This window comes from Ambystoma mexicanum, chromosome 5q, assembly GCF_040938575.1.
Source record: "Ambystoma mexicanum isolate Mex_15411 chromosome 5q, UKY_AmexF1_1, whole genome shotgun sequence".
In the NCBI taxonomy this organism is placed as follows: Eukaryota; Metazoa; Chordata; class Amphibia; order Caudata; family Ambystomatidae; genus Ambystoma; species Ambystoma mexicanum.
The window spans coordinates 700,361,849-701,515,281 of record NC_090933.1 but is presented as its reverse complement, the minus strand read 5'-3'; the positions used below and the strand labels follow the sequence as shown (position 1 = coordinate 701,515,281).

At 44.9% G+C, this 1,153,433-nt stretch overlaps 1 protein-coding gene and 1 pseudogene across 1 annotated transcript; both read left to right on the top strand.

Annotated features, from left to right (window-relative positions):
* Positions 1-301,477: 301,477 nt before the first annotated feature.
* Positions 301,478-341,464, top strand: LOC138498303 (protein LSM12 pseudogene; annotated as a pseudogene).
* Positions 341,465-439,132: 97,668 nt separating this feature from the next.
* On the top strand, positions 439,133-1,136,757 carry SLCO5A1 (solute carrier organic anion transporter family member 5A1). Its single transcript, XM_069621164.1, has 10 exons — positions 439,133-439,277; positions 440,888-442,395; positions 799,799-799,931; positions 834,146-834,372; positions 872,005-872,169; positions 938,357-938,555; positions 958,839-958,998; positions 1,023,555-1,023,796; positions 1,101,047-1,101,111; positions 1,129,566-1,136,757. The coding sequence occupies exons 2-10, from the start codon at positions 441,402-441,404 to the stop codon at positions 1,130,024-1,130,026; spliced, it is 2,646 nt and encodes an 881-aa protein (XP_069477265.1). The 5' UTR covers positions 439,133-439,277; positions 440,888-441,401; the 3' UTR covers positions 1,130,027-1,136,757.
* Positions 1,136,758-1,153,433: the final 16,676 nt, after the last annotated feature.

Below are 1,153,433 nucleotides of genomic sequence, written 5' to 3'. Positions count from 1 at the left end.
TCCAGCACGTAATACACATTACGACAGAATCGTTAGGGGACAGATTACCTGTCTTCACTTCACAACTGCAGGACTTTGCAAAAGACTGCTCTCCCAACAGGGCCCAAACTAAAACTTCTTTAAGGCTGAAGTCCAGGTATGAATCAAAGAAGGGCTGAGGGACCACTTATTTTATAGGCAAAGGTCTGCAGGTCATTGGACAAAAGCAAGCCTGCTTTAAGGGTCCAAAACCTATTCTTGGAAACAAATTGACTTTTTTCTTTTGACATCAAACCCAAAGTGCTTTGTGATCGGAAGTGGAGGGGACAAGAAGGAGAAGAAGTACAAAGAGAAAACAAGATGGCAGAACCTTCCTCAAGCTCGTCTGAACTCCCTCTGCCTAAGTAACCTCTTCCCTTGTTAATAGGATCAAAGGCCCTTTTTTATTATAAGTGTTCTTTTATAATGTGCTTAATACCAGCAAGTGGTTTCTAAGGTACGAATTGGGATTCAAACCTGTGTTGATCTGCATTGCCTTGCATCCAGGATAAATACATTGCCCCTGCGCTATCCTTCCTCCCCTCCTTTTCTTTTTCTAGAGTGAGGCTAGTCCTTTTGTGAAGGGTGTTCCCTTTTATCCCTGTTCCCAGGGCAGCTTCCTGTGGAGTGGCTGTCTCAGTGAAAAGGGTGTTACCCACCCTCACAAAGGACCCCAGAGAGGCAAACCCTGGGCAACAGACTTGTTTGGAGCAGCAGGGACAGCCTGACTAGGGGGAATACACATCATTCTACCAAAGCTGGGCTGGGCTCACAGCGCTGAACCACGTGTGATATCAAATTGTTGTGGTGTGGATAATTCATGAGGTGTTAGTCACCATACATTAAGATCAGGTGTGGCTTATATTTAAAGTTTTACATGTCACCTGGATAGAACCTCCCACATTTGTGTAGTGTATGGTGCACTGGTGCATGTCTGCAAATCAGGCTACTGGTTCAGTAGGGCACAGGTGTGCACTGTGTTCTTGGCATGGAGCTTATAAAAGGGATATCGGATTAGCAGATTTCCCTTCCTGCGATGGAATTACCCGCATCATTCTATTAATGAATACCCATTTTAAAAGCCAGGGTTTCTACACCCTTGCCAGATGGCAATTCCTCACAGGGGAAACGTCTCGATGTAGGCAGTTACTTGTTTTCATGAGAGACAGTACCTGCTAAATGCCACAGAGTTTACTACACATAAGCAACACTATCAAATTGTAAGGCAAGAATGTGCCTAAGCCTGTGAACTTGGTTTTGCGGAAATGCTTGTTAGAACTTTAATACTTCATCAAGAACATGCACACCTGAGAAATGCTGATAAGCACAGAAGAAAACTTAGTTTGCATTGTTAAAATATATATTAACTATAGTTCATACAGAAAAGCAAACCATCTTTAATTTGGGAAGTTCACATGCCAAGTGTTCTTAATACAGCACACAAGTAGTTAATCATGAAGAAATTAAAAGATGACTTTTTGAAGAAAATGAATGTATCTTCTGAATAGGATATATTGAACAAAAACGAGTAAACGCATTATAAAATATTTGAAAATAATGGCCTACACTTCGTCAATACAATAAAAGTGAATGAGCCTTTCATGTATGCAAAATTAGATGGTGGCTTGAGATGACTTAGCCAAGGCTGGCTTTTATTGTTTTCTTGCTAGACTGACCATAAAATACACTTTTGTTCAACTGAGCCTTGTTGTGGGGGTGGATTTAAGAGTCCCATGAGACTTGCCTTGGTCCTGCCTAGTGGAATGATTGATTATCTGTTACCGTGAAAACTCATTAAGTTCACAGAAAGGCCCCCTGGAACAGGCTTCTTAGTTAATGAGCTACACCCACCACAGTAAACCTATTTCAAGGAAGTGTTTATAATAAATGCATTTTAAAATTCCAGCAGAGGCTAAAATGAGGTCCATGGTCAGAACTCTGTTCCAGTTTCAAAGAAATATTATTACACTTAGAGTATAAGAATTAGATTAACATCAGTTAAGGCAATAAAGCTGAACAGAGGGTCAACGCAAATGGAAACTCAACAGAGGCCCATGCCAGCAGATCCAGGCTAATCATTAACTAAAAGGCCTGCTAAGGGGTTCACAATCCAAAGAAACAAAACACAGGGCTGATATACTGCTGATATACTGCTTCAGAAATCATTGGCATTTAAAGCAGCATTATACGTGTTTTAAAATTAGTTTTGCTTATAAAATTACAACCACATCATTTAGAACCAAATACAGTAAGTTATAAACATGCAGCTCTCCTCTTTCAAATGAAACCATATTGAATTTCCTGTGTTCTTTTTAAATAATTCAAATTATGAATTTTAATAGCTTTGTGAACAATTATCGCACAAACTCAAGTCACATACCCAGATGTCCATGTAGGCCAGGAGATCCCAGAAATCCACAATTCATTATTGATGTGGCATGTTACTACAATGAAATAAGGAACACAAACTATTTTGCATTCAAAAGTGTTAACAGTATATTAACCCCCCACCTTTTCACATCAGAGTAATGATCAAATGATCAACCTATAGGAACTGAGGGGTGTATTCTATGGGTGTGGCTGAGTATTAAGTGAGCCAATGGAAAGTTTTGACTCAAAAGTGCTATGTCATCAATAACAAAATGTGGGATTCATCACCCAATAGAAAAAAAAACAGAAACACAGAGGGAATAGAGGGATCACCCTGAAATTAAAAGCTGCAGGAAATTGGAACCGCAACAGGCGTGAACCAAGTTGGCCATCTGAACATGAGCTCTGTCGCTGTCCTATAAACCTTTGTGATTTATGGGGGTGGTAGCCCTCGCTGGGTGATATCCCGTGACAGGGGTGAGAGGAAAAGGACTTCCCCAGTGACTGATGTTGAGCCAAATGGGGAGGAAGGCAGAAGTGGCTAGATGGGTGGGGGTCTACTCAGGGCCTTGCGAGCTGCTATGATGTGCCCTGTGGATTTGGAGGAGGGCCTGGGATTTGAGGAGAGTTGGCATGTTGGGGCATGTGCAGAACAACCTGCAGATACTTGTACTGAAAGAATCTTCTGGGGAGATACCTATGGATGTTGAAAGAAGGGTGAAGGAGATTGTGAACTCTCTTCAAGGAAGAAGGAGGAAAGGTGGTCTCGATTAATAGAGTACACAAGGATGGAGAAGGCCATGGCAGTGGCCCTCGATCTATCCCCATATGATTCCACCATTATGGGGAAAAGTCAGAGGTGCTGACTAAGGCAAGACTATGGAAGAAATGTCCAACATTTGTCGGGCCTTAAACTCACCAAAATCAGAGACTGTCAGCCACTAATGCAATGGTTAACAGTCTAGGGGATTAGGTATCTCTGGGTATTTCCTTTTGCATTAACATTTGAAGTGGAAACTGAGGACTTCAGGGTCTCATTTGGTTCAGAGTCGTCATTGTTCTTGGAAAATGTATTGAGTCACCAAGAGGAGGAGAACAATCAAGTGGATGCAAAGGACATGGTGAAGAAAAGGGATCCCACAGAGTCCTATGCCAAGGGAAAGGGTGCGGGGGAGGAAAGTCTTTAGATTGGGCATGCCACCTCATAAAAAGTGATGGTTCGAAGACCTAATGGTATGGTCTGTGGACAAGGGGAAGGTATGGAGTGGTGAGTGGGATACCTACAGAGGTGGAGGTCTCATTGCCAATGGGACTTACATTATACCACGTGGCTGTACGGTTGCTGCTGCAATAGTGATGGTGGCTCTGTGCCTTGGATAGGGCAGTGGGCACTGATCCTAGTGGCCCATTTTTAAATGGGTATCTCAAGTTTCACATGTTTTTTGTTGGTTATGGTTTATTTGAGGCTGATGCAGGATGAGGTGGTGGGGGATGGATGGGGAAACTGGATGGGGGACAGGATGTTTTTACAGTTGAGGTGTCTGAGTGCTCATCCTACAGACTGATATCCCTTTTAAATGTGGATGCAAAGATATTTGCCAAGATGGTGGCAACCAGATTGGTGGGCCTTATGCTGAAACTGGTTCATTCAGAAGAGGTGGGCTTCATTCCAGGGAGGTAGGGGGCAGGAACCTTGAGGAAAATGCTCAATGAGATGGATATCTCCAAAAATAAGGGTGGAGATCTGTTGCTGCTAGCCAGTGACACCGAAAGGTCTTTTGATCGGGTGAACTGGGCATTGCTGCATGAGGTCTTATTGAAATATAGTTTTGGAGACCCGATTCTCAATGGCATATGGGCCCTGTAAACAGACCTGATGGCGAGGGTGGTAGTAAATGAGAGAAAGTCTAGATCAACACAGAGGTATGAGATAGGGTTTGTCCCATTTTTCACTTGCTGTTTGTGCTATCCTTGAAACCGCTTGGACAAAATATTCAGCAGAATGGATGGATTTGGGGTATAGTGGTAGGACACAGGGAGTTTAAACTACGTATGTATGCAGATAATGTTTTGCTGCACCTGACAGAACCCCTGGTTTCCGTTCTGGAGTCACTCTAGCTAATAGCGCGATATGCGTCTCTTTCTGGTTTCAGGGTTACTGCACTGCATTTTATGTTCCAATTTATAGAGGGCCAAAGATCAAAGATCAGGTCAACAGATGAACAATAAGAGACTACAATTGGTTTATGAAGGACAACTCAAAGCCCTGAACATGGATATAGCGCAACATCCAAAATGCATTGGCCAATTTATACAACCATTTGAGTTGACTGTAGTAGAATTGCTATATTTGAATGCCACTAGAGTAAATGTTGAACACTTGTATTTGGAATTTTGACCTTTATGTTAAGGGTCTAAGAAAACCTGTGCAGCTTTAATTCCTGCTACATTTGCTGCCCGTGGTTCTTGGGCAACACTGTAATGACCAATTATGATTGATGAGTTTGTTTTCTGAAAGTTTAATTTCATTAAAATGTGTTATTTATGATTCTCAGTTTTGAAAGTATTAAATGCCTAGAAGGACATTGTCCAACAAGAGTGCACAGTGGTCACCAGAGGACAACTATAGGCTTTCTTCTTTTTTTTCTGATACAGGGTCACCATAGGCCTGGTGACCATACCCATATGCACCTGAAACGTAAGAAATTTTAACGGAATACCATTGATAAGAAAGATGAGTTAGTGCTCCTCCCTCTATGTACTTCAATTGTGGTGAACGTTCCGCCACTACTGGCAAGGGTGTTTGAGGATCTGGATAGGTGGGAAACCCTTACAATGTCATGGATGGGTAGATGGAATGTGCTCACAATGAAAATGATGCAGAGGATCATATATGTGTTTCAAATGTTGCCAGACGGAATGTGCTCAAAATGAAAATGATGCAGATGATCCTATATGTGTTCCAAATGTTGCCGGTCAGAGACCCGGAGATGTTTTTAAGGGAATCCAAGATGCGACTCGTACATTTTTGTACCAGGGATGGAAGCAACTCATTGCCCACGACTCACTGATCCTTCCAAAAGATCATGGGGGAGTTGGGCTTCCAGATCTGGATGGTTATTACACAGCATCTCAACTGAGGGCCCTGGTGACTCATATTGGGAATGATACAGCTTAACATAATTATTTCAACAGAATTACTGTTTGAGACTGGTCATGGTAGGTGAGTGGCTCTGGGTGCCACGGAAGCCCTTGTCGAAGATGATTTTGTCCCAGCCTACATTGGGGATGATTTGGGATGTTTGGAAAAGCCAATAGGATATGCAAGGGGTTATGTCTTGGCCCTCGCCGCTAAGCCACATACGGACACCACTGATCAGAGATCACTTCCCGGACCCGTTAAGGTTAAGATTTCAACAGTGGTTTGAGGTTGGGCTCGAAAGGGATGGCCACCTGTGGCAGGGAGTTACATTTCTTACAATTCAGCAACTGGAAGACTGTCTTGGGAATGGAAGCTGTCTCCCTTTCTTTCTTACCTACAGTTGAAAAGTGTGATGATGGCTGAAAAGTGGGGGAATAGCTTTCATAGGGTATTGACCCAGATTGAAAAGATATTGGTGGCCTGATCTCTGGGATTCATGATGCCCTGGTTCTCACTATGGTTCAAGGAACAGAGGGGCTCAGTGGTAAATGGGAATGGGATTGGGAGAATGAATTGGAGGTGGAACTGTGGGGGAAACTTTGTGTGAGTGTGCATAAACATCGATAGCTTGTCAGTACAAGTTGCATGGCATTAAACTCTTACATAGATGGCAGTACGATCCGTGAATCTTCCTAGGATGTTTCCATCAGTGAGACCTTATTGATGGAGGAAATGTGGCTATTGGAATATGTGGTGGTCCTGTAGGGTGGTACAGCTATTTGACCTGGATCAAAAGGGTAGAAAAGATACACCCAGAATTAGATCCAATATTGGTGCTTTTTGGCTTGGAGAGGAGATATGAACGCTGGGTTTCCCTCCTACACATGACATACTTTTTACTATCAGCAGGCCGGGCTTGCTTGACAATCAAGTGGAAAAGTGAATCCTTGCCAACTGAGAGGGAATGGGCAAATAAAGCTGGGGACATATTCGATATGGAGAACAGAATGGCTGTGTTGCATGGGCCACCAAATTCCAGGGAAACAGAATGGGGCCTTCTTTTAGGGCGCTATTGTTCAAGGGATGTTCAAGGAAGGAGAACAGGGTCACAGCATGTGCAGGGTCATGAAGGTGTCTGAGAAATAGCCGCTTTTGGGGACAAGGCCTGGGGCTGCCAAAGCAGTCAAGATGAATAGGGTAATTTAACTATTCTGCATTGTATCTGTTATGTATAAGAGACACCAGGACTGTGAATCTATTGGTTTAAACAATGCTCATTCTAGGGGGAGGAGGTTGGCGGGAGTGTGCAATGTTGATGCACAAAGGGGTTTATGTTGTAAGGTGATTATTGATGAAAGTAATAAAAAGATATTTTGCACACAAGAAAAGTTGCAGAAAAGGAGAAAAACCTGTTCTTGGATAATATCGAGAGATGACAAGGCCTTGTCCATAAGTGAGTCTGAACGAGTTTTACCTGAGGCAGACCTCCATTCCCTAAAATTGGTGGTTGGGACCAGAATAGGCCTGCTGCCTGGGAACTTCCTGTGAACATTTAAGCTTCTCTATTAAGAAAGGGAATGGAAAGATTTGACCAGTCAAACGTGTGAAGTCATCAATGGCAAAACGTTGGAATTTCACCCAATAGGAAAGCAGAAACTCATATGGATTAGAGGGCTTACTCTATAATTGAAAGCTGCAGGGCAGGAGAACACGTTCCCTGTATTCTGGGATAATATTTAGAGATGACATGGTCTTGTCCATGAGGGGCACTGAACCAGCTTAATGTGAGAAAGACCTGCTTTCTTCAAAAATGGAGGAAAGGACCAGGAGAGGCCTGCAGGCTATGAATTCCCTGGGAACACTTGAGGGTCTCTGCTGGCTCAGCGCCTTACAGAATTATTCAAAAGTGAGTATGAAAACTCCCCCACATGTAATTAAGTAAGTCCTCTAGAATCATTGCCCTGCTCATTGTTTCCCTGGAGTGTGAGGAAACTGTGAAGGTGGTTTCCACCAGGGGGCACTCATTGCAAACAGAATATCTTGATAATATGAGTCAAATGCAACATTGCTTTCTCACTATATTAAAGGTAATTGAGATTTGATTTCTTGTAGAAAACCTAGCATTTTTCCATACACAGACCGCAGGGGCTAATACAACATTTTATTAACAGAATGAAAATAGTATATTGCAGTCTGCTAGTGAGAGTTATATCCTGTTTTCACTAAAGCTGAGGGAGATTACATTTATATAAGAACAAGCTGTGCTGTTTTGAGCTGTGTGCGCTGTGTAAAACAAGGACCATTTCCCAGTGCTGACACTGCATGCCTTTCGTAAATGATGTGTAAAATAAACCAACATAAAATTAACGCTTTACATGTTATACATAATATGTGTGTTTTGGTATATGTGTAAATTTAATTATTATTAACCAATTTAAAATAAAAAATAAATACAAAAATTAACTGAATACTTATTCACAGGAATAGTCAATCACTTTTGGCTTGAATTGTTGGCCATGATTCAAACCCCAAATAGAGCAATTCTTGATAATTTGTGACCTTTGAAAGCCATATATATTTTTTTAAATTAATGCAGACGTAAGAGGGAGTTTAGCCATTCTGATTCCATTTCCATGGAAGACAACAATCTAAATACATCCTCCTCGCTTCACGTTGCACAGTAGGCGAAGAGCTCGGTACCTCTGGGACCATATTTGCAAGGTAAAGTGGGAGGCCTACCCATCCTTGCATTGGGAAAACATAAAACCATTTTCCTATATTGTGTGGGTGAACCAACATCTGGTGTTTTCTAGATTGATAACACTACTTTCTTCACCCAAACCTGCACAATTAGATGAAACTCATTAGAGCCTGAATTCAAAGTGCATGCACATATGCTAAAAACCCACAACCCCACTTTCACACTTTGGCGTTCCTTTTGATGTGGTTACATACATGCTAGTTTTCAATGCAATCTTTCTCTGATACCAATATTTGTTTTTGATATTGGAGCAAATAAAGTGCTTGCATAAATTGTCATAAAATATAAAGTGGAATGCAATGTTGGAATTGGAGAGAAAGCTTTAATATACTGGTCAATATGCTGCAATGCTATCATTGAATTATTGTATGGTGTCGACCGTATTTTAAAAAGTAATAAGTGCTGTAGAGCCACTGAATGTTTGCATGACATTTAGTCAGAGTGTCACAGGCAGGTCAACTCTAATTTTGTTATGTATGTTCTCAACATTCAAGTATTTGAATCTGGTGACTTCCTCTGTAAAAAGTAAGGGAACCACCTTTGATTTGATTTTCTTTTATTTAAATAAATTAAGGTTTCAACTATAAAATACAGCCTGTTTCTTGTCCCAGAATTGTGGGTTGGGTTAGTATACCAGGGAACATTAGGATTAGCACTTAATGAAAGGATTGATGTGCTAACACATATCTTGACAGGTGGCAAGGGTTAAAGTGGGGGTTTAAGAAAGACGTGAAGGCAAGGACTGGCATGCCCCTGGGGGCAGAATAGGCTGAGTGATTAACAGAAAACGAGGATCAGCATGGTAGAGAATTATGTGGTGTAGGTAGACATGGTGGGGTGGGGGATGGGTAGTAGTTCAGAGCCCTGATGGGGATTGATTGAGACACCAGAGAGGCAAAGGACAGGCTACAGAAGCCAGTCTGTGGGGCAGGGGGTGGGGGGTTCGACAACACAATTCACAGTGAAGTTGGGTGACAACAGGCAGTGAATCTACGCACAACTAAGTAAAGTTTGCAGTAGTTAGGTGGGCAGCGAGTCACGAAGGACTCATTGGGAAGGAATTGCCACTTTTGTTGCCAATCGACATAGCTACACCCTACTTTCTCACCAGGTTCCCCATCCCACCTTACTTTCTCGATTATGCCCTGACGTATCCTGTGCATATGCCAAGCTTTATAGACCACTGAATACATAAAATAAGTAGATCAGTTGGCATTTGTTATGGAGATGGTGCACTCCACCCCACCTGTGAATCCAATATCCATACTTGCTCTCTTTTGCATTGACTTCCACATTTTACACAAGGGATACAAAGTGGAATTTGGTGACAGGAGTGCTTTTTCTGTTGTAGAAGTAGCTTTGACAAACATTTAAGCAGAAAGATGTGCCCTCTGGGATCAACAGAGAATTATGTGCAGGAAAAGCAGAACTGCCAGGATTACATTTATAAAAATTGCCTTATTTTTCAAAATGTCAACTACTAGTGATTTCGAAGAGAAATAAAAACGCTCAAAACTCAATACAAAACCCAATATAAACAGCACATAATGAAATAAAGTATTTGAAAAAGTATTTCAGAAGGTATTTATTATGACACTGAGAATGCATCATATGAAATGAACTAAAAGACAAAAAGATCTTTCAGAAAATTCCCCAATTACATAACAAGTTTTCATCACATAAATAGTTACAATTAACAAATGGTGTCATTGAGGGAGCAGGATCGGGACCACACACTCCTCCTTACCCTTCTCCTGATCACACCTAGTGCAAGATGCACAGCGCCTCTACTTCTGGAAGAGAAGCAATTCCCTTTGTATGCAAGTTGACATACCTTTCAATCCAATATGATGTTTTTATTCAATAGCCAGGACTACAAGATTTATGAAACTTCCTGCTAATAGGAATACAAATTCGTCACATTGCATGCGCTACGTATACAACTATACACACTGAAAATTGACGCTCCTACAAATAAATGAAAAAACAAAACTAAAAGATCAGAAGTTAAAAAGGAAACAATATACGTGACGTACTGGGCAGATGAATATGCAGGTATCACCTACTACCCCTTTTCAGATAAATATACAAGTACCAACTCCTGTCCCTACTACTAACCATTACCGTACAGGTGAGAGAAGAATTAGCTGAGGCAGCCCTACCACCTCATGAGTCTAGGGGAGCAAGATGAGACAAACTAAGACAGATTCCAAGAAATAGTGCTTTACACAGTTAGGTCCTGATTCATGGAATTATCTGCGTGTAAAACGGGCATGTGCGTGCCATTCTACCCACAAATCCCTGTTTAATCAATGGGGATATGCAGGCAGAATGGCATGCAAATCCAAGTTTTACACACAAATAATTTCATGAAACAGGGCCTCCATGTATATGCTTCAGCCATAAAAAATGAGTTAGGTTGCATGGCACTAGTAGGAATCACAGTTAGATAGCAGAAAGCATAAGTACTGTGCTTTATATAGCAAAGAAAAGAGGAGGATACCGAAATACCAAGAAAGGGACTCACTACACTGATAGAGCAGATGAAATTATAGGCAGGTGAGATGCAGCATACACGGGAAGGGAAACTAACACATTGCAGATGCACATGGTGAATGTAACATGACAGGACACTAATAGAGGTTGCCAATATGGAGGTGAGAAGTGCAGGAGCACAGGCATTTTCCCAGCACAAAGGCTCCAGCATGTTTAAAGGTTAGCAGGCCTCAGATGAGTTAAATACATGAAACCACATTTATTTTAGATGCTTTGAAATTACCCAGACAGTAATTCGTAGCACACACCAAGGTCAGATGCACGGAAGGGAGTAGTGGGTGGGCAGAATGCAGGGACGAGATAACAGTTACCAGGACACAAAGCAGTAGCCTTTCAAGTTAATTAGGAGCACAGACAGTCCTTGATGTCCAGGTGCATAAGAATAGTATACCAAAAGACTCTATAGAGAATAGAGGAAGGGTTTCCCAAGTGGTCACAATGAGTACAACATGCACATAAGAACTAGCTATAACCTCAGTAAATAGGAAGAAAATAATTCTCCAATACGGTCCTCTAACATGTGATCAAGACATGAAGAACACTGGTTATTCATTATGAACCAAGTTCAAATAAGTCACCTGCCAAACTCCCTAGCAAACACTCAGTCATAAGATGATACGCAAGGCCAAATACAAAGGAGCAGAAGGGGCACATGGCCAAGGAATGATGGGGGTACTTTTAATTGGAAATTACTGCAGACCATGGACTTCTCTCCCCCACCATATGTTTTCTTCACATCTTGACATCTCGCCAGAGTGCCCAAAGTTGGTGAGTAAATGGCCAACCAATAAAAACCCCTCTTGCCACACTGGGCATAATGAGCAGAGCCAACAAATCAAGTGTAGTGGTAATGATGTAATGAAAGTAGAATCTGTAATGAGCTGGACGTAGGAGGGGCCATTAAATATGTGTAAGCCTATGAAGGAACTCACTCCTATATACTCAATATCTAGCTTGGGATACTAACCAATCCAAAATATGCATAGGTTTTGTAATCTTTATTGTAATGTGACACCATTGATGAAATGTTTATAGCTTGAAAGCCGTTCACACTCATTGTAAACTTGAGAGCTTGTATACTGTCCCTGCTTTATTTTGATGCCAAAACTCTGGGTTTTGCCTGGCACTTAGTCTATTTCCATTATTGTGCTTGACTTGAACTAGTACCAGAACCTCTGTGTAATTTTGCAGACTTCCCAGACCATCTTTACAGATGGTAGCATAAGGGATGGCTCACTAGGGATAGTTGGATTATCGAGGGTTATCTGCTGTGGCTTAAAAACTACAGAGGTGGCCTGTGGAGAGTGAAGTATCATGCGCAATAGAGAGAGGTCGACGGGAGCCCCCTTGAAGAAAATTCTTATCAGGTCCCTGCAGGATGCCTGAGGTGCTGAGGGTAGCTGGATGGCTATGGGAGACTAATACCGAAGACCCTGAGTGGATCTGCAGATGGAAGTATGAGATATGCCTGGCAAAATGGGGGAAGGGATTGTTTTGTATATTGGGTACGTGTGATGAAGTGAAAAGATTGAAGATGAAAAGATAGCTTCTGAGAAGGGCCAGGAAAGATCATGTGGTACACCTCGTTACGGGGTAATAATAAAGAGACGTTTAACCTCACCAGGAGTTGAGAAGACAGCCATAGTGTATTTATTTGTGTGGCAGATGCTGGCACCAACCTCATGTTGTAAAACAGCTTACATTTTGGGAAAAGTGGACTTTTTGAGTATATTGGCATATATTGCAGAGGACGTGAAGTTGTGGTGTAGAACGAAGTGTGCGGGCCAGTGTAAGAGCAGTGATGTGGGGCTGCTTGGTGTGAGTGGTGTTTGTGGTATCACTCAGAAGGTCTGTAGAGAGAAGTGAGGTGGGGCTGTTCGGAGCGGGTGGCATTTGTGGTGCTGCTCGGAAATAGTGGGTGATACAGGAGGCGTGGTCTCAGAAAGAGTCATAGAGATATTAGGTGCAAAAGAAGTATTGTTTGGGAAAGGTGTGAAAGGGAGGCAAACAAGGGTGATTTAGAATTAAAATAACAGATCTGGAAAGTATTGGCAAGTTCAGTTGTGACGTACCCTCATGGGAGAAACTCTCATTATCCAGCTGTGCAAAGCATTACCCCGGTAAAAGGACAAAATACTTAAGTACCACACTCAGTGGTTTCATAACACTGAAGGCAAAATGTTTATACCTTTGCCACAGGAGGGCACTCATTTGAAATCAATACTGCAACACATGGGTGCATATTTACATGCTGTGTATAAAGGAAAACAATTGCAGAATTAACTAGCTATTCTGGAACTGTGTAAAATGTCGGGGGGAGAGGACAGAGGAGCCACCCGTGAAAGAATAGATGCTTAATCAACATGATGAAGGGAGCATAGCACCTATGGCTCCTCCTCCTCAGAGCAGTGATCTGCCTTCGGAAGCACGTGGATTATATCCATTACGTGTGTTAAAAGCAGTGGCAGGGTACACTAACCCCACATATGCACCTCCCACATAGAGTAGTGAAGGCATGATAAATGGAGAAAAAATAAATAAGCAACGGCCAGCTTCCACATGGAACATAACGAGTGCTGTGTGTTACAGGAAAGACTGAAAGATGCAGAGGCAGAGCTTCAGAGAGAAAGAGGAAGGCAGAGCAATAAGGATGAGAGAGCAATGGTGCCGAATTAATGGGTAGGAGGACAAATAATGCTCAAATTATTTGCAAAGGACATGGGTGAGTTTAAAGAAAAGAAAGGGAAAGGGAAGTTATCGAAAGGCAGGAGAAAGAAGAAGAGAAAAAGGAACAAGAGGAAAGAGAAAGAGAGTGGAAAAGAGAGGAGAGAAAGAAAGAAGAAATGTTAACACAAGAGAGAGACAAAAGAAGCGAGAAGCAGACAGAGAAATGAAGAAGAGACGAGAAGAAAACAGGGAAAAGGGGAGACAAAAATTTGGAAAAACAGAAAGTGAAAGGAAAACAGAAGAATAAAGGGACAGAGGGAGAGAGAATGAGAAAAAGAAAAAAGCAGGGAAAGGCGAAGAAAAGAATTCAATGATATTATTCGGGTCAGACGCTCCCAGAAAGAGATAGAAACCAGAGACAAGAGCAGAGAGGAGCTTAGAGAGACGCAGCAAGGAAGTGGATGAGATTCTTAAAAAACATACACTTCCAGATGAGGGAGAAGAAGATGCCATACGAAGACGGATTGACAATCTTTACAGGAGTAGATGGGTTGGCACTAGGAGCTTGATGGGGAGTAGAAGAGAGTACCCACAACATGGGGGCAGGAATGTATTGGAGGAAGTGATGAGTGGAACATATAGGATGAGACCTCTTGGAAGACTATACTTTGAAGGCAGAGAAGATTATGAAGGAGATGATAGTGATGATAATATGTTTGAAGATGAAAAGAGGGAGGAAAGCGCAGAGGAGGAGGCCACACAAGCCCCTTCTAGAAGCATGGGGATAGGGTAAGAGACAGCATGGTTAGATTTGGAAGAACCAGTGAGGAGGCCAGATACTGTTCAATATCCGAGGTGCCCGAAGGCACATTGAAATAGTTTCTAAGAAAAAATGCCATACCTAATTAGACTAAGGGATCTACCAGGACGAAAGAGGATTAGTATGACAGACATAGTGACAAAGATGAAGGGGGCAGCTGCACTTGGGCAGGTCACAGGGTTTGCACATTTCCTTTTATTAGAGCAAGGGGGGACTGCCGCAATATATTCCATGCCCACAAATAAACACAAATAATTTGGCTTGTAAACTGCCACCACTGACATCAGGGGAGGGTAAATGGATTCATGAATTTGAGGGATTGACAGCTGGGATGACCTTAGCAGTAGGTGAGATAAAAAGCTTGCTTACTTGTATGTTAGGAGAGTGAGCAGATGAAATGTGGATGCGCACAGGCTATCCTCAAGAGACTACACAATAAACTGACCAGAGCAGCATTTAATAATTGGCGAGCTATGGTATAGAGAGCACTTAGGGTTCAGTACCCAGACTCGTCAGACATAAGCGCTATTATGTTTTGTAAAATGAAAGCGGACATAGATCCGACGACGTATATTCAGGAGATTCTGAAAAATGGCGGTTAGAAGCGAGAGAACTGTGGGACAAAAACATGACTATCTTTTATCACATTTTATGCTAGGGGCTTCCTAAGGAAGGGCAAACACATTTGAAAAACTGACGATCATGCACCATTGTCAGTTAAAGCAAGAGAAAGACAGAAAGAAAATTGAGGACAAGACGATTGAGGAACCAAGATTAGTTCCAAAAAAGCTGTGGAAATGATCAGTGGAAGGGGCAGTATTGACAAGTGGAGGGGACGGCTTTACTGCACAACAATTTTCACTGGAAGGGAGAGTATACTTATTTTCCATGAGGGCAAGGGTTCTTACCCAGAGGCAGAGGGTTTGGAGTTCAAGCCCTGCAAGGAGAAGGGTTAACTGGGGGGGCAACCCAGATTTGGGGGACAGACATAGCAGCATTGGACATATAGAAAGGAGGGGGCATATTTCACGCCAATGAAAAAGTAGGGGAGGAATGCAACATAATTGGCAAGTAGCCGATCCAAGAGGGGGGGACAGCTTACCCCCACTGTATACCACAGAGCCACCTAAATATTATGCCCAAGATCACACGCAGGCACAAGCACCACAAATACAATAGTTGCAACAGGGGATGCCCCCCCAAAAGCAACAAGCACTGATGCAAACACAACAGGCTCCAATACAGACACAGAAAGCACCAATGCAGACACAGACATTAGCACAACAAAATGAAGTAACACCATGGAATGCAAACATATTGCCACAATCACCCAAATCTAGAATAGGAGGTGTGACAGTAGTGGGGGGAATTGTTTTACCGGCATAGAACTGGACATATACCCACAATAGGACAGTCCACAGAAAGACTTGATGTGTTCCATCCTATCCGTTACACCAGACTCACAAGAGGAACCGAGAATTGGGTAACCATACGTGACAAAACATTTTCCTTTCTAGTAGATACAGAGGTGACTTGATCCTGTTTTAGAGAAGGGACATTCCAATGTCAAGCATTGCCATGAACGCACAAGCATTGTTTTGGGTGACAAGTACCGTTCATTTTACAGACACTTTACCTATTACTATTGGAGAACATGACATATCCACGCCATTTGTGTATTCAGCAGGACATCAATTAACATATTGGGGAGAGACTTAATGAGCAGATTAAACATGACAATATCATTTACTGAGCAAGGGATATTATGTTCCACACCAGGGATTCATTATGTGAATGCACAAGAATTCATAACAGCATTTAATAACCAGGAAGCACAACGGGGCATGCCATTAGAGCTGGAAGTGTTCCTTTATCGTGCTGCACATATTGGTAGCATGGCTGCCAATAATACAAAGCAGACTATTGTGTTTACCACCAGAATTTTTGTTTCGACCAGAAGTACCCATGAACTAGAAGCATCAATAGTGCGGGAGGACAGGGTAGATTTGCACAGAGTTGATGAGGAATGGATAAAAGGGAGAACAATGATAGCTCTTGATAAAGGGCATTGATTGACCAATGTAACAGATGAACAGTTGTTTACAGACAATGATTCAGATAACGAGGTGATGTTTAACATATGTCTTACTTATCAGCTAAAAATTGAAAACAGGGAAATACCCAGAGGATGTCACTAGTAAAAAAAAAGGTCCAGTCTTCTTTCCAGGAGGATTTGGCACATGTACCAAACACATTATGGACCAGCAGTCCATATGACATTGGTCTGTTGAATGCAGTTGGGGCAGTCAAAATTAAATTGAAGCACAGAGCTATTTTACCTCAAGTCACATGTCAAAAGAAACTGGTGAAGGTATCTATGACACCTGCCAGAAACCTAGGGGTGTTCTCCCATGTAGAGCCAGAGAATGCTCTATTCAGGTGGCCTGCCGGAGGGCCATCCCTTTTGTATCCCAACACTGGGGCGGACAAGCAAGGGAGGATCACCTGGGTAAGAGAGGCCAGGGTAGCCGTCAGGAGAATACCTTAGGAGAGATGCAGTATTCTAATGGGACGATAAATTAAGAGATCCTAAAAGCCTTTAAACATTATGCAGGTCCCATTAGCCCTAACCTCAGAAAGAGACACACCAATTATCTTAGAACAAGCCCGGTGGAAAAGGGAAAACAAGACAAGACAAAAACATGATCTCAATTGCAACACTGCTTTGTTTTTCCCCGGTTCAGATCATGGGAAACATTATAGAGGCCCAGGATCGAATAGGAAAGGGTGTGTAGAAAAGGGGGTAAGTAAACACAAAGGGAATCACTTTTGTCCACCAAACTAGGGCCAGAAGGTCTTCACCTATCCTTTACCAATCACCTTATAATGAGACATGATATTCCCTTAGTCCCACAAATACCCCAAAGTATTCTTACTCATCCCTTTTGGGGTATCTCCAATCTCACCCATCTTCCCCTCCCCATTTCCAACACATACTGAGATGAGGAAGAAGCAACTAAGATCAGTAAAGATTACCCATAGGAATAACATGGGGAAAGTAAGGGCAAACTACCCTAGAAAGAACTCAAATAGTCCCACTGATAGAGTCAAGCAGGGTCAGGCATCAAAGGTGTGGTTTAACACAGATGGATGAACGAGCTGGAGAAGCATTTGGGACCAGAGAAGCCACTGGGAACTGCAGGAAGGAGGATCTGGAGGAGAGCGGCATGCTGCAACGCTGGCCCGGTGTGTGAGGAGGGCTGCAGCATGGCTGGGGAGCAGTGTCTCCTGAGATCCGGAGCGAGGCAGCTGAGACCATGCTGGCAGAGTCCCTGCAAGTGCTCATTCCCTTGGGCCGTGGGCCCGGCCCAAGTGTGTCGGAGGGGCAGGTGGGGAGACCCTGACCTCGACCCAAAGCATCCCAGAGAGACCGTTTACCAGCTACTCTACCTGGTGAGTTTTGCATGAGAGAGATAGAGTAACTCTGGAGCATGCGGGTGGCTGGAATGGGACAGGGAGAAAAAGCAAGATTGATAAAAGCAGAATGCAAGAAACAGATTTGAAAGAAAGTAAGCACGTAAATGCTGCACGCAATCGGTGCAGAAATAAGAGGATAGAAAGTAAACAGATTTAAAGGATAGGGCAAGCAGCCTGGGTGTAAAAGTGGACAGAAGCAAAGTAAAAGGAAAAGTGCGAGGGGGCATGGGAAAGTCAAGAGAGGGCAAGCGGTCCAAAAGGAACGCAAGGAAAAGGTGCGAGTGTGCACAGAGAAGGAAAGTAACAGTTTTTAAGGTGCTAGGATACATGGCAAAGGAAAAAAAAGTGCAAGAGGCACAGACGGAGTATAGAGTGGCAATGAACAGTGCAAGAAGTGCACCTCAAAGTGAAAAGCAATAAAAGCCAAAGCAAGTGTGCAAAATGAATACCTGAAGATAAAAGTGCCATGGAACGTGAAAGTAAGAAATACTGAGAGGGGCAAAGGGTCAGAGTGGTTGCGCTGAGGAAAAGCAAAGGGCCTGGCAATGTTAAAACCCTCTGATTTTACCCCATTTGAAGATTGTATGTAAGCAAAGCTGTAAACATGATAGGTCATATCCTGATGAGCTGACTTTGTGTTTGGAATGAAAGAGTCCTAAACTTGGTGAAGGGGCCCCCGAGGATCCCAAAAAAGAACTGTGATATATTGTGTTTTGTGTTTTGTGTTTTGTATTTAGAGTTGGAGAAGGGAACCCTGAGACGCCTACTAAAGAAATCAAAGTACACCCGATAAAAGTGACTTTGTGTTTGAAAGATGCAAGGACCTGAGCTTGGGGAAGGGAATGCACGACACCCAGCTAAGTTGTAAACATACTGGTTTGTTTTATAGTAATGAAAGAACTGAAGCTTGGGGAAAGAAACCCTAAGGGACTTAAAGACACTGGTGGTATTGGAGTTCACTGCAAAGACCTGTGGCAAAGGTCTTGCAAATAGCCCTTTTTGATTGGCCTCATTTTTGATGAACTTAAAACCATGCATGGCAAGGAGGCCACTGGAAGCCACTACTTTTCATTTTTGAGAACAGACCCCTAAAACCTTTTTGTATAGAGTGAGAGAGTGAGGGCAAGTATAGGTTTAGACACAGACAGACTTTTTATTTGGACTTTCAGACGACAGCCTTTAGAAGCCTAATTTCAGGGAAGCATCCCTTTAGAGCTAAGGCTAGTTAGGTATAACAACAACCCTGAAGATTTAAATAAAGGTTTTGTAATCTTAGAGTTGTGTCTCTCTTGTCACCAGGCCTGTCTCACACACCATTACTCCCCTGGCGCGGCAAGGAATATTGGTACCGTTAACATACCCATGCAACACGGCAGTGTACCCAGTTGAGAAAGCGACAGGGTGGTTGTGAAGATTTATCCAGGTCTTAAGCCCCTGAACAATATTGTTGAGGCAGAGTTCCCTTTGGTTCTGAATCCAGCACAATATTATGTAACATCCCATCCAAAGCTAAATATTTAACAGTGATTTCATTAAAGAATGCTTTCTTTTCGATCACATTGCATGACGAGTCCCACTATTTGACCTTTTCTACTTATCGCTGGATCAAGTTGAAACATACTTGTTTGTCCCACAGCTATTGCGAGTCACCCTCATTTTTCAACCGAGTGTGGCAGATGGACTTAAGAAACATACACCTTGACAGCACAGTGATACAATATGTAGATGGCATTCTAGTGTGTAGCACGGCAGAGGAGGTGTGCAGAAGGGACTCAATACAATTAATGAAATTACTGGCAGAAAAAGGGTACGAAGTTGACAAAGAAAAAATGCAATATTGCCAGGAAAAAGTCCTATAAATAGGTCACCTAATATCACAAGAAGGAAGGAAAGTGACACCTTAAAGAGCAGAAGCAATAATGAAAACATCCAGGCCAGACACATTGAAAGAATTACAACAATTTCTGGGCCTTTGTATTTCTTGCAGGGCATGGGTCTTTGACTATAGTACATATCTAAGTGCCACTTCTAAAAGGACTCAAAGAGGAATAGTGAGAAAACAGTGACAGAGCCTATACAGGCAAGATGATAGATGCTTTTGATTAATTGAAGCTTGCAATGAGCACAGTTCCTGTGTTAGGGATCCTCGATTACAATGAAGAGTTCCTTTTATTCTCCCATTGAAACGGAGTAGTGATGACAGCTGTCCTCGTGCAGAGAACTACCATGGGGCACAAACCCCTAGCATTCTACAGTTGGATCTTAGATCCAGTGATAAAAGGTCATTACCCATGCGAACAAGCATTGGCGGCAGCAGTCTTTGCGATTGAGAAATCTGCCAGCACAACTATGGGATGCACAGTTAAATTATATGGGGAGCATGCCCTATTTGCCATACTTGGAAAAGCCCAAAAACACACTGACCACACAGAGAGGCTCCAGGTATGAAATCATTATATCTAACCCATCAATTAAAATGTTCAGGTGCTGATTGGTAAATCCAGCCAGATCTATAGCAGAACCACTAAAGGAAGGATATAACATTCACAATTGCACTAAGTACACTGAATACTATGAGATACCACATGTCAAAGAAAATGCCGTAGTGGGGGGACAATTACTTTAATTGACGGGTCCTCATCAATGGACCAGGACATGGGCGAATGGCATACTCAGACAGCAGTAGTGAAAGCAAAACTGAATGACAGCTTTGAGACAGTGACAAGTGCAAGATTTCCATCACTTTTATCAGCACAAGCAGCAGAATCGGTAGCACTGATTTTGGCACTCAAAACACATGAGGAAGAGAGAGTAATGGTGCATTCCGACTCTACTTACATGACATCAACAGTACACGTAGCACTGTCATATTGGAAGAGGCGTGGTTTCTTATGTGCAGATGTCACGCCAGTGCAGCATGCACTGCTACTGGACAGACTCATAGACGCACTCCAACACTGATTGCCCATCACTGTGGTGAAGTGCACAGCACACACCAGAGTTGCAGATTTGATTTCTCATGGCAATGGGGCTGCAGACATAGAAGCAAAAACAGTAGCATATTTTCCAGAAATAGCTGACATTGCGACTGCACTGAACAAATACACATGTGCACACAACATGGTAATGAAGGAGGGTTTTAATACACTACTCATAGCACACATTACTGAATTACAGGAAAGAGCACCGCCAGAAAAGCAAGAGTTATGGAAATGTAGGGGGTGCTCATTGTTCCCCACAGATGCAATTGGGAGCAGGGCAGCACTGGAAAACCAGCTATGCCTAACGGGCTGTACTAGACTAATTGCACCATCCAGCACACACATCGAGAGAGTGCCTTGCAGTGTTGATTTTGAAAGACTGGTTAAACCCACATTTGGTAGAACATGTTGTAGATTTAAATGTAAATTGTCTGACGTGCCAGCAGTTTACTCCTGGACACACTTGTAAACAGTGAGAGGAGCAATACCCCATCCTATGGGACAATTTCAGTATTTGCATATCGATTATGTAGATATGGTCCAAATTTGTAATGGCTACAAGTATATGCTACTAGTTGTATATCCCTTTCCATGATGGATCAAAGCTGGTCCAGGCACACAGTACTGAAAAATTCTTTGTACGTGGGCAGTGGCGTATTCAGGATTTCAGCTGCCCTACACCCAACAAAGTGCTTGCTCCACTACTTTAGTTTGCTCTCTTTACCAGACCACACCCCTTCACCAGACTCCACCCCCTTCAGCCTTGATTACCGTAAAAGATATAGATTGATGAATAAAATTTAAATAGAAAAGAACATTTTATCCCCTTTTCTTTTTGGACGTTTCTAAACACTGTGCAGTCACTAAAATTGGTAAACTTAGCACATGGGAAACCCAGTAACGCCAAGGCTTCAACTGAATTCACATATCTTTGATATCTTCTTACACACACAAAATCATGAACCATTTGCTGCATACTTACCGCCGTCATGCAATGCAACACATACTTTCATGGAAGTTGTTGGTAACAAAAAGTCAAGTTTCTGTAATACTCACATGGTATCCACAGGGACGTCACTCAGCCTGTTCTGACCTCTTACGACCTCGAACCCTTCCCTGGAGGCTATTCGACTGGAGTCTGGGCCTGAAACACAGGATAGGTAGAGTTTAACTCCCTATTGTCTCTGTGTGCTTGAACCCCTTCTTCCAACCCTTCCCTTTGATCCACAGCTCACCTTGTTTTCTTGGATAGTGTGCTTCCCATCCTGCCTTCAGCGCAGGGGCGCGTTGATTGATGCAGGCGTGTTGCTGCCTAGTTACTTCACTGGCAAGAGTCCGACAGGTAAGTATAATGAGTCTTTTGAACAGTTCTGTAACTTCGTTCCTCTCGTTCCTTAGATGATGGCCGGCATCCGGGGATGGCGGATTGCTGCTGAGATGAGTAGCGCTGAAGGTGAGTGAGAGCGTGATGCGCGATGCACCCCTTTCGTATTTGCATTGTACTGAGTTCTTTTTCTGTGTCTTTTAGGTGTCACGACATTTTCAGCATGGATGCCGGTTATGAAGAAAAAATGCGGTGGGTAAGCGTGGTATGCAGTGCCTCTAGATGTTTCCACGCTAACGTGGAGTGTCTTTTCCCTCTTGCAGATGGATGAGAAGTTCCGGAGACAGAGTTCCCCCAGAATGGCTGGGATTCAGGTAAGCGTTTGAAGCTTGTACAGTATTTAAAAATAAGCGAAGATTTGCAGAATGCTTTCTAATGCCTTTTTTCTGTTCTTTTCCCTTTTCCTTAGGAAGCGGCGTGCCAGGATGGGAATGACACCGCCGAAGATGCCCGCAGAACAGAAGAGGCAATGACTGATGGGCAGAAATGCTGCAAGGTAAGGCTGTTCCTAACGGTGTTCTTGCAGAAGCTGAGCGCAGAAGAAAGATGCAGGCCTACCGGAGACCGATCCGAACACGTGAGTGTCACGCTGCAGGTGCAGAAAACGCAAAGCATGTTTCTCAACCTGGGTGTGGCTTAAATAGTCTCTGGGTATCCCAGACGCCTCTGGGCTGAACCACACCGAAAAGACTAGACCGCACATGCAGTTCTGGGAACTGAAATATGTGGGGGAATCCATCTTGTCCCCATCAATGCACTACAAGTCCAATCCCCAATGTTATCCTATGGGAGTGAGTGAGTCTGGTGCCACAAACGCCAAGTCTGATTCCAAGTGGGTCTTTGGAGGGATGGAGAGGCCCTTGAGGGCCATGTAGGTGATCGTGGCCTGGCTCCAGCCTGACATCTTGGAGGGCTGGGGACATGAGGGGCAGGAATAATGACAGCACTCCCCCCAAAGCCCCACTCAAGGTGGCTCCTCTGTCTGGTCCTGGTTTGGTTGGATGGTTTTGATGAAATTGTCTAAGCAAGCGAGGTGCATGGATGTACTCACAAGGCTCCCATGTCCTGTCTTGTGGACCATACTCCTTCCAGTCTACTAAGTAGTATAATTTGGATTTGATGTACTTTGAATCTAGGATGTCCTTGACTTCGAATTCTGGCTCCCCGGCGACTACTACTGGCTGCGGTGGTGTTGCTACCCGGGTCACAGGTTGAACAGGTTTAAGGAGAGACACGTGGAACACAGGATGAATTTGCATGTTTGACGGCAAAGCTAGTCTGACTGCCACAGGATTTATCACGGAGGTGACGGTGAATGGACCCAGTTATCTTGGACGGAAAGTTTGGGCTCCTTTAATGGACACGTGTTTAGAGGCCAGCCAGACTTTGTCTTCCACTGGGTAGTTGGGGGCCTTTGCTCGGTGTTGATCAGGAAACTTCTTTTGGCGATTCTTAGCTTGAAGTAGGTGTTCAGCTGCCCTTTTAAAGGTTTGAGAAATGGTCGTGTGCAAGGTTTTGACTGCTGGCATTTCCAGGGTTGTAGGAACGTCCAACTCAGAAGTACGTGGGTGCCTGCCATACATGGTATAAAAGGGTGTCTGCCCAGTGCTGGTGTGTAGGGAATTATTATAAGCATATTCAGCTATCCATAATAGGTCGAACCAGCTTCCTTCAGCTTGGTGTAACATGCAACGCAGATACTGCTCGAGCGTCTGATTTGTCCTCTCAGTTTGACCATCCGTTTGGGGATGGTGACTGGTGTATAGCCGGATGTCGATCTGGGCCATAGAGCAGCATTTTCTCCAGAAGTTAGATACGAATTGAGTACCTCGGTCTGAGACCAAAACTGAAGGAAACCCATGGAGCCGTACGATGCCTTCAAGAAATACCTTTGCCAGAGTGGAAGCATTTGGGAGCCCCTTAAGAGGAATGAAATGTGCCAGTTTTGAAAATAGGACCACGACCACAAGAATAGTGTTAAACCCTTGACTGGGTGGTAAGTCAGTAATAAAATTGAGGGACAACGTGTGACAGGGTGCTGGTGGGATTTCCAATGGTTGTAATAGCTCAGCCGGTTTCTGCTTGGATTACTTTTTTGAGCACACACTCCACAAGATAGGATGAATTGGATAATGTCTTTACGCCACGTGGGCCACCAATACTTTCGTTTTACCTTGGTTAGGGTTTTAGCGATTCCAGGGTGGCCCTCGATCAAGGAATCATGATAACCGGACATGACTTGTTCTCGTAGTTCTTGGTTTGGTAAGAATAAACGATTCCTGAAGTACGGCAACTGATCTTTTATCATGTAATGTTCTCCTTGTGCACTCCATGCTTGTAATTGCTCTGGACTCATCAGTTTTTGGATTTCTTAATGTAATTCTTTCTGAGTTATGGTTGCTGTGATTCCTAGGAGCTTGTAACTCGGGATGATTGCTATTGGGTCAGGGGTCTGATACCCTTGCTCTTCCACCCCCATACGGGAAAGGGCATCGGCATTCCCGTTTTTCTCCCCTGGTCGAAATGTAATCACATAGTCATATTCAGCAAAAAAAAAGAGCCCAACGTAGTTGTCGTGAGGATTGAGCCTTTGCTGTTTTTAGGTACTGGAGATTCCGGTGGTCAGTTATTACGGTAATTGTGTGTCTGGCGCCCAAGAGGTTGTGCCGCCATGCCTTAAAGGCTGACTTAATGACCAGGAGTTCTTTGTCTGTGATAGCGTAATTGAGTTCAGGGGGTGTGAATTTACGCGACCAGAAGGCAACAGGGTGTAACTAGCCCGTTTCGGGGTCCTTTTGTGAGAGGACGGCTCCCATAGCCATGCTTGAGGCGTCCGTTTCCACCAGTTATGGGAGATCAGGGCGAGGGTGGCGTAAGATTGGGGCAGATGTGAATCTTGCTTTGAGTTCCTGGAAAGCCTCCTCGGCTTCTGTTGTCCACTGGAACTTTTTGTTGCTTTTCCTTAGTAATGACGTGATGGGATGCACGATTTGCGAAAATCCTGGGATGAACCTGCGGTAGAGGTTTGCAAAACCCAGCATACTTTGAACCCTCTTGAATGAATTTGGGGATGGCCAGTTCAGGATAGCATCTACCTTGTGTACATCCATTTGGATTCCATTCGGGCTGAGAATAACGGCCAGGAATTCCACCTCAGAGACATGGAATGAGCACTTTTCGAGCTTGGCGTAGAGCTGGTGTTGATGGAGTTTCTCCAATACGGATCGGACGTGTTTAACGTGGTCCTGCTTTGATGCAGAATATACTAGGATATTGTGGATGTACACTAGAGCACAGACATCAATCAATATCCGTATGACATCGTTCATGAAGTATTGAAATGCAGCAGGCTCGTTGCAAATGCCAGAGGGCATTACTTGATATTCGTACAAGCTGTATTTGGTGCGAAAAGCGGCTTTCCATTTGTCCCCGTGTTTCACGCGAACAAGGTGATATGCCCCCCTCAGGTCTAGTTTTGTTTAGATTTGGGCATCTTTAACTTGATCAAGCAATTCAGGGATCAGTGGCAGGGGGTAGCAATTTTTTACGGTAATCTGGTTCAGTGCGCGATAGTCGATGCACGTTCTCAAGTCCCCCTCCTTTTTCGGTACGAAGAATAGAGGACTGGATGCTGGAGACTTTGAGGGACAGATGAACCCGTTGGCCAGGTATTGGTCAAGATAGGCCTTCAGGTGCTGGTTTTCTGGTTCCATAAGTGCATAAATTCACCCACAAGGGATTTGTGTGTCGGGTATCAGGTCGATTTGGCAATCGTATGGTCTATGAAGTGGCAGGGTATTAGCCTGTTCTTTCTGAAAAATATCTTGCAAGTCCTGGTATTCACTTGGTAGGGTGGCGATTGCCACAGTCACAAGTGTGGAGGTTCTGGTGTCTATTGGTTGTTTCTCTTGGTGATAAAATGTGTGCGCGCAAGTCTCGGGAAAGGCCAATTCTTTTCCTCACCAATCGATTCGAGGATTGTGAGCTACCAACCATGGCATTCCCAAAATCAACCGGAACTGTGGTGACTTAATGAGGTCAAAAACGATAGATTCTTGGTGTCCATCCTGGCACAGAAGGGTTAAAGCTGCAGTGCATTGGGATACTGGACCAGAAGTAATTTCCCTGCCGTTGACTGTGGTAACAGTGTCGGTGGTTGATTTAGGGCGTAACGGAAGCCCCATCTTGCCTCAAGATCCTGGTCGATGTAATTCCCAATGGCTCCACTGTCTATGTACACTCTTACTGCGTGCATCCGAGATGGTTGTTGGTGATTGATCAAGACCACAGATAGTGCAAAATGGGAGGTCTGTAGTTCACTTTCTTCACTCGACAAGTGGACCCCTACACTTGCCGGGCTGGGGAGTTTTTCCGATTCCTTGATGGTATCTTCCTTGTCCGTGGCCCCTACCGTCCTCCTCAGTGGCTTCACAGGGCATTCTTTAAGGAAATGACCTGACCGTCCACAGTACAGACATAAATGCTGCTATCTTCTTTTATCCTTTTCCGCTTTAGTCAAGGGGGATCTGACCCCCCCTGATTTGCATTGGTTCTCCTGAACCTTCCTTTGTTAGGGCAGTATTGTCCTTTGAACGCACATACAGAGGGCGAGGGTCCGGTCTGGTTCGATCTGCTCTTCGGTCCTGCAACCTATGACCCAATTGAACAACAAGGTCAATGAATTCTGAGCAGTCTTTCGGGGTGTTCACTACTTGTGCGAGAACATCCTTGAGCTCCCCCTGCAACGCCTGATGAAATAACGTGGTTCTCTTCTCCACTGGCCATTCTGCTTCAACTACGAGTCTATTGAACATTGCTATATATGTTAATAGGTCTTGATTCCCTTCGCGTAGGGACAGAAGTTCGTTGTCTAATGCCTGCCCATGAGTACGACGGGCGAACAGCTTTTCCATCTCCTGCTGAAAGCCCCTGAAGTCATGCATCAAAGGATCGTCTTGGGCCACAAAGGGTACAGACCAGTCCGCAGCGCTACCGCTCAGGTAGGATAGCACAAAAGCGACCCGTGATTGGTCATTCGGAAAGGCCACTGGCCTGCAAAGGAAGTGCAGGTGGCACTGGTTCATGAACGTTGCAAACCTCTTGGGATCCCCCGTAAATTGTGTGGGCGGGGCCAAGGGAACTGCCTCAGGTAGGGTCATATGAACGGGATTGGCTGATGGCACTGGCATCAAGGGCACACTTCCCGGCAATGGTGCATGCCCTGCTTGTGACTGGAGAAGTTGCTGGCTTAAATCATCAGTGCGTTCTTTGGCTACTATCAGCTCTCTCCTCAGGGTGTTGGTCTCCTGCCTGGCTGCAAGTACTTCGGAACGTAGCTGCCCCAACATGTGGGCTAACTGGTCAGTTTCTGATGTTTCCATGACGCCCGGGTGGATTTTGATGTGAGGCTTTGCGTTCTGTAACGCTCACCTGGTATCCACGGGAACGTCACTCAGACTGTTCTGACCTCTTATGACCTTGAACCCTTCCCTGGAGGCTATTCGACTGGAGACTGGGCCTGAAACACAGGATTGGTAGAGTTTAACTCCCTATTGTCTCTGTGTGCTTGAACCCCTTCTTCCCCGGGGTCCAACCTTTCCCTTTGATCCACAGCTCACCTTGTTTTCTTGGATAGTGTGCTCTCCGTCCTGCCTTCAGCACAGGGGCACGTTGATTGATGCAGGCTCGTTGCTGCCTAGTTTCTTCATTGGCAAGAGTCCGACAGGTAAATATAATGAGTCTTTTGAACAGTTCTCTAACTTTGTTCCTCTCCTTCCTTAGATGATGGCCGGCGTCCGGGGATGGCGGCGTGCTGCTGAGATGAGTAGCGCTGAAGGTGAGTGAGAGCACGATGCGCAATGCAGCCCTTTCATATTTGCATTGAACTGAGTTCTTTTTCTGTGTCTTTTAGGTGCCACGACATTTTCAGCATTGATGCCGGTTATGAAGAACAAATGCAGTGGGTAAGCATGGTATGCAGCGCCTCTAGATGTTTCCACGCTAACCTGGAGTGTCTTTTCCCTCTTGCAGATGGATGAGAAGTTCCAGAGACAGAGTTCCCCCAGAGTGGCTGCGATTCAGTTAAGTGTTTGAAGCTCGTACAGTATTTAAAAATAAGCGAAGATTTGCAGAATGTTTACTAATGCCTTTTTTCTGTTCTTTTCCCTTTTCCTTAGGAAGAGGCGTGCCGGGATGGGAATGACACCGCTGAAGATGCCTGCAGAACAGAAGGAGCAATGACTGATGGTCAGAAGCGCCGCAAGGTAAGGCTGTTCCTAACAGTGTTCTTGTTCTTGCAGGAGCTGAGTGCAGAGGAAAGATGCAGACCTACTGGAGACCGATCCAAACACAATGAGTGTCATGCTGCAGGTGCAGAAAACGCAAAGCATGTTTCTCAGCCTGGGTGTGGCTTAAATAGTCTCTGGGTATCCCAGGTGCCTCTGGGCTGAACCACACCCAAAAGACTAGACCGCACATGCAGTTCTGGGAACCGAAATATGTGGGGACATCCATCTTGTCCCCATCAATGCACTACAAGTCCAATCCCAAATGTTATCCTATGGGAGTGAGTGAGTCTGGTGCCACAAGCGCCAAGTCTGACTCCAAGTGGATCTTTGGAGGGATGGAGAGGCCCTTGAGGGCCATGTAGGTGATCATGGCCTGGCTCCAGCCTGACATCTTGGAGGGCTGGGGACATGAGGGGCAGGAATCATGACAGTTTCACACACAAATAATTTAAAGTAGCTTTTTCTGCACACAGTACACTGAAGTCTGACTGGACAGGCACAAAGGAAGGCACTTGAGGAAAGCACCATGTCTGCTCCTGGGGCCACACCTTGCGAGGAATTCGCCCCCTGCAAGACTTGTCTACTTTCCCCCCACACACAATCTGCATTCACTTCTACATTTACTCAAAACAGGAAACAGGGTACGTTGAGACTGCCAAGCAGTTAGCACCCCAGGAAGATCATGTGAGACAGATCTCCCACAATGCATTCACATGTACATGCACAGCCACCGCCCAGCTAGAGCTTTTTATCTTCATTGTCTGCAATTTTCTGCACGTATCTCACTTTTTGAAAATGCAGGCCATGATGGCTATCGCGAGCCTGCCGCGAGGATGACCGCTGAATCCCTTTCACAAATTCAAGCCTACCGGAGTTCCACAGAAGCCTCCATCTCTCCCCAGGCAGGGTGTGCTCTAGTTATCCACCCACACTCAGAGAAACCAAAGCACACCGGGCATCGGGGTCACCAGCAGACTCCCGGCGAAAAAAGGCTGACTTTTGTGTTCAGTGTGCAATCGAAGCCCCAAGGCCTCGGTGCAGGCAATCTGAATGAGTGGCTAACAATAAATCAAGTGTGGCTTCAGACCCTGATCTTGGACCAACTTCTGTGATTCCAGGAAAATCTATGCATTGCTATGTGCCTGCGTTCTACTAGCTGGAAGAAGCCAAGCTGCTTTGCGCGATCTGTGCCCCTATATTAGGTACTTAGTTAAACAAATATACACCTTTGGTTATTATCATTTTCACAGAACGTCTCTCTGCTTGTAAACCAAGCAACACTAGATTTACTTCTGGCAACCTGCTGTCCCCCACCCTTCCCGGCCTATGAAGGGAGAGGGTTACTGAGGGCTTTCCAATTCTCCCCCTTTTCCAGCGAATACCTGGGGAAAGTAGGAAGTGAAACTCCCTAATCTACTCCATATACAACCATGATGAGGGAAGCCTCATGTTTCACCCCCAATCCTTTCCAATGTACCCTCTGCTAGCACCCTATATCCTTTGCTAGACACCTGTTCTGAGCGTTGCAATGGTCCAGTCCAGACCCCTCACGACCCTTCTCAGGATTCCGCTGCCAGAATTGACCAAATGTGGAAAGCAGGACTGTGAGCTAGATGTGCGCTTGTGACGAGACAGGAGACAATTGGAAGCAGATGGGGCTATTTTAGCTTTGTATGGTGGTATTTGCTTAGTGTCTTGGTGCTCAGGGTTTTCATGGCCGGGTGCACTGGTCACAGAAGTCATGTACTGTAGTCCTTTCTTGCGAATCATGCCAGTTGAGGTTCCAGTGTTCCATGGGGATGTCAGTCAGGAGGCACATGGGGGTTTTCTGTAAGCAGGCTGTGGAAGTGGAAACGCCCAGCTTGTGGGCAGAAGCAAAATTAAACACAGTTAAACAAGCAATGCATTGCTAGCCGCTCTGGAGATCTTTAATGAATTTAACAAGCCACACAGACGGGGGCTGTCTTTTAGGCTCTGCTACCTGCCATTGCCATCTGTACGGGGGCTTAGAAGTAACAATAGGGGACCAGGACTAGGCCAGCACACTCTACTGTAAAGAGCAGCCGGGTTTGCATCTGACCACCAATGATGGCACACAAACAAAAGGTGGCAGTGAATGATATGCAAATGCAACCAACAACAGAACAGCCAGTGTATAGAACAGCATGTGTAGGCAGGCCTGAGGGGAGTGCAATGCAATGGGCACCCTGGAATTTTACACAAGAGTATAGAACACTCTGAACAATGTGGACAATCTGTCACTCTCCATTGATTTTTACCTACCTGATGTGCCTTGACCTATAAATGTGTATAACGGCTGGTGGCTGTGTCCTGCTGCTGCTGCTTGATTGATCACAGTCAGTCACACAGATATCGATTTTCAACACTGAGGTGTTAGGCTTGGCTGGCCCACGCTTGCACACTGTGACGGCACGTGCAGACTTACAGAATGTCAGCCAGCCTACTGCTCAATGTGCAGGCATGGGCCGCAAAGGCATGGGCTGTGTGACTGCGATCCAGATATTGCTGCCTGTCTGCCTACAGCTCAATAAGAGAGAGACTCTGCTGAGTGTCATGATTTATTGACTTCTCGTAGTTGGACTCAGAATCCTATACTTTTACTTGAAAAAGAACCATTCCTGAGTGGTTTCTTTTTAAAATCAAAGTATAGGAATGACAGTGACAAAATAAGAGTATAGTGGCACCGCTCCCAGCCGTTCCTCCTCACTGATACTAAATGCACATAAAAATGTGCTGCCCATTAACAATTTGATGCCCTAGGCTGAGGTCTAGTCGGCCTTAGTGTAAATACATCACTGTACATGAGGTATATCCGAGGTGGGGAGTTTGCAAAGTGCTCCGGTCTGATAATGGACCACATTTTGTAAATGAGGTATTTGAGCACATCATTATCCTATTGGGTATTAAGCACACATTTTCATCTGCTTACCAGCCACAAGCTAACAGCATCTGTGAATGTCTCAACAGTCTCCTAAAGGAATGGATTGCCAAACTAAAAGTGACACTGAAAGAAGGTTGGCTCTATTGCATTCCTTTAGATTTATTTGAATTACACTAATCACACCAGCTCTGACAACCACCTGGGTCCACATGAGCTGGTAATGGGACACCATGTGCACACAACCCTTGCTCCTCCAGCTCAAGCACATACTGATGCAGTGATTTCTGTTACTGTTTTAGGACAAGAAATGCATAATTATTTGACGGCTATGATGGAGTCTCTTAAATTGATATCTCGACAGCTAAGAGCGCGGCAGGGGGAGTCAAAGAATACTGATGAAGGGAATGAACAAGTTGATCTGGAAACGCTGCTGAAGCCACCAGTCCTGTTCCCTGGTGCCAAGGTTCTATGCAAGAGATTTTCCGATACAATGGCATAAACCACATTTGGAGGGACCATATATAGTTGAGGCAGTTACACCAAAAGCAGTTAAAATTCAAGGATGGCTGGCCTAGTTAAACCTCAGTGATGTCAAACTCTACAACGGAGAGACCCCCTGCCTGCCAACCCTGACCATGCGGGTGAAGAAGAGGAGAGAAGAGTCCAGATGAGGTCTGTGAGGAGAAGAATTCGGCAGCAAGAAGAGTAAACACATTGGTTCTTTTATAGACACTCAGACACTTGAACAAACATAATTTCAACAACACAAGTATAGAATAAGTGTGACAAGGAAGAATAACAAATGCTTCTTATAACAATCATATTTTTGATCATTTTGTCATTTTTGATGCACATGGATCCCTTTTTAGGAGACGGGAACATAACCTTTGCCATATTGTTGCTTAACATAAAAGCATACCTTGTTTTCGAAAGAAATGATCTTTCAATATTAGCACGATTTTTCCTGTGAACATTTGCTCCTTGAAAAACTAAAAAGGACTTCCTTCTGGTGGAAAGAATGGGACTGTTTAATCATATAAGATATTAAATCTTAGCAGTTAGAAGGAATAACACTTCTGCTTAACTGCAAAAGGTTGACATGTTAGCCATAATGCTTATAGCAGCATTTTTTACATTGAGTGTTTTTTTATTTTATTATTCTTATGGCAATAAGAGAATTGGTCCTTTGCACTGTAGCGAGACAAGTCTACAGAAATATAATTAGTGTTACATTGACAAGTGAAATAGCAACAAATGAATTCCCTATAGTATGCGCTCAGATGAAAAGACTGAAAGAAAGTGTGCTTGATGGCTACAGACAGCTGAGTAAATATATTACTGGTTCTGTCCATGTTGCTAATCATTTGTGGTAACAACACATGAGCAAAGTGGAGAGAAATACGTCTGATGAGAGCTGTTATATATATTTCCCCATCCCCTATGCCATGAGTGCTTCCAGGACATACGTAGCCACAGATATACTGGAAAATAGAGCACACTGTCTAACACACCTAGCACTTTGCACAACTAAAGGGCAATTCCAAGAAAGATGGGCTACCTTGCCATGGATGTCAAAAAAGACGTTCTTCTATGAAGATATATACATAAAAACAAAAGCTATGATGGATGATCCTTGGAGAATAAATAAGGTGATGCAATATATATTAGAAGGCCAGAATACAAGAGAAGTTAGAGTAACGGACCACATGCTAATACAGTGCACAAAGGCTGCAGAGATAAAAAGGTCCGGGACACTTGGGTGGTGGGAAAGACCCCAATTACTAATACATGGACAGGTATTCATCTCAGACGATTGGGTCGAAGGAATGATGGGGTGTACAGCACAAGCACTCCTGACAGTACCAGTAGAGGTGGTGTTAAATGCACATGATATATGCATCAAACAATGGACTGAATATTCCAACTTACTCACATGGGTAGAGCAAGAAGCAGGACCCCTACCCATAATACCTATAAAAAATGACACATTGGGCCTCATTACACGGTAGGCGGTGAGCCATGGCGCTATTAGCGCCATGGCTCATGCCGGTAAAATACCGGCACCTCCTTGGCGGAAAGGGGATTTACCGCCCCATTCCAAGGTTGGAGGGGTGGTAATCCCCTTTCCGCCATTGCCCTTCCCCATTCCCATTTCTGCGCCATAGGGCTCTATGGAAATGGGGAAGGCGCTAATTACGGCACCGCAATTTTGCGGTGCCGTAATTAGCTCCGAGGTCCCTTAGCGGGTTGGATTTTAACGCCTGCAAGAAGCAGGCGTTAAATCCTCCAACCCGCAAAGGGACCTCGTAGTACGGCGGTAAGGGTTAACGGTCACCGTTGCCATTAACGGTGACCGTTAACCCTTACCGCCGTCCGTGTAATGAGGCCCATTATGTTTTAAGAATACTTTGCCCAGTGAAGGTGGGAGAAAATAATGGGTGCAAAAATATTTTTCGAGGTGCTAGGCATGAAAGTAGGCACCATTGTTTTAATGGAGCACTGTTGGGCCTCTGCTTCAAGAGCGTATATGCAGCTCCCTCGAAATTGGAGAAGAGTGTGCTCCCTGCTGGTAATAAGTACCCCAGCCCTAGTAGTAACTCAAGGTAAAGTACAGATGGTGATTTCCCCCGAATGGATGCACACTTAAGAAATAAAAGGTTTGTCACCCTAAAGCGCAGAAAGAGGGAAGGGCATTTTTTGACCAAATCAGTCGAGGCCTATAATGATATACCAGATGAGCATAGATTGTTCAGCAAGATGGCACTGTTCTTTTTGTCAGTCTTTATTCCCGGACTGCAGACAGCGATGAATGCAAAGTGGTTGCAAATAACAAGACAATAGAGTTTCCAATCAATAAATGCAACCAAGAGAGGAGTTGAGGGCAGTAAGGCTTATGGCCCTTCAGAGCCGGTAGGTTCTTGATTTCATAATGCCCATAAAGGGTATGTATGCATAGAAATGTGGTCTTCTGGCTGTACACATACACGCACTCACGATTTGGAAAATGGAACCCTCTCAGAACTCATAGCCACCATAACAGAATTGCAAACCAAAATGGTGGAGGAGGTGGAAGAGGTGGAACATGATGACTGGTTCAACTACCTGTTCTCCTGCATACACTCCTGGCTTGCTAACACATTCAAAATACTAATAGCCATAGTTGTATTTATACTACTGCCTTTCTGTGTTCTAAGAATAGCAATAAACGGTTGAAAAAAGGCTGCCAAAGGGGCAGTTGGAATGGAAATAATAATACACTTGAATGCTCATACAAATGAGTATACCCAGACAGATGACCTGCTGAGTACCCAGGCATTGGAAAGTACTATCGTCCCTCTAGGATCATTGTTTACGTACCCTCAGGACCCTTATAATTACACCGAGCATTGCGTATATTATGATTCCAATGGGGAATGCTGGTATATGGCCTGGAGTGTGGACGGACATGTCAGACATACGGGTATCCTGATGGGGGTGACTAAAGTATGGATGCCCAAAGAGCACTTTACGGGGACAGCAAGAAGGAGGGTGTGGTCAAAGACTCGACCAGAGGGGGGGATGTTAACAGGCAGATGAAAACATCATCCTTAGCTACTGTCCGTCCCCTGGCTTTTTATTGTACAGGTGAAAAGCGTTACTCACTAAGACAACCATACCACCCATATCCCAGGCAGGTACAGAAGCAGATGGACACAATTTAAACTGAAGATGGCACAAGTAAAACCAAGATAACAATGTCAAATTACATGTGCATGTATTAGACACAAAGCAAATATGCACTCACCATGACGAATCTGCACACTACGTCAAATATACATTTATACATGAAGAATATTCACATATTATCCATAAAGACATGAAGAATACTAACATGAGCCATGTATATTATTATTATTATTATTATTATTATTATTAGTATTATTTAATTTGTATAGAGCGCGACACAGCCACATGCTGGTAGGCCTTCAAAAAGACAAAAAGATGTGTACAAAACAATCACATGTCAGAGCAGGGAGAGAAGGAAGCCCTGAGGGAATGACTCTTTAACCTGGGATTAGATTGAATAGATGGTGCTTAATATGTTTTTTTAAAGAGTGATCGAGCCGACAGATCTGATGGCCGTTGTAAGGGCCTTCCAGGCTAAAGGGGCTTGGACATCAAAAATTGTGCCGCCAAACCTGACTAGCTTGTACCTTGTTTGGAACATTTTAAGATTATCCTGAGAGCGCAGGAGGCAGCCTGGCTTATTTATCTTTGTTTGATCCTTCAAATATTGTGATACTCTATCTGTCCAACATTTGTTGGAAAGTTTCAGGCTCTTGAGGTGATCCTATATCTTATAGGGAGCCAGTGAAGTTCCCTTCTGGCATCAGATACATGATACCGACTTGACACACTGTAGATGGTGCAAACTGCACCATTTTGGGAGACCTGAAGGGAGTTGATATTGGCTTGCATAGTGTCACGCAGGAGACTGTTACAATAATCCAGCCTTGAATTCACTAGGGCAGTGGCTAGAAGAGAGCAATTGCTGGCTGAGATTAATGGGTGAATATGGTGAAGACGCTTTGTTGTGAAGGCGCATGAAGAACGGATATGGGAGACATGGGTTTTAATAGTAAGTTCAGTATCTAAAAATACACCAAGTGTCTTCACTTTCTTGGCTACAATGATTGCATTGCTGGCGATATTGAAGCTACCATATGCTGGATCAAGTTTCTTCAGCTTTGGGGCTGAGGCCACAATCAGGAGCTCTGTTTTGTCTTTATTGTGGGATAGTGAGTTATCAGCCATCCAGGTCTGTATTGCATCATAGTCTTTGTTGGAGTCCTGTGCATAATCCCCAGAGAGTTTGAGGATGACCTTAGTGTCGTTGGCATAGTTGGATAGTGCACACCCAGGAGGTCCAGGAGACTGAGGAGAGGCCTGATGTATATGTTAAAAAGAGTGGGGGTGATACATGAGCCCTGGGCAACACCACAGGTTTTGGTGGTGGGTGTGGAGCTTACATCACCGACTGCAACTCTAGCAATGCAGGGCTCGAGGAAGGATGTGATTCATTGAGCTGCCAGATCTGAATAGAATGCCTGATCCTTTAATCTGGTCACTAGGAGAGAATGATGTACCATATCAAAGGCTGCGGTATAAGCTGAATGCAACATGAATGACACGCAAATATAGCGTACGAATATAGAAACGAAAAAGTATTGGGCAGCCATCTTTTCCAAAATGGAAGCCACACCACGCTTTCAAGTTAATGAAAGGCTCAAAACTCCATGGGAATTTAAGTGTTATGCTGATGACATACCTTCCTCTCTCATTCCCGAATGCCGCACTGCTATTCAGGCATGGTGTTCTGCCAATAATCTCTGCCTTAATGCCAGTAAGGCTGAGATCTTTCTCATTGGGACCCTTATCCCCTCCTTCTCTCCTACACTCTGGCCACCCTCCTTGGGCTCCGTAGCCTATCCCTCCTGTGAGGCTAAAAACCTGGGTGTCATCTTCGACTCCTCTCTCTCCTTCTCTCCTCATATCTCTGACCTCTCCAAGAAGACCTGCTATCAGCTTCACCTCCTCAGAGGCATTCTCCCTTTTCTCATCTTCCCCCAGAAACTCAATGTCTCCAAAGCTCTGGTTCTCTCAAAGCTTGATTACTGCAACAACCTGTTCCTTAATCTGCCTTTTTCCTCCCGCCGCCCTCTTCAATTTATCTAGAATAGGACTGCAAGATGTATCTTTGGCCTCAAGCCCAGGGACTGCATCTTCCCAGCCCCAAAATCCCTCCATTGGCTGCCAGTGGCTGCTAAGATCCCATTCAAGACCTTCTGCATCATACACAAGGCTTTCTGGGGCCTGGGATCTCTCTACATCCAACTCCCCCTCACTAAATACTTCCCTGCTAGGGTCCCCAGATTCTCTAGCTCCAAATGTCTACAAATTAAACAGGTGCCTCCCTCTGATAAACCTCACCAGCCCCTCTCCGTCTTGAGCCATATCTCCTTAAATTCCAGAAGCTTCTTAAGATCTTCCTTTTAGCCCCCTCCTTCTCTCTCCCCTGATAGTCTTCTTCTGCCGCTGCAACTGGTTGCCTGTGTCCCTTATGAGTCTCACCGGGATCAGGCCCTCCTTCGACCAATCTCCCATCCTTCATCCCTCCCTACCTGCACTTGCCCTCAGGCACCCTTTCCTGACTAGACTTCCGAGGCTGATTCACCCCTCCTCTTTTGCACTTTTGACGCCTACCCCTGGCTCTCCCCGGCAGTTGGCCTCCTGCGCCATCATTAGCACTTGCCCAGCCCCTTGGGCTCCCTGCCTCCAGCACTTCTCCCTTTGCCCTCTTCCTAACCCTCTCTCTCGCCCTGATCTGCCATCCGCTTCACCTGCACTTCCTGACACTGCACTCCCCTCTTTTGTCTTGTAGCGGCCTGGAAACACTTTCTGCTGTATAGGCGCCATACAAATGTCCAATAATGTAATAAATTAAATAAAAGATGCTTCCATTACAGAAATACAGATCTGTGCATAGCTCAGGCAGTACCTGTTAATCAGAGCCAAGGTTACTGAGAAATTATATAGGGTTAGAACGCTGCCGAAGGGGCACGTGATAAAAGTTCCCAGGACATAAGAATACTCCTCGTCTTATTAAAGTTTGGAAGAGTACAACTGCCCATTGTAAGCCAGATGCAAGCGAATCATAAACCTAAGACCCCAGTGGTAAAAGGAACCATAACACTCAGACTAATATTAGCTAAAATCTGAATAAATGTGGTGTGAAATAATTCCAAATGCGGTCTCATCACACGTGACCCATAATTGAAGACCACTGTCTATTCATTAGCAATTAACTCAGATAGGACATTTGCCTCACTCCTCACGCATATTCCCAGACACGAGGCTCCGCACAAGGCCAACTGCTAAATCATTTCTCTGGCTCATGGCCTAGGAATAAGGGAGGGTATCTTCTTTAATTAAAACAAAAGCACTCCATAGACATCTCTCCCGTTACTCCCGTCTGGCTCATGTCTTGATGACCTGTCAGTTTGCCAAAGGTTTGTCAGCACGGAGCCAACCAATCAAAACCCTCCAATGGTAGGCCGCCCAGTACATATTAGGCTAACCAATAGACTATTGCAGAGATGATGGGCCTCATTACGAGGAAGGAGGCCCCATTTCGGGTACTGGGTCCAGGTTCCTGGAATGGGGAAATACTGGACCATTTTGACCTTGGAGGGCCTGGTATTTCCCCATTCCAGGAACCCAGACCCTGTACATCCCCATTCCCATTCGAGCCCCCATAGGGCTCAATGGGAATGGGGAGGATGCAAACAACGGGTCCGTTAATAACGGGCCCGTTGTTTGCATCCTGGTCTGCTCGCGGGTCCCTCTAAGGACGCCTGGTTTTACCAGACGTCCTTACCGAGTCCCGCGAGCAAACCACGTCATGCGGCGGTAGGGTGTTAACAGGGCCGGCAGCTCTACCGGCCCCGTTAACCCCCTACCGCCAGGGACCTTTTTATGGGAGGGCAAAAGGGGCACTTGCCCAGGGCCCCCACCTTGGAGGGGGCCCCAGAAGGCTGGCTGATCTAAAGAAGTAAGATTCCTTTATTAACCAGACTTAAATAGTACACACAAGGATATTGTATTGCATGTTGCTGAGGCTCTAAACCTATTGCCTGTTTGTTTTGGAAAGTACATTTTACCTCAATCAATTCTTCATGTAATGCTTTCATTGTTCACTGTGTTATATATAGTTTGTGTGTTTCTTGCGGCACAACTCCTGCAGCATTCTTTCCTTCCTGTGGGAATTATGTTGATCATGTGCAATACCCACATTTGAAATGCATACTGGTAAATTGAGTGCCGCAATGGTTCAAAAGTTAGCTCAGTGTGTTTGGCACTCGTTGCAGTGATATGTGTTCCCATGCAAGATTAGAATAGCACATTCCTGTAAGGCTGGCTGAGCCTTTCCTATGTCTGAAGTTTATAAACCTGCCTGCATATGTACTTGGTGTTGCAGCACAACAGGTGCTATTATCAGCCATATACCTGCTATAAAAACAAACATGTCATCCTTATGTTGAAGGGCTAGAAATGGGTGTGCTCAGATGTGGTGTTGTAAAATCTAGGCAATAGCCTCCAACAATGAACATAAACTGTTAGTCCAAGAGATGAATAAGTATCAGAATTTGGAACCAAAGCATTCAGGCTTGTATCCTGGATTTGCCAGCAGACAATACAGTGATCCTATCAATCATCTTATATCTCGTACATTATTGTACTGTCTTCTGTGAAGTTTGCCTCCTCGCATTCTGGTGGCATCATTTAGCCCATTACTTGATCTTTCTTCTTATGTAGGCCATTTGAGTGGAAATCTGTTAAATCACACTTTTTGGTATGTTAGTACTTAGATATGTCTCTTGATGATGGAGAGAATTAAGCTAGAATCATTCTGTGTTACACCCTTCTATAATATTTTGTTTTTAAAAATGGTCATGTTTGGTAATGTGCTGTGTGTACTTTCCAAGTCAGTTTTATAAAATGAGATTATTTTAGTTCATGGTAAGAACTGGTAAGAACTGGTAACTAAAGTGTTCAAATGCAGAAATTGCAGAATTAGCACACATCCCAGCTGTCAGTCCCTAAATAGTCACCCATTCAGAGTGATTACCTTCTCAGGGTATGATCTTCACAAAAGCCTCACTCAAGGTTTCACTGACTATAGTGTTGCCTCCACTATAATAGTGAGCATTGATATATTGCACACCACAGGCACAGGATCTCTAATGGCAACACTATATGATGTCCCACTTATATTCTCAGTCTGTCTGGATACACACACCTTCCTGGTGGCTTCTAATCTGCATCCACTATCCATGCTATGCTATGTGCAGCTTTCTCCTTCCTACCAATTGGTCTGCTCCATCCATGCTTGAGCGTGTTTGCATTCTGTGAGGCAGCAAATGTGAGATCTCCCTCTATTCTGGGTTACATGTCCCTTTTACATACAGTCCTGCATCAATACTAGAGGCTGCTTACCTTCCTGGATTCTATTGATATAAAGTCTCCTGTATCTATGCTAGAACAGAAGTAACCTCTTCGTAGACTGATAAACAAGTAGCATTTGAAGGCCAACATTATCAGTCTGAGTAGAGCAAGAATGAAGTGGGTAAGGGGACTTAAAGAGAGTAAACATCCTTATTTGTAATGCTGTGAGGCAGCATATCAACCCATGGGTCGTGATTGCGGCAGGGGGGGCGGGGTCCGATATTCTTGGTCACTTCATTCCTTTGGTTTGGTGGAGGGGGCCCCCAAAGACGTCTGTGCCCAGGGCCCCAAAAGTGCTTAAAATGCCCCTGCCTACCGCCTTCCTCGTAATGAGGCCCGATGTCTTTTTACCATTATCAATTTAGAGGTGGTCTCAGGAGGAGCCGATTGTTGTTACCCAATCAGAAGTTTAACCCTTATAGAATGTATATGTAGTCAATCCTCTTAACCAATCCCCTCACCCTGTAGGTTTTGGTCCAGTGTGATGCTAATTATGCTGAAGAATCGACTTAAAAGCTGTTGTTTTTGATAAGAACATTAAGAGCTTCTGGATTTGTATGTTTTATTTTTTATTTATTTAAATTTACAAAGCGCACAAACAGACTTTGGGCATCGTGGCGCTGCTACAGTAGGGTTGCTTAGTTGCGAGATGGGTACCGAGTAATGACAATGCAGACAATAATGACAACAGGAAACAGGAAGAAATTAACATGTTCCTACAAATAGCATGATGGGTCCATGGTTACTGTGGAGCCGAGATAACTGCAGAGGCAGTTGTTAGAGATGAGCTGTTTAACATTACAGAGGAGTGCCAGGAGGTCTAACGAGCATAATTAGTTGAAGAGTTTACTTTTAAGCGCTTTACGGAAGCCTGTGTAAGATGCTTCATTTCTGAGTGCTGTGGGCAGGGTATTCCAATTTTTGAGTGCTAGATGTTGGAAGTTGTGTCCTGTCCCTGCTTTATTTTGATGCCAATAAAGCTGGGTTTTGCCTTGCACTTTGTCTATTTCCGTTATTGTGCTTAGTTTGAACTAGCAACGGAACCTCTGTGTAACGTTTGGGACTTCCCAGACCGTCTTTACATAACTTAACCATAACGTCCCTTTAACAAAGTTTATTCTATGAAATTCTATGAAATTCAAATGTTTTTATTAGAGCAATTTAACCATAATATCCATTTAACAACGTGTGTTCTCTGAATTTTAAAAGGTTTTGATTAGTGAAACTTAAATATAACATCGCTACAACAAAGATTTTTCTTTCAATTTCAAAGGTTTTTATTGGGGCAACTTAACCATAACATCCATTTAACAAAGTATGTTTACTGAATTTCAACAGTTTTCATAACTGAAGATGTTTTATGATGTCCCAGCATTATATGTCTGTTATAATGAAAGATTGTAATGTTTCATAACAAACATATGTTTTGCTGCACACCCTGATGTTTGTCACTTTGAGCAGCACATGTTGGGGATGCATGTCATGGTTGAATTGCATAGGACATGAGGCTCAACCATGACCCCAGCCTGACCAAAACCAGCCTCAATATCCACAAGACTTAGTTTGAAAAGTTATAGGGCTATTTTTGTACCTACAACTTGGCACTTAAAAAAAAAGAAAACACTGGACGTATTAACACCAAATTTGAAAAAGCATGCTTTGTGACCAAGCCGTCGCTCCTGGTGCAAAACACTCCAGCAGTTAGGCTGTAGCTGTGAGCAAAATTGTTCTCCCCTTCAAGCCTATCCAGAATTTAAAGAATGAAGGTTCCCCCTGCAACTTTTCCCCTGCTTGACTAAACTGCACCAAACTTTCCCAAAATATTCTGGGTCAGGTCATTATTTGTTTTCCAAAGTTTTGTGCATATTTGTTGAACGACACCAAAGTTTTAAGCCACCCAAAAACTGGTCTTCCTATGGAAAAGCCAATTTAGCCATAACTACAGGGTCGCTATCACCAACCTTGTAATGTTGGCTCTACAACAAATTCCTAGGCAATACTCTCACTCATTAATATGAAAGCTTATAAAATGAAACAACCTCATGAAATGATGCCTGCCTGTTTAAATCTCACCACCTGTGACACTGAAATAAACACACAATCCGTTTTATACATGACGGAAAACAAGAAGGTCTCCCCGTAGATTAAGCCATTCCTTGTTTGAAATCAAGTAAATCCCCAGGTAAACAACAAAAAAAAAACAAATGAGAAACTTTCAAGCAAAGAAACAGACACACAAGACGCTTATTCAAGGGGCTAAGTTTGATGCTATTCAAAAACCTCCATTAAATATTATCTGATCCCAAACTTTGTGGATGAAGAACTAAACTTGAGTTTGCTTTAAACCTACTCTGAGGAGGAGATGTGTGATGCCTCACAGGATCCTGCCACATCAAATATTAAACTGTCATGCAAAATACTTCCTCAACAAGGATCACAGACCATTTCTTCTGCAGAGAAAATAAGTTCAGCACCAGCATTGCCCTAGATATAGAACGCACAAGGCAGTTGAGGTGATCAGAATATATGTGAAACTCCATTCTTTACACTAGAGGAAAAGAGATCTCTGGTGATAAAAAAAAAAAAAGGTGAAGTCATCAGCCTATTGTACAAATGTGAATTGGAATTTGGGGTATGGCAGGAATAAATCCCTTTGTGTCTGCCTAGAATTCCTTTCCATTCTGACCACCAGGGGCTAGATTACAGAAACTTCGCAGAGATATAAATTCAAATTTGGACGGTATTGGCACTAGGGCAAAGATTGCCTGATTTCTTAAAAATACTGGGAAATATTACAAAACCATTGCACCATGATAACTGCAGCGTGGCATGTTATAAGCAACAGGGAAAACATTGCCCTGGTGCAAAAAAGATAAGCTTTAACACCATTTATGCACCAGGGTAAAGTTTGCCCTATTGATAATATGGAATGATATTAGCAGTAGGACAGCCCTGGTGCAGCAATTTATTGAAATTGTATCTTTTTTGCATTGGGGCAATTTTTGCCGTGGTGCCTATAACATGCCAAACTGCACTTGTCATAGTGCAATGGTTTTCTAATATTTCCAGTGTTTTTAGAAATCGGGCAAATTTTGCTGTAGTGCTAATCCTGTGCAACTTTGCACTTGCACTGGTGCAAAGTTTCCCTTATCTGGTCCCAGGTTATTTTTAGTAGACAGACTATATTGCATGTGTTAAAGGACATTCTGAGCCAACGCATGATCTCTTCAAATTACACTTCACAGGTGGAATTTATTCCAGAGGAGAGAGTGGATTTAGTATTAATACATTTATTTTTAGAGACTAACGACCTCTCTCTTACTAGAACAGACCCAGTCATTCCTCTCATTAGGTTATGACATCTGCAGTCCGTATGATTTGAACACACAGTCACAAATAGACGCGAATTCGTGTCGCAAGAAGTTTAGCGAAAATGATATGAAGGAAATAACACAAAACAAGTGGAACAATGTTGTACCTCGACCAGTAGGAAGGTTTTAAATCTATTCTGCAAGTTTCAACAAGCAGGTGAAGTGAAAATGTAGTCAAAGATAACATTTGCTCTACATGTCCCATCTAAGATCTTTAAATCAATGCAATACGTAGTGAGCCAGCTTCAAGTCTAATAATCTCATGGATTTCGAGGGGCCATTCTCATCTATTCAACACATCTATTAATGATATATTTCAGGACAAATTTGACAATGTTTTACTACAGGAAACATGTTGGCAAACCAAACCATTGTTGTTGAAGTGTGATCCCTATGGAGGCTTATTGACGGCCATTAACTTATCTCTGAATATGAACAGCTAACTGTGGAATATAAAGTCACGGGGTTTATTGGCAGTTAAACCAACCTTTAGGAACAATCTGAAGCTCGAATATTTGATTCTCATTACATATTGTAATCCCCGGACAGCTAACATAAACAAATATATTCAGGCTCTGTCAAATGTTTTGGACTCATGGTATGAGGTATCAACAGGGCAGCCATTAATAGCGGGTAATTTTAATTCTGATTGTATATCTTCAGGCTCCCCTAAGGATGGTTCTCATACCATTGAGACCAAAAGATGGGCCAAAAGTCTTTTAGAATGTATGAATGCTTGGAGCTTACGTATGGTCAACACAAAACTAGGAAAAGACATTCCGCTAATCCAACTTGAAAAAGAGGCAGAAGCAGTTCCAGAACTGATTACATTTTTGTGTTCAATATGTTTTATGAGAACGGTGAACCATTTGAGGGGTGACCATACTCAGCTAGTGATCATGCTTCCCTTCACATTCAAATAAGTATGATATTTCCAGGAGGGGGGGCACTCCCTTGCATGTACTAATTTGATGATTAATACCCAAAAAACAAGAAACTCATGGTTCTCAAAGATAATCTCAAAATTCAACTCTGACATTACTTGGCTATTGCAGAATGACTATTACGTTAATAATAATAGCAGGTCTATTTCAATATTTGAACATTTAGATTTCCTTTCTTAGGGATTATGGCTGCCCTACCCCCTCGTCTCAATACAGGTGCCATCATTTTAATGAGGCTGATGCCTCTAAAAAAAGAACTAAAACAAAATTTAAGAAAATTCTGTCATAACAAAAACGTAGTCCTTAACATAAGAAAAAGAACTGAAACAATTCTAAGAATTTGATAAAGTCAGGCAAAATTATAACGTACCAAAGAGACGCAGAACAGATGCTCAAGGCTCCTAACCCTTAGAAGGCAAAGAATTCTTGGCACATAATCAATAGGGATGAATTTTCTCAAAGCTACTCTAAAAGAAATCCCATAGGGCAATCCACATGGAAAATGTTATACACATTTCCAACTTCATCAGGGAAGAGGGCTCGATTATGGGAAGATTACAATTGTTGTTCATTTTTTACATACATTATACATGTCAGTTTGTATAGAAGACTAACCCCTTTTGAGCTGCTGGACCGGATGGGATTCCCAGGTTGATATTTAAGGAAAATCCACTTGTATTGTCTAGGATTCTCTTTGAGTTATTCAATCATATTGTGTTGACAAAAAATACACCTGCGTCATGGAAAACGTAATGGAAAAGTCTTGGTCCCTATTTTTAGGATGGAAGAAAGGGGTCGCCCTTCTAACTATAGCCCCATAGCACTTATTGACTGAGCAAGTAAGATTTTCTCAGGTATTATAGCAGAAAATCTTAGAGGCTGGATCAAGCAGTGTGAAATATGGGATGAAAACCAATCAGGTTTGCGACAGGGCATGGAGATGTCTTTGAATACTCATGTTCTCGCCCCTATCCAGCAACAATGGAGGGATTCACAACAGCCTACCTATGTGGCACTTATACACTTTCGATAGAGTTAAACGGGGCAAGCTATGGTGTAAATTACGAGGTACGGGCTGGACGCTGTCTCTGATTAACATTTTGATACATCTACACTCAGAAACTGTAGTTAAAGTTTGCCTGGCTCCGAAGGTGCTTTGTCAGAAGTCATTCGTTCATTTAGTGGTCTTCAGCAGGGGTGCGTTATGGCCACTACATCAATACATTTGTACATTGCTGACCTAGGAATGACTTTGCGATATCAAGCTACTTTGCAACGTAAATTGAGGCATTTGCATATTCGGCATTTGGTGCATGCTGATGACATCATACTAATGGATCAAGTAACTATTTACCTTCAGAGAGCGCTGAATACCATCCTTAATTGTAGGCGTTATTTAGAGTTAGAAAAAAAAATCATCAATAACATGCTCTTTTATCTTCAATCCAACAAGATCTTGTTCGAGGAAATGTACCTGGTGTATAAATAGCATGCAATGAGAGCATGTAAGGAAACATCTGAGGAGTAACTGCGAACAATATATCTCATCTGCGGTTTTTTCAAAGAGCTACAGACCAAAGACTTAGCATAAGCAACACAGATGAATAAAGTAGATATCAAACATGGAAAATTCTCAGTTCTGCCCATGATTAGGCTTTGTAAAGGTAAAACTGTTTCTTGTGCAATTTACGGGCAGGAATCGAAACCAGCTAGGATAAGGTGGGATAAATTGGAAGGCAATTTATGAAGATCTGTCTTAAATCTGGTGAAAGCGGTACCTGTCTCTGCCATATGTTTTAAACTTAGCCTAAAATCACTAGAACCCGTCAGTGTAAATCGTTACTTTTGTACAAAAACTGCTTAGGCCCCCACCGGATTCTCTGTACACAAAGTCGAGTGATGCAATGAAGACTCAGACATGTCCGACCCGTTCTAAATAATTGGGTAATATATATGCAGAATGATTGAAATATATCTTAGAAAATCACCCAATAGACAATGAAGGACTAATTGTTTAAGGCTAAGCCTTGCCTTACTTCCTACTTATCTAATACAGTAAGTTCATGAAGATAATGCAAAGGAAAGACATTTCTAGAACATTTGGAACATCTTGTTATAGTCTGTGCCCTCCTAAATCACAAACGCACCATGCACTTTTCAAGGTTTGCTGAAGTTTTTAAAAATAAGTCTCCCTCTAGGATGTGTGGATGCATTATGAGCGGGAATCATATGTGTATTGTGGCAATGCTTTTTTATGGATGTTTCAAAAATGAACCCTGAATAAACTAATTTGATACAACTTTATATGTTTGAAGACCCATTTTTGTTTTCTTTTTGCTTAAAAAAAATGGATAATTATATAGGTTTGAGGGGTACTATGCGTTACTCTGGTGTATGTATTTTAAAGGAATTTTTGAAGATTTTGAGCCCAATTCATAGAATTCGGCGCACAAGTGGCGCACGCGGCTGGCGCACAGTGTGCGCGTGCGGTAGTCTGCGCCAGCCGCGTGCGCCGAAACACATTCAGGCGCACAGCGTATTCATGGATTCCAACATCCACAACCAGCCGTGGCGCAGAGTGGCGCAGCGACCCTGCAGCAGCGTCAGTTACGCCCCCAAGAACGCCCCTTGCGCAGGGAAAAGCCATCAAAATCCCCAATCCAGCGCAAAGGGCAGCAGCAAACGCAGAGCGGGGAGCGTGTATTTCAGGGGTGCGCGAGAAATTCTACACGCGATTGGCCTGGGTACGTGTATTACAGGGGTGCGCGAGAAAATCTACACGCGATTGGGCTGGGTACGTGGATTTCAGGGGTGCGCGAGAAATTCTACACGCGATTGGGCTGGGTACGTGGATTTCAGGGGTGCGCGAGAAATTCTACACGCGATTGGGCTGGGTACGTGGATTTCAGGGGTGCGCGAGAAATTCTACACGCGATTGGCCTGGGTACGTGGATTTCAGGGGTGCGCGAGAAATACTACACGCGATTGGCCTGTGTACGTGGATTTCAGGGGTGCGCGAGAAATTCTACACGCGATTGGGCTGGGTACGTGGATTTCAGGGGTGCGCGAGAAATTCTACACGCGATTGGCCTGGGTACGTGGATTTCAGGGGTGCGCGAGAAAATCTACACGCGATTGGGCTGGGTACGTGGATTTCAGGGGTGCGCGAGAAATTCTACACGCGATTGGGCTGGGTACGTGGATTTCAGGGGTGCGCGAGAAATTCTACACGCGATTGGCCTGGGTACGTGGATTTCAGGGGTGCGCGAGAAATACTACACGCGATTGGCCTGTGTACGTGGATTTCAGGGGTGCGCGAGAAATTCTACACGCGATTGGCCTGGGTACGTGGATTTCAGGGGTGCGCGAGAAATCCTACACGCGATTGGGCCTGTGCGAGTGGGGCAGTGTATTACGGAGGTGTGCGGGAAGTTGAAGAGGTGAATTGCCAGTGTGGGTCCTCCCAGGTCTCCCCTCTACCCCCTCCATGACCTCTGCAGGCAGCCCACACCACAGGGGACTACCCTGCACCCCTGGTCATGTCCCGCAGGCAGCCCATCCACCATGGGCATGCCCCCCAGCCAAGCCACATGTCCCCTTGCACCCCCACCCCCCAGCAGGCCCCCACCCATGTCTCCCAGCACCCCCACCCCTCCAGTCACCAGGGGCAGCCTCCACAAGGCCCCCACCCATGTCTCCCACCACCCCCACCCCTCCAGTCACCAGGGGCAGCCTCCACCAGGCCCCCACCCATGTCTCCCACCACCCCCACCCCCCCAGTCACCAGGGGCAGCCTCCACCAGGCCCCCACCCATGTCACACACCACCCCCACCCCTCCAGTCACCAGGGGCAGCCTCCACCAGGCCCCCACCCATGTCTCACACCACCCCCACCCCTCCAGTCACCAGGGGCAGCCTCCACAAGGCCCCCACCCATGTCTCACACCACCCCCACCCCTCCAGTCACCAGGGGCAGCCTCCACAAGGCCCCCACCCATGTCTCCCACCACCCCCACCCCTCCAGTCACCGGGGGCAGCCTCCACCAGGCCCCCACTCATGTCCCCTTGCACCCCCACCCCCCAGCAGGCCCCCACTCATGTCCCCTTGCACCCCCACCCCCCAGCACTGTGGGGCACCTGCCACCAGGCCCCCAACCATGTCCCCTTGCACCCCCACCCCCCAGCAGGCCCCCACTCATGTCCCCCTGCACCCCCACCCCCCAGCACGGTGGGGCACCTGCCACCAGGCCCCCACCCATGTCCAACTCATGTTCCCCACCCAACATGTCATCACAATCCAGAACCCTGGTCTCTATGGTCAGCCCCCAAATGCAAAACACCCACCCGAGTATTGCACCCACCCACTCATAATTTGCAATCACATCACAGAACACCAATTGGAAGTTCCGAAACAAACACATGTCCCTCATATACACCCAATGGGTGTCAGTGAATCTCAAAACACATGACATGAAATGCATGAAAACAATGAGATACCACACATTGAAGTTCAACAAAAAAATAATGTATTAAAGGAAACATGAATAGAATCAAAAATGAAGAAACAGAAATGTGAATGTAAAAAAATGAAAAGAAGCATGTCCGTTCTAAATAAAAAAAATAAAAATATATTGAAATCCAAAGTAATGTTGTACAAAGTCAATGTCCACAAAACAAAATCCAATGGGAAATAATAATAAAAGCCATTGATCCATGGAGAATGTTAAAAAAGAAAGTATGTACAAGTCTACAACTATGTACAATGCAAGAAGTCAGGGTCCATTATCCCAACAAAATAAAGGAAACCTATCTAACTACACTAACTAATAAAAAAAATATTTACAAAAATGTGGCCAATGTCCAAAAGGTCCAAATGAAACAAAAACAAAAATGAAACCTAACACTACCTACATAACTATGTACAAGGGCAGCGGGCTAGTTCCACGGCTCACTTCTGGATGTGCCAGGCCAGGGCATCATCGAACTCCTCCTCAATGTCCCGGAGGCGGTCCTCCTCCATGGCCCCGAGGGTCCGCAGGGCCGTCGACGTGTCCACCTCCAAACCCCTGCGGATTGCCTCGAGGCACTCGGCCCGCCTCAGGGCCCTCTGCATGGAGTTCTCCGCCCTGACCATTGAGAGCCGTGCCTCTTCCGCCCGCTGCCGCTCCGCATCTATGGCGTGGCCCAACCGCTGCCACACGGAAGACACTTTTTGTCCTGGGTCCTCCTGCCCTCCGGCCGATGCCTGCCCCTCCGATGTCGAAGGCCCCGAGCCTTCATGGCTCCCACCATGGTGCTGCTGCTGCTGTGCCTCTGCCCCTGCACTGCCTCCTGCTGCCTGCACATCCTCCGCCGGCTGGGGTGCAGTCGTTGACGTGGCCACCCCTGCTGGACGTCCGACTCCCGACTGTGGCAGGGATGCCTCCTCCACCAGCCTGGCCGCACCGTCAGAGGCAGCTCCACAGGGCACCCAGGTGACTGATGGGTGGGAAGATGGCACAGAGGACGACTGGCGCGTAGGGGGTCCAGCTGAGGAGGGGGTCGTGGCAAGCCCCATCAGACGGAGGAATCCGGCCTGGGTGACCTGTCCCAGCAGGCTGACGTGGTCAACGAGCCATTCGAGATGACATGCAGTCTCTTCATGAAAAGACTGCAGGTCACCTCGCATGGCCCGTTGACGCAACGCCACACCAGCCAGGACAGGCTCAACCCGGGCCTGGATAGCCACGTCCGCAGGCAGAGGAAGGCCAGTTGACGTCAGCTCATCCCCTGCCTGAAAACGGGTCTGGATGTAGGCATCCCTGCTGGTGCAAGTGGTGCAGTCCAGGGCCAGGGGCAGGAGGCAGCACAGGTCGCCGTGGAGGTGCCTGTGCATGTCACTGTCCCTGACACTATGACTGCACCACCATGCACCAGCAGGGATGCCCCATCCCAGGCCCGTCCGCAGGTAGGGGAGATGTCCATGTCATCTGACACTCCTCTACCTGCGGACGAGGGGACCCCTGGCCGTGTGGAGAGGGTCCTGATTGGTGTCGCGTTGCGCACGGCTGGTATTCGTGATGAGGTGCATGCGTCCCGGGAGGAGCATGCACATCATCACGAAGAGCACCGTGCGTACGTGAACCATTTGGGAGCCGCCATGGTCGGGGGTTTCCTACATGTGTGTGGCCTTCTGGCGACCCTCTCCTCCTCTGTGGAGGCTATGCGCCAGTCGTGCTCCATGCCGTCTTCCGGCCCAGATGCCACCAGGGCCCCCTGTGGACCTGCCCCGACCAACGCAGCCAGCTCGGTGGGGACCCCATCCCTGCCACAGTCGGGAGTCGAAGGTCCAGCAGGGGTGGACACACCAGCAACTGTCCCCCTGCAGATGGAGGATGTGCCGGCATCATCTGGCAGGGCACGTGCACGACGGCATCGGTGGATTCCATCAGCCTGGATGCCGTCGTGCTGGCAGAGGCAGTGGCGTTGGAGGCAGCAGCAGGCTCGACGTGGGAGGCATCATGGCTCGGGGCCATCAAGATCAGAGGGGCAGGCATCGGCCGGAGGGCAGGGGAACCCTGGGATGGCAGTGTCTTCCGTGTGGGAACAGTTGGTCCAGCGGATAGGTGCGGAGCGGCAGCGGGCGGAAGAGGAGCGGCTCACCATGGTCAGGGCGGAGTTCTCCATGCGTCGGGCGTTGAGGCGGGCTGAGTGCCTCGAGGAAGCTCGCAGGGAGTTTGAGGTGGACACGGGGTTGTCCCTGCGAGACCTCGGGGCCAGGACAGAGTCCCGCCTCTGGGACATCGACATGGAGTTCGAGGATGCCCTGGCCGGCAACATCACAGAGTGAGCCGCAGGACTTGCCCGCTGCCATTGTATATAGTTCTTTAGTTAGTTGGTGTTAGGTTTCCTTTATTTTTTAAGTTTTTTTTGGACCGCTCGGACAATGGCCACTTTTCTGTATATATTTTTATTATTAGTTAGTAGTAGTAGGTTTAATTTATGGTGTTGGGCTCATGGACCCTGGGATATTCTTGTACATAGTTTGATGTTTGGAAAACATTTGTTGGATTTATATTTGTGTTCACCATGAGGCAATGGTTTTTCCTTATTTTTCCCCCCATTATTTTGCTTTGGACTACATTAGTTTTTGGATTCCTTTGTTTTTTGATTTTTTCTATTTGTTCTCGGACATGGACCATTTGTTTTGTCATCCCCATTGTTGTGTGTTTTATTTCTTTACTTCATTTTCATCTTTGATACATATATTTATTACTTACATTTGTGGTATTTTCTCATTGGTTTCATGCATGTCATGATATGGGTTTTGACATTCACTTGCACCCATTGTGTATGTGTATGTGAGGGACATGTGTTCATTTACATACTTGCCATTGTATCATGTAATTGCATCTACTATGTGGGTGGATGCAATCCTTGCCTGGGTGTTTGTGCTGGGTATGCTGCCCATTACTGCCATGATTGTGTTTCGTCAGGACCTGGGGGCAGGGGGACATGAGTGGGGGCCTGCTGGGGGGTGGGGGTGCAAGGGGACATGGTTGGGGGCCTGCTGGCAGGTGCCCCACAGTGCTGGGGGGTGGGGGTGCAAGGGGACATGAGTGGGGGCCTGCTGGGGGGTGGGGGTGCAGGGGGACATGAGTGGGACATGGTTGGGGGCCTGCTGGCAGGTGCCCCACAGTGCTGGGGGGTGGGGGTGCAGGGGGACATGAGTGGGGGCCTGCTGGGGGTGGGGGTGCAAGGGGACATGGTTGGGGGCCTGCTGGCAGGTGCCCCACAGTGCTGGGGGGTGGGGGCACAGGGGGACATGAGTGGGGGCCTGGTGGAGGCTGCCCCTGGTGACTGGAGGGGTGGGGGTGGTGGGAGACATGGTTGGGGGCCTGCTGGCAGGTGCCCCACAGTGCTGGGGGGTGGGGGTGCAAGGGGACATGTGGCTTGGCTGGGGGGCATGCCCATGGTGGATGGGCTGCCTGCGGGACATGACCAGGGGTGCAGGGTAGTCCCCTGTGGTGTGGCTTGCCTGCAGAGGTCGTGGAGGGGGTAGAGGGGAGACCTGGGAGGACCCACACTGGCAATTCACCTCTTCAACTTCCCGCACACCCACGTAATACACTGCCCCACTCGCACAGGCCCAATCGCGTGTAGGATTTCTCGCGCACCCCTGTAATACACGTACCCAGGCCAATCGCGTGTAGATTTTCTCGCGCACCCCTGAAATACACGTACCCAGGCCAATCGCGTGTAGATTTTCTCGCGCACCCCTGTAATACACGTACCCAGGCCAATCGTGTGTAGATTTTCTCGCGCACCCCTGAAATCCACGTACCCAGGCCAATCGCGTGTAGATTTTCTCGCGCACCCCTGTAATACACGTACCCAGGCCAATCGCGTGTAGAATTTCTCGCGCACCCCTGAAATCCACGTACCCGCTCAATCGCGTATTTAACTTCCCGCGCGCCACTTTTTTGATGCGCTGGGACTCTACCGCCTGCCTTCGTGTGGCGGCCGTGTTTCAGCTTGTGCGTGTCTTTGGCTGTGCGTGGCTTTGCCCTATTCGATTCCATGAATACGTGTGGTTCGAGTGCGTGTGGGCGTTCCGTCTGCTTCCCTGCAGTACATCCCCAGTTACGCCCTTATTTTCGCGTGTTGTTCCCCATTCCGCGCGTTACGCCCCATGTCCCGCCCACTTTCTGGTGTGTGCGCTGCGGTTGTGCGCTTTCACTGTGCGCGTCGCGCACGCCTTTCACGATGTTGCAGTGACGTGTGCGCCATTCACGGGTTTGGCGCACATCCCGAGGAAGACACGCGCAGGGACTTCCATGAATCGCACGCGTGCGCGTGCGCCTCTTTTTTTCCGCTTGCGCCTGCTTGCGCCTGCTTGCGCGTAGATTTTCGGCGCACGTTTGTTCCATGAATCGGCCCCTTTATGTTGTGAAGGATTTTTGTAAACCAAGGCACAATTTAAATAAACAAAATAATCAAAACAACTTCTGCATTGATTTTTATGCATTCTGTCAGCACGGCAACGCACTGGTAAACCTTTCTGATGGATGCATTTGTTTGGGCCTGCTAATTTAATTGGGGCAATATTCCTATAAAACTGCTATCTGCAATTTTCTAATGATATAATGTTGCCACTTTACCCTTTGTCTTGGGTGGAGAGTGTACAGAACCCTTTGCTTCATCTAGAGGAGTAAGGTAAGGCAGTGTCTGTCTTCCTTACTCATCTCAATGTATATCAACAAACTTATTAGGGCCCCAGAGAACACCAGAATGGAGGACCCAGATCTCGGGAGAGCGTTTATTAAAGTTTGCATCTTCACTGAATATGCTGTACTGATAAGACCCATAGAGGGCATCCACCAATGTGGGCCTTGAGATTAATATCTCAAAAACAAAGCACTTAATTTGGGCAAATCAAAGAAACAGCATCCAACACTGCTTTTAAGAGGTTTCCCTATTGATAGGGTAGATTTGTATGATTATTTAGGGGTGCTTGTCAATGAAGAAGGAGCATTGACAGCACAGCTGGAAAAAAGCATTCTCACTCTTGTGAGGCAGGGAGGGGCTATAGGGAAGTTCTCACACAGATAAGGTGGTAGAACATGCATACCATTGTTAGAGGTCTATCGAGCCCACACGCTTGCTGCTCCTCTATGGATCTGAATTAAAGGGACAGAAATATTAAACATTCTACAAACAAATGAAAACAAAATCTTGAAGCAGATTTTGGCATATACTGCAAGTACTCCATATATACCTCTACATCTAGGATTGTGACTGGAGGGCGTTGTGTAAGGTGCTAAAACTGAAACCTCTTCTATACCGGAATTAGAATGTTTCCTGCTTGGCTGCTTATTGAAGACCCTGGAGGGTATCCTTGATCAAGGAGACTCTGCCTTGTTACCTTGGTTCACATATATACAGAGGATGGCACATACTTTGGATCCTCATGATCTCTAACCACAAACAAGGACCTATGCACAACAGTCTCGGGTGATGAAACATGAGCTAATTTTAGTTTCTGATCAATGGCATTGTGCCCGCCTGCTGTCATCTTGTATACCTAATAGTATAGCCCATCATTATCTGGAAAGGAAAACATCAATAGCATGTGAACTGTTTTTATAGGTGAACCACGAATTCCATGTCAGAGTGTTGATTATGAAATCCTGTTTAGGTACTTTACAACTAGCCGGTTTTACTTCGAAATGATCAGGGGGCCTTCTGTCAGTATTGAGATAAAGCCAAGGAAGAAGCATGTCATTTTGCTTTAATATGCACTTCATACACTGCACCAAAAAAACATGTCCCATTCTGTTTTTTAAAGAAAAAAGAATAAGGACAATACGTGACATGTTGATTATCTGTTATCCGTGTAAAGATTCACATTCCATATATGGTACATCAATGTTTTTAACATCAGTCTGGAGGATAAGAAAAAGGACAACTACATTATGGATTAATATGAAATATTATGTTTAAGTGCTGTCTTATCCTCTATGTACAGATGAATTCATTGGCATTATGGGATAATTTCTAAGATGTATATTCTGCTGGATCTGCCTGGACATAACTCTGGTTCTTATGAACATGGTTATCTATAGAGTAGTAGATATCACGTTTGAAAGTTCAGGAGATAATGGTCTCTGGATCAACATGGTCTTAATTAAAAAAGTAGGCAGTTTGTGCTGCCCATCCTAGAAGCATTATTGGTCCTGAAGTTTTCTTGAGGAGCATATTACTACTGTTTTTTTAATGAAAGTGTTTTTCTTTTTATTATTAGTGTGATATAGTTGAATAATCATTACACACATATATAAAACAATCAATATGGCACAAAACAATCTGTATCCAACAGTCTTCCATAATTCGATAAGGACAATATGACATCAATATTAAAACATTCACACTCACACTCACATTGAGATATATACATCTCATATATTAACATCATTCTATGTTATCCAGTACATCCAGCATTCATTAAAATACATCCCCAGTAATTTGCAGATATCTACAGAACTGCAATTTCTAGTACAATCAACCAAACAATAGAGCACAGTTCTCCCTACATTTCATTAGCTTTCTGATTTAAGATGGTATCAACCTCTATCCACACTCTTGTGACCTCCAATATCATAGATAGGCTGTAGCCCGAATTACAATGCAGCCAAAATGTTTCGCCTGATATCTCTGTGATACCCTCCACATGGATTCCATAGTACCACTGAAATATACTAAGACATATGGGGCATTCAGTCAATACATGCCTTACAGTCTTGATCACAACCAGAACACCACACGCATGACAGCTGCACTTCTCCTTAAGTATATCTATCCATGCTCCTCTTGCCACAAACACATTTAATTTATTTAACCTAATAAGCATAAATATCCTCCTATGTTTCACAGAAGGGAACTACTATACATAGTTCTGTGGTTTGTTATATGGAAAATATATTTTGGCAAAAGTGATCAGAGACTTCAACTTCCCAGAATGACCATGGTTTGTGGACCAGTCCCATCATTCAGCAATTTTCTTAAAAGACCTGTTCACGGAGCCATGTCCCTCCTCCCAGACTCGGTCCATTGTGTTTTAAATTCGTTCAGTGGTCCATTTGTCTCCATCACTAGAGTTTTTTTCAATATTGCTAAAAGAAGGTTCTCATCAGCAGTTCTAATTTTAATAAATAGAACACCATATTAATCTTAATGAGAGTTGCAATTGAAGTTAAACCCAACTCCACTCTTATCGCTTCAACCGGGTAGCCCAGGGTAGACCTAAAGGTTTACTCAAAATATTCCCTTCCAAAACCTCTGTGAAAGGGTTTAGCTCGGAATAGCATGCCTCCAGTGCATATACTGGAGGCATTTCTGCAGCAACCAATTTCTGGCGATAGATTTGAACCAACCCAATAAGAGTATATCCTGCTGTATGAAGGACAAGGTGCTTTATCGATAACATGGTAGTTAATGCCTTGACTTTCCTTTTACCTTTTAATTCCATATCTCCCTTCTTTTCTTCTAGTTCATATCCCAGATACTTATTATTTCCTACCCTTTCAATATTTCCTTCCATGGTACCAATAATGTGATGGTCTTGCTTTACCCTTCCAAAGCACATAAACCTGGTATTACCCATATTTACTGTGAGTGCATTCTCTAGGATAATCTAGCATATTGCAACATGGCACAAGCACTTCTGGAGATGCCTATGTAGATATTATCTAACACCACCACGTCATCGGCGTATGCAAGCCATTCCACAGAAGTCTGGCCAAATCTAGGAGGGAATGCCCTCACCAAATCCAAGGCACTACCCAAATCAGCCAAAACAAGATCAAAGAGTTGAGGGGCCAAAACGCATCCTTGTCTGACCCCTCTTCTAAATTCTACCAGACTAGATAGCTTTCCATTTAGTATGATTCTGCCCTTATTGTTGTTATGTAACAACTTACAGGGATATAGTAAACCACATGGAACACCTAAGTTGGAATAATGTAGTCCACAGTCTCTCACGATTCACTGAATCAAAGACAGCAGAACAATCCCCAAACAAAACATACAGCAGTACAGCATTTTTCCCCTTGCCTGTTTGATCAATAAATTAATAATCAGCACATTATAAGTGGCAGAGACACCTTTCCGAAACCCCATCTGATACGGACTTAGTGTCTGCTCAGTACTCACCCAGTTATTCATTCCACGCAACAAGAAACTGTCAAAGAATTTTCCAATCCCATCTACAAGGGAAAGGAGGGGGTAGGTATTGGGGTCATACTTACTACCCTTCTTAAAACTGGGACGAAATTAGCCATCTGCCAAGATTCAGGACACATCCCAGATGCTGTCACCTTATCAAACAATACGAGTATAATATTTGCTGAGACTGATGGATTTGCTTTTAGGACTGCATTAAATACCCAGTCAGGGCCTGGGGCACAAGATTGGTTCAGTCCTTGAATGGTTTCAACCATGTCATCTAGTCTATTTTTATAGCACACCAACCAGGTGAGTGGTCTCTGTCCGTCTGCCCTAAATTTCCTAGTCTTAAACCTAATCCAGGTGTCCTCATTTATGATATTATACAGAGAATCAATTCCATCCCTTTTGGGATTTCTAAACATAGCTCATAATTTCCTAGAATTACCAGTATTCAATATCCTATACATTTGTTGCCAGACTTCATCTTTACTTGAGTCATTATAGAGCCTTACCCAATTTCTAAATCAATTTTTTCTTTTACGAATATTGTTATCTTTTCTCCTGTTTCGCTATTGAGTGTTTGTTTATCCTTATTAGATCCTGCTTCAACAATCTTTTTGCATTTGTAATAGCATTATCATGCAAGTTCTTAACCCTATACTTCTTTGCCGGAACCGTACAGGCTATTGGAAAGAAACTATACATGATGGATGCAACCCAGCCAACAATAGCATCAGGCCAATTTGGCAAAATCTACTAATTACATTCATGTAACATGTGGTAGCATCCAGATTTCTGTCAGTCCAGCCCAGGTGATCTTTCCCATTATTGATCACTACCGGGCCCACTCCATCATATACTCTCTCATCAGAAGTTTCAACTGATATAATTAAAGTCATAACTGTATGATCACTATGGCTGTTGAACTTCACATCCATACTAGACAACCTCTCAAACAGAGCTAGACCAACATAGAAATAGTCAATGGTTGAGGTTACCCCATTGCCTCTCCAGGTTTCTTCCATAGGCATATCCCCATTGATCTGACTGTTTACATGTTTCAGATCTAAATCATGAAAGAAGTCAATCCACCAACTTCGCCCCTCCCGCCGAATTTTCCCTCAGAGGTCAACTTTGCGACATTACTAACACTTTCGTAATTTAAACATTTAGAGTTTAGATCCCCACCAATTAGTATCCATCCATCAACCAATTTTGCCTGCATGGCAACCAAGGCATCATGTATATAAAACAATATAGACTCTGTAACCATACCCCCAGGATCGTCATATACATTGAACACCATCATATTCTCTCCATCATTCATCCCAACACAAAATCCTAAAACATTGGCATTGTCCATCACATTGCAGACTTCATAGGGTCTTAATCGATTAGAAAATAAAATTAATCGGCCACCATAATGTCTCCCCAATTTTCCCTTTTTAGCTTTTTTCCCAAACGACTTATAGCCGTCAAACAAACCTCATTGAGCAGCCATGCTTCTTGTAATAAAATAATATCTGCATTATTCAATAACCCAAATGAGCTGGCGTTCAGGGAAAACAGGTGTGATTGGCCACAAGTGTTCCATGATTTAACTATAAGAAATTAGAATGGATTCTTAGGAGCGGGTAAGAACGATAATAGCCTTTCTCAATGAGATTGTGTCACCAGGTTCATTCCGCTTTGCACCGCTACTATTTATCTATTCAACTGTCCAAACTTTAAATTTACTGATTTATTACAGGAGGTACTGTTGCACTTGCGAACTTCTGAGCCAGGTCCCATCTGCACGGAAACAGTTTGAGAAGGGCTGCTCCCTTTGGTGGCAGTACCTGACTGATCTGCATATGGCTGGACCCTTTTTGCAATAGTGCAGACAGGCTAAAAAACTGTGGTGTGCAAGGTTACCCAGAGCATTGCCCGTGGTTCGGATTAATTTGAAACCTTCCACCCATCACTTTTTTGGTTTTACTTTTGTCTCCCTATGTGAGAGATGGTATGCCCAGACATGGGTCCCTTGCTTGCTGCGCCATAGGGAACCAAGTTGCACCTCACTGAGGAGGCCCAACAAGGCCAGAACATGTGTGGGGTTGCTTGTGTTTCTGTGCAGCGGGGACCTGGCATAGCAGTTCAGACAAGGCTGCTCCCATTGGTGGCAGTACCTGATTGATTTTCTTATGGCTGGACCCCTTTTGCAATAGTTCAGACGTACTAAAAAACGGTAGTGTGGAAGATTGCACAGAGCAATGCCAGTGGTTCAGATTCATTTGAAACCTTCCACCCATCACTTTTTTGATTTCAACACACATACACTGTCAGAAAAATATTCTTTCATATGCTGTACCACAAGCTGAGCCACTAACCTGGGATACCACTTTCCGCTTTCTCGCTCTGGCCAACTGCAGCAAACCTTACAGCAAACCTTGCTTGGCTCTCTCCGTGCTTGGCTCCGGACTGCGATACTCGTAATGAGGCCCATTGACATATTGCAGCAATTTAGCCATCTCACACTCACCAGTCAAGAAGATTCTAACCTCAAATGTGATCACACAAACTTGTATTTCACTCCCTCAAATTTCTCTTTCACAGAATCCTCACTGTCACTTGGCACCATGGTATTGGCTGGAAAGGATATAATCCTAATCTAGAAGTTGCAGTTTGATTTTACATATTCGCTTTTAGCTTTGTGGAGAAGGAAAACACACATCCCCCTGTCCTTTTAATTTTGTCCACTTCTTTAGACAAGGAAAATATCATCTCCTCTCTGGGTTTCATTTATGGATTCTCTTGATATGCTATGCGCATGGTGTCTAGGCAGCAGCTAACCTGGTACAATTGATTAATTAATCTTTGCTAACACGCTTGTTCCGAAGACAAGTTTCTAACCGGGTTTCGAACCTGTGTCGCTTTGCATTGTCTTGTTTCCAAGACAAGCACGTTGGGCCTCATTACGAGGTTGGAGGTAGCCATGGTGCTATAAGCACCATGGCTACCCCCTTACTGCATTCCGGGACCGGGTTGTCGGAATAGGAATTTACCGGGTCATTCCAACCTTGGAGAACCCGGTAAATCCCCATTCTGAAAATCATTCCCCATTCCCATTCGAGCCCCCATAGGGCTCAATGGGAATGGGGAAGTAGCTAATAACGGGCCCGCAAATAGTGGGCCCGTTATTAGCTCCATGGTCGCTTAGCGGCTCCCGCTAAGGGCAGCTGGTAAAACCAGCCGGCCTTAGTGGGACCTGCTAAGAGACCTCGGAATACGGAGATAAGGGGTTACCGGCACCGCATCCTTACCAGTGCCGGTAACCCCTTACCTCAAACCTCGTAATGAGGCCCGTTGCCTCTGAGCTATCCTCCGGGACCGTTAACAGGAAATTGTGACTCCTTTATGTCATGCCATGGTTGTCCACTATGTTGTAAAGTATAAATGCACAGAAATGTGCTATGTGTAATTTATATATTGTATGTTATAATATTTGTTTAAAGGTGTAATTTGTAGTAGAAGTGATGTGTCTTGCTGCAGAAAGATGGAGAATCCAGCATTGCTCTAAAATAATCGAGCCATTGGGCATGCCTCTGTCATCATATCAGACGAGATCCAATACAATCAATTCTAGTTATCCTCACTTTGTCCATAATCTATACAGTGAGACACTAGGAGTGCTTCTGTGGTTTGGGATCGGATCCAGGAATGGCTTTTCACTGACATCCAAATGAATATTTATGCCTAAATAAATCTGTTTACACATCCATTTAGTAGTGTAGATCAAAATTTTGTGCAGCAGTAGGTTTATTCGCAGAGTGTCCTGGTAACATTTTAATGAACAAAAGCAGCAGTTCATTTAGTAAAACAACATGCCATTATTATGGGGCATATCAGTATTTGCTTCATAAACAGCTAAATTTTTCACAAATAAAAACAGGAGATTGGGCCTCATTGTAAGGTTGGCGGTAAAACCCACCGGTATGCGCCGGGCTACCCCTGACCCCGTAACACTGTTTCCACTGCTTGACATCCCAGTGCCATAGGCGGCGGAACAGTTATTTCCCATTCCGATGGAGTCCGATAGTAACAGTGCCGGTGCTCCAGTGAAAAGCCGGCTATTAGGGGCCTGAACTCCCGGCAGGTCAGGCCTTTTTTGGAGTTCCGCGCCCCTACCAACAGATTTGTAGTTTGGTGGTCCGGAAGGGTGCCTGTACATTGCTACCGGCACCCTAAGTTCCAGACCGCCAAACTTGTAATGAGGCCCAATTATCCCAGAAGCGTGTCGTATTCATTTTATGTCACTGCAATTGTCATGATGAACAGCCAGGTGGTTTGCCAATTTTGTGTTTTTCAATGATAATATGTCAACTAATGTGCAAAACATTACTGAAATTATGGGTGCTCTTGAGGAAGTATTGTACAAGTGATCAATGCCCTCAACTGTAGTGATGATATCCTCATCTTCTGTGCCAATCAAGAACAGCACGATAAGGCATTGAAGGCTGTGTGCAACATCCTCCACAAAGCAGGTCTCACACTCAATGGACCGAAGTGCGCCATTAACAAACACAGCATGTGTTTCTTCTGCCAGATCTTCACAGATCAAGGCATCACAGCTGACCTCGACAAAATCAGTGTCATTGTCAACCTGGCTGCCCCCGCAGGAGTTGCCAAACTGAGATAATTTCTAGGGATGGCGGGCTACCGTGCTCGCTACCTTCCGAATTATGCCACCACCACAGATCCACTCCGGAGCCTTCTCAAGAAGGACTCTCCATTCAACTAGGACAGGCAGTGCCACAACGCTTTCCACACTATAAAAAAGGAACTTTCCAACTATTGGCAACTGGCATACTTCAACCCAGAATGGGACACTGATTTCATGGTAGACGCCAGTTCGTTCGCTTAGGCACCATTCTTGCTCAGTCGGACCCCAGCAATGGCCACAAACATAACATTGTTGCATAAGCTAGCAGGGCCCTGTCACCCACTGAAAGGGCCTACTCTCACGCAGCACACAAGAGCCTTGCAGCAGTGAGGGCATGTGAAAAATGTCATTTTATCATTGGCAGGAGTTTCACCCTCATCACTGACCACCAGGCGTTGCTATCCCTTTTCGGCAACCCCAAGACCAAAATGCCTACACGCATTGAAAGGTGGGGCATCAGACACCAGGAGTATGATTATAGGATCATTCACAAACCGGGGGGATGCCAACCAGGCAGACTATCCCGACACCCGGAAGAGAAAACAGAAGACACCATGATGCAGGAGGCAGAAGACTACATCTCGTACTTGTCCCTCAATGCCCTCCCCTCTGCCATCACCACAGAAGCATTTGCCATCGAAAGCAGAGCGGATCCCACCATACAAGCAGCAGTGCATCTCACTAATGAGAACAAGTGGAAACATCTTGACACAGAACGCTTCACAGGAGGGGAAGTAGACAAGAAAGATCAGCAAAGGCTTGCAAAGATACAAAGAGAGCTGGCCACAACAGACCAGGGGATACTGTTATGAGGCAACCGACTAGTAGTCCCCAAAGGCCTCGGGAAAGCGCTTGAGATGATAGCCCATGACGGCCACCGAGGGGTTGAGAACACTAAGATCATACTAAGGAATCAAGTGCGGTTGCCGTACATGGACACCAACATTGAGGACACAATAACCCACTGCGGGCCCTGTCAAAAAGCAGCATCAAGTAACCCCCCGTGCCCCTTACAAATAGTATCACTGCCAGACGGACCGGGAAGGAGATTAGCCATGGATTTCTATGGCCCACTAGAGGAAGGGGGACACTTACTTGTAATAGTAGATGAGTACTCTCGGTTTCCCCTTATAAAACACACACATTCCACAGCATTCCACCAAATAGCCGCAGTGATAGATAAACTGTTTTGTGAATGGGGAATCCTACGGTGAAGACAGATAACAGCCTGCCGTTCCAAGGACAGGACTTTTGGAAACTCACCAGTAATCTAGGTTTCCATCACCAGAAAGTCACTCCGCTGTGGCCACAGGCCAATGGCATGGTGGAAAGCGTAATAACCACCATCAAACTAACCAGACAAAAGTCCATTATGGACCAAATGTCACAACCACAAGCAATTTGCCAGATGCTGTGGAGCTACAGAAACACCCCACATGAAACAATGGGTCGGATGCCCTTAGAATTTATGGTGAAATACAGACCGCAGACACACCTTCCCCAAGTGGAGGACTACACACTGGAACAGGACATAGAGATCTGAGAAAGGGATGCCGAAAAGAAAAGGAAAGCCAAAGAATGGGAGGATCGAAAGAGAAGACAGACTCCTGATAAAACCCAGAGCCACTCCTAGTGATGGCAGTCAAAGGGCCAATGGTAACCGCGACAGGAGACCAAGGGGAGATAACGCAGAATGCCTCCTTCTTCCGCAAGCTATACTTGGAGGAACCGAAACTAAGGGATGAGCCAGCAACCGAAGCAGAGGAAGCAAGTAGTGGAGAAGCAAATGAAGCGCCGCAAGCAGAAGGGTCAGGTGATACCCGCAAGTCACCTGCCCGCCCACAGTGAGCTACAAGGAAACCCCAGCATCTGATTGAACAGATGTAAACCAGGAACTTCCATGCTAAGTGAGTGGGAGGTGTTACAGGAGGAAAAAAGAAAGGCTCCTTTAAGGAGGAGGGAATGGGGATGAGGGAAGGGAAGCGGGAGGAAGGAGGAAGGGGAGGGACAGGGGAGGGGAAGTTCAGTTGTAATGGAGGTGTAATAAAGGGAAGGTTGAACATATCCTGGCTCCCGCGTTGTGTTTAGAGGCTGCGTATTGAGGCCTTACAGTGTATGGGTGTAAGCACGGCTTGCTCTGCTTTTCACTTCCGGTCTACACTAGCCTTTGGACTTATACAGGATGTGAGAAAGAACTCTTAGAAAGTTAGAACATTGTGATTATGTGTCCTCTCCTGCAAACTCTCAGACTGGTTGTCCTTTCTCAACCGTCATCTGAATCCATCTCCTCTTCTTTCCTTTCACTCTCTTCTAATTCAAACCAGCTCATAACTGCTCTGCTTTTCTCTTCTGCCTTCTTCTTTCCAACTTCCAAAACCAACCTCTCTCTTGCACGCATTCCTTCCTCCTGCTCCTCCTTCAGCCCCAACCTCTTCCATGTACTCCTACTTCCTCAATCTTTCCCTCCGCGAACTCCAACCCCTCACTAACATTACTCTCCTCAAACTCCTCTTTAATAATTGAATTGACAGAAATGTTGCTTTCCTGGCCTCCTTCCAAACTCTCTCTCTGTCCCAGGCCCTCTTTACACACCATGAATAAATAGAGTTGCTAATATGTTTACTGGGGACACCTGAGCCCTGCTGGCTGTGGGAGCAGGGGATTGGTAAGCATGACTGCACATCTGTGCCAAATATCACGTTGATTATTCAGTACAGACCATTGGTTCCACAGCTAAAGATGATAAATAGGGGTGCTGCCACCTTGGAATCAAACGTCTCCATCATGGTGGCATTCCGGTACTGACTTGTGTGTATATTGATTCTCACACAGCTTTTCTTCTGTCCTCGCCACTCAAAAAAAGGTGCCTTTCTTGGTTATAATGTCGCAAACAAATGGTGATCTCGCAAGAGCCTCTGCAATCCTGTTTGTGGAATACACACTCTTGCACCTGTTCTATGCTGTGATGGTAATTCCGAGTTTTGGACCACTCCTGTAGCCCATGGGTTTCAGCATCTGAAGCAGGCTGTGAATTGGGGGATGATCTTGGCGATACCCCATGTACCACCTCCAGTGTCAGCATTGGGGAGTGGGTGGCAATCCACAGCCCCTCTGTCTTTCATAGCCCATTCCAGGCAGCTCTTGTGTGACTTTGTCAAAGAATAAATGTTCCTAATTTACAGCAGCTGTATTTTTCTAAATGTAACATGTGTTGTAACTTGCTGCTTCTCATAACTATCACTTAAATGAACACATGGCTGCTGCCGGCAGCTGCACATATAAGTTTCAGATTTTCGGCTGGTTTCACACATAGGCACAATTACCATGTGTCATGTTGTATTTACATGGCATTGCATATTTTCCACTTGATGTTTGTACATATCAAACTTCCTTACAGATTCCTCTTTATCCTTGAATTTCCAGAGGAAAAGTACAAGGATAGCATACAGACTGGAGCTATTTATATTTAGGTTTCACAGAAAGTCCAAATTTAAATCAGCTTTAAGAAGTTTAAATATTGATTTCAATGTATTCCATCACAATGGTTGTGGTCTCAACATCTCTTCTGACCAGTCTAATGTTTACGTGACGCAGAAGGAAATCCTTACGTGTCTTCATTTTTTTCCAGTGAGGAATCCTTTATGGCAAAAAAGCGTGCGTGCAAGCATGCATGCGAGGGGGTGTCTGTAAGTGCACATACGACAGTTCATTGTGAATGGTGAGTATGGCTGTGAGTGCACGTGTAAATGAGAATGCAGTGTGAACGTTCTGGACCCTGATTGAGTGTGAGAGAGAGAAACTGTATAGGTGTGCGACTGAGTATAAAAATACGTGTGTGTGTCTGTGTGTGCACAGGGGCTGGAGGGCATTCATGGGTGCACACAGTCAGCAAGGGCATGTTTTCTTACTGTGGCATGCAATTTTACACTGGTTTTAAGGGTAAAGCTAACCTCATGAGTATTTTCACATGGGTGGGGGGCATTAGAGCATCCAGCAAGGACAATGTTTCTGATTGTTGCTTAGAATGTATCCCTGTGGTTAAGGGCAAAGCCAAAATGATGATATTCTTACATGCCCATACTCGTCTACATTGGTGCAACCATTCATGCAACCATTCCGGGCAGGCTTTCTTTTTGTGGCATGGCATTCTATACTGGCATCAGGTGTAATAAAGCCAATGTGATGAGGATTCCCATGCAGGGAATTTGTCACCAAGGACATTATTTATTACTGCGGTTTGGCATTTTATACATGTATACTGGTGTTAAAAGGTGAAAGTCAACATGATGAGTGTTCTTACATGGTGTGGGCGGTGGGGTTCTGTGCTACCAGCAAAGACATGCTTTCACACTGTGGCATGGCTGTTTACATTGGTGTTAACGGCCAAAGCCAACAGATGATTGTTTTTCCATAGTGGGGGGAGGGGGGGGTGGGGTGCATTTATGCAGCCAACAAATACATGTTTTCTTACAGTGGCATGGAATCTTATACTGGTGTTAAAGGGGAAAGCCAATAGATGAGTTTTCTTACCTGGTGAAGGATCGCATTTGTGCAGCTAACAAAGCCATGCTTTAATACAGTTGAATGGTATTTTATATTGGCTTTAAAGGGGAAAGCCATCTGGTGGATCTTACAAGAGAGGGTTTTGTACAGCCAGCTAAGACATGCTACCTTACTGTGGCATACAACTTTATACTGGCATTAAGAGCAAAGCCAACATGATGAGTGTTCCTATCTATGGGAAGTGGGGATTTGCACAGCGAGCAAAGACATGTTTGCTTACTGTGGTAGGGCTTTTTTATACTGGTGTTAAGGGCAAAGCCAACATGATGAGTGTTCTTACATAGCCATACTGGCCTTCATTGGTGCAACCAGTCTGGACAAGCCATCTTACTGTGGCATGGAATTCTTTGCTGCCAGCAGGGGAAGGCCAACAGGAGTTTGTTCTTACATGAAGATACTGGCATATGTTTGCCATATTTTCTTACAGTATAATTACTAGCATTATGGGCAAAGTATGCTTGAGCATGATCTTATTGTATTGTATTGTATTTGTCATTTATATAGTGCCATTTCCCCATTTGTTTAGCTTTGTGGTTGGACCGCCCTCAGGGACCGAAGTCCATGGGCTTCATTCCGACTTGGGCGGTAAGGGATAACGGTCACTGGTAAAGAGACCGGTGCCGTTAAACCCTTACCGCCCAATTCCGAGGTCCCTTAGCGGGAGTCACAAAGGACGTGTGGTCTGACCACACGTTCTTTACGGGTCCTGCTAAAGGACCAGGGCGCTAATAGCAGGCCCGTAATTAGCACCTTCCACATTCCCATTTAGCCCAATGGGGGCTCAAATGGGAATGGGGATTTACCGGTTCCGCACAGGTCGGAATGTTCTGGTAAGTCCCCATTCACCCAGACCGGACACCGACCCAGGTTTGGAGGCAACCCTGGCGCAAATAGCGCCATGGCTGCCTCCAAACTCAGAATGAGGCCCAATGTATGTGAACAATCTAAGAGTTTACTTTAAGATGTGTATGTGTATTTGGCTGGGGGTAAGACTTAGGGGTGCTGGCTGGGCCCTGGTAAGCAACCCAGAGGTCAGGCACATAGGCGGGTGCTGTTAGTGGTTTAAGATAGAGTGCTAGTGCAGGAAATTTGATGTGTGCCCAGCTAGACCACATTTTTTATGTACGTTGTCACTGTATGCCAATGGCAGTGGTGTTGAGGCATGTAAGGGGCTTGAGTGCGATGGCTATGCAAGTTGCTAGACATAGTTGCTAGACATAGATTTGTCATAGCCGTAGCTGCATTCTAGAGTGCATGGATGGGGAGCCGTGCCTGCGGCCTGTGTCCACGGACGGATTTTGACAGCAGTCTCAATTTTCTTAGGACTCTCATGGTGATAGACTGATCGATTGAGTGCATCTTCTGGTGGACTTAGCTCTGAGTGTTTGGGTAAGCCCTTTGATAATTAGGTAGGGCCATCCAACTGAGTGTGTGACCACGCCTGTCCCCCCATTCAACTGGTTTCACTATCGTTGTGCCTTTAGCGCTCCATCTGGATGAGCATTCCCTCCAGCCACTTTTAAGTGTCCCCATTCAAGGCTTGATCACATTCTGTGTGTAGTGCGGTAACCAGATTGCATCCTTCAAGGAGCTGGTGGAGGCCATGGGGGCGGGTGTCCGGGGGGGTTGTATGATAGCCTGTGGGGAGGGAGTAGGGTGGGTTCATCACAGTGTGCCGCTGCAAACGATGCTGGCATCTGCAATGGTATGAGGGTGTAGGTGCAATAATGGGCATGGGCCTGTACTTCTGTATGAGGAGCACTCAAAGCATAGAATGAGAGAGGGATTTCAAGAGGGGGAAGGAAAAAGACAGGTTTTGAGGGCCCTTTTGAATGTGAGGTGGTTGTCGAGGTTGCGGATGTGGAGAGGAATAGTGCTCCAGCTAGCTTGGGAATACTGGCATATATTGGTGCAGCATCCATGGGCATATATGGGCACAGTCAGAATGTGGTGAATAGTGACATATATTGGGCAAAAGTATCATAAAAATGCATTGCAAAATGTTCCTGTGCACTGTTGGTTACTTGGCATCTGCTGAATTTTTCATATCTTCCCTACAAAACTGATTGTAAACTGTGTGACTTGTTACCCAGTTGTTCACAGAAAGTAACGTGTGCTGTCAAATGCACCATTTTAATCCATTATTAAATAAGAAATGTTTAGGCCCCTCCTATGAAAAGAATCACTAGCTGCTACTGCCCTAGGCACACAGTAGCGCACAGGCAGCTAGATCTCTTGTAGTATTAGCATCAAAGCCAGGGAGAGTTTCCTTCAAAAAAAGCATTAAACCTTGGAATCACTTAGAATCATATTAAATATTTAAGCCAAATGGAAAGCTTTAGCATTGATTGTATTGGCCTGCTGTCTTTTGTTTCACATGGTCAGCTATTCACCGATCACAATCTGACAATGGCGATAAGTCCAGTTATGCTCCTATTGGGGTCATTCAAACGCAAATTTACAAGGGGAGTTGAGGTCACCTGCAGAGAGACACGTCATACATGTCCTCTTTCATATGACCTTCCATGGAGAGCAAGAGTAGCTGATCTGAGCTCTATAGTTCTGCTACTGATTTCTCATTTCAAAAGTGTTTGTGCAAAATACTCGTTACATTGTCCTATATATAGAAGACTACACTCCAAATATGATTGCAATCAAGATGCAAGTGCTTGGCGTGGGATGCATTATTATGCTAGAGTCATCGTTTTGGAGGTTTGTGTAAAAGATGATTGTTTAATGCATAACAAAGATGCATGCCCATTGATTAGCTTCATATTATGCATTACAGTTTCATGTTGTTCTCTCCCCAAACTGGAGAACAACGAAAGGAGTGGATTATAATTCTTATTAATCACATTTTTCATACGTGCAGTTGCTTTCATACAGAAATATCCATCTCTCGTACATATCCATGTACTTCTGAGAAATTCACTAGTTGGTACATTGTGTATTAGTGGCATAAATATGATGAAAAGAATCTGATGTCACAAAGTAGTTCCTATCAGTATTTTTGTGAAAGACATTATTGGGCCTCATTACAAGTACGGCAGTGTGGAATAAAATAGCTACATTACTACTGCCACACTACAGCACCGCTGGTGAGGCTTAAACCTCTGCCTTACTGCCAAAAATCGGCAAAATTGGAATTACAGCCAGCGGAAATACCGCCAATGGAAATTTCACTGAAATCCTATGAATTCCATAAATGGGACTAAAACCACCAAACCGCCACTTGCAATCCGGCAGTAATTCTGCTGGACCAAGTGGCAGTAACAGTAAATCTGTTTGGTGGTATTCTGGCAAATTTATCACTGGAATACTGCCAAACATGTAATGAGTTCCATTGACCCGAGCGTCTCTGAATTTCTACCACAAAATTGTAATATCACTAGCAAAAAGTAGCCATTCTCCGAACGGGTTCTGTGGACAGGAATGACAACACTCCCGTCAATTGCTGAAAATCAATGATCCTGTAGGTCACTGCCCCAATTTACTTATCCCTTATCCCTTAATGTGCCTTGCACTCTGAAGTAAACTGCACTGAGACGGAGCTTGTGTGGCTGGCTGACATACCCCAGTGTAGACGTTGGGGGAGACGAGAGCTGGTGTGCTCGTGCATACTGGGACCTACTGTGCTCTCTCCCCTCCAGTTGACTCACTGTGGTGTGGTGCAGTTCATTGCAGTGCATTGCGGTGAAAAATTTCCCAGAAACCATGCATTCTAGGACTGAGGACCAGTCCTTCTACAACCACATTGATGTTTTGTGAGTTCAGGCAACCGTCTCATGTGTGAAGGTACTGAAATCCTGGGAAAAAGGTGGGGTGTCCAAATGTTGCATAGCCAGTCATGTCTGCAGGGTTCAAACAGGTAATTATGCAGAAGTAAAGTATGATGCTGACAGACAGTGCTATGGCAGTGTTTATCTATGTCCTAGATAGACTTTCAAATTAAAATGCCTATGGCATTGCTGATGTGCAATCCTTTTTAATGCTATTGTCTGTTACAGCCGACATGTGTTTCGACCTCTGGTCGTCCCCAAGGCAACTTCTTTTGACAGTTTCCCTACTAGTAGTGATTGTAAATAGAATTGCAAGCCAAGTGATAACTCTCATAGAAAAATGACAGGAAACTGAAGCTTATATTGGGAATTTCCAGCAATCACTACTTCAAACCTATTACAAACTCACTGCATATGGTTTTACAAAGCCTCTTCTTTCAAAGCATCCTTAAATCCATATGTGGTAAGGGGACTGGGGGTATTTGGCTTTGCAGCCCGCCAAATTAATCAGATCTACACTCAAATATTGGGGCTGTACCCAGAAAGCTGAACTCAAGTCTCAAAGAGCCAACTGACCTGTGTGTGGTGACAACCTTCAGTCTTATCTCGGGGTTCACTTGTTCTTCAAAGGCTTTCAAAACTGCCATCACTGCCTAGAAACACTTGTGTACAGGTGTGTCATAAATGCCATATCATATCATATCACATCACTACTTCTCCCACTTCGAATCAAATGACGTTCTGAAAACTGTTTATTTCATGAACTTAGAAATAGGGTTTATGGACATTCCTGCCCCAATTTGGACCAAGTGAAGCAAGCTAGAAAGCACCCAGAATGAATCATTTGGCTACTATGCATATTATTTACATGCAGCTCTAAAGGGGGACATTTAAGAAACGTAAGAGGCCACATCTGTCACAGTAAAGAGGAGCACGAATACACCATCAATGCATTGAATCATGCATATAGATGTCCATACGACATACATCGCATATCAATAGACATGGCAACGGTTTTAAATATTGTACCAGAAGATTATTTCAAATGTCTCTACTAATGTGCCAGGGGATATGCCATGTTGTTCTGGGGATAGTTAATAACATGCAGTTAGAAGCGCTATATGAGCAGAATTGCTAAAATGCCATTGTACGGCAGTGTACTGCAACACAGGTCAGGTGACATAAAATGTTTGTCTTTTTGCAATATCAGTGTGTTGACCAAACACTGTAAGGTGTTTGCAATAATGCATTCCTCAGGACAATATCACACAGGGGTGGTATTCAAATAAGCCATGATGTCCTCAAAAACGTGAACGGTAAGTGCAGTATGCTAGCGTAGCATTTTCTACATCGCCGTGCTACTGTCCTTGTCGATATGCCAGTTCCACATTTCGCCTTTTAGGTGCATCCTTTCCATATGAAAATGTTCAATGTCATTTCACATTGCTTCCAAAAAATAATCCCCCCAAAACCAACTAACCCCGCCCCCCCCCCGTTTCCCTATCCCTTCTTAATGTTAGCTTAAACACTGTCGTGCAATTTCAACATTTCTTTGCAAGTTTCACATTTCCGCAGTTAGGCTTATTGCCACGCCACACTATTGTCCCAAGAATGTAGATGTTCATTTCACATTGCTACCAGAAAATAATCATACAAGTTTGTCATGTGCATCCATGTCTATTGCCAGTTTTACATTGCCTCCAAATGATAGTATTCCAATGTCAACATTGCCACACGAGTTTCACATTGCCACAAGTGAGCACATGTTTATGACACATCATTACCCTCAGACAATTCTATGCTAGAAGCATCCCAGAAAATGGACACATGCTTTGTTGAGTGACATTAGGGAGTATGCATGTGCCTAAAAAGTAGCCTTGCTTTGCCCAAACATCTATACTTAAATCCTTATTTTGGAGGCACAAATCCCGTGCCCACTTTAAGATCAATGGCAACAGTTTGAGTCCCGGCATGTGGAGGCACTAAAAAGATGTACATTAATACGAAGAAATTGTTATAACAGTTTCAACAGTGCAGTGTTAGTTTGACATTGTCCCACTTGAACAAGTTGTCACGCCACTTCATCGTAACTTAAAAGCGTTCATTACTTTCGTTTCAGGGCAGCAATTTCCTCAGTGCCACTGGTGTTACAGCAGTTATAGGGTTAAGTGAATCATTGCTTGTCGGATGTGAATACATACCAATATCTTTTATAGAAGATTTTGACTCGAAGAATCTGTTTTCCCCGCAGAACATTGGCTCTTCATTCCAAAGGTTTCTTTTCAAATTTTTAATGTATCAATTTCTATGTGTTTTTGTATTTGTTCATCTTTCATTGTTAACATTTTTTGGAGCATACGAGCATACTCTGCTTTGCTCTATCTGCTTTAGCAGTCAACTAGCGCCATATGTTGAGCTAAGTCTCTACTACAATTGAAATAAACATTGGATTTTACATCATAACACATTGATTGAAAAAATATACACATTAATTCGACCTCATTTTGGAGAAAAATCATGAAGAACTTGTGGGCGGCATGTGGCAGCATTTCGGAAGTCACTACTCTCTGAAACATAGATTATTCCTACTCATGGATTTCACAGATTACCTGCCATCCTGCCACCATAATGATGGACAAATAAAACATGTATTCATGGCTTACTTTAACTAAATCACAATACAACAAAATATGGGCTGCAATCAGAGATTAGTTGGGTAAAACGTAGGAAAAAACGATTTAATGTGTATTTCCTATTTAATTTCTGATATCCCACCTCAGCATCTACTGTATAGAGGCAAGTACATCAGCAGTGTGTAAATGTAATCATGAAGCACTTAGGGCTTGATTCACAGAAAAGTGTGCATTGATCCCGCAAAGTCCCCGTGCAGAAAACGACTCTGTGCAGCCCTATGCGGAAAGCTTCCGATGCGCGCTCTACGTAGTCAAGGAATCCAAATTGCAAAGCAACCCGACCCGCAAAGAAAACCGAGCTGCGTGAGGAAAACCCATAACACGTCTCCACGCAAACCAAAACCATAGCCATCGACCAACCTTTGTGCAAATCTCCGCGTCCACCTCTGACCCACCATCCAGCACCCCAACGACATGCCGCACCCCAGCAAAATTGCGCAAGGTCCCCCTAAGTAAAGGCTCAACCCCAACTAAACTGCACGAGGTCCTCCGTAAGCGAAGGCTGCACCCCAGCTAAACTATGCAAGGTTCCCCATAGGTAAAGGCTTCACGCCAGCTAAACTGTGCAAGGTCCCCTGTAACGGCTGCACCCCTTCAATTCTGTCAGAGGCCCCCCGTAAATAACAGCTATACTCCTGCGAATCTGCACGAGTTCCCCACTAAGTAAAGCCTGAACCCCTGTGAAACTGTGAACTGCCCTCCTACTCCTAAGGCACCCAAACTGCTGACATATAGCCCTGCTGCACAGTAGCCCTCTCAAGCCCAGACACCACCCACCTGCCCCCCTCACCTCCGACACTACCCCCAGGCAGCCCTTCAGGTCCTGACACCAGCCCCCTTAGCTTCAACACCACCCCTAGGCAGCCACTCAGGTCCTGATACCACCCACCATCCCCCCTCACCTCTGACACGACCCCCAGGCAGCCCTGACACCACCCATCAGCCCCCTTACGTCTGACAGTACCCCAGAGCATCCCTTCAGGTCCTGACACCACCCACAAGCACCCCTCACCTCCGACACTACCCCAGGCAGCCCTGATTTCACCCACCAGCCCCCCTCACCTCCAACGCTACCTCAGGCAGCCCCTCAGGTCCTGACACCACCACCAGCCCACCAGCCCTCCTAACCTCTGACACCACCCCCAGGCAGCCCCTTAGGTCCTGACAGCACTCACCAGCCGCCTCACCTCTGACACTACCCCAAGTCAGCCCTGACACCACCCACCAGCCCCCCCTCACCTCTGATACTATCCCCAGGCAGCCCCTCAGGTCCTGACACCACCGACCAGCCCCCTCACCTCTGACACTATACCCAGCAAGTCCTTCAGGCCCTGACACCACCAACAATCCCCCCTCACCTCCCACACTATCCCGGCCTGGCCCCGCAACATTACTACCCTACCAGTCCAATGTCGACCAACAGCTTACCACAACTCCACTGGCCTGCCTCAAACATGAAGGACACTAGCCACATATCCTCCACAAGCCTGAACAACTTAGACACTGCTGCAGAATCCATGTCTGTAGCTCATGACATGACTCCCTGGTACATCACACTCTGTTACACAGCAACAGGACAGCAGAATGTAGCACCAGCAACACTATGAACTCAGCCTGTACATGTGACATAGTAAAGCAAGGTAATGCATTGTGATGTATCATTGTTCCCATGTGCCATTGCAATGTCGTCAAAGTGCTGTAGGTGAATGACCTTGGAGGACATAAGTCGAAGACATCACTGATAGGACAGTCACATATAATGTGTGTGTGCATAGTAGCTTGTAAAAATCAATGATTGAAGGGAGTCGGGTAGGAAGGCATAGCTTGCAAAGCCTCTGCAAGTAACACAACAACAGGCATGTGTTTGGGTGATATGAAGTCTATCTAAAGAGTGTGTAAGCCAAGGAGATGGATGATGTGTACAGCCAGACTTAAAAAACGTTCATGTGACGATGTAGCATTTGAGTGGCAGATGTGCAGCATGACATGAGAGCAACTTCTGGGTGATAGCTGATGTGTGCTGGTGGGTGGCAATGCATTCAGAGCAATACACCTACCGAATAATGACTGCACAAGTGATGAGTGTATTCCACACATCCACAGTGAGGCCCCTTACCCACATGACAATTACAGAACAAATGCATGCCAAAACCATAGTGGACAAAATTCAGCACATGAACAAAGAGACAGCAACAAGTGTGTGATCAAGAAACTTAAATCTGTATTCAAAATATGTACGCTACAACAAACAACTATGTGGAAGGGGGAAATGTCCAAGGATCAAAAATGAACAAAGGAAATTCCACACAAAGAATTATTTCCACCAGGACAGAGTCCCATTTCTTGTCCTTGTCATGAAGGTGGGCCTCCATTCTTGCCTGGATGGCTTGCTGGCCCCCTAACATTCTCTTCTCCCCCTCCTCTGCATCCCTGCAAGCCTCCTCCAGGATTCCAGCCCACCTCAAAGCACGTCTCTCCAGCACCTCTGCCATGGCCATCACAATCCTTGCCTCCCTAGCCCGCTGCATCTCTGCCATCAGCTGTCTTTGAAACTCCATCCGGAAGCACACCATATCGCTGAGTCTCCTCCGTTCCTCCTGCCAGATGTCACCACTGTCCCACTTGACTTGCCTCCTCGATGATAAAAGGCCCTGCAAGGATTTCCTCTGGACACTCCTCACCTGCTGCTGCCTGACTGAGTGTATTTTATTTATTTTATTAGTGTTTTTTATTTTATTTATGTTAGGCATTTATATGAGCGCACCAAGCCTAGGGCATCAGGGTGCTAGTTACAATAGGTCAGGAGGAGAAAGAAGGGGAAAGGACACAGGTCTTACTTCAAGAGGTGGGGTTTGAGCTTATTTCTGAAACTGTAGTAGGATGGTGTCCTGAGGTGCCAGCTGCCCCACTTCTGCCTGTCCCTGTGTTGGTGACCCAGGCAGGCACAGTGACCTCCTCTTCTGTACTACGTGGGACTTTCACTGGAGGCAGGGACATGCTCACTACCGGACTGGGCAGTGTTAGTGGGATTGGGGGTTTGGCTTAGAGGGGGCCTTGATGGGAACTGGCAAGGAAGGCTCCTCAGTGGACGACCGAGGCACAGAGGAGGCAGTGGAGGAGGGGGAAAGTGATTTGCCAGTGCACAGAGACCACCTGAGAGTAGTGCACATGCCAGCTGGCCCAGGTAGAGGCACATCAAACCGTGATGCTGTGCCAGCTCATCACAAGTAGCTGCCACAGCATCACAAATCATGGCACCTGCCTCGCCAGACCAGCCAGCAGGACACGCAGCAACTCAGGGCTGCGCTCCTTGCAGCTCTTTCGTACTCTTTCACCTTATTAGTACTGAGAGCGCCGGTACTAATAAGGTGGAGCCACCTTATTTATTTTCTTGTGCATTGTTGTGGTCCCTGTGTCATAGGACCATTTTTCACTGGCAGCTCCAGGCTAAAGCAAACACAAAGAACCAAATTTTGAATTTTTGACACTCATTGATCCGGAAAGACTGACAAATAACAGTGGTGGCCGCCCCTACCCTGCATTTTATAAATAAATAAAACAAAATAAACATGCCTTGAAGCAATTTCCTATTATGACCATCTTTGTGCCGTCCGCCCCTCCTTTGCTGTGTGTCTTCTGCCATTATGCAAATAGAAAGGGGGTACTTTCTATTTTGAAAGAGCTATTTTCTGATTCGTCATGGTGGCTTTTTCCCCAAATTTTTTTTTAGGAAGACTGTTCATGCAAAGGAGTTTTTAAAAAATGAAGCTCACCATCGACATTAACACCTGGACCTTATGGCTGAGGTGATAGCATAGGATGGACTCTACCAGCCTGTAATCGTGCTTTACTTGCGCATGCTAACTGAGATTGGTGGCTGCTTCAAACCGTTATGGCAGACCAACGCAGAATCATTACCTAATTACAACAAGTGGAAGCATATGGAAAATGTAGTCCACTATGCAAATACCTAAATCTACATATTGATCTCCATTAAAACCAAAAGTGCATATGATCTGTATTAATTCCATGCAAAGATAAATCATGCTCTGTTGAGGAAAACCGAGAAGCACTGATCCTAGAAAACTGGAAACTTTGCATAAATTCCACAGCATAGTGGGTTTGATTCACAAAAGGCCATGCCTCTGGACAAAGTGTGGATGGCGCACTTTTCCAGGTGCCCGATATTGGAAATGAGAAGATCACCAAATCCATAAAGGCAACTTGTTCATTTCCTCCCTTCTGCCTGCCTGGGACACACATTTCTGAATCTATTAGTGTATGCATTGCACATTCCTCTGCATCTGTTCTTCACAGGCATACAGGGATGCACAATTCTTGCATACTTTTAAAAGCGCACCCATTTCTGAAAACGGGACGTGGTTTTGAATGTGTGGAAACGCCACCCCCCCCCCACTCCAGCGAGGATTTGCATTATTGTGTACACATTTAGACGGGCTCAGCCCGATTCATGAAATTAGGTGCCGATATCCTGCAAGGCCGCGCATCGAGGAGGACCCTGTGCGAGCGGTGGCACAGAAAAGAAAATACACGCCCCGTGTATTCATGGATTCAAAGGCGCATTACCAGCTGCCACGTAAGCAAAAACAAGCTGTGTGATGAACGCCCACAAAATACCCCCACGCACACCAAAAAGCAAGCAAAATCCCAAAGGAGGCGCAACCCTCCGCGTCCACCCCTGACTCCCCCTCTAGTACCCCCGTTAGAAGGCACACCTTCCCTCGCAAGCCCAGGCTGCACACCTGTGAAAATGCAGGACTACCTCGTAAGTGGAGGCAGCATCCCATTGAAATCGCGTACATCACCTCGCAAGCGCAGGCTGCACCCCTGTGAGAACATGTGCCCACCCTTGTAAGTGGCACCCCAGCAAAATCATGCACCTCACCTCGCAAGCCCAGGCTGCACCCCTTCGAGAACCCATACTGTCCCTTGTAAGTGGAGACAGCACCCCATTGAAATCGCACACCTCAGCTCAGCTCGCTAGGCCAGGCTGCACCCTTGTGAAATCACCCGCCGCACCTCGCTAGCCCAGGCTGCACACCTGCGAAATCACGTGCCTCACCTCGCAAGCCCAGGCTGCACCCCAGCTACTCTGCGTGAGGACCCATGTAGTATCGGCTGCACCCCAGCAACTCTGCGCGAGGACCCATGTAATTAACGGCTGCACCCCAGCTATTCTGCGCGAGGAACCATGTAATTAACGTCTGCACCCAAGCTACTCTGCGCGAGGACACACCGAGGAATCTCTTCACCCCTGCGAACCATCACCCATACTCCCACCGCACACAAAGTGCCAGCTCACACCCTCACTGCACACCAGGCAGCCTCCACACCACCCACCAGCCCCCTCACCTCCAACACCACCCCCAGGCAGCCCCCACACCACCCTCCAGCCCCCTCACCTCCGACACCACCACCAGGCAGCCCCCTCAAGTACTGACACCAGCCCCCAACCCTCTCACCTCTGACGCCACCACCAGCCCCCCATACATCCCTCCAGCCCCTTCACCTCTGTCAGCACCCCCAGGCAGCCCGCTCAAGTACTGACACCACCTCCCATCCCCCTCACCTCCAACACCCCCCAGGCAGCTCCTCAAGTAGTGACACCACCCTCTCACCTCTGACACCACCCCAGGCAGCCCCCACACCACTCTCCAGCCCTCTCACCTCCGACACTACCACCAGGCAGCCCCCTCAAGTACTGACACCAGCCCCCATCCCCCTCACCTCTGACACCACCACCAGCCCCCCACACACCCCTCCAGCCCCTTCACCTCTGACGCCACCCCCAGGCAACCCCCTCAAGTACTGACACCACCCCCAAACCCCTCACATCTGACTCCACCCCCAGGCAGCCCCTCAAGTACTGACACACCCTCCAGCCCCCTCACCTCTGACAACACCCCCAGGAAGCCCCCTCAAGTACTGACACCACCGCAGCCCCCTCACCTTTGACACCGCCCCCAGGCAGCTCCCACACCACCCTCCAGCCCCTCACCTCTGACACCACCCCTAAGCAGCCCTCTCAAGTACTGACACCTCTGACCAGCCGCTCACCAACTCAACCTGGCACTGCCCCATCCCACCCCTACCAGTGCAAAATGCAATGACAAATTGCCACAACTTGACTGCCCTGCCACCAACACTGGTTGCATACCCACCCATATACCCACAAACTATGTATACTGAGTCAGATCCACATTGGATGCACATCACAGAAGTCTGTGGCACATTACAACCAGCGGCACAGCAACAGGACCTTTGAAGACAGTAGCAGTTCCACCGTGGAAACACCATGCACATCTAACACTGCAAAACAATGCTATGCAATGTGAAGCACCACAGTGGCTGATGAGTAGCATGACACAAAAGCACACACAGTATGGAGAGTGTTGTGTGTTGATGGTTGTCCATGCATCGGGAGGCACACCCATGCATGACTGATGAGTGCATGCCACAGTCTCATGAGGATAGCTCATGAGCAACATGGTCGCCTTGGAAGCAAGACTACGCAGAGCAGCGCAGGTTCGATCCCCGGGTCCACGCTTAGAAACCTCTGGGTATTAAGCGCGTTATAAATAACCAATCATATCATATCACAGTCATGCCGACGTCCCAACTGATAGTCACATAACAAAGGCATAGCAAAATGAATGTAAACCACATGCTGCCCATGAGCAAACAGACAGCAAAAAACGTGTGTGCAACAACAGAACACTGTATTAGTAACATGCACACAAAATTAAACATGGATGTTGGAAGGGGGAAATGACCATGGGTAAAACAGAAAATACAGAGACACACATGAACTATTTACATGGGAAGCAGGCTCATTGTTCGTCCCTTAAGTTATGCAGGGCAGACTCACATTCCTCCCCTTCCTGTTAGTGGCGGGCCATTGCCTGGTCCTGGATGGCTTGCAGGCTGTCCCTCATCCAGCACCCCTGCATCCCTGAAAGCCTCCTCCAGGATCTGGACCCGCCTCTGTGCCCTCCTCTCCACTGCCTCTGCCCTTGACCTGGCAATTTGTGCCTCCCAAGCATGCTCCCTAACCGCCACCAGCAGCATCATCAGTTCCATCTGGACACACACCATGTCCCTTGAGCGGCGGTGCTCCTCCTGCCTGGTCACCGTTGACCTCTGTACAGCTTGCCTCCTCAACCTAAATTGGCCCTGGAAAGGGTGCCCCTGACCACTTCATAGTGCAGCTGCCTATTCCAGAGTGCCCTGTGCATGCACCCACGTCATCATGATGTTGATGAGAGGGTATGGTGCCAGCACTGTCCTGCTGTGCCAGTTGCCCCACTGATGCCTGGTCCTATGTTGGAGCCTGGTCAGGCACAGCAACCACCACCATTGTACTCCCTTGGACATCCACCTCAGGCAGGGAAATTCCAACCACCAGACAGGGTGCAGTGGGCATGACAGGAGTAGAGGGGGCTGTGATGAGAACCTGCAAGGAAGGCCCCCCGGAGGACGACTGAGGCACAGAGGAGGCAATGGAGGAGTGGGCAGCTGAATGTTCCAGTGCACACAGACCACCCGTGAGCAATGCACGTGCCAGCTGGGATGTGGAGTTGCTCATTGATCTGTGATGATCTGAGAGTCCCTCACAAATTACCCTCACATCATCACGATCACACCCACCCGCCTCACAATCCCTGCCAGAAGGGCATACAAAAGCTCTGGGGTGACCACCATGGCCCCCAAAGGGGGGCCTGGCCTGGGTGGAGGTATCCACGAGGTTGATCCCTGCTGCATCAGATGGATCAGGGACAGGAGTTTGGTCAGTGCCCTCCACGGTGCACTGCACATCCTTCTGTCCCTTTTCAAGGGGTTCAGCCTGAATCCCCTCCTGGATGTCTCCACCCAGCCCTTTGCCCTGCCCTTCATCTTCCACCATCACCACCACCTCCATCTTCCTGGATGACTCCAGAGAACCTTCCTCCCTGGATGGGCCCTCCGCTGATGCACCTTGGCCCACAGCCACTAAGGAGTCCCCTTCCACACCAAACTCCTGGGACATACCTGCAGCAGCCGTGCCTGATGGATCATGTGCACCGCCAGATGACTCACCCTCTGAAGAGGTGGACTCAGGTTGGCCTGTCTGAGGAGTGTGCTTATGCCTGGTAGTCTTGTCCCTGCTGTGATGCTCCACAACAATGTCTCCACTCTCTCCATGAGCCACAGCAACTGTACAAACATAGGAGACAAAACATTGACATCAGTCACGGTTGGCAATGGATGTCTGGCATACATAGAATAAAAATGGCAAGTCAGGCATCATGTCACACAAAATGCATACACGCAGGCATTTGAACACCTGTGTCACATCCATCACATGTGTCTGCATGCATGCACTGGCAGTACAACCAGACATAGACTTGGACATCATGCTTGTCACGCACATGCCCACAACCCAGCCAGTCCGCATCTGTCTTGTCCAAGCACCTACAGCACGCACACACCCATGTGACCAACAGCAATCCATGGCTGTGACATACACCAATGGACACGGAAATGCTACTATACAATGTCACATGCAACAAATCTCTACCATTGGCATGAGACAGCAATCATCTGAAACTTACAACACACACAACACAAATAGGATGTCGCACCTGCAAACATGCATGCCACACATACGCCATAGGACAGAATCCCACATGGGTAGTCACCATAGTCATCCAGACACCCGCAGCTGTGTCTGGTGGAAGCGTTGGCAGCCTGCATGGTGCACTTCAATGGTGGGTTCCGTCTCAAGGGCTGCCAACACCTTGATATTGCTGAGGGTCTTGAGATCATCCCAATGTTTCTTCACCCGTTCCCTATTGAGGAATGCCACCCCCTTCGCATTGATGGCAGTCGTGATCTCATTGCATAGCCTCAGCCTTGCGTTGGAGTCCAGCTGTGTCACTGGGTTGTAGAGGGCATCATAGGCATCCAGGACCCGATCCACCAGAATCCCAACTTCGATGTTGGTGAAGTTGAGTGCCCTCTGCTTTGATATCTGGGTGCTGCCCTAACCAGATGATGCATATGGGCCAGAAATGACACCCCTGAGGCAGGTATGGGCTTCCTGGGTCCTGGATGAGTGTCGTGGAGCAACGGTGGTGTTTGCAGAGGTGGAAGTCCCTGGAAGTACAGTAGAGGTAGTTGCGGGGCCAACACAGTATTCCAGGTAAAAGTGGGGCAGCTGGCACAAGAAGAGAGTGCAGGTTGCAGGCAGGCACTCACACCCGAGCATGCGGCAGCACTATAGGGGTGGATGGGGAAAAGCAGGGCCAAAGGAGGCAAGACAAGCAGCAGTGTGGGCAGGAGGTACCGTGGTGTGCGTCACGCAGCCACAGTTGCTGGCAGCAGAGTAAAGGCCCTTGTCTTGTGAGTGTAGACTCTGCGCACCTACGCCGAACGTCTGTGCATTCAGCTCATTGACGAATCCATATAAACCACGCAATATGCATCAAAAGTCATGGGCGTGAAGGTCGAGGTTATGAACTACATTCGTGTGGTGTTATATACGATACAGAATCATTCCCTTCAGGTATCGCGTACCCATTTTCTTTTGGTGGGGGCTTTGCCTCCGTGCATGCGCTCATTTACTTTTGATTTTTGCGAGGCTAATGGTGAGATGCGCATGCATTTGTTTCAACTCGGAATAACCCTGTGTATTGCGTACCACTATTCTTACTTTTCTGGTAGTTTTGCATGGGGTTCGTCTATGTGTTTTTTGTGTTGCTGGGTTTCTGGGTGCCACAGCATATCACGTACGCTTTTTTCTTATTTCAGAAGCTATGCTGGTATCGTGTACGCATTTTCTTTCTGGGTGCTATCCACATTTGGGATACATTTGAGCATTGCTGGACCACAGAAGTACATCTCACATCACGTTGACTGCCCCCTCACTTATATTGCCCAGGACAATAACTTGGTGTGCCTTCCATATTTCTGTTAAACCTGGCACATGAGTGGAAAGGCTCCAAGAGGGAAAGGGGGCAGATGTGGCCGGGGTCAGGGATGTGCTGTAGAAGCAGCTGCCCCAGCCCCAATGGGTCATGCCATGCCGCAGGCCACTTGTGGTCCGGTATCTGGATCCAAAAGTGGTCCCAGACACACAGGGTTGGCAGCAACAACTTGTTGCACCCGTGGCAAGAAGGCAAAGCCTGCACAACAGGAACATGACACGGCACAGGACACTGGCATGTTGAGGAAGAAGAACTTCCATGATGAAGAACTACAAATCCTCATGGACTACGTGGCCAGCCACCTCTGTGACATGTGCCAGCATCCAGGGAGCACCCATACAATGGCTCAGTGTATATGGTGCATTGGCAGCATGTCACAGACAAGATCAATGCCTTAGGGTTTGAGAAGCGCACTGCTGCACAGGTAGTGAAGTGCTGAAATGATCTCACCCATCACACCAAGTCCAAGCTGGGTGTCAACCTGGCCTCTGCTCTGACAACTGGAGGGGGATCACAAGAGGAGGAAGAGCTGCCCAGCATGTAGAGGCTTTGAGCCAATTCGTACTTCTGGAGCAGGTGCAAGGTGTGGGAGGCTTGGAAAATTACGAGGACACATCTGGTGAGTGACCAACATTGTGCATCCTGAGTATGTGAAGTAATATATCACCAAGATGTAGAATTGTGGTGCACATCTGGCTGCATTGGAATGACTGCCCTGGTTGAACCCTGACATGTGATGGACTGACTCCTCTCCAGTGGATACAATAGTCGATGCAAACCATGTGTTGTACATCAGTGGAACATGTTCGTGTGACACTACTCATCCCCCACAAGCATCCTGCCAACATCTGAAACATGCTACCACAACATGCACAGTTGTTTGCTGCATCATTGATGTGAGTGACTTGACTTTGATCTGCTAGACATGTGCATGTGTCAGAAGTCCTAATTACACTTCATGTCATGCAGGGTATTGAATCTCTTTTCACATGGATGTATGTGCTGCCATGCCACATAGACCATCCAAGCTGCCACACAACACACCTTATGGCATGCCCTGAGTGAGTGTACATATGTTCAGACTCTACACATCCCATCTGCCCCAATGGCAATGACTGACGAGGCTAATCGCTGTGACACCTGCTCTGTGTTATCCTCCCACACTCAGCCCACACTCCATGTGTCCATGTCACTCTCCCTCTTGCGGGTCACTGTACCTTGTTCCTATTAACTTGCTCTTTCCACTTCACGGACCTTGCCTAGGTGGTCCTCTTACAGCCATATATTACCTGGGACTATTTGCTGTTTCCCAAACTTACAGAATGTTCTCATTGTCTACCAAGACAACACTGGTGTGATAGATGCGGCCTTGTATGTGGATATGTGTGGCTGCCTGTTGCCATGTAATGTAATTTCAAGTCACAGAGACACAAGCCCATGCCCATTTCACTGGTATTAGTTAACAGTGTGTGATAACATGGCCCCTAATGTGCTTCTTAACAACCCTGTTGGATGGTAATGTGTCCACTGCCAGCAATGCCCTGAGCAGGGAATTTGGTGGCCAGTCTCCATATGCCATGCTCACATTGCTAGTTCGCCATAGTGTGTGGATGCTGTATTTCTTCTGACTACATGCCCTGCATTTTGTTGCATGACAGCAATGTGATACACATATTTACTGTAGACACGTTGCACATGACTCCACATGTCTTTTTCTGTCCATGTACAAGTGAGGAGGCACCCTATTCAGAGGAGGAGGTGGATGAAGAAGAGTTTGTGGTGCTTCAGACCACCAGTGGTGGACATGGCGTGGCAGGCCGTGAGAACCCACTGGTGCTCCAGACCATTCTCAGCCATGCTGCAGACTCTTCTGAATCTTATGACTCATATGGCTCTGATGCCGAACTGGATATGCAGTCCTCAATACTGGTGGGGGTGAGTGCACCAATGGGTGGAGCAGTTGGGGCCCGTGACTCTGCAGGCCAGTTAGAGGTGGCCCCCATCTGTGGTGGATACAGCTACAAGGCCACCCTCCAATGTATTGGTTTCTGGTACTGGGACAGATGTCCAAGGGAGTTTTGCGATCCTGCAGCCAAGGACAGGGCATCACAGCAAGGGACATGCTCCCTTGTATCAGGTAGGCGTGGGTCCCGCACACGTGGGGGACATGTGCAGGCTCGATAGACAGAGTGGGAACAGCAGATATTGCGTTGTGCAAACTGACAGGGCGATGCCTTTGAGAGTTTGGCTGAGGGCATGGATAGGGTGGCCACTTCCATGACCCCCCCAGCAACACAGATGGCGCAACAACTGCTGGTTGTGCGGTCCACATGCCACTCCCACAGACTGCACATGGAGGCCAACATGAGGGGCCGGCGGGCAGATCTGCAGTGCTTGCAGGCATTCCTGCTTGCAGAGGGTCAGGCACACAGGGATGCCCTGAGGCGTGAGATGTTGGCCCACAGGACTGCAGTCCATGAAGAACATGCACCCACCAGAAGACTGTTCCATCAGGAGGTGTTAGCATTAAGGCAGACAATCTCACAGGAACTGCGTGCCACCAGTGAGGTTGTGCATAGTGACCTCACATCCTTCAGTCTGCTGGTGCATTCATCAGTGTCGTGCCTGGCGGCTGCCACTGAGGACCAATCCAGGGCACTGTGTGGTCAGCCTTCAGCACCACTTCCAACTGCAGATTCAATGCAGGATGGGGGTGCCAGCACAGACATGCCTCCTGGTACACTGTTGCAGTGAGGTCCATGAGCCCATGGAGGGAATCTTTTTTTTATTTTTATTTTACAACCACCCATGTCAACGTGGACATGCACCCTAGCCCCTCCTCCTGGGTGGACGCCCCCCCCCCCTGTCCATGATGGACATGTTTTTAAATTTCTTTCTTTTTGTTCCTTTTGTAGACCCCCGGACCGAATGTTGGCATGTTATTTTTGAGTTGCCCTTTCCAGCTTTCTTTTTTTGGGGGGATTCTATTTTTTACTTGAGTTATGTAGTTGCCCTCTCAAGGCCATGACGTATGCAGTGATGGACATGCAGTCATGCAGAGTGAGATCAACTTGCATGTTTGCATGGTGGTGCTCAGGATGGCATGTGCAGGTAACTATGTGTTTAGTGTATCCTGACACATGTGTGCTTTGTGAATGGTACTGTACTATGCCTGTTGTACTGTCTTGTACCATGTTGTTTCAGTAATCTGTAATGAGGCGGTGACTGCTGTCCTGGGGCAGACACCCTGCGCCCTTTGATGTCCATGCTCCTTATGCCCTCTGCCAGGCACTGGCCCTCCTATCACTCATTTGGAGGCACATTTCCCGGTGAAGGTGATGCAGGATTCACATCATGACGGCTCAGTCAGCAGGTAAGCATGAGCATAGTCTTGCATGTTGAACATGCGTCATTGTTCCCCGTGTTTGCTGCATGTGGCAGTTTTCATATATGTGTGTTGCATGCTACCATGCCAGGACTATTTTTAAAGTGGTATTCACTGTCTTCCTCCCTCGGTCAACTCAGCTGTATCCGCACCTACCATGGTATAGTGCATGTCCTTGGCCATCTCCAATCCAGGCAGTGTACTCCTTGGTGTGTTTTTCACTTGGCCTTCCCTCTCACTGTCACTCTCTCTCTCTCTGTTGTTCTACGCTGCACTCATGGGCAGGTCACAATCTATGTCATATCACCCTCTTGCACCCTGTGGTCCTTCTGCAGTGGGTGGTCTCTGCATATTTTCGTCATCCATTCATGTATTGTCATGGATGTGCAGTTTCTTTCTGTTGTTACTATGAATATCTTTACATTTAGGGGATGTGTCCCCCGGTGGGTTGCATGACATGCAAGGCAGGTGGGTACCCTGTGCAGGTAAGTAAATGGCATTTGCAGACACTTATGCAGTGTTTAACTGGGAGTCTTGCACTGTGTGTGATCATATTAAATTGACTGGTGTTGTGGGGCACCGGTACTACTTCATGTGTGCATGTGTCACATGGTGTGATTCTGGTCATATGTCTGGGCATGGTAGGTTTCTATGGATTAATGGGGCCACAGGTTGCAGATTCCAAATTGTGGGAGTTCCAGCTGTGTGGGTCTTTCTTGGGTGGTTGGGAGTGGGTGGCAGGGCCAGCAGTTTGTGGCCTGTGATAGGCATTGATGGTTGTGCTGGTGTGTGTTTCATTGCACTTTGCACATGTGTTCTGAGTGACACTTCGCATCCCATGCAAGGGTTGTGGGGTAATGGTTTGATGGCACATTTGGCTTCTCTTGCTCAAGGTTCCCCATTGATGTTGTGCAGCCCCAGTTACGATTCACAAACATGGAACCATTGATGCATATTTTTGGGATGATATGTTGTGAACAGGCACACTAAGTTGTGCAGTGTTGGTCTGGGTGCATGGTGCTCATGCATTCAATTGAATGCACAATTGAGACAATTGTATGCTGTCACAATGAAGTGTGCATTGACCTTGCACTTTTGCATTGCATCCTACCTTTTGCGTGCATTTATCGTTGTTTGCAGTTTCACATTGCATTTTCATGTCTGCTTATGTCTTCCATGGCAGTTGAATCGGTGGCCAGTCTTCAAGTCTGACATCGTCCTCTGTGAAATGCTGCCTCCAGCATGGTCCCGCATCCAGTCCAAGAGTTGAGTATTTGTGCACTGGCCTTCTTGTGCTTTGCATCATGGGCTCCCATGACTGTGTTCACTGCACTGTGCCACTACTACGCTGGTGATGGCATGCCTTGTCGTGTCATTGCTTTTCTTCAAGGTGGGTGCCTGCTTTTTTTGGGGCTCAATTATCTGCATTTCTGAAATCTTCTCATTTTCATGCAGCATGTTGACTGATGCGTGTGCTGTGTATGTGCCATCTGCTTGGAAATGGGGATATGTGACATGCACATTTGCTGCATGTCCTTCAAGGGTCAGGCAGTGTGGGGGTTGTAGTTGTATGTCAGTGCGTGTGCTTTGTGTGTTTGAATTGCATGCAGTGTGCAGGCGTTGCTGCATGTGTGCTGGAACACAAGTTGATGGTTGTCTTGTGAGTTTGCATGTGTTGCATGATACTGAAGGGGGCACATGTGTCAGTAGTTTTTAGATGAATGGATGTGCTGGCTGCACTCAGTTTGAGTTTTTCCATTGTGTGCAGATCCTTCCGTCAGGGAATGATGGCTATTTCATGGGATATGTTTTGACTCTGCATACCCAGGGGACAGGTAAGATGTGCTTTTATCTTGATCCATATGAAATGGCTACATTAGTTGTTGCATGTCTGGATGTTGCCATTGTGCTGTCACCATCTTTTTCACAATTGTCAATTACCTCTTGTTCAGTGGTTAATTCGGGATGCAGTGCATTGTGGTCATGTTGCCAGAATGTATGTCACATGTGGATCCTTACTGCACTGCTTTTCCAAGCACCACAATAGGGACATATTTGTGCACATTATGCACATTCTCGAAGATGTGTGCAGCAATATGCCATTGTGCTTCTTGTATTTTGGGGACAGGTGAATTTTGGAGGCCATGTATGGCTGGCAGCTCAAATATGATGGTTGGTGAGTTTATGGAATGGTGGTTACACATTTGATGGGTATGTTAGTTAGTCATATGGGATGTTTTTAGTGCCTGGGTAGTGATTTTATTCAACGGTTTCCATGGTGGTAGTTGTGTACTCCGTCTTCAATGTGTTTCTTTTTGGAAACACTGAATGCATGTCTTTTTAGTTCTAATGGATGCACACAAATTTGCTCTCCCAAGGGCACTTTCTCAAGGTGGTTTTGTGGACACAGTGGATTGGCCCAATTTCAGTATTGAATGGCACCTGGGATTTGGCAGGATCATGTGGACTCCAAGGGGATGGATTTTAGGTGAAAAAAGAGTGCACAAGCTGGGTGCCTGCAGCCTCTCCACATGCTATTTGCCCAGCCATACCCAAGCGGTGGGCCTGTGGGTGTGGATGGTGGGGCACCACCATGTCCACCAGGACGCTACGCTGTGTTGCAAAATTGTGCAGGACTCATGCTGCCACAATGATCCTGCAGACTACTGGTGGTGCATATAGAAACACACCACCAGAGTGGTCAAGGGAGCGAAAATGTGTCTTGAGCACTCTGAATGTGCTCTCCTCCATGACCCCAGTCGCAATCTGGGCAGTGTTGTACCTTACCTCATCAGGTGTGTTGGGGTTGCGTATGGGCAGCATCGTGTATGATCTCAGAGGGTAGGCACTGTCCCCTGTAGAGGTGAGAATGATTGTCATTGGCATTTGTTGACAGTGGCCCTCATTACGACCCTGGCGGAAATCGAAAAACGATGGCGGAAATGCAATACCGCCATCGAATAGCGCTCGGTGCGACTATGACCCGTCACCGCAAAGTACGAAGCCATTAGCGACACCGTAGTGAACGCCAACGCTAACTGCACCAAGCACGCGCGCGCGCGCCATGCCAAACCGCAAACACCACCATGGCGCAAGGGTACGCCAATTCCGACCCTAGCGGACATGTACCTAACGCCATCAGGCATGGCGTAATGTACCATTCCGCCATGGCGAGAAGTACGGCATCGCGAATCAACCGTAAACGGCCCCACTGAGTGCCCGTACACCGCTCCCTGCCCACAAAGTACAACTCCCCGTAGGTGCAATGAAGTCACAATGCAACCATTGAAATGTACAAGTCACCCATGCATGCCAACGAACAAAAGAAACACAAGAGGGGCCAATGGGAGCTGCAGGGCACAGATGGCACGAATACAGAAGCCATCCCAATGGACATGACCACAGTCCCCCACCAAGAAACGCACGCAAACACAGGCACCTGTGACCAGCAATATTCCGAAAATCACATCATTCCACCAGTCCACCTGGCTGACCGGCATCTGTTACACAAAACCCAATCCCCCGCCCCTGAGCATGACAACATTCAAACTGTCATATAGGCAGCCCCCATCCCTGACCTCACGGGCTTAGTAGGCAAACGCGCCCAGTACAGTACCACGCAACTAAACCCCGAAGCTGGAACCCAATGCAGATCTCCTCACAATACATCGCCCCCCAAATAGGCATATGCCACATCACTTGCAAAGAAAAACGCTACACGGGCCAAATCAGAATAGAAATTTATGCACATCAAAGTCACCAAGCCCATACAGCCATCAGGCCATGAACACCAAAACACTAATCACCATTGTGGGCTGCATCCGCAAGAAATGACCAGCCACTACTTGTGTGTCGCCCTGTTCCCCCATGGTACACAGAGCCACATTCACGTACGAAAAGGCAACATGGAAGCGCACAGAACCGCAGGGCCGTCCCAATGGGGAGGCACTAGTCCAGCTGAAAGGCCGAAATGTTGCTCCGAGCCACCAGTACTGCGTAAGGGCATGTGGGCCATTGGCGATCGTCCCATAAGATCGTAATGCTGCTCCACTGATTAACACGAAGCAGCAGGTGTCGGGAGTAAAATCCATCTGCAGGAGTGGCATACAGATGGCAGTGGCAAAAGGGGAGGAGATACCTGTCAACCAAAAGAAAAGAAAAAGAACAGAATGGCCATCAGAACTACATTCGAACAACTCACTTCAATGATCACACGAAATCCACAGCCATATGCATGCTAGCCCACTCAAAAGGATCATCACCACCCCAAAACCACTTGCGACTCATAACCATCTATATCGAGGTGCAAACACCATCACAAACGAGTGTACCTGTGCATGCGTCTGTCAAAACAGAATCCATCAGATGGGAATGTTAACGTGCATTGACACAAGTGTCTGAGGGCGCCTCGAGACAGGGAGGGCTCAACAAGGCCAGATAGACGATGGTCCCACTATGGCAGCCCTGCATCACATAGCGTAGGGGAGGCGGATAGATCCCAAGAAGCCCTGTACATGGCAAACTCTGTATCAAATCACCTGCCCATGCATCCATTCATCATTCCCTCATCCCGGGATCAAAACGCCTGAATAATTACTCACATAACATTAGAAACATCCATTGAGGCTGTGCGTTATGCAGCCTGCAAAATCCACAGTGCCCCAGCCCGTAATTCCAGTGTTGTGAAGTAACATGTATTTGGGAACGGCCGGCCTCATCGCCCACGTAGCTATTGCGCATCCCAAACTATTCATATCAATCATTGCTCCCTCGCCATGGGCCCTGTCTCAAGGACATTGAACAATAGAACGTTATATTTGCAGTCAGACCTGTGGGCATCTCCTCGCCGCTAGCTGGAAACCGAAAGCGCCGCCCTTCGAATTCCTCATTTGCAACACCACGTCGGAAAGGCATCTGTGGCCGTTTGAAATCACTAATTATTCCATCGAGTGCGGCTGTGTGTGAAAATGGCAACTGCCTTCACCCACGAATGGGACGCCCCGCCCGTCGTTGCAACTCGGTACAGTGATGCATGAGGGCCCACCGTTACTCGAGTACTACGTTCCACTGACCCTTCACAAGTCTGTTCGCGACTGCACAGATAGTATGTGAAACAATGGGACCACAGCAGAATGAACATATCAACCAATCTTACACGGCCATCGGGTACAAATACATGATAGCAATAGCAAGATACCATTCCCCGAATTGCAGCGTTGTGCGCGTGACGTGCTCGGCCAAAGGGGAGAGCAGTTTGCACAGGTGGAATGAATCACCACAGGTGGAGGCCATACAGCCTGTAAACACATAAATTGCACAGCCAATCTCCTCCCACAACCACACCGAAATGCTACCGGCAGGACTCGCGATGTTGGCCCTGGGGGACCTGATAGCACTGCAAGTGCTCCAACTCCAAGAAGAAGACGAACACCAACTACAACCAGCCGCACGGAGGAGACGCATGAGGAGGAGGAGGCCAAGGCAGGGCCAGCAAGGCCCACCAGCACAGCCACTACCACCACGCAGGCAGCCCGCAATACCACGCCTCCGAGCACATCCGTTCAACCTCACTGATGAGCAGATCCACACCCTCTACCGTCTGGACCGGGACACCATAGCCGCCATTGTGGACATGACACAGGCTGACCTTGTCAGCATGATAGATAGCCCAACCGCCATCCCACCCCTACTGAAGGTGGTGTCTGTACTCCACTTCCTGGCCACAGGCACCTACCAGCACACAGTCGGACAGTTGCATGGCATTTCTCAGCCACTGTTCTCACGGACACTATTGCAAGTGCTCGATGCCCTCCTGCAGCACGCAGACGACTACATCTCCCTACCACGCTCGGAGCAGGAAATTACAAACACGAAAGTGGGATTCCATGCACTTGCCGGCATACCGGGTTGCATTGGTGCCATCGACTGCACCCATGTTGAATTGGTCGTCCCACATGCCATGGAGGCCCAGTACCGCAACCGAAAACAATTTCATTCCCTGAATGTACAAATGGTGTGTGACTCCAACAGGATCATTACACATTGTTGTGCCCGATTCCCTGGATCAACCCATGATTCTATGGTCTTGAGGAACTCTACAATACCACGCTACATGGAGCGACACGCAGGGAACAGATCCTGGCTACTCGGTGAGTCTCATCACATGCATGATGATGTGGGGTATGTGAATTGGCAATGACCTGGCAGGAAGGGGGGGGGGTGTGCGTACGTATCAATGGCATTCCACATCATACGTTTCTCGTCCACATACAGGTGATGCTGGATATCCACTGAAGAGATGGCTCCTCACACCAGTCCGGAACCCACGGGACCAGCATGAGGAGGACTACAACCATGCCCACTCACGTACCCGTGTAGTCATAGAACAGGCATTCGGCCTACTGAAGGGCCGTTTCCGCTGCCTCAGCAGGTCTGGCGGGGCACTCCTGTACCGCCATGAGAAGGTTGCAAAGATGGTGATGGCATGTGTCATGCTCCACAACATGTGCGTACGTAGAAATGTGCCCATGCCCCCTGACGCAGAACTGCAAGCACCTGATGATGGTCATGATGAGGGTGGGGATGTGGCAGCACCTCATGGAGTCTGCGAGGCACCGGAGGCCCGTGACATTCGTCAGCATCTCATTGATGTATGCTTCTAGCACTCACGCCTGGTGGCTGATACATGGACACGGGACTTGTGGCACTGCGTGTGTCTGGGACATGCACAATATGGACTGTACGCCTATGATGGCCTAGTACACAAAGATCAATGTCCACACATCTCATTGGTTGATCGTGCACTTTTTATGGCATATGTGATATCATGTAAAACACCCTATCGACCCGCCACCCAAGTGAGCCCAACACACCCCCTCCACCCTCCTACCTCCCCCCCGAACACCAGTGTCCAAAGATGCTCATTGTCAGTGGGCTGTCGCTATTGCATGCCCCCTCTGCGGGTATCAGGGGCACCCCTGCCTGTGGAGCGCAGGTTCCTTCCAGATCTACGTTGGGGGCTGCCCTGGACGGAACTTGCAACGGATGATGTGTCTGCCTGCTCACGTCCATGCATGTCCCTAAGGGTTTGCGAGAGCTCAGTGAGCACACGGCGCACTGCGGCAAGTTCGGCACATACGTCCTTGGACGTCGCATGCAGTTCCCCCCTCAGGCTCTCGGTGCTTCTCTCCATTTGGACTCTCAGGCTCTCGGTGCTACTCTCCATTTGGACTCTCAGGCTCTCGGTGCTACTCTCGATTTGTGCCCTAAGTGTCTCAGTTGATGTTTCTATGTCTGCCTTAGTGCCCCCACATTCATCAGCATGGTCCTTGAGGAGCGTGGCCAGTTGCTGCTGTTGTTCGATCAACTGGTCGAGGGACTGTTGCCTCTGCTGGGCCATGGCCATTTGCGGGGGTGTCACAGAGGGGCTGTTGTCCTCATGTTGCCTTGCCACAGGGCTTGTGGGGGATGGCCAGTCGTCGTCTTGTGGGTGCCCCTGCGTGGTATCCTCATGTTGTACGGGATGGGACAGACAGGGGGATTGGGACAGATCATGGATGGATCTGACTTCGGCATCCCCGTTTTCTGTGTCCGAGCATGCTGCCATCAATGGGGTGTCACCTATGGTGCTGCTGCCACCAGAGGCAGTGCCTTCTGTGGCATCCATTGGGGGGACCTGTGGTGGTGGTGTTGTGGGCATGCTGGCTGCTGGGGTGCCTGTTGATGTTCCCTCCTCTGTGCTGCCACCTGATTTGTGCTGCTGCCGTGTCTTGATGCGTGCAGCTGAGGTGGAGGGTCTCTGGCCGTTGGTCTTGGCCCTCTTTGCAGGTGTGCTGGTAGGGGTGTCCTGTAGCTCGTCGTTCGGATCGGACCCTGTGGTGGAGTAAAGGAGGGCGAGGGTTATTGATGGGTCTGTGGGAATTGGAATGGCATTGTATCACATGCATTGGGGTGGTACCTGAGGGTGATTTGGGTCGGGGCCTTGGAGGTGCTTTGATTCGTGTGTGGAGTGAGGGTGCAGTTGTTTGGCAGCCTGCAGTTAGGGTGTGCCTGCTGCACGTGTAGTGCGTGTATTAGGGGTTTTTAATTATTTATGTATTTATTGTGGGTTTTAACGTGCGCTATCAGGCCGATGTGTGTGGACGTTCTCCTGGACATGTGTTTCTGTTGCACTATGTGGACGCATGGTACTTCACATGGATGGACTGTGTGGATTTGGCATTGTTTTATCTGGCCCACCTACCTGAATCTTCGGATGTCTGCACTCCTTTCTCCATCCCTCCGACTCCCTCTATGCTCTCCATTCCGATGGTGGAGGCACAGATTTCTTCCCAGGGGGTCAACTTGATGGGTGATTCAGGACCTCCCCCGGTGGCTGTGGCAATGTTGCGGTTGGCAGAGAGTATGCTGCGGACGCGTATCCGCAGGTCGTCCCATCGCTTGCGGCATTGCTGTGGGGTGCGGGGTGCGGTCCCCACCGCACTTACCCGCTGTGCCACCAGAGCCCATATGGCCTTCTTGTTTGCAAGTGCCGTCCTGGTCATTTGCGTGCAGAAGACGACGGCAGCATTCTCCTGGAGGGTCTCTGTTAGCACGGTGAGTTCCTCACGGGAGAAGTGGACCTGCCGCTTGCGGTCGCACGCTTTCTTCGCTACTTTTCCCATTTTTCTTGGTTTCGCTAGGGTGGTTGACGGGTTGGGGTGTGTTTCAGGGTAGTGATTTTAGTGGTTGTGTGGTTTTAGTGTATTTATAGGTGTACGCCGGGATGTTTCCCGTTCCGGGCCCATGTTTTAACTTCCGTTTCCGTATATTTCCGGGCACCGTACTTTCCGGTAGGCGCACACTGCGGTGACCGCTAAGAGGGGTGGCGGTATTGCACCTAGGGCGCCGTACGGCGGCGGTGTGGGCCGTTTTGGGGTCATTTCCGCCATCGCGGACTTTGCACTTCCGCCATGCCGTGGTGCTCGTGCCCGATGGGTCGGAATGGGCCGCACTTTGCTCCTTCGTGCAATGGCGGAAACGCTATTTACGCTGTGGCGCTCCGGTCAGTCGCTTTCCGCCAGGGTCGTAATGAGGGCCAGTGTCTATTGGTCTGTGTGCAACATGCATGCATGTGCATGGCCATTCATACTCAACAATAAGCCATGTGTTGCTATGCTTCCCAACTTGTACTCATGGTGGCCCTGAATCATGCTGTTACCATCTTCATCTTGTATCCAGACTTGCAACATTATGTGTTACTACTGACTTCTGCAATTGTATTCGCTCTCCACTCTTGCTTCTTCACTCTTTCTGACTGCTTACTCTCTGTTCTCTCCTCCTTTCCCTTCTCCCTTTTCCTATCTCATCCCGTTACTTTCTTCTATGCACTTACTCTATCAGAATTGTCCCTGGACCTCATATGATAGCAACCTCTTCTGTCGCTCTCCCATCCCCTTTCTGTTCCCCCCCTCCCTCCAGCACTATCTGAAACGTTGTCAGGCCTAGACGATAGTCGCTTGTTTTGTTCCTCTCCTCCCTTTCCTCACCCCTCTCCCTCACCTTTTGTTTTCCTCCGGCTCTACCAGAAATGTCGTCAGGCCTAGTACGGTAGTCACCGGTCTGTTTCCATTTCTTTCCCACTCTCCCGCTCCCTTCCTTATCTATGTCTTAGCACTTGCACTATCTGAAATGTCGACAGGCCGAGTGCGATAGTTAATTTCACATCCTTACTATTCATGGCCTGTAAGAATGTCATTGTATTTTCCCTTGTTCCCTCACTTACCTTGAAGCGCTTTGAAACACATTGTGTATAGGCGCTATATAAATAAACTATCATATCATATCATATCATAACTTCCAGGGCCCGGTGTAGCAGGGACATCCCGAAGATGTAACTATCATGTGTGCTACCAGGATAGTTGGAATACACTTCAGTAATGAGGCCCTTGGCATCACACGCAACCTGAACATTGATGGAGTGCCAACGTTTCCGGTTGCGGTAGATGTGCTATGTTGCTCTAGCTGGATGTAGAGCAACATGGGTGCAATCAATAGCACCTAGCACTTTTGGAACGTGCGCCACCCCATAAAAATCCTGGACAACTGCTTGCCTTTCTGCTGGTGTTCTGGGCATATAGATATGCCAGCGAACAGAAGCTTTTGCAGTTATGATTGCCAACACATAGTGTAGGCAGCGAGACTGTGTGGCCTGGGAGATGCCACCTACTATGGCAGTGGTCCGCTGGAAAGACCCAGTGGGCAAAAAATACAGAGCAGTGAGCACCTTTTGCAAGGGGCTCAGTGCTTGGGAGCACATGGTGGGTGATGCAAGGTCATCATCCCAATCCCTGACCAGGTCTAGGATGATATGGGGGGAGGACCTATACCTGCCATAGACCTGGTCATCGGGCATCCCAAAAAGGCTAGTCTGTGGGTGGAAGATCTGAGCCCTGGCCATCATCCTCCTCCTGCGGTGTCCCTGGATGATTGCTGCAACAAATGGTACATCCCCTGTGGCTGTATCCATGCGTTTGTTGTGCTTGCGTGCTTTATATGAATTTGTTAGGGTGCGCGTTGACGTTTACGCCTGCGATCGTGTGGTGTAGGTGTTCCGGGATTTGCGTGTGTTTTTTTGCGACCCGATGTTTCCAGTTCAATTTCATGAATATGTTTATTTTGCATGCGTATGGGCGGTGCAATTGTTTGACGGTGGAACGTCCCATGTAACGCCGCATTTTCGCTTTTTCCTCATTCCTCGTGTTCCCCCCTTTTTAGGTGGCTGCGCATCCCCAGTCCACCCTCTTCTTGGAGTCTCATGCAAGGCGTTTGTTGAGTCGCAGTGACCTGGCGTACCGGTGGGGATACCTTGCAAGTCCACGGTAATCCCCGCACATTGCTTTCCATGAATTGACAAATGGAGATTTGCACGCAATTTTGCACACAAATCTCTTATTTTCCCCACAGAATATTCCATCAATTAGGCCCTATCCATCACCTACTTCTTTTTCTGACACAAGTGAAGGCAAGCATCATAGCTCCCTTCACTTGCACCACAAACATAATTGTGAATCTGGAGCACTGAGTTTAACTATGAATAAAGTCAATTCGACTGCAATCTGTTTGATTGGCCACAACATTTGAGATATTTCACATTAGAATTTTCAGATTACAAAAAGCTAACAATATCTAGATTTACAACCTACCTGCACATAAATAATTAAATCTCATTCTCTGAAAAGCCCTTTATAGAAATGTACCCCATTTTTATGTCTTCTTTTCTACTGCTTTTAACATTCATGAAAAAGTCCACCCTCCCTTAGCGTCTTTACAGCAGTAAAATATCATTATGGCAAGGCATACTTCCTATTGGGCTACATGTATGACCTAATACCCGAGCCAATCAGAATTGTTCTCGAGTAGAATCAAAATTGTCACACAAACCAATGACAAATCAGCTTAATAGGATCTCACGGAAAGTCCCCCAAACGGCATTTAATGGGAACATTGTAATATTGCTTTTATACTAACTCTTGAAACGTGCGAAGGTTCAACATTTTTCAAATACCTTTCATTCCTGGGCCTGTACATTTCCGATAGTGTATAAAGGATTTTTAGCTCGTAGCATTTTCCAAAGTCCTCTTGCCAGGCATCCCACTGCGCTTGCTAGTAGATTTATTCTTTGCTTAATCCCAGCATTCACGCATCTGCTCCGTCAAAGAAAAATTATTTGATTTCCTTCAAAGTAGACTTCGATTTACCAGATCAGAATCGCATTGAGGGCGGCTAAATCTTACATCAAAATGATGCACTGCTCTTATTGCCTTCCATCATAAACCCCGTGACTTTGATTCACCATAAACATAGAGATAGCTGAAGAGACATCACAGGACTGTTCATCCGCTTGATGCCATCACAAGAAGGGTATTCAACTCTCGTAGGCCATTTCCAACAATGTTGAAACTGGAATTGAATATAAAGCAGGAAAGCAGTCAATACATGGCTGTCCGAAAAGTATCTGCTTTATTACAGCTGACTCTATTGCAACCGCTACTGTACCAAAAGGTAACTATGGTGGCCTCTTGTCGACTCATACATTCATGGAAATGGCACTGTACAGGCCTGCTGCCTGGCTTTTTACCCCTGGGGCCCTCCGCCAGGGTTCTGTCCCAGTTTCGTTACTGCACCGACAGTGACTTGCTTTGCACTCTTCTGGGTAGCATGAGCTGTGTTTTTTCATCACAGAGTTATCGTGACTCCTTCCTGGCCTGCAGGAGTCCCTTATTCTCCCCAGAATCCAGTCCATATTTATGGACTTGTCATGGAGGGGTATTGAGAGCAGACCATTTTAGCACCAGGCTGGCTTTCCCTCCTGCCAACCCTTTCAATAGGGTATGGATTGTAACAGCAGCTAGCAGTCCCTTTGATTTGTAAGGTAAGGTGTCGAGAATTCTTGAATGACTCGTTTTTGGTCACATAATAAATGAGTGCCCTTCTTACATTTAGAAAATCAAGAGCAGTTCTGAAATGATTACTCTTTACAAGGTGAGTGATACTCAGATGTATTGTTAATCTGTCGTTGCCCCGCCGGCTCCTTCAACTGCCGCTCCTCATATGTGTGCAACACGGAATCCAACGGGATTCTATTTTCCAAAAATGAGAAAAAGAGAGGAATACTACGCATCTCCTCTCCTCATATAACATACAAAATTGATTTAATGAATAATAGATTTAACAGAAATCAAACTCCAGAAACAACTACTATGACTTGCTGTAACTATAGGTAGAAACATACAAGACTTATTATTAATTACACTGTGATACGAATGTGGAGCTACTAATACCAAGCTCTAGAAAGAGTTAAGATGTGCTGTGTGATGTGGAAGAAAAACATGAACTCAATCAACATATGCACCCAGATACCAGGCCTCCCTCTTTCTCTTCTGAGTCTGTTTGTTATGTCAATCCTTGAATCACGATCACTAGATGTGTTTTTCTTTCTTCTCATTTCTCCTCATTCCCCTCATACCCTCCTGGTATTGCAGGCACCTCATTCTTACAGCTTCCTCTTCACTCGTGCCACTGCACGACAATAAAGGGATTGTGCACTTACTTACTCGACTCATATTCCATACTCTTCCAGCAGGGTTCTGGACACCACCATGCAATAACTTTGTTATCATGATTGGTTGAGACCATATTAGGCCATGCGTCTGTAGTTAACACTCACCCACTGACCGTCCAAGACATCGCAATCCTTAGCCACTTTACGTATATCGTACACTACCTTGTTCCTTTCTTTTTGTGGACCTCTTCCAATTGCACTTACACTCAATTTACCCATCTAAGCTGGACACCTTCTTGTGTTAGACTTCCTACACCATATAATTTCAAAGGAGGTACCTCAAAGGTGGAATGAGGTGTGAATATGTAAGGTACAACAGTCTCATTGACTGCCTTTTTCCAATTCTTGCTGTCTGGTATGGCACCTTACATGCTGTTTTTATCACACAGTTGAATCTTTCGACTAAACCATTTGGGTGATAAATGGAACTTGTGTGATGTCCTATGCCATATCTCTTAAGAAAATGTTCTATCTCCTTTGAGAAAAATTGCACACCATTATCAGCCAACAAAACGGTGGGATAACCTTCCCTCCTAAAACAGTATCCAGAAACACAATAATGTCTTTGGTGTAGATATTTTGTGCCCACTGTACATCTATTCATCTGGACAGGAAACCAATCAACATCATGACAAATACCTGTGTTCCCTGACTCCTTACAGGACCTACAATATTGAAACAAACCCTTTCCCATGGTATCATAGGAATGTCATGATAGTCATGGGGTCCGATCTGCTGATACATACCATACTTTAATTCTCACACATATCAGAACCACTGATTATTTTCTCAATTTGTATGTCCAAATCTGGCCACCAGTAATCTTGCTTAACTACTTGTTTAGTTGTTGACATTCCCTGGAGTCCTTCATGCACAACTAACAATACTGTTTTCTCACCCTTGCTGGTGAAAGGATTTGATCACCCCTCAAGACAAATCCATTCTCAACATGCAGCTCACTGTACAATATTTTTATGCTTCAGTTTGACATTCTCAACATGCATTCTCATCCATTCTTCCACTCTCTAATGTTGCTTTCAATTGTTTCTGAAATGATCACTCTTTACAAGGTGAGTGATAATCATATGTTAATCTCTCGTGGACCCAGTGGCTCCTTCAACTGCTGCTCCTCATATGTGTGGAATATGGAATCCAACGGGATTCTATGTTCCAAAAATGATAAATAAATAAAGAGGAATGCTACACATCTCCTTTCCTCATTTAACTAATTTCTTCAACATCTCATACTAATCCATAGCCTTATTCCACTGTTCCATGATTACTGAATTCTGCTCTATACGAAGAACGTGTTGCTTATCTTCATTCTCAATATGATATTCTACTGCATTGATTACATTGGTCAATCTTGATAAGCAATCTGTTGCTTTGTTCTGGATGCTGGGCAGATATTCCACATCCCAAGTATATTCCTGCTGGTTTGTGACCCATTTTTGTGTGTGGAAAAGAACCTTGCCCAATCCTTTAGGTGTTAGTATCTCCTTCAAAAGGTTGTGATCTGATAGAAGTATGAACCAAGGTCCCCACAAAAACGGTCTAAATTTTTCCACAGCCCATTTGATGGCAAGCAACTCTTTCCCTTTGTTAGAGTAGTTCAGTTCAGATTGCTTTAATACTCTGGATGCAAAGGCAGTTCCAAAATCCTATTTACCTTCTCTCTGTGATAGTACTGCACCTGAGCCACTGTTGCTGCTGTCAGTCAGTACAACATTTCTTCTAGCCGGGCTGTAATTGCTCAGTACAAGTGTTTGATACAATGCACAATTAATTTCCTGAAATTCAGATTCACATTGGGCATCCCAAGAAAAATGTGTTCCCTTCATAACTAATGTACTCTTATATATGTCTTTCAGGCGAAAACAGGAATAAACTTGGCATAGTACTCTGCTATTCCCAGAAAGTATAACAATTGCTCCTTGCTTTGAGGGCTAGGAAAACCATTGATGCTACTGGAAAGCTCAGCTTTTGGCTCAATTCCACGTTTTTAAACATCATGCCCCAAATACTTTATGGACTCCTTATGATGCTTGCATTTTCCTTTCCTTGAGTCTTTGCAGCTGTGTTCAGTATTTGTAATGCTCTCAGCCATTTCCTATTTATGTTCATCAATGTTCCTTCCATATTCTAACACATCGTCTTGGAAACAGATGATTCCTTGTTCATCTGTAAAGAGCATATACATTATGAGCTGGAATACAGCTGCTGCTGAAAACCAGCCCAAAAGGCATACGTACACACTGGAATAAACCATCTAGCATTATAAATGCAATAACATTCTTGGATGAAACGTGTAGTTTGATTTGATGGTAGGCTGATTTTAAGTCTTATGTGGAAAACCATTCAGCTTCTCCAACGGTGCCAAGCATTTCTGTAATATTGAGAACACAATGTCTATCAGGCACTATGCATTTATTTAATACTCTCAAATCGATACATAGCATCAACCTTCCTGAAGGGAGGGTCCCAGGAATGTCTCTCCTCACCCTCATGAACATGACAGTACGAAGAGTCAAGTAAACTTGCAGTCACGCATCATATTTCAGATGAACCCCAAGTGCACCCCTGCCTGACATGTATACAGGGAGGTATCCGCTCAGACAAACATTTCAACCATATCAAGTGTGTATCCTTCCAGATCTAGAGAATACGACAGAGATCGCAGACCCTAACACCATAATGGACTGTCTCAATTAAGTACCAAAAAACCACTGTACTGATGTCATTAGTGACACCATGACGTAGAAGCGTTAGTCATGAAGAACACTCGCAGCCATGCACAGCATTGCACGAACACACATTCGCATACACAAAGAGCATGCTTACACAGTTCTGTAGGTAGAGGACAGATACACACACATACTGTCAAAGCTTTTATTATTTTTCTCATTAGCCTAATCCTGTAGTGCAGAAACACAAGGCAAAAAGAGATCCTGAGCAAGCTTGCAGATGTTTATGGTAATTAACCCTATGGGACTACAGGAGTATATATGGAGCATGGTAGGATCACATATGGCTAATCTATAGGAAACATAGCACAGCACTGGCATGTATAAATCATAGTATAAATCTATGGAAAATTACAGCAGGCCTCAAGCCACAGAACGCCAGACAGAAGGTGCAGGCTCAAGCTGCACGAAGCACAGATCGAGCTCCCAGCCAAGGTCACAAATAAACAGTCACATTCCAAACTCCAGATGACAAAGGGACCAGCTGCAGGAAAATTGAATAAATCCTCATAAATGCAGACCCAAGAGCTCAATTCTGTGGTCCACAATCATGTGATGCAGCCAAACTAGACAAGGGGCATTCACCCATGGTGGGAAGATGAGCCGTTCTCAGCAACCCAGACGAGAGGTGAAACAAGTGTTGCAACGTGAAAGCACACTCTTATAGGCAAAGGTGGTGTACTACCAGATACAATTCAGACAGATTGTTGTTTCACATCACCTTGAGGAGGTGCACAGAGGACTGAAAACCGAGCTGGGTCCCGGGCCTGGGGAGACCAGCTCCAGCCAATCAGGAGACAGAAATCCAGTGGTGGATAGCAAGGGGCAAGAGTCAGTGGGAAGTCACCTACTCTGCAACAATGTAATAGATGGTTTCTTTGGGACGGGGCAGGTCAGCCAACTGATATGCGAAGACCAGTAGAATATCCCCTATAGTGGATAGCTATATGGGTTACCACTCTCAGCACAAAATCAATAGTGGGGATAGGTTTTTGGGGAAGGGCCGAGGTGATGACTACTTGTAGCAACAAAACTGGGGAGCACCAACTGTAAAGTTGAGATTTACTGGAGAATCTTGGTTGCCTGTATGATCCCTGTTGGTTTTTGTAATAAACCACAGTTCTAACTTGCCGTTGGCTGAGTCCTCTGTTTATTCTGGGTTGTTGGAACCTTGGAAGTCAGACGAATCCTCAGACGGCCTCTGGCATACCTGGTATTTTTCTCAACACTCCATTCAGCTTTCTCACCACAACTAATGGTGAAACCCATTTCGCTGAATCCACCTTTCCATAGCTCCTTGCTTTTCCATGAGTGCCAATTTCTTTTGAACTGCGTCTATTACAGCAATTGGAATGTCCCTTACTCTATGAGTCACTGAAACCAAATTCGCCTTCGGCCTTATTTTGTATAAACATTTTTGAGGACATGCCAAACTATGCCTGAACACTTGATGTTGTATCAGTTCATTCAGATGTTAGATCTTTCACTTTGCTATGTTCATTGTGTCCTTCAGCTGCAAACACAGATTCTTCAGCATTGGGATTTAGCCTGATGTTCAGTCTTTGCTGGTGAGAGATGAATTTCCTTTGGTTGACAGATCCAATTTTCCACTTACCTTGCATTCCTTAAATTGCACAGTGCCCAAAAATACCTGGCAAGTTCAATACTACATGATGTATGTCTAGTTCACTCAGTGTCAGAGTACCTATCAAAATTCTATAAACACTTTTTCAGCATTAGCGTAAACTTGACACCAGAGTCGATCACCATACCTACTGTTATCCCTTGTAGTCTTATTTGTGCCATAGGTTTTTCAGCATCTGTATTATCTCCTGGGATCGCCAAACAGCTTTTGGCATTTCTTCAATCATATATTTAAACTCCTCTAACTCCTCACAGAGCTCATCTACATAATCAGTTTGTTCCGTTTTGCTCCTGCAGCAATTGGTTAAATAACCTCTACGGCTGCATCTTTTACACAGGACCTTTAGTGCTGCACCCTTTTTGCTGTTGGATTAATTAAATAAGCTGTCACGTCTAAAGCATTTCGTCCTTTCGTCTTCTTCAGTCCTATCTTTGCGAAGGTACACATTTTTTCATACTTCTTCATTTGCACTGCTAGTATCTCTGATGATGCTGACAGTTCCCTCTTTTTACTACATACTCGTTTTTCTAGCTCTTTTATACATTTGATGGTGTTCTCCACTTCCTTGGCAACTCTGAGCACTTCATCCAAGGATGGGTTTCCCTTGGACCATAGAGCCCACCTCACCTTCCCATTATCACATTCTAGCATGAATTGATATCAGAGACATTCTTTTAGTTTATTGCCAAATTCGCAGGAGGTGGAAAGTCCGCTGAGTGCAGTGATGTACTGCTCGAGGATTTCACCTTGCTCCTGTTTCCACTTACCAACATGATATTTCTACAATACAATACTGACTTTCTTGTCATAATGTTGATGCAACATTTTTGTACACTTCTCATATTCTGCCAGACCTTCAGATTCTTCTTGACTCAATGTTGTAAGATTTTAGAATTGATCCTGGCCATAGCTCCCAAGGCAATGTGTTAACAGAGATTTGTTGCGCTTACTCGAATAAGATGGTCCATGCACTGCTTGTATGTAGTGGTCCAACGGTTTCTTTCATCCTTGATATGTTTTATCAATGTGCCTCATCCCAAATTAATTAGTCTTACTATTATGATAACAATGCACCTTGCTGCAGTATGTGCTGGAACTGTAGCAATTTGGTGGTGTTTTCTCCTTGTTCTATTATTTTTTGGTTTGTTTATTTCCTATTCCTTTTTTCTCTTTTGTTCACCAACCAAACACACATATTTCACTCTTTTCCTCTTTAAACGTCTTTTGATTGCCAAGCAACGCATTGCTGCCTGACTGCCTGACAAGTCACACGTTTTTGTGTGCTCTGTAGGATCCTTTCCTCTTCACTATGCCGCTCGAGGTCTGCTGGCACCGGAGAGAGACTTGCACACAGCCACCTGCAACATCCCATTTTCCCCTAACACTTTGATTATTCTTTCTTTTTTCTTTTTCTTTGTGGCGATGATTGCTGCTGGGTGTCTTACCTTGTAAGAGAAGTCCCCAGAGTGCAGTGATCTAGCGATGTCGCTGGAAAAACTGCAGAGCCGCGTTGTGTGGTGGGGTGACACCGGCACCTTTTCTGCTCTTGTTGCCAGTGAAATGATCATGCTTTACACGGTGAGTGATAATCAGATGTATTGTTCATCTCTCTTTGCCCAAACGCCTCCTTCAATTTTCATTCATCATATGTGTGGAACATGGAACCCAATGGGATACCATGTTCCAATAATGAGAGATGAAGAGGAATGCTACAAGTTCCTAGTCTGATGAAGCTGAGGACATAAAACAGGAAGAACAACCTCCTGATCCAAATGAAGTGAAGAGCATATTTTAAAATAATAAAACCTGAACCTGTATCTGTTAGAAGCACCAGGGCACAGTGCTGTACTTGCACTGAAGCCACATTCATTTCCATAGTAAATACTCCACCAAGACTGAACTCATGCATGTCTCCAATTTTCTCTCTGATTCTCATTACTCCAAACTCTCTTTGATACACATTCTTCTGGACCTCTTTTATGCCTTTAACTCTGTCAACCACTCCTCTCTCTGCCTGCTCTGAAAGACCATGGGCCTCATTACACGGATGGCAGTAAGGATTTACCGGTACCGGTAAAATACTGGTACCGGTAAATCCTTACCGCCTTACTACGAGGTTCCTTTGCGGGTTGGGGGATTTAACGCCTGCTTTTTGCAGGCGTTAAAAACCAACCCGCAAAGGGACCCAGGGAGCTAATTACGGTACCGCAATTTGCGGTACCGCAATTAGCGCCTTCCCCATTCCCATTATGCCCTATGGGGCAAAAATGGGAATGGGGAAGGGCAATGGTGGAAGGGGGAATTATCGCCCCACCAACCTTGGAATGGGGCGGTAATTCCCCTTTCCGCCAAGGCGATGCCGGTATTTTACCGGCATGAACCATGGCGCTAATAGCGCCATGGTTCTCCGCCATCCGTGTAATGAGGCCCCATGTGTTTGACAGGTCTGCTCTTGCCTGCATCTCCTAGTTCCTAACAAAATGTCTATACATTGCTTTCACTCTCTCCTCTTTGCTGATGGCACTCAAATCGGTTTCTCCTTTCTCTCCTTCACCCAGACATCCCAAAACAGATTACCAACTGTCTCCCAGCAATCCGGCACTGGGTGGCTCTCTGCTGTTTCATGCTGAATTTTTCAAAAACAGAAGTCATCTTATTCCTGTCTTCCAATGCCATCCTTTCCCTCCCCTTCTTATTCCATCCCCTCTCGCCCTCTTCCTCCTTTTGCCCATGGCTTGCAACCTTTGGGTCCGCTTTGATAGTGACTGCTAACTGCAACAATTCATCACTACCATGCATTCTGCTGCTTGTATTGACAACCTCAACGCTTATTGTGGATGATTGGTGAAATGCACCAATTTCTTACTCATCACTCTACGAAAATTCTAATCCCCACCATTGTGCTCATCAAACTCATCTACTGCTCGTGACTACTCCTTGTACTTGTTCACTACTCAATCATCGCTATTGACAAAGTTCTCATCCATAACCCCCCTTGTAAAGGTTTTTTCATTGAATTTCTCAGGTTTTTAGTAGTGCAACTTAACCATAACGCCTTTTATCAATTTCTCCCCTTAGAGTACATATTTCTGTTCTGTGTCCTACTTTATTCACAGCCTCATGAACTGGATCGCCACATGTTCTCATCTGTGTGCAATTGTACAGACACCATTCTGCAAATGTTTTATTGTAAGTTATTTCTACGTGAAATTGAGAGCTATGTTATTCAAGTAAATACAAAAGACAAATGTGCTTTAATAGAGTAAGTGGGAAATTGGAAGATTTCCCAGCCTGGAGGTAGAGCTGAGATGCATTTAAGGGTACTTGGGACTGGCACTTTCCCATCTCTACCAATGTTTTTGCATCACTGGCATGCGGGAGAATGTAAGTCGTGTAGGCCGGTTAATCTGTGAATATGGCTACTAAACAGTTACTAATAACTGTTTCACAATAAAAGTGCATCAATGGGGATTTAATTACTCAAATATCATAAATAATATCTTATCAGGTTAACTGCATTAACTACATTTAAAAAAAAAAGTGTGATGCGTGCACTAAATTGAGATGTACTCAGACTATCAACCAAGGAAAATATTTCAGTTCAAAAAGCTGACGCGATTTGTGCATGCTGGCTCCCCATGTTCATAAGACATTACCCATGCTACATGCACATGTAGGAGTGAAAAAATCGATTTGCAAAAGCCAAAATAAAAATAAAATGGATTTAGAAAGACTGTTCGGAGACCGCTTTGAGTGGTCTTTCTAAATCAAACTCTCATGCCCCTGCCGTACCTGAGAGCATGCAGAGGCTGATAATTATGTAGGGGCCAAGAAGAGCAGTCGCGGAAGACATAATTGATTGGTTATGTGTGTGTGGGTGTTTGTGTGTGTCAATAGGCTTGTGTGGTAGGGGACGGGGAATGGTTGTAATGGGGAGAGGGGTAAATGTAATTGTGTGTTTGCATGTGTATGTGTTTATGTGATAGTGGAATGAGGGGGAAGGATTGGGTGGGGAGGGAGGTGGCAGCTGAGGAAGTGGGGTTAGGGAGTTGAACCCCCCACATCTAAAACATCCTGCCAGCATGGGTGGGGAAGGGCACGGCTTGCTAGGAAGGTTGGGGGGTGAGGGGGGGGTTAAACTGCAAACAAGGAATGTGGTATTTCTGCATTTTGCAAGCCATCAAAAAAATGCCGAAATAAATTGGTCTTTTTGGTAAGCAGCCATCAAAAAGCAGACATGTTCCATAGAACCGTACAAGCAGCCTCAGGGTGCTGTAATAGAAATTGCATATAAGTATATGCTGATCCATTGGGAAGGCACCTCACTAGCCATGGCGTGCTCACCTTCTAGTTCCATTCAATCAGTAGTACCACTCACAGTAGTCCCACTCAGACCAAGGAATTAAGTGTGTGTGTGTGTGCGTGCGTGCGTGCGCGTGAGTGTGTGTGTGTGTGTGTGTGTGTGTGTGGTTCATGTTTGTTATCAACAGTGCTGTGCATGTTTATGACTGCAGTTTATACTAGTTATAACTGTCTGCACGCATCTAGCTATCGGCCAGCGGCCCTCTGTCGTATCATTGCACCAGATATGTAGTGGTGGAAAGACTGTGAATGATGCTGAAGAACTTCCATTCTGTGTTAGTGCTGATGTGGCATACCCATGTGTACATTGTGGGTATGTATGTTGAAGGTTTGTCTAAATGATGTGCTTTAGATCAGTGTTGGTGTGCACAGCACAATAAGTGACTGTCCATAACAAATGCAATTTGTGTGACTTGGGTGCGACGTTTACAGTTAGTGTCATTGAGTTCTTAAAATCGTTCTCTTTTATTGGCTGAAAAAGTGGCTTTATGTACCTTATTCAGTGTTCCGTTGTCTTCATTCTATTAGTGATGCTGGGCATGCACAACCCTTCAGGATGGTTTTTCTCATTTCACCAATGGGTGGCTTCTTACCATTGAATGGTGCCCATGTGCTGGTGCCTTAATGAGCTGGCCACAGAGGCAGTGTGACTAAGAGGAAAGTATGACATAGGTTCCCGTTCAAGAACATAGACATCAGGATGTCCAGCACTCAGCGTTATGGCTCTGGTGGCTCTGAATAGCGGCTGCCTTGGTCCCATCAATAGATTCAGGATCTAATGTTGGAGGAATCGGTTTGCCTATCAATTGGGTGAATGTCTCATAGATTGGGTGACCCAGATCCATTGGTCGTAGTACTCAACACCTTCATTGCTATCTCACTTACTTATTTTATGTTTTCATACTTTTATGAATAATTCACAAAGCAGCAACCAACTAAGAGAGACCAATGGAGTTATTTATAGACGTTTGTCCCGAACTCCTTTCAATGCCTTATAGACAATATTCAACAAAAGGGAACAAACCGTCTTTCTCTTCTACTTGTTCTCCAAACTCTATCCCTACTCCCACATACAGTCCGTGGACCAAATAAAGACCGCGTAAAGGGTTTTAAGAATCAAATAAAATACAATTTTATTAAGGAAAAAACATAGCACATAGTATTCTTAAAAGTCAACATATCTAAAAAGAAAGTAAAACTTAGTGCACTTTGGATAAAAAAACCACAATAAAAGTTCTAAATCAGTTTTAAATAAAATACTGAAAAAAACGTTCACAAACCTGCCTAGGTGTCACCTATAAACCCAAAAGAAAGCTCCTGCCTATACAAATCGAAACAAAGCAGTACAACAAAAATTTAAACCCTGGTGTATAGTAACTCTTTTGGTAGGTAGTACCTTAAAACAACCCCTGTTCTAGGTTTGTTAAAGGTGTGTTGATAATCCACTGTCTGTTAATTGTCTACCCCTTACAGTGGTTACTGGGGTGACCGTAACCACTAGATTGGTCAATGTACAACGCCTTATAATTTAATTCACAAAGCAAGCCATAACATGATAGGAGCCCACTACGTAACAGCATATGCTTACTTCTGTGTGGGGTTTAGGATTTGCTGAAGCAGGTCTGGTTCCCCTAAAAGAGGGGAGATAATGTACACTATATATTACGCTTACAGAACAATATGTTTTTTAGGCAGTAAAGCAACTGTTCTGTATTGTGGTAGTGCCAACTTCACTCTGAAAGTTTAATGCATACTGTACTGCATTCATCCCTGCACCTCTGTACCCGTTCCAAAAGGATGAATACTGTACAGCACATGTACCAGAGAGCAAAACAATGTTTACAAAAGTGTCCCACTGTATTGGCCATTTGTCTGAGCCAGCCCCCGCACGCCTATGCACAGTCAATTAAGACTTATCAAAAATGTGGCCAGCCTCCCAATGCCCGACCCCCATCTTTCTCAGTTCACAACTGATCTTCCTAAGCATGTTGCTCTTGCCGAGGTTCCCAAAGCTAAAAGGTGATGAATGGGGAAGCTCTGTTCATCATGACATTGATTTATTTATGCAGTTTTATTAAGCTCGAGGTAGGCCGCATGGGCGAGTGTTCATTTTATACATTTCACTACGACTATAAATGCATCTAAACTGGCAGAATATCAATAAAACATATTTGAGGCAGAAATGGATTACACGAGTTTCTTCAGGTATTTCATGATTCCTTTTATTGCAGGGACATTAGAGTACAGTAGCCACTGCCCTGTCTATGACCCTGTACACTGTGCTGCAACATATCCGGTAGAGCAGACGCTGATTTATTGGGCATTACAGTAAGAACAGTGGGTTTCCACCATCGGCTGAAAGAATTATTGTTGTGGCTACTGTTGGTAGCTGAAGTATCACTAATCAATTATGCAAGTGCCTCATAGATTGGGTGACCCAGATCAATTGGTCACAGTATTTGGTGCCACCACTATCACTTAAAAAAAAAATGTTCATGTTTACATACTTTTATGGATAATTCGCACAGCAGACCATAACATTTGGAAATAAAGAAACAGTGGTTACTTCATTGTTATTTTACACATGTTTTAATGGGACTAGAGTGCAGGTACATGTAGAGAACTCTTTATTCACACCACCAAGTCAATAAACCAAAAACCCTACTCCATTTACATGTTTGTGGAACCATCATGACACTGAAGCACAATGGGGATGACGTTCTTCACACTGTCCACAGTGCATAGTCAGTAACTTGAACGGAAACTTAGGGATCCCGTCAGTCAGTTCTGTCTTGTTGGTAGCCTTATGGACACATTTCAGGTACCCTTGGCGCTGGGCCTATGCCATCTGAATAGTGTTTAGATCAGGAAATCCAGGTGGGGTTTTCACCCGGTTGTGTCCTTCTTCCACCATAAATCCAGCCACTGCCGAGTGCTTAGGGTTGTTATCCTGAACGAGCCATAATTTGCGGGTATCCTCAGAGTAATGACACTGCATATAAGGCAAGAGGCATAACGTTATAATGTGTTCTTTGAAAAAGGAGTGTCTGTTATCCCTTAAAAAAAATCACTGTCCCTGGCCCCTCACTGGAGATGCTGTCTCAAACACAAGCCTGATCCTGAAAGCCATTTGGTCAAACATTTCGAGGGCAACAGTCAGGGGTGGACTGGGAACTAAACGAGGCCCTGGAAATAATTACTGGGGCCCAAAAGAGGCTCTGGAAATAATTACTGGGGGCCCAAAGAGGCCTTGGAAATCATTTTCAAAGTGGCCCCATATGACAAATTTTCAGCAAACCCAATGCTTTTCCTATGAGAACATTTGGAGATACCATACAAAGAGGCCCAGGGTGCGGAGGCCCACTGGGAAATCTCCAGAGCTCCTTATGGGCCAGTCCATCCCTGGCAACAGTAGTTCCCATCTGTTAAAAAGATGTCCTCAAAGTCTTCCCTGGTCTCCACCAAGGCCTGAAAATGGGCAACCCACGAATGTTTAGTGATATACCATATCATCAGGCAATTCCTGTGGATGAAGAACACATAATGTCATGTTTTGAAAAATGTAACGGTATAAACAGAATAGACCAGGGACAAAACAAAACAAAAAGCTGAAAGAAATAGGTGACTTACAAAGGGAACAGTAACCAAGAGGTAAGTGCTTGAAACCTAAATCTAAAACAGGAGTACTATAAAAATCCACATAATTACACATGCACTGTGATAAGAGAATAAAACATGTTGCACAAATATATAAAATGACACATGCATTGCATTAATAGCCCAAAACTCCTGTTATGCGTGTGTCTGGCAAAGACTAAAGCTCTGAGTGTGCACTGCACTAATAGCACAAAACTCACTGTGGGTACATACCTCGCAGAGACTAGGGGGGTAATTCATAGAATTCAGCGCACAAGTGGCGCATGCAGCTGGCGCACAGTGTGCGCGTGCGACAGTCTGCACCAGCCGGGTGCACCAAAATCCATTTCCGCGCACAGCGTATTCATGGATTTTAACATCCATAACCATCCGTGGTGCAGAGTGGCGCAGCGACTCTGCAACTGCGCCAGTTACGCCCCCAACCCCTCCCCGTGCGCCATGAACAGTGCACAAATCCCGTACATGGCGCACAGGCCAGTGGACCAGCATACAGCCCCCCAACCACGAAAACGTCTGTAATACTCCCCGCGCACCCCTCCGAAGACACGTACCCCACTGCGCGGGGGGAATCACACGCGATAGGCCCTGTGCGAGCGGGGTACATGTATTTTGGGGGTACCTGGGAGGTTTTACACACGATTGGCCTTGTGCGAGCGGGGTACGTGTATTTCGGTAGGGCGCGGGAAGTCTTACATGTGATTGGCCTTGTGCGAGTGGGGTACGTGTATTTCAGGGGTGCGCAGGAATTTTTACACGCGATTGGCCCTGTGCGAGCGGGGTATGTGTATTTCGGGGGTGCACGGGAAGTCTTACACGCGATTGGCCTTGTGCGAGCGGGGTACGTGTATTTCAGGGGTGCGCAGGAAGTCTTACACGCGATGGGCCTTGTGCGAGAGGGGTAGGTGTATTTCGGGGGAACATGGGAAGTCTTACACACGATTGGCCTTGTGCGAGCGGGGTACGTGTATTTCGGGGGTGCGCAGGAAGTTTTACATGCGATTGGCCCTGTGCGAGCGGGGTACGTGTATTTTGGGGGTGCGCGGGAAGTCTTACACGCGATTGGCCTTGTGCAAGCGGTGTACGTGTATTTCGGGGCGCTAGGGAAGTTTTACACGCGATTGGCCTTGTGCGAGCGGGGTACGTGTATTTCGGGGGTGCGTGGGAAGTCTTACATGCGATGGGCCTTGTGCGAGGGGGGTACGTGTATTTCGGGGGTGCGTGGGAAGTTTTACACGTGATTGGCCCTGTGCGAGCGGTGTACGTGCATTTCGGGGGTGCGCAGGAAGTCTTACACGCGATTGGCCTTGTGTGAACGGGGTACGTGTATTTTCAGGGGTGCACGGGAAGTCTTACACCCGATTGGCCTTGTGAGAGCGGGGTACGTGTATTTCGGGGGTGCGCTGGAAGTTTTACACGCGATTGGCCTTGTGCGAGTGGGGTACGTGTATTTCGGGGGTGCGCGGGAAGTCTTACACGTGATTGGCCTTGTGCGAGCGGGGTACGTGTATTTTGAGGGTGCGCGGAAAATTTTACATGCGGTTGGCCCTGTGCGAGCGGGTACTTGCATTTCGGGGGTGCGCGGGAAGTCTTACACGTGATTGGCCTTGTGCGAGCGGGGTACGTGTATTTCGGGGTTGCGTGGGAAGTTTCACACGCGATTGGCCTTGTGCGGGCGGGGTACGTGTATTTCGGGGGTGCGTGGGAAGCCTTACACACGATTGGCCCTGTGCGAGCGGAGTATGTGTATTTTGGGGGTGCGCAGGAAGTTTTACACGCGATTGGCCTTGTGCGAGCGGGGTAAGTGTATTTCGGGGGTGCACGGGAATTCTTACATGCGATTGGCCTTATGTGAGCGGGGTATGTTTATTTCGGGGGTGCGCGGGAAGTTTTACACGCGATTGGCCCTGTGCGAGCGAGGTACGTGTATTACGGGGGTGCCCCAATGAATTGACAGTGTGTTTCCTCCCAGGTGTGCCCTCTCCCCCCTCCCCAGGGCCTGCAGGCAGACCACAACACAGGGGAACACACTGCACCCCTGGCCATGCCCCACAGGCAGCCCATTCACCCTGGCGAAGCCCCCCAGCCAGCCCACATGTCACCACGCACAAGTGAGCACTGACACATGTCCCCCAGCACCCCATCCACCCAGCATTGACGGGAACCTGCCAGCAGGCCCCGACTCATGTCCCCCAGCACCCCCATCCACCCAGCATTGACGGGCACCTGCCAGCAGGCCCCGACTCATGTCCCCCATCGAGCACTGCATAAAACTGGACCTCAATATCTTCAAGACAAACTAATACCTTATCATCCCACTCGCACCCTAAGATCAAGCTCAGCCGGCCTCCTAGTAATTCCTAAGACAAACTCAGTCAGGTTAGGCGGATCTTCATTCACAGCCTTAGCCCCAACCCTATGGAACTCCCTCCCACCCCACCCCACATCCGCCTTACTGAGGATTTAACGTCCTTCCGCAAACTTCTGAAAACCTGGCTCTTCACCTAAAACCAACCGGCTTCCAAACTAGATTCATGACAATAACCACCGACCCAACAAACTACCTGAAGCGAGAAATTGACAGCTAATAAACTCGAATGTAAACTAAGAAAGACAAACAGATCTAAACGAGAAATGTAGATCAAAACAATGAAGTGGATAATAGGAATAAATCAGTGTGAAAATAGGAGATCTAAACTGATGAAATGGACACAATAAATGAAGAGGGACGTAGTAGGAAGATGAAATAGTTAGAATGGATGAAGTGGATAGAACAGATGAATGCACTAAGCGTAAGAGCGCATGGATGGAAGAACAAACGACTTGAAAGACCAAATGAGTATGGAGATCGGATGGAATAGATGAACTTACTAAAGCCAATAAGTGTGTAGAGTGGTTGGTGTGTGTAGAGCAGACCAGCGTGTAGTTGTTGAGTACGTGCAGAGTTGATGAATACGTAAACACAGAGAAGAAATTACAACACAGAAGGGCGTAGAACTGATGACTACACTGAACGCACAAACGTATCAACCATATGAACGTCTTGACCAGACGAACGTGTAAGAGCGAACAAACATGTAGAAAGGATGAGCGTGGAGAGCAGATGAGTGTGGAGAGCAGACAAGTACGCAGTGCATACGAGTGTGGAGTGCGGGCCGAGTGTGGAGTGCGGGCCGAGGTATATGGAGTGCGGGCCGAGGTATATGGAGTGCGGGCCGAGGTATATGGAGTGCGGGCCAGGGTATATGGAGTGCGGGCCAGGGTATATGGAGTGCGGGCCAGGGTATATGGAGTGCGGGCCAGGGTATATGGAGTGCGGGCGGGCCAGGTTATATGGTGTGCGGGCCAGGGTATATGGAGTGCGGGCCAGGGTATATGGAGTGCGGGCCAGGGTATATGGAGCGGACGAGCGTATGGAGCGGACTTCGCATGGAACGAACAAGCGTTTGTAACAGATAAGTGTGTGGAGCGGACTTCCGCATGGAACGAACGAGCGTTTGGAACAGATAAGTGTGTGGAGCGGATGAGTACATTGAACGGATGAGCATGTTGAACGGATGAACAACACATAGAGCGGACGAGTATGTTGGGTGGATGAGTGTGTGGATAGGATGAATATGTATACCAGATGAGTGTAGACCGGATGAAGGCACAGAGCGGAGGAGCGTACAGAACTGAGGAGTATACAGATCGGACGAGTATACAGTGCGGATGAGTGCGTAGGCAGACGGGAGTACATGCGCGTGGTAGACTGGAGTGCACGCGCAGGGAGGACAAGAATGCATAGCGCACGCATGTGGAATCCATGAGAGCACGCGCAGCGGCACACTGGAGAATGAGAGATAGACCAGTTCACGCAAGGCACACTTGAGAGTAAGTATGTCAATGCATGGAACATTTGAACGAGCATATATCATACCACACCCCACGCTTACTCTCTTCTTTACACCACCACTCAAATAGAACACAGGGATACTATGACACCATTCGGTATAACTGTTCTCATACCAACATCTCCCGCTCTCCCCCCCATCACTCTAAGTAAACACTGCTGGCTCCACACCCCCAGCTAGGCGTTTCTCCTCAGGCCTAACGCAACCACTCTCCGTCGGGATAAATCCCATCAGAACGAACACATAGTCCTGATCTCTCCACCACCACACCTACCGCTAAGAAGCAGCTACCACACGAACTCCGCACCAGCTGCACACATACCTGGTGTGCACACGCACCATTGGACTCTCTGCTCTCTCTCTACTGACTCGAACTTCGGTTCCCAAGGGCGTTCAACCTACCAGCGCCTTCAGACCATACCAATGGTATATAAGGCGCTATATAAATGCAAAATAACAATAACAATAACAATAACAATCACCCCCACCCCCCAGCATTGAGGGTCAGGGACTGACTCATGTACCCCAGCACCCCCACCCCCCCCCAGCATTGACGGGCACCTGCCAGCAGGCCCCGACTCATATCCCCCAGCACCCCCACACCCCCAGCATTGAAGGTCAGGGCCTGACTCATGTCCCCCAGCACACCCACCCCCCCAGAATTGATGGGCACCTGCCAGCAGGCCCAGACTCATGTCCCCCAGGACCCCCCCCCAGCATTGAGAGTCAGGGCCTGACTCATGTCCCCCAGCACCCCACCCCCCCAGCATTGACGGGCACATGCCAGCCAGCCCGACTCATGTCCCCCAGCACCCCCACCCCCTCAGCATTGAGGGTCAGGGCCCGACTCATGTCCCCCAGCACCCCCAACCCCTCAGCATTGAGGGTCAGGGCCTGACTCATGTCCCCCAGCACCCCCACACCCCCAGCATTGAGGGTCAGGGCCTGACTCATGTCCCCAGCACCCCCACCCCCCAGCATTGAGGGTCAGGGCCTGACTCATGTCCCCCAGCACCCCCACCGCCCCAGTATTGACGAGCACCTGCCAGCCAGCCCCGACTCAGGTCCCTACCCAACATCTCATAAAGATGCACATTCATGGGACTCATGTCCACCAAAATCCCACTGCATGCCACCCCAGTCTTTAGACACAATCAAGTTTCCCATCCACCCCACACTGAAAGGCCTATTACTTGTCACTAACCAAAAGTCAAATATGCACATCAACACATGTCCGTCACACACACACTGGGTGTGAGTGATTGTGTAAACCCACATTGTGACATGCAGTAAAACAAAGAGCAAATACCACACATGGAAGTAAGAAATGAAAATGTATTGTGCACACAAATAATAAAAATATTCATCAAAGCATGTAAATAATCATAAACATGAAAAAAAGGCATGTCCAAAACCAACAAAAATAATAATGATGACACAATCCGAAATGAATCCAAAATAAAGTTTGTCAAAAATCCTTGTCCACCAAAGTAAATCCAAAGGAAACCAAAATCCATAAATCCATTGATCCATGGTGAGGGTAAATGATGTAAGAAAATAAATCCACTTTCCAACTGTGGTTAGATATTGCAACAAGGGTCCATGAGCCCAACAAATGAAATGAAACCTATATACAAAACCCTACCTAATTTACAACTATATACAAAAACGTGGGGCATTGTCCAAGCGTCTCAAAAGAAAAAAAAAAGGAAACCTAACACTATCTAACTATATACAATGGCGGCGGGCAAATCCTGCGGCTCACTCAGTGATGTTGTGGTCCAGGGCATCATCGAACTCCATGTCGATGTCCCGGAGGCGGGCCTCTGCCCTGGCGCCGAGGTCTCGCAGGGATGCACTCATGGCCTGTTCCAACTCCCTGCGAGTTGCCTCGAGGTACTCAGCCCGCCTCAACGCCCGACGCATGGAGAACTCCGCCCTGACCATGGTGAGCCGCGCCTCTTCCGCCTGCCGCCGCTCCGCATCTATACGCTGGCCCAACCGCAGCCACACGGAAGACACTCCCATTCCAGGGTTCTCCTGCCCTCTGCCCGATGCCTGCCCCTCTGATGTTGATGTCCCCGAGCCATCATCGCTCCCACCTAGAGCCTGCTGCTGGTGCTGTCCATGTGCCCTGTCCGATGATGCCTGCACATCCTCCATCTGCTGGTCTCCAGTTGTTGGGGTGTCCACCCCTGCTGGGCCGCCGACTCCCGACTGTGGCAGGGATGGGATCTCCACCAAGCTGGCTGTGTTGGTCAGGCCAGGTCCACAGGGGGCCCAGGTGGAATCTGGGCCGGAAGACGGCAGGGAGAACGACTGGCGCATAGTCTCCACAGAGGAGGAGAGGTCCGCCAGAGTGCGCGACACATGTAGGAACCCACCGACCATGGCCCCTCCCAACTGTGCCACGTTGCAACGCAGCTCTTCGCAATGGCATGCGTGCTCCCCCCAGGAAGAACGCACGTCATCACGAATGTCACGCATGCGCAACGCGACACCAATCAGGACGGAGCCCATACGGTCATGGGACTCCTCGTCCGCAGGTAGTGGAGAGCCAGCTGACATGGGCCTCCCCCCCACCTGCGGACGGGCCTGGGACGGGGCATCCCTGCTGGTGAATGGTGGTGCAGTCACAGGGTCAGGGACAGCGACATGCACAGGTCCCTCCGTGGTGGCCTGTGCTGCCTCCTGACCCTGGCCCTGGACTGCACCACTTGCACCAGTGGTACTACCTCCACCAGGCCTCATGTGCAGATCAGTAGCGGGCTCCTCCTCCTATGTGGAGATCACCAACTTGGATGTCTCCGCACCATCTTCCGCCATTGCAAGCCGCTGTGGGGGCTCACCCGGCCCTTCCGCTACAGCCGTAGTGGCAGACGCAGCACCAGTCCCCTCACTCCCGGATGATGGCAATTCCTGGGAGGGTGGCTGGGCCTTGCGTCGCCGCTCGGTCGAGTCATCCCCGCCGCTTAGCTCCACAGCGCCGTCTCCGCCCTCTTCTTCACTCGACGCTCCATAGAGGGAGACATAGACCACAAGTCAGGGTACTGTACAATAGTCCCCTAGACAGGAAGCAATAACACATGAGTGGCACTGTCAAACGTCACTTCCATCCTGTTCCTCCACAACACATGGGTCAATGCACGCAACACACATGCAGAAACAGGCACGGTACATGCAATCAACATCAGCATCCATGTACAAGGCCCTCCATAGACATAAATGTTGCCTTTAAACTCGCATGCATCATGGCTCATACTAATCCCATAAACACACATCACCGGAGGGTCATGGATCATGGCTCGTACACCACAGACACAGTGGATACAACGGTGACCACACTGCATGACTGAATCTACACATCGTCACGGACATGTGTCATGCATCCATGGCGTTTCAAAGTCACACACACACTTCTCAGACACACAGACATGCACACCATACATGTACATGAGAGCAGCACCCAGGGGAGTTGCTAGGTCTGGAAAAGACCCAGGGCTACGCTGATGTCGGAACTGCTAGGACTGGGGGCTAGCTAGTCTTTTGGCTGTAGCTCCTGGGATTCTATCCAGGGCTACAACCAAAATATCAGGGGCTATTGCCCCCTTAGCCCCCCTAGCAACGCCCCTGGCAGCACCCATCCCTCACCCCCCATCCATGTCCAAGAACAGGGACTGGCATGCATTCATGTGTGCATTCCGCATGTAGCTCACCATGTCTCATTGGAACACATGCACCATCCATGTGGTTAATGCATTACTGGTCTTACATGCATTACCATGATGTCCCGGCGCACACACATCCATACATGGCCTCTGTTACACATACAGGCAAGGAGCTGACTACCAGCACACTGCAACATGCCCTGTTTCACACAGCAATGCATGGCCACTTACTGCTCGACTCCAGATGGGTCTCCACGAGGCGCGGGGCCTTCTTGATGGTACTGGACCTGAAGTCCTCCCAGCGCTTCCAGACTCGCTTGATGTCACGGGTTGCCACCCCCGTCGTGTTGATGGCAACCACGACGTCCTCCCAGATCCTCTCCCGTCCTTCCTTGTCGGTGCACGATGGTGTGAAGAGGGCATCATAATGCCCCAGGACATGCTCCACCAGGACACCAACTTCCTTCTCACTGAAGCTGGTGGCCCCCTGCCTCTCTTGCTGGGAGTCACCAGTGGTCTTGGATGGTGTTTGCCCCGACATGGTGACCCCCGAGGCAGGTGTGGGTGGGCAACTGGGTCCTGGGGCTGGGCTGTGGTGCGATGGTATCCCAGTCGGGAGTCTTCTGTTCCAGCAGAGGTGAACACAGCAACTGGACCCCTGCAGATGGCTGACGTGCAGGCACCAAATAGCAGGGCATGTGGGCAGCAGGCAGGCAGCAGCAGATGGCAGGTGGGAGCGTGCTCGTGGCCCTTGATGGCAGGAAAATGGCCTTTTAGGCAGGAGTGTGGTCTTCCGTGTGTTTTCGCGTGGCCAGTTTGATACAGAGTGATTTGGCACGTGAAAAAAGTGCACGTCAGCGTGTAATTCGAGGAAAGGCCCTTAGCACGTAAGCGCGTCTGTGACGTATCGTGCACGGGCGTTTCCCTCAACACGGGTGCATAGTGGATCAGCACGTGAAAAAACCACACTTCCGTGTGGGAATGCATGTAATTCGAGGAAAGGGTCGATGCGCGTAAGTGACGTGATGCGCGCAGGCGTTTCCCTCAGCACGGGTTAAAGGTGAGCGGGGCCAGCAGTTCGTTGTACGTGCCTTTCATGGAGACCGACGTGTGTGTTGCTACTTCGTGTTGTATCGCGCACCATCACTACTTCACAGCGGATCAAGGACGTATCTCTTCTTTTGGCGGGGGTATTGGCTACACGTGTTTTTCATTATCACGCTAGTCTAACGGTGAGTCGCGCACTCTATTTTTCCCACTGCGGGTTCCCCTGTGTATCGCGTACCCATTTTCGAGGTCATAGTAGCCTGCGTGTCCCACGCATACGCGTTTTTCGTGTTCCTGGGTGCCACCGCATACTGCGGGAGGTTAATTCCACGCACGTAGGCTGAAGGGGTTGCGTGCATGGTTTTACAGCAGTTTTGGGGTGCCTGAGCGTTGCGTGTCCCGTCACTTCATCACGGGGGTCACATACAGCCTTGCAGGTGCAGGAGTGCTGTTAACCTCTTGCATCCCACCCCCTTCACCCCAATTGCCCAGGACAATTGCCATGTACACCTCCCATTGGCACTTCTCCATCTGTGCCGGCATTACTCCATCTGTGCCATGGTTTGGAGGCCACCAAAGATGAGGGGCGCCTCAGCTGGGCGTACTCCTTGTGGCGGTAATGGTCGGGGACGTGGCCGGGGTGACCAGGGAGTAGGGGGCCTCCAGGGTGTCCAGGGTGGCTGCAGACTAGGAAGAGGCAGGGGTGCGCCAGCTCGGGACGATGTTGTGCCACATGTTGGTGCAGTAATGCACCACCCCCTGCGGCTCCACAAGATGCAGTTCTCGCATCTGGCACTGGCGCCCGTGTGACCCGGCAGTCCGTTTCATCGACTGCCATGGGCCCAACGGTAGTGGTAGCTGCAGGTGCAGCTGTGGACACCACCACCCAGGCTCTGGGTCTGCCAGCGCAGGCTGCGTTGGCACTTGGGGAGTCCATGGAAGATTTCCAGGTGTTCAGGAGGCACACCGTAGGTGCACTCAGCCCTGACCAGACCGAGGCACGTGTCCCTGGGGCAGTAATTCCAACTGCTGGCCCGACCAGCCGGGTGTCGACAACTGCAGGGGCAGATGCAGCTGACACGACCCCGGTTGTGAGTCTACCAACCAGGACAGTCGCGGTCAATGACCCTGGCCCAGCAGATGTTTTGTGTGCAGGGTCCATTCCAGGGCACCCAGCAGCCACTGATGCAAGTCAGGGCCTCACTCCATGTTCCATTTGCCACTCCCTCGGCTCATTCCACCAGTGCCACTGCCCATACTGATCAGGGCAGCATTTGCCAGCAAGGGTCCAGACCAGCGTCCAAGAGGAGGAAGGTTGCGCCTGCAGTACAGGCTGGGACCCCAGATACAGCTACGCCCTCTTGCTCGTCGAGGAAGAAGCCTTTCTGCAATCAGGAACTGGACTGCCTCGTGGACTACGTGCGGGACCACAACCTGACATGCTAGTGGGGCCAAATTGTCAGACTACGGCTGCCCATCGTGATACCCACTGGAAGCAAGTTGTGGAAGATGTAAGTGCATTCGGCCATGAGGTGCGCACAGCCCAAGAGTGCAAAAACCATTGGAATGACCTCAAACGCAGCGCTAAGGCGAAGCGTGCCTCAAATTACAACATGACTCTTGTGACTGGCAGTGGGCCGGCACCTGATGAGGTAGACCTCACTCTGCATAAGTCACTCGTAGCGGAGTTCATACCATCACAATTGGTCGAAGGAGTGGGATAGATGCAGGACTTTGATGCCCAGTCCAGTGAGTGTTGCTGCGTGTTTGTCGAGGCCATGGTTGTTTTACTCATGTCATGTGTTGGGCATGACTGCCACTACATGTCATGTGTACATGGTTCTCATGGGTGTCCTGTGGAAGATTCAACACCAAAAGGATTGAATGATGCAAGGGTCGGGGTAATTGGACCTAAAACAAAAGGGTCAAATTTGTCATACATCATATATATATGGTTAATGCTTTTCATATAGTTAAAAATAGAAGGGTTTTTTGCTACATAACTGGGGTTTTGGGGGGAAACCACAAACTATTGGGCAAAAATAATCGACCCTTTGGTCATTCGATCCTTTGCATTCGAACATTTGCCCTAGAACTGTTTTCATATGCAAGTCATGCAATGCTTCACTAATGTGTGCCTGCTGTGCAGGATGGTGGACATGTTGAGCAGACAGGGACTGTCCTCATCACCACACTTTCACCATACTCACATGCTAGTCACCCGGATGCCCCTCTAGTCCATGTTCCAGCTCACTGGCCCTTCTGCATGTAGCCTGTGGTGTCCTTCCTCTCAGCACTGGGACTATGTCATTGCATGAGTAACGTGCATGTGTCCCCTGCCTGCAAGCGGGTACTCCATGTAGGCATGCTCCCTTGCCCCTTCACCCCCGTACCCTAATTTCACCATTGTACTGTTGTGCATCATTTTGTGGTACTGCAATGGCCTGTTCAAGCCTCCTGTGTACATGCTAACTTCCACCAGCCAACCTGCCAGACACATGCAGTGGGGTACATCCTCTGTCCTTCATGCAGGGTGTCTCACTTGGACTGTGCAGATGGCAGATGCTCCGCAGGGACCTGATTGCCCATTCATGCTCCATGTGCATTCCATGCGTCCTCCTATGTGTCCTTGACTGGATGATCATTGTAATACGTGTCCATGGTGACCTACATTTCATGGCATTCCACCATCCATCCCATGGCCACTTTGGCCCAGTCCTGCATCACACACATGTTTAGGGTGTCACAGTCTGTGTGGGGCACAGTCCTCAGTTTCAGGACCACTGACTCTGTCCAACTGGTGTAGTGGGTTTTGCACACATGGGTGTACTACTGAAGGTTTGTCATGTGTCCTGATTACTGTCCCATCATCATCTGCTGTGTTGTCAGTTGACTCAGATGATGCCATTGATGCTAGTCACCACTGGCTGCCAATACACAGGTCTCTGGTCACCCTTTTGCTACCATGCAAGGCATCCCTGGATTTTCACTCGGGGGGGGGGGCTTGGGGAGGGTTTGCTTATAGCCATGCAACCCATTGCATGCACATTGCACGTGATGCCTGAACTTGCCCATGCACTGCCTTCATGTGTTTTGATACACATCATGAAGTACTTGTTCATGTAGCTAGTGAGTAACGTATGTTCTGCACTGCATGGACCCACTTCTGAGCCATGTAACACCGTTCTACATGCGTACTCACTGATGCAATGTCAAATTGACCAGGCATGCATGACAGGTTCTCTTTTGTGTGTGACATGTCTGCTTCATGTGTTGGCTCTCTGTGTGATGTCCATGTGTGACTGTTTTATGTGCTTCTGACATGTGTACTAATGTTTTTTTCTCTCCACTCTTCAGATGATGACGCAATGGAGGCAGAGGATGGTGTTGTCATGCCAGGAACAGGGTTGTTATCACAACCGCAACCCAGCACAAGTGGGGGTCATTGGGTGGTAGACCACGAGCACCCATGTGTGCTACAGTCCATCTTGTCTTTGGCTGGCAATGAGTCCAGCCCAGATGACAACTCTGACGACCATGTCGAGTTGGATGTGCATCAGGTCCATATGTCAGGGATGAGTGATTCGGATGTGGACACTCCTCTTACCGCGACACCTGCACTGACGGGCCAGACAGTGGTGGGACCTCCGCCTGTGGTGGATCAGGACGCAGGGTCACCCTCCACACCAGTCGCTGATGTGCCTGGGGCATCACGTAGACAGGGGCATGTAGTCATGCAGCCACAGGCGGTGCCAACCCTGCAAGGATGCCCAGTCCTTGGGTCCTGCAGGTGTCAAGCCCAGCAATGCGGTGGCCACACACCACCGGGGTATACTGAGTGGGAGTAAAACATGACTGCCAATTCAGAATGTCAGAGGGCAGCACTTGATAACATTGCTGTGAGCATGGAACGTGTGGCCCAATCCGTGCTCCCCCCTGCTAGGCAGGTGCTTCTCCAGTGGCAGGCAGCGCAGTCCACAGCCCACTCGCTCAGGCTGGGCATGGCGGCCTCTGACAGGGCATGCCAGGCTGAAATGTTGTCTCTGCGTCAAGCAATTACTGCTCATGCAGCGGCACACATGGAGGCCCTGAAGGCTGAGTATCAGTCCCTCAGATCAACTCTGGGTGCCCTCTTGCTGTCCCAGAGGGTGCAGTCAGAGGAGAGGTTTGAGCAGCTTCAGCGTACCATCTCGGCTGAGCTACGTGCTTGCCGGGAGGTGCATCAGTTGTCCAGCCAGACCACGCAGGAAGAACTCTGTGTTACATGTGTTACCTTGCAAGAGGAAGCACGTTTATCACGGGCGGTTCTGCATGCAGACCTGCGTGTCATTGCCACATAGAACCAAGCTCACCCGTCCGGAAGACTTGCTGCCGACGAGGGCCAAGCTGCGCCTAGGCATGGTCAGGCTCCTGGCCCACGTCCTCCTATTCTGGATAAGGCAGACTCGGGCGACAAAATATCTCCCACACAGGTCACGCTGTGCAGGCGTTGAGCCCGTGGAGGTTTTATTTTTTGCCTCAACATCATCGCATGTGGGTGTTGAGGTGCACCCTGTACCTCCCCCCTCCTGGGTGCCTCCTCCTCACCCTCCCCCGGGTCGTATGTGGCCATTTTTGATTTTTGATTTTAGCTTAGTTAATTTTAATTGGGTATGTAGGTTGTTCATTGTTAGTTTAATTAGTTAATATAGTTTAATATTGTTTGTCTATTGTGCTTTTATGTGACGGTGTGGTGCTTTGTGGCTTTTGAAAGCATCCACTGTCTGTTCCAGCTGGGCCCTTCAAGCTTGTCTTGTGTACATGTTTGCAGCTTGGGGTCCTGACTCACATAGGCCACTCCTGCTTCCCCATCCATGGGCTTGCTAGGATGGTTTGGTGTAACAAAATATTACACAAGAGCTTTGGACTTGCCTCATAACTGTGGCCTGTCTGCTGCTGTACTACTTGTGTTAACACCCCTAGTGTGGATTGGTTGCATTTCATCCACCCGATGTCTGTAATGAATTTGGGTGAGTATGTCATTCTTTTATCCATTAATTGATGTGGATTGTGATGTATGTCATTTTCTTGCCTGTATATGTGCTTGATGCACTTCATGCTGTAGACAGTAGCCTGCACCCTTGGCCTGTCAAAGTGACACTGATGGTGGGAGGAGTTTGGATGTAGCTCTGTAACCTGGCCCTGTGAAAACCAGCATGTAGACACACACACAGGAAAGTTTCCAGCCTTATTGCCTTGTTTAATGCCCTTTCTGCAGGAAGATGAGCCTCCAGACTACCTTTGGCAGCAGACACAGGGACCAGTAATCCAGGAAACTGGCCATGTTCGTTGGTGCAGACGTGTGGATGTGTGCGCAAGCAGATGCACAGGGCTTGTGCTCAGACGTCCGACAGAAGCAGAAGTGTTTCCAGGAGCTCCTGGCAAGGTGAGCAACACAAGGGCCCATGCCACAGACTACCTTCCACCAGGCCAAATGCACATGGATGCTAAGTAGCACCTGTGCTGGGGAGCTTTGGCAGGCATTGTTGGAGAAGCACACAGTACAGCTGACATGCGTTGTGGGCCACATGGCAAGTGCCTTTGCAAGTTGTCAGGGGCACACACAGGGGCCATCAAACATATCCTCAAGTACCCCCTGCTCCATTGAAGCAGAGTAATTAGGGTAGCAGCGTTCCTAGCCAGGAACTGATACAGGGCGCAGGGACGACCAGCGAGGCTCAGACTCGTGATGATTGCATGTCATTTGCATGTGCAAATTGCCACGTGCACTATCTATTTGAATCAGCGGCAGCCAGAACACAACTTGTACTGAAGTTGCACCTTGCTATATGCGTCTAGCAGCTCACCCAGGGACCATTGTATCATGTCTGATTATTTACCCATTGGTCTTCCATTTCCCACGTGGCCACATGTGCCGGCCTTACTGCATTGACAGTGTATGTGCCATTGGTGGGCCAAGCTAACGTATGGGTACATGGCAGCAGAAAGGGGTGTTTGTTTGTGGAGAAGTCACTTACTTTGGGGCATGGATGGGGTTGTGTGTGTGTGTTGTAAACACACATTCAGATTAGTAACTCACACTCTCTTTGCAGCATTGAAGTGCTCCTGTTACCGGACTTGAGAGTGTGCAGGCAGGAGGCCAGCAAGCACTCACCCCAGAGATAAGTGTCTCTTTGGTTTGTATTTGACTGATTTGGTACAATGTGCATGATGAACATATTTGCTGTAATTGAGTATGTGTTTTACTGAATAGTTGTATTTTGCCTACTTTCCCTTGCAAATCCACATCCACTCTCCTGCCCCTCTTTCCGGTTATCTTGAATACCAATGGCTGGCCATGCAACATATCCCTAACCCTCCTTCTCCGCCGGGGTCTTAGAGGCCTGTGTTAGTTTGACCTTGCAGGCGCCCAGACCACAGAGGGGACATTGGAGCTGTGACACTATCCATCAGTTTTGCATCATCATTGTATGTAATGTACCGTAAATGGTACCCATCCTGTTGGACCATTGTTCAACTGTGCTACCTTGGTTGTTCTATCATTGTGCTTGTACATGTGCTTTGACATTTCCTGCTACTTCAAGTCATCTACTGGAGACTCTTACAGGGTTTTTTGGTGCTTACAGCCTTTTTCCCTGCTTTGTGGGTTTGCCTACTTGGAGTTCTCTGCAATTTGGTATTTTTACCAGTCAAGGTGGGCTCTGAGGGGGCTGGACCCTATTTACAAGCTGGAACATGGAGAGCAAGGGGTAGGGTGATCCTGTAGCCAGGTACACTTGAAGAAAGAAGGCTACATACCCCAGAGACAGTTGTTCAGAAGGTCACAGTGATGTGTAAGGGAGGACCTTTTGTTGTTGGACAGTTGGCTTGGCCTACAGTGTTTTGGGCACTCTGACATTGTAATTGTGGGGCACTATGTACATGCTGTGTTGTGCTGCTCAATGCCTGTTCCTGTGTTGTCTTTAATTTTCAGGTGTCAGGGGATTGGTGTGGTTTGACATGCTGGGGTGTTCACATGGGCAATGTTCACATGTGATGTGTACAGGGCACTGAGGGTCACTTGATTTCACATGCATATATTGAGTGCATGTCCCTACTGGCACACACAGTTGCACAATGATCCACCACATGTACATCCAGCCTTCCATGGCCACAGGTGCACGCAGATTGCATTCTCAGGACCGCTGTGTCCATGCAGCACATGATATATTTCCACTTTGGTACCCTGTGCATGCGTCATTTGATGGTAGATTTCATTGGTCTTTTTCATGTGATGCTCAAGGTGTATCTGCAACACTATGGCTGATCAAAGTGCTGTGTGCTGAGCAGTGTGTTGCAGGAGACACACACAGCACACAGGCTCGGGAGTCGGGATTTTGCCATGCCCAATATGCATGTGAACGGGCATTCAGTGTTGTGTTCATGCTACGACTGTTGGAAAGCATTTGTGTTTGACTTTGTATGTGTGGGAGGTTGTTGGTCAGTCATTTCATCTGATTCCATGTCCAACATCATTGTCTCATGCCATTTTTCATGTATGACATGTCACTTTGTAAGTTATTGGTCATGGTTTGGCCTTTTGCTATTGCATGCAATGCCATGGTGTAGCAGACACGGGTGATGTGGTTTGGGAGCGTTTGGGTGACATACCAGGGATTGTGATGGACTGTTTTGCAGGGGTGTGTGATACACACCTTGCATGTGTTCCTTTTGGTCACACAGGATTCGTTATGTTTAAGTAGCTAGGGATGCACACAACGTAGCACTTCCGTGGCAACATTCTCAGGGTGGTAAGGTTGTGACAGTTGACTGTCTCTTTGTCATCATCGATTGTCACCTGGTATGTGCCAGGACTATGTGCACTCCGCAGGGGTGAGAGTTTAGGTGAAGAATGTGGCCACATGCTGGGTCCAGGCTGCCTCGCCACGTGCTGTGTCTCTCCCATGGGCAGCGCCTGTGCCTGTGGTTGTGGATGTGGGGCCACCACCATGTCCACCGGTACCTCCCACCGTGTTGCAACATTGTTCAGGACACATGCTGCCACAATGATCCTGCACACTACTGGGGGTGCATATAGTAGCTGCCCACCAGAGCGGTCAAGGTAGCGGAAGCGTGACTTGAGCACTCCGAATGTGCGCTCCACTATGCCCCTGGTTGCAATATGGGCATTGTTGTATCTTACCTGGGGTGGTGTGGTGGGGTTCCGGATTGGCGTCATCATGTGGTTGTGCAGAGGGAAGGCACTGTCCCCTGGGGAGGTGATAATAGTTGAGATTATTAGGGTTTGGGTATTTGTGTGTGACTTGCATGCATGTGCACAGGCATTTGTACTCACCTAGGAGCCATGTGTCGCCATGCTGCCCAGCTTCCAGGGCCCGGCTCAGGAAGGACATTATGTATATGAAACTGTCATGGGTGGAGCCAGGGTAGTTTGCATAGACAGAGGTGATGATTCCTTTAGCATTGCATACAACCTGCACGTTGATGGAATACCAGTGCTTGCGGTTTCGATAGATGTGCTCAGTGGCCTTAGGTGGACGTAGGGCCACATGGGTGCAATCTATGGCACCAAGCACTTTGGGGAAGTGTGCCACCCTGTAAAAGTCCTGGACCACGGCCTGCCTTTCTGCGGGTGTTCTGGGCATGAATATGTGCCTGCGGACTGAGGGGCGTTCAGTGATGATTGCCAACACCTGGTGTAGGCAGCGTGACTGCGTGGCCTGTGAGACCCCACCCACTATGGCAGTAGTCCTCTGAAATGACCGAGTGGCCAAAAAATGCAGGACATTGAGCACCTTCTTCAAAGGGCTCAATGCTTGGGAGCACAGGGTGGGGGATGTAAGGTCATCTTCCCACTACCTGATGAGGGCTAGGATGATACGAGGTGGAAACCTATACCTCCCATAGACATGGTGATCAGACATCCCAAAAAGGCTGGTCCGGGGAAAGAAAATGCGGGCCCTGGGTATTCTCCACCTCCGGCGGTGTGCCACGATCAGTGCTGCGACAAATGGGGCATTCATCATAGCTGTATATATGTGTTTGTTGTTTGCGCGCACTTTTGTACTGTGCGCGGGGATGCTTCCGCCTGCCTTCGTGTGGCGGACGCGTTGACACCTATGCGCGTCTTTTACCGTGCGCGGGTTTCCCGTATTCGAATCCATGAATACGGGTTGTTCGCGTGTGTGTGGGCGTTCCGTGTATTTCCCTGCAGTACTTCCCCAGTTACGCCTTCTTTTTCACGCGTTGTTCCCCATTCCGCGTGTTACGCCCTGTGTCCCGTCCCCTTTTTGGTGTGTGCGCGGACGTTGTGCGCATTGCGCACGGCGTTCGAGATGTTGCAATGACGTGTGCACCCGTGTGCGGCACGCATGGGTTTGGCGCACATCAAACACGCGCAGGGACTTCCATGAATCGCACGCGTGCGCATGTGCTTCCTTTTTCACGCTTGGGCCTGCTTGAGCCAGCCTGCGCCACTTTTTTCGGCGCATGTTTGTTCCATGAATCGGCCCCCTAGGTATCAGAGCATGCACTGCATTAAGAGCGCAAATGTTGCTGTATAGATATACAGCCTACACACGTACTGCATTATTAGCACAAGACTCCCTCTGGGCATACATCTGGCAGTGACTACAGGTCCCCGCACACACTGCATTTAGAGCACAAAACTAACTTTGGGTGCATATCCGGCCGAGACTACAACACCGAGTATGCACAGTGTTAAGAGCACAAATGTGCTGTTTAAATGCACACATTTACACATGCACTACATAAATAGCAAAAAAACACATTGGGTGTAAATCTGGCAATTACTACATGTGCCTGCAAGCACTACTTTAAGAGCACAAAACTCACTGTGGGCTCATATTTGACAGAGACTAAAACTCTGAGCATGCACTGCATTAATAGAACAACATTCACTGTGGATGCATGTCCAAGGGCACTGTGTTAAGAGCACAACATTACATTTTGGGTATATCTGGCAGATCCTACATGTCAGAGAATTCACTGTGGTAAGAGCACCAAATGTATACAACTACACAAAATTATACATGCACTGCATTAAGAGCACACACCTAACTGTGGGCGCATACAGTATCTGGCAGTGCCAACAGCACATATCCCAGTATAATCACACTAAGTCCTGAACCAGAGATTGCTCAGCAGTGCATACTGTACTCTAACAGGAAGACTCACTGTGCTGTGTTCTATTTCCAGCACAATGCACGAAATGCGTGTTAGATTCCTCCTCTGGTTAACTTCATACCTTGCTGCCACAATAAGATTGTCTTCAGCTGCTAAATTGTCCTATTGCCATCTATCTTATTTTTTGAATGTTTATAGCGCTCACACAGCCTGCAGGCATCAAGGCGCTGTTACAGGAATTATTTGTTTTAGTTGCCTAATTGTTTTATTTTTCTTGTCTTAGTTGAGTATTTATAATGTGCTTAAATACCCAGAGATTTCTAAGCAGGGACCAGACCGGGGATCGAACCTGTGTTGCTTCATGTCGTCTTGTTTCCAAGGCGAGCACGTTGCCACTGAGCTAGCCTCCCGAGACAGGGAGGATCTGGTTGGAGGAACTTATCTATAAGGGTGCTTAGACGCTTAAGTTAGGTAGAGAAAATAAATTCAGTGCCAACACAATGTACTGTACACAGAACTGCAACTCCTCGTCTGAATGCTTCATAATTCTCTTCTGTGGAAGCAGTAGATTGCAGAAGGCATCATAGTAATCCTGAGTGCTAGTAGCCATTGATGGTTCTGCCAAATGGCATCACTGGTGCCAGAAATCTTCTTCAGCTTCTTGCTCATCACTCAAGAAAGGGCCTAGCTATTTATTACAGGGCGAGCAATAAGAGTAGCAACAGGCATAGTTATCTAAAGATACCAATGAAATTCACAAAGAACAAGCCAATGACATTCACAAAGAACAAGGCAGCCTTAAAAAGGGGTCATATGCTACATAGGAAGGGTGCCTGGGTGTGTATGGCATATAAGGAAGCCTCCATGTTTTTTTAGCACTTGTTCACACTGCACTGAATAAGCCCATGGAGTTTCTCTGGAGATGTCCCTGGATGTGGACAGAGAGCCTAAATGATAACACCCTCCAAGGCACACATTTAGTCAGTCCAGGAAAACATCACCCAATGTACTGCAACTTAAGGAATCCTTCAAGTGAGTAGGCACGTGTTCTAATTTGCGAGGTAGCACTTAAACAGGGATGCAGGAAGCCTTCCAGGAAGAACAGCAGTAATTCAGTGTAGTCTGACACAACATAGAATGCAGAGTACTCTATGGCTTCTCTTTAACTGTCTCCTCTTGCAAATAAAAATATGTCCCTGAGCAATATGGTTTTTCCCTTCTAGTTCCATTTAGGAGGGGGCCTTACTGAGGATATAACATTGAGGTGAAAAGTATAGCCGTGGTGCTGGCAGAGATGCCAGTTGCACACGATCTATACATGGGTCAATTCTGTATTTTGTCTGAGAAGGGAATACTACTCTTGCACTCCAGGTAAGGATAAGGTACAACAACCCGAATAGAGTAGGACAACCAGCCCTTTCCTTGCTCTAATATACACTAAAGTCTATTGAATTGCTTTAATACTGGTTAATCCGGTCCAACACTCTGTCGGATAGCTACAGTATTTGCAAAAATGCAAAGCTTCATTTTTGCATATTTGCCAGAGCTTCATTTTTACATTGTCCCATTAACACAATTGCGCATATGAGTGAATGGTGAAAAACAGATAGATCAATGTGTTCATCTTTTTTTATACAATGGCAAAAATAATTACCAGTCATAATCATATTTCATTTGTTTGTCTCCATAAAAATTACAGGACGATGTGCAAACTATGATAAATACCATTTAAAAAGTGCAGGTGCATCCAAGTGCTTTCAGAAAAACAACTTCATCCATCTGGTTTGAAAGGGGGAACATGGATAAAACATAGCTGCAGTTGCAAGTACCCTGAGGTTCACTATGTCCCGTGGGGACACACTTCAAAGTTCAACGCGCTATGCATTGTCATTCTCCACACATTCGTCTTCTAGGTGTTGCATCGCCACATTACTCTGCCTAGGACGTTCCTATGCCTGACCGGATGACTTTACTTAGACATCAAAACTATGCCTAAATATCTATGGGTGTTGATGTTTCGGCCCTATACACCGGAGTTCACTTATCTGTGGTGCTTCCTGGAGCAATAATAGGGCCTTCCTCAGGACACAGAGATATTATTGTGCAGGAGAGTCAAGTTCGTGCACTTCTAGCGATAGGAGACTATCACACCCAGCACACACTTATTTGGAGTGCCACACAAGCGCTGGGCTTCTTATTTATTCAGACGAGGGGCTGGCCAACATTTCTTCGTAGTTGCCTTCGTATGTATGCTGCTGACATTCATTCCTTTCGCAATAAGCCCAGGAAGTGTCCGTACATTTCTTCGTATGTATGCTGCTGACATTCATTCCTTTCGCAATAAGCCGAGGAAGTGTCCGTATGGGTGTCCTGGTTTGCAGGCACCCTGGTGTGGCCAGCTCTGGGATGCCGAAAACAAAGGTCAAAACACATTAAAGATAAAACATGCCCTTCAGAAGCTTGCAAATAGAGTATGAGTAGCAACATTTTCATATCAGCGGGGGAAGTGCAGGAGAAATGTGCGCTTCTTCCTTCAACCCATCCGTCCACCTAAGATCCAGCAGTTAAATAAATGAAATGAAATAGACATAGCCGGAGAGTAACCCGCGTGTCTGCGTAGAGTTAGTCATCGAGATTTGTAATGTCGGTCAATAGTCCATATCCACCTTGATCCTGACTGTGGCTTTGGTCTTAGTAGACGCATGTGAAAATGAAACAAGTTATCAACTGTTTACTGTGCTTTACAGTCCTGCATGGTGAATGGAGAGAAAGAGCTGTGAGCAATAACCTATAGTACAGTATGTGAACTGCAGTACTGTGCACTGGAAAGTAAAGGACATGCATCACCGGTCACGGATGTAAAAGGGTGCTGTATCCTTCTTGCGGGACAGCTCTGCAAAGCACAATATACTGTCCACCCCAATAGTGGGTACAGATCTTGGAGTGTATCTCAGTCGTTTCAGGTGCCACAGAGTGGAGAGAGTGGAGCAGGGATGTCATGTGTGGGTCGCCAGGGGTTGCATTTGCGACCCCTGAGGTCTCCCTTGCTACCCCTGTGGTCTCCCTTGCTACCCCTAAAAAAAAAAAAAAATTAAAAACTTTTTTAAAAAACTTTTTTAAAAAAATGTCAGCTCCTGGGCTGTGGCCAGTGTCATGTGACCAGTGTCATAATTATCATTTGGCCTTGGAAGTCTGCTTGCATTTACAGTAATTTGGTGAAACGGGCCTATACACACTGATATTAACGATACAAATAGTGATCCATTCTTGTATGAAATGTATATAACATTATAGTGATATTGCAACCATATTTTTTGTATTGTACTTAGGAACAATAATTGATGTCCCTTCCTGTTTTGTGAACGGTTGATAGGTCGTGTTCCATTGCTTCCCGTGATGTCACTTCGAGGTGGGGGAAGAGGGGGCAAATGGCATCACTTCGTGTGATGTCATCAGAGGTCAAAGGTCATGTGATGTCACTTCCGCCTGGCATTTTGGTGAAATGACGTCCCTGGAGTGGAGAGGTGCACACATTCTTGCCACATGCCTATCAGCGATAGGAAAACATAAATAAATCAGTCAGAAGCCACTCGACAATGCAACGGGTTTCATTCAGTGTCACAGTGACGGTGAAATATAATCCACAATTGCAAATCTCGATGACACCCACTCGATGGGAATACATGTGAACGTGGGCCATTCTTTGCCTACTTGCACATGAAGTATACATTTGCCATTATTCTAGTTTGAGTATGTGTTTTGATTTCCCATTAGACATGACTATGCATGACACTTATACTGAATGTGTGTGTCTGTCATAGTTGCATGACCTGAATGTGACTACATTCGGGAGTGGCACTTGAAAATAGTGTTCCCTAGATGAGAGACACAGTAGAGCAGAAAGGGGAGCATACCTGGCAAACTGATCATCAGCTCCTCTGAAATGGTGAGGAGTGCTAAAGGTCTGACTGCGTCATTGCAGTTGGTGGTAGTGTGCTCGTTAGCAGTGGTAGGCATTACCTGAGGCATTGTGCCTTCCTCTTTGCCTCAAGCAAGATGGTCCTAAAGTGGTTCTTTTCACTGTCAACCTTTCATGTACATACACAGCACACGATTGGTTCCATGTAATATTTCCTCATTATATTTGATTGCATCCTCTAAGAGCAAATTCAGCTCATTCAAACAAAACGAAAGAGACTCTCGGAGAGCTGCGCCAGAATGGTAGAATGTCGAAATTTTAATTCATCTCATTGTAACTTGTGCCCTTGCGCTGGACACGTGTTTCGGCGGAGTTGCCTTTATCAAATCAGGGCAATATCTAAATGAAACAATATTGCTATCACCCCATGAGATTTATATACAACTTAATACAGAGATGACAACTTAAAGTACAAAGGAAAGATTTTTTCCGTTCAGTTTACCCAAAGATAGTAACATTCATTCATTAGTGTATAAAGAGGAAGTATATACATTCATATAATAATGGTTCCAACAGATTTTCAATTCACGTTTGAATGACAGATTGCTGGTGGGTGTTGGGAAGGATTGTTAGGGATTCGAGAAAGGGGGAAAGAGTTTAAAAAAACAGTGCAAATGTATGTATTAATTGTAGATACAATTCGTGATCTCACAATAGCATAATTTCAAATGTTTCAAATTTGGGTGAGGCACACGGAATGGTAGTCGAACTATGGGCTGTTCAGGCATGATGAAATAACATCACGTATTTGGAGAGACGGGATTAGATACGGGCAATGGGACCCTGTGCAAAATAACACACAGCCATAGGAAACATTGACATGGTAATAGCTGTTTAGAGTAGGAGTTTATTGGTTAACACATGTGAGGTGCATTATTATTTTATGAGAGACGGCACCCACTATGTCGCCTATAATTAAGCAATATGACCCAAGCGGCAGGGGCAATATCGACTCAGGTAATTCCCCGGGTCCCATAGGTATAGGCCCCGAGCGAAGCGAGGGGCTTACTTAAGGCCCCGGGGGATTACCTGAGTCGGTATTGCCCCCGCTGTGAGGGTTATATAGCTATTAGTACCCCGGCCCGCAAAAACTGCGTGACTGGGGCACTAAAAGCTTTTTTTGTGCCTAAATGCTGCAGCATTTCAGGAGAAAAAAAAAAGGAAGAAAATGGCCGCCGCCGTGGAAAGGGAAAACGTTGCCATCGGGAGCGGACGCGCTGGGAACACAAATGTTCCCAGTGCGTCCGCTCCCGAAAAAGGATCAAAAAGAAGGTGGGTGGGGTTGGGAGGGCGGAAGTGGGATGGGGGAGGGCCTCGCTCTGAGTCTTCACATGGCCGGATGCTTCTCTCGGCCCCCGCCGGGGACGCAGGAACAAGAAGGTAAGTTGGGGTGGGGCGGTGGGAGGGAGGGAAGGGAATAAAAATAAAAAGACTTACCCGAGTCCCCGGCGGGGAGCGAAGGAAGCCTCTCAGCCGCGGGGAGGCTCGGAGCGGGGATGGCCCCGCTTTAAGCCTCCTCATTGGCTGAGGGGCTGCCACGCCCCCAGCCGGGGACAAAGGCCATGGAATCCCAACAGAGGGATTCCCGGCCTGGTAATGACTCGGCTAGGGCCAATCAGAATGGCTCTTGCATTCTGATTGCGCCCTAGTCGGGTACTAATAATAAATATTTGACTAATAATTAGGAATAAAAGAAAATATGAATGTAAGTATTGGCTCCAGGATAGAGTCTATTGGTCAGAAAACAAATCGTGTGGAGCTTCTGTAGCAGTAGTCGCACTGTGTAAAAATGGCGGCACTGTTTAACAAGTGTAACAGGGGATACCGCCAGTACTGGACATTGCCATGACAACCGGCGTTAGCATTGCAGGTTTGTCATGGCAACGTATACACAAAAGAGAAAGTATGGCCGCAGCGTCCCTCAAGGAGAGAGCAGACGAATGCAACTGAGTACCTAGTTATGTTAAGACGCTAACAGAGATATTAGTAGGATAGTCCACCTATGAACTTTGAAGTATTTTTTAAGCACTGCCCATTGTAAAATAAAACCCGTGAAGGCACACGGGGTTTACATGTTTTGTTAAGTAATGAGACAGTGGTTATAGATCAGTCTAGCGCATCGACTATATAGAATTTAGTTGATCTGTAGATTTATTGGCATAAGGAGATACTAGGGTAGAGTGATTGTAACGTGTGATTGTGGCGATCACTATGGACGACCATAAAACGGAAAGTGATACGCCATTATACTAGAAGCTGACCATGAGGAGTTAATCTGGCATCCTGTGGGGACATCCATACAATGGAGACAGATACGCTATTATATAGGATGCCAACTATTAGGAACCATCAAGCACAAGAGTTAAAGGTGTAATATGTCTCTTTTATTTGTAGCGATGAAGGGATTTGACCCATGATTTTCAGAGCAAGATTATTCAAACCAAGCAATGAAAGATGGTAAGGTATTTTCAAGGGCAATAAGACCTAATTAAAAGTATTGGCATAATGTATTTCACAAATCACTTTAATGCTCTTTTCGGTATCTCTGTTTTTTTTACTTTTTCCCCCTTTCTTGAATACCTAACAATCCTTCCCAATACCCACCCGCAATCTCTGTCATTGAAACGTGAATTGAAAATCTGTTGGAACCATTATTATATGAATGTATATACTTTCTCTATATGCGCTAATGAATGAATGTTACTATCTTTGTGTAAACTGAACATAAAACATCTTTCCTCTGTACTTTATGTTGTCATCTCTGTATTTGGTTGTATATAAATCTCAGGGGTGATACCAATGTGGTTTGATTTAGATATTGCTCTGATTTGATAAAGGCAACTCCGCCGAAACACGTGTCCTCAGCAAGGGCACAAGTTACAATGAGATGAATTAACATTTCGACATTCTACCATTCTGGCGCAGCTCTCAGAGAGTCTCTTTCTTTCTGTATTACTTGGCGGTTTTCTGCTTTTTCTCTGCCCACTCTAGTAAGACGCAACAGACCATAGCCAGGAAAGTTGTAATATAATATTTAACATACTCAAGGACACCAGGTATCCAAAGGTGTCGCCAGCAAGACCAGCTTCAGCAAAAGCTAAACTGTGTGTTTCATCATTAAAATAGAACTTTATTATCTCTCTTGCGGGATTGACCTGTGTATTTGACCTGCTCCTTGTTCCTCCTCATCCACATTTTGATGTTGGCTAATGTTGCAGCCTGGGAAGGTTGGGTGGGTTATTTTATATCATTGCCTCCCATGGATTCTGTCTGTGGTTCCTATAAATTATTTCTCTGTGGTAATTCCTAGATGCAATGTGGACCGGAAAAGTGTAATTGCCTTTTGTTAGGCAGAATCCTTTGCATTTCCCTTGGGGACCACTGCAAGAAGATTAAGACTACAGGAGTAAGCAGTAAACCCAATTGGTAGCAGTCTGTACCACCCAGATTTACGTGGTAGCTCTGGCTGAGCAGTCAGACTTCTCTCAAGAAGAGTAGGGCTGTATACAGAGGATACACAATAGGGCCAAAAACACAGTAGAGCAAGCAAACATTGACCAGAGCTTGGTATCAAAAGTATATAATTATTTATTTAACACAAACTTAAGGAAATACACTAGCACTACAAATCAAAGCAAGTTCGAACACAATCAGAAAAGTATACACACCTCCCTTAAGAATTATTAGACAAGTCTAAGTCAAAACACCACTATTTGTAAAAACAAATGCGAGTGCGTAACTTAGATGGCACTCCAATAATTAGGTTAAAGGGAGAGAAAAAGGCAGGTCATGGAAATAAAACAGTTCCCAACACTTTTCTAAGACCAAAACAAGTTAGTGAAGGCAGAGTCTACTGTAGAGCCAAAGTTCATAGGCCAGGCCCACTTTAAATGGAGCAAGGTGAAATGTGCCCAAGATCACACAGTTGAGAAATGCATTCAAGTCTTTGTAAAAATGTTCAAAAGAGGTTGGGTTGATTCAGAAGGTAAAGTTAGAAGGTCTGGGGGCCAACCCAGTTGGAAAGCCAAGGATTTAAGGGTCACCTTTAGCAAACCGTAGAAAGGGAGGCCAGGTGGAACACAGTATCTTTAAAGTTGAGGAAGCTCCAGCGGTGGCAGTTGTTCCTGGCAGCGGGTGCAGTTCGTGGTTTCGACCAGAGGAAGAGAAGATCTCATTGAGGAGGAAACTTGGAGTCGTTGCACTGCCCAGGGAAGAGACCAGCCGCGGAGTTCGTTCGGTGAAAAAGGAGCCTTCCTGTTATTCTCGGTCACAGTGGTGAAGCTTGGCTATCCGGCCACCAGGGTGCTTGGCACTGGTGATTTGACCAAGAGACGTCCTGGAAGGCAAAATGGCGAACTGGTTGATCCCACCAGCTCAGAGGAAGAAGACTCTTCCAGCAGAAGATCTTCTCTTGTCGTCGGGAAAGTGGTGAGGTCTTTGCAGCAGGGCTCCACCGGTGGTGTCGTCGTAGCAGATGGCTCAGCTTCTCCCCTCTTTGGATTTCTTAGGTCCTGTGGCGACTTCTGAAGTTCCAGTCCCAAAAGCCCTGCTTTTATGCAGAAAAACCCCCATTCAACAGCCTAGCTGTCACGCATACATGCTAAGTGGTGAGCCGGGCGGCTCACCACTGGGCCAATCCGAACACAGTGCGACTTGAGTTGCTAAGGCAACGCAGTCCAGGGTGCCAATTCCCCCACCCACACATCCTGTGGAACGCAGACAGAGTGGCACCAGTTGGAGGGCTTCTGTGGAGAATCCCGCCAAAAAGTGGAACAAAGGGCCCGACCTTGGTTGGAGTTACAGAGACGGACACGAACGCCATTTTAGAAAAGAGTTCTGGCGAAAAGACCCAACCGGTGATTTTATATTAAATAAATAATCCGGCAGTATCTTTAACATTGCACCAAAATGTGGTGCGTTTAAAATCAATGGGAAAATCTCATAGGAAACATTCTGGTGGAATATTTTGCGTGGTAACCACTGCCATCAGCCAGAAACTCGACAAGGGGGGACTGGACAGTGCCTCCTTGGAAACAGATGCAGGGGCAATCTAATTACCCCTTCCAGTACTTCCACAACATGATGGTTTGTACTGGTTCTGTTCACAATGTTGGACTAGTAAAGTCAATGGTTGACTTTACATGTCCTGGGAGACAGTAGTCAGTCCCAAGGTATGGAGTCTATGTTTGGGGGTCACTATGACACCCCTGTTGTCAAACTAGAAATTATATTGTGCCTCCTATTGCTATGAATATATGTATATTGGCCTACGCCAAGCTGCTAACAAGCTGCTTATAAACTACATGTGAATAAACTCGCATTGCAAGGTCCTGACCGTAGAAACCATGTAAACTGTCATTTTGGGTCAAGCCGCCATTTTAGGTTTTCTTGCTCTATAAAGTCACCATGTGAGCTAAAATGGTAGCCTATGTTATTCAGAACAGAACTGTACAGCTAATGTATAATTTGCCTGCAGGCCACTTGTTAGGGTCATGAGCTGAGACCTTGTCCTTCTGCTGACCTGTGTGCAATGGATTACCTGTATCACCGAAACTGATCTATAATTAAATGAGAACACCTGCTTAACTATATTGTATAAATTAAGTCCTGCATTGTAATGTTAGGCCTAGAGCATACATTATTACCATTTCTTCTTGTTAATGTATAAACCTAAGATGAACTAGATTTGACCTGGCAAGGGACCCTAGAGCAGTAACTTATTTATGGAATGGTTAACCCAAAGGAGAGCTGAACAGCAGACTTGAAATGTATAAAAGCCTGACTGTTTCAATGAATATTTGCACTCACTGAGCACACCGAACCACGCCGGAGTTTGCTGTGTTGTACTGAGGGTCGATAGCTATCTGAATTTTGTTCTGTTCTTTTGTAACTGGATTCAGTATAAAATAAAGTGCGTTGTATGTTCCTTTGTAACCTGTCTTTGGTGTGTTTCCTTTTTGGTTACCCTGCCTCATATTATTTCCTTGTTTTCACAGTTGGCGCCCGGAATAGGGACCCTCAAGATTGATGCCGGATTATTGAAGGTTGACGCACGCTATCGGACCGGGATCGGACGGTGTGACATAACGGGGCGGACTGAACGAGACGCGACACCTCAACAGCGCTGCATGATCCGTTCCCTGGACGATAGCCGTGTGGTCTGAGACGGCATCTTGACGAGGGTCAATTTTTTGAGGCGGGCAGATTTGCGGAAATCACCATACACAAGGTAAAATTCGTTAGGTAAGTCCTTTGTAAACCGATCGGTCCTCCTTAGGTTTGGTCAGGTGAGTCGTTACCCGACTCTTAATTCAACCCTGACAATTTGAATTTGGCGCATTGTATCTGCAAACACAATTATTGACCAGGTAACACCGAGTATTTGAGAAATGCCTGGGAAATTGTCTAGCTGCTTTAGGGCATTATTCCGCAGCGATAGACAATCTTTGGAATTTAGCCGTCCGGCACCACAGGAGGGGTCACCGGCATGTACTATGTACTGTAAGCATGGCATTGGAAGTGTAGTATTTAATAAAATTTGGCACAGACAAACCAGACATGCCTCCGAACTTCAGTGGCCAGTCAATGGTAGTTTTGAGATCCCTCGTATTGAATATTTAGAGTCAGTCTTGTTAAAAAAGAAGGCCAGACCTGCAGCATTTGATGTTTTTCAAAATTGGAAAAGAGAAGCATTGCAGCAGCTTAAAAGTAGGGAAAAACATGTGCGCCGTCATAAAACAAAAGCTGAAAAGGCGTTGTTATATGATCAGGACAAACAGTCTGAGTCGGTTAGGAATATGGACAGGGCTTTCTCACTCGGTATTCAGAAAATCTATCCTTCTAAAGATCTTCATGTTTCTGATGAGTTTATCGACAAATTGTGAAATGAACGAAGGCCTGGTGCCTCTGCACCACCTTCGTATGTTCCTCTTCCTCCTGCTGTACCTCTTCCTGCTGTTATTCCTGCTCTTCCTGCTCAACCTGTTGTTCCTATTCCTCCGGTTGTTGTTCCTCCACCTGCTCCTCTGCCTCTTCCCATTGCACCAGTAATAGTACCTCCATTGAATTTGCCTGCACCCTCACTCCCAAGTAGTTCTGTACCGCTTGTAGTTGATCAGGGTGCGGGGTCGAGGATTGTTACTCGTAATACTGTTCCTACAGAAAAGAAACAGGATTTGTTTGCATGGGCTAAGCATTGTATGGAGAGAGATGATCGAGCTGATGTTCTTGCCACACTTTCTAATATGGATAATTTTCCTGAGAAAAATGTTTTCATTGAAGGTTTAGGGATTCATTTATGTGTAATGTGGGGTAAATTAAATAATGCAGACCTCCCACAAGGGTTGAGGGACCTGAATACTTTAGCGTTTTCAAGAGACACTGTGGAGAAGGTACATGAGCATGTTAAGAGGATATTTGAGTATAGAAATGAGTTGGAAAGGTTACGGAATGAGGATGACGAAGAAGAAAGTATGTATGTACAGAAACGATTTCTTCCGTGTCGTAAATCGACATCTGAGGAGGCGCGAATTTGTACAAAAGATGCGATTAGATGGATTTCAGACATATCAATAACTCCAGTTGAGGTATATGACACATACAGTCAATATACGCTAGGAATGCAGAGGAAAGTGATACAGGTAATGGTAGAGTACCTGCAGGATGAATGTTTAAAGAGAAAGGTTAGTTGTCCCACAGAGTTATTGAGCATTTATAAGAGAGCTTTTTCACTTGACACTTCTTCAACTGCTTTAGCGCTCGACTTAGCTCTGTTGCTTAGTAAGCGTTCGGAGTTGCCTACATCTCAGTTGCCTATGAGAGAGGTTCCTCCGACATTTGTCCCAAAGGTTGAGATTCCTGCTAATGCTGCAGCAGGTACACCTGCTGTGGACATTCCTGCACATTATGTATCGCAGTTTGTTCACGTCCCGTTTTCACGACAGGAAGTGAATACTATTAGACAAACTATTCCTGACATTAGGAAAAATCTGACAGGGTTCTATAAAGAGATAGAGTCCGTTTTGCAGTCCTCAGTGTTTACCCTAGGCGACATTGATTTGCTATTCCCTGTACTCCTGCCTGTAGATTTGTGGAAACAAGTTAGAACTATAGACGATGTACCAGGGTTGGGAGATACATGGGCTAACATAGTTAGGCTTGATGGGGAAAGGCCAGCTGGTGAGAGACCACCTCAGGTGATACTAACTTTGCCTGACAGAATCATTGCAAAACTGAAAACTATGATCCCCGAAAAGAGAATTATTTGGGACAAGCTTACGGCCTGTGTCCAAGGAAAATCTGAGGGTGCTACCGAGTTCTTTAATCGGTTCGAACAGGTATTCTCGGATTTCAGTGGACAAGACTTAGGCACAGAGTCTGGGAAAAGATTATTTGTGGACAAATTTGTACGTGGATTGCTGCCTGACATCCAGTCACAAATTATGTCTTCTGAGAGCGCTTGGCAGGCGAAATCCCAATCAGAAGTACTGCACATGGCTCAGTACTACGAGAACCGTGTTAATAATGAAAAAGATAGAGTCGAGAAGAGAAAAGGTGATTTGAAGACTAAAGTATTGTTACAGCAAATTGTTAGAGGCCCCAGAGGGGGTAGTTCGCCGATTAGAGGTCAGTATGTTCCACAAGGGAATGTGCCCTTGGGTCCTGTGAATATTAACCAGTGTGCCTATTGTCGCCAGGAGGGTCATTGGCGTGCACAATGCCCCGTCCTTCGACAGAGGTCGAATAACACATTTGGAAATATGGGTAGACGATCCAGAGGTCGCCCGGGGGTAGTGGGCCCTGGTAGAGGCCAGTATTCGCAGGATCCCCAACAACCTTTTTCACAGGATAATCAGACTTCGAGTGTGGATATTAGAAACATATTTGATCATCCTTCTGCTGCATATCTATCTGAAGAGCTTCCTTTTGATGATATTTTGTTTCGTTAGGATTGCCCGAAGCAGGGTTTGGAACCTACACCTATTCCTGTTAATCAGAAAGGTCCCTACGTTGAAATGGTAGTGGGAAATAGGAAACATCAATTTTTGGTAGACACTGGAGCACAGAAGTGCTCCATTGATTATTCTCGGGTTCCAAACATTCCATTGTCAGGGCAAACCAATATTTCTGTAGGGTTTTCTGGCACACCAGTTGTTTGTCCGGTTTCTTCACCGGTACCTATTTCTTTGGGTCCCTTTACGGACCACTGTCCATTTCTCTTGACTTCGAATTGTGGAGAGAATTTGCTGGGGTTGAGTCTGTTGAAGGAATTAAATGCGGTAATTCATTGTTCTTCTGATGGAGTGCGTTTGACGATTTCACCACAGCAATGTTCTGTTTCGCAATTCTTGACTAGACCTTTGCGCCAGAATTCAGTAATGTACCAGACTGTTTGCAGGCAGTTGATGACAATGATGTCAGTGTTTTGCAGATTGAGCCTGTTAAAATAGTTTTGAAACATGGAATTAAGCTGCACCGTATTCCACAGTATAAGATCTCAGTTGAAGGCGAGCGAGCTTTGAAGAGCATTGTTTCCGATTTTGTGCATCGTGGGGTGATTGAGGAGATTGCAGGAAGTTTGTGCAATAGTCCGATTTTACCCGTGTACAAAAAAGGTGATAATGCAATTCCATTTCGTTTTATAATTGATTTACGTGCCATTAATAAAGTCGTCGCTCCGCAATTTCCGATTGTGCCTGATGTGACGACAATATTAACCATGATTCCAGCTACGGCTACTCACTTCAGTGTTGTGGACCTAAAGAATGCTTTCTTCAGTATTCCTATACATGAGGATAGTAGATACTTGTTCGCGTTCACCTTAGGGGGACGCTCATTCACATTTACTCGTGCACCTCAAGGTTATACTGAGAGTCCTAGTATTTATAATAGGGCTTTGAAAGAGCAGCTTGATACCCTTGGATTGCCCCCTACTTGTATGTTGCTTCAATATGTTGATGATTTGCTTTTAGCCGCTGACTCTAAGAGCTCTTGTAAAGAGGGCACTGTGTTGTTGCTCATCCATCTAGCCAAGCATGGTCACAAAGCTTCGCTTAAAAAGTTTCAATATTGTTGCCAGGAGGTCGCCTATTTAGGCTATCTCCTGTCAAAGGAGGGAAGAAGATTGACACCTGAAAGAATAAAACACATTTCTGGCATGTCTGTCCCAAATACACAAAAGGAAGTTAGAGCCTTGATAGGTATGGCTTCTTACTGTAGGTTATGGATCTCAAACTTCTCACTAGTGATAAAACCGATGTTGGCCTTGACGAAGAAGTGTATTTCTTCACCATTGCCATGGAATACGGAGCATCAACATTCATTTGAGTTGCTCAAGACTGCATTATGTTCGGCGCCAGTTTTGGGCACACCGAACTATGAGAAGGCCTTTGTGTTGTTTGTGCATGAATGTGATGGATGTGCTTTGGCTGTATTAACGCAGGAACATGGAGGGAAGAATAGGCCATGCGGTTACTACTCTTCCGCCCTAGATCCTGTTGCATGCGCTTTGCCAAGATGTTTGCGCGCTGTCGCTGCTGCTGCGTCTGTAAAACAGAGTGAGGGAATGGTCCTAGGCCATGATTTAACCCTGATGGTGCCTCACTCTGTAGATATTCTATTGAACAAAACCCAAACGCAACACCTCACTTCCGCACGACTGAGAAGATATGAATTAATCTTGTTTGCTCCCCACATTCAAATTAGGAGGTGCTGCGTTCTTAATCCGGCTGAACTCCTACCTTTCCCGCAAAATACTGTTTGCGGTGACGAAGAGTCACATGACTGCCTGTATACTACTGAACAAGATACAGAAGGCAGAGTTGATTTGAGGGACACTCCTTTGGATAACCCACAAGGGGAGCTGTTTTGTGATGGCTCCTGCTTCAAACTACTGGATGGTACATCCACAGCTGCTTATGCAGTCACTACATTGAGTACGGTTGTGGAGACCAAGAGAATTAAGCATAACTCTGTGCAGGCCGCAGAGATTATAACATTGACTCGAGCTTGTGAGCTTTCCGAAGGGCTAACAGTAAACATATATACTGACAGCCAGTATGCCTTTGGGGTGGCTCACAACTTTGGGAGACTTTGGTCAGAGAGAGGGTTTTTAACTTCGCATGGCACCAAGATCCAACATGGCTCCCTGATAGTACAATTGCTTTCAGCGCTCCCTAGTCAGTTAGCAATCATTAAGTACGCAGCACATCGCAAGATTATAGATGATGTAGGGAAAGGGAATGCTTTCGCTGATCAAATAGCTAGACAAACTGCCTCTGATCTCTTCATGGAGATGTATGTTTCAAGGGAGACTGTAGATGCCTAAGCAATGGATGAGGGTGTTGGGTCTGTACGGGATATCCAAGCCGATGCCACATTAGAAGAATCCAAGAGGTGGGCTGAGGGCTTGGGGAAACTCGATGATGATGGGTGTTGGGTGGACATGGTTGAAGGGAAATGGTTGCTTCCTAATGCCTATATAGTAATGATGGTTACCATGGCACACGGTCCCACACATATGTGCGCTCAACAGATCACGAGAATGTTAGAGAAAGTCTGGGTAAATGATAAGATTTCAAAAATTGCCCAGCATTATGTCCAAAATTGCATGATTTGCCTACAACACAATGTGGGAAAGGGGACAGCAACTCCAAGAGGTAGCTTTGGGCCTCCTTCTGTCCCGTTTGAAGTGATTCACTTTGACTTTATTGAAATGGAGCGATGTAACAATCTAAAATATGTCCTTGTGGTCATTTGCGCCTTTAGTAAGTGGGTCGAGGCTTTCCCTGTTAAAGACGCTACAGCCATGACCACTGCAAAGACCATGTTAAAGGAATTCTTCCCACGGTTCGGTTTGCCAAGAGTTATCTGGTCGGACAATCGTCCACATTTTATCGCTGCTGTAATTCTACAGATATGTACGGCATTGCAAATTGACAAACGATTCCATTCGGCCAGACATGCTCAGAGCGCCGGATTAGTGGAAAGACACAATGGTATCATAAAAAACAAGCTCGCTAAGACGTGTGCCGGCACCAAACTAAAATGGCCGGATGCCTTTCCGATCGTGTTACTTTCAATGCGGACAACCCCTCAAACTAAGACTGGGCTCTCTCCCTTTGAGGTGGTAATGGGGAGACCTGCTAATATTTGGGGTTTGCCTAAAAGCTGCGCATTGCGCGATGCAGAAAATGTACTTCTCTCCGACTATTGTAACCAATTGACTAAAAACCTGGTTTCAATTTATCACCAGGTGTGAGAGGCATTGCCGGTGAGGTACGAGGGCCCCGGTCACAGTCTACGACCAGGGGATTGGATCCTCGTTAAATCCTTCGATAGAGCGTCTTGCCTCGCACCACGTTGGAGGGGCCCCTACCAGGTGCTCCTGGTCACTCAGACTGCGGTGCGGGTAGGAGGACGTCGCCACTGGATCCACGGCAGCCACACCAAACGGATCCCACACCCAGTGCCATACGATACAGAAGACGCAGAACCCCTTTCCGACATTGAAACCAACGTACCCGAAACGGCAGACGGTGGAGAGAGAGTATCGGAGGCCGTTCCGGAAGTTGTAAGGTCCGACAAAACGGCCATCTTGCCTCCTTGCTCTCCCACTGCATCGTTTGTGGATCATCCATCTGCTGATCCAACTTCCGTGGGAAGTGACGACATCCTGTCTGCTGATTCTTTTGCACCGGAAACTGTGAAGCATAATCTCCGCCCAAGGAGATAGGTTTGCAATACGGCTCTTGCTGTACAATTGAAAGAATTTGAGGGCTTGCCTTTTTTTGGCCCAATTGCATAAAGGGTTCTGCTGGCTAAGGGTTGTGGGAAAAGACATTAAGAAGACGCGCGACCGGAGTCGCCAGCAAACGAACAATTGGTGTTTCTCGATTGAAGACGACAATGCCCGCATCCGCTACCGTTCGTACTGAACTTTAGGACAAAAATGTGACTAGGAGAGACAATGAGCATATATGTATGGGGGCCCCGAAAACGTTTTGTTGTCTACTGGTGATAATGACGGGACTTTTAGTAACTGTTGGTTGTGGGTTTTGGTATTTGGAGAGAATGTACCCTTTGAATGATTTCCTACCTGTTGAAAATATAACTGTTGTTCCCACTCCTTCTGTGCAACTACATACCTTGTCATCTAGAGATCTTTTGCATAGACGGAATTATCAAAATAACACTCTACTTCTAATTATGAATGCTACCCATGCAATCTTTAACAGAACCAATTGTTGGATCTGCTCGCATTTACCGCAACATGGGAATAAGGGGCTAGGTTGGTATATTCACCCTTTACCTTTGACAACTGCTTGTTATGCTTCACTTAGAGCACTGTTCTTTGGCCGATGGAATGATAGCATCTCGGGGAACTTTGATGGCACTAATTTGAATAGTTTTGAGAAACGTGTTCTGACTCCCCTGGGATGCTCGCTTTTCGCAAATAGGAGTAAGCTCAATATTGCTTCTATTAGGCCTTCTGATAGACTGTCTCGTCCTTTCCAACCTTTGATTTCCTTTAAAATGGCTCCGATAGGCAATAAGGATGCCGTGCCTCCTTCTTATACTGTTAACCATAGCCCCGATTCAGTTTCTTTCTGCATCCAGAGGAATGGCACCCGGTCAATGGGAGATTTTAAAGGTTGTGCCAACGTTGCAAATTTGACTGGGGAAGACAGACCTTTGTATGTAGGCGAACCTATCTATTTTGCTTGCGGTAATGTAGCATTTCCATGGGTGCCCAGGGATTGGCAGGGAACTTGTTATCTAGGAATCCTGTTACCTGGGGTGTTTATAGCAAGTACTGTAGAGGTTTCGAAGGCTCGTCCACGGTGGGACGAGAATGGCGACACTCCAGCACAGGTTTTAGGAGATGTAGCAAAATCATTCCTTCCATTCTTTGGGCAGATAGCGAATTCCGAGGATATCAGGAAACTAGCGAGAGTACTGGAGAGAACCATCAACCGGACCACAGATATAATGTGACTTTAGAGCAGAAAGCGATCAGATTGGTAGCGCTTCAGAACCGGATGGCATTAGATGTTATTCTGGCTGAACGTGGTGGAGTATGTAAACTAGTGGGGTCCGCTTGCTGTGTTTTCGTACCGGATTCCTCCCCAACTATTTTTAAGGCAATACAGAATCTTCACATTCTTAGTTCAGAAGGGCATGTTCCCAAGGGAAATTGGGATCTTAGCGCTTGGTTCTGAGACTTCTTGCGGTCTTGGGGTTGGAAAGTGCTTTCAGTCTTGCTGATTATTTTGGGAATTCTGCTATTTCTTTGTTGTTGTATCCAATGTCTACCAAGTATATGTTCAATGGTAGGGGGATGTTGCGCTCAGGCGATAGGTACAATAGGACATAAAGTGCCCCGGATAAAACCTCTAAGGAGTATGTACTGAAAGAGATCTTAGTAAAAGATCTAATGGCGATACATATTTCTGACAGCTATTCAGGGTGTATGAACGATGACACATGGAGTTATTTGCAGGGAGATCAGAAGTAGTTTAGCACTTGGCATAGGCCAAAAGGAGGGTTTGTCAAACTAGAAATTATATCGTGCCTCCTATTGCTATGAATATATGTATATTGGCCTACGCCAAGCTGTTAACAAGCTGCTTATAAACTACATGTGAATAAACTCGCATTGCAAGGTCCTGACCTTAGAAACCATGTAAACTGTCATTTTGGGTCAAGCCGCCATTTTAGGTTTTCTTGCTCTATAAAGTCACCATGTGAGCTAAAATGGTAGCCTATGTTATTCAGAACAGAACTCGATTGTCATGACCTCTGTACAGCTAATGTATAACTTGCCTGCAGGCCACTTGTTAGGGTCATGAGCTGAGACCTTGTCCTTCTGCTGACCTGTGTGCAATGGATTACCTGTATCACCGAAACTGATCTATAATTGAATGAGAACACCTGCTTAACTATATTGTATAAATTAAGTCCCGCATTGTAATGTTAGGCCTAGAGCATACATTATTACCATTTCTTCTTGTTAATGTATAAACCTAAGATGAACTAGATTTGACCTGGCAAGGGACCCTAGAGCAGTAACTTATTTATGGAATGGTTAACCCAAAGGAGGGCTGAACAGCAGACTTGAAATGTATAAAAGCCTGACTGTTTCAATGAATATTTGCACTCACTGAGCACACCAAACCACGCCGGAGTTTGCTGTGTTGTACCGAGGGTCGATAGCTATCTGAATTTTGTTCTGTTCTTTTGTAACTGGATTCAGTATAAAATAAAGTGCTTTGTATGTTCCATTGTAACCTGTGTTTGGTGTGTTTCCTTTTTGGTTACCCTGCCTCATATTATTTCCTTGTTTTCACACTGTGTTACTGCACTGAGGGTGCTGTGTAACACATACACTAAAACAGATTATACCCTATGGAGTAAAAAGACCCCATAGACCATAAGCACACAAAAAGTCAAAGACATACCTCAAATCATGCCTAAGAGTGGGAGGAAAAGAGTCTCACTCTTAGCAGGAGAAAAAAACAAACCCCAAAAATCCAGCAAAGCTGCTGGGGGATTCACTAGGTTTGGGAAATCAGCCTTATAAGAGAATTCTCCCTAACACCTTTCATATCTTTCATACCTGCATGAATTGTCTGAGCGATGTTTTACTCTCTATCTCTCACTAGAATTCATCACCTGCTGGTATTACCCGTAACACGTTTGCATTTTGACTGTAGTTTCTGCATGAGCACTTTCCGCGTTTACTTTTGCTCAATGTCTTTATTGTCAATTTAAAAAAAATATATATGTGCTGTGTGTGGGGGTAGGGGTTGGGGGAGTGGGAGGGTGATGGGGTTTTGGGAGGGTCCAACGGGGTTTGGATAGGGACCCCCCAATTTTAAAAGAAAAATGAAGTGAAAAAGACTGAACAAAAATGCAAGAGGAAACATTAATTGAAAAACAAATGTGGACACATTTTAATGCATGGTAACAATATGGTATTATAACCAGATAGTAATAAGGTTACACAGGAAGCCATGAAGCACACCACTACGCATGTATGCATGGGATTTATAAAGCAGAATCCTAGCTGGGAAACACTATCTCTGTACACATGGAACATACCTAGGGTGTTACGAGTAGGGCGCAGGTGTGGCAGAGGACCTGGGATGGGTAGGTGGAGGGGGAGGGCGATATAGAGGGGGAGAAATAGGGTTGAGTTGAGTGATCATCGATTTTTGAGATGGTCTTTGAAGAGCCGGACCTTCAGGTCCTTCCACAAGTGTGGAATGTGGGGCAGTCTTATCTGCATCAGTAACTTGCTCCAGAGACAGGGTTTAAAGCAGGAAATGTCTTGTCTCCTGTTTTCCCTCTTGTGTTCTTGTTTTGCTTGGTGCTGTTGTGGCTTCCGGTGCTGCGCTGGCCTTTGGAGATTGCATGTTTTTTGGCCAAGTAATGTGGTCTTTTGGTTGCAACTGCTTTGTAGGAGATGCAGGCTATCCTAAACATAATGTGTGCTTGAAAGAGTAGTGAGTGCAGCTCGGAAATTACTGTTACTTATTTGCTGTGTTATGTTACTGCTATGCACTAATTTCTTTTCAGTTGGTACCCATTTTCCTGCATGCCGGTTCAAAATCTACCCCCTGCACTAAGCAGTGTTTTTACCATCCAACATATTTCACCTATGATCTCTGCTAGGGTTTTTGATTACTGCATGTTTATATATTTCTGGTGGCATACTTAAACCACCAGAAGTAGACTTTAATACAAATTGTGCAAGCATTGCAGCTTGGGTGAAGTGGTATTCCCAGGGGAGCGGTATATATTCCCAAACCAAAAGGAATCTTTGTATTAGGTAAACCCACACCAGATTGCCTAGATTAAGACTCAGATCCTTCATCTATTGATTAGTGACGTCCACTCAGGTTTTCAGGATATTTACATTTAATGTACATGCAGAAAACTGGCAAACAACGAGTTACAACCAAAGTTTGACTAACTCGTTGTCGGAAGCGGCCTCTGAGTGAATCTGTGGAGCGAGGAGTGAGGTGCGGCTTGACACGCTGGAACACGTACAGAGGTTCTTTCCTCTGATCCTCCGAACGGCGAGCGAGCGACGCATCAGGCGTGAGACGCACAAGCGAAGCAGGGAAGCAGGGGAAGGGAGGAAGTGGAGGCGTAAACCCTGAACATCGTACACGGCTCCCTGCATCCCCTGGCTCCCGTCACCCAGCACCTTGCACGGTGCCCCCCGTGCGCCCCCGCACCCTGTACGGTGGCTCCCCACAGCAGATCCCTACACCCTGTCTGCCCGCTGTACGTGTCCGCCTACCCGCCGGACGAGGATCGCGGATGGTAGGGTAAGGCTGCCTTGCAGCCTCTGGCAACCGCTCCCCTGGGGGCTTTGGCTTCTGGAGGAAGGGGAGAGCAGCGAGCAGGAGGGGTCCTGAGAGGCCTGGGTGTGATGCACTAGATGCGGGGTACATTTGGCGGGGTACAGAGTGTGTTGCATGTATCTCTGGTTTGTTGAGCTGGTGGTGGCTAGTTTGACGTAATCGGCCTGGTGATTGTCTACCCACGGCCGTACCCAGGGTCGTATCCTGGCATAGCCAGGTGATTGTCCACCCAGGGCCGTACCCAGGGTCGAATCTTAGCACAGCACGGTGCCTCCTGTACACTACTGTACTCAGGGGGAATCTGCAGAGAACTGGAATCAGTGTGGCCGTCCGGGAGACTGTGGGCTTTTGCCTTTGATCTGGGCTGCTAGATTGTAGACACTGTGTATGCAAGACAAGGACTGTCAAGTGTGAAGAGCTACCCTGGGAGTGACACTCGGGAACAACCTCTTCTCCTCTTCAAACACAGCACCCATTATCACATCCGCCTGTGAAGCGGTATCCCGATAAATTAACTTTTAACAGACAGTGAAGCCTCACCGCAGACATGCAGCGGGGGAAAAGAGCTCCCCACTCGATCGACAATTTGCGGAAAATCAAGTCTCAACCTGTAAAGGAATGTAAGGTGAATAACAAGAAAGGTGACAAACTCATGAAAAATGCAAAATACTCCAAACCGGTGGCGCAAGGCGCTATCACTGAGTTTTTTGCTGTGAATCCTCCCCCTGAAATAAACTCCACCATCAATGAGGAAACGGCTGTCCCAGGCTTAAGTGGTAGCATGTCTTTAAATACCACTAACTTTTACGACATAGATACAGAGAGGAATGTCGTCGGAAATTCCTCAAAGGGCATCCGGTGGTTTAACACCCATGAAGGAAAACATCAGCACTCCTTCAGGCTTGCAGATTTCCGAGGGTAGTAGCGGCCGCCTGTCTGCCTCTCCGAATCTCGCAATGGCTTCAATGGAGGATGGACCTGATAATGAAACTGAGGGCAACAATGGTCTGCATCCAAGCTCTACTGTGATAGCCGAGCTTCAATCATCAGTTGCCGCCCTCCAATTTGTGCTTAAAATACTGCTGCAAATGTCAGGGCGCATCTTGACAAATACCAATACCATCACTATGGCGTTAAATCTGAAAGATTTCCCTCGAGAAGAAGCGGAAGCGAACTTGTCTGACGCCCTGCACATAGTTGAGGGGATTGAAGAACAGGAAACTATGGCAGAGGGGGCTGTTGAGCATTTCACATCTAATGGGAGCACTCAAGAGGAGGATGTACCAGCGGAGTGCGTAGATGGTCAGGAGCTTGCTCAAAGTCCCCGGGCTCCCCCCTCAAGGAAACAACGCAGACTGGCCAAGAAGGCACTTAAAAATAAGAAATCTACAATGAGTGCCCCACTCCCCACTGCTGACCCACGGCCTGTGCCAGAAACAAGCTCGAAAAAAAGCCAGGAAAAGACTTGCTCGAGCGGCTGCGATAAAAGGTCCACTCACAGATTGGCTGGTACCGGAAGAGAAGTCCATTGCTGTGGATCTAGACGAAGCCTCGCTGGTGGACTCAGACCAAGATCTTGAATTCAGTGCGCCAACATATCTTGAGCAACCCCTTGGGTGAGGGGCATCGGGAGAACCATCTGTACCTATACTGCACAACCTGAAGAGCTTAGCAAAGGAGAGTAATGAGAACCGCATTTGCTTCATTAAGAATCTATATCCCAGTGGTAAAAATCCCTGGCTGGCACGCTCTGAGTTCTTAACCAGACTTCAATACATTCCTCAACTTCGTGTTCTAAAATCGGATTATAGTCACTTCTAGAATCCCTCCCGCGAGTACTACAGAACCATTGATGTTTCTCTTTAATTTCCTGGAACTGTCGAGGCTTTGGCCATCTTCTAAGGTCTGAGGGCTCTGTAGACATATTGTCCAAACATAGTTGCATTTGTCTCCATGAAACTTGGTCACTGGACCCTTTATTGCTTGATGGTTTTGTTACATATCAATCACCTGCTAAAAGGGGCAACAAGGGTCGGCCTTTTGGGGGTTTACTCACGGGGGTGGTTAATAAAGTAATTTCTCGAAAGATACAGAGTAAAGCTGAGGACCATCTTTTGGCGGTAGAGGTTGACTACCTTGATGAAAGTGGTGCATGTAGATTTCTCTTGATTAACCTATATAACCACCCTGGAGCGTTGATGAGAGAACCATTACAAAAAGCAATTCAGGATCTTTTGGTTTCTTGGTCACTGAGGCCTGGCAATATTGCGGTGGCTGTTATGGGGGATTTTAATTGCTATATGACAGGTGATCCACTTATATCTTCTAACCCAGATCTTAGCGCAAGATATCTGATGACCCATGGAAGGAGGGAGGGTGAAGGCCTAGGCTGGCTGCAACTGTTCAATTCCTGGGATCTTACAATGATCAATGGTCGCACATCAGGAGATCGGCCTGAGAAACACACTTGGTCAAATGGCACATAGTTCAGCACCCTGGACCACCTGTTTATGTGCCCTGAGATGTTGTCCAGAGTTGCTGATATGAGTGTGACCCCCAATAAATGGAGCGACCATGGGTTGCTTCTTTGTTCACTCCGCCTCCCAATCCCCCCATCTCGCCTCCAAATATAGGCAGTATTCAAACTAATTGCACAGGATCAAGAATAGTCTGGTCTGAGAAGAACATAAGATCGGCCACTGAAGCTCTTAAATCTGTTGCTTCAAAGGGTCTTCCTTACTTCAATCTCATGACTATAAATGATATAGAAGACTGGATCCTGGGTTTCTCGGGTCTACACGCCACTGCAAAAATGGGGCATATGTTAAGAATTGGGGGCACTAAACTCCCTTATAATAAGGGATTTAGGGATGCCAAGCGAGGGCTGAGAGCCGAGATTCGGGGTTTTAAGAACCTAAACTTAGCGGGAGCCCCCTACTATGAGAAAGCAAGAAAAGCTAAAAACAGATTTAGAGCTAGTATTAAGAGCATAAAGATAGCTGAGAGGAATAACAGATATCAAAGGTTCGTTCAGACCATCTGCTCTATAAATTCTTGCAGTATATGGACACTCCTACATGAAAACAGAGAGAAGGTCAAAAGCCCATTAGCCAACCCTATTGGCGAGGAGACATGGGTAACATTTTTATTAGATCGCAATTCTGGAGAGGTGGAGGCCCCTAGTTTATCTGTGGAGAAGGCCCACTCCCTACCGCCTTTTGATGTTTCAGCGGAGGCCATTTTCAACAAAATAATTACCCTTAAATCTTCCAGAGCCCCTGGCCCTAATGGGCTGGCCAATGCAGTCACTAAGCACCACTCTGCATTTTGGGCTGACCTGTTCTCCCTACTCTTTAAAAAGATATTAGCCCAGGGGATTATTCCCCGTTCGTGGCAAACAGCTATTCTCATCCCTGTCTTTAAAAAGGGTAGCCGCACAGACCCAGGCTCCTTTCTATGCTTGACATCACAGGTAAACTCTTTGCCTCATTACTGCTTAGTGAGCTGCAGAAATGGGGTGAACAGACCAACATACTGAGTAGATTCCAATGTGGTTTTCGGCGAGACTTTTCCACCTCTCATAATCTTTTGGTGATGGATATACTTCGCACTCGGGTGCTCAGTAAGGGGCATCCCCCCCTTTATGCCCTATATATTGATTTCCTAGAGCAAGGCTATGGACTAAACTGGAAACAATGGGATGCCAGACAGGTCTCTTATACTATCTGAGACTGCTGCACCAGAATACCTCTGCTTGCCTCAGATTAAATCATGAAGGCAGCACGACCAGAAAGGTGATCCAGAATAGGGGGGTAAAGCAGGGATGTGTTACAGCACCCCTTATTTACAATCTAAATGTATATGATATCCCTGCAGTACTAGCTGAGGTCAATAACTGCCCCCCTAAAATTGGTGAGGCACCATGTGCAGTCTTAGCATACGCAGACGACTTGGTCGTATTTGACAATACCATAGCTGGACTTAGGCGTTCCGCTGTTACCCTATGGGACTATGCTAAGATCAATGGCTGGACCATTAACCTGGATAAGACAAATGTGCTTAGATTCACCAGGAAAAGGGCATCCCGAGTTAACCTGATGGTACATAACAACCATATACTATACTCCCCTTCATATCGATATCTTGGAGAGGAAATTGAGCCGCAGGGTGACTACACCCATTGCAGGCAAGGACGTATAACCAGGGCGATACAAGTCATCACATTAATATATTTTTGCACTAACAAGCAGGCTGGCTTCACTCTTTGGGGGACACAACACTTATATATTCAAGTAATTGCCACCCATGATTACCTATGGCCTTGAGTCTCTTCTCTCATTTGATCTGGCTTGGCTGCAAGTGATGGAGGGTAAATTCTGGCGCCGGGTACTAGGGTTACCTCCGGGTGTTCCAGCGGCCCTGATCAGGCTTGAATTGGGCCTTCCCTCACTCAAAACTTTGGTACTTAAAAGGAGTGCAGGGTTTTATCTTAAAATGACTGGCAGTTCTGCCAATCCCCTACTTGCTGTGATCCATCAGGAAGTGATTAAAAAACATACCACTTCACCTTTCCTGAAAGCCATGACCAAATTTCTTACAGACATAGGCTGGACGCATAGAGGGGTAACTACCACCAAGGAAGTGCTAAGAGCGCTTGGTAAAAAGGTGGACATGTGGGATTGGCTTGAGAATTTCTCACATTTGAGTAGTTTAAAGACCTATCATTTTGTAAAGTTGCTTGCACTCTCAGCCAAAGTAAAGGTCATTCATTTTAACGGCCACTCCATTGTCCAAATAAATTTGTGGATAATGTTCCAAAACATTTATTAAAAAAATAAAGCGTACACTTTATATACCTGCAAATGTTCAAAGATGTAACTTAGCAAATAGTAGAGTACCCTTCTGTATTGCAAAACCATACTGTAAATCTGGCAAAATCTGCTCTTGTGCGTAACCACCTTCACTGGAAAATGCTTGTTACCACACGTTTTCTTATTTTGCCTCTTTCTAGATCGGCTTTCTGCGTGATCCATTGCCTACCATTACACAGGAAGCCCTACTTATACAATAATATCCCTCTACCTCAGAGGTCTGCAGCCTTTGGCTCTCCATATGTTTTTTTACTGCATCTTGGATTTCTAATACAACCATGTGTTTGTTCACTACAATGATCACCATGTACTGTTGTGTATATGTAAAAACTTAAATATTTTGCAAAAGAAAAAGTATCAGCCAACTAATAAAAAAAAGCTGAAATGTTTATATGAGTAAGAGATATGTGTTCATCAGCAGCAAGTGTGTTGCTTCCAACAATGGTTGCCCCAGTTGTATGGGCACCCATAAGGGTCTAAAAACTAGTCTGCACTTAAATCACTGTTTGCATACATTTTGATCCATAGAGGGTAGGACATCCCCCTTGTTATAGCTTCTCTAGCCCTCCAGTCCTCCCCGCTCCTGGGCAGCCTCTTTTTGTTGTACTGTCCCTTACAGGGCTATCAGCAGTTTTATTGCAAATTTGCGATGGACTGGAACATCCCATCCTGTTTGCAAGTCACAAACTCTGCCCACGTGAAAGAAATTACTCTGTGCTGGAATTAGAGGCTCTTGCTATCAAGTGGGCAATTATCCATCTCTGTTACTACAGCTTAGGAAGAAGTTCATGCTGGTCACAGACCATTCTCAACTAGTTTGGATTAGCCAGCGAAAAGAATCTAACCCTCGACTCATGCAATGTTTCTTAGACCTGCAACCCTACTATTTCACTGTGGAGCACCGAAAAGGTAAAGACCAAGGGAACGATAGTTTTCCTTTCTCTGCTCTCCTGTGAAACAGATGCGGCTACATCGCATAGGGGAAGGGTATGTGAGAAACCTGAAGGTGTCTCACCCACTAGTCCCCGTGGATCTGCAATCCAGGTGGTCAGGACACAGCCATCGCTTTGGGATCCAGGTCCTGGGGGTGGACTAATGCGGGAGGATCACCTAGATGAGGGGTCTTCGGGAGTAGAAGTGGGACACCGAACGGGTGAGACATGGTATTCCTTTCCTTATAACACAGTTTCCCCATCCTAACAGGAAGGATACTTAGGAAATCAACCCCCCCATTTCCCAACATGAACACTTTCTCATGGACAGCCCACTGTGAGCGACAATGGACTAACAACAGAGCCGTATCCCTGACCTGTCCCAACACCATAGTCAGGCAAGATCAGGCAATTGCAGATCATTACATACACCTGACTTCCATTACACTTCCCCACATAGATAAAAGGCGGAGCATCCAAGCACACTCTGAGCGATGCAAAACACATGGGGAGCCAGTAGTTCCAAGATGGCAGTTTAATACAAGGAGAAAGACGGCAAGACCAGAGAGGGTTGCAAGAAGGGAAGTACCCTTGAATTCTAAAGACCGTTACTTTCATGAACCTTGGAAAGTTAGAAACCGAAGACCAGGAATGAAAGCTGATCAAACCTGTGCAGTGTGTCAGAGGTACCCGGGTCTCTACCCCATCGATAACCTATGTGTGGAGGAACGAGTGCTGCCATGGTACTGTCCTTGGCTCCTACAACAAAGCAGCGTCATAAAAGACAGCACAGCCAGAGAGACTGATATGAAACCAGCTTATGTTTTGAACCAAGGTTGCAAGTGGCAACTTTGTATAAAGAGAGCTATGTGAGAGGTGTTTGTGATGAGCGACGTGAATATAATTAAAAGCTATAAAGACTGCTTGAACTTTTGTAAGGTCAAGCAAACATACCATATACAGAGTGTTCCAGCACCACGTGGGTACTCATTCAAAAGTCTCTGTTAGGTATACAACTGATGCTTTATGTTAAAAGGAAGGTTGAAGTGGTCATAAAACGGGTCACAATACATCCTGTGTACATTTGAAAGTCTTCGATCGTGTAAAGTGCATCGACATTGGTCCGAGCCCGGCTGAGGAAGACTAATTGATGTGAAAAGGATTATGAGCCCGGCTGCGGGGATATATGGTGAACCATGAGTCACCCTAAGAAAGAATTCTATGATATTGCTGTGAAAGGGATCTGAGCCTGACAAAGGGGGATCCAAGGCGAACCGTTGGTCACCCAAGAAAAAATCTGAACCCAGAAGAGGGAGATCCAGGGTGTACACCCTATCGGTGGATACCGGTGGAAGGAAAAGAACATTTGTTTTGTACAACAGATTCCTTTGAGTCAAGAGACTTACAAGCAGTAAAGAGTGCTGGACACAGAGGGCCTGGAATTGCTGAAATATTGCACTGTATCCTCATGTGCAGGAAGCCAGAGTGTGTTTTCTGCTCGAGTGCCTCGTCTTGCCCGGTGCTGAAAACGTGAGGAAGGCAGGCCAACAGCCCGAGCATCCTGACATAACAATTTTGAACACTTCTTTCTTTTTAATGAACATTACCCCCACATTATTTGTAAATTAGTGGAAAGGATTGCCAATAGTTTTTTTAGTGTAGGCCATTTCTATTTGACAAGTCTCTACTAGGACTGCATTATTATGATTTGATGGTCGTAGCTTGCTCCCATCTGTAGATTTAGGATTAAATAGGCATTTATCACACTTTTGCGAAAGTTCAATAAACACCCTTGAACTATGGTCACTTGTGTCTGTCTTACTATTGCCACCATACGTTCCTTACACAACATAATAGCACATTTAATTTCTACAAGGTCAAACTCACATGCTAACAGCCTGGATGGAGAACTTGACGGGAGTCTAAGGAGGTTTTTCAGAAATATGTTCTCTGCGGTCTGAATGCAGGTGCAATCACTATAACCACACAGTTCAGCTACATACATTACCGCCAGTATTACTTTGGCCCGCTAGATCTTCGGGGTAGGGAGAAAGGCTCTTCTTGCAATTGATTTTCACGATTCAGGATTCGCCTACACTGGTGTAGATGGCTTAACAAACCTTTTTCAACTTTGCTATGCACATTTTTATTTATTAGAAAAAATCACCTCCAAATAGCTGTAGGATTCCACAGACTCCAACCACTGGTTATTTAAATGGAATCTCACCCCTGCTCAAGCCCTAGACTTGGGCTGAACACATCCCATAATCTTTGTTTAAAAAGTATTGATTTGCAGACCTTTAGCAGAACACAACTTTTAAAAAATATTTAGCTGATATGTAGCCCCCCTCAGGTTTGGACAGAAAAACATCATCATCTGCAAACAGGAGACTCCACTTATAGCCACCCAGGCTCGGGGCACCCTTGGCAGCTACATCAAATGCAGGGACTATGCTTTTAATAAATAATAAAAACAACAAAGGAGCTAAAACACATCCCTGTCTAACCCTGATACCTATGATGACTGGATCAGTCGTCTCTCCCATTGGACCCCAGCAAATCCGAGCAGTGCTATCACAAAATAATGACTTGATCGCATTGCTGAGGGGAATACCCAGCTCCTCTAGCCATAAAATGTCCCTTGGTATGGTATCAAAGGCAGTTGTAGGTCCACATACTCTAAACACAGACTTTGGGAACCTAACGTCACATACTTCCGACATATGAGGTCCAATCTCATCGGCTAATCGAGTGTGGCAATCCCAGGCCTAAAACCTGCCTGGACATGGGATACAATGCCTGGGCCAACCACCAAATCTTCTACTCTATGGAGGATCACCCTTGAGTATATTTTTGCGAAGAAATCCATCAGAGAGATTAACCTATAATTAGACGGTTGCTCCCTGTCACCTTTCTTAAACACTGGGATGATAACTGCCTCCCTCCAACTATATGACGTGAAGTTACTGAGAAAGACAGCATTAAAACATTTTGTTAAGAAGGAAAATAGACCATGTGTTCACTTCTTAAATGATTGGAAGGAATAAAATCCCAGCCTGGTGCCTTACCACAATGTTTGCAAACAGCTCGCCTCACTTCCAAAAATGAAATGGGATTTACCCTTCCTCACTGGGTAACTGGAGGTACTCCGAGACCCTTCCCTGCACCTCTGCACACATTACTAATTGCTCTTTTGGGAATACATACGTTGGAAGTAATCAAACCAAGCATCGACCAAGATGTTACTTATCGCGGATTCGCACTCATGCTTAATATTACCTTTTACCAAGCACCAAAACTCTTTACTACTATTTTAGCCCACAGCATTTCCAACAGCAGATCAGATACCTTTATGTAAAAAACGCTCTTCTTCTTAGCCAGTAGATGTTTGTAGTTATATAGTAAACTTGTTACCATCCTACTTCATCTAACCTCCCTGCTCTTAAGTGCTTTGACCAAGGCATCCTTCGCCACTCTACACTCATTATCAAAGCAACGATACAGCTTGGCATTGGTTGATGGTCGAATACCCCCTGTCTTAGAAATAAATGGAGCAAATCTCAACACTAAAGTGGAATATAATTCTAGATATCAATGGGGGGGGGAATTAGCTACAGAATAGGCAGCCATAAGTGGGAGCAGTGCATGGTAAATTTAGGTCCAGTAATCATCCAAGGGAACTTGCGGCCACCTCCTACATGCCCTACTTAACTTGTGCACCTCACCTCACCGAAGTGGGTAGACCGAATACTATTCCCATTTCTTCCTAGCAGTGCCAATGAAAAACGAAACTACCAATGGATCATTGTCACTCTCTGCTCTTTCCAAAACTTTGAATGCGACAAACACATCCCAATGTGCCACTGAAACCAATATGTAGTCAATAAGGCTACTCCTATTCTGAGTGCTAAAAGTCACGTGTGCTGGACAGTCACCAACAAATGTCCCATTACAAGCTCTCACACCATGTGCATAAAATAAGGATCGAATTCTGCCTGCAAATGTATAGGAGCATCTGCTCGGAGAGACCAAAGGCCAGAGAATACCCGAGTTCATCTTTCATGGCTAAACCCCATGTGCAATAATTGGGCTCCTCCAGTTGCAAAATCTTATTTGGGGCATCAGCAATATTTGAAGAGATTGTATTCAGGGCCATCTCCAATTGGGTAATGACCCATCGGTTTTGCCTTGAATATAAATTTAGCAAAAAGGCAGTCCTACCACCCTTAAAATTCAAACCATGCAAAGCAGATCAGGTGAATCCAGTTCCAGAGTTTTGTAAATCGCATCAACACTAGCAGGAATCCAAATCAACAGCCCCCCTCTTAGAACGCCCTCTAGAAGATCGTTCCACTGGTTTAAAAAAAGACTGATAATTTAGTTTATGTATTGGGTCAATCAAACACATCTCCTGCAAACAAATCACCCTGCAATTATTAATCAACGCATGCTAGTCAGGGTCTAGGTTTTTACTTGCCAGCCCATTTACATTCCAAGACATCATAGTAACAGTGACCCCAGAATTAAGTCGACAGACTGTGGGGAAAGGATGAAGGGAAACACTCCCCAGAGTTGACCCAACAGTCATACTGGGGGCAGAATCAAATAATAACTCCAGACCATTTACTACCTCCCACCTCTGCCTCTCATTGAGATCAGAACCATCATCAAACATATTCTGGTCGAATCACATTAGTGCATCGATTAACAGTGTCCAAAGTCCCACGTGAGACAGCTATGGTCAGAGCCTTCAAAGCTGCCTCCAAGGCCTCACTTGGACAGTCCAGTAATTGCTGATTTTTTAGCAGCGGCTGGACCCGGGCTCCTCCCCGTGGGCCCACCTAGATCGAATATAAGGGTGGGGAATCCCCCAAGATCGGGTCATGCCAAGTGTTGTGTAAGTGACAGATTTTAAAAATGGTATCCAAATAAACCAGAACCCCTTTACTAGCCAGGGCATCCTTACAATTTCAGAAGTAAGTCCTGACATATGGGTTAATAAAACCAAACTTGACACTAGCCACCACAAAACATGCAATCCGACAATATACAGCAGGTCGTAAAAATGCTACTGGTAATGCCATTGACTTCCAATATCTCTGACAGTGCCTTGACCAAGGCGCACTTGTAGGCATTCTTATTGTCATGATTCCAGTAAGTGCACAAGGCATGGGTGGTAGGACCAGGAGCACTTCCCCCATGACAATGTAGGGAGAGGGTGGAATTGTATGTGGCTGACTGGCATAGGTGTTCGATGAGAATAGCATTAACTCACACCAACATGGCTGCCAAGAAAGGACCCACTATGGAACCTAAGATGGCCCCTGGCAGATACAAAGATCTGACCTCCCTGGTGGTCTAGTGTTGACAAGGCATGGCCCGAGGGGTGTAAGCGTTTCGTCTGCTACCTACGAGAGCAGTGTAATGCTTACCGCTCCTGTTCATCCATGTATGGTGAATGCTCAGACTTGTTTGCAGTAAACTCACCTGAAGACCGGAGGCACCATCGCAAGGATTCCACTGCATGCTCCTGTCCTGATACCTGCCTGGATCGTCGTCGACCCGTAGCTGCACAACCCGATAACTTCATTCATCGTAGAGTTCCGTTTCGAGTTTCTGTTCTATGATCGAATTCCACAGCAGTCGCTGCTCCTGAAAACAAGAAAGCAGAGAAAGACAACAGTAAGAGACTGCAATTACTAGCTAATTCCCTCCCAAGTTCCCTGTTTTGCACAAACTCACCAGAGCCAGAGTTCAACCGCATTGCTTTTCTTGCGCACCTCAGCAATTCCTGCAGAGAAATTCTGTTGATTCCACACCTGGGAAGAAAGAGAGAAAGAGACTAATTAAAGCGCATCGCATTATTTGGAAAGAGAAACAGTACAGAATAAGTTGCGTGTCACACCCAAAGCAGCTTAAGCTCCAGAGCAGCATTCTGCAAAGACTCACCTTCATACTTCCAGCATCCAGTGCATCTCAGCCGGCCTGGACCACTACCTTCCGTGAAGTAACTGGAGTTGGATGCTTACCAGATCTCTACGGCCTGCCTTCTTAATTTTAACACGGTGAGCACCAACATCAGCGCACCAGCCAGAGTGGCAAAGGAGAGGTGGGGGAGAAAGCGAAAAGGAGCAAATACTGAATACTTGCACTTACTTACCTTTAGGTCTTCATCCAGACCACCTATCCCAACTTACCAGAGGCTCCAAGTTCATCCGTGTCTCTCCCAACCTCACTGTCCCCTGGGTTTTGATTCACCGGCAGACCAGTGGGGAAAGGAGTGGCTGGGATATTCATTTTAGCAGAGTTATTCTGTGGGGGAAACGCTTTCGAACAGTCTGGACCAAGCACTCGTGCAGGGAACAAGAGGTAAGCGTTACACTTCCTCCCATGCATGATGCCTTTGAAAGTAGATATAAGGTTCATGGAATGCCACCCCTTCAATAATTCAGATGCACAGTTCTTTGATAAAGCAGACACTGCATTTGGAGAACCAAGAGACTCAACAGGAGGTGCCAGAGTAAGCTGGGGAGCCAGTAGAGGGCCTGAACTACTTGGTATACATGTCCCTGGGTCTCCATTTGGTGGGACCCAACAAGGAGCCAAAGGGAGGGTAGAAGGACTTAAACCTTCCCTTTGTTGTAAGGTGACTTAAAGAGGGAAGTTAGACAGAGACTGGACATGAATTAAGCCAGTCATCTGGCATCTGTGAAGCCCTGTTCATCATTACAGATCCAGATGTTGCGCCCTCAACCGCTTTGGATTTTTCCGCATTTGCCGCTTTGAGCTTACAGCAGTACCACAAAAAAGTCTATCAAAGATCTGCAGACATTTCTCCAAACGGTGGTCATCACACCTCCTTGATTCATTCAGCTCCAACACTGACCTTTCTAATTCCTGTAAACGGTGGACCATGCACAACATAAACCGCAAAAAAGGCTTGGAGAAACAAGGTCAATCTCGGCCACCTTAGTTCTATCAGCAACAGGCAAAAGACTCACTGAGCAATGCTTGTGCTGGGCTGTTGGAGGCACCTCAATCACCTCATCCACTGGTTATTAATCACCTTGGGCCTCCAGAATTATTTCCAGGTTCTCTGGAATCACTACATGTTTCCGAGAGGGAGGTGTAGCAGGACCAATGGGGAGGTGACTAGTCACAAAAGAAAACAGTGGATCTTTCAAGATTACACAGTCCAATATACCAGGCACTTCAAATTAATTTGCTGGCACAACTCCAGCCTGCTCTTCCTGCTCATGTGGTCGAGACTCTTCATGGACTTGATATTTGCCTTGCAGTTTTCCATGTATAGATAATCAATGGCGCGCTCTAAGGACTTTATAGTCTTAGATATTCTGACAGTTTTCTTTTGATTTCTTAGAGGCAGGGAAACCCCTCTTAATTTTAGGGTCACAGAGGCATTCTTCCAACCCTTTTTCATATAATAAAAAACACAAACTGCCCAAAAACATACCACCATTGTGTCCAAACCTTACTTGTGCTCCCTCACAATACTTAAACAGTTAGGTGTCCAAAATGTACACTACCCACATGTTACATATCAGCCAGTACTTAAAATTGTTACACAATTGGTATCCTGTTGCTATTGGAAAGTGGGGAAGAAAGCATAAAGGAGGCTGCTGGTCACGTGACCAGGTCCTTCCACTCAGTTGCTCTGCCCAACCCCAGGCTTTGCGTCTTCCAGTCAGACAGTATTGAGGAGTCTGTTGATCATGTGATTTCATCCTGCCACTCAGCTGCACCCCCCCACCACCACCTATTTCACCAGTCCTTCTTAGGTGTCCTCATTAAAGAATGGACAAAGACAAGGACCTCATCTATTTGAGCCTGTTCGGGCCTCCTAAAGCCAAAGACCAGATTTGCTTTTCTGCATTTCACCTGGAAAGTAGTCGCTACTACTACTACTTGCCAAAAGACATCACCATGTGTCGCCTCATTCCACAGTCTATCCCCACCATTGCTAGGGTTCAAATGGCCAAGCATCTTGGGCAGCCCCGGTCAGCTACACTAGCAAGCCTCATCCATATTCCTCTTGCCTCCATACGACACTCATGAACCACATGCACATGCCCCCTCATGCTGACCAATGCTCGATCATCAGACACTCGAGCCATAGAGATCTTTGACCACATCTCGTACAATAACCTTGTTTTCCTCGTCATCACAAAAACATGGTTTACTCTATCCTCCCCCAATGTTTTTGTTGTCCTCTATCCCCAGTCTTCTGCATCCAACATGCAGACTGGCCGGAAGGGCAAGAGGCGGAATGGCAATCATCCACAGGAGCGATTGGCATTGCTCCATCATTTCCTCTCCCAGAGTAAGCTTGTTTGAAACACTCACCTGCCAGTTTCCTTTATCTCACAAGGAATCCATAACCTTCCACCTCATCTGCAGACCACCTCACAGGAGTGAGTCTTTCATTGTCGACATCTACAACTTACTCTCCTCTGCCAAATTAGCACACATTAATGCCTTTCTCAGAGATTTTAACATCCCTGAGTCTTATGTTGACAGTCACATGCTAAGCAAGCTTTTTGCACTGACTGGATCTATGGACCTTAAGCAAATTGTGCTCTCTTCCATGCACAACAAAGGCAACACACTAGACTTAGGGCCTGCTTCATGGAATAATCTGCGGTGCAAGTTCTCGTTCGTCGATTCATGGAGCACAAAGCGTGGGGTTTACCTGGGACTTGCGAGGAATCCGCGCTAGTCCAATGCGTCACTGCAACCCCACAAACGCCTTGCGAGAGATTCCAAGGGAAGGGCCGGCCGGGCCAGCACAGCCACCTAAAAAGGGGCGGAATACGTGGAATGAGGAAGAACAAGCAAAAATGTGGGCTTTCCACCGGCAAACAATCGCACCGCTCATATGCGCGCAAAACAACCATATTCATGGAATTGAATAGGGATCGCCAGCACGTGAAAAACCACACGCAAATCCCGAAACACCTACGCTACATAATAGCAGCCAGAAACGTCAATGCGCACACAAAAAAATTAATGCGCGATCAACAAATGCCCATATACAGCCACAGTGATTGCAACATTTGTTGTAGCAGTCATGCTGGGACACCGCAGGAGGAGGTGGATGGCCAGGGCCGGGATCTTCCACCCAAGGACCACCCTTTTTGGGATGCCTGATGACTAGGTTTATGCCAGGTATAGATTCCCCCGATATCATCCTAGACCTGGTCATGGAGTGGGACGATGACCTCACATCACCCACCATGTGCTCCCAAGCACTGAGCCCCTTGCAAAAAGTGCTCACTGTACTGCATGTTTTGGCCACTGGCTCATTCCACCGGACCACCGCCATAGTCGGTGGCATCTCACAGGCCATGCAGTCACGCTGCCTACACATCCTTCTGTACAACGGCATATCTATATGCCCAGAACACCTTCAGAAAGGTAAGCAGCAGTCCAGAATTTTTATGGCATGGCACACGTCCCAAATGTGCTAGGTGCCATTGATTGCACACATGTTGCTCTACGTCCACCTCGAGCAACAAAGCACATCTACTGCAACCGGAACCACTGGCCCTCCATCAATGTTCAGGTTGTGTGTGATGCCAAGGGCATCATTACTGTAGTGTATGAAAACTATCCTGGCAGCACCTATGATAGTTACATCTTCAGGATGTCCCCTCTACACTGGGCCCTGGAAGTTGCTAAGCATGGAAACACATGGCTCATTGGTGAGTATGAATGGCCGTGCACATGCATGCATGTTGCACACAGACCAATAGATACTGTCAACAAATGACAATGACAACAATTCTCACCTCTACAGGGGACAGTGCCTACCCGATGAGCACATACATGATGACGCCCATACGCAACCCCAACACACCTGCTGAGGTAAAATACAACACTGTCCATATTTCAACTCAGGGCATAGTGGAGCGCACATTCGGATGCTCAAGTAACGTTTCCGCTCCCTTAACCACTCTGGTGGTGTGTTGCTACATGCACCACCAGTAGTCTGCAGAATCATTGTGCCGCATGTGTCCTGCACAATGTTGCAAAACGGCATGGTGTCCCATTGGACATGGTGGTGGCACCCCATCCACACCAATAGGCCCACCACTTGCGTATGGCTGGGCAAATGGCATGTAGAGAGGCTGCACGTACCCAGCTTGTGCAATCGTATTTCACCTAAAATCCCTCCCCTGTGTAGTGCACACAATCCCGCTACATTCCAGGTACCATTCAATGATGACAATGGGCCAATCCACTCTGCCCACAAAACCACCCTGAGAAAGTGCCCTTGGAAGTGCTAAATGTTGTGCATCCCTTAGAACTAAAATACATTTCATCTTGTGTTTCCAAAAGAAACACATTGAATAGGGAGTACACCACCACCACCATGCCAACCATTCGATTAAATCACCTCTGGGTCACCAAAACCATACAACGTAAAAGGATGTGTATACTGGGCACCATAACCACTTTAGTGGTCCCATTATGTTCTTGTGGATCTTAATAACTAACATACCGTTCAAATGTGTATGTGTAAATGTGTAAGCATCGATAAATCCTGAAACATCGTGTCTAACCTGCAAGCCATACATGGTCTCAACTAGTTACGTGGACACAAAATTCTACAAGCACAATTGGAAGTATCTGCACACTTATCCAAGATTGTGCATGATGTGCACAAACAAGTCCCTATTGTGGTGTGTGGAAAAGCAGTGCATTATTGACCCATAAGTTTCTCAACATCCCACAATGATCAATATGAATGAACATCTTACCTGTCCCCTTGGCATGCAGTTGACAGTCAAATGTCATCCCATTAAATAGCCATCATTCCCTGATGGAAGGATCTGCAGACAATGAACAAAATGAAACATAGTGCAGCTAACACATCCCTGCACCAAAACATTCAAGACCGATGGGCACCCCTCAGTGACATACAACACATGCAAACAACAACTCACAACACAACCATCAAAATGTGTCCCACCACACATGCAGAAACACCTGCACAACGCATGCAAATCAAACACACAAAAAACACACACTGATAAACAACAACATCCCACACACTGCCTGGCCCCCTCAATGACATGCAGCAAATGTGTATGTCACATATCCCCATTCATTACACAATAGCACATACACAATCCACGCATCAGTCAACATGCTGCATGAAAATGAGAAGACATCACATATGCAGATAATTAATCACACAAAAAAGCAGAGACAACCCCGGGAAGACTACCAATGACATGATAAGGCATGCCATCACCGGCGTAGTTTTAGGACAGTGCACTGAACACAGTCATGGGAACACATTTTTTTATAAACCTATGTATTGGTTACTTGTTAGGCACTCATAAAATTACCCAAAATGTCTCTAAGTGCACACAGGGCAACAGGGTGGGGACAGGGGAACATAGACAATGAATTGCAACAGAGAGAAATAATGGAATCAATATTACAAGCTAATCATGACAATAACTGGGAGGGGAGACAAAACTACTATGCCTTGTGAGTGCTCTGAACATGCATGTACAGGGGAGGGTGTTAAGGGAAAAAGTTCTGAGTTGTTCATGGAGAACTGCTTGGGGTGAAGTACTAAGAAAAGAAAAGATAAACGTAAGTGCAAACTCTTGTGGTGAGAGTGAGCAAGTGCAGTATATACACAGTGGCATGGATGATAGATGTGGGGGGTCTCGGCCCTGAGGATACATAAGGGCCCAGCATGTCAGTCACACTACTGTATGATCAGCAGGGAAGAGAGGAGGAAGAGGAGAAGAGAAAGGACTTGAGGCTTGTTGGGAATTTAAGGAGGTCCTGCTCAAGACACAGAGGGAGAGCAAGGCTATTACACAGAGGGCAGCCCGCTGAGAAAACCGATCAACCAACCTTTCTATAGCAAAGTGCTTCACACACAGAGAGGTGTTGCCAGAGGAATGCAGCAGTCTAGAAGAGGGGTGTTTGATCAGGAAGTGTTGAAGATGCAGTGGTCCCAGATAGCCCTGTGGATGATACAGTGGGATTACAATTTAATCCGTGCTGAGACTGTAAGCCAGTGAAGGCTTTGTACGGCAAGAGAGATGCAGTCCCTGGGCCTGAGGCCAAGGATAAGTCTTGCTGCCCCATTCTGGAGGGGTCGCAGGGTGGACCAAGGAAGATTAAGTAGGAGGCAGTTACAGTAGTGTAGACTGGAGAGAGACAGAGCATGGGTAACATTGAGTCTCTGGGTATAGGTGTGGAAGGGTACAGTTACTTTGAGAAGGAAGAGCTGAAAGAGGCACTTCTTGACAATTCCCAGAATATGAGGGATGAAGGAAAGGGTGGAGTCAACGATGACTCCAAGATACCTGCCTTCGGAGGAGGGGGCAGGGTGTGAGCGCATGGAGCAAGGCCAGAGTGAAGGGAAGAAGTAGGCTGCAGGGGATTCAATAGGGAGACTCTCGTTTTGGAAGGCGTACATGCCAAGGTCATTTGCACTGCACCAGGCCAGGATGGCGGAGAAGCAGTCAGGGATGAATGAAGGTGCAAGTGTATTAGTATGAACTTTGCTGAAGAGTTGTGTGTTGCCAGCATAGCACATAAATGTGTGAGAGAATAAGGCAATGAAGCGTTGCAGCAGGGAAATGTATATATCAAAGACGGAGGGCAAAATAATGGCGACCTAGGGAACGACAAAGGTGGAGGAGGAAGTAGGGGAGGAGAAAGGGCCAAGTATGGTTTTGCAGGAATGGTTGGTTAGGAATGAGCTAAGTGTCACGCATTCAACACATCAGTTTCCAACTCCTGCAAAGTACGTTCACCATGCACGAGGGCGTCCTGTCAGACAGAGGCATGGCAGTCGTTTTTCAAACCACTGGCTCCTCACAGAGGTTGTGTCGTTGGCGGCTCCGGCCGCGATTCAGATGGCAATTGACATGGAAACTACGGCGATGTGCAAACTGCACAGTTATCCGATCATGTGGCACGTAGGTTGTCACGTGATCGGAAACCACATCAACAGGTTAAAAGAACACTGGACGCTACTCAGAGCTTCTCAGCTGTGTTCTTTCACGGGCTTCTAGCGTTACCTCTTGTTTCACGTACTCTTGATTTCCTGGATATCGACCATGGCAAGGCTTTCATGGATTGCTCCTGGGACACCGCTCTGCTACGACGCTTACTCTTTATTGGATTATTACAAACTTCTACTGACCTCGGCAAAGCTTTCAGAGACTGCTCTGATGATACCGTTTGCTACGGCCCGCCTCTCTCTTACTATCAGACTTATCTGACCTCAGATTTCATTATTTGGATTGTTTTTTGTACTTCCGCTTGCATCACGCACTGCCTCACCAGGTTCCCTACTACCTGGGTTCTTGCCATTCACGCTTCTACCTCGTGGCAGTATCCTGGTACGTTCTTCATTGGACGAAAACAAGGTAGCTGGTTTATTGCTGCTCCACAACTCTGCATTATTCTAGTGGGGGAATTGATCCTGAATTCTGGGGCCCTGTTTCTTTCCCTCACTTCCATACTTTCCTCAGTAGTCCAGCTGGTAGGTGCCATTCCTATATTTTGTCCGTTTTGGTTCTCTTGCATTGTACTGTACTGTGATTGATGCATAATTTGTCCTGTTTCCATTTCAGCTACCTGGGGACCCGTTGCTATTGTTCCAGCCACCTGTGGCCTCAATAACTGGTCAGCAAGTAATATCTTATCTCCTGTGCTTGGGGAGGGAGGTAGTCTTAGTCTATGTGGTACTCACATCCTGACACTAAGCTACTCCACTGCCCGCTCCGAGATAAGAGGTGTATCATGGATCATTTTAATGAGGATGGAATGGTTTACTCTGTCAAATGCAGATGAGATTTCAAGGACGATGAGGATAGCAGGGCATCAGGATCTGAGGGATACAAGCAGGTCTTCACAGAGGTTCAGGAGAGCAGTGTCCGTGGCTCAGGAAGCTTGGAATACACACTGGTGTACATGTACACCGCCAACAAGTATGTTATGTATGTTGATTCGGGGGGAGGCCACCTTTTCGAACACTTTCCCCAGGAAGGGGGGTGATTGAAATGGAGCGTTAGTTGACTGTGCAGGAAGGGTCTGCAGATGGTATTAAAAGGATGAGATGCACAAGGGAGTGCTTGAGGGAGGATGGAGATGAACCATCAGCAAAGGAGTGGTTGCAGAGATCTGCAAGAGCAGGGGCCAGAGAGGAGACATTGCGCTTGATGGTTCAGGATGAGCATGGGCACACCCCTTTGGAAGAGCCCTTCATGGAGTGGACAACACTGGTGACTTCTTCGGGGGAGACAGGAGCAAAGCAGGAAAAGGAGGAAGGAGGAGTGTGAGTGGTATGGTGGTAGAGGGGGAAGGTTGTGTTGGAAGAGCATGTCACAGAGGTCTTCAGAAGGTCCCGGCATTTTGAAAATAAGTGAGATGTGAGTGCATTACAAACGGACTGTGAAGGAGATGGGGCAGAAGATACTGCAGATGGTTTGGCAAGTAGGCTGCACATTTTGTAGCATGCAGCTGTGATGCAAACCATGAGAATGCAAGTACACAAATACTCACCTCTTGCACTGCCGGCAGGATCATGCTTAACGCATACATTCACAGAGGCCGATGTCTCAATGGAAGGCTGGCCTCTGAGGTAACTGCCATGGAAGACATAAGCAGTCAACACAAAGCAATGTGATACAGCAACCAAGGATAAATGCATGCAAAATGTAGGATGCATACAAAAAATGCATGGTCAATGCAGACTTCATTGTCACAGCATACAATTGGTTGAATACTGCATTCAATAGAAAGCAGCAGTACCATGTAATCAGCTGTGGTCATCTTGAAGCTGCAAACACCATGGTGGAGCATGCATGGTACATGCATGAGAAAGCACCAACACCATTAACCCGAATGCGCTGGTACACAACATAGAATCACAAAAAAGTGCATAAATCCCCACATGCTTGTGGCTCTTAACTGCTGATGCACCCCATAATGGTTGATCCATAATCAAGACAGCTCAAAAGTGCTGTTGATCCATAACCCCACAAACATTGCAAGGGATGTGAAGTAGCACTCATTACACATGCTCAACGTGCCATGAGACACAGAGCAGCATGGCCATCAACACCTGCCACAGGCCACAAACAGCCAGCCATAAAACCCACTCCCAAACACCCATGAAAGGCCCACACAGTTTTAACGCCCACAATTAAGAATATGAAACCAGTGACCCCACCAATCCATTGAAACAACACCATGCCCAGACCCATCACCAGAAGCACACGCTGTGAAAAGAGCACCCATGAAGAAGTACTGTCACTCCACAATACAAGTTACTCCCAAGTGATCACACACAGTGCAAGACTCCCATGCAAACACCACACACGTGTCTGCTAATTCCCTTCACTTACCTGTACAGCGTATCCACCCGCCTTGCATACAATGCACACCATCAGGTGACGCTTTCCCTAAATGCAATCACAAAAGCATAGTAACAACAGAAAAGAAAAAAACAAGCACATCCATGACAACACATGATTTGATACCGAAAATATGCAGAGCGCACCCACTGCAGGTGCCCCACAGGGTGCAACAGTGTGACACGACATATATTGGGATCTGCCCAGGAGTGCAGCGTACCACAACAGTGAGAGGGAGAAAGAGTGACACTGAGAGGGAAGCCCAAGGAAATGCAACATCAAGGAGTACACTGCCTGGATTGGAGATGGACAATGACATGGTCTACACCACAGTAGATGAGGCCATATATGAATAGACCAAGGTAGGTAACACAGTGACATGAGTACCACTTAAATAACTTTGCCACCATGTTAGCATGCAAAGCACATATAAGTTATGTAACACATGCAGCAAACATGGTGACCAATCACTCATGATCAACATGCAAGATAGTGCTCATGCTTACCCGTGGAATGCTTTGGCATGGTGTGTATCTCGCATCACCTTCACCCGGAACTGTGTTTCCAAATTAGGTAAAGGAGGGAGAGTGTCTGGTGGAGGGCATGGGAAGCATTGATGTCAAAGGGTGCAGTGTGTCTCCTCCTGGACAGCAGTCACCGCCAGATCATGGATCACTGATAAAATATGGGAGAAGACATTACAACAGGCATAGTGAAGTACGATTCACACAGCACACACGTGCAAGGGAACACAGAAACGATAGTTATCTGCACATGCCATCCTGTGCACCACCATGGAAACATGCAAGTTGACCTCACTATGCATGTCTGCATGTCTACCACTGCAAACTTCATGTCCTTGAGATGTAAACGGCAACATTCGGGCCAGGGGTGAACAAAAGTATCAACAAAAATAAAGAAAAATCAAAAATATCCATCATGGACCCGGGAGGGGGGAGGGATCAACCTGGAGGGGGGAGGTGTCTACTTCCACATGGATAGATGTAAAAAAAGAAAGAAAAAAGAAAATACCCTCCATGGGCTCACGGACCACACAGCTATGGTTGACCGGGAGGCATGTCTTTGCTGGCACCACCATCCTGGGTTGAATCAGAAGGTGGTAGTGGTGCTTGAGGCCGACCATGCGGTGCCCTCGCCTGGTCCTCAGTGGCAGCGGTCATGCGTGACACTGAAGAATTCACTAGCACACCGAGGGATTGGAGGTCATCATGCAGAACCTCACAGTATGCATGAAGTTCCTCTGAGATATTCTGCCTCAATGTTAGCATCTCCTGTTGGAACAGTCTCCTGGTTGCTGCCTCTTACTCACAGATTGCAGCTTTGTGGGCCAACAACTGTTAACTCAGGCATTCCCTGGGTGCCCGACCCTCTGCAAGCAGGCATGCCTGCAGAGACCTCAGATCTGCCGTCGGCTCCTGATGTTGGCCTCCATGCGCAGCCTGTGGGAGCAGCATGTGGACTGCATTACCTGCAGCTGTTGCTCCACCTGTGTTGCTGGTGGGATCGTGGAACTGGCCACCCTTCCATGCCCTCAGTCAAACTCTCATAGGCAGGACCCTGTCGGTGTGCAGAACGCAACATCTGCTGCCCCCACTCGGTCTGCCCAGGCTGCACACGTCCCCCACGTGTGCCGGGCCCACACCTGCCTGACCCAAGGGAGCATGGCCCTTGCTGTGATGCCACTGTCTCTGGCTGCTGGACTGCAACTCTCCCTTGGTTATCTGCCCCAGGACCAGAAACCAATACATGGGAGTGTGGCCTTGCATCTGTAACCACCACAGACGGCCCTGACCCCACTGACTGTCCTTGTGAAGGCACCTGACCCCCTGTAGGCTAACAGGCCCCAACTGCTCCAACAATTGGTGCACTAACCTCTGCCAGCATTGAGGACTGCACATTCAGTTCAGCATCAGAGCTACTGGAGTCCAAAGAGTTTGAATTGTATGCCGAAAGACCCAGGATGGTCTGTAGCACCTTCGGATTTTCACAGCCTGCCATGCCACGTCCTCCACTGGTGGTAGGTGCTGCCACATACTCTTCTTCCTCCTCTTCCTCCTCTGCATCTGGTGCCTCCTCACCTGCACATAGACAGAAAAAGATATGAGGAATCATGTGCAACGTGTCTACAGTAAACATGTGTATCACATTACTGTCATGCAACAAAATGCAGGGCATGTTGCCATGATAGAAACAGAATCCACACAGTATCTACAAAAAGCAATCTGATCCTGGCATATGAAGACTGGCAACAACATTCCCTGCTTAAGGCCATACTGCCAGTGGACACATTGCCATCAACCATGGTTGTTAGCAAGTACATTATGGCACATGGCACAGCAAACTGTTGACTAATACCAGTGAAATGGGCATGGTCATGTGGCTCTGTGACGTGCAATTACATGACATGTCAACAGGCAGAGACAGATATTCACATCCAAGTCCACATCCATCACATGCCACACCAGTATGGACCTGGCACAGGGACTGCACACAATGGGAACATGCCGTAAGTGTGGAAAAAAGGAAACCGTCCCAGTTGAAGGATGACTGCAAGAGTAACATCTAGCCAAGGTCTGTGAAGTGGAAAGAGTAAGTAAATGGAGTTGGAAATAGGAACCAGGTACAGTGACCCACAAGAGGGACAAGGGCATGGACGGCATGGACCCAGGGAGTGTGGTTGCCATTTCGGATGTTCTATGTAGCATGGAAGCACCTATGCACATGTGTCAATAGAGAATCGATACCCTGAAGTGCATGAAGTGTAACACGTTTTTCTAACACAAGCACATGTCTATCAGAGCAGAGTCACTGACATCAAGGATGCAACTAACAAGGGGGCCTGTAGTGGTATCATGTTGCAGATGTTGGGTAGGTATGTTAGTGGGGGATGAGTACTGTCACACCGCCATGTTCATCTGATGTACAACACATGGGTTGTATACACTCTTGAGTACACTGGACAGGAGTCAGTACACCACAACATGGTTCACCCAGGGCACTCATTCAAATGCAGCCAGATGTGTGACACAATAATACATCTTGGTTATGTTTCACTACACATACTCAGAATGCACAATCTTGGTCACTCACCAGACATGCCCTCGTAATTTGGCAGGCCTCCCATCCCTTGCACCTGCTCCATTAGAATGAAATGGCTCATAGCCTCTTCATTGTGGGTGAACCCCTCCTCCTCTGGTGACCCCACTCGAGTTGCCATAGCAAAGGAGAGGCTAGCACCCAGCTTGGCCTTGGTGCAATGGGTGAGGTTATTCCAGCGCTTCACTACCTGAGTAGCAGTGCGCTTCTCAAACCCAAAGGCATTGAGCTCATCCGTGACATGCTGCCAATGCACCATACGATGAGCAGGTGGATGTGTGCTCCCCGGTTGCAGGCACATGTCATGGCGGTGCTCGGTCATGTAGTCCATGAGGATCTAGAGTTCATCATGGAAGTTCCTCTTCCTCAATGTGCCAGTGTCCTGTGCCATACCATGGGGTTGAGCCTGTTCCTGCTGTGCAGGCTTTGCCTCTTGCCAGGTGGTGTTGGTGTTGACCCTGTGTGGCTGGGACCACTCTGGGTTCCCGATGCCGAACTAGTAGTGGCCTGGGGCATGGCATTACCCCCTGTGGCTGGGATAGATGCATCAGCTGCACGTCCCTTAACCTTCTGGGGTGGGACAGCTGCCTCAGCTGCACATCCCTTACCCTTCTGGGCTGGGACAGCTGCCTACGCTGCAAATCGCTTACCCTTCTCGGCTGGTAAAGCTGCTTCAGCTGCACGTCCCTGGACCCTTGGGACTAGGACCGCTGCTTCCGCAGGAGGTCCTTGGTCCCTTGGGCCTGGGACAACTGCTTCCGCAGGACGTCCCTGACCCCGCCCACCTCTTCCACCTTTCCCTCTTTGGGCCTTTCCACTCATGTTCCAGGTGTAAGTGAACAATGAAAGGCACACCTAGCAATTGTCCTGGGAAATTAGAGTGAGGAGGCAGTGAAGATGATGGAAAGACGTACTTCCGTGGTCCAGCAAGGCTCAAAAGTACCCCAGGTAACCAAAATACGGGATGCCTAACGCACAGGCACACCAAAAAATGAAAAATTGCATACGCGAGACCAGATTAGCTTCCGTAAAAAGAAAAAGCGGTGCGTGATACACAGTGGCACCCAGCAACACAAAAAATGCTTATGCGAACCCCAGAAAGCTACACTAAAGGTAAGAATAGAGGTACACGATACACAGGTACACCAAGAGTAGGAAAAATGTATATGCGACTCACCGTTAACCTCTGAAAATACAAAAGTGGACGCGCATATGCACAGAGGCAAATCCCCCACCAAAATAAGACATTTGTACGGTCCCTGAACTGAACGAATTGTGTGGCATTCCAAAAATCGCAGTATTGCACTTGTCCGTCTCATCCCCTTCGCACGTACGGTCAGAGTTGCTTCTACGCGTGTTTATGTATCCCTAATTCTAGCATGCCCAATTCCAGCGTGCAGCACGTGTCACGTAAGTTATGCACTGAGGGCCTTTTCTCTGATTTCACGTGTCCACGCTCATTTATTTCGCGCAATGTCCCGTCACTCTGTTTCAGCCGGCCCTCCGATTAATACACGGAAGAACCATGCTCCTGTCTCTGTGACCTTTTTTACCTGCCTCCTGCTGCTCTGAGCTGCCTCCTACTTAGCCATCTGCTGCTGCCTGTCCAGTGTGTGTGCCTGCTGCCCACCTTCACTGAATTTGGAGTGCCTGCTGTCCATCCATTGCCAGGGCTCCTGTCCTTGGCTCTGTGACCATCTTAGCTACTTCATTGGACTCTCACCGTGCCATACCACTACTACCACTCCACAGCCCAGCTCCAGGACCACCTTGCCCACCCACACTTGCCTCAGGGGCTGCCAATGGCTGCACCATCGTCTTCAGACCAGAGCGGCAACCCCATGGCAGCGAGGCAGAGGGCTGTCAACTTCACTGACAGGGAAGTTGACATCCTTGTGGAGAAGGTCCTGGTGGATTATGATGCCCTCTTCAACCCTGTGATGCAACGTGGTAAGGAAGGACATCAGCAGATCTGGTACTGGATAACGGATTCCAGCAATGCGGAAGGGGTGGCATCCCACACCTTCAAGACCGTGCACAAGCACTGGGAGGACCTGAAATCCAGGACCCACAGCAAGGCCCTGTGCTACATCCAGGCCAGTGCTACCACAGAGGTGCACCGTGTGTGCAGGTGCCGCATGTCTAATACCAACATGCGGGTCCTGGAGAAGTTTTACCCGGTGCTGTGCACACAAGTCTGCGAGTTACAAGAATGTCTGGAGTCGAATGGTGAGTATCCATGTGTTGCTATGCTCTACAGTGCATGCGCCTGTTGCTGCTTGTTGGCAGTGAGCCCCTTAGGCTTGCAGCAAGTATGCCTCTGAGATGGATATCTGCATACATGCCCCAGACATTGCTCTCCATGTGTGCATTCAGACGATATGTATTTTGAATGAGATCATCACTCATGCCTGTATGCATCACATGCAATTGGATGTCTGACATGGTCATGTAGAGGGATTACAGTTAAGGTTACTGTGATCTGATTGCTCATCACACTGCTTGTGGCCTCTCAGTTGGTGTGTGTGCATGGCATGTGCATGTGCTTGTTTCTGTGGCATGCTGACATGTGCATGTGCACATGATGCATGCGTGTGGAGCATACTGAACTGATTGGTTGTAACAGTGGCAAGTAGCCTGATGTGAATGTCTGGAGTGATGGCCAGGAATGTATCTGCTTGGATGTGGATTTCATGTCCATGTGTGTGGGGGTGGAGGTTGATGGCTGTTCCCTTGACTAGTCATGGTCATGTGAATTGTGTTATTGCCACTTACAAATTGGTGCAGTACACTGGTGCTTCTGTTCTGTGTCCCCCTTTCCACAGTTGCATTTGATGAAGAGGGCGGAACCAGTGTTGTGGAGCATGGCAGTAGGGATGTCTCCACCAGGCAGAGGCGCAAGGCCCAGCCACGCCCCAATGAAAGCACATCTTTGGGGAGCGATCTGGCTGTGGCCACGCTGGCAACATCGGGCATGGCTGCTGGGGGTATGTTCAAGAAGGTGACGGTGGGAGTCGACTCATCAGCAGTGGTGGGGACAGGTGATGCCACAAAGGGGCCATCCATCATGGAAGACGCCCCAGAGTCATGCAGGGTAGCTGGGGGGGGGGAATTGGCCCTTGCAGTTTAGCCCATGCGGTTAGGTGGGGGTGTGGAGGTGGGCATGCCTACTGCAGACCTGTCCCAGGGGCATGAGGCTGTGCAGACCACTGTGGATGTGCCTGTGCAAATTCTAGTCCCTGGGCCATTGGGCGCAGCTGTATGCACCTGCCGGGATGCCTCCACCCAGACCCATCACCCCATGTCTGCTGATGTTTCCACCCAGACCGACACCCCTTTACCATCTGGTGTTGCCATCTGGGTCTATGTGCTACCCCTGCAGACCGGCATGGCGAGGCATACAACCGTCATCCATGATGATGTACAGACTACATGTAGTATGCTTGCACATCATCACAGTGAGGTATGCTGCCTCGTCACCTGGATTGCAACATGCCTGTTACGTGTTGTGCTCCATGGGCTGTTCACTGATGCAACCCCCTCCATATCTTCCTTCTTTGTGCTCCAGTCGTCCTCCGGGGTCCAGATACCACCAGGGCCTCCTGTGCACCAGTCCCACCCACATTGCCCAGTTTGGTGGAGCCAATATCTCTGCCTGAGTTGGGAGTCCAAAGTCAATCAGCTGAAGTGGCCACCTTGCCTACCAAGGCACCGACAGGGTCACCGGAAATGGAGGGACAGCAGGCACCCAGAAGCAGGGCACGGGCCGTACTCACCCAGGTAGCATCATCAGCTCGGAGGGCGTACACACAAAGCAGGCATCGGGCACTGTGGCAGGAGCTGGCAACCAGGAGGATGCGACATTTCTCAGGGCAAGCATCCAAAGGGGGCAGGTGTGCAGTGTGAGGCAGAAGGCACACATGGATATGAGGGTCAGGATGTCTTCCGTGTTCCGGAGATATGGGCAGCAGATCAGAGCAGAGAGGCAGCAGGCTTGGGAAGCGAGGATTGTGTTGGCCAGTGCTGGGATTGCGCTGTGTCAGGCGAAGAGGTGGGCTGCCATCCTGGAGGCCACTTGCAGGGAAGCCAAGGTGATAGAGACACAGATGCTGTAGACCCTGCAAGCCCTTCAGGCAAGAACAAAGGCCAGCCTGAGGAGGGAGGATGTGGCCCTGGTAGAGATGCTAAGTGATATTGGAGAGGAGGCATTGGACTTGCCCGCTGCCTGTGTACATAGTTATTTAGGTGTAGGTTTAATTTCTTTATTTATTATTTTACCCAGACTTTTCAGACATTCCTTCCCTGTTTTTATTGTATGTAGTTGTTTAGGTTTAAGGAAATTATTTTTGCACATATTTTACATGGACTACTTTTACCTTCATTCGAAGTTTATTTTTATACATGTCTCTTTAAAATACATTGTTCTGTTTGTTTCATTCTACTCTTCATGCAGCTCATTTGTGTCGGTCTATTTGCTACTTCTGTTTTCAGCCAGTGCATCTCTCCATTGTAAGTCATGTGTCTTGTTGCGAAGATGCTTGTGTATTGTTGGAGCTGGGATAGTTGTGGATGGCAGGATGCACATATGCTTGACATGTGGTTGTGGGTCCATCAGACAAATGGGTGTTCACTGTATTTTTGGATTTACACTCTGTTTGGCATCAGTGTGGTTGGGGTGGAGGGAGGTGGGCTCATTGTGCGAGTGTTCCATGGTCACGTTCGTACCACATTACTTTGTCATTGCTGTGTAAATCACATGTCATGCATACACCTTCACCAGCAAGTGCAGTCACACAATGTCCTTGTCTCATGTGTTGCTCAACCTCTATAATGCCGTAGTGGCCCATATTTGATCTTCCTGAGTGGCTGCACATTTCACCAGTCTATGTGAGTCATTCTGTCCCTGACTGCCCTACCATCACCCATGCATGGACCTGTCATGTGATTGTTCCCTGACAGGTATTTTGCCACCCAGCTTACTCATACTCAGGTTGTGACACGCCTGGTCATTGTTTGTGGATCTTGCAACAACGTTTGGTATATTTGCTTCTGTCATGGACACACATTCTGTCACTGTGCTTTGATGCTTTTGCAATGTGCCACGGGCAGCTTGCACATGTTTTTGCACTCACTTGTCACATGTTTATGGTGGGGTATGAGTAAGGCCTGGAAGGGTGTGTAAGCAGATGCTCCACTCACAGAAGGACCTCCAGTGATTCCAGTTGGTCGTATTTGCAGAATACATGTGGTGTTGCAATTCATGGTGCTGTTAGACCACTAAAGTTCAGGTGAGCAACAGACATGAATTGCACTGCTAATGTGTCAGACTGTCAAGGTGCTGCCTGTGGGGGGTGTCACAGGTGTGGGGGACTGGGGGTGGTGTCCAGTCTGGAGTGGACTGCCTGTGGGTGTTGTCCAGTTTGGAGGAGGCTGCCTGTGGGGGGTGTCACAGGTGAGAGGGGGTATGGGGTTGTGTCCAGTTTGTAGTGGGCTGCCTGTGGGGGGTGTCCATTCAGGAGGGGGCTTCCTGTGAGTGTTGTCCAGTCTGGAGGCGGCTGCCTGTGGGGGGTGTCACAGGTGAGGGGGTCTGGGAGGTGGTGCCCAGTCTGGAGGCAGCTGCCTGTGGACAGTGTCCAGTCCGGAGTCGGCTGCCTGTGGGTGTTGTCCAGCCTGGAGGGTGTTGCCTGTGGGGGGTGTCACAGGTGAGGGAGGCTGGGGGTGGTATCCAGTCTGGAGAGGGCTGCCCGTGGGGGGTGTCCTGTCTGGAGGGGGCTGCCTGTGGGTGTTGTCCAGTCTGGAGTGGGCTGCCTGTGGGTGTTGACCAGTCTGGAGGGGGGTGCCTGAGGGTGTTTTAGGTGAGGGGGCCTGGGGGATGGCGTCCAGTCTGGAGGGGGCTGCCTGTGGGGGTGTCCAGTCTGGGCTGCCTGCAGGTGTTGTGCAGTCGGGAGGGGGCTGCCTTTGGGGGGTGTCACGGGTGAGGGGGGATGAGGGGGTGTCCAGTGTGGAGGGGGCTGCATGTGGGTGGTGTCCAGTCTGGAGTGGGCTGTCTGTGGGTTCTGTCCATTCTGGAGAGGGCTGTCTGTGGGGGGTGTCACAGGTGAGGGGAGCTGGGAGTGATATCCAGTCTGGAGAGGGCTGCCTGTGGGGGTTGTCTAGTCTTGAAGGGACTACCTGTGGTTGGTGTCCAGTCTGGAGTGGGCTGCCTGCGGGTGATGTCACAGGTCGGGTAGTGTTTGGGGGTGGCGTCTGGACTGCAGTGGTTCATGTGCAGTAGGGGGTATGTGGACAGGATGGGTGCCGAGGGTGTAGGGGGACTCACGTTTTTGTAAGGGGTGTAGCCTACACTTACGAGGGGGTGTGCAATTTCGCAGGGGTACGGGCTGGGCTTGCGAGGGAGGACACGTGTTTTCTCTGTGGTGTGGCCTGGGATTGCAAGGTGAGGCGCAGGATTTTGCAGGGGTGCGGCCTGGGCTTGCGAGGGAGGGCACTTGTTTTCTCTGTGGTGTGGCCTGGGATTGCGAGATAAGGCTAGAGATTTGGCAGGGGTGCAGCTTGGGCTTGCGAGGGAGGGCATGTGTTTTCTCTGATATGTGGCCTGGGATTGTGAGGTGAGGCGTGCGATTTGGCTGGGGTGCGGCCTGGGCTTGTGAGGGAGGGCACGCATTTTCTCTGGGATGTGGCCTGGGATTGCGAGGTGTGGTGCACATTTTTGCTGGGGTACTGGATGCTGAGCCTGGGGTGGCACTGAGGCTTGTTCTGTGTTAGTCATTCGGCTTGCTTTTTGGTCTGCATGGGGGCGTGTTGTAGGTGTTCCTCGCGCAGCTTGTTATGACTTGAGCGACAGGTTGTAATGCGTTTTGAAATCCATGAATACGTGTGGCGCCCAATATTTTTTCTGTTCCACGGCTCGCGCAGCGTCCTTCTCAGCACGCTGCCCTTGTACTATTTTTGCGCTGGATTCCATGAATCAGACTCTTAATCTTTATGTCATCCGCACTCAACACCTGCGCAGACCCTATCCCACTCGACTGGTCTGACCACAATGCCATCCCACTGTTGATCAGCCACTCGACCATGGCCCACAAAGGTCAGTCTAAATACCACTCACTCAGTGTCTCTCACTGAAAACATTTCTGGTAAATGAGCTAGAAGCATATTTTGCAGACCTCTTTACCACAGGGAATATGTCCAGCCTTCTACAATTATTCAATAGCTCTGCTAATTGACACTCATGTCACCCTAAAAATGTGCCGTATTAAACACAAATCATCTACCCCCTTGCAGACCCTAAAGCTTGCCACCAACAAACTCTCAATCAGAGCCCTAGAGAAACAGTGGCATGAAAACTGTAACCCTGGAGATCTCACAAACCTCAAATCTCTCCACACCAACCATAGGATTTTGATTACCAAGGCCAAAGCTGCTTACTAATCCACGACCATTGTGGCAGCCTCTAACAGGAGCAAAGCCCACTTTGAAGTAGTAAAGCATTGAACCAAACCCTTGCTCAACCCCCTTTACGCCAGCAACTATTGAAAAATGCATCTGCATTAACAACTATATTTATTGAAAATATAGATAAAATCTGACAGATCATCAAATCAAACACAGCATTAGCCCCCTTGCACTCCAGCATGCACACTGCCTCTTTAGACCCAATTATCTCCCCTTTATTGCCCAGCCCTCCAAAAATAATTGCTGCCCTCAAACCTACTTCCTACTCTGACAATATCATTCCGGCCTCCATCATTAAACAATTGATGGGCCGAGTGGTCACGCCCTCCTCAGCACCTTTAATCCACACAGAATGGTAATTCCCAGACAGCCTAAATATTGGTGTCATACAACCTCTTTCCTCCTCCATGACTATCAGTCAGGATTCCACCAAAGGTGTATCACTGAGACGGACACCATTGGGGTGTAGATGATGGCTTCCAAATCATGGATAAGAGCGACTTGTGCCTCCTCATCCTCTTTGACGTCTTGGCTGCATTCAACACCATCAACCACTGAATCCTCCTCTCCCTCCTTGGTGACTGGATGGGATTCTCTGGTTCTCTCGTGAACTAGTTTACCTCCTACCTCTCGGGCAGACACCATGCCATCCAGATGAACATGTTGCCTTCTAACCAACTCCTGGTGTCCTGTAGAGTCCCCCAAGGTTCCATGCTCTCACCAATTCTTTTCAATCTTTGCATGGATCCGCTGGACGCACTCCTCAAAGATCCCAATATAACCATCCATCAATACACCGATGATACTCAGTTTTACATGATAGTAAACAGTGCACAGGTCATCAATCGTCTCCCCGATTACCAAGATATCATCCAGTCCTGTATGTCATCTGTCTACGTCAAACTTTACCCATCCAAGACCGAAATCATCCTCGCTTGTGTCCCTTCTAAACAACACATTTTGCAACTGTGGCTCAATGATATGCACCTAGAAGGATTTGTTCCACAACTCTAGAATTCAGGAAAATCCCTAGGCTTCACCATTGACAGCAACCTGTCCTTTCAGAAACTGATAGCCAAGAAGGCCCAAGTGGCCTGGCTCCAAATTTCTACTCTTCACAAAATAAAATCCTTTAACCCTGCCGAAGGATTTCTGACCATTGTGCAGGCCCTTGCGGTCTTGCACATCGGTGGGGGAAATGCCCTACTTACCGAACTCCCCGCTGCTCACTTGGCTCCACTAAAAGTAGTCCACCAGGATGCAGTAAATCTTATTACACTGAGTTATTTGACCGAGTAGCACACCAGTGTACCTGGTGGCTAAGCTCCACATATCTGGTGGCAGGCGCTCCTCATGCAGAAAATCGACCAATCGTCTCGAATCACAACTCACCCTCAACGAGAAGACCCTCAAACAACCCTTCTCTTGTCACGCACCCACCTTTTGGAACTTGACCCTTGTATCAGCTTGGGATGCTCGCACCATTCTACAATTTCACAAATCTCTCAAAATGTGGCTTTCAACAATAACTTACCAAGGATGTATCCCAATGAATGTGCAGACCGACGCACAGACTGTAACTAACATTACTGTGCTACTGTTCAGATATGCCAGCCCATACGCTGGCTAGTCACACCCTGTATAACTCTCCACTGCTCTCAAGCTAGGTCCTCACTTTAAACAATCAAATGAAAAAAAGAAAAAAAAATGGAACTTTGCGCCAATATTACAACTCTTAGATAACCTGAGACAAACCAATGCAAGCTCAGTAAAAGACTGGAGAATTCTACTCTAACCCTTGCGTAAGTATCCCAACAATGTCACAGGTAAATAACAGAAGTCAATTAGTTGTAGGAGTTTTTTTTTCAGCAATAGGAATTGCTGGCCCCTTCACAGCCCACATGACAGGCCCCCCAATAACCCCACTGGAGCCAGCTCCTTCAATATTGCTCTTTATTTGTTCCTCTTCCTGAATGCCCTTTCTCCTCCCTTGCCCTTCCCCTCCCTCCCCATTCCCACTCCCTCCCCTTTCACTGTGTCCGCTTCTCTTTAAAGGGACTCTGCCCTTATTCACTCACAACACCTCCTGCCCACTTAACATGAGACTTCCCGGGCTACATCTGCTTAATCAGCCGTTGGGGTCTCTTTATGGTTTGATGAGGCCTGTCTGGCAGCTCATGGGTCTCGCCCACATTTTCTCGTTGCAGTGCTTTGTGTGTCTCTCTGCTCTCTGCTCTTTCCATCTCGATCGTTCCCTCTTTCGTTGATTCAGGTTCCTCCAGGTATAATTTGTGGAGGAGGGAGGCTTCCTGCGTCATCTGGCTGTGGTACTTTGTCATGGTCATCAATGGTTGCTTGTCCCTTGTGGCTAGGAGGGGTCTGCATGTTATGTCCTTTCTTATTCTTCCATTGTCTCTCCCGTGTGGTCCTTTACCTGGGTGACTTCGAATGATCTATAGTGGATGTTGATGAGGGCACGCTGTAATGCCGTCCGATGGCTGAGACGGCTGTGTCCTATGGCAGGACTCGGTATCATGTGGATGGCGGCGGGTACTCTGCGGTTTCCCTGCGTTGGGTCGCAGCATGACTGCCCTATTGGCTGTTCCTGGTGTGCTGTTCCCCACTTTACTACGTGGACTTGGGGTTTGTCCAGGGGGTATGCTTCCTCTCCTGTTTGGTAATGTTGCCCATTGCTGACGTTTACTGTGGCCTCCACGTCCCCCCGGTACGACATCTTGTAAGGTCCTGGGTGTTTGCATGACTCGCGATTGTCTCGTGGGACGGGTGGGGGGTGTGTACTGTATTCCTGCTCTGGTCCGTATCTTCTTGGGCGACTTATTTCTGGGTAGGGTGGGTGTTCATACCCGCGCGGTCTGGGTGTGTGGGTGTTCATGGCCTCGATCATTTTCCTGTGGTCCGGCCATGCTATTGGTGGTATTGAGTGTCTTATTTGGGACGATGGTACCTGTATCCTCCAGTGCATTGGCCAGTCGTGGGGCCCTCTTGATTGTACCGGTTGTTCGCTGAAAACAAAGAAGAGACTGGATCAGGCAAATTTATAGACCGCTAGATTCAGCCCTTAGCTAGCAAATGGACAATCGAAAACTAAGGAACCCAACAGTCTTCCTCACTCTACCTCTTCAATCCATCAACTACCCGGCTCGGTCCATGTACCAAATAGGTCCTGAGTCAATCAATTTCTTTAAACCATGTATCATTTATTTAGTCGCTGGGGACGCACAAACAAATTTGACAAATAGATATATACAAATATAACACACATACTGTTTTCAGAGGCACTCATTTATAATATTAGCATCTTGCCTATTCTAAAATACATCCTAACTATCATGGCAAGTAAAAAACATACATAAAAATATTCATAAAACCACACCCTTCCTATACAAAACTAAAACCTATAGTGCAGTGTTAACACCAATTCATTTCTCAGTGCAATAGTAAAGTGCAAATTCGCTAATAAAGTCCAATACAAAGTTGGTTAGGCAGCATCAGACACCTCATCTCATATGGGGATGCATTACTGGAAAAATCCGTACTTGATAGTCGCCCTTTGTCTGCCTAAAGGGGACATTAATTTCAAACTAATAACATTTCTCCACACTGTTTAGTATTCAGTGCATATTACCGTTCGGTCATGCTCGTTGGTGGTGTAGGTTGGCATGCAGGGTGTGTGTGCAGTCTTGCTCTGCACGTCGCCTGGAAGTGGTCATCTTGGCCACATCACTGGCATTTCTGTCCAATGGCCAGGCACGGTCGTCTGTGCGGTACCGCAAATCCGCACCTGTGGCATTGCGTGTTGCTCAGGGTTTGTTGCCGGTGGCTTCTGAGTCTTCGTCTCCTCCGGTGTCCTGTAGGCCTAGAGTATTCCAGCTGCCCTACCGCGAGAGCCGCAATGGAGTCATATTTGTTTTTACTTTCAATTGAGAAGATGTTTTCAGAGGGTTGACGAGGTGCACCCTTCTATGATCCTCAGCCGTATAGCCTCCTCATCATTGAAGTTGGCGAAGTCGCGGTTCATTATTTTCTGCTGGAGACGGATGACAAACTCTCCAATGGACTCATGCGGAAGCTGCTCGTGTTGATTAAATGCGTAGAGTTCATAGTCCTTGTTGGTGTGTATAATCAGCTTGTCGTTGACTGCCGCTAGGAGGCGTTGGTATGTGTTCCTTTCATGCACAGGGATCGTTTTCATGATCCCTTTGATCTCTTTTCCCGCTAGGTTTGTGAATATGTCCACTTTATTTGGCGGGTCATGGTCTCCTACTGCCCTCATGAATTCCTCAAAGTCTTCGACCCATTCATCCCATCTTTGCCCCTGGTCGTGGTATGGGTGTAGGGTAAATGGGTTGGGCCGTCGCAGAAATGTGGCATAGGCCGCTTGCTGTACTTGGTCCACCATCCTGGTGTTTTTTTGTGATGTCGGTTATTCTCACTATATTGGTGTTGTAGGGTCGTAGCTGTAGTGGTGTATGGTATAGCAATGTTGCCGCCCTGTGGGCTTTCTCCACAGCGGCTGAGGTCACGTCTGTGCCTGTCGTGAAAAAGCTGCAGGATTGCCTGTCTCTGGGACCTTCTCCTTTACACCCACCCGGTATTTGGGCATGGTGTAGCCGCAGGCATGGGTTCCTGGGGGCCCGTGATAGTGTGGCAGGCCTCCAGATGTTTAGGGTTGTCACGTGTTGCATGCTGTTCTGGGGGGGCCTCTGTGGGAGCCGGTAGTCTTGTAGTTTTCTGGGCCTGGCGCTGGTCAGGTGGTCCCCATTGTGCTGTGGTGGTGGATTTGCAACATCCTGGGGCTGGTTTCCATTCCCAGTGTTCTTATATTAGTCAAGCGCTGCTCAGGGTTTTGCCTCTCCTACATTGGGTGTTGGGCACCCATTCCTTGTGATTGTGTACCCATGTGGTGTAGTGCCTGTAGTATCTGCTAACATGTCTTTTAGTAGTGCAGCCTTTCTGTGTAGTGACCGCTGTGTTCTCAATTGCTCTTGTCTTTCTTTGTCTGGCAATTATTGCTGTGTGTTGGGGCGCTGTTGAGTAGCCGTCAAAATGGCTGCCTAGTTTTCCAGCTCCGTGTCCTGCCGCTCTATATCTGCCTCTATCTGCGGTTTAACATCTTGCCCCATCTTCAAACCCGGCTCCTGCCTAGCAGACACTTGGAGCCACCTGTCTGTGAAATTCTGCCCCGAATCGGACCTTCTGAGCCTGAGTTCGGCCGACGGCGTTGCCCCCGTGTTGGGCCGACTGGGCCGCCGTGCTGCTGCCGAGCGGAGGATGAAGTGGCGCCGGGCGGGGCTCGCCGCTGCCTGCAGCCCTGCGGCTCTCGTAGTCTCACTACCCGCTTCCCTCGCCCGATCGCTGGCCTCCCGATGCCTGGGGGCTGGAGCTGATCTGGAGCACGGGGGCTGCCTTCACTGCCTGCGCTGATACGCGTGGGTGAATCCCGCATCGGACTTCACCGCCTGGCCACTGGGATCTCCCTCGGCCGTCCGCCGCTCTGCGCTCTTGTGGCGCCTCTGGCTGGCTCCTTCCCACGGCCCCTGTGTCTCCATGGGACTCTCAAGGATATCTCCCTTGCTGGGACTGCGGCCAGGGAGCTTCTCGGTGCGGCACTGTGTTTGTGCCGTCGGACGCGTGTGATCCCCCTGCGGATGCCGCGTGGGCTCGCTGGGGACCCTGTCATCTGGATCGTTCACAAGCTTGAGGTGAGGAGCTGGGGAGGCTACTGTGTGCAGGCGTTCCTGTGATCCCTCCGCTCTGATTGCGGCCCCCACTCCCTCATCAGGACTGTGCTCCGCGGCGCTGGGATCCCGTGGCGCCGGCCCATTTTGCCTCCTGTGATCTATTGAGGCACACTGCATGTTCATCTCCCCTGACACTGCCTCCCCTTCACCCTCGCTCAGGGGCTTTGATAATATGCTCCTGATGACTCTGTGGGTTGCTATTACACCATCTAAAAGAGAGTGATTTCCTTCATTTGATCTTTGCTTTGCATAGCCCCAGGTCATATATAGTGCCTAAATACTCATATCACGCAATGTCTAACAGATCCAGGAATACCAGTAAGACTGGGGCTATGGATACATTTGCAAAAGCCACAGCGAGATCCGAATCGGCCCACTCTTCATGTGACCAGACCGACACGCCACTCCCTGCAGAGGGGCCTCATGCGGACCTGACGGTCATGATGGAATCTATGGCCAGAAACTTTGCGGCATTTCATGAAAAGCTGGATGATATTAATGCAAATGTGGCATCTCTTAGGGCCAAGTTGGATCAACGGGACGCGAATCACTGAGGCTGAAAACAGAATCGGTGCCAGTGAGGACACTATAGTCACAATGCAGGGTACAGTGGCCACCCTTGTCCCGGACATGAAGTCAGTAAAGGCTAAGTGTGATGACCTCGAATCCAGATCACAGAGGAATAATATATGCATTATTGGGGTCCTGGAAAATGCATTGAAGGGCCGACTCGAATTGGCTGTCGAGAACCTCTTGAAGGATCTATTGGGAAACCCGGATATGTCCCCCTTCTTCACCATCGAAAGGGCCCACAGGGCACTGGCCCCACATCCCAAACCTGGGGACTTTCCAAGACCCATTATTGCAAAAATCCCGAGTTTTAAAGATCGCGACCAGATCCTCCGCCTCGCACGTGAGAAGGGTGAGCTCAGAATGGACTCGCAGGTGATCCGAATTTTCCCTGACTTCTCGACCGGAGTCAAGCAGGAACGTCGCCAATTCCTTGGAGTTAAGAAACTGCTCAGGGAGAGAAACATTCCTTATGCCATCCTATTCCCTGCATGTCTAAAGTTCACATTCAACAACAAACTTTACTTCTTTACGGTGCCTTCGGAGGCGGTGAAATTCATAGAGGCACACATTCCCCCTCATCGACCCGCTGAGGATATGATGGAGAATGACTGAACTCTATCCGGGGCTTGCTCCCTCTGATCGTCCTATGGTCAGGCGTTCTGATGGCTCCATGGGTCATTAGCCTCCTCCACAATTATCCGGTTGTTATATTAACATTTCCTATGTAGCCCGGGCTGTACTCACAGCACCTAATCTCTCAGATACGCACTGTTAAATTGCCATAATGTTGAACTCATCGTGACCATGTTGACTTCCTATTGTTGTGGAGTGTAACGTTCCTTTGATTCACATTCAGGCCCGGCACGGCCACTGATAGATGCAGCGACATGCATTATCATACCGCAAACACCGCTTGTTTTCTCACGGATCCCACTGGGCTCCAAGCGTGCTAGCACACAGCAATAGCGCACCCCATTGCGATTGCACTGTTCTTCATACTTTTGTTATGGGTTAGCCCCTGTTGGGCTCCTGCACCGGCTGGATCAGGTTGGGGTCGATCCGGCTGTGCACAGTTAGGGGTGGTTGGCGTTTACACTGCTAAATTTGCGTTAGTGGTGAGGGTGGTGGGAGGAACGGGGTGTTATCTAAAAAAGGCACACAAGGTTGCATGGTGCGAGCATTAAAGGGCCATGACTGCATGATCGACTTCAAACTTTGGGGCACACACTACTGTTGGGTCCGAGATGTCCACTAAAAATGTGTGTGGTATGATAGGATATTTATCACTGCAATGTCTACCGTCATAATGTCCTGGAATGTCCGTGGGTTAAGCAATCATACCAAGGCCCATAAAATCATAGCTTATGCTAACAGACATAGCTGTAAGGTACTGCTCCTACAGGAGACGCACTCCAATGGCCCCATACCAAGAACTATGGCCCCGGCATGGGGACCGGCGAGTTTCTTCACCTCCTATTCCACTCGATCCAGGGGTGTTCTAACAATGATTCATAAATCCATTAAGTTTACATTGCACAAAAGCTACACCGACCCTGAGGGACGTTATGTAATACTGCACTGCACTCTGGCTAACAAAGAATATCTACTTGTCAATACCTACTGCCCCAATGTGGACTCCCCTGGATTTTTTGACAATATCACCACCATACTGCTGGGATATGTGGGCATACTGATTCTGTGGGGTGGGGATTTCAATCTTATCCTTGACACGGTCCTAGACAGAACTGCTCCCCGTTCTTTGTCCAGTGCTGCACGTAGACTGCAAGCCCACATTAAGACACTTGACATCTGTGACGCTTGGAGAACGCTACACCCCCAACGGAGAGACTACACCTACTATTCATCAGTGCACGATAGCTCTTCTAGGATAGACCTATTTTTTGTATCAAAAGGAGTCATGGGTAGGGTGGTGGAATCCCAGATCCTACCTCGCACACTGTCTGATCATGCCCCGATTACACTCTCGGCGAGGCTGGGGATACCTGTCCCGACGTTTAGCACCTGGCGTTTCAAATCCGAGGCCCTTAGGGATGTTGTATTTAGGGCTGAAATACTTGCTGACATTCTGTCTTTCTTTGAACACAACACTCTTCCGGACACCTCGGCTGCAGTCAGGTGGGACGCCTTCAAAGTGTATATTAGGGGTATGTCTATCTCCCGGGAGGTTGGGGTGTTGAAAACAATCAGAACCGCATTGGGTCGATCTGAAACCAAATTGAAGCAATTGGAACTGCAATGTGCCACTAGGGCTGACCCCGCCATACTTGCTCAAGTCTCTGATGAACTCCAGGCATTCAACAAGCTCGCCGTCAGCGAAATACAATATTTTAGCTGCCTGCAAGCAGCCAGGAAATATGGGGAGAAAACATTAGCGACACTAATAAAATGGGAATCTGGCCGGACGCAAATCACCTCTATTAAAGATAAACATGGCAATGCACAATGGGCTGACCAACAAATCCTAGACATATTCACTGAGTTCTACAGGTCCCTCTACTCTCAACCTGCTGAACATACAGAACAATATATGCGAGAACTCCTCGACCAGATCCCCACCACAGAGATCTCCTCCGCTACTCGAGACGGATTGGACTCCCCAATTACACTAGATGAAATAGTAACAGCCATTTCTGGCTTGCCCAAATGCAAGGCCCCGGGACCTGACGGCCTAACCGCCGATTTCTACTAAGAGCACGTCACCATAATCGCCCCCAGGCTGCTTGAGGTTTGGGACGAATCGCTCCATGCCTCTATCCTCCCCCTCTCCATGCGCGAAGCAGCCATTACAGTGCTGCTCAAGCCTGGCAAACCTGAGGATGAATGTGGGTCCTATAGACCCCTCTCCCTTATGAATCTCGACACAAAGATCTTTGCAAAAATTATGACATATTTAGTCCATGAAGACCAGGCCGGCTTTGTACCTGGAAGGTCTACCTCCCACAATATCAGAAGACTGTTTAACGTGATGTCCCGCATTGATCAGGATGTACAAGCTGTGGCGGTCACGCTTGATGCCCAGAAGGCCTTCGATATGGTCTCCTGGAAATACACATGGCTGGTGCTGGAGACCATGGGCATAGGCCCAAACATGATTAGGTTCATCAAATTGTTGTACACTTCTCCTGTGGCGCGGGTAAGAACCAATACACTGACATCTGACCTTTTCACACTCTTCAGGGGTACCCGACAGGGATGCCCCATCTCTCCTATTCTGTTCGCTTTAGCAATAGAGCCGATGGCAGACTATGTCCGTGCTCATCACGCCCGTAAGGGAATAAGACTGAAAGACAGTCCCGAAATGATATCTCTGTATGCGGACGATGTTTTGTTATACATCAGAGACCCTGCAACACATCTTGACCCTATACTAATAGACATCACCCGCATTGGCACCCACTCCGGTTTCACTATTAATTATTCCAAATCGGAGATCTTCCTGCTCACTAATTCCACCCAGCAACCCACTACTGAATACCCCCTCCGTTGGTCACCGAATGGTGTTAGATATCTGGGTGTGCAAATATCATTAGCCAAATCCACCCTCCTTGATCATAATTATTCCGCGGTATCACAAATAGTTGAGACTAAACTCCTACGGTGGTGTGCCCTCCCACTAACCATTGCTGGACGGCTCTCCCTCATTAAAATGATCCTACTCCCCAAACTTCTTTACACGTTTAGTAACGTACCCATATGGCCCGGGAGGCAATACTTTACTAGACTACACACACTATGTGCACTGTTCCTCTGGCACTCTGGCGCAGTACGCAAAAAGTGGACGGACATGACACTCCCATATAGACAAGGGGGACTCACGGCTCCAGATCTGTCACTTTATTGGTACTCCGGTGCGTCCCCATATCAAACTGGAACGACTGGCAGCTGCTGGTATCAACCTAATGTCCCTCATACTACATCGGCACTACACACCTGACTCTCCCATCGATCCAATCAACATGACCCTTCAAGCCTGGGCTCGCCTGCTATTTCAGACACCTGAAGCCTCTCCGTACTACAAGTGGCTTCCTGTTTGGGCCTTTCCCGGCCTAGAACCCACTCATGATGCGACACTGGCCCGACACTGGGGGATGCTGGGATACCAAGCACTGACGGACTTCTACCCCGAAGGCAGGTTCATTGACCCCCAAAATTGGAAACCGGGGCACACTGGGTCCGCCTTGGAGACCCTTCAATACTACAGACTGCGGGCTGCGTTTCGCACTAAATGGCCCACATTCCCTGATGAGCCCCCAGACAACTCGGCCATTGCATATATTGCCAACTCTGGAGGTGCCCATGGAGTAGTCCCATCACTTTACAAGATCCTACAGGATGCTACCCCTACTCCCACTTTCAAGGCACGTGATGAATGTGCTGGCGAACTAGATCTAGAAATATCAGATAGGGTCTGGGGGGATATGTGCCTACACACTCAAAAAGTCTCCCTCAATTTCCGTCTTCGCGCCATGCAGTACAAACTTCTAAATAGACTTTACTACACTCCACACAGGACTTCGAGGTTCACCCGCGCTACGGCGCACCCCTTCCCCCGCTGCGGGGCGAGGGAAGCTGACCACTTACACATGTTCTGGTCTTGTGACAAATTGCTGGGGTTCTGGGAAAGCATCCCAGAAACGCTCACGGCTATCACTGACACGGTGATTGATCCTGACCCTTTAGCCGTCCTCTTTGGAGCCTGGAAAACGGATGACACCAGACGTTTGGCTAAGTTTCTTAATATTGGGTGCATGATAGCCAAAAAATGTATACTTCAGAGCTGGAAAAGTCCCTTCCCCCCGGCCTACCAGAAATGGTTCCATATCCTTACTTGGTCGCGGAACTGTGAGGAGGAATTTATATCCATGCTCCCTGTCACTTCTCACCCCAAGAACATCTGGGTTGAATTCAATTCGTACCTTAACAGTCGTAGTGAAGACACACCCGGCTCCGGCTCGTCCCCCACCCCTTCAGTGTCCACTCCTACAACATAAACTCATATTTATGTGTATCTTGTGTGAACATTGTCTGACATTACTGTGATTAATGTACAGCGATTTATGTATTGCTCCACCTAATGTTTCTTACTTCTGCTTGTTACCTTGATGTATGTACCATGTAACCCTCTGCCGCCAAAAATAAAAGTAAAAAAAAAATAATAATTATTGCCGTGTGTGCACTTGGTGCAGTGGGCACGGCTTGCGTATTGTGCCACACACACATGGTGCCCTGTGTGATACGCAGCCTCTGCCCACGTTTATTGGCACCAGCGTAGCGCAGGAGCGGGGCTCATAGTATGTGCTGTCCCGTGTGTGTGTGCTGCAACAAGCGCTGTGGGCTCATTGGATCCACTTCCTTGTGCGGTCTCTCGCGAGACGCGTTGTTGTTCTACCAGCTTACTGGTATGGGTTTGCACACAGGTAGGCTTGGCTTCTTTTAGTCAGTGCGCCTGTCAGCGTTTAAATCCTCCGTCCTCCGTCTGCTACTGTGCCGTCTTCAAACGCTACACCGCCTCCGTTGCTGAAGCCGCTGGGCACGTCCAGCCCGTTATAGGGGGCGCTCTTTCCCACGTTGGATGGTCCGCCTCCTGATCTGCTGTTGTGCCACTACCGACCTCGCCGGCGCACTGCTGGGCTCCTTTGCTAGTTCTTCCTCCTCCCCAGTGCGGGCTGCTGAGTTCACCTTTTCCGCCGCACATCCTGTATGGCACCATCCTTCCCTGCTGCTGGTGCGTGTACTGTGTCTCTGTCTGCTCCACACAGCTGATATTCCGTACACGTTTTTCTGCTGGGTCCAGTCCGCCGCACCCTCCTTTCTGCTGGGCACTTGTTGCCAGTCACTCCGTTGGGTCTGCTGATCTTCAGCCTCTTCCACTGCTTGGCCTGCGTTTCTCACCCCTCCTCACTGCTGGGCACCGTTCACCTGACTATTGTCGTTCCTCCTCTGCTGGACTTCCTTCCACCATCCTCAATGGGCACAACATGGTATTCGTCGGCCTCATCACCAGTTGTTGGCCCCTTCACAGGCCACATGACAGGCCCCTCAATAACCACACTGGAGCCAGCTCCTTCCTTACTGCTCTTTATTCGTTCTTCTTCCTCACTGCCCTTTTTCCTCACTTTCCCCTCCCCTTCCTCCCCATTCTTGCTCCCTCCCCTTTCCCTGTGTCCTCTTCTCCTTAAAGGGACTCTGCCCTTATTGACTCGCAACAGGAATGTTCTCCCAAAGACTATAATGGGTACATTCAACCGGCAATTTTGGGTACAGTAGCACACAAAGTAAGTGGCCTCAAATGGGTTCTATGAAGTAGAGGAGGACAGCCACCAAAGTCAAGAGTCTTGGGGCTCAACAGACAAGATTCAAATTCCTAGTTTCCACCACCAAAGGTAAGATAAGGGTGGCCAATAAGGTGTACTTTATTTATGTATTTATTATATTTATATCGGCGCACAAAACCCTCAGCTGTCTAGGCGCTAGTTAGAGTAAGTGAAAAGTGACATTGTACACAGTGCAAGACCACGCATGAGGGTTAACACATGCATGTGGATCTTGAGAAGCATAATCTGGCAGAGCCACGCTTCATGGTGTGGGGGGCTGAAGCAGGAGTACATGTATGTATGGAATTACAGAATTAGAGTAGGTGCACAGTTTGGCAGAGCCACCCCTCATAGTTCAGGGCTGCATCAGGAATACAGATACACAAAGGACAAAGTAAAGGGTAGGTGCACAGTCTGGCAGAGTCAACCCTCATGGTACAGGGGGCTACATCAGGTATACAGATACGCAAAAGACAAAGTAAAGGGTAGGTGCACAGTTTGGCAAATCCATGCCTCATGTTACAGGGGGCTACATCAGGTGTACAGCTGGTATACTAGGTGGGATGCAAACATGATACAGTACATGGGCAGCACAAGGTTGTTAGGTCATGATAGGTGGTAAGAAATGCAGCGCAATGCTGATTAGTCATAGTAGGTGGGTTACAGATAAAATACAGTTCCAGGTACAACGCAAGACTGATAGATGGTACATAAGCAGTGCAAGGCTGTGAGGCGTAGTTAGGTAGGTTGCATGTAAAATGCATAAACACCACAAGGCAGAAAAGGCACAGTCAGGTAGGTTGCAGGAACAATATATATGCAGCACAAGTCATGCAAATTCATAGTCAGGTGGTTGCTCACCAGGTCCAAGTGCAGCACGTGGCTGGAGGCTACATCTGGTAGGATGAGGGTAAGATACATGTAATGGAGCACTAATGCAAGTCCTGAGAAAGGTTGGTGAAGCTGCACGCATAAGAAGTGAGAGTAGCGTCAGAGGTGCAACATGAGGGCACAGGATGGCGCCCTATTGTATTCAATGGGGACTCGGGTGGGGGCAATAAAGCAGGTATGCAGCCCCAGTCCTCGTACCCAGACCAAGACGAGTAAAAAGCCAGGTAAGTCAGGGCAATTATGGACAACAGTTCTCAAAATGAGTTGCGGCACTGTGGGCCAGGAGTGGCAATGCAAAGGTGGCTTTGCTTGAGAACTTGGTCTGCCTAGTTGGAGGTTCTGCCCGCTGTTCATGACCTCACTGTTCAGAATACCACCTTGTAAAATGTCAAGTTTCTTTTGAATGAAGGACCTTAGCTTCAGCTCCAACAATAAGGAGGCAACACAACAATGCTTCATCTGAGCGAGGTCCTGGTGACCCAGCATGGGTCTGCAGCCAGTGATGAAGGAGGGCAAAGGACTACAGCAAGTCCTTCATACTTAGTGGAGAGCAGCAATAGCAGAGCCACAAAGTTGAAGTCCCTCAGTGTAGTCAGACAGCAGGTTGCACAGCATGGAAGGCTGCACATTGTCCTAGACACACAGGAGTCCTAACTCCAGAGGATACAGACACCTACAGCCCCATAAGCCTGCACGAGCTTCCTGAGGCAGTCCAATGAGATGCAGGACTGTGAACTGGTTGTTCCCACCAGTTCAAGGGAGCAACGCACTGTTGAGGGTTTCCCTCTCCGAACGCGAACTGAGCTTCACATTACAGAAGTTGGCTTTGGCAGTACTGTTCAGGGCTGCGGGTTCCAGTGTTCCTTCCGTGTCCACTCATGCTTCAGGCTCTTTGGGATATTTCTTCTCTGTGAAAGATAGTGAGCTAAAGACTCTGGGTAAGTCTCTCGTAACCAGGACTAATGTCTGGCAGAGGGACTCCCAGGACCCCCCTTGTTAATTTGCATATTTAATTAACTTTGGGTCTCACCATAAGTTACTAGGGGAATCCAGACGTGGACCCCTTGCTCACTATTCTTAGAGAGGCACAGCTCCTCCCTACTGATGAGGTCCAACCAGACCGAAACACGTGTCTGGGGTTTCTGTTGGTACTCTTGTTCAGAGGAGAATTGTCTAGCATTTTGGTGCTGGACTGCCCAAGGGCAGGACAAAGACTGATATGTTTGGGATATTTCTTCTCTGTGAAAGATAGTGAGCTAAAGACTCTGGGTAAGTCTCTCATAACCAGGACTAATGTCTGGCAGAGGGACTCCCAGCACCCCCCCCCCCTTGTTAATTTCCATATTCCGGTGGTCAACTGAAAATGGCTCCAAAACTTCCCCAGATATTGCAAAATGCTGGACTGGGAGTGAGGCCAACGCACCATTCACAATCTGAGTGGTTACCGAACCCTGGATTACCAGCTCAGAGACTCTCGTGACATCAGTCAAGATGGTGATGTGGATTAGGGCATCTGCACCCTGAACCAGTCCATCGCCAGTTTTAATCCCTCAGATGCCTTTCCTGCACTCTAGACAAAGTCAGGGAAGAGGCATAACCCGCATGTAGCCAGTTCCTACCTCCCCGAAGTGGGAACGACGACCAACAAAGTCAGCTGCTCACAGAGACAAACATTGTGGAGGAAAACATGTTTACCATTTGGAATTTCCAAATGGCTCCCTTGCGCCTTGCAGGAAAGATAATGGTGCATGGTCACCATGATAAAAGTATCACAAACAGGGCATACTGTCGCTAGCCGGTCTTGGAGCACACTGTGCAAGTGGCAAATCGACTTATAATAAAAGCCTATGGAGAGCTGGGTCCCCTGCATTACTACTTCTAAGGTGTGCAGTAGTTCTACATCCAAAATGGAAAAATGGAAGATAGGGTCACCTTGCACTGGCAACCTAAGCGACTGACCTGTACTGTCCCCAAAACGTGAGCAACAAAAGGAAGGATTATGCTTACCAAAAGGAGGTCAGGTAAAACGCAAAGTATCAGCAGTGATGCGGGGGCGTGGGGGGTGGAGGGGGTCTCACAGAATGAGGCTGAGAAAGTGTCAAAAAGTGCCTAGTACGCCCACCTTGGTTTTAATTTTCTAATTATAAAATGGAGACAAACACAAATGTAACTTTAAAATGGATAGCCTTCTCTAAACACATACTACAGTCTCCCATCTATCCACTCACTCATCTGCACAACCACACAAGCTCAGCCGTACACCCTCTCACTCGCCCATCTAGACAACTACAAGTGAACTAAACGTTCCAGCCACCCAACAGTTGGCACAATCAAATACAGAAACTAACACACACACACAACCCATTAGCAAACACTTTCACTTATTGCCAAAAAACCATATGTATTAGTTTCGCCAATGCTTGTTTTTTATTCCTCGTGACTTGATGAATAGTGATGAGTAATTCACTAAGCAACTTCCACGCAACCCTACTTCTCCCCTTAAGCAGCTCTCGCCCTCCCTTGCTCCCTCCCCCGATTCCAGCCTGTCTGCTACCCCTGGACCCTATCCGTGACCCCCCAGGAGGCATCCCCTATGTTAGTGGAGGATAGCTCAGTGGAAACGTGCTTATCTTCGAAGCAAGACAACAGAGAGTAACACAGATGTGAATCCTGGTCCAGTATTAAGTGTGTTATAAAAGATGAATTAATTAGTTAACAACGGTTCTGGTGCTTCAGTGGTTCCCTTCCCATTGCGTCCTGTTGGACTCCATGGGAATTTACCGTTCCGCCGCCACCCATAATACCACGGTAACACACGGGATATCGGGGCAGCAGAAATGGTAAACTGAGGTTGCCGGTATGAGGGCTATAGCGTCTAATTATCTTGTGGGCGAGAAAATGACAAGAGACAGAGACAGCATCCAAATTAAAAGATCCCTTCGCATATTTTCTAAACTAATTTCCGTGCAAGGTTGCCAGAAGTATTTTAATTTTCTTCCCACTCACAGTCTGTGCAGGCAGTGTTTTTGGGCCAGATTGGGAAACCTACCCGGTGATAGTGGGCGGCTACGAGGGACTCCCATGGATTGAGCACAAGTGTATTTGTGCTAATTGTGCGATAGAAACAGTAGGTCATTTGTTTCTTTTATGCCCAAAATGACTTATATTAAGATCAAACATTTTAAAACATAGAAGCAATTCTTTCTTTCTTTCTTTCTTTCTTTCTTTCTTTCTTTCTTTCTTTCTTTCTTTCTTTCTTTCTTTCTTTCTTTCTTTCTTTCTTTCTTTCTTTCCTTCTTTCCTTCCTTCCTCCCTTCCTCCCTCCCTTCCTCCCTTCCTTCCTTCCTTCCTCCCTCCCTTCCTTCCTTCCTTCCTTCCTTCCTTCCTTCCTTCCTTCCTTCCTTCCTTCCTTCCTTCCTTCTTTCCTCCCTCCCTCACTCCCTTCCTTCCTTCCTTCCTTCCTTCCTTCCTTCCTTCCTTCCTTCCTTCCTTCCCTCCCTCCCTCCCTCCCTTCCTTCCTTCCTCCCTCCCTCCCTCGAACCCTTCCTTCCTTCCTTCCTTCCTTCCTTCCTTCCTTCCTTCCTTCCTTCCTTCCTTCCTTCCTTCCTTCCTTCCTTCCTTCCTTCCTTCCTTCCTTCCTTCCTCCCTCCCTCCCTTCCTTTCTTCCTTCCTTCCTTCCTTCCTCCTTCCCTTCCTCCCTCCCTCGAATCCTTCCTTCCTTCCTTCCTTCCATCCTCCCTTCCTCCCTCCCTCCCTCGTTTCCTCCCTTCCTTCGTTCCTTCCTCCCTTCCTCCCTCGCTCCCTCGTTTCTTTCCTTCCTTCCTTCCTTCCTTCCTTCCTTCCTTCCTTCCTTCCTTCCTTCCTTCCTTCCTTCCTTCCTTCCTTCCTTCCTTCCTTCCTTCCTTCCTTCCTCCTTCCCTCGAATCCTTCCTTCCTTCCTTCCTTCCTTCCTTCCATCCTCCCTCCCTCCCTCCCTGCCTCCCTCCCTCCCTCCCTCCCTCCCTCCCTTCCTTCCTTCCTTCCTTCCTTCCTCCCTTCCTCCCTTCCTCCCTCGCTCCCTCGTTTCCTTCCTTCCTTCCTTCCTTCCTTCCTTCCTTCCTTCCTTCCTTCCTTCCTTCCTTCCTTCCTTCCTTCCTTCCTTCCTTCCTTTTCCTTCCTTCCTTCCTTCCCTCCCTCCCTCCCTCCCTCCCTCCCTCCCTCCCTCCCTCCCTCCCTTCCTTCCTTCCTTCCTTCCTTCCTTCCTTCCTTCCTTCCTTCCTTCCTTCCTTCCTTCCTTCCTTCCTTCCTTCCTTCCTTCCTTCCTTCCTTCCTTCCTTCCTTCCTTCCTTCCTTCCTTCCTTCCTTCCTTCCTTCCTTCCTTCCTTCCTTCCTTCCTTCCTTCCTTCCTTCATGAAAAAGCCCTTGCTTGTTTTAAAGAGCATTGTTCTAAGGGACTGGAAATCCAAGTAATATTAAAGTAGAATACTAGACGGTAGGTGGGGGGGCAGGGGAGAATCAGTCACAATGCCTGACACATACATTAAGGGAGAGAGAACAAACATTTTGGAACATTATTATGATTACCGAGCCACATTTATAGAGTGGTCTCTTCCTCCATCCACCTCCGTAAATAATGTGTTGCGCACTAGCGCACTAGCTGCGTGCAGCTGTATTTTTATGATTATTATTGGTTCACAACAGGTAAGTTAGGTCACTATTGCATTAATTGCTGCAGCCTCTTAGAATAGAAGACAGACAAAATGCTATGTGAAGCATTTCACTCACTGAACACATGTATTGACACTTTTACAAAATCAAACACATTTTAATTTACAAAAAGATAAATTGTCGAATTGTTTCCAAGGACGTATGGGTGGTCTTTTATTTTTTTGATTCTCGCCAATTCTTTCATCTTCATTTTATCTTTCTTCACCCTTTTCTTCCCTTTCATTTTTACTTTCGTTGTTTCTCATTCTTTCCATTTTTGTTATTGAAAACCTCTGGGCCTCACTACGAGTAGAGCCGTGTTTTAAAAATAGCAGTAATGCAGTGGTAATTTCGTGAGTGCTGTGTTACTGCTGCATTACCACTCCATGTAATATAGGTTTGGTGACATGGTGATGATTTTCTTCCAGCAAAATGCTGGAGGTAAATCCACCGCCACCGTATCGCCAAACAATGGCAAACAACGGCAGAATTACTGCTGGCGGAACTACCACAGGCGGTTATTCTGATGAAATCCTCATGGAATATGGACTCCAAAAATGGGGACTTACACCACCCTACCACCATTTGTAATCACATGGTGAATCTGCATGACCAAAGTGGCATTTATGGTAATTCCGTTTGGCAGTATTTTGGCATATTTACCACAAACCTACCACCATCTCATAATGAGGCCATTTGTGTTCTTGTCAATTACATTTCCTGCGTTTTTTTTCTTAATTTGGAATTTTGATGCTTCAGGGAATGTCTATTTAATTTGATCTTTGTTTTCCTTCTTCCGCATTTTGTTTTTGAATTATTTTGTTTATTTTAGCTGTAGAAAAGAGGGTTAGACAACATGTTAGCAGATCCTTGGATAGTGGTGACTCCAAAGAAGTTGGATCCTTGGATAGTGGTGACTCCAAAGAAGTTGAGTTCAATGATGTAAAGTGGCAGCTATCTTGTCCCACAAAAAACCAAGACACGCTATAGCTGGAATTTGTTGCTATCCAGTAGTGAGGATCTAAAGCTGAAGTGAGAGAATTAAGAAGAAAAAGAGTAGCAAAACAATGCATGGCAACCTGGCACAAATGGATGACACTCAAGAGGTTAGGACTTTCCTCTGAGCCTATCAATGTGGGAGTGATGGAAATCGGTACACCAAAGGGTTAAGTGAAAATACGTGAGGAATGCAAACAGGCTGTCTCCCAGTTGTGAGGGACAAAGAAAAAGAGATTACCAACACCCTGCATAGCATATGTTGACCCATTCTGCCCATCTCCTTAACTCCAGGCAGTCAATCGTACTTGTGGTTAAATAGAGGAATGAGGGAAACCCAATCCTGAGGATGCAGGAAAGGACTGGTGAGAATGCAAAGTTTAGGTAGCAGAGGAGACTTAAGGGTTCCAAAGACAGTCACAAATAAAGTCCTGAAACGAGTTCCAGGGTTGCACAAAAGTCAAACACACAATCCAAGCAGAAATCCAGGAATTGTAATGAGATCGCCCCTAACGAATACAGAAGCAGCTGCAAGTTCAAAGCCAAAATAATCCAAAGAAGTCCAAACAATTGCAGAAGCCAAAAAACATAAACAAGAGACAAAAAACCAAAGCTGAGCACTGAGATAAGTGAACTAAGAGAAAGCAGGTCAGGAAAAAAGGGGTCAAAGAGGTCTTCAAACCATAGGCTTCTTACATGGAGGCCAGTTCTGAAGCAGCGCTCCTCTCTGGTAGTGAGGTCTTTATGCTTCCGCATTGGACTCATCGGTCCTGATGAATGACATGACTGAGGAGGGCTCGACAAACCTACAGCCATTGAAGGCCATGAGGATGCCGGTAGTTGTGCCGTTTGCGCCTGTACCTCTGGCACCACAGTAACTGCCAGCTCCAAGTACATCTGCAGAATGGAACATCTGGCAGAGCCACGACAGGGCCCCACTGGAATGCATGCAGTTCCGTTGGGTGATTTGGGGGTTCTGGGTGAGATAGATGGAAACGCTGTGTTAAGGTTGGGCTACGCACCTAAGAGGCTGGCTCCCAAATCCTGTCTTCTGGAGCCTAGCACTTCCAATTAACCAAAAAAGCGAAGACAAGAGTTCATACTATAGTTCCCCTTGGGCCTTGAAGGGCACAGGCTGGGAGTGGAGATAAGTATGAGCATCAAAGGGTTTCATGAGAGACACATGAAAGACAGGATGCACCTTTCAGCCTTTGGGGAGACAAAGCTTGCAGATCACAGGATTGATAACATGGAGGATGGGGTGCAGGCTAATTTAGCGAAGCAGAGGCTTATTTGATCCAGGAGTGTACAGGTGCCAGGTGGCCAACAAAACCCGGTCCCTCACTTTATACACTGGGGCTGCTTGTCTGTGCACGTTGGTGATCTGGGCTTTAATATTAGCCCCAGCACATGAAAGGTAAGGTCAAGTTAGGGCTCCTATGAGAAATGCGTGCACCTGAAGGAAGGGCACACTGGCAGAGTGAAAAGTTAACCTTCAAACTCCAATCCTGCTAAAGAGGCCTAGCAAATCCAAAGATATGTATTTCTTCGGATGACATAAGAAGGATTTGAAAATCAAAAGCACAGTGTTGACAGAGAGTTTATCGCAGCAATGTCATTGAAACTGTCAAACATCAAAATGCTGTGCACCCTAAGATTAAAAAAGTGGGTCTTGCATGCGAAATTCAAAGCCATGGGAATATCTTTCCTTTCAGGTGACTAAAACCCACTCTGCAGCACAAAAAACAGACAGCAGATGAATAGAAAATATATTTGTGAGTGACCAAAGTGAACAGCATCCCTTCACTTAACGTTGGCACATTAATGAACATTGCTGTTTGCAAAAGTAAAAGAAAGACTCTGGAGCAGCCAAAATAATATTTCTAATGGACAAAACAAAGGTGCAAAACAAATGTCCCCCAACTCCTGGCTTTGCTCAGGCCTTCCCAGTTGATAAACAATTGCTCTGAACTTTTCAAGCCCAAGCAGAAGGATGCGGCCAGAGCATAACAGGAATGTTTTGGTAGGCTGTATAAACAGAGGCTAAAATCAAGTGAGCATAATGCTGGAGGTGCTGCCTTAAATTTTCAATGTACTCATGAGTGGTGGACACATTGATCAGCATCTTCTCCTGAGTTCCGTAGAGCAGATGCTGAGGTAACACCATTTTTCATCTGGTTGTAATCTCAAATGGATACATTTTAGTTGCAGAAGATGGTGAAGACCCAATGGCCATCAGGACAAGCGATAATCTGAGGTCCCAACTGGGTCCAGAGTCTGCCACAAACGTCTTTAAGATGCTGAAAATTGTCTTGTTGTACCTCTCTACCCTCCTGCTCGAGGCTTGGTGGTAGGCAATGTGGAGTTTATCTTTTACCCCTGGGATCTCTCACATCTTTGCCATCACCTCACTGGTAACATTACTTCTTCGATCTGACTCAATCCTTAGTGAGAGGAGAGAAGATGTGATTGATCATTAGTGTGGCAGCAGCCTCTGCCTTACAATTCAGGGCTGGAAGGCATTCTACCCACGTTCGGAACAGGCATGTTACAGTCAGCATGTACTTGTTTCCTCTAGAGGAGAGAATTACTGGCCCGATTAAATCAACTTGCAGATCTGACCAAAGCAGTGTCATTCCCCTTTTTGTAGGGGAGCTCTGTGTGGAAGGGAACTGGGTTGAAATTGAGCACACACAAGAACCCTGTTTAGGTAAATGTGGAGTTCCTGCCCCATGTGTGTCCAGTACGCAACCTTGCGCAAGATTTCTAATATCGTATGAAATCCCCTATGACCGGCAGAGGCTGCATCTTGGTTGTGGTTCAACATCATCCTTCAGAATGAGGTAGGCGCCACCCACTGGTCGCATCCAGATAGGGCTCACTATACTAATAAACTGTCTTGGATCCAGAACATCTCGTAAAACTTCATCATCACCTGAAAATCCTCCTTACCGGTATAATTTGATGCTGTTAGAGGAAAACCACAGGGTCTTCTTTGTGTCAATAACATTTTCCGATAATCAGGTTCTCTTTTTGTGCAGTGATCAAACCTGCTTCTGGGGTATCCTAACTGGGCAGTCAAGAGTTCACTGGTGGCACGTGTTTGTGACCTGGTGACAGTGGCAACTTGGATTTAACCAGCATGGATGCTGTTTCTATAAAATCCCCCTGCCTGAAGGGCTTAGGTTTAGGCCAGCTGGTCAGCCAGGTAATTCCCAGTCTTATATGACCCCTCTATTTTGGATTGAACTCTTATCTTCTTCCAATAGACGGTCCTCTCATAAGAGGTCACCAGATTATCAATTGACTGGATTCATTTGCCATGCTTTATTGGTTTGTTGTTGGCACAGAGCATGCCTCAATTGTTCCAGTTAATCAGGTATTCCACAAACCCATTCCTAACATAATCAGAGTCATTGATTATGACCAGTTCTTTGAGTTGGTTGTGCACTTCTGTGAGGAAGGCTTGATTAATGGCCATCAACTCTGCCACCTGACTACTTTAGGGTCCTATTTTGTAACCAGCAGAGGGCTCCGGGGTATCATTCACCCAGGTGTTCCCAATGCCAGCCGCTAGTTCTTTTTCCCTGTTGTTATCAGCATGGTAGGAGCACCCATCCCCGTAAACTGTTGGTATCCCGTGACACTTGTCTTCCTCATAGACCTTGTGGGGGGAAGTTAAGTATTGCTCCATATATTCGTTGGTTATTAGACTTCCGTCCTCGAGACAGTTTTCTTGAGCCCAATCATGCAAGTCTGCCAACCCTTGCGCTAGGGGACTTTTCTTGTTTTGGCTATATCTGACCTCCACAAGAAAGCATTGCATGAACAGAATCCAGGAAGTATTCTGGAATTACTAAAGTTCCCTGCCCAAATTCTGTCACTTTGTAAATATTGCAAAGGTTGGTGAGGAGTCTCCACAAGGATGTGCTTCCCTGGATGAATGGGCTGTAAGTTTTCAATGCCCACTCCATTGCCAGGAGTGCCTTATCGCAGTCATTGGATTTTACCTCCACAGAGGACAATGTTTTACTCGCGTACAATATGTCTGTGTTGACCTTGTTGTGCTTTTGATACAACATTGCTTTTAAGCAAGTATCTCAGAACCCAGTCTCAAAGAAGAACTTGATGGGGTAAGCTGAAAAAAGGAGCTTGGGAAAGGCTTCTTTTCAGTTGTTTAACTGTCTCGGATTGTTCCAGGCCCCACTCCCACCATTCCCAGTTGTCACACCTCCTTAAACATTGTATTCAAACAAAGGGGTGCCCTTGGCCACTAAATAAATTCCCAAACTGTCCCCACTCCCTAGACCTGGCCTTCAAACAAAGTGCTCCTGCCTATCACTGAGGCTTGGGTTTTTGGTTTTGGGGAGAGAAGCGCTTTGCAAAAGGGAAACCTCATGGCATTGTATAATGTCTAATTTGTTTTCAAATCAAACCTGTGTTTGCTTGCAATCTAAATCTTCTTAAATCATATTTGCCTGTTTATTACGAAAAAGAACGTCATTGCGCGTGAAGCTTTTATTTTGTGCCACGAAGAAGGTGGCGTCTTTAACATAAACAGAATCTCATTAAACCTATACTTGAAATAAATATACATTCTTTCTGTACACAGGCCTGGTTCTTGACACATTGTTGGCACAAGGGGAGGTTTCCACAGGGCTTTATATGAGTTATATGTGGTGCATATTTGAATCCAAATTAATGGTGTATTATGGTATAGTTTAACTGGGGGGTGCGCCCTATGTTGAGTGTGGTCTCTCTATATATCGTTACAGTGTAGAGGTTGGTGAGACTTTTTGTTTGAGCTAAGTGCACTTGGATGTGGCCTGGAACTTATTGAGCACTTAAACATGGCTCCCCACTGCCGAGGTGTGCATAGGGATTGGGTTTTCTATAGCAAGTGTTAGTGGGTGCTGGCAGTACAAACGCGAGTAACCTATGCTAGTGTGTGGGCCTTTACTGTATGCAAATTCATATGACACAAGTAAAGCACCAAAGATTCCTGGTATCGGAAGAACAGACAGTGAAAGTATTTTGCAATGCTCTGATTTACCTACTCAGGCTGACCGTCCATTTGCAGATGTTAGGCTGAAGAGAAGAAGACTTCAAATTCCCATAAACTGGGTAAGAGTTCACCAGAATTGGGACATGAATTGTAGGCCTCAATCAGAGACTATTATGGAAGGAAGTCCAAAATAAGTAAACACATGGATAAATTAAAAGGGCAATGAGAAGAGGGGCTGATGGTTAATGATAATGCACTCTCTGCACATCACACAAGAATGTCTTGTGGAAAGTGTGGGGGTCCTACGACCACTTCACAGAGCAAACCTTGGGAACAGTGGCACCATAGGTTTGCATGTGGGTTGGTAATTTCACTTATGTTTGGAGCTTTCTTAAAGGAGGGCCAATGTGGCATGACCCAGTCAAATGGCAGGAGCATGAGAAGAGAAGAGAGGAGAAGAGAAAGTAGATTGTGATGGGAAAAGCAAAGGATTACTTTACAACAGGTAAATAAACAAGATACATTTTTGTAAGGTAGTTGAGAGCTGCGCCTCCTTGTCATTGTTACATGGGGTACATAGCTTTTGGAAAAATTCCTTTAATAGCATGATCTTCAGTACTCTCATAAACTATGACAGGAAAAGTCATGGCTCTTATTTCTTTTAGAATTTTGGTGTTTTGGTTTGCAGTTTGGCATTTTTTGGGGCAGTTTTGGCATTTTCTGAATGTAGTTTCTGGAGTTATCCCAGACACCCACGATTATCAATTTTTTCAGTCAAGTATAATATTGTTTGTGTTCCCACAGCATTGTACGTGATACAGTCTTGGGGGTTATGTGTGCTTGTATTGGTAACCAGTGTAGCTCCTTTAGGGTGGGAGAGATAGCATCATCTTTTTTATGCCAGCAATAAGTCTCTCAACTGTGTAAGGTACTGCTTAGAGTCGAGTGATTGTTGCTGCAGGGATGCCAGAGAGGAATGCATTGCAGTGATGATGATGGTTGTGGAGATCATGGCCATTGGGGCACAGATATGGTTACATAAACAATTTGAAGGTGATGGTGTCATACACGTGGCCACTTAAACAGTCAGGGACTAGAGCAATTTATGGAACCCTCTCAGGGTATACACTCCACTGTTATCTCTTACATCTTATAACACACAATAACCGGTATGGAGCACACATAAGTAAATAAAAAAATGTGCATGCAATCCAACTATTGAGACACTACCACTGTCCCTAGTCAGAAGCACACCCTATCCCTGTCAGGGGGTGCTAACCCTAGGTCATCGGTGCTGCTCCTCCTATCTAACAGAAAAGAGGGAGAAGACTGTCCCTATCTACACAAGATGCATAATTGTCAAAGTACATCTAAAAACAATTTGACCACTGCCCACCCTAACTGGAGAGAGATATGGACCTAGTCTAATCTCATGACAGTCTGGACATTTCAGAGGGGAGTATTTCTTTATGGAGCGATTTTTTATTCAAACACCGTGAGGAATGTACAAATAATGTATGGTCTGGGCAAAGTGGTAACTAAAAATGCTGCGCCTAATCACAGCTTCAGCATACTCCTTTTATCATTCTTTTTTCTTTTTTCTTTAAAAAAAGAACTACTCCAGCCCTTAGGCCGGTGTTGGATGTTGATTAGAACAAGTCGTATCCAAATGTCTTTGTGCATATCGGCACTGGAAAAGGTTGACCAGTTTCGATTACTCTATTTATTGGGGTCATCTTTTTCAGGACCGATAGTTTGTCTAGTGCAATCAATCACTGTCGTCCATCATATAGGATCGAACAGCCATTCCATGACCTAGAAGAGATTTGAACATATGTTCATCTAGGTGTCGTGGAGTGGACATTTATTCTATTCAGGGCTGTAACTGCCACATAACAGGTTGTACAAAACCAAATGTCATAATTATAGACAATGACCAAATTCACACCGAGTTTCCCACCCACCTCACAATAGAGCACCTCTTCATCACCTCATTGTGGACTCATGTGAGTCAAATTTTTTAAAAAAGACATATCTCAGCATATATCAAAGCACATATCAAAACTTGTGAGAGTTACCTTAGGGCCCAGGTCCGGTGTCTAAGGGCACGAATGGAGCAGGCTTGTCCAAAGCGCGAGCAGCTTCTTCTTGAAAGTATGTCTCGCTGTTTCAGGGAAAGGTAAAATGAGATAGGATCAAGTAGGATCCCCATCATATTACATATTCACAATTTGTACTAATGATTAGAGCCAGATTGCTTGAAAGGAAAGGACACACACCATTGGTAGCACTGTCTCGTGTATTCCCATTGTTCACCTATGCTGTTAATTATTACTGCATTTTGAAAAAGAGGGATGAGTAGGTCCATATTGTCGTTCTGTCCCTCAATCCCACTTCGATACCCGCGGGCTGTATAAAGGTCCCCACGGGTCTTGCTTACCTTCAGAGAGCTGATCAACTAGCTCCTGATGGATTCATGCCTTCCACATATCACTGGCGCGGCTGGTGAATGGTGTTGCTAAGCAATGCCATTCTCACACTGGTAATATTACGTCCCTGCTATGTGCGGGGCCGGCCAAGCCCAGGCTTGATAAACCATGCTGCATGGTAGCCTTTTGCAAATGCTCTTTCAATGTATTACATTCTATGTCGGATCCGCAGATTAACATCACATAGTGATCCTACATAGTGAAGTCTTGGTCCACTGTAGCTTATTACGAAATATGGTTCCATCATATTCAGTAATGCTGCGTGACGGCCATATGCAAAGTGGTCTTTCAATGTATTACATTCTATGTCGGATCTGCAGATTAATATCTCATAGTGATCCAAAATTCGATACCCTACATAGTGAAGTCTTGGACCACTATGGCTTGTTACAAATGTGGTTCTATCATCATGTTCAGTCATGCTGTGTGGTGACCACTTGCAAATGGTCTTTAAATACATTGCATTATATGTTGGCTCCACAGGTTAATATCACATGCGGTACCCTACCTAGTAAGGTCTTGGACCACAGTTGTGTGTACCGAAATGTGGTTCCATCATCGGGACTGCATATGTATCTATGCCATTCACAATGGTGCCTTGTCTGTGTGCCATATGGAATGTACTGGATACTATTTACATTCTTAAAAGGGCTATCTGTTCATCATGAGTCTGGGGCCTGAGTCTGTGGCCAGCTGGCTGCATACGTGTCATTATTATTTCATGGCCGCTAGGTCATGCCATTGGATGGCTTAATTAAGGCCATTCTTGCAGCTGTTTAAGTGGAAAATCTGAAGCTGTTCTCTTTTTAATAGTAAATTTGTGAAATTGCCTCCCCGATGTAGGGCGTGTACCTTTTCAAGCACTTTCCATTTAAAGTCTTCGGCAGTGTGGCCCATGGTCACAAAGTGGGGAACTATTGGTGCTGTTAGCTTTTAGGTTCTAATATACGATTTGTGTTCAATCAACCTTTTCTTAATAGGTCTTGCTGTCATCCCTACAGAGTGCAATCTGCATGGGCAGGTCAGCAGATACACCATCCAGTGTTGTTGCAGTTACTAAATGGCCTCTGTTGGCACAGTGTCTTCCATCCAATGTCAATACTGGTGCTGCGAGTTGTCTTTGTGCACATCGTGCATCTTCCACACAGGGCATGGCCCACTAGTGGGTTACTCCTGCAGAGGGTCTGTTGGCTGGCCCTCTCATTATCCTGATCACTAGTTTCAAAGAGGGTATAGACCAACTGATCCTGCTGTGCTATGGTAGTCGATAATACATTGAAGAGTGGTGAGCAGCTAAAAACCGTAGTGATGTTATCCTGGCCTCCTATTTTAAGACGTTGTTGGAGTTTGTTATCCCTACAGATGTTTGTAGCTCTCTTACATGTAGTATTCACAATCTTTTCTGGATATCCTCTCAGAACTAGCTATTTTTTAGGGTGCCTGTTGGAATGCCAAAGTCACCAGGCAGGTGCAGGTATGTCTGTACCTCAACATTTTTCCAAATGGTAGGTTGTCACGTAGTTCTCGCAGATGGTAGCTTGAGTATGCCAGTAGGGAGTTCCGATCTGTGCTTTTTTTTAATATGCTTTGGATATGAGTTGTTCCTCTTGTGCCACAATGTGGTGGTCCAGAAAGTGTGTTTCCTGTTTGCTGGAGTCAATACTGAAGTTCAGGTAAGTGTTACATCCATTCAGACAAGTATGGAAACGTGCCAGTTCTTCAGCTGAGCCTTCAAAGATTACCAAAATGTTGTCTGTGTAGCTGCGCCACACCAGGATCTGTTATTATTTAAACAGATTGGTTGCCAGGTACACATGTTCAACTTCGAATTGGTGACATATATGCTTCCAAGGCTAGGGGCAAAAGTAGCACCCATGGCGGTACCTAAGATCTGCTGATAAAAGGTCTCTTCACATAAAAAGAAATTCTGGGTAAGGACAATCTCTGCCAATTGTGTAATAAATGAGGCATGCCCATTATCCAAATCTGTATCTGCCTCAAGGAGTCATCAAACAGCTGCCAGCATGAATGCTTGTGTAGACCTAGCATAAAGTGCCTCAATGTTCATAGTGACTAGCCATTGGGTTTCAGCATTAAAGGGTAATGTTCCCAAGATGTTGAGTATCGCTGTTGAGTCCTTTACAAAATATTCAATTTTAGGGATCTTGTCTGTAAGAAAGAAGTCCACATATTGAGATAGTGGTACTAATATGGAATTAATGCCGGACACAATGGGCTGACTTGGCAGAGGGACGATGCCCTTATGAATTTTAGGGAGGGCATAGAACACAGGGAGTCTGGGATGTAATGGTGTCAAAAATGTTACTTACCTCTCACTGATGTGTCCCTCTGCTATGGCTTCTTCAATAATAGATGCTATCAAAGATCTAATAGTAGATGTAGGATATATAAATTGTTTCTATAGCTATTGCCATCCTGCAGCAAGGAATTAACCATGTGGGTGTAGTCAGTGGTGTTCATTATTACCGTAGCTCCCCCTTTGTCAGCTGGTTTTATGACAGTAGCCTTATTGTTAGCTAAATCCGTCAATGCTGCCAATTGTTCCTTGGAGCAATTATTATGTACAAATGGTATTGCCTCTTCCAATGATTCAATATTTTTCAGAAGTACTGGTTTGTTCGAAAGTGATCAATTCCGCAGTGTTGGTATGCAAGGGTGGAAAGCATTACGATGGCGGGCGGAAGCCCGTCAGGTGAGATTGTGTGTCACTTTCATTATCTCAAAAAAATTGCTTTAGCATGATCTTACACATCAATTGTGTCATTTCAATTCATGTTTGGAAGGGATCTTACATTGCTGTAGGGACAAAGGCGAGTCCTTTTTGTAGTATCTGCATTTCAGCCAAAGATAGCTGGTGTGTCGAAAGATTAATTATTAAAGAAATGTTTGTTGTTGAAGCCCTCGACCCCGACTGCATGTTATTCATGGTGAATAATGTAATAAAGGTGAATATATGTCTGTTAGAGTTGTTTACTCGCTGGCCTAAACAATTTGGCCCAATGTTCCCTGTGTGTTGTGCAGCAGCGTTGAAGTGTACCTGCTGGGCTGGTCGTTGATATTAGCCTGATGCCCCTGCCCGTGCATCATCATCTGAGCTATTACTGGAATAGTTTGAGGAGCCAGACCATGCATTAGCATAGCCCCCATTCATAGACTGCAAATGTTGTTGGAAGGCATCATTTCTGGCTTGTTTAGCTTCTGGTGTGCAGTAATCTTCAGAAGTGTACGGGTAAATCTTACAGTGTGTAAATGCTGCCAAGTCCTTCTTCAATTTAGCAATCTTTTTGGTCGTGTTCATATCTCTACATTCTTTCATTGTCGCGTCTGAGGCTACCAATTTGGTCGTCTATGTCTTGAGGGCCAGCTGGTTCTTAATGATATCCAATTTCTCAAGTAACTCACACATTAGATTCTCAGACATGGATTTAGCAGTATTGATAATAAGGATCAGCCAATCTCGTGTATATTTGTTCGCTATGAATGACCAATTGTTCCAAAATTGTACACTTTCGAGGAAGATTCTCGATTCAATGCGAATAATGAGGCCATTGGAGGCCGCATGTGCTCTCATATATTGTGTCCTGAGAGCTCCATGAAGTTCTGTTCTTATTCATTTTTTCTTCAAGATCTCAATTACATTCCAATCACCCGTGTTGGTAAGAGCTTTTACCATTGCATTGTGTTATGCTCACCTGGTCTCTGCGGGGACTTTGGGTCACGATTGCAGCCCTTCCTGGAACTGGCTCCCCTGGGTCAGGCTTCTTCCCCTGCTCCTGCGTTGTGGACTGCTCTGGTTGTTGATACTGCCCCTCTGAGAATACAAGAGGCCGTGAGAATGCTGTGATATGGCTGTGGTTTCCCTCAAACCCTTCTTCCCAGAATGTGGTGAGCATGCGCCTACCCATATAGTCTCACCTGTTTACTTATGAGGGTGAGCTCTCCGTCCTGCTTCTCAAGTGCAGGGGCGCCTTAGATAGACCTAGTTTCTTCACTGGTCCATGTGTGTGGCAGCCCAGACCGGCTGTGGCTGAACCACTTGAAAGGTAATTGTTCTTCAACAATGATTATTGTCTGTATTCTTTGCAATGTCTTTTATCCTTGATTATTGTCTGTATCACTTGTAATATCTTTCCTTCTCCCCAATATGTGATGAGAGGCCCAGCGGAGTTGCAGTGCTGGAAGCGAGCCCCAATGGGGGCCTGAGGAGTTTACGAAGTCCCAAATAGATGGTAAATTTGGTTCTGAGGTCAAGTGCGAGGATTGTGATGCGCGCAACCTTATCGTAATGTCTTTATGTTGTTTCTAACCTTATTTGTCCTTTTCTCCTGTAGGGATGGCCTGGTGAAGTCAGACGGGGAGCAGCTATCTGAAAGATCTGCCGGCGAGTGATGGATGGCTGGATCCGCGGGGATGCAGGCCGAGATGAGCTCCCGAGTAAGTGTTCGAAGCCCGGAACAGGTAAGGATGCGCTCCGACTGCGGTGACTGCTGGGATCAGTTAAGATGCGCTGCATGCGATTATTATTGCTGGAATCAGGTAAGACGCGCTTCAGGAGATGGCATTACTGGAGTCAGGTAAGATGCGCTTCAGGCGTTGGTATTGCTGGAATCAGGTAAGATGCGCTTCAGGCGATGGTATTGCTGGAATCAGGTAAGATGCACTCCAGGCAATGGTATCACTGGAATCAGGTAAGAGGTGCTTCAGGCGGCGGTGAGCACTTGCATGCAGGCGGGGCAGGCTTAAATAGCCTGGTCCCAGCCACGCCCCTTTGCTCTGCCTTGTGGCCCCACCCTGCCGCTCCCAGAACATGCTGCACGTGCAGCCCAATGTATTCCTATGGCAACGCCCGACCTGGACGCACGTGGAGGCCCTGCAGGGGAGGAAATAACACCTATACAGTGTTTGCTGTATAAATGCAGGCACACATTTTTTGACAGACTGACTTGCCTTTGCTAAATTTGCTGCATTCCAAAGAATATGGTTTTGGCTCCCATTCAGGTAAATATTTCCATTTAATTCATACATACAAGGTTCAGTTGGTACCATTAGCGGTTTAAGGAGCACACATATAGGTAGATGGTCACTTTCATCACGTGGGACAATGGCCATGTCATCAACTAGAGATAATTCCCAAGAACAGGCTACATGTGCAGAGTACAGGCTACATGTGCATCACTAGGGCAATAACCGTTTAAACGAGTAAAACCATGCTCATATAACATTTTCGCCCACGGCTTTCCTTGTCAATTCTTTATTGGGTGTCTAACAGGAGCAGAAATGGCATTGGTAGACTGATCTATGTTACATTCATCTATTTGAGCATTAAAATCACCCACAAGCCATGTCGGTGTGCTGTGTGAATAGAGTTTCAAAATCTGCAACACTGTAACAACATTAGCAATGGTAGCTACACAATTAGGAGGATCATATACATTTACTAATATAAGGGACAGCTGCATGTATGAAACTTTAACTGCTTGTACCATAGATGCCAAAACCTTAAGGTCAATAATAGGCCCTGGTTTCCTAACTGAAATCAGTAGCACCCCTTAGGTCTTCTTGCAGGGCAATGATTAAAAAACTCTCCAACTGAGACACTGACCCGTCGTCACTAAAAAGATAGACAAAACCTTGTGTATTCCAGTAATATACCAAAGCAACATCATCGACACAACGGGGCAAAATGTTATTTAAAAGCTGCTGGGAGCCATTGCCAGTATCCGTCATCTACCTTATAGATGGAACCACATTTCGTAATGAGCTATAGTGGTCAAGAGTTTACTGTGTAAGGCACTGCATTTGGATCCCATTGTGCGACATAAATCTGTGGATCCGACATGGAAAGTAATTAATTGTAAGACCATTTGCAAATGGCCGCAACACAGCATGGCTGATCAAGCATGGTTCGGCCAGCCACGTGCGTAGTAAGGACATAATATTAACAGCACAAGAACGGCATTGACTAGCAACACCATTCACCAGCCATGACAGTGATACGCGGAAAGCAGGAATCTGTCAGGAGCTAGTTAATCAGCTCTGTGAAGGTAAGCAAGACCTGTGGGGACATTGAGACATTCTCTGGGCACCGAAGCGGGATTGAGGGAGAGAACAGCAATATGGACGTTCTTGTCCCTCTTTTCTAAAATGCAGTAATAATTAACAGCGTATGTCAACAATGGGAATACACTAGACAGTGTTGCCAATGGTGTGTGTCCTTTCCTTTAAAGGAATTCGGCTCTAATCATGAGTACAGATTGTGAATGTGTAATTTGATGGGGATCCTACTTGATCCTATCTCATTTTACCTTTTCCTGAAACAGCGAGACGTACTTTCAAGAAAAAGCTGCTCGTGCTTTGGGGAAGCCTGCTCCTTAAGTGCCCTTAGACAGCAGACCTGGGCCCTAAGGTAAGTCTGACATGTTTTGATATGTGCTTTGATATATGCTGAGATATTTCTTTGTAAAAATATGACACACATGAGTCCACGATGAGGTGATGATGAGGTACTCTATTGTAAGGTGGGTGAGAACCCCAGTGTGAATTTGGTCAGTGTCTAAAATGATGACCTTTGGTTTTGTAAAACCTGTTATGTGGCAGTTACAGACCTGAATAGAATAAATGTCCACTCTACGACACCTCGGTGAACATATGTTCAACTCTCTTGTAGGTCATGGAATGGCTGGCCGATCTTATGTGATGGATGACAGTGATTGACTACTGGTCCTGAAGAAGATGACCCCAATAAACGGAGTCATCGAAACCGGTTGACCTTTTCCAGTGCCGATATCCACAAAGACATTTGGATACGACTTGTTCTAATCAACATCCAACACCGGCCTAAGAGCTGGATTAATTAGATTTTTTTTAAATAATAAAATTAAAAAAGAATTATAAATGGAGTATGCTGAAGCTTTGATTAGGCGCAGCATTTTTAGTTACCAGTTTGACCAGACCATACAATGCTTGTACATGCCTCACTGTGGGTGAATAAAAAATGGTTCTGTAAAGAAATACTCCCCTCTGAAATGTCCAGAGTGTTATGAGATGAGACTCTGTCTATATCTCTCTCCATTTAGGGTGGGCAATGGCCGAATTGTTTTACATGTACTTTGAGAATGATGCATCTTGTCTAGATAGGGACAGTCTTCTCCCTCTTTTCTGTTAGATAGGCAGCGCAACACCAATGACCTAGGGTTAGCACCCCCTGAAAGAGATAGGATGTGTTTCTGATTAGGGACAGGTGTAGTGGGTCAATAGATTGATTTCATGGAAAATTATTTATGTACTTATATGTGCTCAAAACTGGTTTTTGGTTTTATAAGGTCACAGATGTGGCAACATCAACAACATATCATGATGGTGGCAGCATGGCCGACTTCATATATGATGATGGTGGTGGAGGCTGTTGCACCAGTTGCAAAAATGTTGACAATGCAGAGATAATGATAGTGGTACAGATGTTTGCAGTGAAGATGATGGTGGTATCATTGAATTTGCAGAAATGGTGGCCCCACATCATAGATGATGATTATGATGGAGACGAGGAGGGCGGCAATTGGGATCAAAGACATGGCAAGAGGAGAGGGTCCAAGAAAAGGAGCAACAGAAACTGTTTTAGAACCCGACTATGAGTTTGGTTGTAGTCCTGGTCCAGGAGTGCCAAATGAGGAGACCAGGTATTGCACATTGTGCCTGATACAGCATGGGGATGAAGAAATGCAAGAATGATTTATTAGCAGTGTGTGCTAGTTACTAACTGCTCCCTTGTCAATAAAAAGGTTTTCAGTAGGGTTATCAAATATGGATGCATTTTGCGGTTTTAGCCACTGTTCACAAAGCCAACACCAAGATGATACTCCACTGACACACACATCACACAGCTTCACCTCCCGTACATCGGTGAAAGCTCTATTCACAAAAGGGAGAGCTGGGTCCCGCAGGACAATACATGTTAGTGCATGTGTGTTTGTTTGCTCTTTCTCCTTTGCAGGACCCTGTGTCCCTACACACAGCCCGCACCACCTATATATATATATGTGGGTTGATGATGAACCTAACTCAGTACAGGACCAACAGCCCAAAAAAAGTCTAGCAGCAGAAGCTTAAGGAACCGGCTGAAGCATACTAGGAGTATGAATGTAAGAGACACCAACTTAGAAGACTATAGCTGGAGTGCAAACAGTTGGCAGAAGAAACAGTCTGACCACCTAGCTGTGCCTTTCAATATCCTGCACACCACACCAGGCAAGCACTCCCAGAAGAAACCCATCAGAAAAACCTTCAGGTCCTACAAGAACTTCCCAGTGGAAGCCCGCATGGAAGACCTTGCCAACTACCACCTTACATGGACAGAGCACTCCCAACCGAACTGTGACTCTCTACTGGAAGCACTCAACATCGACCGATACGCATCTCTGAAACAACGCACCTGCAAACCAAAACCATCAGCACCCTGGTACACGCAAAAACTAGACCACAGCAAATTAGTCATCAGGAAACAAGAGAAAACCTGGCGCCGCTCCAGGACCACATCCAACCTGACACTCTTCAAGGAACTCCGAGCAACCCGCCGACAACTCATCAACACAGCCAAGGCTTCCTACTATCAGAACATCATAGCAGAAGCCAACAACAAAAGCAGAGCCCTCTGCAAAGCCGTTAAGACTGCGTCAACCTGCTATCCGCCCCTGCCATACCACACTCCATCGAAAAATCTGCTGCCATCAACACCTTCCTCATTGACAAAATCAGCAAGATTCGCCAGCACATAGACAGCAGCTCTGCATCCATAGACCCAGGTCATGTCCCTCCTTGCAACATTTCCACACCCTGGACAACATTCAAGACACTCTCAACAGAGGACCCTGTCGAAGCACTGGGCGCTATGAAAGCCACATTGTATACAGACAAAGTCCTCCCAGTATCCATCCTCAAGACCCTCCCCTCAGAAGCTCTCCTTCCCTATCTGGAGATCACCAACAGCTCCCTCAAGGCACTTTCCCACTGACCCTAAACATAGGACAAATCCTCCCTCTACTAAAGAAACCCACTCTGGATCCCGACAACCTAGGTAACAATTGTCCCATCCCCCATCTTCCTTTCCTAGGTAGGATCATTGAGAAAGCAGCAGCTGAACAACTCCAGCAACACTTTGACAGCAACAATCACCTCCAAACCTACCAATCCGGGTTTAATCCCAGATGCCACACAGAGACATCAAACATACAGGTGGTCGAAGATACCCCCAACATCAGTTCATAGTGATTCCATTGACAGCCAAACCATCGAAAACCATACCATTGACAAAAGAAGCATTAAAAAAACCATCAAATGCTTTTTTTTTAAATGGGGGTTCCCCCAAACCCCTTTTTTTAAAACATTAAAACACATTTTTACTAAACTAAACACGTTACTATTTAAATAAATGCATTGAATGTTTTTTTTTTCTCGATGCATTTCTTTTAATGGTATGGTCTGTCAATGCTTTGAATTTGATGCAATGACCGGATACCCTCAACATCCTTGATGATGGCCACCACTGCCTCCTAGTTCTACTCAGCCTCTTGGTCACTTTCTACACAGTAGAACACTTTGCACTTACAGACACCGTACATCAGCACATGGTGATCAGCAACTGTGTCCTACACTGGTGTAAGTCCTACCTCGCCAACCGCCAGCAGTTTTTTCAGATTAACTCCTCTAGATCCCCAATACTACCCATCAATTGTGGAGTCCTGCAGGGTTCAATCCTCTCCCCAGTGATCTTCAATCTATACATGGAGCCACTGGGAGCCCTTCTAGACACAACCAATATCCAGATCCACCAATACACCGATGATACACAGCCAAACCTCAGTATTGGCTCCATCAAGGATATCCATAGGCTCAAAACCTGCCTCTCACTGATCCAGTCTTGGATGTCCAGTGCATACCTGATGTGCAACCCTCCAAAACCGAATTCCTACTCCTCTCCAACAACACCGAACAGCCAGTCATTCAGAGTTGGCTATCAACCATGTACTCTGAGGGATTCACACCTGAGCTCACCACCAGCGCCAACTCCCTCTGGCTCCACATTGACAAACACCCCTCCTTCAAGACACACATAACTAAGACAACTCAGACAGCTTGATTTCAGCTATCCCGCCTGCAAAAAAGGCAAGCCCGTCCTCCCTCTACGCAGATACAACAACATCACCCTAGCCCTCATCGACCTTCACTGTGAGGGATGTTTTGACCCAGTCACCTATGCTTCACTACATTACTTGCTGCATTGGGGCAAGAAACAGCAGAAAATGGTTGTGCTGACCCCTGTGCGCACCAAGATCTTGAAACTGCGTTTTGAAATAACCAGAAAATGGCTGCACCACCATGCCAAAACACATTTCAGGTGGGGTGGAACAGAGTACTCACTGCAGGAGTATGCCAGTGTGCTCTGCAACCTTTTACATGGAGCAAAGGAAAGAAGCAGCATTACTTTGTTATAAACCCAAAATGCCTCTTTAAAATGTCAGCTTTTCAACCTTAAAAAGTGCTGTTTTGGCGCTAAATCCATCATTTCTACTGAACCACTGTGATTAAAGGGCCCGGCAATGCCCAGGATCAGTCTTAAATCTCAGAGGAACTGGGCCTCATTTGAATGACAGCTTATACCAAAAGTATCTGTGAAAAAGCAACCGAGGGACTTTGTTTTTCATTTTAGACGGTAAACAAGGCTATTTATTTGCAACAGTATTTAAAGAATCAGCTGTCCAGAGAAAGACTCTAAATAAATGCTTGATACATTTATCCATGCTGCAAACAATTCCAGCACTCAAGGGAAGGACTAGAGCTAACGAAAACGTGCATTTGCTGCAGATGAAAACCGAATTTAAAGAATAAGTTTAATGTGTTTTTTTAATGAAGGGCAACATCACCTATTTTTAAAAGTATATTATTGTGTAAAGGCTTGATTGTTTAACAATGTAAAAGTATTTGCTACTGTCAAAAATCCATCAATAAAGTGTTAAATTCCATAGATTTAAAGTAAAGATTCAAAAGGTGTAACTCAAGGATAAAGACAGTCTGAATTGGTAAACTATATAAATAAAAAACCTTCTCTGCCAGTTCCTAGCCCTGACAACGGGTGACACCTCAACTGCTGGAACATGAAAAGGCTAATTGCTAGCTGGAGGATTTGAATCCCCAGGACAATGGGGCTTTTCACGTCGCATTAGACATTTGTCTTTGCACCAGGCTAAAACAATAGCAGGCTAAGACACTCCCCCTTCCAGTGGGAGGGGCAGGAAGTTTCACTCTCAAGGGAGAGGCCCCTCATTCTACTTCAAAGGGATTGACATGTGCTTACACTTGGAAAAAAAAATGACAAGTGACATTTGGTGTTAAAAAGCCTATTTGTAACTGAAATTTAAATACATGTAATTTTGCCACAAGAATGAGAAAAAATGTGAAAAGGGCATAATTCTAAATCTAATTATATGCTATCCATTTGAAGACTTGGTAGGACTTACCACTGCATAAGGAACAGAAGTTATAAAGAATGATCGATTGTGCGAAAAGTATTAATGTGGCAAATATAACATTTCATACACATAAGCTAGGGGTAAATGTGCATCTATGTACAAAATTGGGAAATGTTATGCAAAGTCTTTCATGGATAAAATTGCCAAAATGTCACAGAAAGTCAAAACCAGGTCCCACCGACTTGGGAGTTGGATTGAAATGTGACCCACAAAATATATAACCTGTGCACCATATTTTCTTAGTGGTCATAACTACATAAATATGTATTTGTGGGAAAGTTAGAGTTTGGTCCCAATAGCTAGGGGAGGTTTCTAGACATTGTAAAACTAACCCCATAAACATGACATCCTTTTCTGTCATCCAATCAGCGGAGAGCAAGGCGGAAACTGTGTTCCTGCCCAATCGTAGCATTAGGGGTGTGGATATTAAGCCTGCCACTGCCATACTCTTTACTGATGTCATTTGGCATGATACATAAGGGAACCTCACAGCACACACAAACACTGATTCCTGACTTCTTCCTGATTTTCTGTGTGGCACCATGTTACTGATTCCTCCATCCTTGTTTGCGATTCCTGATTTTCCTTACAAAGCTAAGGCCTCAGCATTGTTGAACTCCTTTTTCAGCTAGGCCTCAAAATTCTGAAACAAATCCCAAAATCCAAGGGAAGCATTTTGATCCAGTCTGGCTTGCTATGACTAAATGCATGCCCGCTGCAAACTTGCCATCCCACTGATCTCCAGTCTCCAGTAAACCAGAAGTGCAGTCCAGTGCAGTCCAGTGAGCAGAAGCGCCCAGCTGACCCTATCCCAGCAGATGTGCCCTGCTGTCCTTGGTTAGACCTGATCCGTGTGATGACCAGAACCCTTGACAGTCCAAAATCCTAAATTAAAGTGGACTGTAAGTATTAATAGGAAGCATAGAAAATAATAGCATACCTTGCCTTGTTTTGTTCCATCCCAATCTATAAACCATCCTATCCTTACCTTAAGAACTTGTAATATTGTCACAACCGTTCTTGAAAGCTTGCCTTTGATTCTTTGTGCTAGTGCTAACTTCTTTTAATAATTGTGTCATGTGAAATACTTAACCCTCAATCATCCTTCGGGTAATCGGATTGGGTCCACCAAGGCGGACACGGAGGTTCGGGGGTTGCTTCTGCGGATCAACTGTAGAGCTTACTGTGTTTCAATCTGGTAACCTAGCCTGAATGCCCTAGCCTAGAGATAACTATCCTTGTAAAAATTGATTTCTGTGTTCTTTTTCATGCCATTATTTTCCAAAAACGCATCTCATTCAACATTGCATAACTCACTCAATTTAATAGCTCGAGACTTCATTTAAACTCTGGATTATACCTAAGACCTGTAACTACATCCCAACCTAAACACCGCACTCAGAATTAGTGTATTTCACCCATTTTTCTTAAAAAACATTTGGTTAAATTTAGGCAGGAATCCGCATTTCTGTAAAGTTTTACACGTGGGATTTTTGTTCTAAATTATTTTCTTAACTTCCATTTGGATTCAAAGTGTTTACTTTTGCTCAAACCATAGCTAATGATTGTTAGGATCTTTCCAATGTTGCTCCCATAGAAATGTGTATTGATTTAAGGATTTCTACACACTTTTCATTGTTTTGCAAAGCCATTTTCGAATGTCATTTTAAAAAGGTTAAGGTTTTCAACCGCTTTTTCTCTCTAGTTTGGGGAGGGAAGGTTGCATTCCAATTCTGTTCCCTGTTCTTTATTCCTGAATACCTGCTGCTTTAGCACATCTGTTTAGAATTGCTTATTTTGGGTTGAGGAATGTTGCAGGGGGAAATCCTAATTTAAGTACTATCTTTTCAAACAAGCCAAAAGTGTTCTTTTCTGTGATGTTTGTATATTTTGTGCTGCTAAAAGTGAAGTTAACTGCTTTACATACCTTCTTATCTGTTATTGCCACCACATTGGTGATTGCTGCTCCCTACTACAAAGTATATGTTTAATTTGAATTAAAAAAATAAATAAATATTACCTTTACCAGCAAGCCTGATTCCTTGTACATCGTGACCTGGGGTATTTTGAAAAGGGGTGTGATATGAGTGGTATATCACTCAGAATATTGAACCTACAGACATAATAAAATAAGCATTTGAGATGTGCGCTGCATAATAGGCTGAGACCAGTGTGTATCGCCTAATTGAAATACTTTACAGATATGGGGGCTTGTGCCGTGATATTGAGTTCCAATTACCAACCGTGACAGTCTAACATAGCAGATTAACCTGCAGGGTAGAGACACCTTGCTTGGTTGGTGTACTGTGCTACACTGTACAAGCACCTCTCAAAACAAATACTCCAAAAACCAGGCCAGTCTGTAAAAGTAAAAGTAAATCAACCCCAAAATAATTAATAAGGAAATTGATATTTCCAAAATGGCGATCCCAGTAGAAATCAAAATGGATAGGGAGCACCCCCTGCACAAGCTTTTTGTCAGGTGTGAGTGGCCAGAACAGAATGAACATGTCTGGCTGCAGGAAATCACAGAACAGGTCACTGCCATGGATCTGGATACATGGCAGGACAAGGGCCCATTACACCAAGCTCTCAGTGAATTGTATATGGCCCCAAAAGTTAAAGAGGAGCAGAGTAAAATTGCCAGAATTGCAGCCTCCACATAGGAGTGATATGGGAAAAGCACGCTAAAAACATAGTTCTGGCAATGAGTCAAGTTGAATCACTAGAGACAATCCAGAATGATCTAGACTGTGCAGAACAAAGGCTAATGAAGAGCAAAGATTTAGAGGCAGGCTCTAGAGATTGTGTCACAAAATTAAAAGAAGATCTGGCTCTCCTACAGAAATAGAATGCAGAGCAAGACACCTAGTTACAGGAACTAAAAGAGGAGCGTCAGGAAAGGGTTAACTCTCTGCAAAAGAGTCAACAGAAGCTGGTGCAACAATTACAGTTTAATAGAGCCTGTGCAGAGCAGGTGGTTATCCTACAAGACCAGATAGACAAATTGAAAGGGGAAAATAATAAATGAATTATGAGAGACCTATACTCTCAAACAGAATTTGATGAGGAGCGTCAGAAATCCAATGCCATCAAAAAACAAAGGGACGACCTGGCTGAAAAAGGGGCGCCCTAAGTTAGGAGAGGTACACCTTAGGCCAGGAAGTAAACCAATTAAAAACCAAGTTAGAGGGATGAAAGCTGGCCCTCCAGGAGCTCAATGAATTAAAGACAGAGTATGGGAAGCTACTAGAGCACACCAGACGGGTGGAGGATGCTCTGGAAGGGAACACCCAGACCAAAGATGCTAAAACGCAGGAGGTGAGTCTCCTGCAGCAGAAATTGGGCCAGTATTTCCAGACCATGAAGGAAGCGCAGAGAGACAATGAGACTCTGTGAAAAGAATGATGGGTTCCATCAACAAGTAGCAATGCAAGAGCGCATCATTGAGACCAGTAAGGCCTTGATAGAGGAACAAAAGGCTCAGATATTTGCTTATCACCAGGGAATAGGGGCTGAAAGAGAAAAGGTAGAGAGGGACGGAGCAATCCCTGATCCTAACACTAGTACCCCTGTACTCAGGGATTCTAACCCCCTTCAATACCATGAACTCTGCAAGCTTCATGTTCACTGGCTCATATGAACCATGGGCCATGGGGATGGTAGAATTCAATAGAGTTGGGAACATTGGACTGACAGATCAGCGCCCCCCATAAATTGATGGATAGGCATCCGTGTACAGATCCCCAAAGATTAGGGCTAATATCTATGACCAGGAAGACTCATATGAGGGGGGAGTCAGGGAACTGGATCCACAAAACTACCACCTTCCAATAGATCAGTTTGTAAAATTTGGTGGGGAACTCCAGGAAATCATGCCCAAAGAGAATATCCAGAAGACCTCTACACAGTTAGGGCAGTGGGGGGTTACTTTGCCAATCCTGGGAGCAGGGGAGAGTCATAAGACTCTTCTGGGCAACGCAGGAATAGGGAAACTAGGCCCCCACATTCTGCAAGCCATTCTTAAGCTCACAGAATCAGGGAGTGCCTAGAGGATCACAAAGCCACCTCCAGTAGCAGTGCCTCTGAGTCTGAGGACGAGTGGACACAGGTGACTAAAACCAAAAAGGCAAACAAAACTAATAGAGCTATGCAAAAAGATCCCCTTAAGCAGATCAAGGCCATTAGGAGTGTTATCAATCCATATCATAAAAATGCAAAGTATTCTGTCTGGGAACACCTAGAATTATATGAACATATGATGGACACTTTTCATCTGAAAGAAAGCCAGAATTGCATCCAGTATGTGAAATGGACATTCTCTCCTGAATACTTCAGTTTCTTTGCGGGACTGGAGGATCAGAATCACTCATGATGGTCCACCTACAGGGTGGCCATCTAAAAACATTTCTCTGCCCATAGAAACCACCAAGAGGCCCGCAAGGCAGCCTACAATCTGCAGTGTGGGGAAGATCAGGTCCCACAAGAATTTTTACAGGTGCTCGGGAGTTCATCACAACCTTCTTCCATGCACTCCCTAAATATATAATGACCCAGCTGATGAGGGACTTTCACGAGAAGAGATCACTGGACTGGGTCATAGAACAGGTGACCCATATTTACAAAAACCTGTAGATAACAAGAACACAAATAAAACCCCCAAACCAGCCAACACCCCTGCTGCTGCTAAGGTGGTGGAGGTGAAGGTTGCCCCCATTTTAGATCTGAGATGGGGGGGCCTAAAAATATGCCTGTACAAAATCCATCCAACCAAGGAACCAGAAGGCCCTCGGGCCAATCCCAGACAGGCGGGACCCCGAATCCCACAAATGGGACCCCTAACTCCCCTGATTACATCAGCCCCCATACAAAGGTAACAAACCCATACTGGGGTATGTGTGGATTCCCCCAGCAAAAGGGGGGATCCAACCAGGTAGGTACCACCCCAGGAAACTTCCCTCCTAACTTTCACCAGGAGGGCAGTAATCCCCCAAATGCCGGATTGAGTTTCTTTACCGGTACCCTCAAAACTTCAACCTACAGAACAACCCTCCTTTCTTTCCCCACTTTCCTGAGCCCAGACAGCCCAATCTGGGAGAGGGGAGGCCAAGGTTGGAGGGTTACCCAAACTATCCAAACCCAGGTTACTATGGGAGAAGGGACAGTTACGCTTCCCGTGATTCACCTAGGATGGACCAGAGACCCCGTACCAGCCAGAACAGGTGTCACAACTGGAGCGACAGTTCCAGAACCTGTCCCAGGATCTGGGTCGCATGTTGAGGGCTCAGCAGAACCCTCAGATGAACATGGCGGCTCAGAACCCCACAAACCAAGGGTTTGGTACTCCAGAACAATAACGCGGAGAGAACTCCACCAACTCACCAGTTCCAAAGGAGGAGACACGGGGTAGGGAGGTGTAAAGCCTTAGAGGAAGTTTCCTTCCCCACCCGTAAAAAGCCCCTGGAAACCCAGGAACTGGAACCAAAATCTCCTGCCCCCGAAAGTCTGCAACCCAAAGAACAGAGGGTGGGTAGGAGAAATAAAGAAGCTAAAAAGGCCCATTTTGTGGAGGAGGTTAGTGTCTGCCAATTTAAAGGAGAGGGGTCCTCAGATTATTCTGGAAAAAAGAACTTCTCCTTCAGGGAACGGGGGAACTCCTCCCAAAGAAAAATGGGTCCCAAGAGATCCTAATGAAGACTGGGTGAATGTGGGGACTGAGGCAGAATCGCCCAATATTGAAACCCAGAATGATAATCTAGGAAACCCCACTGTCCAAACCTATTCTGGTGACTGCCTACAAAAAGGGGGGGTGGCAGAATCAGAACCAGGGGAGCCCAAAACTCCCTCCATATACAATTGCCACATTTTTCTTGCAGATCCCCAAGCTCTCACACAGAATCATGCCCATACTATCCCTGTGTCGGAGTCAAGAATCAAGAAATTGACCAAGGAACTGGCCCAAAATGCACATTATCTTTGCCCCCTTGAGGAGAAGGAGGGAAGATTTTATGCCCCAGTCCAAATACAAGGGAAGTGTACATTGTCGACAGTGGTGGACACTGGATCCCAAGCAACTCTTTTATCAAAGAGAGCCTCAAATCTGCTGAATTTAGGAAGGGGGCGAGATACCAGATTCCTCTCACCCCTCTTCCTGGACAACTTCAGAACTTCGATGGGAAGGAAATTCCTGTTGAGGGGACTGCGAATCTGGAAATTAAAATTGGGTGACTCAAGGTGAATCACACGGTTATAGTCGTGACGCCAGAGAGCACACCCTGTCTACTAGGGAATGACATTCTGCGAAGGTTGTCCCCTCTAATAGACTGTGTGAACAAGGTCCTCTAGACCCAGACCAACCGGCCAATAAAATTAAAACATAGTGTCAGCCATGTTAGTTTAAATGGCACATGCCACATGGTTGAACAAAAACAGGATCATATTGAGTTCCATTTTCAAAACAACCAAATCCCTGACGTGATAGTAATTTCTGTAGGACAACAAACTGGTGATGGGAATTCCTCTCTATTTCTGAAAATCATCCTTCCTTGCAGTTTCAAGTGGCATTCCACCCTGGAAGGAAATACTCTGAAATTCTATAGTAATTCACAATCAGAAAATCTCAACTCCATAGTCCAGAATGATGAGAAACCAGCTCAAAGCTTAGTTGATATTCAGAAGATTAGAGAACAGCTATTTATCCCTATTCAGTTAAATGAGGTGAAGGAATTTGTTCTCGCTCGAGTGTGCATGAACAACGGTAAGAGTTTCATAAGCAAAGCCATGTTCTGAAAACTCCCAAAAGATCCAGTCATTCCCACATTTAAATTGATTGACAAATGGGAAATGGACCTGGAAACTCCCAATTCCAAACATCTCCTGCCTAGCAGGTGTATGCTCAAAATATCTAGAGGCAACAAAAGCATAGTACATAATTGTTGGGTCGTGCGAGATATCCCTGCTGCATTCTATTTAGGCAGTGACATTGTCAATTGGTTTGCCATTAATTTGGACCTGATCAATTACAAAGCCTGGTCCCGACTAGGGGGCAATCCCATGGACTTTGTAGATGGAGGAAAAGCATTTGGGTCAGCCCAATTGCTGCCCTATGTAGTTGAAGTTCAGGCTGGAGAGGAAGCCACCATCACAGGATGGACAAGACTATTCCCACTTGAACTAAAATGTTAAAGAGGACAGAAACTGCAAAATCCTGATGCATATATTCACCTCAATGCCCATCTCCAACAGCAAGGGTTTGGGTTAAACTCAACACATTAGTCAATGTAGAACACAACACCATTCCAATATTGATGGATAACAGAAACCTTAGGAGTATCACTCTGGGCACTGGCACCATTATTAGAATGGCAGTTGATGATCAACATTTTTCCATAGATTTACGTAATGAACTGATAGGACCAAGCCCCAATGACTGTTTTGACAGGGATAGCGACAATGACATAACACCGGACAGGATCTTCACACGGTATGGGAGGAATTTCCTGGTGTACTCTTCCTGCCCTTACGGTAAGGAAGAGGTGACCTGTGACTTCAGGAGGGATGAGGTGATCTTCCAGGTCCACAAGGACTGCCTCCCCTCTCCGGAACCCTATGTCCACGTTAACACTTTAACCAGGGACCTCTCCACCCAGCTGGAGGAGGCTGCTGAAATAGCCAAACCAGAAGTCTTTCCGGGCTTGAGGAAAATGGTTGAAGAGAGAGTCAACCTAGCTGATGCCTGTGAGACTCTGGAGCAAAATCAAAAGTTGAAGCAAGTTTTCTTAGATGTTCAAGAACTCTTTGCAATTGACTCATATGACTGTGGTCGCACGGAAATCCATACAACAACAATTCCCAAAGACCCTGGTATGACTCCAGTGTTTGTGAAGCCGCTTCCATGGAGTCCCTGACAGAAAAAATCAAAAATCTTGAGTCCTGTGGGATAATTCGTCCAGTTCACAGCACCTTTAATAATTCGGTGCTGGGGATTTTAAAAGCCAAAAGCCAGTGGAGACTCTATGCTGACCTTAGGGAGCTAAACAAACGGGTCCATAAGTCCCGATGGCCCCTCCCCTACATTGACCAGGAGCTGGCCGAGATCCAGGGGTCAAAGGTATACAATGCCATTGACCTGACCAATGGGTACTGGACCGTACCTGTTAGTAGGGAGGAGCAATACAAGCTGGCCTTTACCTTTAGGGGCAGCGATACGCATGGACCCAGACTCCCTTCGGATGCATCAACTCTGGTAACAAATTTAATATCTTCTGTCACAAGACCATGCCCGACTTGGGTGAAAGGGGTAACCTGGCCTATGTAGATGATGTTCTGATCAAAAGCTGAACTGTGGAGGATCACATAGCCAAAATCCATTATGTTCTTACCCAGTTGAGGGTTGACGGAGCAAAACTGTCTTTCCAAAAGGTACAGTGGTGCAGGACCCTTGTCAATTTCTTGGGGCATGAGATAACTTCTGAGGGTCTCTGTCCCCAGGAAAAGAAAGTGGAAGCACTCCTGAAACTAAAAGACCCCACAACTCTGTGTGAGCTAAGGAGCCTCCTTGAACTGACTAATTAGAGTAGAAAGTTCATTGAGGATTACGCAGAGATCACAAGACCCCTGATCCATTTGTTGAATGGGGGGGTCAAGTGGGAGTGGGGTCCAGAACAAGCAGAGGCAGTAAAGCAACTCAAAAGAAGCCTCTCACAAGCCCCTTTGTATAGCTTACCCAGTCCAAAACAACGAGTTCTTCTTGGAGACAGGGTTCACAAATACATGCTTGACTGCAGTATTATACCAAAAGCATGACAAGGACAATAAAGTCATCTCCTATGCAAGTAAGACTTTATCCTCTGTGGAGGAAAAATTCAACGATTGCGAGAAGGCACTCCTGGCAATGGTGTGGGCATCGAGGAATTACCGCCTGTTCATCCAGGGGGAACACATCATAGTGGAGACTCCACACCAGCCTTTGCAATATCTCCAAAGTGACAGAATCTGGGCCTGAAATGTGAGTAATTCCAGAATTACTTCCTGGATTCGGTCAATGCAAGGCTTTCCTGTGGAGGTCAGATATGGCCAAAACAAGAAGAGTCCCCTCGCACAAGGTCTGGCTGACTTGCATGATTGTGCCAGAGAAAACTGTCGAGGATAAGAGTCTTAAAACTCAACACAACATGGAGGCATACCTGAATTCCCCGCACAAAGTCTATGAAGAAGACAAGTGCGAGGGAATGCCCAATGTTTATGTGGATGGGTGCTCCTACCATGTTGACAAAAACAGGGAAAAGGAACTAGTGGCCGGCTTTGGGAATGCCTGGGTGAATGGGGCCCCAGAACCCTCTGCTGGGTGCAAAATTGGTCCCCATAGTGGTCAGGTGGCAGAGCTGATGGCAGTTCATCAAGCCATCCTCACTGCTGTCCAACGCCAACTCCACAAACTGGTCATAATCACTGATTCAGATTATGTCCGTAACGGGTTCATGGAGCACCTGGTTAGTTGGAAAACCAGAGGCATGCTATGTGCTAACAACAATAGAATTCCAAAATTGGTGCACTCCTAGTATGGTGAACTTTTGGAGATAGTAAATAATATTCTCAATTGAATTTAAGGTGTGGGGTAGGAACTGAGATCCTGGCACAAGACCTCCACAAATAACAAACAAAGAAGGAGAAGATTCAAACTTTGAACCCTCCCGTCCCCTGCACACTATTATGTGTTGGATAAACCAACTACTATGACCTAAAGAAAGTAATTCCTTAAGAAATTAGAATGTAAATAATGATTATCAACCATAGAGATTTTTGTAAAACACATAAGTGTATATATTAAGTTTTAGATTGCAAATTAGCTACAAAGACAAAGACAATCACAATATTTTTATAGAGAGGAAACAAGTTGAAGAAATGTTGACAGTAGTCTGTTTTCAGACGGTGACGCGTTTCGAGGACGAACCCCTCTTCTTCATAGGCCTAGACAGACTCTAAACAGATATTATATTACAAGGATGAAACTTGTAAAGCTTGGTTGTACATTTATACCATAAATGCTGAGAGCTCCATATATTGAAAAATAAATTGAGACACGGTTTCTGAAGTTTAAACACACACAAAAATGCTGATAAATTTTCATCCACATTAGTTTTCTTTACATAAGGTTTGAATACCCACAAGAATCTCGCAATAGAATCCTTGGCACAAATCTTAACGCAGTGTTCCCGGCTCCACAACCGGATTACTGTTGAACACGTTAAGAGCCTATTGTTTGGCTTTTAATTATTTAGGTATTTTTTTAATTTCCTCTTTTTCTACGATGTATTCTTTCTTAATTGACCCTTTACTATACATTATCTACATTTTTTTTTCTGCTGTTCCTCCTTGCAGACCTTTGTCAATCCTTCATTTTTTTCGAACAACGGGCTACTTGGAATATCGCCCACTGCCACTTGTGGATAGCAAGAGACTTCACCTTTTAATCTACTTAGCTCTCACACAGTATGAGAACAGTTTAAGTCATGTGCACCTTGTAGGTTCAATGATCTTATAATATTTGCTCTATGCCCTTAATGAACATCATTCCCTCTTGATAGGGGCTTCCTTGCTATACTTGTCCTGACTATCTAATAGTTACTATTGGATGCCTCATGGCATATTTTGTATGCTATAACTATGTTCTACACTACTCTTTATACTATTTACCTCTATGTTTTACAGATTGAGCTAGCACCTGTAGTTCTCTCCACATTTGGCACTACTTGGCTGATCTCCAGCACCCAACTTTTGAAGCATCTGCTATATGCACTACCCCCTCTTTTCCCTGGGTTGGTTGAAATCGTATCTACATCTTACACAAACAGGTAATCTTAACCATCTATTCTGTTAAACCGCCTAATTGGTAGTCTGATGGGAGGGCCATTGGTTACACGGGACCCATTCCCACACAAGCTAGATGCCCCTCTCTAAGGGGTATCAATTAATTAGCCATTTATGCATTAAGAACCAACTGTATTATTTTTTCAAGAAAACTTGTGGGTATTCAAACCTTATGTAATGAAAACTGATGTGGATGAGAATTTATCATCATTATTTACATTCTAATTTCTTAAGGAATTACTTTCTTTAGGTCATAGTAGTTGGTTTATCCAACAAATAATAATGTGCTAACAACAAACCACTCAAACATGGCAAGCTAGTACAAAGTATTGATGATCTGGTAAACTCTAGTGGGATGACAATCTACTGGAAAAAGATCAAGGGTCCTTCCAGAATAGATCCATATCTGGCTGACCAGTGGGTGGTCCCTACCTCATTCCTGAGCCTGATTCTAAGTCACGCCCATGATGTGGCCACAGCCGGTCATCGGGGGTTTCATACTACCTTAGAAATCTTGCGAGACGTTGCATACTGGCCACACATGGGGCAGGACCTCGACCAATACTGGAAGGGGTGTCTTGTGTGTGCACAATTTCAGCCAACATCACTCACACACCAAGCTCCCCTCCAAAAGAGAGGGTCGGACACTGCCTTGGTTAGATTTACAAGTAGATTTCATCAGGCCTGTGATTCGCTCTTCTAGGGGGAACAAGTACATGTTAACCGTAACATGCTTGTTTGCTAAATGGGTGGAATGTCTCCCGGCCCCAAATTGCAAGGCAGAAACAGCAGATGCCCTGATGATCAATCATATCTTCTCGCGTTTTGGACTACCCCAAAGGATTGAGTCAGACCGAGGTAGTCACTTCACCAGCAAAGTGATGACAAAGATGTGGGAGATACCTGGGGTAAAAAGGAAACTACACATTACATATCACCGGTCCTCTAGTGGTGGAGTTGAGAGGTACAATAAAACCATTGTGAACATACTAAAAATGTTTGTGGCAGACTCTAGGCCAAGTTGGGATATTCAATTACCACTTGTCCTGATGGCCATCAGATATACCCCTTCTTCTGCAACTAAAATGTCTCCATTTGAGCTGATGACTGGGTGAAGGGTGGTGCTACCCCAGCATTTGCTTTATAGAACCCAAGAGCAGACATTGATAAATGCCTTCACAACTCATGAGTATGTTGAGAATCTGAGAAAACACCTTCAACATGCTTTTGCGTATGCTCAGCAGAATGTAGAAAGATCTGCAGACAGCATGAAGACCCACTATGATCTAAAGACAACCAAAAAGGAATACCAAGTAGGAGACAGGGTCTACTTGTACAATTTCCAAAGGAACCAAACCAAAGAGTGCACATTTTTGAAATTGTGGACAAAATCTAACCAGTCGCCTACAGAATCCGCATCCCCAAGGGCGACTTGACAGAAGAAAACAAGTGGGTCCACATTAATCAGCTAAAGAGTTGCCACCCCATGCACACTTTGCAGCAAATAGAGTATTCCTTAGAAAACCCAGTAGGGGATACTTCTGAAGCATAGAAATATGTTAATGTCACTGAATGCATGCGTATATCCCACTGCTGAAATCCCAATTGGGGGACAGTAGGGGGGAAATTGTCATAACTGGTTTGTGTTCTTTTTTATAGATTTGCACTGATTATACCTAACAACCAAGGAGGACCTCCTCAGTGACCCGGAAGGAAAAACCCAAAGAAATCCACAGTGTCGCTCCATACTAGAAAAGAAAACCTGAGAAAAAGCTGGGGGTATCGTTCCACATCCTAACCAGAGGCAGCGAGGAGAGCATGTTGCATCATTCGCTGATGGAAGAAGGACTCCTACCTAACTGAACCTGTTTTTCACGAAAACTAAAAAAAAGAACAATCCCACTTGCCCGACTCCCCCATGACTGGAAGTCCAGACGAAGTTGGCGGGGGGGATTCTGTGGGGTATTTTGACCCATTCAGCTATGCTTCACTACATCACTTGCTGTATTGGGGCAAGAAACAGCACAAAATGGCTGTGCTGACCACTGTTAGTGCCAAGATCTTTTAAACTGCGTTTTGGAATAACCAGAAAATGGCTGCACTGCCCTGCTAAAACACATTTCAGGTGGGGTGGAACAGAGTACTCACTGCAGGAGTATGGCAGTGTGCTCTGCAACATTTTACATGGATCAAAGGAAAGAAGCAGCATTACTTTGCTGTAAACCCAAAATGCCTCTTTAAAATGTCAGATTTTCAACCTTAAAAAGTGCTGTTTTGGTGCTAAATCCATCATTTCTACTGAACCACTGTGATTAAAGGGCCTGCCAATGCCCAGGATCAGTCTTAAGTCTCAGAGGAACCAGGCCTCATTTGAATGACACCTCATACCAAAAGTATCTTAGAAAAAGCAACCCAGGGACTTTGTTTTTCATTTTCTATGGGAAACGCGGCTATTTCTTTGCAAAAGTATCTAAAGAATCAGCTGTCCAGAGAAAGACTCTAAACAAATGCTTGATACATTTATCCATGCTACAAACAATTCCAGCACTCAAGGGAAGGACTAGAGCTGAATAAATGTTTATTTGCTGCAGATAAAAACCGAATTTAAAGAAATACGTTTAATGTGCTTTTTTCTCAATGAACGGCAAAATCACCAATTTTTAAAAGTATATTATTGTGTAAAGGCTTGATTATTTAAGAATGTAAAAGGATTTGCTACTGTCAAAAATCCACCTATAAACTGTTTAATTACATAGGTTTAAAGTAAAGATTCAAAAGGTAAAACTTAAGTATAAACCCTGTCTGAGTTAGTAAACTATATAAAAAAAACCTGCTCTGCCAGTTCCTAGCCCTGAGAAAGGGTGACACTTCAACTGCTGGAGCAGGAAAAGGCCAATTGCTAGCTGGAGGCTTTGAATCCCCAGGACAATGGGGCTTTTCAAGTCGCATTAGACATTTGTCTTTGCCCCAGGCTAAGACAATAGCAGGCTGAGACACTCAACCTTCCCATGGGAGGGGCAGGAAGCTTCACTCTCAAGGGAGAGGCACCTCATTCTACTTCAAAGGGATTGACATGTGCTTACACTTGGGAAAAAGAAAAAAAACTGACAAGTGACATTTGCTGTTTAAAAAGCCTATTTGTAACTGAACTTTAAAGACATTTAACTTTGCCACAAGAATGATAAAAAAAAAGTGAAAAGTGTATAATTCTAAATCTAATGTTATGCTATTCATTTGAAGTCTTGGTAGGACTTACTACTGCATTGAACAGAAGTTATAAAGAATGACCGATTGCGCAAAAAGTATTAATTGGTGAATATAATCTTTTATACAGATAAGCTAGGGGTAAATGCGCATCTATGTACAAAATTGGGAAATGTTAGGCCAGATCTTTTATGGTTAAAAATTGCTAAAATGTAGCAGAACGTCAAAACCAGGTCACACTGACTTGGGAGTTGGATTGAAATGTGACCCACAAAATATGTGACCTGTGCACCTGATTTTCTTAGAGGTCATAACTATATAAATATGTATTTGTGGGAAAGTTAGATTTTGGTCCCAATAGCTAGGGGAGGTTTCTAGACATTATAAAAGAAACCCCATAAACATGACATTCTTTTCTGTCATCCAATCAGTGGAGAGCAAGGCAGAAACTTTGCTCCTGCCAAATCCTAGCATTAGGGGTGTGGACATTAAGCCTGCCCCTGCCATATACTTTGGTGATGTCATTTGGCATGATCAAGAAGGGAACCTCACAGCACACACACACACACACACACACACTCATTCCTGACTTCTTTCTGATTTTCTGTGTGGCGCCCTGTTCCTGATTCCTCCATCCTTGTTCCTGATTCCTGATTTTCCTTACAAAGCTAAGGCCTCAGCATTGCTCAACTCCCTTTTCAGCTAGGCCTCAAAATTCTGAAACAAATCCTAAAACCCAAGGGAAGCATTTTGATCCAGTCTGGCTTACTACTACTAAATGCATGCCTGCTGCAAACTCGTCATCCCACTGATCTTCAGTCTCCAGTAAACCAGAAGTGCAGTCCAGTGCAGTCCGGTGACCAGAACCACCCAGTTGCCCCTATCCCGCCAGATGTGCCCTGCTGTACTTGGTTAGACCTGATCCGTATGATGATCAGAACACTTGACGGTCCAAAATCCTAAATTGAAGTGAACTGTAAGTATTAATAGGAAGCATAGAAAATCATAGCATACCTTGCCTTGTTTTGTTCCATCCCAATCTCTAAACCATCCTATCCTTACCTTAAGAACTTGTAATATTGTCACAACCATACTTGAAACCTTGCCTTTGATTCTTTGTGCTAGTGCTAACTTCTTTAAATAATTGTGTCCTGTGAAATCCTAAACCCTCAATCCTCCTTCGGGTAAACGGATTAGGTCCACCAGGGCGGACACAGAGGTACGGGGGTTGGTTCTGCGGATCAACTGTAGAGCTTACTGTGTTTCAATCTGGTAACCTAACCTGAATGCCCTAGTGTAGAGATAACTATCCTTGTAAAAATGAATTTCTGTTTTCATTTTCGTGCCATTATTTTCCAAAAACGTCTCTCATTCAACATTGCATAACTCACGCAATTTAATAGCTAGAGACTACATTTCAACTCTGTATTATACCTAAGACCTGCAGCTACATGAAAACCTAAAAACCGCACTCAGAATTATTTATTTCACCCGTTTCTCTTAAAAACCGTTTGGTTAAATTTAGGCGGGAATCCGCATTTCTGCAAAGTTTTACACGTGTGATTTTTGTTCTAACTTATTTTCAAACTTCCATTTGGATTCAAAGTGTTTTCTTTTGCTCAAAGCATAGCTCATGATTGTTAGCATTTTTCCTATGTTGCTCCCATAGAAATTTGTATTAATTTAAGGATTTTTAAACACTTTTCATTGTTTTGCTAATCCATTTTCGAATGTCATTTTAAAAAGTGTGAGATTTCCAACCCGTTTTTCTCTCTAGTTTGGGGAGGGAAGGTTGCATTACAATTCTGTTTCCTGTTCTTTATTCCTGAATACCTGCTGCTTCCTCACATCTGTTTAGAATTGCTTATTTGTGGGTTGAGGAATATTGCAGGGGGAAATCCTAACTTAAGTGCTATCTTTTCAAAACAAGCCAAATGTGTTCTTTTCTTGTTTTATATTTTGTGCTGCTAAAAGTGAAGTTAACTGCCTTACATACCTTCTTATCTGGTATTGTCACCAGATTGGTGATTGCTGCTCCCTATTACAAAGTGTGTGTTTAATTTGAATTTTAAATAGATAAATAAATATTACCTTTACCAACCAGCCTGATTCCTGGTCCATCGTGACCTGGGGTATTTTAAGAAGGGGTGTGATATGAGTGGTATATCACTCAGAATATTGACCCTGTAGACATAATAAAATAAGCATTTCAGATGTACACTGCATAGTAGGCTGAGACCAGGGTGTACAGCCTGATTGAATTACTTAACAGATGGCTCCCACTGCACACGCGAGTGACCTTCAGGTCTTGCTGCATCATCTATAAGGCAGTCGCCCTCAAGTCACCCAGCCACCTTGCAGAGAAACTCAGCATCTCAGTGCACCATGAGAAGCAAGGACACCTGCAGACTTGAAATTTGCAACTGAAATAAGGAAAGGACCATAAAACAAACCTTCTCTGCCTACGCTTCACGACTATCAAACCTCCTCCCGATCAGCATCAAACTCGCCCCCACACTCCCACAATTCAGAAAAGAACCCAAGACCCACCTCTTCAAGAAATCTCTCCACCTCAACACCTAGGCCATCACATCACCCCTCCTGCCTCGCTAGGTGCTGGCCACCCTTCTGCTAACTGCCAGACGGTACCGCTGTATCTTTCCTCTGCACTTTCCTGTATCCCACCCCCCTGCTGTATATCTGTTCTGTTGTTACCTCTGAAGAGCGCTCCTTTATGCATCTGTACTGTTGCATACCTCTGTAAAGTGCCCTGTTATGTATCTGTATTGTTGTAAACCTCTGTAAGGTGCTCTGTTGCTTCTCGAAGCCAGGTCCACGCTCAATAAATACAATAATAATAATAATAATAATAATAATAATAATAATAAAGGAGGACAAGGTAAAACGGGGGAACCATGGCAACTAACACCATGAATTGATTAGCTGTGCCTATGCCATTGCTTCCGCCCTGACTCTTGTGCTCTTTTTCTGCCTTCATTGATATTGATATTGTATTTCTATCGTGCTCGTACACAAGTGTTTCAGAGCGCTTTATCTTTCTGTATCGCTCTCCCTCTCTAATATTTTCTTGCTCACTCTTAATGTTAGTTCTTCCAACAGTAACATATGTTTAAAGAAATTAATGTTTCCTCTTTGTCTTTCTTCCTGCAGGCATAATCACGTGCCATCTTGAATGCTGTTGTATGGCCTACGTTTTGTAACTAATGCCTGGTGGTGGTGTGAATATCAATGAAACAATATGTGTCAATGCAATTACTGTTGCTGACTTGCTGTACCTTTTCTATTCTCCAGCTAGTCTACTGTTAGTGGGAAGCTGAAGTCCAGTAAAGTCGCACGGTTCAGAAAGATGACACGTGAACACAAGGTGATCTCAGATTTGTGGCACTTTAATGTTCACTTCCCTTTGCTTACCTGGATACCAATTATCCAAAATTCCAGTTGTATTGAAAGTGACATCACAATCCTTATGGCATCACAGGATGACCTTTGATGCTAAAGACATTCCAGGAAGTTATGTCACATGTGCTTTACTGAAACACCCCGAAGCGGATATAGAAACTCAAATAAGCTCACAATTAATAACATAATAGTTACTAAAGCAGTAAACAGACTATTTTAGTTATACAAAAAAGGTAGCAGGCACCCCTCTCTCCAAAGAACAAGGCATGATAACCTGTTCAGTGGTTATTAACCACATTGAGAGTTTGCAGCCATTGGTTTTTGCTCACTGTACCTTCACAGATAGGAAATATCCATTTGCATATCAGTCTTTGTCCCGCCCACAAGGGCAGTCCGGCACCGAAATGCTATGGCAATTCCTCTCTGAACTAGAGTACCATCAGCAACCCCATACACGTGTTTCAGCCTTGTTGGGCATCATCAGTGAGGTGAAGCTGAGCCTCTCTAAGCACAGTGAGCAGGGAGTCCACGTCTGGTTGCCCCCAGGTAACCTAGGGTGACCAACCCCAAGTTCCTTTCAAAAATACAAAAAAGGTAGCAGGCGCCCCTCTCTCGAAAGAACAAGGCATGATAACCTGTTCAGTGGTTATTAACCACATTGAGAGTTCGCAGCCATTGCTTTTTGCTCACTGTACCTTCACAGATAGGAAATATCCATTTGCATATCAGTCTTTGTCCCGCCCACAAGGGTAGTCCAGCACCGAAATGCTATGGCAATTCCTTTCTGAACAAGAGTACCATCAGCAACCCCATACACGTGTTTCAGCCTTGTTGGGCATCATCAGTGAGGTGAAGCTGTGCCTCTCTATTTTAGTTACCAACTCATATTACCAAGGGTGCTACTCTGGGTTGACCCGGTCATAGCCTGGTTCATGGTTACGGGCATACTGAGCAAAATCAACATACGCCAGGGGCACAGCCTTCAAATTCCAATATATGGTTCATATGGCCCGTTATTGCAACCTTATGGTAGTTATAGCCTTACACAACAGGTATAGTCATTATATGTTTAATGCAGGCCCAGATTCCTAGGTGCTGCAATGATAAATTGTGCAACCTACAATATATAGTGACCCTATATATAGTAAACCTGCCAGGGCATGCTTGTTATAGCCACACGTTAGGAAGGTCATAATATTTAAGATACTACCTTACCTGTTAAGGTGATGCCATAGTATGTCAAGTGCAGTGTACAATTCCACAGAAACACCATGTATTGCCACGTAATGTCTTATATCCCTGGTATGGTAAGGTGCAGCTGCCAAATGCTACGTGCATCCTCACAAGCGTATGGAAAGACAGCTAATGCCTTGTATGCATGCTATAGTCACCATATGCAAAGTCCAGTCAACTATTGCTGCCATTGTATGCCAAGTGCATCCTCAAATGCCCCAGCAATGCCATACGTTGCCTATACATAATTCACATGCCTAAATTACCTTGAGTAAGATACATCCTCAAATGTCCCGTGGGTGCATACCTGTGCCACGCAGAGCCTCAATTGCCCACGTAATGCCATATCATGCCTTATAATATTGTTTACTTTGCTTCTAAGGGGTGTACTACAATCTGGTGTTATTACTCAATTGAATGGTGCCGAAGTTATCAACCTTGGAAAGAGGAAGGGCTAAGTCAGCCCGTGCAAATTTCGAAGAGCAGGCTAGGCATATGTCAGATGTGGAGCTTACCTCATTCAGCTGTCCACCATGACACTATGCATTGCAGAGTAGCCTGAAGTAAAGTGCAGCCTCGCATACCCAGCTGCTACCATGATCTGCCAAGTGCATCCTCAAAGGGCCCGTAGTTACACATTAGAAATACAGCCCATCGTGTGCAATGTTGTTACTGATATGCAGATATTCACAGGTTGTCCGCGATTGCATGCTTGAAAACTCATGCTATGCATGATGTTTGTTGCAAACTTCTGCAACTGCTTCTAAAACAAGGAAATGGAACAGTTCAACAGTGATCTTTAGCTGATTTCTGAATCCATGTAAACATGAACATAAAAACCACCTCGTAAATGTTCCTCCCTTGCAGAATTGAGGCACACAAAGAAGTAAAAGACCTGAGCAGCACAGTTCATATCTGATGTGGAAGAGGCCTGGCCAGCCTGAGAAGAGGCCTGATGAAGTGAGCGGACACGAAGTCTCTGATTTATCACTGACATATCCGAATGTTGCAAGCGCTTCAGAGATGTTGAACTTCTGAGCATTTGCAGTCACAGTGTGGGAGCTGGGCAGAGGGAAGTCCCCATTCACACCCTCTGCCCCAGTGCATCAGAGCCCTGTCTACCTTCTGTCCCTCTCATAACGGTCACAACGGCAATTCCCCTAAATGACGTCCCTGCAGTGGAACAGTCCAAACCAAAGAAGGAAAGCAAGCAAACGCAGTGGTTTCTGTGAACTTGCAGCGGTCTAATTCACCTTCCTCTCTCTCCTTTTAGGCCGACCTTACCTGGTATAATTGGTGTCTGCTAGTGGGTGACTGGACATCAATAGAGTTGTGCAAGGCAAGGAAAGAAGATAAGCGAACAGAACAACACTCTAATGTTCAGATTTTTCCTTTCTCCTTGCAGGGTCTGATTACTGATTACAGTTCTTGTGCAAATACCGAAAGCTATTAGCCCTAGTGCAAAACAAAATATATATTCTTTCAATGTATTTTTATACCAGGGCAAAGCTTACCCTAGTGCTTATACCATGCAAAATCGCACTTGCAACAGTGCAAAGTTTCTGTAATCTGCCACTTTGGGCCTCATTACAACTTTGCCGGTCTGGAAAATGCTTGTCATTGACTGGGGAAACTATAATGCTTCCTTTCTATGTCACACTTTTCAGGCACAATATCACAGCGACTACTCGCATGCAGGCCTGGTGTCATGCCGTGGTGGTGGCTCCAGAGTCCGAATGAGAAGTTCAAGGAGGCGTCAGCAAGGGGTTAGTGTTGGGGCTCCACTGAATGAACAAACACAGACACTATGCAACTTCACATGTCAGTCCGAGCCATCACATTGTGCCTCACGGCAGGTGTAGGTGAAGTGTGTGCATGTGTGTTCTTTCTTAGACATTAGATGGACATTTCTCTTTCTGGACTCTGGCCAACATAGAGCTCTGAAAGGGACACTATACTAAACACATTGTAGAGATAATCTTCCCTAATGCGGGCGAAGCTGTCAGCCATGGGACAAATCAAGTTGCATTTAAATTCATGCTACTTAGTTGAAAACATTAATAATGTCTCTTCACCCACCCAGGTGGAATCTTGCACGCCACGAATGAGAAGATTCTTATGAAAAGAGCCCAGTGTGGAAGATTCTGAAGAAGATATCTAAGATGGAAGGCGACAGGGGACACAAGAGAACCGTAGCGCTCTTCTCTAACGCAGTTCACTCACAACTCAAAGCATTACTAGCACACATATATCTCTGATGCCCAATTACTCAATGGAGCTCATTTTGTAAACAATGGTAATTGCATACCGGGGACCAGCAACATTTGAATTTACATGTGCCCACCCTGCATGCATTTTTCCATATTTACAGAAGGGAATGGGAAAACAGGTCCTTTACTCTACCATGTTATTCTCCGTTTTGTAAAAGAAGTAAATACTGCAGTATTTGCAGACTTCATTTACAATGCTTTCCTATGGGCTCCACCGACTTTTAGAAGGTGTTCATTGCAGGTGGATTTCATAGAAATCCATTAGTTTCACATAATGGGAAAACGTTTGTGAGGGTATAACCTTAGGTAGGTGTGCTAAGACCTTGAACCCTTTTGGTTACGTGGTATGCAGCAACGTCAACACTGGAGGTAATCCCCAAAACCTCCCTAGTCAAATTGTTACAAAAAATATGCAGGTGCTGACGGCTTGCACTTCGCCACTTGAAAGTAATTACACTGATGTGTAAATGGATAAGGATAACTAAAGTCTGTGATTTCAACACTATTTAATAGTGCTACCCATCACAGCCGACACGTGTTTTGACCCTCAGTTGTCCTCAAGGCTGTTTGCATATGTTATAACATACAAAAAGTACATCACATTCATAAAATATAGCATAATTAGAAAACAAAATGGTTAAATACAAATTGTATGTCACATTGTAAGAAGAAAAATTGATTATTACATACCCACATTTTTACCCGTAAGTGCTGTTGCTTCTCAATTATTTACATGTGCTTATTCATTCTTTTGAGAAGTCACCTTTGTTTTCACAACACATTCAAATCTAAATAATATACGGTTCACATACTTAGCTATATATAATGTACAACATTGAGCCACTGAACGAATTTCTCCAAAACCAAGCTGTGCTTCAACAGAAACAGCAAATGTGCATTGTGCAGCAACAAAAAGAAGGCTGCACCATCTTGCCAAGTACATAATGGGCAGGATGGAACAAGGGAACACACATAAGAAACAGAGTGAAAAAGCAGCGTTGTTTTGCTTCCAGACCAAAGTCCCCATTAAAAAGGAAACTTTTTCATCTTTAAAATATCGCTGATGCTATTTCCATCTGTTCTTCCTTAAACCACCGTGATTAATAAGGCCCTGCCATGAACATTCATATCCCCATTGTGCTTCAGCAAAACCAAGCATGACCCATGAATGACAGGCTCAGTTAAGCCAAATCTGAAAAAAGGCCCAAGAAACTTCACTTTCTGCCATGCATGGGAAAACACATTCATTTTCTTCACAAACTATCAAAGATCAGTAGTTCAAAGGAACTCCAGCTATCTGGGTTATGTCAATTTCAGTGTATCTGTGCTTCAAAAAAACTCCTACCTACAAGAGAAATTAACTATGGCTGGAAAACAATGTGGGAATCTAGATGGAAAAACCGGATTTGCAAGAAAAATGCAACTTTCAGTCACCACATGGGAAATGTACTTTTGCAAAATAAAGGAAAATATCTGTTTTAAAAGGGCATATTGGATAAGGCCCTTCCCTTATCTATCGATGTGAAGGGGATTGTGATGTAAAAATACAATGAAGGAAATGGTTCTATTTATCAGATTTTCTTACAATTCAGAGCCAAAATAAATATAATTAATTCAAACTTCAGTGGCTGCTGGGGGATGTAAACTAAAAAAAAGAAAATTGGTTTCTGCTGAAAGGATGACAGAAAAAAGGGCCTCTCAGTAGATAATAAAACCTCTGTGATAATTACTAGGTTGGACAGAATCTAGTCTAGGCTGAACCCACTGACAATGGAATTTCCAGGACAAGAATATGTGAAAAGAAACTCACACCTTTTTTGTGATTTCTACAGGAGGCTTCGGAGGAGATATCCATGACGGCCCTGCCCTTCAGGGGGTTAGCCTGGAAGCTATTCCCAAATATGGGGGACAAAGGACTCCCATTTGTTTCCAAAGACTATTTATGAATACAAATGTAAAGACTTTTATCTCTGCAGCAGGACTTTGTAAAAATGTAAAAATGTTGCAGTTTAAACGGGATTATTTGAGCTTTCATTAAAGACATGGTAGAATTCACTGACCCCTTGGGAATAGAAATGGCAAAGAATCAGGGATTACTAGGAAAGTATCCATGATGCCAATCCAACTTTTCATATGTACATCCCTTATTATGATCCAAACATATTTATAAAGTTATGGAATTTTAGGCCGAACATTTCACACTGAAAAGCGCGGAAAACTGGTAGAAGGGCGAAACAATGTCTCACAAACTGGAAGATTGGATTGCGATGTGCTGCATAAAATATGTCACCTGTTTATGTAATTTATTTAGATGTTTCCACTGTATAAGTCTGCCATGTAGGGCAAAACTGGATTTTAGTTAAAGTAGTTGTTTGAGGTTTTGGACATGGTTAAAATTCACATTATAAATCTGACATCATTCTCTTGAAATCCAACCAGCTTAGAGCGAGGCGGGGACTAGCACCAATGACCAATCCAGTAAATTAGAGGCATGCTTAGCTAAACCTGCACAGCCATATACTTTGATGATGTTACTATGAATTATAAATAAGAGTCCTGACAAGACTCCAGACAGACACTCTTCTTGAAGTTCCTGTGGTCCATTCCTGATCTGCTCCATCCAGATTCCAGACCCCACTACAAGGCCAAAGTATTGCTGACCCCACCCTGATGATTCTATTCCCTGCAAGGCCTCAATTCTGAAAACCCACTAATCTCCCATTAAAAAGGTGAAAGCTGTGGTATTCTTTTGGGAAGCATCCTGAATCAGCCTGGCTTGCTGCCCACTAACCGCTGCCCACTGACTGCATCCAGTGGTACCTGTGCCATCGAGTGACCAGAATTACCATCTGGTGACTAGAACGGCCCATCTGTTGCTCTTTGCTAGGCGTGCTGCCTTGTGGTGACCAGAACCTGTTAACGATCCAAAATGCCAAAGCTAAAAGTGGACTCTGAGTATAATCTCTATCCCATGGAAAACCATAACCTATCTTGTCTTGCCTTTGTCCTTATCCCACTCTCTAAGCCATCCTATCCTTATTCTGATAACTTGTTAAAACCGCTTAGAATTATCTGTGCACCCTGCCCGTGACTTTCTAAAGTTCTAGCGCCATCTCTTTTCAATTTGTCTTGTGTAATCCTCAGCCATTAGTCCTATTTCGAGTGATCGGACTGGTTTCTGCCAGGGTTGGGTGCTGGGGTGACAGGGTTGAATTCGCGAGTCAACCATGGATCTTACTGTGTCCATCTTTGGTGGTCTAGTTTGAATACTCTAGTTTAAAGTAAAACTGTTCTTGTCACAACTGATTTCCTTTCCTATTTCACGGCTTCATTCATTTTACTCAAAGCGCACCTTTTTATATCTTGCATAATTCATCCAGTTTCATACCTAGATACCTATTTTCAACTCTAGAGTATCACTGTGGTATATATATATCCCCAACCCAAAAACCACACTCCAAATCAGAGTATTTCACCCATTTTTATTCAAAACTGTTTGGGTATTTTAAAGCAGGAATTAAAAAGAAATGCAACTTTTAAACGTGTCATTTGGCTGCAATCTGTTCTAAAGTGTCCACTCATTTTCAAATTGTTTGACTTTAGCTGATCCATTGCCTTGTGATTGCCAGTGATATAACCTACATGCTATTGTGATAAAACATATGTATATTATAATTTAACCACACATTCATTCATTAGTTGCCATTGGCAATTGCTATTTTAGGCCTTTTTTAAGGCCTCTTATTCTGTGAGGGAAGGTCAGATTTTTATTCTGTCTTCTGCCTCTGAGTCCTGACTACCTGCTACTTCTTTCTATTCCAGAATTCAATTATTTGGGGGTTGAGAGAACATTGCAGGGGAAAACCTTAACTTGGGTGCTGTCTTTCCTAAATCAAAAAGTGCTCCTATTCCATTGTGCTGTAAATATGTTCTAGCAGAAGGTTAACCAAGTGCATTGCTCACAATTTCATTGTAATTATCACCCCATTGATGATTGCTACCCCATATTAAAAATTGTATGATTTCTTTTGAATTTGAAAATAAATCCCGCCCAAAATAATACTGGACAACACTGACATATTTGCCCCTATATTAACAAAGATCATCAATGCCTCCTTCATAGATCAGAAAGTCCCCAATGCCATCAAAAAGGTCACAGTGACTCCTCTGGTTAAGAAACCCAATCTCGACCAACGAGATACGAATAACCTCAGACCTATAACCAACTACAACTTTATCCTTAAAATCATGGATAAGATCGCCACCATGCAGCTCCAGACACATGTGGAGGCTTCAAACTCCCTTCACCCACAACAGTTGGGCTTCCGCCCTGCCCACAGTACTGCGACGGCCATGCTAGACCTACAGACCAAAATGCTCAGCATTATTGACAAGGGTAGGACAGGTCTCCTCATTCTCCTTGACCTCAGCGCCGCGTTTGCCCTCATCGACCATAACATACTCCAGAATGCACTAAAAAAGACCACCAACTGCTCTGATGAAGCCATCAGCTGGATAATGTGTTTCCTAAAAAATAGAATATCTAGGGTGCACTGGGGGGACAAGTTCTCTTTGTAAAAGGAAATCCTTTGTGGAGTCCCCGAAGGGGCTAGCATGTCACCACTGTTATTCAACCTTCTTCTGAGGTACCTATGCCTTGTCCTCGATCATATCAACATCTATTTTACAAACTAGGCTGACGACATGCAGCTGGTGTTTGAATTAAGTGGCAACTATCAGAAAGATAGTGAGCAATTTACCATGATCTACAACAACGTGGAGCAATAGATGGACTCCAATTGGATGTGCCTCAACGGGAAAAAAACAGAGCTCATGATATTCGGCTCATCTTCAGCCCGAGCAAAACCATCTTCCTCTTACAAGTCCTTCCAGATTAAAGATACACCTATACCTGTCCTGGCTAAGGTTAAAACCCTTGGAATGATGCTAGAAGCAACTCCTGGGGTGGATGCCCAAGTACAGTACATAAAAAAACTGTGCTTACCACTTCAGACTATTAAAAGCTATCAGACCCTTCATATCAGAGGACAACTGCGTGACTATAGCAAGAGTTACCATCATGTTGCGCCTTGACTATGGCAACGCTCTAGTCCTGAGTGCCTCTAAGCAGTGTCTGCAAAGCTACCAAGTTGTCCATAAGAATGCAGTAAGAATTGTCAAGCACAAAACTAGATCAGAGCACATCAGCAACTCCAGAAGGGAGCTCATTGGCTGAAAATCGAAGATAGGGTGTATTTCAAGACCTTAACCATCTCCCACAGATGTATCTATGGAAAAGCTCCGGCTTACCTAAAAACCAGGATTAAACCATATGTTCCAAGTAGAGCATTGAGATCGTCCCAACTTGGTAAAATCTCAGCGGCCCCACACAAACTTAAAAGCGGCCTAGGCAGATCCTTTCTGAGCCTCGCAGCCAGTGTTTGGAACAATCTTCCAGACCACTTAAGACTCGAAACCTACTACATCCGTTTCCGCAAACTGGTGAAAACCCACATTTTCAAATAAATGACATCCCCAGCTTAGTTCAGAGTAAATTTATATGGTCGTCCCGTCTTCCTTGTCTAGTCACTGTTTGTCTGTTTTTGTGCCCTTTTATCTGTGCCCAGAGGCTTGCGAGCTACCGGCGCATTATAAATATCAAATAAATAAATAAATAACACGAATAAATATTGCTTTTCAACAACCATCCTGGTTCATGGTCCATTGTGTCAGGGGATGTTTAAAAAAGGGGGGGTGATACGAGTTGTGTACCATCTCAAATTGAATCTGCATAAAATAAGGAGAAAAGCATCTCAGTTATGCGCTACATACTAGGCTAAGACCAAAGTGTGTGTCGCCTGATTGAAATCCTTAACAAACTTGGGGGCTCGTTAGCCGGGATGGAGTTTGGTTACCACCCTTGCAGTCTAGCACAGCAGACTAACCTACAGGGTAGTGATACTTTGTGTGGTTGGAATACTGTGTTACACTGTACATCGCTTCCCAAAAACAAATACTCTAGTACCAGGCCTGTGTCTAGAAAATGAAAGCTAAATCAACCCTAATATAGACAGAAAGCAACAGAATACAGGTTACCCTTACATAAATAAATAAATGAATAAAGAAAGGACATTTCCAAAATGGCTTTTTCAGTAGATATCAATTTGGCCTGGGAGCACCTTCTGCACAAGCTATTTGTCAGAGATGAATGGTCAGAACAGGATGAAAAAGTCTGGCTACAAGAAATAACACAACAGGTCACCGCCATAGACATGGATACATAGCAGGACGGTGGCCTATTATACCAAGCTTTGAGTGAATTATATATGGCCCCAAAAATTAAAGAGGAGCAAATCAAAATTGTTAAAATTGCGGCCTACATGTATCTCCACATGGGAGTGGTGCGGGAAAAGCATGAAGAAAATGAAACTCTAGCGCATAATCAATCTGAACTATTAAATCAGGTCCAGTCAGAACTACAATTAGCAGAACAAAAATTACAAAAGAGCCAAGATTTGGAGGTAGAATCTGGAAATTACATCATAAAATTAAAAGAGGACTTGGCTCTCCAACAGCGGAATAATGTAGACATAGAGGCCCAACTAGAAGCAGTAAAAATAGAGTGTCAGGAAAAGGTTGACTCCCTGGAAGAGAGCCAACAGAAGCTGACTCAACAATTAATAAATAATAGGGTCTGCTCAGGGCAAATGACCATGCTGCAAGATCAGGTCAAAAGGTTAGAAGAGGAGAATAGCATATACATTATTAAAGAACTCCACTCCCAAGCAGCATTCGATCAAGGGCGCCAAAAATTAAATACTATCAAGAAACAAAAAGATGACCTGGCTGAACATAGAGGCACCCTAAATCAGGAGAGAGACGCCCTAGGCCAGGGAGTAAGCGATTTAAAAACAGAATTACGGGGAAGTAAGTTAGCCCTCCAGAAACTAAATGAACTCAAAACAGAGTATGGGAATCTACTGGAGCACGCCAGACGGTTAGAAGGTTCTCCTGGAAGAGAACACCCAAACGAAAGATGCACAAACTCAGGAGGTGAGTCCCGTGCAACAAACATTTTCTCATTATTCTCAAACCATACTGGAAGTGCAGAGAGACAATGAAGCCCTCTGTGAAAAGAATGATGGGCTCCACAAACAAATGGCAGTTCTTTGCTTACTATCAAGACGTAGGGGCAGAGAAGGAGAAACTAGCAAGGTTGGAGAAAGAGGGTTCTAGATTTAATCCTAACTGGAGGGACCCTGAACAGGCATAGAGGGACAGGGCAACCCCTGATCATAGTATAAGGACCTCTGTACTAAGGGACTCAAACCCATTTAACACTTTGTGCACTGCTGACTTCATAGCTGCCGGTTCACATGAGCCAGAAACCATGAGGCCATCAGAATTTAATAGACCAAGCATGATGGAACTGACAGGTCAGCGCCCCCCAGAAAGTGATGGACGCACATCCCTGTATAGATACCCAAACATTAAGGCTGATGTCTCTGACAAGGAAGTCTCCTATGAGGGGAGAGTCATGGAATTAGATCCACAGAAATACTACTTTCCAAAGGACCAGTTGGTTCAATTTGATTAAAAACCAAATGAAATGAGGCCCAAAAAGAGCATCCTGAAGACCTCTACCCGATTAGGGCAGTGGGGGGATACTCTGCTGACCCTGTGAGCAGGGAAGAGTCAGAAGACTACTCTCCTGAGCACCACGGGAATGGAGAAACTAGGCCCCTCCATTTTGCAAGCCCCTCTCAAGCTCACAGAATCAAGGAGTACCTAGATGATCATGAGGGGACCTCAAGTAGTAGTATCTCTGAGTCTGAGTGCGAGTGGACTCCGGTGACTAAGCCAAAGAAGGCAAATGAACTCAAGCGAGTTATGACAAAAGACCCCATTAGGCAGATTAAGGCCATTAGGAGTGTAATAACCCTATACCATAAAAACGCCAAATATTCTGGTTGGGAAAACTTGGAACTCTATGAGCAGATGATGGACACTTTTCATCTGAAAGAAAACCTGAACTGTATAGAGTATGTAAAATGGACATTCTCTCCTGAGTACTCCAGCTTCGTTGCTGGACTGGAGGACCAGAACCATTCAAGATGCTTCACCTACAGGGCGGCCATCTTGAAACACTTTTCCACCCACAGAAGCCCCCAGAGGCTTGCAAAGTGGCCTACAATCTGCAATGCGGGGAAGATCAGGCCCCACGAGAATTTGTGCAAGAGCTCAAGCGCACCTTTGCACAAACCACTAGGAGGGTGTGCACGGATAGCAGGGAGTTTATAACCACCTTCTTTCATGCATTCCCCAAGTATATCATGACCCAGCTGGTGAGGGGTTTCCATGACAAAAGATCTCTGGACTGAGTCATAGAGCAGACGACTTGCATTTATGAGGTCCAAAAACCTGCATAAAATAAAAATCTGGCCAAGAACCCCAAACCAGCCAACACCCCTGCTGCTGCTAAGGTGGCGGAGTTGAAGGTTTCCCCCATTTTAGACCTAGAGATGTGGGAGCCTAAAAATTTACCTACCCAAAATCAGTAAAATCAGAGACCCAGAGGGTCATCCGGCCAATCACAAACAGGGGGCAGTCAGGGCGCTAATCCCACTAATGGGACCACTAACTGATTATATCAGCCCCCGATACAAGGGCAACTAACCAATCTTGGGGTATGTCTGGATTCCCCCAGCCCAAGGGGGGGAGTTTCAATCAGGAAAGTACCGCCCCGGGAAACTTCCTGCCTAACTTCCCCAGTAGGGTTGTAATTTCCCCAAATACTGGGTTAAGTTTCTTTCCCTGGTACCCATAAAACCCCAACCTGCAGGACAACCCTCCGTTCATTCCCCGCTTTCAGGAGCCCAGACAACCCAATCCGGGAGAGGGGAGGCCAAGGGTGGAGGGTTACCAACATTCACAGTATCCAGGGTACTACGGGAGAAGGGATAGTTACCCTTCCTGTGATCCACCTAGAGTTGACCAGAGACCCCGTACCAGCTGGAACGGGTGTCCCAACTGGAGCGCCGGGTCCAAAACCTTACCCAGGATATGGGTTGCATGTTGAGGGCTCAACAGAACCCTCAGATAAACATGGTGGCTCAGAACCCCACAAACCAAGGGTCCGGAACCCCAGAACAATGACGGGGAGAGAACCCTGACAACCCTCCCGGTTCCAGTGGAGGAGGCACGGGGGTAAGTGAGGTGTAAAGCCCTAGAGGAAGCTTCCTTCCTTACAAAAATCTCCTGCTCCTGAAAACCTGCAACCCAGGGAACAGAGGGTGGGTAGGAGAAATAAAGCACTCAAAAAGGCCCATTTTGTGGAGGAGGTTAGTGTCCTCCAGTTTGAAGGGGAAGAATCCTTAGAGGATTCTGGGCAAAAGATCTTCTCCTTCAGGGACGGGGGAACTCCTCCCAAAGAAAAATGGGTTCCAAGAGATCTCAATGAAGACAGGGTGGGTGTGGGGACTGTGTCAGAATCGCCCATCCTTGAATCCCAGAATGAGCTTCCAGGAAACCCAATAGTAACAGAGGGATCCGAAACCTCACAAACCAATTCTGATGACTGCCTCCAAAAAGGGGGGGCAGCCCAGAATAAGAAAAAGGAGAGCAGGAAACTCCCCAAATATCAGAATGTAAAAATGTCCTTTCAGATCCCCAAACTCCAACACTCCAAACTACTCCTGGATCAGAGTCAAAAATAAGGAAATTGACCACCCAGCTTTCCCAAAATGCACATTACCTTTGCCCATTGGAGAAGAAAGAGGGTAGATGTTATGCCCTGGTCCAGGTGCAAGGGAAATGTACATTTTCGGCGCTGGTGGACACTGGATCCCAAGCCACTCTTCTGTCAAAAAGGGCCTTTGAGCAGCTAAATTCAGGAAGGGGGGAGAGATACCGGATCCATTTCACCCCTCTTCCTGGACAACTCCAGAACTTCGATGGGAATTAAATTCCTGTCGAGGGGACAGTGGATTTGGAAATAAAAATTGGGTGACACATGGTGAAACACCCGGTCATAATCGTGACTCCAGAGGGCACACCCTGTCTACTGGGGAATGGCATCCTACGTAGGCTGTCCCCCCAATAGACTGTGTGAACAAGGTCCTCTGGACTCAGACTAACCGGCCAATAAAATTAAAACAGAGTGTCAACATGTTAGTTTAAATGGCACTTGCCACATGGCTGAGCAAAAACCTGATCATATTAAGTTTCATTTCCAGAACAATCAAATACCTGATGTGACAGTGATTGCTGTCGGACAACAAACTGGTGATGGGAACTCCTCTCCATTCCTGAAAATCAACCTTCCTTCCAGTTTCAAGTGGCATTCCACACTGGAAGGAAATACTTTGACATTTTATATCAATTCACAATATGTAAATCCCTGTTCTATAGCCAAAAATAATGAGAAACCAGCTCAAAGTTTAGCTGACATTCAGAAAATTAGAGAGCAGTTATTCATCCCTATTCAGTTAAATGAGGGGAAGGAATCTGTTCTCACCCGAGTGTGCGTGAACAACGATAAGAGCTTCATCAGCAAAGCCATGTTCCGAAAGCTCCCAAAAGATCCACACATTTAAATTGATTGATAAGTGGGAAATGGGCCTGGAAACTCCCAATTCCAAACATCTCCTGCCTAGGATGCTCAAAATTCCTATAGGTAAAAAAAAGCATAGAACACAATTGTTCGATCGTGCGAGATGTCCCTGCTGCATTTTATTTAGGCAGTGACATTCTCAATCGTTTTGCCATTCATTTGGACCTGATAAATTACAAAGCCTGGTCCTGACTGGGGGGAAATCCCATGGACTTTGATGATTCAGAAAAAGCATTTCGGTCAGCCCAATTGCTGCCGTATGCAGTTGAAGATCAAATTGGAGAGGTCACCATCCCAGGACAGACCTGACAATTCCCACTTGAATTAAAAATTAAAAGAGGACAGAAACTGCAAAATCCTGACACATATGTACACCTCAATGCCCATCTGCAACAGCAGGGGTTAAGGTTAAACCCAACACCATTAGTCAATACAGAACACAACACCATTCCAATATTGATGGATAACAGCGACCCAAGAAGAACCATTATTGGAATGGCGGTTGATGACTGACATTTTTCCACGGATCTAGGTAATGAACTGGTAGGACCAATCCCCAATGACTGCTTTGACAGTGAGAGTGACAATGACTTACCACCAGACAGGATCTTCACCCGGCAAGGGGGGGAATTTCCTGTTGTTTTTTTCCTGCCCTCATGGTGAGGAAGAGGTGACCTGTGACATCAGGCAGGACGAGGTGATCTTCCAGGTCCACAATGACATCATCTCCTACCTGAAACCCTCTGTCCAGGTCAATAGTCTAACGAAGGACCTCTCCACCCAGCTGGAGGAGGCCGCTGAGATAGCAAAACCGGAAGTCTTTCCAGGCTTCCAGCAAACGGTTGAAGAGCGAGTCCACCTAGCTGATGCCTGTGGGACTCCAGAGCAAAAGCAAAAGTTGAAACAGGTGTTCTTAGATTTTCAAGATCTCTTTGCGGTGGACTTGTATGACTGTGGTTGCACTGAAATCCACACTACAGCAATTTCCACAGACCCTGGAATGACTCCAGTATTTGTAAAGCAATACCGCTTGCCGCTCGCATCCATGAAGTCCTTGACAGAAATTAACAAAAACCTTGCCTCCTGTGGGATAATTCGTCCAGTCCATAGCACCTTTAATAATCCGGTGCTGGGGATTTTAAAACCGAACGGCCAGTGGAGACTCTGTGCTGACCTGAGAGAGCTGAATGAACGGGTCCACATGTCCCGAAGGTCTCTTCCCTAAATTGACCCGGGGCTGGCCCAGATCCAGGTGTCAAAGGTACACACTGCCATCGACCTGACCTATGGGTTCTGGACCGTGCCTGTCAGTAGGGAGGACCAATACAAGCTGGCTTTTACCTTCGGGGGGAAGCAGTGCACGTGGACCCTGACTCCCTTCGGATACATCAACTCCGGCAACAAATTCAACATCTTCTTACATAAGGCCATGTCCGACTTGGGTCAAAGGGGTAACCTGGCCTATGTGGATGATTTCATGATAAAAAGCTCAACTGTGGAGGAACATATAGCAGAAATCCGATATGTTCTGACACAGTTGAGGGTTGCTGGAGCAAAACTTTCGTTCCAAAAAGTGCATCGGTGCAGAACCTGTGTCAACTTCTTGGGACATGAAATCACTCCAGAGGGTCTCTGTCCCCAAGAGAAGAAAGTGGAAGCACTCCTAAAACTTAAAGACCCCACGACTCTGCGGGAGCTGAGAAGCCTCCTTGGACTGACTAATTACAGTAGGAAGTTCATTGAGGGTTACGCAGAGATCACAAGACCCCTGATCCAACTGTTGAAGGGTGGGTAAAGTGGCAGTGGGGTCCAGAACAAGCCGAGGCAGTAAAGCAACTCAAAAGAAGCCTCTCACAAGCGCCTTGTCTAGCTTACCATGTCAGAAACAAGGAGTTCTTCTTGGAGACGGGGTTCTCGAATACATGCTTGACAGCAGTATTATATCAAAAGCAGGACAAGGTCAATAAAGTCACCTCCTATGCAAACAAGACTTTATCCTCTGTGGAGGAAAAATTCAACGATTGTGAGAAGGCACTCTTGGCAACGGTGTGGGCATTGAAAAATTACCACCCGTTCATCCAGGGGGAACACATCATAGTAGAGACTCCTCCACACCAGCCTTTGCAATACCTCCAAAGTGACAGAATCCGGGCCAGAAATGTGAGTAATTCCAGAATTACTTCCTGGATTCTGTCAATGCAAGGCTTTCCTGTGGAGTTCAGATATGGCCAAAACAAGAAGAGTCCCACCGCGCAAGATCTGGCTGACTTGCATGATTGTGCCAGAGAAAACTGTCTTGAGGACGAAAGTCTTAAAACCCAGGACAACATGGAGGCGTACCGGAATTCCCCACACAAAGTCTATGAAGAAGACAAGTGCGAGGGAATGCTCACAGTTTATGTGGACGGGTGCTCCTACCATGTTGACAACAACAGGGAAAAGGAAGTGGTGGCCGGCCTTGGGAATGCCTGCGTGAATGATGCCCCAGAACCCTCCATTGGGTACAAAATCGGTCCCCATAGTAGTCATGTGGTGGAGTTGATGGCAGTTCATCAAGCCATCCTCACTGCTGTCCAACACCAACTCCACAAATTGGTCATAATCACAGACTCAGATTATGTTCGGAACGGGTTTGTGGAGCACTTGGTTAATTGGAAAACCACAGGCATGCTATGTGCTAACAACAATCCGCTTAAACATGGCAAGCTAATCCAAAATATTGATGATCTGGTCACCTCTAGTGGGATGACCATCTATTGGAAGAAGATCAAGGGTCATTCCAGAATAGAGGGGCCAGACAAAACTGGAAACGACCTGGCTGATCAACTGGACAAACTGGAGTCATCCAGGGGGATCTCCTCGAGATCGAGTCCCTGTTGGGGGAAATCCAGGTCACTCCTATCACTCGGTCCCAGACAAAAGCTCACAATGAACTCTCAACTGCCCAGTGGAGTAAGGAGACCGGAGCTGCTGATTTAATCACAGAACAAAAAGGGGATTTGATTATTGGTAAATGTTATCAACACATTGAGGACCATGAGAACTTTCCCCTGATGGATAACGATTACATTGGGAAAGAGGACCTCAAAGTGTTGATGAAATGTCCAAAAATGTTCGGAATACAAGATGGTTTGTGGGTAAGGAGAGCCATACCTGGCTGTGACCAGTGGGTGGTCCCTACCTCATTCCAAAGCCTGATGCTAAGTCACACCCATGATGCGGCCACAGCCGGTCATCAGGGGTTTCACACTACTTTAGAAATCTTGCGAGAGGCTGCATACTGGTCACACATGGGACTGGACCTCGACCAATACTTGAAGGGATGTCTTCTGTCTGCACAATTTCAGCCAACATCACTTACACACCGAGCTCCCCTCCAGAAGAGGGGGATGACACTGCCTTGGTCACATTTACAAGTAGACTTCATTGGGCCCGTGATTCGCTCTTCTAGGGGGGAACAAGTACATATTAACTGTAACATGCTTGTACACCAAATGGGTGGAATGTCTCCCGCCCCCAAATTACAAGGCAGAAACAGCAGCTGCCCTGATGATCAATCACATCTTCTAACATTTTGGCGTACCCCAAAGGATTGAGTCAGACCGAGGAAGTCACTTCACCAGCCAAGTGATGACAAAGATGTGGGAGATACTTGGGGTAAAAAGGAAACTTCACATTGCATATCACCGGTCCTCTAGTGGTGGAGTTGAGGGGTAGAATAAAACCATTGTGAGCATTCTAAAAAGGTTTGTGGAAGACTATGGGCCAATTTGGGTCATCCGATTACCGCTTGTCCTGATGGCCATCAGATCTACAGCTTCTTCTACAACTAAGGTGTCTTTATTTGAGCTGTTGACAGGACGAAGGATGTTGTTACCTCAGCACCTGCTCTATAGAATACAGGAGCAGACACTGATAAACGCCTCCACAACTCATGAGTATGTTGAGATTCTAAGAAAACACCTTCAACATGCTTTTGCGTACGCTCAGCGGAATCTAGAAAGATCTGCAGAGGAGATGAAGACTCCATATGATCTAAAAACAACCAAAAAGGAATTCCAAGTAGGAGACAGGGGGCCTCATTACGACCCTGGCATTAATCATGGCGCTATTAGTGCCATGGTTGACGCCAGTGTTTTACCAACTCCGCCATGGTGAATGGTGGAATTACCGCCCCATTCCAAGGTTGGCGGGGCGGTAATTCCCCATTCACCATTGGCCCTTCCCCATTCCCATTTTTGCCCCCATAGGGCTCAATGGGAATGAGGAAGGCGGTAATTACAGTACCGTAATTACCTCGAAAGTCCCTTTGCGGGTTCCTTCCTTAACGGCTGGTAAAAACAGCCGTTAAGGTCGGGACCCGCAAAGGGACCTCGTAATTAGGCGGTAAGGGTTTAACGGCGCAGACACCTTTTACGGCGCTGTTAACCCCTTACCGCCTGGGTCGTAATGAAGCCCAGGGTCTACTTGTACAATTTACAAAGGAACCAGACCGAAGAGCGTACATTTTTGCCAAGCTGGCGGGGTCCTATTGAAATTGTAGATAAAATTTCACCTGTCGCCTACAGAATCTGCATCCGCAAAGGAGAACTGAAAGAAGAGAAATGGGTCCATATTAACCAGCTAAAGAGTTGTCACCCTAGGCACACTTTGCAGCAAATTAAGGAACCAAGAGAGAATCAAATAGAGGAGACATCTGAAGCATGAGAATAAGAAAAAGAAGAATCAGAAGTGAACGATGGATTTATAAGTATTATTATGTAACAGGGAGTATTTTTCTTCACTATCAACTGTCATAATTGAATGTATGCGTGTCCCACTGCTGTCAACCCTACTGGAAGGCAGTTAGTGGGAAAATGAAGTAACCAGTTCTTGTTTATTTAATAGATTTGTACTGTAAGTGATTCCAACCGGCACTTCATCTAAGTCAATGCCTAGCGTGGGATGCACAATTGAAACCCTTAATTATTTATTTATGTATATAAATTATTTTATTTCTGAATGATGTACCCTTATATCACGCCCCTCTCATTGATTCCCCCCCCCCGGTCACACTGAACCAGGAAGCAGTCTGTTTTGCAAAGTTAAAAATATTTATTTTATGTATTTGCACAACATATATATCACACTATTTTAATTGTTATACAATGATCACCAATGGGGTGATTTCACAATAAATCTCTTTAATCACATGGAGTAATGATAGGAAAAATAATGCAGCCTAGAATAATACTTTGGTGTGGGTTCAATCAAAATGTAATGTGATTACTCTTTCCCCCTGCACACTACTCAATCCCCACCCAATATGCAATATAAAGAGATGGAAGGAGAGAAAGCGGGTTTCAGGAATACAGAATTCAACAAAATAGTATCAATCCCAATTTCCCCCCAGCAAACACAGAGAAAAACAGGAATGATTGCAAACTTGTCAAAATGGTTTTGAATGTGGCTTTGAATGAATGGTAAAACACTGAAAATGGATTTAATTCACTAAAATGGTTTCAATACTAGTGGGAGCCGCTTTGTATAGTTTCAGACAAACACTAGCAATGATGATAGAGTAACTAGCAGGTTGAAAACTTAATTTTGAGGTTGGGTGCAATGAACAGCTATTTCACACGTGATAGATTTGAGCCAAACGAAAAATTTGCGTCAAACTTTTCTGCGTGCGGTAAGCGCGATTGCGGAAAAACTATAAGCAGTTGGGATGCGGTTTTGGGTTTGTTGGAAAGCTGAGGATGTTAGCTTTTTTCAGAAAGAGGCAAAATAGCAAAAAAAGAATGCGCTTTTTAAAATTAACAAAAAGGTTTCATTACACTAAGGGAGACTATGAAGATGCAAACTACACGACAGCACAGCCACCAGCCCAGGATATCACTAGATGTTTTGGCCTGCCGAGACACTCACCTTTCTTCAGAAAATATATCAGCGCAAAGATGATTTTAACACTACTATTACATAGGACTATAGGGTAAGAGAAAGAGTTCAGGCAAGACAAAAGGATTTCAACAATGCAGTTCTGGATATAAGAGAATGGGTTTGGATAGGATTACTTATGGATAATACATATGCTAATGACTGTCCTATGCTATGGATACTCACTACCAATGTTTGGAATGGATCCATCAGGGATCTGGTCAGGGATCTTTCTGGACAGGAATTCTGCTAGCACACCAGACTGGACTCAAGTCGCTCTGGTTCTGCACCCAGCAAGGCACTCTGGACACCGCACAGTGGGACTGGACTGGATCTGAAGGGTTCTGGTTCTGGTTCACAGCTATCTGGTCACAGCACAGTTCTACTGGTTGGATCTATGGATTCTGGCAAGAATTCCTAGCAAGAAAGCAGCACAGCACAGCCAGGCTGTTCTTTGGTTCCGCTTATCCCCTTAGAGGTCTAGGGTAAAATCTGGTTTCTGGATTTTTAAAGGCAAAGCTGAGAATGGTTCAGCTTTGGAAATGGGCCTTTCTGCTTTCAAAGTTCTGGAGTCTGGAGTCTGGAATATGGATTTCTCTTGCAAAGTGCTCCGCCAGCCATCGGTTGGTGGGTAAATGTGTGTGTATCCCTCTAGGTCCTAAGCTGTCTCTATTTATGTATTTCCTAAAGGGGTGGGTATGCTGAATTATACTAGGCACACCCCTAGGTATTCTATTGGTTAGGGTCTTTCCTCTCCTTTGATTTGAGAAGAAAACAGAGTGTCATCATGACGATGTGTTTTATGATCCAGGGAAAGCCTCCCCTTTGTTTCTGCACATGAAATCTGCTTTTTATACAAGACATAGTTACAATTTTACAAACTTGATAGCAATAGCATATCTACATTACAGATTCTGTGGAGCAAGTATTCATCCAAACCCCGCCGCGGTGAGAGCTTGGCTCTAGATTTGGCAATTTTTCGCACTTTTGGTCTGGTACCCAATGTCGGATTTGTCCACAATTTTACACATATGTGCGCATGATATCTGGGCATAATCATATGAAGTTACATGTTTCTGGCATCAATACAATTGCTACAAAACCACAATTTCTGCAGTCATGTCCCTGAACATAGCAGAGTCCTGAGTACTTTTAAAATGTGACCAAAAATTTCACATTAACAATACTGTAAATTTACAATTTACAATTTTTACAAATTCGCACAGTCCTTTGTCAGTCCTTTTCAAAAATATACTTTTCTGTGCTTTAAGAATAAGCAAAACTGTCTGTTCCCGCCCCCAAAGTTTCTGGTGGCTCAAGAGCAATCCCCGCCTCTTCCCTCTGGCAGGGGCTTCTGTTGACACTTGCATCTGCATATCTTTTCAATCAAGGAAGTCCTTTGTCTCTCCCCAGAGCAGCAGTCCAAATCCCCTCCCCTCTTCATTAACAACTGAATGTGAGTTCCTGGGCCAGAGAGCAGAAGGGAGGTGCCTTTTGTTGGGGTAAGCTGTGGAATTTGCTTTGTAGTTCTTTGGCTTGCATCGGTTACTTTAAAAATCACTTTGTTTAATTTTTCTTTGATTAATATAAACTTACAATTTCAAAACAGGCAAACAGAACTCTAATTGCAGTCTTTTAAAACATAGAGATTAAATAGTTGCAACCTATCTTACTTTTGATAGCAAGTCACTTAATTCCAACCATTTGGTTTTAACTGCACAAGTTTAAGCTTCCAATGCAATTAAATGACAGCTGTCATACAGGCGGCCGGTGGTACTGCGCCCACATTTTGACAGATTTTTACAGACAAGCACACTTTTTAATGTGGATATTTCTGGTGATAGATTCTGCTTTTCCTGACATGGTGTGCTCATGTGGATTCCTTAAATAAGGTGATGGGTAACACCCAGCAAGGATGTTGGATATTTTCTGATGTTTGGAACCAATATTTTGTAATTTCAGCAACCAAGGAAAAAAGGATTTCAAGAACTTCTGGGTTTCCTTGCAATAAAGCAGTGCCTTTCATGTAGTTTCCATGTTCACTCTGTGGGCAGCCCAGTGACAGGTTTCAGCAGTGTGGTCTTCTTCAACTACTGACACAGGCAAAGTAGATTGGCAACCAACTTTTCTGGTTTCACAGCGCAATTTTCATAGGTTTAGCGCGCATAGGGCTTTTTGCAGCCATTTTGCTGGTTCTGGTACCACCAGCACACAGTGATGTCGCAGGTCAGAGCCTAGTGGGTCAGTACATCCCACAGTACTACTTGCGCCTATTCAAAGACCAAGGATGACCTCCCCGGCGACCTGGAAAAAGGAAGATCTAAGAGAAAGCTGTGGGTGTCGTTCCACGCTCCAACGTGAGACAGCGATAGGATAGAGACGTTCTGCTCTCTGATGGAAGAAGGACTACTAACCGATGAAGCACACCTTGCCCTACTCACCGTCGACAAGGATCTCAGAAGAGTCGGGGGAAATCTGTGGGCTATATTGACCCACTGAACAGGATTTTTACAAAACCAAGCTGCGCTTCAACAGAAACAGCAAAATGGTTGCGCTGGTTCCAGTGAGCACCATGGCCTCAAAACTGCATTGTGAAGCAACAAAAAGATGGCTGCACCATCTTGCCAAGTACATATTGGGCAGGATGGAACAAGGTGACACACTAAGGGAGCTGGCCAGTGTGTTCTTACATATACATAAGGAACAGAGTGAAAAAGCAGCACAGTTTTGCTGCCAGACCAAAGTCCCCATTAAAAAGGAAACTGTTTCACCTTTAAAATAATGTTGCTGGCCCTATTTCGATCTGTTCTTCCTTAAACCACTGTGATTAATAAGGCCCTGCCATGCACATTCATATCTCCATTGTACTTCAGCAAAAGCAAGCATGACCCCTGGATGACAGGCTATGTTAAGCCAAATCTGAAAAAAAGGCCCAAGAAACTTCACTTTCTGCCATGCATGGGAAAACGTGTTCATTTTCTTCACAAAGTATCAAAGATCAGTAGTTCAAAGGAACTCCGGCTATCTGGGTTATGTCAATTTCAGCGCATCTGTGCTTCAAACAAACTTCTGCCTACAAGAGAAATTAACTATGGCTGTAAAACAATGTGGGAGTCTAGATAGAAAAACCGGATTTGCAAGAAAAATGCAACTTTCAGTCACCACATGGGAAAGGTACTTTTGCAAAATAAAGGAATATATCTGTTTTAAAGGGCATGTTGGATAAGGCCCTGCCCTTATCTACCAATGTGAAGGGGATTGTGATGTGAAAATACAATGAAGGAAATTGTTCTATTTAGCAGATGTTCTTACAATTCAGAGCCAAAATAAATACAATTGATTCAAACTTCAGTGGCTGCTGGGGGTATGTCAGCTAAAAAAGAATAGGTTTCTGCTGAGAGGATGACAGAAACAAAAGGGCCTCTCAGTAGATAATAACACCTCCATGATAATTACTAGGTTGGACAGAATCTAGTATAGGCTGAACCCACTGACAATGGAATTTCCAGGACAAGGATATGTGAAAAGAAAGTCACACGTCTTTGTGATTTCTACAGGAGGCTTCAGAGGAGATCTCCATGACAGCCCTGCCCTTCAGGGGGGTAGCTTGGAAGCAATTTCCAAATATGGGGGACAAAGGACTGCCATTTGTTTCCAAAGACTATTTATGAATACCAATGTAAAGACTTTTATCCCTGCAGCAGGACGTTGTAAAAATGTAAACATTTTGCAGTTTAAAGTTGATTTTTTGAGCTTTCATTTAAGACATGGTACAATTCACTGACCCCATGGGAATAGAAATGGCAAAGAATCAGGGATTACAAGGAAAGTATCCATGATCCCAATTCAAATGTTCATATTTACATCCTTTATGATGATCCACACATATGTATAAAGTATGGAATTCTAGGCCAAACATTTCACACTGAAAAGCCTGGAAAACTGGTAGAAGGGTGAAACAATGTCTCACATACTGGAGGATTGGACTGCCATGTGCTGCATAAAATATGTAACCTGTTTATGTAATTTGTTTAGATATTTCCACTGTATAAGTGTGCCAAGTAGGGCAAAACTGGATTTTAGTTAAAGTAATTGTGTAAGGTTTTGGACATTGTAAAACTCACATCATAAATCTGACATCATTCTCTTGAAATCCAACCAGCTTAGAGCGACACGGGGACTAGCACCCCTGACAAATCCAGTAGTTTAGAGGCATGCTTAGCAAAACCTGCCCAGCCATATACTTTTATGCTGTCACTATGGATTTCAAATAAGAATCCCTGACAAGACTCCAGACAGGCACTCTTCCTGAAGTTCCTGCGCTGCGTTCCTGATCTGCTACATCCAGATTCCAGACCCCACTACAAGGCCAAAGCATCGCTGACCCTGCTCCATAGCCCACTGCAAAACCCACAAATTGCTGATCCTATTCCCTGCAAGGCCTCAATTCTGAAAACCCACTAATCTCCCATTAAAAGGGGGAAAGCTGTGGTATTCTTTTCCGAAGCATCCTGAACCAGCCTGACTTACTGCCCGCTAACTGCTGCCCACTGACTGCATCCAGTGGTACATGTGCCATCCAGTGACCAGAATTACCATCCGGTGACCAGAACTGCCCAGCTGTTGTCCTTTGCCAGGCGCACTGCCGTGTGGTGACCAGAACCTGTTCATGGTCCAAAATGTCAAAACTAAAAGTGGACTGTGAGTATAATCCCTACCCCATAGAAACCCATAACCTATCTTGTCTTGCCTTTGTCCTTATCCCAATCTCTAAGCCATCCTATCCTTATCCTGATAACTTGTTAAAAACGGTCAGAATTATCTGTGTACCCTGACCGTGACTTTCTAAAGCGCTAGCACCATCTCTTTTCAATTTGTCTTGTGTAATCCTAAACCATTAGTCCTATTTCGAGTGATCAGACTGGTTTCTGCCAGGGTTGGGCACTGGGGTGACAGGGTTGAATTTGCGAATCAACCTTGGATCTTACTGTGTCCATCTTTGATGGTCTAGTCTGAATACTCTAGTTTAAATTAAAACTGCTCTTGTCACAACTGATTTCCTTTCCTATTTCACAGCTTCATTTTACTCAAAGCGCACCTTTTTACATCTTGCATAATTCATCCAGTTTTATAGCTAGAGACCTATTTTCATCACTAGAGTATGCCTGTGATATATATCTAACCCCCAACCCAAAGACCGCACTCCAAATCCAAGTATTTCACCCGTTTTTATTAAAAACCGTTTTGGTAATTTAAAGCAGGAATTGAAAAGAAAAGCAACTTTTACACGTGTCATTTGGCTGCAATCTGTTATAAAATTGTCCACTCATTTTCGAATTGTATGCCTTTTGCTGATCCATTGCCTTGTGATTGCCAGTGCTATAACCTACATGCTATTGTGATAAAACATTTGTATATTATAATTTAACCACACATTAATTCATTATTTGCCATTTCCGATTGCTATTTTAGGCCTTTGTTAAGAGTTTAAAGTCCGTTTTTGCCTCTTATTCTGTGAGGGAAGATCAGATTTTTATTCTGCCTCTTATTCCTGGCTACCTGCTGCTTCTTTCTATCCACTCAGAGTTTGATTATCTGTGGTTTGAGGGAAGATTGCAGGGGGAACCTTAACTTAGGTGCTATCTTTCCTAAATCAAAAAGTGCTCCTATTCCATTGTGCTGCAAATATATTCTAGGGGAAGGTTAACCAAGTGCATTGCTCACAATTTCATTGTAATTATCACCCCATTGGTGATTGCTACCCCATATTAAAAATGGTATGATTTCTTTTGAATTTTAAAATAAATAAATATTGCATTTCACCAACCAGCCTGCTTCATGGTCCATTTTGACCCAGGGTATTTGAAAAAGGGTGTGTGATACGAGTTGTGTACCATCTCAAATTGAATCTGCATAAAATAAGGAGAAAAGCATCTCAGTTGTGCGCTACATACTAGGCAGAGACCAAAGTGTGTGCCGCCTGATTGAAATCCTTAACAGCAGCATAATATATTGTAGATCCCATAATAGTTTAATCATTATGATCCCAGCTTGCCTAATAAAATGTAGTTCTTGGGCGTGTTAATTGAGCCTCTGTACTCTGTATTGTTTCACTGCTATGTAGTCCAATACCTGAAAGTAGATTATATCCTCATTGGTACAATATTTTAGGAATTATTTTATCTTACCCTAGGTGGGCCACGTATTAAAGGTTGCATATTAGCTTTGTCTATGGGGTCAATGACCTAAACTATATGGCTGTTGGTCAATCCATAAAGCTAGCTTACCTCGTTAGGTTCTTTAAGTCCTTGGGATCAATCGTGCGTGTCAGGTCCAAATGTAGCACTATTAATTTGTTTTGGAATCAGAGACTTTTGTTATCCTTATCGATTTACAAACATTAGCATAATTACTTTCAAGAGGTGAATTGCAAGACGTCAGCACCTGCATATTTTTTGTAACGATTAGTTTTACAGCAGCATGTCATTTTCATGCTAGTGTCAAGGCGAGTGAGCAGTACGAAGCAGAACATGTATTTCTCCTCCTATCTCCAACACCGCCTGAAAAATCTTTATAAAATCTAACAGAAGAGTATAGCAGCGCATAAACAGATTTATGCCTTGCTACGGCAATCCGCCACATTTGAAATAAGCCCTAATTTATATAATAGGGGCCTAATATCGTTCATTAATTGCATGGTGGCTGCTGACCATGCCAAATGCTAAAGAAATCTCTAAATACAAATGACCCAATCTCTCAGGTAGACGGCTTTCCAATCTGTCACCACATCTGTATGTATGTATGTACTAGATTTATAACGTTCAGCAACATCTTGGCACTGATGAGGCATCAAGGAGCAGAACATTAAAGGACATACAGGCACAGTGTTGGGACTTGCTTTTCCCTGCACCCTGTCCTGTATGCGTGGAATGCTAGGAGTGACTGGCATGGAATGTTGTGTGAGAGAATGTTATCTTCTGAATGGTTCTGAGTGTCAGTTTGAAGATGGGTTGACTGAGAAATGATGCCGGTGAATGTTATCCCCATGTAACTTACTTGATGTTCCCTAAATGTATACCTGTGCCTTGTACCTGAGACTGTAACGTCAGTAAAGATGTTTCCTGTTCCGACAACAGTCTCAGTGTCATCTCTGGTTAAGACCTTGTTTCTTCACAAAAGCTCAGATACTGATCAACGTAGACATTTATCTGGGAAAAAAAGAAATGTTTTCAGAGTTTTCCTAAAGGCCAGATGACTTTCCACCAAACAATAAGGTAGAGGCAAGGCATTCCATTACTTTGCAGCCTGTATAGAAAACACATGTCTGCCACACTTCTGAAGTCTTAATTTAGGGAGTGCCAGTGATCTAAGATGTCATTTAGGAACAAAGTTTCTCAAGCGCCTCAACAAAAAAGAAGGTCCTTTGTGATGATAGGCCTTATGAACCAAACATAGGGTTTTAAATTTGATGCACTTTATCAGCGGACGTCAATGCAAATCATGTAATTCCTGAGAGATATGATTGTACCATTTAAATTGAAAGATAACCCTGGCTGCGGCATTCTGAAGTTTTATTTAATATTCTTTTGAGGCAGAGGTGGGCTGAATTACAATAGTCTTCTGTCGCATACAGATCAAAAACAGTGCTAAGACAGGTAACACAAGAATAGAGGACTGCTTAAGGTGCCGGGCATGAAGAATAGAATTTAGAACAGAAAGGAGAGCAGTTTCCATAGAGAACCCTAAACAGAAACCAGACTGATGGGAAGGGTAGAAGATTGAACGAAGTAAGATGAGAACTAAGTTGCCTGTGGACAAGACGCTCTAGTAATTTTGAGATGTGGGGAGCAAGGGAAATAGGGTGAAAATTGGAGGGTTCAGTAGGATCTAATGAAGGTTTTTCAAGGAGCAGAAGGATAGTGGCAGCTTTGAATGCAGATGGAAAGATGAACATCTGTGGGGTGTTGTTGGGTCATGCTTCCGAAGTTAGTGTTCTAGAATTATTTTTGTGAGTCAGTCGCATACCTGCTTCGCTCGGGGTGGGGAGGCACCTGGGTTCTGGTTCATGTCCTTGTGTTTCCTCTTTTATGTGTTGTTTCTCAAGGTGTGTTTCGTGAAACATCTGGACGGTGTCTGTAGGTAGAGAGGTAACATGAGGCACAAGTGCTTTGGATCTGGCTTGTAGACTCTCACCCCTAGGGGCATGTGGGCATTGTGTAGAGTGATATGCTATGGAAAGAAATGTGCTTTCTTGCAGTACACTTTACCAGCAGGTACCTGGGTGCTGAGAGAAATGTTTCATTGTGTGGTGTACTCCAGCCTAGGAAACTCTGTTAAATGGTGGAAGGGTGGAAGGTAGTGAACTTGGTCTGGGTACTTAGGTGCATGACACAGGGCCTCATTACGAGGTAAGGATTACCGGCACCGGTAAGGGTGCCGATGCCGGTAATCCCTTCCCTCCATATTCTGAGGTCCCTTAGCGGGTCCCTTCCTTAACACCTGGTGTGACCAGGTGTTAAGGACGGAACCCGCTAAGGGACATCAGAGCTAATAACGGTACCGCAAATTGCGGTACCATTATTAGCTACCATTATTAGCTACTTCCGCATTCCCATTGAGCTGAGAATTGGGACTTACCGGGTCCTCCAAGGTTGGAATGAACCGGTAAGAACCCATTCCGAGAACCCAGACTCGGTATGTGGTAATAGCACCATGGCTACCTCCTGCCTCGTAATGAGGCCCACAGTGTTTCACGGCAGTGCTTTACTGTGGGATCAGTCTGGGATCATGATTTTGTCTGGGATGTGCAGGATGCTGAATTACAGTGCTGCTTTGAACCCGCAGAAGGTGAAAATAGTATGAAACGGTACTATGCTCTGTATGGGAACTGTGCTCTTTTCTTGGGGCACGTACAGGCATAAAGTAATATCACAGAGCAGTGCGCTGTACCAGGGAGACCTCTAGATATAGGGTATAATGTGATAAGTGAAACAGGCTTTTTTATTTGGGGCTCCTAGACACATACAGTTATATCACAGTGCAACTCTTGACCAGGACATCTTAGAAGTAGGGTTATAGCCCATTTGTTTGCTAGAGGCCCATTCGTTCGCAGTTGTTTAACACATTTCCTCACAAATATATATAGGGGTTGGGTTTAGGTATTTAATTATGGTGGGAGAGATGGGGGGGCTGCAGGGGGCGCCCCGCATTTTATTTGCGAGAAAATGTGTTAAACAAATACATTGCAAACAAATGGGCATTGGGCACATTTTCACAAACACACATCATAGGACCAGAAGTAGAACATAAACGGGAGAACGTGATGTGCTTTGTCTGCGACCACCTAGGTGCAGAGCTGGGTGAAACAGTGCAACACATTGACCTCTGGGAATACCTCGCTCTCGAATGTAGCCAAGTACAATCTTTTGTGCCTTTGTATGGAACACATCGATGCCAACCATAGCATTGTGCATCATGTTTTTACCTGGGCCCCCTTTCAAACATGACAACATAGCACACTGAAGCATGGTGTGCTCTGGGAGCAGCCCAATGAGGATTTTAACATGGAAGACGGTAGTGGTATGCTTTGGCTGAGTACTGTGCTTTTGTCCTGTGCTCCTTAATGCAGGGCATAAATAACAGTGTAACTTGCTTCACCTGGTAACACCTATAGGGCAGAACATTGGTGCAATGTGTTTATATATGGAACCACCTATATGCAGAAAATATATACTACTTCCAGGGTTCCACCTGCCAAACTCCTTAGGTGTGCTTTGATTAATACCCGTTCCCTCCCAGCCCATGCAATGGACATCCATGATTTCATCACTAGGACTAATATTGACCTGTTGATACTCAGTGAAACGTGGCTGAGCAAAGCCTCAGGTCCAGCCCTTGCCCTTGCCATGCCAGTGGGCTACACCATGTTTCGGAAAGACAGGAACCTCCAAAGAGGAGGAGGGGTAGCCCTCATTGCAATTAGAAGGGTGGAAGGGGAACTTGGCAACAACTGCAACTACCTTTGTCTGAAAGTCAACCCCTCACCTAACTGCACCTTTACACTCCACCTCATCTATCGACCACCAGGGTCAGCAGTGAACTTCCAAGACTCCATGATACACGCGCTCTCCGACAACCTGAAAAAAACTTCCAAATCAGTGCTCCTAGGTGATCTTAACTTAGGGCTCCATGACCCTAATGATTTCCAAGCAGCTGCCCTGGATAAAGCCCTATCCTCCCTAGGGTTCAATCAAGTTATCACTGAGCCAACCCATATTAAAGGCCGTACCCTTGATTGGGTGGCCCGCCATAACTGCTCTATCTCGGTCACTGACATCTCCCCTACCCCCTGGTCTGATCACTATTCTATCCAGTTCGACCTGAATATTAAGAACAATCCTACCAGGGTAGTGACTCCACTCCCTCCGGCACACACCAGAAGCTCCTGGCAGCTTGCTAAGGAGAATATTACTCCATACCTTGTGGTGCCTTCCCTTCAGACCCCTTTCTCGAGTGACCCAGAAATTCTCGCCAGCGCCTACAAATCTGTTATCTCCCAAGCGGTTGATATTATTGCCCCACTGATCCTGAGGAAAGCTAAGTGGACCAATTACTCCAATGCCTGGTTCTCTCAGGAACTTCTTGAGCTACGCGCCAAGAAGAGGACAATGCTGTCAGCCTGGAAAGCTAAACCTAATGACACCTCCAAGGCGGCGATCCAACCATCTCAAAGGAGTATAAGGCTGCAATAATCAAAGCCAAAGCGGCTTCCTATAATACTAGGATAGAAAAAGCCAAATCTGGGACTAAAGACATTTTTATAGAGCCGGAGACTCCCATCACCACACCTCAGACTCTCATTAAAGATGAAAATTGATGTAATCGTATCAAAATTGCTATGCTCGACAAATTAACCATTCTGCAAGATAAAATTCTTGCATAGCTCACGTACAAAGTACCATGGCCACTGAACCTGACTCTGGTGAACCCAGGCCTTTCGACTTAAAGGACATGAATGAACCAGAAGTCATTGCCTCCTTAATTCCATTAAACCCACTTACTGCAAGGGGGATGCTTGTCCTGCACAGCTCATCAACGAACTGTGCCCCCACCCTGGCCCCCTTCTTTACAGCATTCATTAATGTATCCTTCCAATCTAGCCATGTCCCAACTGAACTCAAGGAAGCATGAGTACACCCTCACTTGACCCCAACGCACCAGGGAACTATAGACCCATTACCACAGTTCCATTCCTATAAATTATCCTGGACAAAGCAGCCTACCTCCAAGTCCAATAATTAATTGAGGCTAAACGCCTTCTCAGCCTGCGGCAGTCTGGTTTCCGTCCAGGACACGGTACCGAAACTGCATTATTAGACCTAAAAAATTAAATGGACGACTGCCGAGATTCAGGCAAATCTGCACTCCTGTTGCTCCTTGATTTATCGGCAGCGTTCGACCTGGTGGACCATAAGACACTTTGCCACCATCTCTCCACTGCAGCAAACTTCTCCCCTAAGGCACATTCTTGGATCACCTTGTTTTTTCAAGAAAGGGTTATGAAAGTCTTTTTTGAATCAGCTTGGGCCCACCCAAGTGACATAAAATGTGGAGTCCCACATGGTTCCTGCATAACGCCTATTCTCTATAACCTTTCGACGAGGCCGGTGTTCAACATCCTGGACGCCCTGGTCATCTCATACACAAACTATGCTGATGATACACAGGTGCTCATCGCTCTTACTGGTGATTACAAGTCCGACATGAACACCCTCAATGCCATATACTCTACCATCCAGACCTGGATGGCAGGAAACTGGTTATGTCTCATTAGTGAGAAAACCAAACTTCTGCGGATTGGATCTCCGGACACCCTGGGTAGATTGGACAAGCAATACAGTTTCTTCCTGATTGATAATACTCACATTAAGGTATCCCAATCTGTCAAGACTCTAACCTCACCATGAACAGGCAGTTTAATGCCATTGCTTCTACCTCAGCATATCATTCTAAATTGCTTAATGCAGCGAGACCCTTCCTCTCAGAACAGAACTGTCTCACCATTGCAAGAGCAATAATTGTCTCCCGATTGGACTACTGTAATTCCCTTTTTGTAGGGACCTCAGGCAGTAATATGTCCAAGCTCCAAATAGTGCAAAATAATGCACTGAGGGCTGCTACTCGGATTTCCAGAAAGGACCATATTTCTGAGACCAGGAAACAGGTGCACTGGCTTCCCGTCAAAGAGTGGATCATCTTTAAAACCCCTGCGCTTGAGCACACATGTGTCCATAACCGGGCACCTACCTACATTGTGCAAAGGATATCCAAACCGATCTCTGCTAGACCCATGAGAACGGCCTACATCAACCTAAATGCTTTGCCTAAAACACGTAGAGTTCGGCAGGAGGCACCAGCTTCCCCACCATGGCCGCAACACATTGGAACTTTCTACCCCCTCACATCAGGAGGATTGATTCACACCTAGCTTTTCGTAAAGCAATAAATACCATGCTATTCATATAACATAGTAATGAATGTTCACGCTGTGTTACATTAAGAGACATTAAAGCTGATAAACACCTTAAATTTTATGTTACCCTACCCAGTGTTGGGTTAGTCGCACCCCTATCTATTAACTTTGCTTTACCGTGTGAAATGCTTGTATATGCTTCCCAATGAAGCAATGAATTCCCTACGTTCAGAATGCCTGATGTATATAACCTGTATGTAACCTTTAAGCAACAACCATGAACCAAGCCTTAAATTGCACCCAAGACAATCCTATGCAACAGCGCCTCAATGCCTCTGTGCTGTAGGGCTCTCTAAATTAAAAAAAATAAAATAAATAATGATAAATATATCAAACATTGCACTCTATCCTGGAAATACTTAGCTCAGGGTGCTAGATTCAGAAAAGCAAGGGTGGTCTGGCCAACAGGGAAGCCTGAGGGCCTCTGCACCAAGGGCCTCTTTTGTGTGGGAATCCTGCTTTCCGGCTCTTCTGATCTCATCTCCCATGCATGCCTCCCCTACCCTCCTTCTCTCTACATCCCTTTGCATCACTTTGAGGTAAAGAATTTGTTATTAAGCTTCCAGTATGTCATTCCTTACTCTTAACAAATGTTGAATGCTGATTTTTTGTTATGTTTAGCTGCCTTGTAATTCCTAGGTAGCGACAAATGTCCTTTAAAATTCACAATTTGGACCCATTTCTTTTCAAACTTTCTGTTAGGACCCCCCGCCACTCAAAACTCCACTTATCGCAGGTGGGATTGCTCTCATGGTGCAGTGTGGGGCTAAATTGAATAATTATTTATTTATTGTTTTCTCATAAAGCGCCTATACACTTATAACAAAGCATTTTAAAGCGTTCCAACGCAAGGAGGGATACAGAGAAAAAGAAGAAAATACATTCCTACTAGGCATTTGTACATTCAGAAAGGGCAAGTGCTGTGTGTTTAGAGCTACAACATTGGACAAGCAGAATACAAACTGTTTACAACATAAAACAAAAATTAATGCACATGCCTGACGATCATTACACAATGTAAGAGCTGAACATGGAGGAGGAGCTAGGGGGGGGGAGTAGGGCAAGACAATCATGGCAATAAGTGCGAGACACAAATAGTTTGGGAAGGGGGGCGGGGGAAGAAGGGGCGGTAAGAAGGGCACATCCAGAAGACGTGGTGGATCAGATGAAGAAACAGTGTCAATTATATGCATGGGCAACGTATAAATATGCCCAAGAGGTGACTTTAGAAGAAATTACAGATTAAAAGTTTAAGTGAGCTGCCTAATCAAGAATGAAGAACTGCAGGAGATAGTGAACTCTGGTGAGACTTGCACGGGGAGTCATAGAAGCCCCAGGACCAGGTAATTGCGGATGCGCCGTTGAGTAGAAGAAGGATGGGGGGCAGAGGCAGACCGGCTTGTCCCAGACAGGCTCAGACAGGGAACTTCGTGTGGGACTTAGGGGTGGCCCGCCTTCCGCAACACATTGGAACTTTCTACCCCCTCACATCAGGAGGATTGATTCACACCTAGCTTTTCGTAAAGCAATAAATACCATGCTATTCATATAACATAGTAATGAATGTTCACGCTGTGTTACATTAAGAGACATTAAAGCTGATAAACACCTTAAATTTTATGTTACCCTACCCAGTGTTGGGTTAGTCGCACCCCTATCTATTAACTTTGCTTTACCGTGTGAAATGCTTGTATATGCTTCCCAATGAAGCAATGAATTCCCTACGTTCAGAATGCCTGATGTATATAACCTGTATGTAACCTTTAAGCAACAACCATGAACCAAGCCTTAAATTGCACCCAAGACAATCCTATGCAACAGCGCCTCAATGCCTCTGTGCTGTAGGGCTCTCTAAATTAAAAAAAATAAAATAAATAATGATAAATATATCAAACATTGCACTCTATCCTGGAAATACTTAGCTCAGGGTGCTAGATTCAGAAAAGCAAGGGTGGTCTGGCCAACAGGGAAGCCTGAGGGCCTCTGCACCAAGGGCCTCTTTTGTGTGGGAATCCTGCTTTCCGGCTCTTCTGATCTCATCTCCCATGCATGCCTCCCCTACCCTCCTTCTCTCTACATCCCTTTGCATCACTTTGAGGTAAAGAATTTGTTATTAAGCTTCCAGTATGTCATTCCTTACTCTTAACAAATGTTGAATGCTGATTTTTTGTTATGTTTAGCTGCCTTGTAATTCCTAGGTAGCGACAAATGTCCTTTAAAATTCACAATTTGGACCCATTTCTTTTCAAACTTTCTGTTAGGACCCCCCGCCACTCAAAACTCCACTTATCGCAGGTGGGATTGCTCTCATGGTGCAGTGTGGGGCTAAATTGAATAATTATTTATTTATTGTTTTCTCATAAAGCGCCTATACACTTATAACAAAGCATTTTAAAGCGTTCCAACGCAAGGAGGGATACAGAGAAAAAGAAGAAAATACATTCCTACTAGGCATTTGTACATTCAGAAAGGGCAAGTGCTGTGTGTTTAGAGCTACAACATTGGACAAGCAGAATACAAACTGTTTACAACATAAAACAAAAATTAATGCACATGCCTGACGATCATTACACAATGTAAGAGCTGAACATGGAGGAGGAGCTAGGGGGGGGGAGTAGGGCAAGACAATCATGGCAATAAGTGCGAGACACAAATAGTTTGGGAAGGGGGGCGGGGGAAGAAGGGGCGGTAAGAAGGGCACATCCAGAAGACGTGGTGGATCAGATGAAGAAACAGTGTCAATTATATGCATGGGCAACGTATAAATATGCCCAAGAGGTGACTTTAGAAGAAATTACAGATTAAAAGTTTAAGTGAGCTGCCTAATCAAGAATGAAGAACTGCAGGAGATAGTGAACTCTGGTGAGACTTGCACGGGGAGTCATAGAAGCCCCAGGACCAGGTAATTGCGGATGCGCCGTTGAGTAGAAGAAGGATGGGGGGCAGAGGCAGACCGGCTTGTCCCAGACAGGCTCAGACAGGGAACTTCGTGTGGGACTTAGGGGTGGCCCGCCTACCGCCTGCCGGTTCACCCATTGGCCCCCTGTTGTTGAAATGGCCCAAACACTGCATCAGCAGTGCTCGACGATTTAGAAGCCACTCTGGTGCCTGGAGCACAAACAAATGAGGCGGCCATGATGGAAAGAACGAAGTGCCCCATGATGATGCAGGTCCAGCTTGGAATGGCTTTTCAAGGGCTACTTTTGATTCCCAGTCCATCCCTGCAGAAAGGCGACATGCACATTTCCTTGGGCTGGTGTGCCAGCTGAAAAGATGGACTTACTAGCACCCTTTAATACATCGGTGTCAGGGGAATTCCCGTACAATAGTCGGCCGTCGGCACTTTGGGTTATGGGAGCGCATTTCACTGAGATGGGAACTTCAAGGACATATTATGGTAAAATGTTGAAAAATCGAAGAACACAAACCTATCCCTGTGAAAGGAATTGAAATGAAAGTTGGACGTCAGAGATTAATTTACATGTCCCAGAAAAAAAGTAGGATCAGAAATGACTATGCATTGTGCTTCTCGCACCTGAGCCTGAACACAAACAGATGCGGTGCTTGCTTCACATTTTCACATACTGAAAAGTGCATCCACCAGCCACCTGATTTGCACAACTGTGCAAATCCACATTTCGATGCACTTGTGAGCAGGGCGCCTGTTTTTCTTTCTTAACGTACGAAAAGTCAGCGCATGCATTCACTTGCATGAAAGAAAATGCCTTATAACTTGCCCCTAGATATGTAAATTGACAGCCAACCTAACTAGATGTAAAAAGAATATAAATCTATTTCAAGCGATCTGTTGTTGGCCAGTGGCGTGAGGACTGTACACAGCCATGCAGGTTGGACTTGGTGGCAGAGTTTGGCTTGCCGAATGGTGGCATATTCCCTGGAGAGGAATGCTGACAGATTTTTCCGTACAATCGAGGGCTACTCTCCAATCGCGTGGGAGTCGGCTCCAGATTTTGGGAGCACATCCTGTGGAGAATTGTTTCAGATTGTTGTTGCTTTCACATTTTGTTACACAGCGCGTTCCTTTCTGAAGTCTCCGTGGGAAAGGCGGCAAGAATGCAATGCATTTCGAGCTGTGCCATGCAGAATAAGGCCTCACGCTGCAAAGTATAAAAGCAGTTAAGCAAAGCTGCTGATACTCGTGTTCTTGCAAACTGCTGAGTCCTTGACTGCTAAGCAAAATTACAGTGTGTATTCTGCAGGTCATTATATGTCAAGATATCATTTTATCCAAGAACCAAATGTTAAAAAAAGGAAAAATGCAAATGCTGTGCAATAATGAACAAGCACAAACGCTTTAAAAACAATCAATGCATAGAATCCGGCCAGCTATTTCCCTTACAGCTGTTATCCTACTATAAGCACTCATTTTCTAAATGTAATTCATGAGGTGAAATGAAAGGCCTTCCTTGGCAATTGAAAGGGCAGTGTTTTATCCTTATCCTGCACTTAGAGTCCTGTTCCTGCCTTAGATTCGGATGTTATTTTTTCAGATGCTTCGATCATGGGTAGTCTTTGGGACTGGGGGGCGTGGGTGTGCAGCATACCATTCCTGCACATCTATCCAGTGCCAAGTGATTGAAAGCACTGCCTAGGCGTAAGGAGAGCGAGCTTTGAGCAAAACAATGGTGGTCATTACGAGTTAGGAGGTAACCATGCCGCTATTAGTGGCATGGCTAACCCCTTACCTGGTACCGGGTCCGGGTTCCTTGAATGAGGAATTGCCAGGCCATTCCGACCTTGGAGTTATTAGATAGTTAATAATGGGCCAGTTGTTAGCACCCTGGTCTGCTCGCGGGACCCGCTAAGGACGACTGATTTTACCAGGCGACCTTAGCGGGTCCCACGAGCAGAACTCGTAATGAGGCGGTAAGGGGTTGACGGCTATGGCACCTCTATTGGCGCTGTTAACCCCTTACCGCCTAGGTCGTAATGACCTCCAATGTCTTTTGGGCCTTGCATATGTATCTATTCATTTTGATTATTTTATAGAGCGCAAGCCAGGCCAGATTCCAAAATAAAGGAGATTGGGGATCCCAAAATATATGCATAAGGTTGACAAGATTGCCTACAAAACTCTAAAAAGCACACGGAACACAAGCAGTCTACAAGCAATGTGTAATACATTTTAGAAAAGGAGAGCAACAATTTACACGTCAAACATGATGTCCATATGTTTGTGTTAGGACAGAAAAAATGTATTAATTGAATCACTTTGTTTTGTTGAAGGTTCATTTATTAAAGTATATTTGCAATACAAAGAGACATAGAGAAAATTTCAGTGAATAGTCCTTGATTGCTTGGTCCTCTACACGTGTTTCTCCGGCAGCATTAATGCTAGTTCATTAGGAGGGGTTTAAAGGACAGTTTTTGTATTTTAATTGCAATATTAGTTGTACTTAATTACAAGTTTGGTTCTCACTCTGAGGGCACGATTCATGGAAAAATGTGCGTGAAAAATCGGGGACTTGCACGCGAAATCGCACCCAAGTCCCAGTTCGTCGATTCATAGAACACAATGCGCGGGGCTTACCTGGGACTTCGGAGGAATCCGTGCTGGTCCAACACGTCACTGCGACACCACAAAGGCCTTGCACGAGACTCCCAGCGAAGGGACGGCCGGGCCTGCGCAGGTACCTAAAAAGAGTGCGGAACACGTGGAATGGGGAACAGCAAGCAAAAATGTGGGCGTTACGAGGGACGTTCCACAGTCAAACAATCGCACCGCCCATACGCCTGCAAAACAACCATGTTCATGTAATTGAACAGGGCTCTCACCGCTGCATGAAAAAATACTTGCACACCCTCAAAACATGTATGCCACATGATAGCAGGCTTAAACGTGAACATGCACACAAACAAATGCATAAAAAGCATGCACAATGACCAAACACACGTATACAGCTACCATGAATGTACCATTTGTTGCAGCAGTGATTGTGGGACACCGCAGGAGGAGGAGGATGACCAGGGCCCGGCTCTTCCACCCAAGGACCACCCTTTTTAGGATGCCTGATGACCAGGTCTATGCCAGGTATAGGTTCCCCCCTCATATCATCTTAGACCTGGTCACAGAGTGGGAAGATGACCTCAGATCACCCACTGTGTTCTCCCAAGCACTGAGCCCCTTGCAAAAGCAAAAGGTGCTCACTGTTCTGCATTTTTTGGCCACTGGCTCATTCCAGCGGACCTCTGCCATAGTTGGGGGAATTTCACAGGCCACTCAGTCACACTGTCTACACCAGGTGTTGGCAATAATAACTGCATGTCCTTCGTGTTCTTCTGCTGGGCGGCATGTATATATATATATATATATATATATATATATATATATATATATATATATATATATATATATATATATATATATATATTATGTGCCCAGAACACCTGCAGAAAGGCAGGCAGTGGTGCAGGATTTTTATGGAGTGGCGCACGTCCCAAAAGTACTCGGTGCCATTGATTGCACCCATGTTGCTATACGTCCACCTCGAGCAACAGAGCATATATAGCGCAACCGAAAACACTGGCACTCAATCAACGTTCAGGTTGTGTGTGATGCCAAGGGCATCATTCCTTCGTCTATGCCAACTATCCTGGCAGCACTCATGATAGTTACATCTTCAGAATGTCCCCCCTACATCGGGCCCTGGAAGCAGAGAAGCATGGCACCACATGGCTCATTGGTGAGTATGAATGGTCATGCACCTGCATGCATGTTGCACACCTACCATTATACACTGTCAAGAAATGACAAACATTCTCACCTCTACATGGGACAGTGCCTACCCTCTGAGCACATACATGATGACGCCAACACGCAACCCCAACACACCTGCCCAGGTAAGATACCACACTGCCCATGTTGCAACTCGGGCCATAGTGGAGCGCACATTCAGAGTGCTCAAGTGACGTTTCCACTCCCGTTTCCGCTATATGCACCACCACTAGTCTGCAGGATGGATCTATGTCATTTCATCGTCAGGCATTTCAAAGCCTGCAATTTAAACGTGTTTGACAGTTCATCCATTTTTTGGGAGGGGGCCCAATTCCCCCCCTCCTGCACCTATTTTTACCTATACCCAACCCCCCCAACCACTTATCTGCCATTTCCCACCCCCAAGCCCAAAATTCAATAAACTGGCAAACACGTTTAAACTGCAGGCTTTGAAATGCCTGATGATGAAAGAACACTGTACCCTGCAGGATCATAGTGGCAGCATGAGTCCTGCACAATGTTAAAACTCAGCATGGCATCCCAGTGGACATGGTGGTGTTACTCCATCCACACCCACATGCCCGCCGCCTGTGTAGGGATGGGCAAAGGGCACGTGGAGAGGCTGCATGTACCCAGCTTGTGGCAACGTATTTCACCTAAAGTGCACACAAGGCCGCTAGATCCCAGGTGCCATTCAATGATGACAGTGGGCCAATCCCCTCTGCCCACAAAACCACCCTGAGCATGCGTCCTTGGAAGTCCAAAATTATGCCCATCCCTTAGAACTTAAAAGACATTTCTCTTTGTGTTTCCAAAAGGAACACAAAGACACCACTACCACCATGACAACCATTTATTTAAATCACCTCTGCGTCACCCAAACCATCCCATATGTCATGTAAAATGATCATTAGACTGTGTTATGGTATGACATGTTATGCAAAAGTATATCCCGAAAGGCCCGATACACAAGGCAAGTGTCTCAAAGCGCTCAAGGATGGATGGAACAAGGGGAAAAAGAACACTCATTCTGAGCCCTAGAATCACAGAAACCATATTAGTCAGTACTGGCAGAGTCAGTGCATATTATACAATTAACAGTGGAGGTAACAGTTAATATGTTTGACGATGAATCTACAGTTTTATCAAGTGCATGAATGTGCCACCATGCAGGGAGCGAGGACAGGGTGGAACAGACAGACGATGTACAGCCATGGTACAATCAGAATGAGCAAGTGCACAGACGTTTACAGGGGAGTGGTAGGTGGAGGGCAGGAACAAGTTTGGGGGTGGTCCAAGTGCATCCAGTCAGGGGAGGCGGGGGTAAGTGCAGAAATATGCAACTGTCTAGGGTCATTCATCAAGTGCAGTGATGATGAGGCTAGTGCAGGGGCTCAGAGGCAAGTGTACAAAACACTGACAGGGATGCCATGGGCCTGTGAGACCCTGAGGTACATCAGGCGGCCAGTCATCGAGCTGTAAGGAAAAAAGTATGGAGAGAGGGAGAGAGCAGAGGGATAGGTTAGCAGGGGGAAAGAAAGAGAAGGAAGAATAGAAGAGGAAACCCCTGATGAATTCCAGGAACCTAAGGATATGAGACTCCATGTTCCATACAGAGGGTGTCAGGGAGGCTATTACAGAGGGAGCCCCCTGCTGACGATAAAGATCTTCCTCCAAATCTCTTCTTCAAGAACTGGCTCACTCGAAGAAGGTTGGAGGTACATGAGGAGAGGGCGCGGGAGGGAGAGTATTTAGGTCTGAATAGTTGCAGATAGGGAGTTCACAGGCCCCACAAAGCCTTGTGTACAATGCATATTTTCTCAACTTCGACCCTTGCAGGCACGGGTAGCCAGTGGAGGGGTATCAGATCAGTGCCAGACAGATGTAGTCCCTGGTCCTGAGGCCAAGGATAATTATTGCGGTCATGTTCTGCATGAGACATAGAGTGTGCGGATTAGAAGCATGGAGGTCAAGAAAGAAGCAGTTACAGTCCAGCCTGGAGATAAACAGGGTTGTGGAGACAGTGACCTGCTGGGGGAAAGTGAGAAAAGGTACCTTGCCTCTGAGGAGGTGTAGCTGATTGTTGTACTTTATAGAGATGGCTGAAATGTGACATGAGAAGGAGAGAGTGGCAGCGAAGATGACCACAAACATTAAGGTGGTTGTGGCTGCAGGGCTAAGGGATTGTGGCCAGAGAGAAAGCGGGAAAGCTGAAACAGGGGTCTCAATGCAAATGAACTCAGTCCTGCTGGCATTAAGGCAGAGGTTGTTTGCAGCACACCATGACTGAATCGTGGACAGACCGTCAGATATGAGTGATGAAGAGGAGGCGGCTGAGGGTAGTCTGAAAGAAAGTTCAGTGTTATCCACATAACACTGGAATTCCGAGGTGAAAGTGCTAATCACACATGCAAAATCATCCATGTACACGTAGAAGAACCAGGGGGATAGCTCACATCCTTGGGGAACGCCACAGTTTGAAAGAGCCATAGAAGAACGAAAGGCTTTCAGTTCCACCTGGGATGGGTGGTCAGAAAGAAAGGAGGTTAACCATGCCATAGCCTGATCTGTGAACCATGTGCACCATACCCACGGTAGTGGACCCCTTCTACAGTGGTGGATGTGAATAACTATCATACTGCTCCAATGTGTAACATTCCATAACAATCAATATAAAAGAAGATCTTACCTGTCCCCTTGCCATGCAGTTGACCCTCAAATTTCATTACATGAAATAGCCATCAATTCCTGACGTAAAGATCTGCAGACAAAAGAAAAACATGAAACATTGTTCATGTACCACATAAATGCAAACATTTACTTGAAGAGCCACAGGCACCCCTCAGTGACATCAAACACATGCAAAGCCATCAACATGTGTCCCTGCACACATGCACAAACACCTGCACACTGCATGCAATTCAAACACACAATACACACACGCTCAAACCCAACAATATCACCCACACTGCCTGTCCCCCACATTGACATGCAGCAAATGTGCATGCAACACATCCCCATTCATTACACAATGTCACACCCACAATGCACACTTCCCTCCCCATGCTGCATGAAAATGTGAAGACAGCACATATGCATATAATTGATCCCAACCGAAACATGGCCCACCCTTGTAAGACTACCAATATCATGATAAGGCTGGCATCACCTGTATAGTATTGGGACAGTGCACTGCACACACTCATGGAAGCACATTATCAATACACACATGTGTTTTTCATTGCTTAGGCATTCATCCAATAACCTCAAAAGTTGCCAAATGTACACAAGGCAACAGTTTGGGAACAGGGGTCACAGGGTGAAGCAAGGAACGCTTAGGAGTAGGCTGTTGCAGTACTGTAGCCTGGAGAGTACCACAGCACGTGTAACATTGAACCTCTGTGTGATGGTGTGGAAGGGTACAGTTCCTTTGAGCATCAAGAGCTGAAAGGACTTCTTGACAATCTCACAAATATGAGGCATGAGGGGAAGGGGGTAGTCGAAGATGAATCGAAGATTCCTAATTAGGGACAGGGAGTGAGCCCATGTAGGAAGGACAGAGTCAATGCTAGAAGTAGGCTGCAGGGGAGCCAATCAGGACACTCTCATTTTTGAATGGCACACAAGCCGAGGTCATTTGCAGTGCACCAAGCCAGGATGGCTGAGAGGCAGTCTTGGTGAATGAGGGTACAAGTGTGTCATTAGGAACATTGCTGAAGAGTAGTGTGTCAGCATAGCACATGAATTTGTTGTACAATGAGTCAAAGAAGCGTTGCAGCAGGGAACTGTATATGTAAAAGATGCATGGCAAAAGAATGGATACCTGCACGATGCCACAGGTGGAGGCTGAAGTAGGGTAGAAGAAAGGACAGAGAATGGTTTATTAGGAATGGTTGTTTAGGAATGAGCTAAGCAAGTCCACTGGCCGTTCATGGAGCATTTTAATGAGGATGGAATGCCTCACTGTGTGAAAGGCAGATGTGATATCAAGGAGGATGAGGACTGCATGGGATTATGAATTGAGGGATGCTACCATTTATTCATATGTGTTCTGAAGACCAGTGTTTGAAGGTTCGGACCATTTCAATCCTCACTGGTGTCCATGGACATCCCCAACAACAACAACCTCATGGGCGTCGATTTGTGGGAGGGCAAACTTGTCAAGCAGTTTCCCCAGGAAGGTGTTGAAAGAAATGTGCCAGTAGTTTGCTGGTCAGGAAGGCTCTGCATATGTCATAGTAAGGATGGTGCGCACAAGGGAGTGCTTGGTGGAGGATGGAAATGAAACAGCAGGAAAGGAGTGGTTGCAGAGATCAGCAAGAGCAGGTGCCAGAGAGGAGATGTTGCTGTTGACGGTTTTGTAGGAGCACTGGCACACCAGTTGGGATGGCACCTTTCAGGGGAGGCATGAGTGAATGAGGAGAATGAGGAATGATGAGGGTGAGTTGTAGGGGGGACAGAGGTGTGGAGGGTTATGTTTGAAGAGCCGGTCACAAGTAGGTTTAGTCAGTCATGTGTATTTGCAAAATATATGGGATGCAAGCGCATTCAAAAGGTACTGTTAAGGAGCTATTGCAGAATATACAGCGGATGGGTTAGCAATTACTGGAATACTCACCTCTTGCACCTTCGCCAGGACCATGCTTGATGTCACAATGTACTGCTGCACACCAAGGGAGCTGCAATGGAAGACATAAGCAGACAACATATTGCAATGTGATGCATCAATCAACAATAAAATCAAGCTAAATGTACACTGTTAACCACCAGACCATGGTCAATGCAGACTTCATTGTCACAGCATACCAATGGTCAGATACTGCATTCATTCAAATGCAGCAGTACCATGCATCAAGGCGCTTTGCACTAGAAGCTGCAAACACCATGGTGCAGCATGCATGGGAAATTCATGAGAAAGCACGAATATAATGTTTGTACACAACATAACATCCCAAAAAATTCATACATAGCAACATGTTTGTGGCTTTAAACTGCTACTGCACACCGTAATAGTTGATCCATAATCTAGACAGGCCAAATGTGATATAAAGCCATAATCCCACAAACCCTGCTAGGAATCTGAAGTGTCACTTATTACATATATTAAAGGTTCCATGAGACATACATCAGCCCAACCATCAGCACACACAGTGCCACACCCCCATGCAAACACCACACAAGTGTCAGCAAATGCCATTCACTTACCTATCCGCTTCCCCTAAATTGAATTCTATGGATAGTAACAGCAGAAACAACATGCACATACATGACAACACATGATTACCTAAAGATAATATGCAAACAGCACCCACTGCAGGAGCAACACAAGGTGCCACAGGGTGAATGGAAATAGAGTGTGATTATCCCAGGCGTACAGTGTACCATAACAGAGAGAGGGAGAGAGAGTGACACAGAGGGGGAATCCCAAGGAAATGCCAGATCAAGGAGTCCACTGCCTGGTCTTCAGATATACAATTACATGCTGTGCGCCCATGGAGGAATACACATAGGTAGGTAACACAGTGACATGAGCACCACTTAAATTACCATACCGGCATGTCAGCATGCAAAAGACATACAAGATAAGCAAGACATGCAGCAGACATGCAAACCAATGACTGATGCTCAACATGCAAGACAGTGCTAAAGCTTACCCACTGACTGTGCCGACATGGTGTCAATCTCGCATCACCTTCACCTGGAACTGTGTTTCCTAATCAGGTACAGGAAGGACAGTGCCTGGTGGAGGCCATGGGGAGCATGGACGTTAAAGGGTGCAGGGTGTCTCCCCCAGGACAGCAGTCACTGCCAGATCATGGATTACTGAAACAAGATGGGTGAAGACATTAAAACAGGCTTTGTGAAGTACCATTGACACAGCACACACGGGCAACCGAACACAAAACCCATAATTACGTGTACATGCCATCCTGTGCACCACCATGCAAACATACTAGTTGACTTCACTATGCATGCATGCATGTACACCACTGCACACGTCTTGTCCTTCAGATGTTAATGGCCCACCTCAAGGGAAATAAAGTAAAAAATCAACAACAAATAAAACCAGGAAAGGGCAAATCAATATATACAATGCCAACATCCGGGCCTGGGGTGTACAAAAAAATAAAATACATTTTTTTTTAAAATGTCCATCATGGACCAGGGGACGATGGTGGTCCACCAAGGAGGGGCGAGGGGCAGTGTGCATGTCAACTTCCACATGGGTGGAGGTTGAAAAATCCATCCATGGGCTCATGGACTGCACGGCTATGTTGGACTGGAGGGTATGTCGCTGCTGGACCCCCTTCCTGGGTAGAATCAGAAGGTGGTAGTGGTGCGGGAGGCTCACCATGCATTGTGCTGGCCTGTTCCTCGGTGGCAGTGGCCAGGCGTGACACTGATGAATGGACTAGCACCATGAGGTTTTGGAGGTCACCATGCATAACCTCACGGGATGCACAGAGTTCCTCCGAGATGGTCTCCCTAAATAGTTGCATCTCCTGTTGCTGCAGTCTCCTGCGGGCTGCCTCTTCCTCTTTGATTGAAGCTCTGAGGCCAACCAATCTTGCCTCAGGGCTTCCCTGCGGGCCCGACTCTCTGCAAGAAGGGATGCCTGCAGAGACCTTAGATCGGCCCGTCAGCTCCTGATGTTGGCCTCCATGTGCAGCCTGTGTGAGTGGCATGTGAACCGCAATGCCTGCAGCTGTTGCTCCACCTGTGTTGCTGGTGGGATCATGGAGCATGCCACCCTATTCATGCCCTCAGCTAAAATATCATAGGCAGCACCCTGTTGTTCTGCAGCATGCAACATTGACTGCTCCCACACTGTCTGCCCAGCCTGCACACGTCCCCCACGTGTGCGGGTCCCATGCCTGCCTAACCCAAGGGAGCATATCCCTTGCTGTGATGCCACTGTCTCTGGCTGCAGGACTGCATCCCTCCCTTTGACATCCGGCCCAGGACCAGAACCCAATACTTGGGAGCGTGGGCTTGCAGCCTTAACCACCACAGACGGCCGTGACACCACTGACTGGCCTTGTGAAGGCACCTGACCCCGTGCAGACTCATGGGGCCCAACTGCTTCAACACTTGGTGCACTCACCTCCGACAGCATTGCGGAATGAACATCCAGTTCAGCACCAGAGCTACTGGATTCATAAGAGTCAGTGTCATATCTAGACATTCCCAGGATGGTCTGTATTACCAGTGGATTCTCCTGGGCTGCCACACCACGTCCTCCACTGGTGGTCTGGACCTGCACAGACTCTTGTTCCTCCTCCTCCTCCTTCTCTGCATCTGGTGCCTCGTCAGCTGAACAAGGACATATAAAGACATGAGGACTGATGTTAATTGTGTTGACAGTAAACATCTATATCACATTGCTGTCCTGCAACACAATGCCGGGCATGTCATCATGAGAGTAATCACATACACACACTATGTAAAGAAGCCATCTGATCATGGCGTATGCAGACTTGCAACAACATTCCATGTTCCTGCTCATGTAGCCAGTGGACACATTGCCAACAGACATGGTTCTCTGAAATCACCTTTTGGTCCATTGCACAGCAAACTATTGACAAATACATGCTAAATGGGCATGGCCATGTGGCTCTGTATCATGCTATTACATTACATGTCAACACGTACACACATATTCACATCTAAGTGCACATCAATCACATGCCACACCAGTGTTGAACTGGCACAGGGAGTGCACACAATGTGGACATGGCCTGATGTGGAGTCCCAGTTGGAGTAGGACTGTAAGAGTAACACCTAGACAAGGTGTGTGATGTGGAGAGAGTAATTACATACACTTGGAGATAGGAAGACGGGACAGTGACACACAGGAGGGACAGGGGCATGGACCCATGGAGTCACAAATATTTGACACCAGGGTCATTGCCATATCTGCAGCGGGGATGTGCACAGTGTTCAAAATGCAATGTCACCAATGGCACACTGTGAGGCCTGCTGGTAGTCTTCATGGAAGTTATGAGTAGCATGGAGTCACCTACGTACATGTGTGAATGGACAATCTACACCATGCAGTGCATTATGTGAAACACGTGCTTCAGACACAAACACTTGTCTAGCAGAGAGGAGTCACTGATGTCACTGATGCAACTAACTAGATGGCACATTGAGGTAGCCTGTTGAAAATGTTGTTTGCGTATCCTGGTGGGGAATGACTACTGTCACAATGCCATGTGCAATGGATGTACGACAATGTGTTATATCCACTCTAGAGTACACTGGGCATGAGTCAGTACACCATGACATGGTTCAGTCAGGGCAATCATTCAAATGCAGGCAGAAGCGCAACACAATCATAAATCAGGGTTTTGTTTCTCTACACGTACTCAGGACGCACAAGCTTGGTCACTCACCGGACGTGCTCTCGTAATCTGGCAGGCCTTGCACCTGATCCACATGAATGAACTGCGGGGTGAGCTCCTCCTCCTCTGGTGACCCCCCTCCAGTTGCCATAGCAGAGGCGAGGTTGTGCTTCTCATACCCTAAGGCGTTTATCTCATCTCTGACATTCTGCCAATGCACCATACGCTGAGCAGGTGTATGTGTGCTCCCTGGTTGCAGGCACATGTCACATTGGTGATCGGCCACATAGTCCACTTTGACTTGGAGTTCTTCATCATTCTTCATCATTGAAGTTCCTCTTCCTCAATGTGCTGGTGTCCTGTGCCATGCCATGGGGTTGAGCCTCTTCCTGCTGTGCAGGCTTTGCCTTCCTGGCACATGGTGCTGACCCTGTGTGGCTGGATCCACTCAGGGCACCAGATGCTGGACCACCAGTGGCCTGGCCATGGCATCACCCACTGATGTTGGAACAGCAGCTTCCACTGCACGTCCCTTACCCTTCTGGGCAGTGACAGCAGCTTTCACTGCACATCCCTTACCCTTTCGGACAGGGACAGTAGGTTGGACTGCCGGTCCCTGGACCCTTGTGGGGGGCAGCAGCTTCCACTGCCAATCCCTGAACCCTTGGGGGGGACTGCAGCTTCCACTGCCAGTCCGTGAACCCTTGGGGAGGACAGCAGCTTTCACTGCATGTCCCTTACCCTTCTGGACAGGGACAGCAGCATGTGGATTGCATGTCCATGTGTGTGGTGGTGGGGGATGATGGTTGTTCCCTTGACTAGTGAACTTCATGTGAATGTTTGTATTGCCATGCACACATTGGTGCAATACACTGATGTTTGTGTTCTGTGTCTCCTTTTCCACAGTTGCATCGGAAGAAGAGGACGGAAGCAGTGCTGTGGAGCATGGCAGTAGGGATGCCTGCAACAGGCAGAGGCGCAAGACCCAGTCACGTCCCCATGAGAGCACATCAATGGGGAGTGAGGTGGCTGGGGTCACGCCGGGACCATCGGGCAATGCTGCTGTGGGTAAGTCCAAGAGGGCGAAGGTGGGAGGGGACTCCTCAGCAGAGGGAGGGACAGGTGATGCAACACAGGGGCCATCCAGTGCGGAAGACGTCCCGGAGTCATCCAGGTTGGTAGGGGTGGAGGGGGTGGAGGTGTCTGTAGAAACACAGCCCATGGGGTCAGGCAGGGTAATTGTGAAAACAGAATCAAAATATCGAGCCTGAGTACCCCAAAAGGAAATACACCGAACACGGGTTACAAAGGAACATGCAAAGTACTTTATTTTATACTGAATCCAGTTACAGAAACAGAGCAAAATCAGATAGCTATCGGCTCTCAGTACAACACAACGAACTCCAGCGTGGTTCAGTGTGTTCAGTGAGAGACGTTGTACATTAGAATGCATTCGCTTTTTATACATTCGGTGAACATGATGTCCAGCCCCACTTCGGGTTAATATTCCTTTTTAATACATCACCGATCTAGTGTTCGTCCCAAGTCTTGAACAACCTCATATAACTGGTTTGCCTTTAATACATGTATCAACAAGCCTATGCACTGTGTATTCTAAGATTTTCCATGCAGGCCTTCTCAAACATTAATACAATGTAATTAAACAGATGTTCTACGTTCAGTATTTGAATACATTGTTTCAACATATGCTTGTGGATTAGTTTCATTGCATGAGTAATCCTTTTACACACAGGTCAACAAAGGACAAGGTCTCAGTTCACGACTTCAACAAGTGGCCTGCAGGCAAGTTACACATTAGCTATGTACAAGTCAAGACGGCCATGTTGTATTCTGGAATGACATTGTCCACCATTTTAACTCACTAAAATGGCGGCTTACATGGATTTAAAGTCAGGACCTTGCAATACGGATTTCTTTCGCAAGCGACTTTCGAGCAGCTTGGCGTAGGCCAATATTAATATATTTATTACAATAGGAGGCACAATATACTTTCTCTTTCGACAAACCATCCTTTTGGCTTATGCAAAGTGCTAAAAACTACTTTGGATCTCCTTGCAAATAACTCCATGCATCATCGTCCATGCACCCTGAATCACTATCGGAAATATCTATTGCCATTAGGTCATTTGCTACAATATCTTTCATCACATATTCTTTGGAAGTTTTATCCGGGGCATGAACTTTATGTCCTATCGAACCTATTGCTTGTGCGCAACATCCCCCTAGCATCGAACACATACCAGGTAGACACTGAATACAGCAACAAAGAAACAACAGGATTCCCAAAATAATTAGTAAGACCGAAAGTACCTTCCAACCCCAAGATCGCAAGAAGTCCCAGAACCAAGCGCTTAGATCCCAGTTTCCCTCGGGAACATGCACTTCGGAACTAAGGACGTGCACATTCTGTATTGCCTTGAAGATAGTTGGGGAGGAATCTGGTACAAAACACAGCAAGCGGACCCCACTAATTTGAACACTCCACCACGCTCAGCTAGAATGGCATCTAATGCCATTCGGTTTTGAAGTGCTACTAATCTTATCGCCTTTTGTTCTAACGTCATATTATAGAGTATGTCCTTGGTCCAGTTGATGGTTCTCTCCAGTACTCTCGCTAGTTTTCTGATATCTTCCGAATTCGCTATCTGCCCCCAAAATGGCACAACTGATTTAGCTATATCTCCCAAGATTTGTGCTGGGGTGTCACCATTCTCGTCCCGCCATGGACGAGCCTTCGAAACTTGTTTTGTACTAGCTATAAACACTTGTTTTGAAAAAAGGGTGGAGTCAACAGCTATCCTGGTCATTGACACTTTGGTAGGATTCTTTTTTGAGAAGCAGTGGAGCTAAATTAGCACATATCGATTAGCTCTTAACAGATATATTTAAAAGTTAAATATGCCATCCTTGGCACAGAAAAACATTTTTTACACAAAGTTATGCAATGAACCCAAACTTTCTCTAACATTTTTGTCATTTTCTGGGCACATACATGCTTAGGACCATGGGCCATGATGACCATCATCATGACATATGCGTCAGGGAGTAGCCATTTCCCTTCTACTATGTCCACCCAACACCCGTCATCATCAAGTTTCCCCGAGCCTTCAGCCCACCTTTTGGATTCTTCTAACGAGGTATCAGCTTGGATATCCCGTACAGACCCAACACCCTCATCTATTGCATAAGCATCTACAGATTCCCTTGAAACATACATCTCCGTAAGGAGATCGGTAGCAGTTTCCCTAGCTATCTGATCAGTGAAAGCATTCCCTCTCCCTATATCATCTGCAATCCTTCGATGAGCTGCACATTTTTTATAACTGCTAACTGAATAGGGTGCGCAAGCGCTGAGAGTAGTTGTACTATTAGGGAGCCATGTTGAATTTTGGTGCCATGCGAAGTTAGGAACCCTCTCTCTGACCAAAGTCTCCCAAAGTTGTGGACCACCCCAAAGGCATACTGACTATCAGTATATATATTTACTGCAAGCCCTTCGGAAAGTTCACAAGCTCGGGTCAATGCTATAATCTCTGCGGCCTGCGCAGAATTATGCGTGATTCTCTTAGTTTCCACAACCGTGCTCAATGTAGTGATCGCATAAGCAGCTGTGGATGTACCATCCACAAGTTTGAAGCAGGAGCCGTCACCAAACAGCTCTCCTTGCGGATTATCCAAGGGAGTATCTTTCAAAACAATTCTACCCTTTGTCTCTTGTTCGGTCGTATACAAACAATCATGTGGCACTTCATCGCCGCAAGTAGTATCTTGCGGGAAAGGTAGGAGTTCAGCCGGATTAAGAACACAACACCTCTTAATTTGAATGTGAGGAGCAAACAAGATCAATTCATATCGTGTCAACCGTGCAGAAGTGAGGTGTTGCATTTGAGTTCGGTTCAGTAGAACATCTACAGAGTGAGGCACCATCAGGGTTAGATCACCCATCAAGGTGGACCATTCCCTCGCTCTGTTTTACAGACGCGGCAGCAGCGACAGCTCTCAAACATCTTGGCAAAGCGTATGCTACAGGATCAAGGCCGGAAGAAAAGTAACCGCACGGCCTATTCTTCCCTCCATGTTCCTGCGTTAATACAGCCAAAGCACATCCATCACATTCATGCACAAACAACACAAAGGCCTTTTCATAATTTGGTGTGCCCAAAACTGGTGCAGAGCATAATGCAGTTAAGCAAGTCAAATGACTGCTGTTGTACCGCATTCCATGGCAATGCCCTTCTTCGTCAAAGCCAACATCGGTTTGATCACTAGTGAAAAATTCAGGATCCACAACCTGCAGTAAGAAGCCATACCTATTAAGGCCCTAACTTCCTTCTGTGTATTTGGGACAGACATACAGGAAATGTGATTTATTCTTTCAGGTGTCAATCGTCTTCCCTCCCTTGACAGGAGATAGCCTAAATAGACGACCTCCTGACAACAATATTGAAATTTTTTAAGCGAAGCTTTGTGACCATGCATAGCTAGATGAATAAGTAATAACACAGTGCCCCCCTTACAGGCACTCTCAAAGTCAGCAGCTAAAAGCAAATCATCAACGTACTGAAGCAAAGTACAGGTAGAGGGCAATTCAAGGGTATCAAGCTGTTTTTCAAAGCCCTGCTGTAAATGCTAGGACTCTCTGTGTACCCTTGAGGTGCACGAGTAAATGTGAAGGAGCGTCCCCCTAAGGTGAACGCAAACAAATATCTACTATCCTTGTGTATAGGAATACTAAAGAACGCATTCTTCAGGTCCACAACACTAAAGTAAGTAGCTGTAGCTGGAACCATGGTTAGGATTGTCGTTACATCAGGCACAACTGGAAATTGTGGTGCCACAACTTAATTAATGGCACGTAAATCAATTATGAAACAGAATGGAATTGCATTATCGCCTTTCTTGCACACGGGTAAAATCGGACTATTACACAAACTTCCTGAAATTTCTTCAATCACCCCACGATGCACAAAATCAGAAACAATATATTTCAAAGCCTACTCGCCCTCAACCGAAATCTTATACTGGGGAATGCGTAGCAGCTCAATTCCATGTTTCAAAACTATCTTGACAGGCTCAATCTGTAAAACACCAACATCATTGTTGTCGACAGCCCACAAGCTCTCTGGTACATTAATGAATTCTGGAGGCAAAGATCTAGTCAAGAATTGCGAGGCAGAAAATTGCTGTGGTGAAATCGTCAAGCGCACTTCATCAGAAGAACAATAAATCACTGCATTTAATTCATTTAACAGATTCAACACCAGCAAGTTCTCTCCGCAAACCGAAGTCAACAGAAATGGACAATGGTCTGTAAAGGGACCCAAAGAAATAGGTACCGGCATAGAAACCGGACAAACAACTGGTGTACCAGAAAACCCTACAGAAACATTGGTTTGCCCTGACAGTGGAATGTTTGGAACCCGCGAATGATCAATGGAACACTTCTGTGCTCCAGTGTCTATCAAAAACTGATGTTTCCTATTTCCCACCACCATTTCAACGTAGGGACCTTTCTGATTTATGGGAATAGGTGTAGGTTCCAAACCCTGCTTCGGGCAATCCTAACGAAGCAAAATATCATCAAAAGGAAGCTCTTCAGATAAATATGCAGCGGAAGGATGATCAAATATGTTCCTGGTGTCCACACTCAGAGCCTGATTGTCCTGCGAGAAATGTTGCTGAGGGTCCTGTGTAAACTGACCTCTACCAGGGCCCCCTACACCTGGGCGACCTCTGGACCGCCTACCCATATTACCGAATGTATTATTTGACCTTTGTTGAAGGACGGGGCATTGTGCCCGCCAATGACCCTCTCGACGACAATAAGCGCACTGGTTAATGTTCACAGGACCCAAGGGCACATTCCGCTGCGGACATACTGACCTCTAACCTGAGAACTACCCCCTCTGGGGCCCCTAACAATTTGCTGCAATAGCACTTTAGTTTTTAAATCGCCTTTCCGTTTTTCAATCCTATCTTTTTCATTATTGACACGGTTCTCGTAGTACTGAGCCATGTGCAGTTCTTCTGATTGTGATTTCGCCTGCCAAGCGCTCTCAGAAGACATAATTTGTGACTGGATGTCAGGCAGCAATCCACATACAAATTTGTCCACAAATAATCTTTTCCCAGACTCTGTACCTAAGTCTTGTCCACTGAAATCCGAGAATACCTGTTCGAACCGATTAAAGAACTCGGTAGCACCCTCAGACTTTCCTTGGTCACAGGCCGTAAGCTTGTCCCAAATTATTCTCTTTTCGGGAATTATGGTTTTTAATTTAGCAACGATTCTGTCAGGCAAAGTTAATATCACCTGAGGCGGTCTTTCACCAGCTGGCCTTTCCCCATCGAGTCTAGTTATATTCACCCATGTATTTATTTATTTATTTATTCAGATTTATAGAGCGCACGTCAGCCAGGAGGCATCGTATCTCCCAACCCGGGTACATCGTCAATAGTTCTAACTTGTTTCCATAAATCTACGGGCAGGAGTACAGGAAACAACAAATCAATGTCCCCTAGGGTGAACACTGAGGACTGCAAAACGGACTCTTTCTCTTTATAGAACCCTGTCGGATTTTTCCTAATATCAGGAATAGATTGCCTAATAGTTTTCACTTCCTGTCTTGAGAACGGGACGTGAACGAACTGCGATACATAATGCACAGGAATGTCCACAGCGACTATATTCTGTGCAACATCGGCCGCAATCTCAACCTTCGGGACAAATGTCGGCGAAACCTCTCTCATAGGCAACTGAGAAGTAGGTCACTCCGAACGCTTACTAAGCAACAGAGCCAAGTCGAGCGCTAAAGCAGTCGAAGAAGTGTCAAGTGAAAAAGCTCTCTTATAAATGCTCAATAACTCTGTGGGACAATTAATCTTCCTTTTTACACACTCATCCTGTAGGTACTCTACCATTACCTGTATCACTTTCCTCTGCATTTCTAGCATATATTGACTGTATGTGTCATATACCTCAACTGGAGTTATCGATATGTCTGAAATCCATCTAATCGTGCCTTTCTTACAAATTCACGTTTCCTCAGATATCGATTTACGACACGGAAGGAACCGTTTCTGTATATACATATTTTCCTCCTCATCATCCTCGTTCTGTAACTTTTCTAACTCCTTTCTATACCCAAATAACCTCTTGACATGCTCATTTACCTTCTCCACAGTATCTCTAGAAAGCGCTAGAGTATTTAGATCCCTAAACCCTTGCGGAAGATCTGCATTATTTAATCTTCCCCACATTATACATAACTGAATCCCTAAACCTTCAATAAAAACATTTTTCTCAGGAAAATTATCCATATTACAAAGTGTGGCAAAAACGCTAGCTTGATCATCCTTCTCCATACAATGCTTAGCCCATGCAATTAACTCACGTTTCTTTTCCGGCGGTACAGTATTGCGAGTGACAACCTTTGTTCCTGTACCTCGATCGATTACAAGCGGCTCAGGACCACTTGGCAGAGAGGGAGCAGGCATATTTGATGGAGGTACTATAACTGGTGCGATAAAAAGAGGTGGGGGAGCTGGAGGAAGGGGAACATTAGGCGGAGCAAGAAAAGCGGGAACAACAACAGGTGGAGCAGGAATAACAGGAGGAAGAGGCAAAGCAGCAGGAAGAGGAACATACAGAGGTGGCGCAGAGGCACCAGGCCTTGGTTCATTTAATATTTTGTCAATAAACTCATCAGAAATATGAAGATCTTTGGAAGGAGAGATTTTCTGAATACCGACTGAGAAAGCCTATCCATATTTTTAGTCGCCTCAGACTGTTTATCCTGATCATATAACAACGCTTTTCCAGCGTTCGTTTTATGACGGCGTGTATGTTTCTCTCTACTTTTAAGTTGTTGCAATGCTTCTTTTTTCCAATTCTGCAAAACATCAAATGCTGCAGGTTTAGCCTTTTGCTTTAATAGAATTGACTCTAAATACTCAATACGAGGGATTTCAAAACTACTATTGATTGGCCACTGAAGTTCGGAGGCATGTCTGGTTTGTCTGTGCCAAATGTCATTAAATATTATACTTCCAATGCCATGCTAGCACATGCCGGCGACCCCTCCTGTGGTGCGGGACGTCTAAATTCCAACGATTGTCTATCACTGCAGAATAATGCCCTAAAGCACGCAGACAATTTCCCAGGCATATCTCAAATTCTTTGTGTTACTTGGTCAATAATTGTGTCTGCAGATACAATGCGCCAACATTCAAATTGTCAGGGTTAAATTAAGAATCGGGTCACGACTCACCTGACCAAACCTAAGGAGGTCCGATCAGATTTCTAAGAATCTTACCTAACTAATCTTACCTCGTGTATGGTGATTTCGGCAAATCTGCCCGCCTCGATAAGTGGACCCTTGTCAAGATGCCGTCTCGGACCACACGCTTATCGTCCAAGGATCGGGTCGTGCAGCGCTGCTGAGGTATCGCGTCTCGTTCAGGGGGCCCCTTATGTCACACCGTCCGATCCCGGTCCGATAGCGTGCGTCAACCTTCAACAATCCGGCATCAATCTTGAGGGTCCCTATTCGGGCGCCAACTGTGAAAACAGAATCAACATATCGAGGCTGAGTACCCCAAAAGGAAATACACCGAACACGGGTTACAAAGGAACATACAAAGTACTTTATTTTATTCTGAATCCAGTTACAGAAACAGAGCAAAATCAGATAGCTATCGGCTCTCAGTACAACACAACAAACTCAAGCGTGGTTCATTGAGAGACGTTGTACATTAGAATGCATTCGCTTTTTATACATTTGGTGAGCACGATGTCCAGCCCCACTTCGGGTTAATATTCCTTTTAATACATCACCGATCTAGGGTTCGTGCCAAGTCTCGACCAACAGCATATAACTGGTGTGCCTTTAATACATGTATCAACAAGCCTATGCACTAACTGTGTATTCTTAGATTTTCCATGCAGGCCTTCTCAAACATTAATACAATGTAATTAAACAGATGTTCTACGTTCAGTATTTGAATACATTGTTTCAACATATGCTCGTGGATTAGTTTCATTGCATGTGTAATCCTTTTACACACAGGTCAACGAAGGACAAGGTCTCAGTTCACGACCTCAACAAGTGGCCTGCAGGAAAGTTACACATTAGCTATGTACAGAGGTCAAGACGGCCATGTTGTATTCTGGAATGACATCGTCCACCATTTTAACTCACAGGGTGACTTTTACAAAGCGAATCCTAAAATGGCGGTTTGACCTAAAATGGCGGCTTGCATGGATTTAAGGTCAGGACCTTGCAATACGGATTTCTTTCGCAAGCGACTTTCGAGCAGCTTGGCGTAGGCCAATATTAATATATTTATTACAATAGGAGGCACGATATACTTTCTCTTTCGACATGATGATGTGGGCGTGATTACTGCAGTCCTGTCCTTGGGGCATGAGGCTGTGCAGGCCACCCTTGCCAAGCCTGTGCAAACTCCTGTCACTGGGCCAGCAGATGCAGCTGTATGCGCCTGCTGGCATGTCTCAACCCATACCCAGCCCCATGTGTTGGATGCGTACATACAGACTGACACCCCAATTCCATCGGCCATTCAGGATATTGTGGTACCCCTGCAGGTCCGTGTGGCAAGGCGTACACCCGTCATACATGATGATGTGCATGCTTCATGTAGACTGCTTGCACGTCATCACAATGAGGTATGCCGCCTCCTCATGTGGCTCGCAACATTCCTGGCCCAGTTTGTGCTGCGTGGGCTGTTTAGTAATGTGACCCCTCCTCGTCTTCCTCCTCTGTGCGCCTGTCATCCTCTGGGGTGCCTTCCGACCCACAGGGCCCCCTGTGCATAGGCCCACCCAGATTGCCCAGTCTGGTGGAGCTAACATCCCTGCCTAAATTGGGAGTCAAGGGTCAGTCAGCTGAGGTGGTCACCGTGCCGATCCAGGCACTGACAGAAACTCTGGCAATGGAGGGATAGCAGGCACCCACGTGCAGGGCACGGGCAGTATGCCCCCGGGTGTCGTCATCAGCCTGGAAAGGGTACACACGAACCAGGCACCGGGTGCTGTGGCAGCAGCAGGTTCTAAGGAGGGGGCTATTTATCTCAGGGCCAACCATCACAAGGGGGCAGGTACACAGTGTGTGGGAGGATGCAAATGTGGAACTCAGAACGAGGATGTCTTCCGTGTTCATGCGATATGGGCAGCGAATAGGAGCTGAGAGGAAGCGGGCTCGGGAGGGTAGGGATATGATGGCCAAAGCGGAAGTTGCGCTGCGTTGGGCAAGGAGGCAGGCTGCCATCCTGGAGGCAACATGCAGGGAGATGGAGGGGATGGAGAGACATATGTTGGAGGCCCTGCAAGCCCTCCAGGAAACAACGGAAACAACGGAGGCCCGGGGGAAGTGGACACAGCGCTGGATGATGCCCTGGTGAAGTCTGAGCAACATTGGTGACGAGGAAATGGACTAGCCCGCTGCCTGTGTATTTAGTTCTTTAGGTGTAGGTTTCCTTTATTTTAGTTTTTCTCACCAGACTATTCAAACATTACTTCCCATGTTTACTGTATGTAGTTATTTAGATGTAGGTTTCCTTTTTTCTTGTTTTTCACCAGAGTTTTTGGACATTCCTTCCCATTTTTATTGTATATAGTTATTTAGGCATAATAATGAGTATGTCTTTTTGTAAATTGACATGGACAGCTTAATTTGTTGTTTGTAAATTTATTATGTAAATATTTATTGATAATATATCTTTATGTTCAATTCCTCGCTTCTTGCTGTTCATTTCGGTGTGGGCCTGTTTGCTAGTTCTATTTTGAGGCTGTTCTCCTCTCCATTGGGAGTCATATGTCAGGTTGCATACATGCTTGTGTATTGTTGTTGCTGGAATGGTTGGTGATGGCAGGATGCACATGTGGCTGACATGTGGTGGTGTGTCAACTAGACAGATGGGTGTGCACTGTCTAATAGTATTTCCTTTGACCGGTGCTGCATCACTCTGTGTTTGGCTTCACTGTGGTTGGGGTGGAGGGAGGTGGGCTGACTGGGGGAGTGTTCGCTGGTCACCGCCATAGCACATGACTTTGTTATTGATGTGTAATACACATGTCGTGCATACACCTCCAGGAGCATGTGATATCACAGAATGCCTTCTCTCAGTAATGGTCAACCTCTACCACTGGAATGCAGTAGTGGCACATTTTTTATATTCCACAGTGGCTGCACAATTCACCAATCTCTGTGAGTCATATACTCTCTGACTGCCCTATCCTTTATAAGAGTGAGTATGCAGTCATAGCGAGGATACCCATATATGGGTTTAACATCAAATAATAAGGGTGGATCCTTCTTGTTTAACATGAAAGCCCTAACAAGGATCTGTACAATTGGCAGCTTCCTTGATAAATCCTCGCAGAAGTTGTTAGCTAGGTCATTTTGTGCCAGTCCATTAAGAAGCATCTCTCTGTAACGCAGGTGTACATCCTGGCTCAAACCAGGCCTGTTTGAGAAGGTTCGTGTCCCTTCACTATGTTATGACAACAGGAAATAACACAACAATCATTAATTGTACAGATAATCCATGTACATGTGCATCACTGAATTTACCTCAGTCCAGGCAGTCGGCTCTACCACTTGCTTGGGGAGCCCTTGGAATTTTGAGGCAGAGACAATGAGTTGTGAGCGCTGGGTAGGGCCAGCCATCAATGGCTGGAGGGGGAACACTTGAAGAGAGCAATATGTGTTACCTTAAGTGTTACTTTGTGTTCAAGTTGATACATTTTAGATTTGCACGAGATTAGCTAAATAAATGCCAAAATCGCCAATGAAATATAAACACAATCTAGATATGGGGGGTCATCACAGGTTGGGCGGATCTGTAAAAAAGCGGTGGTAACTCTATTACCGCCACATTACCGCTCCCCCAAACCTGAGTTTGCGCTGAAAGTTGGTGATTTACCTCCAGCTTTAAACTGGAGGTAAATTTGGCCACTTTCCACACATTTACAGCACTATTACCACAGCGCTACTAGCGGTGTCCCTTCTGGAGGGGGCTGCCTGAGGGTGGTGTCCCTAGGGGGCAGCCTGTAGGGGGTGTCACAGGTGAGAGGTGCTGGGGGTGGTGTCCCCTCTGGAGGGGGCTGCCTGCAGGTGGTGTCACAGGTGAGGGGGCCTGGAAGTGGTGTCCTTTCTGGAGGGGGCTGCCTGCAGGGGGTGTCACAAGTGAGGCGGCCAGGGGGCGGTGTCCCTTGTGGAGGGGGCTGCCTGCAGAGGGTGTCACAGGTGAGGGGCACTGGGGGGGGTCCCTTCTGGAGGGGGCTGCCTGCAGGGGAGGGGGTTTCACAGGTGAGCGGTCCTGGGGGGTGGTGTACCTTCCAATGAACCCAATGGGAATGGGGGCTTACCACCCCAGTCCCCCTCTGCAACTCGGGATCTGGAGCTAATAGCGCCGGACTAAGTTGCAGTAACGCAATTTGCATTGGGTGGTACCTCAGTGGATCTACTGAGAGGTAATAGCCCACTCGTGATGGAGCCCATGGTGTGCTATGGAGTGCCTACAAGCTGGGCAACAAGAAGTTTCCCAATGCACATATGGGGAAGGGGACTTGTCACGAAAAACCCACTGTGAAGAAGACACAATAATTATTAAACATGCATGCACTGATATACAGACATGGGGCACATTTACAACTCTGAAAACAGTGTGCTCTTTTTATAAAGTGGTTAAACTCTGCTGGGAATTTTATGTGACTAGGAAAAACTGGATTTGCAGGGTTGCAAACTGAAGGCGATGTAATGATTAGTCACGACATTGACATCAAAAACAAACAGGCCCCTGTTTCTATGGCCCTCATTACAACCCAGGCGTTAAGGGGTTAATGGCGCCGTAAAAGGTGGCAGCGCCGTTAAACCCTTGACGCCTGATTATGAGGTCCCTTTGCGGGTGGCACTTTAACGCCTGCTTTTAGCAGGCGTTAAAAAACCAACCCGCAAAGGGACCTAGGAGCGAATTACGGCACCGTAATTTACGGTGCCTTAATTGGTGCCTTCCCCAGTCCCATTGAGCCCTATGGGGCAAAAATGGGAATGGGGAAGGGCCATGGCGGCATGGGGAATTACCGCCCCGCCAACCTCGGAATGGGGTGGTAATTCCCCATTCCTCCATGGCGGAGTTGGTAAGTTACCGGCATGGACCATGGTGCTATTAGCACCATGGTCCAACGCCTGGGTCGTAATGAGGGCCTATGTCTTGGCAGTAATGCTGAAGGAAGATGTAATCCCTTTACGTGTGTGGAGCTTCTTATTAATTGTTCATGGGGTAAGGCCATTTGCTTTTGACCAACAATAAACTTGGGGTGAAGTAACGCTCTAGGCCAGAGTGGCTGATACTCATGATTTCAATTGTTATCTCAGGGTGTGACCCGAGGCCATGTGTGTTGAATTGGCAGTCGTTTAGATTAGAGTGTTCTGGAGACGCCAGCAAGCCGGGGTGGGTTAGATGGTTACCACCAGTTCAAAGGGAACCTCTTTATTCTGCTTTTCCTCATGTTGTTTGAAGTACCCGTGAAAGCCATGTGCAATTATGTTTAGGGTAAGGAGGTCTCAGACCAGCTGTGACTTGTAATAGATTATGTTTGTATGTGAATGTGTAACTATGGGATGATATCATGGCCTGCCACGGACAAATCCTATAAAGGGGTGTGTTGTACACATGAGCTGCAAATGGTAGTTAATATAACAGCAAACAATGGGAATGGGGGAATTGGAGAAAGATTGGATTTTTGTATAGGTTTTAACCAATCACATGTGAGGGGTGTATTGTAATACAGTATATGGGAGTGTTTTAACTGTTCCAAAAATGTATATAATGTGTCAACTTATGTGGTTCAGGGAGACTCGGGTTAGTTTGACTCTAAAGAGTCATCTAGCCCCTCCCCAGGCGGTTGTACAATAAACTTCCTTAACGTACAAATGTGTACTTGCTTCCTAAGTGGTGGGACTACTTGGGTTAAGGTGATTAAAGGCCAATCCACACAGTCATGATTGCCAGCCTGCCTCTCATTCAGGTGGGATGGACACAGAAGTGCTGACTGGAGGCAGGATGCACAATGGACCGGCAGGAGATTGTGAAGAGTACCACAGTGACTGAAAACCCGACCCAGGTAGGAGATATCTTGGGCAGGGGCTTCAGCAACCTTAGGCAATTTGGTGCCCCAACCGTATAGATGAGGTGCCCTATATGGGTACAAGTCATGCCGCAGTTCATGGCACTTTCCATTGGGTGGGTAAAGCACAGTGGATATGCCATGCCATATAGCACTGGACAATGGCACCAACATTAACTGGGCAGCCTGGCCCAAATGAGAAAGTGAAACGATGCAGCCACGGAACCCGCTGCCAGGTGCATGGGTCAGGAATGGCAGCAGAGTCTAGTGTCAGACAGACTGGTGGGCCTGCGCACCATAGGTGCCATTCAGGCATTCAACCCTGTTAGGGAGAGTTCTCAAAATGTGCTAATTTCCCTTACCTTTTGAGACCCACAGCAACTTTGCTGGATTTGTAGGATTTGTTTTTTTTTACCTGGGAAGAGTTTAAGCCTTTTTTCCCCACTCTTCTGTGTATTTTGATGTGTGTTTTACTTTTGTGTTCTTTGATTATGGAGTTTTAAAACAACTCCATGGGCATCACCTTTTTCTGTGTGTCACACGGCACCTTCAGTGTAGTGGCACAGGGATGTCTTTCAGACTGGCCAAGGTTCAAATACCTTCTCTGGGACTGACTACTGTCTCCCAGAGCATGTAAAGTTAAATTGACTTTAGTAGTCTCTTTAAATTTACAGACCCAGCACACACTATCTTCCTATAGAGTGCTGGAGGGGTTGCCTAGCTTCCCCTGAGTCAAAGCACTAATGTAACAGTCAAATGTTACCATTTCCTACTTTAAATGGCAGGTGGCAGTGGTTTACATCAAACTACTATGATTTTTCCCGACAGCTAACAACAGTAGCTAAAAATCGGGTCAGCCATGTTTTTCAATATGGCGCTCAAGACCTATCTGTAAAAACAGACTCTGGTCATCTTTTAGGAAAAGTCCTTCTTGTGTTTTTTCTCTGTGCGCCAAACCAGGTTTGGTCCCTTTGTTCATTGGCCTTTGGCGGGCTTCAGTGCTGAAGCCCTCCTCTGGCGCCCGAGTGTCTGGGAGGGACAGGATGTGAGGGAGGTGCCCGAAACTCCCTTTGCTTAGTCTCCTAGGAGACCGGAATGCACTCTGACGTGATTGGCTGGCTGACTGTCCGGCAAGGACAGCCACCCTGCTGTGTGAGTGACAGCCAGGCTGGAATGAATGGGGGAAAACTGTTTAAAAGCAGGTCTCTGGGACTTGGAAAGCAGAGTTGACCACTGGAACAAAAGAAACAAAGAAGGAAGAGGACTGCTTCAACTCCTTGACGACTGGTGAAGCCCTGCTGCAGGTCCGAATTGCCTGAAACTCCATCGACAGAGAAGCCCTTCAGAGTTAACTTCTTCCCTTGAGTTTGGTGGGAACAACCAACTCGCAAGCCACCTGGACACCGTCCCCATCTGGTCAAATTTTCATCTGAGTTCTGTTGAAAACCGGATAGCCAGAGGGAAGGAACCAGCTCATGAACTTTAAGGCACTCACACCTTAAAACAACGTTTTGCCAAGATTGTGGCCTCATCCCTGGGCAGTGCAGGAACCTCCCGACGTCCTCCTTCTTGTCCCCAGGACTGAAGCTCAGGAACAGTAAGATCTGCTCAAACTGCCAGGAACAATTTCCTCAGTTACAGCTCTTCTTCACTTTAAAGGTACTGTGCAAACGCGGTCCGGAAATCTTTCGGCCACCGAGAAAGTGCGTGAAACTTTCCTGACTTCGAACGCTTGTCCTTACCAAAACATTCGTCAAACTTTTCACCTAGCCAAATTCTTCTAAAAACCATGGCAAAGACTTAACTGTTTACTACCAGAACTGTGCTATCCTATACAAAGGCTCTGAACCATTGTCTTTGGCCCAGGCCTATGAACTGAATTGCTGGTTGTAGTTTACTGAAACCCTTTGCCCTACCTATGAAAGTATTTAGGCTGTTCATTCTTATAACCTTGTCTTTTTACCCCTTTTGAAAGTATCTGAAGTAACATATTGCTCCCACAACTCAGTGGAGCTAAACTTGTTCATTTACTTACCGGTTGTGTATTTTTTGTTTATTAGTGTGTGATATTGAGCTACTTTTGCTAGTGTAATGTTTTCAAACTGACTGTGTAAATAAATGTATATTCTTTTACCAAGAAACTTTGGGTAAGTGTCTGTTTGAACCACTGTATTTGTTGGTCCTTTGTGTAACTTGTTCTACTGCTCACTTCAACTCTTGAGATAAGTCTGGCTGCTCAGCCATCGCTACCACTTTACTGTGTAGTACAGGCTTGTACCAAAGATGAAATTGAACTTACACTTTTAGTCTTAATTGCATGTAGTGTTCCCAAAGGGTAATGCATGTGATTCTGCCTAACAAACCCCAAGACAGGGATTGCGCCGCCCACATGAGAGAGTCTGTCCTGACTGGAACAACGTTGGGGAAGCACAGGTGGAGCTGGTGCTTGCCAGGACATTAGCATTGACAGGCACAGAGCTGGCAGACAGTTATAGGCAATGGGGCACCATGTGAGACTGAAGAGGAACAGTCAACGTTAAAAGGCTGCAGTTGTCCAGGGAGGGCACACGTTTCTGGGTGATGTAATAACATTGTTATGGTCTATGCACGAGTGTGCCTCGAAACACATTGTGTATTGCTGCATTATAAATAATCAATCAATCTTAAAAGGTATTAGTTGCTTAGATAAAAATGTCCTCGTATGATGGGTTGGTATGAACTGTAGTTGAGTGCCGTTGCTGAGCCCAAATCCATTTCAGTTCTCACTCCAGGCACACCAGTAGAGGTAGGGTTGGGGTTAAGTACCACTAGCCTGGAGATGTGGTTGTAATACACAGGTGTTAAAGTGCTTTAGGGGTAGGGTTAATGTCAATTTTGCCCATGTTCAAGATGCCGTAATTTGAGTTCATAGAAATCCCTTTGAAGTGGAAAATGACAGTATAACCTTATGTGATCATTGCTAGAAAATGAGCTCAGGATGGCAGCACATCTCCTGTTACCCCTCTTTTTAGGATGTTGCATGTTGCTTAACATAGTCTCGTCTACAATGACCAGCCAAGGAGCCAGGGTAGATGTTTCCTAGGCTACATAGGCATGCCGAGGAAGGGACACTCAATTACAATGGGCATCATCATGAGTTAGGCAGTATCCCAGTGGTAATACCGCCCAACTGTAATAGGGTTAGTGCCAGCCGGTCTGGCTCTATTACCGCTGGATCATGGGTTGGACGTTAACTGTAAATCGCCATTCTCCATTGGGTCCATTGGTGGGAATTTCTGGTTCAAATACTAGTCACTAATACAGCTGGCAGTAATTGCGCTGAAAACAGGGCACTAAATGGCATTTTCACCTCTGGCAAAAGGCTAGAGGTAAAAAAGCCATTTAGCACCCAACTCGTGATCGGGCCAGCCTTTAAATGCAGTGGTAATACTGTAACTAGCCCATTTCAGGGCTACAGCTCAACTCGTGATGAATATCAGCTGAATTGTGTTAACTGACATTAGCTGTTGAGACAAGGAAGGAGTAGCCAGGGAAGAAGTTGAAGGGGGCATTCTATTTAGGTTGAAAGCCAAAGATCAATTCAGAGTGTGAGTTGTATAAAATGCAGAATATGTGTCAGCTTCAGAACAAATCAAAACCCTGATACTATTCAAAGGCATCAGAAGACCACTGATGTGTGAAGTGTGCTCAGTGGGGACCATAGCAAATGTGGTCTGCATATGTGTAGGACAATCCATGGTGGACCCAAACTTGAAATCACTAATTGAGCTGTCCCAAGTGGCATAAAGCCTTCCATCTCAGTCATATAATAGAAAAATTGTTGAATGGAGCTCAATATGATGTAAGAGTAGAACTTCTCATTAAAAGATGTCTCTTGAAAAGGAGATTTTTGAGTTGTTTCTGCAGTGTGATGACTAATGTGCCTGACAGAACTCATGAGGGAATATCTTGAATGCGGATGCCTATTTCAATCAGTGGACAAACTGTAGCTACAATCTACGGCTACTTAGAAACATCGTCCTTTCATCACGGAAAATAACTGTGCAACCGTTGCCCGAGCAACCATTCTGTCAAGGCTTGACTATTGCAATTCACTACTGATCGGAGCCTCATCCTCTAACCTAAAGAAATGGCAAGTACTTAAAAACTACGCCGTACGTGTGGTTAAAAAGATCACAGGAAGGGTCAATGGGCCTCATTACGAGGCTGGAGGTAGCCGTGCCTGTAGCACAGGCATGGCTGCCGCCAGTATCCATTAATTTCCGGCACCTGCGAATGGGCAATTACCCGGTCATGCCGAGTTTGGCAGACCCGGTAATTGCCCATTCACGGGTGCCGGTAATATGGGACTCATCCCCATTCGTTCCCACAGGGCTCAATGGGAAGGGGGAGGGTGGTAGCACTGGTACTGTTAATAACAGTACCGGTGCTATCATCATGTTCTGCTTGCGGTGCCGGTACGGCCACCAGGTCAGACCTGGTGGCTGCAAGGGCACCCCTGAGCAGAACTCCTAGTATGGCGGTACGATAGCACCGTTGTTGCCTTACTGCCATACTTGTAATGAGGCCCAATGTCTCTAACCATCGGAGGGACCTCCATCGGCTTCCGATACAGGAGCGCATAAGTTTCAAAGTTTGTACTCTGATCCACTGGTGTATCTTTGGAGATGTTCCATCATACCTAAAACTTTGGACCCCGGTTACATCCCAAATCGAGCACTCCGCTCTGCGAGTCAACAGCAGGTGCTCTGCCCCAGTTTCAAACGATCAAGAGGCCTGGGAAGATCTTTCCAAGCAAGAGCAGCTAAGCGTTGGAATTCATTGCCCCTCGCCCTCAGATTAGAGGCTGACTTGAAATCTTTTCTGAAATCTTTAAAAACTCATCTATTTAATTTATTTGTATTGTCCCGGCTTGGAATTGTTTCCTTAAAACCCTGTAGTTTTAGCCCCTACCACCCAGGGCACACTTGGTCCTGTCTCTTTATGTTTGTTCTCAGAGTGTAAGTGGTGCGCCCCGATGCCTGCGGGATTTTGGTGCAGTATATAAATAAATAAAATACAAAATAAAATCTTCTGGATTCTCTTCACCACACCTGAGAAGGATTGACTCATATTATCACACCCTATTCAATTAATCCATTCAATTGGTGTGTGGCTTACTCACAGCGACAATAGCCTCCCAGAATTCATGAGTTTATATGCGTCAATACATTCTCAGCACTGATCTTAATGAATTTCACAAAATCCTTATTTATCGCATATTCGTTCATCTTCATCAACATTTATTTTTCAGCGCACAGGAACATAATGCATTCACAAACAGTATACCAACCAGATGCTTTAATTCTGTGATAAAAATATCCTTCACCTTATAACAAAACAACTTCTCATCTCCTTAATTTAACCAAATTTCATGAAGATTGCATTTCCTGTGCAGATAATATTTGTTCGCTCTATGTGTTTCCAGATAATACACAATAGCTGGTATTACCCATCTTCAGGAACAGATATCTTATTGAGTCACTTGCTGTTTGTAAAGTATTGAACTTCTGTAATTGAAACCTTGTAGCACTGAGCGACCCCTTGGCTTCTGAAAGACAGCATTCTGAAACCCATATCATTCACAATGATACAGTAATGACACTATTAAAAGATAGTCTAGGGGCTGGCCACTAACTTTAGCAACTGGTTGTAGGCAGAACCTATGTGTGGGGTTGCAGGGTACTGTTTGAGGCTAACTCTGCAGGTGGTGTTGGCTGCGTGAAGGTTCACGATACAGCTTGAGACCAGAAAGACGTTATTTAATGCTACACAAAAGGATATTTAGCTGATGTATTTAGGGTTGGTAGTCAGGCAACTGCTTTCGAATTGGGGACTCTGCCTTTCTTGGCATTATAACAGTGGATTAACTACAACTGATAACATGGAGATTGAATCAGGGCTACCTTGCTTTGGTCTGCCTTGCAGTGTCGGATCAATGTGAAGGTTGGTTTGAGGCTTGGGTCGCCTGACAGGTTTGGAAGATTGGCCGAGCCAAAGAGGAATATATTGATGTTGGCTGGATCATGGTCAAAAAGGGACAAGGCAATGCCGAGGTGGAGCTTGCTAGAGAATATACAGAAAGACGTCATTACAACCCTGCTGGTCCAGTAACAACGGTGCTGGTAGCCTTACCGGCACCGTTGTTAACGGACCGGCAGAGTACAAGTTTGCCCGTGCCACCAGAGTGAATGGTGCCGGTGCTACCATCTTCCCCATTCCCATTGAGTCCTATTGGACTCAATGGGAATGGGGAATACCATTTTTCCAGCGTCTGACTTACCGGAACGCCGGGGTCAGAATACCCTGGTCAGTGGGAAAGCTATGTGCTGGAAAAATTAGCAAGTAAGCAAATAGCAAATACGTATTTGCTTGCTTAAATACTTGTAAGCATTTGAGCTGAGCAACTTAACCATAACTACTTGGCCGTTACCACAGGTAGCGGGTGTGTAGTTATGGTTAAGTTGCTAAACCCATAGGAAGACCACTTTTTCGGCGGCTTATAACTTTGCTCCCCATGGACGAATCCTCACCAAACTTTGCAAAAAAAGGTATATGGCCCGCTCTGAACTTTTTTGGAAAGTGTGGTGAGGTTTCCTGCAGGGGGGGGGGGTAAAGTTATAGGGGTTGCAAAACATGGTTTGCAGGATCGGGTGGGTGAAAGAAGGGATGAAAGGTTTGGGGGAGTGAAAAGGGGAAAATATTATATATTTGTTTAGGTCGTAGAAGACGGTGGTGTGCGAGTGCTGTACGCAAGCACTGCAGCAATTTTGCCGCACCGGAATTGGTTACAAAACATGGTTTGCAAGATCAAATGGGTGAAAGGGGGCATGAAAAGGTTGGGGGAGTGAAAAGTGGAAAATATGATATACTTGTTTAGGTCAAAGAAGACAGTGGTGTGCGAGAGCTGTATGCAAGTAATGCAGCAATTTGTGGATAGCTCCTCAGGCGACAACCTTTTGTGGTGACTGCATGGACGCTGCATTGGAAACGGGGACTGCATTGCAGAGTATGTGAAGAAATTGACAATGTGTTATGCTGTTGGCTAGGGCTGTCGGTGATTATGTTGTCTTTGTGGGTTGCCATGGTTTTGTGGCGGTGGGTAGGGGTGTCGGTGGCAGTGGTAGGTTTGGCAAGTATGGTACGTGGCCAAATGTTCCTATGCATGCCTCCATTGCCGTGCAGTGGTTGTGGCCAAGGGCTAGGCTTTTGGGTGCATGGGCGGAGGCCATAGGCCTCCGCATGTACCCAAGAGGATAGGGCTTGGCCACAACCTTGTTTCAGGGAGGGCAGTAAGACATTGCCACATGGAAGGATTTTTACCATCACAGTTTTGCGATATGGACCATTCATGCAGCTACTCACATATACTTCATTGGCGGTTAGCTGCACAGGCGACTATCATTCTTTGGTGAGTGCAGGCAGACTCCATTGGAGGCGGTGAGTGCATTGGAGACAATATAAGGATATTTTCAGTCGGTGTACTATGTTGTGTTGTGCCTGCAAAGCCCCTACTGCCTTGTGTGTATGGCTACGGCCCTTGGTAACAGTCTGGCCACTGGTTGGAAGTAGGCTTGAGAATGTTGCCTTGTTTGCATCCGTTACTATACCCACACATACCTGTAGTCAGGAAAGCTATGTGGCCACATGTTCCCATGCATGGCTCTATTGCCTGCTAGTGGGTGTGTCCAAGGACTAGCCTCTTGGGTGCATGGGCGGTGGCCGTATGATGCTGTGGGTTCCCATTGTGTTGTGGCAGTGAGTAAGGGTGTTGGTGGCTGTGGTACATTTGTCAAGTATGGTATGTGGCGGCATGTTCCCATGCATGCCTCCATTGTCCTGTAGTGGCTGTGGGCAAGGCCTAGGCTTTTGGGTGCATGGGCGGAGGCATAGTCCTCCGCATGTACCCAAGAGGCTAGGGCTTGGCCCTAGCCTTGCTTCAGAGAGGGCAGTAAGACATTGGGACATGAAAGGATTTTTTTACTGTCAAAATTTTGCGACATGGACCATGTACGCAGCTACTGACATATAATTCATTGTCGGGTAGCTGCACAGGTGACTACCTTCAGAGCCCATTGGGGATGGGGAGAGTATTGCAGATGATATCGGGATGTTTCTATTCAGTGTACTATGTTGTGTCGGGAGTGGGAAGCCCCTACTGCCTTGTGTGCATGGCTAGGGCCTTTTGAACTAACAGTCTGGACACTGGTTGGAAGAAGGTTTCAGAATGTTGCCTTCTTTGGGTCCGTTCCTATACTGATATGTAACTCCAGCGTACACTCTTGGAAATATGCATGTCTCCTGTGGGAGCTCACCATTACAGAATGGGTGTGGAGGACATTTAGCAGTTGGTACACCACCAAAGGTGGCTTGAAGTGCCTGCACTTGCATATGGTGTACGTAATTGGACTTGTTGCCGTTCACGGACTGACATGCCACCATTTGTGTTTGGTATGATGTGCCCCTGATAATACTCTGTGCTTTGAATGTGAAGGAAGATACTTTGACATGACACGAGTTACTAAGCATTACATATTTAAAGTATGGATAGTGTACAGACCGACCCACATACATTTGCATCAGACAAAATCATCAACGCTGTTAAGTCCTGCCATATACAGGATGGCAGGCCATCTGACTGTTAGCTTTCTTTTGCGTAGTTGTTGAGATGGTCAACGAACGCGGTTGGCGTTCCTATTGTGTGCAATTGTAATGTGTGCATCGCTTCCATTACCTATGCGTGTGGGCGGCATACACCATTGCAACAGTCACTGGCATAGCTGACTTTAGTTGTGGAGAGTCGTTGCTCACGGCATGCACTCCAGGTATTTTAGTTATGTGAGTGCCAAGCGTAGTGCACTATGTCATGTGAGCACCTAGCTCTGGAAAGGAACAACATAAACAAAAGCAAAAGCAGACATGCGCACACAGAGCGTACGGTTCCAGAAAATTCCCATACTTTATTAACAACACAGTGATTTGTTGCGAGTGCTTTATTTTGCTACAGAATGTTCACAAGAACGTATAAGGTGGTTGTAATCACCGGGCTTTTATTTCGCAAACAAAATCCAGTGTGCAATGCAGTCTGTCCACTTCTGTACTTCTTTTGTCATCTAGCAAAGTGGGAAAAGGATTAGTTTTGGTCCTTGGTGAGCCGTGTGGAATAACACATTTTCTTTGCAAGGTAGACAAGGTAGCAGCTGTTGCCTCTGGGATGCCTTATAGCATAAACGTTTGCAGGTTGGTTCGTATTGCCGGAAGCGCAAATGGACATACAGGCCCATATCGGATGGCCCAGATAACAACAACGGAAAACACATTCCTTATGGTAATCTTGCAATGCTTGGTCCACCACCCGTCTGTTGGAAAATGGAAGGAGTGGGACATGCAGTAAGGTGCAAGGTACCTGAGAAGAAAGAGGAATAAGAATAGATGTAAGTATTCATTATTAGTGGCAGCGTACAGGACAAGAGTTTGCGGGAAGGATGTCATAATAGGTGGCCGCCTCATGGACCATGTACTGTGTGTTATTGAGTAGTGTCATATGTTACCCACTGCCTTGCTCTCTGTTTTGTAGGTGATACTGTCATTGTACGGCTCCACACAAGCAAAATGTCTTTGAAATGTTGGCACCTTTCATGTGTTTCCTTTTTACCAAAAATGACAGTGCTAGCGTGTGTTGTTAGACCCACGGCACAATGTCTCTCTGCGTGTCCAAAGATAAAAAGAACCCTCAGTGGGGTTCCCTTGGAGTGCAGGAGAATGCAGGGGTTGGTTTGCTAAATAAAAACAACATTGAAATGTAAGCTGTCGATATTTGTGTGCCGGTTGACTACTGCGTGCACCTGTGGCCATTATTACTTTCAATACAATGACAGTGCATAGAACTGGTAATTGTTTGAAAGGGGATAGCACTGCACGAGTGAGTATAAGGTGTGCTGTTTCAGTGCACGAATTGCGCTTCCCTTTTCGTCTTGTCCTTTATTTCTGAGTTTTCATGGGTTGGGGAAGAATGGCAACAAAACAAAGTACATTCACAGTTGCAATTTACGGGGAATGGTGGAGACATGGCACTGTAACAGCGCGTGATTACTACCATCCTCTGTACAATGCACACAGAGAAAGTGTGCAGTAAAGTCAATTTATAATTATGCATACAGAACTGCATCTTAGTACATTTGAATCGTAATACACATGTGATGTAAAGTTGTTCTTACATAACTTCGGCAAATTCCATGCTTGTATTGGATGGGCAACAAATTGCAGTGCACGGCGTATGGAATCATTGCAGACTACCTTTGGGGCACATGGGCAGAGCAACAGCACTGTAAGTTAGGTATCCTTTTTTTCTACAATTCCATACAGTGTCTGACCTTGGAGCTAATCATGCTTCCCACTCAAGGCTGTTTTACAATGAGCATTTGTCCTGTTGAAGGATAGGTATGTTAGGTTTCGCTTTCTGGAGATGATGCTGGAAGAAAAAAGGATTCAGCCGGCAACGTGTTTCAATTGTAGCATGCATTTCCGAATGTTGGTAGTGTCATCACGTTAAAGGTAGTACGACGTATAAGTAGAGAGGATGGTGCCGTACACATGCTGCCTTGAATGCACAGATGGCAACATACATAAAATGTGCTTTTACAGTCTATGAGGAACATTTATATGTTCAGTGTGTTACGAGGCAACGGTGGACGATGGTAGACAGTGTGTTTGCTGCCTCAGCATACGTGGGTGACTGGGCATCGTACGCAGTTTGGTTTCTTGCAGCATTAATATTTTGATCGAAGAAAAGGGATTACTGCGTACGTCCTTCAAACATTGTAAGGGGGTTATGGTGTTCAAATGGTGTTTCCATTATACAATAAGAAAGGGAAACAGAAGTTTAAAAATGTAAGGAGCAACACAGTGTTTGAAATATGGCTGCCGAGCTAGGTACCATGTGCTGCAGTGAAATATGTGTTGGATACTTTCTTTTGAAATGGTGTACATAACAATGAAGATGACCTCATTGCCTAAACAGTGCTAGTGGAATGCGAGGAGCCAAATGTGGAAGCAGTTAGGACAAATACGTAAGATATATGGATGCATTGATCAATTTGCATTGTTGTGATTGTGCAGATTATCGGGTAAGTTACTCTAATGTAGTGGTGCATTTAATGTGTCCACTTATTATAGGATTAAGTGAACAGTGTATGTAGGAAATGGGTTATCTATTGTGTGGAGGAAATGGCAGGCAATGTCAACTGCAGTGGCTAAGGGGTAGGTGGCTGTGTTATGTGTGGGGTTTCTTGTATGTGGATAGATCAGCAGTTGTGGGCAGGGTCTACCATATTGAGTGTATAGTTGGAGCGCCTACACTGTACTGGGTGTAGTGAAGCGTGTAGGCGGTAGGCACAAGCTGCATAGTGTAATATAGGTGTGCATTGCAAATTGTGTCATTGATATGTGCATTGCACAAATAAGTGCACGCATTGCACTGTGGACATTGTAGAGAAGTATGATACCAATAATTGCATACGTACTGTTTGGATTGGGGAGGGCTTTTGCTGTTTTTGTGTATGGAATGTGAAATGTTGTAGTAATCGTTGCTGCATTATCTGTGGGAAAAAAGAACAGAATATTTTAGAGCAGATATTTCGTTACTTTGCAGTCCACTACATTGCATATATTTGTTTACTTTGTGGACCATCATAACTCGTACTTCATAAGTACTATGCTTTGAACCAATGTACTGTGCAATGAGCGCAGTTCCTGTGTTTCTTTGCATAATCATTGGGTCTATGGGGAAAAGAAATCCATGCTGGATAAAAAAGAAACTTCCAAATTTCTTTGCTGCTATTGAAAGGGGCCCCTAGGGGTCCCTTACATCTATGTAAACAAGGCAAGTCACCATACACGATAGATACGCCAGACACAAGGTTGTATTCCCAAAGCTATGGTTTATTGCAAAGCAAATAGTCTCAGTTGGCCAACTCGGTCTCACGTCTCGCGACGTGTATCGCTAGACCTCGAGGGATGCAAGAGAGTGAATTACGTACATCAGTTACATATATACAAAATGCATATCATACAATCAGCTATGACATGTTTAACACCCCCCTTTATTGGGTTTCCTTGAACTCGGTGTGATGATGAACTCTTTGACAATTATGACACCTTTAAATATCTATTCTAGTAACAATATGCAATTTGCAAGTGCGGAGGCATCTTTTAGTTGTTGAACAGAACACAGTGCTTCTGTTCTTGGAAGCGAGCTACATACGGGGGGAGAGTCACATTCCAGACCTTGCTATCTATGAGGTGCTATTCGTGTCCTGGGAGCCGACACGCTCTACAGGGCTCAGAAAAAGGGGGGCCGTAAGAATAGCATAATTCAAGCTTTTAGCTGCTTTATTCTAACATATTTTACCATACAACGAGACTGGTTGGCAGCTGTAAAATGATTAAATGCCCTGCAGCTCTGCTTCAAGGCTAGATTCGGGAGGGAGCCGGGCATTCCTTCCTGGCGCTGCCTACGTTGTGTTTCAATGAACTCTTGTTAGCCTCGCGGCCCTGCGGCCTTGTCCTTTCACGTTCAGTCAACAATGTTTAACAGTCGAGCAGTGTAAGCAGAAAATGTGCTGCGAAGCAATAAGAACAGAAAGCAATGAGCAATTGTTAGAAAACAAAATGGCGATCCATGTTACATCAAAATGGTCGTTCATTGGTAAACTCAGAAACCTATATGTCTATCATATCGTGCATGAGACGGTTGGCCCACGGCCACCAAAATACGTTTGCCGTCAATCATGAGAGGTATCCATTTTTCTAGACTGACACTATGGTACACAATGAATTACAGTAACATTTGGAGTGGTTACAGCACTTTTTAAGGTGTACTCTGGAAGTAGGAGGAAATGTAATGGTTTACGATTTCTGGCCTATACATGTTGGTAGGATGGGTGGCGTTATATAGCAGTTGGTGTTTTGTAAATGTTTACCTGCTTCCTTTTTGTAGCACTGTTTCTTTATGCGTTTGGTTGCTACTGGTGGTTTGCGAGTATTGTGGCATTGTACTGTGCTACTGCAGAATTGTGACGTAGTTACGTACCTGTTGGCGTACTGTAACTGCTCATATTTTGGAATTGTTTGATGATGTTTGTAGCACAGTCTTGTTGAAGGTTGAGTTGGGTTGTTTTAATGCTGAAAATAACATTGTAGTATTCTGGTTGCAGTTAGATACCAGGTGGCGTATTCTAACTGTTTACAGTGTCCCATTCCTAAAGGGTACGTTTACAAGCTTGTGCATTCCTGTTGCTACTTTCACATATGTGCACACTCAGAAGTGATAGTCTATCATTCTGGGTTTACATAGTGATAGTTCCATATGTCTTGCAGTTGTAGGAGTACTCTTAGAGAGCTGGTGATTCATCTGCATACTTGGTGGTTTCAGAGGTTACTGAGGATAGTTTTGAACCCTCATACTTAGTACTTTCCCTTTTACATATCCTGTGGAAAATACTGCTACTGTGATTTGTGTACACGTATTGTTTGTGTGAGTCTACTCATTGGGTTCAATGGGGATAAAATTGTCCAACACGCACTTTAATGCATTTCTTCAATGCTTGCTGTATGCTAAATTGCTTTAGGTCGACGGTGTGGAAGGATATTTTTGTGTGTGCAATTACGAAGGTACTGGTTGGTGCTGGGGAGTAAGGTATAATAGGTTTATACATCAATGACTACATTTTGGCTTCAAGAATATTAAGTAGGCATTTGCAAGATTTGCAGGTAATCTCTGCTTTGGAATGATGGAAGTATCATTGGATTCCCGCCATGAACTTTGCTTTCTAATTTATGCAGTATAGTGGCCTCCACTGGTTGTTTCGCCTGTGTGGTAGATTATGGCTACTGTTGTGAAGGTTTTCTTCCCAAGTGATACCTGTCCGTGTGTGAAGGCAAGTAAGTTTGTAGTTGTTTTTGGTTCCACCGGCATTGTATCTTAAGAACATTAATATTACATATTGACTATGTGACTGTATATGTAGCATCAAACGATTATCAGAATTGCATGATGTACACAATAGGCGATGGTTTGCATTTTGCACCAGTTGCTGAAATGGAAAGGAGTCACAATTAGGTATTGCTACATACACGAAGCATTCATTAGGGACTTGTTCCTGAATTACATGGTTGCAGAGACTACATGTATGTTTCCACATGTAGGAAATGTGAAAGATTTCATTCATGAGTATGTTTTTCACTTCCAGTATTTGTAGTAAGTACATTAGAAATTCCTGTGGACCTTCTTGTCGGTTTATAGTGAATTTCACCATTCCAGCTGAAGGATTAGCATTTGCAAACACAGCTGGTCTGCGCCATTTAAATACATGTTTTCAACAATTACTGGCATTTGGAATAGAACATTCATTGTTACATTTGCACCTGTTGTATTGGAAAATTTGAATGGACCAGGTACTTCTGTGTCTGAGTACTTTGATGGAAGGGTATGTGGTTTCTTTGAAGAGACACTTTTTTTGTGTGTGGAGTTGTGTATGTCTTGTTTTTTTTTCCTCCTTTTGTCTGTGCTTTTGGTAGTTGATGTACTATGAGTTTATTTCAATTTCTTTGGTGGTACTGTTGGCAAATCATTTATAACTTCTGATTGAATGAGCCTTCTTTTCAAACCTTTAGGTTTGTGAGGAGCAGGGTACATTTTCAGATGGGGTTTGTACAGTGCACATAGTCTATTGTACTCTATGATGCAAGGAATGTCTGTACTGACTGCATTTGCATCAAAGTTCACTAGATACAGTCCTTCCAGTGTACGTAGCTGTGACAGTGCTCCATAACTCAAGCCTTCTTTAAAGACTGTGCTGCCAATATCAATCAATGCTTCATCTAAGGTTAGACCTTGCTATTTATGAATAGTTACTGCATAAACTAACGACAGAGAAAACTGTTCTAAGTGTAAATACATGTCTGTGAAAAGAAGGAAGCGAGCCGTTGTGTGTCCTATCTTTTTAACTTCTGAAAGTTTGTCAAACTGGATGTTCACAAACTGAATGCTGTTGTCCCTTGGGTCTGTCTGGAAGCCAACAACTGTACCAAGTGCTCCATTAACTAAACCTTGCTCTACGTCAAAGTTACGCTTTAGCATTACTCTACAGTTCACACATAATGTTAAATTATTTTCCAAACCAGCTTTGTTGGAGATAGAGTTTTCTAAGGTGTTTAGTCGTGCTATGGCTTGTTAACACATAGGTATTGTCATACCTTGTAGGTCACGTTTGTCTGTGGCATGAATTTCCACTAGTGGTTGTTTATCTTTTTTCAGCATTGTTGAATTGAATTGTGCACAGCTTGCTAGAGTTGGCATTAAGGACATACAGGTTACATTTGTGTGAGCTAATTGTTCCATGACATCAGCAGCACGTGTGTTACATCTGTTCAGCTCATGGATGCGTCTAGTATTGAGGGTAGACTGTGCCTCCTTTGATAGTACACCAATCCGTATGATTTTTTAAATGTTGGCGTAGGTGAGGTCTGCAGACTGATGCATGTTTTTAGTTAGTTCTCTGTATTGGAAATGTTGCCAGAGATTTACTTTCCCGATGCTTCCAAGACTTTTACGGCACACTTTGTGTCCCAATGTTTGGAAGATAGGTTCAACTTTCACTGGTGTTAATTGAAGGAGATCTCCGAAAACAATGATATGTTTTCCTCCAAAGAGTTGTTCATAGTCTGTTTTGAGGACCTCTTGCAATCTGAGGTGAATCAAAGCCAACATTAAGTTGGAGACCATGCTCACCTCATCTATTAGGAGCATTTTCATTTGTTTTAAAACTCTGCGTAGCTCCATAGCAGATTCTGCTGAAAGTTTATAGTACTCTAATTTGTTTTGGTGTTCTACTGGAAGGAGTAGCAATCAGTGTAGAGTGACTCCACCTATGTTGTAGGCAACCAAACCTGTGGGGGCGGTTACAACAGCTGAAAGGTTGTTGTTTGTTAATTGTTGAAGGTATTTACTGATCATTTTATTAAGAATGTATTCCCTGACCCAGCTTCACCACTTACACACAGCAGTACAGGTTTGTAGTTGTCACAGGTGCAAGTTTTACTTTCATGCTGTATACCATGTTCAATTCTTTTACTCACGTCTAGAAAAATGGTACGCTGCTCATTGTTTAATTGGGATTTCAGTACAGCCAACTCTTTTGCAGACTGCTCATACTGAAACATGGTGGTGGTTACTTTTGTCATGGCTAATTCTCCCTCCTTTGGTCTGAGTGGCTGTCCAAGTGGTTTTTGGCTGCCTGTTACAGAAGGTTCACTGCTCTCAGACGTGTATACATTTAGTTGTCCTTGAAGTTCTTCTTCTTGTTGGCATTCATTGTGCAATATGGTTTTGTACCGTGTAAAGTTTTCATCTGTAATTGTACTTTCACTTGCATTGAAAGCATCTTCATAGGAGGTGTGGGTGGCTAGTAAATCTTCTTCTTTTCTCCATGGTTTGAAAAGTTGCAGTAGAGCCATGTAGTACAGTTCTTTGTGTTGAGGAGTGTTTAATGACAATTTCATATGATTAATTAGGATGCGTTTGGTAAATTTCACCGGGCTGCCTTCACAACTTTCCACTCTGTATCTACCTTTTTTCTCATCTGGTTTAATGTTATTTTGTATGCAAAGTTTTGGGCTATCTGGTACAGGCACAAGGCTTCTAAAGTAATACTCCTGTTCGGGTAGTATGTGTCCAATAAGTTGTGCTTCATAAAATGTCCTGGCTGTTGGGATCATTTCTGGCTATTGTTTTTATGTCTTCGTACGATTTCAGTACTCTCTTTCTGGATGCATCAGGACCAAGGCTTAGCCACATTATGTTGTAAGATTTCCCATAAAAGGTGGTGCTTTCCTCCAAAGAGTTTGCGGCTTCGTAGGAGCCACATTCTCCAAGGGACAGCATTTTTATGCCAAAGCTGTACAATTTTTGTGCCAGTGTTTTGTCAGATGATATGTCATCCCAGAGGTCTTTGAGCTCCGTTTTCTCTGCTTTGGTGAAGTAGGCTGTGACATATCGTGCAACTGCAGTGGATTGGCTGCAATGTACTGTACATCACCATTAGCATTCCATAGGAGGGCAATTATTGCATTGTAAACATTAATGTACTTTGATGCTTCACTCCTTTTTATGCAATGTTCTTAAGAGATTTCCCTTTCACACTGTGTCGTACCGATGACATGAAGTTGTTTACATGCCCTGTTGTTGAAACTGGTTTAGGGAAACCAAAGAGGAATTTTGTGTAGTCTTTGCCTCTGTTTTTATATTTGCGCCGACAATACTTGTCACACTTGTGTCTTTGGAACTGCAAAATGTGTGCATGTAGGTCACTATGTGTACTTTCCGAAGGGATTCGGCAAGTGACATATTTGTGAATGAACTGCAAAACAGTTTCATCACTCTCCTCACCAAATTTAGGAGCAGCATTTTTAATCCACAAAAGCATGTGGATGTGTGGTGCTTCTATGGCTTGATATTATTTTCTCCAAAAGAAATGTTCCACTTCTCTGAGGGGAGAAAGTGCTTTATTGCAAATGAAGTGCAGCATGGCAAGGAAGCGATGATGGAAGTACTGCAAAACATTTACTGGATCAAGAGAGCACACGTTCTTCAGGTGTTTTCATGTCTACACCTGATTTGTTTTTGTTTGCTATGCGTAGGAAAGTGTGCAAGTCTTCCCATGCATAGTGTGCACAACTTAAAGAGACAAACCATGTGGGTGGGCCAAGGTTGCGTAGCATACTCCGTACATCTGCATGCCGTCAGTACCAGTACTCTTTCGTACCACGCATGTTTGCCAAGAGATTTGTAATACTTGACTGTAAAACTTTTTCCTTCTCTTGCACCTTTTGAAGTAGCTGTGTAGCAGACATGCTTTGAATATGGGAACCTGTTTTCTATGTGTGGGCAACTCCATAACATAGCGTTGCCAGTTCATTTTCAAAGAGGAGGTTGAATATGTACTCCACATTCTGTCTAAATCTAGGGTTGTCAGAATACATTCATAAACAGCGGTATTCTGATGCTGTTATTTGTGTGCATCTTTCATCATATCTTCCACCTTTTCCAGTCGGGAAAAGTAGGGGAAAGGCTTGTGCTTCTACACTTTTTTCCCATATACTGATTGGCGCTCCTTTGGCTCGCCGTATTTGTTTCTAGTACATCGTCTATGGTGTCTTTGAAGTGCAGTGGTGAATTGTATAGTGGTCTAAAATATTGGAGGCTGAACTAGGATCTAGATATTCAAATTGGCCAGTTGTTGAGGAGTCCTGAATTATTTCGGTTGTTTCTTTCAGGTTTTCTTCAGCGTTTATTTCCTTGCAGTATTCATTGTTTTTTTGAAGGTATTGCAAGGCTTCCCTAACTTTGCACTAGTTGCTGCCAATTTCTTTTGTCTTTTGTAGGTACACCATTTACCAGGATAATCAAAGATTCTTCTATTGGCCTTTGCACTCATAGAGTATCTACATTTTCTTTGAGATCTAATGTTAAATATACTACTTTCCCACGAACGCCTCTCAGTAATTCGGGGGAGGCAATTTTGTAGTTTTCGGTTGAAGTCGTATTATTGCTTGAAATGGGTGCACTGTTTGGATTATAATGCTCTCATACAAATTAAGCTGCTGCAGTGCGTTTGGCTGTGGAAATATTTCCAAATTATTACTGATTGCCCGTGAAGGCCTTTGGTTATTGTCAAGTTTTGCAGTGCAGTATGTGCACAGTGTGGAGGTGTTCGAAAGTTTGTATTTGTTTTCAGCTATAAGGTACAAAGCTAATTGAAACCATTGGGATTCCTCATTGCCTTCTATTTTCTGCATTGTTTAAAGATTTAGCTGCAATGTTGTCAGTACTTTTGTCTGAAAATGCCGGAGTTTGTAAGTGTTCTTCAGTTCCACAATATTTCCTTTGGATGTGCTCTATTTCTTCATGCACTTGTTTGGCTGTACCGTGTAGGAGAATATCATTTAAATGTTGCAGTGCTGAAGCTGGACTTTTTGCACAGTAGTTTGTAAACTAGATTTCTGACTATTGAATGGTGGGTTGCTAACATTTTGATACAGTGGAAGGTGCTTTTGCAAGCAGGTCCAGAAATACAGGCTAAGGAATTTCCTTGTATTCCTGTGTAGTTGCGCACTGGACAGGAGTCCATAATTTGTAGTATTTTATTTTCTCGTTGCTTTTGACATACTGATTGAGGGATTGCTGCAAAGATTTGATTAAGCATTGGCGAACGTTACACATTGATGTGTAAGGCCATTTGTAGCTGAGTTGTGTTGGTTTGGTGGAATGGAGAGTGACATCTAAGTTTGATGGTGATATTTCTGAAAGCAGTGTTTCTTCTTCCATTATGGTATTGTGTATCTTTTCTTACCCTCGTCCACTCCTATGTAAGGCAATTTGGTATGTTTGCCTCATGTTTGTATGATTCTTCATTGAAGTATGGCTCTGTTTTGGTGGTGTGAATCCACTCACCTGTACAGATGTGGCCAAAGGTATCAATGCTGATAATGCGTTTGTTTCGAAGTAGTACTTGCAATTTACCAGTTAATGTTGTTAGAGGTTTCATTCTGTTCAAAACTACTGTAAACAATTTCAGTTTCACAATCATTGCAATGTCTACAAGAACTTCCAGGATGACTTTTCTGCTGTAGGTTTTGAGGGTTGAGCGTGATTTCTGCCCTCTATTTATAAGGTTCTGAAGGACTCTGTGGTGGAACATTTTTTTTTTAATTCATTTTTTGGAATGCTTGCTTGTGGTTATAGTACCAATTGTACGTGCTCTGTTAGCAGTAGGGCGCGTTGCACTGTTTTTAGTGATTTTCTTTTCATTCTCACATTTTGACAGATGATCTACACTGTCTTTACTGGTCGATGCATCTGTTTTCCTTAATGACTGGATTAGCTCTTCTCTTTCAACTTTCTGTAAAAGGTCTGCTTGCAGTGGATGGCTACTTTCTATGTTTTTAGGTTGCATGTCTCTATATATGCATTGCTTTCTATGGAGTTGCAGTTTGTTAGGCATTGTGTAGTAGCTGTTGGTGAAGAAAGGGAAGTGTGGGTGTGCAGATTTTCAAATGTAAATGTGTGCAATGTGCATGCGTGGGTCAATAGGGGCATAGGCATATAAATGGAAGTGTGTCACTGTGTATTGGCCTGTAATATTTGGTTGGGACAGTATCTTTCTATGTGGGGATTAGCCTAATGGTGGCGACATAACAAACACTGAGCCTGTAGAGGTGTCATGCGTAACAATGAAGTACATACTGGTGGATTGCCGCAAATCTATATGCTACAATACAACAATAGTGAACTCTTCTAGTAAGACGTACAACACTATGATGGTATTGTTCTTACTTTGTTGCTTGGTGACAGTATTTTTATTGCAGGTTGTATTTTGAAGTGCACATGCCAGTGGCTTCCCGGAGAGAGGTGGGTACTGCACCTGTATCAGAACATGGTAAGAAAATATGTTGGCTAATGGCATAGTGCTCACATTTGTACAATACATTCATTAAAACTATAGGGGATGTCTTGGCAGGAAGAGAAAGTGTGTGTGTGTAAATGGATGGCTCACGATATGAATGGGGATTTGGGAGCATAAGCATGTTTGTTAAGGGCGTAGGTGGGTTATTTGGGAGTGTATTGTATGATGTCTCATTGAACACGTGTGTATATTAGTGTAGGACTAAAGCAGAATGTTTTTGTGTGTGCATTTGCATGTACTTCTCTGCATATATATGCTTGCTACATGAGTGGAGCCATTATTTCCGGTCTTTAATTTCTTATGAGCATTTATGAATGTTACTGTTGTCAATGCACACATACCATTTTTTCTTTTTTAAGTCATGTTGTAATATATGAAGTGTGAAAGGTAAGTGGCAGGAAACTGTTGTATTGCATGCAATGTATGCACTTGGCTTAGGTTGGTGGGATAGGCTGAACGATCCTTTTGTGTTCGATTTGAAAAGAAATTTGATAAGAGGTGCGTTAATGGGGGAAAGCATCGTAAAATTGACGGAACAAAAGAACAGAGTAATGGTTTGCATATAACAATGACAGATCTGGGCAAATGGCAACTTTGCCAGCACCTGCCACTGTAGGAGCCATTTCATGGTAGGTGATGGGAGAAATAACAGTATGAATTTTGAGCACGTTATGGACAATCAGTGCCAGGTACCCTGTTGCAACGAACGTATAACACAGTTGCAAATGTACTGTACAAAAAGTAGTGATGCCTACGAGGCGTGGTGATGGGTAGCAATGCCGATGTTTGTGGATGCAGAACTCGTAGTTCATTTTACAGTACTTTCCCGTGCAGGTGCTTTTGATTAACAGGACACTTGAACTCTGCCTTTTTAACAGTTGGCATGGACTGTTCAACACAGTTGATAGCGTTAGATGCAGAATTCTTGGATGCAATTGGTGGATGCGTATGTGACCGTTTAACAGTAGACAGTGAGGGAGTGCTGGGAAAAGACTACTGGAAAGGGGAGAAGTACAGGCCCTACTTTACTAGGGAACGGCCCTCGCAGTATTTGGGGAAAGCGCACATGTAACATGCTGTCCTTATATGCTTGCCATGGAAATGGGACTACGGATTATCGAATCAGGTGTATGTCTGCTTTTCTGTTCCATGCTAGGAAATTCTTCTGTGACCATGCAAACCTTAGTGCTTCTAGGGGGATGTTTGTCAGTGGAGCTGATATTTTTTTTTTCCTTATTGAAATGAGTCTTCCATTCCACAATGTAAAATGTAGGTTGCAGAAACTTGTGTAATAATGTAAGGAGGAAAAGCAGAGAGCAATCCCCAACAACTAGCACACCAAAAAGTGTTTCTTTACACATCGCTTTACAAAAATAAAAAATAAACCCTTTTCACAACTACCAACAAAGCGGCCATTCTCTATCATGCTTCAAATGTGTTTGCGCAGAACCTCCCCACACAGGACAATATGTTTGTAAAAGCAGCAGCATTTGGAGGTGCACACGTGCTACATCCGGGTCTATTCAGGGGGGCTGCAATGGAAATGGGACTGTGCAGGAGTTAGGATTGGTCGATACGATTTCCTGCATGTGGTGTGTAGCTGCCAGAACGTGTGTTTGCAAATAGGAGTGGAGATGGCTATTGGTATGGTTGTGCCGTTCTGTAGGTGGACTATATGGCTTTAGGGAGACTCCTGGATACATTGGGTACAAGTGTACACAGAACGCTGTGCACTGGCAGCACACCTTGGGTTCCATAATGTCGATGTGCACTGGTATGGAATACGTGGGATGAAATGGGTCCATGTATGTCCTCTTTGTGCCAGTCTGGTGATGCTCGCTCATCCAGACATTATTATTGTTCATTGTGGAGGGAACAGTGTAGGACATGTTAGCGGCATGTTAGCAGCATCTCACTGCAGTTTGCAATGAAGGAGACATTTCCACAACTCATGGAAATGTTTCCAAAATCCCACGAGCTGTTTCTGCGTAATATCCAAAATGCAGTGCATCGCTTCCTGCAAGTTTAGCAAGCATTTTCCCTGTGGGTGTTCACCACTTCAAACGCAAACAGCACAAAAAGGCTCTTTTCAGAGCCACCACTTTGTTTTGTGAATGCATACAATGTTGTTGACGGAGTACCACCGCCCATTGTTGACAACCCCGTATGCGGCGCTCATAGGCTGTGTCACCGGCTGTATGCTTTCATTTAAATCATTTTGTACAGTGCAAGGTGGCTCTGAAAAGAGCCTTTTTGTCCCCCTCCCCCCTTTCTGGCTGTGTTGCATTTTTCCTGTTATTATAAGAAACGCCATAGAAAGACAGGAATGGAAGAAGGTTTGCCAAAGGGTACCAACCTTAGGGATAAGAAACTGCATGTGGTGAGCAGAAGAAGTTGGGTGGATCTTACTTGGGTAGGGGGCACTCTTTGTCATGCTCCTGGACCGAAGCCTCAAAATCACTTCGTAATTGTTCCCCCTGCACAGTACCGCATCGCAGTACATGCACAACACAGTGACCTTTGAAAAGTACGGGTCTGTTGCAGTGCGTATGGCCTGCAAGGCTGGTTGCGTGATGCACTGGCCCACTGGAGTGTCCCTAGTGGTAGCAGGAGCAGATGCAGAGGATGCTGTAGAGGAAAGTAACCTACTGCCTTCTTGGAAGAGGAAAACCCTCCGAACAGCTTCCTTGTGCTTCGCTTTCAGGTGCCGCCGCATGGAGGTAGTGCCATAGCTGTACAGCTAGGTTTTCCGCGACTCAGTACTATGTTGCACTTTTGCATTTTACCTGGTTTGCATGAGATCTGGGCACATCTCCAATGGTCGTAAATAGTTTCCACACCCATGACTCACACTGGTTGTAGGCAGTAGGGATTCCCTCTACTTTATCCTCGTTTCCTTTTTGGTGTCCATCCACATTATCAGCCTGTTTCCTTGCTCATCCCCTTCAGAAGGAGATTGTGGTGGTGAGGGTGTTTGTGCTCCTGAGTCAGAGGTAATAGCAGAGCCCTGTGCCCATTACTTGAAGAGGTACTTTCCAGGCACAGAATTGGTCAGAAAGCATTTTCAGCATCAACCAAAGTGCACCACTGCTCTTCTTTGGAAAGCCAAACATGGTTTGCAGCACAGTTGTGGGGTGTGCCCTTTTATAGGACTGTTGTGGAGCAAGTGCAATTGGAAAGTGGCCCTAAATGTTTCCCTACAATAACTACATGCAGAAAGGAGAGTGTAGGACCTCTGTAAGGGTGCACTCTCACTGTAACACTCCATACATTGCAGAAAATAGTCATTTTATGATTTGCACAGGTCTGGATAGTCTTTGCCAAATAAGGGCCCATGCGCACCTTGGTTCTCTTCCCATGGTGACGTCACCATTGTTCTCCATTTGGACGGCTGACCGTGGGACGCATATTGGCCGGAATATTTTGTGACCATGTGCATAGATCTCCTACGGATACCCTTGGCATCCCCGGACCACTTAAATGTACGGCACACATGCACTGAACATTTCTAAATAAGCTTGGTGTGTGCACGGTACAGTAGGTGGAATGTTCACGTGCAACGGTACTCGTAGGACGTGGAAGAGCGCTTCCACCTACTAAAACTACATCACACGTTTCTTCGCATATCTTGGCCAAGGGCGGTGTTACCAGGTGTCACAGGAAGAGATACATATGTGCGAAGTTGTGCGACTGACAAACGTGTGGTTCTTCAACTACCTACAGGTGGTTCTGTGCAAACAAACGTGCGTGTCGTAGCGGCATCCTATGGATGCTTCCATTGTGATTGTGCATAGGGCAGCCAGGTGCGGCGGCCGTACGACTCCTCCATTTCCCTCACTTGTGATCATCCCCACCAGTGCTGTGCCCTTCACGGTTACAATGGGCTTCTTAAAACAAAGGAAAAGGCACATATACATTCAGTAACAATTTACATATCAATCTTTATTAGCACACATTCACAGCCACTATTCAGAAAGGGACGGGGCACCAGAAACATATAATGGGGATTTCAGCATTTCTACAAGTTGGTGGTGAGTGGTAGAAGGGATTGAGGTCTCATCGAAGCGTCTGTCATGACACGCAATTTGCGGGGATGGGGGCTGAGAAATGGGGAAGGGGGCATGTGCAGGTGGGGCATGGTATCTGATTTTCTCCATAATATGTTCTTCTACAAACATTTTCAAGGCAGCAAAATTGTTCAGCAATTCATCCATTTTGGTGTCCAGGCGGTCTACTTTCGTATTTACAGCGCTTCCTTCCGTTTCTGTGGCCGTATGTTGCTGTGGAAAAGTGCCGCTTCTGATGAACTCCTTTGTATTCCTGTATGTTCAGTTAAAGAAAAACAAATGTGTTTAGTATACATGAAGTAATATATTGCAATTGTGTTACTTTGTACTGTGCGTTCCCTACCTAAGGGGTTACTATGGTCACTCATTTCATCATGCAGGAAATTCTCCTCCAGCCATTCTAGGGTGCTTGCCCTTGCAGTAACTCTTTCCCTTTTCACACTTCGGCGGGTAGCAATGAGATTATCGTCCTCACTCATTTCTTCATGCAAAGAATTCTCTTCCAGCCATTCTAGGGTGCTTTCCATTGCTGCACGCAAACAGAAAACATCATGCTTTCCTACTACTGTACACTACAGGACCTGTGCAATTATAACATAAACTTTAATGTACATACCACGTTGTAATGACGTTCTGCTCACAGTAGTTGGCGTCCCTAACTCTGCCTCTTCGTACTTTGTTGGAATGTGAAGCAGGTGTGCGGTAAGATTGTTGAAGGCAAACGCTACTTCTCTTGTTGGTGCATTCCATTATGCTGCATACTCTATACCTTTGCGCTCTTTGTACATAATTTGTGCAGCTACTGCATTTTCCCTTCCCATTCACGGACGTTATGGTTACGTTGCGCTACTAAAACTCTATCACCTTCACTGAAAAAACTATGATAAAGGACAGTTGTGCTTAAAGTGCCCTACTAAAAACCTATGAAATTCACTAACAAAAAACATTGTTAAAGGGACGTTATGGTTAAGTTGCTTCTAAAAACCTATTAACTTTACTGAAAAAACTATGCTCTAGGAACATTCTGGTTACAGTGCCCTACTAAAAACCTTTGAAATTCATTGACAAAAAATGTTGTTAAAGGGACGTTATGGTTCAGTTGTCCTAAGAATAACCTATCAAATTCAGTGCAACAAGTACATGAAAGGAACATTATACTTACTTTGTGCTTATAACAACATATCCATATTATGGTTACAAGTAAAACCGAAAAACCCCAGATATTCGCAAATTATGGTAAGCTAAGCAACCATAACTTGTGCCACCACTGTGCACTGCTAACACTAATACCCATGACATGAAAGATGACATCACAAATGTAATTGATGACATCATTGATGACATCACATGTGCAGTTTCTTTTCATGAAAAGCCTCCACATGGGATTGTCATTGTAATGTTGGCAGAAACCTATCAGAGTTCATTGGGAGAACTATCATGACATACATAATTCATTAAGCAATGCATTGCTATGGACACCATTGCATTACAGAGTTATTTCCATTACATGAACCTACTCATGTAGAAACGTAGGAAATGTCTGCAGCATGCACCATAGATGGTACATTTTCAAAATCTTGCCGGGTTCGATAGTAACATGATCAATGCTTTTGTTTTCTGAATTTTCCGTACTGTGCAACATAAGTACGTAATAATGCCTCACTTACTACATAATTCTACTACCACACACAAAACCTAAAGAGCGCACAATGCATTCAAATATAAGCATATATACACAGAAAATAAAGTAAGGCAAAAAAAACAACAGTATTACCAAAAAGTGTTCATAACCTAACTGATTACCTTCATGAACAGAAATGAATGCTGTGTTTCGCCCTTTCTTCTTCCCCTATGTATATGTATCATATGATGTGACTGAACCCTAACAAAAGTACTGTAAGAACATATGAGAAGGGTAATGTCTACAAATATAGTACCTTTTGAACTTTTAGTTCCCGAAAATAAATGAGAAAGAAGACTGATGACGTAATGTGAAATAGAGCTGACACATACAGAAAAGAGGCTGAAGACCATAAACATTCTATTAGATAGAAGGAGGAGGTGTTAAAGATGAGCAACATTTCGGGCTCGAGATGAAGATGCTCATGCTACAGAAATTATGAAGAAAATGCAAAATCATTTTACAATTGTACAGATGCAGTAACGCAAGCAGACAAAGTATTCTTAAAGGCTGGCTACGTAGTGAATAGAGTGCGGCGATACAACCAACGTACATGCATAGGAATCTATAGACCATGGATGTTCCACAACGCACTTTAGCAGAGTCTGGACCCTTGAAGAGAAAGGCTTTTTCAGTGTGGCACAATTGGAAAATGACTAAATGACGGATGTGAATTCAAGAAAGGCTTGGCTGGCCCAGCACCAGGAAGTCAAGGCTACCCTGAGCTTGGATGTTCATGCAGTAGCTACAAAAAGTATGAAAAGAACAAACTCCTGTCTGAGGTGAGGAGCAAGAACATTGAAGACGTCACAACTCCATCATTTAATAGTATTTCAAATGCAGGAAAGCTCTGAAACATGGTCTCTAGTCACATGGTCGGATGAAAATAGATACTGAGTTGAGCGTTATCAAAACCAAGAGACAAAGTATGCCTATGCATCCTTTTATTCTCAGGAACAGAACATTTCCAAGGCCAATGTTCAAAGGCTAATTGACTGACAGATGACAAGAGTGATGATAGATGGCAGGCTAATTAGGTGGAGGCTATGCAGGGGTGCCTCCAAGAGGTGGCCAAGGGGGGCCACGGCCACCCTTATAAAAGCGCTGGACCCCCCACCAGCCCATGCAGTTATGTGTGCTTGTTTTGCTGTGCCACCTCAAGATTTCCAGTGTGGCCACCCCTAAGAAAAATGTCTGGGGGCGCCAATGAGGCTATGGTTATGACCAGCCCACCAGCACCTGGGTGCTAGCGTGTGTGGAATATTACAGAGGGTGACAAGGGTGCCAACCAATTATAGAGGGCCATGTAATAGAGAACCCTATGGTGTATATAACCAATAGGACGTCATGTATTTGATGACGTTCATAGTGACTTACACTAGAGAAGGGCTTAGTTGCCCCACCTGATATTAGAGACCCAATCATTTTCCCGAACAAGTATGGAACATATACCTAGATGTTTCCTTTAAGCCTTTCACTTTCCCAAATAGGTTTCTGCAGTTTGCCACGTGGATTGATGTCAATGATGATGAGTTTTTGCTATATAAGCTGCCTTTTTTATGAAACTCGCAGAGTGAGAAGATCGAGCGGATGCTCGTTGATGTTCGTTATACTCCCTGTTTTAGATAATTGATATTAAAACAGATGTGCTTTGCCAACTTCCTGAGTCAGTATGATTATTGATGTTTGAGTATACTCTGCATCCCCATCCATCTAAAAGTATTGCTACCTCATCTTAAAGGGCCTAGTTTTGAGTACACAGGTTCCCAGGCGTCGGATTTGGTGATCCAGGGTTGGTTGCAGCCCGCCAGTGGCACCCGTGGCTTTCCGCCAACTTCGTAATGAGGCCCAATCATCTTCCTCATACCAGTAGTTGGAAGGATTCCATAGAACCATGTGTGCTTAAAAGTGCTTGGCAGGCAAGTGAACCGGGCCTGAATAAGAGAAATTATAAGCATGAGAAAGGGGCATGGGAGCCAAATGCTGAAAGGATTGAAGAGTTGTATGTGCAAAACAATGCCTGGCAGGATAGTGAACCGGTCCTGAGTGAGACATTACAAGCCTGAGAAAGGGGTCTGGCACCCACATAACTGGATGAAAAGACCAAGGGGAGAGAGAGCTATCCTTTGGAAAAGTCAAGAGAAGGCCAGGGGAAGAGAGAGATATCCTCTGTCAAAAGCACTGACATAATTGTGAATATTAAAAGAGAACCTAAGAAAGGCTTGGGGAAGGGAGATATTTTCCTCCATCTTTGTGGAACTGTAAATAGTTGGATAAGAAGGCCTGGGGAATGGATGGCTCCCCATCTGTGCAAAACTATAGCGAAATGCCTAGTGTGGGCCAGGTGAAGAGGGACATTGCCCCCAACAGTTACAAACTGCCAAAAACCATCCAGAAGGAACCATCTTTCTAGAGTCAAGGTGGAGCTAATATCATTTTCTTTTGAAGTGAAAGGGACGGAAATAGGTTTGGGACATAGGATAGTGAACTATGTTTCTTTTGATGGACATTCTGACACTAGCCTTAGTTTTATTTGAGGCAGGGAAACCCTTCTTAGTTACAGGTACAGACAGGGTTTTCCTTACTTTTTATTAAATAATGGTTTATGCCCACAAACATGTCACCTCTGTGTCCCACGCCTACTTCTGCACCCTTACAGCAAATAAACAAACAACACCTACAGACTGTGTCCCTCCTCATATGCCATTCCTCGCAATCTGCACTCTAATGCAATAGTTTCCACATATAGGTGTTGCAGGCAACACCTAATAGCCCAAACTAAAAATGGATATCTGTGGAGCTTTGTGCACAACTTGTTTCTTAATTGCTGCAAATTGATCCAATGGTTTTCATGGTGCGAGTGATCAGTAGAAGCACTTTTATCTTTATCGGAAAATGAATGGGCATAGGCCTAAAACAATGTTTTTTGTTTTGTAATAACCTTTGAACTGTGGAATTATTTTCCATACAATTTCCAGTTTGGATGAGCCTGTGCCAGACAATGGTTTTGGAGGATTTCATCCAAATCCATCAGCAAGAACAAAGTTATTAGCAAGTGAGTTTTCAGAAAAGTCAAAGGAAATAAGTATTATCTTAATTATTGGGCAGCAACCACCTGCCTATTGCACTGTAATGTGCTCCGTGTACCCTCACCTCACTTTGAGTACAGATGGAAAGACTTTTGGTTAGTACATACTGGGTTTCGGTCCTGTCTCTCCTCACAGAGGTCAAGGAAATCTTCCCATACAGGGGCGGTGTGGACCAGCTTGATTAACTGAGTGTCTCTCTGGGATGGGGGCAGGCATCTTCTGTCCCCCCACACACAGAGGGCCTTAGGGTATCTCCAGGTTGGTGGCTATAGGGCCTGGTTGAGGCCGCATCCTCCAGGTGTTCTGGGGACAAGGGTCGTTAGAACAGGAATGGGTGTTCTTCTTCCCTGACTATTCCATCCAGTTTAGAGGTTTCCTTCTGGGCATGGATAGTTCTCTTTGGGCAAAGCTCTGCCAGGAGAGCATGGTCTTGCAATGCCTGACACAAATCAGTGTGCCTCCTGGTGACTGCCACTCAGTAGCACAGGCAGCCCCTCAGAACTAGAATTCCATCCTGAGGGTTCTCCTTATCAGAGACTTCTTCTGGGTCATTATCCTGACTCTCTGCAGAGAAGCCAAGGAGCAAGTGTCCTGTACAGGGGTTGGGTAGCCCAACTGGACCCTTAAGAGTCTTCTCTGAGGTCAGTACAGGCATGTGCTGACTTGGCTCACTGAGAGGATTCCCTATCACCTTTAGGTTGAAAACCTTTGGGACAGGTTAGAAAGTAAGACTCTCTGGGTCACTGACCTCTCTCTCCCAAGAGATGTCAGGGGTCAGTGGCCCTGCCCAGGGACTGAGTAACCTAACTGGATCCAGAAGAGTCCTATATGAGGCAGATGCAATCATATCCTGTCCTGGTTCACTCAGAGGATCCTCTTTCGCCTCTTGGTGGAAAACCTTATGGACCAGTTGAAAGTCACACTCTCTAGTTTGCTGTCCCCTCTCTCCCCATATATGTCAAGGGCAATTTCTCTACCTAGCAGCAACCTAGGAAAACTGGGTGAACTGGATGATTCTCACTGTGAGAGTTCAGGGATATTCTGAGGTCAATGGCCAAAGGGAACCTTTGAGGCGGAAGCCTCAAGATATTCTGAGGGCAGATGTACCTAAATAAGCAGCAGAGATTTCTCTCCTCCGTCAATGTAAGTTGTCTCCCAGCCACTGGACATCTTGTGTGAACAGACCTCTCAAGACAGGTTGCCCTCTCAGAACTTGGTGAAAGTCTGATTTGCCAGGTCTTCCTGTTGGCTTCAACCCAGCTACATCAGACAAGACCCCAGGGATTAGCGTTTGGGGTGCTAGGGTCAGCCCTCTCATAAGAAAAGAAAATCCTGAAGCCACTGGTTCCACTCAATCAGGTGCAAGAATCCCGGGAGCCACTAGGCCTTGAACTCCAACTGCAGGGTCATCTTTCTGTTTGCTCTCCTCGACCTGTAGGCACAGGAAATCAAGGGCTAAACACTGGAGGTGTGCATGGAAACAGACTGTTGGGTAAGAGCCTCTTGACTCCTGTGTAGCAAACAACTCATAGGGGCCCTTCTTTACAGAAACAAGGCACATCCGGTCATGCTATGTGTGCCCTCCCTTGCGAGTAAGCATCATAGAGTCTACTGTTTCCTTTCCCTCAGACATGGAAGACACAGTAGACACTCAGCCAGACTGTATTGCTACAGGTTTTCCCCTGCCTCTCTGCCCTCTTGGTTTGGTGGAGCACATGGTTCCCGGTTTTAGGGTTTTACCACTGGGACCTGCGGCTTACAAACAAATGCCTCTGCCTCAGGCAACGCATTGGCCAGGATGCACTTACTAGAGAGGGTGAGAGACATATTGCTATCCTCCTTTTGGAAACTTTTGCCATCACTTTCCTGGAATCTCCTCTGGGTCTGTCACTGGCCCTATAAACAGAGAAAGGCAATGGCTATGCCTTAATAACTGTCTGTGAGGCTTCTCCAAAGAGCCACCCAAACCAATTACTTTCTGCCTTGATGAACCCTTGCAGGCTTTATCCCATTCTTTTAGATATGCCCCAGTAAACCCAGCACCCTTTATCTTTTAGAATGGGAGTGACATACCGTTGAAGGCACACACCTCTTTCTGACTATTTTTATAGGGATCTGCTTAACTTTCCCATGACATTTTGCCACCTTTTTGATTTTGGGGCCCTGGGTGATGTTATGTATAGGGCCTCTGCATTTGCCCTTTTTATCTTCACACCTGTCTGCATGTGGAGTTTCTATACTTTCCTGGGAGCACACACACTCTTCAGTGGCCTCACCCAGATGCCGGGGTGTTGTGGGTGGTTCCCCAACTAAGGAATTCATGGGTTCTGCACCACAGACGTCCCTGACAGGCTCTGTGTGGGTCTCAGGAATTTCAGGAAAGTTGCAATAAGCACACCAGGACTCCTAAAACACTGCTCCCCAGTCTCAGATACATGATCCATCAAAAGACTCCTCATTTATGTATAAATGTACCTCTGGTGGGGTTTTAAAAAAAAGAAGTCTTCTAAGGCCTCATGGGACAACTTACCCATAAGGATGGTCACCCAGTGACAGCTACCCACTGTGATCTGAATGTGTCTTCCAGAATGCAAACCCACTGAATAATACCCATTCCCACCTGATATCAGTCTACAGAAATGAGGGGGTTCCAGCTGTGTCCCCTTATGACGGCTCTAGTAAGCTTCCTCAGGGACCTCTACTACTCTGGCCCTCACTATTCCCCAGGGTCTCTCTCACCTTACAAGCTGATTTACCAACTATCAGGCTGGTGCCTAGCTCATACCATATGGACCTCCTGCAATGGGAAACTCTTTGCCCTTGCCAAAGATGCCATGCTACAAAATACTTGCCAGTGTTCACTAACATTGATTGTACTGTTGGGTGTTCTGACCCACGTTTGGACTATTATGCTACAACATTTGGTGCTGTGGGCTTAGGAAATCCAAGATGGCCGAAAAAGCCCACATGTGCGCCAGAATCTATGAAAACCGCGCAGTTTGTGCGCACACCAAAATGGTCGCCTGACTTGCCACCCCCCGGTGCGGGTGTGCTGGGTCAGAAGAGCCATGAGTGAAATGGGGTGCCAAAGAGAAAAACAGCAGTGCCTGTTCGCTAGAAAGCACTTTAAAAATCACCCTTTGTTTCTCTGAAGGCAAGCTCAGAATGCCCATTTCAAACATTGCAGAATATCCAACAATCTCACTGAACACCAGCAGACATTTGACAGAATAAAGTCTTGTGGGCATACAAAATCTGGAAAGAGGATGAGCCTAAAATAATGTTCATAGCAAAACTGGCTGAGCTGTGGATTTCAGCAGTTTAAGTAAATTTGGACTGAAAGACACTAAAAATCTAAATGTTTAAAAGAAATGAGTGACCTACTTTTGAGTGTCACATAGGTTTCAATTGTTTAAATGTCATAGTTTTAAACTTAGAATCAGCATTCTAGCTGCATGTGTAAAAATTGTTAGTTTATTTGAATGCAGAAAACTGGGTAACTAGAAGTGACATTAGCTGGGGCCTGGCTTAAGGAACTGAATTCTGCCTGACATCTAACCCCATAGGAGTTAAAACCTGCTCAGCCACTCTTCCCCTTGCCAAAAGGAGTTGTCACCTCTCTGATTAGATTAGGAGTGCAGCAGCTACAGGGAGTTGAACAGAGGCCTGTCCTGGGCCCAGGCAGAGGGTTTATTGGGGGGAGGCCATAAATGGCTTCCTCTTCAACAATGGGCCTTCCAGGGCCCAGGCAGATGGTTTGTTAGGGGGACCGTAAAATAGCTTCCTCTTGGCAGAAGCTGGGAGGGGCAGGGTCTCTGAGCTTGGCAGAAACTGGATAAACTGGTTTCTACACCATGTGACCTGGGAAACCACACCCCTTTGGGGCCAGAACATAAATCTAAAAAGATGGATCATTCATAGAGCGGACTTGTGAAAATGTTATCAGTGATATCATTATTCTTGTGATTTTTCTGTGCACATTTGAAGACGTGTTAGGACCCGGTGGTATGTTCAGGGGGGTTTTTTAGCGGAAAAGAGGATATTACTCTAAATGTATGTATGTTAAAATCTGACACTCCACCACCTAATGCCCACACACCATGGGCACATCTGTGTAAATGCGCGGAAAAATCCAATATTGGTAACCCGACCAAAAAGTGAAATATGTTGCCATTTTTTAACCCAAGCTCCTAGAAACGACAGAATTGGAACAGGGGCTACCATCAGTAAATGTGATGGGGGCATGTAATTTCAAACCACTGTGTATCTATGAAATATGTCTTTAGGTCAAATATAGATTGTGTGTAATTTGACAGGGGAGTGTCCTTTCTGCAAGCCATTAAATGACATCGCTCTGACACTCCACTTCTTTTCCCCAATCAAGAGAGAAAGGAAAGCTTGACCAATGGGCAGTTGAGAGAGGGGCTGGCTAGTGATGCTGCACACACACCCACTTTCAAAAGACATAAAAAGAGCCACTGGAAGCTAGAGAGGGGATTCTATTCCACCTGCTGCGGGACGCTCTGCCGGGAAAATCCATACTTTACCTCCATCAACCTCCAGAGAGCCAACATAGAGACTTCAATCTATCCACCTTCAGAGACCAAGACTTTACTTCAGAGTTTGTAGCAGAGAGGTCAACTACAAGCTAAATCCCTCTTTAGCATGCCTCAAATCATTGCCACTATTCACAGCCAGGCGAGCTGTTTGAATTCTTTGCAAGAACTCTTGCCATTTGCCAGAAAGCACTGTTGTATCCAGAGAGAGACCAGCTGAACCGGAGACCGCTGTATCCGGACCCACAGACCTAATCAGAACCAGAGACCCAGACCGCTGTTAGCAGAACCAGAGAGCTGACCCAGATCACTGTGAAGTGCCGAGACCAGACCGGAGTCCAGTCCAAAACCTGACCAGATCCGTGGCGAGGCCTATTTCTAAATATATTGTGAGTACCTAGCAGTACTGTGCAGAACCAATCTCTTAGTTAAAATAATATAATTCAATCTATTTTAATCTAACCAGAACCAGAACTGCCTCCTAACTGTCACCTGTCATTTGCAAAGCTGTCACCTGTCATTTTCTAGCTGCAAGCTGTAACCTGTCGCTTTGAACTTTTAAAATTTCAAATCCGAAAAACTACCTTTATTTAATCGTCCATATCTCTGGAACCGTTTGGGCTAGGAACTTGGTTTAACTGAAAGCTTAGAATCTCAGCTTTTCAACAAGCTTAGAACCGACTTCCTACTCCTTATACGTTCTCCGTAATCACGATTCTCGCATTCGCGAATTTTGCCGCGATTTGCGATTTGGCCCGATTTCTTTACTTGTAAAAAAAAGACAGCTGCTGTTGCCTGAACTACTAAATTTCGTTTGCCTCTTAAGAACCATCCCTGAATCATTGCTAGAGTGAGCCTGGACTAATATTAACTAGATACCACTCACCCTGAACCTCCTAAAGGGAATTAAAAGCATTTTAGCATATTTTTCACTTCCTTGCAAACCACATTCAAAGCATTTTGGGCCTGTGTTTAAAACTCCGACCTGTTTTCCTCTAAGCTTGCTGGGGGGGAACTGAATTTTGTATTGTATTGATTGCATTCCTGAGAACTGTGTGCTTTCCTTCCATTTCCTTGCATTGCATAAAGGGGGGGAGTGAATTGCCAGAGAAAAGTGATTACATTGTCTTTTGCTGAAATCCTATCAAGTTTTTTTTCTGTACTGCATTTTCATTCCACCTTGCATCCATTTGAAACCATAAAAGTATTGTTGCTATCTTATCCATCCTATAACCACTCATCATTGATTATAAAGAAGTGTGCTAGTGCCAGACTATCCATTATTGATTACTGCTCAGATTAAGTGTGATATTCAATTATTAATTTATTACAAAGTGTGATATATATATATATTGTTTAAATTATCAAATAAACCGTTTAAACTTGCAAAACAGAACTACTTCTTGGCCCAGTGGGGTCAGGAGGATTCCAAGAGAGGGGTGTTATATAGGGGTAGTCATCCAGAACACATGAACTGGACATAAAGATACATCAATAAGGGTTTCCATTCAGTATCCCAGACTAGGCATTGACTTAGCTGTAGTGTTGAATTGAATCCTCTTACAGTACTGTTCTTTTATTTTGGCTGACTAAGCTGTAGGTGCAGTCTGTGCTAAATCTATCTGCTTGCCCTTAGCGTGGTGAAATGACAAATGCTCTTCAGGAGCAAAGGGATGGGTAGTGACTAAAGCACCTACCCAGCCATACGCTACTACTTAACCAGCATTGATCTCAATCCTAAAGGTGAAACAAGGCACAACATAATGGTGTACCACCTTTACCTTTAAAGGGAGTGCAGGCTGAGGGTAGGCAATACACTTTAGAAGCAATGTTGTAAAAGCATATTTCGCATAATACTGCCTGATAATGAACATTGGCCTAAGCACATTCGCATTGCACTGAAAACCGCATGCGAATGAACCTGAATCAAAGCTGACTTTGCCGCCATTTTAGAAACATCTGCCATTTTGATTAGAACACCTGTTTTCTGTCTCATGTTGAACTATGTTTTCGGCTCGAGGAAAAATGAACTTTGCACTTTGTAAACATGCTGTGACTGCTGAGAGCAGAATGTCGGTCCTGCACCAAAATACCTTGAAGCTGAACTGAACCTCAATTTAGATGTTGTCTGCGCCAATAGCTTCACCTTTGTTCAAATAGTGGAACTGAATGCTGAATAGCTGAAACTGTGTGCCTTTGCAGAAATCCATTGTGGTCATTGTTGAAACTGGACTTAACTTTAAGTCAGAAGACAAATGTCACCATTGTATTCTATGTATAGACACATATGTTAAATGTTTGAAGAAAACATTGAACATTGTATGAGTTATTTGATCCTGTATTAGCAATGTGAACTGGGTATGAACCCTAGTCAGTGGTTAAACCTGGAGAAGGGCTGGACGATGTAACCGGGATTGTGTATAAAAGACACATATTTTGTAATGTCCCGCACTCTCTGCCCTCACGGTGTCTGCTGGTACACACTGAGAGGCGCTGAGAGTCAGATATCTATCTGTATTTGCATATTAAATTACATGTATCTCTGAACTTGTGATTGGCATATTTCATTTTGGTGGTACTAAGCCTCAATATTTCTTTTGGTCTTTCAATGTGAGCTTGCACAGAACCATCGAAGACAGCATTAGTACTGTGGTACAGACATAAAAGAAATATACAATCATGCACAAAACTTCAATTGAACTAAAAATACACCCAATCAATATAAAAACTAATAACCCTCCCCTGTAAAGTAAAACTCATAGAATGCAGAGTTTGGGATAACGAGGCTCTCTGGGTTTGAAGAGAATGGGCAGAAGGGCAAGAGCTTCTGCAGCAAATGTTCAAGTTCAATGAAGATGCCTTTTAAAAGGTAGGCAGTGGGGTCTTACAGGTCACTATAAGGCAGGGCAGGAGGACAGGATCACCTTAAATATCTTTAGTTTTTGTTCTTGGGATCAACAGCTGAGGAAGGCTTGTAGGAGCTTTCAGGGGCAGAGATTCAGTGTTTCAGTGTCGGTGAGCTGGTCGAATGGGTCCAACACACAGTGCAGTCCAAGCAGCCAGAGCATGCAGTACGAAGAAGTTTGGGACCGGCATGTGATGTAGAGTGGATGTAGCCTACAAGCAGCCCAAAGCTGTTCGTTGACTTCTGGGTCTGGGAGGCCCTGTCCAGCATCTCCAGGGGCCAGGGCAGCCCGTGTTTTGCACTTCCACACCAAGAAGCTTACCAGAGAGCACCTGCAGGAACTGCTACTTCCAGTGAGCAGAATTCTGGTTCCAGTGTTCAGGATGTAGACATGGCCTTGGTCCACAAAGCAGCTTCACCCCACATATGCCTCTGGGATGGTTGGAGACAAGAACTTACCTCTTGCTTGAAGGGTCTGGTCTTCATCTGTCTGCGATATCTCTTCGGAGCAGACTGTACTCCCAACATAGTCTCAGGTGAATCCAGATTCTTCAGTAGTCAAAAGATGAATCAACTAATGTGAGGGTCTATCCCCTTTATGTAGGCAAAATGTTATGGTGGATTGGCCCACATCAAGCCTGATATTAAGTGTGCAATCCTAGCGGAAGTAACATGTGTCCTTTGGCTGCTGATGCCATATCCAGAGTGCATTGCCTGCAGAAAGTGGGGCGGGAGACAGGAAGTTGGGGAGCTCTACCAAAATCCAAGATAATAAGATCCCTCTCTGGACTGATGCTCACTCCTGCACTAAGCTAACTCGGCGCCCCTACTCTAATTGCCTAATTCAAATGGACTCCAGTAATCAGTAATCTGGTGGGAGGTGGCCATTGAAGTGACAGGGCTTTCTTTGAAATAAGCACACCCATACTACCACACAGGGAGCATTCGTTTCCCTGGTGGAAAGTGATAACCCTTCTAAGGGGATCAAAGAGATGGCTTCCTGGGCTGGAGCCAACATGTTTATTTGGGTAGACACAGCCAGACGGCCTACTACACACCAGAGCCTGTCATTAAAAAGTCACTGTCCACGAAGCGGACAAGATGACATCCATTGCTTGTGTCTATATTATAGCGTAATCCCAGCAGTCAGCATGTCAAAATGAGAATGGCTTATATTTTATTGCAAAAAAAGAAAGCTAATGCTAAAATTGGAATATCTTGGTTTATATACATGCCGACTAGACATCCCTTGGAGGGCATTTTACGGAGGCAGCCTTGAATGTTCTCTTAAAGTGGTAGGTTTCTATCATTTCTGTAGCAGAAATCAGGTTTACGCTTTTTAGTGAACGAACAGTCTCAGCACTTTCCAAAAGTGAAACTCCATTGCAGTTACACATGCTGCTGGCATGCACATTACTCATGCCCAGATGCACGTTTACAGGGGTTTCCTATATGTTCATGTTGATAAGTTCAATAATGCACCCAATGACCGACAGTCTCAGCTCGGTACAAATCCATTAGTGCCAGTTTGTAAAACATAGAGCGTTGTCTGAAAGGGAGACTGTATAGCACATACTGGAGCGCCTAAAATGTTTACAAATCTGGGCGATTCTCCCGGCAGATGGAAAGTCTTGCTCTAACCATGTCTTGTTAGCCATAGACAAACAACCCTCAAAGATGTTGACCAATCACACTCACCTCTGGTACTCTGCCTTGGAGGATGCATGTAAAAAGGGACTGACTTTAAATCAAACAAAAAAGTCACAGAATAAAGTATACACTTCTTTTTTGTTAAACTGAGAAGTGAAACCCTACTGGAAAAATAAAAGATGAGGAGTGAAATTGAAAGCCTATGTAGAACCTGAAAATGAATTCACTTTTATAGTGTTTCTGAATAGTGTTGTATTTCTCCTTGCCAAGTTTCCCTGTTCCGTGTGTGACACCTGGAGCCAGTACTGGTTTCTGCTTCCAAATGCATGCTGGAACTTGCAGTTTCATGGTCACATTGCAAGAGTGGGCCAACAAGTCCCAGCATGCAGTGCAGAAAAAAACAGGACTGGCTCAACCCTTCCAGATGGAACAATTATTGGTAATGCACACTGCTTCGTCTGTGTAAACAAAATTGCTACGGGGAGTACTTCAGTGTTGGAAGCCAGGTGTCGTGTAAGACAGGCCAGGAGCAGCGGCTGCAAGGCGAGGATGCTGGCGCTGAAATGTCCTTCCTCTAGTGGCAAAGCCAATCAGGCAGACATCTTGCTCCTCAGTCTACAGTACAGGGCCTCATTACAAGAGTGGCGCTCCCGTAATGAAGGGTGTAGTACGGGACCGGCACCCTTCATTACGGGAGCGCTGATTACGAGGTTCCCTTTGCTGGACCCGGACCAGACGTCTGGTAAAACCAGACGTCTTTTCCGGGTCCCGCGAGGGGAAGAGGGAGGTAATAACGGGCCACTTGTGATGTGCCCGTCATTACCTCCCTCCCCATTCCCATTGAGCCCTATGGGCTCCCCATTCCCATTGAGCCCTATTGGGGCTCAATGGGAATGGGGAATGGTTCCTGCAAGGAGGAATTAATGGGTCCTCCTATGTCGGAATGACCCGGTAAGTCCCCATTACAGGAACCTGGCAATGGAGCCCGGTTTGGAGGCAGCCATGGCTACCTCCAAACTCGTAATGAGGCCCTATGTCTCACCAACCGCACGGAAACACCTCCTCCTTTAGCATCACTTAATATTACCAAGCTGGCCGCTAGAGCAAAGACAGAACAGGAAGTGAAGAGGAGCCAAGCATATGCAATTAGTGCTGGTGTCTCGGTTGACGGGCTGCAGTTTTTCCAGACCATTCATAAAACCATTAAAGTCACTAAGCGACAATAGAAGAATACTGTTGTGTTGGAAGAGGTAGTTATTTCTCCACTGTAACAAGTGAACAACAGTCAAGGCAATGAGGGCAGCTTATTGAATCACGTACGCAAAATAGTTGAGAAACATTTTAGAGATGTGGAAAGCCAAAAGGGGGTGCAGCATTCTTCAACCCCACAGTCACGGAAGGAAAGTGCCCTGTCCTCCTGAGCCTCGCCCTTTGAGTGCGGGCTTCCTACAGATCCCGCAGTGGTGCGAGTTCCTCAAAGAGGCCAGAGAGCTGCTGGCTAAGGGCAGGCTGGGTTAGGGTGTTATTTCGTGCCCGGTCTCATGAAGAGAGCCGACTTCCAAACTTTAGACTTTATTTTTCATTGTTCATTACTTGAGCTGCCATGTTTCATTTCTCCCAGAGAGTCAGTTTAATTTGTATTTAAGCGCTTTAATCTTCTGTGTCTTTCCTCCACTTTATCTAATTTCTCAAGTTTTGAAGGACTCAGCCTTTCCGCTAAAATAAAAGCAACAATCTAGCTGTCAGGATTCAAGCAAAACCCAGAAGCGGTAATGTACTGTGTCCTGGTACTCTGTTAGGGCAAGGCTTGAATCGGGTTTTTTCATTTCCCCTTTCTTAATAATGTATATGAGAGATATATGCATTTAAAAGCTGAAATATTTTTTTTTAAATGTTACATAGAGCTAAGAGCTCCACCTGTTCCCCAGCCAAAATAATCCTGACAGTTCGGGTGAGCTGGTATATTAATCCTGGCAGTTAGGGTGAGCTGGCATATTACTCCTGGCAGTTAGGGTGAGCTGGCATATTTGATAAAAGCACTCGCTGAAGAAATTGTTCTACAACAGCCAGATGACTTGATCAAATAACAATAACATAGATTAGGCAGTGCTTAATGTGTGGGGGTGTTTGCCATGGCTCAGCCCTGGCACATATTTGAGTCACAGCACTTATTGTCTCAGACTCCCTTTTATTATGAAGTGGTGATAGTCAGTCAATCCATCAACCACAATGAGCAGGTGCGAGCTGTAAGGTAACCCCAAGTATGTCAACACTCTGGGGAGCACCTTTGGTTGGTGGCAGCAGTAGTGGGGAACTGCCCACCCGCAGTGTCACAGGATTGCTAGAAAATATTTGAGCCCTGCACTGATGATTAGGCTATTCAAGTACTTGCTCCCCTGATCATCTTTAGCCTCCATGTTGCAGATCCTAACCCTAGTAAAATATGTCAGAGGTCAATGCATGTGCTAATGTAATTTGCATATAAAGTGTTGGAGGTCATGGACTGAACACCTCAACAAGTTAATGTTTGCGCTAAAGGTATCACGTGTATCCTGGACATCACAGATTCCAGTCTCAGAAAAATATCTTAGTAACGATGAAGCATAAGAAGCATAATACTGTTTGCTCCTAATTATGATAACAGAGAGTCAAGATTTTATAAACAGAAAAGAAGGCAGGTAGTATTCATTTTCTTTTCTTGGGTATTATTTTCTCAGCAACAAGAAACTTTCAGTGTCATTACGAGTTTGGTGGTACTCTGCAGTAATACCACCACGATACCACCAAATGGTATTACTGTAACCACCACTTGGTCCGGCGGTATTACCACCAGTGGTATTACCACCCAATTACAAGCAGTGGAAGACAGTATTAGGCCCCATTAATGGGATTTTGGTGGTATTACCACCGGCGGTTTGGCTGTTTTTAGGCCGTAGGTCTGCTGGAGGTTCTTCCTCTGCCTTACCTCCTAACCTGTAGTTCGGCGGTGTGGTAATGCATCGGAAGAGTTACCACTCCATTACCACCATAGTTTCCCCACACCACTGAAGTCATAATGAGGCCCAAATGTCCAATACACACTCAGAACCTGTCTATTATTACACCTCCGCCTCAAAATGGCCTCCTTCCTTCTTTCTGCATGAAGGATCCAGCTCATTACTGCTCCGTTGCTCTGGCTGAGATTTAAAAAAAAAAACAATTTGTAAAATCCCGTTGAAGCTACAACACGTACAAAAAAATGCGTGGGTAATGAGGAGGGTAATAATACTCGTCTCTTTGTGTGGCTATACAATCTCTGTCAGTGTAATTGGGAGCAATCCGTATTGTATGTCACAGCACAGAGGATCCTATCTGGATCTGTGTATGAGCCACTGAGGAGGCCTGCAGCAAAGGTTTGCAGTAAACAGCATAGAAAGTATTCACATTGGACATTTCTGCAGCCCTAAGGATGCCTTCCAATGTCGACCAATAATACACTTTCACAGCCACTGAATCCCTTATCGAATGAGTCCCAGAAAAGGAAGTGCCCACCCTTACCTGTGACATACTCCTTTTACCCACAGAGCTGGTGTGGGGGAGGAGCAGGGCATTAAGTTTTTTTTGATGGGGGGAACAGTTGAGATGGGGATTGATTAGACCACTGGTATGATCTTGATAACACGGAAAACATCTGATGACAAGAAGTTCATGGAAATCCGCAAAGATCGGACAATTTCTTATCCTTTAACCAGCTTTATATGTAGAAACGGAGAAAATGAAACACCAGAATTAGGGAAGCGGCGTCCTGTTAGGTTCAGCTTGCTCACATCCCAGAGCCTCCCGAAGGAGATGAAGCACATTAACATCAACCGTGTAGCTGACAGTGCTTGCAATGAAAGAGCTTAGTTGTCGGGTCAGCCAAAAATGGGCGAGAGCGGCAAATGCACAGGCCAAAGACATTAGTATTTCGGCTCTGGGAGTTTTCTCACCTCAGAATCTTTCAGAAACATTCTACCAGGGGACGTTCATTAACTAGGAATCCCTCCAGAGGACAATGACTAAAAGATATCGCTGATATGCAACAATTCGTTGTGTAGAATGAGATTTTTCCTCCTCTTTCAGCTAAAAAGACCTAACCACCTGGGCTAGTTGGGCGGAAAGGGGATTAAGCTTAACATCGCATTGGGAGGAATTATCTGAGCCAGCCCTGCATTTCAAAGCATAACCCGAAGGATTTTTATATGCAGCTTTAGGTAATTCTGCCTCATTGCACGTTTGGGGTTGTGGGAAAAAACTGGTGCTAATTCCATTACCGCCACTTCTTTTGGTAGTCAGGGGAATTACTGCCATTCTTACTGCTCTGCAGAATTACACGTTTGGCCAGGAAGTGGAGGATTTACCTCCAGTATTGTTCTATAGGTAAATCAGCCGCTTTAAGGCCAAATATCAGCAGAATTATTCGCCGAAATCCCCATGGGGTTCTATGGACTCCAGAAATGGAGATTAACTCCGCCCATCACCACTTGTAATCACATGATAAACCAACGGGGACCAAGTGGCAGTAACGGTAAGCGAGTTTGGAGTTAATTTAGTGGATTTACCACCAAATTACCACCAAATGAGGCCCAATCATGAAAAAACAAAAAAATGTCAGTCCATTGCCATGTGCAGTGTTGGTAAGAGTAGCGAAAAACTCATTGGGGCATAAAATATTCCAACACTCAAGGATGTCTAACCAAGACCCCCATTTTTTGCTGTAACACCAGAAACATTAAGCTTTGTAAGTCCCACTTTTAGAATACTGCCACAGACAACAAAGTGTACCGTTGTGAGGGATTTGACCATCCGTACAGTGGGTGTGCACTCACCTGGAACCCTGAAATTTAATATGAAATTGAATGAAGGTAGATCAACCTGTGGAAAATGTGTGGGGCTAATCTGCACATATTTTCCTATGCTCACTGCACGACATACACCTAGAGGGTCATTACGACCTGGGCGGTAAGGGATACCAGGCACCGGTAAGGAGACCGGTGCCGGTAATCCCTTACCGCCCTATTCCAAGGTCACTTGGTGGGGGCCGTAAGGAACGTGTGGTCTGACCACAAGTCCCTTACGGGTCCGCTAAGGGACCAGGGTGCTGATAACAGGCCTGCAAGTCGCGAGCCCATTATTAGCGCCCTCTCCATTCCCATTGAGCCCTATGGGGGCTCAAATGGGAATGGGGAATGGTTTGTGCAATGGGGTCTTACCGCTCCCGCCAGGGTCGGACTAGACCGGTATGTCCCCATTGCACAACACCGGACACGAGCACGGTATGGGAGGCAGCCATGGAGCTAATAGCTCCATGGCTACCGCCAAGGTCGTAATGACCCCCCTAGACCTGTGTACTCTGGGTGGACACAGCCTACATACACAGTCCTCCCTGTCATATTTAGTTTGGATCTGACAGGTACACAATGCATCTCAGAAGGGGGATGGCCACAACCTTATTCGTGCCATGGCCAGCCGAATTAACTATCAAAGTGTCCATGGATCTGCCCTGTACATTTGTTTACCCTCTGCAGATGGTGGCAGCAATTAAGATAATTAACATACTAATAGAGTATAATTCAAACAGGCCCACATTGGGTCTGGCTGCAGAGGCTAAAACAAAGTAGACAGGAAACCCCAAACACCCCTTTCATATGCACTGTGTCAACTTGAAGCCCGCTCCCGCACTAAAGTATAAAAGACAGTGAGGGCTGGAAAGATCATCTGAAGACTTTGCAAGGAGTAACAAGAATAATTCATTTGAAAAGTAAGGTTGTTTCAAGATTTACTCTGGGGAGTGGGGAAGAAGGCTAAAATTCCTCGTTATATTATGACTCGCAGTGTCAAGGATGGAGGTTTTGGCTATCCGGTCCTTAAAAACTATGCTAATGGTTTCCTTTTAAAGAGGCTGTCTAGCTATTCTGTTAGTGATCTGCACCAGCTGCCTTGTTGGGTGCAGATTGAGGTGCAAAACTTCCTCCCATATGACATTAGTGTTTATATTCGTTTGGAAAGTTGCCAGGGAAAATGCGCCTGTTGAGGACAGTTTTGGCGACGAAAGTGGCATTGATGTCTCTAATTGTGGGAAATGAGCAAGGGTTATTCATTCATAAAGAGGTCTCCCTTTGGCACAACCCTGGTCTCCAGATAAATAATAGACCATTGAATTGGAGAAGTTGGATTAGCAGAGGTATCTCGAAAATTGGGGATATTTGGGGTGATGACGGAATGGTTCCTTTTGGTGGGCTCGTAAAGAAATTTGGATTACGAAATAGAGAGTTGAGGAGATACGATGATTTGTCGTGTTTGATGTCTGAAAGTATTCGGATGCTGGATGCGCCGCTATTGCGGGAGCCTGGGGTTCTTAATCTACTGACCTGTGGGTCTAGGAAAGTGTCGGATTATCTGTGTGCTATGCGGTTGGATGTGCAGTGGATCGATTCGTGGGACAAGCTGAGATTGTCATGGACGGAGGAGTTGGGTAGAGAATTGACATTGGTTGAATGGGATAAGGTTTGGAGAGTAACGGTACGGGCAAAAACAGATTTGCAATTACGTTACATACATCAGAGGATTTTGGGTAAAATCAATTGGACCCCTGCTCGCATGTGTGATTTGGGTCTGGTTGATTGGGATAAATGTTGGGGTTGTGGGAAAGTGAGAGGTACGCTGATTCACATGTTGTGGAACTGTGAGAGGTTGAGGACATTTTGGAGTGATGTAGTTGATAGGATCGACCAGGTTTGGAATATTGCATTTCCTAGGAATCCATTGGCAATTGTTTTACTATTACCGAGTAGCACTTACAGAATTAATTGGGTAACATCGTGTTGGATAACTAAGGTTCTGTTGGTAGCTACAAAGCAGATTTTGAAGGTGTGGAAAACGAGGAAGAAGCCAATAGTTGAGGATTGGATTTTTGATGTGCAAGTTCTTTCTCATTATGAGAAGACTATGTTTTGTAAGTTGCACAAGGAAGGATGCTATGATGTACAATGGGGGAATTTCTCTGATCTTTATGGGTGAAATGTGCTTCATTTGAGAATTTTCGGATTGGTCTAGTTTACAATATATGTTGTCTGTTGTGGGTGTTTGTGTTTTGTTTTATGTTGTCGTTTGTGGTCCTGTATGTGTGGTCGTTGATTGTACTTCTTATTGGGATGTTTTATAGTTTGTGGTTCCTTTTTCCTTAATTGATATCTCTTAAATGATGTTCTATGCGAATTTCACTATTGACCTAGTCATTGTTATTCTGTATTTACTTTGTTTGTCTGTAATTGAAAATGAAAATAAAGTGAATAAAAAATGTTTTAAAAAATCATTTGGACCCTTGCTGAAGGTACAGTCTGCCTTACAGCTTCCACCAGTAAAGGAAGGCCAGGATGTCCAAAGAGGGAAGCAAGATCCCGCCCCTAAACATCTCCCAGGGACAGAGGGAGATACTGAATCCAGAGGACCCTCCAGCAGCTCCAGAACTGGTACCCAGCCAGCACACAGTGTGCCCTGCTAGGCTCTGCAAGCAAGCTTCCTTCGTGGGAAGTGCCAGTGAGTCTCTGAACCAAACCAACCTCAAGGCAGTTGCTTGAAACACTCTCCTCAGCTTTGGGCTATCCAGTGAAGAAGCAAGGAGGAGTGCAATGACAAGCATCAACCAGCGTCTGCCTTAAAGGACATTTTTGAACCAGTCGAGCCCCTCGAGCTGCAACCAACTGCACTGCTGACTTTTGTTATGCTGCAGTCGCTAACGTCATCCTAGATTCCTCGACCAGAGAGTGTGCCAGGACAAAAGAGAACTTAGTCATGGCTTGATTAGTGTTCATGTGATAACGACCCGGTGCAGTGGCCTTATTTGGATTGATTGTGTGTATAGTGTAAGGTAGTAGGTGATCTAAGAGGGGAGTTGGTTAGTCATGGGAAGGCAGGGGTAGGCCTTACAATGAAAAACAGCCTGCAAGCCTGCACTCCTACCCCAGACATTTACAGACAGGTTGCATTTCCTTAGCTCTCAATGTTATCTCTCTCACTTTCCTTCTTTCTATATATATCCGTCTCTTTCGATGTCTCTGTCTCAAAGAAAAATATTTTACCTCATGAGGGACAAAACAAGAATGTGCAGGTTGGCAGATGAGGCAAAGGGGTAGTGTGGCAACTCAGACATTTCCATAACCTGCAAAGGCTCATGGGAGGCAAGAACGCAAGGTTAATTGGAAGGGCGGCTTAAAATTTTAGGACCACAGCCACCAATTCCACCTTCCTTTGTATGTTGGGCTCAGAGATACCTCAAACCTTACTCCAACATGCTCAGTCGCCTTTCAGGACTTCTGCCCATCGAGGGCAGGGCAAGGGGTTTGTCAGGCATTCATCAGGTGATTGGTCAGGGCTCGGGCTGGATTCCCTGCTTATATAGCTCAGAGTTATACCATGCTGTCTCCCACAAACCCCAATCTCTTCTCACATTGTCCAAAATGAACCCCCGCCAGTATTACGAACAGCCACAACTCACAAGGTTTTGATGCAGCACCAGACTTTTGGTATCAGAGTGATGCTGTACCCCTGCAGCAGATTCTTTACGATGGATCAAGGAGAAGAAAAGAAGGTGGAGTGTGGATTCCTCAAAAAATAAAGAAAAGAGATATATAACCATAGAAAAGATCATTCAGAATGTTCTAAGCACTACTTCTGATAGTGACACTTCTGGTGATTTTCTGTCACATTGGAACTACTGTGATGCCCTTGTGCCCACTTTGGGAAAACAACTCATCAGAAGAGGATCATGCGCTCCTCAGCAACCACCGGTTCTGATAAGCTTCTTGATGTGAGAGCACCTGAGGGACCTCAAAGAGGTGTATCTGGCCACCATTATAGGAGAGGAGGAAGAATGGGAGATGCACGTGTACCACTAAACCATCAGGACCTTCCCTACCTGACAGGCAATAAGGAAGACAGAATGTGGTCAGCAAGGCTACCAGTCCATATGAGGATCTCAGCAGACATTACACATCAACATGCAAGGGTAGCCCATGGCACAGGGAGAGAAACAACTAACAGGCCTTCAGAGAATAAGTTCTATAAATAATTCTGTGGGAAAACAACCGCAAGGCTGAGCGTGTATTCAGGATTTAAAATGTCAGACATCCAGAGACCAGTACAATTGGAAGCAACTGGATGCAACAGAACTTAAATGAATACATTTTTGGTTTACTGATTCCGTCTTTCATATTTCATGTCAACTATGAAGGTCTCAGGGAATTATGGTCAGAAAACTCAGAATACTCAAATTTCTGAGCCACAATGAGTCTCCAAAGATGAGAGAACATCGCAAGGTTTCTGCGCTTTGATGACAATGCCATATACTAGAAAAGAAGGCAAGGGGAGACGCTTGAACCCATCAGGGATGTATGGAGAATCATTGTGGCTGTCACAACTCAGGGATTCTTTTCTGGTCGTTGCAGATAATACCTCCCCACTCTTTTGGGGAAGTTACCTTCACTCAAGGAATATGAAATCTTTATGGTGATGTGCCAAAGACTTCCCTCCCAAGAGCTCAGCCTACAGGGATCAATACACCTGGCAGGCCGGGGGCTTGAGTGAAAAGGCCGGAGCAGAATCGTCAGAGCTAGAGGGACAAAGAACAAAACAGTTGTTCAGGAAATGCAGCCAAGTAGTGCGGGAGAACAAACAGCCAACACCGCCCACAATTACCCACTCTTACCTGCTCCCTAGGAACAATATACCAGTAACCTACTAGTATCGAAATGCAGAGACAAGGAGGATGTCTGGTGAAGGGAAGGTGTGCCAGTATCCTAGGAACACCACGGTGAAAGCAGCAAAGCGTCCAAAAGGTGTTCAAAGCAATCCAGAGTTAAAGCAGCAGAGCGTCCCAAAAAGTGTTCAAAGCAATCCAGAGTTTAAACAGCAGAGCGTCCCAAAAAGTGTTCAAAGCAATCCAGAGTTTAAACAGCAGAGCGTCCCAAAAAGTGTTCAAAGCAATCCGGTGTTAAGGCAGCAAAGTGTCCCAAAAGTGTTCAAAGTAACAGGAGCGGACAAGGAAAAGAAATGAAATGACCAGGGAAGCGGGCGTTCACCTCACGCTAGTTCCCTTACGGAAATGTTCGGGTTATCAGGTCACCAAAACTTAAGGATTCAGAAATGGGAGGTCAATAATGAGTAAGCCGGGTTCATATAATCCAAGGGGGACAATCGAGGGAGGCAGGCGTTGGGAGGCAGACAAGGACAAGGCAGAGACAACAACTTGATTTGAGTGCCGGGTAGTCAAGGATTTAAACAGGAGTCCGGGAACAGAAGCTCGTAACTAACAACAGTTTAGGAGCACCCGATCTCCGAATAGCCGGCATTTAAATACGGTCCACAGTGAAGGAAACACAACAATGTAGTGCACGTGTCACGTGACTACAAGTAGCGGGAGTTGTGGGGATTGTAGTCTCAAAGGGTTCTGCGTGTCGGGTAGCGCTCGGACAAACGCCATGGTAGTCTCCAATTTAACCGGGATGTGACAGTACCCCTCCACAAAGGACGACATCTTCTGTGCTTCTGTAAGCGTTGCAACCAAAAGGCACGCAACAAACGGGGTGCATTCAAATTAGAGGCCGGTTCCCAGGACCTGTCCTCTGGACCGAACCCCTCGACAGAGGCGAGTGTCCAAAATCGCACGTACCTCATACTCATCCTGTCCTTTGACATTGACTGGGGCTGGGACAGCAGGCAACCGTGTGCCGGGAACAAAAGGGCGAAGCAAGGAGACATGAAACACAGGGTGCACCCGCCAATGAGATGGAATGTTTAGACAAACAGTGACAGGGTTGAGGCACCGTAGGATGGTGTAAGGTCCCACAAAACATGGCAAAAGTTTCCTTTTGCCCCGAATGGCCAGGTGCTTTGTAGAGAGCCATACACGGTTGCCACAAGAATACGAAGGAGCTGGCGAGCGCCGCCTGTCAGCTTGCATTTTGGTGCAACGTTGCGCAGCTTGCAGATGCGTTAAGACCGATTTACGGATGGCGAGCAGAGAATCCCTCACAGCATCAGCTGCGGGGAATTGTTTTAGAGAAGGCAAGACAGGCGGCAGAATTCTAGGATGTAGTCCATATAGGGCATAAAACGGAGAACAACCAATCGACGAGTGCCTGGAATTGTTGTAGGCAAAGTCGGCTGCACCTAGAAGCGAGGGCCAGTTTGATTGATGCTGTAGACACAGACAGCGAAGAAACTGTTCCATGGTACCATTGGTACGTTCGGTCTGGCCGTCTGTCTGAGGGTGGTAGGCCGAAGACAAGCGGGCATCAATACCCAAGGAGGAAGTGAGAGAACGCCAGAAACGTGAGGTAAACTGAGACCCTCGGTCGGAAATCAGGACCGTAGGCAATCCAAAAAGCATGGTATAAACCGAGCCATCTTGGTAAAGACGTCCACTACCACCAGAATGGTGGACATTCCCTCGACACAAGGGAGTTCCACCACAAAATCAAGGGTAACCGTGTGCCATGGATGCGGTGGTAATGGCATGCTCATTAGAAGACCTACGGGTTTACCCGGCTGTCTCTTGCACTGTGTACATATGGCACACTTAGAGATGTATTGTTCGGCGTCCTTCTTCATACCCGGCCACCAGCACCATCGGTGTAGAAGATCATAGGTTTTGGCCTGGCCAGGATGAGCGGTTAACGGGAGATCGTGGGACCATTCGAGAGTCTTCCATCTGGTTTGGATGTCAGGCAGGTACAGTAAACCCTTAATATACGGAAGGCCGGTGTTAAGTTCGGTGCCCATCTCCTCAAGAACAGGAACATGATCCCTAGCCCACCTCCTTAATCCGTCTAGGATGGATGGAGAGACCGAACAAACACATACAACAGCCCCTGAGGGTAATACCGGGGTAGTCTGCCTCACAGTTTCCATATCTGTACCAATGCGGAATAAAGCGTCTGCCTTTCCATGTAATGGACCAGGGCGATATGTCACTATGAAATCAAACATGGTGAAAAACAAATGCCAACGTATCTGCCTGCCATTGGTACATTTCGCATGGGATAAGGCCTGGAGATTTCGATGGTCTGTGTACACAGTAATCGTGTGCCTGGCACCTAAGAGATGGTGTCTCCACTCCTTAAATGCCACCTTTATTGCCAGCAGTTCTCTTTCCATGATCGTATAATTACGTTCGGCCGACGTAAGTTTTCGAGAATGGAAGGCCACTGGATGTAAGCGTTGAGTAGCGGGGCAGATCTGTGATAGGATGGCCCCTTCTGCAACAGCGGAGGCATCAGCTTCCACAATAAACGGGAGAGATGGATCAGGGTGCTGCAATACCGGAGCACTGGTAAAAGCTTCTTTCAATGTCTGAAATGCGGATTGCGCTTTGTCATCCCAAAGGAAAGGGACGTTCGGACTGGTTAACCGGGTTAGTGGGGCTACTATCTCGGAAAAGGAGGCGATGAAACGCCTATAGAAATTAGAAAAGCCCAAGAAGGATTGAAGAGCTTTTACTGAGGTCGGGACAGGCCAATCCAATACTGCCTGGACCTTGGAGGTGCACATGAGTACTCCCTTTTGGGAAATTTGAAACCCCAGGAACTCCACAGAGGATGCATGGAACACACATTTCTCTAGTTTTGCAAAGAGGGAATGCTCCCTTAGACGAAGTAGGACAGAGCGCACATGTTGTACATGTTGAGACAGGGATTCTGAATATATCAGGATGTCGTCCAAATATATTACGACGTAGCAATCCAGCAAGTCTCTGAAGATGTCGTTTACAAAATGTTGGAATGTCGCAGGGGCATTGCAAAGCCCAAAGGGCATTACACAATATTCATAGAGCCCAAATTTAGTCTTAAATGCAGTTTTCCATTCGTCCCCCTTTCGTATCCTCACCAAGTTGTACGCTCCCCGCAAGTCCAACTTGGTGAAGATAGTAGAGGAGGTCATTTTATCGAGGAGTTCCGTGATGAGCGGCAGTGGATATTGGTTTTTAATCGTGACTTTGTTGAGGGCCCGATAATCCACACAGGGGCGCAAGTCCCCTTCCTTCTTCGGCACGAAAAAGATTGGGAAGGCCGCCGGTGAACGGGACGGACGTATGTGTCCTAAGCGCACAGCATTGTCCACATAATCCCGTAGATGTTCCTCTTCCTTCTGAGTGAGCGAGTAAATACGACCATGTGGAATTACTGCCCCAGGTATCAGGTCAATGGGACAGTCATAACATCTGTGTGGGGGCAGTTTTTCTGACAGTCCTTTATCAAACACATCCGAGAACTCCCGGTATTCCAATGGAAGTGCAGGGACTGGATTAGATGACATGGCGCTGACGGAAGGGACGCTAGTCACCATCGCTAGGCAAGGAGAAAATGCTGCTACATCATGGGATCCAAGACATTTCTGTATGCAAAAAGAGGAGGAGAACCGCACTGTTTGTTCAACCCAATCAATTACAGGATTGTGAATCTGTAGCCAAGAAAGACCCAGAATTATGCCGAACTGAGGGGCCGTAATAAGGTCAAAGGTAATGGATTCCGAATGACCTTGTGCGGTGGACATTTGTAGTGAAGCAGTTTGCTCCGTTACTTGTCCAGATACCAAGCAGGAACCATCTACTGCATGAATGTCCTCAGGTCGCGTTTTGGGAAATACGGGTAGTCCGTAATGTTCGGCCAACTTGAGATCCATATAATTCCCACTAGCCCCTGAGTCTATCATTACAGGATTGGAAAAGGTTTTAATGCCAGGAGCCTTGAAATGCATAGCAAGGTAAACATGTGAAGACGGAAAACAGTTATCCGAGCCTGGGTTCATTCGACTCGTCCGGAAGGCCCGGTTTAAGGACGAGTCTTGGCGTTTCCCGCCAACTTGGCAGGTCTTTTAGGACACAAACAAATATAATGACCTGACTGGCCACAATAGAAACACAGGTTATTCACCGCCCGTCTTTCTCATTGGTTTTGGATAACGGACCCCTGATGGCCCCGATTTGCATGGGTTTGGCCTCGCCATGGGAAACAGGAGTAGTTCCATCTGGTCGGGAAGAGGTGCGAATATCGGGGTACAGACGTTCGCCACACCTTTGCCGAAGCCGAGCATCGACTTGCAGGACTAGGTCGAGCAATTCGAGAAAACCAGGCGGAAGGGCAGGTACCACTGATAGGGCGTCTTTTAAGTCATCCGACAAACCTTTATAGAAAACAGCCGCTTTCTTCTGTTCTGGCCACGTGGTCTCAGCCGCTAATTGGTTGAAACGAGCCAGATAAATCAAGAGATCTGTCTTGCCTTGACTAATAGCCAAGAACTCCAAATCCGAAGTTTGTGCTTTGTATCGCATATCAAAAACGCTATTCATGGCTTGGATTAACCTATCAAAGTCATATAGAGCCGGATCATTAGCTTCCAGCAAAGGATTAGCCCATGCTGCGGCAGTGCCACCTAGATGGGAGAGAAGGAAAGGCCGCCTTAGTGGTAGCGTCTGGAAACGCCAAGGGACGACAAAGAAAGTGAAGGCGACATTGGTTCACAAAAGTCTGATACGCGTTGGGATCCCCCAAAAAGCGTTCGAGTGGGGCCAAAGGAAAGGGCCCAGGAAGGACAACTGGAGCTGGAGCCGGAGGGGGTACAGGAGGAGGTGCTGCTGCAGCGGCATCACCAAATTCCCCATCATGGGGTAATGGCTGCACGAAGCTCTGTAATACATCCATGCGTTGATGTAAGGTCACATGTGCGGATGCCATATCTGTACGCAAGGCAGAAAAAGCCTGCATGAGAGCTGCCATTGGGTCTGATGCAGCCTCCATAACCAATAGGCGTTTTTGTAAGGCTCCTAAATCTGTCACAACTCAGGGATTGTTTTCTGGTCGTTGCAGATAATACCTCCCCACTCTTTTGGGGAAGTTACCTTCACTCAAGGAATATGAAATCTTTATGGTGATGTGCCAAAGACTTCCCTCCCAAGAGCTCAGCCTACAGGGATCAATACACCTGGCAGGCCGGGGGCTTGAGTGAAAAGGCCGGAGCAGAATCGTCAGAGCTAGAGGGACAAAGAACAAAACAGTTGTTCAGGAAATGCAGCCAAGTAGTGCCGGAGAACAAACAGCCAACACCGCCCACAATTACCCACTCTTACCTGCTCCCTAGGAACAATATACCAGTAACCTACTAGTATCGAAATGCAGAGACAAGGAGGATGTCTGGTGAAGGGAAGGTGTGCCAGTATCCTAGGAACACCACGGTGAAAGCAGCAAATCGTCCAAAAGGTGTTCAAAGCAATCCAGAGTTAAAGCAGCAGAGCGTCCCAAAAAGTGTTCAAAGCAATCCAGAGTTTAAACAGCAGAGCGTCCCGAAAAGTGTTCAAAGCAACCCAGAGTTTAAACAGCAGAGCGTCCCAAAAAGTGTTCAAAGCAATCCGGTGTTAAGGCAGCAAAGTGTTCCAAAAGTGTTCAAAGTAACAGGAGCGGACAAGGAAAAGAAATGAAATGACCAGGGAAGCGGGCGTTCACCTCACGCTAGTTCCCTTACGGAAATGTTCGGGTTATCAGGTCACCAAAACTTAAGGATTCAGAAATGGGAGGTCAATAATGAGTAAGCCGGGTTCATATAATTCAAGGGGGACAATCGAGGGAGGCAGGCGTCGGGAGGCAGACAAGGACAAGGCAGAGACAACAACTTGATTCGAGCGCCGGGTAGTCAAGGATTTAAACAGGAGTCCGGGAACAGAAGCTCGTAACTAACAACAGTTTAGGAGCACCCGATCTCCGAATAGCCGGCATTTAAATACGGTCCACAATGAAGGAAACACAACAACGTAGTGCACGTGTCACGTGACTACAAGTAGCGGGAGTTGTGGGAATTGTAGTCTCAAAGGGTTCTGCGTGTCGGGTAGCGCTCGGACAAACGCCATGGTAGTCTCCAATTTAACCAGGATGTGACAGTGGCACTGCTTCAGATAGGCTATGCTCCCCGGACATACCTGACAGTTGGCTGTAGTTGGTGGGCTTCATAGGCTGCTCTCCTTTCTGTGAAATTACCCCCAGTAAAATGAAATGAGGCAGGTTCCATGTTTATTACCAGTTCCTTGGACATAAGAAGGTAGACATAAGACAACACCAGCTCCCATTACCGAAGCAGGCAAGACCTAACTGCCACCACTGAGAACCTTCACTCAGAACATTCCACCATTCACCCATCAACACTCCACATGCCATCACCAGCTACATCACATCACAGACAGGCACTACACAAAACACCTCCCTCCTTTACCAATACAGATGACACATCACGGACAGGCACTACACAACATAAACCAAGCAAATAGAGCATCAAGAGATGTGGTGTTGTGCTGCCTCAACTTCTTATCCACTGCTTGGTAAGATTTATTTGGGATGCAGGCTGTAGCCACAGGACATCAAAATGTGTAGTCATGGGGGCGGAGGGGATGCAGCAACTTATGGAGTCGTAGGGAAACACGTGCAGAAATGTGCTGGTGGAGACTTTTCTTAACCAGTGTGCAGCTGCTGTCCAATGACATAACATATGTGGATACAGACGGGCAGGAAAAAGCTGAGATACCCCTGGAAATCATGCCACTTGCAGGCAGCAGACCACTGCCCTCTTTCTTTTGATTTGAGGAAGCTAAAAATATTGAAGGATGTGACTCATCATAACCGAGTAGAGTAAGGCGATCAGAAAAAAAGCCAGGCACACTACAGTTGAACAAAAAATGGTGTGAGCAATCTTTACCACCTCGGATTTATATTTAGCTTCATAAGAAAAAAGCTAAATGTGGCCTTTGTCAATTTGTTTATGTTCTGGATATTGTGGTCACTGCCATCTTCATCATCTGGATGCCATGCAATCCATAATGGAAGCCTTGTGCTTGGAAATTACTCTGGCATGTGTTTCTCACCAGTCTGGGGGAGGAACTGATTGATCAGGCAATCAAATGGAGAATACTAAATACCCAGGTGAACCAGAAAATCAAGGGAGCATGGGTTGCCCTTGCCAATGGATTCGGTCAAAGGGACCGAATCCAAATGACCTACACCACCAAATTACCGAAAATAGATACTACTAAATGGCCTACTGACTAAATGTTCAGAGGACATTTTGTTGTATCTATTTGGTGGTGTAGGTCATTTATTGATTTTTTTGGGTCGGAGTAGCTGAACTGACCCAAAAAATAAAAAAAGGCTGCGGGGTCTGCGGGGGTGTCCCCCACAACCCCTGCTCACTATACTGTACAGTGAGTGGGACACCCCGCAGTGAGTGGGACACCCGCAGCAGAACTGACCAAAAAACCAAAATAAAGGCTGCAGGGGTGTCCCCCGCAACACCCTGCTCACTATGAGCAGGGGTTGCGGGGGACACCCCTGCAGCTGACCCAAAAAAAAAAAAGGACCCTGCAGCGCCGGTTACCGATCAAGGAAGTGAAAAGGAACTGGCCTTGCAGGTACCAGCGAGACTGAAGGAAAGGTAAGTAGGGGGGTGGAGGTTGGGGTGTTGGCGGGTTTGGTTGGGGGTTAGGGTTTCTTTAGATTTGGGGTTGTTGTACCTTGAATGACCGAATGGGAAATGTACAAATATTTTGCATTGCGTACAATTCTCATTTGGTCATTTCCGTTGACGTTATTTCTGCCGCGGTAAAACAACCCCAATTCTTGCAAATACCCTGCACCATAGTGCCCATGAGCAAGTCACATAAGAGCAAAAAAGTGCCTGTGCTAGAAGTGCCTGAGAAACAAATACAATTAAACAACTATTGTGAGAGACGCATGTAACACGCACCACACCACTCTCAACTCCTGGGAAGACTGCATATAAAACTTTTGTATGTTCCAATACAACATAACAGTTTCTGGGACATAAAGTATCCTGCAACACCGGAATTTATGTGAAATATGAACTTAAAATTTGGGGCAAATTAGTGTTTAGGCCGAATGCCAAAAGGTCTATTAGAAATTCAATCAAAGTTTGAATACCTGCAGATGGATTTGTCATTGGCTGGTGTTCCTGAGGTGACAGCAACACCGTTATGTCACCCTTCTTATGTCTACCAGCATCTTATATTGTATTGCTCCATGTGATTGGTGCAGCATCCTGCTGAAATGCTGCCGATGCCAGGGCTTGAAAAACCTACCAATCCACTCGCATTGATGAGCTTTTATGAAGGGTGTGTAACATTTGTACGGTGCTCATCCTTGTTTGCAAGTATGGGGATGCTATTCACTGCAAATAAACTGTGTCTGCAGTAAATCGTAAATATAAGTTTCACTGTACATGGCTGGCCTGTGAGTGGCAGTAGCGTACCAAATACAAAGCATGCTTAACGTGACATGCACTGCATTATAGAAAACACTGGTAAATATTTTGTCACTGTTCAGGAGGAGCCAAATGCCTCTATCAAAAGTCCTGCCCCCATTTTGCCTATATTTTGGCAGGCGGAAATTGCGACATGCGCAACACCAGCGATGGTACCTATACCGGAAAGAGTCCCTGAAACTAGGTATCCATTGAGGAAACCCCACATGATGTATCCGTAAAGAAATAACAGACTTCTGAAGGAAATTCCGGAAGATGAGTGAATGAGAAGACTGGTGACGTCATCTGAAGCAGAAATGACGCACACAGAAGAGATGCCAATGAAGAAGGTGAATAGACCTTATAGAATCTGATGGCGAAATAAATAATTGAGCAACATTTCATGAGCAAAGATTGCATGTGGGAGAAGCACTGAAGAAAAAGCCAAGCCATTTAATAAGTGTACACTAAGTAATCATAAGGCTGGCTATACGTGGTGAATAGACTGCAGGCGGTGCCGCCAATATATATGTATTTGTGTATAGAATCTGGATGTTCCACGGCGCATTTTGGCAAACTTGGACTCTGTGAATAGCAGGGGTGAAAGTGTGGCACAGTAGAATAAAACAGCTGACGGCGAAGGAAGATTCGAGAAGGCTTGTCTGGCCCTGTGTCAAATGTTGGGGCCGCCAAGAACCTGGTTATCTGCTTGAGACGATACAATGAACGTGAGATGCGAGCCAAGCTCCTGTTTGAGGTGTAATGGAAAAACACTACAGGTGCCAGGTTTTATTCATTCAATAGTATTAAATACAACGAAGGAGCTCAAAATGTGGTCTCCTTTCACAAGGTCAGATGAAAATAGACCTGAGGTAAGCTACACCGAGACCAGAAGATAAGGCCATGCTCACACTCCCTTTTATTCTCAGGCAAAGTGATCCTTTACAAGGCCGAGTTCAAAGAGCTAATTGAATAGCAGACAGCAGGAGGGATGATGGATGTTGGGCTAATTGAGTGGGGAAGCATGTGCAAGCCAACCTGACAGCACCTGGGGTACCAGCTTGCGTGCTGCTAGATAGTGGAATATTCCAGAAGGCTACAAGCGTGCCACCAATTATAGAGGGCAACTTAGCAAAGAAACGTCATATATTAGTATGACACGGAAGATGACTTGCACTAGGGGTAGGCATAGCTGTCCACGTGACCTTAGAGACCCAATCACAGTCCAGTCCCCCATAGAAAGTATACGTAGATGTTCCCTTTAAGCCTATCACATCCCTTAGTAGGTTTTCTTATTTTGCCACGTAGTATGACGTCACTTGTGACGAGTTTTAATATATAACTGTGTTTTTTCATGTAAAACGTTGAGAGACTTATGACTGCGGCGTCCGTTGATGCCCATTGTACTCCCTGTTTTAGTCAGTTGCAATTAAAACAGTTGTGTTTTTGTCAACTTCCTGAGTCGGTCTGATTATTGATGTATGAGTAGGATCTGCATCCCCATCCATCTCAGATACTGTTACCTCATCTTAAAGGGCCTACGGGTTCACTTGGTAACAGAAAGAGGATGGTGTAGGTCCATCGGTTAGTAAGCTTTTAGTGTTTTCGGAAAATCGGACACCCTCCGTCATTTAGTCGGAAGATAGCAAAGTTTCCTGTGGAGTGCGGCCGATATAGACCTCTTGCAAGAAAACCGATATTGGTGGGACGGGTCCCTCTTTCACAAAATCCCTCCTGGTTTCCACAGGCGCTGAGCGGACCGAAGGCGATGGTGGCTGATTGGAGGAGGAGATGATCCCGAGGACCTTTAGTTGAAAAGCGAATGGTGAGAGGATTGAGGGGACTGGCAAAATAAAGGAATGGGGATTGTGGTAAAAAAAATGTTACGGGGGTTGATTAATATATGATAAGGAGCGTCAGAGGTATATGATGAGGAGCGTCAAAGAGCCCAGTGTCCCAACTCAAGAAGCTTTAGAAGGAGTCATTTAAAAAACCAAGTGGGTACTTAGGCAGCATATAAACAAGGTTTATGATAGGGAATGACTCAAACTCCAATCAGAGTATTTAGGGGCTGACAGAAAAGGAGTAGTATGATGAGATATATGTAAAGTCGACTAGTCTGTCTGTTTGCATATTTTGAATTTGAAAAAAGTGTTGAAGAGCAACAAAAGCAAAACTGTGAGGTTAAAGAAGAGATAAAACGTTATTATCTATCTTTTTAGTCATTGTCGGTGCCGAATGAATAGGTATATTGAAATAATTGAGAAGTAGAGGCTTTTAGCGGCAAATGTGGTGTGCGCTCATTCTTGTTATTTTTCTGAAACGTATTCTGTGTAAATCAACGGTAAGTATCGACTGTCAATTGAGACTTGACACAATGGGGGATGCTACTCCACTGATGCACCTGTGCCAGACACTGCCAAAACACGCACCCGAATTCAAACAGTGTAGTGCAGAGTGGTTAAAGGGTACAGCAGACTAAATATTAATGCCATGTCCAGAAGGGGGATCACTGTCAAAAGTGGTTTTGCAACACATGACCACATACTTGCATGCTACGTACACAAGGAAGATATTGGAGAAAAGGCTAGCTATTTTAGAGCTCTGGAAGATGTACCAGGAGGAACAGGAAGATCTGTATCCTGGAGACTGGATGCTTAATCAGTGCAGGGAGGAAGGTGCTGTGCCTTCTGCTCCCCCTACCTCGCCCGAAGTAAATGATGATAGTACAAAAAATGAAAGATTGTATCCATTAAGGGAATTGAAAGCGGAGATAGGATATAGTAATCTGATACATGAACCGCCTGCTTATAGTAGTGACAATAGTCCATCCAGAGGCAAGTAAGAGAAAAGAGGATATCTTTAAGGTCTTACAAGACAAAGAGGAGAAAAGCAAACAACCAAATGTGACCCTAGATAAGAGTGAGAGATTAAGCGATGGAAAGGAGAAAAGGAAAAAGCTGAAAAAGGTAACGCTTGTACAGAACGAATAGATGGGTTTACAGATATTACTCAAGCTCGATGTGAAAAGTATCAAGAAGTTAGGCCAAGGGAAGATCAAGACAAACAGGATAGAAAAGACAGGGAACGTGAGAAACAATTGAAAGAAGAGGAACATAAAAGAGAATAGACAGAGGCGATAACAAATATATCAAAAGGAGCAGCAAAAGACAGAAGAAAGAATTACAACAACAGAGAACAATCGAAGAAAGAGATAGGCAGGACAGGAAGAGAGAAGAGGAGGAAGGCCACAGATTATGGGATAAAAGAATGCAAAGACGAAGGGAAGAAGTGCGTAGAGCAAATGAAAGAAGGGTGGAGAAAAGACAAGAAAAGGAAAGGGTTAGACGGGAAGCGAGAAAGTGAAGGGAATTAGACGAAGAAATGGAGCGAAAAAGGAGACAATTGGAACGTGATATTGATCGCATTGAGAACAAGTTAATGGAGCCGAGTCCATTAATATTATGGAGTCATATAGAGAAGTTCCTCCCGTCACAGGGAGTAACAGCGGACCATCTAGGATAACCTTAGAGGAGTTTCTCCCATCGCAGGGAGCAACGTCAGAGCCATCTAAAGTTACATTAGATGAGAATTTTGCGATAGGAAGCATTGGAGATAGGGTCGATAAAGCCTATCAAGATAAGAGGGCAAGAAGCGAATCGGGAAGCAGAGGAAAAGGAGATCGATCTATAGTCACACAATCACAAGCCTAAGAAGGAAGTCCATTTAGTCTTGAGCATAGAGCCTTGAGACAGGCTAACCTTAAATAGGGATGAAAGAGATGAGAGTCATACTAGTTGGGGACTAGATATGTCAGATGAAGAGAGAGAAACCTTCAATGAGGAGGAGGGAGAACGTGCATGCAATCCTGAGGAATGTCTAAGACAGACAAGAAAGTATGATGAATATCCCATGGCCGACCCAGAGCGACCTAAAGGACGATTGCATAGTGAAAAGGGAGAGTTGCTACCCTATGTAAACAGGCTGAGGTCATTGGCAGGTAGAAGGCAATCAGGAACCATTTTCCCCACTATGGATAGGCAGACAATGGGAGCCGGTTGTGGATTTGGGTTCACACAGTTCCCTTTATTGGAGAAAGGAGGTGTCAGACCACAGTATATTCCTTGGCCACAGATGGATAAGGATAATTTAAGATGCAAGCTCCCTAGCTTAATGGCAGGTGCCGGAAAATGGATTTATGAGTTAGAATGGATGACAAGAGGAAACCCTCTGGCTATAGGGGACAATAAGGGTCTCCTGGCAGCCATTCCTGGGGAACGGGCTGATGACATTTGGACACAAGCAGGTTATTCAAGTGTCATGGCACAGAACACAGCTCATGACGGAGCGCCATTAATAATTGTAGAGCAGATGTCTGGAGGGCACTCAGGGTACAGTATCCTGATATGTCAGATATGGGTGCAATTATTGCACGTAAGACGAAAGATATGAAGATACGCTTGCTTACATTCAAAGTATTCAGGAACGGTGGACTTGGAAATGAGGGAGCCGCGGGGGAAATCAGTGCCAGTATTCTGTGTAAGGGATTATGGGAGTAAGTACAGAGGCAGCTTAAAAAACTAGTGAGACTGGAAGCAAAGCCATGGGCAGGGATACAGTTGACTATCGCACATCATTGCCGGCTGTTACAAGAGAAAAATAGAAGAAGGAAGATGCTAGAAAACTAGAGCAAGCTAAGTTAGTTCAGAAGAAATTGTTGAAGTACGCCATATAAGGGACGGTACTGACAAGCAGAGAAAGGCTGGAAACGCAGAAATCAGTGGGTACATAGAAGGCGAACAATCAACGTCAGATGGACCAAGGAGGGAACAGGTTTATGCCGCGGGGTAGAGGAATGGGCTACAGAGGAAGCAGTGGTTTTCAGAATAATCAGGGTGGTTTTCAAAATAACCAATGCGGGTTTCAGAATATGCAGAATGATAATCAGAATGTGCAAGGAGGATTCAACGAAGGAGGGCTAGTCAGAAGAGCTCCTCCTATATGTTGAACATGTGGAATTACAGGGCACATCGCACAAACATGTGGGAGGCAAGGGTATGTACAGAATGGGAAATTCTCAAGAGTGGGGACAGCTAATCCTCCAGCATATAGCTTACAAAATAGGGATGGGTTGCCCAAGATCAGACAGTCTATCAAGCACAAGCACTGCAAATGCAACAGGCATCACAACCACAGCAAGCACCATTGAAACCGCTGCAAGGGCAGTCACTGCACGCACCCATGCAGATACAGCAGAATGCAAACACTGGGCAGTTATTGGCGCCTAGAGTAGGGGGTGTCACTGTGGTGGGAGGAAGTCCTTTTATGAGTACAGGGACAAGCATGTATCCACAATAGGACAGCTCACAGGATGACTTGATGTGTTCAGTACTATCGGTAACACCAGACCCCCAAAAGCAAGGGTTGATATTACCATAGGAGGCAAATCTTTTTCTTTTTTAGTAGACCCTGGGGCAACTCGCTCATGCATAAGAGAGGGAAAATATCCTTTATCGGGAAATGCCATGAATGCTCAAAGCTTCTCTGGAGCTACAAGCAGAGTTCATTTTACTGATGAATTACCAGTCTCTATTGGAGAGTGTGACATGTGTGTTCCATTATTGTATTCAAGGCAGACACCATTTAATATTCTGGGCTGAGATTTAATGACAAAGCTAAACATGACGATTTCTTTTACTGATGAAGGCCACTCCAGGGATACATTATCTAAACGTGGGCGAATTTATAATGGCGTTTAGAGGGCAAATGGCTCTGCGAGGAATGCCATTAGAGCCAGAAGTCTTTCTTTATGGGGTGCGCATTTTGTTGACATGGATGTCTGGCTTAGTGGGAAAGACTATGAGAATACCTGATGAGTTCCTTTTCAGGCCATAGGTACCTATGGACGAGGAGGGGGGGATGCAACCATAGTGCGAGGGGAATTGGCCATGCTCGAAGGAACCGATGATGAGGCCAGGCCATGGAGAACAGTGATTGCCATTGGGGAAGGGTATAGATTGACTGACGTCACTGACAGGGATATGTTTAGAGATGACCCGTCAGATGATGAAGTAATATGCAAGATGAGTATTACATATTGGATTAGAATAGCAAATGATGATAGTGCGGCAGCGCCCAGCATTTTATGATGGAGCAGGGTATCTTAGTGATTTCAGAGTCGCCGTGTAATACCGCAGTGTATCCGATAAAAAAATCAAAGGGCGGGCTGTGGAGATTCGTACAAGATATGAGGCCAATTAGCCAGATTGTAGAAGCAGAGTTTCCTTTAGTTCGGAATCCGGCGACGATACTATGTAGTGTCCCAACAGAGGCACGATATTCCACAGTAATTGACTTGAAATATTTGTTTTTCTCAATCCCGTTGCATAAGGACTCCCAAGATCTTACGTCATTACGCTTTGTCAGACTAAGCTGAAGAGCACTCGTTTGCCCCAAGGATACTGTGAATCTTCATCGATCTTTAATAGGGTCCTGCAGATGGACCTAAGTAACATTGATTTGAAGTGTAGTACTGCAGTACGTAGCCGGCATTTTAGTTTGAAGCACGACAGAAAATGAGTGCAGAGAAGACACGATTAAGCTAATGATCAATCATTCCAGCAGACAAAGGATATAAAGTGGACAATGAGAAGTTGCAATATTGTCAAGAAGAGGTGTTGTGCATAGGTCAGTTAATCTCACATGAAGGGAAGAAAGTTACACCTGAAAGGCCTGAGGTGATTATGAAAACAGAAAAACCACACACAATAAAGCAAATGGAGCAGTTTTTGGGATTGTGCTACTATGTTGGAGCATGGGCATTTGATTATAGTTCATACACAAGACCCCTTTTGCAGGCTTTGAAGAAAGCCCAAGTGAACAAGGAACAAATAGAATGGACTGAGGAAATGAAGGGAGTGTTTGAAGAATTGAAAAAAGCAATTTGTACAGCTCCAGTTTTAGGAATTCCCAACTATTCTGAGGAGTTGTTCTTGTTTTCGCATACAAATGGGACAGTTATAATAGCAGTGCTTACACAGAGGACTACAGTAGGGTATAAACCTCTGGCATATTATAGTGGGATTCTAGATCCAGTTATGAGAAGACACTTTCCTTGCGGACAATCACTGGCAGCAGCCGCATTCGCCATTGAGAAGGCTACCAGCATTGTGATGGGGTGTTCTATGACTTTGTTGTTGAGCGTGCTTTGTTTGCCATTTTGGTATCTCAGAGGGCTTCTGCATATGAGGTAGTTATATCGAATCCGGTAATTAAAATAGTCAGGTGTAAAATAGTGAATCCTGCCACGTTTGTAGCTGAGCCTGTGGCAGATGGTGAGCAAGTGCATGATTGCTCTAACTACGAGGAGTTCTATTATGATATTCCAAGCTTGAAGGAGAATTCTCTAGCAGGTGGGGAGGTTCTCTTTATTGATAGGTCTTCAAAAATCCATCAAACTGACGGGGAAAGGTATTCAGGTTCAGCTGTGGTAAGGCACAGAGCTAATGGGGAATTTGAAGTGGTGGAAAGTGCAATACTGTGGACTCACTTTTCGGCACAAGCCACAGAATTGGTGGTGCTTATTGTCGCGCTCGAGAAACATGCAGGGCAGGAAGTGATGGTCTACAGTGACTCCGCTTATGTGACGTCAACTGTGCATGCAGGTCTAGCACGTTGGAAAAGGAGGGGATACCTCCGAGCTGACGGCACTCCAGTGCAACACGCAGCATTATTGGACAGGCTTATTAAGGCACTAGAACTCCCAGTAGCCATTGCAATAGTTAAATACACAACACATACTAAGAGAACTGACTTTATCTCACGCAGGAATGAAGCCGCAGACGAAGAGGCCAAAAGGGTTGCATGTTCACCAGATATTTCAAGTTCTGATACTCCAGATGTAAAAGAGAATGTAGTCACAATTATGATTGTAAATGAAGGGTTTAATCATTTGTCATGAACACAGTTGATGAAGGTTCAAGGCAGTGCGTCACAGGAAGAGCAAGAATTGTGGACACGGAAGTGGTGTTCTTTATCACTCTCTGAGGCATTGTGGCGACAGGACAGCACTGGAAAGCCAGTGATGCCTTTAGCCTTATTAAGGGTAGCACTTGAACAGCTGCACTACCCTGCGCATGTAACTAGGGAAATCCTTGCAGCAGCTATTGTAGAGGACTGGTTTGTACCAAACCTGTTAGAACATGTTGCTGTGGGGTGCATTTACAGGCCCTAACATAAATTTCTGTCACCTGAAAAACTACAGTAAATATTGCCACCAAAAACTGCTGTGCTTTGCTCCCTGGCACATGTGTGGCAAACATTTGAACCCTGCATTGAAAAACGGCTCTCAGTTTGATTCCCTTTCATCTGCATAACAAGAAGTTATGCACTGTATTTGAAAAATGGCCCTGTGTCGCGTTTATTCCATCTGAATGTCAAAAAAGTGTATACCCCATCAGGAAAACTGCCTTGTCTTACTGTGAATTAACATGAGGGGCAAAGATTTCATCAAAATGCAACCAGACGCAGCTTTTGTTTTCCCTTTCATGTAAACCGCAGCACTCAAAACACTGCAAATGGAAAAAACGGCTTGGTTTTCCTTTTAATTTCATGTCACATCAAAGAACCCTGTGCGTACCCCTCCATGTCCATGAACAACAGTAATTTCAAACCCATTCAAAAGGTCAAACTAAAAGGTAACCTCATGACCTACAGAACCGCATTTCAAACATTAAATTAAATACGGCTTGCATACGTGTGTGTCACGCTCACCTGGATTCCACGGGGGCGCCGAACGAAGCTGGACTGCTGCGGTCTCCACCAGTGTGACTCGTAACAAAGTGATGATCGACTGCACTTGCCCACTCAGTTTTGTCTGCCTGGCCCGCAAGAGGATTTTCTTTGAAGCAGTAAAGGGAATTAGCCACCCGTAGTAGAGGGGTTAACACTAACACTATCTTCTGAAAACTTCTAGTATTCCCCTTCGTAAAGTCTCACCTTATAGTTAGGAAGGATGAACTCTCCATCCTGCGTTTGGAGTGCAGGGGCGTATAGAACTTCAGTTACTTCACTGATCTGAAGGTATTTGGCAGAGTTCCAGACAAATAATGACTCCGGGGTAAGTTGTGTGTAAACCAAATGTATAGTTATTTTAGAGGTCAAATGTCTATTTATTCACTCATGCTCCTTTCATACCTTTCCCCATGCAGCGTGGTCCGAGGAGCGAGTTCGCCTCGATGGATGCAGGTAGCGCCTTGGTAAGAGTCAGTTTGCACCAATCACTGTTTAGCAAGTAATATTGTTCCAAGTGCGATTAACCAATAGTTCTCTATCTTCGTTGCAGGTGCGGCGCCTTTGCGAAAATGTCGAGCGTAGAATGGTGACCAGCGCTGCCTCGAGCGGTAATATGCCAAATAAGTATCTTGCGGTAAGTAAGTGAATGCCTTTGGCGGAACCCCGCTCACCTTTTGTTTTTTCTTGTTTTTTCAGATGCTGTTGTTGCGAGCAGCAATTCAACGGGCACCGCACTGGGTCGTGAAGATGCTCTAATGATAGGTGAGTATGGTGCGGCGCTGCAGCTGGCAATGCGACGCGGTTGTTTTAAATGTTTTTTCCCTTTCTCACAGGTGTGGCTGCTCCAGGAGAAGATGATGACCAAATGGGAATCTTCCTGTTCTAACCTTCTCTTCTTCTTCCCTTTTCTCTAGGACTGGCTCCGGACACAAACGGGTGTAGCTGTAGACTGAATACTGGACTGCAGACACGGTGAGCGTTATGCTGCTGAGATGCAGAATAACGCGAAGCGTGTGCTGCTCTTCGGGCGTGGTTTAAATAGCATCAAAAAAGTAGTTCCCAGGTAAAGAGTTCCAGTACCACACCCAAGTAGTAAAATAGTTCCTAAAGGAAAACAGTCCCTTCATGGCCTCATGATGGCCTGTACGTGAGTTCTTTGCAGGATGACCTGCACAGTTTAAAGATGGCAATATGAGCCTGGTGCCTACGGCGCCAGGACTGAACCCATATAGCCCCTAGACAGGGTTTTGGGAATTCCTGGGTCTTCGTGGATGCCTATTCCCTGGATAGATGGATCTGTTCCGGATGTCTGGGGGCAGGCATCGTGGCAGTGTGAAAGAACATAAGAAAAAAATGACGTTTAAAAGCCAATGTGAAACGGTAACTTTTGCTTGCACAGAAATGTCAGTGTGTGGGTGGGGGTTGGCTACATATGTACATTATGCTCTGCCCCACAAGACTTCAATCACCTTGGGACTCTGAAAACCAGTAAAACTAGTTTTGGGCTCAATTGAAAGCCTGGCCTCCCACTGGAAGTCACATTAATAAGTGTACCATTCCGCAATGACATGTGATGTGGCGCAGGGCGTGATGATCCTCTGCTTTGCCAGACTAAAATGCAGTACTGGCAGAAAAGACAAAGAAAGCAAGTGGGGCTAGTGCTTGACCAAGAAGTGTGAGTTCCTTTATGCACACACTCCCAAGGACAAACTGACAAACTTCAAAAGGTACAATAAAAGTCCTTGGTTGCAAGCTGAGCCAGGGAGAGACATTTGGCTATGGGGATTGAAGCACCCCCTCCCATATGTGACAGATCCTCCAAATTGACATTAAAGGATTTATGCATTTTAGGCATTTTTCCACAGCACTCAGAAAAAGAAACAATTTCATGTTATGATATTTTTTCATGTGATTTCGAGGCAGATTTTCAGAGACTAAGTGCATGTTTCTAGGACTTTGGAAACTGAAATAGCCAGTCAAGACTCGTTTCTGGCTGATTTTAAAATGAGACAAATTTGACAGTTGGTGGAAAGATGGAGATGTACTTTATGAACATGCTTAATCATTTGTAGAGTGATAACTACTATACATTTTATGAAAATGTCCAAAAGGTGCAGAGTGACCATGCTACCTCGCATAGAGTCGGCGATCGGCTTGTCTAATTCCCAATGACCACCTGAAACCACCTATCTGTTTTTAATGGCAGTGTCTAGTATAAGTTGGGAGTTATGATACATAACTCAGTTTTGCTAAAATGTTGGCCAAGATAAAAAAGAACTGTCATTAATGCCAAACAGACCGATGATGCTTCCTCCCCTTGAACCAATGATGCCAGGGGGCAGGGAAAGAAATGGTAGGCTGTCCTATCCCAGGGTAGGAGTAATTCTAGGGTACTTCCTCCAGGTTGTAAAATATATGCGGTCATTTGGGGCTATATAAGGGGGGACTGTTCTGGACACAAGGATCAGACACATCAAGAATCCAGAGAGAAAGGAGAAAGAGGACGGAGAGGAGGCAGCTGATCCCAACCAAGAGAGTGCAGAGAACAGACCCTTGCCTAGCTGTCCAGAGAGTCCGGAGATCCAGCTGGCTGTCCAGAATCCTATCCAAGAGAGTGCAGAGACCAGACTCCTTGTCTAGATGTCCAGAGGGTCCTGAGATCGCACTGACTTTCCAGAATCCCAAACCAAGGCTTACTTTGTAAGTAGCAAACAACCCCAGTCCCAAATTGCATAAACCCCTCTTGTTGTAACAAATATCCCATTTAAAATTCCATTGAAAGTCCCAAATTGCCAGTATAATTCATTCACCTTCCATAGAAGAATCTGTATTAACCTGTGCATGTTAGCGCATTCCTTTGATACATCTTTCAGGTGTCTGTATAAGTCCTTAGTATCATTTTGAAATAAATCAATTAATTTCCCATTGAAATTCACATTCAATATTGTTGCCATTCGAAATCAACAATTTTGTCGCATGTTTTTACTAACTATAGTCATTTAAGTATAGCCTCAACAGAGTTAGTCTACTTGTCACTGAAAACTGAATTGTCCGTGTATTATGTGCATTCCTTCGAATTCCTAATTTGCATCTGTCCCATTGAAAAACCCACACCGTAGTCCCATTGAGAGTAATCCCTTTCTTTTAGAATCCTACCTGCTATGTGCCTCTGTCCTTCTCCTTGAAACTGATTTCGATTTTGACAGCTAAGCCCTTTCCTTAACTGCCTGTCATCACAAATAGTGTGTAAAACGAATTTCCAGTAGCTGTGTGTATTTTTCTTTTGCATTTGCTTTCTTCCCAAAATCGATTTTCCTACCTTGTTTTCACGTTGCCCTGGTATGCTGATTAGTAGTCGCTAAGCTTTTCTATCTCTTCAAGTGGAGCAACACGAATTACCTTTCTAGCTGTCCCACCGGGGTTGTGAGTTGCTGTGCTAACAAGCAAATCCGATTCTGCCGTTTTGCTCTCAAAACAGGTTTTAATTTTCTTAGGGTGGTGTGCTGTATTTCAAATCCGATGTTTCTCTCTTTATCCTTACTCCTTGCCACTGCCTTCCATTCAAAGGGAATTAAGTTAGCTGATGTTTGGGGGTGTATAATGCAGGGGGAGTGCTTAACTTTGGTGCTATTGTATGCTTTAAAACCATTTTTTCCTGTTTTTTCATTAAAGATCAATGTGAATTGTGTTAGGATTTTGAAGCAATTGTTCTGTAGGAATCATTGCCTTGGTGTGCCACAACATTGGTGGCTGTAGAAAAAAATGTATTTGGAATATTTTCCCTTTTCCATTGAATAATAAATTAAATCAATATCTTATTGGTACACACCGGCCTGGTTCCTAGTCCATTGTGACATGGGGTGTTTGTGAAGGTTGGTTGCGAGACGGGTTGGGGGCCTACTCAACTAAATAACCCAGGGTTTATTAAAGATAAAAAGCGTTTTTATTATGCGCCACATTCATTGTCAGGGGGAGGAGTCCCTAGCTGGAGTGTGCTTTGTTATAAAACCGTGACAAAGTTGGGGCTTGTGCCGTGATTGAGGTTAGGGTTTTCACCCATGACAGTCCAACACAGCAGACTAACCCATTGAAAGTAGTTACTTTTGGTGGCTAGAAAACTGTGTTACACTGTAAAGGCACCATTCAAAAACTTGTACCCTAGGTATCAGGCCTGTGTCTCAAAATAAAATAGTGTAACCCTAAACTAGGCAAGAGCAGGGTAGAGATGTTGTCCTGCATAGATAACTAAAGGAAGAACAGTCTTCATAATGAGCACTGTGGAAATGAACAAGGCTAGGCTGCACCTTCTGTCCAACTTATTCATTAGAGGGGAATTGGCAGAACAAAAACATGAAACCTGGCTATCTAGTATGAAGCATCAGGTGACCTCTATAAGCATGGATGTGAGGCAGGAGAGTGGCCTGTTACATCAAGCCCTGACTGAGTTTTGTATGACTCAGAGCATCAAAGATTAATAAGATGGTCCAACTTACATGGAAGAAAAGTGCAAAGAAATTGTAACTTCTGTGCAAAACCAGTCTGAGCTTTTTAATCAAATGCAAAGTGAGTTAAGGCAGGCAGAGGAGAAAATGCGAGAAAGCCAAATCAGTTGGAATCAGGAAATACCATTCAGCAGCTAAAGAATGAGTTGGCATGTCAGCAACAAACTAATTCAGAACAGGAGGCCCAATTATCTGCATTAAAAGAGGAGTGCCAAGAAAGGGTTGACTCTCTGGAAGAGAGTCGACTAAAATTGAACCAACAAGTGATCTACAAAAGAACCTGCTTGGAGGATATGATTGCTTTGCAAGATCCGATTAAGCAATGAAAAGATGAGAATAATAAGTTAATCATTGAATCATAATCATTAAAGACGTTAATTCCCAAACAGAATTTGACCAGGAACGCCAGAGGCGCTATAAAACAACAGAGAGGTAACTTTAGTGAACTAAATTGCACACTGTACCAGGAAAAAGATGCCCTATGCCAGGAAGTGTGCAGATTAAAGGCATACCTGGAGAGAAGAGATGTAGGCCTTCAGGAACTGGCTGACCTAAAAGTAGAGAATGAAAAATTAATGGGGCACTTGAGGCAAATAGAACATGATCTAGAGCAGACAATACTGAAAAAGAATGCTCAGAATGAGGATATATATCTCCTGCAACAGAAAAGGTCGAGTACTCCCAGACAATATAAGGGGCCCAGAAATAAAACAAGGCCCTTGGTGATGAAAACACCGGACTCCAGAGCCAAGAAGTAGCACAAGGGAAGGTCATAGAGGCCAGTCAAGCCCTTATAGCAGAGCACTAGGCTCAGTCCTTTGCACAGTATCAAGAAATAGGGGCTGAGAAACAGAAATTTGAGAGGTTAAAAAAGCAGTGTGCTAGGTTACATAAGGACTTGAGGAACAATTAGTGAGTGGCGGGGTAACCCCTGATCACAGTGTGATGCCCTGTGTACAAAGGGCCTCAAATCAACTTATCACCCTCTATGCGCAAGGCACTGCTAATCTCATGTGTACGGGTTCACCAGAATCAGAAACCATGAGGCAGCTGGACTCAATTAGGCCCAGCATTATTGAGCCAGCAGGCCAGCGTCCATCAGAGATTGATAGGCGTGCTTCCCTGTTCAAAAATATTGTGGCCAATGTATCTGACCAGGAAGACGCCTATGAAGAGAAAATCAGGGAGTTAAACTGGCAGAAACAACAGCTACAAAGGAACCACCTCGTACACTTTACCGATAAAAAGGGGTCTGAGTTTAGGCCCCAAAAGAGTATTCTGAAAACTTTCACCCAATCAGGGATGTGGGGGGAGCTCTCCACCAACCCCAGAAGAAGGGAGGAGTCAGATGACTACTCCCCTGTGCGAAAGAGGGAGTCCAAGGGAAGTGACCCAGAGAGCCCACAATACAACAGTGGGGAAGATACTAGGCCCCATCATTCTGGGAGAGACTCTCAGTCTCCCAGAATCAGGGAGCACCTAGAGGATAGGGATGGGACCTCAAATAGCAGCAGCTCTGAGTCTGAGGGCGAATGGACTCAGGTGCAGCGGAAAAAGAAGGCTGCCAAACAAAAGAGAACTCTGGTGAAAAACCCCATTAGACAGATAAAAGCCATTAGAAACTTCATGACTTTGGACCATAAAAATGCCAAGTACTCAGTCTCGGAGCATCTGGAGCTGTATGACGAGATGATGACCTCATTTGGCTTTAAAAATTATCAGAATTCTAGGGAGTTTGCCAAATGGACATTTCCCCCAGAATACTCCAGCTCCTTTGCTTGGCTGGAGGATCAAAACCACTCCATGTGGTCTGCCTACAAGGCGGCCATCTTGAAGCACTTCTCCATGCACAGAAACCCCCAGAAGGCTCGCAAAGAGGCCTGCAACCTGCAGTGCGGAGAGGATCAGGCCCAGAGAGAATTTGTTCAGGAATCAAAGTGGACATTTGCACAAACCACTAGGTGGGTGCGCACTAACAGTAGGGATTTCATCACTACCTATTTCCATGCACTTCCTAAATACATTATGACGCAATTGGTTAGGGACTTCCACAAAGAAAGGACCCTGTACTGGGTAATAGAGCAAGCTACCGGGATCTATGAGGTCCAAAAGCCGGTAGAAAATAAGAATCCTCCCAATAAACCCAAACAAACCAACACCCCCGCTGCTGCCAAGGTGGCAGAGGTGAAGATTGACCCCATTTTGGACCTAGAAATGGGGGGCCTATAAATACACCTCCCATTAACCAATCAAACCAGAGGCAGAGAAGACCCTCTGACCAGTCTCAAGCAGGTTGTAGCCAGGCAGGGTACCCCACAAATGTATCACCTGACTCTGCCACCTACATCAGCCCCAGGTACAAGGGGAACAGACACATCTTGGGGTACGTATGGACTCCACCCACCCGGGGGGGGTCCAATCAGGTGAGCAAGGCCCCAGGAAACTAGTAATCTTCCACCCTCTTATCGGGGGGAAATTCTGCCGGGGTCGGCCGGGCTGTCCGCAGACCTCCGGGCAGGGAGGCCCCAACTCCTCCCGTATATCCCAAAAGAGATAGAGTATGAGACACACGCAAGAAGCAAGGTGACTCTGCTGTTTATTAAACAAAAACGGCACGGATGGGTCAAGGATCGTACGCGTCCGTCCTGACACACACACAATCGTGGGGCTCGCAGGCCCTTTTTACCTTAGTATGACGCGCTACTTGCGTCACCTTGGAAAGTTAGCAAAGAACCTATCGCCACTCTTAATTGGTTGCTCGAGTGGTAGGGTTAGTATAGCATACGTATAGAGAACAGTGTTAGTGGTCAAGGGTTAGTCAGGTGATATATCTGGGTTATCCCTACAATTAGATACATGAGAATTGTTACATGAAGACCCCTGATGATTGGTTAATGTTAATGGCGTCAGTGATAAGAGCCCCATGCTCTGATTGGTGCGCTCGCGAGCTTCCCAGTCTGGGACCATCGCTGTTCCCAGCTCTCGGTGCACCTGTATTGCAACAATGTTTCACTATGAGTACGTGCAGACAATGTGAGGACTTATTCATAAGCTGGAAGGCCGACTACTCCCACTGTCGCAGATGTCCATTGAGCCTTTTAATTGTATCTGCCTGTGTCTTGTAACGAGGGATCCAGACGCTTTTTCTGGCCTTGGCATCCTGTCAGGTTCGGCTTGGTCACGTGAGGTGGGACCGTGTTTGAGGCAGAATTCTGCACAATTAATATTGTTTTTCCACTGTGTGCCTGGTTTAATTTGCAGGTGTGACTTTAACGTTGGTGTGCGGCGTGCGAGGTTGCAACATCGTGCCCTTGATTGTCTGCTTTCGGAATGTGGGTTTGCAACATTGCGACCTTGGCTGTCTGCTTTCGCCGGGCTCATTCTGCAGGATCAGCAACCTGACTCTTGTTCTTTTAACGTCCATGGAAGCTCTTGCTTGCGGCCTACTTAGGCCTGGTGTATAGGTGGAACCGTTTGGTGCACAGGCGCTTTAGGTTATAGTATCATATTGTCTTATCCCCAGTATCGTGTCTTCGTTATATTTCTCATTATGGCACCTGGTTTTAGGAGAAGCGTAAGCAAGCTCTTTAGATGGGTTCATGATGCGTCTTGCGTTTCTGCATTTTGAGAGCCTATGTGGAAAATAATAAAGATGCATGTCCGTGAGTATGTCTGTCACCTACGTCATAGCACTGAGTATATTCTTCGTGTAGATTGGTGCGGGAGTGTCCGGTGTGTGTATTTTCACAGGTGTGCTGACCGTTGGCTAGGTCGTCATGGCATCTCTAACGACGTGTAGATTTTAGTCTAGTTGATCCGTGCCGCAGGTGTCGGCATGGACAGGGCGGGCTGCTGGGCAGGCAGATGGACACATCCGTATGTTCCTGTACCAGGGTATTTGGTCGTCTGGTAGATGGGCAAACTCTTCTCGTGGCGGGTGCCTGGGCCGTGATCCTTTAGGCCAAGCGCGAGAGGGGAAGGACGGGAGCCTGGTCTTCCATTCTCCCACTTCAGTCCCCCCTCTGGTCGACTTGTCGACCACAAACATATCCTTTTCGTTATCTCCTCTTACTCTCCATATCTTAGTTATTCCTCCTAAATGTCCATAGTGGTTAACATGATCTTCAAATGACCAATACATATATTCACAGGTTCCTCCAGGAGTACAGTATACCCATTTCCCTATGTAGCTCCTGGGGTTTCTTGGGTTCTCGATCTTCACAGATGGTGGGTCCAGGTGGTTGGTGATGATCTGGTTGCGCAACTTCTCTCTCTCTTGTATGATTATGCCTGTGTGTTGGCCGTCATCTGCTGGCATCAAGGGGTGCATACCGGCCATTTCAAGCAACTCGTCTGTGGTGCGTGCCTTCCGGGCCTTCCAAAATCTTATTATGATCAGTGTAGCTCCAGCCAAAATAGTACAACCAACTATAATTTTCAGTCCATCTGACAGCCAAGATGGCATCCATGACCATAATATTGAAAACCAGCTCTCATCCTTTTTCACACCTTTACTTTCATCCATCATTTTGGAGTGCATCTTTGGCCAATTGTGAAACTGCTTCTGTCAGTGTACCATTGTCAGCATCGTTGGCAGGAATGAACGTGCAGCATGATTGTCCTATCTTTGCGCAAACTCCTCCTTCCATGGCTGTGAGGAGGTCCAATACATATCTGTTCTGAAGTGCTACCATCCTTATAGCTCGCAGCTCCTCTTTTATTGCGTTAAATCCATTTACTGTAGAATTGATGGTCATCATTAGTTCCCATCTAGTTATCTGGAGCCATTTTGCGTTTGCGTAAGCCTGCAGTCCCGGATGGATTATTGAGGAGAAGAACATTGCTGCTCTGCTGAATAGCCTGTGTTCTGGCGGAATTGAAGTGAGTGCCGTTTCCGACCTTCCCCATAGGTAATTTCCTGTCAGAGGTTCTCCTTGTCTTTTCCTTCTATTTAGGACAGTATTATTACCGTTGTTCCTGTTCTCTGGCCCCTTCTGAGGTTGTGCAGATCTCTTCTTCCTCTTGTCCCCTTCATCCATTTTGGGGAAGTTCGCCACATTCACATGTTTCTGGGGTACCACTAGTGATGGTACATTGACGTGCACCATCGTGCATACACCATTCCACAGAGGGGGCAGTGTGTGGTATGCCTTTTCTCCACAGGCCCAGTAATGGTCCATTATCACTGCTGTTCCTGCTCCCCCCTCAGGTAACTCCATCACGCTTGCACAGTTGGTGTTGTATCCTACGTCCACCTCTCCTTTATGTTGGTAGCATACTTTAGGCGCAGTCAGCGGCAGTATTGTTATTGGGTCTTCATCCGTCTCTATCCACGTGAGCATGGGTACGTACTTGATCCAAGTCGTCCAACATCTGTGGTTGTGTGCATCGATAGTTGAAATAGTTTCTTTTGTTACCATGTTGCTGCCAATCACTCCTATCTCCCATTTGTTGTCCATGTACACCTTCCCCGTTATCGTCACCAGTGGCCTCTCCCAACATCCTGGTTTACCAGGAACTTCAGTGGCGTACCAATCACATGGTAAATACTGCAGTGTTACTTTCTTTGTTTCCCCCTTTTCAGGACCACTTGTTATGTATCTGAATGCTTCAGCATGTAAACTGCTCTTGTGGTAACTCAAATAAGTCTTGAGGAAGTTGTTTCCATATGGGTATGAGTCTCGTGTTTTCCACACCAGTTGCACCACTGTCCCTTGAAATCTTCCTTTCGTTTGGAACAGTGCCAAGTATATTATGCATCGTGCTGTCTTTTCATCTATTTCTGTGGCAACGAATGTTCGAGAAGCGCTCATGGCGTATGGTATTAATGAGCAAACGTAGCAGCTGTCTTCTGTTGTCTGCTTACCGATGCGGGTCATGTGTTGGTACCATATGTTGTTTGAGATGTGTGCTGAATCTTGTATATAATTGTCAATACCTTTATTATCTGAGTATGTGCTGCGTTGAACTCTATTTTGCTTGTGTGCAATTTTACTAGTATCACCTGACGTAACACCTGTTAAAGCTGGGGGTGGGGGTGTATTAGGTTTGGGTACAGCAATAAGATTGATAGCATAGCTGTACTGCCATACAGAGGCAGCCAAGAACCCGGTGATCATCAAAATCCCTATTATTTTTATTACAAATGCTAATTTCACCGGCATTTTGCTCTTACCTTGCTGCAGTCCGGCAACGTATTCTTGCAACGTTAAAGTTGCCCGCCTGAAAATTCTCAATATGCTGGTTATTAAATGTTAGTTGTTGTTTTTTTTTAAGCTCTCCCTATCAAATAGTCATTCAGTGCCCAGGCGAAGAGCTGTTCCCACGCTAATCTAAGCGATCTTTCTCTTAGGACAGGCAAGTATGGGTGGAGGTGGGGCATTGAATATTCTATGGCCAAGAGGAATGCTGTGTAGTAGACACGTACCCTTCTTCTTTTCAGGTACGTTGGCCTTTTTATTTCATATACAAATTGGTGTGACAATTCTTCTGGGTAGTTATCGTCTGAGGGTACCATCTACTCCTGTGCAGTGAATTTGTTAGTTATCTATTTTCTCAGCAGTACAATAATACGCAGTTCCTGCATGTGCAAGAGAAAAGAAAAGAGAGCATTCACGTGTTTACATGTGTACGTGTGCAAGACAATGTCCTTCAGTTCAGTTATTACTGCAGTGGGGGTAGGGGTCAATGGGCAGGGGGTTTGGGGCTCAACTGGCGGAAGTATCTTTACTCTTTGAGCGTGTGACCATGGGGTGGGCAGTATGGGGATCACCCCTTTCTTCTTCAGTTATTGTCTCTTGGGAATCTGGGGAGTGACAGGGTATGGGAACACTTAGGCCGTTAGCTGTGGTAGAACTCTCTTCCTCCGTTGGTGATGTTGTTGTTGTTCTCCCAATGGACCTGTCGGTGGCGCTGGGGCGGGTCTGGAGTTTGTAGACCTTTACATCGTGTAGGTGGTTCCAGGCACGCTTGTCCTGTAGCTTTACTGCTGTCGTTGATACCTCCTCTACCAGATGGGGGCCAGTGAATCGTGGACTGTTCCACTTCCTGTTGAAATTGCGAAGTAGTACGTGGTCACCTTTAGCAACTTTACACAGTCTTTCCTTTTCCAATTCTTTATCCACGTCTTCTTGTTGATTGCTATTAGACCCGCCCCGCGTGCGCTCGAGCTGTTGAGACACAAACACTACACTAGTAATCAAAGAAGATACATATTGGTACATTTCATCACCAAGAACACTCGCAGTACTCTCGTGGTCGGTAAATGCTCTTGATGTTGGCGTTAGGGGAAGGCGCATTTGACGTCCGGTAACCACCTCGTGAGGGGTGAGGTGGTGGTCGGACCCTGGTCTATTCCTTAGCTCAAATAGGGCTAATGGAAGGCAATATAACCAACTCTTCTTTGTTGTTTGCTGTATCTTTGCAATTGCCTCCTTTAATAGGCCATTCAGGCGTTCACATATACCGTTGGCCTGTGGGTGGTATGCACATGCAAATTTATGCTTGATGTTCAGCAAGGATGTGATGTGCTGGAACATTTCGTTTGCGAAATGTGGGCCATTATCTGACCTTAACACCTCGCACACTCCCCACCTTGGGAAGACCTCCCTCACTAGGAATTTAGCTGCTCTAAATGCATCTGGGTGTGAACAGGGCCCTGCTTCAATCCACCTCGAGAATGGGCATACTACTACAATCATATACCTATTTCCTTGACATATGTTGATCATATCAACATAGTCAATATGGAGATGCCGGAAAGGTCCCTCTGGCCGGGGTATAGTACCTCTTATCACCTTTAGAGTATGGCCGGCCGTAAACTGTTGACATGTGAGACAATTGCTGATAAAATTTGACACATGAGAATTTAACTCGGGGCAGAACCAGTCTTCCCTAATTCGTGCTGCAATTACTTCCTTGCCTGTGTGGGCTGGATAATGTAGTTGGCTCAGGGCGGTGTTCAAAAGTGCCAATGGTATTACAACCTTTCCAGTGTCACCCTGGCGCCATAGTGCGTCGGTTGGTGACATTGTGCATCCTCTTTTTACCCATATTTCTTTTTCGGCCATTGGTGCAGCCGCTTGTAGCTCCATAATCTGTGTGGCTGGGAGATGGGTGTACCCTTCTCTTATCAACATCCCCTTAGCCATCCCCCTCCCTCTCCCTCTCTGTGACTCTGGGGGGTTCCATATCTCACCAAAGTATGCAGCATACTTCGCATGTGCGTCTGCTGCTGCATTCCCCTTTGAGATGTGGTCTTCACCATTGGTGTGTGCGGTGCATTTTACTAAAGCTAATTCTTGGGGGTCATTTATTACTTCAATTAGTTCAGCCAATAAGAGGGCATGTTGCACTGGAGTGCCATCAGCTCTCCTAAACCCTCTTCTTCTCCATTTCAACAGCCCTGAGTGGACAGTGGATGTAACATACGCGCTGTCGGAGTATATGGTCACTCGTTTGTCAAAGCTTTCCTTCAACGCCAAGATCAGTGCAACTAATTCCACTGCTTGAGCGGAGTAATGCTGTGGTAATTGTACACATTTCATGGCCACACACACCGGTACTTCCATCATTTTTACCACTGCTGCCCCAGTCCTCCTTATACCATCCCTTTGGTCGATAGTTGATGACCCATCAATAAACAGGAGCTCACCTCCCTCTAGTGCGTTTTCTTCAACCTTTCTAGTACATGAGTACATTTCAGTTATTTGCGTACAGTCGTGGGCATAACCTCCTTCCTCAAGTACTTCTGCCAGGAACCTTGCAGGGTTGACCGTGCTACATCTAACAATTGATAGTTCAGCTCTGGATAGGATGATTTCATAACCTGATGCCCTCTGCGTGGTTAGGGTGGACTTAGGTTTATTCAATATTGCAAATAGTGCATGCTCCACAAACAGTGTAGTTGGGCACCCCATGGTTATTGCTGATGCTTTTTCTACAGCAAAAGCAGCTGCGGCGAGACCTTGTTCGCAAGGGAAATGACCTAACATCACAGGATCCAAGTGGCCACTGTAAAATGCTACTGGTTTGTAGCCCATGCTTGTTTTTTGAGCCAACACCGCTTTCATTACTGCTGAATCGCAATGTGAAAATATAAAAAATTGTCGCTCATAGTCTGGGGATGCCAGTACCGGAGCAGTTGATATCGCATCTTTCAATTCATCAAAAGCCTCTTTCATTTCCATCGTCCACCCCAGCTTTTTCTCCCCTTTATTGGCTTCCCTTAACGCCTCAAGCAGGGGTCCTATGTACGAACTGTAATCAAATACCCATGCTCTACAGTAGTTGCACAGCCCCAGGAACTGCTGCAGTTCCCTCACTGTTTGTGGCATTGGAGTGTTTGAAATGGCCTGTGCTCTTTTTGGTGCAATCTTTCTTCCATGTTGGGATACAAGCTGACCAATGTAAAGTACCTGTTCTTGACAGTACTGTAGCTTTTCCATGTCTACCTTGTAACCTTTCTCAGCCAATATTGTCAACATCTTTAAGGAGTCCTCTCTGCATGTTCTTTCGTTTGTACTGCAAATTATTATGTCATCCACATACTGCAACACTGTGCTTTCCACTTCAATGTTACCCAAATCCATCTGTATTACTCTGTTGAAAATTGAGGGTGATTCGCAATACCCTTGTGGCAATCTGGTGTGCTTCCACTTTGTGTTTCTGTAAGTGAAGCTTGTCAGATCTTGTGAGTCTGGGTGCAATGGTATTGAGAAAAAAGCATTTTTAAGGTCGATCACTGTAAATCGTGATGCTTCTGCTGGAATGCCACACAATATTGTGGCCGGGTTTGCTGCTATGGGATATTCTGCTTCTACTATGTTGTTCAAGGGCCTGAGATCCTGTATGAAGCGCCAAGACCCCCCTTTAGCCTTGCGCACTGGGTATACAGCCGTGTTACATGGTGATTCTGAGGGGACCAATATGCCATTATTTATGAGGGCCGTTATGGTTTCATATATGCCCTCATCTGCCTCTTTTGATTGTGGGTACTGTTTCACTCTGGGGAGTATTGCACCTTTTTTCAATTTTATCCTCACTCCCCCTATACTTTTTATGCACCCCACGTCATAGGGGCTAGTAGTCCACAATGATGTGGGTACCTTTGACATATCCTCCTTAAAGAAGGGGACTGGGGTGCATGCGGGTGCCTCAAGTGCCATTGCAATTTTCTGCGCTACTTGTTTGTAAGCCACTCTTAGCCATATTTCCACACTCATCATAAACACCATTTCACCTTCGTCCTTTTCTTCTGAGAACAGCTCCTCATCTGACACCTGGGTGAGCCTACATCCTTCTGCTAGTGCTATCACTGCCCTCCATGCTCTTCCTTCTCTGTCTTGGGCATGTACAGCAATGTAATCAGCTGTTGCAATAATGCTCTCAATGTCCACTGGAACCACCTTTCCTTCTGGTTCATTAACAGGTGTTTCTGGTCTGAACAGATAGGCTGCTGGCCTCCTCCATATTTTCCCTTCTATCCCTGGCATCCATGCAAATGCCATATCTGTCCCGTACTGGAATAGTTCGCCATCTACTGGCTCCGCACTAATCGCTGTTTGTCCGCAGTATGCTTGCATAATCTGTCGTGCTGTGAGCATGGTTATCCCTGGATTAGAGCAAATTATGCCGTCCTCAGTAAAGGAGATCGTCATATTCAACCTGTTCATTATGTCTCTCCCCAGTATATTTACTGGTGAGGCACTATAATATAGAAGTGGAACTGACAGGTCATAATCTCCAATGGATAAGGGAATGTTATCAGTAAAGGGAACCAACCCTCTAGCCCCAGAGAATCCTTGGGTGTTCATGGCTTCGCCTGACATCTTAAATTTACCTTCCCTTATGCAAGACCGGGTCGCCCCGGTGTCAACAAGGAATGATAATTTTTTGTCACCTATCGTTACCTCTATGCGTGGTTCCTCCGCACTATTAGGTGTTACTGACAGGATGGGACACACCAAGGCCGTTTGTGGGCTGTCCTATTGAGGGTACAACGATTGGCCATTTCCTGTGTAAGGGTTGTGTCCCACGACCGTCACCCTACCCAGTTGTGTTTGTTGTGCTTGGGGTTGTTGTGTTATCGCTACCTGTTGTTGTGGCAGTGAATATGTCTGTGGCTGTTGTTGTGTTATTAGTTGTTGTTGTTCATTTCCCTGTTGCAACGTCTGCTGTTGCTGTATGCCCTGCTGTTCCTGTGAGGGCCTTAGTTGTCCCTGTTCACTCCATGATGGTGTTCCTGGTCTAACTCTACACGTGCGTGACATGTGCCCTAATAATCCACAACTCCAACACACCGGTGGTTCCCTACTCTGCCATGGAAAGCTCCCTGTGTTGTCCTGGTATACTGGTTGCCCTGTGGGGTAGGAATCTCTAAGTCCTCCCACCTGCTGTTGGGTGTTATATCCGTATCCTCTCCCTCTCATAATTCCTCCTCTCCCCCTGTTATAATTATAATACCCATCTCCTGGCATTCGGTATCCTCCTCCCATGTTGGTCGTGTATGGTTGGGGTGGCGGCACCTGTTGTGTTATAGTCTGTGAAGGTGGTATTTGGGAGGAATCTTGTGCAGCCACTACTTGTGTGGGGCTTTGGGTCATTGTTGTAGGCGTAGTTATTAGTGCCCCTTCCATTGTGTATTTAGTAAGCTTTTTCTGTACTAGTTTAGCCTCTTCCGTTTTTCTGTCCTCTTCCTTTTGTTTCATTTTTCCATGCCATGTCCTGCAATGATGCACTATAGTCAGTTGTATTTCTGGCCATGGTTTTGCTTCCATTACCACTACTTTCTTTAGTTGTTTCTGAACTCCTTCTGGGAGCCCTTGTACTAGTATATGATAAAATATTGCTGGTGTTTTATCCCATTGCTCTCTAGTTTCCATGCTCCACTTCTCTTGGATTTCCTGGATATAATCAACAGGATCTTCGTTCTCACGCATCTTGCGGGAGGTAATTGCTCCTATGTCTGATGTGTCTGTGTACTGTACCCTCAGTGCCTGCCATAGTGCATGTCTGCAGTTTGCGAATGGTGCCCCATCATGCGATGTGTTTGTTATTGTTACCCCAGGGAATCCCGCTCTCTTCCAAATGTCATCCGCTGTATCCCCTAATATCGATATTAGAAGGCCCTTTACATCTCCTACTGCCAGTTTCTGTCCTGCGGTGTGTTTTTCCATTTCATATATCCACTTACCCGCACCTCCACTTAATGATGGGAGCCTGCATTTTATATTTTCTTTGTCTGTATGCTTCCAAGGGACATACTGTGGTCTAACCCCTCCTCTCTCCAGAAGTGGCATTAAGTTATGTCTCGTTTTACCCTTTGTGTTCCATAATATCGAGTCCTCACACCCTTCCTCCTCTTCCCTTTCTTCTACATCGTCAATTTCGTCCGTATTTCCCCTGCTCGTACCCCTTTCTTCTCCATCTTTTCCCCTTCTTCCATCATTTCCTTTATTTAATGTGGGCATTTCTATTCGTCTTTCCTGCCTGCGTCTAGGGAGGTCCCTAAGCCGACATGCATAGGGTGTCAGTTCGTCTGTGAAGGGCGCGAGTTTTATGGTGCGTAACGAGCGTGAGGTGGTTGAGCATGTAGGATGCGATGGGGGAGGGCGTGATGGGGACGGTGCGGCCTCATGTGTCTGTCTTTCCGCTATTCCTTGCTCTCCCTCCTCACTTCTCTCCAGCTCATCCTTTCTCCTACGGATCCATGGTGAGTCTGTGTTGGTCCGGGTGATGTATAGTTTATCTAGGCTTTCCCTTTCACTTTTTCTTCCTTCCTTCTCCACTCCTTCTTCTTCCTCATTACAAAAGTCAGTCATAAACGGCACCCCCCACTCAGTCTTTTTCCCCTTGATTGTTACTGTTTGTAAGTCTATTAGGTCCAGTTCTCCTTTTTCTCCTTTATCAACCGCTCCCCTTTGTGCTGATGTTGTTGCTACTTCTGTGTCTCTATATACATCCCCCCATACTTCACTCTCCCTTCTCCTATCTTCTCTTTCTCCTTCATTTCTCTCCTCCATCTCCCTACTATTTCCCTCCCTTTTCCTTTTTAATTCCTCCATCACTTCACTACTCATCTGTTCCAATATTCTTTCATCCTCTTTCTTCCTTTCCCATTTCACCCTTTCCCTTTCTACTATACTCTCTATCACCCTCCCTTCTTTGTATTTCTTAGTCGTTTCTGATAGTAATCTCCTCTTCCACATTGCCATTTCTCTTTCTTTTTCTTCTTCTTCCCTTTTCTTTTCTCGCAGCACTACTCTTGATACCCTTTCTGCTGCTGCTTTTACCCTTTCAGCTTCTCTCCTTTGCTCCTCAGTTCGTTCCCTTATTTTTTCCAATTCGTCCTTACCTTCTTTCCTTTTCCTCGCTCTCTCTCTCTCTTCCCTCTCGAGCTGTTTGATCAATTCATTCTGCTCATCCCTTAACTTTGCTAGTCGTTCCTCCAAAATCTCTTCCTTTTGTCGTAACAGCTCTTCCCCCCTCAGTTCACTCTCCCTGGTATTATCCTCGCCTGTTTTCCTTACTACCTCCTTCTCTTCTCCTGTTAATGAACCTCGTAATTTTAGTAGTATCTGTGCAGCTACCCACTCATCATTTCCTATTTCCACAGTTTGTTCTTCTCCAGTCCTCCCCTCCCCTGCTGGCATCTTCCTATGAGCCACATATGGTGGGGGGCTGTATGCCGGGTTCGAGTACCCCTCAGCCGCCCTTAACTGTCCTCTTTCTATTTCTCCTAATTCTCTTAAAGGGTACAACCCCCCTCCCTCTGTTTTCACTCCCTTTGCTAGGGGTATATCGTTGCTCGGTTCCTTTTTTATTTCATCTGATGTATTATTCTTTTCTCCTCCCTCTCGTCCGTTCCCCGTGTTCTTAGGGTCTGCACTCCCCTTTTTCCCATCCTCTCCTTCCTTCTTAATCTCTTTTTTTTCCGGTATTTCCCCCACAGTGAACATTCCATTTGGTCCTGGTCGGGACCCTTGGAACATCCTCCATAAGTTAAACACCTCCACGTGGTTTGCCAACTTCTTCCCTTTGTATGTATTATGCAGATGGTTTAATAGTGAATGTTGGGCATATGGATCAAAGCTACCATTAGGCGGCCAGGGTGTTATCATTTTGTTGTCCGTCCCCTGTGTCCATTCTATGCTATACTTGATCAGTTTCTCCCTATGGGGTGACAGTGTTGTACATATGTGTTGTAGTGGGGTAGTGAGGGTGTTCCCCCACCCTCCCGATCCTGTCCCGTGTGACATAGTAGCGCTCCACTTGTTACCCTTCCCCTATTTGGTAGCGGTTATCTCACTAACAGTTTACAATATACAGCCTTATGTCTTTACCTGGCCCCGTAAGTTTGGGGACTTGCGATAGTCCGCTGAGGAAAATTATTAAAATATAGTATTTACATTTGTATATTTTCTTCTGTCTTTCTTCCTTTACACGACACCCTTACGGCCCCCTGTGGCCGAGGCGCACGTAGCCCCCTGCGGCTGCGTACCCCTTGTGACGTTCTTATACAGTCGTCCTATTTTCACTTGCTCCTCCTCCTTCTTCTACACTTGCCGTGGCCGGCGTTCTCCGTGCGCAGCCACGTCCCCCGTTTCACCTTTCCCCGATCAACTCATTTACCGTTTATCTCCGTTTCCACTCCCTTACCACAGTTCTCTTCCCCACCACTCTCAAAAACGAAGATGCCTTGTGCTCGGGATATCCTATGAAAGCCCTACTGGTGACGTCACCGATCTCTTCGAGCTACTGGTAAGTTCTTCATATATTCTTTAAGTTCAAAATACACTTGCAATCTACCCCCGTTACCCTTACAGCTGTCTTCCTGTCACTCCTGGAACAAGGTAATCAATAATATAATCGGACTGCGCACGCTGCGTCGCCTCGAGTGTGATACGCCCCTCGACAGGAGGGCTTAACCAGCCAATTATCTTCCGTATTTGGCAACTAACTAGCTACCGCCTAAAGGGAAACGTCATCTACCTATCGAGTTTCTTGCTCGAACAATAGGGATCCTCATCTACTCATTGATCAATAAATGCCAAATCGTAGGAAACCACATATACCCACCCTTACACGTAGTCGCGACCTAGGCCAATCAGTTTCTACGAGCGGCCGCACGTGATGTTTTCGTGCTCAGCCCCCCCCCTCGCGTAACGTAGCCGACTGCTCTTGCACTTGTTCGGCTACCATTCATTCCATTGCCAATACTAAATTGCCGAACCTTCGCCGCGCACCTATGCAACACCTCCCACCTCCCGTATTTAATTCCTCCCGCCTCCCTCACAATCTCACATTGCTTGTTGTGCGTGGCATGCTCACCAAGTTCTCTTGATGCGGGGCCGCTCGACTGCGTGCACCCCTCCAAGCGGCTCGCCACCTCCCCTCGTCTGGACCACGTCTGGACACTCGTCAACCGCGGGCGGGATACTTCTCAACCGGCTCCCGAGGGCCAATATCCGGGTTGCGCTGTCCGGTGTTCTCGCAGCTCCGCGATGGTCCTGTAGTCCTCAGAAGGGGGCAACGGCAGAGGGGGCCGCGCCGCCGGGCCTCCTCGCAACGGGAGTACCTGGAAAAAGTAAAAATAAAAAAGCGGATCTTAAACAGATCTCAGCAGTGCCTCCAACTTGTCGGGGGGAAATTCTGCCGGGGTCGGCCGGGCCGTCCGCAGACCTCCGGGCAGGGAGGCCCCAACTCCTCCTGTATATCCCAAAAGAGATAGAGTATGAGACACACGCAAGAAGCAAGGTGACTCTGCTGTTTATTAAACAAAAACGGCAGGGATGGGTCAAGGATCGTACTCGTCCGTCCTGACACACACACAATCGTGGGGCTCGCAGGCCCTTTTTACCTTAGTATGACGCGCTACTTGCGTCACCTTGGAAAGTTAGCAAAGAACCTATCGCCACTCTTAATTGGTTGCTCGAGTGGTAGGGTTAGTATAGCATACGTATAGAGAACAGTGTTAGTGGTCAAGGGTTAGTCAGGTGATATATCTGGGTTGTCCCTACAATTAGATACATGAGAATTGTTACATGAAGACCCCTGATGATTGGTTAATGTTAATGGCGTCAGTGATAAGAGACCCATGCTCTGATTGGTGCGCTCACGAGCTTCCCAGTCTGGGACCATGCTGTTCCCAGCTCTCGGTGCACCAGTATTGCAACAATGTTTCACTATGAGTACGTGCAGACAATGTGAGGACTTATTCATAAGCTGGAAGGCCGACTACTCCCACTGTCGCAGATGTCCATTGAGCCTTTTAATTGTATCTGCCTGTGTCTTGCAACGAGGGATCCAGACGCCTTTTCTGGCCTTGGCATCCTGTCAGGTTCGGCTTGGTCACGTGAGGTGGGACCGTGTTTGAGGCAGAATTCTGCACAATTATTATTGTTTTTCCACTGTGTGCCTGGTTTAATTTGCAGGTGTGACTTTAACGTTGGTGTGCGGCGTGCGAGGTTGCAACATCGTGCCCTTGATTGTCTGCTTTCGGAATGTGGGTTTGCAACATTGCGACCTTGGCTGTCTGCTTTCGCCGGGCTCATTCTGCAGGATCAGCAACCTGACTCTTGTTCTTTTAACGTCCATGGAAGCTCTTGCTTGCGGCCTACTTAGGCCTGGTGTATAGGTGGAACCGTTTGGTGCACAGGCGCTTTAGGTTATAGTATCATATTGTCTTATCCCCAGTATCGTGTCTTCGTTATATTTCTCATTATGGCACCTGGTTTTAGGAGAAGCGTAAGCAAGCTCTTTAGATGGGTTCATGATGCGTCTTGCGTTTCTGCATTTTGAGAGCCTATGTGGAAAATAATAAAGATGCACGTCCGTGAGTATGTCTGTCGCCTACGTCATAGCACTGAGTATATTCTTCGTGTAGATTGGTGCGGGAGTGTCCGGTGTGTATATTTTCACAGGTGTGCTGACCGTTGGCTAGGTCGTCATGGCATCTCTAACGACGTGTAGATTTTAGTCTAGTTGATCCGTGCCGCAGGTGTCGGCATGGACAGGGCGGGCTGCTGGGCAGGCAGATGGACACATCCGTATGTTCCTGTACCAGGGTATTTGGTCGTCTGGTAGATGGGCAAACTCTTCTCGTGGCGGGTGCCTGGGCCGTGATCCTTTAGGCCAAGCGCGAGAGGGGAAGGACGGGAGCCTGGTCTTCCATTCTCCCACTTAACTCTCGTTTAAGTTTCTTCCCCAGGTACCCTCAAAACCCCAATGTTCAGAACAACCCTCCTTTCTCTCCCCACTTTCAGGAGTCTAGACCACCAAATCAGGGAGAAGGGAGGCCAAGAATGGAAGCTTACCAAGGAAACCTTCAATATCAAGGCTACTCAGGGAGAAGGGACAGTTACCCTTACAGAGAGCAGCAAAGAGTTGACTCCAGACCCCCATATCAGTCTGAGAGGGTGTCACAACTGGAGGGCCAGGTACAGAACTTGACCCAAGACCTGAGTCACATGTTGAGGGTTCAGCATAAACCTCAGATGAACAAAGCTGCTCAGAACAGCTCGAAACCAGGGTCTGGCATCCCGGTACAATGACTGGGAGAGAACCCTGACAACCAGCAGGTTCCAGAGGAGGAGGCTTGAGAGGAAGGGGATGCAAGGCCCTAGAGGAAGCTTCCTTCCTTACCTGTGGAAAGCCCCTAGAAACCTCTGAACCTGATCTCGAATCTCCTACCCCCGAAACGCTGCCACCTAGGGAACAGAGGAAAAGTAGGAGAAACAAAGAGACAAAGAAGACCCATTTTTTGGAGGAGGTCTGTGTCCTCCAGTTTGAAGGGGAAGAATCCTTCGAGGATTCTGGGAAGAAAGTCTTCTCTTTCAAGGATGGGGGGATTCCTCCAAAGAGAAATGGGGCCCAAAAGACCATAACTCAGACTGGGTAGGTATGTGGACTGACCTAGAACCGCCTATCACTGAATCCCACAAATGTCATGCTGAGAACTTAGAAATAACTGAGGGAACCTCCCCACAAACCGGTTCAAGTGACTGTCTCCGGGAAAAAGGGGGCAGCGCAGAATCAAAGGAAAAAGGGATTCCAAACCCTGCCCCCAATCTCAGGATGCCAAATTCTATTTACAGATTCCTGAACTCTGACACAGAAATAAGAAAATGAACTGCCCAGCTAGCCCAAAATGCCCATTTCCTTTGCCCCCTGGAGGAGAAAGAAGGTAGGTTTGATGCTCCCATCTGGGTACGAGAGCAGTGTGCAATTTCAGCGCTGGTGGACATTGGATCCCAAGCTACTCTTCTGTCCAAAAGGGGTTTTCAGCAACTTCATTCAGGAAGGGGGATAGTTACTGAATTCCTCTCACACCTCTTCCTGGACAACTCCAGAACTTCAACGGGAATGAAATTCCCGTGGAGGGGACTGTAGATCTGGAGATCAAAATTGTGTGACACAAGGTGAAACACCCAGTTATAGTTGTAACTCCAGAGGGGACCCTGTCTCTTAGGGAATGACCACCTTCGAAGGTTGTCTCCACTAATATACTGCGTGAACAAGGTCCTCTGGACGCAGGCTAACCGCCCAATAAAATTAAAACAGAGCACCAACTATGTCAGCCTAAATGGCACGTGCCACATGGTTGAGCAGCGATCTGACAAAATTGAGTTCCATTTTCAGAACAATCCAGTCTCCGACATTACTGTAATTGCTGTAGGACAATAAACTGGTGATGGGAACTCTTCTCCATTCCTGAAAATCAACCTTCCTTCCAGTCCCAAGTGGCATTTCACATTAGAAGGAAATACCCTGAAGATTTATACTGATCCACAATTGGAGAACCCCAGTGCCATGATAAATAGTGATGAAAAACCAGCTCAAAGCTTGGCCGATATTTAGTTCCTCCCCATTCAGGTAAATGAGTGGGAAGAGCCTTTTCTTGCCAGAGTAGTCCTGAATGATGGAAAAAGCTTCATCAGTGAAGCGTTATTCAGGAAACTACCAAAATATCAGACCATTCCCACATTTAAATTGATTGATAAGTGGGAAATGGGCCTTGAAACTCGCAATTCCAAATATCTCCTGCCTAGCAGGTGAATGCTAAAAACTCATTTTCCCATTGACTTAGGGAATGAAACCATAGGCCCAATCCCCAAAGTCTGCTATGACTGTGACGATGACATACCACCAGATAAGATCTTCACCTGGCAAGGGGGGAATTTCTTTGTGTACTCTTCCTGCCCTTACGGGGGGGAAGAGGTGACCTGTGACATCAGGATGGATGAGGTGATATTCCAGGTCCACAATGACTGCCTCTCCTATCTGAAACCTCCTGTCAAGGCCAACACCCTAACCAGAGATCTCTCCACGCAGCTGGAGGACACCGCTGAGATTGCAGAACCTGAGGTCTTTCCAACTTTCAGACAGGTGGTTGAGGAACGGGTCAACCTCACTGATGACTGTAAGACCGAGGAGCAAAAGCAAAATCTGAAGTAGGTGTTTTTAGATTTTCAAGAAATTGTTACTGTGGACTTGTACGACTGTGGTCGCACCGAGATACATTCTACCTCCACTCCCACGGACCCTGGGATGGCTCCCGTATTCGGGAAGCAATATCGATTGCTGCTTACGTCTATGGAGTCCCTTACAGACATCATAAAGATCCTAGAGTCCTGTGGGATAATTTGTCCAGTCCACAGTACCTTTAACAATCCGGTACAGGGGATTCTATAACCTAAAGGCCAATGGAGACTATGCGCAGACCTTAGGGAGCTGAACAAATGGGTCCATATCTCCCGATGGCCTCTTCCCTACATTGACAAGGGCCCAGATACAGGGGTCAAAGGTGTACAGCGCCATTGACCTGACCAATGGATACTGGACAGTACCCGTAAGTAGGGAAAACCAGTACAAACTGGCATTCACCTTTCGGAGGGCGACAGTACACATGGACCCGAACTCCCTTCGTATATTTAAACTCTGGCAATTAATTTAACATCTTTCTGCATAAGGCCATGCCCGACTTGGGTGAAAGGGGTAACCTGGCCTATGTGGATGATGTCCTAATTAAAAGCTCAACTGTGGAGGAACACATAGTGGAAATCCGCTATGTTCTGACCAAGCTGAAGGTTGCTGCAGTGGAACTGTCCTTTCAGAAGGCACAGTGGCGTAGGACCCGTGTGAACTTCTTAGGGCATGAAATCACTCCTGAGGGTCTCTGTCCCCAGGTGAAAAAAGCAGAAGCACTACTATAAATAAAAGACCCCACAACTCTGCATGAACTATGCAGCCTTCTTGGACTGACTAATTACAGTAGAAAGTTCATAGAGGATTATGCAGAGGTCACAAGACCCTTGGTCCATTTATTAAAGGCTGGGGTCAAGTTGGAGTGGGGTCCAGAACAAGCCGAGACAGTGAAACAGCTGAAGAGAAGCCTCTCACAAGCGCCTTGTCTAGCTTAACCCATCAAAAACAAGTTCTTCTTGGAGACAGTGTTCTCGAATACATGCTTAACAGCAGTATTATACCAAAAGCATGACACGGTCAATAAAGTCATCTGCTGTGTGAGTAAGACTTTATCCTCTGTGGAGGAAAAATTCAACGATTGTGAGAAGGTACTCCTGGCAATGGTGTGGGCATTGAATAATTACCACCCGTTCATCCAGGGGGAGCACATCATCGTCGAGGCTCCTCACCAGCCTTTGCAATACCTACAAAGTGACTGAATCCGGGCATGGAATGTGAGTAGTTCCAGAATTACTTCCTGGATTCTGTCCATGCAAGGTTTTCCTATGGAGGTCAGATATGGCCAAAACAAGAAGAGTCCCCTTGTGCAAGGTTTGGCTGACGTGCATGATTGTGCCTGAGAAAACTGTCTTGAGGACGAAAGTCTCAAAATACAAGACAACATGGAGGTGTACCTGAATTCCCTGCACAAGGACTATGAAGAAGACATGTGCAAGGGGATGCCCACAGTTTATGTGTATGGGTGCTCCTACCATGTTGATAACAACAGGGAAAAGGAACTGGTGGCCGGCATTGGAAATACCTGTGTGAATGATGCCCCAGAGCCCTCAGCTGGGTACATGATTGGTCACCGAAGTAGTCAGGTGGCATAGTTGATGGCAGTTCACCAGTCCATCCTCACTGCCATGCAAAACCAACTCCACAAACTAGTCATAATCACCCATTCTAATTATGTCTGGAACGGGTTCATGGAGCACCTGATTAATTGGAAAACCAGAGGCTTACTGTGTGCAAACAATAAACCACTCAAGCATGGCAAACTAATACAATCCATTGATGATCTGGTCACCTCTAATGGGAGAAGATCAAGAGTCATTCCAGAATAGAGGGACCAGACAAAACCGGAAATGACCTGGCTGACCAGGGCCATCCAGGGGGATCTCCTTCAGATCGAGTCCCTGTTGGGGGAAATCCCAGTCTCTGCTGTCATCAGGTCCCGAACACTTGCCCAAAATGAACTCTCAACTGCTCAGTGTAGTAAAGAGACCCCAGATGCTGATTTGATTGTGGCACAAAAAGGGATACGATTATTGGGATATGTTATCAACACAATGAAGTCCCCGTGAATTTTCCTCTAACCGAAACCGATTAGATCGGGAAAGAGGATCTTCGGGTTTTGATGAAGTTTCCCAAAATGTTCTGAATACAAGACAGTTTGTTGGTAAGGAGATCCATCTCTGGATGTGACCAGTGGGTGGTACCTACTTCATTCCGAAGCCTGATGCTATCTCACACCCATGATGCGGCCACAACCGGTCATCGCGGGTTTCATACTACTTTGGAAATCTAGCGAGAGGTTCCATACTGGCCACACATGGGGCAGGACCTCGACCAATATTTGAAGGGGTGTCTTGTGTGTGCATAATTTCTGTCAAGTTCACTCACACACCGAGCTCCCCTCCAGAAAAGGTGGATGACACTGCCTTGGTCAGATTTACAAGTAGATTTCATTGGGCTTGTGATTTCGCTCCTCTAGAGGAAACAAGTACATGTTAACAGTAACATGCTTGTTTACCAAATGGGTGGAATGTCTCACGGCCCCAAATTGCAAGGCAGAAACATCAGCTGCCCTGAAGATCAACCACATCTTCTCGCGTTTCTTCCTACTCCAAAGGATTGAGTTGGACCGAGGAAATCACGTCACCAGCGAGGTGATGACAAAGATGTGGGAGATACTTGGGGTAAAGAGAAAACTCCATATTACATACCGCCAGCCTCTAGTGGAGGAGTTGAGAGGTACAATAAAACAATTGTGAGTATTCTTAAGAAGTTTGTGGAGGACTCTGGGCCTAGTTGGGACATCCGACTACCTCTTGTCCTGATGGCCATCAGGTCTACACCATCTTCTGCGACCAAAATTTCTCCATTTGAGCTAATGACTGGACGAAAAATTGTGCTTCCATAGCATCTGCTCTACAGAACACAAAAACAGACACTGATTAATGCTCCACAACACGTGAATATATTGAGAATCTGAGAAAACACCTTCAGCATGCTTTGGCGTACACTCAACAGAATCTGGAAAAATTGGTAGAGGGGATAAAAACCCACTACGATTTAAAGACTAATAAAAAAGAATATCAAGCAGGAGACAGGGTCTACTTGTACAATTTTCAGAGGAACCAGACCAAGGAGTGGAAATTCCTCCCCTCCTGGCGTGGCCCCTTTGAAATTGTAGACAAAATCTTACCTGTCACCTATAAGATCTGCATCCCCAAAGGAGAACAGGCAGAAGAAAAATGGGTCCACATCAATCAGTTGAAAATCTTTCACCCCAGGCACGCTTTGCGGCTGATTGATGAGCCAAAGGAAAATCGGGCAGAGCAACCATCTGAAGAATGAAAAGAAAAGGAGGGAAAAGCAAACAGGAGTATTTAGAGGCATAGGTATATCTTTATAACAGGGAGTAATTTACTGGGTCTTATTGTAAAAATGAAAAAGACGATGTTATGCAAATTGCAAGTTGTTGTCATTCTTCCATCATTGTAAATTGTACTGTGGAAAATGTGTAATTTATTGAGAAAATGCTTGCTTGGTCTTGACGTCAATAATATTCTGAGTGTGGTAGCCTATTATCTATTAACTTCTGGACATTCTTTTCCCCGAAAATGGCATAATTGTGTTACAAATGCACTGTCAGATGCAACTATCTCCCTAGATCTTCTTTTAGAGAACCCTAGTTGAGCTAAGTCTAATCATTACATTATGATTGGATATCTACCAAAACAAAATGTAACACTTACAAAGATTTTAACATTCTTCTATTTGGTTCCAAGAAATTTCGGGTGATGGCTGATTATTTGGTAAAATGTCCCTCGCCGCACATCAGAAATCAATATTTATGTTTCCGGTTGAACTTGTGGCATACTAACGATGTTCTAGCTAGAATGGGTCTATTACCAAAAGAACAAAACTTCTGCCGGTTTTGTTCCATAACTTTGGAAAAATAAACTTTACAGCATCTAATTGTGGACTGCCCAGTTTAAGTCACAAAACGTCAACTGTTTTTTAACAAATTATTTTGCATATACCATCCGTTAGATTCCAACGACATATGGCAAATTATTTTTTCCAGTACCAAGCTTGTGGTTAGAATCAGAATAGTACATTTCCTTGACTCTATTTTACCTCCAATAAATACTAAGACAAAATTGCTGTCATTCAGTGAACAGCACATAAATAAAATAGTGTAAATATTAACTGAGTCAAGCATTTCACCTTAAATATAACTGGTGGAAATGATTTGTCATATATGAAACTCCCTGAATCAGCTTTAAAACCTGCACTTTGTCTCCAAACCATTGTTTTGTGTATGCAAATTTCAAAAATTCAAAATTCAAAATGATCGAATATTGATGTATTTATTTTTAATCTGTAGTTGCTATGTAAACATTGTATTTCATTTCATGAATTTGAAAGGTTGATTTTATCAGCCAACCAAATAAAAAAATAAAAAAATAAAAATACTAAAACTTGTTTTTCTATCTTCTATTAGAGAATTAACATCCTTATATTCCAGCCTGGAGAGGAAAGCCCCGGGGACCTGGAATGGAAGGAAGGAAAGAAGGTGCTGCTCCATACTCTCCAACCCAAAGATGGGAGGGGATCCTGGAGTGCCACTCCCTGATGAAGGAAAATTCTGCCTAAGGAAACCCCACTCTGCCCTACTCTTTCCCAACAAAAAGCCATGGAAGAGCAGGGGGGGGGATCTGTGGGGTGCATTTGCAGGCCCTAACAGAAATCCCTGTCACCTGAAAAACTACAGTAAATATTGTCACTAAAACAGCTTTGTTTCCTGGCACATGTGTGGCAAGCATTTGAACCCTGCATTGAAAAAAGAGTCTGCGTTTGCTTCCCTTTCATCTGCATAACAAGAAGTTATGCACAGCATTGAAAAATGGCCCTGCGTTGGCTTTATTCCATTTGAATGTCAAAAAAGTTTGCTCTTTATCAAGAAAACAGCCTTGTCTTACTGTGAATTCACATGAGGGGCAAATATTTCATCAAAATGCAACCCGACACATCTTTTGTTTCCCTTTTCATGTAAACCGCAGCACTCAAAACACTGCAAATGGAAAAAAATGACGTGGTTTTCCTTTTCATTTCATGTCACATCAAAGAACCCTGTGCCGGACCCCTCTGTGTCCATGAACAACAGTAATTGCAAACCCATTCAAAATCTCAAACTAAAAGAAAACCCCATGACCTGCAGAACTGCATTTCAAACATTAAATGAAATACAGCTTGCATAAGTGTGAAAGAACACAAGAAAAAATTACTTTTAAAAGCCAATGTGAAACAGTAACATTTGCTTGCACAGAAAAGTAAGTGTGTGGGTGGGGGTTGGCTACACATGTACATTATGCTATTATTATGCCAGACTAGAAGGCAGTGAAGGCAGAAAAGACCCAAAACAAAAACAAGTGGGGCTAGTGCTTGACCAAGAAGTGCAAGTTCCTTTTTGCACCCACTCCCAAGGACAAACTGACAAGCTTCAAAGGGTACAATAAAAGTCCTTTGCTGCAAGCTGAGCCAGGGGGAGACATTTGGCTATGGGGGTTGAATCACTGCCCTCCCATATGTGACAGATCCTCCGAATTGACAATAAAGGATTTATGCATTTTAGGCATTTTTCCCCAGCACTAAGAAAAAGAAACAATTTTGTTTTATGATATTATTCCATATGATTACCAGGCGGATTATCATAGACATAGTGCATGTTTTTAGAACTTTGTGAACTGAAATGGCCAGTCAAGACTCGTTTCTGGCTGATTTTAAAATTGGACAACATTGACAGTTGGTGGAAAGATTGAGATGTATATTATGAATATGCTTAATCATTTGCAGAGTGATAACTATTATACATTTTATGAAAATGACCAAAAGGTGCCAAGGAGCATAGAGTCGAAGATCGGCTTGTCTAATTCCCAATGACTCCATGAAACCGCCTGTCTATTTCTTACAGCGGTGTCTAGTATAAATTGGGAGTTATGATACATAACTCAGTTTTGCTAAAAAGTTGGCCAAGAGAAAAAAGAACTGTCATAAATGTCAAACAGACCGATGATGCTCCCTCCCCTTGAACCAATGATGCCAGGGGGTAGGGAAAGGAATGGTAGGCTGTCCTATCCCAGGGTAGGAGTAATTCTAGAGTACTTCCCCCAGATTGTAAAATAAATGAGGTTATTTGGGGCTATATAAGTGGAGACTGTACTGAACACAAGGTTCAGGCACACACAAGAATCCATCCAGGGAGACAGGATAAAGAGGACAGAGAGGATCTGAACCCATCCAAGAGAGTGCAGAGACCAGTCCCATGCCTAGCAGTCTAGAGAGTCCTGAGATCTAGCTGGCTGTCCAGAATCCTATCCAGGAGAGTGCAGAGACCAGACCCCTTGCCTAGCTGTCCAGAGGGTCCTGGGATCCTGCTGACTTTCCAGAACCCCAAACCAAGGCTTACTTTGTAAGTAGCAAACAACCCCAGTCCCAGACTGCATAAACCTCTCCTGTTGTAACACAAATCACATAGAAAATCCCATTGAAAGTCCCAAATTGCCAGTATAAATCATTCACCTTCCATAGAAGAATCCGTACTAGCCTGTGTATGTTAGTGCATTCCTTTGATAAATCTTTCAGTTGTCTGTATAAGTCATTAGTATCATTTTGAAATGAATCAATTTATTTCCCATTAAAATTCACATTCAATATTGTTGCCATTCGAAGTCAACAATTTTGTCGAGTGTTTTTACTAACTATAGTCATTAAAGTATAGCCTCAACAGAGTTAGTCTCCTCACTGAAAACCGAATTGTCTTTGTATTATGTGCATTCCTACAAATTCCTAATTTGCATCCATCCCATTGAAAGCCCAGACCGTAGTCCCATTGAGAGTAATCCCTTTCTGTTAGAATCCTATCTGTTATGTGCCTCTGTCCTTCTCCTTGAAACCGATATCCGATTTTGAAAGCTAAGCCCTTTCCTTAGCTGCCTGTCATCATAATTCCTGTGTAAAACAAATTTCTAGTTGACATGTGTATTTTTCTTTTGCATGTGCTTTCTTCCCAAAATTGATTTTCCAACCTTGTTTTCACGTTGCCCTGGTGTGCTGATTAGTAGTCGCTAAGCTTTCCTATCTTTTCAAGTGTAGCAACACAAATGTCCTTTCTTGCTGTCCCACTGCAGTTGTGAGTTGCTGTGCTAACAAGCAAATCCGATTCTGTCATTTTTCTCTCAAAACAGGTTTTCATTTTCTTTTCTGACTTCCCATGTTGGGGTGGTGTGCTGTATTCCAAATCCGATTTTTCTCTCTTTATCCTTACTCATTGCCACTGCTTTCCATTCAAGGGGAATTAGGTTAGCTGATGTTTGGGGGTGAGTGTTGAAGGGCGAGTGCTTAACCTTGGTGCTATCATATGCTTTAAAACCGTTTTTCCTGTTTTGTCATTAAAGATCCACGTTAATTGTGTTAAGCTTTTGAACCAATTGTTCTGTAGGAATCATTGCCTTGTGTGCCACAACATTGATCACTGTAGTAAAGTTGTATTTTGAATATTTTTCCCTTTTCCATTAAATAATAAATCAAATAAATATCCTATTGATACATGTCGGCCTGGTTCCTAGTCCATTGTGACATGGGGTGTTGTGAAGGTTGGGTGAGAGGTGGGTTGGAGGCCTACTCAAATAAAGATCCTGGGGTTTAATAAAGAAAAAAAGCATTTTTATTGTGCGCCACATTCATTGTCAGGGGAAGGAGCATTGCATTGTATGTCAAGGGTTTACCACTGGGCACACACTGCAAACAATCAGAGGAGGGATTCCTCGACCGAACGGTCCTTTTCAGCATTTACATACTGACTATATTGATATGCTGCAAGTATGTAGTGGATATAGGTATATGATAGTGGTGGTGTGCCCCTTTTCGAGATGGATTGAAGCTGGTCCATGTACACACCCTGATGACACTTGTGCTGCAAAGTTATTAGTCCGAGAAGTCTTTCCTAGATGGGGAGTATGTGAGGTGCTGAGATCTGACAATAGGCCCCATTTTGTTAATGAAGTATTTGAACAGATTAGCCTATTGCTTAGTATAAAACACAAGTTTTCTTCTGCTTATCACCCGCAAGCGAATGGAAAATGTGAGAGACTAAACAATCTTCTCAAAGAGAGAATGGCGAAACTCAAATTGACACTGAAGAAGGGATGGCTGTATTACCTACCCCTTGCACTATATGCATTAAGGAATCAGCCCCGGTTGGACCACCACCTCACACCCCATGAGTTAGTAACAGGGAGGCAAATGAGAACACCATTTTCTCCTCCATCGAGGAGTAGAAGTGATGCCCAGATAACTGCAAAATTGTTAGAAAATGAGTTACGAATGTATTTGACATGCATGGCTGCTAGTATCGCTGTCATTTCAGATCAACTGAAGTGTAAGGGGTGTCGGTCTTGTGGGCTACTTTGCCCCACTCAGCAGTACTTCCATCCATAACAAAGCTGCATTTCAGCAGAAACAGCAAAATGGCTGTGCTGGTTCCTTTGAGCACCACTGCCTCACACCAAAACTGCATTTTACAACTACAAAAAGATGGTGGTACCATGTTGCCAAGCAGATATTTGGCAGGATGGAACAAGGAGGCACTCTGAAAAGCCTGCCAGTGTGTTGCCTACATGAACAAAATAAGGGTAGTGAAAAAGCGGTGCTGTTTTGCTGCAAGGCCAAAGTTCATCAGTGAGACCTTGCCATGCCCATTCATAATCATATTGTGCTGCATCAGCAAAGAGCAGTATCCCTGAATGACAGGCTCTGTCAAGCCAAATATGTAAAAATCAACAAAAGCTTTACTTTAGCAACACAGAAAAACGCTTGACTTTTGCTACAAAATGTCAAAAATCACTGGTTTAAAAGAAATTATAGCTCTCTGCGCACATGTCAATCTCAAGAGATCTTGGTCTTGTACATACTGTTGAGTACAAGAAGCTAACTAGCGCAGATGGAAGAGAGAAACTGAATTTGCAAGAAAAAGGCCAGCAGCACTACATGTTTAAATGTACTTTTGCAAATAAAGAAAAATACTTGTTTAAAAGTGTATGTTGGATAAGACCCTGCCCTTATCTAGCAATGTGAAGGTGTTTTTGCTGTAAAAGATATATGAGCGATCTTATTCAACTGGCTTTCTTCTGATTTATAACAAAAATAAATAAAATAAGGAATTACAAGGCAGTGGTTAGAGGGGGGAAAACCACCCAAACAGATTTCTGCTTGGGGGATGCGAGCAACAGAAGGCCCCTCACTGTAGATCCTAGAACACACAAGTGATAATTGCTACCTTGGCAGACTTGGGTCTGGGCTGAGCCCTCTTACAATAGAAATTCTGGGAAACGAGTATGTGAAAAAGAAAATCACACCTCCCCGCAACTTCTGCTGGGAGTTTCAGAGCCAACTCAAGAGCAGCCTGCAAAGCTATGCCCATATATGGGGAACAATACTGAATATTTGCCTCCTAAGACCATGTTATTAATAAAACTTGTAAGACTTTAATTTTTGTAACAGGACTTCACAAAAATGTAAAAAGTGAATAGGGTGAAAGTAATTTTGTGGTTTATAATTTAAGATGTTGTAGCCTTCACTGCCATATAGGGAACAGAAATGGCAGAGAATTGGGTACTCCACGGAAAGTGTACATGATGCCAATGTAAGATTTTATACTGACCTGCCTAATGTTAATCCCTACACAAAATTAAAGAATTTTAGGCCGAATATTTCACATGAAAAATGACTAAAAATTAATAGAAGGGCGAAACAATGTCTCACAGATTTTAGAGTTGGAATGGCATGTTCTGCAGGAAATATGTAACGTATTTATGTAATTTGTTAAGATGCCCCAACTGTACAAATGTATCTGACATTATGCCCTTGAAACCCAACCAGTTGAGAGCAAGGCAGCAACCATTACCGCGACCAAACCAGTTGTTTAGAGGTGTGCTTAGCTAAGCCTGCCCTGACATATAATTCGATGATGTCACCATGCTCTATAAAAAAGGGGAGCTGACAGAACTCTGGACAGACTCTTTCCTGAATTTCCAGCACCTGCGTTACTGATCTTCTACCTTCCTCTTGCCAGACTCCAGATCCCACTGCAAAGTCAAAGCATAGCTGATTCCAGATGCCACTGCAAAACCAAAGCATAGCTGATCCTATCCCAGCAAGGCCTCAATACTGAAATCCCACTAAAAATCCCAATACCAAAAGGGAGTAGCTGTGGTACTCTTTTGGGAAGCATCCTGAAACCAGTCCAGATTTTTGCCCACTAACTGCATGCCCCCTGCAGGCCTGCCCTCCAGCTGTCCTGATTATCCGGTGACCAGACCTTTGCCCAGCTGTGTTTTGCCGGAGAGTCCGCTATCTGGTGACCAGAATCTTTTGGGACCAGAACCGGTTGTTTGTCCAAAACCCCAGATTCAAAAGTGGACTGTGAGTATCCCACATCCCATGACACATAGTCTACCCCATCTTGACTTTTGTCTTTGTTCCACTCTCTAAGCAACCCTATCCATACCCTCATAACTTGTATAGACTGTGCTAATTCTCTGTGCAACCTCTCCTTGTTTTCTGGTGTTAGCGCATTTCTTTTAGTTATCTTCTCAAGTAACTCCTTAGTCATATTTTGAGTAATCAAACCAATTTCCACATAAGATTGTATGCTGGGGTGACAAGGTTGACATCGCGAATCAACAATGGATCTTACTGTTTCCCTCTTTAACAATATAGTCTTAATAATTTGCCTTTCTTTCAAAACCGATTTTCCCATTTTTAACTGTTTTATTTTCCTAAAAACGAACCTCATTCTACCTTCCAAATCTCTCTCAATTCACCAGCTATAACCCTCCTTTCACCTCTCCATTATCACGGTGCTCTGCATCTGTTCCCCAGCCAAAAGACCACATTCAAATTCAGTGTTTTTCCCCCTTTTTTTGTAAAAAAATGTTTTTAACATTTAAAGCTGAAAAAGTGTAAATGCAACTTTTCCACGTGTGAATCCGGCTGCACTGGGTTTTCAATTTTAACTTGCTTTGTGAACTGTATGCTTTTGTGATACTTTGCCTGATGGTTGATAGTGAGATAACATCCCTAGTGCTATGATAAAACATATGCATATCATTATTTACACACACATATAATTAAATATTTACCAAAATCTGGGTGTCATTTTATGCCTTTGCATTTTGTGAGGGAAGGTCGGATTTTGATTCTGTTTGCTGAGTCTTAACCCTGCTGCTTCCTTCTATCCACTCAGAATTCGATTATGTGTGCGTTGAACGAATATTGCAGGGGGAACCTTAACTTGGGTGCTAGCCATCCTAATTCCAAAAGTGCTCCTATTCATTTGTTCTTTATATATGTTTTACTAGAAGGTTAACCAAGTTCATTGCTTTCATTTCCATTGTCATTATCACCCCATTGGTGATTGCTGCCCAATATTAAAATGTGTGTGATTTTGGTGAAAAATAAATAAAATATTGTATTTTTACCAACCGGCCTGGTTCATGGTCCATTGTGACCCGAGGTATTTGTAAAAGGGGGTGTGAGACAGGTCGGGTATCGGCTCAATTTGAATTAATTGAAATTAAAGAAAAAGCATTCCTATTGAGCACCACATCCCAGGCTAACATCAAGTGTCCTGGTCCAGTGTGTTATACCCGATTGGAATCCTTAACAAATTGGGGGCTCTTAAACCGGGGATTGAGTTTGTTTATTCACCCGTGACAGCCTAACCCAGCAGACTAACTTTCAGGTTAGGGATTCTTTGGTTGGTCGGAACACTGGGTTACACTGCAGAAGAGCTTCCCCAAAACAAAAATCCTAAGTACTAGGCCTGTGTATAAAATTAGTGCTAAATCAACCCTAAAAATAGACAAAAAGCAATAGAATACAGATTACCCTTTTATAAATAAATGAATAAAGAAAGAACACTTTCCAAAATGGCCACAGTAGAGATCAAAATAGCTATGGAGCACCTCTGCACAAGCTATTTATCAGAGGGGAATAGCCAGAACAAGATGAAAAAGTCTGGCTAGAAGAAATAAAGCAACAGGTCATTATAGACATGGATATATGGCAGGACGGTGGCCTATTACACCAAGCATTGAGCGAGTTATACATGACTCTGAAAATTAACGAGGAGCAGAGTATAATTGTCAGAATTGCTGCATATATGTATCTTCATATGAGAGTGATGCGGGAAAAGCATGAGGAAAATAGAACTTTTGTGCAAAATCAATCCGAATTGTTAGCTCAAATTCAGACTGAACTAAAATTAGCGGAACAAAAATTATAAAAGAGCTAAGATTTGGAGGCAGAATCTGGCAGAATCTGGAAATTTTATTCAAAAGCTAAAAGAGGACTTGGTTCTCCAATAGCAGAATAATGTAGAACAAGAGGCCCAATTAAATGCCTTAAGAATGGAATGCCAAGAAAAGGTTGACTCCTTGGAAGAGGGTCAACTGAAATTAGAATACGTAAGATACAATAATGCCAGTGCAGAGCAAATGGCCACTTTACAGAATCAGACAAAAAGATTGGACGAGGAAAATAATAAATGAATTATGAGAGCTCCACCCTCGATCAATATTTGATGAGGAGTGTCAGAAATTAGGTGCCATAACATAACAAAGAGATGAGCTGGCTGAACAAAGGGGTGCCATTTATCAGGAGAAAGAGGCCGTATACCAGGACATTTGCAGTTTAAAAATCAATCTGGAGGGACTGACTGGCCTAAAAGAAGAATGTGATAAAATAATGGGACATAGGAGACAAATGGAACTCGAGTTAGAGGAGGCCTTCTCTAAATGTGCAGAAAAGGGAGGATCACCTCCTAAAATATAAATTGGCTCAGGGTACCCAAACTATACAGGCGGCACAAAAAGATAACGAGGCCCTCTGTGAGGAGAATGATGGACTCCACAAACAAGTGGTAGCTCAAGAGCGGGTCATAGAGGCCAGTAAAACCCTGATAGCCGAGCAAAAGGCTCAGAGCTTTGCCTATTATCAAGAGATAGGGGCTGAGAAGGAAAAACTAGCAAGGCTGGAGAGAGAGTATTCTAGATCTAACACCAACTGGAGGGACCCCGAACAGGTGGGGAGGGACAGGGCAACCGCTGATCATAGTATGATGACCTCCATGCCTAGGGACTCAAATCCATTTAATACATTGAACACTGCTGACTTCCTGTCTACTGGTTCATAGGGACCAGAAACCATGAGGCCATCAGAATTAAATAGGCCTAGCATGATGGAGCTGACAGGTCAGCGCCTCCCAGAAATTGATAGCAGGGCATCCCTGGGCATCCCTGGGTAGATACAAAAATATAACGGCTGATGTCTCTGATCAGGAAACCTCCTATGAGGAGAAAGTCAGGGACTTAGATCTACAGAATCACTACCTCCATAGGGACCAGTTAGTTCAATTTGTAAAAGATTTGAATGAAATAAGGCCCAAAAAGAGCATTTTGAAGACCTCCACCCAATCAGGGCAGTGGGGGGGGGATCCTCTGCCAACCCTGGAAGCAGGGAGGAGTCAGAAGACTACTCTCTGGTGCGCCACCGGGGAGTAGAAGCTAGGCCACACCATTCTGCGAGCCCTTCCCAAGCTCAAAGAATCAGGGAGCACCTAGAAGATCAGGAGGGGTCCTGCAACAGTAGTGCCTCTGAGTCTAAGCCAAAGAAGGCAAATAAACTAAAGAGAGTTATGGAAAAAGACCCCATTAGGCAGATTAAGGCCATTAGGAGTTTCATAACTCCATACCAAGAAAACGCTAAATATTCTATCTGGGAACATTTGGAACTCTACTAGCAAATGATGGACACTTTTCACCTTAAAGACAACCATAACTGCATATAGTATGCTAAGTGGACGTTCTCTCCAGAGTACTCCAGCTTCTTTGCTGGACTGGAGGACCAGAACCATTCAAGATGGTCCACCTACAGGGCGGCCATCTTGAAACACTTTTCTGCCAACAGAAACCCTGAGAAGGCTCACAAAGCAGCCTACAATTTGCAGTGCGGGGAAGATCAGGCCCCACGAGAATTTGTGCAGGAGCTAAAACGCGCCTTTGCACAAACCACTAGGAGGGTCAGCACAGATAGCAGGGAGTTTATAACTACTTTCTTTCATGCGCTCCCAAAGTACATTATGACACAGCTGGTGAGGGATTTCCACGATAAAAGATCTCTGGACTGGGTAATCGAGTAGGCGACCCACATTTATGAAGTCCAAAAACCTGCAGAAAATCAGACCAAAAACCACAAACCAGACAACGCCCCTGCTGCTGCTAAGGTAGCGGAGGTGAAGGTTGCCCCCATTTTAGACCTAGAAATGGGGGAGCCTAAAAATGCACCTATCCCAAACCAGCAAAACCAGAGGCCAAGAAGGCCTTCAGGCCAATCACAAACAGGTAGAAGTCAGGGAGGTAATCCCACTAATGGGACCCTAATTCTCCTGAGTATATCAATGCCAGGTACAAGGGCAACTGGCCTATCTTGGGGTATGTATGGACTCCTTCCGCCCAAGGGGGGGTTGCGAAACTTCCCTCCTAACTTCCCTCAGGAGGGCAGTAATCCCCCAAATACAGGGTTAAGTTTCTTTCCACAGTACCCTTAAAATCCCAACCTGCAGGGCAACCCTCCTTTCTTTAACTGGTTTCAGGAGCCCAGACAACCCAATCCAGGAGAGGGGAGGCCAGGGGGAGGGCTACCAAAATCCACAATCTCCAGGGTAATACGGGAGAAGGGATAGTCACCCTTCCCGTGAACAACCAAGGTATGAGCAAAGACCCCCGTACCAGCCGGAATGGGTGTCCCAGCTGGAGCGCCATGTCCAGAACCTTCCCTAGGATCTGGGTTACATTGTTGAGGGCTCAACAGAGCCCTCAGATGAACATGGCAGCTCAGAGCCCCACAAACCAAGGGTCTGGCACCCCAGAACAATGACGGGGAGAGAACCCCCGACAATTCACCGGTCCCAGAGGAGGAGGCACGAGGGAAAGGGGGTGTAAAGCCCTAGAGGAAGCTTCCTTCCTCACCCATGAAAAGCCCCTGGACACCCGGGATTGTAACAAAAATCTCCTGCCCCTGAAAATCTGCAACCCAGGGAACAGAGGGTGGGTAGGAGAAATAAAGACCCCAAAAAGGCCCATTTTGGGGAGGAAGTTAGTGTCCTCCAATTTGAAGGTTAAGAATCCTTAGAGGGTTATGGGAAAACAATCTTCTCCTTCAGAGAGGGGGAATTCCTCCCAAAGAAAAATGGGTCATTAGAGATCCAAATGAAGACTGGGGAGGTTTGGGGACTGATGCAGAGTCACCCATCCCTGAACCCCAGAATTGTCACCCTGAGAAGAAAATGGTAATGGGGGGATTCTCCCCACAAATTGGTTGGAGTGACTGCCACCCGGTAAGCGGGGTCAGCACAGAGCTAAGGGAAACAGGGGATTCCAAAATGTCCACTATTTCAGGATGTCAAATTTTTATTACAGATTCCCGGACTCTGACACAGAAAACTGTCCAAAATGCCACTGTGTCAGAGTCCAAAATAAAGAAATTGACCAACCAGCTTTGTCAAAGTGCACATTACGTTTGCCCGCTTGAGGAGAAGGACGGTAGATTTTATGCCCCGGTCCAAGTGCAAGGGCAATGTACATTTTCAGCACTGGTAGACACTGGATCCCAAGCCACAATTCTGTCAAAAAGGGCCTTTGATAAGCTAAATTTAGGAAGGGGGGAGAGATACCAGATCCCTCTCACCCCGCTTCCTAGACAACTCCAGAACTTCGACGGGAATGAAATTCCTGTCGAGGGAAGAGCAGATTTGGAAATAAAAATTGGGCGACACAAAGTGAAACACCCCGCCATAGTTGTGACTCCACAGGGCACACCCTGTCGACTAGGGAATGACATCCTGCGCAGGTTGTCCCCCTAATAGACTGTGTGAACAAGGTCCTCTGGACTCAGACTAACAGGCCAGTAAAATTAAAACAGCGTGTCAACCATGTTAGTTTAAATGGCCCATGCCACATGGTTGTACAAAAACCTGATCATATTTCCAGAACAATCAAATACCGTACGTGACAGTAATTGCTGTAGGACAACCAACTGGTCATGGGAACTCCTCGTCATTCCTGAAATTCAACATTCCTTCCAGTTTTAAGTGGCATTCCACACTGGAAGGAAATACTTTGAAATTGTATACTGATTCACAATCTGAAAACACCAATCCTATAGTCAAAAGTGATGAGAAACCAGCTCAAAGATTAGCTGATATTGAGAAAATTAAAGAACAGTTCTTCATCCCTATTCATTTAAATGAGGGGAAGGAGTCTGTTCTCCCCAGAGTGTACGTGAACAACAGTAAGAGTTTCATAAGCAAAGCCACGTTCAGGCAGCTCCCAAAAGATCCAGCCATTCCCACATTTAAATTGATTAAGAAGTGGGAAATGGGCCTGGAAACTCCCAATTCCAAACATATCCTGTCTAGCAGGTGTATACTAAAAATTTCTATAGGTGACAAAAGCATAGAACATAATTGTTGGGTCATGCGAGATGTCCCTGCTCCATTTAATTTAGGCAGTGACATTCTTAATCGGTTTGCCATTCATTTGGACCTGATAAATTACAAAGCCTGGTCCCGCCTATGGGGTAATCCCATGGACTTTGATGATTCAGAAAAAGCATTTCGGTCAGCCCAATTGCTGCTGTATGCTGCTGAAGTTCAAATTGGAGAAGAAGTCACCATCCCAGGACGGACCTGACTATTCCCACTTGAATTAAAAATTAAAAGAGGACAGAAACTGCAAAATCCTGACGCATATGTACACCTCAATGCCCATCTCCAACAGCAGGGGTTGGGGTTAAACCCAACACTGTTAGTCAATGTAGAATACAACACCCTTCCAATATTGATGGATAACAGCGACCCTGGGAGTATCACTCTGGGCGCAGGCACCATTATTGGAATGGCGGTTGATGACCAACATTTTTCATTGCATCTAGGAAATGAACTGATAGGACCAATCCCCAATGACTGCTTTGACAATGACAATGACTTAACACCAGACAGGATCTTCACCCGGCGAAGGGGCAATTTCCTGGTGTACTCTTCCTGCCTTACGGGGAGGAAGAGGTGACCTGTGACATCAGGCAGGATGAGGTGATATTCCAGGTCCACAATGACTGCCTCTCCTACCTGAAACTCTCTGTCCAGGTCAATACTCTAACCAGAGACCTCTCCACCCAGCTGGAGGAGACCGCTGAGATAGCAAAACCGGAAGCTTTTCCAGGCTTCAGACAAATGGTTGAAGAGCGGGTCAACCTAGCTGATGCCTGTGAGACTCCGGAGCAAAAGCAAAAGTTGAAACAGGTGTTCTTAGATTTTCAAGATCTCTTTGCGGTGGACTCGTACGACTGCGGTCGCACTGAAATCCATACTACAACAATTCCCACGGACCCTGGAATGACTCCTGTGTTTGTGAAGCAATATCGCTTGCCTCTCGCATCCATGGAGTCCCTGACGGAAATAATCAAAAACCTTGAGTCCTCTGGGATAATTCGTCCAGTCCACAGAACCTTTAACAATCCGGTGCTGAGACCTTAAAACCAAATGGCCAATGGAGACTCTGTGCAGACCTTAGTGAGCTAAATAAATGGTTCCACATGTCCCGATGGCCTCTTCCCTACAGTGACCAGGGGCTGGCCCAGATCCAGGGGTCGTAGGTATACACTGCCATTGACTTGACCAATGGGTACTGGACCGTGCCCATCAGTAGGGAGGACCAATACAAGCTGTCCTTTACCTTTTGGTGGCAGCAGTACACGTGGACCCAGACTCCCTTCGGATACATAAACTCCCCAACAAATTCAACATCTTCCTACATAAGGCCATGCCCGGTTTGGGTAAAAGGGGTAACCTGGCCTATGTGGATGATGTCCTGATAAAAAGCTCAACTGTGGAGGAACATATAGCGGAAATCCGTTATGTTCTGACCCAGTTGAGGTTTGCCGGAGCAAAACTGTCCTTTCAAAAGGCGCAGTGGTGCACAACCCATGTCAACTTCTTGGGACATGAAATAACTTCTGAGGGTCTCTGTCCCCAGGAGAAGAAAGTGGAAGTACTCCTAAAACTTAAAAAAAAAACAAGTCTGACTGAGCTAAGAAGCCTCCTTGGACTAACTAATTACAGTAGGAAGTTCATTGAGAATTATGAAGAGATCACAAGACCCCTGATCCATCTGTTAAAGGGGGGCTCAAGTGGGAGTGGGGTCCAGAACAAGCTGAGGCAGTAAAGCAACTCAAAAGAAGCCTCTCACAAGCCCCTTGTCTAGCTTACCCTGTCAAAAACAAGGAGTTCTTCTTGGAGACAGGGTTCTCGAATACATGCTTGACAGCAGTATTATATCAAAAGCATGACAAGGTTCATAAAGTCATCTCCTATGCAAGCAAGACGTTATCCTCTGTGAAGAAAAAATTCAACAATTGTGAGAAGGCACTCCTGGCAAAGGTGTGGGCATTGAAGAATTACCTCCCGTTTATCCAGGGGGAACACATCATATTGAAGACTCCACACCAGCCATTGCAATACCCCCAAAGTGACAGAATTCGGGCTGGAAATGTGAGTAACTCCAGAGTTACTTCCTGGATCCTGTTAATGCAAGGCTTTCCTGTGGGGGTCAGATATGGCCAAAACAAGAAGCGTCCCCTCGCGCAAGGTCTGGCTGACTTGCATGATTGTGCAGGAAAAAACTGTCTCGAGGACGAAAGTCTTAAAATCCAGGACAACATGTAGGCATACCTGAATTCCCTGCACAAGGTCTATGAAGAAGACAAGTGCCAGGGAATGCCCACAGTTTATGTGGACGGGTGCTCCTACCATGTTGACAACAACGGGAAAAAAGGAACTGGTGCCGGCGTTGGGAATGCCTGTGTGAATGATGCCCCGGAACCCTCCGCTGGGTACAAAATCGGTCCCCGTAGTAGTCAGGTGGTGAAGTTGATGGCAGTTCATCAGGCCATCCTCACTGCCGTCCAACACCAACTCCACAAACTGGTAATAATCACTGATTCAGATTATGTCCTGAACGGGTTTGTGGAGCACCTGGTTAATTGGAAAACAAGAGGCATGCTATGTGCTAATAACAAACCTCTCAAACATGGCAAGCTAACCCAAAATATTGACAATCTGGTCACCTCTAGTGGGATGACCATCTATTAGAAGAAGATCAAGGGTCATTCCAGAATAGAGGGGCCAGACAAAACTGGAAATGACCTAGCTAATCAGCTGGCCAAAACCGGAGCCATCCAGGGGGATCTCCTCGAGATCAAGTCCCTGTTGGGTGAAATCCAGGTCACTGCAATCGCTAGGTCCCAGACAAATGCTCACAATGAACTCTCAACTGACCAGTGGAGTAAGGAGACCCCAGATGCTGATTTAATCATGGCATAAAAAGGGGATCCAATTATTGGGAAATTTTATCAACACATTGAGGACCCTGAGAACTTTCCCCTGATGGATGCCAATTACATTGGGAAAGAGGACCTCAGAGTGTTGATGAAGTGTCCCAAAATGTTCCGAATCCAAGACGGTTTGTTGGTAAGGAAATCCATATCTGGTTGTGACCAGTGGGTGGTCCCTACCTCATTCTGAAGTCTGATGCTAAGTCACGCCCATGATGCGGCCACAGCCAGTCATCGGAGGTTTCACATTACTTTAGAAATCGTGCGTGAGGTTGCATACTGGCCACACATGGGGCAGGACCTCGACCAATACTTGAAGGGGTGTCTTGTGTGTACACAATTTCAGCCAAATTCACTCACACACCAAGCTCCCCTCCAGAAGAGGGGGATGGCAGTGTCTTGGTCAGATTTACAAGTAGACTTCATCGGGCCCATGATTTGCTCCTCTAGGTGGAACAAGTACATGTTAACATTAACATGCTTGTTTACCAAATGGGTGGAATGTCTCCCAGCCCCAAATTGCAAGGCAGAAACAGCAGCTGCCCTGATGATCACCCACATCTTTTCGCGTTTTGGCCTACCCCAAAGGATTGAGTCAGACCGAAGTGGTCACGTCACCAGCAAAGTGATGACAAAGATGTGGGAGATACTTGGTGTAAAAAGGAAACTTAATATTGCATACCGCCGTCCTCTAGTGGGGGAGTTGAGAGGTACAATAAAACAATTGTGAGCATTCTAATAAAGTTTGTGGCATATTCTGGGCCAAGTTGGGACATCCGATTGCCGCTTGTCCTGATGGCCATCAGATCTACACCTTCTTCTGCGACGAAGATGTCTCCATTTGAGCTGATGACTGGGCAAAGGATGATGCTACCTCAGCATCTGCTCTACAGAACACAAGAGCAGACACTGATAAACGTCTCCACAACACATGGGTATGTTGAGAATCTAAGAAAACACCTTCAACATGCTTTTGAGTACGATCAGCAGAATCTGGAAAAATCTGCAGAGGGGATGAAGACTCAATATGATTTAAAAACAACTAGAAAGGAATACCAAGTAGGAGAGAGGGTCTACTTGTACAATTTCCCAAGGAACCAGACCAAAGAACGAACATGTTTGCCAAGCTTGCGCAGTCCTTTTGAAATTGTAGATAAAATTTCACATGTCGCCTATAGAATCTGCATCCCCAAAGGAGAACTGACAGAAGAGAAATGCGTCCATATCATTCACCTAAAAAGTTGTCACCCTAGGCATACTCTGCAGCGAATTGAGGAGCCCAGAGAAAACCAAATAGAGGAGACATCTGGAGAATAAGAACAAGAATACAAAGAACTAGAATGGAACAGATAGATTTATAGGTATAATTATTTAACACAGAGTATTTTTTCTTCATTGTCAGGACGAAAGGGATTCCCCAAAATTCTAACCAAAATCCATAGTTATCTGTGTCTTGTGAGTGAGCTTTTGTCTTGTTATCTGAATATTGTCATTATTGCAATGTATGTGTGTCCCACTGCTGTCACCCTCCCCAGAGGGCAGTCCATGGGAAAATGTAGTAACCGGTTTGTGTTTATTTCATACATTCATACTGGTTCTGCCCATTCATCACCAAGGAGGACCTCCCCGGGGACCAGGAAAGGAAAGAGCCAAGGAAAAGCTGGAGGTTTTCGCTCAACACCACGAAGGAAGACCTCAGGGAAAGATGTGGGTGTCGTTCCACGCTCCAACGAGAGACAGCAGGAGGATCGTGTCATACCGCACCCTGATGGAAGAGGAAGAAGGACTCCTATCTGATGAACCCCGTTTTGCCATACTGATGAAGCCCACTTTGTCCTACTCCCCCTCGACAAGGATCTCAGAAGAGTAGGGCGGGGGGAATTTGTGGGCTACTTTGACCCACTTAGCAGTACTTCCATCCATAACAACGCTGCATTTCAGCAGAAAAAGAAAAATGGCTGCGCTCGCTCCTTTGAGCACCACTGCCTCACACAAAAACTGCATTTTGCAACTACAAAAAGATGGCAGCACCATCTTGCCAACCACAAATTGGGCAGGTTGGAAAAGCCTGCCAGTGTGTTGCTTACATGTACAAAATAAGGGGAGAGAAAAAGCGGCGCTGTTTTGCTGCAAGGCCAAAGTTCCCATTGAAAAAGGGAATATTTCACATTGAAAAGGATGCTGCTCTCATGCTATTTTCATCTGTTTCTCATCACACTACTTTCATCAGTGAGACCTTGCTATGCCCATTCATATTCATATTGTGCTCCATCAGAAAAGATCAGTATCCCTGAATGACAGGCTCTGTCAAGCCAAATCTGGGAAAATCAACAAAAGCTTTAATTGAGCTACACGGAATGATGCTTGACTTTTGCTACAAAATGTCAAAAATCACTGCTTTTAAAGAAATGTTAGCTCTCTGCGCACATGTCAATCTCAAAAGATCTTGGTCTTGTACAGACTGCTGTGTACAAGAAGCTAACTATGGCTACAACACAATGTGGAAATGCAGATGGAAGAGACAAACCGAAGTTGCAGGAAAAAGGCCAGCAGCACTACATGTTTAAATGTACTTTTGCAAATACAGAAAAATACTTGTTTAAAAGTGTATGTTGGATAAATCCTGCCCTTATCTAGCAATGTGAAGGGGTTTTTGCTGTGAAACATATACGAGAGATCTTATTCAACAGGCTTTATTCTGATTTATAACAAAAAGAAATAAAATAAGGAATTACAAGGCAGTGGTTACAGGGGGTAAACCACCCAAACAGGTTTCTGCTTGGGGGATGCTAGCAACAGAAGGCCCCTCACTGTACATCCTAGAACACACAAGTGATAATTGCTACTTTGGCAGACTTGGGTCTGGGCTGAGCCCTCTTACAATAGAAATTCTGGGAAACGAGTATGTGAAAAAGAAAATCACACCTCCCTGCAACTTCTGCTGGGAGTTTCAGAGCCAACTCAAGAGCAGCCTGTGAAGCTATGCCCATATATGGGGAACAATACTGAATATTTGCCTCCAAAGACTGTTATTTTAATTTAAAATTTTCCTTTATTGGTTTTACAGAAACAGAAGATAAAAGAAGGGCAAACAGTATTCAAAGAAAATTGTACATCGTCCAGGGGTACATGTCAGAGAAGCAATGCAAAGTAACAAACAATATTAAAATGGCTTAGATTTGTGACAGTTCCATTTGCCTGTGTATGTCTCTTACACTGTTCACCCCAACCAACTCCCACCCCCCGCCCCCACTTGGGATAATGTACATCGTAAGTATAATCATTTAACATAAACATTGGGAGCACATATTTGGCATAGTGCAACATCTGTCATCACCGTGGCTGCTGGGAATGAGTCTCTGATCCTTCGCAGTGTTCTTTAGAATATGACCTCGTTAAGTTAGGCTTCTGAGGGTTCTTTTGACTGGGAGTCTGTGATAGGTGTGATGTGTTTGTTCTTAAAGTCCATCCATAAGGTTTCACATTTAGCTGATTTATTGTGCAGGGAGGCTGTGATCGTTTCCATCACGTAGATGCTCGTGGCCAGTTTAATCCATTCATTTTTCCCTGGGGTTAGGGGAGACTTCCATTTGATCGCTATCGGGGCTCTCGTCGCCAACAGCAGCTGGGGGGCCAGACCTCTCACCCGGAGCCACTCTTCATCGTCTCTCTCAAGGCCGAACAACACAAGGAGTGGGTCGAGCTCTCTTTGGATTCCATCGATCTCCTTAATCCATCCCAGGACCTCGGTCCAATACACTGTGATATGCGGGCAGCTCCACCACATGTGCCAGTAGTCAGCAGATGCTCCACAGTTCCTCCAGCATCTCAGGCTCAACGACTGGAACATTTTAGAGAGTTAAAGCGGATCATAATGCCACCTATGTAAGAGCTTTATGGCATGGAGATTGTATTGATTGAACAAGGAGGCTTTGGGTGCAGCTCTGCACATTAAATCCCATTGGTCGGGGAGTATCTCTTCACCAAAGTCTTTTTCCCACCTGGCTCTGAGGGGGTCTGTAGATCCACCCCCCGCCGCTATTAGCGTCTGATACATCACAGATATAAGACCTTTCATTTCCGTTCTGGAGTCTAGTAGTTTCTCGAAGGCGGTAAGATCTCTCTTCAATTTCTCTCTCCACTCAGGTTTCGTTAGCACCCCCTTCAATTGGAGAAAGTGGAATGTCGATAAGTTACCTATCCCCAATGCTGTGGTTAGGTCCGGTAGCGTTATGAACGAGTCCTTTCTTTGGAGTTGCCCCACCCTCTCCAGGCCCGCCTCATACCATGACTGAAACCGTTCTAAATTCGGAATATGGTCGTTTATGCCAGGAGACCACAAGTGACTGAGCGGGAATGGCCAGGTTGTGACTTCTCGCATCTCTTTCCCAGTGTGCCATATGCTCCATATGGTGGTCAGTATGGGATGGTGTTTGATTCTCCTCTGGACCCTCTGGTAAGGAGACCATAGCCATTCCGCTACCGTGGAGGGGGACATGTAATGATTGTCCATCTGTACCCATTGCAGGTGTTTGTGGTCTCTAAGGTGCGGAATCAAGACACGTAGCTGGACGGCTTTGTAGTAAGTAGTTAGATCGGGAAGGCCTACCCCTCCTTTGTCTTTGGGGAGTATAAGTGTGTCAAATGCGATCCTTGGTCTTTTCCCCTGCCAAATAAATTGCATCATGATCTTACGGGCCTCTGTGAAGAATGTTTTGGGCATCTCAATTGGGAGCATCTGGAAAGGGTAGAGGAAGCGGGGGAGGCACACCATCTTGACGGCGTTGATACGCTCCAGCCAAGAGATCGTCAATTTACTCCACTTCTCAAGGTCTGCCTCGAATCGTCGGAGGAGGAGGGGGAAGTTGGCCTCATATAAGTCGCTTAGGGATCTAGTAATCTGAATACCCAGGTATTGCAGTTTCGTGTGCTCCAGATTAAGCCCGAGTGGCAGGAACTTGGCATTGTTCTCATCAGGGGTGCCTTGGAGGGGGAAGAGAGTGGACTTTGACTTGTTTACTTTGAAGCCGGAGTATTGGCCATATTCCTCTATTAGTTTTAGGGCATGGGGAATAGAGTCATTGGGTTTGGTCACATGTAGAAGGATATCATCTGCGTACAACGCTACTTTATATTCCGCTTCTCCCAACCGTATACCTTCTATCAGGGGATCTTCTCTAAGTTTTTGGGCCAGGGGTTCAAGGGATAGTGCAAACAAGATCGCGGAAAGGGGGCATCCTTGTCTAGTTCCTCGCTGCAGCGCAAACCACCTGGAATACTCCCCGTTCACAAATATCGATGCTTTGGGGGAGGTATATATTGCACGTATCCCATCGCAGAATTTGGGGCCTATCCCTACTTTCTGGAGGACTGCTCTCAGGAAATCCCACTCCACCCTGTCAAAGGCCTTCTCTGCATCAATGGATAAGAGGACCGGGTCCTCTGGTAGATTATGTGCTGCGTGAATGAGGTGCAGAGTTTTGCGCATGGTGTCGGCACCCTGTCTCCCAAGAATAAACCCAACCTGGTCAGGGTGGATCAATTTAGGCATCAAGGTTTCCAGTCTTGCGGCCAACACTCGAGCATAGATCTTGGCGTCGAGGTTGAGGAGGGAGATGGGGCGGTATGATCCGCATAATTTGGGGTCCCTGCCTTCCTTAGGGATGACTGTAATGAGGGCTTTCTTGAAAGATTCCGGGGCAGCCCCAGTGTCCACTATCTCATTAAAAAGTTCTGTGAGGAAGGGAGAGAGTTGGTCGCTAAAGGTTTTGTAAAAGCCTGCCGTGAAACCATCCTCCCCCGGGGATTTCCCTAGCGTTAATCATTTCATTGCATCTCGTATCTCATGCTCAAGTATTGGGGTATCAAGGAGCTCGGCTTCCGCGAGTGTTACTGTAGGCATGTTGATTGAGGACAGATAGGAGGATATGTCAGATTGGGTAGAGATCAGCTCAGAGGTGTATAAGTTTTGGTAGAAGTCGGCGAAGTACTCGGGAATTGAGCGGGGGGGTCGGCCGGGGGAGTGGTGGGCTCTGTTATCTCTCTCACCTTACGTTCTTCCCTCCGTTCTCTTAGTCTGGCAGCTAGTAGTGCACCGGCCTTGTCCCCTTTCTTGTAATATGTTTGCTTGAGGAATTGCAGTTTTCTCACCACCTGGCCATGTTCTAACAGTCATAGTTCCTACCTTTTACGGTGGGCTGCGTCTAGTTTGGTGGGGTCTACCCCTGCATTATCTCTTACTTCCGCTTCCAGCTGGTGTATCTCATTACGCAGTTTATTTTCTATAATCTTACGTTCCCTTTTTTTAGAGGAGCCCTCGCGCATCAGTACTCTACTCCAGGTGGCCTTCCCAGCCTCCCAAATCACTTGTTTGGAGACCTCCCCGTTGTTGTTTACCTTAAAATATTCTTCGATCTCGGTCTCCATTTCGTTTTTGAACACTGCATCAGTCCAAAGGGACTCGTTGCAGCGCCAAGATCCCCAAGCGACTGGTAGGTCGGTCCAATTGACGTCCGCCAAGAACATATCATGATCAGACCATGTTATTGGGACGATTCCAGAGTAGCTTGTGGATTCTGAAAGGTCAAGAGAAAGGAATATGTAATCTATCCGTGTGAGTGTGCCATGGGGATGCGAATAAATGGTGAAGCCACTTTCGTCCGGGTGTAGAGTCCACGGCAGGGTCTACCCATTGATTAAAGTCACCACCTAGGATGAGCTGACCCGCGGTCTCTAGCACAATTTTGGGGATCGTTTTTCTAAGGAATGCGGCCTGTCCGCTGTTGGGTGAGTATATTGTAGCAATTGTGACCTGGACTCGTGCAATTCTCCCCACTATTAGAAGGGCTCCACCACTCACATCCGACCAAGTCTTTTCCAATTCAAACCCAACTCCCTTCTTGATGAGGATTCCAACACCTGCCTTTCTGAGTGGGCCAGAGCCCCAGTATTCCATACCCCCGCGTCTTCCCAGGATTCTTCGCTCCTCTCCCCTTGCAAATTTCGTCTCTTGGATGAGAAGAATGTCTATGTTAGATCTACGGAATTCTCTGTGGACCAGTGATCTCTTAGTAGGAGAGTTCAGTCCCTTCGCATTGACAGTCCCAACTCTCAGGAGACCCTTGCCCTTAGACTTCTCAAGTGAAGCCATCGATGATTTGGGTTTGAGGATCGCGCATTTGTTGCAGCCAGATAGGTTTGCCGATTCTCAGTGACATCTGAACGGTGACATTCCGGAGTGCGCCCAATGATGCGCATACATTTCCCAAGTGTCTCTGACCCTTCACCTCTCCCCCCCTGTTCCGCCGTATCTGGTGGAGCTCCATTGAGCTTGGGAACTGGGGGTGCTGCCTGGGCAGCTGTTGACGGCGTCCGGTACGGGCCGGATGACATTGTGCGGCCCGTTGGCGGACCATCAGTGGGGACCGTTGCTTCACGGTCCCGGTCGAATATACCATCACAACTTAAGGGTGAGCCCCCTTTTCGATCCCCCCAAAAACATTGTAAAACTTCAACATTTCAACAGTAATGGCAACAAGCATATAAAAGTTTAACGTTACGTGCGTTCCCGGGGCCTCCCGCGAGAGTTTACATCGTCACTTAGTCCAGAGGGGTGCCCCGCCAGCGGTGGCACCCCAACGACGGATATTACTACTTCGGAACTCTGCGGGGGCCGGTGTCTCGTTCTTCACCGGTAGTTACATTTGGCCGGGTCGTACACATTTCAACTCCCTTGCTCCTTGTCAGGCGTGTTGTTGACGCGTCTATATTTCCTCGATCCCTTCACCCTCTTGCGCCTGGGGCCCTGGAGCTCCCACTGTAGTCCCAGCTGCTCATTGTCACCTCCTTCGTTGCCCTTCGAGCCCGTGCCAAGAAAGTCAGCGATGCAGTCCTTGATTTCGTCCTCAGAGCGTAGCACGATTTTTCTGCTCCCGTGCTCAAAGGTGAGCGAGAAAGGGTAGCCCCACCTATATCGTGTACCTTGGTCCTTGAGCCATTTCGTCAGGGGGCTGCAGAGGCATCTGAGTGCCAATGTTAGTGACGATAAATCTTGAAAGATCGTGATTTGGGCGCCCCCCATTGTGAGTGGGCCTCCGGATCTGGCCTTCTCCAGAATCCTGGTCTTGTCCTGATAGCGATGGAATTTGGCTAGGACGGAACACGGGCCGCCAGACGGTCCACCAGCTCTGTTTATGCGTTCGGTCATGGGCTCATCAATTTCCTCATCAGCGGTGAGTATTTTTATGATATCATATATGGTATCTCTGAGGTCTTTTTCACTTTCTCCTTCGCGCTCTGGGATACCGAAAAAGCGGAGATTGTTCCTCCTCTCCCTATTTTCTAAGTCATCCATCTTGAGCCGCGCCTCAACCTCTCTTTTTTCAATGTTACGAATCCGTACATCCATCTGAGTTTCGAGGGTATCGATCGACGTTTGATTATTTTCCACACATTCCAACCGTTCCTCAAATCTGTCCATCCTCTGGGTAATTTTATCGATTTTACCGCCTAGGTTGTCTCCCATGTTTTTTATCTCATTCAGTAATGTGGTAATGTCTCCTTTGGTGGCGGCAGCACTCTCCTCCGATGGGTCCGTGGACATGTTTGCTGCAGGCCTGCGTGGCGGGGGGAGAGGATCGTAGGCAAATGTGGCTAGTTTGTGAAGTGGGTCCATACAGTACGACCCGGGTAAGAGGAGGCACACGCCCCTGAGTAGGGGGCCCTACCCTCTATGAAGACATGCAGGGTTGCAGGTTCAAGGCTGTCTTCTATCTTCAGTATCTCGTGTGGGTTGACATGAAGCCATTGAAAGTTTAGGTGACCAGTCTGTGAGGCGTAGGACAATGGCGGCCATTAGTTATCTAGGGGGTCGGGCGCTTCACCTTGGGTCCCGCGCCACCTCTTTATCCCCACGTGGCCTGGTCAGGATCGGGGCCACCTAGAGCGATGTACGTCTATGCCGGGCACTCATAGGTGGGGGGCTCCGGTTCAATCCACCGAGTGACGGGCTTCGAGACTACGAGGAGCCTTGATCTCAGCTGGCTGTGTAGGCCGCGCTCGACTCGGGGTGCGGCCTACTTCCCTGGCAGGGCCTTCTGTTGTTCCACAGGCCAGGAGTGGGGGTCCGTGCTGGGGAGTCAGCGGGGGCACTCCAACACTAAGGGCTGCGGTCTGGGGGAGGCACGTCGACGGGAAGTCCAGAAGTCGAGTGTTCTCCTCCAGGCAGGCCCGCCTTCCAGCGCGGCTGCGTCGGGCCAACTAGTTTCGTTTTCCAGCTACCGACGGGGTGAAAACTTCAGATAGGGTTTTCCTGGGCTTCCCAGCCCCGATTTCATTCGGGTTTTTTCCTGCTCCGTGGGGAGGTGTTCCGACGCCTTATTCACGGGTTTGTTGCCGTGGGGGGGGTCGCGACGTGGGGGCTCAAGTCACTTCGCGGACCATCGACGACGGAGCTCACACGGGGTAGGCGATCATCCGTGCGCCCCCTGGTGGCCAGTCCCGGATTCAACCCAAAGACTGTTATTAATAAAAACTTGTAAGACTTTAATTTTTGCATTAGGACTCCGCAAAAATGTAAAAAGTTAATAGGGTGAAAGTAATTTTGTGGTTTATAATTTAAGATGTTGTAGCCTTCACTGCCATATAGGGAACAGAAATGGCAGAGAATTGGGTACTCCATGGAAAGTGTACATGATGCCAATGTAAGATTTAATACTGACCTGCCTAATGATAATCCCTACACAGAGTTATGGAATTTTAGGCCGAATATTTCACATGAAAAATGACTACAAATTAATAGAAGGGCGAAACAATGTCTCACAAATTGTAGAGTTGGAATGGCATGTTCTGCAGGAAATATGTAACCTATTTATGTAATTTGTTAAGATGCCCCAACTGTACAAATGTCCCATGTATGGAAAAACTGGATTTTAGATGAAGTAACTGTGGGAGGTTCTGGACATTGTAAAACTCACATCTTAAATCTGACATCATGCCCTTGAAACCCAACCAGTTGAGAGCAAGGCATCAACCATTACCCCTGACCAATCCAGTTGTTTAGAGCCGTGCTTAGCTAAGCCTCCCCTGCCATGTAATTCGATAATGTCACCATGCTCTATAAAAAAGCGGAGCTGACAGAACTCTGGACAGACTCTTTCCTGAATTTCCAGTGCCTGCGTTACTGATCTTCTACCTTCCTCTTGCCAGACTCCAGATCCCACTGCAAAGTCAAAGCATAGCTGATTCCAGATGCTACTGCATAGCCAAAACATAGCTGATCCTACCCCAGCAAGGCCTCAATCCTGAAACCCCACTAAAAATCCCAATACCAAAAGGGAGTAGCTGTGGTACGCTTTTGGGAAGCATCCTGAAACCAGACCAGATTTTTGACCACTAACTGCATTCCCCCTGCAACCCTGCCCTCCAGCTGTCCTGATTATCCGGTGACCAGACCTTTGCCCAGCTGTCTTTTGCCAGGAGAGTCCGCTATCCAGTGACCAGAATCTTTTGTGACCAGAACCGGTAAAGTGGACTGTGAGTATCTCACATCCCATGAACCATGGTCTACCCCATCTTGACTTTTGTCTTTGTTCCACCCTCTAAGCAACCCTATCCATACCCTGATAACTTGTATAGACTGTTCTAATTCTCTGTGCACCCTGTTCTTGTTTTTTAGTGTTAGCGCATTTATTTCAGTAATCTTCTTGAGTAACTCCTTAGTCATATTTTGAGTAATCAAACTAATTTCCACATAAAGTTGTACGCTGAGGTGACAAGGTTGACATCTCGAATCAACCTTGGATCTTACCGTGTCCCTCTTTAACAATATAGTCTAAATAATTAGTTTAAGTAAAATTTGCCTTTCTTTCAAAACCTATTTTCTCATTTTTAACTGTTTTATTTTCCTAAAAACAAACTTCATTCTACCTTCCAAATCTCAATTCACCAGCTATAATCCTCCTTTCACCTCTCCATTATCACTGTGCTGTGCATCTGTTCCCCAACCAAAAAACACATTCTAATTCAGTGTTTTTCACACTTTTTTTGTAAAAAAACGTTTTTAACATTTAAAGCTGAAAAAGTGTAAATGCAACTTTTCCATGTGTGAATCCGGCTGCACTGGGTTTTCAATTTTATCTTGCTTTGTGAACTGTATGCTTTTGTGATACTTTGCCTGATGGTTGATAGTGAGATAACATCCCTAGTACTGTCATAAAACATATTCATATCATTATTTAAACTCACATATAATTAATTATTTACCAAAATTCCGGGTGTCATTTTAGGCCTTTGCAAAGGGAAGGTCGGATTTTGATTCTGTTTGCTGTCCTAATCCCTGACTACCTACTGCTTCTTTCCATCCACTCAGAATTAGATTATTTGTGGGTTGAGGGAATATTGCAGGGGGAAACCTTAACTTGGGTGCTATCCATCCTAATTCCAAAAGCGCTGCTATTCATTTGTGCTTTGGATATGTTTTACTAGAAGGTTAACCAAGTGCGTTGCTTTTATTTCCATTGTCATTATCACACCAATGGCGATTGCTGCCCAATATTAAAATGTGTGTGATTTTTGTGAATTTGAAAAATAAATAAAATATTGTATTTTCACCAACCGGCCTGGTTCATGGTCCATTGTGACCCGGGGTATTTGTAAAAGGGGGTGTGAGATGGGTCAGTTATCGGCTCAATTTGAATGAATTGAAATTAAAGTAAAAGCATTCCTATTGTACACCGTATCCCAGGCTAAAACCAAGTGTCCTGGTCCAGTGTGTGATGCCCGATTGGAATCCTTAACAGTCTAGGGACACAGATGAAGACCATTCAGCATCCATATGTAAAGAACTACTACCTGTTCCCAAAATCTTTATTGGAGACCCAGTCCTAGTATGCAATTTCACAAGGAAGTGGCACAAGCCCTGTTTTAGTGGACGATTCATAGTTGAAAATGTGACTCCCTCAGCAGTAAAGGTCCAAGAAAGGCACGCCTGGATAAACCTCGGCGCTGTGAAACCATATGCTGGTGCGACTGATATACCCCCACCCGTTGATTCAGAAGCAAGACAAGAAAAAGTAGTTCAGCACGTGCACACTCGATCGATGACGAAGAAGAAGGACACTAAGATTGCTGATTAAATAAATGCAAGTGTGCATTTGGACTGTGGCTCACCTTGGACACTCTTTATAGATATTTTAGCAGGTGTGCAAAAGTAAATGTTCTTGAATAGCAGGAATCTTTGAATTGGACACAAGAAAGTGTTGATGTGCTAAAAATGCCAGATTTCAACTTTGAGTTTGACGACTGGAAAAGGGAGCAGTTTCCTGATTCATTCCTCACTGAGTTTCTGTTTGGTTAGACTCATGGTTCTATCTAATGTCGATGCCTATAGACTACTTATCGCTGTTTGTGTACATACTCCAAGCCTATCCTGCTCTTGCTTGTTGTAATAATAACATTTGTGTGTTTCTGCAAGATCTTAAGAATCGCCCTGCAATTAGAAGGTTACTTATGGAGATAATTGAGCACATTCGGCAGCTAACTGAGCATTTAACGAGGCTGCTGCCTAATTAAAAAGGGTTTTTCCTTCCTTAAAGGTAGTACACAGGTACAATGTGGACTGTTGAGAATAATGCAGTTCCAGAAAGTGAACAAACTCAACCACGTGTGGAGAATCAAAAGTGGTGGGGACTAATGTATTGGTGCATAATATATGGCTGCTCAGCATTTATCATTATTTTTCTAATAAGTTTGCTAATCCACACTGTCTACTTCACTGGTCCCAAAAAGGTAGGAGTCCCCTTGATTCTTCCCACTCTAGTGACTTATGCAGAATTATCTGTTGCAAAGAGACCAAGGCCATACGTGATTATCGCTACAACAGTAACACATTTAAGGTCACCTATTTCTCTGACAATTGTTCCTATGATTCCCCTGTAGGAAGGAGCAGTACTGGTGTAATACATGAACTTTATGCACACACCATCCTTTCAAGAAAGAGACCTAAGAGAAGTGCAAGGGAAGATGATTATGAGTTTAATAATTATATAGACAGTACAGCACATTTGGTGAATATCATGTGGTATCAGCACATGAACAAAGTGGGAAAGAGAACCTCTGAGCAGAGTTGCAATGCTTGTGCTCTCCTACCTTATATTATGGTAAGTCGAAGATATTCATAGCTATAGAAATAGATTTCCAGACAGCTCATTGCTTGACTCACCTTGCACTCTGCCATATAAGAGGTCAGTTCCAGGGTCAAATAGCATCCTTGGTATGGGTGACTGAATGGTCAGCTCCAGAAGAAGATGATTATGTTCAAGATTTGAAGACAAGAGTAAGAGCACACACAAGGGATCATGTGATAAGGTACAAACAGCCTGGATTGAAGGGAGTGGGGATCAGATGGGACATAAATAAGAAGCTCTATTGCCAAGGAAAGAATGATGATGAAATACAAAGATGCAAGGAGAGAGGCCAGATGCAAAAACAGTATTTTCTCCATATGGCTGGGAAGAAGGCATAGTCATATGCAGAGCTGTGGCAGTAACAGGACATCACAAATAAGTTATAGATCATTTGGAAAAAGGATGCAAACCTCTCTGGCCAAAGCTTGCAAAGTTGCTGACATGGGTTGAAGACAAAGGAGGCCCGTTGCAGATAGAATTGTATTGTATTGTTTATTTATTTTTAGAGCGCAACAGGCACTCGGGCAACTGGGCGCTTGCAAAGATTTAGGTTACAGGTACATATTAGGTTACAGGTACATATGGTGAGATAGAAAATACTGTGTAATACAAGGTACAGGGATATTTTACAGTATGAGTAAGCAGGTATACAAATATACATACAGTAGATAACAATATTTACAATAATTACAAGTCATATGGAAGATGTTAGTGTTACTGGTCATTAGCGTGTAGCCATATTTTAATGTTAGACTTGAAGGAGGGGAGAGAAGGTAGTGCTCTTAAGGTGTCTGGTAATGAGTTCCAGAGATGAGCTGCGAGAACTGGAAAGCTGGATCCTCCTGTTTTTTTTAGTTTAAAGCTGGGGATTCTAATACTATTAAAATATGCCTTTCTGAGGTGTGTTTGGTGAATCTCTCCATCGGGTAGATGGGTGCCTTGTTGCTGAGGCAGTTGTGAGTCAGGTTAAGTGTTTTAAGCTTGATTATGTCTTTGATGGCTAGCCAATTGGTGGATCATCTTGCGTCGGAGATATGGTTATCTTTAGGGATGCCTAGGGTGGTTGTTAGGGCATTGTTTTAGAGGGTTTGGAGTTTGTTAGTATTGTTATTACTGGTGCCTAGGTAAAGTACATTGCAGTAATCCAATTTGGATAGGATTAGTGCTCGTGCAATAGTAATGCAGCTGTCAGTGGTCAGAAATGATTTGCATGCGTAGATCAGTTTGCAAGTGTAGCTTGTTGCCGAGGCTGTGGCATTTACTTGCTTATTGAGGTTGAGTGCAGATTCTAGGTAAAAACCTAAGGTTTTTACTTCCGTGGTGACTTTGATTTAAATACCATCAATGGCGATGGAGTTGTATTGGTGAGGGAGTTTGCACAGTCTGTTAGGGGACCCTTTGATTAGGAGTGCGGTCTTTTCGTTATTAAGACATAGACCATGGGAGGCCATCCAGGTTTGTATGATTTGGTAGATTTTATTGATATGCCTACATCTTTGTCGTAATCTCCCTGAATAGGGATGAGAATCTGGGTGTCGTCAGCGTAATTAGTGTATTGGACACCCAGATTGTCAAGTATATCAAAGAGAGGCTTTGTAAAAATATTATACAAAGTAGGGGAGACGCAAGACCACTGCAGTACGCCGCAGGTGATGGGAACTGGATCCGCAGATGAGGTGGGCGAGAAGATTCTTATAGTTCTATTGTCTAGGAAGGATTTTATCCATGATGACGCCTCTTTGGAGAAATTGGCGGCAGATTTAAGGTGGGTGCATAAGACTTTATGGTCCACCAGATCGAATGCAACAGAGAGGTCTAAGAGTAGGAGAATGGACATTTCTCCATTGTCTTTTCTATCAACCAATTGGTTTTTAAGATCGAGGAGGGCCGTCTGTACCATAGTGGTTTGAAGGTATGAACATTTAAAAAACAGATGAATCCCATGAATAAAGGAAAAAGAACAGCTGTGGGGAAAACATGTAGGTATGTAAGCTCAGGATCTTTGAGCTCCAGGCACACTATCCAGTTGTCTGCTCTCAGCACTTCTGTAACTGACTCACTGCTTCCATATTGAAATGTGAGTAAATCACATATCCACTCAACTCTCTCAAATTGATGACTAGTTCGGGGCCTTTGTTTTTTTACTAAAAACATATTGCTCAAGAAACCTGCAGGGTGTAAGTAGCAGTGTCCAACTGATCCTTCTTTGAGGAGTCCCTAAATCTTTTCTGAAATAATGGAACAATTTACTCTGGAGAAGTGAAGGGTTTTACCTTGTTGTGATTGTACCAGAGCGCAATTGTACTCACTCTGAAACCCCTTTGCCGTCTCCAACACTCAAGGTCTGATTATGTGATAAACTTCCCGTTTGATGAAAAGTTCATCTCTTTCACCAGAAACTTCTTGAGTTAACATATACATTGATGTGATAATCTAGAGGACAGCTGGAATTCTCTGCCCCCTCCTGTTTTGGAGGAACCCTAATGCATCATTCCCTAGAAGAAACCTGAGGGTAATATATATTTTTTAATGAAGTATGTGCCCTTTACAAAGAAGTGAATTGGGACAGGCATTTCCCCGTGCCTTTTGCAAATGTGTCGCAGTGGAAACTGGGTAAGAACACGCAAAAGCCCCCAATGTGGGGTAGACCGTCAGAAGGATATTCTTTCCTGCATTTGCGCGCAATCAATGCATTCTCATCCCCAAAAAGCAAATGGCCCTCAGCATCCATTTTCACTGGGTTTCTAGATACACTGTCCCACCCAGACCCTAATTACTGCTACCTCTGCCATATCGAGATTTTGCATCAGAGGACCAGCCACATTCACATTTACTAGACAGTCCTGCCAGCAGTATGGTGCCTTACCCATGTCTGTTCCAGAGTCTTTCCTGTAGAGGGACAGATCAGGATCCATAAGGGGCATGGTACTTGCCTTGCCTGATAAAGAGGGCAGTCATTCAGTATCTTCCACATGCAAGACAATCTCTGTGTAGGAAGAAGCTCTCTGTGTCTTCTTAAAATACATGCACTGTGTGAGGCTGTGCCATCTAGTTTCTTGCTTTTGCAGAAAAAGGATACAAACACAAGCACTTGCTCCTCCACCACTATAGCTTTAATGAGACCAGTGATCCTAGACCAGGGCTTGAAATGGAAAAAAGAAGTGCGGAGACTCACTAATCTACTGAGGTATTATGAAAACTTGTGCTATGATGCAAAGTTTGCACAGTGGACGCGCACTCCATTGGTGACGTGATGCAAAGCCTCTGTAACACTGTCACACAACAAGCAAAGAAAATTATAATTTCCACTGTTTCTTTACCCTTTCTCTGTCTCCCTTTTACCACTTCTCATTGTGTGAGTCTTGTAGCTCTCCTTTGCCAAATGCTATCTCGTTTCCTCTTTCTCTTTAAGTGAGCCTTACATCCTTTATTTCTTTTTAAATCTATCATGAATTCCCGTTCCACTACACTATGCTTCTCTGTCAACCAATATCACTCCCACAATCCTGGTGTGTTCTGTTCTCTTTCTCTACTGTGTTATGCTCACCTGGTATCCACGGGGACGCCACCCAGCCTGGTATCCTTCTCTGCGGTTCCCAGATGTGGCCAGTGGGGGAGGTTCTGTCTGTAATACAGGAGGGCTATGTTCAAGACTGGCCAACTGGGGTTATTAGCCTCCCACCACCCATATGCCTTCAGCCCCTCTGGGGCCTCTCCTCTCCTTATTGTTGATTCAGGTGTGCTCTCCATCCTGCCTTCTTGGCAGGGGCGCATTGTCCTTTGTGGACGGATGCGATCTAGTTACTTCACTGATGCCGGCCCATTTGAAGTCTTTCAGGTAGGTCTTATTGCTGTTGTATATTGTTGTTATTCCTGCACGCCTTTCTTGGTTTAATAATGTCTCTTTCTCTTCCTTAGATGTGCGGAAGTCCAGTGTGGTGCACTGGCTGAATTGGGTCTCGCCGGTAAATGATGGCGTCTAATGAGCGCTATGATGCGGTAAGTAGGCGCTATGCGCAGCGCAGTGATGCCTTGCCTATGCTAACCTGTTTTCTTTTCTTTTCCCATTGATCGCAGTGTTCACCCAGGTTGTGGAATTCAGAGGTGATGCTGGTCGAGGGGCGACCTGCTAGGTAAGCTTTTCGGCACAGTTCGTTATGTTGTAATGTCTCTAATACCTTTTTTCTTTCCTTTTTGCAGATCCGTCGGTCCGGGAGACGAGCTGATCCTAGGAAGCTGTTCGCAGGAGCTGTGGGCAGCTAGCGATGAAAATTGCAAGTAAGGTGCTGCTGCTAACAATGTTCCTTTTGTCTCCTTACAGGTGCTGTTTCTCCGAGGTTCGCGGGTATAGCTGGACACGGTGAACGTCACGTTGCAAGATTGCAAAGTAACGTGAAGCGTGTAATCCAAGTCGGGTGTGGTTTAAATAGTATCAAGAAAGTAGTCCAGGTAAAGTAGTCCCTAGGCTACCACACCCAAAACCCTATACCGCATAGCTTGGTTCCAAGGAGCCAATCAATGTGGATGCCTCCGTGTTGGTTGGCAGTTTCAAAATAAAGTAGTTCCCCAAGCACATGTCATCACTGTGTATGAGTCTGGCACCATAGGCGCCAGGACTGGCTCCAAGAGGGCCTAGGAAGTGGATGCCAAGGCTAATTGGAGACCCGAGCCAAGACCTCTCCTGGCCCATGGGCTTGCCAGGGGGGTTTTTGGATGTGGGTCGTAACAACCTGAGGGCAACTGTTTCTAAGTTCTCTTTCACCTTTTCCTGTGCTACTCTCATACTTTTTCTCATTTTATCTTGTTCTCAACATTTCACCATGTTGCTTTAATAAACACACTCACCTTCAGAATTTAGCTTCATGTCTTTTAGATTGTCTCCAGTTTGCTTGCCCTCTGTGTGGGCTACTCATTCCATGACACCTGGTTTCTTCACTCACTCTCTTTCATCACCTCTTTCTTGCTCTTCAATCACCTTTTGTGTCTCCTATTCTCTCCTGTCTCTCTTCCCCTCTAGCTCCCTCACTCTGTCTCACACTCGAACGGTCCTTATGCCTCTCTCTCTCTCTCTCTCTCTCTCTCCTGTCCTCATCTCCTCTTTTTCTTTTTCCTCTCCATTTTAGGCTGCTTTTTCCCTCTTATATAACCTCCTTTCCCCCTCCTCCCCTCTTGCTCCAGCTCTTCTATCTCACTCATAGTCTCATACTTCTGTCTATCTCAATCGATCCCTCTAACTCAAAGTCACATGTTCAATCTATTTCTCTGTGTGTTCCTCTCTTCACATCTCTTGCTCTCCTCGTCTCTCTTCCTCACCAATTGTCTTGTCCGCTGGTTCTCTCTTTTTGTACGGACCTTTGTGTCACACTATACATTTGCTTGCCTCTTTACATGTGTGCCTCTCTCTATCTGACTCATTAAATCCCTGTATTTCTGCCCCTTCTCTTCTTTGTAAATTTGCTATGTTTGTCACTTTTCATTCTCTTTCCCCATCTCTTCCCAGTTACGTTCACCCTTTCTCTCTCCCTCTCTCTCTCTCTGTCTTGCTATGTCTCTTTCTCTCCCACACACACAGTTTGTTGGATATATTTATGGGGCAACAATTAATGCAGGGAGTTCTTACTTGCACCCCCAAACAAAAGTGCCACACCAATATACACCAGTGATGTAATTCAATCTAGCCCTGTCTGTGACTCATATAGAACCATGCACATCCCTCACCCATGTGCCATAGATATGCCAAGAATTAGGCCGGTGTGTAGAAAGAATATATATTTATTAATGAATAGGAAAACTAATATTTGTACAAAATCACAAATCACGCCACCTCATTCCATGGCCCAAATGTTTTTCTTTCCTGAGACTTCCCTTTTCACTCAAATTGAAAACTATAGTTGGTTTAGGATAACACAGATCACAGACTCTTTAACCCCACAGCACGTACAATTTCCTTCATTGTTTATTTCCAACCTAATTACACAGAAACACAGATTTGTGGAATACTTCAGATACCTGGGTCACGCACAAAATACTCTTAATGTACAGTATTGTACAGCACCCTGGACCTGACAAAAAAATCTACTTCATCATGTACTTTGCATGGGGATTAGTTTAAATAACATGCAACACTTTCCTATTGAAAAAAACGTTTTCACACATGCAGCACTCTGTATTTTTTATCTCCCTGCACACTTGGCAATGCTAGCAGTGTGGGAGCACAAGAGACTTTTATAAACAAAACACGTTTGTACATATATAACCCTTCTTTCTTCACCACAATACCATGAAGAATGTCTCTTCTACCATAAGTCACTGTCCCGCTCTCAGTAGAGAGTATGCTTTTCAATCAAAGACTTCACTTTATTTAATTTTGGGAAGACACTTTTCTGCCCGGCACAAAACCCAGACATTCAATTTATATTCAGCACCCCTCTGCTTTAAAGCAGAGTCTGAGGAATGGTGAACAGTTAGGAATTTCATTTTGACAATTACACCCATTCCCTTTAGGGAATTTTGGGTTTGGCAATGAGAAATAGGAGTACCCAATTACTTTAACAGACTATATTTTTACCCACACTGGAAGTGATGTTGTTGATTTCGAATTTCAACAACATTGCCCTGTGTTAGCTGGCTATAGGGGAATTACTTAACTTATTATTTAATAAAAATACTAAAGATCTACTTAGTCTGCCCACCCACCAATCAATAAGGGAAGATATTACATTAAACAGATCCCTACAAAACTTGGTTTGGTTGTACAGGTTTACTTACATAAAATACCTCTGGGTTTGTGCCCAGGCAGGAAAAAGACACCATCTACTGTATCATTTCAGGGGGAAAGGACAAGGATCTGGTCAGACTCCAACCACAGTCATGGTTAGCCTCCAGAGTCAATCCCCTTGATTTGCCTCTGCTTGTATGAATCCCAGCTTCTGTCTTTCCTTGGTTTCCTCCAGTTCCTGTCTCCCAGACAATGTTAATACTCCAATAATATTTCCAGCAGTTCCCACTCAGATGATATCAGGCAGCTCTCCCGTTTTCCCATTGTGCGTCCACTTATGTTTTTAACCACTCCCCAATTAATCGAAATTATCAAGTGCTAGCTCATTGGTTAATGATTTGGGTTGGACATCTTTTTTCCATCTCTCTAAGGCCTAGTGCCTTTTTTTGATTGGTCCTTTCAGTTACCAAGCTCAAATTCTTGGAGGGATCAGTCGACCTACTTGACTTTACATTTCCACACATTTCAGCTTTGCACTTAAAAACTACACTGTGCAGGGGTGTTGTGAGGTCTGGAAAAAAATCGGGCTAGGCTAATGTCAAGACTGTTGGGACTCGGGGCTAGTTAGCCTTTTGGTTGTAGCCCGTGAGCTTCTATCTGGGGCTACAACCAGAAGACCTGGGGCTAAAGTGCCCTCAGCCACCCTACCAATGCCTCTGACAACATAGGCAAATTTCTCTAATTTCTAAATCAACCTAACAATTTATATACTTTTGAATTAATCTTATCATGCGGGACTTAATGAAATGAGTCCTGTGTCGGCACAAGGTTGTAGGTTCAAACAACGTTTTTTGTGAATTACTCAAAAATGATAAAAAATCAGTGCCACAAAATTATACAAAGAAAAAGGAAGGGTGACAGGGGCGCTACTCTGAGTCCCAGCTGCTGTAAGCTCAAACAGTACAAAGAGGTTCTCCTGCTAGCACGCTTTCATGCCTCAGCAATCTTCAGGGTGGCTGATTTGATTCAGGTGTTCAGTGTTGACTCCCTCTGGTAAGCACCAGGATGTGGCAGCAGGGAATTCTGGTAACTGTAGTGTAGAGACAGCCAGGATCCAACTCTCCCCGATATTTCAATATTAGTCCTCAGTGGGGTGGGAGGGAGTTACCATCAGTATGGCACTCCAAAGTCAGGCATGTGTAGCCCCGGTGTACCCCTCTGGAGCCCCAGTCTCAAGTTAGATATGCAAAGTAAAATTATACATACAGTTAAATAATTCAATACGGTATTATCTCCCAAAATCTCGACTTCCTGCCATTTTCTGTGGAGCTAGCAACACATTTGAGTGATAACTTTAATTCCGAAGGTTTTTAGGAGAGTTGTCACTACAGAGGGGTCTGTTCATAAGCTGTTTTAATGATACTTGAACCATTATTCTGTGATTTATGGTTCCCGAGATAATGATACAAAATATGATTGTCCATCTAAACCTCTGGCATTCTCTTAATTAAACATATTATGAGTTCCAAAAACAGTGCATTTTGTTTCTCCACTTAGATGCAGATCCAGCCATCTGTTTCTTTTTGTTGACCCAGGCTGGTATCAATCCATTAACATTCTTGTGAAGTCAAAGGCCTGCAGAAGTGATCTTATCTTCCGGGCCAGATGGTATAATTCTCCCCTCTCAGCATTCATGTGGCAGTCTCCTGGGGCATGTGATCTGTCAGCCCGGAAGGGACCACAATTTGAGTTTCAATTCAACTATTTTCCAAAGTTCAACCCATTAAGGGCTAGCTCTCTGTTTACACCGCTGTTTTTACTCCACCACACTAAACTCCTTGGTCATGCATGAGTAAAGCCCCCTTTCTGGCCCTAAAAGCTTCAACAAGATTTGTAAATGAACAGGGCAGCAGGGCTGGAACCTTGCATCTATTGAGGGCATGTGTGAGGTGCATGGGCTTTGAATCTGTGTTAAAGTCAGCTCTAATTAACAAAAATGTGTACTTTAAATGTTGCAATTTTTTCTTTATACCAGAGCCCTGCATAAATATCTTACAGCACACGCACATTGTTTTTCACCTGCACCATGCCATCAATGTCCATCTTCAAACTGTATTTTATATTAAAATTGCACAGGCATTGGAGATTCCGTGGTAAACAGTTCCTTTCAATCCAGCTGCAATTCTCTTCATGTTTATGGCAGCTTTTCTCTTTGGAAAGAATGCATTTCAGTGCCTTCATAGCCTGTAATGGAAAATAGGCCTACTTTCTTTCAGCCTTGTTGTTCGCACATGGCACATGGCTTAGTCTTCTTGTTTCTGACACTGCTGGTGTATTTGGATGTATTGAACTTTCCATGCTGGCCTTCACACACACACACACACACACCATGTTCTATGCAAGGCCTCTTTGTCTGGGGTTGAGTACACTAAAATTTCACATTATAGAGAGTTACATGAGACAGTAAAAAGAGTTGTGTATAACTTGGCAGCATCCCTATTGATTCTAAACAGCACCAGAAAAGATAATTGATCCCAGAAAATCCCTATGGGAGCGTACTGTAAAAGGCTAGCCCCTGTCCTCTGCATTCAAACATGTATAAAATATGGTGTGACTTCGAGGGTCCTAGAGCGTGCTGTTAGGTCAGCATTCAGTGGTTTGTTTTGCAGGTTGAGAGAGGAGGGAAAAGGATGGGACGCAGCTTGGGAGAGAGGAGAAGAGACAGCCCGCACTGTATTCCAAAAGCAAAGGTTGCTGGAGCGTTGTACTGCATTCACTATATTTTAGTTCCCTCGTCATTGCTGCATACTTGAGTACCAGTATTATCTTCCAACTTGGAGAAGTCCTGGTCCTCAATCATGGCAAAAATATGAAGTTTGGGCATAGACGCCGAGTTTAGGGGGCGAGGGGCAAAGGGGCAACTGCCACCTTAATTATGTAGCAATGAGGGCAGGAACCACAATTTGCCACTTAGAGAGGTTTACCCTTTTCACCGGCTTACTGTACTTCGCAAATCAGACTGCACACATTGCATTATCAGTGCTCCAGGAGTTAAAACACAATAGGCTTTTAATCGATGTAAATGAAATTCACTATAGCTAATGCACTGCTTTTGAGCAGTATCAGCAATCCATGAGCAATTGTGGATTCTTTAAAGTCGACTGACTGTTCGCAAAGCAGAAAGCTGGAAGGTAGCACTGCAGGTTGATTAACTGTTGCTAGGAGATTTTATATGATGAAATCAAATAGTGAGTGTGTGGGGACTCGTGGCGCGAGATCTCGTGATGGCGAGATCTCGCGTGAGTTTACACAGGAACCGCGAGGGACAGGGATTCCTGGCAGAGTTGGAGCGAGGCCAGAGAAGACAGTCGGGCCTCGGCGCTCCTCTTTGATGAAGGAAATCAGCTCTCATGTGGAAGTCTGCCACAGCTGCAGATCCCTGATAAGCAAAGCGTAATACCATGGCTGAGGGCCGCCTTGTGGGAGCTCCAGCTATCAGGGGATATCAATGCCCCAGAACATGCACCATGCAGTGAATCCAGCTGCTTGGCCAAAGAGACTGAACCGTGAGTATTGCCCCATACCTACCCCTGGACTTAAATACCCTCTGTAACTCTTTATGTACCAGGCGCTGAATAAACAGCTCTTCCTATCACGCGAGTGTCCTGTAATCACTGAAGGCCACTACATAATTGGCGACGAGGACCAGAAATCACCCATGCAGAGCACCATGCCACCCCCCGCCTTCCTCCAGTACCTGGCATGCCGGCAAATCCGTGGCAGCAATGCGAACCATTGTTCTCCAGGTATCTGGAAGCATTGGGAGGTACGGGCTATTCCCCGGCCAGAAAGAAGGCCATGCTACTTAACACCATGGGGGTCGAAGGACAGTGCATTTTCGCAGGGTTGAAGGCTGTGCCCACCACAAACGAGGGCAATAACATGTACAAGGAGGCAGTTTGACGAATAATCAAAAGGTTCTCCAACAAAGAAAACGTGGTCCTTCACAGACTTCAATTTTACACGAGGAAACAAGAAGGCAACAAACCTGTCGATGACTACATCACCAGGATGGGAGAATTGGCGGCTTTGTGCGGATTCGGTGACAACGTGGAACAAGTCATCTGCGACATGCTAGTGGACCACACCAATTCCTGCAAAGTCCAGGAAAAGTTCATACAAGAGAAAGAACTGGACCTAGATGAAGCCATGCAAATTGCAAGGGCCGAAGAGGAGACCTCGAGCAGACGCAGAGAAGTAAGTGGGCCTTCACCCACACCTGAAATGGCTGCTGTGCAATGGGAGGGGCATAGAGAGAGAACCCCAGGAAGCCGGTAGAGAGAAAGGACGAAAGTGGAGAGAAGCACCCAAGTGCTATAGATGCACCAGCGCTGAGCACCTGGCAAACGATCTAGATTGTCCCGCAAGGAACAAAGAATGCTCCAAGTGCAGATGATTTGGCCATGTTGCCGTAGGCTGCACGTGGCAGGAAAAGAATGTCACCCACATTGATGGAGACAGAGGAACGAGCGATGAAGAAGACTTGTACGATAAGCCAATGGTAATCATGGTTAACTCACCTCAAGCAAGGAGGGAGAAACCCCATTGTGTCCTGAGAGTGGATGGGAAGGAAACACGCGTCATGGCCGAATCAGGTTCCAACCTGACCATCCTTCCCATTCAAACATACAAAAACATGATGGGACGCGACCTAGTTGAGATTAGAAGCACCAAGCAAAGGCCCACAGTCTTCGGGGAAGTCAACGTATACCTATCAGGCTACATCAAAGCCAAACAAGAATTCAAGTATAGGTGCACTACAACAAAAGTCTACTTTTCGTCTGAGGGTCCAGATGTACTGGGATGGGACGACCAGCATAGATTGAGCATCTGGTTAGAACCCAGCACTGCCGAACAAGTGCTACTGGTCTCCTGAGGAGGAACGTCAAATCTCAAAAGTGCATTTCCCATGCTGTTCTCTGAAGCACCCGGGAAAATAAAAAATGATGCGCACAAAATCTGCCTAAAACCCAATTCAATACCGGTCAAACACAAGGTCAGGCCCGTTTCAGCGACCGCAACAGTGGTACTCGAATCCCAACTTCAGAAAATGGTCAAGGAAGGAACTATTGAGACTGTTGAGTCATCCGAATGGCTAAGCTCGGTGGTCCTCATAAGGTAGAAGTCCTTCAATGAGTTGAGAGTGTGCATAGATATACGCAGCCTCAACCTGGAAGTGGTTACGAACAGTTGTACCTTGCCCAGCATCAACAAAATCATATTGATGATGAAGGAAGCAACAGTATTTTAAAAACTCAATATGCGTCATGCCTACCACCAGCTGCACAAGGCCTCGCGCCCACTCACAGCATTCATCACACCATTTGGCACATTTCAATATACACGAATGCCATTTGGTTTGTCATCCGCTGCATCAGCATTTCAAAGAATGATGAACTGACTGCTGCACTGCATCAACAACGTGTCGTATTTCCAAGACGACATCCTGGTATATGCCAAGGACACAGAAACGCATGACAGAGTGCTAGGAGAAGTACTTAGCAAACTACAGAGCACAGGAGTCCACCTGCATCACGCGAAGTGCATATTCTGAGCTGGCGAAGTAGAATACATGGGTTACCGCATCTCAAAGGAAGGAGTAAGCCCCAAGAAAAAACCTTCTACAAGCTATAGTTGATGCCTCAGCCCAACTTCAAAAGATGAACTACGGTCGTTCCTGGGTGTCGCAGAGTATTAGGCGAAATTCGTTCCCAGATTCTCATAAACCACATCGCCTTTGAGAGAGCTCCTGACGAAAGGTGCGGAGTACACATGGGAATCACAAGTCAAGGATTTTGCTGAAATCAAGAAAAGAATGCTGCACCCACCATGTCTAAGGCCAGTCAATCCCGAATGGGAAACCTACATAATGACAGACACCAGTGCATACGGTTTGGGTGCCACCCTCACCCAAAAGAAGGGAGACACTGAAAATACTGTTGCCTTTGCATTGAAAGCATTGTCCACCTCAGAAAAAAACAACTCTACCGTCGAAAAAGAGATGCTGGTGTGCACCTGGGCCGTGGAGTATTTCAGATCGTACATTTGGGGAACGAAATTTCACCTAGTCACCGACCACAAACCACTGCTGCACATATTGAGCCCTGGCGGTACGAAAACGGCGACAACACGCCTAGCAAGAATCGGAGCCAAACTGCAGGAGTACACATATGTGATTAACCATATTGCTGGCTGGAAGAATGCCCAATCAGACTTCATGTCCAGGCTACTGGACCAGGGTACCCCGGGCACTACATTCCACAAAGATGAATGTGTGGTGGCATCCATAGGAGATCTAAGGAACAAAGACGTTATGTAGATGAGCAAGTCACATTGGCAGGAAGAAATGGTATGGGATGATGCCCTGGGCCGAATAGCAGAATGGACTCAAAAAGGGTGGCCCAACGAGAGAGCAGTGCCGGAAGGTCTGCGACCGTACTGGAAAGTTAGCGACGAAATCACAGAAATGGATGGTCTAATAATGAGAGGCGACCAAGTAATTCCTCCAAGAGGCATCCGCAAGGTGATATTGTGTAGAGCGCATCCAGGTCATCTAGGCAGCAATATGACGTGACACAGAGGATTGGTGGCCTGGGATGGACCAAGATGTAAGGGCAATGATTGAAAGATGCCATGAATGCACAAACAGCGACAAACGATTAAAGGTGAGGCAAGCACCCATGATACCCACAGAAATCCCATAGGGCGTCTGGCATAAATTAGGGCTGGACTTCATTGGCCCATTGGATGGCATGTCGAGCGACAACAGGTACAGACGGGGTAGTCATGGTGGACTACCTCTCCAAGTGGGTTGAGGTGGAATTTGTGCCAGACATCACCACAAGCACAGTCATAGAAGTACTCAGCTCTGTCTTTCAAAGAGAAGGGCTCAATATCCGTCAGTTGAGAGCAAGCCTGTACCACCCACAAGCAAACGGGCTGTTAGAAAGGGCAAACCGTTTCATCAAAGGAGCATTACAACTGGCATGCGCATCAGGCATGTATCCATGCAAAATCGTCAAAGAGGCCGTAGCAGCACATCGCTTGACGCCGAATGCCATCGCAGGAGTATCTCCACTTCAAATGTTGAGAGGGAAAAGGGATGCATCCACGCTGGTGCCACTGTGGCTACACAAAGTCTTCAGATTGCAAATGAACAAAGAGATCATGAAATCTCAGGGCGACAAACGCAGAGCAGCATCTTGCACAGAAGTCAATGAAGGAGACTTATTGAAAATATGTCTACCACACAAAGACACTGCGACAGGCTCAAAGTACAGCAAGGCCATAGAAGTCACACGGAAAGGAACCAACCATGTCTACACCAGTGATGGAAGAAGTTGGAACCTGGAAAGTGTGGCCATATAGAAGAAAAGGACGTCCACCACCTGCCCCTACATCAGAGTAGGAGATGACCATGAGCCATGGGAATCAGCCACCAACCACCAGAGATGGACGTTAGGGAAGAAGGAAACCATAATTAATATGTACAATGAGCACCAACCCCCAGTCTAGGGAACCACATCGGGAAGCAACCTCTGCGTAACAAACCCCTTATGACACATCTCGCACAACCACCCAATTCCCCAAAGCAGCCACTGACCAGCACCGGCCCCAACGGGAAAGTAGGAAGGAAACCAGATTCACAGACTTTGTCATGAACTAGGAACCAGCTTTTCCCACGAAAGGATGTGTGTGGGGACTCGTCACGCGAGATCTCGTGATGGCAAGATCTCGCGAGAGTTTGCCCGTGAAGAGCGAGTGGATAAGGATTCCTGCCAGAGTTGGAGCGAGGCCGGAGAAGACAGTCGAGCCTCTGTGCTCCTGTTTGATGAGGGAAATCAGCCCTCCTGTGGACGTCTGCCACAGCTGCAGATCCCTGATAAATTGAGTGTAATCCCATGGCTGAGGGCAGCCTCCTGGGAGCTCCAGCTATCAGGGGATATCAGGGGATATCAATGTACGTCCCAGTACATGCACCATGCAGTGAAGCCAGCTTCTTGGGCAAAGGAACTGAACTGGGAGTACTGGCCCATACCTACCCCTGCACCTTAATACCCTCTGTAACTCTTTATGTACCAAGTGCTAAATAAACACCTCTTCCTATCACGCGAGTGTCCTGTAATCATTTAAGGCCACTACAGAGTGGTTTAGGTTTTGTTCAAATCCCATTGTAAAAGTAACGTGTTCTGCAGTTCTCTTTCTACCTGGGTAAGGGTCGAGTGTGGTTACTTGCTCATAGTCATGAGTGCAGGGCAGATGTTATACCCAAACCTAAAATAAAAAGTAGGCACCCAAGAAGTCATGGTGGGATCGGGCCATTTAAAGCACTGTCCAACATCCCCCACGTCCCCATTTGTGATGAAAGTCTAACTCTCGCCCAAAAGAAATCTCAACCCGTAATATCTGGCCCGCAGCAGATGCTTTTCTGCCTCTGCCCCCCTAGACACGCGCAGTACAGCAGAGAAGCTGCATGAGGCTGCTGCCCAATCAGAAAATCGGAGGGCGGAGTTACGTAAAAGCCGAAGGCAGAGGATAGAAGAACTGAAGGGAATAGAAGCCGGAGATTTCACATCACCGCCTCCGAGGCGCGTGCTCTGCCGGCACCAGAGAGGCGGCCGATACTGCCATGATCCGCCCGCCTCGCACTTGACCCCCGCCAGTCCTCCAGTCCGCGAGCGTGAGTACGGGGCTCGGGAGGGAGGGGCATCAACCAGGCATCGTACGTACCCTCTGCCCACCTGCAAGAGACCCACCCGGTGCTATACCCGAGGGGGCACATCGCTGCCAGGCAGTTGGGTGCTGGGCAGTGAATCCTCGCAACAACTCCCAGGGGAATGCCATGTGTGCCTGAGCCCGTTACCCCGCCCACACTGCCCAGGTGGTGGAATCTCAGCTGTATAAAGGAAGCCGAGTACACGATGTTGAGCGGTGGTTGCTGGGCATCAAGCGCCCGCTGTAGAAAGCTCGGCGTGGGCTGTTGAGCACAGGGATGTCAGTGTCCGGTGCTTAGCACAGAGGGTAAGGGCAGCCATTCCTTGTTGCTTAGTACACGGAGGTGCCCTGCGCTGCTCTCAGTGAACAGTGCCCAGGTCTTCATTCACAGTACACTGGGGAAGAAGGTCCAATGGGTGCCAGTACAGTGTGTGCTCAGTACACCCCGCTCAGTATATAGTGGCTTATGCTAGTTTCACGGGCTGTGGGCCTCGTCCATGGTGGTTAGTATCGGGAGTTCAGTACTGCCGGCTGCGCGTTACTTGTCGCCCAGCACCGGTTGTGCGCTGCGTGCAGGGTAGTCGGCACCGGGTGTAAGTGTCACTTGCAGAGCAGCTGGGCACGCGTATAACCCGTGGTAAAGTGTGGCTGATGGGTGCGCGGACAGGGAGGTGTAATTTCATCACTGGTTTGGTCAAGTGGCAGGCAGTGCTGCTGACTGAAGGCCTGCGGGGGCATCTTGTGGGCGGGCAGCCCGTGCCGCGCTTCTGTGTGCACGGGTGCACCGCCAGGCAGCTCAGCTCCCCGCGCCGGTTATTTTTAGTCCCTGCTGCCATAGCTGCTTCCTGACCTTCCCTGGTTCCCGGATTCAAGCACGAGCGTGTGTAGTTCCTAATTAGCTGATAAACTGTAGCACAGGTTTCAGCGCACCCTCTCCAGCAGCAGCCCCCCTGTCCCCCCGTATCACACACACACACACACACTTGGATAACCGTAGTATCCGTGCTCGGACAGGGCAAGAGATATCACACGCAGGGCGAGCCATACCCCACATGCCCCCCTCTATCTCACGAGGGGGCTGCGGCCTCTGCATTCTGCAGGGAGTCTGCTTTGAGGTCGGAATGGACACGGTGTACCCATGACATTGCTTAGTGGGGTGACGTTATTGCATAACGGATTACGTACACTCCCCCTATTCTCATCCGGGTGGCACTTGAAGTCCCCCACACACCCCTCTCTCCCCTTAGTCTGGGCACGCTTCCCAGAAGCACCCGGTCTTTTCGAGACTGCATGGCAGTGCCCATTATCTTCTCCCATAGAAAATAACAGGTGCAGGCCGGCACCCACCAATCCCTCCTTTCATTAAAGGCACGCTGAGAGAGGACGGTTTTCAGAGTAGGATGTGTTCAGCCAGTGCTCTCTCCAGACCGATTCTTGTAATGTTATGTACACAAGTCGTTCCATTGCACATTTAGGGTTGAGCAGCTGGAGCGGGTGGTAGATAACACATGCTGTTCGTTTAAGACTTGACACATGGTTTTGCCACTTGTATTTACTGTGCCTCTCTGGTTGCAGGGTGGCAGAAGGACGCCTGCTGCTGAAGACTCCGAGCCACGCAATGTGCCAGCAGGGCACTGCTGCAGCTGGTAGCCTATGCCCATCTCCACCAGACGCCTCGCTCCGCAGATGCCCGGCAGCGCATAGGGTGTGAGGGATGTGGCGTGGGGAGGCCGCATCGTGGCTGCAGCCTTCCAGAAGGCACACTGCCACCCAGCCATGGTGAGGCCGGCTGCTGGCAGGCCACTGCCATACTGAGCCCACAGCGCTATTCAATCACGGCCCCCATGCCTTTCAGACTGGCAGCGTGCAGAGGACAAAGGAGGACACGGGAACAAAAGCCAGCCCTGCACTCGCCTGGGATCTATATGCGTCGCACACAGGCCGCAGCCTCGTTACCCTCCTGAAACCGGATTAAGTTTCCCGATGGGCAATGCTGACTTGCAAAGAGCAGTTTCAATTATGTTTGCATTCTAGTGACACAAGCAGACATCTGCTCTGCTGCCGAGCTTAGTCTATCACGAGCCCAACAATGGCTTCGCAGGACGCTGAGCGCTCGGCCTTCATGGCCTCCCATCTCTCCCAGGAGCATCCTGGAGGGGCGCAGGCCCACACCCAGGGCAGAGCCCATCACTTCAGGGCAAAGAGTCTGCCAGCTTTGAATGGACCTTGTGTGCCACCTGCTCAGGACACAGGAGCAATGCTCATCGATACCACCCAGTCTACCCCGGTGATAGCGGACATGACTTTCCTACCCGCTTTGCAGAAGGAGTCTACATCGAGCTGTGGCCTTGCTTCGGATGATGTAGCTCAAAATATAGCTGCGTCTTCTAGGACCGTTTTCTCCTTTGCAACGTCTAATTTTTCAGGGGCCGGGAACACAGAAAGGACAGACTCTAGCAAGGTTGCTCGAAGACCGAAAGGAGTATCTCCATCTTCTACCCTCAACGCCATCCAAGCTACCGCCTGTCTCCGTGCCACGTTGACCGACTCCCGTTGTTTCTTGGCGTGCATGTGCTTTTTGACTTTCATACAATCCTTGATGGTGTCTGGATATTTAAGTAGTGTTATCACCACCATTGAGAGGCGCTACAGTTTGAAGAGCTCCGAATCTGGGCTGCTGGTCAGCTGCTTTGATATCGGCAGCCTATTGGTGGTCGTTTTCATCAGTTATTTTGGAGGTCGCGGGCAGAGGCCACGCTGGCTAGCCCTGGGCGGAGTTCTCATCGCTGTTGGTGCTGCGCTCTTTTCTTTACCTCACTTCATCTCACCGCCCTATCAGATTCAAGAGGTGAACTCCTCCCTCTCCAATGAGGGCTTGTGTTTCAATGGTAATAACTCTGCCAAAGACCAGTTGGAATCATCCGCGTGCCTCAAGGATTCAGGTGGAAAGGACCACTCCCTGTACGTATCTTTATTCATTTGTGCACAAATTCTTATCGGCATGGGTTCAACCCCTATATACACTCTGGGACCAACTTACTTAGACGACAACGTCAAGAAAGAAAATGCATCCCTGTATCTAGGTAAGGCAAATGCCTGTTTTTGTTCTCACTTTTTAGCTTTGATGCCCGTATAATACTTTGTACAAATGACATGTAATGTAAGATGCATTTATAGTTTAGACCGTACATCTAGTGCATGATAAGTTATCTAGTGGTCCTCCCGATGTTTCGGCGTGCAACACCCTTGACCCTTCACTGCTGACTATGCTGGATAGGCTTGATGGTATTTGAAGTCCAAAACATCTGGAGTGTCACATAACGGCAAACCATTATCCAGTGCGTGATTACTCATGTGGCCCTCCAAATAGTTTGGACTATGACTCCCATGAACCTTCATCGCTAGCTACTGATCATAGGAGTTGAAGTCCAAAACATCTGCAGGGCCACATAATGATATCACTGCGATCTAGTGAAGTGCCGTACTGTATGACTTGATAGAAGCTCCGGCAATTATCTTATAATTGAGTGTGTTTTGCTATGTTCCTTAGTGCCTGTGCCAGCATGTCTTCCTCCCTAAGGTAAGCAACATTTAGCCTCTGCTTCCACCACTGGCACTGCTGTGGCATTTGCTGCTCAGTGGCATGTGTCGTGGACTCCTCAAGTGGTAGCCTTGTCTTGCCTTGTCATAGAATCCACACTCAAATGTATTGCGTTTCAATGCGCGCTTGAAAAATTTCAAACAGATGACCACAAATGCAGGATGATCCAATGGGATCGTTGGACCCAATAGTTTGTGGGGTCACGCTTGTGACATGATCCTATGTTGAGAGAAGTAGCCTTTCTAGGATATAATTGTCTTTTGTGTTAAGAAGGTGATTGTTTAAAGGCAGCGAATAGCTCGTTTGGAAAAAGAGCCATGGAGGCCCGAGTAAGAGGTCTGGATTTATTTATTTATTTTAATTGGTTATGAAGTCTCTTACATTTCTTACCTATGATATGATTGGTTATTTATAACGCACTTAATACCCAGAGGTTTCTAACTGCGGACCCGTGGATCGAACCTGTGTTGCTCCGTGTCGTCTTGCTTCCAAGGTGAGCGCGTTGCCCCAGAGCTATCCTCCCGAGCCAATCGAGTCCCTACAACAGGAGACTGCAGAGCTATTTGTTGACAAGGATGTGCATCAGGAAACCCACATTGTCCAATATAAAAGTATCATCAGAGATAGCTCCTCCATAACTGTGTACATTCTCAGTGGGAAAACAATGTAATTGCCTTTTGAAACTCTCAGCAGAGCGATACCTAATATCCTTTAACAGGTTACACATGCACACATTCCTGTTTGAAAGGTCTCTTTCCAATCGAGAAGTACCTGCAATTTTATTTCAGGTTCCTGCTCAGAAATACAAGTTGAGAGTTTAAGCAGGATGCTGACTGCGCTGCCCTTCTTAAGATTCCTCCCGGTAAATACCCAGACTGCCGTTCAATATTCTCTGCAGGTGTTGCGCTGTAGGCCCTTATGATTGGGGTAAAGTTGGTGACAAGTTAGTCAAATCATGACCGTTCACCAGCTCTGTCCTAGCTAGCCCAACATCTCGCTCGTTCCACAAAGGGCAGGTGGTATTACAGTGCAGGAATCTGTTTACTGATGCTGTTCATTTACATGGGGATATCTCTGATGTCACACCATGTCTCCAATTTGAATACTGAATATAGAAGAATGCAGCAACTTTCTCTAGTATTGCTCTATATTCTGGATATGTGATCTATTTTTTGAGCTTTTTACGTTGCGAGTCGAGTGAACATCGAAAGTGAGTAATACAGCAAAACCCTAACTCGGAGCGTCCGTAGTCCTCTTTCTACTTAGATATTTCACCGTATAAAGCAATCATTGAGTGAGGCGCCGTTCGAAATCTTTGTGCGACAGTGACTGCACTAAACAGAGGCGGACGGGAGACGACATGGAAGGATTTTTTACTGGAGGTAAGTTGTTGTTCTAGGAGATCTTTTCGTTATACTATTAGCGAATAGACAGTTATGAAAATACGTGCGTCGGATTTGCTAAAGTTTGTTTGAGACACTACTGAGTATGTGTAATGTGCTTTTTCCAAACATGGTGTGTTTTTTGGATACTACTATTGGATAGATAACTTTGAGGAAGTTACTTCACATAATGGAACCGGGCGTAAAGCGCGGAACGTTGGCAAACGAACAAAGTATAGACAGTAGATAGAGGAGGGGGGTGAATGGCTTGCCTTTAGGGACTAACATGCTTTATACGAATAAAGAATATGAAATCACTGAGAACTCTAAAAGATACAGTCATTGCGATATATCTCTGTATATTATTGCAGGATATTCGTGGCCGCAGACTAATATGATGAAATATTAATACAGAGGGTGAGCCCTGTATGCAGATGCCATCTTTTTCGAGACATTCTGCAAATATCTACAAAATCAAGAGACAGACTGTTAAATAACGTGCGTAGATGTAAGTACCATTTCCGTATTAAGACTACGGCAGGCTGCGCTCTTTTTCAAGGGAGATTTTTAAAGAGAGACTTTCTAATATATCATTATTTCTGTAGGACACTAATAGGTGTGCCATGATCTGATGTCCTTGTGTTGAGTGCCAACTAGGCTAAGAAGAAGCCCTCTCCATCTGACTAATGATATGATATCTTCAAATTAACAAGACAGGGATAGCAGATACGCCGTCTGTTGCCTTTTTTTGAGTAGTATTTTAGTTATAGAGTTCTACGTTTTAAGTGGACAACAAAATATTTTTTTGCATTCTGATGGGGGAATGAGATTTGTGAATTTCCACGTTAGGATGTGAATAGGATTAAATCCAAATACCTTCCTCTCTGCTTTATACGAGATTCTATTGCAGAGATGGAGATTTAATGAGTACTTTCTAGAGTCATATTGTTACATTAATAGTAAAAAAAGAAAATAATGAGGGAATTGTCCAATTTTGCAGACCACTAATGTGTTGCAATGTTTTTTAGGTGGTGAAACTCACCCTACTTCGTTACAGGGGAATGATTCAAATTCCCTATCACAGTCCTGAAAAAGGTTGCATCATCAAGAGAACGAATTTGTGATGTTCAACTAGTCAACCGAAACATATGTAGACTATTTCTTTCTGTGTAATTGATTAAACACAGAAAGGACCATCTGCCACTGAAGTGGAGGACATTCACATATAGAAATAGACTAATTGTTGAGCAAGTTAACAAGTTAGGTGTGATTTATACATTTTAAAACAGTGAATGAACGGTAGTAATGATTGAGAGTGAGTTGAATTGTGTGATAAATATTTTGTGATATGTGGTTTTAAACTTCATATTTCATATATGTTTATGATAATAAAATGAATATGAATCCAATAAGTGCCATTTATTGGTATTTGTAAAAAGGTAAATGTGTAATGTGCACCATTCCCTAATCTACTGGTCCATTGCATTGTTTTGCTATTGTTACTAGCCTGGAGGACCAGGGTTTTGCCCAGGCACCCCTTTGTTTACAAAAGCTCTACCGACCAGGCAAGTCACCCCCTTTCGGAATTGAGCCACTTGGGGGGGGGGCGATCCGGCAAAGGGCCCGTGGGCCTATTTAGATGGACACGGCTCATGGCCCTAGATGCTATCCCTTGCCTCTCCCTATCTTGAGGATAGAAAAAGTTTAACGACACCAGCCAAGTCCTGCGTTTGTGGCTGGAAGTTCCCAAATTGGACTCAACCAGATACTTGGTCACCTGTGCATTTTTGAAAGTCAGCACCACACAGTCACCAGCAATTGACTTATCCTTGGTGCCCACCAATGGTGTTCTGCAAACCATTAAGATCATACGGGGGTCTATAAGATCTCCCTCAATATGTGTGTTAGCCCAATAGGATGATTTATTGATCAGGGCCCCACAATCTTCAGTACACCCTGATCCCAGAGTGGGTACATTTGGTATTACACATACTAGCGGCAATGCTTACGCAGGCAGCTGCAGGGAATATCGCCTTGGATCTACCTTATCCTGTTCCTGCACAGGGGTTCTTCTGGTTGTAGTTTGTTCTCCACCTTGGGTAATTGTGGATTTCAAGTTCCGGGGTAATGGCTGGGAGCGCTCTGACATCTAGGAGAGCATACGTTGACTGGGAGTGTGGCCTGGAGGGGATGCATCTCCGCAGAAACTACAGATCCTTTAACCACGGCAAGTTCCACATTTATTCCAACATTTCTTATCAGTCCCCCTCCCTGAAGGGTTACAGGTCAGGCTTCGCTTGACCTGATTACCCAATGCCTCAACCTCATTTTTTAAAGAGCTCACATGGTTGTTCAGGATCAACAAGGTATTCATGATGTCTATTTTAAAAGTCATCAGGAAATTCATGACCGGTACCAATAGATCATTACTTGGGCCCTTGACACCCCGCCCTCCTCGGGTACTTAATAATTCTGTTGGTCTAATGGGATGGCTATTACTCAAACCCACCTCAGTAGCATTGTGCTGGTCAACCTGGTCCTGGGCACCCATTTCTGCAATTAATGATTGGACCATGGGTATACCGTGCAGCCCAGGAAACAAGCATGGCACCGTCATAGGATTTACATTAACCCTCTCCATCTGTGCTGTACTTGGTGTCCCTTGTGTGCATACTGGAGTGGATTTACACAGGGTGGCCCGTCTACCTGTGGAGACAATTGCCAACTCAGCCATGCTGATCTCCCCATGTAGGAAAATTACTTTTTGTAGGTAGGAGATCAGGCCTGCCCCTTCCCCCCCTTTCCCTCTTTAGAGCCCTGTAGCACCCCAGTTACACCCTCCAGTACTACTGTTTTTTTCGAGCAGAAGGGATTTATCTTGGTCCTTAACCTTTCTGGCTTTCTTCAGGCCCCGAGGAGCCAGGAGGTTGGTAGTTGCCTTGCGTTTCACCATGATTGATGCCCCTTAAATCACACACACAGTTATATTCCCCTGCCACTCCTATAGTGGCCTTAGTTTATAAAACCGATACGGATAGAAGGTTACAAGGAAATAATATTAATGATTAGACACAGATTCAATATAAAAATCCGAATTCAAACTGATTAACGTATTAAAAGAAAAAAGAAACTTAGAAGTTGATGATGTTAGATAAAATTCATGAATTCCTAATTCATAAGGTCGACCTTAAAAGGTTAAAGCCAGAATTAAAACCAAAATTGTGGCCTGTGCAAAAATCGAGGGCAGTACAAGCAAATTGCAACCTTTAATTACAATGAACTGGGATGGCTCCTCAAATAACCAGAGTTTTCAATCTTTGGTGTGAGCGTGGTGCAGATGTTCCAAATGTTCCAATAAGCCTGGGTCCTCAAATCCCTAAACCACAAAGATTGCCAAAGATTACGATACGGCCTAGTTCACAATACCTTTTTGTTTGCCACCAGGCCTCTATGAGGGAGCGCACGCTCACAGCTCTCAAAGGACACGCTGCAAATAAACCCATCAATGGTCTTCGATAGTCTGGGACTACAAACGTCACAGGAAGGGGACCCACAAGGTACAGTGCATCACTTCACAACCTCTTAGAGCACGCTTTGACCCTAGGCATGGGTCTGTTCAGATAGCCCACACCAATCGGTAGGCAGGGAACGCCCGACGGCGTGCAGAGCAGCCCCAGTCCGTCTGCCCCCGCCCTACCCAGAGGTCTAATTGATAAGTGCTCTCCCAATTATACAGTTATACAATATTATCCCGGTGTGCAGGGGGCACAGCTAATCAAAGTTCAAATCCAAATGGAGGAAGCCGTGAGTTTTAATCCCTTTGGACAGGAAACACAATGCGGCTAATATGAGGATATGTTTTCTGCCCCTTTAAGTCCTCACCGAGGTGTAGCGAGGGGATGGCAGTGCGCTTACATCTGAGATCCCACCACACCAGGACCAGACATGGACTGCGCCTTTCGGGCGGTGGCTTCCAGGAGCAGGCCAAGCTGTAATGCCTTCTCACTATAATGGCATCGATATCAAGTGCGTTTCAAATCCGCACAATAGGTTTAAGTTTACATTTCCGCTGAACACCGCCAAACACTTCTCCTCACTTATTAAAATCAATTAATATTGTTGGGATCAATACGCTGTCTTTGGTGTTATTCTTATCTTTATTATCAGTACTCAAGAGGTTGGGGAATTACCTCTAACACTGAAGCACACAGCAGCTCACACATATAGCTACATACATATCAACAGTAATAGGTTAAAAAAGAAATACAATTAGGGCGTGCGAGACACTTGCTTTGCCCTAAGTCATTTTGCAAGGTGCTCGCGGCTGAGGTCAGTGGTCACACTGTAGATAACATGGTCAAGTCCAGGAAGTGATAAATCACTTCTAATTTCTCTGTAATAATTAAGCTTTCTACACACTGCCAGTACTGGGAGTTATGCAGTGAAGAAGAAGTTAAAGTCTTGTGCGTAGTGAGGGTGTTTAACAAACTTTATGGGCACATTAGCTCCCTCTATAGGTTGAGGGGGTGGTTCTCTATAAAGCTATTATGACCAGCGCAGGGGTGGAGTGGTGGCGTTAAAAAACTGAAGGAAATCTGCCTGGAGTGGTCACTAGGAACTGACTCTTTCCCAGTGACATGAAGGAAATGTCCTAAGGGTGGTGGGAGGGGTGGGGCTTGGTCAACCTAGCCAGGCCACGTCTGCTGGGTGTGACACAGCAAAGCAATGGGGTGTCGGTCTGGGCGCAGGTTGAGAAGAAAGGCTGGACCGTGTCTGCCAAGTGTGGTTCAGCAACCATTGGGGCGGCTGGGGGTGAGGCCATTCCCCAACAGTAAGGATTGCAGTGCCCAGTAGTACATGTCTCTCAGGTACGGCCATGGCAAGGATGGAGATGGGAGCGGTGCAGGCGATGGTCCTCTTAGGGTAGTGATGAAGACCATGCTGGGAGATCTGCCCTCAGTGCTGATGTACGGGGGGTGGGGGGTAGTCATGCAGCCACTGCCATCATTGGCAAATTTCCAGGTTATTCATCAGTTTTACCAGCCATATTGGTCCGTTTGGCCAATGGCGAGTGCCACGTTAATCCCCATGGTTATAATGTGTTTTAACACTAGCGGTCCGTTTGGCCAATGGCGAGTGCCACGTTAATCCCCATGGTTATAATGTGTTTTAACACTAACGCTGTGAAGCATGGTAAGAAGCCCTATATAAAATAAACGATCCGTTTTTTCGCCATGTCCTATGCACGCACTGATGTAGAGCAGTTCGAGAGAGAATGTCCAGACGTTACCTGGTGACCCATGGTACCAATGGGTTTAGAAGTCGTCTTTTTGTGGAAGTGCTTCAGAGCACAAGTGCATTCAGAGAGATGAGTACTTGGCTTCCTGGGTCCTATGCTACTCAGGGTGCCGAATGCCACCTACTCCGTCCATGTATTACACACACTCCACGTCGTGCGATTAAAGGACGAGGCATTTATATTTTCGATATACTTAAACCAAAGGGACGCCTGCAGGGTTTGCCAAAAGCGGGCACCAGTACCTAGATACAGCCTCCAGGGTAAACGAGAAAGCGGACTGACCAGTGCAGCCAAGAATAGCCTTTGCATTGGGTGTTTCTGCAAACCTGAAAGCGCAAGTTGTGTGCAGAGGAAGTCACGCACTGCCTGTGGTTGCATAGTGCTAGCATTGCGCAGGTATATAAGAGTATCTTTGCCCCACCCCCATTTAACACCAGGAAGAACATACAACACTCTAAACTCCTTCTAGTTTCCCTTCTGGTTACAAGCTGCCAGGGGCCACGTAGATGCAAGCAGGTCAGGGGAGTACTAGACTTAAAAGAGTTTATGGACCTAGTGCCTAAACAGCGCACTGCAGATGGAGTGGCAGGAGAGTGCATTATATTTATAGTAGATGGCCAGCAGCTCAACATGCGCCTTTACTGAGGTTTATTGAAGTGTTGACGAATTGATAAGCAAAGCTCCCCATGGACACATTAAGACACAAGACCAGGGTCCCACATGTCATTGTGGGTGCCGCGAGCAGGCAGGGGGTCGAGAAGTGCAGAATCCTAAGTGTTACTATATGTTACAATATGTGAGGCCTGTCATTTAGCACCAATATAGCTGTGCAGGTGCACGTCAATATTGACCCACAGCAACCCCTGGTATTCCACTATTGGGACCTAAACACAGCCCTATAAGATTGCCTTTAACCTGAGCTGGAATATGACATGTTGTGCCAGTACAGGGGCCTGTACACAGCTCTATCAGTGTACCCCGATTCAACCAGCTGCACTTTCTATTGTTTCAGTACTTGGACCCTAGCAAATCTGTCCATGCTACTTAATCCAAGCCTGCAGCACCTCTTTCTCGCTATAGTACTGGGACGAATATACAGCTCTAAAACAGCAGATGCAGCACACGTGTCTCTCACACAGAACATGCACACAAGTAGGGGAAAAGCAAGCTTCCCCTGACTGAATACCCACAGCAACATAGTCAGTAGTGCAAGCTATCCTTATAAATAGGTGCACCAGAGAAGCAACAGCTAAAGGTTCCCTGACACAAAGAACCGGTGCAGTGGAGTAAAGAGCAATGCAAGCTTCTCTCACATACACACAACATAAAAAGTACATATAAGTAGTGCCCGCCTCGCTTGGACATGCATGACATTTTATCTTATCTTCACTGCAATATGTAACAATGCCTTTCTTCTAATCTGCTGTTCACATATTTCTGGATTATATTCTCCTCTGAAGGCAGTGTGGCTTGCACGATGACTGATCCACAGCAAGGCAAAATCAATTAAATCTGTCTTTGATTTCTGCTGTCTTTTTAAACAAATAAACATATATACACTTAATGAAGAACCATATAAATCATAGTTAAGCAAAAACAAATCAATCTCAACTCAAATTACCAACGCCACTGCCAAAGGGCAAACATACTGCAGAAACAAAAAGATACACTGCAACCTAGTCACCACCAGAGCAATGTCAAAACACACAACAGAAATAGACGAACTTTTAAGCAATGGAGGGACGGACATCCTATTCCTCACCGAAACCTGGCTTACTCAAAACGTCAAGATAATGGCAGACAATTCCCCATCCAACAACTTCAAATTGAAGCAAGCCAAACGAGAAGGAAAACAAGGACGAAGTCTCGCTGTTGCATACAAGGACCAGCTAAAAAAGACAACAACACCACCACTAAACACCCCTAACTGTGAATCACTCCTCCTGCACTTAGGCTTAGATCACCAAACCAACCTATCATCCCTAGCTATCTACAGACCCCCGACATACAACCCTAATTTCATGGACACACTTGTGGACACCATCAACAACATTGCCATTAATAAAGATCACCTGATCATACTGAGAGATTTCAACATCTGGTTTGAAGAAGAAAACATTGATTCACACAAAACTCAAACAAATCAGCTAGCAACGATGCATCTACAACAAGTGGTGAAGGGAGCGACACACACAGCAGGCCACACCCTTGATGCAATCTTCTGCAACAAAAACCTGGTTACAACGGCACCCCCAATGCAAATCCTCTGGAGAGACCACCTCATAATACCCTTTGTGATCCACCCGCCAATGCGAATACTAACTAACCTCCCAAAAAATCCTCCAATTCAGAAAAGAAAATGGAAAACCATAAACACTGTGGACCTAAACACCAGACTGGAAGCCACAAAACCATCAATTACTGCCTTGGACTTATCCAGCATCAAAGGAAGAACTGAGACAATTTGAAAAAGATCACAAAAACACTAGATGACATTGCACCAGAAAAAACATTCACCCCCTCAATAAAAAATCAATGGCGAGATGGTTCACACCCCACTTCAGAGCACTGAAGAAAATTAACAGGAAACTGGAACAAGAATGGAGAAAAAACTATGCTCAACAGAAAGAAAATCACATACCAAAGACAAATATGACCATACAAAGTTGAAATACTCAAAGCAAAAAAGACATACTACAATGAAAGGATTGCAAACTCAAGCAACACCCAGAAATAGATGTTAAACATCATCAACGAGGTAAGAAGCTCAACAGCATGCAACAACACACCCACGCCATGCAATGATCTTGCAGAACACTTCAAAAACAAAATCACAAAAATCCAGCAAGTCATTAAGAGCATGCCTAAAAACACCAGCAACCCCCCTAATGCCGGAACCATCTACAAGACTGAACAACTACCCACCAATATCGTCAGAAAAATTCAACGGCCTAGTGATCAAAAGCAACAGAGCCGGCTCTCCAGCAGACCCCTGCCTACTAGGCATATACAAGACTATGCTCACCCAGAAAACACCTGCAGAATATTTCCTCAACTTCTTTAACTACTCACTAGCATTAAGAACTGTATCACAAACCTTCACATCGGCATACATCAAGCCACTCCTTAAAGAACTATCAGGAAACACAGGGGACCTTACCAACTACTGACCAATCGCAAACATTCCATAACCAGCCAAACTCCTAGAAATATACGCTTACGAACAAGTCCTGGAAAACGTAGAAAACAACCGAATAGTAGACCAGGCACAAGTCAGCTTCAGGCCCATGAGAGGAACGGAAACAGCACTACTGCCAATATGGGATGATCTAAAAACCAACGCAGACTCCAACATCCATTCGGCACTAATACTACTTGATATATCAGTGGCATTTATCACAGTCCACCACACAACTCTCATCAAAAGACTCAAAGATATAGGAATCGATAACACAGCGTTACTTTGACTAAGACCTTTCATGGCAGAAAGAACAGAAATAACATGGTTAAACCCGTTCAACTCAACACCCTGCACAACAATTTGTGGAGTCCCACAAGGCTCAGCCCTCTCACCGCTGCCCTCTCATCAACCTCATCAAAAGACACCGTCTCACCTGCTATAATTACGCAGATGATGGACAAATCATCTACCAAATCAACACTATCAAAGAACAAAACTCAAACCTTATCAACTGCCTTACAGAAATAAGTCATTGGGTGAGAACCAACAGCCTTCAACTCAATCCGCCCAAAACAGAAAACATGATCGAGCCCAATGAACCGTCGAACCAACACCACATTCCATGGCCTACTGAAATGGGAAACTGACCGTAACCATCCAAAATAGTAAACAAATCTCAGAATATTAATGTACGACGACTTAGCACTCGAACCGCAAGTCAATGAAGTAGTAAAGAAATGCTTCTTCCAAACACACACAATCAAGCACATACTTCCCTTTTTACCTTACCACATGAGACACTCGCCATAATTTCTCTCGTTATGTCAAGAATAGGCTGTGTCAACAGCATCTATCTTGGAATGCCAGACTACCTTATCAAAAAACTACAACAAATGCGGAATGCAGCAGCAAGACTACTCCTCAGACTCAACAACAGAGAATACATCACATCAACACTGAGAACCCTTCATTGGCTACCAGTCAAAAACAAATGTTCTTCAAAATGCTCTGCATAACCCACAGAGCAATCCACAGCAAAGGAGCAGAATTCTTTCAAAGAAAAATATTCATCTACAAAAAAATCGTATACTAAGGTCCAGCAGCGACATTCGCCTCAAACCTAAACAATACTCAAAGTGGAAATTTGGGGGCGCAGCATTCTCCTGCATCACGGTAAAACTTTGGAAATCACGCCCAAAGGAAATACAAACAACAGAAGACCACCTAAATTTCAGAAAACTGCAAAAAACATAACTCACTGAGGTAAACAGGAAAAATCAACAAATGAAAATGCCAACACATCATAATGGAAACACGAAAACATTCTAACACAAATCACCACAGAATAGTATGAACTCAACAGATCAACATAACCATTGCACATAAGGACACAGACACATTTCCACTAACCTTCCTAAATAAAACTCAAGCATACTCACCCTCAAACACTGAAAAAACAAACTCAAACCTCTACCGCAGCAAAAAGCCAAAACCACCACAAACTGCATACACCCCACAACAATCAACAGCAAACTAAACCAACTACACACAAATCACCCACTCACATGCATGCACCACATAACATCTACCAATTAAAAACAAACCAGCACACAGAGGGACCGTTTATTTTTCAACTGAAGCTACAAACAGCATATCAAAGCTCTCTTGCACTTTTCTCTTCAATGCCACTAAGCACTCACAACTCTCCGTCCTTTCCAGATCGGCCGGAGCACCTGGAGACCATGAAAATGGCAGCGGTTCATGGTACAAATCGCAATAACGTAAAATAGAAAATTCTAAGTGCAAAGCAACATTGCAATCATGTCCATTTAAATAAGTGATGTATGGGCTTCCATGCCATTATATTAAGCATGGGCCTTTACCACTCCACCATTCCATCGTCACCCTGCGCTTCGGTGGGGCTCTTGTGCTGCAAGGTTCCCCATTTGCCCCTGCCACTTTCCCTCTCTTCGAAGGATTGTCTACACCATCACCCCTCGTTCCTCCTCCCACCCTCCCCCTCACTCACACACACTTCCCAACTCACAGGCTATATTTCCCCTTTTGCCCCACTCTGACTACACCCCTCTGACCCATTTCCTGCTTGCCTCTTCCGCACCTGGCCACTCCTTCCTGCCCCCTGCTCACCCATATATGCTGCGGCGACCGGTCCCGTGAATGCGGCATGCTGAAGACCTGTGCAGCCAAAGCAGCACAGGAAAGACATGGCACAGAGGCAAATGCATTTTTGGAATAATCAGCAGCTCCTCTGATAACTGTTTGCCCTAATCATTAGGGCTAATTAAGACTATCTCCTTAAAGCAAATGTTACGCTTTTATCTGTAAAACACAGAAATACTCACTTAGCAGCCTGGGTAAAGTGTAGATCAAATTACAGTGTGAAAAGTGTGAGCCAGGTGCTACTTATATCCTGCTAGTGTGTGAGCATGCACAGGAGGATGTATACCAGAGGTTGACCAAGGCCACGGTCACACTCTCATGTGTGCATGTTTGTCATAGTAATTGTTCCCAAACCACCTGGACTCAAAGAAGTCACAGTGACCTTTTTTTTATTGAAGTTTGACAGTTTGGTCGTCTTGCAGACATGGGGAGAACATTATTCAAACTTTGACCACTCTCAACAACACACCCATACTGTGCCATAGGAAGTCGGGTAACCTGATTTCTTCAGATGCAAGTAGTTTACTTGCCTGTTATCAGACTTCATGAAAGGAAATGTTTTTCGGTTCTTTCTTCCCTGCACGCCTGGGAGGCAAGTCGGCTACCGTTGACTCTTCCACCATGTCCTAACTTCCAGATGGAAAAGGCCTGCAGCTGCCCCAATAGCAAGGCAAGTACATTCAGCCCGACTACAGTTCAATGGCACTGACGGCAGTATTTCACACTTCATAATGACTATTTTTAGAATCTGTTTTATTCACAAAACAGCCTTCTACCACATCCGTGACAAAAAAATGTCTAAATATAAAATGTAAAATGTTGTCCTCCAATTAGCCTTTGGTATTTAGTTTCTAATTCATTGAGTAGCAAGGAAAGAAACAGATAGGCTTTCCCAGTTATCAAAGTGCATACTTTGACATGATATGGTGTGGCATTTATAACGCGCCTGTACACAGGTGTTTCTAGGCGTGACAAGACAAGGAGGGAGAAACAAAGGGAGGACAAAACAATGATCTGACTAGGCCACATGTCATTCAGATTGCGCATGTGCAGGGAAGAGGGAAGGTGAGTAGTGCCTGGGGGAGGGGAAGGGAGAAGTGCAGGTAAATCAATAAGTGCAGCCAGAAGGTCGCTCATAAGTGCAGAGAAGGGAGTGCAGGGTTGCAGGAACAGACCTTGAAGTGCTGGGGGAGTACAAAGGCAGTGCAAGGGCAACTGGACATGCAGGAGCCTGGACCTGAGTTCAGAGGGTATGCAGGTGACCAGTGCGCACAGCAGTCTGGTACATCAACAGGGGAGATGAAGAGAGAAAGCGGAAGCGAAAAGGTAGGTCTTGAGTTGGTTCCGCAACCAGAGGTGGTTCTGCTCAAGTTTGAGGGTGGCAGGGAGGCTGTTCCAGAGGGAGGACCAAACCGAGGAGAGAGATCTGCCCCCAACTCTCTGCTTGGAGAGGCGCCTGACCCTCAGACTGTTGGAGGTGGATGAGCGGAGAGCTTGAGAATGAAGATGTTTTGGAAGAGAAAGTTGGAGGTAGAGCGGTCCCAGGCCACAGAAAGCTTTGTGGATGATTCAGACGGCCTTGATTGCAGCCACGGGGAGCCAGTGAAGAGATTTCAGTGCTGCAGAGGTACAATCCTTGGAATTGAGGCCATGACAAGTCTTGCAGTCCTGTTCTGGATATTTGGTCTTTTCTTGGTTTGCTTTGATGCAAACTAACCAGAAGAGGCAGGAAGAAACATCAAGCTTTCTCAGGAGTCCAGGGCCATTACTTTCTTAAGCAATGCATGATCTCCATGCCTCTGAAGGCTCTGCAGATGATTCCCAATCCTGGCTCAGGAGGGTCACTGAGCCTTGACGGGTTAGTGCTAGATCTGCACCATGTCATCTGGGAGATGCTCACACATGGCCTTGCATTCTGGGAATTTAGGCAAGGCACTTCTCAACAACGCTAATGTGCATTTATTGGAGGCATCAACAGCATTTATCAGCATGCCATGTTGTGTTACAGAATTCTTATACTTGTCCAATCCCCCCCGGTAGGGGTTTATGGTACCAGTCCCTTGTCTGAGAAATTGGCGTGTTGTGCCCTCGCCCGTGGTGTTATTCTTTTGTATTTGACAGTAGCATCACTTTTACCTTACAGGAGTTAATCATTTATTGTTTCAGTGCCAGCATTTCACAAGCCTCTCACACTTTAAATGGGCAACAGAATCTCCTATATTGCAGTGTTTTAGACATAAGAGCACATCTGCTGCTCGGTTCTTCACACATATAGAAACACAAATGACACTGAACAATTGAAAACAGTGCACAACAAACAGGCAGCATAGCATTGTATGACACTTTCACACGCTTTCACACACTTCCAGAACAATTCAACCAAGCTTCCATTCACAGGGAGGGACACCTTTTGAAAACATGGAAACACAAGCAATTATGATTGGTCAAGTTTCGGATGGTACACTCCTAAGAAACTACACAAAACCAAACCCCACCTCTTTCTGTTGTAAACCACAAACATAAAAGATCCTGACTGCTGAGGCTGTGGCCAAATTTCAGAGAAATGTGCTGCAAATATAGACTCCCCAAACATAGACATTGTTGAGCCCATTAAAATATCTAACTAAAAAACACACATTTGTATCTAACTAGGGCTCCAGGTAAGATTTTGAAGTGGCAGGGTTTTACTCCCCATTTATTTTTAAATTTGAATGAACATCATTTTTAGGGAGTAAAAAGGTAATTCCCATTCACAATGTGAGTGCTTTTTAGGTGCGTACAAATATATTTGAAGCATGATACCATAACTATGTTAAATTGGCACATATGTATGGTTTCTGAGCTGCAACGGCAAGGCGTCAAGCCGTATTGCAAACTTTAAAACAGACATCCTCTTGTAGACCATGTTTATATGCAGATATGTGTTCATGCCCTTTAAAAGATACATTTTACCTCGAAGTTCTTCTTCAGATCATGCAATAATACTATTGAAGATCCTTCGTGAGGCATTGCTTTGTTGGGGCCCCCTATGCGGATATATTCATGGGGATGAGAGGGTGAGAGCAGCGGGCAAGCTATTTTGTGTTTTTTGTGTCCTTGTTTTTATTGGGAGTATTTTTACTCCCTATTTTTTTGTTGGGACTGTATGGGCCTCATTCAACTCACTATGGAAACAACGGTGGCGGTAAACCCGCCCCACCGTCGTTTCCATTTTGGGTGATCACGACTCCGGCAAGCGGAGGCATCAATCCCACCAGGTCTGTCCTGACGGGTTTAACACTGCCCGCCTGCAGGCGGACGAGGAAACACCGGCACCATCACAAGATGGTGCCGGTGTTTCCATGATCCCCATTCCCATTGAGTCCTATGGGACTCAATGGGAATGGGGATTTACATCATTCCGCCTCTGGAATTCCCGGGTCACCGGGGTTGTAATGCCCCGGTAATTCCGGGAATCACGGAAGCGGAATGGTAATACGAGTCCGGCGTAACCAGGCGGTTTTACCGCCTCAGTTACCGGCGGACTCGTAATGAGGCCCTATGTCTATTTTTTGGGAGTAAAAGTGTCTGGTACACTTCTTATCTGTAGGGCGTATCTCACTTCCAATTCCACAACTGTAGCACAAAAAACTATAAAATAATAACAACTGTGTAGTACTAATGTGACACACATTATTGTAATATACATAAGTTCCACAAGTCCACATGTTACATACATTGCCTTGCTGGACAGACTGCCTTACAAATTTGATAACCTGCATTCATAAATAAGTTATCATAGTGGCGGAATAAAAAACAATACACATTGAACGAGGATGCCCACTCTAGAATAAAAACTTCAAGCATGGCCGGATCGTGGTAGTGACATATTAAATAATTCAGATTGTTGACATACTCATATGTGCTGCATCTACTAGAATATTGAGAACATGCTTACAATGTAGAAAGCATCATCAAAAATCAACAGCAACTCAATTTGCATTTGTCTATTCACAAAAGGGAATAACTTATTTGTATAAACACACAAACAGGAAGAGGAGGGGCAATGCGAGAAAGAAAACTGGCATTGCATGGTTGCATGGGGTGGTGTTGGGAGAGCCTGGTGACTGCTGAAGAGCTGGAGAGTGCTTGTAGATTGCAGCACAGATTTACCGTTTTGGCCCAAGAGAACAGCCAAAAAACCGACGTGCAAATTATGCCTACCGGACCTGATGCCCCTGATGACCTAATGCTTGGTTGTATTAATTCACATTCAGGGCCGTTGTGGGCTGATGGTGCTGAGTTCAACGTTCATGTGCCCCCATTTATAAATCAGCCGCAGGCTCATCTGGGGAAGCCATGATGGGAGTGGTGCCATGATGGTTAAGGCATTGCCTTCCAAGATATTCCCAAAGGCAGAGGATGGTGGCAGTCTCTCCCATGGCCAGACCGACAGTGGATTGTAGAGTCAGCCAATACACATCTGTTACTCTCCAAGGACCAGCCTGAATTGGGATCATATGACTTGGATTGGGGTATGATGTATGATCCTCATGGCCCGATTGCTCCCGTAGCCATGATACCTGTAGAACCCCTCACAATTTCAAACCCTGGCTGTTGCTGATGATAGGAAATGGGGGTGAGTGGCAGGATTCAGGATTCTGATGAGCCTTTTGCTAGGTTGGCTTATTTGTTTTGACCCCAGGGGACTCACTAGCATTGAGAGTGGGATTCAGTGACCATAAACCCACCAGGGCCTGTGTCTCTTCCAGGAGGGGATTCCCTCTCTGTGTGCCCTTCAGGGATTTCTTCAGAAGGATACTCTACTGTTTTAAATTCCTCTCACTTTTGCAACGTCCTTTTAGTCCCAGAAGGCCTCTCTGGAGGCGAACCAGTGCTCTATCTAATAAAGAAAAGATCATCAAATGAAACTTGCACGCAAAAAAGTACACACACCTTTCTCTTAAAAATTAGGAAAACAACGGATACAAATAATAAATATCAAGTTTGCAAACTCTAAAAAGTTGAAGAGTGTAAACAGTGGGAATGCCAATGTTACGTTTTACTCTATTTTTAAACATAAAACTGACATAAACACAAAACATAACTTGAAACAAAACCATATTCTTTATATATAAATACAAACAGAGGTTACAGAGTCCCTTTGGTTGCTGACCCTATATTTAAGGTCACATTGAATTTTACATAGAACAATTGAAAACAATGTTCCTGTGTATGTTGTGTTGCTGTGCATGTTGTGTTTGAGTCCATGAAAGTTTTACCAAATTTGGCTTGCAACTGATCTGGTAAAATCCAAACCCTCAGGCCAAATTTAGCAAAGTTCCAACATGTGAGACCTGAAAACATATGTTTTTCACATGTGGATTTTCATAGAAGCTGACAAATGCACTATTTTGCCCACAATATTTCACCATTTCCCACCTCGATTTCTGAGATTTTTGACACGCACTTAGGCCATAGGCTGAAGTAGCACACGCCACAAACATTTGGAAAATCAGATCAGCCAAACTTGAGATATACGCGCTTCAAGACCTACAAACGTATCAATATTTCCATACAGGTGGCTCAGGCAATGCGGTCAAAACAGAATAACACATTTAGTGCATACTCATCCAGAGATGATAGTTCTCACCTCAGCAGGAAGAGCATTCCATTTTTATAGCACCCAAAAATGTGTTGGAACAGGCTTCAGCCAGCTCTTGCCTGACTCCTGGGGTAACATGTTGAAAGCTGCTCGCTGATCAAAGTGTTTAACTAGTGGAATAAAGAGACACTCTGAAAAATGAGCCAGTGTGTGTAATAATGTTTAGTCCAATACTGACCTGGGTTTGTGTATGCCAACATGTCACCACAATCTGAAAGCCTGGCGAACCGTAACACCCTAGATATGGAGCCCATCTCCAAAGATAACCTCCTTTTAATCGAGGCAAAATTAATAAAACATGGTCAATTGAACCAGATTTTGGCACAATTATTTAAGTCAACCCCTGACAGGAGGTTTTCTAGTACCAGATGCAACTTTTCTCCATACAGCGTAGGAAAGTAATGTTTTTAACTACAATTGCTCTATCCAAAAGGCTTAGATGGATGAAACATGAGGTTATTCAGTTTAACATCCTGGTTTATTCACATCCAGAATTGCCTCACTTACTGTGACTAGACAGAGCGCGCTATAGGCTGAAATTGAAGGGAGTGCAGCAGGGGTTCCTGAGGGAGTTGACTCCCTGAAAGGTGAAGAGCAACACTATCTAGCAAGGGCTTCTCTGGGTGGCAACACAGGCACTGAAAGGCTTTATAATCAAAAGTTAAGATTCATAGAGGCTTATTATTGCGTTTTTCTGCAAGGGAAATACGTGTTGTCTACCTGTTCGAATGATGGGGAAGGTAGGCCAAGGCACAGAAAAATACAGAGGGGAAACCGAGACGTAGGAGGTGGCGCAACACAAAAATATGCAAAGTAAAGCAGGTGGAGCATCAGCTCATGAAAGTGAAAAAAATATATATAATAAATGAAGCAGGTGGACCGTGTGCATATTTATAGATTTACAGTTATGAATACTCATCTCCATACCATTATTCTCCAGCGAATCAACACAACATCTCCATGGCGCAAGGGCATCCCGTCTCTCTCCTGGAAGTCATGTGTTCCTCCTAAATTCCAGATTTCTTAACAATTGAATGGTTACAAATCTACACCTCCTGTCTGGCGACATAAATTGTGGAACAGATAAATGGACAACTTAGACCCCGACCCCACTCATTCCTTTGGTTAAACAACCGGATGTACCAAAACCTAAACACTGTGAAGATACCTATCTATCCACCTTCAGGAAAGTACCCCTAACACACTTATGCCGATGCCTTAATCATCTCACTTTACTCCAATTCGGAAAGAGCGGGTGCCATAATCACCCAGATCCACAACCAGCTGTAACCTCTAGCACAACGATGGCAGAAGAGCCAAATTGTGTCACTCCCTATCCTTTTCATGTATTCCTTTTCACATCGGAGGCCCCCAATACACAATCCAACCATTATTTATTTATTGAGCATTTGTTAGGCGCCTATACAACAAATTGTGTTTCCCGGTGCCACAAGGCAAAGTGGGGATGGAACAAGGGGAGTAAATAATAATGGCAACAGTAAATATACAATCGTGGTCCTACTAGGCCTTGTGGCGTTCGGATGTGCAAGTGCAGTGAAGAGAGGTGCAGGGGGAGGGATTGCGAGGGGAGAAGGTAAGGGCAAGTGCTGGTGGGAGCCTGGGTGGGAAGTGCCAAGGGGGGAGACCACTGGTTAAGTGCTTGAGTGGAGTAATTCCAAGACTGGGATGCACAGCCACCAGGCAGAGGGCCTGCAAGGGCAGTGCTGGGTGGGGGGTGCTGGTTTCACCCTCTGGTCTGTTTCACTCATGCATGTATTTATCCACACCTCAACACCTCTCCTGCACACATGCACACATAACACAGGACAAGCAAACCACCGTTTCTGTCACTCTAAATGCCCCAGGAAACATACAAAGAAATACCCAGAGTCACTTCACCTCATCATCCCATCCTCTTACCTCATTTGTAGAGACTTAATTTCCTCACCTCAAAGTCTAACTTCCCCAAGAATGGGCGGACAGTGCCTTTTCATTGGAGCCAAAAGTTACAATGGCCAACCAGAAACCCTGCACTAGCTGCCTTCCATGCCAGCCCCCCCGGTACTGCACTGCCTAGTGGGGTCTTGGTAGCGTGTTCCAGGGGTTGCTCCTCCTGAATGCCCTCATTAATCTCCACAGCCAATGTATCTTTGCTGGGCTTCAATTTCACTGCCTGTCTCTACCTAAATAGCCGAGGCTTGTACAGCACTGCATTATCCAACAGGGCAACCTGTGCTGACCATTCAGCCAGATAAGAGTCCCCGCGCTTCACGATATCTCCTCAAGTGCTCTCTGATGGAACCATCAGTGGTAGCAGGAAGAGGCTCCACCCCCTACCCACCCCAAGTCCCTTTAAGAGGCTTTGTGAACAGAACGTTTGGTAATCAGATTATTCTTGACCTAGGAAAGGATGGATTTGAGCTACCCAATGTCGTTTTTCACATCAGTCATTACACATTCCATCGTTCTCAGGTATATCGATTCCCGAGCTGTAGGGGAACAGATACCCTATCGTAATATCAGGCGTAGTTGATACAGGTCTAAAAAGGGCACACAATGCTGGCCGAATTGTGGTGGGAATGACTGTGACAGGAAACAATCCCTGATGCAAGTAAAAGGTAAAGAAACTTGAGTTGTTATGTCCACATACAGTGATCAGAGAGGGAGCAGAGACTTGGTATTACAGAATGTTAGTTCCCATTGCCCTCAAATGGCTGCTTCTTTGAGGTCTGAAGCGGTGATGGAGCAGCAGGTCTGGACTCCAGTTAATACTTACCTGACAATCATCTGACTTTGTGGATCTGTACGGGTTGGGAATGGCATGAATTTGGTTGGCAGTGCCCTGCGCTAGTAAGAACTGGACATTGTAATCTGAGTCCAGGAAACATGATGCACTCACAAAGACATAGGGCCTCATCACGAGTTGGGCGGTAACGCCGGCGGTATTACCGCTGGTGGTATTAGCCCTACCGCCAAACCCCCGGCGCTATTAGCGCCGGATCACGGGTTTGGCGGTAATGGAATTCCCCATTCCCCACTGAGCCCATTCGGGAATGCCCCATTCCCCATTGGGCTCAATGGGGAATTTTCACGCTCTTACCGCCGGCGGATTTACCGCCGACAGTAATAGCGCGAATTTTCGACGGATTTCCTCCCAGCTCAGAGCTGGGGAGAAATCCGCCGAAGCCCTAATTTGGCGGACCCTTCAATCCGGTGGTAATAGCGCGACCACCGGATTTAAGGTTTACCGCCAAACTCGTGATGAGGCCCATACTCTGTAAAGAGTTAGCAAAATCAATCAACACAAAATAGCCACAATACATGGTTGATGGAGGTGTGTATTAGAGATTCCCCTGTTCAGGATGTCGCCTCAATAAGGATCCTCTTAAACTTTAACTCTAGCTCAATGGAAATAAATCTATCTGATCTGAAAAAGATTCTATATTTACTGCAGAAATCAGGGGTATATGGTGTGTGGCGAGAGATCATTTAACAGTCTTCGCAGCACCTCCTCCAGCTTCCGATTGCTAGGATGGGGCTAGATAGAGCTCATCCAGGCTGGGATGCCATTCAGTCTTTGTGAATGTACGGTGAAACAGATTTCAGTTTAGCTGTTACTGCTATAGGCTGTACAAATTAAGAGGCGTGCTCAAAAAGAAGCGTTCCGGACCACTGAAAATGGCTGTCAAAATGAGTGTAACTGTTAACAGTAAAAAATAAAAGTGGCCGTACTCCGCTCCCAATAGCTTTGCCTCACTTGGACTACAATGCTAACCAAAAATAAAAGTGTTTCTTAGATGTTCCTCCTCAGATCAGACAGTAATATTAGTAGATCGTGTTCCTCGGATCCCACCCTGCCGGTGTCACAGATCCAAACGTATCTTTGGTGCCATGTCAGTGGAAGCAGATGGCTGCATCCTCTCTGTGGGATCATTCAATTACTCTGCTGTTTTTACAGTGACCACCGAAAAATGACGACTTTTCTTTTAATTTCGACCCCCAGACATATGTGGGGGGATGGGTACAGTATATAATGAATGTAGGGTGGAGTAGAGGGATCTGTGGTTGGTCTCCGCCCGTATACATATGAGGTGAAAAGGGTGTCAAAATAATAAGAAAATGTCTGCATTTTCGGTGGACACATTAAAAACAGCGCAGTGATCTCATTGATCCAGTCAGTTGTTCCTATTTTTTGTTCAGAGCATTTTTACTCCCTATTCTTTTATGCTGCATGTATTTGTCTGTTTTAATGAGTAAAAATGGCAGGTATGCCTCTTATCTGTAGTGTTGCTGGCCAATATGACAGAAACATGCTTCAATGGTGTCTAAGGGTTGCTGGACAGCCTAATGCACATTTCAAGATCTAACTCCTTCAGACCAGTTGTCCTATTACACAAATAGGCAATGAGAGGAAGTGGCAGGCCACAGGAGGATAGCTCGGGAGGATAGCTCAGGGGCAACGTGCTCGCGTTGGAAGTAAGACGACATGGAGCACCACAGGTTCGATCCCCAGGTCCTCGCTTAGAAACTTCTGGGTATTAATTGCGTTATAATTAACATATCATGTACTCATATCAAATAGCATTGCTGCAGAGCTGTTGAGTATAAAAGCTCAACACACAAGATAGGAAAATGAAGTTCGAAAACAGCCATATTGATTTGCTGGTTGGATGGTGAAAATGTTGGGAAGGAACAGCTACAGCATATATCGTGTTGTTACAAATGAAGCTCATTTTGCAAAGGAAATAAAACAAGGAGAATGAGGAATGGGAGTGAAGCCTATGCAGTTATGAATGAAGTAATTGCTAAGCAGGGCTCATGGCAGTTCTGGAGATTAGTGGCCATGGGAACGCATGATAAACAGTCCCGGGGGAAGCAAGTAATTCCCCAGGAGCTATGGATTTCCTTTATCAGAGATCATTATTTAGGTTCTTCGTAGCGTGCAAAGCAGAAATGATCAAATAGGAAGAGCTTTGACGCACTTCAGAGCAACAGCTGAAGAGCGTTATTACACTCTAAAGTCCTTCCATGCAACAGGGCCAGGTGATACATCGAAACTGCTGTTAAGGCCAGATCCCAAATGGTTGAGAACTCACCGGACTCTTGCATACAATGTAATCTTGAGTGATGCTAATATCCCAGTTGGTGGAAGGATGGAGTAGTCTGTTGAACTTGTTAATGTGAGTAACCTTAACAAGTTCTGCACTGTTATTTCCATAGTGATCTCCTAGTACTGAAGCTTGCCCACAAGTAGGAATATGTAAGACATTTTAAAAGGTACTGCTGGAAAGATTGGAAGATTGGGCTGTGTACAGGAAAGGATCGGATCCCCATGCAACAAGCCTTGTACAGGAAAGGTTTCCCTCAAGGTTTATAAAAAGAATCATTTTTTTTTTTTAACATCTTTTTATTAAGGTCTCATCAGTTACAACAGCACTCAGTTAATACATTCCATGGTCATTTTACAGCAATAGCATCATCACATGGTAAGCAGTACATCGTTCACATATCCGTTTCGCTGTCCGTAAGCATGTCACATAGATATGTCCTGAAGGGGCCCCAGATGTCCTTCGGTCGGCTTGTGCTGGGTTGGGTGAGCACATATTGTTCCTCACACTCATTGATGTATGTTAGTTCTCGCAAGAAAGTGTCCATGGTAGTTGGTTTTGAACTTTTCCATACTTGCAATATACATTTCTTAGCAATAATACAGAATACATTAAACAGTCTTCTGACTTTCTCCGAATGTCCCCGAACAGATATTTTTGGGGAGACAAATGCGGAGGAATCTGTGTGACATCAGTCAACATGGCGGCCACCTTCTCCCAGAACCGCGCCACTTCCGGGCACTCCCAATACATGTGATAGGATCCCGCTTGCGGAATCCCACATTTGGGGCAATTGCCTGAATCGTCTGGTGTGAATTTAGCAACCTTAGCAGGCGTGTAGTGTAACCTGTTGAGAATTTTGAATTGTATGTGGCGTAGTCCCGCATTGAGTGATACCTTTTTCGTGAGTGCACAATATCTGCCCCATTTGTCGTCAGGTATTTGCATTTTCATATCTGTTTTCCATTTCTCTTTCACCCGGTTGGCTGTGGGAGTGTGGATCTGTATTACCTTATACAATTTGGAGATACCCAGCCCGTCCTGTGTTGTAACCAGTTGTGTGCAAGGGTGAGAGGTGGGTTTGTCAGGGAATGATGGCCAGCATGCTTGATATGCAGATCTCATTCTATAATACTGTAATATGCAGAGCGGGCCTCCTCCCATGCCTCTTGTGAATACATCAAGGGTTGCGAACTTCCCCTCTATATACATATCTCCCACTTTCATCTCTCGATCAGGGTCCCAGGCCTCCTGTATACTGGTGTCAAATGTAGGGGGGATGTTTGGATAGTTCCAAAGGGGAGTCCCGGGGTTATATGGCACTTCTATATTCAGTCTTTTAAATATCGCCCCCGAGACCCTGACGGTGCAGCTCACAGGGTGAAATTCACATGCATCTCTGTGTCTTGTATCATAAATGACTGATTTGACATCTGTGGGTGCAGTGGTGTACTCCTCTATCCAGGTGTGCGGCGAATTATCTACATCATCATACCAGTGCCTTGCGAACTGAGCCTGCGCCACTATGCAGTAGAGTTCAAAATCTGGCGCTGCTATCCCCCGTGTTTCATATGGTTCTGTCATCTTTTCCCAGCTGATCCTGGCCACCCCCCGTTCCAGAGAAACGACACCCCCATGGACCTAAGCCTGGAGAAGAATTCCTTACCCGGCCATATGGGGATATTTACAAATAGGCATAGCAGTTTCGGGAGCACTATCATTTTAAGGATTGCGATTCTGCCGTGCAATGAAATTGGAAGGTGTCTCCAGACCTGTAGTTTGGTATTGATTGTTTGCAGTGCCAGATCATGATTTTCTGTATAAAGGGTTTGCTTATTACCTGAAACCAACACCCCCAAGTATCTAATGTTTCGGTCTGCCCACTTGAGGCCGCATGTCAGAGCGGGACTTTCCGTGGAAGGGGTGAGCAGAAATATTTCTGACTTGGAGTTGTTTATCGTGTAGCCGGAATACTGTGCAAATTCGTTAATGCCTGCCATGATGGGGTCAATGTTTTTTTCCGGCTCACGGACATAAAGCAGCGTGTTGTCCGCGTACAATTATATTATTTTGGTTGTTCCTTTCAGTGTTATGCCCCTGTTGTTATGTCTCAACCGAACTGCAGCTGCCATGGGTTCTATTGTTAAAGCGAAAAGAATGGGGGAGAAGGGACCCCCCTGTCTGGTTCCTCTGCCCAGTTCGAACAGCTCAGATATGGTTCTATTTGTGCATACTTTCGCCCCAGGGGCAGTATATAGCAGTTTGACATACTTGATAAAGTGGGGGCCCACTCCGAACGCCTCAAGCACCAAGAAGAGGTATTCCCAGGAGACTGAGTCAAACGATTTCTCGGCGTCAAGAGACTCTGCCACAGCTTGCTTGTTTGGGTTTATTTGTGCCATTATGCCGAATAGCCTACGCAGGTTTAAGGCAGTGGACCTTCGGGGAATAAACCCACTTTGGTCTGCATGTACCAGCGTGGGTGTAAAGGGTAGTATGCGGTTCGCCAGTACCTTTGCAAAGATCTTAGCGTCCACATTTATCAGGGATAAGGGTCTATACGATGCCATATCTTGTGGCGGGCGTCTCGGTTTAGGCAATACCGTAATTATAGCCTCTCGCATTGTGGGGGGCAGTATTGGCTTATCCAGGGCCTCCTCTCATAGTTCCAACATTACCGGGACCAGCTCCTCCCGAAACTCTTTACAAAATTCAGCGCTCAGTCCATCTGAGCCCGGCGCTTTACCAGATGTGAGCTCCTTGATTGCCTCTGTAAGCTCTTCTGCTGTAACGGGCTGCTCTAGTATCAATTTGCTCTCCTCTGGGAGCTTGGGGAGGTCTAGCGCAGCGAGGTAGTGCCTAATCTCAGAAGGGGATTTCCTATCTCTGTTCGTATAGAGATTTTTGTAATATTTAACAAATTCGTCATTAATTCCTTGTTCACTCGTGATTATTTCATTCTGCGCCGTTTGGATCGCGGCGATCAGGATTGCTTGTTTCTCTTGTTTGACCAAGTTGGCCAACATTTTCCCTGCTTTATTACCCTCACCATATCTGCGCACCCGGGTCGGGGCTGCCATGTATTGTATTTCCCGCATTTCTAATTTGTCGAAATCTCTAAGGAGTTTATGTATTTTAGCCAGTGTGTCTCCACTATGTGTGTGGCTATAGGTTTCTTCCAGTTCGTTCAATTCCCTCTCCACCCCCTCCAATTCCGTACGTATGCCCTTCAATAGACCAGTGGTTTTGGATATCGAGGCCCCTCTCGCCCAGATTTTAAAGGCTTCCCATACTGTTGATATTTGGGCTACCGACCCAACATTGTCTGTAAAGAAGTTAGCGATTTCCTCATGTAAGGTTTCGACAACATTTGGGTCCGTAAGTATACCTCTAGGCATCCTCCATCTTTGCGCCGGTCTAGGGGCCTCTTTCAGTATAATCTCCAACATAACCGGGGAGTGGTCCGATAGCGTACGGGGCAAGTTATCACAATTTTGCAGCACTGTTGCCATGTCTGAGGACACGAACAAATAATCTATACGGGACTCACTGTCATGCACAGAGGAGTAGAATGTATACCGTTTGCTGGTTGGATGAAGTACCCTCCAGGCATCAATCAGGGACAATTGCGAGAGGATCTGATTCAAGGTCAATGCTACTCTGGGAGGTGGCCTGTTCCCTTTGGAAGATCTATCCAGGGCCTGGTCTATCGCAACATTGAAGTCTCCCCCCCATATAACAGTGGTCGCATCATGATTAGTAAGGATCTCAAGCATTTGTAGGTAAAAATCAGGGTCGTCTAAGTTGGGGCCATAAGTATTCACCAAGGTTATTTGTTTCCCCGCGATTTCCCCCCAGACCAGCACATATCTTACCATTGGGTCCGCTAAGTGGCCCTTTGCAAGAAAGCCCAGCGAGTGGTGTATGAGGGTGCACACGCCTCTGGACTGTGAGGAGTAATTGGTATAGTATCGCATTTTGCCCCATTTAGCCAGCAAGTTCTCATTAACCAATTTCTGTGCATGCGTTTCTTGCACCATCAGTATGTGTGGCCATGCCTGGTGACATAGTTGCCTACCTTCCTGGCTTTCATTGGATTGTTTAGGCCTCAGGCATTCCATGACATTAGTCTTATCTTTAACCCATCACCCATTTTCCATGCGAACATATTGTAGCTTACCTTAGCGACCCTGATTATGTGAATTATTAACATCTGAGTGGCGTCGGCGCCTGCAAGACCATGTTTCAGTTAACACACAACTTTCAAACATACTTGCTATTCCCTGAGACTTAAACTCATCTGGGTGGTTGCAATTGTACAAAACATCCCCACCCTCCCTGCCCCTCCCTCCACCCACATCATCTGCCCCAACTTGACAATGGATCCTGACAACTGTTAGGAACATTCCTGAGGGTACTACGTTGCATCACGAGGCTACCCGACCGGCTCACGGCCCGCTTCTCATTACTTGGTGCCCTCATGGGGGCCAAGCACGCCTGAAAAAAAATGACCGGCCGACTCATAATGAGGCCCAATGTGTTCTCCTGGCCCTTGCCTTGCTTAATAGACCTCTACCTTCTGGACACTTGCCAGGTGTATTGACCCACGTTTGAGTCATTAAGCTGCAACATTTGGTGCTGTGGGCTTAGAAAATCCAAGATGGCCAAAAAGCCCACATGTGTGCCAGAATCCAGGAGAACCGCGTAGTTTGTGCGCACACCAAAATGGCCGCCTAACCTTCCACCCACCAGTGCGAGCGTGATGGGCCAGGGGTGCCATGAGTGGAATGTGTGGCAAAGGAAAAACAGCAGTGCCTGTTAGCTTAAAAAGCCCTTTGAAATCACCTTGGTTTCTCTGAATGCAAGCTAAAAATGCCTATGTCAAACATTGCAGGATATTCAAAAATCTCACTGAACACCAGCAGACATTTGGCAGAATGAAGTTTTGTGTGCATACAAAATCTGGAATGAAAAAGAGCCCAAAACAATGTTCATAACAAAACTGGCTGAGCTGTGGAGGTCAGCAGCTTAAGTTAAACTGAACTGAAAACCACTAACATCGAAATTTTTAAATTAAATGAGGGACCTACTTTTGAGTGTCACATAGTTTGTAACTGTTGACATGTCATAGTTTTGAATTTAGAATCAGCACTCTAGCTGCATGTGTAAAAATTGTCAGTTTGATTTGAATGTAGAAAACTGGGAACAAAAAGTGACATTTAGCTGAAACTTGGCTTAATGAAACTGGATTCTGCCTGACAACTACCCCCGACAGGAGTTGAAACTGGATCAACAGCTGTGTTCCCAGGCCTGGCTGCATTCTGCTGCCCCCACAAAAAGGAGGTGACACCTCTCTGATTGAATTACCTGGGGACTGCAGGAAACTGAACAATGGACTCAGGCAAGTGTTATATTGGGGGGGCCGTAAAGTGGCTTCCTCTTGGGAGAAGTGGGAGGAGAAGTGCCTGTGAGAGCCAGCTTAGCTTGGGGGAAGTGGATAAACCAGTTCTTCCACCATGTGATATGGGAAGCCACACCCCTTTTTGACCAGGGCATAAGTTAAAAAGATAGATAACTCATAGTGCGGACTGGTCAAAATTATATAAGTAATATCATTATTCTTGTGATTTTTCTGTGCACCTTTTAAGAGGCGTTAGGACCCTGTGGTCTATTCTGGGGGGTTGCTAGCGGAAAATAGGGTCTCACTCCAAATGTCTGCATGTTAAAAATCTGACACTTCATCAATTAATGTCCATACTCCTTGCGCACATGTGTGTAAATTTTGGTAAATGCGATATTGGTAAACCAGTCAAAAAGCGCAAAATGTTGTCATTTTTGAATGCAAGCCCCCAGGAAGATCAGAGGCGGACAAGCATGGACCATAAGGAATATATAATGTGTACATGTAATTTCAACAAATTGTGTATCTGGGAAATATATATTTGAATCAAATATAGATTTGTGGGCAAATTGACCAGGGGAGGATCCTCTGACCCATAAACAGACCTCATCATGATGACAATCCATTTCCTTCCCCCAATCATGGGAGAGGGGAGAATTGGACCAATGACAAGTAGAGAGGGGCAGGCTCAGTTATGCCACGCACACACCCACTTCCAAAACACATAAAAAGAGACTGCTGGGACAGGTAGAGACATTCAATTCCATTTTCTGCGGGACGCTCTGCCGGGAGACTCCAGACTTCGCATCCATTAATCTTCAGAGACCAGAAATTTACTTCAGAATTTAAAGCAAGGGCCTAAACCCACAAACTGAGAACTCTTCTCAGCAGGCCTCAGCATCCTTAAAATAATTTGCAAACTATTCCACAGGCGGGCGAGCTGTCTGAATTCTTTTGCCAAGAACTTTTGCCAGTACCCAGAAAGCAGTGTTACATCCAGAATCCACTTGATCCGGACCGGAAAGCAGAGCAGTATCCAGAACCAGAGGCCGCTGTATCCAGAGAGGCTAGACCAGCAGAGCAGAGCTGACCCAGACCGCTTTGAGCAGAACCAGAGATCCGGATCGCTGTGAGCAGAACCGGTGCCTGATTGACCCGCCGAGCAGACAGAACCGACGCCGGACGTGTTGACCAGATCCGTGACGTGGCCTATTTCAAATTTATATTGTGAGTACCTAGCAGAACTGTGCTGAACCAATCTCTTAGTTAAAATAATCTAATTCAAGCTATTTTAACCTAAGTAGAACTGCCTCCTAGAAATCGTGTCATCTGTCATTTGTAAAGCTGCACAAATGTCACCTGTCAATTCTGCAGCTGCAAGCTGTCACCTGTCATTTTGAGTTCTACTTTAAATCCGAAAATCTACCTTTATTAAATTGTCCGTATCTCTTGAACTGTTGGGGCTAGGAATGTGGTTTAACTTTCCTCTGAAAGCTTAGAATCTAAGCCTTCCAACAAGCCTAGAACCGACTTCCTACTATACTTTTACCGCAATCGCAATTTACGCACTCACGAAATTTACCGCGATTTGCGATTTGGCTCAATTTCTCCACTTGCAAAATAGCAGCTCCATTCTTTCCTTTGTTAAAATCCGTTTGCAACCTGGTAACAACTCATAAAGCATTGCTAAAGTGAGCCTGAACTAATACCAACAAGCATCTCTCACTCACCCTGAATCTCTAGAGGGAATTAAAATCAGTTAGCACCTTTTCCCATCCATTGCCATCACATTTAAAAACATTTTGGGCCTGTGTTTTAAAAAGCATAACTGTTGTCTAAGCTTGTCTAAGCTTGCTGGGGGGAACTGAGTTCCGTATTGTATTTGATTGTATTCCTGAAGACTGTGTGTGTTACTTCCATCTCCTTGCATTGCATATAGGGGGGTGAATTGCCACCAGGGGAAAAGTGAACATCTTATCTCTTGTGAAACCATATCAGTTTATTTTCTGTACTGCATTTATTCCACCTTGCATTTCCTTGAAACCATAAAGCATTTCAGCTACCTCATCCTCTATACTACTCCCAAGTAATCAAGTGTACCACTGTAACATTACCCATTGTGGATCCACATCATATGTCTAAGTGTACTATCAGATATTAATTTGTTATAAAATTGTGACACATATATATTGTTTAATTTTTCAAATAAACCTTTTAATTTTGCAAAACAACAGAGTACTGAACTGGACATAAAAATACATCAATAAGGGTTTTCCTCAGCATCCCAGACTAGGCATTGACTTAGCTGTAGTGTTGATTGAATATCGCTTACACACTTACTTAGCGTGTGTGTAAACTTCATTATCTGGCATTTCTTTTTAACTGGAACCATTCCAATATTGGCAATGGGAGGTGGCCGTTAATATACCTCTCTGGTTATCAAGCTGCTGGATAACACAGTTTATGCTATAACAAGTTATTTGATTGTGCTGCTTAAGCAAGATGCACCCATCCATGCACTAGCTGTCATTTATTAAGAGCGTGGCTTCTTCTGACTGATCATTGGATTCGAGGCCTCATTGTACTGGCCGAGCACCCCTACGGTTCACGCTAGGATTGGACGAGGAAGGAAACCAGTGAATTGGAAGCAGTGTGTTGTAACTTGGGTCTGTGTGTGTGTGTGTGGTGTCAGAGGTTCTATGCCAATGTTATCTTCCCCCAAGGTTTGAGCAAGGACGGTTGGATGTCGGTGGTAAGGAAGGAGATGGCTGGAAGGGTGTGGGGGTCCAGTGTCCTGTCTATCTCACTGTTGTGTACGCCCTCTGTGTGCACTTACCTACCGGTGCCCACCCTACGCTTGTAGCAGACAGGTGGACAATAAAGCGTACTTTACTATACCACTTACGCGGTCCAGCTCCGTTTGTACACAGGCGGCCCTGTTACTTCACAGTGGATGTCTGATGTGTGCATGGCACGTATGCATAAATCCTTCACAGACCCTAGGAGAGAATTTTAGCTGCTGCAACAGGGTTTCTCGTGGTATTTTAGATGGCAGGGCTTTCTATTAGATGAGCCAGCACAATTTTCTCTATGGGAGCACCCTTTGAGAAATACTTTTGCAAGCCGGGAAAAAAAAAAGTTGTGGCCATCAGAGCCTATGCTATCCTGAAAAAAAACCCAGTTCTAAAAGGAGTCTGGAGAAAAGGTAAACATGATTTATTGTAATATTGGGTAATGCTGGGGAAGGTAGAAAGGCTGGGCAATGGAGGCAAATACATTGCAGAAATCACATTCAGACATATAGGGCCAAGAGAAAAGTACCCAGTGTCTGGAGTCGGCCCATGGTTCGTGCTTGAGAAGGTGTGGTGGGGATCAGAAATCCGAAATTCCCATTTTGTGGGATCGTCCAAGGGTTTGCGTACTGCTAGACAAGGCATTCTCCTTCAGAACTCGTGAGCCATTTGGTGGACATATGCTGAGACGTTATAGTTGTTGTAGTTGGCCCTTCATGCAGTGGCGGGGGTGAAAGGGAAGGAAGGAGGAAAGCCTATCCTAGTGAAGTGGCAGGATTGATGCCAGAGTGCTATGCGACATTTTGTATACAGAGAAAGGGCTTTCTGAAATGGCAATATTAGGTTTTAAAACATCTAACAGCGAGATTTTCAGTCAGGGCTCACGTAGAGGTTAAACCGTACTGGAGAGAGTGTGGTTACCTGCAGAAAAACACAATTGGAAGTCCAGGATTCAGAAAGGTAGCCCCCAATTCCCACCCAAATTTTACAATGATCTAAAAATGGCATACACCAATGTAGCGCCCTTTCCTTTAGCTCCGCCAGCTGAAGTTCATCATGAGATTATTATTAGCCTTTTCTTTTCACTGTGTCAAATATGACAGCCATGTGCATTGATTGCGGAGGATTTTTAAATTAGAGGGGGATAAATGCTTTCCACAAATATATGTGAGTGCCCACTCATAGCACGGTGGGCCAAACAAACCAACCACGTAGCGTTTTGGAGTTGGGTGGATGGGGTTTTGGGGTTCTATGGCTGAGTAATGGGTAAAATGGTGCATTTTGCAGCACACTGTCTGTGAATACCTGGTTAAAAAGTCACGCAGTTTGCAATTGTAGGGTAACGCATGAAAATATTCAATAGAAGCAAGTCGCCAACACAGCACAGGGGCGTTTCCCAACATATTTTCATGATGCCTTTCCTGCAATATATGCCAGTAAAAAAAAACATATTCATGCTTGCTGTGCCAATATATGCCAGCATTCCCTTAAAAAATAACATGTCACAGCAAGAACATATAGCCAAGTTACCCCATGCTCCCACCCCAAACCAGTGCCCTCGAGCCCAGCTCCAACCCATTCAAACACTCATTCAGCCTTCACTCGCTCATTCACACGTGCACAACCATACACCACACGCTCGCTCATTCACACATGCAGCCACCCATACACCACACACTCTATCATTTGCATACACTCTTATTACAGACACAAACCCACGCATATATTCATACTGTTTTTTACCTTAGCCCCCTGTTCGGACTCTGCTCCTTGTGCCACCTTCCATGAATGCCCTCTGGCTCCCACTCAGAAGGAAACAGGAAGCATTGAGAGCTTCCCAGGTTCTGCATATGGAAGAAGGAGCTGGGGCACTCAGAGCATAAAGCGCCAGAACGTATGATTCTGTGGGTAGGTGCAGGAGCGCACCTTACACTAATTCAGACTTGCAGTTCCACAGCCTGCATCCCCAATGGGCCATGCAAGACTGGGGAAGCAAACCACCCCAGCCTTGCAAGGCTCTTTGGGCATCCATGTTGGGGAACTAAAGCTGTCAAAGGGATACCACATTTCCATTTGGCCGTTAAAGCCAGATCATGAGTGCTCCCTCAGTTGCTTACTCCCGCTGAGGTAGCACCAGGTGTTTTCACGGGGCTAGTTTGGCTCAACCAGAATGCATTACAGAGTTCCTTAATTCAGTTTCCTCTTCTGGCTCTTGACCTTCTGTTTATGGGGAGCAGGTCTTCGGCTTTGTGTGCTCTGTTTACATGACTCCCATAGGGTCCAACCACTGTCCTCTTCCTGTTTAGTTCTTGTTCCCCTGTACTGCAGTCCAGTGTTAAGTGGATGCCAAGCCTCTCACTCGCAGTCTTCTTCCAGTTCTCACTGCTATGATATATCTATTATTAGAATATCCTCTCCTGTGTTGTGTGCCGTCTTTTGTGCACCGTCCGTTTTGAGTTCAACACTTGTTGGTTACTTGGTCTGGCTCGTCTGGATCCCCCATTGGTGGTGTTAGGAGGTCCTTTCCACGGTGTCTCTGTAGTGGCAACATCATATGGTGATGCAGCGTCTCCTAGGTGGTCTGCCTAACTGCAGGTATCCGACCCAATGCACATTTCATGTTACTGGCTAGTGCGTAGTGAAGTTACAAGCGTGACCATGGTTCCCTTTTGCTGGATGATTGTAAGCATTACAATAATTTGTTCAGGATTATATTTTTCTTTCAGGCGACCAGAACACTGCCTCTTTCTTTTTACTGATGACTAGCGGGTTCTCTTTCCTCTGCCTATGCAATCTGTCATGCCTTTAACCTTCCTGACTACAAATATGTCCTTAATCTTCTCTTGGTATTTTAAGTTTGTGCTTTGTTTTTTGTAGTGTTGTGCAGTAACGATTGTGACTGTTTGGTCCACTGGGGTACTAGGATCTCGGTGCTGTTCATGTGGAATGGTGGAGAAACCCTCAATTATGAGGCACCTAATCTGAGTTCTCGTGTAACATTTGTTTCAACATTTTCTTGCATTTGTTTTGGTGTTTTATCTGGTTAATATGGCTGTTTATCTGTGTCATGCGTGTCTGGGGTTCAGTGTGCACTTTTTCAAGTTGTCTGATTTGTGTGCATTTCAGGTGTCTTCCAGGATCAGCTAGTGTGGAGAGGTATTTCTCCTGCCCTTTGAGCCACTTGCTTCGAAGGCTGATAGGCCTGTCTTTTTATCATTGCTGTTGGTATTATTTCATTATGTACAAGTACATTTGCTCTTTATTTTGTTTGTCCATTTTATTTTCGAGATTTGTGTCCACAAGTGTCATTTAATTTCTTTGTTCTTTTTCAAAATGTCTGCAATGTGATTTTCCTGCTATGTGATTGTATCGTGTGCAGCCGGGGTCCAGCATGCATTTTTTAAGAGGGTCAGTTGGTTTGCGTTTTAGGGGTTTTCTCCTATCGCTTGTTGTGAAAAGTTAATTTCCTTACCCCTTTGACCATTTGATTTGGAGCTCGGCTGGTCAACAATTTGTTATTATTATTGCTGTTATTTCCCTTTGTCCAAGGAAATATCCCCTTTATTTATTTAGTTATTCTGAGACTGCAAACTTGACTTCATTGGCTTGCCCAGTTAAAAAATGGCTGCTGCTTAATTTCCTTTTGCTCTGGTAGGATCTTGTTGTTTGCAGCCCGTTGTAAAATGGCACCCTTGTGATCCCAGATGCACCTGCGAGAGATTCTTTTGTGTGTAATTCATTAAGGATCTTTGCTAGAGTTTCTAAGGTATTTCTTGCAGAAAAAGTTAACTTACAAACACTTCTGGGGGCTTTTTTTCCACTTTGAACTTCCATCCCTAGGTGTAAATTGACCTCATTAGATGGTGGTGTTTTTCTTACAGCAGGTTTCCTCTGGAATACTGCTGGAGGTAAATATTTCCATGCCTCTCATTTGTTTAAACATTTTTTTTTATTGTTTATAGTTGAATCATTCAACTTTGACAATATAATTTTTAGTATCAACGTACTACAAATCTCATCATTATTTACAGTGTTTTAAAATTACGATCAATCATACAATTTCTAGAATTATACAAAGCAATCAAGAAAATGTGGTTACACAAGAAAAAAGAAAAATAGAAAAAAATTAGAAAAGGATTTCGCTGTTTACTTTCTGCAAATTGACTGTTCTACAATTGCAAGGCAGTCAAATAGTTGGCAGTAGCTATTCTGATACTTACTAGAGGAGCAGAAACAATGATTTTCCACCGCAAATCCCGATTTAACTCTGCTGAAAAACAGTAATTGTTAGCAAAATGTATTTTCCTAAGAGAGACCAACTCTGGACATTCAATAATAAGATTATATAACGTTTCTGTTTCATTACATGAAAGACAGTACCTGCAAATATTTTCTGACTCTTAAATTATGCCTCTAATGAGGTGCGTGTTAAAATATGCGTTATTTTGCAAATTCCACCTGTTTTACCATTTCCCCTGCAGGCTGTAGTGAAGCCCTTAGTCTTTCAGGCGTGGTGAGCTGGTACTTATTCCCCTTTCATGATATAACGTCCACTCAGTATTCTTTGTCTTGCCCCATCCACACTTTGCTGCGGCAGTGAAGTGCAGCGCCAGATGGTGCCTTCTGCTGTGGGAGGAGCTTGCTTGCAGGGTTTGGGATGTTGCCACTGCTGGGGAGCGAGCTCGTTGTGCCGCTGTGTTATTCTGGCCCTCCGCTCTGACTTCACTCACACCGATGTGCGTGCTAGCAGTTCCCTCATTTTGATATCCCTGCATCTGCACGACTTTCCTCCCAGGGCCTTCGGCATGCTTATTCATTGTTCTATGCAGGGCCAGTCACAGGTTTTTTTGAATGGGCCTCATACTTGGACTGAAGTACCTTTATTCCCTTTCCCTACCACTTCTGTTTCTGCCTCTTGGGTCCTATTATGCATACTGTAATTCCTTAACATAGCCCCCGACCCCTGGCCCCGGCCCCCACTTCCTGACTGCCCATTTTCCCTGGAAGCGGTGTCAAGTGTCCAGTGGATAGATCCTTCCAGTTCTCACTGATTTACTACGTGGACTTGGAACCACATATCCAAATTGCATGTTTAAGTAACCGTTCTATACACGTTTTTGCTGATCATTTTCCAGTGCTGCTGTAAGCACGCTCTCAGGCATTAATAGGTAGGAGAGTGACTAAGACAGGCTTTGTTTTTTGAATTAGGCCCATTTAGCACGGTGCAGAGTGTATTTTTGCAGTACAAAGTCACTTTGCTCCGCTCTATGAATTAGGCCCGGTGCAGAGTGTATTTTTGCAGTGCAAAGTCAATTTGCTCCACACTAAACGTTCTGTGAATTAGCCCTCTGTCCTCAAGGAGTTTCTAGTTCTTATACTTCCAAGATACAAATGAGCCACTTCGGTGCTATGAGACTGTGGTAGCGTGGGGCTAGTCATTACTGTGCAGCGCTCCATGCGTCTGTGGGATTTTGTGTCAGGCGAAATTCGACCAGTGCGATTCTCCTGCATCAGCAGCTTGAAATGTAGCCTAATGAGGCCGGTTGCGTCGCGCAGAACAAATTCAATCCTGTTGGCGGGATACGTTAACTCTTTGTAAACCAGCATATTCATTTAAGAATCCATGGCTAGATTCACATTTTTGCTCTGGTCCCCAATTCGCTAATTGGACCTTCCCATAGTTCGAGATCCTTCAACGTTGTTCAGCACTGCACATCCGGCTCAGTGATAACTGTGCAAGATCCACTCGTATGTATCTCTCGTACAATCATTACTATTTGTATTAGGACATTCTGACATTGAACTAAGCAGATGAGGCAACATCGGCCTTCTCTTTGCATTTTGCCTCCGACCTCCTTGAACTGCAACCCTACCTACTGTGCCTGCCACCAGTGGCATCGCTAGGTGGGGGGCTGGGGGAGCCGTGGCCCCCCCTGTGAAACCGGGTGCCCCCCTTGAGCACCCCCTACCTAAGACGAGCAGTGACAATGTTCTCCCCCTACTTTTGTCTGTGCCCCCCTACTTTTGTCTTTGGCCCCCTCTGTGCCCCTCCTAAATTTGATTCCTGGTGACGGCACTGCCTGCCACCATCAATTTCTATTTGGATTCGTGGCAACTTGACGTCCAGTCCGAAAATGTAGTCCGTATAGCTCAATGAGTTAGACGTTGCTAAACTCTAAGTGTAACAATACGTATTTGGTAATTTATACAGAAATGTATTTCAGGCTACTTTCGTTTCTAAGTGCTGTAGTAGTCGGTGTCACTATTATTATCACCTCATGGTATCCAATTAATCGACTTCAAAGGGAGGCACGCCCTACTGAGTTATCAAAACCCATGTCGCGTTGCTCTATCCTGTTTGGAAGGAAGCTGCGCTGCACTTAAACTATCCTCCCCGGTGAAGTGTAGCTTAGTGTAACATGTATCTCGTGTCCGAATATCAGTAGGGGGAACTGAGCCTTTCATTCTTTCAAGATTGACATAATTAGTACTAATAAATTGGGGAATATTTGACATGTCATTTTGAGGGCTACCAAATGTCAAAACCATAGTAACAGGCATCATGTTAAAGATAACATTGACTCTTGGCCAGCAGGAAATGGTGTGCTATGTGTATGTGTAGAATTGATGTGGCAGGTGACTTTTTATGGCTGCCTAGTAACTTGCAACTTGACATGTTTTTACTCCTATTAGCACCACAGTTTTGCAGTGGAGATTCCTTTTCAGAGAGGCTTGGGATTTGCTAGAGGGTTTCCGACATGAGGGATGGATGCGTGTCATGTATGTAAGGGGATTAAATCAGATGATCGTCAGCAGTTTCCAGAACTAGATGACAACTTGTGTTAATTGGGGTATGCTGCCAGAGAATTTCATGTGTGTGGTGGTAGGCCTACGAAGGAATGCAATGGTTTTGGGGAATTGGGAAATTTAAAGGGTGAGCGAGAAATCAGGTCTGTAAAAGCCTGCTTGTCCCTTAATGGCCAGCTAGTCTGTCAAGGTAGATTTGTGTGCAGCACTTTAGAACAAGATATAGCATCTTAAAGGAAGTATTAAACGGCAGAGCCAGTCCAGCTATAGTAGTCAGGGAGATCTGTTGGTTATGCTGAAGATGGGTCCTGAATATATCAAAACCTTACGCACATTTAATTTAAAAAATTGAAATATCATACACTGTTATTCAGGAACTGCGTTGTACAAAACAGGAAAATCTCCCAACATCAATTTCTATAGAATTACATATAGGGGGTAATTATGGATATTTGCGCCGAAAAAAACGGGATTTGTGCGCCATTCTGCCCGCAAATCCCCATTTGTTAAACAGGGATTTGCGGGCAGAATGGCACACAAATCCCATTTATTTCAGCACAAATAATCCATGAATTACCCCCTTAATGTAATAAACATATATCACATTTTACTATCTGTATTTACGAAATGAAGGTAAATAATACGTTAGCAATATGTTCAGTGTACATATATCTTTTTGTTAATTCAAAAAATAACAAATGGATCTGTAATTTTATATAAAGCATGTGTAACGGAATAATATCCATTTACAACTTTAATAAACTTTCAAATGAAATTTCAGAATCATTATAGATATTTCTTGGAATATATGATGCAGTTAGTTGGAATATTTCCCTTTAAATATTGTCATGTGGCAATGTATCGGACCTGAGTTTGGAGGTAGCCATGGCGCTATAATCATTTTTGAGTCATTGAAAGGTTATATGTACATGGAAAGAATTGGTACAATATTATTTACTTTTTTGATATATTTTAATGAGTTTCAGTTCATAGAACCCTTCTCATAAATACACAAATACACAAATAAAATGATCCAATTTGTAATATAATCAAATTTGATGACATACAAAATATAGAAAATGTACACAGAGAGTACTGACGTAGTATATACGAATGCACGATTTCATAGTGTACGAATCAGACTGGCCATACTAAAATATGCTAATAGGTAGTAAAATTCATTAGAATAAATAAATATATATATGCCTTCTATCAACACTGCAAAACCACAAATTGGTAATAAGCAACAATAGAACACTGATATAACAATACCACGTGTCAATATTTCTCGATGTAAACAAATGACCTCGTTTTTAAAAATGGCTCAAGGTACCGCCAAACAGAATAAAGTGTCATGTGCAAAGATTTACTATGAGTGTTTAAGCAGAAAACCCAAAATGTGTCAATCTTAATACTCTCATAATTACTCACAAAGGTGCCCAGCCCTGTTATTTGTAATAGGCCATTTGAGCGACACTCTGTCAAAATATGTCTAGCAGTTTCTTCTTCATCTTCCAACTTACATATACGGCACATTCTATCCTTTTTATCAATGGAGTGCCAACTACCTACATTTGATAGCACCAGTAATTTGTTTAATCTCAGTAGCAGTAAAAATGTCTGCAAGGTAGGCGAAGGACACACCATAAGGTAAATCTGTGGTGCATTATATCTATGCGTCACAGATTTAAACTCTACATAGCTACTAAGTTGTGCCATATGTTCATAGTTCTGTGACCAATCTAATTTCTCCAATTTAGGCAAAAAAGTCAGAGAGAAAAAATGCAAGTGCGAGAGTTAGAGAAGTTCCAGCTCCAGGCGAATAGCTTTGATCGTGATGCTTGGTCCAAGGTTTGAAACCCTCCTCCAACACCTACCCTCAATGATTTTCAGCCAGTTAAAATCACTCATACATAAGGCTTCCAGACCATATAATATAGTGGGACAGAAGGTCGCCTTATAAAGCATCAGGACTCCCTTAAGGCTATAGCCAACATGGTCTCTAGAACATTTTGCAGTCATAGATGTTAGTATTAATGCTTTTCTGCATGTTTCGGCTATTACCACCCTGTAATCTCCTTTAATGGGTAGGCCAATGCCCAGATTTGGTGGCAAACTTTTTCTATATGATTTCCCTCAATCAGTACCCTCGGAATAGTGATAGATTTATACGCATCAATTTGGTTTTGTTATATTTATATGTAAACCATTTGCTGCAGTGTATATTTGCAGCTCAAGAAGTGCTCTCTTTATGCCAGAATAGGTTTGGTCACATAGCACCAGATCGTCAGCATAAGCTACACAGTGTATCTTAGTATCTTTTAGTTTAGGTGGACAGCTCTGAATTCTACCCAGCACTGATGGTAAGTCGGCTATATATATATTGAAAAGAATTGGAGTCAATACGCACCCCTGTTTTATTCCGATGGAGGTTTTTATAGGGCGGGTAGTAGCTCCACGAGAGTCCAGTAGCACCTGTACTGAGGTATTTTCATAGAAACCATAAACTGCTCTTATTAAGTCATCAGGGCAACCATAGTTTGCCATTTTGTTCCACAATCTTTCACAGGAGACAGTATCAAAGGCAGTTGTAAAATCAATGCTTGCCATATGTAAATAAGTTGACCCTTTAATTTTAATACACTGTATTAAACTATCCACTTATCTTATACAGTGGGTGGTACTAGAACCGGCTCGAAAGACCATTTGAAATGCAACGAGCAGGTTTGAAGAAACCACCCACTCATCAACCAATGAAGCAAAAATGTTGCCCGTCACACCCAACATTGCTAATAGCCTAAAAATAGCTTGCTCGTCCCGCTGGCCCTTTTTCTAAATAGGAACCAGCAAAGATCTGTGCCAGGACTCAAGGGAACATCCACTATTACATACCTTTCTAAATAAAATCCACAGGAGCTTTGCCCACTGTTCGGGAGACTTTTTTTTAAACTATGTTAGCTAGCCCATTGGGCCCCATGGCTATAGACTTCTTTAATTTTATTATTTTCTTATAAACATCATCGGGATAAGAATTCAAAGTTAGACAGCGATTCATACCTCCGGCTGTCTTTTCTAAATTCTCTTCACAGTGGAAAGTCTTCTTGATGTGTGTAATCCACACTTCTTCCATATGCTATAAGTGTAGTTCCAAAGAAACATTGTAAAGTCTAATATGAGTAGAAATTCGTTTTGTCCTGGTGTCTGAGCGGGGTGCCGTTATTGGTGTCAGTGGAAAAGGATTTATACGCTACATACTATGTTTGGTTCTCAAATCCCTGTTCCCTTATAGAGACAATGTGGACAATTATATCAGCCCCCTGAATTAATTAAATGCTTAGATTTTAGGCAAGGGGAAACATTGCATCATTCTCTTAATCCATTTTCTCATGCCCATTCCACCTTTGGCTGTTATGATGGTTTCTTGTGAGCGTCCTCTGCCTTATGTTAACGTGCTGTTATACTGTGCCAAAGCACCGCCGTAGTAGAATCAGAGAGCTTAATGCCACACTGTGACCCTGCCACAGTATCCAGCCCTTCTCTGCTGGAAGAAAGGCAATATGTAAGAGAAGTATAAGAGGATGGGAAAGCAGAAAATAGATGCTACAAAAACAGGGGGGAGGCGTTGAGCAGGGGAAGAAGGTTTTGTGAAAGCATAGGTACCTGTCCGTCTTTTTAGTTGGACCATTGTTTTGCAAAAGGGAAGAGGCAATGTAGGTCCTATGGTGTTGCGATAATTGGGATAAGTTGCCAAGGCAGATTTGGAGAAATGTAAGTTAGTACAAAATGTAATACTGGATGCATGAGGGTCTCAAGTATGTATTTGGCAAATCCTGGAAGTTTGGTGGATTATTTTCCCGGGCTGTGCTATACTTTGTACCCCAGATCAAACTCCAGAATGTTAATTCTGTGACTGCCAAGCCTGAGCCAAGAGTGGCACGTCAGCAGTAGACTGGGTATGAAGGTGAATGTGGTGGGTATATGAAGGGAAGAGTATGGAGGGGCAAATTAAAAAGGCACGCTGCCAGGCTGGTCTGCGTACCAGGATAATGTGTTTCTGGGGATTTTGTGCATCACATGTACGTGCAGAAGGTGTTGAAAATACACATAAATCTTATAAAAAAAAGGCATGCCATCTTGATGTCAAAAATGATATTATTAGGAGTTTTGTTGCATGTCAAGTTATACTAAACTTGATCTCAGTTCACAGTGCCTTACTTGTAAACTATCGGTGTACAGTAACACTTCGACTTCTATTGTGAGAAAATACTAGCTGCGCTCTCTATGCAGGATGTGCTCATTAGATCATGTGGAAGGCAGAGGTAAAGGTGCAACCAAACAGCATAGGATGACAGGCACTAAGTGGGTGTGATAAAGGGATTCTCCCCACAAACCACTCACTCATATACTAACTCTGAAATGTACCCAACTCCCTAGGTACGCCCACTAAATGTCTTGGTGTTAGACAAGGGACCTATTCACAGTCCCAGTAACAATAGCAGCATAGGAGAGAGCCTCAAAGACATTCTTTCAGGTGCAGCTAATGTGTTTTAGGGACACCCGATGGGGGTAATTTTAGGGGGGACAAGGGTGTTTGTTCCCCCCAACTTTTGTGGCACACTAATTTGTGCCACTCATTTGGCAGAGGCCTCTTTCATTTAGATGCCATGTCCCCCCCCCCCCCGACATCTTCAGCACAGTTACTCCACTGGGACTCCCAGATAAATATTTGCATTTGCAACCATTACAAATCATGGATACACTGTGTAATATTGAATGTTACAGAGATAATATATGTGGAGGACCCAGGGAAGTGTCTGCAGTTCTTGTCTCGGGAGGATAGCTCAGGCGCAACGCGCAAGACGACAAGGAGTACCACAGGTTCAATCCCCGGGTCCGCGCTTAGAAACTTGTGGGTATTAAGTGCGTTATAAATAACCTATCATATCATAGCTGCAGATATTGTTTTTTTAGAGACTTTTCAAAATATTCACAGGTGCAGCTATTGCATAGCAGTGTGACACTTGTTGCAGTTCTCACAGAGTACGGAGTCAGACCCAGCAAAATATGGGCAGGTTGCAGTTATCATATTTTAGGGATACCAGAGAAATGTTCACATGGGCAGATATCACATATCATGGATGACCAGAAACATGTGGCAGGTGCAGCCATGGTGGGGTAGCGAGACCCAGAGAAATATTTGCAAGCACAGTTATAAAGCAGTAAGTGAGAACCTGCAGAATTCTCATGTTTGCAACCAAGGAGAGCAGGAATAATTCCCAACACTATTATTGTGTAGCAGGGAGATCCTAAAATAATTCTCAAGGGTATAAACCTTGGAAAGCAGGGAGAACCTGAAACATTCTTAAAGTTGTTGTTCTCAAGTTGCAGGGAGAGCCTGAACAATTCTCATGTTTGTGGCTAACCAAAAGGGACATTGCATGGCCCCACCAGAGATTAAGTGAGGCCAGTGTGTTTTTGTTTTCTGGTGATGGTAAATGTTTGCCGCAATTGCAGTATTTGCTAGGTTGCATGTCATGACTTTTGCTGGAAATCCACATGTTAAGGAAAAAGCACTTATCTGCACTTACTCGCACTGCCACTAGCTGGCCCTTGTTACTTTCCTGTATGCTATTACCCTGTACTGCACTTTCCCCTCTCCCTTTCCCCTTGCACTTCTCCCTTTCCCCTCCTCCCTTGCACTTGCGCGATCTGAATGACACCTCGCCTAGTAGGATCGTTGTATGTCTCCCCTTGTTTCCCCCCCGCCTCATCGCGCCTTGAAACACTTGTGTATAGGCGCGTTATAAATGCCATATCACATCATATCATATCATATCATATCGTAAGAGTCTTGACCCTTAAGCATTGCCATGGCTTTTCTGGGACTTCATTATGTTTCCAACAACGCCACAGTCAATGGTCAAAAGCAATATTCATAGAAAGAAGACAACTCGCAAGCAGTCCACATGGCTGTAAGCGAGTCATTTGGGCACCAACAGTTCTAATTTCAAATAACCTTTGTTGCAACTCCTCGGCAACAGGGAGTGCTGTGAAGCACACATGTGGCTTCCAGGAACTAACCAGCTCCAGAACCTCACCTGCGCGAAGCATATAGCAAACAGGGCTTCTTTTTGAACATGGACAGCATTCAGCACAAGTAGAAAACTATAGGGACCAGTCGGCGTGCGTGAAAGTCTCAGCAGACACTTCAAAGAGACATCGGGATCCCATATATCATGCAATGGTCTTCTCAGAAGGATAGGTGCCTCCACAGACAAGTCTTTGCCGGAACACCAATCTTGAAGGGCCCATAACAGATGCCACTTTATCAGGGGATTGTAGGTGATGCCCAGAGATAGATTCAGATTCAGAACTTCAGAACGACTCTCATAGATAATCCGGCATAAGACACCAAGCGCGACTGGGTCTCCATTCCTAGAATGCATTCATTCAGCATTGTCTCTTCGAAGACTCATCTAGAGCGTCGAGGGATGTGCCTGTCTCCACTAAAGATGATGAGCACGGGCAGATGAGAAAAAGCCACTTTGACACATTCTCATTTTAGGGGACTTTCCTTAGTTACAATGGCGGCAGATCATAGATAAGCCAGTTAGCAACAGACTCCACTTGACAGGATCACATCAAACTCAGGGATTTCCAATAAAGAATATAGCCCCAAGGTACAAAGTAACCTTCATCCACACTGTTCAGAAATGTTCCAAATGAAATGTGTCATGCTGCTTTCAATACAACACCTTCCTCCCAACATCTGCCAGCATCTCTGTTTCTGTAATACACAGCATGAGCAGGAACTACTGAGGAATCTATATTTTACAGGTTGGATCTCAATCCAGCTTTGATGAAAGTACAAACTGTCTTTGCCTCTTGACTTAAGTGTGAAAGTGCACTGCATATGTCCAGACTAACCCCCATACCATGAGTTTTCCTGGTGTCTCAAACAAAAAATAATGTATGCTATTGCACTGTTCAAAGGGGCTTTAATGTTTCCTGTTATTTCAACAATCAGCGCTACAGGTAAGTGGCATTCCAGCCATGTTTACTCCCTAAAACAGGAAAATACTACCAACAGACAATAAAGAGTACACATGCTCTCCACGCGAAATAGGACATACAAGACACATGGATGACGGCCCTTGCTTCCACCTACACAGCTCAATGTGTATTCTCGGAACAGTGGTAGCGGCGGAGCAGTGTCATGGGAAGGAGCTCTTTAATTATTACTGGGTGCTTTGAAGAGGAACTTCAAGGTAAACATGTGTCTTTTAATTTTCATGAATTACTGAGTGCAAAAATGTTCTTAAGACCAGCCCCTTGGAATATTACCGTCCCAGATAAGACTTTCATCCATACACGCAGATAGATAGGAAATTAAGGGTTTTGAGTAAACCCTGCTGTCGCTTTTTTCCTCCCACAAATTATCTGCAGCTATTGGCAGCAGAACATTTGCTCCCTATGCTGTTCTTGGCAAATAAAAATGTCAAGGCCGGAGTTGCAGCAGGCAAGTAGGGTTCCCTCTCTGCAGTCTACCTCGAAAGCCGGTTAACAATCTGGTTGCCTTTATCAACTGTGTTTTGATTAAAATGGCTGCATAGTTCGATCTAAGTCATGATGAAGAGGGGGGCTAAAGGTAGTTATCTAATCAGAAGGGTTTGCTATGATTGAATTTCATATATTTAAATCATCATGTACGAAGAATTGTTCTGGGTCAGTGTCATCGATGCTAGAGGGCCTTAATCTGGAAAGGCGAAGTTCAAGATATCTAGATAATAGGCAAAAATGTATTCCAAAATTGTACTGATTTATTTTGACTAACTAATTTAATTTATTAAATCATGCTGAGGCCTCAAAATGAAAGGAAATTATCCTCTTATAATTGGGGATTATCCGCGTCCCTTAGGTGATAACACTACATGTTAAAAACTTTAAAACAGTCCCCCGATTTTGTGACACTTTGGACAAGGGGTTATTAAAAACAGAAGGCAATGAAACCATGATGTTTCCGGAAGAGTATGTCATGTCCTTCCAAGGATGCAGTCCCTCCTCACTGGCTCTCTACTCACCTGCATGGAGCGTACTTCATGTCAGTTGAGGGCACTGCAATCTACATTTTGTTCGGACAGTGTCTGTGAACCTCGGGCTGATCAAGGAATCAGTTAAGTTAGATGTTGCATTTTGAGCAAGAGCAAGCACTGGTCTCCTGACATTCATTAATGGAGAAAGAGATATGTTTATTTGACAGTGATATTGGGAGGTGTGTATTTATAAGATAGTCCAAAATCAAATGTGTTACTTGGGAGATTATGCAAATGCACTGAGGGTGTATATATATCAGAACACCATGCACTCATTAAATGACAGATATGCATAAATGTTTTAACAGCATGACAGGCGCTTTAATATTATTTGTGAACTCTTACTGTAGGCTGGGATTTGACATATGCGTTTTGTGGCCTATTCTGTCTCCTTCATGAAGCCAGCTCTTGATCTCTGTAGGTACATGATTTTATATAGAATTTTGCTAATATTATATTTACTAATGTGCTTGGGTAGGATTGTGAAATATGTGGCGTTAGATAAACCCATTTCTATAAATAATGTGACTTCTTTTTATAAATAGACTAATCTGTGATATTGATATTGATATTGATATTTTATTTCTATCGTGCTCGTACACAAGTGTTTCAGAGCGCAACAAGGCAAGGCAGGGGAACAGGGGAGAACAAAACAGCGATCTTACTAGGCTCAGTGAAATTGAGAATGCGCAAGTGCATGGAAGTGAGGGAGGGGAAAAGTGCATGGAAGGGGGGAGAAGTGGAAAGTGCGAAGCAGAGGAGAAACGGATAAATAACAATAAATAAATAATAAAGGCAGAAGTAATTGTGTGTAGAAGTAATTGTAATGCCGAATGCAACTATCAGACAATTCTGCATTATGATATTGAGAATGACACTTAACCCTTGCCCTCCCCTTCTATTCAGTCTGCCTGAGTCTAACCTCGAGCCCAGAGGTGGTCACAAGGCCCACATGGTGGGTTTCGTGGCAGACAATAGTGCTATACCCAATGCAATGTTTTGGAGAGAACTGGTTCTTTGCACTTAGTGCAACTGAAACCACTACCTCTAAGCACCTGACATGCTTACTATTAGCCAACATAATTGTTGTGGGCCTACTCCCAAAACATCTAGGAACCCATTCGTATTACCCTTGTGTACTGAAGTTGTATCGCTAAAACAAGAAGCATTGATACTTGCGATATGCTGCCTCTTTGTATGCATAAATTGCCACAGGAAGAATACTCTCACCCTTTTGTTTAACATCTATTTATATGTATTCTCTTGCAGAGATAATATATGAGCATTAAAAATAGTATAGTCAATCAATGACACTCCCCAATATTAGCAATAATTTAGTTCAATATGGGCCTGGCGCCCTATCCTTCTTTTATTCACTTCTAGTAATTTAAAACCCACAATCAAACAATATGTATAGCTGCCTAAAATATATCACAGTAACACTTAAAATATATTCACAGTTTTAGTGTCAAGATTTGTGAGCAAGTAGTTCCCGAAATGGAAAGGGCTAAACAAATAGTATGCTGAAAAGCAATTTAAAGCCATGGATTTGAAATGAAGGTTCAAACAGTTGAAATCCCCAAGCTGGATTATATCCTTCCATCCACCGTACACCACCCAGGACCTGCATTAGCACAAGCAACAAATACATCGCTTTGAAAATGCCCCTGAGGGTCGAAACATATGTCGGCTACACAAATAAATACACCTGTTACACTTTTAAAAGAAAGTTTCTGTCTCATCAATTGAGAGACGCTACACCCTTCCATTCTTTCTAGTTAGCGCCACTGGGCAGGGTGTCCAACTCTTTTCCTGTTTTCCCAGTCCAGCACAGTGGGGCACTGTCCTAAGAGACTCCAGCACACGCAGAAGGGTATGCTCAAGAATACCAATCAGGCGCAGTAGTTCCACATGTCTAGTGCTCCCAACTCATACAAGTCCATTAACCACTTACCTTTCCATGGCTCAACCCCTTTGTATGATCTCTGAAATGGTGCTCTTTGTCATGTGTCGCCCTCGTTCTGCCACTGCGACAAAGGTCTGTCTGTAATTGATGCCTCACGTAAAGTGCTATGTCTAAATCAATTTAGCATTCTATTGTGGATCGCTGTATTAAGAAACCTAGCCTCGATCCTAAGAATGCACTGTTTCCAAGGAGTCTTTCACATGAAAAGCGGTAGGGTGCACAGTCAACAGCTATCTTCAGGTTTCCATAGAAGAGCATGACCTCTCCAGTGCCAGGTCTCCGCCCCTTTTCCTGTTAGATGGTACTGAGTCTGCTCTGCTAGATGTAATAGAAGTATGACTTAGTTCAGTGGGTGAGGGCCTGCCAGCAGTTTTCATCTTGCTGGACCCTCCTGCAGCCTTCGATGCCATCACTCAAGCAATGCCGCTGTAAGGTCCTTAGCTGCAGGGTGAGACTGCTAGACTCTCTGCAGCAGTGGCTGCGTCTTTTCTTAAGGTATATCCCAGCAGAGGAAAATAGTAACCTTTATAAGCACGTTAAGGTGTACCAATGACAGGACCCGACCGTTTCTGAACAAAGTTATTTTGGGGGACGGGGATTACCTTGTCAGTCGAGAGCCCGCTATCTCTAGAATGCTTTCCAACATCACCCCCAAGAATGTATATTCTTCTGATTTTCTCCATGGTACAGAAGACCTATTTATTCTCTCAGTCTGTTTCCATACAAATTCTCAGCCTTTTCTTGAGATGAAGTGCCTTCAAGCCTTGTGGCCCTCCCTAGGCAGGAATGAGCATTATGTATAAAGCCGTTATCACAAAACGTGTCATGTGACAGAACATGTCTTTGTACCACTATAAGAGTAGTTTTATATGTCCCTAGTTTTCCTCCTTGCTCTCTCACTATTTTTCATAAAAGAACAAGCCACGTGTTCCTCGGGAAGGTTAAAGCGTGAAGTCAGCCTCCTCGTTGACCTTTGAAATAATCACACATGGAGCCTAAAAATGAACCCTGGCCCCACTGCAACGTCTAAAAATGAGAATATCTGAAATGTAAAACAAGCTCGTCTTCCACAAAGACTTTATTTCCGCAATTGTTCTGGAGTTGAGGTATGCATGTGATTCCATCAAGTTTTTTTTCATCGTAGGAGAATTCATCGAATTTCTTTAAGGAGATGTTGCTGCAAATGTATGTGGGGGAGACCCCCGCAGCCCCGCCTAGCCCCCTCTACCTTTTGTATTACCCTACCACATACATTTGTGGCAACACTCGATTAAAAAAAAGCAAGGAATTCCCGTTCGATGGAAAATGCAGCGATGGAACCTCCTTATCCCACTGTCGGTTAATTGAAACCCTCGAGGTTCCTATGTGTTTGGAAATTGATGTGTGCTGAACCCTGAAAGATTAGTGTTATAAAATTACGGTGCATGATTAAAATGCTAGGGAACAGTTTTTATGCATCATTATTTCTACCTTAAAAGTATCAGTATTGTATCATGTTTTCTGGTTTGCCTGATATATTTCCTACGTTTTACCAATCCTGGAAAAGTATGTGCAGTGATGTGACACGTGGCACCCCTTTCATTCTGGAATACTGTGCGGGCTGATGCCATCATGTTTTCTGTAGCTTCCGCAGGACAAGTGTGCCTGCATTATGCGGGTGCTGGAAGGCAAACAAGTGTACCTGCCTGTGAAAATGGTATTGCACAGGTAGATCACTTCCCACACACAAGAGCCACATAGAAAGAGGGTACCGCAGATGTGGCTAACGCAGACCAGAGAGAATGCCTGCAGCTGTTTCCTGTGTCTTCTGGTCCCTGTCGCAAACCAGGCAGAGCAGAGAAACGTCTTTAAATACTTCTGAATACATTCACGGCCCAGATAATAATAATAATTTAGTATTTATATAGCGCTACGAACCCTCAGGTATCTGGGCGCTGCACACAGTGTGTGGTGCTCATTTATCGACCTCGAAAGATGAAAGGCTGAGTTTGGTCCTCCCGGGATTCGAATCGGTGTCAGCAAGCTCTGCCCAGATGTCAAAGAGAGCGCCCTACTCGCTGTGCTATCAGACCAGCATGCAACATGCCTGCAAGATAGAAACACTCATGCAAAGCTTAGGCCTTTCTATGCTTTTTGAATATTTTCATCCAAGAACTAAAGCATGTCTAACTGTGTCTGAAATGGCAAATATGTTTACGGTAATGCAAATATAAATCAAGAGGTGCAGCCTCTTTTATTTATTACTTGCCCAAGTACATGGCCCCAGCCCAGAGCACCCGTTTACTGCAATCCGATGTTCACCAAACCTCGAACCCCCATATGCTTAGGGAGGGCATATTCTGTCGATCAGTGTCTCAAACATCTTCAGTCTCAACTATCATAACCTTTTACAACTATCTATATAATACGAAGGACACAAGTTTGGCCGAAAAAGTCTCAAAATCACAGCGCTTGTATGAATCAAAATTATGGAAGCACGGAGGCTGCAGGTGCCTGAGACAGTGGTCGAAGTGTACGAAAAGAAGTAGTGGAACTATGTTCCCTACTGGCCTGCAACGCTCCCCAGAGACACCATCGCCGCGCCCCCTCCCATGCACAATAAAACCCACAAAACACATGTTTCTGCTCTTTAAGGAAACGTCCTGTGCAGTGCAGTGAAAGTGCAAGGTTCAACTACTTCCTAGGCTTTTATTTTAAAATGAAAGCGTTCCGGAACAATTTATTTTTAAAATAAAAGTATAGGAACGGTAACACTTAATTAAAAGAAGTAGAGGAGCACCGCTCCCGACCGCTCCCGCCCACTTCGACCACTGGCCTGAGAGATGTGTGAGTACTGCCAAGTACAAACCCACTGTTGTAGATACAAGTAGAACACGGACAATTCTCAGTCACACTGCGCCCACAAGTGCAGTATGGGCATGTGTTGCAAGTAATTGAAGAGAGGTGTGATTATAAGTCCAATGGATATATTCGAAAAGTAGCCTGACACGTGTTTAGAGTCTTAACCGACTCTTCATCCGAGGCTGGAAGTTGAGGATGGGACCTAAAGAATTACAAAGATGTAGGACAATGCCAAAACAACTCACTCACAGCTTCGCAATTGCAGAAAGGCAATAATGAAATGCAGGAAATGCCGTTTCCTGCATTTCATTATTGCCTTTCTGCCGTGCTGAGTTACTGCAATTGCGAAGCTGTGAGTGAGTTGTTTTGGCATTATAATCACACCTCTCTTCAATTACTTGCAACACGTGCCCATATTGCACTTGTGGGCGCAGTGTGACTGAGAATTGTCTGTGTTCTACTTGTATCTATATAATACTCAGCGTCACATCCAAGATAATCTGCTACCCTTTTCAGAATTCCTAAACAAGCGCACGAAGGGAGTGTGGGCAGGCTCACTTCTGTCTTCCTTACTGTGTCTGAGAATGCCTCTCCCCTCCACTGCTCATGTAAAAGTCTTGTTGGCACCCATGCATCCTGCGATCGACTGATTGGTTACTGGAAGAAGCCCTGATGCGCACCTTGTATGCCACCACGCTGCAGCAGGCACAGGGGAAGAGTAAGAAGTGGCACCCCCTGCCACAGCCCCCTTAGGTGTTGCTAAAAAAGAACTTAACAAAATAGGGGGTCTGCACAAATAATTGTGTTGAAAAGTCCAAAGCCTTAGATTAGCTCATAAGAGCAGGTCTCTAGAGTGAGCAACATGCCACAAAGCACGATAAGCTTCAATATTGTTCTCAGATGCCTGCCAGTATAAAAGAAGATGCCATTTTGGGACTAACACTGACACTAGAAAAATCTTCCCAAAAAAATCGGCATGAGCCTTGAAAAAGGCAAATCGATTAGTTGCATAAACACATTTTTGCACATGTGCACAACCTATCCCAATCTGGGAAAGCCCAATAAAGTTACTGAACAATGTACCCAAATGCCACCTACTTTCTGATTATGTTTGCAACATCCAAAACACCAGGCTAAGGAAGTTAGCGATAAATGGCTTCATATACATAAATTAGCTCTGTGCACCACCCCTACAAGAAAAAGTGGAATGATGACTTTTAAAATCCCAGAAGTGCCAGGCTAATATGCAACTCTAGGCAAAAAAGGACCAGCATACTCGTCCTTGGCACTTAAGAGTAGAGCAACTCACACTCTTCGCAGGCTTTTCAGAGAAAGGCAAATTACAGGTGCTTTCCTTCCATTTTTGTTCTCGGGTGTCTTAAGCTCAGAGGGGACATTTGGCACTAACGCAGCAGTTATTATCTGGCCATACCAGGTGGCACTGAAAACCGCATCCCACTCGCTAGATAAATTAAGCAAGCGGAACACCAATGCAGTCCAAAGTATGCATACATCCGCCAAAAACAGTAAACAAAGTCTACATTGAGGTATATCATATAAGAGAATTACCAAGAGGTGCTTCAAAGTGCTGGGCTAGATGGGAGCAGGATGGTTCCGTTTTTGTAATGAAACGATTTATGAAACTGGTGGTGATGGATGATGGTCTGTGTGTATCATGAGCTGGTTGGCGATCCTTTGTGCTATGTGGCCAGTAACTGGTTATGGAACCCTTTCTTGATCGCCCCCCGCCCCGTAACGCCAAACCAACTTCATCCAACTCTTCGTACAGAGGTGTCCTTGTGCTCTGTATGTCATCGCAGGGTCTGCATTGACCAGAAGAAAATCATACATTTTTTGAAACATATTCAAGCTCTAGTGACTTTCCAACATCCTAAACGAATGTGCTCTAGTTTACAGGTATACAATCTGAAAAAAAACATATTATAGAAAAAAATATTGTGTATTCATGGAGATATCTAGGTAGGATAGTCCATTTGAGCCAAGTCATACACTCCACAACGCCACCAAGAAGCCATTGCTGGAAGTTCACTTCCGGTTCTGGCCTACATCAGCAAGGCATTGTGGGTATGAAAATAAGCTGAAAGGCATGCCTTTTTCTCCAAGAAATTGTCTTATAGGGCAGTGCTTCATTTTACGTAGCTTAATCAACACAATTTGCATGTGCGCGCACACACACACCTACACACACATACACACTCTCTCACACTCTCTCTTCATTTGGCCACAATTTGTCAGACCATAAGGCCTTTCCAATATTTTGGATGTCTGCCAAATCACACTGACCTCTCTGAATCCATCATATCTGTTTTAGGGATGACAACATCTTACATGTATTAGGATAATATTGGGGAGATCCATTGCATAGGTTATTATGGGCACTGTTCTGGTAAGTGATGTACAGGTTAATGTTTGTGCTTTGTCAGAATACACAGAGAGAACGAAGACTGCCCAATGTGAGCTAAAGAAAGACTCTGGTAGACCAGGGTGACCAAATAACTCCAAGGCCCCCGGAACTCTGGGCTTCCATTCCAGATTGATACCATTCATGGCTACCATACACTTAATATCAGTTGATCTTAAGCAAGACTAAACCTTTGAGATGGATTAGCTTTTTAATGAGAGTATGACTGGCAGTACTCGAGTGTACTAAAACCAAAAAAGTGACGTGTGGAAGGTTTCAAATTGATCTGAACCACTGGCATTGCTCTGGGCAACCTTCCACACCACCGTTTTCTAGCCCGTCTGCGCCATTGCAAAAAAAGGGTCCAGCCATATGCAAATCAGTCGGGCACTGCCACCAATCGAAGCAGTAGGTGTATCACCTAATGCATTCTGGAAGTTGTAGACTTCAAGTGTACCAATGGGACTGTAGTGCCAGATTGCAGGGCTTAGTGAAATGAAATGACACTCCAGTACAGATGCTGTGTGGCATTCTCCAGTAAATCTTATCAATTCTAGTGGCACATCTTCACAGCACGAGACCACAAAGCGCGACGGATATGGTAACCGCCTACACACACAAGCAGGTATGCATGCAGAAATGGACTCACTGCAACACGCACACTCAAGCACAGGAAAGAACAGAGCTCTATAAATCCATTACTGAATGGGGTCACCAGGGCCGGTTCTGCACTTCCAATGCTGTGCATTAACCGTGTTCTGACGGTGCACTGAATCACATTACAATGCACATTGGCCCCGTAGGAAAATCATCTTTGTTCGTCCCACAATACTTCAGTGCTGGGAACCTGCTCTCTGCCCCTCCACCCCACCATCCCCCGACTGTTCAGATTCCTGGGTGTGGGTCTTATTCTTTCATGTAACTAAACATGTATTGCACTCAAAGCTTTTCAGTCAAAGGTTATAGCCTATATGTCTTACCGGCGCCAAACAGAGAATTAAATTATGGGTATGGTGGTAACGGTACTATAAAACGATGTACTATTTATAAATATCACCTGCTTTTGAAATACCACTATGTTGAGTTGGGATCAGATGGGGGTTTTATCACATGGGGTGAATAGAAAGTACAGCAATAGGTAAATGCTTGTTATTTCCCTCATCTGGCACCTTCGATTTACTCCATGCAGTAAATATCCTTTGCAGTCCCAACTCATAACCAGGAGGTATTTATAATACTAATAAACTCATAATGGGTACCTTCGTCTCTCTGGACTTGTGTGACTATCAGCGATATCTCCCTGGTGCTAAACCCCCTGATTTCACATCATCTTTAAAATGTTTCGACTAAAATTGTTCAAAACTTCATCATATACAAACCCATATTATGAATAATAAGCAGACTATGGGTTGGGCAGTACTTTGAAATCAGTGGTCCAACCTTTGTCTGTCTGTTCTAAGCCACATGAAGTAATGTTTGGAGCTGTGACCTTGGCCTGAAGGAGTTAATTGTCTATCTGACTTGGCGTGTCTCTGAGACAGCCCAGATTCCCAGACGGAAATGGCAGCTGCCCTCTCAATTACACAGAGGCTAAAGGACATATCAGAGTGATAGGAAGGACTTTGTTGGTTATTTTTAGCACACCCCAAAGCCACAAGATAAGGACTCACTTTTCACGCAAAGCTTTCCCAGTGTGGCTTGTTTACGTTGCTGAGGACTAAGGATCTGCAACGCGTTACTACTAAGCAAAAGGCTTTAGCGGATAAATATATAGGCTGCGTTAAGTGGCTCGGTGATTTGGTGTAAAGCTGGTTGGACGGGGATCGGTTCCAGTTCTGGGGCGAAAGAAGAGCAAGTCTAAGGCAAAGGACTTGCACAACGACCCCCCAGTCGGAACCTGAGGAAGAATGCACGCAACACATGCTATATCCCACTGTGACCATCTTCTGCACACCCCACAAAAGAAGGACACAATGTTGTGGGTGAAAAAGCCTACTGCTTTTATTTCATTTTAATCCTGTACTGTGCAGGTAATGTGACGGTTGCCATCGCGTACCAGGGTATGCGATTGTGAATTTCTTTCAAGCAATCATTAGAAAAATGGTAGTTCCACTGCTTGCAAGAACGGAAGCCAACTTCTCCATCTGCCGGGCCAGATATGCTGGTCTCTAGCTTTGAGGCAATGCCATGGCCTACCCTGAACGGCCCTGGCACTGAACCTTGGCCTGTCATGACGTACATTTAGGTCAGTGCTTAACTTGTAAGAAAATAAGTGCCAGGGCCCAATTATCTGCTAGCACGCTTATGACACTGTGGACGGGCCGTCCCCACCATTGCTGCCACCACCCACAGCTGCGCCCCATAGTGTCGGCACATTTGGGGTTAAACTACAGCTTGCACCTGCTCATTGGGGTTGATGCACGCTCTGGCTGTCATTACTTCATAATCAGTCTGAGACAATAACTGCAGGGTCTCAGAAATAAGTGCCAGGCTGAGCCCTGGCAAACACCCCGACAAATTAAGCACTGATTGTGGTCCTTTGGTTTTCCTAGCATTACCATTTCCTGTAGCAATGAAGAAAATCAATCTGCAAGTCCGCCACAGCCTACCTGGCCGCCCACCTGAAGTACAAATCATAGCTGCTGAGAACAGCTTGCATCCGGCCGCCTCCACAAGACCTACCAGGACACCCTATGCCAATATGCTCTCCATACCCAGGGTAAAAAGAGCTAGAGCAGGTGGCACCAGCTTCCCCTACCTTGCTGCTTTACATTGGAACATCCTTCCCACCTCTCTGCGAACTGAACCCTCATTAATTGCCTTCCGCAAAGCCATGAAAACTACCTTGTTCACCTAACCAACCCCACATGTTTAAACCTTCATGACTAACATGTATGATGTACTATGGTGTATGATGTATTATGGTGTATGATACTCCTTATCGCTTAACACAGGATCTTGCCTTGCTGTAACCCATGGCACAACCTATACCTGTACCTGTAACTAAGTTCCCCTACAAGTAACAGCGCCACAATGCCCCTGGGCTGCCTGCGCGCTATATAAATGTAATAAATAAATAAATAAATCTCCTAGTGCTATTGGATGGCTTAGTAGCAGTAGGTCATTTCCTACGTCTGTCAAGAACGCCACTCCTGCTAAAGAATATCCCTGGTGTAGGGCACCGATCAGGGGGTGGGGGGATCTTGAAAAACCTAAACCCATTGACTTGGTTTTTGTCATTGTTGTTCTTTATCCTTCTCCTGGATTTCACAATTGCCAGCGCCAAAACTGCTCCATGCCACAGGAACCTACCAATTAATTAGGACCATTTTAAAGACAACGGGTTGGCAGTTGTTTTTTTTTTTTTTAACTTTTCTTTATTGGCAAGCAGTAGAGGCAGGTACACAACACAAAACATAAAAAGTTGCATTCCTATACTCAGATTTTTACATTACATTTGAGAGGTATTTAGTGGGATGGGTTATTGGCCCAGTGCTTTTCACAAAGTTTGGGGTCTAGATTTGTCTTGTACAGTTGATGAGTGGGGGGTGGGGGGTCCGGTTCCACATCTTCTTTATTATTAAGATAGCTGCAAAAAGCTGTCCATATATTTCTGGATTTCTAAATATTTGGGCTCCTGGTGTGGACCATATTCTGCCCAGGAGGGCTACACACGGAACAAAGATACAATTGAATAGGTCGAGAGGAATTTTCTTTGGTACTGCCGGTTTTTCCTATGGTCACAGACCAAACAATATCCACACCACTCAGTATGTAGTACCCACACAGGGTAATTGCTTGTTTTTTTATATATAATTATACAAAATACACTACTAAATGACACATAATTTCTCATAATCATACAGGATATCATGCACAAGAACAAAAGCATCAACAATGATTAATCAATTTTCTTGTGTACTGGAGCAGAAAATAAAGCTTTCAATGCCATGGCTTGATGGACAGTGTCATACATAGAACTATTGAACATTTTACAAAGACATTGACAACAAAAATGACAAAGTTCATTCCGAGAATAGTGACAATACACTGTGATTTTTTTTAAAAAAGGTGCGTCTACACCAGGTGTTTCAGCCGTCTATGTGGGCTAAATGAGCCTCATATCTAACACGGCCTTCATCAGGACGGGGGACTGTATGAGAGTAGTTCATGGAGTGCTGTGGATAAGGAAAAAAGGAGAATATTTAGGGGAGTACTAAGAGAAAAATTATCTAATTAGTAGATAACAAACTGTGCCATGGGACAGGTATCATGGAGAAACACAGTAAAGGGACATGATAGTTGTATACATTTATTTGAAAGTAAGCCACATTCATATGCTATGCCACTGGGCTGGGTCCAGAACCTCTTTTCTTCTAATATGTGCCACTACTAGAGTCCTAGAGCCATACGTACAGCATGTATCTTCCAGACTCACACTGCCATATTCCCTTGATATAATCGGGCCCCTTTGCCCCAAGGTGGTCTTCGGATAGAATTATGTGCAGAATTTCTTTAAACCGATATGTTGCAAGCAGTGATGACACTGCGTGGACCAGTACGTCCCCCTCCCCTGTGAACCTCAGTTCTCTGTAGGCTGTTGTTAAGACCTCTGGGCAGTACCAGTCCTTACCCAAGCTCCCTATCCTCAACTGCCTCCACTCTCCCGTCGGTTTCTCTTCCCGTAGACATGACAAGTCCTCAACCAGCATTGTTCTGTATCTGTTGTCTCCCCTCAGTTCACTAATTCTCAGTGTCCCAAAGCAAGCTACAACCACCACAGCTCTCACTTGAACTCCAAGAAATGCGTTCAGACATTTGGGTTCCGGGTGAATGATTACTCATTGCATGGTATGAAAACCCAAGTAGGGCCTGTAGTACGTTCTTCTGGGCTCTGATCGGCTAAACTCTTGTGGCAGCTCTGGTGATAAAATCTGCCAGTGGAGTCACACCTTCTGGTATACATATTATCTTGTCCTTAAGGCCAGGGCCTCTTTACTGACTTAGCCAGCCTTGTGTCCATGCCACGAGGTTGTACAGCATTGGGCTGAAGGGTGGCATCTCCCCATCTGCCTCTGAGTGCACACAGGCAGATGCATATGAATCCATAGTAATTGAGAAAGAGTGTCAGCTCTTGAATTCTTTATTCCCTGAATGTACCAAGCCCTGAGCTTTTTGTCATGGGTGACACAAAATTGGGGGATGTGCCTTAGTAAACCCAGTGCTATATGGCAGAGGTGTATGGCAGCTGCTCTTAGACATTGCTTTGTTACCATGATACTGTGACGAATTGCCATCTGGCAAGGGTGTGAAAGCCCTGGCTTTTTTGATTTTTATTAAATAATCAAATGATGCGCGTAATCGAGAACAGGACTGTGACACTTGCCCTTGGCCTCAAGCCCAGGGATCGTATCTCTCCAGCTCTGAAATCTCTTCATTGGCTCCATGTGGCAAAAAGCATCAAGTTCAAGACCCTCTGCATAGTCCACATGGCGTTCTGGGGCCTGGGAGCGCACTACCTCTACCTTTCTCTTCCTAAATATCTGCCTTCTCGAGCTCTCCGCTCATCCACCTCAGGGTCAGACACTTCTCCAAGCAGAGAGTTGGAGGCAGATCTCTCTCCTCGGCTGGTGCCTCTTTCTGGAACAGCCTCCTGCCTCTCTCAAACTTGAGCAGAACCACCTCCAGTTCTGGAAGCAACTAAAGACCTTCCTTTTTGCTTCCGCCTTCTCTCTTCCTCTGCCCTGCTGATGCACCTAACTGATCTGCACACTGCTCACCTGGTCACCTTCTGAACTCGGGCCCAGGCTCCTGCATGTCTAGTTGTCCTCGCACTGCCTTCGGGCGCCCCCAGCACTTAATGGTATGTACCTCCAACCCTACAGTCCCTTCTCTTTGCACTTATGAGCCACACCCTGGCTGCACTTGAGTTACCTGCACTTCTCCCCTCCCCCACTGGCACTTCTCCCCTCCCTCTTCCTTGCACTTGTGCGATCTGAATGACACAAGGCCTAGTAAGATTGTTGATTTTGTATCCCCTTTGTGTCCCCCTCCTTGTCTTGTCGCACCTAGAAACACTTGTGTACAGTCACGTAATAAATGTCAAATCATATAATACCATGAGCCCCTGGATTGGGCTTCACAGCAACCTGCGAGCCAAGACAGCCAGGATCCTAGTGTTTGACACCATTGAATAGCTTAGAGCGTGTGTCAAGAACTGTTCAGCACATTTGAACCAGCAGGACCCTCCGTTGCTGCCTTTTGCTCTCTCCTGATCTTCACACAGCAGCAAGAAGTCTGGTTTGGTGCTGCCGAACCACCAAGAACTGCAAACAAGGTACTATTTACTGCTACTGGACCCCTTGGTACATTTTCGAGCCCTAGCGACTGGTTGGGCCACTTTGAACCCTTTTTGCTCACAAGTGTATATCCTTTTTCAAGAACATTGTTGCTTTTGCTTGCCTTTCACCCCTAATTCAGTACCCAGTTCGTATCTTGTGCAAGTTCCTGCTAATTATCTTTTTGGGAAGATGCACTTTCCGAGGTTTATCGGGATAAGTGACGGAACGTTCCACAATAAAGTGATCGGGGCATATGTAGGCCTTAGTGTTTGTAATCTGTATCATTTATAATCATTGCATAACTAGAAAGCATACTTATTTATAGATTGCTGCGCTCAAATGTTCTCTATTTTCTTTTTCTTGTTTAAACTTTAAAAAAATAGAAAATAACACAGGCACTAGGCAATGCATTTGTGCAGCTTATCCTTGGTGCAGGGATTGGAACCCCAAACACCCGCCTCACAAGTGTAGACTGACTGTTGCAGCCTAGTAGCTTGAGCCAACCACCTCTGAACTTTTCAAGGGTAGGAGTTGCGCGACTGAGCAAATGTCATTTGAAGGGCAGAGCCTAGGGAACAGGGAGCAACTAAGGCATGGTAGCCTTACTGGAGCTGCCAGCTGTGTGCAGTTCACTCTGCAATTGCTACCATGGCCATGTCCTGGGCAAGAACCAATAGAGCTGCGACTGAGGGGGATTAATCTGTGGGGCACCGCTCATAGGTGTGCCTGACCCAGGAGGCGGAATGCCGTTACTTCAACTCTGCCAGCTCATAGCACCATCACACCATGCCTGCGGCTGTAGTGGGCAGGAGTCTAATTGATGCTCTGCCAATGTGCTTCTTGTGGCCTACTGAAGAGTTAACAGACTGAAACCTCCGGATACTGCTCTTCCACTGGAAAGTTCCCTATGGGCAGGTGTGGCGAGCAGACTGTCTTTGCCATTCAAGTGAATTGGAGACATGTTGAAGCCTACCAGCTGAACCATGGCGGAGCCAATCCCATGCAGGAACTTGGGCAGACACAATGTGTTGCCCAGCATAAGAAGTCAGCAGCAAAGACCTGCCACCATACTTTACATTTCTTTATGGAACAATTATGAGCGATGATGATACATAAGTGATTTCCCAATGAAGATAATGCCTTCAACTGACCTACGGTAGACTGCTGTTCCCCACCACGTGAATCCAAACAGCTGTCCTTTTGGGTCTGGTGCTGCGCCTGAAGAATGCCGGTGAGAGATAGTGAGAGAGAGCGAGCATTAGAGATATATATATATATATATAGAGAGAGAGAGAGAGAGAGAGAGAGAGAGAGAGAGAGAGAGAGAGAGAGGTGGAGAGGACTCTCTAAGACCCTTCTCCTTTTCCTTCATAAAACACATTTTCCAATGGAGACCCTGGCACCTGGGAGTGATGTTCAGGTGAAGCTATTCCCCTCCCCAGATGTTAATGACTACGGTCAGTAAAACCGCTGAATTACCACCAAACCCGATTACAGTTACTGTCACTTGGTCCCATGGGTTTATAACGGGAACACAAGTGGTGGTAATTCTGCATAGGACTCCATGGGGATTTGCGGGGGATTTACCATGCGTATTTACTGCGTGGTAATTCTGCCTATTTTTGGAGGTAAAGTGGCAGATTCACCTCCAGTTTGTTGCTGGAGGTAAATCCTCCACTTAATCTCCAAAGTCAAAACTAAGCTCCCACAGATACCCCCAGGTTGGAAACGAAGTTGAGAATATGAACATGCTGGCTCGTCAGGCCATGGAATAACTTGTTGATATCCATGGACCCCATGGCAACAAAATTATCTGCTTCCCCAGTGTGAGAGAGATCATCTGTTGAGTCTCGCAACAAAGCCAAGCATAGGATCTCTCTTAGAACGGAGCAATCCAGTCCTCTATGATAACTGCAGATTATAACCACCTTGTGTCTGGGTGGCCTCTACCCTATTGGCATAGTAAACAGATATGTACTTAATGAACCCGGTCATAGGATCTGAGTTGGTGGAACGGATAACATTGGATCGAAATATCAGGTCCTGCTGTATGCAAAACTGGAAACCTGTCAAGAATTAACTTGACCAAAGGAACATCAATCTCTAAGGTTCAGTGATGTAGACGAAATGGGGTCATCTTAAAACAACTGTGTGGCATAGTCAATCATCTGAAACAATCAGAATCAGAATCAGCACCACCCACAGGTTGCTTTTGTGGTGCCCCAGGGCCCTGGCTGACTGAAAACAGCAGGCCAGGTATCTAATGGCTGTAATATTAAATACATACACAGTTTGCATTTTTTATTTAATCTCCCTTAAGTGCAGGGTGCGGGAAGGTCCTGATGCATCATCCAATGGCATGATATGTTCTTTCTGTTCTGAGTGGCATTTTACGATAATTGTAGGGTCAAAGGCGATGACATGAATCTGAAGGGGAACAGACAGGGAATTGGACTCTGTCCCCCCATAGCACAGCCCTGTGGTAGCCCTTTAGATCCCATAGAATCATATGTACTTTTCTGGCTATTTTGGAAAAATCGTGCTGAAATATGTGTGATTTTGACAGGGGGTTTTTGAAAAATTTCTCACAGGGGAGAACCTGCTCCCCCATACCGCCATGGTCAAGTTCAGGCTCGCTCGCTGCGCTTGCTCGCTACATTGTATAATTTACTTTAATTATGTCCTACCACTTTTTAAACCAACTAGCTCCCCACCTGTCAGTTTGACAGCCCAACAACCAGCAGCAAGTGACTGACTGCATGGCTAATGTGGCAAACAGGTAGCTCTCCAGCAGGTGCTGCTTAAATACAATTTCTAAATCCACAGCAAGTCTTTGACTGTCCTGTCCAAAGGCTTTTCTTTGTCTTATATAATCTCATAAAGTACTACCTAGGAGTATTGGATGAATGTTCACACTTTGGAGTGGCAGTATAGCTACATGTTAGCAGTACTTCCAAATGAGTGTGAGCAGTATAGTATGCAATGTTAACACTCGGAAGCGTGACGCGGCGCATGCGTTCATAAAATAAAGTATTGTGATGTCTACATTTGCTATGGGCTCTTGCCCCAGATCTTTTAACAACCTAGCAACACCACTGGGCATACCAAAGGGGTGCAGTGCACAACTGACCTGCTGTTCACCAGCATCACCCCTATGGCTGGTTCATCCATCAGGTAGCGGAAGAGTTGAGCAATCTTCACTCTGCAATGGAATGTTAGGGGGATTTGCTGAGCACGCAATCGGGAAGAGTCAGAGAAAGGCAATGTCTGAATATTAGCCAATGTGTAGCACACCCTCCTTGCACACCATTTTCAGTAGATAATTTGAGGATACCCAGAAGCCAGGAGTGAGAAAGAGCAAGGAGCAGTGGGCCATTCCGCAATAAATGGAATACAAATATTAGCACACACACGGGGAGGACTTAATTGGGATGAAGCAGGTGTGTAGAAGCAATGGATCTCACTTATAGAATCCAGAAACTGGATTGAAATTTCAACTTCAGTATCAGAGTTCACAAATATTTTCTGTGTAAATTAAATAGCCAATTCGTAGCAATCAGCAGGGGTGTTGCTAGGCCTGGAAAAGATCCGGGGCTACGCTAATTTTGGGATTGTCGGGACTGTGGGCTAGCTAGCCTTTTTGGTTGTAACCCCTGAGCTTCTAACCGGGGCTACAACTAAAAGCCACGGGGCTAGCCCCGTCAGCCCCGACACCCCCCCCCCCAGCAACGTATGTATATTTTTTTAAAGGAACATGTGATATAGGTACTGATTTTCCCTGAAGTTCTCAAAATCATGTTTTAATGTATGTTTCGACGTTTATAGGCGAAAATATCACCTCTGCGTGGAGGACAAAAGGCACATGTTTGCTTCACTCACAGCACCAGTTCAAGAGAGCTATCTGAGTCAGTACCCAGCAGCTCCGAGCAGTTCTGCATGATACCAAACAGCTGACAATATTATTTCACTTGGAACACAACAAATGCGCAAGCATATGCACACCCATATTACAGTGCATGAAAGCACAGCTACAGTCAGCTGAACTTCACAATGAGCCCAGAGTGCACCTACACATCATCTGCTTTCAGTACAAAACACAGACCGTGACAAACAACATTGTGTAAACATTGTACTTATGATGCGTAGGGAGATATGGCACTTGTGTATAAGTGCCATGTTTATACAATTTACTCTTTGCTATCTCTCTTGTCGTTCTAGTGTGATTAAGGGTCTCATTATGCGTTTGCTTGTAACAGGTGGTATTTGCTAGTAACACACTAGTCGACCATCACTGCCAGAACTCCACACATGACTTGAACTACCTGATCCACGCTTCTACCCTTCTCTGAGAATAGGCGCCTTGGAATTGCCATGCAATCAGGAGCACTGTCTGTCTTTCTTTCTATTTCATCTTTAAAAAGCGTGTCGACAGCCATGGAAAAACTATTCACGCTGCCATTGCAAGAGCACACAATAGCTGTGACACAGAGCCTATCATGTTTGCTCTAAAAACTAATTTGATTGAACATTGTTTGTAATTAATTCGTGTAAAAAAAGGCAATGACTTCTGATGAAACTCCACACTCCACTTAGGACACCTGATTACTCATATCGTTCGTGCTCGGTCGTAGTCTTCTAATAGTCTCCAGGCAGCCTCAGTGCCTAGTCTTTCTTTCTTTTTCATCATTAGCATTCTATGTATGCTGATGGAGTCAGGGTCATGCAGTGGGATTGCCAATGGAGGGCAAAAGGCAAGCCACGTCTGCGCCCATACTTGCTGGGCCACTGGCACTTCAGCAATATGCTTCTTTTAGCCATACACTTAACTGTTCTGGCACAGAGATTATAACTATAAAGTCATATGCAGATCGGCCCGACTTACTCACCAATGAAAGGATAACTGTAATGTTAACAATGGTTCAGCCCCCATTTACCACCCACCTGCCACCTTCAATCCTTATATACCTTCATGTGTACTCTGCTCTCTGCCCCGTCCCCTATTTACGTCCAATTAGTAAACACTGGCTCCGTAATTGAGCACACAGATGATACATTTTAAATGATATAAGCTATCAAGCATGATACAATCTCTATTACCAAATCATGTATGACAGGTGGCATGCTGCCAATTAAAAATGACACGATTCATCTGGATTCAAGCGTATTGTGTCCCAGCGCCTTGATCAAAAAGGACATTATCTGCAATACTAATTTTTCCTGTACATTCATTGAGAATAAATGTTCTTGCACGCTGTGTGTCAGCACTTATTCACTGCCCCTTCCCGTCTTCTCACTCACACTATTATGTCTGGAGACTTCCAAAGATTCCTGGGGTGCTTTGTGGACCCGTTTCTTCACTGTGACATACATGTATCCATTGAGCACCGGAACCACACACACCTGAGTGATTCAAATGCCCAGGTATGTGACATTAATCACCCTTGCCACTCTGAACTATTGACTGCAATGGACAACCTCAACTTGAAACAGCTAGTATTGGTCCTTACTGACAGTCTGAGACACAGACGTGGCCCAATCTTCTCTGCCACCAACTTAATTACAGTCACCCCTCTCATAGCCCTGGCAAGGTCTGATCCTGCTCTCTTGCCTTGGTCTCTCCCCAAATGCATTCAGTCAGTCAGTGCTATGGCGCTTCACAGAATAGCTAACAAAAGGTGAGGTCATCGAAAAATGGATGACCTGGCCTCTTTCTTCATCAAGTGGTGCAAAGTCAATACACTGTCAATCGTACAATGGCCTGATGTAAAGCCCATCTGTTGGCCAGATAGTATCTTTCTCACCGTGATCCAACAGCGCAGCAGTAATGTGCAAAATATCTTGCAACTAGCATCTATCTTCATTAGTAGGCGACAGTTGCAAGGTTCTGTTCTCTCGCCATTTTTTCAATATTGGTAACAATATAGATATGCATCAGCTAATTGGAATATTACAGTTCATCCAGATAGATTAAACAGAAAATAGCGAAGCCTGGTCCATTTCTCCAGATTATGCTTAACCACGATATTGGCTATGCGATCTGGCCTGGGCGCTCTTGGAGTTTTAAGATTAACAATTATTTTAGAGACATCCTCCAGGTCCAAAGCTGCCATGTTGCATAGTTCCAACTCAGGGAGGTTCATATACCTCATTTTGATATATCTTTTTGATGTAAACCTCCCACTCATCCTATGCTTTGGGATTCATCTCTTTGATTTGCCCTTCCGAAAGATGTTGTCTTTATAGGTACCAAAATGTCCTATCATCATGAGATTCAAGCATACCAAGTATAAGACGTCAATTGGCATTACCTGTGTCCTGTTTGTAGGTGCGCTGCCAATTCCTGTTTTTGGTACGCTGCTGTATCTGTAAGCTGTTCTTGGCTGCAAAAGTGAGATGAGCATGACTTCTAATATGTGGAAGAGCTTTCCGATGAACCCGTCTTTTGCTGTTGATTATCACATCATATATATTTCTATGTTTTTCCCTATAGGAAAAGTGGCTTTCCATTTTTCAGCTTTGTCTAGCAATAAAAATCGCTATTGGTTAATATCGATGTAATTTTATTCAGCCAGATCTTCAGAAAAAAGCAGGCAGGCCATGAATAGTTGTTCGTATCTGTGGAGGTTAGTCTCAGTCCATATTATTCTATTTCCACTAGGATTTGCGTGCAGTACACCATATTCTCTGAAGGGTTCTCTCAAGGGGGACTTCCGATTATAAATGCCTAATATGAGTTTAAGGATGGCATGGTCACTGAGAGTCGTTTTTATTGTAGAGAACTGTTCAATGCTTTTTTCTAATCGAAGGCCCACAAAAAGATATTCAGTACGGGAAGAGCTTCTACCTTTTGTCCAAGTATCCCAAATATTTTCAACACTATCAGTTGAGGGGTTTATAAAATCTAAATCGAATCCCCACAGAAACTCTCACCAAATCAGTCCATTCTTTATTTGTGACACACTTAGTAAAGGTTCATTCCTGTATTAAGGTACCAATATGAGTTGGCCCATTAGCATCGTCACGCTGGTGACAATCTAGCAATGGCATATTGCACCAGTTAAAAATCACTAGTCACTAGAATTTTGGGACTGGGATTCTTAGTCATCCATTCATTAATAATTTGTCCATATACGCATGGATGTATGTCGTATACTTGCCACACGAGGGGTCATAGATGTTAAAAAATACTATTTTACCTAGTGGACCAATACCAGATACAATTGCACACAATGCGTACAGTATTTTCACATATGGATTGTGTTCACAGATTGATAATTGAGATCTTGCACCTATGCAGAGACCCCCGATGGTCTACCTATTCCATGATGCACTGCATGCCTATGTATGATTTTGAATCCATCCATCAGGAAGTTTGTCGTTAACCAGGATTCCTGGAGCGCAAATATTTCACACATACACATATGGGCTCTTCTCTCGAGGCCAAATAAGGAAACGGTGGCATCCGGTATTCCACGATATCATTACATGTTTTATTTTGCTGGGGTCAGTATTTTAATCCCTAGTGATGTGTGCAGTTCATAATCCCAATGATCTCTTCCTCTAGCAATGCATGCAACAGGCTAGCTCTTTCTGCTATATAATCAACTAAGCTTCTATATTCCTACATATTGGGATTGACCGGTTTGCAGGTTTTTTCTGCAAACTATGATATCATAGCCATCCTTAATAGTGGGGCAGAAAGCATAACATAATATAACATGCATTGAAAAGGAATGGGTTATATAACGTTTTATAATTCAATTTTACAGGGACCAGAGCATGGCAGTGTAATGTTCAACTTCAACGAATATTAAACAATATGTATGGTTTGTGTAAACTGAAAAATGATCTACCTTTGTTATGAATCACCAGGAAGCATGGATCTGACATGTAAAGAGTTGAAAAATGATGTTTTGAAAAGCTTGTTACATACACCAGTGCATGACTACCGTTTAGCCACAGGGTAGTGGAAGGAATTTGCTTGAGGATTTTGCTGTGTCTCTTCAGTGTCAGCTGATCCCTCTTCCTGCTATTAAGTTCCATGTGAACAGGAGAGCAAGTTGATGTTGGTATACCGCCCAAGCCTTGGGTGAGCTGCCATATCGGATTATACTATTTTTAGAGGACAGACTAGCTCGGTTCTTTGGATTATGAGCAACCCAAAACAGGAATTTCCTATGCCACATTAAATTGAATTCACTACAGTGTCAACAGGGCAGTTCCGTAATAATTACAAAAGTATTTATTTATTCATTTTTAGTGAGTAAAACAGACATACAGTCGAGCAATGGTATCAAATGTAACCACCATATATTAATTCATATATCCTAACATGTCATAATCCACAAATGTAATACATACTCTCACACACATACATTCATCCTGTCAGACATCAACTACATACGAAAGAACCGTAATGCCATGGTTTGTGCAAAAACAGCTATGTGTGCAAAAACAGCACAAGGACCATATAAACAGCAATTATTATGGGTGCAAAACAGAGATAATAAAGTGCAAATGCTTGAAAATTACTACAATCCGATGACTGCAATTAATCAGTGTAGAATAGAAAAGTGCAAAAAGTGCCTATTGTGTTTCATAAACCTAACTCATAGATTGAATCTCCGTCACTCTGACTAGAGACTAATTGTAGATCTTCTTGAGTTGGCTTCAAATTGATAGTTGGCCTACTCGAGTTTCGGCTGAATGGCTCTGTATGTGTCAACGAGCCCAGCCTTCTTCAGGAAAAGAAAGCCTATTTGGAGTGAGCGTGATGAACATAGCCTGAGTCAAAAAAAAGAGATTGCTATTAGAATCTCATTCTCGCATCCATTAGCTTGTGTTAAATGATTCACAATGAAAATCAATACCTGCTCAAAAAGAGGAGGGAAGCTCCCAGGGTGGTCACATCCACAAAATAAGCTGCAATGTGCATGGGATGTATCTGGGTGGGGCGTAGAACAATGCGAGTGGCTGGATGGAAGAGGCACCTGCAGACATGGGATAGCAAAAAATTAAAGATTAAGAATCTTTTTGAGAAACATTTAAAGGTAAAGCGATGAGCAAAAATGTCCCGTTCGCTGTGCGTCCTCAAACGCTAAATCTAGTCTCTTGGTCGAGTGGAAAAACATCCTCACCTTAAATTAAGAAGGCATAGACATGCATCTGCTGGCTTTCTATTCAGCCAAGTGGGTCATTTCGGTGTTTGGATTCACAACTCTCTCCCACATCGTATTGGGAAAAACCCGGTCAAAAAACACATAGTAAACAGACACCTGTGTCACCCTATTGTTGAAATTCTGAAAATTGGCATCTCAAGCTACCTTGTTAAATCACAGATGGGCTGCAAAGAACTAAGTCTCTGCTCACCTACAGTATGATTATAACTGGCAGTCTGGCAACGTAGATCAAATTCCTTTCTTTCTCTCAGAAATGCAACTGGCCACTGGGATTGTCTATTTCACAGAATGATGCAGAAAATGCTGTGTTGCTTTTTCATTTGGTGTGTTTAAAGAGTGCAGGCAAATGGGCGCCTGACTAGCTTCTACAGCTGCTGAAACCAAGACAGGCTTACCCCCAACGTGTGTAGTCTAGGCGGACATGGGGCTGCAAGACTGTGGCTGTTCTACCATCAGCGGGATCAACTGAGAAACCCAGCGGCAATGAATGTGGCAGGCTTCATCTAAGTTATAAATGGTCAATGGGTTGCGTAAAGAAATGTGCAACACATAATTTTAAGGATGGACTCCATCGCCAATTGCTAAGTTTGGACAGATAAATAAATAAAGCAATAAATAAAGCAAGCTGAAAGACTTCTTGTATCTTCTGCGCCCTAATACCCTCGGGTCTGGTGCACATTATAAATAAATAAATAAACAAACAAACAAACAATAAATAAATCATGCTCCAAACTCTGTGTGTACATTGCTTCTAGATCTCACACTATGCTAAACCAGTGACACAGCTGCCATACTGTGCGAAAAGCTTACCTGAGAGAGCGGTGTGCCGTGCAGCAGTCCTCTGTCAATGCAGTGCTGCTGTTCAGTTAGAGAACAGTCCCGCCTGCTTCTGAATTTAAAAAAAGAAGCCGGTTGCTGGACGCGGAAACACGTGTGACTCGCTGGTCGGTCACGCGCGGCTCCACATGATATCATATGATAAGTCATTTAAAACGCGTGACAAGGCGAGACAAGACAAGCAGGGGGAAACAGAAGGAGGACAAACAGCGATCTTACTAGTTCTTGTGTCATTCAGATCGCACAAACGTGGGTAAGAGGGGAGGGGAGAAGTGCCAAGGGGTGTAGGGGTGAGGAGAAGTGTAGATGTCTCAATAAGGCAGTTCAAGACGAACTGGACATGCAGGAGCCTGGGCTCGAGTTCAGGGGTGGCCAGGTGACCAGTCTGCAGAGCTATCAGGGACATTATCAGAGGAGAGAAAGAGAGAAAGGGAAAGCAAAAAGGAAGGTCTGGAGTTGCATCCGGAACCGGAGGTGGTGCTGCTCAAGTCTAAGAGAGGCAGGGAGGCTGTTCCAGAGGGAGGCCTCAGTCGAGGAAAGGGGTCTGTCCCCAATTCTCTGCTTGGAAAAGCATCTGACCATCAGAGAATTGGAGGTGTATGAGCAGAGAACTCGAGAAGGAAGATGTTTAGGACAAGAAAGTTGGAGGTAGTGCGGTCGAAGGCCCCAGATAGCCTTGTGAATGATGCAAAGGGTCTTCAATTTGATCATTGCAGCCACAGGGAGCCAGTGCGGGGATTGCAGAGCTGAAGAGATACAATCCCTGGCCTTGAGGCCAAGGACAAGTTTTGCAGTCCTCTTCTGGATGAGTTGTAATGGTCGAAGTGTAGAAACAGGCAGATTTAGAAAGAGGCTGTTGCAATAGTCCAGCCTGGAGAGGACCCGGGCTCTAGAGACAGTGAGCTTCTGGGGGAAAGTGAGAAAAGGCAGAATACCTCTGAGGAGGTGCAGCTGAAAGTGTGACTTCTTAGAAATGTCAGCGGTGTGAGGAGTGAAGGAGAGGGTGGAGTCGAAGATGACACCAAGGTTCTTAGCCTCACAGGAAGGAGCCGGAAGAGGGCCCAGGGTAGGTGGCCAGAGAGATAGAGGAAAGGAGGGAGCAGGTGTCCGATGAGGAGGATCTCGGTCTTACTGGTATTAAGGCAGCACACCATTCCTGAATTGCGGCCAGAAAGTTTGGTATGAGAGAAGGAGAAGAGGTGGCTGAGGGGAGCCTGAAGGAGAGCTGGGTATCATCCGCATAATACTGAAAGTTAGGACAGAATGTAGAGATGCGGTGGGCCAGAGGTGCCAGTTAGTGGTTGAATAGCCAGGGAGAAGGTTTAGACCCCTGGGGAACACTACAACTAGAGAGAGCGATAGAAGAGAGGAAAGACCCCAGTTTGACCTTGGAGGGTCAGTCAGTGGGAAAGGGGGTCAACCAGGATAGGGCCTGACCAGTGATACCTAGGTTTTCATGGAGGCAATTGATCAGGATGGCATGGTTGACTGTGTCAAAAGCAGAGGCTAGATTGTGGAGAATGAGGACAGAAGGAAGATTAGAGTTAAGATCTTCACGGGTGTTCAGGAGAGAGGTTTCTGTGCTTCTGGCAGCTCTGAAGCCAGACTGGTGGTCTTGGAAAAACCCAACAGATTCATTATGCAAATTAAGCTAGGAGATGGACAGCTTTTCTAGGAGTTTTCCCAGGAAAGGAGTGATGGAGATCGGGCGATAGTTAGTCAGAGAGGAAGGATCAGCAGAGGGCTTCTTAAGAAGGGGGTGCACAAGGGAATGCTTAACGGGGAGGGGAAGGTTCCAGTGGCAAAGCAGTGATTGCATAAATCGTCCAAGGCTGGAGCAAGGGTGTCGATGTGGCCCTTGATGGCTCTGGATGAGCACGGGAGAACCTGCTTTGATGAGGCTTTCATAGACTGGACCCGTCTAGAAACATTGTCAGGGGTGGACAGGGGAAAGGAGAAGAAAGCAGGAGGGGGAGGGGCTGAAGACAGGCCCGGGGTAGCAGAGGAGGAGGAAGAGAAGGTAGAGGAAGAGAGAGTGGACAGTATGTCCTGAGTTTTAATGGTGAACTGAGAAGCAGGGAAGTGCAGAGGGCCTGAGAGGGAACATGAGAGGTAGAGACTGCAGCAGGACTGGACAACTCTTTGCAGATTTTTAAAAGTTCAGCCGAGTTCTTAGATACCACAGAGATGTGGGCTTGGATGTAGGCTCTCTTCTTAGAGAGTCTCTACTGCCTTTGGAGCAGTCAGAAGGCCAGTTTGTCAGAGGGTGTGCTTGATGCCCTCTAGTTCCTCTCAGCCACCCTACACTTGCGTTTAAGGGTGGTAAGATCTGAATCATACCAAGAGTTGCACTTGGAGCTGTGCTTCAAGTGGATCCTCATTACAGGGGCATGGACGTCAAGAGTTTTAGAGATAGAGAGATGAAGGCTAGGAAGGGCTGTGTCAGAGTGTGAGTCAGCCATGTGTAGGAGAAGGAGAGAAAGTGGCGACGAAAGCCTCCACTGACACACGCTTCATGGGTCAGGTGACCAAGAAGGTAGGTGGCAGTGCTGGGGCCAGATTAACCTGAGGGGTAACGAGAAACTGGTGGGAAGAGAGGAGGAAGTGGTCACTCCAAGAGAGAGGTGTGGTGAGAGGGTTAGAGAGGTGGAGGTCTGAGGAAATCAGAACATCCATGGTGTGCCCCTGCAGAGTGAGTCAGACCAGAGGGAAGAATAGAGAGAGAGAGAGGAAGAGAGAGAGAGGGAGAGAGAGAGAGAGAGAGGGAGAGAAAGAGAGAGAGAGAGAGAGAGAGATAGAGAGAGAGAGAGAGAGAGAAAGAGAGAAAGAGAGAGAGAGAGAGAGAGTCACAGAGGTTGTGAAAGAGCCCCGAAGAGGGTTTTTTTATTTTTTTATTGAAAAGCTACAGTTTCTTGTCCTTTCTCTTTCCAACACCAAGATGGAAATAAGAAAAGAAAAGAAGACTTTTGTTTCAAATCGTCTAAACTTCCAATACATATCATTGTTATCAACATCATCATTATGTCTTGTTATGCTTTCCACAAAGTTCTTCTACGCAACATCGTAACATATAAGGCACTTAATAGTCAAGCAAACAGACAGACAAAGTCAATTAAACATTCGACTTATCAGTTAAACAGTTACACACTTCGAGCATCAACCTAGCACCCCTCTTGATTACGGGGGACATCTCAAGAGAGCGTTCATAAAATTTACAACCGCACAAACATGTTTAATGTTTTGGCCTGAGGATATCAGGCACCACCAGGTGATCATATCATCATTTAGCGGGGCATATTCGCCTAGGTGGACAGAACGTAAATTAACAATTGCTGGACAGCTTATAATCAGGTGTTTCAATGATTCAACCGATTCCTCACAGAAACGGCATAGATTGTTGTTTATAGCAGGCTGCCTTCTTTCGAAAAGAATTTCTTTCGTATTTAACGTATTTAAGCGGAAACGAAGAAATTGTTCCCGATAATGGCGATTGTAGCACTGCAGGAGGTAAGGTTGTTGACAGTTTAATTTTTTTTGAGCATTACCTAACTTATTGGAGAGATCAAGATTTGAGTATCTTTCTACATTTATGATCCATGCCCAAGATTCAAATTTTCTTTTTGCCACTTTTGGGCGTGAGAACAGGTCGAAATAATTAATGTCGGCTGCTACAATCCACTCTTGCACTCTTGAGCTCCATTGTGCCAACAGGTTACTAATTTTCGAATCGTTGGAGGCGGTAAATATTCTATATGCTGGCGCACCACCCACTTCTCTCATCTTGCGCCAAAGTGAGATGGACTTTCAAACCACATTTGAGAAAAGAGAATTTAACGAAAGTTCGTGGCGTATTGCAATAATTGGAATACAATTTGGGAGATTAAAAACCCGTTTCCAAAAAAGACCCTCTACAGTATTCCAATTTTGTTCACTGATGTTCCATCCCGCCTCTGCACCAAACGTTAAAATAGGAACAACCTTTTGACGGTAGAACATTATCACCGGGGATAATGAAAATTTACCAAAGTTTTTATTGATCAGGGCTGCTTGCAGTGCCAGTCTTACTGCTTTCAGTTTCAACGCATTTAGCCATTGGACTTCCCCGATTGAACTGTTGAATTCGATGCCTAGATAGCGAATCGAATTAACGGACATTAACTGTTGACCACCTACCGCCCATTTAAATGCACAATCTCTTCTACTCGTTAATGAACCAATCGACACAATTTTAGTTTTATCTGTGTTAATGGCCAATTCATTTGCAACTGTATATTCATGCAGGCAACTTAGCAGACGTTGAAGGCCGATTTGTGTTCTGTCAATCAGAACGAGATCGTCAGCATACGCAATATACCGAACTGGAGTTCCGTTTAGACGTGGAGGGAAACAGTGTGCTTGCTCCAAGAATAATGGGAGATCTGCCAAAAATAGTTTGAACAAATCCGCGGCCAATGGGCAGCCTTGCTTGACACCCCTTGTCGTTGGAATGCTGTCAGATAATATGCCTTGTTTGTTAAGGCGTACTCTAAAAGAGGTCTCCGTATGTAGTGCCATTATTGGGTTGAGAAGGGCCATAGGACATTTCCATTTCATTAGTTTGGCCCATAGCATATGCCGGTTGACTCCATCAAAAGCTTGCCTCATGTCTATAAAGGCTAAATGCAATTTGGTTTTACTCTGTAATGCATGATATTTCAAAGCTGTCAAAATCGAAAGGTTGACTTCCACACCTGTACCCTTTGAAAATCCAGTTTGCCGGATGTCAAGGATTCCCGCCTTTTTAGCCCAACTCACCAATTTACATCTCAAATTGGAACCAAAGAGTTTTCCAATAGTGTCTAATAGGGCAATAGGACGATAATTTTCAGGTGCGTCCCAACAGCCTTTCTTATGGATTGGAATTACGATTGCTGTTAGCCACGATTTAGGTAAGCACTTGGATTTTGCGATTTTGTGAAACAAACACTCAATGAAAGGTGCCCAGATCTCTGGATTTTTTTTTAGTCTGACATTACTTATCATATCCGGACCCCAGCAGCACGAGAATTTTTTAGTGCCTTAATAGCGTCAATGATGTCTGACAGCGACATCTGGACGTCCCAGGAACCCAATCTAGCCACTGATTTCCATTTAGGAACCTTCAGCTCGCTATTGAACACTGACCCAAAGTGTTTACACCAGGTATCCCCAGAAATTGTGTTCTGCGTAGAATTGGAACCGTTGAAGGGGCCCTTATTTAATATTCGCCAGATGTCGCGTGTGTTCTTAGTAACCATCAGTTTAATCATAATCTCGGCAGAATCCTGTTCTACAATCGCTTTGTGGGATTTCAACCAGTTTCTATAAATAGCTCGTCTGTCCTTCACTTTCTCCAACATTGTCTTAGGTGATACATTTTTTTGCATTTTTATTTTACGGACATCTTTTCTTAGAACTTTCTTATTATCATCCAGCAATTTACTAAAAGGGTGGGTGTGCAGCTTATATTGCTGAGCGCTGTCTTTGATCGAGGTGATATGATTCTGTAGCAGTGGAATGTATTCCACAGCATCAGTCAAATCACTTAGATTAGCTGTTAGGGCACGGATCTCATTTGCGCTCAGTCTCAATCGATTTCCACCCATGTTTACTTCAACTGCTGCTGGGTATGGGGACAAAGTATCAGACACCGCCAGAAGACATTTCACTTTCAACAGCGAATGATTGCTCTTAGTCGTTGTCAGTGATTGCAGTGTCAGAATCTTTGACCCCAGGTTACTAGACACCCAGAAATAATCAATTATACTGTGTGTGGATTCACGATGCCAAGTGGCCTGAGCTGGAATATCGCCACGCACATTGCCGTTCAACAAAACGCAGTCAAACGTCTCCATAATATCTGACCCTCGTTGTTCTTTCTCGCCTAAGTCTACATATGGAATCTGCCTATAAGCTTGATTGGGGAGATCGTAATTAAACCATGAGCCATTGAGGTCACCACAGCATATAATGCTCAAGTTATTGTGTTGCATGGCTGCCTCTTCCATTAAACAGCTGATTGCTGTGGTAAACTCTGTAACATTTATTTTGGCCGGATTCCAGTAACAATTTATGATCAACGGAGTTGCAACTGTATTTAGAGTATCTGAACATGCTTGCATAATTAAACCTTGGATGTAGGGATTAGGATTAAGACAAATCGGAGTAGACCATGCTCGTGAGATTCGAACCATTGTTAAGAGTCCTGCCGAGGGTCGGCCCTGAGTATTTTGTATTGCAGGATTGATAAAAATATTGAAACCATCTCTGATTGGCGCGTCAACTAACCAAGTCTCCTGCAGACAAATTACAAACACATCGTCCAATGGAATGTCAAAGTCCCGAAACAAATGTTGAGAGCCACGAGTATTCCATGATAGGATCGAGCAGATTGATTCCTGCGAATCCAATCATGGCTATTCCTGCTTCGGCTGTCTCTGCCGCCCCAGCTGTTTCTCGGACCGACGAGAGTCTTCTTGACGTATTTCAGAAGTCATACTGTGGCGAACAGATGTCACAACTGTTTGTTTTTTCGATTTTGAGCCATAAATTGTCTGCATCGGATTTGAGCTTCTCCTGGCCACGTCTGGTTCAACTGAGATGCCAAAGCCGAATAGCAGAAAATCTTCAGCTGCCTTGAGAAGAGTGTTACGTACCCCAACGGCATCAATATGAAGGAGCACCGCATCAGAGGCGCTTTCTGTCACATACTCGACTATTTTAATATCATCTGATTCAATCAGTCGAAGAGGTGGAATGTGCTTAAATAACCGCAGAACATTTGCACGGTTGAGATTCAGATCATTATCATCCTTAAGTATGTTTTGCAGTCTCAACTTACACCTGTTATCCTTTATGCGGTGCAGCAGCTGGTCCTGTGACCTCGGTGGGGAGCAGCGCTGTTTGCTACGTTGATTAGTTGTGAATTTTGGGTTCAGTTTTGAAGAAATAACCTTTGAAGACAGAACTTCCTTTTTCATAGTGGAGGCACGGCGACCTTGGACTACTTGCCACTCTGAGGGCGGGCAGCTTAGTCTAGTGAAAGAGCCCCGAAGAGGGGTTTGTGGCATCCAGGTGGATGTTCAGGTCTCTGAGGAGAATAAGTTGAGAGGCAGAGGCTTGGCGGGAGGAGGAAAAGTCAGCCCACTCAGAAAGGAAGAGGGCGACCTGGCCAGGCAGCCTATAGGTAGTGGCCACAATGAGAGAGAGGCCAGGAGAGATAGAGAGCCTGCAGACCAGGCATTCAAAGGAGGAGTAGTCCTGCATAGGAATGACAGAAGCAGGGATCCACTCTGGGAAACTCAAAGCTACACTCCCGCCAGGATGGTTACTTCTGGGTTCAGAGAGGATCTTGTAGCCATCAGGAAGGAGAGTGTCACAACATGTGACAGAGATGGCTGTGACCCAAGTCTTGGTGAGACAGAGTACATCCAAATCAAGCTCTTCCAGGAGACAGCAGATGTCAGAGGAGTGTTTGACAGCAGAGCGAGAGTTGAGAGTAACGATGTGGAGCAGGTTTCCACCTTTGAAGGACTTCCGTGGAGAGGTACAGGCCAGAGGTGCACCCTGCGGGAAGTGTTGGAGGTGCGAGGATGGGTATAGGAGGAATGGAGAGAAGGCAAGATAGTCGGAGAGGAATAAGAGAGTGCCAGAGAGGTAGCTGAGGAAGGAGGCAACAGGGTGGCCAGAGAAGCAACAGAGGGTGCTGGAGAGGTGGCGGAGGAAGGAGGCGGCAGAGGAGCCAGAAAGAGGTAAGTAGGGATAGCGGAAGAAGAAACTAGGTTGATAAGGCTCGGGAAGCGTCTATCAAAAAGGAGATGGTGGCATTTATATAGACATTAATGATAGTCTTAGAGGAATGGAAGGAGGCCATGAGGGCCTCCCACCGGGTGCTACCATTAATGGGAGAAGAGGAAAAAGGAGAGGGAAAGGAGACCATAAGGGGGGTCCATAGGCCTGGAGAGAGAATGACTAAGTGGATGTCTGTGAGGGTCTATCTGGATGAAGGGGTCATTACTACAACGCAAATATTCGCCATACTAGAGGGGAGCTGGGAGCCACAGTGGAAGAAATGCTGGGAACCTGGGCGCACCATCCCTGCAGATCTCAATCATCTCAGTCATAACCCAAATTACTTAATGGCAACTCACGGGGTCAGCTGAGAGTGAGTAGCAGTTAGAATGAAGCCTGGAAAACATGCTCGCTGGTGTCCAATATGGGCACTGGATCAATGAATGCGAGAGCTGAATGCAGCCGAACACTGGCTCCCAGCTGTTTGTAAATATATCAATAGAGGTTAATGCTGGCATACAGCATGACATTGGCTCTCTGCTCTACCTTACAGAGCTGGGAACGCCTGCACACGGCAAGGTCATTTATATGTTATGTTCATAAATTCACTGTGTACACACAAGTGGAGGCAAAGTTACGGTTACCGAAAACTAAAAGGGTAATGCCAAAGTGGACTTGGAGCATCTGGACTATCAACATATCCACAAAAGTCCTGGATTTTGAGGCCAACCATTTGATTGCCCACAAAGACTGAAATGACTGTAGGAACCCATATTTGACTCTTTCCTACGCTAAACCAGAGCAGAGAAGGACAACATATTTTAAGATGGAGGTGGGTCCAAATCTCCATCTTTCTGAGACAGGTAGCGTGACTTCCGGTACTCCCTGTTTGCTTCCTTAAAACTATTTGTAATTATTTAATTCTTAGAAAAAAAATAAAATCAAAATGAACATTTCAACCTCTGAAATGATCTGGCTTTAAGTGAGAGCTCAGTGTGACTCTGAGAGCTATTTATGATGATATATTGATTTTGTTCCTGCTAGTCTCACAGCTTTCTTGTGACCCTGTGCAATAGTGCCACCATGCACACTGGAATTCACTTGCCATTATCCAGTATATCTTCTTAATCTTGATGGTGAGGGATTGATACTGTTCCTGTTTGCCACTGTGACATGTGCCCATTGTTATGCCAATCAGAGTGCTAACGGGATACTCAGACAATATGCTTGATATTCTCTGCTAACTATGAAGCTCCCGCAGAAGAAACACTGCCAAGTTCTGAAGCAAATTCAAAGGTTCGGCACAAAATACCCTACACACTCTTGAAGTAATTGATCTCTTGGGAGTTGGGATCTCATTCAAACAACCTTTTTTTTGGCACACGTCAACATAAGGTGTGGTCAATCATTAGAGGGCATCAGAATATGTGGGCACAGTCTGATCTCCTTTGTGAATACCAATGTGGAAGCAGGACAATCCAGCCACCACCGAGGGTATTTTCAGGCATGACGAAACTAAATGTGCCTTTCAATGTGTGATGAAGCTATGCATTACAGGCTAGTGTGCATGCACAGAAGGTTAATCTCTAAGCCTTCTGTGCATTATGTTTTACCCGGGTCATGAACCACTGCTGCACTGCAAATGTTCCTCCTCCTCTGACAAGCGTGGCCATCATTTTCCGTTTCGAACAGTTCAGCATGACAGACCAGTACATGAAATTGAGAATGTGGCCCCTAGTTCAGTGCATTCATTTTGGCACAGCATTTCCACCAGTGCATGGACAGAGGGAAAAGCTATTAATGGGGACATGTGTCTGATCTTTGGGTAGTCAGGGCTTTAGATGCTATCTAGATAGAACACCAACATTTAGGAAGACTCGTCATTTTTTAGTGGCATTTAATTTCAGTGTTAACAAAAACACTATGCCTCAGCCAGTTATCATAGCATAGACGACATTATGCAGTAGATTCTATTCGGATAAAGCAAAGCATCCTCTATGTGACAGGCACACACCTCATTCCACAGGAGAGAAGGATGCCACATTATTGCTGCTGGGAACCTGTGAGAAAATGTGTTAAGAGTCCTAGGAAGTCATATTGCTTAAATGCAGTTTCCAGAGCCAATGATGGGAGGTGATGAAGTGGCAATGTGTGCCTAAATGCTTTATTTATGCAAATGTTCACTGGAAACTTAATCCGGTGTATCACCAAGTCCGGGGATACTGAGAAGGTACACATATTCTATCTGCAGCCTTGTTGGGAGTGGCGATTGACGACAGTGCATGAGTATGGCATACTGCTGGTTTTGAAGGCTTACTGCTGCAATAAACATGAGAAATCCTTCAATACTTGAAGTACTAGAGCACAAGCACGCAGTTATAAAATTCAGTGACGGTTCAATATACCATGTTACAGAACATCACATCCGGCAGAACTGTTTCTCTTTTTTTTGCGTCCTTGGTTGCTCATTCTGCTTTAAGGTAAGGGGTGGAAGGCAGGGGAGGGATATTACTAGGGTGGGAGGCCGGGGAGGGATATTAATAGGGTGGAAGGCCGGGGAGGGATATTACTAGGGTAGAAGGTGGGGGAGGGATATTACTAGGGTAGAAGGCAGGGGAGGGATATTACTAGGGTAGAAGGCAGGGGAGGGATATTACTAGGGTAGAAGGCGGGGGAGGGATATTACTAGGGTGGAAGGCGGGGGAGGGATATTACTAGGGTAGAAGGCAGGGGAGGGATATTACTAGGGTAGAAGGCAGGGGAGGGATATTACTAGGGTAGAAGGCAGGGGATGGATATTACTAGGGTAGAAGGCAGGGGAGGGATATTACTAGGGTAGAAGGCAGGGGATGGATATTACTAGGGTAGAAGGCAGGGGAGGGATATTACTAGGGTTGGAGGTCGGGGAGGGATATTACTAGGGTGGAAGGCCGGGGAGGGATATTACTAGGGTAGAAGGTGGGGGAGGGATATTACTAGGGTAGAAGGCGGGGGAGGGATATTACTAGCGTTAAAGGCGGGGGAGGGATATTACTAGGGTAGAAGGCGGGGGAGGGATATTACTAGGGTAGAAGGCGGGGGAGGGATATTACTAGGGTAGAAGGCAGGGGAGGGATATTACTAGGGTAGAAGGCAGGGGAGGGATATTACTTAAGTCCCGCTTTATTACTGCCTGAAACTTGCTAAATAGTGGGTAGCAACTTCTAAATGTTCCTGGTGCTTTTGGGAAGGGCAGTCTTTGATTGCAACATTTAACCCAATTGATATTGCAAGGAGTTAACTCACGAGAAGGTTAATGACTAGAAGGAAAATCTCTGGAAAGGCTCTGCACAAATATAACTTTTTAAAATTGCATTTTAAAAGTAACTTTTTAAAATTGCATTTAAAAGTAAACAGACGTGTAACATAATCACAGGAAATGAATATGCTTTTATATACAAACTGTAAAATACATACATCACAAAATTCGAATTATCCCTTCCCATGGTAAAAATATATTTAGTCAATGAGCAAACACTGTGATTTTGTAAACATACACTTTATTTTACAAAAGAACAAGAACGATACCTATGAATTTCACTAATGTAGCAAGCTTTTGTACAATTGTACGCACCATTTTGGCTGAAAGTGGTAGCGTTAATTGCTGGGGTCCTAACAGAATCCTCATTGTGTCATCAAGTGAAGGTCATTCTAGTCACAATCAGCAATAAGCCCTGAGCACGGGGGGCATTACCACTTCAGGCAATGCCCCAGCGCCCATAAGAATCAATGACATCTAACTATTCTATATTGTTTGGGAATCAGGTCCAACCTCTCAACACCCCAGTTCAATATGTTCATTAAGGAGTTGATTTCAGTTACGTTTTTGACTAGGGCAGACACCAATCAAAAAGACTTGACATTCAGCATTTCAGTGTATTGGGAGGATAGCTCAGCTGCAACATGCTCGCCTTGGAAGCAAGTTGACACACAGAAACACAGGTTCTATTCCCGGTCTGTGCTTAGAAACCTCTGGGTATTAAGCGTGTTATAAATAACCCATCATATCAAATCAATTTGGTTTGTCTAAGACCTCCAGAGATGCCAACATGCTGGAGAAAACCATTATTAAGTTAATCTACACAGGGTTTTAATTTTAATCATAAAGCACATGCACCTTTTACCGTATTCTTCTGTTCACTGACTTAGCTTATAAACACAGTGCCCCCCAAATACTTTTAATTACTATCTGGGATTTAAGTAATTGCTTGGTTATTTGTTTAAATGCTCTGGGATTGCAGTACTCACTTTTGGTTTGTCTATCAAAGGTCCTTGGCAGTTATGGACATCAGCCAGCTCTGGGCAACTGCACCAGGCAAGTTCTTCCTTTCAGTCTGCCCATCTGCTCCCAAAATCCTCTATATTCTGTTCCCTTGAGAAAATGGCTTCTTAAGGACACTTGACTTCAGCTTCTTCTATTTGGAATACAAATGCACTTTTATCGTGTCAGGCAGGCTGTCTTGCTTTGCTGCTTTCCCAAAACTCCCCTCTCTTCCTATGTGTTTGAGTGTTAATACCTAGGAAACTCAAACCATGCAGCATCATTTGACAAGGTATTTTTGGATTGGACAGATCCTGTGATAGTTCCCTTCACTTACTCACACACCCACAAGGATCCTCTTCTTTGCTTCAATTGGCCCATTGTATTCCCTTTGTCATAAGGAGATGCATTAGCTATGAGGTAGCCCTTCCCCTAAGAATGTAAAATTTAAATTGGTTTAACATTTTTCTTTCCCCAATAATTCCCTGTACGTTCCTATGCAATTACTATGAATTATAATTTGCAAATTTGCAAGAACATTCAGAATTCGTAAAGTTCCTTCATGTGTTTGTGACTACATAACAGAGTAATTAAAATAAGCACATTTATTAATAACTCATTCAGTCTACAATATATGTTTATATGCATGTGATTCTCCCTTTTCCGCAGAATTCAAATCTTTCAAATTGGACAAAGGGTTCAAAAACCTAGAGCCGGAAATGTATTTCCTATTTGTCACTTTTGCTGTACATTGTGTGTGTGCGTTTATCAGCTGACCACTTCTTCTGAGATAGAGACTCTGTGAAACAAAAGGAAAATGTTAATAGACTTCTTTAGTAGAACAGATTGCTCTGCCATGGTCTGAGGTCATGGTCTGTTTGGGGCCAATTTACTGATCCACCAGACTTATTCACCTTCCTATCCTCTTAAAAAACAGGACAATCAAAATCCTGAGATTGGAATTTATTTTCACTTATTTTGTTGTATTTTACACACAGGCCTTGTTTCTAGGTAAACACATGTCTCAATGAATGTGTCCATTAACCTCTTTAGTGTGTGTGTCACAGTAATAGATAATGGGGCCTGCACATCCCTTGTCCTAAGAGGGCTGAGGTCAGCATAATAATACACTTTAGATGAAATGAAGGTCCCAGCTTTTGGTTCACAGAATAGAGCGCCCCAGGTAAGAGAAATGTGCAGTTTACCTTGTCCACATATATATGTTTAAATATTGAAAGGGTCTGTTCATAAATGTATTTAAACCCTCAACTGATTTATAATTCATACCCCGTCCATAAGATCCTTGAAAAACATTAAAATAGACGTGCACAGTTGACTACATTCTTCCTGCAACGGTTGCATACATACAGAAACTCTTTTGCATTAGCACATTTTGTTTTTCCTAATGAAACATTTGGACTTGTTATGTTTAACATAAACCACATGATATTTCAGTGTAAAGCCATTGTGAATTTGCATTGTTTAATGGAAAGCATTACATTTAATCAGGTAATTGCTTGCACATGTACTAGGTACACAGTAGCATACCAACATCTGTTTTTACGTAACAGTAACATTACACTGTTCCATAGCATAATGACATTGCTGCCGAAGCCTGGTGTCACACACAGCAGAAGCAGAAGTGGGTTAAACCATCCTTAAGGCGATCATGTAGAGGGGTACAATGAATGTTGTGTTCTGTGCATATAAAATGTAATGGATTTTGTGAAAGGCATCTTGGCTCCGAGAATAACACTATAATTGACCCGTGGATGGTATCCGCCCATCTGGCTGCAGCTGAATGACTTCGTAGGCCAGAGGGAAAATTTAGTGCGTTTCACAGTGGTACGTTTTGGGGGAGTTGGTCAACAGGGGAATGGTGCAATAGGGATTGAGGAATAAGAGGGGTATGAGACCGTGTAGAAATGGGTTATCGGGTGCTGCCATCCCCTATAAAAATAAGCTGTAGTAAAATGCGGTAATTTGGCCCATGCGGCCAGATGTACCACACAGAAACAGAAGCACACTCACACACACACACTTGGCATTTTAGACACACTTTAAATACTTTATTAATAAGTAACAAGATAAACTGTGGGGTTTGTTTTACATTTGACCCACATTACTAATAATTATCTGCCTTTCATCCTCCATGCTGCATTCTCTGTTGCCATTATTTTTAGTTAACCATTTGCTTTGGGTATTGCCAATAATTTTGTGAACCCGGTCCTCTCTCTCTCTCTCTCTCTCTCTCACACACACACACACACACACACAAACACACACACATACACGCACGAACTTATGTTAACAATAATAACATTAATTCATATATTTCAAAAAGGAATTATGCACATATATACCTTTTGAGGCACTTTAAATGGAAGTGTTACGCACTTCCATTGTACCCAATGTATTGACTTGGAAGGTGAAATACTGAGGCTAGAGTGCAGCATATTAATTGTGAACAAATTGCAGTGCTGCACTGAGCACCTTGCAGTTGCCTATGTCACCTAAAAGTAGGAGAAATTAAGTTGCAGTGAGTTTTCAAGTAGAGAAATAACTAATTGCCTGAGAAGAAAATAATGTAAATGTTTGTTCATGTATTCGTTTCTTAGTGACCTAATAATAGGGATGGGCACAACAGCCATTGATATTCAGTCTTTGCACCCTATTATACATCCATCCCAAAATGTTTGAGTATGACATTTTTGGAGTTGTATTGCCTGCGCCCCTTGCTGATTGTTTTTCAAGGGAACTAAAAAAAGTACATAATTACCATATAGTAATAAATATTATAGAGATACACATATAGAGGGGATATGCCCCAAGCTGGGGGGCCGACCCTGTAGGTAATGTCCTGCCGCCCAAGTTAAGGGACCGAGCGCAGCAAGTGTGTGTGTAATCATGTTGTTCGCTACACGGGTGCTAATGTTTTTTTTTTTTTTAAACTGGAAAGTATTTTCTCTCAATGAACGGGACACCTTGCAGCATTCCATTCACAGAGAGAAAATACTGTACCAACATGGCCGTCATGGAATAGGAAAGTGGGGCTCTGGAGAGAGCCCCTCTTCCATTTCCATGGTGGCCAAACGGAGCAAGGACACAAGCTGCAGGAGCTGTGTTGACAGGTCCCGCCGCCACAGCAATAAGGTAAGTAAATTTGGGGGAGGGTGAAAAATAAAACAGGTCGGTGGGGCAGCTGTTTTTTCCCTTGGAAATCCATATATTAGGTTTACTTCAACTTTATGTATTTATTTGTCATTTTTATAGCACCTATACACTTAAACAAGCGTTTTCAAAGCGCTCCAATGCAGGGAGGCAGTAGGTTAGCAAACAGAAATTGACATTCTTAATAGGCATAGGAGCATTCAGAATGGGCAAGTGCTAAGTATTTGGAGGTACAACAAAGAACAAAGAGGACCACAAACGGGTTACAACATATGACATAAATTATTGTACATGCTTGACAGTCGTTTCAACACTGCAAGAGCTATACATCACAAAAAGGAGAGAAGGGAGGGGGAGGGATAGAGTCAGACGAATAAGGAAATGAGTCCATCATATGTGCCTTACAGTGTTTCTGATAGAAATAAGTGCACGAGAAGTGCAGTAGGAGAGGAAGGGGTGGGGCCAGGGAGAGGAACACTAGGCAATAACAAAGTGGCTGCAGATGTCAAGAGGAAGTAGAAAGGAAGGGGAGGTTGCACTGAAAAGCCAGCCACTTGGAGGCATAGTAGATTAGGCGGGCACAACTGCATAGCAATAGGTAGGGGTGCCAGTAATGTAAGCAAAAAGGAGCCAAGAGTGCAGTGCATAAAAAGGGTGCAAGATGTAAGAAGCACCCCTCAAAAATGATTTAACAGACACAATGCAATGAAAAACAAGGTGCTGTGATGTAAAAGGCACACAAAACCGCCTAGATTCGAATTCAAACAGACACAATGCAATGCAAAAAGAGTGCAGTGATGTAAAAGGCAAACCCACAGAACACAAAGAACACAAGTGCACCGAGAGAAGAAGAGTAGGAATGCAAGTTAGAGTCACGGAGTGCAAAAGCCACCTGTTAAAGGTTCAGGTGTAGGAGGAGAAAGTTCAGCCAGCACTCACACAATTCACTAGAGTACGAGGAGGAAACAAAGCCAAGTTCAACAGGAGTAGGGAGTACCAAGCGGCTGCCTCATGTATTGCAGGAGCACGGAGGTTGGGGGTGAGGGGAGCCCGGCCCATCCATGCCCGAACAGGCAAAGACAGGAGCCTTAGGAGTGGGGCTTTGTTGAGGGGACCGGCGTTGGCCTGCCGGCTTCAGGATTGGCCAGTTAGATGGAGTAACAAGCCAATCACACGGAAGCTTCCGGCTGCATCAGGTAGAGCTGAGGAGGAGAGTCAACAGGTGGCCATGTTGGAGAGATGGTAAAAGTACACAAAGTATGGGCAATCATGGAAAAATCAATGCCCCCGAAGCACACTCACACTGATCGCAAGATGGGGAAAGATCAGTAAGAAATATGGCTGTGAGTGCTGATATTGAAATCACAAAACGCATCCCACGAGCATCGTGCTCCAGCAAGGCCTAGCGCAGCCTTGTGGTTTTTGGAGAGGTTCTGTGAGCCCCAAGTTGTTTCATCATCCGGCTTCAGTGCGAGTCGAGGAATAATTGACTTATTTACTTTGTTGTGTCAGCAGGTGTTAGCATGCCTATGGTCACAGTTTAATAGCTGTTGCTTAAAGTAAAGAATCCATCTTGTGGGATAGAAAGGAGTGGGGCAAAGAAATGGCAGGAGTGTCCGTTTATAATAGACATTATCACTTTCCATTAGGACTGGCCGAATGGACAGTCACTGCTTTGTTGGAGCAGAGGTAATTTGCAGCAGATGTCAAGAGTGAGGGTTTACATTTCTTGATTAAGATTCACAGAGGCTTGGCAGCTGACAAAACCCTGTTTGAATACTATAATGCTTTAAGAAGGCACAGACTGTCCATTAATAGAATTTCTAAAGCACTTTCTTCAGTTAATTTCAGCAACATTTTTGTTCCAAGATGCAGTGGCTCCATTGGGTTACTGTGAAAATACAGAAAATGGACCTAGGCAATTGGGGCTAGTGAAATATACTATGTATTTGATAGACAATTTTTATCTTGAGCATTTTCTTCAGTTAATTTCAGCAACCTTTCTGTTCCAACCGTTCCGTTTCAGCACCCTGATGCCTCAGGTTTTGTGTGCGCTATACAAATACAATAAATAAATAAATAAATAAATAAATAAATAAATAAGATGTAGTGGCTCCATTTGGTGACTTCCACGAACAGTAACTAAGAAAATCCAAGTAAGCTGACCTGATTTATATATCTCTGACCTTTCCCTATTATGTGACTTGTGGGCCATAAGTATGAGACCCGGTAGAAATGACGTACTCTGCATTGTGCAATGTGACACAGTCTTTTGTGCATCTGGCTTTAGGGGAAGGGTCTAAGGACCACAGTCATTTTGATTATTTCCTGATTGGGGCGGCCCTGAGGTGGTTTAAAGACAAGTTAGTAATTTCTACCATTTTTGGCTCATAAAGGTCACGCCTACATGAGAAAAAGCTATTTAGATAGAAAGTATTTGTGGGCTTAGCTTTTTTTTGGCATTTGTGGAGTGATGCATACTAGTCACACGACCAGTAGCAAACTATGTGTGTTCTCTAAATGATGGTCACATTAAGGCGATTTAAAACAACAATCTTGTTTTGCATACACAAACAGCTGTCTGAAATGTAATGTATTATTTACTGATATTGAGTAGTTTCTAGTGTTATGTTCTAAGCAATGCAGTATCCCGGCACACAGCTATGTCATTGTTTTCACTTGTACAGAAAGGTAAAGCCCTGCACTAACACTTTTCAAAAGAAATAGTATTGGTTGATTTGTAGAACATTTTAATATATACCATTTGTAATATTAAACACATATGAATGGGGACATTTATGAATGGGGACCGCTTCTGCCTCATGAAATCCTAAACAGCACATGCTTGTTTATTTTACTCCTGCGTAGCACTCATTCTAAGTCAGCATTTCGTTTGATGTTTGTTGGTGCCTCTGAAGCCCCATGTGAGGTTTGCCCTCACTCTGCACATTGTGTGAGGGACTCATAGCATTACAAATGTTGGGGGGAATTTACAAAGGGAGTGCACAGTGGCGTAACACAAGATGTGGACGCCCCCCTGCGAACCATGCTGAGCGGGCCCCCCAACTCAGCAACAAATCAAGGGTCGCGCCACACTCACGGCCTGCCTAGATTATCACACTTGCGCAATACGCACAAACGTGGTGCTGAACGGATATGCTGCACACTGTACTAGGAGGAAGATATACATATGTGTTTTAATATAACATACAGCACACTGTCTGAGAAAAATTGGCTAAAAAGAGAGAGTGTTTGCAATTGTTTTGTAGGGTAACACCAATCCAATAGATGTAAGTCACCAACAGAGCACAGGAACATTAAAGCTTTGCTATTAAAAATGCCATGCCACAATGAAAGCATGTCCAACTGGCTGCACAAGGTAGACCAGTGTCGACATGTAATAACAATATAGTAAAGCTTGCCAGGCCACATTTAGACATATCTAGACTGTTTTCACCAAAATGGCAGTCGAAGCAATAACACTCATCAAGAATAGAACACACATTCAAGCCTGTCTCTCTGTGGCCTCTAACAACATGGACAAACTCTTTAAAATCTGAAAAGAACTGGTCAATCCTGTTGAGGTCTTTACATCTCCTGTTCCCTCCCAGGCCCTCTGTATGGCTCTGTCATCTCACTTCTACGCTAAAACTCAGGACATCCTGTCCTCCATCTCCTCTTCCTCTCCCTCTTCCTTTCTCGCCCCCCCTTTGGCCATCTCTTCCTCTCTTCCTCCTTTCTCCTCTTTCTCTCTGACAACACCTGACAAGGTTTCTAGACAAGTCCGATCTATGAAAGTGTCATCCAAACAGGTGCTCTCCTGCTCAACTAGAACCATCAAGAACCATATTGACACCCTCGCTCCAGCCTTGACCGATTTCTGTAATCACTCTTTCTCCTCTCCCGTTAAGCACTCCCTTATGCACCCACTCCTCAAGAAGCGTTCTGCCGATCCTGCCTGCCCGGCAAGCTATCGCTCAATCTCCATCACCCCTTTCCTGGGCAAACTGTTGAAAAAGCTCGCCATCTCCCAGCTTACTCTCCACACGGAATCTGTTGGTTGTCTCCATGACCATCAGTCTGGCTTCAATGCCAGAGACACGGAAACTGCTGTCCTGAACACATGTGAAGTTCTGCTCTCTAACCTTGATTGCAGCATTCCTTCTGTCCTCATCCTCCTTGATCTTTCCTGTGCTTTCGACATGGTCAACCATGCCATCCTGATCAATCCTGATCAATTGACTCCATAAGAACCTGGGCATCACGGATCAGGCCCTTGAGTGGCTGACCTCCTTCCTCTTGGACTGCCCCTCCCAGGTCCAACTTGGTCCCTTTCTCCCCGCTCCATCCTCTCACTCTGGTTTTTCAACCTCTATGTGGGCCCTTTGACCCACCTGATCTCTACATTCTCCTCTAACTTTCAGTGTTATGCGGATGACACTCTGCTTTCCTTCAGGCTCCCTTCAGACTCCTCTCATCTCTCGCTCATTCCCGACTGTCTATGTGATTCAGGATTGGTGTGCCTCCAACTATCTCTGCCTTAATGTCAGTAAAATGGAGATCCTTCTCATTTGGACTCCTGCTTGGACTCCTGCCGCTGCTTTCCCTCTCTCACTCTGGCCGCACGCCTTGGGCCCTCTTCCTTCGCCTTCATGTGAGGAAAACAACACTGGTGTCATCTTTGACTCCACTCAAGAAGTCCCACTACCTGCTGCTCCTCCTCAAAGGGACTCTTCCCTTTCTTCCTTTTCCCCCAGAAGCTCACTGTCTGCAGAGCCCTGGTTCTCTCTAGGCTGGACTACTGCAACAGCCTCTTTCTCAATCTGCCTTCCTCTACTATCCAGCCCCTGCAACTAATCCAGAAAAGGACTGGAGGACTTATCCTTGGCCTCAAGCACAGGGATCGTATCTCTCCAGCCCTGAAATCTCTCCACTGGCTCTCAGTTGCTGCAAGTATCAAGTTCAAGACCCTTTGCATTGTCCACAAGGCTTTCTGGGCCCGGGGCCCGCACTACATCCAACACACTCTTCCAAAATATCTTCCTTCTCAAGCCCTTCGCTCAGCTACCTACAACTCTCTAAGGGTTAGGCGCTTCTCCAGGAAGAGAGTGGGGGGGTAGTTCTCTCTCCTCTACAGGTGCCTCCCTATGTAATAGCCTCCCTGCCCCTCTCAAGCTTTAGCAGACCACCTGAAGTTCTGGAAGCAGCTCAAAACTTTCCTCTTCTCCTCTGCTTTCTCTCTCTCCCTCCCCTGCTGGCCTACCTGACCTACCTGTCTGCTGTACCGACTAGTTGCTTGGCTACCCTCAGAGTCTCACTGAGTCGAGACTCTTTCTTGATCAGTCACCCTTGCACTGCCTCTGGTCCTACCATGCACTTAGGGGCTGTAACTGTAACCCTACAGTGCCTTGTTCTCCTTGCACTACCCAGAGATGTGCTGCCCTGACAGCACTTACTCAGAACATTGCTGCCCTGTTTTTCCCCACCCCTCTCCCTTGCACTTCCCCTGTCCCTTTCCCCTTGCGCTTCTCGTTATCGCACTTGCACGATCTGAATGACACAAGGCCTAGTAAGATCGTTTGTCTTGTCCTCCCTCTATCTTCCATCCCTTGTCTTGTCGCGCCTAGAAACACTTGTGTGCAGGTGCGTTCTAAATGACTGATCACAGATGCCCAGAAAAATATACAATGCTGCAGTAAGACACGGCTGACTGGCAGCACCCAAATGGCAGTCTAGCCAGGCAATTCACTTGGCAGGACCGCTTTATCATAAATGCCCCATTAAAAAAAAGTCATACCAAACTGAGGAATGACTAGACTGGCTGCACCAAAATGCCTCTCTAGCCACTAATACCACATATCATGCCTGCTTAGCCTGGACATGGACAGCCATTATAATTTCTCGTATAATCCTGCCCCCCCACACATCCCCTTTCCCTCCCACCCCAGCCTCCAAAATCAGCTCCTTGGCCCAGAATTACCTCCACGTCCCTCTTCCTTGCCACAGAGCTTACGGTTGAGGCTCCTTGCCTCATAGGTAAGTACTGGGATGAGGACTAATGAAGATTACAGGTAGCTAAATCAAGCATTACTTCCATGTACCTCTACCTCATCCCAGTACTTGTGTATGAGGCATACACAAGTACTGTCTCATACACACTGGGACGAGGAAGAATAGGGCTAGGAGTAATGAAGATTACCAATAAGTAATCCAGGCATTAAACACAAGTATTGGTGCAACACCATTGAGTTGACTGGGATTCAGCACCCCCCCTGAAATGTTGGGCTATGTTGACCAGACCTGGCTGACCTTCAGAGCAGTTGCCAGACAGAAAAGGACACAGATGTTAAACAGCACCTGGGTTTCTCTGTTAACAAGAACCCACCAATTACTAACATAAAGCAATTCACTGTTAGTATCTGCATTCAAATGCCAATTTTTTTAGGCAATTGAAATCGTGATGTGGGTTTAATACTTGCATGCCAGGGGAGTGATTGGAAGGGTAGAGAGGGAACAGGAGACCACTCATTCTCACAGCAGTCCATAAGTGGGTGCTTTAAACCTTAAAGGAAAAAGTTAACTGCTTGTAACATTGAAGCTGCACTACAATAGTCTCATAAAAATGCATAAAGAAATTAGATGACCCAAACAAATAAGTTTGCCCCTCCCCCACGGCCCATGATGTTGGCACCCCTCCCAACATTTGAAGGGTTAGCCCCTGAAATGTAGGTTTTGTTGCGCCACTGAACGCAAGCACACACACCATTCACCATATACACACACACACCCAGCCATCCATACATTTAAGTGTGCATTCTTTCACCATACTGGCACACTGTAAGCGGATTCAATTCAACACTAAAGCTAAGTCAATGCCTAGTCTGGGATGCTGAGTGAAACCCTTATTGATATATATTTATGCCCAGTTCATTTGCTCTGGATGACAACCCTTATATAACACCCCTCTCTTAGATTCCCCCTGACCCCACTGAGCCAAGAAGTAGGTTTGTTTTGAAAATTAAAAGGTTTATTTGAAAATTAAACAGTATACATATATATATCACACTTTTATGATAAATTAATGTTTGATAGCACACTTGTGAAGATGATAGTAGACTCTTTTTGATGGCTTAGAAGTGATATAGAGAGGATCAAGTAGCTGAGAATGCTTTTATGGCTTCAAGGACAATGCAATGATGAATGAAAATGCAGTACAGAAAATAAACTTGATATGACTTCAACAAAAGACAATGTAATCACTTTTCTTTGACAATTCACCCCCCCCCCCTCTATGCAAGGTAAAGAGATGGGAGGAAAGCACACAGTTCTCAGGAATGCAATCAAATATAATTCAGTTCCCCCCTAGCAAGCTTAGAGGAAAACAGGTAGGAGTTTTAAACACAGGCAAAATCCTTTTATGTGGTTATGTGGTTGCAATTAAGTGAAGAATATGCTAAAAAGGCTTTTAATTCCCTATAGAGGTTCAGTGTGGGTGACAGCTACTTAAATTAATTCAGGATCACTTTAGCAATGCTCTATGAATGATTGTCAGGTTGCACACGAATTTCAGCAAGGAAAGCAAGGACAAATATTTTTACAGGTGGCTGAAATTAAGCAAAATGTCAAATCCCGGCAAATTTAGTCGCGTGCGTCGAGCACAATTACAGAGGCACTATAAGGGGTAGCAAGTCATTTTTAGGTTCGCCTAGAATCTTAGCTTTAAGATGACAGTTAAAACACGCCCCTAGCACAAACGGTTCCGGAGATACGGCCGATTTAGTAAAGGTAGTTTTTCGGATTTGAAATTTTAAAGCTCAGAATGACAGATGACGGTTTTCAGTTTTTAAATGACAGAATGACACGATTTTAGGAGGCAGTTCTAATAGGCTAAAATAGTTTGGATTAGATTATTTTAAACTAAGAGATTGGTTTTGGCACAGTGCTAGCTGGGTACTCACACTAGATTTTGGACAGGAATGCGACTTTGTCACCGATCGGGTCAGGATTGGCTGGACTTCTGCTAGCAGTTCTTCACAGCGATCTGGTCTCTGGTTCTCTCTGGTTCCGATTACAGCACTGCTTTCTGGATATTGCTACAGGTTCTTGCAAAAGTTCTTGGCAAAGAATTCAAACAGCTCGCCCGGCTATTGAATAGTTTGGTTGGTTTTGAGGCCTGCTGAAGAGGATTCAGCTTGTGGATTCAGGCCTCTCTGCTACAAATTCTGGAGTTAATTTCTGGTCTCAGGAGATTGATGGATTTGAAGTTTGGATCTCTGGATGTGAAGTCTGAAGTCTCCCGGCAAAGCGTCCCACAAGAAAGTGGAAAGTGAATGTCTCTACCTGGGTTTCAATGTTCCTTTTATGTGTTTTGAAAATGGGTGTGTGCCTGGGCCCAGTTAGGCCTGTCCCTCTCACTTATCATTGGCCAAGCTTTCCTCTCTCCCTTGATTGGGGGAAAGAAATGGAGTGTCAGAGTGATGCTGTAGGTTTTATGGTCAGAGGAACCTCCCTTGTAAAATTGCACACCAATCTATTTCTGACCCAAATACATATTTATCTATGTACCATTTTTCTAATATTATAGGTCCAGTTAACATATTTTCTGTAGCACCAAACCATCCGATCCCTGTCTTTGTACGATGTTGTGTCCACTTATGACAGAATTCTCCCCTTTTCATCCAGATAACGACCTCTAAACCTTTCCAGATTTTACACAAATGCGCACCAGGGATATGGGTTTCAGATGATAAAGTGTCAGATTTTTAACATGCATACATTTGGAGTAACAACCTTTTTTTCCGCTACTACCCCCAAGAACATACCACAGGTTTCTAACACCTCTTAAAATGTGCACAGAAAAATCACAAGAATGATAATGTTATTTATATAATTTTGACAAGTCTGCACTATGAATTATCCATCTTTTTAAAATCATGCTCTGGCCCCGAAGGGGTGTGGTTTTCCAAAGCACATGGTGGAATTTCTGGTTTATCCACTTCCCCCAAGCTCGGCTTGCTCTCACAGGCACTGCCCCTCCCAGTTTCTCCCAAGAGGAAGCCATTTTACGACCCCCCAATATAACATTTGCCTGAGCCAGTGACAGTGCTTTGTTTAGTTTCCTGTAGTCCCCAGGTGCCACTCCCCTAATTCAATCAGAGAGGTGTCATCTCCTTTTGGCAGGGGCAGCAGAATGCAGCCAGGCCTGGGAAGAGTTTTTGAGCCAGTTCAACTCCTGTCGGGGGTAGTTGTCAGGCAGAATTCAGCTAAATGTCACTTTAGTTCCCAGTTTTCTACATTCAAATCCAACTTACAATTTTTGCACATGCAGCTAGAATGCTGATTCTAAGTTCAAAACTATGACATTTAAACAATTGCAACCTATGTGACACTCACAAGTAGGTCACTCATTTATTCTAAACATTTCGATTTTAGTGGCTTTAAACCCAAATTCACTTAAGTTGCTGACATCCCCAGCTATTTTTTTATATACATTAAATAATTACTTCCTTCAAGTCATTTCAGAATATAGTTTTACATTGTATCCACCTCTTAGCAAGTCTTTCCTTGGCCTGGTTTGGGTTCATTTGTTCAGTTTTACACAAAAGTCTGGTGGTTTTAAAACGCCGGCTTTCTGATAGTGGTGAGAACCAGTATTGCATCCATTTTTGACATTAAGAAAATTAATTCCCCACAGTTCTGGGTTGCTTTTGGCAATCAGCATTGTCATTCCAAATGGTTTCAGGCTACTGTGTGTGTAGCCCAATGGTGGTTTTTGGCAGTGCCCTCCTGTGCTCACAACATAGGCAAAAATGGGTGGCAGCCTATTCTTCATGTTTTCCCTGTGCACTCTCTGGGGAGCTCTGGCCATCATGATGTTTTCAATGCCAGTAATGCACAGTTTTATGGTAGTGCTTGGATGCATGGGTAAAAACATCCCACAAGCCACCCCTCTTGCGATGGCCATTCTGATCTTTCACTGATGGAACTCGCAAGATCTGGGATGTTCGCCTCATCTTCTTCCAATTCCGTAGATGGCACAGTTCAGCATCTTTTCCTCCCTCGAGTCAATCAATCAGTTCTCCTTGCTGGTCCTGATGGGAAGATTGGGCGGTACCCGGGGCCCCTCGGATCTTTGCTCCCGGTCCCCGGGTCGTCCTCCTTGGTCAGTCTCCATGGTTTCATCTCTCCTAGGATGATAAAGCAAAGCGGCAATACACATTCCTAAATATTTTTCCACCACTATTAATGGTGTGGCAAACATTTACATTTTATACATCCGGATACATGTTGCAGTCATATTTTTAAAAAACAAGATATAACAGGAAGCATTTTTACAAGAATCATAATATTTTAGAGACTATATACATGGGATAATGTAGATTGGAACTGGATTACTCTGGGGCGGCCCCCTCTGGGATTCCAGAGGATTCCTCCAGTTGTTGCAGAGTGTGCCTGAGATGGCAACACTTTAGCTGATTAATATGGACCCACTTGTCTTCCCCTACCGCCAGACTACCTTTGGGGATGCGGATCTTATAGGCTACAGGGGAGATTTTGTCTGTAATTTCAAACTGTTCCTTCCACATAGACAAACATTTTCTCTGTTTCCCTAGTTTCTTTGGAAATTGTATAGATAGACCCGGTCTCCCACAGTATATTCCTTCCTGGTGGTCTTCAGGTCGTAGTGGGCTTTCATGCTATCAGCTGATCTTTCTAGATTCCGCTGAGCATAGGCAAAAGCATGCTGAAGGTGTTTCCTTAAATTCTCCACATACTCATGAGTTGTGGAGGCATTTATCAGTGTCTGCTCTTGGGTCCTGTAGAGCAAATGCTGGGGAAGCACCATCTTGCGTCCGGTCATCAACTCAAATGGTGACATTTTAGTTGCAGATCAAGGGGTAGATCTGATGGCCATTAGGACCAGCGGTAATCGGATATCCCAACTTGGCCCAGAATCTGCCACAAACCTTTTTAATATGCTCACAATGGTTCGGTTGTATCTCTACTGCTCCAGAAGAAGCCGGCCTGTAAGCAATGTGTAGCTTCCTTTTAACCCCCAGTATCTCCCACATCTTTGTTATTACCTCACTGGTGAAATGGCTACCTCTGTCTGACTCAATCCTTTGAGGTAGACCAAAACGGGAAAAGATGTGGTTAATCATCAGGGCAGCTGCAGTTTCTGCCTTGCAATTTGGGGCCGGGAGACATTCCACCCACTTGGTAAACAAGCATGTGACGGTCAACATGTACTTGTTTCCTCTAGACGAGCGAATCACAGGGCCTACAAAGTCGATTTGCAAATCTGACCATGGCAGTGTCATCCCCCTCTTTTGGAGAGGCGCACGGTGTGAGGGATGATGGCTGAAATTGTGCACACACAAGACACCCCTTCAAGTATTGGTCGAGGTCCTGCCCCATGTGTGGCCAGTATGCAACCTCTCTTAAGATCTCAAGTGTTGTGTGAAACCCTCTATGACCGGCGGTGGCCGCATCATGGGCGTGAATTAACATCAGGCTTCGGGATGAGGTAGGAACCACCCACTGATCATGGCCAGCTTGGGATTTCCTTACCAACAAACCGTCTTGGATTCTGAACCTTTTTGGACATTTCATCAACACTCTTAGGTCCTCTTTCCCAATGTAATCGGTATCCGTCAGGGGAAAGTTCTCAGGGCCCTCAATGTGTTGGTTAAACTTACCAATTATTGGGTCCCCCTTCTGAGCTGTAATCAAATCAGCATCAGGGGTCTCCTTATTCCATTGTGCAGTTGAAAGATCATTGCGAGCATTTGTCTGGGACCTAGTGATAGCAGTGACCTGGATTTCCCCCAACAGGGACTCTATTTCTATTAGATCCCCTTGGATGGCCCCGGTTTTGGCCAGCTGATCAGCTAAGTCATTTCCAGTTTTGTCTGGTCCCTCTACTTTGGAATGACCCTTGATCTTTTTCCAGTAGATGGTCATCCCCTTCGATGTGACCAGATCATCAATATTTTGGATTAACTTCCCATGTTTCAAGGGTTTGTTATTAGCACATAACATGCCTCTGGTTTTCCAATTGACCAGGTGCTCCACGAACCCGTTCCGTACATAATCCGAATCTGTGATTATGACCAGTTCGTGGAGTTGATATTGGACAGCAGTGAGGATGGCCTGATGCACAGCCATCAGCTCTGCCACCTGACTACTTCGGGGACCAATTTTGTATCCAGTGGAGGGTTCTGGAAACTTCTTCACCCATGCATTCCCTACCCTGGCCACCAGTTATTTCTGCCCGTTGTTGTCAACATGGTAAGAGCATCCATCCACATAGACAGTGGGCATTCCCTCACACTTGTCTTCTTCAAAGACTTTGTGTGGGGAATTAAGGTATGCCTCCATGTTGTCCTTGATTTTTAGACTTTCGTCCTCGAGACAGTTTTCTCTGGCACAATCATGCAAGTCAGCCAGGCCTTGCGCGAGGGGACTCTTCTTGTTTTGGGCATATCTGACCTCCACAGGAAAACCTTGCATTGACAGAATCCAGGAAGTAATTCGGGAATTACTCACATTTCCGGCCCGGATTCTGTCACTTTGGAGATATTGCAGAGGCTGGTGTGGAGTCTCCACTATGATGTGTTCCCCCTGGATGAACGGGCGGTAATTCTTCAATGCCCACACCGTTGCCAGGAGTGCCTTCTCACAATCGTTGAATTTTTCCTCCACAGAGGATAAAGTTTTGCTCGCATAGGAGATTACTTTATTGACCATGTCATGCTTTTGGTATAATACTGCCGTCAAGCACGTATTAGAGAACCCTGCCTCCAGGAAGAACTCCTTGTTTCTGACAGGGTAAGCTAGGCAAGGCGCTTGTCAGAGGCTTCTCTTGAGTTGTCTTACTGCCTCGGATTGTTCTGGACCCCATTCCCACTTGACCCCCCCTTCAAGAGATGAATCAGGGGTCTGGTGATCTCTGCGTAGCCCTCAATGAACTTTCTGCTGTAATTAGTCAGTCTAAGGAGGCTCCTTAGTTCCCGCAGAGTTGTGGGGTCTTTCAGTTTCTGAAGTGCTTCCACTTTCTTTTCCTGGGGACAGAGACCCTGAGGAGTAATCTCATGCCCTAAGAAATTAACACGGGTTCTACACCACTGTGCTTTCTGAAAGGAAGGTTTTGCTCCGGCGGCCCTCAACTGCGTCAGAACATAACGGATCTCCGCTATGTGTTCCTCCAAAGATGAACTTTTGATGAGGACATCATCTACATAAACCAGGTTACCCCTCGCACCCAGGTCGGGCATGGCCTTATGTAGGAAAATGTTGAATTCATTGCCGGAGTTGAGGTATCCGAAGGGAGTCCGGGTCCATATGTACTGCTGGCCCCCAAAGGTAAAAGCCACTTTGTATTGATCCTCCCTACTGACAGGCACGGTCCAGTATCCATTGGTCAGGTCTGTTGCAGTGAATACCTGTGACCCCTGAATCTGGGCCAGCCCTTGGACAATGTAGGGCAGAGGCCATCCGGAAGTATGGACCTGTTTGTTGAGCTCCCTAAGGTCGGCACAGAGTCTCCACTGGCCGTTTGGCTTCAATATTCCCAGCACCGGATTATTGAAGGTGCTGTGTACTGGACGGATTATTCCCCGGGACTCAAGTTTCTTAATTATTTCCGTAAGGGACTCCATGGATGGGAGAGGCAAGCGATATTGCTTTATAAACACTGGAGTCATGCCAGGGTCCGTGGGAATTGTTGTGTGGATGTCGGTGCGACCACAGTCATATGAGTCTACCGCAAAGAGATCTTGGAAATCCAAGAAAACTTGTTTCAACTTTTGATTCTGTTCCAGAGTCACACAGGCATCAGCTAGGTTGACCCTCTCTTCCACCATCTGCCTGAAGCCTGGAAAGGCTTCTGGTTTCGCTATCTCAGCGGCCTCCTCCAGCTGGGTGGAGAAGTCCCTGGTCAGAGTGCTGATTTGGACCGGAGGCTTCAGGTGGGAAAGGCAGCCCTCATGGACCTGGAAAATCACCTCATCCCCTCTGAAGTCACAAGTCACATCTTCCTTACCATAAGGGCAAGAAGTGTACACCAGGAAGTTCCCCCCATGCCGGGTGAAAATCCTGTCTGGTGTTGTATTGTCATCACTGTCACTGTCAAAACAGTCCCTGGGGATTTGTCCTAACAGTTAATTTCCTAAATCAATGGAGAAATGTCGGTCATCAACTGCCATTCCAATAATGGTGCCTGCGGCTAGAGTAATACTCTGTAAATTGCTGTTATCCACCTCTATTGGAATGGTGTCATGTTCTATGTTTACTAATGGTGTTGGGTTTACCCCTAACCCTTGCTGTTGGAGAGAAGCATTTAGATGAATATAAGCATCAGGGTTTTTCAATTTTTGTCCTCTTTTAACTTTCACTTCCAGGGAGAATTGTCGGGTCCTTTCTGGGATGGTGACTTCCTCTTTAAGCTGAATTTCAACTGCATAAGGTAGCAATTCAGCTGACCTAAATGCTGTTTCTTGATCATCAAAGCCCATGGGATTATCAGCTAATCGGGACCAAGCTTTGAAGTTTATTAGGTCCAAACTAATGGCGGCGAAGCGATTGAGAATGTCACTGCCTAAGTAAAAGGCGGCAGTGACGTCTCGCACGACCCAACAATTATGGACTATGCTCTTGTTGCCAATGGAGATTTTGAGCATACACCTGCTTGGCAGGAGATGTTTCGAATTGGGTGTTTCCAGATCCATTTCCAATTTGTCTATCTGTTTGAATGTGGGAATGGCTGGATATTTTGGGAGTTGGCGGAACATGGCTTCGCTGATGAAGCTCTTACCGTTGTTCACACACACTCGAGCTTTTAACTGAACAGGGATGAACAACTGCTCTCCAATCTGCTGAATATCAGCCAGGCTCTGAGCTGATTTCACATCTTTCTGGACTATAGGAATGGGAGTGTCTGATTGTGCATTGGTAAAGAATTTCAGAGTGTTTCCTTCCAGTGTGGAATACCACCTTAAACTGGAAGGAAGGTTGATTTTCAGAAATAGAGAGGACCCCCCACCACCAGTCTGTTGTCCTACTGCTATTACTGTCACGTCTGGAATTTGGTTGTTCTGGAAGTGAAATTCTACTTGGTATGATTTCAACCATGTGGCAGGTGCCGTTTAAACTAACATGGTTGACACTCTGTTTTAATTTTATTGGTCGGCTAGTCTGGGTCCAGAGGACCTTGTTTACACAATCTATTAGGGGTGACAATCTTCTCAGGAGGTCGTTCCCTAGTAAACAAGGGGTGCCCTCTGGAGTCACTACTATGACCGGGTGTTTCACTGTGTCGCCCAATTTTAATCTCCAACTCTGCAGTCCCCTCGACGGGAATTTCCTTCCTGTCAAAGTTCTGCAGTTGTCCAGGAAGAGAGGTGAGAGGAATATGGTAATTCTCCCCCCTTCCTGCATTTAGTTCATCAAAGGCCCTTTTGGACAGAAGGGTAGCTTGGGGTCCAGTGTCCACCAGTGCCAAAATTGTACCCTGCCCCTGTACTTGTACCGGGGCATAGTATCTTCCCTCCTTCTCCTCAAGGGGGCACAGATAATGCACATTTTTGGACAACTGGTGGGCTAACTTTCTGGTTTTGGACATGGAGAGAGAAGAGATTTGGGCAGAATTCTGTGAAGAGCCTGGGGAATCTGAAAGAAAAAGTTGGCAATTGTAAATGGTTTCGGGTTCTGGGCCGCCCCCCCTTTTTGGAGGCAGTCATCAGGATGGGTTTGACCCATGGGATTTTGGTATTGTTGGTTCTGGGATGGAAAGATGGGCGGCGACAGCTCAATCCCCACATCTACCCCGTCTGTTGATTCGGTTTTAGGTTCCCCTGGTTCCGGTTCTGGGCCGCCCCTGCCTTTTTGGAGGCAGTCACCAGGATGGGTTTGAACCAGGGGTTTTTGGTTTTGTTGGTTCTGAGATAGGATGATGGGCGGCGACAGCTCAATCCCCACATCTACCCAGTCTGGGTTGAAATCCCTTGGGACCCATTTTTCCTTGGGAGGAGTTCCCCCGTCTCTGAAGGAGAAGATCCTTTTCCCAGGATCCTCTGAGGATCCCTCTCCCTCAAATTGGAAGACCTGTACCTCCTCCACAAAATGGGTCTGTTTGGGTACTTTGTTTCTCCTACCTCCTCTCTGCTCCTTGGGTGGCAGACTTTCAGGGGTAGGAGATTTTGTTTTCGGTTCCTGGTTTTCCAGGGGCTATTTACAAGTTGGGAAGGAAGCTTCCTCCAAGGCTTTACACCCCCCTTCCCCCTGTGCCTCCTCCCTGGGAACCGGTGGGTTATCGGGGTGCTGCCCCCGTCATTGTTCTGGAGCACCAGGCCCAGAGTTTGGGGCATTCTGCGGTGGCATGCTCATCTGAGGGTTCTGTTGGGCTCTCAGTATGTGACCCAGAGCCCGTGCCATATTTTGGACCTGGCGCTCAAGTTGGGAAACCCGCTCAGGTTGATACGGGGTTCTGTTTTCTCCCCTGGGCTGATCCCGGAAAGGGTAGCTATCCCTTCTCTGGTAATACCCCGCGTTGGGAAGATTTGGGTACCCCTCCACCCTTGGCCTCCCCTCTCCCGGATTAGGTTGTCTGGGCTCAGGGAATTGGGGAAAGAAGGATGGATGGTTTTGGGGCTGGAAACCTTGTGGATACCTGGGAAAAAAGTTCTGCCCAGTGTTTGGGGAATTTCTGCCCTCCTGTGCGAAGTTAGGAGGGAAGTTCCCTGGGTCAGGTGCTTGGCTGGATCCCCCCTTTGGGCTGGAGGAGTCCACACATAACCCAGGATTGTTCGGTTTCCCTTGTAGTGGGGACTTACAAAGTCAGGGGAGCGGGGGACCCCATTTGTGGGACTACCTCCTCGACTCCCTGTCTGTGACTGGCCTGAGGGCCTTCTGGGCTGTGAATTATTTGGTGCAGGCAGGTTTTTAGGCCCCCCCATCTCCAAATCTAAAACGGGGGCAACCTTTACCTCTGCCACCTTGGCAGCAGCAGGTGTGCTGTGGGTTTTGGGGTTTTTCTGCGCATTACTTTTATTTTCTATGGGCTTCTGCACCTCATAGATCCGGGTGGCTTGCTCAATGACCCAGTCTAAAGATCTTTTCTCGTGAAAATCTCTCACGAGCTGGGTCATAATGTACTTGGGAAGAGCATGGAAAAATGTGTTGATGAATTCTCTGCTGTCCGTGCGCACCCTTCTGGTGGTCTGCGCAAAGGCACGCTTCAATTCTTGCACGAATTCTTGTGGGGCCTGATCCTCACCACATTGCAAATTGTAGGCTGCCTTGCGAGCCTCTTGGGAATTTCTATGTACAGAAAAATGTTTCAAGATGGCCGCCCTATATGTGGACCATCTTGAATGGTTTTGGTCCTCCAGCCCAGCAAAGAAACTGGAGTATTCAGGAGAGAATGTCCATTTGACGTACTGGATGCAGCTACTGCTGTCCTTCAAATGGAAAGTCTCCATCATTTGCTCATAGAGCTCCAAGTGTTCCCAAACAGAATACTTGGCGTTCTTCTGATAAGGCGTGATAACACTCCTGATTGCCTTAATCTGTTTTAAGGGGTCCTTTTCACCTTATTGGCCTTTTTGGTTCGGGTAACCCTGGTCCATTCATCCTCTGATTCAGATGCACTGCTCCCAGAGGTGCCCGTCTGATCTTCCAGGTTTTCCCGGATTCTGCGAGCCTGGGAATAGCTGGCAGAATGTGGGGACCTGGTCTCCTGTGTCCTGTGACGCTCAGAGGAGTCTTCAGATACCTCCTTGCTACCAGGATTTAATGGGTAGCCCCCCACTGACCTAACTGGGCAGAGGTTTTCAGGATGCCCTTAGTGGGCCTACTCTCCTGGGGTTTCCCACTAAATTGCACTGTACTTAGGTGCCCATACCCGGATGCCCGCCCATCCATTCCTGGGTGGTACTGGCCTATGAGCCCCATCCTTTTGGCTGGATAGTAATCTGCCATCCCTATGGCCCTGTGCTCATGTGCGCCAGGGGACATGGGGGTGGCAGAGTCCAGGGACTGGGAGAGATGAAGGCCTCTGGTACTAGGCCTCCTGAGGTTATGCTCCGGCGTTTCCCTTTCCCAGCGAACCTCATCTCTATCAGCCCCTGCTCCCTGTTGCAATGCAAGAGCCTGCGCTTTCAGTTCCTCGGTTAAGGCCTTATTAGACTCTATCAGTCGCTCCTGCATGGCTACCTGTTGCTGGAGCCTATCACTGTGCTGGCAGAGAGCCTCATTCTCTCTCTGTGCCTCCTGATTGGTCCTGGAGTACTGGGCCAGTCTTTGCTGCAGGAGGGTTACCTCCTGAGTCCCATCCCTACTGGCCTGCTCCTTTCTTGCCAGAGCCTCTTCCACCCTCCTGGTGTGCTCTAACAGGTTTTGATGCTCTTCTTGGAGGTCACCCAGCCCCTGGAGGGCCAAGTGATTTTCTCCAGTTTTTCTTTTTAAATGGCAGACTTCCTGGCCTAAGGTGTCCCTTTCCCGACTAAGAGTCTGCATCTGTGCCGCCAGGTCGTCCCTTTGCCGTTGAAGGGCACCAGCTTTCTGGTGCTCCTGATCAAACTCTGCCTGGGTATCCAGGTCTTTCAGGATCAGTTTATTGCTCTCTGCCTTTTCCCTATCTAGGTGGCTTTGCAGGGTGACTACCTGCTCAGCACACGCCCTATTGAAATCTAATTGCTGCTCCAGCTTTTTCTGGATCTGTAGTAGGGAGTCCAAACCTTCTTGGTACTCCTTCTGCAAGGCCAGAAATCTGGTATCCTGGTCAGACTTTTCCTGTTGCAGGATACACATGTCCTTTTTGATTTTAATGAGATACTGTCTGCTCTCATTTTCTGACTCCTGGCTTCTGTGCATCCTCTGCTCAGAAGAGACCAGGTCAGATTGGGCCTTCTCTAATGCGATCTGTTGCCTATTTGCCAGATCTTGGCCTTCAGCACATTTGTCCTGCATGGCTCCCATATATAGATACAAATATGCTGCTATCCTAACCATCTTGTCGTGTTCATCTTTAGCTTTAGGAGCCATGTATAGTTCACTCACGGCCACATGTAAGGGACCCTGATCTCTCCAGATATCTAACCCAGTTGCAGTGACCTGTTGCGTGATTGCCTGCAACACGCATCCTGGCCCTGCTCAATCCATTCACCTCTCACAAATAGCTTATAGCTTATGTAAGAAGTGCTCTCTGGCTATTTTGATGTCTACCAGTGTCGTCATTCTGGAATTTGAGTTCCTTCCTGACTTACAGAAGTTTGTATTTTATTTTGCAAAACAGACCGTTTCCTTAGAGCGTTCCTTTGAGGGGTGCTTTCACAGTGTAAAACAGCGTGGTGATCTAACCGGATATGTGTATCTGGTCAGTTGGCACACTGTATTAATCTGCACAAGTGGTAAATGTAACCCAGAAGATCCCGGACGAGCCCCCACTTTGTAAGCGGATTCAATTCAACACTACAGCTAAGTCAATGCCTAGTCTGGGATGCTGAGGGAAACCCTTATTGATATATTTTTATGTCCTGTTGATTTACTCTGGATGACAACCCTTATATAACACCCCTCTCTTAGAATCCCACTGACCCCACTGAGCCAAGAAGTAGGTTTGTTTTGCAAATTAAAAGGTTTATTTGAAAATTAAACAGTATATATATATATATCACACTTTTATAATAAATTAATGTTTGATAGCACACTTGTGAAGATGATAGTGATCAACAATGGATAATGTTACCGTGGTACACTCTTTTTGATGGCTTGGAAGTGATATAGAGAGGATCAAGTAGCTGAGAATTCTTTTATGGCTTCAAGGACAATGCAATGATGAATGAAAATGCAATACAGAAAATAAACTTGATATGACTTCAACAAAAGACAATGTAATCACTTTTCTTTGACAATTCACCCCCCCCCCCTATGCAAGGTAAAGAGATGGGAGGAAAGCACACAGTTCTCAGGAATGCAATCAAATATAATTCAGTTCCCCCCTAGCAAGCTTAGAGGAAAACAGGTAGGAGTTTTAAACACAGGCAAAATCCTTTTATGTGGTTGCAATTAAGTGAAAAATATGCTAAAAAGGCTTTTAATTCCCTAAAGAGGTTCAGGGTGGCTGACAGCTACTTAAATTAATTCAGGATCACTTTAGCAATGCTCTATGAATGATTGTCAGGTTGCACACGAATTTCAGCAAGGAAAGCAAGGACAAATATTTTTACACATGGCTGAAATTAAGCAAAATGTCAAATCGCGGCAAATTTAGTCACGTGCGTCAAGCACAATTACGGAGGCACTATAAGGGGTAGCAAGTCGGTCTTAGGTTCGTTTGAAAGCCTAGAATCTTAGCTTTAAGATGACAGAACTTGCTCCTAGCACAAACGGTTCCGGAGATACGGCCAATGTAGTAAAGGTAGTTTTTCGGATTTGAAATTTTAAAGCTCAGAATGACAGATGACAGTTTTCAGTTTTAAAAATGACAGAATGACACGATTTTAGGAGGCAGTTCTAATAGGCTAAAATAGTTTGGATTAGATTATTTTAAACTAAGATATTGGTTTTGGCACAGTGCTAGCTGGGTACTCACACTAGATTTTAGACAGGAATGCGACTTCGTCACCGATCGTGTCAGGATTGGCTGGACTTCTGCTAGCAGTTCTTCACAGCGATCTGGTCTATGGTTCTCCAGATACAGCACTGCTTTCTGGATACTGCTACAGGTTCTTGCAAAAGTTCTTGGCAAAGAATTCAAAAAGCTCGCCCGGCAGTTGAATAGTTTGGTTGGTTTTGAGGCCTGCTGAAGAGGATTCAGCTTGTGGATTCAGGCCTCTCTTCTACAAATTCCGGAGTTCATTTCTGGTCTCTGGAGATTGATGGATTTGAAGTCTGGATCTCTGGATGTGAAGTCTGAAGTCTCCCGGCAAAGCGTCCCGCAAGAAAGTGGAAGGTGAATGTCTCTACCTGGGTTTCAATGTTCCTTTTATGTGTTTTGAAAATGGGTGTGTGCCTGGACCTAGCTAAGCCTGCCCCTCTCACTTATCATTGGCCAAGCTTTCCTCTCTCCCTTGATTGGGGGAAAGAAATGGAGTGTCAGAGTGATGCTGTAGGTTGTATGGTCAGAGGAACCTCCCCTTGTCAAATTGCACACCAATCTATTTCTGACCCAAATACATATTTATCTATGTACCATTTTTCTAATATTATATGTCCAGCTAACATATTTTCTGTAGCACCAAACCATCCGATCCCTGTCTTTGTACGATGTCATGTCCACTTATGACAGAATTCTCCCCTTTTCATCCAGATAACGACCTCTAAACCTTTCCAGATTTTACACAAATGTGCACCAGGGATATGGGTTTCAGATGTTAAAGTGTCAGATTTTTAACATGCATACATTTGGAGTAACAACCTTTTTTTCCGCTACTACCCCCAAGAACATACCACAGGGTCCTAACACCTCTTAAAATGTGCACAGAAAAATCACAAGAATGATAATGTTATTTATATAAATTTGACAAGTCCGCACTATGAATTATCCATCTTTTTAAAATCATGCTCTGGCCCCGAAGGGGTGTGGTTTTCCAAAGCACATGGTGGAATTTCTGGTTTATCCACTTCCCCCAAGCTCGGCTTGCTCTCACAGGCACTGCCCCTCCCAGTTTCTCCCAAGAGGAAGCCATTTTACGACCCCCCAATATAACATTTGCCTGAGCCAGTGACAGTGCTTTGTTTAGTTTCCTGTAGTCCCCAGGTGCCACTCCCCTAATTCAATCAGAGAGGTGTCATCTCCTTTTGGCAGGGGCAGCAGAATGCAGCCAGGCCTGGGAAGAGTTTTTGAGCCAGTTCAACTCCTGTCGGGGGTAGGTGTCAGGCAGAATTCAGGTAAATGTCACTTTAGTTCCCAGTTTTCTACATTCAAATCCAACTTACACTTTTTGCACATGCAGCTAGAATGCTGATTCTAAGTTCAAAACTATGACATTTAAACAATTGCAACCTATGTGACACTCACAAGTAGGTCACTCATTTATTCTAAACATTTCGATTTTAGTGGCTTTAAACCCAAATTCACTTAAGTTGCTGACATCCCCAGCTATTTTTTTTATATACATTAAATAATTACTTACTTCAAGTCATTTCAGAATATAGTTTTACATTGTATCCACCTCTTAGCAAGTCTTTCCTTGGCCTGGTTTGGGTTAATTTGTTCAGTTTTACACAAAAGTCTGGTGGTTTAAAACGCCGGCTTTCTGATAGTGGTGAGCACCAGTATTGCATCCATTTTTGACATTAAGAAAATGAATTCCCCACAGTTCTGGGTTGCTTTTGGCAATCAGCATTGCCATTCCCAATGGTTTCAGGCTACTGTGTGTGTAGCCCAATGGTGGTTTTAGGCAGTGCCCTCCTGTGCTCACAACATAGGCAAAAATGGGTGGCAGCCTATTCTTCATGTTTTCCCTGTGCACTCTCTGGGGAGTTCTGGCCATCATGATGTTTTCAATGCCAGTAATGCACAGTTTTATGGTAGGGCTTGGATGCATGGGTAAAAACATCCCACAACACCCAGGCAGCCATCCATACATTTAAGGGTGCACTCTTTCACCATACAGGCACACACAGGCAGCCACCCATAAAATTATGTGTGCACCCTTTCACCATACAGGCACACACACCCAGGCACCCACCCATACATTTAAGAGTGCACACTTTCACCATACACTCACACAGGCAGCCACCTATACAGTTAAGTGTACACCCTTTCACCATACAGGCACACCCAGGCAGCCACCTGTATATTAAAGTGTGCACCCTTTCACCATACACTTGCACAGGCAGCCACCTATACATTTAAGTGTGAACCCTTTCAACATACACTCACACACGCACACATCATGGGGTTAAGGGGAGCCCTAACACTTGAAAAAGAAATTGGGCCTCATTACAACGATGCCGGACTGTAAACAACGGTGCTGGTAAGCTCACTGACACTGTTGTTTCCGGGCCGGCATATTACAGCTCTGCGGGCGGTTGCCGTCCTGCCCGGCAGGTTAGACCTGCCGGGCAGAACGGCACCCACCCACATATATTTCATGGAAGCACTGGCACAGTTATTAATGGTGCCGGTGCTTCTATGGTCCCCATTCCCATAGAGTCCGATAGGACTTTATGGAAATGGGGACTTACCATTTGCCGGCGCCTGACTTCCCAGACCGCCGGGGTTGTAATCCCCCGGTGTTACCGAGAAGTCAGGCGCCAGTAAATCATTACGGGTCTGGCGGCAACCTGCTAGTAGCAGTGGCACGGTTGCCGCCAAACCCGTAATGAGGCCCATCATTTCTTTTTGAAGTCACTCTGCACCATCTCATTGGACAACGGAACCTGATGATAGGCTGATGACAGGTCAATGATAGAAAACAACCTTGGCTCCCCCAATGTGGAAAGAGTCTCTAAAATGTTCGGCAACGGATGCCTCTCAACAACTATGTTCTGGTTAAGGCTGCGCAAGTCAACACACAATCTCAATTTCCCATTAGCTTTGGTTACCAGAACAATAGGGGATAGCCATTCAGTGGCTATCACTGGTTCAATCACTCCCTTGCTAACCAGGTTGTCCAACTCCTCTCTAAGTTTACCTCTCACTTTCAAAGGCACTTCACGTACTTTGTGCACAACAGGCTGTGCACTACTCTTAAGTTTTATGTGATGTTCAAATTTCTTGAGTTTCCCCAAACTCTCAGAAAACACTTCTGGAAATTCCTTGGTCTAATCCTGTCAACCTCAGCAATGGTGACAGGATTAGATGCACTAGCCTGCACTCGCACACCCAACTTTCTCTGTTCCTCCCAACCTAACAAAGAAGCTCCTTTTTTGCTACTAGAACATTAGCTTGGCAGTCTTTCCTTGTAACGTATCTTTGCAGGAAATTCAGCCAGAATTTCTATTTCAGATTCCCCATAACCACAAGCTCTGACATTGGTGGCGCAAATCACTGTATCACTCTTTCTGAGGGCACCCACCAGTGTGTCTCTGGATATAATAGTCCAAGGGGAACAAGCGTCTACCTTCATGACAACGTCCACACCCATCAATAAGAAAAGTGTCCACTGGACCCTTGGTTTCCCCAGAAATGGCCGATATCTCAAAGACATGCTTAGGGACTGACTCTTGTGCATCCGACACTTCGTGAATGTTGTAGCCTCTTCTAACATTTTCTTCACCATCATCTCCCACCCTGGGTTCCACAAGATTAACAGAAGTGGCTTTGCAGATATTGGCGAAATGCCCCTTGCCTTTGCACTTAAAGCATCCTGCAAACCTAGCAGGGCAGGATGGAAAGTTTGCACCATGTCTGGGGCTTCCACAGCGAGAACATGAATTCCTCATATTCCAGTTCTCTTTCTTTCCCGTGGAAAAGTTTGCTTTCTTCCTTTGATCAATGACACACACAGGCATTAGTGACACAGCAGTTTTGTCAACTCTAAGCTCTTTGACGTACTGTGACGTTTGTTCAATGCTCCTGGCTAACTCCACCGCTTCATCGAGTTTCGTGTCTTTTGCAAGGAGTTTCTCCTGGACTCTGACAGAGTTAGTACATCTGAATAACTGATCCCTAATTAACGAGTCAGTCAACTGCTCAAATTCACAGGTATAACTCAGAGACCTCAAACAGGCAACGTAAGATTCCACAGACTCTGATTTTTCCTGCACTCTCTGGAAAAATTTGTGCCTCTCAAAACTGACATTTTTCTTTGGCTCAAAATGGTCTCGTAGCTAATCAATGGCCAGGGCATATTCATCTGCATCACCTGCTTCTGGCACACGCCTCCTAGCCAGGTGATCATATATCCTGTGCCCCTCCACACCTAAATTGTGAAGAAGGAGGGCCTTCTTGCGTGCAGACGAGAACCTGTCACCCCCCATAGCCACCAGGTAATTCTCGAAGATATCTTTCCACCTGTCCCATCTGATGACAGGCTGTCCTGGTTCATTTAAGAAAGACAGGTTAGGTGGAATAGATGCCGCCATGCTGAATAGAATTGAATGAGCAACAGAAAACAAAAACAAAGTAGGCTGGCCAAAATATCCCTTCAAGCTTGTCTTTCACTGGAGATGCGACCGTGGCACCAATTCCAGCTCACCCTTAGTTGCGATGTCAGGAGTCTTAAAATGTGAGAACAATGCATTCAGGCACATGGCTGAGCAAGGACAAAAACAAATGGATTTCAGCCGAACAATTCCACTCGTTTTCTGCTAGTATGGAGCAGAGCTCCAAAGACAATCCAGTCAGTGACACAATGAATGAAATCCAAGATTCCAGCAGGGCCGGGCTAGCACATGAGAAAACCGTTGCCCAGCAACGAACGTCGCAATGCAGATTGCTGCAGACAGGGAGCTGGCTCACTCTTGCTGACACGCCCCTTGACGTGTCGGCACGCCGTCACAATGCAGAGCACAGTAGTGGACGCGCAGTAGGGCTGGCGCGCTGAACAGGCTCGCGGGCAGGCGCGTTCACTCTCGGCTCTCGCGGTCGCCCTCCCGTGGAGTTTCCAAAGTAGTGCCAGGGCCCGCGCAGCCACCCGCGGCACCCTTCTCAGGCCACAAAGGGGTCCCACTTGCCTGAGGCTCGGCGGTGGCAGCTGTCCTCACCCCTGCAGTTCCGCCTGCTGTCACTCGTGCAAGGGGAGCGGGGCAGGGCCCAGGGAAGGCCACACAGGCAACGATGTGCTGAAAGGCGGCTCCAAGTAGGTCCTCAAAACGAATCCTCGTTGCCAATGTTAAGAAATGTGGCCCGAGCGGAAGACATACTTTATGGAGATTTATTAGGTCAGAGACTAAAGTGACAGCAGGCACCCCCTTTGGGGGCAGGCTCCAACTGACCACATAAAGAACACAACATGAAGAATAACACTCCAATGTATAATCTCGCAAAACCACAATGCATAGAGTTCAGAGCATCCAAAACTTACCATTCCACTACTACTTAACATATATATGTATGTGATTAAAACCAAGTAGATCAAACCCCAACACTTCCATACTCAAAGCTATGGGATGGGGCATGCAAGCAATGTGAGAGAGAAGTAGTCATCGTTTCTGCTGGAGGAATGTACAGTGTGTCCTCGAACATCATGTGATTCAAAATGCTGTCACTCAATTTCTAGCACATTACTCCCTGGAGTAATATATGCAACATTGCAAGAAAAGAGCTCCCTTGTGAGTTACAAAATGTGTTGCAAGTTTATGCAAACGTCTATGTGATTGCAAAGCATTTAATTATGGCTGCCCACCTCCCCACAGCAAATTCACTGGCAGCCAATTCAGCATACACATTTTGACTTCCAATGAGCCCTCTGCCACTCTGCTTCTGACCCCCAAGTCCGTGTTCTAATTTTCTACAAACTGCTGACAGGCTCATTTCTATTCATGAGCTGAGCCCTGAATGCAATGCTCTACGGCCGCACTGTGCTGTGCGCTTGGTATGTTCATCCAGCACTGGGCCAGGTTATCATAGCTACCTTTCAAGCACAAAGTAGAATGCTTTGCGTCAGCATATTATATTGTTCGCAGTGTACGAAACCCTCATTATGTTTTGCAATGTCTTTTGCAAAGCGCAATATCTGAATTGCAAATCGTTGACCGTTGTGAAGAAAGGGGTTAGCTAGACCAAATATATAAATAAATATCATATCATATAATTTCTTTGTGATAGCACATAAAGGTGCAATATCTTACTGAACTGTAATTGTCTGGCCAGTCCAGGTGTTTAACCATCTGCAATGTGTTACTCAGCCACACAAGGTTTACCTTGTTATAACAGAAAGAGCGACATCTGTGGTGGAGTGGATGGGCAAAAAGTGGCTTAAGCTGAATGGTGACAAGACCAAGGTGTTAGTGAGACCAAGGTGTTAGTGGTGCTCCTCCCCCCGGACCCCCACCGCAGCTCTTTGGACTCCTCTTTTCTGACCATCATCCCTTGGCCCTTTTCCTACACCTGTGCCGGTTGTGAAGGGTCTGGGAGTAACAATCTCTGTCACTCTCTCGGCTGAAAAGCAGATCAGTGCTGTGTGTCAGAAAGACCACTTTCAGCTTCAAATTCTTTGCAAAGTCCTTCCCTTCATATGCGCTCATTTCAGGGCTCTGGTGGTGGCCTCTTGTTCTATCTGCTTTGGGCTACTCTAATGCCCTTGTTCTAGGGCTGCCCGCCCACCATATTCACCAACTTCAAGTTCTGCAGAACTCTGCAGCCAGAGTGGCTGTCTCGGCCCCTCGTTACTCCCGTACTACTCCAGTACTCCGCCGCCTACACTGGCTCCCTGTGGCCAAGCGCGTTAATTTTAAGTCCCTTTGTTTGGTGCATCGTGCTTTTTATGGTATAGGCACTAAATACTTACAGCTGAAAGTTCACCCTTACATTCTGGCTCGGGCATTGCGCTTGGCTCACAATTGTCTAGTTCTGGCTCTACCTGTTTTAAAGTTGGGCTTGATAGTTCTCTCCGGTTGTTGCTGAGCTCCAAGATGTCCCTGGGTTAATTTTGCGCTTTACAAATTCCCAAATACATACATGCATACATGGATGCATGCATACATACATAGATACATCTATACATTGGAGACATAAGAGAGGTAATTGGCCCTTTAGGAAGTTTAATACACTCCTTCTAATGGCATTCAAGTGTGATTCTCACATTGACACTTGGGTTCTCAGCATGTGTGGAGTTGTGAGTGAAAAACATTAATGTGGTTCTGCCATTCTATGAAGACATCCTTCGATGTGCTTCCGGTAAACAAATGACCAGCAAAATGGCAGCCCACTCTTCACCTTAAGGAATGTACATCCAGCCATGATCAAACAGCAATGCTGGTTGCAGAGCAACACTATGCATTGACATGACTATGGGCGACCAAGGTCAGTGACAAATCATGACGGGCACTACTGTTATGCAATCTTTTCCACATCTATTGATTTAAGAGGGTCCCTCTGCATATGCCCAGATTTTATTGGAAGTCAGTAGCGATATACTGAAATTGGCAACTTTAGCTTGGACAACTGTAATGTAATTAAATTAATAAATCCTTTATAATGCACTTTATACCAGAGACCAGTCTCTAAGTGCTGACTGAGATTCAAAGCTGTGCTGGTCTCCATCGTCTTGCTTTCAGGACAAACGCTTTTCCCCTGAGCTATCCTCCCAGCACATTGTAACTTCAAAGCAGGTCTGCAGCATATCCAGAATGCAACAGTATGTTGATTTGTGCCCTAAACAAATATAAATATGTCCCAGAAGCCTGAAGTCCTCTTGTGTGGCTCCTTTCTGCCGCCCCTATTGAGATAATCTTGGCTATCTGACTGTTAAAGCTTACATGGCGATGGCCGATCTATGTTTGGAACATTGTTCCACATTTCCTTTAGGGAGCTCTCGGTTTTCCAAATGCAGAACCTTTGATAGGTCTTAGAAGCAAACATGCCAACACAGGGGGCAGCAGTTCAGTCATTGCGGACACTACAGTATGGGCACTATGTGTTTACCTCAACCAGAAAGATGTCTTTTAGGCAATATTCCACAACCCACAAAAAGTGCAATGGGGTTGCAAGGCACAAAAAACACTAAGTTGCCCTGGTGTGAGGTCCACTTAACAATGTACCAGCTGTGACTTTGCCCTGGTTGGTGGGATGCTGTAAGTGCCAACATTGGTGGTTCCTCCCACCACAGTACTCCATAGGGTTATTCGTCTTCTCTGCTGTCAGAAGACAATATCGTCGCCAGGTGTGTTGCATTCCCAACCTGTGGAACATCCAAGGAGCAACTGTGCACCAGACTTGAGGTAAGTTATTTGTTATTAACTAAATACATTAACTAAGGCACTGAATACATACTATATGAAGTTGAAACCCAATGGTGCACCACCACCCAGGCAAATTACTAACATTCACACTTGGAACACGCAGACATGACTGGGTGGTGGTGTGTTAGGCAGAAACCTGTGCAGTTCCCTTGGGGAACACTGCAAAAGATTTAAGACTACAGGTATAACAGTAAACCCACTTGGTAGCAGTCCGCACCACCCAGATTTACCTGGTAGCTGTGGCTGAGCAGTCAGACTCCCCTCAAGAAGAGTTAGGCAGTATGCAAAGTATACACAATATGTACTCGGACACAATAGCACAAGCAAACACTGACCAGAGCTTGGTTTCAAAAGTATATAGTTATTTATTTTCAAGAACACATAAGTTGAAAACACTCTAGCAAAATATAGTAAAATACTCTAAACACAGTTATATGGAAAGCAGTCCCAATCCTTATTCCTATCTAGACAACTCTAGGTTAACACCACATAATTCAAACAGAGGTGAGCGCTTAACGTTAGATGACACTCTAGTAGGTAAAAAGAAGGGAGGGAGAAGGAGCAGAATTAGGATAGACACACCACTCTAAGGTTAAGGACACTTTTTGTAAGCTCAAAGAAGCACAAAGTCACAGGTGAGCAAAAGTCACTAAGCAGGGCCCACTCTTAGAGCAGACAGAGCGAAAACGTGCCCAAGATCACACAGTTGGTAGGGATTCAGAGTCTTGCAAAAGAGTTCGGAAAAGAGTTAGAGAGGCTTAGAAAGTTTAGCCAAAGTGTCCCAGGCAATCCCAGGATCGAAAGCCGGGGGCTAAAACTACCCCGTACAGTCGGTGGCAAGGGAAGCCAGGCGGAACACGGTACCTTAACGGAAAGGATCCTCCAGCGGGGGCAGTTGTTCCAGGCAGTGGCAGCAAGGCTCGACGTCGGTCAGGGGAGAAGAAGATCTCGCTGAAGAGCAGAAGAAGAAGGTTGTTGCACTGCCCGGGAAGAAACCAGCCGCGGAGTCCTCCGGTTAAAGGGTTGTACCGACTTTCGCGGTTGGGGTAAAAGTGGTGGGTATTCCGGTTGCCGGGGTGCTTGGCACTGGCAAGGCGGCCACGAGATACCTCGAAGAGCGGAAAGAAGGTGAAAACTGGTTGTCCCCACAAGTCAAGGGAAGGAGCCACTCCGTTAAGAGTTCTCCTCGGTCGTCGGGAAAAGTGGTGAGATGGTTCAGCAGGGCTCCACCGGCGGTGTCGTCGTAGCGGATCAGCTCAGCTCGTCCCTCGTTGGATTCTTAGGTCCTGTGGCGACTTCTGAAGTTCCAGTCCCCAAAGCCCTGCTTTTATGCAGCAAACCCCCATTCACCCAGCCTAGCTGTCACTCAAACATGCTAAGTGGTGAGCCGGCCGGCTCACCACTTGGGCCAATCAGGACGGAGTGCGACTTGAGTTACCTAGGTAACTCGGTCCAGGGTGCCTAAATCCCCCTCCACCCCTCCTAAGTACCCCAGACAGAGTGGCACCACTTTGGAGGGCTGCCGTGGAGAAGCCCGCCAAAAGTGGGACAAAGGGCTCCACTTTGGGTCAGAGTTACAGAGGCGAATGCCAACGCCATTTTAGCATCAAGTTTTGGCAAAAAATCCCAACCGGAGTTATAATAATAAATATATAAACCGGCGGTATGTTTAAGGCTACCGTAAATAAATAATTAAATGTGTTAGCCTAAAACAATGGGAAATCCCATAGGAAAATATTCGCGGTCGAATATAAAACGTAGTTTCCACTGCCACCAGCCAAAACTCGATCAGGGGGGACGGAGACGTGCCCCCTCGACTAACAGACCCTGGGGCAATCGAATTGCCCAGCCAGTACGTCCACAATATGATGGTTTGTACTGGTTCTGTTCAGGATTTAAGACTAGTAAAGTCTTTGGTGACTTTACATGCCCTGGGAGACAGTAGTCAGTCCCAGGGTATGGAGTCTATGTTGGGGAGTCCCTAGGACACCCCTGGGCTACGGCACAGAGGGTGCTGTGTAACCCACATCACAAAAATATATGAGGCCCTATGGAGTAAAAGACCCCATAGCCCATTCAACACAAGGTTTAACCAAGAAAAACACACTTCAACATGCCCAAGAGTGAGGGTAAAAGAGTCTCACTCTTGGCAGGAGAAAAAAATAAACCCCAGCCATCCAGCAAAGCTGCTGGGGGACTCACTAGGTAGGGAAATTCAGCCTAAACAGAGAATTCTCCCTAACATGGTGCAATGCCTGGGGCATGCAGTGAATGTATCGAATACAAAACAACTAATTAAAAAATAAAGAATGAAAAAACAACTACTTCCAAAAATTACTAATTTTGACCACATCTAAAAATGGTATTGTGAGAGGAAATAGTGGTTTTGGGTGTGGGGGAAAAATATTATTTTAAAAAAGGGGGGCTTTGTGGGTGGGGCCCTAAAACAATGACAAATGAATTAGTTATTTTGGAATTAGTTATTTTGTATTCGTTATTTTTTCATTAGTTATTATTACTAGCATCCATAAAAGTGCATGCCTACACTATAGAAGTACACTGTCGCAACAGCACAAACACACAAATAAACACACACACACTTCATCACTGAGAGACATAGGGCCTCATTACGGGGCCAGTGATACTGTCTGGTTGCCGCCGGACCCATAAACAGTTACCAGCACATGACTTGTAACACCGGGGGATTATAACCCCGGCGGCCGGGAAGTCAGGTGCTGGTAAAATGTTGTTCCTCATTCCATAGAGTCCTATGGGACTCTAGTAACACCCGGGATTATAACCCCGGCAGCCGGGAAGTCAGGCGACAGTAAAATGTTGTTCCCATTCCCATAGAGTCCCATCGGACTCTATGGGAGTGGGGACCACGGAAACACTGGCACCGTTAATAACAGTTTCCATGAAACTCTGCGGGCGGGTGCCAGTCTGCCCAGCAAGTCAGACCTGCCGGGCGGGAGGGCACCCGCCACCCGCCCGTCAGACTTGTACTTTGCCGGTCCGGAAACAACCTTTGCCTTTGTTTCCGGACCAGCAAGGTTGTAATGAGGCCCATACACTCATACAGAAAACACCAGACGCAGACAGACTCCCAAAGTCGTAGCTAGAAAGGTTTTAGTCTTTAAAGTGGCAGTGGGGTAGGCTTAGCCTTTTCCCTGCAGTCACTCTGAAGCAGTCATTGAGCCCTTTTGTAGAGCTTCATGAATTCACTAATATATTGCTTAAAAGTTCAGGATTATGTTTTTTTCACTTCTATAAATGTTCCTTCAAATCAAAAAGCATGATGGCAGGTTGTTTCTTTTTTCAATTTTCAGACCTTGCTGATGTCCTCGGACCATCCTTGACTGTAATACATTTCGACCAGATACTCAGCTTTTGCTCAGCAACGTTTGTGGCAATTATGGCGAGAAATGTGTTTATCAGCTTGGCTGTTCCCTGGAGGCACATATAGTGTTGACATTGTCTGCGTCTAGGACATTAATGTCACTTGGTGTAAAATTGCTGTGTCATAAGGGAAGTGTCTCTAGCAACAATAGGTCTTTGACAAAGAATGATGCAAGCGCTGCAAGTGGGTACGTTTTACCTGTGTTTTTCATGCGCTTGACATTAAAATGTGCAAGCAATCAAAATGTTGAAAATCAAAACAGCTAATGCACAAAGATGTAAACGTATTTGCACCGAGATTGCGTACGGACCAGATTTGCATTTCAGAAATCAGCAGAGAGGGTTTTTTAATTTTTTTTGTGAAGATATGCAGTGTAGCAAACATGAGTTACCATGCACATTGTCAAACTACTCAGGGCATGACTTCAAGACGTACTAGATTGAATTTCATTTTTTATCATGAGTATCCCATTGACAGTGTGCAAACCGCCAAATGTAAGTAAGTGCAAATGTTTTTTCACGTTCAAGGATGTTTTTATCATTTATTATGGTCAGCGACACATAGGAACCCCTAAGAACTCTGTTGTTAATAACTTTTGATACGAGTAATGGATTTGACAGAAATTTCGAAAATGATTAAAAGTCTGCGGGCCCCCCAGACTGCAACATTTTGTAAAGATTTGTTAAAACATAAGAAAGTTATTAAGCGTCCAAAACATTTTTTTTCCCAAAAGTGCGACCTACTTCCCATTAATTTTCCCATAGACAAAAAAGGTAAATTTTTGCCAAAGCACACAGCTCAAACCGCTCGACGGATTTGGACAAGGTCTGAAACAACTTGGGCACGAAAAGTTCTAAAGAGTGCTTTGCCCCCAAAAAATAGAGATATCTCCCATGGTGCATTGCAGCATCATGGTTTTCAGAAATGAAACAACCCCATCTTGTTTTTCTCTCAATGCAAGAGATATTTGCGTCTTTAGCCGAGGATATGGACAAATTAAACACATTAAAAAACTATTTGCAGGTCAAAAAACATGGAAATGCCATCAGGCTAGAGGTGGGGAGAAGGCTAAAGGGCACCAAGTTAAATTTTTGAGTTGAAGAGGGTCTAGGGATTGAGTTTGCAGCACAAAGCTTTCCGTAGCCTCGGCTATAGCCGACATCTGAAAGAAAACTGCGTCACAGAAACAGCGTGTGTTGTGGGGGAAAGGGAGAGGACAGGGGAGGTGAGGAGGCCATCTGGAGAGTGGGGGAGCCGGCACAGATAACAGGGACACTTGGTGAGGTGCTGGGGGCTCTTTTACCAATATTCATGGCTACAAAGGACTACAGATAATCGCGGGTATGTGTAGTTCAGTATCAGCCGTTACATTTCAATTTTATTTTTTTTAAAGATATTTTTACAACAATAGTGACTGACCATTCATGCAGTAACCAGTACAGTCTCTGCTTAGCTTCGTAGTGAGGAAGGGTCCAGCCTCCTCAGGCCATGTTGCCAGATAAATAAGCCAAATGTACAAGACCACTTAGAGGAACGCGTCGGCCCTTTCCTTGCCTTTTAAGCTAAGCAGGGTCAGTTCTGCATGGATGGGTGACCGAATGGGCATCTGAACTATTTTATTTTTTAAACCTTGCTACTGTCAGTCCTTGAAAGGTTTGCATTGAGAGACAATTTGTTGTCTTTTGCTGAATTGCATTCTGGTATTTGTAGTCTCACAGTGAAGATGGAGATCAATAATGCCACAATTGTGCACTTTTGCCTAATATAGTTCTATAAGGATTTATATATTTGAGTGACACCATGGTATGGGTACTTTTCAATTAAGCTTTATAAAGCAGATTATTGTTGAAATCCAGGCATGGAGGGGAGGAGGGGAAATGATGAGGGGACAAGTAAGTCATGAGTATTTGCCCATGATGTGGCAAGATAGTTTGCAAACCTGGACACTGGTGCTGTTATTTTCCCCTGTGGCTGCTTTTCAGGGCACCATTAAAGGATACATCTAGGTGGGCAGAGTATCTCTTTTTCAGAGAGCAATGCAACCCGTTGGGTTTTTTTGAGGTTGCTAAGCTTGCTCAAGTATTTGGATACAAGGATTTTACTCAGGTTGTCATGTTCCATGTCCAGACGCTTACCCATAAGACCACAATCACTTGCTTCATATTGGGATTTTGTTTTCCATGGAATATTTCACTACAGATTGCTGGGCTTAAAAAGTGAGCACCTTTTATTAGTTGCCAGCATATTTATTGGAAGATTTCCTTTCTCAGGTTATTTTTCTGGTGTTCATTACTTTTTAAAAAAGTCCATTGCGATTTTGTCTTGCGCACTTTCTTCTAAGGATAAGGTTAATTGAACTACATTTGTATATTTCATGTTAAAATGCATGGTCAATTACTGTTCGTATGTTCATGGGTGCCAGCTTTTGATTTTGGCTATGGGGCAGAAGTACCTGGGCATATGTTATTCTTGCAGCTGATAATTTTTTACCCTTTTCCGTGCTGCTTAAATGTGGTAGGTTGGGGATGTGCGATGTATCACAATAGTCATCAACAGACTGGCCATAAAACAAGGGGCCTGATGCATGCTGCTTAAAGAAAGTGTGTGATCCTCAGCAAATAATTTTATCACACAGGTACATTAACTAAAAACTGAAATTCATTTAAAGTGACCTTAACGTCGCACCCCCTGTTGCGCAGTCTATGACCACAATGATGACATCACACACCACATCACTGATGACATCACTAATTACATCACCACAGTAACTGGTATTAAGCATGGCCATCAGCCATGGTCAGTGTGCATGGGCAAATATATTTTAACACATGAATGCATACTAGTCATGGCCTTCAGCTATAGACATTGGTCACAACCTTCAACCATGTGCACTGATTATTGTAAAACACTAACAGGCTAGCAACCACAGATGTGGATACCGCTTTCAATTGTGCCCACTGTATATTATATACACTGATTAGGTACTAGCCATAGACTTCAGCACAATACTAGCCAGTGGCAACAGCCTTTGGCTGTGCCAACTGTATATTTTAGCACATTAATGGGCACTAGCAATGGCCTTTAGCCACTGGCTGCACCTTTTAATGAAGTCCATGGCCTAAATTGTTATTAAGGTAATCAAACTTTTCATGAGCTAACTTATAAATGATGTTATGTCTAATTCCATTATTGATGTAATCAGTTATATTCAATGTAAGTATTGTTGTCACCAGTGATGGAATCAGCAATGTGATTTGTAATGTCATCAGTGTTCTCATTACATGGACGCAGTAGCGTCCATGTAGTTATGGTGAAGTTGGTGTTTCCATAGGAAGAGCATTTTTTGGGTGGCTTATAACTTCGCTCCCTCTGGACAAATCCTCACCAAACTTTGCAAAACAAGTATATGGCCCACTCTGAATTTCTTTGCAAAGTTTGGAGAGGTTTGGTCCAGGGGGGGCAAAGTTATAGGAGGGGTCCCAAAACTTTTGTTTTTTCCCATAGACATAATGGGAAAAAACTTAGCGCACGCCTACAGCCCAAACCGCTAGACGGATTTACACCAAATTTGCGGCAGGAGCGGGGGCTTGCTCCCGAAAGCGTGCTTTTGCAAATTTGGTGTACATCCGTCCAGTAGTTTTTTTTAAAATGACCAAAATGTAAGGCAAAAAAATTTGGGATATCTCTGTTCGCTTCGCGGACGGACTTCCCGGTTCGCTCCGCGGACAGTGCCCTAATTGGCCGGGCGGCTTGCGTGATGTCTGCGAACATGCGACATGTTCGCTGATTGGATGGTGTGGGGCATGGAGCGCGTTGTGGGATGTTTTTACCCATGCATCCAAGCCCTACAATAAAACTGTGCAGTACTGGCATGGAAAACATCATGATGGCCAGAACTCCCCAGAGAGTGCACAGGGAAAACATGAAGAATAGGCTGCCACCCATTTTTGCCTATGTTGTGAGCATAGGAGGGCACTGCCTAAAACCACCATTGGGCTATACACACAGTAGCCTGAAACCATTGGGAATGGCAATGCTGATTGCCAAAAAGCAACTCAGAACTGTGGGGAATTCATTTTTTTTATCCCAAAAATGGTTGCAATACCGGTACTCACCACTATCAGAAAGCCGGCGTTTTAAAACCACCAGACTTTTGTGTAAAACTGAACAGAGGAACTCAAACCAGGCCAAGGAAAGACTTGCTAAGAGGTGGACACAATGTAAAACTATATTCTGAAATGACTTGAAGGAAGTAATTATTTAATGTATATATAAAAATTGTAAGTTTGATTTAAACTGGGAACTAAAGTGACATTTAGCTGAATTCTGCTTGACAACTACCCCCGAAAGGAGAAACCTGCTCAGCCACTCTTCCCAGGCCTAGCTGCATCCTGCTTCCCCACCAAAAGTAGTTGACACCTCTCTGATTGAATTACCTGGGGACTGCAGGAAACTGAACAATGGACTCAGGCAAATGTTATATTGGGGGGGCCGTAAAGTGGCTTCCTCTTGGGAGAAGTGGGAGGAGAAGTGCCTCTGGGAGCCACCCGAGCTGGAGGCGGGGACAGGCAGAAGCTTCCCCCATGTGCTTTGGAACCTAAACCACACCCATCTGGGCCAGAGCATAATTTTAAAAAGATAGATAACTCATGGTGCGGACTTGTCAGAATTATATAAGTAATATCATTATTCTTGTGATTTTTCTGTGCACGTTTTAAGAGGTGTTAGGACCCTGTGGTGTATTCTGGGGGGTTGCTAGCCGAAAATAGGGTCTTACTCCAAATGTCTGCATGTTAAAAATCTGACACTTCATTAATTGATGTCCATACTCCTTGCGCACATGTGTGTAATTTTTGGTAAATGTCCGATATTGGTAAACCAGTCAAAAAGCGCAAAATGTTGTCATTTTTTAATGCAAGCCCCCAGGAAGATCAGAGGCGGACAAGCATGGACCATATTAATATATCATGTGTACATGTAATGTCAACCACTTGTGTATCTGGGAAATATGTATTTGAATCAAATATAGATTTGTGGGCAAATTGACCAGGGGAGGATCCTCTGACCCAAAAACAGACCTCATCATGATGACAATCCATTTCCTTCCCCCAATCATGGGAGAGGGGAGAATTGGGCCAATGACAAGTAGAGAGGGGCAGGCTTAGCTAGGCCCAGGCACACACCCATTTTCAAAACACATAAAAAGAGACAGCTGGGACAGGTAGAGACATTCAATTCCATTTTCTGCGGGGCGCTCTGCCGGGAGACTCCAGACTTCACATCCATCAATCTTCAGAGACCAGAAATGTACTTCAGAACTTAAAGCAAGGGCCTAAACCCACAAACTGAGAACTCTTCTCAGCAGGCCTCAGCATCCTTAAAATCATCTGCAAACTATTCCACAGTCGGGCGAGCTGTTTGAATTCTGTGCCAAGAACTTTTGCCGGAACCGCAGACCCAGACCGCTGTGAGCAGAACCGGTGCCTGATTGACCCGCCGAGCAGAGAGAACCGCCGCTGGACGTGTTGACCAGATCCGTGACGAGGCCTATTTCAAATTTATATTGTGAGTACCTAGCAGAACTGTGCAGAACCAATCTCTTAGCTAAAATAATCTAATTCAAGCTATTTTAACCTAAGTAGAACTGTCTCCTAGAAATCGTGTCATCTGTCATTTTTAAAGCTGCACAACTGTCACCTGTCAATTCTGCAGCTGCAAGCTGTCACCTGTCTTTTTGAGTTTTACTTTAAATCCGAAAATCTACCTTTATTAAATCGTCCGTATCTCTGGAACCGTTTGGGCTAGGAACGAAATTTAACTTTCATTTTAAAGCTGTGATTCTAGGCTTTCCAACGAACCGACCTCCTGCTCCCTTTCATATATACTGTTTCCACAATCGCGATTTACGCATTCGCGAAATTTACCGCGATTTGCGATTTGGCTCAATTTCTCCACTTGTCAAAATAGCAGCTCCATTCTTTCCTATGTTAAAATCCGTTTGCAACCTGGTAATAACTCATAGAGCATTGCTAAAGTGAGCCTGAACTTATACCAAGAAGCATTTCTCACTCACCCTGAATCTCTAGAGGGGATTAAAATCAGTTAGCACATTTTCCCATCCATTGCCATCACATTTAAAAGCATTTTGGGCCTGTGTTTCAAACTTCTACCTGTTTCCCCTAAGCTTGCTGGGGGGGAACTGAATTCCGTATTGTATTTGATTGTATTCCCGAAGACTGTGTGTGTTACTTCCATCTCCTTGCATTTCATATAGGGGGGGGGTGAATTGCCACCAGGGGAAAAGTGATTACATTGTCTTTTGTTGAAGCCATATCAAGTTATTTTCTATACTGCATTTCATTCATCATTGCGTTTACTTGAACCATATACAGCATTCTTTCCCACCTTATTCTTCTGTTCCTATTCATAAGTTACCTCTTGCTGATTACTTCTCATATTCACAAGTGTAATATCCATTATCAATTTATTTATAGAAGTGTGATATATATATATATTGTTTATATTTCTCAAATAAACCTTTTAAATTTGCAAAACAGACCTACTTCTTGGCTCAGTGGGGTCAGGGAGATTCTAAAAGAGGGGTGTTATATAAGGGTTGTCATCCAGAGTACATGAACTGGACCTAAAAATATATCAGTAAGGGTTTCCCTCAGCATCCCAGACTAGGCATTGACTTAGCTGTAGTGTTGAAGTGAAGCCGCTTAAAAGCGTCAGATTTTTTGTGGCACCCGCCATCTTGCATTTGCCGACGACCGCGGACAGCGCAGTGAAACTTGGATTAAATATTGTATTTAGTGGAGTGTGTTGTGTGTAAGAGTGTTTGGGGAGGGTGGGGGGAGTATGAGATAGGTTCAATGTTCTGTTTTTTTTATGTGCTAGACGCTTTTGTTGTGTTCGATTTTTCTGCGGACAACATGGCTGTTCTGAAATGTTCGTAAATAAACAGAATGGATTCGGTGTCAAGTTGAAAGTGTTCTAAGAAGACTTGTGGGGTCCGGGAATGTTCGCATGGGGTGTCCTGAAGATGTTGTCAGTATTGTTCGTTGTCAAGCTGAAAGTGTTCTAAGAACACTTGCGGTGTCCTGAAATGTTCGTACATAAAGAAAATGGGGGTGTTCTGAGGACGTTGTCCGTATTGTTCGCTGGCAAGTTCAATGTGTTCTAAGAACACTCGCGGTGTCCTGAAATGTTCGAAAATAAACAAAATGGGGGTGTTCTGAGGACGTTCTCCGTATTGTGTGCCAGATTAGCTGTATCCAATGAGGGAATGGCACAGAGAGTGAAGTGGAGATGATAGAAGGGCTGTCTAAGAGTTACCCGGTCCGCGGACAGGGCGTGCTACATCTGGGGTTTTACAGCAAATCCAGCATGCAAAGAAGACTGTAGGGATCAGCCAATCAGATGTTGAGGTCACTACAGAGACTGTGTGTAGTGAAGATGGCAGAAGTGGAGAAAGTCAGGGGGTTGGTGCCTGGAGATATGTTTGTGCATGGTTTACAACAGTATGCCCAATGCAGGCATGTTGCAAAGAATTTTGATGTTAAAGGAGTGGTGGTGGTGTGGAGCACTGTGCCTGATTGCAATGTACAGGGAATCGTACAAGTTTGTGAAGATATGGGCAGGATGAACAGTCCCCATGTGGTAGTTTTGCACTATGGTGCTTTCCATTTGGGCTATGTCAGTGCCCCTACTTTGTTGGCAGATTTGGAACACTTGGTTCAAGCAGTAATGAACATCCTTCCAAATGCCAAAGTTATTTTTTCTGGATTAGTACCTAGGGCAATATGGGACAATAGTTCAGTTTTTTGTACTCAGCAAAACAATGCTAGGTGTGTAATCAACCGAGACATGTGTGCCTTCATGCTTAGAGCTGGTATGTCCTTCTGTAATAATGAGAATATTGATTCCAGTAATGCTGTTTATTTTAAAGAAGATGGCATTTCCTTATCTTTTATGGGAAATGCCATTCTGTTTTGGAATGTAAGGGTTGCTTTGGAGAAGGTTATGTGAAGATTTTAGGAGTAAAGTCTGTCAAGCATCTGCAAACCCCCCCCCAAAAAACGGCTCTTTTCAGAGCCAACCTCAAAGGGGAAATGGGGCACACTATTTAAATTTACATTCACCATGCTCAGATTTTCGATATGTCCGCGGACATGGCGGTAGTCTGCGGACATCGAAATCACTAGCTAGGGGTTAAGTATGTTCTATGTTACATGTATATAAAGTCAGGGATATTATAGTTAAGTTGTGCTACTAAAAGCATATGAAATTCAGTAAAAAAACTTTGTTAAAGGGACGTTATGGTTAAGTTGCGCTAATAAAAACCTATGAAATTCAATGAAAAAACTTTGTTAAAAGGGACGTTATGGTTACTAAAAACCTATCAAATACAGTAAAAAAAACTTTGTTAAAGGGACGTTATGGTTCAAATTAAAACTGAAAAACCCCTGAAATTCGGCAGTTATGGTAAGATAAGCAACCATAACTCGCGCCACCGTGCACTGCTAACACTAACACCCAGGACATCAAAGATGACATCACAAATGTCATTGATGACATCACTGATGACATCACATGGCTGGCTCTCCATTTTTTTCCTTTACTGACATATCTAAGCCACATAGTTTTCTTCAGTAACAGTCAGGAAGTAAAAATTGAAAAGGTACTATATTTGTAGACTTAGGGTCAAGTCATATCATATGAAACATATATATATAGCGGAAGACACAGGCTTGAAAGAGAGCAATCCTTTCTGTGCATGAAGATAATCATTAGAGTTATCAGCACTTTCTCATAGTTTTATTTTTATTACTATACCTTCCCTGTATATGCTCATATTTGTATACATTGTACTCACACTCCTTTCCTTAGGGTTCACTGACATCATTTGATACACATACATACAGTAAGTAGCAGCTTTGAAACAGAGCAATCATTTCTCTGCATAAAGATAATCAGTTAGGTTATGAACTCTTTTTGCTACTACTTCTGCTTTTTTGCTTACTTCTCTGTCCCTGTATATACTCATATTTGTATGTGTTGTTGTCTCTTTGTGTTTTGTCTGTAATAATGTAATCATGTATTAAGTGGGTTTTATTAGCTACTCATTATATGTTTCACAGTACGCAAAACTCTAATAAGAAAGCAGTTATCATTTCATTATTCTACATGGCAAGATTATGAATATTGCACCTTCATCATGTATACTGCACACACTGCCTAAGTTTCTGCATGAGTTGCTTAGTATACTGGATAGAACCTCATAATAGAATGCTATTTATATCAATGCATTGCTTAATGCACTAATTAGCTCATGATATTTATTCAAATGATCCTTGACACTTTTTGGTCAACATTATAAGAATCCCTCCTACAGAGTTTTCATGAAAAGTAAATGCACATGTGCACATGTGAATACAACATATAATTAGTGATGTTATCAGTGATGTGATCTGTAATGTCATCATTGTGGTCGTAGGCTGTGCAACGGGGGGTGCGATGTTAAGGTGGCTTTAGCTGAATTTTAGGGGTTTTGTTGCATTAAGTTCTCACCTTAACATCCCTACAACTGAAGTTATTTCCTTGAATATATTAGATATATAAATCATATTGATTTCATGTCTTACCCGGGCAGTTATTAACTGTGCAGGTTATTCCCACATTGCCATTGGTGTACTGCCTTTCCCTTCTTCCATCTCTCACACTGCAAGATCGCATTTTGAAGAAGGAAGCACCCCCGCTTTGCTCACCACAACTCGTGCTGACCCTTGCAAGGGTGGGTACGCCCTTCACACTCCGTCTCAATGCCTTCATCTCCTAAGCCCTCATTGTGTGCACTGCCTATCTCCAGCTTTCCCTGCTCTCTCGCCTTGCCCTCTGAGTTGGTCTACATGCACTCTGCTCCTTTTCTGCATGCCTCTACCTACCCCCCGCTGCCCCTCACTCGAGCATACATTAAGGCTGTGCTGCATTAGTGTTGTGTTATAGACCCACATTGCTGATGCAGCATGGTAAACACGAGAAATGCTAATGGTGCGTGTGGAAGAAGCAGGTATCAATGCATAGGTTCAGCCTTTTGAGCATCACTGCACATTTCCATGTTCTCTGCTCACCCTATTACAGAGCATCACATCTTACTACACTTCTAGGAAGAAGCCCCTTCCTCTCAGGCAGGATGCACTCCTGTGGGAGCCACTCCATTGCAGGGCTTGCGATTACAATGCCATGCAAAATGAAAACCAGAAAACAGACCTTCCCTTGCTACACCACACCCTACTGGAACATCATCTTGGTCGCAATCGAGACCACTCAAACACTCCTGCGGTTCAGGAAGGAGCTCAAGATCCTGCTCTTTAGGGCACATCTAAAGGTCCTTTTGGACCTGATACTTTTAAGTATATGCCACCCATCTACTTTAAGATATCGAAGCTGCTACAATTTGTAACCTCTGCTTCAACTGACCTATGTTAAATTACTGGCATGGTTCTTTGTTGTTTCCTAGCTTGGTTTGCGCTATATAAAACCGAACACATATACAAAGGAAAACAGCTTGCCATTTCTTCCTAAACCGAGCATGCTAAGCTGTTAGTTTTGGAAGAAACGCCTGATTATAGCCTATCTTATTGTAAATACAGAGAACCAATGGTTGCTTATCCCTGGACTATAGTATGATGTAAGGCCTCTTTACCGGTATGGTGGTAATGGATAAAGTGTGCCTATTTCGAATATGTCCTATTTTTTAAGTACCAACTCATTTCAGGTTGGGATCACATAGGATATGTGGAGTCTGGGCAACATAAAGTGTTCTGCAGTAGTTCCTATTTGTTTGTTTGTTTGTTTGTGTGTTTGTTTTATTTATATAGCGCGCCTGACCCAGAGGTATCTGGGCGCTTTAGAGTACAGTTACAGGAACATGGCAAACAGTTTGTCAGGAGATAAGGTACATACATTAAAATGGGTAAAACAGGTTGGCAAAGGGTAAAGTACATACATCGATAAACACGCCAAGTGCAGATAGGTATTTGGCTACACACATGTAGCAAGCAGTAGTGATTTAGTTCTTGCTAAGTATCCATGAGATAACGCTTCTCCTGAAGTTGTCGAATACTTGTATGGCCCTGATGTCAGATGGGAGGGAGTTCCATAGTTGGGAGGCCAGGACCGGAAAACCAGTTCCGCCAGATCTTTTTAGGTTAAACCTAGGGACCGTCAGGCAGTAGGTATCAGTAGATCTAGTAATGCGTGTGGAGGACCTCCAAGGGAATTCTTCGGTGAGGTAAGGGGGGGAGGGGGCTGTATGGTTCAGTGCTTTGAAGGTGAGACATAAAGTTTTGAGATTGATCTTTTAATTTATAGAGAACCAATGATGTTGTATCCAAGTTGCAGAGATATGTTCATTTCTGGGTATATTTAAGGCAGCACTGAGAGCATTGTTCTGCTGGGTGTGAAGTTTGTTGATTACTGTTTTGTTGCCGCCTAAATAGAGTCTGTTACAATAGTCCAATTTGGAACCTATAGGAGCTCTGACTAGTGTGAGACTGCTTTCAGAGGACAGCCTAGGTCAGCAGGCTCTTATCAGTTTGCCTGTGTAGGCAGTGGCTGAGGCGGTCATATTTACTTGTTTGCTGAGGTTTGACGTGGAATCGAAGTAAAAACCGAGTGTTTTTACTGCTTTGGCGATTGAAATGTTGTTCCCATCTATATTAAATATGTTATAGTTGGGGCTAACTTTATTTAGATTGGCTGTGCAACCTACTAACAAAAGTTCTGTTTTTTCATCATTCATGCATAGGCCATGGACGGCCATCCATGCCTGAATGATGGTATAGATTTCGTTCACTCGATGTACATCTGCGTCATAGGTGCCTGTGAGGGGCAGGAGTAGCTGGGTGTCATCTGCATAGTTAGTGTAGGTGACACACCGACGATCCATTTTATCAAACAGCGTCTTTGTAAAGATGTTATACAAAGTGGGCGACACGCAGGGCCCTTGGGGTACACCGCAGGTGATAGGTGTGGGGTCAGCTGCTGCGGTGGGCGAAAAGACTTGCATGGTCCTTTTGTTTAGGAACGATTGTATCCATGTGATGGCTGATTTGGAGAAATGGGTTGCTTTCTCCAAATGATCACATAGTACCTTATGGTCAACCAAGTCAAACGCTGCTGACAGGTCCAAGAGGAGCAGGATGGCAGAGCTGCCTTTATCTTTCAGGTCGTCAATCTGGCTTTTTAGGTCAACAAGGGCAGTTTCTGTCCCATGTTGAGGTCTAAAATCGGATTGCCGAGTTCCCAAATGTTTGTTGGCTTCGAGGTAGTCCTGGATTTTCAGATATGCAACCCTTTCCAATATCTTTAACAGAAATGGGACTGTGGTAATCGGTCTGTAGTTTGTGGGAATGGTGGGGTCTAAACTTTGTTTTTTGAGTAGTGGGAGTACCCAGTATTCCTTCAGATTACTGGGTACTATCCCACTAGAGAAAGAGGAGTTGATGAGTTTGGTGATGAATGGGGCCAGGTCTCTGGCTGCATCCTTAATGTTCTGAGCTGGACAGCTGTCACCCTGGCAATTAGATGGTTTCAGAGAGGCAATCATTTTTTGTACATCCAGTACTGATACATTTGAACATTTGAAGCCGTGAGGCTGTGGGGAAGGAGATGGGTGCTTCTGATCTTCCGTGAGATATTTAGTAGCAGCTTGGTTGGTAAGTAGTCTACGTTTGTCCGCTATTTTGGTCTGTAGACTGGCAATTTTATTGGTAAGCGCACTTTGAATGTGCACCAAAGTTTGTCTTTTGGGCATGTGTCTGTGGGTGGGTTAGGCGTCTCCATTTCTCGCAAAACAGTGAAGAATTCTTTGGTTTTAGATCCTGCTTAATTTATTCTATTGTTGTAGGTTTCACGTTTGATGCAGATGATCTCATTTTTGTATTTAGTGGAGTTGGAAACTAAGTTGGTTTTGTTCTCAGGTGAGGGTGTGTGTTTCCAGAGAGTTTCGAGTTTTCTTTTTTCAGAGCGGAGCACTTTGAGCTCAGGGGTAAACCAAGAGTTCACATGGGATCTTGGTTTCCCTTTGCGCATTTTAAGGGGTGCAACTGAGTCAATGGCTTTAAGCATGGAGGAGTTATAAGCGTCAACAAGGATGTTAGGGTCACTTGTGTTAGGTAGTGCACTGAGGGTCAGGATTACAAGGGGCATGATTGCCTCAGACGTAATATTCCGTTTGTTTCTGGTGGGGCACCGGGGAGCTATAGGACAGGTTTTGATATTAGCTGAGGCCATAGTGAGCTTGAACGTGATAAAGTAGTGGTCTGTCCAAGTTTGTGGTGTGATACCATTTACTGAGATGTTACAATTTAAGGCTAAGGAATGAGCGGGCACTGCTGGGTTGAGTCAGGTTCAAATTAATTTTCAGTTAGATAATATTATTTATGGGGTGCAGCCCACTACCTTGTGCTACCGTGCATAAGCACAAAGAAAATAGACCACGTGAAAAAGACCTAGGCAATGTTGCCTTCGGTGCGGGCCGCACACCCTTATATCCTGTAGGGATTCTTTAAACTATAAGAAATCATAATGATCCAGTAAAAGATGTGGTCATTTGCAAGTAGTAATATGTATTCATTAGTTTTCAAAAATTCTTATAGTATCGCATTTTCATGAGCAAACATCATTGGATGGCCAATGCATTTCGGACAATGTAGTCCTTCGTCAGGGCCTTGTCTAATCATATTAGCAATTAAATTGCATAATAAATGTCAATATGGTTGAATATTTGCTACATGAATCAATCAAAACATTGTAATAAAACAGGGTACCCACATACATAAAGAGAGAACATACAATAACATAGAGAGAAAGAAATGAGCATTTTTCATTAAATACATCTCTGGCCACAATATTCCATTTATCTATCATGTTAGATGCTGTGTGTTAGCTCCTTGCTAGAACCGTCACCTGGTGTTAGCAATATCATTGTTTCTTGGTGCTACATGCATTTACATAAGATTAAAAGTACTCTATATGTGAAATAACATTTATTCTTTGACATAGAGCCACCTATATTTAGCGTGGTGGTGAGGTGTAACGCTGCTATTTTATAATGATGAACATAACTAATACTGAGTAAGCTGATTAATAGAATGTAGCATACTCAGTGTTCATTCTTACGTGCATCCCTCGAAACGTGAGGTGCAATTAAACAAAAATCTGACCTGTAATATAATGTTTGGAAACGCGGGTTGTTGCGACAATGTACGCAGCTTGAAAGACATGATGCAGCTGTGAACGTTCACCTACAGAAACACTGAAGTGTTACTTTATGGAAATAAACTTAGATAAACTTGCGTAATTGGAGCTGTCCCCGCTTCTATCTCCTAGCTTCGAGACAACGTGGATGTAGCTTTCCGCGAACGCTTTGGCGTCTGGTTTCTGCTGCCTGAGTCAAGGCAAACTGAGGCTGTGGTTGTCATGTATTAGCTTTGGTTGTGAGGGAAACTGCCACACTCGACATGGACGGCCGTCCCTGTGTGCGTGGCCATCTTGTAAGGGAAACCGTCTATGTGTATATACAATGTAAACATTGTGTCTCTGCTTAATTGTAGTAAAAATAGTAGAGATCGTAATAATATCTTTGGAATACGGAAATTAGAGTGATGATTCTGGTATAATAGGAATTCAGGTGCCATTATATCTGTTTCAAGTCATTAACCTGTAGGTATTGTGGCAATTGAGTGATGAAAATTCTAAATATTTCTCACTCGTACGAAAGAAATAATAGTTAGTGTTGCAAACCACATATACTGAGTGTAGTAGTCTATCTCAATTTATGTGTAATGGATAATGTACTGGCAATGTTCGAAATATTTACCATTCGTGCGAAAAACATAATAATAAATGTTGCAAATGAAGTTTGTTGAGCCTGGTAGTGTATCTACATGTGTATGTTATACAGAAAACCGTTGAAAACAAAACTTATATGGATCACCGAATAAAAATAGCACTAATGTGCATGAGGATGAAAAATAGCTCACGAATTAAAAAATCTTATAAGGATGAGAAAGTATCTCAAAAGTGAAAAATTGATAACGGAATCTAGCAAACCAAAACCAAACTAATTTGTAAAAAATGTGTAAAGCATTTTTTGGGAGGAGTTAAATGGTATATAGATGAAACTTAATGAACAAGCCAAATACAAATGAGGTAATCTAAACTTCATGAACAAAACAACTGCAAATAAGGAAGTCTAAGCGAGTTATAAAAAACAGTTCAAATCAAATTCTTCGTTCATTCCTTTAGGTGAAAGTGTATCTAATCGATCAATACAGTATGCTTCTCTTTGTTGGCGTCTTCTTTTTGGATCAGTGCCTGGTTGGTAATTGTTCAACACTTCTAGTATTTGAAATTTCAATTGTGCTGCTGTGTGGTTCTTTTTGTTGAAATGTCTGGCAACTGCTGAATTTGTATTCTTGTTGCGTATGCATGACTTGTGTTCATTCATACGAGTTTTCAATTTGCATCCGGTTTCGCCTACATAGCATAGGCCGCAAGGACAACGTATGCAATAGATGCAGTTCTCAGTGTTACATGTCCAAAAACATCTAATTTGGATCTGTTCACTAGAATAAGGATGTGAGACTATGGTCCCTTTGATCTCATTGTTACAATTATTGCAGTTCAAACATGGATATGTCCCCTGTTGTTTGTGTTTCTGTTGTATGTTTTTATTGTCTTTAGTGTTGACAAGGAGATCACGTAGATTGTTAGTGCGTTGATACGCAAACACCGGCTTTGTCTGAAATAATTCTTTAGTTCTTTCATCACTGGTTAGGATGGGCCAATGTTTGGTGATGCATCTCTTGATCTGTACACTCTGGGTTGAACATTTTGACACATACACAATTGTCGGTGCGTCCTTCTTTGTTTTTTGTTCAAGTGTACTAGCCCTGGCCTTGATTGCAACTTTGGATAATGCTTGATCTAATTCATCCTGTTTGTATCCTCGAGCTGATAATTTGTCCTGAAGTTTATGTAGTTCTTGATCCAGTTCTTCCTGATCACTGATAATCCTTTTAAGGAGTAACATTTGGCCATATGGTAGGTTGCGTAATGTGTCCTGTGGGTGGAAACTCATGCGATGCAAAAAATTGTTCCTGTCTGTTGGTTTAGTGTATAGTGAAGTAATGATCTGTTGCTGGTTAACTTAAACTTCAACATCAAGGTAATGGATGTTGGGATCACCAATTTCTGCAGTAAATTGTGTTTGTGCATCTATGTGATTGATATATGTAAGAAATTCCTTGAGTGACTCCTTGGTCCCTTTCCATATCCCGAAAATATCATCAATGTATCGTAGCCATATCTTCAGTTTGTCCTTCCACTTCTTTACTCTGAGAATATGTTCAGTCTCAAAGCGATACATAAATGCATTGGCATATGAGGGTGCCATGGTTGCTCCCATCACAGTATGTCTGAAGATAATACTTGTTATCATAGGTGAAATATGAATTCATCGAAATGAAAGTAAGCCAAGTCAGAATGAATGCTTTGTATGCTCCTATGTTACCTTCTTGTAACGGGAACCATTCTACTGCTGATTGTCCAAGATCATGCGGTATGCTGGTGTAAAGGCTGTTAACGTCTATAGTGAAAAGAATATCATGCTCTTCTAGTTGGATCTGTTCCAGAATGTTCAGAAAATGAGTACTGTCTTTAACGTATGTAGTTGTTTTTTGTATAATGGCTTGCAGAAAATAGTCAATGTAAATCCCCAAAGGCTGTAACACACCTCCTGTAGCTGCAACAATTGGTCTGCCCGGTGGGTTGATTAAATCTTTATGGATTTTTGGGAGTAATTAAAATTGCAGTGTTTTAGGTCGAGGATTCTGTAGATATTGTTTGGTTTTATTTGAAATCATCCCTAACTCTTCATCTCTTGTAAGTATGGATTCCAAGTTGGTCTTAATGTTGTTAATCGAATCGTGATCTATATTACTATAGATAGTTTGATCGTTAAGCTGCCGCATAAATTCTTTTGTTGTAATCCTCTGTGTTCTGGATAACTAAAGCACCTCCTTTGTCTGCCGGTATTATAGTGATGTTACAGTTTAAATCTGCTACCCAGTCGCGGGTCCTTCCTTTCTCATGAGTAGGTTGGGTGATTCTTTGAGTAAATCCATGTTCAACCAAGGTGTTAGCTAGAAAGGTTGCAGGGATGTCATTAGGGTTGTTGTAGCCTAAATTGAAATCTCCTAGGAATATGGTTTGCGAGGTGGTTCACAGTTTACCCTTAAATCCCTACCTGTAATTAGGTGGCATTTTGAAAATAGGAGATATGTAACATGCTACTTGTATTTTCCATTGCTGCAATATCTACAATGAGCACCATAGTCCAGTGTGTATATATAGCTGTCTTTGCGGAAGGGCGGGAAAGGCATCAGGGATTCCATTGTGTATCAGGTTAAGATGACAGAGAAGGAGGGAAGTGTTGCAGGCGGCACCCTGTTAATTTAAACAAAATACTTAAGATGGCTGCCATGGATCTGAAAGGTTCAATTTCCATGCCAGCCCAGGAGGCTGGAGCGGCGGCGGTTGCACAGCTGCCGCTGAAAGAAATCAGGTAAGTGGCAGTAGGAGGGGACAATAGACCCGAGGGGAAGGGAGAAGAAGGTGTGGATCATAGATTCAGCCAACAATCTGAATAACGTGATTGGTTGGCTCCCCCGCCCGGGTGTTAATGGGTATGTGGCCATCACTTTCTTTGGAGATGAGAGAAGCCAACTTAAAATAAGGCTCTGAGTGATCTCGCAGTGTGAACTTCGGAGTGGCCACAAACATAAGGTAGGCATTTCCATAAAGTACTCTCATGTACTAATGCCTCACAGTCTCATGTACTAACCTCTAACTAACTAACCAGGCTCACTTTCATTGTAAAAGGCCCACACTTACACCCAGACTAAATTTGCATATATACCTTAATATATCCAGGTTCAGACTTTCTGGTACATGCACTGCCATAATATGCCAGGAGCAACTTGTATGCCAAGGTTCAGCCTTACATGCCCATATACTACTATAGTTTTCCAATAACACCATCAATGGTGTAGGCTTAACCTAGCATGACAACGCTCTGCACTGTGACTCCATCTTTATCCATCGTATTCCCAGGTATTTCCTCATAAGCAGTTTTAATCAGTGTGCCCAGGATCAGCCTCAAAGGGTTGTCCTCACATTCAGGCACACTGCATCATATAAAAGGAAGACTTATTTGAGCATGTTCAAATTCAGATGCAGGATTATTACCTCACATGTATATTTACATTATGAAATAATGAGTTGCAAATTCATATGCCAGAAAAAGCTTAATATGTATAAAACCTACTCAGGGAGTCCCTGTGTTAACATACACTGGCAAGGATATTAACCACAATGAAAACCACACTATGATAGTGTATGGTGAACTGTTAAGTATAACTTCTTTCTTTCATGTCTTTAAGCCTCCTATGAGGTCAATGTTGCCTAAACAGGAAAGCCTAGAGGCTGATCCATTGCTAAGACATGTGTCTTTCTCTACTAATAAAGCACTGCAGTACTGTTCATCATTATAGAAAAAGATGTCTTACATTAATCTTGTGTTAAAAGACAATATATATATAGAATTTCGACAATTCATTCTGACTCATTCTTCTTACTCATACCTCATCTCAGACCACTTCATCTTACTCACTCATACCTCATTTCAGTACAAATGTGTTTGTGCTGTTTCTTGTGTGCAGTTTTATGAAATAAATGTGGTGTGAAATGAGGGAAGAGTAAGAGGAATGAGTCAGAATGAATTGTCGAAGTTCCATATATGTATTGTTTTTTTTTTGTGTGTGGAGAAATAGCTTAATAGACTTGCATTTAACCCCAGGTGCCTTTGGCACCACACCACCTAGCAGCTAGCCCTTGATCCTTCCAATCCATTCCGATCTCCCTAAGCCCATCCGGCTCTTGATAGGTTGTGTGGGTTACATGACCCATCCTCAGCCTAACTAGACAAACCTCCATAGACTCGACTCATTGCACAAGGCACCGCTCAGTTGATGGAGCCGTGCTCAGAGTTTTTCTGATTTACACTTTCCTTGAATCTGGCCACTTTTCTCCCGGTGCCACTTGCCACATAATCCCTGCCATCTTTGCCCTCTGACTCCAGTGCCAGCAGCACCTGCCCCTCCTGCTCGTGATAGGGCACATGTGTGCTGTGAACCATCATACGTCTGATTGGCCCACTTCCAGTAGCTAACCTACCCAACAAGACATTTCTCAAGTAACTGAGCCGCACTTCAAGTTGCTTCAGCTTTAAACCTGACTGTTGTTATTTGAATTATCAAACCTTTTTCTCTGCAACACCTGCCACCTTATTCACGCCACCCATCCTGAATGCCCACGATCTTGAGGATCCCCATTCATTAACAACCCTTCCTGTAGCAGATCCACGCTGCTTCTGCTTTAATCTGAACTATTCTCACCACCCACCACCACGTAAACCCTGCTGTCTTGACCCTCTCAATCTATTCCAAGCCACCCATGCCTATCTAGTTCTTTATGGCCTGCGTCAGTCACATGACCCTTAGTAGAGCAACCTGTCCCAACTACAGTAGCCTTTTCTCACTCAACAAGGGGCCTCACAGGTAACTGAGCCAAGCTTGGAGCTGATTCCACTTTACACTTGACTATTATTATTTGATTGTGCCTTCCTTTCTCCCCACAATACCTAAATGGATGGATGGGTGGCTTGCTCTTCTAATAGCAAGCATGCCTGCAATGATGGTGGGCTTCCAATAGGAGAAGGGTTCCAAACTATGCAGCGCAGACTCATGCCTTCAACTTAACCAGGCTGCAAAATCTGCACCACAAATCTGTGAAATAATTGATCATTCTAACACTTGTTTCCCAAAGTGCTTTGAAACCACTGCTCCCTGTATGTGATGCTATGCAAAATACCACATATTGTATATCCATATCCTTTCCTAGAAGTGCTGCTCATGGAGTTCCATCTGGCCTTCTGGATTATTTCACCCATTATTGGCCTACTCCTCCAGTAACCCAGCCACACCGCTCCATCACCCGCTGTGCCAAACAACTTTATGGATTGTGTCTGTTTTTTGCTGGTGCGGTAAACATAGGCATAAACCGTGTACAAAATGTGCTTGCGCATAGCATACCTCCAGTGGTAGAATGCATGGTTGGACTAAATAATTTTGCATGGATACTTACGGCATGTACCAGCCTCAGAAAGAGCCTTAGATACTGCACAAAGTGCAGCAAAACATTCCAACTTTTATTAGACAAGACAGCCCCAATTGTCTAGATCTGAGAACGAAGAACATATAAAGAATACAATTCTGTTCTAGTACTTTACATTTCGGAGATCCCATGGCATCCTCCATTCTATATTTGGCAATTCTATCTGTGGTCTTTTTTCTGTTTATTTGAGTGGTAAGGTTGGTGTTTCAACCAGAAGTGCTGGATAGAGTATTACCAGTCAATAGATGCAGCCATGCCTTTGAGGGCCTTTACAAAGTTACAGTAGTTGGGTGGTTAAGGGATCGCCAGGTGTTAAAGTGGTATGATAAGAAGGCATGAAAAGTGGACAGTGACAATTCTGGCAGACATACATTTATTATGCATATCTGTATAGAGCCACAGATATATGGCTTTAGGTGATTTTGACTATCTCAATCTACTGCGATGCCTCAAGGTTTTGCAGTAAGACATTACAGTGATGGGGGCCATTAGTATGAAAGAGTGAGAACAATAGGCAGTGCAGGGGGTTGTGGACAGTGAAGTTGTTGCAGGTTAGGGAGCAAAGAGTCTGAGCAGGAGTGATTTGCCAGATAGTGAGGGGTGAGTGAAATGGATCCTGGAGGAATTTTATGACACGGAGCAGAGAAATTATTCTGCACAGAGTGCTACTGGTCAACTTGGGAGAAGAACTGGGTAGGCTCTAACGAGTATGTGGGTCAAAAGTCTGCATTTTCATTGCCATGAGTAGGCCAGAGTAGTAGTCTACTGAACGCAGACCATGTGCTGTGGAAGAAAGACAATCAGATCTTTCTCACTTTTCTACCCTTTAAGGTTAGAAAATACTAAGAATAAATTACATTGCTAGTTATTAAGGAAGTTCATTTAGGATTGCCAACAGAAAACACAAACTCTGGCTCTCCTGATGAACCATAAGAATTATTATGGGGAAACATGTGTCAAGAATTGAATGAATAATGAGCGATTAATAGAAATGGGATAACAAGAGTACAACTGTATGAAATTAATACAATTTGAGAAAAGTCACTGACTACAAAGGGGACACACACAAGTGTATATGAATGATTAACAGCAAGTTGTATGAAATTAATACCAAATTGCTTAGAATTAAAAATAAAAAAACAGTGGAGAAAAATCTTGAAGAAGCTTTGGTTGATTGACAAAACAATAGACCAATAGAGGAAACATTGCATGTGTATGTTGCAGACATATAAAACCACAAAACGTTATTGTACAGTCTAAAGGCACCATTCTAACAGAGTAGTAGTCTACTTTGCTAAGGCAGAGATTAGACTTTTTAGAGAAGTGGTGGTTGAGGTGGGAATAGTTCTTTCTGATATTAAGAAGGTGGATCCTGACCACGGTAACAGTGATGAAGTGGGGATGTTTGAATTTGTTGTCAAAGTGGATCTCAACGTTGTAAGCCTTGCATGATGGCAAGAGGAGGTCAGTAGGAAAGGAGAGCGGGGCTGGGTCAGAGGGATCGGCATTGGAGGCCAGGAGAAAGATGACTTCAGTCTTTGATGTGTTTAGCATCAGGCAACAAGTTGGTGCCATCTAACACTGGCTGATGGCGACACAGAGGATGATGCGCTAAGACATTTCAGAGGCAAATGATGGAAAGGAGAATAGGATTTGGGTGTCATCACTGAAGAGTTGATATGAGAAGCCAAGGTATGAGATGAGTGCATCCAGGGTGGAGGTGTGCAGTATAGGTAGTAGCATTCCCAGAAATGATCCTCATTGAACCCCTACTTGACTTGAAGAGGGGAGGGGGATGTGGTGCTTGAGTTCCATGATATGAAAGAAGAGCAGTTGGAGAGGTAGAAGGCCACCCATTTGAGTGCTGTTCCATTGAAGCTAACATGAGTTAAGATTTGAAGGAGGGAGGGATGGTCCAACATGTCAGAAGAGACCTCAAGATCTATTAGAAAGAGGATAAAGGAGAGGCCAGAGGGGGAAAACAGTACTAAAATGGTTTGAGAAATGACTGAGAGCTGTCTAAGTAGAGAGTCAGCTGTGGAAATCAGATTGGATGTGTTGCATAGACTGTTTGTCTCCGGGTTGCAAGTAATGCAGTTAAGAACCACATGCTCTAGGGGTTTGGAGAGATGGAGCAGCAGGGAGACGCATCCATAGAAAGAGGTCTATTAAGGTCAACATTGGGTTTCTTCAAGTTGGGTGTGAGTGAAGCAATATGGGAAGATTCAAGCAGATAGGGTTTGGAAAAGGAAGAGAGGTGAGTGCATGAATATTGTGCATATTAGTTGTGCAAAGGAGGAATTAGGACTCAATTGGATGGCTGAGAGGATGATGGGTGACAGCTCAGTGAGACAGCTAGAGGAAATGTGTGATAGTGAGGTGAGATTTGGGGTGATGGGTTGAGGTGAGAAGGTGGGAGTTGGAGATATAGATGGGTGGACAGGGTGTCTCTTATGCTTGTGATTTTGGAAGAGAATTACGAGGCAAAATACGAGTCAGCTGAGAAGGATAACGGTATGGAATGAATATTAGGGCAAGCATGGCCTTCATGGTAATGGACAGATTCCTTCGGTGTGAGTGGAATGAGGATGTGTGATAAGAAGTGGTACTAGAAGGATTTGGCAGGGTGAAGAGCAGTGGAAAGAACAAGGGGGAATCATTGTTCTCTGCTTGGAGAGTAATTTGCGCGCCAGCTGCACAAGCGCAGACACATGGGTTGTCCTTAGCAGCTGGATGGCAGGGAGATCCATAGTTGAGGGTGAGGCCATGTGGGGATGAGTGAGTGTGCTATGTAGTAAGCTCAAAGGGGGCCGCTGGTAATGTGTTGAACAGACCAAAGGCAAATAGAAAAGCATTGGCAAGCTGGAGAGAGGGTGAAAGCAGGCCCTGTCTTGGTCAAGATAGGAGACCATGGAGTCAGAGTTGACATTATTTTTGGTGATAGATGAGGGTGGAGGAAGAGGAGTGGAGGGCGGATGGAGATGGAGATGAAAAAGTGAATTAGTGAGTGGGCATTGGAGTGAGGACGAAAGGAGCATGAGGTTTAATGGATTGCTGGGATTGTGTGAAGGAAAGTTGTGCAGACGCACCAGGGAGTGCTCAGAGAGTCTCTAGTAATAGTCTGTAGGCCATTGACATATTGCTGAGATTAAGGCCTCCCATAATGTCAATCTGAAAACCTTGAGAAGTTGTTCAAGGTCCAAAACGAAGGGTTTGAGGCTAACACAATAGATTAGTATAATGGTACGACATTCATTCATCCCCATCACAGCACTTTTTGCCAAAAACGTTTTGCTGAAAAAAACGCTAGAAAATGTGTGCGTGGGCATATAAGGGGTAGGGTGGGGTGGTGTATAGGGAATAAATAATAGGGGAGGGGGAGTTTGGCCCCACCAATAAAACAAAATTCAATCATATATGCTGGTCCGATAGCACAGCAAGTAGAGCGCTCGCTTTGACATCTGTGCAGAGCCTGCTGACGCAGGTTTGAATCCCGGCAGGGCCAAACTCAGCCTTTCATCCTTACGAGGTCACTAAATGAGCACCACACACCGTGGGTAATAATAAGCAGTGCTCAGATGCCTGAGGGTTTCGTAGCGCTATATAAATGCTAAATTATTATTATTATTTCGGCAAAAAGTGAACATAGAACCAGTACACTATAGAGGGTTGTGGGAGCGAAAAGTTGGGTATAGATGTATTCAAAAGAAACAGGGATTAAGCCAGAAAGGGAAAGAGGGGCTGAGGCCCAAAACATGTTCTGTAGGAGAGGAGGAGGGTTTAGCTTGTAAGTTGGTGTTCTTTGTGAGAAACAAGAAGGGTAGATGAGCCTGGAGTGGGCAGAATGGGAATGTGAGGAACAAGCAGGTTCTTGGTTTTGAGATGTATAGAGTAGGGGGCAGAAAGAGGGATCGGGAGTAGGAGAGGGGAAGTTAGGTGGAATGCTGTGTCAGAGGATGCAGAGGAATGGTCAGAGGAAATACGAGAAAGAGTGCAGTGCTGGTATATATGGCATATGGATATGGTAGCTGATGGTTGGACGAGGGCTGAGGGATTGAGGGTTGGAAATCAATTGGGATGTGGGTGTGATTTTGGACAAGGGCAGTAGATTTGACCTTGGGCCATTCCAGGCTCTGGTAGCATAAAACGGGTCAAACCGGAGTTACCTTTAATTTCTGATATCATTTGCTGAGAACGCCCAGCATAGTGGACACCAAGGAGAACTTGGGAAGGGAGAATAGTCTCCATTCTGTGGTTGAGTCTGAGGTTATAAGTGAAAGGCAGGCCTAGTGTGGTGTAAGCAGGTGCTCAAAGGCAGCCAGAGATGGTTGATAGAAAGTGGTTGGGAATTAGTGAAAGGACACACAGGTTGCATGCAGGTCTGTGTAAATGATAATCTCATTGGATCTCATTTTGCTCCTATTCGTAATTTGAAGGCAGGGAGGTGTTACATTAGCACTGCAACGTAAAAGGCTCCCCTACCCACACATTTTCATACTTTTCACAGGCAGAGTCAAAAATGGAGGGCAAAAGGCAGCATACAAAGTGAGTAAATGCTGACAGGACCCATTTACTTTCAATTGTGAGCCGTGCTTGCCATGTTCGCATAAAACAGGCAGCTCCCATAGGCATCTCCAGCATTTGTGCCAGCATAAAACTCCATGCAGGTGCGAATGCTGGAACATTTGTATGGTGGAGAGGAAGGAGATGGCGGAAATGTAAGTTGCTTTCTACCCCTCCTCTCCAGCATAGAATGAATAGAAATTGTGGCATGGTGTGAATGTATAGTGTTAAAGGCTTATTCAAGGCTATCATGACTTCCATTCACGTGACACCACTATAGAAGATGAGCGCCATTACATTTTACCCAAAGTGTTTTCACAGAAAAAATGAACATTAAGCTGTGATTTCAAGATGTCCATACCATAACCTAATGATTATCTGCTTGACAAAGTGTATTCTATGAAGGCTATAGCTGGTTAATAAGGGATGGGAAATGAGAGCAAGTTTAATTGTGTCATTTCGACTCCCATAAAAATTATGCCAATGTAAAATCCCATATATGCCTCATTCTTGAAATTGCACAATGGCACTCTATTAGTGAGGTGAGAGGAGATGGAGACTTATACCTGCTTAATACAATTATCAAACCATTCCCTTAGGGTGGTTTGGTGCTTAATACTAGTCTGTGCATTCTAAATTGATAACATTGCTTCCCTAACTCAAACCTGCATAATTCAGATGCAATGCTTAGTAGCCTACATTCAGTTACATGCACAAGCTAGGAACCCACAACCCCAAATTTACTATTAGGGGAAATAAACAGACACATATTGATATAAATGAAAATGTATCTGTGCAACAGTTCTCTAATGCCATAAATTGTTGGTGTTATTGGGGAAAGCAAATGTAACATTATGTGTAGTCTGGTAATGTTTTCATATATTAACCAACAAGCAACTGAAGTGAAATTAGAAGGCCTACTGTTATTCAGAAATGAATATATATACATATATACCGGGCAAAATCTGTGCTCTCCAGTGACTAGTGATATTTAACTCTTGGCGAGTAAGACATAGGGCCTCATTACAAGGTTGCTGGTCCGGAAACAACGGTGCCAGTAAGCTTGCCAGTACCTTTGTTTCGGTAACAGCAAACTACGAGTTCTGCGAGCGGGTGCATTTCCACCCGCCAGGTCTGACCTGGCAGGCGGAAAGGCACCCCCTTGCAGACCTTAACGGATGCACCGGCACCATTCATGAATGGTGCCGGTGCATCCGTACTCCCCATTCCCATTGAGTCCAATGGGACTCGAATGGGAATGGGGAGTAATATTTTCTGGCGCCCGGCAATGGGCAATTACCGGGACCGTAATGCCCGGGTAAGTCCCCATTGCTGGGCACCGGGAAAAAAAATACTCTGGCGGCAGCTGTGCCATTTTTTTCGGCACGGCTTCCTCCGGACTCATAATGATGCCCATAGTATGCTGTGTGTATTTATAGAATTGAGGTGGCGAGTGACGTTTTATAGCTAGCTTAAATGTTTGCCCCCTATGTTTGAATATATAATTGGATGCATATTTATGGGAAATAGTAAGATTCAAGCAGGCCAGTTATTTTAATTTTTTGTGGACAAGTTGCGTGTGATTGTGTAACATTGTGGTGAGTTCCTCTGCATAAAGTTTGCGGACCAGCTTTGATTAATTTATTTCAATATATTTGAGTTTTGACCAAACCGCCGATTTCTTGCTCAAATTATGGGGTGGGACTGTATACTACGGGGCACTAGATCAGGGATGTCCACTTGGTGAAGAAGCCACATATTAACCAAAATATATTTTACAAGCTCAGGAAGGTAGGGTTTGGAGGAAAGAAGGAAAGTGCTCAGATCTTGAAAGGATGGAAAAAAGAAAAGGAGGAATTGCTTGAGTCAAGAAGGGATGTGTGGTTGATAAGGGAGAGACAGACACCCCACAAGCAGAATCCTTTAAGAACATGGGGGCTTCTGAAATGGAAATGGTGTAGGGAAGGCGGCGGGAGCTAAGCAACTGAGAGAGAGGAAGTGAAGGAATTAATATAGTAATGTAAAAGGAGAGAGAGACAGAGGGAGTTCATTGTGTGCCATCAATAAACAGCTCTGGAATCAAGAATTAAGAAGAGATCTCCTTGCAAATATGTAAAGGTTCACAGATTCTATGCCCCATATCATGCATTTAGAATTACCATCTAGAAAGAGGATCCAGCACAACAGGATCAAGGGGCGGATCACTCCAACTGTGCTGGGTATTGAAAATTAAGATGTTGGGTTAAAAGGCACATTGGGGGTCATTCCAAGGTGGGCGGTAAGGGATACCGGGCACCGGTAAGGAGACCGGTGCCGGTAATCCCTTACCGCCCAACTACAAGGTCCCTTAGCAGGTCCCACCAGGAACGGCTGGTCTGACCAGCCGCTGTGGATGGGACCCGTTAAGGGACCAGGGCGCAAATAACAGGCTTGCCATTCGCGAGCCCATTATTTGCGCCCTCCCTATTCCCATTGAGCCCTATGGGGGCTCAAATGGGAATGGGGAATGGCATTTTCAATGGGGACTTACCGGTCCCGCAAAGGTTGTACCACACCGGTAAGTCCCCATTGAACTATACCGGTGCCGGACCCGTTATTGTTGACAGTCATGGCGCAAATAGCGCCATGACTACCACCAACCTCGGAATGAGGGCCATTGTGTTATGTCCAGTGGTGCTAAATGTTGACCTTGGTGGCAGACAATTGCACTGGTGTCAGGTTCCACTAGTCATGTTGGATTGTTTTGGTTTTGATTTGTAAATGGATGGCTGGATAGACTCTTCAATGTTAGAAATTGAGGGAAGGAGCGGGATGTTTCCTTATTGTTGATAGGTGAGCCCCCGTATTAGGAGTGGATGATCCAGCATCACATGGCCTCACCATAACCATATCCAGGCACCCCAGATTGAGATGACCTGTATAACTTCAGGGTGTGATTATTTAAAATCAACATACATTATTATGCAGTTAATTTTGTTGTTTTGTCCTACTAACAGCTAAATGTCAAATGTAACCCTGCTAAACAGGCTCAAGCCACTTGCTGCCATTTGTGAAAGAAAGGAGAATACAGAATTGTATGAAAGCATTTCATACATGTACATGTATTTTGAATGGTCAATTAAAAATGCATTGCCACGCTACATTTATCAACTGTTCAAGTCACTCCAGAGTTCCAGCTCCTTCAAGCAAGGGGGCAGACATAATGGGTGGAGACACGTAACTAAGCCAGTGGTGCCAAACCTGTTACGAGAAAGAGCAACACATATTGTCCAAATGCGTGGGAAGCTTACCTTCTTAAATCACACTTCTATCATATTGGCACTGAGGTCATTCTGAAATACTTTGACACATCTTTGCCCTGTTTGTTACTCATTATCTTCACTGTGTGAGTGCCTACTGGACAGTGACCATGTCACATTACATATTATTTCTGTGCTTTAACAGCCTAAGAGTATGTATCATGTTAAGGCTGGCTCATTTATTTTTTGGGTAGGAGACCTGACCGATGCTCAAATTTCCCAATTCGTTTTTTAAAAATGTTTTTATTCATAGTTAAATGTTAAGTTATGTTATACGGTATTTGTATAGCACCTACTGCCATGTGTTATGGCTCAAAGAGCCTTTAGGCTAAATGTTCCTCAGGCAGACCATGGTCTGAACAGACATAAACAGTGGAGCATCACATTGCATGCAGGTACTCAATATAATGTACACAACAGTTCAATTACTAGCATAGATGACTAGTGCAGCAACATTACAGACGCTGAAGGGTGAATTAAGTGTTTTTTGGCAAGGTGAGGATTAAGATGTAGTTACTTTGTGACCTATTTACCACATTTGTCATGGGACTGAGCCATATTCTATGGGGTGCAGCGCTAAAGGTGGAAAGAGAGCTAGTACGAATTAGTGGATTCACCCCAGGAGTAACTGTCTACAGTTGTAGGCGCTGCTATATATCACATGCAGAATACATATATAACGAATGGAAATGTGACTGCATGCAAATAATAATTTTGAATAATCATGCAGAATTGTTAAATAAGTCAAAGATATAGTAGGGCATTTTCACATGGCAGGTTAGAATTGGGAATTATCTTATCTATAAGTCACAAAAGGCCAAATAGCTGACATCTGCCGTGCGTATTTATTGAAAAATCAATGTTATTTGAGATATGTGTAGTGCCCTAACCATTATGATCCTGGACTGCATCGTTTTCAGATGCACTGACTGGAGACCATGGGGGCCATTACGAGTTTGGAGGTAGCCATGGCACTATAAGTGCCATGGCCTCCTCCAAACCCGGGATCCGGGTCCGGTCTGGGTAAATGGGGACTTACCGGGTCATTCCGACCGTGGAGGACCCGGTAAGTCCCCAATCAGTAAACCATTCCCCATTCCCATGTGAGACCCAATAGGGCACAATGGAAATGGGGAAGGCACTAATAACAGGCCTGCAAATTGCAGGCCCGTATTTAGCTCCAAGGTTCCTTAACGGGACCCGCAGAGAAAGGCTTGGCAGACCAGCCGTTCCTGCTGGGACCCGCTAAGGGACCTCGGAATAGGGTGGTAAGGGTTTACCGGCACCGCCATCCTTACCTGTGCCCGTAAACCCTTACCGCCCAACTCGGAATTACCCCCATAATTCATATATGAGACAGATGGAGCATTTAGATGCATAAGATTATAGAATTGCTGGTTACCGTACAGGTCTAACTGCTGGGAGGGTTGAATAGTGCAAATATCCTGTCAACCTCAATTGTATGTTATGTTGCAGCATGTGAGGCCGTGGCAAGCTGTGCATGACTGCTAGGCTGGAACCTGCACGGAATCAGGCTGCAGTTCATGAAGCACGGCACTGGAGGTGGAGTGGCTCAATTCTAGTGGACTCTCCCAATCCCCTGGTTGTCGATTGATTAGCATTTCCTATGAGCTTGCACATGCATCTAAAGGCAGGAAAGGCATTAAATGCTGTACTGATTGTTTTCATTTGTACTTTCTGCCATATCAACCAAGGGGCATTCAAAAGCCCTCCCGCGCCGTGTTAGGAAAGCACCGGGCCCAGGAGTTGAGGAGTGGCAAGCCTGCTCCCTCTTGGAGAGTGGAGCAGTGAAGAGAATCCCTGGGCTGGATCACTGGCCAGCCCGAGTGAAAAAATGCACGAAGTCCTGGGCTGCTCCGTCGGGAAGCGTGGGTGAAATAAAGTCCAGCGGCCAGGAGGAAAAGAAGGCCGTGGGCCGCAGCGGTGACAATGGCAGTGTCCCCATGATTACAAGGACATCCCCTGATCATAAGATTGTGGTGGGAGCGGTGGTGAAAGGGGACACAGCCTAAGGTGAAAATGGTGGCCATGGTGTTGATGTGGGGTGCCCCCCACACACACACAAATGGAGCCAACCTGAGCATTTTGAAAATGCTGTGGGGGCAGCAGTGAGATTAAGTGGGCCCCGAGCTAACGCGTCCCACCCAGAAAATTTAGAAAGAGCTGCAGGCACTGCAGTGATCATAGTTTGCCCACACGCCGACAAAGCCACCCTGAAGAATCAAAAGGGCTGCAGGTAGTGGCTTTGATGGTGTGCAGACCTCCACCTGCACACGGGCTGCCCAGAATATTATACAGCATGGGCTATGCACTGATCATGGGTGGCCCAACATGGTGGATTGGGCCACCCTAGAATAAAGAAGAGGAGGGGCAGGCACCAGGAACACTAGGGGACCGGCCTCCCACTAGCCCAGCAGCACCACCACCGCAGGCAGCGCAAAAGGTACTGTGGGGGGTGAGGGTGACTGACTGAAGCAGTCACCCAATTGTGACATACTGTGTATATGTAGTATATATGTTGTATGTCAATGTATATATGGAGGTGTAGTTATGTGTGTATATTTAATTACTAAATGTTAAATAGAATGTTATGTAGGGAATAGCAGTTTTACGGAGTGTTATGTAGGTTAAACATTAAGTAGGTGTAGGCTGTTTTGCTATTATACGGAAAAGATGTAGAGGGAGTTACCCTGGGGTGAGGTAGTGGAAGGATGTGGTGGCCTGTGTGAGGCTGATTGACGAGATCACACCACCTGCAGAGGCCATCCTCTGGCCTCACACTCCATGTGGGTGGTTACTGAGCTTAGTTAAGGGGTCTGTTGTATTAGAGTCACCCTAAGGGTCTTTGTGACCCCTCCAAGGAAGGGTGAGCTGGCGTAGCAGGTCCCCATTTAGTTGGTGCTCATGCCAGGGCAATCCTAGGGAATAAAAGAGGGAAAGTATTAAAGGTTAAGTGGTTTATAAATAAAGATGAGTCCTCGTTAGGAGCCCTATGAAATTCACTTTGGTGTCTGTGTCCTTTGGTAATCTTCTGTTAACCACGATTTTATTTCGCAGGTGCAGCGCCCCTCCCTACCCAGCAGGCCTGGGGGCTGGGCATGGTGGTTTCCATGGGAACTGTCCCTGGCCTGGGGGGAGGGAGTGTATACCTTTACTCGGACCAGGGAAAGAAAACAGGGACTACATATCTACTTACAATTTCCACAAGCAGCTGGATGCCTTGCAGGGTCCTGAGGAAGGCAATACTGGCACTGCTTGAGAAACTCTCACTGGCTGTGCTGGAGGTGGTGTTCACAGTGTGTGGGTGTGGCTGCTCCAGTTCCACCATCCTCTCCTGGGGTGGGGAAGTTGAAGGTTGAAGTGTTGCACTGATACAGATGGGCATCTGTGCTACGCACTGGACAGAAAATCACACTGCACAAAGTATTCCCAAACTCTGACAAGTGCAGATTAGTGTACTGGGAGTAACTACTGGGTACTTTAGGGTGTCCTGTGCCCCCCAGGGTGGATGCTGAGATGTAAGAAGGAAAAAAAAGGTCATGGGTGGAGGTTCACCCTGTGCTCTACCTAAAGGGCAATCCCTTCACTTAAAACATACAAAACAATCATCTGCATTATAAAACACACAAATATAAAAAATAAATATAACAACATTCTGATAACAATGTTACATACATGCTGCTTGTCACAGTGGTAGATGTCGAATCACACCAACGAAAGCCCTTATCTTGAAGATTTATCTGACGGACATTTAATAATTGCCAGCGCTAAGGAGAGTTTGGTTCCCGGTTGTAATCATAACCAAAACCTATCAGAAGATAGGAATAGAGGATTGGAAACCAAGTGACCAAAACATAACTCTGTCGATGAGGCCAGGTTTCATAATGCAAAATTAGATGTTTAATTGTGTCTAGATGTTCAATATATTTTCAAGCACTGCATGCTTGCTTCCTTTCATCTAAATTCAGCGTTGGACCCAAGAATTTGAGGATGTGCAACAGATTTGAACTGAACTTAATAAACAAGTTACTGGAATGTCAGGGTGTTCTGTACCTAAAGCTAATTCAAACCCTAAATTCCAATTGCTGGCAGTAGAGCGGGGGGACTTGGGGCCAGCCATAGAACATAGCCACAGGAATTTTAAATTGTTAATTGAAAAAGTATACTGTAATATAAATTGGCATCCTGACTTTGACTAGGGCCCACAGTTTGGTATTCATTAGAAAAGTGGGGCTTTGGGATTGGACCAATACTTATACATGATTATCACTGTTAAAGACCTATCAACACGTCTCAAAGGTCACACATAAATTCCTAAAGATACAAAGCTATATGACACAGAGCTCCAGCCCGCATTCTGGAATTTAAGACTCAGATTGCGAACTAGTCAGCTCCCAATGTTTGTTTTCATGGGTGCACATTCCAATATCCCCTTAGCCCAAAGGATATGTGGTGCCTGTAAAGTACCAGGGAAAATGGAGTCCCCCAAAGCATTGGGTGTTGCACACATAACACCACTATGAATCTATTAAGAGCGATGGATTTCGGTATTACTGTCTGAACAGTCACTCCGCACAGATGCATATAGCTCTGTACTGGGTATGGCGTCAATTTGTCAAACTCTTGCAAAATCACAAAGAATATATGTAGACGATAGCAGCAGGTAACTTAAGATAGGTGGTTGGTATTACCCTACTTTTGACACAATAGCTCCTCGCAGTCCTACAAACTGTACTTTATATCACAGTTTAATGATTATGAAATGATGACTGCAATTTTAATGTTGATGACCTTTTACGTAATATAAGGCAACCACTGCTAGTTCTAAAAGAACGTCTGATTGACAGATCGTTTTAATTATTTTGTATTTAATACTGCTTAAAATGATGATCATTGTGTAATTTGGATGTTAAACTCGTAAAGGTTCTTTTAGATTCAAAACAAATAAATAAATAATAAACAAAATAAACAAGCATCTGATTCTTCCACACCAAAATTTACATAGGTAGATCGATGGTTGCCTGTTCCTTTCCAAATCTCACCCTTTCCGAATAGTATTTATAATTCATATATGTGTTCACAGTTTGGTCCCAAATTCCAAAACGTTCCCAATTCATACTCCCCATCTTAAACAAAATCAACTCCATCCAAGTTTTTTCTGAAGGACTTTTAAACACATTGGGCCTCATTATGAGTGTTGCGGAAAGGCAACAACGGTGCCGGTAGTGCTACCGGCGCCATTGTTACCTCTCCACCACACTACGAGTTCTGCTCGCCGGTGCCGGACTGCACACCTGGTCTGACCGGGCGTGCAGACCGGCACCCGCGAGCAGAACTCATGATTGCACCAGCACCGTTATAAACGGTGCTGGTGTAACCATGCTCCCTACCACCATTCTGCCTTGGGGATCGGGAGGCCGGCCATAACGGCACCCGCGAATGGGCTATTACCTGGTCCGCCAAACTCGGCATGACCCGGTTACTACCCATTTGCGGGTGCCGGAAAAAAAACAACTCCTTTGTTATAGTGAGGGCCATTGTCCATATTGTAAAGACTCAAACTGCAGGTGGTTTTCATGGGGAACACAAGCCTGCCTCTTTCCCATTGATACTCACGTATCCTAACAGAGGTCATAAAAGAGAGCGAAAAAGAAAACAACCACACCGAAAGATAATTATCAGTACTACATTTTATTGTAATGCCGTGGTTTTTGTACATTTATCATTCACTGAGCTGGTAGCAAAAATTGCTAATAGCTACAATCAAATGTAGTGTCTATTACTTGCGCCTATTCCTCACTCGTAGCCAATTCCCCTCCAATCCTATCATCTATACTACAGAAGCAAAATTGAAATGTCCAAAAGTAAAGTGTGAGATTTATTGTTAATTTGCCTTCCAGCCGGAAAGGCATGCAAATCCGTCTGACATGGACAAGTGGCAATGTCTGGCTTCAACAAGCAATGCAAGCACATGAAGGAACTCTTGCATGTTCCTTTGTTTGCATGTGTTTGTGTCACAGTGCATGCTGTCTACTTTCTATATACGCAGGTGGAGGGATGCACGCACCGTTCCCATGCCTTGTCCCACCCTTAGTCCTGCAGAAGCATTTAAATGACTGCTGAGGGGCCGGGAGATCGACAAGGATTGGGAACTCCTTTTCTTACCCTCAACAAATCAGTAGGACTTTGCTGACGTGGCACGCGTGAGATGCAACAATGACCGAATAGGCAGTGCTGATGATTTGGGCTGGGATCCAGAGTTCTGTGTATCCACTGAGCCAGGAACCTCTTCAGGTAATTGCAAGCAGGCATGGATCAGGGACGGCCCCTGCACATGTGAGCCTACACCTCACCCATGGTGACCAGGTGTGCGGGCAGAGGAAGACACCCGGGCTTAGAAATGGTGACTCTACCAATGATATAAAGCAATAAGTGGCATTGGGTCATACTTCTTAGCCATTTAAAACGGCACATGAGTTCAGCAACAGAACATGCGAGGCGGCCCATTACAGATGGTGATTAAACCATCGCCAAGCATCTGAAGCAGGGCTTTTGAGGCTGCCCTCAGCAAATGTTTGCAGTAACTGTACTTGTGAAACTGTACCGTGCATATGAGGAATTGGCTGGAAGTGCACAGGGTACAGAATAGCAGCAGCTGGACATGCAAGGCTGCACAATACTTGTGGTTACTCTCCCATGCATGTTAAGCCTTAAGCATAAACAGGCATCTGATGGCTCGACTTGGCCTTTTGAGGCTGTGCTTGTCATAAAATTGCAGCAACTCGACATGTGAGGGTGTACATCACATATGGTAACTGTACCATGCATATGAGCCACTAACTGCAATTAGAAACTGAGGATGCATTTGAGCAGAGACTGGTTGCATGGGTGACCCACACCTTTAAAAGAAGAGGCCTGATTCCCAAAGACTTGCACTGGAGCAATTTAGCAGAAGCCCCTGACCATCTGGGCCTTCTGCCTGCTTTGCTATACTCGACTCACAAAGCCTAACATTGGAGCAGATCTGGAGATGCATGGAGCCGCGTGGCCGTGCCTTTAAAGGAATATTTGTGAAACGCATTTGTACTTGAGCATCTCGCAGGTGCTCCAGTCATATGACCCGGTTTCAGGCTTTGTGAATCATTTATGAGGTTGGAGGTGCAAATCAGAGATGCGCTTGGGCAACTGCTCGTTTGCTCCAGTGGGACTATTCTAGCCGTCAATATCTACATTGTACAGAGCCTGTGCATTTGCGTTAAGAAATCTCTTAAAAAGTGCATGAACGTGTTTTGCAGTTGCCTTGCACAAGAGCCCAATAATGGTTTGGTTTGTATGTTTAGGCCACAGCCTAGGAAACCGTCATTCAGCGTTAAGTGGTCCATTTGCGCTGTACATTATAGAAAAGCTTGAATGCGAGTCTTCGTTTTCCCTTGTAAACGCCATCTGCCAGCCCTTACATTGGGAAACACTGGGTTTAATTAGATGCAAAGGATTTGCTCGCCCCTCTCCCACCCGTTTCTATGGTTACGGACTATAACAGTGCTCCAAGACAGCTTTATTTATGACGGAACAATAATGGCAACATTGGCATGCATGTAAAAAATGCCTTTGGCGGGACTACCACACAACTAGATGCGTCATTGTTGCTATCCGTGGCACACAAAAAAACAAAAATCTGTAATGAGTGTATTCTCCAAAGCCACGGAGACGGACATTTTTAACGGACACTAACCGCGAACCAGGAAACGGCACGTGCGGTGTAACCAGAGGAAGATGGCGACAGGGAGGGCGACACAATCCCGGTTGTACCTCATGAAGAGGTTGTCTGTGAGCTCAGGCGGGGATCCTCGTCAGTTTTAGAAGAATGCAGCTGTCGAAGGAGAGAGAGTTGCCTTTGCCGTTCATGTAGCGCAGAAGGAGTTAATTGATGCAGTTATCTGTTAATGCAGTGCTCTCACGACGATGTTGCTATTAATATGAGCAATTGAGTTTAAAATTATATGTAATTGTAGAATCAAACTGCAAAGATACATATTTAAACAAGGCTCTCCTATAGTTATTTCTTGGCAGGGACATGGTTTGAGTGCCTATCTCCCCTTGTTCGTGTTCACTGAACTGAAATGGCACATTGCATGCATAAGTAATCATTAAGTGCACGCACTTTCCAGCTCTCCCCTGCGCTGGCTCTGCTTCATCTTTATATATTCCCGTGGGCAGCAATACTGGGACAGCACTGAACAAGACTTCTTTTGACAATATGAGTCAGCAGATAACTTCATCTCATAGCTGGCAGTGCTCATGTCTCTTCTTTAGGGAAGAGCATAGTTCCTTTAATAAGTGTGAGAGTGGGAGGAGCTAATCATGATTTCGTATGTACTTTATGACAAACAAATATGCTCATAACACTAGAGTCATTAAGAACTCCTGCAGTACTTCACATGTAGATAACCTTTGCCATTCACGTTGAAGGCTATGGAAGCGCACCCACTTGTGATATGTATACGTCTAAAAGAACAATACTGATGGGTTTATTATTTGTTAGACCCGACATATGATTTCCGTCAGTGGCCCTCATTCCGAGGTTGGTGCTCGTCATGTCGCTATTAGCCATGACTAGCACCAATACCGGTACCGCCACCGACTTGGTGGTATGGGGATTTACCAGTCTATTCCGACCATTGCGGGACCGGTAAGTCACCATTTGAAAAGCCATTCCCTTTTCCCATTTGAGCCCCCACAGGGCTCAATGGGAAGGGGGAAGGCGTCAATAACGGTACCGTAAATTGCAGTACCGTTATTGACCCCGGTATCCTTTGCGGGTCCCGTCCTTAACGCCTGGTAAAACCAGGCGTTAAGGGAGGGACCCGCAAAGGGACCTTGGAATAGGGCGCAAAGGGATTACCGGCACCGGTGTCATTACCAGTGCCCGTATCCCTTTGCACCCAGGTCGTAATGACCCCCAGTGTCACAGCCAATCAGGATTCTAGAAAGTCGAGCCTTACTGTGTGTTATTACCCGTCTTTTCAGAGTCCCGTTCTGCCAGACACCAACAACGTCACCATTTTCCAGGCCACAGACCCCAAAACTCTGCAGACTCTGGGTCCCCCCTCCTCCCTACCACCCTTCCTGCCGGCACAGCCCAGAGACCCCACAACCCTCCCAACGACCACGCCCAAATGTACCTTATAACACACCCCTTTTCTGAACCCAGTCCACAATGTCCAATCAGTCATAGACACATGGAAAGGGAGATGGGACTCCAAGTAGTTCCCTTCTTTTTCCATGGCAGCCCTTTTCTTTTTTTCTATTTCCATTTCACAATAAAAAAAAAAAAATCTATTAGCATGCCGGATGCCATGAGAGGATGCTAATAGTGATAACCTCCTCGGGGAGGGGGGCATTACCGGTTGGTGATGGTGCAGAGGCCAGCGTTTAGGCCATCCCTTCAGTCAGGTTTGTAACCTGATCAACTTGCAATTTCTGCACCTTGGGAGTTATTTATCAATTAATGTTTATATTTGTAGCACGCTAAATGCCACCAGTGCGCTTAGAGCACACGTGCAACATAGTAGTCAAAAAGAGAAGCAGAGGACATGGGGAGAGGGTTAATTACGGAATCAACATGTTTTTATAACCTTCTTGAATTTCAGGTGTTCTGAGGTCGAGATGAAGTTCTGTAATTTGGTGATAGGCTAGGAACAGGTTCTAGGCCGATTCTAATGAAGTTCTAAAATGCCAAATCTTTTGTTAACTGTCATTGCCATTGGTTGGGTATTTTAAAGCTATTCTGATTATTACGTAAAGTGGCTTCTAAAGTTAAGATACATCTCTTTTGGTTTTTGAAAAGGTTGCTTTATGGCAGGAAACTGTCAGGGCAACCACCATAATTGTAAATGTGTTGGAACTGCACAAAAAAGTGTTTTTTTTCTGGCAGTGAATCATAATACATGGTTGGGCTGGACGATATGGACTAATAGTCATATTTCGATATTTTTGGTCTGAATGGCGATATAATATATATCGCAATATTGTTTATGTGGGTTAAATGCTCAGTTGTAAGCTGCCAACTACACGTGAAATGTCACAAACGCCTTAATTAATAAGACAGTGATCAAACTAAAGTGCACACACATAGCTCCTCTTCCTGTTTGACAATACACACAGCTTTGTCAATTTCAAAATACAAATAAAAAATGGTAGCATATGTAATAATGTACACACATGTATATAACTTGATGTTAACGATATTGTCTCATCCTATATCGATTTGGGAAATATATCGATGTATCCGCAAAACGCGATATATCGCTCAGCCCTAATACATTGGACACTTGTGATGGCAGCCTCCATAATGTTGTTATCCCGTGCTGATCCCGTGCTGGTTGGTGGCCACACGGTACAAAGAAAGGGGCTTGAAAGGTTTGAAAAGGGCAAAAATATGAATTTGAGAAAATAAAATGAAAATTAGAAAGGCAGGCACAAATAAAGACTGTCGGGAGCATTTTTGAAATCTAACAATATTGTGGCTACATTTAAACAATGCTGCAGTCACCAATCAGAGACTAATGCCATAATGTGGCCATCAACAGCCCAAAGTGGTGAATTCCTGCACAGTCTGCACACTCCTCGCTTGTCCATGACAACCTCAGAACAAAGGTGGTGTCAGGCCGTCCTGTAATGGAGCAGTGCAGGGTGGGGTTTACCATGCGGGCTGTGCCTTTTAGTCTAAGCTCTGCAGAGGTCAGATACGAGCAGGGTGCATTTTCCTGCCGGGCGAGAAAAGGGTTTCTTTAGAGACGAGCAATTCCGGGCCTTGTCCCTGTAGAGCTCTGTGAACAATGCAGGCTGAATTTTGTTGCAATTAGAAGCTGATCGAATGCAGACCATGCTCGCAGGACGTGTTCCCTGTGCTGAAGACCTAGAGTACATGTTGCAGTCTGTGGATTTGAAGAGACTGGTTGGGGACTCTGTCAGAGGATCTTGGCCGCTCTAGCTGAGATGATGTTTCGTTATTTAAGTCCATTATTCTATCAGAAAATGAGACTAAGGGGTAAATAGAGTGAAGTTGGACTTGGATAAATCGGGAGCTGACGACAGACTTCATATTCAATGGTGTCTATCACAACCCTTCAGCTATTTTGTCAGGGGAAGGTCATAAGATTGAAGATCAGAACTGACCAGTGATTATGCATCACTGATGATTGTGTATATATCGGATGCTATGTGCCATGTCACACATGCTTGGTCTGCAATCTCGCCCGTTGGCCTGGCGTGTCACATGCTTGCATCAAATGCAGACTGTGAAATGTGGTATCATAGCCTAATTATGCAAAGTTCTGGCCTTGAAGTTGATCAAGATACCACAGCAGGTGTTGGAAATAACACTAACCTCCGGTGTCTTCTGTCCTGCACCTACCTGACTGTGCATATTTCATATGCATCTATTGCACCCTTATGTTGAGGTACACAACTGGCAATAAGCACACTCTGCATTAGCTCTAAGGTGCACCCCTTCAAACTAATGACACCAGCATATAATCGTCTGAAATGCTACCCCTACCACCAGACCCATTTCTAGGGGTGTGCCAGGGTGACGACTGCGTGGGGCGCAGAGGAAGCAGGGGCACAATACAGGCAGATGTGAATCTGCCCAAGGGTGTTAGTCAGACGAGCGTCCCTTAAAAGTGAACCTTTAATATTCAGGTCAGGTCTCACAGAAGAAGCACTGTAACCCGGAGTCAGCAGTGGTTCCATGTGTTAAAATCACGTAAAAAATGACCGCTTTCACGCAAAATCACAGCAAAAAGGCAGAGCCACCCCTGCAACCCTTGGACCCATTGTAAGCCCCGCTCCCGTTAAATGGTATAATGGGTACACCTTTACCAGGTCAAAACACATCATTTTTGCTGGAATTTCTTTTTACAGACAACTATTTTGCCGTGATTTTATTACTGCACACCGTCAGCTGCTGGGTGTGTGTTTTCAGAGTGTCTGTAATACACACAAAAGGATAGCAAGCGCACACTGTGAGTCCCAGGTTCTTTCACAGTAACAAAAGGTGTAATTATCTGCAAGATAGCCTGATTAACAGCAGCTGATGGTGTATGCCTCACTCACTCTCCCATGTTCGTGGGTAAGAAAGGAGCTTTGGGTGTTCAGACTTTGGAAATTCTTTTTACACAGTTCTTTTATTGATGCTGGTGACAAACGCAGTGCATTTCTGCATGTCACCAGCCATTTCAGTTAAAATGTCAACATCAGGAGTGCAAAAAGACAGGATCAAAAACACATTTGCCACCACTGTAAGATCCTAAGTTTCCCCTGGCCATGTGTGAGAAGGCCGCCCAATCCTGTTTTCCCCCCTTGAATTCTGGGACAAAACAAAACTGGACTGGCTGTCCTTTTCAGACATAGCCTGGGGGAAGTTGAGAGCTCTGTATTTTTGTTAATGTAAATGTTAAAGGATATTTGTACCGCACACTATCACCACCGGAGTGGTCCCATAGCACTCTGGCGGCTCTGAAAGAGTGAGGTGGGGTGAGTTAGTGGGAATAAGCTGGAAAAGTGCAAGAGAGCAGTGATTTGCTGTTGGCAGCCTCAGCCCAGTGGGTCCGTTGGCTGGGCTTGGGGTGTTTTACGATCGGTAGTCGTTGTGTAAGTCTATGTGCGGTTTGTTTTGTTGTTGCAGTGTAGTGAAGTTTGTACGGATTGCTGCGTTTTAGGCTTGTGGTTGTGTTTGGTTAGAGTTTGAGAGGTGTATGCAGAGGGATGAAATTTTAGTGGATGGGTTAGTTGGCCTTTCTGTCCTTGCAATTGTGTCTAGGTGTGATGCTTGCTATCATTCACTATTGCATCTGAGTGTGTGGCGCTTGCTAATTCCAAAATTCTGTCTAGATGTGAAAAATGCTAGAGATCATGATTCCTTTCGGGTGTTGAACTTGTCATCATTCACAGTTTCTTCTAAGTGTGGCGCATGCTAACATTCACATTTCTATCTAGATGCGACGCACTAAAGTCAAGAGTTCCATCTCACTGTGGTACATGTTAACATTAACAATCCTGTCCAGATGTGACGCAAGCTAAAATTGAGAATTCCATCCAAGTGTGGTACATGCTAACATTAATAATAATCCTGTCTAGGTGCGACTCAGACTAAAGTTAAGAATTCAATCTAAATGTGGTACATGCTAACATTCATGATCCTGTCTAGATGCGGCGCAGACTAAAGTCAAGAATTTGATCTAAGTGTGGTACATGCTAACATTCATATCGAGAAATCCATCTAAGTGTGGTACATGCTAACATTCATAATCCTGTCTAGATGTGACGCAGACTAAAGTTAAGCATTCCATCTAAGTGTGGCACATGCTAACATTCATATCGAGAAATCCATCTAAGTGTGGTACATGCTAACATTCATAATCCTGTCTAGATGTGACGCAGACTAAAGTTAAGAGTTCCAACTAAGTGTGGCGCATGCTAACATTCACATTTCTATCTAGATGCGACGCACTAAAGTCAAGAGTTCCATCTAACTGTGGTACATGTTAACATTAACAATCCTGTCCAGATGTGACGCAAGCTAAAATTGAGAATTCCATCCAAGTGTGGTACATGCTAACATTAATAATAATCCTGTCTAGGTGCGACTCAGACTAAAGTTAAGAATTCAATCTAAATGTGGTACATGCTAACATTCATGATCCTGTCTAGATGCGGCGCAGACTAAAGTCAAGAATTTGATCTAAGTGTGGTACATGCTAACATTCATATCGAGAAATCCATCTAAGTGTGGTACATGCTAACATTCATAATCCTGTCTAGATGTGACGCAGACTAAAGTTAAGCATTCCATCTAAGTGTGGCACATGCTAACATTCATATCGAGAAATCCATCTAAGTGTGGTACATGCTAACATTCATAATCCTGTCTAGATGTGACGCAGACTAAAGTTAAGAGTTCCAACTAAGTGTGGCGCATGCTAACATTCACATTTCTATCTAGATGCGACGCACTAAAGTCAAGAGTTCCATCTAACTGTGGTACATGTTAACATTAACAATCCTGTCCAGATGTGACGCAAGCTAAAATTGAGAATTCCATCCAAGTGTGGTACATGCTAACATTAATAATAATCCTGTCTAGGTGCAACTCAGACTAAAGTTAAGAATTCAATCTAAATGTGGTACATGCTAACATTCAAATCGAGAAATCCATCTAAGTGTAGTACATGCTAACATTCATGATCCTGTCTAGATGCGGCGCAGACTAAAGTCAAGAATTTGATCTAAGTGTGGTACATGCTAACATTCATATCGAGAAATCCATCTAAGTGTGGTACATGCTAACATTCATAATCCTGTCTAGATGTGACGCAGACTAAAGTTAAGCATTCCATCTAAGTGTGGGACATGCTAACATTCATATCGAGAAATCCATCTAAATGTGGTACATGCTAACATTCATAATCCTGTCTAGATGTGACGCAGACTAAAGTTAAGAGTTCCAACTAAGTGTGGCACATGCTAACATTCATAATCCTGTCTAGATGTGACGCAGACTAAAGTTAAGAATTCCATCTAAGTGTGGGACATGCTAAAATTCATATCGAGAAATCCATCTAAGTGTGGTACATGCTAACATTCATAATCCTGTCTAGATGTGACGCAGACTAAAGTTAAGAGTTCCAACTAAGTGTGGCACATGCTAACATTCATAATCCTGTCTAGATGTGATGCAGACTAAAATCAAGAATCCCGTATAGGTGTGGTACATGCTAACATTCATAATCCTGTCTAGATGTGATACAAGCTAAATTGAGAATTCCATGATGAGAAGCAAGTTTTGAAAATCATGCCGACATGTTCGTTATGGGGTAATGATAGTAAAGGAGCTTCATCTAACTAGTTTGCTTGAACTGGGCCTTCTGTCAACATTTGTAATGTAGCAATGTGACTTTACACTTTCATTTTGAATCTAGAGGTGAAACAAAGAGGCTCCTACTCTTTCTTGCAAAATATGTAGCAAACCAGGCAATGATCCCTTACAGGGGGACTTTATTTGTCTATTGTCTTTCTTCGAATGTATCTCAAGTACAGTCTCACTGATACCAGATTAAACAATATTTAAATGGTCAGATAGCTCACTGAGTTAAGCTTTTACTGCTGTGATAAATATTTCACCTGCTGGTCGCATGATTGGATCCTGGCAGCATTAACTCAGACTGTCCAGTTTAGCAAACTGCATAACATTACATTGGGTAATATAGAGCTCTCAAGTTACCCGTGGCCAGCCGTAAGAAGAACTTCCAGTACTGACTTTGCTTGGAATTCAGAAGCATGTATTTTTCCTACATTCCAATTGGAAAAGAAAAGTACAAGTCCCAGAATCCAAAGTGAAAAGCAGGACCAGATGTCTTTCTCATGCATGGAGAAGTGCTAGCAGTAATATTGCCCGTTCTAATGTTACTCAATAATGACTATGTGGCCATTAGATGCATGCTGGCTATCCTCCCTCCTCCCCTGAAATTCCAGGAAGCGATGCTATAAAATGCACCCTTTGAGCCTATTTTCCACAATGTTCTTTGGGGTGCACCGTCCCACACCTCCAACTCACCTGGGTAAGTTTGGACTCACACACTATGCAGAGATGCTCAGTGGAATGTAGGAAGGGTCATACAAACCACCTGTTTCCCCAGCCAGCTACATTATTACTAGCAGCACATCAGCCGTATACAATGAGGCATACAATAGAAGTGTGCTTTGCCCTGGCCATAACAATGTCCCCCCACACTCCTCCCACATTTAGGCAGCACAGTCTTATATGAAGTGGAAGTCACATAAATCGAAGCAAGCCTTATTCTCAAAATAAATGTACCCTGCATACCTTCCACACCTGACAAATATCAGGACATGTTCTGGCCCACAATGCACCATCCTGAACTACACGAAAAGCATCACTTTTAGAGCTTAACGGACTGCAGTATCCTCAACACCGGCTTAATTTTTCCCTGGCTCACTCATATCCCAACGGAACGATGTCGTGAAGGATATACTGCAGTTCTTGGTGGTTTAGTGAGTCTCCCTATACACAATTGCTTTTGTCACTCCAGCCCCCAGGTCTTTGGACATGTAGCAATGGAGTCTCCACCTTCTGCAATGTTTGCACCTGGGGCAAGAGGGGCACACTCTTCTTGAGCATAGAAAATTCCCTGTCTACTACCATGTCTAGTGTGGAGGCGGCTCTTTGCAGCACCCGCAGCGTATCCCGCCTTTCACAGACACTGCAGTTTGAAATCCACAAGGCCACATCATTGGGTGGCTCACACTGGACCATCTTGCGGGGTACAATGAACAACTATTTTTGTGCCACCAGAAAAGCGTTCCCTTTCACTGCACCTGGTTGTTAAGGATGCACAAGTACAGCTACACTTAAATTGTAGAGGCAGCACTGCATATCAAAGGCTCAGACACATACAAGTGGTTGCAAACTGTATATGCTATGTATATTTATTCACATATTTTTATGTAATTTTTGGGATGGAATAACTTCTATGTATTCTCTTGTTTCGTTACTCAGCCTATACGTACTTTGTAGCTCAGCATTGACTGTATGTCAATGTATTTGAACTCTTAAATATATGATTGTTCAGAGGAGCAGGGGACCTGCAGTGCTCCTCTGCGTTTGTCAGATGGTTGAGTTCTTCAGATGCACTTCACTTCTGCTGCCTATTATTAGGAGGCAGCCTGATATACTGAGTTATTGAATTGGTGCCTTGAAGTTTCTGAGTGGTTCAATGGGTATAACAGTACTAACGCTACTTCTGATCTCTGGGATACCCCAAACGCTATAGTGAGAGAACATACTAGAGCCCCTACAAGTCTCCAATTCCAGGACCATTTGGCCAGTATGGATTGGACCAAGATAGGATTGTGTCTTTGGTTCCCATCCTAGATGGAAGAATATCCAGCAATATTCAATATTCAGTTGTACGATGGAGCACTGAAGCAAAACCGTGCTCTCGTTTTACGCAGACCGATCATCATCCATATTTCCTAGCATAGCAGCATTATTTCTGCATCAGGGCTTGATCACTGATTGGCTAGGGTAGGAAGGTGGCTTGTAGATGAATTATCTGAATAGGCCTCTTTGGCTTATTGACTTTTTAGAAGAAGGACAGGTTGGTGGTGAGCAGAATGTTTTGGCTATCAGATGGCATCACATAGTTGTTTATTTTATTTTATTTTTAAGAAGGGACTGGCTTGCCCTCCCTCCACTATGCCTGGTCAGTAGGAGCCACTATTCACTGCCAGAGAATGTATAATCCAACAGTGGCAAAACGAGGGCAAGTGATAATACAGGTACTGCATGAACTATTATCGGACAACAATTACCATAACCAGTAGGGTATCTTCTAGGTCAATAGCACTCTTGTCTGTGGATTAATTAGCAACTAGAGACCTTCACTCGCTTACAGTTCTCCAGGAAATCCCCATTCCAGTGCTAACATGAGGTATGGAATGCATTTAACCGGATACTGGAAGCCTGAACTCACAGCTTTGCTGCCCACCAGTGCTCTTGATAATTCAAAGGTTAGCAAACATATTGATTTGAAACAGGTGAGACTGATTTAGCATTTTTGTTGTTGTGTTTGTCCGAATTTCCCCAGACGAAGCCCGAGCAGGGTGAAACGCGTCGTTCTCTTTTTTGTTTTAAACTGCTGCTGCCTTCTTTTGTCCATGTACTTTTATTAATAAAGGACGCTTTTGGCTGCACTGAAAAACATTGATTGGTGTCGGATTTATGAAGAAGAGTGATATTTTTCCTCATGAGCATAGCCTGAGTGCCGTTTCTCCCAGGATTGGATTCCAGTCCCTTTCTTTTTTCAAATATATTTATATATAAGTGAAGTGGGGGTCCGAAGAATGTTCACTTATATGACTGCTGTAGCGACTGTTATGTCCTCATTATTTTGTCCTAAAGGCTTCTGGGATAGGCAAAGGCCTTCCCTGTATATTCCAAAGAAAAAGTTGCTGAATAGCATCTCTAGAAAGCCGGCACATTTTGCAGCGCTTTCTGTCAAAGGTGAGGCTTCTTGCTGCTCTTTGCCCACAGAGCCATTAGTCCAGGCCCACTGATACATCAATGATAAACGCCATTGACGAAACCTCCAAGCAATGAAGCAGTACTTGATAAATATAGCCCTATAAAATAAAAATAATAAAACTGCGATGGCCAAATAAATGCTGCATTATTTATGATAACGAAGCTGCTTTAAGTACAGAGTCTTCTCAGAATGAACCGCTGTAGCCAGTGTGTAATTTGTAAGGAAACTAATGAAAACTGCAATAAAATATAAAGAAATCCAGGAATTGTTACATTGAAAAACCTCACTCTTCTTTTTTCAACTAACCATGCAACCTTGTTTCTGTTACATGCAATTCAGAGTTGATGGCATTGGAAGGTCTTAGCATCCACCTTTCACTAGAACATGGCTTATTGGGCACCCTCCCTTAGTACACGATCACAGTGGGTGGTGCTAGTGCCCCCTGCCTCCTGACACTGAGCACAAGTGGTGCATCAGCCCTGCCTGCTTCCTGCATCATTTGACTCTGTGTATTTAATCGCCTTAAAGTAATCACTCACCTTGAACTTCTTGGAGCCTAACTGTGCTTGCATGTAACCAGCAATCATGGCCATTTCAGATCCTCAGATACTGCCTCCAGTCCATCCAGTCTTGGATTTTCATGATGTCCCTCAAACTGAAGGGCGAGGAAACAGAGCTAATGTTCTTCATCTCGTACCAATGTTTCACTTCCCCCAACCCACTCATGTGCCTGCCGACCAATCAAAACATGCTCAAGGGTCATGAGCCTGGTTGTAATCCTGGACTCAACAATCTGTGCTTGATGCACAGATCTGGGGAGCAATGCGCACTTGCTGCTGGCAGGTTTGCCTCCTGCAAGCACTCCTACCATTCATCATTGCAGGCAGCAGACCCGTTGCATCTACTATCAAGTAATCTGTGGAGTGTAGCATCTCCCACCGCCTAGGCACTCTACAACGGGAGTTCCCGGTTGTCTGGTGGTTGGAAACTGCAACATGAAATCGCAATAAAGTAGCATTGAAATCTCATCTGATCTGTTCTGCTCTAGAACTGATAACAAATCACAACATCTCGAGTGATCTTCAAACCGCCTGCCGCAAATACATGAATTCCCTGGCAATCACACAAGTGATTTTCCACTAAGATAAACTGATATTACTTGAAACGTAGACTGCGATCCGTAGTCCAAGCCTTCCTTCTCCTCACAAGACCATTCAGCACCCCAATGTCCACAACTCTGAGGCCCCAACACCCGATTGCCAGAAACAAGGCTCAGCATCTACCAATTCTAAGCTATCCAGCCTTCCACCTGGTAAAGGATGTGTCAGGAAGTGATTCAGCTCACAGTGCTGCACTGTACATCGCCTCATTCACTCAGCCAGTCACTCACTCGCTCACTCACTCACTCACTCACTCACTCACTCACTCACTCACTCACTCACTCACTCACTCACTCACTCACTCACTCACTCACTCACCCAAACACTCTCAGTGTCTGAAATAAAGAAATGCCTACCTATACTGCGAACCATAGTCAGTCAGATTTGGAGAGAAAAGTGAAGAGGTGTGTTACCCTACATTCAAATGCAATGGAGTAGTTGGGTTAGGGTGGCAGCCTGGAGAAGGTACACAAGCCCCAACATTCTGAAGTAGAATAGTTATGAAGTAAGGGACAGACCTAGAAAGATAATCTGAATATCATAGCTAATTCATATAGTAGTAATTTAACAAAGGCTGCTTTAGGGATATTTAATGAGTGCCTACTGAGACCTAATGTTCCCCACAATTTCGATGTTATACTCTGTTAAGGGACATAGAGCACATTATTTCTACTTGTCTACATGTAAAAAAAAAAATGTTCCTTAGAGTATTCAGTGGTTCTTTGCATCCCAGATGCAGCTACTCGTCTTGCCATCAACCAAAGCACAAAAAGGTATGTTTGAGCAAATATTCACAAAGGAACACAAACTATGTTGTGCGAATAGTACCAAGCCAAAGCTCTAAAAAATGTTGTGTATGAATTGACATGGAGCGCATTTCTTTTCTACTGCACAGTATTCCCTAAAGGGGATGCCAGTAGCCTCTTGTTAGCTGAGATACATGGAATTTAAAATATATATTTAGATGTACAAAATGTGCTTAAAGAATATGAGGTCAAATCAATATTCAGCTCCCACCTACACCTCCCAACCTTATGCCTCAGTTGACCAGACCATGCACTTTAGAAAGCTTGTAAGGGTGCACACAATATACATTGAAAAATACACAGCTTTGTCTCAGGCACAGCCCAGATATACCCGCTGGAGAAACCACCTTTAAAATGTTTACTGAATGTGCGAACCAGTACACTGTGGGTCTTTTTGTCTAGGCTGTGTGTGTAGTGTCACACTGCCTCAGATCGCTAGACGTGGTTGAGGTGCCTCTAACCTTTGCAGAGTCCAGCATGTCCCTGCAAAGAGTGACACAGTCTGTGGCGGCAATCTCCAGGATAGCTACGGGTCCCATGGACCTCCTCTGCACACCCAAAAAGGGCCCCTGAAACCACATTTTTTAGGGGCTTGTGGTGGTTGCTAATGTACTCTCCCAAGGGATTTTGTATGCCCTTCTGGCGCATGATTCCTGTAAGGAAATGTAGTATATGAGTGGGGGCCAGCCAGGCTCCAAGTTCAATGGTCTCCAAATGTAGGCATGCTGAAACCTCCAATAGGGAGGCTAGTGGACCCCTCAAAATTAATTTCTGGAAGGTCAAATTCTGCCTAGAGTTGTGAGGTTCAGGCTCAAATCTCATGAACATGGAAAGGCCATTATGGAGACCCGAATCTCATTTAATGAGTTCATCCAGCCAACCAGAGTTCCCAATTTTACTTAAGGACGTTTTAGGGCCTAACAAGCCTAAGCTAAAGTTCAGTTTCCGTTGTGGGTCTTGTTTGACGGTGAGTGTAGGGGTTCACGAGGCTGACTTACAGGTGGTGGGTTGGAGGGGTTTTGTTTGACTTTTCATTGACTTTGATCGACTTTACTTTATGAGAATTTGCTGCTGGTTAATCCTTATATATGCTTTCTTTTGTCTTTTTGCATTTGTCCTATTCCGCTTTTGTAGTTTTCTATTTCTTACCCTCCCATTGCCTTCTAAAAAGTTTAAATAATACCGAAAACCATTTCTCCTGTCGTGGCACCTGTTAATATTTTCCTTGAGGTCACACCAAAACCTATAAAGCTAAACTATCTTCCCATGCCCCTACTCTTTTATCTCAAAGGTTTTCAAATTAAAAACAATGTTTTAGTGTTGTATTAGATAATGCCATTTGGTTGGTAGGACTTGTATGACTTCTTTACACGGGGCCACTTGAAATAGCCATCCTTGATTTTTCCAGAGGAAGACGCTGTGACTACTGAATGGTCATCATTGTTGCATTGGCCCATGAACATTCTGCTATTCTATAACTACAAGGGCTACTGTAGCTGGCAGGAAGCCCTCATCAGACTCACTTTTCCTTTATCCACTACCCCAAACATGGGTGAGGTGGAAGAGCTGTGGGAGGGCATTTTAATGTTGCTCTCTTTCATTCAGAAATAAAGTGTGCCTCTCTTTGGTTTGGTGTTCTCCTCCACTTGAAAAATCCGTTGTCTATGAGTGATTTCATATTCTCTGTCACCTAACACTCACAGTTGCCTCACTGTGGGTTGTTCCCCCCCCCCACCTAAAATTCACATATGTCCTTAACCCGGCATCATCATTTTCTTGGTAAGTAAGAAATGGTGTGCTCTGTGCATTCAGAGAACCGATGGGGCGAGTGACGTTTTATGCCAGGCTAGAAGCTTTTAAATGGACATGTTGGTGCCTGACCCTACGTGTTTTTTCTTGTTTTCCTTTGCCTACGTTTCATGTGTGCTTCTTGTTTGATGTTCCCCTTCACCTAAACATCAAGTGGGCCTATCACTGCTTTCGTCTTCATATCCAGCTAAAAGTCACATTTCCGTCTTATGTGGCGATCAGTGGTTTGTTGCTATCCTCCATCTAAATCTCACGTGTGGCTGTCAGTCATAGTATGTTCTCCTACACCTAAAAATCATAGGTGTATCTCACTGGTTTGTTGTTTTCATCAGCCTATAATTCCTTTGCGTGTAAGTGATTTTTCGTTTTACTCAAAATGATTTGTCCTACAATGTTATTTGTTGGTCTCCACACCCTAAAAAGTGTGTGTGCCTTTCAGGGATGTTGTGTTCTCTTCCACCTAAAAACACGTCTGCCTCTTATTTTTTTGGTGCTCTTATCCACCAAATATCATGCATGTTTGTGTGTGTTTTCATTTTGTTCTCCATGTTGTGAGTGAGTGGAATGTATAACGTAGCTGAGCAGAATGTGGAAAGGGGGTCCCGAGGAGAAGGGAATACAGTCGGTAGTTATGAGTATGGAATAAAAGGAGAAGGAGCTATACTGAGTCTCAGTATTATTATTAATGATGTATTAGATATTGATATCTGTCTGGGTCAATACACAACTATTGGCGACGAGGAGCTGAGTAAAAAAAAGTAAAGAAAAGTATAGTGTTCTGAGTGACGGACTCAGAGAAATACTGGCAGCCTGCAGAGGAGGCTGGGGAAAGCGTAGCCTGTGAAGGTGGCTGACGCGACGGCGAAGGTGAAGGAAACAGAGACTGGGGAGCAAGCAAGCAAGCGAACAAGCGGCCTGAGGAGAAGGGGGTGATTCGGAGTTGAGAGAGGAGAGGACGCAAGCAAAGTAAAGAAAGAGGAACTGTCTGAAGGAGCGAGTCAGCCGTCGGCGAACGATTACAGGGATAACACATGAAAGGCTGCAGACGTCACTGGGGAAAGAGAGAAGCAGCGACTGTGGAGACGGTAAGACACGCTGCGCATCCAGCTCACAAGAGTTTCCAAGCCCAAAGAACGTGAGCTACACCCTGTTAAAATGTTGACTGTCACAACTTATATCACAGTGTGTTTAATTACAAACAATAGCAATACGCTGCTGTACAAGAAATCTTTCATTAGCATCTTTGAAAATATTTAAAGTCGCACTACTCACTAGAGCGCGAGGACCAAAGTTCCAAACCAGTACTAAAGCCGAGACGCAGTGCGTAACTTCAACTTCAGAGGACTTAAGAAAACATGCAGCCATATTTACTTCAGTTACGAGCACTACGAACGTTGTTATGACAATGCAGCGAACACGAATGAAAACATTTCTAGTGCTGTATCACTAATGTTACAAAGCAAGCGAAACCAGATATACTGCTACGATGCAGATTCAATAAATACAGCTTAATTAATCGAAGACTGCAGATGCAAAAATTTTTGATTGAATATTAAAATAAAAGAAAGAAAATAATGACAAGGTGGAACAACATGCATGGTTAAACGCACAAACTGATATAAATAAATGAATAAATAAATAAATAAAAACCGCCATCATCCAAGAGCAACTGTCAACACTTATAGATCACGTTCCAAAGCAACAATATAGACGCAGATCTAGTGGAGGACGGACCTCAAATAAGAGAGAGGTAGACAACCATGTCCTGTGGTAATGCAAGTGGAGATGCAACACCAAACCAGAATATGCTTGGGTCACCGACAAACCCAGTTAGCTACCTACGCCGTCCTAACCCATTTAGCCTTGAGCCACAGGATGATCAAGGACAGCGTTGGCAAGAATGGATAGATGAGTTTGAGGAATTCCTGAAGGCAGTAGGAAATCAAGATGCCCCGAACAAACTGGACATATTCATACATTTAGTAGGAAAAGAAGTAAAAAGTGTCATTAAGATTATACTGGCTCAAGAAAGAACAACATATCAACTTTTGGTTACTGCCATTAGTGGACGATTAATGATTCCTCCCAATTGGGACTATGAACGCTCCACATTTAACCAGTGCATGCAAGCACCACATGAAACCATTGCACAATTTGTTCTACTGCTACAAAGGAAAGCAACATATTGCAAATGTGCAAGTTTCAATGACTATGAAGCAATTAGAATGAGAGTAATTGAAGGATGCAGTTTATCACAATTTCAGAAGCATCTTCTCAAAAAACCTCTCCCTCTAAAAGATGTCTTGGAACTGGCAAGTTTATATGAAAGAGTTGACAGACAGGCGGCTAACATTGAAAACCCAAAGAAACTAGATACCTTAGCTGCTTTGGGACCAAATGTGCAAGGACAATCACGTCAACCTGTCAAGACACATAGAATAGTAGCCGTAGAAACTCACCAGAAGGGCAATGGTATCGATGTGGATTTGAATTTCCACATAAAGGCCAATGTCAAGCCCTTGGTCAAATGTGCGTGCAGTGTGGCCGTGAAAATCATTTCCAGATCATGTGTAGGGAGAGAACCCCATTGCTACCAGGATACAAGCCCAATATACAGACATTGCCAAACAGGAGATATGACATGCCGAATATTTCCAACACAAGGTCATACCAAGAGAGAGACAGCATACGCCCTAACCTTAATAGGGCTGGTACAACAATATATCAAATACAGCCAGGATTCATAAGGGCGATGGAAAACATGCAGATGGAAATGACTGAAAGTGAGATCCATGAACACAATCAAAATCTGCAGTCACATCAAGAGTAAAGTCCGGGACAAGGAAGAGAGACATTATTAAGAGATCCTTATGAAAATTCACCAATTGAAGCTGAACACTTAAATGCAGATCAATGTCATGAGTATGATAGATATAGTAAAGAATATGGAAGACTCGTGGTGGACACTTCTAATGATGGTGCTGCTCTGAAGGTAACGGTGCATATAGGTGGACAACATTCACCATTTCTTATGGACGTGGGAGCCACTGTAAACGTGATGAGTGAGAAGACTTATGAAGTCATAGCAAATGCAAACCCACTACAACCGTCACAGGCTCAAATCTTCCATGGCAGTCCAGCCCCTAATATGCAGAGGACAATTTTGGTGTGACCTAGTTCACAGAGGATGATGTGTTTCCATCAGCAGACACGTCATAAACAGCCCAGTGGCGGGAAGGTGTCTCCATAGCTGCAAGACTGCTACTGATTTACAACTCATTGATATTCACTATGATCAGTCTGAAGTAATATAAGGGTTTCCTCCACAAACCCATGAGTTGCGAGCTGTGTCTGAAAGAGAACTCAATGGTTTTATGTTCTCCTCCATCGTAAAATCACAGATGCTTCATTTTGAATTGTTTTCCAACACCTATAAATCATGGTTGACTTCAGTTGTTCCTCTGCCTGCAAATCACGTGTCTTGCAGAGATTTGTTGTTTTACTCAACCCAGCAATCACATGCTTCTCAGTGATTTGTTGTGCCCCTACACCCAAATATCAGACTTTTCACAATGTGCTCACACACGCCTGGAACAGTTTATTGGGAGGCCACCTTCAAAACGGGGAGTTCCTTCCTTTCCCAATCAAGGTGTCACACAACAATCTGTTTAATGGATTCTTTGTTCAGCCCTATTTCAGAGTCATATCATGCCCCTTGGTTCTCTACCCCATGCCACCAATGAGCCAAGAACTAGGCCGGTGTACAAACAATATATTTATATTTATTTGAATTATAGGTAATGGAGATCACACTAAAACCACACCTGACACTTACTCTGTGGCTCACAATTAAACTTATTTTTACATAAATAAATCACACAAGTTGGTTTGGAAAACACAAATCACAATACTTTACTTTCTAAACATTTCAATTCAAAGAATAATCAACACTGGTCAATGAACAAAATCGATTTACATATGCAGTGCTGTGCAATTTAGATTTTCGTTCATGCTTTAAATAAACAAGCAGTTTGGTTTACAGTGTTGGATACATGGGGCCTCACTTTTGCAAGCACTTCTCCCCTGGCCCCAAAAACCCAAGCATCCATTACATGCAGCACCCTTCTATTCAAAGGCCAGGTCTAGGGATTGGGGAAAGTGTAGAAGTTTGTTTTTTTAGACCCCCCTCACTTAAAGGCCTGTGTTGGGGAAGTTGGACAATAACAAAAAATGGGGATGATTAGAAATTCTGGATTTTAAGACCCACCCTCTCCACTTAAAGGCCTGTGTTGGGGAAGTTGACAGTTTAGGGATTTTCTACTTACTTTTAAAAATCTCTGGGCTTGGCACTTAAGAACTGAGCAGCTTTGCTTGTAGGCATACATCTGGATTCTAGCCAGCACTTCAGTCAATTGGATCACACAGCACTTCTCTCTTTCTGGCTCCAGTGAAGAATTACTACCTCAATATTTCCACCCAGACTAAACTTCCACAAATCCCCTTTGGTAATTTTGGCAGCTGTCTCTTGGTAATCTTTTTTTAGTAGCTCTCCCGTTGGTATTTTTTACCAGCTCTTTTCTCTTCTCTCCTAGTGCATACACTTTATAAACTAGTGATAACACCATCAAGATTTCAATACTAGGTAGTGTCACAAGTTTCTCCCCTTCTCACCTGTTTCTCCTTTCTTGTGACTTTCTTGGACGTAGCTTCCTTCTTTCTTACTGTCTGGGACTTGTATAAGCCTGGACGCGGGTCTTTGGAGTCCAGCCTGAGGTTTGTAGCCTTCCACTAGGAAGCGTTCAGAATTCGGTCGAGGAACCAGGAAGAAGACGAGTCAGCTCAAAAGGAGTCAGGGTTCCGACTAAGAGCACAAGGATATTCCAGGAATGCAACCATGAAAGGAAGGTAAGGGGAAGGGAATGAATGAGTACCAGGAAGGACGGAAATAAGGTATCAAGGAGAGCACAAAGCGAACTTCGGAAACGCACGTCTAACTACACCAAGCAGTAGCGTTGAGACGCACAGCGGAAGCGTGGCCTTTTGCTAGGAAGCCAAACATTGCATGGAAAGGCTGGTGTGCAGCACTTCAGAAGCGCCGGCCATGTTGGTAGAACCGCAGAGTTTTCACCGTGGTGCATCATGGACCATGAAGTCCTGAATGGGCGAATTCGGCGGTTCATGACAGTATGCCTCCTCCTAAGCCCCGCACCTCCGGGGGGTTTGCCTGGGTGGATCCGATAATATCTTTGTAGTAGACGAGGGGCATTCATGTTTGAGACTGGTTCCCAGGTGCGCTCACTGGGAAGGTATCCTTTCCATTCAACCAGATATTGGAGTTGGCCGCGTCTGTATCTGGAATCACATATCCTGGAGACCTCTAACTCAAGTTGTTTATTGACGAGTACTGGAGGGGGTCTTGGAGCAGTTCGGGTGGATTGCACAAAAGGTTTTAGCAAGGAAGTGTGGAAAACTGGATGAATCTGTCGGAATTGAAACAATATTACGCCTCCTATCACAGCAATTGTATATGTATTGGCCTACGCCAAGTTGTCTAAAACATCATATGCGAACAAACTCCGCAGCAAGGTCTTGACCTTAGAGAAAGTAATGTAAGTCGCCATCTTGGATTAAGCCGCCATTTTAGGTTCTCTTGTAATGTGGAAGTCACCCTGAACATCAAAATGGAGGCTGAATGACATTCTGAGTAAGATTCCGGCCATTGTGACCGCCGTACACACGAATAATTAATATGCCTGCAGGCCACTTGTCGGGGTCGCGAACCGAGACCATGTCCTATTGCTGACCTATGTGTAAATGTACAACTATATCAGCGAAACTAATCAAAATGCATATATTATAGGATTGACCTGGCTAGGAACCCATATGCCCGATCCCTAGAATGGTTAACCCGCGAGGGGGTTGGCCAAGGGCTGGATAAAGGATATAAAAGCCCAAGTATTCCAATGTACGGTCTCTCTTACTAATGCATCGAACCTTCGTTGAAGTTCGTTACGTTACTCTGAGAGCCGAATAGCTATCCGTTTGTCAATTGACTTTGGTAACTGTTGTAGCTGTTAAATAAAGCACTTGTATGTTCTTTGCAACCTGTGTTGGTGTGTTTCTTTTGGGCTTCCCGGCCTCATATTATTTTTATGTTTTCACAGTTGGCGCCCGAATAGGGACCCTCAAGATTGATGCCGGATCATTGAAGGTTGACGCAGACTATCGAACCGGGATCGGACGGTGTGATACTGCGGGCCCGACCGAACGAGAGGCGATACCTCGGCAGCGCTGCACGATCCGATCCTTGGACGATAGTCGTGTGGTCTGACACGGCATCTTGACGAGGGTCCATTTTTGAGGCGGGCAGATTTGTCGAAACCACCAAATTCAAGGTAAAATTCGTTAGGTAAGTTCTTTGGTAAACCGTACGGTCCTCCTTAGGTTTGGTCAGGTGCAGTCCTGACCCGGCTCTTAATTTAACCCTGACAATTTGAATTTGGCGTATTGTATCTGCAGACACAATTATTGACCAGGTAACACCAATTTTTTGTGAAATGTCTGGGAAATTGTCTAGCTGCTTTAGGGCTCTGTTCCACAGCGATTGACAATCTTTGGAATTTAGCCGCCCGGCACCACAGGAGGGGTCGCCGGCATGTACTGTGTACTGTAAGCATGGCATTGGAAGTATAGTATTTAATGATATTTGGCACAGACAAACCAGACATGCCTCCGAATTTCAGTGGCCAATCAACGGTAGTTTTGAGATCCCCCGTATTGAATACCTAGAATCGGTCTTGCTAAAAAAGAAGGCCAGACCTGCAGCATTTGATGTTTTGCAGAATTGGAAAAAAGAAGCATTGCAGCAGCTTAAAAGTAGGGATAAACATGCACGCCGTCATAAAACAAATGCCGAAAAGGCGTTGTTATATGATAAGGAAAAACATTCAGAGTCAGTTAAAAATATGGATAGTGCTTTTTCACTCAGAATCCAGAAAATGTATCCCTCTAAAGATTTCCATGTTTCTGAAGAATTTATTGAAAAATTGTTAAACGAACGCAGGCCTGGTGCCTCTGTGCCACCTCCGTATGATCCTCTCCCGTGTGTTCTGCCCATTCCTGCTGTTGTTCCTGCTGTTATTCCTGTTCCCCCTGTACAACCTATTGTTCCTATTCCTCTAGTTGTTGTTCCTCTACCTATCGCACCACCCCTTCCTCCTGCGCCGATAGTTTCACCCTTATTGAATTTGCGTGCACCTCCGCTCCCGAGTGGTTCTGTATTGACTGAAGTTGATCAGGGTGCGGGGTCAAAGATTGTCACTCGTAATACTGTTTCTGCAGACAAAAAACAAGAATTATTTGCATGGGCTAAGCACTGTATGGAGGAAGGTGATCAAGTTAACGTTTTTTCCACATTATCAAATTTGAACAGTTTTCCCGAGAAAAATGTTTTTATCGAAGGTTTGGGGACTCATTTATGTGTGATGTGGGGTAGATTACAAAATTCAGATCTCCCACAAGGGGTGAGGGATCTAAATGCTTTAGCACTTTCGAGGGACACAAAGGAGAAAGTACATGGTAATGTTGAAAGATTGTTTGAGTATAGGAGGGACTTTGAGAAATCACGAGATGAGGATGATGAAGACGACAGTATGTATGTGCAGAAACGGTTCCTTCCGTGTTGTAGATCGGCACCTGAGGAAGTACGAATTTGTACCAAAGATGCGATTCGATGGATCTCGGATTCATCGATACCGCCAGGTGAAGTATATGACACGTATAGTCAGTATACAGTAGAAATGCAAAGGAAGGTGATTCAGGTAATGGTACAGTACCTACAGGAAGAATGTGTAAGGAAGAAGGTTAGTTGTCCTGTAGAGTTATTGGGAATTTGTAAAAGGGCTTTTTCACCCGACACTTCTTCGACTGCCTTAGCGCTCCACCTGGCTCTGTTGCTTAGTAAGCGATCGGAGTTACCTATATCTCAGTTGCCTATGAGAGAGGTTCCTCCGACATTTGTCCCAAAGGTTGAGATTCCCGCTAACGCTGGGACTGGTGCACCCGCTGTGGATATACCTGCGCATTATGTATCGCAATTTGTTCACGTCCCGTTTTCACGACAGGAAGTGAACACTATTAGACAATCAATTCCCGATATCAGGAAAAACCCGACAGGGTTTTACAAAGAGATAGAGTCCGTTTTGCAGTCCTCTGTGTTCACCTTAAGTGATATTGACTTGCTATTCCCTGTACTCCTAACCGTAGATTTATGGAAGCAGGTTCGGACAATAGACGATGTGCCAGGGTTAGGAGATACGTGGGCTAACATGACTAGGTTTGATGGGGAAAGACCAGCTGGTGAGAAACCACCTCAGGTAATACTTACTTTGCCTGATAGAATTGTCGCAAAATTAAAAACTATAATTCCAGAGAAAAGAATTATTTGGGACAAGCTTACAGCCTGTGTTCAAGGAAAAACTGAAGGTGCCACCAAATTCTTTAATAGATTCGAACAGATATTCTCTGACTTCAGTGGACAGGACTTGGGCACAGAGTCTGGGAAAAGGTTGTTTGTGGACAAATTTGTACGTGGATTGTTGCCTGACAGATTATGTCCTCTGAGAGCGCTTGGCAGGCGAAATCTCAATCTGAAGTTTTGCACATGGCTCAGTATTATGAGAACCGTGTTAATAATGAAAAGGAGAAAATAGAGAAGAGGAAAGGAGATCTGAAGACTAAAGTATTGTTACAACAAATTGTTAGAAATCCCAGAGGAGGTACGGCACAGACCAGAGGTCAGTATGTCCCAAAAGGAAACGCTCCTTTGGTTTCTGTGAATATTAATCAATGTGCCTATTGCCGCCAGGAAGTTCATTGGCGAGCACAGTGCCCCGTCCTTCGACAAAGGTCAAACAATGCGTTTGGAAGTATGGGTAGACAACCTAGAAGTCGCCCTGGAGCAGGGGGCCCTGATAGAGGTCACTTTTCACAAAATCCTCAGCAACCTTTTTCACGGGAAAATCAGACTTCCAGTGTGGACGCAAGAAACATATTTGATCACCCTTCTGCTGCCTACCTTTCTGAAGCGCTTCCTTCCGACGACATTTTATTTCGTTAGGACTGCCCGAAGCAGGGTTTGGAACCTTCACCTATTCCCGTTAATCAAAAAGGTCCCTACGTTGAATTGTTAGTGGGGAATAGAAAACATCAGTTTTTGATAGACACTGAAGCACAGAAGTGCTCCATTGATCATTCCCGGGTTCCAAACATTCCACTGTCAGGGCAAACAAATGTTTCTATAGGATTTTCTGGTATACCAATTGTTTGTCCGGTTTCTTTGCCGGTGTCTGTTTCTTTGGGTCCCTTTACGGACCATTACCCCTTCCTTCTGACTTCGAACTGTGGAGAGAATTTGCTGGGGTTAAATCTGTTGAAGAAATTGAATGCAGTAATTCATTGTTCCTCTGATGGAGTACGACTGACGGTTTCACCACAGCAACTTCCCAATTCTCAGTTTTGATTCGACCATTGCCTCCTGAGTTTAGCATTGTTCCGGAATGTTTATGGGCAGATGACGACAATGATGTCGGGGTACTACAGATCGAGCCCGTTAAAATAGTTTTGAAACGTGGAGTTAAATTACCACGCATTCCACAGTATAAAATATCAGTTGAGGGCGAGCGTGCTTTGAAGTGCATTGTCTCCGATTTTATGCATCGAGGGGTGATTGAGGAGATTGCAGGTAGTTTATGTAACAGCCCGATTTTGCCTGTATGCAAGAAAGGTGACAATGCAATCCCATACCGGTTCATAATTTATCTTCGTGCTATTAACAAAGTTGTCGCCCCACAATTTCCAATTGTGCCTGATGTAACAACGATACTAACAATGATCCCTGCTACGGCTACGCACTTTAGTTTTGTGGATTTAAAGAATGCTTTCTTTAGCATTCCTATACACAAGGAGAGTAGATATTTGTTCGCGTTCACCTTGGGAGGACGTTCATTTACATTCACTCGGGCACCTCAAGGGTATACTGAAAGTCCAAGCATTTATAGTAGAGCTTTGAAAGAGCAGCTCGACACCCTTGAATTGCCACCTACTTGTACACTGCTTCAGTATGTCGATGATTTGCTTTTGGCTGCAGGTTCTGAAAGTGCTTGTAAAGAAGGCACTGTACTGTTGCATGTTCATCTAGCTAAAAACGGTCATAAAGCTTCGCTCAAAAAATGTCAATATTGTTGTCAGGAGGTCGCCTATTTAGGCTACCTCCTGTCAAAGGAGGGGAGAAGATTGACACCTGAAAGAATAAAACACATTTCTGGCATATCTGTTCCAAATACACAGAAGGAAGTCAGAGCCTTAATAGGTATGGCTTCTTACTGTAGGTTGTGGATCCCAAACTTTTCACTAGTGATAAAACCGATGTTGGCTTTGACGAAGAAGGGCATTTCTTTGCCGCTGCCATAGAAATCGGAACATCAACGATCATATGAGCTTCTCAAAACCGCGTTATGCTCTGCACCGGTTCTAGGTACTCCAAATTATGACAAGGCCTTTGTGTTGTTTGTGCATGAATGTGATGGATGTGCTTTGGCTGTGTTAACACAGGAACACGGAGGGAAGAATAGGCCGTGCGGCTACTACTCCTCCACCCTTGATCCTGTCGCATGCGCTTTGCCAAGATGTATGCGAGCTGTCGCTGCTGCTGCCGCGTCTGTAAAACAGAGTGAGGGAATGGTCCTAGGCCATGATTTAATTTTGATGGTACCTCACTCTGTAGATGTCCTATTGAATAAAACCCAAACGCAACACCTCACCTCTGCACGGCTGACAAGGTATGAATTAATTCTGTTTGCCCCTCACATTCAAATTAAGAGGTGTTGTGTTCTTAATCCGGCTGAACTTCTACCTTTCCCGCAAAATACTATTTGCGGTGACGAAGAATTACATGACTGCCTGTATACCACTGAACAGGAAACAAAGGGCAGGATAGATCTTATAGATACTCCTTTGGACAATGCAGAAGGGGAGCTGTTTTGTGATGTCTCCTGCTTCAAACTTCCAGATGGTACATCTACAGCTGCTTACGCAGTCACTACGTTGAGTACGGTTGTTGAAACTAAGAGAATTTCGCATAACTCCGCGCAGGCCGCAGAGATTATAGCGTTCACCCGAGCTTATGAACTCTCCGAAGGGCGTATAGTAAACATATATACTGATAGCCAGTACGCCTTTGGGGTGGCTCACAAATTTGGGAGGCTCTGGTCGGAAAGAGGGTTCCTAACCTCACATGGGACCAAGATCCAGCATGGTTCCCTGATAGTGCAATTGCTCTCGGCACTCTCACTCCCTAGGCAGTTAGCGATCATGAAATGTGCAGCACATGGTAAGGTCATAGATGATGTGGGAAAAGGGAACGCTTTTGCTGACCAGATAGCCAGGAAAACGGCCACAGACCTTAGCGCAGTCATGTATGCTCTAAGGGAAACAAAAGATGCCTATGTAATGGATGAGGGTATTGGGTCTGTGCGAGATATTCAAACTGATGCCACAATAGAAGAGTCTAAAAGGCGGGCCGAAGGAATGGGGAAACTGGATGATGATGGGTGTTGGGTGGATACATCTGAAGGAAAATGGTTGCTCCCTGATTCATATGTGCTGGCAATGGTTACGATGGCACACAGTCCTACGCATGTGTGTGCTCAGCAGATCACGAAAATGTTAGAACAAGTCTGGGTGAATGATAACATTTTGAAGACTGCACAGCGACATGTTCAGAATTGTATGATTTGCTTACAGCACAATGTGGGGAAGGGGACAGTAACTCCAAGGGGAAGCTTTGGGCCCCCTTCTGTTGCCTTCGAGGTCATCCACTTTGATTTTATTGAGATGGAACGGTGTAACAATCTAAAATATGTTCTTGTGATTATTTGTGCTTTTAGTAAATGGGTCGAGGCTTTCCCCGTTAAAGATGCTACTGCCATGACCACTGCAAAGACTATGGTAAAATAATTATTTCCACGATTTGGGCTTCCAAGGGTAATTTGGTCGGACAATGGTCCCCATTTTGTTGCAGCAGTAATTTTGCAGATATGCACAGCGTTACACATTGAAAAACGATTTCACTCAGCTAGACATCCTCAAAGTGCTGGGTTGGTAGAGAGACATAACGGTATCCTAAAGAATAAGCTTGCAAAAACATGTGCCGACACCAAATTGAAATGGCCAGATGCCTTACCTATTGTATTATTAGCCATGCGTACCACACCTCAAACTAAGACTGGGCTTTCTCCATTTGAGGTAGTGATGGGGAGACCTGCTAACATTTGGGGTCTTCCGAAGCCTAAAGCATTGAGGGAGGTAGAAAATGTATTGCTTGTAGACTACTGCAACCAGTTGACTAAAAACTTGTATTTCATCTATCATCAGGTCCAATCAGTTTTACCTGTACGGTTTACAGGCCCAGGACACGATATTCAGCCTGGAAGTTGGGTCCTAGTGAAGGCCTACGAAAGGTCTTCCTGTCTCGCTCCTCGCTGGAGGGGACCCTACCAGGTGCTGTTGGTCACTTAGACAGCAGTGCGGGTGGCTGGAAAAAAACATTGGATCCACGCGACGCATGTCAAGAAACTTCCTCACCTGACGCCACACGTTACAGAAGAAGCAGAACCCCTCGCTGATGCTAAAATCTCTGATCCTGGAGTAGCAAACAGCGCTGTGAGTGCGTCAGAGAATTCCTCTGAGCCCGTGGAGCTTGGGGAACAGTCTATTTTGTCTCTGCACTCTTTGAAAAAGTCATTTCCGGAAAACACTGTTTCAAGTTCTGCGACTTCCGTCGCCTCCGATACGTCGCTTCCCTCAGGAAGTTACAACGCCTTGTTTCCGGATCAAACAGTTTTGGGTACCACCAGGTACGATCTTCGATGAAGAAAATAGAACTACGGCACGGGTCTTTCCGTGCATTTGGAAAGAAGAAGTGATTGAAAGTTTTCTCTTGTAAAAGAAAGTTCCCTTCGAACAAAAGGGAAAAAAAGGGATTCTGCTGGCTAGGGTTGGGAAGGACTAAGAAGTTGCGCGACCGTAGTGTCGCCAGCAATGAACATTGGGGTCGTCGATTGAGAAACTACGATGCCTGCCACCTCCACCGCTGCTCCCCGCATTGGACTTGTAAATAAGGGGGTGACCAACTCGGACAACGAACAATGTGCCTGGGACCCGAAAACGTATTGCTGTGTTGTGTTAATAATAATTGGAATTTGTGTAATTACTACTGTGGGACTTGGTACTTCGAAGACATTTACCCTCTAAAACCTCTACTGCCCATTGAGATTGTACCTACTGCTTTGACTCCCTCTGTACACCTTCACACCTTGTCACCTAGAGACTCCCAGCATAGACGAAAGTATCATAATAACACTTTAATGATAGTAATGAATGCAACGCATGCCATTTTTAATAAGAGTAATTGCTGGATTTGCACCCATTTACTGCAACATGGGAACAAGGGGCTAGGATGGTTTATTCACCCTTTACCTTTAACGACTGCTTGCTATGCCTCTCTTAGAACACTATTCTTTGGCCGTTGGAATGATAGCATCTCAGGGAACTTTGATGGAACTAATTTAAATGATTTTGAGAAACGTGAATTGACTCCCCTGGGATTCTCGCTTTTTGCAAATAGAAGTAAACCTAATGTTGCTTCTATTAGGCCATCTGATAAACTATCTCTTCCTTTTCAAACTCTAATTTCCTTTAAAATGGCTCAGATAGGCAATAAGGACGCTGTGCCCCCTTCCTACTCTATTAATCATAGCCCTGATTCAGTCCCCTTTTGTGTACAAAGAAATGGCACTCAGCCAATGGGAGATTTTGAAGGTTGTATAAACATTGTAAATTTGACTGGAGAGAACAGGCCTCTGTATGATGGGGGGCCTGTTTATTTCGTTTGTGGTAGTTCAGCATTTCCCTGGTTGCCCAAGGATTGGCAGGGAACCTGTTATTTAGGAATCCTGTTACCTGGGGTATTTGTAGCTAGTACGTTGGAGGTTTCTAAGGCTCGCCCACGGCGGGACGAGAACGGAGATACCCCTGGGCAAGTATTGGGAGATATAGCAAAATCAGTTGTGCCATTTTGGGGACAGGTAGCAAATTCTGAAAATATTAGGGGACTAGCAAGAGTACTGGAGAGAACCATCAACCGGACCACGGATATACTCTACAATATGACATTAGAACACAAAGCAATAAGATTGGTAGCACTCCAAAATCGGATGGCATTAGATGGCATTCTGGCAGAGCGTGGTGGAGTATGCAAATTAGTGGGGTCAGCTTGTTGTGTTTTCGTACCAGATTCCTCGCCGACAATTTTCAAAGCAATACAGAACTTGCACATCCTTAGTTCTGAAGTGCATGTTCCTGTGGGAGATTGGAATATTAGCGCCTGGTTCTGGGATTCTCTACGATCCTGGGGTTGGAAGGTGCTTTCTGTTATCTTGGTTATTTTGGGAATCCTGCTATTCCTTTGTTGCTGTTTTCAATGTCTACCTAGTGTATGTGCAATGCTAGGGGGATGCTGTGCTCAGGCAGTGAGCACAGAGGGGCACAAAATGTACGCCCCAGATACAGCATCTAAAGAGTTTGTGTTACAAGAGGTTCTGATGAACGACCTACTAGCTATAGACATTACAGATAATGATTCAGGATGTATGGACGACAATGCATGGAGTTATTTGCAAAAGTATTAGAAGTGATATTAGCACTTGGCATAGGCCAAAAGGAGGGTTTGTCGGAATTGAAACAATAGTATGCCTCCTATCGCAGCAATTGTATATGTATTGGCCTACGCCAAGTTGTCTAAAATATCATATGCGAACAAACTCCGCGGCAAGGTCTTGACCTTAGAGAAAGTAATGTAAGTCGCCATCTTGGATTAAGCCGCCATTTTAGGTTCTCTTGTAATGTGGAAGTCACCCTGAACATCAAAATGGAGGCCGAATGACATTCTGAGTAAGATTCTGGCCGTTGTGACCTCCATACACACAAATAATTAATATGCCTGCAGGCCACTTGTCGGGGTCGCGAACCGAGACCATGTCCTATTGCTGACCTATGTGTAAATGTACAACTATATCAGCGAAACTAATCAAAATGCATATATTAAAGGATTGGCCTGGCTAGGAACCCATAGGCCCGATCCCTAGAATGGTTAACCCGCGAGGGGGTTGGCCAAGGGCTGGATAAAGGATATAAAAGCCCAAGTATTCCAATGTACGGTCTCTCTTACTAATGCATCGAACCTTCGTTGAAGTTCGTTACGTTACTCTGAGAGCCGAATAGCTATCCGTTTGTCAATTGACTTTGGTAACTGTTGTAGCTTTTAAATAAAGCACTTGTATGTTCTTTGTAACCTGTGTTGGTGTGTTTCTTTTGGGCTTCCCGGCCTCATATTATTTTTATGTTTTCACAAATCCTTTTCCAAGAATCCGGAAGCTGGAGTCGGTAGGCTACTGGATTTCGAGGACACCCAAACCTTGTCTCCCACCGCGTAAGGAGGGCTTGGTTTTCTTTTGGTGTCTACATAACATTTGACATCTTTCCTGGCCTTTTCCAGTCGTTCTTTGGTTTCTTTGTGGACGTTGAGTAATGTTTCGATCCAGGAATCAACCGCAGGGACTGGGGTTGGATGAGGCAGGATAGACGGTAGAACTGAAGGATGAAATCCCTGGCTACAGAAGAACAGGCTGGTTTTGATGGCTGAATGATCTGAATTGTTGTAAGCGAACTCAGCTACAGGAATCAGAAGTGACCAATTATCCTGGACTTTGGTGGAGAAACAGCGAAGATACTGCTCTAGGTTCTGGTTGATTCGTTCTGTTGCTCCATTGGTTTGTGGGTGATATCCTGATGACAACTCACGCTGAATCCCCAATATTTGACATAGTTGTTTCCAAAATTGGGAAATGTATGGGGGGCCTCTGCCAGAGATGATTTTGGAAGGTAGTCCATGAAGCCTGAATATGTGTTCCAGGAAAATTGTAGCCAATTCAGATGAAGATGGTAGCTTGAACAAGGGTGTAAAGTGAGCCACATGTGTAAACAGATCGATTCTAACCATTATGGTTGTGTATCCTCTGGATGGGGGTAATTCCATGATAAAATCTGTGGCAATGATTTCCCAAGGTCGTGTTGGCATTGCTGGTTGGTGTAAGAGACCTGCTGGTCTTCTGTTTATACTGGTTACAGACTGCATAGGATTGGACATAGGTTCTTACGTCGTCTTTCATCCGTGGCCACCAGAACTGTCTCTGTAAAAGATGGAGGGTGGTGGTGATGCCTCGATGTCCTGAATGGAGAGTATCATGGCATAGTCTTGTGATCTTACGTCTGAGTTCTTGTGTGGGTACTGCCAGCCGGTTTTCCTTGAAAATATATCCGTCTTTCAGATGGAGGTTCCTAAGATTGTTCCTTTCGTATTCCTTCCAGAGTTCGGAAGAAAGTGTTTTAGCACGAATGTCCTCTAGGAGAGAAATAGCTTGAGCTACAATTACAGAGTCAGGAAACATCTTGGCAAAGGTCCGTGCTTTAAGAGGCTCATAGTCAGGACGTCTGGACAAGGCATCAGCTATGATGTTATGTGTTCCAACGAAGTGAAGAATTTGAAATTTGTATTGGGCAAAAAAGAAGGCCCAACTGGCCTGACGGCTGTTTCTGCACTCCAGGGATATAACACTTGTAAGTTCCAATGGTCCGTACAAACTTGTACCGGGTGTTTGGCTCTCAAAAGGAGATGACGGCAGTCAGTGAAGGCTTGTCGGATGGCTAGCAACTCCTCCTCCAGGACGGAATAATGAGTTTCACTGGGAGTTAAGGTACGGGACAAATAGGCAATGGGATGTTTCATTTTGTCATCAAGTTCTTGTTTTAAGACTGCTCCTATGGCGTAGTCAGATGCATCAGTCTCAACTAGGAAAGATCAATCTATATCAGGTTGAGCTAGGATGGGAGCTCGAGTGAATTCCAATTTAAATTGTTGAAACGCCGACTCCTGAGCCGAGGACCATTGAAACAGAGTGTCTTTCCTTAAGAGTGCTACAATAGGTTGTAAAATGTCAGAAAACGTGGGTATGAATTTCCTATAAAAGTTAGCAAGTCCCAGGAAGGGTTGAATGTGTTTCACAGTAGTGTGAACAGGCCAAGACAGGATGGAATCAACCTTGGAAGGATACATTCCGATAGCCTTGGAACTAAGAACGAACCCAAGATAATTAACAGTTGACACATGGAAAAGACATTTTTCCGGTTTGGCCAGGAGCTTATGTTCATGTATATGTTGTAAAACTGCCTTAACGTTTTCTTGATGGTTCCGAGGTTACTTGAAGTAAATCAGTATATCGTCTAGATATACAATGACGAAAAGGAACATGTCAGAAAAAACCTGATCCATGAAGTGTTGGAATACTGCGGGGGCATTAGCGAGACCAAAGGGCATTACCAGATACTCAAAGTGGCCAAAGGGAGTTCTGAAGGCTGTTTTCCACTCATCGCCTTCCTTTAAGCAAATGAGATGGTAGGCACCCCTGAGATCGAATTTAGTGAAGATGACAGCACCCCTCACTGCCTCCATGATGTCCGAAATAAGAGGTAATGGATAGCGGTCCTTGAGGGTGCATTGGTTGAGGCCACAGTAATCCAGACATGGTCGAAGCTCCTTAGAGTCTTTTTTAGGGACGAAGAAGAAGAGAGAAGCACCTGCTGGAGACTTGGAAGGTCGAATAGTTCTGTTTGTTAAATTGGTGTTCATATATTCTCGCAGGGCTCTCTTTTCCGGTTCAGACAAAATGAACATTCATCCAAAGGGAATCACAGCTGAAGGCTCTGTAACAAGGCCACAATCCTCAAGTCTGTGAGGTGGAAGAGATTGAACAATGGCTGTTGAAAACACATCTGAGTATGTTTGGTATGCTTGAGGAATTTGGATGATGTTGGAGACAGTTACTGAAAGTTGCTTAGGTTCCTGGAGGTCTTCCGAAGGACTTGGCAATGTAGCAAGAGATAAACAATGGGACATGCAATGTTCTGAACCAAGAAACAAGGATCCCGCTGCCCAATTGATGTAGGGATTGTGCTTCTGTAACCAAGGCATGCCCAAAACCAAGGGGTAATGAGCCGATTTAATGATGTCAAATTTGAGGATTTCCTGATGATTGTTTATTGACAGCAGTAAGTCCTTGGTTTGGTGGGTTATGGGTCCAGAAGACAAGGGTGTGCCGTCAATGGCTTCGGCCGGTTGTATTACCTCTTTGGTTTCTCATGGGATGTGATGTTTGACAACCCAATCATGGTCTATGAAAATGCCCATGGCACCACAGTCCACTAAAGCCAGGATGGGGTATGATTCCATTTTGGAAAAGGATAAGACTGTTTGCAGGATCACAAGAGTGTTCTGTCCTGGAGATTTCAAGAAGGGAATAGATGAGGAGCAAACATCTTTCTCCCGAAGCTCTGCTCCACCTAGGATCGGGAGCTGCAGTTTCCCAAACGCCGAGGTGGCGCTATTGGACATTCTCTTACAAGGTGTTTATCAGAGGCGCAATACATGCACAGTCCGGTATTGATCCTATGGATCCTTTCCTGGGGAGAAATAGGTCCTCAGAAGCCTACTAATTGTATTGGTTCAGGTTCAGAGGCTTGCGAACCAGTTGCTTCTTTTGGGCCAGGATAGTTTGGGGCTGGCTTAGGAGATGTTGATTTAGATTTCCTTTGTTCTGCCTTCCTTTCCTGAATCCGGAAATCAATCTGTAGAGAGAGGTACGTGAGGGCTTGAAAGGAGCTTGGGCGAGCTACTCTAGCTAATTCGTCCTTTATCACATCATTTAAACCTCTTCAAAAGAGGGTAAAGCTGGCTTCCGGGGACCAAATCAGCCTCTTTGACTAACTGTTTGAAGCATGTCACACATGTGAGCATATCCTGGGTCCCTTGTTGGAATTCGAGGAATCTTTCCTGACCACTATAAACGAGCTCAGGGCGATCAAACATGGCCTTAAGGGCTTCCACAAATCCATCGTTGACTAAGGGAGTTGCCCAGGTTAAGGCATTGCCCGTGAGATGAGATATCATGAATCCAACCTTAGCTCGTGGGTTGGAAAAATAGTATGGTTTGAAAGTGAAATATACCAAACAGGAATCTAGGAAGGCACGTAGATTTTTTGATGATCCGTCGTATTTGTCCACTACTCCCCCTAACAGGACACGTTCCTTGGCAGCAGAATCTCTGGACAAAACCAACTGCTTTAATGCAGCATTCTCAGCCTTAAGGTTTTGAACTTCAGTGGTTAATTCTTGCATGCCTCTCATGAGGTCCTGGACTGCGGCTTCCATATCTGCCTTTGTATCAGGTTTGAGGCGTCTCAATCTGTCACAAGTTTCTCCCCTTCTCACCTGTTTCTCCTTTCTTGTGACTTTCTTGGACGTAGCTTCCTTCTTTCTTACTGTCCGGGACTTGTATAAGCCTGGACGCGGGTCTTCGGAGTCCAGCGCGAGGTATGTAGCCTTCCACTAGGAAGCGTTCAGAATTCGGGCGAGGAACCAGGAAGAAGACGAGTCGGCTCGAAAGTAGTCGGGGTTCCGACTCCGAGCACGAGGAAATTCCAGGAATGCAACCATGAAAGGAAGGTAAGGGGAAGGGAATGAATGAGTACCAGAAGGGAAGGAAATAAGGTATCAAGGAGAGCACGAAGCGAAGTTCGGAAACGCACGTCTAACTACACCAAGCAGCAGCGTTGAGACGCACGGCGCCGCAGAGATGTGGCCTTTTTCTAGGAAGCCGAACGTTGCATGAAAAGGCTGGTGTGCAGCGCTTCCGAAGCACCGGCTATGTTGGTAGAACCGCAGAGTTTACACCGCGGTGCATCATGGACCATGAAGTCCAGAATGGGCGAATTGGGCGGTTCATGACAGGTAGTGCCCTGCAAGAATTCTCACACCTTTGATTGGTCCTTTTCTCTCCCACCCCCAAGTCCATCCCCTGTCTAAGGATTGGTTCAGGAGTCTACAACAGAAGTATTGCAACTCCCATTTGAAATTCCCCTTTTTCTTCCTTGTGTCAGCTTTAGCCAGAAAGTAGCTACATTGCAAAACTTTGTAATTTACTAGTAACTGCCATAATATAGTATGCCTTTAATACAAAAAGCATAATAATTATGAATATGCAATTTACTCTCTAAATACCTAATTTCACCCTCCACCAATTTGATAATTCTTAAATTCTGGACATTTTCAGAGCATCCAGGAACCCATTTTAGCTTGCTATTACATTTCGATAAGTCACATGTGGATACATTTTATTTAAACAAAATTGTCTTGAAATGATCTTAAAAATGACACATAAATGGATGCAGTGCGACTTGTGGTTGCTGAGAAAATGCATCAGTTATGATAGTCCATTTAAACTAATGGGAAATAGTCATATGTTTGTAAATCTTAGCTCTCTTTGTTGTTTGAGGTTGGTGGACTGCAGATTGTAAATAGTTGAGATGCATCGGCTACATAAAGATTTCCAACTGCAGATAATGAGCTGTGATGTCATGAGGTCCTGCTGACATCTGGTATTCTGTCCTGTTATCTGAAGTTGACCACCATTTTGATCTGAAAACCTTCAATTTTTCAGCTTCCCTTGATTCCAGCGTCTGTTTGCATAGCTCTTCCCTACATTCCAGTCACTCCCTGTCTAGGCCACTTGCCCTGCAAGAATTGACCCTTCAGAGACAACAGGTCTGGCAATGGTGAAAGTTTGTTTTGAACGCTATTAAGGGCAGGCTGCACTTTATTGCATTTGTAAATAGCTGGGATGCAAGAGCTTCAAAGGAATTCCCTCTCCAGAGCCAGAGGCCACTGGGGGAAGCCATTTGCTAATTCTGCCCATAGACCCACAGATTGTCCCTGGCTGAAATGAATTCACATATTGCATTTCCTAACATCAGCCTTTATTCTTTGAAATACTGTGTATTTTACTGATCATGGTTCATTTTGCTTTTGCATTGGCGGATTTCTTCTTTCTTTTCACATAGCATTGTTTTTTTTACATATGACAGCTGAAAGCACATGGCTGTTTCTTTCAGTCATTCATAAAATATATTTTTAATTATCTGCTGTTCGTTTATATGCTGAAAAGTGGGTCTCAGTTGTCATAGTACACCACATTTTGATGGGTGGCAGTTTCAGTGAAAATGCTGCATTTATCTCTCAGCCAGTAATGTGATGTGCCTTTCCAATCTACACACTGATTACATTTCTATCAGCTTTCTCTGTATTTCAATTGCAGAAGGACACTCACATAGTCTGTCTTAATAGGCCCATTTTCATTGGGAAGGTTTTTTTGAAGGATGCCAGGTTATTTTCCCATTGGGCCTTTGATTAAATCCCACACATCAGCAAATCACATTGTCCCCTCTAAATTCTACCCTAATTTTCTTAAACTACATGGGCCCTAAGGACAATGCAATTTTTCTTTCAACGACTCCATGTCCCATTCCTAAACTATCTCATTGCTAAATAAAAGTCCTTCCATGACAAGCATTACTTCTAAACTATAGCTTCTGCCATAGAAAGCACCTTCTGAAAAGTGGTTTGAGGTTGAAGTGTCCTGCCTTTAGATAAAATCAAAGTTGAACTTGGTTGAATCTCATTTTCTGATTCCCAGAAAATACTTAAAACGTTTAACCTGACCAGACTTGTTGAAAAGCTAGTGATTTGCTGTTTACCCAAATCCATTCCATTATCCAAAAGCCCAAAAAAATGCATGCATGTAGTTTTCACCTTATGAATATTGTGGTTCAATAACCAAGGCTGTCACAGGGTTTGGTGAGGCCTTGGGCAATAAAATGTGGTGAGGCCACCTTGCTATTTTGTACCGTGAATAGGAGACATGAAAACTCTCACTTTGAGTTTGTGTGGAGGGCATCAATATGTGAAGCTGGGATAAGCTTGAAACTGGCTATTGGTCCATAGCACTTACAATCACAATGATTTGTAGGGAGAATCCACAGACTGAACACACAGAAATTCTCACAAGGCTCATGCCATGGTCGCACAATGTATGTTCTCTTACACCAGCATCTAGGGTCATGAACCATTAGCCTACCTGCACTCTCTAGTCAGATTAAATCTGTGCACATTACTGATAATATGAGCTGCATGCCGACATTTTCATCACAATACTCCCCGCAGGAGGTCTTCCATATTATATGTGTGTTTTGGCTTTCTCTAAGTGCTATATTTCAAAAGGTACGACTGGAGAGTGGTGTTTGTCTGTGAAGGCAAGGTAGATTGGATACCCGAGAGCTTCTTATTTAGAGTCACCTTGGTTGTTTTATGTTTCTGAGGTCTATAATCGTGTGCACAAACACTATGGGCCTGATTCATGGAACGTTTTCCTATGGGATTGCACCATTATGAAACATTTCCACGAATCAGGCATTTTATGTTTTGATATCACTGTGGCCTAGATTTTCCTGTATTCAGATATAATAGTTGTATAGCACTTCATATAGCACTTCATATCTATTTCCCCCTGCTTCTAAGTGCTGACATATAGGTGTTAGTACTACCAAATGTATCACCCTCAGGAGGATAATGGGCTGACGTCAACTTGGAAAGTGCCAGCTGGTAGGTGTCAGAGCCTAGATTTGAACTCACTGGGCTATCTAGTTGTGACACAAGTATGCTGTTTAATCAAATGTGCAGTTAAAAAGAACACCTACATTAGGACACCTACTCACTACCCCCATCCCTTAAAGTCCTGTTCAAACAAAATATATAACACTACTATTGTCACGTTTTCTAATAAGCCATGACATATACCCCCTGCTTCTAAGCTTTCTAATAATAAGAGTTGTATAAATAAGAAATGTAATCCCCAGAGCCAATGCATTAGCAAATGCTGTGCTGTGCATTCTGAAGGAGCAATAGCTGGTAAGCTAACTCAGTGGGTTATGTTCTCACTGCTGAAATCTATGTTTTATCTGCAAGTCACAGGTTTGAATACTAGCAAGGTCTACTCAAGCTTTTATCCTTATGAGGTTGGCAAACGAGTATTCATTTAGGTTGCTGGGTTATAATATGTTTATATGAGTGTTTTATGTGAAGTGCTTCAACGAAATCACTATATGATTAATTAATTATTATAAATGCATAAATGTTAGCATCAATCAATCCAAGCATAGGGTCAACATTAAGGGGCCGATTCATGGAACAAATGTGTGCCGAAAATCCATGCGCAAGCAGGCGCAAGGGAGCGCAAGCGTGAGAAACGCAGTGCATGCGTGCGATTCAAGGAAGATGCTGCGCGTGTTTCCCGCTGTCCGTGCGCCCAATCCAGCCATGGCGCACGCAGGCAGACACGGCGTGCGCTACGAGCACAGCAAAAGCGCACATAGCGCGGCGCACACAACCAAAGTGGGCGGAACCATGGGCGTAACACACGGAATGGGGAACAACGCGTGAAAAAGAAGGCGTAACTGGGGAAGTACTGCAGGGAACTACACGGAAGGCCCACACGCACACGAACAACCCGTATTCATGGATCCGAATACTGGAAACCCGCGCACGGCAAAAGATGCACACAGGCGTCAACACGTCCGCCACACGAAGGCAAGCGGAAGCGTCCCCGCGCACAGTACAAAAGTGCGCGCAAACAACAAACACGTATATACAGCTACGTTGAATGCCCCATTTGTCGCAGCACTGATCGTGGGACACCGCAGGAGGAGGAGAATAGCCAGGGCACACATTTTCGCACCACGGAAAAGCCTTTTTGGGATTCCTGATGACCAGGTCTATGGCAGGTATAGGTTTCCACCCCACATCATCCTAGACCTGGTCAGGGAGTGGGAAGATGACCTTACATCCCCCACCCTTTGCTCCCAAGCATTGAGCCCCTTGGAGAAGGTGCTCAATGTCCTGCATTTTTTGGTCATTGGGTCATTTCAGCGGACTACTGCCATAGTTGGGGGGGTCTCACAGGCCACGCAGTCACGCTGCCTACACCAGGTACTGGCAATCATGACAGCGCGCCCCTCAGTCCGCAGGCACATATACATGCCCAGAACACCCACAGAAAGGCAGGCCGTTGTCCTGGATTTTTTCAGGGTGGCACACTTCCCCAAAGTGCTCGGTGCCATAGATTGCAGCCATGTGGCCCTACGTCCACCTAGGGCCACTGAGCACATCTACTGAAACCGCAAGCACTGGCATTCCATCAATGTACAGGTGGTATGCGATGCAAAGGGAATCATCACCTCTGTCTATGCAAACTTCCCTGGCTCCACCCATGACAGTTTCATATACAGAATGTCCGCACTGGAAGCTGGGCAGCATGGCGACACATGGCTCCTAGGTGAGTACAAATGCCCTTGCACATGCATGCAAGTCACACACAGACAAATACCCAAACCCTAATAATCTCAACTATTATCACCTCCCCAGGGGACAGTGCCTACCCTCTGAGCAACCACATGATGACGCCAATCCGGAACCCCACCACACCACCCCAGGTAAGACACAACGCCGCCCATATTGCAACCAGGGCCATAGTGGAGCGCACATTCGGAGTGCTCAAGTCACGTTTCCGCTCCCTTGACCGCTCTGGCGGGCAACTACTCTATGCACCACCAGTAGTGTGCAGGATCATTGTGGCAGCATGTGTCCTGCACAATGTTGCAACATGGCAGGGCGTCCCGGTGGACATGGTGTTGCCCCCACATCCCCAACCACAGGCACAGGCGCTGCCCAGGGGAGGGGACAGGGCACGTGGCGAGGAAGCCCGGACCCAGCTTGTGGCCACATTTTTCACCTAAACTCCCACCCCTGCGGAGTGCACACAGGCCTGGCACATACCAGGTGACAATCGATGATGACAAAGAGACAGTCAACTGTCGCAACCCTACCACCCTGAGATAATTGCCATGGAAGTGCCACATCGTCTGCATACCTAGCTACTTTAACACAAGCTATCCTGTGTGACCAAAAGGCACACATATGACATATGACATGATATGGCCTATACACAAGTATTTCAAGGTGCGATGAGGCAGGGAGGGGGGAACAAGGGAAGACAGACAACGGTACAACTAGGCCAGGTGTCATTTAGATTGTGCAAGTGCAGGGGTAGGGGGAAGGGAAAAGGGGAAGGGGTGGGGGGGAGTGCAGTACAGGGGAAGTAGACCAAAAAACAAATACATAGGTCAGGTGGTGGCAACTCCAAAGGTAAGTGCAGACAAGTGCTGGGAAGGGGGGGCTGTAGGGATAGAGAGACAGTACAGCAGTGCAGGGGTTGCCAGGGAGCCAGTGCAAGTGGAGAGTGGCTGGGCCAGGGACCGAGGTCGGTGAGAGTGGCCCAGTTGCAGATCCAGTGCAGTTCCAGTGAAGAATTCCACAAGGTTGAGGCAGAGAGAAAGCAGAAGCAAAGAGGAAGGTCTTGAGGTGCTTCTCGAACCGGAGATGGTTCCCCTCAAGTTCAAGTGAGGCAGGAAGGCTGTTCCAGAGGGAGGGCCCTGCCACAGAGAGAGTCTACCCCCAGCTAGTTGCTCTGAGAAGCGGATGACCCTGACATGCAAGGTGTGCATCACACACACCTGCAAAACAGGCCATGGCCATCACTGTTATGTCACTCAAACCCTCCCAAACCACAACATGACATGGCAAGCAATACCCATACACCAACACAGTAACAATAAGGTACACATTGCCATGTCCAAAATGTACAGTGGCATCAGACAATGATGCCTGACCAGGAATCAGATGAAATGACAGACCAACAACCTCTCACCCAAAATAAGTCATTTCCAAATGCATTACAAGAGTTGTAGACGTAACATAACAATGAATGCCTGTCTACATGCACATTGTGCATTGCAAAATCAACACTGCAGCTTCTGTGTGCTGTGTCCTACTCCTGCAACACACTGCTCAGCGCACAGCACAGTGAACAGCCATTGTGTGTGATGCACACCCTGAGCATCACATCTAAGCGACAGACCACATCAAAAAGCAAATTAAGCATGTACAGGATCCATAATTGGTCACAGAACATGGCTGCAGGGACACAGTGGCCACCAGAAGGCAAACAGTGTACACGTGGATATGCAAGGGTGGGAGGACATGTAGTGCATCAGAGTGCAAGTGTGTGAGTCTGCAAGGACATGCACTCAACATATGCATGTGCACTCAAGTGACCATCAGTGTTCTCTACACATCACATGTGAACATTCACCATGTGTACACCCCAGCATGTCAAACCACAACTATCCCCTCGCACCTGAAAGGTAAACACAACACATGAACAGGCATTGATCAGCAGAACACAGCATGTACATAGGATACCACCATTACAATGTCAGAGTTCCCATCACACTGCAGGGCAAGGCAACTATCAACAACAACCCCCCCCCTCCCTCACAAATGACCATGACCCACTGAACAACTGCACCTGGGTCATGGAGCCTTCAACCCTCAATTCCACCTGGCCACAGGATTACCTTTACCCTTCGTCACCATCTCCCACCTTGTGTGTAAAAAGGTGCCTGCACCCTCAGAATCCACACTCATTTCCAAAATCACAAAATCCAAGGCATAAAAACGAACCCGAACACCCTCCAGTAGATGACTTGACGTAGCAGTACCTCACAAAGGCCAAGTACTACCACAATGATGCAACAACCAAGGTAGCACAGTAAAACAATGTCACAACAGGATGTGAACCATGTGTGGTACATAACATAGGATGATGCACCATGAACGGATGTGTATTGTCACAGGTCCCGTGTACAGGCACGGGAGTGTCACGAAACAACCACCCCCACCGTGTCCCGGGTGCCTGCAAGGTCAAACTCACACAGGCCCCTGAGACCCTGGTGGGGAAGGAGGTTCAGGGATATGCAGTCGGGACAGGTGTTGGCACACTGGATAACTGGAATGAGTGGCAGGAGAGGGGAGGAGGAATGACACATGAAAGTAGGGAATGCACGAAAATGTACTACCTGCATGAACACATACACAATCCAAACAAACTTGGACATCATTGTCATGGCCTTCTGTAGTCCAGGCTTAGGAGTGGTACGAATCAACCACCCCCTCTAGGGTTTTGGCGCCTGCAAGTTCGGGGCTTACACAGGGATCCGCAACCCCAGCGGGGAAAGAGGGTTAGGGAACGTTGCTTGGATAGGTACGGGAAGCAGGAACACCGGGTAGAGGGTACAGGGTTCAAAATTGCTAGGATTCCGGGTGATTAGTGGGAAAAAACATACCAAATTGAATCACACATGCATCCATGCATTAGTGCACCCCCCAGCAAGCCTATGCAGAGCAGTTTGAAAGAAAAACAACAAGACACTTAGCTCTGGTTTTGAGTGCTGGCCTCCTGCCTGCACACTCTCAGGTCCGGTTACAGGAGCACTGCAATGCTGCAAAGAGAGCCCCAGTCAACAACCTGTACGTGCCAATTACACAAAAACACACCACCAAACATGCCCCATAGCAACAAACTACTCTACAAACAGAAAATCTGGTGTAGATGCTTTGTACCCATATATAACATTACCCCTGTGAGGGGTCATACACAGTCAATGCAGTAAGTCAGCCACCGGTGGGTGCGTGGCAAATGGAACACCTATGTGTCACAATTCACACAACATTCGATGTTCCCTGGGTAAGCAGACAGACCCATATAGCAAGCCATGACTTCAGAGCAAGTTGCGTACCACCATGACCGAAACAAAGTTGGCAGTGCATGTATCAAAATGTACATGGAAATGAAATGCACTGCACCCGAGTATGTCCCTTGCTGTATGTCCCTGTGAGCTGCCCCTTTCCATGTCTCGGAAGGCTACATGGTTGATACAAGTGTCTCAATGGACCTTGGTGTACCGGAGGGTATGTGCCACGGCCCCTGCAGGTGTCCCAGACAACCTTACAATCAACAGCCCTCAGTCCACCAACACATCTGAGCTGCATTGTGTGCTTCAACACCAATATTCGTCCAAGCTCACCCTCAGTGCTGTGACTAAGCCTGCATGTGCAACTCGCCTGGTGCAAGCTTTGCTGTGTTGTGGCCCCCCTGTGCTGCTCACCTTGCCTGGAGTTCCTTGGAACACGTCAGCAGTTCTAGGATGTAGGTCTGCAATCCCTGTGCCTCTGCTTGTCCAGAATTTAGACGTCCAATGGGCCATGTCTGCTGGCAAAGGTGCTCTGGAGGCTCATCCCCCTGCAGAAAGGGCTTGAAACACATGATTAATGCTTCAAAGTCATCTGGGTGTGTCTCTTCAGGCATCCCATTACTTGACCATGTCAGAGAGTCACATCATAAATCACACCATCAGTCCTTCTTTCACATCCAAAGTGTGGAACACTATCTACAGCATGAATTGCAACAAGCACGTGTACAGTAAAGATCAGAAACATACTACACAATGCATAGCAATTAATGTACACATTAATCAAGAAACACCCCATCTAGCAAAAGCTGAACAGTGGACAATAACACCAAAATCATCCCCACTAGGGGTGTAAACACAAGTCACACAGCACCAGACATGCCACAGATATGACAGTCCAAAGCCCTTGTGTAAATGTTTGTGACACCGAACCATCCTTGCGAGCCCATGGATAAGGAAGGCAGGAGTGGCATATGTGAGTCAAGGAGCCCAAGCAGCAAACACATACACAAGACAAGCCTGAAGGGCCCAGCTGGAACAGACAGTGGATGCCTTCAAAAGCCACAAAGCACCGCACCGTCACATGAAAGCACAATAGACAAGCAATTTTAAACTATATTAACTGTTAACTAATTACACTAACTATGGAAAACCTACATTACCTAATTAAACTAACTATCAAACAGAAACTTAACTAACTAAACTAAAAGAAAAATCAAAAATGGCCACATACGACCTGGGGGGAGGGGAGGCACCCAGGAGGGGGGAGGTACAGGGTGCTGCTCAACATCCACATGTGATGATGCTGAGCCAAACAAAAAAAACTCCATGGGCTCAACGCCTGCACAGCCTGACCTATGTGGGAGATAGATGGTCGTCCGAGTCTGGCTCATCCTGGAAAGGAGGACGTGGCACAGTAGCCTGGCCACGCCTAGCCGCAGTTTTCCCCTCGTCGGCAGCAAGTCTGCCGGACGGGTGAGCCTGGTTCTGTGTGGCGATGTGACGTAGGTCTGCATGCAGAACCTCACGTGATACACGTGCTTCCTCTTGCAAGGTAGCACGTGTAACATGGAGTTCCTCCTGCAAGGCCTGGCTGGACAACCGCTGCACCTTCCGGCAAGCCTGTATCTCAGCTGAGATGGTACGCTCAAGCTGCGCAAACCTCTCCTCTGCCCGCTGCCTCTGGGACATCATAAGGACACCCAGAGTGGATCTGAGGGAAGCATACTCCTCCCTCAGGGCATCCATGTGCGTCTCTGCGTGAACAGCAATTGCTTGACGCAGAGACGACATTTCAGCCTGGCGTGCCCTGTCTGAGGCCGCCATGCCCAGCCTGAGCGAGCGGGCCGTGGACCGTGCCGCCTGCTGCTGGAGAAGCACCTGCCTAGCAGGGGGGAGCACAGATCGGGCCACACGCTCCATGCTCTCAGCGATGTTCTCCATTGCTGCCCCCTGCCGTTATGAATTGGCAGTCATGTCTTGCTCCCAATCAGTATACTGCGGTTGCGCGTGGCGACCGCGTTGCCAGGCTTGACCCCTCCGGGACCCAAGGACCGCGGGTCCTCGCTGTGTTGGCACCGCCAGCGGCTGCACGACTACATGCCTCCATCGACGTGATGTCCCAGGCATATCAGTGACTGGTGTGGAGGGTGACCCTGCGTCCCAATCCACCACGGGCAGAGGAACCAAGACTGTCTGATCCCTCAGTGCAGGTGTCGCAGACAGAGGAGTGTCCACATCAGAATCACTCACCCCTGACACATGGACTTGATGCTCATCCAACTCAACATGGACGTCAGAATCGTCATCAAGGATGGACTCATTGGCAGCCAGATACAAGATGGACTGTAGCACTTGGGGGTTTTCGTGGCCTACCACCCCATGACCCCCACTAGTGCCGGGTTGATGTAGTGGTAACAACCCTGTGTCTGGCATGACAACACCATCCTCCGCCTCCATTGCGTCATCACCTGAAAAATAGGGAGAAAAAAGGTCACTACACATGTCAGAAGCACACAACACACACACACACCGAAATCAAATGCATCAGGCAGACATGTGACGCACAACATATAACCTGCCATGCATGCTGGGTCAACTTTGAATTGCTTCTGTGATCAGACCGGTTGAAAGGTGGCATTTCCATGGAAGTGGGTCTATGCAGTGTAGATAATGTGTACGCCACTCACTACCTACATGTACAAGTACTCCATGGTGTGTGCCAGGAAATGTGAAGGCAGTGCAATGTCAAATTCAGACATCACGTGCATTGTGCATTCAATGTGTACCATATCTAGAAGCCAAGCACCCCTCCACCCCAGTACCAAAGCAGGGATGCCTAGCATGGTATCAAAAGGCTGACCATACACCTGTGTATTGACAGGCAGTGTTGACTGGCATCAACAGCTGAATGTGATTCAAGTGACAACACTGCAAATGATGCTGGGACAGTAAGCAGGACACATGATGAAAACTCTGGATTCCGCCCAAGTGTGAAGAAGACACAACAACAGTTGGACAGAGTCATTGGCCATTGAACAGGCTGAGGCCTGGGAGCCACACAGATTGTCAGACCCTAAACATGTGTGCAACGCAGGACTGAGCTACAGTTGATATGGGAAGGCTGATGAGATGGCAGGCAATGTATGTAACCAAGGACTTATATTACAGTGATCATCCAGTCAAGGACACATAGGGGCATGCGTGCAATGCACATGGAGCATGAATGGGCACTCATGTCCCTGCGGGACATCTGACCTATGCACAGTACAAGTGAGATACCCTGCATCAAGTACTAAGGCTGTACCACACGGCATATGTTTGGCAGATTCTACGCTGGAAGTTAGCATCTACACAGGACGCATGAACAAGAAAGTACACATTGGCAAGTTTGAAGAACACCAGTGCAAAGGTGGAACTGGGGTCCAGAGTGGCGGAGGAGGGACAAGGGAGCATGCCTACATGGAGTCCCTGCATGCAGGCAGAGGAGACATGCATGACGGAAGCATTGCATTACTTACACATCAGAACCATGAACACGTCACATGTAGCGGCAATCATGCACAACACATCCCACAAGTGAAACACACACGTCCTCAACAAACACGCATCAACACTGATGGGCATCAAAGTCCAGCATCTCTCCCACTCCTTCGACTAATTCAGGTGGTATGAACTCCGCAACAAGTGCCTCATGCGGAGTGAGCTCTTCCTCCTCTGGTGCAGGCCCACCGCCAGTCACCACAGTCAAGTTGTAATTAGAGGCACGCTTAGCCTTAGTGCTGCGTTTGATGTCACTCCAACGCTTTTTGCACTCTTGCGCCGTGCGCACCTCATGGCCGAACTAACTGACATGTTCCGCAACATGCTTCCAGTGGGTGTCATGTTGGGCAGCCGTAGTCTGACTATTGGCACCCACTAGCATGTCACGGCTGTGGCCCCGCACGTTGTCCACGAGGAAGTCCAGTTCCTGCTTACAGAAAGGCTTCTTCCTCGACGTGCAGGAGGCTGTGGCTGTGTGTGGGGTCCCAGCCTGTGCTGCAGGTGCAACCTTCCTCCTCTTGGACTGTGGCGCAGACCCTGGCTGGCTAATGCCGCCCTGACCAGTATGGCCAGTGGGTTCGGTGGATTGAGCCAAGGGAGTGGCAGGTGGAGGGATGACCAAAGGCCTGACTTGTGTCAGTGGCAGCTGGGTGCCCACTAACGGACCCTGCGCAGCATCATCAGCTGTGGCAGGGTCATTGACCGCAACGGTCCTGGTTGGCAGACTCACAACTGGCGTGCTGTTCGGTGCATCTGCCCCTGCACTTGCCAACACCCGGCTGTTCGGGGCAGCAGATGACATGACTGCCCCAGGGACACGTGTCTTGGTCTGAGCAGCCCGGCATGCCCCTATGGTTTCCCCCCTGGCCTGTTGGAGATCTACCAAGGGCTCTTCAAGTGCCAATGCAGCCTGCGCTGGCAGACCCCGAGCCTGGTGGCGGTGTCCACAGCTGCACCTGCAGCTACCACTACCCTTCGGCCCGTGGCAGTCGATGGAACGGACTGCCGGCTCACACGGGCGCCAGTGCCAGATGCAGAAGCTGCATCCTCCGGAACCACAGGGGGTGGTGGCATGACTGCACCGACACATGGCACAACATTGTGCTCAAGTGGCGCACCCCTGCCTCTTCCCCCTCTGTGGCTGCCCTGGACACCCTGGAGTCCCCCTACTCCCTGGTCACCACGGCCACGTCCCCGACCACGCCCGCCACGAGGAGTACGCCCAGCTGAGGCGCCCCTCACCTTTGGTGTCCTCCCAACCATGGCACAGATGTAGTAGTGCCGGCACAGATGGAGTGGTGCCAATGGGAGGTGTACACCACAATTGACCTGGGCAATTGGGGTGGAGGGGGTGGGAAGCAAGATGTTAACAGCCCCTCTGCACCTGCAAGGCTGTATGTGACCCCGGTGATATAGTGACGGGTCACGCAATGCTCATGCACCCCAAAACTGCACTAAAACCGTGCACGCAACCCTGCAGCCTACGTGCATGGATTCAACCTCCCGCAGTACGCGGTGGCACCCAGTAACACGAATAACGCGTACGCGTGGGACACGCAGGCTACTATGACATTGAAAATGGGTGCGATACACAGGGGCACCCACAGTGGGAAAAAGAGCGTGCGCGACTCACCGTCTGACTAGCGCGATGCAGAAACACACGCGTAGCCAATACCCCTGCCAAAGGAAGAGATACGTCCTTGATAGCTGTGAAGTTGTGATGGTGTGCGAAACAACAGGAAGCAGCAACACACGTCGGTCTCCACGAAAGGCACGTACAGCGAACTGCTGGGCCCGCTCACCTTTAACCCGTGCTGAGGGAAACGCATGCGCGCGTCACGTCACTTACGCGCATGGGCCCTTTCCTCGTATTACACGCGGACGTGCAGTTTTTCACGCGCGCTGAAATGCCCATGCACGCCTGTGCGCGTCACGTCACAGGGGCGCTTGCGCTTGAGGGGCCTTCTGCCCAATGAAATTGCGTATGCGTGCAGACGTGCTTACGCGCTAAGGGCCTCTCCTCGAATTACACGCTGACATGCCGAATTTTCACGTGCCAAATCACTCTGTATCAAGCTGGCCACGCGTAAGCACACGGAAGACCACGCTCCTGCCCAGAAGGCCGAACTACTGCCCCCCAGAGCCCCGAGCACGCTCCCACCTGCCATCTGCTGCTGCCTGACTGCCTGCTGCCCACGTGCCCTGCCATTTGCTGCCTGCACATCAGCCAGGGGTGCTGTTGCTGTGACCACCCCTGCTGGAACCGAAAACTCCCGACTGGGATTCCATCGCTCCACAGCCCAGCCCCAGGACCCAGTTGCCCACCCACTTCTGCCTCTGGGGTTGTCATGTTGGGCACTGCAACTTTTGGCACCACTGACAACCCCCGGCCAGAGAGGCAGAGGGGCACCAGCTTCAGAGCCACCGAAGTTGGTGTCCTGGTGGAGCAAGTCCTGGGGCAGTATGATGCCCTCTTCGGAAGTTCCCGCGCCGACAAGGAAGGACAGACTCGGATCTGGACGGACATCGTGACTGCCATCAACGCAGAGGGGGTGGCAGTCCGCGACTTCCAACATGTCAAGAAGCGTTGGGAGGACTTCAGGTCCAGGACCCTGAACAAGGCCCGGCGCCTCCTGAAGGCAGCGGATGCCAAGGGGCGCCGGGGCCACTTGTCGGAAGATCAGATGAGGGTCCTGGAACGCATATCCCCAGCGCTCCATGTCCAGGTCCTTGAGAGGCAGACCCGTCTGGAGTCGAGCGGTAAGTGTACATGCATCCTGATTGTGAGCTGTGCGTGTGGTGATGTTTCAGTAGTGTGCAGGTTGCACATCTGTTTGTATGGGGTCGAGTATGGGTGGGGGTGTACAGGGCCGTGGGGCTAACACATGCGAGGGCTGTAATGTGTGAGACATGGATGGTGCTTGTGTGTGTAGGCTTGCATGCCAAATGCAGTTGTGTGGGCACACATGTTTGGATGAATGTGTATGTAAGTAGACATGTCTGTGATGTCACGCATGTATGTTGTTTTGAGCTGCATGTATCAGCACTGTGTACATGTGCATTTGTGTGTATTTGACAAGGGTGCAACAGTGATGCAACATGGATGCATGTGTGCAGCGGGATGTGGAAGCCTGATTGGCAGATGTGACATGGATGCCCATCTGAACACTGCGACACTTGGCAGAGGTGTACACATGCATGCAAGTGTGGTGGTGTGTGTACATGTGTGGTGCACTTCCTGTGTTGCATGTGATGTCTGGCTCAGCTTTGCCTGCTCATGCTGTTGTATGGGTATGGATGGTGCTGGCAGTTGCGATATGGCTGTGGTATGGCTCATGTGTGCGAGTTGAAATGACATGTGTGTTGGGGATTGTGATGGCATGTCTGAGGTTTGCCAATGCCACTCATGTACAACTGTCATGTGTGTATGTGTCCATTGTACAGTGCCCTGATGCCTGTGTTTTATTTCTCCCTGTCTGCAGCGTCAACTGATGAAGAGGGCGGAGAAGGTGCTGTGGAGCACAGCGGCGGGGATCCCACAGCCAGCCGGAGACGCAAGGCCCGGCTCCCCTCCCATGTTGTCATCTCGTCGGGGAGTGAGGAGTCCGGTGCCGCGTCCCGGCCGCAGCTGCCGGGGGGAGGTCCAAGAGGCAGAGGTTGGAGTTGGACTCCTCGGCAGCAGAAGGGGCAGCTGGGACCCCACAGGGCCCAACGGGGGAAAATGGCACTGAGTCATCCAGGTTGGTGGGGGGTTTGGTGGAGGAGGAGGCCGTGCAAGCAACAGAGACGGGGTCTGGAGGTGGGGATCCCACTGGTGCTAGTGGTGCAGTGCAGGACCAGGGACAGGAGGCAGCACAGGCTGCCGCGGAGGTGCCTGTGTGCAATCCTGTCCCTGCATCATCTTGCACCAGCAGGGATGCCTACGTCCAGACCCGTTTTCAGGCAGGGGATGAGCAAACGACAACTGGCCTTCCTCTGCCTGCGGACGTGGCTATCCGGGTCCGGGTTGAGCCTGTCCTGACTGGTGTGGTGTTGCGTCAACGGGCCATGCGAGGTGACCTGCAGTCTTTTCATGAGGAGACTGCACGTCATCTCGAATGGCTCGTTGACCACGTCAGCCTGCTGGGACAGGTCACCCAGGACGGATTCCTCCGTTTGATGGTGCTTGCTACGACCCCCTCCTCAACTGAACTCCCTACGTGCCAGTCGTCCTCTGTGCCATCTTCCCACCCATCAGTCACCTGGGTGCCCTGTGGAGCTGCCTCTGACTGTGCGGCCAGGCTGGTGGAGGAGGCATCCCTGCCACAGTCGGGAGTCGGACGTCCAGCAGGGGTGGCCACATCAACGACTGCACCCCAGCCGGCGGAGGATGTGCAGGCAGCAGGAGGCAGTGCACGGGCAGAGGCACAGCAGCAGCAGCAACGTGGTGGGAGCCATGAAGGCTCAGGGCCTTCAACATCGGAGGGACAGGCATCGGCCGGAGGGCAGGAGGACCCGGACAGAGAGTGTCTTCCGTGTGGCAGCGGTTGGGCCACGCCATGGATGCGGAGCGGCAGCTGGCGGAAGAGGCACGGCTCACAATGGTCAGGGCGGAGAACTCCATGCGGAGGGCCCTGAGGCGGGCCGAGTGCCTCGAGGCAATCCGCAGGGGGTTGGAGGTGGACACGTCGACGGCCCTGCGGACCCTCGGGGCCATGGAGGAGGACCGCCTCCGGGACATTGAGCAGGAGTTCGATGATGCCCTGGCCCGGGACATCCAAAAGTGAGCTGTCAGACTAGCCCGCTGCCCTTGTACATAGTTATCTAGGTAGTGTTAGGTTTCCTTTGTTTTTTGATTTATTTTGGACCTTTTGGACATTGGCCACATTTTTGTATATAGTTTATTTTATTAGTGTTGTTAGATAGGTTTCATTTCTTTTGTTGGGATAATGGACCCTGGCTTGTTCGTCTGTACATAGTTCACTGTTGGATTTTATTTTTCTTTCACAATTTACCCATGGAGCAATGGGTTTCAATTATTATTTCCCATTGGATTTGCTTTTGTGGACAGTGACTTTGGACACCATTACTTTGGATTATGGTTTTTGGTTTTGCTTTTTTTCACGGACATGCTTCTTTTCATTTTTGTACATTCCCATTTCTGTTTCTTTATTTTTGAATCTATTTATGTTTCCTTTAATACATATTTTTTTATCGAACTTCAATGTGTAGTATCATCTCATTGGTTTCATGCATATCATGATATGGGTTTTGAGATTCACTGACACCCATTGGGTGTATGTGAGGGACATGTGTTTGTTTCGAAACTTGCAATTGGTGTTCTGTCATGTAATTGCCATTTCTGAGTGGGTGGATGCAATACTCGGGTGGGTGTTTTGCATTTGGAGGCTGACCATAGGGACCAGAGATCTAGATTGTGATGACATGTTGGCTGGGGAACATGAGTTGGGGCCTGCTGGCAGGTGCCCCACAGTGCTTGGGGTGGGGGTGGTGGGAGACATGGGTGGGGGCCTGGTGGAGGGTGCCCCTGCACTGCTAGGTGGTGGGGGTGGTGGGAGACATGGGTGGGGGCCTGGTGGAGGGTGCCCCTGCACTGCTTGGGGGTGGGGGTGGTGGGAGACATGGGTGGGGGCCTGGTGGAGGGTGCCCCTGCACTGCTGGGGGGTGGGGGTGGTGGGAGACATGGGTGGGGGCCTGGTGGAGGGTGCCCCTGCACTCCTGGGGGGTGGGGGTGGTGGGGACATGAGTTGGACATGGGTGGGGGTCTGCTGGCAGGTGCCCCACAGTGCTGGGGGTGGGGGTGGTGGGGACATGAGTTGGACATGGGTGGGGCCTGCTGGCAGGTGCCCCACAGTGCTGGGGGGTGGGGGTGGTGGGGACATGAGTTTGACATGGGTGGGGGCCTGCTGGCAGGTGCCCCACAGTGCTGGGGGGTGGGGGTGGTGGGGAACATGAGTTGGACATGGGTGGGGGCCAGCTGGCAGGTGCCCCACAGTGCTGGGGGGTGGGGGTGGTGGGGACATGAGTTGGACATGGGTGGGGGCCTGCTGGCAGGTGCCCTACAGTGCTGGGGGTGGGGGTGGTGGGGACATGAGTTGGACATGGGTGGGGGCCTGCTGGCAGGTGCCCCACAGTGCTGGGGGGTGGGGGTGGTGGGAGACATGGGTGGGGGCCTGGTGGAGGGTGCCCCTGCACTGCTGCGGGGTGGGGGTGGTGGGAGACATGGGTGGGGGCCTGGTGGAGGGTGCCCCTGCACTCCTGGGGGGTGGGGGTGGTGGGAGACATGGGTGGGGGCCTGGTGGAGGGTGCCCCTGCACTGCTGGGGGGTGGGGGTGGTGGGAGACATGGGTGGGGGCCTGGTGGAGGGTGCCCCTGCACTGCTAGGGGGTGGGGGTGGTGGGGACATGAGTTGGACATGGGTGGGGGCCTGGTGGAGGCTGCCCCTGCACTGCTGGGGGGTGGGGGTGGTGGGAAACATGGGTGGGGGCCTGGTGGAGGGTGCCCCTGGTGGCTGGGAGTGCAGGGGGACATGCGTTGGTGGGCAGTAGTGCAAGTTGACATGTGGGTTGGCTGGGGAGCATTGCCATGGTGGATGGGGTGCCTGCAGGACATGTGCAGGGTAGGCCCCTGTGGTGTGAGCCACCTGCAGGGGCCGTGGAGGGTGTAGAGGGAACACCTGGGAGGACCCACACGTGCAATTCACATGTGGTGCTCCCCGCGCACCCCTGTAATACACGTACCCTGCTGAAATCGTGTGTGGAACTTCCTGCGCACCCCTGGAATACACGTACCCTGCTGATATCGCGTGTGAAACTTCCCACGCACCCCGGAATACACGTAGCCAGGACATTCGCGTGTGGAACTTCCCGCGCACCCCTGATATACACGTTCTCTGCTGAATTCACGTATGAAAATTCCCGCGCACCCCTGATGTACACATTCCCTGATGGAATCGCGTGTGGAACTTCAAGCGCACCCCTGTAATACACGTATCCTGCTGAAATCGCGTGTGGAACTTCCCCCGCACCCCTGATATGCACGTACCCTGCTGATATCGCGTGTGAAACTTCCGCACACCCCGAAATACACGTAGCCAGGAGATTTGCGTGTGTAACTTCCCGCGCACCCCTGATATACATGTACCCTGCTGATTTTGCGTGTGTGACTTCCCACGCACCCCAAGATACACATAGCCAGGAGATTTGCGTGTGGAACTTCCCGCGCACCCCTGATATACATGTACCCTGCTGACTTTGCGTGTGTGACTTCCCACGCACCCCTGGAATACACGTACCCTGCTGATATCGCGTGTGAAACTTCCCGCGCACCCCAAAATACACGTAGCCATGACATTCGCGTGTGGAACTTCCCGCGCACCCCTGAAATGCACGTACCCAGCTGAAATGACGTGAGGTACTTCCCGCGCACCCCAGTGATACACGTAGCCCGCTTGCTGTGCTGGTACAGGGTTAGCGCAGCCCTTTGCGCTGTATTGGGGATTTTGATGGCTTTTCCCTGCGCGAGAGGCGTTCTTGGGGGCGTAACTGGCGCTGCTGCAGGGTCGCTGCGCCACTGTGCGCCACGGCTGGTTTTGGTAGCTGGAATCCATGAATACGCTGTGCGCGGAAATGGGTTTTGGCGCACGCGGCTGGCGCAGGGATTCGCACGCACACACTGTGCGCCAGCCGCTTGCGCCACTTGTGCGCTGAATTCCATGAATTACCCCCTTAATCTTAAATTAATGTTGCTTTAAGTGAGACTTTGGTGACTGTTATTCAACTGCCAGGAGGGACAAACTGCCCCAGGCCTTGATCTTTTCTGGGGCCTCTCATGGCCCCTACTGTCACTCTGGCATCCAGAGTTCATTCTTTACCAGTTGCCTCTGAATGTATCTTTAGGACGTATAGATGCAAAGGTAGGTGCTAACTTACAAGTGCTTGTGGCATCAGGCTGGTGTCCGCTCTCTCTTCTTTGATCCCTTCTCATCAACCTCCATCAGGGACATGGCAGGGTGGAGGCTGCAGCGCCCTTTGTACCCGTTTCTTTAATGTGTTATGCACACAGAGATCACCACCCTGCCACCTTGCCTTCATTCTCACCCCCCCCTTCTCTGTGATGCATTCAGGGTTCATTAGCAACAGTAATGTGCATTATTTTAGATGGCACTGTAGCAGTGTGATCTGTTAGTGAAACACATCCCTTCCCAAAATGTGACATGTCAATTTTCTGAAATGCTGCATGCAAAATATACACGTTTTGCTACTGGCAGGGCAGTACATCCCTAATATTGAGGAGACCCTAACATTATCACATGTGTAATATTAAGGTGAAAGTCCGCAAAAACCAGAATGAGCCCCACGTTTTAGTATAGTCCTATTCATTTCCATTGCATTGACAGTGACGTATTTTATTTTACCTGTGAGCAAGGTAAGGCTAGTGACAAATGACCAGTGCTAACCACATACAAGGATATAAATCACCTCTACTCCAAATGCATAGGTACCAAATGAAAAACAGTACGTTTATATACAAAGCAGTTTTATGGACTTAGTATTGTATAGTCATTAGTCATTGCAACATAGCCTTTAGCACAGTGCTGATATTTGTTTCACTCCTGCTTGCATCTTCAGGGTAATACGTTCTTCTGACAAATTAAATCATAACACTTTACACAGTAGTAACATATGCTTATTTATCAAAGCTACTTGTCCACATCAAGTTCATTTGTTTATCAAATAATCCTCACATATCAGTCCTTTATGAAGACAAATTAAAGTAAGGAAAAAGAAAAGAGAAAACAAAAGAGAAAAAAGAAATAAGCATACTTATTCCAAAATCTGAAATCCTAATTGGCGGAAATCCATCCTAATTTTTATATTCATAGATGTTACTATCTAATTTCTTCATCATCTCATCCTACTTCTCATATTGGCATGTGTACATGCATGCACAAACTATGCTCACCTGGGGATCAAAATCTGGTCCTAATTGATCTATTTCTATTTTCAGTTTGCCATCAACGTGCTCTAAAAATGTGCAACGTCAATGATTGCTACTCTATTACATGTTGATGTGTTCTGTTCTGATCCACAGGGTTTTTTCTTATCTTTACTCCATGGTAACTGTGCGTGTTATGCTTTGTTCCTAAGACATTTCTCTTGGTTTCTCAAGATCATACAGTTGTTATCTTAAAAGTTGAGCCATGTTATTAAAGTACATTCAGTGTACCAATCAGATAGGAGATTCACTAACAGTGTTAACTCAATTGTAGATCCGCTCATAATACTGAACTATGTACATATTGTGTGATTTGCATAAGATCTCTTGCGCCTTTAATCTTTCCTTTTTTAAACGTTTGATTTGTTTTAGTTTTGGTGCTGCTCATCCTTTTCATTAATGAAAAACTAAATGGAGATATGTTTACTGTTACAAACTTGGGAAATATGCCGAAATGGTTTTAATCCGGGTATAGGTGGTTCTCGAGAGCATCTCTCTTGCCCTCTAGGGTAGTGAAGCGAGGCTATTCTCCTTTACTGCATGTTTGGCCGTGGAGCCGGTGCTATTTTGGATCTCTGTAAATCCGCTTATGGTAGCCAGTTTAGAAGGGCAATGTCCTCTCAAATAGTGTTGCCATGTTGGAGCAATGTTCTTCGATGCCTGAACTAGGGATCTAATACTGACATGCTTTTTAGAATTAATGACAAGTTTGGGGGAAGGGGCTTGGTGATTCCCCAAAGAAATGTTCCTGCACACGTATAACTCACTTTTTACCATTGATAAATTATGATTAGCTGTTGAGTATTTCCGGTGTCAGGAACATGTGGTAACCTTTTGATGGGCAATAGTACTACTGCAATGCAGTATGTTCAAGGGCAATTTCTATTTTGTATGAATTAACCATATTAAAGCGGAATCTGAGCATCCACAGACTCTGACTCTGTGGACTCCTTCTCCTTATATAAGAGTTTCTAAGGTGTGTCTCCGATTTTCATGTGCAATCTCACAGAACTGGGGCAGCAGGAGTTGTGCTAATGTTCTACACGTGCATATTACTATAGCAAACAATATTATTTGACTCAATGCAGTGATCATGAAAACTATTTAAGGCGCACAACTAGGAGATTGTTGTAACCAAAGTACATTTCTGCATATGCATTTGGGAACATTAACACGCAGACACAAGCGTTTAAGGCGGGTGTTGCAAGTTATTCTCAACTCCTTAGAGTGTGTTCCCATTTTGTAAGTTGAGACACACACATACATTTTATGGTCTGTGCTGAGGTCTTCTTGACTAGCCTTTCAGTTGAAAATGATTTTCACTTCTCTGTGGTGGAGGAGTAGTTCTTGGGTTCCCCTGCTGTACAGTTTGTGGATGTTTTCAAAGTGGAGAAGAAGAATACCTTCTTTGACATCCAGTTGGTGATCCTATTCCCAATGTTGTGAAAGTGGGTATTTATTATGGTTGTATCGTATAATGTAAATGTAGTATTCTCAACTCTCTTATTTGTGCTGCCCACATCACATTTCCAACAAACACAAATTATAAAATATATTTATTTATTTATTTATGTATTTATTTATTGATTTATCACATTTGTAGAGAGTGCCGGCAGCCCAGAGGCATTGTGGCGCTGTTACTTGTAAGGATACGTAATTACAATGGGTACAGGTTGTGCCTTGGGTTTACAGTAAGACAGGATCCTGTGTCAAGCAATAGGGAGTGGCATACAACATCATACATCATACATGGCAGTCATGGGAGCTTGATCAGGTGGGGTTGGTTAGCCGAACAGGGTAGTTTTCATGGCTTTGCGGAAGGCAGTCAGTGAAGGTTCAGCTCGCAGTGAGGTTGGAAGGGTGTTCCAGTGTAAGGCAGCAAGGTAAGGGAAGCTGGCGCCACCTGCTCTAGCTCTTTTTACCCTCGGTACAGAGAGCATATTGGCATAGGGTGTCCTGGTGGGTCTTGTGGAGGAGACCGGGTGGATGCTCTGGGATAGGTACGCTGGGGCAGAGAGGTGGACGCATTTGTGAGTGATGCTCAGTGCTTTGAATATAATTCTTTCCTTTATGGGGAGCCAATGGGAGGCTTTTCTGGCAGCAGTGATGTGATCTCTCTTGGCAATGCCTTGTGCAGCACGCAGGGTGCTATTCTGGATTACTTGCAGTTTCTCAAGGTTTTTGTTGGAGGTCCCTAGGAAAAGAACATTACAGTAGTCTAGTCGGGAACCAGTGATGGCTCTGGCTATGTTGGTGCATGTGTCTTTTGATAGAAAAGGCCTGACTGAGTTGAGAAGTTTTGCATGGTAGGCAACAGAAGAGGAGATTGCGTTTACTTGTCTGGTCATAGATAAATTGGAGTCTAGGTAAACGCCTAACGTTTTTACTGTGTCCAGTACTGGGATTCTGATTGAGTCAATGGTGAAGTGTCTAAACTGGGCATCAAGTTTCTTGAGGGTGTCAGGAGATCATACGAGTAGTAGCTCAGTTTTGTCGGAGTTAAGGCAAAGGCCGTTGATAGCCATCCACATTTGGATTGTATTATATATGTTGTTGAGAGTCGTGCAATCAGTGTCATAATCACCTGTTAATGTGAGAAGGATCTGAGTGTTGTCGGCGTAGTTGGTGTAAGAGATGCCCATGGTGTCAAGGATAAGGAAAAGGGGGCAGGTAAAGATGTTATATATGGTGGGGGAGAGGCAAGAGCCTTGAGGCACACCACATAGCATGATGGTGGTTGACACACTGGCTAGGTCAGAGAAGACCTGCATGGTCCTGCCTTGGAGGAAGGAGGTGATCCATGTGGTAGCTTCTTGGGAGAAGTTGGCTGTGGAGGTGAGGTGATGGCAGAGGATGTCGTGGTCTACAAGATCAGAAGCTGCAGAGAGATCGAGGAGAAGGAGCAGGACAGGTTTGCCTTGATCCCTTGCGTCATCCATTTGGTTTTTGAGGTCGAGTAGGGCAGTCTCTGTCCCGTGCCTAGGGTGAAAGCCAGATTGTCTCAGTCCTAGGAGGTTGTGCTCTTCAAGGAAGTGCTGGACTTGCAGGTAGGCTGCTTTGTCTAGAATCTTGAGGAGGAATGGGACAGTGGTAATGGGACGGTAGTTGTTGGGGGAAGTAGGGTCAAGTGTAGGTTTTTTTATGAGAGGTCGGACCCATGCTTCCTTGAGGCATGATGGGACTCTCCCTGTGGTGAAGGATGTGTTGATGAAGGCTGTTAAGAAGGGAGCCAGGGTGTCTGCGCAATCTTTGATGATGGAGGCAGGGCAGGGGTCACCTTTGCAATTAGAGGGTTTGATGTTTTTCATGAGGTTGACCATGTCTTTCTCTTGGATGGTTTTGAATGAGAAGGTGGGGGGGCCTCTGTGGGTGAGCAGAGGGGTGGGGTTCGGGAGGGGGTAGGAGGCAGGGAGCGCTAGTTTGGTGTTCAGAATATTAGCTTGGAGAGAGCTAATCTTTTTGTGCATGGCTGTTTGGATGTCATTGCACCATGCTTTGTCTTTGGTGAAGTTTTGGGTGGGCGTAGGGGTCTCAAGTTCCCTAAATATGGCGAACATTTCCTTGGTGTTTGATTTGGCCTTGGAGATTCTATCTTCAAAAGATTTGGCTTTGGCCTTGATGATGGCTTTCTTATATTCATTTGAGAGAGATTTGAAGTTAAGTTTGTCTTTATCAACACGAGATGTTTGCCACTGAGCTAGTGCTTGTTTGTCTGTGCGCAGTTTGAGGAGGTCTTGGGTGAACCAGGCATTGGTGTGACTAGTGGGTTTGGTTTTGCGTAGTTTAAGTGGGGCGATAGTATTGATTGCTGCCTTGCTAGCAGTGTCGTAGTTCTTGGCAAGGGTTTCTGGGTCATTGGAGAAGGGGGGTCTAAGGGCAGGTCCCTGTAGGAAGGGTAGGAGTCTTTCTTTGGTCAGTTGGAGGGCACTTCTTGTGAGGGCTGGTGGTAGGGGTTGGGGGAGTGAGATGGGGTTGTGGTGGTGGGGATGTTGAAGGTGATGGTGTGGTGGTCAGACCACGGGGTGGGGGTATTGCCTGTGACTGTGAGGGGGCAGTTGTGATGGGCGACCCAGTCTAATGATCTGCCTAGGGTGTGAGTGCGGTCTGTGATGGTGTTGGCAAATCCTAGGGTAGCTAGGGCTGTGTCAAGTGATTTGGCAGCAGGGTCTTTGGAGTCATTCAGGCCCAGGTTGATGTCACCGAGGAGAATGGCTTTGGATTACTTTTTTAGATCGTCAGCCAGGAGGTGGGTGAGGGAGGCCTGCAAGTCCCCTAAGGGGCCTGGTGGCCGATAGATGAGGTGCAAGGTGATGGTGCAGTGGTGTGAGATGGTGAGTGTTAATTGGAGATAGTCACTATTATTATTGATAGATTTGTCAACCTTTCAGATGGTGATGGAATCTTTGGCTATGAGAGCGACACCGCCCCCTATGGTTGGACGATCTTGTCTATTGATGGCATAACCTGGTGGGAGTGCGAGGGATAATGCAGGGCCTGAGGCTTCATGTAGCCAGGTCTCAATGACCATTAGAAGATCTAGATCAGGGATCCCCAACGTGTAGCTCGGGAGCAACATGTTGCTCGCGGCACCCTAAATTGTTGCTCGCCAGTTGCTCTGGGCCATTGTGTGGAGGCCTAGAAGGAGGTGCTGAATGGATGAGACCTCCGTAGCACTGTAGTCAGTACAGAGTCCCGGACTGTGCAAGAATGTTGGCCAATGAGCCGCTGTGTTTCCAGCTGGCTTATTTTTATACATGCAAGATTTGTGTTTGGTGCCACCATGCACATAATTTTACAGTAAATGTCCTTACTAGTTATGGTAGTCTCATTGCTAAAACCCTGTCATCCCCAGTTACTTTGCCCAGCTGATAAATGTATTAATGAGTACATTATTTGAACCATGTTTGTGTCATGGAGAAAATTGGCCTATTCTGTTCCTTGGTAGAGCTAGTATGAGCATAGTGGACAAGGAAGTGGTATGCATACCCAACTTTCATTTATTAAATAATGTGCATGCACACTTTCTGTACAAGTGAGGTTTGTGTTTGATGCCACCATATTTATCGACAACATTCATTTTGGTGTCACCTGTATTTATATTACATAGTGTCCTAGTGGAAAAATGGTAATCGTTTGATACTGTGCCCATCTGGCACATGGTTAATGGGCAGATACGGTAAATGCATGCCCACATTTTTCATAATCAATTTTCCCTGTATTCCAATCCAATTAAGTTATTGTTAACTTAAGGCAATTTTTTATGCCATTTTGAAACTATAAATCTGACCAGCAGTGTACACACCCCTCATTAAATCATGGTTCAGTTTTCTTTTTGAGATTCTACATTCTGCATCGAACCATGGTGCATCCCTTTCTATAACCTGGAGCTCCTAAACTTGGGGGCATGGTTTGCCAATAGCTCTGTCCTGGATAGTTTCTCCTAAAGACTCAAACAAACTCTCGCTTTCCTTTGTGGCCTCTGAACTGTTCAACAGTTTTAAGAGAATATCTTTATTTCTTGTGAATTAGTAATTCTTTCCAATGCCTCCTTTTCGAGCGTAGGCATCGCCAACCAGCCGCTCTGGCTGTCAGATATCTTCTTCGTGGTGCCTACTCTGGCCATTGGAAAATGAACTCCAGAGGATTGTGTTTACTCTTTGTTCAATAAGAAATGTAACATTTCATAACATTCCTGAAGAAAAAAAACATCCACAATACAGTCATCAATGACTGTGGAACAGCATTGCTGATCTCGTATGCTTAGGAATGCACCATTTGCCTTTAAAGATCCCATAAATTCCTAGGCAAAATCTCAGTAGATCTGAAAAATCAGTGCCCCGTTTGTGGCCCTTTTTACTGTCCATACATTTGCACTAATATTTTGCTCAGGAACCTGAAACCCCTGGTAATGTTTACTTACTCCTACTCTATTTTTGAACAGCTGAACTGGTCCTATATGTCAAAAAATGTACTACTGACCACTCAATCTCCTCAACATTTCTTGGAAATCACTAAACGTCAAATTAAGTTAAAGGCCTTCCACATTTCCTTGACTAGAATAACACGTGGTCTAGATAACTATTAAGTACTGCAAATTAAATGTTCTATACACAGTTTTAACTTTGTTACATTTCTAATTTGTGTTGCAAACAATTTGTCCGCCAACTGTGCGCCGATATGTTCCGTCGAAAAATTGATGTTGCTCACCATTTAATTTGATATGCCAATTTTGCTCATTGCACACAAAAGGTTGGGGACCCCTGATCTAGATCAAGGGTGGTAATGAGGTCATGGATGTCTAGGGCGTGAGCATTGATGGATCGGGCGTTGATGAGGGCACATTTGAGGTGGGGTTCAGGGGTGGCATTTACAGCAATAAGTTGCATGGCTATGGTGATGGCCGCGTACTGCAGGGACGCTCCGGTCGCCATGGAGATGTCGGCGGCCCTCTTAGGAGCCGCGTAGGATGCGGGAAAAGATTCACTGGAAGCAGCTGATCCGAAATAAAGGAGATCAGCTGTCATGGCCTCGGTTTGCAGATTCGCTCGCAGCGAAGCTGCTAAGAGGAGCGCTGGCCTTTTTCTGCGGCCTTCTTCTCCCAGCTTTGCCTCACGGCACCCTCCACCTCCATTTAAAGCAGGAGGTGGAGGGTGCATAAGCACATAAGTACTGTGACAACTGTTAATTTCTTTGACCACAATCTTGTTTAAGTAGGTGTTAATTGTTTGAGTTTTGTGAATGGCAAAGGGGCCCATGAAACAAGTGCCACATTTCAAAGAACTTCGTAATGTATAGCTTTGCCATGTTGTTGTGTTAAGTGGTGCAGGTTCCATGCAACTTCAACACAAGCAATTCCTGATAGTCGGATCTTCTCTATAAACTAGTGTTAGTATCCTTAAGATCATAGTCTAGATCTTCAGATGTGGTGGACTACAACACCCATGCTCCCTCACCATTGGCAATGCTGGTTATGGTTGATGGTAGTTGTAGTCCAAATCATCCGGACAGCCCAAGACTGCAGATTCCGGGTCTACAGTAAGAGAGTGCCGCTGTTTGGTTACTATTTTCGGAATTAGACAACTTTGTGATGAGAATTGTGTGATGAATCTCACTATTTCATTATCATTACCTTGCTGTCCTTATTCTTGGATGTTAAAAGGCCCTTCCTTTCACTTGCACTTTTGTTAATTTTATCCCAGATGTGATTGCCGTCATAACCCCTTTCTGTGAATCTGGAACTAGTTCTCTCTTATTTTAATATGTATTCGTTAATTCGCTTAGCACCGGATCATCCCCGTCGTTAGGTTCCTTACAGAGCTCTGTGTGTGGATTCTCTGTGGCTATAACACAGAGTTTACAACCGTTTCCTTGCTGTAAAATGTCATTATTGTACTTTGTGCACAATAGTGTATGTTCTTCCAATCTAGTGACTCACGTCCATGCCCAGGGACCCCCAAGATGCCCAGCGGCCACTTTTCCAAGTGCATGGCCTTTGACCATGCTCTTGAACTCCCAATCCACCCACTGTGGCCACTGGGCATTGCCTGCCGTGATGTCTACTGGCCACTTTGCCAATGCCCCTTGCCCTCCCCCATCCACCCAAAACCATTCATAGTCGTGCATGACCTAGAGCAAAACTCAATGTTTCCTTTATGACTACACATGCACTTATTTGTCTATTTGGAAGGTTTATATAGCGCGTCATTGGGGCATATGAGGCAGCACAAGGCAATTAATGGCAGCAAGTGGAAACAATATGGTGACCTTGCCAGGCATATTTATTCGTGCATCTAAGGCTGCTCTTCACATATGACAGTCAAACCCTATTTGCTTTAAAAGTGCGTATTTGCTGTGCACAGATTGTCATATTTCATAGCAAACACATGCATGTGCGCATACACTCACATACTAACACAGAGTGCGTATCAACGGAAACACACTTTTCTCATCTTCCAAGGCTCATATTGCTAATTACAAAGATATGCAGAACACGTATACATGAATAAACCTGTTGGTTTTGCTAATACTTGCCTTTACCTTCATTTGGAACGAGAGAGTCTGGTCACCCGTCGCAGGACTACCCTGCATTGTCAAAACTATTGGGAAATGGTACAGGTTTCTAAAGGTTTATTGGCAGAATTGTCACCGTGTTTTGAGAACGTTAAGCTAAACGCACAATTAGGGCAACGTCCTCTCAAATAGTGCCCATGAGGCGAACTTGTTAAAACAATAAATCGAGGAAAAGGTGGTCCCCGGAGTCCTCTGCTTTCGTCTTTAACGCGGCAGCTCTCTGCTTTGGGAGGCGTGGCTAGAACTGATGACACACGTTCTTCGGAACAGGCTGTGCTCATTTCTCCCCTGGTTTTCCCTGGGGGTCGCCGGTACCTGGAAGTGCGTTTGAAAAGGGTTCCCAAGGATACTGTGCGCGTGCTTTGCCGTTTCGCCTCCGGATTAAAAACACATACACGTGTCTTCGTTCCGAAAGATCTCAGCAGGTGTTTTATATCCACTTACATGATTTGGAGTTCATCTGAAGGAGTGCTGAGATGTAGGCCCAGGTGTCAGTGAATACATGTAGACGTCGTGTGAAGTGAACCATAGCTTCATGTGTCCCCGATGAGCACTTTCTGTCTCCTTCTGCTTGACCAGAAACATAAATCAGCTTAAACTTTACATTTCTCTGTGTCGCCCTTTCGCTCAGCTTCTTATAATTGGAGTTTACAAGTGGTTTTGTGTGGTAAGACATGAAAAAAGTCCATTAGAAACCAAGTCACCAAAAAAACGTAGGAGCATTTTCCAATGCACTGTTATGATGCCTGCGCCCACTGTATGGCAGTATTGTGCAGGTGTACAACATTTTGATGCAGATTGTGCCCATTCATGTCATACTGGAGCACCTATAGATGGCAGTATTGCCACATACAAAATTACTTATGTTGGCTTTGCCCATAATGCCAGTAATGATACTATACCATTATATGTTCCAGCTGCCTCTGCCAAATAGCCCAATATCCCCACATGAAAATATGTCCTTGCTTAGAAAACATTTCCTAGAGGGCTGCACAAATGCTCCCCCCCCCCCATGTAGGAATTAGCATCATGTTGGCTTTCCCCTTAATGTGTGTAAACTATTCCATGCCACAGTATAAAAGGATACAAAATGCCAACCCAATTGTAGTACCATCCCCTCACCCATACCCCTCCTCCAACCAATAACACTTATCTGGTTGGGTTTGCTTTGCCCAAAATGGCAGCAAAACTTGCCATGTCCCTGTAATGAAATTACCATGCTTGAATGTCCTCCTGGGCCCCAGCCTTGCACACACACTCACACACACACACATACATTCATCCACCAGTCACACACAAACAGCTTCTCTGTCATTTACACAAGCACCCGAGACACATTCTCATGCACAGCCTTCAGACTGCATTCATTCATACTTGGGCACTTATGCAGACACCCCCTGGCATACATGCATACATATTCACACTTACATATCCCCTCACATGCGCGCCTACATGCATACATACAATTCTCGCACACACACATACACAAAGACAAAACTTTTTTTTTCCTTACCTGCTTCCCTCCAGACTCAACCTGATGATGCCTGCTCAGCTGCTCTCCAGACCGCGCCCTACGCAGGCAGGAAGCAGGAAGCGCTTCAAGGTTTCTGACATACACCGAGGAGCCAGAGATCAGCCCCTGCTGCTCAGCTGCAGACAGTGAAATATGCCCAAACAGTGCGGCACAGTGGGCATTTGCAGATTTTGGGCTGGCCTTGCCCACTCAGGCCCTACCCTCCCTACACCTCTATCCCCACTACATTTTTACCAACCTTACCCACTAACTACACAAGATCCATGCTTAAACACATTACATACAACCAAGCCAGACAGCAAACAACAGAACACTAGACCTCTGGAACCATTTTGCATAACACACACAAGGCTAACACATCCTAGCAAAACAGACAGACAAGGTTGTCTTTCTGAAGACAAAGGCCACATACGTGGCTCTTGACACCAAAACACCTAGAAACTCACCCACACCCAAAAATAACCACCCATGACCTGCTGTGGCATGACAGCTCCATGTCCATTATTCCCGTCTCCTGTATTTATCAATACTGCTCCTTCTACCGGCATTGTGGATAATTTCTTCTGCTCCAATTTTGCCTCTTCCTTTTGCCTTTCGTCTATTTTCTTTTGATCCTTCTCCTGCTTTAACCAACAGTGATGGACAATAGTCAATTTTATCTCCGGCCATGGTCTCATTTCAATCCCCACACTATTATTTAACTGTCTCTGTATTTCTTCAGGTAAACCCTGACATAAAATATGATAAAACACTGGTATATTTTTATCCCAATGGTCTTTAGTTTCTAAATATAGGCAGTGGGGTCCTCAGTAGGCCCCATCTTCCTAGTCATTATGGCGCTCATGTCAGGTTGGTCTGGAAATAGCACCCTCAGTGACTTCCATACATTAGCTCTATAATTATTGAATGGTGACCCTTCATATTTAGTGGTGTTATGTTCTGTCACTGCAAAATAGACTGCTCGCTCCCACACGTCCTCTGCCTTGTCACCCAATATGGATGCAAGTAGGCTTTTCATGTCACCTATAGCTAATGCTATCCCAGCTGTCTCTCGCTCTAGTTTGTAGCTTCACCTGCCCGCCCCTGCTGTGAGTGATGGCAGTTTATCCATCAAGTTATTTTTGTCTGTCTGATTCCATGGAGCATAGTGGGGCTGCCCTAATCGCTTGTAGAGCAGTGAGAATTGTGTTACCCCTTCATTGCGCAAAGGTTCTTAATTAAATAAAACACCCCATGTTATCTCTGCCATGATGTCTCTGAGTTTCAAGGACTTTGTCCTTGCCCAAATTTCAGTTGTCCGGCCCTCCCTGTCTTTCAACAGTTAACACGCCATTCTGTTCTTGACACATAAGGAATAACTATTGTTGTGAGTCATGCTACTTCCACCATTTTAAGATTTTGTCGCTGCAATTATTTTGTCTTTTTAGCAGCACTTGCTTCTATGTCACACCTAGCCAATTGCTGAGACAATAATCTGTCAACTACTTATGACATTTCCTTGCCTGCGGTGTTGTCGTAACTGATTTATCTTAATGGTTGAACGGTCGCTGCCCAGACAGTGGTATATTGTTTCGTTATGTAAACTTTCTCTCCGGTGTCCTCGGCTTTGACATTCCTTTGAGGCAGCTACTTCCAGCCACTACAACATTTTTCCTGAATTAAATGTATTTGTTTCAAATAGCGTGCTTAGCTGTGGTGAGTCCTCTTAAAGGTATAGGACTTGTATTCTCCACTGTGGTTGTGCAGTTCAAAATGGCAACTGCTTGTCATGTTTTTATCCTCTGCAGGGCACATTTGCTTTGCTGTCTACCGATTTCCTGGTGCATTCCTGTCACATTATTTCCTTTTCTATGGGTAGCAGCAACCTTATACCTACAATGTTCTGCCCTACTTCTGTAGTGAGTCCCTATCTTGTGTGCACGCCTTCCTGTCACCTAATCCATTCTATTTTGAAACACACTAATTGTGCATGCTAATGCCTTATCTGTTCCCTACTTGTGTAGCATAAAATAGCTATTCTTTGTGCCAGCTGCATTTCCAGGAGAATTTAAAGAGCAGTTTCAAATGTGTCCTTTCTTATTTTATAATTTTGTTTCTTCTGAGGAAGGCAGGGGAGCAGAGCTTGAACATGCTCTCTAGTTGAACTGCCCCACTACAGTGGCCTCTTCGAGTTCCACTCGCAAGAGGCTAGAATGTGTGTCTTCCTATTTATGTTGTTGCTTTTATGTGGAGAGGTAGCATGTGGAGTCAAAGTCTGAAGTTGCACTGGGCGTGAGTGAGAGTCTGGGGTGTTAGAGAGTGGAATATTGAAACAGAGTGATATAGTGGGTGAGTGAATGCGAGTGCGTGGCAGGGGGTAGAGACGAGCGAGGTATGGGAATGTGGTAAGCAGTTAAATAGTTTTGGTGGTGGGTAGCGTACGGCCAAAAGTGTCTTCACAATTGAGCAGAGAGGTGCATGGGCCTGAATTGAAGAAATTATTAGTGCTATTCTGATTTTCTGTCTAATGTGATACTTTTACTCCTGTTTATTTTAGGGAAAAAACAATGTTTACTTTTTACAGAATTCGATCATGCCACAGGCAAGCTGGTTCTTAATTTAGAAAAACCTGAATTTCATATTTTCTGCTTGGATATAAAAACATGCTCCTTTTGGAGAAGATTTGAGTTTTTTTGGAGCACTTTTAATGTCTATTTTAAACAAAGCTGGTGTGTCTTGTAGGGACATTGAGATGTAGTTGGCATACCACCATAGCCGTCCTCTGAGGAATTCTTATAGCGGTCTGGGCAAATCTGGCATTTAGTTCATACTTGCAGAAGATCAAATGTGCTTTTCGGGGGGGGTTTTCAACTTCATGTGACCAATGGGCCATGTGTCGGTTACAGGGGGCATAATAGACTGAGACGTCCTCTTAAGACAGCCCTCATTTCTGCGTACAGCCTTTCACCTCAATTAATAAATACATAAATACATGTATTTTATTATCAACAAAGGGATATTTTAAGAACAATTTGGTGGTTATTCTGGGTAACCTGGATACTCGTTTGGGTATGACTGATTCTTATTAATGTGTCAATCTCGTGTAATTCTTAGGGTAACATTGCCCTTACATTAGGGGTCAAGCTGGCTTATTTTACTAATAGTGTGATGTCTATTGTAGCAACAGGAGTCATAGTATGGTTTCAAAATTAAGAGTTTTGTGCGCAAATTTTGTTTCAGTGAAGGATGTCATTGTTTGTTGCTTCTGTTTTTTCATATTCAGGGAGGATATGTTATAAGCAATGCTGCATTGGAATAATCAACAAACAAGGTACACATGGGACAGTGCAATTCACAATTATCACTACAAATTGAAAAGTCGCCACTAAGGACTCCAGAGAATCGGAAGAAGAAGTGGTGGGGACTGTATGTTGCTCTCTTCCTCAGATGAGAATGCATCAATGGTTAGTTCCTGCATGAGCATTAAATGGCCTGGACGTAACCATTGGCGAAACAACCGTGGTCCGTGGCTCGGTGCTCAGACATAGCATAGCCCCGGATACTGGCAGATGTTTATTTGCTGGGTCATTTCATGCCCGTCTCAGCACCATCTCTTGCTCGTTTTCAGAGCTATCAGATGCCTTCTTTGGTGGTATATTACTGCTGATGCTTTTGCACACTATAATCTCCATGTGTTGGGTTGATATGGTGTCCGTTTGGGGACATTGTGATACTTTTAGGCACAATGATGCTTCCAAGCATGGCCAGAGGCTTTTTTGGTCGTCCATGTTTTGCCTCCCTGTAAGCAATTTAATGCTCATTGAGGAATTAGCTTGATTCTTGTTGTGGATTTAAATTTGCATCTATTTTTGGATACATGAAATCCCTTTGATTGCTCTGGAGCTGCCATGTCTGATTCAGGGACAGGGAGTTGTTTATTGTTGGCCTGACACCATGTTTATTTCTGCGGCAGGGACATGTGTATGCTTATGGTTTGATTCTCACACTGCACGTGCCATGCCCAATTAAGAGCTGTCTTACTGATGTGGCTTGAGTTCACCCCCCTTTTTTATCCACTCATTTTCAGAAACTAGCTCTTAATTGGGCATGGCACGTGCAGTGTTCAGATGGATTTAGTTATGGGGTGTTATGACTTTTCTCATTCTCCCTCACTAGCCTACTTCCTGTAAGCGCATATCTGCGTGTAAAAGAGAAGGTGGATTGGAGTCTATTTTTTGTTTTGTCAAATTTGTGTGGCTCTTGCACCTCAAAATTGCCAAAATGATTTTTACAGAAGAGAGAGAGGGAAGAGGGTTATGAACTAAGAATATCTGGTTGGCATAGCAACTGGCAATGCCAAGGCATGGAAATGCCAACTCACTAAAGTTACGTTTTCCAAACTCCTCCACCATACTACCCAATGGGGAGTTCCCTAACAATATTTGATCCAATCATCAGCTTTATAAGAAGCAAGTCCGGTGCTTGGCTTTCCATTTCCCAGCAGCACAGTGATTTGTAAGGTTGCAATACTGGGCTATTTTGGGCTATTTCCATTCAATTTGTTTTTATTTTGTTTTTTTTCGGGCTACCTTTGACAGCAGATCTGTATTTTTTAGTTTTCCCACCTTGCCTCTCTAACCATGCCCACTCTCTACCCCCAACCACCCTCTTTCTCTAACACCACCCACACCACCCCATACACGCCCTGGTTGTTTTTTTTGGGGCTATTTGGGTCTACTTTCAATTAGTCCTCCAGATATTGCTTTGTTCTTCATGTGTTCTGCCGCCAACCAACTACCAACACCCACCCACCCCACCCTCACTCCCTTTATCTGCACCCACGCCCTCCACCCTCTCTAACCCTACCCACCAACCTCCAGTCACTCTTCCCCCACTCACCCACCCTTTTTTTTGCCTTACTCTCCATACTTTTTCCTATTTCTCCCACTTAAACCCCCTTCTCATTTCTTCCCTCCCCCTTATTTCCTTTTTGAGAGGCCCGCCCATCCCACAATGCTGTTTCTCTCAGTTTTCCATGTTGGGGGGGCTACTATACGACCCCACTTAAATCCACTACGCTTGACCCACTAGACAGCAAGGATCGGATTGTCACCAGCATGGAACGCTATGATGTCTGTCCTCGCCTTTTTCTGGAGAATGCGCATGTTCGAGACAGCGTCCTTGCTTTCACATTCGTGAACTGTTCTCTATTCGGGGACTTACATTTGCTACAAATACATCATCCCTGTGTAACATGCAGTCCGTTGTCATAAAATTGGCGAGAAGTGCTTATCAAATGACCACTTTGCTTTATAAAAGAAAAAGAAAAGCCGGCCTGGGGACAATTTCCATATCCCCTTCACTCTTGTAATTCTGCACATGTACACCGAAAACCATTTCTTCCTCTCCAAGAGTCACTTTAGTTATTTATTTATGTATGTATTTTTGCATTTGAAAGCACCTAAACCCAAGGGTGTCAGGGCGCTGTTGCAGACCAGTTACATTCAAAGCGTGGCAGTACATAGATAGGCGATATAGGTGATTGTGGGGGCATAGTTCCGATGAAAAGCCAGGTTTTCAGGGCTTTGCGGAAGGCTCCATAGGATTCTTGTGCTCAGAGGCCTACGAGGAGGGTGTTCCAGTGGTGGGCAGCGACTACCAGGAAACTCACTCCGCCCCCCTTGGCTCTCAGTTCACTTACCTCTGAATGTTGGTGGCGAGCGCAAATGTCTAGGCCTGCTCCTCAGTGTCAAAAGTTTTTTTGTGACATAGAACAACTTGGCCTGACCAAGGAGACGTCGCACTTTGAAAGTAAAATATTAGTACATAAGCAAACAGCAATGAGTATCATACAATAACCACAATCGAATGTAATGCCAAGTGCTACTTTTACTTAGTATTGCACCTCTTGTAACTGCTGCAGCTGAGGACGTATTCGAAATAACATGGCAAAACAATGCATGGCCTAATTAGTATCCAACACCTTTAGGATACAGTTGCTACTGAATATTGTGAATGGAAGCATTCTAGGTGTTGATAACAGTTTTTACTGTAATTAAACCACGTCAGTTATCAGTTCATCATCTGCCTCGGAGGGCCGAAAGCCTGGATCAGTCCCACTGAGATTTGAGGGGCTAGTACTTTCTGATTGCATACACATCACAGTAGCACAAGTGTGAATGAAGGGGGGTGGTTGAGAAAGGAAAGGAAGGAAGGAAGGAAGGAAGGAAGGAAGGAAGGAAGGAAGGAAGGAAGGAAGGAAGGAAGGAAGGAAGGAAGGAAGGAAGGAAGGAAGGAAGGAAGGAAGGAAGGAAGGAAGGGAGGGAGGGAGGGAGGGAGGGAGGGAGGGAGGGAGGGAGGGAGGGAGGGAGGGAGGGAGGGAGGGATCGGGTAGAGGGGAAGGGAGGGGAGCAGGGAGGTGTTGGAGGGAGAAAGATCGGGAAGGAGGGAGTGAGGAAGTGGTAAGGGAAGAAGGAGAGGAAGTAGAGGAAGGAGAGGTAAAGAGAAAGTAGGAGGAATGAAGAAAGAAGAAGTAGAGGTAATAATGAGAAAGCAGGTGGGAGGAAGACAGAAAGGAATCAGAAGTGGGAGGTGAGGAGGAAGCAGGTGGGAGGAAGTGGCAAAAGACATAAGAAAGCAGAGATAAGAAGGCGTATGTAGGTGAGAGTAAGCAAAGAAAGGGAAAGGAAAGTTAAGAGGGAGGATATAGGAAGCAAAGAAAGAAGAAAAGAGGTAAGAAGGTGGATGTAGTTAAGAGGAAGCAAACAAAAAGAAAGGAGAGGTAAGAAGGAGGATGTAGGTGGGAGGAAGCAAAACAAGAAGAAATGAGAGGTAAGAAGGAGGATGTAGGTGAGAGGAAGCACGCACAAGAAGAAAGGAGAGATACGAAGGAGTAAGCAGGTTTGAGGATGAAAAAGCCAGTTAAACACTTGAGAGTCTAGCTCAGAGATGGCCCCCTTTGCAGCACTGTCAGTCGGAAAGCATCTTCAGCCCGAGGACGGGTCCTTTTTCCCGGTTCTTGCCCATGGTCAGCATGGCGTGGCACAGCATGCTAGATAGGCAGCGCTGCTGAGGGGGGCACACGGCAGCTTGAAAGCGCGGACAAGTAACCTGGGGGGAAAGGAGGGAGAAGGGGTAGGGGCAGAACCGATGCTGCCGGACACATGGTCTGCACCCCCTCTCCCCTCTCCCTCGGCTACAAAGAGACAGACAGGAAGGACATGATGGGCCGCTAGCAAGGTGTGAAGGCACACTACCATGTGCAGCACCTCCAAGATCTAAGGCAGGATGTAACAGCTGGTGACCTGTGATGGTCACCAGGAGGCGCATACTGCCGTCGGCGCCAGCCGATCCGGGGGCGTGGAAAACCACCCCCACACACAGACGGACCTAGGGGCACCCAATTTTGTAAAACCCTCACCGGTGTCTAATCCCCTGTATCGACATAGCGGTTCAGACTCCAATGAGGGTTTTCCACAGTTTTGCTACAGCACGCCGGGAATCCAGGCATCCATTTGACTGTCAGTTGGGTCTTGAGACCCCAGTGCAGCTTCCTTTAGTCTGAATTTATTTTGGAATACAAGATCTAATATTTAAGGTGCTTAAAAGAAAGGCCACTGTGTGGCTGCCCACAGCCCTGTCAGGGAAGAAAAAGAGAGCAAGAGATGTTTCACCCATCAGGAAGATGGCACGTGCCCTGGGCATTGCAAGTTCATATTTAGATTACATTTGGCTTCCCTTAACTGTACTGAACTGGTGGAAGATGGTCCCTTTTACTGCAGCAGAGGGATAATGGACAAATGACCAACGATGTAAGGGTAGTTTAACTCAGAAGTAGCCTGTCTTACTGATGTGGCTTGAGTTCACCCCCCTTTTTTATCCACTCATTTTCAGAAACTAGCTCTTAATTGGGCATGGCACGTGCAGTGTTCAGATGGATTTAGTTAGGGGGTGTTACGACTTTTCTCATTCTCCCTCACTAGCCTACTTCCTGTAAGCGCATATCTGCGTGTAAAAGAGAAGGTGGATTGGAGTCTATTTTTTGTTTTGTCAAATTTGTGTGGCTCTTGCACCACAAAATTGGCAAAATGATTTTTTACAGAATAGAGAGAGGGAAGGGGGTTATGAACTTAGAATATCTGGTTGGCATAGCAACTGGCAATGCCAAGGCATGGAAATGCCAACTCACTAAAGTTACGTTTTCCAAACTCCTCCACCATACTACCCAATGGGGAGTTCCCTAACAATATTTGCTCCAATCAGCAGCTTTATAAGAAGCAAGTCAGGTACTTGGCTTTCCATTTCCCAGCAGTGCAGTGATTTGTAAGGTTGCAATACTGGGCTATTTTGGGCTATTTCCATTCAATTTGTTTTTTTTGTTTTTTTTCGGGCTACCTTTGACAGCAGATCTGTATTTTTTAGTCTTCCCACCCTGCCTCTCTAACCATGCCCACTCTCTACCCCCAACCACCCTCTTTCTCTAACACCACCCACACCACCCCATACACGTCCTGGTTGTTTTTTTGGGGGCTATTTGAGGCTACTTTCAATTAGTCCTCCTGATGTTGCTTTGTTCTTCATGTGTTCTGCCGCCAACCAACTACCAACACCCACCCACCCCACCCTCACTCCCTTTACCTCCACCCACGCCCTCCACCCTCTCTACCCCTACCCACCAACCTCCAGTCACTCTTCCCCCACTCACCCACCCTACTCCCACTCTCTCTACTGACCCACCCACTCTCTAGCCTAAGCCACCCAACTTCCCCCCTTTCTACCCTCAGCTTCCCACCCTACCCCCACTTCTCTCTCTACCTCACTCACCCTGCCTCTACTCTCTCTATCCCCACCCACCTTACCCCTACTCTCTCCAAATACCCCCACGCTCTCTACTCCCACCCACTGACCCCAGCCCTAGTCTCTCTACCCCCACCCACCCCACTCTGTCTTCCTCTAACCACTCCACTCTCTCTAACTCCACCCACCCCACTCGTTCTACCGCCACCCACATATCCTATCCCTGTTCTCGCCACCCCAACCACTCTACCCCATTCTATCTATGTCCACCCACCCTATACCCTCTATTTCCCTACACCCACTCAACACCCTCTATTCCCCCACCCACCCTACCCAACCCTATCCCCTCCCAGCCTTCCTCTTACAATCATGCTTTTTTTCTTACCCCCTCACTCTCACCCATTCTCGTTAATTTGTTCTCTTGCTCATCATCGATGACACCCTCTATCAAAGGCTTCCTCTCTTGCTCTGTCCCCCTTCTCATTCTCCTGCACACCTACACCCCTTATAGCATCCTCCTTTGATACTTTGCACTCTCCTCCTTGCACCCTGGTGTCTATAAATGCAAAATGCTAAGAACAGCAGTAAACATCCAAACTATTTTGCTTTGCCAATGCTTGTTTTTCTGGTCACAGTGTGTTGGGTAGCAACTATCTTGATATAGCCTGATATAACCTGGTATACAATCAAATCCTATGTTCCTACATTTAATATTGTACCATATGATTGACTATGAATACAATGTGGCTGCCCACAGCCCTGTCAGGGAAGAAGAAGAGAGACAGAGATGTTTCACCCATAGGGACGATGGCACGAGCCCTGGGCATTGGGTGTGATAGAACAGGCACAGAAGGCACTTGCCATGATTCAGGTAATTTCAGCTCAGAAAGGGTGGTTTGCTAAATAGATCCCCATTCAGAAAGCTCCTAGACAAAAGCATAGTGAACACATGCCCTGCTGACAGCTGCAGTGTCACCAAATTCACTGGAGACAGAAGTTGCATTTCAATCTGCACCTCTGATCCAAAACCATAACAATTGTGGAATAGGATTTTGGGTTTTTGTATGGTGACTGATGGTACACACAATTATTAAAGCCACTTCAGATTTGTATTAGATTTGTATCATACGTCAATCCTGTGACCTCAGAACAGCTAAGGGAACACTATGTGGATTCGTAGCCAGACTGCCTGTCTCTGCTGCAGCCAGCAGGACAATAGGCAGGAAAGCTGTCTGTCTTTGATCCTTTGGGAGGCTGGGTAATACCTCTCTCCAGCCCAGAAAACTCTCAGGATGAGAGTTCCTGCAAAGTATGCTTCAAACAAGCGCACCCATAACAAAAGGGGCAAGAATCACACAAGAATGTTGCATACTGAAGGGCCTTTGAAGTTGCATTCTTGGGAAGGGGACAGATTTAGAATAATCAGACAGAGAAAACGTCCCCCATCTTGGTTTGGTTTGGGCTTCTCTTTCCTTTCTGCCTCTTCCACTTCCGGCAGAGCAGAGAACGTTGGGTATGATGCAGGAAGGTAATAGTCAATTTTCTCCTTGACAGGGATTGGATCCCCTTGCTTTTCACTGTGACCCTTTACTTTTATAAGAAAGGTGTCTCTCACTCTTATTTGCAGGGATTTCATGACTGGATGATCTTATAGAAGTGACTGCTGTGCCTGACACTGCAGCTTTTTTACAACTGCCGCAGTCATATTTGTTTCAGCAGAGCTGAGCCCAGTTTCATGTGCATGCTTGTGTGGGTTTTTGCTCATTCTGTGAGCCATGCGGGTGTCTCCAGTACTTCCGGTCTTTATTCTTATACTTAGTGACCTGTGGGCACCCTGTTGCTGTGCTGCAGAAGCCATTGTCATCACACTGGTACCAGGTTGGGGCTGAGGGAGAGTGAGCAAGCAGCGGTTTGTAACACCTTCAGACCAGTCCAAATTGCTACCAGGACTGCATGACACATGATTGCATGTACCAACAACACTGGAGATCGTCCACAGGGGAAGAGCTCAGCCCCTGGAGCCTGGGAAGGTCAGTGGTGGTCTTTGATTTTAATGGGCAATAAACAAATGGTTCAGGGTCCTCTTTATAGCATTGTTTTCAGCATAGGTTGATGGCACCCTGCATTGCCCTGCGCTGTACTGTACAGAGTCTTTGATCTGGTTCTGGCACAATGCTTGGCATAATGATGTTCCAGTTGGCACCCTGAAGTAGTCAGAAAGCCCTTTGAAGCCCTGTTAGGCTCTGTTCAGCTGGTTTCCAAGTATCCATGTCTGTAAAAAGGTTTTGAATTCAACTGATGGGAAAACCAGATCACAGTTCTTGCTGCTAGCTGTCTTTCTTACAGTCCTCCCTCTCCCTTTGTTAAAGCCACACCACACTTGACCTCTCAATATTCCCTATTCTGCAGCCACCGCTCTTCAAAGGAAGAATTGTAAGCCTGATTGATTTTTGGAGAGCACACAGCTAAGGAAATTCAGGCCAATGTGGTGGTGAATTGAGCCCTACCATAGCTCACCCGGACACCTTAACAGAGATATTGTGATCGCAGGACATATAGCTGGCGAACAATCACTGAACTGCTAGCCATATGGCCATCTCCAGCGGAGCCTATCTTCCTGTCCACATGAACAGCAAATTCAACGGTTTTCCCTTCCAGTCAAATGAAATGAGAATCCCCTAAAAACCCACTGGAGCAGCAGGGAAACTCAGATGCTTCCGACACATCGTGCAAAATGGAACAACGTGCTATGCGCCGTAACCCATGAGGAGGTACTGGAACAAATAAATTGAAAGGAGCAAAAATAGTTACACCAACACCCTTTTCTAGCAAAGCTTTTAGTAAATTATACCACCAAACAATTCTTATAGTGTTGATGATAAGAATAAGTCCAACATGCCCACAGTTCCAATGCCAACCCCTAATGACAAGCAGGCGAACATCAGTAAATAATCATTATGCAAATGTAAACTGCCTCACTAATTATATAAGAATAAAGGAACACATAGCAACAAACATCTAAACTGCACTCCGCAGCCTATGCTGCACCACTTAAAAAATCCAATTGATTTCAATGGGCCCCACGTTAAGACTGAACCTGAAGATAGGGAATATACTAGAGTTCAAAGGAGCAAAGGCAACATAAAGGGATGATCCAGACTCAGATAAATGACAGAAAGAAGATTGTGACCAACAACGTCCCCAAAGCTGAAAGGGCCTCCATATAGATGAATGGGAGTGGCTCGCCGACTCCATGGATATAAGATAAGTAAAGGGAAACGTGCCTGACATATTGCACGAGAGGGAAGAGTTATGAAGAAAAAACGCCAACCTTAAAACCATTGTGGATCCACCGTAGAAGAGACAGTTAGGCTTAAGGCCCTCATAACTGCAGACCTGAGATATTGAGTTCCCAAGCCAAGGTATTTCCCCTTGATTCCCTTTCCCTTCTCAAAGACGATAAAATTGCCCCATAGGAAAATCGTCCGTCCCCAACTGACGGACAAATGAAATGTTTCATTTTGCTCAGCCCTATGTTCCACTTGATTGGGATATCCTGAGTGAAGCAATCTGACCTCAACATCCTTCTTCATCCCTGCATTGCCTTCTCTCCGCATAATAGAAATAGGACAACCACCTTGAGGAAAGGCATGCCCCCTACTACTTAGTGGATCCGCTTGTTGCTCATCGCCTACCTATCTGCACTGCTTGCCCCTTGCTCCTCTCTGCCAACACCGTGTTCTCCAGGGCCTTTCACAGAGAATGAAACCTTTGTTCTCTTTGCCTCATTTGCATGTGCAGAATTATTATTTTTCCGAATTGATAAATTGTTTTTAATAATTTCTTTAACCCAGTGTTTCCTTCCCTTTTTTTATTGTCTTCTTGTAATGTCTTTCTTTCAAGAAAAAAAGGCCAAATAAAATTGATGTGTTGCCAGCATTGTAGAAATTGATTGCTTAATACGAATAGCTGCGAAGAAAATGGGCTATACTAATTCAAAAATACACACCATTAAACGGCTTAACTGCGGAGGACAAGAATGCCTATGTCCTTGTGGCTCTACACAGTTGTGGTTAATTTAGCTGTAAAAATAAACACTCGTGTTTATTTATTTATTATTATTATTATTATAAGTTCGTGCTTTCATATAATACAACATTGTAGACACAAGAGTGTCTCCTTTTGTTCTACATTGTCTCCATTCACAATCGATATAAAATCAAATCAACCCACACAATGAAGGTTAAGAAATTGAAGTAATGTAGGGAGATAAAGGAGAGCAAGGGAGTGGGGGAGGGAAGGTCGAAAGGTCAGAGGTATAGTATTCGGGACTAAGAGAGAACGATAAAAGGAATGAATGGAGTGAAAAAGGAGAGAGCAGTGTGGAAGAGGAATAGAGAGAGGGAAGAGGGAAGAAGAACAGAGGAAGTATAGAAAATGAGAATTAAGAAGGGAGGGGGGTAGGAGAGAGGAAGGAAAACAGTGACATAGAGGAAGATAGGGGAGGAACAGATGATTTGGGAGTAGAGACAAATAAGTGATGTACTGGCTCTTTTTAGAGCCAAATGTGCGCTACGATCATGGCATCTCTACCTGCATCTAAAAAACACGTTACATTGTATTTGTACATCCCATGCCCCTTTGCCACTCCCCATTCAAAGTGAATTTGATGAGAAAGCACATTCTGAAGTGAATAACATCATTTTCACAGAAATTACTTGATAAAGTAAGCTGTACAACTGTTTTACAACATTTCTGCTTGCAGTGGTATACTGTCGAGGTGCCCCTAGGGCTAGTGGTCTCAACCTCAGTCTAAAGGGGATCCCAGCCATATTGGCTCTTTCGTGTTGGTTGACAACTAACGATGGAGACTTTTTTTATCAGTTGCCTATGGCCCCATTAAAAATCATCATTTGGGAACTGAGGACAGTTGTCTCGGATTCTCACTTTCTCCTGCATTAGATGCAACAGTAACAATTGATAGTGCACAGTGCCACAGCAGTATCCTACATGAGCAAGTAGGGCAAAGTGAATGTATGCCTATTGTGTATTTTCAGAAATGCGAGGTTAACCACAGTGTTCTCTTGGTGGTCTTTCAGTCCCAGTGGTTTCATGAACTGGATCTCTTGTTATTTCCAGCAAGAATGAGAAAAGCTTCCATCATTTTTCCAAGATGTGAAGAAGTCATGCCTATCTGGTGGTCAGTTTCACCCTTACTTGTAATGATATGATATGATAGGTTATTTATAACAAGCTTAAGACCCAGAGGTTTCTAAGCGTGGACACGGGGATCGAACCTGTGTTGCTCAACCTGTGTTGCTCCGTGTCATCTTGCTTCCAGGGGGGTGCAGTCGTTATGTGCAGTGCTCCGTTGCTTCCCAGCTAGGTTCGCCCTTTATGAATCCCACACATAAATACATTTAATATGATTTGATCTAGCTAGGACAAGACAGGGTTGCATGTCACAGATTTACCAAACTCATGCTTAATGTCTCTTGTTCCCTCAGTGAAGCTTATAGATTTCTCCCCCAACCTCTCCGGGATCAGTTAGAGGTATGTTATTTCTTCTTTAGCCCATACATTTCAACTTCTGTTCACTGTACCTGAGAGCAGATACATTTGAACTTTTGGCTCTTTTTCCATCATATCGCCACTATTTTGTCTCCAAAATCACTGTAAATTGTGGCGGATACAGCCATGGGAGAGACTGTTCATCATTCCTTTATTACGTGACAGGATCTATAAAACCTGCAAAGCATTCCTGTCCACAGAGCACATGAGACACTGTTCTTGGCCCGTAAGTGTTCATGCGAATGTCCTAGTCAGAGCATTGGTGGATTAGAGATTACAACACACACACGGGGAAATGAACACACTTGAGGTCTGGATTTGAGCTTCATCACTAATGCTCACCTTACAATTTTTATATTTTATGTAATTTCAGCCATTTCATAAGATTCAAAATGAGGGATCATTGACAGCAAAACACTGTATCTGAAATGCAATATTGCCAAATATAAACACATACTATATATAGGTACTATATAGTAAGTCCTTCAAACATGATGTGCTTATTTGGGCAGGGTGTATGGTAGTCTAAGGGAACTGCTCGGGGCTGTAGAATCTTAACATAAACCTGAATTTGTCGAATTACAGTTTTTTATCCCTCCTTGATGACCAATTCTTGTAGGAGAAATGATGAAGGCACTGTCAGGCACTGTAATCTCTCTGTGTGCTAAATATCTGCCCCCCAAAGCCAGTGCTCTTTTTGTTTTATTTTACAATCCCACTGGCTATTGATGTGAAGACCTACTTTTGGAGCAAAGAGGGCAAGAGTTAATATACATGTGGCAGTCTTTTGAGAGAGTGAGCAAATAAAATGTTCACCATATGAAGTAAAAAGTAGGCTTTCATCCCCTATGCGAAGACATCATCTTGAAGGTCTGCCTATAAATTCTGACAATCAAAGTAGATCCCAGTGTAAAGAATGTTTTTTGTTGTTCTAAAGTAGTCAGCTGTGTTCAGCTCAATACTGTTGCTGTAGCAATTGCTATCCCTGATTTCTCTGCCTCCTTCTGATAGTCACCCGTCTGTAGTCTATCCAGATGTGTCCAGGTGCTGCTCTTCTTACTCCATAACCATAGCCCTGCTGTGGTTGGTAGACCGTGGTCTCTGCTCATCTTTCACTTGCCCCCACTCTTAATGTGGCATGATTAACCATGCTTCGGTGTCCTAGTCCTGGGCTTTCATTTTCCTCTTAATCACATTCTGGGAGTTGTAGTCTTGGCTTGCTTCAATCACTCACATACTATAGGACTACATAAGAGTGCAGTCAGAGTCGATTGTGGGTTAGTCAACAAGAATATAAGGACTGGTTTATCTTAATCTATGTTCAATGCACTGACACTTAGTTTTTTTGTTTACTACTTCAATGGTCAATGTCATTTTAGATCAATATAAAATCAAAACAGCTTTAAATCAAGTGCGTGTTGTGAAAAGTATTATTTATTCATTGAAATTCCAATTCCTAGTGATCATATTGATCACTGGGTAACAATGATTAAGACACAGGCCAACCGGTGCTTCACATTATCTAGAAACATTTAAAAACAGCTGTTATTTCTATTGTATTCTAGTTGTTAATGGAAATAAATGGGAAAAACGCTAAATATAGAAAAGAAATAAAAATAAAAATTAATAGTGTTCCTGTATTTTCTTTTCTTTATGCTATATAGTATTCTTTTGAACATTTTATTTTAGTTTATATACAAAATGCCCATAATAAACAAACATATACTATATACATCTTATAATGGCAATACAATAAAATCAAATCCTCCCCCCCACCAAAGTTCAAAGCTCACATTTGCAGTCAATTGTTCAGTAGAATGTAAGGAATTTTCCCCAATATTTTCAAACAACGCAATTTTCTTTTCTCCGCGGGAAAGAACTCTTTCAATCTCTGCCAAATTATGCATCTCTGCAAGCCACACTGCGATATCCACATATTCTGCTGTCTTCCATCCTCTCAGGATAGTTTTTTTTTTACCCACCATAGCGCTTCTGAAAATCCATTTTTTCTGACTTGTAGTCAGCTCTTCTAACATCAAATCACTACCCAATATCAGAGGCTTGAAATCATATTTTAGTCTTTCACCTATACATTTCTCACAGATATTATCATACTCTCACCAAAATCTTCTCACTCGCGTGCAATCCCATACCATATGCTCTAGTATTCCAGATTCCTGTATGCAAGCCCAATAGTCTGAATCATCACTCATACCTCTCCTTTGCAGTCGCTCTGGCGTCCAAAAGACCTGGTTCAAGATTTTGATCTGACGTGATCTCTCTGTTAACCCCAAAGAGCACAGTTTGACATTTTCACACATATGAGACCATTCACTCTCATCAATCTTGCTTACAATTCACCTGCTCCATTCCTCTCTCAACAAATCATTTCCTTTTTATGCAGCCACAACCATTCCATATACACGGCTCGCTAAACCACTCTCTCCTGATTTTGGATTTTTTCTAAAGAGGTCCAAATTCAATCCATCTCTCACATCAATCTCCCCAACAGCTTTCTTAATTTTCCGATAGTCTGCTCCACTGAAATTTGGAATATTAAAGGTAGTTTGAATTTCTTTCCCTGTCATCCAATGCCCATTCTTGTAAAGGTTTCCAAGCCATTTCACCCCACAAAGGAACCACTCATGCCAGAAAATAACTTTTCCCTCTCTTTTGATTTTTGGATTCATCCAGATTGAGGCCCCTGGGTCTCTCATGGCATCAATTCCAAGGTAACTATTCAATTTCTCCCATGCGTTCCTTATATTTCTAGTTATAGGATCCTTTATGCCGCCTGTTCTAGACACTGTCGTCAACTTTGCTTGTGGTGTGAGTGGTCCATGAAAACTAGCCTCAGCAAGCAGCCACTCCTCTGGTACAGGATCTAAGAATTTGACTAGAAATTGTGAAACAAAAGCCAAATGGTATGTTTTAAAATTTGGTACTCCCAAACCTCCTTTTGACAAGGGTAATTGCAATTTACTCAGCTTCAAACGTGGTGGCTTTTGGTCCCAAAGGAAGCTCAGAATTATCCATCCAATATTTTTTCTCAATATCCAGTGGTGTCATGCCTACGACATAGTTCATTCTTGGGGTGAAAACCATTTTCAAGGCATTCACCTTCCCCCAAAGAGATAGGTGAAGTTTCCACCTTTCTATATCTAATTTAAATGCAGAACAGACCATATTCATATTCCTTGTAATTAAGTCCTTAATCCCTGGTGTTATTCAAACTCCCAGGTATAAGAGCCTATCGGTACACCATTGGCACCCCGACTGAGTGATTGAATTCTTGTTGTAAATGTGCGCTAGAGGTAAACCTCTGATTTGGCCACGTTTATTTTGTAACCCGAACACTGGTTGAAAGCCGATAAGACATTCATACATTTCGGAAGAGACTGTTTTAGATTACTTAGCACAAGAAGCAAATCGTCAGCATATAGCCACATTTTTTGCTGCAGACCCCAACATCTCACACCCCATATTTCTGTGTCTGATCTGAGAGCTATAGCCAAAGGCTCAATCACAATGACGAATAACAACCGTGAGAGTGGGCACCCTTGTCTTGTGCTCCATTCTAAATTGAAAGGTTCTGATCTTTGCCCATTTGTGTTGACATCAGCAGTCGGACAGGTGTAAAGCAACTTAACCCAGGACCGAAATTGGACACCGAAACCATTTTCTCTAAGATCTCAAACAGAAATTCTCAATTAACCTGGTCGAAGGCTTTTTCAGCGTCCAGTGATAGGACTGCCAAATCTTCCTGACAATCTGTTGCTTTTGATATGGTGTGCAATAATTTCCTGATATTACTCAAAGTTTTTCTTCCTTTCAAAAACTCTGATTGATCTCAGTGTATTAGCTTCGGTAGCAATGACTCCAATCTCATTGCTAAAACTTTGAACAGAATTTTATTATCCACGTTAATTAAACTTATTGGCCTATAGCTCGATGCTAGATTCTCTTCCTTACCTTTCTTTAGCAAAACCAAAATCATAGCATGTCTCGTGGTTCTTGGCAACAAACCTTTGGATAGTGAAGTGGAAAACATAGTCAACAATAGGTTAAGCGCAGAATTGGGGAGAATTTTATAAAATTCCACCGGCAAACCATTGGGTCAGGGGACTTTCCCGTATTTAGCCTAGCAATTGCTTTCCTCACCTCATCCAGTGTTATGTCTCCTTCAAGAACTTTTGCGTTTTCCACTGAAACCTTTGGGATCTCTATTTTTTTCATGAACTCTTTGTCTGCTCCATTAACATTTGCCTCATTTTTTTTATAAATCTGTATAGAACGTTTGAAAAACCTAATTTATTTATTTTGGTTTAAAAGTGATCTTTCCATCATTACCTCGGACTGAAGTGATTTCATGCTCTGATTCTCTCTTTTTTAATCTGAAGGCTAACCAGCGATCACATTTCTCTCCTCTCTCAAAGTAAGTATTTTGATTAAAGTATCTCTTCTCCAAACTTTCTGCTAATAGTGTTTTTAATTCCCTTTTTAACCTTAGTAGTTCCGGAGCCAAACCAGTACATGCAGGATCAATCATCAACCTCCTAGCAATTTCTTTAATGCCATATGCTCCTTTTCAAATTTATTTTTCTGACCATTCACCATCCCAATCAAAATACCTCTCATTGTGCACTTAAATGCCTCCCACACCCCATCAGCCCCAACCTCCCCAGTGCAATTTTCCTCCACAAAAAATTCTGCTTCAGCTAAAAGTTTATCCAATAATTCCTTATTGTCTAACAATGAGGTATTCAACCGCCATGTAAACTGTCTTGCGCGGCAAAGTCAAGTTTCAGCCTCATTATCACATGTGCATGATCTGTCAGCACAATATTTCCAATTTTAATTGTCACATAACTTTCTGACATCCTCCCGCTTGTGAACAGCATATCCAACCTAGAATAGACTGTATGTGCCCCAGAGTAAAAACTGCATTCCCTAAGTAAGGGATTCTCTGACCTCCAGACATAACAAGTTATGTTCCTCTAGAAGATCATTCAGAGCTATCATGTGTACATCTGACTGTTTGCTCTGTCTTGTAGTACTTCTATCCAAACCTTGATCCAAAACTGTGTTGAAATCTACACCTAATGTAATATTTCTGCAGCTCAGATTATGTATAAATTGAGCAACTCTCCTAAAGAATGTGCCATTATAAACCGAGGGAGCATAAATATTGCAAAAAATCACCTATGTGCCCTGAATGTTAACTAATAATGCAATCATTCTTCCATCACTATCACTCACTTCTTTCAAAACTTTCATTTGAGCATTCCTCCTAATCAATATACCCTTACCTCTTGTGATCTCGTATTGAATGATGAACCATACACTCTTCCAATCCAACCTTTTTTCAAATGTTCAAGGTCCCCATGCATGAGGTGCGTCTCCTGAATGAAACAGACATCCCTTTTTAAGTCATTTAAATATGTCATTATGCTCTTTCATTTTTGAATGTTGTTCAATCCATTCACATTCCATGTGACCACACGTAGTTCATCATCCATTTTCAATTCCTTACTTAACCTGTAATCGTTAACTGACTCTATTATGTTAGAATAATATTCAAATGTGAACTTTAACCTACAAACTCTGAAATAGATGCAAAACACAAAAAGCAACGCAAATAATAAACTAATATAACACATTTTAAACTGTCCAGCACTGGAGACCTCTCCCTAAATTTTATAACCCCAATCTTAGTTAAATAACTTCTTTTATATGTCTTAATAATTAATATGGCAAAAAGCGCCAATGTATAGCTTTCCTAGTCCCAAATATCCATTCAGCATTCTGACCTTCAATTACCTAGTGGGTTAGCCAATGTCAGTCTAACACTCCTGCATTTAACTTTAATTTTACAAAATGAGTCCTTTACAATTTCGGCACTGCATCTAAGTACATCCTATAAACCCTTTAAATGTAATTATTATACTAACAGTATTGGTCTTGAAATTATTAGCCAGGAATATTATAAATTGAAATCCCCATACCTTTTTTCCCAGCTCTCGTCACCCCTCCACTCTGCTGTATATTTCCCAACATATTTTGTTTCTACACAAGCTACATTAATATCAATCATTTATATACTAATCCTCTAGTCTCCCCTCTGTAACCGCAGTAGGTTTTAACATATTATATTGACCTTATGTACCAGTATGTCTACTTTCTTTAGTAGTATCCATCTACAAGTTGACAATATATAGCCCTTAACCATCTCTTGTATTTTCCATATCTAGCGCTAGTAAGGTCACTTTATATTTGATTAACATCTCTCACTCATTCATCTTAATTAATCTGTTGATAGACCTGACATGAAGTAGCATATGAAAACATATTTGCGACACACTAAAACTCCCTTTGCAGTTCCGTAATTGACCATCATCCATTTAATCCAGTCCAATAATTCTTAATTTGGATGAACAAGCCTACACAAAGAGTGATATTTCAAAATGAATGTTCCTATAAACCGATTTGCCCCACAAATCAAAATATGTGTGTTAACAGACTCCAAATCTTATCTGTAAGTTCTATTATAATGGTTTAGTGCAAACTTGCAAATTGCAAAGGTTACTCGTAGATCTATGTCAAGACATCACAGCGAGTATACCAAAAAATGTAGTTACGGCTAACCATATCATATCTGACATTTCTGGTATGAGAATGCTGGTGCCTCTTTTAGTTTGTTATTACTGACACGTTTCATGGTTATCAATATTGGATTAATATACCGCCACATGATCTCCGTAGCAGCAGGTAGGACTGTGCGTATGACGAAAGTTGCAGCGGTTTGTACAACATCCGGCACATTTCATTCTACAGCGCTGAATCACACAACCTTGCTTTCCTTTTCCAGTCCTAATATTATCCGTAGATCTGATGCCGATAGTGTGACTGACCTGACCGGAGCTTCTGAACGTTGTGGCAGAGGCAGCGTGGCTCAGAACATCGTGTGCAGGGGCATACCGTATCGCACAAAAAGCGAGAGCGAACGCACATATGAACTCCAGCGGACATGAAACCTGCCGCGCCCCTCCTCGATCTGGCATACGTAGTCTCCTTTTGAAGCGACCACTGTTCGTCCGCATCCACGGACGTAATCACATTTACCACAGTCAGCTGATCCAGTGCGTATAGGGCCACGTAGCCAGGTCCTTTTCTCTATTCTTTTCCCGAATCAAGGCATGACAAAAGAGCGGTGCGCATTCTTTGAAATGAATTCCGTTAAACAGCAATTAAGATGTGTGCCATTTTAATCCATTTCTAGCAGCAAACAAAATGTCAAATGTAATGAATATATGTTGAATAAAAACAAGAGGCTAAAATTGCTTCATACCTATTGGTCCATTGCTGAAGTACTGTTTTTAAATACTCACAGCCATTTCATAGCCTCGCTAGGTGTAGAAGTACTTTTTTCTCCATCAGGAAATATCAATGTTAACAAGTTGAATCTATTCAAGAAGGTTTTCACACATATGGAGCTTGCCAAATCCTTTGCCTCTTTCCTGACCATCAAGACTTCTTTTGGGTAGTCTGGGTATACAGAAATCTGGTTTTCCCGGAAGTAAGCAGCTTCCTTAATTCTTGCCACTTTTAAAATGTCCTCCTTGGTTCTTGTGTTCATAAGGGAGACCAAGATTTGCCTAGCTTTGGGCCCCACTTTCTTGCCCACTCTGTAGATGTTGTCAATATCAGCAGGATCAATGTGTTAATAATTGAATAAGGACTTTAGTATCTCAATCACCACTTGAACCAGGTCTTCCTCAGCCCTTTCTTCCACGTCCACAATCCTCAAATTCTTACTTCTGATTTTCAGATCTATTTCCATGGTTTTCTCTTTTCCTTTCGGAAACTCTTCTCTTAAATTCCTGTACACCTAGTAACTTCCAGAAATCTCTGAGGACATTGAAGCTGAGCCTGTTTCCAAGACAGAGACTCTACTTTCTATCTGGGTGACTATAAGGGACACGTCTTCCATGGATGATTTAACATCTCCTAAATCCTGGGCCACTTTCCCTAGGTCCTGGGCCACCTTCAGAAATAAAGAATAAATATCATGAGTACCATGTGTACTAGGCACCTCACCCATCTCTGATCTAGGCTTGGGCTTCTTAGGGATTGGATGATCAGCTATGTCAATCTTCTTCTTACAGTTCATTATTTCCAATCATCAATATAAGGAGAGGGCCAGCAGCTGCAGGTTTATGCTAGTGCCTCTGCTGCCTGCATTCCAGGAATCCTTTAAGCTATATAGTAATAATAACCAATATACTAACCTAGAAACAAAGGCCAATTATTTTCTTCTTAAATCTTGTCTTTCAATAAAAAAATGTCAATGTTTTAAACAGTGTTGTTCCAATAACCAAATGTATATTAGATGAATTTCCTACAATATCAGAATCTCAGATACTCTCTTATGCCATGATGCAACCTTGTTAATGGTTGAAAAGAATACAAAACTGTCTTAGTAAAAGACTTGCTACAATATTTTATACAAATCTAAATTCTTACCATATGTATGTCAATCATGTTTTTCTCATTTCAGTATCTTGTCAATGCATTATATTCCACATGGGTCATGTAATGCAGTGGTGCAAATGTATTCTTACCCTGTAAACACAAAAACCTCTATAGATGTTTTTCTGAATTGTTCCTAATGTATCTAATCTCAAAACAATGGTTTGACAATGCTAAGGTATCATCAACCTTTTTTGATTGGTTTATAACTTGTCCATCCTAAGAAAATGGGGACTGGTCTGACCACCTGGCAATGCCTTTCAACATACTGCACACCACCACAGTCAAGCACTCGCAGCAGAAACCCATCGGACAAACCTTCAGGTCCTTCAAGAACTTCCCGTTGAAAGCCCTCAGGGACGTCCTTGAAAACCTCCACCCCACATAGACCGAACAGTCCCAACCAAACTGTGACTCTCTACTAGAAGCACTCAATGCCACCCATTCAAACACCAACGACCGTCACGCACCTCTGAATAAAATACACTTGAAAACCGAAACCGTCAGCACCCTGTTAGATGCAAGAACTCAGCCTCAGCAAACGAGTCATCAGTAAACAAGAGAAAACCTGGCACTGCTCCAGGACTGCATCCAACCTGGCACTCTTCAAGGACTCAGAGCAACCCGCCAATAACTAATCAACACAGCCACGGTCTCCTACTATCAGAATACCATTTCAGATGCCAACAGCAAAAGCAAAGCCCTCTTTAAACCGGTCAAGCACTGAGTCAAACCACTACCCAATCCTACCATACCACACTCCATCAGAATATCCACCGCAATCAACACCTTCTTCATTGACAAAAACAGCAATATTCCCCAGCACATGGACACCAGCTCGGCATCCACAGACCAACCTCCCACCCCTCCTTGCAAAATCGTCATACTCTGGACAACATTTAAGACACTCTCTACAGCGGACATGATAGAAACCCAGGCCACACTCAAAGCCACCTCATATACAGATAGCATCCTCACAGTATCCATACTCAAGACCCTCCCTGCAGAAGCTCTCTTTCCCTACCTGGAGATCATCAACAGCTCCCTAATTCACGGCACCCTCCCACTCAAGACAAAGCAAATCCACCCTCTACTAAAGAAACCCACTCCGGATCCCGACCACCTAGGTAACTATCGCCCCATCACCCATCTTCCCTTCCTAGGTAAGCTCACTGAGAAAGCGCTAACCGTGCAACTGCAGCTGCACATCAGAACCAAAAATCTCCTCCAAACCTACCAATCCTTCAGACCCAGATGCAGCATGAAGACTGCAACCAAACAGGTGGTCAATGACGCCCTCAACATCCTTGATGCAAGTCACCCTTGCTTCCTGGTTCTGCTCGACCTCTAGGCTGTTTTGGACACAGTAGACCACCAGGCGCTCACGGACACCCTACATTGGCACATGGCAATCAGCAACCTTGTCCTACGCTGGTTCAAGTGCTACCTCGCCAACCGCCAGCAGTTTGTTCAGATGGACTCCTCTAGCTCGACAATGCTACCCGTCACATGCAGAGTCCAAAAGGGTTGCATCCTCTCCCCACTGATCTTCAATCTATACATGGAGCTGCTGGGAGCTCTCCTTGCCACACACAACATCCACATTCACCAATACACCGGTGACACACAGCTATACCTCAAGATCGACTCCATCAAGGACACCTACACATTCTAAACCTGCCTCTCGCTGATCCAACCTTGGATATCCAGTGCATACTTGAAGCTCAACCCCTCCAAGGCTGAATTCCTACTCCTCACCAACAACACCGAACACTGAGACACACAGTCCTTGCTGTCAAACATGAACCCTGAGGGCTTCACACCCGAGCTCACCTCCACATCGACAAATGCCTCTCCTTCAAGACACACATACCTAAGAAAACTCAGACAGCTTGCTATCAGATTTCCCTACTGTGCAAAGTCAAGCCCTTCCTCCATGTGGACAGATTTAGATCCACTGTTCAACCACTGGCCCTACCCTACCTGAATTGGGGCATCCTGTCATCCTCCCTTGTGCCCCATAAAAGTGTCCCCCACGCAGCTGCACACCTCACCGAGGGCATACGCAGATACGACCACATCAGCCCGACCCTCATCAACCTTCACTGGCTTCCACTGCATGAACGAATCACCTTCAAGTCTTGCTGCATCATCTATAAGGCAATCGCCCTCAAGTCACCCAGCTACCTCTCAAAGAAACTCAGCATATCCGGCGGACAGTGCACCACCAGAAGCCAGGACATATGCAGACTTAAAATGCGCTGCTGCAAAAAGGAAAGGACCAGAAAACAAGCCTTTTCTGCCTACGCCCCAAGACTATGGAACATTCTCACCATCAGCATCAGACTTGCCCCCACGCTCCTACAATTCAGAAAAGAACTCAAGACCCACCTCCCTCTTGAAGAAGTCTCGCCTCCTTAACAGCTAGGCCATTACGTCACCCCTTGCGCAACCTGACTCGCTAGACGCTGTCTGCCCCTCTTCTCCCTGCCACCCTGTACAGCTTTGCCCCTCTGTATCCTAACCCCGCCTTATCTCTCTTCTATTTTTACCCCTGTGAAGAGCTCAGTTGCTTCTCGAAGCTAGGTACATGCTCCATAACTACAATAATAATCATGATAATAATAATAATAATAATAATAATAATAATAATAATAATAATAATATTTTTTTTTAAAAGATCAAATACTAGAGAAAAATTGTATTTAAAAAGACATGCAACCAAAACCCTATTATATTAGTATGTCTAATGACCTCTCTTTGTTTGGTACTTACAATAGATCCTCTATGGAGAACAATGCAGTATGATAACCACATCGGATTCTTGCTGTTGGCATTTAGTTGAACAATTGCTGCCATTTGGGACTACTTTTATATGTAACACATGTCTTCATGGCGGTCGCCATCTTCTCATGCAGCGGCATGTGATGACTCTGGTAACTACTTTCTTATACGTTTGTAGCAACATAGAAAAGTGCCCGTGTAGCATATATCCTGTGATCCATATCCTTCAGTAGGGTGTATGTTTTCCAACTCCACGGAAAACCAATGTCTTCTGAATATATCACATTTAAAACAAATGTTTCCAACCTAACACTCAATTATATTTGTAAATGCACTATTATTATAAATAACATATGCCAAAATAAAAAGGTTAATAAAGTAATGATCGGTCCTGATCAAAATTGTTTTGCTATATTTTTATGACAAAATGAGGAATATTACATTTTAGTAAAATGGGAAAATCCTTATAAAAATGAGTCTCATTCTTGGGTTGTGGCCTTTTAGTATGCAAATAATGCATCCACAGTCAGGTGAACTGAAAGGACAACATTGACCTCCATTTTTTGTGGACCTTCTATAGATATTAGTCCCAAGCTAATCACCGACCCACCGGAACATCCAAAGGGGCAATTATAATGAGAAATACATTAATGTCATCCTCATTAGTTGTAAAGGTACCTTATTGATTGTTTGATAATACATATATCATAAAAAATACCCCATTAATAATTATGTTGACATAGTTTGAAACGTCTTTTGCTTTCTATGCCTCATATTTTGCATAAGACGCCCAAAGACAGTTTAAGGGTTCCAGAAAAATAGACAAGTCAGTTACATGATAGGGCCTCATTACGAGTTTGGCGATAGCCATGGTGCTATTAGCTCCATAGCTGCCTCCAAACCGGGCTCCTTTACCGGGTTCCTGCAATGGGGACTTACCGGGTCATTCCGACATAGGAGGACTTGGTAATTCCTCCTTGCAGGAACCATTCCCCATTCCCATTTGAGCCCCAATACGGCTCAATGGGAATGGGGATGGAAGTAATAACGGGCACATTACAAGTGACCCGTTATTACCTCCCTCTTCCCCTCGCGGGACCCAGAAAAGACATCTGGTTTTACCAGACGTCTGGTCCGGGTCCCACAAAGGAAACCTCGTAATCGGCGCTGACGGAATGAAGGTGGCCGGTCCCGTACCTAAATACAGTGCAGGACTACCCAAACAAGTACACTTCTCTCTTATGGTATTTGCAGGAGTGATCACCGGGGTCCATGTTGCAACCTACAGTGTACATCCGGTTCTATGAAAATAGTTGGTTGAGGACCATTGAGGGTCCATGAAGCATTGGCCGCTCACTGGTTAAACACTGGGAAGTGAGGTTGCCAAGAGTTCGGATTTCATTGAGTGACAGAAGCTTTGCACTCACTTCAGCCTTATTAGCTTAGTTTTGTATTACAGAAAAAAGGATATTGGGCATGTAGAGGCCAAAAACCTTTAAAGGTTGCTGATGTCATTCAGCTTTTGATATACAATGTCTGGCCCAACCCTCATCGAACTGCACTGGCACCCACTGAAAACCTGTATCATCCTCAAATCCTGCTGCATAATCTGCAAGGCTGTCATCCTGAAGTCCCCAAGCCACCTCCCTGAGAACCTCAGCATCTCTAGAGTCCTACATCCCACCAAAAGTAAGGACATCAGCAGACTTGAACTCAACTGGTGCAGGAAGGACAAAAACAGAAGACAGGCTTTCTCTGTCTATGCCCCAAGATTCTGGAACCTCCTCCGCATCAACATCTGACTCAGGCCTTCAGTTCTGCAGTTCAGGAAGGAGCTCAATACCCTCCTCTTCAAGGTCCATATCACTCTCCACTGTTTCCTCCCCTCATTGCTTGTAGATTCATTACTGACAAATTGCCCTCCCTCCACTGTTGTTAGAGCCCCTCCCCACTTCTCTGCTCCCTAACCTTGTTACTCCCTAATTATTGTAAAATGCTCCAGTGCTTTCCAAAGCTACGTCTGTGCTCAATAAATACCCTAATAATAAATATAATTTTTATCAAATATATGTCCTCCTTCGATGACCAGTGTACAATCTGCATGCCCAGTTGCTGCTCGTCTGCCTCTCTCGCATTCCACCATCACTACCCCAGCCCCGGGCTGCAGTGATTCGAGTGTTCTTGGCCATGAACAATGCCAGCCACTTGGAGGGTGGGATCTGCTTTTGTTAGATACCACCTGGATTTGTACTTCATGTGTGGTTGGGAGACAGCAGTGAAAACACAGAACAGTGCTATGACACATTTCAATTAAACAGTATGTTTGCATGTCATGTCATTTACCATAACATTTACAAATAATTAAAGACAGCAATGGTGGAGAGGATTGAGCCTAACTCCCCTCTGCTCCCTTTTTCAAGTTGAGTATTTGGCCACCTACTATACTTGCACTCTGGTTTTGAAGCATGCACATGCATATTTAAGCATTAATATAGCATTAATATAGCATGTTATGTTTCGTTTCTCCAGTTGGTAAATGATTTACTATTACTTTTTAAACATGTTATTACTTTTGCGAATTTCAGCCAAATCAAGTCATACAGTATGAATTTTAAGTTAATTATCTTATGAGCTGGGGTGCAGATTAGCCATCAACAGAGATAAAAACCGCCAAGCTGCTATGTTTTGCATCCACTCTATATTTTTACCATTTGTCTAACTGTGTCCTCTGCAAAGGTTGCTTTGCACCCTCTTTTCACACATCAGATGCATTTTAGGAATGTTACCCTTAGGGCTGGGGTTCTGTCTGGATGCTGTGACCCCACCCTGCAAGGAGCTCTATTGTGTCAATTTCAATATAGTGCCCTGCACTTTGCAGTCCTTAGCACATGAATTGCAAGGCTGGAAAAAAAGAACTCCAAAAACTAGGACAACTATCTTTTTCCTGCTAGGCCACCCTGACTCGGCAACAACTTTCCAATGCAGATAAGACTGGCTCACTCCATCCTATTTGGCCATTTCCTGATTGTTCAAATGCTCCCCTAAATCGCCCTCTATAGAACTCCCCCTTTACCTTGCTCCCCTATGTATCCCTTGCAATGTAAGGACAATCCCCTACTCTCACCGAGATTGGGGAAACATCAAAATATTACACCACAAATTTAAATGGTGTGAGAATTTCAAACGTGCTCTAAATTCCACACCTTATCTCTCGAAAAACCTGTGGCTTCTAATTGTCAATCACATATTAGGCAAAATGTAGACATTTGACTTTTTTCACCAAGTGTCCAAAATGTATTCATTTAATTAGGCACACATTTTTTCAAAAAAATTACAACAAAGTACAGAAAGCACATACAATATACAAAAAACAAATGAGAACCAATCATTTGATATACACAATAACAGCTACAGTGTTAGCTAAAGAGAATTGAGCTCAGACACTTCTTAACTTGCGAAGATACCTGCCCTTATAACAATTCATGGGCTCAGGGGTCTATGTCTAGCTCAGATTATACGTATTCAAATATGAGCAGTCTGTGGTCTGTGTGCTTTAAATGTGCACAAAGGGCTGGATACATTTCAGCAATAAGGAGTAGTTGCTCTGCCTTCCTGAGGACCAAAAACAGATCATTTGGACAACCCCATCTATTTGATGTATGTAGACAATGCTGATAGTTGATGGGGTGCATCTAATTAGGGTACTGATGTCGAAAATACTGGTAGCCTCATATTGATATGCGGGCAAATAATGGAGTAGTCTGCCCAGATTCCCCAGATGTGTAGTGTAGCAGGTTGTTCACAACAAAATGGGCTGGTTATGGTCCGTGGCGGTCTGTGTTATAACTTTCAGGCCGTCAGAATTTGAGAGGGGTATCTGGATAGGAATAGCTCCTGCCTTGTCTGGGTGTTTCTAGCCTCCAAGCCATTGGAGTTTGTAAGGGGTGTCTGTATTAGGGTAGCCCCTTGTCTGAGATCGAACTGGCATGTCTGGGCTATCTATCTATCTATCTATCTATCTATCTATCTATCTATCTATCTATCTATCTATCTATCTATCTATCTATCTATCTATCTATCCCAGCTGCTCTGCGACCCTCACACTCATATGTAATCTCCTGGATGCATCCCCTATGCACAGTGCTCCAGTGCATTCTAGCTAGGTTTGCATTCTATGTATCTAATATATACATATACACATAGAAAATCTGCCATCTCATTTAATCCAAATGAATACTGTTTTTGATAACTATCACTTTTGGGAAAAACTCTGCTGAAAATGTTTCTGTAGACATTGAACACTATTCTGAGCACACAGTTCACTATTTGCATGCCATGTTGGCTGTCAAGTTCCACCTGATCTACGGGACCATGACACTCTAGTCTTGGCTTGCTCCAAGGGGCCTCTGGGGCCTTTGTGCTCTCTAGGGGTTGGCCTGCTGTGAAATCTCTTGTCCCGGATATGAAATGTATGGCAATAACCCACTGCTCCTTCTGCATCATCCTCCATTTAGGCCTGCCAGTACTCCTCAATTTTTCTGCACTTGTTGGTTGCCAGCTTGCCTTTATGTGACTTGGCAATAATCGTATGTTTCATCCTGATGGGCCGGGATGCCCTTGCCTCCTCTGAACAGCATGTGCTCTGTCACAGATAGCTTTGGGATGAATTGCATGTATCATTCAAGGCCATTGCAACAAACCCCTCATTTTTGTTGATTTTGGTGCCTTGTTCGCTGATGTTATTTTTAGGAATTTAAGATCATTGTCCGCACTAGTTCCTTGCAAGGGAGATGTGACATTGGACAGTTTTGTGTGATAAATTGTCGGTATGTGTCATTTCCTCCCAAGGGGGAGCCATCCCCTTTGAGGCTAGGGAGATTAGTCCAGTTCACAAGATCCACCCTAGGGGTATGGGCAAGTGGGACCTCACTGGGAGTGACTCCCCCTTAGGCGAGAAGGACTCCCAGTCCTGTGAGGAACTCCCTGGATCAGCCACACTATCAGCATATATGGGGCTGCCTACTGGGAAGAAGAATGCAACATCCTTACATGTGGCTGTAGGCAATGCTGAAGCAAAACCATCAGAGAAAGGAAAAGAAGATGTCCCATTAAGACTCTTGCACTTAACTTTGACGAGTAGAGGAGAGGAGGAGAGAGAGTATTGGATGCTGGGGAAGCCCCTTGACGTGATTGCACCAAGAAGTAGCAGAGTCGAGATTAGCCACGGATCCTGTGACATTTGAACAGGCAACGATCGCCAAAGAAAGACCCTGGAAGACCGGCAAAAAAGGCACCGTGAAAACCAGTGCCCGAGAGAGAAGAGGTGTCCAGGGTCTGGTGGTGGCATGACCATGAGCGAATCATGGTGAGCAAAGCCCTGCCCAACTACGCCAAGACCATCACTCTGGGAGCAAGACGAGCTCATTGTCATTGGGAGGATAGCTCAGGGGCAAAGTGGTTGCCTTGGAAGCAAGACGACACGGAGCAACACAGGTTTGATCCCCGGGTCTACGCTTAGAAACCTCTGGGTATTAAGCACATTATAAATAAACAATCATATCATATCATATCTGAGTCTGAAGATCACAATGCCGACAAAAGCCAGGGAAGAGGAAACCGACTACTGAGAAGAATACCTGAATGAGTGCCAACCCCTACAAGGGTCCCAAACTCACCAAACGCTATGGGGGAACGATGGAAAAGTGGGAGGCAGCCAGTGAAGGAACACATGAAGAGTACAACTCATCCTAGTCATAAAAGACGAGTCAAGAGGAATGCAATTAATGAACTACTCATGTGAAAAGTGCCTTGGAGCCAATAACCAGCAACCCTGTGAGGGGAATAACGTGCATGAAGAGTGTAACTTGTCCTAGTCTCAAAGACAAGACACAAGGACTACAGTTGTTTCACTAGCAATGTGGAGAGCTTGTTGAGTGAATACCAAAAAACCTAAAAAGGTAATAGAGAGAGACTGGAGACAAATACCCTGGGAGTAAGGGATGTGGTCTCATAAGCCAAGAGAGTATGAGAATAGAAGAGAAAGCACTAAAGAAAGATCCCAAGAGAGGGACAATTTACAAGGGGATCAAATCCCACATAATTTAATCAGGGGTCAATTGAGAGACTATAAAACAAGAGGCACGAGTGTGGGAAAGTAAGTAAAGATTAATTGCCCACAACATAGCCTTAAAGAAAGTTGTGTATCTTAGTGGTAGGGTCAGGTAGAGTTAGGTTTGGACCTAGGACATTGTTATTTGAGGACTTCCTGATGACTGAGATGAGCACCCTCAGTTCTATTAGATAGGTAGGGTGAACCCTTTAGCGATAGGGAAAGTTAGGCCGTATCTATATAATTTCATTAAAAACCACTAAAATTCACTCAAAGTATCCGGTTCCTTCTTCCGACCCGCCTTATTGGCTATTACTCCAACGTGAAACAACGTGAAACATGTTTGACTGTGAGCATGTACGTGTGCAATTTGGTCACCAGTCGGTATAGATGCTTTGTTTCACTCCTGGACTGAGCATAGGTACCAGGGGTTTGTAGTCAACCAGGAAGCAGAAGTTGCAACCCCATCAATTCATTTTGAAGTATGTTACTGCCCACTTATAGGCCATAATTTGTATTCCTATCACTGAATAGTTCCTGTTCAATGAGAACATTGGTGGTTTTGGATGCATAGGTGAATCTGCTTTTATCCATTTTCTCCCTCTGGATAAGAGATGTTTGTATTCCATAAGCATTGGCATTGATAGTGATGCTTTTGTCTACTTCAGGTCTGCAAAAGCTGCTTATTGCTCTTGTTCCCTTCTAATTTCTGACCTTTTTATTAGCAATCAGCACATGGTTTCTCTTTTTTCAGATGAGTTTGGAACTTGCATTGCGTAATACTATAAGCGGTGCAAGAGGATTTGAGCTCTCCTTTGGTGCTCGCCTCTCAGGTATCATTGATTGCCTTGAGGAGATCCAACTTGGGCCTGATTTCTGGAGGTGTAGGCCAGGGATTCCACAGTCTCCATCATTAATTTACACTTTTCATTCCCGGGTAGATGCCTGCACTTTGTAACTCTCAAGGGCTTGTTATCAATGCCCTGGTTTTCACCATTCATCAGCCTATTGTCCTAAAATACATGTTTTGGCACCTCTCGTTGACACGTCCCTCATCCATTAGAATGCAGAGTGGGGGAGGTGGAGATGCCAAACAGCCTGCATATATACCTATATGCTCGAAGCGGATTGATGAATGCTGTGAGTGATTTCGGTTCTTTGTGTTACCTAATCTGATAGCTTGTGTTTCATATGTTGAGCTTGGGGAAAATAGTGCCACTTTTCAGCATGACTACCAACCCAGGGATACCCGATAGGGGATAGTTGTTGGTGATTATTTCTCTGTTGACTGCAGAGATCCACGTATAGTCAAGGTTTGTTAACATTGCTTCCTTTTTGTGGACCACTGGGCTCAGCCATTCACTGGTTTCAACTGGTTCTATGGCTCCTTAAGGTCATGTAACTGTCCTTGAAATCTTGCCTGGTGGTTATGGGTACCGACCTGGCCTTATGATTGGCAGGTACAGCTCCATTTTATAGTTGTATTTAGTGAAGAGTTTTCTTCACACATTCTAACTATTTGGAGAACAATTCTTTATTCTGCTCCTCAGTGCCCTCACATGTTTCATCATCTGGTCTCTGCTGCTAAAGGTTCAGTTTAATGTTACTTCTCTGCAGATTCCAACCCAGGATGGCTAGACCTTGTTTAGCAAATCACACTTTGCTCAGAAGTGTGTTTCTTGAGCTTGATAGTGCTGTGTCTGTGCCCACCAGGTCTGCGTGGTTGCCTCTAAACACTCTTTGGTGTACGCTCATAGAGTTAACACAAACATTCGTTTGAAGTACCACTTTCTTGTATAGGACCAATTGGATGAAGGTGAGGTTCAACCTGGGGTCTGCTATTAGCAGAATTTCAATCCTCCCCAATCTCACCATGCAATGTGGCTGGACCTGTTGGTTGTCCAACTGCTAATCGCCATTAATGTAGTATTGACTCTTTCATTATCAATTCCTCCATCGACTCCTTCAACCCTGAAATGTTGCCTGTGCCAACACTCATCAGCAAAGTGACCCAGTTAGCCATCGGTTGGACATACTTTGGCTCTTTCAGAACAACTGCGATCGTTGACTATGTGCAGCTCATGGCTGTAGCAGAAACAGGGTTTTCTGTTGACTACTAGCCCGACCCTTGTCCTCTATTCGTTTTCTTCCCCTTCTTTCCATCTGTTGTTCTTGTATTTCCATACATCGCATCTTCGGATTAACTTTTTCCTTGTATGCTCATTGTTCCATTGCTTTATCAAACACTGTTTCTTCATTATCACTGTTGGCTCGGGGGTATTTCTTTAAAAATACCAAAATTCCATTGGGCTTCTCCCCTTGAGCATTCAATAAAATTGTTATATTCTTTTCCCGGGGCATGTTATGTGCATCCCAGTACTTTTACATAGTTTTGCAATGGGGAAGCCACAGGGCGGCCACTGTCATCAGGGTTCCTAAAAATGCTGGCAGCAATAGCTTGACAGACTGAACAACGTTGCTCTGGAGGGTTGCCCAGAGCAATGCTGATGTTAAGATTAGCTCTGAATCTTTCAGCCATCATCGCTTGTGTTTTGCTCTGGTCACCCCGAGTGTGACTTGTATGCCCAGACGTGTATCCTGAAACTGCTGGCCCAAGGCACTCAAGCTACAGCTCACTGATACACCCAATGAGGCCACAACATGTCTGGGCTTGCTTGTGGTCTCGTGCAAAAGTGATGTGACTAAGCAGTTTGGGCTGGACTGCCTCTTTTGGGCTGGAACCAGGCCTGATTTGCATATGGTCTTTCCTCTTTCTGTAATGGCTTAGCAGGCTGAAGAACGATGGTCTGGAGGGTTGTCCAGAGCAATGCAAGGGGTTAAGATGAATTCTAAACCTTCTAGCCATCACGCTTTTTTGTCTTGCTGCAGTGTGGCTCCCTGCATGTTGACCGCATGTTCGGCTTACTCTGTCATCGAGTACTTCCTTGCTGTCTTTACTCCTTGATAGGGTGGGAGGGGATTTTGCTGGATCCCCTCTCTTTTCGCCGCTGCAGTAATGTAGGTGCTGACACAATGGGACTCATTACGAGTACGCTGGTATGGTAATAAATTGGCATTATTGACATTACTGGTACTTTTAGCACATGGCCATATTCTGAGTTTGGAGGGAAAATGGAGTAAAAATCAGCAGCTCTTGGCTGGAGTTTTTACTCCAATTAACTTCCCAAAAATCTGCAAAGCAAGCGAACTGGTAACATCACTTTACTGTTATACAGGGGACAAGGGATAACTGCCAATGGTAAAGGGCCAGCCAGTCAACCTATGGAGTGAGGAGCTGCCGCAGGTGTCACCCAGCACTCCGCTCCCAGCCATTTGTGCTATGCTTTCCTTCAGTACTGGACACATGCGCTGGGAACATTTGGCATACCCCGCCATTGCATTCATGACCCGGAAGCGGGACTCAGGGAAGGACACTGCAATTATGGGTTGGGAATGGACAATCTAGTGCTTTGCAATGATTACGCTAATATGATCCTTGCTCAGTGACATGAATAACGGGTTTCTACGGAAACCTTTGGTGCAAATGGGAAAGCAGGCTTTGGCGTTTCTTGTGTATATGCCAACAGCTTAGGCAATGAATCCAAGTAAGTTATGGAAATATGCTTAGAAAAAGATCAGCATACAACTAAGAATCTTTTCATCTAATTTGAAAGTGCCTAATAAAATATAGGCTCACCATGGCTAATGTCACCCGATAATGTATGCAGTGAACGGATAGTGCAGGAAATGTGTTGATTTGTGGACAAGTGGGGGCATTATGGAAATGTTTGCAGATCGTTGACTTTCATGAACAAAGCAAATATTTTCACTTTTAGCAGACTATATATATATATATATATATATATATATGTATATATATATATATATATATATATATATATGTTTAGACCAATCATGCTTGAAAGAACACCTAATGGACTTGTGCTAGAACATAATATGTATGTGTACGTTGCCACTCGTGGCATTGCAAATTTCTGTGCAATATTTGTTTCCATCGAAGTATACATTGAGTGTGTGCAGCAGTGTGCACATGCAGAGTATGTTCTAGCGCTGGGCCACTAATCACTGTTTTGCAAATGCTCACTCCATAGACAGATTTGCAACAGGCACATTGCAAGCGCGTTCACTCTGTTTGCAATACTGCGGACCTTTCCGTAGTGCCAACCCTGGTGCTACTTATTTGCCCCCCTTACTACTCCTCCCCCCAGCACTTTCACACTCTCCACTCTGACCTGCACTTCTTTTCCCCCATTAGCGCATTTCGCTCTGACCGGCACTACACCCCCGCACTCCCCTCCACTTCTTCTTACTGCACTTGCACGATCCGAATGACACAAGGCCTAGTAGGACCGTTTTTTGTTCTTCTGCATCCCTTCCCCTTGCCCCCCCTTTTTTGTCTTGTTGCGGCTTGAAATACCAATTGCTGTATAGGCGCATTATAAATACCCAATAAATTAAATTAAATAAGTGTGGCTATTACAATCCAGATTAATTGGTGGAATTCAACCCTAGACTTTTGTTCGTCTGTGAGGCCGCAGACACTCTGCAATAGGCATGGAAGCGCAAATATACGATAGCAACAACAACTTCTGTAAGGCTTTGAGTCACAGCCCATTTGTATCCTGTGTCTTCTGTATACACTCACAGCAGCAACATGCTAGCGCCACCACCATTGGAGTATGTCTCGGATCACTAGGCAAGACACCTGCTTGCCCTACATGGGAAAGAGCCCTACCTTAGGCCTTGCACAACAAATTCTCCCACAGAATGTGTCTGCCTCTACTGACTTGGTTCTTTTCTTTTATGCTCCTAACATCTTATGGACAACAAAAACACATGCTCCTAACATCTTACGAGTATACATAGGTACGCAATTGAGGTAGCAAAAAAAAGCCATTGTCCTAAGACCTTACGGTCATACATGGGCATGCAATGAATGCAGCAACAAGAATGTATGCTCCTAACGTCTTATGGACATACATAGGTACGCAATGGATGCAGCGACAAGAACGCAATCCAATCAGAACTATTTCTCTGGTCCTGACATACTGTACCCAACATTACCTGCATCAGACACAGTACAAGCATGTGCTCTTGCAACCACACACCAATGCTAGAGCATGGAAACTCCAGGTCCAGACAGATGAACAGCTCTTTGAGGCCACACCGGTGGCACATGCTGGCAATACCAATGTCTTTTAACATAGAATATCTGAATTTCATTTAATCTTTTGATACTGCCAAGGGATGGCCACCCTCTGCTGCATTTTCAGGTTTCTCGACTCAGTGTTTTGGTTTTTTAGAGTTAAAGTTAATTGCTGCAAAGCCTGGTGCGATGAGAGCCGCCTGACCTGCAAGAGCCGATTTGACTCCGGATGGGTCCTTCGCCTAGTGTTTGCTTGGAGAGTTTCCCCTTCCGTGTCCTTGGGATTTAAGAAAGCCAGTCATTACAGTGATTGCTCCTGGTTTTGTAACACGCACAGGCTACTCATTGACATGTAGAGTTCATGCTCTCCTTCCTCCACTCCAGAAAGAGAGGAAATAGGAATATGAGGTCCTTCATTCTCTGTCTATCTTCTCCCTCATTGTCTAAATGAAGAGAGACTGTTCCCAAGTGACCGGGTTTCCCTAGCATTTAGCTTCATGGTCTATTTTCTCTTCAGATCTGTCAGTAGTCAGGGGTCTTCCTCTCCACCTGTGCAGTTCCTAAAGGCAGTGACGTCAAACAGTTTTGCACCACAGGCACCCCATTTCAGTCCATGGACATAAGTATTCTTTTGGAGGCTGTTCATTGTTTGCTGGGAGGGTGATCCCACTGAAGTCTATCAAAGGCATAGGGATTGTTGGGTGAGGGAAAATTGGAGAAAAGAAAGTTCTGAACCTCCAAAAAGAGGTGAATTGTGTTAAGTGACTTCAATTCAGCAATCCCACTAAGTCAGTGCCTCGTCTGGGACGCCCAAGGGAAGCCCTTATTTATATATTTTTATGACAAGTTATTCTCTGGATGATAAACCATTATATAACGCCCCTCTCTTTGAATCCCCCTGACCTCACTGAGCCAAGAAGTAGGTGTGTTTTGCAATTTAAAAGATTTATTGGAAACATTAAACAATATATATATATATATATATATATCACACTTTTATAATAAATTAATATTTGATATCACACTTAAGAATATGGCAGTGATCAACAATGGATAATATTACAATTGTACGCTTATTTAATTACTTAAGAGTTGGTATAGGAAGGAAAAGGTAACTGAGAATGCTTTTATGGTTTCAAGGAAAAACAATGATGGAAAGAATGACGTACAGAAATAAACTGATAGGGTTTCACAAGAGATAATATGTTCCCTTTTAACCTGGTGGCAATTCACTCCCCCCCCTATGCAATATAAGGAGATGGAAGGAGAGCACACAATTTTCAGGAATACAAACAAAATGCAATACAAAGTTCCAGTTCCCCCCAGCGAGCTTAGAGGAAAACAGGTATGATTTTAAAGCAGGCAAATCCTTTTAAATGTGGTGGCAATGAAGTAAAATATGCTAAAAATGCTTTTAATTCCCTATAGGAGGTTCAGGGTAGGTGATAGCTATTTAAGATTAGTTCAAGTCACACTTGCGATGCTCAATGAGGGATTAGCAGGTTGAAGACGAATTTTATCAGTTCAAGCAAAAGCGCCTATTTTGACAGGAGCTAATTGGACCAAATCGCAAATTGCTGCACTTTTTCCGAGTGCGTCGAGCGCGATTACAGAAAAACTATAAGGAGTAGAATGTTTTTAGGCTTGTTGGAAAGCTTAGAATCTTAGCTTTAAAATGAAAGTTAAATCTCGTTCCTAGCACCTACGATTCAAAAGATACGGACAATTTAGTGAAGGTAGTTTCTCGAAATGAAAGTAAACTTCAGAATGACAAAATTACACTTTTACAGCTTTGAAATGACAGAATGAACACACGATTCCTATGATGCAGTTCTGGAGAGATTCAAATGTTTTGAATCAGATTATCTTAAACTAAGAGATGGGTTTTCACACTATAAATTTGAAATAGGCCGTCAAGGTCTGGTCAGGTTTGGACTGGACTCCGGGCGGTTTCTGGTACTGGTTCTGCCCACAGCGATCTGGTCTGGGTCTGCTAGCGGCACTTCACAGCGGTCTGGTCTCTCTGGTTCTGGTCTCTCTGGATACAGCACTGCTTTCTGGGTCTGCTACCGGTTCTGGATACAGCTCTGCTTTCTGGGTCTGGATATGGTCCTGGCCCAAGGTTCTAGCCAGAATCAAACAGCTCACCCGGCTGTTGAATAATTGGCAAAAGATTTTGAGGCCTACTGAAAAATTTCTGAAGTCTGGATTCTAGGTTCTGGAGATGGTCCTTCTGGATATTGTCTGGTCCGGCAGAGTCCTTCGCAAGAAAATGGAAAGTGAGTGTCCTGCCTGTCCAAAGCAGTCTCTTTTTATGTCTTTTGAAAGTGGGTGGGTCGGCTCATTCTGCATGCCCAAACCTCTCATGATTTTATAGGTCAAGGATTCTCTGTGACCTGATTTGAGAAGGGATAGTGTGTCAGAGTGAGTCATCATTTTACAATCTATTGAAGAAATGCCCCTTTGCTTTTACTTAGGAAATGAATTTTTCATAACTAACAGGTTTCCCAGATACACACGTCATTGAAATTACATACACATATCACAGATTAATTTAAGATACACTCTTGCCCAACTATGATCCCCCTAAGAGCCTGGGTTCAAAAATGGCAACATTTTGTGCTTTTTAGTGACCTTCGCCATATTGGTTTTTCCTCAAAATTTACACAGACCTGCACCCCTTCCCTGAGCATATTACTGGAAATTACTATTTCTCTATCCTAAACACAGTGTCTGCAATATTAATAAATAGCGGGGTTCGGTCCCAGAATACCGCACAAAGTGGAGTTTGGTCTCAATTCGTGAGGGCATTTTCCATATTAAGGACCCCCAAATTGTACATTTCTGTGAGCTTAATACAAGATTTTATAAGCAATTTAATCAAACATACATTTGCCCTTAATTGAATTCACATACCAGTCTGGCCCGCCCCCCAGAACTTGGTGAGTCAGAGATCACAGGCCTCTCCTTCCTGGCAGGGCAGCTGTGGACAGTTACACCCTAATCTGCATTTCTATTCAATTGAAAGGGTCTATTGTGTTGTGTCCTGCAGGCTGCAGGGGAAACTCCTCCCTCTCAATCAACAGGGCCATGTGATATCCTGGGCTGTTGTGTGGGTCTCTGAACTGTTAATTGAATCAGACTGCCTTCTGGGAAAGCAGGTGTTAAGAATGTTCATGAATCAGCAAGCCTTTGAAGTCCCAGCTAGCTCTGGATCCTTTTGCAACTCCTGAAATACAGATCTCTCAGAGTTTAGATCGCTAGCGCCGGCTAGTGTCCAATGCCGGTACTGCACCTATTTTTGACAGCTGTCTTGAATTAATACATTTCAAAAAGAAAGGATTTTACTTGATAGTATATGATCCTTGCTTGACATGGCATTGATGTGGATCTGCAGTAGAGTAAAGTAGAACACTCATCCAGAGTTGGATTTTTGTTTGGTGGTTTCGGGCCCATGATCTTAGCAATTTTTGACATTAATGAAAACAGATTTTGAACAGAACCATCTTTCTTTGCACTGGTGGCTGGCAGGTCGGGCGACCATTTTGGTGTGCGCAAAACTGTGTGGTTCTCCTGGATTCTGGCGCAAATGTGGGCTTTTCCGCCATCTTGGATTTTCTAAGCCCTCAGCACCAAATGTTGCAGCATAATAACTTGAACGTGGGTCAAGACACCCAACAATTGTGAGTAAAGTCCCTTGTGGGTAACCCATATGTGACTCTGGGGGTGGTAGCAAAGAAGGACAATGGCCACCCTGTTTGATGAGCCCCCACCCCTAATTGGTGCATTGCCTCGCCCCCACCCCTCATGACAATGGACACTTTTAAGAGTCTTAAAGGTGCTCTTTGATCAGGTGCCATGTTAAGCATTAGGGAATTAATCTCCCGCGCACACATTAAAAGTGCTAATAGTAACAGCATTTAGGCAATGCTGTTCGAAAGCGGGCAATTAACACCGTTTGATGTGTAATTTTTTTTAGAGTACACCAAAAATGGCAAATCCCACATGAGGAAGTGGAAGGGACTAATTGAATGATCAACAAGCGGTCTTATGAGACAGCAGAAGTGTCTAAGAAGACAACATATGGAGTTATACTAAGTGATGGCGACTCTATTTTGACATTGAACACAGTGGATATTCTAATAGTGTTTCCGTGATGAATTTCCCCCCAAAAACCTTTTTATTGAGTGTGAGAAGAATGAAAAATGTCAGGTAGGATAGTAGTCGTGGAAGTATGTCGAATGAATGACATGGATGAAAGGAGAGATATGTTGTATGTAGTTTTATGGTGTTTTACTAGGAAAACGTTTGGTACACTATTGTTTGATATATCCGTGTAAGGGAGTAAAATATATGAAAAATTGAAATGCTGCTGTGATTCATACAGTATTCAATGAAATGTATTAAATAACATATTTTGTGAACTGTAACAGACTGGCTTGAAGAGGATTACTTTAGGCCACACTTGGAGTGTGGCGTGTCGTATTTTAATAACAATGCCATTGGGTGCACCCTTGTATAAATGACACAGGACCATTGGAACATTTTATAGTTTTTGTTGAGCTCTTTGATCAGCAGTCACAAGCACTATGTGACAACATCCCCAACTACCTTAGAACAAAAATGTAAACAATCCAACAGACCACTGAAGCAAGCAACCATGTAAACACTGACAGCTGATGATCCAACAACCCCAGCAAGACTCATCCGATTTGAACCAAAAGACAAAGACGTTTTCCCCACACTAATAAAGAAAACCAACCTTACTGGATCTCCAAGCAACCGTTGTCCTCGGCATCTACAAAGAATTCCTCAACCACAACGCCCCAGCATCATACTTCCAGCTTTTAATGAATCTATCCCTAAACGCAGGAATTGTACCGAAATCATTAAAACCGGCTTACATCAAGCCACTAATAAAAAAACAAAACGGAATTTGTGGAAGACCCCAGTAATTAAAAACCTATAGCCAACCAGCCCTACTCCGCAAAATTACTGGAGAACCATGTATACAAAACTCTTCTTAGCTCTGTAGAAACAAACAGAACATTTGACCACTCCCAAGTCGGCTTCAGACCCATTAGAGGAACGGAATTGGCACTCCTGTCCATATGAGAGACTTAGAAATAAATGCAGACAACAGCACTCAACCTGCCTTCATACTTCTGGACATATCAGCGGTTTTTGACACAATCAGTGCCACAACACTAACTGAAAAGACTGGAAGAATGCACTGTAAAAGACTTCACCTTAAATGGCTAAAATACTTCCTCACAAATTGAACCAAAAGAAACTACCTACATCCTTTTACCTCAAACCACCAAAAACATACACTGTAGAATGGCACAAGGCTCCAGCCTCTCCCCTCTTCTCTTCAACCTCTACATGTCCCCCTTGATGAAAATAATTAGAAACCATGGACTGACCTCGTTCAACTACGCCTAGGACACACAACTCATCAGCAAGATAGGCACGACCCAAGACCCCAGCAAAACCCTGAACAATTTCCTCACCAACATATACAGCTGGATGTCAATGAACAACCTCAAATGAAACCTGACCAAAACAGAAATAATGACCTCACTGCCAGAGGACAACACAACAGACTCACAAGTGGACTGGCAGGCTGGCATGGGAACCCAACTGGAGACTTCGAAGGTGGTAACAAAACCAGGGAATATTCAGGGACAACGGACTCTCACTGGAACCAGAAGTAATCGCTATTACAATAAATGCTTCTACCTCCTGAGACTACTTAAAGGGATGCTCTCCTACCTCTCATTCCCACATAGAACCCTCACAATCATCTCCCTAGTATCATCAAGAATCAACTATGCAGACAGCCTCTACCTTTGAATGGCAGAGCGGCTCACCAAAAAACTCCCAACACATTCAAAACACTGCAGCAAGGATACTTCTGAAACTAAATTGAGGAGACCACATGACACCGGCGCTGCTGCTAGTACTTTGTAGTATTTTGATATGAGACAGCCCAGGTATTACAATTCTCCCAGTGGGTCGTGCTGGTGAGGACCGAATGACCAGCTAGTGAAGCATCACTTCATTAAAATGTGACAAATAGGGGATAGAGGTACCCAGTTAGTATTGTGGCAACGACAACTTCAACCTTTACAAAGACACAGGACCTGCAAGAAAGTAACAGCTTTCTGCGACATAAGCAGCGTGAAAGGAGGGGCTTGAGGATGAGCATGGGGTGGGTGGGGGGCGGGAGGAGAAAGACGCATTCCTGAAAATAAAAGACGGTATGAGGAAATAGTGCAGGTGAGTGAAAACCAGGGTGTGGAGATGGCAGGTTGTGAGAGAAATAGGTTTTCACCCTAAACTTTCTGCCCAGGTCTGACCTTCAATCATAGGGTGATTGCTGGAGTCAGAAAGGCTCACTTTAAACTTGGAAGGCTGCAGCAAAGAATGATGTTTTGCAGGTTTAAAGCAAGCCACCTAAATCATAATATAATAGAAGATTACACCTGCAGGCAAGTTTGGAGAGTTTAATTTACACCACTCGTACTCTTGCCCCCTCCCCATTAAATACCTGGGATTCATACGGTATGGCTTTGAGCCTCCGGTGCTCCTTCATTATTTTACCTAGATTCGATTTTAATGCTATTCCGTTTTAACACACTGTTCCTTTTAGGCTCAGGGTTATTTCTGGGCCGTGGCGGTTGACTGCGAGCCTCTTATTCACACTGCACCTAATTTTATACATTTTTACTTTTAATTATTTATTTTCTTTTTAATAACTTCTTTGAACTTTGCGGGCACTAAATCCCTTTTCTGTTCCTTGTATTCCCCACTCCTGTGGGCAGAGGGTGACTGGCCTCATTGCAAACCCAAGGCTCGGCTTGGGTATTGCTGTGTCTTTTTTCTTTCTACCTGTATTCACAGGCTAACCCTATTCTGTCGTTGCTGTCTATTGTAGGTGCTATCTGATTGTCTATGGTTATACTATGTGTATAGTATACACGCTGACAGTGCAGTGGTCGGGCATAGCGGGATAGGGCTCGCTGTGCTGAAGTCGCGCTAAAAGACCAGACCGTCGGTGCCTGTCTGCGCCTGTCTGGGCCAAGTATGGGCCCAACCAACACCACTGCAGTGGAACTATGCATCAGTATATTTGCGACTTAGCCCCTCCTTCAACCAAGTTTCCCCCCGGCTGGGGCCTGCCTTCGGTAACCTGTCCGTCCCCCACCGTACAAGGCATGTTGGGTCTCAATGCAATTCTATTAAATACTAGATCCTTGTCAGCACATGCTGTATCTGTAAAGAATCTCCTAGAAGATCATGCATCGGATATGCTCTGCTTAACTGAGACGTGGTTAACTGAGTCATCCGCCCCGGTGCTTGTTCAGGCTTTGCCCTGTGATTATAAAATTATACATCTTGACCGAGTGTCACCATATCCAAGGGTCGTGGTGGCAATGATTTTTAAATATAAATATGCTGTGTTTCAGGTTCCGTTTATCCATACGATTGCTATGGAAGCACTGTTACTATGATATGCCTTCTCGGCGTCCTACACGTGTCACTTTCTGATCGTTTACAGACCCACCGGGTCGCATGCAGGTTTTCTTGATCCCTTTCTGGACCTCTTAGCTGAACTTCAGTCATATTAGGGGATTTTAATGTAAACTGTAATGTGCCTCAGGCACCTATTTTGGATCAATTCTTTGATGGCCTTCTTGATTTAGGTTTCAATCCCACTCATGAGCTGGGGAACACATTAGACCTTCTGCTGGCCAACAAGTCTGAACTATCCACCTCCCCTGCCAAACTAGTGCTGTGGTCTGATGACTACTTAGTGCCCCTTCTCTTTAAACTTCCAAGCCCTCCTTCTAAGAGCGACCTCCCTAGAGCTATGCTCTGTAATTGATGCTCAGCAAACCTCAAGGCACTGGTTCCCCTAGTCCATACCAAGTGCGGTCTATCCCATGAGGTTGACCTCTCTCTTCCGACTCACTCACTGGCAGATCAGGTGGCCCCCCTCAGGCTGATCCAACTACAAAGACGACCATCTGAGCTATGGTTCTTGGCTGAACTCAAGGCAGCACGCCTGTAGGGTATTTTGTGGAGATTTGGGGCCTGACGGTATTTTATTACCGCCGAAAAATAACTTAGCAATAATCACTCTTTGTATTCAGATTTGGCCATGTGCAACAATAATACAATGGACATGCATTATTTCAGCACCCAGACCTGCTTATTTGGTATACGTGGTTGGTGGTATTTTGGTGAGCATAATTCCCTTGTTTTATTTGTGGCCCCAATGTCCAGAATCCCTTATCTTCGCTTAGATTTTTCGTGTGATCACTAGAGAGACCTCAGACCTGCATTCTAGGGATACCACAATTTCCAGTGATAGTGTTGGTGCGCCACCATGGGCAAACTCACTGACTTATTTACGACAGAGAGCTATATGTGGTAGTCTTGTGGTAATTTCCACTACCTTATATACGGTAGGGAGCTATGTTCAGAGAGTCTCTTTTCCCGTTGGCTCATGTACCTCCAACAAGTTATGCTACAGTTACTCACAATTATTCATACTGATTCTGACATACACACATCTGTCTTAAAATGACCATTGCACTGTTTAAAAATCTCCCCACATCATTGGCATTGTAATGGTAAATAGAAAATAAACCACCCGTATGTTTTCAAATATTTTCTGTATTATAAAAGTTGCATTTAGACATGATCTCATTCTTTACAGCAATAAAATGGAACAATCAAAGCATTTTCTATGACACACTGCAATTATAGTGGCGGAGAACAGAACTTAAATTGCAACATTAGCACTTGATTAAGACACGCACGGGACTTTCATTTTTCTACACTGACTGCATATTTCCGTGCACACACACAGCTCCCCCAGTTAGGTAATTACCTTATCTGTTCAGAGGCTTCTCTCTGTGAATGTGGCTCTCTTGGATTAACTCCAGCAAAAAGGAACGCTTGCCTTCTCAAGCCGGGGTCATTGCCTGGAATTCTCAGCTTTTTCAGATAGGACTGCCTCAGCCAGTGGACAGGTTTTTCTTTCTGCTCTCCCCAATGTCGATTGCAGCAGGACACAGGAATCTGCATTCAGTCAGGACCCCACAGCCAGGTCTTCTCCCCAGTAGTGCAGAAAGATGTCTGCCTGTCTTTTTCCCTGATACTGCCCACTAAAACTTTCCTCTCAGCCCTCTTTATGACGTGTCCCAATGAAATCCATCATCTCTCATCCTCCTACTCTTCAACAATAGCTTCGCTTATACATTTGCAATTGTTGCAAATCTGACTTCCTCCTTCCTGCAGTTACTGTGCACAACAACACGGAGAATCAGGCAGAGAAGAGAAAAAATCTGCACACTCATTTAAATGGTTTTCAGAGTATGCCTAATTCTGCAGTAGAGAACACATTTTATTAGTGGGTTATATTAAAATAAGGTTTTATTAGTCAGGTTAATGGTTAATAGGTTAGCTGTTAATTTTCAAATGTGTCTCTAGCAATATAGGCATTTCAGGTGAAAAATAGTGTGCATTTTTAAATGAACACGTGTGCTTTTAACTGTAAAAATAGATTTGCATCTTATATGTTAAAATCGTTTTTTACTGAATAGTCTGTCTTTCCTTGTTAATCTGCTAACCCATATAGCAATGCACCGCACCCTTGTGGTGGTGGTGCTGCAAAAAAAAATTGTGCTACTTGTGCAGTATTGCTGTACTGTGTACTGTAACACGCCAAATATCCTTACATATACCCTCCTTTTGTTTTTAGAACTTGGCTATAATCCAAGCCAATTCCTAAAAACAACTTGTTCTATTTTTTTTTACAATATAGCAATCCAACAAAATGAATATTCATGTGCATCAATGAAAATTTGCAATCAACATTTCATCTGAGTCCATCAGTTCATAAAATGTTCCACATTTGCCTTCTCAGTGGAAGTGGCATTACTTTAAGTTTAAATTTTCCAAGTCAATAAAAAAACAATGAAATAAAACAACTAACTAAAACAAATAAGTAATATAACAAGTTAAAATAAATAATTAAAATAATAAATACGTGGAACTTCATATGCCGGAACTTTTGCTTTGTCTCTTTTGGTATGTCCCGACCAGCGATGTTATTCGGTTCATTCGAGTACTCTTTCATCTTGGCAATCTTGAATCCACAGTAGTCATCTCTTTTGGCATTCCGGTTATTTTGTCTTCACCTCCACCTGGAGGCAGGCATCTTTTGGTCTTCATCCAGGGGACTCCAGGACTCCATCGTCTCCCGTGGCCTCTGATCCCGGAACCTCCGACCAAATAATGTTAATTGTCTAAATCAAAATAGAAAATAAACAGATTAAGTACATAGCACAATACTAACTTCATCCTTTTGCCAAAAATAAAACATGCTTGGTAAAAATACTTCGTTTTTTTTTTCTTTTTTCTGAAATTAAACACAAGTTAAAAGAAAACAAACACATATAAAACAGCCTTCAATATTTAATACACTTTCTCTCTGCACACCAACCACGAGCTTCCGTTATATGTGCATTTATTTATTTATTTATTTATTTATATTATATTCTACATATATATTACAGTGTTTATGTGCCATCATAACAATCAACTTTTTTTTTTTAACTTCTTTGTCACTGCCTCCTGATTACACCCATTTATTTTCTCAAGGGACTCTATCCGTTTCCACATGCTCAAGCTGCCTGATCTCATGTCTGGGATGGCATGGTTTGATTTGATTTACATGGACAAACTGCTCTATTGCTGTTTCACCTTCATTTTTCAAAATTTTATACACTACAGGAGAGACTTTATCTATAATTCGAAATGGCCCCTGCCAGGCTGCCAGAAATTTAGAATTTTTCTGTTTACTTTTTCCAAAATGAAACTTGTACACCTGATCCCCTACATTGTATTCCTTTACTGATGTCTTTTTATCATAATATGACTTTGCACTGTCAGCAGCTCTTTCCAGATTTCTCTGCACAAAAGCAAATGCATGTTGCAAATGCCTCCTCAGTTCATCAATATATTCATGAACTGTGGATGCACTCACTAGAGTTTGCTCATGTGTTCTGTATAGTAGGTGTTGTGGTAACACCATTTTCCTACCTGTTAAGACCTCATGGGGGCTAACACCTGTTGCTTTGGCAGGAGTCGACCTGATTGCCATCAAAACCAATGGTAAACGCAAATCCCAGCTGGAACCTGCTTCTGCCACAAATTTCTTTAAAATATCCACAACAGACCTATTGCTTCTTTCAACTGTACCTGAAGACGCCGCCCGATATGCGATATGTAGTTTCCTTTTCACACCTAGTATTTGCCATACCTTACTCATTAGAGTACTTGTGAAATGACTTCCTCTGTCTGACTCAATTCTTTGTGGCAACCCAAACCTTGAGAACACATGGTTCACCAGCAATGTGGCTGCTGTTTGCGCACTACAATCTGGTGCGGGAATGCACTCAATCCACTTTGACATCAAACATACCACACTCAAAATATAGCGGTGTCCCCTGCTCGACCTTTTTAAAGGACCTACATAGTCTATTTGCAAATCTGACCATGGGAGAGTTAGGCCTCTTTTCATCAATGGTGCTCTATGCATTGGTGAAGCAGGTTTAAATTGGGCGCATACTAGACATCCTCTAGTATATAATTCCACATCTTGGGACATATGTGGCCAGTAAGCATAATCTTTTAGTATTTCTAATGTCTTTTGTGAACCTCTATGGCCTGCAGTTATGGCATCATGTGCATGGTGTAGCATTAGTCCTCTGAATGAAAGGGGTACTACCCACTGTATTTGCCCTGTTATGGACTCTCTAATCATGAGCCCATCCTGTAATCTAATTCGTGTTTTGTTCTTTAATAACACCCTCAACTCTTCTTTTCCCATGCAATCATTTTCTGTTAAAGGATTTTGTTCAGGATCTATCAAATGATTATAATAGATTCCCAAAATTTGATCATTCTTTTGTGCCTCAATCAAATCTTGGTCTGGCGTGTCATGACTCCACTGCACCACCGGTTGATCTACCTCCTTTGGTGCTTTAGAACGTGTGACTGCATCAATTTGTATTTCACCCATTAAATAATCAATAGGTAGCAATTCTCCCATCACAGCCCCAATCTTAGCCAGATGGTCTGCCTTATCATTTCCCTCCTTATCCTCTCCTGGTGTTTTTAAATGCCCACGAATTTTTCTCCAGTATATTGTTAAATTATTTTCTGACACCAATTTGTCTATGGCTTGTATCATTTTTCCATGTTTAAGTGGCTTTTTGTTGTATGTAACCATGCCTCTTGCTTTCCAACCAGGCAAATACTCCACAAAGCTATTCCGTGCATAGTCAGAATCAGTCACCAGGACAATTTCACTGAACTTTTTATCAACTGCAGTAGCAATTGCTTTATAGATGGCTGCCAATTCCGCCACCTGACTGCTCCTATCTCCAATCCTCATCCCTATACTAGGAACGCCTTCACATTTCAACCAGACATTTCCTATTCCTGCCACTAATTGTTTATTACTGTCATTTTCAATGTGAAAAGCACAACCATCCACATATACAGTTGGCAAATCCTTGCATGTTTTTTCATCAAAAGCTTTGTGTGGTGATTGTTCAAATCCCTGTAAACTAGCTTCCACATCCATTTCATTTGTTATTTGTTCAGCTGCACAGTCATGTAAGTCAGCTAACCCTTGAGCAATTGGGCTCTTTTTATTTTGTCCATATCTTACTTCTACGGGAAAACCTTGTAATGCCAGCGTCCATGAAGTGATTCTGGATTGCGCTAGATTGCCTGATCTAATTCTTTTACTCTCTAAAAATTGCAAAGGTTGATGATTTGTTTCAATAATCACCTTTTCTCCCTGAACAATGGGGCGGAAATGTTGTAGCGCCCACACAGTGGTTAATAGGGCCTTTTCGCATTCATTAAATTTCATTTCAACTTGGGAAAATGCCTTACTTGCATATGCAATGGTTTTGTGATTCAAATCGTGTTTTTGTGATAACACTGCTGACATACAATGTTCAGAAAAGCCTATTTCTATAAAGAAATCCCTGTCCTTTATGGGGTATGCTAAACATGGTGCCTTTACAAGACATTCCTTCAATCTAGCCATTGCATCAGACTGCTCTCTTTCCCATCTCCAGGGAGTATTTAGTTTAAGCAGTTTAGTCAATGGTTGAGTGATTTCTGCATAATTCTCAATGAACTTTCTGTTATAGCCTGTCATCCCTAATAAACTTTTTACTCCTTTCACATTTTTAGGATCTTTTAATCTTTGTATGGCCTCTATTTTCTTCCTTTGTGGATTTAGCCCATGTTCAGTCACTTCATGCCCTAGAAAGTTCACTTTTTTCTTGCACCATTGTGCTTTTTGCAAAGATACTTTGGCGCCTGCTTTCTGCAATTGGCCAAGCACATGTCTTATTTCATCAAAATGGCTTTTAAGGTTTTCATTTTTTATCAAGACATCATCCACATAAACTATTGTTCCTCTTTCCGCTGCATCTGGCATGGCCTTTCTCAAAAATATGCCAAATTCACTCCCACTATTGATGTACCCGAACGGAGCTCTAAGCCAGGCATATTGAGTCCTGTCAAATGTAAAGGAAAATAGGTGTTGTATCTCCTCTGCCAATGGCACACACCAATATCCAGATGTGAGATCTAACGTGGTAAATACATTTGAACCATGTATCTGAGCTAGGCCCTGATCAATGAATGGTAGTGGCCATCTAGATACTGGTACTCTTTTATTTAACTCTCTTAAGTCTGCACACAGCCGCCATTGACCATTTGGCTTTAACACACCTAAAATAGGCGTATTGGATGTGCTATGAATGGGCCTAATTATTCCCCGTGATTCCAAATTTTTAATAATCTCTGCCAATGATTCTAAACATGCCAGCGGTAGTCTATACTGGCGTACAAACACTGGATTTCTGCTACAACCTTCTGGTAGTGTGGCCACATGTAAATCAGTTAAACCACAATCATAAGCATCTTTTGCAAATACATCCTTAAACTCCATAAATATTTCCCTCAGATTGCGTCGATCCTCATCGCTGTCACATGCATCCGCTAAGGAGATCTGCTCTTCTACCATTCTGGAAAATTCTGGAAACTCTTCTGGTAAAGGAATCTCAGCGCTTTCCTCTAACTGTGTGGCTGTGTCTTTTTGTAGAGCTGCCACTTTTAAATATTTTGGCATATCAGCTTCCACTTCAATGGGCTGATTTCCTGTTTCATTTTCATTTAAATTAAATATTATGCAATCCTCTTGATGGCAGCACACTGTCTCATTTGAATCATAAGGATACACAGAATGAATTTTAAATATTCCTTTGGGCTGAGAGTCCAGGTGTTCTGGCAACTCGCCCTTGGCATCTACATATTTTCCAGGAATATTCCCAATCACCATGTTATTTAAATCTGCCGTATAATGTGATTTATGTATGGCCATTCCTAATGGGGAGTTTTCCTCTAAATGAATATCCTGACAACCTTTATTATTTACCATGATTTTTACAGATCCCTCACCAATGTCTACCAATGGAATGTATTCATAATCCAGGCCTTGCTGTTTTATGGATTCATTCAGGCATACAAATGCATCAGAGCCTTTCATCTGCTGTCCATTTTTGCATTTCAGTGTTATTGCAAACTGTTTTGTAAATGCAGGAACAATAGTATTTTTCCTCATTTGTAATTCGACTGCATAAGGAACTAGTTGTGCACAATGATAAGCCCTTCTTTTGTCTTCAAATTCAGGTGCCGGCCCACCTAGGCGTGACCATATTTTTTGATTAAGGAAATCTAACACCATACACATTCTGTGCATGATGTCATTGCCCATGTAAAATTCATTTTGTGCTCCACTCACTATCCATACATTATGGTAAATTGTTTTCTGCCCAATGCTAATTTTAAGCATGCATCTGCCTGTAATTCGGTTTTCAAAGTCTGGACTGTCCAACCCAGAAACATATTGATTTTTAATCCTAAATTTCGGGATTTCTTCCCTCTCCATAATTTTTTGCAACAATTTCTCATTAATGAAACTCCTTTCATGTTCAAGCGCTAAAGTGGCTTTTATTGTTTTAAGATAATCATTTATACCAACGTGAACCCATGGTTGCTCATCTTCTATGTGTATCTCTGCCAGAGTGGTAATGTGTTTCTCTGAATCTGTTTTAGGAACAATATTCTGTTTGCATGTATTCTCTTTTAAGTAAAAACGTAATGTGTGCTCATCTATAGCAGTCTGCCAATCTTTCCTTGGGTCCAAGTAGATTTGTACAGGTAGTTTTTCATTGTCGCTCTGATCTTTGTCTTGACACATTAATATAACAGTGACACTAGGTATGCAGCTATTCTGGAGATATACCTCCACAGCATCATTTGTTTTGGCAACGGTGTGACATTCTTTTATATTGCTGTTTTGTGATTTTAGTTTCTTAGGCCTCAATGGTTTTTTGGTTAAGGACCACAGCACTCCATTCACCCCATCTATGAGAGGAGACAATCTTTTCAGGCAATCTGTCCCCATCAGAAATGGAATTTCACAAATAGATGTGATCAATACCTCTTGTTTCATTCTGTGCTTTCCTATTTTTATGTCAACCTCAGTTACACCTATGATGGGCACCTCCTCCCCATTAAAGTTATGCACTGGGCCTTGATTTGCCTTCACTGTGATCTGACTCTGTGGAGGCCTCCCTTCATTGATACTCTTTACCAGCTCCTTGGACATAATTGTGGCCTGTGCGCCAGTGTCAATCATAGCGAAGGTGTGGCATTTTTCTTCTACAGTGATGGGTGCATAATATCTGTCCTCAACTTCCTCTAATACACATAAGAAATGTGAATTCTTACTGATTTCAGGGCTCACCTTTCTCACGTCTTTTTCACTTTTGGCTAAGCACATTGGTAAATGAAAAGACATTTTTCCCTCCTTTTTACCCATTTCTGTGCGAGATATTTTATTCATTTCTCCATGTTCAAAGGTTTTTTGGAGTGTGGCCACCGTTCGCCCATCCATCTGGGTAACATCAGAGACCACATTACAACCTTCCAACTGAACATGTGTAACAACATCATTCAGCAATTTGTCATTTTTTAATTCTGTGCATTTGTGATCATTTAGTGTAATACCAGCCCTTTCAGCCTCTTCAAAAATATGTGGCTCAAAGAATTTTTCAGGTGATTGACTTGTACCCTCCTTGTGAGTATTTCCTTTTTCTGTCTGTGTTTGGTCATTGTTTTGCTTGCCCAGGGAAGGAGCTATGGCATCCCCACTTACTCCCTGTTCACTGGTATTCCCCATGCATGAGTCATTTTTCTTAAATCTGTTCCTTTGTTCTTTTGGAATTCCTAATGTTTCTTTTTCATTTGTGCAAATCTTTACTGTTTTATTTAGCTCTAAGTTAAACCGTACCTCTTTTTTAGAAGTATTTGCACTTTCTATCACAATTTCATTTACTGGTACTTTCATTTTTAATCCATTAGTCACCTCAGAGTTGTCATGCAAAATTATATCAGAGCAATCTGTCATTTTGGCACTGCGATTATCATGAGTACTTAGTCACTTTTCGGAAGCCCCCCGGTCATTGCTATGGCCATCAGCCCCCTCTTTGGAAGGTTGTTTTTGCGCTGTATAGAGCTTTCCTATTTGCTCAGCTAACATTTTCACTTGGGCCTCAAGGCACTGGAACCTTTCCATCTCTCTAGGATCCTCTTTCTGTGGCCTAGGTCGATATTGGTTGTTTTCCCCCTGATTGGATCTATTCTGATACCTCTCAGGTGATTGATACCGGTTGGGATGGTTTCTGAACTCTTGATTCATTTGTGGAGGGGAGCGGGTTGCACCCATCCTTTGATTATAGTCCCTTGGTGGGGAATCATCGTACTGGCGTGGACTGTAGTTCACGTTTTGCCTCATGTCCTGTCTCTCAGATTGTGGGTACTGGCCCCTATGTTGATTTCCATTATCAGTAAATCGATCCACATATCGGGGCCTATCCTGATTACCATATATCATGGTGCTGGGATCAAATCTGCTCTGTGTCCCCAATGACTGGTAGGGACCATCATTTCTTTGATCTTGATTTTGTCTCTGGTTATTGTTCATACCTGCCATATCAGACCGGTATCTTACCCGGGGTCTATCTCCTAAATATCTAGGGCTGATGTAGCTCTCTCTATTACTAGGATCATGTGATTGGAACATTGGTACAGGAAATGGCGATCTTTGTTGATTACCCCTTTGTTCAGGTGTCACATTATTTTTACCTTGGCTTTGAGCAGACTCAAGGGACATTTTGGCTGACCTGATTTCCATTACTGTGGCTGAGGGTTCTTTAGATTTAGGCCTAGTATCTTTCATTTTATCACTTTCTCTACCCTGACAATAGAGTACCTCATATAGCTTGGTGCTTTGATGTACAATCCATTCAAGGGACTTGTCACGGTCAAATTCACGGACCAATTGGGATATGATGTCTTTCTGTAGCCCATAGAAGTATGCAGTTTTAAACTCATTGGAATTTGAGTCAAAAGATACATCAAAGCGAGAGAATGCTCTTTTTAAGTCTTGTAAAAATTGGCGAGGTGATGTATTAGGTCCAGCAGTAATAGTGTACGCGACTTTCTTTGCCTCCTGCAATGACTGAAAAGGAGAAAAATGACGCCTAATTTCTTTTTCAAACTCCAGCCATGTCATATTCTGCTGTTCATTTAATCCCCTTATGATGCTGGCCGTCGGGGCATCTAAAGTTAAATGAAAATATTGTCTGTACTGTTCCTTAGGTATCTGGAGTGCTTTAAAAATGTCATGCACCGCTTCTAAGTGATCCTCAATGCAGCATTCACCTCCCTTTTTAAATGGTTTGATCAGGGCTTTAATGGATTTCATTATTTTTATGGGGCTACTTGTTGCAATGCATGGAATTGCACTATTTTGTGAGTCAATCCTGTTTTCAGGTGTATGAGATTGGTGGCTGCCCCCAATGGGAGTATCAAATCCCCCAAGGGCACTGCAACCAAGTTCAGTCACCGGTCCTGTCACTGGGGCACTAGCTCTTTGGGCAGAGCTAGAATTCACCTCCACTCCATTGAATGTGGTACCCTGCCGCCTCTCCTGGGACCTGGGAATGCACATTTGCTGTTCTAAGTCCCTACACTTTTTAAGGAGTCTGTTGGCTTCATCATGCAAATAATTATTTTCATCACTCATTTTATTAATTGCCTCCTGCATATCGCACATTTGCATTTGGCATTCATTGAACTCTTTATTTCTCTTGTCTCTTTCTTGGATCATTTTAATCATTTCTTGTTCTGCACTCTGGAGATCACCTTCTTTTTCGCAATGTTCTTTTTGTAAAATCTGCATTTCTGAAACAACCTCATCTTTATCCTGCCTAATGTGATCCACTAAGGCTTTTAAGTGTGTCAATTCTTGCTCACTATCTTCAAATTGTTTCTTGCTTTTGGATAACTGAGTATCAAAGTCTCTGCATTTTAATTGCATGTCTTTTTGGCATACATCCAATTCTGCTCTCAACATTTCCTGATTTTTACTTGCCCCATCTAATTCAGTCTTTAACCTGTTAATTAGCTGAGTATCATTCTCTTGCATTCGCAGTGACTTGTTTAAAATAAACCATATTTTGCCGCATAGCCGTATTAAACAGTCTTTCTCTGCACTTTTATCGGCTGCATTCAATAATCTTGTAAGGCAGACCTGAATTATGCTGCCTTCTGCAAAAATATTGTCTAGTTTTTCTTTCTGCACCTCACCCTGAATGCGGTTACTCCATTCTAAGGTACTGTTCGAAGACCAATTCCCATGTGCAAATAACTTTGCCTCTAAATATTGCACTAGATCTGAGAATGTGGTTTCCCTTTGTGACATTCTGAAATTCGTTTTTAGTGGCACACTGCTATTATAAAATGGGTTCCCTTTAATGTGCAAATGGCAGTGTGAGACACGCTTGCCACGCCCAGTAGGTACTCTGTGATCACTTTCCCGGCCTGCAACGCACCATAAATATGTAGGGTATTTTGTGGAGATTTGGGGCCTGACGGTATTTTATTACCGCCGAAAAATAACTTGGCAATAATCACTCTTTGTATTCAGATTTGGCCATGTGCAACAATAATACAATGGACATGCATTATTTCAGCACCCAGACCTGCTTATTTGGTATACGTGGTTGGTGGTATTTTGGTGAGCATAATTCCCTTGTTTTATTTGTGGCCCCAATGTCCAGAATCCCTTATCTTCGCTTAGATTTTTCGTGTGATCATTAGAGAGACCTCAGACCTGCATTCTAGGGATACCACAATTTCCAGTGATAGTGTTGGTGCGCCACCATGGGCAAACTCACTGACTTATTTACGACAGAGAGCTATATGTGGTAGTCTTGTGGTAATTTCCACTACCTTATATACGGTAGGGAGCTATGTTCAGAGAGTCTCTCTTCCCGTTGGCTCATGTACCTCCAACAAGTTATGCTACAGTTACTCACAATTATTCATACTGATTCTGACATACACACATCTGTCTTAAAATGACCATTGCACTGTTTAAAAATCTCCCCACATCATTGGCATTGTAATGGTAAATAGAAAATAAACCACCCGTCTGTTTTCAAATATTTTCTGTATTATAAAAGTTGCATTTAGACATGATCTCATTCTTTACAGCAATAAAATGGAACAATCAAAGCATTTTCTATGACACACTGCAATTATAGTGGCGGAGAACAGAACTTAAATTGCAACATTAGCACTTGATTAAGACACGCACGGGACTTTCATTTTTCTACACTGACTGCATATTTCCGTGCACACACACAGCTCCCCCAGTTAGGTAATTACCTTATCTGTTCAGAGGCTTCTCTCTGTGAATGTGGCTCTCTTGGATTAACTCCAGCAAAAAGGAACGCTTGCCTTCTCAAGCCGGGGTCATTGCCTGGAATTCTCAGCTTTTTCAGATAGGACTGCCTCAGCCAGTGGACAGGTTTTTCTTTCTGCTCTCCCCAATGTCGATTGCAGCAGGACACAGGAATCTGCATTCAGTCAGGACCCCACAGCCAGGTCTTCTCCCCAGTAGTGCAGAAAGATGTCTGCCTGTCTTTTTCCCTGATACTGCCCACTAAAACTTTCCTCTCAGCCCTCTTTATGACGTGTCCCAATGAAATCCATCATCTCTCATCCTCCTACTCTTCAACAATAGCTTCGCTTATACATTTGCAATTGTTGCAAATCTGACTTCCTCCTTCCTGCAGTTACTGTGCACAACAACACGGAGAATCAGGCAGAGAAGAGAAAAAATCTGCACACTCATTTAAATGGTTTTCAGAGTATGCCTAATTCTGCAGTAGAGAACACATTTTATTAGTGGGTTATATTAAAATAAGGTTTTATTAGTCAGGTTAATGGTTAATAGGTTAGCTGTTAATTTTCAAATGTGTCTCTAGCAATATAGGCATTTCAGGTGAAAAATAGTGTGCATTTTTAAATGAACACGTGTGCTTTTAACTGTAAAAATAGATTTGCATCTTATATGTTAAAATCGTTTTTTACTGAATAGTCTGTCTTTCCTTGTTAATCTGCTAACCCATATAGCAATGCACCGCACCCTTGTGGTGGTGGTGCTGCAAAAAAAAATTGTGCTACTTGTGCAGTATTGCTGTACTGTGTACTGTAACACGCCAAATATCCTTACACGCCTGAAGCTTAGGCAGGTTGAGTGCAGATGGCTCCGTACCTATGGAATTATGGAAAGAGCGTGCTATAGGCAATGTGCCTCTGGCTATTATGCTGCTGTTTTGGAAACCAAAAGGGTTTTCTCAAACAGAAAATTAATAAAGCCCTTAGTCAGCCTAGGGAGTTATTCTCTGTGGTAAGGTAGCTGTCCTCAGCCACCAATCTGACCACGTCTGTTATTCCGATACAGGAACTCTGTGACACACTATCAAGGTTTTTTGTCAACAAAATTGAAACCATTAGGTCTAATATTGTATTGCCTACTCAGGCCACTGCACCAGTCAGCACAGCGCCTATGGCAGCTTTAGCTGCGTGCTCCCCCAAATGGTCATCATTCCCCTATTTTCAGCAGAGACTGTCAGTAGGTCAATAAATCAACTTAAATCGGCAGCTCCTTCAGATCTGGTGCTAAAGGACGTTTCCCATGGGCTATTGTCCGAGATCACACAGGCCATCAATGTGTCCTGTCAATCCGGTCACATCCCCAGAGAGCTGAAACAATCCATTGTCATTCCGTTACTAAATAAAACTAGGGGTGTACCGAAATTCAGCTTCGAGTAAGTATTTGGCCGAATTCCAGCTGAAAATGAGATATTTGGCATCGGCCGAATACTTATATAATTATCACTCAAAGCCGAATAGTTTTCCATTCAAAATACATCAAGTACTGCTTTGTCTTTGTGCATCGAATCATTCAGGCAAGTCATGTTTATGCTTTAAATGTGTCATTAAACCAATGCTGCTGTCCCTTTTATTTATTGAGTACAGGCAGAGCAGAGGTGAGAAAGTGCAAACAAACTTCCGGCCCTTCATGTGGTGGACAGACAGACTCTCAGCTGGTGGTCTGCTGGGGAGGGGAGAGCTGAAGCAAATCTCTCAATATTTTTAATGTATCTATAGTCTCCCCTGTATTTTGCAGTTGAAAACCAATGAGCTGGTACAATAGTTCATGAAGTCACTATTGAAAAATTATATTTTCTTTCAGCGCATATTGATTATATGATGACCTGTGAGAGCAATCTGGAAGTTACAGGTTCCAATCTCACCAATTCCCAATCCAAATAATATAATTAAGTGGATTAATATAGCTGTTGCAGAGATAACAGTAAGTTCCAAACCCTGAGAATAATAGCTCAGCAGGTAGTGTGCCTGCAGCAAAGAAGTGTTTTCAACCTTCAGGCCAAGGTTATAAAGAAAGTAAGATGGGTCATTGGGAAGTGTTCCTGCAGCAGAGATGTGCTTGTGATATTGAAATGTAGGCTGCAATTCCTGCCCTCCAACTTTCTCATGCTGCCAAAATGAGTTCCTTTAAATCAAGTAAAAGTGCCAGATGTTACTAATGTACATGGATATATATTTTTGTAACCAAAATGCCCCCATTTGCGGCAGCTGAACTAATCCCCCCAACATTAGAGAGATAAAAAAGAGGGATATTTGTGCAATAAAGAAGAGGAGATATAAGTTTACAATTTAGGAACATTCGACCAAATGGGTGTACAAGTGAAACAAATAAGTAAAATAGACATGCACATGCCAAATAAAGATCTGAAAATCAGGTCTGTCATTTCCCTATCTGGTCAGCTGAGAACCATGGAGGACTCAGCATTCCTTATATACTTTTATCTGATGTTGTTTACCATGCCCCAGAACTCCACAAGCATACCCCAGCCCAAAAAAGAAAGAAAATAGTATCTTAATGAAAAGGAATTTTTCAAATGCCTCATCCACACTCAGTACCACAAGTAGAAAGCATGGCTTGGGTCCCAAAGGTTTCGATTAAGTAGCACTTCAGCAGGCTGCAGGCTGCTAATGAATGTAATCACACCTTTTGGTTGGGCAGGGCCAAAAGGAGCATTTGAAAATACAAGTAGACCCATCCCAGTTGCCCCTCACAGTAATTGCATACATGCATATTATTCTTATGGACTAGTCTTAGTTACTAGGGACCTGCCCAACAAGTGACACCTATGAATGCACACAAATACAAACACTGCTATTATTAAACAGTTTCTTTCCTGGTAAGGGTTTACACAAACATCTGCCATAGACAACAACGAAGCTAAATGGAATAAAGAACAGATATACATTTTAAAGTGTGTTTTAATGTACAAAGTGTTTTTCTTGTCTACATAACTTTATTTATTAAAAGGCCACTATTTGGCTCCGTATTCGGCTCTGGCCGAATACTTGTCGAACTATTCGGTACTCGGCCAAATACCTAAATCTACTATTCGGTACACCCCTAAAAAAACACTCTGGACCCATCACTCCCGTTAAATGTTTGCTCTATCTCTTTGCTCCCTCTTTTATGAAGCTTTTAAAGGCTTTGATTTCACCACTTCTCACTTGTCTAGAAACTACAGGATTCCTTGAACCCTTTCAATGAGGATTCTGGCTCGGCCCGTGTATGGAGAGTGTCCTGGTATCGGTGCTGGATGACATGGTCAGGCTGATCAACTGGGGTGGTGTCGGTACCCTGATTTTGTTGGATCTATCAATGGCATTTGATACCGTGAGCCACCTCACCCTGCTGGCCCGCCTGGCCCATGCTCGTCTCTCTGGCCCAGTACTAGCATGGTTTACATCATTCCTGATGAACAGGGGCCAAGTACTTTCACTCCACCTTTCTATTCACAACCCTGCTCTCTTTCCTGTGGTGTCCCTCAGGGGTTCACTTTGCCTCCTATGCTCTTTAACATCTACATTCAGCGTCTTGTGTGTCTCGTCCGCTCCTTTGGCATTAGATGCTATTCATATGCCGACGACACCCAGATCCTGATCCAATTAGATCTTGATCAGGCTGGGATGTGGTGGGTGCCCCTCCTGTTCCAGCACTCTGGATGTCCTCCTTTTGTGCACCCTCACTGGGCTGTCTTCCCACCCTGTCACAGTGGTAAAAATTCTTGGGGTATTGTTTTCCTTCACTCCCTCTATGGCTCATCAGGTCTCTTCAGTGTGGTGGGGCACTTCCATCTGAAGATCCTGCGGAAAGTGCTTCCTCTAATAACACCTCGTTTACAGCCCCCCTGGTCATTTGCTGCCTAGACTACTGTAATACGCTTTACCTGGCCCAGACTAATGGCCTAGTTCAGTGACTGCAGTGCCTTGATAATCTCACAGCGCAAGTTGCTACTGGTTCCCCCTATGGAGTGCATATCACCCCAATCCTGCGCTGGTGACTCATCAAATTCACTTTAAATCTGTCTGCCTGGTTCACCAGGCACTCCAGTGTCACAGGGCTGAATACCTTTGTGACTCATTACCTCCCAAGCTGCGAGTTTTGCTCCCGGTCTGCTGGCTTGCTCTCGGTTCCCATTTTTCGGTGTACCAGAATCGGCGGTCAGGCCTTTTCTGTGGCCACAGCCCTCTGGAGTGCTCTACCTCCACCACTAAGTGGCATTACCAACCACTTGGAGTTTAGACGCTCCCTGAAGACCTTTCTTTTTTAGCCTGTTGTTAATTGCCTGCCTTGCGATGTTCTAGCGTCATGATACCCCCCAGGTGAAAGTGCCCTTTATAAGCATTGTTAACATAGGATTACATGCCTTGCAGCAAATCTAATCACATTTTGGCAGGGTGGGCCAGGGTCTTCAAGAAATTGCAGGCGCATGAGTCATCTGTCTGCATATCATTGCTATCAATATCAGAGTGTAACAGACAGTGTGTCAGTTAAATGAATTTATCTTGAAGCACAGCTTTTTATTTAGGAATTAATAGATGGCAATCTCCTCATACTAGTCGCACCTTCCCCACCACCCTCCAATTGAGACTTCTGTCATTGTCCAGTTTGAAGGACACACATTGTTCATTTCAGTGTTGTCTTAAGGAGTTTTATTTATTTATTTCTCACTTCCCCCAGAATCTCATTGTCTCCAGAGCCCTGATTCTCTTTAGGTTGGATTACTGAAAGAGCCCCTCTCACAATCTGCCTCCCTCTACTCTATGCCCTTTGCAATTAATCCAGAACTAATCCAGAACAGCACTGCAAGACGTTTCCTTGTCCTCAAGCCCAGGGACCGGATCTCTCCAGCCCTGAAATCTCTCCACTGGCTCCCGTTGGCTGCAAGGATCAAGTTCAAGCCCCTCTGCATTGTTCACAAGGCTTTCTGGGGCTAGGGCCTGCACTACATCCAACACTCTCTTCCTAAATACCTTCCTTCTCAAGCCCGTCACTCTGCTGCCTCCAACTCTCTGAGGGCCAGACGTTTCTCCAGGCAGAGAGTAGGGGCAGACCACTTTCCTCTGCAGGTGTCTCCCTATGAAACAGCCTCCTTGCCCATCTCAAACTTGAGCCGGACCACCTGAAGTTCCGGAAGCAGCTCAAGACTTTCCTTTTCTCTTCGGCTTTCTCTCTCTCCTTCCCCAGCTACCTCTCTGCCTGCTGCGCTGATTGGTTGCTTGTATACCCTCTGAGTCTCACTGGGTACCAGACTTCTCTGTGACCAGTCCCCCACTCACTGCCTCCAGCTCTCTGCGGTCTAGGGGCTGTAACTGTAACCTCTACAGTACCCCGCCTCCTTGCACTTACCCAGAGCTCTGCTGCCCTGGCTGCACTGAATCAGAGCAAAGTGCCCTGATCGTACTTTACCTTTTCCTCTCCCTTGCACTACTCCCGTCCCCTTCCCCTGCTCCGTGCGCTACCACACTTGCACGATCTGAATGACACAAGGCCTAATAAGATTGTTGGTCTTGTCTTCCCTCCATTCGCTCCCTTGTCTTGATGCTTCTAGAAACACATGTGTACAGGCGCCTTATAAATTACTTATCATATCATATCATGGGCTGAACACAGGGAAACACAGACAAAAGTCGGGCAGCTGCTTATAAATATATACGTAGTAAACTTCTCTATCATACATTTTTTATCACACACCTGTATGTTTATGTGTGCACTATATATACCCAAAAACTATTTTATAGATCACTAACATCCAGATTTCTACCCCCAGAAACCACCTTAAAAAGCACTGTCGTCTCGCTGCAGTTTATAATCCAGTCTCATTCAGATGCAGATATGCCAGTATAACAATGAGATTCATATATGATTTATATGGTTACTTATTTGAAGTTGCATAAGACTCGCACTAATTCAAGACAGACATTATGTTGAGCTTTTGCTTAGAATTATTGCTGCTAACATTTAGGTATTTATAATAACCTGTTACTTGTTGATATTGTCTGCATTTTAAACCTCGACTGGCAGATCTCAACAGTGAGCTCCTATCCCACTGAGCTAGTTTGACAACGACTTTTCCTTAAATGTGCCTACCAATAGCTTTTTATAACGCTCTGACCTTGGGTGTTACATTTATTAATATGTGTTTACAAACAAGAGCGATATGTAATTTCACACCCGTAAAGGTGACAATACCATTGTTATATTTTGTATTAATGCCAACTAACCAACCAACTAACAATTCCAACTAACAATTCCATCCCTCTGCATACACCTCTCAAACTCTAACCAAACATTACCACAAGCCTAAAACGCAGAAATCCACACAAACTACACAACAATGCAACAACAAAACATACCACACATAGACTTGCACAACAGCACACGACGACTACTGACCGTAAAACACCCCAAGCCCAGCCAACTGACCCACCGGGCTGAGGCTGCCAACAGCACATCACTGCTCTCTTGCACTTTTCCAGCTTATTCCCACTAACCCACCCCTTCTCCTCCCCTATTTCAGAGCCGCCAGTGTGCCAAGGGACCACTACGGTGGTGATAGTGCGGGGTACAAATGTCCTTTAACATTAACATTAACATTAAGGTATTGCGGTGGACAGGAGAGGGAGGTGAGTAGAGGCAATGTTTCTTTTTAATTAAATGCACCGTTCCATTAACCACATACTGGTGTGCAGGTGGATAGTGCAGAGAGTCAAACACACAAGTCTGACATATGCTAGCATGCACTTTCCAAGTTCAAAATTCGGCAAGGTAGTGCTTAAAAGCAGGAACAATCAGGCACGAAGAGCTATCCATAAAAACGTCATATAAACTATTTTAGCTACTTACGGGACGATCTAGGCCAAAGTTTCTTCAAAATGGAGTGGAGTGTTTTGGAATGCATAAAATGATAGGCCCCAGAAACCATTACAAAATCAGATTAACTCTAGATAGGAAGCTCTGGGTCTAGGGCATCCGTTCTGTCTTTCCTACAGACATACCCCATTCTCCAGCTGTACCTTTGCAAATATAGCATGGCACTGAACGCCTAAACACACGTGTAATGTTGAAGCCTTCTGGTAGCGGGTATTAGCTAGGCATTGTGGTGGTGGCAGCATTCAAGAAGGAACTCATTCCGGTATGCTACTTCAGTCTCTGCATGCTGCACGCCCCTTTCAATCATGCCATGATTTCTTAACTGTGGCATGGCATTATTTTTACCATATCGTAGATGCTCATTAAAAAATGTCATGCCAGATTAAGAAATGTCTCAGCTTACTACACTAAGATGTCAGTCTAGGAATGTAAGAACACTTACCATGCTTGCTTTGAAAGCATGATAAAGCAAACATGAGCATTACTTACTGGCGTAACAGGGGCCCCCGCAGCCCCCGCGGTGCGGGGGGGCCGCGGTGTGGGGGGCCCCACCAGCACATGGCTGGGAGGGGGCCCCAGTAAAAAAACAAAAAAAAACAAAATGAAAATATTTTTTTCTAAAAAAAAAAAGTTTCTTTTGAAATTCACTCTGCATTCATAAAGAACATTTCTGTAACAGAAATAATTTCTTTATGAAGGCAGAGTGACTACAAAAAGAAACTTTCTTTTTGAAGTCTGAGGGCCCCCGTACCCCATGACATGGAAGACCCTAGGCTGGAGGCCTCCATGTCATGGGGTGGGGGGGGGGAGAAAAGAAATTGTTTGTTTTTGAAGCCACTCAGCCATCATAAAGAAATTATTTTGATTATGGTTCGGTCCTTAACTGAAATAATTTCTTAATGAAGTTATAGTGACTTAAAAAAGAAACAATGGGGCTCATTCTGACCATGCCGGTCCGGAAACAACGGTGCTGGTAAGCTTACAGGCACTGTTGTTTCCGGACCGGCATATTACAGGTCTGCCTGGTGGGGCTGCCGTGCCCGACAGGTCTGACCCTGCCAGGCACAGCAGCCACAGTAGGCAGACCTGTCACGGAACCACCGGCACCGTTAACAATGGTGCAGGTGCTTCTGTGTCCCCATTCCCGTGGAGTCTGGGGTTTAACGAAATTACTGGCACCTGATTTCCCAGCTGCCGGATTTGAAATAGCACGGTGGCACCGGGAAGTCAGGCCATAGTAATTTTTTATGGGTCCGGCGGCAACCCGCCGGTAGCACCGGCACGGTTACCGCTGGACCTGTAATGAGCCCCAATTTCTTTTTTAAGTAATAGGGCCCCCCCTCAACTCCATGAGGTGTGCGTGTATGAGTCTATGGTGAAAGGGTGCACACTCAAATGTATAGCTGGCTGCCTGTGTGTGTATGGTGAAAGGGTGCACACTTAAGGGTGGCTGTGTGGGTGTGCCTGCATGGTGAAAGGGTGCACACTTAAATGTATAGGTGGCTACCTCTGTGAGTGTATGGTGAAAGGGTGCACACTTAAATGTGTGGATGACTGGGTGTGTATAAGGTGAATTGTGTGTGCTTGTGTACAGGGGCACAAGAAAACCTTCATTTCGGGGGGCTACCCTTTAAATGTTGGGAGAGGCGCTAACTTCACATGCGGTGGGGAGGGGGAAACTCATTTGTGTGGGCGCATCCAAATTACGCATTTTAATGAGACTATTCTAGTGAAGATTCAATGTTACTAGCAGTTAACTCTCTCCTATAAGTCTCCTGTTCCCTCTCTACCCTTCCAATCACTCCCCTGGCATGCAAGTACTAAACCCACATCACGATTTCAATTTCCTAAACAATGTGGCATTTGAATGCAGGTACTAACAGTGAAATGCTTTACGTTGGTAATTGCTGTGTTCTTGTTAACAGCAAAAACCAGGTGCCGTTTAAAATCTGTGTCCTGTTCGGTCTGGCAACTGCTCTAAAGGTTAGCCAAGTTGAGTCAATATAGCCCAAAATGTCAGGGGGGGGTATATACGAGGCAGTACGTGTGTTTGAGGCACTCTGCCTCATACAAAAGTACTGGGAAGAGGTAGAGGTACATGGAGGTAATGCCTGATTTAGCTACCTGTAATCTTCATCACTCCTAGTCCCACTGTTCCTCATCCCAGTACTTACCTATGAGGCAAGGAGCCTCATACGTAAGCTCTGGGACAAGGAAGAGGGACGCAGAGGTAATTCTGGGCCAAGGAGCTGATTGTGGAGGTTGGGGTAGTGGGTGGGAAGGAGAGTGGATGTGTGGGGGGGCAGGATTGTGTGATAAATCATAATGGTTGTCCATGTCCAGGCTAAGCAGGCATGATATGTGGTATTAGTGGTTAGAGAGGCATTTTGATGCAGCCAGTCTAGTCATTCTTCAGTTTGGTATGACTTTCTTTTAACTGGACATTTCCGATAAAGTAGTCCTGCTAACTTTAATTACCTGGCTAGATTGGCATTTGGGTGCTGCCAGTCTAGCCATTTCTTACTGCGGCATTGTATATTTTTCTGGGCATCTGTGATAAAACGATATGATGTGATTCAAGTCATTTATAACGCGCCTGTACACAAGTGTACACAAGGGAGGGATGATAGAGGGAGGGCAAGACAAACAATCTCACTAGGCCTTGTGTCATTGCGAGAACGAGAAGTGCAAGGGAAAAGGGAGCAGGGAAGTGCAAGTGAGAGGGGAGGGGAAAACAGGGCAGCAATGCTCTCAGTAAGTGCAGCCAGGGCAGAGCAGCTATTGGTTGTGCAAGGAGAACATTGGACTGCAGGGTTACAGTTACAGCCCCTAAGTGCATGGTAGGCCCGGAGGCAGTGCAAGGGTGACCAATCAAGAAAGAGCCTGGACTCAGAGAGACTCTGAGGGTAGCCAAGCAGCCAGTCAGTACAGCAGACAGGTAGGTCAGGTAGGTCAGCAGGGGCGGAGAGAGAGCGAAAGCAGCAGAGAAGAGGAAAGCTTTTAGCTGCTTCCGAAACTTCAGGTTGTCCGCCTCAAGTTTGAGAGGGGCAGGGAGGTCATTCCAGTTGGAGGCACCAGCAGAGGAGAGAGGTCTACACCCACTCTCTGCCTGGAGAAATGTCTAAGCCTTAGAGAGTTGGAGGTAGCTGAGTGAAGGGTTAGAGAAAGAAGGTATTTTGGAAGAGAGCATTGGATTTAGTGTGGGCACTGGCCCCAGAAAGCCTTGTGGGCAATGCAAAGGTTCTTGAACTTGATCCTTGCAGCCAGTGGAGAGATTTCAGGGCTGGAGAAATACAATCCCAGGGCTTGAGGCCAAGGCTAAGTCTTGCAGTCCTGTTCTGGATTATTTGCAGATGACGGAGACTAGAGGAAGACAGATTGAGAAAGTGGCTGTTGCAGTAGTCCAGCCTAGAGACAGTGAGCTTCTGGTGGAGAGTGAGAAAGGGAAGAGTCCCTTTGAGGAGGAGCAGCTGGTAGTGGGACTTCTTGGTGATGTCCAAGATGTTAGGAGAGAAAGAGAGTGTGGCGTTGAAGATGACACCAAGGTTTTTTGCCTCGCAGGAAGGCAAAGGAAGAGGGCCCAAGGTGGTCTGCTATAGTGAGAGAGGAAACGCAGTGGCAAGGGTCCCAATGAGAAGGATCTCTGTCTTACTGGCATTAAGGCAGAGATCGTTGGAGGCGCACCAATCCTGAATCGTGGATAGACAGTCAGGAATGAGCAAGAGAGGAGAGGAGGATGAGGGGAGCCTGAAGGAAAGCTGAGTCATCCGCACAACACTGAAAGTTAGAGGGTAAGGTAGAGATCAGGGAGGCCAAAGTGGCCAAGTAGAGGTTGAAAAACCAGCGTGAGAGGATAGAGCCCTGGGGAATGCCACAGGTAGAGAGAAGAGGCGGAGAGAATGGGACCACGATCGACCTGGGAGCGGAGTGGCGGTCCAAGTGGAAGTAGGTCAGTCACTCTAGGCTCTTATCTGTGATGCCCAGGTTCTCACAGAGTTGATTGATCAGGATGGCGATGTTGACCCTGTCGAAAGCAGAGGAAAGATGAAGGATGAGAATAGAAGGAATGCTGGAATCAAGGTTAGAGAGCAGCACAGGTGTTAAGGAGAGCAGTTTCCATGCCTCTGGCAGCTCTGAAGCCAGACTGATGGTCATGAAGACAACCAACAGATTCAGTGTGGAGAGTAAGCTGGGAGATGGCAAGCTTTTCCAAGAGTTTGCTCAGGAAAGGTGGAGATTGAGCGATAGTTTTCCGGGCAGGTAGGATCAGCAGACTGCTTCTTGAGGAGTGGGTGCACAAGGGAGTGCTCAAAGGGAGAGGGGAACATTGCAGTGGCGAAAGAGTGATTACATAAATCGGCCAAGGCTGGAGCGAGGGTGTCAATATGGGCTTTGATGGTTCTGGAGGAGCAGCGGAGCACCTGTTTGGACGACACTTTCATAGATCGGACTTGTCTAGAAACCTCATCAGGTGTTGTCAGAGAGAAAGAGGAAAAAGGAGGAGGAGAGAAGAGATGGCCAAAATGGGCCGAGAGAGGAAGAGGACATAGAGGACAGGATGTCCTGAGATTTAGCAGAGAAATGAGAGGCCAGAGCTGTACAGAGGGCATGGGAGGGAACAGAAGAGGTATAGACCACAACAGGATTGACCAGTTCCTTGCAGATTTTAAAGAGTTTGGCCGTGTTGTTCGAGGCCATGGAGACACATGCTTTATTGTGTGCTCTCTTCTTGATGAGTGTTATTGCTTTGACTGGCATTTTGCTGAAAACAGTCTAGGTATATCTAAATGTGGCCTGGCATTGTGTACTATAATGTTATTACTTGTTTACAATGGTCTACATTGTGCAGCCAGTTGGAAGCATTAATGTTCCTGTGCACTGTTGGTGACTTGCATGTATTGGATTGTGTCACCCTACAAAACAATTGCAAACACGCTGGCTTTATAGCCAATTTATCTCAGAAAGTGTGCTGTATATTGCATTAAAACACATATTTATATCTTTTTCCTAGTGCAGTGTGCGGCATACCCCTTCAGCAGCACGTTCATGCGTATTGTGCAAGCGTGACAGTCTAGGCCGGCCCAGAGTGTGGCGCAACCCGTGATTTGTTGCCGAGTTGGGGGGCCCCCTCCGCATGGCTCGCAGGGGGGCCCCCACATTTTGTGTTACGCCACTGGCATTACTATGTGCCTAGACTGGCAATTTCATGCAATCAGTCTAGCCATTTCTTACTATGGCATGACAGTTTTTACTGGCAGCTATAATAAAGTAACCATGATAAACGTTATTACATGGCTAGGCTGGTATTTCCATGCTGCCAGTCTAGCTATAATATCTCACTATGGCATAGCATTTTGTTTACTGGTCACCTATGATGAAGCAAACCTTAATATTTTTATGTGTCAAGAGTGAGAAGCATGGAGTTTAGGTGATTAACTAGTTTATTACCTGAGCTGGGCTAAGGTTTATTGTAATGATATTGTGGCTGTTACGCTTGCTGCATGTGCCTTGGAAAAGGGCCACATCTGAGGTACCCCGAGAGGGGAACAATGGGTAAAGAGAAACCAAAGGCAACTTTGTGCATGCAGTGATTTTAAAGGACTGTGACAATGTTTTATTAGCCGGTTGGTGCTGGACAATTCCACATTTTCAGTTGTATTTTGCCATCTGTGGCCTGTATGTTTAACAGGTTGCAGTGAACATTTATTGAAAGGAATCAACCACATTCATGAACAGAACAGCCAACACGTGTTTCGACCAAAGGAAGGGTCTTTGTCAAGGCAATGATGGTGGCCTGTGGGGTGCACTGGTGGGATTGGTCCTGTTGGTGGGGGCCCATTTGGAGAGTTACGTAATTGTACCCACAATGGCCTCAATTGAATAGCAAGTTGACACTAATTTGCTGCCTCCTGTAATTGCGGGCATTATAGCATTGGGCTGCGTGTGCAGAGTTTCTTAATTGGGCAGCAGTTTATTGCAGATTCTATCCGTGCACATATTAGGCAACTGTGTGTTCGTATTGTAGCCGTGCCAAGCGATTGTTAGGGCAGGATGCTTGTCATCTCTGTGCAGCTTGAAAACTGGCAGTGTCAAGAGTATCCTGCCTTGGACCAGCCAGCTTGAACATGTTTTCTTATTGTGGCATGGCGTTTTAATGGCAAAGACAACAGGAGTATGGTATTATGTACGGTATTGGCATATATTGGTAGAGCCACATTAGAGACATTTTTCTTATGCTTTCATTACTGCCATTATGCGCAAAGCAAATATGAGTATGTTCTTATATGGAAATACTGGCATATATAGGTGTAGCCAGCATGGAAATGCAAGGCCACAGCCAGCGTGAAATGTGTTTTATACTGGCGGCATATGTTGTGGGTAAAGAAAATACATTGGGAAGGGTTTCTGTGCATTGTTGCTGACTTGTCTATTGGATGTTTCCATGGGCCTAGTAAGATAGTTGTTTTTGTTCTCCCTTGTTCCCCTCCCTTGCCTTGTCACGCTCTGAGACACCTGTGTAGGAGCGCGATACAAATAAAATATCAATATCAATGAACTACCCTACACAATGAACTGCAAATCGGTGTTTTATTTAGTGTTTTACAGAAAGTGTGCTGTCTTATGCACCATTTTACCCTATTATTCAAAAAATACATTGGGGGAGAACCTCCCCTGGCCCCCATTAGTTAGTTTGAGATCCCTCGCTATGCTCGGTTGCTCTTGCAAATTTGTGTCAAATATTGACGCCCCAGCAATTCAAAAAGTCACCAGCCGCCACTGTAAACGAAGTGTCCTGAAAGCAACGACTTGAACATCTGAGCCCTTACTGGGCACAGCAATCCTGAGCTTTCTTTCTGTATATTATTCCATATCGTGTAAAGAAGCAGCAGTGAGTTAGTTCTGTGTCCCCAACTCCAGACTGTTAAGATATTACCAGGAGTAAAAAAAGGGCTGATGTATACTAAGGTGTTGCTAAATGTTAGTTGTTTAAACCTACCATAATGTCACTTTTTTAACCAGCTTGGTAAAATATATGTTTACGTAAACCATGCTGGCATTTTGACCCTTATTCAGTGCCTCTAGCCCGCACCCTTGTTTCATTTGCATCCTTTGGTTTGCCCTCCCAAATATTAAGTTCATACAAATCTAAATACGAATTTAAAAATGGCCATGTGTCGTTGTTTTGGTTATTTACTCGGGGAGGACTCCTACAAACGTGCGTGCCCTTTTTCACCCTCAAATCCTTTCATTCTTTCCTTACTGTGGGTCACTTTGCTTTACGAATCGCACGATTTACCTCTTCGTGCTTCTGCACCTCATGTGGGCGCGACATAGTTGTGATTACTTGTGACAACCCGTATACTAAGTTTTGCTTTTAAAATGCATGCCCAGGATGTGGCAGACATCTTAGGCAATATCGCCATCGTGTGGCAAAAATAGTTTGTAAGAAACGTTCTGAATAGTTTTTTGGGATACCTGGTCTGGTCCCTACTGTTTCATTAGTTTGTTTCATTAGTTACGCAATTATTTCTGAGTAACTTTATTTTGTAGTTAACGGAGGAGCGTTTTAAAAGCGCCATTGTCTTGAAGTGTCCCCGACTCTCCAGCACGTGATATGTCTCTAGTCGAAAACCATGCACCGCTATGGAAAGGGACTGTTGTTTCTGCTAAGATGGAGCCGGCTCCCTCGAACCCCGGTGATATAGGCAAGTCCGTCATCTCCCTCATTGTTCATTTGTAGTGCACGAAAATTCTTTGATATACGGCATCCTGGGTGTTTTTTTTTTTTAGAGGGGGGAGGTCATCTACTCTTACATCAGGGCAACAATGTATGCAGTCCCTAACCATCTGTTTACGCTCTTAAGTGAATATTCTAATAATTGTATTATTACATTTACTGCAACTGAGGGATTTATATGTTTGTAATATGTACTCGTAAAAGTGAGATTTTTATTTAAGATGTGGTATAGGACGTTCCTTAAATGATTTCCCCCATGCCAAATTTAAAGGCATAAGGGGGAACGCGATTCACTGAGGAACAGAGAAAGGCACAGATCAGAATGCACACACACACCTACTTGCGAACCATAGACACGTTGGGCCTGATTTACAAAAGCGTGTTTACAATAGTGCAGACCCGTGTAAATCAGGACCATCATTGCCTAGTGTTGATAAAAGAATACTCTGAGGCTTTTGACATGTGACCCATGTGACAATCTTGTAGATCGAAATTCCAGAAAAGTTACATGTTAAATGTTCCTCCGAATAAGAAAAATAGCAACATTTCTAATTAATATAAAACAGGGTTTTGAGATTCCTTGTGTGAAGGCCCACTTTTAGACTTCCTGGAATGAGATGGCTGAAAGAGCATCTCACATAGTGGCAACTTCTCATGTCTTTCAGTGTTGTATTGCAAACGTGTAGGAGTCTATCCACTTTTTATATATTCATTGTGTTTCTTTTTTCAAAGTATGCCACGCTGCTCTTTCACTCGCCCTATCTTTCCGTTTTTTTTCTGTGATAAAACAATGATTTTTTAAAATAGTTTTCTTTTTCCTCGTATGTTTCCATTGGCCAAATATCTGTTCATTTTCGGACCCAAAACTTGTATGTCATGTCCACCTTTCGCCCAGTTGTCCTAGAGCGGTCCCACTTTAGACTGTGGGCCTCATTACGCGGTAGGCGGTAAGGGTTTACCGGTACTGGTATTTTACCGGTACCGGTAAATCCTTACTGCCTTACTACGAGGTCCCTTTGCGGGTTGGGGAATTTAACGCCTGCTTTTTGCAGGCGTTAAAAACCAACCCGCAAAGGGACCAGTGGAGCTAATTACGGTACCGCAATTTGCGGTACCGTAATTAGCGCCTTCCCCATTCCCATAGAGCCCTATGGGGCAAAAATGGGAATGGGGAAGGGCAATGGTGGAAGGGGGAATTACCGCCCCGCCAACCTTGGAATGGGGCGGTAATTCCCCTTTCCTCCAAGGCGGTACCGGTAAATTACCGGCATGAACCATGGCGCTAATAGCGCCATGGTTTACCGCCTACCGTGTAATGAGGCCCTGTCTCACGTAGATATGTCGACCTTTGATCAATGTGTGAATGGAGTGATGGCCATACATTAGCCCAATAATATGAGGTAGAGGAGGGTGCACAAGGTACGAAGCACCAGATGACATTTTTATATAGATGAGACTGTTGTTGTTTGTACAAAAACCGAACACTTGGCTGACATAATATTCATGTTTGTATTTTTAAAACAATCAAAATATTGTGTCATTTTGGATACCAAGGAAAGTTCTTAAATAAAAGGTTACTTTAAAAAATCGAAGGACTAAGGTAATAAATACAAGGCATTACTTTTCTTTGAGTAGAGAATTCAGTCTTACAACCCAATTGTTTTGGGTAAATCTTAAACGTATTGATGTGCCCAACCCCTCAAATTCCGCTGCAAGCTCACAATATCCACACAAAGCCTCAGATGTGCTTTTGGAGGCCTTGATCGCGTTTAGTTTTACATGGAGGAGACCGGAGCCTGTATTCTGGAAATGTTGCGATGACACTGTACATTCTTGGTGCTAGTGGCAACATTGCTTTTGCACACATTTTTATTGTTTAACTCGATGTTTGTATGTGCGCAATTGTGCACTGCCATAGTGCAAAGTGTCTGCGATAGGAGTCCATAAAGTGGGACCTCGTGTTTCACTATTGCGCTGCCTGGGATTTGACTCCTGGGTTACATTTATGCCGTTGATTTAAGGATTACTATATAGGAAGTACAATACTTGTAGATAACCGTTGGTCCTGATGGTCTTTGCATTTCGGTGCACACGTGTGTGCGCAGGTCACCCACCACACATTGGCCAATGTCTGTACATTGGGTTCTTTTTCACCTGGTGGAGGCTAGTCTTGCTTTTGTCCGTTCTGCAATCATTGATTTCTCTAATTTATTCCACTTCTTAAGACCTGCCAGTATCAACATACTGCTGTGGACAGGCATGGTTTATGTTTACATTGGGCAGGAGGAGTGAAGGGGGTGCAGCAGCTAATTGCTTGTGTTGTCAGCTTGGACCGGGCCAATGGGGAGGGTGGTGGAATGGTCCTTCCAGCATTTATATTGATCCGGGAGCTTTATTGGAGAGGCCTAGTGCCTTTTCCCACCTCTTTAGCCTTTCCTGGTTACAGGCATGGCCTCAGTTTGGGGGTTCGGAAAGTCACCCTCCTTATAGGCCTACATCGGAAAACTATGGGCCTCATTACGAGGTGGGCGGTAAGGGATTACCGGCACCGGTAAGGGCACCGGTGCCGGTAATCCCTTACCGCCCTACTACGAGTTCCCTTTGCGGGTCCTTCGTTAACGCCTGGTTTTAGGGATAGGGATACCGGGGTCAATAACGGTGCCGCAATTTGCGGTACCGTTATTGCCGCCTTCCCATTGAGCCCTATGGGGGCTCAAATGGGAATGGGGAATGGCTCTGGTGAATGGGGAATTACCGGTCCCGCCGACCTCGGAATGGATCAGTAATTGCTCCATCCACCAGCCCGGAGTTGGAACGATTTTGGAGGCAGCCATGGCGCTAAAAGCGCCATGGCTGCCTCCAACCTCGTAATGAGGCCCTATGTATCCATACTGGCCAGTGTCTGTTCAATGAAATTCTGAAACCGGGTGAGCCGCACAAGGTAGAGTTGGCAAGTTAGGGACAGGTCAGGGCTAAGTTGATTTGATTGTTAGCAGAGCCCAACGGGGCTACGCCTCACAGACAGCGACATGCTTTAGAAGTGGAACTTAGCTTCACAGTGCTCCAACGGACTACCGCGCAGCAGCGGTGTTACCGGTTGCCTTATGAGATTCTGCATAGTGAGTAATGGAGACGTTTACTGGCTGCTTTCCAAGTACTATGATTTAATTAGGATCCTTAATTAGAGAGGTTGGCAGTACACATGTGATGGCTGACCTGCTAATTTATCCTGCACAATTAGAGTCCCTTGATTGGCAAGAAATGTGCATGTTGTTTTGCAGGTCCTACGAGCTGATGCTTTTTCATTTTGATGAAGGCAATTAAGAAATGATGTTGGTTGTTGCGATTTTAATAATTTGTCAGACAAGCATGTCCATTAATCGCCTGACTTCAGAATTGGAAGTTTTATTTTAAAACAATGTTGCCTTGAAGCCTCTAGTTCCTCAGACCTAAGAATGCAACTGCACCATTAAATGCATACCAAAATACCAACAATGACATCCAAAATACAAACATGTGTTAACTGCATCAATATGTGAGACTAACACACGCTAGATAGTGCATGTGAGATTGCCGGGGTGTCACAGTACACGTTATTGCTAAATGGAAAGATCTTCACACGGAGAACAGGAAGGACTGGAGCGATCGCCTCAAAAAAGAAGTGACTGCAGCAACAGGCAGAGAAATCCATGATCTAAAAGCTATGTTGATGGTTACCTAGGTGTGTAGGAGTTTAGCCTTAGGACGAGTGGGGCAGAAGTCTCCTCTTTCCACGGTTGCTCCTGCGATCCTCCACTTGAAATGGATTCCTTAATGACTCCCACTTGAACACAACACCTTTATGCAGTTGTCCTAGTATAGGAGAAGGCATGAAGGCAGAATAAAAGTGCAGACAAAGCAGTCAATTCTTTATCATGTGGTTGATGTTTGCTTACCCAACGTTTGCAGCCGGTTAGAGTTTGTAGGCTGTTAGCACGTTTTGCATTTTTAGTGTTGTCAATGGGCCTCATTACGACCCAGGCGCTAATGGGTTAACGGCGCCGTAAAAGGCTGCAGCGCCGTTAACCTATTAGCGCCTAATTACGAGGTCGCTTTGCGGGACCCGACCTTAACGGCTGGTTTTACCAGCCGTTAAAGTAGGGACCCGCAAAGGGACCTTGGTGCTAAGTACGGTGCCGCAATTTGCGGCTCTGTACTTAGCGCCTTCCCCATTCCCATTGAGCCCTATGGGGCAAAAATGGGAATGGGGAAGGGCCATGGTGGCATGGGGAATTACCACTCCGCCAACCTCGGAATGGGGTGGTAATTCCCCATTCCGCCATGGCGGACACCGGCATGGACCATGGTGCTAATAGCACCATGGTCCTCCGCCTGGGTCGTAATGAGGCCCAATGACTATTAGTTGTCCAGCCTCTGCAGGGCCTCCTGGCCAGAGCCTCTTCTTTCTCCTGCCTCCAGATAGCCACTGTAGGCATTTGATCTCCATAGCTGCATTCGGGCCATGTGTGGGATGTGTGAGAGCTGCCCTGTTCTCCCCTAATGCTAGACTTCCACAAGGGAGCAGTCGGCAGGTGAAAAACCGCGCCATTACACATGGCCCTTTCCACCTCTCCACAATCTTCACACTCACTCAGCCCTTGTCTGCATGCCGTCAAAGCAGCGTGTGTGCCTCCTCTTGCCATTCCAGCATACTACGGGCAAATATATTGACAATAGATTAGTGAGACACAGATATTTGAAATTGTTACTATGTTTAATGTGAGAAGCATGTAAAGATACATTCATATTTACTTCAGGTGACGACTGCCAAGCCAACCAAAGTCTGTCAATTCCTCTCCCTGCTATAAAACCAGGACCTCTGGCATGGATGTCACATCATGATTACTCCTGTTTATGTCTGTCCTATTGCTCTTTTCATTCTTTTAGTGAGTTTACAACATGTGCTATAAGACACGTCCATGCATTAAAACAACGTTTCTAGAGGATGTCTTTATTTTGTTACTCTTGATGCCTTCCTCCGTAATATCAACAAGTCTTAACTTGGGACAGCTTTCTTTGAAAACTCACATCAACTGCAATATATTCCCTAAGATTCTTTTCTATGTATCATACATATGCTCCCCTTTCACCTTTACATAATGTAGACTGAAGACCTCTTAGTAAGATATATAGTGCCTCATTACGACCCAGGCGGTAAGTTACCGCCTGGACCGTGACTTTACCACCATGGCGTAAACTACGTTTACGCCATGGTGGTTGGCGGATTTACCGCCCCATTCCAACCTTGGCGGGGCGGTAAATCCCCATTTTCCCATTTACCCTTCCCCATTCCCATTTTGCCCCATAGGGCATAATGGGAGTGGGGAAGGCGTTAATTACGCCACCGTAAATTACGGTGGCGTAATTAACTCCATGGTCCCTTAGCGCCATGGATTTTAACACCTGCTAAAAGCAGGTGTTAAATCCGCCATGGCGCTAAGGGACCTCGTACTCAGGCGGTAAGGGTCGGCGCTGTTTACGCTGCCGTAAAACCCTTACCGCCTGGGTCGTAATGAGGCCCATAGTCTATATTCTATCTTTAATCCTTTTCCCTTTTGGAAATGTGACCTTCTAAACTGGATGGATCCCACGAAGGGAGGTAACATCAATGACTTATGCAGTGCTAAACTAAAAGACTTTTCCTTTGATTAAATGTCACCATTTACACCCCAACATTAATCTCACACCCCACACAGCTTTGTAAGGCCATTGGGTAATATACCTCCATTATCATTTCCTTGTGTGATGCCCCACAGCGCCCTAGTTCCTACCGAATGCTACTGCGTGATGCCAAGATGTATGACTATCCCTTAGTTGCAGTAAGCCTTTGTGATCACCCTGACTGTAAACTGTGTGAGGTAATTCAAGTGAAATATGGGCAGGAGCCTACTGCAGGTAAGTGCACTTCTTTATTTATTGTAAACACCAACTACCCTGTACTCCCTCCATCACTGCTCTCTTTCCCTAACCGTCTCTTCCTGCTCCACGCTCCACTATTCTACCGTCCACGCACATACACTCGACATTCACAAATAACATTCTGGAGCAGGGCATGAAACAGCACAGGGATACTACACATCCCCCTTCCACTAAATGCAAATAATGAACTAAAAAAATAAAACTCTAAACGTAAGTACAGCAAATTACAAAGTACAACTGGAAGTCGTTTAACATTTTAAAGAAAAAAACAGAGATAGCATTCAACACATGACATAGTCTTTGGACCAAACAGGAGGTTTTCTCATCCTCCCTCTCAACACACCAGTTTCACCAGGACCACTGACAGGGTTGTCAGAACCACTGGACATGTTCCTGCCTCTGTCATCCACACCACCCATACTCACTGAACTCTCACATGTGGCATTGCTGGTTCCCACTACTTAATCCACATCCAAGAATCAATCTCTGCTATCGCAATTGCACTCTTGCACACACTTGCTAACTCTAGAACCTTCCTATCTCCACTTGATCACATGGTCCATGTTCTGTATGGATCCGTCCTGAATTTTAATTGCATTATGAAACACTTCATTTACTCTAACAGCTTTCGAAAACATATACTCACTTTACTTGTCAACCTACCCTTCTTAATCCTGACCAAATCACCTGGCTTTAAACACTGTTTTTCCAATTTACAACTGGCACGTATCTTAGCATTACCTTCTTTCAATATCTCCCGCCTATTCACTGACACCGGATTCAATGCCGTGTTGGGCTCTCTTCCTCTCATAATCATGAAGGGAGACTTCCCATTATCTTTCTGGGCAGTTGTTCTGATGCTACACAGCTTCTCATCAATGGCTGCTTCAAATGACAAATGATTCCTAATTGCCCATTTCACAGTCTCAACCAATACTCAGTTACACCTCTCTAACATACCATTGGTCTGGGGATAATTGGCTGAGAACATCCACTCAATGCTTACAGACCTAGCATAATTCATATCACCACTTCTGAACTGTACCCCATTGCCACTAATCATCTGTTTGAGATGCCCTTCCCTCCTAAACACTAGTTCCAAGAACTTTATAACGTCACTTGTGCCCACTTTATGCACTAGTTTTGCCACAAACTGCTTGGAGCAGCAGTCTACCATTACAAGTAGAAATATTCTCCCTCATCCAGGTCACTATAGGAGCCAACAATGTTGATACCTACCTGCTTCCATGCTTCTGGCCTGTGCATGACCACCAATTCAGATATATTTACAACTATTTTCTGAGTTTGGGCAGGGCAAGTAACACCTTACAAACCTTTCAACCTTGTCGTCCATACCCGGCCACCAGTGCTTAGATCTGACATTCTGCTTGGTACCCGTCAATCCATGACGACCCTGGTGTGCCCTTTCAATCAGTCCTTCTCTCAAACTCTCAGGCAGTATCAATTTGTCTCCTCTCAACACTAGGTCACCCTCGACAGAACATTCTCCTCTGACCTCCCAAAATGCTGGGCCATACTCTGACCGTGTAGGCCATAAATCTGCCCAATATCATCATCACCCTGAGGTTCTTCAACCCACTTCTCTTTAGAGATGACATCCAACAGCACTGCAATTATATCAACCTCCTTATCTTGAACTTCTCCAGTCTTCAAAGGCAGTGTCAAGAGAAAATCATCCACTCTGTTCTTTACCCCAGGCACATAGTTGACAATAAAATCATAGTCTTGCAATCTTATGCTCAGTCCCACTAGTGTCGGACTTGCTTTTGTGAGAAACCAGAGGGTGCCTCACCTGCTCGTCCCCAGGGATCTCTCTCTCAGGTGGCCAGGGCATGGCCATCGACTTTGGATCCAGACCCTGGGGTGGACCAGTGCGGGAGGATTATCTGTGTGAGGTGTCTTCAGGCGGTGGGGGTAAGATAGCCGATGGTGAGATGCAGTATTCCCCTCTTTTTTGTTCATCTACCTCTTCCTATGTTTTAGGATGCTCCGATGTCCCAACTCCCCCCCTCTTTTTCACAAACACTGGGCAGAGGAAGAGGATGACTGAAAACATCCAGACTAACGCTCTCTCATTGTACTGGACATGCCCCGTTAAACGGGTCAGGCAAAGTCAGGCACTTTACACTAAGTGCATACACTTGATACCAGTTAGCTCTCTTCACACAAATAAAAGGCAATACCTAAAGACACACTCTGAGCTAGGAAGAACATGAGCTTGAGCAGAACTTCCAGAACGAGGGCATACCTACTGGAGCAGAGCAACAGACAAATGGACGAGAGCAACAGGCCGAAACACCCAAGTATTCCCTAATGGAAGTCGTTGCCTCCAACAGACAGCGAAAGACACATGGAGATGGCTAAATCCCATAAGTGAAGATTGTACTTCAGATCAGATTTAACAATTTATTGTTACAAGAGAACTATTTTCTGAAAGATCCTAAACTTGATATTAAATTTACAAATAAGAGGCGGAGAATTAGAGATTTGACTCTAAAAATTGAATGACTTTGGGAAGCGACCCAACAACAAATTTTCAAACAGTGATGATCTATTGTTAGTGATGAACATGAAAGTACCAAGCAATAAGAAGCAGCTCTTGACATTTTTTTAGCAAGAGGATGTCATGCGGAAGGGTTGAAAACAGCAACGCACAGAGCAGCCATGAAAGCCAGAGATACACTGTTGATCAATACACGGACATGTGAGTCATCATTCTTATGATTTGTGTCAAAGTTCCCTGTTCAATGATCTGTTATGCAGCACTGGGACTTTTTAAGGAAGGGTGTAGATTGAAGACTCTTTTCTGTGATTTGCCGGTCTTTGCATATAAAAGATGTAACGACTTAAGGAACTTACTGGTGAAGTCGGACCACACAAGAGGTACTAGTTCAGATACAACTAAACCGTAGGAACATTTCCTTCTCTGAATTGTTTTAATTATAATCATGTCACAAAAAGGAATGTAGGATTTTATCCTAGATCTAGTAAAGAGTTGTTTCTTAAGCATTTTGCCACATATGATTCTAAGAATGTGTATATTCCATTAGCTGTACATGTGGCCTCTACTACGTTGGGCAAATGAGTAGAAAGACTGAAATGAGACAGAATGAACATTGTTCCAAGGTAAGAATTAACAACATTAGATCACCAGTTGCAAAACATTTAAATGAAATAAAAGATAATGGCCCTCATTCCGATGAGGCCATTAGCGCCATGACTACCACCAATAACGGGACCGTGTCCGCCCTCGTTCAATGGGGACTTACCGGTCCAGTCCAACCTTGGTGGGACTGGCAAGTCCCCATTGAAAAAGCCATTCCCCATTCCCATTTGTGCCCCCATAGGGCTCAATGGGAAGGCGCTAATAATGGTACCGCAAATTGCGGTACCGTTATTAGCTCTGAAGTCCCTTAACGGGCCCTGTCCAAAACGCCTGGTAAAATCAGGCGTTAAGGAAGGGACCCGCTAAGGGACCTCGGAATAGAGCGAAAAGGATTACCGGCACCGATGTCCTTAACGGTGCCCGGTATCCCTTTGCGCCCACCTCGTAATGTGGCCCACTGTTGCGCAAATCAACTTTCAAATACTGAAAGTTGTTAATGCAAATTTACAGTATGCCAAAACTGAATGCATTTTGAACAAGAGAGCAGCACTTCAGATTGACATGTTGGATGCGTTAGTCCTTTGGGTCATGCATGAGGAACACGATCTCACATGTTTTTTGTAACGTGTTCAGCGTATGAACTAAGGCATTATGAACCTGATCTCAAGTAGTGGTTTTTACAAATTGTATAATGTTATTTTGATTAAGGTGACTAATGACTGTAAAAATGTTTTCTATTATTCAATTTCCTAGTATATGTGTCTTTTAGATTTTTCTCGACGCAGATATATCAATAAGGAGACAGATTCAGCAGGATATTGTTTTGTGTAATACATATTTTCTATTTAAATTGCCCAGCCACCAGAAGCACTCCTGCTGTCTACTTACTGGCTAGCTGGCACTCTCATTTCCTGCAAATGAACAATCCTATGCCCACAATTTGCTGGTTGGAGAAACTCAGGTTGAAGTACCATGCATTATGGTTTCATAGACATGCGGAAAACATTGCCCTTCACTTCCTCTGCCTCACTCTAACACTTCACCCATCATGGTCACATTCCGCGCACAGCTGGCCATACCGCCTGCATGCACTTAAAATGTCCAATGTTCATTGTCCTTAATCTATGTATGTCTACTTATATATTGTCCCCGCTGACTGTTCCATTTACTCTCCTCCACAACCTGGTCAGAATGTCCTTCAAACTCACCCCATTGTGAGAAGCTCATCGCGTCCCGTAAAATCTGATTTCTTATTTATTGTACGTTCTTTTTTTACCACAAGAGCATTGTTCTGTATATAAATAAACACAGATACATACATCATATATTTTACTTTTGCTTGATTAAAACCTTTAACTTTATTCTGGTTTCCGTTTTTGAGTGTTCCCTCTGCCATGTGACACCATGCAATATTGCCACACATTCCATTTCCACCAATCACACAACAGTCCCCTGGGAAAATAGATAAGTAGACATACATAGATTAAAGGCAATGAAAATTGGAAATTTTTAAGTGCAGGTAGGCGGTATGGCCAGCTGTGCTCGGGATGTGACCATGATGGGTGAAGTGGGGGGCAGCGGAAGTGGAACTATGAAACTCGAACTATGTTTAAAGTGTGCTGGCAGAAGACCAATGATGTGGAAGGCGCCCATCTAAAGGCTGCTACCCCACACAGTCACCATCTGCCACCATGCTATATTCGGTGGCTTACGCCTGTGTCCCCCTGCCCACTTCTAACACTCATCTCCTCCCTAGACCACCTCCCGCCCTCTTCATCCCCATGCTGTCCCACTTACCTGCTCCCCTGCATTGTTCTCCGGTGGTGACAAGGGCGAAGCATGACATGCTTTTGCACATTGGCCCACGCACAGCAGTCCTTTGCAGAGATCAACATGAAGATTGAATAAGCAGGACATGGGGATCTGTTGCATGTTCATTTAAAATATGCTCTTCAGCAATTTAATTTAAGTTACTTACTCACAATTTACTTTTAAGTTACTTACGCTTTAGGATGAGTGAGAGTGAGGTTCAGTTATTATTCCCCTGTATTATATATGTATTATATAAGTAATGTAGGGACTAATGCCATATGTATTCCTCTGCTTCTGGTGCCCAGGACAATCTCCTCCCTTTTGATAGATGCTTCCCGCGCCTTATCAACTTCCCTTCCTCTCCTGCTATCCCTTCTTACCACTCTTTGGATCATCTGCCAGCTCCTTCCTCAGCCACCTCTCTGACACCACCTGCTGCTTCTCTGGCCACTCTGTTGCCTCCTACCTCTGCCACCCCTCTGGCACTCTCTTCCTCCTCTCTGACTAGCCAGCCTTCTCCTCCTTTCTCCTCTGTCCACCCCCGAGCACCTCCTACACTTGCGCAGTGCATGTTGCCGCCTTCCTCCGCCACCCCTCTGGCACTCTCTTCTTCCTCTGTGACTACCCTGCCTTCTCTTCCTTCCTCCTCCTCTGCCCATCCTAGGCACCTCCAACACTTCCACAGGGCGCACCTCTGGTTTGTACCCCTTCACTGAAGTCCTTCAAAAGGAGCAACTTGCTCCACATCGCTACTCTCAACTCTCGCTCAGCTGTCAAAGATTCCTCTGACATCTGCCGTCTCCTGGAAGAGCTTGATTTGGATGTATTCGGTCTTTCTGAGACTTGGTTCAGGGCCAGCTCTGTCACAAGTTTTTACACTCTCCTTCCTGGTGGATACAAGATCATCTCCGAACCTAGAACCAACCGTCCCGGTGGGGGTGTAACCTTGATTTTCCTGGAGTGGATCCATGCTTCTGTCATTCCAATGTAGGACTACTCGTCCTTTGAATGCCTGGTCTGCAGGCTCTCTATCTCTCCTGTCCTTTCTCTCACAGTGGCCACTATCTACAGGCCGCCTGGCCAGGTCAACCTCTTCCTCTCTGAGTGGGCTTACCTTTCTTCCTGCCGCCTTGCCTCCACCTCTCAACTTCACTTTCTCCTCTCCTTCCACCTCTCTCTCTCTCTACCATTCAGGTTAAGCCGACTCCAGCATTGCCACCTACCGCCTCGGTCATCCGACCCATGAAGCGTGTGTCAGTTGAGGCTTTCATTGTCACTTTTTCTCCCCCTCCTGCCCCTTTGACTGACTCACACCTTGACACAGCCCTCTCTAACCCTTATCTCTCTATCTCTAGCACTCTGGAAGTCCTTGCCCCTGTCATGAGGATCTGCTTGAAGGCCAAATCCAAATCCAATTCTTGGTAAACGCAAGTGTAGGGCGGCTGAGAGAAAGTGGAAGGCATCAGGTGCACCCCCTGACAAACTGGCCTGCCGCCTGCTCCAAAGGCAGTGCAGACTCTCCATCCTCTCTAAGAAGAGCGTCTACAGCCAAGGCTGCGTCTCTGCGCCATTTAACAACTCGACTGAACTTTTCAAAATCTTCAAGGAGCTGGCCAATCCTGCTGCAGTCTCTAGCTCTCCTGTTCCCTCCCAGGCCCTCTGCACGGCCTTAGCCTCTCATTTCACCACTAAAACTCAGGAGATGCTGTCCACCACCTCTTCCTCTTCCTCCTCATCCTCCTCCTCTATCACTCCTGGCCTGTCTGTGGCTGTCTCTCCTCCTCCTTTCTCCTCCTTTCTCTTTTTCACCCCTGACAATGTTTCTAGACAGGTCCGATCTATGAAAGTCTCGTCAAAGTAGGTTCTCCCCTGCTCATCTTGAACCATCAATGATCGACACTCTTACTACTGCCTTGGCCGATTTCTGCAATCACTACTTTGCGACTGGAACCTTCCCCTCCCCCCTCAAGCACTCCCTTGTGCACCCCTTCTTAAGAAGCCCTTTGCCGATCCTTCCTCTTCGGCTAACCATCAGTCAATCTCCATCACTGCTTCCTGGGCAAACTCCTGGAAAAGCTGGCCATCTACCAGCTTAATTTGCATACTGAATCTGTTGGTTGTCTGCACGACCACCAGTCTGGCTTCAGAGCTGCCAGATGCATGGAAACCTCTCTCCTGAACACCCATTAAGACCTGCTCTCTAATCGTGACTCTAATCTTCCTACTGTTCTCATTCTCCTTGATCTATCCTCTGCTTTTGATACGGTCAACCATGCCATCATGCTCAATCCCCTCTGTGACAACCTTGGTATCCAACTGGGGTCTTTCCTCTCTTCTATCTCTTTCTACTTGTAGTGTTCCCTAGGGGTCTAACATTTCTCCCTATCTTTTCAACCACTACCTGGCACCTCTTGTCCACCGCATCGCTACTTTCTGCTGCAATTTTCAGAGTTATGCGGTTGACACCCAGTTCTCTTTCAGGGTCCGCTCAGCCACCTCTGCTCATACTAGGCTGTCTGGCCACAATTAAGGAATGGTGTGCCACCAATGATCTCTACCTTAATGCCAGTAAGACTGAGATCCTCCTAATCGGTACACCTGCCCCCTCCTTTCCTCTCTCTCTCTCTCTCTGGCCGCCCACTCTGGGCCCTCTTCCTGCTCCCTCTTGTGAGGCTAAGAACCTTGGTGTCATCTTTGATTCCACCCTCTCCTTCTCTCTTCACATCTCTGACATCTCTAAGAAGTCAAACTATCAGCTGCACCTCCTCAGAGGTATTCTTCTTTTTCTCACTTTCGCCCAGAAGCTCAGTGTCTCCAGAGCTCTGGTCCTCTCTAGGCTGGACTACTGCAACAACCTCTTTCTAAATCTGCCTGCCTCTACTTTTCGACCTTTACAACCTATCCAGGACAAAACTGCAAGACTTATCCTTGGCCTCAATCCCAGGGATCCCTTCTCTCCAGCTCTGAAATCTCCTAACAGGCTTCCTGGGGCTTCAAGGATCATGTTCAAGACCCTTTGCATCATCCACAAGGCTTTCTGGGGACTGGCACCACACTACCTCCAACTTTCTCTTCCTAAACATCTTCCTTCTCGAGCTCTCTGCTCATCCACCTCCAACTCTCTGAGGGTCAGACGCTTCTCCAAGCAGAGAGTGGGGGGCAGATCTCTCTCCTTGGCTGGGGTCTCCCTCTGGAACCACCTCCCTGCCTCTCTCAAACTTGAGCAGAACCACCTCTATTACGCAAGAAACTCAAGACCACCTTTTTTGCTTCCGCTTTCTCTCTTCCTCTCCCCTGCTGATGTTCCTGACTGCTTCTCACACTGTTCACCTGGCTACCCTCTGAACTCATGCCCAGCCTACTGCATGTTCAGTTGGCCTCGCACTGCCTCCAGGCTCCCCCTACAATTAAGGGTCTGTAACTGCAGCCCTAAAGTCCCTTCTATCTGCACTTATGAGCCACCCGCTGGCTGCACTTATTGAGTTCCCTGCACTTCTCTTCTCTCCTCCCCTCTCCCCCTTGTACTTCTCCCCTCCCTCTTCCCCTGCACTTGTGCGATCTGAATGACACATGGCCTACTTAAAATTGTTGTTTTGTCCTCCCTTTGTTTTCCCCTCCAAGTCTTGGCGTGCCTAGATACACTTGTGTTCAGGCGCATTATAAATGCCATATCATATCATATATATCATATCATCTTTGAAAGATGTAAGCAGTGTTTGGTTGCTGAAGAACATACTGTCAGATGGAAATAAAGGTGACAATAGGTTATTGTCTGCACACTCACTGTCATTGTGTCCCCTGTACTTATTTCTCATCTTTTTCATGTAAGTACCATAGTCATAGCAAAAAATGCTGTTTTGTGCCAAATAACTATAATATTAATGGCAAGGTTCTCTTTTGCTAGGGTATTCATTTTCTGCAGTTAAAAGGTGTGCAAGAGATCAGTGTGGGGGCAGAGCACTGTGAGAAACCTGAAGGTGTCTCACCTGCTAGTCCCCGGGGATCTGTCATCCAGGTAGCCAGGACACAGCCATCACTTTTGGATCCAGTTTTTGGGGGTGGATCAGTGCGGGAGGATCACCTGGATGGGGGGTCTTCGGGGAATGGAAGTGGGACACGGGATGGCGAGACACGGTATTCCCTTCCCTGTAACATCTTTACCCCATCCTTCCAGGTAGGATATGTAAGGTATCACCCCCCCTTTTTTGTCACAAACACTTTCTCATGGACAACTCACCGTGAGGTAAAACGGCCTAACACCCGAGCCGTATACCTGACATGTCCCACTACAATTGTCAGGCAGGATCAGGCAATTACTGATCATTACACACACCTGACTTCCATCATACTTCCCCACACGGATAAAAGGTGGAGCACGAAAGCACACTCTGAGCAAGGCAAAGCACACGAGGAAACAACAGTTCCAAGATGGCAGTTTAATACAAGGCAGAAGATGGCAAGACCGAAGAGGATTGCAAGGAGGGAAATTCCCTTGACCTTTTCACAGACAAACGGTATCTTTCCCTGAGCCTGCAAAAGTAGGAAATGTAAGACCTGGAATTAAAGCTAAAAAATCCTGCATCATGTGTCGGAGGTACCCGGGCTCTCCCACATCGATAGTCAAGGCGAGGAGACAAGCTTGCTGCTGTGGTACTGAACTTGGCCTTGGCAGTGAAGTCAGCACACCCGGTGAGTTGGGGAGACTGATACCAGATCAATCTGTGTGGAAACCAAGGTTGCAAGCAGCAACATTGTATGAAGAAGATTATTAATAAAGCAGATGATTGAATTAACTTTGAAGCTAAAATATGAAAACGTATACAGAGTGGTCCGGCATCACGTGGGTGCTCATTCGAAAGTCTCTGTTAGGGTTCCAACCAAAAGGGTGCGAACGTTAAAAGAAAGAGAATTGTGAAATCAAAGTAGTCCAGCAATGGGTCAAGCCAAACCCTGTGCACATTCGAAAGTCTTTGATACTTGATATAAAATTGACATTGGTCCGAGCCCGATTGAGGGAGACTAATTGGGTAGAAGGGATCAGAGCCCAGCAGAGGGGGATCCGGGGTGAACCAAGAGTCACCCAAAAAGGAAGAACCTACGAACATTGTGGGATAAAGCGAAAGGTGAAAGACAGGCTCAAGCCCATCCAAGGAAGCCTGTCTGGAACTTAATGCTAATAAGATCTGAGCCCATTTGAGGGGGATCCGGGGTGGATAATGAATCACCCGATGTGAATACTTGTACAAATCTAGAAGGGAGAGGAATGTCTATTTGAGTGCTTCAGGCCCTTTGAGTGAAGAGACTTTTGAGAAGCAAGGAGACTTACGCTCCAGAGGTCTTGATGCTGATGAGTGAACTGTAACATTGTGGCAAGTACTAAAATATTACATTTGAACCCTGCTCCTCCTTTTGTGGGAGACACCTATTTCCTTAATGATGTATACTTTTGGGTAAACTCTTTCATTAACATCAAAACAATTCTCTGGGCTATGAAGAATAATCTCTTACTTCCTTAGAGTATTAAGAAATCAAAATGAATCTAGATCTACATTTGAGAAATTAATCTAAATACCTAAAACATCTTAAAGAATTTTGAATTGACACATTGTTAAATCTTTTTTCATGTACATGAGAGCATGGGTTTTCCTGTCTAATGAGTACTTGGTTTAACATTGATACAATTACTTGAGAGGTCAATTTGATATCTTCATGATTCATCCTCTTTATCCCCCTCAGTGCCTCATATGCTAGACTTAAAGTAGCCAAAGCTCTTTCCATTTAAGCTACTCGTACATTGACCATCATTCAGAACTTGCACCTATTTTGGAGTGCTCTCCAGCTCCTAAATATTTGTATTGGTCATGTTGAAAACAGCACGCTCAGGACTATAAAGGGCCTCATTATGAGTTTGGCAAACTGGGCAGAAACTGTCATAATGCAGTGGTAACCGCACCACCAAACTGTGGGTAAGGTGGAGGAAAAACTTCCAGCAAAATGCTGGATGTAATTCTGCCACCCTACTGCCAAAAAACACCCATGTCCTCCGAAATCCCCATGGCGCCATATGGACTGCATACAAGGTGTCTTACACTGCCATACCGCCACTTAGAATCTGGTGGTAATTCCACTAGACCAAGTGGTGGTAAAAGTTAATTGATTTCATGGTATCTCGCCGGATTTACCACTGAGATACCACCAAACATGTAATGATGCCCTATGTGCTTAAGCGGACTAAGCAGGCCACCTGCTAGTGCGTTTCTCTGCCTGAACTTGACAAACTCGACCATTAAGCTAGAATTTCTTCTATTGCATCATGATTTAATCAAAAGAGGTGTCACGTATTTAGCGTGTTCTGTGGTAGAATTACTTTTTGAAACCACAGCATTTAGCATTTTGATCAGCTGCAGGGAAATACAAGACTACTTGGGTACTTATAATTATGTACAATGTACAAGTGACTCTAGTAAGCTTACGCACATGTATAGATTTGCAAGAGTCTGCTTAAACAGCAGGGTTTATGTAGATAGTAATATACTAAGCTTATGGATTTACTGCAGGTACATATATAATTTCTGTAGTGCCAACATAAGGCCACAAGTAACTATGCATTCAATGCACACATATATACCTTTGTAAAGTGCTTAGAAAATGGATGCTTATTCAAAATATAAGTTAGATACATCTACTATATTTGATTTATGGTGAAAGGCCTACAAGTCCAAAAAAGGCTGGCATTTAAACTTTCAAAAATTGAATGGACTAAAAGTCATTTGGCAATTGCAGGAAATCCCTTAAAAAAACTACCTTCACTTAACTCAATTAAATAGGGAACTAGAACTAAAAGGAAAACACATACTGGGAGAAAGTCCCGTGAAGTAATGTAAGACTCAGCAATTCACACTTGAGATTACATTTAATTTGCCCCAAAACAGTGCATAAGGGTATAAGGATTAGCTTGAGACTGGAGTCTCAGAACAAACCTAAGAAGGATGAAATGCCGTAATACAGCAGATGGGACCAGAAGAGATTAGCCGAAACATCCATGTAGACGTAGATGTGAACTCTAACAAGGCACCAGCTGCTTACAAATGTAATCAAGCAAAGTCAAATAAAAAATAATTCTTTCAAATTATTTTTAGAAGCATACTCATGCTATTTACATTAAATTAATAATTTACATTATTCAAGGAAAGCATTTTCAGAATTCCTAGTGAGACAAGGAAAGCATTTTGAAAATATCTAGTGTGATTAGCAGGTACACTAAGATTAGTAAAGATACAAAGAACAATTGGGAATCTCTATTTTTGATTACACAGTACACCAAGTACAGAGACAAAAGGAGCAATTTAAGAACGTTGGTTTGATGTCCCAACAATCTAGATAAAAGGCACACAAAGAGAGACCTACATTTAATTTTTGATTGAAACCAATACATTCAATTATTTGAGAGTCTGTTAACGCATGATTCAGGTTAGACCTACCTGTTCAGTGTGGAGACAATATATGGCAGCACACTTTTGTACAACGATACACCAGTGAGTAAATCATGAACAATTACACATACATTTTTTAAATAACTAAGAAATTTGAAATATAATTGCAACACCATTGTATAGTATTATATTGTAAATAATCTCTATTCATGAAAGGTGGATATCTTTTGTTGAGAAAGGTGCATCAGCCAGTATGTATTTCGTTTTAATTGAGATGTTTAAAAGAACATGGAAACTGTTTGTTTTTTAATAAATTCCTTTTAAAACTATAACAACTTGATACTTTTGCAATTCTTTCAAAACAGAGACCAGTGTTTGAGCTAAAATTGATATATTTTGTTAGCAATGAAATGTGTAAATGTGAAATATTAATGAACGTCCTACTTCCTCTTATCAATAGCAGGAAAGCCTGAGAACGCATAAACAGGTAATAGAAACAAAACAGACTCACTGACTCACATGGATCTTATTATATATTTGACAGCTGGATAGCTACATTTTATATTGCACAGACTTTTCTGAGAGCACAGCTCTCAGATTAATCAAGCAGATTAAGTAAAAATTAGGATTTTATAATTTTAGCTCTGAATGGGAGTTACTCTCCTTCAGGGCAGGAGGTCAAAGTCACCAAAGGTTAAGTTCACATTAGAGGTTTACATATATATAGTAATTGAATAGCATTAATATAAATTAAGATATTAATTGTTGGTTTGCTACTCTTAAAGTTTGTATATTTCCTACATGTGTCACAATGATGTATGCTAGGTTGTTGGTTTTTCAGTCTTTTACAATTCCTTAAACTCATTTTGAAAAATTATGTTCATTTCTTGTTAATTGTTCAAATAGTGTTTTTGACAGTTCTGGCCCTGCTTTTAGCATGTTGTGCTTGATAACAGTTGTTTGTTATCTGTTGTCAATCCTAAAGACTGCTCCGATCTTGAGATCAGATTTTCGTAATCATTCCCAAGTCCCCTTTGGACAGAGGTGATTAGCAATTTCTGTCTTAGACTCTCGATTTGGCAAAAATTGGCTGCTTCATGATCATGTATACTTTGCTGTCATTTCATACTGCTTAGAATACCTACCTGTATTGTGCTTGTGTTGGTTTTCTTCTGCTCCTAGTACTCAGAGGCAATTATGTTTGCAAAACCTATGCACAAGTAAGGAAAAGGACAATTTTTAAAATAAAAATTGCATCATTTGTCACACGCTTCTTTGCCAGATTTAGCTGGGTTGCCCATCATTTCCCCAACGCAAACTCCTTGTTCATCTCAACTCCTTGTTCATCTCTGTGTTTGATTCATCGGTTTCTCTTTGTGGGACATATATTTAAAAGTGACTTTGCAGGCAACATTCTTTGAAATTAAGATTCGAAGAGCACGAGCTGAAAGCAGGTCCTAGGTGTCAGGCATCACCCAGTAGGCAGGAGCTACCACTGAGGAACCAGGAGAGAGTGTAACTTACACATGAGATGATCACTTACATTTAGTGCCTTTTATGGTGGATCATACATATTTTAAGGTGTTCTAATGCTTCTTTATTTACATTCTCAAACTTCAAAGTTAATGTCACCTATGCATACTTTTAAAGCATTCCTTGGCCTGGGGATTTTAAAGTAGCTCCTGATTACTGTTGGATTAAATTTAACCAAACTCTCCTAGGCTAGAATCAGGAGGTAAATATCTCTGAGCTCCCAGCAATTTCGAACCCTGAGAGAAGGTCCTCGTAATGATAGAGCTTCTGGCAGGGAGTCAGAGTAAACTCTGGCACTTGCCACACCTTCAAGGAGGTGGACTCATACAGTTGGAACTAAGCCATGCTTGTATTTTTGGTGGTCATTTCAAATTTAAAGTTTAAAAATTCTCAGCCAGCAGCAAGAAGACGCTGAGCGGGAGACAGTCTCGAAATGTTAATACTTTTCTATAGGTGGGTATATTGCTGTTCTGAATCAAGTAAAGGAAATGGCAGAGAACTAAGGTATATCTATATATATATATATTCAGTGAAAAAAGCTTTGTTAAGAGTTAAGGTTATCAGATTTAACTCAACAAAACCCTTGAAATTCAGCACTCACATTTGAAATAAGTCCACCTAATTTTGTGCCCCCAGTTGCACAGCATATGATCCGAAAAAACTGTAAAACTCTAACTGGCTACCCAGACCACCCCCAACTTTCCAATTTCACATGGTATCCTCTTCCACCATCCCCACCTCTGCAATTTCATCCTTTTTCCTCCTCCAAATAGCTTTTTGAGCACTGTTCGTTTTCACATTACCCCAGTATTACCCCAAAAATGACTTGCATCAAGCAAAAACAAAAAAATAAAAATGAAAAGCCTCTCTGCTGCAAAGCAACATGGAAAAATAGCTATATTTGTGGGAGCAGGGGGCCTCCCCATCCACGTCAACTATTTTAAAAACTCCTGGACAGAATAACCCCAAACCTGTCCCAGAAATTAAGTCAACGCTTTATGCCCATGTTGTTCCTTATTTGGTCCAAATCCGCCCTGCAGTTTTTTCACTTCGGCTTTACCAAATTTTGACTTTTCTCTATGGGAAAATGAATGGGAGTAGGCCGAAAGTAGAGTTATTTTGCTCTGTTATTAACATTTGCATTTTTTAACCAATCTTTCCCAGAATCTTCAATCTGGGGCGGGGTGTGTTAAAATCTTTGTTAGGAAAATATCTGCCATATCCGTTCTGCAAATCAAAAGTTATTAGCAATAGAATTTTCAGATTTCCTTTTAAAAAGAATAGTTGACATGGACGGGAGTGCCTCCTTCTCCCAAAAGCATAGCTGCATTTTTCTTTTGTTTAAAGATTTTGTTAGAGGAATTGGGTATACATGTCAACTAATACATACAAGAAATATGTAAGATATATGGCAAATGCAAGGAAGAAGCATAAGAAAACAACAGGTATTTGATGCATATATAAGCCAAGTATACTTATATACTATTGTATAAACAGGTTAAGAACTTTTAACTAAAGTGGGGGAAGACAATAAAAATGACAAGACAAGACAGACGGGACATGAGATACCTAAGAGGGGGGGTGCAGGACAATCATGACAAGTAATGCTTGTAGGCTATTAATGAGGGTCAACATTAGAAAGGAAGTCTAGAAAGGGCTGCCATTTTAACTGATGTTTACAAAGTAGGTCAGGAGAAGAGGCATTGCAACTTTCTAATCTATGGATATTACAAATAGAATTCCACCAAAAATTATAATGAATCTGACTTAAGTTTTTCCAGTTAGTAGTGATGGTTTGGATTGCAACCATTAAACACAAATCAATCAAAACGCATGCATGTTTTTTAATGGAAGTATTATGCAAAAGGGAACTACCAAAGATAAAGAAATCAAAGCAAAAATCTTGGTCAAGGTTGAAAATACATTTGATAGTGTTCCCCACAGAGTTCAAAAACGGTTTGACATGCTGACACTCTACAAACATATGTTTGAAAGAGCCCTGGGAATGTATGCAACTCCAATAATTATCATTAGGTGTTAAGCCACATTTGAAAAGAGAAACAGGGGTGATAAATGCTTGATGATGAAAAAAGAACAGGGTTTGGATTAGGCTGGCACAGGTGCCTTATTCCGAGTTTCTGTCGCGGGTCCCTGACCTGGCAGGCTGTGTGGCACCCGTGAGGGAAACACATGGATGCACCGGCACCGTTATAAAAGGTGCCAGTGCATCCATGCTCCTCATCCCCACTGGGGATGAGGAGCCTGGCATTACCGCCACCCACAAATGGCCAATTACCAGCCCATTCAACTCGTAATGGGCTGGTAAGTTCTCATTCGCGGGTGGCGGTGCCAGATGTGAGTTAGGCGGTAGCCATGCCTGTAATCCAGGCACAGCTACCGCCAAACTCGTAATGAGGCCCATTGTTTCAGGAAAGAGGTAAGCATGTGGAACTTGGTAGCAAATTCATTAAAAGTGATAGGAATACTCTGCAGGAAGAATTGATTATAAAATGTGATACCTCTGGAGCAGGGGTGCACAACTGATTTTGACAGAGGGCCGAAAGTACCTTACATGATGGCTATAGTGGGCCAAAAAGTAAATGTGGGTGGGGCGGTAGGCGCGGTGGGGCATGGTGTGGCAGGAGGCTTTTTCAACCCCCTATTTTTATTAAACACTATGCCCCATAGCCCCCACCCCTCAAGCAAACACTATGCCGCATGGCTCCCACCCCCAAACACTATGCCCCATGACACCCACCCCTCATGCAAACACTATGCCCCATGGCCCCCACCCCTCATGCAAACACTATGCCCCAAGACACCCACCCCTCAAGCAAACACTATGCCCCATGGCTCCCACCCCTCAACCAAACACTATGCCCCATGACACTCACCCCTCATGCAAACACTATGCCCCATGGCCCCCACCCATCATGCAAACACTATGCCCCAAGACACCCACCTCTCATGCAAACACTATGCCTCAAGACACCCACCCCTCATGCAAACACTATGCCCCAAGACACCCACCCTTCATGCAAACACTATGCCCGAGACACCCACCCCTCAAGCAAACACTATGCCCCATGGCCCCCACCCCTCAAGCAAACACTATGCCCCATGGCCCCCACCCCTCATGCAAACACTATGCCCGAAGACACCCACCCCTCAAGCAAACACTATGCCCCATGGCCCCCACCCCTCATGCAAACACTATGCCCCAAGAAACCCACCCCTCATGCAAACACTATGCCCCAAGACACCCACCCCTCAAGCAAACACTATGCCCCATGGCCCCCACCCCTCATGCAAACACTATGCCCCAAGACACCCACCCCTCATGCAAACACTATGTCCCAAGACAACCACCCCTCAAGCAAACACTATGCCCCATGGCCCCGACCCCTCATTCAAACACTATGCCCCAAGACACCCACCCCTCATGCAAACACTATGCCACAAGACACCCACCCCTCATGCAAACACAATGCCCCAAGACACCCACCCCTCATGCAAACACTATGCCCCAAGACACCCACCCCTCATGCAAACACTATGCCCAAAGACACCCACCCCTCAACCAAACACTATGCCCCAAGACACCCACCCCTCATGCAAACACTATGCCCCAAGACACCCACCCCTCATGCAAACACTATGCCCCAAGACACCCACCCCTCAAGCAAACACTATGCCCCATGGCCCAACCCCTCATGCAAACACCATGCCCCAAGACACCCACCCCTCATGCAAACACTATGCCCCAAGACACCCACCCCTCAACCAAACACTATGCCCCATGGCCCCGACCCCTCATGCAAACACTATGCCCCAAGACACCCACCCCTCAACCAAACACTATGCCCCATGACACCCACCCCTCATGCAAACACTATGCCCCATACTCATACAGACCCCAACCCCCCCACCCCTGCATACAAACTAACATGTATACACCATGCACCCATACAGACCCGAACCCCCACCCCCCAACTCAGCACACAAACCCACAAGCATACACCATGCACCCATACAGACCCGAACCCCCACCTCCCAACTCAGCACACAAACCCACAAGCATACACCATGCACCCATACAGACCCGAACCCCCCACCCCAACTCAGCACACAAACCCACAAGCATACACCATGCACCCATACAAACTCGAGCCCCCCCAACTCAGCACACAAACTCGCAAGCATGCACGCATACAGACTCGGACCCCCCACATCTCAACATACACTGAACGTGCACACAACGACAACACACATTCAGGCAGACCCGACCTCACCCGAACCACCCCCCCACCCCCACCCTCCCAGCATCTCAACATACACTGCACTTGCACACAAACACATTCAGGCAGACCCGACCCCACCACCCCCCCACATCTCAACATACACTTAACTTGCACACAAACACATTCAGGCAGACCCGACACACACCACACCCCCGCATCTCAACATACACTGCACTTGCACACAAACACATTCAGGCAGACCCGACACACCCCACCCCCGCATCTCAACATACACTGCAGACATACAAATACAAACACACCCATACACACCCGACACACACCCCCACCTCCGCATCTCAACATACATACAAAAACAAAAAACACAGGACGGAGCCGAGACAGACACACACACAAACATACAGCCCCCCCACCATGTACTTACCCAGACATCCTGGAATGCTGGCGAGGCTTCTGGCACTGCCCAAATCGTTTTGGGTTGGGTGTACCTCTACATCTGTGCACCCCGGTGCACAGATGTAGAAGTATACCCAACCCAAAACGATTTTTAGAAATGGAGGGACAGATGCAAAACAAGAGCCTCTTGCTTTGCATCCGTTCCTCCATTTTTAAACATCTTTTTTCTCCGTCTTTTACCCAGGCCGCAAGAGAGAGACAGTATGGATGGAACAAAGGGCCATCCATACTGCCCCTCTTCTGTGCGGCCCGTGGGGGGGTGGGGATTGCTCAGCCCCGACTTCATTCTGCCGGGGGAGGGCCCCACAGCCCCCCCTACTCTACACCCCTGCCAGGGCAGATTAGGTCACTGAGCCCCAGCTTCCCTGGCAGCATACACACACACGCTGCGTGACTCACGGCCCGGCAAGGAAAACAAAGACTTTCTTAATGGAGGGCAACCTTTGCTGCTTGCGGGCCGCCTTCCATTAGGAAAGTCTTCAACCCTGCCGGGCCGCATCCAGCAGCATCACGGGCCGCACTTGGCCCGCGGGCCGTATGTTGTGCACCCATGCTCTGGAGAGTCATGGCTTCCAATTAATAGATTTACCTTTAATTTTAATCAGGGGATTAAGCCAAGTGAAAGGAGAGATGAACAAGATCTGTTTAGCTATAGATGGGAACATATATAATCTAAGAAAAAGTGTAGATTGGCGAATACAGGAGTGTGTAGTAAATTTGCTCTTGTCTTTATTAAGGTAAAGAGCTGCGAACGAAATCGGGGACGTACCCAATTAGGTACACAGGTTGACTCCTCATGAGTAAACCACAACTGCGTTTGCTTGATAACAAAAGCGATGTGATATTTGTTGAAGTCAGGGAAGGCAACACCACCTTGAATGTGGGATTTTTTTTTAAATTACTGAGTGAAATTCTGTGTTTCTTTTTTCCCCATAGGAATTTGACTAGTCAGGTATCAATGGATAGGAAAAAGGAAGAAGAAAGGGGAATTGGTAACATGTAGAGAAGGTAATGGATGAGGATAATGGTGGAAATCAAACTTTTAATGGGAAAGGTAGAGAGGAGACCATGAGGATACCAGTTCTTTAACCCTAGCCAAAAGAATTTCAGAGTTTTGTTTGCAAATATTATTGCTGGATGATGAAATGTGAATACCTTTCATGCCTAAGTTAAGAGTGTGATGTGGTGTGCAATGTTTATTAAGGGGGAGCACCTCAGACTTATCTGTATTAAGTTTAAAGCCTGTTGCCTTAGAAAATCTTGAAATAATATCTCGTAGATGTTGGGCGCTTTGCCCTGGGTTTTTTAAACATAGAAGTACATCATCAGCATATGCTGAAGTTTTAATATGTAGATGTCCATATTGAATTCCTAAAAGGTTATCATTTTGTGTTATAGCTTCTAAAAAGGGTTAAATCGCTAAAATAAAAAAAATCAGAGAGAGAGAGAGAGAGAGAGGGCATCCCTGACGTGTCCCTCTGGATAAGGGGCAGAAAGAAGACATTTGTGCATTCACAAAGATTGCAGTTTTGGCTTTAGAGTAGAGGACGATAATCATCAAAATCATGCCACTGAAGAGCTTCGAACATATAATCCCATCCAACTCTATCAAAAGCTTTTTCTGCATCAAGAGCAACAGCAGCGTGGGGATCATTCAGATTGTGTATTAAATCTATGTTATCTAGAAAAAGTATAATGTTGAAGGAGGACACCCTGCCTTTCACATATCCACCTTGATCTTGCTTGAGAAGATTGGATAAGAAGGGGAGGAGTCTGTTGGCTAAGATATTGGTGTATATCTTACAGTCGGTACTGATAAGAGAAATAGTACGATAGTTTTGGGGAATTCCAGGATCTTTATTGGGTTTAGGTAATACAATGAGCATAGCCTCAAGAAAAGAGCCCTGAGCCATGTTTAGGGACTGATAGATTGGAGAAGTGGTCAAAAAAGTCAATAGGGAAACAATCTGGTCCTGGGGCTTTACCTTTTTTAAGATTTTTAATAGCTAGATGTATTTCAGAGGGGGTAATTGGAGCATTGAGTGATTGAAGGTCTGCCTGGGGGTAAGAGTCGCGGAGGATATTTTGTATACAGATTAGAGTAACATTTTAAGAAAGCTTGGACAATTTCTGTATCTGAGAGTTTAAAGTATGATGCCAAGGATTTACTAGTCCTATTGGAGAATTGATAGATGTTAGCTTTATATTTGAGCAGGGTGGCACATGAATATTGACTAATGATTTTGTTATAGTGGAATCTTAACTTCAGAATGTCTTTAAGAATAGAGGTAGAGTTAGTACGGGCAAATTGTGTTTCCAGGGATTTAAGTCATCTGAGAATGGAATCCAATTCTTGTTTTAGTTTTTTCTTCTTGTTGGCAACAAAGGTTATGATATGACCTCTAAGAACTGCTTTATAACAGTCCCAATTATTAGTGATAAATGTGTCTTGATTCTTGTTTTCAGCAAAAAAATCATTATGTTGTTGTGCAATAAAAGGTGCAAAAGATTAATCAATGACAAGATTAGTATTGATTCTCCATCTATTGGAATTGCAAGAGTGTATTGGGGAAGCAATTTCGATGTAGACTAGGGCATGATCAGAGATTGTAATGGATTTTATCTGGCAGCAAGGAGGATATTAACCATGAAATTGGGGATGAAAATATAATCACGTCGCAAGAAGGAATTGTAGGGCGTGGAGTAGAAGGTGAATTCGGAGTCAGTAGGGTGAGTGATACGCCATGCATCACTAAGGCCTAATTCTGACACAAAATTGGTGAATTGTGTGTGAGATGTGGTTTTAATGTACCGCAAACTAGATTTCCTATCAAGGAAGGGGTCCATAACCTGGTTACAATCTCTGCAGGCAATCAGATTGTGGGGGTTACAATGAAGCACATGATTCCTAAATTGCTGCCAAAAGGAAGGGTTTGCAGATGTTGGGCCATAAATGTTGAGAATAGTATATTCTTTGGTTTCTACTAATATCTTGAGAAGGACCCATCTTCCTAAATTATCAGATTTGTTGGATAACACTTTGCATTTGAAGGCCTTGTTAATAAGTGTAATGATACCCTTTTTTAACCATTTGCAGCACTAGAAAAGACCTGACCCACCCAGTGACGCTTAGGTTTGGTTGCTTCTTCATTTGAGAGCTGCGACTCCTGAATGCAGGCTATTGAGGACTTCATTCTATTAAGAGGAGATAACACTTTTTGTCTCTTGATAGGATTATGTAATCCTTTAACGTTCCAAGAGACTATATTAAGTGGTATAAGTATGGTGGATGTAACCATATATCATAGAGAACATGTAAAAAAGAAGTATTAACAAATGCAGCAATCATATAACACAAATTAGATAAAACAATAGAGCAAGTCAACGTAAAGTATGTAAATGTACCCAGCATAACGGATGGAAACATGAAGGGAGCGAAACATAAGGGAGAGGGTGGGATAAATAGTGAAAACATGGAGATTGGTAAAAATTAAACATAGCCAAAAACTATAGGTAGAACTGTGGCTAACAGGAACCAGCCACACCAATCCATGTTAAAGAAGTAATGCAATGGGGGGGAGGAGAGATAGGAGAGAAAAGGCTCACCAAATCCTTTCTCCGGTGGAGGAAGTCAGAGTTCAAAATGTAGCCCATACAAAGTTATAAAATCATTCAAGCAATGGGGTTTGATGTATCCATATCATTCCTTTTATGAGACTTGATATACGGTCTTAAGTCGGCCGAATTCTGGAAGGTCGAGGTATGGCAATTTAGGGTAACTTTAAGGATGTCTGGCTGGATAATACCATATCTGGCATTTAATTGCCTTAGGGCTGGTCTAAAGGTGATGAGTTCCTATCTTCATGCCGCAGTTGCTTTGGAGACATCTTGCGTAATGAATATTTTCTTTCCTTCCCATGCCAGATTTTTAATCTGCTTGACTCTCTCCATAATTTAGACTTGGGAGGATAGCTCAGGGGCAATGTGTTTGCTTTGGAAGCAAGATGACACAGGTTCGATCCCCGGCCCTTGCTTAGATAACTCTGGGTATTAAGCATGTCATAAATAACCTATCATATCTTATCATTATCATGATGAGAGTGATATGGGTAAAATCCAAGAGGGCTAGTATAAGCTTTCTGGGTGGACCAATAGAACTTTGAGATGGATTAGTGGGACTCACTCGATGTGCCTTTTGAATGTTGAGCTGCACAGATGCCAGCAGGTCGAGAATTTGAGGTAGAAACACATACAAGAAAGCAGTAGGTTTATCCTTTTCCGGAAGGCCAACAATGCGTAGATTGTTCCTCCTATTTCTGGTTTCAAGATTCTCAGCCTGCTGTTGTAGAGAAGCAATTGTGGTTTCCAGATTAGTAACCTTATTAGTAACATCTTCTCCATCACTAACTCGCCTTTCCACCTCATTCATCAGAGATTCAAAAATGGACCATTTGTTGGCTAGCTGCTGCAATTTAGCACTGGGTATCCCCCATAAAGGGTTTTGAGCCCTTATTTCCAATAAAATGGTCTTCATGATGGTGTCAGCCGTGTCTTCTTTAGGTGCAGGAGACTCACATTTCGGTCTCTTAAGGGTGGTAGGTGATGACAGGGTTATCTCTTTCGCCTGTTGCTTTTTAGAAGCCATTGTACTCCATTGTATACATGGGTGGAAATATAAAGCTTTGTTGCTTCAGGTATACATAGAAAGGGCAATAAATAGTTGAGCATTCAGTGGAAAACAGCAAAATTATTCTCAAGCCAAGCTGAGTCAGTAATCTACCTGAGAGAGTGGTTTGAAGAAAGCCAAAAGCTTTAAGAGGTAAAAAGAGAGAAAATTGGTAGTTTTCTTTTAAATAACTGTCCCAAAGCAGACCAACCCTTACAGGTGGGAAGGGTTACACAAGAGAGTTCAGCAATTTGTTAATATGTGGCAAGAATTGGGGCAAAATCAATGTTAAAAGTCATTTTTGAAGAGATAAAAGTCTTTTTTCGGATGAAATGCACATGTTATGAGGCAAATCTGTTTCCAGTGTTGAGCGAGTCTCCCTTGTGACGAAGGCCGGGCAGCTGACAGGAAGCACCGGCAGCACTTCTCACAGGATGACGCAGGTTGCAGGCCCGGACCACCAAAGGCTGGAAACACGGAAATATGCCAGAAAACAACGCTGCAGTGAGGAGCCACAAATCCTTATGGCATTAAGCAGCAGGAATAAGGCACACAGCAAGGTAAAACACGATGTGTGAAGGGGGAATAAAAGTAACGTTAGTCCACCGGAGCGGAGCGCCGTAGCTTGGCGGCCAGCTCTGTCAGTGCCAAGCCACGTCCCATAGCTGCAATTTTCCCATGGTGCTTTGCAGCGGAGATACTGAGATGCTTTCAGAAATGAAAAATCAGCCATTTTCCCCAGAATTCTATTGCTAATAACATTTGACTTGCTAGATGGATTTGAATGACATTTTCCAAACTAAATGTTTATCAAGCGCCCCCTAAACATCAAATTTCAGAAACAATATGTTATAAAATGAAAAAGTTATTAAGAAAACAAAACACCACAGTTTTCAGCCCATTAATTTTCCCATAGAGAAAACGTGCAATTTTTGAACAGCCATAGCGTGAAAACCAGTGGTCAAAATTGGACCAAATAAGAAACAACTTGGGCACAAAGCATTGACTTAATTTCCTTGACTGGCTTGGTGTAAATCCATACAGTAGTTTTTAAAATATTCAGCAGGGACCATGGGGTGCCCCTGTTCCTTAAAACCCTTATATATATCGGCTTTGTTGCTTTGCAGCAGAGTCTGAGAGGCTTTTCAGAAATTAAATTCTGCTTTTCTTTTTTTGCTCAATGCGAGTAATTCCTGCAAAATTACAGCGAGAAGCAGCAAATGAAAGAACTGAAAACACTATTTGGAGGAGGAAAAGGGATGTCATCAAACTTTGGAATGCACTCCCCACAACCTTACAGAGTCTAATAAATGTTCTCGACTTCAGAAAGAGACGCAAAACTCTTCAGTTTATGTAATCACTCCTAGGGGAACACTGATTGTTTTGAACGACATTGCTTAGATGGCTGGCTGTAGGTGCTTTGGCCATGGCTTGTGGCCCAAAAGAAAGCTAATGAAGCAACACGTACAGAAGCCACGGCCAAAGGCCATAGCTAGTGAGACCTCAAGAAACTATGCAACATATTCAGGCCGTGGCTAGTCGGCCTGAATTGTCTGCCAAATTTCAAGGGTTTTGTTGCATTGCATTACATTTTCACCTTCATGCCTCTTTAACTAAGGTTTTTTCGCTGAATATATATATATATTTATATATATATATATTACATGGCCACAGTAGTGGCCATGTAGTTATGGTTAAGTTGCTGTTTCCATAGGAAGAGCACTTTTTGGGTGGCTTATAACTTCGCTCTCCCTGGACGGGTCCTCACCAACCTTTGCAAAAAAAAGTATTTGGGTCACTCTGATTTTTTTTGCAAAGTTTGGTGAGGATTCGTCCAGGGGGGGCAAAGTTATAGGGGGGTCCCAAAACTTTTTTTTTTCCCATAGACATAATGGGAAAAAACTTTGCTCACGCCTACAGCCCAAACCGCTGGACGGATTTACACCAAATTAGCAGCAGGAGCGGCGGCTTGGTCCCGAAAGCGTGCTTTGCTTTATTTGGTGTAAATCCGTCCAGTAGTTTTTAAAAAAATGACAAAAATGTAAGTGAAAAAAATTAGTGATATCTGTGTTCGCTTCGCGGACACACTTCACTGTTCGCTCCGCGGACAGGACGGTGATTGGGCAAGCAGCTTGTGTGATGTCCGCGGACATCTGACGTGCTCTCTCATTGGATGCGTGAAAGCGTGCAGTGCGTCTGGCTTCAGAGACGCCCGCCATCTTTGTTCCTCGCATGAGAGGCTTTGTATCCCGCCTGCACAGTAAGTCCCCCACCCCCGCTCATGCCCGTGTCTGTCTCCTGTTCCTCCCACCCCCCGCTCATGTCCGTGTGTCTTTCTCCCTCCCGCCCACCGCCGGCTCATGTCCGTGTGTCTTTCTCCCTCCCGCCCACCCCCCGCTCATGTCCGTGTGTCTTTCTCCCTCCCGCCCACCCCCCGCTCATGTCCGTGTGTCTTTCTCCCTCCCGCCCACCCCCCGCTCATGTCCGTGTGTCTTTCTCCCTCCCGCCCACCGCCGGCTCATGTCCGTGTGTCTTTCTGTCTCCCGCCCACCCTCCGCTCATGTCCGTGTGTCTTTCTCCCTCCCGCCCACCCCCCGGTCATGTCTGTGTGTCTTTCTCCCTCCCTCCCACCCCCCGCTCATGTCTGTGTGTCTTTCTCCCTCCCGCCCACCCCCGCTCATGCCCCGCTCGTGCCCCGCTCGTCTCTCCCAACCGCCCACCCCCCGCTCTTGCCCCGTATGTCTCTCCCACCCCCATGTGTCTCTACCACCCGCTGCTCATGTCTGTGTGTTTCTCTTCACCCGCCGCCCGCTCATGTCCATGTGTCTCTCTCCACCCGCCACCCACCCCCGCTCATGTCCGTATGTCTCTCCCCACCCGCCGCCCATCCCCCGCTCATGTCTGTGTGTCTCTCCCCACCCCCGCTCATGTCCGTGTGTCTCTCCCCACCCGCCGCCCACCCCCCGCTCATGCCCCGTGTGTCTCTCCCCCTCCCGCCCACCCCGCTCATAACCCGTGTGTCTCACCCCCTCCCGCCCACCCCCCGCTCATGCCCCATGTGTCTCTCTCTCCTTCCCCCCACCCATGCCCCGTGTGTCTCTCTCCCTCCCCCCAACCATGCCCCGTTTGTCTCTCCCCCTCCCGCCCACCCCCCGCTCATGCCCCGTGTGTCTCTCCCCCTCCCGCCCACCCCCCGCTCATGCCTCGTGTGTCTCTCCCCTTCCCCCACCCCCCGCTCTTGCCCCATGTGTCTGTCTCCCTACCCCCCACCCCCGCTCTTGCCCCATGTGTCTGTCTCCCTCCCCCCCACCCCCGCTCTTGCCCCATGTATCTTTCCCCCTCCCGCCCACCCCCGCACTTGCCCCGTGTCTCGTTCCCCCTCCCGCCCACCCCCGATCTTGGCCCGTGTCTCTTTCCCCCTCCCACCCACCCCCGCTCTTGCCCTGTGTCTCTTTCCCCCTCCCGCCCACCCCCGCTCTTGCCCCGTGTCTCTTTCCCCCTCCCGCCCACCCCCGCTCTTGCCCCGTGTCTCTTTCCCCCTCCCGTCCACCCCCGCTCTTGCCCCGTGTCTCTTTCCCCCTCCCGCCCACCCCCGCTCTTGCCCCATGTCTCTTTCCCCCTCCCGCCCACCCCCGCTCTTGCCCCATGTCTCTTTCCCCCTCCTTCCCCCCGCTTTTGCCCCGTGTCTCTTTCCCCCTCCCGCCCACCCCCGCTCTTGCCCCGTGTCTCTTTCCCCCTCCCGCCCACCCCCGCTCTTGCCCTGTGTCTCTTTCCCCCTCCCGCCCCCCTGCTCTTGCCACGTGTCTTTCCCCCTCCCTCCCAGCCCCGCTCTTGTCCTGTGTCTTTCCCCCTGCCGCCCACCCCCGCTCTTGCCCCGTGTCTTTCTCCCTCCCGCCCACCCCCGCTCTTGCCCCGTGTCTTTCTCCCTCGCGCCCACCCCCGCTCTTGCCCCGTGTCTTTCTCCCTCCCGCCCACCCCCGCTCTTGCCCCGTGTCTTTCTCCCTCCCGCCCACCCCCGCTCTTGCCCCGTGTCTTACTCCCTCCCACCCAACCTCGCTCTTGCCCCATGTCTTTCTCCCTCCCGCCCACCCCCGCTCTTGCCCCGTGTCTTTCTCCCTCCCGCCCACCCCCGCTCTTGCCCCGTGTCTTTCACCCTCCCGCCCTCCCTCGCCATTGCCCCGTGTCTTTCTCCCTCCCGCCCACCCCCGCTCTTGCCCCGCGTCTTTCTCCCTCCCGGCCACCCCCGCTCTTGCCCCGTGTCTTTCACCCTCCCGCCCACCCCCGCTCTTGCCCCGTGTCTTTCACCCTCCCGCCCACCCCGCTCTTGCCCCGTGTCTTTCACCCTCCCGCCCACCTCGCTCTTGCCCCGTGTGTCTCTCTCCCTCCCGCCCACCCCCCACTCATGCCCCGTGTGTCTCTCTCCCTCCCACCCACCCCCCGCTCATGCCCCGCATGTCTGTCTCCTGTTCTCTCCACACCCCGCTCATGCCCCATGTCTGTGCCCTGTTTCCCCCACCCCCCGCTCATGCCCCGTGTCTATCTCCTGTTGCCCCCCACCCCTCCCGCTCATGCCCCGTGTCTGTCTCCTGTTCCCTCCACCCGCTCATGCCCCGTGTCTGTCTCCTGTTCCCCCCATAGGCTCATGCCCTGTGTCTCTCCCTTGTTGCCCCCCACCCCCCGCTCATGCCCCGTGTTTGTCTCCTGTTCTCCCCACCCCCTGCTCATGCCCCGTGTCTTTTTCCTGTTCCTCCCACCCCCCGCTCATGCCCCGTGTCTGTCTCCTGTTACCCCCCACCACCCCGCTCCTGCCCTGTGTCTGTTCTTCCCACCCCCCGCTCATGCCCGTGTCTGTTGTTCTCCCCACCCCCCGCTCATGCCCCGTGTCTGTCTCCTGTTCCCCCCACCCCTGCTCATGCCCCGTGTCTGTCTCCTGTTCCCCCCACCCCTGCTCATGTCCCGTGTCTCTCCTGTTGCCCCCCAACCCCACTCATGCCCCGTGTCTCTCCTGTTGCCCCCCACCCGCCGCTCATGCCCCGTGTCTGTCTCCTGTCGCCCCCCCTCATGCTCCGTGTCTGTCTCCTGTTGCCCCTCACCCCCCGCTCATGCCCCGTGTCTGTCTCCTGTTGCGCCCCCACCCCCCGCGTCTGTCTCCTGTTGCCCTCCACCCCCCGCTCATGCCCCGTGTCTGTCTCTGTTGCCCCCCACCCCCCGCTCATGCCCCTTGTGTGTCTCCTGTACCCCCCACCACCCGCTCATACCCCGTGTCTGTCTCCTGTACCCCCCACCGCCCGCTCATGACCCGTGTCTGTCTCCTGTTGCCCCCCCGCTCATGCCCCGTGTCTGTCTCCGGTTCCCCCACCCGCTCATGTCCCGTGTCTCTCTCCTGTTGCCCCCACCCCCCGCTCATGCCCCGTGTCTGTCTCCTGTTGCCCCCCACCCCCTCTCATGCCCCGTGTCTGTCTCCTGTTCTCCCCACCCCCGCTCATGCTCCGTGTCTGTCTCCTGTTCCCCCCCACCCCCTGCTCATGCCCCGTGTCTGTCTCCTGTTGCCCTCACCCCCCGCTCATGCCCCGTGTCTGTCTCCTGTTGCCCCCCACCCCCCGCTCCTGCCCTGTGTCTCTCTCCTGTTGCCCCCCACCCCCCGCTCATGCCCTGTGTCTGTCTCCTGTTCCCCCCACCCCCCGCTCATGCCCTGTGTCTGTCTCCTGTTCCCCCCACCCCCCGCTCATGCCCCGTGTCTCTCTCCTGTTGCCCCCCACCCCCTGCTCATGCCCCGTGTCTGTCTCCTGTACCCCCCAACCCCCCGCTCATGCTCATGTCTGTCTCCTGTACCCCCCCATCCCCCTGCTCATGCCCCATGTCTGTCTCCTGTTGCCCCCCCTGCTCATGCCACGTGTCTGTCTCCTGTTCCCCCACCCGCTCATGTCCCATGTCTCTCTCCTGTTGCCCCCCACAACCCGCTCATGCCCTGTGTCTGTCTCCTGTACCCCCCCACCCCCCCGCTCATGCCCTGTGTCTCTCTCCTGTTGCCCCCCACCCCGCGCTCATGCCCCGTATCTGTCTTCTGTACCCCCCACCCCCCGTTCATGCCCCATGTCTCTCTCCTGTTCCCCCCACCCCCCGCTCATGCCCCATGTCTGTCTCCTCTTGCTCCCACCCATGCCCCGTGTCTGTCTCCTGTACCCCCCACTCCGCGCTCATGCCCGTGTCTCTCTCCTGTTGCCCCCCACACCCTCGCTCATGCCCCGTGTCTGTCTTCTGTTGCCCCCCCCTCGCTCATGCCCCGTGTCTGTCTCCTGTTCTCCCCACCCCCCGCTCATGCCCCGTGTCTGTCTCCTGTTCCTCCCACCCCCGCTCATGCCCTGTGTCTCTCTCCTGTTGCCCCCCACCCCCCACTCATGCCCCGTGTCTGTCTCCTGTTCTCCCCACCCCCCGCTCATGCTCCGTGTCTGTCTCCTGTTCCCCCCCACCCCCCGCTCATGCCCTGTGTCTGTCTCCTGTTGCCCCCCACCCCTGCTCATGCCCCGTGTCTGTCTCCTGTTGCCCCCCACCCCCGCTCATGCCCCGTGTCTGTCTCCTGTTGCCCCCCACGCCCCGCTCATGCCCTGTGTCTGTCTCCTGTTGCCCCCCACCCCCTGCTCATGCCCCGTGTCTCTCTCCTGTTGCCCCCCACCCCCCGCTCATGCCCCATGTCTGTCTCCTGTACCCCCCACCCCCGCTCATGCCCCGTGTCTGTCTCCTGTAGCCCCCCACCCCCCGCTCATGCCCCGTGTCTGTCTCCTGTTGCCCCCCCACTCATGCCCCGTGTCTGTCTCCTGTTCCCCTCACCCACTCATGTCCCGTGTCTCTCTCCTGTTGCCCCCCACCCCCGCTCATGCCCCATGTCTGTCTCCTGTACCCCCCCACCCCACGCTCATGCCCCGTGTCTCTTTCCTGTTGCCCCCGACTCCCCCGCTTATGCCCCGTGTCTGTCTTCTGTTCCCCCCACCCCCCGCTCATGCCCCGTGTCTGTCTCCTGTTCCCCCCACCCCCCGCTCATGCCCCGTGTCTGTCTCCTGTTGCCCCCACCCATGCCCCGTGTCTGTCTCCTGCATTCCCCCACTCCACACTCATGCCCCGTGTCTCTCTCCTGTTGCCCCTCACGCCCCCCGCTCATGCCCCGTGTCTGTCTCCTGTTGCCCCCCACTCCCCGTGTCTGTCTCCTGTTCTCCCCACCCCCGCTCATGCCCCGTATCTGTCTCCTGTTCCCCCATCCCCCGCTCATGCCCCGTGTCTGTCTCCTGTTCTCCCCACCCCCCGCTCATGCCCCGTGTCTGTCTCCTGTTCTCCCCACCCCCCGCTCATGCCCCATGTCTCTCTCCTGTTGACCCCACCCCCTGCTCATGCCCTGTGTCTCCCTCGTGTTCCCCCCACCCCCCGCACATGCCCCGTGTTTCCCTCGTGTTACCCCCCGGCCCCCGCTCATGCTCCATGTCTCCCTTGTGTTCCCCCCACCCCCCGCTCATGCCCCTTGTCTCTCTCCTTTCCTCCCCACCCCCGCTCATGTCCCGTATGTGCCCTGTATCCCCCCGCTCATGCCCTGTGTCTCCCTCGTGTTTCTCCCCACCCCCTGCTCATACCCCGTGTCTCCCTCATGTTCCTCCCCACCCGCTGCTCATGCCCCGTGTCTCTCTCGTGTTCCCCCCACCACCGCTCATGCCCTGTGTTTCCTTCCTTTTCCCCCCACCCCCTGCTCATGCCCCGTTTGTACCCTGTTCCCTCTCACCCCTTGCTCATGCCCATGTGTCTCCCCTGTGCCCCCCCAACCCCGCTCATGCGCCGTTGTGTTCTTTATACACCCCGCCTTCCCTTTCCATGGTGGCCATCTTAGTAAAAGATTTTCCTTCCTACACCGAGACGCCGCAGGCGTCCCGGCGTAGGAAGGAAAATCTTTTTGTTTTTTTACCACCCGGCATTCCCACTTTGAGGACATAAGATGTTAGTGGTCTTCATCTATTGAAAAGGATGTCATGGTCACTTTGTACTAATAAAAACCTTCAAAATTTAGTAAAAAAAAAATGTTACAGGGACGTTATGGTTAAGTTGCACTAATAAAAACCTATGAAATTCAATGAAAAAACTTTGTTAAAGGGACGTTATGGTTAAGTTGCGCTACTAAAAACCTATGAAATTCAGTGAAAAAACTTTGTCAAAGGAACGTTATGGTTCCAAGTAAAACCGAAAAACCCTTGAAATTCGCCAGTTATGGTAAGCTAAGCAACCATAACTCGCGCCACCACCGTGCACTGCTAAGACTAACACCCAGGACATCAAAGATGACATCACAAATGTCATTGATGACATCACTGATGACATCACATGTCTGGCTCACTCTTTTTTCTTTTGCTGACATATCTAGGCCACATGGCTTTCTTCAGTAACAGTCAGAAACTAAACATTTTATTTTATTTGTAGACGTATCCTTCAAGTAGGTTCTTACAGTAATTCTGTTAGAGTCCAGTCACATCATATGAAACATATACATACGGGAAGACACAAGCTTGAAAGACAGCAATCCTTTTTGTGCATAATGATAATCAATAGACTTATGAGCACTTTCTGATAGTTCTGTTGTTTTTTTTTATGGCTGTACTTTCCCTGTGGGTCCAATCACATCAAGTGATACATATACATAGGGTGAATAGCAGCTTTGAAACAGAGCAATCATTTATTTGCATGAAAATAATCAGTTAAGTTATGAATTGTTTCTGCTACTACTTGTGCTTTTTTGCTAACTTCACTTTCCCTGTATATACCCATATTGGTATGTGTTCTTGTGTCTTTGTGTTTTGTCTATAGTAATGTTTTATTAGCTACGTATTACATATTTCACAGTACACAAAAATCTATTAAGAAAACAATTATCATTTCATTATTCAACATATTAACATTACGAATATTATACCTTCATCTTGTACACTGCACACCATGTTATGTTTCTGTATCAGTAGCTTAGTATACTAGATAGAACCCCATAATAGAATGCTATTTATATCAATGCATCGTTCAATGCACTAATTAGGGTATGATATTTATTGCAATGATCCTTGACACTTATTTCGCAACATTATAATAAGAATCCCTTGTACACATATTTCATGAAAAGTACATACACATGTGATGTCATCAGTGATGTCATCAATGACATTTGTGATGTCATCTTTGATGTCCTGGGTGTTAGTCTTAGCAGTGCACGGTGGTGGCGCGAGTTATGGTTGCTTAGCTTACCATAACTGGCGAATTTCAAGGGTTTTTCGGTTTTACTTGGAACCAATTATATATTGAATTGATGATATGTATACCTTTCTGGAGGACATACCTAATGTATCTTGATTCCATTTCCTTTGCTTTTGCCTGTGGACAATGAATGCGTAGTTTATGATTTGTCTTAGTTGTTCATCTTGTGTACAGTGCAAGAAGTAGTAAACTTATGCAGTAGGTATGGCTGCATAACATTTACAAATGTCTTTCCTTGAAACATCTAGAATACTATTTTTAACGTAAAGATATATCTATACATATATATTTTATCTTCTGCCTGCTTTGAAGCAAGTTACAAAGGCAGCAGTACATCCTGTGTTTAGATCGCTGGGTTTTTCATTCAACAAGGGGTGGGGAGGGACCAGGTAACACTTTGGTGTGATCATTTATTTGTCTACTGTATCCGAAAATATATGTTATTTTGCTAAACCTATTGAAAAAGTCCCATTGTTCTTACCATGGGAGTTTTCATCCACTTTCCCTGACAAACGTCCAAGGCATATGTTGCTAAGGTGACGTTCAACAAAAGAAAGCCTTATAAATAAAATGCAAACAAATAGGACAGCATGTCATTATCACTTTTCATTCATTTTTTATTGCTTAAAAGGCATCCTCACAAAACTAGAATACAGATCTTTGTTTTATGTGCACTGCCATGTATTTAATTCAACTTCCATTTGTTCTATAATATTGAATGGTTTGCTGCTTTTAATTTGTGATGTATAGAATTGTTACATTCAATGACAATGCATTGCTGTCTATGCATCATCAGTCCAGGACAATGGAAACTGTAGAGTTGATTCTCGAAAAAATATGTGTTCGTCTAAAAATGGATGGCTCACTGCCCACATATTTTTACAATTTCGTGGGTTCAGTTTATAAAATGTGGGAGGAATCATAAATATGTTTTGTAAGTGGTCAGTAACTGGTTTTCTGCAATTCTGTTGAATCTACCTAGTGTGTGTGAATTTGCACGGGGAAGTGGCTTGTTGGCTGGAGTTGCAAACAGTTGGCTAATTTGGTCTTTTGCAAATCATGGTCTTAATGCAATAAATATTGATTATAAAGAACTATGCGTACAAAGTGAACATCATCAACAATGCACTTGCAATCAATCAAATTTCTCAAAAAAAGGCTCGCCACTTCACAACCAGCAATTTCCTCCAGAAAGGAATTACTCACATTGCTTCTTTAAATTTACCCTGCAGTCTTCTGCGTTTTAGGATCATATTGCTCTTTCATCAGGGACACTCTGGCCTGGCAATTTTGCCGGGAACCATGGATAAGTAAAGAACCGTTATTCAAAAGCAAACAACCTGGGGTATTTCTTTTACATACATCACCTTGTGAACAGCCTAACATCCGGAGTATTTCTTCCCTTTTTCAGGAACACGTGAGGTTGAGATGAAGGCAAAGTCTGTTTTTGACAGATACGCTTTGCCAGGTGTGGCATCTTTGCAAAGTATACCATTGGTGAGAACTTCACTAACCTGCTGGTGGATGAATCGCTAAAAGTGTGGGGTAGAAGGCCACAACATAAAGGCCTAATGGATATTAGATATAGAGCCGCTAAATAGTGGGGAGGACGTAGATAGAACCCAGTGGTGTGGCAGAAGCAACTAGAGAAACACATGGGGCAGATTATATTCATAAGCTTTTATACTGGGCTGAATCACCGCCATAATGGTCTTAAAGCATCTATCCTTTTCTGAAGTGGATAATGCGTGTGCCACTCTGGAGAAGCATAGTGGTGGGGTTAGGGGTTTTTATAATCGACATGGAAGAGGTGCTGTTACCCCTGCATTAGAATTGTATGGGAAACAAGCCGTCTTCGTCTTATCGGGCGGAACTGTGAGGTTATGTAAGTGTATCTGTCTTGGGGAAAGCAGAAAATACATTTTTGAAGAGTCTACTTATGTTAACCCAGGCCTCCCCTAATGCCCTTATTCATATGGAAGTAGACGTGTGCCCCATAGGTGACGAGCTTCCTATGATGCCAGTTTTGTACTGGTTTCGCCTCTGGTGCACATTTGGCCTCGAATCATATCGTGCTGCTCGTGTTCATTTGATGAGCCTGGAAGGGGATAAGGGCCTCCCATGGGTCAAGCATGTGAGAAAAATTGTATACGATTTGAATGAGCATGACCCGTGGTTGTGCCATGAGAATATTAATAGGGCCGTATACAGCATGATTAAAAAAGCTATAAAATTCTATAATAGGCAGAATATGGTGGAATCCTGTCAATATTTCAAGTTGGGACCTGGCTACCTCGAGAATAAGCTGAAATTCGGGTTTGAAAGGTCCTTGACTTTCTTGAACCCCCGTATGCGCGTGCTTTATATTTTGATTTTAGAATGGGCATCCTTACATTGACCTCTTTTTACTAAATCCTGGAGCAGGGCAGGTTCAGGTATATGTTCCGTATGCACCTCCAACGAAGAAACTACTTACCACTTTCTATTTTTTGTCCCCGCCTCAGTGCATTAAGAAACCTTTACCGAAACCAATACTAAGAGTGGCTATTGTCCGCACCATTTCAGAAGCAATGACGTGCTGTAGACGAACTGAGGACCTGGGCATTGTTAGCATGGTAGCTAAATGTCTACACCGGACCTGGCTTTTGAGGAATAAGGAGTAGTTGTGGCTTCAATTAAACACACAAAGAGTTGTATCGCTGCATCATGTGTGCTAGTAATACTTAATGTTTGGGCTTAAGTGTGTGTAGCAGACTTGCTTGTTTACGGGGATGCAAGAATTTGCTCCCCGATGAATGATACTGATTCCAGCTTTCTGCCTCATAAACTGTTAGGCTTTTCACTGTATACATGTTTGTATTGTATAATGTTTTTAACAAGGTATATTAGTAATGGATGGCTTTTGGTGAATTTCTATGTATTTTACAATTGGTGTATTCTGCTTTTATGGTTTCTTTTAAGATTGAAGTTTGTTTTATTGATGAATTGTTTCTGAAAGCGTATCATGGCTTTGAGTCGAATAAAGGTGATTTTGACTGAAAACCTATCCTTTTCTGAATTTCACGGTGGTCTTGTGTTCCTGCACTGGGGTCACAAGACCTAACTCTTCTGGAGTGAAATGAAAATAAGAGAAGGGGGCATGGATAGAAAGGACGAGGAGAGAAGCTGGTGACAGTGGAACATGCGAGAAAGCCATAAACCACTGGGGCCTAACAAAGCTGGTGGTAGGAGTAAGGACCCAGAAAGAAAAGTGCAAAGAAATAAAGGCGTGACCAGGCTAGAGTAAGAGCCCACATACATATGCCAGTAACCAGTGTGGGAAGAAGAAAATGGAGAGAAACCTGTGAAGACTCTATCCCTGGAGTCCACAAAAGAAAATCCTTAGTACAAGGAGTAAAGCTGAAGCTTAGGATGTGGATTTATAGTGCCTAGAGTACCTCTGAAGAGGGCCCATTGAAAAGGCCCAATTGAAAAGAAACACTGTATGCTAGAACTCTTGGAGTGTGAAATCAAAGAACCATTCACACAACAAATAGGGCTTGCTGATGAGTGTGAGTTCCTAAGGGACACTACTAGCATCATGCAGACAGGAAATGCTGGCACTCAGGATGTAAATTCCTAAAGGGTACTGAGAAAGCCAAAGAAGCAAGAAACGCTGCATGGCAGGACTCAATATGAGTTCATAGAGTGATCAGTGAAGGCCATACTGCTGCTAACAACTAGTGCATGCTGGGACTTAGCGCAGAGTCCTAAAGCTCACTGACTTGTAATGCTGAATGCAGAGAAAGAGTGTGCAAAGTCTTAGAGCATACTCTGAACACCATACCCAGGAGAAACACCAAATGTTGCTATACGTAGTGCAAATTCCTAAAGCTTACAGTGAATATCATACTAACAAGAAATGCAAATTGCTGGGATATAGAGTCTGAAGCCCTAAATTAGAGTCGTATATCTTCAGGGATTCTTGCAAAAGAAACAAGTGTAAAATAACATTAAAGACTGCAGGAAGGGACAGACGTTTAGGGGGAACTCACACATAAACTCCCCTCTGATGATACCAGAGGAGCAGGCTGTGCTTTGGTGGAGAGCTCTGCTGCAGTACCTTCTTGAAGCCTGCCAGTATTTAACTCTTTGGGCTCCTTCACAGTATGCTCCACCGATAAACATGGAATCACGCCAGTTCACAAACTGTGGTCTGCATGCTTCTTAATACACGATCCTTGGTGAAGCATGCTATTGAAGTAGGAGCTTACATTGATGACATGAATATTGACATTTTCTCAAGAACTGAGACCTAGGGCCATAGCGCAGCTGGCCCATCGCTTTACTTGGCTATCCCAGTTGGATATAGTATGTTGAGACGAGATAGAGAGGAAGGCAGGGGGTTGCCTTGATCTATAAATCCTCTCTGAATATTTAGGAAACAAGAGGGTCGATTATGAATGGCATCGAGATGTCAAAATCAGAATTAATGCAGAATGCACATTGAATGTTATTCTTATGTATTGACCCCTTTCCCTTGTGGATGATTTTACTCCAGCACTTTCTAATTATTTGTTGCCCATTTTAAAACCTAATTTGCGTTTTCCACTCTTAAGGGATTTTAACTTCTGGTTGGGGCGTAAGGAGGATTTGACTGCCGCAATATTGGAATCCACCCTGGCGACCCTAGGTTTTGAGCAGCTGAATCGCTTACCGACTCACAATCAGGGTCACACCCTTGATTGGATCTCGGCTTCTAATGTCATAACTAACAACCATCTTGTAGTACCTTGTCCATTGTGTGACCATACATCTGTTCATTTTACTATTCAGGCGGACTTTCCAGTTAAATTGAAGAGTAGAGTGATTCAGGGCATTCTTGGCAGAAATCTTAAACAAGTCACACAAGAAAGAGTTGAACCACTGCTTAACTACTCTATTAACTTCACAACGTATGACTCTTCGACTGAAATGCCTAAATCCTTTTAATCTAATTTTGAGGTGATAACCAAGTCATTAGCACCCCTTAAATGTAGAAAATTCTGGGAAGGAGCCGTAATAAATCATGGTTTTCCCCCGAAAAAAAAACTGAAAACCTCCACTATGAAATTGTTTTATAGCTGGAAATCCAATCCTTCGCCTTACACGTGTACGAAATATAAAAGTGCTGTCTAAGCTGAAAAGCTAGCCATTGTGGAAGCTAAGAAAAACAACTTCAATGCTAGGATATCTAATGCCCAGACTGAGGCAAAAGAACTCTTTAAAATCCTTAGAGAGGAGGAAGTTACCAGTTCTTCGTCCATGAGTCAAACCGTCAAGGATGCCGCTTGGTGCCAGGTTATTCAGGATACCATGGCGGATAAATTGAATAACATTAGACTGGATATAGTGCACAGGAAAGAGGCTGCTTTTAAGGCCTCTATTTGTTTGAGGACGGATTTATTTAAAATATGGCCGTCCATACCTCTATCTTATTTATTTTATTTCTCCCCTATTTCTGAGGATGAATTGTCAGCTATTGTTACCCAACTTAAAACAATATGCTGTAAAGGTGATCAACATACAAAGTCGAGTTTTTTCTGGGGAGGCAGAGGCTACCCCGGTCCCCATTGATTTTGGTGTCCCGCAGGGTGACTGCATTTCCCCTTGTCTTTGAAATATATTTATAGTGCCTTTCTTTGCCTTATTGGATTATGAGGGGATCTTGTTCACCAACTATGCAGACGACAATCAGTGTGTCGTCCCCGTGGTGGGAACTCATTCAAAGGACGAGGCAGAATTGAACAGAGCTTACACCACCATCGAGAACTGGGTGGTGGAGAATAATTTAGCTCTAAATAGGGGCAAGACAGAGCTTCTGGTTGTGGGGTCGCAATCTACCCTATCCAAGCTGGGTGCTATTTATGAGAGTTTCCATCTTGGCAAAGTTATAATCACCCCTTTGAAGAAGGTCACAACTCTGGGGGTTATTCTCGACCAGCAACTCACCATGAAATCCCATGTGGGGAGCATTATTTCATCAGCTGCACACTAGATTAAATGTTTGGCCCACTTACGGCCGTTTGTTACACAGGTTAGTGCTGAGACTATCGCCAGAGCCTTCGTCGGAGCGACAATTCACTACTGTTGTAGCCTTTTAGTCGGCCTCAGTAAAGCAGAGGAGAACAGATTGCAGGTTATCCAGAATGGGGCTGTAGGGGTGGTGATGGGGCTTTCCCATCGTGATCATGTGTCTGCTGCTAGAAGAGGCCTACACTTCCTTCCGGTGGAGGCTCGTATGCGTTATCGTCTCCTGGTCATTACTTTAAGTGTGTTCAGGGTATCATGCCTAGCTGCTTACAACATCTGTTGGTGGATAAGGGCCAAAGCAGACTGCTTAGATGTAGTAATAAAAAACTCCTTTTGCTTCCTAGTTGTAAAACTAGAAAGGCGGAAAGGGGAGCATTTTACATCTCAGCGCCCAAAGCCTGGAATGATCTCCCCCTTGACCTTGTGGAATCCTTCAAGAAAAAATTGATAACCCTGCTGTTTGCTTAACCTATGTCACAGGTTCGTCCTTGTGCTCCTTCATTTCATCCGCCCGTCTTTTTATGTTTGTTGAGCGCCCTAATGCCTCCGGGTTCATGGTTTGCGCCATATAAATAATGATAGTAAAGTAAGTAAAGGAACGGCAGGCGTGGTGGTGAGGCTGGATAATGTGTCAACTAGTGGAATTTGGGTCCTGTCTCCTGTGAATGTTATCCAAATAGGACAGCATATTAAACCCTTCACTAAGTTGGTTAATGCACCCCCTGCAGCGATCTTTGTATTCTGCAGGTCCAGGTTTGATTTTGGTAAGAACAATGCAGTCTTTCATCCTTCTGAAGTTGATCAAATTAGTTAAGTTGAAGTGCCTAGTGCCCAGAATTTGTGTTTCTAAAGCTGTATAAAAAAAGAGTATCAAAAGAAAATAAGAAAGTCTCTCTAAACCTGGGTTTGAATTCCTCCTAAAGCTGTTTATGCCAGACCAGGTGCAGGAATATATAATATATACAAATATACAAATATATTCACTCAATATTCTCCAATGACAATATTCCACAGGTCCCAAGGATAAAGCGTAACTATAAGATTTCCACTGAAACCAGCAGATTCAGTCACATGCCAGGCATGCCTGAGTCTGCATCTCATGTTCGGAGGTCAATACATTGAGCATTATTGAGGTTTACAAGATTGCAGTACAGGAATTCTTAAAATGCATAGGTCCCTGAAAAGCCTGTATTGCTGAGGACGAGTCAGTCATGCATTGGGAAGATTCATCCTGCTCAATCATCGTCTATGCAAACCACTCAGGGTAATTATTTTATGATAGGGAGAGTTTATGGCAGCAAGTCAATAGCCTCAGAAAGGCGAGTAGGGCTGAGGCAGAGTCAGTCACACATCATGCAGAAGACCCTTACCCCCCTCTTTTAAAAAAAAAAAATAATACCATTAAGTTGGCCAGCATTGCAATGTTATGAGCCCTGCACATGGGGTAAAACACATTACAAACCTCTATAGTCAGTGTTTTCTTTAAAGTATTATTTTTTGTCAGCTGAAAACAGTGTTAATTTTGTTCTCTATATTAAACAATACACTTGGTTTTCTTTTGACATTTTGAAGGAAAGGTTCTGACATGTTCCATTAAGTTTATACATTGCTTGCTTTGAACTTGTGCAGGCAAGAAAGGGCCTGACCTCTACAACCCACTGCTTACAGCAACATATAATCAGTACTAAATTGCCATGAGTGTAAACAGAATTGGTCACCCGAATCTCTTAAAAATGTGATGATCCCACGAATACTGTGAAATTGAAGGTAGTTCCATGTTCAGACAAATGTATTCACCTGTGTTTTATCTTAAAGTATAATGACAAGATAACAAGAAAGCTGAATGCTGGGACATAGAATGTGAAGTCCTTGACCATGCTGATAATGTCATCTCGACAAGTCATCTAGCATCCTAGAACTCGGAGAACAAGTTCCTAGAGAAAACTGAATAAACCATATTTATAAGAAGCATCACATTCCTGAACACAGGATCCTGTGTTGGACACTCCTCTGCCAGCATGAGCATCCACCCTACACTTCTTGAAGATTGTGGGTGCTGAGCTGAATTTGCATTGAGGTTTGTCCGATGCAAATGAAGCCTTTTCCCCAAGCCTTGCAGAACCAAGCTACAATTTAGACCAGTCTTTTTCTGCTCTTAATCCAATTGCCAGAAGATAGCTGTAGGTATCCTTGAACCCTGTGATGCATAAGGAGGGTTGCTCTCCTAAAGAGAACACGTATCAAAAATCGATTAGAAATTAAACTCTTTCTTAAACAGTCCTTTTGTTTCTTTATTTGTCTATGAAAGATACATGTTTGGAACATTTGAACGGAAAAGGGTCAGTCCAGAAAACTCTCTCTTCTTCCTCTTACTTTCTGGTCTGTAGATCAAATATGCTCAACTGCAAATGATAGTTGCAATGGCAAGGACTTCTGATGATCTTAGCAAATTCCTCAAAAAGCAATAGTTTTAGGATTTCCTTGGTTGTCTCCCTTATGTCACTCACAGTCTGCGACTCAAATTCTCTTGGACATGGATTTCCTACATTGATTGACTTGTTTTCATGGGAAGTTCAGCTTCCACAGCCTTGTTGGGTAGATGCCTGACAAAACTGGACTCAGCTCTGCAGGTGGGTCTGGCATGGATATCTTAACAAGGCTCAAAGATTCTGACAAACAGGGGATAACCGCTTTATGATTTTACAGGCTGTTCTCTAGGCTCCTAGCCCCGTCCCTGCCCAGGGTTTCTCATCCTGCCCCCCTCCACCCCAGTGCGACTTTCCTTCTTTAAATCACACCAGATACTCAATGCTAAACGACCCACACCTCATCCCTTCCTCCCTACCTTTCTGTTTGTAGACTCCTTTATTACCTCCCCGATGCTTCACTGCATGTTTTTTGCTCTTCCCCACCTACTCACAGACGACACAGGGTTAGGGTGCATTTTTGCTAAGCTCTCTTCTTTAACACCTCTCACAACCTCGTCCTGAGTTTTCCCTCCCAGTTCATCCTTATTTCCTCTATTCAACTCCTCCTTGGCTCCTCTCACCACCTTCTCTTTAGCTCTCTCCCCCTCTTCCTTGGTTCTTCTCACCACCTCCTCTTTAGTCCTTCTCTCCACCTGCTCCTTCACCCTTCTATGTACCTCCTCTTTAGCTATTCACAACACCCCTAATTAGTTCTTCTGGCCACCACTTCTCTTAGCTAATCGCCCCCCACTCTTCTCATGACCTTCCATGGTGCTTTTCATAACTTTCTCCGCAATTCTTCTCTTCCATCCCTCCCTAACGCCTCCCTCCACCACTTCCTTCTCTTATCTCTAACTTCAGCCTCTTGCCTCTTCTTAGCTTCTCCAGTCTTCTGTCTCCAGTCACCTCCAAGTACCCACCTTTGACAAACACTCCCAGGACCTCTTTGATTCCCCGGTTTATATAGCTGTGATCACATCCCCTGGACTGGAAGTGTTACAATTGTGGGCATCTGGATCCGAAAATTGTTTGACTGTTGGATGGCGGGAAATATGCTGACATGCATCATTGAAAGTGTGGGTCCACTTGCCTATGCCAACATGTGAACTGAACATATATACGGGCCCCTTCTGTCATCTTGGATTTCAGGACTGACTCTTGAAAGGGCTAATGGCCCTCGCTCTGTGTGTCTGCCTCAGCCGCCCGTGCCTCTCACCTTGCTGAGTTCTCCTCTTCTCTGCAGCCAAGTACCTTGTGAGAGATATGGGCCATGAGCTAGAGGGCAGAGCGTCAGATGTTGAGGAGTTTTTAATGGGACAGTAGACATCAATTGTACCTCAGTACCATTTCCACTGGCAATAATTCTGTTGTTCTTAAAGACAATGGTTGCTCTGGTGATCCCATAGGGAAACCCCTGCCCACATCCATGACATGGTGAGATAAGCCAGGGAAGGCTTACTACACCACACATAATCGTATTGTCGGGGGGAAATTCTGCCGGGGTCGGCCGGGCCGTCCGCAGACCTCCGGGCAGGGAGGCCCCAACTCCTCCCGTATATCCCAGATGAGATAGAGTATGAGACACACACAAGGAGCAAGGCGACTCTGCTGTTTATTTGCACAAAACGGCAGGGATGGGTCAAGGAGCGTACGCGTCCGTCCTGACACACACATAATCGTGGGGCTCGCAGGCCCTTTTTACTGCATTATGACGCGCTACTTGCGTCACTTCAGAAAGTTAACAAAAAACCTATCGCCACTCTTAATTGGTTGCTCGAGTGGTAGGGTTAGTATAGTACACATATAGAGAATGATATTAGTGGACAAGGTGTAGTCAGGTGGTATATCTGGGTTGTCCCTATAATTGGATACATAAGAATTGTTACATGAAGGCTCCTGAGGATTGGCTAGTGTTACTGACGTCTGAGATAAGAGCCCCATGTTCTGATTGGTGCATCCGTGAGCTCCCCAGCCTGGGACCACCGTTGTTCCCAGCTCTCGGTGTACCTGTGTTTGCAACAATGTTTCAATATGGGTACGTGCAGACAATGTGAGGATTTATTCATAGGTGGAAGGCTGACCGCTCCCACTGTAGCAGGTGTCCATTGAGCCTTTCAAGTGTCTCGGCCTGTGTCTCGTAGCGAGGGACCCAGACGCCTTTTCTCTCCTGGGTTTTGGCATCTCGTCAGATTCGGCTTGGTCACGTGAGGCGGGACCGTGTTTGAGGCATAATTCTGCACAATTAATATTGCTTTTCCACTGTGTGTCTGGTTTAATTTGTAGATATGACTTTAACGTTGGTACGCGGAGTGCGAGGTTGCAACATCGTGCCTTTGATGATTTGTTCTTGGATGTGGGCTTGCAACATTGCGACCTTGGCTGGTTGCTCCATCGGGTTCTTTCTGCAGGATCAGCAACCTGACTCTTGCTTTGTTAATGTCCACGGGAGCTCTTGTTTGCGGCCTACTCGGGCCTGGTGCTTAAGTAGTCTGTTTGGTTCATAGGTGCTTTAGATATAGTAGCATACATTTCCATGACCAGTATCGTGTTTCCATTATACCTCTCATGGTGGTAACGGGTTTCAAGGGAAGCGTGAGCAAGCGTTATAGATGAGTTCATGATGCATCTTGCGTTTCTGCATTCTGAAAGCCTATGTAAAAATAATAAAGATGCACGTCCGTGAATATGCCTGTCGCCTACGTCAGAGCACTGAGTATGTTCTTCGTGTAGATTGGTGTGGAAATGTTAAGTGTGTATACTTGTACAGATGTGCTTCCCGTTGTCTAGGTCGTCATGGCATCTCTATCGACGTGTGGTTTTAGTCTAGCTGATCCGAGCCGCAGGGGTCGGCATGGCCAGTGCGGGCTGTTGGGCAGGCAGGTGGACACATCCGTATGTTCCTGTACCAGGGTACCTGGTCGTCTGGTAAATGGACAAACTCTTCTCGCGGCGGGTGTCTGGGCCGTGACCCTCTAGGCCAAGCGCGAGAGGTGAAGGACGGGAGCCTGTTCTTCCATTCTCCCACTTCAGTCCCCCCTCTGGTCGACCTGTCGACCACAAACATATCCTTCTCGTTATCTCCTCTTACCCTCCATATCTTAGTTATCCCTCCGAGATGTCCATAATGGTTTACATGATCTTCAAATGACCAATACATGTATTCACATGTTCCTCCAGGAGTACAGTATACCCATCTTCCTATGTAGCTCCTGGGGTTCCTTGGGTTCTCAATCTTCACTGATGGTGGGTCTAGATGATTGGTGATGATTTGGGTGCGCAACTTCTCCCTTTCTTGTATTATCACACCTGTATGCTGGCCGTCATCTGCTGGCATTAAGGGGTGCATTCCCACCATTTCCAGCAACTCGTCAGTCGTGCGTGCTTTCCGGGCCTTCCAAAATCTAATTATGATCAGGGTAGCTCCAGCCAAAATAGCACATCCCACTATTATTTTCAGTCCATCTGACAGCCAAGATGGCATCCATGACCATAATAGTGAAAACCAGCTCTTATCCTTGTTTACACCGTTACTTTCGTCCATCATTTTGGAGTGCATCTGGGCCAATTGTGAAACTGCTTCTGTCAGTGTACCATTGTCAGCATCGTTGGCAGGTATGAACGTGCAGCAAGATTGTCCTATTTTTGCACAAACTCCTCCTTCCATTGCTGTGAGAAGGTCCAATACATATCTGTTCTGGAGTGCTACCATCCTTACAGCTCGCAGCTCCTCTTTAATTGCGTTGAACCCATTTACTGTTGAATTGATGGTCATCATTAGTTCCCACCTTGTTATTTGAAGCCATTTTGCGTTTGCGTATGCCTGCAGTCCCGGATGTATTATTGAGGAGAAGAACATTGCTGCTCTGCTGAATAGTCTGTGTTCTGGCGGTATTGATGTTAGTTCCGTTTCCGACCTTCCCCACAGGTAATTTCCTGTCAATGGCTCTCCTTGTCTTTTTCTCCTGTTTAGGACAGTATCATTGCTGTTGGTCCTGTTTCCTTGCTCCTTCTGAAGTGGTGCAGATCTCTTTCTTCTCTTATCCCCTTCATCCATTTTAGGAAATTTCGCCACATCGACATGCTTCTTAGGTACCACTAGTGATGGTACATTGACGTGTACCATTGTGCACACACCATTCCACAGGGGAGGCAGTGTATGATATGCCTTTTCTCCACAGGCCCAATAATGGTCCATTATTACTGCTGTTCCCGCTCCCCCCTCAGGCAACTCCATCACGCTTGCACAATTGGTGTTATATCCTACGTCCACCTCTCCTTTATGCTGGTAGCATACTTTAGGCGCAGTCAATGGTAGTATAGTTATCGGGTCTTCATCTTCTTCTACCCACGTGAGCATTGGTACATACTTGATCCACGTCGTCCAACATCGATGATTGTGTGTCTCGATAGTTGAGATAGTTTCTTTTGTTACCATGTTGCTGCCAATCACTCCTATCTCCCAGCTGTTGCCCAGGAACACCTTTCCTGTTATCGTCAGTAGCGGCCTCTCCCAGCATCCTTGTTTACCCGGAACTTCAGTTGCGTACCAATCACATGGGAGATACTGCAGTGTTACCTTCTTTGTTTCTCCTTTTGCAGGGCCACTCGTTATGTACCTGAATGCTTCAGCATGTAAACTGGTCTTGTGATAACTCAGATAGGTCTTGAGGAAGTTGTTTTCATATGGGTATGAGTCTCGTGTTTTCCATGTCATGTGCACTACTGTTCCTTGAAATCTTCCTTTCGTTTGGAACAGGGCCAAATATATTATGCACTGTGCTGTTTTTTCATCTATTTCTGTGGCAACAAATGTTCGTGAAGCGTATGGTATTAATGAGCAAACGTAACAGCTATCCTCAGTTGTCTGCTTACCAATGCGGGTCATGTGTTGGTACCATATGTTGTTTGTGACGTGTGCTGAATCTTGTACATAATTATCAATACCTTTATTGTCTGAGTACGTGCTGCGTTTAACTTTATTTTGCTTGGGTGCAAAATTACGATTACCACCTGACGTAACACCTGTTGCAGCAGGGGACGGGGGTATATTAAGTTTGGGTGCAGCAATAAAATCAATAGCATAGCTGTACTGCCAGACAGAGGCAGCCAAGAATCCGGTGATCATAAAAATCCCTATTATTTTTATTACATATGCTAATTTCACCGGCATTTTGCTCTTACCTCGCTGCGGTCCTGGCAGCTTATTCTTGCGACGTTACAGTTGCCCGCCTAAAAATTCTCAAAAGTGCTCGTTATTAAATGTTAGTTTTGTTTCCTTTAAGCTCTCCCTATCAAGTGGTCATTCAGTGCCCAGGCGAAGAGCTGCTCCCACGCTACTCTAAGTGATGGGTCTCTTAGGACCGGCAAGTATGGGCGGAGGTGGGGCATGTAATATTCTATGGCCAGGAGGAAGGCTGTGTAGTATACACGTACCCTTCTCCTTTTTAAGTATGTTGGCCTCTTTATTTCGTATACAAATTGGTGTGACAATTCTTCTGGGTAGTTATCGTCTGGCAGCACCATCTACACCTGCACACTGAACTTGTTAATTAGCTTTTCTTAACAATACAATATTACGCAGTTCCTGTATGTGCGAGAGAAAAAGAGAACATTCACGTGTTTACATGTGTATTGGTGCAAGCAATGTCCTTCAATTTTAGTTACAACTGTACTTAGCAGTCAATGGGGGGGGTTGCGCTCAGATGGCGGAAGTATTTTTACTCTTTGAGCGAGTGATCATGGGGTGGGCAGTGTGGGGGTCACCCCCTTCTTCGTCAGTTATTGTCTCCGAGGGAACAATTGGGTCGCTGTCTGTGGTGGAACTTTCTTCCGCTGTCGGCGATGTTGTTGCTGTTCTTCCAGTGGACCTGTCGTTGGCGCTGGGGCGGGTCTGCAGTTTGTAGATCTTTACGTCATGTAGGTGGTTCCAGGCACGCTTATCCTTTAGTTTTACTGCTCTTGTTGATACGTCCTCTACCAGATGGGGGCCAGTGAACCTCTTCTCGTGCCACCTTCTATTGAAATTGCGAAGTAGTACGTGGTCACCTTTGGCAAGTTTGCACGAGTTCTCCTTTCCCAATTCCGTACTTTCGTCTTTTTCTTGATTGCTGGTAGACCCGCCCCGTGTGCGCTCGAGCTGTTGAGACACAAACACGACACTAGTAATCAAAGAAGACACATATTGATACATTTCATCTCCTAACACATTCGCTGAACTTTCGTTATCGGTGAATGCCCTTGACGTTGGTGTTAGGGGAAGGCGCATTTGACGTCCAGTAACCACTTCGTGAGGGGTGAGGTGGTGGTCGGACCCTGGCCTGTTTCTAAGTTCAAACAATGCTAACGGAAGGCAATACAACCAACTTTTCTTTGTTGTTTGTTGTATTTTAGCAATTGCCTCCTTCAATAGGCCATTCAGGCGTTCACATACACCATTAGCCTGTGGGTGGTATGCACATGCAAATTTGTGTTTAATGTTCAGCAGGGATGTAATATGCTGGAACATTTCATTTGCGAAATGGGGGCCGTTGTCTGATCTTAACACCTCGCACACTCCCCACCTGGGGAAGACCTCCCTTACTATGAATTTGGCTGCTCTAAACGCATCAGGGTGTGAACAGGGCCCTGCTTCAATCCACCTAGAAAATGGGCATACTACTACAATCATATACCTATTGCCTTGACAGATGTTGATCATATCAACATAGTCAATGTGAAGGTGCCGAAAAGGTCCTTCTGGCCGGGGTATTGTACCTCTTATCACTTTTAGAGTATGACCGGCCGTAAACTGTTGACATGTGAGGCAATTGCTGATAAAATTTGACACATGGGAGGTCAACTCGGGACAAAACCAATCTTCTCTAATTCGTGCTGCAATTATTTCCTTGCCTGTATGGGCAGGGTGATGTAACTGGCTTAAGGCGGTATTTAACAGTGCCAACGGTATTACAACTTTCCCAGTGCCACCCTGGCGCCATAGTGCGTCGGTTGGTGACATTGTGCATCCTCTTTTCACCCATACTTCTTTTTCGGCCATTGGTGCAGCCGCTTGTAGCTCCATAATCTGTGTGGCTGGGAGATGGGTGTACCCTTCTCTTATTAACATCTCCCTCGCTATTCCCCTCCCTCTCCCTCTCTGTGAGTCTGTGGGGTTCCATATCTCACCAAAATATGCAGCATATTTCGCATGTGCGTCTGCTGCTGCATTTCCTTTTGAAACGTAGTCTTCTCCATTGGTGTGTGCGGTACATTTTACTAGGGCTAGTTCTTGGGGGTCGTTTATTACTTCAATTAGTTCAGCCAACAAGAGGGCATGTTGTACTGGAGTGCCATCAGCTCTCCTAAACCCTCTCCTTCTCCATTTTGATAGCCCTGAGTGGACAGTGGATGTAACATATGCACTGTCGGAATATATAGTTACTCTTTTATTAAAACTTTCCTTTAATGCCAATATTAGTGCAACAAGTTCCGCCGCTTGAGCAGAGTAATGCTGTGGTAATTGTACACACTTCATAGCCACACACACCGGCGCCTCCATCATTTTTACTACTGCTGCCCCAGTCCTTCGTATCCCATCTCCTTGATCAATAGTTGAAGACCCATCAATAAACAAAAGCTCACCTCCCTCTAGTGCGTTTTCCTCAACTTTCCTAGTACATGAATATATTTCAGTTATTTGGGTGCAGTCGTGTGCGTAATCTCCCTCTTCAATTACTTCTGCTAAGAACCTTGCAGGGTTAACCGTGCTACATCTAACAATTGCCAGTTCAGCTTTAGACAAAATAATCTCATAACCTGATGCCCTCTGTGTCGTTAATGTGGACTTAGGTTTATTCAATATCGCAAATAGTGCATGTTCCACAAATAGTGTAGTTGGACACCCCATAGTTATTGCTGATGCTTTTTCTACTGCAAAAGCAGCTGCAGCAAGACCTTGTTCACAAGAGAAGTGGCCTAACATTATAGGGTCTAAGTGACCGCTGTAAAATGCTACTGGTTTATAGCCCATGCTAGTTTTTTGGGCCAATACTGCTTTCATCACTGCTGAGTCGCAATGTGAAAATATAAAGAAGCGCCGCTCATAGTCTGGGGATGCAAGTACTGGAGCAGTTGATATCGCGTCTTTTAATTCGTCAAATGCCTCCCTCATTTCCATAGTCCATCCCAACTTTTTCTCCCCTTTATTTGCTTCCTTCAAACCCTCAAGCAGGGGTCCTATGTATGAGCTGTAATCAAATACCCATGCTCTACAGTAGTTGCACAGCCCCAGAAATTGCTGCAGTTCTCTCACAGTCTGTGGCACGGGAGTGCTTGAGATGGCCTGTGCTCTTTGTGGTGCAATCCTTCTTCCATGTTGGGATATCAGTTGACCAATGTAAAGTACCTGTTCCTGACAGTATTGTATCTTTTCCATGTCTACCTTGTACCCCTTTTCTGCCAGTATCGTCAACATTTTTAAGGAGTCCTTTCTACATTTACTTTCGTTTGCACTGCAAATTATTATGTCATCCACGTACTGTAACACTGTGCTTTCCACCTCAACGTTACCCAAATCCATCTGTATTACTCTATTGAAAATTGAGGGTGATTCACAATACCCCTGTGGTAATCTGGTATGTTTCCACTTTGTATTTCGGTAAGTGAAGCTTGTCAAATCTTGTGAGTCTGGGTGTAATGGTATTGAGAAGAAAGCATTTTTAAGGTCAATCACTGTAAATCGTGATGCTTCTGCTGGAATGCCACACAATATTGTGGCCGGGTTTGCTGTTACTGGATACTCTGCTTCTACTATGTTGTTCAAGGGTCTGAGGTCCTGTATGAAGCGCCAAGACCCCCCTTTAGTCTTGCGCACCGGGTACACAGCTGTGTTACATGGTGATTCTGAGGGGACCAATATGCCATTGTTTATAAGGGCCGTTATGGTTTCATATATGCCCTCATCTGCCTCTTTTGACAATGGGTACTGTTTAACTCTTGGTAGTATGGCACCTTTTTTCAATTTTATCCTTACACCCCCTATGCTTTTTATGCATCCCACGTCATAAGGGCTAATAGTCCATAATGATTTGGGCACCTTTGACATATCCTCCTTGAAAAATGGGACTGGGGTGCCTGCGGGTGCCTCAAGTGCCATTGCAATTTTCTGTGCTACTTGTTTGTGAGCCACTCTTAGCCACATTTCTACACTCATCATGAACACCATTTCATTTTCTTCTTTTTCTTCTGAGAACAGCTCTTCATCTGACACCTGGGTCAGCCTACATCCTTCTGCTAGTGCTATCACCGCCCTCCATGCTCTCCCTTCTTTATCTTGGGCGTGCACAGCAACATAATCAGCTGTTGCAATAATGCTCTCAATGTCCACTACAAACACCTTCCCTTCTAGTTCATTAACTGGTGTTTCTGGTCGGAATAGATAGGCTGCTGGTCTCCTCCATATTTTCCCTTCTATCCCTGGCATCCATGCAAATGCCATGTCAGTGCCATATTGGAATATCTCGCCATCTACTGGCTCCGCCCTAATCGCTGTCTGTCCACAGTATGCTTGCAAAATCTGTCGTGCTGCGAGCATGTTAATCCCTGGAGTAGAGCAAATTATGCCATCCTCTGTAAAGGAGATCGTCATGTTCAACCTGTTCATTATGTCCCTCCCCAGTATATTTACTGGTGAGGCACTATAATACAAGAGTGGAACTGACAGATCATAATCTCCAATAGATAAGGGAACATTATCAGTAAATGGAACCAACCCTTTAGCCCCAGAAAATCCTTGGGTGTTCATGGCTTCGCCTGACATCTTAAATTTACCTTCCCTTATGCAAGACCGGGTTGCCCCGGTGTCAACAAGAAATGATAATTTTTTGTCACCTATCGTTACCTCTATGCGTGGTTCCTCCGCACTATTAGGTGTTACTGACAGGATGGGACACACCAAGGCCGTCTGTGGGCTGGCCTATTGGGGGTACAATGATTGGCCATTCCCTGTGTAAGGGTTGTGTCCCAACACCGTCACCCCACCCAATTGTGTTCGTTCATTTTGGGGTGGTGGTTGTATTAACGCTACTTGTTGTTGTGGCGGTGGCAGGTACTGTGTTATTTGTTGTTGTGGCAGTGAATAGGTTTGTGGCTGTTGTGTTGTTTGTTGTTGTGGGTCACTCCCTTTTTGTGACGTCTGCTGTTGTTGTATGCCCTGCTGTTCTTGTAATGTCCTAGGTTGTGCTTGTTCATTCCATGCTGGTGTTCCTGGCCTGACCCTACATGTACGTGACATGTGTCCTAATAGTCCGCAGCTCCAACACACGGGTGGTTCCCTGTTTTGCCATGGGAAGCTCCCTGTGTTGTCCTGGTATACGGGTTGCCCTGTGGGGTAGTTATTTCTTAGTCCCCCAGCCTGTTGTTGGGTATTATATCCATATCCTCTCCCCCTCATAAACCCTCCTCTCCCTCTGTTATAACTATAATACCCAGTCCCTTGCATTGGGTACCCTCCTCCCATGTTTGGTGCGTGTAATTGCAGAGGCGGCACTTGCTGTATTACACCTTGTGGAGGCGTTATTTGTGCGGGATCTTGTGCAGCCACTACTTGCGTTGGGCTTTGGGCCATTGGTGTGGGCGTAGTTATTAGTGCCCCTTCCATTGTGTATTTAGTAAGTTTTTTCTGTACTAATTTGGCCTCTTCTGTTTTCCTATCCTCTTCCTTTTGTTTCATTTTTCCTTGCCATGTTCTGCAGTGATGTACTATAGTCAGTTGTATTTCTGGCCATGGTTTTGCTTCCATCCCCACTACTTTCTTTAGTTGTTTTTGAACTCCTTCTGGGAGCCCTTGTACTAGTATATGATAAAATATGGCTGGTGTTTTGTCCCATTGTTCTCTAGTTTCCATGCGCCACTTCTCTTGAACATCCTGGATATAATCAACAGGATCCTCATTTTCACCCATCTTACGGGAAGTAATGGCTCCTATGTCTGATGTGTCTGGGTATTGCACTCTCAGTGCCTGCCATAGCGCATGTCTGCAGTTTGCAAATGGTGCCCCATCATGCGATGTGTTCGTTATTGTTACCCCATGGAATCCCGCTCTTTTCCAAATGTCATCCGCTCTATCCCCTAATATTGATATTAACAGGCCCTTCACATCTCCTACTGCTAGTTTCTGTCCTGCGGTGTGTTTTTCCATTTCATATATCCACTTACCCGCACCTCCACTTAGTGATGGGAGCCTACATTTTATATTTTCCTTATCCGTATGTTTCCAAGGTACATACTGTGGTCTAACCCCTCCTCTCTCCAGCAGTGGCATTAAATTATGTCTTATGTCACCCTTTACGCTCCATAGTGTTGAGTCTTCACACCCCTCCTCTTCCCCCATTTCTTTTACTACTTCAAATTCTTCCTTACTACCTCTGCTCCTACCTCCCTCTTCTTCCTTTCCCCTTTTTTCATCATTTCCTGTGTTCAATATGGGTATGTTTATTTGTCTGTCTTGCCTGCGACTAGGGAGGTCCCTAAGCCGACATGCATAAGGTGTAAGTTCATTCATGAAGGGCGCGAGCTTTATTCTGTGCAGAGAGCGCGCGGTAGTTGAACATGTAGGGCGTGACGTGGGAGGGTGCGATGGTGATGTGGGTGGCGTGGTTTCATTGGTTTGTGTTTCCCCTATTCTTTTCACTTCCTCCTTACTTCTCTCCAGCTCCTCCCATCTTCTGCTCATCCAGGGCGAATCTACGTTTGTTCTAGTAAGGTATAGTTTATCTAAGCTTTCCCTTTCACTCTTCCTTCCATCCTTCTCCACTCCTCCTTCCTCCTCACTGCAAAAATCATTCATAAATGGCACCCCCCACTCTGCCTTTTTTCCTTTTATTGTTACTGTTTTTAAGTCTATTAGGTCTCTTTCTCCCTTTCCGTTGTTACCAACTGTTCCCCTTTGTGCTGATGTTGTTGCTACCTCTCTACTTTTATATACATCTCCCCATCTTTCACTCTCCCAACCCCTTTCTTTTCTTCCTCCTTCACTCCTCTCCTCCATTTCCCTATTATTTTCCTCCCTTTTCCTTTTCAACTCCTCCATTACTTCGTTGCTCATCTGTTCCAATATCCTTTCATCCTCTTTCTTCCTTTCCCATTTCACCCTTTCTCTTTCTACTATACTCTCTATTACCTTCCCCTCTTCATATTTCTTAGTTGCCTCTGATATTATCCTCCTCCTCCATATTTCCATTTCTTTTTCCTTTTCTTCTTCTTCCTTCTTCTTCTCTCTCAGCACTACTCTTGATACCCTATCTGCTGCTCCTTTTACCCTTTCAGCTTCTCTCTTTTGTTCCTCACTTCGTTCCCTTAATTTTTCCAATTCGTCCTTACCTTCTTTCCTTTTCCTCACTCTCTCTCTTTCCTCCCGCTCAAGTTGTTTGATCAGTTCATTCTGCTCATCCCTTAGCTCTGCTAATCTTTCCTCCAAAATCTCTTCCTTCTGCCGTAGTAGCTCCTCTCCCCTCATTTCACTCTCTCTGGCACTATCCTCGTTTGTTCTCCTTACCGCCTCCCTTTCTTCTCCAGTTAGTGAGCCTCGTAATTTCAACAATATCTGTGCAGCTATCCACTCATCGTTTCCTATCTCTACAGTCTGCTCTTCTCTAATCCTCCTGTCCCCCATTGGTATCTTCCCATGAGCCACATATGGTGGAGGGCTGTATGCCGGGTTTGAGTATCCTTCAGCCGCCCTTAACTGTCCTGCTATTTCCCCTAATTCTCTTAAAGGGTACAACCCTCCTCCCTCTATTTTCACTCCCGGTGTTATGGGTATCCCATTGCTCGGTTCCTTTTTTATGTCGTCTGATTTATCAATCTTTTCTCCTCCCTGTCTTTCGTTCCCCGTATTCTTTGTGCTTTCGCACTCCTTTTCCCCACCCGTTCCTTCTTTCTTAATCTCCTTTTCTTACGGTGTTTCCCCCATAGTGAACATTCCATTTGGTCCTGGTCGAGACCCCTGGAACATCCTCCATAAGTTAAACACCTCCACATGGTTTGCCAACTTCTTCCCCTTGTATGTATTGTGCAGATGGTTCAGTAGTGAATGTTGGGCATATGGATCGAAACTACCATTAGGCGGCCATGGTGTTAACATTTTGTTATCTGTCCCCTGGGTCCACTCTATGCTGTACTTAATTAACTTCTCCCTATGTGGTGGCAGTGTGGTGCATATGTGCTGTAGTGGGGTAGTGAGGGTGTTCCCCCACCCTCCCGACCCTCTCCCGTATGACATGAATTCACTCCCCTTGTTACCCTTCCCCTTACTAGCAGTTTACGATATACAACCTTGTATTGCTTACCTCGCCCCGCAAGTGTGGGGACTTTCGACACTCCTTTTGACAAATTATGCAATAATAATAAATATGATGTTATATTATATTCCTTCCCCTACGGCCCCCTGCGGCCGAAGCGCACGCAGCCCCCTGCGGCTGCGTACCCCTTACGATGATCTTATACAGTCGTCCTGTTTCTCCGTTCTCCTCCCCCGTTTACACTTGCCGTGGCCGGCGTTCTCCGTGCGCAGCCACGCCCTTCGATCCACTGGTTTATAGTTTATCTCCGTACCAGCTCCTTTATCATGCTTCTCTTCCCCACCACTCTCAAACCCAAAATTCCTTGTGCTCGCGATATCCTATTAAATCCCTACTGGTGACGTCACCGATTTCTTCGAGCTACTGGTATATTCTTGTTATGTTTTTTAAGTTCAAAATACACTTGCAATCTACCCCGCTAACCCTACAGCTGTCTTCCTGTCTCTCCTGGAACAAGGTAATCTCATCAATAATATAACCGGACTGCGCACGCTGCGTCGCCTCGCGTGTGATACGCCCCTTAACAGGAGGGCTTAACCAGCCAATTATCTTCCGTTTTGGGCAACTATGTAACTAGCTACCGCCCACAGGGAAACGTCATCTACCTATCGAGTTTCTTGCTCGAACAATAGGGAACCTCATCTACTCATTGATCAATAAATGTCAAGTCGTAGGAAACCACACACACCCACCCTCACACTTAGTCGCAATTTAGACCATCAGGGTCTTACGAGCGGCTGCACGTGATGTTTTCGTGCCCCGCCCCCCTCTTTCGCGTAACGTTAGCTGACTGTTACGAGCGGCTGCACGTGATGTTTTCGTGCCCCGCCCCCCTCTTTCGCGTAACGTTAGCCTACTGTTCTCGCACTCGTTTTCCTACCATTCATTCCATTAGCAACACTCAGTTAAACCTTCGCCGCACATCTGTACAATACCTCCCCCCTCCCTTATTTACTCCCTCCCCCTCCCTCAAAATTTCGCATTGCTTGTTGTGCGTGTCATGCTCACCAAGTTCTCTCGATGCAGGGCCACTCGACTGCGTGCACCCTCCAAGCGGCTCGCCACCTCCCCTCGTCTGGACCACGTCTGGACACTCGCTGACCGCGGGCGGGATACTTCTCAACCGGCTCCCGAGGGCCAATATCCGGATTGCGCTGTCCGGTCTTCTCGCGGCTCCGCGATGGTCCTGTAGTCCTCAGAAGGGGGCAACGGCAGAGGGGGCCGCGCCGCCGGGCCTCCTCGCAACGGGAGTGCCTGGAAAAACTAAAAATAAAAGTTGATCTTAAACAGATCTCAGCAGTGCCTCCAACTTGTCGGGGGGAAATTCTGCCGGGGTCGGCCGGGCCGTCCGCAGACCTCCGGGCAGGGAGGCCCCAACTCCTCCCGTATATCCCAGATGAGATAGAGTATGAGACACACACAAGGAGCAAGGCGACTCTGCTGTTTATTTGCACAAAACGGCAGGGATGGGTCAAGGAGCGTACGCGTCCGTCCTGACACACACATAATCGTGGGGCTCGCAGGCCCTTTTTACTGCATTATGACGCGCTACTTGCGTCACTTCAGAAAGTTAACAAAAAACCTATCGCCACTCTTAATTGGTTGCTCGAGTGGTAGGGTTAGTATAGTACACATATAGAGAATGATATTAGTGGACAAGGTGTAGTCAGGTGGTATATCTGGGTTGTCCCTATAATTGGATACATAAGAATTGTTACATGAAGGCTCCTGAGGATTGGCTAGTGTTACTGACGTCTGAGATAAGAGCCCCATGTTCTGATTGGTGCATCCGTGAGCTCCCCAGCCTGGGACCACCGTTGTTCCCAGCTCTCGGTGTACCTGTGTTTGCAACAATGTTTCAATATGGGTACGTGCAGACAATGTGAGGATTTATTCATAGGTGGAAGGCTGACCGCTCCCACTGTAGCAGGTGTCCATTGAGCCTTTCAAGTGTCTCGGCCTGTGTCTCGTAGCGAGGGACCCAGACGCCTTTTCTCTCCTGGGTTTTGGCATCTCGTCAGATTCGGCTTGGTCACGTGAGGCGGGACCGTGTTTGAGGCAGAATTCTGCACAATTAATATTGCTTTTCCACTGTGTGTCTGGTTTAATTTGTAGATATGACTTTAACGTTGGTACGCGGAGTGCGAGGTTGCAACATCGTGCCTTTGATGATTTGTTCTTGGATGCGGGCTTGCAACATTGCGACCTTGGCTGGTTGCTCCATCGGGTTCTTTCTGCAGGATCAGCAACCTGACTCTTGCTTTGTTAATGTCCACGGGAGCTCTTGTTTGCGGCCTACTCGGGCCTGGTGCTTAAGTAGTCTGTTTGGTTCATAGGTGCTTTAGATATAGTAGCATACATTTCCATGACCAGTATCGTGTTTCCATTATACCTCTCATGGTGGTAACGGGTTTCAAGGGAAGCGTGAGCAAGCGTTATAGATGAGTTCATGATGCATCTTGCGTTTCTGCATTCTGAAAGCCTATGTAAAAATAATAAAGATGCACGTCCGTGAATATGCCTGTCGCCTACGTCAGAGCACTGAGTATGTTCTTCGTGTAGATTGGTGTGGAAATGTTAAGTGTGTATACTTGTACAGATGTGCTTCCCGTTGTCTAGGTCGTCATGGCATCTCTATCGACGTGTGGTTTTAGTCTAGCTGATCCGAGCCGCAGGGGTCGGCATGGCCAGTGCGGGCTGTTGGGCAGGCAGGTGGACACATCCGTATGTTCCTGTACCAGGGTACCTGGTCGTCTGGTAAATGGACAAACTCTTCTCGCGGCGGGTGTCTGGGCCGTGACCCTCTAGGCCAAGCGCGAGAGGTGAAGGACGGGAGCCTGTTCTTCCATTCTCCCACTTCAGTATAGCGTGTGCCAGCATCTAGACCCATTTGCAACACCACCATCCATTCCCAGGGTTAGACAGGGTGCTTTGCCACACTGTGACCAACTGGGAGGAGCACATAGTGACCCCTCCTTAATAGGTTTAGGATTAACATGCTCCCATTTCTGCTTCAGCTCTGTGGGTGGAACACTTGCAAAACAAGTCATGTGTCCCTTTCCACAACCACCCAGTCAGAGTTATCCCAATCTGGCCAAGCGTTTTGGCCTGGCGAAAAGACTGAGGGTGACAGTAATTTAATTGTTAGTAAATATGGCCCCATATCTCAGCATTTGCACCTTATTGTATATGTGTAGCAAATTGGGTTGTGACCCTGCCCCCAGGCGGATCACTTGTGCCAAGCTGTACAGCTACCATACCACTGCCTGCTCGGTCATAATGTAGTCCTTTTGCAGGAAGTAGCCATATGGAAGGTATTAGAAACCTGAAGGTGTCTCCCTAGCTAGTCCCGGGGATCTGTCATCCAGGTGGCCAGGACACGGCCATCACTATTGGATCCAGTTCCTGGGGGTGGACCAGTGAGGGAGGATCACCTGGATGGGGGTCCTTGGAGAGTGGGACATCGATGGGCGACCTGCGGTATCCCCCTTCTTCTTTCATCACCCTTTCCCCATCCTACCACGCAGGATATTCCAAAACACTGTCCCCTCTTTTTCCACATGAAAAATTTCGCACAACACGAAAGACAACAGACTAAAACCAGGGCCATGTACCTGAAGTGTCCCAATACCAGGGTCAGGCAAAGTAAGGCAATAGACCAGAATCACGGACACCTTATGGCCCTTTCCCTTCCCCACAGGGATAAAAGGTGGAGCACAAGAGGACACTACGAGCAAGGTAGTCCACCCGACGTAAGAGCTAACTCCGCATGACAGTTTAAGAGGATGAGAAAGACGGGCAGACCGAGACGGTGACAAGGAGAGAGTCGACCTTGCTCTTTCTGACCAAGGCTTGTGGAACCTCCGCAGAGGGAATGATATGCCTGTGATCAATAGCCAACATGTGTTGCAGCAGGTGTCTATCGTACACAGGATTCCCCTCTTCTGATAACCAAGCCGGGGAAGGACGCTTGTCTCGGTGGTACCAACCTTGACTCAAAGAATAAGGAAAGACAAGTGGTTCATCACAGCCGGTGAGTCAAGGGGAGAATTGATAAGAAACCAAAATGTGTTGAATGAAAAGTAGCCAACGGCTAATCTGTACCTTGAAAGGCATAAAGCAAAACTTGATGATCGAGTGGGAAAACCAGCAACAGAGGAGGCCGGCACCACATAGGTGCTCACACAGAAGACTGTGCGCGATTACCCAATGGTAAAGACTACTGTAACCAGAAGGCCTTGGGAAGAGGTGAAGAACAGTCAAAGTTGCCATATAGGGGTCTTGTAAAATCCTCTGTACCGTCGAAAGTCTTTGACCGGCGGATGATTGCAACAGCTAGGGAATCCTACATGGTGAAAGTTAGTGCATGAACAGTATATCGGAAAAATCTGCAAGAGTGAACCCGGCAGAGGGAAACCGAAAATGAAGGACAAAGCCCGAAAACCTGTTTAAAAAGACATTAAGATTTGTGAAAGCAAGAAGTATTGCAAGACGAGGGGAAGGGAAGTGACCCCTTGTCATTTGGGATCCGAGCCCGGCCGAGGGAGATCCAGGGGTGGAAAGCTATCACCCAAAGTTTACTGATAAGGGAACTGTCTTATGAATTTGTTGAATACAATTACTGAGGGGTCTGCGCCCAGAATAGGGGGACCCAGAGGTGAAGCTATCACCCAAAGTGTTTGTATAACAGAACTGTTGTGTTTGTTAGTTGAGAGCATCAGGCCTTGAAGGCGAGAGACTTTTATTGAAATGAGACTTAACCATCAAAGAACCTAATAGCTGATATAGAACTGTTAGCTCGTGCTGGGAAGGCTCGAGTGTGTGTTGTGCTCCAAAGTCTCACCTTGTCCTGTGCTAAAAACGTGGAGAAAGGAGACCTCAAGGCAATCACATGCTGACTTATTATTTGAACACTGTTTCTTTATTTTGATACCCTATCCCACCCTCTTCCTGTAATTAGTTGTAAGGAATTGGCAATAGGTTTTTCTTACTATAGGCTCTTTCATTTTGACACAACGCCACTAGGACTGCCTTATTTTTCATTTGATGGCCGACGCTTGCTCCCATCTTTGATTTAGGTTTAGGTTAGGTGCTTTTTCCACCCTGCATCAATAATTCAATAAACACCCTTGAACTGTAATCACTTGTGTCTGTCTTTACTGTTGCCACCATGAGTTCCTTACAAAGGTCAAACTTCTGTATTGCAGACTCTTTGACCCCTGTCTAATGCACCTAAATATAATCGGCTTTCATCAAACCCATGGCGGTGCTCCTTCAACATTGCAATCCTTGTCCTTTCAATGAACAGGGATTACAACATATAAGTCTTGGGACACAAAGTTCAGAAAAAAAACTGTTTACTGGTTGAGAGTGAAAACTGGGGATATGGGGAACTGCATTCCCTGCAGAAAGCATACAATCAATTTTTTACCAAGTTACTGTCAGTCCCCTAGTCTACCTCGGTCAAAATGAGCCATTTGGAGACTGCTTCAATATATCTAGTGGACTTTGTGCATTCTAGACCAATTCTATTCTGGCACACTTTATGGCCAGATAATGGGGAGAATCTGACAAAGACTTTGGTCACAAACCTGTTGTCATTCACAAGCTGGAGTAGAATATGCTGGATTACCTTTAGCAGAACCCTCTTGTACAAGTTGAACCTGAAAGCCTGCTTTGAGAATACCAAGCTGTTAGCCAAGATCCCTAAACACACCTTGAAGCTAAAGATCATGAAATGTATTGATCATATTAGAGAGGAAGAAATGGCCAATGAATCCCAAGTCAGACTGTATCTGTCTTTTTCACCAATGGTGGGTGCCTCTGTTTGTCTGTTGTGACAGAGCTGCAGCATAGTATTATTTTAACCAAGGCAGGGTTCAATGACTTACCTCTTTTGGCAGTGACAACGAGATGGAAAAATGATCCAACCGATGGAGTTACGTTGGGTTCTCTCTGTGGAAGAAAAGAGACATTGAAACATGTTGTTGTCTTTTGTCTCATTTACCCAGAAATTAGGAAATGTGAGGAATCTCATGATATTGTCCCTACGCCCTGAGGGGGAGACCCTTTCCATGATGCCAGGGATGTGAGGCCGCTCCCTGATAGTCCCCCTGGGGGTGGTACTCAGCAGGTGGATCTCATGGGGAGGGATTACCCCTCTGGTAAACAGGGCAGACATCAGGAGCCAACTTGGTACAACACACATTCACCCTCCTTTCTTTCCTCATCTTCTTCTCCTTCCCCTAATCCTATAGGTTCCTCTATGTATTTCTGTTATAGCAGTGGTATTAATGCTGGGAGTCGGGACGAGGAAGATTAGGGCTCACTTAGTTGAGGTTTCCCCTCAAATAACTGAGATGACGATCAGGACCAACTCCACTGAGTCATCCTCACAAAGTACTGATATGAAGAAGATACAAGGAACCCTAAACAGCCTCCCAGAAAACCAGAGTGAACATTCTACCTATCCAGTCTCAAGTAGCTTAAAGATGAAAGGGAGCCTAACATTGCTGTCAGTCCCTCCTCAGAGACACCACGAGTGGAGGTCTTTGTCCACACCAGGAAGAACTGAGCCTGCAGCTACTGACCAAGATGAAAAAGGGAGTCCCTTCCTGCTTTGCCGAAGACCGACATGCCAAAAACAAGCAGGACAGAAGGCCTGGGTGCAAGAGAGCACCACACAGCGTAGGTGACCAGGTATGTACTTTGCGCTCCACAGAAGATTGGTAAATCAGCGTGAGAACAGGAAGAATCTGAGGAGAGCTGCAATTGGACATGCAGAGACCCGAGTAGGAGGCATTGGACCGGGATCCCCGAAAGAAGTTATGGGTGCTGCCTGGAGACCTCTCGGACTTCAGAGAAGCTCTTGCAAAAGGTTCTGGGACCCACATTTAAGAAGCCTGCATGAAGGGTTCTTGGACCCGCACTTAGGAAACCAATATGAAGGGGTCTGGTACCCACACATAAGAAACAAATACAAAAGGGCTCTGGGACCCACATTTAAGAAGCCTGTACAAAGGGGTCTGGGACCCACACTTTAGAAACATGTACAAAGGGGTCTGGACCCACAGATAAGAAGCAAATACAAGGGGGTCTGGGACCCAGATATGAGAAACCTAAGATGAGGTCTGGGACCCACATTTCTGAGAAAGGTAGACCCTGGCAGGAGAGTACACCAGGGCTGTATATTGAACAACCAAGAGAACTGTAAGAAGGGCCCTGGGACCCGCACTTGAGAAAGACAGCCCCTGGCACTGGAATGAGCCTGAGAACGGCCTGGGGAAGGGGAAGCGAGACATTCCCCCAGCCAATGTGAACTGCCAAAAGGAGCCAGAGAAAAGCCTGTGGAAGGGAGACATTCCTCCAACCACATTGACTTAACACGAAAACCCAGAGAAAGTCCCCGGGAAAGGAGACATTCCCCCAACCACTGTAAACTGTCAGGAGACACCTGAGAAAAGCCTGGGGAAGGGAGACACCCCCCCTACTTTGTAAACCATACCATCCAGAAGAAGGGAGCCATTCTTCTGGGCCTTTAAGAGACTACCCCATTTTATTTTTGTTATCAGTGTGAGGGTTAGAAGTAGGATTTTTACATCTTATTTGCAGACAACACCCATCACATCTAAGAGTTTATGGTTGTCACTTTGAAACCTGTGCAAAGTATTTATTACAGCTACTCAGCCTACCTTCATCCCCAAACAACAACCCCACTCTGTGGGGCTTTTTAAGTGGGATTGTCCCTCAACCAGGAGTGCATCAAATAGCCAATGCTTTAGAGGGCTGTACTAGACTCATTTTGTGCTGTTGATTTTCTCTAACCTCCCTTTTTCTTTGATGCATTCACTGACACTGTGTTTACTGGGGCAATACCCACTTTCTTTTAAAACTACGCATTAAAATAACATAGCGATTTACCTGGATTTTCTGTTAAGGCTATGGCATTCTGAATAATGTTACTAAGTGCCAACTGTTAAGTGCTCTGTGGAAGTATAACATCAAATCATAACTGCTCATTCCATATTTCAAGATGCACTTTCTTCTTGTATTTTCACAGCAATCATGTATGTGATGGGCGCTCTCGGTCCAGCGGTAGGATACTTGTTGGGAGGAGTCCTTATTGGTTTCTATGTCGATCCTAGAACGACTGTCAACATTGATCAGAGCGATCCCCGCTTCATTGGAAACTGGTAACATTCAAATGTTATATTTTTATTATTTCGATATTTTTCAGAAGAATGCTTCTATATTTACATAGGGGAATAGTGCTTGGTAGACACTACTGCTACTTCATGCCTAGGTGGACTGTACAACTGTTATCAATATTATATAATGCTCTAAAGCTACATCTAAAGTGTGGTAGGTATATGTACACAGACATATTAGTTTTACACATTCTTTTGCTTTAAACTCAAGGTGAGATATGAGTGAATGATATCATAGATACTAGTCTTTTCAGGTAATTGCAATCCAGAGTTCTTTATTTAAGTTCACCTGGGGGGTGGTGGGATTCAGTAATCACAAGCATAAGAAACTGAGGATGAGGTTGTAACAGTCATTTTGAAAACCATACTGATGACATTTGATGCAGAGGAAAATGAAACTTTGCACAGGTTCTTTAAAACTTTGTTAAACACAAGCCAATATGTTACACTTCTTGAAGCTATGTATGAATTTAAAAACAGTTGTGATTGTTTCCCCAAACGTTATAAGCAATCTTGTTTATTTATAGTAATTTCCATAGTAAAAATAGTATTTTTACGATAAAACAAATACATCCGTTTGTTTAAACATTTAATTAAATATACCTTTGTTCATGAGTGTATACTATAGTGTTGCTTGTGTAAATGATAACATAATTTTGAAACTTTGTAACAAATAAATCACATTTTTAAAAAGTTGAGAAAAGTTAACTTGAAAACTTGGCATCCGTTGTTAAATACTTTCACGTGTACAATAATGTTTTGCTGTACAATGTTACTGTAGGGAGATGTAGTCATGTAGGGAGGGCTGGCTGAAACATCACCAGAAAACATCACCATGGCCGATGTGGCTGTTCTCCTCTCCATTTTTGGCAACATAAAACTTTGGTTTATGTTTCATACTGCAAGATGTACCAATATAAATGTGTGTATAAAATGGATGGTAGGCATCCCCCCTACAGTGGCTTTTATGTGGCAATTGAATCCAAAGAATCATCACAATATTTTCTTTTTACCTGCCCTCTTTTTAGTGATCTCTGCGGTTAAACCATAAAACCTGTTTGAGCAATTGTGGAATTAGACAGTTGAACTCTGCTGACCTCTGCAAATAAATTATCCAGAAGTTTGCAATGTTGAAGTTCATGTTTAGTGCAAAAAAAGTTCGAGATGATTTGTTATTGGTTGAGATTATATTTTATTTTTTATTTAAAATTTTAGGAAATTTCAAACTTTTTAGATTGGTATTTATTTGTGTAACTGGATGATCATCATTTTATTTATTGTAAAATTGAAAAGATATTTCAAATTAATTTGTAAAACCTGTGCTTTTATGCGAAGTGTTGAAATCGAATTGAACTGAAGAATTTAATTACAACAGAGTGAAAACATGAAATGACACTTCAGCTTTTATTATTTGCATTGTAAATTGGATGGTATAGTGCAATTATTACATACTTCCTAAAAGATTTATGTACCAGCTATATCAGCGTACTATTCGCTAAAGACACGCCATGTTCCCTCATTTAAACAGTAATACATTTTCTTAGATTTTCTCCTCCTTTGGCAGCTTATATTTAACTCTAGTACTCCAGCACTGAAGCACCATTAAGAGTCACATGGTTGATGGACAGCAAGCCCCCTCTGTCAGGGAAGGGTAGGCAACTTAAATGCTGTCTATCTTTATTCACTCTTTTGCCTCACATGAAACTGGCAAGAGGTTCCACCATTAGCATATCACAGGGACGTATCCACATGAACCGTGCAGCTTTGAAAGCCTACTTGTAACTAATGCCCGTGGGGGGTGCTCAAATTGAAGCTTTAAACAATGTACTTTAACTGCTTTCCGACTGTGTTGGCAAAATTCTGGTTTTATGTCTGTTTTATATTTGGAATTGAATGCCATCATTATGTAATGAGTAGTGACTAAGTCTCTGCTTGTTGTGCCCGATTTTATTTAGTATATAGTAATGAATGATCAATTGAGTACTAGTTCATTATCACAAACTAGATCCAGACAGATGTTTTAGTCATTTTAGACAGTGGAAATCCACGACCATCGGCCAATATCACATATTTTTCTATACTATGCATCCACCGAGATGCACTAGAGCCAGCCCCAATCATGGAAAGGCTTAACAGAATTTATATTAGATATTCTTTATATAATAACTGATCGTCTTTTTGATCACTGGTGCCCTACGAGGATGATCAATAGCTAAGCAATACGTTACAGAAAACTTTGTTACAATTTGTAATAAATTATTTTCGTTCTTTCTTCTTTTCAAGATTGTCCCATTGCTCTTTGCTATGATCTACTTATTCACCTAGTGTTCAATGATATTGACTTTACTAGTTGTAAGTGGGCATATTAGTTAGGGAACAAGAACCTTTTCAACGCTGACTTATATAGCCATAATCTTTTTTTTGTATTTACATATTTATTAATTAATATTTTAAGAGATAGCAGTCAGAAATGCATCATATTTTACAAAACATATATAGTCTCACCCACCCTCCGTCACAGTATTGGTATAAACAATTGCACAAAAGCAACAATACTCCAGCTGTATCACTGTACTTGAAATATAATAAAGTTATTTAGGCACAAAATTATAAATCTAAGAATCTTTCCCAAATGTGTACATATAGGTTTCTTTTCTTATTCCTGTACATGTCTACCCTCTCTATTTTTGCCATTTGCTATAGATCTATTAACACCGCTGAGACAGAAGGTACTTGCTCACTCTTCAATTCTCGCAGTATAATTTGTTTTGTGGAAAGCGATGCTCTGAGGAACCAACATCGCTGCGGGAAAGACAGATCCGCTATCAAATCCCCCTCCCCTAGGATGATACTTGTGAAATCATATTCGACATCAATCATCAGTGATGTATTCATTGTTAATGTTACTTCTTTCCAAAATTCCCTTAAATTGCTGCACTCCCACATCATATGCTCAAATGATCCCACTCTGTGTTTGCATCCCCAACAAGCCTCTGACTCTAGCAGGCCCCTTTCATATATTTTCTGTGGTGTCCAGTACACTCTGTTCAAGAACCTGATCTGCCTAGCTCTTTCTCCTAGATTTAATGATGTCAATGTCACATTCCTGCATGTATTATTCCACCTGCTCACACTCGTTTCTGAGTCTATCACTTCTGACCACTTGTTCAGTGATTTCCCATTAGACACCTTATATTGTTCCAAGTGTTTATAGATCTTTCAGGCAATATGTCCATCTATCGTGAATTCTCGCAACCAATCCATCGAGCCTTTGCACTCTTCAGGTATTCTATCCCCCACTGCTCTCTACAGGCTTCGATATTCCCCGAAAGTATAATCTTTAAGACCCTTTTCCATAGTCAATCTGCTAAAAGTGATACATTTTCTATCTTCCAAAAGATCACCCAGTCGTTGGATACTGCTCAAAAACCAGTTGGGCCAAAACAACGTTTTCCCTTCTAACTTAATACCTGGATTTAGCCACAATGATGAATTACTAGAGCAGGAGACTTCTTTATTGCTTTTCTTTATAAGACCTTTCAAACATTCCTTCAAGAATTTCGTTGGCACATGCGATTTACATCCATGTGCATCTTCTGATGTCAGTATCGCCCTGGGTGCCAGTGGTGTACATCTGTACGTTTCTGCCTGAGTCCAAACATCCGTTGAGTTCTCAATGAATGGAAGCAAATGTCTTGCTCCGAATGCCAGGTGGTAGTTTGCAAAATCTGGGACCGCCAATCCACCATTCTCTGTTGACATTTGTAATTTCCATAGCTTTGGAGAAGTTGTTTCCCATTCCGCAAGAATGACTGTATCACGCTTTCTATCTTCCTCATTGCCTTCTTTTTGGCCATATTGTCATATTCTTGACACCGGCACATTACATATGGGCTAAAGTGCTGCATACTGTATGTTCAATCCATGAATCTATGGCTGCACTATCATCTACTATAATACTTGACCTCTTTCGTGCTCTGGTGCAAGAGATCCCACAGCTGTTCATAATTACAATCAATGGAGCATTTGTTCAGAGGAAAAAGAACACTAATATAAAGCTTTTAATGAGTTGCAAACATATTTTAAGTGGTTCATCAAACACACTAACATGAAGAGTCATTCCTTTTCACATACTGGCTGTAAAGTGTCATAGAAAGCTATTTTTTAAAGCAAGGAATCTAAACAGCTCATCTGTATTTAAGTTCACCAGTGGTAGCTGTGCTTCTGATTTGTGCTGGCCCATGTAGCAAGCATATTGTCATGTCACAAGCCAACTGTAATGAGTTATTACAGTTACAGCAGTGATGTCGTTTTCTTATCACAGGTGAGAAGTGGTGTCACTAACATATTATAACAAAGACATCATTTGTAGGCTTATTTATACAGATTGTGTAGGTTGCAATGTATATGCTCTTTCTTGCACATTACACACCACCCAAACCTTTTCACATACAGCTGAGCGAAAGTTTTGAAATTGCCTATGTCCATACCACTGGCTTCCATTAGATTAGAACTGGGTTTGCAATCACTCCACTCTAAAGTCAAGGGAAAAAAATGTATGTTGTTTTATAAGATCTTAGTCCCCTGGAGGGATTTGTTGTATGTAGATATTAATACAATTTTGTGCAAATGCGAATCAATGGTTCTCAAAGGTCCTCGTTTCCTGGATGAATATTTAGCCTATTTGGAATGCCTAGGATTGGATGCAGAGTATTTGCCCAATTATCCGGGGCGAAGTCAAACATAAACTGAAAGTCCATGATTGACTAGAGCTGAATTAAGCACTTAACAACTATAAACATCACCAAGAAAGTAAGAATATTTTTAGTCCTCCCAAAATATTTGGAAATGTCCCCTTGTGGAAAATATAGAACAATGTTTGTACAATTTTGTTTTAATAAATTGTGCACATTGGATGTTTGGGTCCCACACATTGGTTTGGTTCCCTCTATGAGATTCTGTAGTCTATGCAGGATACCCTCAGAAAGAGAAACTATTAAACATCTTTTTCTGTGTTGTAAAGATACGAGGGATCTCAGACTGACAATGTTGCTTAAATTCGTCTATAGTACCGAAACTGTTTGTGTGAAGATGCTATGGTCTGGAGTACTACGTGGCAGTCAGGTGTTGATGATAATTGCCATAGTGTACTTTATATTTAGATTACAAGAGCGATTAGAAGGGGAAAAAATAAATGATACCATATAAATACTCGGGGAAACAAAAGATATAACACTAAAATGTGATGCATGAGATATTATATTTTATTGAGTTCCGATTTTGGTGGATTATTTATTATTCCATTGGAGTGCAAAATGTACTGTGGTATGTTGGATTTTGAATGGAATTATATAATGAATTTGTTTTTAACTTTTTTATATATAGCATGTTGGTTACTATAAAGATTTAACATAAACCATATACTTTTGCCATGACATTATTAAAAAAGCAATATCCAATTATCACAATGTCTGGCTAAATAGACTAATCCAAAAGCACAGCACCACAGATGTTTGCAGCATGATCTTTGGCTCTTTTTGCTTCATGGCTGCATAAACCTCCTCTTCTGTCAGACATTCTGACAAATCTACCAAACCATTTAGTAGAGGGCAGGCGCTCAAGAGCCCAAGCAAAATGGCCACACTAACGTGAAGCCCTGGGGAGATGGAGCCCTGAAAACCACACTAAACCCGACTTAATCAGTTGTAGTTCACCATAATGGAAGGATCACATCTATTTTTATTTATTTATTGGGTATTTATAATGCGCCTATACACCAAGGTGACGAAGAAAAACAAAAATGTTCCTACTAGGCCTTGCGTCATTCGGATCGTGCAAGTGCATTAAAAGAAGTGCAGGGAAGATGGGAGGATGGAAGTGCCGGTCATGGCGGAAAGGGCCCATGGTTTATGCAAGTGCCAGGGGAGGCCAGGTGGACAAGTGCGAGGGGAGTGCAGAGAGTGCAGGGGAAGGAAGGGCCATGTGCTAAGTGCAAGGGATGGGGCTGGAAGGGGCCAGATGGGTCCAGGCCCAACCAGGCTAGTGCACGGAGAGGAAGCCCGGAGGCAGGTGCAGGTTTGGTGGGTCAGGGAGACCAAGTGCAGGGGTAGACTGGTCAAGGAGGGCCTGGTGCTCTGTACGGATCTGAAGAAACCAGGCAGCCAGTCAAAGAGGCAGATGGGGACATTAGAAGGGGAGGCGGGGAAGGAAGAAGGAATAGAAAAGGAGGGTCTTGAGAAGCTTCCGGTACTTAAGGAGATCCGACTCAAGTCTGAGAGGGGCAAGGAGGCCATTCTAGAGGGAGGCACCTGCAGAGGAGAGAGATCTACCCCCCACTTTCTGCTTGGAAAAGCCTCCAATCTGCAGAGAAGTGGAGCTAGAAGACAAAAGGGCTCTAGCAGGGAGGTATTTAGGGAGAGGCAGTTGTATGTAGGACTCTAAGTGATCCGGCAGCGGCTGATTTTGCCACGGCCGGAATGTTCGCATGAGAAAGGTGCAAACTACAAAAAGTTCACACTTTTCTCATGCGAACACACTTACATACAATGGGGGCTGCATGGGTGTCCCCTGCAACCCCGCTCACTATGCCACACACTATAGTGAGAGGGATGCTGCGGGGGACACCCCGCAACCTTTTTTTTTTTGTTTTTTACTTACCTGCAATGCTACCACCAAAGGTTCGAACTTTTGGTGTTCGAACCTTTGGTGGTGGCATTTTTCTGTTGTTTTGTACGGTCGGACCTTTTTTTCAGTCTGATCGTACAAAACCATATGTAGTGGGGCCCCAGGCCCCAGCAAGCCTTGTGGATGATGCAGAGGGTCTTGAACTTGATCCTCGCAGCAACCGGGAGCCAGTGGAGAGATTTTAGGTCTGGAGAGATGCGGCCCCTGGGCTTGAGGCCAAGGATAAGTCTTACAGCCCTATTCTGGATTAGTTGAAGGGGGCAAAGGGAGGAGTTAGGCAGATTAAGGAAGAGGCTGTTGCAGTAGTTCAGCCTAGAGAGGACCAGAGCTCTGGAGACATTGAGTTTCTGGGGGAAGGTGAGTAAAGGAAGATTGCCTCTGAGGAGATGCAGCTGAAAGTGGGCCTTCTTGGCAAGGTCCATGATGTGTGGAGAGAAGGAGAGAGAGGAGTCAAAGATGACACCAAGGTTTTTTGCTTTACAAGAGGGTGAGGGGAGAGGGCCAATGGAGGGTGGCCAGAATGTAGGAGGGAAGGAGGGAGCTGGTGTCAGAATGAGCAGGATCTCAGTCCTACTGACATTAAGGCAGAGATAGTTAGCAGTGCACCATGGCTCAAAGGCAGACAGGCTGTCAGGAATGAGACAGGAACAGGCGGGGTCAGTGGAGGGCAGCGTAAAGGAGAGCTTTGTGTCATCCACATAACACTGGAAGCTAGGAGAGAAGGCAGAGATCAAATGGGCTAGAGGGGCAAGGTAGATGTTGAAACGACAAGGCACAAGGATAGAGCCCTGAGGGACACTGCAGGTAGAGAGTGAGATGGAGGAGACAAAAGGGCCCAGTTCAACCTGGGAAAGTGGGTCAGAGAGGAAGGAGGTCAACCAGTCCAGAGCCAGGTCTGTGATGCTGAGCGTATCACAGAGCCGATTTATAAGGGTGGCATGATTGACCTTATCAAAATAATAGAGATGGTGCATCTGCCAATAATACAGGCTGACTGAAGCAGTGGCAGTCGTCCAGCGAGATGCAGTGATGGTTGTGGGCTGTACATCCGATGTTGCTGACACGATAACGCTGTGCAGCAGCGGGACCTGGGTCGCTCGACCTGGAGTGACCCTTCTACGCAGCCCACTCCCAGAAGGTACGTTGCTCGCAACGGCCGGAAAAGCGAGGAGGAGAAGGGTCCCGACCGGCCCTTGTTAAGATATTGTGACCTTGTCTTGGGAATTGGGGAATTGGAATCCTCTAACTCTGCCATTGCAGTTGAGTCTTCATGGGACTGGCTGCTTCTAGAATGATGGTTGGAAATCATCCAGAGGCATCCGGACGAAATATGGAACATCTTTTATGATAGCTAGGGATCCTCACACCTACCTGCCATACATAATGCGATACGTACACAAGAAGTATTGATCCTAGACTTTCTCAATCGGCTCAGCCTGCTTACTATATCTGAGGCGGAATTGGTCATGTTGAATCCCCTGATTGCAGAGTGTGAAGTAGAGGCTGCCTTGACAGGATTAACTGGGCGGAAGGCCACCGGGATGGATGGTCTCCAAATTGTTCTCTGTAAAGCACTGGTAGGTAAAGTGGCTCCATGCCATGCAACCATCTTCAATGAGGCAAAAATGCGTGCTCCCTTCTCAGCTCTTCGCTGATGGCTAATATTGTCATTTTTCCTCAGCCTGGTAAGGATTCCATTGAATGCAGCACGTATAGGCCGCTATCCCTTATAAATACAGATGCAAAAATATATGCTAAATGTTTGGTGCGACGACTGGAACATATTCTTACTAAGCTTGTCCAACCAGACCAGATGGGTTTCTTTCGCAGTCGACATTCTTGTGACAATTTGAGCCAATTACTAAGCATAGTTGCCAATGAGGCAGACCAGGAGGATATTATCCGCTCCCTTGATGCCAAGAAGGCATTTAATAAAGTCAAATGGGACTATGGGCCTCATTACGACCCGTGCGGTGTCCGAATGAAGGGGGGGCGGTACGGGACCGGCCCCCTTCATTCCGACAGGGCTGATTCCAAGCTTCCCATCGCGGGACCCGGATCGCACGCTTGGTAAAACCAGGCGTGCTTTCCGGGTCCCACGAGGGGAAGAAGGAGGTAACAACGGGGCACTCATAATGTGCCCGTTGTTACCTCCATCCCCATTCCCATTGAACCCTATGGGGGTTCAAATGGGAATGGTGAATGGTTCCTGCAAGGAGGAATGACCGGGTCCTCCAATGTTGGAATAACCCGGTTATTCCTCATTGCAGGAAGCCGGTAAAGGAGCCCGGTTTGGTGGCAGCCATGGAGCTAATAGCTCCATGGCTACCGCCAAACTCGTAATGAGGCTCTATATGTTTTCTGTGTTGAGCGCTTTCGGCATCATGGGATGTTACCTGGATATGGTGAGACTACTGTATTGAGATCCACAAGCATCATTGGTCACAAGACAAGGCTGTCCGTTATTGCTGCTTCTTTACGCCTTGGTCATTGAACCTCTTGCGGCCAGGATTCGGATAAGGAGGGCATTTCCCGAGCAGGGATAGAAAATAATGTATCTTTATATGCGGATGATGCCCTCCTACACCTTGCAAAATGGCGAGTTAACCTCCCACGGATTCAATCAATCGTACAAGACTTTAGTCCGATTGCTGGATATAAAGTACTAAAGCTGCACAATGGTATCCTTGGGACCCTCGGGAGTGGCCCTGTTTAGGTTGCAAAAGAATACTATCAAATATTTGGGGATTCATGTCAGCTCACGAATAGCAGATCGGTTCACATTAATGATCCCACACTGGTGTCCAAAATTCAAGTTTATCTGATTAGGTGGAATGTCCTGCCCCTGTCTTTGAATGAACGAATACACGTATTCAAAATTAATACCCTCCAAATGTTTCCCTCCCCTATGCATCCGCAGATGTGACATGAGCTTGATAGACACTTTGGGAAATTAATCTGGATACATAGGATAGGCAGATTAAAAACAGAGTGGTTGTACGCCCCCAAACATGATGGGGGTCTTGCTCTCGCTTTGTTGCAAGCCTACTTCTTGGCTGCACAGGCTTTCTGGATCAAGAGATGCTTGAACCCAAATGAGATGGCCAGTTGCCACAAAGCCCTTGACTCCACAAGTGATTGTTGCTCTCCCATGGTCCCATCTTCCACACCGGGAATGCGGACGATACCCAGCTCATTTTCAGGCTACCCTCGGCCTCCTCCTCTCCTTCCCTCATCTCTGACTGTCTGTCTGCTATCCAGGAATGGTGTGCTGCCAATGACCTCTGCCTTAATGCCAGTAAGACTGAGATTCTACTCATCAGCACACCCACTCCCTCCTTCCCTGCAGCTCTCTGGCCGGCCTCTCTTGGCCCTCTTCCTGCTCCTACCTGCAAGGCTAAAAACCTCGGGGTCATCTTCGACTCTACACTCTCCTTCTCTCCTCACATATCTGACGTCTCTAAGAAGTCACACTACCAGCTGCACCTCCTCAGAGGTATTCTTCCCTTCCTCTCCTTCCCCCAGCAGCTCACTGTCTCCCGAGCCCTGGTTCTCTCGAAGCTGGTGACAGCCTCTATCTTAATCTGCCTGCCTCCACTCTCCGCCCTCTGCAACTTATCCAGAACAGAACAGGACTGCAAGACTTGTCCTTGGCCTCAAGCCCAGGGACCGTATCTCTCCAGGACTGAAATCTCTACACTGGCTCCCAGTGGCTGCGAGGATTAAGTTCAAAACCCTCTGCATTATCCACAAGTCCTTCTGGGGCCTGGGGCCAAAATACCTTCAACTCTCTCTTCCTAAATATCTTCCTTCCCGAGCCCTTCGCTCATCCGTCTCCAACTCCCTCAGGGTCAGCCGCTTCTCAAATCAACGAGCTGGGGGTAGATCTCTCTCCACGGCAGGGGCCTCCCTCTGGAACAGCCTTCCTGCCTCCCTGAAACTTGAGGAGAACCATCTCCGGTTCCGGAAGCACCTCAAAACCTTCCTCTTTGCTTCTGCTTTCTCTGTCCCTCTCCCCTGCTTAATTCTACACTGAAATTGCACTGAATCTGCAACTGGGCCACTCTCACCGCCTTCGGTCCTGGGCCCAGCTACTCTCCACTTGCACTGCCTCCCTGGCATCCCCTGTACTGCGGGACTGTCTATGTATCCCTACAGCCCCCCCCCCCTTCCCAGCACTTGTCTGCACTTACCTTGCACTTGCCACCAGCTGGCCCTATTTATTTATTTATTTTTATTCTACTTACTTGTACTGCACTTCCCCCTCCCCTTCCCCTTGCACTTTTCCCTTCCCCTACCCCTGCACTTGCGCGGTCTGAATGATACCTGGCCTAGTAGGATCGTTGTCTGTCTTCCCCTTGTTCCCCCCTCCCTGCCTCGTCACGCCTTGAAACACTTGTGTATAGGCGCGTTACAAATGCCAAATCATATCATATCATATCATACCACATTGTACCCCACCCCATTGTGTGGTCCTCGTGGTACGAAATTGGCTGCATTTACTGAAGAAAACTGGTGTTGACACTAACTCATCCTACCTTGGCTTAGTCTAAGGGCGCTACTCTTGACATGCCTGAAAGATAATGAAAGGTGGGCTCAGTTTGAGGCGTGGCCTAAGGTACGCATATTAGATCTGTTTGAAGATGCATTTCTGTTGCCTTTCACAGAGGCCAAGGTGGTATTGGGAATTGAGCGAATGGCCTGGCTAGCACACAGAGCAGTGATCTCTCAGATTAAGTCCCAGATTACAGGGGGCACTTATACACGAAACCCTTTGAGCTGCGATTAGAACTAGAAGCCAACAGGTTAGAATTCCCTACATTAAAGTCCTATCTACGTAGCATTCCAAATAACTTGTGGAGGAATACAATATTGGCAGAGCAATGGACAGCGGAATTAGATATCCAATTAGACTGTGCATATATATATATATATATATATATATATATATATATACAGTTCTCGTTGATTAATGATGTTTCATACAACACGGGGAACAGGGAAATTCAATATAAAAATGATTTAGATGTATTACTACATGCCGGTCAAATGGCCGCGATGGAATTATCAATGTCTGCTTACTGCTGGATGTTAGGGCATATATTTTGGTCCTGCCCAGCTGTGCAGAGATTCTGGGTCTTGGTCAATGAGAGGCTGAGCAGAATACCAGGAACAACATTGATATTTGGATCCACATCTATGCTGTTTGGGGCAGAGGTTGGGGACTGGCATGATGATAATAATGTGATAAGACTTCTGCATATTATGTTGTTTGCATCTAGAAAAACCATCCTCATTGAGTGCCTGATTCCCAGAGCATTTTCCAATGGGTCTGTGACATTATTAAACACTTCTATGAATCAGGCCCTAAATTTAAGTCCCCGGATGGCCCAAATGTGAGTATGTGCAAGGGATAAGCATCTAGCCTGTGTGTGTATGAGAATGTGTGAATTGTCGAGGGATGGAGAGAGCAAAATGGCTTTGTGATCTGTACAAACAATACATCTTGTAAGGAAGGCATGGTATCAAACAGTATGAAAGTCACAAGTGACCACAGTTCAAGAGTGTTTATTGAACTTCAATTGGGTTTTAAAAAACGCCTATCTAATCCTAAATCTAAAGATGGTAGCAAGCTACGACCATCAAATAATAATAACGCAGTCCTAAGGGTATCTTCTGAAAATAAAAGGGCCTATGCCTATGCTAATAAACCTATTGCCAATCCTTACTTCTAAATACAAATGGTGTGGGAAACAATGTTATTCAAAAGAAAAGTCTTCAAGAAATGATGTCAGGATAGTGGAGCCATTAGCTTCCCTTCCCCACGTTTTTGGCACAGGACAAGGCGCTGCACTCGAGCCGTGCGCATACTCTGGCTTTTCTAGCACGAGGATGCAGTTCAAAATCTAAATATCAGGACCTTCTGTGCTTAAGTCTCTTTGCCATTCAAAGTCTCTTATTTCAGAGGGCATGATGCGACAAATAAATATTCAAAGTTCCTTTCTCCTCAGGATTCTCATATACACAACTTCTCTGGTCATTCACATTTACTTGAAGCCCGACCTAAGACTGACCAATACCAACCACATGCTTCAGAAATGTCACAATGTATGTACTTGGACGATTGTACTTATCTGCACTGACATTTATTTATGACTCACATGCATGCATCTCTTCTGTAACTAAGCTTGCCATAAGTAACAGCGCAAATACTGTTCACCCCGGTTCCCCCTCCGCCGGGCTCGGGCCTACTTTAACACAAAACCTTCAATTGTTCTTCCTCTGATGGACTCGGACTAAATTTATCCAAACTTTCTTTACTGCATCAAAATCGAAGACATTCGACTGTGCGCAGGATTTTGCTTGACACGTTGAAGGGCCACTTCGATTCACAAGTCTTTCTTCTCTTCTTAATACAAACCTTTCACTCTCACTTCTGCTGCTTCCCAGCTGGATATTTTACAGATACTTTCGATTGAGCACCCACGTGGTACCAGACCACTCGGTCAAAGGTATTGCATCTTGCTTTCAAAGTTCAAACACTTATCAGCAGTTCTACTTCACTTGCGTCTTTTATCACACGTGTTTTAACAATGTTCATTCCAGCGCTCGCCATACAATGTTGCTGCTTTCAACTTTGGCTTCAACACAGACTGGTCTTGTATCGTTCTTCCCAACTCACCGGCTGTGTTGATTTCACTGATGCTGCTTTGTTCTTGGAGCCACAGACGGAACTACATTGGCTGCTACTTTTCCCCACCTTCATTACTGACGAAGGATGGCCCCGGGTATCTTTGACGCACAATACAGGATTCTTTGGCCTGGTTTCCTGGTCTTTTGCTTTCTGATTTCGAGGGCTCTTGAAAGTAACGGTTTCCTGTTGGAAAGGTCAAGGGAACTTCCCTCCTTGTCATCCCCTCCTGTTTGCCCATCTTTCTTCTCTCGTTCAACTGACGTCTTGAAACTCCTGTACCTCGTGTGCTTTGCCTCGCTCAGACTATGCTCTCGTGCTCCACCTTTTATCCGTGTGGGGAAGCCTAATGGAAGTCAGGTTTGAGGAGCTATTCATCATGAACGAAGAGCTATTAAAGTCCATTCTCACGAGTGAAGTGCATAAAAGATGGTGGAACTTGTTTTTTTTTCCAAAACTATGGTATGCACTGTAAAATGCAAGTCTTGAACCCCTCTTTCCATTGCTGTTTTGCTCTGCCTTGTATGCTACTGATCACTATTTCTTTCGAGTCCTAGGTATCTGGCTATATTTCTTTATATGTCTTTGCTTTTCTTTATTTGTTACACCTATGCTACTACCTCTCATCTTTGGGGCTAAATCATATTTCAGCCATTACATCTGTTAATGTATTAATCTCTACTAATGTCTCTTTACTGTAACATCTTTATCTCTGCTGACACCTCTTCGTCTGTGATGCGGCCTTGCTCACTCTAGTCTCAACTGCTGCTGCAGAATGAGGACCTAATACATAGCATGCAACAAATCTAACTTCCAAATGAGAAGCAGCTATAACTGTCTGTCAATTACATATGACCATTAATTTATTACATGTCTTCTAGAGGTGTACTAATGTTCATTTTCTTGCACATTCCCAGATGCGCAGAGTTAATGTCAGAAATGTGTGTTGTACTATTTGGCTTGAGGAGCCAAAAGTAGCTCTTGGAAACTGTTGGATCAAGCTAACCAGGCTCTTATATGCCCTATCCAAGAGCCAAATAGCTCCCAACAACTTTGAAGCCTGTAATTATTTGAGCTATTGAAGAAACATACTGTAATAGGTACCCATTTTGTAATGTATGAAGCTTTCATTCAAGAACTACCACCAAATGTGAACTTTGGGCAACATACAGTAGCTCCTTTTAGTGCAGTGTTGGCTGTCTAAGGAAAGATTTCTTTATAAACTAGCAGTTTACAGTCTCTAATAACGAAGAACAAGTTGCACTGTTTTCAAGGTGTCATTGATTTGACCCTCATTACTCTTAGACTCACAGGTCGGAGCAGGAAGAGGGATCAGAGTGGGTGGCCAGAGAGAGGAAAGGAGGGATCTGATGTTTCATTGAGGAGGATCTCAGTCTTAGTGACATTAAGGCAGAGATAATTGGCGGCACACCACACTGAATTGCAGACAGACAGTCTGGAATGAGAGAAGGAGTAGAGACTGCTGAGTGGAAGGAGAGCTGGGTGTCATCCGCATAATACTGAAAGTTGGAGCAGAAAGCAGCGTTGCAGTGGGCAAGAGGTGCCAGGTATAGAACTGAGCAACGTGGTCAGGTACCCCCTTCTTGAATAAAAGGACATATTATTGGGTCATAGAAGCCAACCACCATTTAACCATTGGGCAAGAGATCCTAGCTTTCTTTCTGTTAGCTTCTGTTCCATTTTAGAGGTAGGGGCAGAAATCAGGATAGATTTGGTTTTCTGAATGGTGGACTGAGGTTATGCAGTAGGACATGTGTTGTACAGATTAGGCAGTTCTTGTTGTGTGGCCCACTATGGGGTGCTCAAGTCCAAATTCTTTAATTTTAGGATGATGTTCTCCCAATTGCAATAGCTATAAAAACCTTTAGTAAAACTAATAGTACAATTGATAGCTTTGACCCCAATAAATGTTGAAAATAAATGTAGCCAGTCTAATGTGATGTGCTAGAACAGAAGGGCATTAACTAAAAGTGCTTTTTTATTAGGGACCACTAGACAGGATGTAGTACTATGATTAAGGTTAATAAAAACACTATAAAGAGTAGAAAAGGAAAAAACTCAGGGAACTTTTCAGTGATATCACTTGGTGACCCCCGCAACCTCTTTATTACAAAATGCAATGTCGCATTGGTGTGACAAAGGGAACGTAGGCTTTGAGTTCCCCTATTCCGTTTATCAAAGTGGGAAGAAAGTGCTTTGATCACACCTTATTACTATGCCAAAAGATGATTGCAAAGTATTACTCGGTATCTGATTAGTTAGGTTTATTGGTGGCCCTTTGTGATAACACGTGTTTCGGCATTATAAATGCCTTTCTCAAATCAGAGCATATCCTGTGCCGTCAGTCTTAACCGCTAAGGTGGCTGGAAAATGTTGAATGTTACCGGGTTAAATCCCATCTGCAATGAATAGAGCTCTTGCATCCCGCGTCGGTCACCAATCATGAAATAATGACAATAACAAGAAAAATCAGAAATAAAAGATAGAGTGTGCATAGCGAGAAGGAAAGCTAAAAAAGCATCATAGAAGAAATTAAAACAGCATGCGTTTGTCCTTGTACATAGTACTATTACAAATTGTTCATGCTGGTGCTATGTAAAGTTCAGTCCCGGGCAGCAATGAGTATCTGTCCAGATGTATTTTTCGTACTGGTCCCAAATCTGTTTTGTTCTCTCCATCCCTCAATGATTCCCAAAGGCTTGCCTCTCATGCACCCACAAGCTAGATACCCATCCCTTCCACATACTTACATTTGAGCCATCGGGGGACTGCCATGTTATAAGGATGGTGTTTCTAGCTGCAAATAACATAATATGTAGAAATCTAATCACATTATGTTCATCATGTCAGTCCTGCACTTCTGCCCGAAACAGCATAGATGTGGGTCCAAATATCAGCATTGTTCCAGGGATTCTGCTCAGCCTCTCATTGACCAAGACCCAGAATCTCTTGACAGCCGGTCAGGACCAAAATATATTCCTTAATGTCCCATGCTGCCCACAGCCCCTCCAGTAGTCAGGGGATGTAGATAATTCCATGGTGGCCATCTTAACTGGCCTGGAGTAATGCCTTTGAATCATTTTATGTTGAATTTCCCTGTTCCCGATGTTGCATGAAACATCATTAATCAACGAGAAGAAGTATACATATCTGCACAGTCTAATTGGCAATCTAATTCCGACGCCCATTGTTCTGCCAATATTGAATTCCACCCCAAGTTATTCGGAATGCTAAGTAAATAGAAGGACTTTAATTTAGGGAATTCTAACCTGTTGGTTTTTAGTTCTAATTCGCAGCTCGTGGGTTTCAAGTAAAAGTAGCATCTGTAATCTGGGACTGAATCTGAGAGATCACCACTCTGTGTTCTAGCCAGGCTGTTCACTCAATTACCAATTCCACCTTTTCCTCTGTGAAGGGCAATGGAACTGCATTTTCGAACAGATCTAATATGCGTACCTGTCACCCGGCCTCAAACCGAGCCCACCTTCCTTTATCTGTCAGGCATATCAAGAGTAGCGCCCTTAGACAAAGCCAAGATTGGATTGATTTAGTGTCAAACCAGTTTTCTTCAGTAAATAAGACCATTTTTGTCACAAGGACCTCACAATGGGGTGGTGTACAATGTGGCGTGGAAGACAGGACCATGGGAGAGCAACAACCTCTTGAGGAGTGAAGGGCTGCAATATCACTGATTCGTTTTTTTTCAGCTGGCCATCTCATTTGGATTCAACCATCTGTTGGTCCAGCACACCTTTGTAGCCTGGAAGTAGGCTTGCTACAAAGGGAGAGCAAGACCTGCATCCTGTTTGGAGGCGTACAACCACTCTGTTTTTAATCTGGCTCTCGTATGTCTCTCGATGAATTTCCCAATATGTCTAGCGAGCTCACCTGTCATCAGCGGAGGCATAGGGGAGGGAATAATTTGGGCCAGATACACCAATTTAGGGAGGGTATTCATTTTTATAATGTTTATTCATCCATTCAAAGACAGGGGTTGGACGTTCCACCTAAGCAGATCCACTTGAATTTTGGACACCATTGCAGGATAATTATTGTAAACCAGATCTGGAATTTGTGAGCCAACATGAATCCCGAAATACTTAATGGTATTCTTTTGCAACCTAAACAGGTCCACCCCCCTTGACCCTCCCGCCAGGCTCCAAAGGGATATCAATGTGCAGAGGTATTACCTCCGACTTGTCATACTTAACTGTATATCCAGCTATCGGGCCAAAGTCCTGTAAGATTAACTGGATCTGTGGATTTTGCAAGGTATAGGAGGATATCATCCACTTATAAAGATATGCACTGTTCAATCCATCCGTGGGAGGTTAACTCACCATTTTACAAGTTATAGTAGGACATCATCCACATATAAAGATATCCAATGTTCGATCCCTGCTTGGAAAATGCGCTCCTGATCCGAATCCAGCTAAATCCTGGCCGCAAGCGGTTTAATGGCCAAGTTGTAAAAAAGCGGTGATAACGGACTACCTTGCCCACGTACAGACAAAATGGAGCTGAAGTAAATCCATTAGTGACCACTGATGCTTGTGGATCTCGCATCAGGAGTCCCAAAATACCCATGAAATATCCTGTGATGCTGAAAGCACTCAACACAGAAAACATATAGTCCCATTTGACTTTATCAAACGACTTCTCTGCATCAAATGATAGGATCATATCATCCTGGTCTGCCTCATTGGCAACTACGTTTAGTAATTGTCTCATATTGTCACAAGAATGTCGGCTGCATATGAAACCAGTCTGGATTGGGTGGACCAGCTTAAAAAGAATATGTTCCAGTCGCGCCAATTTTTGCATCTGTATTTATAAGGGATATCAGCCGCCCATACATGCTGAATTCGGTGGGATCCTTACCAGGCTTAGGAAAAATGACAATATTAGCCGTAAGTAAAGAGCTAGGAACGGAGCTGCATCTTTTGCCTCATTGAAGATGTCTGCAAGCCTTGGAGCCACATTATCTACAAGTGCTTTATAGAGATCAATTGGGAGATCATCCAGGCTGGTGGCCTTCCGCCCAGTTAATCCCACCACGGCAGCCGCTACTTCACCTTCTCCAATCAGGGCATTCAACCTGAGCAGGTCCACCTCAGACATGACATGAGTGTCTCTATAGATGTGTTTTTTGATCATTGACTGTGGGCAGCATTAAGAGGTTGGAAACATTGCTGCTTTATGAGGCAAGAAGCAGCTAGGGATTGCTCTTTGATGAGAATGAGGCCAAAGGTCCATTGTCTAGAGTGCATTGGGGTGAGCAAAGGGCCATCTTGTTTCCTTTAAAAGGAATATAAAGTCTTCAAAGTTGTAAGGGGAGGTGTGAGCTGAACGCTTGATTTTACATGTTCAGTTACCTATCATAGGCTCATCAAAAACTGATTCGTGGCATGCCTGATACAATCAGAATGGTTTTGCTTTTTACCTCTTAAAACGCCTCTTTGATGTGGACTTTGCATACATCATTGCTGGTCAATTTTATTTGTGCCTTCTAGAAGCATATCAGGCTTTTGTCCATCTGTCTGATCTCTGGCAGTTGCTGGCCAAACCACTTATTTTTGACATTGTCTGATGGTTTGCATCATTTGAGTCACATGATTTCTATTGTGTCAAGCGTTTTGGGGAAGTTGGAGTTTAAAGACTGAAGGGTCTATGTGAGTTTTGCATTCCTGGTGTTGCTGCAGGAGATATGACAAAGCCCATATAAACAGTTTGTTTAAACTTACAGGGGTAATTGTGCCCAGGCCTCGTGTGGGATCAGTTTTGTTTGGCCTTCTTCCTATGTTTGTTACAGTGGTTGCTAACTGCAGGAAGATCTGCTCACGAGCAGGCCTGGACCTCAGTGGCATTGTTCGTTCCATATTTCTAGGCCACAGGCAAGCTCAAGATGTAAGTTGTGGCTTGCCTAGTACATTCATTGGTGGGTTTTCTGGACAAAGTATAATGACTCCATGTTTCCAACCACTTCAGAGGCTTGTTTGTTGCACGTTGTGTCCAACCAAATATTGAAATCCATTATATGAAGGACTATTTGCAACAGGTCTTGATTAGATATGGTTGAATCAGTGATTACCTTGAAACACTTTGAGTTGTAACTCTGTTTCTAGTAGGTCTATCAGTAAAAGAAGGATGAGCTAAGGCTTTACAGCAAAGTAAGTGATAGGTGCTCCAAGGCATCGTAGCTAAAGCTTTTATTTTGATGAAAGTATTTCCAGTATAGCCATATCATCACCTCTTTCAACCTTTTCTTGAATGTGTACTTGTAGTGCGACAAATACTTTTTTTGAAGAGGGACTTTGCATTGTCAGTAAATCTAGATTAAGTAACACCTGGTATTGATTGATATTGATATCTTATTTGTATCGCGCTCATACACAAGTGTTTCAAAGCGCGACAAGGCAAGGGAGGGGCACAAGGGAGGACAAAAACAATGATCTTACTAGGCCCCGTGACATTGAGAATGCGCAGGTGCAGGACAGAGGGGAGGGGAAAAGTGCAGGGGGGAGGGGAAGAAATGGAAAGTGCTGAGCAAAGGTATAAACAAAAACAACAGTGGTAGTGCAGCCAGCAAGTGGCAAGTGCTAGGATTAAGGCACATACAGGGGGTGTCTGATAATTGCAGAAAAGGGGGGGATGTTGGGTTACAAATACAGACCCAAGTGCAAGGAATTGCCAGGAGGCATTGCGGGTGCGTGGCAGGGTGAGCAAGTACCTGGGCCCGAAGTCAGAGGGTAACCAGGTGCACGATGCAAAAGCAGAACAGATCAGCAGGGCAGACGAGGAGCGAAGGCAGAAGCAAAGAGAAAGGTCTTGAGGTGCTTCCGGAACCAAGAGATGGTTCTCTTCAACTTTCAGAGTTTCAGGGAGGCTGTTCCAGAGGGAGGCCCCAGCCGAAGACAGAGATCTACCCCCAGCTCGTTTCTTTGAGAAGTGACTGACTGTGAGGGAGTTGGAGGAGGAGAAGTGAAGAGCTTGAGAGGGAAGGTATTTACGGAGGTACAGTCAAAGGTATTTTGTAGACAATGCAAAGGCTCTTGAATTTAATACTTGTAGCCACTGGGAGCCAATGGAGAGATTTCAGGGCTGAAGAGATACGATCCCAGGGCTTGAGGCCAAGAACAAGTCTCACAGTCCTGTTGTGGATGGAACCTCATCTCCTTTGGTAGATTCTGCAGGTATATTTAATCATTGGTGAGCAGAATTTGGTAGCATCACTATTGAGCTTGGTTGAAGAGCAGAGGAAAATTGTCATATGGGGAAGGTGAGACAAAGAGTGAACCATCAACATCTAGGTGTCAGTGACATTGATCTTCCTCACAGGATTTGCCAGGGTGGAGATGCTTTCTGACCCTTATGATTGGTTTCTTTAGTGATGGGGGACCACTTGAGAGTGCAATGAATAAATAATTATTATTATGATTGTTATTATGCTTTATACAGGATTCTCTAAGGATCTCTGTGCACTGGGGCCTGGGAATGCACAAACCCACCCCTGGCCACCTGGGTTTCAATATCAGTAACTCCTCTTCTATAACTGTTTGAGGCTTTCGTTTTGAACGGAGAACAGTATCTCGAGAAACTAGATCATGCCTATGTTATCCACAAATCCAAATACTGGGGCTAAACAAATGATGAGTACATATGTTTCATGGTTAGAAATATTTTACGTTAGGGTGAGTGTTATGAAAAATGAATTGAGCATTAAGGGAGGAATGGAAAGAGTGAGCAGGAAGGAGATCAAGAGACACTGAGAGGGAGCAAGATAGGCACAGAGAAATTCAGACCATACTGGTGTAGAAAGTGTGCACGTACCAGTCTGCACTGGCACAGAGTGAGTATAGGTTCAAGACCCCACTAACAGAGGATGAGGTAGAGTGAGTGAGAAAGAGAGAGATAGAGGCAGAGACAGAATGACAGACTACCTTGACAGAGAAAGAGATAAGACAATTCTCAATGACAGATCTCACTGACAGAGAGTGAGCGTGAAAGCATAACACACTGCACTGACAAAGAAAGAGAGAAGGAAGGGAGTGTACTTGACAATGCAACTCTTTTTCACAAAGAGAGCAGGAGATAGAGACACAAAGTGAAACATAGACAGGCAGATAGGGAGACAAAGGAATTGAAGAGCAAGAGAGGGGAGAAGGAGAGAACGACAGAAAGAGAGAAAGAGAAAAAGAGAGAGCGAGAGAGAGAGATAGAGGCAGAGACAGAATCCCAGACTGCATTGACAGAGAAAGAGATAGAGACAGATCTCACTGACAGAGAGTGAGCGTGAAGGCATACAGCACTGACAAAGAGAGAGAGAATGGAGGGAGTGTACTAGACAATACAACTCTTCTTCACAAAGAGAGCAGGAAATAGAGACACACAGTGAAACAGAGAGAGGAGGATAGAGAGACAAAGGAAGTGAAGAGCAAGAGAGGGGAGAAGGAGAGAACGACAGAAAGAGAGAAAGAGAAAAAGAGAGAGCGAGAGAGAGAGATAGAGGCAGAGACAGAATGCCAGGCTGCATTGGCAGAGAAAGAGATGGAGACAGATCTCACTGACACAGAGTGAGCGTGAAAGCATAACACACAGCACTGACAAAGAGACAGAGGATGGAGGGAGCGTACTAGACAATACAACTCTTTTTCACAAAGAGAGCAGGAAATAGAGACACACAGTGAAACAGAGAGAGGCAGATAGAGAGACAAAGGAAGTGAAGAGCAAGAGAGGGGAGAAGGAGAGAATAACAGAAAGAGAGAGAGAAAGAGAAAAAGGGAGAGAGAGAGAGAGAGAGAGAGAGAGAGAGAGAGAGAGAGAGAGAGTGACATCTGTGTATGATACACTGGGTACAGCTTATTATTTTTATTATTAGTAGTAGTGGCGGTAATAGCAGCAGCAGTAAGACTAACACTATTAGAAACAGTATGTTACTTACAAAACAAGGTATTATGAGTGGGTTCCATAAGTGCAATACAAACAATGATTGCTTAACTTATAAAATCTGTATTCATTACAAATGAAAAATGCCTTTTCAGACATTGACTGACAACTTTTTATTAAACTTTCAGTTTTTTTGTAAAAGCTAAATACTTATTTCTGCAGCCAGAAGAATTATGTGCTTGCATATTTTCCTACATGTTGACAGGGCCTGTCTCTTGCCATCATAGCGATTTATTGCAGTCACATATTTCAATATGTCTTGTTTAATTAAGCAGTCTGCAGTATTATGATGTAATGGTATAATTTCAAATGTTAATTTGTGCCCTATGTTGCATTAAAAAGTGTGGACATCAACAACCAGGATGATTTCTACCATGAGGTTTGTGAATGATAGACAATAACAAACGCCAAGTTAGCTATGATGTATCGCAGAACTCTAAACATGCTCTTCTTGGTAGCTAGCCATCTAAATGTTATTTTATGTCCACCTCTGCATTCTTTCCTTACCCTTAGCTGTTCAAATATATCAGGCATTGAGGTCAACCAATGAAACAACGCAAGTCAAAAGGTGGTGTTAACAGGAATTTATTTAGTTTACAGTGGGTTTGGACAAACACCTACAGGAAGTGGGGAAATTATCTAGGAACAATAAGGAATTAATCTGTTGAACAATGCCATGATGGAGCAACACAAAGCGGAGTGAAGACAAAGTGTGACTGCCTGCCTGGCAGTCTTTTCTCTGTGTTACTTGCTTTTTTTTTGCTTCCAAACCCCCCAACATCGGTGGAGCAGAGGCAGAGTGGAGGCACAGTGTGACTGTGTGACCATGTGCGCTGTTGTGAGCAGGGCTACAGTCTCTGCCTGATTAGCAGCCTGTGGTGGTTCTGCTACGGATTGCTACGGATTGCTAGGGATTGCTGTTTTATAGCTTTACATCGCGGCCATCTCTAGGGAGAGCCGAAGAAGAGAAACCGAGACCGACAGTATGAACGCTCTATCAGCTGACGTGAACGAGGACCGCCGCTCATCAGCGTTACGCACAGCAGCTTCAGATCCAGGTACTGATAATCATTACCCCACCCCTGATGTGAATGAGGGGGCTGTCTGTGCAAGCGGCGACAAGCCGGACGTTCCTCAAATTGTTACCATTTTAAGCCAGCTTCCTGAATGGAACCGGGATTTGCACGAACAGCCCATAGCAAACAACTATAAAATGAGTGGTAGCAGTCCCTCGACAGAGAAGGAACAGTGTCAAGATGGCCATTGTTTTACAGACAGGCCATCACCTGCCCTTACTGTGGAAGTTGAAATGACGGCATCCACCAACAGCTCCATACATACGCTGCAACCTGAAACTTTAACTCAGCTGCTCGAGTCAGCTTTAATTTCTATGGTGGACCCTTCTACCTCACCCTTTTCTACATGTGCTGTTTCGGATCAATGGTCATCACACCCTAGAGACCTTGGAACAGAGGGGGCACTCTGTTCCCAGCACAGACTTTCTAGCAATATGGGGACAGGTGATGATAACTGTTCGGGGGCGTCCATCAGGCATATCTAAATGCTGAAACAACTGTAGGTTTTCAGCCAAAGGATTGTACTGATGGCTCGAGCGGGGGTATGTCATCTGGAGTGGTGGTAAGCCCCAATATTTACAAGAATATTAAGCAGCTGGAGGAACGCCAATATGTCTACGAGCCCTTTGTTGTTTCAAGGAAATCTGCATTATCCGCCTCAAGCGGTACTAAAAGAGCAGCAAAAGACATTACACTGTCATGCCATCAGGGGCAATCATCTGCAGCAGCACTATCTGATTCCAGTACTTGGGCTAACGTTTTTGGTGATGGTTCACGTGGATGCCAAAACAAGCTGACAAGACCCACTGCAGTGAAATCTCAAGGCACCATTACACAGCGCAAAGTGGGCGGTCCTGGCAACCCACCAATTACCTTCTCACAAAGGAATATCTGGCAACCTCGAACATTGAATCTGGATGTTGATTTAAAAGGGCACAGGTTCTTTTTCCAGGAATCACCTATAAGATCTGGCTCATTGTCTACTCATTTGGGTTCAATACCAGGGAATAAGACAGGCCATGGTCATTTAAACAAATACAGGCAACATGACATTTCGGACCAACTAATGTTAGAGACCTCCCGAACCGTGGAGACTGAGGATGACTACAGATCTCAAAATGCAGCATCCACCTTAAAGATCAATCAGTTGCACTCTACCAACCATGCCGTAGACGACAGATCGGCGACTTACCCTTAGGAAGGGGATGTTGTCCTAAGGACTAGATGTACCCCTGGTCTTCTAACCAAAAATACCCCAAGCGGGCCAATGCCCACCCTGGACAGTGTACCAGATCTCAGAGTCACAGGAGGCTTGAGTACTGCCTCACATACAGAGAAAACTGTTCAGATAAGTAAAAAAGATCAGTCCACATCCATATGTGGGAATACCATAGGTTTGGCTTCACAATCTACTCAAACGGCTCAAGAACCCAAACCACTGGAACAAACAGAACCTGTGACTAATCAACCACTCAACTCTGATTTTGGGCTGATTTCTACTCTCACTGCTACTCTAGCTCCATTCATGAAGCTCTATGAGCAAATGGGTGAGCAGCTTAAGGATCAGACAACAGTACTTGTGATGTTGCACTCTAAAATGGTGTTTGGAGAGGGCTTTGTGTCAGCTATACAACATAATATGGACAATAGTACCGCCAACGTGTCTATCCTCTGCACACCATTCTGGATCCAATCATTAAAGAAAAGGAGAATCAACGAAGGTCGAGGTGTTTTGACCTGACACAGGTTAATCAAACTGGGTCCTTTTCTACACCTCCTATTTCGAGTAAAGAGATCCAAATTTCTTTACAATCTTCAAAGTGCAAATCGGCAGAGTCTCAAAGGGATCATGAAAAGACCTCTAAACAAGGGCAAACAGCCCACCCCATGGTAGCTAAACAAGGCTCTGCATCTACCCAAACCAAAACTGTACCTGCTAAAAACAGTTCAGCGATGGATGAAATTACTTTACATTTGGAGGTCATTGCACAAACCAAGCCACCACAACCGACGGCCACTGCCCCAGAATCTTCATCCTATAACGGGACACTTTCTGATCTTAATGCTGGTCTCACAAAAAATATATGTGAGATCTTTGCAAAAGCAAAAAGTTCTGGCAAAGATCCGAAGGTTATACAGCATAAACCAGCACGACAAATACAGTTGACTAAAATGATACAAACAAGTGGGGCTGCAGGCAAAAGAGGGATAAAAACAAAAAATAAACCCCAGCCAACAAATAAAAAGTCTAGTTATAACAAAGCCTTTATTATCTAGATCACTTTGCTGAAAGTTGGGGTATCGCAGCAAGGCTCATACCCATTGGTGGACTCTGATCCTCCCTCAAGTAGACAGCCGACCTCTAAAATTTCAGAGGTGTTTGATATTGTGTAATCCAATGAAGACACCAATTGTGTGGAGTTATTAGATCTATCGACTTACTCCATCACGAGCCAAGATGAAGGAGACAAAGTCCTTTCTGAGGTTGATGAACAATCTAATAAATCAGGCTCTCAGGAGAGTGAAGATGAACATGCCGAAGATGACAAACCAGAATGGTCAAACAGACCAGCAGGCCCAAAGATTCCTGAGCACACGGGAAGGCAATAGACTCTAGCTAAATCGGTCTTTAATCCATTGAAGACACAGAAGAAGCAGACGCCAGAGGAATGCCAAAGCCCTGATATGCCAAACATTCCACCGGATTGTAACACCATTTGACCAGAAACACAATTCCACTGCACAAGGGTGAACCCAAAAGTTACTTATTGAATGGTAGAGAAAGATCTAATACCTAAGAAAGATTCTTACGTAATCTCACCCATGAGAATTACCAAACCGCCGAGCCGACAAAAGGGAGCAAATGTCACTCATTCACCAAGGAATCAACAAACTATGAAGACTGATCTAGGATCTGTAGAACCTCAAAACAAATGGATACCTTCACCTTATCTACTCTTAGAAAGAATCGTATACCTGAAAGATGGCTTAATCATTAGACCCCTTCATCACGTGCCAAGTCTGAGCTCTTTGTCATCTTCTGATCTGCTCCTAATAGAATTTGAGGTGCTCAACATTTATTGGAGGAAGCAAATTATCTGTGCCCAATGGGCTTTGATCTTCTCGAACAAGACAAGCCCGATCAACAAGCAGGCGATCAAATTAAATCAAAGCATGAATCGCTGAACCTCACAAACATTGAAGGACCACTAAGAAGAACCACAGTGGCCCGAACAATTGGGGCTCAAAACAACTGAGACCACACAACAAGAAGATGGAAAATAAAACCCTTGAAAACGAAGGCGGTGAACATTGCAAATGGCTGGCTGGGCTCTTGGCTGACAAGATAGGGAAAACCTAATGTCGAGCTGCGTCAGTTCTGAAACAGTTCAAGCTTGTTAGCTGGAATACCAGGGGGTTTTATCACCTTTTTAATAATGTACAATCAGACTTAGTTGAGTATAACTTAATTTTCCGCCAAGAAATATGGTTAAGGGAATCCCCCCTCTTAGTGGGCTACACCACCTATCTCAATGAAGTGGTGAAAGGGAAAAGAGGTCGTCCACAGTCTGGCTTCCTTTTAGCCATCAGCAATTGACTCCAATTTGAATTGTTAGAAGAACATACGCTGCATCCAAACATTCAGCTGGTGGTGGGAAAGATAACAATGGTTAAAGAACTGGGCCAGAAGAACTTTTCACTTATTAACTTATACTGGAACCTGGCCATTCGTGATCTGGAAAGCTTCCATGACCAAGTAGCAGCTATTATCGATGAACAAAAAAAGAAAAATGGAAAGATCCATATGTTATCGTGGGCGGTGACCTAAACTCATACTTGTAAGGATGATTTAGCGACAACAACACCTTCCCGAACAAGAGGTTATCGTTGGAGATCTATGATAGCCTCTAGAGGCCTATTGATCCTAAATGGGAACACAGTGGGTGACATTCCAGGACAAGCAACATGGCATGGAAAGACGAGCCAAAATGATAGATAAAATCTGTGTCTCACGTAACATGATGGTATTGATTGATTCGCTAACGGTCAAGCCTAAAAACATAAGTGAGCACAATTTACTTTCCTTGATGTGGTCAACACTTGAATACATTCCTGGTGCTTCCTACAAGGAGGTGATGGATTTTACACCTGGAATAAATAGATTAAGGATAAGACCAAAGCATATTACATCCCTCCAATGCCAGCTAGAGTCTGAGATCACGCGAAACAATTTCGCCCCAACAGACTCACCCATCAATTATTCATCTCTGCTTAAAGCCTACAGGTTCAAGAGGAGAACGGGGAGGAACCCCCCTATTCGTACATAGCATGTTTTTGACCAGGTTACCTGGGGGCGGGGGACTACTAATCAAGTCAATAAAAGCATTGAAAAATAGCCCAACAGCAGAGATAAATTTAGCGATCCATAAATTAAAGCAAAACTATCGCAACTGGTGATAAATTCATAAAAAACACCTTATGCACATGAATGCAGAAAAGATGCTTATGTATCTAAGATCAAAAAATATAGTGGAAATGTGGGCTGCGATTAATAACTTAGATATACCTCAGAACATTCTGCTAGCAAATCCTATACCAGCATCTCTATGGATCTCCTATTGTTCAAGATATTCTGATCCCAAAGAAGAGCTAAGATTAAGCCCCTGGATTATATCATCCAGCTGGGATGGTTTTAACATTGCCTTAGATTATGTTTATAGGATAATTACAGGTCTGAAAAACTTGAGGGTGGCGGGCCCAGATGGGATGACTAACGTCCACTTGAAAGAGGATCCAACACAATGGTCAATCTTCCTGTTGACTTTATTTAAATGTATTCTGGCCACTCGCCAAGTCCTGTTGTGCTGGAAGAAATCTGTGATTATTCCAATCTACAAAAAGGGGCCTTGTTCTGATCCAATTAATTATCACCCAATAGTGCTCTTGGATACAACAGGGAAGGTGTTTGCAGCGCTATTACTAAATAATCTAGCCAACTGGAGTCTTGAGGCAGGAAAGCGGGATGAATGGCAAGCAGGTTTCATTAAGGGGGTGGGCACCGCCCTCAATGTCTTCATTATCAACACTTTGAAGGCTCACGTAGAAAGAAATAAAAACAAAAATCTCTACCTAGCCTTTATAGACCTCTCTCAGGCTTTTGACACTGTATGCCGAAGAAAGTTGTGGGACAAACTACAGGCCTGGGGGTGTCTGTCTAAAATTCTAGAGTCAATACAAGACCTTTATTCAGAGACATATATTCGCATCAGATTAGATCGAACAGGCCTCCTCACAAAGGAAATCAGTACCAACAAGGGCCTGAAACAAGGTTGCCCATTGGCAACTGAACCTTTTAATTTATATATATCAGATGTGGAGGATGCCTTTTACTGTATCAGATATTTTCCACCTAAAATCAACCAAAACAAAATTGGACGTCTGATATATGCGGATGATGGACCAGACTTCAGTGGAACTCTAGAGGCAGATTGATGCATTACATAAATATGTCACAAACAACAACTTGGAAATAAACCCATCTAAATCCATGATATTGGTCTTTAAAGGTGGCTCTAATTGGTAACATCAAGAAATCATTTAAGTGGCACCTGATGGGGCACAAAATCCCTGTAGTCAAGTCCCTAACATATCTGAGTACATGTCTGAATATAAGCACGAGGGATATAATGAGACTACAGACCTTAAGAGCCAAAGCCAAAAATTCTGATGAGAAAATATTGAGGGTTCTCCTTGGTACCATTAATAATATTTTACCGAATGAAAGTCCTGCCTATCTTGACATTTGGAGCAGAAACCTCGTTTTCATTCGATGGGGAAAATTGGTCTACCCAGAAGTAGTCCAATCCAAGCTATTCAGATGGAGCTGGTCCTTACATCCATGAAAACAATTGTCACCTGGAAAACCCACAACTTCCTTAGGAAATGCTTGGACACTACAAAGACTGGGGGTTTCATGGTACTAAGAGAAGCTCAGCTGAGAAACAATGACCAGACATTGTCAGAATGGCGACTCATTTGTCAATCAATCCTGCTAGACTCGAAAGAATCAGAGCTAACTTTATTCAACAATCCAAATAAAGTTAAAAATAAATTATATATTCAGGATTGGATACAAACTCGGGATGAACGACAATCCAAGTAATTCTACAGGAAACCATTTCGCGAAGCAAGGAGATTAAATTCACTACCTAGATATTTGGAGATGTTTCCAGATTGGCATTTCAGGGGCCAATTTTTGAGGTTCGGTTTAAATCTCTTTCCGACTAGAGAATTCTTAAGTGGACGCAAAGGATACACTCTGGGAACTGAATGCAGATTGTGCCATGACGAATCAACAATAGAATCATTAGAACACTTTAGTTCTGTTCTGTCCAGCCATGGAACAATCCAGATTGCCTCTAATGACCGAGGTGGTCAAGACCTATGGCCCACGAACACATGGGTAGTGGTGGATTGAATTACTCATAGGAACTCATACTCTATTGACTTTAGCTTTGGTGAAACTGCTGGGCTCAATATTTTAGAAGATTGATGAAATATCAGTGAATTAAAATAATTGTTTTTAACTGTATTTGGTAATACATGATTTTATATTGTTTAAGAAATTGTTATTATGTTTTCTAAGAATGGCTAAAGGTTTACTGGTTTAAACCATACAATGCCAATGGAAAAAAAAAATGGGGGTATCTGGGTGCTACATGACCATCCGAATGGTTACTTCTTGCACCATTAAATCTTTAGCTATGCTTACAAATATCTGTCCCTCCAGGGACACCCTTATCTATTAACCAAATTCCAAAAGGTTCAAACCTATTCTTAACTAATCCTTTAGCTTCATTGTTACCTTACACTATGAAAGGAATGTCATTCAAAGGTTGGCCAACAAATGTATTCATAAAACTAAGGTTTCAATGTCCACCTATTTTCTATAAACAATTGAACACAATATATCCAGGGAGTACTTGTGATTCAGAGTTCTCCGTGGTCTTTTCTTCTTCTTTCTCAGAACCTTCCTTTCTCAGGTCTCTCTGCAGCCCCTTGTCCACAGCATAGATATCTGTTTGGCCCATCCATCACCTCTTCTTTACAGATGTAATTGTCTTAGTTCTCAGTTGATTTTCCTACCCCTGGCCTATGTTACTCAACACACAAGCTTCTTAGTTCTCATAGGGCTCTCTATGGTTTCTCAGTACTCAGTGCTCATATGTCTTCCCATGGCCTCTAATACACAGTGCTCAATTCTTATTAGCCTCTCCATGGCCTCTAGTTTCTCAGTAGTCAATGCTCATCAACCTCCCCACAACCTCTCATTTAGACCTCCCCGTGGCCCCTGGTTCACAGCAGACAATTATTGTAGGCCTCTCCATGAATTCTGGTTAACCTAGCTCTAATGACTATTGTGTTCCCTTTCCTGAGGGTACTTTTCAGGCCATATTCTGTCCCTCCAGACATGTGTTCTTCTCCTTAAGCTTCTCGTTGAAATTCCAATTCCTCAGTCCTGTCTTCCCTCCTTATACTTCTATTGTAGAAACCTGCACAAAGTCCCTGATGGTGTGGTCCCTTTCATGCATCTGGCAGAGTTACAGCTGTATGACTCATAATAGGTATACTACCATCTTCCAGTTGGAGGTTATCCTTGTGTATCCAGGGAGCGCTGAGTTGCATTTCTGCTTCCTCCAACCATCCTTGCTCTAATGGTCTTTCCTGGCCTCCTTTATACCCCTGTGGGCGTTTTTGTAAACTACACAAGGAATGGGAGCACAGTATGCACACCAAGTTATAACAAACGTTTCTACAGGGTTAATAGATATTTAGTGAGGTGCAGAGGAGAAAAACACTGCCTTGACACTAGGCAATGGTACAAAACAAGAAAAAGAAAGTGTCCACGGGCTGTGGATCACTCGCGTCCCCTGCACACTCAAGTTATTGCCAGTGGCAATCAATTGTTCAAAATGTTTCTCTAATACTCTTGAGGATCTGTTTCAGTACTCCATTTCTAGTCTGAACTGCTTACAAAGCAAAGAGGAATAACTTAAAGTTGACTCAATCTGCACTTTGGTAATAGTCATTTACACGCTTTCTTAATCTGTAGAGGTAATAATCATGCAGTCACTTGGTTATTGATTTCAGTAGAAAAATACAATTTATTAATACATGCCAGTCTATATTCAGCAATAGTACCAATTGTTGATCATCATATAGTGCCATGTCTTCATTCACGAAATATATACATTTTAGGTACAGTAGTGGCCTAACTACTGTTCGAAATAGCTCAACGCGTTTCGGGAAGTCATTTTCCCTTCTTCAGGAGCAAAAAATTCTATGTTAATAACTTTCAAACTTCATGTTTTCATAATCTGGGTTCTTCCGGACAATCTGTTTCCCTCTAGAGAGAAAATCACAGGGAATACTTTTAGTCTACTGTTCTCCAATTGTAATGTGCGTGAATATTTTGTCATTTTTACATTTTAACAACTCAAATGTGTCTCTACCTTTCATTGGTGCCCCTTCGGTGTGTCTCCGGCTGGAGTAGTCAGTAATCAAGGTGGGTGTCCCCTCTAGTATAGTGATTTGGTCCTACAGGACAAGAGTTCTACAGGAAAGGATATGGGTCCATAATTCTGCTTGTTAAAGTTTTACAAAATGTCTTCAAGGCTAAGTAATTCTCAGTTATTATTATCAGAGTCTTGTATATGTAAAAAAGTGAGTCACTCACCCTTTCATGCGAGTGAGGTCAGAGTATGCAGTGGTCAGACCAGTACCCAAATAGTGGGGGGGAAGTGAGCTTGTCAGAGCAGTCATTACCTGTAGGTAAAAAGCAAAGTTGGGTCAACCCCTGTCCTGTCCACACAATGTGGAAGTTAAATCAAAGGAAATCCTCTAGCCTTTAATATTTTGTTGTGCTTCTTACCTCTCAGTTGCAGATAAGTGTTCCGGGAAGGAGTCCGCGAATGTAATGGAGCGTGGACATCCCGTTGTTATTACCTAGACGCGGCACCGGTGCACGTCAGTGCGATGACGTCAGATGTAAACATCCGACGTCATCACGCGGCGTACTACCAACCGCGCGTCATCACTCCCAATCTCTGTGTACAAACTTTGTACATCCAGAGTTACTAGAATGTCATTACTTTGTAGATTCTGTATGTCACATATAATGTTAAGGAAATGGGTGGTGTCTCGAAGGTAGGTGTTAGTCTTCTGTACTATTGGTTGTAGAACCTGATCTACATAGATTGCCAGTGGGTCAAAAACTCTGTCCGTTCCTGCTACTATTGGTCTTAATGGTAGTTTGGTGAGTTGTTTGTGAATTTTGGGGAGTCCTTAGAATACAGGAGTGATAGGATGAGTTTTGAGCAGATATGTCTTCGTTTTAGGGGTAATTCAGTCATTCTCAAGAGCTTTCTCCAATGTTATTTCAATCATAGTAAGTATTCTTGGAGTAGGATCTTCATCAATGGGTATATAGGTGTCCCTATCGTTCAGAAGTGCGAGACATTGGGTATTGTAAAAGGTGGTATCCATGATTACAATAGCTCCTCCCTTATCTGCAGGTTTAAGAGTCAAGGTGTTGTCCTCCGATAAATCTTTGATGATTTTGCTCTGGTGTTTTCTAATGTTGTATTTCTTTATTATATTGCAGTCAATTCTTTTCAATTGATTCAACATCTGAATCAATTGAAACCAAATTGTCTCTCTGTGGCCTTTGTAAAACTCTTTTCCAACACTGCCCCAGATACCTCTGTCAAGTTTTCATACCATCCCACTCGCTTTCCCTGCCTGATTAATCTAAAAAAGAGTTCCTTAATTTGGTAGAACCCTTCTTCATAACAATATAACAATATTGTTTACAATCTAAAGGTAGGCAGATGCATCTGTCTACTTTAAAATGGTGGCACTGGATATTACAAACATTTACTCAATGAGACATGTGGTCACCAATCTCAGTTGCTTACCTTAGTACAGAAAATGTGGATAAGAAAGGTGTAATCTAGAATACTCACCAACAGGAGCCATCACCTAAAGTTCAGATCCACTGAATATACATATACGGTAGAAGCAGATTGGAAATAAGGGCAATATCTATATACATATTTTATGGATTTACAACTAATTTATGAGAATTGTGTCTAGAGAAACATGATTGACAAGGGATTTGTGATACGATAACAAAGCAATGTGAGGGCGAATTGACAACAAGACACCTTTGATACCACAACACATTTAGGAGAATTGCGCTTAGAGAAATATATGATTCACAAGGGATTTGTGGTAAAATAGCAAACCAATGTGATGAACAATCTCAGAGAATTCTATTTGAAGGAATACATGACACACAGGCGATTTGTGATCTAAGAACAAATTAATTAATGTGACTAGAAATGTGAGAAAACTGTGTTTTGGAAAGCATACCTCCAATAACAAATACTAATACTGATTCAGTAACTAGGAGAAAGAACTTTATTTCAATTGTCAGGTGCAATAATCAACCTTACAACTTCTAGAACCAATTAATGAGCATTGGGCAGGCACACTACTGTGGGTTATTAATTTGAGAGATCATCACCGATTAAATTAGCATATGTCTGAAAATTATACATATGCATTTGAATTTACAGCATGTATGAATCGGTGCCTATTTACCCAAACTAGAGGAGACACAATGTAAAAATTGTCAAACAAAGCATTTTACAGTGCAAATGATATACTTTATTTGCTCAAGTTATTACTAAACTGCAGCTTTTATTTTCTGCTTTTAGGTGGAGTGGGTTTCTACTATGTGCCATTGCAATGCTCCTTGTCATATTCCCAATGTTTAGTTTTCCCAAGAAGCTTCCACCTCGACAGAAGAAGAAGAAAAAGAAAAAAAATAGAAATGCTGATGACGTGTCCAGCGATGATGATGTCATGAAAGAGAAATCAAATCAGCAGCAGCAAGGAGAAGCTGGAGTTGGTCCTTCCATGGGATTTGGAAAAAACTTTAGAGGTACAGTATATTTGTAAAGTAAAGGGCAAGTGTTAAATGAGAACATTATTGAGTTGATCAATAATGTTCAAATGTTGATGCAAAAGAAAAGCAAAACCCCCAAAAACATAATAGTCTGGGAATTTTAGAAACCATTATGTGATTAAAGTGTTTCATTCGGCTATGCCGAAATATGTTTTTCTCTTCAATGGCTCAGTTACCTTTACTAACAGCAAGATTCTATCAACAGGTTATAATGGCAAAGGGTTTTGCCATGACTTTTATTTTCCCTTTAGACAGGCAGTAGTTGAACATTTATAGTCAATTTGAGATCAATAACAATGCATAAAAACATGAATTAAACAAAGCATAAAAGCACGACTATCATATTTGGTAAGACGACATATTGTTAAAAATCTTCCAACATGACCAAACTATTCGGCACTACTGTTCAAGTGCTGACATTGCATAAGACGTTCCTAAGGTCCAACAACTCCCATCCGCCTGGATCTCTTCAAAATATCATTTTTTGAAACAAGATAACAGGCAGGAGTCTAGCGGCATCAATGCTTAATCCCTTTCATTCATAATAATATGAGTTATTTGTATAGAGCTTTTGTAAAAGCACTTTACATATCACCCAACTGAAGTACGTACTCATTTATTGACCTCAGAAGGATGAAAGGCTGAGTTGCCCTTGCCGGGATTCAAACCTATGATCTGCAGATTACACACAGATCACAGTACTGAGCGTTCAATCACCTGAGCTATCTTATGGGCATACTCTAACATACCTCACCAAATGAAAGATTCCTTGCTTTCCTTATGGCTTCTAACACCTACATTGGGCCATTTGCAACCATCATTGAACATTTCACTACAGCATTCCATGTATCTGCAGGTCATATGTCAAAAGCGTGAATAGCAAATGCTGCAGCAGCCCACCTTGATATCACAGACTGCCTTTGACTATAATGGATGATTTACACAAACACTCCCTGAATGGCTAAATGTAGGAAATCATGCTTGACGTTATGTCACAAACTAACACTTTGCTGTTTTAATGTTCAGATAGCCTATCCTGGTGGGCAAAGCCAAGACTCCAGGATGGTCTTTGCTGATCAATTGTCCTACTGACCAAATGTGACATGATCATCCACTGTACACAATACTGTCTCCACCACTTCAGAACAGTCCTGCCATTTATTTTACTGAGGCACAGAAAAGTAATGCATAAAGGACTGTTCTTTTCCCACTTGGACTATTGAAAGGTCATTCATGCAGACCTCAACGAGAATAAAAAACTACCAATTTCAAATGATTCAAATTATAAACTGGCACTGATGCTATGTCCACTTGGAAAAGTACATTACTTTCAAAATGCTGTGTTTGACCAAGAGCACTTACTAGGCTACTCCAAAATATCTATCCATGTGACTACATCAATATGTCACTTCTAGAATACTGATAAATTCCACAGCCATGAAAATGAGGCAGTTTGCTGCCAACAAAGCTCACACAGGAGCAAAGATGTTCTCTTCCAAGCTGGCACTCCATGACCAGAACTGAATACACTAGAGTTGCTAGTACCAGCAGAAAAAGAGGCAGCCCTTAACAACACTATGCGTGACCAAGGACAACCACAAGTCATCATGCATTCCCAAATGTATATAGATCTTACATTACACATATATTCAAATGTGCGCTCCCTAAACAAATTATGTCTAACCGTGCAAAGCGCCTGGATTTAGACTGCAGTTGCTTTGACCATGCCTTACCTTACCTTCTTCCTTCCTCTTTGAACCTCTTTTCCCTGCTTTGATCATGGGATCCACGCTTCCATGTCCACTCACACAACACTAGTGCCTTGAAATGATTGCCACTACTGGTGTTCTATAAATCAGATCAATGCAAAAAAAAAGAATGGCAAGTTCAGAGGTGCTTTTCATCCACTTCTACTCAAACAGACTGTTTCTTAAATAACCTTAGCAGGAGCCAGATATCTACCATCAGGTAGTGTGAATGTGTCTATGTAGGACATATGGGGGATCTATGGTTTTATTGCAGACACGTAGTAACAGGAACCAGGCTGAGACTGTGGATCAGGTAAATTCCTTTATTGAGTGGTCTGACACTTCAGAGGAACAGGGGATTACCAGAAGAAGCAGAGCACTGAACATCCATTGCCCAGGGAGGCTTGGTATAAATGTGCGACTGTCACTGTTGAAATGCCTTGAGAGGCAATACTGACAGGCAGACAGATAGCATCACACCTACGCACATCAAACAATCTAGGTTCCATAGATAGCAAGGATACAGGGAAAACAAAGGAGGCAGGATATAACAGCTAGGCCTTAGTCATACATGTGAAGATTGCCTGTCATTGTCTGCCATTAGATGCATTGCCCTCTCAGCCAAGCTTTGGGAATGTGGTGTTGTGCACTGTATGAGCATTAGAAAAGTGTGGCTACAGCACATTTTCTGGGCAAAGTGAGATAGAGTGGGATTATTGTGGCATTGAGAAGCCTTTTGCATCTTGCTGCCTATACATTGATGGCAGGGAGAGCAACTTCTATTTTTATTGTGATGGTCCATTGCCCATCATTATCTAGGTATTAACGTGGTCCACTGATCCTCACTGTCTATGAGTAAAGAGACATGGAGAAAAACATTTTGCCTTCCAGAGGGAACAAAGCAAGGAAATGTGCTCAATGTAAAGGCACAGAACAAGTCTGTTTCCTGCTCCAGCAAAACAGAGCACACCTTATGTCTATCAATTTCATGATTCTAATTCAATTGATTTGAAGATCCTACCTTGGTAATTGGCCCTGTAATGTAAGTCAGTCAGTCGTACTCAAAATATTTCGTGCTATTACCCCTTGAAAAGTGCAAACTCATATATATTACATCATGAACAAAAACAAATAAAAACAAATTTATCTCATATAAATAATTAAACTGGATGTTTCATGTAACTAGTCTGGTGCCTCGAAACTTTGTCCAAAAAGATGGACAGAACAAAAAATCACTGATTGTATAACCATAGATTGCACTAACAATAAAGCTTCATTCAGAGTTCTAATGCCCTTTGAATCAAGCAAGGGAATCCACCAAATCTTCATCAGGCACCAATACAACAGGCGTAGGAAGACAAACTGGGCACTCCTTTCTTCACACAGAGTATGGAAATTACAAAGATTTGAAAACATTAGGTTCCGCCTTCTAGGAATCAAAGCAAGAGAGAACACATTCAGATTGAATTTTGAATTAAGGATCTCCTGATGAAAACTCTCAATCATATATATGCATGCTTCTGTCCCATTTAAACAATGTATTATATCTTGCAGTTAAGCCATGATTTGTGATTTAAGGCAAGTTACAGCTTATGCTCCGTGCTCTGAATATCATTTTAAACTCAATGAATTCAGTTTTCGAGACATTACAGTTGGGTCACAAAATGGGAAAAGTGAAGATCTGCGAACATTTACCTGACAATACAGAACCACTTCTGTATGGCATCAGGTTAGAGGTGGGGAGGGGGAAAGAGGACACCACGTGAAATTGCGGAGTAGGGGTGGGGTCGGGCTTGTGACCAAGTTTAGAGCTCAAACGTTTTAGAATATTTTGTTTTATTTTTGCATTTCACCACAAATATATACCGGGGGAGACATATCCCTCCCAAATTAATTATTACCCTAACCCAAACCCCTGCATATATTGTTTGTCAAATCCGTAAAAAGAATTCAATCCAATTATTTTTGACCAAATCTTCTGTTATGTGATCTACGTGTATCGTTCAGTGGAACAAGGTTGAACCTTATGGATTTCCAATTTCACAGTGGTAGCTTGGCTGCAAAGATGGTTTGCAAAGCCATTGTGGTACCAACCCGTCTTCTCCGAGTGATTTTGTTGTGATTGACTTGTGACTTGCATTACCCATTCTTAGAAAATGTAATGGGTAGGTAATCACATTCACTGATCTGTTGCAGCTCAGTGCAATTTAACAATATATGCAATTGTACTGTTTTAATGGCATTGCAGACCATGGCCACAGGGTATGATGTCCTTTTGCCGACAGTCATTTTTTCGATGGAAATATTACTGAAAGAATTCCATCGAAAACACTCATTGACATACATATGGAGGGTGGGTAAGAGGTCTAAAGGGGTGGGGAGGGGGGCGCTCTGGGAAAAATAACATAGGAAAATAGAGGATTGGACGGGGACCCACGAAATAAAAAAAACTTTGGATTTTTTCGATAGATTTTTTTTCAGTAAAAAATCCATTGAAAAAATGAGTGTTCATAAAACGACATAGAACCGGCCACAGGTTTCAAGACTTGTTTAAGTAGGTGCAGCTGTTTGTGCAATTCCATCAGCAATTTCATATTATAGCTGTATCATCCGCATTAAATAGAATACTATCAGTTCTATCAACTAAGCAAAGATCATCAGCCTCTAAATTGGCTATACTCCCTGCCAGCTCATTAATAAATAACATGAACAGCAGTGAGGCCAACCCACAGCACTGTCATACCCTTGTTTTGATGCTTACTGGGGCAAATATTTCTCCTCCCCAGCTCCATCTGATTGTCACAAAATGAGTGATATAAAGATAGACTATCGCTTAGCTATGCCAAAACGGATATAAGTTAGACGCGTGAACAGCGAAGGGGCGCATCCATTAATAATGAGTGTGACACTTCTTGAGCAGTGACATGAGCAGTGAGGTTCAGCAAATTGCATTCTGTGGCTAGTAGATGTAGTTTAGCATGGTGTGAGGCAAGCCCAATATACTGTTATACAATGGTGGAGTACTTGGGGAGTACTTATGTGGTCATGCTTTATTCCATTTCTCCCCCACATCACTGTTGACATCACTAATTGCACCATATATGACATCACTGATTACATCAATCATTATGTATGTTAAAATCGTGTTCGGTCACTCTCTTATTAAATATGCTATTTCATTATACTTAATAATAATCAGAACATGACTTATAATAATGGATGGATAGACATGTATTATATGTGTACATGTGGAGCATTCATGTTTAGTACTTATTAAATTATTAAATATAAAATATAATAATGTAATATTATAGAAACAGCTTTAATTTAGTCTATTAGCAAGCAATTACAATAGCCCATTGCATAGAATGTACCTGACTGTGGCAAATGTACTTTAGATGATTGGAAGATAATATAATATGTAAATATAGTAGTAAAAAAAGAAACTAGTAAATAATCTAACTAGCAACATGTTTAGTCCTGATTTTTTGGAAAAAGCTAAATGTATAGATTTAAAGGTTCAATTGTATTTATTATAAAGATAGTATATCATCATATTGTTTTCTAAATGAAAAGTTTTAAAAAGCACTTGTTCAACAAAATACATGCTATTATGTATTGTGATAAATTGTAATATAATACTTCTAAGTTTGGCTAATATACAAAAATTATTGACATTACATAATTACATATATACAAAACAAATTAAACCTAGAAATTGAAGATTTGTTTTAGACCTGCTTTTGGATTTTTATTATTTTCAGCAATTTTCTTTATAAATTAATTATAACATTACATTCCAATCTAACAGATAACCTTCCAAAGAAAATGAATCTTTGTGTACTATACTATTTCTGGTTGCACTCATTGTTGTATGGTTTTCGAATTGTGGACCAATGCATTAAATGTAAAGAAAATACAGCAGACTAAAATGTACTTTAAAAATATGTATATATATTTGATGTAAAAGAAAATAGCTCTAAAAGTTGAAAACGTAATTAATGTAATCAGTACTTTTATCAGTCAAGTAATATATGATGTTATGTCTGCTGTCATCAGTGTTGTAATCAGTGACATCATATATGATGTAGTTAGTGATGTCATCAGTGATGTACACTCTGATGTCATCATTGTGATTATACACTGTGCAACGTTTGTCCAATTTCAGGGGTGTGGTTGCATTCAATTTTCACCTTAACGTCTCACTAACTAAGGTTTATTCCCTAAAAATATATATATAATATACATATATATTATAGTGCAGCAGTGTCCACACTATAATAATAATAATTTGATATTTATATAGCGCTTTTATCCAAAGCCCTTTACATAGCACATATTTGCATACATTATTATTACCCAATTGAAATTGGTACTCACTTTATCGACCTTGGAAGGATGAAAAGCTGAGTCGACCTTGCCAGGTTTTGAACCTGCGACCTGTAGATCAAACACAGATCACAGCAACAAGCGCTTAACCTGCTGAGCAATCTTATCATTAATAATGAGCGAGGCGCTGAAAATAATAAAAATCCGATAAAAGGTCTAAAAATAAATCTTCAGCATAGTTGAGTATTGAGATACATAGGAAATCAAAAAAATGAATTGCTAGTAACTTTTGACTTGTATGACGGCTTTAGCTGAAATTATGCAGGTAAAATTGAAATGACGGGCTCCCCAGACTGGACATTTTGGGAAAGATCTGTTAAGAAAACAAAAAGAAGCAGTTTGGGCCTAGTAGGGACTATTCATTTTCCAATAGACAAAAAAGGCCAATTTTTGCTCATGCGCACCAGGAATCGGACCATGTATGAAACAACTTGGGCATGAAGGGTTTACTCGATTTCTGGAGGGTTGGGTGGGGTTATTTTGGCAAGTAGTTTTTGAAATATTTGACAGAGATGGGGGTGCCCCCTTCTCCCAAAATTATAGGTTCATCTCCCATGATGAATTGCAACAGAAAGGCTTTTCATAAATGAAAAACCCACCATTCTTTTTTGTCTGATGCAGGAGATATTCGCAAATATTCATGGTTATCCGAAAATGAAAAGTTGAAAAAATGCTGTTTGGAGTAGGAAAAAGGATGAAATGGCATCAGGCTAGAGATGGGGAGAGGGGAAATAGGACACCATGTGAAATTGGAGAGTTGGTGGAGGCGCCTGGGCAGCAAGTCCAGAGCTCAAATGTTTGTCTAGAGCTCAAATGTTTTCTCATATTTGAGGTTATTTTTTCATATTTGAGATAATTTCCCATATTTGGGGTAATTATTTTTCATATGTGGGGTTATTTTTGAAAGCGTGCAGCATATATATTTTAAAAATATTTGGAGTTATTTGTAGTTCCTTGCTGATATAACCGTGATTATGGGAAAAAACTTTTTTTTTAAAGAATAGAGTTAAAAAAATGAGGTGAGGTGTGGGGTAACCTATTGGTGAAACATGTCAAGTGGTGCATATGTGCCTGGCCAGTGAGCACGAAGGCCAAGCTCACTGGCCAGGGTCGAAGGCTAGAGGGCTCGAAAGACATGTAGAGTTGGCCATAGCCAACTAGTGGGTCCAAAAGAAACATATTGGGGGAACATGTTCAGTGGACACAGCCAATGGCCATGGCTAGTGGCTCGGTAGTGTTTTAAAATATGCGGTATAGACATGTATAGTGGCCACGGCTGAAGTGGGTCCAAAAGAAGCATATGGTGGAACATGCACAGTGGAAATGCTGAAGGACATGGCTAGTGGCGCGGTAGTGTTTTAAAACCATGGTCATTGGACATGGCCGAAGGCCATGGCTAATCGCCCATAAAAAATCTATAGTATAACAAAACCTTTGAAATTCACTGAAAAAAACGTAGTTAAGCTGCAGTTAAGTTGTGCAGATTTAACGCAACAAAACCCTTGGAATTCAGTGATGTGGGAAGTCATGACCAGCTTAACTTGGCACGTTCCTGTTGCAAAGCCCATGAGCACATACATATTATAAGAGACAGGAATCACAATGACATACAAAATGACACTATGGGGGACATGGCAATATGGGAGACATCAACAGGAGCGGGCGGAGTTAAGCTGCAGACTTCCCACATCTGCAGAATTTTTTTATGTGTGTATATATCATAATGTGGCCGTCGATGCATATAGTTGAGTACTGAGATACATAGGAAACCCAAAAATGTATTTGCTAATATTTTTTAACCTCCCGCCGACTGCAAATTGTGGAAAAGGTCTTTTCGAAAAGGAAAAAGTTATTAAGGAAGTAAAAAATGTGGTTTTGGCCTACTCCCCATTCATTTTCCCATAGAGAAAAGGTAAAATGTTCGACGCATAACACAGCAAAAACCACTGAACGGAATTGGAACAGGTACGAAACAACTTGGGCATGAAGCATTGACTCAATTTCCGGGAGGAGTATGGGGTTATTCTGTCCAGTAGTTGTTAAAATATTTGACGGAGAACGAGGTTCCCCCTTCTCCCAAAATGATAGATTTATCATGGTACTTCGCAGGAGCAACGTTTTTCAAAAATTAAAAAAACGCCAATTTCTTTTATTCAATGCGAGAGATAACTGTGAATATAAAGTGGAAGCAGTTAGATGAAAACAAAAAGTGGAAAAAATGCCATTTGGAGGAGGAAAAAGGATGAAATGACATCAGGTTAGAGGTGGGGAGGGGGAAAGAGGACACCATGTGAAATTGCAGAGTAGGGGTGGGGCGGGCTTGTGACCAAGTTCAGAGCTCAAACGATTTAGAGTATTCTGGTTTATCTTTGCATATCTGGGGTTATAGTAGAATACAGGTTCAGGAAAGAAAAGTGTGTCACACTGATATGGGAAAACAGTTAACAAAAGAGAGTTAAAAAAATAGTTAGATTTTTCAAAAAGTTGCATTTTACAGCTACATTGAGGTGTGGGGTAATCTATTGGGGCAACATGTCAAGGGGCACAATATGGCCCTGGCCAGTGAGCATGAGTTCCCATACACTAAACAGGTTCACCCCTGTTCTTCCAAAACCATCAAGGACCACATCGACTCCCTGGCTCCTGCCCTGGCTGATTTTTGCAACCACTCCTTCGCCTCTGGAGTCTTCCCTTCCCCCCTCAAGCACTCCCTTGTGCACCCCCTCCTCAAGAAACCCTCTTCCGACCCTTCCTGCCCGGCCAACTATCGCCCAATCTGCATTACTCCCTTCTTGGGCAAGCTCCTGGAGAAACTGGCCATCTCCCAGCTTAACCTCCACACTGAATCTGTTGGTAGTCTTCATGACCATCAATCTGGCTTCAGAGCTGCCAGAAGCACGGAAACTGCTCTCCTGAACATCCGTGAGGACCTGCTCTCGAACCTCGATTCCAACACTCCGTGTGTTCTCATTCTACTCGACCTCTCCTCTGCCTTTGACACTGTCAACCATGTCATCCTGCTAAACCGTCTCCGTGATAACCTGGGTATCACTGGTCAGGCTCTGGCGTGGCTGACCTCTTTCCTTTCCAATCGACCCTCCCAGGTCCAACTGGGGTCCTTCCTCTCTGACATCTTTTTCTCCTCCTGTGGTGTTCCCCAGGGATCTAACCTCTCTCCCTGGCTTTTCAACCAGTATCTGGCACTCCTTGCCCTCCGCATCGCCGCTCTCTGCCCCAACTTCCAGTGCTATGCGGACGATACCCAGCTCATTTTCAGGCTACCCTCGGCCTCCTCCTCTCCTTCCCTCATCTCTGACTGTCTGTCTGCTATCCAGGAATGGTGTGCCACCAATGACCTTTGCCTTAATGCCAGTAAGACTGAGATTCTACTTATCGGCACACCCACTCCCTCCTTCCCTGCAGCTCTCTGGCCGGCCTCCCTTGGCCCCCTTCCTGCTCCTACCTGCAAGGCAAAAAACCTCAGGGTCATCTTCGACTCCACACTCTCCTTCTCTCCTCATATATCAGACGTCTCTAAGAAGTCACACTACCAGCTGCACCTCCTCAGAGGTATTCTTCCCTTCCTCTCCTTGCCCCAGAAGCTCACTGTCTCCCGAGCCCTGGTTCTCTCAAAGCTGGACTACTGTAACAGCCTCTATCTTAATCTGCCTGCCTCCACTCTCCGCCCTCTGCAACTCATCCAGAACAGAACTGCGAGACTTGTCCTTGGCCTCAAGCCCAGGGACCATATCTCTCCAGGACTGAAATCTCTACACTGGCTCCCAGTGGCTGCGAGGATTAAGTTCAAAACCCTCTGCATTGTCCACAAGGCCTTCTGGGGCCTGGGGCCCAAATACCTTCAACTCTCTCTTCCTAAATATCTTCCTTCCCGAGCCCTTCGCTCATCCGTCTCCAACTCCCTCAGGGTCAGCCGCTTCTCGAAGCAACGAGCTGGGGGTAGATCTCTCTCTGCAGCAGGGGCCTCCCTCTGGAACAGCCTTCCTGCCTCCCTGAAACTTGAGGAGAACCACCTCCGGTTCCGGAAGCACCTCAAAACCTTCCTCTTTGCTTCTGCTTTCTCTCTCCCTCTCCCCTGCTGAACAGCTTTAATTCTTCACTGAATCTGCTCTGAATCCGCAACTGGGCCACTCTCAGTGACCTCGGTCCAGGGCCCAGCCACTCCCCACTTGCACTGCCTCCCTGGCACCCCCCTGCACTGCGGGACTGTCACTGTATCCTTACAGCCCCCCCTTCCCAGCACTTGTTCTGCATCTACTTTGCACTTGCCATCAGCTGGCCTTATTTATTATTTTTTACGCTACTTACCTTGTACTGCACTTCCCCCCCCTTCCCCTTGCACTTTTTCCCTTCCCCCCACCCCTGCACTTGCGCGATCTGACTGACACCTGGCCTAGTAGGATCGTTGTCTGTCTTCCCCTTGTTCCCCCCCCCGCCTCGCCGCGCCTTGAAACACTTGTGTATAGGCGCGTTACAAATGCCATATCATATCATATCATATCATATCCCCTGAAACCGAAGGTTTTGTTGCGTTAAATCTGCTCACCTTAACAATGTTATTTTCAGTGAAAATACATATATTCAAGGACACTTTAGCTGCATTGACGTTGAGGTGAGAACTTAATACAACGAAATCCCTGCAATTCAGCTAAAGCCACCTTAACCTCACGCCACTTGGTGCGTAGCCTATGACCACAATGATGGCGTCACTGATAACATCACTAAGGGCATCATCTATGACAACACTGATGGCATCACTGATGACATCGCTGGTGACATTGCTAATAGCATCTTAAAATGGCACGCCACTCTATATTTTAAAACACTTGCAAACCATTGCTCAAAGGTGTTCATCAATCACAAAATGATTTTGACCTGTTTTGACAGTGGTATTGTTGTGTATAAAAGATTGCAGGCTTTGAGAACTCACAAAGTTTTTAGGCAATGTGCAGTGATATTAAATTATTTCCCTTGGATAACACACTTTGGTTAAGCAGCGTGCTACAAGCCTTGTTTTATGGCCGGTCTCTTTGTAACTGTTGTGATACATCGAACAACCACAACTAACTGCATTTAAGCAGCACGGAAAAGGGGAAAAAATGATCGAATGCAAGAATAACATATGCCCAGGTACTTTTGCCCCATAGTGAAAATCAAAAGCTGGAACCCATGAATATACACACAGTAGGTGAACATATATCGTAAAGTGAATTATACAAATGTAGTTCAATTGACCTTCCCGTAGAAGAAAGTGCACAAGAGAAAATAGCATTGGACTTTTAAAAAATGTAATGAAGACCAGAAAGGTACCCTGAGAGAGGAAATGTTCCAAAAACTATGCTGGCAAAGTATAAAAGGTGCTCACCTTTTACCCAGCAATTTGGACATGGCAACCTGAGTAAAATCCTGATAGCCAAATAGTTGAGCTCGCATGCCAACCTCAGAAAAACAAGAGGTTGCGTCCGCCAACTGAAAATAAGTTATGCTGTCCACCCACATGTGTCCTTTACTTGGGTCCTGAAAAGCAGCCACAATCAGGGGAGTGTCCAGGATTGCAAACTTTCTTGCCACATTGTGGGCAAATACTCATAACTTACTTGCCCTCTCGTCATATCCCCTCCTCAACTCCAAACAGTGTACAATTGTGGCATTATTCCCCCATCTTGACTGAGAGACTAACAAATACTAGAATAAAATTCAACTAAAAGGAAACACAATGGTCTCTAGGTGCAATACTTTCAAGCAGTGACAGTAGCACGGATAACTAAAATAATGTGGATGCTGTGGTTTTCTTAGTGTGTTCTGAGATATTTAAAACAAAGACAACACAAAGCATCTGGGATGGTGGACTGTCTCCCATCCATACAGTGGGCCTCATTCCGAGATTGGAGGTAGCCATGGCGCTAATAGTGCCATGGCTGCCTCCAATAACGGTACTGAGTCTGCCCTCATTCAATGGGGACTTACCGGTCTAGTCGGACCTTTGCGGGACCGGTAAATCCCCATTTAAAATACCATTCCCCATTCCCATTTGAGCCCCCATAGGGCTCAATGGGAATGGGGAAGGTGCAAATAAAGGTACCGCGGCCTTAGCGTGACCCGCCGAGGGACCTCAGAATAGGGCGCAAAGGGATTACCAGCATCGGTGTCCTTACCAGTGCCGGTAATCCCTTTGTGCCAGCCTCAGAATGAGGCCCAGTAACTTGGACTGACCCTGCTTAGCTTCAAAGGGAAGAAGGATCCTGCCCCCTCAGGCCGTGTTGTTCTAAATGGCCTTATAAAATTGGCTCAACTATTAGGCAACATGGCCTTGGGGGGCTGACCCCTTCCTCGCTTTTAAGCTAAGCATAGTTGGTCCCAGTTACTGCATGGATTGGAAACCCACTGTAGCTGTAAGAATATTTGTTTTGTATTTGTTATTATTGATTACGAGACTACAAATCCCAGAATACAATTCAGCAAAAGGCAAAATAATTGTCTCTGAGTGCAAAGCATTTGAGGACTGACAGTAGCTCGGTTTAGAAAATAACAATTTGGATGCCCATTCGGTCACCCATACATGCAGTAACCGGGACTGACCGTGCTTAGCTTCAAATCAAGGAAAGGGCTAGCCCGTTTCTCTAGGTGGTCTTGTAACTTTATTATCAGGCAACATGGCCTGAGCGGACTGGTCACTTTGTAACTAAGCAGGGTCTTTCCTGGTAACTGCATGGTTGGGAGACCTGGATAGCTGTTGTGTCACTGGCCATGGCCAGTGATTTTTTCATCCCCAACTGTAGTCCTTTATGACTGCGGTTATCGGGAAAAACTGCCAGAAACAAAAATGCTTTCCAGGCCCTCACCAAGAGCCCCTCTTATCTATGCCAGCTCACTGCGCTCCCCAGATGGCCTCTTCACCTCCCCTGCTCTCTCCCTTTGCCCCCACAACACACACTGTGCTGTTTCTGTGTCGTAGTTTGCTTTGAGGTGACAGCTATTGCCGAGACTACAGAACGCTTTGTGTTGCAAACTCAGTCCCTAGACCCCCTCCAACTCCCAAATTGCACTTGGTGGCCCTTATACACCCCCACCTACTTTTTGACCTGCAAATGGCCTTTTTCATATGTTTCATTTTCACATAACATTGGCTATAACCTTGGCTGTCTCTCACATTGAGAGAAAAACAAGAAGGCATTCTAAAAATACCCAGCTCTGGTAATTTACCCAAGATATTGCCATCTTTTTTTGAGAAGGGGGCACACACTTCTCCGTCAAATCTTTAAATAACTACTGTACGGAATAATCCCAAACCACAAACAGCACGCCTTTAAACGCTTCATGCCCAAGTTGTTTCAGACCTGGTCCAAATCCGTCCAGCGGTTTGGGCTGTGTGCTTTGGCAAAAATTGACCTTGTTTGTCTATGGGAAAATAAATGGGAAGTAGGCCGCACTGTTGGGGGGGAAAAAGAACATGATGACGCTTAATAACGTTCTCATTTTTTAACAAATCTTTACGAAACTTTTCTTTTGGGGGGGCGCAGTGTTTTAATCACTTTCGAAATTTCGGTCTAATCCGTTACTCGAATCAAAAGCTATTAACAATAGAATTTTGACTGCTGCCCTATAATATATATATTTGTAAAAAACAACATTTGAAAAAAGTTTTGAAAACAAATTATGGTTGCTATCCATAAAAAGTTACAAATGTTTGGAATGCCAGCATTAAGGTTTACAATTATTAAACATAAATGTATTATTAAAACCAAATAATAAAAATGAAAAGCAACCATAGATCTGAGTTACAAAATCAGTAAAAAAAATAAACACAATATACTATTCGCACATTCACATATCAGCAACACTCCAAAAAAAGAGGGCAAGTTAAGGTTCCTGCAATTTTGATTTTTAGTTTGTTTAGTTTGGTTTGATTTCATATTGTAGTTAGTTGTATTGTTAGATTTACGTATAAACCAATAGATTTAAAATGATGTTGGCATTTCCAAGATTATAGACTTCAGCATTATAGATGGAAACCTTGACTTTTAATTTTTTTCAACTTTTTTTCTGCACTTATATACTTGTTTTTTTCAGAGGAATTGTGTCTCATTTCTGTATGTGCATTTGTTTATTGATGTACATTCTGACCTGTGTTTGAAGTGACCAGCGTTGATTTTCTGTTGATTTTATATAATGATTCCTACATTATTTGGTGTTTACTCAGTGTAATAGTACACATTGCACATATCAGTATTTCACAAGTGTGGAAATGTCATAGTGCCAACGCTGCATCCAGTCCATGGTCCACCTGAGAGTAGGACTATTAGGTCCAGCCAAAAACTATTCCTGACCCCCCTGAGAAAGCAACTATTTAGAAACAACCATGTCTAAATAAAACAGGATATTCAGGACTGAGTCTCTCATAATGCATCTGCAGTAGAAATCCAAAACCAGGAGCACATTCTGGAATGTCTTCCAGGGATTAAGAAAAAGAAAAAGTGGGAAACACTAGAACATCGAGAAAGACCCCTTCATCAACAGGTGCAGATCCTTATGAGTGTCCACCACTCTTGTGTGCATGTACGGTGTGCGTGCGTGTTTGTTTGTTCCACATGATAATGTTTGTATTTTGTGTTAGTGTGTTCTCTGTTGTATGGTGATGTATATTTTTTAGGATTTACTTTGTTACATGTTGTGGAAAATGTGTTGCCAATGGTTTGCTAATGTTGCACGATATCTTTCTCTTTTCGTTGGTTTGCTCTGACCATATGTTGTACAGTATATTGTATTTAACATTGTTTGGTCTGTGCGACCTTGTTGCTGTGTGTCGTAGTGTGCATGACTGAATGGGGGTGTTTAAGTGTGGAGATATGTGCACTGAGGCAGACTCGGAGGCGGCCTCTGCTTGACTCAGTTTCTGGCGAGAATAGAGGTGCGGCTTGAGTCGGAGCAGTTCGAGGTTCTTTCCTCTAGCCTGTGGCGGATCCGCACTGCCCTCCGCTTCGCTTTGTGGCCGCGCGCCCTGGAGAGTCCTGCAAGCCGGCCCCTCACGGCTTGTAAGCAGCCCCCCCGGAGCTTCTCCTTTGACCCGCGGCAACCCTCTGCTCCCCCGTGGCTGCACGTCCCGCTCGCGCACCACCAGCCTGCAAGCTCGAGGAGGAACACAGAGGAGCGCAGGGGCACAGTCGCACGCAGGGTGCAGCTGGCGAGGAGCAGCTGGAGGCGTGGGAGCCGGCGAGGCTGTGCTGCCTGCCACGTATGCTCTGTGGAGTTCTGAGGGCAGGAAGGTAAGGGTATGTAGGTGCTGTTCCACTCCTACCTATTACCCCATCGCTGGCCCGGCCTGTCCCACCTCGCTACCTACATCCCCCCCACCACTTACCGGGGATATCGTTAGGGCATGTAGGATGCACTGTAAACTGGTTAAGGAATAAGCAGACAGATTGATACCTGTACGGCGACACGCAGGCTGTTTTGCACTGCTCCTGTGCTCCTAAAAGTGCCCTAGCGGAGTCGAGCGTAGAGTCAGTCTACGTCAGTCTGCTCTGTTTTTTGTGCCAGCGAGGAGCTGCAGCCGGCGCCCCTAAGCTATCGAGACTGGTGGTCATATGCCGCGGCTGGTCACTGCGTTCAATTGAGCTGCGCCGTTGTTGATTTCTTGGATTCACTGCGATTAGAGACAAACCCTTGAACATTATAGGGAATGCTCTTCTTGGGAAATGGAACTTAGAATGAAAAATGTTGTGTTGTACCAGTAAACCTTGGAATGTGTCATTAACTTGTAACAAAATTCGGATGCCAAAGTACTTGTACTGAGGCATAACAGGCTGTCGTTTGAATTAAAAAAAAATAAAAAAAATGTGCTTGTTTATTTTGTGTCATATCCTTTATTTTGTATTGTACCTCCGACCCTACTCTGCATGCATGTATCATTCTCCTTAGCCATTCCATGAAGTCAGATGGAAAATTATTCTCAGGTTTAAACAGTTGGGCCACCTAATTTCTACCATTCCCAAGGTGTTGCTCACAGGCATTCCTCTTATATTCTTGCTGTTTGAGTCCTCACTATTCTCCCCAATCAATTGGTCTATTCCTACCCCCACATTTATTCCGGGTATAGCTTTAAAAAAAAGGAGTTTAGAAAAATAAATATGTTCTAAATTCTGATTCGGAAAGAACCTGACTTCAAAAGTACCCTTTCAGATTTTAGCAAGTGTCAGGAAATCAAGTTGGATAAGTATGTGTCCTCAACAAAACACAGTGAAAAGTTTCAGATCTAATATGCAATGTGTACTTTCTAACTACAAAAAGTACTTTGTTTCTTCCAGCTGTGTGAAATTAAGAGACAAGCTGGCTGTAACACAGAGGCCTGGAATTTCATTTCAAGCAGTGGCCCACCTACAGACTGTCATCTTTGTCCCCCCCCCATCTGGGAGTCAGGGCAGAGCTGCTGCTAGCCAAAAAATAGATTCAGCTGGTATTCCTTCGCTAACAGTGACATCACAGCTCTTGCTACAATGTCAGTTTAAACGTAGATACATTGACAGTGATATCAGTATTAACGTGGGCACACAGGCACTCCTGTGGAAGGAGGCCAGGCACTTTATTATTTGACAAGGTGGACCTGAATAGTAGTACGTGGGCCTAGAACTAGGAGCCCTACAACTAAAAGAGTCAGCTTTAATTTATCTGGGCCTTTTCTTTTGCATTCTACAGTCCACGAGGCCTACAATTTAAACTAATGAAGGCTAATCTATACTTTTTTTTTTAAACATCATTTTATTGTCATTTTTTTCATTATAACATACACATTTTAACCCCCCCTCAACACCCCAAAACCTATTACCTCTCTCCTCCCTGCCCTCCTGCTGCTATCATTGTGAATGTCAAGTCTTTGAAGACCACTCCACTTGTACATTCAGCAAAATAACTCCAATACTCCTATTCTTTGCGGGAACCAATTCTCTCGAAAGTCTTTCTGTGGAAAGTCCAACACCAAATCCCAGTCCTCCTGAAACTTCTTGTGTTCCCCTTGTACCACATATGTTACTCATTCCAATGAGACATAATGCCAAATTTTCATTAGCCAATCCTGTTCAGTAGGAGGAGTAAGTTGTTTCCATTTTTGTGCAATGAGATACAAAGCAGCTACACTTAAAATCATATATGCTTTTGTTTTGCTTTAACAGTGAGAACCTCCATTATATCCCCCAGACTCAGCATTGCTTCACCGATATCTGGAAGTAATTGGGACCAAAGATTGCTTTAATTGCTGCATTAAGACTTCCCAAGAATGCTTTCAATTTGGGACACTCCCACCATATGTGACCCCATGTTCCTGATACCTTGTGACCCTGCCGACATTCCTCTGGGACATTTAAATAGAACTTATGTAGTTTCTCCGGAGTGAGATGCCATTGCACCTTTACCTTAACCAACATATTATGTAGCTGTAGTGCCCGCATTAGTTTCGATATTCCCTTTGAAACCGCCATCCATTGGCATTCCTTAATAGTGGTGCCTGTGTCTTTCTCCCATAACTTCATGTACCCCCATTTCACATGACCGGAGCTATCTCAAATGATCTCATACAGTGCCCCCACCATATGATTATCCCCTGGGTTTGTGGTGAGGTATTTCTCAAAAGGGGTAAGATCCCATATTATAAATTGTTTTACTCCCATCAAGCAGTGTCGGAGTTGGGCATGCCTTAATCTTTCTTTTTCATTCAGAGAAAATGTTTGTTTACTTGAATGGAAAGTTCTGATCTCGTAATATTCCACCATGTCTCCCATATTTAGACATCCCACGTCCTCCGATTTCTTGAAAGCACTCTGTTCTAACTCTGGAGTAAACTGGGGATTGCAAAAAAGAGGTGTAAAAGGAGAGGGAAATGTGGTAATACCTGTCTGCTTAAAACCACGGCGTCCCAAACCTGTGCCATCGGAGCTGTAATTGTACTCTTATACATATTACTGGGACAATCTTGTTTTTGACACCAGAGGACTTCTTGAAGGGGCCTACCCACCACAGCTCTGTCCATCCGGACCCATATTTTCTCCATGTCACCTTTAAACCATTCCCTGATAATTCTCAACTGTGTCGCCTAATAATATAATATAAAATCAGGAGCCGCATCCCTCCTTTATGTACTGGTGCTGTTAGTGCCTTCCAAGCTACCCTTGGTTTCTTGCCTTTCCAAATGTATTCCTTAATTATTTTGTTAAGACCTTGAAGAATTTCTGGAGGACCTTTATTGGCAACGCCTGGAAGTGATATAATAGTTTTGGGAAAACCATCATTTTAACTGCATTTATTTTCCCTGTCCATGATGTGGTCAGGAAGTTGTGTAGTTTAAGCCAGTGTTTAATTGAGTCCAATAAAGGGAGATGAATAGCTCGATACGTTGAGTCCAGAGAATCAGTTATCTGGACTCCCAGATATCGTATGCCCTTTTCGGTCGATGCATACTTGTTCTCTTCGTCTTTGCCCGTCCCATGTATTTTTTCTTCCTGAAATCTCATCAAGACCGATTTATGTATGTTTATTTTCAAGCCTGCCACCTCCCTAATTGTTTCAGTTCTGCTCCCAAGGCCGGGAGAGAAGTCGGCACATCAGTCACCATCAACAGTAGATCGTCCGTGAAAGCCATCACTTTATGCTTCTCTCCCCCAAACCGAATACCCCTGATTTTATCCTCCTCCCTAATTCTAGATAACAATGGCTCAAGATGGATCGTATATAGTACCGGAAATAACGGGCAACCCTGTTTGGTCCCCCTGTTTACCCTAACTTCTTGCAAAAGATCTTCATTAATTGCGAGACGTAATATTGGAGAATAATAATTTGCCCTGACCATTTGCAAAAATCTGGGACCAAATCCCATAGCCTCCATGGTGAGGAATAAAAGGGACCACTCCACTCGATCAAATGCCTTCTCGGCATCTAACATTATTACGCCTGCCGATAGTCCTGCTTTATTTATTTTCTCAATCAGATAACTCACCCGTCTTGTATTATCAAATATTTGCCTTCCCATGACAAATGCCGATTGATCTGGATGTATCAACTTCAGAATCGGTCTTCCCAGTCTGCATGCTAAAATGCTAAAATTTTTGTATAAAGCATAGCATCAATATTGATAAGAGCTACGGGTCTGTATGACCCACACTGGGTTTGATCCTTACCTGGTTTTGGAAAGAGCACCAGCTTTGCCTCTTCCATTGTAGATGTTCTAGTGCCTTTCCCACTAAAGGAGATAAAAAGGGAGGTCAATGCGTGGGTCAAGACCCCTTTGTCAGTTTATAAAACAGTGTTTTTAAGCCATCCAGGCCCGGGGCCTTATTGAGTGGTAAAGACATTATCACTTTTTGTACTTCCTCGGACCTGCTTCCAATCTAGTCAACCAGCAATGATCCAATTAAATATTTTGTTGTTGGGAATCCGGGGAGTCTGTAGTACATAGGGTTGAGTAATACTCTGTAAATGCTTTTAGTATTTCTGTTGAAGCTGAGCTATTTATATCTTGCCTGGTTATTATGCTATGAATAGTCCTTGCTTCTTCCTTCATCCTCACATGCGGTGCCAAAAGGCGATCAGCCTTGTTGGCTTTAATGTAGTACCTTTGTCCCAAATATAGTAAGGCTTTCTCTGCGTGCCTGGTTTACAGCAAATCTAGTTTCCCCCTAAGATACCTATATTCTTTCCGTATTGCTACCCCCTTATTCATTTCGATCTCCCTCATGACTATTTTCAATTGTTCTTCAAAATCTTTTTGTGGTAATGCTGATTGTCTTTCTCTCAGGACCTTTTTCATCATCAATTCTCCCCTCATAGTCGCTTTAAAGGCACCCCAAACCCACCTTTCAGAAGTTTGCTGAGTCCTATTTTGTTCAAAGTATTCCCATATCTTACTCTGTATTTCTTCACACACTACTGGATCGCTCAGTATGTGTTCTGGGAGTTTCTACCGCCATAATCCTGACCCTTCCAAATTTTGAAAAATCTCTAACGTCAATGGTGCAGGATCAGACAGGTTAATAGAACTCAAGTCCATTTTTTGTATACGTCCTAACAAGGAGGCTGAGATCCAAATGCAGTTTATCCTCAAGAATGACTGATGGACATGTGAGTAAAATGTAAAGCCCTTTTATTCCCTGTTGTGTTTCTTTCCAAGCATTAATTAAAGATAGATGGGCCATGCTAGATTAACATTTTTGAGAGGGGGCTTGTTGCAATGTCAGACCAGCCCCTCTCCTGTCAACTTGTGGATCCCAGGCCATATTAAAATCTCCTGTTGATATTATTTGGCCTTCTGTGAAGCTTTCAAGCTTACCCAGGACCCCCTGAAGGAACCTATCCTGTCCTGAGTTTGGAGCATACACTGTGGCGATACTATAACGTGATCTACATATTGAATCCTGGCAAAAATATATCTTCCCTCCTTGTCCATTTCTTTTGCTAATATGTTCTGCCCCAACTGACCATTCAAGGATATAAGTACAGGACCCCTCCAGTCTTCCTGTTATTGTTTGATTGCATAATATATGAATATTCTGCTAGCTTTAATTTAGTGCTATCTTTCCTACAGATGTGGGTCTCTTGCATTGTTACCACATTGGGCTTCTCGCAACTTAGAAACAATCCCACTTCCGCCTTTTGACAGCAGTGTTTAGTCCCTTTACATTTAGGGTCAAAATATGGATACCTTTCTTACCTCCCATCTACATTAGAGTACACTAATTGTTCCATTAGCAAATTGTCCCCCTCCCCCCCCATAGTTCCCCCCTCTTGTCCCCCTATTCCCCCTTCCCCAAACCCTGCTCAATTCCCCATACAAGCCCAAGCTATTCCCTATCCTCCCATGAATTGCACCATGGAGCTGGTGCTCTACTACACTCCCGTAAATAGTTTGTGTGGGTTGACTGTTGCCCAACTCTCCCCCGATTCCTAGTGCCGGTATCATCCCCCACCTCCCCCGCTACCTCATACACTCAAAATTCCTGCTAACCACAAACAATAACCATTGACTCGCCCTATCCCCTCAAGTCCCGAACTTTCTAACCCCAAAGATAACAAACCTATTACCCTCTGCGATGGGCGCCACCGTCCACACACTTGTCAATAGCTCCCTGGAATAATTGTTTTCTTTACTTTCTTTGTGATGTTTTAGACCATTCTCATCCCTTGCAGTTCTCAGTCTCTCAAGAGTTTCTAGCGTCCTTTTGAGATCCCCCTTCTTCTTCCTCAATCTTGAAAATCTGCAGTCCTTCTTCACATGTGTTAATTCTGTGTTGTTGTCCTTCCCATGAAAAAAGTAATCCAAATGGAAATGCTCATCTGTATCGGACTTGAGCTTTGATCAAAACTTTCACCACTGCTCCCATTAATCTTCGCTTCAGAAATGTTGTCTGTGCCAGATCTTGATACAATTGAATTTCTGTTCCATTGACTTTGATAGGAGTTGCTTTGCTACCTGCTTGGAAGATTGCCTCCTTTTGACCGTATCTTTGAATCGCCACAACCACTTCTCTAGGTCTAGCTCCTGGATCCTTGTGTTTTGGGCACACCCTATGTATTCAATCCAACTGAACTTCTTCCCCTGTTTCCAAGCCTAGAAGGTCAGAAAACACTTGTTGCATAGTTCCTTTTAAATCCCGATCCTCAATTGTTTCCGGGAGGGCTTTAACCCTAATATTGGACCTCCTTGATTGATTTTCAAGATCCTCCATTTGGAATTCCATATTGTGGGTTGCCACTGCCAGTTGGTCAGTCAAAATGTCTATTTTGTGAGTGTCCTCTGCAAGATCTTGTAATGCAGCTTCATTAGTGTCCACTCACTCAGCCAATTCTTTAATGTCACCTTTCACCTCCTGTAGAGATTGTCTGAGTTCTGCTTTAATAGGTGTTTGCTGCGCCTGAAGCGTTTCCGTCATTTGACCTTTAAAGTTCTTGAAGCAAGTTTTATCATTTCTCTATTGGACTCCTGGTCTGACTTCTTTGACGTTGAGGCCGCCCTGGGGTCTTGGTGTGGTGTTAGTTATTCTTCTATTTCAATCTGCTCACCTTCTTTGTGCCATAGCTTAGGGAGCGCACCTTCCTGTCGTTTCTTCTTCAGCAGTTAGGGAGTAGGCCCCCCCTCTGTAAGGTCTTTAGGTCTATTCCTGGACATGTGGACAAGGGATCAACTGCCGTTCAGTTGAAATCTCTCACTTCCCCCTCCATATTATTGAGGGTATTATTTCAAGGCTTTGCCCCCACTATTTGTGAATATATACTATTCCTTTCTCAGGCTCCCTTTTGTTGCACCTGTTGTTCGGCGCGCACCTTAGTGATGTATGGGATTTTTTTTTATATTAAACTAGGTGGGGCCACCTTCATCAGCGCCTCTGGGAACCCTTGTCTGCGCCAGGGAGCTTAATCCATCCTCTCTTGACCTCTGCTTTTATAATTCTAGCAGTTTTCCCTTGTCTCAGCCAAGTAGGACAGACCACAAATCTCCATTCTTCTTGAGGATCACAGCTCCTCCCCTTACGATTCCGTGGAATCTTGATGATTCTTTGGGGGTGATGTAGTTGCCAACTGCCCCTTCTCCGTCTCGGTTTCCCTTGCAGGAATTGCCATGCCCCAACCAAGGCCTCGATCCAGTGGCTGTCGAATTGTATGTGCAATATAGTAGTATAATAGTATGAAGAATAAAAAAAATAGAAACAATAAGACATTAGGAAAATAAACCAAGCAGTTTGAAAAAAGAGAAAGAAGGTTTACTTTGTGATTCATCTTGTTGTCTTTAAAGATTAGATTGCTAACTGGGGTGTACAGGTGATTTGAGTTCAGATGCGCACATTAGAGTGTACATTTCTCAAACATTCACTGTTACTAGGAAGACTATCCACAGGCAAATGGATAAACTTCATTGTATCACAGTGAGTGCCAGTAACGTCACAATATTTGAAAGAAAACATGGTAATATTAGCCAACTACATTGTATTCATTTTATTGAATGCTTAAAGATGAGTTGGTCCTGCCAGAATTCAAGCATATGCATGTTTTTCTTCTGCTGCACTACAATAAAATACATACAAAGTATCTGCTAACTATGCATGTTCTACAGCCTTCAAAGGCAGCAATCTAGAAAAACAAAATCTGCTTTCCTAGCATTGTTACTTATTGCACAGTCTTATTTCTGAAATATATGCAGAAAGCGAGCTCTCAAATCATGTTCTGTAAGTCCTGGCATCTGTATTGCCTTCCATTTTGTATTCCTATGCATAGAAACATTCCAGCACTACATTATCAGAATAAAATATGATGTGTGTGGTGGGCCTAAAAGTAAGGACTGGTTTATTACTTCAGTCTTGACATGCAACAATTTTAGATAATTGCAAACTGCCTATGGCTATACTACTTTCAGATTTACACACATTTCAGAATACACTACGTGAACATGACCTGCTTGTAACCATTCATTTGCACATGCACATATCCTGTTATTTTACATGAGATAAAAGTGTTACAATCCCTTTCAATAGATGACAAGTTAAAGCTGCATGTGTGGGTCTGCACTAGGAATATTGATAGTTGTTTTATGGACCTTATCTGCGTTAGCTTTTAGTAGCACGGTCTGTCTGCATATGCTCCAATTCATGCCTTTATAGGAGAGGTCTGCATGTGGGAAAGTGCTCTTAATATGGATGTACAGCACGTTTTCACACCTTTACATTGTAGAATGAGCATCTCACATATTGCAGTCAGAAAAGTTAAATGGAACCTGGGCATTGCCTTAAACACATTTCTTGTTGAGAACTATTTGCATCTAGACAGACTGGGGGATGGTGGGGAACTATTGGCTTATTTACATTCCATTTCATTTTGAGATGATAGACTGAAAACCACTCTAACATATTCATGCTGTTTTCCAGGATGTACTAGACGGATATTCTGTTTCAGCTGCCAGGTGAAATGGGACGATAGATAGGCCAATGTAACAATAAATGGAGACATGGAGATTGTCTCAAGTTTAACTTTGTTTATGTTTATGTTTATTCATTTATATTGCGCACCAGACCCGAAGGTATAAGGGTGCAGGAGCAGCAAGGTTATTCTCAGCTTGGTTACAGTGCTGTACAATAATTACAGTGTGTACATAGGTTAAAGCAGTTCGAAAGATGCAGTGATAAACAGTTTACAAATATACATATTTACAAGTATATATACGGAAGGCAAGGTGAGTTATTGGTCATTGTCCTTTATCCATGTAATTGCATCTGAAGTGGGGGTAAGTTTGAGGTGTCCTTAAGGAAAGTGGCAGGGAGTTCCAGTGTTGGGCTGCTTTCACCTGGAAGGTATTGCCACCCGTTTTGGTTCGTTTGAACCTGGGAACTGTTAGCAAGTTGGCATTGGCGGTTCTGGTAGGTTGGTTGGGGGTGTATCTTTTTATTATGTCAACTAAGTAGCGGGGGGCTGCATTGTTAAGGCATTTATGAGTTAAGGAGGCTACTTTGAGCAGTATTTTGTTGGTGGTGGTGAGCCAGTTATGGGCTCTCCTGATGTTGGAAATATGTTCTCTCTTGGGAATGCTAAGCGCTGCTCTGAGAGCATTGTTTTGCAGAGTCTGGATTTTATTTGTAACATATGTGTTGGCTCCTACGTAAAGGGCGTTACAATAGTCTAGTTTTGATAGTAAAAGGGCTCTGGCTAAAGTGGTACAGCTCTGGGTGGAAAGGATAGGTTTGGCTGCTCTTATTAGCTTACATGTGTGGACTGTGGAGGACGTCATGGAGCTCACCTGTTTGCAGAAGGAGAGGGAGGAGTCTAGATAGATTCCTAGAGTTTTAACTTCCTTGGCTACCTTGATAGCGTTGCCATCTATGGTGAAGCTAGTGTAGTTGTGATCCAGTTTGTTTAGGTTAGGGGTGGAACCGAGAATAATGAGTTCAGTCTTGTCATCATTCAGGCATAGACTGTGGGAGACCATCCATGCCTGGATGATGAGGTACACCCTGTTCACCAAGGCCAAATCCTTGTTGTAATCTCCCGTCAACGGGATGAGGATTTGGGTATCATCGGCATAATTAGTGTAGGTGATACCTGGACCGTCAAGATCATCAAACAGGGACTTTGTGAACATGTTGTTCAGTGTGGGGAAGACGCATGATCCCTGGGGGACCGCGCAGGTGATGGGGATAGGGTCAGCGGATGCTGAGGTAGAGAAGACACGCATAGACCTGTTGTTCAGGAAAGACTCAATCCATCCGATAGCTTCTTGAGAGAAATCGGCTGCCGAGTCTAAGTGGTTACAGAGAATTTTGTGATCTACTATATCAAATGCTGCAGAGAGGGCCAGCAGAAGTAGTAGAGCAGTTTTCCCATTGTCTCTAAGGGTGTACATTTGAGCTTTGTGATCGATGAGAGCAGTCCATGTCCCGTGTTGGGGTCTAAAGCCTGATTGACGGATTCCCAGGGGATGGTTTATTTCAAGGTATTGTTGTATTTGTAGATAAACTGTCTTGTCTAATATTTTGAGCAGGAAGGGGACGGTGGTGATGGCTCTGTAGTTAGTTGGGATAGATGGGTCTAGGGAGGGTTTTTTGAGTAAAGGGAGAACCCAAGACTCTTTAAGATTGTTGGGGATGATGCCTGAAGAGAAGGGGGCGTTAATGAGTATGGTAATGAGGGTGAGAGGTCTCTTGCCGCATCTTTAATGATTTGTGAGGGGCAGGGGTCACCCTGGCAGTTAGAAGGTTTGAGGCCGAGGATAATTTTTTCCACTTCTAACATAGAGACTTTTGAGAAACTGAAACGAGAGAGTGGGTTGGGTGTAGGGTTATGGGGTGTAGGGCGGGGGGAGTATTGTTAGAGTTAGTAGAGTTGGTTAAGGATTCTTTCTTGTTGTTAATTTTGATTTGTAGGCCTGCGACTTTGTTGGAGAGGGCGCTTTGGACACTAGTGCAGCATTGTTTATCTTTCACATATGTGTCCGGGACAGGGATGGGTGTTCCCAGCTCTTTGATGATAGTAAACAATTCTTTAGTACTAGATTGGGCTTGTGATATTCTCTGGTTATAAGATTCTTGTTTAGCGATTATGATTTCTTTTTTATAAGTGGCAGCTATTTTATTGAGGATCAACTTGTTGTTGTCTGTGGGTGATTGTCTCCAAACGTGTTCCTTTTTACGTTTCTCTAATCTGAGAGCTTTTAAGTGGGTAGAGAACCAAGTGTTCAGGTGTTTTTTTTGGTTTGCTCTTCCTCGGTTTTAGTGGAGCAATGGAGTCTAAAGCTGAACGCATGATTTTGTTGTAACCCTCTACGAGGTGGTGAGGATTAGAAGTTGCTGAGAGTTGGTTCAGGGTCGGGAGAATGAGGGTGATACGTTTTTCCGCTGTGATGTTTTTCTTGTTTTTTGTAGGGATGGCTGTAGCTGGTGGGTTATTGGAGATGGGGCCTGAGGCTTCGAGGGCGAAGGAGATGGTGGTCAGACCATGGTTGAGGGGAAATGGCGGTGATGGAAGCCACACAGTTGTGGTCTGAGACTCAGTCAAAGGTTCTCCCTTTGTTGTGGGTAGGGGTAGACACTCTTTGTGTAAAGCCTAATTCTGACAAGGTATTGTCAATGAGGGTAGCCTGAGGGTCTTTGGGGTCTTTAAGGTCTAGGTTAAAATCTCCTAAAATGAGGCTCTGGGAGGTATTCTTTAGGTTGTTAGTAAGGATGGTAGTGAGGTCTTCCTCGAAAGAGCCTAAGGGCCCAGGAGGTCTGTAGAATAAATGAATGGTGATGGTTTGGGAATTGGCAGTCAGCAGCTTAGCTGTAAGTGATTCGCAAGATGTGAGGTTGTCTGTGGTGTCAAGTCTAATGTTAAGGTGTGTTTTGGCAATTATGGCGAGACCTCCGCCCCTGGATTCTATTCTGTCTGCTCAGAGGATAGTATAGTCATCAGGGATAGCTAACGAGAGAGCTGGGCCCGCGGCTGCATGGGGCCAGGACTCAGTGATGTCTAGAAAGTCTTTTTTTTTTCTAGAATGAGGTGTGCTAAATCTGTGGCGTGGGCTACTACAGATCGCGCATTAATTAAGGCACCTCTAATGGGTGGGATGATCGTTTTAAATGGGTAGCTATGATGGCTGTATTGTGAGGCTTGTGCTTGGTCGTGGTATTAGTTAGGTTATGCTTAGATCTGTTCATGGGACAGTTGGTGGGAGTGACTATGTGCATAGGTGCGGTCCGGTTAGTCAGTTTACATTGGGTTGAATCCCTGGCACGAGGTTCATGTAGTTTGGGTAGTCTGGCTCATAGTCTGACATTTCTGGTGGATGGGCTACATGGCGTGGAAAGGTAGGGCAGGGTGTGTGTGGTGGTGAGTATAGGCGGTAGAAGGTAGACATAAGACATGATGGTAGGAGGAATGGTGCCTGTGGAGGAGGAGCTAAAATTGAAGCTTGAGTAGCTGGATGAGTGGATAAGGTGGAGAATTACTCTCAGCAGTGTTGTGAAGATGCCTGGTAGATACATTCTGTTGGGTGTAGGTGGTACTGTTAGAACTGGATGGCGAGTTTGGCTCTATATCTGGTCCGACGAGCCCCTGGTGCAGGGTTAAGGATGCTAGAGTACATTAGTGATATGGGCAGTTACATTGGGAGCATTGAGGAGAGGAGATCTGGGTTAATGACAGTTATAGGTTGTTATAATATTGACATGTCTATAATAACGGTCAGTGAACAGTGGTCAGCGGACATATCACAGACAAGTAGGTTAAGAGTTGTGCAGGATCGGTCTAAGACCAATGTAGGCAGGTTAGGTTCCGTGGAGGACAGCTGGGCTGAACTCAATGTGAGCACGATGCAAACACAGTAGGTAATGTTCAATATGGGCACAGATAAGCTTAGTGCAGCATAAGCATTGTGGCCAGTATTCTTTAAAGGTACATCGATAAGTTTTGGTAAAGCACAGTAGGCAAAGGTAAAAAGGGCAAAGGCAGGCAGATAGAGGCTAAATGCAGCAATCAAATTGCAAGGCAGATAGGGCTAAATGCAACAATCAAATGGCAAGGCAGATAGGGCTAAATGCACAATCAAATGGGAGGGCAGATAGGGCTAAATGCAACAATCAAATGGCAAGGCAGAAAGGGCTAAATGCAACAATCAAATGGGAGGGCAGATAGGGCTAAATGCAACAATCAAATGGTGAGGCAGATAAAGGCAGCAATCAAAGGTAATAACAGTACATAGAATATGGCAGTGTGTGGTGCGCATGAGCGCATTTTATGCACATTATATTTTCCATTGTGTGTCTTTGCAAGCGCTGCGTAGCATGTCAGCATGGGAATGTTAGATGGGGAAATGCTTATACTGGCCGTTAGAGCGTTAGGCTGGGCAGTACCAGATGTGTCTGTGAGAGTAGGGGCACTGGTAGATATGACCAAGTTCTGTTAGGTAGATGCAGGGTGAAAGTCTATAAGAGGGTACCTCTATTCACGCTCCAGTGTGCTAACAGGCGTGCCAACAGGGCCTTAGGTGTGGGCCTTCGGTGTTAGGGCCGGCTGTGCCTGCCAGCTCTAGGATTGGCTAGTTCAGGTATGCTGTTGGCCAATGGGGTCGCGGCAGCCACAGCAGCCACGGCAGCCAGGTCCTTAGGGTAGGGTGCCCTCTGGTATGAATGGGGCAGCCATTTTGGAATGGCAAATAGCGAATATAGGAATTAATGAATGGGCAATCACAAGGCCCGTACTTTAAAGGCAGCAGTAGCTTTTGCACAAATCACGTAGTTGCGCACTGGATCTAGGTGGCATATCTAGTATTGTGCACAAAAAGCGTGAAGGGTGTGCAGCGCGTGCATTAGGATTCAGGTGTTCCAGAGAAGGTTAGCTGCCCTCGTGGACTTAACTTCTCAAATCCAGTGTTGCATATTCGCACTGGCTCCTGCCTGGTGCTCCTGATCACGGGCAGGCTTCTTCATGGAGCTGTCTTTGTGAAAGTGAGAGAAAGCGACATAAAAAGGCATTGCTTAATTCTTGATTTGTGCCTCTCATTAGCTACCATGACAAAGGTGAACTTGGGGAATACCAGTACTAACCTGCCACATTGAGAAACAGCATCTCACAAATTGCATGGAGTTTCATACATACACCAAGATATCCCATGCAAACTGACCACACAGACAGGGTTATAAATTACTGCTACTGATGGGTCTGGAAGCTTATTGCTTATGAATTATGGAACTGAGAAGGTCAGAAATAGGATGAGGACAAAGCCGCTGCTACAGAATAATGTTATTGTGCAAAGATGGCAATGTGGTGCACTTTCAATGATACATGACAGTTTAAGTAATGAGCAATCAAGTGTTTTATGTTAAATCTGTATCTGATTAAAGGAACATCAGGCCTGAACCTCCAATAACCTAAAGTGTGCATGTAAGCCTGATTTTCCTCTGACATCAGGACAGAGGCTCATCCTTCAAAACCCATTAATTCCATAGGACAAAAGGGGTTATAAACAGGCCTTCTGAGTTAATGAACAGCCATCAGTGTTGTGAATCCATCTAGGGAGTGGGGATTCTCACAAACTACCAACAAAATGATATTCTTGGTTTATACAGAGATTAAGATCTGGAGTGACCAGGTGGTAGGGTGGATAGCCTAGCCTATAAAGTAAATCCTTGCATTAATGTGACACCTTTTGATCTCTGTTTCCATTAAGGCAGAAAGGTGGCTGCACCTGATGGAAGAACAACAAAGGGACCTGTCATATTCCCCTGATTAATCATTGACTAATGGCTTCACAGAGGAGCCTCTGAAGAGTTATTGGATGATTCATCCAGGGAAACACGAGATCCTGTTTACAGTTTTAATGCACCTAATCTTTGCAATTATGATTTTTTACATACAGAGACAAATATGTATTATAACTGTGCAGCCATAAGACCTCGAAACATGGGCTGGGTTGTTTTTGTGACATTCCTGGCTATCAGTGTAAATTTACATTTTCTATGTTAATGAACAATTCTTAAAATAATAAATATCATTACTTTATGACTAAATATGCCAAATAGTCATGCCACAGACCCGGACCTGCATCTAGGTTGCAGTATTTAAGAATATTAAGAACAGATTGCCCACCTTTTTATTTGGATTTGTTCAGAAATTAAATCAACTAATGAAGATTGGGGAGATTCTATAGGACTAGCTAACTATGAGGCAAGTCAAGGGAAATATGTGACCAATTAAATAGTGTGACATAAGCGTGTGAATATGAAACAGACAGGGAAGGGATTCAGACTCTGGAATTTAAAAGCTGCAGGAAAGAAGAACAACTGTTCATATTAGATGAGTGCTGAATAAGGATATTATCTGGAGATGACATGCCCTTTTCAATGAGTGAACATGAACCATCTTAACCTTAGGAAGAGCTGCTTTCTTCAAAAAGGGAGGAAGGGACATGCTGCATTTGACGGTCTCTGTTGGCTTTGTGCCTTTCAAGAACTATTCAAATCAAGTATGAAAACTCCCCAGATATAACAGCTAAGTCCCCTAGAAATATTGCCCTAAGTCCCGGGGTGCAAGGGGATTGGGATGGTGGTTGCCACTAGGTATGCTCTTTACAAATAGAATACTCTAATATTATAGTGGAAACATGAATGTGGCTTTCACTACATAAAGGCCAAGTCAGGCTTGACTGTATATAAAAACATAATTTCTTCATGCAGAGCCAAGAGGTTGACAAATTATTATTCATAAGAAAGAGATAGGATGTTGTAGTTAGCTAGTGTGAGGTATAGCCTGATGTTTCATTGTACTTTAAGTTGAGGGAGATTACATGTAAATAAATGCTTAAATGCTTGGGAGTGAATTAATGTAGATATATGTTGATATATATATAGGTATATCATGAAGGTTACCACAGCGGCTTTCCAAAAGAAGAGATCCAAAAGTTCAAAATCCAAGTCTGTCTCTGTTTTTCTGGTTACAAAGTCACTCAATCATGAAGGGTTTTAAAGTTTCCAAAAGTATAACTAAATTCAGCAATTTCAATGTTTGGGTCCAATAGGGTGCTCAACCTAGCCTCATCCAATAATGCTGTATCTGAATCTGTTTAAGGAATAAGCTTTAGTTGCAGGGACGTAAAGGTGAGAACTTAACTCAACAAAACCCCTGAAAATCAGCTAAAGATACCTTAACTTCGCACCCCCTCTTGCACAGACTATGACCACAATGATGACATTGCAGTTTACAATGGCCCCTTATTGTGTTAAAATATGCAGTGGGCACAGCCAAATGTCATTGCCACTGCCCATGGCCAGTTAGTGCTGTAATGTAATCAGTGATTCCATCACTGATGTCAAAGATGATATAATTAGTGATGTCATCAGTGATGTCATCAGTGATATCATCATAAATGTCAAATGTGAGGTCATCATTGTGGTCGTATTGTAGTTATATCACTAATACCATCATGTATGACTTCACTGGTGCCATCACAAATAACATCATATATAACAACAACGATTATTTAACTGATGGCATCAGACATAAGATCACTCTAGGTGCATGCACATATTTAGACCACTGTTTAGTTTCTAGATATACGATTCTAGCATTTTATAATAGTTCATAACAATGAACATTGTGAAAAATAGTCAATAGTTACACATACATCATATCACTACTTATGAAGCTTTAATTTGCAGTAGTTTGGTAAAAGATGATATCTGAATTATAAGTATGAAGGAGTGAGAGATAGAGGAGACCCACTGCCCCCAGGAGTCCAATCCCACCACCCAGGGTGAGATTAAAGGAAGTAGGTCAGTACAATGGCAATAGAGGGCAAAGCGAGTACCACAATGGGGCAGAAGCAGGTACACATCAACGTCATGGAGAGAATCATAGAGTCCACCGGCTGTCCAAGGTCAGGTTCTGTAATTGAAGGACCATCCATAAACTAGAGAAAAAAAATGGTGTCCATGTGCAGGAGTTCTCCTGTAGCTGCTAGTGAATGGAGAGCTGATGTCACCAGTGATGTCATTAGGGATGTCATCTGTGATGTCATCATTGTGGTCATAGGGTGCGCAATAGTGGTGTGAAGTTAAGGTGGCGTTTGCTGAATTTCAGGGGTTTCGTTGCATTAAGTTCTCACCTTAACAGCCCTGAAACTAAAGGTTTTTTTCTTGAGTTTCAAGGGTTTTGTTATTCCATAGATTATTTCCACGCCAATGGACATGCCCTTCGGCCATGCCAAATGTATATTTTAGAACACTACCAGACCACTAGCCATGGCCTTCAGCCATGGCAAGTGAGCCCAACCTCTGGTCATGCCCACTGTATTTTTTTAAATCACTACCAGACCACTAGCCATGGCCTTTGTCCATGGAAAAAGGGCACCGCCCTCGGCCGTGTCCATTGTTCATTTTAGAACACTACCAGCATACTAGCCTTGGCCTTCACATGTGCCCAATGTCCATTTTAGAACACTACCAGACCACTAGCCAGTGTTTTTATAACTTAAATATTATATCTTATTTACTTTAAAGAAAAATAATACTTGAAAACACTATAGCCTATTTTTTTTAATGGGTGTTTCATTATGTCTGCTTGGTCACCATAACATCTGTGAAAGGCAATGCAATATATTTCATAATAGAGATATGAAGGAGATAAGTGACATTTTATTTTCTCCATAATAGTGCTGTGTGAATACTGAACGTATTCTGAGCACACATCCAATTAAATGAATCATTTAGTAGAGGAAAACAGCTTCTCATTGGAGAGAAAAAAAACTACCCTCTAAACTAAATTCAATGCGTAAATCTTTTACATATAAAGTGTTTTCAATTTATAAGATACTGATAATCTAAAACACTACATTAAAAGTAATGACTTCACTGTATGATATTTCATAAAAAAACATCAGTACAATGTACAGTTAGTATTGCTTAAACATTAATTTTCTATGCATGATTGTAGCATTCACCACCGTGGCTGGAGTCTGACATGGCCGGTATGGCCCGCATAACCTTGCCAAGGTAGGCCCAAGAACGACGAGGGCCTCAGTGAGGTCTGTGGACCATTACCGGCTATGTCAGTACCCTGCGAATAGGTGAAAGCCATTCACACCCTGGGGTTTATCTGGGGTACAAATGGCTTCCCCCTGATCCCGATAGATTCATGTTGCTTGTGCAAGCAATCTCCACAAGGTAAGTGAGATTGAGGGAGCAGGTGGGATAGATGATCAGATAATTTTGGGGGGATGGTGTTGTAGGGAGGCAACAGGGAGAGGCTTCCTGTTCTCTCCCCAGATTACAAAAAAAAATAAAAAATGGTGTAACCCGGGGAAGAGCCTCAGGTGGCTGGGACAGCAAGCAGGGAATGTGTATTCTCGCCCATTGTCGCAGTCACCTGATTGGCTGAGCGCCCTACCCCATCTTCGAATCTCCTTAATAAAGTACAGCAGCTACACTAAGCATGCAGGTAACTACGAACCTGGTTTTGCATCAGCAAATTCTATATACATTTGCAGCTATGTCAATAGTTTGTGCACCTGCAAAGCTACTTCTATACATTCTATTTACAAAAATAAAATACACAGTATGTAACATCGTAAATAAAGGAACTTCAGTGAACGTACCTGCTGCCTCCTGGAACTTACTTCACAACAGGTTGTCCATTGAATCAGTGCTTTTAATAGGATCAAAGAGGAATAGGGTATCTTGGAAACTCATTTGTTAGCACCAACTGGCTATTAGAACCAGTCTTACTAATGAGATGGGACAGAAAGTAGGAAGGCTAAAATACATAGGTAGATACACTGCTTTATGCCAAACTGATGCATAGAAAGCTCTAATGAAAAATCATCCAGAACCAAGCAAACTTCCCTAGAAAAGTTTGGAATGTCAGCGGAGGGGGTGGTCAATTCCTTGCCAAATTGCCTTGTAATAGGTGGTCTCTGTAATTGATCTTAGCTTCACTTGAACAATGTATCTTTCGTATTCTCTTGGCTTGACTAAAATCCCTTTGTAGTGCTTGGGGAGAATCAGGAGCTGCAATTTGTCGGATGCTTACTAGCACGCATAGGAGCCATCAAGTCATTTACAGATCGCAGAATGCTGAGCAGAAAGTTCCAACTGTTTTCAGACACGCAACAGGATGACAGGGTATACATCCCAGCCCTAGGACGAAGTGTTTGGCAGAAATGTGGAAGAGATACTCCCAGCATTAAACTGGATGTTTATCCTTCACATTGGCATCTGAAACTGGAAGAATTACCATGTTCAAGATTACCAACAAACTCCCCTAAAATCCCCATCAGGTTCTATTTTAGTACCTTCTTGGTCCAATGTTCTTAGTCCTGTGATTAAGTGTGATACATTGTGCTGGATGATTTTCAGAGGGGTCAAGGTGGCATCTGGGCCACCTTCCAGTAGGGCATTGCCACTGTCCAGGTGGGTGGTAACCAGGGCTTGGAAAACCATTCTGACATTCGGTACACGGGTGAATGGCTAGAATTTGCAGGGAAGCACAAGTGGGTACCATGCTGCTTGGGTCTTCTTGGTGATATATATTTTGCATGCAACATCATAGCCAGTGGTAAAGCCACAAGACTTTACATTGGTTGATATTTGAGGCATGACCCCATTGGCTTCATGCCAGGAACCCAGTTTTGGACTTGGGCATTCTTGGCAGGGTTTCCAAGGAGAATTAATGTAGTTTTTTGTCAGATTGAGCTTCGTGTAGGAATTGGACATTCAGGTTTGGGTGTTGATGGATGTAATTGATGCAATTGCTTGTTAGGTAATTCTGCCTGTTTTCTGTGTATTGATGTATCTTGATGTTGGTGTTGGCAATGAGATCCCCAGAGGTCTCAGATAGAGGCGTAGAATCACAAGGGACAGTATGGACCCTTATGGAATTCTGAAGATTAATGGTCAGCACTGGGTTATGTTAGGGCCCCTCCATAGACGTTGTAGAGTTAAGAGGAGTCAGACCACTAAGGACTGTTTCATTGAAGCCCATGCGTCTTGTGAGGATGTTGAAGAGAACTTCCTGGTCAATGATACTGAAGTCAGCAGAGGGCAGAGGAAGGCTGAGTAAGTAAGGCTTTACTTTGCCCCTGATCTGTAGAGCGTCATCAATCATTTGGATTATGGCAGTCTATGTGTTGCATTGCAGTCATAAACTCAATTTATATTCCTACAGGAAATTGTGTTGAGTGATCCTCTTGTGCAACTGCATGTGACGGTCTTCGCAATCACTTTCCCTTAGAAAGGTAGATGCATGATGAGTCTATTTTTGGCCAGGCCAGTTGGGTCAAGTGTGGGCTTTTTTAAGCCAGGGGTGGATCTATCCCATTTCAGTGCATCTGGGAATGCGCATTGTGTGAGGATTAATTGATTACATTGAGAAGTGGTGTGAGTGCCCCACCTTTGATGACCATCAGAATGGATATAGTGAGGATGTTGTCTTGGTAGATTGTGGGTTTGAGGGCTGCAAGAGGTTGGCTCAGGTCTTATAGTGTAATTGTTCTGAATTTGGCCATTTTGATATATTGCAGGCTGGTATACGTGGGATGCCTGTGGTGTGTTTGGCGATGCCATTGTATTTCTGTATCACTTCAATATTGTCAGTAAAGAGGTTGTTGATGGTGTTGCATCTGTCAGTAGCATGCGGTATTGCAGGGCCTGTTGAGAGTTGATGCAATGCTTCATGTCTTAGAAGATCATTCTGTGCATGTTGGTTCTTTCAGGATAGCTCTTGTCTAGTAGTGTGCTTTGTCTGTGATGATGAGGGCCCTACGAGTGGAGAGTTCTCAAGAAGTTTTCTGGGTGGTGGGATTTTCTCTAGCACATTTTTTGTCTGTATATGGTGCACTTGTGGTGAATGAGATTGTGTGTTCCAAGAAGTAGATGGCTCATGTTGGTTGAGTCAACAATTTAGTGTTACATTGGTATTGGTTGTTTCAGTTAGAGTGTGGTTGAGTGCGCTGAGCTGGGTGTTGACAGTCTATGTAATGCCACCCCCAGCTAGTGACAAGAACGTGTTGAAAGTACCACGGTCTAGATGTGTAAGTAAAGGGGACAGAATATTAAAGGCCTGATTCATGAATCAGGCCCTTAGTGTTTACAGACCAAGACTCTCGAGCAACCTCCCGAGAATTATATGAGAAATAAAAACCTTCATAGCATTCCGTAAAACCGTAAAGACCTACCTATTCTGCTGAGAGAATATCATCTGGTATAACTATTGAATGGTGTAGTGTTGTTCTGCCTGACTATAGCTTTGAAGAAGCCTTGTTGCTTTTCTGTTTTATACATCAGCGCCCAGATACGATTAATTTTGTCAGGTGCGCGATATAAATAAATCAAATCAAATCAAATAATGGGACAGACGTTAAGACCAGATTAATGAGGTTTCTTTGTAGTGCCTCCATGTAGCTCTAGAAAGATAATTGTGATATATTGGTTGGTTTGAGTTGGTCCTAGTGGGGAGAGGTGTGTGGTGGAGTAGGATTGGTATGGCTGCATGGACTGTAGAGTCCAGAAACAGTGGGGCAAGACACATGCTGGCTGGAGAGTTGTGGGGGTAGTTCTGTGACAAGTTCTGTGACAAGTTGCTTGATGCCCATGGTATAGAGAAGTTCAAGTGAACATGGCGTGGCAAGTAAGGAGCTCTGTGGATACAGGTGTGGTGTGCTCCTGAAGGGGGTTCATTTCCATGATGTCTGGGGATATCAGAAAGCCCCCTACTAGTCTTTCCTTTGCAGTCCTTGTATTGGTTTCTGTAGCCTCAGTCAATAAGGGCAGGATGTGTGTGAAGGTGGTGGTGGGCTATGCCTCTGTATGTTTCAGAGATGGAGTGTGGGAGGTGATGAGTGGGATGCAGATGAGATTCTCTGGGTTGGAGGTTAATGGAAGTGGGGTGCGGACTGTGTCTTGCGTATGTGGATTGTGAATGGGTTAGTGAAGTGTGATGAACATGCTGTTGGATTACCTGGGAGGTAGCAGGGTCCCGGTCCTTCTCTGGCTCTTACAGGATCAAACATGAAAAGCCCTTCTCTTCAGCTTCACACGTGAGAAATGCCCTGGTATCCAAGAGTTAACAAGGGGAAGAAAGTCATGGGGCAGAAAAACAGAGCAACAAAAAATCTTAGCAGGGGTTAGCAAATGGGTTCAGCCGAAGTTCAAAGGTAATATCTATTTTCACAAGGCAAAGTATAACAAAAACGCAGATAAATCACAATTTTATTAGTGCATACATTTTCAACCTTGTCCGACCGTGCATACTTCAAAGAAACAATCTTTATAAAGTATATGACAAGTGCATATTTATGTAACTCTACAGAATGATTATGTTTGATCTTGGCGTTTAATTATTTTCATTTTGATGCAAATATGGTTGAATGGTATCACATCTTTATTTCTAGTTCATGTCACAAAAGCTCTCTGTACCAGCTTCCCATCCATTGTTTTAAATTTAATTTCTTGTCATTTTTTAGACCTTCCAAGGGCAGCTGTCAGGATCTTAAGCAACATGACATTCCTTTTTGTGAGTTTGTCATACACTGCTGAGAGTGCCATTGTCACCGCTTTTATTACCTTCATTCCCAAGTTCATCGAATCACAGTTTGGCATCCCTGCTTCCAGTGCCAGCATCTACACTGGTAAGGTGTTGCCAATAGAACTTCATTGAACAAATTAACTTTCTCGTCGCTGAAAAGGGGACAGGTGGAAACAAATTAAAGGGGATATTAAAATGTGCATGCTCGTCCTGCGCTGTTCATTACCTGTTATAACATTTTAATTCCAGATATTAATTTGAAAGGAGTTCACCCGTATCTTATGAATTCCATTAAAACAATTGTGTGACATTTTATTGGCTGAAGACTGCAAATTGTTTATGCACACACATAGTCCAGTACACAAAGGAACAATGAGGTGTCTTGTTCTACAAATGGGTAGACATGATTTTAAGATTGCTAACAAGCTGCTTCAAAATTTAGTAGTAAAGATCCAAAATATACATTCATTAATATGCACCATGTTTCCCTTTATCCCCATCTTGGATATGTGTTGATATCAGTATGAATCGGTTATGCATATCAGTATGAAAAATCAGTTATGCATGTTATGGTATGCAATATAGTCTTGGGGCATGATGTAAGATAAACACCACGCACTGCCCCATTTGAGCACGCACATGCAGCGCCTCTGTTCTGAGGCTGTTATGGAAATCCTCTTTGGTGTCATTCATGGAATCGCACATGTCGAAATACTGAGGAAATATCCCCATATCAGGTGAATTGTGGGTATCAGTGGCATTGTAACAATTTACTGACAAATGTAGTAAATTCTGAAAAATGCTGTCGCTGGCCTCTTAAAAATATTAGAAATGTTCCTGTCATTTTACAGGGGATCGAATCATTCATCGGGCGGGGGGGGTTGGGGAGGGTTGGGGGGGAGATGTGCCAGGTCTGATCTGACTAATTCAGGAATGCATAGGGAGGGGGGGGTAGATGTGCCAGGTCTGATCTGACTAATTCAGGAATGCATATTTACCCCTGGTGCGGCACAGAGAGACTTGTTTGTGCCATACTCACCTGTCCAGTTACAAAATTAACCACCACATTCTAGTAAGCAGAACTGTGTCATAAATATACGAGAACACTTGCAAACATGTGTAGTTCTAACATAGTCACAACATAGCCACAAATCTGGCTGCAGTGATAAGAATTCGGCCGTCAGAGGGACATTTAGAAGGTCCAGTTATGTTGTAGGAGCACAACGTATCTTGAACTAAAAGTTGCCACAGTTATTTGAACGTCATGACTAGTGAAAAGTATTGAATAATGTTTGTCCGGTGTCTTCTGAGAAACAGTACATTTGAGTAGAGGTTTTCTATTTGGCACAGCCCTTTTCTTCACAGTTTTCTGTTCCTCACTTCTGCCCCTGCCCCTACAGGAGGTAATAAGGCTTTTTGATGTTATTGAACTTCCCAGAAGTACCTACGTTTGGAAAAGTTCTCAGATCCACATGTGGGCTCTAACTTTTCGATCCCTGATTTTTCCAAAAGATTGTTGGGTGCCATTTTTGGGGATTGATTTTCTATCTAAAATTACCATGATTGGCAACTTAGGTGCTAATTGAATAAGTAACCTCTCCCAAAAGCAGTTACGTTATGTGGATTTTCACATGGTACCGAGGTGTGGTCCCATCCAGTGACCCTTGACATTTCAAAACATTGGTAGTGTTTGTTGCTAGTTACTGGAACTGAAGTCCAGGTTTGTGGCCATGAAATCGTTATCGACCCCTTAATAACCACCATCTCAAAATGTTGCCCTCATGCACAAGAACAGTTGAGTGGTTGGAGTAGGAATGGTTTACAACACTTATATTATGGAATGTAGAAAGACATACCATAATAGTACCTACCTCTGTCTATGTGTGAGCTTTGTCCCATTCATGATCAGTTCTTTGACTGTAGGCTTCTGTTTTTAGGGTGTACCACTCTCCAGTTTGGTACAAGTAGTTTTAGTTTTCTAAAATCCATGATTCAAACTATTATAATACAAAATTATACAATCTTTATAATGCAACCCACTCAGGTGAGTCCCCCAAGCCAAATGCCATACACTAGCCACGTTAGATCTCTACTATGCAGTGCTCCAGGACATTCAAGCAAGCGTATCCCTCTCAATGCAATCCATCCTTGCCATTACTCGTAACGGATATGCTGTAAACACTCTCCCCAAGGCCATCTTATTTTAGCTATTCAAATGAAATGAAGTAACAAACATATAACACATTTTCCTTTGAATTAAACATACTGCAGATCCTTACACTGCAGTGTGTTATCTGGACTCAACACTGTGCGGTGCACATCTCGTTGACTGCTCACACAGCAAGAAAAGTTATTGTATAAATAACACCCCGCAAGAGTGACAGCAATGACCATGGTCCTGCCAGAACATTGGTTCATGTCTGCCAGAATGCCACAGACCCATACATGTATGACAAGGGTGGCCAAGTCGCAGGTGGGGAATGAAGGTATTTACTTTGACATACTATTGCTGCTGAAGAAAATATTAAACCATGTTACTCCTTTTCTTAGAATGTCACAGCAGATGTGACCTATGTAGTGGATAGAATCACCCACCGAACCTCATTCTCTGAGGTGAAGACCTGTGGTCTGGCAACCATGAAAAGGATCATGGGAGTTGGGTCTGTGGACCAGGGGTAGCGGAAGTGACATCACATGAACCTTGACCTCTGATGACATCACAGGAAGTGATGTCATTTGACCCCACCTCGAAGTGACATCATGGGGAGCGACTGAGCATGACCTTTCACCCCTTGACAAAACAAAGTGGCATCACATAGCATTGTACCTAAGTACTCTATGGCCCTCATTACAACTCTGGTGGTAGCCGTGCCGTTAAAAACGGCACGGCTGCCGCCGGAGTTGCATTTGCTCCAGCACCCGTGAATGGGCAAGAACCGGGCCATGCCGAGTTAGGCAGACCCGGTAATTGCCCATTTTCGGGTGCTGGAATCAAGGGCCTCCCCATCCCCATTCTGCCCCATAGGGCTGAATGGGGATGGGGACGTCGGATGCACCGGCACAACTCTTAATGTGCCGGTGCATCCGACGTGCTCTGCTTACCGGTGCCGTTACACCCGCCAGAAAAAACCCATAGAAGTACCCGCATGCTTACTGGTACCGTACTTCACAGACCGCAATGCTCGTAATGAGGGCCTATGCATTGTTAATATCAATGTGTATAGGCCCATATTGCCAAATTACTGCAAATGCAAGCAGACGTCCAAAGCCAAATGCTAATGATGTGTTATTACATAGCACTTGTGCTTAAGCTCTTTATATTGAACAAATATACATACAATATCACCCAATCTGTGTTGATACTCTTTTATCGACTTCAGAAGGATGACAGGCTGAGAAACCAAGCCGGGATTCGAACCTGCAACCTGCAGATTACACACACACACACACATTGCAGCAGCGAGCGCTCAACACATTGAGCTCTTATTGGCTATAGCTATCTTACCGGCTGCAGTCAAATGAGCAATTACATGTCTGATAGTTCTCAAAGTCAGAAACCAAATTGCACTCTGTAGTGGATACCATTAAACTGGTAACTGAGAATTAACCGTAGGCCAGTTCATTTGCAGGGCAGGTGAAAAGTTGGACACATGTCAAGCCTGCGTGGATCTACTTTTCAGGCTTCAGAGGTTAGCAAAATACATACCATTGGGAGGGTTAACAACTGTGATGCTGAATTTAGAGCAACCCTTACTCTGGGCACTCGTTACCTCATACATGCAAACACACATCCTGAACAGCATGCCATGGAGATAGGAAAGACAGACACATTACAACAAAACATTCATTGTGGCACAATGAAATCAAGGGCCACTTTGTGTGCTATGTTCAAACATTTCTACACTGTACACAAGCTTTTAGGCACAAGGATTTTGTCAAGTGACCGAGGACACCGAGATAGAATGTGTTGTGATAATTGTAACAGAGAAAACGGCAGAAAAAACGTGCTATAACTGCAACTTGCAAAAAGCAAAATACATAATACGAAATGGATGCTTATTCTACTCTAATTGCTTTTTGGAAGTTTATGTCTGCATTGTGAATTTGAGGTGCTTAAGAACAGACTAAATCAGTTACTCACCCCCTCAAGTGGGATCTATACGATTACTGCGATGAAATTGCTGACTTTATTTTTTATTTCAACCCTCTTTACACCACCTATATATGCGGGGGGAGACCCCCGCACCCTCCTCACTTGCATTATATACCATTACCCCGCCCACATATTTATGTGGTGTAGAGGGGGTCGAAATAAAAAAAAAGTCAAAAGTTTTGAAGGGCGCAGTAATGGTGTAATTCCCCTGAAGTGTGCCTCAAATACACATTTAATGTGTCTAGCAATTATTGTGTAGAATTCAAGAAAGTCAAATTATTTGTTATTCCTATTCTTTCTAATTTAGGGTCACTGCTCACACTTGTGGAACCCCCTTTTTTTTTAAGTGGCCTGAACAAGAAAGCCAGTCACTCCAGAAACAAAGAGCCACATGGCGTTGGCCACAGCCCAGGAGCTCCCATTTAAAGAAAATAAAAATAAAATTATATTAACTTTTTTTAGGGGTAGCAAGGGAGACCTCAGGGGCGGCAGATGCGACCCCTGGTGATCCCCACTTGATGTCCCTGCCTGTGCATTGCAAATGAAGTTGTGAAAATAGAAGTCCTTTTAAACTGTTAAGAATTTCTCTTCTGGCTTGTCCCCCATGGTTTGCCCTCCAATTTTGGTGGCTTGTAGGTTTAGAGGTTTAAAGTTAATATACAGTAATATAAAGTAGCAGAAAGAGTAACACACATATTTCAAAATTGTGCCACAGGGAGTGGTGTGCTAACTTTAGTGGTGCAGGTAAAGTAATCGTATGGGGTAGGTAGCAGTGTGGAAGAGGAAGTTGTGCAGTTCATTAGTGTTTTATGGTAGTCAAACTTGTGTTCTGTGTCATGAATTACTGCTGGGCAGGTAGTGGTTTAGGGGAAAGAGAGGGAGTCCTGCATGAAAGACATTGGTGCAGGAAGGCAAGGATGTGCATAGTCACTGTTGCTAGAAAGGAAGTTGTGCAGAACATGTAGATTTATAAGTGGGGTTGGAAGTTATGCTATTTAGCTTTTATTCTGCACTCTTGACCACTGTAGCGGGTGAACTGTGACCCCAGACAGGGTGCAAACTAGACCGTGCTCTGTGGTGTAAGACAGAAATAAGGAAAAAGGCAAACAGGAATAGGCAACAATGGGAAAAGTAAGAGAGAGAGCAGAAGACAAAAGGTGACATGGATTGAGTGGTAGCTTTAGCTATCAAGGATGCATGTACTATAGAATGAGCTTAGACCAAAATGGTCATGAAAAGGATCAGGAGCTGACCGTAATGGACAAATCCGTTATCTTTTGAGTTAGGAGTGCAATGTGTTGTACGTGTAATTATAGGTAAGGTTAAGTATATGTCCTTGTGAACTGTTCAAGAGTTCCTGGATGTTGTGGCAGCTTGGAGACCAGCTATTCATATAGTGTCCCTTATGAGGAGTGCTTGAGGGACCCAGAGCTATGAATCTATGGATGTGGTGTGGAATAGTCAGTGGTATGGGATAAGAGAGGGAGAGATGCAGGGCAGCTATGGTATGAATCAATGCTAGCCAATTATATTTTGTGTACAGGAGAGGCATGTTTACATGTCATGAAGGTGTGCGAAATAGAGCTATGGAAAAAGATAATGTGCATGTCAGTCGGTGTGTGGGACATGTAGTGGTGAAACAAATTCAGTAGTCTGTTACAGAGAGAGGTGCTGAACATGGTGCTAAACATCCAGCTGTGTTGGTAATGTACAGGTGGGGGTACGGAGTGATAGGGGAAACTCATTGACAAAGTACACAATGTGGTATAACGCTCTTAGTGTTGTGGGAAGGGATTGGGCAGGGCAGTAAGCGTTGCAGCACTTGGAATGGTGTAGATAAGTTAGTGGTGCAAGCCACAGAGTGGTGCTGCACAGCAAAGCCATCCTCAGCATGTTCATGTAGAGTCTCTCTGAATTTCTTGCTAGTGTGGCTCCCGGGCAGTTTGAGGTCTCTGAGGAAGATGTTAGTTGTGTTTTTGATGGATCCTGTTGTGATGACATTGGTTATTCTGTCAAAAAAGGCCACATTGGTTTGGGGTGCTCAGTCGATCAGGAGGAAAATAGAAGGTAGCCATCTGAGAACTGGTGTGTGTGAAGTGGAAAGAGTGGAGTCCCATGGATGCAGGTGTGGTGTGCTCCTCAAAGGTGCATGTCGGCCAGTCTTCATTTTTTTTCTCTTTGTATTGTGGGATTGAGGTCACCTAGAACGTGTGTGGAAATTGATTGAGCTATGTCTTTGCGATGAAGCGTGTGTCTAAGTTGTGAGCAATGATGAAGTCAACAGTGTCGGCTGCATTAAGTACTGCTGAGTGAGCTTTGATGAGCGTAATGTTGCTTGTCTATGTATAAGGTAAAGTGTGGCTGGTGATGAGAAGGATGCAGATGATGTTTGGTGATTTGTGTGTGTCTGTGCGCAGGATGTGGACTGGGTGTTGACATGTGCGAGTGTGGGCGAGGATGGAAGGTTTGAATGAGGTGTGATGCTCATGTTGCTTGCTTACCTGGGATTCTTGAAGCAGGGGTTCCTGCCCTTTCCAGGTCCATACAGGACGAAACAGTAGTTCCCTTTTTGTTCATAGGATGTTTCTATATTCCTGTTCGGACATTATGAGGGTCTTCAACACACCAGTTGTGTTTGTTATTGTGCACTATTTTATTTATGACAGATAGGCATTTTGAACATGAGTTCAATAAAACATGAGTAAAAATATAAAAATATGAAATCGTATTTTTAACATCTCTATGATTCAAAATATACAGTGAAGAGCCATACCCTGATGTATACAATAGTAAACAAAATCCTTGCATTCAAAGACAAATGGGTATGAGCAATATTGTATGTTCAGACTTGGATGAATCAACGTGCAGCATTATGAAATATTTATAAGAATATTTACTACAATACCTGTTTTTTTCATATATACAAAGCTGTATTAATATTAATTTCCATGCCCTTTATTTGGGGGTGTGGGAGGTTCTTACACTTCGAAGCTAGCAACATGTTTTTACAAACTGAAAATAAAGCTTTACTTTGTAGTACCCAGGCTCCAGTCTCATCTTCAGTACAATCCATAATTCCTTTACCAAACATTATCATCTCAGGTTGTTTATCTTTCAGGCAGCTATTGATTTTACTCTGTTAATAACAGCAGTCCAGTACAGTTGGAACTGAGTACAGGACCGAAACATGTGACCCAGTGACCCTAGATTACCACAACCGCTCTACAATTTGGGGGAGGCTGTTAGACACATGGCCCTAATTATGATTTTTGGTGGGGTACCGTCAAACTGACCCTACCGTTTCCATCGCCCGATGTCCCAGTATCACCGGGTACTCTTACGTCCTGTCCCCTTTCCTCCATACTGCAAGGGCGTCCCTTCCAAGGGACGGGAGACAGAGCCTTTTTCACCAGAAAAAACCTTCTTCCGCTTTAAATGTATAGGTGCGCAGGGGTGCGGCCCTGGAAGCATGCACTGTCCTGACTCTGCCCTCCGGCACCACACCTCAGTCCCCTTTTCCGCGTCGACAGGAACGTCCGAATTCACCAGTGCTCCTGGGTTTGTCTTCGGCCATGTAATTCCACCCGCAGATACTTCTTCTCTTTGTCTTTTTTTTGTCGTCTTTCTTATCATTCAGGTACTCTGTCCTCAGGCGTCACGCTCCTCTCTGGCGCATGTCGACTTCCACAGGGTTTAGCAGGTGTCCATCCTGCAACAGGCTCTTCCCAACTTCAGACCCCCATGCCCTCTGCCTATGTTTCCTTGGCCCAGACAACGGTTGGCAAGCTTGAACAGCGTGCAAGATACTGGGCCTCATTACAAGTACTACGGTCCGGAATTAACACTGCCGGTAAAACCATACCGGCACTGTTTCCATGTCCGCGCAATCATGACCCGCGGCCCCGGTAATAGCACCACCCTAAACCGCCACCGCGGAAATAGGGTTCCCGTTAAGTCCGTCTGCACGGAAACCCCTCCGTTACCGTCAACACGAAACACCGTGAGCATCACAACTAGCGCGGACACGGAAATACCGGTAAAAAAATGGCGGAAATACTGTGATCACGGTGGCGGAACCGCCGCCAGCGCGAACATGGCGTTATACACTGCCTGCTGAACTGAATCAGGGCACAGGTGCACCAAATCAGCCCAGCTGGACCTAGCAGGCCACTGGGAGCCTACAAAAGGGCCACACCCAGCCCAACACAACACAGAACCATGCAGGCAGCAGGTCTAGTAGCACTGGGACTGGGCCTACTCAACCAACAGGCAGCACTGCACATGGTGGCAGTAATGGCGCAGAGGAGGAGGCGTAGGCGGAGGAGGCGCAGGCGGCAACCAGCCAACCCTGCAGCTATGGCAAACCCCATTGCCCAGCCAGCCCGACCCCGCCGCCAGCCACCAATACCACGCATCAGGGCCTCACCCTGGAACCTCACCCCAGGACAGATCCACACCCTATACCGGCTGGACCGTGCAACAATCCTGCACATCACCACCATGATTGAGGACAACATCAGCAGCCTAATTGACACCCCCACCGACATCCCCCCCCCTCTTGAAGGTTGTCTCAGTACTGCATTTCCTTGGCACTGGCACCTATCAAGACACGGTTGGTGAGCTGCACGGCATATCACAACCGTGTTTCTCCAAAATCCTGGTACAGGTACTGGATGCCCTGTTGCGCCATGTGTCGGAACACATAGCCCTACCCCGCACCCTCCCCGAGGTCATTGCCACCAAGTTGGCCTTCCATGCCATAGCAGGCATGCCAAATTGCATAGGCGCAGTTGACTGCACCCACGTCGAGCTGACAGTACCACATGCAATTGAGGCGGGTTTCCGCAATAGGAAACAGTATCACTCTTTGAATGTCCAGATGGTTTGTGATGCCATGCAACTGATTACACACTGCTGCGCATGTTTCCCAGGCTCATCACATGACTCAATGGTACTGCGGAATTCCACGTTGTCACAGTACATGGAACGCTATGCCGGACAAAGCACATGGCTATTGGGTGAGTACAGCTGACGATGCTACAAACCTGTCGGAGTGGTGTGTGTGTGTCCAGGCCAATGAGCATTGTGAGTGTGCCGCTGTGACCGCACATGCATCACCCCCCTTCCATCTACCAAATACACAGCGGATGCCAAACATCATGAAGGAAGACATGACAGGGCACCACAATGTGCCCGTGCACACGCTGCCACAGCCAATCCCGTCACTGTCCCATGAACCCTGTGCCACTGCAGACACCCACACTCAATTGAAACACTGCCCCAAAAAGCATGAGAGGCGTGTAAATGAGACGACGTGTATTTACTACTTCCGTACAGTGGAGTCACTCTGCCATGTGTGGACAGCACTGCACCATGACATGCACACAATCAAATGTCACCCGCAGGGCACAGTAAACATGCAAGTTAATGTGTAGGCCCATATGCAGTCAGCGACATACCTCGTGATGCCCAAGACATACCTCCATACACTGCATGGTACATATGCATGAATGAATGATGATACACGAATGCACAGCAGCAGATGAGGACATGATGCCACAAACACTGACATGTTCCCCCATCTACATCCCATGTAGGTGATGCGGGATATGCACTCACGCCATGGATGATGACACCTGTACGGAGACCAAGGAACAGGCATGAAGAGGCATACAATAGGGCACATATCCGCACACGTGGAATGATTGAGAGGACATTTGGACTGCTGAAGGCCCGTTTCCGCTGTCTGAGCAGATCTGGCGGATCACTGCTGTACAGCCCAGTGAAGACGGGCAAAATCACGCTCGTATGTGCCATGCTGCACAATATATGCCTGCGCAGGAACATCCCAATGCCACCAGACGCAGATGAGGAAGATGGGGATGGGGATGGAGATGGGGATGGGGATGGGGATGGGGATGGAGATGGGGATGGGGATGGAGATGGGGATGGGATGGCACCGCCTCCCCCTGGGGGTCCACATGATGGCACCGCCTCCCCCTGGGGGTCCACATGATGGCCACATGATGGCCACATGATGGCCAGAGAGCACGGGATGCCCTGATGTCTAGACTCAGCCAGTGTGGAGACGGTGGGGATGTCGGTGGTGGTGGTGTGCCGCACATCTGTAGTGGCTGGTAATGTGGCCAGAGGTGCAGAACTGCCGGCAGCATCCTCCTGTGTGGTGGCGGTGGCTAGTGTACTTGCTGATGCAGATTGGCTGGCCTGTTGTGCAGTATCACTGTCACTTGAAACGGCTGTGGGGACACAAAGGGCATGCAATTAGTTGTGGTGGCAGATGGGTGCATCACATGCGTCATTAAGATTGTACATTGAATAGTGTTAGTCACATGCATCTGATTGCTGGTGTCTGCATTCAGTGATATTGGTTGCCATACGGATCATGATGGGTCCTTTGGCCCACACATGCACTGCCTGGGGGGGGGTTGTTAATGGGTCCTTTGGCCCACACATGCACTGCCTGGGGGGGGGTTGTTAATGGGTCCTTTGGCCCACACATGCACTGCCTGGGGGGGGGTTGTTAATGGGTCCTTTGGCCCACACATGCACTGCCTGGGGGGGGGGGGTTGTTAATGGGTCCTTTGGCCCAGTACTCACAACTGCATATTTACATGTGGCATTCATGTTTGGGCACTTACCGGCATCTGCAGGTGGGCTCACTCCTGCCTCAGCCTGCCCGATCCCATGGATTCCCTCTAGGTGGAGGACGCTGCTGCAACGCTCCTCCCATGCTTGCAGCCTCAGTGAGGAAGGGGGTCCTCCGCCTGTCCCACTGCTGCGTTGGCGGTGCGTGGAAATGAGGTTGCGTACCCTCAGCCTCAGGTCGTCCCAACGCTTGTGGCAGTCCTTCACGCTCCTCACTGCCACGCCCACAGCGGTGCACTTGCGTGCAGCTTTGGCCCACACCTCCTTTCTCCGCTGCTGTGTGGCACGCCGTTGGTCGGCGCTGAACAGCATCTCAGCATTGTCCACAATGTGCTCCACCAAGACGGTTAGCTCTGCCTCGCTGAAGCGCTGTTTGCGCTGCCTCTGAGCAGGAATCCTGGCAGACATGCTGGTGGTCCCTTTTGGCTTCTCAGAGTTAGGATTGTGCTTGTGCTGGATCTGGATGGCAATGGATTGTGCTTTTATATGGTGGCCGCCTCTCTGTTTCCTGTTTTGGCGATCATGGTATTTCCGGTTCCGTGTCCGTGGTGGCGGAGGCGGAAACGGGTTTTGCGCCACTTGTGGCTTCGTTATTTCCATTTCCGTGGGGTTTTCTGTGACGGCGGTAACAACGTTTCCGAGTCCGTGTGGTGCGCGCGACCGACAGCGTGTAATCGGACGGTTTTTCCGCAACCTTGCGGACACGGAAACGTTTTTACCGCCGTCACGGATTTTGCACGGTCCCGGACTGGCAGGTTGTAATGAGGCCCACTGTCATTGAAATCATTGAAGAACAGACTAGCTAGGTGGAGGGAGCTCTTCCAGAAGTCGCCTCCAGAGGACCTCAACAACTTCGTGAAACACTGAGCCAGGCCCAAGGTAGGGCCACTATTTTCCATCGCCCCCCGCAAAGGAGACTCCTTCCCAAGGACTCACCTGCATGGGAGGGACCGCTCAGGTCCTTGTACCAGCATGTGCCCTGAGGCTGCTGCATGTACCGGCCTTGCGGCCGAGGGATCCTTGGATACTCCCACTGACAATGTTGAGGGACCGGAAGGTTCTTGTACCAGATTGTCATCCGAGGGGCTCTGCCATTGTACCGGCAGTATGGCGAGGGGCTACGTCCTAGTACCATGAATACATCCGAGGGGGCGCCTAAAAGCAGCTCTACCGACCCCCTGCACGAGGGTGTCACACCTACCGGCTCTAGGCCCGAGGAGCAGGGTAGGCCTTGTGATCAACATGCAAGAGTCTTGGAGGAGGCTGGGCCCAGCGAGCCGAGCAACACATCGCAGCATGTGGCAGGCAGCTCAACAAGATGCCACTGTGCTAGACAGAAGCACCCGTCCGACGCCATTCCAGGAGTTTGGCGAAGAACAAGTTTCAAGGTTGTACTGGCCTCAACCACGCACTTGGCCTTCAGCCTATCCTTCATATGCGCAGGGCAGTTTCCCACTGCGTCTATATGGGCAGGGTATGCAGCGGCTCCAGCAGCCTCCTGCTACCCCGTCAGTACCCCCTATCACCTCTGCGGCCAATGAAGAGGGGTTCTTCTAGAGATTCCTTGGGCTCATTAAGTCACCTCAGTTGGGGGTTATCCTCAAGGACGCCATGAGGGAGGTGCTCCCTACGATGCTACTGGCACCACAAGCTCACCCGCCAATGCTCCCGGCCCTGGTGCAGCCGCTGCCTCCGGCACCCCAGCTGATTCTTCAGGCAGTTCCGTACCAGCCTCTGCGTCCTCCTCATCCTCCGGCCACAGTCCCCGTACCCCAGCCTCTGGCTCCAGCTACTCCTCCACCTCTGCCGCATCCTCCTGATCCACAGGATGCTCACACGCCATCCTCAGCCAGGGCCTTCCACGAACATCTTGCAGGGCTGGTGGAGTATCTGGGTCTACCCCAGTCCGAGGTTGAGCAGCCGGCAGAGGGGGTTCTGGCTGAGGTTCTCACATGACGCCCCTCTGCCAAAACGGGGATTCCACTATAGACCGATGTAGTCTCCCTGGCCAAGAAGGGTTGGCTCAAGCACCACTCGCTCCAGCCAGTCAATCGACGCCTGGACGCTAAGTACAGGCAGATGGAGGGGGATACACTCTTGCTATGGGCCCATCCTCAGCCACACTCCTCAGTGATCACTGCGGCATCACTATACTCCAAGCCTCAGTCTTCATCAACCTCCACAGCAGTCACGCTACTAGGCAAGGAGTAGAAGATCTTGGAGGCGTATGGGAAGAAGCTGTATTCCAACGCATACTTACATCTTCGTCAGGCCAACGCCGATGCCATGCTGGCGACCGCTAACCAAAGGAAATTGCCCGGAACTCCCTACACAGAGCCAATCACGTTTTAAGGCCGGACTGGCTGAGGCCAAGCTGGTGGCGCAGGACCTCATGGAATCCACCATGGCTCATATTGACGCCTCTAGCCGTGCCATCTGTATCGCCACAGACATGAGATGGACAGCCTGGCTCCGGGCAACGAAATTCAACCCGGACATCCAGAAACACATATTAGATCTGCTGTTCAAGGGTTTGGGGGATCTTCCACTCCACCACGAGCGAAGAGCTGGACAAGAAAAAAAACTGCTCACTAATGGCCAAGTCTTTATCCATCTTGACAAAGAGCACGCCAAGGTCGTACACCGAGACACAGCAGCGCTCTGACAGGAGGCGTACGAATGGAGGGTTCTGCAGCTTCCAGTAACGGAGATCCAGGTAGCTTGACTGCACGCCGTCTCAGAACCGGCGCAAGCAACATAAAGGGAGGGTGTGGGCAGCAAGGGCTTTTTCCAGCCCCCCTCCTCCGTGACAGCCTCCGAGGGAAAGAAGGCATGACACGCCCTTCCGGGTCCACGTGTCTCCAGTGGGGGGCAGGCCTGCTCTCCATGCACACTTCCGGCGTCAGAATTTCACGTACCCCTGGATTCTCTCTGTAATATCCACGGGGTACCACCTACCCATCCCAGCCTCTCCTCCCTCCTCACCTCCACTCCCTCAAGTTGGGACAGCAACTCTTCTGGTGGAGATCTGTAGAGAGCCAGGCTGTGGGGGAAGTCCCAGCCTCCCAATGAGGCTTGGGCTTTTACTCCAGGATTTTCGCCATTCAGAAAAAGAACCAGGTGGGCCTGAGAGTTGTGTTGGACCTCTCCACCCTCAACCTCTTCTTGCCCCTGCAAAAATTCAAGATGGTTACGCCAGCTTTTATAGCGGAGATATTGTGCTAGGGAGACTGCATGTGCTCCCTGGATCTGAAGGACACGTACCTACACGCCCCGATTTGGCAGCCTCATTGGTTTTTCCTTCGGTTTAGGATCATGGGCTACCATTTTCAATACAAGGTCCTCCCTTTTGGCCTCAACTTGGCCCCCAGGGCCTTTACCCGGCTCATGAACACAGTGGCTGCCCTCCTCAAAGCGCAGTGCCTCCACATCTACCCATACCTCGACGACTGGCTCATCAGGGCTACATCTCCGGAAGTGGTTCACCACTCTTCGAACACACTGCACGATCTGGGCTTCTATCTCTACCTTGAGGCGAGAAGGTATTTCCATCGGAGGACAAGATCTCGGCCATCAAGAGGGCCACCGCCCACTTCCTCAGCAGAGAGGTGACCTCGGAATGGTGGTACCAGCATCTCCTGGGTCTCTTGGCGGCGGTCCTATTAGCCGTCCCTCACACCAGACTGAGTATGAGGAGGATCCAGCTGCACTTCGTGGCTTCATGCGACCAGGAGCGGGGCTCTCAATCCGAGGTGATCAGCATTCCTCCATCCCTGCACCCGTACCTCACATGGTGGTCCAGGGACTGCAACCTACGGACGGGCAAGTCCTTTCGGCTGCCTCACCACAGGCCACCATCACCACAGACTCCTCGCTCGAGGGCTGGGGAGCCACCCTGGATGATCTATCGGTCCACGGCACCTGGACTCGACAGGAGCAGGAATACGACATCAATTGGTTAGAGCTGAACGCCATCTGACTAGCGCTCAGAGCATTCCTACCACTTCTCAGGGGCAAGGTTGTCCTCATCCAGACAGACAACTCGACCAGCATGTACTATGTCAACAAGCAGGGAGGCACCAGATCCCCTCCTCTGTGAAGGCTGGCGATCAGCATGTGGGAATGGGCCCTGGAAAATTAAATTTACCACACGGCAGTCCACCTCCCGGGAGAAGCCAACCTGAGGCAGACAGGCTCAGCAGGTTGGGAGCAGACAATTACAAGTTGAAGCTAAATGACCTCATTATTCAGGAGATCTTCAACAAGTGGGATCACCCCCAGGTGGATCTCTTTGCCACCTGGCACAACAAGAAGTGCCCTCAGTTCGCCTCCTGGCAGGGACAGGGCCCCGGCTCCCTGGGTGACGCATTTCGGCTTCAGTGGAACGGCATGACGGATTACGCCTTCCCGCCCACTCCACTGATTCACAGAGTGATTTGCAAGATCAAGGAGTCTCACCAGATTAACATCATTCTAATAGCTCCATGGTGGCCAGCCAGGCCATGGTTTTCAGAGCTGCTCAGCCTATCGGAGATGCCTCTGATTCACCTCCCGAAGGGCCCGACACATCTTCTGGTGCAGCAGGGGGTCAGGGTCATCCACCCTGCACTTCAGAAACTAGCCCTCACAGCGTAGTTCCTGAGCAGGTAACGCTGCGGCACCTCAGCCTCTCCCATGCTAATCTGGAAATCATACAGGGCGCAAGGAGCAAGGCTACCAGGGCCCAGTATAAAAGTAAATGGACCAGGTTCTACCACTGGGCAGACTCCAAGGAATTCGACCCTGACATGTACTTTGGACGACATGCTCTCCTTCTCGGCACACCTCGCCCACTCGGGTGTGCAGGTGGACACCTGCCGTACATACTTCACAGCCATCGGGGCTTACAGGAACTCGGAGGAGGGGATCTTCTCCTCCTCCAATCCTATCATCAAGAAACATTTGACAAGGCTGTCAGGGCTCTACCTGCCCATCAAGAGGCCGCACACGTGTGTGACCTTAATATAGTCTTGGGCGCACTTGCGCACAAACCGTTTGAGCCAATGGTGTCCACGGACTTCAGGCTGGTCACCATCAAGACGGCCTTAGAGTCAGTTAAATCCAGGCGCTGGTCGCCTCAGAACCAATATACTACCTTTCACAGGGACAAAGTAGTCCTGCGGACACACCCAGCACTTCTGACCAAGGTGCTGTCTGCTTTCCACTTGAATGAGGAAATAGTCCTTCCTACCTTCTTTGAGGATTCTAACGACAAAGCACAGAGAGTGCTGCACTGCCTGGATGTCAGGCGTGCCCTCAAATCGCAGATCGGACGCCCTGTTTGTCACTTTTGGAGGCTCAAGACCAGGCTATCAGGCCTCCAAGGCCTCGATATCCCGCAGGACGGTCTCGGCCATCAAAGAAGCACACAAGGGCCAGCACGAGCCACTCCCGGCCAACATGCATGCCGACGCAGTCAGGGCCAAGGCAACGGCCATCGCATTCCAGCGCCATGTCCCTTGGCAAGTCATAAGCAGGGCGGCCACTTTGGCCATTCCCTCGGCTTTCTTCAAGCATTACTGTTTGGATGCCGGATCTAGATCTGATGCGGCTTTCGGACAAGCGGTTCTCAGGAACCTATTTGCTTAAGGAGGGTCTCCTCTCCACCCTGGGGCTACATTCAGTTGTAATTGCCCATGGGATGTATGGAGGAAAGGGGACGGGACGTAAGAGTAATTATAAGTTACTCACTATAGTGACTAACATACTCTTAGTCCTTAGTCCCCTTTCCTCCATACATCCCACCATCCTCCCCCCTAATAATACTCGTGTCATTAGGCAATGTTAAATCTATTGTAGATTTTAGATGGGCTGAAATAAGTCTGTTTAAATTGGATTTCTCAATTCTTTAAACTTTATGAGACAAGTGGGATTGCTTGAAAATAAGAATAAACATTCTGCACTTGAGACCTCAAATGTTTCAGCCCAGTATGTGTGTAATAAAATATACCTTTGTTCATTTTGTGAAAGCAATAATGATTTACAATATTACCTTGGGAAAGCTGTGTAGTATTCGGACATTGCAGTTTCAGAGATAGATTGTACGTTATTACGTGTATCAATACAAAAAAACAGTTTGCATTTCCTGGATAATGGTCAAATGCATCAGCTGTTCTCATTTAGCTAGGTGCATCTTTTTTTAAATTTTTGTAAAAGGTTTCAGAACATAATACTATACAAATCTGACACTAATAGATCCCGCCATTCTCTTCCCTCACTTTATTGTTTGTGCTTTTTTTATCAGCTATCATTAATTCCACTCGAACAATGAGCCAATGTGGGCTAATGGATATCTGCATCCAATCACCTTTCAGTGCAGAATGGCAACAATTAAATTATTTTTAATATTTGTAGAAAATATTTGGAGAGGAAGAGCCCATCTCTTGTGGTGTAAAGGGGAGTAGCATTAATAATTCCATTGAATGTCAACTTGAGAATCTACTTTAGATAACCAATGTTTGACCCAACCTTGTTGTATGGCTAAAACATACTACCTTTTCGAAGGTAATGCAAAGCCCCCATCTGATTTAGTAGCTTGCAGTGTCTTAATATTAAGGCACACTTTGTTATGTTTCCAGAGGAACCAAGGGAACTGCTGCTCCATTTCAATTATCACTTTTAATGTGAGACAAATAGGAAGCATCTGTGCCAAATACATAGGCTTGGGTGGAATACTCATAATTATAGTGTTAATCTGTCCTGGCAATGATATGGGTTCCATCTAAGTAAGTCTGTTATACTTTTTGCAATTAAAAGCATAAATTTGACTGCGATTGGAAAGATAAAGGTCCCCAAATATTTAATAAAGTTACAGTTTAAAAGTGGGCTACACCTTACGGATCCTATGGCATATCAGTTTGTACAGGCATTAACACAGATTTAGCTAAATGTATTTTTTATCCAGCTGTTTGCCCATAGTGTGCTAATGCTTGGACAATTAGTCGGAGGGTTACATCAACAGGACTAATACAAATGAGAATGTCATCTGCATATAAAACTCATTTATGTTCTCCTCCCCTTAATACAATTCCTTTTATAGATGACTTTGAGCATATTTTAATTGCAAGGGGTTTGATCGCTGATGCATAAACTAAAAGGGATAAAGGGCACCCATGTGTTGTACTGGTATGTAGGGATAATGTAGAGAACGTTAAGCTATTCATAACAACTGAGAATTTTGCTTGTAGATATACTAATTTTACCAGATCTAAAAATATCCTTTAAAGTCAAATTTAATGCAGACTTTAAAGAAAAATCCCACCTGAGTCGATGGCAGGCTTTTTCAGCTATATGGGCTGATATGACCTCACCCTATTCGGCATGGCGTGCTGCGATATGTAGGGGCTTTCTCATGTTGTCATTAGAATGTCACCCAATAACAAAACCTGCATGATATTAGTTGATTCATTTTGCAGCAGATGTTTCAGCCTTAAGGTCAAGCATGTAACTATTATTTTAGGGTCCATATTAATTAATGAAATAGGTCCAGAATATCTGCACTTCTGCAGATCTTTTCCGGGCTTATAAAATACTATTATTTTGGCATACTACAATGTGTCTTAAAGCTGCCCCTTCACGTAGGCCTCTTCAGTGACATCCTCCATCTAAAGAGCCATATTATCCGCACATGGGTTTTAACAATCTATGAGGATAGCATCCAGCAATAACATCTGGTCTGACTGCTTTACCCAATCACAGAGAGGGGATATTCTTAATAATGTCTGACAAAGTAATAGGCATATTAATCCACTTGCGAGCTCCATAGTGATAAGAGGCATTTTTATGATTGCAAATGCATAATTTAGATGCTGCTTCGATTATGAAGGCAGAGGTGAGTAAAGGTTTGAATAATACTTCAAAAAGCTGATATTAATTCACTTATCTTCTGCGATATGGTTTTACTGTTCATCTCTGGTAGTTTCAATTCTGCTAGCATGCTGGTGAGATTTTAGAATGTGAGCCAGTAAGCCTAATGGTCTAGCTCCCTCTTCAAAAATGCTTGCCACCTTCTAGCAAAATATGTTTTTTCTTGAATTGTAGTAATCTCCTTCAAGGCTCACAGGCTCAACAATTTGTTTACTATCATTTTATTCCTGGTGTTTTTTTGCAAGACATGTTTCGTCTTGGCCCCAGAAGTGTATTTTATAAGACCATATTCAAATGGATTGACCTCTAAGGAAGGACTTGAAAGTATCCCAAACAGAAGTGTAGTATAGTTATTGAGTAGATTATCAGCCCAAAACTGTGTGGACGCTTCTTATAGTATATCTTATAGCATATCTGTTACATTTGAGTGTTCGTTCCATGTGTTTAAAACAACACCATAAATAACGACATACATTTTTTGTGACACCGAAATAACGAAAAAAAATCGATTTTTCTTTTCTTCGTTTGGTGAATCCCCCGCCCACAAGCCACCCATTTCTCCCACTTTACTAACGCCCTAATTCATCCCCCAACCTTTTTTATCCCTTATCCCACTCGCCAAATATACTTTTATTAAAAATGGCGACATTTGTTTTGTTATTCGGATGTCACTGAAAATGTTTGTCGTTATATATTTTTTTCATTATTAACACTGCATACCCTGAGTGTTCAAGCTTGGTGATATTAAGATTCCAGGGTGAGGATTGAACAAAGTCATAGGCTAAGGTAATTTCCAGCTCCACGATTCCAAAGAGACATGGGGAGAATATTATACTTTCAGCCCTATTCCTCAGGCAAAAAGAAATAAACTACATACCTAGACAGGTGTAGCTTTCATGAGGATATGAATAGAATGTAAAGTCTTTGTATTTAGGATGTAATGTCCTCCAAACATCTATAAGGTGAGCATCTTTTATTAGATCACCGAAAGATTTAGCCTTAATTGCCTGATGTACTTGTGGCAAAGTGGATTGAAATCTATCATCCCCAGTCATCACTAAATGATTGTCCCCTCCCAAATTACTCTATCAATGATTAATGATAGACATACCCTGAAGAGGTGCAGAAGGAATCCAGTCTCATAAGTCATGCAGCTGTAAATATTTACCAACATAATTGAATGGTGATATAGAGACCTCTTAATAGCTTCAAACCTTCCCCCAGGGTCTGAATATGTATCTGTAACTGACAGTGGTAAATATTTGCTGAAGGGAGAATGGAGACACTTCTTTTCCCAATGTAAGGAGAGTGAAAAGCGTGTCCTACCCAAAGTTTGCACAAATGTGCAGATTCACTTTTGTCCAAATGTGTCTCTTGCAAATATCTACATGAGCTTCTTGTGACCCTATGGCCCTCATTATGAGTTTTCCGGTAACCCACCGGTACTACCAGCGGGTTACCGGAAAACTCCTCTTACCGCTACCCGATATCCTGCTGTTACCGGTATATTACTGGCAACAGCGGTAAGTTCCTATTCGCTGGAGCCCTATAGGACTCCATGTGATGGGAACCCCTGAATCACCAGAAATACCAGTGATTCACTGAATTCTCTGCCGGTAGGGGCCTGCAATACTGGCAGGTCAGGCCTGCCGGTGGTTCACTGCCCATACCGGCAGACTTGGAGTATGGCGGTGGAGAAAAAATGCCAGAGCCAGTATTACCAGCTGTTTTACCCACATTTTTTCCAGACAGGTATACTCATAATGAGGCTCTATGAGTTTTTTTGGGCTTTCCAACCTTTGCAATTTAAATGTAATGAGTGTTAATGGTGGCATTGGTCTGAAATGTTTTTAGTACACCAACAAAGCTATCCCCACACCCTAAGCGTACTGCCATTGTTACATGAAAACCGGTCAAATATAGTATAGTGTATGAAAATCATATATGGAGATATTTTCCATCCATATAGCATAAACCAGAAGAAAAAAAACTGGTAACAATAACATACCAACATTGCGTCTCTATAGAAAAGGCCAATACGACTCAAAATTACCCAGCAAAAGTATCCCCCATAACGTTTAAAGTTAGAGCATAGAAAACTCAATTAACAGACACAGTCACAGATGCCAAAGGGAAGGTTCACAATGGACCTTCAATCAGTATGGTGATCTGAGACCCCAATCTTCACTCTCCAACTAAGTTTTCTCATTCATATCCATCCCAGTATTAGTAAGTAGGCACAGTATACCAAACCTATCTGGGGTCTTGTCAAGCATGTATGCCACATATATTTGAGTACAAGCTCAATTTTAATTCCTCCCTACTACAACAATTAGAATAACTAACCAATTGCTGAATACAGGTCCTATGGGATGGTATAATCTATCCACTGCAGGTGTATGGAGTGGCCATTTATCCAACTATGAGAAGTCAATAAAGTAGAAGGCTTTGATTGGTTGTTGACTGATATCAAATTGATGTGAGGGATCTGTTGTTGTTTGAGTCTGTTTTCTCCACTTTGAGTTTTCCCTGTGAACGGTGTGAAATCTTTTTTCTGGGGATACTATATGTAGCGCAGTTTGGTGAATACTTTGTGTACTGTTTAGGTGTATGGTATAATCTGAGTCTTCTGCTCTTAGCTCTTTGGTTGGAATCAAGTTGTTTATTTGCAAAAGGGACCAGGCCTCCTCAGGAGTTACACAATAATGCCAAACCTTTTGGTGCAATAAACAAAAAACTGTTGGAGATTTGAGACAATATCCATGGTTAGATGTTTTCAATTCTTCAAATATCGGATTGACTGCCTTGTGCTTGAAGAAGACTTCTACTGAAAAGTCAGCTAAAGGACAAATCACTGCACCGTTCATTTTAATCTGTCTCTTGTTACTGTATCTTCTCATGATAGCAACCATGTCCCGAAAGCTTTAAAAACAGACTATTATCATGCAGAGTCACAAATCTTTATCTGGTTTTATAATTGGTGCACAATGCACCCTTTCAATGGCATGACACTTAGCATTTTTGATTTGTATGTTACTATAGAACAAATTATAAATATTTTTCAATATCCTTCCCTTCAGCATTTGCTGCTATCCCAAACACATGTACATTGTTTCTTCTCATACAATTTTCTTGGTCACAGATCCTAGTGTTAAGTAATTGAAACTCCTTAACTGTGAGGTTCAGCTCAGTCACCAAAGTATAACAGTTATCCTTAACTTCACTTATCCTCTTTTCATTGCCAGCAATGTGTTCTGATTGCAGGTTCATGTATCCATTTAGGTCTTTGATTTCCTTCATTATTCCATGCACCCTCTGATTCATGATTTTAATTTCTGATAATATCGCCCGGAGTTATGAAGCTTGATCACTCATGGTATGGTGCTTGGTTGACCAATGTCAAGGATAGTAACTGAGTCTCTTCTAGTGGTAATACTGCCTGAGTCTGACTCTGAGGTATGAGCCAGCATTCTAACTTTCCACCTATGTATTAACCAATACAGGAGAAATTATTTTTGAATGGCCCACTTCATGGCAAATACTATGTATCACCAGACATCAGCAATCAGATAGCCATGTGCCACTATTATTAAATATTAAATGCATGAATATTAAAGAGTAGTGCCCTCTTTGCTTGCAGCTTTTAAATGTAAGTGCTCACTGTTCTTATCTGTAAAGGCCTCCCCCTTGGTATCAACCTGTGCAGCAAATTACTCTACCAATGCACTGTCTCACAGGAGAGCTTGCTTTAGGCACTGCCTGTGCTAAGATGCACAGCTTCAATTCTTTCTGTCTGCTTCTTGCCTACCTCCTAAATCAGATGCATCCAACCACTTGGGGGCCTGAATGCATTACACAATGGCCTCAGCTCAGCTGCTCTTAATCAGAGTGCAGACTGCAGACACGTCCTTGTCTCCAAGTGACCATTGCAGGGTGGTTCATGTCTTCTGGGGATTCCTGGTCTATTTTGGCTCAGGCTCCTGGGGCTCATTTAGCAGGAGAAAAGAATCATTAATATGTATCCCTACACGGAGCACCGTTAGAGAACTGCCATCATGCTTGGGCTTTCTTGTGTTCTCGTGCCCCTCGTGCTCACTTTCATTGAGATGGAACCATTGGTAAAGAGCTCTGCATCTCATTATATTGCTCTACAAGACCAATTGATTGGTAGATCATTAATACTGTTTTGAGAAACTGTATAACCTCAAGTTTTGAGCCTTTCAGGCAAATGTTCCTAAAGACTATTGAATTTTGGATACTGTCCAAGCAGTGAGCTGTTTTTGTGTGGTTAGATTCTCTCCCAAAATAAATTAGAATGTGTGACCTTGTGTAGAGCTGTATAAGCCAATAATGTTCTCCTTGGGTCCTCATATAAGGGATGAAAAGCCAAGAGGATGAGGCTGACCCTTGGGCCACTCCCCAGGTTGTTGTGTGTAAGTTTGAAAAGAAGTAGCAAACTCTGACTTGTATAGATCTATTTATGGTAGGAACTCTTCCAATCAGTGCATTCCCTTTGCTTCCCATGTAGTGGTGGAGTATATGTATAAGTAGGTTGTGGTTTGCCATGCCCTAAACCAATTAGGTAAAGTAACAGCAACATGTGCACTAGGCCCTTTAACCACCATCATAGTCGAGATAAAGCTTTATATGCGCAGGTTAAGACTCATAGTCCCACATACAAACTAATATATATTAGTCTTGTACAGCCCAATGCCTTCCCTTTTAGCTGCCTCAGAGTGGTATATTCCACATCATATGACAGAAACAGCCTCATATGCTGATGTTCAATTTCACATGACCCTATATTACCCCTCATATGCACTTGTATGCCCCATCTGCATAGCCATCATATGCCAGCACCAGTTCCATGGACCCATGTAATTATTTATTGGTATTTATATGACATTTTCCCAAGGTGCTGTAAAACGGTTTTACAGAAATAGTAATAAAATAATAATTAATAAAAAGTTACTAACATGAAGAGTACATGTGCATTGAGGGAGTAGTGGGAAGGTGAGCTTTTAATGGTGAGCGGAAAGATGAAAAAGTATAAGTAGAACATACTGACAAAGGAAGATCATTCGATGATTTGAAAGCAGGACACACACAACAGCGAAAACGAAACTGAGCACAAGGAGTTTGAGGACAGCCAATAGGATCGAAGATTGAAGAGTATGATTAGAAGAATAGATGGACACCATATAAGATGGTGAGAGGGAGAATCACCATGGATATATTTAAAAAGAACACAACAAGCAGAACATTCTTTCTATTTGCTTTCACTCCGTTTTATAAGCAAGTACAGACTGAAGACACACATCCATACTACCACAAACATTCCTCTTACCACCTATCATTCAACTACTTGTTGATCATGTAACTAATCTGTCTCTTTATGTTACTCTGCATTTATCGTTACTTCAGTGTCTTTGCTTCCCTCTAAGGTATTCCGTACTACCAACAGACCACGGTCTGGACACACCATACAGGGTCACAATACCCCGATGGCAAGACAAGACTATTTGCCATACGACCAGTATGGTGGTGATGGGCCCAGTGTAAATATATATATTAATATACCATAACATAACACATAACATTCATAACAAAAGTAGAGCAGGATGGAATAGAAAGCATTTGAGTGCAGAAGGAAATGGAGAGATAGGAGTGAGTGAAGGGAGCAAGCAGATAAGAGAAAATGCAGAATTAAAGATAGACTGAAAAGGGGCACAATCTTAAGCAGGAAGGCATACAAGAAGAGCAATAGTCAAGTTGTACGAAGGCCAAAGGATAAGAGTTTTAGTGGCAGAAAAAAATAAGGAATGGGCCGATACTAAGAATAGTAGAGAGTTGGAAATGACAGGAATGGGCAAGAGGAGAAATGGTAATTGCAGAAGGTGAGGAATCAAAAATGACACCATCACAAGAAACAAGAGAGAGAGAGAGTTAGGACAGAAAGTAATAGATGAATGAGCAGGTCAATCATAAAGAGGGGAAGCATGGAACTATAGAATCTCAGTTTTGGAAGAATTAAGATGAAAAGAACAAGTAAGCAACCGTTGCTTTACAATTTACAGTCAGATCAGTGTGAAGTTGATCAGAAAAGGAGGAAAAGAAAAAAAACAATCTGCAAATCATCAGCATAGAAATGTTTCACGACTTGAAACACGTGTGTGTAGGCGCGTTACAAATGTGATATCATATCAATGAAAAGCAAGTGAATGGATGATACCTGAAACAGAAACAGTATGCCAAGAATTTGTTTCACCAGTAAGTGCAATTGAACAGATAAGAATAGAACCAAGAGATCCATGACAGAGCAGATCAAGATGTAGCCAGGGAAGAAAGGGGACAAAATACAATAGAATTATCCACTATTTCAAAAGTAGCAGACAAATCAAGAAGAATTAGGGTAAAAAACGAGTGACAAGAAAAAGTAAGGCCGTTTTGGACATGGACGAGTGTTATTTCTCTACAGCAGGCACAATGAAACTCTCATTATAGGGGGGTTAACAAGAATTTGATTCTAGATATCGCGATTACTGAGGGTTAATAGCACAATCAAAAACATAGAAAGAAAAGGAAGAAGACAAATAAGATAAAATTTAGAAGTAAGGACGAGTGAAGAGGTGTTTTTAAGAATGGGAAGAAGAGTACATGCTTCAATGAGTACAGAAAGATTCCATTGAAAAATGAGAACACAAGTCATGTAAGAAGGAGAACCAAGATGTACCAAAGGAATAAGATGAGTTGGATGAGGATTTGACGGAGAAGCAGTGGAAATAGCCCAACTAAACAAGAGAAAAGAGAAAAGGTGAAACCGAATGCAAGAGGAATGGAGATTGTTGATTTTAGATGTAAATTCAGGAGCAAAGTCAAAATTAGAAAGTGCAGATCTCAAAGGGGGATCAGGATGCCAAGGAGCTAGAAGAGAATTAAGAATGGAAAATATGCATTGAGGATGGGGTAAAAGAGTGGAAATAAGAGATAGATATTAAAGATATTAATGTTGCGCAGCACAAAATAGATGAAGATCACAAGAAGCATGAAGAAAGGAGAGTACAGAGAGTTTGTGAGTTTTTATCCAGCATCATTCCAGTTTATGAAAAGGTTTCTTGAGTGGATCCAAGAACAAGATAAGAAGTAAAGTTGATCTAAAGTAGGGAGCTTAGTCAGAAGCAGAAGGAGGAATGTTTGAAGAGTGTTTAGTATGATGACGATCCGGAAAAATTATTAAAAAAGGAAAATAAGTGACAGGGATGGGGTGAAAGAGTGGAAATAAAGGATTGATAGTAAAGTTGGCATAGATCAAGAACCTTAGAATCATGTGTGACAAATCCAAGGAATTCCTCCCTTCTCCCCAAGGAGGAGACACCTCCTTCGAGACAACTTTGGACTTCAGAATACCGGCCTATGTCCTTCGGCCCCTGCCCCAAACCTTCTACTTCAGTTAAGAGTCTGGGCATTAAAATCATGGCCTCCGGATCTAGAGAAGCCCACGTTTCTGCAGTTTGTCAAACATGCTTTGTCAAACTCAAAGTGCTGAAGAAGTTCCTTCCCTTTGTTCTGATTAATTCCAGTTCAGAAATTGTGACCGCTGCTATCATGGGATCAATCGACTATTGTAATGGGATCTACCTTGGTCAACCTTGTCAGAATGCTGCAGCTAGGCTTGCCCTAAATGCTGCCAGAATCACCCACCCTCATGACCTTCTTCGCTGCCACCACTGGCTCCCTGTTAGGAGCTGAGTGAAGTTTAAAACTTTATGTATTTTTCATCATGCCATCCACAACATCAGGGCTGAGTTTCTTCAATTCAGACCTTCTCCATACCATCCTAACAGGTCACCCTTGCTGGTCGTTCCTCGCTTTCAGCGGGCTCGAGCTGGAGGCAGATCTTTTTCTGTGCTCGCTCCATTGCTGTGGAATGCTCTATCTCCTCAGATTCAAGGTATATCTAGGTTCACTTCCTTTCGAAGGCAGCTAAAAACTCTTATTTTCTAATTCCCAATTTCAATCTCACTCTATTCGTAGCGCCTTGATGCCACCAGGTCTTGCTGCGTTCTACAAATCGTTATACAATACAATACTAGGGAGAGGAGTTTGCTACGCAAAACTCTTCAGGGGATCAAGGGCTCCCAATCTCCCTTAAACCTGATGACCCAAGAGTTTTCAGCATATATGGGAACATGTTTGGCAATGATGCTGACCCCACCTTTAAGCTGAAATTGCAGGACCAATGATACTATGGGCCGCGTTATAAGTGTGCCGGTCCCGAAATAACAGTGCTGGTAAGCTTACCGGCACTGTTGTTTCTGGACCGGCAAACTGCAGGTTTGCCTGCCGGAGCCGAGAGGTCTGACCCTGCCAGGCACAGTGGCCACGGTAGGCAAGCCGTAACAGAAACACCGGCACCATTAACAACTGTGCCGGTGCTTCCGTGTTCCCCAATCCCATAGAGTCCCATTGGACTCTATGAGAATGGTGAATTACAATTTGCCAGCGCCTGACTTCCCGGTAAATTATTATGGGTCCAGCAGCAACCTGCCGGTAGCACTGGCACTTTTACCGCCAGAACCGTAATGAGGACTTATGTCTCTCATCTTTAGACATCACATATAAGAAACTAGCATTGTACCCGTGCTTCACACAGTAATTCCTACAAATAAAAAAGAATTAGGCAAACATATATTTATACTTTATACTTTTTACGTTGTCTGCACCTTGGAGCCTATCAACATGCCAAATTTCACCTTTGTAGCATGCTGGGAAGTATGCTTAACATTTCAAACAGACACACACACACATACCCAAGCATTGCAGACTGCTTAAAGAAAATGTGTAAAAAAAAAAAAAATTATACACATTTGCATTTTATACTTTTTACGTTGTCTGCACCATGGAGCCTACCCACATACCACATTTCAGGTTTGTAGCATACTGGATAGTATGCTGAACATTTCAAATGGACACACACACACATATCCACAAATGTCCCTTTTATATGTATTTACTAGCAGAAGTACCCGTTCTCTGAACGGGTTCTGTAGACAGACATGTTAATGTTAAAGGACATTTGTACCGCGCACTATCACCACCGTAGTGGTCCCTTGGCACTCTGGCGACTCTGAAAGAGGAGGGGAGGTTGAGTTAGTGGGAGGAAGCAGGAAAAGTGCAAGAGAGCAGTGATGTGCTGTTGACAGCCTCAGCCCGGTGGGTCCGTTGGCTGGGCTTGGGGTGTTTTGTGGTCCGTAGTCATCGTGTGCTGTTGTGCAAGTCTATGTGTGGTTTGTTTTGTTGTTGCATTGTTGTGAAGTTTGTGCGGATTGCTGCGTTTTAGGTTTGTGGTTGTGTTTGGTTAGAGTTTGAAAGGTGTATGCAGAGGGATGGAATTGGTGGTTGGTTAGTTGGCATTGCTGTACTTGCTATTGTGGGATTCCATCTAGGTGCGGCACCTGCTGACAGTCACCTTTCTATCTAGATTTGACGCGAGCTAGGTTCAGAACTCTAAGTGTGGTGCATGCTGAGAATCATATATGCTAACAGTCACATTTCCGAGATTCCATCTAAGTGTGGCATATGCTAAGAATCACAATTCCATCTAGATGCGACGCGGGCCAATGTTCACAATTCTATCTGAGTGTGGACATGCTAACATTCATAATTCCATCTAGATGCGACGCGGGCCAATGTTCACAATTCTATCTAAGTGTGGACATGCTAACATTCACAATTTTATCTAAGTGTGGACATGCTGACATTCACAATTTTATCTAAGTGTGGACATGCTAACATTCACAATTACAATTCTATCTAAGTGTGGACATGCTAACATTCACAATTCTATCTAGATGTGACACTGGCCAATGTTCACAATTCTATCTAAGTGTGGACATGCTAACATTCACAATTCTATCTAAGTGTGGACATGCTAACATTCACAATTCTATCCAAGTGTGGACATGCTAACATTCACAATTCCATCCAAGTGCGGACATGCCAACACCCACAATTCCATCCAGATGCTACGCGGGCCAATGTTCACAACACTATCCAAGTGTGGACATGCCAACACTCACAACTCCATCTAGATGCGACGCGGGCCAATGTTCACAATTCTATCTAAGTGTGGACATGCTTACATTCACAGTGATAACACTGATCCTGTAGGTCGCTGTTCCGATTTGCTTATCGCTTGATGCGCTTTGCACCCTGAAGCAAACTGCACTGAGAATGGGTGCAGTTGCCGATTTCAGGCAACCGTCTCATGGGTGAAGTTGTTGAAATCCAGAAAAAGGTTTGGGTTGTACAAATGGCAATTAGCTAGTAATGTCCCGAGGGTCCTAACCGGTAACTATGCAAAATGATGGGTCAGATTGGTGAAACGGTGTGGAATTGTATAAGGAACAACACTTCACCAAGCCACAAACACACAAATAAATGTGGAACAGATGAACTGGGCTTAGGGTTACAGCTGGTCTGTTGGGCGACTCTTAATGCTCGAAAGTAGGTGCAACAAATTTTTGTTTTCCCAGAATAATCAGTGTTGTTGTCACAGATCACTGGACTGACGGTAAGACACAGAAAAACCGTCTAGTATATGAACAAATAACATGCAACCGCATGAAAGAGAGTCCAGGAAATTGCGCCTTATTTCAAATACTTGAGTTTATTTATATTGGTTTACTATCACACTCGCCCTTGCTTTACACGTGTTTCGGCCATCAAAGGCCTTTCTCAAAATAGGGCTTGAACAAAGTAATACTTAGATTTAACCTAAAAAACATTCACACGGCAATGTGTTACACAATACATGATCAATATTTAAAAAAATTAAAAAATTTGAAAATGCATAATTACCCAAGTGATGGTGTGGATGCAGGAGAAACAAACAGGGAGGGAGAAAAGGCAACAAATATAAGTAAGGAACAATACCTAAATATTATATACTCAACCCCAAAGGCCACAGAGCTTCCAGGTAAAGACTTACCCACTAGAGTGTTCAATGATTTCTCACTCTTCGCAATTATAAAGGGTTAAATCCCATTGTAGTCTATTTCATATAAAAAGAAAAAATAACGGGAAAGTCTGTATCATACCTCTTTTGAAATACCCGAAATTGTATAATAGTATCAAAAAGCATATTTTAGCTTGCATTCCGTCTGAACTTGCATTTTAAATTCTATTGACATTGCTCAATTTAATTCAAGCATATTGCTTTGTCCAAATGCAGCGGTCTCCATACAGTTAAACCTGCATAGTACTAAGCCATGCAGTGTTACCACGAGTAAACGTTACTCCCCGTTTCTGGCATTATAACCCGCCCAAACAGCTATGGGTCAATTTTAAAGGACATTCTCAACCACATTATCAGAACTCTGTATTGTAAAAGTTACTCACTCGCCAGTTAGCAGGACAGTCTCACGCATCGGCTTCTCTCAATCTAGGCCGGCGCCATTTTGGGACTCCTTTATGTGTCCCCATGACAACCAGATGCCGTAACCATGCGCCTCAACGTGTTACTAAGCAACGTATCCATTCCGCTAGCTGTGCTAATCTAGTTGCACATTAATTCACAATCTCTCTATCAATCATTATCAGACCAAACACTATATATGTATAGTTCAAAAGTGACAAATCACTCAAAAAATACCTAAAAGTTTAGATAATGCGCGATCAGCAGTCCTGTCTGATAGAGAACTCTTAAAGGGGTATACACATAAATACCTTAAGTTCATAACCGTTTCTTCTACAACTAACAGGAGTGGCAGTACTTCGCATATTACACATGATAGTTGAGACATCACATTAATACGTCTTTTTCCTATTAGAAGCATTCACAGAAAAGATGCCATTTCTGCATCTAAATTCAGACCCAATACGGTTCTATTAAAATAACAAATAATTTGCGCTTCTGCCTGGCGCAATGCCCTCATTCTGTCACCACCCCTCTTATTCATATTAACTTGTTTTATACCAAAAAACTGAATATCAGATTTATCATCTAATTGATGATTCTTTTGCCAATGTGTCGCCAATGGCAGGGTGGTATCCTGACTCCCAATTTTAGCTAGGTGTTCCCTAATTCTAATGCGCAATTCCCTGATGGTGCTCCCCAGGTAGCATGAAGTGAGTGTCAAGCCAGGTTAATTCAAGATGCTTCCCAAAACATCACAGCGTTTCCCTTGGTTATTGGGATTATTTTAGAATTGAGACCCAGCTGAAGCAGGATCAGCAATGCTTGACCTTGTGGTTGGGATCTGGAGTTTAGATGGATAAATGCAAGATGAAGACAGGAACAGTGTCTCCTTGTGTGTTGCCAGGGGCTCTTATTTATAATGCCAGGTGACATCATCACAGTATATGACAGGGCCAGGCTTTACTACACATGCCTCTAACAATAGGATTGGGCAAGGGTAGAAGTGTCTGCCTAGCTCTTTGCTGGTTGGATCTCAGAAAAATGATGTCATGTTTATGGGGTGATATTTACAGTGTTCAGAAACCTCTCAGAGTTACTAGAACTAAAATCAAATTTTGCCACAAACATATATTTACACAATTGCAACCTTTTAGTAAATCAGATACACGGGTTACATATTTTTTTTATCACATTTCAATCCAAACCCCCAGTCTGTGAGGCCTGGTTTCACTCCTCTACCAGTTTTTTGCACTTTTCACCGAGATTTACATTTCTCCAAATTCTACAACTTTACACATGAGTGGGGATTGTCATAAGGAAGATATGTACAATATTTTACATTTGCAACATGGATGCTGTTCTTGTAATTCCACATATAACACCATTCCTGTCCCCTTGGTGTCACTACATCCTACCAAGTGTTAAACTAAAGGCCGCAAATTTACTTTTACACTTTGAAAATTCTACATATTTACCAATTTAAAGTTTCCTTATGAAATAGTCTTTAGAACAAATGGGAGTCACTGTCTGTTATTTTTTTTTCTTTCCAGTTGACACCAACTAGGATTTAATTTCAAGCAGGATGGGGGTTCCTTCAGACTGATTGAGGTTTTAGGGTCTTTCACACCTCCGGCTTCCTTCCCTGGAAACTGCATTGCCCTGGGTTCCAACAGAGACGAAAGTCTGTTCCACCCTATAATTATCAGTGGGTTGGCAGAAAACCTGTTTTTCAACTTTGTAACTCAAGCTACCCTGGGTTTAACATCTTTCACTTTTGATCTTAAATCCAGAATTAAATAAGCCTGTTACATCAAATTACACATGTGATATATTCTCACCAGTAACAAACCCCTTTTATTTCTAAAGACTGTGAAGCTTTTATTTACCAGTGTACTGTTTAAAACATAGGCATTCGTTTTTCCTTATTTTGTAAACAGCCTATTTTCACATATGGTGCAAGCTGACATTTCATTGTTTAATTCAGTTTAGGCAGCTCACTCATATTTCCACAATGGCCTTGCAGCTAAAGTCATTTTTCTTTGAAGCATGAGTTTTATCTGAACCCTGGTACATGAAACTGACCAGGCTCAGATAGTTAAAGTTCTTTTGAAGACAGCTGATGTTTGCTACATTGTAAAGAAAATATGTGCGTGTTCCAGTGTTATTGAAAATCAAGATCCTTGTTGATTTCTTTCCAAGCTACCCTGACTGGGCCTTTCATTCAGGAATTATGCCCAGTTTTACAGAGGCACAAGGACTTCTTCTGGGCATGGCAGGGCCTTTTCAATCATAGTAGTTGCATAAGGAATTGATACATTTTGCTTCAAGCAGCATTTTTAAAGGTGAAAATGTTTTCATTTTGAAAGGGATTTTTATCTTTTGCACCAAAGCACTGTTGCCTCTTTCCCTTCATTCCAGTTAAATGTCTCAGAGCACACTGGCACACTCCTGCAGTGTGTCCCCTGTCCTACCCCGCCTGAAATGTGTGTGGCAGGATGATGCAGCCATCTTTTTGGTTATTTAAAAACATAGTTTTCAGATACAGGTGCGGACAGGAGCCAGCGCAGCCATTTTGCTGTGTCTTGCAGAAATGCAGCAAAGTGATTTGCTAAAGCACAGCTGAGTGGGTCAATATATCCCACACACCCCCCCCCCCGAATCTTTTGAGATATCAAGTCAAGGAAGAATCGGTGGGATTCTTTTAATGGTTTTTGAAGAAAAAACGGGTTCAGTCGGGTATGAGTCTTTCTTCCATCAGTGAACAATGCGACACGCACCCCTCACTGCCTCTAGTTGGAACATGGAACGATACCCCCAGCCTTCTCTTGGGTTTCTTGTTCTGGTGTGGAGCGACACCCCGGATTTCCTTGGGTTTCTCCTTCCGGGTCCCCGAGGAGGTCCTCCTTGGTAAGGACAGTGCAACCAGTGCAAATCTAGAAATGGAGCCCCAACAGGTTACTACAATTTTCCCACTAAATGCCCTCCAATCGGGCTGACAGCAGTGGGATACTCATGCATTCGGGGACAATTGAAATATTCCTATGATTTAAATGTATCCCCCACTAGGTTTTCTATGGACTTCTCTTTTTGTTGCAAAGTGTGCCTGGGATTTCAACTCTTTAGCTGATTGATGTTGACCCATTTCTCTTCTGTCGAGTTGCCTTTGGGGATGCGGATTCTGTAGGCGAGATTTTGTCTACAATTTCAAAAGGTCCCCGCTAGCTACGCAGAAATTTGCGCTCTTTGGTCTGGTTCCTTTGGAAATTGTATAAGTAGAAACTGTCTCCTACTTGCTATTCCTTTTTGGTAGTTTTTAGATCATAATGAGTTTTCATGCTGTCTGTAGATCTTCCTAGATTCCGCTCAGCGTACGCAAAAGCATGTTGAAGGTGTTTTCTCAGATTGCCAACATACTCATGAGTTGTGGAGGCATCAGTGTCTGCTCTTGTGTTCTATAGAGCAGATGCTGGGGTAGCACCATCCTTCGTCCAGTCATCAGCTCAAATGGAGACATCTTAGTTGCAGAAGAAGGGGTAAATGGCCATCAGGACAAGCGGTAATCGGATGTCCCAACTTGGCCCAGAGTCTGCCACAAACTTTTTTAATATGCTCACAATGGTTGTATTGTATCTCTCAACTCCAACGCTAGAGGACTGGCAGTATGCAATGTGTAGTTTCCTTTTTACCCCAAGTATCTCCCACATGTTTGTCATCACTTCATTAGTGAAGTGACTACCTCTGTCTGACTCAATCCTTTAGGGTAGTCCAAAACGCAAGAAGATGTGATTGATCATCAGGGCAGCTGCTGTTTCTGCCTTGCAATTTGGGGCCGGGAGACATTAAATTCATTTGGTAAACAAGCATGTTATGGTTAACATGTACTTGTTCCCCCTAGAGGAGCGAATCACGGGCCCGATGAAATCTACTTATAAATCTGACCAAGGTAGTGTCATCCCCCTCTTCTGGAGGGGAGCTCGGTGTGTGAGTGATGTTGGCTGAAATTTTACACAAACAAGACACCCCTTCAAGTATTTGTCGAGGTCCTGCCTGATGTGTGGCCAGTATGCAACCTCTCGCAAGATTTCTAATGTAGTATGAAACCCCCGATGACCGGCTGTGGCCGCATCATGGGTGTGACTTAGCATCAGGCTTCGAATTGCGGTAGGGACCACCCACTTGTCACAGACAGATATAGATCTCCTTACCAACAAACCGTCTGGGATTCAGAACATTTTTGGACATTTCATCAACACCCTGAGGTCCTCTTTCCCAATTCAATCGGTAACCGTCAGGGGAAAGTTCTCAGGGTCCTCCACGTGTTGATCAAATTTACCAATAATCGGATCCCCTTTTTGTGGCGTGATTAAATCATCATCTGGGGTCTCCTTACTCCATTGGGCAGTTGAGAGTTAATTGTAAGTATTTGTCTGGGATATAGTGATTGCAGTGACCTGGATTTTCCCCAACAGGGACTCGATCTCGAGGAGATCCCCTTGAATGGCTCCAGTTTTGGCCAGCTGATCAGCTAGGTCATTTCCAGTTTTGTCTGGTCCCTTTATTCTCTAATGACCCTTGATCTTCTTCCAATAGATGGCCATCACACTAGAGGTAACCAGATCATCAATGTTTTGGATGAGCTTGCCATGTTTGAGCAGTTTGTTGTTAGCACATAGCATGCCTCTGGTTTTCCAATTAACCAGGTGCTCCATGTACCTGCTCCGGACACAATCTGAATCAGTGATTATGACCAGTTCATGGAGTTGGTGTTGGACGGCAGTGAGGATGGCTTGATGAACTGCCATCAAATCTGCCACTTGACTACTACGGGGACCGATTTTGTACCCAGCAGAGAGAGTTCTGGGGCATCATTCACCCAGTCATTCCCAACGTCGCCCACCAGTTCCTTTTCCCCGTCGTCGTCAACATGGTAGGAGCACCCGTCCACATAAACTGTGGGCATTCCCTTGCACTTGTCTTCTTCATAGACTTTGTGCGGGGAGTTCAGGTACGCCTCCATGTTGTCCTGGGTTTTAAGACTTTCGTCCTCGAGACAGTTTTCTCTGGCACAATTATGTCAGCCAGACCTTGCACATGGGGACTCTTCTTGTTTTGGCCATATCTGACCTCCACAAGCCTTGCATTGACAGAATCCAGGAAGTATTTCTGGAATTACTCACATTTCCGCCCTGGATTCTGTCACTTTGGAGATATTGCAAGGGTTGTTGTGGAGTCTCCACTATGATGTGTTCCCCGGGAATGAACGGGCGGTAATTCTTCAATGCCCACACCGTTGCCAGGAGTGCCTTCTCACAATTGTTGATTTTTCCTCCACAGACGATAAAGTCTTGCTTGCATAGGAGATTACTTTATTTACTGTGTCGTGCTTTTGATTTAATACTGCTGTCATGCATGTATTCGAGAACCCTGTCTCCAAGAAGAACTCCATGTTTTTGACAGGGTAAGCTTGACAAGGCACTTGTGAGAGGCTTCTTTTGAGTTGCTTTACTGCCTCTCCTTGTTCTGGACCCCACTCCCACTTGACCCCCCCCCCCTTCAACAGATGGATCAGGGGTCTTGTGATCTCTGCGTAATCCTCAATGAACTTCCTACTGTAATTGGTCAGTCCAAGGAGGCTCCTTAGCTCATGCAGAGTTGTGGGATCTTTACGTTTTAGGAGTGCTTCCACTTTCTTTTCCTGGGGACGTAGACCCTCAGGGGTTATCTTATGCCCCAGGAAGTTGACACAGATTCTGCACCACTGTGCCTTTTGAAAGGAGAGTTTTGCTCCGGCAACCCTCAACTGTTTCAGAACATAACAGATTTCCGCTATGTCTTCCTCCACAGTTGAGCTTTTGATCAGAACATCATCTACATAGGCCAGGTTATCCCTTTCACCCAAGTCGGGCATGGCCTTATGCAAGAAGATGTTAAATTCATTGCCGAAGTTGATGTATCCGAAGGGAGTCTGGGTCCATGTATACTGCTGCCCCTCGAAGGTAAAGACCAGCTTGTATTGGTCCTCCTTACTGACAGGCACGGTCCAGTACCCATTGGTCAGGTCAATGGCAGTATACACATTTGACCCGTGGATCTGGGCCAGCCCCTGGTCAATGTATGTGAGAGGCCAATGGGACATGTGGACCCATTTATTTGGCTCCCTCAGGTCAGCACAGAGTCTACACTGGCCGTTGGGTTTTAGAATCCCCAGCAATGGATTATTAAAGGTGCTGTGGACTGGACAAATTATCCCACGGGACTCAAGGTTTTTGATCATTTCCGTCAGGGACTTCATGGATGCGAGAGGCAAGCGGTATTGCTTCACAAACACTGGAGTTATGCCAGGGTCTGTGGGAATTGTTGTATGGATTTTGGTGTGACCATTGTCATATTATTCCACCGCAAAGAGATCTTGAAAATCTAAGAACACCGGCTTCAACTTTTGCTTTTACTCCATAGTCTCACAGGCATCAGCTAGGTTGACTCTTTCTTCAACCATTTGCTTGAAGTCTGGAAAGGCCTCCCGTTTGGCTATTTCAGCGGCCTCCTCCAGCTGGGTGATATTGACCTGGACAGAGATTTTCAGGCAGAGGAGGCAGTCCATTTGGACCTGGAAGATCACCTCATCCCGCCTGATGTCACAGGTCACCTCTTCCTCCCTGTAAGGGCAGGAAGAGTACACCAGGAAATTCCGCCCTTGCCGGGTGAAGATCCTTTCTGGTGTTATGTCATTGTCACTATCACTGTCAAAACAGTCATTGGGGATTGGTCCTATCAGTTCATTGCCTAGATCTATGGAAAAATGTTGTTCATCATCTGCCATTCAAATAATGGTGCCTGCGCCCAGTGATACTCCTAAGGTCGTTGTTATCCATCAATATTGGAATAGTGTTGTGTTCTACATTGACTAATGGTGTTGGGTTTAACCCCAACCCTTGCTGTTGGAGATGGGCGTTGAGGTGAACATAGGCGTCAGGATTTTGCAGTTTCTGTCCTCTTTTAATTTTTAAATCAAGTGCGAATAGTCGTGTCCATCCTGGGATGTGGAACTCCTCTCCAATTTGAACTTCAACTGCATACGGCAGCAATTGGGATGACCAAAATGCTTTTTCTGAATCATGAAAGTCCATGGGATTACCCCCTAATCAGGACCAGGGTTTGTAATTGATCAGGTCCAAATTAATGACAAAACGATTGAGAATGTCACTGCCTAAATAGAATGCAGCATGGACATCTCGCACGACCCAACAATTGTGTACTGTGCTTTTGTTGCCTATAGACATTTTGAGCATACACCTGCTATGCAGATGTTTGAAATTGTGAGTTTCCAGGTCCATTTCCCATTTATCAATCAATTTAAATGTGGGAATTGCTGGATCTTTTGGGAGTTTTCGGAACATGGCTTCGCTGATGAAGCTCTTACCATTGTTCACGCACACTCAGGCGAGAACAGATTCCTTCCCCTCATTTAACTGAATAGGGATGAATAGCTGTTCTCTAATTTTCTGAATGTCAGCTAAACCTTGAGCTGGTTTCTCATTACTCCTGACTATGGAATTGGGATTTTCAGATTGTGCATTGGTATAGATTTCAGGATGATAGGAAGGTTGATTTTCAGAAATGGAGAGGAGTTCCCATCACCCGTTTGTTGTCCTACAGCAATTACTGTTACGTCAGGTATTTGGTTGTTCTGAAAATGGAACTCAATATGATCAGTTTTCTTTTCAACCATGTAGCATGTGCCATTTAAACTAACGTGGTTGACACTATGTTTTAATTTTATCGGTCAGTTATTCTGGGTCCAGAGGGCCTTGTTCAAACAGTATATTGGGGGGACAACCTATGCTGGATGTCATTCCTCAGTAGACAGGGTGTGCCCTCTGGAGTCACGACTATGACCGGTTGTTTGACCTTGTGTCGCCCAATTTTTATTTCCAAATCTGCAGTCTCCTCGACAGGAATTTCATTCCCATCAAAGTTCTGAAGTTGTCCAGGAAGAGGGGTGAGAGGGATCTGCTATCTCCCCCCTTCCTGAATTCAGCTGATCAAAGGCCCTCTTTGACAGAAGAGTGGCTTGGGATCCAGTGTCCACCAGTACCGAAAATGTACACTGCCCTTGCACCTGGACCGGAGCATAAAATCTACCTTCCTTCTCCTCAAGTGGACAAAGGTAATGTGCATTTTGGGCAAGTTGGGTGGTCAATTTCCTTATTCTTGACACCGGGTAGTTTGGGCATGATTCTGTGTTGGAGTTTGGGGATCTGAAGGAAAAATTTGAAATTTGGATATTTGGGGAGTTTTGGGCTCCACTTTTTCTGATTCTGGGCCGCGCCCCCTTTTTGGAGGCAGTCGCCAGAATTGGTTTGGACAGTTTGGTTTCCTTGATGCTCATTCTGGGGTTCAATGATGGGTGATTCTGACTCAGTCAAATCCGACAAATTGAAAGATAAATTTTCTAAACAAGGTTATACAACAACCACACTAGAAAGTACCCTAATGAAGGCCTCAGCAGTCCCGAGAGTTAACACATTGGAGCGGACACCTGAGGAAAACTCAGATGTGATGGTATATGTGACAGCATACTCTCAACAGAGTTACAAAATTAAGAAAATCATCAAAAGAAATTGGCAAATGTTGAAGATGGATCCTTTGCTAGCACACTTGTTTGAGAAAGAACCAACTTTTGCATACAGAAAGAGTAAATCTATAAGAGACTTTGTCGTTCGAGCTGGTTATCAAACACCGGTCATTGGATCCAACATATTCAGAGGTACTTTACCCTGTAATAATTGCCAACACTGTCACAATGTGATTAAGGGACCTAGTATTAACCATCCGTACACAGGAAAAAAGATTTGTCTTAGACACACCAGTACGTGTGATACAAATAATGTAGTGTATGGAATTAAATGTCCATGCGGGCTATTTTATGTAGGTCTGACATCAAGAAAAGCTAAATTGAGGTGGACTGAGCACAAATCTAACATCCGGCTGTGCTCAGTCCACTCACCGGTGGCACAACACTTCAAAGAATGTAAACACTCAGTGGCTCAGGTGAAAGTGGTGATTTTCGAGCAAGTAAGATGCTCAAAAAGAGGGGGTAACATACACAAGTTATTGAGGCAAAAAGAGGTGGAGTGGATTGAGCGGCTAGATACGCTTGAACCAAAGGGCATGAATAACGAATTTGACTTGACTTGTTTTATCTGATGTGATTTTTTTGCTGATTATTGTGAGTACAACTGTTTTTGTTATTTGCTTTTGGAATTGCCCTATTTTCGGGCATAGAGTGTAAATAGAATTGTGGTAACCTTTATTGTGGTGTTGATTCATGTGAGAGGATATGTTAACAATAAGAATGAAGATCAGTTAGCACGTATAAAAGATAAGGGAAATGTTGTTAATTGTCTCTGTATGACGAGCGCCCGTGGTACCTGAATGAATTTAAGCATTGAACAAGATTGGAAAACTCTGGTTTCCTTATAATTGGATTTCAGTAATTGATGAATCTCTGGTGACAGGATAGAGGATAAACACCTAGGGAGCATGAGATGGTTAGGCTTGTATTAATCATATGGAGTTGCCTCTTTTGTGAATGAAACGTTACATAGTGAGTATTTTTAGTGTAAATACATTGGTACAAGACTTAACTGTACTAATGCACATTTTTGGTAGGAGAATTTTTCCCATGTAAGTAACACGTACATTAATGGTCGTCTTACGATTGCTTAACATCAAAAACTCACCATTGTTTTCCAGCTCTGGTATTTTCCAGGGTTGGCCCATTACTGAGATAATTCAAAGGTAGTGAAGCACGCACATTTTAAACTTTTGAACTATGGGTTTTTGCCATGGGCAGGCCGTCACGTGATGGCTTCATTGTCACATGGGGCGGCATTGAGGAACAAGGATTATGTGCACCATTAGTCACGTGATCGGGCAGATCGCGTGACAAAAGTAAAAGATGTAATTTAACACATCGCGGGACGGGAGGCTGTGATTGCAGCCAATGTGCCGTTCCCGCGATGTGTTTAAAACATACTGTGTTTCATAAATACCTTTGCTATTGTTTGTAGGTGAAGAAATGTACGTTGGGTCACGTGATCGGAATTACGATCACGTGACTCAGTGGCTTTCTAATTAAAACGCACCGCGGCATGGGAGGCTGTGGTTGCAGCCCTTTTGCCGTCACTGCGTCGCGTTTGGGACTCTGTTCGAGTTGTAGACAAGTAAGTCTGTGAAGCGGGATTCTGGTCTAGATGATTTATTGACTCAGACATAGTTGTTGAAACAAGTAGGTGGTGTCTGTGAGGAAGCTTACTCGTATTATTGTTTGTTCACAGAGTGACTGCAACGTTTGGTTAGAATCTTTGGAGATCATTCAGGAAGTGAGACTGAAGTCAGAATTGACTGAATAGACATGGGATATTTCCAAGGTCAGGGAAATTATATATTGGTGGCTTAAAATTCATATATGGGAAATGGGCGCTCGCTGTACTCCAGAGACAAAATTAGTACAAATTTCTGTTTTTTGTCGAATTATTTTTAGGATACAAGAATATTGTTATAAACATCACATCAGCACCTGGAGAAGGGGTGAAGATAACCCCAAAGCGCATAGTGGACAAACATCATGAGATTTTGATTGTGTGGGGAAATAAAAACCCCCCTCTTGTTGCGAAATTCATTCTAGAAAGCATAAACTAAATCTTTTTGCTCTTTTTTGATGAAATATTTTTGTTGGAATTTTGATATTCATATTGGTGAAAAACATTGTAGGAATGATGAATATAATTACCTACTAAAAGACATTTACGGTGTATGTGTTTTTTATGTTTTTTGAAACTTAGATTTAAAAGAGGTAATACATTTTTCAAACTGATTGAAATATCTTGAAGAGATTTTTTCTCAATTAGAGTGACCAGGTACATGCCCCATAGTGTTTTGTGGCATAAAATTGTATTGATTCTGACTCAGTCCCCACATCCACCCAGTCTTCATTTGGATCTCTTGGGACCCATTTTTCTTTGGGAGGAGTTCCCCCGTCCTTGAAGGAGAAGATCTTTTCTCCAGAATCCTCTAAGGATTCTTCCCCTTCAAATTGGAGGACACTGACTTCCTCCACAAAATGGCCCTTTTTGGGTTCTTTATTTCTCCTACCCAACCTCTGTTCCCTGGGTTTCAGACTTTTGGGGGCAGGAGATTTTTGCTCTGGTTCCTGGGTGTACAGGGGCTTTTCACGAGTGAGGAAGGAAGCTTCCTCTAGGGCTTTACACCTCGCTTCCCCGTGCCTCCTCCTCTGGAACCTGTGAGTTGTCGGGGTTCTTTCCCCGTCATTGTTCTGGAGTACCAGACCCTTGATTTGTGGGGTTCCGAGACGCCATGTTCATCTGAGGGTTTTGTTGACCCCTCAACATGCGACCCAGTTCCTGGCATAGGTTCTGGACCTGGCTCTCTAGTGTGACACCTGTTCCAGCTGGTACGGGGGTCTCTGGTCAACCCTAGGTGAATCACAGGAAGGGTAAGATCCCTTCTCCCATAGTACCCTGGGTATTAAGAAGTTTGGTAACCCTCCATCCTTGGCCTCCCCTCTCCCGGATTGGGCTGTCTGGGCTCCTGAAAGCGGGGAAAGAAAGGAGGATTGTCCTGCAAGCTAGAGTTTTGTGGGTACCGGGGAAAGAAACTCAGCCCAGCATTTGGGGATTACTGCCCTCTTGGAGAAAGTTAGGAGGGGAGTTTCCTGGGGCGGTACCTACCTGGTCGGATCCCCCCTTTGGGCCGGGGGAGTCCATACATACCCCAGGATGGGTCTGTTATCCTTGTATCGGGGGCTGATGTAATCAGGGGAGTTAGCTGTCCCATTTGTGGGATTACCTCCCTGACTACCACCTGTCTGGGATTGGCCCAAGGGCCTTCTGGGTCTTTGATTGGGTTGATTTGGTACAGGTATATTTTTAGGCCCCATCTCTAAATCTAAAATGGGGGCAACCTTCACCTCCGCCACCTTAGCAGCAGCAGGGGTGTTGGCTGGTTTGGGGTTTTTGTTTGGATTTTTGTTATCTGCAGGTTTTTGGACCTCATAAATGCAGGTCGCCTGCTCTATGACCCAGTCCAGCGATCTTTTCTCATGAAAGTCCCTCACCAGCTGGGTCATTATATATTTTAGGAGTGCATGAAAAAAGGTGGTGATGAACTCCCGACTATCTGTGTGCACCCTCCTGGTGGTCTGTGCAAAGGCGCTTTTGAGCTCCTGCACATATTCCTGGGGGGGCCTGATCTTTCCTGCAATGCAGATTGTAGGCCACCTTGCGGGCCTCTTGGGGCTTTCTGTGAGCAGAAAAGTGTTTCAAGATGGCCGCCCTGTAGGTGGACCATCTGGAGTGGTTCTGGTCCTCCCGTCCTGCAAAGAAGCTAGAGTATTCAGGGGAGAAGGTCCATTTTACATATTCTATGCAATTCTGTCTGTCCTTTATGTGAAAAGTGTCCATCATTTGCTCATACAGTTCTAAGTGTTCCCAAACACAATACTTTGCATTTTTATGATATGGAGTTATAACACTCCTAATGGCCTTAATCTGCCTAATGGGATCTTTTTTTTATGGCTCTCTTAAATTTGTTTGCCTTCTTTGTTTCAATCACCCGAGTCCACTCGCGCTCAGACTCAGAGGCGCTGCTACCGGAGGTTCCTTCTTGATCTTCTAGGCTGTCCCGGATTCTGCGAGCTTGAGAAGGGCTTGCAGAATGTTGGGGCCTAGTTTCCCTGCTCCTGTGGTGCTCATAATAGTCTTCTGACTCTCCCCTGCTCCCAAGGTTGGCAGAGTATTCCCCCCCCCCACTGCCCTAACTGGGTAGAGGTCTTCAGGATGCTCTTTTTGGGCCGTATTTCCTTTAGTTCCCCATCAAATTTAACCAACTGGTCCCTTGGAAGGCAGTATTTTAGTGGATCTAATTCTTACGACCCTCCCTTCATAGGAGTCTTCCTTGTCAGATATTTCAGCCCTAACATTTGGGTATCTGTACAGGGACACCCGTCCATCAATTTCTGGGGGGCACTGATCTGTCAGTCCCATCATACAAACCTACTGAATTCTGCCAGCCCCATGGCTCCCGGCTCATATGAGCCAGTAGACATAAAGTTGGCAGTGTTCATGGCATTGAAGGGGTTGGAGTCCCTGAGTACAGAGGTCCTTATGCTATGATCACGGGTTACCCTGTCCCTTTTTATTTTATTTTTTATTTATTTATATTTATATAGCGCGCAAGCAGCCCAGGGGCATTGAGGCGCTGTTACTTGCAAGAACTTAGTTACACAGGTACAGGCATGGTAGCGGTCGTTGACACATTGTGAATACTACAAAACATCATACTGTTGTTACAGATATTGCACATAGTCATTATATGCAAATTGACAAGGGGGGCCCTGGGAGTCTATCTGCCAGACATTAGTCCTGGTTACGAGAGACTTACCCAGAGTCTTTAGCTCACTATCTTTCACAGAGAAGAAATATCCCAAACATATCAGTCTTTGTCCTGCCCTGGGGCAGTCCAGCACCGAAATGCTAGGCAATTCTCCTCTGAACAAGAGTACCAACAGCATCCCCAGACACGTGTTTCGGTCTGGTTGGACCTCATCAGTAGGGAGGAGCTGTGCCTCTCTAAGAATAGTGAGCAAGGGGTCCACGTCTGGATTCCCCTAGTAACTTAGGGTGAGACCCAAAGTTACTTGAATATGCAAATTGACAAGGGGGGCCCTGGGAGTCTCTTTGCCAGACATTAGTCCTGGTTACGAGAGACTTACGAGAGACTTACCCAGAGTCTTTTGGTACTCTTGTTCAGAGGAGAATTGCCTAGCATTACGGTGCTGGACTGCCCAAGGGCAGGACAAAGACTGATATGTTTAGGATATTTCTTCTCTGTGAAAGATAGTGAGCTAAAGACTCTGGGTAAGTCTCTCGCAACCAGGACTAATGTCTGGCAGAGGGACTCCCAGGATCCCCCTTGTTAATTTGCATAGTCATTATATTACAACTTGTGCAACGGGTCATATGATAAGTATTCATGCTGATGTGTAGGGCCTTATGTGAAGAGGATGGTTTTCAAGGCTTTGCGGAAGGTGGTGAGGGAGGCCTCACCTCAGATACTGGGAGGTAGGGCATTCCAGTGAGTGGGTGCGAGATACGTGAAGCGGGATCCACCCGCTCTTGCTCTTTTTACTAATGGCACAGAGAGTTGGTTGGTATACAGTGATCTGATTGGCCTTGTAGTGGAGACGGGGTGGATCCTTTGTGAGAGGTAGGCAGGAGCAGTGAGGTACATGCACTTGTGTGTCAGTGTCAGGGCTTTCAAGACGATCCTTTCCTGTTCAGGGTCTCTCCAGTTAGGATTTAGTCTAGCACCCTCTTTCTCCAACATTGCTAGCTTTTCTTTTTCAGCCCCTATTTCTTGATAATAAGCAAAGCCTTTTGTTCATCTATCAAGGCCTTACTGGTCTCAATGATCTGCTCTTGTGCTGCCACTTGTTGGTGAAGCCCATACATTTTTGTACAAAGAACCTCATTGTCTCTCTGCGCTTCCTGCATGTTTTGGGAATACTGAGACATTCTCTGTTGCATGAGATGCATCTCCTTGGTTTGTGTATCTTTGGCTTGGGTGTTCTCTTTCAGAGCACCTTCTACCCATCTGGCGTGCTCTAGTAGCTTCCCATGCTCTGTTCTTAGTTCCTTTAGCTCCTGGAAGGCCAACTTACTTTCCTGCAAATTGGTTTTTAACTTGCGTATTTCCTGGCCTACGGCGCCTTTCTCTTGATTTAGGGGTCCACTCTACTCCACCAGGTCATCTCTTTGTTTTTTTTTAGATAATATTGGATTTCTGGCATTCCTGGTCAAATTCCTCTTGAGAGTGGAGGCCTCTTAATTTATTATTTTCCTCTTTCAGTTTGTCTGTAGGATAACCGTCTGCCCTGAGCAGGCTCTATTAAAATGTAATTGTTACGCCAACTTGTGTTGACTCTCTTGCAGAGAATCAACCCTTTCCTTACACTCCTCTTTCAATGCCTGTAATTAGGTGTCTTGATCTGCATTCTTGTGCTTTAGGAGGGCCAAAACCTCTTTTAATTTGGTGACAAAATCTCTAGATTCTGCCTCCAATTCTTGGCTTCCGTAATTTTTGTTCTGGTGAATCTAGATCAGTCTGGATTTTATCTAATAATTCAATTTGATTCTGTGCCAGAACTGTGCTTTCAACATGCTTTTCCAGTATCACTCCCATGTGGAGATATAGGTAGGCTGCAATTCTGGCAATTTTGATTTGCTCCTCTTAAATTTTTGGGGCCATGTATAATTCACTCAGAGCTTGGTGTAATAGGCCATTGTTCTGCCATATAGCCAGGTCCACGGCGGAGACCTGTTGTGTGATTTCCTGCAGCAAGACATTTTCATCCTGTTCTGGCCATTCATCCCAGACAAAAATCTTGTGCAGGGGGTGCTCCCTAGCCATACTGATTTCTACTGGAACAGCCATCTTGGCAATGTTCTTTCTTTATTCATTATTTTTGGGTTGATTTAATTTTACTTTTACAGACAGGCCTGGACTTGGCGTATTTGTTTTTTGAGGCGCTTGTACAGTGTAACACAGTATTCCTACTACACAAAGTATCCCTACCCTGCAGATTAGTCTGCTGTGCTAGACTGTCACAGGTGGTAACCTAACTCAAAATCCGGGCACGAGCCCCCGAATTTGTTAAGGATTTCAATCAGGCGACACACACCTTAGTCTCGGCCCAGTATGCAGCATGCAATTTAAATGCTTATGTTAGATTAGATTCAATATTTGAGAGATACACCACTCATATCACACCCCCTTTTCAAATACCTTGGGTCACAATGGACCAGGAACCAGGCTGGTTGGTAAGGTAATATTTATTTATTTATTTAAAAATTAAAAAGAAATCATACATATTTTTATAAATGGGGCAGCAATCACAAATGTGATGATAATAACAATAGGAATGTAGGCAGTACACTTAATTCAACCCTTTAGTAATACAGATAGAAAACACCAGGGAATAGAAACACGTTTGGATTTTCGGAAAGATAGCACTCAAGTTAGGATTTCCCCCTGCAATGTTCCCTTAACCCACAAATAATGTCCGGAGGGTCCTGAAAGTTAACTGTGCAAAATTTGGTGCAGATTGGTAAAACAGTCTGGCATTGTATAAGGAACAACGCTTCGCCAAGAAACAAAACCCCAGCATTTTTTTTACTTTTGCTGAAATCCGGGTAAAGGGGTGGGGTGTCCAAATGTCATGTAGCCAGTGATTTCAGATGGTCCTAACAGGTAACTATGCAACATATGGTTCAGATTGATGAAACGGTGTGTAATTGTATAAGAACAACATTTCGCAACAAATCCTGCCACAAACACATTTTCACTTTTATATATATATATTTCTGAGGCTTGTGGAATCTGCTTAGATCACATGCTGTGCATAGGCCGACATCTAGTGGAAGCTGCGGAGTATTACAGTTTGTTTTTCGAAACTCGAAAATGGGCGTCGACACAGGCGTGCCAGTAATACTATCCCTAGTGTGACGTCCACTGTACCCAAGATCCCTCACGCGTCTAGGATCCTCAGATTGTTTTTTTCCGCCATACTGGTCGGAAGCATCTTGCGGAGTCCCCTGGCCTTAGCCTTACTTTTGCTAATTATTGAAGTTTAAAATTATTTATTGACATCCTTCCCCACCCCAACGTCGACCCTCGACACTCGACGACGGCTGGAGAAGACATCAACCGTCGGCTGCTGCACGACGGATCTGGGCCTCAGAAGGCCGCTGGCCTCGGCCCGGGCCTAGTAGGCCGCTGGCCTCGGCCCTGCAAGTAGGGAGAGTGGGGGGTGGTACATACTCTTCACTCTTGGTATATAGGTACACCTTATATATTTCCAACACTTACCAGCCCGCTGCCTCAAGGTGCGTATGGAGGGTACCCCTTTCCAATTCTGCCCCAAGTGCAACCGCAAATACCCTTGGGTCGACAGGCACGCCACGTGCAATCTCTGCTTGCCGAGGGACCACCCCGAAGCGAACTGCAGAGCGTGTAGTAGGTTTAAGCCTAAGACACTTAAGGACCGTTCGACAAAGCGTTGGGCCCACCACGCCAGGCAGGCGGCCATGGCAGCGGAGGGCGCCTTCAGCGATGGCAGCGACGCCGTACTTTCGGACGGTGAGGGCATTACGGCGTCGAAAGACGGCCGAGCGCAGGTCCCCGACCTCGGAAGGTTGTCCGGCAGGGCGGCTATGGGGAAGACCCCCAGCGACGCAAGCGCTACACACCCTACACACACTAAGCACACTAAGTCCAACCGAACCTCGACGACGTCGACTTCTCGGAAAGAGGCACAGATAGAACGGTCCGACTCGGTGTCCTCTGGGCGCTCTCGATCGAGATCGCCTCATGACGCAAGGCAATCATCCACTCTTGCCAAGAGTGCCTCGCTCCCTAGATTAACGGAAGTTCGATCGTCGGAAGACGAAGACGACTTCCACCCCCAGGCCGCGCTCCAGGAGACCGAGGCCGCAGTTAACACCAGCGAGGCCCCATGCTCGAAACACACAGATACCTCTCCCGACCCTCGACGCCAGCCGTCGAAAGTCTCTGGGGCCTCCAAGGGGCAGGGAAAACATTTTTCCACGCACGGGGAGGGGGGGAAACAGCGGAAAGCACAGCCTTCCACTCCTGTAAGACCATCCTTCCACCCTAAGCAGACAGACAAACACAAATCTACTGGGACATCAACATCCAGCAAGGGTACCCTTGATAAGTCCTCTAAGTTGCCTACTAAAGTCATACCCTGTTTCAAAGAATGGTCCAGTGAAGACATAGACATGGTCATGTCAAGGATGTCTTCCTTAGCTGATTTTTATGACAAAAACCCAGAACATTTCCTTTCGTATGACCCTCAAGGGGCCACACCCTCAGGCTCCTCTGATCCTATCCCCCTAAGTAAAAAGGCCCGGTTCGAAAGACCTGAACCCTTCGAGGTGCAGCCTTACTCTACTCCATACTCTACTCCACACCCCAGATACCAAGGACAGCCTTTCCCTGAAGGGGACCAGGAGTTTAACATTATGGAGGAACAAACCGGGACTGAATACTATGCGGATGATGAGGACCTGGAGGAGGTAGAAGATGAGCAGGAAATTTACAGAGTAGATTCCCCGGTAGAGAGCGAAGCCCCAGTTACCGACTCGCCAGTTGATAACCAGCCCCTCCTTAACGAAGTTCTCGCTCGCGCAGCAGAACATTTTCACATCGACACCCACGGTGTACAGGAGGAAAGGGACTTCGCAGAAGAGTTGGTGGGAGAGAGGAGGCCGGTCGCTCAGACCATCCCTATCCTTAAATCCATCCAACGTAGAATAGATCCTAACCTCACCAGAGCCGTCAACCCCAGAGTCGAAAAACTTTTTCGGGCAGCCCAGTCTGACCCTCTTTATATAAGAGGACATCTTAAACCAGACTCCCTAGTGGGGACTCCCTACCAACACTCGGAAGAGGGCTGGGACACCCTTATCGTCGTCAGAAGCTCCTCCCGACAAGGAGAGCAAAAAACTGTATGGGTTTGGCAGGAAGGTAGCCTCAACGTCCGCCTACCAAGCAAGGATTGCAAACTCCACCACCCTGTTGGCAAGTTACAACTGCCATCAATGGGAAGAGGTCGCGGCGCTCATAGCCTCTGCTCCTGAACCGTTAAAGGGCCAGTTGGCTCGGATCTCGGCAGAAGGGAGAGCCGTGTCTGGTTGCATATTAAAAGCAACTTTCGACGCCGCGGACAACGCAGGAAGATTGATAGCGGAAGGTACTGTTATCAAGAGACATGCGTGGTTACGGCAGTCGGGGTTCAAAACAGAAACCCAGGCTTCATTAATAGACAAGCCGGTGGAACCCGATCTATTGTTTGGGAAAGCGGTCGAAGACGCACTTAAGAATGCCAAGGACGAATACGAGACTCTCAAATCCCTTGGCCAGCTTACCAACAAACCCCCTAACCAGAGGGGGAACAGTAATTTTCGTCGCCCACGCGGCCAAAATTCACAAAGAGGCAACTATGCCCAAGGACAGGGTACACAATGGAACAACAACCAGCAGTCTACCCAAAGTTACGGCAGGGGTAACAAGAGAGGTCGTGGAAGAGGCAGAGGCAGCCCCAACAAGGGAGGTGGCACGCCTCCACCAAAGCAGTGACGCTCAGTTCAGGGTCCCTTCTCATGCAACCCCAGTAGGGGGACGAATTTCCAACTTCACCCAGGCTTGGGAAGGGATCACCTCAGACAGATGGGTGCTGTCAACAGTGTCCACAGGATATTGTATAGAATTACTGCAGCGTCCCCAGAACCACCCTCCACGACAAAGAATACACTCCTTAGAACATCAGAAGATCCTTCTCGAGGAGATCGCCATTCTGCTAGAAAAGGACACGATAGAACTCGTCCCAGGACACCAGGTAAACAAGGGTATCTATTCAACTTACTTCCTTGTGCCAAAGAAAGATTTGACAATGCGCCCAGTATTGGACTTACGGCCTGCCAACAAGTATGTCAAGCCCCAAAAATTCCGTATGACCACGCTACAAGAGGTAATCCCCCTCCTAAAAAAGGGGGATTACATGGCAACCTTGGATATGAAAGATGCTTATTTTCATATTTCCATGCTCCCAGCGCACAGAAAATACTTGCGCTTCAAGGTAGACAGTCGCCACTACCAATTCAAGGTACTGCCCTTCGGAATAGCTTCAGCACCAAGGGTATTCACCAAGGTACTGGCGGTGGCAGCTGCACACCTACGCAGGGAGGCAATCCCAGTGTACCCTTATCTGGACGACTGGCTCATAACGGGGGAAACCCCAGGAATTTGCAGGTCAAACATTCAGAGGACTATCGACCTCCTCCACGAATTAGGCTTCTCTATCAACGAGAAGAAGTCAAGTCTGGTGCCAAGCACCTCAAAACAGTTCCTAGGAGCAGTCCTAGATACTCAGAAAGGGTTGACCTTCCCTTCGGAAGAGAGAATTCGAAATATACTACTGCAAATTCCACATTATCAGTCAGGTCAACAAATAACGGTACGCAAAGCAATGCGGTTACTGGGCATGATGGCGTCATGCATTTACCTGGTCCCCCACGCGCGTCTGCGCATGCGTCCCATGCAGGAATGGTTGGCGAAACAGTGGTCTCAGGCAAGTGGTCAGTGGGACGATCTAGTGGTCGTTTCGCCAACACTCGTACAGAGCTTACACTGGTGGACAAGAGAGAATCTCGCAAGGGGAAAACCCTTTTACGATCCCGAAGTACAGGCAGTGGTGACTACAGATGCATGCCTCACTGGGTGGGGAGCTCACCATCTCCACCACACAGCTCAGGGTCTCTGGTCTCACTCAGTAGCCAAGAACCACATCAACCTGCTAGAGCTTCTGGCAGTATTCCGAGCGCTTCGGGCGTTCGAGCCCATCTGCTAAACTTGTCGGTGCAAATCCGGACGGACAGCACGACAGCCATGTTCTATCTGAACAAACAAGGAGGGACTCGTTCGCCAAATCTGTCCAAGCTTGCCCAGAAAATCTGGATATGGGCACTCAGACGGAACATCTTCCTGTCATCACAACATGTTCCAGGGGAGCTCAATTCCCTAGCGGATGCCCTAAGCAGAGACTCCCTCCCAGAAGAACACGAATGGGTCCTTCACAGAGATATCGTAGAAGATCTCTTCTCTCAGTGGGGTTTCCCCACTATAGACCTATTCGCCACAAGCGAAAACAAACAATGCCCAGGATTTGCATCCAGGTTCCCCCAGCCAGACTCCCAAGGGAACGCCCTGTGGATGAACTGGTCAGGGATGTTTGCGTAAGCTTTTCCACCAACTCCTCTCATCAGGAAGGTGGTGTACAAGATGAACAAGGAATCGATGACGCTCATCCTAGTTGCTCCCATGTGGGCGAGACAACCATGGTTTCCACACCTACGCAGGATGGCGGTGTGCGAGCCCATCAAACTCCCAGCCTGGTACAACCTACTGTCCCAGCAACAAGGTCAAACAGTGCACCAGAAACCCAACTCAATGAACCTGGCAACATGGCTCCTGAGGTCATAGAGTTTGGGCATCTCAATTTACCACAGAGGTGTATGGACATCCTAAAAGAATCCAGGAAACCAAACACAAAGCACTGTTACTTTGACAAGTGGAAGAGATTCGTTATTTGGTGCCAGAATAAACAAATCAACCCAGTTGATTGCACTCCTTCCAACGTTGTAACATACATGCTCCACCTGCTGGACGCAGGGTTGGTTTTTAACTCTCTGAAGGTACACCTGGCAGCCCTCTCGGCTTACACCACATCCCATAACAAAGTATCGTGGTGGAAAGTACCAGTAGTTAAAGCCTTCATGGAAGGAGTAAAGAGACTTCACCCTCCTATTTCGAACCCACCGCCAGGATGGGACCTCAATGTGGTGCTAGCTAAGCTCATGGGCCCCCCTTTCGAACCCATGCATAAAAGTAGTCTCAAACACCTGACTTATAAAACGGCCTTCTTAGTAGCCATTACCTCTATAAGAAGGGTCAGTGAAATTCAGGCTCTGTCAGTGCAGGATCCTTTCTTTACTATCCACAAAGACAAACTGGTTTTACGCACACACCCTAGGTTCTCACCTAAATTTATATCTAAGTTCCATGTAAACCAGTCCATCGAGCTTCCGGCTTTCTTCCAGAACCCGTAAAGCTCAGCTGAGGTGAAACTACACACCCTTGATGTGCGTAGGGCGGTCCTCTACTATGTAAATAAAACCAGACCGCTAAGGAAAACAGATCAACTGTTTGTCTCCGTAGCTACAGGCAGAGAGGGGGATCGCGTCTCTAAAGGCGCGATCTCGAAGTGGATTATCAACTGTATACAGCTGTGTTACTCTCTTTCGGAAAAAACTCTGCCTTTTACGCCAAGGGCCCATTCTACTAGAGGCATTGGGGCCACTCTGGCTTTCATTGCAAATGTTCCCCTCGACACCATTTGCAAAGCAGCTACTTGGAGCTCTATTCACACTTTTACTCAGAATTACTGCATTGACACTCATTCCAAGGCAGATACACAAGTGGGACAAGCGGTTCTAAGACACCTGTTTGCTCATGACCCTTCTCACATCCCACCTCCTTCTTCTGGTACTGCTCGCTAATCTATGCACAGCATGTGATCTAAGCAGATTCCACAAGCCTCAGAAGGGATACATTACTCACTGTAATCGTATTTCTGATGCTTGTATCTGCTTAGATTCACATGTGACCCACCCTTCCTCCCCTCCGAGAGAAGGCGCATGATTGCTTGTAGTCTTACCTTTCTGTCTATCTGCTTGGATTATCTGTACTCACGCTACTCCTCATGCTTCCTCATGTCAGAAAAAATACAATCTTAGGATCCTAGACGCGTGAGGGATCTTGGGTACAGTGGACGTCACACTAGGGATAGTATTACTGGCACGTCTGTGTCGACGCCCATTTTCGAGTTTCGAAAAACAGACTGTAATACTCTGCAGCTTCCACTAGATGTCGGCCTATGCACAGCATTTGAATCTAAGCAGATACAAGCATCAGAAATACGATTACGGTGAGTAATGTATCCCATATACTAGCAGTTGTACCCGTGCTTCACATTGAAATTCCTATAAAAAAAGAAATTAGACAAAGGTATATTTATATTTAATACTTTTTACATTTTCTACACCATGGAACCTACCTACATGAAAGATGTCAGGTGTGTAGCATGTTAGGAAGTATGCTGAACATTTTGAACAGAAACACACTCATATCCAAGCATTGCAGACCTCTTAAAAAAATTCTTAAAATTTTATTCTGTTTACATTGTCTGCACAATGGAACCTTCCCACGTGCCAAATTTCAGGTTTCTAGCATGTTGGGAAGTATGGTGAACATTTCGAACAGGGACACACTTATCCACAAATGTCACCCCTCAAAAGAAATTAGACACAGGTATATTTATATTTCTTACTTTTTCCATTGTCTACACCATGGAACCTATACACGAAGTATGTTGAACAGTTATTTATTTATTTATTTATTTGCATTTACAAAGCGCTCACACAGCCCAGGGGCATCAAGGCTCTGTTACAGGAATATGTTTTAGTTGCATCACAAAGGTGGGCAGTTGGTTATATTAGCCCACATACAAGTATTATTAACAATACTTACAATATTTAGGTGATTAGCTAGGTTCAAATCGCCCTTCATTTGTTAGGCATGCGAGAGAGGTTCCCTCGTTACATTGTGCAGGTTTGTTACATGTTCACGCCCGTGTATGAGGCAGCAGGGTTACATTGGAGCTGCAGTCATACAAAGTCCAGTTTTAGACAAACAGTCTGTATTCTATGGCCTTTCGGAAGGCAAGGTGAGAGGGTTCACTTCTGATGGAATGAGGCAGTGAGATCCAGTGTCTTGCGGCAATGAACGGCAAGCTAGCACCACCACCTCTTGCACATTTGATTCTGGGGACCGGCAGTAGATTGGTATATGGGGTTCTGATAGGTCTAGCTGCCGCGGGCAGGAAGATTCTATGTGAGAGGTAGGGCGGTTCCGTGTGGTGGATGCATCTATGTGGGATGGCAAGTGTCTTGAACAGTATGCGCTGGCGGACAGGCAGCCAGTGTGCTTGTAGTCTGGCTGCAGAAATATGTTCCCTTTTGGAGATGCCCAGTGCTGCGTGGAGGGCGTTATTCAGAATGGTTTGTAATTTGTCCAAGTTTTTTGCAGAGATTCCTGAAAAGAGTACATTACAGTAGTCTAGTCTTGAGCCTATGTTGGCTCACGCAATTGATAGACAGTTGGTGGTGGATAAGTACGGTTTGGTGGCATTGAGGAGTTTGGAGTAGTAGGCTGCAGAGTCAGCTGTAGCGCTAACTTGTCTGGACATGGTTAAATTAGTGTCTAGGTAAAGTCTGAGGGGCCGATTCATAGAACAAACGTGTGCTGAAAATCTTGGCGCAAGCTGGCGCAAGCGTGAAAAAACAGGCGCACGCGTTCGATTCATGGAAGTCCCTACGCGTGTTTTCCTCGGGATGTGCGCCAAACCCGTGCGTGGCACACACGGGCGCACACGTCATTGCAACATCCTGAACGCCATGTGCTACGCGCACAGCGAAATTGCCCAACTTTAGCGCACACACCAAAAAGTGGGCTGAACACGGGGCGTAACGCATGGAATGGGGAACAACGTGTGAAAAAGAAGGCGTAACTGGGGAAGTACTGCAGGGAAATAAACGGAACGCCCACACACACACGAACAACACGTATTCATGGAATTGAAAACGGGAAAGCTGCGCACGGCAAAATACACACACAGGCCTAAACACGACCGCCACACGAAGGCAGGCGGTAGCTTCCCTGCGCATTACAAAAGTGTGCAGAAACAACAAACACGTACATACAACTACATGAATGTCCCATTCTGTGGCCCCCTAGGAGAATTGACGTGTCACGCACCCCACAGGCATCCCATAAAATCAACAAAAACAGATAAGCAACACCTGTAGCCCATGTGCGTGTAAAAAAACACACGCAACACGCTGTGGCAGCCAGGAGCCCCAAAAATACGTACGCGATCAACACGCAGGCTAGTATGGCCAAAAGAAAAGGAGTACGCGACAAACAGGGACAACCGCAGAGAGTAAAATAGCATGCGCGACTCACCGTCGGCATTGCGTGTAGAAAAATAAAACAGAGCCAACACCCACCCGCTGTGAAGTAATCGCTTGTGAACCCCAACGCCTGGAAAATACACGCACCGCTTTCCATGAAAAGCACGTACAGAGCGATGGAAACCCACGTGGGACCCTCAACCCGTGCCAGGGAAACGCCTGCGCACGTAACATCAAAGATGCGCTTACGCGCTAAGGGCCTTTCCTCGAATTACACGCTGACGTGCACTTTTTTCACGTGCCAAGTCACTCCGTATCAAGCTGGCCACGCGACAACACACGGAAGACCACGCTCCTGCCCAGAAGGCCATTTTCCTGCCCCACAGAGCCCCGAGCAGCCTCCCACAAGCCATCTGCTGCTGCCTGCCTGCCTGCTGCCACCGTGCCCTGTCATTTGGTGCCTGCCCATCTGCCATCTGCAGGGGTCCAGTTGCAGTGACCACCCCTGCTGGAACAGAAGACTCCTGACTGGTGTTCCATCAGTCCACAGCCCAGCCCCAGGACCCAGTTACCCACCCACACCTGCCTCGGGGGTTGCCATGTCCAACACAACACCTTCCGGCACCAGTGGCAACCCCCAGCCAGAGAGGCAGAGGGCTGCCACCTTCACTTCCGAAGAGGTTGGCATCCTGGTGGAGCGAGTCCTGGGGCAGTATGATGCCCTCTTCACACCATCGCGCGCCGACAAGGAAGGCGGAGGAGGATCTGGACAGACATAGTGGGTGCCATCAACGCGAAAGGGGTGGCACCCTGCGACTTGAAACACGTCCAGAAGCGCTGGGAGGACTACAAGTCCATGACCCTCAAGAAGCCCCTGCGCCTCTTAGAGGCAGAGGATGCAGTGAGGCGTCGGGGCCAGCTTACCAACGAGCAGATGAGGGTCCTGGAGCGCATTCGTCCAGTGCTTTGCCACCAGATCCTCAGGATGCAGGCCCGTCTGGAGTCGAGCAGTAAGTGGCCATGCATTGCTGTGTGAAACAGGGCATGTTGCAGTGTGCTGGTAGTAAGCTACTTGCCTGCATGTGTGACATAGGCCATGTATGGATGTGTGTGTGCAGGGACATCATGGTGCTGCATGTGAGACCAGTCATGCGTGAACCACATGGATGTGCATGTGTTACAATGCAACATGCGGAGCAGCATGCGGAATGCACACATGAATGCATGCCTGTCTCTGTTATTGGACATGGATGGGGTCTGAGAGATGGGTGTTGCTGTGTTGGACATGTATGGTGTACATATCTGTGTGTCTGACTTGCATGTGTGTGACTTGTAAACACCATGGATGCATGACACATGTCCGTGACAATGTTCAGATTCACTGATGCAGCCTAGTCATCCTTGTATCCACTGTGTCTGGGGTGTACGAGGCCAGATGGATGAAACTACGGTGAAGTGTGTGCATGTGATAGGCATGACCCATGATGCATGTGAGTTTCAAACTACCATTGTATGTTTCAAGAGTCCCTTGGACATGTATGCAAATGTTCTTTGCATGCGCCATGCCTGTTTCTGCATGTGTGTTGCCTGCACTGACCCATGTGTTGTGGAGGGACATGATGGAAGTGACGTTTACAGTGCCACTCATCTGCTATTGCTTCCTGTCTAGGGGACTATTGTACAGTACCCTGATGCTTGTGTTCTATGTCTCCCTCTACACAGTGGCAAGTGAAGAAGAGGGCGGAGATGGCGCTGTGGAGCAAAGCGGCGGGGATGCCTCCACCGGCCGCTGACGCAAGGCCCAGTCACCCTCCCAGGAATTACCATCGTCTGGGAGCGAGGGGACTGATGCCGCGTCTGCCACTACGGCTGCAGCGGAAGGGGTGGGTGAGCCCCCACAAGGGCTTGCAACGGCAGAAGACGGTGTGCAGCCATCCAGGTTGGTGGTTTCCACAGAGGAGGAGGAGGCCGCTACTGAGCCGCACATTGGGCCTGGTGGGGGTAGTACCACTGGTGCAAGTGGTGCAGTCTAGGGGCAGGAGGCAGCACAGGTCGCCGTGGAGGGGCCTGTGCATGTCACTGTCCCTAACACTGTGACTGCACCACCATGCACCAGCAGGGATGCCCCATCCCAGGCCCATCCGCAGGTACGGGGGATGTCCATGTCATCTGACACTCCTCTACCTGCGGACGAGAGGACCCCTGACCGTATGGAGACCGTCCTGATTGGTGTCGCGTTGCGCACGCGTGACATTCATGATGAGGTGCATGCTTCCTGGGGGGAGCACGCACGTCATCATGAAGATCTGCGTGCCAATGTGACCCAGTTGGGAGGTGCCATGGTCGGGGGTTTTGCACATGTGTCGGCCACTCTGGCGGCCCTCTCCTCCTCTGTGGAGACTATGCGCCAGTCGTTCTCCATGCCGTCTTCCAGCCCAGATGCCACCCGAGCCCCCTGTGGACCTGCCCTGACCAACGCAGCCAGCTCGGTGATGATCCCATCCCTGCCACAGTCGGGAGTCAGAGGTCCAGCAGGGGTGGACACCCCAGCAACTGGACCCCAGGCAGTTGCATCAGAGGCAGTGGCAGGCTCAACCTGAGAGGCATCATGGCTCGGGCCATCTACATCAGAGGGGCAGGCATCGGCCGGAAGGCAGGAGAACCCTGGAATGGGAGTTTCTTCCATGTGGCAGTGGTTGGGCCAGCGGATAAGTGCGGAGCGGCAGCGGGCGGAGGAGGCACGGCTCACAATGGTCAGGGTGGAGAACTCCATGCGCAGGGCGCTGAGGCGGGCTGAGTGCCTTGAGGAAATTTGCAGGGAGTTGGAGGTGGACATGGCGTTATCCCTGCGAGACCTCGGGGCCAGTGAACAGGCCCTCCTCCAAAACATCGAACAGGAGTTCGATGATGTCCTGGCCCATGACATCAACAAGTGAGCTGTTTGACTTCCCGGCCGCCATTGTATATAGTTCATTAGTGTTAAGTTTCCTTTCTTTTTTCTTTCATTTGGGGCGCATGGACTATGCCCCACATTTTTGTATATAGTTATTAATTAGGAAGGTTTTTTTGTAGGCTTCATTTATATTGTTGGGCTCATGGACCCTGGATTTGTTATTTGTATATAGTTGAACAGTGGATTTATCTTCTTCATATTTTAATTTTTTCACTATGGAGCAATGGATTTTACTTATTTCTTTCCCTTTGGATTTGCTTTGTTGGACACAGACTTTGGACACATTTTCATTTGGATTCATTTGAATTCTCATTTTATATATTTTTTTCTTTTTGGGACATGCTACATTTTATTTATTATTTCCATTATTGTGTGTTTTGATTGAATTCCCTTCATTTTGTGTTGAATACATTTTTGTTTCATACTTCAATGTGTGGTATTCTCTCATTGGTTTCATGCATTTCACAATGTGGGTTTTCACATTCACTGGCACCCATTGTGTGTGTGACAGACATGTGTTGATGTACATACATGCCATTTGGGTTGTATCATGTAATGGGCATTTCAATGTGGGGTGGATGTAATACTTGGTTGGTTCTTTGGGCAGGGGTGGTGTGCGGTGGGATTTGGGTGGCCATGAGGGTCATGATTGTGGATCATGATGATGTGTTGTGGGGGACATGAGTCGGGGCCTGCTGGCAGGTGCCTGTCACTGCTGGGTGGGTGAGTGGGTGAGTGGGGACATGAGTCGGGGCCTGCTGGCAGGTGCCTGTCACTGCTGGGTGGGTGGTGGTTCAGGGGAACATGTGTTAGTGCTCACTTGTGCATGGTTACATGTGGGCTGGCTGGGGGGCATGGCCATGGTGGATGGGCTGCCTGCAGGGCATGGCCAGGGGTGCAGGTTAGTCCCCTGTGTTGTGGGCTGCTTGCAGGGCCTGGAGGGAGGGGAGAGGGCACACCTGGGAGGACACACACTGGCAATTCCTGTTGGTGCACCCAAGGAATACAAGTTTTCCTCCCGCGGAAGCGAAAATGTGTGTAACAGGTCCCGCGCACCCCCAGAATACACGTACCCCGCTCGCACAAGGCCTATCGCGTGTAACACATCCCGTGCACCCTCAGAATACACATACCCCGCTCGCACAAGGCTTTTTGCGTGTAACATGTCCCGCGCTCCCCCACAATACATGTACCCCGCTCGCATAAGGCCTATCGCGTGCACGCCCCGCCACCCCCAGAATACACGTACCCCGTTCCCCATGGCCTATCGCGTGTGATTCTCCATGCGCACCCCTCGGAATACATGTACCCCACTCCCCAAGGCCTATCGCGTGTGATTCTCCACGTGCACCCCTCGGAATACACGTACCCCACTCCCCAAGGCCTATCGCATGTGAAACTACACGCAAATCCCCAGAATACGCGCAGGCAGCCCATCCACCCTCCCCATACCCCGCAGGCAGCCCATCCACCCTCCCCATACCCCGCAGACAGCCCATCCACCCTCCCCATTCCCCGCAGGCAGCCCATCCACCCTTCCCATACCCCGCAGGCAGCCCTTCACCCCTGGGCATGCCCCGTAGGCAGCCCATCCACACTGGGCATGCCCCGCAGGCAGCCCACTCCACACTGGTGACTTTTTCCACGTTTTACACGTGATTGGCCCAGTGCGAGCGGGGTACGTGTATTCTGAGGGGTGCGTGGGGAGTTTTACACGCGATTGGCCTAGCGCGAGCGGGGTACGTCTATTCCGAGGGGTGCGCAGGGAGTTTTAACAGTGATTGGCCTAGCGCGAGCGGGGTACGTGTATTCCGAGGGGTGCGCAGGGAGTTTTACACGCGATTGGCCTAGCACGAGTGGGGTACGTGTATGCCGAGGGGTGCGCAGGGAGTTTTACATGCGATTGGCCTAGCACGAGTGGGGTACGTGTATTGTGGGGCATGCGCGGGGAGTTTTACACGCATTTTCGTGGTTGGGGAGCTGTATGCTGGTACACTGGCCTTTGCGCCATGTACTGGATTTGTGTGATGTTTTTGGCGCACGGGGCGGGGCTGGGGGGCGTAACTGCCACTGCTGCAGGGTCGCTGCGCATCCACGGCTGCTTAGGGATGTTAAAATCCATGAATACACTGTGCGCTGAAATGGGTTTTGGCGCACGCGGCTGGCGCAGATTGCCGCACGCGCACTCTGTGTGCCAGCCGCGTGCGCCACTTGTGCGCTCATTTCTATGAATTACCCCCTGAGAGTTTTAAATGATTGGGAGACAGGGATGGTGATGTTGTCAATGGTGAAAGCTTGGTATTTAGTGTCAAGGATGATGTGTGAGTCAGTGGGGGCTAGCAGTAGTAGTTTCATCTTGTCCCCATTCAGGTATAGCCAGTTTTCAGCCATCCATGTTTGGATGGTGGCGTAGTTGGAGTTAAGGGTGTTGGAGTCAATTTCATAGTTGCCGGAGAGCGGAATGAGAACTTGAGTATCCTCGGCATAATTGGTTTGCATGATGCAGAGCGAGTCAAGTAGATTGAAGAGGGAGATAGTAAAAATGTTATATAGTGTGGGTGATAGGCAGGAGCCTTGCAGTACTCCGGAGAGGATGGTGTCTGGATAGTCATCTGCTAGGTCAGAGAAGACACGCATGACTCTTCCTTCAAGGAAGGATGCAATGCTAGTGATTGCATTCGGAGAGAAGAAGGCTGAGGAGGAAAGATGTTGACATAGTAGATTGTGATCCACAAGGTCAAATGCTGCAGATCGATCTAATAGAATGAGAAGGCAGGTTTGCCAGAGTCTCTGATATCGTCGATTTGATTTTTAAAGTCCAGTAAGGCCGCCTCAGTGCCGTGGCCAGGATGGAAGCTGGATTGCCAGGAGCCTAGGATGTTCTTTGATTCTAGGAATTCCTGGACTTGCAGGCATGCTGCTTTGTCCAGAATCGTGAGCAGGAAGGGTACAGTGGTTATGGGTCAGTAGTTGTTGGGATTGTATGAGTCAAGTGAAGGTTTTTTGAGAAGCTGACAAACCCAGGCTTCTTTTAGGCGAGGAGGAACTGATCCGGATACAAAGGAGGCATTGATAAACTCTGTGATGAACGGTGTGAGCAGGTTCACGCATTCCTTGAAGAGGGGTACCGGCAGATGTCCCTTTGCATGTGGATGGTTTGATGTTCTTCATGATGGCAGTGACTTCCATCTCGTTGACATCTCTGAATGTGAAGAGTATTGCTGCCCATATGTCAGTGCACCATGCTTGATTCGTGGCAAAGAAAATAGCTTTTTTATATTCATTAGACAGTTTGTTGAACTCCAGTTTGTCTGATGATGTTGGCTGGCTTGCCATTTGGGTAGGGCTGCATGCTTTTTGGTACGTACTGCTGAGAGTTCAGGAGCGAACCAGTTGTTAGCAGTATGTTTGGTTTTGCAGACCATTAAGGGTGCAATGGCATCAATAGCTGCAGCTAGAATGGTGTTGAGGGAGAGAGCCAAGGCCTCCGGATCTTTGGAGTTTGGAGCCTGAAGGGCTGGGCCATGAGTTCAGGTGCTAACCTTTCCCTAGTGAGCAGACGTGCACTTCTAGTGGAAGCAGAGGTGATAGGTAGGGTGGTGGTTTTTTGGACCTTCAGTGTGGAGAGTGTGAAGAGGATGAGGTGGTGGTCTGGAGGTTGGCTGGGATAACTGGAGCACAGTTGTGGTGGGCTAACAAGTCAATGTTGCAGCCCTTGTTGTGGGTGGCGTTGGTGATGGAGTGTGAGAAGCCTTGAGTTTTTAGTTGTTTAGCAAGGTTTTTGGCCTGAAACTCTTTGGGGTCGTGGAGCCCTAGGTTAAGATCACCAGCTAGGATGACTTTAGAGGATGTTTTAAGATTGTCAGAGACAAGGTGGGGGATGGAGGAGTGGAAGGCAGCTAGGGGGCCTGGTGGGCGATATACAATGTGAAATTTGATGGTGTAATTGTGTGAGGTGGCGATTTTAAAGGAGATGAGATCATAGTTATGGGAGTTAGTGTGGTCTATCTTTTGTATAGCAATGGAGTCTTTGGCTCTGAGTGCCACACCACCTCCTATAGTGAGGGGGCGGTCCTGGCGGAATATGGTGTAGCCTGCGGGGAGTGCTATTACCAGGGCTGGAACAGATGCTTCCTGGAGCCATGTCTCAGTCACAGCACATAAGTCTAGGTTGTGGGTAGTAATTAGGTCATTTAAGTCTGCTGCAGGGCTGGGATGGATCTGCATTGATGATGCCACAGTTTAGGTGTGTTTCAGTGGCATCATGGCAGGTAGTAGTGGTGGCAGTTTCCTGACAGTGGTTCGTGGGGAGGGAAGGCTTGTTCGAAGTAGAGGGCACCAGCTGGGCAGGCGGTGTGAGAGCCTTTGGTCTGGGTGATCTCTGGAGGTGGTGTTTAACTGTGTAGAGGACTTTTGCTTTGTAGTCCATGTCCCTCAAGCATAGCCTAAGGTTGTGGCAGGAAGTGCTCATGGGTCGTGTTGTGTGCTGGAGTGTGAGGGTTTGTGTTTGCAGGCTCAAGTTGCGGCACGCAAGGTGCAAGGTGTCTGCCTTTGGGGGGCACATGGTGCTCAAACCACGATACTAGAGGCTTGGACCAGGTTGTGGATGGGTCTCAATAGATGGCTGGTATCAGAGTAGGAATGGTTTAGATCAGTAATCAGGGTGCAGCAATCAATAGTACATAGCATGGGCACGGCTCAACAATCAAAATGCCAAAGCATAGGCAGGGCACACACTCAATATTCTATAGCATGGGCAGGATGCACAATTAGAATTATGGAGTATAGGCAGGGCATACACTCAGTATTTAAAGCATAGGCAGGGCGCACATTCAGTATTCAATAGCGTGGGCAAAGTGCACAGTCAGAATCAAAGAGCACGGACAGGGCGCACAATCAATATGTTGCAATCTTAGGCATGCAAGAGGATAGGGTGACTCGCTACGATATAGGCAGTGTTATTATTACCAGTCAGTGCGTGCGAGCACCCGCATCAGAGAATGCAGTTTAGGATAATACGCTTTCGGTAATGTTAACGTACAGATAGGTGATGTTAGCGCAACAGATCAGGCTCCACTTAAGCAGATTCAACCGTAATGTATTAGCAAATAAAGTATTGCATGGATGATTTTATCTAGGAACAGTGCGAGGATTAAACAATAGTTATAGCATTGTATTGAAGCCATAAAGTAACATCTAGGCTCTTGAAGCTTACCGCATGGGATATACAGATAAGCTGTATTCACAATGGTGTTCGTTGGTTGTTATTGAAGGCAGTTCATGAGCGCAACATTCCAAGTGACCAGAAGTTTTGAGCGAGTCAGGTAGTGTTAGTTGGCTTTTGAACGGGGAAGGATGTATGAGAAAGATGAAGAGATTAAGTGATATGGGCAGCGTAACATGCCCTGCGGCTGTAACGGCCCAGACAGGCACAGACAGGGGTGGCCTTGTGCTGGGGGGCCTTGTGCTAGGGGGCTTTAGGTGTGGGGGCCGGCATCTGCCTTCCGGCTTGCCTCACAGCCTATGGCCGGTTCGGATGCACGGGTTGCTAGGCAACCAATAGTAAACAAGTTACAGGGCTTCAAGCGGCGGCCATCTTATAATTCGAAATGCCTTTGGAAAAAGGGACCACGAGCTGCGGCTCCACGTGAGCAGGGGCAATCTGGCAGAGAGTGCCCCCGGACTCTGGCTATGTGGGCCTTATCCCAAGAATAGGGAAATATTGTTGAGTGCTGAATCTCCGTCACGGCGAACACGAAGGGGATCACGAGGTGAGAAGTCTAGCTGCTCCTGCACTATCCACCTCCCAATCAACCAGGTGGACTGTGATCACCAAATTCAGAGTTGAAAATACTATGTCAAATGATGTCCTTCCATAGAGCATCACGTTTGACATTACCCACCTACACGCAGTCATCATTCTCAAGAGGTTATAACTTGAAGAGGCATCTTGGGATTGAAGGCTTTCAGGATGTAGATGAGGGAAGATATTTCAATTGTTTGAACAACTTCTTTTGGGGCAGTGGAGAAGAGGTTGGATCCTCAAGTGTTACATTCTAATCTTCGAGTACTCCTTAATTAATTTATGTCCCTGCAAATCCTGCAACCCCCTCAACCCACATATCTGGTTATGGCACCTCAAACCCCCTCGTGAGTGTGCTCTTCTCCCACTTGGGTTGGTTCTGCTACTGGACTGTCTTGGGAAGTCACTCGTTGAGCTGCTGGTGTAATCTCATGCTGCTTTAAGTTCTTCCACCAAATACTTCACCAATTTGATTATTTCTACTTTTAACATGAGTTGAGGGGATTTAAAATATTTCTTGCACTTGTAATGGCGGTGTTTAGACCTCTTAGGCGAAATAAAATTAAATCATCACTGACTGAGTCCTGAGTATAATTATGAACACAATTATTCTGCTAAAGGTTACAGTCTACAATACAGGGCTACCACTGTGTGTTTACACATAAATGCATTGCATAATGGAAATGGTTTCTGTGTGTTCATGCATTGATACTGCCTCAGCACGATCGTTGGCAGCCTGCAATCATATTCACAGTCTGTTACATGTTACCTGCCTGGCGTCCGCAATGGCAAGACTCTATGCCCCTACCCGAAACAGTTGTCGGTCAAAAAACCGAAAACAAAATATCGAATCACAAAAATCCCGAATCCAAAATCTCGAAAAAAAAAATCTCGAATTATTTATTTATATGTATTTTTGGGTTCAGGTAAGTATAAAAAAAGGGTAAAATAAAAAAATAAAAAAATAAAAAAGCGGGGTTGGGGGGGGGAACCCCCCCATTTCGAAATAAAAACGTATTAAAAAAGAATTCGAGATTTTTGTTTTCGATATTTTGGATTCGAGATTTTTGTTTTCGAGATTTTGACATTCGGTTTTTTCACTATAAACCACCCAAAACACTGCCGAACAGAGACTTTCATGGCTTAGAGCACACAATTGTCTTTGCCATTCAAGGACATGGGGTTGGGGGTGGGGATCTTCAACAGTGCAGCTGCAAGTAGAGTCAAGTCAAGTCCATAACAGAATGGCTTTAACAATGGTGGTGGAGGGAGAGCGTATGAAGCAAGAAACAGTGTGTTCCTGGGACCCGCTTACCTTTGGAATTGCCCTTCTAAAGCTGGCAGCAGCCCTGTAACAACCATCTAGGATTACAGTGAATACCAGGACCAAGCACAAGGTGGAAGAGCAGAGAGAAGGGGCGAAGGGGGAATGGTGATGGTAGGTAATGACAGCTCAACTGTAATGTTGTGTAACTGTATAAAAATAGCAGTTGTATGTATACATTTTATAAAGGGCACAACTAGGACATAGCCAGACAACAATAAAGCAAGGTTTATTCTTAATCTTGGGTTATGGTATTTTTATTGGCATAACGTGTTCCTGCCAAGCGGACCACGGCTTGTATGCATACACCTTCCCTATCTCCATTCTGAGGAAAATTAAGATTCTGATTTTGCTCTGTTAGCAAACATAAGATACAATGCGTCAAAATGAATGAGCAGTGGGCAGGAAAATGGTTTCTTTGGCGAATACTTCGACAGATCTCTGCTCTATGTATGTGTGTATTTTGGTTCACAGTGTGCATGCAGTGAAAGGCCTGGTATCCAAGGCCGCCCAGGTGACTGACCGGGGCGCCATTAGCCCCCTGCCACACCAGCTGGAGGGAGTCTTTCAAGGGCTCCCCCGAGCTAGCATGGTGGGAGAAGGCATGACAGGTGCCCAATTGAAATTGAATACACCCTGCTCCTGTGCTGGCACCGGGATTTCCAGCACAGGAGCGGGACGCATTTAATAACAATAGGGTGCTGATGCTTTTGCATCGGCACCCTATTAAAGTGATTACCTCCCCACTCCGGCGTGGGGTGTTTTTTATTAGAATAGGGTGCCTGTGCTTTTGCATCAGCACTCTATTCCAGTGGTTAAATGCCTGCTCTGGTGCGGGCAGTTTAAAAAAAAAAACACTGCCCAGGGCGCTGCTTTAGATAATGCAGACACTGCTGGAATCTCAGGGTTCCCTGAAACCATGCAGTGATCCCCGGATCCGTCCCAAGTGCAGAGCCCACCGGACGTGGTTTTGCTTCAGCTCTTCCTGTTGGCCATAGTGTAGGGCACAAAATAAACCCCACATTATTTATCCAATACATGCTTCAAATGTAAAGTCATATTGAATCAATTGCACTTTTAATTTACTTTTCAATTTGAACATACCATTTACTATGAGCAGCAATTAACTGTAGTGTATTTTGTCCATTTGTGGCATGGCTTATGACAGTATTCAATAGCTGTACTTTCTCTCCTCTGCTTGGAAAGTGACCACATGGGACTGCTCCCTCTGAAGATGCCGCTACAGATGTGAATTGAGTGTAATTTAGGTGTTGCCCCAGTAATGAATGCTTCTGGATCACAGTATTTAAGGCAGTCTCATTCAATCTAACAGTTCTCAGTGCAATGCCTCCTGTTTTTTTTTCTTCCATTGCAGGACTCATTATTGTTCCGAGTGCTGGAGTTGGCATTATTTTAGGAGGTTACATTATAAAGAAGCTGAAACTTGGAGCCAGAGAGTCCGCCAAGCTGGCGATGATCTGTTGCGGCGTCTCCTTGCTGTGCTTCTCAACACTTTTCATTGTTGGATGTGAAAGCATAAACCTTGGGGGCATTAATATTCCATACACCACTGGGTAAGTATGTCATGTGCACTTTATGTGTTCTTGCCACTGCTTGCTCATGTTTGCAAAGTTGAAACTGTACCCTGTGTCCTATCGGAGTAAGGTGAAAGCAAAATAATGATACAGATTTCCTAATGGCATATATATATATATATATATATATTTCTGAGGCTTGTGGAATCTGCTTAGATCACATGCTGTGCATAGGCCGACATCTAGTGGAAGCTGCGGAGTATTACAGTTTGTTTTTCGAAACTCGAAAATGGGCATCGACACAGGCGTGCCAGTAATACTATCCCTAGTGTGACATCCACCGTACCCAAGATCCCTCACGCGTCTGGGATCCTAGATTGTTTTTTTCCGCCATACTGGTCGGAAGCATCTTGCGGAGTCCCCTGGCCTTAGCCATACTTTTGCTAATTATAGAAGTTTAAAATTATTTACTGACATCCTTCCCCACCCCAACGTCGACCCTCGACACTCGACGACGGCTGGAGAAGACATCGACCGCCGGCTGCTGCACGACGGATCTGGGCCTCGGAAGGCCGCTGGCCTCGGCCCGGGCCTAGTAGGCCGCTGGCCTCGGCCCTGCAAGTAGGGAGAGTGGGGGGTGGTACATACTCTTCACTCTTGGTATATAGGTACACCTTATATATTTCCTACACTTACCAGCCCGCTGCCTCAAGGTGCGTATGCAGGGTACCCCTTTCCAATTCTGCCCCAAGTGCAACCGCAAATACCCTTGGGTCGACAGGCACGCCACGTGCAATCTCTGCTTGCCGAGGGACCACCCCGAAGCGAACTGCAGAGCGTGTAGTAGGTTTAAGCCTAAGACACTTAAGGACCGTTCGACAAAGCGTTGGGCCCACCACGCCAGGCAGGCGGCCATGGCAGCGGAGGGCGCCTTCAGCGATGGCAGCGACGCCGTACTTTCGGACGGCGAGGGCATTACGGCGTCGAAAGACTGCCGAGCGCAGGTCCCCGACATCGGAAGGTTGTCCGGCAGGGCGGCTATGGGGAAGACCTCCGGCGACGCAAGCGCTACACACCCTACACACACTAAGCACACTAAGTCCAACCGAACCTCGACGACGTCGACTTCTCGGAAAGAGGCACAAATAGAACGGTCCTACTCGGTGTCCTCTGGGCGCTCTCGATCGAGATCGCCTCATGACGCAAGGCAATCATCCACTCTTGCCAAGAGTGCCTCGCTCCCTAGATTAACAGAAGTTCGATCGTCGGAAGACGAAGACGACTTCCACCCCCAGGCCGCGCTCCAGGAGACCGAGGCCGCAGTTAACACCAGCGAGGCCCCACGCTCGAAACAAGATACCTCTCCAGACCCTCGACGCCAGGCGTCGAAAGTCTCTGGGGCCTCCAAGGGGCAGGGAAAACATTTCTCCACGCACGGGGAGGGGGGGAAACAGCGGAAAGCACAGCCTTCCACTCCTGTAAGACCATCCTTCCACCCTAAGCAGACAGACAAACATAAATCTACTGGGACATCAACTTCCAGCAAAGGTACCCTTGATAAGTCCTCTAAGTTGCCTACTAAAGTCATACCCTGTTCCAAAGAATGGTCCAGTGAAGACATAGACAGGGTCATGTCAAGGATGTCTTCCTTAGCTGATTTTTATGACAAAACCCCAGAACATTTCCTTTCGTATGACCCTCAAGGGGCCACACCCTCAGGCTCCTCTGATCCTATCCCCCTAAGTAAGAAGGCCCGGTTCGAAAGACCTGAACCCTTCGAGGTGCAGCCTTTCTCTACTCCATACTCTACTCCACACCCCAGATACCAAGGACAGCCTTTCCCTGAAGGGGACCAGGAGTTTACAATTATGGAGGAACAAACCGGGACTGAATACTATGCGGATGATGAGGACCTGGAGGAGGTAGAAGATGAACAGGAAATTTACAGAGTAGATTCCCCGGTAGAGAGCGAAGCCCCAGTTACCGACTCGCCAGTTGATAACCAGCCCCTCCTTAATGAAGTTCTCGCTCGCGCAGCAGAACATTTTCACATCGACACCCACGGTGTACAAGAGGAAAGGGACTTCGCAGAAGAGTTGGTGGGAGAGAGGAGGCCGGTCGCTCAGACCATCCCTATCCTTAAATCCATCCAACGGAGAATAGATCCATCCCTGGTGAATCCTAACCTCACCAGAGCCGTCAACCCCAGAGTCGAAAAACTTTTTCGGGCAGCCCAGTCTGACCCTCTTTATATAAGAGGACATCTTAAACCAGACTCCCTAGTGGTTACCAACACTTGGAAGAGGGCTGGGACACCCTTATCGTCGTCAGAAGCTCCTCCCGACAAGGAGAGCAAAAGACTGTACGGGTTTGGCAGGAAGGTAGCCTCAACGTCCGCCTACCAAGCAAGGATTGCAAACTCCACCACCCTGTTGGCTAGTTACAACTGCCATCAATGGGAAGAGGTCGCAGCGCTCATAGCCTCTGCTCCTGAACCGTTAAAGGGCCAGTTGGCTCGGATCTCGGCAGAAGGGAGAGCCGTGTCTGGTTGCATATTAAAAGCAACTTTCGACGCTGCGGACAACGCAGGAAGATTGATAGCAGAAGGTACTGTTATCAAAAGACATGCGTGGTTACGGCAGTCGGGGTTCAAAACAGAAACCCAGGCTTCATTAATAGACAAGCCGGTGGAACCCGATCTATTGTTTGGGAAAGCGGTCGAAGACGCACTTAAAAATGCCAAGGACGAGTACGAGACTCTCAAATCCCTTGGCCAGCTTACCAACAAACCCCCTAACTAGAGGGGAACAGTAATTTTCGTCGCCCACGCGGCCAAAATTCACAAAGAGGCAACTATGCCCAAGGACAGGGTACACAATGGAACAACAACCAGCAGTCTACCCAGAGTTACGGCAGGGGTAACAAGAGAGGTCGTGGAAGAGGCAGAGGCAGCCCCAACAAGGGAGGTGGCACGCCTCCACCAAAGCAGTGACGCTCAGTTCAGGGTCCCTTCTCACGCAACCCCAGTAGGGGGACGCATTTCCAACTTCACCCAGGCTTGGGAAGGGATCACCTCAGACAGATGGGTGCTGTCAACAGTGTCCACAGGATATTGTATAGAATTACTGCAGCGTCCCCGGAACAACCCTCCACGACAAAGAATACACTCCTTAGAACATCAGAAGATCCTTCTCGAGGAGATCGCCATTCTGCTAGAAAAGGACGCAATAGAACTCATCCCAGGACACCAGGTAAACAAGGGTATCTATTCAACTTACTTCCTTGTGCCAAAGAAAGATTTGACAATGCGCCCAGTATTGGACTTACGGCCTGCCAACAAGTATGTCAAGCCCCAAAAATTCCGTATGACCACGCTACAAGAGGTAATCCCCCTCCTAAAAAGGGGGGATTACATGGCAACCTTGGATATGAAAGATGCTTATTTTCATATTTCCATGCTCCCAGCGCACAGAAAATACTTGCGCTTCAAAGTGGACAGTCGCCACTACCAATTCAAGGTACTGCACTTCGGGATAGCTTCAGCACCAAGGGTATTCACCAAGGTACTGGCGGTGGCGGCTGCACACCTACGCAGGGAGGCAATCCCAGTGTACCCTTATCTGGACGACTGGCTCATAACGGGGGAAACCCCAGGAATTTGCAGGTCAAACATTCAGAGGACTATCGACCTCCTCCACGAATTAGGCTTCTCTATCAACGAGAAGAAGTCAAGTGTAGTGCCAAGCACCTCAAAACAGTTCCTAGGAGCAATCCTAGATACTCAAAAAGGGTTGACCTTCCCTTCGGAAGAGAGAATTCGGAATATACTACTGCAAATTCCACATTATCAGTCAGGTCAACAAATAACGGTACGCAAAGCAATGCGGTTACTGGGCATGATGGCGTCATGCATTTACCTGGTCCCCCACGCGCGTCTGCGCATGCGTCCCATGCAGGAATGGTTGGCGAAACAGTGGTCTCAGGCAAGTGGTCAGTGGGACGATCTAGTGGTCGTTTCGCCAACACTCGTACAGAGCTTACACTGGTGGACAAGAGAGAATCTCGCAAGGGGAAAACCCTTTTACGATCCCGAAGTACAGGCAGTGGTGACTACAGATGCATGCCTGACTGGGTGGGGAGCTCACCATCTCCACCACACAGCTCAGGGTCTCTGGTCTCACTCAGTAGCCAAGAACCACATCAACCTGCTAGAGCTTCTGGCAGTATTCCGAGCGCTTCGGGCGTTCGAGCCCCATCTGCTAAACTTGTCGGTGCAGATCCTGACGGACAGCACGACAGCCATGTTCTATCTGAACAAACAAGGAGGGACTTGTTCGCCAAATCTGTCCAAGCTTGCCCAGAAAATCTGGATATGGGCACTCAGACGGAACATCTTCCTGTCATCACAACATGTTCCAGGGGAGCTCAATTCCCTAGCGGATGCCCTAAGCAGAGACTCCCTCCCAGAAGAACACGAATGGGTCCTTCACAGAGATATCGTAGAAGATCTCTTCTCTCAGTGGGGTTTCCCCACTATAGACCTATTCGCCACAAGCGAAAACAAACAATGCCCAGGATTTGCATCCAGGTTCCCCCAGCCAGACTCCCAAGGGAACGCCCTGTGGATGAACTGGTCAGGGATGTTTGCGTACGCTTTTCCACCAACTCCTCTCATCAGGAAGGTGGTGTACAAGATGAACAAGGAATCGATGACGCTCATCCTAGTTGCTCCCATGTGGGCGAGACAACCATGGTTTCCACACCTGCGCAGGATGGCGGTGTGCGAGCCCATCAAACTCCCAGCCTGGTACAACCTACTGTCCCAGCAACAAGGTCAAACAGTGCACCAGGAACCCAACTCAATGAACCTGGCAGCATGGCTCCTGAGGTCATAGAGTTTGGCCATCTCAATTTACCACAGAGGTGTATGGACATCCTAAAAGAATCCAGGAAACCAAACACAAGGCACTGTTACTTTGACAAGTGGAAGAGGTTTGTTATTTGGTGCCAGAATAAACAAATCAACCCAGTTGATTGCACTCCTTCCAACGTTGTAACAAACATGCTCCACCTGCTGGACGCAGGTTTGGTTTTTAACTCTCTGAAAGTACACCTGGCAGCCCTCTCGGCTTACACCACATCCCATAACAAAGTATCGTGGTGGAAAGTACCAGTAGTTAAAGCCTTCATGGAAGGAGTAAAGAGACTTCACCCTCCTATTTCGAACCCACCGCCAGGATGGGACCTCAATGTGGTGCTAGCTAAGCTCATGGGCCCCCCTTTCGAACCCATGCATAAAAGTAGTCTCAAACACCTGACTTATAAAACGGCCTTCTTAGTAGCCATTACCTCTATAAGAAGGGTCAGTGAAATTCAGGCTCTGTCAGTGCAGGATCCTTTCTTTACTATCCACAAAGACAAACTGGTTTTACGCACACACCCTAGGTTCTCACCTAAATTTATATCTAAATTCCATGTAAACCAGTCCATCGAGCTTCCGGCTTTCTTCCAGAACCCGCAAAGCTCAGCTGAGGTGAAACTACACACCCTTGATGTGCGTAGGGCGGTCCTCTACTATGTAAATAAAACCAGACCGCTAAGGAAAACAGATCAACTGTTTGTCTCCGTAGCTACAGGCAGAGAGGGGGATCGCGTCTCTAAAGGCGCGATCTCGAAGTGGATTATCAACTGTATACAGCTGTGTTACTCTCTTTCTGAAAGAACTCTGCCTTTTACGCCAAGGGCCCATTCTACTAGAGGCATTGGGGCCACTCTGGCTTTCATTGCAAATGTTCCCCTCGACACCATTTGCAAAGCAGCTACTTGGAGCTCTATTCACACTTTTACTCAGCATTACTGCATTGACACTCATTCCAAGACAGATACACAAGTGGGACAAGCGGTTCTAAGACACCTGTTTGCTCATGACCCTTCTCACATCCCACCTCCTTCTTCGGGTACTGCTCGCTAATCTATGCACAGCATGTGATCTAAGCAGATTCCACAAGCCTCAGAAGGGATACATTACTCACCGTAATCGTATTTCTGATGCTTGTATCTGCTTAGATTCACATGCGACCCACCGTTCCTCCCCTCCGAGAGAAGGCGCATGATTGCTTGTAGTCTTACCTTTCTGTCTATCTGCTTGGATTATCTGTACTCACGCTACTCCTCATGCTTCCTCATGTCAGAAAAAATACAATCTGAGGATCCCAGACGCGTGAGGGATCTTGGGTACGGTGGACGTCACACTAGGGATAGTATTACTGGCACGCCTGTGTCGACGCCCATTTTCGAGTTTCGAAAAACAAACTGTAATACTCCGCAGCTTCCACTAGATGTCGGCCTATGCACAGCATGTGAATCTAAGCAGATACAAGCATCAGAAATACGATTACGGTGAGTAATGTATCCTATATATATATATATATATATATATATATATATATAGCCTAAATTGTTTTGATGACAAAGTGCGGAAGGGAGAGCATCTGTGATAACAGTAGTGTCCATAACAATCATTTCTGGGCAGTGACAGCCACACACTGTTCTGATTGCCTGAAGGTGAAGAGAACATCAGTTGCTTGAGCAGAAATGATGGGCCGTTCTAGCATTTTGATTTTGATCAGAAAATACAGTAATTGCATTTTGTGTATTAACAAAAACATAAAATGCAGCAGTGTCTCCTGGGACAGTTTCTTATCTTTTTGTATATTTTAAGGATTTTGCAAGTCATTACGGAAATATGTGGTCAGCAGGAACCTCAGAAGGAAGGCTGAGTGCAGTATTATTTTATGTACAGCTGCGTATATGGTATTCCTCAAAACAATGGCATCAACACCAACTCCCCCAAAATTCCAAATATTATTCACAAAGTTTCATTAGTCGCTGTTCGATTACAGCTGGTGAGGTGGAGCATCCCCGTTTCCCAAGCTGCCACTAGTGTACATGGACAGGGTTCCTCAGTCCTTTACATAGGATTGAGGAATCTTTTGAGTCTTCCTTGGAGACCTATCCATTAGGGATGGTGATATGGAGTCTCCTTTTCCCATCAAACTGCCACTTGCTCCTAGGAGGATGGATTAAGGAATCGTTAACCTGCCCTTAGTTTGCATGTGTGGCTAGAGTGCTAGTAAAAGATGTTCTTGTGAGGGGGCGTGCTTGGGCCGATGAGAGCAGCCACTTGGATTCGGCACTCCGCTCCGGTGGGGGAATTCCATACTCAATTATCAATTAAAGGCACCTTTTTCTGGAAGGTGGATGAATCTTGTAAAGCCACTTCATAACGCCATATATTGGATAAAAGCCGTCTCAGGAATGCCGCTGCTGTTTGCTGGTCTGTGAAACTTACGGAGGGGCGCAGTGAAACTGCATCATCCCCTGAGCTGGCAGCTGACTTTTCCTGTCAGCTGGTCGGCTGCCGTGACGTGGAGAGTGCACGTCCTGCAGGGGAATAACAGCTTCTACACAACACAGGTGTTTTCTTCTTATATTTTAACTGTTTCAACCCCATATAAATAGGCTACTTTTACTCCTTTTTTCTTGCTTTTAGTGCTTTTTTTTCACACTTATGTAGTACTTTGTAGTACTTTGGACTACCTCATCCAAAGTACTATAAAGTACTACATAAGTACTGCCTCATCTTCAAGTGAACATATATATCATATAACAAAGGGTATTTTCTATCATTTTGTCTATTTTTTTCTTATTAAATTCACTTCAGTTTCCTGAAATATCATTTAGAAAAAGCACATTATAAGCTCTTCAAAACATTTTTGAATGGAGTTTGTGGATTTCGCTGATTTCTAAAGCTGAAAATTGCATAATACTGCAAAACCTTATTATTTATGCCCAGCCTTAAGGGGGTTTGCCTGAGAATGTCTTAGGCTGCCTAGAAAACATGTTATAAGCATATAAAGGATAGTGGAGAAGGAAAACTAAAAAACTCAAGTTATTGAAGAGGAGAGATATATCTCTCTCTTTCAACTAAATTGTTCCTATATCCCCATAAATATAACATGGCTCCTAAAAAAGGGACAAACTAAAGAGGCATGTGTGTTGTCTCCCACTGCCCTAAAGAGACAGAAAAGTGAATCTCTAACACCTAAAGAAGATATAGCAGACCCAGTCATTCAGACCATCTTAACAGAAATTAGAGCTTTAAAGCCCTTTATGTAGGATACTAATGCTAAGCTGCAACTACTGGACAACAAATGGTCTGCTTTTGAATCTCGCATGAATGCAGTAGAAAAACGTGTTAGCAATGCTGAAGATGTGTCCAACAAAGTTACTAACCTAGAAATGCAAGTCGCCTCTGTACAACAATTAACTGAAAACCTTGAAAACCGGAATAGAAGAAATAACCTACGTATTGTAGGCCTTCCAGAGGGAATTGAAAAAGATGATCCTACTGCATTTCTATATAACTTTCTTCCTAAAATTCTTAGTTTACCGCCCTTTGTGCAGCTTAATATCCAGAGAGCACATTGAATTGGCCCCAATAACTCACGCTCCGTTTCTCATACCCCTTCCAGAACCATGATTTTATCTTTTCTTGACTTTACGCACATTACCATCAACATGCAGAAGGTCAGACAACTTAAACAGCTATCATGGGAAGGGAACAAAGTTTTCATTACACAAGATGTGTCCAAGATGACAGCTGTAAGAAGAAGAGACCTTCTTTCTTTTCGTCCTGCCCTGAGACAACTAAATGCCAGGCATGGCATTATCCACCCAGCTATTCTGAACGTTACTTTAAATGGGCAAACCTCAACCTTTCAAAATACTATAGAATTCAGACAATATATCCAATTTCACAAAAGATCTGATACGGATACTTCTAATCCCATCACATGAATACATTTTACAACTATGTTCATTCTTCATTTTTGAAACTTATCATCCTTTATCGGAACGGAGTATGGTTGGCCGTTTCTTTTCCTCAGCTCTCCATCCCACATCTTTTCATTTTTTCTGGACATGGATTGGTGTGGCTGGTTCCTGTTTCCCACCGTTCTTCGTACCTTTTTTGACTACAATTACTTTTTACCAATTTCCATGTCATTTTTGTTTGTCTTCCCCAGCCATCTTGTCTCGCTCCTTTCATGTTGTCCCATGCTTTGTTGGGTACTTATCTATTTATACATGCTAATAGATTGCTATGCGTTAAAGTCACTGTTGTATCTGAATTATGGTCCATGTTTTTATATACTCATCCCTTTTAGTGAATAATGCCGCTTAATATTGTATCATGGAATGTTAAGGGATTACATAATCCCATTAAAAGACAAAAAGTGCTATCACAACTCAATAGATTAAAGCCCTCCATTGCCTGTATACAAGAGTCACACTACCTTTCTGTTGATGAAGCATCAAAACTCAAGCGACTTTGGGTGGGCCAGGTCTTTTCAAGTGCTGCTAACGGGAAAAAGAATGGTGTCATTACACTGATTAACAAATCCCTTAAATGTAAAATTATATCTACAGAATCTGATCACTTGGGAAGATGGGTTATCCTTAATATATCAGTAGAATCTACGATCTATACAATTCTAAATGTTTATGGTCCTACATCTGCAGATCCCTGCTTCTGGAAACAACTTAGAAATCATATACTACGGAGCAACCCCCTCCATTTGATTGTATGTGGAGACTGTAATCAAGTTATAGATCCTTTTTCAGATAGGAAATCTGATGTGTGGTATACTAACACTACATCCCATACACAATTTATTAATTTTATCTCTGAATCCTGCCTCAGTGATGTGTTCTACATCCCACAGATTCAGAATTTACCTTTCACTCTACACCCCATAACTCTCTTTCACGGCTTAATAATATTTTTATCCCTAATTCTATGGTTAGTCTCCTTCTTGAGGCCCAGATAGTATCCATCACAATATCTGATCACGCTCCGGTGCATATAAAAATTGCTACCCCTATACATTCTCACAACTCTTGCAGATGGAGGTTTAACGCTAGCCTATTAAATGATACATCTTTTACTCAGTTTATCACAGAACATCATAATAATTTTTTCTTGGAGAATAAAGATCAACATACTTCTATCCCCAATAATTGGGACTGTTACAAAGCGGTCCTTAGAGGTCATATTATTTCCTATGTAGCGAACAAAAAGAAAAACCTTAAAGCGGAATCTGAATCCATTCTCAAACAGCTTAAACCGTTAGAAATTCAATTTGCTCGCACCAACTCCTCTGTTACCCTTAGAAACATTATGAAACTCAGATTCCAATATAATAAGCTTATTACACAATACTCGTGCTCTAATCTGCTTAAATATAAAGCCAAAATATACCAATTTTCCAATAAAACTAATAAAACTTTGGCCTCTTACCTTAAACTTAAGAAGGAGAAATCTAGAATTGTTGTGATTAAAGATAATTTGGGAAATAGAAAAATGTGTGACAAAGAAATTGTGTAAGTCTTTAAAGAATGTTACTCTAATTTATATACCTCTGAAGCCCCCGCTAATAATCCTGCTATTCAGGATTTCCTATATAATATACCTCATGACTCCTATCCTCAAATTGACCTCTCCTCCCTTAATGATCCTATTACACCTCCTGAAATACACTTAGCAATTAAAAACCTCAAAAAAGACAAAGCCCCAGGACCGGATGGCTTCCCCATCAGTTTCTATGCCCACTTCTCAGGTCTATTAGTCCCTAAAATAAGTAATCTTTTTTCTCATTTCATTTTAAATAACACGTCTCAAGGTTCTTTCTTAGAAGCTATGCTAATAGTATTCCCTAAACCTGACAAAGACCCAGAACTCCCACAAAGCTATCGTCCAATTTCCCTTATTAATACGGACTGTAACATCTTTGAAAAATTCTCCCCAATAGAATTCTCCCTTTCCTACCCAATCTCCTCAAAGAAGCCCAAGTCGGTTATGTAAAAGGTAGAGTTTCCTCATCCCATATAAGGCTAATCTTGGATGTTATTGACAGCTTAAAAAATCAAATGACCCCTTTGCTGCTATAGCTTTAGACGCTGAAAAAGCTTTCGATAGAGTTGAATGGAACTTTATGTTCCAAGCGTTCAAGTGGCATGGTTTTGGCCGCCCTTTTCTTTCTATGATTAAAGTATTATATTCCAACCCCAAGACTGCAATCTTTGTAAATGACAAATATCCTCATTTTTTCCCCTATTCAGAGGAACATGCCAGGGCTGTCCTCTATCCCCCATCCAGTTTATCCTCACATTAGAACCCTTTCCTGAAGCTATAAGACAAACTGATTCTATTCAGGGAATTCCATTCGATAATAAACATATTAAAACTGCAGTTTATGCCGACAATGTACTTATATTCTTATTAAAAAAAACAATTGGGAGCCCAACATCTACTTAATATTATTTCCAGATTTTCAGATGCGCCAGGATGCAAACTTAACACTGATAAATCTGAGATTCCTCCACTTAACCTGCATTGCACTCTGCTTCACATTAATACTCTTGGCATAAAATGGTGTCCCTTGGGATTCAAATATCTTGGAATCGACATATCTCCCTCCATCAATGGTATTTGTAAACATAACTCTGATAGAACATTAGCCAGAGTCAAACAATGAATATCTTCTAGGTCCCCCCTGTTTCAAAAAACCACGCTCTCGAGGAGGGGTTGGTTTCCCCGATTAAAAAAAATATCATCTAGCCTTTACAGTCAAGCAAACACAGTGGTGGTTTGTGCAGGATATATCATTTCAGGTGCCTAACTGGGTTTGCCTGGAGAGAGCTATGGCTTCCCCAATGTCCCTTGCAGACCTTTACATAATTAAAGGGAAAAACAAATTTACCAAATACTCCTGTCTCCGTCAATCCATCCTGTCCCTTAAAACATTTATGTTTCATCTATAGCTAAGAAATCCTCCTTTATTTCCCCTTTCATTTGGCATAACCCCTTGATTAGAGGTAAATCCATTTTCTGATGCCATGGCTCTCTAAAGGCATTCAATTTTGTAACCAACTATTTAAAGGTGGTGTCCCCATCACTTTTGATGAATTTACTGTCAGATTTCATATGCCTTGCTTTCCCTGATGCAATTTCTTACAATTATTGCTGCAATAGTAGAACACTTAGAAACACTGCTGTATAATTCTAATAATCCTGAGGCGCTAAGACTCCTTCATATGTTCAACTCTAAATGACAGCCTCTATCTAGTACAACATCTTACTAAATTCTGCATCTATCCCGAGGATTGAATGTCTTCATAACGACTGGAGAGAAGATTGCTTAATGTTTGATCATCAAGTGGCATGTTTTTTCTGCCCCGCCCCCCAATGGCAAACAGATTCCAAAATTACCACCTCTGCATGCCTTATCCAAACTCTGTTCTTTTTCCTCCATAGAGCCTTCACCACCCCTGTATGCCTTTTCAAATGTGGTCTATTACCCAATGACAACTGCTGGAGTTGCTTACATGTTCGAGGTTCTTTTAAACATATGTTTATAGAGTGCCAAGATGTTAAACCATGTTGGATCTCTGTGTGGAACACCAACAAATGTATTTTCTTCATTTTACTATATATTTTCATTTTGATTTCCTCATTTTAGCCAGCTCCATGCTTTGTAATTGCCCAATCAACAAATATGCTAAATATTTGTTTGATTTATGTTTAATGGTGGCAATTCAGAATATCACTACTAATTGGAAAAACCTAAGCCAAATTCACTATACATTTTGGTGGAATTCTTTATGTAATATTCACAAATTGGAAAAGTGTAATGCTTCGACCCCTGATTTACAAAACAAGTTTCAGTTGAAATGGCAATTATTTGATTACTTTTTATCGGTGTACATTTGCACTACTAACCCATGTATCAACATCCTTTTAAGAATGCATGATATATTTGTACCCCACACTTCATCCTCTTCCCTCCTTCCTCCTGTTCTGCCCAGTTTGCATCTTGTTTCGATGTTTGTCATTGTTTGTTTCCCCCCCAATATCTTAAAATCTCTAGCATATGTTTGAAACAATTTGATAGAAGTATACTAGGCTTATTTTGTATTAATCCTCATTATATCTTGTTATCTTATAAAATCTTTGAATAGAAAAAAAAAGATGTTCTTGCCACACATGCACATTCGTTGACTAGGTGGTGCAGATAATATAGCTAATATCAATACAGCATTTGGCATCCATTTGAGACCTGTCATTGTTGAAAGTGAGGGAGCATGTGTGTTAGTGTTGAGAGTGGGTGTGTGTGTGTTTACACATTTGAGTGTGCTTACTGACTGTGCATGTATGTGAGTGTTTCTTGCTGTAAGTGTGTGTTGGTGTGTGTCTACATGTGGTGAAGTACTCCGACATAAGATGGAAATATCAGGCATAGGATGGTTGAGTAACACAGCAATGCAGGTACTCCTGGGAATGTGGAATTTGGCATTATGATTTTCTGGTTGAAATGTGAAACTATCATGCCAAAAAACAAAATTGACATAATGAAACTGGCATGGTAATGGGGAAAAGGCCATGACACTTTTCTGGGACAATCTGAAGATATTATGGAAATTCGGAGAAAGGCATGGCAATATTCTGGCAGAAATGTGAAACTATCATGGCAATAAAAATAATCGACATAACAATACGATGCAGACATGGCAATAGAGTATGTGCCATGACACCTTTCGGGGACAATGTGAAACTGGTATGGAAATTGGGAGAATGACATGACCATTTTTCTGGGGGAGACGTAAAGCTGTCATGGCAATGTGAAAAGTGAATTAACCACTCCCTACTGCCAATGTGAAACTGGCCTGAACATGTGGTGATATAGTGTTTCTCGAGTAAATATAAAACTGCAATGATATTGCAGAAAGTGGCATGGAAATTGTTTGGGAGCACAGTGAAGTAAAACTGGCATGCCAATTGGAAAACTGGTATGACCTTTGTCTGGGGGTAGTTTGGAACTGGAACAATGTGAAACTGGCAAGAACTAGATAAGCTAGTATGGGAATTTGCTAGTGGTTATATAGACAATCCTATGCTATTAGCTACTTAAACCATCATTACACTCTTTTGGGGCAATGTATAATTGGCATGGCGATTTATAAGATGTAATTGGAAACTGACTTGCTAATTAATGCTTAACTGGGGCAATGAGAAGCAGTAAAAGAATCATAGTAATTTTATGAGGACCTGGTAGCACTAGGTAAGATATTATGCACTTTATGCACTTGCATATGTTGGTGATAGAATGTAGAAATAGCCTTGGCAATGTGTTGAGTAGTGAAGGTTATGGGAAACTATCATGGTATTTTTAGGAAGCAATGTAGACACAGGCATAACAATGTGTTCTCATTTGGAGCAATGTTTATCTGGCATGGCAATGTAGACATTTTCAGACTGGCACATTGATTGCGCCATGGATTAGTTTTCCAGCACGCTTTGCAAGCTGACACATTTATCATCATATTATCTGCAACTTGAAATATTTGAGCAACACCCTGATACTATAGCCAACATCTGCAACCTTTTGAGCCACACTCAGTTACACATTGCAAAGTCCTCTAAAATAAGATGAGTCACTTGGAATACAATCAAGGTTCTTGTTATATTTGATTTATGGGCACATCGAATAGGGCAATTAAGTATGTAAACTCGCAGTAGATCAATGATGATCATTATACCTTCAGCTACAGTATTTATAACACGCGTAATTTCTAGTGCCATGCAATTTACTGTTACAATACCTTTTAGTAGTGTTACAGTGCACTTTATCAGGCACTATTTAACTAACTGGTGGTGGCGCAATTTATGGTTGCATAGCTTACCATAACAGGTGAATTTCTTGGGTTTTATGATTTTATGTCTAACCATAACGTCCCTTTAACAAAGGTTTGTCCCTGAATTTGATAGTTATTTTTAGTGCAACTTATCCATAACATCCCTTTAACAAAGTTTTTTCAGTGAATTTCATAGGTTTTTAGGAGTGAGAATGTTTCATGATGTTACATCACTGCATATAAGTAATTAAAAATTCCTCTTTTAACATATATGAAAGAACTATAAACCTCCTTTGACAAACATATTTTTTGCCACTTTGATGTGTGTCATTATCAGCCGCGCATGCTGGGGATGCAAGTCATGGTTGAACTGCCTGGGGTATGAGGCTTGACCATGACCACAGCTTCACCAAATCACCCTCGTTATCCACTGAACCTACCCTGCATCCTAGTTCAGTGCCCACTATACCCTCATAATGTAACCAATGGCCAGTGCTCATTGGTCCACAATCCAATGGCCTTTGGCCTTTGGCATTGACCCGGACACTCTGCCCACTGGTCATGGCCACATGCTATACCTCAGTCACCAAAGGTGCATCACTATTGTTTGTACCTACATTATGAAACTTGTCAAAAAATAAAGCAGGGACACACTTGCAAAACCATCTTTTCAGGTCCTTGTCAATGCTCCTTGCACGAGTTTGCTGAAAATACGTCCATGTTTTATTTTTTGAAATATTTCAAAATGTACGTAAAGAAAATAGTCATATGACTTAGCCCCCACTTGACAAAATCCATTCATACTTACTTTGCACAAACATTCAAGGTTGTGTCTACAATCTTTCTGCAAAAGTTTGTGCAGATTTGTCAAACGGCACCAAAGTTATAAGCCATCTAAAAATGTTGAGACCCCCCCCTCTAATTCTGCCCCCTCTTAACAATATGTCACCAAACTTGGCAACAGCATTCAACTATGGGTTTATAATCTGTTTGCAAACATTTGTGCAGATTCATCAAACAGCACCAAATTTATAAGCCTTTAAATTATTTTGGGGCACCTTTCTAATGTTGCCCCCTCTTGGTGAAACAACACCAAACTTTGCAGAACTATTCAGGGCCTGGTCTAAAATGATACTTTAACATTTAATGCAGTTTTATTGAGTGACGCCAAAGTTATAAGCCATCCAGAAATGTGTTTTTCAACAACCTTATAGTGCAGAATTGTGCATGATGTCCCCGAACATCTGGGATGTTCGTGGTCTTCGGAGAAGAAAAACAAACAGATTTTTGTTTTTTTATGGCCATGTCACATTCCATCCTCATCACCCCTCACCTCCCCAGAGATTGTTTAATTATTTTGACAAGTGTAATATTGTGTTTTTTAATATGTTTTTACTGCGATGTTCGCAGATTACGGACGCAGTATACAGAGCCAACATGGCAACCGTTTCTAAAGTTTTGACACACCTCACGTTTTTAATTGACCTCCTGCTGTTTTTAATTGACCAAGCAGCAAGCACTACGATGTCTCCGAATGTCATGCAGCTCTCTGATTGGTCCAGAGGTGCCTGCGGACACCGAATCATGAAGTGCGTCTGTGGACCGGACACAGATATCACTAATTTTGTTTCAACCTACTTTTTGGCCATTTAAAAAATATCTACTGGATGGATTTACACAATATTTGCAAAAGCACGATTTCGGGATGAAGCCGCTGCTTCTCATGGAAGTTTGGTGCAAATCCATTTAGTCGTTTAGTCTATAGGTGTGAGCGCATTTTCTTTCTATTAGTCTATGAGTATTTCAAAAGTTGTAGGACCCCTCTATAACTTTGCCCCCCCTTGACAATGCTGCACCAAACTTTGCATAATCATTCAGGGGTTTCCATATACTTTTTTTTGCAAAGTCTGGTGAGGATTTATCTACTTTGTAAATGAATCAAAAATAAATATCAGACTGTGACTATTTTCGGTCACTTTAATCCTGAAAAGGTGAAGATAAATCTCCATAATACCACATGCTCAAGTCTTTCCTCATATTTTAATGATACAAGGGATGCTCTCAACATACTAAAAAATATACCATGGTAACACAATATATTGGTAACCCTAGATGTTTCCTCCTTGCAAATAGAACAGTCACTTATTTGGCCCATACTAAAATGTTGTTTCAAATTATTGACTTTGTCGTACATCACAAATATGTTTTATTTGACAAAGAGTTTTTATCTCCAAATAAATGGGACAGTGATGGGCTCTGAATTTGTGACATCATATGCAAATTTACTAATGGGTTACTGGGAGGATATATTTGTCTCAAATAATACTAAAAATCTTTGGGATGAGAACATTATAATGTGGCTCTGCCATATCGACGCTTTGTTCATGTTATGGCAGGGCCAGAGCTAGAGCTGCAAAGATGCTGTTTCTTTCTTAATAACAAAGATCTAAATCTTCATTTCACCATGAGCTTTAGTAACAGTCAAAAAGAGTATAAGGACCTACTTAATATAGTTAAGGACACTGTGATGAATCCAAGGATTTTGTCCCTTCTGCTCAAGCGGGAGCCACCCCCTTTGAGACTAGGGAGGTGAGCCTGCTATGCAATAACATAATAATCAGAGGAGGGAGGCAGTCCCTCTGACGAATGACGGGGAACCACACAGAGGATGTGGTGGGTGGAGACTTAGGGCTCCACAAGGAATGCTGCTGCTTCAACGAAGGTGCGGAAACCAACCAGACAGGGGCACTTGAGGCAGGAAACGAGCAGAGAAGCACCCAGAAGTACCAGCAGGCTGTCGCGTGGACACTGAAGTCCCAAACGGGAAGAAGAAGAACTGAAAAGTCAACCATCCATACCAAAGAGGAAACAAAGCATGGATCCAGAGATGCCAGAGGCACTGACTCCAGTTCTCAGTCATGCTGCTGGAAAGAAGGTACGTGGTTACTGTGAGGGACTGGATGGAGGGCAGAGAAACCAATACCATGCAGGGCTGGGGTTGAGAAACTGAAGGCCCCCTGAGGGGGTGAAAGAAGGATACCAAGCAGGGCTGAGCAGCTCGTAGCCCACCTGGTGCTGAACTAAGGAAGACCTTGTGAAGGGGTGAAAGAAGGATGCCAAGCAGGGCCGGACAATCCCATAGCTCACCTGGGGCTAAGAAACCGGACACCACATGAAGGGGTGAAAGAAAGTTATGAATCAAGGTTGAACAAGCCCATACTCCACCCAGGGTTGTGAATGTGAAGACCCCTTGTGGACGGGAGGGGGTTAGTGAAAGAAGGATACCAGGTGGGGCTGAACAAGCCAATATCCCACCTGGGGCTGAGAAACAGAGAAATCACATGGAGCAGGATAGAACAAGCCCATACCCCCAGACCCCTGTGCTAAGAGATTAGAAACCCCACAAAAGGATGAGATAAAGCAGACAGGGTGGAGCAGGCACACAACCCGCCTGATGCTAGCACTTTGAACAATACCAAAACGACAGAGAGTGAACTTTGTTCCTTTTATAATGAAGAACAATCTACACAAGTCAGGAGAATACATCCCTGAAGGAGGGATAAGTGGGGCACTTTGGAATTCCTGACCAATACACTGTATTAGCCAAAACCAAGAAACATACCATTCATTTTGAACTGTATTTCTTTGTGAACAGTCTACGAAACCAGGAGCTGAAAGAGACTGTGAAAACATTATGGGTGGGGGTCAGAAAACCAGCCACCACTAATTTTCCAAGACTTTCTTTCTTTCTTTCTTTCTTTCTTTCTTTCTTTCTTTCTTTCTTTCTTTCTTTCTTTCTTTCTTTCTTTCTTTCTTTCTTTCTTTCTTTCTTCTTTCTTTCTTTCTTTCTTTCTTAGACAACAGAATTTATTTTTGTAAGACATCCTAGCGAGCACCTGTCTATCGTTTATTAGCATAGGGAAATTCATTTTAGGAATAGGGTTTAGGGTAGGTTTTCTTTAAATTGGTTAATACAGTGATTTGTTCAACCATGTCCTCTTGTCCGTTTTCTATGTCTGACTTACCACAACATACAAAAACAAACTAAGATGTATCTCAAAGCAGCTGGCAACTACATTCTACACAATTTCTCTTGCCATTCGCATAATATTCACAATATTGCATATGCTTCATAAATACCTGCAATGATATGAAAACTAGTTTTAAAAAGAGAGCCTATTCATCTAAGGTTGTACGAACAGGATTGCAGAAAGCCTCTAATGTCTCCCTAGAGACATTACAAAAATTAAAACAAGGACAACAAGATAAGTTGAATACAAGATGTATAACTGAATATGGTTTTCAAACAGCCAAAATCATATGCATACTTATTAAACATTGCCATGTTCTACAAAAGTATACAACTTTAAAACCAATACTCACAGACTTCAAAAATGTTATAAGCGAGGCAAGAACATTTTAGAATATGTTGTCAGAAGTCACTTTTCAACTGTTAGCAATTCAACGTGGTTGAATAAAATCACAGGTTGTTTTCCACGTAGTTCAAGCATTATTTGGAAATTAGTATTAAGTACTAACTGTTTTGAAATATTGGTTGTAAAATGTTAACATTATATCAGAAACAGGATTGCTGGTAATACTGAGCACATAGTTTACTGTCTTCTACGCCCTTACACTAAGCTTTATATAGGAAGCACAGTATGTAAGAACAAGGCATGAATACTAGAACACCTAAGAGCGGTCAAAAAAGCATATCTTAACTATCCTGTAGCCATGAATTCTGCCAGATTTCAGGAGAAGGATAGGGGTTTGCTTAAATGGATATGTTTGAGCAAAGGTCACAACAATCCAAATGGTGGTAATTGTGAATGTAGACGCCTTGAGTCCAGATTGGTTGTGAGATTCACTACCAAAATACCCTTTGGTTAAATACAGTAGAAGGATATCCTGTCTTTTTATACTTTTTTTTCCCACCACTAAGAATTAATTATACCATAATATGATGAATTGGTTTTGTCATGGATTATCCTATTTCTATGACTATTTTCTAACAACTGTCTGTAACTACAAATTACTCGTTACAATTGTGGGAAATTTAGCTTTAACTGCCTGCACAACCTCTTTAAATGTGAGTGCTTTTTCAGTGTTCTCCAACCATGATTAAGCTGTGGAAGTCAGCGAAATGCTGGTTGTAAATTGTGTACCTTCATCAAATAATTTTTATGATGAAGAGCCTGCAGTTGCCATAATGTTATGAATGGCTAACTCTTGCATTCCATCATTTTTTCCTTACTTCGAGAGAAGCCGCACGAAAATGCAAGTCAAACAGGGTGGGCACTCACAGACAGCTCCACAGCACTTGGGTCCTTGTAGTGCGGCCTGTGCCGCCAAAAAGATAAATTTACACTTGTAACACAGATATAGAAATACTTGAAACTGTTCAATAGTGCTGATGATTAAATTGTTGCTGAAATACTTTGTAAATGAAACAACAATAGATGTCGGACTGTGACTATTTTCTGTCACTTTAATCATGAAAATGTGAATGTAAATGTCCATAAAACCACAGTCTCCATTTCTAACGTGTACCTTTGTCTTGCTTTTTAGACCCACTCTCACAATGACACACAGAAACCTAACTGGCGGCTGTAATGTTAACTGTGGTTGCAGAATTCATGAGTATGAGCCGGTGTGTGGGTCTGATGGAATCACTTACTTCAATCCATGTTTGGCAGGCTGCATCAGTGTTGGAAATCAAAGTATTGTGGTGAGTGCTTTACTAACACATGTCAACGTGTGAGTTTGTAAATGAAATGCAAACAACAGAACATAGATGCAATACTTTTCTATGTTTTGTCATGCATTAAGGTTACGACATGATTTCATGTTATCAGGACATTCCAAAATGAATAGACTAAAGAGTTGTATTCTTACCTGAAGTAGTTTCCCATCGATTGGATATTAACAAGCAGATAGACACCAGTATTTGGTCATTTGAAAGAAAATATATTTTGGTGGAAAAAATATGTCATATCATGTGGCTGAAGTACTTGCAATAACAAAACTGGCCACACTGTTAAATGTATCCTTTAAAAAGTTATATTTCATTAAATGCCGAAATTGAAATGAGAGTAGATATTTCAATAAATGGATATTTTCCAGAGATAGTTGATAAGATTGAAATGTTGTCGAGATTTACCAAGAAACACATTTTGCAAAGCAAGGAACATTGTGTGGCAGAAAAGGAGAGAACCCTGGTTTGCTTTTTCAAAGGACAATTTGGAATAGGGTAAAGTTGGGTACACCCAAACACTATGAGCTACTTAAATGTCTCCTAGGTATTGCACAAACACTTTGGCTACTTAAATGTCTGTCTAAATCATGATCTAACTGTCAAAGAGCGGCACCATTGGAGGAGAAACATCATGTGGGACAATTAGACCATGAGACACTAAGGGGCCAATTCATAGAATTCGGCGCACAAGTGGCGCACGCGGCTGGCGCACAGTGTGCGCGTGCGGTAGTCTGCGCCAGCCGCGTGCGCCGAAACACATTCAGGCGCACAGCGTATTCATGGATTCCAACATCCACAACCAGCCGTGGCGCAGAGTGGCGCAGCGACCCTGCAGCAGCGTCAGTTACGCCCCCAAGAACGCCCCTCGCGCAGGGAAAAGCCATCAAAATCCCCAATCCAGCGCAAAGGGCAGCAGCAAACGCAGAGCGGGGAGCGTGTATTTCAGGGGTGTGCGGGTGTTCCCACACGCGATAGGCCTGGGTACGTGTATTACAGGGGTGTGCGAGAAAATCTACACGCGATTGGCCTGGGTATGTGGATTTCAGGGGTGCGCGAGAAATTCTACGCGCGATTGGCCTGGGTACGTGTATTACAGGGGTGCGCGAGAAAATCTACGCGCGATTGGCCTGGGTACGTGTATTACAGGGGTGCGCGAGAAAATCTACACGCGATTGGGCTGGGTACGTGGATTTCAGGGGTGCGCGAGAAATTCTACACGCGATTGGGCTGGGTACGTGGATTTCAGGGGTGCGCGAGAAATTCTACACGCGATTGGGCTGGGTACGGGGATTTCAGGGGTGCGCGAGAAATTCTACACGCGATTGGGCTGGGTACGTGGATTTCAGGGGTGCGCGAGAAATTCTACACGCGATTGGGCTGGGTACGTGGATTTCAGGGGTGCGCGAGAAATTCTACACGCGATTGGGCTGGGTACGTGGATTTCAGGGGTGCGCGAGAAATTCTACACGCGATTGGCCTGGGTACGTGTATTACAGGGGTGCGCGAGAAATCCTACACGCGATTGGGCCTGTGCGAGTGGGGCAGTGTATTACGTGGGTGTGCGGGAAGTTGAAGAGGTGAATTGCCAGTGTGGGTCCTCCCAGGTCTCCCCTCTACCCCCTCCACGACCTCTGCAGGCAGCCCACACCACAGGGGACTACCCTGCACCCCTGGTCATGTCCCGCAGGCAGCCCATCCACCATGGGCATGCCCCCCAGCCAAGCCACATGTCCCCTTGCACCCCCACCCCCCAGCACCGTGGGGCACCTGCCAGCAGGCCCCCAACCATGTCCCACTCATGTCCCCTTGCACCCCCACCCCCCAGCACTGTGGGGCACCTGCCAGCAGGCCCCCAACCATGTCCTACTCATGTCCCCTTGCACCCCCACCCCCCAGCACTGTGGGGCACCTGCCAACAAATGGTCCATGTCCGAGAACTAATAGAAAAAATCAAAAAACAAAGGAATCCAAAAACTAATGTAGTCCAAAGCAAAATAATGGGGGGAAAAAATAAGGAAAAACCATTGCCTCATGGTGAACACAAATATAAATCCAACAAATGTTTTCCAAACATCAAACTATGTACAAGAATATCCCAGGGTCCATGAGCCAAACACCATAAATGAAACCTACTACTACTAACTAATAAAAAAAATATATACAGAAAAGTGGCCATTGTCCGAGCGGTCCAAAAAAAACTTAAAAAATAAAGGAAACCTAACACTAACTAACTAAAGAACTATATACAATGGCAGCGGGCAAGTCCTGCGGCTCACTCTGTGATGTTGCCGGCCAGGGCATCATCGAACTCCATGTCGATGTCCCGGAGGCGGGACTCTGTCCTGGCCCCGAGGTCTCGCAGGGACACCCCCGTGTCCACCTCAAACTCCCTGCGAGCTTCCTCGAGGCACTCAGCCCGCCTCAACGCCCGATGCATGGAGAACTCCGCCCTGACCATGGTGAGCCGCTCCTCTTCCGCCCGCTGCCGCTCCGCACCTATCCGCTGGACCAACTGCTCCCACACGGAAGACACTGCCATCCCAGGGTTCTCCTGCCCTCCGGCCGATGCCTGCCCCTCTGATCTTGATGGCCCCGAGCCATGATGCCTCCCACGTCGAGCCTGCTGCTGCCTCCGACGCCACTGCCTCTGCCAGCACGACGGCATCCAGGCTGATGGAATCAACCGATGCCGTCGTGCACGTGCCCTGCCAGATGATGCCGGCACATCCTCCATCTGCAGGGGGACAGTTGCTGGTGTGTCCACCCCTGCTGGACCTTCGACTCCCGACTGTGGCAGGGATGGGGTCCCCACCGAGCTGGCTGCGTTGGTCGGGGCAGGTCCACAGGGGGCCCTGGTGGCATCTGGGCTGGAAGACGGCATGGAGCACGACTGGCGCATAGCCTCCACAGAGGAGGAGAGGGTCGCCAGAAGGCCACACACATGTAGGAAACCCCCGACCATGGCGGCTCCCAAATGGTTCACGTACGCACGGTGCTCTTCGTGATGATGTGCATGCTCCTCCCGGGAAGCATGCACCTCATCACGAATGCCAGCCATGCGCAACACGACACCAATCAGGACCCTCTCCACACGGCCAGGGGTCCCCTCGTCCGCAGGTAGAGGAGTGTCAGATGACATGGACATCTCCCCTACCTGCGGACGGGCCTGGGATGGGGCATCCCTGCTGGTGCATGGTGGTGCAGTCACAGTGTCAGGGACAGTGACATGCACAGGCACCTCCACGGCGACCTGTGCTGCCTCCTGCCCCTGGCCCTGGACTGCACCACTTGCACCAGCGGGGATGCCCCCACCAGGCCCCATGTGTGGCTCAGTAGCAGCCTCCTCCCCCTCTGTGGAAACCACCAACCTGGATGTCTCCACGCCGTCTTCCGCCGGTGCAAGCCCCTGTGGGGGCTCACCCACCCCTTCCGCTGCAGCCGTGGCGGCATCCCCGCCGCTCTGCTCCACAGCGCCTTCTCCGCCCTCTTCTTCACTTGCCACTGTGTAGAGGGAGACATAGAACACAAGCATCAGGGTACTGTACAATGGTCCCCTAGACAGGAAGCAACAGCAGATGAGTGGCACTGTCATACATCACTTCCATCATGTCCCTCCACAACACATGGGTCAGTGCAGGCAAAACACATACAGTAACAGGCATGGCGCATGCCATGGACATTGGCATACATGACCAAGGGACTCATGATTCATACAATGTTGGTTTTAAACTCACATGCATCATGGGTCTTGCCATCACATGCACACACCTCACCGTAGTTCCATCCATCTGGCCTCGTACACCACAGACGCAGTGGATACAAGGATGACTAGGCTGCATCAGTGAATCTGAACATTGTCACAGACATGTGTCATGCATCCATGGCATTTACAAGTCACAGACACGCAGGTCAGACACACACACATGGACACCATACGTGTACATGGGACCAGCACCCATCCCTCACCCCCACCCATGTCCAGGAACAGAGACTGCCCTGCTTCCATGTGTCCATTCCGCACAGAGACCCCCATGTTGCAATAGAACACATGCATAAACCATGTGGTTCACACATCACTGTACTCACATGCCTGACCATGATGTCCCTGCACACACACATACGTACATGGCCTATGTCACACATACAGGCAGGTATCAGACAACCAGCACACTGCAACATGCCCTGTCTCACACAGCAATGCTTGGCCACTTACCGGCCAACTCCAGATGGGTCTGCCTCCGAAGGATCTGGGCGTGGAGCGCTGGGTCTACGCGTTCCAGGACCCTCATCTGGATGTCACTCAGGCGTGCCCGGCCCCCCTCCGCGAGGCGCCGGGCCTTATTGAGGGTCCTGGACCTCAAGTCCTCCCAGCGCTTCTTGATGTGCTTGATGTCGCGGGTTGCCACCCCCTCCGCGTTGATGGCAACCACTACATCGTCCCAGATCCTCTCCCGTCCTTCCTTGTTGGCGCGTGGTCTTCCGAAGAGGGCATCATAATGCCCCAGGACATGCTCCACCAGGACACCAACTTCCTTCTGACTGAAGCTGGTGGCCCTCTGCCTCTCTGGCTGGGGGTCGCCACTGGTCTCAGATGGTGCTTGCCCCGACATAGCGACCCCCGAGGCAGGCGTGGGTGGGCAACTGGGTCCTGGGGCTGGGCTGTGGAGCGATGGTATCCCAGTCGGGAGTCTACTGTTCCAGCAGGGGTGGACACAGCAACTGGACCCCTGCAGATGGCTGATGTGCAGGCACCAAATGGCAGGGCACGGTGGCAGCAGGCAGGCAGGCAGGCAGGCAGCAGCAGATGGCACGTGGGAGGCTGCTCGGGGCACTGGGGGGCAGTAATTCGGCCTTCTGGGCAGGAGCGTGGTCTTCCGTGTGTTTTCGCGTGGCCAGCTTGATACGGAGTGATTTGGCACGTGAAAAATCTGCACGTCAGCGTGTAATTCGAGGAAGGGCGATTTCATTGGACCAAAGGCCCTTACAGCGTAAGCGCGTCTGTGACGTTTTGCGCACGGGCGTTGCCCTGGCAGGGCTTGGAGATCCCGCGTGCCTTTATGTTCTGTACGTGCTTTTCGTGCGGTGCGTGTGTTTTCCATCCGTTGGGGTTCACACGCTATTACTTCACAGCGGGTGTTGGCTACGCGTTCTACTACACGCAAGGCAGACGGTGAGTGGTACCCCGCTCCCCCGGCCCGATCGCGTGAGAAAATTCCCGCGCACCCCTGAAATACACGTACCCTGCTGAAATCGCGTGTAAAACTTCCCGCGCACCCCTGAAATACACGCGCCCAGGCTATTCGCGTGTAAAACTTCCCGCGCACCCCTGAAATACACGCGCCCAGGCTATTCGCGTGTAAAACTTCCCGCGCACCCCTGAAATACACGTACCCTGCTGAAATCGCGTGAGAAAATTCCCGCGCACCCCTGAAATACACGCGCCCAGGCTATTCGCGTGTAAAACTTCCCGCGCACCCCTGAAATACACGTACCCTGCTGAAATCGCGTGAGAAAATTCCCGCGCACCCCTGAAATACACGCGCCCAGGCTATTCGCGTGCAAAACTTCCCGCGCACCCCTGAAATACACGTACCCTGCTGAAATCGCGTGTAAAACTTCCCGCGCACCCCTGAAATACACGCGCCCAGGCTATTCGCGTGTAAAACTTCCCGCGCACCCCTGAAATACACGTACCCTGCTGAAATCGCGTGTAAAACTTCCTGCGCACCCCTGAAATACACGTAGCACGCTCCCCCAGGCCCGATCGCGTGAAAAAGTTCACGCGAACCCCTGTAATACACGTAGCCCGCTCCCCCAGGCCAGATCGCGTGAAAAAGTTCACGCGAACCCCTGTAATACACGTAGCCCGCTCCCCCAGGCCCGATCGCGTGAAAAGTTCACGCGAAACCCTGTAATACACGTAGCCCGCTCCCCCAGGCCAGGTCGCGTGTGTGACTTCCCGCGAACCCCCAGAATACACGTACCCCGCTCAATCGCGTGTGTGACTTCCCGCGCAACCCCGAAATACACGTGCCCCGCTCGCACAATTGCTGTATGTTGCCACTTTTGTAATGCGCAGGGACGCTACCGCCTGCCTTTGTGTGGCAGACGTGTATCGGCTTGTGCGTGTCTTTCGCTGTGCGTGGCTTTGCCCTATTCGGTTCCATGAATACGTGTGGTTCGGGTGCGTGCGGGCGTTCCCTCTGCTTCCCTGCAGTACATCCCCAGTTACGCCCTTGTTTTCGCAAGTTGTTCCCCATTCCGCGCGTTACGCCCCGTGTTCCGCCCACTTTCCAGTGTATGCGCAGAGGTTGTGCGCTTTCACTGTGCGCGTCGCGCACGTCTTTCGGGATGTTGCAGTGACGTGTGCGCCATGCACGGGTTTGGCGCACATCCCGAGGAAGACACGCGCAGGGACTTCCATGAATCCTTGCGCCTGCTTGCGCCTGCTTGCGCGTAGATTTTCGGCGCACGTTTGTTCCATGAATCGGCCCCCAAGTGTAGCGACAGAGAACGAACTAATGAAAATGGGTTTGAGGGGGTTGGGTGGATTCTTCCCCCTCCCCTGAGGAAATGCTTTGAATAATGGGTTAAGATGGTGCATTACACACCACAATTTCTGTGAACGTTTGGGTAAAAGGCCAAAAATGTGGGTAAAAAGTCAACAATCGGTTTCGTAGAGTGTAGGGTAAATCATGAAAAAAAGTACAATATATGCAAGTCAACCAAAAGTGCACAGGGTATTTCTCAATGCATTATCATGCTGGCCTCTGCAATTTATGCCAGTATAAAAAACATGTTCATGCTGGCTGTGCCCATACATTTCCATGCTGGTTCCACCAACGTATGCTAGTATTCCCATATAAGACCATACTCCTGTTCGCTTTAAGATTTTTTTAATAGTATAATTACAGGTACCGGGCACAAAACTGGCTCTGCCAATATATGCCAGTACTCCTATGTAAGAATATACTCCCATTGGTTTGGCCATTAAAAGTGACATGTCACAATATGAAAACCTGTCCAAACTGGTTCCAATGTAAGCCAGTCTAGACCCATAAGAACAATTATCATGCTTGATTCATAATAGATGCTCAGTTAATAAAGGATCATGATACAGTAAAACAATATACAGGCTTCTACACCAAACATCAGTCTAGCGAGGTCACACTACTAATCATGCTTGCTTTTTTAAAGATGGCGAGTAATAAATGTCATGCCACAGTAAGGAATGGATTGACTGACTGCAACATAATGGCAGTCTAGGCAGGTATTGACACGTGAACTTGGCTTTGCCTGAAAATACCAGTAAAATATGCAAAGTCAATAAAGGATGTGTCAAAAATGCTGTAGTGATCCCCAGGGTCTTACATACATATGCACACATGCTTCCCCTTTCACCCACCATTCACTCACCCATACATACCCTCTCACGTTCATTCACACTGCATTCACCACACAGGCACACACTCACCCACCCACACCATTCAAACACACACTACCACATTCATATTCATTCACCCACCAGTCACTCACAACAGTTTCTCTTACAACCGCTCATTGCATTCTCTACACAGGCAGACATCCACCCATCCAAAACATTAAATAACACACCATCACATTCATACCCATTCACCCACCAGTCACTCACTCACACCTTCTCTTACATCCACCCATTGCATTCTCTACCCAGGCACACACCCTCCCACCCGAACATTCAAAAACATGCCGTCACATTTATACTCATGATGGGTGAGGACTGGGCCAGCCCCCTTGCCCCCAACCCCTGCTACACCAGAAGCTTCCAAGTATTTTTTAATTGTTTTTAATTGTTTTAAATAATTGGGGTCGCAAGGGGGTCCTCACAGGTTGCAAACTGCAACCTGAGGGTCACAGCTGCGAGCCCTGGTGACCACCAAATGACGTAGATGTGATTGTGGTGTTTTTCAGACAGCAAAAAGGGCCCAGGGTATCATAATGCCCCAATGTTTGCCGTCTGCCTCAACCAATTTCCAAATGACACTTTTGAGATTTTTGTTGAAACATTCCACTAATCCGTTTGGGGTGCTAGACAGAGGTCCTAAGAGTTTTAATATGTAAGATTGCTTTTACCTCTGCCATTAATCGACTCATGAAGGTAGTCCCTTGCTGCATTAGGATCTCCTTTGGAAAACCAACTTGTGAAAAAAAAGGGATTAGGTGTTTCAAAATATGATGTGGCCAGTGGTAAAAGTGTACGAAAAGAATTAGTAGAACTATGTTCCCTACTGGCCTGCCCCCGCTCACACAAACCCCATCACAACACCCCCTCCCACATACAATACAAACCCCCAAACACATGCGACTAATGTTTAAGGGAACGTTCTGTGCAGTGCATTGAAAGTGCAAGTTTAAACTTCTTCCTACACTTTGATTTTAAAACAAAACCCTTAAGGAACAGTTTCCTATTAAAAATAAAAGTATAGGAACAGTAAAACATAATAGAAAAAGTAGAATAGCACTGCTCCCAACTGCTCCCACCCACTTTGACCACTGGTTGTGACGTATTATTGCATAGTCGGAAGGCCTCTGGGTATCGAGTAGCATAATCTACAATTACCAAGATGTAACAATTCCCCAAGCTAGATGGCTCAAGGGGTCTGAATATGTCCATACCTATATTTTGGTAAAGGGTACATCAATGAGAGGCAAGGATTGAAGTGGAGCTGGGGGAAGTATTTGGGAGTTAGTCTTTTGTGTCAAGGCATAGGTGAGTATGACGTTTTTTACATCACGATCGATTCCAGGCCAGTAGAATCTGCTTATCACCTGCCCTTGTGTCTGATCTGTTCCTAAATGACTACCCGTTAAGTGGAAGTGGGCAATCCCTACCACCATCCTCTTGTGACTTTCAGGCACCATAATCTGGGATCTAGGAGTGCCACTGGGGCCAAGATCTCCTCTATAAAGTAGCCCACGCCTTAAATAGAAGAATGGTCCCCCTTTCAGTCTCCCCTCTTCTCCTGATAACACATGTACAAAAGCCTCTGCTAGCAAAGGGTCATTACGTTGAGCAAATGATAAATTGGGAATGATCTCATCTTCCTCGCCAAGGATTTTCAATTGTACTGCCTCAGATGTAATTGAGGAATCTTCATCTGCCTCCCCAAATCATTTCCCCTCTCTCAGTTTTATCTGCTTCCTGGATGTCCTCCATTTTGGGAAATAAAGCTCTCTCTGGGATCCCCTGAGCTATTTTCTCTCTCACCTTTATTTGATATGGGTGTGTTTCACAGTTTTGAATTAAGATCTTCACATCACCTCTATAGTCAGGGTCTACTATGGCTGCCAGGACGTCTATGTCATTTCGCCAAGCTAAACCAGACTTAGAAGCCAACCTAACGTAAGTATCTGGGGTGGTACGAGGAGTACGTCATGGGTATCAGAATTCTGTCTCAAGGTTGCAGTAATTCTCCCCTACTACTGCATGGGTTGAATCCAATAGATTTTTCTGTTGCTACTCTTGGATCGGAGGCTAGGTTATTACATTTTTCAAATCTGAGTGTTCCCCACGTTGTGTCAACTGAGTCCGATCCCATTCTGACACCATATGTGAGGAGCCAGAAATGAGACGCAGACACAGAGGACACATGGTGATTGGCATAAACTTTTATTAAATAATAAATGGTTTGGAAAATGCCTCACTATCCCTAATCAAAGAGGTATTTCCCTACCTCAGGCATAACCAAGTGTCTGTCAAGTGTCAAGATGTCCTAAGCAAAAATGTCCTATGTATGAAATCCTATCCTTGCCCTTCGATTCTAAAACTAACTCTAAGGTGTGACGGTTATTGTCTTTGGCTTAGAAAGTGTAGAAATGTTCAAGTTCAACAAAAAGAAAGGGGCCCCTAGGGGTCCCTCGTGCTATGGAAACAAGGCAATAACCATACACGAAAAGATGCACCAGACACGAGGTTCAAATTCCTAATGCTAGGGTTTATTGCAAGCAAAATTAGTATCAATTGGCCAATTCTGATCTCACGCCCGTGACGTGAGTTTCCTAGACCTCGAGGGACACAAGAGAGCGAATTACGTACATCAGTTACATATATACAAAATGCATATCTTACAATCAGCAGTGTCATGTTTAACACCCCTCTTTGTTGACGGGATGACGATGGACATATCCGACGAGTATGACGATTATGACACTTTCGATGTCTATTCTAGTAACATTGTGCAATTAGAAAGTGCGGGGGCATCTTTTAGTTGTTGAACAGAACACAGTGGTTCTGTTCTTGGAAGCAAGCTGCACACGGGGGAAGAGCCACATTCCAAGCTTTGCTATCTATGAGGTACTATTCGTGTCCTGGGAGCCGACACGTTCTAAAGGGCTTTGCGAGGGGGGGCCGTAGGAAGAGCATAATTCAAGCCTTTAGCTGTTTTTATTCTAACATATTCTACCATTGGGGGGCGTGGCTTGGATGGCCACGTAGGAGGCTGTGTCTTCACGGAGCTCCGCAGATCCGGCATCGATCCTGGGAAGAAGGGGCGCACGCAGTGACCAGCCGGCGCTGCAAACTCACACATCCGTGTATGAAGGTTGTGGCGACATTCGCCGAAAGTTTGGTGCGTGGGGAGTGCTCCGGGCTCGAGTTATCCTCGCCGCAGTGCAGCGGGTCCAGAATCGAAGATGCAGACAAAATGGCGGCCAGCACAAAGAAGACGACGTGAGTGGTGGTCTTGGCCCTGAAACTATTGAGACCCCAATAACGAACTTTTCGCTTGCCGCCCGAAGCGTGTTCGAAGAGAGGAGCGGGAGCGAACACTGTGGGGGCTGTGGACAAGACAGACTCTAGCGAGGGACAGCACGGCGAGACCGTGCCTAATTGTCGCGACAAGATGTCTGCCAAAGTGGGGAGACCCCGGGCCAAGCCCACGATGGAGGCCTACACCAAGTCTCCCCCGAGCGCCCCTGGGGTCGCGGGGGACCCACCGGGCACAATCCAGGAGGTGCTGGCAGCAATCGCTGATTTGAAGGTGGCCTGGGAAACGAAGCTGGGCCTGGCCATGAAGGAGCTGCAGGTGGGCCTGGTCCTCAAGATCGGAGCGGTCCAGGAAGAGGTGAACCTGCTGCGACAAGATGTGCGTACGATCGCAGAGCGCACGGGGGCACTGGAAAAGGAGCTGATCCCGAATGCGGAGGCGTGCACTTCGCATGCTAAGGAGCTGCATGCCCTGATTCAGCGAGTCGGCAACTTGGAGGATAGAGCAGAGCAAGCGGAAGGGCGCGCCAGACGCAGCAACATTCGTATAGTGGGTGTCCCAGAAGGAATTGAGGGCCCGAATCCCACGGAATACGTCGAAACAATGCTTTTGCAGGAGATAACTGGCGGGGTGCTGACCCAGGGGTTTACGGTAGAAAGGGCGCATAGGGCCCTGACCAGGAGGCCGGCCCCGGGGGCCCCCCCACAGCCGCTGATCGCGAAGATCTTGAATTATCGTGACCGCGAGAGGATTCTTGAAGGAGGAACGATTGAAAGGGGGTCGGTGAATATAACGGCGTACCCGGATTATACGCTCCTGGTGCAGCGGAATCGAATGAACTTCGGAGCGGTAAAGAGGAGGCTCAGGGAAGCAGGCCTCCGCTACATGTTGCTTTACCCCGCCAGGCTGAAGGTATTTTACAAGAACAAATCCTTGTTCTTCGAGACTCCTACTGAGGCGATGGACTGGCTGGACTTGCAGGGCCAACCTCAAGAACCGGATGCCCAGACAGAAGAGGCTGAGGATAAGTAATACGTGACGAGAGCACCCTAAGTGCCATAGTTATGACATTGGGACTGGAATATAGGATGCTGTTGTGCTGGTGGGACGGAAGCCAAGGTATTTGCCGGCGGGTCCCGTCGGGCGCGCCTCTCCTGACATAGATGATAGGGCTCCTGTGAAGCGCTCTCTGACCCCAATAGTAGTTTGTTTAGTTAGGTCACCGTTAGATTGGTGACGCCCTACAGGGTCCGGGTCCTCAAATACGGGACAGGTCCAGAAGTGGGTAGGCCTGAGATCCAGGGATGGAGCTGGGCAACTGTTGGGGGTTGGTAGGAAGGGGGAGGGTGGGAGTTGTGTGCTGTGGGGTGGATGGGGGGGATGGGATAAGGGGATTCCGTTTGTAACTTTTTGGGAAAGAGCCGGAAAACTAATCAGTAACGGGAGCATCGGGAGTAGGGTTGGGATGGGAACGGCCAGAACGGATGGCGTCGGGTAATCTCAAAGTTGTGACCTGGAACGTACGGGGCCTCAACAGCTACCTGAAACGGAATAAAGTAATGCTGTACTTAAAGAGAATGCATATAGATATAGCCCTGCTGCAGGAGACACACCTTACTAGCGAGAAGCAGGAGATGGTTAAGAAGAAATGGAAGGGCACGGTGGTGGGGGCAGCGTACTCTGCATATGCTAGAGGGGTCATCACGTGGGTGGCGCCGCACGTGCCGTTCCGAGTGCTTAGCCACACGGCAGACTCTGAGGGCAGGATGGTGGTGGTGACGGGCCTCTTGGAGAACAGGGAAGTGCACATTGTAAACGTGTATGCCCCCAATAACGATACGGCAGCTTACTTTAGGACTCTTTATGGTACACTGGGGTCCCTGGCAGGGAGTACGGTAGTGTGGGGGGGGGGACTTCAATTGCACCCTGAATCCTAGGATGGATAGATCAATGGACAGGGCGGGAAAAACGTCGCCGGCGGCCAGAGCGCTAGGAACATTATTGAGGGACCTAAACCTAGTGGATGTATGGAGGAGAATGCACCCAGAGGATAGGCAATATTCACACTACGCAGCGCCACATAACTTGCACACCAGGCTTGACTACATATTTGTGACGGCCGAGATATTGGGGGACATAGTGGGGGCGGAATATAGGGCCCGAGTATTATCTGAACACTCGCCCCTGATAGTGGAATGGAAACACCCGCCCCCAAGACCGCGGATCCCGACATGGAGGCTTAGGACCGAGGCGCTACAGGACGAGGGGTTTCGGGAAGGCCTACGGGATTCCATTGAGGAATACTTTTATATAAATACGGGCAGTGTACGCTCGATGGGCACTCTGTGGGAAGCGTTTAAGGTGGTGGTGCGCGGGGTGGCCATTTCTAATGCTAAAGGGCTCCAGGGGGGTGTAGAAAAGGAACTCCAAGCAGCGGAAAGAGAGCTAGAAGAACTCACGCGGTGTGAAAACACCGCTCATGGCAATAGAACTAGGATAAAAGACTTGCAGACTACCTGCAGTGAACTCTGGGACAGGCTGTGCAGACTTAATCACAGGAGATACACGGAGAGGATACATGCAGGTGGCGACAAGCCAGGCAGACTGCTGGCCTGGCTATATAAGTGTGAGACTCCCCGCTCAGTGATTAGTGAGGTCAAGGGCGATGGAGGTTGCATGTGTAACACCCAAGTGGAGGTAAACAAGCAGTTCCACAAGTTCTATAGGCACTTGTACGAGGACACTGGGGAGGACATGGGACAAGTTATATGCGATACATTGGAGGACATAGAGTTGCCCACCCTAGATGACCTAGAGCGTGCAGAGTTAGACGCACCTATCACCTCTGATGAGCTGGAGGTGGTGATCCAGAATCTGCCCACATGTAAGGCGCCTGGCACAGACGGATTGCCTGGCGAGTTCTACAAAACATATAAGCAGGAGCTAATCCAACCACTGCTAGCTACTTTTAATGAGGCCTACGAGCAGGGCAAACTCCCGTCGTCCCTCCGCGAGGCCGTGATCATCCCACTCCTGAAACCAGGGAAGCCAGCCGACGACTGCGGGTCTTATAGACCACTGTCCATGCTCAACCAGGACAGCAAAATACTCACGGCGGTGCTGGCCAACAGGTTGAAGAGGGTGATTGGGAAGCTGATACACCCAGACCAGACAGGTTACGTCCCGGGTAGAAACATTACAGATAACCACAGAAGGCTACACCATGTTATTGATCAGACTGAAAGGGAATCGGGTGAGCTAACCATAGTGTCACTGGACGCAGTCAAGGCCTTTGACTCGGTAAGATGGCCCTGGCTGAAAGCGGCCTTGAAGGGATTCGGAATGGGACCGGGATACCTCAGGTGGGTCCAGCTGCTCTACAGGGCCCCGCTGGCGAGAGTTAAAACTGGGGCCATAATCTCTGACGCCTGGCAACTTAGTAGAGGGACCAGACAGGGGTGCCCCTGGTCGCCTATGCTATACATACTAGCATTAGAACCGTTGGCGGTGTGTCTGCGTCACCAATACGGGGAGGTGGGCATAAGAATGAATAGCGGCACGCACCTGATATCACTATATGCGGACGACATGTTACTCTACTTGCGTTATCCAGAGGAAAACCTGCAGTATGTGTTAGAGGTAATAGAGCGATATGCCACCCTTTCTGGCATATCGGTGAATCTCGGAAAGTCCAGTCTCTTTCCTCTGGGCAGATACAGGAACGTCCCGTCGCAGAGGTTGCCTGTCCTGCTGATTCCATGGCAGACAGAAACGTTCAGGTACCTGGGATTAGACATCTACCATAAAATAGAGGCAGAACACAAATACAATACGGAAAGAGCGCTTGAAGGGATTAAAAACAGCATGGTTTTTTGGGCCAAATTGCCCCTGACCATGATGGGGAGAGCGGCCTTGCTCAAGATGGTGGTCCTGCCTAGACTTTTGCACTTTTTTGTGAACATCCCGTTTCTGATACCAAAAAGCCTATTCCTTAAACTACATAGCATGTGCAGGGGTTTTCTATGGGGAAGCTCCAGGAATAGGGTGGCCCTGTGGAAGCTCCAGAACCCGTACGACAAAGGTGGCATAGGCCTGCCAAATTTTGAGCTCTACTACCTTGCGGGGCAGCTGCTGTATGTGGCTAGGTGGCTCTCAGTGGAAGACTCGGCAGAGGTGCGACTTCTGCATGGAGATTCGGCCCCGTACTTCCTGCAGGAGGTGGTGTGGTTGCGCAGGGATCAAATGGTGGGCAGGGGACGGCTGTTGAGACTGGGCTGGGAGATCTGGCAAAGGACTTGGAAGATGATGGGTGATCGAGAACCATACTCTCGGCAGGCCCCGCTGGTGGTCCTGTGCGGGGACGACCCTCAGCTATTCGAATCAGTTCGAAGATACTGGGAGCAGGTGGGCCTGACCACCCTCGGGGATATATGGCAGGGTGGTGAGGCGCTGGACTTCCAGAGGTTGCAGGAGGAGGCGGGGGTGCATGGAGGCCAATATATTACTTATGCCAGGCTTATTAATAAGACTAGAGAAAGATGGCCCGAGACAGTGCTTGCGAAGGACCCCGAGACCTCCCTAGAAACCATGTATGATGTGTCAGAGGGCGGGCACGAAATCTCGAGAATATATGAACTCTCACGAGAGAGGGCGGGGAAGGAGTTGCCCCGACTAAGACAGGAATGGGAGGAGGAGGTGGGAGGACCTATGCTGGATGGGCAATGGGAATGGGCACAGAGATACCATAAAAAGGTGTCTCGCAATGCTAGATTTCAACAGCTTCAGCTGTATGTTACCCACAGGGCCTACCTGACCCCGGGGAAGATCGCAAGGTTCGGGGGCCCAGCCACGCAGCAATGCCCTAGGTGTGGGGAGGTGGACGCGGGGCTGCTGCATATGTTCTGGGCCTGCCCGGAAGTGCGCAAGTTCTGGAACGAGGTCAAAACGAGGCTGGCTGGCGGGGGAGTGGCGCTGGATGTAGAATCGGCTTGGTCATGTATGCTGGGGCTCTTTCCCAGACCCAGGCACTCCAAACACATAAGTAAAATGAAGGACCTGGCCTATGTTCTGGCCAAGCGCAGGATCGCAATGGGCTGGAAGGCGGCCCGTCGACCCAGGGTGGAACTGTGGTGGGCAGACCTCTTAAAATGGGCGGAAGCCGAATCTGTTGTCTGGTTTGAGGCGGTCACCAGGGGGGGCGAAGAGGAAGTGGGGCCCCTGCTGGCCTGGCGGCAATTGGTGTCCTCCATAGCTAATTCCTGCCAGAGTAACGACGAAACAGAAGACTTGGGAAATGTCCTCTTAGACACTGCTCTGCCCGAGAACGCTCCAGCAGCTGACATGGAAGATTTGGCTCTAGTTGAAGGGGGGGGGGTGAGTTGGGGAGTTCTAATGGACACTAAATGACACATGATGCTTTTTGTACATCGAAACAGTTGAAATGTATGTTTGGGTTTAAAAAAAAAATTTGAATAAAAATATTTAAAAAAAAAAAAAAAAAAAAACATATTCTACCATCGTACGAGACTGGCTGGCAGCTGTGAAGTGATTAAATTCCCTGGAGCTCTCTCCCAAGGCTACAGAGAGGGAGCGTGGGCATTCCTCTCTGGGCTACTCATGAGGAGTTTCAGCGAACTCTTCAGTCCCGCGACCTTGTCCTTTCATATTCAGACAACAATGTTAACAGTTGAGCAGACTAAGCAGAATTCACATGAATTGCAAGCTGCAAAGCAGTTTTAGACAGAAAGCAATGAGAAATGGTTAACAAGCAAAATGGCGATTCTTGCTACGTTTAAAATGGCAGCTCGTTGGTCAAGCAGAGCAGTCTATATTTCTATAATTTGGTGCATAAGACGGTTGGCCTACGGCCATCAAGTTACATCTGTCATTCAAATGAAGGGTATTCATTTTTCCAGATTGACAAACCCTCCTTTTGGCCGTATGCCAAACATCTTATTCATTCATTGTATCCTCCTCCAATGAGGATAAGTCTGGGGTGCTATGTCTGAATCTTTCATGCTATCATGAGCATTATCTTCATCATTAATGTCTATAGCCATGAATTGTTTTACTGTTTTTGTTTCATCAGTGTCTCTGTTATTCCAGCCATCCGTTTGTTTTCCTCTCGACACCATGTGCATACATCCCTTAGTACATCCATTAGTTATTTCAGTGCAAACTATTGGTAAGCATTGTATGCAACAGCAACATGCTATGAATATCCCAAGTACCATCAGTAGTATCGAAATTAACTTCCATCCCCAAGACCGCAATAATCCCCAAAACCAGGATCCTATCCCCAAACCCCTTCTTCAGTAGAGAGTGTGGAACTTATGACATGTAATTTCCGGATCGCTTTAAATATCGTAGGGGAGTAATCATCTATATACACACAGCATGCAGTTTTTACGAGTTTGCAAACTCCCCCACGATCAACTAATATTATATCGAGAGTCATCCTGTTTTGAAGTGCCATTAGTCTTATTCCTTTTTCTTCTAATGTCATATTCAATAAAATATCCATTGTTGAATCTATTGTTTTTTGTAATATTCCAGACAGTTTTCTTATATTGTAAGAATTCTCTATTTGGGACAAGAATGGTTTAAATGATTTGGCTATATCCATTGCTATCATTCCATCCTCGCTACTCCTTTGAGTTCTACCTTTTGTTTGTCTGGCTACTTCTGCTGTCTCCAAGAGGAACACTCCTGGGAACAGTAGACCTAGGTAGCATGTCCCTCCCCAGTTCCTAGGTAACCATGGATATGCTTTTTCTCCACACATAAAGTAAACAGGGTCCCCTACCTACACAGGTTCTATTTCATGTTTCAAAACCACTGTGTTTAGGCAGTTGCTAAATGTTCCTACTTTATAGGAACCCTTTTTCTGTAGACATAGGGGAGCAGTTTTAGGGCTGTGATCCACTGTATAGGCAAGGGGCACAGCATCTTTGTTCCATTCATCCCTCATTCGGAATGTCATTACTGATGTTTTTTCTGCTGGCGGGGTTGGTCTATTTTGCCTATGCAATCTATCTAGTCTTGTTATCTTTCGTGTATTCTTTCTCATGGGTTCTAGTGCAAACATGCGAGCTTTTTGGAATATGGAACAACCCACAGGTCTCATGATCACTTCCTCAAATTCATTCATATTGGTCACATCTAGCTGACCCGTATTACTCTTGTTCCATTTCCCAAATAGCATTGCACTTAATGTTACCTCACATGAATAAATCAATGGCAATGGTTGTACATACCAACCTATCCCTTTCCCACCGTGCTGTGGTAAATGGGCGCAAACCCAGCAATCTTTTTTCTTTAAAACCGCATGGGTCATGTTCATGATGAGCAACAATGTATTGTTGCTGTATCCTTCTCTATGTCTCTCTTCCATTGGGGGCAAAGTACCAGTGATTACAAGAACCAGGCTTTCAGTAGCTGCTTTTGGCAAAAGTGTTTCTAATGGGTGTACGTACTCCAGGAACCATAGTGTAATAGCTGTTATTGTTGGCACTATCATACTTAAGAAACACAGGACCAAAGTCCAAATCAGTACCTTATTCCTTTTACAATGCTTTTTCCCTAAATTTAGAGTCTCTTAATCTATTATCTTTTCAGCAGGGGTGCAGAAGGAGGCTGAAACCGGTCTTGACTTGTTCTTCACCGTCTTTCTTCTTGCTGGCAAAGTTGGTCGCAAATATCTCTCGTTCTTGATACCAGAAAAGTTCAACGAAAAATGTCACAGTTCAATTCTGCCAGCCTTTTCACAGCCTAGATCATTTATCCACTCCGAGCAAGGTTAGTTGTTCTTTCTCCCACTGCTCAGACGATTTCTGAACAGTTCTTTATTGATAGAGTACTATGTGCATCCAGCTTGTCCCGCTCTGGCTTAGGACACATGTACTCTATCAGCCTTAGTACTTATGTGTGTCCAGCTTGTCCTGCTCTGGCTCCTGACACATGTACTTTTATAAGCGCACCGAGGAGCCGTGAGTCTTGAATTGTCCGACTTGCACAATTCTCAGACTTCTCTCCTCTACGCCCCTGGCTCCTACCCCGTCCGTGAGTGGAACCAAAGGCAAAAGAAAAGCACCAAAGATCTGTGGATCACTTTGCCTGTCGAGGCCGCAAATTATACCGATTCACTTCTGGTATTGTATGATCCGTGAATAGTGCCGTTGCACTTCCAGTATCAGGCTCAGTGTCAGCCTGTGGCACAATGATGGGTAGCGATGAGCGCCGTGGCAATGATGTAGTTTCTTTCTCTGGCTTTGGTGCATTTGCAGAATCTGGTGGGCGCCAAAGGGGTACACGCGTTGTTTCTGCTCGTGTTTGCCATGCAGGGTTTGTGTGGCTCGGCAGTGATGGTGTTTCTGTTGAGCACCGTTGGGGCACTTTTCGCCCTCTCCCCTTATTGACATCCTCCTCAGGCTCTGTTTCGAGTTTCACTTCTCGCTTGCGCTTTGTTTCAACTTTCACTTCTCGCTCAGGCTGATGCTGTGGCATTGGACTGGCACCAGTTTCTTTCGTTTCTGAGACCGTTTCCTTTCTCTGGTCGTCGGAGGTTGTCAGCAGTCCTGGGAATCTTTTTGCATGTGTTGCATGGATCCATGCCTTACGTCCGTCTACTCGGATGGCCGTTTGCGTCGCCAAAAGTACTTGGTAGGGGCCGCGCCACCTGGGTGCTAGTGCTGTCTTCCGTTCAAAGTTTTTAATTAGGACCCAGATTCCAGGCTCCAGCGAGTGCCCCGGTCCGGTATATCGCACTGGTAACGCCTCCTGCACCTGCTGATGAATCAAACGCACCTTCTGTATTAAAAACCCACAATACGTGCTTAACATAGGATGCTCGACCTCACATAATCTTTTGAGCTGTGGTGCGCACCATACATTTGCTGGTCTCCCCATTATAATCTCATAGGGGGAGAGCCCAGTCTTAGCCTGCACAGACGTGCGCATACACAACAGCGCTAGGGGTAATGCATCCACCCAACTCAACTTGCTCCCAGCGCAGATTTTTGCTATCTTTGACTTCAAGATTCCGTTATGTCTCTCCACAAGCCCGGCAGAACTGGGATGCCTGGAACTGTGGAATCTCTTCTCTATCTGCAGACCTGCACAGATCTGTAGCACTACTGCGCCCACAAAGTGGGGGCCGTTGTCTGACCACAGGACACGGGGCAACCCAAACCGGGAGAAATACTCTTTTAACATTACTTTTGCTGTGGACATGGCAGTACAGTCTTTTAAAGGATATGCCTCCACCCACTTGCTGAATGCACAAATTACCACTAACACATATTTGTAGTTCTCGCACCTTTCCATTTCTATGAAATCAAAATGGACCACCTCAAATGGCATAGAGGGTGGCCCGAAGCTACCTGCTGGAGTCACGGTTCCCTTCCCTACATTGTGTTGCAGGCACATAATACAATTCTGCACTAGTCTTTCTGCATTCTTTTTTATGTGCTTGTTTTTCCATGCTGTGGATAAATGCTGTATCATCTTCTTCGCACAAATGTGGGTAGGGCTATGCGCCATTATAACCATTGCAGTCACGTAACAATTTGGCAACATCCAGTTTTTTGTTTCCTTGTCCACCCAACATCCTTCCAAATCTAACTCAGCGGAGCCCTCAGCCCACCCCTGAATCTCTTCGGTCGTGGCCTCAGCCTGCATTTCTTTGACTGTGCAACTCCATTCTCTATCATACAAGGTACTTCCTCAGTCTGTACTGTCATCATTTTATTCCCCAAATCTGTGGCTGTTTGCTTCACAATCCTGTCTGCAAATGCGTTTCCCTCCCCCACTCTACATGTTACTTTCTTATGCGCCTCGCACTTCACTATAGCTAGGCGCTTTGGAAACGTGAGTGCAGACAACAATCGCACAATCAAAGGGCCATGCTGAATCCTGGCCCCATGTGATGTCAAGAAATCCCTCTCAGCCCAAAGTCGGGCAAAGTTGTGAACCACGCCAAAGGCGTACTGGCTGTCCGTATAAATATTCACGTTCAAATTCTCAGAGAGTTCACAGGCTCGGGTCAGTGCTATTATTTCTGTGGCTTGCGCCGAATTGTAGGGGATTCTTCTGCTTTCTACAACACTCTTTAGGGTAGTAATTGCATATGCAGCCGTTGATGTGCCATCAGGTAATTTAAAACAAGAGCCATCACAAAATAACTCCCCATCTGGCTCTTTCTGTGGGATATCGCTCAAATCAATCTTTCCCTTTGTTTCTTCTTCAGTGATCATTAAACAATCATGGGGTGGTGATTCGTTGTCACCAATTTCTGCTATGGGCAGTGGCATTAATTCTGCAGGATTCAATGCGCTACACCTCATAATTTGGATGTGGGGTGCAAACAAGATGAGCTCATATCTTGTCAGTCTAGCTGAGGTGAGGTGTTGCGTCTTTGTCCTATTTAATAGAACGTCTATAGCATGTGGCACCATCAGAATTAAAGTGTGCCCCAATACCATTCCTTCCGTTTGTTTCACTGACGCAGCAGCCGCTGCGACAGATCGCAAACATCGTGGTAGTGCGCGCGCTGCAGGGTCCAAAGCGCAAGAAAAATAGCCGCACGGCCTATTTTTTCCACCTTGTTCCTGTGTCAAAACTGCCAATGCACATCCTTCACTCTCACTCACAAATAGTCTAAAGATCTTTTTATAGTTCGGAGTGCCTAACACTGGCGCAGCACACAATGCAGCTTTCAATTGTTCATACGCTTTCTGACATTCCTCATCCCACTGTAAAGGCATCTCTGCATCCTTTTTAGTCAACTTTATCATCGGCTTCACAATCAACGCAAAATTACTGATCCACTGCCGACAATAAGAGGCCATGCCTATTACAGCTCTCACTCCTTTTTGAGTTTTTGGAATAGGCATACTAGAAATACTTTCTATGCATTCTGGTGTTAATCTTCTCCCTTCTTTCGAAAGTAGGTAACACAAAAAAGACACCTCCTTCTGATTATACTGGAATTTCTTCAAACTTGACTTGTGACCATGGGTCGCTAAGTGTGTCAATAGTAATATCGTACTTTTTTTTACAGATCTCTTTTGTGTCAGCAGCTAGTAACAATTCATCTATGTGCTGCAAGAGTAGGCAACCTTCGGGTAATTCTAGCATGTCTAGCTGCTCTTTTAGCTCTCTGCTGTAAATGCTTGGGCTTTCTGTGTATCCTTGTGGAATGCGCATGAATGTGAATGATCGACCTCCTAGAGTGAACGCGAACAGATATCTACTGCTTTTATCCACTGGAATGCTAAAGAATGCGTTCTTCAAATCAACTACACTAAAGTATTCCGCAGTGGCCGGTATCATTGTCAGTATTGTTGTGGCATCTGGAACCAAAGGGAATTGTGGGTCTACCACTTTGTTTAATGCGCGCAGATCAATTATGAAACGATAGGGTACCTCATTGCCTCTTTTCTTGTAAACTGGAAGAATCGGACTGTTGCACGTACTACCTGCAATTTCCTCAACCACCCCCAATCTCACCAGGTCAGTAACAATGCTTTTCAATCCCTTCTCACCTTCAACAGAAATTTTATACTGGGGAATTCTTGGTAGTGTGACACCTTCTTTCAAAGTTATTTTTGCTGGCTCTATTTTCAAGCATCCTACATCGTTATCATGCATTGCCCACAGACAGGTTGGTACTCTACTTAGCTCTTCTGGCAACTCTTTTGACATAAATTCCGTCACTGGTCCATCGTGAGGCCACATCTTGAGGAACACCCCGTCTGCCGTACAATGTATGACTGCCCCCAATTTTCTCAACAAATTTAATCCTAGCAAGTTCTCTCCACAGTTTTCTGTCAAAAGAAATGGACACTGTTCCGTAAATGGTCCTATTGTAATTGGGACAGCTTCGGACATGGGGTTAATTACTGGTGTACCTGCAAACCCTACAGAAACATTCTTCTGCCCCGACAGTGGTATCTCCGGAACCAAGTGGTGGTCTATCGAGCACTTCTGTGCCCCTGTATCTACAAGAAAACGGTGCTCTTTACTCCCGACACTCATTTCTACGTAGGGTCCTCTCTGATTCACGTGAATAGACACTGGTTCCGACCCCTGCCATGGGCTGTCCTATCGTGAAAATAACACATCGTCCAATGTGTAGTCACCGCTACTGCTATAATACGTGTTTGGTTGTGTATCAAAAATATTCCCATTTCCCCCTCGATGTCCTCCACTCTGATCATTTCTCTGTTGGCCCTGCCCGCCCTAATTTTGGTTTGAAACACTTTGGTTCAATGCCTGGTTCTGTTGCGCATGGTTTTGACCATAGGCTTGGGTTTGAGTACCTCCATTGGTATATCCCTGCTGCTGCTGCATGTTATTTCTGCTTGGGCCGTTTGACCCCTGATGTCCTCTATGAGGCCTTCTCTGACCAAACCCAGCTCTATTCTGTAGGTGCGGGCATTGCGCTCGCCAGTGTCCTTCCTCCTTACGATACGCACATTGATTCAATCCCAATGACAACCCATGCATATTATTCAAATGTCCTCTGCCTTGTGCATTTCCTCTACCTCTATTATATTCAATGACCTGCTGCAGTAACACCCCTACTATCGTTCGCATCACTTCTTTTCTCATCTCCAATGGGTACCCATTACATATCTCACTTACTTCCTTTACTGACGTTCTTTTGTTCGACATCCATCGCATTGTTTCCCCTCCCCATACCTGCAATCTTTGTTTATCACCTATTTGTCCCGGTACCGGCAAATGCTTTGTACCACCTGGAAAAACTCTCGGCCATGATTTTTTCATATTCAACCTTGACGCCTCCTTCCTGCCTTTCTTAATATACTCTTTACTATACTCATGTGTAGCAAACATCTCAGCATATCTGTCTTCCATTTCATTTTTTACTTCAATGAGTTTGTGCACATGTTTTCTTACATCCTCATCTCTTTGCTCACTGCGTGCTAACTTATTCAAATCTAACAAACGCTGCGGCGGTAAATTCCCGAGTATCTTTTTCCATTCTCCCACCAAAATTTCCCCCATGCATTCCAACACGACCTGTCTCTCGTCGCTTCTTCGGTACCCATACAATGAGGCCAATGCTGCCGTCTCATCATTTCCTTCTATGTACATTTCTGCCTCTTGTCGTAATTCAATCTTTCTTTCTTTGCTGATCGCGCTTCGAGTTACCCGTCCAAATCCTGTTCATTCAGCCCCGCCTCTCGCCTCGCCGGTCTCAATTTCGACTTCGGGAGGGGCGGATGGTGCTGAATCTGTCTCTGGAGCGGGAGGTACGGATGGGACAAGTGACACAGGCGGCATCTGTGAAGGGCCTTCCTGGATGCTGGGAAATTTTGTGTCCGCGGTCTGCACTTGTGGGAGTGCTCGCGCTGTGGGTGGGGCTTGGGTTAACGCTTGCGTGAGGGGAAGTGCTTGGGCTACGGGAGGGGGTATGAGAGCTACTGGTTGGGCCTGCTCAGTCACTGCTGGTGTGTTTGGTTTCAATTTTGGTTTTGGGCCTCGACCCGTGTTAGTTAACAAATGTTCCATTAATTCGTCTGCTATGTGTATTTCCCGCTGTGGGTATATTCTTTCTATGTTCATCTGGTCACATCTCCCTTCCTGTCTTAGACTTGCCGTCCACTCCTCCTCTTCCTTCTCTTCTGCTACCTCAAGCTTCGTTTTGTGCCTACGCGCATGCTTCTCTCTACTCCTAAGTCGGAGCATTGCTTCCCTCCTCCAATCTTTGACAGTCTCAAAAGCTGCAGGTCGCGCTTTCTTTCTAATTAGCACCCTTTCTAGGTTATCTATCCTCCCAATCTGAAAACTACCATTAATCGGCCACTGATGGTCAGGTTGCTTTCTAGTTTGCCTATGCCAAATTTCACAAAATATTATCGCACCCACACCATATTTTGCATACATATCATAAGCCGGCGTTCCCCCAGGCGGTTCACTTTGGCCATATTCCAAGGACTGTCTACCGCAGCTGAAAAGCCCCGCTAAAGTGGACAGTACTCCAGGCACGTTTCTTTAACCTTCCCCTTTCATTAGCTAATTTTTACCTGGACGTTTGAATTTGCAAAATCAACACTCTACCAAAAATCAGGTTTCTCTTTGAATCGGGTAATGACTCACCTGATAAAACAAGTCACCTCTCCCAACATTGTGCTTGCGCTTCTCTGGCTTCTGCCTCATCTCGGGACCCTCGCCTCCTTTGCCCTCTGGCCCGGTACGTCGATCAGGGATCAGATGTGTGCAGATCTGCGGAAGGAATCTCTCCTCACTTCTACAGGGCGCCCCGTACACTTCTTGATCCCGGCTCCACTGTCCCGTCCTCGCCGTTCTTCCGCCTTTACTCCGTTACAACGTATACGATGGGGCAAGTGGGGGAGGGTCCCCTATTCGGGCGCCATCTTGAAAGGGGCTCTTAGGGGTCCCTAGTGCTATGGAAACAAGGCAATAACCATACACGAAAAGATGCGCCAGACACGAGGTTCAAATGTCCAATGCTAGGGTTTATTGCAAGCAAAAATAGTATCAATTGGCCAATTCTGATCTCACGCCCCGCAACGTGAGTTTCCTAGACCTCGAGGGACGCAAGAGAGCGAATTACGTACATCAGTTACATATATACAAAATGCATATCATACAATCAGCAGTGTCATGTTTAACACCCCTCTTTGTTAAGTTCCTTTGAACTCGGGATGACGATGGACATATCCGACGAGTATGACGATTATGACACTTTCGATGTCTATTCTAGTAACAATGTGCAATTAGAAAGTGTGGAGGCATCTTTTAGTTGTTGAACAGAACACGGTGGTTCTGTTCTTGGAAGCAAGCTGCACACGGGGGAAGAGCCACATTCCAAGCTTTGCTATCTATTCGTGTCCTGGGAGCCGACACGTTCTAAAGGGCTTTGCGAGGGGGGGCCGTAGGAAGAGCATAATTCAAGCCTTTAGCTGTTTTTATTCTAACATATTCTACCATCGTACGAGATTGGCTGGCAGCTGTGAAGTGATTACATGCCCTGCAGCTCTCTCCCAAGGCTACAGAGAGGGAGCGTGGGCATTCCTCTCTGGGCTACTCATGAGGAGTTTCAGCGAACTCTTCCGTCCCGCGACCTTGTCCTTTCATATTCAGACAACAATGTTAACAGTTGAGCAGACTAAGCAGAATTCACATGAATTGCAAACTGCAAAGCAGTTTTAGATAGAAAGCAATGAGCAATGGTTAACAAGCAAAATGGCGATTCTTGCTACGTTTAAAATGGCCGCTCGTTGGTCAAGCATAGCAGTCTATATTTCTATAATTTGGTGCATAAGACGGTTGGCCTACGGCCATCAAGTTACGTCTGTCATTCAAATGAAGGGTATTCATTTTTCCAGATTGACAGAAAGGTATAACTCCAACAAAAGTTCCAAATGGATAATGTTCACAGTTGCAACAGGACTGACTCTCTCCCCCAGGATTATCTCCACCAAAACAAAAGTTAAAAAAATAACCAAGTTATTTATAGGCCAAGAGGATTACTCCCTCCTCTTGTGTTGCAATTCACTACAGGCGAAATGACTGCCTTCCCCAGTCCTTATTTGCACATCTAATACAATTTAAATCTTATGGGCATGAGGCTTCCTCATGATTCTTTTTCCAAGATAACACAACTTGGGTGCAGGTCCACGAATCGCAAAAGTATACTCCCCTGCCAGCTTCTCTTGTACAGTCCTTTCCACAATTTGGATGTGGGTACCAGACTCACAAAACATCTGGTATACTCCCCTGCTAGGTTCTCTTGTACAGTCCCTTTACACAATTTGGGTGTGAATCCCAAATCCGCTATTCACCTGGTCTACTCTCCTGCCAGGACTTTATGTTACAATCTCTCTTTCAGTACAAGGGGTCATGGGTATTCCCCAAGTTACTTTATGGCAAAGTACTCTGATGATGAAGGTGGCACTGATTCCAATGAGGAGTACTCTCCATATGTGTTCTCTCACTCCAATCGTACATATTTGGGTACTCGCCTTAGTATTTGCTGGTCTCACGCGGCTTTCCCCTGTCATCGTCAGGGACCGTTCTCACTCTTTGCACCGGGATGAAGCTTGCCTTGGCTTCCCATTCCTACCACCACTTCCTTATTCTTCATCTGGCTTCACTATGTGGCCGCTCTAGAGCTCACCTCTGCACCTCTCCTCTCTCCGGCAGTGCTCTGCGGCCACAGCTCTTGGTCCTGTCTGCTTCCTGGTCAGCCCGACTGGCCAGGAGTGCTAGGGTCGGGTCCCTCTCTCACCGCCTCCACTCGCCTATCTTCAGAGTTCGCTACTGGATTGGGACACCATCTGCCCTGCACTGCAACCTTGGTCTCTCATCGGGCTCCAAGCCGACACTTGGAAAAGGAAATCTCTCCATTTTTTTCTCTCAGCAGCTGATTTAATCTTCTGCCTCCCGATTGGCAAAGATCTTGGACCAATCACATTCTTCGCAACACTAGACTGCTTATTATGGTTCACACTCTTTCTCATGCTGGTCCTCTTCCTTGTCTCAGTACATGTTGTTTTAGTAGGTGAAAGATTTTCATAAGTTCTGTCAACAACATTTGCATAATGTTAAAGACGGTTCTCACAATATGCCATTAAGCCATGGGGAATGGAGGAGATATCTCTAAAAGGATAGGGGGTGCCATGTCTCATCTGAGGATACCTGTCCATCTCTCTGAGGTTCGCCTCCCCTCATGTGATCCTCCTTTGCGTAGCCACCCCCAGGGTCAGGATCAGATAGCAACTGCATACCATGGCCACGTGAGGAGAGGCTATCTCTGGGAAAGCAGTGATGACATTAGATTCAACACAGTATTTTCAGGGGAACATTGTGAGGAGGGGATGTCAGGTGGCACAAAAGCCTTAGATCTTAGGGAGCATCATGATAGTAGATATTACAGATAAAAGCTGTTGATGTATAGTAGAAGAGACCTGTGACACAAAGGACTAATGTACCCACTAAAATTATTTCTGTTTGACCTCATCGTCACCGCTTCAAAGTCCGTTGGGTTAACTCTGCACTTCTTCCTACTGAGGTCAATAAAAATAGTCCTTTAAAAATTGTTATCTCTAGACATGTGTTATTAGTTATCAGAGCCTAGAGGTCCCCTCAGAGGTGAAAGTATCCTCTCTAAATTCACATGATATATTATAAAGGCCCACTGCATTAATAAGGTGTAGATGTAGTGCATATAGGCAATGGGCGAATTTGCCATACTAACCACACTACATAACTTCACACAATATGTATGATTCAAATGTTTGCCCAAACATAATTTGCAGTGTACCTCACAGGAAGGAATAACCAGGGGAATGTCAAGTTGGTAGGGAAAGTCTTCAGTTTCAAGGCTGTGGCTCTTAATGATCCGTAGAGCAGTGCATTGTTTAAATTATTATACTACAAAAGGCATTTAAATTCAGTTTACAAAGGAAATTGCAAGAATTAAAAAATAAATTTTAATTCACTCACAGGTGCATAATTAAATGTTGATAATTTTCCAATTCTTTGATGCTAATAAACCCCATGGCTTCTGCAAGAGAGGAAACATTTAGCTAAGGGCGATCTCCATTAGGACACACTGCTAATTGCTGATATAGATCGTAACCATCAAACATAAAAGCTCTTAATTGCCTACTCCTGAAGTATAAAATGCTTAAATACGTTGTTTTCTAATAGTTTCAGGTGTCCCATTGCATTCCATGGTAACAGGGTTAAATGGTGTCCCCTTGGGGTAGAGTGGGTTCTAACGACCAGTCCTGTCAGCGAGACAATGGTTTTATTTGAAAGTGAGCATGATAGCCAAGACCAATTGTCAGGTAATGGTTTAGCTGTTGGGCTAGTGTTAACTATTTTTACAATGCGTTTGGAACCTGGACCATATAAACATTTCACAGTTAATTAATTTAGTAAAGCATTTTTCTTGACAATTTGACTTGGATTTAAACTCTTTCCGTAAGGCAATTTAGTCTAAATGCTTCAGTCTGTTCCATTAACATTTTACAAATAACTTTACACTTAACTGTTTTTATATACAATATTAGTTCGGTTAGTGTCAATAAAGTTGACCAATTTGATATCTTTGGATGTAATAAGGCATTTTATTTATTTATTTATTTATTTATTTATTTATTCACATTTTTATAGCGCAAAACAGCCCAGGGGCATCGTTGCGCTGTTACATATATACATGTAAACAGGGCACTTCTCCCATACATTCCAAGATATTGGTACAGTTACATAGAATTTCTTGATCATACTGTAGAACAAATTCGAGGAGAAGTTCCTTTGTATTGGCATCATCTGTATTGCAATTAAAGTTTAGTGAATTAAGAGGGTCACTTCTTAAATTGTTTAAGAGGGCATTAGGCTTTATTCCCGGCACAGGTGGGTTATGAGGTGTGCCATATATTAAAATGGTGGTTTGATTCTGGGCTGAATGGGTTCTAAAAAGTTTTTGACTGACCCCGGACAACTACTCGGTTGTTGCAGAATGGAGTTAGTGCGTTGTCCCCCACTTTGTATTTGGCTCGGATTGTCCAAAAATGGAGCATTATTCTCACATTGCTTGTTCCGAATTGTATAGTGTTTTCTTTTCTTTTAGCAAAGTTTCCTCTCGCTGTACATCGATTAGGTCGTTTCTGCATCTTGGACTGATTTTTCAGGTGCTGACTCACTCATATGCAATGAGCGCGTGAATTTTTTGGGATTTTTTCTGTTAGAGTTCTTTTTTTCTGGGTTTCTAGCTTTTATTGCAATTGATAACAATTCTGCAGTTTCCATAAGTTTCATTTTTGCCTTTTCTTTTACTAACTTTTTCCACAGCATCTGTCACTTTATAGTAGTCGTTTTTGTAGATAAAACAGTTGAGCATTCCTCTAAACCAGTGGTTTTAATTACGGCTTGTGGTGGGCCAGGCTGTACCTTTGAGATTTCTAGTGCAGCATGTTTAGTTATGACATTTCTTTACCATCGTTCAAGTTGTATTTTAATTCCACTGAGGGTAATCGTATGCAATCTTACTTCCCTGTTAATGTTGCTGTATAAAGTGACAAAAAAGCTGAGGACCATTTTCAGTGCTGAAATGGTGTGGGCACTTAGTTTCATTTTTTGTCAAACTCTCTCAGTGTATGATACATTTTTGAAGCTGCTTGTCTGCTGGACATTGACGAAGATGACAAAGATGCTGTTTCCGATGCATTTTGCTACGTAATAAATGAAAGCAACTCAAGTGAATCCTCTACTGAATTATGGGAATTTTCGGGCTTATCAAGAATCGGCGATGGAGGAATAGACGTTTGTGTGGGCTTGTTGTTCGAGGCACAGCATTGATCGAGAGCTCGATTCAAAACAGTTTTATTGGGTGCAGATGGCAGGGGTGGGAGGATCACCACCTGGGAGTTACCATAGCTGTTATTACCTTATTACCTGTAAACTGTTGGTCTTTCTCTTGTGCTAGCACTTGGACCATTGATTCACCACCACAAGGTCCACAAGTGATGCTATTCAAGGCTATCTTTCTGTGAAGATTGTACATCTCGTAGGTGAATAAAAGGTGTGCCAGGGTGCAAATAGTAACAGGGAAGCATAGTTACCCACTTTGCCCCTGCCCTTCACCAACCTCCTTCCACGTCTAACTGAACTCCAGCCACACTTCATGGCACTCGAGCATGGTTTTAAAATGAATGGGTGCAGCATTAAACAAAGTCCTCCAGGAACTATATCCAGCAACAAACAGGCCACTGCCTCTAACTGCAATTCAGCTGGACTCCATGGTGCGCCATGCTCGAGTAGGGTTTTTAATGTATGGGTGCAGCGTTAAACAAAGTCCTCCAGGAACAACATCCAGCCACAAAGAGGCCACTGCCTCTCACTGCACTCCAATCGCGCTGTGTGGCTCTCCGCACTCTAGCAGGGTTTTAAATTAATAGGTGGAGCACTAAACAAGGTCCTCCAGGAACAATATCCAGCAACAAAGATGCCACTGCATCTACATGCTATGCAGTCACACTCCGCGGTGTTCCGCAACTGAGGAGGGTTTTTAAATGGGTGGGTGCAGTGTTAAGCAAACTCCTCCAGAAACAATATCCAGCAACAAAGAGGCCAGTACCTCTAATTGCACACCAGCTGCACGCTGCCATATATCACAACATATATAGATTAAAGTACCTCTTTCATCAAAAGCACATCTCTAGTCAGTCCCGTTATCTTTAAGGTCAGGGTCAAATTTGGTTATTGTGACCAGGGTCAATTCAACATGTTCTGTTCTGTTAGGCTTACGTTCAAGTCTACTTTACTGAACATTTACAAATCTCCAAAGCACAGTTCAACTCATGTGCTCCCAATCCTCTCTAGATCTTTCTCCTGTATTTATAAATTGTAAAATATCACATGAAGGCAAACGATTATATCAGGGTAGCTTACACAAGCCTAGTTTACCTGGTAAGTCCTGCTTAGACTGCATTAACACAGTAGCATTACTGTAGCTTGTGTGGCATGATGGAGTAAGGAGGCTGACAAGATGGTATCATTATGGCTATATAGTTATATTAAAAAAAAGAAAAGAACCTGTCTCCCCCTCATTCTAGAGGGGTCTTCCCTACCTCAACACAGAAAAACTCGGGTGCTCGCCAGGATGTATGTCAAAATAAATCAATATACTGCCCTCAGTCCAAACAAGCTAATCCATCCCTACCACTAACAAATAATCCAATAAGAAAAGGGTTCAATGAACTTCTGATCCAAGCCACCAGGAGAATGGATCCCTTCTGCTGGTGAAACAATCCAGTCTCAGGCTGACTTACCAAAAGTCTCTTGCAATAGGGTCTGATTTACCAAATATTCCTAGACCAGGAGAATGACTCCATTCTCCTGGTCTATATGGAAGGGCTCTGGAGACTGTTCCTTGATAGTCCTTTGGACAAGTCTTTTGAAGTTGCTTTACCTCCTCTCAAGGGTTTGTGAACAACATAGTTAAGACTTTATGAACTCTTTTTCTTATTGCTGGAGCTTTGCCAGGACTTTTTCTGTCTTGGCTATTGGTGAGATTACTCCTTGACAGTTCTTGGTCCTTTTGGTATCTTTCACAAATATTGGTTTTTTTTCACTGTGACGATGGAGTTGACTCCCGAGGCACACTTGAGATGTATGGTTTCTAGTGCCACCACTGTGATGAGGGAGATTGCTCCAGAAGAATACTTGGCTTTTGTTTTTCTGTGTATTACTACTGTAGTGAGGGAGATCACTCCTGAGGAATATTTGACTCTTGGTTCCTTGGGTATCACTTCTGTGATGAGGGAGATCAGATCAAAGAAATACTTGACTCTTGGTTCTTTGTGCATCACTACTGTGACGAGGGAGATCACTCGCAAGGAATACTTGACTCTTGGTTGTTTGGGTATCACTAGTGTGATGGGGAGATCACTCCAGAGGAATGCTTGGCTTTTGATTTTCTGTGTATCACTACTGTAGTGAGGGAGATCACTCCTGAGGAATACTTGACTCTTGCTTCTTTGGGTATCACTACTGTGATGAGGGAGATCAGTCCTGAGAAATACTTGACTCTTGGTTCTTTGGGTATCACTACTATGACGAGAGAGATCACTCCCAATGAATACTTAACTCTTGGTTCTTTGGGCAAAACTACTGTGATGAGGGGGATCACTGCTGAGGAATACTTGACTCTTTGGGCCCCTGGACCAACCCAGTTTCCTGCAACACCGATTACCTGGATCTTCTGTGGGGAGTGGTACTGGTTCTTCCTGGGGTTTCAGGCCACTGTTGTTCTTACCAAGCTCAGAATGTCTTCCTGCTTTCCTCCTCTCTGGTCTGTGTGGCTCCACAGAGCTGCTGCTGCAGTGGTCTCTGCCTGCGTTATGGACCACACGGTCCACCTCACAGAGGCCACGCCACTGCTGAATTCTTCCTGCTTCTGCAGTGAGTCGGGTTCCTTCCGGCTCACTTAATTCCTTTCACCCTCTTCTTCAGTGACCTACTGTCTCTCAATGCTTCAGGCTGCACTGATTTGAATTTCCCAGGCTCTGCAGGATGGATGCCGGCTTCCCTTGCTGCTCTTCCACCCTTGGTCCTTCCTCTGTCTTTACTTTATATTTCTGGGCCCACCTCAGTGTAGCATCAATGTTTGTTGTCAAAGCCTTTGAACTTATCTTCATGCTTCCTAGTGGCCATCTCATCACAGTTCTGGGGTAATCCTTTCTACTGTTGTTCTGCATAATTCTTTGGTTCTACTTCATCTCAGTACTATCTGTTCTTGCAGATGCAATAGTAGAGACCTCACAATAAAACACAGCATTTTTAGGTTAGGAAGGAGAAGGAGTCAACTGGGCCATAGCTTCTGGGACAAAGGGGGAGTCTCTCTCAATGAGGTCCTCCTGCTTTTTACCACCTCTACAGGGACTATTGTGTTGCAGCCTCACCTCCATAGCCTCATTGTGAGATCTTTTTAATCGTCACACTTGTCATACATATGAAATTCATTTGCGGAAAAATTGTTTACAAGGCAACATTTCATTATTTTTTGTTACTCTAAACTCTCCCCAAATTATTAATTCTTGCTGAAATGTATCTATTTCACATTTTCTAAAATTCATTTAAATAGCATGCATTATCCAAATTAGAGACTTTACGATGTAGACGAAATATTTTTCCATCATCCTTGAACAAGGCCCTCAATGGGCACGTACTAAACTCAACACATGAAGGACTACGCAAACTCTGTGGTTTAAAAAAAAAAAAGATTAAGCATGTTAGTTCAAAAGATGATTTTAGTCGAACTAAATTCCAGTCTATTTTGAATTATTATTACAATTGTGAAGAACCAGGAGCAATCAGAGTGCATGAAGTGCAAAAAAAGTGAAGAGGAGCATTTAGTAATCCACATGAAATCTAAGTACAATATGTTCTACCTGCACCATTTTGTACTGCTCATTGGTACTACCTTTGACGGAGTTCTGCCCGCATAAGATGGTAGGTGTTGTCAATATATTTGCAAATACTTTGCCATAGCACGCATAAACTATTTTTGAAATGTGCAGAACTAATTCATTTTCTGGGATTGATCAGTGCAAACCAATATAATGCACCAGTAAATGATGGATCAAGGTTGGAGGACCCTATGATATCTCAACCATTTGCTTACTACATATGCTACACACAAATATCTGCAGGTGTTGTGGAAGTGAATGCATGCACAATTATTTGACTCTTCCATACCTAGTTATCCCCATTAGCCAATATCTAAAACACAGTTAAAAGTTTGTTTTGAACTGTGGGCGAGGGGTGGAGGCAAATATGGGAGACACCCTCTGCACTTTCCATAACTTTTCTGAAGCCCCTGACCGATAGAAAAAAGCCAGCGGCTCAGTAGTGATTGGAACTCATTACTCTACATGATCCAACCCATACATTGGTAAAGTGATTGGCATTGTTCTGCCACTGGGTAGCTCCATTCAAACTATTTATTATTAAACTACCTTTGGGTGTACTCCTTTTTGATCCTAGTTTGCATATGTTAGTCTTCATTCAAACTGAGTGTGTCCAATGGGAGATGAATGTGGGTTACAAGGATAGAAGCAAGACAATGCCAAGCAACACAGGTCTGACTCCCGTTTCCGCACTTAGAGAATGGTCTCCGATATTAAGTGTTTTATAATAAGATGAATTAATTATTTACTGCCTTTGAATGTCCAACTGCTCCTCCGGACTCATTATATTGACTCTAGTTTCACGCCCACTTTTGTGTAGGGGGTGATTACAGTACCCCATGACTTAATGTGTCTAGCATTCAAACTGTATAGGAGAACTCTTACGGCCTTCTTATTTAATCCATCTCAGAAACAGGAATCAAAGTGTATACCATCTGAAAGTGGGCATATGCTTGTACATTATTGCTGAGTATTTTATCATCTTCTCTGATTTGTATTATATTGGTTTAATATTTTCTATATTTCTCTTTTGAATTTCACTTTTAATTTCCTATGTACTTTTATGAACCAATGCGGTTTCATGTTGGTAACCTCATATTTTCTAGTGTTTAAAGTATTTAAGATAGGAAATGAAAAGGCTACAAGCAAATTATCACCTGTAACTTTTGAAAAAAAAAAGTCCTTAAAGATAACCAGCCCAATTCAAGAAGCTAATATATTGACACACAAAATTGAGAGATTATAATTTGACCTTGATAATGATAAGAGGGCACGTACAAATTATAATGTCACCTTGGATGAACACGTTAAAGTGAAAGTGAATGCATAACAGAATAATCCCAGGGCTAAACTCTCTGAAAGAAATCTCAGTTATCTTTTATATCTCGAAGAATTACCCCAGTGCTACCCCAAGCGACATAGCATCTAAAACACCAACACACTTAACTACATCTATGCCCAAATACCACTGTTTTATTTAATTTATTTTATTTAATGTTAGCATTTAGATCAGCACACAAAACCCTGAGGCACATAGGCGCTAGTTACAGAAACTGCATAGAAGAGTTCATAAGGTGCAAAAAAGCATATGGGTTACAGTGGGTGGTAGAAGCATGTTTTGTCAAGCCTCATCTCATGTTACGGGGGGCTACTAGAGGCTTGCAAACAAGCATATGAGACAAAATAGGTGTGAGAACGCAGACTGGCAAAGCCTCACCTAATGGTACAGGGGCTACTTTAATACGTGCAATCAAGCATATGAGATGAAATAGGTGTGGAAACACAGACTGGCAAAGCCTCACCTCATGTTACGGGGGACTACTTCAGGCGTGCAATCAAGCATATGAGACAAAATAGGTGTGAGTACACAGACTGTCAAATCTTCACCTCATTGTACGGGGGGCTACTTCAGGTGTGCAATCAAGCATATGAGACAAAATAGGTGTGAGAACACAGACTGGCAAAGCTTTGCCTCATGATACAGGGGCGACTACAAGCGTGCGATCAAGCATAGGAGACAAATAGGTGTGATAACACAGACTGGCAAAGCCTAACCTCCTGGTACAGAGGCTACTTCAGGCATGTGATCAAGCATATGGGACAAAAAAGGTGTGAGAATTCAGACTAGCAAAGCCTCACCTCATGGTACGGGGGGTACTTCAGGCGTGCAATCAAGCATATGAGACAAAATAGGTGTGTATACACGGTCTGGGCAGGCCTCACATCAAGCTGTGGGAGGCAGAGTAGATGTTATGTAGATGCAGTTTAACATGTGGCATAGGCCAAAGACCAACAAAAGGGAGGTAATCTGAATGTAGTGTAGCGAGAAAGTGTGCAGGATAGTCAATATAAATGCAAGCCCCACTTGCTGGGTCCAAGTCAATATAGCCAGGACGGGGACGGTGGGTACGTAGATCATCTCGTGCAACTGGGAAAGCGTCACGGAGAGACCTAGGGGGCTAAACCGGCAGCAATTTACGTAGAGGTAAGGTATAGTGAAGTAAATTGGTTACAGGAATGATGGCCATGACACATTTGCTGTGGTGTACAATGGAGTGAAAAAACATTGGCAGTCATTTGGTAGACCCTGGGATGGTGGGAGTAGAAAGCAACACTGGTTTGAAAGTTATGGCCATAGTTAAGTGGAAGACACGCAACAGTTACTAATATGAGGTGGAGAGTGTGGGGGAGAGTTAGCTGGTTAGACCAGAAGGCAACGAACGGGCGAGTCGGAGGTAATGTCCTCCTTACCTTGCTTCATGGAGGTAGGCACGGCAGATGGCGTTGCATCAAGAAGAGATCTCAAGTAGATGCAAGGAGAGTTGGAATTATTAAAGGGAGAGAAGATATGAATATTTGTGCCGGTGCGCCATAAGCACCTGGACAGGCCCAGGGGCCGCATCACTTATTCAATATATCATCAGAGCCGGTATTGATTAAATAATTTCTTTTTGTCACCAAGAATAGAATGTTACTATGACCCGATAACAGCGACGGTAAAACAACATCTGCGTAATGTAGAAATAATTGATCATCCACATAGCATGGTTCTTTTTATAACTAATAACAAAATATGTGTAAAATGATCAAATCAAAAGACAGATAATGTAAAGTCGGCAATGTCGGCAGTTTTTGAGCCCGAATAGCCCTAAAATTGATCCTATTGCACTATAGCTAGAGTTTCCAAATATTTTGGAACCGTATGTGAAGGTCTGACAACAATCTATTACAGGGCCTGCGGTAGCGGCCCTGTAGTTATGGTTAAGTTGCTCAAACCATAGGAAGAGAACTCTTTGGGGAGCTTATAACTTAAAATATGACCCCGTAGGATTGATCCTGCAAAGTTTGGTGAGGTTTCATCAAAGGGGGGGGATATAGGGGAGATCCCAAAATGTCCCATAGATGCAATGGAAAAAAATGTTTGCTCACGTCTACAGCCCAAACCCATAGACAGATTTTCACCAAATTGCTGCTGGAATGGCGGCTTGGTCCCGAAAGCATGCTTTTGTAAATTTGGTGTAAATCTGTCCAGTCGTTTTTTTTTACAACAACCAAAAAGTAGGTTAAAAAAAATTGTGATATCTGGATTTGGTCTGCGGATTTACTTCCCCATCAGGTCTGCCGACAGGCCTTCGATTGGCTTAGATGCCGACGTGAGGTCTGCAGACATTGGGTGCGCCCGCTGATTGGATGGTGAAAGCGTGATGTGCGTTAGATGTTTGGAAATGCCCATCATGTTGGATTCGCTCCAGAGTCAGCGAACATCGCAGTAAAACCATATTAAAAGACACAAAATTGCACTTGTCAAACTTGTCAAAAAATCTCTGGTGAGGCGAGGGGTGATGAGGATGGGATGGGATATGGCCTTAAAAAGCAAAAAAACAGGTGTTGTTCTTCCCCGATGTCCACGAACAGTCCGGAATAGTCCTGTGATGTCTGCGACCATCTTAGGTGTTCAGGGGCATCTATGCTTATTTGTGCATTACAGGGTTGGTGAAAAGGGCAGTTTTTGGATGGCTTAGAACGTTGGCGCCTCTCAATGAAACTGCATGAAATCTTGGAATTTCATTCTAGACCTGAATGGTTTTGGAAAAGTGTAGTGCTGTTTTGTCAAGAGGGAACACAATTAGAGGGCGGTGGTCCCAAAATATTGTAAAGGCTTATAAATGTGGGGCCATTTAACGAATTTGCAAAAAGATTTTAGATCTAGATATAAATGTTTTTGCAAAGTTTGGTGGAGGTTTGTCAAGAGGGGCTAAATTAGATGGGTGTCTCAACATTTTTAGATGGCATATAACTTTGTTGCCATTTGATGAATGTAGACAAACATTTTGAGAAAGGTTAGAGACCCAACCTTGAATGTTTGTGCAAAGTCTGAATGGATTTTGTCAAGTGGTGGCTTGCACGTACATGTTTACATTTTTGAAAAAATTTAACTTGGGCGGATTTCCAGCAAATTTGTATAAGGAGCATTGGTAAGAACCTGAAAGCATAGTTTTGCAAATGTGTCTGTGTTTTATTTTTTGACAAGTGTCATAATGTAGGTACAAAAAATAGTGATATACCTTTGGTGACTAAGGTATAACTGGTGGCCATGGGCAGTGGTCAGATTGTCTGGGTCATGGCATAAGGTCATGACCTGGACAATCTGGCTACTGGCAATGACCACAAGGGACGACCAATGGGGATAAAGTGGCCATGTCCACCAGGGACCAGCTACGTGGTAAAGTTTTTTTGAAATTGGGATAGATTAGAAAGGGATAAAAATGTGCTTGTGGTAATATGGTCATAGGTTTCTCTCTTCGCCTTCTGCAGGCTGCCATGGAAAGGGAAGGTGGTGCTGTGTATGGAGCCCAACCTTCCCTTTACATGGTGGCCATCTTAGAAAAGGAATTTCCTTCCTACAGCGGGATGCCACATGGGCCCGGGTGTAGGAAGACATTTTATTTTTTACCACCCCGGGTTACTGTTTTGGAAACCGGGGGTGGTAATGGCCTTCATCCCCCATTACAGGGGCTGGAACGGGGGATAAAGGTCCGGAGCACTCGTTATCCGCCCTCGCTTCGCTTGGGTCCATAACTTGCGCTGGCGGGCTGTTATCCCCCGTTCCAGTCCCTAGAACAGGGGATGAACGCCACATTATTCCAATTAGCTTAACACAAAATGCTAATGGAAATGTTGGAAAATCTTATTGAGTCTATGTAATTTCCTGAGAAATGTATAATAGATGAAGTCTATAAGATTGTTTTTAGTTCTATGTTTTAACTGTGAAAGATGTTTCCTAAAGGAACCTTTTTTAGTTGTTTTTTTATTTTGTTTTCTTTTTTTTTGCAGCAGAGGTTGGAACGTAAGGTGGGGAGGGAAATGAGGGAAAAGGCATCAAGCACTAATATGGAGGGGCAGGTGGACAGGAGAAGTTGTTGCGCGTGTGTTACATCTAAAGTAGGGGGCAGTGTTTCTCATGCTCCTTGATTACAGCTTCAAAAGCACTTTTGCTCCCACCTGCAGAGTGGTGTGTTGCAGTATATACAGAGGACTGTTGTCTTTGAAAGTATGGATCAACAGCCTCTTCTATTGCTTGCAAGGTAGCTGGTGGGATTTTGTGTCCCACAGAAGTAGGCTGTGTGGTTACAGTATTGATTGAGGAAGATGAGGTGGAGTAAGACAGCCTATTACTTTCTAAGAAAGGAACAGCCTTTCTGAGAGCATTGCAGTGGTTGAATTGGGTGTGGTGGCGCTTTGAGGTGGTCTCGTAGGAGTACTGTCCAGGCAGTCCGCGACCGAGTACAACGATGCACTCAGTGAATTTCACTTTGGTAGCTTTAGTCTTTGGTGCAATCCCAAAAGTGGTAAATGACTGCCACACCCATGATTCTCTCTTGCTGCTAGCGGTAGGCACTTCCTCCCCCTCATATTTCTGGTCCTCTTCATTGTCTTTTGAAGCACTGTGCTTTGTTTTGTTGTGTAGGTCCTCCAGCTGGTGGTGGTTGTGGTGGTGGCTATTGGGAAGAAGGGATGGCAATAGCTGATGCCATTTTTAAGAGAAATAGCAGTTTTGCTAATATTCTTCCAAGTATATGCTCTCTACTAGATTGTTAATGGATAATGAGTAAGAATAGGTGTAGGAGCAGTGCAAGGGGAACATTTTGAGCTTGAAAGTTCCTAGATCCATAGAAAGTGCAATTCCGAACTGTCTGCGAAGCACAGACCCAATCGTGAAGTGCGGATGTGTTTGTGAACACGTCATCATGCCGCTTGTGCACGTGTGGTCACTTGACACTGTCCAAAAAGTCTGCAATGACGTCAGACATTCGTGGATGCCGACAAATGCAAAAATAGTGAAAAAAGTTGCTAAATGTGTATAGAAGTGTTAAAAATAATGGTATAAATTGGGAAATGGCATAGCTTTAAGGAGAAACTTAGTAAATTGGACAGAAATGAGACTATATTGGTGTAAGTATAATATTAGTAAATTGTAGGAAATTAGCATGCACTGGTAAAAACCCATCAAATTCACTGAAAAAACTTTGTTAAAGGGATGTTATGGTTAAGTTGCACTCATAAAAACCAATAAAATTCACTGAAAATGTGTTTGTTTGTGGCGGGATTTGTGGCAAAGCGTTGTTCCATATACAATTTCACACCATTTCACCAATCTGCACCAGATTTTGCATAGTTGCTGGTTAGGGCCCTCCGGACATTTCCTGCTACATGACATTTGGACACCCCACCCCTTTCCCCGGATTTCAGCAAAAATCATAATGTGTTTGTGGGTTTGTGGCAAAGCGTTGTTCCTTATACAATTCCACACTGTTTTACCAATCTGCACCAAATTTTGCATAGTTACCCGTTAAGACCCTCTGGACATTAGTGGCTACATAACATTTGGACACCCCACTCCATTCTCTGGATTTTAGAACAAGTCGACACTTGTTTGTGGGTTTTTGGCTTGGCGAAGCGTTGCTCCTTATACAATGCCATACTGTTTCACCAATCTGCACCACATTTTGCATAGTTACCTGTTAGGACCATCCAGAAATTCCTGGTTGCATGACATTTGGACACCCCACCCTATTCCCCAGATTTCAGCACAAGTCAAAATGTGTTTTTGTCTTGGCAAAGCTTTGTTTCTTATACATTTGCACACCATTTCATCAATCTGCACCACATTTTGCCTAGTTACCTGTTAGGACCCTCGGTACATTACTAGCTACATGACATGTGTACACCCCACCCCATCCCCTGGATTTTAGCACCTTGACACATGCAGCAGTTGCCTAAAATCAGTGAAACATCAATGTGGTTGTAGAGGGACCGGTCCCGACACAAGGAACACAACTCGAGGTCCAGGCCATACGATCAGATTCAGGATAGACTTCCGGGCACAGTTACTGAGTACAACTCAATCCACGGTGGTGGATGCCGATGAAGCCGTAAACTATCCAATAGAACTCCTCAACTCACTTGACTCTCCGGGAATGCCAACACATCACCTTCGACTGAAAGTTGGGTGACCCATCATGCTGCTTTGCGATCTTGACCCACCTAGGCAGTGTAATGGCACAAGGCTATGCAGTAAAAAATTGCTAACCAATGTTATTGAAGCAATAGTGTTCACCGGTAAGGAATCAAAAAATGTTGTTTATAAACAAGCCTTACAAATAACACTTACTTTAGTAATATTGAACTTTAGGTCCATAGTTGTTGGCACTGTCGGCATCATGTCACCCATCATGCAGCTCAGAAATCTCCATGTTGTTCTCACACCACAGTTATACATTTCAGAACATCTTTTTAAGAAGAACAATAAATTGTGTTGTGTAGTCTTTAAGCGAAAACATTTTTTAAATTTTCAATATTTGAAAAATGTAGTGGTTTTCTTTTCAACTTTCTTATGGAGCCTTTCTCAAAAGCGTAAAGCTACTTTAAGGTATTTCTAACAAATAGTACCTATAAGAAAAAATGATCCCAGGCAATCCTGGGTTTATCAGCTAATATATATATAAAAGGGAAATTTGTGGATGTGTTTGTGTCTGTTCGAAATGTTCAGCATACTCCCATATGTTCACAATGGCTAAACCCGCTGCAAGGTAATGAACCTTCCTACTATGTGGGAATATGTATTATAAATACACCAAAAAAAAGATCCTCAGGCAAATGTCACTACTTTTGTCTTCATAATCCTCGTAGAAGAGTTTAGACCAAATAATAGCGCTTCCAATTTTAAAAAGAAATTATGTTCTTACCCCCATTGAATTGCTAGTCAGTATGACATGGTTCTACACAACGTTAGTCACATCGACTCCTAAGTCACGCTCCGTTTCTCACCTTATACGTTTCTGTCCTATGTGGCTGATAATTTCCGGACATTCATTGGGGGAAAACCTGTGTGTGTCTCAAATCAAATTCTTGTGTAGTCTTGAGTATCCTTGAATGGTATGGCTGTATTTGCCACTTTCGACCATACTGCAACCTTTTGAGTTACTGTTGCTGACTTTTCTATGTCAGGATGGATATTTGCTTCTCCTTATAGTCCTCACCTCATAATGAGAGCAGAAAAAATCAGTAGAGTTGTGCTGCCTTTAAGTAGCAGTATACTGGTAAACCCACTTCTGGTAGATACACCCCATTGCTGGCATCAATTGCACCAGTTCAGGTACTCAATAGAATTGCTTCTTTCCTTCAGATATCCTCTCCATGCTTTGTTCAATCCTCACTAGAAACGCATGCTTCCCAACAGGCTACAAATCTGAAATTTGGCAAGTGGATAGGTTCCATGCTGTAGACAATGTAAAACATATAAAATATACATTTTTCTAATTTGTTTGATTTTAAGCGCCTTTTAAGCGGTCTGCAATGCTTGGATATGTGTGGATATGCTTGGATCTATTCGAAATGTTCAACATACTTCCCAACATGCTACAACTCTGAAATATGGCATGTGGGTAGGTTCCATGGTGTAGACAATGTGAAAAGTATAAAATATACCATTTTCAAATTTTTTGCTCCGTAATTCTGCTGTAGTTCTACGTTCATTGTTCCTGAAGTTCAGCAGTTCATAAAAACTTCAGCAGTTCATTTTTCCTAAACTTTTCCTAAACTTTTCACACTATCAGCATTCTAGCTGACATTAGCAGCACTCACTTTTGAAGTCATGCAGGTGACACAAAACGGTGCTTTTTGTAGTGCTTTTGTAGTGATCTGGGTGACAAGAAACGTAGCATGTCTCTTCAGTAGTGTCCGCATTGTTGTAGTCCATTACATTGTGGCAAATCTTTCATGATAATTATAGGAACTTCATTTCCCACGGAAGTTGATGAATGCATGCCATCTCAACAGTATGAAGCTTACATGCTTCAGCCATACTCGTACGGGTACAACACTACTATCTTACATGCTTCAGCCTAAGGAATTACCTGCTGGTTAACAATAACATTAAAGGTTGACTCCACAAAGAATGTTAGGAAACAAAAAGAACTAGTCCTAAAATCAACTGGAAAAACATCAAAAGATAACAAGGCAATTAGAAGGGTTGAATTGGGGGAAAAAAACTGTAACTGGAAAAAAAATATGGGAAGAATTGAAGGAAGTTTCTGTGTTTGGGGATGGGAAAAATAGTCATGTTGGGGGAATCTCATGGGGGTCTCTGCAGTTGAGGCACATATTACATCAGAGGGATGGAGAGATAATTTTGAAGAGTTATGCAAGAAACGCATTTGAGTTTGGACTCTTAGGTGGAGCCTGGGTACCAACTAAAATCCAAAACTAAGTATTGGAGTACAGGTAGGAGGGAGATGACATATGATGAGAGACACACAGCATGTGGGTGGTTGGTTATTTACCCATCCACTGACAGCCCATGCCCATGCTATTACCTATGACCATTCCGCTCACTACCTGCCCCTCTGTGCCCAAACCACATCCTCCTGTGATGTCTTTGAGCTCGCTCTTTCAAGGATTAACATCAAACTTCCAGTGTTTTTTCTACGCAGTACGCTGAGAGTTAATGGCTAAACCACAGCTGTAAATAGCTGCTCGTGAAATAAAAATGTCTTAACCAAGTTTGCCTTTTGCCACTTGATTTATATCTCTTCCATGCACTGCAGTCCTGTTAAAAACAAGCAAGACAAAGCCAACAGTTTTGGCTTGAAGTGTTAGACAGGCATTTGCCAGGTATTGACATCATACATCTAGGTAATCACTAAATTGTTTTTTTTTAATTCTTGGAGTAATATTGTTGCAATAATGCGCCCAACCATGACAATCCAACCCACACAGCTGTTTGTAATCTAAATATCTGAATATTCAGCTTTATTTAAAATAATATATCAAGAAATAAAAGGTACTCTCCTAGTTTTCAAAGCTGGAGTAGCCCACCCACAATATTCCACATAAGTTCAGGGAGATTCTCTATTGAAAATACACACACCCTGCTTGCTATTATCAAATCTGAATAACTATTCTAGACAAAAGAGTAAAATTGTCTCCAATATAAGAATACAAATTGTCATAATTTGTCACAAAAATGTTTACAAACAAAACCAAAACCACCCATAGAATACATTTTCCAACAATACAATTCACTTATATTTTTCTGAAACCATTGACACGTCGGCATCATAGAGAAATATTGGGCCTCATTATAATGTTGCCGGTATGGAAACAAGGGTACCGGTAAGCTCACCGGCACCCTTGTTTCCAGACTAGCAAACTACAAGTCTGCCTGTCAGAGCCACTATGCCGACAGGGCTGACCCTGCCGAGCGCAGCAGCCACGGTAGCAGACTTTTCACGGGAGCATTGGCATCATTGCTAACGGTGCTGGGGCTCCCTTGTCTCCACTCCCATAGAGTCTATTAGGACTCTATGGGAATGCAGATTAACAAATGTACCAGCGCCTGACTTCCGGGCTGCCGGATTCGTAGTAGCCCGGTGGCACTGGGAAGTCAGGCGTTGGTAAATTATTACGGATCTAGCGGCAACCCGCCAATAGCACCGGCAGGGTTACCAGTGGACCCATAATGGGGCCCATTGACTTTCCTTTTCTAGGGCTAATTCAACTCTAAACTGTTGGACACCATTGGTTTCTAGTTGTGACATACATACAAGAATGTTTGATAGGGTTGACTTGGTTTCAATTGTTTTAAAGGCTTGGGGTTGGGTAGCAGCTATTATTATGAACAGGAAAATATTGTGATGCATTAAACATCACACAAACATGAGGTTATAACATTTAAATATAAAGGGAATCAGCAATACACTTTAATTGGCACTAGGAATCACTTAAGACAGCATTTTATTTCTGGGCAAGCCTGAACTTTAGTTCTGGGAAAGGCAGAGTTTTAGTTCTGGGTTATGTTGTTTGGAAAAGGATTTTTCTTTTATGTAAACTGTGGGTTGCCCAGTTCAATAAGTTTACTGAACCATGAGAATCTCTAAGTCATGTTGTACACAATACTCACAAACCCAGATATAATTTACTTCTCTGTGTATATTCAGGGAAATAATGAATAACTGGCCACTGTCTGAGACTAATGTTCTATATATAGTTATATATTCTAGGGCATTGTCTTTTAAATATATTTCTACAAAGTTTCATTGCCAGGCCCAGTGCCCTTTTAGTGACTTAGTTTATAAGCAGGGTAATCCCAAAATATGTTTAATTGGCCTCTGCAATATAACTATTCTTGGAACATTTATCTAAATCCTCTGACATTATTTCACGTTATTTCACTTACTCTGCCAGGTAAGCTATTCCTTTTAGTACATCCCCCTGCTCTCAAATCCCACTCAAATCCCACTAAGGCTGTCTTGTCCTATCTGTGGAAAGGCTTCATCATTCAGCTCCATCAGGCCTTCTGAAGGGGAATTTCCATCAGCTACCTCCATTTGGAATCCAAACAAGCTTTTCTCCTGTCGGATAAGCTCTCTTGCTGTGGCTTTCCCAAAAACTCTCTTGTCTTCCTATGTAGTTAACTTTAAATACTCAGCAAACTCCAGCCATGCAGCATCATTTGACATGTCCATTTCGGATTGGACAGAGTCTGTGCTATATTTCATTCATTTATTTGCACCCACTAAAATCTTCTGCCTCAAATATTATGATCAATTGGACTAAAATATGGCTATTCCTAATAATTTCTCCTATGTAACTATGACATTAATAAGACCCATACATTCAGAATTATAATACAAATCTGAATTCATATGCATCCTTCATACTTTTGTAGCTGTAGGAATGCAGAGTTATTGAAATATGCAAAGGTATTAATCATGCATTCATTTTACTGTATCAATATGTGCTTGCGACTGGGCCCCTCTGCTGAATTCAAATCTAGTCTTGATTTTTAAATGGAGCAAATGGTTTAAAGGTTAGTGACGATAATCTATTTCATTATTGGGCACTTCAAATGCATTTTCTTTCCAGTGATGCACATTATATTTTTATTGTGGTCTTGATATTACCAGAAGACATCTGCTAACACAAGATACCCTATGAACAAAAGAGTCATGTTAGTAGCTTTAATGGAGGGATATACATTTCACAAAGGGCCTCTTAGCTATGCCAGTTCAAGTTTCAGGGTTTGTGTAGATAGCTTTCCCTCCAAAGTTGCCATAATGGCTGACCATGCATCCATCAATGTCATTCTGGGGAGACCATTTGACTAAACTTAAAAAATATGCCTATGAAAATACTGAATTTGGAACATATTATTTCTTATGTTTCTTTTGTCTGTTACATGCAAGCCTTTTCATTGGCAACGCTGGATCGATTAATCTCATGTTATGGCTTAATCACAGTGATTTGTAATGGAAACACAACTCTTATGTTTAACCAGAATTCAGACTTTGAATCTCCCTCACATCTTTAATCACTGCAAGGACCATTGACAGGGCAACGATCAGTGACACGTCAACAGATGTTCTATCATGCAAATTGTTTACTTTTTTGTTTGTATCACAGTCATGCTATGTGGGTACCCCAGAAGGGCATGGATGAACAACCTGCACAGGAGGAGTTCCTATCTACTTGTGATGTAACTCTGGCACAAAGTATCCTTAATAGAACTCGTACTGTAGCTGTGTTTAAAGCTCTTGGCAGTGCCTCTCATATGAGGGAGAAGATTGAGGTGAGCAGTGTCTTTTACTGAAGGTGTTGTTAAACAGTGATTATGCCATGCCAGATGCCCATATAATGGCTATGGGTGTTGGGTCACCTTGGAAATGTGGATTAACATCTTCCAGGTTCTCCATTCCTGCATATTTGGGATGTACAATGCAAGTGCAAAGTACAATTCATGATTAGTATGGGGGGTCACAAAGCCAGTATCTGGATACTCTCTTGCTGTAGCTCCCCGGAAATGCATGTCTAGAGACAGAAATGGAATTAAGAGTCACTGTACAAGAGCCAGTAAAAGTGGCTTCCCATCAATTTACAACTCATAGTCACATCTATGGCAGCATATTCCATACATAAAGAATTACTATAAATACTGTTGTGGGGTGAGCGATTAAAAAAAGTCATTTATCCAGTAGTGAATCTCAAGTACATTATGACAAACTTTTACTGAGCAAATAAATGAAATCCTTATGTTGGATATTGAACATGACATAGGGCCTCATTACGACACAGGTGTTAACAGGTTAACAGCGCCGTAAAAGGTTGCGGCGCCGATAACCCCTTAATGCCTTACTACGAGGTCCCTTTGCGGGTCCCGACCTTAACGGCTGGTCTATACCAGCCGTTAAGGTAGGGACCCGCAAAGGGACCTTGAAGGTAATTACGGTACCGCAATTTGCAGTACTGTAATTACCGCCTTCCCCATTCCCATTGAGCCCTATGGGGCAGAAATGGGAATGGGGAAGGGCCAATGGTAAATGGGGAATTACCGCCCCGCCAACCTTGGAATGGGGCGGTAATTCCCCATTTACCATTGGCGGAATCGCTAAAATACTGGCGGCAACCATGGCGCAACTAGCGCCATGGTTACCGCCTGGGTCGTAATGACCCCCATAGACTGCTAAAACCTCCAAAGTGAAAAATACACCTAACAACACATTCCTAAACTCAGATGGTCTTGTACCTTTTGGGATTACTAAAATGCTGCTGGCTTAACAAGGTTTCTTCCAAATACTTCCTGAAACACTGCAATCCAAAGGCATATCCCTCCTAGAACTGTCCACAAGATTAAAATAATACCTTTAGCTCAAGACTCAGGGGGTCATTCCGAGTTTGGTGGTAGCCATGGTGCTATTAGCACCATGGCTGCCTCCAAACACGGGTCCAGGTAGGCGGAATGGGGACTTACCGGGACATTCCGACCTATGCAGACCCGGTAAGTCCCCATGCCAAATACCATTCTGCATTCCCATTCGAGCCCTCATAGGGCTCAACGGGAATGGGGAAGGCGCTAATAACGGCCCGCAAATAGCGGGCCCGTTATTTGCGCCCTGGTCCCCTAATGGGACCCGCTAAGGACGTCTGGTCTGACCAGATGTTTTCAGCGGGTCCCGCTAGGGAACCTCGGAATAGGACGGTAAGGGGTTACCGGCACCGGCATCCTTACCGGTGCCGGTAACCCCTTACCGCCCACTTCGGAATGACCCCCTCAGCCTCCTATTGCTCACATGAGCTGGGTACTTTTTTCTGCCAACAATCTGACAGAACATAGAAGACAAACCTAAAAAAAGGTGTTATTTTACTCCACAAAATAAAGATACTTCAAGCTTTGACTTTATAACGTAAATGCAACTCAAGCATTCTCCAACCTCCTCTTTTTTCTTAAGAAAGCAAACTATGAATGTAAACCATTTGCATTTCTTAATCTGGTGAAAGAGAATTGGGAGAATAGGAAACAGGATCTGATTGCTTTGTATGCAACCCTTGAGCATCTAATGACATTAGCACTTAGCCTGATGTTCTCCCCCTGTGCTCCTCCTAGCACTTCCTTGCCGGGCCCTACTCCAGCACTTGTCCACTCCTCTGCTCCCCCTTCCATCTCCATCCCCTGCACTTCTCCTTAATGCACTGCATGTCCGAATGCCACAAGGCCTAGTAGGACCACGACTGTGTATTTACTGGTGTTGCCATTGTTATTATGCCCCCTGTTCCCTTCCCATTAGCCTTGTGGTGCTTTGAAACACAATTCTGCTATATAAAGCGCCTTTAAAATGCACAATGAAATAAATAAAAATGCATTCCAGAATTACATCCTTTCCATAATTCTTCTCCCCTATTCTAAAGATGGAAAGGGTGCAGTACATTTCCTAACACAGTGTTAATCTCCTCGTGTTGTCCACTACCGAATACAGCTTTGTGCATTTTCTCTACCCATTGGGTTTTCACCGCCTACTATTAAACCCAGTGACGTAAAAAAGCAAAGCCAAAGATCCCTACATTAAATACCACAAATTCTACCCATCAGGTGAACCCATGTCTAGAATAACCTCGGCAGAAAGGCTGATAAACTTTCCAACAAGGAGTCTGATGATGCAGCTATTGGCATATGTCAAAAAAATAAACTGATCAATGCTATTGTACTGGCTCTTAAAATAATTGGAAGCAAAGTGGTGTGACTGAAAGTAAACTGCACCAAACAAGCATCAGTCAATTCCCTTGCATTCGTAGACTCCACCAACCTTAGCCTTATTCAAGATGGCCTTATCTTTTTTTTTTGTTTTTTTTTAAAACACTTTATTAAGTTTGCAATGAACAACAACAACTACCAATAAAGTAAACAATGTCTCACAGTAAAGCATCACAACTTAATTTACAGAACAATATAAGCATCATACATCTTCAATCTGTCATAATAGCTTTATCCTGCGAAACATAACAGCAAACTGACAAATATACACAGAACAACACAAGAGACAACACAAGTGGGGCAAAGAGAAAGAAAAAAAAAACACCATCACATCTGCCTTATCCCCCTTTCCTCCTCAGATGACATATCCACCAGATCAGCTCCACTGTCACATTAATCATAAAGAGCCAAAAATGGGCCCCATAACTTTATGTATTCCTCACCTTTATCTTTATTTTCCAATGAAACCTTATCAAACTGTGATAGAATATGCAACTCCGTTAACCACCCCTCGACATTAGGCTTTTTCCTCTTTTTCCAAATTCTGAGAATTACTTTAATTGCTATCATCACTGCCCTATCAATCCAATAAGTACATTTTCTAGAACGCACACATCTATTTTTATGTGAGAATAGAACTATATTAGCTGCAGACCTTTGTAAGTTTATTCCATAAATCAGATCAATCCTATCAATGACATCCCGCCAATACAATTGCACTCTCGGACATTCCCACAGTAAATGTAACAGGGTGCCTCTATCAATGTCACAGCACCAGCATAAATCACAAGATTGAAGACCCAATTTAAACATCTTAACCGGTGTCCAATATAGCCTTCCAATGATCTTCTGTCGAATCAAACGCAAACCCATGTCTGCTCCCAAATGTAAATTTACCCTCAGTATGTCACTCCAGTCCTCATCAGTAATAACCCTCCCAATATCATGTGACCAACATTCCTTCAGTCCAGTCCATGCTGATTGAATATCTTCACCAATAGACATAAATTGTATATAAGTCCGTACACAATATTCCTGACCTTCCAATAATTTGCTAAGTTCTGGTTTTCCCCCAACAGAACCCCCAGCCATACCTATCCTTAAATTAATCATGGAAGCTAGAGCCAAGTATCTATTCAATTCTCTCCGATTCAAACCATATCTACACTGTAGATCTTCAAATCCCAACAATTGGCTCCCATCCATCACATCCACTAGCTTCAGAATTCCCTTATTAATCCAACTAATTCAGTTTAGACATTTATTATTTATTTGCAGAGCTTCATTATACCAAATAGAATCATCCGGGCTGAAGCCATAGCCCTGCCCATTTTCTCGAAACCATGACCCTATCACCTGTCTAGTTGCCACCACGGGAATTAGCTTCAATCGTTTATTCAGCAATTTACCCATACTGTAAATATTCCCCAGATCATATGGTGCACATATACCCCTTTCCATACTCAGCCAAATCGGCTCCTTTTCATTCACTTCCCTAAAATAATATGAACTCTTTTTAAGTAAAAATGCTTTATAATACTTCAGTAAATCTGGATAACCAAATCCCCCTTTCTCCACACTTTGCATCATTATATATTTTGGAACCCGAGGCTTTTTCCCAGCACCCCACAAAAAGGATTGGAATAGTCTATCAACCTTTATCAATTGTTTTTTATAAATCATGAAAGGAATGGATTGCAAAACATATAAGAGTTTGGGTAAGAGAACCATTTTGATCGCATTAATCTTTGCCCATAAATTCAATGTCAAACTCTCCCATCTCTTTATTAGTAATGATATGCTCGCAGTTACCTGATCCAAATTATATTGTAACAATTTGTTTAAATCCCCAATAATATGTATTCCTAAATACGTGACCTCCCCTGGCGACCACTTACAATTCCATGAGCTTAAAATATTACTATCACATGTTCTAGACAACGGAAAAATCTCAGTTTTATCCCAATTTACTGTATGACCCGAAATGTCACCTATCTCCTTAAACATATCCTTAATTACATCTCCACACACTTCTGGATTCGACAACAAAAGCATCATTTCATCCGCATATGATAACATTTTAACTTCCACCCCCCCAACCACAATTCCCTTGATCAATTTACATTGTCTAATATATGCAGCAAGAGGCTCCAGCGCCAAGTCAAACAAAAATGGTGACAACGGGCACCCTTGCCGCGTACCTTTCAACAATGGAAATGAACCCGAAATAACTCCATTGACCAATACCTGAGCTCTAACATCATGATGTATACATTCTATCATCTTCATAAAAACCGGCCCAAATCCCATCCTTTTCAAAGTATAATCCATACATTTCCAATTAACCTTGTCAAAGGCTTTCTCAGCATCGAAAAAACCAATAATTGTATTTGAGTCCTTACCATGATGTTCACCAATCACATTCAACACAGTCCTAATATTATCATAACCAAACCGACCAGGGATGAAACCCACCTGAGATTCATCAACCAGATCTCCCATACATGACTTTAATCTATTTGCCCATATTTTTGAAAACAATTTAAATCTACATTCAGCAATGAAATAGGCCTGTAATTTCCACAATTTCTATGATCTTTATTAGGTTTTGGAATCACTATAATCAATGCCTCTTTCATTGAAGATGGCCTTATCTTGATGTGCAGCTGAAAAGGATACGAGGGCCAGCGGCTAGAATCTGCTTGAAATCTATGCTGCCTTCTATGATATGAATGCCGAGTCTTACCAATGCCGACTGGACCTGCTGAGAAAAAAGCTGCCGGCAAAAAATGCCGCAGGATAGTAAAGAGAACCGGACTAGAGTTAGGAAACCAAAAAGAACACAATCTATCGTGATTTAAGGCTATGGTTGGACCACCACTTAAAAGGTGTAAGAATGACAGGGCCAAAGATGGCAGTTTTGACCACCCTGCTGACCATCAGAAAGCTGTACTAGATCTGGCGCCCACTTTGCAAAGCTGATGAATGCGTCTGAGGCTACCCTGGCGACACCACCACCCACAACATCATTTTTGCAGAAGTGTACATTGTGGTTGATCTGATCAAAACTGTGTAAGATCATTATAATATTAACAACAAACACAGTGGTAAAGGTCTCTTGAGCTTTAAAGGTAGGTCCACAACATTATTAACAACTGATAGTAAACCTGTCAGGTCCCCAAGAGCAGAGAGAGTGTTTGCAGTAATGCAGAGCTCCTTACCCTCTCTGAAGCCCTTTTTTCAGGAATAACCATTATCCTCTGTCGCAAAACGTGCGAGAGGCCTAGCCAGATGCTTGGGTAGCGGTATGTCTTGAGCAGATTAGGTTTGGATGAAAACCATGTAAGAGAAATCAAGTATGCATTTTATTTCATAAATACTGAACTGCTATTAAAATGGCTCTTCGATTTATATTATTATTATTATTATTATTATTATTATTATTATTATTATTATACCGTTCTGCTTTGATAAAAAACAATAGGTCGTTGTTCCATTGTCAAGGACATGCCGAACGAGATAACAGACTTCCTGAAATGCTGTATTGCAGACAGCATTCAATATTTGAAAACATTCAAAACGCAATCTTCTGTGGGACACAAACACCAATTTCAGACTGCACATTTCAGCATATATTTCAGACATGCTGTGCAACCTGTTTAAATATGGACATACTGGAGCAGAGCATGCAGAGCTGCTTATTGAATTTCAGCATATTTCTATCCATCATAAATATTTGAGAGCCCAAACAACCCTCTTAGTGGACACATGGACGTAATTTGGGGCTCACAGCTGTGACCCCTGAGGCTCCCCTTGCTACCCCTGTGGTCTCCCTTGCTACCCCTAAAAAAGTGTAAACAATCTTTTTTTAAAGACATTTAAATGCAAGCTCCTGGGATGTGGCTCTTTGTTCTGGAGTGGCTGTCTTTCTTGGCCAGGCCTCTTTTAAAGAAAAATAGGCGGTTCCACAAGTGTAGCACTTTGAGCAGTGACCCTAAATAAGAAAAAATAGGAATAACAAATAATTTGTCTTTCTGGAATTCTATACAATAATTGCTAGGCTCATTAAAGGTTTATTTCAGGCACACCTCCAGGGGTGAGTCACTGATTTAGTCTGTTCTTAACCACCTTAAACTCAGCTTTTATCCTTTTGAAGTCGATAAATGAGTACCAAAACAGATTGGGTGATATTGTATGTCTATTTGTTCTAAATAAAGCGCTAAGGCTTAAGTGCTATATAACACATCATTATCATTTGGCCTTGGACGTCTGCTTGCATTCACAGTAATTTGGTAATATGGGCCTACACACACTGATATTAACGATAGATATGATGATCCTTTCTTGTGTGCAATATATATCACACTACAGTGATATCATAACCATATTTACTTAGGAACAATGCCATGTGATGCCACTTCCTGTTTTGTCAAAGGGTGAAAGGTTGTGTTCCATCGCTTCCCGTGATGCCACTTTGGGGTGGAGTCAAATGGTATCACTTCCTGTGGTGTCATCAGAAGTCAAGGGTCGTGTGAGGTCACTTCCACTACACCAGGCATTTTGGTGAAATGACGTCCCCGAGTGGACACGGTGGTATTGCAACTCAATCTTGGTGCCTTTGCGGCTCGCACATTGTGAATTGCCCTGGTAGTCCCGCATTGCACCCCAATATATTATTCACTTACATCATACTAACATTCAGCAAATGCGCGCATTGCAAAGCTTGCACTGTGCACCCTCAGGTGTCTTCCATTTCGCATATAGGTGCACCCTGCTCATGGGTGGCATTTCACCCATGTATTGTGTGTTACTTAAGCAATAGAACCCGAGCGGTGTGGGCATTAATGGTAGGGTAATGCCACCAGGGCTTTAGTTAGAAGCCTGAGCGAAGCAAGTGATTTAACTTAGCCCCGTGGGCCTTACCCGACCGGTAATCCCCCTTCTCCAAGGGTTCTATTGCTATTAGTACCCAGGCATGTCATACCGGGGTACTAATAGCAATTTTTCTCGAGTTGTGAGACTGCATTGCAACCGTTTCTCAAATTGGAAAAAAAAAGGCGGCCAGGGATGTCTAGTCCCTTCTCCCTTTCCATGGCAGGTATTAATCAAATATAAATAAATGTAAATAAAGAAAATGGCCACCATGGATAGGGACAAAGGGACTACATGATGGTCAGACAGAGAAAGGAAAGGAACAGTGCGCGCCTGTAAGTCCCACCCGCCTGAGTAACGACCCGGCGAGAGCCAATCTGATTGACAATCGCCAGGGACTATCTTCGTAATACTATCCTACTTATTCTTTTCAAGAATGTTACAATATCATTTCATTCGTGTAATTACTCAACAAGATGAAGTCTATGGTGCATTGCTTCAGATGAATCTGCCAATTTTTACAACTTTTTTTTGTGTGCCCTTCAATACTTTTTTCTTAAAATAATGCATTATTGTCAGGGCATATATTTGCCAAATTGTGTTAATTCGGTGTCAAATATTTTTCACTTTAATTACGTTACAGTGAAATTAACACACCATCCATGTAAAAGCTACTTTTATAACACCTGATTCTTTGGGAGCTGTCGTGGTATAACCTATAAACTAGCCAAGCTAACATCAACTGTTTTTAGAAGTAATGCTTAGCATTTCACATGTTTTGCGATTTTTCATCTCTAACCGTTTTAGCTTCTCTCTCCTAACATACTTTAATAATCTTGTTTTCATTTTTTTAAAGAAAAGGGAGAATCCGTTCATTAAATTGATCCATGTATATTGCGGTGGATGCTTATTTTTTTCATTGTAATTTAATTTAATTTAATGTATTACATTTGTTAACATGCCTATATTGAAGCAGTCTTTCTAAATAGGCTATTTGTGGTTTAACATGTGACTTGTTGAATACATATGTTATATATAATTTTTGTTTTTTTCATTGAAAGAAGGAAAGCCCCTCAGACCCTTTAGAAGACATGTGGCCGGATTTACAAAGCATTTTCAATGGGAGTGTGCGATTGTAAAATGCTTATGTAAATTAGGCCCATGGGGGTAATTTTTCCCCAAAGTGGTTATTGCACAAAGGGGACTAGCTCTGTTTGCACTTTCATGAAAAAATATCCATGAAATATTCATCATTTCTGAGACATAGGGGGACATTACGAGTGAGGCGGTAAGGGGTTAATGGCGCCTGTAAAGGTGCCGGAGCCATCAACCCCTTAAGTTCTGCTCGCGGGACCCACTAAGGCCACTGGTAAAACCGGGCGTCCTTAGCGGGTCCCGCGAGCAGACCAGGGTGCTAACAACTGCCCCGTTATTAACGGGCCCGCTGTTAGCACCCTCCCCATTCCCAGTGAGCCCTATGGGTGCTCAAATGGGAATGGGGATGGGTTCCTTGCATGAGGAATTACCGGGCCCTCCAAGGTCGGAATGGCCCGGTAATTCCTCATTCAAGGAACCCGGACCCGGTACCCGGTAAGGGGGTAGCCATGCCGCTAATAGCGGCATGGTTACTGGTTACCTGCTAACTCGTAATGACCCCCATAGTGTAAAAAAAAAGCTGGTGAAACCTACCGGTTACCGGTTTTACATTTCTCTTGCACTTTGTGCAGATTCCATTGGAATACATTAGTTTACCACCAGCGTGAATGCCTTTTATATATTTGCAATGTATAAAAAGCATCCTAAATATTATTGTATTAATTGTTACTTGATTTGAATTTGTGTTCAACGCTGCCCCTACCCAGAGGGTCTCGGAGCACCTTAGATGGTTCAAATATTGAGTTGAAAAAAGGAGTTACAAAATGTTTTCAGGAAAAGATTGGAAACGATCAGAAGATTAGCATAGACTAGTGATAGCAGTGGAGGAGGTTAGGATTATGGTGTGGGGAAATGGGTATGTTTTGAGGTTCTAAAACGAAGGTGGTGATGGAGGATGCAGTGTGTATGTGAAGAGGTACAGTGTTCCCAGCCCTGGGTGCCAAGCAGGTAAAGGCTTGTTTTTATGTCGATGTGGGTTTGCAGAGTGGAATATGTAAAAGGTGTTGGCTGACTTGTCTAGTGTTTGTGTAGGTGATGGGTTTGAGTTTGTCATGGAGGTAAGATGGAGTTTTGAGGTGGATGGTTTTGAATACAATGCAGAGCTCTTTGAAGGCAATTAACTAACAAGGGTGTTGTGGGGAGTCCCGTGAGGGAGAGCCAGTTCTTGGACTGCGGTGTGGAAGGATATGTCAGATTTCGATATTAAATTACAAAACATTCATTGCACTGTCAAAAATGAAAAGATTTTCAATGAAAAGTTAAAGAATTGCATTTAGAGATTTGAAAAACTGCCTAACATTCTCACTCTGTGAATCAGTTCTTGGAAAAAGCTGCAAACTTACCAGCACTGCACACTGGGAATTAAATAGGCACACCATCCAACTCCCATCAGCGTAGTCAATAGAGTCAATGGATAGGGTTCATGGGAGTACAAAACATCTGTAGAGCAACAATTTAGAGACCCATGTATAGTATATAACAAGGACTTCTAAGTTGGGGTGTACCAAATTGTAGATTTAAGTATTCAACCGAATAGTTAGACAAATATTTGGACAGAGCCGAATAGTTGGCTTTTTAATAAAGTCAGGCAGACATGAAAAACACTTTGAAAATTAAAAACACACTTTCTTTATTGCTGTATTATTATTTTTTGAACAACAGAAGATGTTTGTGCAAACCATGAAAGGAATACACTATCAGGAAATAAACTGGTCAATAACAGCACTGATTGTGTGTTTGTGCAGTCATAGGTGTCGCTTTTTGGGCTTGGCCCAAGTAACTACAACCAGCCCAGAAGTATAGTATGCATGTATGCTATCTCTGGGAGGGAAGACTGGTACTTTGTCTACTCGTACTTTGAAATGCTCCTTTTGGGCCTGCCCATCCTTAGCCTTTTGGCTCCGACAAGGTACTGAAACACAAAAGGAGTAATTACATCAATTACACCCTGCTGACTTCTGAAGTGCTACTGAGTAAAAACCTTTGGGATGATAAAGCCATGCTTTCTACCTATGGCACTACGAGGAGATGAGGCATTTGTTTGACTTGAGCATCCATTTTGTCTAGTGTTTCTAAATTGTAAATTTGTATCTCATCTTTATTACACAAATATCCTTTTTTTAACTCTCTAATGTCGGGAGGAGTATTTCTGCTGCCACAGACAAGAGCATTTTGGTTAAATAATATAGCCACACTCTTTAGTAAAATCTGTCACTTTTACTCAATTTAAAGGGACTCATTTTGGCAACACGAGAAGGATGTAGGGTTTCTATATTACAAACACATCTCTGCCTCAGGCACACTTCCCACTGAGCCATCATACTTGCTTCATACCCTTGGCATGCAGGCTGAATACAGGTCCCTGCTGCAGGCATACTACCTTCTGAGTGATTTTATTTTGGATTTGGAACTTACTGGGATCTCTGCAACAGCTATATTAATACACGTAATTATATTATTTGAATTGGAAATTGGTGGGATTGGAACCTGTAACTTTCAGATTTCTCACACAGGTCATCAGCAATTCAATGGGCCTAATGAAAATACCCTTTTCCTAGAGCGAGTTCATAACTATTTTTCCAGCTCAATGGTTTTCAACTGCCAAGTAAAGGGACCAGAGATACATTCAAAATATTGAGAGTTTTGCACTAGCTCACCCCGACCCAGCATACCACCAGATGAAAGTTATCTGTCCAGCACATGAAGGGCAGAGACTTTGTTTGCACTTTCATACCTCTGATATGCCTGTTGTAAAGGTGCAGAAGAAGGACTCTGACACAAAGGTGGCATGTCTAGGGCTAGAGACTTTAAATGAATAATAAGGCAAGAGAAAAGCTATTTTCCCTATTTCTAAGAGCGGTCTCCCTGCCTCAACTAAAGATCTAAGTGAACTGTCAGGGTGTCTGTTAAAGTAAAAGTGGCCACCGTCCAGTGTCAAGACTTACTTACTTACTTCTGTCCCTTACACTATAAACTAACAAATAAAGCAGTACTGTTCTCACCCCAGGAGACTGTCTCCGATTTCCTGGATTATGGTCAATGTTCCACACAATATTTCCTTGGTGGCCCAGGAGAATGCCTCCCTGGCGTTCAGTCCCCAGGCCACAAAGTTCTAAATAATACTTTCTCAGTGGGCCAGGAGAATGCCTCCCTTCTCCTGGCGTTTGGTCTCAGTCTCAAAGAACCTGGGGGAATGACCCCCTTCCCCAGGCTTGTTGGACCTTGCTCCTTGTCCAGATTGCAAGGAGAATGACTCCCTTCTCCTGGTAATTACAAAACAATATTTTATAATCCCGTCCCGTGGTCTGCTTCCTCTTTGGTTTGGCCCAGTTGGTTCACTTCCCTGCAAAGTATTGCCACAAGGAAGATGATTCGTATCACTCACTTGGTTTTGGTCCCATACCCTTTTTTCTCATCTTCTTCTTTGGTTTGGCCCACTTGGTTCACTTCCCTGCCATGAACTGCCACGAGGAAGATGACTTGTATGACTCTCTTGGTTTGGGTCCCGACCATTGTTTCTCGTCTTCTTTGGTTTTGCCAACTTAGTTCACTTCTCTGCCAAGTACTACCACAAGGAAGGTGACTCGTATGACTCTCTTGGTTTGCATCCCTCACCCTGGTTTCTCTTCTTCCTTGGTTTGGCCAGTTGGTCCACTTCCCTGACAAGTACTGCCACGAGGAAAATTACTTGTACGACTCTCTTGGTTTAGGTCCCCGACCCTTGTTTCTCTCACCTTCTCCTTATGTCCCCTTGGCTGCCTGACTTGCCAAGTACATGAAGGGGATAGTCCTGTTCATTATGCCCGTACAGGGCTTTGGTCCCTGTACCTTCTAGCCCCTACTTGTCCCTGCCCCTCTCCTGTTACCTTGCCCATTCATGGGATGCACAGTCGGTTCTTCCTGGGGTCTCTCTCCTACTCTGTATGATGCACGGACATCTCTGTGTCTCAGTGCCTTCACCTTGTGGATCTCCTTCCCGGCCCATGAGTCCCCTTCTCCTCTTGACTCTGGGAGCAGACTTCTCTTGGCTCCATCCTGGTCTCTCCACATTTTCTTTGGGCATCCCGGGCTTCACAGTCTTTCGTCCTGGTTGGCTGTCTTTCCCTTCTTTTGTGTTTATGGTGTAAAAGGAACCACACCTCTGTGGAAGTCTATACCACTACAGTTCCTTCTTGGTGCTGCTCTTCATTGTTCCTGTGTCACACCTTGTCTTGGTACTTGGATTACCTATGTTCCTGATGTTCCTCTTTGTCTCAGTACTTTCCAGAACCTTGAGGTATTCTCCTTTACAGCAGTACATAGGTCTACTGTCTACAAAGAGGTTGGCAGAAGAAGGAGAGGCTAGAGTGTGTGGGGTTCTGATGTTCTCATAAAGGTTGTACCCTAGATGGCTGTCCTTCTCCCTATGGGGGGAGCCTCTCCCCATGAGATCCTCTCACCAGAGGGACCATCGGGTAGCGGCCGGGTAGAAGTGATGACATGCATTGAATTATCACACTGTACCCAATCAAAACAGTGACAGCGGCATTTCTTTAATGATCCTTTTAAAGAATAAACATGGCATGCCTGAATGATTCCAGGCACGCAGTCAAAGCAGTACTTAATATATTTTGTAGGGAACTATTGGCCGAATATCTAATTTTCAGCCCAGCCGAATACTTACTCGAAGTTGAATTTCTATACGCCCCTACTTCTAACAAACTCATTACAAATTTCTTTGGGGTTTCATTAGCTCTCTGGGTTTTTGTTTTTTTGCAAAGCAGCTCGGGCCTGATATATAAAAATGTTTTTCAATGCGGAAATCCCATTGCAAAATGCTTTGTAAATCAGGCCTGCTGTGTTTTTAATTGTGTTTCTAATTTCCTCTGCTACTGACTTCAGCTTACTGTCTGACCATGGTTTTGAAACAACTCATTTATCACTTTTGACTCTCACCTTATCTCCTTGAAATTGTATTTCTGACACTGTGCACCTCTGGCCTATAATACGTTGAACTCAAATTAGGATTTTGCATGATACTGAAGATAAATGAAATCAACAAATACAGTGATTAAAGTAATGTCAAGTAAGATTTTAGGTTAATGAGTTTCAAAGCTTGACAAGATGTGACATTCTTATCTTTACGTTGTACCGGGGTGCTAATAGTGTTTTTATCACAAGCTGAGAAACAACGTGTTTGCCGTTTCTCAGCTCATTATAAAACTACAAACAAAGATGGCCACCGTGGATAGGGGAGAAGGGAACTACTCATAGTCCCTTCTCCCTTTCCATGGGGGCCTTTCGGGAGTCGGAGATGCACCGGTAACACTACTGTTTACAGTGCCAGCGAGGGACCACTCAGTTGGCAGTAAGTGGGGAGGGGGCGGGGGCTTACATTTGTGGTAAAGGTGGTGGGGCTGGGGAGGTGGGGAGGTGGGATTTGCAAGGGGTGCAGGGTGTGCACTTACCTGGTTCCCAGCAAGGGAAATGGTGGCCTCCAGTTCTCAGGAGACTCAGAACAGGGTTTTTACTGGTGTGGTAAAGACCCCATTCTGAGCCTCCTCATTGGCTGCGAGGCTGCCACATCCCCCTCACCGGGTACTAATAACAGATATTAGATTGTTTCATGACATGACTTGAATGATAACTGGTAGACATTACATTTTTATACGTTGCACTGAATAAAATCTCTGAGGATGACCAACGGAAATTGGATATCTTTAGGCACTGAATTTTTAGGAGTATCCCAATTCAAAAGACATCACCACAAGGGTCTGGTCAGAAATAAGACCAGTCTCATACCTACAGAAGCCGCTGACAAAATCAGTGCTTTACTACTAAAAATGTAATCAATATTTGCAGAGATCCAGACACTCTAAGATGATTGGCAGCGCACATTTCTGAAGGGTTCTAATTTTACGTGCATGAAAGGGGCTTTACATTTTAACTGCAGAATTATATCAATTACTTTATCTCAATCACTCACAATTTTGAGTTGAGAAGATACCCTCTCAAGATTACATGTTTAAAGCCGGACTAAAGTCCATGGTTTCCATGGGTGGGACCATGTATATTCAGGAGTGTTAGGGACTGCTCACCAACAATAATTAATTGAACACTTATCAGCCGTCTTTTTGCAAAGTTCGGCGAGACTAGGGGTATGGAGCTTCATGTGAATTAGAATCTCAACTACTCCTTTTCTTCTATACTATTGTGGGGGAGACTAAATCATCTGCTACCCACTGCCATTTAGTGCTTTCCAAGTGCATTTCAGAGATGTGATGTCCAAGACCCAACTTCTGGCAGCAGAACAACACAATTTGTTGTGTAATGGCATGTTATAAGCCCCTGATAATTCAGGTTAACACCAAGGCACTGATGGCAGCACAGTATTCAGTTGGACTACATAACACAACATTTCAAGTGCGGGGAGGATTTATTCAGAACAGCTATTCCAATAGTTAGTATAAGATCTTCTTGGATACATCACTATCTACCCTACTTTTCAGAAGAACTGGTAGAGAATTGCATTCATTTATTGTTCATATTTCTGCATGGAGCACCGTCTTCTAGCTCCACAGTGGCCATCTTAGGTATGTTTTTGTATGAATGAACGGGAGGCCGTGAGCGCATTCCCATTCATTCACACAAAATACTTTGCTGTCAGTACCCCAGGTTTCTGGATTGGAAACCCTAGGTGCTAATAGCAATAACAGCCAATCTTGGGGACAGGATCGGATGATAACTGCACTGGTGCCCATCGTTAACTTTGCACCCGGGCCATTACCACATGATCTTGCCCCCTATATCGGGTGTTATTGCTTAAGTATTTTTATCACCACCAGTCTATCTGACTGCATATGTTATTACCCATTGAAGATGTAATGTGAAGAGAGTTGTAGGTGTTATACTGATGGAGATTATAAAGGCTACACTGAGAGGCTGACACTTTAAATAATGATAACTATAATGTTGTAACCATTCCTCTCATGTTATGGGCGCATTGGTTGTGCAAAGCACTATCTCCCATGTCTATTTTAATGGATTGCATATGTTGCCGTACACATGCTCGATTACGCACTCTGCTGGGCCCACTGATCCTATCAACAAACAAAGGGCCTCATTACCAGTTGGGCGGTAAATCTGTTACTGCCACTTTTTGGGTGTATTGGATTTACTGCTATTCTTGGTACGCTTCATGTTCCGATATTAAAGTTTGGAAGTTACCATCAGCACATAGCTGGAGGTATCTCCTCTATTTTATCTCACAAAAATGAAGGAATCAAAGTGGGCAGAATTACCACCCATGGCAATGCCTCCAAAATAAGGGTTAACAAGGAAATTCCGCCATTTGTTATTGTGCGGATTTCGCCTGATTATATGCAGCGAAATTCATTATGAGGCCCACATTCATTTCAATTGTTCTTTGTAAGATGTGAATGAAGCACCTGTTCACCGTGCACAACCCAACTGTGACAACAGGCTTGGACTTTGGTTTGTGGAGCATCCTAGTCAGTATGCACCTGTGTACCCACGATCTCAGGTGTTGCACCTCCAATGGTATCTATTAAATTTCTAGAAACCACTTACCACATGTACCTGGGTAAAATTCATCATCTGTGTATTTTGGAGATAATAAATTACAGTTTCGGAATGTATAAGTCTTAATAACCAAGCAACCATCAAACAACTTGAACATTAAAGCATAATGTAAAATGTAAGAGCGCATGGCAATACCAATAGTTTCACCTTCCTCTATGATGGTGCTCTATTAGATTGCTTAGAAGTGGACCTGCTATTAACATCACCTGGTTCCATACACTGTTATGCTCTAGAGGAACATCACCCGATTCGATGCACTGTTATAATTTTGAGTAACATCACCTGGTTCCTTATACTGTTGTCCTGTTGAGTAACATCACCCCGTTCCTTACACTGTTATGATGTTGAGTAACATCACCCGGTTCCATACACTATTATGCTGTTGAGTAACATCACCTAGTTCCTTACACTGTTATGATGTTGAGTAACATCACCCGGCTCCATACACTGTTATGCTACTGAGGAACATTACCTGGTTCAATACACTGTTATGCTGTTGAGGAACATTACCCGGTTCAATACACTGTTATGCTGTTGAGTAACATCACCTGGTTCTTTACACTGTTTTGCTGTTGAGTAACATCACCCGGTTCCTTACACTGTTATGATGTTGAGTAACATCACACAGTTCCATAAACTGATATGCTATTGAGGAACATAACTTGGTTCCTTACACTGTTTTACTGTTGAGTAACCTCACACAGTTCCATACACTGCTATGCTACTGAGTAACATCACCTGGTTCCTTACACTGTTATGATGTTGAGTAACATCACCCGGTTCCTTACACTGTTATGCTGTTGAGTAACATCACCCAGTACCTTATACTGCTTTGCTGTTGAGTAACATCACCCGGTTCCTTACACTGTTATGATATTGAGTAACATCACACAGTTTCATACACTGCGATGCTATTGAGGAACATCACACGATTCAATACACTGTTATGTTGTTGAGTAACATCACCCGGTTCCTTACACTGTTATGCTGTTGAGTACTATCAACCAGTGCCATTCACTGTTAATGCATGGCAGCCACCATAATTGTAGTGCCTCTCCAAGAGAGCAAACAGTTTTCCTATTTTGTTAGTTCCATTACTGCACTTTTTTCCACACTGCAGGATTATACAATTGGAGATAACCTGCAGGAAAAAGCCGCAAATTAATCGGACACTTAACTGCCAAAAATCAGAGGATTTACATTGCGTTAATTCTGCCTGCAGTAAATCCACCAAAAATCCTCATGGCATCCTATGGACTGAAACAATGGGGAATTACCACAGCTTGCAAGGCCATGGTAACTCCACAGGACCAAGTTGGGGTAAAAGTAATATCGTCAGGCTGTATTTGCATAAGAAATATCACCAGACTTGTAAACAGGTGCTTAGAATCAAGCAAAACATCCAGTGCCCTCCCTCGGTAGACTTATTGAGCCAGAAAGTAGCCCCAATACAACCTTATCCAACCTTAGTTCATAGTATTTGTACTTTTTCCACTGCGCTTTCTCCTTACTGTCTCAGTTTAGTTGTTTGTTCTGGGAACAAATGTACCTTATCTTCAGTATATTACAGAATGCAGTTAATGCAATAAATGCAATAATATTTTTATATTTTCTTTTTTACAGGCAAGAAACTACACAGAATGTGCCTGTGTTCAAAGTCGCCAAGTTATTACTCCGCCAACCGTAGGACAGCGAAGCCAACTCAGGGTGGTTATTGTCAAAACATATCTCAATGAAAATGGCTTTGCAGTGTCAGGGAAGTGTAATCGTACCTGCAATACACTTATCCCATTCCTCATATTCCTTTTCATAGTCACCTTAATAACAGCGTGCGCCCAACCATCTGTAATCATCGTCACACTCAGGTAATCTCAATAAAAGGTGAGCAGAAAAAAGCATGCATATGAATGCGTTGTATCAGAAAATGGAACGCCATTTTCCATTAGCCCACAGCATATAGCGCCACATCATGATTTCTCAATTCTCCCCTGTCACGTGGCTAATGGAAAAAGAAGACACGACCCTGCCGGTCAGGAAAGAACGGTGGTGGTAAAACTGCCGCCACCATTCTTTCCGGACCGGCTGATTAAGAGCCATGCAGGCGGGAGGTGTCACTCCCGCCAGGTCTGACCTGGTGGGTTTAACACCACCCGCCTGCAGGCGAACATGGAAACACCGGCTCTGTCATAGACGGAACCAGTGTTTCCATTGTCCCTATCCCCATGGAGTCCTATGGGGCTCCATGGGAATGGGGATATACACAATTCCGCCTTTGGAATTCCCATGTCCGGGGTCGTAATGCCCCAGTGATTCTGGGAATCTTGGAGGCGGAATGGTAATACGAGTCCGGCGGTAACCTGCCGGTTTTCCCACCTTGATTACCGCCAGACTCGTAATGAGGCCCTTACTAATTTTTGCAGCAACCTTTGACAAGAGCCTTGTGTTGGCATCTCCATGTTACCTGTTGAATATTCCCGGAATGCTTTTCTCACTTGTCACATTCAAAGCAGCTTGTGTTTTTTAGTGCTGTTTCAAGAATTATGCTTGTTTGTTTTGCTGCTACGGTTGCAATACTTGTGATAAAATGAACATAGACTAAAATGGTTGCGCCAAAGTGGACTGTTCCTACCGCTCAGTAGCCTGCACTACTACCAGGTGGTACGCACGACTCATCATAGAAATGGTAGTGTCAATGAATGTGGAAGCTTATGGCCATCACAACTTTTGGAAAGGGCCTGATTTAAATGGAGGTGTGCAGCATGCAAATGTGTTCTCAACCCTCACACACGTCACCTTTGTATAAAAAATCAATGTTTTGAAGCTGGCTGTTAGAGAAGGATAGCTGCTCAGAACTCTTTATGCTGGTTTTATTTTGGACAGGTTCACATGAGGCTGGTCCCCACCACTGACAAGAGAGATGACCAATGAGTCCTCCTAGACCCTCCCCTCTGCCCGGCAGGTATCACTAGAAGAGCCCTTTTGAATTATTTTTATTTGCATTTAATTTTATCTTTGACAATATTTACAACATAAAGAATTCCAAATTCTCTTCAAGTTTCCTTTGAAGCGGGGGTTTTCTCCTCCGTTAGTTTATGTTTGACACATTTTTTAATAAAATCCCTTCATTAGAATTACACGGGGCAGGAAATGGCTTCAGTATCTGGTTGTTCCAATGCAAGGTTTAGCCCCAGTTTCCTGTCCCAAGCCTATATCCTGTAGAATCTCTGCTGTCGCTATGACAAGGGTTGTTCTGTCACCCTTTTTTCAGGCTCAAAGGAAGAGTGTGAACGTAGGGTGTAATAGCACACTTTCAAACTCAATTGCAAAAAGTTGAAATATACATTATTGTTTTCTTTGTGCACAATGGTACTGCTGGCTCCACCTCTCTCTTGGTATTTAAGGTTGTCAGGAACATTTGTTCCCTCTTCTTCAAGCAATAGGGTCTTCTGAGTCACCACAGGGCAGCATCACCACACCAACGTCTCTGCAGTACATTTACTTGAAGGTCAGGTTTAGAGCCACTATTGCCAGTCTACTACTCTCTATGGGGTTTTCCCTCTTGCCTGCCAGTGACTTTATAATATACCTTGGGAGTAGCTTAATCATATTTCCCAACCTGCAATTCTGTATTGTTTACCCTCCACTTAGCGGCATCACGCTGCATTCATAAATTGTGCGAACCCCAAATTTTAATCTAAAATTCGTATTGTAGTTTACTTTTGCTGGTCATACCCAAATAAGTACCAAAACTTACACAAGGTGATTATTCCTTGTCTATCTTTGTCAGCACCACTATGGCGGGCTTTTGGTGTATTACAATCGCCACTCCCAAATGTGGAATTCTTCTTTGGTGCTACAGGCTTGAAAAGCCCATGAAGCTGGGTTTTTAGACCCTTAGTACCACAACTCCCCGGGTGCTTTTCTTCCTTTGTTCTCTTGTCTTTATCAGCAACCCTCTGCTACCCATTTGCAGTGTCCTAACCACAACTCTCAGTTTTTAATTATCTGGTTCTCCTGGCTTTGTTAGCACCCCTGCACAAGGTATTTGGAACATTCGACCCACAATTTCCACTGTGCTCTTTCTCCTTGTTGGCTTGGTCACTGCCACTCCACTAGGACCTTTTAGTACCAGAACCACACATTTAAGCATGCAATCCCTTGGTTCTCTTTGCTGTGCCAACACCACAATCCTAGGCTTTTCAGGTGTTATAACCAAGGCTGCCAGTAAAAAAATGTTTTCAGTGGTAAAACTGTAGTTCTCATTCCAAATGGGGGTATTTTGTAGGCAGGTTAATATGTATTTTGACTAAAAAGAACACATTTTTGGTTATGGTCTGTTGTTTGAAAGAGCACTCAAATCACTTTTGAACAGGGTTTACAGTGCTGTAAGGAAGCCGAAGAGACAGAGTACATTATTACAACAGAAAGCATGAAACAGAAAAGAAGAACCATTAAATTCTAAACAAGAGGCATTTGGTATAGTACAAAGAACCATGGGGAAGAAAACACAGCCAGAAGTCCAGGGCAGGCTATCAGGATCCTCACCACATAGTTTAGGTAGCCATCATGAAAATCCAAGACTACCTGCCAGTCTTGCAGGACCCATCAATGGTGCCACTGTAGATACCAAAACACACAACCGTGGTGAAGGGAGGGGTGGGGGGTTGCATGGTGGTACACTCCTGCAAAACAACTATATAAATGTAGCCCCTACTCGTCAAACAGCCATTTAATGGAGAGAAATAATGCAGCTGGAGAACTGGGTGCCAGGCCATCATGTTACTCTGAAGATCACTTTTGAGGTGCAGCGTATGATGGAAAAACTGTCCACATCAGCACATGGCAGGTGGGTCAGAGACACAGGGGGAGACAACATCATGTAGGGAACTGGGCCACCTCTGATATCCTTCACCAGGAGGCTGATGACATCGGAATCTGTCACATCTTCATATTTCAGACGACTGATGCCTACAGGCTTTTCCATCAGGGGTCTCCCACATTTCCCAAGTCAACATCCGCCTCACTTTTTGTCAGGCTAGCCATTAATCAATTCCTCTAACCTGTTCTCCAAATCTACTGCACAGTTAATGTCAAACTGCTTGTGCATCCTTCTGAGTCCTTGAAGCAATAAGGGCTAGTGTGGGTTTTCCACTGTCATTTCATTGCTGGCCACTTATCAACGTATATAGCACATCTTGTCAAGCACCATTTTCCAAGGGCCATTGCTGGCCAACCACCAGAATCATACCTTTCAAACAGCCATTCCCTCATTGTGTTCCTTGTGCTGCCATCTGCCATTAGTACACCTCCCAGCAGCTGCGTGCGAAATGCTCTGTACGCCGGAAGTCTGTTGTCTCTTCCTCATAGGTCTGCTTTGTAGAAGTTCCAGCATAATAAAAGATTCCTTTTTACCTTAATATTCCTCTTCAGATCCGGCTGTACTCAAATTGAATCTCTGTCTTGTGACACTGTTGGACTGGTACCAATGGTCCAAAAAAATCAGCGAAGATACATAGGTGGCAGCAAGAAGCAGGCTCCCATGTGTCTATTGGCGAAGTGGAAGCTAAGTGCTGCAGTTAGCGGTTGCCCACTTTCTTTCCTGCAGACTTTGTGATTACTGGACTTGGATTGTGTAATTTCACTAACTGCCTATTATTTGCTACGTTGCAGAAAACGCCAGAGAAAAACAACAGGGCATGTTTTCTTCCACCACCTCTGGGGACGCTGTGTGAGCGGACGTGCTCCACCCCCAGCTTCCTTAAAAACACTTCCGTGCTGTGAAGCGGCCGCAAAGTGGAAGCTAAGTGCTGCAGTTAGCAGTTCACAGGTCACGGCTTGCGGGGAGCGTTAGCTTCAACTGGGCTGACGAAAAAAAAAGAAACCAAGTGCACCTGGAGGGGGACAAAGAGGAGAAAGTTTATACTAGAAAATGCAATCCTCAAAAGGCTCTAAATGGCCCAAAAAGAAGAATTACATACAACCAATCGCCCTTAGTGGTGAAAAAAAGAAAACATGAGTATCCTGTTTTTGATGCCGATGAATGTGTTACCTTAAAAGTTATAAACAACTCCAAAAAGAAGACGTGGGCCTTTCAAACTATGGATGAGAAAACCAAAAAAAAGAGTAAGGAGGGAGTGAGATTTTTGGATAGTGAAGAAGACTTACACAGAGTGAAGGGCGTAAGGCCCAACAACAGAAAGACAATCATACATACGAGCATACTGCTTGAACGTGTTTTGGTTAGAGGAGATGATCTGGTGTTAAACAGGGCAAATATCTTAAGACTCGTACACTGTATTCCGGCATTGAGGGACTTTGACTCAAGTGATTTTCACTTAGTTCAATTCCCAGAGGAAGAACAATTCGACATAGTAATAATATGTTGCATTACAAGAATAAGGTGATGCAAGCATCTGGAAGATTGCTGCTCATGGGTTTCGCACTGTCTAATTATGATGCCAAAGATAGTACCTGCACAACTTCTAAAGAGTAACGTGATACCCTTAATATAGCCCCCAGAAGAGCAAACAGATTGTGGTGGAAACCTTCAGTAGATAATAAGAAGGACGGTCTGAATGTCCAAGAATCATGGTCAGCAGAAACTGAAGACAAAGGGGGTCATTCTGAGTTGGGCGGTAAGGGATACCGAGCACCGTTAAGGAGACCGGTGCTGGTAATCCCTTACCGCCCACTTCCGAGGTCCATTAGTGGGAACCGTAAAGGACGTGTGGTCTGACCACATGTCCTTTATGGGTCCAGCTAAGGGACCAGGGCGCTAATAACGAGCCTGCTATTCGCAGGCCCGTTATTAGGGCCTTCCCCATTACCATTGAGCCCTATGGGGGCTCGAATGGGGAATGGTTGGTTGAATGGGGACTTACCGCGTACTCCAGGGTCGGAATGACCCGGTAAGTCCCCATTCAACCAGACCGGACCCGGACCCGGTATGGGAGGCAGCCATGGTGCTAATAGCACCATGGCTGCCGCCCAACTCAGAATGACCCCGAAAGACATGAAAATGCAAATTACGGTGGATAACAGGAGAAAATGGAACTCGAGATCAACACGTAAAGGGCTGTTGCAAATCAAAACAAAGGAGGAAAATTGGGCCTGGTTGGTGGGAGTCCTTGCTGGGGACAACTCCTCAGCATAGCGTTCAAGATTGGAGACAGGTGCGCACTTGGTGAGCAAACAAAAAAAAATAACCTTGGAATTGTGGAGTACGCGAGGCTTTGCCCACCTCTCTGAAGCTGGTAACCTAAGATTTAAAGACTATGATATTTTATGTCTCCAGGGGACGTCGCTGCGAGACCTACCACTATTAGAGGGCTACTCCATCTACATAAACCCGGCAACTAAGGGGCTGATGGGCCGTCTAATGGCAGGTTTGCTGCTGCATTAAATGCCCACGTAATTAAAGAATACTGCCCTTCACCGTTGACACAAGCACTCTTAATGTGTGTTAGCTCTAATGGTCAGCCCGACTTGAAGCACCTCCTTATTCTAAATCTGTATTGGAACACTGCCACACAAATGGCAGAGGGGTTCGTAAAAGTGGTACTTGACATAATAGATGAAACTAGGGAAACAAAACCTAATTTAGACATCCTGATCTGTGGAGATGTAAACATCTACTGTTTTGATGAAAGGGCAGCTCTAATAATAGACTCCTACATTAACGCATCTAAACTTGTTGATAGAGGAATTGGTTGGAGAGCTGAATTGGAAGGGAAAAACATCTACATCGTTAATGGTCACATGGAATGAGACATCCCAGCTCAATTGACATGGAGGAGATGTGAGGGAAAAACTCTTGATTAATTGAACGCCTCACAAAATCTTTATGTGAACTTGCCGATTTTCAAGATCCAGAAGACAGACAAAAGCGATCATGACATCCTGTCAGTAACAATTATGAACTGGCGTAGAGACACGCCTAGAATATGGCCAATTGATTTACTTATTGAACCGGGCGGCAATAGAGTTAAAATCTCCAAACACAGAGAGGCACAAGTGGACGAGGGCCAAAAGCTCACAGCATTCAAAGAGGTCATGCAGGGCTTCGGCAGGAGAGGTTATAAGAAGCCCCACTCATTTGACATCAAAGTGATGAGTAAAAAGAAGGACTTACAATAGGAACCTGAAATATGTTAAGAAAAAACAGCACAATGATTACATTGCTGTTAAAAAAATTAAAACATCAATTCAAAAACTGCATAATAAGCCACAAGTGGATATTACATCAGAGAGACGCAGAAACAATGCTGTACTTAGTTTCAAACAAGAACACAATTGGAATCTGGAGAGTCCTGAACAATTTAAACACCCGTCAGGCCTCTTTAACATCGAATGGAGTATCAGCGGAGGTCTGGTAGAACCACTTCATTGCCCTATTTAACATACAAAATGAAGTAAGGGATGAGGTGGAGATGTCGAAAATGGGTTGGTTGTTCCCAACAGAGAGATCGGACATACTAACCTCAATTAAGATAGCAATTAATTCAAGATTTGCTGGACCTGACGGTCTGACAAATTGTATATTAAAGGAAGACCCGGATGCTTGGGCTGGAGTGATGTACAATCTCTTCAAGACAATTAAAGAAACAAAGAAGATCCCTGAATCATGGCGGTCTTCGATTATCATCACTATATTTAAGAAGGGTGATAAGTCCAATCCATCTAATTATAGATGTATCACCCTTCTTGACGTAATGGGCAAGATCTTTGGTGCACTGATATTGAAGGCCCTTAGCATCTGGAAAAAGAGCATGGGTCACTATGACAAATGGCAGGTGGACCTCGAAAAAGGCAAAGGGACTGCCTGAACCTGTTCATAATCAAGCTAATTAAGGCAACAGTCAAAGCAAAGGAGAAGAGAAAAGTATACCTGGCCTCAATCGATCTCACCCAAGCCTTTGACACCATAGAAAGAGCTAAACTATGGAAGAAGCTGAAACAATGAAGTTGCCCTAGGGATGTGCAAGAGGCCCTTACGGTGCTACATACCAACAGTAGCTTACAAGTGAGGCTCGATAAAAGTGGGCGCCTATCAGATCCGATAAAACAACAAGGGGCCTGAAACAGGGGTGCACTCTACCCCAGTAATGTTTAGTCAATTTATCTCAGACATAGCTGATGCATTCGACAACATCACAATGTTCCCTCCAAGTTTAGCGGGAGAAACGTTGGGTCGTCTACTTTATGCGGACAACCTAATCTTGTTAGACCAGACTCAAGTGGGCATACAGAGACAACTGCGGTCTAAAAATCAATGTGGCAAAATCCTGAATCTTGACTTTGGGTGGGAAAATTGGTCACAAATCATGGAAGCCTCCAGCATGGTTTACTTGGGTATATGTATATATAACAGCATGGTGGATGCCTCTCGAGAGGCCAGGCTAAGAATTAAGATCAGAAGCCTGACCTCACAAGCACGGATAATACAAAGCAAGCATTGCAAATTCACACTCAAACCTGTGATTGACTTCTATACAATGAAAGTGGCCTCAATAGTCACATACGGCTCAGAGACCTCATTTTGTTTTATCAACTGCGATATGGCCAAAACTGGAAGGGCTATTTTGGCGGCAGTTGCTTGGTCTAACGCCCAGCCTACCTATACAATTATTGAGAGAAGAGCTAGGTCTGGTGTCACTCTTTGCTATCACTCAATGGAAAACACTAGCTTTTTCCCGAAAATATCTGCTGGGAATCCCAGAGGGAGGCTTCAGAGCGCTAAATAAAGCTTTACAGTGCAACACTGAAATGGCCCTGGTAGCTTGGAAGAATTCTTGTTTAAAGACACTGAATGACCTGAGTACATCGGAAGATAACTTGATGAGAAATCCAGCTAAGGTAAAAAGAAAATTATTTGACCTGGACTGGATCAATACAAGGGAAATGGTGAGAGAACTGATCTTTATGGCCATAAAGGAGTGAAACACACACCTAGAGGAAAGCCCTTATGTTACTTGTAAAAATGTCCAAGCAAAAACCTGAGATCTCAATTCTTGTGTTTTCACTTGAATCTGATGCCCACTCGTGAACGTACAGAAGCAAGACGAGCGAAAAATCTCAGAAACTATGAATGCCGACAATGTAAAGGTCAAAGGGAGACGCTGTATCACCTGACTGTAATATACCCTGAACTAAAACAGCAAAGGGATAGATGGTCGGTAAAAAATATTCTGCAATACTCAACGTTGACAGTGGAAGAATGGTGGTCAACATTGCTTCAAGGCAAACGTATTTCGCTAACTGTGGCGCTCTTGGCATTTTTAAAAGAAACGTTTGCGATAATAGACAAAAAGTAATCTTAACTCCTCATTTTAGCATTCTTTAGGTAGACAAACTGATTTTGAATGGTACCTGTTAAGGGAGGGAGGCTAAGACCTCCTCCAAAGACACTTAATCTTTTTTATTTTTGTTTGCCTTTTCTGAAGGATTTTGGTTTTATTTTTTGTGTATTTTGCTTGTCTCTTTTGTATGCAGAGTAATGCAAATGTTTGATAAATAGCTATAAGGTTTAAATTGTAAAAAAAAAATGATAAATAAATAAATATATAAAATGTATCTATTGTTTCCCTTTTTTTATTGGGAACATTTTATGCCTTCATTTTTGTTTGGAATGTTTACCAGAGTTTTGGGCTGGTCAGAACCATAACTCCAAATATGAAATGTGCCTTTTGTTCTCTTAGCATTGTCAGTGTCATTACACTAAGGTTTTGGAGTGTTATAACCACAACTCTCACGGCCAGATTCTTTAAAGGTAACACAAATGATAGGACCACAGAGAATGCACGTGTTTCACTTGAGATACTTTCAGAAATGTGCAGGTCACCTTATTCTCAATGGCGACATGCACATTCTGGAAGGGGCTGGACTGTGGTGCAAAGATGCTCTGTCCAGCCACCTTGCATATATTCGTGTCATACATTACACTAATGTATGACTGGCTCCCAGCAACCCCATGATTGCTGGGAGAGCATTGCACAGAGACGGGCGTTTTAACCAACCCGTTTATGTGAAATGCTCAAAGGGTAAAAACGCATTTCATCCCTGTTTTGGGGATGGAAATGCAAGTGTGAAAACTGCAGTTTAAACCGGGTCTGTCACACTTAAAGACAAAATCATGGCTGGGTCGCAATGACCCTGTTGTAATGTGCACCGCCTCCTGCACCAGTTCCCAACCCATTTGGACCAACCTGGGATATGAGCAACTCAGTACTGGTATGATATGATATGATAAATCATTTTTAACGTGCCTGTACACAAGTGTTTCTAGGCGCGACAAGACAAGTAAGGGTAGACCTTGTGTCATTCAGATTGTGCAAGTGCGAGGAGGAGGGAAGAGGAGAAGTGCCAGGGTAAGGGGAGAGTGCATTGGCAAAACGCGGTAAGTGGTGCCAGGGTGGTGGCTCAAGTAAGTGCAGAGCGGCAGTGGACTGTAGGGTTGCAGATACAGTCCCTAGGTGGGTGGGATGCCTGGTGGTAGTGCAAGGGGCTGCTGGTTGTGCAGGAGCCTGGTGCCTGTGAGGGTCGGTAGGTGGCCAGGTAACCAGTTTGTGCAGCAGACAGGAGCATCAGCAGGGGAGAGAGAGAGAGAGAACGCGGAAGAGAAGAGGAACTTTAGGTGGTCCTGCTCAAGTTTGAGAGAGGCAGGGAGGCCCCAGCCGAGGATGTGAGATCTACCCCCCACTCTCTGCCTGGAGAAGCCTCTGACCCTCAGAGAGTTGGTGGTGGATGAGCGGATAGCACGAGAATGAAGATGCTTAGGAAGAGAGAGTTGGATATAGTGTGGTCCCCGGCCCCAGAAAGCCTTGTGGACGATGCAGAGGGTCTTGAACTTGATCATTGCAGCCACTGGGAGCCAGTGGGGAGATTTCATGGCTGGAGAGACATGATCCCTAGGCTTGAGGCCAAGGACAAGTCTTGCAGTCCTGTTCCGGATTAGTTGCAAAGGGCAAAGAGTAGAGGCTGGCAGATTTAGAAAGAGGCTGTTGAAGTAGTCCAGCCTAGAGAGAACCAGGGCTCTGGAGACAGTGAGCTTCTGGGGGAAAGTGAGAAAAGGAAGAATACCTCTGAGGAGGTGCTGCTGGTAGTGTGACTTCTTAGAGATGTCGGAGATGTAAGGAGAGAAGGAGAGGGTGGAGTCGAAGATGACCCCAAGATTCTTTGCCTCACAGGAAGGTGAAGATAAAGGGCCCAGGGTTGGCAGCCAAAATGAAAGAGGAAAAGTCCCAACGAGAAGGGTCTCAGTCTTACTGGCATTAAGAAAGAGATCATTGGAGGCACGCCAAGCCCGAATCATGGATAGACAGTCAGGTATGAGCGAGAGAGCAGAGGAGGCTGAGGGGAGCCTGAAGGAGATATGTGTGTCATCTGCATAACACTGAAAGTTAGAACAGAAGGTAGAGATGAGGTGGGCATGAGGTGCCAATTAATGGTTGAAGAGCATGGGTGAGAGGATAGAGCCCTGGGGAACACCACATGTAGAGAGAGAGGTGTTCGAGAGAAAGGACCCAAGTTTGACTTGGGAGGGTCGATCAGAGAGAAAGGAGGTCAATCAGGCTATATTTAGTATGGAGAGTAAACTGGCCAAATTTTCCAGCCGTTTGCCCACCAAAGGAGTGACAGAGATTGGGCGGTACTTTGCCTGAGAGGAAGGATCGGCAGAGGGCTACTTGAGTAGGGGGTGCACAGGATTCTCTCCCTGCCCCACGTTATAAGAAGCTACTCATAATTTTTGTGGCACTGGGATACTGCAAGCACTGTATGTGGTTGCCTATGAACAGGACATCCAATATGGTAGAGACACAGGCAGGATGTCAAGGAAAAGCAGAAACAAGGTAAGGCAGGGGGCCCCGGAAGAAAAGAGATCAACAGGACAGAAGAATAAAGGAGGTTAGGGAAACAAAAGACTGGCAAAGATTAACAAGCAACAGAAGCAGAAACAACAGCCACAGCTCCAAAAGCATCTCCTCCAGAAGGCTAGGAGGAACTGCAATGCAAAGAATCATGGAAGTGCAGCACTGGAACATGTTCTCAAAAGTTGTCACATGGCGCACAACCTTACCGTGTGACCAAGAATGGCAGACGGCCACCCCGATAAAGAGTATCACACATTTTCTTGACTTCATATGCTGGAATACCTGAAACAAGTAATGGACCAGAGTGAGGTGTTGGCCGCAGGAAGTGGTCAGAGCGGTATGGCTTCATCAGGGACACATGGAAGACAGGATGCATATGCCATGCTGAAGGTAATTGAAGGTGGACAGCTACAGCAGAGCGCTTCTGGAGAATACAAAAAGGTCCTTCATACTTGAGAACAAATTTCCAAGGTATGCTATTAGCAGGTAAGTTTTTAGTTGATAACCATACTCTGCCTCCAGCCTGAAAAGCTGGTTCAGGAGTTATTGTCTTGTCTTCAGCCCTCTTTTAGGTTTCATGAACTTGGTGCAGGTGCTCCAATGCCACATGTTGGGCCTCCTGTAAGCGGAAGAAAACGTAATCAGTCTCAACAACAAGACTAGGCTTTATTGTTGAGAGGGCAGGAGTTTTCAATGCTGTCTGCAATTGCAATAGAATGGGATGAATCCAGTAGATGGAGGTATAACATTGTTATAGGCTATTTCTGCTGTGATCAGATACTTTGCCCAGTTAAATTTGGGGGGTACTGGCTCAACAACATAAATACTGTTCAAGGGTTTGGTTCATCCTTTTGGTCTGGCTGTTACTCTGTGGGTGCTAGCCAGAGCTGAAGGTGAGTTTAATTTCAATGTAGTGGCATAAGCTAATACATAAAAGGAAAATAATTAGGTTCCTCGATCAGATATCACCTTTTCCGGCAACCCATGCAAATTAAAACGTGATGAATGAAGACTTCCGCATTTGACTGGCAGATGGTAGTCATGTCAAATGAGAAAAGCAGGTATGCCACAGGTACAGTGGTATTGTTATAAGTTGTAGTAGGCCTATGGGTCTTCAGTGATCAGTGTTAGCCTGAGCACATAAAGGACATGAGCAGACATATTCCTGGACACATGAACTAAGTCCTGGTCACCAGAATTGTCTTCGGATCAGTTCGGCACACAGCAAGCTTTCAGTCATGAAATCTGGACAAAATCAGTTTTTGAAGAACCATGGGAGGGTTGTGTAATCTGTCATTTTGAAACATATGACCTTTTTCCATCTTGTTGTTGGTTGTTTGAAGGAGACGAGAGAAAGAGTCAGGTCTATAGACATGTGTTGAAATACCAAATCCAGGAGTGGAAGGATGGCGAAAAGGAAGCCTATGTTCACTATAAATCCTTGCAGTTCTCTTTCTCCTGTATCTGAGATGGAATGGGACAAATCATCAGCCCTTTTGTGCTGAGCACCTGTAATTAACTATATATAACAATCGTACTGCATGAAGAAGCATCCCATTCGGCCTGGGGAATGTTCCCAGATGGGGAATACAAATACTGAAAGTTGCAGTGATCATTCCGAACCTCAACCTCAGGTCAGCCTCCTTGTAAATGTTGTTGTGTTGTGCTTCTTACCTGGAAGGCTACGTGAGATGTGAGGGAGAGAATTCTATAATAAAGGTATAGGAGAAGCAGGTCAAGGAAGGAGGAGGACTGTGATTGTAAACTCTTAACTAGCGTTAAGTAATAATGGAATATAGACACACAAACGATTGACTTGCTGTGGGAAATGTGTCATACATGAAGTAGATAAGTATAAGCAAATTCCATATAAGTAAATTAGCTGCTCTGGACATTAGAAACTCATGACTTCCCCACCACTGTGCCGTCATTCAAGTGCCATTAAAAGAAGGCACTGTTGAACAACATGATTCCCTGTGCCTGCATTTCTGCAGTTACTGAGATACTAGTTGTCTGCACTCATTATGAATATAACAAGCATAGCATACGCATCTTCTTTGTCACAGTCAAAAATGAAAAGAGGAAATACTTGATGACATGTTACACTGCTTATGGGGCTGATACAATCACCTTCAATGATATTTATTATTTAATAAGATAATACTTGGAACATTTTACTGATTGTTCACATACTTTACTAGAAAAGGAAATGCAACTCATGGATCCCGCCCGCCCCAACAAACATTTCTATAGAACCCACAGAGCCCTCCAATGCCATGGAGATGATGGAAAACAGAATGCGATGTCTACTTGGAAGCCATTGATGGCAACAGGTTGTCTGCTTCTGGAAGAAAAAAATAATATTTCTTCTCCTTCACCTCATCTTGGAAAGCCAGGAAGTATGCAGACATTTGCCCCAACTCCAGAAGCACAGGATGTGTATGAAGAGGTAGCAGCTAAAATGGAGAAACAATACAGGAAGAAGGAAAGTGTTGTACTAGAGAGACTTACATTCTACAAAAGGAACCAATTACCTGGAGAATTGATTGACGAGTTCCCCATAGGGCTAAGGCGAATTGGCACTCTTGCAATTTTCGACAATTTTTGAATGAAGTGTTAAGCGATCAAATAATGGAAAACACATCCAATGACCAAATAAGAGTGAGAAAAAGGGAAGAATCGTAACCTACACTTGATGAAGTCATTCACATAACGAAAAGTATTGAAAGATCATCAGAAGTATGTAAGAAGCTAACAAAGGACAAAACAAGGGAAGATGTGTGTGCTACATTTAGTAATGTGGATGCAGACAAAACTCAATACAAAAATACAGAGACAGAATGATCTAATGTGAGGTTTTATAGATGTGGAGCATGCGATCATATACGAACCTCTAGACATGTTTTGCGATCAGGAATATATGCAATATATGCGGAAAGTCAGGTCAGATTGCTAAAGCCTGTAGGAGCAAGTTTTATAAAATGAACAGGCCGAATGAAAGGAGGGAAGTAGCAGCCGTAAGTGAAAATGCAAGCAGCGATTGTGAGGCTCGGAATGTGGAAACAACTATCGAACATGATCAAGATGTATTGGTGATTTGGGATCCTGATGAGGACTCGAATGACGTGATGGGGAAGGCAGACAAACATCAGAAAAAAATCAATTTTGAAGCTGCAGTCATACTCAAAAAAGCAGGTGCAGGAATGGAAATGACTACAGGAGGTGTAGCAGAGGTACCTGGCTCAGGGGCTGTGTCTGACAAAACTGAGGATATGAGGGAAATTCTGCTACAACTTTGATCAGCCATTGGCAGGTAGGATACCAAGCGTGATGCCTTAACCGGCAAGGTGGATCTCCTACAGGTACGCCTGGAGAAGCAAAGTGCCTTACTAGTGGAAGTCAAAAACAGAATTTTGTAAGATACTGTGGACACTTTCACCATGAGGGTTAAGATGCTGGAGGAATCTCTGCGAGCGGTCACAGCTAAAAAGAACATGAGGCTGGTTGGGTAGCAAAGTGACCAGTACAAGGGTCTACGGAGGAGTTTGTGGAGAAACTGTGCCGGGAGATAGTGGGCCCGTGACGCTGTCACCACTGTTCATATTGGAACATGCACACCAAATCCATGCCCCTCAGTCGGTGCCCAGGGGCCCTCTGTGGCCCATCATGGACAGGATACTGAACTATCAAGATCAGGACACTATACTACAGTGCTCCAGGGTCAAGGAGAACTTGATCTATGACGTTGACCATGTCCAGGTCTTCCCAGCCCTTTCTGTGGCAGTGAAAGTGGAAGGTGGAAGGTGAAAGAAACAGATGCTATATATGTGTAAGATGGACACTATGCCAGCTCGAAATATTGTCCACCTTGAATCAATCATCCATGATCAGCAACATGAGAGGATATTTTGCAGTTGTTTGCAGAAACAAAAAGAAAGCATCAATGGTACAGGAAGATAGTAGCTCAAGTGAAGAGCGTATAATGATGATGAAGAATTGACAGAAGAAGGAAAGAACCACACTAAATTAAGATGTCCCAGTTGTGAGATTGTCATTGTCATTAAAACGTGTCATTAAAACTTGGATAAAAGTTACTCTGGAAAGCTGTTCCCCATACACGATCATAGTGAGCAAGAAATGTAAGGAGTTACAAATGTTAGGGTTGGGAGCAAAACTGAACAAACCAGACATAAGAAATTCAGGTGGAATTGAAGGCTCCTCCATTGTAATAATGAGTTGGTTCAGCTCAACAGTAGAATTAAAAAATAGATAGAGGAATAAAGGTATATGTAGCAAAGAAACATGTGAACGTTCTTGGTTGGAAAAACCACACCTCATTGAAGATAACATAAAACCTGTGTTGTTATGAGCAAGTACTGAGTGTGGGTGATAGAAGTGAGCCAGGACAAGAAAGATTTCCAGTGGTATTCAAACCATTAATGGGACGAGTGTAAGGATATGCTCAAAGGAACATATTAAAACTTGGAGTGGTACCAGTTACTCATAAGTGAAGACAACTGCCATTTGCATTGAAGCAACAATTAGAAGAAGAATTAGCCAGGTTGCATCAAGAAAGCATAACATAAGGGATTAAGTCATCAGAGTGTATTAGTCCTTTTGTAGTGGCTGTGAAGAAAAAGGAAAGTTGGGGATATGTGTAGGCCTGTGAGACTTAAACAAAAATAAGCAAAAAGATAAGTAACCATTCTCAATAATTTTGGAGATGCTGAACTGCCTGCCTGTTTATGTTAAAGTAGTCAGCAGCATACCACCATATACTTTTAACAGAAGATTGCTGAGACCTGATGACATTCATAACACTGGCTGAACTGTAGAGATATTGCAGAATACCTTTCAGTCTTGCTTCACCAGCTGCAGTGTTTCAATCGCTGATGGCATGCATATTGAAAGCATGGCTATGTGGGGGTAAATGATTCCCTGGGTGCCACCTATAGATTGAAGACAATTAGGAAGATAATGGAACCCTGGGGGACGCCCACATGTGACTGGAAGTCAGTTGGATTTGTATGTGCCCATCTGTATAACTTGGTGGCTACTAGATAGGTAGGACACAAACCCTTTTAGTATAGTTCCAAAGGTCCCCCTGTTGGTGAGTAGGCAGAGAAGTGCTGGGTGGATAACTGTGTAAAAGGCAGCTGTGAGGTCTTAGTGTAATGCAGGACTGATTCCCATGTGCCAGTGATTCCCAGCACACCATTCACCACTTTAATGGTTGCAGTCTCAGTGCTGCATTTGGGTTGAAAGCCAGACTGGTAATCACAGAGGAGACCAAGCTGGCCAATGTTGGCCAATGGTTGGGTTGCAACTACTTTCTCAATAAGCATCCCGATGAACAGGGGGCTATTGATGAGTCTGTAGTCGACTAGGTCCTCTGGGTCAAGGGAGGGATTTTCTATAAGAGTTGTATGAGGCCTGTCTTCAATGTGTCTGGGAATGCACCTTTGTTGAGGGAGGCATTCACAATACCAAGGAGTGCCTTCTTATTGACTCTAAGCCCCTGTCCATAAGGCAACAGCAACATGATCTTAGTTGGTTACCTCAGACATATTTTTTGTAATTTAAAGCTTTAAATATGCCCAAAACCCAGGCTTGTGAAATTGTTATTCATCAACGTACAGAAAAAAAAGCAAACCTTATAAAATATGCTTGCCAGACTCCTATCACATTTGGTTCACTCTCTTCTGTCTAGAACCCCTTCCACTGAAATGGTCTACATAAAAAGAAAGATCAGGTAATGGGCTAAACAATGCTGCAGCCTGTGAGAAGGCAAGCTGTAGGGATTTGGTATTATCCTGCATCCTAATGGAACCTTTGGTCAGTGTATTGATTGACAATGGAGTGTTAAGGGTTAGAATGTTTATGTGTGACTGGGGTTCTATGTGAGTCAGTTGGGAGATGTAAGCCTACCTGGGAGGATGCAGGTGTATGTTGCCCTGAACCCAGATGTACCTGACATTACATGACTATCATAATGTACTGGAACTAATAAAGAAGTTACTGGAACTTCACCTGAGGTCATGGTCATCTGTGGGGAACAAGGAGTTCTACATTGGCGACGAGGATGCTGGCTGTGCTGGGGGGACAGCATTGAAGATGGCACATACACCTCCCCCTAACCCAAGAAGAAGACCTCCCAGGTAGGGCGAGCGCTTAAAACTGTAGGCGCAGAAGGGCCCAGCGCATGGAGCTCAGGGGCAGAAAGTAAGGGGCTGCGCCAGAGCCAGGGGCCAGCTGGCCTGTCACTAGAAGGACAGGTCAGGGAAAGAGGAAAGCAAGAGACTGAGGAGGGGCTGAGGGCCCAGAGACTGATTGCTTAAGGGGTCTGGGACCACTAGCTGCAGCATGGAGGGCTTGGTGCCCATGGCAGTAGCAATTTGAAGAGGCCTGGGGTCTAGTTACGCCTGGAAATTATGAGGAAGCCATGCTGGGCAGCTGAGGGATATAGCCAAGGCAGTAGCAACAGGAGAGGCTTGGAGCCTAAGCTGCGCCTGGAAATTAAGCAATGAGGAGGCATGCTGTGCAACTGAGGACTATAAGCCCAAGGCAGTAGCAACAGGAGAGGCTTGGAGCCTAAGCTGCACCGGGAAAAGAAACAATGAGGAGTGATGTTGTACAGCTTGAGGCCTGGAGTTGGGGCAGCAGCAATAGAAGAGGTTGGGAACCTAAGCTGCGCCTATATGTTAAATAGAAGATTGGTGGCGAAGGTGAAAAGCGCCTGGAGCAGAGGAGGGTCCTGGGGGGCCATTCCAGCATTTGAGGGGGCTTGGAGCCCATACCTGCACCTAAGAGACTTGTAGCCCGTGGCTGCACCTTAGGGGCTTAGAGCCCATGTGCAGAGATGAAAGAATATTGCCCAAGACAACATGTGTAGTGCCTGGAGGAGCAAGGGCCCATTTGCAGCAGCGCTAAGGAGGTGCATGTAGGAGCTATCACTTATATGAGGTGATGAGGATCTTTGAGGGCATGTTGTCAATAGTTCCAGAGGGACTTGGAGCCTACTTAAGAACTGAGAGATGCGGTAGGAGGCAAAGGGAGTACAATTTTTATAGCAGGCGGCTGGCAGCAATGAAAAGCAGCATTATGAACATACCAGGAAAGGAACGCTTCGGGAGGTGATATTTACAAAAGGAAGTGTGGCAGATGGATTGGTAAATCCATTTCTGTTGCGGGCGGCTGCATTTCCGCCCATTGGAATTTTTTTTTCAAAAAGCTTAAGTTGTGAATGATCTTAATTGCCGGAATGAATAACAGAGGTACTTTTAAGTTAAGAGATGATGCTTTCACGAGCATAAGTAAAGGAAGCAATTTGGTCTTGCCTTCATTGAATTGGTTAAGTAGTTATAATTAGTTATTGATTCAGAATCTGTTGTCATGTGAGGCCTGAATGGCATTTGGACAGCGTGAGTGCATGAGAGCGTGAACCTGTATGTTGTCAGGTGTAGTTTCTTGTGGGATAGGTTGTCCTGTAATAGGGGTACTTCATGGAAGTTGTTGAAGCTTAAGAGCAGAGAACAAAGTTTATAGTTTTTTAGATTGGATTTAGGTCTCAAGGGTGTTTGTAATTAGTCAACCAAGGGATTAAGTGATCCAAATGTGAGGTTTTATTAAGTAGGTTAAAGTTGCATATTAGTAGGAAGAGATTGAGATATGCGTAGTAATAGTGTTTTCTGAAATGCTATTTGGTATTTATGTTGTAGGTACATTGGTATGAGAGGTATCTTGCAAGTGGTAGTTAGCATGTTTGATAGGTGTGCACGGATGGTGTGTAAAAGTCGTGGCCTCTGTTACCTCTGTCAACAAATACTTGGTAATGTTATGATGCAAAGGCAAAAATTGTGGTACGGTCATGTTTAACTAAAACGCTTTTCCTTCCACAGATGGACATTTAATGAAATATAGGTTGCATTGACAACATTGCTAGAGTTTGGTATGTGGAATCTGAAGTATAGTTATGTGCACTAATGTTTTATTTCCACAGGTGGGACTTTTGTAATGCAGATGTATTAAGACATTATTTAATGCTAAAGTTTAGAGTGCTAAGTGTCAAACAAAGTTTTTGTTTGGTTGTTTTGTTTAGAAACCATTCAGAGTTTCATGATGATACAGCAAAGACTATAGTAGAGTCATTGATGTTGGTATGATGCTGGTGTGAATGAAGTGTGGTTTACCCTAATAGGAGCTGTGTTCTATTTAGGAATACTTTCAACATGGGCAATTTAGGGGTAATGGTGTCACAAGAAGTGAAGTAGTTAACCGGGTATCTGGGATACTCAGTCTAGTTGGAGGTGGTGTGTATTTAGGTACATACCGGTTTGCATTGTTGGGTGTGAGGGAGATGTGTGTATGTTCTTTTGTGGGACGATGAAGTCAAGTTTAGGAAGAGAGGTATGGGTGCCTCTATTTGTAAAAGTTTTAGTAAGGATGTTTGAGCAGTTGGGTGCCTTTTCCTCACTTGGTAGAAAGAGGAAGGGGCATTGATTGTAATTGTGCCCCACGGCTGTGTGGACTATTTTGGAATATGTAATGAGACTAGCAGAATGTTCTCAGTTAGGAGTGATGAGGCAAGTGCATTGAACGTGGGGTTGTTTGTGTGCGTGTTGTTATTAGCCATTATGGTTAAGTTATCTACTTGTGTTTTTATGTCCCTAAGGAAGGGAGATATGTAGGGATTTAGTATTATCCTGCATCCTAATGGAACCTTTGGTCAGTGTATTGATTGACAATGGAGTGTTAAGGGTTAGAATGTTTATGTGTGACTGGGGTTCTATGTGAGTCAGTTGGGAGGTGTAAGCCTACCTGGGAGGATGCAGGTGTATGTTGCCCTGAACCCAGATGTACCTGACAGTACATGACTATCATAATGTACTGGAACTAATAAAGAAGTTACTGGAACTTCACCTGAGGTCATGGTCATCTGTGGGGAACAAGGAGTTCTACACAAGCCTTTTCACAGAAGACAGCACAGTAATGTCAGTGATACGATGATTTGTCAATGATCACTGTGTCATTTCCTGGCAAAGTCAGGATTCAAGCATGAACGTTTTGGTTCCACAGTTTTGGATTTGGATACCTAATCACCTCTCTGTACTAATACGTTATGCTCATCATTGGAGGTGGCTGCCTAAATTTTACAACTCCACACCTGAGCAAACTAATTACTGGACCTTCACCACATTGATGCTATGTTTGTTTTTAAAGCAACCACTATTTCTGCAGGTATTTCACAAAAGGTAGCAGGCGCTCCTCTCCAGAGAGAACATGGCATGGTAACCTGTTCTGAGGTGAGAGTTTGCAGCACACGCTTTTTGCTCACTGTACCTTTCACAGATGGGAAATATCCATTTGCATATCAGTCTTTGTCCCACCCACATGGGCAGTCGAGCACCGAAATGCTATGGCAATTCCTCTCTGAACAAGAGTACCATCAGCAACCCCATACACGTGTTTCAGCCTTGTTGGGCTTCATCAGTGAGGTGAAGCTGTGCCTCTCTGAGCACAGTGAGCAGGGAGACCACGTCTGGTTGCCCCCAGGTAACTTAGGGTGACCAACCCCAAGTTCCTTACACATATTTCACAAAAGGTAGCAGACGCTCCTCTCCAGAGAGAACATGGCATGATAACCTGTTCTGAGGTGAGAGTTTGCAGCACACGCTTTTTGCTCACTGTACCTTTCACAGATGGGAAATATCCATTTGCATATCAGTCTTTGTCCCGCCAACATAGGCAGTCCAGCACCGAAATGCTATGGCAATTCCTCTCTGAACAAGAGTACCGACAGCAACCCCGTACACGTGTTTCAGCCTTGTTGGGCCTCATCAGTGAGGTGAAGATGTGCCTCTCTGAGCACAGTGAGCAGGGAGACCACGTCTGGTTGCCCCCAGGTAACTTAGGGTGACCAACCCAAGTTCCTTACACATATTTCACAAAGGTAGCATGCGCTCCTCTCCAGAGAGAACATGGCATGATAACCTGTTCTGAGGTGAGTGTTTGCAGCACACGCTTTTTGCTCACTGTACCTTTCATGGATGGGAAATATCCATTTGCATATCAGTCTTTGTCCCGCCCACATTGGCAGTCCAGCACCAAAATGCTATGGCAATTCCTCTCTGAACAAGAGTACCGACAGCAACCCCATACATGTTTTTCAGCCTTGTTGGGCCTCATCAGTGAGGTGAAGCTGTGCCTCTCTGAGCACAGTGAGCAGGGAGACCACGTCTGGTTGCCCCCAGGTAACTTAGGGTGACCAACCCCAAGTTCCCAACACATATTTCACAAAAGGTAGCAGGCGCTCCTCTCCAGAGAGAACATGGCATGATAACCTGTTCTGAGGTGAGAGTTTGCAGCACACGCTTTTTGCTCATTGTACCTTTCACAGATGGGAAATAGCCATTTGCATATCAGTCTTTGTCCCGCCCACATGGGCAGTCCAGCACAGAAATGCTATGGCAATTCCTCTCCGAACAAGAGTACCAACAGCAACCCCATACACATGTTTCAGCCTTGTTGGGCCTCATCAGTGAGGTGAAGCTGTGCCTCTCTGAGCACAGTGAGCAGGGAGACCACGTCTGGTTGCCCCCAGGTAAATTAGGGTGACCAACCCCAAGTTCCTTACACATATTTCACAAAAGGTAGCAGGCGCTCCTCTCCAGAGAGAACATGGCATGATAACCTGTTCTGAGTTGAGAGTTTGCAGCACACGCTTTTTGCTCAATCTACCTTTCACAGATGGGAAAATTCCATTTGCATATCAGTCTTTGTCCCGCCCACATGCGCAGTCCAGCACCGAAATGCTATGGCAATTCCTCTCTGATCAAGAGTACCATCAGCAACCCCATACACGTGTTTCAGCCTTGTTGGGCTTCATCAGTGAGGTGAAGCTGTGCCTCTCTGAGCACAGTGAGCAGGGAGACCACCTCTGGTTGCCCCCAGGTAACTTAGGGTGACCAACCCCAAGTTCCTTAGACATATTTTACAAAAGGTAGCAGGCGTTCCTCTCCAGAGAGCTACAGTGAGCAAAAAGCGTGTGCTGCAAACTCTATGGAGCGCCTGCTACCTTCTTTGAAATATTTCTGCAGGTATGTTGCTGATAATAGCACATGTTGTGCTAGAAAAAAAGGTAAATAAACAGTTTTATCAACTTCAGAAATAGGAAAGGGTGAGTAGCTGTTGCTAGAATTTGGTATTGTAATCTTGCATATGAACACAGATCCCTGCATTGAGTGCTTAACACACTGAGCTATCTTCTAAACCATTGCGACAATTCAATTTATCAATATGCATTTCAACTTTGGCTATTGCACATGATCTACATAATCATTACAGAAAGTTGAGAACGCAGCAGGTGTTGTGTCACCACAGTATACCACAGTGAATAAATAAAGCTTTACAGTATGAATTATGAATTGATCAGAGAAGAATGTGTGGGCCGTGCTACGATTGGCCAAATGCCGGCTGACACACCCACCATGTGGCAACCCCTGATTGGCCCACGCGCCTGTGACACGGTGTTGCCACGCCCCCTTGCCGCATCACACGCGGCACTTAACAACCGCTGCGGCTTCTCACTACGCCTACAGCGTAGGCTGCAGCGGTTGTGTCCGCCCTGAGTCTTTCCAGGTATGTGATCCCCTCCCTCCATTCAGCGCCGCCGTCTGAGCATAGGCGCATCCAGCCTCTCACCGCTCTGCCACCTCTGCTTCCATCTACAGGCACGATCCTGCAGAGAGCACATTTCCGCTCCTAGCGGACCTCCTGGACAGTACAGCAACCCTACCCAGGTAGGCTCTTGCACTTGGTATCTCCTTAGCACATCCCACAGCCCCCGCCCCGCTCCTCCTCACCTCCCCCCCTTCCACCTCCACTTGCACAGCTTCTTGCCATGCATCCCACTTCCTTTCCTTCTATCCTCACCTTTGTCCTCCCCAAACTGGGGTTTATTTGTCTACGCCTTAGCCACCATTGCAGTGGTTTTTGCTCTAACCCAGTAAGTGAGCAACCCCTCCTTTTTTGTGACAGCATTTACTGTGTTCTGGATGCACCATTGTTGCAACATTGCGGTTAGAGGTCCACTCATGCCCTCTCTGCAATGTGTTTTTTGTGTCTCCTACTCCAGGATCCCCATGCAGTCTGCCACCGCTGCCCTACTATGAAAACAGATACTATTCAATAGCACACGTAGATTGAGCTTGTCCTGAAGAAGATGGTCGGTAATCACTAACAAACCATCGAAACCGGTCGACCTGACCTGTTGTGGCTCCACCACAACATTTTATGATACCCCCAAGACCAACAGGGGCTACTGCACGAAATTGCACTAAAAACCCAGAAAGCATGGGTTTTTCAGCACATCCCTTAGTTAGTGGGACAGTGCGTTTTTAGTAAAAACTTGTTATCACTCAATCTACACTTTGGGCAACCATCCATCTGCAAGGAACTTTCGAGCCACCAGGGTGAATAAATCATAAGGAAATCCCGATGCCTCTATTTTTGCACTTGTCATCCCTAGTCCTCTAGGCCCAGGACTACGAGATTTAATCCCCCTCTCGTACTTTTTTATAACAGTGCTGGTTGCCCAACCCCCTAACCCCATCCATTTTCTCCCATCATCTGTCAGGCTGTTGGTGACTCAAACCACACACACTAGCTAGACTGCCCTCCAGTCAGGCAGTATGTCCATCACCGCCTGTGGTTAGATATCCCACACAACACCTCCCTCTACCCCCCGGCTCTCCACCGGTGGGGTCCGGGTGTCTCAACATAGCACCAGATCAGCTTCCTATCCTGTGTCCAAGTGAGCAGGACTATCGCTCAAGCACTACGATCAGTTGTTCTGTCTTGCTTGTCAATTACAGACCAGTTTAGATCCTTAGCAGCACTCCATAAAATATCATGACCTGTGCTATTTATGTTTGGTGAACAATGTGAACTGACTTTAGCTCAGGCAGCCTTGTGTGGCCCGCCTCCAAGATGGGGCCCTGGGCAAGCGTCCATTTTTCCCTCCCATGAAGAAGTCTCTGCATTTCCACTCAATCTCTGCTGCATCCGGCAGCACGTTCTAAACTTCCATTAACACTAATTGTTCCCTCATGTTGATCTACTTTCCAAAATGATATAGTTGTACAATCAATGCACATAATCTCATTTAGTGCAACCTCTGTCATCTTGCTCGCTTTCTGCTACTACCTGCATACAAAAACTACATGCAAACAAGGCTATTGACACTAGCTTCGGCCTATACATTCATCCCAGGAAACAAAACATTATCATGATAAGACTCAAGACTGATGCAATGTTACATGTGTGTACACACTCTCATGAAACACTACCTTTACATCAAGATATTCAATATTGAGATGAGGAAGTGTATCAGTTCTTTGTTCATCTTTCATGACGTCAGGCTATCAACAGTTTAGCTAATGTAATCACCTATACTTGTACAATTTGTTATGATTTCAAGATCTATTCAGCTGGCGTGGGGAGCACATTCTGTCGATGGTTTGTCAAACCGACAATAACATTCTATTAACATTCTGCTGCATCCACCTACCCAAACGGACAAGGAATAAAAGAGAAAGTCAACAAGACCAATATTACTATGCCATGTGAATCATTAACATGGTAAATATTGTGTTCACAGGTTGTTGGTATCTTTCCTTTCTAAGTCATGTTTACTAACGCCATAAGTGAACAGTTTCCCAAGATGCACCACTCACTTTTGCATCTGCATACACTTCACTGGCTGTTCACAGGGCTGTGTCTGCCTCAATTACCAAGTTCCCTTTTTCTACTCTTGCAATGCTGAACATGGCTTAAAAACACTTCAGTACAATAAATCAACGTCAATGCCAATAAATATTGGGGAAAATGCAGGATTGTTTTCCTTTTAGTGTGGAGCAGTTGCTGACAGACAGCCAGCATCAACACAAATGTAAATAGCAAGTGATAAGAAAAGTCATGACATGAATGGACACATAGACATTTGTATGTTCGCATCATATTTAACTCTTGCGGATGACAATCACTCACAGTACGTTGCGGATAAGAGGAAAAATCCCATTGATTGTATATTGCAACATGGCAGTGTCCCTTAAAATCTCAACCCATTGAAAAACATATTCACATACCAGAAAATGAAATATTTCGAACAAATGTGTGATAATCACTGATAACTCAATGCCCTTCAGAACATATATCTACTGAATGTTGCAACGTATAAAACAAGTTCTCAAAAGAATAAAACAACATTTACAAACAAAGAAAATAGCACAATCGGTTTCTCTAAAGAACTGGGAAAAATGTAACGTTTTATAAATCATTTTAAATTCTATGCCTGCACATCTAACTTCGTAGACAACACTCATGCACACACGCAATCAAGGTCACATATCCCTCTTTAAGTGTTTTCAAAACACTAACACAAAATACATTTTGTTTCAACATCAAAATTGCACCTTCACTAACGTGTTAAGGAAATAAATGTCTGCCTATTTACTCAACATCATACTATGAATGTCCTACTTCTCAGCATCTTATTTTCAGACTCATCATTGCCAAACTAAAACGCAATTGAGTATTGGCTATGAGACGTTTCAAATCTTGCCTCCTTCACATTTCTCATAGTCTCTCTTCTGTTTACATTTGAAATTACTTTGCCTCGCGGGGGGTGTTCCTGTGTCAGCAAAGTAGCACTTCTTTCCTGAGACAAAGCAAACCTGGCATGCAATATCATGTTTTAACTGTGTTTTTTTCTTCTATATGTATATGCAATGATATTAATATGCTTTTACTCTTTCCAGGCGCCATGTATTTTCCATTTTTGATTGACAGACAGAGGTTTTATATGCACTGTGCATGGCATGTCTGCAAGATCGCCTTCGGCATTATTTACATGCTATCTGCTAGCAGATTGGTCTAGCTCTAGGTGTTGCATTATTTAATTTTCCTTAAAAAAATAAAATCCGAAATAAAGGGTTTTAAACGGCTAGTTTGGACAAAGAATAAAGCAATTGCACTTTCTCTGATTTTATTGTAACTATTTTTTATTACAATTATTGTATATTGTGCAATGTATTGTATGCAGGCCTTTCAACAAAATGGCCACTGTATTTTGCTGCTCAAAATCTGCACGCTTTTGATTCAAACTGTGGAAAGGGAAAAGGGACAATAAGAGAAGCAAACCATAGAGACTGTGGAGCAGCATTTTTAAGTATCACTGTGTAATGAGTTCTATGGGCCTCATCACGACTTTGGCGGTAACCCTTAAATCCGGCGGTAGTGCTATTACTGCCGGATTTAAGGGTCCGCCAAATCAGGGCTTTGGATAATTTCGCCCCAGCTCTAAATCCGCCAAAAATTTGCGCTATCCGTCGGCAGTATGAGCGTGAAATTTCCCCATTGAGCCCAATGGGGAATGGGGCATTCCCGAATGGGCTCAATGGGGAATGGGGAATACCATTACCGCCGAACTCGTGATCCGGCGCTATTAGCGCCCGGGGTTCGGCGGTAGGGCAGGTAGCTAATAGCGCCGCCGTTACCGCCCAAGTCATGATGAGGCCCATATGTATGTGAACAAGTATCGGCTGTGCTACGAAACGCGTTGTACCGTGTTTCATCTCTTTATTGATTGTATGTCTTAATAAAACTGAATATACCTTTTGTTTGGCAACCTTATTTGAGGTTAACCTTCTTGGAGATTCGTTTTACAGGCGTGCCGTCCTCCATAGAGAAACATAAGTGTTTTTTTCTTTTTTTAAATATATATATATATACATATATATAAATGTATATATATATATATATATATATTTATCAGTAAAAAAAAACCTTTGTTACAGGGACGTAATGGTTAAGTTGCACTACAAAAAACCTATGCAATTCAGTAAAAAAAACGTTGTTAAGGGGACGTTATGGTTACAAGTAAAATCGAAAAACCCCTGAAATTCGCCAGTTATGGTTAACTAAGCAACCATAACTCCCGCCACCACTGTGCACTGCTAAGACTAACACCCAGGACATCAAAGATGACATCACAAATAACAACGTTTTTTTTTACTGAATTTCATAGGTTTTTATTAGTGCAACGTAACCATAACGTCCCTTTAAATGGATGAAGACCATTACCACCCTAGGTTCCCAAAGCGGGAACCCGGGGTGCTAAAAAAAATATTTTTCTTCCCAAACCGGGACGCCTGCGGTGTCCCGGTGCAGGAAGGAAAATCCTTTAACAAGATGGCCACCATGGAAAGGGAAGGTGGGGTTCCATACAGGGCCCCTCTTCACTTCACAACACGTGTGCGTGGTCTTCCCAGCTACGTGTTATGTACAGCGCGTGTGTGTGGTCTGCGCAGCTACTTGTTATCTACAGTGCCAGCGCGTGTGTGTGGTCTTTGCAGCTACGTGTTTTCTACAGCGCGTGTGCGCGGTCTTCATTAGTACGTGTTTTCTGTTAACCCCTGTGCACGGTTTTGTTCAATGCGTGTGCATGTTAGGGAAGGCGGGGTTCCATGCAGGGCCCCTCTTCACTTCACAACACGTGTGCGCGGTCTTCGCAGCTATGTGTTTTCTACAGCGCGTGTGCATGTTCAAATGAGGCGCGTGTGAGCTTGGATTCATGTCATTTCTGCATGTTTTTCTTCAACGCGCGTGCGTGGTCTTCTCAGCTACGTGTTATGTACAGCGCGTGTGCGTGGTCTTTGCAGCTATGTGTTATGTACAGCACGTGTGCATGGTTTTTGCAGCTATGTATTATCTACAGTGCCAGCGCGTGTGCGTGGTCTTTGCAGCTACGTGTTTTCTACAGCACGTGTGCGCAGTCTTCACTAGTACATGTTTTCCGTTAACTCCTGTGCACGGTTTTGTTCAATGCGTGTGCGTGTTTGGATAAGGCGCGTGTGAGCTTGGAAACGCGTGTGCGTGGTCTTTATAGCTACGTGTTTTCTACAACATGTGTGCGTGCTCTTCGCAGCTACATGTTTTCTACAGTGCCAGCGCGTGTGCATGATCTTTGCAGCTATATGTTTTCTACAGCGCGTGTGCGCAGTCTTCACTGGTACGTGTTTTCTGTTAACTCCTGTGAGTGGTTTTGTTCAACGCGTGTGCATGGTCTTCTCAGCTACGTGTTATCTACAGCGCGTGTGCGTATTCGGATAAGGCGCGTGTGAGCTCGGAAACGCATGTGCATGGTCTTTGTAGCTGGGTGTTTTCTACAACGCGTGTGCGTGCTCTTCACAGCTATGTGTTATCTACAGTGCCAGCATGTGTGCGTGGTCTTTGCAGCTATGTGTTATCTACAGCGTGTGTGCATGGTATTCGCAGCTACGTGTTATGTACATCACGCGTGTGCAGTCTTTTCAGGTACGTGTTTTCTACAGTGCGTGTGTGCGTTTTTGACTGCTATGTGTTTTCCATTAACTCCTGTGCACGGTCATCATTTCTGCACGTTTTCTTCAACGCGTGTCCATGTTCGGATGAGGCGCATGTGCGAGTTTGAAAAAGAAAGTGTGTGCGCATTTTGACTGTCGCGTTATATGTCAAGAGCGGGTGAAGTAGTTCTGCGCATGTGCCTTACTGCGTGAGCGTGGTCTATACCGCTACGTGCTTTCTTCGCGTTCGGATGTTGTTTAGTTAACATGTTTTTGTGCTTCTTGCAGCCATATTCCATCCCATCCTCATCACGCCTCACCTTCCCAAACATTATTTGATCAGTTTGACGAGTGCAATGTTGTTGTTTTTTTATATGTTTTGGAGCGATGTCCGTGGACACCAGACGAGAATCCAAGATGGCGGGCGTCTCCAAAAATCTGATGCACTTCACGCTTCACCCCAGCCAATCGGAAAGCACATCATATGTCCGCGGACATCACTCAAGCCGCTTGCCCAATCCGTGTCCTCTTCGCAGAGCGAACAGGGAAGAGTGTCTGCGGAGCGGACATAGATATCAGTAATTTGTGCGTCTTACGTTTTGGTCATTTTAAAGAAAACTACTGGACGGATTTACACCAAATTAACAAAAGCACACTTTTGGGACCAAGCCGCTGCTCATGCCACAAATTTGGTGTAAATCCGTCCAGCGGTTTGGGCTGTAGGCGTAAGCAAAGTTTTTTCCCCATTATGTCTATGGGAAAAAAGACGTTTTGGGACCCCCCCCTATAACTTTTCCCCCTCTGGACCAAACCTCACCAAACTTTGCAAAACAATTCAGAGTGGGCCATATACATTTGTGCAAAGTTTGGTGAGGATTCGTCCAGGGGGAGCAAAGTTATAAGCCGCCCAAAAAGTGCTCTTCCTATGGAAACAGCAATTTAACCATAACTACATGGCCACTACCGTGGCCGTGTAATATATAGTGAAAAACCTTGTTACAGGGACGTTATGGTTACAAGTAAAATGGAAAAACCCTAGAAATTCACCAGTTACGGTAATGTAGTCAACCACCACCGTGCACTGATCAGGCTTACACCCAGTGAACCAAAGAAAAGTGTATTGCTGTGCCTGGGGTTTGGAGCAGACGGGTTAATTAATTTACACCCAGGACATCAAAGACCTATGAAATTAATTTTTATGAAAAGTCCTTACAAGGTGATGTGTTTATAATGTTGATAAAAAGATGTCAGGGGTGATTGGGAGACCTATTACAAACTACTTAATGTATTAAAGAATCAGCATGCACTATAGAAGTACAGTATTTTTATTCTGGTAATTTTGGCTTGTAAAATAATGAAAACTATCCTTGGAGTGTTTTAAGTAATGTTAAGCATGGAATACATAGCTAATAAATCAAGACTGACTACATATTTGTGTTAGTACAAACAATACATATAAAGACCCACAATGCATACAAGTTAGAGGCACATGCGCGGAAACTAAAGAAAACAGGCAGAAACAATATCAATAGAAAAAGTCAATAACATAACAGTTCATCATCATGTACACACATGAGTTGTGTGTTGAAGGCCTGCTTAGTGTCCCATATCTGTGCGCCATCAGCTGATACCAAACCCTATGCAACGTACATTTATAATATACAAGAAGGTTAAAGTCTAGATATATATATCACCTTTTCCATTTAAAAATTCTTACTGTCCGTGAACAAAACCGGCCGACTTAGATGTGTCAGTGAACAAAAACAAGTAGCCCAGATTTGTGATGTCATCAGTGATGTCATCAATGAAATTGTGATGTCATCTTTGATGCCCTGTGTGTTAGTCGTAGCATTGCACGGTGGTGGCGCGAGTTATGGTTGCTTACCTTACCATAACTGGTGAATTTCTGGAGGGTTTCGATTTTACTTGTAACCATAACGTCCCTTTAACAAAGTTTTTTCACTGAACTTGATAGGTATTTATTATTGCAATTTAACCATAACGTCCCTTTGACAACTTTTTTTTCACTGAATTTCATAGGTTTTTATTAGTGCCACTTAACCATGACGTCCCTTTAACAACGTTTTTTCACTGACCTTCATGGGTTTTTACCAGGATATCCTTAATTTTCTACATGTCCCTTACATCATACTGACCCCCCTACCTCCAACGTGATAGCCGCAGAGTCCGCCGGACAGTATTCACACTGCCCAAAAGCGCAGGGGTTATCTTACAATGTTGTATCCTTCAACCGACAAAGACATATACATAAAAGAACAATAGATATATGTGCTACATCCAAAAATAAATATTTATAGAACCTCTATACTTCAAAAACTACAACTATGTTTTCATTTAGTGCACAATATAATGGAATGCACCAAGCACTAAGCTTAACTGTACACCACCTCACAGTATCACCTCAGTACAACCCTGCTTACAGACCGACAAACACCTGGTTCTTAGAAAATAGTAAGTACACTGTATTTCTTTCTCTATTATTACCATTTGTTATGTACACAAAACTTATAAGAAATAGCACTATTGTTTTGTTTTTACAGAAATTGCAAGCACACTGGAATGGTTAGAGGAAAATGTCCCCAAAGACGAAATGACTGAAGAAAACAACTCTAATGGTATACAATATATATTTATTAAACAAATAAGTAATGTAATTTGTTCAAATGTCACTATAATATGCTTTTCTTTTTAACAGTACATAGTGGTGATGAGGAAACCAGGGCCCAATTCCGTTTGAGAGAACCTGGAGATTTACACAGAGAGCCCATGATCCCAAATGTACATAATGAACTAATCAAGTTATCATCATGGACGAACTGAATAATAATTTCATGCAGTTGCTCACAAATTATGTCATTGTATAGAAAATCCCAATAATCCTATTTATCTTCCCCATTCCGATTTCCCATCTCTTTGTTAATTGAATGTATATTTTTTCAATAAATATGTGTGTGTAAAGACTTGTTGGCATTTTATTTTTTGAAAGCCCAATTATGGGTCAGCGGACTATGCAACTGTCCTGGATGTCTGTAACCGATATGGAGGTGCCCCGGACACCAGCAATGTCCGGACATGTCCGTTTTCTAATGGCGCACTTTGAATTTGTCTGGGCACCCCACGCCTGTCCTGCGAACACTGGCACACATGCGCACCTTGTCTCGCAGTGGTCACGGACACTGTGCCTGTCCGTACATATCTGCTCTCAAGTGGTGCACTTTTAATTAGTTCCGGGACTCTTCCCCTGTCCTGTGGACACTGGTGTACATGCGCACCTCATCTCACTTTTCCCCCGTATACCGTGCCTGTCTGGACATGTCTGCTTGCGCGCGGCACACTTTTAATTAGTTCGGGGACTCTGCCCCCATCCTGCGGACACTGGCACACATGTGCACATCGTTTCCCACCCATTAGGTGTCCACAGGACAGCCGTCGTGGCCCTGGACGTCATCAAGTAACCACACCGGTGCAGCGTGATGGAAGTGTTCATGGACAGTGTCCATAGCCCCGGACAGTGTAGAACTGCACTTTTGTTCAATCTAGGGTGTTTCAAGCTGATACTTTACCCTTGCAGAGCTCCTAGACCGTCTCTTAACTTTTCATAACTTTTGAAGCCCTATTTGTGGCTCGATAGTTCACGGACATTTGCGCGGTCCCTGGACAGCTCCTCTGAAGGGACCCACCCATTACTGTTGCTCATTCTCAATCTGGCTGTCCAGGAGGGAGCACCTGTTTTTTCTCTGTGCCGATCTTTGCAGAAAATGTATTGGAGTTTGAAGTTTGAAGTTTGAAGTTTGAAGTTTAGTTTATTTGTAAAGCGCAAACCAGGCCCAGGGGCAACCGGGCGCATACTCTTGAAAACAGTTTACAGTAACAGTAAATACATAATAAATTTACTCAAATATATACAATATACAGCAAAAATACCATTTACAAATTATAATATAAGTACATTATGGGGTGTATATACACATAACTTATATAACACGTGGAAGGCAGGACAGAGTGAGGGGCCTCATAAGCCATGAGAGAACAGCCAAGATTTGGCGTTGTTCTTAAAAGTTAGGAACAATGGTTTGGTTATGATGGAGGTAGGCAAGTGTTTTTGGAGTTTGAATCTAGGCAGGGTGAGGCTGTGAATTTGGGCTGATCTAGTAGGTCGAGAGGAGGTGTGGCGTGTAAGGCGAGAGGAGAGGTAGGGTGGGGCATTGTTATTCAGGCATTTGTGGGTCAAGGCTAGAGTTTTCAGGGCAATTCTTTGTTTTACCTGGAGCCGTCGTAGGTCAGATCTGACGGTGGAGATGTGGGATCGTCTCGGGATGTTTAAGGCTGCCCTTATGGCATTGTGTTGTACAGTTTGCAATTTATTGAGGTTGGACTGACTGGTCCCTAGGTAGAGAGCACTACAGTAATCAATTTTGGCCATAATGAGTGTTCTGGCGAGGGTGATGCAGTTAAGAGAGTTTAGAAAGGGTCTGCAGGCGGTGATAAGTTTGCAGGTATAGGCTGAAGCTGACCTTACTGCGTATGTTTGTCTGTTCAGGGAGAGCGTGGAGTCCAGGTAGATGCCTAAAGTTTTAGTGTCTTTGGAGACCTTGATATCATTGCCGTCGATGGTGAAGTACTTGTAAGTTTGATCTAATTTGTTAAGACGATGGCTTGATCCTAGTAATAAAAGCTCAGTCTTTTCGTCATTAAGGTAAAGTTCGTGATGTGCCATCCAGGCCTGAATGACCAGGTAGACATCATTAATGGCTTTAGTGTCTGCTGTGTAATCACCGGTGATGGGAATGAGTATCTGGGTGTCGTCCGCGTAGTTGGTGTAAGAGACACCCAGATAGTCAAGCACATCGAAGAGGGGCTTGGTGAATACGTTGTACAACGTAGGGGACACACAAGAGCCTTGAGGAACGCCACAATGAATAGGGGAGGGGTCTGCCGATGCTGTAGGTGAAAAGACCCTCATAGATCTGTTGCTCAGGAATGAATGGATCCAGGCATTGGCAGACTCTGAGAAGTGGGCCGCAGATTTAAGATGTTGGCAGAGTATTTGGTGGTTGACCAAATCGAATGCCGCAGAGAGGTCAAGGAGTAGGAGTAATGCTAACTTCCCATTGTCCTTTAGTGTCTCCATCTGGGTTTTCAAATCAATCAGGGCTGATTCAGTGCCATGTTTAGGACGGAATCCTGATTGTCTTAACCCCAGAAGATTGTTGGATTCGAGGTAGTCTTGAATCTGCAAGTAGGCTGCACGATCCAGGATCTTGAGCAGAAGCAGGACCGTAGTGATTGGTCTAAAGTTGGTTGGAATGTTAGGGTCAAGGGAGGGTTTTTTAGGAAGTGGGCGCGGTGTTTGGCGCTGCTGGTGCTGGGTCCCTGGAGGGACGTTCCCCTTCCTGGCGGAGGCCACGCTTGTAGCAAGCCCGCGGCGGGGCAAGGGCGCGGTGTTTGGCGCCGCTGGTGCTGGGTCCCTGGAGGGACGTTCCCCTTCCTGGCGGAGGCCACGCCCCCTGGACTTATCTCGGCGCAACAAGCCCCGCAGCGGTGAAGCCCGCGGCGGGGCAAGGGCGCGGTGTTTGGCGCCGCTGGTGCTGGGTCCCTGGAGGGACGTTCCCCTTCCTGGCGGAGGCCACGCCCCCTGGACTTATCTCGGCGCTACAAGCCCCGCAGCGGTGAAGCCCGCGGCGGGGCAAGGGCGCGGTGTTTGGCGCCGCTGGTGCTGGGTCCCTGGAGGGACGTTCCCCTTCCTGGCGGAGGCCACGCCCCCTGGACTTATCTCGGCGCTACAAGCCCCGCAGCGGTGAAGCCCGCGGCGGGGCAAGGGCGCGGTGTTTGGCGCCGCTGGTGCTGGGTCCCTGGAGGGACGTTCCCCTTCCTGGCGGAGGCCACGCCCCTTGGACTTATCTCGGCGCTACAAGCCCCACAGCGGTGAAGCCCGCGGCGGGGCAAGGGCGCGGTGTTTGGCGCCGCTGGTGCTGGGTCCCTGGAGGGACGTTCCCCTTCCTGGTGGAGGCCACGCCCCCTGGACTTATCTCGGCGCTACAAGCCCCGCAGCGGTGAAGCCCGCGGCGGGGCAAGGGCGCGGTGTTTGGCGCCGCTGGTGTTCGGCGTACGTGGAGGGAGGCACTCCTTGTGTTGGCCATCGGACGGGGCGACAAGGAAAAGTAAGTGCAGACAAGTGTTTTGCGCCTGGGCCTGTTGGTGTCTTCTTACCTAAACGGCGTAGAGTCCGTGAAAACCTGCTGGGGGCCGGACCCGGGACTCCAGCACAGCCCTCTACTGGTCAGTTCTGAGGGGCTCCGTCATGTCCCTAATAAAGTCCCTGAGGTCCTTTAGGGGCCATGCTGCACCAAGGAAACCGGCCACGAAACCGGCTGGCTCCCTGCCATCTACCACGCCATCTACCCTGCCCACGTTTTGCTCTGAGTCCTCTGAGTCCCTGTCCAAAGCCCCTGAGCATACACTAGCAAGAAAACTCCTGGTCATCAAGAGAAGTAGCCATCAGGGTGCAACCGAAAAATCTAGGCCCAAAGCTAAGCCCCATTCCGCGGCCTCCTTATGTTCTGATACTGACCCTGTATACCGAGAGCCTATATATACCGTGGAGGGCACGAAAGCACCCACCCCAGGAACCGAATGCGGGGGGGGGCCTTCCAGTAATCTGGCTAACTTCCCAATGCAGAGCTGTAAAGGAACCCTCCCAACTCAGAAGCTCGAAGACACTGTCTGTCAAGAATCTCTGCCCACCGTTTCTGGGAACTCTGAAGCCATGCCTCTGGCCAATGCCTCTGGCACAGGCATAGGGGGGGTTGGTGATGTGCCAGTTCTTCCTTTTGCATCCCTGGCACCTGTTGTTTCTGCCACCCCCCAACCCAGCTCGCCCACTGTAAGCCTACACCTGCCACCTGTTCTCCCGCCTACTTCGGGCCCTATTTTCGTCTACTCACCCCCAGCCACAGCTGCTACCACTTTGGATCTATTGGACACAGAAACTACTGGAACAACAGAAGATAATCTCCCGCCTATCTCCACCTGTAGCTCATGGAGCGAGACCTTACTAGCATCGATCTCAGGGTCCTGCTCCTTTTCTCATCTAACCCCTTTCAGGGCTCTCGAACCTGTCACCCACGGAAGCTATTCCTCCACCGCTCCACTACAGAAGGAGGTGCATACTGTCAGCTGTTGCTCCTGTGCTCAAGTGCTTTCTGAAATTGCAATCATTAAGAAACTGCTTTTGGTACTGATTGATGCCCGGGGAATAAGAGGGTATGGGAAGGGTGGTGGGGACCCGCCGGGGGAGTCTTCCAGTTTGCCCCCAGATGGCAAGGGACTCAACCCCCCCCAGCTACCTTCAATTATCCCACCCCGCGAAAGGACCGCCAATGCATCAATGAGCCCTACTCGGGATGTCCAGCTGATGCACCCTAACGCAGAGAGGGGCCACCCCACTGGGAGCATCGAACCAATTGTGATGGGGGAGAGTCCCCCAAACGTCCCGACAATCAATCCTCCTAGGGAGGGAGGGAGCGGAGCACGTGGCCTCTGTCCAAGGGGGCGTAGCTCCAAGAGTCCTGTACATGGGGGGAAAAGAACTGCTACGGTTTTCCTGTATGGGGTACCTAAGTTGCCTTTGGGCAGGCGTGAACCAAGGGATGCCCTCTCTAACAAATGTCTTCACTGGCTGCGTTCTGTTGGGAACTGTCCCTTTGTGACCAGGGAAGCGTTGGTGGGGTGCGTCAGACTGGCAGGCGAAGGTATAAACCCCTCTGACTCCGTTAAAATTGTCTTCAGGAATGGTCAAATGGTCAGGGAAGTTTTGAGAAGATCTGGGGGTTATGTGCGGGCCCCATATAGTGGGATTACAATCAGCTCGTGCCCCTATTTGGGAGCCGTTGCCCCACCTGGAACTGTCACACATTGTACTGTCCTGTCGGGAGCGAACTGTACTCCTCTGGGTAAAAGGCCTGTGGGGGGCCGCGTCTGAGTGACAAGGGCGGACAATTAGTCTTGTGACCATTTGGTCAAGTTAAGGGACCATGTGTAACGTAATGGGGTCCTTGGGGTTGACTCCTTTTTCTACTATAAATATTTTTTGATCTATGGTGTCGGGTTATGGTGCAAAGATTGCATTTCCTTTTACGTGTTCTGATCTTGTTTATCTTGGGTTTGATGGATTGTTCAAACTGTAACCTGGATTTGTGTTATAATGTGTATTTTGTCGTTTAATGGTTGTTTTTATACATCCGAATAAACTTGTTTGACTGACTGATTACCCATGCATCCTTAAGGTTATCCGGGACTATACCCGTCTTGAAGGAGGCGTTTATGAATGCTGTGATGAAAGGGGCTAAGTCGTGAGATGCTTCCTTGATGATAGGTGCCGGGCAAGGGTCACCTTGGCAGTTGGACGGTTTGAGGTTCTTTATGATTCCTTCTACTTCAAGGGTGGTGAGCGGGGAGAAAGAGAATGGGTTATGAGAGGGATTGGCTTGGTGAGAATTAGGTATGGGTGTGGTCAGTGGTTGATCAGACTGTAGGGATTTTTGTTTATCTCTAATTTTAGTTTGGAGGGTGGCAATTTTACCCAGGAGTGCTGTCTGAAAATTCATGCACCAAGTACTATCTTTGGTGCATGAGTCAGGGGGGGCTGCAGGTGTCTCAATTTACTTAAGAATTTTGAATAGTTCCTTGGTATTCGACTGAGCTGACACAATACAGTTGTTGTAGGAGTCTTTTTTAGCCTGTATTAAGGCTTCTTAATAGTTAAGGGTGGCTAACAGAAGACCGTCCTTATGGGTGTCAGAAGGGTGGCTTTTTCAACGTGACTCTGCAATACGTTTCTCTTTGCGTAACACTCTGAGCTGGGGAGTGAACCACGAGTTGAGGTGAGCACATTGTTTAGGTCTCCTAAATTAGAGTGGGGCAATAGAGTTAATGGCTGCAAGCACTGACTGGTTGTAGATGTCGGCTAAGATAGTCGGGTCCGAACAAGTGTCAGGAGCATTATTAAGCGTGGGAAGGATGAGGGGGAGTCGTTTTTCCGTGGTTATGTTCTTTTTATTTTGAGTGAGGGTGGCTGGGGCGACAGGAGGCGTGGGTAGAGAGGCTGCTTCAATACTAAAGGTGATGATGTGGTGATCAGACCAGATGCATGGGGCGTTCGAGAGTACGCGGATCTTGCAGTTGGTGTCACTAAGCCAGTCAAGGGACCGCCCTTTGATGTGGGTTGGTTTCTGTATATGGTGTGAAAATCCTAGATCTGTTATAGTGTTGGCGAGGTCGAGGGCCGTGGAATAATTAGGGTCTTGGTAGCCTAGATTAAAGTCACCAAGGATGATGGTTTGAGAGTTAGGTTTTGCTTTATCAAGTACTAAGGCAGAGATGTCATCCACAAAGGATGTAGGAGGACCAGGAGGTCTGTATATTAGGTGGATGGCGAACGGTTGGGTGGCTGAAAGTTGGAGTTTGACAGAGAGTAACTCTGCAGATTCCACATTGATGCTTGGAGTGGTTCTAAGACCTAGTGAGTTTCTGTAGATAAATGCAATTCCTCCACCTCTAGAAGTGCGGTCGCATCTGATGATGGAGTAATCTGTGGGGATGGCCAGAGAGAGTGCCGGGCCTGATGCAGCATGTAGCCAAGTCTCAGAGATGGCGATGAGGTCAAGTTCCTGAGTCTTGATAAGATCAGCAATGTCCAGAGCGTGAGCAGCTAAGGACCTTGCATTGATCAGAGCGGCCTTGATTAAGCCGACATTGCTTTTGAAGCAAGGTTGGTCTGAAGGCATTGGGGCGTAGGTGAAGTGGGTGTATGGGGGGGAAGGCTAAGCGTCTGGGTTTTCAAATATAAGCTCGGGTACATAGGGTGACCCTTCTTGCCCATAAGTCTAGAGCCTAGTCTTAAGTTTCTTAGGGCGGTGGAGCAAGGTTGGTTAGGTGTGGGTTTTTTGGCGAAATGGTCAAGCCATAATGCAGGCGCATTAAGATAGATGTTGGGGTTCTGAGGTACAGTACTTGAATAGGTATCAGCAAGACTGTAGGTGGAGGCCATGGATGTAGTGTGCAGGGTGCTGAGTACAGCTAAATTATTTGATGAAAGGTAAAACGTCCAGGTAGATACCCACACTAAAAGTGGTGCTCGTAATAAGGAGAGCAGAGACCTTAGGGTGGACAGGTGTGGTAACATGTTACCAGAGTTGGAAAGGTAGTGGGGCACGAGGACTGTGTAGGAATCGCTGGTTGAGGTTGCAGGTGCTACTGGGCTAAGCAGTGCAAGCGCACAGGTTAAATTACTTGTTAGTGATGGGCACAACAGGCAGACAGGTAGGAACTGGGATTCAGTTGTATCAGTACGGCAGGCTAGGCAGTAGGGGCACATCCAAATCAGAAGTCCAGAAGGCAAAGCAGATACCAGGGCTTGCAGTAGTTGTGGGCATATCAGGCAGAGAGCAATACAGCATACATGGGGCACTAATCAATTGTGTGACGCAACAAGTTGGGCAATGCCAATACACTATGGCTAGCAACAAGTGTGGGCATATCAGGCGATGAGCAATGCAACATACATGAGGCACAAATCAAGCTGCAATGTATCATGCGATTCGCAGGCGTGAGGTGGGGCAAAGTTTAAGATGACCAGATATGCTTGTAAAGCAATGGGTGGCCTGGGCACAGCGTTAGGGAGGAGGCACACAAGTACAATTTAGAGTGAATATCAGGCGTGAGCATTCAGCGTGCATGCAGCAGGAGACCGCCAGTATATTATAATGGCCAATCAGAAACAGTCCAATAGAGACAACATAACGAATGTGGGCCAAGGCACGATCATTAGGTGTGCGTACAGTAGGTTAGAAATGGTGCATTGTAATCGCAAGTCCGACAGCATTACAGCATGAGGGTGAGGGCGGGAGGCAATGATTTAGGGAGACAGGGAGGACGGATTGCACATGAGAGCGACCGTATACGTGACGTAGCTGCGCGTGTTTGTGATGGTGGGGCAGCAAACAGTACGCACGGAGAGAGATAAGGCAGTTGTACAAGCTGGTGCAGCGGACGGGTCGATGCTCACAGGAGGAGATTTACACAGTTATACTCAATAGGCAGGCGGCAGCTTAGTTAGGTGCACACATAATACACAGAAGCATAATGCATATAATGTGGCTGCAAGCAAATAAAGTTAATGGCGCAGGACAGTCTTACTGTGTTAGGATCAGGTAGCAGACCGTAGAGAGTCCAAGTTTGTAGTCAGCACCATACCGAGTAGGTCAAATGATGACAGGGGTAGCACGGATAAATTGGGCATGGAGTCCAGGCGAACGGCGAGGAAGGCTGTGGACAGGCTAGGGACAGGGAGCCTTTGTGGGTCGTGCCTTCGTGGGAAGGGCTGGCTCACGCCTCCCGGTTTCTATTGGTCCTCAAAAACGGAACGGCAGCCAATCTGTGGCCACATGGAGGTCAGCACAGGGAAACAAGGTGCTGGCTTTGGAGACCAGAATGGCATCTGTTATGGCCACTTCAGCTCTCCAAACCCCACCACCACCATCTGGAGGGCCAGGAGAGGGGAACAGATGTGAAGATACAGAGAAGGATCAAGGGGAAGATGAAGATGAGGTACAAGAAGTCCCTCTCTCCATCTCCCGTTGTGAGTCCTCGGTGTGTCAGCTGTTTACCACCGTAGGGGGTGTACCAAAGGGTCAGGCAGACAAGGTTCAATGCAATGAGTGTACTCAGTCGCAGAAAACCAGGTCTGTACTCCTACGGGACCACCTGCATGCAGCGCCACCTCAAGTCAAACCACAAGGGAGCAGTGAGAAAGGTGGTACCTTTCGAAGGGAAGAATACGCTGATGCCTTCTACCTCATCTTCATCATCTGCTCCTGTCACCATAAGGGGTACTCCTATGAGGCAGAGGATCCCAGCGGAAGCCTCGCAGGCCATACATGACACTGTCAACCCTTACCTTTTCGAGGGTCACAGTACTCTGTATGTACTGCAACACACAACTCTGTAGAAGGGAACAGTTTCAGAGTGCTTTTGAGGATGCGGTCAAGGAGCATGAGAAACACTGCCCCCTGCCTGATTAAGGCCCACCCAACATCTTCCTCTCTCTACCTGCCCCTTCGTCCCTGTGGTTTGTGCCCATTCCCTCCCCTACCTTGCTTCTCCTGGGAAAAATCATATAACTACACAAAAAACACAAAGAAAACAGTTCCTTTAGGAGCCACCTTTCACAGTTGAAAAATATAACTAACAAAAAAAGTCACAGGTCGTACGCAGCCTGTGGAGTCCACAGACAGTGCAGTAGTTTGCAGACATCAGTAAAATGTGTGTGGTGGTGGCATCAAAAACATTTAACTCTTTTGTCTGGGAAAATGACAGCTCTGAAAAAACCTTTTTTTGTATTTGTATCTTTTATAAAAAAAAATATGTTTAAAGTAAACTAAAGAACATTGTACTAAACTTACCTATTTCTTTAAAATGCTTTGTATATTTACAAAAACTGCTTCAAGGCATTCTGAATATTTTGCCGAAAAATCTGATTACCGACATCAGTAAGATGTACTCCATCTCTGCGGAAAATGTTGGCAATGTCAAATGTAATATTTTCATTATGGTAAGACATCATGCCAACATCTACCAAGAATGCAGACACAGCCTAATTGACATTGCACCTCACTTTCTCCATTTGTGGACCGAATGAACTTTAGCGCATCCACATCTGTCTCTGGGCAATGCGGGAAAAAATAATTCTTGAATTGGGGAACATTTCCTTCAACTTTCCAAATGTCTTCTTCATTGCAAACTGCAATGAAATTCCAGTCACATACCCTAAACTGTTCCCTCCACAATGAAAAATGATAATGTTCGGATGTTTTAGTGTGTCCATATTTACACAAAATGGGAGCAAGTCCACCCACTTCATGTCGCGCACTGCATGATTTTCAGCCACTCCATAGTGCTCAGCATACACCTCCAGCCATTGAATCTGTGTCTCCCCCAAACTCCATACAATCTGCCTCCTGAAAGGCAAAGCCATAGCCATCTGCAGTCCTCTCAGCAAACAAAGCGTGTGCCACCCTCTCTCCTTGTATATGACACCCAGGAAACCTGATTGGCTAATCCCCTGGGCTGCACAGTCCAATTTCCATGCCAGGCATCATTAAAAAAAACTGATCTGGCACACCTTGTCCGTGACATACTGCCCTGTCCGCGGACCCCATAACACAGAGCAGCCCTTATTCTGTTTCCACTTTAATCTTTGTAGCACTCTGTCATTGGCTGCTATCAAGCAGTCTCACGCCCATCCACCAATCACATCCATACACTCTACATCTAGCTATGTCATCTTAGTTCAACACTTCAGATGCATATCTCCTGTTACTCACAAGCACCTGCATCACAATCAACTATACAAATCTCCAGGATTTCTCTTTGCAGATCCAACCTCATTTGCATCTATCAAGGCAAAGTACAGGTATGCTTATATTTATTTAATTATATTTCCAACTCGTTTACACATGCATAGAAACAGGGTTCCTGCCACTTAACCTGTATTAACCTAGTCAATAATCATATTCTCTTTTGTCCCACCTCTTGAATCAAGTGGCAGTTTCTTACAATCATGTGTGTTTACAAAGTTTTCTTTTAATGAGCATTTATTTTTTATAACAGTTTAAAAATACATATTTACAATTCCAGCAGTACTAACCATATTTAAAACATGTGCTGTGTGAAAGTTCAATATATTGGCAGTACATGCATATGTGCCAATATGACCCATTATCATCTACCAAGTGTTATTTTTTCTTTCATTCTTTCACTTTTAATAACACTTCTCCCACTAAGAAAGTTACACTAGAACTCTCACGATGCAAAGTCAAAACAAAAACTGAATATAAGTTACTAAAGCATGGCATGTACATGGAATGAAAAATGGCAAAATGCAATGCATTTTAAAATATGTATTTCAGCACCATTTGAAGTACTACTAATAAATGCATGTATACATTGACAACACTATTGTGTGTATTTTAAAAAATAAATAAATGAAAGCAAATGGAAACGATTTGTGCAACATTTTGAAATTACACTCAGTGTGTGCAATTTTATTAACTTGGACGCACATGCATACTTGCTAACATTCCCCTTTCTAATCTGTACGTGCTTGTTGGCTCTTACATTTTTGTCTGCATTCTGGGACCTGTAGTTTTTCTAATGCACAAAACCACAACTCCCACAGTACAAACAAAAGAACCATCATTTAATAAGCAACTACACATTGGAATGCATCACATTGGCAAGTATGCATGTACTGACTACATAATAAACTTTCACGCAAGTGCCACTTAAAAGTGTTCTACAAATATGTTCCTTCTCCATTCCTTTTTTTAATAAAAGAGTTATGCACAGTGCTGCTATAAATCCACAAAACCATTTTTTTACTTTCACTAACAGCCTCCCAAAAAGGAGAGCCTTTTAAACGCTCAGCATTTTCCATTTTGCAGTCTATAAATTGTCACACTTTCTTGCTGCGGCCCATTAGGCATTATTATCACAGGACCACCACCCCCATTAGCAACAGTGCCAGAGCTTCCGTGTCCCCATTCCCGTAGAGTCCTTTGGCACTCCACAGGAATAGGGACTAACATTTTCGAGCATCTGACTTTCCAGGCCAACAGGACTTGTAATGTCCTGGTGGCACTGGGAAGCTAGGTGCCGAAAAAGTATTATGAATCTGGTGGCATCCCGCTTGCAGCAGCGGCAGGGTTACCACCATACTTGTAATGAGGCCCAATGTTATTAACTCTTCTTCCCAACAACTCTTCCTACATTCATAAATAACGTCTTCTTGTACTTAAATCACTTCACCATTACCATATATATAACCCACTAATTGTCTTCTTTCGCAATTGCAGGAAACGACAACTTCTAGGGAAGACAACAACCTGAAGAAAACTACTATTCACATCCTACAAAGTAAGTGCATTAGTGTAGTATTATTCTTTCTGTTACTCGTACAGTATAGTTTAGCTGCATAGTAGCCTACAAAATTGACTAATTGTCTTCTTTCGCAATTGCAAGAAACAACAACTTCCAGGAAAACAACAACCTGAAGGAAACTACTCTTCACATCCTACAAAGTAAGTGCATTAGTGTAGTATTATTCTTTCTGTTACTCGTACAGTATACTTAAGCTGCATGGTAGCTTACAAAATTCCTTTCAAATCAACATTTATTTTGTTCTTACTCATTATACTTCAACATGTACACCCTTTCTATTCTCAGCTAAACACCATCATTATATCACCTACTATTATCCTGAAAACATTGTAAATTCTTTACTTATTCATTCACACTACCACTCTCTTATGCACTAACCCAAGCCCTTCACACATCTACACACACAGCTACTCTTACAACTGAACCCCGAGACCTGGGGCTCTTTAAAACAAGGTAGCAAATACTTAGAGATGGATGGGGATCCGGAACGTACTTATACATCAATAATCAAGCCGACTCAGGAAGTTGGCAAAACTTAGTACTGTTTTATTAAAAATTATCTAAAACAGGTAGTTACAATGGACATCAACGGACGCCGCACAGAATCTCGCATTCTCGAGAACTCAACGTGTTACATGAAAAGAACATATTTATAGTAAAAACTTGTTATCATTGACGTCACACTACGTGGCAAACTGAGAAAACCTACTTGGGGATGTGATAGGCTTAAGGGGAACATCTAGGTATACGGTCCATACTGACAGGGGTTGTGATTGAGTCCCTACTGTCAGGTGGGCAACTAAGCCCATCCCAAGTGCAAGTCATCTTCCGTGTCATACTAATACTCGACAACTTATTGGTTGCACAAACTATAGGGCTCCTTGATACGTGGCCCTCTATAATTGGTTGGCACGCTTGTACCCTTCTGGAATATTCCACCTGCTAGCAGCACGCAAGCTGGTTACCCCAGGTGTTGGGACGGTTGGCCTGGCCAGGCCTCCCCAGGCAATTAGCCCAACATCTATCATCACTCTTGCGGTCTGCCATTCAATTAGGCTTTGAACCTGGCCTTGTAGAAGCTCACTGTGCCTGAGAATAAAAGGGAGTGTGGCATGGTCTTCTGGTTTTGTTGTAGCTAGACCCAAAGTCTATTTTCATCTGATCATGTGACTGGAGACCACGTTTCCAAGCTTTTTGTTGCATAAAACATTATTAAATGATAAACTCTTGATGCATTCAGTGTTTTTTCATTCCACCTCAAACAGAAATGTGTTTCTTTCTCACGTTCATGTAGCTTCTTGACAGACAACCAGGCTCACAGTGTCCTCGATTCTTGCTGCTGGGGCAGCCAGCCTTTCTTGAATTCTCCTTCGCCATCAGCTATTTCCAACTATGCCACACTTCAAGCCCTTTCCATTCACAGGGTTCAAGTTTGCTAAAGTGCATTGTGGAACATCCAGGTTCTGTACATTCCTATGAATTTACATTGGTGCATCATTGAAATCTATTCACTACATAGCCAGCCTCAGTATTACTTTGCCTACTTGCGTTACAGCATCTATACAAGTATAAAATGACTGCATTTTCATCAGTGTTTCTTCACATGAGCATTTTCATTCGATGCCGAAATGTTGCTTAACTTTGACACCTCATCTTCAGATCTTATAGAATGTTTATGTTCCTTCTTCATTTGTGTTTTTACCTGTTTCGCCAGTTCTGCTTGACGTGATGACACCATTCCTTTTTCTCATTCATTTTCATACTTCTTCCTAGACTCTCTCCAGAAGACAATAACTTCTTCGTGAATGCTTAAAGGGTTTTCTCAATGGATACCTTGTCTCAAGGATTCTTTGCGATATAGGCATCCTCACAGGTACTGCGCATGTTGCAATTACTGGTTCCTAACATATAGGCAACATGGGGTATTTGGCTCTTCCTCTACACTACCTTCCCAACCACAACTATTAACCCATTACACAATCTCTCAACCTTCTATCACTGCCATGATATTCACACACTCATTCACAATGCATCCATATATATTCCACAACTTTCAAACCAACACTTTCCTTTTTTTCCAACAGACAGAACAACTACTAAAAAGCAACGCTGTAGAAATATTAGAGCAGATAAAAATAAAAACAAGCCATAAACTCACCCAGCTCTAGCAGAATTTATAGCACATATTCAAACAAAACTGCTAATACAATCAGCCAACAATACTAAACCAGCAACCACTACAAAAACTAGGGCCCCTCTTCCAAAAACTAAAAATAAAAAAATGTATAAACAAGCAGAAAACTTCTAATGACCCTACCACTATATCTAACAATGTTAACGTAGCCACAATTAAGCATTCCAAAACATTTATTTTACAAAAAATGTTCCACCGTAGAGTACTTCACAATCTTATGAAAATAGCTGAAAAGACACACTTAAAAACTACTGCAGAAGACTAATCCTCAAAGCTCTAATTGACAGTGCAATTCTGCTGAAAAGAAAATAGTTTATATTAATGTCAAACAAAATGAAACCACTAGCAAAGTTAATCAGTAAATTACAAAATGTACTTCTAAACATGCGCAATGTCAACATAGATACTTTTCCAAACTTCTGTGAAGGTGAATGGATTCACACAAGCAGCACAGAACCATATTTCAATGAAGAGGCTTATAAACAAGAACAAAATAAACCAATTGCCATAGTAATGGCCGAGGGTATGAAATGGTACAAAACACCATTAAGGCACAAGAAACCCTTATCGAAAAAATTTCCCCAACGAACTTTCAACCAAGTGTTCCTTTCACCCAACCTATCCGTCCAGTCTACAAATGGCCATGCAGGTCAATGTCTAACATGCGCCAACAATCCTTCAAATCTTTACGACAGTTCCTCAATCACTATGTGAAAGTAAAATTAGAATAAAAACGTTATAAACCATGGACTACTGTCCAGTGCGCAACTACACTAGACTGCAGGGACATTCATTAGCCTGCATTTCAGGAACTGCTTTTAAAAGCACCTTCCACCACATCAAAATGTTAAGAAGACACCATTCCACTATACAGAAGCATCTGCAGTGACTGTACTATTCAAAATGTCCTGCTTTACAACTGCAACATTTTAATAACATTCTCCTTCATGGAACAGCCAAAGAACTCTTTTAACAAATAGAACACATCCAAAGTAAATATTTTGGAAGTGAAGATGACTTAGAAAATTCAGTAACTTTAGAAAACATTCGTGAAAACCTTACAAACATCAACCATCTAACAAACACATACAAAAAAGAAACAACAAAGTTTAAAAACACATCTGCTTAAATACCAAACGAAGTATGTCTATTGGTGCAGAACTTTTTTTTTTTAAAATAGAGGACAATGAGGAATCTCAATGGTTCCAGTTAGCTGTATATCTTACAACAGAAAATAAATAAAAAATAAGTGACCCCTCAATACTTTGCACATACTGCAATACAAAGCTTGATAATAACCAAATGCCATCAAGTGCTGTCACTAATAACTTGGAAATATTCCCACTTCCAAAAGCTCTCCAACAACCTAATGTATATGATGTGATATGGAATTTGTAACACGCATATACAAGTGTTTCAAGGCGCGACGAGGCAAGTAAGGGGGAACAGAGGGAGGACAGAGACAATTGCCTTAGTAGGCCAAGTGACATTTTGATCGCGCAAGTGCAGGGGAGGGGGAGGGGAAAAGTGCCACAGTAAAGGGGAGGGGGCTGTACATGGGATCAAAACAATAACAAGAAGTGCGGCCAGCAGGTGGCAGGTGCAAGGGAAGGTGCAGATAGCAAGTGTCCAAAAGTGCAAAGTAGGGGGACTGTAGGGTTACAGATACAGACCCAGGTGCAAGGGTTGCCGGGAGGCAGTGTGGGTGTGAGATTGGGAGGGCAGGGACCTGGGCCCGAAATCAGAGGGTAGCCTGGTGACCATTGCATTATCACACAGCATAAGGTGAGAGCATTATAATCCAAACAGTACACCCATTTCAAGCTATAATACGCCTTTAACCCAAAACAACCAAATTGCCTCCTTCTGAATTATTAAAAGGTTTGGTGGCAAATTAGTATATTTGCCATTAGATCTTAACAAAAATGTAGAAACTCTAGGAGTGCAACGGCCAATAGATCAATCTTTGATTATTCTAGTTAATGGTGTACCAACAAAATACAAAAAAATGTGGCAACAACTAGGGGTGTACCGAACTTCAGCTTCAAGTAACTATTCTGCCGAAGTTCGGCTGAAATCAGCTATTCTGCATTCGGCAGAATAGTTACTGGAATATTACTCAAAGCCGAAGTTGCTTACACACCTAGTTCTTGGTTGGCCTCATTCCATGTGCTGTGTTATCGGACAGAAAAATGTTCTGCCGTCCACAAGGTGGTGCAATTGCCTTAGATTTTTTACAAGGTACAGGATGAAGGCATGCGGCATAGCCTGCAGGCACCCTCAAAAGCGCTGCACACACCCCTTGTATTGCGTGGCGAGTACTGTCCTATGAGGAACGCCTGTCCTCTTGGTTGGAATCTGCTCGGCTCTCCCCCTCTTTGTTCAAACAACAGTGTCGGGAAGAAAGATCCAGCCTCATGGGGGTGGGGAGGGAGTAGCCTCTGCTGTCTTGTGCAGACATACCATGTAAGTGCTCAGTTTCAGGGGCGGGGCCTGCAGCTGTCTCCCAGGCTCTCTGGTTTCACTGCCATTAACACTTCCATCGCAGCCGAGAGCAGCTATTGTAATCCATGGAGGCACCCTCTGGAGCAGGGAGGGCCTCCCACTGTACCCAGGGTTTGGGCACTTTGTTGAGGAGCCATGAATGCCCCTAAGCAAAAACTGCTGGAGAGGAGCTCCAATGGCTTAAGGAAGCAGGGCAGTGATGTGCTCTCTAATCCTATCCCTGGACGACGGCACACTGCAATGAGGTGTGGTTTCATGTCATGCGTGAGCTACTTTCCATGGCTAGCATATGCATATGCATAGCATATACCACCTCCAGGACAGCGGCACTATTGTGTGTCACGTCTTAAGGGTTCTCAGACCTCTCGCCAGTCGGAGCAGGCACCAGCCCAGCAGACAACTTATTACTTTAAGTCAGTCCATAACAAAAGCACTCATTGGGCGGCCCCTCCGCCGCACAGACGCACAAATGGTTCCCATCCCAGTCTTTCCTCTCTTCCATCTTGCAGTTCCATTCTACTGTTTTGAACTGTCACAATGTTGCATTTATCTACATTAAATCCCAATTCTCTTTCTTTCTTTCTTTCTTTCTTTCTTTCTTTCTTTCTTTTTCTTTCTTTCTTTCTTTCTTTCTTTCTTTCTTTCCTTCTCTCTTTCTCTTTCTTTCCATCTTTCTTTCTCTCTCACTTCCTCTCTTTCTCTTTATTTCCATCTTTCTTTCACTCTCACTTTCTCTCTTTCTCTTTATTTTTCTTTCTATCCTTCTCTCTTTCTTTCTTTTTCTCTTTCTTCCTCTCTTGCTCTGTTTATTTCTCTTTCTTTCTCTGTTTAGTCCTCTCTTTCTTTCTCTCTCTCTTCCTCTCTTTCATACTCTCTCTCTCTCTCTCTTTCTTTCTTTCTTTCTTTCTTTCTTTCTTTTTTTCTTTCTTTCTTTCTTTCTTTCTTTCTTTCTTTCTTTCTTTCTTTCTTTCTTTCTTTCTTTCTTTCTTTCTTTCTTTCTTTCTTTCTTTCTCTCTTTCTTTCTCTCTTTCTTTCTTTCTTTCTTTCTTTCTCCTTCAGGGCCCTCCCTTTCTAAAGCTTAGTTACAGCAATGATCTATTTATAAGAATGTCCTGCACTGAAGCCCTTTTAAAACAAGCATTGGCAAAGCCAACAGTTTTGGCTTGGTATGCATACCTTGACACAGTAGTAATCTACTATTATGGTAACTATTCGGCTGCGACAGAATACTTACGTTAACTATTCGACATTCGGCCGAATAGTAAATAATAAATTTACTATTCGGTACACCCCTAGCAACAACTGGTAGATTTAAACTGAGTTAGAAAAGCCCTACAATATCTAAAAGAAAACAATGAATAATACAAAGATATAAACATAGACGAGAACTTAAGAGAAACCACCCAAATAATTCAGGATTCATCACCAACTGGCCAATTTAAATGTGTAGATCCTATTACTGCAGCCAATATTTTGGACCAGTATACAATTGTAACATGATATGGCTTTTATAACACGCCTATACACAAGTGTTTCAAGGCGTGATGAGGCAAGGGAGGGGGAACAGAGGGAAGACAGAGACAACAAACTTACTAGGCCAGGTGACTTTGAGATTGTGCAAGTGCAGGGGGGGTGGGAAGGGGAAAAGTGGTAGGGGAAGGGTCAGTGCAGTACATAGGATAAACAGTAAAATAAATAAAAACAATAAATAAATAAATAAATAAATAAGAAGTGCAGCCAACTGGTGGCAAGTGCAAGGGTAAGTGCAGACATCAGGTGTCAAGTGCTGGTAGGGGGCTGTAGGGATAAGGAAACAGCCCCCGAGTGCCAGGGTTGCCAGGGCGGCAGTGCAAGTGTGCAGCTGGCGGGGAGAGGACCTGGGCCCGAGAACAGAGGGTAGACAGGTGACCACTGCGGTTTCACTTTCAGCCGTGGAGAGGTGGAGTGAAAGCAGAAGCAAAGAGAAAGGTCTTAAGGTGCTTCCGGAACCGGAGATGGTTCTCCTCATCTTTCAGAGAGGCAGGGAGGCTGTTCCAGAGGGAGGCCCCAGCCAAAGAAAGAGATCTCCCACCAACTTGATGCTTGGAGAAGTGACTGACCCTGAGGGAGTTGGAGGTGGGTGAGCGAAGGGCTCGAGAAGGAAGATATTTAGGAAGAGAGAGTTGAAGGTATTGAGGCCCCAGGCCCCAGAAGGCCTTGTGGACAATGCAGGGGGTTTTGAACTTAACCCTCACATCCACTGGGAACCAGTGCAGAGATTTCAGTCCTGGAGAGATACAATCTCTGTGCTTGAGGCCAAGGAAAAATCTTACAGTCCTGTTTTGGATGAGTTGCAGAGGATGGAGAGTAGAGGCAGGCAGATTTAGAAAGAGGCTGTTGCAGTAGTCCAGCCTAGAGAGAACCAGAGCTCTGGAGACAGTGAGATCTGGGGGAAGGAGAGGAAAGAAAGAATACCTCTGAGGAAGTGCAGCTGTTAGTGTGACTTCTTAGAGACATCAGAGATGTAAGGAGAGAAGGAGCGTGTGGAGTCGAAGATAACCCTGAGGTTTTTAGCCTCACAGGTGGGAGCAAGAAGAGGGCCAAGAGAGGCTGGCCAGAGAGTGACAGGAAAGGAGGGAGCAGGTGTGCCGATGAGGAGAATCTCAGTCTTACTGGCATTAAGGCAGAGATCATTGGCAGCACACTACTCCTGGATAGCCGTCAGACAGTCAGAGATGAGAGAAGGAGAAGAGGTGGCTGAAGGGAGCCTGAAAATTAGCTGAGTGTCATCAGCATAGCACTGAAAGTTGGGGCTGAGAGCGACAATGAAGTGGGCAAGAAGTGTCAGGTATTGGTTGAACAGCCAGGGAGAGAGGTTAGACCCCTGGGTAACACCACAGGTAGAGATAGAGATAGAGGAGAGGAAGGACCCAAGTTGGACCTGGGAGGGTCGATCGGAGAGGGAAGAAGTCAACCAAGCCAGAGCTTGATCTGTGATAACCAGGTTATCATGGAGATGGTTGAGCAGGATGGCGTGGTTGACCGTGTCAAAGGCAGAAGAGAGAACAATTAAGATGAGGACACACCCAATACACCCGCTACACTCCAAAGACTCCATAGACGATGCATTAGAAATATATCAAATGCGGTCAAGCCAAAGGATCTCCAATCAGCTTTTGGGAGAAATGTGTAGAAGTAAGTTTCTTTCCTTTACTCTTTCATACAGGAAATTGAGGAAGATATGATGAAAGATCCACACAAATAACTGCATAAGAATATCACTCTTTACGAATGTCTTGTGAATACCCCAGATACAGACAAAATGTAGAATACATATTCCACCTCCTCTTTGAAAGTGAACTAGCAACTGTATATGCTACGGAGTTACATACACATTAAAAAACAGGCTCTACATTTTTAAACATGTCTGCTACCCAATTCCTTCAAAAGATAAAAGACAAAGATTACATTTTACAGTCAAGTATCAGAAATCTCTTGGCAAACATGCGTGGTACAAATGAATACTGTTTCTGATGTCACGCTGATGTACGTTGTATGCTAAGGAACCTCGGCCCACTCACATGGTTTGTTACTTTAAGTTGTGCAGAATATGTATGGGATGGCTTGAACGACTTCTTACGCATAGCAAACAAAAATAAAGAAGGAACAGACTAAAAACAGCAGGAGAACTCTGTTCTCTTGACCCTGTAAATGTATCAAGATACTTTCACGATCACTTTATTGCCATGCTGCACTTCATCTGCAGTAAAAGTACCCCTCACTTCGAAGAAGTGGAACACTTATTTTGGAGAAAAGAATATCAATCCAGAGGAGCACCACACATTTACATGCTTTTGTGGATAAAATAGGCTCCTAAATTTGGTCATGACAGTGATGCCACTGTTTTGCAGTTCATTCACCAATACATATCCTGTGACATCCTGTCAGAAACCACACATACTGACCTATTTCCCCCCTTTTTATGCTTCCAAAAACATAAGTGTAGCAAATATTGCTGACAAAGATATAAAAACAAAGCTAAATACTACACCCAATACTGTTTTTGTTTCCCAAGACCAGTTTCAGCAAAAGGACAAGTAAACAGCTTGATGTCTTCTGTTAGACACTGTGTGAAAGGCAGATCGCCTAAAACACATACAACATTAAAAAAAACAAAGCTTCAAAGTACATCAATGATTATAATGCAATCACTACCCTCTTGTAGAATGCAAACTTAGCTATACAATATATTGCAGTTCCACTGCTGTTGCAAGATATGTCAGAGCCTATCTCACCAAACGTGAGATAACAGAGCTAAAAGACATTTGGGATGACATATCATCTGACAAAAATCACTGTCACAAAAATTGTACAGCTTTGTCTGAACACATAGTCTGGCTAAGCCTTGGTCCAACTGCATCCAGAAAAAGAGTGCTGACATCCTACCAAGACATAGAAACAATAGCCACAAATGATCCCAACAGCCAGGACATTTTAAAAAATGTATTAGACACATACTACCCAAACAGAAGTACTGCTTTGGAAAGCATGTGCCTATACCACATAGCCCAAAACTACTCCTACACAAATAATGTCAAACCAGATGAAAGAACTGGAAAATATTGTCTCAACTTGTGAAGGAAGCCTCTTCAAACTTAGCAAACCCAGCCTAATTAATCATATAGAATTATCATTTAAAACTCCTCAGCATAGAGAACTTTATTACATGGCCCTACTGCAACTTTTTAAACCATGGAGAAAAGAAGAAGAATTATTAGGTAACCATGACTCATTTGAAGCTGCATTAAATGCAAATGAAAGTAATATAACAAATGTCAATTTCAAGCAGTACATAAAAATGTTGGACAATGAACGCCAACAAGAGGAAGAAGTTCAAGCACAACTAGATGAAGACACTCCTGAGGGCAGTCAACCTTCTCTTACAGGAAGCCAAGAACCACTTGGAGAACCACTCATTCTAAATGAAGAAGAAATAGCCATGACTGAAGTAGAAAATACCATGTATCAATATAAACAATCAGATGAAGACTTGTCAGTGCTGAAATCACAGCTAAATGAGGAGCAATTTACCATTTACCTAGAAGTGACTGAAGAAATTGAACATGATTTGAAGCATGAAAGTAAAACATGTAGCTGTCAAAATAGAAGCCTCTGCTCCTCTATGTAAGTGGTGAAGCTGGCTCTGGAAAAACATTCTTAATTAAAATCAACAGCAAATTCCTACAAAACTGAACAAACAACAACCTTTCAGCTGTTTTAACAACCCCCACAGGTTTAGCTGCCTACAACATAGGAGGCGTTACTTTACACCGAGTACTGCTCCTTCCAGTAGAACACCAAGAATACTACAAACTCTCAGCAGAAGCTACTACTGAACTACGTAGCTACTACTGAAGTACGCCATTATTCTCCTTGGGAGGGCAGGAGCCCAGCCCGCACCGTTACTGTAGGAGTGCAGCCTGCAACATTGCCACCAGCACACTTGCATTCCACTGTAACTGCCGGATAAGCTCCTGTGAAGGATAACTGTGCTACTTTTGGAGACCCCTCTACCACGATGCACCCTGACTGCCAGAAGCGCTGAAACAATTCCTGCGCCCATCTGCTTTAAATCCATGTTCGTAGATCACAGCACGAACACAAGGAGCCATAGATAATAGCTGCTGCCTTTGTTTGTTTATAGGTTGCTTAGCAACAACCTCACAGCTGATTGGAGCCACGCTGCTACTTTTGTGGCCATCCCCACCGGAAGGCGCAAGCCGGCCCTCCCATCGAAGGCACCCATTTAAGGCACTTACCTGTCTGTGCCTGTGCCATTATTCCCCTTGAGTGGGCAGGAGCCCAGCCCACACCATCGCTGTAGGAGCGCAGCCTACAACATCACCGCCAGCATGCTTGCATTCCACTGTAACTGCCCGATAAGCTCCTGTGGAGGATAACCGTGCTACTTTTAGAGCACCCTCTACCACGAAGGACCCCGACCCGCAGAAGCACTGAAACAATTCCTGTGCCCATCTGCTTTAAATCCGTGTTCGTAGATCCCAGCACGAACACGAGGAGCCATAGAAAATGGCTGCCACCTTTGTTTGTTTATAGGTTGCTTAGCAACATCCTCACAGCTGATTGGAGTAATGCCGCTACTTTTCTGGGCCAGCCCCACCGGAAGGCGCAAGCCGGCCCTCCCATCGAAGGCATCCATTTAAGGCAATTACCTGTCTGTGCCTGTGCCATTATTCCCCTTGGGTGGCAGGAGCCCAGCCCACACGGTCGCTGTATGAGCGCAGCCTACAATATCACCGCCAGCATGCTTGCATTCCACTGAAGCTGCCAGTTAAACTCCTGTGAAGGATAACCTTGCTACTTTTGGAGCACTCTCTACCACGAAGGACCCTGACCCCCAGAAGTGCCGAAACAATTCCTGCACCCATCTGCTTTAAATCGATGTTCGATGATCCCAGCATAAACACAAGGAGCCATAAAAAAATGGCCGCCATCTTTGTTTGGTTATAGGTTGCTTAGCAATAACGTCACAGCTGATTGGGCGACGCTGCTAATTTTGTGGGCCAGCCCCGCCAGAAGGCGCAAGCCAGCCCTCCCATCGAAGGCACCCATTTAAGACACTTGCCTGTCTGTGCCTGTGCCATTATTCCCCTTGGGAGGGCAGGAGCTCAGCCCACATCGTCGCTGTAGGAGCTCAGCCTACAACATTGCGGCCAGCACGCTCGTATTCCACTTTAACTTCCAGATAAGCTCCTGTGAAGGATAACCGTGCTACTTTTGGAGCACCCTCTAACCATGAAGGACCCCAAACCCCAGAAGCACCAAAACAACCAAAACAATTCCTGCGCCCATCTGCTTTAAATCCATGTTCGTAGATCCCAGCACGAACACGAGGAGCCATAGAAAATGGCTGGCATCTTTGTTTGTTTATAGGTTGCTTAGCAACAACCTTGCAGCTGATTGGAGCGACGCCGTTATTTTTCTGGGCCAGCCCCACTGGAAAGGGCAAGCTGGTCCTCCCATAGAAGGCACCCATTTAAGGCACTTACCTGTCTGTGCCTGTCTGAGCCGACCGTGCCGCCGGCCTGTTACGCTGCCTCTCTGGCCCCTGCTTCTTTCTCCTCCTCTCTGCCCACCCGCAGAACCGTGAGTAATCTCAATCTCAACTGCAGCAGATGCATAAATCATCATTATCCTAGCCCGTTGGTAGGCATCTACCACTTTTGAGGTGGACCGCCTCCAAGTAGACCTTTGACACAAACACCGAATATATGCTGACATTCTCCCCCTATATTGCTGTCTATGACTATCCATTTAGATACTGGATCATAGTCGTTTGTGCGATATAATTCCACCTGCTGTATTTATTAGCTTATGCTCTGCTAAAATAATGTGACACGCGCAGAGTGTAACATGATGGTTGTTTTAATTGTACTTACTGTAATATGTACATAACCTTACGGCACACGCCTCTAGGCCACTCAAATGTTACTACTCTCTGATTTAGTATACTGCGTATTCTGACAGTTGTCCCACAATACAGCTCCATTCATTGTTCAACCTATGATACGGCGCTCTGATGCTCTTACTCTATACCTCACTGTATTGTATACCCCAACCTCCCCCATCGTTTCCCAACATGTTTGAGGTGCCCCGTAATGCCCAGCCACCTATAAAGTGATGCCATTGCTTGACTCTCGCATCTGGATGCTCTGCCTCCCTACCTTATCGTCAGTCACCATGCCTCCTGCCATTGTCGAACTTAGCACTGCAACTGTCTGAAGGGAGCTAGCCACCATCTCAGGAGGACGACTGCCCCTTACACGTGGTTTGACTACTCACTGTTAACCTCATCTGATGTCACAGCAGGCCCTCCCTCATGTATACCAGTGCTATGCAACTAGAAAGTATTCTTGTCATGTAACTAGAAGTATTCTTGTCGTATAATTAAGGAAGTATTCATGTGATGTAACTAAGGAAGTATTTCTGCAATGGAACTAGGAAAGTATTCTTGTCATGTAACTAGAAGTATTCTTGTCATGTAATTAAGGAAGTATTGGTGTGATGTAACTAAGGAAGTATTTTGGCAATGGAACAAGGAAAGTATTCTTGTGATGTAACTAGAAGTATTCTTGTCATGTAATTAGGAAGTATTTGTGTTATGTAACCAAGAAAGTACTCTTGTGATGTAAACTAGGAGAGTATTCTTATGATGTAACTAAATAAGCATTTCTGCAATGGAACTAGGAAAGTTCTCTTGTCTTGTAATTAAGAAAGTATTTCTGTGATGTAACTAAGGAATTATTCTTGTAACAGTGCCACAATGCCCGAGGGCTGCTGCACGCTTTATAAATGTAAAAAAAAATAAACACAAATATGCAGAATTCAGAAGCAAATGAAAATGCTCCTGATATAGATGAAGTAAGCATGGTTTCCAACCTTATGTTGGCTTTAATTCACCTCAGATTGCAAGATGTCCTAAAAACGGATGACGAACAACTCTTGGTAGGAAAACACATTATTGTTTTTTGAGATCTACTACAGTTAAGACCAGTGAAAGGTGATTTTAAAACCTTACAAACAAACAGTGCTGCAACACACTTGGCAGAAAAGGAAATGTAAATCTCTGGCAACATTTCCAATACAGAGAACTAACTCAAAACATGCATCAGTCTGCCAACCTCACCTATGCTAACATTTAAAAAAGCATTAGAACCAGTCTTCTTTCTAAAGATGCACAATCCATCTTAAATAGTAGACTCATCCATGAGCTACATGAGCGTAACACATCTGCTCATGATGTCATGGAACAATTAGCACAAATAAATGTAAAATGCATGTCTTTAATCCCAACCCTAGCAAGCTGTAGTCAATTCAATGAGACAATGTTAAAAAAAGAAATGCAACCAATATTTCATATTAGTTCCACAGACAAACTGGAAGTGCACCACATGACACTCCCTATGTGTCAACAAGCAGCAGCATGACTAAATATCTTAGAAAAATCTATCTCCAACACAGCTGGATTGGAGAAAATGTTAACATTGTGACTAAACTGCAGAGTAATTCTTAAATGTAACCTTGACGTAGCGCAAGGTTTAATCAATGGAGCAATTGGTACAGTTTTTGGCTTCCTTACGTAACAACATGACAACAACAATCAGTTTGTCAAAACCACTTTGACAAACTTTCAGAAGTTAAATGGATTGGACGCCCAACAGCATGATTCCTTCTTTTCAAAGACATGTATGTACGCAGAGAACAATTCTCTCTGTTTCTTGCATATGCAGTCACTATTCACAAATGGCAAGGTCTAACCCTAGATCAGGCATTGGTTGACATTGACATTGGCAGCAAAGTCTTTAAAGGAGGTATGAGTGTTGTGGCACTTTCATGTCTACGTACACGCGAAATACTATTCCTAGTCAATTTGATGCAAAATAAAGTCAAGGCTGACATTCCTTGCATCCTGGAGTACAACAGACTGCATGCACTCTATTCACCCCACATAGATATGTACCCTATTCCTCAAAAAGGTAAAGTTTTAAAAAGGAAATTAATGCAAACCAAACTTATAAGAGACCTCCCTACAATACCACCAAAGAAACAAATAACAACTGCTACTCCATCAAGCAGTACAATCTCAAAACTATCTAGTGCAAACACAACTGCACATCCATCAGCAGATATAAAGAGAAATATTTCTTCTATAAAAAAAACAAGTGGATGTCCAGAAAATGACACAGAGACAGAACTCTCTGGTCCATTTAAATTTTCCAACACGACAGGTGTAAATTGCTATGCAAATGTAGCAATCAATCCCCTGTTCCAATTGCCACCAATTGTTCAAAACATTTACTTGAATGGCTCAGACCAGTTGTGTTTGCAAATGCTCATCCTTCATAGAAATGCCACAAATAATCCTAACAACACTTACAGTGTATCAGGAATAAGGCAAGAATTGGACTTCTGTACAGGAATATTCCAATTCACCATAAACACACAGGAAGATCCACAAGAATTTCTAATGTACTTACGGCAAGCACTGGAAAACAAAAACATACCTATAAATAAAATCTTTTAAATTTCATACATGTGGAAACATACATGCAACCATGTTTATCAAGAGCACATCCCTAATGAACAATGTATGTATGCATTTATACCAAATGTGAATCCATTCCATTTCATCAGCTGTTGCAAAATGCAGATCATGGCTTATTATGCACGTTTTGTAATTTAGACAATCGTTCCAGTAGGCACATAAACTCACATATATGATACTAATGTTTTTACGGTACAACACAGATGGTACCAAAAACAACTGCAAGCTTACTAGCTTCAGACACAGGCAAGTATCTCTTGGCAAGAAAGCCTTCACAACCATAGGCATAATCTACCACGCTGGTGCACTCAACCACTGCAGGTCACTATACTGCATACATTAAAAAATAAGTCGTTGGTTTGAATGCAACAACACTTCCATTTCTCTAAAACAGAGATTACCAGCAAATCTAACAAATGCCTACCTAATATTCCTTAACCTAAATTTAGTCACTGACCTATAAAACTATCAACAGTTAGAATATGCCAACTGGTATCTAACTGCATCCATAATACTGCAATTCTACTTTTCAATAGCAAAATAGTCAGAATACGCCAACAGGTATCCAACTGCTTCATAAAATACCCTTCAGAACTATAAAACTATCAACAGTTAGAATACGCCAACTGGTATCTAACTACTTCTATACTACTGCAATGCTGCTTTTAAAATACAAAACAATTTCAGTACCCCAACAGGTATCTAAGTAATTCAGAAATACCTTTAGAAAAAGAGTACAATAGTAATTCTGAAAAGCAAAACAGTTAGAATACACCAACAGGTATCTGACTACTTCAAAAGTACCCTTCATTACACTTCATTACACTTCATTACACATACACCATCACAATTCTTCTTACTTCAACACTGTTTGTAACAACAAATACACTTATCTGTGCACTTTAAACATTCCCTTAAGTACTGCACACTTCAAACAAACATACTGTCAAACTTAAACTCATATAGATGTAGCAGTTTATTTTTTAATCCTGAATGGATTTGTTTTACCAATTACACAATGATTATGCAAACAGAAACAGCAACTGTGCAGAACACAGTAATGTTGTTCCAAACATAGTACTTAGAATGTACTGATGAGGCTCTAAAAAGTACATTAATATGTGAGATTGTATGCAATGAAACATTTTAAACTATCCTTCCTAACATATTATACTGTGTTTTTTCACGGAGAAAGAAGCAAAGTTTTCTCCTTTATTACCATGTACAACAAATTCAACCTATACCCTCAATGGTACAACAATCATAAGTACTATTGGCACTTCAATTGTATTATGTCACCATGTTACAAATACTGTATACTGCCACTACAATATCTATAATTACTATACACATATTATTATAATGGTTGGATCCAGTGGCCAGATTCAATTTCTGTAAACATATTATTATAATGGTTGTGTCAGTGGCCAGATTCTTGGGTGCATGGCCATACTGGCCACAACCAACACAGCATAATACGGCCATGCACCCATGAATCTGGCTACTGGCCACAGCCACCACAGCATAATGTATTCATACATAACAAGGACATACAGTACATATTGGAATAACTCAACTCGCCCTGAACCTCGCCTTCCCGATTCAAATGGCATCTGCAGACATAGAAATGGACTGACAACCCTATTTCTCACCTATGAAAACATCCCCATATCATCTGTATTCCACTTCCCTACCCTGATCAAGCCCTCTTTCAGTCACCAAATAACCCCAAATGTGTTTGTCAAGCTGTCCGGCCAAGACTACTGTGGTGTCCGCAGACTGCTGCGCCACCTGTATGGTCTTTTTCCACCTATACAAAGAGCCCCATATCATCTTTTTTTCCACTCTCCCACCGTTCTGAGCCCCTCTTTCCAACACCAAAGGGGCCAAAACTGTTTTCTAGACTTTTTCCCCACCGATCCGTCTGCGGTCAGTTGCGGCTGTCCGTGATTCCAACTTGGCGAGCGTTCGGAAAATTAGATGCACCTCACGTTTTTTATTGACGAATTGGCGGGCTCACCAGATGTCCACAGACCTCATGTTACCCTATGAACCAATCAGAGGCCCATCTGCAACCCGAACAGGGAAGTGAGTCCATGGACCGAATTTAGATATCACTAATTATTTGTTACCTACTTTTGTGCCGTTTTTAAAAAAAGTACAGGACAGATTTACACCAAATTTACAAAAGCATGCATTCAGGATGAAGCCATCACTCCAGCCGCATATATGGTAAAAATCTGTCCAGCGGTTTGTGCTGTAGACATGAGCAAAACAATTCTTCCATTGCGTCTATGGAAAAATGAAATTTTGCGACCCCCCTATAACTTTGCCCCCCCTTAACGAAACCTCACAAGGCTTCACAGAATCAATCTGATGTGCCATATACTGGTTTTGCAAAGTTTGGTAAGGATTCATCAGGGGGTGCAAAGTTATAAGCTGCCCAAAATGTCCTCTTCCTATGAGTTGAGCAACTTAACCATAACTACACTAAAATGGGGCCAATGTGCTAGGAAATGAAAGGAGCATTGTGATGCACTTAGCAGAAGTCAACAGGCAGCAAAACATCTGCCGGTGCACCATGCATGGAACATGTACCCATGGCAAACAACAACACCAAGCCAACAGGGTGCCTAGTGTCTGCGGTGAACATGGAATCTCCCAAATGGCCTGCAATGCTGTGCTGAGCGTGGATTTGTCTGGGGACACCACCCCCAGAAGGAGCAGAAGCACCATAAGTGGACTGCCAACATGAGTAGACATGACATGAACAGCTAAGTGAACGGAAAGCCATGCAGCAGGCAACACACATGCAAAAACTGCAGGCAATCACTCACTAGACCACATCACCATGTGTCCCAACACCCATGCAGCCAGATGGGCCACCCTCATAACAACTCACCAATAAATGCCCTACAGTGACAGCCTCCCACACAACAACCCCCCCGCAACCAGTGCCCTCTAATTGAGATGCAAAAACAGCAAGCATACAACCACCAGCCAAATGTCACCATGTTTTGCCACACCCATGAAGCCATACCTGCTCACCTCAGTCCAAGGAAGCCAAAAATACACCACATACCGTGCCAGACTCCCTGACTCCAACAACACCACAGTAAGTACAATTGTGAGTGCCTTTGAGTTACCTGCACAAGGTACTCAACTGTCTGGCATCCACAGTATCCCACCTGAAACAAAATGCTGAACTTTCAAAGAAATGCATTGCATCAATGTGAAGACACTGAACAGCCATGCCGACTCCCGTATGGACGTGACTGTGCCAGTAAGTGTGCATGGATCACAGGATACACTGGCAACACCTACAGGGACAACACATGAACAGAAGGTGGGGGAGTGGATGATGTACCACATGCATGTGGACAAACACACATCTGCACTGACATTTACTGTGACTCAGACACAACACCCCAGAAGGGCATTTTGTGAGAATGCATGCAAATATCGGGGTGACGACTAATACAGATATAGCACAACTGTGCTCATACTTAACTGCTGACAGAGCTACCTTGATGGGATTCCCTCATGACCTCCACCAGAAACTGTACCTCTACATTTGTGAAAGGAGGGCCAGTGCTTTGAGGACATGGGGACTAGGGAGGTGAAAGGGTTCAGGGCAGACCTCCCATGGAGTACAGTCACTGGATGAACCAGGATAACTGCAACAACATGGGACATGTTATGTCACCAGCCACAGTAGCAAATCATGCATACAGCACATATGTGGAAAAAGTCTATCACCTCATTGTTACCTGCACATGCTATCCTGTTGTTCTCAAGGCAACCATGGTAGATGACACTACTGTGCATGACTGCATCTCCAGTAGTGCACTCAATCCTTTTAACAACAGCAAATCTCTCAAAACAAAAAAAAAAAGAAAAAGTCCATCTTGGATTGGGGAAAAATGTACACATGCTTCCATCCTCGACAGGGGTATAAAAAGTAAAAAATATTGCTCCATCCCCATCAAGGGATAATCAAACAATATAAAATCAGATTACACCCGTCGGGTAAAAAAGAAATGTCCATCCTGGCTGGGGGTAAATAAAATGTCCACCCTGGAGGGGGCAGGGTAAGGGTGCATGTCAAAATCCACAGTGGACAGGAAAAAAAAAGTAATTTCTCTCCATGGCCTAATGGACATCATGGCAACGGTGGTTGAGGAGGTGTGGTTGAGCTGGGCCCCCCATCCTGCGGTTGATCTGCAGGTGGGTGTGGTGGTGGATACAATCTGCGCAGTACCAAGGCCTGGTCTTCACTGGCCAGGGCCAGCCGTGACTTGGATGCATGCACCAGCATCCCAATGGCGGTGCGGTCTCAATGCACTTCATCACGAATGGCTAAAGTGTTTGTATTCTGTATGATGGCTCACTTGTGATGCATCCAGATGCTGGGACAGTGTCCGCCTCAATGAATCCATCTCCTCATGGAGCAGTGTCTGTGTGGCTGAGAATTCATCATGCAGTGCAGTCATCAAGCCCTTCATCTCAGAGCGATGCGATTTACGAGATGCCAACAACTCACACCTCTGGGCCGCTCTATGTGCCCTAGCATCTGCATGCAGGGACCTCCAGGCCCCTCACATCAGTCCGTCGGCCCTTAATGTTGGCCTCCATGCCCAGTCTCTGGCAGCGGTGTGAGGACTGCATTATCTGCAGCCATCGCACGTCCTGGCCCACTGGTGGGGTCACGTTCTCGACCAGTTGATCCATGCCCTGTGTAATTCTATCCAACACATTGCTTTGCCGGATGGTGTTATGCAACATGTGCTGCTCCCACTCTGTCTCTCCAGCCTGCACACATCTACTATGTGTGCAGGGTCCACATCGGTGTGATGTAAGGGACCAGGCCTGTTGCACTTGTGCCGCTGTCATTGCCTGCAGGTCTGCAACTCTTCATTGGAAATCAGCCCCAGAACCTGACACCAACTAAGGATGGCCTTGCAGCTGGAACCCCTGCGGATGTGGGGCCCACCACCTACTGGCCTTGTGAAGCCAACTGATCCACTGCAGAACCAACAGCCCCATTTGACCCACCCTTTGGGCACTCACCTTCTCCCTCAGCGAGTCCTCCATGTCTGGATCTGCATCCAAATCTTCTTCCTCCTCTTCTGAATCCGCTGCATCATCGCCTGCACATGTACAGAGATTGACATTGGAGTCATGTGTGCCCTGACAAACATGCACATGTGCATCAAAGAGCAGACAAACACAAAATGGCTGTAAACCACGGATGTATGGCATTTTGCTGACATGCAGCACCAGCCCACCCCTGGTCCAGTCCATGCCGTTAGCTGACACTTAGACATATTAAAGTGGCAGAGACAATGATGCAAGGGATAAGGCAAGTGTCTGTCATGCATCGACTGGTGGACACATACAGGATCATCATGGGAGACAAGTGGTACTATTTTGAACCATATGGACACATTTTTAATTCAACCATGCACCTACATGACATACAGTGCAGACAGGCACACTGATTGGCATTAGTCATGCCCCTAACCTTTTACATGGAATGTCTACAGTCATTACTATTGAAGTATACCTGACTGGCCACCTTGCCAAGAATCAGCCATTATTCCCCATGTGGTGTCTAGTGTTGACCCTTGCATTACACAATTGAAGTCGCATATTCACAAAGCCTGCTACACAGGGAAGTGGTGTGTGGGAACTGATTCCCCGGCAGCCTGGTCACACCACTCAGTGCCATGGCAGGAAGTTCGGATATGCATCCTGACAAGGCATCTCCTAAGAGAAGGTGACAAAACATACTTTATACTCTGCAGCAATGTATGTGTGGTCGACATATATCACATGTACTTTATGTATAATGCAATGATACAGGCACCAAAACTGTGTCAATGAACGATACATGCGGATATGACATTGTTTGGTGTGACACAGATGTGTGCCCTGTGGGTGATGTGTGCCTGTCAGGGGTGCCTGTCAAGGGATATTGCAATTTGCACATGTGTCGGACATTCAAATCCTGCATGCAAGTACTGGCGCAGCTATGTGGCCCAGCAGACAGGATGTGAAAAGTCACGCTGACATGTGCAACACATGTGGACCACAAAGGAAAATCACTGAATGCAGGCCATGTGACAGAAGTGTACACTTAAGCAAACATGCATTGCCAAGGAATGCTGACAACCTCAGCCAACTGTACAGCTACACAAATATGGGTAGGTGAACCGTTATTGATCGCACATACGATGCACACAAATGGCAATCACCAGATGTGTCCTCAAGGCTACCCATGCCTCCCAATCCTTGCACCTGCTCAATGCTGATGAGTTGACTCTGCAGGAGCACCTTTGGGCCTTCTTATGCACAGAATGGGATCACCATAATAAATGATCTCAGATCCAAATAACCAGACAGACTCAAAGAAAATGGCAAAATACTACTTTATTATCAGCTCAATGAAGTAGGAAAATCTGGCAATTAACAAATTGTAGGTCATTCAGTCTCAATACATTTCAGTTCCGTAAAAGGCTTTATAATTCAATGTAACACAGCTATGATGTTATCCTATATGGCAAATAATAAAACCTATCAGACGGAAGGATTGGTTAGGGGAACATATCTACATTTAATTCTGTAAGTGTTAGTAACAAAATTGGCTGACCCTCATCTGACAGGCATACCTTGAACTTCCCTCTAACTATATATAATACAGATTATAGCAGCATAACAGCAGCGGATTGGCCCCTGCAATATTGTATGCTCACCATTGCATAGGCCTGTATGATTGCTTGGCATTCTCTCCCAATCTTGAACATTCGGCTCGTTAGCAGCTTATACGGCAAAACGAAACCCAGATGCAGAGAACAACGTCATACTACTGCCCACTTTCCCAATTAGTCTACCATCTCTCATCAGCCAAGCCTTCAGCCCAGGCCTCTTCTTTGTACTCGACCTTGCAGGATGTTCACTTCTCTAGAACTTTAAGGAAGTGTAGGTACATCACTATCTTCAGTTAGATCGTAATGAATAGGCCTTGTTTTTGTGTCTTCAATCAGGTGTGAGGAGACCGTGATTTTGTCCATTTCACCTTTCTATTTAGTGCTATTTGATTCAAATATCTTGGCTTCTATTACTCCTCGTGGCCTCTGGAGACTTGTTTTCTCTGTCTGATATATGCCTTCTGCATCTTATATTGTTCAATACTTGGCATTCACACATGTTTGCTCATTTACGTAATGTAAGAGAAATATGTCCTATGTCCTGCATGCATTGTTTATCCTTGTTGACTGCCTTTGTACCCTGCAATTGCTTCTTGCTCTGGCATCCTTGATCTCTGGTCAACAGCTATCCTTTGTTCATGTATGATTTTGTATTTACGGCATCTGTCAACTCTGCAGGCCTGGTCTTTCTTCTTCAAGCTTTTTGTGTACTTTTATTCGGAGCCAACGTCCTTCTTTTCAACATGGCTGTTTTACCCATGTTATATTTTCTACTGCAGCAAGCTTCTCTGTGACTCATCTACCTCGAGGTTCTGCATATATACATGTTCTAGTCATCTGGTTTATTTGATTTTATTTTTGCACTTTTAAAGCACACACACAGCCCGCTGTCATCGAAGCGCTGTTACAGGAATTTTTTTTTTTAAATGTATTTTTTAGTTGTGTAATTGTTTTTTTGTTGTCTTAGTTGCATATTTATAATGCACTAATACACCCAAAGGTTTCTAAGTGCGGACCCGGGGAACGAACATGTGTTGCTTTGTGTCGTCTTTCTTCCAAGGCATGCACATTGCAGCTGAGCTATCCTCCCGGGAGCTATCCTCCTGGTTACTTATCTTGTTTGTATATATGGTTTCTACTCACTCATATACATGTTTACTTTGCTTCTTCAGTTATGTCTTCATTCCTAAGTATTCTTATATCGTTTCAGTGTGTCATCATGTCTTCTCCCTATGACATCACTTGGCACCTGTCCGATTTTCTTTACAGCTCTTCGATATTCAGTGGTGTCTGCAAATCTTCTGCTACTACTTCAGTTCGATGGTACATTCGGTATGGTTGTCTGAGTGCATAACGTCTCTCATATACTCAATGCAGTATTGGGACGATACCTGGTGTCACACACAGTGCTCTCTTGTTGGATGAGGGAATGTCTACAGTCATTACTATTGAAGTATACCTGACTGGCCACCTTGCCAAGAATCAGCCATTATTCCCCATGTGATGTCTAGTGTTGACCCTTGCATTACACAATTGAAGTTGCATATTCACAAAGCCTGCTACACAGGGAAGTGGTGTGTGGGAACTGATTCCCCGGCAGCCTGGTCACACCACTCAGTGCCATGGCAGGAAGTTCGGATATGCATCCTGACAAGGCATCTCCTAAGAGAAGGTGACAAAACATACTTTATACTCTGCAGCAATTTATGTGTGGTCGACATATATCACATGTACTTTATGTATAATGCAATGATACAGGCACCAAAACTGTGTCAATGAACGATACATGCGGATATGACATTGTTTGGTGTGACACAGATGTGTGCCCTGTGGGTGATGTGTGCCTGTCAGGGGTGCCTGTCAAGGGATATTGCAATTTGCACATGTGTCGGACATTCAAATCCTGCATGCAAGTACTGGCGCAGCTATGTGGCCCAGCAGACAGGATGTGAAAAGTCACGCTGACATGTGCAACACATGTGGACCACAAAGGAAAATCACTGAATGCAGGCCATGTGACAGAAGTGTACACTTAAGCAAACATGCATTGCCAAGGAATGCTGACAACCTCAGCCAACTGTACAGCTACACAAATATGGGTAGGTGAACCGTTATTGATCGCACATACGATGCACACAAATGGCAATCACCAGATGTGTCCTCAAGGCTACCCATGCCTCCCAATCCTTGCACCTGCTCAATGCTGATGAGTTGACTCTGCAGGAGCACCTTTGGGCCTTCTTATGCACAGAATGGGATCACCATAATAAATGATCTCAGATCCAAATAACCAGACAGACTCAAAGAAAATGGCAAAATACTACTTTATTATCAGCTCAATGAAGTAGGAAAATCTGGCAATTAACAAATTGTAGGTCATTCAGTCTCAATACATTTCAGTTCCGTAAAAGGCTTTATAATTCAATGTAACACAGCTATGATGTTATCCTATATGGCAAATAATAAAACCTATCAGACGGAAGGATTGGTTAGGGGAACATATCTACATTTAATTCTGTAAGTGTTAGTAACAAAATTGGCTGACCCTCATCTGACAGGCATACCTTGAACTTCCCTCTAACTATATATAATACAGATTATAGCAGCATAACAGCAGCAGATTGGCCCCTGCAATATTGTATGCTCACCATTGCATAGGCCTGTATGATTGCTTGGCATTCTCTCCCAATCTTGAACATTCGGCTCGTTAGCAGCTTATACGGCAAAACGAAACCCAGATGCAGAGAACAACGTCATACTACTGCCCACTTTCCCAATTAGTCTACCATCTCTCATCAGCCAAGCCTTCAGCCCAGGCCTCTTCTTTGTACTCGACCTTGCAGGATGTTCACTTCTCTAGAACTTTAAGGAAGTGTAGGTACATCACTATCTTCAGTTAGATCGTAATGAATAGGCCTTGTTTTTGTGTCTTCAATCAGGTGTGAGGAGACCGTGATTTTGTCCATTTCACCTTTCTATTTAGTGCTATTTGATTCAAATATCTTGGCTTCTATTACTCCTCGTGGCCTCTGGAGACTTGTATTCTCTGTCTGATATATGCCTTCTGCATCTTATATTGTTCAATACTTGGCATTCACACATGTTTGCTCATTTACGTAATGTAAGAGAAATATGTCCTATGTCCTGCATGCATTGTTTATCCTTGTTGACTGCCTTTGTACCCTGCAATTGCTTCTTGCTCTGGCATCCTTGATCTCTGGTCAACAGCTATCCTTTGTTCATGTATGATTTTGTATTTACGGCATCTGTCAACTCTGCAGGCCTACCTCGAGGTTCTGCATATATACATGTTCTAGTCATCTGGTTTATTTGATTTTATTTTTGCACTTTTAAAGCACACACACAGCCCGCTGTCATCGAAGCGCTGTTACAGGAATTTTTTTTTTTTTTAAATGTATTTTTTAGTTGTGTAATTGTTTTTTTGTTGTCTTAGTTGCATATTTATAATGCACTAAAACACCCAAAGGTTTCTAAGTGCGGACCCAGGGAACGAACATGTGTTGCTTTGTGTCGTCTTTCTTCCAAGGCATGCACATTGCAGCTGAGCTATCCTCCCGGGAGCTATCCTCCTGGTTACTTATCTTGTTTGTATATATGGTTTCTACTCACTCATATACATGTTTACTTTGCTTCTTCAGTTATGTCTTCATTCCTAAGTATTCTTATATCGTTTCAGTGTGTCATCATGTCTTCTCCCTATGACATCACTTGGCACCTGTCCGATTTTCTTTACAGCTCTTCGATATTCAGTGGTGTCTGCAAATCTTCTGCTACTACTTCAGTTCGATGGTACATTCGGTATGGTTGTCTGAGTGCATAACGTCTCTCATATACTCAATGCAGTATTGGGACGATACCTGGTGTCACACACAGTGCTCTCTTGTTGGATGAGGGCACTATAGATGGCGTGTATGTCTGCCTCTCTACATTCCTCCTCTGGTCGAGTCCGGACCACCTCCTCTTCCTCAATCTTCCTCATCTTTTCTCCATAATTTGGTTTCTTCGAAATCCAAATCTTTGTCCCCCCTCTTCTTTCACCTGCATTCTTTGTGTCCACACTCCAGGTCATGTGGCAACATCTCCAGTTGGTTGACAGAATACCCAATGCCCCACATAATTCTTGTTATCCTTAGGATAGTAAAACTTTGTTTCTCAGGTTGCCAAGGGACTTCCTTTTAGGTGTTCGTGAGTAGTACTTTCAGTGTGTGTGTGTTCATCAGTCAGAGCATTCCCATCAATCATTATCTTCATCCCAATTGATATCTTTGCTGTTTTCTTGCATTGTCCTATAATTCTTATAAGACAGAATCTCAGCAACACTAACACTAGTATTGCTCCAAGTAGTTTGAAGGCATTTGCCAACAAGTTTGGAACCCTGGAAAACAGACATAAAATCCAATCTGAATCTTCTGTCACATCTATTTCTTCCACCAGATCCGTATACAGGGTTGACAGCCTAGTTATTGCTTCTTTCAGGGTTCCATTTTCTCCATTGTGGGCAGGTTTGTATGTACAGCAAGAAGCGATCTTGGGGCAAACGACTCCTTCCATTGCTGTAATCAAGTTTAGGACATGCCTGTTCTGGTGGGTCATGAGTCTGTTGGCCTTCAGTTCTTCTCTGATTGCATTAAATCCTTTTATTGTCGTGTTAATCGTTTGTAGGAGCTCTCACCTAGTGATTTGTCACCACTTGGCATTTACTGCAGTTTATATTCCTGGAATGAATATAGCTGTAAATATCACTGACGTTCTGCTGACCAATTTATGGTCATCTGGAATGTCATGATAGGCCTCTACTGATTTGTCTGAGAAGTTATTTTTCCTTTTCTGTCGAATGAGGTTGAGTGCATTCATTTCTGTTAAACCATCCATGTGGAGGACACTTTGAGGGATCACCAATGTAGGAACATGTATCATCACCAGAGCACATACTCCTTCCCAGTTGTTGGGTAACCTTATGTAGCGATCCATCAATACTGCAGTTCCTCCTGTCATTCCTGGAACCTCAGCTGTTTTTTGACATTCTTAATGTTCTCCAACTTTGATCAAGCCTTTGTTTCTAAACCACTGTGTTGCATTCGTTATAGGTAATATAGATACAGATCCTGCTTCATCTTCAATCCACGTTAGTAATTTTGCAAACTTGGCCCATCCCTGCAGACATCAATTGTTCACTTTTTACACTACATGTAACAGTGAAGTCATTAATAAGTGTGCACTACATGCCAACATTCCTGCTTCACATCCTTCACTAGTGCCCACTTGTCAATATACCAATAGCTGAGGTCTCTCCCAGCATCCTGGTAATCCTGGTCCCATCCCATCCATCTGCACAATTCAGTCGTTTGTGTTCTGCTCTTCCATTCTGAATCTTTTCCCATGTTCTGTTTGTTTGTTTGTTTGTTTGTTTATTTATTTAGTAATGCGCTCCAAGCCCGTGGGCAGCTGGGCGCAACAGTACAAGTAGACTCGAAACTTAGTTACAATGCCTGGCACAGGCTATTACAAAACATTCGTAACTTACAACAAATGAAACAGGTGATACAGTACATATAGGATCAGGATAGGTAAGCGCAGAAGAATATATCCTTAACAAATATATAATGTGGTCAGCTGGTTAAGGGTGACTATCGTTACATATCGTTGTTGTGTAGCCATAAGAGAGCGTTAGATCTAAATCTAGTGTATGATAGAGGGCGTCTAAGGTCAGGTGGGAGTGTGTTCCATGATTGTGCAGCTCTGACTGGGAAGCTAGTTCCACCCGCCGTGGTAAATTTGAATCTGGGGACTTCAAGTAAGAAGGTGTTGGCAGATCTCGTCAATCGGTTAGAGGGTCTCCAGTTAATTCTTTCAGCTAGGTAGGAGGGTGCTTGATTGTTAAGGCATTTGGATGTGAGAGAAATAGTTTTGAGAAGGATTCTGTCCTTTATCTTTAGCCAGTGGGACTCGGTCTGGTATTTGGAAATATGTTCTCTGCGTGGGATGTTCAAAGCTGCTCTAAGAGCGTTATTTTGTAATCTCTGGAGTTTGTCAATGACCGACTTATTTGCACCTGAGTATAAAGTGCTGCAATAGTCCAGTCTGGACATGACAAGGGCATTGGCCAAGGTGAGGCAGCTAGCACTGGACAGGAAGGGTCTGGCAGCACGGATAAGTTTACACGTGTAAGTGGTTGTAGAGGCAAGGGAGTTCACTTGCTCTTTGAGGGTGAGGGCTGAGTCGAGGTAGAAACCTAGGGTTTTAACCTCTCGCGTAACCTTGATGGTATTGTTGTCGATGTTAAATGAGGCATAGTCCGGGGTGGGTTATGGTCTGATCCGAGAAGCAGGATTTCCGTTTTATCGTTGTTCAGGCAGAGGCCATGGGTGGCTATCCATGCCTGAATGAGGATGTAAATTGTATTCACCAAAGCCAGGTCCACTCCATAGTTGCCCAAAAGGGGTATGAGGATCTGGGTGTCATCTGCATAATTTGTGTAGGTGACGCCCAGTCTGTCCAACTTGTCGAACAATGGCTTGGTGAAAATGTTGTACATGGTGGATGAGACACAGGAGCCCTGTGGGACTCCACATGTAATTTGGATGGGATCGGCACAGGTTGAGGTGGAAAATACTCTCATGGTCCAGTTGGCTAGAAAGGATTGGACCCATGCTATAGCTTTTCCTGTGAAATTGGCAGCGAGTTTAAGGTGGTTGCATAAGACTGCATGATCCACCAAATCAAAAGCTGCTGACAAGTCCAGTAGGAGTAGCAACGCTATTTTCCTTGAATTCCTCCATTTTAGTTTTAAGATCTAACAAGGCTGTTTCAGTGCCATGGAGAGGGCGGAAGCCCGATTGGCGAGAGCCTAGTAGATGGTTAGCTTCTAGGTAGACTTGAATTTGGAGATAGGCTACTCTGTCGATAATTTTTAGTAGGAAAGGTACAGTGGTGATGGGCCTATAGTCGGTAGTGATGGATGGATCGAGGGTTTGTTTTTTAAGAAGGGGGAGGACCCAGGATTCTTTTAGGTTGGCTGGCACTGTGTTGGATTTGAAGGAGGAGTTAATGAGCTTCGAGATGAATGGGGTTAAATCTCTGGCTGCGTCCTTTATTATTTGAGCTGGGCAACTGTTGCCCTTGCAGTTGGAAGGCTTCAGTGAGAGGATAACCTTTTCAGTGTCGATGATGGAGACAGGTTTGAAGCTAAAAGGGGGGATAGTATTGGGTTCAGTCACTAGAGGTGCTTGTTGATCAGTAGGAGAGAGGGCGTCCTTTTTATTAGTTATTTTAAGTTGAAGGGTGGAAATTTTATTCGATAGGGCATTCTGTATATTGGTGCACCATATCTTGTCCTTGGGGACCGTGTCAGTTGGTTGGATGGGAGATTCCATTTCCCGGAGGATGGCAAAAAGTTCCTTGGTATTAGATTTGGCATTGGTAATTCTGTCATTGAATACGTTTTTTGTGTTGATGATTTCTGACTTGTAATATTTGGTGAATTGGGTTAAATTAGCTTTGTTGACGTCGGTAGGCGAGTTACGCCAGATAATTTGGAGTTTACGTTTCTGTAGTTTTGGAGGTGCAATAGTATCTAGTGCGTGGGACATAGCTTTATTAAAGGTGTCTACTAGGGTGTCTGGGTCAGCATTGTCCTTCAGGCCATTGATATTGGGCAGGAAGAGGGGGATAAGTTTTTCTGTAGTGATATCTTTTTTGCTTCTGGTGGGGAGAGGTGGTATCATTTTGATAATTTTAGGGCTGAGGAGGTCAAGTGTGGCAGTGAAATTTATTAGATAGTGGTCGGTCCATGGTTGAGGGGTGATGTCAGAGATGACTATGTTGCAATTAAGTTCAGATACCCAGTCAAGGGTTCTACCTTTAGCATGTGTAGGGGAGAGGACTTTTTGGGTAAGGCTGTGGTCATTTAGGATGGCTGTTATAGCGAGGGCATTTTTGTTGTCTGGCTCATTGAAGCCGATGTTAAAGTCACCCAGCAACAGCGTTTGCAAATGATTTTGGGTATTGTTCGCTATGAGGGTGGTAAGGTCATCTTCGAAGATTCCCAAGGGACCTGGGGGTCTATAGATCAGGTGAATGTTTAGCGTGCGGTTATTGGAGAGTTGCAATTTTGCTGAGAGTACTTTGTAGGAAGCACAGGGAGGTGAGGTGGTGAGTCTGATAGGCAAAGTGGTTTTAGCGATGATGGCTAGGCCACCACCTTTAGCATTAGGTCTGTCTACTCTGTGGATCTGGTAATTGTCAGGTACGGCTAACATCAAGGAAGGTCCTGCTGCCTTGTGAAGCCAGGTTTCTGTTACGGCAAGGAGGTCAATGCTGCTGTTGTTTAGTATGTCAGCAATTCCAGTTGCATGGGCTACCATGGATCTGGCATTGATAAGGGATCCAGTGAGAGATAAGGTATTCTTAGGAATAGGATGGCTTGCAGATTTGTCTGTGTACTTGTTTTGACTCAGGTGTTTCTTTTTGTGAAAGTGAGTGGGATTTGGGGTCGGGGTTAAGCGTGTCGTGGTTTGAGTTTGCTTATCCAAGTGTGTCTGTATTGTTGCAGATCTAACAGTATGGTTTGTGCTATTTCTTTTGGGTTCATATATACAAGGTAGTCTTGCCCTAAGTCTCAAGTTTCTGTCTGTAGGGGGGCTAGAGTTGTAGGTGGCAAAGGCCATGATTATAGTTAGGAGGGTCAGGGAGGTCAGGTTTCTGCACATGGTAGTTGGTGTAGTTAACTGATACCGTTTACTTCCCTTACTTCGCTGGGATGTCTGGCTCGGGTGACGCAATGTAGATTGCGGGTGGATGGTTATAACCAGGGGTTCACCTAGTGATATGGGGCATGATATTCAAGAATCACAATATAAACTAAAATGCATGGTCTGTTGGCGATTGTACGGCACAACACAATCAAAGTGGTCTGTTAGCGACCATAAGGCACGACACAGTCAAAAGTGGTCCGTTAGCGACCATAAGGCACAACACAATCAAGGTGGTCTGTTAGCGACCATAAGGCACAACACAATCAAGGTAGTTATTAGGACCCTAAGAGCATGTGCAGGCAGGGCATACCTAGATTCGAAATTCAGAAATATGGCTAAAATGCAGGTGCAAACTAGGTATGCCTAAGTTCAGTATAGCTGGGAGAGCAGAAGGCTAGTATGCAAATCAATTAGAATAGTACAGTTGGGTTATATAAAGACAGTGATGACGTTAAACATGTTGCCAACTAGATTCGATTTTAGCGCAGGAGGACGAGATCACTGATGACTAAGGAGCACAAAGAGAGCTATCTAGCTAGCCGTGACTGGGAGTACAGTAGGCTAGTATGCAGATGGGTAAGTCAATATATCAACAGTAACGTGACAGTAATGTAACAGTATGCATAGGTAATACAGTGCTGGCTAGAATCAATCCCATTGTGGGCAAAGTAGTGGGTATGGTCATGCATTGGTATTAAGTCTAGATAGAGCAGGCATTACAATCGCACTGATGCGGACTGGCAGAGATGGCATGGCACATGGCAATCGTACAGCTGTTAACAATACATGTCGACATTGCGGGAACAGTCACCCTCATTCATTGTGAATGAGGTGCTGAGCACCGAGTTGTTGTGGGTAATAGTCATAGAAAGAAGCAGCGTTCTTGCAATACGCCTTACGGAGGACGCGAGCATCACACAGTGCCGGCCTATGTTTACAGGTGTAAGGGATTAGCGGTTGTGCGAAATGGCGGGAAACAATGCAGCCCTAGGTCGAGGCAAAAACAGTGTAGGTTGCAATGTCGCTGTGGCAGAGTAAATTAGCAGCTGATGGACAAAGTGTTTACTCACGAGTCCGCCTCCATCCGCCTCCATCCGTGTTTTGATATAAGCATATTCATATGGGAATGTTTTCTTTGACATCCATCATGAGGTCGACCATTTTCCTTCAAACTGCCCCCTGGTCAAGGGCCATATGTTGGTAGAACTAAGGAACAGGAAGTGGCTAAACCAAGTGTACCACACTGTAGAAAGGACAGGGTAGCATAGAGAGCCTGTTGAGATCCTCGACCCAATTACTAACTTGAGCCAGGCCCGAAAAAGAAACCTGCAGGGAGCTCTAGCCCATGTATTTATGGCAATTGCCACCAGAGTCAACTAAACAGGTTTACAAGTTTGGGAGGGAGGTCATAGTTACTGCAGCTTGACACATATCTGAATGGGATCCTACCCAGAACACCCCTAAAGCAAGGAGGAAATCTGCAATACCATGCCTTGGTAAGGAGCATCAAATGATCCATAGTGGGATAATGTTAACAGGCCTTGCTCGAGTGAGTTTTTTTCTATCCTGGCACTATTTTCCTTGCAAAATATTCCTACTTTTCGTTGTTAGTTACTGGGGAACCCAAGACAGTGATACCACGATATTCAAGAGCAGGCAATAGTAAGGGGGGCGAACTACCCATACAAGACGGAAGGTTATGAATTAAAACCCCAAGACAGAGTCCTATAGGTGAGGCCTACTTACAGTTAAGGGGGACCTCTCTTTGTTGGTTCAGACCCTTCATTTTGCAACATTGGCCTTTTTGGTTTATTGTGCAACAGGTTTCACTACTGCCCTCACCCCCTTTTGTTTATTTGCGAATAAAAACCTTTAACTCTCTGTGGAATTCTTGCAAAGTAAACATTCCCATCCCCCTTGGGGTCATCAGGCCAGGATATGGGTGGTGAAACCATCTATTGAGACCGGGGGTATATTATCTAAAACATAAAACACGAAAACTAGGTTCAGCAGTGCCAGCATGGTTGAGAAACTAAATGTGGTGAAAGGAACTCATCTAAAATACATTGGAGCTCATATTCGAGTCTCCTTGTAATTCGGCAGTGGAATTTTCCTCATTTGCATGGCAGAGGGGAAGGGGGAGTGGAAAATGGTGATGTAGAAGCTTGTACACTGTCCTTTCGCAATATGCCATGCAAATGAAGTAAATGTCACCTGCCATGTATGCATCCAGGTTCATCCCCTATTTTCATTTATACCACTTCTTTCATGACTGGCATTAGTTCTGAGCAGCCTGTTGGCTTAAGAGCACTCTCTGCCATCCTTGAATCTGGCAGGGTCAATGTGGCGGTTTAGTGGACCTGCATGCCAGCAGCCGGCACTAAGGGTTTCAGTACTCTGTTTTCAGTACTGTTATCTCACTTTGTGCATCCCCTCTGTTTCTTCATGCCTGTGAACACCCATTTTTCTTCAGACTCCAGTCCATGCTATTCTGGGCCGGATATAGCTTTGTAGCACACATCTTACTGTCTTAGACAGTAAGCCGGTAGGATGCAACCGGCACGCTGCAGCTACTTTGTCTTTCCCTACTTACTTCATGCTCTGAGGGATTATGTATCGCTGTATCATGAAACCATGTGCCCTCTGATGTTCTACTGTTGTCTACGTATGGGAGTCTGTTACAAAAGGGGACCATCTGTGATGGTAAACTAAAGGGGCTCTGGGAATCAGTTAGTAGGTGGCGGTCCCTGGCCTCCACAGTCCTCCAGCCTTCCTCCATTACTCCCTCAAAAGTGACTCCATCACGGTTATATGTTTAAATCAAATAGGCAGTGTGGGTATTGTAGTGAGTGTTGGTGTTAATGTAACATAGACTATACTTCTTCAAGAACAGATTGCATTTGGGCAATGCAAAGAGCAAAGTGAACCGGGGCATGTTAATGAATATGTTTGCAATTAGGGCAGTTGGAGGTTCAGTTTACATGCCTATTTTCTAACTTCACATGATATCAAGATCATATTCCAAAATATGTGATTTCCTATGATATGGCTTGTGTCTGGATCATATGATGTCATGTGACACCATCAAGGTTTAAGATATAGCTGCCATTTTAACTCCTGTGCTTGTAGGGAGATCGTCTGTGTCTTTTTGTAACAGATTGCTCTACAAGAGTGATGCTGCTTTGTTTTTGCCGTGTTTGAACTGAAGCATAGCTAAATGTTTTTTTAGCGGCAACTACGTAAACTTACATCTTTCTGTGTCCTGGGAATCTCAAAAATGATAGTGAAGATTGGGCCATATTTCCTGTCCTAGTAGTGCAAGCTTCAGCGGCTTACATTTTTGGGAAAACCTATTTTTCCATAGCCACTAACAAATTAAGTTTACTTGCCAATAACCTGTATAACTAAGCCCATTTCTACTTTCTAGCTGCAGCATTGACCAGTAGATTTTGTTTTACTTAATCAAATGCATTCTAGATATCAAGCATTGGAATATTTAAACTAAGATATTAAAATATGAAATCTTTCATTATGAGTCATGTCCTTGTTTTTCTTCTAGGTCGGTAGAAGAGGGAGAGAGGCCATTTGCATTAGGCATGCAATTTGTTTTGCTACGAACTCTTGGTAAGTTTAAAAACATAAATTGATATCTATGCAAAGACACAGATGTATTTGTAAGTTGCTGCATGTGCTATGTCTTATATGCAATTAATATAAAGGCTGACAGCAACTGTAGCATATGTTAATAGCAGCAGAATGTTCGGACCCTGAAATGTTCTATAAATAATTAGAAAAGGAGCACAAAAGCAAAAAGAGAGCACCTAACATTCCCAATTATTTAAAAAAATAAAGCAGCTACATTTTTGCATTCATCAATTTATCCAGCAGTTCTTCGAGTGCTCTTTTAAAAAACTAAATTTGGATTATTTACAGATTTTTCATTTCTAGGTCACAGGTATAAAAGGACCAAAGTAATAGACAACATTTTACAACACTAAAAATGAATGACAGCCTAATTAGCTCTGTTACAGAACATCAAATGAAATGACAATACAAATCAGATGAAATACACCGTATTTGCCTATACAGGTTTTGCCCATAACCAATACACAAACTGTCAGGTAAATAGTTTGTTTCCTAATCATCCCAAAACGTGCCTATCCTTGGATAAATGTATGGACCTTCTTGAGGGCAGTGTGTGTAATTGGTTTCTGACCACTTTGAGGGATGCACATTTGATTTGATCCCTTAATTTTATTTTTGGTCTGAACATCAACTTCCCAAAGATCTCACTAGGTTTCTCATTGCAAGTTTTGCGGTGTGCAGTATTTAAATTAGCACACATTTTGCAGCAGGTTCACCCAGTGTCTTCACCTAATGCACAATGAGGTTCACATTGATCTTGTGTTTCACTAGCAAAGATTAGGACAATTTAAACTACATCCTGACCAACACCTTGGACCTGATGCTCCAGCCCAATAAATTAGACCTTTTAGTTGTTAGCATGCGTGGCCCTTAGCAGAGGGTTCTGGTTCTCCGATACACATGTCTTCTATTTTTTGCTAATGCTTGCTACTGTATTTCCTAGAAAAGTTAGAGTGCCTCGATCAGAATTGTGAAAATGATCACTCCATCTACCATCATTCATGTACACACTGTACAATAATCATGTTTTATTTGTATGTATGTATTTATTTATAATATACATCATTCGTTTTCTTCTTTTCTGACATCATATATGCACCACAGTGAGGAAAACATTGTATCAGGCACAAGGCTCCAAAAAAGCACTGCAATGTTGGTTCCCACCATTAGGCATCCCCAATGATTAAAGAAGGGGCCATTATTATTATGTATAGCCTTATAATTTGTAACTAATTCAATCTAAATGATATCTGTTCATCATGAAATAGAATGGAAATGTATTTGTATTGTTAAACAGGTATTTTACTTTAAGTCGTATATGAATGAAAAAAAGCAAACATTCTTCCCTAAATGCCTAATATCTGTTCTCAGGAATGACAAACTCGATTACCCGTAGTTTACCCAGTCTCAGAAGCTACTGCTATACTGTTGCTGGCCTCTCAGACAAGCACACTGTAGTAACAAGGAACCAATTGAACCCACATAACATACTCATTCTTTGTTTCATGTTTGATGTTGCATTTATGCGCAGATCTTATTAATACAGTTAATAATAAAAAAAGAGGATCACTATTACACAGTTATTGGAACAGATATGTTTTGAGTGCTTTCCGAAACAGGGGTAGTGAGGATTTATTTCTGATTTCAACAGGCAACGAATTCCATAATCTAGTCTGTCTCCCTACCAACAAATCGAGACTGTCGGACTGTAAGTAGTTTCTTATCTTCTGATCTCAGAGATCTAGGTGGATGATAGCAAGCTATCTTGTCAGCTAGATAAGAGCTGACTAGTACATTTAAACACTTATAAATCAAGCACAACATTTTAAAGGTCATCCATTGCTCTACTGCCAACAAATGTATAGCACGTCAGAGGTCAGATACAAGGGTGCTTTTGGGCATACCAAAAAAACAGCCTGACTGCTGTATTTTGCGTAATGTATAATCTTTGTCATATATTAAATATCCATCATCAAAACTCCTTTAATGAATATGCAATAAGGTTCTTACCTCATATGAGTGGTCCATCCTTATAGAAATAGCTCAACTAACAGACCCACAGTATTCACAAGTTCAGACAGTTAGTAAACATGTATGCTTCATCAGCTTATTTTACTATAATATGATGCCGCCATATCAATGTCAGATACTTCATTGCTTCAAAGGCAATTATAGGACTTTGATAGTGTGTGTGAGTTGGTGGTCTAATACAAAGCCATACAAAGCATTCAAATAGGGAAGCAATTCCTTTCACATTAGTAAATTCCAGTAGAGCACTTCATGATTCCACTTTACCATATTTGATGAGACATCACAGTTCATATACACCTACCTCACAAAGATTGTTTTACAAAAAATTGATGTATTCCCTATAAATCGATTCTAAAATGATTATGAAATTCTGAATTCTTTGCTAATTTCTGCCTAATTCCAAAAAATGTAAATAAAATTTTGAGCCGCCCCTGTTTGTGATATTATGGGTAGGTAAATGTTAAAACAACATATCCACTTGTTCTGCCATCATAAAATGAAGGTCATCCCGTAAAACACCTCTTTCCCCAGATTGCAATAGTAACAACACCTCTTCAGGTCCGAGGTTCAATATTGAAACTAAAATTGAAGGAGTCTTGCTTTCCTATTAGATATTAAGAAAATCAACTCCGACTTGCCCTTAACCTGAACCTAGAGATGTCTATTTGTTTAGCAAAGTGGTTACTGGACCTAACTCTGATTTACTCTTCTCTTTTCAGGGGTAAGCCACAGTTATTTCTAGTAACTTCTTTGTGAAATTGCCCTCTCCAGATTTAAATCCACAGTAAATCAGAGTTACCCATAGAAACATCTTCAGAAATCTACCCATATGTCCTCATTTCCTCCCAAATCATGTGTATAGCCTTTTACCCCATACAAATTTATTTTGCTGTAATATTATTTTAAATAGTCTAACACAAAGTAACCAGAAGTTCATCAAATAAGCAAATGGCTTTCTGTCAGATAAAGTTGTATTGTAATTTAACTGCAGGTTTGGTCACATGTCTTCTGGAAATCTAACAACTAATGATCATATAGATGCTTGGGAAATGTTGTTGTCTGACACCTGGTTTTCTATGACAATCCCTCTGTCATAAGCTTGTTGACTGAATCTCCAAAAATAAAGTAAAACGTTTTAAATTAAGATATTTGAGATAACCCATTCAAATCAATGGAGTACATCACACAAGCATCACCTTAGAAAACTACTTTCATAGCCCAGTGCCTGTGTATAAATATTCTAATGGAAATGTGCTACTTAAAAGTTTAAACTAACAGTTTGCTTTACAGATTGAATAATAAGGGGAGTACAGGGAATCATTGGCCATTTCCCTTAGTGACATCAAAGCAATGGTTCAGTATAGAATTTGTCATTGCTTGTGTTTAAATATGTAAATATTATGATCTAATTCATATTACAAATGGAGTTTATACACCAAATATCCTCAATAGCATTTCCTAAAAAGGTCCATGACACATAGTAAAATGCCTTTTCACTGTCAAATGTCACAGTTTGTTATGTTTAGATGAATACACTATTTAAGCACATACATACTTTGAAATGATCTTCTAGGAGTATGATACAAAATATTAAAACAAAGACATTTCAGTTAACTTATTTTTTTTATTGAAGGTTAAAAAGCTGTATTGTTAAAGCGGTGCACAGGTTTGTGTAACAAGCATTGGCAATGCCAACAGTTGAGCATGGCAAAGGCACTTCCCAGGCACTGCCGTAGTAGTATTAATTTCCCATTGATGGTAGCATTTGTAAAATGGTGCGAGTGCCTGGGCATCTAATAGCAGCGCCTGGCAAATGCCTAATTCTTGTACACATGCCACAACTGTTGGCTTTGCCAGTGCTTGTTTTTAACAGGACTTTAGTGAAGGACACGCATGGACATGCATAGTGCCTATAAATCGAGTGGCTGAAGGCAGACGTGATTGACATTTTCATTACACCAGTAGCTTGTTTACAGCACCAATTAAGTCATTAACTCTGAGAAGACTGCTTTGAAAAAACACTGGCAGGCACTTTGAGTGCTACGTTTGATGGTAAGGCTTCAGTACATGAAGCTCAAAGAGTTCCCAGGAGGATGTGTTTTCAGCAGGGAGGGGCAGGAACTGGTTGGGAATGGCCACAGGGATTACCATGGCCTTGGGCCGTCAGTGGGTGGACAAATAACCAAAAACACCTACAAGCTATGTATCCCTCCTAATATGCCATGTCTCCCTATCTCTAATGTAATGCAATAGTTTCGGCATATAGGTGTCACAAATGTCACCTAATAGCCCAAACTAAAAATGATACAAACATAATAAGATAAATAAAAACATGTCAACATCAAAAGGCCCAGGAAGCCAAACGGTTTTGCGGGAGGCATACAAAACAGTCCTGCGGGAGGAGGTGTCGGCGGTGATAGGGCACTGTAGGCACACTAGGTGCCTCCAGATGGCAGAGAGGGAGGATTTATTATTATTTTTTTTTTAATGCTTGGTGACGTGCCACCTCGCCCGTAGGCCTCAAGGCGCACAAAAAAGACAAACATCAAACAATCATAGTGAACAGAGACGGATTCAAAGCAGAGACAAAGAAAGTACCTATGCAGCTCTGAAGAAAAAGGTTTTAAACTTATTTTTTAAATCAACCAATGATGTGACGGTTTTGAGATCCAAGGGGATTGGATTCCAAGCGGTTGGAGCCAAAACGTCAAAGATTATTTTCCCAAATTTGGCTGATCGAAACCTGGCTTGGCAAAGTGTGGCGTGATCCAATGACCCGAGGGATCGTGTAGGAACACACCTGTGAACGCGTTCAGAGAGGCAACTGGGTGCGACCTGAGTTAGGCATTTGAAGGTAAGTGTAAGGATTTTGAAGGGCACACATTGCTTGACTAGCAGCCAGTGCAGATTTTCTCTTGCTGCAGTGATGATCTGCCTGTTAGAAATGCTGAGTACTGCTCTCACTGCCCCATTCTGCATGATCTGAAGGGCAGCCATATTTGATTGACCAATTCCTGCCAACAGACTATTGCAATAGTGTAGCATCGAGTTGACTCGGGAAGAGGCAGCAATAGACATATTTTTGACAATGAGATAAGGACATAGGTAGGCTAGCTGCTTATTAATCCAACCACATGCAGCGCGAATCTTAGCCACATGTGGCTTCATGGTGAGCTCAGAGTCTAGCATAACACCTAACGTCTTGACGGTCTTTGCCACAGAATGGTGACACTAGATATCAAAAAGGAGACGTACTCCAATTGAAGGTTTTTTTGCATATGATTTGAGGCCACTATAAGTATCTCAGTCTTAACCATATTAAGGGCCCTAGAGTTTTCCACCATCCTAGAGTGAATAGTAGAGTAGATGTCATTACTGGCCTGTCATTCCAGGGAGTAAGTACAAGAAAGTTCCAGGATGACCTGAGTGTCATCAGCGTAATTGGTATACAAGACACCCAGGTCATCAAGCAGCAGAGGAAGAGGAAGAATGTAGCTGTTAAAAAGAGTAGGTGATAGCGAAGAACTCTGTGGAACACCTTGTGTGAGAGGAGTGGGACAGGAAGAGGCGTCATGAACAGCAACTCGAGCAGTGCGTGGACCCAAAAAGGAGACTAACCATGGTGTGGAAAGATCAGAACAGCCCACCAGAGATTGCAATCTGATACCCAAAAGCTTGTGGTCGACCAAGTCGAACACAGCCGACAGATCAAGCAACATGAGAAGTGCAGGATGACCACGATCGACAATGGCCGCCAGATTGGATTTGAGATTGAGCATGGCAGTCTCTGTCCCGTGTCGGGCCTGATAGCCAGATGGGTGGGACCCTGAGATGGCATTGTCCTCGATGTATTTCTGGAGCTGAAGATAAGCCACACGATCCATTACTTTAAGAAAAAAAGGAACATTCGTAATGGGACGATAGTGCTTGGGCTGGAGAGGATAAAGGTTTTCTTTTTTAAGCAATGGGGTAATCCAGGCTTCCTTTAAATCAGTTGTTACCCGACCCTCTGAAAAAGATTGGTTTATAAGTTTAGTAACCCTGGGGCAAATGGTATCAAGAGAACCACCCAACAGCTTGGAGGGACAGGCATCACCCTTGCATGAGGTAGGTTTCATGTCAAGAATAATCTTCTTGACCTCTGGTACCATACAAGGGGTGAAAGAGAAGGTGGGTTTAGGGGTGGATTGCCACCTAGTGGATGTAGTACCTGATATGGGGTCAAAGTGGTAGCATCCTGATGGACAGATTTAGGTGAGACACTAGACTCTAAATGCGAAGCAATTTTCACTGTAAAGGTGTTGTGAATGGACTGACACCAGGCGGAGTCTTGAACAATGTTCGTTTTAGAATTAGTCTCAGTGGTAAATTTCCAAAGGATTGCAAACAGCTCCTTAGAGCTCGATTTGGCTTTACATAAGCTATTGTTGTAATAAGAGTACTTAGCCAAGGTTACTGCAGCCTTGAAGTTCTTGAGATCAAGTTTATAAGTGGCCAGGAGGGCTGGTGAAGGATGCTTCCACCAGGCCTGCTCGGCTGATCTCCTAAGATGTCTAAGGGAGAGAATATCCTCATTAAACCAATGATGGGGGAGAATTTCTGGCTTCATCAGCTTGGTGATGAAAGGAGCAAGATCCTCTATAATGGAGTGTAGGGTAGATTTTATATGCCCTGAAAGGGCTGAAGAACTTTTATAGTCCAGCATATAACCAAGCCTGCTTGTTAATTCTTGAGAGAGTCTTTGAGTTGTTACATTGGCATATCAACGACGAGGGTCAATATGGAGTGATCAGACCATGGACATGGTGTCACAACTGTAATAGAGCTCGAAATTTGGTGTAGTAAAACACCAGTCGAGGATATGACCCCCTATATGAGTTGGTGAAGGCGGAGGAGGCACATCTGACAGAGAAGAGTATGAGGGAACTACTAAATGTACATGCCGCCTCCGCTCCCTGGCAAAAGACGAAGCCAAAGCAGCCTACTGGGAATGCAAAGCCAGGATCTATGAGATGGGAATTAAGTGTGGGTGGATGTTGGCATGGTTAGAAAGGAGTGACAAAGGGAGCCATTGGGTACTGTTCAAGCCCTGACAGAAACAGAGGAGATAGCGGAGGCCTTCACGCAGTACTATCAGACCCTGTATGGGGAAAGAGGTGGGAGAGGGATGGAAGAGACAGGAGAATACCTGGATACCATAGACCTATTTAGGGTGGGGAAGATGGAGAGCCAGTCCCCGGAGTCGGACTCCACTGAGGACAAAATTCAGGTAGTGATTGGGCAGTTACCTTCAGAGAAGACCCCCAGTCCCAATGGCTTTTACATGGAATACGGGAAGGCGGCGGGAGAGAAGGTGAGAGCAGCAATGAGGGTAAGTTTCTTGATAGCCTGGAGGTAGGAGAGCTGCTGCCATACCTCCGTCAGACCACAATAGTAGTCATCCATAAGAAAGGGAAACCCCCAGACAGCTATGGTGCATATCGACCAATCCCCTTGCTGAATGGTGAAGCCAAAATACTAGTGAAAGTGCTGGCTGATAGACTAATCAGGGTCATGAATAGGTTCATCCACAGTGATCAATGCGGCTTTCTGCCAGGGGTGGCAACCTGGATGAATCTGAGAAGAGTGCATAGCGCTTTAGACATGGCAGAGGAGCTCGAAGGTCTGCACGCTTTGATTGCCCTGGAATCTGAGAAACCTTTGACTGTGAGGTAAGGGTTCATTTGGGCAGTTATGAATAAGATGGGCTTCGACACATCTTGATCTTCTTGGGCGTGCCCAGGTTTTTCAGACCAGTGTTGATGGAAGTGATGAGGAAATTCAGAGATTTCAGTGGTCTGTGCATTAACTGGGACATGTCAGAGCTGCTGCCGGTGAAGGGGGGATGGATGTGGTACCGGAGGGGTGCCGCCTAAAGGTGGTGCAAGGGGATGATTGAATATCTGGGGATTAATGTAGGTACAAAGGAGAATTGCTTTCTCCAGAACAGCCTTCATCCAATCTTAGTAAGGGCCAGGGCGGACGTCCACCTTGCAGGTCTCGCTGCTGGGACAGGCCAACCTGTTCCAGATGTTGAAACTCCAGAGGCTGCTTTATGTTCTAGAGAACACCCTGGTAAAGATCCCCTTAGGGTGTTCCGAGCCATTGAGGGACTGCAGAGGGAGGTGGTGTGGGGCAAGAAGGTTCCAAGAATTGCATTGTCTTCCTTGGTCAGGTCAGTGTGGGAAGGGGGACTGGGGCTCCCCGACATCAGGAAGTATTAATGGCCATCCCAGTTGGTGGCTATGAATGAGTGGCTTTATGAGGAAGGGGGCATTTCACATAATTAGTTAGAAAAACCCATGATGGGGACCCCCTCATTCCCCCCAGTGCTTACACTGTACAGGCACCCACAAACGGTAACCCTGCCGACGCCGGGTCAGTGTACATTTGAAGCATGGTTCATGGCTCTAGGCAAGATAGGTTGAAGCGGCGTGTTAAGCCTGGAGGCATTTATTTGGGGTAATCAGGATCTCCCAGACGTAGGAAACGGGCTAGCAAGCATAATGGGTTGCCGCAGGCATTCAGAAGATGAATCATATAATCACCCAGTGTTTATTAGTGATACCACCTTCTTCAGGACTGTCTTCTTTAAATACATACATTTAGTGGTGTTTCTTAGTTAGCCATAGTTCTTCTATACCACCCTCACATTTGGATAGGTCTGTTTTTTTAGTCAGATCGCAGATTTCCCTGGTGCACAATTTTTTGTTGATGAGAAGGGTGGAGAGATTTATCTCAATAGGTGACCTCAAAGGTGAACAACCCATCTGCGCTCAGCCTCACTCGTATCCGTAATTCAATTTGAAAGCATAAACCCACCTTTGAGCATTCTACACACCTTTAGTATGTATCACAAGTGTGTATACCCACCAGAGACAACCCTTACTTGCCTTTACCCACTATTAGCCTCAGCATTTAGAGTATTTGCTAATATTTTCAATCTTCTCTAAGGTGTGAAAAATGCCAAGCCAAGTCTTGAGTATCTGTAAAATAAATAATTGAGTTCAATCTACCCAAATGATAATCCCAATTACAGAATTTAAATTCTGAAAACCCCCCTTTGCTTTTGCCAAGACAATTTAGGACATGAGATTCTTCAAGTTTTCTTCTCCTGTGTAATGCTTTGCTTTTCTCCCTGAATTTCCCAAAAACATTTCCATTTCCATTTCTCCCTGAATTTCCCTAAAACACGAATCATGTAAAGAAACCTCAGGTGACATTTGGACTTTGTGAGCAATGACAGTACCGGGCATACTATCAATTTCACATACAAGAGCTATGGTCAATAATGTCTCCCCATAGCATCCTGGCATGCCAGTTCTCTTTGTTACTAAAGCTAGCCAATCTTTCATTTTTGGTATGGATGGACCACCACAGCGTTGTTGTAGTATACACAATATGGCTATCTTCAGGGCAGTGAACACCCACCTATTCTAGTGTTTACTAAGACTTCTAACCCTGACAACTCATCAGATAACACTACCTGAGGAGTTTATGTGTGCAGTTTGCCCAGCATACATCATATTTTAGTAAAATATCTGTCCTGTATAAATTGAACATGAGTGATGTTAGCCTTTTGCGATCTGCGCCTCCGGCATCTGTCCAACCCGAAGTTTCCAGGTCTACGGATCTTGGGAGACGTCCAATGCTATTGATGGAGGATTTTGTAATGAGTGAATTTCAAGTGTACCTGAGGTAGGTCTTCATTGTGACTATTAGGAATTCTACTGCAGTGTAACTCTTCGAAGATACACTGCAACTCCGACTATTTGACCTTTTAGGAGGAAGAGATAGTGTGATGATATAAACCATCAACAGGAATAGCATAGCAGGTAGGAGCAGTGCCTCGTTTAGCATTCCATTTTGAGAGCAGTACATAGCTGCACATAAGCTTTTTTGAGCGGTCAAGAGCATTTTATAGATTGCACTTAAACTGTACTGCCAGTTATGCTTCCCTCTTAACTACAAACAGATGTGTAGGGTGCTAGAGGCCAATATAACAGTATGGTCACATCCCGGATATCCTGTATGGATTTCGCCCACAGGGAGCCCGGTTAGGGCAGTGAAATTGTCTCCTGATTTTCTGAGGTTGTGATTATTCCATTGAGGTTTTTCATGGTCCCCAGGGAGATAATGCTGCCTCGCCATGGTATTTGTGCTACATCTAATATAGGATTTTTAATCTAGTTTGTTTCCTTCAATATAATAGTTTGCTGGATAGTTCAGAATTGTAAGTGTGTCTCTCAAAGACGGCCCAGGTGGATTTTTATTTGGCTTGGGGGAATGCTACAGTGTATGGAGAAATGTGGTATTGGCAAACAAATTACATATATTTACTATAGGACTAATAGGGTCCCACGCAAACCCCTTGATTATTTCAGACACTATTAACCCCTAGGCTCCGTCTGGCTGGAGAGTAAGCACACTGGGCACATAATTTAACATATCTGCAATGGTCATTTTGACAGTTTGTACTTTCACCACCAAGACAACCCCTATCCACTCCATTATAACATAACTGCAGTGACTCCACTGGGACTATATCTTATTGACTTGGGTACAATTTGATTCCTAAATATTTCAGTCACTTGGGTATTCATTTAAAAGAGTAGTGATGAATGTCCAACTTACTCGAGAGACAGGCAGTGCCTCACAGTTCTGCAAATGAATTGTATAGAAAGATAACCATTAAAAGGTATCTAAGCCATTACAGAATGGAGATGATCTGTCAATTTAGGAAGAGGATGTCTTTTCAGATTATTATTTTAATAGTTTCAGCAGGTGTATTTTTAGCTTTAATCATGTTTTTGCGACAAACGATAGCTGACAGATGCCACAATGCAAATGTGAACAAATGTGGGAGCAGGACACAGCCTTGTCAAGTGCACCTCAGCATATTGTGTGTGACACAACTGTGTCTGGTATTGGTAACCCTAGGAATGGGATAAAAGTAATACTTTATTAATAAAGACATTGCCAAGAACTTAACAGGATGGCATTCTAAAAATAAAGTCCCATCCTTTTCTGTCAAAAGCCTTTTCTAGGGACAGAGCTAGAGTAGGAAAGTATATGTGTCCCATCAATGTATCTGTGGCAGTTCCCATTGTTGTCACTGACTGTGCTTTCGAGGAATGCATCAAGGCAAGGAGAATTCATTGCAACCTGGAGGCTAACATGTTTGCTAGAATTGTAACATCGAAGGAGAAGGGTTTGAAATGGCTAAATCTTGTGTCATGTCTTTCCTGGTTTGGGATCACCTATTCTCCGTATCTCGAAAGGATATTGTACTCGGATCACAATATACACATCCCTGCCAAACACAAATATGGCCTTATAAATGTATTCATTTATAAAACCTACCAAAAGAAATAATATAACACATAAACATAGATACATTGCTAGCATCTCTCAGAACCACATTTTGTAATCAGTGCTTATGTCAAAGATAAGTATTTCATCAGGTGCCAATGTCTTCAGGCTCTGACCCTTCGTTAAACACAGTTATACAAAACAAATAAATAACAAGGCCTCACATCAATGAAATTATAGAAATCTAAAATAAGTGCCTTTCGCATGAAAGTGGTGCAAAATGACAGTATTGCATTTTTCCCAAAAGGCGCGCAACAGCCATCAGGTATTTGTTTCTCACGAGTACAGAAAAAGAAGCAACATATGGTGAGAGAGTAGCAATATTGATCATCAGTGTAATATGAAATTATATCACTGTGAGGTTTCTCCCCTAAAGTTTTCCTGTGCCTGTTGTTGCTGTTTTCAGAAGGGCGCAAGATGTGTTTCAAATGTGTTCTTCTTTGTTGGCGAGTGTTTTTGATTCTGCTGGTTTGGAAGGATGGGTGCATCAGTCTTGCTGCTGTTTTAGCTAAAGAAATCCCTCCAGGCTTTGTCCTATCTGTGAACCTGGTTTTCCTGTGGGTGCAATGAAATCCATTGCTTCTTGTCCTTGTGCAGAAAGCAAAGCTTTCAGCTAGTCTGGTCCTAGACATTCAGAGTTTTGCTATCATGTGTTACAATCATTTAGGCCTGTTCCATATAGGCCTATGTGGGTGCTGAAGGTCAACCCTTATCCATGGTTGGTTTGGAATAGCCTACCGTTATGAAGATTGTGAGGTCTTTATGAATGAGCAGATTGTGCTTCTTGGCCAGTTGTACAATTAGGTGGATTTGTTGGGGTTTGCCATGAATGGTAGGATTGTGTATCTTAATACTGAGAGCACAATGAAGCTCCCGTCCAATGAGCACGTAAATCCATGACGACATTCATTTGCGTTACGTGCTCATTGAACATGAGCTTCACAGTACTGATTCACATGCATTTATATATTGTAAGATTTAAGGTGCTTTGGCCTTCTTTACATTCTTAGCCATTTTGTATGATAGCTCAACATGCCCCCGGATTTTTAATCAAACGCAATCTCAAACTTTGAGAAATATACTAGTCCAGCCATGCAGATCATCTACAGGTTCTTCCAGATAAAACAAAACATCATCTTCATATATCAGAACTTTATATTGTAATCTCCCATACCTCCATCCCTGCCAGTCCTCACAGCCAATAGTTCAATATATACAAAGCAAACGTGGATAGAGACATGGGGCAGCATTGTCTAGTTCCCTTCTGATGTAAAACTATCACACAACCAGGCATTATTCACAACCCTAGCATAGTATAGAGCATTATCCAGTGCTTGGACGGCCATAACACATTTACATGAAAGTCTACATTTTGACAAGGTCAATCAAAGAAAATTCCAGCCAACCCTCCTGAAAGCCTTCTCTCCATTATACTGGATACATATTATGGGATATTAAGATGCCTTGCCAGAGCCATTGGAATAACCAACATGTGGGTCTGTTCCAATCCAACCTCTTGGGGAATAAACGTAGCCAGATGTGAGGTCAATATTTAGGCATAAACATTCCAATCCACGTTAAATAAAGATAGTGGCTTATGTAAGATAATTCTAGGATGGCACAATGTTCTTACATTTGATCATCTATTTCCCTTTGATTTATGGTATACAGCTCCATCATATGAAAGAAAGTATTTGTTAATTTCATCTCGCTTTCAATAAGGCATATCCTTTTCTTTTTTAGTTATTTATTTGCATATTATGCACGATCATATTTAGAATAGCATTCTCTTTAGACACACATTCTAAAAAGTCCCTATTTTATCACTATACCATAGTACATTTATTCTCTCTTTCTAAAATTCACTGTCAAGAATAGCTTATGTTGATTCATGCAATTGCTGTTTCCATTCACCTGAGCTGGTTGTACATGACTAAACGGGTCAAGACATGATTCACATGCTTGATATGATTAATCTCACCCCTTTACTTAATCTGTGCTGAGGTGAAATAGGTTTCATATTAAATTAGATGTAAAACACTTGTACGATTATTTTTCCCCAATTACTGCTTTCATAATGCCCCATGTTAGTAAATGATCAGTATGATGATATATATTTATATTTTTTCAATATAGTTACATATTACAGTTAAACAAATTAATAAAATGTGAGTCTTTGAGTGACTCAGGGTATACAATCCATCGCCTGGGTCTTTCTCTGATCACATTCATTCAAATTATAAATGCCCACAGAGAGTGATAAGATGTGTATATTGGAACAATTTAACAGCTGTATTTTGGGATGATCTACACGGTGCACATGAAATTAAAACTGCAATATCACTGGTGCTTGATGGGATAGTAGGCCTCCTCAGGATGCTTGGAAAGTGTGTGTTCTCTAGGTTTTCGTCATCAATTCATTTTGGAGTGCAACATAGTTGAAATCACCCACTCTGTAAACTGGTGAAAGCATGAACTTCTAAGTCCATCATGTATTGTAGCCATGGGACCACTTCATCTTCAGTTGGTGCCTAGACGCTCAACTCTGTAAACTCAGTGTTATATTCAGTAACTATAATTCTGCAGCTGCTCACTTTCATAGGTGATCTTTTCAAGGTTGAAATCACCTTTCTCCCAACGATTCTGCATATTATTATTGCATTGCCTTGATATTTGAGCTGCATTACTGCTACCACCAAATTTAGTACCCAATCGGTTGTAAAAGGGGCATTTGTTACCAGTTCCAATTGGGTAAACAGTCCGACATATTATTATGGTATAACGGTCCCTTTTGTGCCACTTTTTACTATAACATTGTATATTCAAATAACTACAGCAAGTAAAAACACAAAATGTACCCACTGCACCTAATTGACATCAGCCATTCTTGTCTTTGAAGTGTGTTCTACTTCCTCCTCTACCAACCGTAGCATGACTTCTCCACCTCCATTTCCCCCCTGGGGTAACCTCCTCCTATCCTTGTGTCGAATTTCCTTTCCAGCAATGTTCTGGGACCTAATCGTTCACATTGCCCATGTGTTCCAAACTTCATTTGGCAACTAGTAAAGATTTCCTTGTACTATTTAACATTTACTTTTTCTTAGATGATATGCCCTTTTCTTCACCCTGCGTGTTTGCAAAAATTGTTTCTGCATCTTTGAAATCGTGTGCACTTACTTAATTACTTACTTAATTACTCCCAGTGCGCCTGGTTCTTGCAATTATGCTATGGCGCCTTCCTCAAATGCTGACATTTATCAATTGTCTCTCGGCTGAGGCCAGGCTTGGAGATTCTTTACATTATTCCAATCACAATTGGCTTATTACAGCAAGACAATGCCGGGATTCTTCCCCAGGCTAAAGCTTGGAAAACCTGCACCACATCTTTCATTAGCCCCAATTCATCAGCTTGCAGGGTGTATCTTAATGGGGATACAATGCACCATCTGTATGTGCTTGGTCATATTCACCTATTTTAACTCAGGGAATACCATGCAAACTATGTAAATCATTGGGCCTCATTCCGAGGTGGGCGCAAAGGGATATCGGGCACCATTAAGGACATCGGTGCTGGTAATCCCTTTGCGACCTACTTCGAGTTCCCTTAGCGGGTCCCTTCCTTAACATCTGGTTTTACCAGGCGTTAAGGACGGGACCCGCTAAGGGAAATCAGAGCCAATAACGGTACCGCAAATTGCGGTACCGTTATTAGCTACTTTCCCATTCCCATTGAGCCCTGTGAGGGATCAAATGGGAATGGGGAATGGTTTGGTGAATGGGGACTTACCGGTCCCGCCAAGGTCGGACTGGACCGGTAAATCCCCATCCCACCAAACCGGACACGGTACCGGTATGGGGGGTAGTCATGGCGTAAATGGCGCCATGACTACCTCCATACTCGGAATGAGGCCCATTGATTTTGTGCAAACAACTAGCACTTTTTTCAACCCACTGCAAAAGAAGAACCAAAACAAACTCAGGTTACTTCTCCATGACTGATTTTTGTATGGGTCAGAGATATGTCCTCGCCCTGCACTCACTGTGTGTTCTCTGTATTCCCTGATCTGCCCTTCTTTCTGCTACTTGATTTAGCTAAATGTATTGGTTACATTTGGCCTATCTCTATTCTCGTCCGTAATCTCCTTCTCATCCTTCCCCGCCCTTTTCTTAACTCTCTGATTTCATATGGCTAACTTCTATCATATTAACTGATCAACAACAAAATCTTACTGCTGATCTACCTTTCTCCCCCACTAATGTATAATTTGCCTTTCTATGAACAGGCATTTGCATGGGGCAAGACAATCTGAGTCTTCTTTTGAAGTAGTAGATTTCAAACTTTGATTGAAGTCTTTTCAAAAGTAACCATCTGCAAGTAATTATTCTTTTCCTTGCATCATTTCATTTTTGCCTGAAATACATGGAAACGTATTCTGGCTGTTTTTTATAAAGTCCAATGCTCCAGTGGCTTTTACATAGGACTGTAGTTCTTTTTTGGCATCAATTGGGTCCCTAAAACATGGTTTTCAAAACAGTGGGCCTCATTACGAGTGTGCTGGTCCAGTAACAACGGTCCCAGTAAGACCACCGGCACCATTGTTACCGGACCAGCACACTATGGGCCTCATTAGGACCCTGGCGGAGTGGGTTTCCGCCAGCGCTAATCGCGGCGGACCCGTCCGCCGTACTACGAGTTCCCTTAGCGCCATGGAGGTTTTCTCCGCCTGGTTTTACCGGGCGGAGAAAACCATGGCGCTAAGGGACCTCGTTGTTAATTACGCCGCCGTACTTTACGGCGGCGTAATTAACTCCTTCCCCACTCCCATTATACCCTATGGGGCAAGAATGGGAATGGGGAAGGGTAAAATGGGGATTGGGGATTTACCGCTCCGCCAAGGTCGGCATGGGGTGGTAAATCCGCCAACCCCCATGGCGCTATCGGCGGCTTTCCGCCATGCTCCGCGGCGCATTTAGGGTCGTAATGAGGGCCTATGAGTCTGCAAGCGGGTGCGGTCCCACCCGCCAGGGCCAGACCTGGCAGGCAGAACGGCACCCACCCGCCGACTTTCACAGAAGCACCAGCATTGTTGCACACAGTGCCAGTGCTTCTGTGCGCCCCATTCCCATTGAGTCCTCAAATGGGAATGGGGATTTACCGTTTCCGACACCTGACTTCACGGACCATCAGGGCTGTAATGCCCCAGTCTTTCCGTGAAGTCAGGTGCCAGAACAATTCGCAAATCCGGCGGCAACCTGCCGGTTTTACCGGCACGGTTACCGCCGGACTTGTAATGAGGCCCACTGTCTTTCTGAGTCTTCTCATCAAGCATTACCATTTCTAGAGAATATTGCTGCAAACTTGACAATAAATAATGGAGCCCTTTAAGGTCTCTAAGGGCTTTCAGAGGACAGGGAGCCTATCATAAAGAATCTCTGATATAAATCATTTCATTGGAGCTAGGGCTGCAGAAAATTCACATTAAATTCCCAGTCTCTTAATTTACAGGCAGAACCATAACTATGGATTTTGGAAATTGAAGGCGCTAAACTTTTCTCCAGGTTAGCGTATCTTTAATCTTCCTAGTTTGTAAATCTAATCTCTGTTTGAGATAGGAGGCCCCCACTTACCACTGGATAGTCAGTTTCTGTCACGATTGTGCCACTGGCGCACCAATTGGCACCCATTGTGGACTATTTGGGACTCAATTGTTTCCGCAATACTCCCTGGACAACACCTAGTCATATTATTGTCTTTACTTTCCATTTGCAAGGCTTTGGAACTTTCTTATTTACTTTTACAAACTACATGTCCCATAATGCACCGTGTGGCAGTTCCCATTTCCTGGCTATTCCTATACAGCATTTCTAGCACTACAATCCACAGAAGCCTTAGAGAACAGTGCAGCTTTCGCTTTCCCAGGACTAGAGATGGTGGAGGCCAATTACATTCAGGTGGGCTGCTCCAGGTGCTGCTAATTAGCCTACTTCAGCACAGGGCAGCTCAGTATTTAAGCAGCTGCCTGCAGGAGCACAGGCCTCTTGCATTGAGCTTTCTACCAGCCCTTTATTGCCCTGTTCCTTGGATATTTGCTGTGTCCTGTGGCTTCCAGTTCCTGCTCTTGTTCCAGAGCCCTGTGCTTCCTGCCTTGCAGCACTGCCTCTCAGCCCTCTCTCCCCTGCCTTTTGCCTGCACCTCTGTGCTTTCCATACTGTAGCCCTGATTCCTTGTTTGCAGCCCTCTGTTTCCTGGTTGCAGCCCCCTTGCTCCCTTTCTTGTTTAAAGCCCTCTGTTTCCTGGATACTGCTCCCTTGCTCTCTTCCTTGCCTGCAGCCCTCTGTTCATGATTCCTGTCCTTGACTTCCTTGAGTCTTCAGTCCTCCGCTTTGCTTATCCACTTAAGTTACACTGTTTCCTTAATTTCCCTCTGCTAGCTTTCTCTTGTCTTTCCAGCCCTGAGTTACTGTTCTTGATTCCTGAGTAGTTTTCGGTCGCCATTCCCTGCATTTAGATTCTAGGTTTCTGCCATTCCTTTCTTCTGGTTCTCTGTCCTGAACCTTGCTCTCTTTGACTTCCTTTTCCCTGGATATTTCTATTCTTGCCTTCACTTGTGTTTTATGCAAATCCTATGTACAGAGTTTGACTGCTGGATTCCAGCAGGCAATCTCTGCCCCTTCCCTTGTCGTGTTTCAGTGTTGTACTTCGTGTCATTGTTTACAGTGTACTGGTTCCTGTTTCAGGAAGCAGTCATTGTTCGGTTCCTGCTGGACCTGTACAGGCTTCAGTCTTGTGAGTACTCTTACCTTGTGCGTGCCTTAGGGTTCAGATACAGACACCCACTGCTGTTGCTCCGAGCCATGAGCATTCAGAGTGGGCCCCTGTAATAGCAATCTGTTCAGAAGGCTGGAGTTTCCCAAGATCCGTGGAACACTTTCCCCATTCTGCATACACCCCAAGAGGGAACCCAACATGTTTGTTATCTTTGTATTCCCTGCCCCTTTTTGTTCACATCCTCTGTTGCATATCATTTCTTGTCTGCTGGACTCCTTGTGATCCAGCTTCTTGTGTGCCTTTCTCCCTTTGGCTTAGTTGGCACGCCTGTACCCTCAGGCCCCCCCTGACAGCTTCCTTCTCGTAGGTCCACATTGCTAGACCTAATGTCCTTCTGTCTTCCTTCAGCCTTCCAATGTAATACCCTTCTCTTTCCTGCAAGCTCTGGACAATGTAGGAATGTTACTCTAAAATACAATACGAAAAAAAAGCTCGAACTGAGAATAAATGCACTTTGTCAGAAAAGCAAGTGCTTTTTGCATACTAATGCCCGGAAGGATTTTGTCAGCCTTTTGAAGCTTGAAACTAACAGCTCCTTTGAGTGCCTAACAAAGTTGCAGCTTTTATACACATTTAGACACATATTTTTTTTTATAAAGTCATCACTTAAAATATCCCATTGGCTAACCCTGTACAAGGACATTTAATCCTCCTGCATCCTCACACCCCATTGGACACATTTACAAAATACAATCCCGTACCCCATGTGTTTTCTTTCCATAATCAGTCATGACATTCTAAGCATAATCTCCTTATGATCTAAAACAATTCAATGTATGACTTGTCCCATTTGGTAGGAAACCTTTAACCCAGTACATGATGTGCACAGCATTTACAAGAAAACTCCAAACAAGAGGAGGGAGATAAACAGGTAACAAAAAAACATGGCTTTTTTCAATGTTTTTAATCAAGCAATACACTTCTTATTGTCCCAGATGCACTGGCATCCCATGTTATTCCTTCTGCATTCATTCACATCACCTTGTTTGCAACTAACATTTCAGATCATACAGCTACCAGCACGCATCATGCCTGTCTTACTACAAGCCCAAACAAAACCCATAAAATACAGGAAAAGGTCTGCCCTCCAGCAACCCTTCCATGTGTTTTATTGACAAAGCCCAGTTTGACCCACCATTTGGCCGGACTTAACAAAAAGACACCATGCTCCCAGGAAGATGTGTTCCCTATAGTCAAAAACCCATCTAGTTGTAAACCCACGACCCAATAAAACTTAATTTACTCTTTGTCTTAAGTAACCATTTGATGCTATTACCAGCTGCCCAAATGTGGTTTGCTTCATCTTTCCTTCCTTGACCTGGTCATTCAGGCCATGAAAAATGTACCTCTGCAAAACAAACTCTCTGCAGCCTACACAAAACTCAGCTATGGGGGAACAGTGTTCTGTGATATTTGCATGTACTTGCAACAAATCCCATATTCCTCTAATATCTCTGTCTTCCCTCTGTTTCCCCTCCCTTGCCTTGTCGCGCCTTGAAACACTTGTGTATAGGCGCGTTATAAATGCCATATCATATATCATAACATTTCTCCCATCTCAACCATTATCAAATCCCACATGTACATTGTTCAGTACTACTCCCCCCTCACAGTGGTTTTCCCCCTGCAAACTTCTCTTTCTCGCATGCATAAAGCTCCATGCTTCTGACACTAAGCACTACACGTTATACATTGCACAATTACATTGGGGGTCATTACGAGGTAGGGGTTAACCATGCCGCTATTAGCGGCATGGCTACCCCATTACCGGATACTGGGTCCGGGTACCTTGAATGAGGAATTACTGGGCCATTCCAACCTTGGAGGGCCTGGTAATTCCCCATTCAGGGAACCCAGATCCTGAACATCCCCATTCCCGTTCGAGCCCCCATAGGGCTCAATGCGAATGGGGAGAGTGCTAACAACAGGCCCGTTAGCACCCTGGTCAGCTCACAGAAACCGCTAAGGGCACCTGGTAAAACCAGGCGTCCTTAGCGTGTTCCCACGATCAGACTCGTAATGAGGCGGTAAGGGGTTGATGGCTCCGACACCTTTACCAGCGCCGTTAACCCCTTACCACCAGGGTCGGAATGACCCCAATTGTGTCCCCACAACTTATATTATGCTGCTAGTGATGCAAATCTAAAATGTATCCAAACTAAACACAAAGTAAAACTTACAGTGGCCCTCATTACGACCCTGGCGGAAAGTGACTGACCGGACCGCCACAGCGTAAATAGCGTTTCCGCCGTTGCACGATGGAGCAAAGTGCGGCCCATTCCGACCCATCGGGCACGAGCACCACGCCATGGCGGAAGTGCAAAGTCCGCGATGGCGGAAATGACCCCAAAACGGCCCACACCGCCGCCGTACGGCGCCCTAGGTGCAATACCGCCACCCATCTTAGCGGACAACGCAGTGAGCGCCAACCGGAAAGTACGGTGACCGTAAATATACGGAAACGGAAGTAAAAACATGGTCCCGGAAAGGGAAACATCACGCCGTACACCTATAAAACCACAAAATCCACACAACCACTAAAAACACTACCCTGAGACACATCCCAACCCGTCATCCACCCTAGTGAAACCAAGAAAAATGGGAAAAGTAGCGAAGAAAGCGTGCGACCGCAAGCGGCAGGTCCACTTCTCCCGTGAGGAACTCACCGTGCTCACAGAGACCCTCCAGGAGAATGCTGCCGCCGTCTTCTCCACGCAAATGACCAGGACGGCACTTGCGAACAAGAAGGCCATATGGGCCCTGGTGGCACAGCGGGTAAGTGCGGTGGGGACCGCACCCCGCAACCCACAGCAATGCAGAAAGCGATGGGACGACCTGCGGATACGGTTTCGGTTTTCAGCTAGCGGCGAGGAGATGCCAACAGGTCTGACTGCAAATATAACGTTCTATTGTTCAATGTCCTTGGGACAGGGGCCATGGCGAGGATGCAATTATTGATATGAATAGTTTGGGATGCGCAATAGCGAAGTGGACGATGAGGCCGGACGTTCCCAAATACATGTTACTTCACAACACTGGAATTACGGGCTGGGGCACAGTGGATTTTGCAGGCTGCATAACGCACAGACTCAATGGAATTTTCACATGTTATGTGAGTATGGAAACAGGCGTTATCATTACGGGATGAGGGAATGATGAATGGATGCATGGACAGATGATTTGATACAGAGTTTGCCATGTACAGGGCTTCTTGGAATCTGTCCGCCTCCCCTGCGCTATGTGATGCAGGGCTGCCATAGTGGGACCATCGTCTATCTGGCCTTGTTGAGCCCTCCCTGTCTCGACGCGCCTTCAGACACTTGTGTCCATGCACGTTACCAATCCCATCTGATGGATTCTGTTTTAACAGACGCATGCACAGGTACACTCGTTTGTGATGGTGTTTTCACCTCGATATAGATAGTTAGGAGTCGCAAGTGGTTTTTGGGTGGTGATGATCCTTTGGAGTGGGCTAGCATTCATATGGCTGTGGATTTGGTGTGATCATTGAAGTGAGTTATTCTAATGTAGTTCTGATGGCCATTCTATTCTTTTTCTTTTCATTTGGTTGACAGGTATCTCCTCCCCTTTTGCCACTGCCATCTGTATGCCACTCCTGCAGATGGATTTTACTCCCGACACCTGCTGCTTCGTGTTAATCAGTGGAGCAGCATTACGATCTTATGGGACGATCGCCAATGGGCCACATGCCCTTACGCAGTACTAGTGGCTCGGAGCAACATTTCGGCCTTTCAGCTGGACTAGTGCCTCCCCATTGGGACGGCCCTGCGGTTCTGGGCGCTTCCATGTTGCCTTTTCGTACGAGAATGTGGCCCTGTGTACCATGAAGGAACAGGGCGTCACACAAGAAGTAGCTGGTCATTTATTGCGGATGCAGCCCACAATGGTGAAATGTGTTTTGGAGTTCATGGCCTAATGGCTGTATGGGCTTGGTGAATTTGTTGTGCATTAAATTTCTGTTCTGATATGGGCCGTGTAGCGTTCTTCTTTGCAAGTGATGTGGCATATTCCTATTTGGGGAGCGATGTATTGTGAGGAGATCTGCATTGGGTTCCAGCTTCGGAGTATAGTTGCGTGGTACTGTGCTGGGCGCGTTTGCCTACGAAGCCCAGTGAGGTCAGGGATGAGGGCTGCCAATATGACTGTTTGAATGATGTCATGCTCAGGGGCGGGGGATTAGGTTTTGTGTAACAGATGCCGGTCAGCCAGGTGGATTGGTGGAATGATGTGATTTTCGGAATATTGCTGGTCACAGGTGCCTGTGTTTGCGTGCGTTTCTTGGTGGGAGACTGAGGTCATGTCCATTGGAATAGCTTCTGTATTCGTGCCATCTGTGCCCTGAAGCTCCCATTGGCCCCTCTTGAGATTCTTTTGTTCGTTGGCATGCATGGGTGACTTGTACATTTCACTGGTTGCATTGTGACTTCATTGCACCTACGGGGAGTTGTACAATGTGGCCAGGGAGCGGTGTACAGGCACTCAGTGGGGCCGTTTACGGTTGGTTCGCGATGCCGTACTTCTCACCATGGCGGAATGGTACTTTCCGCCGTGCTTGATGGCGTTAGGTGCATGTCCGCTAGGGTCAGAATTCGCGTACCGTTGCGCCATGGTGGTATTTACGGTTTGGCATGGCGCGCGCGCGCGTACTTGGTGCAGTTAGCGTTGGCGTTCACTACGGTGTCGCTAATGGCATCGTACTTTGCGGTGACGGGTCATAATCGCACCAAGCGCTATTCGATGGCGGTATTGCATTTCCGCCATCGTTTTTCGATTTCCGCCAGGGTCGTAATGAGGGCCAGTAACATTTATCCCAATCCATTTATTTACACTGTACACATGTTAAATGTCATTATTGCATCAAACCTAGCCACACCATTGTTCTAATTTGACTTGTGCAATGTGAACCTCTTCCCTATGTTGGGACATGAAACATGCATCCCAACAGTAGTGTAGTTGCAGCAGTGGAGCTCCACACTAGGTACAATGCACCAAGTCTGGCCCACTGTGAACCTTTTTGTTTAAATGCCTTAGCTCGGCTCCCCAGTTAGACACCTCACCTAATCTGCTAGCAACAGTTCCCATGGGATGGAATGTGCCACTTGGACTGCATTACTCTTGCGATCACTATTTCTTCCCTTGCAGCCTTCACCTCTGACACAGTTGTCCCCCAGCGATGGCCCTCATCACAAAGGCATTGGATGATTGAGGGCTTGTGTTCCTTAGAAGGCTGGGAATCCTTTTCTTTCTATATTAAGAATTCTTCCTTAACCAGTCTGTTGAGCAATATCCCTTCACTAGTATCTGATGCTGTAAGAATTGAGTTTGGTTTTTGCCATCATTAATCTGTGGGATGGAGGAACTAGTCATGGTCCATCTGTCTCAGCTCTTCTGAACTGTCACTGCTTGGGTGTTGAAACAACATAATTTAATAAATCCTGTCTTGCGTATACATCTGCAAAACGTTCTGGATGTCTACTGTGAGAAACCTGAAGGTATCTCACCCGCTAGTCTGCGGAGATCTGTCGTCCAGGTGGCCAGGACACGGCCATCACTATTGGATCCAGTTCCTGGGGGTGGACCAGTAGGGTAGGATCACCTGGACGGGGGTCTTCAGGGAGTGGAAGTGGGACACCGAAGGATGAGATGCGGTACCCCCTTCCTTGTAACACCTTTTCCCCATCCTACCCTGTAGGATATTTAGAAGCTCTACCACCCCCCTTTTCCGACATGAACACTTTCTTACACAGCAACAGACAACGCACTAACAACAGAGCCGTTTACCTGACATGTCCCAAAACACGGGTCAGGCAGAGTCAGGCAATTGACAATAACGACGCACACCTTACAGCCCTTTACCTTCCCCACAGAGATAACATGCGGAGCACAAAAGCACACTATGAGCAGGGCCAAAAGCATGAGGACACAGCTATACCGGAATGGCAGTTCCAACAGAGGAGAAAGGTGGTGAGACCTGCAAGGATGATAATGGGGGAACTGCCCTTGCCCTTTTCAACTCAGAGCCGCAAAGCCTCCGAGAGGGAAATCATAAGACTGGGAGTTACAGCTGGCGTGTGGCGGAACTAATGTCAATGGTGCACAGGGCCCTCCCGCATTGATAGCACAGGCAGGGAGGCGTGCTGGCTACTGTGGTACTGTCCTTGACTCCAGAGGCAAGACAAGCCAATGGGTTCAACACAGCCGGTGAGTCGGAGGAAGCTGATAGCAAACCAAAGTGTGTTGAGCCCAAGGTTGCAAGTGGCAACATTAGATGAACGCAGGAACTTGAAACAAAGAACTTGTGTGTTTGAACTTTTGTAAAAGCCCAGAGAAAGCCAACTGCAGAGTGGTCAGGCGCTTCAGGAGTGCTCATCCAAAGGACTCTCGCTGGCCGCTTTTGTATTGAAAACTGCAAGTACCAGAAGGCCCTAGGAAAGGGTGACGTGAGATGTCAGAGTGGTCCTACAAAGTTCACGTCATATCCTTTATACAATTGAAAGTCTCTGACCCATGGCCAAGAGAAAGCTAGAGGAAGGGAACCCCGCTTTCTGATTGTGAACTGTGAAATAAGGCAAGTGTGAACCTGACAGAGGTATGCTTACGAGTCGGGCTGAGGAGTAATACATCTGGGAACATTGTGTCGACGAGAGTGAACCCAGTTGAGGGTGGTCCACAGTGGTGTTTCTTTAAAAAGACATTAAAGCTCCTGAATGTTATGAGCTGAATTTGAAAGGCCACAGTGAACCCGATGGAGGGAAGCCCATTTTGCAAGGAAGATCCAAGCCCGGCAGAGGGAGGTCCTAGGGGTGAAAAGCCATCGCCCAAGGTGCAAGACTACCGAAGGAGCTTTGTTTGTTTGTTGTTTTGAACCAGCAGGCCTTCTAAGGCAAGAGACTTTGAAGAAAGAGGCTTAGCCCCTGAAGGTTCTGGTATCGTTGAACTGGAATTATGAGCCTTATGCTGGAGAGGCCCAGGAGTACGCTGTGCTCAGGAGTTCTGCCTCGTACCGTCTTGAAACGTGGGGAAAGGAGACCCAGTCATACCATCCTGACTTATCATTTTGAGAACACTTACTTCTTTTCTGGTGAACATTATCCCACACTCTTTTTGTAACTTAGTGGTAAGGATTGGCAATAGTTTTTTATTTTTTTATTTAGTATAGGCCCCTTTTATTTGATGAGACGCTACTAGAACTGCCTTATTATTTATTATTTAATGATCGTAGCTTGCCCCCATTTTAGCTTTAGGTTTACATTAGGCATTTTCCTCACCCCTGCGTACAGTTTAATAAACACCCTTGAAGTGTGATCATTTGTGTCTGTCTTTACTGTTGCCACCATGAGTTCTTTGCACTACACACTGATGATTAGAACAGAACCCCTAATACCTCATTACGCGAACACAGTATACTTCTAACCAAGTTGAGCACTTTAATAAGCTGAAAATGAAATCTGTATGAGTAATTAATTGAGCGTTTGTATGGGTGGCAATGGTCGATAAACCCAGGGCATGCGGGGTATAAATTACCAAGGGGTTACGGTTGATTTAAGGGGGGATTGCATTTGTTACCTGCAAGCAATTCACACTGCTGTTTCACTCCTGCCACTGTTTGTATTTGCCAAGCTTGTACTTTGTGGACCAAGGTTTCCCATTTCACATTGCCATTTCAATCCTGTCACTGTTTGTATTTTGCACACATGCACTTTGCGGGCCTAGGTGTCGTATTTCACATTGCTGTTTCAATCCTGTCACTGCTTGTATTTTGCCACACTTTCATTTGCCGGTCTAGGTTGCCATTTTAAATTACTGTTTCAATCCTGCCAGTGTCTGTATTGTGCCATGCTTGGATTGTGCCTCTCTAGGGCTCCTAACTCAAATTGCATTTCACATAGTTTTGCACTTTTTACATGCACACTATTTCGACTACACCCTGAACTAAACGTGCATCACCGTAGTCCTGAACACCACCACCCATAGAATACAGAGTCCCACGAATATAGTTGGTCCAGTTGTTAACATAACTTGAGTCTCTTGATAATTTGACACAGCACCCGTCCCGCACCTTATAATGTGGGCTGCAGTTAGGGACCCAGCCACTCCCTACTTATCCTCGAACAGGCTAGGAATGCACACACACATTTTGCCACTTCTCTCTCACTACCTCTTAACTCAGACTTTGGTCTTCCAAAGGGCGTTCATCCTCACAGCGCTTTAAGGCCATAGCAATGGCAGCAGGCACTATAGAAATGCCAAATAGCATAGATAATGTTAATGCAATATGAAATCCTCCAACCTCCTCTAGCATCTTTGAAGGTAATCTCTGTCTTTGATATTGCTAATTAGAGAAAGAAGTAAAGGAAGAGCCACAAGCCCGTGTTATTGTCCGAAGGAGACAATGTGGGAAATAATTGGATCTAAAGGTGCAACTGTATTTTAGTACTTGTCATAAAGCCATAAACAAAACAAATCATAGTAGTTTTGAGGTGGCGTATCTTTAAACCAAGTGATCTATTTGTACAGCTAGATAACATGTGCTACCACTTGTTGAAGCTCATCTCTATGTATTTGCAAACAGCTGATAGCCAGAGGTACAATTGACGATGTTATGGAAGTGTTGCTACACACTGCTTTAGTTTATTGCTCTTTTCATTGTTTGATTATACTTCTCAATTTAGAGATCAGTTTGATCTATTCTGTTTCTGCTTCCATTCTACTAATTATGGAGGGGATTCCTCCTAAAGATAGCCTATTTTCCAAAGGAGAGGGGCTCGCTCCTACTTTAGCGTTTCTAGCTTTCTCTCTGAGCTAGTTCCAGGGTCTTTTGATTTGCAAGCTGGTTTGAGATTTGAAGCAATTTAATATTGTGTGTAAACCCCTGCTGTAGGCATGGGCCTGGTCATAGAAACTTTGGAAAAGCTCTAGGAACTAGAAAACATGTTTCATGAATATTTTGTGCATGCATCTTCTTGCTTGCACATTGTATCTCCCCCTATGGAAGGAATGTGGATTGTCCTTTGCAACAATCTCCATAGCCTTTTTGCATGTATTCACTGCCCTAGTTGTGCTGTCAGATTTGGCCAGCTGCATCCACCACATCTCTTTGTGTTAGGCTCCTGCTCTTTCCTATGGTGGTACCACTTTGGTCTTGTAAACACAAGGTGCTGAATGAGATGAATATAATACCTATAATGTCCTCAGCTCTGAAATGATACATCTCCATCCTCACCACCACCACTCTACAGCTTCTACTCCACCAAATCTGGTTTAGTCTCAACAAGATTTTCTGGAGACATTGCTGACAATTGATGACGCTTATTATGTATGTTGAGGTTTAAACGTAGATACCTTAGGTAGAGCCCATTCTTTTTTTAGAATGTTCTTCCTACATTTCCTTCTGGCAGAATAATCAACATATAATTTCCATAATTGCAATAGAGCTGAGGCCCATGGAAAGAATCAATTTGTGCGTGGGTTAGTGTATTACTTTTATTTAGGGCTTATTATGCTAGATCCAAATGGTCTTTTGCTAATTTCCTAACACATATCCCCGTTCTAGAAACTTGCAAAGAAGTTATGCAGACTTTGAAAAAACACCTGGGCAAAAACACTGTTGCCTGTATAGCGCCTTTCAGTGTTGTGTACTAATCTCACTCCCTCCCTCCACTCAGTACTACAGACCTAGGACTCAAGTAATATGGTCAGACCCATTGCTGGCTACAGAATCAAGGATATAAAGACATTTGCATTTTTCTTGTACTTAAGTTACAAAATTATGTTATCTATAAATGGCATTGCCACAACACATGATTATGTCTCTTATTTATGTGCATCAGTTTACAGACATCTCACGGCATTCAATTAGTTGGCCTAAAAGAAGGAAATGCTTGTTGGGCAAATTTCACTTCAGGCAGCAATCTAGATGTGAGGACTGATGTCACCAAAAGTTCATGTTTACCCACGCAGCTTCCTGGCATGACGTCATGAGACTTTTCAAGAGGGTAATGCATGATGAAAAAAGCAGTATTGTGGTATCTTAAATTAGGAAAGAATTGTGAATTTCTTTAGATCCTTTAGCAATGCATATAGTTATTTCTTTTAATACTCTTAACACATTTTATTCTAAAATGTTTCTTGTTTTTTACAGCATACATTCCAACTCCAATTTACTTTGGGGCTGTGATTGACACCACATGCATGCTTTGGCAACAGGACTGCGGTGTGCAAGGCTCGTGCTGGGAGTACGATGTGACCTCTTTTCGCTTTGTCTACTTTGGGCTAGCAGCTGGTCTGAAATTTGTTGGATTTATTTTTATTTTTCTGGCCTGGTACTCCATCAAGCATAAAGAAGATCAGATGCAGAGGCGAAGATGGAGAGCATCACCTGTAAGCACTGTGAGCGAAATGGTTGTCCACGCCGGAGCACTACAGACCAACTATGCAAGGACTAGATCCTGCCCTGCTTTCAGTATGAGGGGAGAACACAATGAAGATGGTGACATGGCAAACGGAATCTACTACATAGCACAAACATATCCTGGACCCTTCTCAGAAGCAATACACTCGCCAACACCAATCTTAACGCATAATGTTCCGGCTGTGATATAAACCAGATCTAGATCCATCATCCAATAGACGAATTTAACTATGTTGGTCGACTTGAAAATGGCGCCTTGTGAACACCAGTGCCTTCTTTTGTAACTTCAACACAAGATATGCGAACCAACATGAAGCAAATAGCCCCAGTAAACATGAGGGCTGGAAACCTCGAACTGGGGTGAATCAGAGTTTCCCCTCAAGAAAATTGAGTTTTTTAAAACAAGAAACATGTTTGTGATTGCTTAACCTGTCCTCACGCCTCAAAATTGCCCTATTTTAGGCTGTTTAAGTCGGTGATAGTATAGCCTACATGTGTATGATTGGTTTCCACAAAATCAATAGCTAAAACACAACATGGTATGTCTCCTCCAAGTCAAGGTTGTGAATGTTTTCTACACAAGCACAAATGAATGCTTCTAAACTATGCATCTTCCATTGAGATGTCTCATATTCATCCTTCTAGTTTTAAGGGCCAAAGGTATCAAAGATGTTCTCTTGGATAGGAAACAGTGCAGAAGCAGGGATTCATTTAGTTCCAAAATTGAGCCCCCATCATGGAAAAAGCACCCGATTCACACAAACTGATAAAAGCACCATATCGACACTTAAAGGTTTACATATACATTTTCATAAAGTATTGTTGACAATAACTTGAAGTCGTTGCAGGGTTGTAAACAGCAAAGGTTCTCTGTAACTCTTAAATAGAAAACAGTGAATTCAAATCTTGATCTACTTTGACATGATAAGGTATATAAACTAGCCTCTCTGCATGACCCAACAGTCCGTTTATATGGTAAGTAACAATTGGAAAGCGAACAACTACAGTATTGAATTTAATTGAGAAGAAAACCCTATTATAATCATAGGAATATAAAGCATTATGACCCTTAATATATACTGTCATGTCTGTCAGGGGTCTTTCTAATTGAATTACATATTTTTGTTTACGTTATTTTTCTACAGAAAAATTGATATTCTCAAATTATCACTATAAAACAGTCAGGGTAAGTAGATGTATATGATTGATTATGAGAGCTGAGATCAGAAGATAAAAAGCACAATGTCATAAGAACTTGGAAAAGACTTATGGCCACTGTATTACATGATTTTGTGGCTTTTGCTAAAAATATGATCAATTTAAACATACTTTAACAAAGCGTATTGGGCCCTCTTGCCTGTCTGCTGTCTTGTTGGGCAAGAGTGGATTGCAAAGTGAGACGGGACTAAGAGCATCTAGGTCCAAAATCTTCTTTCCCCCCCTTTCACTTTTTAACCTCTCTACCTATAAAATAGCAATAAGTAGGGGGTTTAGAGATGATTATCTATTTGGTGATAATTTAATTTGCTGTGATACAGTATTCACCCTATAGTGTCTGTCGGTCTCTTATAAACAAAAGTATGCACACAATTAGTTCAGGAATACTTGATGCTAGTTACTAGTGAGAAGAGACTTTGCCTATCGCAACATTCAACAAATATGTATACCCCTAGATGATAGCCTTCTTTTGCTAACCATGATTTTAATTCATATTTGTTAGATTGATTCATCATCAAATGTGTCCATGTTCCCAAACACTGTCATGGTTCTTTCAATTTGAGAAATCCATCCAAAGGGCCCACAACAGGTTACATCTTAAAGTCATTAACATATTTCTTCACTCTTTAATATTCTACAAGAGCTCATGGAATACATATCACTCATTTGCGATCACTAATGTCCCTTAAACTATGTTTCAAAAAGGCAATCTCAAATATCCCACAAATACATCTTCTTTAAATTGCTTTTATACTCTTACATTTTTGCATTCACAAGACCAACTGAAAATCCCATAAAAATGTATAAGGGTTTTTGGATTCAATTCCAGATCAAAGTGTTATTTCCCACTTCACGTGGACACTTGTATTATTGCAACAGTTTTTTGAAGAATAACTGATTTGTCATACAGCATTACTGTTTGTCTCTGTAATTTGACACTTTTAAGAGCTCCATGTAGCAAGTACATTTACAAGGCTGGTGAACATAATTAGTACATGCATTTTAGCAAATATGTTGGGTTCAATTGGCCCAGCACAGATCCCTTCTAATCTCTCTACATAAACGGCAGGGTCCCAAACTTAGGTTGTGTAGTTACAAAGAGGATTGTGGACCATAAGTACACTCTGCCATGCATCAGAGGGAGAATCTTGTCACACTGCAACACATGCAAGAAGAAACATAAGTGAATGTATGAAACGTTCATTTCGTTTTAGCAATATTTGAGCCAGCATCTGTAGGTTACTATCATTTTTAACACTGATACTGCCCTTTACAGCAGGCTTTCTTGCACTAGGACTCACACTCAGTGATTGGTCCGACACCCGAACGGTTCCCCCAAATTGCGTTCAAGCTATTCCCAATCCTCTGAGCCTCAGGAGAGCCTGGAAACCTAGCTCGTGGTGTACACTTTTAAACAGACATTTATGTGGATGACCTTCTCATGATCTGCTGAATTCTTTGTAGCTCATACTTTGTTTTCAGTGTACAAGTTACCTATGTAACACAGGTTCTGATCCCTCAGAATTTTGCAAAGTCATTGACCAGCAAAGGTACATTACTCTTTGAACACTTTCAACAACCTCTAAAAGAAGATCACCCGGCCATAAAAGAGCCATCAATCCCACACAGTGTCTCAGAACACAGGGTTCTTCAGCGACTCAAAAGTAATATTTATTTATTATTTATTATAGTGTTGTATGAGAGTGCTGTGCGGTAGCCAACCTATACAACTTAAACAATCAAGTCTAACACAGAACAAATCACACTTAATAAAATCACATCAATTAAACCCTAATTGAAATCAACACTTATGAAAGAGACATCACAGTACAACCTTTAAACCCAGAAATCCCCAGCTAAAAATCTGTGCTGACAGCCGAACTTTTAGAGACTTAAAGAATATGAATTAATTCTGGCACTGGTGTAAAATAACTATAAGAACATTCCAGCAATTAATTGCAGCCCCTGAGAAGGCTCTGTATCAAAGGAAGGCAAAACAAAACCACTAACCGGACAACATCCTATTTCCTCAGGCCTTTAGTACCGCCTCTTGGGGGACACCTAGTGGGGTCCCCTTGGCGGTCTGCATTGGAGCCCAGCAGTGCACTCCGAATAATTATACAGACACGGAAGTGCTGTGACCTGACCACGCCCCTCAACTGAGTGGGTCATTTTATTCTCTCTGTCACATGGCTGTGCACACCCATGATGGGGGATGTCCTGTACATCCAGGGCGTCCTCATTTACAACATCCTATCTTGCCTACAACAAAATTAATGTATACATTAACATACCATTCTAGCACATAATCATTTAAACAAGCAGGGGTGCATCGTCCAGCTCTTGGAAATACCTTCACTGGTATATCGCTGTAATGGCTCAGTTCCGGGGTTTCATCCCCATCCGTTGTCGGGTCGGTGTTCCTCTCCCCCAGATCATTCTCTCCCTGGCACTCCGAATAATATCAGAGATGGGGTCTGGGGGGGGCATTCTGTAAACTGACCATCCTTTTATTTCTGATCATCAGGACCACCCTTCATCACATGGCTTTGCATTTCCGTGATGGGTGAGGTTACACCCCTCCACCCCGAAGATAACCAATCCCTTAGCCAACTAGCTTGGAGTCCTGCTGTGCACTGATTAGCCAAACATTTCATCTTTAAACTGTATTCTTGTCGCTGAGCATTGCCAGTGATTGTGCCTCAGTCGGGGTGTCCATTAGTCCACATTTCTGGCCCTAGTAGCCAACCTGGATGCTTCATGGAAGACAGCTTTTAGGGAAGAGCGCACAGAGACTGTGCAGTCTGTGGAGGACCAGATAGGAAGACCATTACTATAGTAATATGAGAGATGAGCAAAGACTGCACCAAGATCTGAAACTTACATAAATATATGCCACATAATGAGGTGTAATGCCCGAGCTAAAGTCCCTAAGACTTTAGCCATCACTACTTGCAGAAACCTGTAGGCAAACAAGGGTGTCATTCGTGTATAGATGCAGAGACTCCTCACTTGTCAACCACATCTCCCAGTAGCTGATGTACAAATTAAACAGGGGTGGCAGGGCCAACCCCTGAGGTGCCCTATTGTGGCATTTAGAGGGGTGCGTGCCCACTGATATGATCCGTACAAGTCGGGTCCTCCATCACATTTTTAAATTGGAAATAGTGTCTTGGTGTAATTACAAAAACTGAGTTCAAAATGGAAGTTACTTTTTTATTTTATTTGCTGAGTATGTTATGGTTATGTAAAACCTTTCGTACCAATACAAATCACAAATTAATGTGTACAACATATAACAATTAAATGAGGTAATTTCATATCCATCATTTTTTTAACTGCAACAATACATACATATTCTTAACAAAATTATTTTACGGTAATAAAAAGCCAGTTTCTGGGGATCTTGGATAACAGTACGTTAATTCAATTGGTTAATTCTGAACTCCTAATGGAAATGTGCTAATTCAATTAGTTGATTTCAGTTCACATTATCACATTATTTAATTATTTTTTATTCATTTAGGTACTGTACTTAATTTCACCTTGCGGCCACTTCAAAACAGTTATCTTAAGGGCAGATTTAAGCCTGGGGTGTTGGTCTCATGTTACTTTGCCCTCATGATTATAATTATAATTGATTTTCTATAACGCGCTTAATACCAACGAGTCGTTTCTAAGCACAGGATCAGGATTCCAACCTGTGTTGCGCTGCGTTGTCTTGCTTCTAAGACAATAGCGTTGCCTCTGAGCTATCCTGCCTCCCCTCATTTGATGTCTGACCTTTTTCATAATTTACATTCCCAAAAATGTCAGAGTGGCATAATTGAAACCTCTCACATTTACTTCTATATTTTTCATTAACAATTGTAGGTGTTCCTGGTCCCAGAAGCGATTTCTTTCTAACCACTCCATCATGTCAACAGTAATCGATTTTTTGCAAAGTGATTCAAAACGGTAGTGCTTTCAGAGCTTTTTGTATTCATTCTTTCATTTTGGATGAACATGTTCATGACTTTGACCCCCACATCAGTTGCCTGTTTTGGGGCTTTTTAATCAGAATGCAATGACTGCAAATTAGATGACCTGCTGAGCGAGTTAGTAGAAACTGTTGGTAGGGCCCATACTGCCAGGCAAACCAGTGCTTATCGCTGTCCATCTACTAAACCAGTTGGCAGATTCGACCGTGTTTACCGAAGGTGTGATGGAGATGTGAGCAACATATTATGAGGTCTCTCAACGGGGAGGAAAAACACGTGCAGCCTTAAGTCACAGGGTGCACAGAATGCAGTTTAACGATGCCGAGAGATGTTTTAAAGGTAACTTATCAATTGTCTGAGCTATGTATTTATTTATTATTTATTTATTTATTATACACATTTTGGGGAATGTAGCAGTTGCAACATACTGTTTAACAGTAAAATAGTGAAGACGAGGGGCGCTTGTAGGGCTATGGCATTATGTCACATACATAAGAATGTACATTTAATAATTCTAGCTGCCAGTGGGATCAATTGAAGAGACGGAACTCGGTTTTAGTTACCATCAACAGGCACATTCGAGTTTTGCCCAATTAGGTGATCTCAGTGTGATTGGAGGATGTAAGATACATGCAGGTCAACTAATGCATAGATAAAATGCATATGTTGCCCAATTAAGTATTTAGAGGCAGCAACAACCTTTACAAAACTCGCTCAGTCTTAATCGATCAAAGACATTTTGCCAATGAGAACATTAGACTAATCTCCTCTCTCCGTCGACTGGCCCATTTGTCTGACAGCACACCCACCCCAGTACTGGAGACACATGATCCAAGTATACATGTTTGACAGCAAAATGTCCTCAATCCCAAAGGTAATGACAGTTAACAAAATGCAATCCACTGTGTTATGCTGGCTTTCAAATGTCCCTGTATTGCTGCTTCACCATAAAATAGCCATCATCCGTCTTGCTGGTGGTAACATCACAACATGGCTACTAAAATGCCTTATTCACAGAATTCCCAGCAAAGTGACTCTCCATTCTCCAGAGAGCTCAAACCGCACGGCAAGTTTCATCTTAAACTAGTGATGCTTTGATCCTTTCATGCCTTCAATGAATGGCCTTCAATCCATGCAGACCAAGGAAAGATTGGACTTTAAAACTTTGCCTATATTCCACGTCTTCACGCGGCCACAAATCGGGCTGCTGCTAAAAGGCATTCCAGCCCTGTACTAACAAGACACTTCAAATCGGCCTCCGACTGATTTCTTACTATCAAGGTCAAATACCCAAATTATGGTGGCACCCTCCATGCTCAGGACTCTCTAATTACCAAAGACTTGCTGAAGAGTCAGAGGGGCTTGAATACTATCATCCTCTGTAGTGTTTTCATAATAGATACCCATCTCTCATGGCCCCCAGACTCATCAGCCCATAGTCAAAGCCTTGAACTCATCAGCCAGGTCCTTTGAAGCAACATCACTACCAAGTCAACTGGTTGTCCCTTACACAAAGACATTCCCATGTAGGTATGAAACAATACTTTGACATTCAATGAGGACTCTCCAAGAGGATACACATGAAACCATTTTCACATGGGACTTTTTGGATGAAAAACACCCATGAAGACTTTGGGCTGCTCACCTCCTGTAGTCTGCCTTTCCCTCATTGTACTCCCTTCCACAAAAATAAAGACAATAAATAAATACTAGGTTTTTGCTGCTGTCAGTGTAACTCATTTGTGAAGATGACAACAAGGTTTATCACTCAACAATGGTCTAAGGGAGGGGTGCTCAACAGTAAAGTAACAGGAGGCTAGAGATTGAGTTGTTTAGGAGATGAAAAAGGCCTATCCTGAGGGCTGAGCTGGAGACAACACTTGTCCAATTTGGTATGGCATATTACGCAAATGGCTGGTGTGTGCTGCTGAGTATGTGTGTGTTTTGGGTTGCAGAGTGGAAGAGGAGGGTCCTTTGAGGTGGCTATATAGTTGTCTGTAAGGCATAAAAGAATGCATTGGTAGAATGAAGGAGGAATTCAGCTTCATGGGGGGGGTGGAATCACAGCAGCTTAACTGGATGTGATGGAGCTGGTCGGCAGAAGGACTAGAACCAGTAATTACTAAAAGGCTGTCAGAACTGAATATAGGGATTGAGTACAACCGTAAGCCAAAGACTACACGGTTTTCATCTAAAACCTTCTGAAAGGGGTGATGGCATGTTTGGCGGTGACAACAGATTGAGTGTGAGTGAGTGCAGCGCATTGCCACAACACTCATCTTCCAAGTGAAATCAGAGCAAAGGGGAAAATTGCCTACTTGATGGGAGCAATGAGATTTAGTGTCAGAGTAGAAATCAGTGTCACTGGTTGACCTGGGATACTTTGGGAAGAGATTGTACTGAAATCACTTTACTAGGCAACATTATCGGCTGACTTTTCTTCCCGTTTGCTTTTCCAGGCATTGTTAAATGCCAAGTCTTCGGATGAAAACTATTTGTATCAAGGTTTTCAAGTGATTGCAACAGATAATACCAATTTTTAGTTATTTTATCCTCTTTGTCAAAGTTGATGAAGACTTCTGTTTGGCAGGTGGGATCAGGGCAAAATGTTTTATTTCTTGTACGACACGTGGGTCTGCTGTGCCAGTACCTCATTCATTTTGGTCTCAGCCAGGAACATCTCACATGCTGAATCCTAGCTTCCTCAGGCAAAACAAGGTTTCCCTGCAAGGGGAGGAGGGATTCCATTCCCAGTGCCTCAACTCTCAGAATAGTCATTACAAGGCATTGCTATAGGTTTGGGGGCCCACTCTCCACTAAAAGGTGCTATTGTTGCAGGGACTGTATAGCTTGACCTCGGGTGCTCTTTACTGGCATTTACATGACTTCATCTTTATTCCACCTTTGGAAAACGATATTTACTTTTGAAAGTTTGTGTCCTCACATGTGGACGCTCTTGCTCATGTCAGCACAAACTGTAACCTGAAAAGAAATTCAGAAATAAGGTGTTTTTAATCATATATATATATTCATGTGTGTATGCATTTCTTCTTAAATTATGTCTTAGTTGGATGTAAGTCATTTATTGACTTGTTTCACTAATCTCTAAACTATAGGTTCTAATCCAAATGTGTCTTTAATGTTTTATGTCTTCTCACCATTATGAAATCTCGTTGTAAACAGTGTATGATGCATTCTGTGTTTGTAAGAATGTACATATTGGCATGTGGTGGTGACCACTCTTTAATTCTGTGAACCTGGAACCCTTAAACAGGAGGGAGGAGAATTATCGAAAACCTCTTTCTCTGAAAAAGACAACTTGAGTACTGCTCCTGCAGGCAAATTGGCCCTCACTCAGAGTTTGACAGTAATTCAGTGCAACATCTGCAGACTTACTGCCAAAACCGCTCACCATTACCGCAGCTTGGTTCCGTGGCTTTTCCACAGGATTAGAAGTGGTGTTAGGGTGGTTTAAGTCCCTATTATTGGAGTCGGTAGGACTCAATGGGGTTTTTGGCAGAATTACCGCAAGCAGTAATTATGCTGATTTTTTGCTTAAAAGAGGAGGATTTACCTCTTGCATAATCCTCTTGAATGCCAAACTAAGAATTTGGCAGAGCGGTAAAACTGGTGGTAAATCCGTTACTGCCCAGAAAATTTTCAGTAACAGAATTACCACCAGTTTTTAACCAGTCCGCCAAACCCGGAATGAGGCCCAAGAGGCAACTGCTACTATGCTTTCTGTGGACGGCTTGGAGTGTCTAGTTCCCTCTTTCAAAATGGCTTTTCATATTGGCATTCTTCATTGAATGTTCTCATCGGTGGTTTTTAGTCTCTGTGATGGGTAAAAGGGGAAAAAGAGACTCTCTCATTAACATAAGGGACGTCCCTGCTACCCTGAAAATTGTAAACAGCAAGTGTATGTAAGTCCTAAGCAATCTGAGTATTTTTTAATTCTAACACTGAGGTTTGGAGTTCTGTGGTTCCTGTTGGTAGAAAAAGAGGTACGTGTGCTTACATGCCCCCTGTAGCTGCATATTCCATTATGTAAGACCTATCAGAGACCGGACATAATGAGGATCACCTTGCAGGCAGTCTAACAATGATCAGATTATGCTTCATTCCAGCTATCATGAGTGTCCTTCCGGTTCCTGACAAAACAGAAGATGACTTCTCATTTGAAAGGGTAGCTGTCCCGTGACCTATACAACTCTGAGAGCAACAGCCCACAGCATGCTTTGGAGTTAGCAGTTGCTGCCAATAAATAATCATCTGGCCGACACACTTCTGAATCCAGGGATCCAGCAGACAACCTTATGTTCACGCCCTACACGATAGTCTACACAAGATTAAATTCTTTTGAGTACTCATACCTTCTAAGATAGCACACCCTGTACAAATGGTAAGCCACCCATTTGTATGACCCTCAGATAGTGTGCATACAAAATATAGCCAAGACCATTGCAGTAGCTGGCAAGTACTAGGCATATTCACATGGCAGTAAGAGTAATAGTAAACATTTCCACATTGAACAAGAAGGTTAGGGGATTCAAGTATCCAACAGCTACTAGGGGAAGGGGCATGGGGCAGGGGGTTCCCCTAAGCTATGAGTCTTAACAGCCAGGAATATATGAGCTAGCTCCATACTGGAAGGGAAGATTCAGAACAAGTTTGTTTAATTTACTTCGGTTTCTTACAATCGGATTGAATGCCTCAGCCATAGGCTGTTTCCTTGGTTGAAAGGGTGTGATATGCCTGTTCCCCTTACCACATGGTATATGACAGTCCCCACACTTTTGAATTGCATTCTAGAACAGTATGCAGGGTGTAAACTTCTAACATGATTTGCAAAAGTGCTAGCCGCAGACTTCCTTGCATACTTGCATTTTTTAATCGTTGTTATAATATTGAAACAGGTATAATTATGATTTGATGGTTTCAGCCCTGAAGGAAAAAAGTGTCCTTGCTTGTAGTAAAATACAATGCATTTGACAACAAAGTGTATATGGATTCCATACGAACAACTTTGGCAGGATATGTCTACCGAAACATCCAGTAATTGCCTAGATCTTCTACGAGGATCAACCTTTGCCAAATATAATGAAGCCTTTTTTTGCATCAAGCCTGTGCCAAGCTTCATTGATATAAAGAAAGGAGGCTGATTTAAAGTCTGGCTGGCACATTCCAATGTAAATATAAGGCCCACTTCAGGAATACACTTGGGGATTGATATGAGGGTCAATGAGAGCCTGTATTTTACTGACCCCCCTAGCAGACCGGATAGACACCAAAATAGCCATATTATGTGCGAGCAGCAAAGGACCTATTGCCAGTATTCTCAGTTGTGTCCTCTGCCAGAATCCCAAGTCCCAAGATGTCGTTAATGTTGTGACAGGTCAAACCAGTTCATTTAAATACTTTGTTCTCTTGCCTAAAGTAAGCACATGTATTATTATGCAAATTCCCTTGATTTGCTGCAAATCGGTGTGGCTGGTTGCAATCATCACAACTGGTATGTCCTAAATCTATCATAAATACATACATCCTGGCTCCTATGCAATATGGCATTGACCAAGTAAAAACAGGTGTTTTAAATAGTATTTTACCTTACATCAAAGGAGAAGATGCATCATGCGCCACACCTTATTGTGGTCCTGTACTCTTGGGCAGTGTGGCATTAGGTCCCAGTAATGCAGCTAACAGCAAGTCCAGGCATAATAGATCCTCCTAAGTGCAAGACGGAGAAGGGTGCTCTAGAGAGTTGGGACCGGTGGACCAATCCAGAAATGGGCTTAGTCGGGAGCATAGAGCACACCCATTTTCCTCAAGTTTACACTAACAAGAAAAGTCCACACTCCTCTGGTGAAGTTCTGTCTTTTGCACTGGGAGACAGAGGATACTCTCCATGCCGTCTCGTTGGATCTCTTCATGATCAGGGGTTTAAGCCTATGAAGGCCCATTGCTCCTGATTGTGCAAGTCATGGGCAAGTCTGTACTGGTTCTCGAATGAAACCAGATGTCTTGGATGCCTCCTCTCTAACTTCATGGGTTTTGGATGGTATGTCTTAATTATTGTTGAGAGCCTTGTGTCAACAAGAAACAACTCTCATTTGGTGTGGCTCCTGAAAGACTTCTGCTGGAAGACCTGTACCATTCAGGTAGCTTGTGTAGACATGATTAGAGTGAGACAATAGCCTTTTACCGAGAAGTCTGACTGATTTGAATTCTTTACTCGTTTAATGAGAAATCATCATCCCCCTCCCTCCGTTTTGTGGATATTATTATTTGTTATGAAGCATGTATTGTTTGGTAATTTCTTGTTCCTGTATTATTTAGGATTTTTCTACAGTTTTCATAGAGCAACATGATTGGTAGAATGGTGTTGGTAACGTTATCTATATCTGAAGAATGCACAAAAGGTGTCATGATGCACTGTCTTCCTGGATTGTTAGTCCCTTTGTAAACCTGGCGGCCAATTCACGGATTTTTTTGTGCAGAAAATAGGCTACTTGCGCCCAATCTGCGCACGCATCTCTGTTTGTCGATACATGGAATCGAATGCGCAGCACTTTTCCTGGACTTGCATGGTCTGGCATGCCTGTGCGAGCCAGGCGAGGGCCTTGCGTGAGACTCCGAGCAGAGGGTGGCATGGTCTGCCCAGAGAGCTGGGAAGGGGCGTAACACCAGAAATGGGGAATAACGTGCAAAGAAGTTTGCGTTCCGAGGGACTATTGTGCGCAAGAGACGTATTCATGGAATCAATAGCACAATGTTTTGGCTGGGAAACGCCCACGCTGGTCCTTCATAGGATCTGCCACCCGAAGGCTGGCGCAAGTACACTCGCGGGTAGGATTTTCAGCATGCAGGTGGGATTGTATGAGGGATTTCAGGGTGCATGTACTCAATCGGGGTTCTGATGTAAAGTTGAGGTGCGTGTAAGCTGTGTAGCAGGGTGCAGGAACATTTTACCTGGGTTCGCACAGACATTTCCCGAGTTATTGGCGAGTTGCACATTTTCATACGCATGTTGTTGGGGTGCCAGATACATTTCGAGGGACCCCACGCAGGCTCCCCCAGTCGCAGGCCTGCTTACAGGGGACCCCACACACTGTTTGAAGGTGTGTGTGTTGGTACCCGGCAGAGCACACAAAGGTAGCTGACCTGGCAATTTCTTGCTTTGCGTGTGGGCGTTTCGGGGCACTTCCGGCCACGACTTGCGAATATGGTTACTTTGCGCAAACACTTCCATGAATACGCATAGCGGGCATTGTTTCTTCTGCGCACAGGCTCACGCAGAGTCCTTCTCGGTGCACGCCCCTTGTGCAATTTCTGCACGAAATTCAATAAATCAACCCCCTGGTCTTTGTAGTTTTGACAAAACGTTCTTTTGCGCTCACTGTACAATGTGTCAGTGCTAGGCTTTTATTTGTTAGTGGCAAGGATAGTCACCATGTGCCAAGGTTACCTCGCAGATCCTCTGTATGTAGAATTTTTCACCAGGAATGTACTATTTTATATGTCATTCCTCGATGTTTCTCGTGTAATACTTCTACTTCAAACAAACCATGATCATTTCTGTTTTTTACCGAATTTATTTAGACAGAGGGGAGCATATTCTGCGGGGAGGAATGGCAGTGGGTCTTTGCATTTACACTTGGGCGCAGTAAGCATTTGAGAACATTGGATTGGCACTGGCATGTGGCAGATTATCACTACGGAGCCAATACCCCATGTGGTTCGTACACTGAATTGATCTCTGCTCTAGCACATCTTAGAAGCCATTCTGTGAGGACAGAGCAGCTCCTCAGGTTTCTTACAACATGCTTTTGTACTATAAAATTGCAAGCATTCGGATGTCAGGTTTGTCAGAGTGATCATACGAAATGATTCCAGGTCATGTGTTCTATTTTCAACATCTTCACTTGATCATTGTCAGTTTTGAAATGAGGCATGCAGGCTGGTGAATCCTAATGCCGGCGACAGCATGGACAAGACGCTTTTGATGCATTTGGCTTAATTTCCATGCCCCTTTTTGTGTTTGGTTGGTGCACGTGCTTGAGCACACTGTACTTGAAATATTCCTTCCCCGTGGTAAATTTGAACAAGCTAGTTTCATTTTACACACCGCCTGTTTTGAATGTCTACATACTTATGAGTGTTGAAGTATTTACACCTTGTGTTATTTCATGAACACCATTTTAATTTGCCTTTGTCCCCTTAGGATCCTTAATACCTCAGTTCTCTCAAGCTATATCTCCTTTTATGTGTTTTATGCATGTTTCATTTCCTGAGTGGGTTTATATCCTCCCTTGTTTTGGAAGCCCGTAGACTGTTGCCAATCTCTCGTCATCCTTCTGAAGATGGGTGATGTTGTCACTAGGCACTGCACACTAAACATCAATTGAAAATGAGGTGGACTTGTGTATTGGAATCTTGCATAATTGTAACTCCACCCAGAAGGTAAGCCCTCCCCTGCAAGCATGTTAAACGTTTCCGTCAATGAAGAGAAGTAATGTGGCAGGGCACCCCTTCATTTTAGGAACATAGATATGTAGGCGGATCTACACCAGAAGTGATCATGTGGACATCAAAGGTGCTCACAATACCACCCCTTAGTGGATATCCGGACCTTTGATTGCATTTCGGTCTGAACCACAGCTGCACCATATGTTTTTCCATTGCTCAAGCAGGAATAGAAACACATTTTATCAATTTTGATTAAATATTTCTTGCAGGATTTTGCAAAACTGCATGTTTGCTCTGAGTTTACCACCGTAGTGGACGTTAACTCATAATCCTCAAATTTCCATATTCAGTATTGGTAATGACCTTATGCAGATTTCATGGTATAATACCACCAAACTCCTAATATTTGCCCACGTGTACATTTGTAATAACAAAGACACAATAACAAAGAACGATTAAAAACATTCCCATCAGGATACATTGCGTTTATTTCAGCTCATTGAATGCTAGAATGCGAATGCCGTCCAGTCCCATTTCTGTGTCTTTGTAAGTTCTCCATTCTCCATAGTTATGTGGTTCCTTATCTTTTCCTCACTACTCTTTTACTTGGTAGACTTTTTCTCTGTGCATGTTTAACTTATGTTTGCTTTCAATCTATTTTGCTTTGATTCTGCAAAAGATGGAGAGACCTCAGCGCACCTCCCTTTCTTGCTCCCGATTTCTACTTCCTGGGCCCCATTTAAATATAGCGTGTGTGTTTAAATTGTGTTGATTTGCCCCCATTAAGCATGCATAGAGATAAATGTACACTGAATAAAAAAACGGACAAAAATACATGGCACCCATTTTAACCATGCGCTAATCACGTGTAGATTACTTTTCGGTCGTTCATTGAACTCTGTATGTCAAAGAATTGGATGACCTGCATCGCCTCACAGATATTAGCCCACTGGCAATCAGATAGCATTGTGCATCAATCAGCCAGCTGGTGACAGGAGCTACTCTTTCCCCTCCTGGTCTAACCCTTTGCGTGAGTTGGAACACAGCTGTAAAGCACCTGATATCTGTGTGTCAGATATCAGCCCCTCTCGTGCTTCCTCTAGGATTGTACTCACCTGGCCCTCACCTTTCAAGTTTACAATCTATACTTTCCAATCATATCTTTAAATTAATTTCCTATCATTTAGAAAAAGCTATTAGGTTAGAGCGTTTTATCTGTTCATTTGAGGATGGTCTCAAGAGGAATACCACAGTACATATTGTCAATGAACCAATTGCAGTACCAATCTGAGGACTTGTATAACTTAATTTTATATCTGAAGCCTGCTCCGTTTCAGAAATACTTCATGCAGGAACGCACCCAAGTATGGACGTTGTTTCTCTGCACTACTTTGAGTGATATGCGTATGTGTCTTTAGACAATGGAGAAATCAAGATTTCATTCAGATGATGCTAGACTAGAATCCATCAAATGATTACCAATAGAGGAGTCAGTGCAACTGATGCACACGCGAGATATCGACTTGGTAGTTCGTAGTCATTCGGGATCTCTGTCTCATTGATATTAATCAATCATTTCTGAACAAGTAAATACTTCAGGAATTGGACTGTTCGCTTCGAAAGCATTAAAGAACAGACAAAATGGACATGGCGTGTCCACTAACCTTGACTTATATTATCAATCAATACAAGAAGTAGCAAATGCATGGGCACAACCGCACGCAACGCTGGGTGCCCGAGTAGATATACTCAGACAGACATCATTTGAAAGGTTCCTTGAATATTGAGTTAAAAGATAAATGCGATAAAACACCACAAACCTATTTGAACAAAGAACAAATAAATATCATTTACCAGTGGTCTTTTTCTTTTGGAAAGATATATTCTTCCATTGCACCCCTCCCAGAAGGAAATTTGTTCTAGCCAACTGCATTCTGGAATCCATACGGATTGCTCAGTGCCCCCGCCAGATCTGCAGTGAAGGACTCAATAAAGTAGTACATTACACAGTAATATATCTTGTAACAAAACAGCGATACAAGGTCGGACCTCTCAACATGTCATAATGTGGCATCATTACTTCAGAGCATATTAGTCCAATTGTCTTTGTATCACATAGAAGTATAGAGTTGGCCAGCAAGCAAGAGCTGCTAGGCCCCTTCAGACTGATCACTCCCTCGACTACTCTTAATAAACAGACCCAACATGCTCTTCTTCTAGACCTATTGCGCTCCTGTGTCTGTCTCAGGCACGTCATATCATTCCCCCTTTTTTCTCCACTAGAATTGCTCAGAGACCACCAGATGGCCACCATCTTGTGACCACATTGTTTTTACTTCTCGCTAGATTGGCTTCTCATTTTCCATACTTGAATACCATGTCATGACTGCTTACATTCATTCTGTCTTAGGGGTGGGTGGGGGCGAAAGGCGACCCCTCCAAGATTATTTTTAAACATGTAAGCCAAATATTGCCAATTAGGACGATAAAGTCATTTCTGATCTCCTCTGAGCCAAACAGTAATGCAGTAAACTAACACGTTTTACTTCACCAAAACCAACTCCCAAATGTGGATTGTTCCTAGCAATAGGTGCTAATAGCCTCAGAGACCTCAGGAGGGGTCATTAAGGCATGGGGGCATTACCCTTTCCCAGTCGCATGATCTTCAATGAAGCAAGTTATTATCCCGCGATAATGGCTCCTCCCGAGGGCTTCAAGGCTATAATGATGCATCGTTCTAAATATTTTAGCTGGACAGCCACATGTTTTGCGGATATTTCTAAAGGGGAAATGGAATAATACAAAACTCTGAAGCACTGCTGCAGTAAAGACATGTATGAGCTGTACATTTTGGGCACAATGTAAGCATGGGCAGATCATACAATTACATACAACATCTTCTGGACCTATAATGTCCTTAGGAATCTCTTTGTTGGTGCCTTTGCCAAGATCCCACCTCACTATTGTGCCCAACAAAGTTACTGTGGGTACTGACAATAACGAAAGTTGATACATAAGCAAACAGCTACTGTGGCACATAGGGCCTCATTCTGAGTAGGGCGGTAAGGGATACCGGGCACCGGTAAGGAGGCCGGTGCCGGTAATCCCTTATCGCCCTACTACAAGTTCCCTTAGCGGGTCCCGTCCTTAACGCCTGGTCTGACCAGGTGTTAAGGACGGGACCCGTTAAGGGACTTTAGAGCTAATAACGGTACCGCAATATGCGGTACCGTTATTAGCTACTTCCCCATTCCCATTGAGCCCTATGGGGGCTCAAATGGGAATGGGGAATGGTTTGGTGAATGGGGAACTACCGGTCCTGCCAAGGTCGGACTGGACCGGTAAGTCCCCCTTTCACCAAACCGGAGTCAGTACCGGTATGGAAGGCAGTCATGGCGCAAATAGCGCCATGACTACCTCCGTACTCGGAATGAGGGCCATAGTGTTTGCCTATCGGGTGTGCCAAAGGCAATCGATTGCTCACTTTGCCTCAGTAAAACTGCTAAACAAGTGTCGTCATAAAGAACGCCTGCGGAACAGTTATATGGCAGGTAGGGCCTCTGATTTATTGTGATGCGGAATTCCTATTTATTATTCTGTACAGAATGATGTGCAACTTTAATGTGCCACTATCTGACTCTCAATTACTGTTCCCACAGAGGCATTCCTATGTATTATTGTTATTGTGCCACTGAATACATGCTCTTCAGTCATTCTGCACCAGTATTGTGCTGTGCAATGCCTGCTTATGAGTTACTGCGTCACAGAATATAGGCCGGTCAATATGTCTGCCACAACATTTCAGTCCATAAATGACTGTACCACAGAAAAAAACATGTTTATTTTTGTGGGCTGCAAACCCGTTGCACGTCATGGTTTCCCAGAATGTCTCCCTAGCAGTTCATTGGCCATGGCATCCTCCGCAAGCAGCTCCTCTTCCCCAGCCCGAGGTTCTCTGGCCCATCAGTTATTCTGCTCAGAATTACAGTCCACCTGGCCGTTTCCCCTGGAGGCACATGTAGCACATACACACTCTTCTGCCCACCCCCACGTGTGCCAGAGCCTGCAGAGGGCTCATGCAAAAGCTGAGTGCCTCCGCTTTTGCCAAGCAGGCACTAGAGTTCCATGTAGGCCAATCCACCGCTGGGCACCAGCAGGCTAGTATCCCTTCATTACCCAGTGCAATTGCGGGACGCGCATTAAGTGCTTGACAAATAAATGGTGGGTTGGATCTCGGGGCAAGCAAAGAAGTGTTGGAAAGACCATTGTGGGTCACTGTTCTGACATTTGGTGGTCCTCAAATGACACCGGTGGCAAAACTGTATCTAGAGAGTTATGCCCCCTATGTGCGTGTTTTCCAATCTTTCTAGGGTGTAAACAGTCTGACGCACTCAAGCTATAATCTCTTGCACGATTTTAGGTATGAATGCGATGAAGAGCACCTGACTCGCATTCGATCACTTCAGCGCTGCACTTTCAGCTTCCTTTTGCTCACAAGGGATTTGATTTACGAGGACCATCTACTGCCTATGCCTAAACTAGCACCGAAACATGTCTGGGGATGCTTGTTCTCTCGTGCAGAAGGGATGTGACCAAGCAGTTCGGGCTGGACTGCCCCTTTTGGGGTGGGACCAAACCTGATTTGCATATGGTCTTTTCCCTTTTGCAATAGCTTGGCAGGCGAAGAACGATGGTCTGGAGGGCTGCCCAAAGCAATGCTAGAGGTTAAGATTAATCCTAAACCTTCCAGTCATCACCTGTTCTGTTTTGCTGCAAGCTAGCACCTAAGCAAAGCTTAGCAACCAGGCCCTCGTTCCAGGTTTCTTTGACAAGACCACTACTCTTTTGAATGAAGCAGAAGATTAGGATTTAGTGACGTCTGAATAGAACACCTTCTATCATTCTGCCAGCATTCAGCAACAGAATTCTGAGACTAGCTCTTAGTAAGACCATTAGGCAATTCTTCCCTGTATAAGTCATCCACTCATTTTGAGTCAGAGGATGTTAGTCGGAGAAGCCTGTGCTCGCCAGCATTCTCCTTGCTCTCACTTTTGTGGAGTGGAACTATGTCAGTTTCCCTTCGGTTCCTCTGCATCTATCCGATCTCAAGCTTGCGATTGGCTTGTGGTGAGAATTATGCTACCTCCATCTCCCCAAACTCCCTTAATATCTCAGGTTGTATTCCACCTCACCCTATTGCCTTAACCGCCTTACAATTTCAAGTCAGAGTAAGACTCTTCGTTTTTCTTGTAAATAGTCTCACGTCTGCCTTACCTGATTTTCTTTTCATTGCCAGCTCATCTCGACCTCCCCTGCTTTAAATGATAAGATAATTGTCGCCAATAGTCACCATTTTTCCTGTCTTTTTCGAGATTGTTTCAATCTTCCTTCAGCCTCATCATCCTACACCTCCTTCTCCTCCTTGCTTTGACATATGTTTTGTCTGCTTGTGCCATGGGTATAAGGACGTAGGCACCAAGAGTGTCCTGGAGCGCACAAAGACCCTAGGCACTGGATATCTTTATCAAGAAAGGATTTCACATCATTAATGGCTCCTCATATGCACATGGTCATGATTTAGTGACTTCTGAATCAAAAAGGCAGAGATCCAAATTCAGCCGCTGTTGGTAGCTGGGAATTATTGGAGGAGGCTGTTTCTTCTTGGAGGGCAATGGGTGTTTCAGCATGTGGCTAGTCTGTTTCCACCCAGAGAAAAGCGCAAGAGTACACACCAGCAATAGCCCTCTCACAGCCACCAATACGAGAGGCTTCCTTCCAGCCCAACAGTTTATCGAATATGCTCACTGCCTGTCTGCAAGCAATTCATCACTTACTTTAGCTGAGTTATTGGTTGTCATTATTTTTGATTTCCAATAAAGATATAAAACTAACTAGTCTCAACCAGTGTTTACTGACTACTTTCGTAGTTTGTTTCACTGTGGGCTTGAAGGAAGCCTTCTTGTTGGCTAATAGCTATGCAATCAATCGATCAATGTGTTGCTTTGCATAGCAACCAATTATTTAAAAGAATTCATGGCTTGCCCTGTACATTTCATCGTAAGATGTGGACATTTACAACAGTGCGATTTCCCAATACGTTTTTGAAATAGCAAAATGCATTCAAAATACTACTATTGAGAGAAAAGGGAAGAGCCTGGTGACTGAAAGCACCCATTAGCAAATATCGCTATTGAGGCGTTGCATGCTGTTCTTGCAGTGGATACAAATGTTACGTGGAACAATTGTTATGAAATATATTTATCAAGGAGATGAGAAGTTCCGTCTGGTTCGGGCATCTAGGGGTCTATATTTTATTCTTTTTGAAGCAAATCCATTTTTTTGTCGGGTGCTAACACATATTGGCAACCAAGAACAGGCAAAAACATGGTTTTCATCAAACGCAAGGTTGAAGTTCATTTCACTCAATACAGGGTTCACACACTTCATTTGTGATTGCTCTTTCATTCGCTTGGCATATCTCATCGAGGTTAGGAAAATAGCCCTACATAAATAGTTTCCCCGAACCTAATGCCAACCATGTATTTTTGGCTGACAGTAGATATCAGTAAATATTTACTAGTGAGAACAATGACCTGCATCCATCCCTACGTGACACCCACCTTTGACCCAACTATGATCAAGTTGCATATGGTGGGCATGACCTCCAGTCTCAGCGGAGACATATCCTGGGCATCGGTTTGCAAGAGATCTGTCTTCCACTCTGCATCAGCATTTAAGTGATGCACCCACAACCACGTAGGTCTTCACCCAAAATGTCATCATGAAGTTATCCCAGGCCTGAGCCTGGAGTTTAAGAAGGAACACTTGTCCTGCTGCTCTGACGCACCGCTGCACCACCCACTCTAAGACGGCTCTGCTCACTGCACTCTTTTGACTGCGCTGAAGCAGAGTGTGACCACGTGGTTCCGGGAACATTGATAAGACAGACCTCTTCCAGGGGCGTTTACGGACTCGGACATCAATTGTTCCAGACAGGTGTTTTCACACCGCTACATTAGTGGACAGTTTAGTGTGTTTCAGAAGACAATGTTCTTTGGGCAGATCAATAGGACTGTTAAAATGTGGCCGCAGAATGTCACGTAAAATGTAGATCAGTGCCATATCATATCACTCAGTTTGATTTCATTCTGAAAACTTATTTCAGTTAGATTGATTTAATTACCAGCAATTATCCACACCCGTGTTCATTAATCTGGAGGTAGTGCTCTGCTAACCAACATTTAAAAAGCTGATCAACTGCTTATATTAGATTCAAAATGGATGTTATTTTGCTCGTGTCATTGCATGGAAATCAGTGGCCACAACTTCCCGCTGAGGCTAACCTTGCACCTGTGATCCCCTGTACCTGCAAGCATTAATACCCAATCACTAATGCCAGCATCACGGCCGCTTTGGTCAGCCTATGGTTTGTTACTTGCGTCGCCAGAGCTGTGCCCATCTGCTTTCGCTGGTGGCAATGGGCATAGCTAGAAAGAACATCTCAGAACAGCAAACCAGGTCTCGCCTGGAGAATACCCACTTCCTTTCCCCACGGATTCACTGCTCGGCTTTGCAATCCTAGTGTCACATTGGAGCACATGCAGCATTTGTTTACTGACTGGTTGCATTGAACCTGAAGGAAGGCGGTTGCGTTGAAGAGGAGTAGGCACACGCCAGGGATACCAATTATGTGAACATGCTTCGAAAACATGCTTTCACCGGCTAATTTGAAGTATAACGCCCATAGGTTTTAGGACAGAAAAGGTCATTGGGGATCTTTTGAGCAAGTCATTTATAAACAATATTTTGACGCATGAAATACTTGTCTGGCCAAATTTGCCGAACTTTGAAGTACCTTGTAATGCAAAAAGAACACGTGAAAAGGGTATTGTTTTGCATTGGGGTCTCATCTCCAGTGAAGCGATATTCATAGTTTCCTTTCTGCGATGTTCCAGTAGCAAGGCTGATAAACACAAGACTGTTTAATTTCCAGAAGACTTTGTTTTCATTTTTTGTTTTTTAGGAGATACCATATCTTGTGCGGGGCAGAATCCCAAAACAAATGTGCTACAATGTGGTCATAGAAGTATAGATAAGTTTGTCTCATTTTGAAATAGATATCTTGAATTTGTCTGATCAATTCATTAATTGACCGGAGGCCAGTCTCTAATCCCAGCCTGTTAAGTGAACTGCAACTTTAACTATACTGTTACACCAGCAACAAATATACAGATACAGTGATGCAAATAGAGGGCCCATGCACATGTGGGGACGGACGGGGACACACGCACACGCGCACACACACACACACACACACACACCTCCCCCCCTTTAAGTGTTACCATCAGATAGATAAATATAAAAAAACAAGGATAGACATATTATCACTCCTTTTTGCCTTCACTACTTATCTAAAATAGTGGTCCACATCTCACCTCTTCCAATGGCGTTTGTGGAAAATATAATGTGGCATTTCAGGAAAATGCAAGAGAAGTGGTAGCAGGTCTTCCCAAATGTGTTTGATCTATTCTGCACCTTTTGGGAATACAAATTCGTTTCCTTGTATGTGTAACACAATCCAATGTGGCACTCCATATTTGACCGTTTCCATTCTGTGGAAAACATCCTACATGTACGATTATTTGACATCAATGTCTTGATGCCAGAAAAATGTCTGCAATGTGTTAGTCCAACTTGATATCTAATCCGGTTTTCGGAAAATACTGTTACTGATAAATCCAGGGAGCTGTGATGATCCTCATTTCACACAAAAACCTTTCTGGAAGAAATATATTTAATTACACTGTTCTACTTAAATAACAGCAGATCGCAGAACGTGGAATTGCCTGACAAATGTATTTGGCTTAATACATTTATTAGCAATCAATAGTGCACATGTTTTTAGTAATAAAGTACCCAGATGGTATAATAGTGAAGGGTCTTATCTGTAATTGTCTATATAGAAGATTATTTAAGAAAAAACTCCACATAATTTACTAATATGACTATCACTTCTCCAAAGTAATCACACTCGTGTCATAATGTTTGTACTATAGCCATTATTGCTCAGATATTATTTGCATCAACAATTCAATAAAACAACAGAACTTGTTTGTGAAAATCATTCTTACGTAAGCCCATCTGCATGTTTCTGTCTTTATATACTCAGAGTAAATCAATTGTTCACAGGACATTCAAAGAGAAAGACCGGGAGATCATGCAAAAGTGGGATGGTATAGTCACCACTCTTATATGGGTTATTCTCACTCTGGAATCCATTTTGGAGGAGATGAACCCGCCCTTAGAGGACCTCAAATACTTTCCACCTTCATTATATCTTTCAAGAAGGTGGGCCTACTCTGCTGTTGCCCATGCAAAATCAATTGCTAGAAGCAATTCCTAAATGTAAACAGACCTTTCTCAGGGAGATACTTCTTGTAAAATAGGCAGGCAACAGAAATCCTGTCACAGTATCCCAAGCGAGTTTTTCTCTACCTGCATTGGCCATGTTACTGTAGGATCTATAGGGCATGAACTTGAGTCCCGACTACACAGCCTTCCTTGGAAATTGCAACGGGAAAGGTGCCAGTCCTTGTGAATTGTGTATAAACTGATGGAACACGCAGTGTTAACCTTAAACATGTAGAGATCCGAAAAGTGGGCATTCGCATGAGGGATCTTGGTCCTAATTGAATCTGAAAGAATGTGTAACTGTCAATCCGTTCCATAACAGCTGAATGTATGAAACAGAATAAACATATTTTGGAAAAACACAGTCTTTGCTCATGCTCTGCAAACTGCCTGCTACAAAATTCAGAATATTAACCAAGAAATGTTTCTTTACCACGTTCAACTGCATAGTCCAATCTACTCAAATCAACTACATTGGTATGCAAATAAGGACAGGCTGTACTATTTTCTCTCCAACTCAAAT

Excerpts from the sequence above, each read along its gene's own strand:
- SLCO5A1 (XM_069621164.1), top strand. The coding sequence starts at position 441,402 with ATGGCTTCGCAGGACGCTGAGCGCTCGGCCTTCATGGCCTCCCATCTC. Across the intron at positions 872,170-938,356 it reads CAGTGCCAGCATCTACACTG|GACTCATTATTGTTCCGAGT; the intron begins GTAAGGTGTTGC and ends CTTCCATTGCAG. Across the intron at positions 958,999-1,023,554 it reads TTGGAAATCAAAGTATTGTG|GCAAGAAACTACACAGAATG; the intron begins GTGAGTGCTTTA and ends TCTTTTTTACAG.